This window comes from Chionomys nivalis, chromosome 10 (assembly GCF_950005125.1).
Source record: "Chionomys nivalis chromosome 10, mChiNiv1.1, whole genome shotgun sequence".
Lineage (NCBI taxonomy): Eukaryota > Metazoa > Chordata > Mammalia > Rodentia > Cricetidae > Chionomys > Chionomys nivalis.
In genome coordinates this window covers 65,899,224-66,903,959 of record NC_080095.1, presented here as the reverse complement: position 1 = coordinate 66,903,959, position 1,004,736 = coordinate 65,899,224, and the positions used below count along the sequence as shown (strand labels likewise).

General features: G+C 43.0%; 2 protein-coding genes across 12 annotated transcripts; one reads left to right on the top strand and one right to left on the bottom strand.

The window, feature by feature from the left end:
* Positions 1 to 65,488: 65,488 nt before the first annotated feature.
* Positions 65,489 to 885,228, top strand: Npas3 (neuronal PAS domain protein 3). 11 transcript variants are annotated; one of them, XM_057783326.1, is made up of 13 exons: positions 65,489 to 65,842; positions 173,390 to 173,479; positions 314,336 to 314,580; positions 314,692 to 314,742; positions 460,584 to 460,660; positions 653,323 to 653,412; positions 765,917 to 766,091; positions 821,003 to 821,121; positions 858,515 to 858,708; positions 862,525 to 862,631; positions 875,783 to 875,930; positions 879,179 to 879,294; positions 880,978 to 885,228. In XM_057783326.1, exons 1-13 carry the CDS (start codon positions 65,685 to 65,687, stop codon positions 882,321 to 882,323), a joined length of 2,916 nt encoding a protein of 971 aa, XP_057639309.1. In that variant the 5' UTR covers positions 65,489 to 65,684; the 3' UTR covers positions 882,324 to 885,228. The 11 variants fall into 11 exon arrangements, with proteins under 11 accessions (XP_057639309.1, XP_057639310.1, XP_057639303.1 ...); XM_057783327.1 differs by having other exon boundaries at positions 879,179 to 879,303; XM_057783320.1 differs by lacking the exon at positions 314,692 to 314,742.
* Positions 885,229 to 971,049: 85,821 nt separating this feature from the next.
* Egln3 (egl-9 family hypoxia inducible factor 3) lies at positions 971,050 to 998,224 on the bottom strand. The gene is given in 6 exon segments (XM_057782666.1): positions 971,050 to 972,558; positions 973,583 to 973,656; positions 975,700 to 975,836; positions 977,265 to 977,384; positions 997,515 to 998,053; positions 998,056 to 998,224. Coding segments are annotated over 6 exon segments (1,056 nt in total). The 3' UTR covers positions 971,050 to 972,541.
* Between the last annotated feature and the right edge of the window lie 6,512 nt (positions 998,225 to 1,004,736).

Below are 1,004,736 nucleotides of genomic sequence, written 5' to 3'. Positions count from 1 at the left end.
TCCAAACTGTCTAGGCTCCCACAAAGCCAGAACATGAAGTAGGATCAAAACCCCGTGCCATTGTCCTTGGCCTCTCGTCAGCTCTCATTGTCCACCATGTTCAGAGAGTCCGGTTTTATCCCATGCTTTTTCAGTCACAGTCCAGTTGGCCTTGGTGAGCTCCCAATAGATGGGCCCCACTGTCTCAGTGGGTGGGTGCACCCCTCGTGGTCCTGACTTCCTTGTTCATGTTCTCCCTCCTTCTGCTCCTCATTAGGACCTTGGGAGCTCAGTCTGGTGCTCCAGTGTGGGTCTCTGTCTCTATTTCCATCCATCGCTAGATGAAGGTTCTATGGTGATATGCAAGATATTCATCAGTATGGCTATAGGATAGGTTCATTTCAGGTTCTCTATCCTCAGGTGCCCAAGGAACTAACTGGGAACATTGCCCTGGGCATCTGGTAGCCACTCCAATTTATAGATTCAATGAAATCCCCATCAAGGTCCCATCAAAATTCTTCACAGATCTTGAGTGGACAATAATCAGCTTTATATGGAAAAACAAAAAACCCAGGATAGCCAAAACAATCTTATACAATAAAGGAACTTCTGGAGGCATTACCATCCCTGACTTCAAACTCTATTACAGAGCTACAGTAATGAAAACAGCGTGGTACTGGCATAAAAACAGAGAAGTCAACCAATGGAATCGTATAGAAGACCTGGATTTTAACCCACAAACCTATGAACACCTCAGGCAGATACTCTTAAAGGCATGTTACTACATTCATAAGCATATATATTTTATTACACACTTACTTTACAAATTAGAGTTCACAGCACTATCTCCATTTTTAATCTGTTCTTTCTTGGAATTTCTAATTCTATATATACATTTCCCTTTTACCCTGAAAGTCATAGACACCAACTACATTAATACATTTATTTGTTTGCTGAATAAAATGCAATGATTTCTACCGTATAATAATTGCTTTAGAACTATTACAATAAGCAAACCTATTTAAAGAACAGGATTCATTTTATTTTCTTCCCTTCCCATATACCCCATCTTTCTTGACACGGAGGCACCTGGTTAAATACTGGTTGTCAAAGTTCACAAGTTATTTGGGTCATTACCACTCTCTCCCTTCTCGTCCTCAATTATCTCCTCCCTTTAATATGGTTACGTCATTTATTTGAAAAAAAATTAAAACTAAGGTAACTTATTTTGACTTTCAGCACAAACATTTGTTTCTTCCTTTGCATTATTAATAACCTAATTTTAATTTTTGAATATGTAAAATAATTAACGTATTTTTCAAGTTGAAACTCTTCAAACATATCCTCCAAACTTCATCACCTCCTTCTCTGATGCTCCCATCTCATCCTCCTCCCAGGACTCATCTGTGCAGAAACACGCGGTCCTCTGCCGTATTTTCCTTCTGTAATGATAACCACATAGATGTGCGATTTCATATTTTCCCTTCCATGTAGTTCAAAATTATCACGTTCTGTGTACATTTGCCGTTTAGTTTTTAAACCTGCTATTCTTTACAAAGCCGTGCCTGTGCTTCACAGACCCATCTCGGTGTGTTAGTGGGACATTCACAGACATCACTGGTTCAGAGTCTTTGAGGGCTGCAAGAGAGTTCCCTCCCTGCTTGCTGGCTAACCGCTGGTTCTGGAACCCACCTCTTCAGACCTCACTTTTACTTTCCTTCTTCTCTTTTTCTTGAATACCGTTCATGCACCCCTTCTACCAATGATGGCCAGCTTTCCCAAGGACTAGAAATTGACTTAAATATTTGTGCCACCAGAAACTTCCAAGTCTGCTCACTTTAGAGAACATCCATGAAAGACGGGCCATTTGAGGTACAAATGGCCTGCTAGCCAAGCCACCCCAGCACACACATGGGATTAGGTGTGTGCAGAACAAGGGGCAGTGTCCTAATTTGCCCAAAGCATTGCAGAGGTTAGTAGACAAGATGGGACCAGCGGCCCACAACCCCGCTTCCGTGTCCCCAATTCTTCATTTCAAGTTTTCAACCAGCTTCGACTCCTCCCTTCTTTCTTCTACCACTCTATACTGCTCCTCCACGCCATGTAAAATACTCAAGCAAAATTCATCCTGAAGCTACAATCCACCAGTGACAAACACGCTTCTGATGTTGGAAATGCCTCAAAAAAATCTATTTCTCTTTCGATTTCTGGAGGGAGGTATTCTCTGTTCTTTCGTCTCTGTGACAGGTGTATCCCCTTCCCCTGTCCACAGGCCTTCTCCACAGTGGAATCTTGTGCATGCCTTCCTCTCTTTCCACTGTGTTTCATGGAATTCTCTTTATTGCCATAAAATCAGCTCACTTCCATCCATAGAATGCCAACATTTTCATATCCAGGCTTGACTATCCTCAGGAATCCCAGGGATAGACCTGATGCTCTCCTTAGACCCTGACACTTTAACATCAAATGTGCTTCTCACTGGTTGCTATAATTCTTATCTTATTCTTAAAGTTCCCTTTGTTCAAGATCCAAACTTGGAGTATCTCTGATTCCTGTCTCTCTTTAATGCCTGAATGTGAGCAGAAAAGTCATGGTGCTGTTTTTCCCAAGCATGAAGCTGCTTAAATATCATTCGTTCTCACTGCCCCTTGACACCAAGATTCCTGTTGCAGTGGCAAAACTTTCCTGATTCCATAGTTATTTGGGAATCACCCATGGTCTTTACCATTTACTGCCCTCCAAAATCTCAATGAACCAACTCCTTTCTGAATATCTAAGGACATGCTCTGTTAGAGCTAAGGCATACTGATAAAACATAAGGCGTAGCCTCTTCCTCAAAGCCGTTCACCAACTTCCCAGGATACATATACTGATCAAATGGAGAATAGCCCAGCTCAGTGCCTTTCTCTCTGTAACTGTTAAAGACACACTGGAGAAGCTTGTGAAAATTAAAGATATCTGGTATCTACCATGATTCTGATCAACAGACTCAAAACAGAGTCTGAGTTAAAGACATTCCAGGTTATCATTCCACCAGCGTTACGCTGATCCCACTTTCTGGCATTGAACTCTGTCTCCTAGGCTATCCTCAATTTGAGATGCTCCTGCCTCTCCCTCCTGAATGCTGGGATCAAACATATGTGTTACTCTGCCCAGTTAGGAGCTAATCTTCATCTGTGTGTTTCTATACTCATAACTTCCAAATCATGTGTGCTGCTTTGTAATTCAGCTCACAATAAAAAAAGAAAAAAACAAAAAACCCTCAAGTAAAGGACTGGAGAGACTGTTTAGTGGTTAGGAGTTCTTAGAGAGGACCCAAGTTTGATTCCCAGCACCAATATCAGGCAGCCCACAAGTGGCTGTAATGCCTACTCCAGAGGGTCTGACAGCCCTCTGACCACCTACACACACACACACACACACACACACACACACACACGTGTGTGCACACACACATAATTAAGATTTATTTTTAAATTCCAAGTAAGTAGAAAACTTTTAAGATAACAAAAGACATATGAGTCAAGACATAAAGGTGAAAGGAAATCAAGACCAAGGAAAGCTATTCTAAGTATAAATCATCTCTCTGAGCTTCTCAGAAATTGCCATTGAGAGGAAAGTATGATCACAAGGGCATTCGTTAATAAAAGAAGCAACTTCCTGTTGCACCTGAACATCAAGAGCATTTGTCTTACTGTTCCTTAATTAAGAGTCATTCATGCCAAACATAATATAATTTAAGCTGTTAAATAAAAATACAATGAGGTCTACATGTTCTTAAAGTCAGCTTACCTGAGAACTAAGGGCACAATACGTTTGCACTCAGAGAATCCTGAAGATGAAGGCCTGAAGATGAAGGTGTCTCAAACGGGCTTTGGACCGAAGATGAGCAATGTAAGATTGATATTGTTATCCAGTTGCACTCACAGATAGTCCACACTGTCTGCCGACTGAAAACAGATACAGTGTGTAGATGACAAAGATGCTGTTTTCTTGTGAAAATACAGAATTGTCTGGAATTTTAATTTAATTTTATGTTTACGGGTGTTTTGCCTTCACACTTGTATGTTCACTGTGTGTGTGCCTCGTGCCCATGGAGGTCAGAAGAGACCAACAGACCCATTGAAACCAGAGAAACAGATGGTTATGAGGCACCACTGGAGTACCGGGAATCAAGCCTGGGTCCTCTGCCATGGCAGCGTGTGCTCTAAGCTACAAAGTCATGTTTTCAGCCCCTGTCTGGTATTTTTATTTTAATTCAGAGTGGCTTCACTTCTGTAACAGGGAGTCAAATAAGTTCTTTTAAAGAGATCAAAGACATACGTCGGTACCCGTACCATTTGTGGGTGGGAACAACAGAACTCTGTAGTGTCAGGCATGAAAAAGAGAATGCTTTAAAAGGTCTCATGCACAAGAAGTATTAAAGATTCACCTTGACCTCAGATGATCTTGGACATTATTCTCAGAAAATTTTTATTTGAAGAGCAACCGCCTTCCTAGTCATAACCAAGAATCACAAATTATGACCCCTAGGAAGTAAGTATGTCAAGCTTAGGAAAGAGACACAAGCAAACTAATCTCACATTATCTATCTGGATATCAAAATACAGCTGCAGAAACTGATCATTTGGCTTTTGGAGAAATGATATTTATAACTTCTCTTGACATAAGTTGGCTAACAAACTGAGTGGTTTGTCAAGCATCTTCCCTCACCGCACAGGAAAGCATGCTATCAACAAGTGAGAGCTACTGGTCTTACAGGAGCAGGTCATCAAAAGACAATCAGTTCAGTCATAAAATTAAAAATATGTGTGTGTGGGGGGAGCTTATTTAGGGACCCATGCCTGCTTCATGCCACTTGACCTTGACATTTCATTTGTCAAAAAGGTCTTTCTTGTTGTGAATTAGTGCCACACTGGCCAGTAGTAATGGTTTAAGGAGAGAGTTATAAGCTCTGAACCAATGTTAAGATCATGCACTAAGATCTCTTTATGAATTCAATGACCAACAATAAATCAGTAAGTTTCATGATAAATCTGAAAGTGCTCCTGAATAAAAGCCTGCATTTTCTCTTCAAACCTGTACGCTGCATCCTAATTTTTCCCCACCCTTCCAATTGTCAAAGATTTATTTTCTTAGTCTAGCACCCCTAGTTCTTCTTGTGTATGCACAGGGCTATTTTTGCAAATGTCTTCTAGAATCTCCAAGGCTTTAGACAACAATTCTATAAATATATTGCATCTTCAAAGTATTTACTAAATGAAATAACGAATGACTAGTGAGTGAGCGAATAATGGCTTCTCCCCCACCCCAATTTGAAGACATAAAGTTTCAACTCAAACTATATGAAGGCAGAAAACTGAGCTGAAAAGTCAAAGAAGAGATGAATATGATCAGTGCCCTTTCTCTCGAAAGGTTGTTTTGAACTTCAATCAAGGGAATTTCGAATCATGCCCCTTGGGGATTTTGCGATTGGGATTGTTGAATGGCTCCATCAGCACTTTCCACGAAGACCCAGACAAGAGAGTGTGATATTCTGCTTGGAATTATCAGATATTTTTTTAGTAGAAGCTGTGATGCCTTAGGCTTCCCACTTCTGTATGGCTTCTATGTGTAACTAGACGTCGGATTGGGCCTCTTTTAGACGTCTGTGAATTGATGAGCCTTGTGCTTCTGTGCCAACGTGCCCTCAGTAGAGCACACACCTAAGTCCATGACTCCATAGCTTTTGCTCACATCCTGGCACATACAAAGTAATGACATCATACCATGAAGTAACCGGAAGAAGCTGCTCATTATAATCAGTTCTGTACATAATTCATCTTAAGAGCCCACCGTGAGGACTGATGCCATGCCAACTTAAGCTCCGTGCTCTCACGTCCTCTAGAGCTCCAGTCAGTGATCCACAAAATGAAGCTAAGGGCAAAGTAGCTACCAGATCATTGTTCATGCCTCGGAATTAGTTTTAATCTCCTTAACCATCCAGGATAGTGGTTCTGATGCCATGCTTAAAATTTCAAGAAGTAAAGGTGTGTGTTACCATAACTTGGTCTGTAGGGCTGACCAGTGGGACTGTTTTACTCTCAGATCTTCAGGCAGTCTTTATTTATTAAAATACAATTGAAATACCACTACAAATGGAAAAAATATTATGAGCTCAGAGAACTAAAATGGATAAAAATAAAATACTGAAGAGAAAGGAATCCCTAAGAAAAATGATAGAAAAGGTTTGCCTCATGTGCATGAAAAAACCCAATCAAACAAGCAGTATTGTTTTTGCCTTTGGAAGACAGTTGTGAACTTGATTTTCATGGTTAAGAAAGAGTGTGTAACTGTCTTAGTTATGCTGTGAAGAGACACTGTGACTTTAGCAGCTCTTATAAAGGAAAACATTTAATTGGGGATGGCTTATAATTTGGAGGTTTAGTCCATTATCATCATGGTTGGGAGCATGGCAGTGAGCAAGCAGACAAGAAGCTGAGAGTTACATCTTGATCGGCAGGCAACAGGAAGTGAACTGTCCCACACTGGGCATGGCTTGCACATATATGAGACCTCAATCTCCACCCCCACAGTGACACACTTCCTCCAACCAGGCCACACCTACTCCAACAAGAGCACACCTCCTAACAGTGTCAGTTCCTATGGGCCAAGCATTCAGACACATGGGTCCATGGGAACCATACCTATTCAAACCATCGGAGTAATGGGCTGTAGAGTGGAGAGTGAGCTGGGTGACATCTGCGCAGAAACCACACTCCCACCACAGGATGGTCTCTCAATGGGGGTGATGTGTGCATTACTTCTGGGAATCTTTACCCTAGCATAGATGCCTCTTTGCTTTATTTTACTGTGTTGCCCATTTGTTAGGAGCCCATGAGTTAGGCACTACTTAAAACATAGACACACCCAGCTCTAAGCTTTTCTTTAATTCTTTTTTCATAAGTTGGAATTTACCTGGGTGGTGGTATTTTGCCCTGAAGTCAACACTCCCTTTATTCCATTTCTTAATCTGTTTATCTCCTTGAACACAGGATTTAGCTCCATTCTACCTCCTGGCATTCCTTTTCTCCTCAGATTTTACCTTTTATGTTACCTTGTTCGGTTATGTTATTCCCTTCATTAAGAATATAAGCATGAACACTAGTAACCCCATGGCAGAGTCTATACTAGGCTATTTTGAAAAATCCTTTGTCAACAGAATTAAACTCTTCTCAGGCAGACTCTTCAGACAAGGGCAAAAGGAAGTCGCATTCTTCATTAAAATATTACAAGAATAATCTCTAGGCCACATATTAATATTCTTCTCCTCTGAAATCTCTTGAGCCAGGCCCCCACAGTTCAAATAACTCTTAGCACCTCTGTCTTTCATGTTCCTACTAGTATGACCTATTAGAGCAGCACTTAAAGAATCGCACAACCCTCAAAGTCCATATTACTCCAAACAAAACATGGTCCAGTTTATCACAGCAATAACCTAGTCCCTGGTACCACCTTCTCTCTAGATTAGAATCACAATTGCTGTGAAGAGACATCATGACCATGGCAACTCTTATGAAGGAAAACATTTAATTGTGTGGCTTACAGTTTAGAAGTTTAGCTTATTATTATCGTGGTGAGACATGGTGGCATACAGGGAGACGTGGTGCTGGAAAAGGAACTGAGAATTTTACATCTTTGATTCACAGGCAACAGGAAGTGGTCTGAGTCACTGAGAGTGGCTTGAGCGTATATAAGGCATCAAATCCTACCCCCCCACACAGTAGCACACTTCCTCCAAGAAGGCCATTTGTACTCCAACAAAGTCACACCTCCTAAAGTGCCACTCCCTTTGGGGACCATTTTCTTTTAAACCACCACATATAGTGACCAATTTATATGTATAAATTTAAAGTCATATGAGCATATATTGGTGAATGCATGTGGGCAAATGCTATCCATATACAAATTTATTCCTTCCAAGTCTCAGAGGAAAGCTTATCTCACTTATCAAAAGATGCTTCATTCCATCTCCATGTTCAGGCAAACACAGACCTCAAGTTTCACAGCTTCTGACACAAACACTAACATGAAGAGGAAGTCACACCAACTCGTTACCTAAAAACATGGTATCTTTGAAGTTTCAGATGAATCCCAAATCTGGTGTTTGGACTCAAAGTCTAAACTTTTGGGCCTAAATGGGCCTGAGATCATTGCAAGTCAATCTGGACTTCCTACCTTCAAGGAAAGCTGAGGGCCTGGCAAGTCTTCAGCCTTGAATCTTTGCTAGTGAAAAGTCCACCTCTGCATCACCACTGAAAGGGAATCATTCAGGTAGAACATAGCTGTCAGTTTTTAATGGCAGCCACATAAATAGCTCAGCACTGTTTTACATTCTCAAAGATTGCTCATTGCATCTCTCATAAAAAGCCTCTCAAATTCAGCTTAACGTAAGAATTTTTGGCATGTGACACCCTGTCTTTGATTAATTTTGAATATTGAAAATTGAAAGGCATTTGAAATTTGTAGCTAGCTTCCCTACAAGAGACCTGGTACTTTGTAACCTGTGTTGAAGTCAGCATATGCTTCACTATGAAGAGAGGAAGAAAAGAATACTTTTCTTGCAGCTTATACTTGTGTTCAGGTCAATCTAAAATCAGAAGCTAACAGTTACTATAGCAAATAGACTGTTGAAAAATACCACACACAGATACGCATGTGCAAAAGAGGCGTCATGATGCCAACAGGAAATCCTATAGACTACACTGTTTTACAAATGAGAAAGAGGGTAAGTTTGATTTGGGTTTCTTTTCCATGCTTGAAAAATATTATTAGCTCTTTTAGAATTTTGTGTTTTTTATCCTATTCGTTCTCCTCACCCATCTGCTCCCAGATCCACTCCTCATTCGCTGCCCATCCACCTTTGTGTCTGTGATAGCAAACTTTATGTCAGTCTGACACAAGGTGGAGTCATCTGAGCAGAGGAAACCCGATTGTAAAAATGCCTCCGTAAGATAAGCCTATGAGCAGAAAAACCTGCGGGGCATTTTCTTTATTAATCATTGTCAGGGGAGTGTCCAGCCCACGGGGGTAAGGCCATCCAGAGCTGGGTTCTCTAAGCCAGTACTGCTCCATGGCCTCTGCATCAGTTCCTGCCTCCAAGTCCCTGCCCTGACTGCTTTTGACGGTGAACTGTCATGTGAAAGCGAGAGTGGGGTAAACCCTTTCCTCCCCAAGTTGCTTTTGGTCTTGGTGTCTCATCACAGCAATAGAAAACCTACCTAAAACAGTGTCTAAAAAGAATTAAGTCCAATTTGTGCTGCCCATATACTTTTGGATGTGTGACCTTCAACTTATCAGGAGCTATACTCTTGGGAGAGAATGCATCCTCTGTCACTGAATAACTATCACTTGCTATGGAATAGCTCAGCTGGGCAAGACTTCACGCCTACTACATGGTCCCTTCATCGTGTTGGGACTTGGTCTGACTGGAGCTTGTACAGGTCTTGTGTATGCTGTCGTAACTGCTGTGAGTTCGTATGTGAAGCTGATCTGATGTGTCTGGAAGACACTGTTTCCTTGTAGTCGTCTGTAACATCAGGCCTTCACCCTCTTCCCATCCCTCTCTCCTGCAATCATCCCTGAGTTTTGGGAGGAGGCTCTGTGACACAGATGTCCTGTTTAGAGCTGAATATTCTGTAATCTCTTGTTCTCTATGCTACTGCCAATTCTACATCTCTGTGTTAATCTACATATACTGCAAATAGAAGCTTCTCTGGTGACAGCTGAGAGATGAATTAATCTTTGGCTGTAACAAATCATTAGAAATCAGTTTAGTACTATGACCATTTAGCAGAATGTATTAGCTAGTTTTCTATTCTATAAAAAACACACCATGATCAAAGTCATTTATAGAAAAGTTAATTTGGGCTTAAGATAATGCAGAGTTAGGCTCCATGATTGGGGAGTGAATGCGTGACAGCAGGAAGTGAAAGCTCAGGGCTTATATTTTGAGCCACATGCACAATGCAGAGAGAGAGAGAGAGAGAGAGAGAGAGAGAGAGAGAGAGAGAGAGAACAAGAAATGACCTGATTCTATTAAATTCTGACAGCTGCCCAATGTCCTACTTCCTCCCACTAGACCACACCTCCTAAGCTCCATGTCCTAGTTACTTTTCTGTGCCAAGTATTTGCTGTGCCAAGACTTTATGTCTAAGGCAGCTTATAAAAGAAAGAACGTTTTATGCTCACAGTTTCAGACGGTGAGTCCATGACCATCCCGGAGATGCATGGTAGCAGACAAGCAGGCAAGGCTTGGCACTGGAGCAGAAGCTGAGATGTTTACATATTGAGGCAGCAGCCACTGGGCAAAAAGAGCTAACTGTGGATGCTGTGGGCTTTTGAAACCTCAAAGCCCACGCCCAGTGACACATCTCCAACAAGGCCACACCTCTAATCCTTCCTAAAGAGTCTCACCAAGTGAGGACCAAGCATTCAGATGTGTAAGCCTATAGGGGTCTCACTCAGAACACTGCTCTCCACAAACAGTCCCACCAGCCAGACACCAAGTGTTCAAATGCCTGAGACTATGGGGGACATCCCATTTAAACCACCACATAGAATAAGCATCATCGGTTCTCCCCTATATCTGTCCCTCTGTATGTTCTTGGCCTGATAATGATGCCAGATATAGACTTCACATTGTGGAAGGGTCCTTAAATCAAATCATAAAGTGATTGGTTATTCCCATGTTCTTCATGCCTCTATAGCACAAGTGGACTTGTCATGCCAGGACAGCCATTTTGTAGTCTCAGGGTTCACAGCTGGGTAGGATTCCTGATTCCTTTTCCTCTCCAGTAGCATGGATAGCATGCTCCTGCAATATGAAAGCCAGCCAGTAGGGATGAAGTTTCCAGGTCAGTACCTGCTTGATATCTGCACGTTCCCTGACTCAGGTACTTGGTGTCTTCCTCAGTATGGTCTTAGCACCAAGTTCAGGAAGGAAACCAAGAACATCAGCCTGTGGTGTGGGTAACAGCCTATGATGTTAGGGAGGACTAAGGGACCTCAACGGCCAACTGCTGCAAAAGAATGACCTGGCTCTGGGCTTTTTTATTTTTTAGCCTGAGATACCCAGTATTGATATATTTTTGACATACAAACAAACCATGGGAAATGGACTCTGGATATGTGAGTCAGAACTGCATTTGGAGTCATTTCCTTAGGCAAATTATTCGCTTTTCATAGTCTCATAGCCCTTAGTTGTGCAGTGGGGATGCATATAACTTATAAGATTGCTTGGAATACACCAGTTAGCTCCTGGTCCTAAGTAAAAGGTAGTTGTTTTCTTTCTTAGTATAAACATCTATAAACATTTCTCTTCACACTTTTGACAGATAAACTAAACTCAATAATGTCAAAGTGGTAAAAAGAAGGTCTGGTTCTCTTTTACAGCCTTGCAAAGTCTTTAGTATTGGTTGTCTGATATGTAGAAATCTTATGAACTGCATGCAAGTAGCTCACTCTATTACCCCAGCAGGTTGTCAGATACTCTATTGAAAAGAAGGCAAAACTCAACTATAGTAACTATAGTAACTGGTTAGGCTCCCATGATAGAAACAGATTCACCCAAGGAAGGTATAGGAGCTATTCAGAACACCATAGCTACCATGCCGTCTTGGCATATAGCTACCATGCCATCTTGGCCTATAGCTACCATGCTGTCTTGGCATATTCTCCCAGATGTAGAAAGCTGTGGCAAATTACATTTCAGAGAAACCACTCTTATTCCAAGTAAGTTTGGAAACAATATTTAGAAGTCTAACCCTTCTTTAATCATATACTTTGATGGAAGGATGTTCTTATGCACATCAGCTCAGCTCAATTCCTTCCAGAAGGACTGACATCTTAAACCGCACTAAACAATGAATCACCTTGTCAGATAAAGTGCAGAATGGAAAACCTGTTACCAAACTCGTCTGATATAATGACATTTACAACAACATGTTTGAGGTGATAAACCGACAATAATAATTATATTTCCTTTAGACTTTGATTGTACTTTGAAAGTTCGATGCAATCATACTTGCTTCCTTCAAGAAAATTTTACACCCCGACATTTAATTTCTGAAACTTCAAACCTGCTATGAACATGCAAATCACAGCTGGCATTAAGAGAATGGCTCTCTGCTCCCTTTCAGGAGCCCGGAATAATGATGACAATGGGGTGTAAGCAATAGCTGAGTACACGAGACCCTTCTAGGGACTCAAGGTTGATGGGCGCAATTCCTTTCTGAAGTGACAAACAGAGCATTTTTCTCTCCTGAACGTGAAGATTTTGCTGGTGGATGCTCAAGGAGAATGAAAGTACACCCAAGGGCATGCAAAATGCTGGGCTGCAGGTGTGGGCTGTAGCTTCTGAACGTAGTAGGCAGTTCACAGTAATCGTCTGTGGGGATTTTAGTACAATGTGAGCATTCAGAAGGCTAGGTCACTCTCTCCTGGGCGAGCTTTAAGTTGGTCTCACAAAGCATGCTGGGATTACTGCTGATGTGAGTTGCTGGGCCTTGCAGACATCACTGGCTCCCTCTGTAGCTTCGAAGCCTCTGTGAAGAACTGACCCCCAGGGCAGCAACCTCACTTCTCTGAAGTAACCAAAACACCAGTGCTCTTCTACGTCCCTAAAGTCTCACTGCTTCCACCGTTACTCATAGGCCGGTGGGGATCCTGCTCAACACTGGTCCTCTTCCATTTTTCTGTTTGTCGGTAGCTCTTGCAAAAAGCCCGCTAGGGGAAAATGTTAAAACTTTGGATTAAAATGAGCTTGCAGATACTGTTTGTAAGGCCCTGGTATCACGGTTCACTCTTTCTCAGAACTCCCATAATATCAAGCACAGGCTATAATCACTTCCCAGAACTCAGTGATTACAAAAATCTACTAATGCCCTAAAAGTTCCCAGATTAAGAGGCCAAAAGGCTGAAACACATGTGAAATAGGACCTTCTCATCTCACTATAACCGAGATGCTGGCTCTTCTGGGTCCTTTCACTGAACACAAAAATTGTGTATTTTGTACTGTTTGAAAGCTTTCGGTCTTAGGGGAAGAGGACGACATGCCATATGTATCCATTTCCTTATCTGCAATTCCGCAGCTCATTGACAGCCTCCCACAGTAGAGGAAATGAACCACCTTGCTGCGGATCTAAACTAGGAGTGTACTCCTTGAGCAAGTCTCTTGGGATATTTTATGGGATGTTTTGCCCACAGCTGCATGCGCTACAGAGCGTTGATGTCTAGTGGTCTGTATCTTGGCCTTCTAATGCTAACACTGCTCTAAACACAGTGGCGTTCAAAGTGCTGTTAGGCTAAAAATGTGTTCACACTTATGTAGTGTGTAAAATGTGTACACAGTAAGTAAAGGATACTGGGTGTTTTAATACCAAATGGCAGTTTACTGTAGCTTTCCAAAGGAGGAAAAAACAGGGAGTGTTTCAGATCAGAATGACCTAGACATAAACCCATGGCTCTTATTTATAAACTGAGCAGATGAAGAAAGACAAGAAAACGCTTGACATATGGACTATGGGGCAGTTTCAAAAAGCAGAAAGGGGATTGGTCCATTGCAGGACTTTAGGGTGCATCATAGGCAGCCAACAGGGAAACTATTATTGCTCATCCCATGAAAGGGATTTCGTGGGAGCTGTCGCTGACACAGGCCAGGTCTGATAGAGTGGGCTCATGCTCACTTACAAGATGCTGCAAAGACCATGTAAGTAAATCTATTTCACAGATGAAGACAGGCCGTTTTCCTGGGTGATGAGGCTGAGCTAACATTTGAAGTCAAGAACATCTCTTCAAAGCCTAGCATTTCCCCCTGACTTAATCTGCATGGCTCCACCAGTCACTTGAAGTCCATAGAACCAGCAAGCCTGGCACATGCAGGGGCTGAGGAGGGACAGTAGGATATGGGATTTCCAATGCGTTTTGGGCTGTGGCAATTCAATGTAATGAGCCAGTTGGGAGGAGACGCTATGATTTTGTTGACGCTAAAAATAAAACTTTTCTACATGGTCATGCATACAGCTCTAGGAAAGTTTCAGAAATTTTCTTTTGACCCAAAGTGTAGAATAACACTTGTCCATTCTTTGAAAACAATACGGGATGATTGGTGACTCCACACTGAAGTGGCTTTCTTCCCTCGGCTCTACACACCGCTATTTGTAAAATCATCGAGAAAGGAAAATGATAAAGACTCCATATTGTGAAAAGATACTGCTGTATTCAAACGGCTTTGTCCATTCTTAAGAAATCAGACAAGGAAACGTGGCTAATTGGAAGGCCAGCAGGCCTCGGAAACCTGTATGAGGACATTGAGGGGCAGGGACACATCAGGGTTCAGATTCCGGTAAATGGCTCGAGGCGAGAAAAATGGAGAGGTTGTCTTCCCATGAACAGTGCACACAGGGACAAAGGCTGCACACCGCCTGCCAGCATCGCACACGGAGAGCCCGCGCTAATGTCTGTATTAATTTAACTTTTCGCCAGACTTGCCACTCAAATTTTTCTTGTAAATGAATCACTGCTTTACAAAATGAAAAATCCATAAACGTAGCAAAGATTCTACGACAACCGGTGGTGTGAGCGCTTCTTCAATCTTCCTTCGGAGATGGAACTTCTCATGGCTCGGATATTGTTCCAATAATTAATTTGAAAATTAGCCATATTTTTCCTGAGTTACTGTTCTGCTCTGTTCTCCAGGGAAGGAGCTGAAAAGCTGCAGCCCACTCACCTTTAGCACAACCTGGTTAGAGCTCAATGTTGAAAACCAGCAGTGGTAACCACACCTCCTTTGCGTCTTTCACCAGCCCGGTGAGGGCAAGGCGTGCTCTGTTATCAGGGTCACCTATGGAAAAGAGGTGCACAGCGCACATCAGCACTGGGGGAAGATTTAGGAAACTCCGGCCCAGAGTACGCAAAGGTACTACGCATTTTCAAAGCTCCTAATTTAATCTATCTGAGTCCACGCTTAGGTCAACCACCAATTTAACAAGCATTTGAAGGTACTTACTCTACATTAGGGAAACCGCTGAACACTGAAGACTCATGTTTCTCCAGCCGGGGCTCTGGAAATCAGCTCTGATTAAGCATATTCCACCCCTCTTATGCTCCACCCTTCAGATGATACTGTTGATTCTATTTGTAAAAACAACAACAATAATAAAATTAAAATATAAAACAACCTATTATGTCCACCCATTTATTTTGCCAAAGTTTAAAGCATCGGTGTTCTTCCTGTGCCCCAGTTGTAAGTCTCCAGATCCATTTTCACATCCTCTCAGAAAGCATACCGACCCCTACAGCAACCATTCAGGCTGTGCTCCCTTGACTAAGAGCTGCCTTACGGAAGAAGACAGGATTCTTAGTCCCACATAACAGCATCCTGAAGGAAGCATTTGGAAAACTCTAAATACGAAAGTCCTTGAAAAGAAGGAAAGCCAGCCAGGGGGCGAGTGTACCACTGATAGTTGAGGAGCTTTGGTGCTTGGTCCACTGTAAGGAGAAGTACATTAAATTTTAGTCTGGGAATTCACATTAGAAAAAAACATATTCTATTTGTCTTTGATTCAGCCTTTGAACATACAAATATCTGAACGTCTAGTTCAAAGTCATTCTCATGTCCTACAAATTGCCCATAAGTATTGATTGGTGATCATAAGGATTTCCAGACTAACTAGTCGGCAGCAACATCAGCAATCAGATGAGGGAAGTCAGGAAGTCTTAATACTTGAATATTCACTTCTAAGCTTTAGACGAGCATTTTAGATAGACCTTGGGATCACAATGTATTTTGTGCTTTGAATCCACATTGACTTACTTCAAATAAGCAATTTATGCTTATTAAAACTAGGGTCTGGGCAGTGGTAATGCATGTACTATGTAAAGCCTTGCATTCAGTCCCCAGTGCCAATGTGTGTGTGTCTGCCTATGTGTATATGTATTATATGTGTGTACATGTGTATAATTGTATTATTAATACTGCAACATATGACTGTGAAAACTGTTCGTTTTACTTTTACACGATTGCAATCGTTAAGAACTTCCAACCAGTTGAGACACAGATTAACAAATAAACAACAAAAATCTCTTTTAAAATACATGTAATGCCTCAGCTGTTAAAAGCTGGGCTCACAACCAAAAAATACATATAATACTTAAAAGCATTAACCAATAAAAGCAATACAGAGAAGGACCTCCCACACCAATAAACAAACTGAAAGAAAAACCCACATGATCATCTCATTAGATGCTGAAAAAGCCTTTGACAATACCTAACACCCCTTCATGATAAAGGTCTTGGAGAGAGCAGGGATACAAGGAACATACCTAAACATAATAAAGGGAATATACAGCAAGCTGACAGCCAACATCAAACTAAATGAAGAGAAACTCAAAGCGATCCCACTGAAATCAGGAACAAGACGAGGTTGGTTGTCCATATCTATTATATCTATCCTATCTATTATATCTATTATATCATATCTATTATATCATATCTATTATATCTATCATATCTCCATATCTATTCAATATAGTTCTTGAAGTTCTAGCTAGAGCAATAAGACAACAAAAGGAGATCAATGTTGTCTGGGTTTATTTAGTTGGTTGGTTAATTGGTTTGGTTTGGTTTTGGTTTTTCTTTTTAAATTTTGTTTTGATCTGGGGGAGGTTGCAGGGGTAGAGAGTGGATGTGAGGGAATGGGGAGATAAGTGGGACTTGAATGCATGGTATAAAGTTTGCAGAGAAACAAAAACACATCCTCACACTGATGTCCTGCTTCGCAACCCATCTCCTTGGATCTCTTTCCTTGTTGCTGACTTTTCCTTGCTGTACTGAAAGCTGCTTGAGGGCTGGCATCCTGTGGCTTTTCTTTACCATCGCTGACTCAGCATCCCAGTGCATTCACTATCTGCAAACAGACAAGAGAGAAAATACTACATTAACAATAATAGTTTTTTAACTTACAGCCCAGCAGAAAAATACCATAAATAGGGCTAATAACACAGAAAGCCCAGAGATCCTACCGTCTCCACCTCCTAAACACTAGGATTTCAAGTGTGCAACACCATACCTGTTTTTTCATGGTTTCTGAAGATAAAATTTCTAATTTCTCTCTCTCCCTCCCTTCCTCCCTCTCTTCCTCCCTCCCTCCCTCCCTCTCTCCCTCCCTCCCTCCCTCTCTCCCTCCCTCTCTCCCTCCATCCTTTCCTCCCTCCTTTCCTCCCCCCCTCCTCTCTCTCTCTTTGTGTGTGTGCATGTATGTGTGTGCTTCTTTACTCCTGGACCCTTTGGGGATGGGGACTCCCTATGCAGCTAGGCTCTCTCAAACTCTGATTTTTTTTTTTTGCCTCAATCTCTAAACACTAGTATCATAGGCAGGCACAACCAGGGGAAGCCATCCTTGTATCATAGGCACAACCACGGGAAGGCATCCTTCAGCTCTTAACAGTACATCTGCACTGACATTGCACTCGTGTCTTAGTCTTCCTAGTAGAAATGGATGAAGTCTTCCAGTTTTCCGTTAACATATATCCCAACTATTTTTTTTAAGAAGGATGTGAAGATTTGGTGAAAAGCAATAAATCTGTTGATGGAGGCATATGAACTATTAGCTGTATTAATAATTTAATACTATTAATACATAATAACTGTCTTTGTGCTTATTTGTCAGAAACTTTTATTTTCTCTTTTGTATATTCAGATCCCTTCCCACTTTATTAGAACATAGAACATAATTGATAAGTAAGCTGTGTTTATATACAATGAACAGTACAATGTGACTTTTTGATCCAGGTAAACACAATGATTTACATTGAGTTGACTGGCATAGCTGTCACCTCACACACTTATCCACAAACATCGTCATTCTGCATAAAGGAGATTTCATGTCTACTGTTTGAACAACAATGCTCCATTACCAACTTCACCCCCTGGGCTAGGCAAATGGGCTTTAGAAGGTACTGTCTTGTCTAAGTGAAACCTTGTAGTCTTTCACCAGACTTTCCTGGTCTCTCTCTCCAAACCCAGCCCAGGCCACCTCACTCTTCTCTCTTCTGTGACTTTGATGCTTTTAGGTTCCACCTATAAGGAAGGTCATGCAGTACTTGTCTTCCTGTGTCTGCATGAATCTAGCTGTTTTTATTTGTTTGTTGTGATTTTAGAATCTCCCTTTGGCTTTCCATGGTTGTAACGGTTTACACTCCCATCCACAGTATACAAAAGCTCTCTTCTCAAATCCTGGCCAGTGCTTTCTTTTTCATCTTTGTCTCATTGTGTCTTTCATTGGCATTTCACTGGCTATTCACAATGTTAAATCTTTTAAAAATTTTATATTCATCTATCATTATTTTAAGAAATGTCTACTCAGAATCTTTTCCAGTTCAAAAAAGGTTTGTAGATTTATTTCAGAGAGAGAGAGAGAGAGAGAGAGAGAGAGAGAGAAAGCACTGACTACAGCATGCGTGTAGATGTGCTAAGACAACTTGTGTACTCAATTCTCTTCTGCCAGAGCTCAGGTTGTCAGACTTGATGGTGAGCACCTTCACCTGTGGAGTCTTCTCAGCATCCCTGGAAGTGATGGCCACACAAAAGGAGTCGAATGCTCAATGTGGACCAGGTGTTGCTATCAAGAGCTGTGCAGCTAGAATTTGGAAAATGGAATCTGGCTTGAAGAGAAACTCACATAATCTGCCTCCTTTCCCTCCTCCTCCCCCTCCTCCCCCTCCTCCTGCCCCTCCTCCTGCCTCTCCTCCTGCCCCTCCTCCTTGTCTGATGAGAAGAAAGATACTCAGATCTGGACCTGAGTATCACCTGTCCTCTGTTTGGTTCTCTAAGGGGATAATGTTGTCAGCAGGTGGGGCTTTGGAAGTGACTTGAGCTCTGGGGCCAAGGCTGCCCCTGGGGAAGGACATGAGCTCCTGTTTAAGCAGCCAATGGGAGCACCTTCATTCCCCCTCCCCCACCTCTGCCCTGGTGAGAGCCAGGGAGCCAGGTCACAACCATTGCTCACTTCTCAGTCATGGACTGCAGCCTTCAGAACTGTGAGCCATGTTTCTGCTGTTGAGTTTATTCTGTTATTGAAGATCAAACTAGAAAACAAAACATTCTCTAAAGCTTTCCCCCTTTAAATCTAGAAATGTTTGCTGAGCATAAAGCTTCCATAGACATTCCTCGGTGTGTAGGAATAAGGATTCCTGAAAACATCATTCTTCTGCTGTTTAGGACTCACTTTTGGCATGGTTCACTCTTCTGGCCGTTAGTAAATGGAGATGATTTGAATACACATTTCTTGAAATTTTCCTGGCATGGTTTATGTAGTACTAATACATCTGAATTTGACTTGTATACAACCTCAAATATAATTAACAAGTGGTGAGACAGGACCCCGCTGCCAGAGTTACAGACCTGCTTCCTAGTTATGAGAGCAACTGCCGGGGCTATAGACCGCTTCCTAGTCATGAAAGCAGCTTCAGCAGCTTCTCTAGAGGCGTTTTTGTGAAATGTCATGGTAACAACAGTAAATATGAATCTGATATCTCACTTAAGTTTTATTTTGGTCAATTCCAATATTTAATTATGAACATTCTGTAAGATGGTTCTTTAAAGCTTTTCTGAAATAATCGTACATCTCAGAGTAACCACTGGGTGTCAGGTTCCTTAGTTATCAAGCCAAGAGGATGAGAACAGTCCCAGGGTGGTTCCAAGTGAAAAACGAGGGATAAGACTGGAGCCTGTTGGAAACAAATTGCCCTCCTACATCTTCAGACCAGCACTAGAAAACGATCTGTGTCGCCGTTTACCCAGCAGCACCTGGCTTTTCCACGCAGCACCTCCCTCTCGTCCTGTTCCTCACCTGGAGTGACTAGGCCAGGGCTGGTTTCTAGGGAATGCAGTGCTCATCCTGAGCCTGCCTTCTCACAACTGCAGGGCCTGAGACCGGAAGCGGCTGTCTCCATCACAGTTATCCTCAGCCGTGATGTGGACGAAGTGGCCTCCTCCAGTGAACTGTAAGAGCTCTGGGGGCAGCAGCTATCACCAGAGAGCAAACATTCAAGGTCAGCTCAGGACGGGGCATGTGCTCAAGCTGTTACTTGATGAGCAATGAGTAGACTTTCGTGCATCTTCCCATGTGCTCTGTATCCTTCACTGTGCTGTCTCTGTTTTAGATAGAAGATCTTTAAAAAAACAAAACAAAACAAAAAAGCAAGCAAACAAACAAAACAAACACCATTGTTTTATGGAAAGGGAAGGCATCCACATGAAGGTCAGAGGAGAGCTTGCTTTCACATGTGGGACCTGGACCTGGGAATCAAACTCAGGTTGCCATGTTGGGTATCAAGTGCCTTAACCCGCTGAGCCATCTCAGCAGCCAAGATAAAGGATTGTGTCTTGGGAATCTTGAAAAATTGTATCATTTCAATAGGAAATTGTCCTCTTTGCAAATTTGGAATCCTAATCGGTTTTCCTATCAAATTTCCAAATTCTATTTTTTCTTTAGATATAGAGGTAATTCACCAACTTAAAACCTTTTAGGTAAGAAATAGACATTTTCATTTTCTTACCTGAGACACGGATTTGCCATGGAGGTTTATATACACAAGGTAGAATCACCGTTTGAGAGATGTCACCTACCCTTCCTAGCTGGACCCGAATGGGCTTATACATGCTTCGCAAAGACCAAAAGAAACTTTGCTATGTAGCTTTGCAGGCAGGACACCGATTCTTGGAAGCTAGGGTGGTCCTGTAATTTAATGCTACCGGGCCATCATTCAGGGAAGATCTCAAACCACTTGGGAAGGTAGTTCTGGTGTTGAGCTGTCCAGTTCCAGCCCAGCCAACCTGTGAGTAATCTCAAATTGGGCATAACGTTGTGGAGGACGGAGGCACATGACTTCAGTCCTCAGCCACTCCCTTCTCCCCCAGGCTTCCTACATGAGGTCCTAGACATTGTGGGGTCAAAACGGATGCTTCTCCATTGTGCCATGTTCAGATCAACCAGACAAACCACAAAATTAAGTGGCTGTTTTTGCCACTAAGTTTGGCAAAGTTTGTTATGTTGTAATAAATCATTGGAGCCCCATCCCGCGACCACAGTCAGTTGGACTGTGGCAACGGCCTTTTCTGCTCTTCTTACTTCTGCTGATCCAAAGAGATTTGAATTCTCCACACGGAGCTAAAATAGAGTCAGTCCTTCCTGCTCGGACACCCTTCCACTATAGCGCTCCAGTTTATTGTCTCATAAGCCTGGTATGCAGCAAAGATTAATTATTAAATAATAAAAGATGGCAAAATAAATGTGGCCATGTAACTGTTAACATTTTGTGGGCTAGAAATGCTAACAGCAAAAATAAAAGCCACCCCAAAGAAAAAAATATAGCTATGAGCATTCAGATGCCCAAAGACCTACAAGCAGGTGGAAATATTATCAGGAGATAATAAAAATACAAATAGCAAGGGGTTAAGTTTAAAACCAGTACTCTCTGTGTTAGTTTATGTCAACTTCACACTAACTAGCATCAAAGTGATAAACTCAGTTGAGGAGTTGCCTCCAGCCAGTAGGCCTGTGGGCAAGCTTAATGGGGCATTTTCTTGATTAACAATTGATGTGGGAGAGTCCAGCCCACTTTGGGTGGTACCAATCTGGGCAGATGGGTCTGAGTCCTCTGAGAAAGGAAACTGAGTAAGTCAGGAGAAGGGAAGTTGTAGGCAGTGCTCATTCATGGACTCCGCCTCACTTCCTGCCCCCAGGTTCCTGCCTCCAGCTCTTGCTTTGGTCTCACTTGATGTTGGGCTGTAACTTATAACTCAGATAAACGTTTTCCTCCAGGACTTGGCCATGGTGTTTTTCATGAAGACAGAAACAAACTAATAGTCTATCAGATCACTTATAGATGTCTAAATATTGAATTGTGTGCAGCTTTTCAGATTGGATAATAAAGTATAACTACATTACCTGATACCTAGAAGAAACTCACCTTATATATTTAAAAAGGACTAAAAAGAAAAGAAAACTATATAACAGCACAGAAAGGCTGAAAGAAATCCATAATAATTTTTGACAGTGATGGAGCTGACTGTAAAACAATGACTGTTATCCATTAAACATGGGGAATTTAATCATGATACTATGTGAGTAGCTAATAAGTGAGTTTAAAACACAAGAGACAGAGGGATGAAGGCATTGCACCATGACCGCGGTGTGTGGCAGGACCATTCACCTTACATGGCCAAGACATGCAAGAGAGGGGGGTTTGAGGTCATGACCTCTCCTTCAGAGTCATGACCTAAAGACAATAAGACCTTCTAGTGTCTACTGCTTAAAGCTTCTAGCACCTTCCATTAGTGCTATAGGCTGGGGTGAATTTTATGTGGTTTTGCATCTCTATTCACTTCTGATACTGAGGGGCATGTCATACCAAAGAATTATTTACTCAACTCCAGCTTGGTGAGACCACAAATGTTGGGGTTACTTACAGGAACAGGGGTGTGGGTGTCTTTCAGAATTGCGGATAAGCTCTAGAGACATAGCATGAAAACAATGACAGAACACACGTGATCCAATCTTCCTTCCCAGCTACATGCTGCCTCCTAGCTTTAAGACAGCAATTCTGAATGTTGGTTGCACATTAGAATTGCTTAGGGAAAGTGAAAAAGATTCAGAGTTTGATCTTATCTTCTAACCATCATTAAAACTGGGGAATGGGCTTCAAGACCCTGGACGTTTTCCAAGTTTCCTAAGTACCATCAGGGTTGGGGACCATTGTGTCAAAGTCTCTAGGCACTCTTCGAACTGCAAGAATTGCCCCAAGTCCTCAAAGCTAGATTGGCAAGCCACATTCTCTCCTTTCCACCACCAGCATTAACTCTTTAACTTGGCCCACCTCTTCCTTGAACTACCAAAATAGGTCAGTCTCCCATTTTATGTTTCTACTGCACCCAATAAGTTTTATTTTTATTTTTAGACTGTAATTAATTACCCCCTTCCCCTTCCCTTTCTTCCCTCCAAACCCTCCCATATGCCCCTCCTTGTTGGCTTTCGAATTCATGGCCTCTTTTTTCATAAATCATTAGTATATGCACATATTTGTTTGCACATACTTATATATACCCACATGTAACCCACTGAATCCATATAATATTATTCATATGTATGTTTTCAGGATTGAGCATTTGGTCCTGGATAACCAATTTATGTGCTTTCTCCAATATACTTTTTAAGAACACATGGTATGTAACATTTCAAACAAACAAAAAAAGCAAAACAATGTTCATACCATCAGACACTGACAATTTTGTGGTCAATAATTTCTCTTTACCTCGGTGGCACCCTTTGGTAAAAGGAAGATAGCATTTCTCTGCAGCTCTTTGTTAGAGGGTGTTCTGTACGCCTTTGCAAATACAATCGTGTGCCCCAAAGCTGCTATGGTGTAAGGTGAGAAGGGTATTAGCTCCATTTTTCAGATAAGAATATTGAGGCCAAAAAGACCTCAAGCGCTTTCGCCTGGGTGTGCGGCAGAACGCTGCCATGCTACCTTGGGAAAGTCCCTGCAGCTGAGGACCTGGAGAGGAAACTGAGAGATGTGAGGATGTGCTGTGTCCTTATCTCCTGTGCTTAAAGATTGTCCCAGCAAAGGCAACGGATAAAGCAAAAAATGTCACAAGAGCAAGAATTCAAACAAGCGGGGCGTGAGGAGTAGCTACTTTTGCATACGGGAGGGAGGGGTGGGGCACGTGGGGGGAACACGGAGGGGCGCTGGAAAATCGGACCACCCTCCCCAGCCGGTCTTCAGTTCACACTTCTGCAGGAGACTGTGGCTTTCAGAACAAGCTCTTTTTTTGTATTGCAAGCATGACGCCCATTTTTCTGCTATGTGTAGAGTCACTTAACAAAGAAAGGGCGCAAATATTTGTCCCTGAGTGCTAGGCACATTGTGTTTCAATTGGAGATCCATGAGGAGTCGCTTAAGAACCGCTTCTAATGGTAGCAGGCATCCTTCCCCAATCTATATTCACATCAGTTCCATTTTCAAATGAGTCAAATGGGAAGCAGAAGTTAGCCAGTCAGAGCTTAACACCTCTGATTTATGGTCAGAAGTATCTTAATAGGGTCATTCATTTTCCTGGGCTCGTTCAGAACATCTGATGTTACAAGTTTCTAGAAATGATCGTGCATTCTCGGGTTCTGCAAAAATATAATCTTTATCTCCAAAAGTGACCTTCAAATGAGCAGGAAATGAAAGCCAGCTGCTCTTCCTCAGTCACCTTGCCTTGCTTTACTGATGTGTCATAATGGAAATCTTGAAAGCCAGAAAGCTCAGAATTATTATGATATTTTAATCTTTTGAGGTTAAGTGTGAATGTGAAGGTGGAGGGCAAAAAGCATTAGTTTAGGGCCGACTTTATGAAATATCTTTTTCTTGTCCCTTTCTCCTTGTTCAATTGCTTTAGGGTCTCTCTTCTGTAAATCCTCTGTTTTGGAGACCTTCATGAACTCAGTCTCTACTTTATACGCTTTATAAGTCACTGGATTAAGGAAATTGCTTGAACAACTCTGGGCCCTCCCAACTCCTTCCTACCCTCATAGCCTTCCTTCACTCAAGGACTTCAAGGTTGTGTTTCTCTTGTATGTTTTTAAAAATATTTGCAAATAAGCCCGGCGAGCCCTGGCTATACATCTCCGTTCTCATGGACGTGGAGTGTCTAAACTCCTGCTGTTTGGGGAACACTCTTCACGTCGGGATGCACAAGGCAAATGTGCACACATACAGCTTCCTAAGCATCATAGACTTGCTTGCTGTCACTCTCAAAAAAAAAAAAAAATCAGAAACTCGAGTTCCCACTCCCAAGCCATTGGAGTAGCTCTTTTCTCAGGCTCACCCTCCACATTGCGGGCTCTGAAACATTCTTTGGTTTGGAGCAGCTCTCGGTAAACCATCAGTAGTTTTGCTCGGATGGTGATTTTTATTTCTTAGGTAGAAATCATTGCTAGTCTTTTGTTTCTAAATGCACGCCAATGGTTAATAAAAATGGAGATCAAGTAAGAAATTCACAGGGATCTTACAGTAATTATAAATGACCCTTCAACACCTCGATTTTTATTTTATGATAAAATCATGCCCAACCATTGTTTACAAATATTCATGAAATTTATATGAAATGACCATATATGAAATTTTTAAAATCTCTGTCTTCCCATATGTTCTTTAAAGAGAAAAAAAAAAGATGGTTTTGACTTTGTTTTCATGCATTATGTCAATATATTATCATTGCAAAAGCATCATATAATGGTGTGGGAGGTCCTTCTGTCTATTTATTGCTTTTATTGGTTAATGGATAAAGAAACTGGCTTGGTCTATAGCAAGGTAGAACTTACCTAGGTGGGGAAAACTAAGCTGAATGCTGGGGGAAAGGAGGTGGAATCAGAGAGAAGCCATGGAGCAGCCAGTAGGCCACAAACCTCATGGTAAAATATAAAATAATGGAAATGGGTTAATTTAATATGTAATAGCTTGCTAGGAATATGCTATAGTGATTGGTCAAGCAGTGATTTAAGTAATACAGTTTCTTTGTGATTATTTTGGGAGTCTGGGCAGCCGGGAAGCAAACAAGTGGCCTCCTACAAAAATATAATGTATGGAAAACTAAACTTCACTACAGAACTGCTAACTCAGGTCACTTTCATAGAAGTTACGTGAGAGTTCTGTCTTCTCCTGGACATGTAAAAATGTAAAATGGAGAAATGTAAACGTATAGATATGACACTGACATTTCTTTAATGAATATCCAACAAAAATATATTTCTACTCTAATTTTGCTATGTTTGCTCATTTTATAGTTGCTTTCATTTCTCTGAAGTCTATAGACTAAAAAGATTGTCCCAGACCTGAGGACTAGCATCTGAGCCGTCTAAGCGGCCCACACTGCATGGATTGAGCATCCAACACTCACATTTTAGAGCCTCAAGGAGATATTTTATGACCATATTTAACAGACCACCTACCTTTCCCTTTAGGGAGACCATAAAATTCAGAGAGTACAGGTGTGGATCTCAAGCTCAAGCCTCCATCTCTCTATTGTAAACTTGATTTTTCTTTTCTATTAAGGTCCATCAGTGTGCTTCGGCTACATTCCCTCTGGGGGCCAAAGAGTCCCTTCCCTTATGTATTTGTTTTTGATGATCATGTGGTGATTTTTAAGAAGATGGAATTCCCATATATAAGACTATAACAAGGACCGTTTTGTTGTTGCTGCTGCCGAAAAATATATAGCCGAATTAATGAGATTGTTAATATAAATTCATGAGGCCGCAATGTTCGTGGGAGCTCGGTAATAATTTTAAAAGCCAATGGGGAGTTTCCTCTGAGTAGAAAAGTCTCTCATCTAACAGAGAGAGAGAGAGAGAGAGAGAGAGAGAGAGAGAGAGAGAGAGAGAACCCTGGTTTGGGGCTCTTATTTACAAAGATGGAGAGAAGGAGATAGGGGTAAACCCTTAGATTCTCAGCTAGTTAGGGAGGAATCCCAGGTCCTCTACTTTCCAAAAGTCAAGCTGTGAAAGACCATGGGGAAGAGCGTTCCTTCCTAAGGTACCCACTGTAGGTTAGATATCCTGTCCTAAGAAGCAGGATTCAGAATCTCAGTTCCTGTGTGTGCAGTTACCTGTGGGCAGCTCATCTCGGCTAGCCCCTTTCCGTGGTTAGAAACCCCCATCCAAACACCCACAACACAGCTCGTTTGGCTTCCGCTGTCTCCCTTCCATTTCCGTTGCTGATGATTCTCAGGCCTCAGAATCGGCGGCTCCATCCCATTGCCCACGTTTGCTGGATTCAGCCACACAGCTAATTTCACTTTTCCTTTTCTTCCCCCTTTAAAATCAGAGTCATCAGGCAGCAGTTTGCACTAACATAAATCTTGTTATTGTTTACACCAATTCACCATTTTTAATGCTGCTAGAGCCATGGTGGACACAGATCCCAGAGACCTGCTCATCCTAAGGCTCTAAAACTGGGCCACTTTATGACCACAATTAAGTCTGAGCAGCTGCTTCACCCCCACCCACCATTGCTGTTACTTATGATGATCACTGGTGTCTCTTTCCTGACCATTCTCTCCTCCCATCCCATGTGTGATGGTCACCATCCATCCATCCTACTTACCTATCCATCTGTATCTGTACCTGCATCCCTAACCATATTTGTATCTGTGTTTATATCTTTATCTATACCCCAAGAACTCTGTTGCTATTCAGATAGAATTCATGCAGCACTGAAAACAAGAGAAATAAACAAATCATGGTCATCTCCCTGGCAAGGAACTGGCTGTGTCCAGTCCTAAGCTGCAAGAGTCCCATGGCAGTCTGACAGCTGACCCCTGTGGCTCAGGGTCCAGAGGCTGAGCTGGACCTCAGTTTCTCTTCCCTCCTGTTTCCTTGCCACACCTACCTCCGAGCTGCTGCGAATGGCAAGTGAAATAGAGTAAAGAGAAATGTACAGTGGCCTCTGCGTGCAGCAAGCTCAAAGCATCCAAACTAAGAAGCTTGTAAAAGAAATAGAGGGAAGGAGTTGGTAGTTTGGAGCTGGTCTTCCTCGGCTCAGGTGGTATAAACATCTTTCTTTAAATTTAAACACACACACACACACACACACACAAATCTCTTATAATGTGTCTCTACAATTTTTTTTTTTAGTTTTCATGAGGAAAAAATGCTATTCTCATTTTACAAATAAGAAAAAGCAGTTTTAAAAGTTTAAGAATTGTGTTGCTTGCTCTCGGTCTACATCAAAAGCTCTCTGGTTTGGGAGCTTAGACATGTGTGTCTCAGTCTGCAGCAGGAGGAGGGTATTTGTGTGGGTAGCACACCCTGGAAGGGGCACATGTTCTCCAACTCATCTTCCCTTTGCATCAACACGTTGCTCCGTCCTAGAGCTAATTAACAGGATCTTGTATTTTGTCCTGTTGTTTCTCTATTAAAATAAATGTTTCTTTTAACTTTCCAGTATAAAACTGCACTGAGAGACAACATTCATAGAGAAATACAGGACGCAGAGATTATGTGCTGTGGGCCAGGGTCGCCAGGGTCTTCATATGGAAGCATTTTTTTTTTTCTGATTTCTCTTCTCTGTAGGCTCAAAATGTGAAAAGCAGTTTTTAAAAGTATGTTTATTGAACGCTGGTATGGGATGGTGCAAGCAAAATCATAACTTCCTACTGGTTCTTTGAAGGATTGAGACTCAATATCTACCGGCTTATTTGCCTAAGGCTTTCTTTTTAGTGTTCATATTTATTTATTTTTAAAGTTGAAAACCATATTTTGTATTTTATGTACAGCAATACAATTTACATTCTAGACAATACTACAAGAGTTTACTTAAGGTGGGGTGTTTTGGTTTGGTTTGGTTTGTTCTGAGAAAGGGTCTCACTTACTATGCAGCCCTGGGTGGTCTGGAACTCACTGTGTAGACGTAGTGGGCTTGAACTCACAGAGATCTGCCTGCCTGTGCCTCTGGAGGGTCAGGCATGTGCCACCATGCCTAGTTTGTTGGCTATCCTTTTTAATGATTTGAGATTATAATAAAATTACATTATTTACCCCTTTCCTTTTCTCCCACCAAACCCTCCCATATGTTCCATTTGTTGTTCTCTTTCAAATTCACGACTTCTTTTCTCCTTAAAGTTCTTACACATGTGTGTGTTTATTCCTATGCATAAGTGAAACCTGCTCAGTAGATAAAATGTTATTTGCTTTGCACAGTTTTAAACAGAAGACATACAGGAAAACCCTTTTTCCCAAAACAATTTAAATAAAGAAATTGTTGATGGTTAGTACAATAGAAATTAAGCCTGAGTGGTCACTGAATGTAGACAGCAATCCACTTAGTATTCATATTTCAGTTTTTACTTGAGGGGCTGGAGAGATGACTCAGTAGTTCAAGAGTGTGCACTGGGCTTGCAGAGAACCTGAGTTCAGTCCCCAGCACCTACATCTGGCCTCCAATCTCCTACAAGTATTCACACAGAAACACATAATTTAGAATAAACTATGCTTTTAAAAAATACCGTTTCAGTTGGACCCGTGATGTGGCTTTTTCTCAACAAGCAAAAGCCACAAACGAAAACAGTCTGCAGGGTCCCTGGGGTGAATCATCTATACAAAAGTGGAGTCTGGGGAATTCTTGGTGCTTACTTTACCTAGCTTTGTCTTCTCAACCCAAACAACAAATCATTCTGGAAGAACCCCATTTGTAAGTGGGTTAGTTCTGAGAGTTAGTGTAATCAATTGTCTGAAATTTGAGGTTTGCTTTTCTTTTCCCAAAGTTTGAGAAATGCACCTCAGTACCCCAACTGGCCAGCAAAAATGTCACTCCAAGGAAATTGGAAACTCTGATGCAAGAGCCACAAGCACACAAACTTCTCCAGGTCTCCTGGCCAGGTGCAGCAGATGCAGAGGGGAGTGGCTACTTCAAAACACAGGGGGACCGATCTTTTCCAGGTCCAGCGACTTCTCCTTACTATGTTGGTAAGATGAGGTATTCATCTAAATGGATTGCTCTCCGCTTGTCACTAGGAACGGAGGCACAGTGCCCACAGGAGCTGGGGGCTTGGGGTTTTCTCCCATTGATAACCTGTTCTGCAGATAAATTGTTCATGAGCCAACTGTTTTCCCTTGGAGAATCACTCTTGAGATGCACACTCCTCCTGCTCTCGGGCATAGGTGTGCAAGTGATGTGCTGGGAGGCTAATTTCCATGAAAGTGGAAGCCGAGACTCATGCAATTATGGGCCTTCGGATACAATTAGTATTTTTGAAACAGAGTTACGACGTCAAGACTTAGCCAAAAAGAGAAAGGTTATCACCCTAAAATTTCAAAGTTATTTAGGAAATGAACTTTAATCTCTTCATTTCGAATAGAAAAAAAGAATCCTTTAATAGCTTCTAGAAACTTCTTCATGTTTGCATAAAAGAAAGAACAGCCACAACTTAACTCAGATGTTGTGAGGATGGACCAACAGAAGTTAGTTTCAAATCGACGATGAATAAAAACATAATGGTCTTCAAGTGAAAAGGTAAAGTTAAAATCGGTTTTATAAAACCCTTTAATACAAAAATAGAAATTTAAGGATTAGCCCAAATATCAGAACAGAAAGATGCCTTATTTACACTCAACCCTAAATCCTCTCTATATTAATGACTGTGGACGTGATTTCTACCTAAAAAGGCAACCCATTCGCAGGGGAACAATGGCAGGATGCGGGAGTCCTGGTGGGTCATCTGTCTCATGCCACATCTGGAAGATGCACCCTTGTCCTGGTGTTGTCCGCCCCTTTGTCCCTCCAGCATGTGCAAGCCAGGCTCCGAGTTCTGCAGGGCTGCAGCAGGGCAGACACAGGGCCACAGAGGAGGTAACCTTATCCCAACATTCAGATCTCTGTATTGGAGAGTATTAACCAGATTACAGGTCATAATCTATAAAAGCTCCCCTGCTAGGACCCGGTTTGACTTCCTTCCAGATGATCTCTCTTCAAACAAATCCTGTATTGCAGTCATACTCCATTTTGTGTCTGGAGCCAAGGAGAAGAAAAATGTGCGTGCAGAAAGACAAGCGTCCACCAAGGGCGGGAAGCTGGGGGCTCCACGCCTATCACTGCTGGGGAGAAATGGTTCCTGCAAAGGAAGCCAACTGCAGCCTTCAGGATGAAGTAATTCGTCTGCGGACTCCTCATTCCGCTCGGACTTCCCTTCATGCTGTATTTGTAATGGATGCCCAGTTCGAATGTCTAGATAAGGACATGACTTATTTATTGGCACTCAGAGCTTTTCATAAATTTAATATGATTTATGGATTTTTAATAGAGGCTCTAATTGTTTCTTTACATGAGTTGTTACTTTTTTCCAAAGCCAGATTTCATTTGCTTTGTTACGGCCAATGAATGAAAGGGAAAATGAGGTTTAAATAAAAAAGTTATCCCTCAGAGGGATACGAAATAGAAAGTCGGCCTCAGAGGCACATCCGCCTATCTGAAAACACCACTGAGAGGGCCTGCTATTATTTTCAAGGGGTCCATGAAATGGGCAGAATTTATCTGTTTTCATTTGTTATCTCAGCTGGTAAGCAGAATACTTATGGGAAAGCACTTTTAAAAAACTTTTAAAAACTTCTATTCTCATTGAAAAGTTCTGGGGTAAAGAAACAATAATTAAGTTTATTTGCCAAATACACTATTTGGGGAAGAAATTTTTTTCTTTTACAAATTTCTTTCTTTTTTATTTATTTTTTTCTGTTTTACAATCCAGATAATAACTTTGAAGCTCAATGAACATTTAGTATCCTTGAGTTTGGAACTAGTTTCTGGATCAAGTAATCCGTTGACATCTTTGGAATAATTCCAAGGCTACCGAGAGCCAAGCAAAGCCACAGTCCATCTCAGAGGGAAGTTGAGACAGGAACTCAAGCAGGGCAGGATCCTGGAGGCAGCAGCTCATGCAGACGCCATGCAGGAGTAGCTTACTGGCTTACTCCCCATGTTTTCCTCTTCTAGAACCCAGGACCACATGGCCAGGGGTAGTGCCAGGGGTGGCGCTACCCAAAATGGGCCATGTTCCTCCCACATCAATCATCGATCAAGAAAAGGTACCACCGGCTTTCCTACAGGTCAGCCTGGTATGTGCTGGGGTCGTGGTTTTCTCAGTTGGTGTTTCCTCTTCCCAGATGACTCTAGCTTGTGACAAACCGACACAAAACTAACCAGCACAGACTAGAAATGGCCCCCTTTCTCCCAGCATATCTCAGCTGCACAGCACAGACTCCAGCCCTGGAATGCTGCTCTGCATGTGGCTCTCGTTCTTTCAAGTCCTCCCTGGTCCATTCCAGCTATTTCATGATGCTCTTAAACACTGAACCTCAATCTCCTTCCTGCCTTATCCACCCTCAGGTTGGGCTCTGAGCCTCCTCCAGCTCTGCTTAGCCTTACATAGAAATCATCATGCCACAAAACCAGTGCAGAGTAAGGGAGCTGCCACCCTTGCATATAGGTGTCCTCATCCCTGCTATACTCCCAGGTCAACCTTGGCTCTCCAGGTCCCAGACTGCCCGGGCCTTTCCAGAAATGGTTGTTTGAGTTCTACATCTCCTGGTCTGGTAAGATTTGTTCCCAGTTCATCTAAACCTCTTGATTTGATAATAGCATTATTATTTATTTTATGTCCAAATAATCTGGATCAGGTGACTCAGGCTTGTAACCTTAGTACTTAAGAGACAGAAGGAAAAGGATGCCATGAATTTGAGACCAGCCCAAGCACCAATACCCCTCCCCACTTTGTTGGATAGATTGCATAACCATCCATTGATGAGTAGCTCACTCCTGCTACATTTGACCCAGGTAGTCCGGCTCCTGTAAAACTGTTTGGAATGAATTCCCTTAGCTGCAAGATATCTTGTCCAAAATAATTGTATCGAATTATACACATCTGTATTTAAATGTAGTAGAAAATGTTCAAAGAAGTAGAAGAGTCCAGGGACTTTACAGATGGAGGGTATGTCCTTGTCCTTACATTCCCTTGGAAAGCGAGGAACTATCCTCAGGTGGGAAATGAATTGGTGCAAAAGTTCACCCACTGAAAGAACAAAACTTGGCAAGAGTCACGGAGTCATGTGTCCCTGCCATGGTCTGACTTGTTGCTTGCGTCTTTCCAGACAAACCTAGATTTTCCTTTTCACCGTGTTTGCCCATGTTTCTTAATCTTGAATCTACTAGAACTGTGTGTGTTCTCATGGTCTTTGGCATATTGGTTCCGGTGGAGAGGGCCCTCTGCAGTTGTTTAGACAGGGCAGTTCTTGCCCCAATCCCACCCGTACGCTTTTAAGTATTCTCCTTGTTTTCTAGTTGCGTTGGTGCTGACATTTAAAATCTAGTGATCAATTATTCGGAAAGAATCACTGCTTGACAACTTACAGGCTGATTTGATTTTTTTAAAAACAAAAACAAAACAACAAAACAAAACATTTTCATCTGAGTTGATAGAATCAAAAGTCATGAATTCAGTAGTTTTTTCCCTAATTTAATTTGCATAAATCCCTGGTGGTGGCTTGTCAAACACAAGGTTCCCGAGTCTGATCTTTGTAGATTCTGCTTCGGAAGTTAAGAGTATTGAAGCCGAACCTGCGTTATATCAACACCCAGAAGGGAGGGACTTGGTAGTTCTCCCTTTGAGAAGCACTAGAATGCAAAGGATCCATGTAAAGGGCTGGTAAAACTTGTAATTAGCCAAATTACATACATTAGTGGGAACATTTCAATTACCGTACCACACTCCCCAATCAAATCCATTTAAATAAAGCCAGCATTGATGTAGATCCATGGACCCGGAAAGTGCAGGGACAGACCTGGCTTTAGCGTCATAGAACCATCTGCTACTTTCAAAGGATGTCATGAGACTTGATTTATCTCCATCTTTTGGAATTGTTTTCTTATTCCAGTACTCTGCTTCCTTCAGGAATTTTTCTAAGAGCTGGCAAGATGGCCAGCCATTCCATGTTTCCGTGCTGCTTGCTAAAGCGTCCATGACTGGGTCATATTGAACTGAGCCATGTCATATTCCCACTGTCCCCAAGTCAATTTTCACGGCTACTGATAGAATGCCAGGCCTCAGTGCATCCCCCACAAATAAGAGAGCACAAGAGAGAATCCTCTGATGTGTTGAGGAGGTTGGGATGTGGGACAGGTCAGGTTCAGCCCCATGAGAGCCGATGAGGGAGCAGCGCTGATTTCACCCATTCAACAAAAACCAGCATACAGGTCATAGACCCAAGTCTGCATCCTCAGACATTCGATGTTAATAGATGCTATTAAAGTCACAATCTCCTTAACTACTTGGTCACATAGATAATCTTACATTTCAGCTTCGCAGTGGCAGAGTCCCGAAACCATCTGTTTGTTTCTGCAGAATATCCGCTTAGTAAATGTATTTAGTGTTGATTGTTAGCTTAGCTGTTTCAAAGAGGAGAACATGTGTCTCAGAAAATAGTTTGTATGAATTCAAGCCCATTAGATGGTTAGTATTCCATTATGTTGAGTTGAACCGACACCACTAACTATGATGGCAGGGTGATAAACTGATTAAGGGTAAAAAAATCTGCAAAAACCTTGCAATTGGAGGAGAGGGATAAAAGAGGTTAAATTAAAAACAAATTGCAGAATGAATCAAAAGAGTCAGATGAAGAAGATGGATTCTAAAAGCTGAGTGGAGGGCTCGAGTCTGGGCTGGGAGAGGAACGGTCCCCTGAGCATGGACCTGGGCAGGTTAGAGTTAGGATGATGGGAGAGAGGATGGAAGCTCTGCTTGGCTTTAGACACTCCGGCTCTGATGCTGCTGTCTGTTGTGGGTGGGAGCCTTAAAGATAACCCCTGGTTATCAGCTATGTTGTGCTGTGGAGGAATTACAGAGAAAGTCTCTGTGATGCCACTGGAGGCGAGATTGAGTTGTACATGAAGGAAGAGGCACTGTTGGCGAGGTGCAGGCATAGAAAGCTGTGGACTCCAAAGGTCTTCTTTGATCCCAGTTTTCTGTGATTCCAAACCAAATTCTTTCTGAGCAGTTGTAGTCCGAGGCTCAGCTGAATGTGAGCTGTATAAGCCCCTCTTCCAGGCCTGCTGGCTGATCTGGTTTGAAGGAAGCCAAGTGTTTCAACAGCCATGGCTCAGGACAATAGGAAGGATCCAGGCCTCTTTTCTTTTTTTCTGTTTGGAATAACCCATTATGAGTGCCTTTATGACTAAAAGTTTAAACCAAAATGTCTAAAAATAATGATTATTAGCCTCATGGAACTCTAAAGGCTTTTTGTGTTATCTATTCATTCAAATTTTAAGATTTCAAAAACTGGCAAAATATATCTTTTTTTTTTTTTTTTTTTTTTTTTTTTTTTTTTTTTTTTTTTTTTTTTTTGGTTTTTCGAGACAGGGTTTCTCTGTGGTTTTGGAGCCTGTCCTGGAACTAGCTCTTGTAGACCAGACTGGTCTCGAACTCACAGAGATCCACCTGCCTCTGCCTCCCAAGTGCTGGGATTAAAGGCGTGCGCCACCACCACCCGGCTGCAAAATATATCTTACCAACAAAGATCCCCAGTAATCAAATGATCTGTCAGAATCGTATGAGTTTAAGTGTTTAAGTTACACAATACATATATTCACATTATGAATCACTCCTCTATGTTTCTAGACACATTTAAAGATGAATTGGCCATGAATTCTATTCAAGGAAAGCAAGTTCAATGAAACTATAGTGAATTAGACACCAAGACAAACTGGCATAGCTGTGTATAAAAGTGACTTCAAGAGCTGGACGCAGGATGACATCAGTATGTTGGCAAGTGGCGATGCACAGCAAGACTAGACTGTCTGATGTCCAGCCTCCGGTCAAACAAAGGATGGAGACAAAGCTGCAGCAGCCAAGAGCTCCTGATGAGCCGAGGCATTGTCGTGGGTTTCTGGTTTATAGTAGGTGTCTATTGGATGTGCAAGATTTTTATTTAACCTTCTTTTCTACCCCGGGCTCTCATCTCTGTCAGCCTCAATGAGATGAAAGAGAGACACACTCTTCCCAAACTAGTTGGGATCAAGTGGCACAGGCATTGTCGGGATGGCTTTGGGACTGGAAGCAGGAGCCTAGCTCTCTAGCTCAGTTGAGATGCTCTTAGGTTCCCCTTGTGCACAGCTGGCTGGGGCAACAATCCTGCAGTAATCAGGGGAGAGATATGTAGAGAGAGATCTATTGAATAGATAAGGACCTTACTCCTTAATCATCCAGACTAACTCATCTTTACCACTGACTCCCAGTCAACAATCCTCTTCCAGGACCTATGACATCTACATAAGCAAGTCTCTACCTCATCCCACTCCAGCCTCTGAGACGCCATTCCAACCTCCTCTTGATGGTGGCATTAGAGTCTCCATCTTCTTCTACAGCCACCCTCACATGGTGGTACCACCCTCATGGTGCTCTGGTACCATCCTCACGGCCTTGGAATTGTTGGTGACTGTAACTGTCCTACCTTACATCTCATCTTCTTATTCATTACTTGAGTGCGTTGTTCCCACAACTGTCCAGCTGTGGAGACACAGTCACCTAGGGCTTCCCCCCTTCCTAAACTTGAACCAGGAATTTGTTGTTATTATTACTATTTTCAGAACAACCTTTCCCCTTTTTCATCTCCTCCAGTCTCCGTGCCTGCTGTGCCCTCCGATGCCTTCATTCCTCTACTCTCCATCCTGACAGCATTGGCCTGCTGATCTGAGCCCCTGCCCACTATGATGGACAGCTCCATATGGGCAACCACACCAACTGTGTACACAACCTGGCCCCAAAGTCCCATGCCTCCTTACTCCCTGTCTTCTTTCTTTGTTTTTGATTAGCATGGAAGGTTCAGGAACAAAGTTCTCAAAATCGATGCTGCACTCAACTATGCATTTGTGCCTTACCATCGCTGCTTAAATATCAACCTTATTTTTAGCTTTCTAGATTCTTATTTCTCGAGTCTCTGGTCAAGTCCATTCCCTGCCCCCATTGTTTATGTTCCCCACAGTCTATCTCCAGTCTCCTGCGTTTATTCACAGAGATGCCTCCACCACCTACTTTACTGAAAAGAAAATATGACATTCTTTTTTATATTATTCTTTTTTAATTAAAATTTCCAACTGCTCCCCGTTTCCCATTTCCCTCCCCTCCTCCCACACATTGCCCCCTCCCCCCACTCCCCTCCCCCATCCCCACTCCTCTTCTCCTCCCCCCAGTCCATTCCCCCTCCCTCTCGATACTGAAGAGCAGTCCAAATTCCCTGCCCTACAGGAAGACCAAGGTCCTCCCACTTCCATCCAGGCCCAGGAAGGTGAGCATCAAAACAGGCTAAGCTCCCACAAAGCCAGTTCATGTATTAGGATCGAAACCTAGTGCCATTGTCCTTGGCTTCTCATCAGCCTTCATTGTCCGCCATGTTCAGAGAGTCCAGTTTCAACCCATGCTTGCCGATCTATTGGGAGCTCACCAAGGTCAGCTGGACTGCTACTGAAAAAACATGGGATAAAACCGGACTCTCGGAATGTGGCGGACAATGAGAGCTGACGAGAGGCCAAGGAGAATGGCACAGGAACTTTCAACTGGCGATAGATCGAGAGAGAGACAGAGACCCAAATTGGAGCAATGGTCTGAGCTCTTAAGGTCCAAATGAGGAGCAGAAGGAGGGAGAACATGACCAAGGAAATCAGGACCACGAGGCGTGCACCCACCCACTGTGACAGTGGAACTGATCTATTGGGAGCTCTTCAAGGCCAGCTGGGCAGGGTAATAATTTTTAATGAAATGCAACAGGTCCTAAGCGGAATCCATTCTCCAACTCTCTCTCAGCATGTAGGACGCTCAGTGTCCCCATTTGTTCCCTGGTTTTTTCTCCTAGTTTATCACCACCACGCCAGACCAACCGGTGGTCGGCTGCAATGCCTTTGCCTCTAGAAAAGAGTACTGCTGGTCCTGATGACTCCCAGAGAGTTCACCCCCATAATCCACCAAGATCAGACTTTCAGCTCCCTCACTGCCTTCAGCAGGCTAGGCCCCCTGCCCCCGTTTCCTCACTGACTTTGCAAAGTCGCAAAGGGACTGATCCCTAAGCAAGGTTTCAGCGATGGGCCAGTGATATGTCTTTGCTTGCCTCCTACATGAGAGGGGCAAGCTTCTGAGCAATACTGTAGCTGTTGCCTGACACATCTTTCTCCTCCCTTTGGGCTGTCCTTGCTCTCTGCTCATCCCCAACAGGTTATGCCAGTTTACCGTCTTTCTCTTCTCCACACACCTAGAGGGTCTGTAGCGTATTTCACGCTGTACTATTTCCGTTATTATTTACTTATTTCTTGTGTGTGTGACTCTTTAAGAAGAGTTGATGCTTCTCAGAACAACACCTTTTTTTTTTTTTTTTTTTTTTTTTTATCACATGTCCATTTTAGCTCCGGGGCAGTGACCACTCATTCCATACCTCAAACATCTTCTGCCTTCATTGCCAAGAGTCAGACCTTTGTGCTTGAAAATGGAATCCTCACGTGCACATCTGCATCTCAAATATGGACCAGTTCTTCAGAATTTCTCTCTGGAATGAGTCAACATAACTCATCCCTCTCTCGGTGCTGATTGTGCTGACCTAGCCTCCCAGGAATCTTGGAGGATGAGAACCATCCCTGACTATGCAGGGCTAGCTGAGCCCTGTGCCAAAATGCTCGCCTAAACTATGCAGAAGATGAAAGGACACAGATGCAGCTTGTGTCCACACATCATAAACACTCAGTGTGTGGAATCATAATTTAGGATTTTAGGGAGCTGGTAGGCAGCAATGATTTGGAAATTGAACTTAAATCCCAACCTTTATTTGAAATCTGCATAAATCAGAACTAAAACATGAGATCGTAACTTGGGTTTTACCTTTATGAAGGGTTAAGACTCATTAGAGTCAACATAATCTAGGCAAGGCATACCACACAACTCTTCTTTTAAAAAATAAATTTCGAAAACATTAACCTTGCCCAGTCTCCATCCCTACACAGGAACCCTCCCAGAAAGTCATTGCCTATGGTTACAACAGTGCTTCCTAAATGACTTGGAGTACCACACTCCCTGAGGCAGCCTGCTTCATTTGGAAGCTCATTGCAAAGGTCTTCAGGGCTTGACCTTGCCTGAGTTACATACCCATTAAAGCGCTGGTGGTCAGGCTAGCAGATGAGTAAAGTAGCCGGCATGGAAGATGGTAAGGAATGGGGAGGTCTGCAGTGATGGCAGCCTTGACTTATAGAGCAGATGTCCCCTGCTGCCGTAAGTGAAAGGACCCAACATGTTGTCTCTCACTGTCATGCAAAGGGAGGCCAGAAGTCCAGATAAAATTGGGGCATTTTGGGACTTCTTAAACAAGCAACTAATTCAAAATATAGCTAAAACATAACGGTAAGTAAATAAGAACTACACAGAGAAACCCTGTCTTGAAAAACAAAGCAAAGCAAAACAAAAAACAAACAAAAAGAGAGAAAAGGAAGGAAGGAAGGAAGGAAGGAAGGAAGGAAGGAAGGAAGGAAGGAAGGAAGTCTATTGGCCAAACTCCACTTTTTAAACTTAATTTCTGCCCTATAATTTCACCTTCATTTAAAGAAATTAAACCTCAATAGTAAAGCATGAGAAGTCAAGTGTGAATGCTATCTACTGTTCTCCATGCTTACCATGGTCTTTTTAAAAATCTCCTGTCTTTTGAAGTTTGAATTTAACCACAGTTAAGTTCAAAATCAATAACACATACTTGTTTGAGAGAGCAATTTGGGGTTTCTTGATGTAGACCAGTGTTTCTCAACGTTTCTAATGCTGTGACCCTTTAATACAGTTCCTAACGTTGTGATGACCCCTCACTATAAAATTACTTTCATTCATAACTATAATTTTGCTACTGTTATGAATCAAATACCCTTGTTTTCCGAGAGTCTTAGGTGGTGGCTATGAAGAGCTGAGACTCACAGGTTGAGAACCATGGATGTAAATAATCTATTTTTAATCTGTTGTTTGCTTATTTCTAGTCTACTGTGATAATTTTCATTTGGAAAAATCTACCTTGTAGCCTCTAGCCTCCCAGTTTTATCTACAGCAAATTCGTATGTGAAACTTTCATGGCCTCATTTAAATCAAGAAATAAAAAATAAATGGAGTTTTCCCATAACCAAATACCCATTTCATGGTAGGCCAGGATTCCACTGCCTGGACTTCCAGTTGGCGTCCATCAGTCACTCGTTAAATCTTTGGAAACTATTATCCAGTCTGCTTAGATTACTGCGCCGCCTTCCATTCTGTAGTTTACTTTCTTGATGAGAATGTAACAAAGGTCAACAGCTAGTTTGTTGAAATGAACGCACATTGCCGGAATAGTTTTCCTCATTTGCTAACTTAATTCCAGGTAAAAATCCAGCCAAGGTCGTGCTGGCTTAGCTCTGGTGGCAACCACAGAACACCACTCCTGCTCAGGGACTGTGGTGTGGCCTGTGTCCCTGCAGTAGTGGTGCCGAGGGGCGTTAATTGACAGTCAGACACCAAAACATCTCTGCTGTCCTGCAAGCTCCAGGTAGTCACAGGCCAGGCTTCAGAACAACAGAAAAACCCTGGCTAGGGATGCCAGAATGCATTTCTTCGATAAATATTTTGGTAGCATTTGAACTTGTATAGGAAAATTGTAATTTCTTTATTAAATCAATTTTTAATCTTAGAAATGGTGAGTAGCCCCAGAGAAAAATCTAGGTATTGCCCAGATTCCATTTACGTTATCCAGTTACCCTGAGGGACCATCTCTACTGGAGCCAAGATGTAGAGCAGATCTTGGGCAGGCTTCATGAAGGACCAGAGCATAAACATTTGGAACTTGCCAGCTTCCCATGCCCTGTGGCATGCGTACCTTTTCCTCCCAATAGTTACAAATGTATTAAAAGCTGGTAATTACATAAGTAAGTAGACAGTGCCCCTCTCTTGTGTGTGTGTGATTTTTCGTCTTTTTTTGATTTTTGACACAATGCCCCACAGTAGTGTTTAGAACAATCTTCAAGCCATGGAAGGGAAGAAGGATGAGAATGTTCCCCTGCTTCAGACTGAAAAGCTACAGAAGGAAGCCGCTTGCCCAAGCTGACATGACAAGTTTGCTCTGACAAAGAGTTTCTTAGACCTGTGTCCTGTATGCAGCAGAGGGAAGAAAATAAGCAACCCCTGGGCATAGGGACTCTGTCTCAGGCTTTCTTTTGTACCACTGAGCACAAGCATAAAGTGCACGCTTTGGAATGATAAACTGATACAGAGGTATTTTAAATGGTGTGCCAAAAATGTCTTCATGCGCATAAAATGGACAAAGTCCAAGACATTACTGTTAAGTCACGTAGTTCTTCTGCACAAAATTTTCTTTGTAGTTGTTTGGCAGTATTGTCTCTGGGTTTTTCCAGTCTGTGTTCCAGTGAGGGTCGTTTTTAGGAGAGTTTTTCATCAGCACACCCATCACCTCCGTTTTTCCCATTACTCTGCCCATACTTTCCGGTGCTGGGGCCAAACTGACGGGAGTCTTTAAACTCTTGTTTATTTTAACAAATCTTTCATTTTCTTCCACGTTAAAAACTGAAAAATTAGTGGTTGTTTTGGTAAAAACTGTAGCATGAATAGTGAAAACGAAGATATAGATGTTGGGGTTCAACCTGAAAACCGGAAAAACAAATCAGTCAAGCCACTAGAAAAGTCTTACCTCTACCAAGGCTGTGTGACTGCAAGCTAAAACAGATAGCCTCTCTTTCCTCTCATTTTATATTCCCTCTAGTGCTGGGATTTAGGGCATATGACTCCCTAGTATTTGGATTAAACATGTAGGCTACCACCACCTGGCTTTATTTCTGCATTGATCTTGTGTAGCCCAGGGTTGCCTGAAGTCACAGAAATCCATCTGACTCTGTCTTCCCAAATCCTGGGATTAAAAGTGTGTGTCACCATTGCCTGACCTCTAGTGGCTTTAGCGTTATCTCTGGTCTTCAAGCAAGATTTATTTGTCAAAATACAAATAATATGCCACTACATTCAATTATATATATATTTTTTTGTTAACTTGTATTCTCCTTATAATTCAGGTTTTCCTGCCGAACAGTGTTTGTGGTCTAGCGTCAGTTTATTTGGGAACTCTGATTTCAATGATGCTTTTAAGAAATACGGTTCAAAACAAAACTTCCCTTATAGCTTTGACAGGGAGGTGAAAAAGAAGAAAGAGAAAGATGAGTGGAATCATGGTTCCAGAATGTTTTCCCCAATTCAGAAACCAGAGGTTACTTAAGAGTAGAGCTAAGGAGCCCTTCAGACTTAAATATAAAGTAAATTATGGTATCCAACTTGTTAAGTTCCTTTCCACTGGCCACTGAAAATGAGCAAAGCTCCATGATAGCAGATCTTTTCTCTGTGTGTGCCCCATGCTGAAGGAGGAAGGCAAAGAGCTAAGAAAACTTGACTGGATTAAGAATCCTTAGAAGCAAGTGTCTCAATGTCTTTGTCTCTCTTCCATTAGTTTCTCCTCAGTGGGATGTTGTTTAGATGCCTCTGTCACCAGGCACTTTCTTTTTGGACTGTGTGTTTAATAATTGACAGGTTGCTCAGAGGCAGTGCTGTCTCCTTGCCTAGAGGTAGTTTGTAGCCAGTGTGCTGACTCACACCTATACCGCACCTGTGTTCGTTCTACTCCAGAGGAAGGAACGCTACATTAGCAAGTGATCAACCTGGACAAGAGCAAGACTCTGTCTCAAAAAGAAAACAAATGACAATAATGGCCCAAAGACATTTTATAAATATAAAGCAGTATAAGGAAATAAATCATGGAATTTCAAACTTAGAATTCTGTTTTATTTTAAATTGGACAAACAAAATGTGTGAGAATTAGATTTAGGTTCTATTCTATGAAACAAGCTATAATTCTTTTCATAAATTTTAGGTATTCTTTAAAGCCTGGCTATGCTTTTTCAGTTTAATTCTTTCATTTTACACAAACTACATGTGACTTTTTGTTAAATACCCCATAAAATGACTTAGGAACCTAGAGTTCAAATCTCATCATGAAGATATAGTATTTGAAACAATTTTGACCTCCCAATTTTGAGCCTCCATTAAATTTATAAAAAAAACCACAACTGTAATTCTAAGTATTGATTTTCTTGACTTGATGTTTTAACTATTAAAGCTGTGTTGTTCTTAGTGTGGTTGCCTAAGCAATAGGATATCCTTCTCTAAAGCTGAAATGATAGGAGGCATCATTTACAGTAGAATGAGCAATATTGTCATTAGCAGTCAGTTGTCATGAAAATCGACTATAATGTGCAGAAGGGTATAATATACATGGGTGAGTCATAAAATAATTTCAGGGCGACGCTTTAAAAGGGACTAGCTTCTTACGCAATCAAGGAGCTAGGTGGTTATGGTTTTTATTTTTTATGTGTTCAAGGACAAATATCAAGGACAAATTGCCACTTAGCTGGTATCTTGTAAGCAAGTCCCAAGGACCCAGAGCAAGGTGCCCCCCTTATTAGCTCACCGAGAATGCTGAGGAGTGCCCCATTCTGTACTGCTTCAGCAGGGAGATGCTGCCAGTCGGGACCAGTGGGGACACCCCAGATGTTTTCCATACAACAAACCACTTTCTATCAAGGAAGGATTGATGTCATCCAAAAGGTTCGCTCAGATAAAGAGTAGACAGAAGCGTGAGTTTAGAAGGACCTGACTCATAGAGCATGTCGTGACAGACAGGAAAGAGGTTTCACAATTTTTCCAGTGATGTTGCATGTATCTGAAGCCTTACTAACTATATTGTATAACAAGCACCAACTCAAAGACCAGAACTTTACCCCCATCCGTGACCCACATCCCCTGCACTACTCTTTCTCCCATCTTAAAAATAGCCACTTCCTGTCTTCCACCAGGAGAGTGCTATTTTGTCTATTTTGAAGCTATTTCTATGAATTGACGTGTTTGTACATTCCTTTTGGGTCTGACTCCCTCCCCGGAATGTTAGTTGGTGAGATTTAGCCATGACATTTGCATGTTCCATCTGCCTAATTATATTGTGAATTTGCCTTTATTGAATGATGCTTCTGTGCAGGGTTTTGGGGGACGACGCATATGAATATTCTATGAACAATCTCCTGCATGCCTGTCAGCTAGGGGAGCTATGTTCTGTTGGTGTTTCAGTGTGGAGGAATGGCTGGGCCACGGGACATGCATATGTTTAGATTTATTAGACGATGCCGGCTTCCCAGCAAAGTTACACCAATTTACAGCCCTGCCAGCAGTGGCTGGGGCTGGCTCCACACAGCTGGTAATACTTGATCTCTTCAGTCCTTTTCTTTTTAATTATTCTAAAATATGTAGAAATATACTGTTTTCACTTGCATTTTCCCAATGATCCTGGTGGAGAATGCAAACACGGTGGCCACGGTTATAAGGGCCTTGTGATAACTGAACTGATGTGGAAATTGAACATAAGCAGTACACACTTACTGTTCGTATTTTACCTGAACTCACCGAGAGGACCACAGAAAGACAGCATTAGCGTGCGGGATGTCACTGATTGTCAGGCACATCGTGACAGAACTTCAGACTCAGAAGGCATTGTTGAGGTTGCCTGTGCAAGTGTTTCTCACCAGCGATCCTGAGGTATTAACTGAAACAGGCATTAAATTCAATTTTATCTGAAAAGAATTCTTTCTGGTGGCAACTGCGTTTCCTTCTAGATATTTCTGTCAGCCAGCTCTGGACTGACCTGAGTTACTTGTTTTCCTGGATCTCTGTTCATTACCAGTGAAGTAAGAGATTCCAGAGATCAACTATTTTCCCACATAGCCACCCAGAATATTATCCTAACAAGGAGGGTCTCATTTTGTAGTTTCTCAAGTGACAGAGACTTGAGTTACCCTTCAGTGGCTTGTTCTGACTTGGTGCTTAATGCTGGTCAATGCAGACTCGGCAGCTTTTTACCTGTGTCCAGCACCGTCCCCCTTGGATACCCACAGGCACATCAATTTCACATTAGACCTGCCCACATCGACTTCCTCCCTCAGCCACAGTCCTGTTTGTCAGCTTGCACCTGTTCTCATTTCAGTTACCTGCAGGCTCTACCCAAGCTCCATCCCCTCTCACCAGCCACATTCATGTCCCTCCCTACCGGAATTGTTTTCTAAAGAATCCGTAGTCCTGTTCTCTTCCTCACCATCTGCCCACATCTTGCATCCCTGTATTAAGATCTGATCACACCACAGTCTTGCTAAATCAAAATGAAAGCGCCTTTTGGTGCTTCTCCTTGGGAAATAAGCGAATCCAAGATCCATGGCTTGGCATTCTAGATCTCTACAATCTAAGGACTGCCGACCTCACAAACTGACTGCGTTGCTCAGTTTGAGCTGTGGGTTTGCCTACCCAGAGACCCTCTCTGCCTGCTAATCGAACTCCGTTGTCTCTTCCCACTCACCTATGAGACACCAGGGACCTGTGCACGACTCTTCTGCAACCATCAGAGAGGATTTCCTCCTTCTCGAGGCCTTCTTGTAATCTGTCTGTTTTCTCATGCCGCACATATTCTCTCAGCTCCATTTCAACATCAATAACCACAAAGTTCTGCCACAACGTTTCTCCCATAATCCTCTAGTCTCTTGTTTGTCTTTCTTTCCCATTTCTTCAGCTCTTAAGGGTTGGCATTGAATGCATGCGTTTCCATATGCCCTCTGCTGAACAGAGATGTTCACTGAGTCTGTCCCTCCTTTCCTCCCTCCCTCCTTCCCTCTCTCTCTTTTCTACCGTTCCTTCTATCATCCCCACACTCTCCCTTCCCCCTCTCTCTCCTCCATTTCTTCTCTACACTCTCTCCATCCTTTCATCCTTCCTTCTTTTCCAGTCTCATGTTGTAAACTGGTTTGTCCTTGAACTCACGGAGGATCTCCCTCAGTCTTCCAAGTGCAGGAATTATAGGTGTGTGCCCCTGTAGCTGCCTTCAATATTTCTGGAAATTTTAAAATAATTTATTGCATGTTGAAAAGAAACCTGGATTTCCTTTATAATAGAATGACAGGATGTATTTTCCCAGGCTTTATTCACGGGGCAAGTTTCACTTCTTTGTTTTCCTGGCAATAGTGGTTCTTAAAACATTCCCATCTACTTGGAACTGTACTACCACAAATAGGAAGGACGCCCTGAGAACGAACAGTTCAGCTGGATCACATACAAGTTTGATGGAATCAATTTTATTTTAAAAAGCAGAAGCCTCAAGGGCTTCCAAACAGGGTGTGGATGAAGGAATACATTCTCCTCGCTGCTCCTGTTCAGTCGGAGTCTTCTCTTGGCTTTTTTTGCATTTTGCACTGTGTACAACTGACACGCTGGATTGTGTGATGCTGCCTTTGCACTGTGTACAACTGACACCCCGGGATGTGTGATGCTGAGCTTGTGATTAGCAATTATGGTGCTTTTAGAAAAACCTGGAAAAATGCCACAGAACTTCATTATGTGAAAAATAATCTAATTTTTGAATTATAATGTCTATGAAAAACAAATGAAACCTATAAACGTGTCATCCCTGAAATGTGAAGTCTCAATTGTTCATAAGGCTTTTTCTAGAAAATAAAATATTACAGAGAATCTTATACTCGTGTGTATAAAGATTCACATCTTCTGAGGGCATTTGTACGAACACGGCCATATCTCAAAAACGTAGCTTCTAATTTAACCATTGGATCTAAAGAGGCTGATTTTTAAAAAAAAAAAAAAAACAGTGCTATAATAAACACAATGTTGCATCAAGGTAGAAAAGTCCTCTTGAATTTCTCTGCAACACTTAAGCAAATAGCAATGGAAAAAGTTAATTCAATTTTCCCAAGTGGGTTCTCTCTCACAACGTCCCAGGTCTTCTAAGTACATTTTAAAGAATAGAAATGAGCTGAACAAAGGGAGGAACAAGCCACATGAAGGAAAATTAATAAGGATTAGACATTTTTTGTACTTGGTTCAGAACCACGTTTTTTGATTTTGTCCTTAACTAATGCTAAATTCGAGTGTGGAGCCCACGTGAGTCACTCCTCGTACCAGCTCCATTATCCAGGATTACTGGTATTAAATGCTGAATTAGCATTAGATGACTGCTATTGTTTATAAATTAATTTTTCCAATTTCTATGACTTCTGTGAATTTAAACATGGTGTAATCTCCCTTACACATTGTTACAGTGAGACTCTGGCCTAAGCTGCAGACATAGCAAAATGGGATTTGCATTTAGGTGGCCATGTGATCTTAGATCAGTCACTCAATCTTCCCTGACTCTCTTTTTCCCTTTTGGTATCAATTACATTTCTCTCTTACCTTTCCTTCTTCTAGATCTTCCCATATACCCCTTTCCACTCTCCTTTAAATTCACAGTCCCTTCCTTTCTTGTTATTATATGCATATGAGTGTTCATATATGTAAATACACTCCTGGGTATAACTTAAGTCCATATAATGTTATTTTTATGTATATTTTCAGGGCTTTCAATCTGGCACCGTTTAGGCAGTCATTTTGTAAACCGACTCTCTTTCAAAAGGAAGGGATTGGACCAGAGGCAATCTAAAGGCCTTTCTGTTACCAATATTGAGACTGACTTGTGTCTGGGTTCATCCTGAGAAGATTCTCTCTACCACACCACTGCTCCTGAGCCTGCCCTTCCTCTACCAATTTTAGGTTAAGCATCTTCTCAAGGGCTAGGGCATGTCCAGTCGCAAGCTGCTTGCTTTGCAAGCATGCAGACCTAAATATGATCCCCAGAATACACTAAAGATCCTGGGCACAGTGGTGGGGAAGCAGACACAGCTGACCCCTTAGAGCTGACAGCCCAGCCAGCTTAGCCCAATTGGTGAGCTCCAGACCAGTAAGGGGCTCTGTTCGGAAGGAGGTGGGTGGCAATGCTGACAATGACATCCAGGGAAGATGCACATGTGCCTCCCCTCAACACACACAGCCCCCCCCCAAAATCTCCACCTATATTAAACTCTAACAGTCTGAAGCCTAAAAGCATTTTGTTGGCTCCCATAAGTAAATTCATAGACATAGAGTCTGAACTCTAGAGGGATCCCGCAACTCTAAAACGTGACAGCTTCTGTGGTTCTCACTTGCTGGCGACTCGGCTTTGTTTTCAGGGGGCCTTCCTCTGAGGGATGATCTCTGGGAACTCAGGGTTCACAGCCTCTGTGCACCAGCAAAAGCAGTGGTGAGAAAGGGCACGTGTTTCCAGTCAAAGCCGAAGTGTTGGGTCTAAGTCACATTTTCTTCAGTGAGCAGGAGTGAGTGAGCACGGCGAAGGCAGGCATTGCCACCTAAACGCAAGGAAGGCTGAGTTATTGCCTACCAGAGAGATAGATGTTAATCTGACCAGAGCAGCAGAGGTCTCTAGGAGCCCAGTCATTGGGCGTTGGGGAATAGTCTCCCATTACACTGTGTGAAGATGTGTCACTGTGATTGGTTTAATAAAGAGCCAAATGGTCAATAGCTATCCAGGAAGAGGTTAGGTGGGTATTCTGGAGGCAGAGAGGTCTCAGGGAAGAAGGAAGGGGGAGTCGCTGGCAAGATGCAGAGGGAACAAGACATGCAGGAGGAGATGTAGAAGCCACAAGTCACATGGCAGCACATAGATGAATAGAAATGGGTTAATTTAAGTTGTAAGAGCTAGGGGGCAAACCTAAGTTATAGTCCGAGCTTTCATAATTAATAATAAACCTCTGTGTCATTTTTGTGAGCTGGTAGCCCAAAGAAAAATCCATGTAAAGCTTGGGGCCCTTCTTTTTGTTGTACATGTTTTTCCCCCATGCCAGCTCATTGAAGAGCAAGAGCCAGGTCTTGTTGACCTTTCCTTCTCCCGGCAAACCCATCACCATCCTTTGAAATGAGATGAAATACTTGTTCAGGAAATAATGAGGAATGGCGGTCATAGAGGTGTGACACTCCAATTGTCAAGTTCCAGCTGCAGTGAGTTTGAAACCTGCCACCACACTTAAGCCAAGGCCACCCTCTCCCAAGAGCCCTTCCCAGGCCAGGTGGGGCTCGGCTGTTTCCACCCATGTTGGATTCCTTAAAGTCAGTCCTTATCGTGAGCTTCCCATACGGTTGGCCAAGATTACATTGGTAGTCACGGTCTCCTAAGGTCCTTCCTCCTACCTCCTCTTTCGTTCTTCCACATCTGCTTCCCAGACTAAAAACGTTTCTATTTTTCCTAGCTTGCTTCCTTTCCCTTCATCTTCTTCAGGTTTTGCCCCTCCCAGAATACATTGCACTGCTCCAGCTCTGTCTTAGCGTCTGTATCCTGGCCTATACACAGACATAACAATGGCTTCAGTTTGTGGGAAGCTCGTCCAGCACCATAGCTGGCAGAGTACACAGAACTGCTACCCAAAGTGGTGGCTCCATTGGCAAACTTTTAAGGGAGAAGGGGATAGCTTGGTGCTATGATTCAGGATCTGATGTCGGAGATGGGTGGGCATCAATGCCTATGAGGACCGCGGATTGGGCTTGCTGGTAATAGATGGACTCAAAACCGGCTAAAGGACCACGAAAAGCTAAGAGGATGTGACAAACAGTGAGCTAAGTGACAAACCCGATGGGCCTCTTCAGCGACATAGAAAGTAATCTTTACCTTCTCAGTGGGAAAGGAGAAAAAGCCTGGAAACTACTCCAAGAAATACGCATTGGCTGAGCTTCAGGGATGATGGAATGCCCAGTGGGCACAAATGTAGCTGGGAAACCAGGAAGCCGGACTCATGGAGTGTGTCTGATGATGCCGGTTGCCTGACTCTTCTAACCCTTCAAAGCTTCTGTAGGGAAGGGGACCCGCCTGTCTCTACTGAGAGCTAGAACTTGCCCTGTGGGGGAACACCCCTGCAGGGGCTCTACCCAGCATGGTAGCAGGCAGGGTCCTCTGCCCTCCACATCTGGCTGTCATGTTGATAAGCTATGTAACCCGTATTTTTGCTGGGCTCAGCACCGACTGGGAGAAGCTTTCAAAGTACAGCTAGAGTTGGACTTTTAGATTTTGGGAAAGGGGACCAACATACAGTAAGGGGGAGATTATGCACTCAGGGGATCCCTGGGCAAGGACCTCAGTACATAATATGCAGCCTTTTTATTTAACAAATATATTCTTCCTATTCTAATCAAGAAAGAAGAGCAGTAAAAACCTGTACCCACGTGATATAAACAATTATATACATTGGCAATTAGGTCTCGGGGACCCTTTAATCTCTGTGGAAATCCTAAGAGATCTGGGCCTTGAGCATTGTACCGGTTAAGTTTCTTTAAACTGTAAAGATAAGATTTCCCACAGGTAGGGATACTGCTCAAGTCCTAACATCAGGGGCCAGGTCCCCTTTGCATGTGTAAAATACCCTACTGCCTGGAGCCTCTAGGGAAGAACCTGTGATTTTATTCTGTGAGGTCATTGGGCATAAAGGAAGAACAGAGTTTATGTCAAGCCCTGGTTGAATCTCAATGCAGGCGCCTGTGATTTTGAAAAAGTGTCTAAGGTTTCTCCGGTAGAGAGAAACGTGACTTTGGAAAAGCAGCCAGAGAGGCCCGGAGAGAGGGCTCAGAAGGCAAGGGTTCTTTCTTCTCTTTGAGAGGAGCCATGTTTGTTTCCTCAAGACCCACATCCAACAGCTTACAACCGCACGTGACTCCAGCTCCTCGAGAAACCAGAACCTTCTTCTGGCCTCCATGCCTGCATAAATGTAAAACCAAATCTTGCTGGATGAAGCGGGGCACATTTCACACCAGCGCTCAGAAGGCAGAGGCCACAGAACTTGAGCGAGTTACAACCTGTTTTATGTCGTGAGATCCGGTCTCAAAACCAACAGACAGAATCACACAAATCACCCGGTCCCTATGGAGAAGACAAGTGGAGGAAAGGATTGAAGAGATTGGGGAGTGATAGATACCCATTGCCAGAGCTGTGTGCTACGCGAGGGGAGTCCTGAAATCTTGGATGGCTACTCCCGAAGCTGTATGCAGCAGTGGGGCTCGTGGCTTAGGGTGGCCTGTGGCTGCCAAGGACTTACACAACACGGGTCTTCAGAAAAGAACTTGCCCTTCTTGTTCAGCTCTGTGGAGCGTGTACAGTTAACAGCGTCCGGGAACCAGCTCCTTCTCAGAGTGTTAAGTCTTTGAATCAGAGCTACATTCCTCCCCACAGGCCCTCCAGCAGGGCAGGGAATGACGGGACCTGGGTGACCACTTTTGCGCGGCATGGAAACCCTCACACACACAGGCAATGTGTGCATCTGACTCCCACGTCTGCTTCCTACCTACTTGCCTTTCACCCATCTCAGATCTCTTGGCCTGAAGGCTGTCCTTCCCAGGGATTGCTTCTTTTCTCTCTTTTCTGGACATCCCCAGCTCCCCCCCCCCCCCACATTCACAGAAATTCCTACCTTCCTACCTTCTAACGAGCACTCAATTCCCAGACATTGTGTTAGACTAAATAACGATAACATTCTGACTTGGGGCCAAAAGCCTTTGTGGTCCGCTTGCCCCAAGAGTGGTTTGGACTTTCCTTAACACAGATTCTTGCAAATTGTTTACCAAGCAAGTGCCCTGGTCAAGTAGATCAGTAATCCCAGAATGGTCCGCCTGCCTCGTTTCTCAAAACCACAGCACCAGTCAGAGCTTTCCCGTGAATAGATTACTTAGAAAGTCCTCCGACATCAGCCCTTTCCACAGAGTCTACAGGGAAGGAGAAAATCTTTGGCATCTTCTGCAGGTGTCCTAGTGGAGAAGTGGCCGCTCCATTCTGAGGAGCATCCTTAGGCAGTGCGTCCCAGCTTATTCTGATGTTAAAGACTCCACACAATTTTTGGAAGTATTTGTTAGTCTTTCCTCTGTCCCAGTGGTATTTTTGCAAAAAACTTTGAAAGCATTTTCTTCCACTGATATTCAGTGAACACTGATTCAAAGAGAGATTTGGTTTCTTTTTTATTCTCCTCTCTTGCCCCTGCCCCAGTCGATTTAGCCTCTTCCTGTCGCTTTTATTAAAGCTATATTCAAGTTCAGAAGGCTAAGAGAATTTTTCTTTTAAAAGAGAAAGCTTGCCTACCAGACAGTTTTATATTTTTTCCCCGGAGCACTCAAGAGTCTGATCTTTTTCCCATTTAAACTGAGAAAGAGTTTAGGAAGAAATTGACTTGATGTTCGGACAGAAGCTTCAGGAAGGTCTAATTTCAGTGACAGTTTAACAAGCCAATCCTGCTCCCTGGACATCTCCATATGCATCAGGACCCTTTCTTGCAAGCCCTCCAGGTAGGAAGGTGGGAAGCCCAGCCTCTTAAGCGGCCAGCTTGGCTCTCTATTTGCTCTGAGTTTGTTCTCTTGCACTCTCAGAGGATCTCGGGTGCTTGCAGTACATTCCCTGCCCCTTTAGAAGTAGCACTGGGGGAAGAAATTGGGTGTTGGCTGCCGTTGAAATACTTGCTCCAGTTTTAGAGTCAGTGCAGTTCCCGATCTGGTAATATTTATAGAAATTCCTTGGAATTTGTAGTTTTAAAAAGAACAGTTCATGTTTTAAATTATATTTTCTCTTTTTCTTTTGAACAGGAAACCAATGCCATACATTTTTGTTGGCTCCATAGAGTTTGTATTTTTTATTTTTATTTTTTTTTCTAGACAGGGTATTATCTGTAGCTTTGGAACCTGTCATGGAAGTAGCTCTTGTAGAGCAGGCTGGCCCTGAACTCACAGAGATCCGCCTGCCTCTGCCTCCTTAGTGCTGGGATTTAAGGCGTGTGCCACCACCGCCAGGCTTCATAGAGATCTTGCTTCAGAGAAAGTAGCACAGCGATGGTCTGTAACACTTTAGTTAGTGGCTACCAATAGCCACCCACACTGTGAGTCTCACACTTAAGTACACTCTAAATGCCTACAGGCATTTAAGTCAGCCCCATTCTCTATCTTTTGACATGTGTGGACTGGCAATTTGCCTTGCTAGTAAGTTATCAGGTATGAATGTTGCGGCTCGTCTGGGTATGCCAAAAATGGCAGATCCACGCCATTGCTATTTCCCATTGGTAAGAGGGAAAGAACTAGAATGCCTGTAGGTATTTGTAATTTAATTCAGGTGTTGTGATCATTTCATATTTAACTCACATTTAACTAAACAAACTTAATAGGGAAAGTTAAATAGTCTGGTGTAATAAAGATCCATCATTAGTAAGATATTGAGACTGACATTTATCTCAAATCTGGTCAGTAACATTCCATTCCATTATGTTTTTATCTGCAACCAATTGTTGATAAAGTAAAAACAAACTGAATGATAAAGGCTAAGGGAAAAATCTTTAATTCTCTCATAATTAACTGAGTTTATAACAATTCATGAAGTTTTTTTAAACCTATGAAAGTGGGGCTAATAAAATGTACTTTATAAGGCTGAAAGGAGGGGGTCTAAAGAAAAAGTTTATATATAGAATGACCAAAAGCAACTAAACAATGGCAGATGATTAAGAAATATTAAATTTTCACTTTCAGTTCTTTACATTTTAATACCTTTAATTATTTGTGGGCATTAAAAAACAAGTGTTTCCCATAGCTGCAAAGTCAAAGAAATAGAAGAAAAGATACAAATTTTATTGAATGTAGGATTATACTATTATATGTGCAAGAATTGATTGAGGATTTAAATATTTTACAAAATAAAAAATAGAGCAGAAAAAACAATACTTTAATACTGTGTGTGCTATTTAGATGACTATTTTAAACTTAAATTCTCTCTTCTTCTTCTTCTTCTTCTTCTTCTTCTTCTTCTTCTTCTTCTTCTTCTTCTTCTTCTTCTTCTTCTCCTTCTCCTTCTCCTTCTCCTTCTCCTTCTCCTTCTCCTCCTCCTCCTCCTTTTCTTTCTTCTTCCAAGATCACATGTGTTGCCCATGCTAGCTTCAAAATCCTGGGCTAAAGAGATACTCTTGCCTCAGCTTCCCCAAGTAGCTTGGATTACAGGTGTATTCTACCATGTCTGACTACTCAGATCTTTCATTGACACTTTTGACAAATTCAAGTAGTATTAATAAGAAAATATGTTGCATGTTGGGTATTATACTAACCACTTCATGTGTTTCTGTGCCATTTCCTCCTATTAACAACTCTATGGGATTGCCTTTCCTGAATTTATGAGTATTTGTGATTATTTATTCATCAATATCGCTTTGCACCTACATTAGGAGCCCATATAAGCAAGGGCTTCATGTCTCACACTGCTTGATGTTTAGATGAACACTTGGCATGTAGGAGGCATTCAGAGTATATTGGATAATAAAAAATCACACATCAATGAGCCAGGGGAAGGAAACCTTCAAGAGTTAGGTAATTTCTCCCACTCACTCGACTGGTATTAACCTGGGTGCTTAGACCTAAGTTATCAGTCTACTGATCCCTAATATACACCGTGGTATATGGACTTTTCTAAACTCTAGAAGATATCTGGATTGTGACAATGATCTTTGCTAACTTTCAAATGATAAGAACAGTGGTATAATATCAGAAAGTACTTGATAAAGAAGCTGATTGTGTGATTAAAGGGGGGATGTGAATGTATATCAGATAATTAAATGAAGAAAGGTTCTTATATCCTGGTCTAAAGACATGAGTTCAATTCCCAGAACACGCCATGGCAGAAGGCAAGAACTGACTCTTGCAAGTTGTTCTTTGGTTCCACATATGTTCTGTGACATTTAAGCACAAACATACACACACACACACACACACACACATACACACACACTCACTCACACAAGAGGGGAAAATTAATGTATTTCAAAAGTAAACTTATAGTTTAGATTTTAGAAACAGATCATGCTGAAGCTTAGAGGCTGGAGCCAGGCATTCGGTATAACTGGGTCTGGTCCCCATGCAGAAGGAGCTGTAGCGATTCCACCAAAGACTCTAAGATTTGCATTCAGAGCTTGGTTGTCTTCAACCGTCCGGTACCAGCAAGGCTGTGGTAATGGAGTAATCCTGATCCTCAGGACCCTTCCTTCATGGTCTGGATATGCAATAAAAACAGTGGTGGGAAGCCACATTGCTGCACAAACACGTTTTGTATCTTCACCTGGGTTTAAGTTCCATGTCATTCATCAGATGAAAATATCTTACAATACAAATTCTTATGCCAGAATTCTTAGCAATGTATCCTCTTTCCTTTAGCAGGGCTACTCCTGTGTCTCTTTTCCTTGACTTCATGGACAATCATCGGTCTCTCTTTATCTGCTTTTTAGGAGAAGGCTTTTGATTTGGCAATTACCAAATGTTAAATAAATGCTATGCCTGTCTCCTGGTTAACTTGCAGGTGGATTATTTCTAATATCTTAGCTTCAGATTAAGTGAGTCTGTGTTCATGTCTAGAGAATTTTTAAATCCAATGGTCTACTTTCTTCTACAATACTGGCACTCTGGATTTATATCCTAGCATGTCTTAGAACCAATTGTGATCACGTGTCTACATCTTGCCCAAAGGTATCTGAGGAACATACCACTTCACAGTTCCACTGCCCTGCTCCTTCTGTGTGGGGTGTGGTAGCTGCCATTTTTGCTGTCTATACAGAGGACTTACAGTACCTGTGATGGATAGGATAGGATAGGATAGGATAGGATAGGATAGGATAGGATAGGATAGGATAGGAGTGGGCAGGTTCTTTGGTACAAAGTAACCTGCCCTGTACGCTTAACATAAGAAAGAAAGAAACTTCTATTTCATATGAGCAACTGTTTTAACTTATGCTTCCATTATACAAAGCTAAGATGATTTGACACACTGTAAATCTCCTATATTATTTAGCACTCCTTTTGTTAATTTAAAAAAATTAACAATTTAAAACCATATTTTATTGCATTATAACAATATAATTTGCATATTAGAAAACCCTGTTATAGAATGATCTGGTATCGTTTTTTAACAGCAAAAGAGAAACATGCCACATCACAGAACCACTTTCCAAAACAGGTTTTGAAAAATCACTTTTTATAAGTGGGTCAGTCACTGAGACAAATGTATTCTGTGACTAATGTGTGTGATTCCTACCGCACTGATGGTCCCTGAAAATCAAAAGCATCCTGCCTCAGTGGAATAAATTATGGTGGATTCTTTTGTAATGCGAAATAGTTCTTGCGATGTTAATAAACAGGAAGTTGAGTTCCCAGATCCATTACAAAAGGGGGGGGGGCAGAAAGGTACGATGAAGTTGAAACAGAGAAGCTTATTACATCATCTTTTGTGGCAGTGGCATCCTTCAGCCTGAACTCTACCTCCTCCTCACCTAATCTTACCCTCACCCCCTACGTCTCCATCTCTATATGTGGACTTCACCCAGGTCCAAGCCTGGGTACATATGCACACACAGGCACTATTGGCTAGTGTGAGCATATAAGGGAGAACATGAGGTTTTCCTCTTTCTGATCAATTAATATTACACACTCTAAACCCATCTGCCAGGTTCACACTTTCAGTTTCCTTTAGAGCTGAATGATGTATCTTTTCTGAAAAACTTCAAATTGAGAAAAAATAATAATATGCCAAGACCTGTAGCTGTGAGGAAATTCACAAGAGAAAATAGTTTGCATCATTCTTTCAAATCAAACCAAGTAAGACCGGAAAACTTTAAAACTTGAACAGTTGGTTTAGATGCCTTCCCTTAAAAATGATTATATTCCAAGAATCCTCACGGAGGGCATAATGATCATTGGTGATAGCCACCTAAATCATTTTTAGAAGAGATCACTTTCAGACAAATTAAGACTTAGAACAGAGTTATAGTGGTGTCTTAGCACTGTGACAATATGCATGGATAACATTTCTATGATACACATTTTTTTTTCTTGATTCCTCAAAGAAAACTGAACATCTGTTGCTAGAAAAAAAGGTGTCTTCGGGAGTTTGTTCTATAGCTTTCACGGAGTATATAAGATCCAGCAGAGGTAGAGTTGTTGGACAGGATTACACTACCTACATCAAGTGAGCAAGTGTCCATGGCTTGCCCCCTCTTTGGGATGCCCTTTAATTCCCAGCCAGTCATTCACAGAGCTCTACCCCTAGAAGAGCCACTTCCTCTCTTCCTCCTTGCTCTGTGGCTTGAGCAGCTGTCCAGGGTACTTAAATCAAATTCTTCTAAGTATTAACATCATAGAGTTCCCTCACTCCCTTTAGAGAAACTGAAGGTAGCTTACTGGACAATTCAGTTTGTCTTTCATTTGGAACAAGGCTCTGAAGTCCTGTGTGATAAGCCATAAGGAGGTTAATTTGTGTATTCCTATGAAGGCCATGTTTGGAAGATTGCACAAGCCATTGAGAAGTGCACTGTGGTGTTTTGCTCATGGTGTAGAAACAACACAGTAAAACACAATGTCTATAGAGATTATAAACTCTAACACATGCCAGTTCAAAGTGTCTGCAAATCTGCCTTCTTAAACAGTGCTCTTCTGCTTAGATAAAATATACCTCAAGTCAGAAAGGCTCAGCTTCTGGGGACAGCCCTCCAGGTGACGGCCAACCTCTTTCTGACTTGGAATTTAATCTAGCTCCTATGTGTTTCATCAGCCAGTCCTTCTGGAGGCCCATTTGACTCTGTCCACCCTTTCCCTATAGAGCAGAGGAAAACTCAGCTCCTCTCACCAGGTCGTCAACAGTCAGTAGTGCAACTGCTTGTTCAAAACCGCATCCTCCACTCATATGATAGAAAAGAACAAAGGGCTTTCCGCTTCCCTTTCCTTGCCCCTCCATCTTCTTTCTTTCTTTTCGGGTGCTGAGATCAAGCCTGGGGCCCAACAAAGCACTCATCTCTGAGCTTTCCCTAAAATGGAAATCCTAAGGATAACAGTGAAAACAGTGTGTTCATGACTTGATAATAAAACAAAAATATAACTGTGATTGATAATAGCTCTTTGGGAAATGGCAAAGAAGAATTTTAAACATCTTATTTAATTATTATAGCAGTAACTGTTTAAGGCTACAGTTGTTGAAGTGTGGGCTGAGGAAAACGACTTTTGTAATATAAAGGTATTTACCATTTTTGCTTGTGGATAATTGCATGCATTGTATTAATGCAGTGGTGAATGAATGTGCCAGGGGATTAGCAGGAATCAGGGTAACTGCATCAACTGGACTTCAGATCTTTCCATGGTTCCCTGCTCTACAGTAAAAGGGAATACCACTCACTATGCTAAAGAAACTGTGGATATTTAGCTTTTAGTTTTTGACTCTGGCAGTTTTTCTTTAAAATGAAGGAAACGTGTCTCTTACATCCAGAGAAAAACACTGACCATATTTATTTGTCAATAACAACATTTCAGCTCTCAGTGAAAATTAGAATTTTAGGAAACTTCCATCAGTGTGAAAAGGGCAGTTTCTCAGTGTGTGATTAAAACTGGTGAAGATATTTTAAATGTGACTTTATTGTATTTTTACATTGAGCAACAAAGTATGTCAATATTTAGAAGGCTGCATAACCAAACAGTCCAAGTTTTTAAAATAATTATTATATAAATGTACAAAATTATGTATTGATGAAAATATGTACATGTGCATGAATTTTAATGACCATAATATAAAAGTTTCTTAATATGATTCAAGATTTCAGGTCATAGCTAACTTTTTAAGGAATTGCTCTGCTAGGGCTGGAGAGATGACTCAGCAGTTGAGAGCTCTTGTTGTGCTTTCAGAGGACCCAGCTTTGGTTCCTGGCATCCACGGGACAGCTGACAACTGCCTATAACATAACTTTCAGTTGACCCAACAGCGTCTTCTGGCTTCTTAAAGTACTAGTTACCCAACTGGCACACATATATGCAGACCCTACACATACATATAAAATCAAAACAAATTATTCTTTAAAAAAAAAGAAATTTTGAATTTTGGTGTAGTAATTGAAATGAATGAATACTTATCTGGCAGGTGTATAAAATTTCACATTTCTACCTAATTATATTACTGTGTGAGCTAGAATTTCTCTACCTGCAACCCCAACAGCATTTTATACTTGAAGGAATATTGAAGGGACAGAAGCATCTAAAAGTTTTCTATTAAGCCAGACATTAATCTAAAATATTGAAAATATCACTTCTGTTTCTTGTTTCATGTAAAATTGATTTCTCTTTAAAATGCTATTTGTTACATAACTGGTCAGGTCACCATTGGTATTTTAGATGAAGTAGTAGATTCTTGTGCATATATTTTAGCTTTGAATACAACAAAATATTGATAACTATGATGAAAACAATCCAGATGATTAGTTTGGTCCTTGAGAGAGGAAGGGAACTTAGAGATACAAGTGTCTGAGTACTGGGGTGAGCTCTGATGACTGGCAGGATTAGAAATTAGTGGCCATGGTGGTCAGAATGGAGATTGAAGTGTATTTCCAGCTCTGGAAGGAAATGTGGACTTCCTGGTCTACCCAGGAGGCCATGAAATGACAATTACATAAACCTGCTCCAGCAGGTCTGAACACCCAGAGATTGTTGTGTGTCCTGAGGCTTCCCTGTAAAGACCAGAGATTACTGCGCAGTGGTCAGTGTCAGGAGACTCCAAATAGGCTTCTTCACCACCTGGATAGAGCAGAACCTCTCAGGAATAGACGCTCCTACTAGAGATTTTAGAAGCCATGACTGGACTGGAATCAGGACAATGGTCTCTCTCTGGCCACTCTCCTCTCTGGCTCCTTTCTAGTGTCCTACGCTGTAATAAGCCCTGCCTACCATTGCTTCTTGTTTGGCTCCTTTGGATTGTTGCAGCAGAGATGGCAAGGATAAAGGAAACAGAGTCCTGACCAAGATCTTAATGACAGCTGTTATCTTTACTCTTATGAATTAATTTATTTGAAATAAGCTCACATAGCTTTGTTTTCAGGAGTAGCCAGTAGAGTATCTGCTACCGAAAGTGTATTTCTAATTTGCGAACTTATTTATTCCATGCCTGTGGACTTCCTACATATGGCCAATGCCTGAAACTGTTTGTCTTTTGAATAAAAACAGAACTTCAAGGTTCTGGAAAAGGGCTCCTGACTTTAAGAAACACTTGAAGTGCTTTTATCTGGTATCTTCCTTGACTTTGACTTTAAGCATCTTATAGAGTTTAGGATAAATAATTGTTTGGAAGTGTCAACACTCATAAATAGAATGTGTGAATATTTCATAACTTGTCTGGGTAATCAGCAAGACATTCTCCATCTCTATGGCAGAGATCTTGAAAGACAGACAGCCCTGCGATTGCTTTCCTGGGAGTGACCACCTCTCCTGAGTAATTAACATGGATCCAGCCACTGGGTACTGTGTGATGACAGCCCTTTAAAAACAGTGCGACTGCTTCCACAGATAAAGGGATGGAGACTTGGAATACATTTAAGTCACTCTGTCCAAGCTTTGTCATTGTCTCCTCTGCTTTAATCCCAACCCCCTTCCCCAGTACCACACTTTTGCTTCCAATGCTTTCCTCAGTTGGTTTATTAACGTATGTACTTCTGCTACTCAGGCTGCTGAGGACCAAGAGCTTAGAGCACATGTCCTTCACTGCTCAGCCAGAGTGGAGCCAAGTCAAGATCTGCTATCTTAAAGAGAACCATCCTGGGTGGTTCTCAGTGAAGGCACTAAGACAAAACACATCATCGCTATCAAGCACCTTGTTTGAGATGCAGGTTACAGTCCCCATCCTGGACTGGAGTTACAGAATAGGATCCGATACAGGTGACACCCAGACATTTGTGTTTTAATAAGTCCTTCTAATTCTGACACACTCTAGTGTCTGAGAGCCATCTCTGTAGGTGAAGGGATATAACAGGTTTTTATATTTTAATAAAAACAGAATGGTTAACTCAGCATGGAGCTTAATAAAACCATTTGTTTTATTTGCTGTGTGATTAGGTTTATATAATACCCTATTCTTTACAGGATGAAAAAATTCATGTCAAACTCCTCTAGCACAGCAGATTCCATTTTGAAAAAGAGATGCAAAGCAGTTAACTACCTTTTTCAATCAATCTGACCTTAAATGAATACTTTTGTAGTCAATAAGAATCTGTGAAGACGAGGCCATTGGCTACATGAGTATGTTCACCTGGAGGAACCAGAAAAACAAAAGTTGCAGTTAACAAGGTCTGTATTCTCTGTGGGAACAAGCATGGGCTGGAGTATGTGGTTTGGGCACCAGCTTCTCCCCTAGAAGCCCCATGAGGTTTGAGCTGGACTAACAGCAAGAAAACAGAAGCAGTGACTGAGGCCTCTTTCTAACCACAGGTAGACTTGAAGTCACTTCCCTGAGAGTTATTCCCATGATTCCAAACTCCAAAACCAAATCCCCTGGCATGAGCAAGCATTTAAGCAGTATCTTGTTGTTTCCGGACAAATTCCAGAATTTGTAACATACCGAGTGAACTCTGTTACTCTGGGTTTAAGAATAACTTCACTTCTTTCTATCTGTCTGCAAACGCGTCTCAATAATTGCTGCCCCAATATTTAGCAAAATGTAGAGATTTCTAAATTACTTCCCCACTTGGCACTATTTTTTTCTAAGTACTGCCTTGTCGACTGCTTGTTATTGAGTCTTGTAAAAAGTTAAAGATAGTTCCTTCTCTTCTAAATACTATATATCTATAGTTATACATTTGCAAGGTTCTCTGAGAATTTAGTAGAATAGCTGAAGCTATTTCAATGTGTGACTTAGTATTAAGATGAAGAATCCTCAGAAATCTTAATATATATTTTATAGAGACATCTGTGTATTATAAACAGTGATTTATTAAATATAGTCTCTTAATTCTTTAGTTGTCTTCCCAGAAAATCAAGACTTACCACTTTGCTAGGTTTATATTATTTTTTCTTCCTCTGACATTATTGTTTTGCTTTTCAATGGACTAGAGAACACATTAATAGCATGGAAAATTTAGCAATAAGAGCCTGAATTAAATTTGGATAGAGGAGCAAAGATAGAAAATTGAATCAAATATTTAACCCCTCTACACAATGTAAAATCTTCCTTACATGGTGTGGCAGGGTCACAGTCTCAGTTCATGGCTGTCTCTACAATGAATCCTACCAGATTGTTATACATCATCATCTACCTTCTCTACAGAACCGAATCTCCTATGACAGGTTCATCATCTCAACAAACTACCCATTTCAAAGCAAATCACAGTGCATAGAATTTTATCCTACCTATTTCCTGGTTTTGCCTATTGTACACTGATCCCTGCCTCCTGGTTTGTTTTTCTTCTAAATGTCTGGCCAAAATTAAGCAAAAAATTAGATGCACTCAAGCTGTGCAGGCTTCACTCTCTTGCCTGTCACTGGTGGCTTCCAATGGCAAACAGGAAAAATCCAAAGTCCAACCACTTAGGTAAATGGAAACCCATGTCCAGGGAGCGGATATTTTTAACACAGCAAAAGACTCAGTTGTGCACTGACAACAGGGATGGAGATGGAGATCTGTGGCCACATACTGCCCGTGTGTATCCAGGGCTACGACATCGTGCAACCCATTTCTGTATCTTTACATGTGTAGATAAAATGAGAAAGCCTGTAGTTTAGTGTTTACTGGAGGCCTTCTGCTTGGGTAGATGCCAGGACAACTTTCAAAATATTTCAAAACAGCTGCCAGCATGTAAAGATTTTACTGACAGAACAGAGTAACGAATCTGAATCACTAATGAGAGGATAAACTTATATTTTGCTTAAGGTCCTTCGTGAACATGGAGATAAGCACATCCAATAAGGGCTTTTGTTTCTTGTGCATGCAAGCCCACCTTCCAAAATAATATATGTAAGGATGAAATAGAGAAACAGACTTTAACATGCATCCCAAGGTAAGCCTTTGCACAAATCGTCTCTGAGTATTTTTGTGCCTGTTTTAGCTAACAGTTTCTGGAGATCAGGAGTCGTAGTTCTAAATATGAGCAATTGAAGCCTTGGCGATCTGAAGCTGAATGTGCTCACTTAACTCCTCTAACAGTATAGCATTTGATTGATGAGGCCTCGGAGTGAGCAGTTCTAAACACCAGACAACTGATGTCACATGCTCTTTCATTTGGGATAGTTTGAATCCCATGGACTTCCATAAAAAAGAGAAAAAAAAAATGCCCTCAGAAAGGAAAGGAAACTGGGGTTACACATGCGCAGACTGACTCTTCTGCATGACAGCCAGTGCCTCGCAAGACACCACTAACCACATCTTGTCATGGACTTGGTGTTGAAACAATGGAAGAAGTGATAGTTGCTGTCCCCAAATATATAACTCATTGTTGATTGTGCAGAAAGACGGTAAAAGAAAAACTAATTTTTAAAACAAGTCTATTTGTTTATTTATATATTTATTTGCCAAGAAGGGTGTGTCCCTCCCCGTTTTTCTTGGTACATGGGGACTGCTTCAGCATCAGGTGGACACATTTAGAAACATTGCATGACGCTATTGGTGCCCCCTCCCATCCCCAGGTCTGTCTGAGCCACTCACTGGAAGCCTCCCTCACCTAATTTGCTTAGCTACAGGTGGCTGTGGCAACACCAGTGTCTCAGTGGACCAACTATGCAGACAGGTGCTGTTTTAGAGAAGGCCACTGCCTGCTGGGGAACTCAGTTTTTAACCTCATTCCTTAGTCATTCACTGGGTGTCTTTGGTGAGAGCACTGCTGGCCTTAACCCAGGCAGTCATGCCCTAAAAACACCCCTGGCCTCTCCAGAATGGGCAGGAAGGCTCTGTCAGCACCTGAGCAGAGCCACCGACTAGTAATTGAGATCCTTTCAGGGGAGGACAAGGTAAGGAGGTGTGTGCCTGGGGCAGAGTGTGGGTGGAGGGCCCACTGTGGAGGTCCTTAAGAGGCAGCTTTCCACAGACACCCCCCCCCACACACACACACACAACTCCACTGCGCCCTCAGCCCGGGTTTCAGCGGTTGGGTAGTGCCTGTGGTTACTAGTCCTACTAGAAAATGATGCGGAAGCGGGAAGTCAGGACCTTGCTTCAGTCTTCAACTAATTCATAGGTTCCCTCGTAGAAGCCACGGGTGCTCATTACGATTCTTTTTACGTGCAACATGTGGGGGACGAAGCAGTTTCATATCTCCTGGTATTATCTGCCGTCCAAAGCATTTTCTTTGAGAGGAAAATGGAAACGCAGCTGCGCCGTGGGCTAGGCCAGCGAGAGCCAAGACTCCCCCTCCTTCTCCCTGTGACTGCTGGGCTCAGAGGCTCCTCCCGAAAGCCACTTGGGTTGGGGACGCCCAGGGTTGCCCTGGCAGGAGCGGAATGGGGCCTGGGCGAAGACTCGCCTTTGTCCAGCTCCTCGGGTTTCCAGAACGGTCAGGGTGGGAGGGAAAGCATGGGTCTGCTGCAAGGCGGACATTTGGTTCCTGGACCGCGGGGTTGTTCTGCTGGGGAGCCTATGTCACACTCTACCTAGGCAACTTCAGGCCAATGGGACCTGCCTCGCTGGCTCCAGAGGCCGCCCGCTGCGTCCCAAGCTCAAAGGGTTAAGCAGGTGCCTGGCCGGGAGAAGCGCGATTGGCCCTGGGTCAGGGCGGCTCGGCCGTCACAGTTACTTGGGTTTGTGTGGAGGGTGAGGCTATTGCTAGTCCCCGAGTTGCGGGATAGGGAGGAGAGTACCAGCAGCAGGGGAAACAACCAGCATCACCACCATCGTCACCACCACCTCCAGCACCACCACAGGCAGCAACAGCAGCCACAGCCGCGCCGCTGCAGCAGCGAAGCTGGGCAAGGGGTTTGAGTGCGGGACACTAGCGGAGCCAGAGCCCAGCCTCTCTCAAGGGCTGCGCCGCCTGCATCCTGCATCTCACCACTCGGCTACTGCTTACCAGCCAGAAGATGGGAAAGAAAGTGGGCAACCTGGGTCCTGGGTAGGGGTGGGAGAAACCATCAACTCCCACGCCCCCCCCCACTCCACCCCAGCTCAGTGAAACCCCAGCAAGTCTCACTAAAATGATGCACCCAAACCACATGGATCCCTCCTCACCCCCCACAATGAAAGGCGGATGTAACAATGTGAAGTAACTGGAAGGCGCGAGGAAATAAATGCACGTGTTTTCTCTTTTTGTTTCCTTGGTGGTTGGAATTCGCAGAGTTCGTTTCAGTTGTGGCTACTAATTTGTTCGTTTCCTCGGTCAAAGGGGGCGTTAAGAGGTGGATCTCTAGTGCAAACTCGGATCTAGCTGGAGCGACAGACCACTCCTCGCAAGTTTCCCAGGACCAACTCTTCCGCTCACCAGGAGCGGGAAGAGCCCTTTCTTGTAAGCGGTCCAAACTCTCCATTGTATAAAAGCGCCCCCCCCCCTCCGCCTTTGCACACCACCTCTCCTTGATAAGTATCAAGTTCTCCAGGAGCCCAACTTGCACTTGGCCACACTCGCACTGCTTAGTATGGAGAATAGGGTCTAAGAGGAGGTACGGGTAGAATCGGGAGGCTCTGCGCCCCATTCCTACACCCGCGGGCTGGGATCCCGGTTTCTGGCAGCCGCGGAAGGCTGGAGCCTGCCCAGATGGTGGTTATTTCTCGAGAGAAAGGAGGAGAGAGAGCGCACCACGGTCTTGCACTTTGGGTCGGAAGTGCGCTGTGTGTGTGTGTGTGTGTGTGTGTGTGTGTGTGCAGAAGAGGGAGGGAAAAATGCACCCTCCACTGCCCGTTATTCCCTTGCACCGGCCAAGTCCTCGCCAAGCCTCCGGGTGCATCCTTCCTCCTCCACCCCCTCCCCTTCTTCCCTCAGCTGGGCTCGCGCGGCGCTGCTGGAGCAGCCAGTGAGAGCAACATCCTGGAAAGAGGGGGGAGCAACAGTGCCCCCCAAAAGGGAGAAAAGGCCCCACCCTGACACGTTTTGCTGTTTGCAAGTCCCTCGCACACCCCCCGCACCTCCTCCTCGCCCCCCTCCACCTCAGCCCGCTGTGCGCACATCAAAGCGCCTCTCCGCCGCGCACAGTGGCCGCGGCTCACTAATGGGATTGCAGGCTGGTGCCTGGCTCCGCTGCTGCCGCCGCCGCCGCTCACGCCGCTGCTGCCGCCGCCGCCCGAACCCGAGCCCGAGTCCCCGCCAGCCTGAGCCCAGAGCACCCGCGCCTGGGACTCCAAGCCGCAGCGATGATCCGAATCTTTCCGGATTTCAGCGTGCAGGTGACGGCCGCGGCGGCCGGCGGGGCAGCCGCTGGGGTACCGGCCGGTGCGGGCATGGGGAGGGCCGGCGCCGCGGCCAACGGCACCCCGCAGAACGTCCAGGGCATCACCTCCTACCAGCAGCGGTGAGTAGTCCAGTCCGAGCTGGGATAGTGCCCCCGCCCCGGGCCCTGGGGTGGGACTCACTTTGCTCTTGTTTTGTGCCTGAGAACACACATGCATACCGTTAGGGCTCACTTTGCCTGCCCCTGTGCTATAGAAGATGGAAAGGGGAATTACACAATCCGAACTGAAAAGCACTCTAGTGCACTGGCGAAGTGAAGTCATCCTTTGCCCTCTGCCAGGCCCTGAACGTAGAGCCTCAGCCCCAGCCCCGAGTAGCCGGAGAGTTCCAGTCAAGTCTGAGACGCCGCACTGGATGCTTTTGCAAAGTTTGGGCTTCCTCTCCCCTTCCAGCAAAAATGTTCTCAGATTCTCTGCCGGTGTGAATCCGCGCTGACGGACAGCAAGGGAAGCAATTGATCATCGGAGGCTGACCGATCATTTGTTTCCAAATAGGATAGAAACGATTTTCATGTGCAGCGATAGACTTGCAATTCTACCTAAAAGTGTGATCATGTCACCTGTTTCTATAGGGAAATACAAAATGAAATTCTAATCTCTTAGGCGCTGCTAAGTATTCATCTTAAACGCATTATAATGCAAATGGATGAGATTCCAAGATACAAGTTAAGAAGCAAATTTTACAAAAGTTAGCTTCCGTGATGAGAAAAAAGTTTTAAGATAGAATTTGCTTGCATTTTTTCTAAAGACATTCTCTACATCCAAAAAATAATTGTCATTGAAACACTGAACACTATTTGATTCAGTTAGGAAATAAAGAGAAATTAATTTACCCCTAACAGCTCTTTAATCCTAAAGTTTTTCCTTAAGGATAACTTTCAGTGTTCCAAGATTTTAATGGAAATGTGATCTACAAAAACGCTATGAGAAAAACCAACAATGTAATCAAAAAGGTAAACTCTCCATTCATGGGGCTCACTTTTATGGTAGATGGAAGGAAAAAAAAACAGAGCACACGAGAGTGTGAAATTAAATATTTGTGTTTCCCAGATTGTACACGATTAAACATCTGAGAGATGGCATTTAACTTAAAATATACACAATGAATAATTCAAATTCCCACTTTACCTCATATTTGAAACTTCATTGATTTGAGAACCTCTGGTTTGAAACAACTGTATTTAAACTGCAAAGGTTACGGTAATCTGTCATTGCTATATTTTGTGCCTTCTAACCAATGGCCCAGTGACCAGATCTTGCCTAACACAGTATATTCCAAGTTCATGTAATTGCAAATATTCTGTAGGAGCCTTCATTACATGCTCTGCTTATTGTCAAAAGTTTTTTTTTTAAAGAAGTCATTGAAAATAACTCAAAGGGGACTAATCTTTGTCAGAGATTTTTTTCTTAAATTATTTTAGATTTTTTTTACTCCAGTGATTACAAGAGCGTTTAATAAAAATAGATCTGGTCATCTTTACGTAGAATAGCAGTAAAGAACCCAATTTTTCCTTTTCATGGTTCATGTATGTTTTGGCCATTTATAAAACATTTAAATGACAATAGAATCTGACGGTCACTTTAACTAGGAAGTGTAGGCAATAGTGACAATAGTGTGGTTTGTGAAGAAGAGATTCAAGGGTCAGAAATGTCACATGGCCTTTGGACAATTCCAGGGACCTCCAGGAACAGGAGCTGACCTATAAGATGTAAATTGGGCATAAGGGGCTGTCGTGGATCTTTGGCGTTTAAGCTTTTTCTTTTCCTTTAGCATTGGCATTGTCCTTTATAAAAATATGATCTTGGGGTTCATCTTCCTTCAAATCAGGTGCACCTAGGGGCAGCCCCTCAAGTGCCTGCCTCAACACTTCCCTTTAATACTTCCTTCAGGGACTAGGGCCACTTGTTAAACCTCAACCCCACTGCTCTTCTCAAGACAGGGGCTTTAAAAAAGATTTCTGAACTTTCTCCCTTGGAGTGCATTATTGCTGCCTGCGGTGTAGATGATCTCTTGTACCGACAGGAGGGAAGGTCGCAGTAGATAGTGGTGAGGTTTCCTTTGGCTTTGTTCCTCACATCCCATGACACCTGTTACTGTCTTTAATTTTAGTTAATTTGGGGGCAGAAGAGTTGGGCAAGAGGATTATTGGCAGGCGTTGGAGGTAAGGCTTAAGCCAGGAATCTCTTTTCACAGCCCAGGGGCACAGGCTTCAGGGCTCTGAGGGCTAGATTTAATCCCTACCTGGAGACCTGGACATTTTTATGCTAAAGTGAATTGTGACACATCATTAAAAACTGTAATCTTTTTTTTTTTTTTGAGAAATCTGATGGGGATGGTGGCAGGACTGGGATTTCAAGCAGTGGCCTGCCTGTGGAGAGAGCTCAGACTTCTCTCACTTGTCAGCCCTGGAGAGGACTGTCCTAGATTGGCTCTCCTAGAACCCAAACTTCCAACTGGCTAACTCTCCCTCTTCCTAGCTAGCCCCCATTTGTCTTGGAGGTAACATGCATCATTGATCCAATTCATTTCCCAACTAGATCTATTTCTCCTACCTGTAGAGTGTACTACTACTCCAAAGAGTACCCAACTTCATGAAGATGCTGTACCATACACTTGTGTAATCAGTGAAGGTTCTGAATCCCTTCCCCACTTTCCCACAGAAGGGGACACCTAATAATGAGCACACCCCATCCCAGCCCCACTCCAACTTTAAATCTTCACTTAAGAATCACGTTTTCCATCAGACACTGTCACTTGTTCAACATGGAGCTGTCTTGGGGGTCTTTCTTGCCTGCATAATGCAGGACTGATCCTAGTCTCAAAAAACAGCTGCTCTCTTTCTGCAGGGAGGCACAGAGGACAAATGCTTTGCCCAGGGTGTCTCCAGGTAATAGGAGTCCAGCCTTTTCTGCACTGAGTGGCCATTTCTCTAGGCCTCGCTAGGCAATTTAATGGGGAGGTGACTGGGCTGGATTTCAGAGGCCAGCACTCCAACCCTAGGTACCAGGACCTGGTTCTGCAATGGCATTTGTGTGTAACTGCATCTGAAGGCATGGGGGACTGGCCTGTGAGCCCTGGGGTCAACATATCTGTAGGCATGTGGAAAAATGTAGATGTTCCAGCTCCGGCTCCTGGCTGAGGGCGCCAGAGTCACAAGGTGAGGGTCCTTCATCCTTGCTCAGAAACACAGGAATGTTGGGCCTGTTGGCCTGGACCAGCTCAAGACCTGTCACCTCACACGCTTTTATTTTCACAGTCCCCCCCCCCCCAAAACAGTTCAACCCACTCTCTTGGCATTCTAATCCCCGCTCTCTCTTTTCTGCAGGCTGAAATACTCTAGAGAAGGGAAGTGTTTGAAACTGCAACTGAGTGGCGTTGTTGCGCCAGCAGCCAAGCTTCCCAGTCCCCAAATGAGAGAGAGGGAGGGAGAGAGAGAGGGACGCACGGAGGGAGGAGGGAGGGAGGAAAGAAAGGAGGGGGAAGAGGGGGAAGGGGGGGAGAGAGAGGAGTGTGACAGAGGGAACAGAGACAGAGAGATGTCCAGAGACACAGAGAGAGGGAGAAAGGGAGGGAAAGAGGGAGAGAGAGGGAAGAGAAAGGGAGGGAGGGAGGGAGGGAGGGAAGGAGAGAGAGAGAGAGAGAGAGAGAGAGAGAGAGAGAGAGAGAGAGAGAGAGAGAGAGAGAGAGAGGGGGGGGGGGGGAAGGGGGTGTGTATCTGCTTGCAAGCGGAGAGAGAGCTCTGGAGCAAAGCAGCTGGAAAATGCCCAGAAATACTTTCCCAGTGGTCAAGCTGGGAACCCCCTGCGTGTCCTCCCTCTCCAGGTCCCTCCACTCTTAGGCCCCGCCACCCCCCACCCTCACCCCGCCTGCCAGGAGGGTGTGCTCCCCGTGGGCCGACCCCGGTGACTGCGGACTGGGCGCTTGCGGCCGCGCGCCGGCCCGATCACCCGGAGGCCCTGGCCGGGTTGCCCGCGGGACCGCGCGGCCGCCTCCCCCGCCGCCCGCCCCTCCTCCGCCGCCGCCCGCGCCGGCCGCCTGTCTCAGCGCCGGGCATGTCTCGGGAGCCGGGGCGGCCCGGGCCGCGGGCGCTGTGCAGCGCATGGACGGCGGCGGCGGCGGCGGGCGAGCAAGGGGAGGACCAGGCTCGGGCGGCCGAGGAGGCGGCGACCTGCGGCGGGGAGCGGTACGGGCGCGAGGGGACGTCCGGCCGCCGGCGACGCTCGGGCCCCACTACTTTCCCGTAGCCTCCCAGGCTCAGCAGCGCGGTCACCGCCGCCGCCACCACGGCCACGGCCACGGCCGCCGCCCGCCGGGCCCCCGAGCGCCGCGCACGCCCGCACTCTCTCCCGCCAGCCCACGCACACGCACACCCCCGCCCTCCCCACGCCCCCCGCCCCGGGAAGGGGGGGAGCGAGGCAAAAAGTAAGAGAGGAAAAAAAAAAATTGCAGGAAGATGGCGCCCACCAAGCCCAGCTTTCAGCAGGATCCTTCCAGGCGAGAACGGTAACACTTTTCTGTTTATTGAACCTGCCGCTCGCGCCCTGCTCCCGCCGCCGGCGGGGTGGCGAGCTCGCTCCCTCTGCAGCCCGCCTTGGGGCCCGGCCCGCGGTCCCGGGGGCGGGGGGCTGCGCTGCCGGGTCCCCGCGCATTGTCCGCCCGCGGCGGCTGCGGCAGCGAGCGGGCTCTGGCGGCGGCGGGCGGCGAGCAGTCGCACCTCCTGAGCTCGGCGAATCGAGTGACTCGCTGATGGAAAAAAAGGAGGAAAAAAAAGCCAAAGAGAGAGAGAAAGAGAAAAAAAAAGATTAAAAAAAAAAGACAAACAAACCCAAAAGAGAAGGCACTGTGTGCCGGGAGCCGCGGGAGGGAGGGTGGGGGCCGGGGATCCCACCCGGCCGTCGCAGGTCCCGCGGCAGCTGCTCTCTAGGAAGGGAATGAGCTGGGGAGGGGGAGGGGAGGGGGAGGAGGCCGGGGCGGGAGCGGAGCGCAGGGCTCGAGGGGCCGTCTCCGAGAGCTGCTAGGCCGGGCGGGCTCAGCCAGGCGCGCCGCCTCCCGCTGCCGCTGCCCTGGGCCGGGCAACTTGTGGGTCCCCGACTCTGCCCTCCCCTTCTCTCTACCTCTTCTCCAGAAAAAAAAAAAAGATAATAAATAAGGGAGAAAGAAAAAGAAAGAAGAAACCCCTTAAGTCTAAATGAGCAAACAAACAGCAAGATCCAGAATGTGTCAGTGGTCTGAGCATCTCTACCCGGTTAGTTACTGTTTGGGGAATGTGTGTTTGAAAAAGTTCCTGGTGAGAATTGCATATCCAGGCAAGGGGCTCAGTGAAGCATGTCTGTCTGAAGTTAGTTAAACTACTAGAGCCAAAGGGAAAGGGAGTTTGTGTTCAAAACATCCCTAACCATTCTACGTGAACAGCATTGTTAGGCTTCAGAGTGGCTGAACCCCCCCCCCCCCAGCTCCACCGCGCTTCCCTCCCGCTGCCCATCCAGCCTACTTTGTTTAGAAGCCTATTTGCTATTAATTGACAGCGTTAATGACATTAATTGCGTATAGCATATCGGTTTGAGCAAAGTGAATATCTCTTTCTGTCTCCAAGAGGAAAGCCTCAGTAGGAAGTATGAAATGTTACCCGTTGGTTCAAGAAGAAAACAAATAGTCAAACTCCACACCCCTCCCACCCAGCAAGCGGTGGCTTTCCTCCCAGGCTTAGGAGAACTTGAAAAGAAGGTGAGAGAAGTGCTTAGATGCAAGGCTTAGTTATCACATGGGTGCTTTTATTTTTTGATACAGCACAGCTTTAATATACCAAGCGAAGATGGGAAAATACGCAGACAACTGTTCATTTAAAAACCTGCCGTCTTCGTAGTTCTTTTTTGTCTGTTTGTTTTGGTGTGCATTGCCTTCATATAAAAAAAGACAGCAAACACAATGATCAGAGTTAAGGGAGCAGCTTTTAAAAGTAGCTGCATAGTTGACTGGTTCTGAAGTCTTAGGTCATTCCGTGAAAAGCATGTATTGGAGATCGAGTCATGTACCATCTAGTTTTTAAGATGTTGAATACTATGCACATTAACGGTTACTTTCAAACTAGAAAACCAGACATCTGAAGATAGATGAAAATGAACATCTAGTACTTAAATACTTGTGTCTCATGGAGAATTCACATCTTAAATACTTTACTGTTGTAGATAAAGAAATCTGTTCTCAGTTCATTGTATTCAGCTTTGAAAGGTGATGTTTTATTTAACAAGGTGAGAAATACTTAGAAATCAGTTTACAATTGGCCGCATCCCCCTTGCCTCCCCATCATCCCCCTTTCTCCTTCCCTTTCTCCCCTCCTTCCTCTCTCTCCCTTTCCTCTAGCTACTTCCGTCCCTTTTCTGCTGGTAGTGAATGCATTCACTGGGCTGGCCCCAGTAATCTCTCCTGCAGAGGCCTATTTGTGTGCCATTTTGGGAATTTCTCTGAGATAGGAATCTGGAAGATAGAATTAATTTCTAGGGGAAACTTCATAGCCTGTGCATGAGTGCGTTCTTTATCACCTGTCTCCATTTGGCATTCGAGGAAGGTAAATCAAAGTGTGCGATTTGTTATTCTGCTCCACTTGAGAGCTGAACTCAATAACACTTGGTCTGAAATTCTGATTGAAGTTGTAGGAGGATATACTGTATTTAATTTAATGTCCTTTAATAGCATCTTGTTCAGCTTGGATGCTGTCATCTTAAAGGTTGGCTCCAAGAGACTGTAACCTATAGGGAGAGGGAGGAGCACTAAGTGGGTCGGAGACAGAGGCTACATTACAGAAGAGAGGACGGAGGGAGGGAGAAACTGCTGGAAACAGTAATAACCACGAACTTGGCCCATTAGCCAAACAGTTGTTTTGCACCCCAAGGATACGCTCTGTTATCAGGATCTTAAATGCTCTTAACATGTTCAAGTGTAGAAGTCACACATATAAGCTGTTTTCATTTTGTAATGAGAATCGAGAAGTTGTTTGTCATAGAACCTGCTTTCAGTTCAGTCAGTCCTTCCTCCGTGGTTTGTCCTCTGCGCCCAGAATTGGCTGGTAACTGCTGTTTCTCTGCAATAACAGCTGAACACAAATATGTTGATGAATGATGATTTTTTTGTGGACCTGTTTTAAGGTTTTTTTTTGCCCCATTTAGCTAAAGAGTGGTCCCCAACTTACCTCACACAGCCGTTTGTGGGCACTTACCTTCTTTTCAGATATATACCCCCACCATCAAAACCAAGGGGAAGATATCATTTGTCTTGTCTGATTAATTTATCAGGTGTCCGCATGTAATAGTGTGCAAAGGTTCTTTCTGTACACTCGGTGAAGAGAGGCTTGTTCTTGTTAATGTCCTTAGTGATAGTTTAGCACTCCGTACAGGGCTCTGAATCATACATACAGAGAGTGTGGCTCTGGAGCCTGAATGAATAAGTTAAAAACCATGTGTATAGACACTTGTTTGATTTTCTTTAAACTCTAATAGGCTGCAAATTATATAGCACTGCCGCAGAGTTGTTCCGCTCTGTGGACCTATAGCCAAGAAAATTAGAGAGAAGTGTCAAGCATGGGCTGGGCCCATGCTGGTTTGCACGGCATTAAAAGGTAGAGGTGGTGGTGGGCACTTTTCTTAAGGTATTCCTACAGTGCTAGCTTAAACAGTGATAAATGATGGTATGTGTTGTCTAACACTTGCTTATATATATAAATAGCTCCACAAGATTGCCTAAATGATAATCGAAAATATGAAATAGGATGGCCTTCATATTACAAGGCCAAGGGTCTACAAATGGAAAAACTGAAATAATGAAATATTTCCAAGGCAACAGGCTGTCAACAAGAACTGTAATGCATGGGCAGGCATATCATAGATCCACCAGAGAGGATATTAGAGGACGGGGCTCCAGAGTCAGGAGCTACGGAGACCTGTGTTACATAGGACCTTCCCACATTACAGAATCTTTTCTGATTCCCAATTTCTGATTTATGAATTGAGAGATACAAAGACACTACAAATATGAAATGTGCCGTCCACTAGATCTGATTTTAGATGATGAGTTAACTGGAATTCAACATCATTTAATGCTTTTTTAAAAATAAAAATGTACATGTTATTTTTCCCAATTTGTGATATTTTGTGAATGAGGTATAGCATGCATGAAAACACACACTATCATATGTGTTGTACATATGTTTGGGAATAAAAATATATGATGGTTCATTTTCAAGAAAAAAAGGCCTTAGGTAGGCTTAGGCTTACAAGTTACAGATAAGCAGGAAGCCGTGAGCCCTTGCCTTAACAGCCAGTACTTGCTTGTAGAAGCCTCCTAGCTACCTCATTCAAACTAGAAATTGAGCTCAGAGTGGAAAATTACTAGCAGCCAAACTTACGGAATGGCTTGCTGGTGCAACAGAGTTCATGCATCTGGAAGGTCCCTAAGCAAACAGGATACCCGGGGGGAAGGATGAATGGGCAGGAAAGTCTTTGTTGAGAAATGCGGGGAAGTGAGCAAAAGGAGCTTCTCAGAAGGAAATAGTGAAGGATGGATGATGTTCAGAAAGATCAGCCAGTGGGAGCCAGAGGAAGGGCCTTCACTCTAAGGGTAAGGTGCTTGCCTCAGTAGCCTTGGCTGTGCCTGTTCACCCCGTCTTGCTTGACCACTGTTGAAAGTTTAACCCCGCTGTCCCGCAAGTCTCCAAGTGCATTCTCTGGGTGTGGACAGGGGTGATTTCCTCCACATTGTATATAGTGTGACTTTTTTTTTACTACAAGTTATGCATAATTAACATCTTTCTTGGCAATAAATCAGGATTACATTGCCCTTTAAATATAACCCACAAATTAGGACAGTTTGTTAGATTTAGTGATATGAGTTTTGATCATCCCTTGCAATCCTTCTTCGCTGCAACGGTCTCATAGCAAAGAGGTTTTATGGGAGTGCTGAAATTGCAGTGACCCCTTTGGTTCCCTGGGTAAGATCTTAGACTGAAGCCAAGGGCATGCTGCAGTTTTGTTTACTGGAATCAGGATCAGCTGCCCAGGGCCCCTGCTCTGCTGTGAGGTTTTCTGTGACCAGAGATGTGTGTGTGTGTGTGTGTGTGTGTGTGGTGTGCTATGAAGCAACCATGAGGGGAGACATAAAGGCGTGTCTGTGAAGTGATCGTTTATGGCATGGCAGGGCTTCATGTGTGGGATTATCTATCGGGGTAAAACACAGAATGCCTTCTCCTAGAAACACCCTCAAGTGCTCTAATCTTGACCCATAGTGACCCCAGTGGAAACCTTTCTATATTTTTTGCTTTTCTGAAATTGCTGTGACCCCTTCTTGTACAGAATGCTGCTAAGTTTAAATCCTGCTGAGCACACAGGATACAGTGGCTTGCCCCCAATCCCTTGTTTACGTGGCCACTACATTTTTCTACATTGTAGTATTTCATTATTTTGGTTGATTTTTGAAAGTTCTGTGCAGCATCTGGCTCAGAACGTAACTCCTGGTGTTTTATACACATGTCTATGCGTATAAAATATATGTTGAAAATTTTAATAGATTGGTTAGGTAAATATTACTGTCTGGCTTTTAAATGCTCTCGTGGTCTCATGTACTGGAATTTTAAATCTGCAGTTAGGTAAGAGCTTCCACATACATGAGAAAATTTGGTTGTTTGCATTAACGATGTGAGCATTGCCACGGTAAATAGTGGCCTTTTTCTTTCTTATTGGGCAGTGTAATAAAACCAACTGTAACAGAATGGTGTTTTTACTGCGCTGGGCCTCATTAGCGTGAACAGGATGTTTGCACTGTCAAGTTTGATAGACCCTTACATAGTTAGAATAATCTGTAGTAATGTTAGTAACAGCGTAATGCGTGAGCACCGCATGTGAGCACCTCATGGCTTCCCAAGACTGCAATGACTGCTGCTGTCTCTGAAATGCCAGGGCAGTGACAACATTGACGGACACTTGGGCTTGTCGTCTGCATCCATACATAAGGCACAGCTTCTTGGCAAACTGAATGGAACACCATGTACTCTTACGTACAAAGTCACGAGGAAGAAGAAGATTCCATGTTGTGGTGGACCACGGTGCTCCTGACCCCAGACTACAAGTCTTGGCTGCTTCTCTCATCATCTTTACTTCTTTTTTTTTTTTTTTTTTTTTCACTTGTAAACTTTTTTTTTTTACTTATTTATTTATTTTTATTCTTTTATAATTAAAATTTCCACCTGCTCCCCGTTTCCCATTTCCCTCCCCTCCTCCCAAATATTGCCCTCCCCCCACTTCCCTCCCCCTATCCCCACTCCTCTTCTCCTCCCCCCACTCCATTCCCCCTCCCTCTCGATACTGAAGAGCAGTCCAAATTCCCTGCCCTGCGGGAAGACCAAGGTCCTTCTATCTACGTCCAGAAAGGTGAGCGTCCAAACAGGCTAAGCTCCCACAAAGCCAGTTCATGTATTAGGATCGAAACCTAGTGCCATTGTCCTTGGCTTCTCATCAGTCTTCATTGACCGCCATGCTCAGAGAGTCCGGACCGTGGCCTTGGCGGCTGGAACTAAACAACATATCCTGCAAGAGCGGTCCCTTTGGGTAGAGTTGCCCTTATGTTGGCCGTAGAAAACGTAAGTCAGAAGACAAGCCTTTCAAAGAGTAAGTAGTGCAGGGTTCAGAGAAACAAGGCCTTCTGCATTATTTTTTAATTTCACATATCTCCCTCATATTAGTTGAGCTTTATGGAATAGTAGGTATCCACTTGGAAAATATAAATAATTAATGACTATGAAATGTTCTTGAAGGAAAGATGAAGATGCTTAAGTAAAAGTGTGGTTATAGCAATTTTTCGGAATAAAGATGTTTTGACAGACTTGGAAATAGGTTCTTGGGACTGTAGTGCACATCACTGGACACCGTCCTTAGTCAGACCCTGTTCTGCACATCACGACACCTCTTTCCTTTAGTTTCCTTTTAGCCATTTGTAGAGAGTATTGATATCTCTGTGTAGGAAGTAGCAGCTTCCTGTCCCCGTGGAAGGTGACAGAAATGGCGATTGAATTCGGGTTTTGTCTGTGATGCAGACTTGACCAGCGTGCTGTCACTATCAGACCACTGGGACGAGCCCGTGACTTTGGAGCTTCTAAAGCTAGGGATTTCCGAGCCAATGGGGAAAAGGCCCCTGTGGCAAAAGGGTGATCACACTGTACCCCGAACCTTCCCTGAGTGTTTCGAGAACTGTGGAAATGCAGGATCTGTAGGGTGAGCGGGAGGAGCCAACAGGACTTGAAGTCTACTGTCCTTGCCGGTTGACAGTCGCATCCTTTTGTGGGCAGACTCTGTAGCAGCACATTCTCTAGGCACAGTTTTAGCTGACTCATTTTACAGAAATCAGCTTCTGCTAGACAGGCCTCATCCCCTCTGCCCATGCTGCTGCCCTTCACCAAGTGTCTGAGTTTGTCTCAAGAATTAAATAGATGCAGGTTTCCTTTGGTAGGAACCATCGAAGTCACAAGTTACAAGTCACACAGAGCTTTCTGAATAACATGGGTCACTGTTTAGCTGTATTTGGCGGCATTATTATTTGAAATATAGAAGGGACTTCTGTTTGAATTGGCCTCTGCTAGGCATTATAATGTCATCAAGCATTTAAAGAACCTGTTAGTAAACAGGTTTTGTTCTGAGGGCTTTTCATATACTAACTCATTTAATTAAAATAAACTCTTTATTATTAGTAGGTTATTATTTTTATCTTTAATTTTTTTTTCAAGACGGGATTTCTCTATGTAGCCCTTGAAGGCTGGCCTTGAACTCACAGAGATCTGCCCGCCTCGGCCTCCTGAGTGCTGGGATTAAAGGTGTGAGCCATGCCACCATGCCTGGCTACTTTTCTTTTGAATTGTAAATGGTATGGGGTGTGTATATGTGTGTGCACATACTTGTGTTACCATATGTAAGGGTGGGCGTGTACATGTGTAGGTCAGAGGCTAACCCTAAATATTCCTCCTCACTTTCCACCTTGTATGACCTCTCGTTGCTAGTCACCCTCCGGTGAGCTGGCCTTTACACTTCCGGAGAGTCTTCTGCCCCACCTATCTTGTAGCAGAAGAGGCAGGCGGTAGAGGTCGGTACAGGCTTTTATGTGGATTCTGGGGATCTGAACTCAGGACCCCCTACTTTTAAGTGCTTTATCCACTGAGTCATCTCCCCAGCCTGGTGGGATATTATTTAGTCCTTCCTTACACACTACACAGGCACATATGTGCATATACAAGCACAGCCAGAGACACTTAGGCACGCAGACACACAGCAGCAACTTCACCGAGGGCTGTCCTTTGTAACACTCATGTCTCTGCAGGCCAGGGATCTAGGCAGCTGGTCCAAGTTGGGCCGGTCTGGGAGTAACACTGTGGTTTAGGAAACTTTCCAGTGTTAGGCTTCAGGCCTGCTCTCTGCAGAGTGCGTGTTAGAGTGACAGTGGCGATGATATTCATGACACTTTCATCTTTACAGTTCTGGATAAATGCTTTTAACCAAAGAGGGTTAAACCTGGGTAGCAAAAATACCAAGACTCGAGCAGGTCAGGTAAGCAGCGCTTGAGCATTTGTGGTTGATGAAGGCAAGTATTTTGTTTGTTGGTCTTAATTAGATATTCCTTTTTACAGTCATCAATTTGTCTACACAAAACCGTTGCCTGATAAAATGTTGATAGGGACACAACAACATCCGTGATCAAACGCAGACATCAATGAGAAGTGTAAGTGAGCTACAGGCTGCAGAATTCAAGGTAGCAGTCAGACCATCTAAAGAGAAATGCCGTCTGGTTCCAGAACCCCACTGTAAGCACTAATGCTCAAACAATGACGGCCTGCCTTGGGCATCTCACACACAGTGTGGAGGTGTGGCAGCTCTCGGTGTCACGTGCTTACCCGTGTAGTCTCACGGCATTGCAGTACCCCTTCCTGGGGTCCCAGAGCAATGTAAGATCACATCACATCTACTGTAAGGTTTGTAAGAAGCTTTAGAAGATGATTGCATTGTAGAGAAAAAGCTGATGTGGGATCGAGTCAACTGTAGCTGAAACTGGAGGAAACCAGTGCCCTTTGCCCCCTCAATCTATGCATTTTCTTTTGGCTATGACACCCCAGGATAGGATGCTGCTTCATAAGTTCATCTAGAAGTGCTCTGTTCAGAGGGACCACAGTAGTTTGTGTGGGCAGCTGGAATAATTGAAACTGTTTGAAGAACCTCGCTGTCTTTGGACCTCGAAAACATAGACATCGAGGAATAAGGATATTTTCATAGTTGATATACATATTATGCCTATAAAAATAATTTACTCTTCAGAATCTGCTTCTGAAAACATAAGCGTTCTAGTCACACACGGATGGAATTTTTATTGTGCAGGATCTCATACATGCTATATGCAGGTTATATGTTAATACTGTTGACATTATTAAATAGCTATAAAATACACAGAAGTAGACTGTTTGTCTATTCCTACCTAAAATGCAATGAAGTTGCAAAAGATATCCTGAATGAATTATAAATGTCTTACTTTAGATTGAGTTAAATTTAAAGATATGCTGTGGATTGGTGACTTTTTTGTTTTCCAAGTGCTGTGAGGAAAAGAAGGCTCATCATTTTTTTTGCGCATTTTTATTGTTCTGTGTAAATGTAATTTGTTAATCCTGTGAAATTTGTCATAGATAAATTTGCTCGGATTATCTTGTCACCACCGTATCTGCATTCTTTTGTTCATTGCTTATTCATAATTTAACAGTCTGGCAGTGAGCCTTTTTGGGATGCTCACAAAAGATATATGACCTCAACCAGCTGCTACTCTAACCTGCAGAACGCACAGCAAGACATTCGGAGTGTGAGGATTCCTCTACTGATTAAAGTGCTCTTCATTTCCACAGTCTGTTCCCAACAATCTCCTGCCACCAGCGGCTCGCATTTTTTTTTCATTCCCAACAAAATTAGTTCTAACAATCGAATCTTCATTTGATATGAATTTTTCAGATTCTCCCACTGAAGTTAATTCCGTGAGTGCTGTTACTCCTTCAGAGCTAAATACTGATAGTCCCTTTTAATTTGGGGAGTGGCAAGCTATCTGTAAATTGTTTGATTGCACAAAAAGGAAAGGGGACTGGAAGAGATGTATCACATCCTAATCCTCAAGGAAATGATTGGTTTAATCCTGTTTGAATGCAAGCACTTTATAGTTCATCTTCTAAATTCTCCATATTAGGAAGCGAGTGGCAGACATTCAAAATAAAATGTTGCTTGAGGTATAACCACGTTTTTGGGTTTTCATTATTTTGAATTAGTTTAGAATATGAACCCCTCTCTCTTTCTCTTTCTCAATCAGCAGATCAGTTTGTGAGTAATGGTTAGTTTTTGCCTGTCTTCTGTGCAGGCATATGATTATGGCTCAAAATAATTCATTGCTAATCCATGCAGTATTGCTTCATCTCCATCACTCTGCTCTGTGATTAGAGCCTCGGGCCCACTGCCTCGCTTCCAGCCTGATTTTCTTTAACAGCGGCCCTTGTTTTAATACAGTTCTGTACTCACCACTGTCCTGCCAGCCCCTCTCCATTCCTCATATATATCGATTGCAGTAGATTAATATTTATTTGAAGCTATTTTTCAGACTTTGTGAAAAATGTATTCATTTCTTAAGGAGAATCTTCATCCAAGGGGAGGGGAGAGGGAAGTTTAGGTCTGTGGCTCTTTCTGGAAGATCCAGTGGGATTCTCTGCTCTGGGCAAGGCTTTTTCTTTTTTGACACAAATCAGGAAGTTTAGTTTGCTTGAGACAATTTGCACCAATGAAGCTATGATGTTAGGGCTTTACCTTTGCCTGGGACAGATTCATAGTGGCCTTCTGCAGTTTTCCAAGTGCACACCCTCCCAGTACTGTCTCCACACTATACCCCGACCAGCTTACTCTGCATATCCTTAGACGGAGACACAGAACTGTCATGTTCCTGAGCATAAGGATTTGCCAATTTTGCCAGAAGGTCATCTCGGAGATTTTTCAAAGACTTGGTCTCAGATATCGGTGCTCCTGTGTTCCTCTTCACAATTACTTTCGTCTCATTGTAGCTGTGCGTTTGAAAGTGTAGGTCAATGAGGATGATTGCATTCAGAATTTCATGATCTGTGTAGTGGAACAAATTGAAAGCAAAGCCTGTATCCATCACTGTGAAGGGAGGGTTAATTGTTACGGCTCCTCAAGCCTCTGGACAGATAAACCAGTAATGAAATACTTAGTGCTCTGATATGTGAATGCTAACGGCTGAAACAAAGGCAAGGGAGGCAGGCTTGGGAGATAACCAAGAGGCGAAGAGCAAGGAGCCGCCTGCAAGTGTGGGATGCAAGTGCATTAATAGGAAGGAATAATACTCTGCGCTTCCTACCCATCTTTGGCTGGCAGCTTAGGGTGGTATCATACGTCAGGTTGCTAAAGTCAAATACTATACAAAGGAAACCCCTCTTTCTTGAAGGGAAGAAAATGGCCTTGGGAAGAGAAAGGACAGTGCACACTCTGGAAGGATTTGTATGTTTTAAGAAAACAGTTCTTGAGTTTCTACGTTTTTTTTCTTTTTAAAAGCCGCTGATACCAGGATGTCAGATGCTGTGTGTGCAGATGGCTCAGATTCCACAGTGTTTCAAAGAACGTTATGTTTGAAGGGGTTTTTGGAATTTCTGAACCACTGATGACCAAAATATAGATGAAATTGCCTACACGGGAAAGAGATAGTAAAATAAGAATTGGTGTGGCAAGGTCATCATGAGATTAAAGCAAACACATTTTACTGTAGCTTCCATAGGAACTTAACATTTAAACATCTGTTAGTTACTTATATGTTGAAATATATGCAAAAATATTTAGCCAAATTGAAGTCTTAGGCCCATGACAATCATCTCAACACAGTGGGTAGTTCCGAAAATTAATGAGAATGATAATACTGTAAAGATTGTTCCAGAGTTTGCGCAAATTCATTATCTAAGACTCTTGTTAAGAACATCTCAAAGAATTTTAACCAGGAAAATAGATTAATGGTTCAAAAGCATTTTCAAAATACTGAATTATAAAAGTATAATGGAATTATATATGCAAGCGTTCTAGTTAGCAATACAGATAGCTGTGGACCTTGTGGATGCATATTCCCTCAACCTGCTCCGGCAGTTGCATCCTAACAATTTAATCTCTTGAAGTTTTATTTTTTTTTAATTTTAGTTTTATGGTAAGGGAATCTAGAACATTTAAGAAATAAAATGAGTTTCTTCCCATTAATGTAAGGAAGATTCTAGTAGTAAAAGTTAGGTACCTCCATATTTTAGCTTTAATTTCAAATTTAATAAAACTACTGGCAAGGTTGGTTGTTCTTAACAAAAAGAAAGACTTTTTACTACATCTCTGCCTTTCTCTTCAGAATGTTAGTGTTCCCCGAGGCCGTTTCTGTGTCATGTTCCTGTGCCCACCCAGTGACCGAAAGGCTTGTACTCTGCCCGCCTTGTGGCAGTGGCACCATCCTCTAGCTGACGTGGCTTGTGTATCTTAAGAGCAGTAGCTGTGATACATTGCTGAATCAGGAGATTCAAATTGCCTGCGGAAAACAGTGTGGTAGAAGCGGTGGTGAGCACCAAAGTCAGGATGAGCCAGAGGATGTCCGTGTTTGTGTGTAAGAGTGAGCAGACAGAAAAGTAGAGAAATGCTGTTGCTTAGAAATAAGCCCATCATTGAGGGGGAAGCCGCTGGTGCTGAGGTGGTCAGGGTAACATGAAGGCGTCCTTTGGCTGGTGACCCTTGGAAACTTCGGCAGGACCCCAGGAAGGCTAGACTCTGGGCAGTAGGTCTCCTTTATCCTCGCAGGAAGTAGTTCCACACTGGTCCTTTAGCCTTTTAATGCCTTGGCGTTTTCACTTGGGCATTGAGATGCTAGCAGGTCCTGAGGATAAAGTCCATGATTGTGTGCTGTAAACTTCTTGGACATACAGAACAGAATAATGAGCTGAAGCCCATGGCGGATTCTTCTTCTAATGGCATTGACATCTACAAATACGTTCCTCGTTTGTAAAACTTGGATTAAACAAAATTTAAAAACTTGGAAAAAATATGACACTGGCCGTGAAGCTTTTGTCCATAAGATATATGACAGCTGAGTACTTTTCTTCTTTCAAAACATATTTGAAAAGAGACTCTTTGGAACCCATCCAGAGGATCGAATGGGAAGCAATAGATGCAACAAGTTATATTTTAAAGTGACCTTTTTTTGCTCATAGCTCAGTGTCTTGTTATAGAGGATACTCAAAGCGCTTTCACGGAAACACACTTGTTGACTGGATTTAATCAAGGCAGTAAATCCCTGAAAATATTTGAAAATTAGGTGACATGCCAAGGGGAAAATGGCTGTGCACTGTGCGGTAGGCAGGTGAGTGCTTCGGGGATGAACCGTCTCTGAAAACCTGTATTTCTAGAACATCCATGCAGGAATGAACCTACTCTGCTATTTATACTTTTAAACTTTGTTTTTAAAAATGACTTCCTATGTGTCCTATATGTTTTCAGACTTATAAAGGGGAATCAATTCAGTATAGTGTAGACAGACTTAAGGCTTTATGATTGCTGTGCTCTTTTTATTTAGAGTAGATTAATGGCTTTTTTTTTCCTGTGGTAAGAGGCCATGATCAAGGCAACTTACAGATGAAAGAGTTTATTTGGGGCTATGGTTTCAGAGGGTTAGAGTTCATTACCTTCCTGGCAGTGGAGTAGTAGCTAAGAGCTCACATCTCGAGACACAACCATGAGACAGAAAAGGGAGGGAGAGAGAGAGATGGGGAAGAAAGAAGGAGGGGAGGGAGGAAGGGATGGAGGGAGGAGGAAAGAAAGACAGAGATAGACCAAACTCAGGATGGTAAGAGTCTTCTGAAGTTCAAAGCCTGCTCTCAGAGGCACACCTCTTCCAACAAGGCCACACCATGCAATCATTCCTAAACAGTTCCACCCACTGGGCACCAAATATTCAAACACGTGAGCCTGTGTGTTGTAATATGAGCAGCGGGGCTGCGTCCCCAGCACCCGGCTGCCCGCATGGCTTTCCTCAAAATAATTACACGGAAACTGTATTCTTTTAATCACTGCCTGGCCCATTAGTTCTAGCCTCTTATTGGCTAGCTCTTACATATTGATCTAACCCATTTCTTGATGGAGGTGGGTCATCTTTCTATCTGTTGTTTCATTGGTTAAGTAATAAAGAAACTGTCTTGGCCCCTTTAATAGGACAGAAAATTAGGTAGGCGGAGTAGACAGAATAGAATGCTGGGAGAAAGAAGCCGAGTCAGGAGTCGCCATGATTCTCCCTCTCCAGACAGACACAGGTTAAGATCTTTCCTGGTAAGCCAGCTCGTGGTACTACACAGAATATTAGAAATGGGTTAGATCAATATGTAAGATCTAGCCAATAAGAGGCTGGAACTAATGGGCCAGGCAGTGATTAAAAGAATACAGTTTCCATGTAATTATTTCGGGGCATAAGCTAGCCATGCGGGCGGCTGGGTGCCGGGGACGCAGACCCGCCACTCATATTACAACAATTTCTAATATTCTGTGTAGTACCATGAGCTGGCTTACCAGGAAAGATCTTAACCTGCGTCTGTCTGGAGTGGGAGAATCATGGCGACTCACTGACTTGGCTTCTTTTTCCCAGCATTCTCTTCTGTTTACTCCACCCACCTAAGGGTTGGCCTATCAAATGGGCCTAGGCAGTTTCTTTATTAATTAACCAATGAAAGCAACAGATTAATACAAGACCCACCTCCATCAGCCTGTGGGCCCCATTCTCACTCAGTTCACCCAATCACTTATTTGTTATTTTCTTGAACATTCCAAATTATAATGAATAGGAAGTGCATGTGTATTCCTGTGAGGTGATCGGCACATTTGCCTGATCTCTCTATATGTAGATTACCTGTGCATGTATTTACTATGTATCATATGTAGAGTAAGAACATGCTTCTTTGCTACTCTATTGTTAATAGAGTCGTATATGAATTGTGAAGTATTTGTCTCTATAGAAACACTTAGATTTTTCAGAAAGCAGTAGGAAAGATTCTTCAGCATTCTCACGAAGCCCACACTTCTCTAGCTCCCTTCACTTCTGTGTTTACTCATCAGAACCCCGTATCTACAGCTAAGGTTGACACTTGCTAGGGACTGAACTGATGAGGATGGTTTGTAGTTAGATGTGAACCTTGATTTTGTTTTTCAAGAGGAACTCATGATAATGAACATTATGTTGCATTGCTGGAACATTCAGAAGATTAAAAGTGCCCCGTCTCTGTCCCAATGCACACATCCGTATCCCTTCCAAATGCATGCGCTATTCTTCTCTTCAATGTGATTCTCTGTAAAAATAAGTCTGCTAATACACCAGGTTTCCATTTCTACAACATTATTGAGTATAAAAGTGAGTAAATACTATGAGCTGAGTTAAATACATATCTGTTTTCATTGAGGACCTTTGTTTTTCTATCAAGATAGTTTTAAAAAGTTAGTTCTAGATAGATTAAAAAAAAACAACCTTGTCAAGAAATTTAGAACAGAGTGACCCATGGAGACATCAGATTCGAAGTGTCTGGTCACGGCTGCAATAGGACTTCCTCCTGGGTGTGTAGGAGCTAGTGGCGCTCTTCATAGAAAAGAATGTACAGCAAGTATTTAGACCTGGGGTAAAGCAAGCAAGGCTGGATGAAATGCGATCTGAGCTCTTCCTCCGTCTACAGTATCTTTTACTTACTAAACGCTGTTGCAGGGGCTACATCTAGCCATGCCTCGCTGTCTAGTACTATTTTCCATCAGCATGTTTCAGAGCAATGTTCAAGAGACCCTGGTTAAGTGGGCTTCTGTGTTTAGTCCATCGAGGTTCTAGTGGGTAGAGAATGGGCTTCAGGGGATCTGAACATTTGTCCAAATGGTATATTGATACTATTTTTTTTTCTGCTAAAATTTTGGTGTTAAGAACTGTGAAGGGTCTAAGATTTTTATTCTATCTGTGAGCTAAGGAGTCTCCCAGATGCCCTTTACAGGATGCTGGGACAGAGATGCTGGGCAGGTTGTTATAAAATTAGTGGCATCCAGCATATTAGCACTCTTTCTAGTCAGCCCTCCTAGCCCATCCCACAGTCTGATGTGAAGAGGGTCACAAGCCACCTGTGCACGAAGTAACTTACTGACAGAAATATTCTGAGCTCAGGGCATGTGAATCTCAGGATGGGCAGTGAATGGATCTCCCCTGCTCTGCAGGGAGATAGCACCTCTATCATCCAAGGCTCCTCTCTGTTCAATCGACCTTAAATAGGGAGTCGATCAAAACGTAGTTAGTGCTCCCTGAGAGGTGTGCAGAAAATTGAGACAGTCAGAGTCTTGTCTCTTGACAGGTTGGACTGTCATGAGGGATTGTGAGCTGTTGTGGAGATAGCTATGGAGGGGTGAGAGGACCTGATGGTGCCAGTTCTATAGTTTGTAGCCTCTTTTAGCTAATGATGCATAAAGTCTGCTACTAGAAAGAAAGTGACCAAGATCCCAGATACGTAATTCTTTTCCCCCAGGTTGCTTAAGAGTGTGTGCTATAGTACTGATTCCGCAGCTGACTGCTGTTTAAGATTTAACAACACCCATACACCCAGGACTTTTTGGAAGCTCTCTGTTTGATAAGCATGCTCTAGTCCTGTTCGCTGTTTATCTGTAAACTTGACCCTGATTGAAGTTCGTTCCGTGTCTTTGCACTGATTGTTTAAAGTTTCTCCATCACCCAATAAGGTGAGCTCTGTTAGGATCACCTACAGATGACGTCACAGAGGGTAAGCGGTTGAAGCAAACAGAAGCCCCTGTCTAATGAAGGTGGTTGTTGTGGGGAGCTGCGGGCTGCGTTCCTGCCACCCAGCTCCCGGCTGCCTGGCTAGCTTATGCCCTGAAATAACACACAAACTGTATTCTTTTAAACACTGCCTGGCCCATTATATCTAGCCTCTTCTAGGCTAATTCTCACGTATTAATTTAGCCCATTTCTAATAATCTGCATAGCACCACTAGGTGCGCTTACCGGGAAAGATTCAGCATGTCTGACCTGGCGGCTGGCTGCATTGTGTCTGGCTCTGAGAGGAGCTGCCCTGCATCTGAGCTCACTTCCTCTTCCTCCCAGCATTCTGTTCTGTTTACTCCACCCACCTATGTTCTAACCTATGAGGCCAAGCAGTTTCTTTATTAATTAACCAATGACCTTCCTCCATCAGGTGGTGTTCTTTTGCTACACTAGTTTCCTCTGATGTTCAGAATTCTTTTTCCTTTACTTGTTCTTCAGGGGCTTTACCCACTGATTTACCCACATTGCCTTTTTGCATCATACTATTTTTTCCTCCCCAAATCCTGCTCCTTCCTCCCCGTACAGGGCCAGCAGATATAGTTCCTGTCTGTGGCTTCCTAGTCTCTCCCAAGGATTTGTTCTTGGCACATAGGTAGTGAACAAATGAATGGATGAACTTCAGTTTTAATTCTACCCATTTCTATACTTCAGCCCCAAATCCCCCACGGCTGTCAAAACGTGACTACGTCCATTGATATATACCATGATCTTTTTTTTTTTTTACAATTTTTTATTGATTTTTATTGAGCTCTACATTTTTCTCTGCTCCCCTCCCTTTCTCTCCTCTCCCCTTCAACCCTTTCCCATGGTCCCCATACTCCCAATTTACTCAGGAGCTCTTGTGTTTTTCTACTTCCCATGTAGATTAGATCTATTATACTACGATCTTTGAAGCAAAAGTGAGTTAATAGAGAAAAATAAGCATTTGGAAATTAGAGGTGTCCCCATCCCCATACTAAGTAATTCCTAGTGCATTTTAGGTTCAAACTTGAGTTGTTTACACTGTTTGAGGTGTACTTCAGGAAAAATCTGCCCTGTACCACAGACAATGCTTTTAGATCCAAGATGGCTCTCTCTTATTCAAAAAGTCAAGAAAATCAATTAGAATCAAATATATCACTGATAGGGTTTTTTTTTTTTAACTTCCAAAAGATGAATTCTGGAACAGTGAACTACCGTGTTTCCAATTAGGATCATATTAAACCCATTTTATAGTCAATTATAATTCCATAAAATTTGAATTCCATTAATTTTATATTTCACAAAATTGTACCTATAATAATTTAAGTTGATTAGACCAAAATTGAAAAATCCAATCATGTAAAATAGAACAGGTTGCAAAGAGGGCTGACATTTTTTCCAGGACTCTGGTGACCTGCTTCAGACATCACCTGGCCTTCTGGACATATGTGCGACAAAATCTTTGCACAGAAAGAATCTCATGTAAGAGTTTGATGTGTGTGATAAATTTAGCTCCTCACCATGATTGACTAGTATGGGGACTATTATTCCTTTGGGGCCAAGCAGTTGCAGGCCAAATCTTGACAAACTTGTTTGAACTTAATATTTAAAAGAAACAAAATGATTAATAGCTCTGGTGAAAGAATAGGTTAGTAACTCAAATACACTCAGTTTTCTCTATTTATTTTGACCATCGCTTTCTCAAGAGATGTGCTGGGGGAAATCAGGGAGCCTATGTATGCTAGCATAAACATTTTGCAGACATTATGTAAGAACACACACATGCATGCATATACATGCATGTGCACACACGTGCATGTGATTTATGCAAGTTTGTATTTCTTTCTTTCCCTTCTTTCTTTTCTTTCCTTCCTTCCTTCCTTCCTTCCTTCCTTCCTTCCTTCCTTCCTTCCTCCCTCCCTCCCTCCCTCCCTCCCTCCCTCCCTCCCTCCCTTCCTCCCTTCCTCCCAAGAAAAATTAGGCAGATCCTGTAGCTCTCCCCATTTTTCTAAGTTTGGATCAGAGAGCTTTAGAAAAGGAAAGCTAGTCTATGGATTATAGTAAAGATCATAATCAGATGTGTGGAATATGGTGGTAGAAGGAAGGCCATCCTTCCTTACATCACCCTTTGTATTTATATAGATTTTTCTCGTCAAATATTCCTGAGAGTTATTCCCCACTCACAGGCTGGTTTGAGAGGGAAGAGAGAGGCTACGTGGATGATACTGGCCAGGGAGAAACCAGGGCCCATGCTGGCCTGAACACTTTATGCCCTTGAATCCTTGTTAGAGCGACAGAAGGGTAAAAGGGAGACGGGCCGCACTGGAAGAAGCAACAGTTCCAATACAGATGGAAACTAGAGACAGGCATCTCCTCCCGTGCCCTGAGGGAGCTGGCTGAGGACTGCCTCTCACAGGCCACAGAGAGAGCCATCGTGCAAAGGCAAATCATAGGCTTCATTTTTAAGGAGGAGGTATTTATTTCGTATGCAATTATAGCTTTAATTAACTCAGAAATAATAAAAATGGATTTCCCTCATTACTTTACCAATTAGTCAAATACAGCCATGGTTCGGAGCGGGGAGTTAAGTATTGTTTGGGTGTCTGAACATAGATCAAAACCGTGTCCTCTCAGTGATGAAAGTCCCATTTCGTGGATGCTGTGCTCAGTGTGTGTTGAGGCACAAGCGAGGACTAGAAGTACAGCCTCGGAGTGACCCTCTTGGGACAGAGTGGAGATGAAGACACGCAGAGGACAGCTCCATCTCACTTGGAGACCCCAGCGCGGTGTCATGCTTGTGTGTGCTTCCGTTCCCCAGCATGTGCAAGCCAACAGGCTCTGCAACCTCTGCAAGTATTTAAGGGCTGCGTGGTCGGCCTAATTCCCCACGTAAATGGTAATTTCATGGCACTTCTCGAAATAAACATCCTTAAATTTGAAAATATTTTGTGACAATTTCTATTACAGAAATAAATGCTGAAAAGCCAGAAAGTAAAATCTGAGCCTATTCTAAAACCTAGTAACAGTTGTGTTGATGGAAAATAAATAAAACATGCATTTATAACTGGCCGCAGGGCTGCCATCTTCATTGGTTCTGCACCCACCCCACGTCATCTACATAAACTGCCTCCCATTCTCCACTGAGACGGCTTCCTGTCCCCGATCTTATGGATACTCTCTAATCTCCTGCCCTACACCCTCGCTCTCCACCCTTTCTCTCTTTGATACAACATGCACTGTGACTTCTTAGGTGCTGTACTCAGAGTTTTTGTTTGTTTGTTTGTTTTTTCTCAAGACAGGGTTTCTCTGTAGCTTCCGATTCTGTCCCGGAACTAGCTCTTGTAGACCAGGTTATCCATGAACTCATAGAGATCATCCTGCTTCTGCCTCCTGAGTGCTGGAATTAAACGTGTGCACCACCACTGCTGGGCTATATATGCAGAGTTTTACGCATATTCTTTTTTATGATTCTTGCAGTAACTTTCTGAGAAACCCCCATATCCCTGTTCATGGATGAGGGGGGGGCCAGGGACTGTTATTCAGTCACAGCCTTATTTAAATTCCTGTTGGAAATCTCTGCTATAGTGGCAAAGAAAAAGGCAGACAGGAAAAATGGGGTTTCAGAAGTTCAAATGCAGAGTAGCAGTGATGTCTGTCTCCTAAGTATAAATCAAGTGAAAGTCCTTCTAAGCAAATAATTAAATACAAATATCAAGTGCCAATCATTTAGTGCTTAAAGTCCAAAGAGGCAATTAAATAAGGAAACTGAATTGACTAATATTTTATTGCATGGGCTGTTGCTTGTTGACATTGCTGAGAAACTCTTGCATTGAAGGGAAGCAGAGGACACGGGACATTTTTGAAGAGTTCCTCTGGCCTGGAGAGAAGGGTATTGCAGTGGAGTTGCTTAAGGTTGGTTTGAAGAGAAAGACATAAATACCGGCTTTTCATTATTTGTTATTAAACATGAAGTTTGAAACATGCATGCACAGCTGAGTGACTTCTACCTGCATGTCATAACAGTAGACCGTGTAGAAGCCGGACAAATCAGTGTCATCAGGAAATGGTGAAGACCGCCTTAAGAAGGGGACCATTTTAATAATGGAGCTTCTTTAAAGAAGTATTCAAAGGTAGGCTATGGCTGCCACGTGACATGAAGGACTCATGCCAAATTTAAAGGACGGTTCCCTCCTAAGGTGAGACCTTTCATCTCCCCCAAAAGCTGCACATTGTTAAAGGTGTGCTTCCTGTGGCATTTGTCATAGCCTAGAACTGCTGATCTCGAAAGTCTAGACAGATGTAGACTCTAATGATACAAGCAGTCTCTAAAACACAAGCAGTTTGGAATAAAAATAAATAATGGCATAAAGGGGTCCCTTCTGTCACTGTTGTGATTGGTCTTGTTAGCTTTCAGATCAAATACAGAGGAACATGATAGAAAGAAGATAGCAATAGGAACGTTAAATTGAGATAAAGAGTTGCTAAAAAGAATGTGTTGGGATGTAGGAGACAACTCACAGGCAAAAATAGACAAGAGAAGGTTCAAAGCCAGGTCCCGAGTGCTTTCCACGAGAAGGTCATGTTTTATGCACAAAGTGTTGAGTGCGAGGGGAGACCATGGAGTGGCCCTGACCTGGGGTGTACAGCCCCCAGACATCCCACTGCCATGTTACCCAGGAGGGCTAGTCCAGGGGAGCCGTTTGCCTAGCTCCACTGTGAACCTGGAATTAGGCTCTGCACTCCAGTGTTTTTGTGCACTTGGTGCTAGAAGTTTTTAGTCCACCCTGCTTTGTTTGCGAACTTAGTAGATGATCAGTAAAAGCAGTGCCTGAGGAATTGCCCCGTGGGCCCCAGCCTTCTCATTGCTCCGTGGGCCCCAGCATGCTCTGAAGTGAGGTGCTGAGTACATGGCATGGATAACTCTGACCTTAGCTTTAAGGCCTTTGATAATGTTGCAGGAAAAAGAAAGTGGGGCTGAAGAAGCCATGTTTTAATTGATAGAAGACTCGGTTTTCCACTGGTCCTTCTTGAGACCACTTAAAATAATACTCAAAGAGTAATTATGGTGCCTTAGCTGAAATCCAAATCCTTTTTTCAAAATCTACCATTTTTAGTTGATTAAAATCATTTGATCATTTCATACATATCTGTAATACATTCTGATTTTTCTCTCTGCCTTCTCCTGTCTTTCTCCCATCCTTGTTGTCTCTTCCTCTCTATGGCCCCCTTTCCACTTTAATGTCTTTTTTTTTTTAATCGTGTTTTGTGGCTCAGTGCTTTTAACCAGGAATGTCTGTGTGCCCATTGGTTTGGTACTATCCATTGGAACCTGCTGGGCTCCTCAGTGGGTGTACAACTTATAGCCAGTATTTCAGCAGGGAGTGATAGGACCCCACGAGCACTCATTGATCTGTGATTGAGTTGACAGGCTCAGTCTCATGCTGGCCTGTTGCAGGCCACTGTAGCTGCTGTGGCATCATGGCTGAAATGGCTTTGCCATGCCTTGGAGGTAGCACATTGCAGCTTTTATACTTATTTACCAGCCCTTATACTTTATGCTTCTTCTTCCACATTTTTTTACCTTAGAGAATGTGGTGTGTCTGTTTAGAACAGAGAATCCAATCTTCTTTTAGCGTCTTGAACAGCCATGAGTCTCTGCGTTCTTCCCTGTTCTCTGCAAAGAGAACTTTCTCTGATTAAAGCATAGCGTAGCATTTGTTTATGGGTATAAACATAAATATCTAGAAGGGAGTTTGGTGCCATGCCAGTTTGCCCAAACAACAGGAATAAGTTTCTCTTTCAACCCATGTTCTCCACAGTCATGGCTTTTGACTAGGTTTACAGTACCAAACACGTATCCCTCATAAGTGGGCCTCAAATCCACTCCAAGAGGGTTGATTATCCTCATAACAATTATGCCACTACCTGGAAGAAGGTTGGCATCTATTGCATAGAGGTCACAGCTGGATCATATCATTGGTGCCCTTTCTTCTCCAGCAGTCCACACAGATTCTTTCAGCTGTGTGGAAGCCAGCTAGTAGGAGGGGAGCTTCTTGCTCAGTTACTGCTTGATTTCTCTATATCCTCCAACCAATGTGGATGGTGCCATCCCCAGTCAGATAACCAATATTTAAAAAAAAAAAAATCAAAGGACAGCAGATGCTGGCAAGGCGGTGGGGAAAGGGCGTTCTTATTCCTTATTGGTGGGGATGTTGACTGGTATAAACACCGTGGAACTCATCGTTAAGGGTCCTCAAAAAGCTAGACATAGGACTAGTGAATGACTCAGCTACTTGACTGCTGCGCATTTACCCTATCAGACTCTGTATCATGCTACATAGAAACTTGCTCATCCGTGTTCGCTGCAGCTTCATTTGCAATAGCTAGGAAATGCAATCAGCCCAGATATAATACCTATAAACTAACCAACGGGTAATGAAATGTGTTACATATACACAATGGGATATTTAGCTACAGTGAGGAAATTATGAAATTTGTGGGTAAATGGAATGGAATTGGAAAAATATATACAGAGGTAATCCAGGCTCTCATTTATATATATATATGAGCATCAGAGTCAGGAAACTAGAAAGGGGACATCTGGGGAGGAGATGCCTCCAGGGAGGGGGTTAGCAGGTGGTATGAAGCTAGAGAGGGAGAATACTGGAAATGGAAAGATCGGAGCAAGAATAAAGTGGAGAGGCTTAGAAGGCAGGGAGGGGAGGATTAACCCGAGAAAAATATTTATGAAAAAGTCATATGGACACCTCCTACTTTGTAAGCCAATGAGAAATATGTTTGCAAATGAGTTAGAAGAGAGCTATCCCACATGACTGAATGCTGCAGCTACTTGGAGCCATTATATATTAAGCAAAAATTCCAAGGACTGGAGAGATGGCTCAGTGTATAAGAGCACCAGGCACTCTTGCAGAGGACCTTGGTTCAGTTCCCAGCACCTACATGGTAGCTACAACTGTCTGTATGTTCAGTTTCAGGGAATCTGATTTCTTCTTTGTTCCTCCACTGGCAATGCACACAGATGCTGCACAGACATACATAAAGGTAAAATACACATACTCAGAAAATAACAATAAATAAATCTTTAAAAATTCCACTGCCAAGTGTAGGACACCCCCTTAGGAGGAGCTGGTTCAGGAAACTAAAGAGGCTCCCCCCAAACAACATAGGCTCTTGCCATTCCTCTTGTTTGTGCACCAGAACTAGATGCTAAAATGAAAACTCTGAAGAGATCACTTTTGCAGAAATAATAATTAGAAGATGGACAGAATATTTAAAACAATATATTCTCCAACCAAGAACAACACTCCGGTTTTCGTTTCACTTTGTGCTACACGGAAAATGGATGCACATTTATTGATTTAGTGTTTGCTGTATGTTAGATTGCACAGAGAATAATACTGCTTTCTTTCTTTAACCCTAACTAGTCCTTCAAGTCACAGATGATTGTGGCCATTTTGAAATGTAGACACTGAGGCCTACAAAGTATATTGACTAAAATTCCACAGCTTCTTCTTGCCATGACGGCATCTCAGGTGTCCTGGACTCTACGTCCTCACTTCCTGTCTGACTCTGGCATCCTTGTCTTTCGGGAAAAAGTGCTGGGTTTTTCCTCTACACCCATTATTTTTTAAGAAACAGAATTTTGGTCCTTCAGATATCTTATGCACATAGATAAAGTGTCTGGTCATCCTCATACCTCCTCGTCCAGCATCCCGCCAACCCATCTCCCTCCACATCCCCACACCTCCTCCTCGTCCAGCATCCTGCCAACCCATCTCCCTCCACATCCCCACACCTCCTCCTCGTCCAGCATCCCGCCAACCCATCTCCCTCCACATCCCATGTCCTCCTACATCCGTTATGTATTTAGTTAAATCTGCTGTAGCCAGAGCTGCCCACGTGGTCATGGACTCATGGTTAGCCACTAGGGTATGGGCAACCATTACTTTAAAAAAATATTTCTGTTGAGTTGAACTCTCCCTGTGTCCCCTGGCTGTGCTTCAGTGCCAGTCCTCTGCTTCAGCGTCCTGAGTTCTGAGACCACAGATATGTGACAGCCTTATCCCCAGTACTTGGATAAAAAGTACAATTTTTTAAAATTAAAAACAATCCATTCATCACATAGGCCCTAAATAAAGCATGAGCTATTTCTGTTTCAATGAAGGTGTTTAGGATTCCATATGAATAGAAGAAACCTTAACGATTTAATGGACATCTCTATTGTAAGTGGCTAGCCTGTTTATCCTGCCAGAGAAAGTTAGTGTATTTTAAAAGGTATAATTAGAGAAACGTAAAGAAATGGCAGTTTCCAAAGTCTGACAAAAATAGACTATTTTTAAAAACTTAATATGCCTACTATAAAATGCAAATGTATACAAATGTTTTGATTTGACTATCCGTATTAAAATTATGGAGGCCATCAAATTTCTTATATACATACTTAACTCTATCACATCAATTAATTTATCAGTTTTATACTTGGAGCATAATTATAGATTATATATTTCCTAAGTCCAACAACAGAGCCTAATATGGTACACTTCCATTCTTTAACCCACCTCTGCTAACAGACTCACTCTCAGAGGGGCAGGACCCTGCATCTATCTGGGTACTTCTGGCTCAGGTGCTCTCAGGAGGTTGAGTTAAAATGACCAGGCCAGAGTGCTCGCCTCTTAGATGGTTCAGTGGATATAGCTGTTGTGAGTCTTGCCTACCTTGTGTGTGTTCCCTGGTACTCTCAGTTCCTCACCTTCTAGATCTCTCCATAGGCTTTCTGAGTGCCTCAAAATGGTGCTAGATTGACTTCAGAGTGATGGGGAGGGAAGGGAAGAACAGGAAGGAGGGGGGGAGTTATTGAGAGGGAGGGAGGGAAGGAGAGACAGAGAGAGTGGGGGGGAAAGAGAGAGAGGGAGGGAGGGAGGGAGGGAGGGAGGGAGGGAGGGAGGGAGGGAGAGAGAGAGAGAGAGAGAGAGAGAGAGAGAGAAGGAAGGAGGGTCGAAGAGAGATATTGAGAGAAAGATAGAAAGACAGAGATCCAAATAGAAGCTGTGGTCTTTTAGAACCTCATCTTGGAAATATGATAGCTTATTCCCAGTCAGAGACCAAGCCTGGTCTAGTGTGGGTGGAAGATGACAAAGCACCCAGACCGTGGTGTACAAAGAGGTAGAAATCACTGGGGACCTCTTAGAGCCTGATTACTTCGAAGAAAATCCTGTTGATTAAATCCCAAAGGTTTCTGAAGAAACTCTGATCTCACTGTGTCACAAACAGAGATACATTCTAGAAGTCTTGGCTAAAAATATAGCTTCTGATAAAGTGCTGGCCCTGTAAGTATAAGGAGTTTGGATCTTCAGAACTGATTCAAATGCCACGAGGGCAAGGTGCCCCACCTGCAGTTCTTATGTAGAGGGCGGACACTGGATCTCAGCAGCAAGCTGGCTAGGTTAGCTGACCCAGAGAATTCCTGACTCAATCGAAAGACCCTGCCTCGAAGTATAGCATGGAGAGCTATTGAGAAGAACTCCTAATGTCAACCTCAGGTTTCCAGATACAGGAGCACACAAATGTACACGTGCATGTGTCTGCCACCGCCCATGAACTCTTGCATAGCACACTACAATACACACACAAACTCACACACACATGAGAAAGTTTAAATTATTCTACTTTATACATGTATGCTACTTAACGATTTTTAAAAGTTGAACTGGCAGATTCGGATGGACTTTGTTACAGCAAACTGACAAAGCAGTTGTTAATGAGATAAAACTTGGGGTTCTGAATTCAGATGTCTGCCATTCCTGAAGGTAGCATTTCTAAGACTGATGCAGCCTTGATGGTGTTAGGAAATTTCTGGTCTTGTGGTGGTATTATGCACAAGAGAGTCTGATTTATAGACGAGAACACAAATATTTACTTGTAGAAAAGTTTTTAGAAAGAAACTTTAAAATCTTAGTGTTCTGCTATGATTCAGAAAAGGATGCCAGGTACAGTGACCTCATGTAGCTAAGTCAGGCTTAAGGCAGACCGTGTGGTTAGTGGCTGAAGGCAGTGGAGGGAGGCTGAGGACCAAAGACACCAGCTCGTCATATCACATAGATTATGCATATCATGACTATCACATAGATTAATATTTTAAACATGTTTTGATTTAATAGTAATTCAAATAATCTGATCTCTACTGTTTGTTGAGAGTGTTTGGAATAGTAGGAACAAGATTTTCAGAACCTGTTTAGATACTAGGACATTAATCAAAATGCTTTTTAAAGTCAAGGAAATTATAAACGAGAATCAAAAGCTGTTAATGGCAAAGCAACTGAACATGGATTCTTCTCACCATCCCCCTAGTACCCCTCTGTAGTAGAGTTTGGTCAGATTAACACTTGCACGATGCCAGTTTCTGGAGGAAGGTGCAGAATCCCCACCATTTTGTCCTTGCTGCCTCCATTCCTTCCGTGAGCCGCACACTATGTGGCTTGATTGATTTCCCAGCCCAGAGACCTGACGTGCCTAGTCCGTTATGCACAGAGCCTCATAGTTTTCCTCCGCAAACAGTTGTTTCTCCCGTGTCTTTTTATTGCTGTGAAAACATACATCCAGACAGCTCCTTGCTACAATAATGACTCCATTGTGCTCCCTTCCCAGGACTCTTGCAACCGAGCCTCGCACACTGAGTAGCTCTTGGTCCATTCTAGATACCAGCGGTTCAGGATGCAAGAGCCAGCAGGATTAGCTCTTTCTCAAGGGTGGAAGGGAGACACAGTTTCATTCCTTCTCTTTGGGTCTAGTGGGATGCTGACAGTTTTGGAGCTCTTTGGCATCTTGAAGTACCCAAAAGAACTGCCTCCATGTTCATGTGGCATCCTGTGTCTGTGACGTGTGTATGAGGATCCATCTGTCTGTCATCTTTGCAAGCACATTTTCCCTTTGTATTAATAGGTGGGCCATGTTGCTTAGGACCCCAATGAATGACTTTGTCTAATTGCATCTAAAAATGTTGTTTCCAAAGGGAATCATGTTCTAAGATACTGGGGGGTTAGTACTTCCGCTTATTTTGGGGGGGTTGGAGGATAGAACTCAAATGATAACACCTCCCCAAAGTAAGACAGATGCTCTCACCATCCCAGAAGTGAGCACTTAAGAGTATGTCTTCATTCCTTTGCTAACTCTCATTGAACACCGTGGAAAAGACTGTGTTTTCTTTATAGCCTTACCCACCATGCCTCGGGTCTGCCGTGAGGATTGCATTTGCTGAAGACTTCTTTTAATGAAATGAATCTGCTTTCAGAAGCAGGACTGGAAATTGCGTGTATAATGCCCTTCTCTTCTCCGTGCTCCCACGATAATATTATTAGCAGTGTCTATTTTTTTTTTTTTTTTTTAGGGAAAGGGAAATAACTTAAAAAGCAAGGCTCTAGCAGGCAAAACAGAAGAAAGGATGTTTTGTGGGTTCTATTAGGTATCATATTTTTTTGTTTGTTTGTTTTTTTTTTTGGTTTTTTTTTTTTTTTTGGTTTTTCGAGACAGGGTTTCTCTGTGGTTTTGGAGCCTGTCCCGGAACTAGCTCTTGTAGACCGGGCTGGGGTCTCGAACTCACAGAGATCCGCCTGCCTCTGCCTCCCAAGTGCTGGGATTAAAGGCGTGCGCCACCACCGCCCGGCCATATTTTTTATATACATTACCCTCTCAGTGGATGACCAGTGCCCATGTATGTTTTTCTGGAATGTATTTCATTGCTTCTGCTTGTTCACATTGCAATGAAGTCTGTGACCCGGGTTCCTCACTTCTCCCTGGGAAGAGCTCACCGTGCTTACTCTCAGCCCATTCTCAAGCCCATTAATCTTCTCTCATGGTGTTGACTAAGGCGTCCTCACTCCTCACCAGTCTTCCTGAGTTAGTGTCAGACAGCATCAGCTGTACGTATGGTTAGCTGGAGATAGCCCACGTAGTAAAAACAAACAAAGAAAGAAAATACAACAACTGCCTTTGTAAAATTGGCCCCAAACAAAGCAACTTTGTGCTTTAGTACTCTGTTAAGCCTTATTTGCAAATGAAAAGCTTTTCTGGTTAAAATTAAAAAAATAGAAAAAAAAAAGAATTTGTTTCTACTGTTATCTTTGAAGATTCCTAAAGATCAAGTTTGAGCCTCCCCATCCCCCCCACAGCCCTTGCCGAAATCTGTCTGCAGCATAAAAGAACAGTTAAATTAAATTCCTTGTAATCACATGTTTTTCTGTTTTAACGGAAGTATTCAACCCTGTAAGTGCAGATGGTTGCCAAATTTCAAATGACCCATGGTAAATTCAGCCAGTTCCTCTGCTCACCCCTCGCTCTTCCCCTTATTAAAATCCAGGCTGTGTCTGGTGTAGGACTTGGTGCAGGTAGAGGGGAAAAACGCAGCCTCACGTGTCACAAAACTTTCATATTGTTTCGTTGAAAAGGATGTTTTCAGAAGGGTCATTGAGAACTGCGAGCTGAGGAGTGGGGAGTGGTTAACAACCAGCAGTGTTAGCACAAGGTGGCAGGGGACACCGGAGAAAGTCTACTCACAAGGCACCCCCTTCATTTGAAACCCATCTTCTGTGCCTAGAGTATGCACCCCGTCTGACCTGGTAGTCTGTGCTTTCTCCTGGAGGTAAACGGGGTTGAAGGCATTCTTCCTAATTAGTTTGATCAAACATTGCCCTCTCATCTCAGGTAAGTGGGTTTTGCGTGGGAGACTGGAGTATGAGAAGCAGGATCTTAGAGCTGATGGCGGGGACTCCTCTGGGCTATGGGGAGGAGGTGTTGAGAGTGTCCAGGAGGAGCAGACTAAAGCGAGCGTTCTTAGGACACATTCATCTGTTTGTAACTTTTGCCTCGAGTTAATTCCAGACCCAGACAAGGAATTGATGTTCCTTTGAAAACTGCCTCAAACCAGTTTCCCTTTTCACTGACTTGTGAGCCTTGCTGGGGACACTCAGTTCATAATTTTGCCTCCTTAAGAGCAAACAGGCAGAGTCTTTCTGGGGTGGTCCGAAACACTGGTGGGTTGAAGCTGTTCCCCGTGGAGGGAACATAGGTGTCCGGTCCACATCCCAGGGTGGAGAAAGAAGAGTGAACAGGCACCAAATCACAATCTGAACAGATACTTGAGTTACATGTGAAATGTCCATTTTAAATTTCATTTGTTTTTAGCTTGGAACTGCTTGTAAGTGAAGATTTGTTTGTATTTCTACCAGCATATTTTGAATTTTGAGTGTCATTTCTACAGCAAGGACACTTGATAACCACTTCAAGTGCTGATGTCCCGAACAGCTAGGGCATACATTAAGGAAATGAATTTTCATTTTCAATATGAAATCTTATTTTCCATAATTTACTTTATTTGAGGTCAAGACCTTTGTTGAATAGGTTTCTGTTCTGCGGTCTACTGTATTAGTCTTGCACATAGTAAGTGATCATTTTGTACACAGAGGAGTGAATTATCAGCTCTTCATATGGAAGGTACCCAAAAAATCTCCTCAGGGCCAAATGCACAAGTCCACGTGTGAATTTGTTCCCTCTAAATGGCAAAGAACAATATCTTGCATTATTAGCTGACTTGGTACATTTGTTATTGAGTACCTGTGGTTGCCAGTCAACTACCTGTGGTTGTCAGTCAACGGGCCAAATGCTCTGTAGAACCCAAAATGAGCGGAACGGGACACCTGGGGGTTCATTTCCACTGGAAATGAGGACACTAAGAAAACACGAGACTGTGATAAGCAACTCAAAGGTGCAGACAAAGTGCTTACGTACAGCAGCAAAGGAAGAGGAATTCAGGTGTCTGGTGACATTTAAATCTGAGCTTAGAACTGTGACCTAGACGATCACAAACCCCTCTCCGTGTCTGGGGGGCAGATGTGGCTCTACAGGGATTTGCTGTAGACTGGAAATATTAAAAACAATGCATGTGTTTTATGTACTACACATGTATGTATAAAGAATATGTATAGACCTATTTCCTCGTTATTCCCTCAACAGGATGGCATAACAATAGTTTACATGGCATGTACACCAGGTTACATAGAATAAGCCGTTGGTTAAAGAGACGTATTTCAATATGCAGGAGGGTGTGTATCATTCATATGCTGTTTCTGTAAGGGATTTCAGTACCTATGGGTTTTGACATCTGTAATGTCTTCCTGAGCCAATGCCCTAAAGATTCAAGGAAAACTATACACTTCAGTAAAGGAAATGAACCCAGGATGGCTTAAGCAGACAATAATGCCTTTGTAAATATGTATGAGCGCAAAGGCAGGTGACTTGATTTTCAACCCCAAAGACAACAGATGCGACAGTAATGATTCTCTTACCTTTTGTCCCATGTCACCCAGTGTCTACCAGGTCTATTCGCAAAGCTTAAAGTGTGAGGCGAGGGCTGGACAGCCACTGTCAAGCTACTTTTTTTTTTTTTTTTTAATAAGAAAGGAAAGGCGCTTTCAGAAACTACAGACGGACTTTGCTTACATCTCAGTGGTCAGAACAGTGCCAGCATCAACTTTTCATTATCCAACGATCATCTTAGACCATAGAGTAAGGCGGGAAAGAAAATCAGAGACAAACACACGACCAAAAGACAAACAAAAGAACAGAATAAATACCGGTTTCCTTTAGTGTTATTTGTGAGAATAAACTTTGATAAAGTATGTTATCAATAAACTGATTGTCAGAATTTAGGAGGTGATAAATTTGATATTTAGATTTGTCTCTTAGGAGACACTGTTGGTAGAGAAGCTTTCCATTGAACAGCAGAAGTATTAACAGAAGTATAGTGTGAAACCACAGGCACAACTCCGACAGCTCGGGCTCTGGGTGGATGATCTCTCCAGGTCATCCGCCAATAGATCTATTAGTAGCCCAGGCTCTGGGTGGATGAAGGCATCTGGGCATAGGGCTCACTCCAGGTTATCCGCCAATAGAACTATTAGTAGCTGTTACATGGTGCCTGGCCTCTACTGGAAGAAATGTGCATTGTTTTTTTTATTTTTCAGTTCTAGAAGGAATTTGTTTTTGTGATTTATTCTGTCATGGTCGTTTTTGTTGAAGTTGCCAGCAGATTTATAAGAGACATCGTTGCTAATTATAAATCATTAAGCTCTTCTGATGGAGCCAAAGGGACGTGCACTGTCTATTTTTTAAAATACTATTATGTAGTTAAACATTTGATTATATTTTATATGTATGAGTATTTTGCCTGTGTGTAGGTCTGTGCACTCCATGTATGCCTGGTGTCCATGGAGGTCAGATGACGTTGGGTCCTGTGGCACAGAAGTTACAGATTTGTTGTGAGCGGCCACGTGTTTGCTGGGAATAGAACCGGGATCCTCTGCAAGAGCAGCCATTTGCTCTTAACCACTTAACTCTCAAGCACCCTATATCATTTTTTTTTTTAAATTAAAAACTTCAAAGAATAATGTGAAGTTCTTTGTCTAAAAGAAGACTACAACAGATGTTAGAGTTTTGACAGCTGTTATAGTTAATGGGAAATGACAAATATCTCTGCCTTTAAGAGCATTGTTTTTATACAGCCTACCTCTCTCATAGGTGGTTTTCTCCCTCGGGATTTTATTGTTTATGTTCTATGCCCATGTCCTTGTGTGTGCATGCCCAAGAGCAGGAATGCCCGTGTGTTTTGGTAGAACCACGGTCACAACACATTTCCTTTTTGTCTGATCTTCCCTGGGGACTGTGACTGAGAAGGACCAAAGTCATGGGTCTTGAGGGTTTGCGTACATCAGCAGTTCCCAGCATCAGTGCACAGAAATGTCCTTCAGGATGTTTGCTAAACACAAAGGCTATGGACTTCCTGGCTTGTTAAGTTGGCCGTAAGTGGAAATTTGGAATCTACATGATTTTTGACAGAGGATACCAGAATCCATTCTGAGAAGCCCCTGCAGACAGGAAGTGAGGGAGAAGGGGGAAAATAAGGCAGTTCTCAGGCTGGGTCTTGGGCATCTTATCTGCTCTGGACTAAAATCTTGGGACTCCAAAGGTGGTTGTGTGTTTTCCAGGAAATTTTTAACAAGATTAATTTTGGGTCATTAATAGAGTAATGGACCTTTTTGGATCTATTTTAAAATTTATACTTCTTGGTTGTATTTTATAGCACGCGTGCATTAGTGTAATCTCGCCTGTTTATAATTGAGGCATAGAACTTGATGCAGCTTGATGAAAGGCCTGCTTTAGAGACTGTTTTGCAGAGTGCTGCCTGATCAAAGAGCGACACGGCCCAAATCCATACTTCTGTCTAGCAGTGTGCAAGAGTTTCCTGTCTCTTAATTGTTTTTCATTTAGAGATCAACACACCCAGTGCTGCTTTCCTTAGTGTATGTACCCAGAGCAGAGCCCAAGACGGAAGAGGAGTGGGGGGTTGTGCAGTGAATGGCGGGGGAAAATGCTATACTAAGCTGGGCATCTGGTCTGACACCTTTATCTAAACAATCCCTACTAAGAGATCAGCAGACAAGAATCAAGGTAACGTAGTCGGATCAGAGTCCAGTTCTCAGGCCAGCTGTTGGCAGGATTTGATGAGTTGGGACCACTCAGCACAGTCGGTCATGAAGAGACCTGGGTTTTTCCAGGCAATGCCCCTGTTTTGGCTTTCAGCCGGGGTTTAACTTCCTTCTCTTCTGTTCACGGAAGGCCCTTCCCCATAGAGCTTTCCATTCAAAGTGAAATAAAATTTCAATATTTTTCATACATAATTTCTTAATCTAAAAGATACTCTCAGGTGACAACAATTAAAATAATCCACCCCCCTCCAAATTTGAATAGAGTCCATTTTCCTTAGTTGGAGCTGACATCAAGATTTTCACCTCCTTTAAACCAGACTGTAGGACCCAGACATGTCGTCCCTCTTCTTTCTTAAAAATTTCATTTATTTTTATTGTTTCTAGGCATGGAACCATTAGTAATTAAAAGTGTTGTTTCCAATACACACACAAGCACACACACACACCACACACAAACACATCACATAACACAAATACATACCACGTACCACACATACTACACACACATGTATGCATTACCCCACAGACACCACACCACACACACACACTATATACCACACACACCATGTACCATACACACACCCACATCCACCTATTGATTCAGCTAAATTGTAAATAAAAGAGAAAAAACACATACACTTACTGCTTTAGAAACTGAGTCCGTATGGTTGTGGTGGCGCACACCTTTAATTCCAGACTGGGGAGGCAGAGGCAAGCAGACCTCAGTGAGTTTGAGGCCAGCCTGGTTTACAGAGTTAGTTATAGTACAGCTAGTGTTGCCATGCAGAGAAATCTTGGCTCAAAAAAATAAAATAAAACAAAAACAAAACATGGGCTTTTTTTTCTGTCACTACTGTCAATCTTTTAATTGTGGCTCAGATACTGTGTCTGAAATGCTGAGACTCATTTTGTTTTCTTATTTAAAAGTTGATTTCTAGGGTCTGGAGATGGAGGCCAGCAAGACCCTGGCTTAGTCCCAAGCATATGAATAAGCGAACAAGTGTTTGTTTGTGCACACACACACACAAACACACACACATGCGCAGGCACACACAGCCTGGATTACGATTATATATATACATATATATATATATATATATATATATATATATATATATATATATGTATATATATATCATAACAGCAGTCCAAGCCTCCACTTTCTTATCTCAGGGATACACCCTGCCCCAGCATATTCAATGTTATATTGCATGGACCTGTGTAAATTGGAGAGAACAGACAGAAGAAGAATAAAATAACAACCCACTAGTAACCTTCACTGAACCTGAATGTGCCAGGCACTGTGCTGGGCACTTGATTGTCTAATTTGATTTCCATAATGGCTCTCTGGGGTAGATGCTGTTACTATTGTTAGACCCATAGGCGGGAGCTTGAAGGAGCATAAGAATTAAATCTTTCCAGAAGTCAGCTGCCATGCTAAGGAAGAGGCTAGACACATATGCCAAGCTGTGCCTTGTGGTGATATGGGCACATTCCGTTTCTGAGTTCATTCCTATGTGGCGACAGGGCCTGGCTCTTTAGGAGAAACGTGTACAGTCCCCCTTACCTGGACGAAGCCCACACTCACTGTTTGGGAGTGAGCTGGAACACAAGACTGGTGTTGATCTAGCATCTTCCTAGGGTGGAGCCCATATAGTTCTGAAAAACTCTGCTTATGTCTGCGACCTTTGTCTCAAGAGTAGGTCAGAAGGGACGAGGCTTGTGTGTCTGGGCTGGTAAGCTGGGTGGAGGGAGGCCCAGAGCTCTCCTAGGAGGGGACTAGGTCTCTGTTATTTGAGGGGCTCACCGAGTATCTCGTTTTTTGGTTGCTTGTAGACACAAGGCTGTATACGCTGTATATCTCATTCTATTGTTCTGTATACGAGAATTGCTGGCTGCCCTGTGTCATACTGCTGAGAGAGGCGCTGACCTTTTTATCTTAAGACAGCGTGTCCGGGATGGCTAGATTCTGTTTTGTGCTAAATTCCTGGGCTCTGAGGAGATTTTTAGTTATGATTCTTTTAGAAGTTGCAAGCTCAGGAATTATTTTATTTCCAGTGTCTGAGACACCGCAAAGAATGAACTGTTGAATCATTTAAAATCATTTCAAAGTGCCCAAGCCCCCCAGAGGCTCAGTTTTCCTGTCTGTACAATGGAGACAGTGCGGATCTCCTAGAATCTTTAGAAGTATTAAATTGTTCAGTACCTTAAAGACTTAGTATGGCGTCTGCCAGATTGGTTGCATCCCATAGAGGCCCTGTTACTATTGCAGTTCTGCTTATTTCTGTTTTCTTCTTAAATATAACACTTCCACTTAAAGACCATGCGCCCTCAAGCAAGCTTGGATCTCTCTGATTTCTCGGCAAAATTGAGATCCTAATGCCTAGGCTGATGTCACTAATGTCATAGCTGATGGATGTGTCAGTTTAGTAAGATTCAGAAACCGTCGTCTGTGTGTATGTATCTGTCACTGCGTCAGACGTGTTATTTCACATAGTACTTGCAGACGCCCCTGAGGTGGGTGTCATTGTCCTCACTGTAACCTCAGAGCAGCAGAAGTCCCCTCAGCCATGTGTGTCCTCAACCACTTCCGCACATGACATAGCTAAGGCCATTTTAAAGGACCGTGCATGTATGTGGGCCACTTTTACGACGTCTTTCTTTGGGCCAGAGCCTGCAATACCATGCAGACCTAATTTGTTCAGCATTATGTTGGAATAAACATGTAAAGGAATGGCATCTTCCCAAGACTGTTGTTATTTTAAGAGTTTTCGTGCATTTTTTTTCTTACATTTTTTAATCTTGAAAATATGAAATCTAGGATTTCTAAGACCAAGAAAAAGTAAACCTGCTTGGTCAGCACAGGATGAGGTTTTCATGTTATATTGTCCAGTTTGTAGCTTTTTATTTAGATATTTAGAAAAGCAACTATTAGGTTAGGTTTAAGGACAGCCGATTGACTTGTCACACCTTTGTGTTTTTAAAATAAAAGAAGAACTCTGTTATGTCATTTTGAAGGCAGCTGGGTAGAGTTTCTGTGACCGTTAGGATTTGGCCAGAGGGTCACAGTTTTCGGAATATCACACATCTGGCTAAAATTACTGTGTTACTCCCTTCCGCTGAGGTGTCTTAATTCAAAGCGAATAGAAGATAGAGGAGGAACACTCTCTTGGTTTGAAATCATGTTTCCCTGACGGGTCTTCCCTTGCTGGAAGCCATCCCAGAGTTGTCGGGAACATCAGATGCCATGCTCACTGAGGTTTCCTAACCAGTGACAAGAGCTACTTCTGCCTATTGTTCCCAGGCTTGTGAGCCTTGCAAAGATTTGACTTAGGAGCTCCATGTTCCTAACACAGGCGCTACATTTCGAGCTATATTGATTGACAGGTTTCTATTCAATTTAAACAGCTTGAAGGGAGGATTGCAGCTTCAGAATTGGAATTTGCCTGGAAGGAAATTCTCCCATATGATATAATGATTAAGTTTCACATTAATCAAAATAACAAAAAGGGGGCTATTAATTTTTGTGTGTGGTGAATTGTAAATTAGACCATTGAATTGGGAGTAATTAAATTGTATTTTGTTTAGGTTTTTCTTCTCAAATGCTATGCTTTCTAAGGAGCGTACAGTTCATAGTCTGAATAAAATTCACGGACTAGCATCAAGGACCTGTGAGCCCTGGAAACTGAGTTTGGCAGTGCTAATTTGTATTAAAGTTGTTGTTGCATGACAGCCGGAAAAAGATTTAATGCTTGCCACCTGAACCAGGGCACGGAACATTGGTTTCTATAACTGCCATGAATTTGAATCGAGGCCAGGATCTCTAAATTTGAAAGACCATACAGGCCACTTATGTTGTGGAAGGTATTTAGAAAATAATATTTCAATTTAATTTTTTTCCTTAGCTGCACACACACACACACACACACACACATGCGCACACACACACACATACACACGCACACTTTCACATGGCTAGGTTCCCCAGCTCTGCGACCTCTTTGTAGAGGCTCTTGCTCTCGTATGCTCACAGGGAAGAACTAGGAAAAGCCTAGATCTGCTGTCTACAAGGGTAAGCAATGGGCTTGTCCCAGCTTCTGGGTTTGCTCACTTCACCACCAAGTCATTACCGCTCTTGGATGTCACTATGGTTCAAAGTATTACTCTGAAATATTACTTTAGTAATTTAGATTTTTAACCCAGCCACCCTGCTGTGGTAAAATCTTGGAGTCACCAGATGCAAAATCCATTTGTATGCCTAGGACAATAAAAATGATGGTGATGATGATGACAATCATTCGTAGTTTGTATTTGCAAAAACCACCTTTCGTCTGAAGGGCTTGGTAAGGCGAGCATGGCGTCTTGAGGCTACTTTATGAAAAGTGATCTTTGAATCTAATATTGAAGTGAAATGAATCCACCTCTGGAGTGAAATGGGGGAAAAACCATTTAATAATTTTTAAAAGGTGACATGTTGAGCACACATGTCTCTGCAATATAAGCTCACTCAGGTACTTTGTAAATTGTATTTTATATTAAAATCACATATAAGTGTTATTCCTACTGAAAAATAATTGATGGAAAAATACTCAGGAACTAACTGGTTAAACAGAAAAAAATCTCTGTTGAGCTTTTCAGTCAAGCCCAAGAGAGTCCCTTAAGGTAACCCTAGACACTGTGCACTTGTAGGACAACATGCCTCTTACTTCACAGTCTCGGGGTGAGGTAGGGCTGTGCATTCAGCTGTGCATTGCCCCAGTGCAGTCAATCCCAAGCCATTTCCTCCTCCCTTCCCTCTTTCTTCCTGTATGACCTCATCCATTTCTAAAGTGTCAAAGTCCTGCGCTCTGCTGATGGCCCATTCTTTCCTGTCTTTCTCCCGTCTCTCCCCTTGGTACTTATGAAGTTCACAATAGAGAGAGGGCTCTTCGTGAAGTTCTGCTTTCTTAGTCCACCTGCCCAATGGTCTCCTTTCTCAGTATACATTGCTAGGACCTCAAATCCCAGGCTAAGGTGTCCCTTAAAATAATCTCTAGCTGCACTCACAAACACCTGTCAGCTCCACAGTCTTCATGTGTTCTGTGTACTAGACTTGGCAGTATTTGAGGTAACGTCCTCCCTAGAACCAGTTAGCTCCTGAGTTTGTGCAGTTGTATTTTGCATAAATCCATGTATCTGTTCAGCACAGTGTGCCAACTGGGCAGTGGGCATCTCACCACTAAGTATATGATAAGTGAAGAAACATAAGGTAGTTTTTGTATTTTCTTAAGACTCTAGAAATGCTTTCACTTATTATTTCACCAAATTATGTCTTTGCATATGGGTGCTGTATTTTGATGGAGTGCTTTATTATAGTCCACTGTTGATGTTCATAATTTTTAGGGGCAGGCCATTGTCTTATATGAAGTCATTCATTTTGAAATGAATATTTTCTCATAATGAATACAACTTCACAGGTTTGCCTTTACTTTTTATTTTTCCAATAACATTATGTGCAAAGTTCTATTGAAAGAAAGAGGAAAAAAAATGTATGGCAGTGTTCATTGCTAACACTTTTGCCAAATGCTATAAATTTTGACCTTTGGGTTGAGGCTATATAATGTATGCCGTGCTTCCTTGTTCAGTCATGGCTGCTATGTGGTGGTGCCCTGCTGTATTTAGATATTTATAAATGCTTGGTGAGTGAAATAGAGTCATTAAGTATTACACAGAAACGTTCAGAAGACAAGTTATTTAATATCACCCGGTTTTTAAACGAAGCCTGTCTAGATCTACACATAACATACTAGATGTAATTCTCATCTCATTGTGCACGCGAGCTTCATACTTTTTAGATGTAGCCCTGATGTTTGTTCTCATGGCTCATTCTTTAAAAAATTCTATTTGTTTGTTGTATATATGTATACAAAGGTTGTGGGTTGGAGGAAGCGTGCGTGTGAGTGGCGTTTCTGGAGGTCAGAGGACAGTTCGAAGCAGTTGGTTCTCTCCTCCCACCATGTGGGACCTGGGTCAAACTGATGCCATCAGGGGTGGTGGTCTCTTCAGCTGCTCTGCCATCTTGCTGACCCTATGGCTTAATCTTAAGTTTGTTTTATTTTCTCCTTTTTGTCCGCGATGTTACTGTATGACACAGGGTGTCGGTAGAGCCCAGACTGACCTCAAGCTTATGACCCTCCTGTCTCAGTCTCCTGAGTGCTGAGATTACAAGCATGAGTCACCATGGCTGGTTTTTGCTTGGTTTCAACCCTTGCTCTACCTTAGAATTTGATACGACAAAATGGAGTGAGGGTTCTTCTCATCCTGCTCCTCACACGTCTTTCATGTAGATCTGAGTGATGGACATATGGAAATCGGGTCTGCTTTTTGATGTTTATGTAATGAGAAGACATTCAAATAGTATTTTGTGTATAAACAGGAATGACAAACTACAGCACAGAGCTAGCATTCTTTTATCAATAATTTGTTTCATCGGTCTTTGGAGATGGCCATCATGGATGAATAACTCTCTAAGTACTCATCCTTCGGCTTTCTGTAAGCCATTCTTGGGTTGGGTTCGGAAGGAAAATGATACTAGAAGCAGCTGTGGTCTCGAGGCGTTCACAGAGTTTTCTTTACCAGTATTATCAGTGACTTGAGGAACATTGGGGTTGCTGAAATGCTGTTGCGTTTGCATGCGCACTTTAGAGATGGGAACTCCTTCCAAAAACACAATGAAACCAAAACAATGTCCGTATTGTTCATTCTTAACAGAAGACCCATTTTCTTGCAGAGGGTGGAAACGGTTGACAGCAATTATTCTTTGTCATGTGAATCTTCGTTGAATTTTTTGCCCTGTCTTCTAAAAGAAATTGTGGAGGAATGACCTCTGAGTCTGCTGCTCCAGCCTAGTCATTGAGTAGCTCGGAAGCTCAGGATCTTATTGCTAAAGATGGTTTCATGGGAGTGTGGGGGGGGTGGGAGTTTCTCATTTGGTGTAACCTTGCAGACCAGTTAAGTCCAGGGTATAATGTGCACAAGGATATAAGTAGAGGGCCAGTAAATGTCGATCTCCTCTTGGTGGGAGTTCTTTAAATTATGATGATTATGACTAGCTCTATAGGGGTTATATGGTATGACGTGGCAGAAGACACTGCCTTAGCAAGATACGCTCACAGTCAGATAAGGACTGTGTTGGTGAAGAAAGTGGGAAGGGAACGGAAATCTTATTGGTGGGTCTGGCAACAGAGGTCTTCATGTTCTCAGTGTCTTATTGTCAGGTAATTTAGGTAAGCTCTGAGTAAGTACAGCAATGCAGTCTAGAATCTACTGAATTTATTTATTTATTTATTTATTTATTTATTTATTTATTTATTGTCAGTAATCTGCAGGACACAAACATCCACATTATATAAATACCACAGACGGGGACTCAGCTTAGGGAGCCAACCTTGTCAATGTTAGGTGTTCCTATGCAAATCATAGCTTTCAGTGTTAGGGAATTAGTATTTGTTTTCCTCAGCGTTTATCTAATGCCAAAGACTCAGGCATTGTGGAAAAGGCATTTGGCTTCTTTTAGACTTCAGCTTCTTTCAGAATTTTCACTGTAGGCTTTCTGAGGAAGTTTTCTCATTTGTTTGTTTGTTTGTTTGTTTTCATGGATGTCAATTAAGGAGTATGTTTATTAAACAAATGAAATGGAACTAAAGAGGGAAATGGAAGTAAGGAAAGAAAACAGAAACAACCCTCAGCCTCAAGGGCTCCCAGGAGGATAAGCAGTCAGTGTCTCTGCGTGTGTCACACCGGTACTCAGAGCTCAGACCAGGGACCTGGATGTCAGCAGCTGGGTCTCCATAAGGCATGGTGACAGCCTAGGAGAAATTGTAAAGTTCTGTCATGTCATGACTGGTGAGTGCGGACAGAGTGACATGATCAAGGGTATCAATGGCTTTGATTGAGTCATTGGTCATAAAAGTCCACAATGCTTCATAATTGACGTGGGTTCCCCTCGTCATTCAAACAGACGGTAGAGAGGGCATAGAACAAACATTATCACAGCTACCCGTGTTCCCATGGATTTCATTCACTGAGACTTCCGAACTCTGTGAAACGCTGTGCCCTTTCAGAAGGTCTTTATGTAGCTGTAGTTTGAGGGCATTAGCATTGCTTTCAAAAGTACAACCAGGGCTTTGGCATTACACTGCCCACTTTCCTTCATAGGATTTAGAGATGAGCATATGAATGCTTTTTCACCCCAGATATAGCTTAGGAAAACTGGTGAAGTGTCCTGAAACTGTTAACTCCAGTTCGGCTGAGGAAGGCGGATGCTAATAAGGAAAAAGGGGGCTGTGTCTTGTTCAATATAAAGTATTTTGGCTAGACTACCCGGTGCCTACCTTGCAAGGAATCACAGATATTTGGCACATTCAGGGAAGTGTTAGATGGGGATGATTCGCTCTGCCTGTCAGGAAGCACTGGAGCCAGGTCACAATTTTTGCACGAGTTTACGGTGGCGAGGCCGGTGGAAGGGATGAGGGTTTTAATTCCATGACTGCATGTCAGGATATTTTTAAAAAGTGTGACCTAAATCTAAAAGTGATAATAGCAACAATCAATTCACACACAGAGAAAAAGAGTTCCCTCTGAGGTATTAGTGGACATGCAGAGTGGAGCCACAGGTTGTCACAGTCCTTCTGGAGGGACTGAGTAGTGGGCTCAGCAAGTTTGTGTTAGCACTGCCAAGAAGCAAGAGCAGAGTTGAAATCTTTTTTTTTTTTTTCTTCCAAGCCCGTCTGTGGGAATACAGGTCTTTCACTCCAGAGTGGATATGATTTTACTTGATATATATATTTTTTTAAGGTGGAGAAATGAATGGGGCATGCATTCATGTTTTTCACCTAGGCCAAATGGAAGACTTTTCAGTGATGTCACCCATTAGGCTAGAGAGGCTTTTCTGTGCACTGCCCCGCGGTGCTGAGAGTAACTTATGAATGCAGCTCTGTTCTCTCTGCACAGGGCCTTGCCGGGGAGAGAGCCGTGTGCCTGGGCCCCAGCTATTGAGGAGATGCCAGTCAGGAATGAAAACGCCTTTCATGGAGTTATAGCTAACTTCCCTGTGACACATTACCATAGCGCAAAGGCCGTTTGAAAAACCAACAGTCTGAAAATACACACGATACTTTATAAAAGTCGCGAGGCTTTATGTTAAAGGGTGCGTGTTGAGTGGCTATAGATATACAGGTTCGCGTCAGCATGATTCTGAGGGAATTGTTCTATGTAGCTTTCCTCCTCTCTCCCTCTGCCTATTCACAGCCCTGATTTCTTTTGCCTTTTGGTGGAAATTACAAAAGATGTCTTCTGAGACAAATGCTGGCCCATGACATCAGGACGAAGGAATGCTCAGCCTGTCCAGCGTGTGCAAAGCGTCAGCTGCTTCACAAAAACGTTACACTTTCCAGGGTGGATTTAAAACTTATGGGCGATCCTTGAGCGGAGAAGCTAAGTTTGGGCAGACCTTTATAGGCGATTAGAGGCGTGCCAAAATGCGTCAGGTTTTGAATTTTAGTATTACAGTGTTCGTTTGTTTTCCGAGACAAGTGTGCTGTGGTCTGTTTAAAACACGTGGCAATCATTGATGGCAATAACCACAATAGGATAGCATAGAATTTTAAATTTTGGAAAAATTATAGATATTACAGTTGCAAATTTAAGTACTAAATCTTTGATGGTTAGACATTTAAATGTTTTTGTACTCATATAACTCATATCCAGAGAGTATATATAAAATACTTTTAATTGCCTCTTGTTTTTATTAGGTCTTCCCAGGACTTAATTTGGAGCATTCTATAGCATTTCCCATATTTGGATAACATATAAACAGTTTGTCCATGATTCAGCGTAGGAAAAACTGCTTATTTTTACTTTGTGGCCTATGAATAGCTGGATAAAGTTAGTTATTGTTATTAATCTCCACACTTAATTCTATACCAGCAAGAGAAAATGGAAATTCTTGAAAAAAATTTCAACAAGTAAAATTCAATAAAATACATCAAAACGTCAGTATATAAAGAATTCAAATCAGAAGTCAGATGTAAGAAATCATTGATTTGGTGATTTTTTTTTTTTGGCCAATATCTTTAAGAGTTATAGCATCTGTGTGCTGCTATTTTCTGTTAAAGTATGACTTGAGAAGCTAATCATTTTGGCAAAGCTGTGTGTACCAAGAACAGTCTGAATGGATCAAAGGATTTCTGCTCATGGGGGAAGGAAGAACATTCAACACGAAGGGCGAGGAAGCAGGAATGATTACTGGACCTCATAGGCTGAGCATGGGTAAGGCAGAGTAATGCTTTGACTCCGTTCCATGGCAGCTCCCATGACTGCAGCTCCTGAGCTGGAGAGGGGAGCTGGTGGGAAGGGAGAGTTTGCTCACCTAATGAGACCTGGAGACCTTGGAATTGATGAAAGCTGCCAAAAGTCAACTTCCATGTGAAGTTTAGATATGCTTCAGGAAATGGAGCTATTTAGAAGTAAGGTTGAAGATAGTGGGCTGGGCAGTGGACTTGGGGGCGTGCTCACTGATGCCTTTGTCTTGGGGGCATGGACGTAGTTGCTCTAGTCTAATAACCAAATGGGAAAAAAAGTTGTTGATGTCGAGATTGAGGTGGATAACTTAGAGATGTTTCTACAGACTGCAGTCACTTACTACGTAGTAACCTTTGCCTAACATGATTTCTATTAGTTAATTAATTCTTCGACAAGAATGTGCAGTTTTTGTAGATGTACTGGAGAGCATCTAGGCACCGCATAGTTGTTCATGGCATCTCGGAGCCTTTGGTGATCAGAACGATGCCTCCCCTGGTGAGGGTTCCACAAAACCTGGTGTGCCTGTGACCACAAAGACGACTTTCCTCTGAAGACTGGTTCTTCCGCATCTCAGAGAAGAGCCACTTTTCTCTGATGTTGAATTATGAACTCTGAATCATTCGTGCGGGAATACCGTATCATTCACATGATAACAGTTTAGATACAAGACTTTGTAGAATAAGGATTATAATAGGATAGCATAGAGGAACTGCAGCCACTGACCAACATGTTGAGGATGCAGACTTTCAGCTGGTCTGCTGAGAAGACTGGTGACATTTTGCATTTGTGCGATGCTTTTCTTCTGCGGACTCTCTAGTCATCTTGGGATATCACCAACCAGATTGGAAGCACGGTGGCAGCTCCATGGGGAGGACGGGTGCTCAGCTCCATGGGGAGGACGTGTGCTCAGCTCCGTGGGGAGGACGTGTGCTCAGCTCCAGGGGGAGGACGTGTGCTCTTCTGTCATCTTGTTGTCACAGCACTGTTGTCACTGGACTTGTGCTATGTAAGAATTCTCTGGATTTTAATTTCCCCCAAACCGCATTTGTATTTTTCAAAAAGGCCTTTCAGTTTGTGTTTTCCCATAGTCAGCCATTCCCTGGTTTCCTATCATCTAGCTATGTGCAGGTACTGATTGAGCATCCGCTGTGTAGTACACACTGGGCTGGTGGCTAGAGGTGGCAGAGGAGCTACACAAAACAGCACACTCCTGGGATCTCCCTGTCTGGATGCAGGAGTACGGAACGGAGATGGAAACATGTCCAGGGTAGAGAAAATTCTAGGCAAACAAAGAGAAGAAAGGCACAAAGCAGTAAAGCTGTAGAGAAACTTCTCCAGGGCGATGCAACTGGATATGGGTTTAGAAGCCTTTAAATCTTACCTTGCACGTAGTGGATTTTGGTCTTCGTTTTATACTTCCTATCCTTGTGTTAGTGAATTGAATCCAACTGAAGAAATGAAAAGGATCATTGTGTTGGGGGTGAGATAGCTAGATGGGGATTTTAACACGATAACTCCATTTACAATATGGAAGAGACAGGGAGGAGGGGTGATCAGAGGCAGGAGACAGCAGGGCATGACCACCACAGCTCTCTGGGGAGGAAGGAAGCCTTGTCCAGGGCAGTAAGTAAGGAGATGGGCTTGACAGACCACAGCAGGCTAACCTACAGCAATTCATTATTGGATGTGAGGGGTGGGGGTGAAGGCAGGAGCCACGCTAGGCAAATCCGGCTCAGCGGACTGTGCTCTTCTTCCCTGGGATGGAGAAAGTAGGAAAAGGAGCACACTTGTGCCAGGAGATGACGAGTCTCACATTGTATATTTTGAGACCGAGGTCTCCCATTAAAAATCGAAATGACAGAAACCCAAATATTTGCAGACTAATCCAGAATATGAAAATAATTGAATATATGTGATAAGCAAATGCTTGTTGAATGATTGAATGGATGCGTAGATTAGCCATCAATTCATTACATTTTGAATGACTATTATTGACTCGCTGTAATTATTTTAAAGCCATAAGGCACAACAGGAAGCATTCTAATTATTTAGAAATAGCAGCAGTAATTCATTTTGTTGCTTAAAAAATTTCCAAATAAGTTAATGTGGCTCTACCAGACTCTTAGAGTTGATTAGTCCCAAGTGTGGCTTCCCCTCGCTACCCTCACTGCCTGCTGCTGGGATGTCTTAGGACAGTTCCAGGCTGCCAGTGTGAGAGGCTATTCTAGCAGGAGAATAGTTAAAACTAGGAATAGACTGTTTAAACACCCACTGGAGGGTTAATCTCAGGGTTTAGGACACAAAGCATTTAGATGTGGTGCTGTTTTTTTAAACCCTTGTTTATATCCTTATAATGGCAGTGGAAAGCAGATGAAGGTAGAACTCTTCCCTCTGGCATCTCAGATAATAAAGATAGCACACATCCTCATACCACTGATAGTTACTGCCCGCTTCTTCATTTGTAATAGTTAGCTCACTCAAAGCAATCTGGATAATGGATGCTATTCCAGTCAGTGCTACACAGTATCGTTCAGGGTTAGTTAGAAATACTGCGGGCCTCACAGGAAGGTGCTTGCCGCCTCAGTGATATTGAGACTGTGTCTAAGTCGGCCACTGAGCCCAGCCGACTCTGAAGTACGATGTTGGCACCCACAGGGCAGTTCTGCCTCTCTTGGATAGACTTACATGAACCACATTCACGAGGCTTGGTAAAATCAGAATACCGCATTGTTCATTTACGGCGAGAAGTGCAGTCACACAGATGGAATGCTTGCCTCAGCCATTCCCAGGCATTCTCTGGGAACATGGAGGTCTGGGATTGCACTCTGAAGGTGCCTAGCGAGTGTGAATTCAGAATAGAGTAACTGGATGCTGGAGATAGCCTGGTCTCCCCTGCCGCATGTGGGTTGTAAGCCGGGGCCTCAATGATTGTTACCTAAGGCTGATCCTCCCTGAGTCATGCGTGGAGGAGCAGGGCGTCTTTATCTCTGTTGCTCTCTCCTTCTAAGTCATCCTTAGAGCTAAGGGATCTCTTTGGGCCACATACTTTCTTGTATTGATAACCCGAATATCAAGAAATTCTTAAATCTTGATGGCTCAGAGACCACGCTGTTTCTATCAGATACATTTCTGCTCTGACATGTTATTGTCATGGTAGAAATGTCAAAGCCAGTTTAATCTCCAGATGCCACTGTTTAGCAGGTAATGGCAGTGTCGTAGAGATGACTGGCAGTGGCTGGCTCTCTGCATGCCCCTGACCTCTCAGAACCTCAACTGCCATGGAGCCTGTTGTAAAGTTTGTGGCAGACCAATGGTTATAGTAACCATTTAGAAGTACTGTATATAGAGAGTAGGGGACCTGTGAAGTACAGCAGCCATGTTTGCCGAGCCATATCAAGTCACAAACTACTTAGAACTTCATACAAAGATAAATAAATATTATATATGCTGAACACTTAGAAGAAAGACCATGAACCCAAGATTAAGTTGAGGATGAAGCAGGAATCCAAAGCTTTATGTTACGAGAGGGATGGTGAAGTGATCAGATCCAGAGGTTGTCGTAAGGGCTACAATGTGGAATGTCCAGTTCTCTGAAGACCAGGTCGCCCTAGAAAGGTAGACATGCCCAGAGGCCCTGACAGAACTGGAGCTTGTGTGAGAGACAAGAAAGTTGGTGTAAGTTAGTGACTGACAAGTCCTAGAGACTTGACAGGAGCAAGCTCAGACTCCAAGAAGGAAATAAGAAGAGAATATCCAAGGAGACTGTCCAAGAGCAGGTCGGGAGATCCGAGAAGTGAGGCATCCTAGAAGGGTTTGGAGCCCAGCTCTCTGGGTGGAAGACCTAAGCTGGCGAGCACTGGAGAGGAATTGTAGCCAAGTGCTTGCAGGGAGAAGGCTTTGTACCAGAAACGGAGACCCCACTCCATAACTGTCACATACGACAAAAGAGCTGTTTAAAGCACCACTTTGCGTTTTCTACAGTCTAACTAAAGCTTACTTTCCAATTTAAAGGGTAGAAGGTCCACGTTCCACTGAGTATGCTTTTAGTTTCCCACTGTCAATGAAACATCCTCTAATTAATTTGTACAGGATTTCAGTTTTAATTTGGAAATGAAGTAAAAGCATTAGAAAAGTTAACGCCGCTGCCGTTTGGAAGAACCTGGTATCTTCAGGGACGCGTGCGCCATCACCTGCTGTCTGAAATAGAAGCAGGAAGTCTTCCTGGTTCCTCTTGGCATTATTATCACATGCTCTGATTAATTAAGCACTTTTGTTTACATAAACAGGATTTTAGCTTATCAGAATCCAGAAGGAATTGGAAGAGGAAGATTTTAAGTCGAATTAATTGCCTTCTGCCCCAAGGAAGAGGTAGCAGCAGATTTACAGAGAAACCCTCCTTGGGATTTTGTGAGTTCAAAGGTCATGAGAGTCAGTCTGGTGATTACCAGAGGAGGCTGGGGAGGCAGGTGTGGTTGCAGGACCAGGAGAGGAAGTGATTTGTCATTCTGATTGAAATATTGTGCTGTGAGTTCCTGAGTATTGTTCACATACATGTGCTTGTATTGGTGTCTCATATACCAATTGAGAGGATAAAGCAGATGCTCGTGGCATCCCAAGGCACCTGCTATTCTATCTAAGAGAACAGAAACTTGCAGACTGACTTCCGGCCTATTGAATTAAAGGGTGTTAACAAAAATTAAGACAGGCTAATACCGCTCATGCTTATCTTTCAGCAAAAGACAAAAACCCAAACAGACCCAGAACTATAATAATTAAATATACTAAACCCTTGTAAATTAGCGATTAGAGAACAAAATATTCTTCTTCATTAAAATGTTAATGTAAGGGAGTGAAATGTTTTTAGAGAAAAAAAACAAATTGTGGGTGAAATCGACAAGAAAACTTAACTCTTGGAACCTTTAGTGTTCACAAAGATGGACAGTCCTGCTCATGGTTACACTTTAAATGTTTTAAGTGCATTGAGTTCTTTAGATTGGGGTCCTGTCTTTGAAACACTTTTTTGCTTTGCCAGAAACCTCCCAGGAAATGCCTTAAAGACGAGGGAAACCAGGAGGGATGTTCCAGAGGGAAGGACTAGCTATGGGTGTTCGGCAAATTGACCTTCCTAAGACTCAGAACGTCGTTGCCAAATGAGAACCAATGCCATATACAGCTCCCGCGGGGTAAAAGGCAATACGTGTAAACGTGGCATGCACAGAGAGGCTTCAGGTGTGGCAGTCCAAACCAGCAGAGTTCCACTGAGTGCTGTGCTCATGGAGAAACTAACCATGACGTCACTGAGCCTGTCCAGAGGAGTCTTGCAAACTCAGCCGCAGCCCTCCACAAGCCCTCTCACTTTCACAGTCTTGGTTCACCTTACACTGTCTGTGACTTTCTCTCAACTGCTGTTCTGGGCCCCAGGCTCTTCTTCTAAGTCTTCCCTACCCAGCTGTTCTGCAGCTCCCCTCCCTGTCTTAATCCCTGCTAAACCTGAAACTCCACCTCTTCACCTTCCCACAATTCCTCATGGCCCATTGGTGATTCAGGAGTTACCATTTTTCTAAATCAGCCCCCTTAACTTCTTGTGCTGTAACTTCTTGGGTATTTGAACCACTGACTCAGTTACTCTGGCTGGAAGCCTCCGTCTATGCCTGCTCATCTGTTCACGCTGTTTCTGTCTTCGTGTGTTCTCACTCTGCGCTTCCCTGTGCCCCGCCACCTGGTCCTGGCTCAGTGCGGCCATCGTTCATCGAGACATCTTGAACGGTCACTTAACTGCCTCATTCTTTCCCTGCCACAGCCTGCTTAGGAGTTTACACTATGGGGAATGCAAAAGGGTTTGGCCAGTGTAGCAGGCAGCTTAGTGGTTTGTAAAAAGTAAAACATAAAATTTCCATATTATCCAGCATTTTTCCTGGCAGGTAAAAATTTTAGACGTAGAAAAATACATGGGTGTTTATAGCAGAACTAGGTGCAAGAGCCAAAAGGTAAAAAAAAAAAATGCACAAAGGCTACCACCTGATGAATAAAGTATATTATATACATGCAATAGAATATTATTCAGTCATTAAAAATAAAGTACTGGGACGAATACAGTTTTTAAGGGAGGAAAGCAAATACAATGGTTTGTATGTTATATGAACTATTTAGGATATGCATACATACAAACACGTGCATCAGAACTTTTTAACTCAGGTTGCTCGTTGCTAGGCAATAGGGGAAGAAGGGAATGCAGCTGTTTGCATGAGGACGGGGGTTCCATTTGGGATGCTGCTGCTGTTTTGGTACCAGGTACATGCCTCAGTTAGAGATGCCCCACTCTGATCTGTTCACTGAAGAAGAAATGAGTTCCTGTTGTATGGAGTTTGACTTAGTCTAAAGAAGCCAAGCGAACTTTCACTGGCTCCCCCTTGTGTACGGACGAAACTCCAGGTTTCCAGCTTCTCACTGAAGTCCTTGGCAGTTACAGCCCACGTCCCAGTTTCTGGCTGCTCTTCTTCCTCCTTTGCCTTTTCTGCCTAGAGGGATTGCTGCTCCTCTGAGATAATTTATGTCTTTTGCAATGCATAACTTTGTCCTAAGCTGCTCTGTCTCGTTCTTGGTAAAGTCCAGCCACACTCCTCGAAAGGCTCCCAGTGCTAGCTCCCAGAAGGTAGCTCTGCAGGTGCCTTTCCTCTGCCAGTGGAGTGATCTTTCTGATGTCTCCCCCACACCCCCCTTCAACAGCCTGTGCTGCGCTCCACTCTGGGGGTGGCACCTGGTCCCTTCCCTTTTCTGCACGGCCACACCTAGTTCACGTTTGTATTCTGCATGCCCCATACCATGCAATGAATATGGCAAATGCCTGCTCATCATTTTTGAGTAGTAAATTTCCTTCTAAAGCACTGATTTTTGCTTCTTCAGTTATAAATTGACTGTGATTAGAGAAAAATGTCCAGTTGAACCTTGCTGTATCTTGACTTTCAGTGTGAGTCCTGTAAGAAATTAGATTGGAGTTATAACCACTGTGAGGTTTCTTATCTTACACGGTTGGGTTGTAGATAGTTAGGCAGTATGCACTTCTGTTTTCCAGAGAAGTGTAAGAACTAATCAGTTGGTTATAGTTGCAATAGACCTTTTGTGTGTGTGTGTGTGTGTGTGTGTGTGAACTATCCGAATAGATGTTTTCAGAGTATTTCTGGTTGATTTTCAGTGGGAAAATTATCATTGAGAAAGACACAAATTGTACCCATTTTACATATAAGTAAAAAGCAAAGTCATGGTTGAGTAATGCAGAGGATAGAGTCCTGTTTTATTGGGTACTAAGGCTAGAACTGAAGGTTTGGTGTACTATGTGCTGGGCAAGTGCTTGCCACCGAGTTGCATCCACAACACCTTCTCCTTCTGGAAACTTATTTATACAAATTATCATTTTTTTCCTGGACAATTTCATACATGTCTATGTGTGTTCTGATTCCTCACCCACACCCTCTCTTATCTCCCCCCAACTCTTGTTTGCACAAGGTGCTAAGAATAAGGAAGTGTGTTGGCTGCTAGACAGACTTTCATACTGCTCCCTCTAAGGCCCAGGGGACACCATGGAGCAGGGAGTGGACAGAAGCAAGAGCTAGATGGTAGGAGAACGTCTGTGCTGTCCTCCTTACTGTCCGGGCATGGCGTGGCCTTTGCAGTGCTTGTTCCCAAGGTGTCTGTGGTAGGGTGGGGTGAAGCAGACAGAAAGGCTCATGGTTACCGTCTAGTATGATGGGTGCTGTAACTGTCATAAACGCATGTCCTCCCATGCAAAGAAGAGAATCCCACTCTGTACTGGGGATGGGGGGGGCAGAGGCAGTGTAGGGGTGCCATGGAATAGAGTTGAATTTCAAGAAAGTTGGGAGCAACTAGATTTAATGATATCTGAAGGATGCCTGTAGTGCCTCAAATGAAACATTTTTTTTAACCAGTTGTGTTAGACAAGTGTAAAGTAGATTTAATTGAATTTGGCTTGCAGCTGAAAGTCTAGTTGAAACCTATTTTAATAACTACCACTAGCATACCGTTTACTGGAGAACATTTCAGGCTCAGATGCACACTAAATGTGCAGTCTTTCTTTACCTCTGTGTTCCTTCTGGCTGCAGTATATTTGACTGCAAGATTAACTCCGTGGGCCTGCTCATTTCCCGATGTTGCTGGCTAGAGGAGAGCGTCACTGCTTGACCGCGTGTGTATTTGTGTTTTAGGCGCAGGCTCTGAATGCTTCCACATCTCATGCAAGCATCTGAGTAGAAGTTTGAACTTCAATTAGTTGCCTTTATGAACCACCGACAACATAGGGCAGTATATGAGGCATGTAGGAAATTACAAAGGAAATAGGGAACCCAATCTTTGCTCATATTGAGTTTATAATCTAATGGAACAAATATAAATGGAGATACATGATAACAGATAAAATAAACATAAAAACACAGTCATAACCAGTTACAGATGGATAGAGATATTTGCACAAGTGCTGTGGGGACGGAAAAATGACAGTGGTGACCGTTGTCAGCTGGAGACAGGCTGCTTCGCTACAGGATGTTGGATGTGTACAGCAGCAGTAAGCCAAGAAGAACAAGGATTAATATGGTGGGGATTGTTCTAGTAAGTATACTAAAAGAAAAAATATGGGGGGTGGGCATTGAGGAGGACAGGGATGACAAAGTTTAATGCAATAGCTGAGGTTTCGCGTGCTGTAGATTTCTCTTGGAAGTCAACTATATTAGAATAGGCTAATTGCTGAACAATGAGTTAATGATATAGATGTTGTGTACTTTTTGTATCATATCCATCTCTCCCCGTCTCCGTCTTTCTCTCTTTGCCCAACTCCTTCTAGTCTGTGTAGTTACTCAAGCACCTCCATTTATTCTGGCTCATTTGGATGCTAGGCATCTTAGAAGTTCTAAGAGCTCCCCCATCCTTTATTCCCTTCCTTCCCCTCCTCTCCCTTCCTCCTTCCCTCCATCCCTCCCTTCTTCCTTCCTTCGTTCCTTCGTTCCTTCCTGCCTTCCTTCCTTCCTTCCTTCCTTCCTTCCTTCCTTCCTTCCTTCCTTCCTTTCTTTTTTATTTTGACAAAGGGTCTCATGTAGCCAAGGCAAGCTTTCAACTCGTTGTGTGTCTGAGAATGATCTTAAACTTCTGACCCTCATGCCTTTACTTCCCCAGAGATAGGATTTCAGCCATGGCCCACTAAATCCGTTTTCACCAGCTAGCAGAAGGGAGGAAAGTAGAGGCTGCTCACGTTATGTTGACTGGGGAGCTTCGTCTCTCAGCTGCACTGCCATGCACGGGCTGGGGAACAGTGGAGGTGGGTGCCGCGCAGGAAGCAGCATGGCTCTGGACAGCATGCAGCACTCTCTCGCTACCATGTCTGCGCTGGTGTCTTACAGATGTAGACTATATCCTCACTTTCCACCTGCACTTCAGGCTTGTCCATTCAGCCCATCCTATCATCACCAGACTGCATCCTCCCTCCTTGCTTTACTTTAAAAAAGAATATGTCTTCGTTCTTTGTTACCTTAGCATGGCACCCCAGTTAGAGATTTTCTTTCTTGCTTTAGGTATTTAACAGGTACTGTCAGAATATCTTTGGCCTGGGCTTCTTTTCTTCTTCTATCTGCAGATGCTTTTTTTGTGACCTTATATCCTGATAATTGCACTGGCTTAATAATTTCCTACCTAAAGTTCCATGGTGAATACTGCTATGTGATAAACAGTCCCTCTGTCCTTGCTGTGTTCTCAGTAACTCCCCCCCCCCCCGCTTTTGTCTGAGGGTGGTTCCAGGATTCTAATGGACTCATAAAGAATCCTTATTATTCCACTTCAGCCTCCTTCCAGGTCTCAGTTCTGCTAGCCCTAGGAAGACTCTAGGCTAAGGAGACTTCTTGCTTCAGCCTCTGAGCATCAAGCAAGCCAGTTCATACCCTGGTCAAAAACACTTTTTTTCTGGAGCATGGTTTTCCTAAGCCTTTCCAAAAGCTGCACTGGCTCATACAAGGACCATAGCTCCCAGTAAGCCATAATGTGTGTTTTGTACACTTCCTTGTACGTAGTCAGACATACTCTTTCTTGCTGTATAAGTGTTTGATGTGTGCATGCTTCGTCTTTCCACATTGGTTGCTGAGATCCATAAGTGCAGGGAGTGTGACATATGTCTTATAATTTCCCACAGGGTGTGGCGTGTAACTACGCACAAAGTGATTACTCAACAAATACTTGCTGGGAAAAAATGCATTGAATGAAGATGAAGGTACTTAGGAGGGAAGCTAATCATTCGAATAGAAGTTTTCATTTGATTCAAGAGGCAGTTGGGAGCCATTGATGGCTTCTGAGAAGAGGAATCAAAAATTACTCCGGGAAGAATGTTTGGGTTGTGTGTGGGCTCCTGATAAGTTGTAAATAGTGAAATCTAAGATGATAGGGACTGAGTTAAAGCAACAGGCGTGCTTTGTCCAGGATCAGTGATTTTGTGCTCAGCAGAATCGGGACTGGTGGAAGTCTGAAGCAAGGGGAGACTCCCCAAAGGATGCGAATGGAAAAGCAGGATGTAAAAGTAAATGATGGCCGGAACATCGCTCCCCCCTCCCCCAAGGCTCAGGGATAAGTGCCAGAGAATAGAAGTGCTGGGAAATGTTGTCTTCTGTACATGATGTGTGTGGCGCTTGCGAAGTCACTGCAGTTATGGTTACCTGCACAAGACCAGCACAAGAACAAGCTAACGAGATCAGTTAATATCCCACCAGGCAGGGCTAAGTGCACAACAAACAAGCAGCAAACACAGAGAGGAAAGGCAAATGGATAGTTTGGGGGCTCCTGAGTAGAGCAGGAGTGGGGAGTTTAGAGTGTATATGGTCAAGATACATTTCATATGTATGAAATAATTGAAGAGTACAATACTCGATACTCTGTTTTAAAAAGTAAACAGGACTTGCTGGGTGGTGGCCGTACACACCTTTATCCCAGCACTCAGAAGACATAGGCGAGCAGATCTCTGAGTTTAAGGTCAGCCTGGTCTACAGAGCGAGGTCCGGGACAGTCAAGTCTATTACACAGAGAAACCCTGTCTTGAACAACCAAAAATAAAACAAAAATGTAAACAGGACTTACATTACGTGAGACTGCCAGATGAGGTAGCTCCCACCAGTTCTGATAGCAGTGTGATGCTGTGGGTACCTAACTGGAGATGAGTGATGGTTTAGACGACTCTAGTGTTTTGACTTAACATGTGCTGGATTTCAAATGCCAACAGCACTTGAAGATGCAGATGTTTTATTGCTATTGGCTGGACCACGTTTCACAGAGCTCTGATTACAATTAGGAGATCAATGATCTAGCCCTAACCATTGTCACTGGTGTTAGGTGACCTTGGTAAGTCATTCAAACAGTCGGTGTGAGGAACAGTATTAGAATATAGAACTTTTGTACAGTGGCTCCTTTTGAACAGTTTTGTATAGGTGTGTATCATAGCAACTTCCGAATTTTATAAAAATAAAAATTCCATCCATAATTTCTGCTTTATTCTGTTACTCGCTGTAAGGCATCAGAATTCCTTTCCTTTCTTGCTATAAAATATATTTAAGTATTAGCTCTCTTTAATTCTTGTTACCTTTTAACCACAGCCACAAAATATACTTATCAGTTACTGAGAAATTGCAATGTAAGCTCAATTATGCCAAAAACTAATGGATAACACTAACACATAGTAACAGCTTCTTCTGCGGTATTTATTCTCCTGGTGATAAAAAACATAAGCCCAGCAGCGCTTTGCTGCAGAAAGAATTCAGCTACAAGTTTATCAACTTGAGCAGGGCAGCTGCAGGACTAAATGCATGTGAAACTTAACAAACCCCTTGGGGAAGCTGACTGCAGGAATTGTCTAGTCTGCGTGGAGTCACTGAGGTGAGACCCAGTGGATTGGACTTAATGCCCCAGGCAAGCACAGTCAAATAGACAGTTTAAGATTTTTCTGTGCCATGAAGGGATCTCTGGAAGGTGTCTAAATGAATCTTTCAGAAAGGAGTGGGACACCATCATGAGCGCTCTTCCTTGGATGCATGCAGGTTATTTGGATTTTAAAGAAAGTCAAGTAAGATTTTTATAGTGTTAGCTGCATAGCAGTTGAAAGGCTTAAGACTATTACTTGCTTCACGAGAAAGTTCCAAGCCTTGTCTCGTGCATTTCAATTTTCAAGGGAGAGGGGAAGTCAAGAAAAGTGTGGATGCTTTACTGGAGTTCAAGTTTATGTTGATGTGATTTGTTAAGGTTGATGTTGGCCATGAAAGGTACTTTTAAGATCTCACCCACCCTGCCGTGACAGGCAAGGTGGCTTAAGAGAAGTGCTGTGACATCTTGGATGTTAGGTGGATAACACCTGGAAGCTAACGCCTCTGTTTTGAACCCTGGTCACTTCATCTTGCCTGTTCACTTATTTCTTAGGAAACGTGCTACCCAACTTCATTTCCCCCCATCAGTCCTGTTCATAATGTTCTTCGGGTTGTGTGAGGGTGTGTTGTAATAGGAGCGGCGGGGCTGCGTCCCCGGCACCCGGCCGCCCACATGGCTAGCTTATGCCCCGAAATAATTACACGGAAACTGTATTCTTTTAATCACTGCCTGGCCCATTAGTTCCAGTCTCTTATTGGCTAGCTCTTACATATTGATCTAACCCATTTCTAATATTCTGTGTAGCACCACGAGCTGGCTTACCAGGGAAGATCTTAACCTGCATCTGTCTGGAGTGGGAGAATCATGGCGACTCACTGACTCGGCTTCTTTCTCCCAGCATTCTGTTCTGTTTACTCCACCCACCTAAGGGTTGTTCTATCAAATGGGCCTAGGCAGTTTCTTTATTACTTAACCAATAAAACAACAGAAAGATGACCCACCTCCATCAAGGGTGGAGTGAATGAGTCAGGTGAGGAGTGTGAAATAGCCTGGCACATAGACAGCAGCCAGGTGTTAGCTGGACCACAGCTGGGGCCATACTTGCTGTACAAGGTTTCTTTACGCACTTGCTACAGCCTGTGTGCTTACTGCGGAGCATAAGTCCTACGCTCCTACAGGAAGCCGCTGATGACAGTCATAGGGTATAGGGGCCTCTGTCACTGAGTAAGGAGGAACCCCAAACAGACAAGATATTTCACCAAAGCAGTCTGGACCTAAAGACAGAGGGAAGAATCGGGCTGACTAGCGTCAGAGGGAATCTCGGAGCTTTCTAGACTGAAGGAGTCTCCTTGAAGTTATTCAAGCAGCTGCCCCCAGGGTACCTTTCGGTTCTAGGATCTTCAGGATCCAGAAAACGTTTGCTGCTGTTTCAATTCCAGCCTCTGGAAGAGCTCTTCAGAGCCTCTGTTCACAGTTAGATGTTTCAGCAAGACAGTCCCTCTTCTGTTCATTTTTCCTATTCCCTGTCCTCATGGCACTGGCCTGTGTCCTTATGGTTATGACAGTGATCTTGGCCCAGAAACTCTGACCCTCAGCCCTTATAGCTCTACTTGGAAGCATGAAACTTCCTACTTGTTGGCTGAACAGAGGACAAGGAACCAATGATGTTGACCTCAGACTTCTTGCACGATCTTGTATCATTTCTCATCCCCCTGGTCTTTTTCATGGCTGTGTTTCGTATCGGACTCTGTTGATCACTTCTCCCAATGCAGTTCCCTCTGCCTCTTGCTTTCATAACTTTCCAAATTAGAATTCTGAAATCAGATCTTGGAGGTGGGGCTGGATGCCATACGAGTAAGCCCAGAATTTGTGCTTTTTATTTGTAGAACATTTTATATAGTCTTAGGATAATTACATTGGTATTTGCTTTGCATCTAAAGTTTCGATAGGAAAAAATTTTTTCCTTCACCCCCTCCTCTTTGTTATTTCCATACAACTGCACCATAATCAAACTTAATGATTTTGTTTCATTAAAAACAGTTGATGGGAGAAGGGCAGCTGTGACCTCCTACAGTCTGTCACCTGGGATAAGCTACCAGGTCACCAAAGAGGTCTCTAAGAACTCTGCTGGCAGGCACGCTATAGAGGACTGAAAGCTAATTGCTATTGCCATTATTCTTGATCAGACAAAACCCATTTCTCCATTATTTGCCTTTTTAGGGGAGAATAAAATGAGAAATCCATACTTTTTCCAATGGCCAGGATGTTCTTTAAAGTTTTTATAACATTTTATAATGAGTACTGGTGAAAAACATCAACATTTACATGAGACAATGACTGCTCCCTCTAACAGAAGTCTGGTACAACCTGGAAAGTCCAATTGAAAACACTGAAAATATTTAGCATCCTGATAATTATGTAAAGCCACCCTGAGTCTCCTTACGTTGTTTAAATAGGTGGTAGACTCTACTAATAATTAATGTGTGAATGCCAGTTTATTGTATGTGAATATGGAGAAATAATAAGGTCAAATAATCACTTTGTTGTTATATACTAATACTTATTCTCCAACTCTGCCATAAATCTTATTTATAGCCAGTGCAATATAAAACAATAGAATTTATAGTGAGCCTTGTACTAATTTTAAGTGAATGAAGCTCCTACTGTGAGTTCCTCTCTACAAGAGGAATTGTAGTTATTTAAGCATGTGGGGATCTACAAGGGTTCTGCTAACATCCCAGGCAAACCTCCCAGATGGAGACGGATGCAGGGAAGCCCAGAGGCCTGTCACTCATTTATCTCACCAATTGCTTCATTCTATATTCTTGTATCACATCTAAAATTTTTTTTTTGAAAAATCATAGGCTAAATTACTAATCAGGCTGAAGGACATGCTGCTGTTTAAGGAGCATCCCTAATGAATCCATTCGGTATCTCCCCAAGCTCTAAAGGCTCCAGAGCAGATAGGGCCTTTCACAGAGATTGGATTGTGGAATTTAAAAGAAATATTGTGTTTTTCAAGTGGCAAACACCTTTGGTTTTCTTTTATGAAGCAAATGTGATGATACGTCTTGAGTTAAAAATGAAAACCTCTGGTGCTTTAACTGCCCTTTGGTAGAGACAGAAGTGTCCTAAGGATGACTGTCTCACATTCTAGGGTAGAGGGGAGTGGACTTTCTTGGTAATAGAATTGATGGTTTCTCCTGCTTCGTGGGCAGCATGGTTTTGTTGCAGTGTTTAGCTCTGCTGTTTAGTGCAAGAGGGGCACTGACAGTGTGTAAGAGAGTAGCTGTGGTTATGTTCACATGAAACTAAAGAAATGAGGAGAATCGGCTGTGGGTCTTCGCGTGTTGACCACCACTGTAGCGCGAGAAAAGACCTCTAGCACAACCTAGATGAAAAACATCGTTGAAACTTACTCTAGTTTAGCAAGCCAGGAAAGGAGTCTTGCATTATATCATGTATTCAGGAGTTATAAATCAAGATGCATACGTAATTAAAGAACTTTCTAATGGAGTACCACGGAGAACGAAAGCAAACACCAGCAAGGGTGAGCACAGCACAGCTCCTATCAAATCAGCAAAAGGGAGGAGACGAATGGGGAAGAGCTGGGGAGACCAAGTGTGAAGGTCTGAAGCTCCGAGGAACAAGCTACCTGCTTTTTCATCCGAGAAGGCAAGTTCATGTGAAATTAAAAACCAGCTTATAGGGGCTGGCTCTGGTTAAGAGCACTCGGCTGCTCTTCTGAAGAATGCGAGTTCAATTCCCAGCACCCACTTTGGGGAGCTCACCACTGTCTCTTCCCAGTTCCGGGATGCCAGATGCCTCTGGCCTCTGTGGGCACCTGCCCTGGTGTGCACACACCAGATATAGACGTACATATCTTCACATAATTAAAAATAAATCTTAAAAATAAGCATGCTGTAGAATGGTTTATACAGCATGACACCATTCATGCTAAATACACACAAGTGGCAAAAGATTGCCGGATCGTCTCTGTGTACGCAAATATATGTGTATACATTTATAGGAAAAGCTGTAGCGAAACCAGCTGATGGATTAAGTGATTATCTCTGACAGATACAGGGTTGTTAGCCTCATGTCTAAAGGATGAAAATCACAATTTTTAGCAAGATATTTGATATTGACATACAAAAAAGTTAGACCCCTTTTTTTAAAATTCTGAAGGAATATAAAGAATGAAAACTTCAAAGTTTCTAAATTTGTAATCATAGCACACAAAATTTATAGCCCCTTATAATTTTGAGCATTTGTAGAATTCACTAACTCTAGGTGAGGTGTCTCCTTCCAGTAGGATGGGCGTGTGATTTATTTCTTGCATAGGTTGTGAATCGACAGAAAATCTTCGACCCTTATGAAATTTTAGAAACTCAATAACTTTGCGGGAGTAGCAGGCGTGATTTATGAGCTGAGTGTCAGTGTTACGGTCGGTCTGGCCTCAGGAGTCCTCACCTGTGTGGCTGTCATTTCAGGCTGGTTTTGTAGCATGCTGCCTTCTCCAGAGACATCTGTAAGGATCAGATGCCAGCACACCTTTGCTCTGCAATCACCTTGTTTAAAATGTGGCCCCCGTCAACCGATAGACTATGTGAGTCTGGACCTCCCATAGATGATGAGGCAAAAGGACTCTGACTCACCCCTGAGGAGAGCCTGGGCTTTCAGGGTAGCAAGCATTTACTGGAAATCTGCTATGGACCCCTCACTTATTAAAACAGTAAGTGATAAAGAAGTATGGATGGTAACTTCTTTCCTGAAAGAACAGACCACCTGGGAAGAAATCAACCCACACACCACTCCATTTTAAAATGCCTGTGGAAGAACCCAGCAATATGGAAGCAGCAGAAGGACGCAAGTGACCTGTGACTACAGGTTGAGGGTCCGGTTCTTAGGAGAGCTGCATCCTGACTTGTGCCCAAGTTCCCGGCTTGGATTAGTGGGAGAGGTGGGGTATTTAGAGGGAGGAGGCTGAGAGAGTCAGAGCTGCTCCATCTGTCTTTGGAAGAGGAGTGTGGTATGGTGTGAGATGTCCCAGGCAGCAACAGTGTTGATGATTCTGGGACTTGGTGGTCATGGAGGCCTTGGTGGGCACAGCTCTAGTGTGCTGCTAGCATAATACCAGGACCCTGCTTTTGCTTTTCCATCATGGGTTTTTAAGCTGCACCAGGTACTGTTGTACATCCTTATCTTTTCCGTCCTTACTAAGTCAGGAACCATGGGGACATAGAAGAGTTCTCTTTTTCTACATGTAAAGGCGGAGAAGCTAGGTATAGAGAGAGGCTATGATTTCCTGAAAAACATATAGCTGGTGAGTCACAGGCCAGGGCAGAGAAGCTTACTGTATCTCTCTCCAAAGGACAATTTCTTCCAAGGCCTGGCTGATCGGATGCTAGCCACCTCCTGTAGGTGCCCATCATCACAGTCCGTAGGGACTGCTGCTCCATCCGTTCTGTGGTCCAGGTATCTCATCAGCAAATGGAGCTAACAGTTGTCCTTTGTGGATTAGGTGAGGCAAGGAACAGTGTCAGGCAAATAGAAGGCATCCAATAAAATTTTAGAGTCCAATCAATAAAATGTTCTCATCATCTTATAATTAAAAACCGGTTTAGTGAATGGCCTGGACATTTGTTCTGTGGAATCCATATTGCCCTGCTGTGGCGGACAGAAATTCTGCCCTTTAACACCAGCCTCCCTGCTTATATTCAGCGCCAAGAGCTGGCCTGAAGAGGCAGATCCTGACCAGGAAGGAAAGCTGAAACTGGCCCCCTGACTGTCCTTGAACTTTTGACTGTGTGACTGTCGCCCTCGGCAGTAAATGACAGTAGAGTTTAGACAGTAGCAGCAACTTTTAAGTCCTAGCAGTCAAACTGGGACGAAAGCAGAGTGGGCCTCTGCTGCCTGTTCCTTCTTTGGGCTGGAATCTTTATGTCCTGCTGCTGCCGAGGGACTGACTCAGCTCTGTGCGCTTGCTTTCTTTCTCGCCTTGGTTTGCACCTGTTGCCAACTTCAGCATTACCTGTATAGCATAGCAGGCTATGAGAATTGAGGTTGCCTGTCTGAGGTGTACTTTTTGTTTGTTGAAAAGATGAATCGAGATTTCAGGCTTCTATGTTAGAAAGGTCTTGAGCCCACCTTTTTTCCTTTAGAAGTTCCCCCACCCCTTTTTCTCCATCTTCCTTATTATCCCCAAGCAATAAGCCCAAGTCCCTAGGTGAAGCCTGGTCCTGGTTGCATGTTTCCCTGCTCAGATGATAAGGGATTTGCTGTCTTGGCCTTTATTTCCTCTTTGCCAGCCATACCTCCAGGCCTTTGTCTGACTTCTCCACATGGAATAATCCCATGAAACTTTATGAATGACGTGAACTCACTGAGTTGTATGACCTCCTGATGTAGGTGTTCACGGCTCTCTTCAATGCAGTAACTTCAGCAGGGATGTAGCATAGAAGAGAATTAAGACATGCTCTTGCGTGAAGCAGAGTCCTTGGTTGATGTCTACCCTAAGTAGCCAGGCTTTACTGTTGGATCACTTGAAGGTCAACTGTGCAGGGCATAGTTTAACAAGGACTAGCAACTCATTCAACACCATGGACTGCGCTTCCTGGAAGGTAGGGTACATTTGCCTCTTAACTGGGGGTTTGAATTTCTTGATTTAGACTTTAAACATTAGTCTTAAAATTATGTTGTCACGGAAAATGTGGAATGTTCTCAGCCTCAAGGCTGCTTCTTTTTTATTAGTGTGTAATGTGTGCATTTATGTAATCAGCGACAATGAATGTAGACAAGCCCAGACCCAAACCCAGTTAGTATCAGAAGTCATGGCTCTTAGCAGAAGTGTTTTGGAGACTAGTGGGAAGTGAGGGCAGGTGGGTTTTCTGACTACAGTGCCCATCACCTTGTGTCAGCACAGATCCTGATGTCTACGCCCCAGATGGCTAAAGTGCACCAGTTCAGTGAGCAGGAGAGGGCAGAGGAGCCTGATATTCTTCAGTCCTGGTCCCCATACCTGATGAGTACAGTGTGCATTGGTTTCCTCACACAGTGACTGGAGCTACTTGCTGTGACGTCATGAACACACAGATCTCTTAGCCCTGGAGGAGATGGTTGTTTTTGTAGTTGGTGAACGCTCACAGTAGCTCTCTATAGGTGTTAGAGAGTTAGCTAGACCTAATGGGCACCTATGACAACGTCTCACGTGGGTCTCAGAATCATGACTATTGATTTATTTGATTGCTTTTGTTTTATGATAATAGGTTTAAAGTCAAATTTTAGAAGTTAATCATCTACTGCCATTTTGATTATAAATATCAAGCATACCTATCATATAGTATGCAGAAACATAAAGGTTAAAAATACCTATGATCCCACCTCAAAAAATATGACTACTTAAAAATTAGTGATAATTTCCTAGTTTTTAAAGTACATTTATGTTTTAAAATTTTATTTAACTATGCTCATTGATCTTAATATGCTTTTTAAAACATTAACCTGCTTTGCTTTTTGCATCAAGATAGAGTTACACGGTATATAATTGCATATTACATCATGGAAGCAGCTCATTACTAGTGAATCTTTGAACTGACTTTGATATTTTTGTTTTTAATTTAAAAAACACTGTCTTCTGGCATATCTATGAAGATTGTTTTCATTTACTATATTTGCCTAAGGCAAGTTAAGAGAAGTGGAATATGCATTTAAAGTTTGAACTGTCCCACTGTCGTTCAGAATTGTTGTCATTGTATGTCATTTTCAAGATGACAGTGGCATGGAAATGTCACAATAAGCTGAAGCTATAAATAAAACCATTTTCACTTCTGTTGTAGATGTTTAATTGAAGAAGAACAAGAAAAATCCCTTCAAACATCCTTATTGTAGGACTAGTCCCGTTACCTTATTGTTCACGGTGAGACAGATGCCAGTTAAAAAGCAAGCGTTGTAAAAATGCCACGATTTTGTTTAGAACAGGCAGGGATAAAAATATCTTTGAGTTAATATTAAATTGTCCACTGTCATGTCACTTAGGAAAGAAGATGAGCACATTATGATGTAAACACAGGGAATGCACAAGGGAATAGTGTTTATTGGTTTTCATCATATTGTGTTTTTGTACAAAGGAAAATAAAAATATAGTTATAGATAAATATAGCTTCGCCTTTTGTTCCTGATAAAGATTATAGATATGTGTTTGTAATTAGGGTTGTCAATTCAAAAATACCTACTCAAATTGTAGTAAAATTTTACATACCCTTCATTGGACCTAATCTTAAAATGATGATCACATAATGGTATGAAAATCATCATTATCACCTCTCTAATGTGATACAGAACACTTATCAAATGATTCAATAATATATATTGAAAGCTTAGTGTATAAGCATAATAAGTCATTTTTGTTCTTTATAAATTAATTAAATCTGATGAACTGTGGAACAATTTTCTTGTTTTAGGTTCCTGAGCTATAATTTTCATTCCTAGATTTTATTATTTAAAAATCATTTTCATTTCTTTGCTCTTTAGGTAATTTTGTATAACCTATATTTGATTCTTTTTAGTGTTTTAGACAATAGATATGAGAATTGGCTCATATTTGCCTCCACAGCAGGCTATGCCACTTGATTTTCATTCAAAATTATTTTCTCTGTTTCTTCATTTATACAGTCTCTCTCTCTCTCTATATATATATATATATGCTTCATAGATATATATGAAGCAAAACATCACATTGTTTATGATCAGTATGTGTGTATCAATATTATATGATAATACCACAGATTATTTTTGAGCAGAGAGAATTATGAAACCAGTATTCAGAGAATAGAGCATCAGCAGGCAGTTATCAGTTTACCTCTAGAGGCTGGAGAGTGTAGGACTTTGCTTCTATGTAGAAAGGGGCGCCTCTGCCCCAGCAGAGTGGTCCAGCAGCCTCAGCTGTTCCCCTGTAGCACAGCCCTCCCGGAAGTGTGCTGTGCTGAACTCTAAGGAGTCACCATAAGGGTGGAGTGTCTTCTGGGAGCTTCTCCTCAAGATCTCCAGCGGTCTCTGAAGCAGATGAGTGGAAGCTGTGAGTTGATCAGAGTGATTTGGGGAGCTAGAACCCATCCTTGAAGCACACACTTCTGAGGGTGGTCTGCTTATCGATATATTCAGAAGAGAAATGGTGAGAAAAGCCCTGGGCTGTATTTCTGAGATTTAGACTCCTGCAGGGGAAACATTGCATGCTGCCTTCATCTGTTTTCTAGTTTGGGGTCCCGGGAAGAGGTTGACTGAAGACTCAACGTTAAGGCCAAGATGGCTTTACTTTGGGAATTACGGTCAATAAAGAGAAGAAAATAAGATAAAAATAAGCAAAACATAAACTAGTATTTGACCAATGGGAGGAAAGGTGGATATCGGTTTTCACAGTGCTTCTTTCGAAATCAGAATGCAAAGTCCAGATCTGAGGCAGAAAGAGTAGTTCTTGGCTCAAGGACTAATTGGAAGGACTTGCACTAAGGGATTTGCTTTCCTCTCAGCAAGGGGCTGATTCAAAAGCACTCACCACATATTTCATAGGTCAACATGTAGTGTACACACACATATGCCTTTATACATAGGGTATGAACATGTACACAGACATATATTTGTATATTTAAATGCACAGCTGCATATATGCAGGAAGAAAATGTATTAAGAGTGTTAAAAATATTTCCTGATAAATTTAGCTTTTTTGGGTTTTTTTTTTTTGGCCTTTCATTTCTTCTGTACTTTCATATATTTCAACAGTAAACATTATTCTTTTGAATATGGGAAAGATAGTTAAGAAATATTTGTAATTATAAAAATAAACATCCATGTAGAAAGCATTTTGCCGTGGATGGACTAATTCAGTAGCTGGGCTACAGCAGGGAATGGAGAAGGCTTAGCTGTTACACGCATCTGTAACTGGGGAGACCTCAGAACAGTGCAGGTTTCCTCTGGAGACAGCCTGCCAAGAATCGGAAGATGTGCTTGTCTTCAAAGCAATCTCTCAGATGATCGAGGAAAGGATGGGACACGTGACTGTCCTCAGCATGCTTCTAAAGTAAGACAGAAAGCTATGTACAGCTAGAATGACTACTTGTGGTTAAAAAAATATTTTAAACTATTTATTAAAATATTTATTATCTTAAATTTTATTTATTTATGTTGTGTGTGCGCGTGCGCATATGTACGTGTGTACCGTTTGGCACTGAATCTCTCCTTCCACTATGTGGACTTTGGGGGCCAAGCTCAGGCTGTCAGGGCCTGGTGACAAGTGCCGTTACCTGCTGAGCCATCTCACTGTTCCCACAGGAAACAGATTCCTAAAGTCCAAGTGACAAAATGTTTTAGGTTCTTTGTTCAAAGCCAAGAGGCCTATGGCTCTGGTCCCCAGCATGCTGTGACTTAAGACTTTCCAACATGGCATGGCAGTCAGCTGGCAGGAACAGTTGTGGAATAACGGAGTGAGAAAGGGGCCGAGTGGAGATGGATGAAGAGAAGATGGCCAACAGGCATGCAAGGCTTCCGTAATAAAATGCAGACAATAGTAGTAAGTACTAGATGAACTCCAGAAAGGAAAGAGCAGTTGTCACACAGAAAAAGAGACAGGGGCACACCAGTTTTAAAAATGTACACCGACGGTATATAGTTTAAAAATATTTAAAATCACATATGTGAACAAAATCAGAATGAAAGAAAACTCGAGGTCATTGCGTGAGTGGACCCTCCTCTGTGGGCTTTGTGTTCCTCCGTGTCCGTTCCTCGCTTCTATCAGACTTAGCCCTTTCTGTCTCTCGCTCCCCTTCCTAGATAGGGCCCTGCCTTCCCCACTCCCGAAGCACAGTGTGTTGTCTTTGTATTCTCTTTGTTCTCATGAAAATATTTGCACGTTGTAGGCATTCCATAAATATTTGCCGATTTGCATTGTTTGGGGCAGATGGCAGAGTGTTAAAAGCTGACTACACGGAGAAAAATGGTAGTAAATTCTAGTTGACTTCTGTTCCCTCTATAAAGGATAATGGTTTTTCACATCAGAAAGGGCACCACGTCACTTGCTGAAAGAGCCTGGCAGTGGGTAGAGAGGTTCTAGAGGACCTGCTCCCTGATCTAAGCGGCCCAGGTTTGGGGTGCCTGGAAGGGACTATGGGATGCCCATGGGGATCCACAGGATAGGAAGGAGGAATGAGCTAGTTCCCTGAGATTCTGGAAAACCACAAGTTGCTAATACCTTAATTGACTCTCGTTCTGGTAAAGGAAGGAATGCAAAATGGACAGATTGGCAGCATTGGGGAAAGACGGTAGTCACTGTTGTCAGCCACCTATTCGCTCATTGACTTTGAAAAAAACCGAGGGCTGCACCTAGAGGGGAAAGGCCTGAGGGGGGCCCAGGCCGTCACGGGTGTGACTGTGGCCTCCTCATGAGCGCTGTGTAGGAAGGGAGCCACGGGCAATGAGTAAATGAACCCCCAAAGGTAAATTAATCAAACTGAAGGCCGGTCTTTAAAGAAATGCTGCTTTAATCTGATTCTGATTAATAGTTTATCATTGTCCCATTTATTAATGTTTTACAAGTCAGGGAATGAAGAGGAATGACCACTGATAGTGCCGTGGTTATAGTTGCTCTGAACTTGAAGCCTGGCACTGTCACCACTTAAGTCATTTAAGCAGATTGCCGAAGAGACGTGTGTCGTAGCATTTCCGTTCTGTGAGGGTAGATGCGGGCCTGTGTGCGGGCTGGTGGCATAGAGCCTTCGCTCTGCCCCTAACACCAGATGGTTGTCCTGGCAGTATACCTAGCGTATGTTCAGAACTTGCTGGGTTAAGTGCATTATATGTGAAGAAACTGTAAGTTTTTGAGACCTTATGTAGCATTAAGTGGAAGGAGTGGATTTTCATCCTGGCTAACAATGGGCTAAGAATGAACTCTGTGGGGAGCAAATGGAAACTTCATAAAACAAACTTTTATTACTAAACAATTAGTATAAACTTTGTATAAAAGTTTTAGTTCACGTTCACTGTGAGATATATAGAGTACCTTCTTATGCCTTCACTTGAAAGAAAAAAAAAGCAGCAACAGAAAACAAATAGAAAAAGAGATGGATTCCTTTTACCTGCAATTGGGGATGGGCCAGGTGTTTCCCATTTCTTGGCCTCTTAGCCAATGAATCAAATATAAAGGCTGCACAGATTTTCAAAAGCAGCAAGATTATTTATGAGGAGGATAGGATGCTACAGATGGAAGATGGGTGTACCATCGAGGTTGAGAGTGGCCTGCATGAGTGAGAGCCCTCACGGGTACCCAGCTGCAGCCCTGGGCCTTATTTCACTTAGCTCAGTTCCCATTGCACTTATCACATCTAGAAATATCTGTATTTTTCCCGCCACTTTTCTAAAGGGACAGACTGTGGTTAATGAACTCAGAGGTGCACTAAGGCCGTCTGGAAGAGAGGCAGTTCACAAGTTTGACAAAAGAGAACTCGGAAGGAAGTGTGGCAGTTGTCACAGAACATGTGAAGTGGGTTGCTTTGGTTCCTTCCTCTTCTGATGTCTTGGACCAAATCCCTAACAGGAACCACCTAAGGAGGAAGGGTTTGTACAGTCATGTGGTTTGAAACTCCAGTCCATCCCAGGGTGGGACATGGTAACAAAATCTCCCTCACAGTAGAGACGTCAGGAATCCGAGAAAGGAGAGTGCCAATGTTTACCAGGCTTTTCCCCCTTCTTATTCAATCTCGGACCCCAGCGTTTGGGATGGGGCCATCCATTCCATCATGGGATGGTGTCTTCCCTCCTCAGATAAGTCTCCCGTTTTCCTCAAAGACATATCCTGAAGTGTGTCTCCTGGGCGATCCCAAAGCTAGTGGAGTTGACAATAACTAGTCATCGGGATCATTTGAGAGAGAAACTAGTTCTTGTGATGCGCAATGGATGCTGGAGCAGAAGTCAGGAGAAGGCCAGCAGGGCCCTGGCAACTGTAGCTGACCTCCACTCTCTGCATCTCAAGGGGTGCGGGGAGGGGCAGGGGCGGTCATTATTATCTTCTATAGGTTATGCGACAGCTAAACCTCTTAAGAGATATTGTGGAGGGGATGTCCAAATGGAGGCGTACTCTTTCACTCTGAGAGCTTGTCCTTCAGGCGAGAACAGGTCTTTTCAAAGAATGCATTTCTAAATGCTCAGTGCTATGGCCTTATGGTGTCTTCCTTCCTTCTACTTTATGAATTCAGCTGAGCTTTTTAAAGACCGTAAACAAGTGGCTTAAAACCGTATTTTTTTTTTTCATTTTGGAAAATGACTCTTTTGGTGTTATTGGGAAAATTATCATTTTAGTTAGTAAAATTCAAAGTGCTGGAGTCATTCTAAGATAGGTCGTTTCCTCCTCACAATTAAGAGCGAGGTGTTTCTTCCAATACTGGAGAGAATCATCTGTTCAGAGAGCATTAGTGTGAAGACAGCGACATTGCTTTGAGACTTTCCCAGACGTAAAGGTGGCCCGAAGAGAAGAGGAAGGACACAGGAAGTACAGGCTTACCTTCAAATATTGCTTTCCCAGGAACAAACAGAAAATGTGTCAAATACACACTCAGAACCTGAATGGATGCGCGCTCTTTCTCTCTCTCTCTCTCTCTCTCTCTGTGTGTGTGTGTGTCTTGCTCTCTTTCTTCTCTTAAGATTGCAGGCCTCAGCATTATTTTGCTCAAATTCATAACATTGTCCTCAAATTTTGCTGAATAAAAAGGAGTTTGGATTTAGAAGTGAAGTTAGCTTGATCCCTACCGGCCCCTTGTCACCCAGGTGTCGGGCCAGCCCGAGCTGTGGAGCACAATGAAGGTTCTTGTTTGACCATAACCACACATCTCACTCCACAGGCAATCAGCATTTTAATTAGTGATTCAAAGGAAAGTCATTGTCCTCTAGTTGCTTTATCATAATTGCCAAATAATTTTCCATTGAATAAATAAATAATGTAAAGGAGAAACCTCCCCTCATAATGCTGTCATTAAGGCTTCATTTTTTTTTAACCCCCTCATTTGTATTTGTATTAACACACAGCCCACTTGAAAGGGAGTAATTATAATGGCTTTCTGACAGTAGCCTATGGTTTACAAAACCCGGGGATGGTTTCCTTTTCTATCAGTGCTTTGCACTGCTTGGCTCATTTCAAGCCTTAGATAAAGGACGCTCATGGCGGCTGGTGCCTCCTCGAAGGTGTGTGAAAGTGAGTGATTGATTTGCCGTGTGCATCATTGGAACTAGGTAACTCGCATTATGACTCTGATGTACTGTGTAATTGATGCAAGTCCTTTCATAGCATCCTGAGATTGAAATCAATATTCATTTGGAGTGCAACAACTGTAATAAACTACATTCCTTTTGTAAGCCGTGGTCTTCAGCTTTGTAAAGGATCAGTTAGGAGTGACAGATTAACGTTAGGTCAGACCCGGGTCTATTTGGATAGATATGAACAATGTCTTTGAAACAACCCATTAAAAGCATCTGATTTCAAGAAATGAACTTTTTGATTCTATTGCTTAGAAACTTCCTTTATTTTGCCTTTGTAGGAGTCTCTCTCATGTCCGGCGATAGACCTGGGCCCAGAGGAAGGAGCAGCAATAATGTTCACCGATAGGGTCATTTTCATGCAAAATAGTGCAGATGCTATTTATGGTCCTTGATAGATTTTTAAGGCTGTCTCATTTGTATTGTTATGCCTTTCAAAATATTGATGATTGGCAATTGAAATTTGCATCTTGGGCTCAGAAAATGGATACGACTTGCACTTGAGATACCAAGGAGATGCGTTCTGATGAATAGAGAAATCAATATCAATTAATTCTCACAGTCAGACAGCATGTTTATCATCATAAGTGCTGCTGTGGGACAGCATTTTAGAGACCAAGAGGCCTGGTTTTGAGATCAGACAAAGTTGGATTTGGATCTGGCCATCTACTTCCTCACGAGCTGTATTTGAGCATGTGGTCTAAACGTCAGGCCCTGCTGCTCATGTGCTGAAGGCAATAATCAGAGTGATGCTGGGACCAGCAAATGACACAAATATATATATATATATATATATATATATATATATATATATATATATATATATATTGCCTCTTGATCTCTTTTAAACATCCAGTAAACAATGGTGAATGTTTTGTGACATTGTGACATTTGTGACATTCGATGACATTTTGTGAGGAGTTTCATGGCCTTTTTTTTCTCTTACTTCAGTTCCACTATCTTGCAAACATCTTTCACTTTCTTGTTGGCTGAGACAAAGATCTGAGGGACAGTTTTTCTTTCACTAGATCAGTCCCTTTGAACGACCACGTTTGTCTAAAATGTTTCGTGGTGATGACGTTTTACTGTATCAAGGCAAAGACTTTTCTAGTTGACTTTGGTCAACCCCCTCTCTCCATATAGTTGCTCTGTGGCGTGCGGTTGCTGTAAGGGTAAGTGGTGCCCTACGGTGAAGTGGTGTGGCACAGAGATTGGTACAGCAGCACTAATCTGAATATCATGGCCAATGACTGAGTTCTCACTAAGGGATTCCTTAACTAAAAAAGCATGGTTCTTCCATTTTGGAAAGAAGGACATTGAGGCACATGGGAATTAGTGAGTAGCAGATGTCCAGTGAGTGGTAGTTATGTGTACCTACCTGAGAATTTTCCTGGCTTCATCCAAATATATGCTTCTTGTACGTCAAGAGTCACGCATCACTGCCCAAGGGTTAAAACAAGCTTACTTAGACTTTTGATGTAATCTGTACAGGGTTTGACAACCGTGGGTGTTCACATAAGAATCTTTCCTGTGTGTCCTAACTCTTATCCTGTACCCTCAGAAGTCCTTGTTTTTCAAAGCAAATATCAAATGTTTTCTCACTGAAAACTTACCTAATTTTTGTACTCTGACATCTGATCTTTTTCCAACTTTCTTCAGCATTGTCATCTTGACACACAACTTGACATTGTTATGGAAAACATATGGTGTATATTATTTTGTGTTGTTGGCTGTATCCCATGTCCTATGCATAATATATATGTATATAGTAGGGTGGCAATGCAGCAATAATTATTACTGCTTTAAGAAACAACATTTCACACATATAAAGACTCTCTGTAGTTCTTGGGGTGTGAAGTTAGACACCATTACCCCAGTGCACTGAAGGCTGACACCATCATCTCTAGTGCACTGAAGACTGACACACTCATCACTGGAGCACTGAGAAGGAAACCAGGTGTAGAGACGATTAGGTGTTAGCATCTCATGTAGCCTGCCTTCCAACCCCCCTGGCTCGCCCCAAGAACACTTTCTTCCTGGCTCATCAGAGTGTTTGTTTCATCTGCAGCCACCTCCTCACGTACTGCATCTTAGACCCTGTCAACGGAATCATGCGTTTGCCCTTTGATAGGTATATTTCTCTTAGTTAACAATCACTAAGGTTTTCGTAGTTAATGAGCCTTCTGATGGCTAAGGGAACATAATGACGGTAGATCAGGACCTTACACAAAATAACTCAAAGAAGAGATGAGAGCCTACGCTTTGGAAGGTGAGAGCCAAGTATACACACACTTGTGAAACACCATCAATACAAAACAGTTCTCTGGAGAGTCTGCAGGAATTCCATGTACTTGTGGATCTAAAAAAAAAATAACATGTTAGCTTTCCATATGAAAACTTTATTTCTTATTTCCTAACTAACATTTCACGCTGCTTTTCCCCCTACTAAGTTGTACAAATATAAAGGGATAAAGAATACTTTTTTTGATTTACTAATATCCGCTGAGACAGACTTACCATGTTTTGTAAAAGAAGCCGTTCTTCCCAAAGGCCCCCGATGACACCTGTTCTCCTCTAGGCAGACATAACGAAAATCCTGGTAAAAGCAGTTTTTTTCTTTCCCTCTTCTTTTAAAGGACATACTAAGCTCTTTCTTAGCCCCGTCTTTTGGGTTGTCACCATCAAGTGTGGCCACCATTTAAGATCACATTTCACATCTCTGACACAAACGGTCTGACAGAAAGCAATCTGAAGGCTTTCAGAAAGAAGCCTGTATCTGGTAGGTTTGTGTGATATAAATATTACAAGGTCAAATTCATTTTTTTCTGGGGAGACAAAATGTTAACCTTACACTTGGATTCAAAGCTGACCCATGCCATCACTTTTGGAATGAATATTTCTTTTCACTGGGAGCCGTGACCTAATCTCCATATTGCTCCTCCGTATCTTATTTCCTAATTTGACTGTGAGTCAGAATCACCCTTTTCCATACATATATTGATTCTTTCTGCTGCTGGAAATAGATCTGAAGGCTGTTAACAATTATTGTCATTCGTAATACATTCTAAAAACGCATCCTCGAGGTGGATTGGTTCTGTAGTGGTTTGATAACTTGAATGTTGGAACGGTGAGGCACAGGGGAACAGGGCTGTGACTATGCCCTTTGCATATAGAGCACCTAAATCTTTCAGTATATTTTTACCTTGAATATTATTCTGTTCTCATTTACCTTATCATATTAAAACTGAGAGCTTAGGTTGGGTTCTTTTGTGCATGTATTTATGTTCTGGACAAACCTTCATCGTGACACCAGGCTGTTACCGAACGGGTCTCATGGCTTTGTGCAGAGAAGCCCAGTGAATATTTAGCAAACATTTAGTTTATGTCCATCATTAAATCGAGGGTGCCAACATGGAATAAAAAGCACACCAGCTTTGTCCTGAGATGTTCACAGTGGGCAATCACCAGAGGAGAAACAGACGACCTAACTTGTTTTTGTTTGGAGAGTCACTTGGTTGGTTTCTTATGTTTGAAAAGTAACATGCAGATAGTAACTGCTATATCAAGCAGGCCTGGTGGACAAGAATATCATTTATTTATTGAAAATCTTGTTTTTTGTTTCTAGTTCTGGGGATTGAATGTAAGGTTTCATACATGCTAGGCTTTATCACCAAGCAGTATCCCCAGCCTCCAAATCATACTTTTTATTTCTGTGGGAGGTCGTATGAAAATGTTTTCATATGTTTTCAATGAAAAGTCTAGTCGCTTACTGGACTCTTCAGAGTGCGGTCTCAGCTGAGACTGTGGAATTCACCAAACACAATGTCCGTGTGAACTAGTTGTGCTGTTTAGAGTATGGATAATATTTATTTTGATTCTTTTCATCTGTACTTTTCAAACTCCTTATTATGAACACAATACTTTTATAACCATAAAATACTAAACATGGAGAAAGTCAGTTCTTTCAATACTATAGAACACAACATTCATTGATAAGGTTTTATAATATAGGTTGTAAATAAAAAAAATATTTTTGTCTTTAAAAGTCCCCCTATGTTCTCAGAATGATTTTATTCTTCCTCAGTTGTTGCATTTTAAATGAGCTTCTGGGGTGCTTTTGAAGTGGCTCTTCACTCCCACTAATAAAAATACTGCTTGTGCTTTTATCGACCTTACAGTGCCAGGGTAGGAAGGGGAGAGGCCGAGGGCAGATGACTTCCAGACAGTTTTGGAAGGGATTTTGGGATCAGGCAGAATGTGACTTGGGGTCTAGAAGTTGCCACTGACTGATTGCATCACCTCAGGGGAAGCACTCATTCCTGAGGCCTAGTTCTCTGCATAATGGCAATGTGATCGTGTCCCTGTGGCATCGTGAGCACAGGCTGCATTGCAGTGTGTGAAATATGTCTTGCGTGAGGCACAGAAAGGTGTTCATAATTCTCAGTCTCAGTACCCAGCCTTACAGCTGTAGGTACAGTACTGGCGCTAATTTTGTTTTAGCTCTTCTAAGGAAAATGGCAGACAGTAGGTCTGTCGGCTGTAATCATGGTGAACGCTTTATTACACTAAAAAAAGAATTGTGTGTGTGTGTCCATGTGCGTACATACGCAGGCACACACACATGTACACACATGAGCTCCCTCTTTTTAACATGTGGACGGGGGGTGGGGGGGACCGGGCTCAGGTCCTTAGGTTTGTTGGCAGATGCCTTTACACACGGAGCTGAATCATCTTCATGGGCCCACAGTGAGCTCCTTTAGATTCAGTGAGAGCTCTCAAGTGGGTTCTACAGGCAGCTGACAAAATACTAAAAGACAGGCGATTAGAGTTAGATTACCTGAAACGTTTTAACCCGCTGTCCTTCCCTCGCAGAAGACTTTCTGTGCTCTTGGCACCTGGGTTGTCTTGCCTACTCAGAAGGAACAGGATTCTAGACCCTATGTCACCATGAGGTAGAGTGGGCTGTGTTTGTCAAATTCACACACTGGTTCTATTTATTTATTTTTAGGTCTCCGTTTAGATGCTGTTTTCTGAGACGTCTTAAATATTTCACCTTGGGTTCCATGAGCCTCTCATCTTGTCCTCTGTAACAGTGTGTTCTTCCCTGCCATCAGCCTTCCGGGGGCAGGAGCTTGTGGCTTTCATCACAACATCACACTTTACCACAGTTTCTGACCCACCGTAGCGGGTGACATAAGACACCAGTGTGAGCGGAGCCTGTCCATCGAATGGCTCCCTCTGATCCAGTTCCCTTCTGTCCATTCCTTTTTCTTGTTGGGAGGAATGAAAATCTCTAGTCCTCCCCGCACCCATTCCAGGTACCCAGTCCTGGATGCCATGATCCTTTAGGCTTCTGCTTCCGGTGCCCTTGCTCTTTCTACAGCCCACTCCTTGCTGTCATGCACCGAGTCTTCTGACGGTTTAAACACATTGCTTGTCACTTTCAGTAACTTTCATGCCCCTTCTATTGATTTTTGCTAATTGATATTTTTGCTGCCTAAACACAGATTTTGGCTTCTTGAATTCAGCACTAGAGCCTCCTTGTGTCTTTTCTGCCACTGCCTTAGCTCTTCCTTCTGGGTCTTGGAGGCTGTGTCGTGTTCCAGAATTTAGCAAATCGTAAGCACTTGCAGGGAAATTCCAGGGACTCTGGAAGCCCCACCAGCTTTGGGAGCAGGAGGGTGTTAACTGTGATGAGCTTCCTGCCTTTTCTTCCTGCTGAGTAAGTGTGTCATTTTCTCCAGCTGACCGGGTGAAGGAAGGTTAGCAGAACCCGTCTAATTCCTGGGTCAGACCGTAGCTTCCAGCCCAGACCACCAGCGTTGGCATGGTTTGGGGCACTGCCAGCTACTTGGAGAGATGAACAAGGGCTGCATTTTTCTTGGGCTGAATCGAGTAGTATTCCTGTTCTCTCCTCTTCTAGGAGTTTACATAGATGGAAAATAAGTTTCTCTTTTTTTGGCAAAATCGCAAGGCAGTCCAGAGAAAGACGTGTTTAGGCACCAAGTCAGGAGGAATGGGACCCATTGGAAAGCTGTGGTCTATTCCTTTCTAAACCCTGGGTTTCCAGCCTTATGCTAAAAGCTTTTCTTCCTCCCTCCCATCCTCCTTTCCTCTCCCTTCCCCTCACACTCGTATTGTTGTAAAAAGCTATTAAACATTGTTACAAAAGAATTTCACTTGAGTGATACTCCTTAACACCTGGTTAACTTCTTACTCAGATCCTGTCCCCCTCCTTCTCCACATTTCCGTCCCTCCCTGCTCCTGCTCCTCTTCACCTTCCTTCCCTAATTCTTCTCTGTGACACTTCCCTCCCCTGTCTCTGATATACTTGAGGCCCAGCTTTCACTTAATTTTGGCAGCCAGGAGATCCCATTTTGTGTTCGGAATGTTCATTGAGGAGAGGTGATATTGGCCCCCACCCTTCCAGATCGCCGCGCTTGTTTTCTGTGTTACGTGATTTGGTGCCTGGCTGTCAGTGGCTCTGTCAGAGATTCCTCCCCTTCCCATGCTCCTCTTTAATATATGAATTTACCAGGGGCAGTGGTCTCCTAGTGGATCAACCTGCATGTGGTTAGCAGCATGTTGGGAGGCTGAACTAACTTGTGCTAAGAGCCCTGCACTGATAGAAGGGAATTGTGGATTGACATCTATCGTTGACCTCGGTGACGACTTTTTCCTCTACCTTGGCTGGACCACATAGCACAATGACTAAATTATAAAGGAAAAAATCCCCACACAAGTGGCAGTGCATTTTCAATCTTATGCACGCAGGTCAGCTTTCATGCAACATACATGCTCATAGTGTCCTTTTTTGAATTCAGAAGTTCACAGGAGCAGACGGAGCCCCATGGCTCATACCCTTTCCTCAGCCTCTGCAGGGAAAATTTGTTCCTCTGCTTTCTGAACACTTGGTCTTTGTCTCCAAGCAGCAGAGTACATTTATAACTCATAAGCATAAGCTTTACATTTGAGAATAACACACACACACACACACACACAAATTGTTGTAGTTTCTGCCATTCAGCCAGCTACAGATTCATCGGTATTTTTGCTTTGTCATTTCTGTGCTGTTTTGTGACAATATCTCAGATATTCCCTATTTTGAAACTGTGCTGGATTTTGATAATTCTTCTTTAAAAGGGACAAGTGAGAGAAGGTCACCCCAGGACAGATACCAAAATGTACCCAGAGTAAGAGGCCGTCATGAATCACACTGTGAGATAATGCTACCATTTGGGTTTCTTTGAACTTGGTTGGATTAATTTTGCTCCCATCAGAATACTGTAGCTATGGCAGTGAAAACTGTTAGGTAGAGAAATACATGAATGTTGTATGCACTCCTTGTGTGGGGTAGTTGTGCGTGTACAATGGAGACACAGAATAAGGAATTATCTGAGAGCTGCAAAGACGGCTTCTCAGACAGGGTGCTGGGAAATATTTTGAAGAAAGATGAGGATTCTGATTAGTGGCATAAGTGGCAGGGAACATAATAGGAATACAGGCAGAGAGAGCTTCTAGAGGACATGGGGTCGGAGGGATGAAGGGAGCCATTTTTGTCAAATCAGGTCTGGGATTTCTGGTTCTGCAGCCCTGGGGTAGGCTGCTGCCTGTGGCCCTGGGGAGGAGGCTGCTCCCTGTGGCCCTGGGGAGGAGGCTGCTCCCTGTGGCCCTGGGGAGGAGGCTGCTCCCTGTGGCCCTGGGGATGCTGCTGTGCCAGGTGGTGACTGGACTCTTCCCTACTTGCAGTAAGGAGTGTAAACCCTTCCAGAGGAGAAGCATGATGATCCAGTTTCTTAGAATAACGTGGATTTTTAATGTTTAAAGGTATATCAGGAAAAAAAAGTGCTTTTCAAAGCAAAACTTGAAAGGGATATTTGTGTCCAGAGTGAGTGAAGGGGAATCTAGCCATGTAGAAACTTGTGTCAGGAGTGAGTGAAGGCGGTCCCTAGCAATGCAGAGAAGACTGTAGTGCAGACTGCAGTTTCTTAGGGATACTCTTAAAAGTCCAAAAATGAAAAATGATTTTTTTATCAGTCCAGCATCCCCATTAATGGTTCTCTTTTATTAGAAAGCACATATGCTGAAGGGCATTAAAACATGATATATTATTCACTATTTTTCATATTCTATAAAACGCCAGTTAGCAAGTTAGCATTTCAAGCCTTTTTCTGCACACATTCTGACATTTTTCTAAATGACCCTAGAAGGAATTGAGACGGAGTGACCATCCTGTTATCATAAGATTCAATCTTTTCCCTTTCTTGATAGAGACAGACCATTCCACATTGTGTTTGCTGCCATAAGACTGGCATGAAAATGCTGTAAACCAAACCCAAAATAAAAAGAACATAGTAGTATTTACGAAGGAAACCATCACTAGTGGTTGTGCCGACAAACCTACCTTCAGATAATTACCCTCCACACTTGATTATGTCAGCTTAGACACCGTATACTTGTTGAAACTTTTTTCGGATTTAATGGTGACGGAGGATTAGGTGTGGTGATGTAGGTCTTCGTCATAGCCCTCAAGAGGCTGAAGTTGGAGAATTACGAATTTCCAGGAAAACCTTGCCTATGGAGTGATATTTTCACCTTTAAAAACACAAAGAGTAAATAAAATAATAAATAATATAAAATAGGGATGCATTGTGCCTTTGAAGCTGACTTCCCCCACTCAGCTGCTGATTCAGATGGTCTTAGCTGTCTTGGTGAGCTTTGCTTTCTGTTATGTGATGCTCAACACTCAGGAATCTAAAATGCTGGCAGTATAGCTTTAAAAAAATGTGCATATTATCCGCTTGTCGAGAGAAGTCAAAGGTAAAGCAGAGCAGTTGGATTTCACCCGATGAAGCAAAAAAGACAGAAAGATGATTGGATTCAGTCTTAAATTTTATAGAACTAAATTTAACAGCGGGCACACTCGTACTTGGTGGTGATTGTTTTCAGTGCTGCTTATTAAGTTACGTAATGGCAGGAGTTCAAACTCGGCGATTGCCGAGACGGTGAATTTAAGGAGGGTTCCAGATTGCCTGCCAATATGCAAGTGTAAGGGGCTCCAGAGGGCAGAAAATATTATCTCTACCTTCCCATTTCTGCGGCTTATAATTCTTCAGATACCTTTTAGGGATTATATTTAATACGCTGCTTTAAAAATGTTTAAAAAATCTCATTTTATTCCCCAAAGATTTGTTTTTTGCTGTTGCGATCAGATGATGACAGCTCGCTGGCTTTTAAAATTGATCAGGAAGTATTCTGGCAGTCATTCAGTGTTGTAATAGCACTTTAATGGGTATGAGCTATTCACCCAGATCAGACTCAATGTCAAAACAGGCGAAAATACAGCTGTCACTCTGGACAACAAGATTCTCATATGCAAGCAGCTGCTCCATACACTGCAGAAAGGCAGCCTTTAGTAACATTTAAAAGGTGTGCCCGTGCCAGTGTCTGAGCATACTGTAAAGTTAGGGGATGCCACTTGGGAAAGAGGAGGAGGGCATTTATGTGTTTAACTTGGACTTACAAGATGCAGCATCTGTTAAAATAACGTGTATGCGTACTGTATACAAAACAAAGCCTTGCATATTTATTCTTTGTTTTAATAGATCTCTTTTTGTTTATTGAACACATACATACATTTCCATTTGATGTGATCATGCTGCTCATGTATACACACACATTTCATGTGTATGAGGGGGTATTTGGCTGTGTCGGTGAAAACTTGGTGTAGTAGGGTCCAGGTCCTTCATTCATTGTCCATACAAGGCTAGTTAAGTGAGTTCTGAACTAAATTTGGATGCTGAAGTCTCTTTTCTATTAGGTCAACAGACATTGCTTTAAGGAGAGCCCATCACAGGAGGGCATGTTTGGGACAATCCCCAATGAAACCACTCCTAGCATTTTTGCTGGGAACTGGACTCACGGGCTCATCTGCATTGTCACCTGAAGGACAGTACCTCACTGTGGTGAAAAGGAACACACGTGATATGCTGTCACTAACAGTTCCAAGGCAACTCCAAGGAGGACAGTTCATCGATTCTCAGGTTAGCTATGTGAAGAGTGCGGCAAAAGGCAGTTGTGTGGACACGCCAACTGAGAACACAATGAGGGTTTAGGGAACACCGAGCCGTACGACTGCAGCTTAGAGGTCAAACTCCAAGCTCAGTGCTTGTTTTATGATACAATGACATGGTCTCCCATCATACTCTGAGACACCACGTGGTTTTGAGTGTGTCCTATGTGCCCCAACCACTCTAGATCTGTTAAGTGATGTGAAGAGATTAAAATAAGGAGCGTGATTCGGACCTGAGAATGTAGGAGGAAAGGAAAAATACTTCACGTGCTCAGATCCACCTCAGACTCCAGTCAGTACTTTGTAGAGAAGGAGGTCAGGGGATGATGCTCTGGAAGTAGCGCGTGTAAGGAAAGCCCCCGGGAGGAAGACTCATTTCTTTGGACAATATAGGGAGTCTTTAAAATAGACGAGGACAGTGTCTACATCCCCTAAGACTAAGACATGATCAAGAACAAAAACATGTCCAGGTGAATAGTGACACCGGCACCAGACCACAAAGGAAATGCCACACGAAAGTGCGCATTGTGTCTAAAGAGAGCCAGGTTGTAGCATTTTGATTTAATGCTTCTGATAAAAGGTAACCATTAGGAGGCTCTGAGCGAGGCAACAGCAGATCAGAACCATGGTTTAGGAAGATGAGTTTGGCACCACTGTATAGGAGACTAAAGCGGAATACCTAAAGAGAGGACCAGTAGGAAGGTAGTATAAGACTCACGGCAAAAGTAAAGGAATGTCTCCGTGAAGAGGCACACCTGGGGGCCAGGTGGGGCTTGTGAGTGTGTTGGGATCCCACAAAACAGGCGATTAGTGACTACAACTTGACTTCTAGCTGCTTAGCTGCTAGTTCAGGGACTTTCGCTGGATGCTCAAGCCATGGCAAAAGCATAATTCAGTTTGGTATCGACTGTTCAGTTTTGACTATTTATAAGTTGCCAAGCTTCTTTTCTTTTGGATGGGATTCTCCGGATATGCAGTTGACTTCAATGTCTAAGGTCCTTCCTGGGTTTATCCTCCAGTGGCCCAGAGTTGTTGCCCTGATTGTATACCCTCATCGGTACGTTGTCATTTCCCAAACATTTCTTTCATTCCTATTAAATTATTTGCTCTAAAATCTTTACACCACGATCTGCTTGTGTGGGCCCCAAAGAGCTGCAATGGCATCAAAGATATTAAGCCCTGAAGTTCTGTGTCATCATGTGAGATTATGGTATCTATATAGCCATCCTGATGAGTTTACATGGAATTGCAGTATATAGGCAGACACATGAGTCAGAACTTTTACAGATAACAGGCTCAAAATTTGTTTCAGACTAGAACTTGAAAACAGTTTAAGCTTCTTTATGGTCTTTGGTAGAGAGTTAATGGGGATTGTCCAATCGAATAGCAACTCCAGAAAGTGATGTCTTCCAATTTTTTCAGATATATCAAATGTTGGTTTCAAAATAATTCTTGTCTAAAGTAGAAAAATTAAGATACACATGAATATCTTACCCAAGTGCATACATTGACCCACTTGCCTATGTAGATGCCCTACGTATTGCGCATGCCCTCATTAATTGCGAACCAGTTAATGCCATTTGCCTCTCAGAAGATTAGTAGATCCTGTGCACAGCGTCATAGCTGTTCTCTGCGCAGTGAATCATTTGCTTAAGTGATGACCACTCTCCCCCATTCACAGCTTACATACATGTTATAATAATGGCATCTTCCATATTTACAGCCCACAGCTATGCCCTTACCTCTCAATTACATTCATACATTGGCCAAACAAAAAGCTTCACCTTTAGGTACTCTCCTGTCCTCACGATGGGCATGTTGACAAACCTCAAATATGTTAATAAACTACAGTAGATTGTTAAGAGCAGCCTTACTATTGCTGTTGTAGCACATTGTTGGCTGGCCATCACCCTTTGAACTTCATGCATACTGTAGATACTGTAGAACAATATTAAATGATGCTTACAAAATTTTCAAAAGAATATGACTAAGATTGCTTATATATTAATAGAGTGACAGCTATATAAATTAGGTAGTCAGTCACAGAGAATATATTTTTAAAAATGATTTTAAACCACTCTACCTTTTGTGCTAAATTTATAGAAATTTTTCTTCATACCTTGGATGAATGGCTGATATTTGTGGGCCAAGTGTTTATTTCTTATGTAATTTGTCATTTTAAGGAGATTTTTAAAGAATTTAGATAATAGAATAGAAACCACTATATAAAAGCAGAAATCAGTTGTAATTGTCCTTAAGTATAACTAAAAGCTTAAAATTTTATATATTATTTATATAATATAATGCATTATATATAATCTAACCCATAATAATTTAATATAATATATAATGCTATTTATGGTATATATTATATTTTATAATTATATATTGTTCATATTAGGTAATATATAATATAATGTAATATTGCATAAATATATTACATATAATTATATAATGTATAATGTAGCATGATTATATTTATATTATATATAATATTAAAGACTGCAAACAAAGTTTCTGTAACACTAAAACTTGTTTCTTCTGTGAAAATGTGATTATCTATATCTATACTTTGTAGTTTGCTTGCTGTATATTCATCTGGAAAAGAGAATAAATTGGGCTTATTTACACTGGGAGGTATTTTTAAAAATTAGAGTTTAAGAACTTTATTTTAGCTTAAATATTAAATTTAAAATTTTAGTAATTTAATTTAGCTTAAATTTTGATTTTACTGATAAAGCTATTATTAATTTACCTTTATAAATTCCTCAAAACATATGTATATAGATATGCATATATTTTAATAAAGAAAAAGTACCGTTGGGCTTAGCTTGTCTATTTCAAAAGAACTTCTTTGGATACCTGTCTAATGTGGTAAAGAGATGTTCATTTCCTGGTGCAACCTTAGATTACAGGGCTCACAGAGAGAGTCTCCCTAATGATATCTTTTGAATGGGAGAAGAGGAGAGGAGAAGATGATGCGTTAACCAAGGAGGCCTTAGGATAATGACCGGGCACCTTGGGACATTTTATTTACGGTCTCTGACCCCAGAACAATAGTTCTGCTTCATTAGAAAAATTTTGTTTAGAAATAGTTATCATGTTATTTTATAAGAGGCAAATTTCCTAGGAAAATGTCTGTTAGTGGGGTTGTTATATTTAATGCCTATCACATTGATCTGATGCGTTTCTTTTGCTTAATGACTGAGCCAATCTGTTATTTTGATATTTTGGAGACACCTAATGAAAGGGCCTCATTTATAATGTTAGTCTTATTTTCTGAATGTATTTAGTGGATTTTGCATATAAATTAAGTCTAATAAAAGATCTATTTAAAGCATATATATTATTCATTAGATGGGCAAGCGAAAACCAAGTGACTTTTAGAGGGCGCTTCCTGCATAGTCAGTGGTGTCCTGCCTTTGAAGAACAGCAGCCTCACGTCCTGAGAGGGGAATATTTGCTGGTATTTTCTGAGCCTTTGGGTATTCTTGTGGTATATCTTGGCGCTTCATCTTCACTGTGCACACATCTGCGCTCCCCAAGTGAGTTAGAAGCTGGTCTAAAGATCACGCGCTCCCCATAGTCCCAAGAGCGGCTTACAGTGGGTGCTGAATAATTACTTGTTTGTTTCACGACTAGGTTCCTCCTCCTTCCCCTCCTCCTCTTGCTCCTCTTCCTCCTCCTCCTCTTCTTCTTGCCATTTGAAAATACATGGCATCAGACAAAACTTAAAATGCTTCTGAATCGTGATATGGTGTAGAAAGAGTTCCTAGAGGATATTCTTGAATTGCCCAGGCTACTCCTGTGGTTTATGTCTGAGCAGACGTCTCAGGGGTTCAGGCTCCCCTCTTTGTCCCATTTGTGCTTTACCTCCCTCAGCAGCATCTTTACCCTCTCAGGTTTGGTGTATGGGGAGGGACACTTTCAGTGAAGGGATGTTTCTAGCATTCCTTAGTCATTTCCTAGCCAATCCTGGGCTTTCTAAGACTTGCCCTGTGGGAGAACACTGCTTCTTGTTCTACAACCCTGGTTCTCAACCTTCCTCATGCTGAGACCCCTTAATACAATTCATCCAGTTGTGATGAACCCCAACCATAAAGTTATTTTTGTTACTACTTTATAACTGTAATTTTGCTACTGTTATGAATCGTAATGTGAATTATTTTCCAGTGGTCTTAGGCGACCTCTGTGAAAGGGTCATTTCACGGGCAAAGGGATTGCAGCCCACAGGTGGAGAACCCCCACTCTAAATGAAAACCAGAAATACAAGATGATGAAAACAAATTACTTTGTGCTTTCCTATTTTATTTTGGAAGAATGGTAGAAGCTGCTCTCCCCACCCTGTAAATCTGAATACAGTGTCTAGCACTTTGGGGACTCTTTGCTTACATTTGGACAGAAAGCTCCTTGCATTGTGCCATAGGCATTGTCATCATCTTTCCCATTTCTGATTCAAAACACTAGGAATCTGGAAAGGGTGTGTAGCAGGGTGTTACAATTCTTACCTATTTCTGGCAATGGACTCGTTAAGGAGAAAGGTCTGGTTGGGGCACCACAAACCTGTAAAGAATTTGAGGCTTCAAGAGATGTCTCAGTGAGATGCACATAGAATGACCTGAGTTCAAGTCTCTAATTCCTTTGTAAAACATGGGGGCATCACTACATGAGCCTGTTCCTCTAGTGGTGGGGCAGGGGAGGGACGCAGCAGAGACAGGAGGATCTCAGAACTTCGCTGGCCAGTCTGCCTGGCTGTATCGACACTCATCAGGTTTAGTTAAAGATGCTACTTCCAAAAATAAGTAAAGAACAACAGAGGAAGATGCCTGATGTGGTCATGTGCACACACATTCCAAAGACCTTTGGTCCCAAAGAGGACCCTGAGCACCTACAGGAGATGTAATGATAAAAGGATGATGGGCAAAGTACAGAAGATAAATTCCGGAATGTGGCAGTTTCTCCAAAAGGAAGCACAGTGTGGCTTTTCTTGCTGTGGTGAGTCACACTCGAAGTAGGGGTCTTCTGAAAGGCAGCTTGAGAACTTGAAAAGTCAAGCTAGTTTTCTGTATGGTGATCTTACCACTACGGTTCATAATCACACAGGATGGAAAGAGGCACTTTTCTATTTCCAGGGTGAAATGCGGGGTGAGAGATGAAGAGAGAAAAGATCAGGTCATTTCTGATAAACCAGAAGAAACTCTGATGGATGAAAGTGTACATGTTTTCTGGTACCTGGGTGAAACAAAGTGCCCAAGAATATGCCGTTCATCTGGTTCAGGCCCAGTCGAGGCCTGCCATGCCCAGATCTGGGTATCTTCTTCCAGGCATTGTAATTATTATGTTACATCATATGTAACTATGGTTACTCCATAGCCATGCTACAGACTGGAACTGGGCTTAAGGAGTACGCATGAAGTAGCATGCTGTTCTTAGCTTCATCGTCGTTTGAGTGACAGCTACTTATTCTTTCTTAGACTTTGGATTCCATACTTCCTTCTAGCCAAGCATCCATCATCACTCGTTTAGAATGAGGAGAAGATTCAAACAGAATCTCACCATTATCTCTGGGATAAATATGAAAACGGTTTTAATCAGGTTCAAACATTTTAACGGTACTGAGTTCTAATACATACTAGAACACCAAATTCTGCCCAATTAGAACTCTAGCCAAGATATTTGTTGGAGATATAGGTCTTATTGTATGTGTTAAAGATTCTTGTGTATATTTACAACAAAGAAAGATACCATAACACACTCGTGGAAGTTGGACTTATGCCTTAGGACCATTCAAAGAAATGGTGAAATATCAGGCCAATTTCATAGGTAGTTTAACAGAAAATTTCCATTTGACCCTTTGATTTATTTTTTACTGGATTAAATGGATGGCTGTTCTCAATAACCGATTGAATTGATTCTCCATATAGGTTTCTGTATGTTTTGCTTGTTTATTTTGCAAAAGTGGGGTTCAAAGCCAGCTCCTTGTACATCCACCACTCTGTGCTTCTAACCCTAAGACTTTGGATTCAGTACCAAAGGCATTTGGTGTAGAGAAGCCTCATGCATTTGATTTCCTTTCGACTTCTCTATTCTGAGCAGTTTTGTTAAGTAAGCTTCACATTGGGGGAACTGAAAGTTCAATTATCCCTTGTTTGAACATATACATAAAGTTCTGAGTATTTCACGGCAGGAAAGAAGGACAATCTGTTAATCTCTCCATCTTCCCTCTCTAAGTGCAAGAGTCTTGGGAAGGAATGAGCTGGTGTTTAAAATCCTGTTGAGTTATATGCTTTTTCTGTCATCCCTATTTCTGTGGCATCTCTGTGTCCTGAGGGACATTCAGAGAAAACCAGGACAAAAGAGCCACGAAGTGCCCAGATGGATGCTCTGTGAGGCTGGAGAAGTAATATGAGTGATCTCAAAGGTTTCACAGTGCTTTTTCTGTTAGAATTTTGGTTTCCAGAAGAGAGAAATGTTTGTTTCTAAACAGGGAAATATAATGTTTCAGAAGTAATTAGATATGTCTATGCACATATGTGCACACAGTATATGCGGTAAAATCCACAGGTTTTAAAAGGACAGTGTTGTGGTCATCAGAAAGTAGTTTACTTCCATGACAGCATTTGGGTTGACTTTCCTACAAGTTGGGCATGTGCACTAGGAGGCCGATTTTTTTTCCAAGGGGGAAGGCAGAGTAAGGCGGCCCCACTTGCTGGCTGTCCAGAATGATAGCCATCCCAATGGCTGGTTTGCTTTCTCACCCATGCCCACTGGTGTGAAATTGGAAGGAAACACGCACACGGTTAGGGTCCAGCCGTGGTCCAGGCTCACTGGTGTGAACTCCAGCATGTACTGGGAAGGAATGCAAACTCCAGCTGTCACTGGACAGCATGTACGAGGGCAAGGTTTGGTAAGCATCAATTCTTTGACCTTGCTGAGAATGGAGCGTGTTCCAGAGCTGAGGAAGCAGAGGAGAGCATGCAGGGTGTGGGAACACCAAATGGCACATTGGATTGCCATCAGGATCCCGTCTGTGGCATCAGAGATTTACATGAGGCCCAAAACTAAGAATTCTGTTTTGAAAGGCTCATTTCCGGTAATGGACATGTCTCATTGAGAGAGCTGAAGCATGCTTCTGGCTATACAAACGGTGCCAATCGGGAGGTAATTATGAGAGATGGTCACTTAAATACATTTTATGCTTACGTCCCCATCTGCTTTTATCCGTGCCTGTCATAGTGGAGGAAATGAACTTCCTATAGCATGCTTACCTTTTTTTAAGGTACATTCTCTCTATGGCTGGAGACTTAATTTCTATTATATTCACTCTACCACAGAAATACTTAATGCCAGGAAGAAGATATTTACTGGAATCCACAAGTCCAGGACTCATCATGATTCAGTGTGAAATCCCCTGCCCTTTGCTCCCCACCCCCTCTTGGATGGGAATGAATTGTGCCTTAAACTGAAGTGAAATACATCACGTGCAGCAACAGTGGGCCCTCGCTTTGCCTCTATTCCCTGTGTGAAATCGATACACTATCTTTCCTCCTGACCTGCTTTGTGACCCCCATTGCAGCTTTCATGCTGAACAGCAATTGCTTTGAACAGTCTGGGTCTGCCACAGCTCACAAATGATTCTCAGCTTCTGTCTAAAACTGGCACAGATAACAAAGGCTTGATTTTAAAGAATGCCGTCTTCGTCGTCCTCTAATTATGAATTACACGAAAGTGCAAGCCCTTCTATTATTAAACACTTTCAATAGCAGGCATGGTCCATGTACAGGCTGCATGCTGGGGCCCGGGAACAGGCATTTCCATCTTGCTGCCCGAGTTTGTCTTGATAGAGAAGGAGAGCAAGATGTTTTTATAGGCTCCGTCATTTCCTTAGTGAATTCTGTTTGGTGAACTACTGCGTTTTTTTCCCCCTATGGGAGGCTCTGTATACTTTCTTCTTGGGGAAATATTTTTCATATGAAATTTTAAGGCCTTGCATAAAAAAGGACCATTTGACAAATGTTTGTTTTTTTTTAAATTAAAGTGTTTTTGTTTGAGTAATGAAATTCCAGCATTTGACTGTTAGAGTTTACTTTCTAGAAGTGGCACTAACACATGGAGATTTTGCTCATTTTGATCTCCTTGTGATGGAATAGGGGAAGCAGAAATATCTTTCCATGGCATTTTAGTCATTTCTGTCAGGCTATTGAATGAGAGTTTATATTTTATCATAATATTATTATAAGCACATATTAATTATACAGATTAGTGAGTTCCAGCCTATTGCTGTATATACACCCACCATGCACTGATTATACCACTGTCCTTCCACAAATGCCCTTGTCTTCTGTCCCCTCACCTTTTTTTTTTAGTCCCTCACATTCTGGAAGAATTTACGTCATCTAGGGAATAATAGACGTTTTTATGTATGTTAAGAAAGTATCCGCTTAGCTAGCTGGGTAACTTTGCTCTCCCAGACCAGAAATCTGAAGGATGGCAGAGTTTCCGTGTGTAGGAGTGGCGTTTATCAGACATCTTTGAGTGAACTGGATTTCAAAGCAGAGTTTTAGATGCTGTGTAAAACGACCATGTATGAAATGGGTCAAACCACAGCTAGAGACATGGCCCATTGATTAAGAGTGCTTACTGCTCTTGCAGAAGATGTGAACTCAAGTTCTCAGTACCCATGTTCGGTGGCTCAGAACTTCCTGTAAGTAGCTCCAGGGGATCCAAAGCCTCTGGCCTCTGTGGGCACTTTTACTTATCTATATACATCCCCCACAAATACACTTAATTAAAAAGTAAAAGTTAGTCTTTAAAGTTAGTCATTCTTATGCTTCTTTCTTTTCTACTTTCTTTTTTTTTACTTTTTCTTTTTTCTTTTTTTTTTTTTGGCTTTTTGAGACAGGGTTTCTCTGTGTAACAATCCTGGCTGTCCTGGAACTCACTTTTTAGACCAGGCTGGTCTCGGACTCACGGAGATCCGCCTGCCTCTGCCTCCTGAGTGCTGGGATTAAAGGCGTGTGCCACCACCTCCTGGCTTCTTGTGTCTTTCTTAACATTATTAAAGTTAAATCAGTTTAATTGTTGAAGTGGTTTTAGTGAGAAATGTCCCCCAGAGACTCATGATTTTTACCCTGGATCCCCATTGGTGGCACTGTTTGGGGAGGGTTAGGAAGTATGGCCTTCCTGGAGAAAGTTTGTCATGGGGCATGGTTTTGAGATCATAGAGTCTCCTCCTACTTCCAGTTTGCTCTCTGTGTTTCATGCTTGAGGTTCACATGTGGTTTCTTAGCTTCCTGTTTCTGCTGCAACCGTCTGGACTCTGATGTCTCTGGAATTGTCAACCCCAGTGAGCTCTTCTATAAGTTCGTCTGATGTTATATCACAACAAAAAGTAATATAATAGCGAAAGGTACATGCACTCTGCAAAATGGTCTATAGAATGGTAGGTTTTGCAATCAGTGGTCCTTTACCATACACATGGATCCCGGGAGTGGTCTGTCCGCTGCGGCCATCGCTCTTGGTCCTTGAGTGCAGGGTAATGTCAGATATACACACATCCACATGCCAGGAGTGGTCTGTCCATCTGTGGCCGTCACACTCCATCCTTGAGTGCAGTATAATGTCAGAAAGAAGGACATTTGTGTTCTGAGGTGTATCCCTACCCCCCCGCCTCTGGAAGCTGTGGACTTCACTCAGTCTCTAACCTCTTGTTTCTCCTGTTCTCTCACCTATCAGACAAGGTTAGTGAGTGTGATTATCGTTAACACCCTTTCCAGTTGCCCACTTGTGTATCTATAACACTAATAAAAACCCTTCACATTATAAATAATAGACATTTTCCCAACTTTTAAAAATATTTTCCCCAAGCATGTGACCTACTTAGGACCTATTAAATAAGTAGGGCTTGACAAAGAGTACATAAGCGAGTTTAGCGAGGCTGCCATGGGAGTCCATGCCAGGATTTTAAGTGGCTGGAGTCAGCTGCTTGCCATCTCAGAGCTTTCTGGGTGTATGTGAAGATGAAGGTGAGGATCATTTATTAATATCTGATTTCCAGAGCTAGGAGTTTGCTATCATAGACCATTCTTTTAAAAAAGTCTTGCTTTTTTTCTTTTTAAATTATGCGTGGTGAATGCCTGCATAGGCGTGTGTGAGCATAGGTGCCCACGGAGGCTCGAAGTCCCTGGAACTGCAGTTCCCAGTGGTGTGAGCCACCCAACATGGGTGCTGGGAATTGAACTCAGGCTTTCTGCAAGAGGAGTCCCATGTTCTACCTGCTGAGTCAGCTTGCCAGTTCTCGGAGGCAGTTTACTAAAAACCATGTAGTTTAAAGCATCTGGTGATCTGTTTCTAGTTCCGTTTAATAGAAATTATGCTACTCCACGCTGGTTTCGGGTCGGTCCGATTAAAAAGCAGTGTTTATAAGGTACGAACATACATACTTCAGTTCAGCGCCATGAGCGAAGTGCAGGAAGTCTTCCTGCGGGACTCTGCAATTTGGGTGAGAGAGGATGTTAACTTCTTCCCAACATGGAAGTAGCATGCATCATTTGAGTTCAAAAATTGAAAGTTTAATAACTGAAAGCCATCCTTCCACAAGGTAGGGAGAACAAGGAAAGAACGGCCATGGGAACCAGTCATACAACTCCTGAGAGAACCCTAGAAGGAACCAAAGTCAGCGTACTCCAGAGATCACTGCACAGCCCTCTTCATGGCCACTCTGATCCTAACGTTCACAATATGGATTCAGCTGAAGCATGTAGGAATGGGTAAATGGATAAAGAAAATAGAGTCTATTCACCGTGGAGTCATAGCCATCAAGAGCAAACTCATGTCATTTGCAGGAATGTGGTTCAAGATGGATAGCATTCTATTTAGCGAAATTTGTCAGAAAGACAAATAGCATGTTTTCTCTCCTATGTGAAACCTGGATTTTACATATACATACGTCACAGACACACATGTGCACATGTGAAAAGAGGATGGAGATCTGTGGATAGGAAGACTAGCAATAGAAGGAGGAAGAACAGGTGAGGACAAAGAAGAGGGGTAAATATGATCAATGTACACGACATTCTTAAGTGAAAATGTCATAAAATTCATCACTTTGCACAATGAGTCTATACCAATAAGAATATAAAAAAGAACATTAAATGCTCATTGTATTCCTTTCCCGAATCAGTTACACTTTCTTCTTTTGGGGACATTGAAGGTGATTTTTAAAGGTTAGTGGAAATTTCTAAAACACCTGCAGCAATATACCGAGGACAGACCATGCAGTATTGTGTGTCTGTATGTCCTAGGTGTGAGCGTCCGGGTGCTGGGGCTTTGGGAAACTGTTAGCTGTAGAAGCTGCTCTTCTGCTTCCAGGCAGGACAGTCCTTGGCACACCAGGTCTTCATGACACCTGTGGGCATGTTCTGACTCGATGGTTTGTGTAAGCACGGTCATTATATGTCAGATGTGGCAAGGGAAGAAGCAGATGGACACTTCCGTTTGGGATGTGGAGTCCTCCGTGTGGAAGGACGTGTCAGGGAATAGAGGCACTCACAATGAGAAGGATGATCACAAGCCGTGAGAACCCATCCGTCTATCTCAGTGTGTAAGAGACCTGCAGGTCATTAGATGAAAATCTCGTTGATAGAACTAGCCAAGCTGACATAGAAAACTATCCGAGAGAAAACTCTGCCAAAACAGTCAGTACCATAGAGACATAGTTCTCATGCCCTTTCTCATGCTGTTTAGTGGCGCACCTTGTAGCACGGTTCCTCTTTAACATGGGGCTTCATTCAGCCGCCGGGAGCCAGCTTGATGGTGACAGTCACATTGTCTGTGATCACGCTTTATAACATTTCAGTTTGTGAGTCTGCTATCTCGACTGCAGTTTTCCAGAAAAGAGAGAGAGAGAGAGAGAGGGAGAGAGAGAGAGAGAGAGAGAGTAAATCGTAGTTCTAATTTGGTGGCGATTCAGCTTTACCAAGTTAAGAGAAGCCTTCCATTCTCCATAGTTATTTTGAGACAGGCTAGCACAGAAGTGTGGATTCTTGATACAGAAAAATATAAACTTTTACATGGGGCCATTTTTTTTCCTTTAAAGAAGACAGTGCTAATAAATCTTGCTGTATCAAGACCTTGAAAGAAACTAAAAATATGTACAGATCTCAAATATACCCAAGGAAAGTACTTTATATTACCCCGCTGCGGCTGCTGCTTCGTAATGGAGTTTTAGTTGAATGTAATCTCCTCCACTCAAATTTATTTTTGAGAAATTGCCACCCTGAAAGCTGAAACCGTTTTTGTCATTCAAAAGAAGCGGAGGATCAATACGGAAGCTCTCCTGCTAGTTGGTATAGTCAACTTTGGTGTTAAAAGATTTATGATAAGAACATATTTCTAAATATATTACATGGCATCAGTGGAGTAAAACCCCAAGATAAAACTTTTCTTCATGGAGAAGGAGGTGGTCTGTTTATTATTGTAATGCTACACTAAACTATAACTCAGTGATATTTTATTCCAATTAAGTCCTCCTTAGTAGTAATCCTTTTTTATGATAAGCAAAACTGAATAATACGGAGTATGTTGCCTCCAATGAATTGTTGTATAACAAGACTTGATGGTAATTCTACCTTTTCCAAAATCTGATATCAGGCAATTTATCTTCTAAATAATACTCCTGAGTGCCAACGCGGAAATGTTTTGGCTTCAGCCCAAATCAAACTTGAGGAAGTGGATTCTCCCGAGCATTTGTCTAACTCTGTAAATTTAATTGTTATAATGAATAGAATACATGTGTCAAGACGACTTGTGCTTTTAGCTGTTCACTTCTCCTCCTCAGCAGAGAGAGCAACACGACAAAGACTGTTAACTCTTAGTGGAACTTGGGAGGAGGAAGGAGGCGCAGAAGAGAGGACACGAAGGCGGAAGAGTCACTGTTTGTAAAGTCCCAGTTCTAGTTAATAACCTCTCAGCAGCTCAGAGAAAGATACTGCCAGGAGACAGCAAAATGATGGATAGGAAATTTTAAAAATCTGCAAATATTTGTCGTAAGATGCATGATTTTTGGATTAAAAAAAATTCACACTCAAGGGGATGTGCTCCAATCTCCTTCATATTGTCTTTAACTATTATTTTCTTTCTTGTACATATCTTCCTACATAGTATTTTCTAAATTGGCTTTAATACAGCATCTTTCCATAGATGATGGAATCCAGTATCCCGTCCAGGTCAGAGGTTAAACAGAGGTAATGTGCAAAATTATTTGGTGGGGGGATGCATTTCTTTAAAAAAACAAAACTGAAAAAATGGAAACCAAGATGACCATAACCTCTTGCCTTTAGTTTTAATAACAATTAATTTTAGTAACAGAATAATTAACATGAAATAACAGCTATTGATAATTTCAAGTGGCTTATCAAAGGCCGTTCTCTGCCCTTTCGTTTCTCTACTTAGGTGTGTCCATGTTCTCGGTCTTCTCTACCCTTGTGTTTTGAAACCATCGAGTATAATATTTTGCTCATATTTCTGATGGTCCCAATTCTTGGGATACCTGGACATTTCTTCTGCTGTGTGCTTAGCACAGTGATTACTGTCGAGTGTGACCCGATGCATGTGTGTAACCGCAACTTCTACTTTCAGTCAGTTTGGGGAGACTGGGTGTTTTTCAGTTCCATTTACTAATTCAGAACTAATTAAGCTATAAGCTTGTGCATGATGCAACATGGGATGAAATCCAGCCTTAAGAACTTGCAGGGCGAACCAGTTATTAGTTGGACTACAAGGAACATTACAATAGAGCTAGGTATGGAGGCTTCTGGTAGCTCTGAAGAGGAGTAGATCTAGCAAAGGATTCTCAGACTGCAGAAGAGCTTGCTTTTGCAGGGTAAGTAGGAGTAGAAAAGTTGGCTAGCTGCATTATCAGGTGAAATTCAAAGGATTTTAATGCGTAAAGTGCAGTAGCCAGAAGAACACGAAAATCTGTTGAACATTATTTGACAGCCCCAGTTGAAGGGAGCTCTGCCATTCCCGTTTTTCTTGTCTGCCTAGTCAAAACTGGTGTGTTGGTTACTTCTGAAGAGTTCTTGGGAAAAGAAAATTAGGTCAGAGCACAGCCAGTGTACAAAAGTCTGGGCCCACGAAGGGCTTCTACTCATTCCTGCTCTTCCTGTATTAGGAAGACCATAGTCAGGTGCTCATGCCTAGCTGCAATAGAGGCTATATAGCTGTTACCATGACTACCAAGGGATCCCTTGTGTTATCCAGGACTAAAAACAAAGTTTCAAAAGTTGCTTTTCCCTGTGTGTGTGTGTGTGTGTGTGTGTGAATTTATGACATTTTCTTATAAATATTCTACTGCTTGAATTTTAAGGTATGAACTGAGATGTTCTTTAGTGGTAGGATACTTGCTTAGCATCTGCGAGACCCTGGGTTTAGACTTGCAGTAATTAAAAGATTTGTGATCTGTGAAGTGTTTTTCCTGTTATAATCTGGTTGGGAAAATTTCCATTTCTCAATTTATTTTTGGTCTGTATCACAAAATCGGTTTAATTCTAATTTATCTAGCAAGAGCTCCAAAACCTGAATACTAAGTGTTTCCTTAGCATGTTGGTTAGCAAAGTAGAACCCTGGCTGATGGTAGGATGTAGTCTTTACCTTGGACTTAGCAACATCATGTAGAGATAAACCTTATACAGTCAACTTTTCAGGCCTCATTTCTGTTTTTGTCAGGAGTATTACTAAGTATAGTTCAGTTAGGCAAGAATAAGAAGGGTCTGGTGGTCTTTCTCTGAGTTGATTATTTTTTTTTTGCATCTAAAATAGCTCGAAATCAGGTATAAGAATGAGACTCTAGTTACGTCTTAAGGCTATGTAGAAAGTGGTTAATTGTCTAATGTTGCGGTTCTCAACCTGTGGGTTGCAGCCCCTTTGGGGGTCAAATGACCCTTTCATATGAGTCACCTAAGACCATCAGAAAACACAGTTTTGACATTACACATCATGACAGTAGCAAAATTACAGTTATGAAGTAACAATAAAAATAATTTTACGGTTCGAGGTCACCACGGCATGAGGATCTGTATTAAAGGGTCACAGCATTAGGAAGGTTATTATCCACTCCCCGATGGAGGATGCATTTATTTTTAGAGCCTTTGGACTAAGGAGGAAACCTGGGCTGAACTGGGATGGATGCCCATAGCCTGAAGATATGCCTGAGATTTTCCTGGGGTGGTTTTGGTTTTTGGGCCACAAAGTCAGCAGCATAGATCTACATCTCTGTACACCTTCATTGCCCTTTTGATCTCTTCAACAGTTTTTAGAATTGAAAGTCTAAGACATAAATCATATCGTCATTTCAAGTTCACACTTCAGCAACAATCAAACAATGAAACTTTACTGGAGAATTTTTTTGTAGCATTTGAATGAAACGTGTGTTCTTCTTGCTGATGCTAAACTCAGAGTAATGAGCTCAGTCAGTTTTGAGAGTTACATGCAAGTCAACCCGGAAGAGTCAAATGGAGATAAAATGACTTGCTAAAATGTGTGGGAGTTGGGCAGGTCAGAGTGAGTCAGAATAAGGCAAGCTTTTGTGGCACACCGTGGTTCTGGGGAGACTTTTGGAAGTGGTGGTTTATGTTGGTTACATGTGCATTTCTGTGATGGGCTTTAGACAGCTTGTTAAAGGCAAACATTTATTTCAGAACCATTTTCGATGTTCTAGTCCATGACCTCTAACCCTGTCTTTTCATTCAATAACAGGATACTGCATTATTACCACTCGTAAGTTTCCGGGCAAGCCTCTTACTTCATGGCTAGCACCTAAAACTGAGTGAAGAAAAGCCCATGGTCTCACAGACCTTTTCAGCCATGCCCCAGTGACTAAAACCACAAGGCACAGGTCCTTGTGGGACATTTCAAATTTAGGCCATAGCATGATACCATCACGCTGACTTTTAAAAAGTTTAAATGGCGGAGCAGGCACGGTGAATCTAGAGGGGGAAGGAGGCTGTAGCGGTTGGGTGTGGCAGTCCACGTAGCCTACGCCCAGATCATGGCATAAAGAAGATCTCCCTTAGAAAGATATGCAGAGCACAGCACGAAAGGGCTTTGTGACTTCTGAGAAGTAGAAAATAAAAAAGGAAGAAATTTAGGAGCCAGTTGTGGGTCTGAAACCCTGGGAAAGGTGTGGAGCTGTGATGGGATTATCTCAGCGTGGGTAGAAGAGTTAGCCACTCATGTAGGACGGGGAGGGGCTAGGTGGAAGTTCTAAGTCGAGAAGGATGGGTTAAGAGTTTGGGTTAAGATGCGAGCTGAAGATGGAGAACTGGAGGCCATTAGGAAGCAGGTAAAATTTAAATCCATGGGCTAAAATTGGCCTGAAGAAAGGTACAGTGTCTACAGAATAAAATCGTTCCTTGGCACCTCATTTTCCCATTGACGGTTTTAATAGTTTTAATCATCAATTTCAGTGCCGTGGTGTGTCTTCAATCCTATACAAAGCTGATCAGTATTGATGCAGTGAGTTTGTCAGCAATATGAAAATTAAAATTTGAATTCTGTTTCCAAATGTCAGCCCCTTCTTCCTGTACCCACTAATATTCTTTCCTATGGAGGACAAGCATTAGGAGGGAAGCAGCTGGTAAGCATGGCTTCATGATATTGGAGGCTAGAGTCTGAGCAAATCTTCATGTAAGCATGTGAAGCTGTTTAATGATTTACATATTTCTGATGCGTCTTGGACACATGGCTGTTCTACTGAAGGAAGACATTATAGAAACATGTCCATCCCCAACCAACTGAAAGAGATGCAATAGAGACCAACGGGTCCTCCTAACACAAAGCTTAGGTTTCTTAGGTTCTGGGAAAAAAGTTGGTAGTGTCCAGAAGCGTGAAGGACAGCAGTCTGCATCTGGCTGTGTGCTTTCATCCCTGGGTCTCTGCTGTGTCTTGATCTCAGTTTCCTTATCGAAAGCGTGGGTTGTGTGAGACATTTTCCTGCTTTGAAAACTGTCCATCCAGGGATCACTGTATAGAATATGATGTGTTAATGGAAGACAAAGTCGATGCCATCTTCAGAATTTCGGAATGTTTGTTTGGGATGATGTGGAATTAAACTTTTCATAGAAATTGCTTTGGGGATAACAATTTTTGAGTAGGCTGCTATTTGGAGGAAAAGTATGGTCTTCAGGTCCTAGGAAAGAATAAACTAGAAGCCTGAACCTGCTTACTCATCGGTTGTGTGAAATAAATGTTTTATTTATTTTTAAACATTTTAATAAAAACAATACATATTTATTGTGCAGACAGTGTCCGGGGCTGTCAGATGTACACAAATGTGTCACTCACTCCTCTTCATTACCTAATGTTCACACAGAATCATTTCTGCTGTGGGCCAACTCCTGGAACAGACTCCTTGTAGGATAAATATTCTAGAGACTGTTGACTGTAACTCATTCCAGAAAGATGAATGATAGGGGTCTCCCGCTGGGTTTGTTCTTCTCACTTTGTGTGCCTACCGGGCTGCGCCTCCAGGAATAGCCTTTTCAAACATGGTTCCTGCCGTTGGCGCAGCCTCTTGAGCTGCCCTGGCTTTGGGAAGACCCAAACCCATCTACTTGCCCACCGTCCTCTACTCACCCTTTGCCAGCAGCGGGATTGTGACTCCGGCCATGCTTCACTTCCATTTTTAGTCTATTCTGCTTTTTAAAAAATCTGTGTACCCGGTTTTGTCAGTTAGTGTATTTCTGGGATGCAGAGCGACATTCCTCACTGTGACCCTCCTACGGCCGTGACATTCGGCAGTGCAGGGTTCTAACACTTAGTAGACAGAAATTGCATGAACTGACCAGCACTGTTGCTTTCATTATCTAAGAGTCACACAGCACATGGGTGAAGGAAGATGGCGTCTGTAAACCTATGTGAGAAGAAAGGGCCTGGATACAGAATTTCAGCTTACTTCAGGGCACTGTTCTCTTTTTTTTTTCAAACTTATTAAACAGCTCAAAGCTGGCTTGACCTTAGCTTCTGTGAGTAGGCACATCTCAGTTTCGCTGAGTTTGTAATTTCTCCTTCCAGGTATCTGGGTCATGTGACCAGATGGCTCTAGGGTTTAGGTAGCATGTTGATACACCTTCACAGTGATCAACAAAGACAGCAGTCGAGTTGGCTGAATAAGTGAGTTATTACAATCACAATCCTTTGTTTCATTCCAGATACCATGATGCAGGCTTACAATACTATATATAATGAGCACAGGATGTTATTGGCACCATAGATTCAGAGACGCAGTGTCCTCGTTCACTGTCATGTTTGGCAAAGGTTGAATTTGCATAGGTGTCTGTCTAGTTTCATAGCTATGGATCCTAAACATTATGTAGACATGTCTTCTAGAAAACGGGCAAACGTGGGCAGCCTTAGAGTTCAGGAAGGAGACAAGAGCAAGGACAGAGAGAGGACCTCATCTTTTAGCTTCCCTTTGGTCTGACTCAAGGGAGTCTGCAGCATTAGGTCTTTCTTTGGATGCTTTTCAGTTACCCTGTTAGACTCTTTTGTTTGTTTATTTTGCATTCAATTTATGATCATGTAAAGCTTGTTGGCAATCAGGAGTCGGTATGAAAGGTAGAAACACTTCCTGTAGTGCGGAGGAGCTTCTGTCTGGTACCACCTGGTGGAAGGGTCTGATGGGAAACAGAATCCATCCATGATAAATCCATCCATACTCTTTTCCAGTAGAGTCCTCCTTCCGGGAGTGCCCCCTTTCCATAGAGTTCCCCTTTGCAGTAGAGTCTCCCTTTCCAAGGTTGGCGCTTAAGAACCCTGTTCTAGAACATGCTAGGTGGAAGTTTGGACTGTTTCAGAACACTAATGGCAACAAGGAGCTGGCCTTTCATTGCTGTGTAGATTTAGACCTTTGCCCCCACCCCCTGTCACCCAGAATCTGTCTCTTTATGTCTTCAGCACTCTGAAGCTAAGGCCTCTCTGTCGGCGCATACCAGATGGAGTCTCTTTTGCAAGTGTTCCAAAGGTCTGAAGCTGGAATTCCCATAGCTAGGTCTTATGAAATGAGATCTGGCTCCTCCCTGTTCTGGCACCCGGATTTCCTGTTGCATCCCTTCTCCAGCCCTGCTCCATCTTACCTACGTATTTCCTCAAGTGTAGCACTGGAGCTTGGCACACTACTACTAAGAACAAAATGTTCATCGAGTAAACAAATTATTTTTGATAGAAGTTATATTAATTAACTCAGGGTTAGAGGTGATGGATTATCAGGATGAAACCTTATCACTGTAACAGCGAGAAAATTTTAAGCACTGCAGAAACATGAAAGTCTTAAAGATCATATTAACAGACTCACTTTGAATAAAAGTTTCTCAGTTTATACCTGGATTTATCAAAGTCTGTGGCCCTTCAGTAACTTTGGCACCTAGGCAGATAATTAGTTATTATAAGGTGGCATTCACCATGTTTTTGATGTGGGAAAGCTCAGAGCTAGGCAACCTCACAAGTATTTCTTTTAATTTTCATGTTGCTGAGTAAATACCTTCTATTATTCCAATTTTCCATGGGATGCTGAGCAGCTCAGAAGCAACTTGCCAAATGCCACATACTAACCAAACTCCTAACTGCATTGCCTGGTGTAGCATGTTAGTGTGTTAGGGAGCCTCTTCTGAGACACTTCTTATTTGTCTTAGAGAAGCAGCACACCCCGTGTCATTACACGTGATGCTATGGATGGCGCTATCAGAACTTAATGGGTAACATTTTTTGTTTAGCATGATTGACACAACTTCCTGGCATAGAGGAACGAGAGGGAGCAAATTCCTACGGTAGAAAGACTGCTGTTTTTCCCCAAACTCTTGGAGTTAAATAGGAAACATGAACAGCATTGCTATTTAGAATAGTAACTCAATAGAACAAGGAAAAAGAAGATCATAGGTAGTTTTTAAATGAACATCTCATGTAATAATCATAACCACTGCAGGTCAGATATCTGAAGAGAAAATATCCTCCAGGAGAATGGCCAAGAGTCACTGTTATTTTCAAATATTAAAGGTGGTAGTAAATTCTAGATGTATTTCTAGATGTATCTTAAAACACCATCATCTTTCTATTGTGTTGATCTGTGGTAGATTATATTGCCTGATATACATAATAACCATCACCACCGCCACCCAAATATACTACCAATCCAAATCCGAGCTGTGTGTATTATAATGGGATCTCTCAGGTGTGCGATAGAACAGCCTAAGTGGGAAGATTATTATGAGGTGACGTAGGCTTGGCTGCTATAGAGGTCCACACCATCATCCTCAAATAACAAGGGGAAAAGAAACAAATATGTTCCTGTATCTTAACTCCAGAGAATTGCCAGCATTTAGGAAGCACAGGCAGGGAATAAAATCCCTTGAAACAGCTGCAGGATCTGATGCCTTCCGGTCACTCCCACGCACTGGTGGAACCTCATCCAGGTGATCTCTGTGGTCTTCGCCTCCATTTCTAACATTCCTGCAGCAAAGGAGGCAGATTTGTACCAGGAAAGTGTCTAGACCAGTAGCAGTACAAGGGCCCCAAAGGATATGTCCACAGCGGCGTCTTACTTCTGATTTTCTGCCTCTAACTTCAAGTTTCCTTGCTTTTGTGGTTTCTAAACCTGCCGTTTATATGGTTCCAATATTTTTAGAGGGTCGAATATCTTACTTATCACTGGAAACCAGGGGCCAGTTAGTTAAGGTTCCAGTTGAACGTGAAATGCGACTTCCTAAGCTTGTCATGCATCAAACTGTTATGGCTGGCAATTGTTTAAAAAAAATTCATTTTGTTATGAACTAGCCTGTTTTCAACTGGGCTGTTCAGAGATGGATTGCTTTCTGGAGTTTTTGACAGGTGTAATTGTTAAGGCGTCATCTGTTCTTGTTTGCACAAAATACATTTTAGCTAACTGTAGGACTTGCCCGCTAATCTTTCTCACATCATTCCATTCTTTGCTCGCCACTAGACAAATCCCCTGTTATTTGACCAGATGGTGGAAAATCCATTCTCATGATAAGTTGCTTCTAGTTTGCATTTAGATTACCTGCAAAAATGGAACAATTTACTACTCTGCCTCTAACCATCTCTTTCCTCCCTTTTCCCTTAGTTTGACTTCTTGTAACTAATTATTTAAATTCTGCCCTGTAAGTTAGAATTAGGCATAGCTTACACGTTCCACATGTATGTAAATGCACTTAAGTCCTCCCCCCAGCTGTATGATGAGTCCATCTAGACAGGAGTGACATGAAGGGAAGGGCCGCGGACTGCTTGATGGGCAGGCGCTGTGGTTCATCATAGTTCCGCGATTGAAAGGCATATTTGAACTTTTTACTGGTAGCGTTTAACCTTTAAAAACAAAATCCAGGTGAAGAAAATGAACTCAAAAAGCCTTTGGTTAGTAATGATCCGTTGTACCCAGGAAGGGGAAATGCGGAGTGTTAAGTGAACGGTGCCGTGGGGCTTTGTTCCCTGCAGACGTTTTGTCAGTTGTTTTTTTTATACCTGATGGTTTCCTCGATGGTATGGGGCAGGTAGACCCAACCTGCATTTTAACCTCGGCTCTCATTAGAGGGGTTGGTGAAGGGGATGGTCCATTTTATTTATTTTGTCTTTCTGTCTCTTTACCACATACCTTTCCAAGATGGTTTACAGAAAGGCTGAGAATCAGAACTGTTCTTGGTAAATGCTCCTTAGTTCCTCATTTAGTTCAGAGCAAACAGCAAGAGAGCAGCGTTAAAACAAGAAAATCCAGAATAGAAATGCAGAGAAGTTCAGTGTGGTCTCACACCATATGTTTTTTTTTTTTAATTTGTAATTTATATCATCTGATGTCGCTGCTTCCAAACTCTTCTCAGAATGTGTTTTTGTAAACTTAATGGCTAAAACAGATTCATCAGGGCGACCCTGTAACTACGTCTTTGAAACCAGCTCGCTCTTCACTTCGAGCTGTTTACGTAGTCTGCTTTCCTGGGTCAGCTTTACAATGAAATATCACACGGGTTAATGAAAACCTCTGGAATTCCGGTGATAGTTAATGAGTACATTTATGCCAGAAGTTGAGTGCAATAATCAAATGGGGCTTAAAAATCACTTTAAACAAGGGGCAAATGATTAATTATAAATAGAACTGTTGGCCGACTAAATTTAATAAGAGATTTGGGGCCAGACTGATTATAACACAGACAATATGTTAAATAATAGCCAAGGAAAGCATATAAATACAGCTCCAGGATAGAACTGAACTTTTTATAAAGTGCTGTCCCCAGGTATATTGGACTTTATGAAATATTAAGTAAACTTAATGACGTTAGAAACACACAGAAATTAGAAAAGGCTCGTCTGAGGTTTTAAGAAATCGGGACAGACTGCATGATTTAATTACTATTGAAGGGGATTGTGTGGTGTGTATGTGTGTGTGAGCATGTGAGTGTATGTGTGGCGTGTATGAATGCGTATGCATGTGTGTGCATGTGCGTGCATGTGTGTGGTGTGTTTTGTGTGTGCACATGTGTTTGAGTGTATGTGTTGTGTGTGTGCACATTTGTGTGTGTGTGGTGTGTGTTTGTGTGAGTGCATATGTGTGAATGGGTGTACATGTGTGTGTGTGTGTGTAATATTCCTGAAGATTAGATATTCTGTGACTTTCGGTTCGAGTTATTAGAGCAAACTGCTTGGTACTCTTACTGATATTTCGTATTGATTAAATTCCATGACTTCCCACTAAAATAAAAGAAGATAGGTTTCTTATTACCTTTCGTCCTGAATGAAGAGATTTTCAATGGAAGGAAATGGTCAGAAAATGCCTTTCAGCATTTTTATGTTTGTATAAGGCAGGGAGTCTCCAATGAATTTATATGCTTAAGTGATACAAAGAAAAACTGTGTAAGCCCCCTCCTTCCCCTTTGCCTTAACTGCCAAGAAGCCTGGAGCCGCTGTAATCAGCTCATCTCAGGTGCCTGTTAAGGTCTAACCCTCGCTCCCGATGGCCTTGCCTGTGTTTTCATCCCTAATTGGGTTCAGTCCCGTGAGCTGTATTACGTCCCTTTAGAAGCCAGTAGTGTACGCACGCCATAGAAATTGAATAAAGCTGAAAAACATATTAACCCAACTATGGTTTTATAGCTAATTTACAGTTGCCTCCTCTCGTAATGCATGATTGGATTAATGACAATTCTGTAATGAAAACACTAATGACATTTGCTGTTTTTTTTGTTTTTTGTTTTTTTTAGAAAATATTCATAGGGACTGTAGAGTGAGTTCAACTTCAGGCCTATGTCCTGCTTTTCTTCTGCTTTTATGACTGTAAGATTAAAACTGTTCCCATGAAGAACTGCAATACTTACTTTGCTCTGGCTGCAGCTCTCTGAAGTGGGAATTCATACGCTATCGTTCATGTGCCCAGTACAGTTCTGAGTAGAGCCTAAAGGGTAAAGAGCAAAGACGGTTCCATTTCAACACACTTGTTAGCCTGCATTCTGCTTGACTGTAGAGAACCTCTAGTCATGTCTATCTGTTTTTGATGCCTCTACAGAATAACTGCGCAGCATCCCCTGCCCAACCAATCAGAATGTAGGAAAATCTACAGATATGACGGAATCTACTGTGACTCTACCTACCAGAAGTATGTTGAAATCTTTGTGAGTCTGCCTTCTGGCTCGTGCATCAGTGCTTGTGGTTGCCAGTATTCAAATAATATATTTGTGTTGAAGCCTTATTTTTATCGAATTGATTTGAGGGGGGGCGGAAGCCAAATCAAACAGAATGAAATGAAAACAAAAAATTTGGAAGGGGGGAAAGTCTATTATTTTGAAATTATGGTTGAAAAGGTTATTTTTTAAGTAGTTGTATTAAAGCTCTTAGGTAAGCCTTTTTATATTGCAATAAACAAGTACTTATGTGCAAGAAAATCTCGGCAAAATACATCGCACAGGTGCTACGCATCTTAGGGATTTGAAAGGTGTGTTACGTATAAATTAGCTGTCACTTTTTTTCAATCCTGTAATGGAATGATGAGTTGTAATTTGCATAATCCTTTAAGAAGTCAAATTATACTGTCATGTAGCAGACTTAACATGCTAGCTAAGATTTCAGAGCTTTGCAGCTAATTACTATGTACCTTACAGGACAGTTAAATTGAAGTTGAGTCCTCTGTCTTTGCTGCCTTTTGCTCTGTCCATTACTTAACGGCATCCACACTTTGGGTGACGCCGTCCAGGTAGATGCAGAAGGCAGCCCGTGGTCGCTATGGATGAAGTAAACAGGCTGTTGTGGGGAGGAAGTGGCATATGAACATAGCAGAATTTGATTTCTGTGGCTTTGGCTCAGAAGGAAGTTGTGTTTTGTTTTTGTTTTCTTTTGTCCCCCTGAAATGGTACAGCAAAGAGTCTTCTGAAAAAGAATAAAAATATATGCTTTTTAAAAGCAATTATGGAATATTGGTTGAAGAGAGAGTAATATCAGTTTTCTCTGCAGAAAGTGTAAAGTAACGTTCACATGGTTGCTCGGAAGGCATTAGTCCCGGCATGCTTTGCAAAGATACGGTGCCTGGATTTTGTCTTTGTACTGTTTTGGAGAAGAATGTCAGTTTTGGAAAGAATAAAGCTCCCTCCCTAAAATTTCTGAGTACAAGTTGGTGAGCTTCGCTCCCACCCATTCCTGTACCTGATGGTGGAGCGTCTTCTTTCATGGTGTCCATGTTTAAGACAATCGGGAAATGCTGGAGACTGGGAAGGCCGGGAACTGACACATAGTGGGTCCCTTGCCTTTGTGACTTCAAACAGTTTTTGATAATGACTGCATGAGTCCATATTTACCACGCTTCATCTCTGACTTTATTTATTGATTGAATCGGTGTAACCACAGTGAAATATTATTTTCCATTCTGTGCCCCCTCCCCGCGATTATTTGAGTCTTGTGGCTAGGCTTCTGTAGTTTGTTGGTGAGGCGTAGTTCTCTTGCGGTATGTGGATATTTCGAAGAAGCCTTTTGTTGTATAGGAAGCAGTCCTTCAAGGACGTACTAAAGCACCAATTGATTGTTGACCCTTCAAATAATGGCGCCCAGCAGTCAGCGATTGTTCATTTGTAATTAAGCCTGCTTCCGTTGTCTGAAATCGCCATCTGCTTCGAGGCAGAGGCTGGTCAGTGACTGAGGAGCACCGTGAGCTGTGTCTGTGTGTGATTTAGTTTATGGTAAGGCCTCTCCTTTAACCCTAGGAATCATCTCCGGGGACTTTTGTTGTTGTTGTTGTTTAGATGAGTCGTTGTTATCTGCAGGCGAGGTAGACGCAGTAGGCAGCACAGCTGTGACGGTTGGGGATAGTCACTTGGGGGATATTCATAACAAGGAAATATTGGCAAATAAATGATGAAGAAGGGGAGGAAATCCCCATGATGTTCAACCGGGGCTCTGTCACTGAGATGATTAATGGTGGGGGGTAGTGAGGATGCTTAACTGTATTGTCTGGTAACGGGAGTGTGAATTCCACAGCACCTGTAGAGAGCGTGCTGTGCGTGCACATGCTGGTAGGGAATGACTGGATTCAGATCTTATTTTCCGGGGTGTTTACCTCACCTCTTTAGCATCTCTGGCTCTTAGGAAGCTGCTGTCAGTGTATGTTACAGAGACTACGTCTATTCGATCTATTTCCTAACAGTATTTACATAGCTCGGCTCTTCCGCTGTTTCGTAGGAACCATGGCATCTTTCAGTGCAGTGAGGGAATGTTACCAGGAGTAGGGAAATGGCGATCACTCGGATCTGCTTCCTAGGCAGACAAGGACCCAAAACCTTGTTGAGCAATGGGCTAGCCTTTCCTTTGTGGTAGGGAAAGACGAGTTTTTAAAGAACCCATTGTTAGTTCTGGTGAAGGAGTAGCTGTCTTGGAAGTCTGTCTAGCTTTTAGTGTCAAGTGTTTACCACCCTGATTTGATTGGCATGAATTATCCACTTGCTTCGAGGCATCATTTAGCAACTATAATTCTTGGATATGTGGGAAAATTCCTTTGCCTCCTTGAATCTTTGTAATTACTGCCAGGCATGGTAGCCTCTCAGGCAGATGACATAGAATCCTGTCTTCAGTGAGTCTGTTGTCTGTGCTGTTGAAATGTTTTCTTGAACTCCTGGTCACAACCCAAGAGAAGGGGTGGGTTCAATGTAGTGATAAGGTGAGCAAGAGGAGAATGTTTTCCTGCATTGTAAGCCAGCAAGCATTTATTTGTTGGCGCTTCTGTCTTGCTTCTACCCCCTGCATGCATTGACTCAACTGCACATGTATGTGCTGAATGGGTCGCAAGGGAAAATGCATCTACTAATGCATTTCACTTCCCCCAAAGAACAAGAAATACTGTCGTACAGGACCAGGTAGATAACTGTAAATAGAACTCATGGGCCTGCATCATTCTACATCCAGGGTACAGTAGATTGGAAAGGCCTCAGGCTACCCCATCTGTCTATCATATTCCAGGGTGTGGGGTCCACTTGCATCCACCTCTTCCCATGGGATGGATGACCTCTTATTAGACAGGTGGGATTGGAGAACGTATTGGCACCACACCAACTGGAAAATGCTGCAGACCGTGCCCTCCAAAGGTTGCTCAGCATGCCAGCATGGCATTACTCAGAACCCTTCCGGCGTTAGCCTGTGGTTCTGTATTGATTGTGACTTTCTATTGCATTTAGATTTTACTTGGGAGTTTTCAAATGGCTAGGCCATTTCAATAATATTAAAAAGATTAAGCAAATATAGCCATAAAGCCTGTGATTAACTGCTTCTGCAGCTCTATTTATTATTGAAAATACCTACTATTTTTAACTGCCTTAATGGATTACAATAATATGCCTTCATTTTAGCAAACTCATTTATAAATTACTGGATTTGATTGGGTTGTTCTAGTGTTCTTTCAAAATTAAGACAGTTGTGGGGTTTTTTTCCATCTTTAAAATGTAAAAATAAAAGCAATGTAGACAATCAGAAAAGGGAAAATGACAGTTTTTATTTGTTTATCTGGGAGGAGTTGGGAGAGAAAGAATATGATAAAAGTATTGTATAAATTTCTTAAAAAGCCAGTAAATTCAAAAAATGTAAAGTAAAATAAGAAATTAAAAAGATACATGAAAATCGATATTACATTAAATTTATTTATGTATTGCATGTGTTGGAGGAGCATGCCACAGCACAAATGTGCAAGTCAGAGGCTGACAGCTATAGCAGCTGTGTCTCATCTTCCATCCTGTGGGTCTCAAGGCTTGAATTCAAGTCATCAGGTGTGGTGGCCTCCATCGGCGAACCAACTCACAGGGCCTTTATTGTGTTTAAATGAGAACAGGAAAATATGTGGCTCATGAAACAATCACCAGCAGGAGATGGCATTGTGGTAATGATCCTATAGGTATCAAGATTATTTGAGCCAGGCATGAAGGCACACACTTACGCTTCCATCACTAGAGAAACTAAGGCAGGAAGATTATGCGTTACAGGCTAACTTGAGCTATACAGCTTGATCCTATTACAGAGGGTAGAAGTTGGGGATGAGGAGATGGTTCAGCCATTAATGCATCTGATACTCAAGCCCGAGGGCCTAACCCAGCACCCATATAAAGAGAGAGGTACGGTATGATGGTGTGTGTGTGTGTGTGTGTGTGTGTGTGTGTGTGTGTGTGTGTAACCTCAGGCTGGGGTGGGAGGAGGTGAAGACAGATGGATCTCTGGAACTCATTGGCTAGTCAGTCTAGCTAATGTTCTCTAGGTCAAGGGAGAAACTGTGCCTTTAATGACAAGGTAGAGAGCAATAGGGAAAGTTATCAGGTGTCCACTTCTGGCCCCCATATGTCAAAAATGTGTGTGTGTGTGTGTGTGTGTAGTTCAGTGGCAGACTGATCACCTAGCATATACAAAACCCTGATCTGATATCCAGCACTGAAAAAAAAAACGTAGTAGTAGCAGTAGGTTAACTAAGTTGGACTGAGACCAGGCGCTCCAGAGGTTAAGTTACAGTTCACCCTAGAGTTGGGCCCTGTTGTTGAGGGATTTGCCATAAAGTAGGATATCCTTTAGACCGTGTTCAAGAATAGTCATTGCCCCGGCACCAGAAAGCCTGAGTCTGAAGCAACTGCCATCCATCACCAACCTTGCCTGAAGGCGTGTGCTGCATTGCAGCAGGTCCTGCAAGACTCCTGTGAAATGCAGAGGTCCCATCTGGAGGACCTTGGCTCAGAAGTGCAGTTAACAGTGAGTGCCCCATTGCAAATGTGTTTGCATTTGCCTTGAACTTCTGTTGCCTAGAGCAGGGGGTTATGGAAGAGTAGAAGGTGTGTTTTCTAACTTCCTACTTTGTTCCAGCCCCTCTCCCTCCTGTAGGAGTTTCACTCCGCTTGTCTATCTGCTCAGGACTTGAAAAGACTGTGTCTTCCACAGCGAGTTACTCTCTGCACGCCTCGCGGCAGACCGGGTGTTAACTTGTAGTACTCCTGTCCTCAGAACTCTGCATTAAAAACAACTACGTGTTGTCTATATAGTGTGCATGGGGGGGGGCATGCGCCGTGACGCACTTGAGGAGGCCAGAGACAATTCTCTCCTCCCACCATGTGGGTGTCTAGGACTCCAGCTCAGGTCCCAGGCTTGGGTGGTAAATTCCCTTACCGCCCAAGCTGTCTAACCAGGACTCTGTATTTTACAGTGAGTAAATCTAAAGAAGTGAATTTTTCTTCTCCAAAATGACAAACCTAGAATGCGGATGTTCTAACCGGTACTGTGTTATGCCTGGTCTTGGCCAAGAAGTATTGTGTCTGGAAACGGGAAGAAATTGACAGAGCCCATGAAGAGAAGAAAGGGCCCACAGTCATATCGGCTGTGTTGTGGCTGGGTGTTCACTACTGTCACGTGCCAGTCCAGGGAAGGAGTACAAAGTGTATGTGCCGCACCAGCTGCTGGCAGGAGTCGGTCACTTGAAGGGGTGGCCAAGTCTTTAGCTTGATTGATTGATTGTTGCTATCTGATCTTTCCCCTTACGTTACGATAACATATGCCAGGTGTGTTTGAAGCAGAGACTAGCAGAGAATCAAAACGAGTTAGAAATAGAGAATGGATTTTGTTCAGAACCCCCTAGAATCAACATGTTAGACACTGACCTTTGTAGCCAGGGTGCTTCAAGGCCCCCATCTCGGGGAGAGGTGCCTTTGGTGGTGATTTGGGGTGAAAGGCAGGCATTCCAGGTGTGGCAGTTACACATTTCACAAAGCAGCCATGGGAGGGCAGACGAAGGGTAGAAGGAGGTGAGGCTGTTGAAGAAGGGAGAGCTAAGGCGTGGGGCTGAAGACTTGGAGGAGCGCAGGGGCGGAAGCGTGGCATGGTGTGCGGAACTAGACAGGAGGTAGGTTGGAAGGAGGCCGACAATGGGTCCACAGCTTCATCTGCTTGGGGCTTTGAAGCTCATTTAGCATGCTTTGAAAGGAAGTCTGTGAAATTCCACTGGTGTTGATTTCAAGTAGTTTTGACCTGCAAGCATTATGGAGGATGAAATCCATTCAGAACCTCCCCTGAGCGGACGGCTTCTCCTGCCTGAGGAGTCCTGTGCGAACCTTTCTGTCCTGGACCACTTATAATTTAAGGTGTTCACATGCCAGAGAATAAAACATGGAAGGAACAGCAGTGAGATTTAAAATGAAGGTATATTAATTACCATCACTGGAGTGTATATTTTCATTATGAGAGAACTGACGACTTACATTTTAAAGAATAATTCGTTAGGGAAACAGCTGCAGGATGTAGAACCCTGCAAACTCAAGAGCAGAAAGTAGAGATCATGGCCTGAAGGGAAGAATGGCGCTCGAGCGTGCATCTTAAAGACCCTGTTGACTGCTCAGAGTCACATCACCAACCGGCAGTCCCAGAGACCGGCAGCTAGACCAGTGTGCCTACATTCGGAATTGAACCATAACTAGGAATTTATAATTTTGTGCAAACGACGGTTGTAGTAAACTGTGTTCACCATCACATCGGCCTTTCCTGTGGGGTGGGCACATCTTTTAGTGACTCTTTGGGCTTAGCTCAGAGTGCAGAGAGTTGCGTTCCTTCTGTCATTAGGAGCTGCTCATCTTGTGATCATGAGCACTTAGTCACTGCTGCAGGTGGCTGAACATGGATCTGGCTTGATTCTTGCCCCACAGTCATCTAGTGAATCTTCTTTTTCCCTGTACTTTTTCCTTTTCTCTTGGACTAATTCTTTATAAATAGAGATGCAGTGTACTTTGGTCCCGCAGCAGGTGAGAGAAGAGATGCCGTCACGGCTGTTGGTATCCTGTATGACTCAAAGATAGTGGCCACTAGCAAGCTGGAGTCTGCCCGTGCTATTTTTGGTATCATCGCGTTTATCTGCTTGTCCTCTTTGTAGCCATCTACCCGTGGGTGTTTGTGGATATGTTGTTGTACACGAACCCCCAAATGGATTAGCTGGGAAGTTTCTGGAGCCAACTTTGCAGGGGAAGCTAGAGGCTATGCGGTGAGCTTCTACATGGTGCTACTTTCGGCAGAGATTTCCTTTCTGCTAGGACAGAGATGCTTTTTCTGGTGTAGCTTCTGTCTATATTTTGACATTTTGGGGGCAGCTTTAGTTTTCTCTTGTGAGGAGCAGAGATATCCTGATTAGTGAGAAGATTTACAGCAACAAAAAGTTTCTTTATCAGCTCAGTATCATTTTTATCTAGAGATAGGATAGTGTTGAAATAGAGAAATCGAGCAAGTAAGAGGCTGAGCAGGATGCTAGAAGGGTGTGGCAGACAGGTCTAGGGACGTTCACCCTTTTAGGATCCAGATACACATGCACAGGAGAAGCAGCTGCTGAGGTATGAGACAGGGTTGGGCTCCTGCACGCACCTATTCTCCAGCCTGCCAGCTCTGTGTCACTATGGTCTAGTTTCCCGAAGAGAGAAAATTCTGCATATCATGTGTTGAGACATTTATGTCTGGTTCTCCAAGCAAGGAGAAGACTGGATGCTCTGAGGATCGGGGCTCAGGCCGTCAGGTGAAGAAGGTTGCTTTGGTAGCTTTCCACGGGCAAATCGGAGATCTGTGAAGTCCATGGCACTGTTGTAGAATATTATTTTAAGGTGCGTTACTTTTGTTTATGCGCTGGAACATTTGTTTAACAATGCAAAGATGTGTTTGGTTAAATAAAATTCACCTGCAGTCTGGAGGTTGAGTCAGCGATTAGCTGACAGGAACTTGTAGGGAGGAGCCAGGTGGAGAAGGGGTTATAAGCACGGACCAGAAAAAGCACGAGGACTTCTTGGGACCTGAGGAGGTGAGCTAGGTGAAGGGCTTGTTATTCAGCCTCTCTGGGAAGCAGGACTCTACCTCCGTCTTTAAATCGTGAGTTCTTCAGTGGGGACAGAGGTTTAGATAAGTTCTCTTAGTAGCTCTGAAAGACTTGGTGCCTGAGGGAACAGAATTTCCCCAGGCTGCACGCGGCTCTCGTGGCCTAGCTGCTGGCTGCTGATGAGAATGGTCGTAGCTTAAAAGGCCGCAACCATTAAACAAGAGGACAACCTGGCACGGAGAATTCTTTGGGTGCTTGAGGTTCGTGTCACCAAAAGGACCCTCTCTGCAGTGTTGTAAGAAGTAATTTCGCCTCTCCCTCCCTCAGCACCCTAGGCCTCTGTCTTTTGGCCCATGTGTGTCACTGATGAGGAGAGGCCTGCTTCTCTAGCCGGCCATTGTGGCTGCTTCACTTAAGCACTTCCGCTGAGGTAACCTCTCATCAGAGTGCCATTTCTCTGGAGATTGCCTGTCAGGGACGCCTCTGGGTAAGCGCAGCCAGATGCCACCCCACCTTGAGACTCGAATGCACACAAATGGCATTTTTGAATGACTCCTCTCTTCCTCTCTCAGCTCCATTCAGAGAACCATTGTAAGGGAAGAAATGAGTTAGCATGGCACCATGGGGCACAACGTGGCACCTGTCATGTGTGTGTAAGGGGGGTGTTGGAGTGGCATGCACCGATGGTGAGCTGACAGATGTTCTGGAGCTCTTGGAGAATATGGTTTAAATTCTTCAGCAAGACCACACACACACACACACACACACACACACACACACACACGGGGCGGGGGAGGGGCAAGAGTAGGGGGAGAAGAAGAGGAAGAGAGATTGCTTGCTTGTTTCTTTTCCCTGAATTCTACTTTCCCAGAGTTAGTAACAATGTATAAGGTTGGAAGGAGTGAAAAATTCTGAGTTTTTAAAAATGTATATTTAAATGTACATTTAAAAATGTATATTTTTTTGTGAAAAGCTTCAGGAAAGAGAACTAGGAAACTAAAATTATGACCAGCCGGTTCTTAATAGGCAAGTTTGGCTCACTTGCACCAAGAGCATTTTGACTGGGATTTGTGTCTGTTGAGGAGAGATCTGTAGAACATGAGCTTGAACCCTGTAGCCCTCAGAGGGAGAGGCTCGTGGACCTAGAAAGGGGTGGCTCTGGCTGAGTGCACTTTATCTCCAGGCGGCACCCACTGAGGCCACGCGTATTCCCGAGGCCGGGGTGGTCCTTCTGGAGGTGATGGGGAGGCCAGCAAGGCGCCCTGAAGTGGCGTGACGATTTCACCACCCTTTGTGCCTGCGTTGGCTGGTTTTCCACATATGCTAGTAGACGAGGCTGATGGGAGGACAGAGGTCAGCATGATGCAAACTGAGCACTCGGTGGTCTCCGGGCGTTTTCGCAATTGATCCACTTGTGCTACTTAAAGTAGGCAACATTCTGATTTTGTACTTGGGGGACCGAAGGCTCAGAGAAATCCATTCACTAGTTCATTTAGCAAATAAGAGGCAACCTGATGAATTCCTCCTCTCTGACGCCTCTCTAATTCTGTTCCCAGTGGTTCCTCTCTTCTCTTAAACTGGCATGTTAACTAGATGCTTTCAATAAGAAGGAACTGCTGTTTGGGGTACCCCAGTGAACAAAGACTCGTAGTCTTCGTGCTCATATGTGGTAGCGCTGGACCAGGCAGTAAGCAGCAGACATGAAGGATGGAGAATGGAGTGTGTTAGGTGGTGGTCAGTGCTGGGGAGCAAAAACAGGCGTCAGGGGAAAGTCAGAACTTCCAGAGGAAGGGTGGCTTGGCCTCAATAGGAAGCTGACATCTGGTCAACCAGATGTCATAAGGAAATGACTGAGGTGGGCATTTAGCTAGCCCAGACAAAACACTCCAGTTACGATGAAAACTTGTGTGAAGGCTCTAAAGCTGAAGCATTGCTGGCGTGCTGATTGCTGAGGAGTTGGTGTGCATTGGATAAACAAGCAAGGGCAGCGGTAGCTAGTGCACGGAAAGCCGGCAGGCCTCAGAAGGCCTTGCGATTTCCTTGAGCCTGACTGCTAGCTGAGCATTCATCTCAGAGGACAACGATGAGGACAGGGGACCTGGATAAAAAGGCTCCCGTTATAGCTCCAGTGGTCACACTGCAAGTGTAGTAGAACCGAAGGGAAGAACTTGGTCTGTGATTTTTTTTTTTTTTTTTTTTTGAGACAAAGTCTTACTATATAGCTTTGGCTGGTCTGACACTGACTGTATTTATTTCTGTTTTTATTTATATTATTTTATTTTTTGTCTTTTGAGACAGAGTCTTACTATACAGACTTGACCGGCCTAGAATTCATTATTTAGACCAAGCTAGACTTGAACTCAGAGCTCTGCCTGCCTCTGCCTCCCAAGCAGGATTAAACGCGTGTGAAACGGTGACTAGGAAGGACACTTGGAAGCTAGAGTTGATTTTCTGATAGGTGAGATGAGGAATGTGGAGGAAGAGTTAAGTCAACATTAAATCCAAGTTTAAATCCCAGCGAATCATTTATTCTCATGTATATGCAGCATTCAATCACTTATATGCAAACTTAGTCTTCTAGAGGCCCACACACTTAGAGATGAGGTATAACCTAGCTGTGAAGAGCTGGATGTTAATAGGGTGTGTATGAGTAATACGGTTGCATCATTCAGTCATCCCTTAGTCTTTGACCGTCCCCTTGGAAGGGCCTTGTTTCTCTGAGGACTGGATGCAGCTGGGTATCACAGACTGTTGGTGATTGTTCAGGTTCTGCTGGGACACTGGCACAGAAAGCCCGAGTTCTATTCCATGTTTTCTGATTAATCTTGAACATGTTGCACACCCTGTCAGCTTATCTGTTTCCTTGTAGTCCTCTTGGGCCTCCCATGGGACCTCACTACTAAAGACAAACGCCTCACAACTGTAACTGGCATGTACTGCCTTCTGTTCCTAAGAAGGTATGTACTCAGGGAAAAAATGAGTTAAAAGATACGCTTACATGTGGAGTGACTCCCCCCACCCCACCCTCCCCCAGCCTTAGCCATGCACATCCCAAGCCCATTGAGACACATGGACGGTGTGTGAGCAAGCTCCTGCAGTAAACCTTGCTCTCTTACCTATGGTAGGAAAGTAACCGGTTGCACTGTGATCTATCTTGCTACCTGCTTCCCGCTGCTGATGGGCGTGGAGACTGGTCAGCAGCCTTTCTGGCTACATTTGATTGACAGACTGGCCAACAGTATTTTAAATACCTGATGCATAAAAAATATTAGTGTTTGCTTATTTTTAGCTTAAAATGTTGAATGTGTATTAAAATGAGAAAAATAATTTTCAGGTTAGATATGACTTTCCTAGTACATAAAAGCAATGAGATCAAATCAGAGAGGGAATAATATTTTTTTGCCCCAACACAGGAAATTACTATTTTCCCCTCCATGTTTATACTTCGATACCTAATATATCCCTTCTTCTTGTTCTTTTTTTTTTTCCCCTTTATTTGAACGTGGTTGTTGTTCCTTTTATCAGCAACTTATTTGGCTTCCAATCTAGGAAGGCACATGCATTCCTGCTCTGGAACTTGGACAGGCTCTTAGCATCAGAGGGTTTTGAAGAGCAGCAGATTCTGCCTCCCTTATGCCTGGCACTTGAGGGAGGGAGGCCCTCAAAGTCTGTCTGAGTTCAGGATTCCTGGACCCATTTCATACATCCTACATGACCGTGCAAGCTGGCAGAGGCTGCCGAGGAGGGGCAGGCAGATACTGAACAAGGATGCTGTTGGGTTAACTTTGTGCATTTTTATTTGAAAGTAGTGTGAATTCTGAACAACTCCATCACTCGTGGACATAGTAAGTGGTGTGAGGGTCAGATTGTCAGGCCGAGTTGGAAAGTTGGGTTGTATTTTTTTCTCTATTCCTCGGGTTGCATTCATGTGGTGTTTGACTAAGTACAGCAGAAGCCAGGGGAAAATCTGATGCTTGTTTTTTTTTTTTTTTTTTTTTTTTTTTTTTTTTTTTTTCTTATCATAGCATGAAGGCAATGTATTTAGTGAGAAAGTATTTGACCAAGTATGATCAAAATGTACTCGGTGGTGTATAGAAATATTAAAGCAGATTTATGATAATATTGTGAAGTCTGTAAAAGTATGGATGCTCTCAAATGTCTTTCTCTACTATGTAATAGAGCTATGGCAGTTGGAGAGTGAACTTTTGGTTTTAGTGTGTGTTTGAAAGAAGTAATTTCAGCCTCTATATATTTTCCTTAGTTTCTTCTTTGCTACGTGTTGTAGCAAAGCTGACTTATGTGGCACACGCACCCAGAAGAATGCCCATTGTTGACTTGCTGTCGAGTGATTCTGACCCAACCTGTTCAACCACTTGATACTTTAGTGGTTTATTATCTTTAGGAACAAAATTATCATCATCATTAGTAATTAATATTTTGAGTATCCATAAAAGAATAGGATAAAATTTGGTCAAAAGACATGGGAAGTGTTGAATAGGAAGCCTTTCTAGACCTACACTTATGTGGTCATCAAAGAGAGACACTGTGAGCATGCTCAGTAAATTCTAGCAACTGGTTCAAAAGGCCATTCTGAAATATTTTCATAAGACAAGCTTTTCAGCATAAAATTTTTAGTTGTGACTTTAAATCATATTGAGCTATAGAAGCATTCATAAAATTATCTGTAATAATTAAAGATAAAACAACCAACAGTAGAAATGCACCACTTTTATACATTTAAAGCAATGGGTAAAGGATAGGAATTTTATGATTCTTTCACTGTAATTATAGTGGTTTTTAGTTTATTTAAGTAGGTGGATAATTGCCAAGATTGTTGTTTAGCACATACAAACCATAAAGTACAAAATCTCTTTATAGTCTACTGAATGATGTCTTAATTTTATGTGTGATTTAAGTGTTAGACCTGTATAACTTAGTCAACACACATATATATGTATTATGTATATATAAATTATTTCATTCTAAAAATTATTTGAATAAAACCAAAATTACAAAGTTACTAATTGGGGCTATACATTCATGTTTCTATCAAATGTCTGAAGACTGTGTTCTGTTTTGGATCCTTCAAAAATGTCTCACTTTTCCTTTTAACGAGCAGTGCCAGACATTAATATTCTTGCATTAATATTCTTGCCTTCAACAGTTAGTGGGAAAAGCACTACCCCTAAGAAAGGAAAGAGTTCTCTCCAGAAATCGATCTCAGTTATACAAGTTAACTACAAAGCAGGATGTTCAAAATCACTCTATAAAGCTAGGCCTGTAGTTCAGTCATAGAGAGGTATCCCAGCATGTGTGAAGCCCTATATTTAACTTCCCGTAAGGAACAGAATAAGTGTGGAAATCATTGTAGTCTATTTCCAAATCTAGATGAAGCTGACACTAAAACACGTTAGCTGCCAAAGGTGAAATTCTTGCATTGGAAACGCCCCATGGCCTGTTTGCTCTGCTGTGTCTCTGTGCTGCTGTGCTCATGCTTTCCCCTGGGGGAATTAAGTTCCAAGTGCACATGGACTTCCAGTTGACTCATCCTAATCTTGAATGGTATTTTATCGCACTGCGAAGCATGGGCACCGTTTGGCTCAAATCTGTGTTTGCTGCTGTACTAGCAGAGGATGCTGTGGGTCAGGTGAATTTTGCAGGTGTGCACAGGTATGTGCACATGGTCTGGTAGGCAGCAGAGACCTAGTGCTTTTAGGCCTTTAGTTCTCTGGACAGGTATTTATAATGAACTCATTGTCTTGTCTGTCTCTTGGACAAGCTCCTTATCAATTTGTGTAGACTTATTTGTGACCTGTATTTTCTTATCGTAGAATAGGTTATGAATTAAAATGTAAAGCTCTCCAATTTCTACAATTTAAACAAAATATGATGTAGCTCTTATATTCTAACAGAAAAAAGAAACAAGTTAGATAAGAATTAAATGATGGTGACACCATTACTGGCTTTTAATGTCTCATTTTAGTCACTGGACTGTATAGTAATTCTTTAGTTGGGTAAAGTGGGATTGATTGTCACTGTTTTGGAAGTTAGGTGTGTCCCTTCAGACATGAATATTTATTATTTGTACTTCATTATTAAATCCTTACCTGTTTGGGGAAGCTGTAGATAGTTCAGGTCTTAAGCTGCAGGCAGCTGGGGAAAATGACATGTAACTGTTATTGACCCGTGATTAGTTACTGCCTATGGGACACTAGGCATTGCTCTGGCTTCTCAGTGCTTGGCAGTGAGCAGGAATCCTGGATTTCTATAGCATGGGACTGGTATACAACCAAGAGGGGCAGACAATATGCGGACACACAGTGAGTGACCTGTAAAAGGAACATAATTGGGACCGAGGGGTGACAAATGGTTTTGAAACAAAGCAAGACTTGGGAAGTATTTTAAGAGCGATTGTGTTCTTACAATTCTCCACATGTCTAGAAAGACCACATCTTTCATTGTGGGGAAATTAGAAAGAATTCTTCAAGAAAAAAAGTCTTGAAGCTGACCTTGAGGGATGGGAATGAATGAGCTGTGTTTGTGTGGAAAAACGGAGGCTGGAAAAGACAGCTTCTTATGTAGGTTCAACTCCGGAATAAGGTTGCTGCAACCTTGATGACGAAGTAAGGAATTTGGACTTAGCGTTGCATGCATTTTCAATCTACTAGTATGATGGTGGCAAAGAAGAATGGAATATGTGGGATATTCTAGTTTCTGTTTATGTGGAATGTGTAAGGAGGCCAGCTGAAAGGTTGGATGATAATTGTGAAGCCAGGTGACTGCATCAGGGTTCTGTCTGCAAGGATAGACTTCTTCAAGACTTACTGAAGGGCTCCTGAGTGCTTGGGTAGAGGGATCATTGCGTATCATGAAAGTGATTGGCAACCCAAGAGTTTGCGAGCTGCTCTTCCTGGTCCTGTGTGGTGGCTGGGATTTACAGGGGGACAACTTCCTCGGCAGGATCCATTCAGAAACAGTCTTAACTGTATTGAGCAAGCACCAGAGATAACTCAGGGGACCTTGCTGGGCAGCCAGAATGGTTTACAGATGGATTCATCATTGTAAGTCATGATAAACATTTAATTTCGGCTACACGTAAGCAACAAGTGCACATTAATGAGGCAGGGAAGGTGGGAGCTGCAGGTTATCAAGCTTCAGTTCCATCTGTGAAAGATGTTGCTGCACGCACAGGAAAACACAGTGGTTTCCACACTGACTGAAGAAGAAAGCTCTGTATCAGGGTTTGCTAATGAGGGAATGAGCGTGCGTAGTCCGTCCGCGTTGAGAACCACCACAAGGCGGGGAGTACGTATCATAAAATTCTTCTGTAATGTGGCTGTGGGCGCTAGGATTCACTCTTGTTATCTCATTTCTTCCATCTAGGTGAGGGAAACAAATCTCACTTTAATCATTGCCTTAAAACGTGTAATTAAAGTATTGCATTTTATTTTCTTCATCAAACTACAAGCCCCAGTTGAGAAATGTTCCATTACGTAGGAAGTTGGCGTATATATATCCTATACCATGAGTATTTTGATTATTGGAAAACTTGACTTGGACCTTTTTTTTATTTTGTAGGAATCATGTCAAAAATATATTACGGTTTTGTGACCAAGGCTCATATTTATTGTACTTACTGTTATAATCAGTGTTCCATTTCTGCAACATCACCTAGACTATGTGGATCTTTGTGGTGCTCCCCATTTTGATCAGAGAACATGAGTGTGAGTGTCCTGAAAGGTTCACTCTCTCCTTAGCAGATTCAGTATCTTAGCCGTGTCACTGCAAAACATGTTCTTCCCTTTTGTAGTTGGCAGTTGAACTTCTTGTTTTGTATCTTTTATTGTGAAGTAGCTTATGAGTTTTGTTGCTAAGGAGTGTCCCTACACACTCTCCTCATCTCGAGTCTCAGCTCATAAAGCTGACGCTACAAAATTGGGATCAATACCCAGTCCTCTTGTTTGGCTTGCCATGATGTCTGTGGATCACTTGGCAGCAACCGCTAGGTAAAGAAACACGTTTTGTCGACACTCTTTTTAATTGATAAAAATGCTTAGAAAATGGTATCAATTTCACTCAATATCAGGCAGCTTTGCTGGTGAAGGGGAGTGCTTATTTAGACATTAATTCACGTAATGTTTGTTAATGGAGGTTATGGTGTATGAATGCTACAGTTAAGAATTTAGTATGGCTGGATGGTAGTGGCATGTGTCTTTAGTGCCATCACTTGGGAGGAAGAGGTGGGGGGATCTCTGAGTTTGAGGCCAGTCTGCTCTACAGAGCTAGTTCCAGGACTGGCTCCAAAGCTACAGACAAAACCTGTCTCAAAAAAAAAAAAAAAAAAAAAAAAAAAAAAAAAAAAAAAAGAAAAAAAGTTTAGTATGTCTTTAGCAAACTATTTTCAAGTCCACAGACATAAATTTTGCTTAGTTTAAGAAGCTCTGACATGAAAAAAACCTGGATACATGGATATTTTATTAATTGTTTCAGAGATGGAAATGTATTAAAGATTTAATTTAGGCCCGGCGGTGGTGGCGCACGCCTTTAATCCCAGCACTCGGGAGGCAGAGACAGGCGGATCTCTGTGAGTTCGAGACCAGCCTGGTCTACAAGAGCTAGTTCCAGGACAAGCTCCAAAACCTCAGAGAAACCCTGTCTCAAAAAACCAAAAAAAAAAAAAAAAAAAAAGATTTAATTTAGTTTTAAAATTATTCTATTTAAAAGAAGTTCTGTGACTATTTCTATGATAGTCACTGTAATGCTTCACTATATTCAACCAATGAAAGTATCACACAAAGTTTGTAAGTGACACATACTTTCTGTCACTAGAACTGAAACCCCGTAAAGGGGGAGGGAGGTCCTGAACCCCTGATAGCTTTTATTTCTATCATTCCTTCCAATCATACAAAAATCAAAACAGAAAAAAAGCCGAATAAAGCTGAAATGCAGGGTATGGTTATATTTTGGTGAGGGGACGATTTACAATGCTCAGAAGCTATTAAGTGATAAGGCTTATACCTCAAGGAAAATAGGTACAGGAGACTTGGGAAGCCGGAGGCTAGCGTGGGAGACCATGTTTGGGAGCAGTTTCTTGCTGAAAGGCCATCTGGGTCCCTAGCTGAGGATTTTATCTTCCCATAGGTGCCAATTTATTAATCCCATCAATAGGAGCCAAGGCTACCTAGGAGCTGATATATGGAGATTCGAATTATTTACCAAGTTATTTCATGGTATTTATTGACAATTGTTACCTTTGTAAATTGATTCCACCTAATCCTTGCAGAGTAAGGTTTTTCCTTTCTGGGAGACATATAGATAATACGGTGCTTCTATGAAGGGTTTCAAGCCACTGAAAAACTGATTTTGTTGTAGCTTAATGGAAGAGCAGGAAGATTATATTAGCATAGTCTCTGGGCCATTTGTGTTCCCACCGGGTACTGAGTGTAGCTGATATGACATGTCTTGCCTTCAACAGTTGTTTTAACAAGATATCCTTCATATACAATATGCTAAACTGAAAGGCATAACTGAGTAATGCCAGAAAGAAACACTGTTGGCGAAATTCTTGACTTTCATCTTTATCTGATTAATCTAAAGCAATGTGTTACTCACAAGAATGCATTTTCAACTGAATATATATGATAAAATGTTCTTTTAAATATCTGTAACTCACAAGAAACTACTTTTGGAATGGAGATTTTAGTTCTACAAAGGTTTTCTGAAAATTATCCAGGATTTTAGGTGTTTGGTATAAGGACGCAGGATAATATACATTCATGGAAAAAACATTTCAAGGTCTGAGACCCTATTCGGCACTAGGCCTATGACAGTGGATCAGATGTGGGACGGTCTGTTTAGGTTACTGTGAGGTTCAAAGAAGATGCAGCTGGACCAGTGATAGAATTGCAAAGGGGTGGCCAGAACGTCCTGAGTGGGAGGATGGCAAAGAGCAAAGTTCAGATGCTCGAGTGAGCCAGGTGGGCTCGTGGGTAGGGTCTGTGACGTCAGCAGCCCCTCGGTGCCCGGCAGCCTCTGTCGGTAGCGTTGTAGGAGCCAGCAAGGCCCTTCCTCTTTCTGGATTTATGTTTCCCTTGTAATGTATGGCTCATTTTATACTGTTCTGCATTTTTGTTTGAAACTTGGGGTGGTGTGTGGAGAGGAATATATTCAGAACTCCCTGGATGAAAAGTGATATGAATTATTTAGAAGAAAACATAAAAATCAAGTTTCCATAAATATTCCAAATTGCACCTTAACGAGAAACTGTGTTTTGTAAATGTTTAAAAGTGTAAAAGAAAGCCTTTCTAGTCTAAAAATGGATCCTGACTAATTTACTAATTAACACTTTTCCTCTGCTTAGCGCTTTCCAGCACCCGATTTAATTACAGTCTCTAGCACCTTGAAGAGTGTTCTAGAGGAGCCAGGGCTGCTTTGATGAAGCATTTTTTTTTGCCCCCTTTGGCTTGAGTTTGTGTAAAATAGATAATTTATTTTTACTTCCAGGCTCTTTGTTGAAAATACATGCAGTTCTGTGTCCTCGGGGCCAGAACTCTGCTGTTTAGGGGTGTGTCAGCTGTACTCTTGTGTTCGTCTCCAGGACAGAGCTCACTGACTGCTTGTTTACTAAGACGCAAGCAGTTTTGACTTTGAGCCTAGAAATAAAATGGAGGAAGCCCTGATTCTCTTCCCGTTCATTCCAAATTTGGAGGGTCTTGTGTTTGAGCTGGTGTCTTCATTTCTCTTGGAAAGGTACCTGCACTGTAGTAGACTTAGCATCATTTGGTAATGTCAGTACTAGTATCCTAACTAACCAGCTACCACAGGAGCCATACATTTGCCTAAATGGTAGATATAGATTAAGAAGTAGCAGATTGGCTAGGTTTGTGTGAGAGAAATTTTCTCCTGGAATAAGATAGCTTTATAGTAACATAACTGATAAATAATGCCACCATTTACTATGATAGGGGTGGCAGAAATTCTTAACAAGCAATAATTATTTCTAAGTATTCATTCCTTCCCAAGAGAATTCACATAGAAATAAGGGAAATGCCACATGCAGTATCACGTTTCTTGTGTTTCTTAAACCATTAAGATTTGGACAATCCAGCATGTCCTTAAAGTAAGGATCTTCAGAGTTATGTTTGATACCAGAAAACAAGTGGGAATTACGTAAACCCTTATTTCCAGTGCTCTGTGTAACCCCGGGATTGTATAACTGCTTTCTTGCAAATACTCTGCCAGGCACAAACACAGCTCTGCAGACACAGCCCAGCACATTGGGGTTCCTGAACTTATCATAGGCCTGACTTTTGTTTGTTTGTTTGTTTTTCAAGACATGGTTTCTCTTTGAGTAGCTTTGGAGCCTGTCCTGAGCCTAACTCTGTAGAGCAGGCTAGCCTCGAATTCACAAAGATTCCGCCAGCCTCTGCCTCCCAGGAGCTGGCATTAAAGGTGTGTGCCACCACGCCCGAGCTCTTAGGACTGTTTCAAGAAATGTTTGTCAATGTGCTTTCCTTTGCCAGTCCTCAGGGTATCCACCTATTCTCCGTGCTTACATTTGCCTCCCTGAATCCCTGACTTATATTTTTCACTTCGCACTGTTAGGTACTGGGTACTTCCTGTGTGCTTATCCCTGATAGATAGGGAAAGATTACACACGTTTAAAAAATATGTGTCTTACTCAACAGAGAGTTCTGTCCATTCTTGCTGGGGAGAAGACTTAAGGATCAATGTTTCTGACCTTAGAGCATAGCTGTCTCCTCATGTTACTTATACAAGAATGAAGCAAGACCCCCAGTATATAGGAGACAAATGTCACAGAGAATGTTCTTACGGTGAGGACAGGACAGAGCAGAGGAAGATGGAATCAAATAAGCTGAAGAAACTTCCTGGAAGAAAAGTTTTGAGTTCACCCAGAAGCTTTGGGGCCTTGACTAAATGTTCAAAATGAGAGCCACATGAGATGAGCAAAAAACCCTGAGGCCAAACTGGGCATCTCCTGGTTACCCTCTAATGCGAGCTCCTAATCGCTGGGCAAGGAGATTACAAGCAAGGAGCCCAGCATGAAGCTGTTAAACTGTTGTTTGGGGATCAAAGCCAGGGCCTTGAGTATGTATGCTGGGAGAACAGGCAGAGCTACACCCTTGGGCCAGCTGCAGTCTCTTTCTTCTTTACTTTGGTTCCTGCTTAACGAGGAGAATGTTCTCTTCCTCCTCACCTGTTTTACCTGCCTGAATATTACTCTCCCAGGTTCTTCTTGTAGGCTATTGATAAATGCCATTTGGAATGAATTCATTTCGGTGGTCTTTTGCACCAATAACATACACTGCTAGTGAGCTGGTGTGCACTGTGAACTTAGGAGAAGGGAGCTGTGCCACGAATACTTCCACATTCTACCTGTTAGTGAAGTTCAGATCTGAAAGCATTTAGACCAAGGGACTGAGGGTCTTTGGAGCATGCTCTTGGAGTCGTGGATGAGAAATCAAACCCTCATTTCAGAACTTGTAAATACAATCACAAAGCAGTCGATGTGGGCATGAGAGTTGAGGAGTTTACCCAGTTTAAGAGTTTAAGAGGCCAACTTGCCCCAGCTTATTCTGGAGAACATTACTTGCACGCAAGGCTCCCCATTGGAAACAGGGACTGCTGCCCCAGCCCCAAGGTTGGTTTGCTGCTTCCCATCCCATAAAAGTGCCTTCCACTCCTGTAAGGAGGTTGTTTTGTGTAAGTAGACACTGCCTTCTTTCCTAAGTGGGAAGGAACCCCTATTAGACTCTTCTCTGACTGCATATCTGTGTACCGACGATTCAGATGCCCTGGTTGAAATCATTTTTAACTCTTTTGTGTCTGGGATTTAAACTGGATCAAAGATTGCCATTGTCTAGGCTTAGTGACCTGATAGATCCATCCCTTCATTTACCGGGACACTCGGCACTTGCTGTCTAGTCTCATAAGGGGAACCACTTCTTTACAACTAGGGGTGTTGTGTGAATCAATTTGTATTGAACCACTTTGTGTCAGTCCTCGGGGCACACTTGTGTATTTTGGGTTATTTTGGTGTGAGCAAAATGGAGTACTCTGGAGGGCAAACTAACATGGTTACCATAGACTGATTTATAGGACTTTTTCCTGGACAACCGAACTTGCAATGATTTCTCTTTAAAGATTTATTAAAAGATCAATTGTCCCCAATGATTGGTCATGCCAGTGAGAAATAAGCACTGTTAAAGCATCCATGAAAAGGAAAATTGTGTTATCCACACAGTTGGCATGCGGTGGTGGGTGCTGCCCGACTGCCCCCGTGAGAACCGAGGCAGGGACTGACAAGTTTAAAATGGCTTCTCACTTGTGTCCCTTTAACTAATGGCAGTCATGAGAGTATTTTAACCTGTTTGCCACAGAAGGTCTAGTGTTAAAGGAGGAGGCCTGGCAGGTGGATGGCACACAGCTGGGATTGGTAGTCAGACTGACTTTGAAGGACAGTTGCTGTGTCTCTGACATTTTCTAAAGATTTCATTAGGAAATTTGATGTAAAAGATTTTTCAGACCCTGTCTAATTTGAGTGCAGCTCCTTCCTATCTCTCTTGTTTTAGCAAAGTGTGTTGACTCTGACACCTTTTAGAGACCACGTTGTCAAGATTAGAAATCTGGCAAGACCTGTCTGGATTAAAATGGGAATACAGGGGACTTTGTACTGGGCTGCAAACAAAGCGGTTGTGTGTGGAGTCTACACTGTCCTCCCCAGAAGAGCTCTGAACATCTGAGGACCAGGGTTAAGCCTGGCATTCCCTTGGCTGTGTCAACCTGAAGTAACTTGAGTTTGAAAGCTTATTCTGAAGGTGCTCATAAGTGAGAATTTGGGGGCTTGGAACGGACTTCTCAGGATAAGCAGAGTAGTGGTTTCATTTCTAGATGGTTCTACAGATAGGAAGGGATGCCATACAATTCTCTTTACTCTTAGAAGACCCCATGCAGGACGAAGGGAGTCGGGGTGCAGTGTAAACAAACTTAACACTGTATATTCTTTATTATGTACCCCCTTCTAGCTACTAGTCATCTTTGAGCTGGAGAAGACTATAGGGTCTGAAAGCCAGTGCCCTCTACAAGATAGGAAGGATGCAGAGATTTTCTCCTCTGTGGAGCCCTGAGCATAAAGTCCTGTGGGCATCTAGAATGGGAGGGCACAGCAGGGGAAGGCTGATGGGCAGTCAGTCTGGTCTTAACACACAGAAGTTAGGCACGGAACTCACATCCTCCTTTTTCCTAGAAGACCACTTAAAGTTCTCACAACTAGAGTTCATGCTGTCATGTAGTGACTCAGGATTGAAAACTAAGCCAAGAGTGCTCCCAAATTAATATGATACAGTCACTACAGGGCAGATACTTTCCCAGACAGTAGAAGTTTTAGTAATAAGTAAATCTCAAAGGGTGAGATCTTCAATGTGTTTATATCGTTGGTCAGGGATGGTTAGACAAGGTATCTCTAGAATCTTGGCATCTTATTCAGAAATGAAATAAAGTCACACAGACTGCAAAGAAATGTTAATCAAAATAAAACCGTACAGATCAGGAAGGTCTGCAGTGTCAAGACGAACTGAGAGCCACAGGAGTGTAGGAACCTCTCATTCTCCAATTACTGACTGGGGATTTCTTTATGGGGTTAACGCAGAGGAGTATTTTGGTTACTAGGGGCAGACTTTGGGTGGTTCTCTATTTTGATTTTGACAGACTGATTCATAAAACCATTTCTCTACTGTGTGTGTCTCTTCCAATAATGATGTTAAACATATGCACGTCCAATTATGCATAGGCATAAAATTCTAAATAGGGAATTTTCTCTAAAAGTTCACTTTGAGGACATAGTGTACTTTTTTTTGCATGCATTAGAAACCAGTTCAAGGCAGATTTACCTTCTTACTCTTGCATGTGGACATTAGCCGAGTACGATTATTTTATGGCACTTAAAGGAAGAAGAAACGTAGCCCATCATTCGGGAATGGCTGTGAATGTATCTCAGTGAAGGAGAGGTAGATTTCTAACAGGCTGTTCAGTGCTTGCTTTAGAGAGAGGTGTGTGGCAGAGGCAGGTGGATCTGAGTTTGAGGTTAGCCTGGTTTACAGAATGAGTTCCAAGGCAGGTAGGGCTACATGGAGAAACCCTGCCTCAAAGGACAAAACAAAAAGAGAGGAGTGTGTGCGCGCATGTGTGTGTACACATATGTGCATTGCATGTGTAGATAGTGGCCTTGGACTGCCATGTGCACTATTAGAAGAGAGGTGTTTGTGCCTAACCCAAGTAGATTCCCAGACTACTAGACTCTACATTATTTTTGCTTACCTGTTATATTCCACTAAAAACAAAAAATAGTTTATTTCTAATTATGCCACAGAAATAACTTTAGCTTCTATTTTTCCATTTTTATTGAAAATAGATTTTTTTGTTTTTAGAGGGCAGGATTTCTCTGTAGTTTTGGAGCCTGTCCTGAATGAAATCTTGTAGACCAGTCTGGCCTCGAACTCGCAGAGATCCGCCTGCCTCTGCCTCCTGAGTGCTGGGATTAAAGGCGTGCGCCACCACCGCCTGGCCAAAAATAGATTTTTTTTCTCATGCATTATACCCTGATTGCTGCTTTCCCTCCTTCTACTCCTTCAAGTTCTCTCCACCTGCCCTCCCATCTGACCTCTTTTCTGTCTCTCGTTATAAAAGAATAGGCTTCTAAGAGATAACAACAAAACAAAATAAAATATAATTAGATAAAACAAAGGCTGTCACATAGACGAGGGCAAGGAAAACCACAGGGGAAAGAGCCTCCTCATTCACACGCCCAGGAGTCCAATAGAAAGACTAATCTGAAAGCTATCATATATACACAGACCCACGCAGGCCCCATGCTTGTGGCTTCAGTCTCTGTGAGTTCATATGACCTTTGCTCCTTTGATTTAGAGAGACTTGTTCTCCCGGTATCCTCCATTCCCTCTGTCTCTTATGCTCTTTCTGCCTCCTCTTCGTTGGAGTTCTGTGAACTCTGAGGGGAGGAATTTGATTAAGACATATTGTTTCGAGCTGTGTGTTCCAAGATCTCTCTCTCTCTCTCTGCATAATGTCTGGCTGTGGCTCTCTTTATTTGTGCCTAGGAGTCAGGAGGGAGCTGTTCACATGATGGCTGAATATAATATGGTACTCTTCTATAAGAATAATATCTTTAGGAATTATTTTATCACTGCTTTAAAAAAGACCAGTGTTATTTGGTCTCTGGGCTATCTAGTCTGTGGTTCTTGGTCACCTAAGCAGTGTTAGGTATGGGTTCTCTCTTGTGGAGTGGGTCTTAGGTCAGACCAGATATTGGTTGATTATTCCCACAAACTTTATGCCGCCATTGATCTAGCATACTTTGCAGACAGCACAGCATTATAGATCAAAAGTTTGGGACTGGGTTAGTATTTATGTTTCTGTTTTGGTAGTCTACAGAGTACCATCTCATACCAGGGGGTGAAGGTTCATTGTAGGCACTAGCTTGATCTCTCTCTCTCTGTTCAATGGGATATATGGGTGTTGACTTCAGCAATCAGAACTTTCTGTCAGTTTGTGGAGAGCAACCTATTATCTTTGGTTGTTTGGGGATTTCCAAAGAGCCACTTTGGCCAACAAGTCAATTGGATATAACTCAGTGCCAGGACTGAAAGCTTCATTTGATGATAAAAAAAAAAAAAAAGGTCAGTTGAGACTTCATCTCCCTCATTATTTGTGAGATTATTTTATTAAGATCACCTTTAGATATTTTAGGAAATTTCCACTGCACTAGGTTTCCATACCATCCCTCAAGTGATCTTAAATTCGGTCTTTCCCTACATTTCCTCCGTCAACCCCAACTCCCATTCCCACCTTATACCCCTATTTCCACTTTGACCCTGTCCATCCATAAAATATGCTCTATTTCTCCATCCTTCTCTGTCTTTGGAAGCATTTTAGGCAAGGGGATCATGTACAGCCTCTATCAAAGAAATGGGGGAACAGGGAAGAGGGGAAACCCTTTGAATCACTTTGACTCCAGAGAGTGAACAGCCCACCCTGTGGTGGTTAAATTGGTGATGAAAGCAAAAATGATGGACAAGTACGGAGGGAAAAACCATTGTTCTTCATCCGAGATAACATGGGAGCCACAGATGTTACTGTACAGCACAGTCAGCCCTGTGGATAATGTGAGGATATCAGAGCGATTGTCTGAAAGATGATGATAGATCTAGTACTTACGATAGTCTTCTCTGATGGGGAAGGGTTCATTGGCCATGCCATGAAACTCCCTGGAATTCTGGAATTACCTGTGGCATGGCAAGTGTGCTCTCTGGTCCTTTGCAGTGGCCACCTGTAGAGGCCCCGTGAGTGAGTCTTGTGATTAAGGTGAACAACTTGTAGATCCTATGTTAGGCAGAGTCCCCTTCCTGCCTAGTAGATTTTTTGTGAAAGGACATTTTATGTTGATATTGTTTCATTTTTTGCTAATATTTAAAATGCTGCCAACGTTGGTCTGTGAAAAGATGTTTTGAACTGAATTCAATTATCTTTTATTCTAGATGTACGTTGAAGTACTACTATGATAGAAAGTATTATAGTCACTTTCTTGTGAGTTAAAACTCTACTGTAACAATTCATTGAGTAAATATGGTGGTAGTCAACTTTCACTTGAAAGTGTTAATTATTCACCTCATAGTGCCCTCATAAAAAAGATTTACCAACAGCCTCTTCGGAGTGGAAAGCGTATTGTCCCTTGGCATATTTTATAAGCACATTTTCTGCATCCTACCAGAGCAAGGTCGTTATGCCTTCTCTTCTGTGACACCCAGAAGGCGATGGATATTCACCCTGGATTGGACATGCCACCATATGTTAAAAATGATGTGCATTTTTCTTCAATGTAATGGGCATTGGAAGCCTCATTTAGTTGACTCTGTGGGTTATAGAACATCTTGATTAAGCAATTACTGTGGGTGTTTTTGACTGGCTGTATAATACAAATAAACTCTGTTTATTTAATGACTATTTCCTTTAGATACTCATTTAAAACTCAAAAGGTTAAGCTTTTTATTTATACAATATAATGACAAATATTATAGGGAGAAATAATTTTACTTCTAGTATTCCAGATGTTGTTTGGGACTTCTGATCTCCTCAAGGGAAGCTGCTGATCAGGAGTCCTGCCTTAGTGAGGTCTAGGCTCACGGCAGAGATGAAGCCCTGAGTTTTAAGATCAGTCCTTACCCACGGCATGGTGCCAGCCTTTTCTCTCCTTGCTGTCTTAGTGCACAGAATATTTCTTGTTTTTCTTGTTTTGATGCTGTTTCCAGCTGTTCAGCAAATCTCTCTAAAATACTGTTGTCTTGTATTTGTCGAGACTCTTCAGTAATTCCAACTTCTTAGTTTTCTATTGAGTGTTACATCTTGTACAATAACCAACATAGGTGTCATTTCTTAGTTTTAAAGTTATCCTCATGATGTTTTAAAATGAGCATATTGGCTGATTCAGGGTGGTTTTGTTGTTTTTGTCTTTTCATTGTTGCTTTGTTCTAGTCAATCTATATAATTTGTGTTTCTTTTTGATTCCTAACTTAAATTGTTTTTATATTTACTTATTTTGTGTCTGTGCGCACATGCCGTGTTGTGCCTTTGGAGAGGACACACGTAGGAAAGAGTCTGCTCTCCTTCCACCATGTGTAGCCCAGCAGTTGAACTCCAGATGTCAGGCTTGTTGGCAAATGCCTTCATCTGATGAGCTATCTTGTGGTCCTGTGTTTCCTAACTTTTAAACATTTCCTGTTTTGATTATGACTTATGTCCTGCAATGTCTTAAATTTATTTCTCCATGTGGTCTATGTATTTTCTTCCTTTGACTAATATAAATGATTTGGGGGAGGGAGTTAGGTTTTGTGTCTTTGTGGTTGGCTTAGCAAACCTTTTGTGTGTCTGTTCAATCTATGATTTATTCATTTGGTTATGACTAAGTCAAGATATTCCTCAGTTATAGTGTGGCTGAACTCCTCAGTTTGGGACATTGCTGTTGAGTGGCAATCCTCTATGGAATCTGGAAGTCCTAGACTGCTGGGTCTTCTGAGAAGCAGAGGCAGGGACACAGAGGCTGGTGAAGTTGCGATAGGACCAGGTTACAAACAGATGCTGTTGGTTGCCATGGTGACATCTATTATAATGTGATAAATTGTCCTATGACTGCTAGTTGTGATGGTCTTAGGATCAAGGTTTGGCAATTTTTGTGGGAACCGCTTGCTTCCAAATGATCACAACAAACTTAGAATGCTTGCTACCAAGTTGGAGTTTCCCTGAGTTACCATGTTAGTTGGAGAGAAAGAAGAGGAGATTGAACTCTAAAAGGCAGATGTGTGCATGTGATCCATGGCAAAGGAAGAAAGCAAATCAATAAGGTGGGGTTATTCAGGCTCTTCCCCACTCTGCAGCAAGCACATCTTCGTTCCGATTTAAAATGAATTCCAGTGTTTGGCCTTGGGTGAATTTCTTGCCATTTTCCTCTAACCCTCTATAATGAAATATAACCTCCTCATCTCTTCTCCTAGCCTGCCTCAGACCCTCCACAGAAGTCTGGCGTGAAGAGTAGAGGCTCTGTGCTGGGTTATTAGAAGAGTTAGAGTTGTAGAAAACAGTTGCCACTCCTTTTAATTTGCTAATCTTCCATGGATTGTGCAGGTTCTGGTGTGATGTGAAAATACAGCCCAGAGGATGGGGCCAAGGCCCCAATTTTAGTTGCCTCATGCTAGCAGGACTGCAGGAAGACCAGGTCTCCAGGCTAGCCACGAGGCCAGGTGTTTTCAATTTAAATTTCAATAAGAGGGGCAAACAAATACCATGCTATGAGAACATGGATAAAATATTACACATGGTTCCTTTCCATTCAGATATCTTTTAAAACTAGAAATTCCAAGTCACACATTTTTCCCCCAGAATTAAGTCAAAGCTGATGAATTAGCTTTATGTAGAATATTTGCTTTCCAAAGATGTCATTATAAATGACTTCTGTGTAGATTATCATATTAACATTAAGGGGTATTAAGTGTAGCACCTTATGTTGATCTAAATGTCGCATTCAAATTGGTTAATTTTTTAAAACTAGGCTCCCAAGTCATAATTTTTACAAACGTGGTAACTGTAGAAGACAGTAGTTCTAAACCCAGATGCTAGTAGTAGTTGTGGAGAAATATACTTTCACATCTAAATGTATTAAATCATTGTGCATACTTAATAGACCCTCAGACGAAGGACTGAAGCATCTCATTGAATGAAGAGCAAAGTTCCAGCAATTCTGTCTAAAGTAGGTCACTTTCATGATGGTTTAGCCTGTCCATATCAATGAGCTTGCACAACAGGAAGAGTATGTTTTACTAAGTGCCCGGTGTTGTCGCCAACTAGAACAAGGGATGAGCTGCTATTCATAGTGGCCTTCCTGCGTCTGCGAAGCTTGCAATGACCTCCATGAGAGTCTCACTCCCCTGGAGCCCTGTAACAGTGAGTGCCTGAGGATGGATAAGGTCTGTATGTGGGAGATGCTCAGGTAAGTTTAACAACCGCCTCTCAGATTACAAGGCTGGACAGGTGCCCTTCAAATTACCCTCTTTAAAATTCTTTAGAACACTTGTAACTTTTTTATTGTGGTCTGAAAATATTCCCTATTATAGAACTGACTATGCTGGCAAGAAATAGCTATTAGATGGTGGGCATTTAAAGAGATGCCTTCACATTTTCGCTAGTCAGTGTATGATTCCTGAGACAGTTTCTATTTAGACGTGGCTAACCCCTATTTTACTTGTGGAGAATTTGTCTGAAAACATCCGGTCTTCCCTTTCCTTTGCGAGCCGCATATCTTTATCTTGTTGGCGTCATGTGAAGTCAGGAGTCCGAATTCACCGCAGTCATAACCATGTGTGTGAATCTTCAGGCTGGTACTTGTTTCAGATCTTACTCTGCTGTGCTGACCGCCAGTGGTCTATTTTTCCTGTCCTGAAATGGATGCTTTGCTGAAAATGTTAATGACTGCGGTTCTTAGGCAGCTATTCACACCAATTTAAAAAACAGTGAACATTTAGAACCGTACAATTATTTTTATTTTAAAATGGCAGAAAAATAGTTAATAGAAGTTCCGGGGCTTTGAATAAGTGAGGGCGGAATTCCAAGTAGCCATCAAAGATGTATAAACTACACCCTTGGTGGCGTGGCAGCCCCGAGTTGGAAATCCTCTTAGAGCTGGAGGCTACACAGTGTGGTCCTTACCTGTAGCGTGGAGAGGCAGGAGTGTGGTGTGCATGTGGTCTGAGTCTTTGTGGATGTGATCTGAATGCAATCAGGGGAAATTAATTCCCTAAGCTGCTGGCAGGCGGCATGTACTTGTTAATTATTCAGGTGGCTGACAAATGCCGAGCAGAGGTTCTCGCAATGACAAAGTTTGTATGATGCGTGTTTAGTAACTGATAGGCCTGACATTCTGTGGTGTCTCATTCAGTGCTAATCCTAATAAGCTGCCTGGTGAGATGAACACTTTTGTCCTGTCCTCTGCGGAGAAAACAGAGATCCGAAAGAACTTCATTATGGCTGTGAACCCTGTACTGGCTCTTACTCTTGGTGGAGAGGTAGCTTGTCCAGATGTATAACAACAGAAAGTCAGGAGGCGGCTGTGATGCCGAGGCCTAGCACGAGGGATGCTGACATGGAGCCGTGGCTCGTCTCTGCTGTGAAGGTGATTCTAGCTTAACTTCCTGAGACTCCTGTGCACAAAGGGAGGTCTTCAAATTAGATCGGCAGCTCGTAGGTCAGCTCTGTGGTTTGTTCTGTATGTCAGGTGACAGGAAAGCTCATTCCCTCCTTTATACAGTATTGTTGGTTTGGGGGGACTTCATCCATTCCTAGGTCAATAGATTTTCTTAGGAGAGAGAGTTTTCTGTGGGAATTCTAACATTGTCTTAAAACAGCAGTAACAGCAACAGCACTCTGTGGTGTAGTTCCTCCTGGTTGAGGACGTTGCAAATAATCGGATTGATGAGGAGGAGAAAGTAGAAGAACTGTTTAGCGGATTCTCAGATCCTAGTAGATGTGGCTTTGGATACTTTATGGTCACTTGTGTCCATCCTCGCCCCCCTTTCACATTCAAACTCAACTTATGTCATGCTCAAGTCTGAATTTAAACCTAATTAGTTTTTAAAGACTGGAGTTAAATTTTGGAGTCTAAGGTGAGACAGTGCACTTAGTGACCGCTGAAGAAGTAGCCCAGACTTCCGGCTCAGGTCATCAATCCAAGTTGTATTTGACTACATAATGCTCAGTCCCTCTGGGCCTCAGTTTTCTCACAGGGGCAGTGCTAAAGCTGAGTACCATGCTAAGTACATTGTCTGTATTTCATTGTTGAAAATACTTTCCTTCTGGTTGCTTGGGCACTGGGTTGAGTAGGCGTGGTCTAAATTTTATGAACTAAGTGCCTGTCTTCAGGGTGTTTGGAAAAAGAATACTTGAAGTTGTCTTCTGGAATGCCTGTCCATAACCATGGAAGTCTCTCAGAAGGACTTCTGGGTTCTCACTCCTGTTACCATAGTGTCTGCTTTGCTGCATTTGGAGTGTTGTTTGGTCATCTCAGCTCTGAGGCCACCATTTAACTGGCCCTTAACTAACATTTAAACTGGCCCTTTTGCCGGCCATCTGGGACGAGAAAGTGGAGAGTGTCTATCGCCTATCTAGCACCATAGACACAAGACATCTTCTGGCTGCTCCGTGCCCTTTTCCTCTCCATTTCCAGAGTGAGGCTGCTCTCTAAAATCATAAGTTAGTTTTCCCTTTAACACTAACTAAGATGATATGTTAGAATGTGCATTCTTCAATGTTTGACATTTTAACAATTTATTTTATGTCTATGGGTGTTTTGCCTACATGCATGTAGAAGCCAGAGGAGTGCATAAGATCCTCTGAAACTGGAGTTACAGATGATTGTGAGCAGCTGGAGGGGTGCTGGGAACAGCACTTGGGTCCTCTGTAAGAGCAGCTAGTGATCTTAACTGCTGTGCCATCTCTCCAGCCCTGACAGCTAACATCTTTTGTCAACATGTTTGTGAGATGGAGCATTTGCATAGTGTTATTGTTTATTCCTTCTTTTGTGTGTGTGTGTGCATATGCATATGTGAGTGTGCATGTGGAGTCCTGTGTGCATGTGTTAATGTAGGTGTGTGTGCATGCGTGAGTATGCATGTGGAGGCCACAAGTCAGTGTTGAATGTCAACTTCAGTTGTTCTTTGTTCTCTACCTTCCTTTTTGAGACAGGATCTCTCAGTAAACGTGGAATTTGCCGAACAGTGTATTCCGCCTGGGTGACAGATGTGCTCACTTCTTCTGGACCTGTAGTAGACACATCAATGGTTCAGTCACAGGCTATGTGTATGGTTATCTTTTGGAAATGCCCGTTTGTCACTGTGACTGTAGCAGTGAACGTGAAGAGAGGATTCTGGTGCCTCTTTATCTTACCAGCGTGTTTTCTGCTTCCATCACTTAGTCATTCTGAGGAGCATGCATTACGTGGCTTCAATTTGCAACAGTCTGCTCACCAAGGAGGTTGAGCACATTTTCAAGCGCATATTGGTCATTTACTGAGAGACTTAAGTCTGTTTTCACGTTTGACAGTAACTACTTTCTTTTGGGCTACTTTTCTTCTTAAGTGGTGGGAGTTTTTTGTGTATTTCAGATGTGTTCTTTATTGGATTTATGAGATGCACCTTTTCCTTCCTTATCTTTCCTTTTCACTCCTTTAATTATATCCAGAGATGAAAAGAAGCTCTGACATGTTATAACTTTTGTTCCCCTCACCCCATTTAAAACACTGTGCCCTATTTAAGAACCGTTTTCCAATTCTAGTGTTCAATTTTTTTTCTCACATTTTCTTTTATAAATCTTCAGATTTGCAACTGATGTGGATTAATTTCTCATCCATTGTAGCTGGCTGCAGGGGAGGGAGCTTGAGTGTCTGGATAGCCCAGTTCTTGCCATTGTGTTGTCAGGCTCGTCACTCCACAGCATGATGATGTCATCTTCATCGGAACTGGGTTCCTCCAGTGCAGCCCCAATGTTTGGTTGACTTTAACATTCTACAGACACCCTTTTACACTTGATGTAAGCTGTAGAGAATGCAGTGTTGACTGGAGCTCACGAAACTGGTCCAAACACAGTGGTGACCAGGGTGACTGAGCTGTCTGTTCACTTCTAACAGTCCTATGCTAAGCCCTTGGCCTAGTGATTTATTTTAATATTTAAAATGACTTCATTAGGACACAGACCCAGGAAGATCACAGAGCTAATAGGTGGGCACATGTATATTCATATGTATATTGCAGCAAAAGTCTAATTTCGAATTTCTGTGTGTGCTAGCTGTGAAGCAATCTAGGAGTTTTGCCAAAGAGCAGCTCTCCGCCATCTAAACTCAAGCCCTTTGTTCTTGAAAGAAAAAGCAAGAAAATAGAATTAATGTAGCAGAATAGGACTTTTTATTTTATGTAGCTTAGTATACTCAAATTAAAATACTTATATGAGACTAATTTAGAAATAGAATTTTCTGGGATTTGGCATTTTATATTTATTTTTATTTACTTATTCAATGGATGTAAGGTCTTACTATGTTGTCCGAACTGTCCTTGAAATTATAATATTCCCACATCCTAGTCTACAGAACTAGGATTAGAAGCATGCACCGTGGAGTCTGGCTTAAAATTTCACATTAGATGGATTTCCTTCCATGATCTAAATTGAGACTAAAACTCGCTGTTGAACTTGTGTTGTTGTGTGAAAGGGTGCAGCTGGGAGGTTCAGTTGGCCTGAAGTTCGTCTGTGTTCTTTTAGCCATATACTGCAGCTGTGAGCTAAACCTGCCCCGAGAAGGGGACCTCGGGGGACTTTTCCTAGCATACACGGAAGCCTGGGGAGGCAAGTTCAGGTCCCAGTTCAGAGCATCTCCTCATTACTGAGCTGGTAGCCTGTGCTGCTCGGCCACTGTGAGAATGCATCTATTGCCGGGCTCAGTTGTGATTCTGCTTGGCAGTATGCAGCAAGGGCACTGGCATGAAAGAGCACTGTGACTCATACAGTGTTTTAGTATACAAGGATTATTTTGGTAGAAGACTTGAGGACATGGACTTAAAATTTTTAAAGTTATATCATCCTTTGTACTTTCCCATACTTGCAAAAATTTTGCCTATGTTCCAAGAATACAAGGACTAGAGAGTTCACTCTGTAGATCTTACATATCTATGTTCAGATTATTGCTTTAAAATTTTTTATAGACTAGAAAAAGGAAAACTATAGTAGGATTGTTAAGAAAAGGCATTAGAAAGTTGCGATTGGTTTCTGTTTTCTAAAGTAAATGATGGTATTAGGCAACCAGTTTCAGTTAGCTCAATAAATATACCTAAGGGTTCTAAGAACATGGTACAGGGATGCATGAAGCTGTACAGCGGCTGCAGAAGCCATTCAAGAAACTGTGACAGTTCTAGAACATTGTATCTTGCAGATTGAAAATCCATCATCTGAAATGTTCTAAAATCTTAGTGTTTTAAGTACCCAAGGGGTACTATGAGATACCCCAAAACGAAAACTGTAACAACAACCCGGACCAGAACAGGACAACGAAGCCACACAGTGTGAGCTACTTCTGCTCTCATGGGTGCAGACACCATGTTTTATTTGCCTTTACAGATGATAGTTTCTTGATTTAGGAACCATTTGTTCTAAGGATTTTTAAATATTTCAGAATAAGTGTTAAGCAACTTCACACAATATAGAAAATTAACCCAATCACTTTGCCCCTGCAAGGTGTCTATAGCCAGTGCAATTGTGTTAGGTGTAGTTGTTGGTTTTTTGTTTTGGTTTTTCTCAACCTTAAGGACCGAATAGTGTTGTTTATAGGTGACCTCCACCAAGAACCTTGGAGGTCCTGGGAATTTGGACATCGGAAATGGAGGCAAATGAACCTGTCAGTATTTTTCTCTCTGCCGAACTTTGAGATACAGAGCTGCCATAGAGAGAGATTACTAAATTGAACCATTTTTTAAATAAAAAGCTTTAGTCATGATATTTTTACTTAATTTTGCCCAGAAAAGAAGTGTTCTGAACTGTGTGAAGTTTAGATATATAGGTGTTTGTTAAGGCCATCTTGATTCATTCAGAAGAGAATCCATCCGGATTTTTTGTAGACACGTTTACATTCAGATGGGAAAAAAATGACTGTCAGTGTCTGTTATCTCCTTTTCTCATTGAAAATTGAGGGGAAAAGCCATTTGCGAGTTTCACTTAAGAAAATGACTAACGAATTATTAGAGAGATTTATCAATCTGAATTAATGGAAGTCCCAGATCATAAATTAAATATAGTGCATATTTTCCCTCATTTAAGTTTTACAATGTAAGCAATTAGGGCCAGTCTTAATAAATGTGAAAATTATTTTTAATTGCACTAAAATACCAGGCTAAAATCCTGGTCTGTGGCTGTATTTTTTTCCTTTTGGTTTGTTCTCAGCAAGTGTTCCCAAAGCTCTGAAATAGTCTGAAATAGGTTGTTCTAGATGAAGGTAAATGTTTACCTGGTATATACTTTCACATTATTATGTAATATAAGCCTGAACTCCACATAACCCTGAATTATCAATTATTCTGATTTACTGGATTCTTTATACCTTTTGAAGGGTCATCAGTAAGGTAATAAATTGTAATGCAGTGTTTCTGGTTAGGGAATATCCTTAATCACATGACTAGGTCTTTCTGGAAAAGCTAGACTTTAGATGGATTTCTCAACACAAGCCTCACAGCTTGCAGGCACACATGCTTGCCAGTACACATGTGCACATTCGCGCATGTGCATCTCACTCTTGAGCAATGGTGCATGCTCACAGGTTCAAACCTTTACTTCCTCTGTGTCTCCCCTCACTTTCAACACCCTTCAGAGAGAAAATACTCGATTTCCTGTCGCTACAGTCGTTAGTAGATTAGTACATTCATTACTGCAGAATTTGGAGGTAGAGATAGTATGCATTATTGCATGAAGTTAGGAGTTAAACCACCATAACGTTTCTAAAGTAGCATAGTTAGAGAAGAATAATAGGTTACAAGGCTGCATCTTTAAAAATACACATATTTAGATAGTGATGGCATGTTTAAACAAAGAATGGGAAATATTAGGATCTGAGTAGGAAAGGGTAGCGCAGGTTTGCTGACAGTGCATATGCCTGTTCAAAAGGAATATTTCCTACATTTATCCTTAAGCCTTTGAATATTGTAGGAAATTATGTTTTTAATGGGATTGCTTCATTAGCAGGAGATAGATGTTATATTGTTCGGATGCAGAGAGCATATTGTTTCTGATGCTGTTGACCGTCTTAGAATATGTATCTAAAATCATATTCAAGTTACTCTGCAGGCCATCATATGGAGTGTTCCCTAATTTATGTTGCTGCCTCAATTCTCTCTCCTGAACATAGCCCTACTCCTCCTGCTTCTTCATCATTGAATATCCAGCATTGACCATGACCTACACTCTTATCCTGAGCTGTTTAGTTCCTTCTTCTTTGTTCTTTATTTAAATACGTGGGGTCACCATTCACTCAGTCTTCTGAGCCATAAACTGAAGGCCACTCGACCCCTCTGTCCTCCTTTCCTCTCTCACCCTGGTGATCTGTCCCCTCAGTGGTTGCCACATCCATCTGTCCCTTGTATCTCCATCACACTCACCGCAGGCCACCACCATCTCTTTCCTAAGTCATGGTTTGGTGGTTTGGCACTCTCTCTCCTGCTTTCTTCCATCAATCCATTCTCCGTGCGGCCATCTGCTCCTGGGCCTCACAATGGATATGCTTATGAGGAAATCCCCATTGTAACATTATAAAAAAAAAAAACAACTAAGCAATAATTAGCGTGAAGAACACATATCAGGGTTAGTTTGTACAGAAAGTAGAAGAAAAGGGGAGAAGGCCTAGGAGTTAGATCCAGCAGATGAGAATGTTGCTCATTCTGTCATTGGCAGATCCTGATTTAACCTTTAGAACCCTGCTTTCCACATCTGTAAAATAGATGGAAATAGTGTCTATTTTACAGTGCCAACTAGGAAGTCGGGCACTGAGCCAGTACCTCATGAGCCCCAGGAATCGCACAGGAGGGGCAAATCTAACAGGGGAGCTGCTGTTGTTGGCATGGTAATGACAGGAGTAGGGTGAGGTAGGTGAGAGAAGTTCCTGGTTGAGAAGGGATGTGACTCCTCAAGACACAAGGAAGCTGGGCTTGATCTTTCTCTAAGACTTTGACTGAAGCCCAAATCAAGAAAACTGACCTCAGTTGTGTGGGTGTTTCTGATTGGACTTGAAAAATCATGTTTACTAAGGTAACCGCTTAACTTCTCCACCTTTTAATTTGAATACATATCTTTACTCTAGCAATCTGCATTTAAGAGTCTACTTCACTTAATTGTTTGCAAATAAGCATGCCTTTCTTCTAAAAAAAGATGATAGTTAGAGACAAGTTCATAATGTGTAGGAGAAGAAAATCAGCCAGGCGTAGTAGCCTTTTTAGTTTCCCACCAAATTAAGGGAGGGGGGAGCGAGGGAGGGAAGGAGGGAAGTCATAGGTACCAACACCTCATGAGAAGTGGATGCTTTTATCTAGAGAAGAGGTTCTCAACCTTCCTAATGCTGCAGCCCTTTAATACAGTTCCTCATACTGTGATGACCGCCAACAATAAAATTATTTTCATTACTACATCAAAACTGTATTTTTGCTCCTGCTTTGAATCGTAACATAAATATTTGTGTTTTCTGGTGGTCTTAGTGACCCCTGTTAAAGGGTTGTTTGACCCCCAAAGGGTCAAACCCACATACTGAGAACGCTTTTCTAGAGTCTTCCTATAGATCAGTTGGAGCTCCTAGCCCTTAGCTTTCTCAGCAGCTTTGACTGTCCCTTCTTGCTGGTGTTGGGATCTCATTGAAGAGCCAGGGAGTACAGCGTCTATCTCTGCCTGTACACCACACACTTCCGCCCAATCCCTAAAACAGCGTATGCTTTGAATCACTTCCGATTTGCTTTACTGACCCACTGTTGAGTTAGATTTATTCCCTGTATTTGGGTTTTCACAAGCTTTGGTGTCCTTGGGGTTAAAAGGTGCTAAATACCTTTATAGCAAGGACCAGTTGTGGAGAAATAGCATCCTTGAAGAGATTGCCAAACAGCCATTGGGAAGATTTATTGGCACCATGAAATTTTAATTGCTTCAGCATTAGACTTTCCAGTTTTATTTTGAGGTTAGCGCTGCTAAGTCATGGCGGAGCAGCCTTGAGCTGTATGACAGAGACTGGGTAGTGAGGATGGGAGTGTGTGTGTGGGGGGGGGCGAGTTTCACAGTAGAGCTTCAGAGCGGTGGAGGAGGGACAACAGCAATGGCTTTGACTGTTGGAGAAATTTCCTTCTAGAGAGAAATAGCAGAGCCCTGAAGGTGGCCATTGTGTTGTAGAAAGGAAGTAGGTGAACTTGGTGAGAGGAGGGAGAACCAGCGTCCAAAGTCAAATATGGATAAAAAAGATTGTGCCTATTTCTGTAAGTCTGAAATCATGCTGTAGTCGGGGTCTAGAGTGGAGAAAGGGAACCCCAGAGAGGTGTGAGACCCCTGTCAACCCCGGGTGTGAAACCTGTTGCACTGCCAGGTGTGGTGAGCACAACTGTGTGTGTGCATCGCAGAAGGACTGGGTTTGGTTTACTGTGTTGAGCGTCAAAAAGAGCCAAACACTTAAGTTGGCTCCAGTATCAACACCCCCCCCCCAGTTTATCGATAATGATCTGTTTGCTCTGTCTCATCCTTGATTTCTTCTACATTTATTCTATTTTAAAGGATGACTCCATTTCAATTCATATACATAAACATCTACAGGGAACTGTGTTTGTGATTAGCCTTCCTACGGCTCCTCCTTAGCCACACTTTACTGAGGTGTCGAAATTTTATGTCACTGAAATTGTTAGAAAGAAACCACAGATTTGTTCTGTGGCTTATTTTCCGAAGCTACCTAGCATTTTGGTGCAAAGGCCTCACGTTTAAAGAACACACATAATAAACGGGAACCAGCCAGAGTCCGGAATGGACCCTGCGTGTCTCATGTGCCTCTGGCTGATTGTGTTGGATGCCAGTTGGTCAAACACAGGAACGTTTAGATGTTGTTTCCAAGAGGAAACAGTTCATGGCCATAAGCCATATTAAGTTCATTTGGTGCAATTGCTACATGACAGTTAATATGGTGACAGAAATATACTCTTCAGTGACTCAATTCTAGTGGCATCAATTTTAACCAATTTATCAGACAATTGAGTATGTTCTGTGCTCAAGATGGATTTGAAAAAATAGGGTACCCATTTTGTGTTTAGTTTATTCGTGTTTATGACATAGTTCAATTTATGAAGGGATAGCTACCTCTTTCCTAAGTACTGCAATGGGGATAATGGGAATGGGGTCTGATGCTGTTGCTTGAGGGTGGATTTCCTAGGCAACCTAGATCTGTAGAAATATCTCTAGTAGAAACTTTATGATGTGGGAAACCATTTACTCTTTGTTGGAGATGGGATAGATGGTATTTGCTTTAATTAATATTTATATTTACATAGGAGATACCAAAGTTAAAATCACCAATCTCTTGTAAATTAGATTACGACTGTGTTTACTAGATCCTGGGATAAAATTATAGTTATTTATATAAACAATCACATTAAGCTTACAACCAAGTGACACTTCCAATCTGTCATTTAATATATGTTTTTCTAAGGAGCATTAAATTTTATTATCCTCAGAAAGCCTGAGTATGATCCTTTCGCTCCATTTTAGAGACAGAACTTAGAAGAATCTAGTAAGCAGCGGGTCATGGAGCTGCTGTGATGGTGGCCATCCCTACTGTGTGGCTTTTCTCCCACACACACCTATGACTCACAAAGCGAGGTTCAGCTTCAGATTGACCTCCATGTCTCTGTCTGTCTGTCCAGACACTTAGCTGTTTCTTCAATCTGTTTTTATCCTTTCAACTTGTGTCGTCTGGGCTACTTGGACACAACAGCTTCTCCTTGTTACAATGACTTGGTCAATAGTGTGCCGACAACATATAGAGCCAAACAAGACCAGGCTCCCAAGTGAGCTTTGGCTGTGTGTTTCAGGGCTTTGTTAGTAATTCAGGCATATATGTTAAACATGTATTGTGACTTAGAAAAAAAGATCACGACTCTGCTCTTGAAATCATAAAAACAAAACCTTAGATTTAAGAGTAATAAATGACCTGGGTCAGACTGCAGGGTCTACATGGAGACCATTCAAGATCACCCCCATGGGAGTTATTGAAGACATTAAAGTTAGATAGTGGTATAACTGTTGCTTCTCTCCGGAAGCCTGGGTACCAGAGCGTCACTGGGTCTTTAGACTGTGCTTTTGGAATAGTTCTAAGAAAGGCAGCCAGGGTGGGTATCAGGGCAGTACCTGTAGAGATGGGAAACTTCGTGAATACAGCTCCCTAAAGACCTTGCAGAGATCCAGGCCTCTAATTCCCAGTCAAGGATTCGACAAATGCAGTCCTCATCCTTTCTCGTTGTAAGCCAGCAGGCATTGTTTGGACGAGTTGAACACAAAGCATCTTCACCTCTCACTGACTGACCGCAAGGGTGTCCCATGGGTATCAGTGGAACTGTAAGAGGTATTTTTCCCCCACATAAAGCAGCAGGTGAATCTCCATTCAAATCCGAGTCTCTGCTCAGCCTGTGTTCATCTCAGGTTTGTGAGCCAAGGTAAACCAGACCAGAGCAAAAATTCCAGGACTTCTATGTATTGAAGATGGTTCATCAGTCTAAATAAATGAATAAGTAGGGAAGCAAATTATATTCTCCCAAAAGTAGCTGACCAATCAGGGACCCTTTGGAAAGGGTTAATAAGAACATGCCTTAGACCACCTCAGGAGACCTGCTCATGAAGCCTGCTATCTTTATGATGGGTGATGATAATAACCTGTACTTTAAACATGTTAGAAACCAGTGGATGTTCGTGACCTGCTTGCTTTAGGAAATCGAAGCATCTTGCTTTAGTTATACTGTAAATTATTATAAAATCTGGAGTGCCATCTAATTTCCCAATGTTTCAGCTCTAAATTCCCCTACAGCAGATGGAAACTGCCTCCCCTAACACCACGCATGTAATGAATGTGTGGGTATTGTCCACATGAGCATTCATCTTTGAGAGTCTGTTCAGGACCCTTTGTTTACCTTTTTCCTTTGCCGTCACTTTTGCTGGTCTCAGGACAAACTAAAAGGACATTTCTAAGGAGGGCATAACTGTGAACTTGGTCTGAGCTCATTCGGAACACTACCCTTCTTGTGAGTCCTGTTTCACCCTTCCCTGATGACAGAGGACCGCACAAACATTATGTACGATCTCCTTGACTTTGTGCCTCATGAAAAGATAGCTTTTCTATAAATGAGGAGACATTTAAAAAGAAAATTTGTAACTCAGAAAATTGGCTTCTCTTTTCATAGGGGAGACCATTACCGAAAAACCATAGCTGATCAAAATGCAGAGTGTGGATCTCGGTCCCAACTGGTTTATCTACAACATAACTCCTGAATTTCAGGCTCAGGAATCAGGAATCATTGTGAAAGATGGGGTGGGGGCAAAGACTGTAAGAGTCAGAAGATCAGGGAGTGTGATGTAAGATTATGTCTCCTAAAAATATCAGAGAAGCTACATCTAGGACATCTCACCAACCTGGCTAACTGAACATGACTTCTCAATTTTCTCACTTTGACATCACTTGAGATCTACTGTCCTTCAGCAGGTGCATGATAGCAGCATTATGTTGCACAAGGAGCTTCAGGAACAATGGTGGCAGTGTAGCGTTAACCATAATGTGCTTTTTCTTTACAAACGTGGAGCATATTCAACGTTGAACTGCTTTCTGTAGCCTCAATTGGGGCTTACATGCACTGAAAGATGTGTATTCCCATCCCAACCTAGAGAGGAACCATCTCCCCAATCAATGCCTGATTCTCAGCACAACTAGTATTGTATGGCGAAATGCATCACTTGAGATAATTCTGTTCTATGTGCCAAGCAATGAAACCCAACAAACAAAGAGGAAATGCAAGTTGCTGGAGTTATTAGCCACCTATTTGTTGTGCTGATGTGCTTTTTAAAAAATGAACCATAAAATAAGGTCTTAATAATCAAACATATAGTGGCATCATACCCCATGAACTCGTGAATTATGAAGTGTGGCCCGTGAGCTTTGTCACGAGAAGCGAACACATTTAGGATTCTGCTGTGACACATCGATATCTGAATGCGTACAAATTACAAGAACAAATAGAATGTGGTTTTTGACTGGTTTGTTTATATTGAAACTATATTATTTTATGTGAAGTATGTGTAATAGAGCATTAGATTTGAAATCTCTGAGCTGAATATCATTTCTGACAGCCTTTTTTAGGGTCACTAAAATTCCAATAATTCAGTCTAGAATTGAAGTCGATTCCAGAGAAAAATTTAATATAGCCTGCTTGCCTGCCAGCTCCAACATAGTTTCAGAGCACTGAATCGGTTTGACACATTGAAATATAAAGTGCACTTGTCATATCTATTGGTGGAGTATTTTATGTGATCGCATCTAACAAAGATCAAGTTAGAGTAAAACTTATACTGTTTTTTATGTGTTTGTGAAGAAGGTTTTGTTTTATCTTGTTTTCTTTACAGTCCTGATTTGATTTATGGCAAAGTCCAATAAACTATTCCTCATAATAATAAAGCAGCACATTGCCTGACCCACTTTTGAAATACAATGGGACGTCTCTGTTACTGCGTTCATTTGCTCTTGCAAAGATTATTGTAAATCCAACATGTTGTGGCTGGGGGGGCACTTTTGAAACCTAGTGTAAGTGTAGAACATCACTTCAAATTCCAACTTTCCAAGTGGAGGTCTTACAATCAGAGGGGTGCTTTTTAACCTATGAACCTCGGTTTTCTCTTCTGCCCAATGGAGGTGAAGCAAAGACTTAAGCTGATGTGTGTATAAGCCCACCTCGATGCCGATCGCTTAGCATACATTTTTTCAATTAATCAACCAATCCAAATGCAGACTTGTCAAGCAGATCCGATGGAGTCATCCACAAAACAACTAAGGCTCATAGAATATTGCAGAAAAGGAGACAGAAAAATTATTAGAGCCGGAGGATCATGGAATTTATTGTAAGACCATGTCTCCTGGTAATGTCAAAAGCTGCACCCATGGAGTCTCACTAATATGGCTACCTAAATATGAGCTGAATGTAGACAACAAAACATGCCAATGAACAGGGGAAGGCCCTTAAGACCTCAGCCTTACACAAAGAACTACAAGCAATGAAGGAAACTGGGGGAGAAATAGTCATTGCCCAGGGAAGAGCACACTGGTTGGTTACCCAATACCAAATGGTCAACACTGAAAGTATACATAACGGTAGCATCATATAGACTGAGCAGGTTATAGTGCGGAATACATATGTATATCATACACATAACAGCAGTTAATGATAAAAGGGCAAGGAGGCAATATATGGAGGAGCTTGGAGGGAGGAAAGGCAAGGGGGAATCAATCCAATTAGATTATAATCTCAAAAATTAATAAATCTGTATTAGCATGTGTTGACACAAAACAGAAGGTTTCATTTTGATGTTTCCGTACATATATATGAAATACTTTGATGATATTTAATCCTCTGCCCTCTTTTCTCTTAATTTGCTCTTCCTCTCCCTTCTTCCATTACCTTCAAGCCCATCTGTTGACTTTCATGGCCTCCATCCCCACAGATAGCACACAACATAAGAGGAAAAACAAACCCTGCCACCTAGAATATTTCTCTAAATCTTTTATTATATTCTTCAGCATTTGGAAATCATTACATAGACTAAGACTTGCAGTATATTTGGGTGTACTGTACTTCCAAACACTGAGAGGAAATTTCAGTGGGGTTCATTGCTTTGGTAAGGGACTGCGTTTGAGAAGAAAAGCGATGGAATTTCCTGTAGCATTTCTTGACTTGAATGTTTGTGTGTTTCAGAAGATTGGGGCTTCTATGGTGAGAGAATAAGGATGTGGTTGATTCTGTGTATCATATCAAGATTTTCATTTGAAATGTAGCTTAGTTGTATCCAGTAACACTGCTGATATAAACAAGTACATCTCCTTCATTCCTGTAGACAGCCACATAGGTATTCCATCTTATCTGTAGTTTGAATTTCATGTTGAATAGTCATGAGTACATGAACATTTGCCTGTGATTCTCCCATCAGTTATTTACAGCACAGTTTCCTCATTTGGTGCAAAGTTCCAAGTAGTAGCGTTTTGCAGGAGGGAATAAAATTTTGTTTACAAAGTTGAGGAATTGGGATTAACACATGATTTCTAGTTCCTAGCTGTTTCATCGGCAGTGTATTTAACAAGTAGCACCATTGGATACGTCCTGATTAGTAGACTTAAATCATGTCATTGAAAACTTGAAGATAGTGCTCTTAAACATTATCCTACATATTTTATGTATGACTGATGCTTTGTACTTCAATAATTTGAAAGAGTTTTAGATTGAATACTTAATTAGTACTTAGGATCAACATTTCTCAAAGTGTATACTATTGAACTTGAGTCCCACAGTGTTAAGGATTATTGCAAAGTTTTCAGTTTGGAAAATAGTGGGTTAAATACTTTTTGTGGTGGATCACCATTCCCTCCTTTGTTTCTTCTCACTCTATAGATGGGAGTTTATGTGCCACCTGGTTCTGCAGCTGTTCAGTCCCAACAAAACACACAGAGGCTTAAATTATAAACTGGTTGACCTATTAGCTCAGGCTTATTATTAACTAGCTCTTACAACTTAACCCATAATTCATATCTATGTTTCATGTGACTTGGTACCTTACTCAATGCAGCATTCTTATCTTGCCTTCTCTGTGTCTGGCTGGTGACTCCAAACTGAGCCTTTCTTCTTCCCAGAATTCTCTTAGTCTAGTTGCCCCAACTATACTTTTTGCCTGGCTACTGGCCAATCAATGTTTTATTAAGCCAATACGAGTGATAAATCTTTGCAGGGTACAAGAGCGTTATCCCACAGCATCACTCTCCCTCTGCAGACCTTAAACCCACAATCCTCCTTGAGCCTCCCCAGTGCTGCGATGACAAGTGGCTGTCACTGCATCTAGTTATGGAAGGACTTCTTAAAGCTTCTTTTTTGGGGAGTAACTATTAAATTACTCTGAAATAGTCTATGGGAGGATGTAATATGCTACTCTTTGAACCATTTTGAAACAACCAAACTCTTTTGGATTTGTAATGTCTTTTAAGACATAAACATCATTAGAACACATTTTGGGAAATGCAAGTTTAAATACTACTATGTATGTTCCCATATAAGGTCAGGTCAGAGACAAAGACCGCATTTGGACAATTTGGACAAGGGTTTCAGTGAACTGTTAAGGAGGCATAGCAAGTGAGCGGAGAGGACGACTTGAGACTCCAGGAGTATTCTGCAGAGATCAGTTGTCGGAGGAAGGGCAAAGTGCCCACCGCGAGGAAGAAAACAGGAGATGAGAGACCTTGTGAAGCTTAAAGGCAATCTTCTGGAGAAAGACGCAGGGTGGCTTGTCATTGAAAAGGTTGTTAACAGAGCTGTTTTTGTGAGCCTACAAAAATGGTGCATCGACTTTGACCACTGCCTTTAATTAGAAGAAATTAATTGATTAATTAACTAATGGGTGATGTTACTGACCATATAAGGACCTGCAGAGAGTAGCCCCTCCCTCGTCTGTCAGCCTCTTCATCTTTCAGTGGGACCTCTTATGGCAGAACATGAAGCAACTGGCTCAGCAGCAACGTCTAAATGACAGGACCATAAAACAATATAGAAGGGAAGTTTTAAGAAAGATAAGAAGGCATAATGACAGACACCATTGCTTTATGAGAATCCAGGCTCTCATAAAGAAATAACTTGAAATTATTTTTTTTTAAATTGTTCCATTGTCATTTTGGATTAAATGTGCTATCATAATTCGTACTGCAAGCCAACTCACTTTATAATTTATATCCCCATGAGCTATTTTTCTTTATTATACTAATATTCCATTATTAATGCGCAGGTCTTTGAAAACAAAAGAACAGGGTTAGTTTAAATTTACTTCCGACAGTTCTAAAAGCACATTCCTGGAGGTCTGTATATGTCCTAGCTTTTTAATGCTATGCAGAATATTTCTACTGTGACTCAGTGAGATTCATATTCTAAAGGACAGGTTGAGCCCAAGTGCACGTGGTGCAGTGCTGCTGAGCCTGCGAGACCCTGACACACAGCAGGCTCCCTCCCTCCTGCAAGACCTGGGACTATGAAGAATGTCACCAGCTATAGGAAGAGTGCTTCCCACAAGAATCATCAGCGATGACAGAAAAATGCAATCACACAAATGCAATCAGCAGATGAGAACCCCCTTTTCTGTCTGAGACTTATTTCCTCAGGCAGTAGCAGGAAGGGTATGAAGCAGGCTTATTTTGTGTCTTTCTCTATGTGGTCTTCATTACTAAGATCTACTCATTGAAAACAATCAAGATGGACACATAATGCTCTAAGAGAAAACCAAGCCAGATTGCAAATCAAGAAATTAAGTAACTTCTCATATAAAAAGAGCTCCCATCCATCGAGTGAGCGCTACTAAAGAGTATAGATCTTTTAGGGTTAATAACAGTACTGCAATTGGAAGAAGCAAAGGCATGTAATAAGTGAGAAACAGCCCGAAGAAATTGTGTGGGGAGAGGTTGGCATTAGAAGATCTCTGAGCAGGAGATTGTGACCTCTATAAACCAACCAGGGTTCTGTTCCGAGGGAGACATGCTAGACTGAGTGTTCTAAACCAGCATTCCAGTGGTGCCACTGATTTCTGTGAGTCAGTCTCCTTACTGGTAGGAGCATGAAAGAAAAGGCTAAAGCTGGGAAAGGAGTCGAGAACGGTGAAGGCTGTGGCTTGAAACAAGGCTGTTGTTGGCTTTGGCAGCTGGAGGTGGTTTAGACATTGGAAAGACACAGCGAAAGCATCAGAAGCTTGGTTGTCTAGGCGTAGGGGGAAGGACTAGCCCAGAGGTAGATATAGCAAATATAGACCCAGCCAGATGTTTGTAGGTGGAGGAAGAGCACGTGTAGGACTTTCTCAGCTCTTGCTCAGTGCATGTGAACAAAGGTTGGTGTAAACACTGAGCAGGTGAGAACGTAATGCCATTGTTCTAAGCCATCTCTCTGAGCCTGAGGTCAAGGGAGACCACAGCTCTTCTGTGGAGCAAAGCAATGGGCGTACAAAGAACTGGATGTGTCCTGTTGGGGGTAAGGCATTACCTGGTAAAGAAACCACGGTACCAATGCACGCCATTGAAAGTCCACTCACTTGTGTTAGCTGAACATAAAAATGATAGCTCAGCGTTTGTTTTGGCATTTTCTTTTTCTGCAAGATGGTCTTCAATCTGTCTTTGTCATATTATATGCATATAAATGACAGCATGACTGTGCTCCATACTTAATGGCCTTCATTAAGACACATGTTATGCAGTTGATCTAAATATATCTGATGATTTGGCCTAAGTTGCTGTGTGGGAAACATCTCTCCAGCTCCTTGGTTTGTAAGTTGAAGTCTGTTTCATAGACTTGACTAGATCCTTTCTGTAAAACGGACCGTGTTTCACTTGACTCCAAGATCTAATTCAAATGCTTCCCTACCTGTTCTGCTTTGAATCTGAAATGTCCCCTTAGGACACATGTGTTGAAGCCTCAATTGTCAGCTGGTGTCACAATTGAGAGGTGGCTGGATTATGGAGGTCTCGAACCCATTAGTTGGGCCATTGGTAAATTCACAGATCATGGGCTTTCAGGAGGGTAGATCTGACTGAAGGCATCGGCACCGTGCCTTTGAAAATCTTTGCCATGCATAGCCCCTTCTCCTGGATCTCTCTTGCTTTGGGCCACAGCAGGGTGAACAGGGTTGTTCCTTTAAATGCTGCCCGCTGTCCTGTCCTGCCAGTCTACTAGCCCGCAGCAATGGACGATGGGGCCACAGACTGAGACCTGACACTGTGTCCCCACAAACCTTTTCCTGCTCTCAGTCACTTGCTTAGAGCCCGGCAGTGCCTAGCACAATAGTCCCTTAGAGTCTTTGTAGCTCCTAATTGGAGACCTTAAAGTAGTCCTTCCCATGGGCAGGAAGTCAGCTTTACAACCGGTTGTGAGGTAGTTTGGTGCCTTTTCATGGAAATTTGGAGGAAGTTATAGAAAACCCTGCTTCGCTCAGTAGAAGCAGTTTTCCTAGCTGACAAGCATCAGTATTTGCTGAACTTTTCTCATAAGTTACCCGCTAATTTAGAAGCTAAACAAGACACACGTGTGTGCACACACACATTCTGTGCTTCACAGTGCTTCCCTTGGTTCATTTTGTAACAGGATCTTTATCCTTGTTAGGAATCATGTATGATTCTGATTTCCCAAGAACGTTAAGATGAACATGTGTTGTGGTAGAATTACATTTAAGTAACTTCTCAAATCTCTGTACGTATCGTATGTTCTGTGTTCAAAGGGGGCACTTCTGAATTTTTTCCTTTTAAGTAAATGACTGAGCTCGGCCATCCAGCAGCTAGTCAGTGATCGCTGACTGAAAAAGCTCAAAACTGTCGATAGCATAATGTACAACTTTTATTTTTTCAGTGGTTTCCCACATGCCTGCTGCCGCTAGACAGGAAGTTGCTGCTTCTCCCAGTCATTCATGGACACAAAGACATTGAGCCAGACTTTGAGAATCACCCGAGCATTGTTTCCCAGGCAGTCAGCTAGAAGAGAGGAAGGACGAGTTCTGGAGGGAGCTAGAGATGGCTAGCCCTAGAGGCGGCACACTGCCTTCTCTTTCCATGTCCTGTGGGCCACAAGACAGAGGTTCGGCCACCTTTTCTCGCAAGGGAATCTAGAATCTGCAGCCCAATGAGGCTCCTGGGAGAAAAGAAGGTGACAGTTAGGATGCTGTTGAGATCCAGAGTATTAATAAATGCTGATGTTTAGAATCACTGCTTTGTAATATAAATCTACATATATAACCATATTTGTCTGTAATGAGATGCATTCCTCTTCATACCAATTATTACTTCTGTCTTGTCCCAAAAAAGGCTGGCTTGGCCATGTGAAGAGGGTCACAGTCAAAATCTGACGGATGTGTCTGTGCATTACCTAAATCACCCAAGTCCTAGGCCTCAATGGAAGCTATTGTCTGCTGTATCTGAAAAATACCTACTCCCAGAGCAGAGAAATTCCAGCTTAGCTTGTGTTCGCCGTGGAGGCTGTGGCTGTGCTATGTGAGCCAAAGAATTGAAAGTTAAATATGTTTTCTCTATGAAACTCTTTTATGATTTCAGTGTATGACGAAGTAGCCATGTTTGTGTTTTGCAAAAAAGAAAAAAAAAACAAAACCAAAAACCTTGCTGAAAATTTTTTCATTCTTCAGATATTAATGTGGAAATTCAGCTGTCAAAGGCCATAAATATCTGAGAATGAATAAACTCTATTGAAATTGTAGCCTCATCTGATGGAAATTTGTGTCTTTTACTTCATAGAGTTATAATTAATATGTCCATTGGTTTTTATTAATTACCTGAAAATAAATCCTGCCATAATCAAGCATGTCACCAGCAGTGAAAGGAGACCACAGATTGATGTGTGCCAGAAAGATCCGCCTTGATATTTTTATGTCAGTGCGTCATTTTTCCTTCATTTTCATATCAACCGAGGCAGAAATAGCCCCCAACAAATTTTTCCAACACTGGTAAAGTTTAGGTGGATTGGGGGACGGGCAGTAGTTAAGGCTGTTGCCAGGTGGGAACTCTGTGGCCATCTCAATGAGGCTGACATGGGTATCAGTACCAAGGTGGACCTCACATCTGTGGGAACATATTTCTGGCCCACTCACCCTTTTTCTCATAATGAATTAGACTGAGTGTCTTCCGTAGAATACTCTTTTGTCTTCTGTTCCCTCTAATACCAAATATGCATCCCATTCAAAATGCCTTAACGTTAAACAATATCATAATACCATTAGTGTAAATATACGGCATTGCCAAGAATGTCTAGATGTGCAAAGTGTTGAAGGTGGAGAGGTATATTTGAAAGAAAAAGGAAGGCTTCCAAGCAGTGATTTAAAGTTGCTTGACTATAACATCATCTCTAACCAAATCCTAGAATATTCATAGCACCCATTTCCTCTAGGAAGAAGGTGACTATAAATCCTTCATGTGTTACATTTACAGATGATGTTAATCTCCCTGCTGTGTTGTTGTTTTTCTCATCTTCAAAATACCCCATAATGTCGTGCTGCTTCTGCAGAGTCTACCTTACATTGCAAAGAGTGAGTTGCTTCTGAAAATTAAAAAAAAAAAAAAAAAAAAAAAAAAACTTTGGTTATACATATGCTTGTTATTTCTCTAAGATCAACAAAACGCTTAGGAGCACAAACAAATTCATTAATTATCTTTTGCATCCGGGGCAAAACATAGCAGGCAAGTTGAAAAATGAATTGTTTATTTTTGGAGGGGCTGGGAATAAAGAACAATGGAACTTCCAAATAAAAGTAGATGGACCTTTCTGCTGTGGGTTTGAAAATAAGTCCAGAAGGCTGAGCTTAATATAACATGTGGCAGGTGGCCTGCGTTTGCCTGGAGAATTCCTTTAGGGCAAGACTGCTCAGCAAACACATAAATCCTTTTTTCTCTGTTATCTGGTAGCACATTTAGTTGCCATGGGGATTTTATTTATGCAGCAGATCCTTTGCAGTTCAGTTTGTGCCTAAAGTTTAACCGTACAGCTGTTACTATAAATGCTACATGGCAATATTTTCCAAACATACACCCTAGAACAAAAAGAACATTTTTTTTCCTAGCATTGATTTTGCTTTTTATGTCCTGAAACATCTTAGAAAAGTTATTGCTCTGTGCAAAGAAAACTTCACAAATTTCAGGCAAGCGGTGGCATCTTTTAATGTTCTTTAAATTATTCAATTGAAAATAAATCATATAAAATGTAGAAATGGTTTTATTTTTATTTTTTTGGAGGGAGGGTAGGACAACATTTCACAAGTTAAATGGCTAATTCGTTATTTCCCTCTGTGAGGTGTTATAATTTTTAGCACCCCCTTCTTTCTTTTAAAGGATTTATATCAGAGTCAGGCTGCAATGCAGGCTCCCCTACAACTTCTCCCTTCTATGCTCTTTTGATATTTTTCCCCCTTCTATTTTTAGTGGAAGAGGAAAGAAAACAAGATAGAAAAATGGTGATTGCTTTCGCAACAATCAAGGGACAGCTAAGTTTCTCCAGCTCAGGGCTGGGTCCTGATTTGGAATGAATTGCTTTTGTTTAGTCTTGATTTGTACTAGAGCAGATAAATCACCAATATGCCTTCTTTGTGTGAAGCAACGTGGATTGGTCAGTGAAAAGGGGAACTGATGCTTTTAGGCCGAGTGCCTAAAATTACCTCACACCGCCTGTGTCACGGTGTACCAGGAAAATGATGGAAAGGAAACTTGCAATCCAGGTAAAGTTGCTGCCTTGAGGGAAAGAGAAGAATGCAGAATCAAGATACATTGTTCTGCTCGCAGCCTCCTCTGGCTTCTCTTTCCTGGCTGGGGATGTTGACTGCTTCCGAGAATGCTCACAGACATCACCTATATAGATAGTTCTCTAGTCAGAGGGTCAACATAGAAAACTTGATATGATACCCTCAGCGAAGGCCTTCCTTCGGTGTGATGCCATGTCTTCTTTGCCGTGGCCAAGTCATTTAGCAGGGATTGTTACCGTAGCAGACACCAAAGATAGTCTTTGTTAGAATCCGTATCTTTGGAATATTTTTATTTTTCAACCAAATGGCCATATAGTTGTGGTAATGAGCATTGATGTGGTTAGCAGAAGGAATTAGAGATTTTAATTGTCAGTAGTTACTTTTTTACAAGTTGAATGCTCTCAGCAGTGGAGGAGCCCCACCTCATGGAGAAATAGCTGTATATTCTCGGTAGCCACTGTAAATGCTTAAACATCAGTGTAGGATAAGATACATGCATCCTCCTCGCCTGTCTAACTGGCAGCGAGGTTCCAAATGGTCAGTGTTTACAATGAAGCCATATTGTTTTGGAGGAAGGAGTTAGAAGTCTTAATAACTCAGATGGCATGGCTATTCCAAACGTGAATCCGATCAGTAGTAGGGACCACACTTGACAGCTTGTTAAAACTTGTGAAGTCTCAGTTCCTCTCTTTCAAGACCTGGGACATCCGAATCTACATTTTGACAGGCTCCCCAGCTGATAATGCACACAGTGACTTTAAGTACTGCCTGTGTGTCTCAAAACTGGAGGTAAAACTGCACGAGAGATCACTGTGGAAGGGTGAGCCAGGACCTCAGGACTTGCCAGTAACTGAACCTGAGCCTCCCTTCCATTCTTCGGAATTTCAAGCCTTCACCTATACCTGTTTTCTTAACAGGTTTTCCTGTCTTCATGTATCCTTATCCTGACTCAGTAGTAATTACTGCCAATAATAATAATAATAATAATATTATTATTATTATGTGCCCTAACCCTGACAACATACCAAGTGACTCACCACTATGCCCCCGATGCATCATTTATCCCAGCATTTGCCCTGAACTATCTTTTCTCTTCTGTCATTTGACTTTTCACCTGTTAAACTCTTGTGTGCTCCTCTGTCTTTGGGTAGGGGTTGTCTGTTAGTAATCACACAAAGTGAATTGCCCTGCTTGGGGGCATCTAGCCTTTCTGCACCCCCCGATACAGCCATGACAACATGCTTATGAGTTTGGCTGTAAGTGTGATCCCTCATTCCACTGTTCATCGAAGGCACTGTGTGCCCCTGGCTCCCTGTGTAGTTCAAGCATCCGGGACCCGGCTTCACTTAGAGAGGATGCCCATTCTGCATAACAAGCTGCTAATCTGGGAGCATCAGAGTCCACCAGCCACCTCCTCCTTGAGATTCTAAAAGAGCCAAGCAGTGTCTTCCTCTGAGAGAATTATGTTAGATATTCTGGGCCTAGGAATATAACGTAAGGGTCCATATGAAGTAGCATGTGAGAGAGAAAAGTGTTGAGACTGGAAAATTCCTGGAGCTTGAACGCAGAGGTAGAGAGGTAGTATACTCAAGAAAACCAGGGAGAAACAGAAATGAACCCCAAGGGTTTGATTTTAGTTAATGTGAAAACTTTGTCAGTCCTCTTAGAGGTGGAGGGTCTGTCATCTTTGGGTTGATAGGCGGAGGGTACGGAGTTCTTTGGAACAGCCCACAAACTCTTTAAGAGTAAAGCAGTGTGTTTTACTCTTAGAAGTTAGATTTTCCTTTTCTCAAACGGAGTGGATATACTGATGTACTAGTAGCGCTAGACGGAGAGCTACAGCACCGTGGATTTGCTTTTCCCACCTAGGCAGGGTGGTAGTTTGCCTGCAGCTCCGGTTATTTTCTGTTTGTACGAATGGCCCCATGGCAACGGCAGCAGGCTGTGAAGGAATGCTTTTATGCTTCTGGACCACACAGGGAAGCGCACATTTCCACCTTGTTTGCCTCACACCTAGAGCTGCGGTGTGAATTCATGATGGTGTTTCTAAGTCGCACTGCGGGTGGAAAATGAGAAGTTTCAGTATTTCCTCAGCAAACGTGGGAAACTTGAAGGACATGTTATCCACGTTTCCCTAGAAGTGGGATCCATGAGACGGACTTAGTGAGCTGAGTTTGAATCACACGGTTAAGACTGTCAGGTGCCAGAGTAGAGACATCACTGTGGAAATCAGTGATATTTCTAATTCTCAATCCAAAATGTGTTTGTTTTTCATTGGCATTTGTTGTTGTTGTTTTTTTTCTTTTTGAAAAAATGAGTTTAGAGGTTTGTTTTCTAAGAATGGTACAGCAATGTTGAGCACATGACTTTAGGGGTTTGTGGGCCTTGCAGTTCTCAGTCTGACATAGGATACGGGTGTTTGGTGGTTCCCCATGCTTGTAATAGCTGTAGTTCTCAAGCTGAAGATGGCTAAAGACTCACAGGAGACAGCAAAGTTAAGAGGGAAGACATTGAATAAAATAAGGAGCCATTTACCATTCAAGGACTTTTGAAAAACTTCATAAAAGAGCACAATGGCTTTCATTGTGGAGTTCTTGAGTGTAAAATTATTAGAATGAAGTCCGTGTTTTTATCCCAGAGACGCTAAAGGAAACAATGTTACTATTAACACTTGAGGTGCATTTTTATTTTTAAGGAGCCCCTGTTAAAAAGAAAACAAGGACAGCCCTAAGAAGTCCTGACTACTCTGTCCTTAAACACAGAGGCAGGATGAATTTCTTGTTTAGTTTAGAATATGAATTTAAGGCCTATTAGCGTACTGGAAGGACTTAGTGATGGAGTCCTTAGCAATTGCTTGAGATGTCCTGGATGCATCTCAGGTATGTATGGAAGCAATGAGAGGTGCTAGGGATTGACTAGAAGCCAAGTGGTTAACCAGGACCTGCTGTTGACATGGAGCTATGGGGCTCCACATGAACACGGTCCTGAGGGTCCATACGCTTTTTACATTATGTGACTGAGTGTTAGCTGGGTGATGAAAATGAATATTGACTCTCACTTTCGTCTTGTCTACTCAGTATTGTACAGGCACCTTGCCCAGGCATGGCGATCAACAAGCATTTGAAAGAGGGGAGAGTAGGAATGAAGGAACAGTAATGAGAGAGGTGGGGGGAGCCCAGTGAGCAAGGAAGCAGAAGGGTGCGTCTTGCTGCTCTCCTCCAGAAGACAGTGTGAAAGAGGGGAGGGCTTCCGTACAGTTTCTAGGCAACTGATGGGTACCTAAGGAAAGGGGAGCTGGTGCTGGAGGAAAAATGATAAGCTGTCGATCTCACCAGAGGCAAGAGATCTGACGGTCATCTCTTGGATATTGATGACTGAGAACTGAGAAGGCAAATGCCTAGTGGAAGCATCTGAAGCCTTTTCTCTTTGGTTTCCCTTGCCAGGTCTGAGGAGATCAGCTAAGTTCTAATGCACTGAAATGTGCACAGATTTCATAGGGAAGGGCTGGCTGGAACTGGAATATTTACTAAAACCATTTCCCCTTTAATACAGTCAGGATAGATGCTGGCACTAAAAGACTTTCATGCCATTGGGTAAAGGGAAACATAATGTCTTTGCTTTGACATGGTAGGCCGTGTAGTATGATTGGAAAAGGAAGGCAGAGACATGGATGCTCGGACACTTGAGTCCAATTTGCAGCTTAGCTTTAGCAAGTCACATGGCCATATGGTGCCTCAGTTTCTGCATCTGTATAGTGGGGTCTGTGCCTGAAGAGGCCACTGCAGGTGAGATTTGGCCACCACACAGCAAGCACTCAGAAGAGCATTTGGCATCTAGCAAGCGCTCACGGATACGTCCATTATTCCTAAGAAGCAAAGACTAAAAAAAGCTTCATTAATGCATAAAAATCCAGAAACTTGAGTCAGGCTCCTCCACAGAAATGAAAGCCATGTCCTCCCTGGTGTCTGGAGGAAGTTTTTCCTAGAAGAGAAAATTGATGTTATGTTAATATTTCAAGCAGATGATTTAGAAAAAGCAAGACACCATTGTCTCCTTCCTCCCCCTCCTTTCCTCTTTTCCTCCATTTCTCCCTTCCCCTTTTTCTTTCTTTATTTCTAAGACATTATTTTTTAAGTACATTTTTCTGCTTTGTAGAGCAAGAGCAAGGATTGGACATAACTATGGTGAAAGGAAGGGCACAGGCGGGGCAAGGTGAACTGTAGCAGATCAAGAGGCAGCGTTATAGCTGCCCTCGGGACCCGTGGTGGAAAGAGCCTCAGGAATGAAAATACACACGTGGAAGAGAACTGGGTCAAGAGGCTGCAGGAAAATGCTGAAGGATAAAGAGGAAAGAAAGTAGTACTTGGAGGTTGTAGAAACAGAAATATGCATTGTTTTGGGTGGAAGCCTCGAGAGCCATGCTTCTCATCCTCTTGTGACTGCCCAGTGCCGGCCCTGGTCTCTGCACATCAAGGGTACTTAGTGAGTCTTTAATGTCTCATGGATGAAGGGATTTAATTAATGGATTAATTAATGAACTAAGAAATTAAGTTTATTAACAAATAATTATGAGCACTAGAAGGAAGTAGGTCATATGTGAAATATTAGCTTACCCCTAAGTCTGAAGGAAGTGTTTGGAGTGGGAGAGAACTGGATCTTCAGAAGGCAGATTTAGAAAGTCCCGAGTCGAGGAAATCATGGAGAAGTTGTTCCTCCATTTTTATTCAGTTGAAATTCAGTAACAAAAGATTGCTAATAGTTCTAGTCATTGTGTGATATTGAGGATTTGGGGCAAAAATGGCAGAAAAAGAAGTAAGTTCTGGTAATATTTGAGGAGAAACATTGTTCTTAGCTAGTAATTTTTTCTTTATTGGGAAAGGACCAACATCTACAAAAACAGTTCAGTTGCGTCTGGATTGCATGCAAACAACCCAAACATGTTTAAAGTAGGGCATAAAACACTCGAGGGGTTTACATAACAACTAAGGGTTACATGTTAGGAGAAATACCCATCCTTAAACCTCAGGTGTTGGGAAAGAACTGCTTCTTTTCTTTAAAATCAGGAGGTTTAATTACCTCAGTCTTACGGTTGTTGTTTCCTTTTTTTTATTATTATTAAGGAAATACATCCATGACCATAAAGCTATAAGGTAGCATTAATTCAGATTATAGCAGTATGCTACACAAAGCCCTTGAATGTACGGGTGTCCTGGTGTCGCTGGTGTATCAGGAAAAGAAAGGGTGACATGCAGGTCACCCCCTTTTGCCTTCAGCTCCATGATGAACCAATGGTAATTCACAGGCGTCATTGGAAGATTTCAGAGCCATGCAGCATCCTGATTTTCCAGATGCAGCAATCTTTGAGTCGTGATTTCGTGTGCTGAAATGTAAAAATTATTAGAAGTTGTCCTGGTGATGTCAACTTGACAAAGACTAGAGTCACCGGAAAAGATTCTCGACGCAGTCTTTATCAGGTTGCTCTGTGGGTCTGTCTGTGAGGCTTTGTCTTGATTGCTAATTGAGTTAAAAAGGTTCAGCCCATTGTGGGTGGTGCCATTCTATGGCCAGGTGGTCCTGTATAAGAGAGCTGGCTAAGCATGAGCCTGAGAGCCAGCTAACAAGCAGTGTTGCTCTGTGGTTTCCTTCTTAGGTTCCTACTTTAGGAACTGGTGTCTGGAGAAAGCTATGCCTAGAAAACTGATAAGATGCAATTTTCCAAGCAGATGATTTAAAGAACAACACACTATTGGCCTGAGTGCCCTCAGGGAAGACTGTGACCTGATGTGTGAGCTAAACAAGCTCCTTCTTTTCATGTTGTGTTTCATAGAATATTTCATCACAAGAGTAGAGATGAATCTGGAACAGAAGATTTTTTTGGTGTGATTTTGTTGTTGTTTTCTCCAAAGTCTCAGGTATTGGCTGCCCTATGTGTTTGTAAGCGACAGTAATGAAAGGTAATCACAGATGGCAAAGAACGTAGATACTTTCATCTATTGATAGACACGTGTTTCTGCCACATCATCAAATAGGGAGCACTGGAAAAGAATAGAGGCTAGTCCCGTTTCCAAGGCTAGTCTAGTCATTGTAGCCCAGCTTTCCTAGACACACTGTAGAGACAGATCTGCAGAGAGTAGAGGTGATTACTGTTGGATATGCATGGCCAAAAGAAGTTGGAGGAAGGGGAGGTGACTAGACAGGTGATCAGGCAGGAGCCATTAACATGGAGAAGAATGGGTGGGAACAGCATGGTTGGTTCAAGTGGTGGTGGAAGAGGAAGGAGATGCTTGCAGATGGAGGGATGAGCAGACGTCAGACTCTGATCAGGCATTCCCCTTGCTCCTGTAACATATAGCACTAATAGAACACTCCTAAGGGCCAGGCAGCACTGATCAATAGAGCTGAGACTTGATTCCAACCCTGTAGCCTCATGGTTGATGATATGGACATAGGCATTCAGTTTAAATGATTCAGACCTGTGAAATGTTTGGTGAGTACAAAGAGGAACAACATATATATGTATATATATAATCTTCATAAAAATCTGTACCCGTGGCTCCATCATCCAGTTTATAGGACTAGGACCCTAGCAATACCAATGAAGCTGCATGGATCCTCCTGAAATCCCCTCTATTGCTTTGCTCTGCGTCTTCTACAAAAATAGCCTGAAGTTTTAAATTGTTATCTTATTTACAATAAACTTGACATAATTTTAGATAGATTATATACAATTATTCTACAAACATCATGTTGACTGTGATGACAGTTTGGGTTTTTTCTTTGTTTTTAAGTACGCTACCTCAGATTTAACCAAAACCAACATTTGCTATGATTTTATTTTATTGTTTTATTTTTATTTTTTGGTCCTATGAATCAATTATCTAGTGAGTGACTCTATTTTTTGTTTTGATTGTGCTGAAATTGATTTTGGTTTTAAATTATGAATTTGTCTTGAATATAATCACATTATTTTTCTAGAATTACACTTAAGGTATAAAATCAATGGAGCCATGATATTATACTAAAGATTCAGTTTCTTAAAATTGTGTTGTTGTTCTATCAATTAGGATTTTTGCAAAGTGACACCCTTGTTGACGTATTATAAGTAATTTTTACTCTTGTGTTTGAATCTGTCATGGTCTGGTATATTGGCTGTATGAATTCAATAATTGGATCAATCTGTTTGGATGATATGGGTCAAATTTCATTTAAAAATGCTCAGTTTTTAATCATTTTTGCACTAATGCTCAATCAAATCATATCCTTGATAAATGTGCTGCATACTAAATATTTAGTGAATTCGAGGTAGGTATACATTTCTTATTTTTTGTTATTGCTAAAAATGCACTTTGTAAAATGAGTAATCACCTGGGAAATAAGAAAAAATTTTGCTCTTTGGGCAAGAGACTCTCTTTTCCACAGGCTTCTTTTTATTTAGCACATGCCCGGTGCTTTCTCTGATGCCACCAGCAGCCATAAGCCTGATTCCATCTCCACAGAGTTCCATGGGTCCCTTCCTTTTCTGAATGGCCATTATTAGTTATATAACCTTGGGTAGTAATCTAAATCCTACAGGAGCAGGCTAAAATGAAATTAAAAGTGTTTTGTTGGAGGCTGCTCATTTGTTCCCAGTCGCTTAGACCCAAATAATCACTCAAAAACTATATTACCTGCAATACTGTTTGGCCAATAGGTTAAGTTATTGCTAGCTATCTCCTATACCTTAAATTAACCCATTTACATTATTTTATATTTTACCATGAGGCTCGTGGTTTACTGGTAAAGTTCCCAGGTATCTGTCTCCTTCAGCATCAGCTACATGCCTTCTCACTGACTCTGCCTACTCTCTCTAATTTCTTTTCCAGCCTGGCTGTATTCTGTTAAGTCATTGGCCAAAAGTGGCTCCTTTATTAACCAATGGTATACAGAGGGGAATCCTACATCACCTCCCCTTTTCTGTCTAAATAAAAAGGAAGGTTTTAACTTTAACATAGTAAAATTACATGTAACAAAACAGGTATCAAACAAGAATTACAGTTAAATATTTATATCTACTTTATCTTTTATCATAACTAAAAAAAAACTATAACTGTAACTATCCTTCAACTTCATCAAAGACTGCAGAAGGATGTATTACCTAAGTTAACAGGAAGTACATTATAAACAACTTCCAAAACTCTAGAATTGACAGAGACACCCCACTGCCTGGACACTCACCCAAAGTTCTCCTGTACCATTGGGGTATTCATCTTCAGCCTACAGGCCCATAGTATCTGGCAGAGCTTTCCATGAAGCAGGAAATTTCAAAGACAGTTCACCTATATTGGCAGTTTGTCAGTCACTATCTTCTGTGACCAGCAGACTGTCTGGCATACTCTTTCGTGAAGCAGGAACCCTGAAGGACTGTCTTCCCTTCTTAAGGCATCTTCAGAAGTCATTTTTTGTGCATTCTGCAAGTTCAGTCACACAGTTCAGGCAAGAGTAGTTTCTTGCCCAAATGGCTAACGAACTCCATAAGGAGCCTTTTTGATGCCCATCTTTTTCTTGAAATAGATTGGTGATGCCAGGAACAGATGTGTCTTGCTGTTGTGAAAAGTCCTAAGTTCTTAAAACATTTTAAATGTCATATTCTGTAGTCTTTGAAAGATCTGAAGAATATCCATCTGAAATACATCTCAGTATATCTAGAAAACCTAATTAACATGACTACAAACTTGTCTATTATAGATGATTATCTATTAGCTGGTATTTCTTAATTATCCATTACCTTTTTAAATGAGTTGTATAAATACAATACTTTAATCAAGGGCAGAAATGCACATATAACAAAATTTACCTTAAATTTGTTTTAGTAAGCCAAGATTCATACCAATGCAAGTCTCTATATCATGTCCCCCTTTAAATGTAAACAAACATTTGTAAACAATAATTTAGGGAATAGGGGCATAGTTCTCTCCAAACTGCTTCCTGTTTTTTGTTGGAAAAAGTATTTTCCTTTTGGGGTTTCATGGAGACCTTTTAGGGGGTCTTGGTGTATCAAACCACATTAGTCTAGAAGGAATCCACAGGGTCTCATCCTCTGTGCAAACAAAAGAAGAACCTCTTTTCCAAAGCAATAAATTCTTAGCCCCAAAATCTGAAGTCAAGATACCTTTAACATATATGTGTTTAGTTTAGCAGCCCATACAATGAAATGTCTCTTTTTATTTAGCTCATTCACAGTCAAAAAATTTAAAGAAAACATGATAATATACATAATTCACACTCTCTGTATCTATTCCATCTTTATGTGGCTTAGTTTTCTTTATTCCTTTAATCTATGGCTGTCTGTACTCTCTTTAAAGACTTTTAAAAAATGATTTACTTCTTTTTATAACTTTCTATACTCTTTTTCTTCTCTCTCCTAAGCCTATATGCATTTTTAGAATACATTGTGACCCGTTCAGAGGTTCATTTCTGTCTGAATCTGTCTTTATTGCATATCTGTAATAATTTTGACCAGGAACTCTTTAAAATGGTAAGCAGCTTGGTTGCAGCAGCCCTGGATGCTGGCTCCACCTCTCTCAGGCTTTCAGTATGGAGGAGGTATTTCACTGCCTGCTCTGGGATTGTTGGGTGGGAGCCATCCTCACCACCTCAATTCTGGGCATGCATCACATAAATCCTTTTTATCTGAGTGAAAGTTAAATCTGCCATGCAGCACATAGATAGAAATATCTCTGTATAGCTATGCTCTCCTGCCTGTGTACTACTAGTGGACCTGCTCCTGCTGCCTGCCCAGGCAGGGAACACTGAGCCGCAGGCATGGTCTCCTGATCCCGAGTGGGCACAAAAGCATCTGCTCCTGAAGTGGGAGGCAGGCATGAGCCCCAAATGTTTCAGACCACGCTGGTGTTTTACATTCATGTACGGTTCAATGCTTATTGCTTTAAAACTTGACAGTGTCTGGCTCCAGGACCAGTAGTGTGAAAATTAGGAAGTTTGTGGAGTTCTCCCTTTGTTGGTCTCTGGTTTTTGGCTCTGCATAAATGAAATGTACATCCCAGTGGCTTTATGCTGGAGTGTGCAACTCACTTTTCCCACTCAACACACACACTTCTGAGTGCAGTAAAAACACTCTCTTTATGACAAGCAGGTTCTCACAGTACTTCGTAAGCAGGTTGCTTCCTTAAGTTGCCTTATTGGGGACAGTCTTATATACAAACTGCTCCCCAGACCAGGGACAGTCCAGCCTCTACAGAACTTATTTTTGGAAATTTAAATGCTATTCATCATGGAGAGGTAATGTTTCACTTTTTTTTATCACATCCATAAGAAATAGAGATAACTGTCATGGTTTAATGTCAGTAGTAAAGTTTTGGAGTGATTAGGATAGAAAAAAAATCCATAAAAGTTAGTGAACTGAAAAGCCTTCACTTAAACTGTCAGGTTATTTTGTGTAAGGTTGGGGACAATTTCTGAAGTAATTGAAGGATGAATGGAAGTGAGTTCACCCAAACAAAGGACAGCATCAAATTGCTTTGAGGAAAATGTATATCATAGCTATTTACAAAAAGAAGGAAGATAGATGTATGGGATCTCTATAAAAATTATTTATAGCCTCTCAATTAAAAACCCAGGTTATATTTTTGGTTGTGAGCCTAGCCTTTAACAGCTGAGCCATCTCTTCAGCCAGCACAATAAAAAAAATAAACCCAGGTTAAATCCCATTTGAGGAAACTTCCAGAAAATTTTCTATACTTCTTATATATTAGACCCATGTGGTTTTAAATATTGCCTGAAATATGAGTATTATAATTTTCTCATATGAAACATACCCATTGTGATTGAAATTGAGAAGTAAAAAACAGTTTGTATAAAATTATTGGGAATACTTGTTTTTGTTCTGTATTTCATTAGACTATTGGGGAAGCTGAATCAATATTAGCATGTTAAAATGTTAAATTGTGCTCCATACCCAATGAGTAGAGCGTTAGAACAGAAGATCATTGTATTTCCTAAGATAAATTAACACCTACTTGTATGTATAGCGTCCTCAATAAGTACTTGTAACAAGAAATGAATTGATATAGACTCCTAAATATGTATCATAGAAACAATGCTATTCTTGCATGTGGTGTTACCCTTAAAATGTAGTCTTCTCAATCAGAATATCATATTTTATATGAAATATTGCCACAGAAAAGCTTTTTGATATGGTTTCATTAAAGTGGGATCATAGCTACCCATTTGCCCTGTGTATACCTTGACATATCCTTCCCTCATCTTTGTTGTGTGTCCGTGGTAAATGTATGTGTAGTGTGTGTATATGTTGTGTGAAGAGGCAACAATAGGGGGATGCTGTGTGTCCTTCTTTCTCTCTGCCTTATTTGAGAGTCTCTCACTGAACTTGGAGTTGGGCTGGCAGCTAGCCAGCTCCATCAGCCCTGTAGTTTCCACTTCCCACGGCTCTGGACTAATAGGAACATGCAGCCTTGACTGGCTTTTTATGTGCATGGTAAGGATGGGAACTCAGGTCCTCGTGCTTGAGCAGGAGGTGTCTTAAATTCTGAGTCATTCCCATCTCTACAATCTCCTTTCAAGTGACCTTGAATATCAAGCCAAATAATGCAAATTGTTAGAGGAATTTTATACAAGATTTTCACCAGTTCTTTGTGTCCAATAAATGATCCCCTGTAAAGGAAGTAAGGCTAGGTTTTCTAGGTTTTGTTTCCATGGCTGAGTCTCTCTGTAAAGTGGTTGAAAAGTTACCACGAGCTCTGGGCTCCATGGATGCCACAAGGTAAACTCATTGATTGGCCCAAATCATCTTTATAGTACTTCTCATTTCAGAATTCAGTGAAAGACCCAACAACAAAAAAAAACCCATAACATTAATTTATCTCTTTTTGAGCTAATGATGGAAGTGTAGGACTCACTAAAATGGAGAAATCATTATGGAATTGATGTGCAGGGACGTCTCAGCCCAACAATGTGAATGACCCTTGATAGTTTATCCAGAAAGCAACACAGTGATTGCCTGAATTAGAGTTTCATTTTCATCCCTAGCTTGGAGGCTCCCGTTCACTATATAACCATAAGTAGATTTTCTGCATCGGTTTTATATTCGCTGAGACATTAAAGGGTGCTAATAGGTTTATGAGCTTGAGAAGAAATTTCTGCTATTGAGGGAAGCTGTGTTACTTGCCAAGCTTGTTAATATTTTGATCTCCCAATCAAATTACACCCGAATGGTTACATTCATTTGCTCGTTCCCAGTCGTGGTGTTTGCGGAGTGCACCACAGGTGTGGTCATATCATGTAACTGGAAAACTGCGAGGAAGAGCAGGGCACGAATCATTGCTGCAGACCTGGAAACACGTCTGTCTGTACATATGCTTACAGGTCCAGAGGAAGCAAAAGAAATTGTCCTTGAAAAGCAAAAATATGAGTTGCATTATTTAATACCGGATATAGCTATGGTTAATTTGGGCAATAAGAGGATATGCAAACATACTTTTTCAAAGGTATTTTAAAGGTAAAATTGAGTTTTTAAAAACTTCCTTGAGTGAAGGACACTATATTGTTTTCATTGCCCCGTGTCTAAGCAGGAGATAGCCCATCTACCTTTGGTGCAGCTCCTTAATAGCGTGTAACATGCTCATTTGTCACATTTATTTAGCATGTTATCTTTCCCCACACATGACATGTAAGTGCTACTGTATGTCAAGCAGGCTCTATGTCTTACATTTTCTCATAGAGCAATTATAACTGATAAAACCTTAATAGAATAATTCATTTCATGAAGTTTCTTTAATCATCATTTTCGTTTTTTTTTTCCCCAAGACTTTGGCAAGCAAGAGTCATATTTGCTTTATTTTATTTTTTCAAGGAGATAATTTCCTTTTTAGTTGACTGTCCTCTCATAGCCCCTTCCAAGAAGTTAACGTTCTTACTGGCTTAGGCTCGTTTATAGCTCAGAGCTGCTCAGTGGAGAGCTTGCCAGCACAGAGACGCTGATGCAACAGAGAGAGGGGGAGGAGCACCCTGTGAACTGCAAGACTGTGCTTCCTTTCCCGCGGTGGAAAGTAAAGATGTGACTGCACACACTAAAAATCAGCTTCGCTGAGAGTGATGCCACCTTGACAATGTGGAGCCTTCGAGCTGCCTCTGAGACTACCGCGAACCAGTCACACTTCATGGGAGCACCTCAGTCCAGTTCTCTCATTGTTCTGGAGTCTTTATGCTGTTGTATAAAAAGATAAAAAGGCAAAGGGACTTTCTAGTCAGTAGAAGCAAAGATGCAGTTATCGGCAGACACTCTTAGGACCAGTTTGCTTCTTAGAAGATGCAGCGGGTTTTTGTGAATGGATTCTAAAATGTGCCCGAGTTTGACTGCAGCTCTTTATTTTGAAACGACTTGAATTTCAAACAAGCTAACAAGTTCCTGTTAGCCCTTGTTCTTGTTGCTTCCCAGTGTGTCTGCAAAATCGCTCTCCAGGGCTCTCTTCTATGGGAGATAAGAGTAAAAAAGCACTTTTTTCCCTCAAGGAAAAATTAGTTTTAAGTCTCTAGTGTAATCATATTCTTAGGCTGAAGATTGTAACTAGGTCATCTACTTGTAATGAGGCTACTTTGTCTTCTAGACTAAATCAACACAGTGTTAGCTTTAATATAGGTCTGTTGATAGTCCTTTAAACACTTGACTTACATAGCTCCTCCTCACGCTCCCCATGTTCTCTGATACTGAGCTGCCAGGCCTGCACAGTCCTGTGCTTCTCCGTGTTCTGCATGGCCCGTTTATTAGTCTTCCAAGGGTTAAACAGGATCTTTATGATTCCTTTCATACTAAACAAACTGAAGGTGAAGCCTTTATTTGTTTGCATGGATAGGTTCTAGATAAAAATTTAGGATTCTGTGTATCTGTTTTCTGTAAGTCGGCACAAATTTAGAGAAAATACTTGTCATCTTTATCATTTTCAATCGTGATAGTGATAGAAAATATAATCATCTTGCTCTAGCCCTCTGTGTATGTGTGTGTCTGTCTGTCTGTCCGTGTAATTATCAATATTTGTTAAGTCCATCTTCTGGGTGTCAGACAAAAGTATTGGGACTTGAGTTATTTAAGGGAAGCCCACAGTGAGCTGGGTCACGTGTTACTCCAGCAGTGGCCGGTGGCCTGGAAATGTGCTGTCTGAAATGAAGCTAGCAGGTGTGTTTCTTATCACAGAGAACGTAGGGGAAAGTGTGTGGAAAGCTGGCTCTTCAGGAAGATTGTTAAGGGGTCTAAATGTTGGGTTTAAAGTATGCCCAAGCATAGGGCTGAACAGGCAAACTGGGAGAGTGCTGACCTAAGGGGCTATCACCTTGGGGAGAAGGTACCATGGGGAACTTGTAGGGCTTTGATTCTTGGCTTAGGCTGCAAAGAATGTGGCTCTTGGGTTGTAAGCAGGGCTAGGGAGAGAGTGAGGAACTGATCGATAGAGTAGATCCTGATAGTTCAGGTAAGCTTGGTGGAAGACACAGCTCGGGATAGGTGATGACCGCCAGCTCTCAGGCTGGTTAAGGGCAGTGCGCGGAGGGTGTGAGGCTGCCTGGTTTCCTTCTAACTTGAGTTTCCGAGTCCAGAAGTAACTTCAAAGAAACAAAGAGGGTTGAGGGTGGCGGAAGGGCGGTGTCCAGATGTCTTGATTACCTAGTTGCTGTGTACCTGTCAGAGGAGACTCACAGTCTGGATCTGGACAGGCTGGCTAAAGGAATGGAAACTTGGTGGGAGAAACTGTCATGTGACCAGGTGCAGCAGAAGGCAAGACCGCCGCTAGAACTGTGTGCGGTGAGCAGGGAAGCCAGGCCAAGAAGCTGAAGAGGAGCAGTAAGCGTTGAGGGATTGGGACAAGGAAAGATAGTCATGAAGGGAAGTGCAGTTTGCGGCAGACTGTGACAACATGCTTGGAGACTTTAATTAGGACTGTTTGACTAGAGGCGTCAGTGCCAAAAGCCAGATGATAGCAGCTCTAGGAGCAAAGGAAGACAAGAAAATAGCCCACGTTTGCTGCGCTGTGAGCACTTTTATGGGGTATTTCTGCGTTGTTCTGTTTATCCTTATGTGAATCGTGGGAAGTGCATTTTAGATAAGAACTGGTGATAAGAATGTTCCCCCGTCGCACAACTTGTACAGCTTAAAGAAAATTTTTATCACATTTCTTAGCTTACCCGATGGCCGGATACACTGATACAGTGCTCATAGTTTGGATTGCTATTTTCTCAATAGGTAAATAAGGTGTGGATAGTTTATAAACAGGACTTTAGCTCTTCAACTCCTATTCTGTGCAGTGGATAGAATTCCTACACTAGTGTTACTGACATGAAGAAATAATTCATAGCAACACAGAATAAACCAAAAAATGTATAACAAAACAAACTATAGTATGTTTATCACATACACACATGCACATTAGGAGTAGGAATCTTTAGTAGTGAGCACGTGTGTGTGTATGTGTGTGTGTGTCTACTCACATATACAAACACCCCACATAAATAGGCAGAAATGTTTCCAGAATAAACATAATAGCTATGAAAGGACTTAGGTCTTGCATAAAACACGAGACACGATGAAATGTTTGCTTGGGGGCAGTTAGCAGTCTTTCCTTGATAACTCTGTGTCCCTGGGTCTGTGAGGACCGTTTGCAATTCAGCCATGTTTCGGTTATAGTTGCTAGTGTATAAAAAGACCTTGGTCAAGCTAGTGCTCAAACTTCACAATTCACCTCTGAGAACCAGTGTGGTGAATGTCTCAGCACCAGTCTGTGGTCGATAATAGAGTAACTAATGGTGAAGGTAATTTTGCACCATGCCCATAATGACAAATGATAGAGTAGAACGGTACTGCGCCGGCTGTAGAGCTGTGTGGCTCCATAGAAAGGTGCTGGGGTTGAGCATTCTAACCAAACAATGCGAACGATATGCTAAGAGAAACTTTAACTGGAATGTGCTCTCTACCCTGTATGGCTGTCTCTCAGAGGTGTCTGTCTTAGTGGTGACTGAGCAGGCTGTGCAAGGCAAGGGGGAAGCTACAGAAATGCCATCTCCTACAAGACGATTGAGGGACCTAGGCTGGGACGCTGTGGGCAGAGCAGCATTGGCAGCAGAGATGAGCGCAGAAGGGTGCTGAAAATCAGTAAGAAGTTGCTTGGGACAGCCTAACACACAGAGCGCCTGTCCTCTCTGAGAATAGCGAGCTCCCATCTTTTTTGGAAATCCGTGGGTTATGTCGACTTACAGTTTTTTGTTCATGAAATGCAAATCGCTTCAGTGCAGACAAATGCGTTTGTCCTTAGGCATCACGTCTTTCCGCCATCTTGGCTGGTGGTTTTCCCTTCTGGCGGAGGATGGACACTTGAACTTCTTTTCTCTCCCACTCTGGCTCTGATGAGATTCTAGTCATGTTTTTCGTTTGTTTCACAGCAAAGAGGTTTTAAACGACCTCTTTATGGATGCGGTTGCTCTGCCTCCTCTCTCGTTTGCCTTGATCTCAGCATGACTTTTGACACTGTCAACCGCAGTATCATTTCGGAGCCCTCGAGGGAATTTCCATTCTTAAACACTCAATTTTACATCAAAATAACACCAGAAAAGCACAGTGTTACAGGCAAAGGTTTTGTCTAAATGTTTTTTTTTCAAGAATGCAGAAATTTTATTTAGATAAAATAATACCACACAGGGGCCTGCTCATTTTAATTTTGGTTTGAAGATGACTTCTACTTTAGCCAGTTCCCAGGAACTTTTCTGTTTGTTCATTTGTTATTTTGGTTATTTTTCATTTTGTCCTTAGCTGAGGTGTGGACCCAGGACTTGATCAATCCAGGCAGACACTTTACCACAGAGCTCCACCCTCAGGCTGTGCTCTGAAGATGTTTTTAAGTGGAAACAGGTAGTGTGTGTAAGGAGCCAGTGGACAGGACAACAGTCAGGGGAACTCTCATCAGAAGTTAGCCAGTCTCTGTTGAGCTGTGGTGTGCTAATGCAGTCACTTCTACCCAGCAACCTGGCCCTGTATTTATCTGTTAGACCTTAATAGGATAATGTCATATCTGAGTGATTAGAACTGTCTACTGGTACATATGCTCAAATACAACTTTTCTTTATGGTGGGCTGATCAAAGAGGTGTTATCATGGGTAAACACGACACGGCTAAACATTTTTAGCTCTAGAGCAGCCTAGCCTTTAATTGCAGTGTGACTATGCACACCCTATCAGTGTGTCCAACCTGCAGTGTCCAAAGAAATACAGCTGTGAATGCCACCCACGATTTTTGTCTTCAGCAGCATCGTGTCTCACTGTCAAAAGGCTGGATACCTCTGATGGAGCTTTTGGTCCCGGATTATTGGCTACCGGATTGATGGCAGCTTTTGTCCTTTGATGGTCCTTCCTTTGCACATTAAATTATATTTTATCAAGATTTATAAATGTCACCCGAAAACTGTCACAACACTTGCTCCCCCTGCGTCCCCGCTTGACGTGACAGTTGAGACTTTGCTTTGAGTCATGGCTTGGCTAGGCAGGTATTCTCCACAGCTACCTGTTTGGCCCAGCAGCCTTTCCCCACCCCCTCAAGCGCTGACATTCCAGAACCAGGCAAAAGTGGGGCAAGCTTGCTCCCTGCTTGAACTCTGGCATCCTGCTGCTCATCTCGGTAAACCGAAAGCGATGCTGGTGGCATCAGGTGAGTCACACGTTCTGAGCAGAGTTCCTAACGTAATATTGAAATGTCTTTCTTCTTGGCGCCTGCGATTTTTGGAGCCTGTTACATCAGGTGTCAGTTAGAGAGCGATGTTGAAGAAATAGTAAGATTTAAAACAATAAAACAGTCATTGCATTTTACTACAATATTTTGTTTATTGGTGTTGTCACTACAAAAGACCAGCATCTTATAGAGACACCGGTTGAGAAGTCTGCACTGCGTTTGAAGTTTCTGGTTATAAAAATCAAATGTTGTTGATTCAAACATAGTATTCTAAATTTTTTGAATGGGGAAAACACCTCAACTTAGAAATATTTCTTTAGACTCATGGATTTCTAAAGGAAGGAAAAGAGAAGACTAAAGAAAACTTAACAGAATGCTAACGTTAGAGTAGGTGAAGGTTAAGTAATTTTGAAATAAATGAGCAAAGCCCATTGTGGCTGCTGGCTCCCCATTGGCAGGAAACATTCAAGTCCAGCATTATTGCCTTAGACTCTAGGCCTCAGTTTTGTCGTTTGTAAAATGGAGACCCTGATACCTGTATCATTAAAGTAGCTGATGGGATTAAATAAAATCGAATGGCACTAGAATTCCAGCTTGTTAGACAGTATTACTACTTGCTAATTTGCCTTCCAGTGAAATGGAGCTGATGTCACTGGCAAGATGCTGAGCAGGTTTCCCAGCTAGACAGAAAAGGCAGTACAAAAGCAGACATTTTGTAAGCAGCCTCTGAGTTTTGACCATTCGTGGGCAATAACCAATAACCACCTTTTAAAAAGAAACTCTTTGGCTCTGAAAAAAAAAATGAAACTAACAAACATAAAATCGTCTGCCTGTGAAAATGTTGAGACGATGATAATAGTGGCCATCAGTGGGGCTCTAAACAGCTTCCTGTCTTGTATGACCAACAAGTTGTAATACCACTGTTATTCAGTTTTATTTAATCCCATCAGCTGCTTTAATGATTTAAGTGTCTGGGTCTCTATTTCACAAACTAGGAAACCAATGCCTTGCAGTGGTGACTGAGCCTCTCCTATAATAGCCAGTCAATTATGGACCTGTGATTAGAGACTGGCACCTAAGTCAGCCTTACTTCAAGGCAGTGCTGTGTGGTTTGCTTTTGCCAACTCTTGCAAGCTTTTTTTTTTTTTTTGCTTCTGGACATGCAGGGGCATGCTAGGCCTCTGTTTTAGCAACCACTGCCCCTGCACACACAGCAACCCTGGCCTTGGCATTTTGGGTAGAGTGTGCTATGTACCTGTTACGATGTTGGTGGCAACAATGCACAAACATTGGATTGCCTGTTCCATGAAAGGAACCAGTTTTCTTTTTAAATATAGTTTTAAGATTTTGCTATAATTTCCTTCAAACTGAAGTCTACAGGATCACTCCACGCACACACACACACACACACACACACACACACCTACCTTATTTTTCTTCAAGGGCATTGGCAGAAGATGAATGAATATGCCAAAGCTTCTTGGCTTTTCTGTTCTCTTTAAAATGTAAGAAATAATCTGAGTTCAGTGTGATCAAGTGTAAATTGACACTCTCGGGAAGAGTCATTTGCTAGAACTCAAGAGAAAATTCAACTCTCTGGATGTTAAAGTAACACTTTATATATAAAACACAGGCAGAAATAAGAAACATAATTGAATTAGCATGAAGACATTAAGTAGTAAAATGAATGTTTTTATTGACTAAGGGTGAATGGTTGGACTATTAGAGTAAAAATCTCAATCAAGGCATCTCGGATATTTAAGGCTTCAATGTGACTGATATAGCCTCCGGTATCATCCGGGGAGTTCTGAGGCAAATTCAATCATTTATATTATGGCTTATCACTGAAAACTTTTTGCAAGAGTTTCCATAAACCCAAATTACTATTTTTTTAAGTGAGAAAAATTGATGTGTGGGTATTTATGTATCTGTTGGCTTTTAAAGGGACTTTCTGATTGGCATATTTTAAATGAAGTACGTTTTTTAGACTCAGTGTATATAGGTATGAGTAAAAATGGCTTCATATGTACATCAACCAATTTTTGCTGTTTGAATCATTAGCTATTATCTAGATTAGTGAAAAATAATGACACTAATGAAAAAATCACTCATATTACATATAATAACTAACCAAGGACTTAAAATGTGGCTATGCTTAATAGTTAATTTAAATTTGCATACCAATGTTGACCTAATACATCTGTTTCTGAACAACATGAAAATGCAGTTTGCAGCTCCGTTTGACCAAGATTTCCACTATGACTCCCAGTTCCATGCTATGCTTTCAGAACCAGCATACCTACGACGCTTTGACATTTTTAAATGCAACAAGCTGTCGACAAATGACTTCTCTGGGGAGGCTCCACTGGCCAGAATATCTGAACCTAGCCTTAAGTACAGAAGTGTACTGTTGGTAAACCAGTATTTCTTTCTCTTTCTTTTCTTTTCTTTTTTTTTTTCCTCTTTTGTTCTGGTGTCACCCTTTTGGATTCCTAGGAGTTTCCTTGGTACCAGGTTTCCCCATGACCCAAAAAATGGTTCCCCACGCCCAACAAGACATTTCTTCCAGTAGTCTCCCCTTCTATCCCACTCCCAACCTACCAACCAGAGTCTTCATGTTCCCATTTCCCCTGCCCAACACACACCCAGTTTACCCAGGAGATCTTGTCTGTTTCCCCTTCCCAGGGGAATTCACGCATCCCTTTTTACCTAGTCTCTGGAGCTATAGGTTGGTTATCCTTTACAGCTAACATCATAGTCAGAAAAGAGGGCTGTACAACTCTCTGAACAGAATTATTGGGTAGGTACAAAGGAGTTTTTAATCTGGGTTCTGCTGGGTTTTTTTTTTTCCCTAAAAATCTCAGACAGCAGAACATACTGCTTATCTCATTGACAGTTGAACATATACCATTCATTTTCTTGGAGTTTGTCATATCTTTAGGCTTTAGAAATTATGAACAAGGCTGACTCATAGCAATAATCTTTACTCATTAGCACCTCCTCAGTGACCACCAAACCAGTATTCCCACAACTGCTTCTTGAACACAGGCAAAGGCATAGAGGAAGTTTAAGCCTGAACCGTTTTCATTCGTCTCTGGGGTTAAGAGGCTCAGGTGAAAGGAGTGCTTCATGGGAAACATTCAGGATGGGAAGAAAGTATGTCCATGTAGGGGTTGCATGTGCAGTCAGGTGTGAGTCTGTTGTGTTTTCTGTTCTGTTTAAGAAGACATACAAGATCTTTGCATCTGTGAATAAATGCCATTTTCTAGGAATTTTTCCAAAGCTCCAGGAGACTTAGTGGTGGCTGTGGGAAGGGAGAGTGAAGCAGTGATGTAATGATCACCCCAGATCTACTTCTTAAAATCACAGTACCGATGTGTGTGTAAGCCTCCCCGAAGTTTTTAGCTCGGCCAAAAGTTAAATGAAGGGCCTTCTGAGCTATGGGTTTATGTTCCTAGACTCTAACTTAACAGTTACCGGACAGTGTTTTCTAGAATAATCTGTCTTGGCATTAGACAAAAGAGGAAACAGAAGAAAGAACTGCATGCATTCACAAAAGGGGCTTTGTTGCTCAAAAAGGAAGTTTTTTGGCAAGCATACTCGGTGGGTGGAGAATATTTTTAAGTTTCGTTTTAAAGTTTATGTGAGCAACACATTTTCTGTCCCTTAGATTCGTCTAGACTTACTGTTTATTTCTCCCCGGGTATTTTGACAGATAGTCGAAAGCAGATAGCTGAACGAGTAATACTCTCAGTCGAGTAGATGAGGGTAGTCTTACGATAACCATGAGGAAGAATACAAAACAGTTATATATGGTTTGTCAAGCATATATATATATATATATATATATATATATATATATATATATAACAGTAAAATGTGGCTGGATATGCAGCCATAAAATATTGAAATTTGTGTGTGTGTGCAGGTGTGTAGGTATGTAAGAGTGTTTGTGTTCATGCTTGTGGAGGCCAGAGGACTTTCTTGGGTATGTCCCTCAGGTGTTACTTACCTGTTTGGAGAGAAGGTCTTTCACTGGGCTAGAACTTTCTTCGTGGACTAGGCTGTCTAGTTAGTAAGTCCGTGGATCTGCTGTCTTTGCAGGCATGCCGCCACAGCTTAGCTTGTAGCATGACTTGCTCTCCTCTGCTCGTCTCTGCACACATGCGTGCCTATGTGTTTTCTGCTGTCCATTGTGTTGCGCATGTACCATTCAGAAGGTTTGTCCTGCACCAGCTGTACACTGAGCATAGTAGAATTCTCCTGTGAGAATTAAGTGCTTTTCTTTCACCCTTGACCTTTTTTATTTGAACAACGGAGATGGGAATACTGTATCACTAGAGCATATTGTTTAGAGCATATTGTTTAGAGCATATTATTTAGAGCATATTTTTTGAATGACTGGAAATGTGGACGGATATGGAGAAGTGGATGCTTGAATTACTTTAAAACTGCATCTGTGCGCTCACTCATTGAGGAATTGAATGCCTAGACTATTTCTTCATGGTTTGTTGTGTGACTTTGCTCTTTTTTTTTTTTTTTTAGTGGACTGTTTTAGTGCTGTTCAGTCCAACATGGTACCCACTAGCATCATGTGACTGTGTACACTTAAATTAGCAGAATGAAATATCGTTCTTGTTAGAGTCCATCAGTTGCACCTTTGAAATGCTTGGTGCCCTTTGTGGGGCTGCTGGATGCTGTAACCAACAATGCACATCCCAGAAAAAGCACTGCCATCATCACAGGGGATCTACTGGACAGTGCTGACCAAAATGGCCACGCTGGTGGCCACATACTTGCAACGTGTGCCCCTGCATTTGGTCTTCCAGCCCTAGAATATTCTGCCTGCATGATTTCCTTTCTTTTCAGAAAGATGTATATCCAAGTTTAAGTGATTCTCAGTTTTTCAGGGCGTTTTGCATGTTGTTTGCTGCCAGTGTGCCTTCCTAATTATCACAGCAGCGCGCTCCCCATTCTGAATATATATTAAAGTATTGCTCGGCCAGGCTGTGATAAAGTATACTCCCACCACTCCTCTTTGGCGGTGTGGTTCAGTGCCTTGGTTTTAATTCATAGAACCACCACTTCTGCACAGTAAATTATATTGAAATAAGTATGGCATTTCATGATATAAATATCCCCTGAAAATGAGGAAAAGCAAGTTTGACACTCAGGTGGCTAATACATCTCTCTGATATTAGGAAATGGATTGCACTCCTGTCGACAGGAAGTGTGGTGACAAGATGATTTCAGCAACATATAAAGGGAGAAACAAAAAACAAGTGAAAAAAAGGTTTTAGGTAATTTACTTATCTATAGGGAAGAAAGGGTAACCGATACATTGAGCGTTGCTTCAGTGTGGGGCCCTTTCCCTCTAATGCCAGGCTGGTGCATCTTTGGGCTCTCCTGAAGTGCTGGGGTTGGCAGTATGCATCTGGGTCTCCTGAACCCTCTCATTTGCATTGTGTTTATTTATTGAATTCATGCCTGCTCTCCACTGTGTCATTTCCCTTTCATACTTCGATTTTGTTTGCTTTTCCCATCAGGATTCTAATTCTTAGAAGGCAAACGCATTGGAAATTCAGTTTTAAAAAGACAAACAAAAATATCTGTGAAAAAAAAAAGGAGCAGTCCTGTCTCTCTTTCTTCCTTTGGGATAGAAACAGCAAAAGGAACAGGAGGAATGGAAAGCGTCATGAGGGTGGGGAAGGAGATGAGGGAGACAGTCAGGACTGGCTGAATTTCGAAGCAAATGATACAATTAAGAAAGCCTATTGACTAAGGCCAGCCCTAAGCAGACATTCCAAAGGCTGCAGATATCAGATCGCCAATTCAGAAAGCAATCAGAGAATTTGGCTTCTCTTTTCTTTTAGCCAGACAATGACTGAGCACCAGGGCAGCAGCTTCCCAAGAGGAGAAGTAATTTCACAATAGTTTGTTGTATTTGGGACACAATCATAATTTAATCATGTTGATACCCAAAGTGTACAATGGAATACATTGAGACAGTGATTGACACCTGCAGTCACTTATTATTTTGTCAAGAAGTTAACATGCCAATCAATTGCATGAGCAGTGTGCGCTTGCCTGAAATTGATCCCGAAGCCCTCATATTAAGCATGTTGTTCTTTTAGCTTAAGGCAAATGGGTGATACACTACACTTTTACTGGTGCTTTTGTTTGTCACTAGGTGGGGAATGGTATCAGCGGTGAGTGTACAAAGCATTTTAGAGAAACATTTGTAGAATAGACACCAAGGCGAGTTAGCAAGAGGGAATTTAGTATTTTTCGTCATGGATATCTAAGCAGAGTGAGCACGTCTTGGAGGCTTGTTAGTATAGGCAAGTGTAAGGTAACAGTAGACGATGGTCCTAAGCATACTAGCTAGGTTGTAACACTTAGAAAGATTCATAAGGGCTTCCCCCATCTTTTCAAGGCTATTTGAGAACATTTCTTCATTTGGTAGTAAAACCAGTGTTTCTTTGGAGATTATATAATTACATTGTGTTGAATACATGGATTGATATTTTTATTTCTTGCGTCATTTAACAGACTTTCCCAGAGTTCCTCTTAGAAATGCAGTAGCTTTATTGATTACCATGAACTGCTTGTGGTGTGCCATGTCAAGCCTTCCTATTGCCTATATTTCCACTTTGGGTTGTTAGTTTACTGTAGATAAATTTTTCTTTTCTGCAGACTTAAATCTGTCAGATTTTTCTTATGGCATTTCTTCCATTACTCCTGAACTTGAGAACATCATGAGCATGCTAGCATCTTAGTGAAACTGTGAATATGTTAGGAATCTTTTGACATCCACACCAGAAATTCACCCAGAACTGTTGTTTCATTCTCAACAATACTTTTTCCCATGTTTTGTCTTTAGAAGAAATTCCTTAATAATAGCCATCATCCTGTTGTGAGGAAAATGGTACCAAATTGTAATTTGATTTGACTTCCCTAAAAAAGAATGACCTATGAGAGGCTGGGGCTCTCCGGTGGATGCATGCTTATGTGTGTGTGAGTGTGTCTGTGTCTGTGTGTGAAGGTGAAGGGTGATATCCGGATGGAGGCTCGGCAGGCAGGGAGAACTGTGGCTTGCTGTTTCGTTGAACTTGCTTATTCCCAACTTTTCGTTCCTTTCCATTCTTCCAGTGGTTGATTTAAGCACCAACCACATTAAGGATTATAATCTTCTTTTCTCACAGTTTTAAATATAACCTTATCCTACAAGAACATCCCAGAAACACTCAGTATAATGTTTGGTCAAGTGTCTGTGCATTTTATGACCTAATCAGGGTGATATGTGAAAGTAAGCATCGTAATGTTTGCTTGGAAATTTTTGTCTTTGTGTGATTCTCAAATAAAACTGTGGCATTAAAGAAAAGGTGTGCCTCCTGGGCAAAACGTATTGTTTTGAAGTTAAGTTATTACTCCCGAATTATTTTACAATATTAAAATTTAGGTGCACTTCTGTACCATTTTCATCAGCTCCTGCGTCACTTGTGTCTAACTTCCAATCTCAATCCTGTCATATCAGAGCATCCCCACGTTGATTCATTTCCCAGTTAACTGGAGTACACGTTGAAGTGGTTTTAAGTGATTTATGTGTTAGATTTTTCTGAGCCCTTGAATATTTTATTTTTATTATTATTATCATACTTGAATTATAACTTGGCTTGTTACAAAATTCCAGGCTCACAAAAATTTCCTTCAATTAGACATTGTCAAAGCCAGTTTTTTTTGTGTCTCTCCTTCATGTTTAAAGTTGTAGGGGAACCATCGGTGGCAGCCAGGATTTGCTGTGGTTGAAGATATCCGTTGGTTTGTTCCATAGAGGACTGCGGTTTGTCTAGTACTATGGGCCATGGGTTGAAAGCCTTCCCAGATATCCACGTGTGAAGGTAAATGTGTGCAAACATCTTTCCCAGTGCATCCAGAAAGCCGAGTCTTTTCCACTCCGTAAGAAAAAGCCCTGATGGATATTCATGAGGAAGCATCATATCTTACCCAGGACAAATGAACAGCTCCATGTTTCACAACAGAATTCACAAAAAGAATTCTGACAAAAGTGTTCTTGGTTTGTCTCGTGCTGTGCTCCTTTGATGTGCAAACGCCATATTCCTTTTGAAAGTCTTGCTTCAAAATTTCTGCAGCTTCTCTAGAATATTTTCGACTTTTGCTGCGGAGTTCCTGTTTCTCCTTCTATTGTATGAGGTGTCAATCAACAGGCAGATCTGTTTTCTGTTCTTCATCACAGTCCTCCTGCCGCTTGCAGTCCTCTGCCTCTTTCTAGGATGTTCTGGAATAACTGCTCCCCACTGCTCCCCATCTAGGGCTTTGATAATCTGCAACGCTTGAGTGTTTCCTGCATGCTGCACAGGTTTTCTCTTCCTATGGCGGTGTGCTCTGCACGTCTTTCCCCTGCGCTCAGCTTTTGCCATATGTCAGCTGTGCGTCCCTCTCAGAGACCCCGTGACTAGAAGTGGCAGAGCCAGGGTACAACCCTGAGCTCATGGGACTGGAAACTTGAGTGCTTATTGTTTTTAAACTCTTGTCCAGAAATACATGAAGAATGACTCGGATGGAGAAGGTGCTGGAGTGTGCTTGCGTGGAAACGCGCTGTTGTCTACCCAGGGTTTTGCTCTGTGGGTGAATGACAAGGAGAGGCTATTGGTGCCTCATATGTGGCAGGTGTGCCCCTGTCCAAACATTTCCTGCAGTAGGGATACAGAATATGTCCCTAGGACAGGAGGAAAAAACTGAGAGGGGCTTTCCTTCTTACCTGCATCTGTTCCGGGCCTGGACAAATGTCTCTTACTTGTGTTATGATGTAAGTGTCTTTGCTCCAAGTTCAGAGATTGCCTGAACGGAAGAGCAATGGATGTGAACTCAAACTCCCCACCACTGACCAGCTTTGTGATATCAGCCGCCTTAGCGAACTCCTGAGTCTGACCCAGGGCCACATGGTCAGATCCCATCACTATGCACTGAAAACTGAATGAAATGATAGAACCTCCATAGCCCAGAACCTCAGTGGGTACATGGTGACACATAAAAATCACTTTTCATCCCTTGTTGGTTTCCTGAGTTCTATGAAGCTGATGCCAAGCCAGACCCCAGGGGCTTAGTTATGAACAAGAAACCATCCTGCTGTTGAGAGCTCAGAATGTAGGAAGGCAGTAGAACATGAAGCTAGTACAAATGAGACTTATGCTAAGACCATGCTGGAGACTTTAAACCACTTTGGTTTGTTCCCTCCTGTACTCCAGTACCCCAGACAGTCTCTGGAACGTCCATGCCTCATAACTGGGGCCAAGCAAATGTTTTATTTATTACACGAATACTGGACTGTGTAATGGGTAATTGTCCTGCAGGAAAAAGCAAAAGGAAAAGCTACATACAGGCCAGGGGAGATTTCTAAGCAAAAGTTGAGCCTAGCTGAAGTGTATGCCTCCCTATTTCCTTTTGCAAATTGGATAAAAATTTTGTTCTACCAAGGGACTTGATATTTCAAGGAACCTTGTTACTTATCTTTTTTTTTTTTGAAAAGTACAATCTTTTGTAATGCAAATAATCACTTCCTAATTTATATGTGGAGCAAGTAAAAAATTTTGTATGTCAGGTTTTCTTTTCTTTGCTTCTTAAAGGTGGGCACAATGGTCTATCTCCGCAATACGTGAAAACATTCTTACAGTAATTGAATAAGAAATTATTGATTGAAACTCATCTGCGTTCTTCCTGCCATGCTGTCGAAGGACTAGGGAAGCTGGTTTACCTGTGAAAATGCCCTCACTGTGTGTAGTGAGTAGTGAAAGCGTGTTTGAGTGGCTAGCATGTCTGTGTGGCCTGGGTTGGAAGGGAAGACTTTGCTTTCTCAGTTGATAGTCAGCCCGCCCCTGTAGGTCCTTTCTCCAGGACTCAGTTTCTACATATTCAAATTATGGAATCGGGACGAAATGTTACTTAGGCCCCACCTACCCCGCTGCAGTTATCTGAAAGGAAACAAAAGCAATCAGACCTCTAGTTAAGACAGTAGATTTCAAATACCCTATATATACTTGGAGATAGACATTAAGTGACTCTTTTATGTTTAGTTTATATTTAAGATGTTTGGATTTGGGATTGAGAGATCAGAGTTCAAGAGCCCTTGCTCTCTCAGAGGTCCCAGGTTCGTTCTCCAGCACACACATGGTGGATCACAAATATCTGTAACTCCAGTTCTAGGGGCATTCAACTCTTTCTGACCTCCACTGGCACCAGGCACACATGTGGTTCACAGGCATTCATGCCAGCAAAAGCACTCATACACATACATGAAAATTAATCTAAAAGTTTGAATTTAAAAGCCACCTGATGCACAACTATTTTAGCCTTCTCCAAAATCCTAGGTGGTCATGAAGAGATTTGTCTAGCCACTAAGAAGTGAGCGTGATGCATGTACTTGCTTCCAGGGTTTCCATGTTGCTCTGCCTTCATGACCCAGAGAAAGGGTCTGGGCATTCACGTTCAATAGGCTCTGATTCAAGCTGTACTCATGCAAGTAAGTGTTCAGTTACACCAGCTGCTCAGGGCAAAGTCCTCTGGAAACGAGCAGAAGGTGGAATGAATGATGGAGTGTCCAGCTCTTCCTACTGTTGCTGCTGTGCTTCTCGCAAAGGTTTTCATGACAATGCAGACAGCCATAGCATGTGGTCCATTCTGAAGAAGGGGCTGGCTTGTGTTTCACTGTTAATCACTTTTAGACAAAATATAATTTCATTAGATGCAAGTTTGTTTTTAATTTCACATTGGGTACTAGATACTTGCCTATTGCTTCATCTTTGCTGCTTAAAAATCCCATAGAGGAAGTTAACCTGAGAAGCAAGGAACCCCTAAAATACTGCCTTAATTTGTCATTCATTTAGGGGCTTTTTTTTTGCTGTGAGGTATGGCATGTGCAGTTGCTTTGACCATGTGGCTTTCTGGCTGCACCATGGACCTGGTGACAACTCAGTATTGTCTAATTCAGAGCTAAGGGATGCTGAGGTATATGTATAGGTCACAGAGGTTTAAACACAGAATACAGAAACCCCTTCACGTGGTATTTTTATATTCCATGTTGAAATAATATATCTTGATAGATTGGGTTAAGCAGTTATTTTTTAATTGCTCATAGGGTAGAGTGGCTTTGAGGTAGAGTACTCGTGTAGCATGCACTGAACCCCCAACCGTAGAAAACAATAGAGTACCCATGTAGCATGCATTGCATCCCCAACCGTAGAAAACAATTCCATTCAAGCTAGTTATTTTTTTCCTAAGTTTTGATGTGGCAACTAGAAAAATTTTAATGGCTTGTGTAGCTTGTGCCATGTTTCTGCTAGACATCAGTGCATTAGAGTTACACAGTCAGGACATCTGCAGGAAGTGACAGCGTTCTCCTGACAAGGAAGTACGCTGATGGCCATGCCTCTTACCCACAAAACATCTCTGACACACACAAGAAAATAGCTGTATTCCTTTCTGTTTACCCCCCAGTGTAAGATGATTATGTGAAAGAATAGGAAGGAAGTGTTTGTACCTTAATATGACTTTGAAAAAGCCATGTACTTTGGGTTTTCTTTTCTTCTTCTTTTTGAGATCAGGTTTTACTATGTGGCTCCAGCTATCCTGCGATTCCCTATATAGACTAGATTGTCTTTGAAATCACAGAGATTTACCTGCCTCCCAACCCCTGGGAATAAAGGCATGTGCCACCAACCCAAGCAGATTTTTCTTTTTACTCTGAGGCGTTAGGATGTGTTTGTACCATTCAGGAATGATGTGGGAAAAGATTTGTAAGTGCCTTTAAAATTCCTTATTTAAACTCTATTTTGTAGCAATATTAAATATTTAAATAATTTAAATGTTTCAAGTATTTTGCTAATTAAAATATTTAAACCGATTTAAAGATTTGAAATGTGTCACTCGAAGTTACGTTTGGTCAAACCTTGTCCTGGCCACCTCCTCAAATGCCTTCAATTGTGAGGTGCTTGTTTCGTGCTGAATATTATTTTGACTTCCCTTGTTACTTTTGCTTTGGTCTAACTTTGTTTTTAAATTGTATGTCAATCCTACTATTTACTGAAGCTATGTTTGGTTAGTAACAAATGGTGCTCTGAGAGATACTGACTGAACTAAATGAGCTCCCTAAGAGTTGACTGTGCCTTCCTGTCTGTATTAGTCCTTGGGTGTCACGTTTCAGAGTTAAAGAGTCAACCAGCAGTTGTTGGAGTGTATGTAAGTAATAAATGTATAGATTCTGCTTTATTGTTGGTTTGCTGATTGTTAAAATACTGTCTTTATCTCTAGTATTGTTAAGCTGCTTCGTATTGGATTCTAAACATGCATTTCAGTGTTTAGACATGCAAGCACCTCAATCAACAGAGAATCTTCAGGATTTATCTTTTTCAGTCTTCGGTATTCTCTGTCGCAGTCCTCTTGCTCATTAATAGTTTCTGTTTTTCTGTGTCCAGAGTTTATTCCCACTTGACAGTGACCCAAGTGATTCCACCAAAACAAGACTATGGGAACAGCTGAGTCATTTCTTACTCCCTGTCTCTGGTTTTCCATCTTTTCTCTGATGTCACCCAAGGGTGACAAGTGGGATGCTGAGTATGGACTGTGAGGTCACTCTCTGCCTCCCTCTGCCTCTGCCTTCCCAGCCATCTTCGTAGAAACCAATACAATAGCATCATTATAGCCTCTTCATCTCCCTGGCCTGGTGAAGCGCAGTCTTCATGTTTCCTAAGGCTGCCTTTAGTGTGTGGATCCTTGAGAAGGAGCATGATTGTCTTAACACTAATTACGTTCCCCCTCCAGCCCGCACAGCCCAACACCCTCTTGCAGGCAGAAGGAAGGAGGACGAGCCTTGTTCTGTTCAGGGGACAATGGCATTCAGAGGCAGAACAGGCTTCTTTGTTGAGCTTCCTTGGAGCTGAACCTTGCAGACAGTTTGTGCATGGTGACCACGGGGCAGTGGCTACTCCTCCAAGGCCTTCTGAGGCCTCCCTTGGTGGTTGAGGAAGTAACTCAGAGGGACCACTGAAGCACAGAAATTCACAGGGTGGAAATCTCATTTTAAAATGTATAAGTAAGATATTCACATGATTGAGATTCAAAAGACACAAAGGACCATAGAATCTCCCTCCCACCATGGCCTCTTGTCACTGTTCCCTGCGTTAGAATAAACTACATCCATCTCTTTATATAAAAGGAAACGTTAGTAAGGATATACAGCTTGTATATTCATAAAATGCACATACTCTTTTACCCCACGCATTTTCAGCATTATGGTTTATTTTGGAAATGTCTCCATGTTAGTATATGATAAATTAATTTTCCGTGGATAAATACTTTTCCATTCTAGGGATTACATAATTTATTGCCTAACAATCTTTCTATGAGTGAGAGTTTTTAACATTACAAATAATATCATAGATAATAACTTAGTAGATGATTCTATGTGTGGGGGAGCTCATAATTCTAAAAGTACAGAGTGGAGTATGCTGAAAGAAGAAATGCTCATTGGAAATTTTAAACATTAAAATAAATAACCATGAATTTGTTGTTTTCTCCATCTCAGTCTTCAGGAGAGATGACCATTGCTTTACACCCATGTTGTCCTCTTGCAGGGAGCGGGTTTACATGGTGTGGATGGCGAGGGAAATTTAATTCATCTTTCCGAGGAAGATCTTCCGAGCGTCCCTTCCTTCACTGTTTGTTTCTTTTCCCACTAGAAGTGATTTCTGCCTGCTCGGGGAACTTTGGCATTGTCTGGAAACACTGTGGTCATCACAGATCTGTGTCCAGGTATGCATCTGGCAGGTGGAGGCCAAAGATGCTCCTGAACATTGAACCATTTAGAGGCCAGCCCCTCTCAGCAGCACTTCTTATTCTCAATAATGAGGTCAGGAGCTCTAGGTTTTAAGATGGACTTACTCTCCCATTGCTATGTGAATATATCCAATATAGACTAATTAAAGGGGCAAAGACTTGTGGCTTCTGCCTGAAGATTTCTTAGGGCATCCTGGTGGGAAGGGCTATGCATTGCAATTGAATTTCAAAATCTGCTTGCAGCATATGGGAGCTGGAAGCAGAGGATGGGAACTGAGGTGTAGGCTCTGGCTGTGAAAGGCCTCCCCTGGTGACCTACCTCTGCCCACGAAGACCCACTGGTGAAAGATTCCACTGCTTCCCCAAACAGCACGGCAGGCTCGGAATACAACAATGGCACAAGCCTCTTTGTGTTCTGATTCAGACCTGAAGAGAGGACCAGAGGCTCTTCCACAGTGTTGATTCCATAGATCTGGGTTTCATTAGAACCGCTAATGTGAGGAGTGTCGTCCGTCCTGCTCCCCTTCTGGCTACCTCCATCATGACTGAGTTTTGCTGTGGATCTCCTCAGTAACAACAATGACTACAGCAATGATATGCATTGTACACACTGGGCCTCCATGTACCTAGAGACACTGTGCATAACTTATGTCTGTCCTATCTTTCTTCACTGTCATACAGTTTCTGGCTTGTGGTAGAGAGGAATTTTGATCAGTTTTTCCATAGAACCACTCTGTAGATGTTGCGAACTTCCAGTTGGATGTGTGTGGTTTGTGTGACAAGTTGAATGTGTGACAAGGATGCAGGTGACGTGTGTGATGTGATGTGACTCTACAGCCATTGTACACATTGGGATCTCATGGTCCCTCTGAATCTGGAAACATCTTTCAGTTCTTGAATCATTTCCACTGACTTTCCATGCTCTCTTCGATCCCATTCCTATATGCCAAGTTAAGCGTTGGATTCAGCCTTTTCCCCAGGTGTTCTCTTTGGATCTTTGCTTGGCTGTACAGGAGATTACTTCAGTTTTTGTTTGTTTACTTTAACTCCTCTGTTTTGTATTAACTCCTCTGTTTTGTATTACTTTTACTATCATATTTCTTGATATTAAGATAGTTTAGGTTCTGCTTTTCAACCTTCTAGGTGTTTCTAGAACTAGATATGTTATCAACCTTGTGGTTCATTGGCATTTGCTTAGGCTGTGTTATCTTGGCTTTTCTTTCCTCCGCTTTGTGTGTTTCTTCCAAATTTCAGTTGATTATTCATTTCGTCTGGACTCTGTCTTCCATGGAAGTGACTTGATGTACCATCTACTGTCGATTTGTGGGCAAGTGGCTTCTGTGATCTGAATGTCCACATGATGCTTGTTGAATCACACTACTGAGTAGACTGGCTGAGAAGGGAATCACAATTTCTGCTATCTTGAGTTTTGCCCCCTTGATCTAGCCTATAAATGCCTTTTAGTTTCTTAGAATTTTGTACTGGAGCTTGACGTCCCGTTGCCCATGACTACCAAATGAATGGTTAGTAATCCATCAGCTTGCCACTCTGAGAATTGTTATGGTTGACGTTTCTCCAGTTTCCTCGGTTCTTACGGATTCATGTGTTTAATAAAGTAACCCTGATGTACTTTTCGTTTGATATCAGGAGTGACCATTGTGCATCCTGGCTGCCATCTTAATTTGGAACTCTCCAGATTTAGCAGAGCCTCTGACTTTCATTTTCGCTGCTGCCATGGGAAGCCATGTTGGCTCCCGAGGCCCTGGCGGTAATGCTATTGGAGCTGTTTCTGAACCAAAGCCAGGATCCTGGTCCACTGCGCTGACAGCTGTGTGCACAGATGTGGCCCTACCACTGGGTTGGCTCAGTCGGTTGCCATGGGTTTGCTGCTCTTCTATGTTCCTGACCACATTCCCCTCACTCACCTTTGATCCTAAGGAATGTGCACAATCTTTGTGGGATGTTTGCTCTGCCGGTGTTCTAGATTGATGTTGATGTGCGGTTACTTGACAGAAGCTCTGCATGGTGGCTTATTGGCCAAGGTGTGCCTTCTGGGGCTGGGATGACAGTTGTGAGCTACCTGGCTTGGGTTCTGGGAATGGAACTTGAGTCTTCCGCAAGAACAGTACACGCGTTCAGCTTCTGAACCATTCCTCCAGCTCCTCATGGGGGAATGGTGGACAATTTAGAACACTCCTAGGCATCCCCTCTGACATCCTGGCCACTCCATTCTCCCGCTAAATATTAGTTTTCTCTTGAATACTTTTAAATACTTTTGATTTTATTTAGACTAATAATTATTAGTAGTAGTATTCACTATAACAGTTTTTCAAAATAAATGTATATAAATAAACCTAACTATAATTTCTTGCCAAAACGATCCCAGGGAAGACAGTTCTTTTTACCAAAGTTCAGCAGGTGGGTACAGGAGTTGGAGTGTGTGCTATAGGTGCAAATGTGTGTGTTAGTGTGTGTGTGTGTTAGCTTGTGTTAGCTCGTGTTATTAAGGTGTTCCCATGCCTTTTAGACCATAGCTGGGACACATTTTAGATAACTATTGCTGCCCCTTTGAAAGGGATCAGTATTCCAGAATGGAGGGTAAAGTATTGTGTTTAGGTTCCTTTAGGTTACACTATTTTCACTAAGAGATACATTGGCTCTTGATTCTTTAAATTTCTTTAGAAACTTCCTTTGGAAGCCATATTTCTTTGGCAAAGATAGAAGACTGCTTAGTAGAGGCTTAGGACTGAATGAACAAAGCCAGGGGGAGGCCGGGCTCATGAAGTCTGTGCACTGACAATAACAGAAGTAGAAGCATTCAAAAAGAATCAAAACAGTCGAAGGCTCCAGAATCAAAGAGTAACACAATTATAGATTTCATGGCAGTACTAGTAAGTAATAGAGTCTCAGATGAATACTCCTTTATTTCATAGATGGGATTAGCGTTTGTGCAATATTCTTTAGTTAAATTTCAATTTATTGGATTTTTGCATCACTGCAGATTGATCTATTGAATTTGTCACAGTGGCCTTGTTTTTACCTTGATGTGTTTAATACCTGCTGGATCAGAATGCCAATCAATTTGGCTAATTTCATTAAGTTTGCTAAAGCTTTTTAAATTAAAGCCACTGCTGACATTACCAGTAACAAAATGTAAGTAACATATTCTCATATATCACTGTTCTGGAAAATAGATGGGTAGTATATACTCTCTCTGAACACTTCCTTACTTGGGTTTTTAAAATTCCCTTAATTATTTACAAGAATATAAATCATTTAACATTTAAAATTTTAATTATCTGCATGATCATTGCTTAGTATTCTGCGCTGAACATGAAACACACCATAGGTTTCAGCTCTCAGTAAATGGATTTCATTTAAACTCCTTCCATCTTTTCTAGGGAAGAAATGGATATGTTTAAAATAATCATGCTAGGCTTTTTATTATACATAGAAAATGGGGCGTGGGGACTGACAAGTAGCTGTTTAACTCTTCTTTTGTGCATTTTGGCTTCCAAAGAAGTCTTACTGACTTGACATTTATGTAAAATATAATCAGAGTAAAGACTGTTGAGAAGCATTTGCAACGGGTTCTGTCTCTGTCTTCATTATTAACTGATCCTATTAGCCATCAGCAATGCAGTATTTATAAAAATTGCTTGCAGAACTGTGGTTACATTTCCCAAAGATGGCATCAAAACAGAAACTGATGAGCTAGTTCACTACAACTCTGTTATAAGCCACTAGGAACACCAGTGGCCTCAAAAAGAAGGCAGAGAGCCTTGACCCTCAAGCCTTTAAGGACTGATGATGAGATCACATTTACAGCTTCACAGCCTTGCTCTGCAGGCATTAGGACATTTTCTACAGGAATCTTGAGCAAGTAACAGTTTGTTAAAGCATATGCTGATGTGGAATTTGAGGAGATTTTAGTTATATAAGGTTCAAGTTATCTTTGATACCTCTTGCAGGATATCTACAAAATTTTGCCTAAACTTAAGACTCTTCTTAATCAGAAAGCACAGCATCAGGTTTTAATCATATTTTGTATCCACAGGGTTTTAGGTTTCTAACAGGCCACCTGTCTCAGACATTTAATAATTCACAGGACAGATGGGAAGGTGAAATAACTTGTCCTTGGATAAAGAAATTCTTTGATTGGAGGCGCATTCTCACGAAGGGCTAGCCAATATATCATGTACATCCCTTGAATTTGTCTAGTATTTGGGCTTTCAGTAGGACATGTCTCCTGATGGAACAAATGCAGAATTCATTTTTATGTTCTGTCTTCTGATGGTCAAAAAGGAAAGTTACGGCTTGTGGAACCTGTTGTTCAGATGATCCACGAGTCAGGAATTAGGGCTGTGGTTTATAGTCATTCTGTTGAATCCTGCGTATGGACTAGGTACCTTGTCAAAGACTGTGTAGCCTTTTGGTTTAGAAGACAAAGTGCGGAGTGGTGTTGACTCCTCTTGGATCCCCTTTGGAGGTTAACTAGTCAGTGCTCCTGTGCCTTGCTTGTCTCGCCTGGTAGGTGGAGGAGTGTGAAAGTTGTGTGAACACAGACACACGGTGCTTAGGATACTGCCTGGAATTGAGAGAGTTTGTACTCAGTAAACACTGATGACTAAAAATGTATTGTTTCCATCAGCTCCTGTTGTGGCAAAACACTCAAGAAATCCATCTTCTAAGGATGAACTGTATTTTTAGGTCTGTATGTTAGAGGCTGTGGTGCATGGCTGGCTATTTAGGGTCTCTTGCAAGGTAGACATTGTAGAAGAGAGTACACGGAAGAAGGCCGCTTGCCTGATGGTAATGGGGAGCAGTAAACAAAGAGGAGGGTGTGGAGCTCTAACCATTCTAGAAATGCATACCCCTAGTGGATGTATTTCTGTGTAGCAGGGCCTCCCCTCCTAAATCGTGGCCTTCCTGTGGCACTGGGGACTGGGCCAACCAATCTTCAGTTGAGGTCGTTGGGGGAAAGACAACAACAACAAAAAAATCTTAAGCACGTGCTAATTGGCATGTAAAAACAAAACAAAACAAAAATCAAAAGAAGGGAGGTCTCATAATTGTGGGAATTGTTGGGGAAAGTTTCACAGCGATTTGTATTTCTTAAGAAACAATCTGTTTGTTGGAGACACTGGTGCATTTAAATCATCAAGCAGAGGAAGTGCGTTAGGAAGCACCGGGGCCTGGGACGTGAGCGGATGTGGATCTGTCATTCCTCACGCTGGCATCGCTTGGTCGCATGCTAGAAAGGGGCTTCAGTTTTCTTACATAAAGCTCAGCGTCATATAACCTCAACACATTTACCTGGTGAGACACCAGGGTCATTTGGTGAACTCTTGAGATCACGTGGGTTTATATGTGGTGGGACAATATGCAATTTGGGGATACATTCACATATGGACTTACTGAAGTATTTTTAGTGGAATCATGGATTTTTCTTAGAACTCAACTCTGTATGTTGATTGACTGCCATGCACGGATGTGTATACAGAATACATAAAAATGATAATAAATGACCAGTAACTCCTTCAATTTCTGTGAGATGCAGTGTCTTCGTATGTGTTAAACAGTGAAATTTTAAATGCAAGAGACAAACTTTCAAATTAAAAACAATCTCAACAAGAGCAGATTAAAAAAATAAAATTACACTTTAATGCTTTATATATTTAGATTATTATAGCTTAACTCACTAGGATAAAATAGGCCATATCTATTAAGTATAAAATTCTTTTTAGCTCTCCCATGATACAGCCAATTATATGGCATGAGGGAGAGAAAACACTTGAAAGCTGAGACCGGGATTCTCAACAGGCTCCTGCGCTTGTTGATGAATGATGTACAATAGCCACACCTTTATATTCTCAGTGTTTTTATTGCATTGTCTAAAAGTGAGATTATACAATGTGCTTTTCTGTGTCAGTTAATCCAATTTTGAGACATTAAGATCACTTCCTGAATATACTATAGTTAGACTGTCAACAAGTGATAACTGTTTTATTCTCAGAGATTTGGTGCAAACTCTGAATGAATAGTTTAACTATGAGCCAGTGAAGAGTGCTTCTGCTTCCCCTTGGAGCCCACAGACTCTGCGTTGCTTCTGAGGGCCATGACTCCAGATTTTTACCTTTCTCTCTCCCCAGATGTTCCGCAACTCCCGGAGCTTGTGGTCACCTCAGCTTCCTATTGAGGTGGCTTTCTCATTGAGCCTCTACCATGTGCCCCTGGATGCTGGCATATGCCTACCCTCTAGACATTTCTTTTCTAGCTGAAATAGTCTTTTTTTCTGTAGCAGACATACTATGTTCCCTCACCTTCCTGACTAATTTATTTATAAGGCATATTGAAGGGCTACGCTCTTGAACACATTTGACCAATGTATAATGGAATGATATACGTAGAAATTCTAAAGGGCCTAGGGCACTGGAAGGTGGTGATTGTTGGAGAGCCTGCTCACGTTCTGCTTGGACCATGTAGTCATGGGAAACTACCAATGATTGTAGCTTTTCCTGATCACATTGGATGATGTCAAAATAATTAAGTTTATTATCCAGTTATAATGACTAACACCTTCTCCCTGGACACTTTTAATATTTCCTTTATCAAATTTCCTGAAAGTTTTCAAAGGAGGGAATCAGGGAGATAAAGAGCACGTTTGTGGGCGTCTGCTCTGTGCCAGGTGCCAGGCAATTTCCTGTGTTGTCGTTGTGATTAATTCTTGACATCTCATCCGTAGATCTGTAGACAGCAAGGACTGGGACACTATGTAGCATGCTCAGTTCCATTTACTCAGCTCTTAAAACATAGACACACTACTTTTAGACGCCTGCGTGTTGTTGGAAGGTGCACAGGACAGAAGGGTGCCAGGGGTTTGGAGGCTGATTCTGAGGTTCTCCCTCCGGGTCTCTTTGCTGTACAGACCTGTGTTTCCAGTGCTGCTCCTGCAGTCTCAAAGGAGTCCATCTGCTCGCATTTGCAAGCAGCAAGCTCATGACAGACACTAGAAATGACAACGAGGGTTGTACGAGGTTGTAGAGAGGGGTCAGTAGCTCGAAGCCCACAGTGAAGGCCTGCAGGGAGCTGGAGAGAGCTCCTGCTTGCTCTGTAACACAGGAGGCAGACGATGAGAGGACAGAAATGTAGGCCAATCACAGATGGTGAGTGTGTAAAAGAAACAGCATGGCCAAGGAAGAAATGGGTGGTGAAGGGGCATTGAACACTGATAGTGGGGACAGGAGTGGTGACAATGAGATGACAGATATCCTGAGCCTCAAGGGCAGAGGCAACAGGTCTCACAGTCAGGTACTGCTGCAAACAGGGGAGTGGTGAGAGGGCCCCACTCCTGCAGAGATAGCCACAGTACCCCAGGCTCCCCTAGTACCTGTGGAAACTGGCTCCAAGTGGCCCCCAATGCCTGTTTGCCCATCACATTTTCCCTAATTCTTGAAAATAACCGTTTCTCAGTTGCTTTAAATAGGTTTAGTTAGTTGTGTCTGATGCTTGTTTGCTTATAATCTCTGGAAAGTAAAATTATTACAGAAATGTTCAAACATGCAACAGCTAAGGTCTAGACCAGTGGTTCTCAACCTGTGGGTCGTGACCCCTTCAGCAAACCTTTACCTCCAGAAATACATTACAGTTCCGCTATGATTCATAGCAGTAGCAAAACTGTGGTTATGTAGTAGCAATGAAAATAATTTTATGGTTGGGTCACCACATACAATAGTCACATCATTAGAAAGGTTGAGAACCACTGGACTAGACTGTTTATCCCATAGGTACTTATATCTAAACTCAACAGACATCTGAACTCAACAGTTATGGGTATTTTTTTAAAATTTTACCTAACTGAACTTTATTTCTCCCCCCTTTTGAATTTTCTACAAAGGTGGAATAATTTTTTATATAAATACATAAATGTACTTTTGTCACTGATAAGCACCTCTCGGCTGATAGAATCAAAGGCCATTATTCCACACAGTATCAATGATGCATATGTACTGTTAACTTTTTAAAACCTTTGATAAAGAAAACTAAGTACAACTCATTAAAGTTATACTGACTTCCTTGAGCATACTGTGCTTAGATCTAATTTCTATTTTTATTTGCTTATATTTTTCTTATCCTTTTGGTGGCTACATCTTCTTCCTTTTCCCAAAACTAACAACCAAACTACAATTTCTTTTAAAAAAAAGCTACTTGGGAGGAGTACCTACACCACACCCCTGCCCTGCATGTGTCTTGGAAGGCTGTCGGACACGTCACTCTCTTTTGGTCTCATGGTGACAGATGCCTTTAAATCTTGTGTCAGAGGTATTTTTCAAAAGTTTTTTTCTGATACCCTCCCCTTGGAGCCCATGGGTGTGGCTCCATTCCACCTTGACCAAAGGTTAGAGAGTTAGGGTCTGTTCTTGAGTTTGACCCAGGGAGTGCTGCCTACAGGATGATTGGCCTAAGGGACAATCACTGCATGTCCTGCCTAAACAGCAGAATACTTAACTCAGGATATAGTTACTTGATGTTCTGGGTATTGAAGAGGTTTGTTCTTTGTATCTGCTTGTTCTTTGTATCCTGGTAAAGCAGTCTTTTGCCTTCTTCCCCACTTTTGGATTAGAGTATATAAAGCATATAAAAGTAAACACAGGAGAATTCAGTATTCTACTGGGTTGCCTTCCCAAATCTATTCTGGGTCTCTATTTCTTTTGGAATGTATGAACCCACTGAGGCTGAACCTTGACAAGCATCGCCCATTAGGGGGACATGACACCCTCCTCCCCTGTACCACCAGACTTCCTCAGACGTTGGTTTTATCTTTATAAATTGCAGGTAGAACTGAGCATGGCGTAGTCTTTGGACAAGCCTGCATCCCTCAGCTCACCATGTCTTAAAGAACTGGCTGCCATGTGCCAAGATCCATTGGAAATCATGAAAAATAAGGATGTTTGAAGTCTTGGCTGTGGACATTGAAAGTCCCAGTGCTGCTTCCTAGCATCCTGGAAACAGGACTTCCAACCACATTTGCTCTTAAAGGAGCTGCGCCGTATTGGTTTGGCACAGCTCCTCCCTGCTCCTCATTCATTATTTAATCTTCTTTGACTTTGTTCAGACGAGCTCTCTGGCCTATTGTGAAGCTTCACACAGCCAATTACCTCAAGGTGTTTAGTTCATTTATTATTTAAAGCATAAATCTTGTACAGGTTGTCCACTGACAACCCTCTGAGTCGATGTAGTAAACGCCTTTCTTCCTGGTGGCCTCAGTGCTCACAGACCTACCTGCTGAGCTCAGCAGGCAGGCAAGATGCCAGAGCATGTGAGATACCAGTGGTAATGGCACTTTACTTTCTCTTTAAGGGCCCGTGTGAAGAATGTGCATACCATTGCAAACCCCAAGTTGAAACATAAAGGGGCAGAGGCTTTCGTTTAAAATGCACTCTGTCTTTCAGTGGTGCCCTTCTTAGACATGTTAGCTGTTGTGTAGGCTTGAGGTGGAGTTGAGATTTTTATTTTGTCTGTCTGTTTTGTTTTTACAATAGGCTGTAGTAAACTTCTTGCCTAAATATTGGTACCTATGTTCAGGAACCCGTTTTCCTTTCCTGACTGGCATCTGTCCTGTAATACTGAGGATCAGTGTGAATGACTTTTAAAAGGGGGAACTTGAGTAATGTTCCTGTGTGTGGCTGGGCTGCCACGCCGTTCAGTCTCTGTCCTACCCTGAATGTGCAGGTGTTTAACTGCGGACTGGGACTAACTTCCGAGCTAATACCGAGCTGTTCCGCATCAATGCTTTCAGCAGGTGACTTGAACTGACAGCGTAAAGAAAAAATGTGGGAGAAAATTACCATTGTACTGGAGAATTTTTCTGATTGAATTGACTGATTGTTCTGTCGTAGGAGCACTGGGAAGCTAGGAGGGCTGTGGGTACCAAAGAAATGACAGAATTCTTTTTAGAAGGAGCTTGTCTATTGGTTTTTGCATGACCAAATATTTCAAAATGATAATAAGGTTTGGTGTGAGGTTTTAATTAGAGACTTGTGAGAGTCCCTGTGATCTGTGATTTTTGCCTTTTTGAAGCAGACAGTCGTGGAAGGCATTTTCGTCATCATGTCTCATAAGAAAGCATTGAAACATTCTGTTCAGATGTCATCAAAAAAACGTGAAATCTTTAAGTTTACAAGCAAGTTTTATACCTGCTGGAAAAGGGAGCAGAGAATGTAGTGAGAGATGCGAGATGAACACTTTGTTTGATATATGTTGAGAGATGCTTCTGTCCGGCCTGGTCCTACAGCTGTTCAGTCCCAAAGAAACATGCAGAGGCCTACATTAATTATAAATTTATTGGCCTATTAGTTCAGGCTTTTTTATTAACTAATTCTTACATCTTACATTAACCCATAATTCTTGTCTGTGTTAGCCACGTGGCTAGGTACCTTTATCAGTGAGACAGTCTCATCTTGCTTCCTCTGTGTCTGGGTGACTGAGTCTTTCCCCTTCCCAGAATTCTCCTGTTCTTGTCACCCTGCCTCTACTTCCTGCCTGGCTACTGGCCAATGAACATTTTATTAAACCAGTACAAGTGACAAATCTTTACAGGGAACAAGACCATTGCCCCACAGCAGATTTAATTGTCTCATATCGTGTTCTTAAAGCTTCCTTCAAAGAAGAAATTCTTTATTAGGCACAGATATTATCTTGTTGGCTTTTAGATTCGTGTTGAATGTATATAAAATTTTACATTTAAAATATTTAAATTATTATTAAATTAAAAATTGCAGCTATACCTCTAGTAGAATAGTGGTAGAGCCCAAAGATTGTCAATGCTTAGTGCATGGCAGGTGCCGTACTAAGTCTTTCCAGGGATTGCGTTCACTTCTCCAGTCCGTAGGTGAGGCCTCCAGGTGAAGTTAAACAACTTGGCAGTGTGCTCAGAGCTTTATGTGCAGTAACCCAGACTCAGATGGACAAATATCATGTGTTTTCTCTCACATGAAAAGCCTTGCTCTCATTTTAAGATGTGCCCATGGTATGAGAATGAGCAGGTGGAGTGCACAGGCTCCCGACTCAGAGCAGAATGCTCTTCCAACAGTCAGCTCGTGCATTCCTTCTGTACTCGTGACGGAGAATTAATACAATAATTTCCTTTTTCATGGTTATCCCATTAAGAATTTAATAGGACATTTGATATAGAGCCACGAGAATTCTTCAGGGAATGGTTTTAAGATGTGGAGGAAAAAAATATTGAAGTATTCTATAAAAGGATAAGGGAGTCGAATTTTAGCAGAGTATAAGTTAGGTTTGGGTCAGAGGAAAATCAATCCAGATAAATGGGTCAGCATTCATCACTTGTTCAACAAATAGGTATTGTGCTAGGTGCCAAGCTCTGGGCCTGGCCTTGCCAGAGTGCTGGCTGATTGATTTTTGTTGGGTTGACTCCCTGCAGGGATTATTCACAAACAACCTTTCCATGTAAATAGGAACTTTAATTACAGCCCAGAAGGGTTAAAGTCTTTCTGGTTGGACTGTGGGGCGGAGTTTTGTTTCCCTACAAAATGGAGGAAGCTCTGAAGCAGGGTAACAAACCAGCAGGACCCTGCATTCCAGGGGATTTCTATGGGGACCGCAGAGACGCTGTTCCAATGTGCAGAGCTGTGGTTTGAAGCTGAAAGTAGCTTCAGGCTAATGTGGGAGCTCTGCAGCCCGACTCACTACTGAGCTGTAAAGCTGGAAGCATGGAGAATGTAAACAAAGCAGTATTCCTAGCCTCCTGGCTCATCTGGGGCCTTATCAGGGCGCTACTTACAGTTTGTTTTTGTTGAAAGAGGGAAGCCAGCAGGAAATTGGAAATATTATGCCACACTGAAAGTCCAAATATGTTTTTTTATTTGCATTATAACCCCCCATTTCTCTCTCTCTCTCTCTCTCTCTCTCTCTCTCTCTCTCTCTCTCTCTCTCTCTCTCTCTCTCTCTTTTATTGCCTGTTCAGTTAGAGGCCAATTGGAGACAGTCAACCCTTCAACCTTCCCTCATCCCCCAAACCCTTCAACTCACATGAAGAGCAATACTTTCTATATCAACCATAGTCAGGCTCGGCTTGTGGCGGGAAAAGGAACCTATGTTCCGGGATGTGCTTGTTTAGTGTTTAGCTTCTGTCCGCCCTGGGCAAAGTACTTAGACTCTCCCATTCTCCTGTGGCAGGCAGGGGCTCCTTTATGTTTGTGGAAGAAGTTTCCTATCGTCTGCTCTGGCAGCCCAGACACACTTGATGGTTAAGGTCACTAGGTGCCAATGTACCAGGACACTGGTCCTCCAGTTGCTGCAGGTCCTGAGGCAGTCATTGGCATAGCAGTTGGCTTCCGTGGTTAGCAACCTGGGAGGCTCCTTGGAGCCCAGGGTAACTTTGCTATCATCCTCTTGCCCTTCTTAACAGTATTGAACTGAGGCCCTCTCTTTTCATTTTGTGCCAGGATCTACAAGTCATGTGGCTGCTATTGTTTTTCCTGTGGACTTCTTCCCCACTGCTATCCCAGCACAGACCAGCCTTTGGTCAGCTCAGTGTCACCTTGCCTTGCCTTTGAGACCTCCTGTCGGAGTCCTTGGACAGACATGAATAGGCACCCCTCCCCTTTGTGTATGCTTCAGTGGTAGACTGTTCTGCCCTCATGGTGAACTCATGGTGGCTGCCCCTGTCTCCCTCAAAGCATGGCTCCTAGACAGAGAGCAGGCAAAGTCCAAGCACTCTGTGTGCGTTTCTGTTCCTTTTCCCGACCAGTGCCTGCCACTACTCTGTAATGCTTGTTAAGTAAGTGAATTAAATCTTCTGCCCCTTTATCTGAAAAAGTAAAGAAATTTTCATGTGCGATAGGGCCCCTTTGGTTGGACGCTTGCCTTCATTTCAGCTCTCGGCTCGTGGGGAACTACCGTGCTGGCTTCCACGGAGCAGCCAGATGGAATGGTCCAGTGTGATTCTTCCTCACTTGTGAATCTGGGGTGGAAAACATGCAAATGAAATCACTTGACTGATTTTGACATAGAGTATGGAAATTGAGCTTAGGAGGGACAAGGTTAGCTGAGGTCAAGGCAAAGGCTTTTCCTTTCACTTGGTCTATCTCTAAAGGAGATTCCGAGGCCAGGTCTGCTTCCCTCCAAATTCCCCCACACTGTCCCTGCATTTCCTGTCAACATAGTAGGACACTAATAGTTGGAATCATCTTAATTCTGTACTTTTCATACCACGACCATTTCATAATATAGTTCTGAGTCTCTTGGATTAAAATTTCCAAAGCTTGATGTCTACACAGGAAGCAGAACCCTAGCAGTTCAGACGTTGTCTATAAATTACAGCCCGTGTTTATTAGCTGCAAAAGAGGATTCAGTTAGCTGTACCAAATGAGAGTGTCACAAGCAGCTTGGGTACTTCACAAAACCCTGTCAAGCTATATGGGAAATTTATTTTCAAAGCATTCTAATCTCCTGGAGAGAAGGTTCCCAAAGCAGCTTCGTAAAGTATTCAAGACAAGTTAAGAGCCAGTGAGCTAACGGGAAAGGAAAATGGGATGCATATATATACATATATATATATATATATATATATATATATATATACTCACAATGAATATACACTTCTAATGAATATACACAAGTAATATACACTCACAATGAATACACATCCACAATGAATACACATCCACAGTGAATACACATCCACAATGAATACACATCCATAATGAAAATACATCCACAATGAATATACACCCACAATGAATGTACACCCACAATGAATGTATATGCACAATGAATATACACCCACACACCTCTAGATTATACAGATAAATTTAGAAGTCAGCCCATTAAGGACCAACTCTTGTTTAACTTGCATTTGTACTGTTGAGATCTGCAATCCTTGGGCTTTAAAATATTGTATCTGTTGAGCATTACACTAATGTTTTTGAAAGCAAGAGACAATGCTAATTTTGTAAATATGCATAAATTGGAGTCTTAGGGGTGCACAGTTGTAAGCAACGTGACATTAAGGGCAGAAGAATTAGAGGAAAACATTGTTTGTGATGTTGTGTAATAATAGAACATGGTTAATTGCTCTGTTGGGAGGAACACACTCATTTCAGCTTGAGTTCATTCCTGAATGTGGGAAGTTGAAGAGAGCGCTTAGAGACTACCTGTGCAGGGACTGATGTGCTCGCTGTGATGAATGTCTTTGCTTAGATGGTGAAGCAGCCTTGAAAATTCCATGCCCCCCAGGAGCAGCAAATAACCTGAGCAGGCTTCACCCAAACCTCTGAGTTTTTCCTGTGTGCGTGGGAAGTGGGTAGGGAACAATGGCTGGCTTGCTCCAAGACTCCAAAACTCAGTTCTGGCCAGGCATGGTGGTGCACACCTTTAATCCCTGCATTCAAGAGGCAGAGGCTGCTGGATTAAGGCCAGCGTGGTCTACAAAGCAGGTTCCAAGACAGCCAGGGTTGTTATAAGAAACTTTGTCTGAAAAACCAAACCAAACTGAAACAACAACAAAAAGACCCAGTTCTGCATAAAAGGAGAAACAATCTGTGCATTTAAGACTTTTCCGTGACTCATTTTCCAACTTGGAGTCCCAGGTGGCAGCCAGGAATCACGATTGAGATATTCCACGGTAGCTCTAAGTTCCACACTCCTGTCTTCTCTGGAGCTGACATAGATTTCTCAGTGAGACACAAATGGAACACAGGCTGCATTTTGACATTTTGGCTGTGCTATCTCGCTGGTCCTCCCTCTGGATCTCTGACTTCCCCTTTCTCTAGTTCCACCTTCAGTTCTGTTGCTCTCTTTTCCTTGTGGTAGTCACCTTGGCCTTCCTCCTGCTGCCTCCTGATGGTAATGTACTTCTTTTCGGGGTTTTCTTTGTAGCTTTGGTGCCTGTCCTGGAACCAGCTTTTGTAGACCAGGCTGGCCTCAAACTCACAGAGATCTGCCTGCCTGTGCTTACAGAGAGCTGGGATTAAAGGCGTGCGCCACCACTCATCTTTACCTCCAGCTGTAGGAAAATAAAAATTGGATCTCCCATCGAAGAGTATCATGGTAAATCCATGGCTTTTTTTATTGCCCTATGAGTTGAAGATGCATTATAAAATTAGATTTTTCCTAAAAAGATGTATTCTATTTCAAAATCATGCTTTCAGAAAATCAAAACATAATATTTATAATCTACAGTTGAAAAACTAGTAAGAGAGTATTGGAGATTTTGTAGCTTTCTGGTGGGATGTCAAGATAATCCATAACAGAAATATTGGGTTATCTAGATTTAAATTATTTTTAGTATAGCCAAATAAATATTGCATCTTTTCTAAAATTTTTGAAGGCAACCATTTTGCTATGTACAAACATTTATTTTTAATACTTGAGTCTTCCATTGTTTTAAACAGCTTTTTCCAAATTGAGGAAGTGCATAAAGTATACAATGCCTTCAAATATTTGCCCATACACCCAATTTTTGTTCGGATTTTATTATGTAATTAATTCCAGTAATTTAGAACTAAAGGGGAGAAGGTAAGAAATTTATGGCCTATGAATACAGAAAGATGGCAAGGTTTACACAGTACAGGTTTTGAGTCTAAGGTATGCAAATGAGCACTAATAAGCCTTCATATAAAAGCAGTCTGACAGAGAAAGAGCAATGAATTGGATTCGGACCTGAGAGCAGGCTAAAGTCTCACTTTGTAACCTTGTGGATACATTAGATTCTGCTTTATCCATCAAGGATCTATTTAAGTCCCTTCCTTGAATGCCTGATGGTTCAAATAGCACTGTGCTTCTCACAGTCCGTGCTTATTCTTGCACACACATACATATACATGCACGTACACACACACACACACACACACACACTCACACACGCTTCTTTTACCCCCTCAGTTAAACAAATATGACAAGCGATAGGTACACCTGAACTTTTTATACTTTAGGATGTGGCATCGAAACCAGCACTCACTCTCTTTAATAATCTCACACATAGAAACATTGTTTTTCACTCTGAGCCCTGGGAAAGGTTGTACTGCTATTGTTTCTTTGTAATTTCCTTACTCAGTGGAGAAGGGTTTCTTTCCTTTCTCTTTAATTTTATAGGAATCATATCATGACTTTCGATTGACATGTCTTAACTGGCATGACTGTTAATCCAGGAGGTCATTATTAGGTAAAATAAAGATCATTTTAATACAAGCACTGCATTGATAACAATACAAGCACAGTCAACCTGATAACCCAAATGACTACCGACTGAGGGAAGAGTGGGCGGTTATTCAGCCTGGAAGTGCTAGACAAAAGGATGACTCGTGTTGAGCAGGGTGGTGTGAACATGCGTCAGACTTGCTCAGAATGGGAAAAGTTAAAATTTATGAATTGTTTATCTGTAGAGACTTGGATTCAAGGTGTTTGGACTGTAGTTGACCGTAGGCAACCGAAAATACAGAAGTGGAGAGCAAGGATGAGGGAGACTCCTGAGGAAGGCGGAGGCCATAGTTGGAAAGTTTTCACTAACATCAGTAAAGGACAGCTTCATATAATACACGGCTGCCAGTGTGTATCATGGCTCTGTGGTTTCAGGATATTTGACAAGATATAAAAGGCTGAAAACCCCTGTTTTATTGGATCACTGAGGGGGAAATGTAGATCGACAGTTATTTAAACGTGATTAAATGACTTATTTGAGAATATCCTTGGTATTCCTCCATAGCAGAAGTGTTTTACGTTTCTGTGTTCATAGTTTTCCACCGTATCAGATAGAAAGATGGCATTCAAAGATTGCTGACGAGTGAAACACTGTCGCTAAGATCTCAACCCAGAACTAAACGTTACACCCAGAATGGATTTGTTAAGTAGAATTCATATTGTTTCAAATGTTATTTACTTAATTCTTTCATCTTACATGGCTAGCATATTGTTACCACCTACCTAATCGTTCTTGGGTAATAGTTTAGTCCGTATATGATTAATATACAGAAGATAATTTATTACTCATCCTGCATCTTTAGAATGAGAAAATCTTGTTTTATTGCCAGGGAAGAAACATATTTTCATAAATAATAATACAGCCTTCAGTACTTTCAAATTACATATCCTGAGCAAGGAGAGATGACTCATTGGTTAAGAGCCTAGATGCCCTTATAGAGAACTCAGGTTCGGTTCCTAGCACCCATATGGCAGCTCACAACTACCTGTAGCTCTAGTTCCTGGAGATTTGATGCCCTCTTTTGGCCTCTGGTGGTACTAGGCATGCATGTGGTACACAGAGAGACATATAGACAAAACATTCACACACAGAAAATAAAAATAAATAGCTCCTGTATAGAAGATGCTTGTCTTTGTCTTGATTTTCCTATAAATTGGACCAGCAATTGAGTAGCCTAATAATGACTCATAACTTATATCCTTGTGTATCAACATGTATAGTAAACCATTTAAACTATTTCAGGTATCTTAGACTTAGAAATTATTAGATTTCACTTAATTTTTTTCTTGAAAAATTATTCAAAATTAGTTTATATAAAGGGAAATGTCATTGTCATCATTGGGGAGAGTTTATGTGCCAAAGACAAGCCCCTCAATATTAGAGTTTAAAATAGTAATGCCACTATAACATTAATGATAAATGGCATACATCTGAAACATTGAAAATGATCATAGCCTTAAAGCTAAAGAGAACTGCAAAATATTAATGCTATAAGAACTGCTCCGTATGGTTCTGAGTTATGTATAGCAGAGAGATAGAAAGAGATGAATTGAATAATAAATCAAAGTTCATGGGCTGCATTGTTTATTATTTTTAAAACTATAGAAACCTATTTATGCAGCATGTCAGCTGTTTGAAAAAAGAGATGAGTAGTTTGAGGTTCAGGATTATACCACGGATGAATATTTAGCACCCAATGGTGTATTGCTTAGTGTAGGAAAATAATTATGGTGTATGTTTTACCATGAACAATTTTAGAAAGTCATCGACTCTTTTTGTATTTGAATTGCTTTTATTCTCCTATCCATTTGTATTCTTTGTCTCCTTATGATTTTTGAAAGTCAGCTGTTTTAATCTTCCTTTCAAAGGCTGTGCCAGCAATGTCATTTAGTTGTGTACATAAGATAATACAAAGGTGATAATTAACAGAAAGTGTTCCTTCTCAATCAGTCTGTTCTACTAAAACACAATGGTTCTTACACCATTACAAACATAAGGAGATGTTATTTGATGAATAGATGGGAATTGCTTGTGGAATATACTAGTAGTGGCTAGAAAAAATGAGAGAGACCCCTAAAGCTTTTTAAGAGTCTCAAGACTATGACTCCATTTAATTTAACTGGTGTGTGTCTTTTTTGTGCTATAATTTACTTCAAAAATACTATGTTATTTTTTAAAAGGAGTGTATAATTAGTAGATTTAATCAAGTGTTCTATAAACATCACTAGAATGATTGTGCCTTCATTTTGACCAGTAGTCTAGAATCCCAAATCATCTGCCATTTTGGTTCAAATGCTGTTTGCTCATAACATGTCTTAAACACACAACACAATGCTAGCTTGTTCCTAGTCAAAAGAACCCAAGGACAAGTATAGCACAGGATTCTATTACAGAGTAAAACCCTCAAAACTGCCAGGTCTCAAATGACAGGAAAGGACCCTGGTATGGTTGTTGTGGAGTGATTATTTTCCCCATAAGTGCGTATGTAGCATATAATTTATTCTTGGAGTGATTTCTAAGGTGATACCGTACATCTCTCATGGATGTGTTGCAAGATGATATTCAAAGAGCTAGAGAGGAATGCAGAGGTTTGCGTTCTGTCTTCCCTCAGTGAATATGGGTAGAGTTAGTACCCTGCTACTTTTGATCCTCTGCCAGGTCCACTCGCAGCCCTATCTAGTGGGTTCCCTCAACTTGATTTTGCTTACCTTGTCTAGAACTTCATTAATCACATTCATGATCTTTACAGAGACATCAGAGGCAAAATGAAGCTTCTTAAAGTAAGGTAGGAAAGGATGATGGGAAAGGATAGGAGCAAGGAAGAAATCTGTCTCAACAGAGGAAGGAAGAGTTGTGTGGAAGGGTAGGGCAGGTGTCATGGGGGTTGCCTTTGAGGGTTACTGTGGAGAGAAGATGCAAGGGACACTTTGGACTATCCCTACTCAACCTCACCAGTCCGTTCACTGGTCTATGTCATGTGATTTATCGGGACTGATGTGCAAAAGATGACAGTAAGTTTTGTGGGGGAAAACACGGTGCTTTGCACGTTTTTAGCCATAGAGTTCTGTTTTAACATGACTCATTTTATTTCCTATTTCTTTGGTAGCTATGCAAAGACTTTTAATACCTAGAAACCATCAAGAAAGCTGTAACTGAGCTGATGTGGATAGCAAACACTGATACAGCTTAAATTACTCATGGTAAAGGCACAAACCCATGCATATTATGAGATTCAGGGGGAAAGAATTCCTTACAAAATCCATATTGTCCTTTTCTGAAAACTCAAGGAGTTTTATCTGATGAAATAGCTATTGTCTAGATTTTTATAGCATATAGATTCTTTGTTTAATCCCCCTCTGAAATGTCATTAAAATTTTGCTTGTACGTAAACATTCTCTATCTCTTTGATGTTATATTAAACAAATAAAAACTGAAATTTGATTACTCAGTCATCTTTTCATTGTATGAGGCATATCTACTCATTTCAAAAGGAAACAAAATAAATGAAGGGCGTTTTAAATGCTTTTTATTCATAGTGTTAAAATGGAAAGAGAAGAATCCACATTTTTCCTTAATACAGTGTAACAAGCAATTAACATTTTTGGCATAGTGATAAATCTGCTTCTCTAAGAAGGTGTTTTGTGTTTTAATAACTGACAATGCATGCTAGTATATTCATTTTTATTGAATAGTTAAATGAAAAAAACCATGTGGATTTAATTTTATAAGGTATTGCCTTGGGCTAATTGAGATTTTTCTATACACTATCCCAACAGGATGGCATCACACTCAATGGAGTATTACTTTAAATGACTCTCAGTAGACTACACTGTTTTGTCCCAGGGTTGATATTTTTCAGTCAGCCAAAATAAGATCAGAGGTTCTCAGTGATGGTAAATCAGTAACGTAGAGCAGGAGGGTAGTCATGGAACAACAGCAGCAATAGTCGGTGCTTAGTTAACTGGTCACCCAAGAATTGCTGCTTTGGTTTACTTATTAGTTTATTTGTGAACTCGCTTATTTGTTCATTGTTCAGTTTTGTCACCAGCTTATTCTGTTACTAGAAGAAGTAGACAGGCCTTAATATTTTTCCAACCAAAACTATATCCAGCTTTATTGAGGATACTTCTCATAAACAACCCTGGTATTTCAGGCAGAACATAGGCAGACAGTCATTAACAATATACAAGAAATTCCATAGTTTCTTCTTATATAGAATTCCAAAATTAGAAAGTCACTATACCATCGAGTGACATGTTCATTTGATGCTTTAACAAAAGCGGGAAGAAGTGTGGATTGAGAGCCGAGATTTTACGGTAAGGATGCTGTTTATCATGTTTTCACAAGCTGCCCCAGTCTTTTAGAAATGAAATGAGAATGGTAGAATTATCAAGGTGAAAATCCACCTACTGTAAAAAGAACCACTGCTCTTTGCAGGAGCACTCAATGCTGTCGCTGCAAAGTCCAGATCACCCAGTAGAACGGCAGAAACAGTTGGAGGGAGCCGGGTCCCATAGCTCTCTGTTTTTGATGGGGTTGCATCTTTATATATGGTGGAAGTGGGAGGAAGAGGATATAAATATGAATTTATATTTTTTCTGTATCACAGGGCATTTTGTGCCGTTGGTGGTCACACATGTCAACACCAGGAACTCTTTCCTGGGAGCTGATTCATTCAAAATTAGCAGGGAAAGGTGTCTTCACCTCATCAATCCAGCTTAAGACGCATTTTGTTAGTGACCCATTTTTTTCTTCCCCATAAAATAAACATTTTTAAAAAGTACAATAAAATTCTAAATTTTTATAAAATTTGACAGGATAGAGTATTTCAAACTATGGAGTCCTCGGAAGTAGTTTCTAGAAATGCACATACTAACTTGGCATCCCCAGGACCCCACGCTCTCTGTGTTGGGGCTGCTTTGGTGTCTACAGTTTCTGCAGGGCTACAGGCATCCTTGCAACGCCACCTCCCCCTCTTCCCCTTGGGCACCTTGTCTCCTCTTCTTGGGGCTTTTTCAGGCTCATGCACTGGCTGTGAAGAAGCAGGTTCAGCAGACAGCACTGCATATTCTTCCCATAGCTCGACCTTCACCTTTATTTCTTCTAGTGGCTTCTTCAGTCTTTCTCATTGCACGGTGGCAGTGGGATGGGAGGATACAGATGCTGAATGCAAGGATGCTGTGGCTTCTGGTCCAGTGGTTGGTTGTCTTGCTGCTGTTTCTGAAATGCCTTATTATCCAGTTGGAAACTTAAACATGCCTGTGTTTTTTATGCTATTGAAGAAGACACATGTTGTCTGCTTAGCAAATTATGCTAAGCAACAGTACAATGGTTTTGCTATATACATTTAAAAAGTATTCTTATTGTGGCAAAATGTGTGCAGTATGAAAACTGCCACTTTGGCCATTTCAGTCTACAGTTAGGTCATTCACTCTACTCACCATTGCCCACACCCATCCCTTCCCCCTGTTTATTTCTTTAAAATGTTATGGTTCCCAGTGGAAACCATGTGCCCATTAAGCAGAAATTCCCAGTCTTCTCTCCTGCCTCCTTCTCTCTTGGGACTGCAAGTTTACTTTTGGTCTCTATGCAATCGCCTGTTTCTAGATGTTTCTGCTGAAAAGATGAACCTGTATTTGTCCCTGTGTCTGCCCCATCCCACTCATCATGAGCGACGTTATCCAGGTGGCAGCATTTAGCAGATCTTTATCCATGTTTTTGTCGACTAGCATTTCATTGTATGTGTGGACCACAGTTTGTTTGTCTGTCTCTCTCTTGATTTGTGAGTCGGATACTATAAATTTGCTGCCTTGGACATCGACTCTGAAGCATCTATTTAAGACCTTGTTTTTAAATATTTTCTGTATGCACTTAGTGGGATTACTAGTCCTATACAATCCTTTGTTGAAGGTGTGTGAGCATCACAACACTCTTGCCTAAAAAGAAATCATTTTATATCCTGACCAGAAAAAGTGCATGGGGTTGAGATTTCCCCACATCCTAGGAAACATGGTTTTACATCTTTTTATTACAGCCACGCTAATGGGTGTGAAATGAAATCTCATTGTCATTTTGATTCATGTTTTCATAATGAATAATGTTTTAAATGTGTTTTTAGGGATTGCTGGCTATTTCTGCCTTTAGTTTTTAGATATGTCAAGGCAAGTCTCCTGTCTAGGTTTTAAGATGGGGTATCTGTTAGCAGCAGAGTTTTGTTTTTTAATATATTTTGGGTATTATGCTCTTAATGCAAGTATGATTTGCAAATAGTTGCTCCTTTGTGTAGCCTGTCTTTTCATGGCAGCTCTATCATGCACAATTTTATCTCAGATTTGAAGTCTAGTTTTTCTCTTCTTTATAATTTATCGTTTTGGTATTACATCTAAAAAATCTATTCACAAATGCAGAACAGAAAGATTTTCTTTGTGACTTCTAGGAATTCTATAGTGAAAGCCTTCATATTTAAGTCTATGATCTGCTTGGGGTCTGTTTTTATACATGGTGTGACATGGCCATCCACTTCCATCTGATGCCAGGAACCCAGCTGTCTGTCCTTTCTCCACTGTGTGGGTTGTACCCTTACTGAAAATCCCTTAGCCACAGATGTATGGCTTCTGTCTAGATGCTGACCTGGTCTTGTTGCCCCCTATCGACCTGTGTTCAAGCACCATCACATCTTGGTTACTGAAGCTTTACTTTAAATTTAAAAACTAGTAAGCTTGTGCTATTCTTCTTGGTTCTCCTTCTCGAGACTATATTGATTATATCTGGGCTTTTCAGAAATGTCAGGATTCCCTTCTCCATATTTCTCCTGAAAAGCTTATTGGCATTCATGGGTATCTTTGGGTAGCAGGGACATCATTACAGAATTCAGTCTTCTGATCTATGAATGTGGAATATCTTTTTAGTTTTGCTTGAATATTTTTAGATGATAATTTAAATGTTAATAATTTAAACTATTCTTTTGCAATAATTTATAGTTTTCAGTCTACAAATTTTTACCCTCTTTGGGTAAGTTCAAGGGCTAAGTATTGTCAACTTTTCTATGTTATTATGAGTAAAATTTCTTTATTTTTTCCTGGTCTATATAACTATAAGTTCTTCTGTATGCTGTTCTAGAAACCCAAACCATTTCTCAGTTTGTAAACACTGAGTGGCCTGCTTGTGGGTTCCTTTATATGTGGGATCATGTCATCTCTAAGGAGAAATAGTTTCACTTTTTTCCTTCTAATTTGATGTCTTTTCATTTCTTAACTGTTTATTCTGTCAGAATTCTAGTGCAGTGCTAAACAGAGGAAGAGAAAGCTTCTTTTCCTTGTTCCCCATTTGATAGCAAAAGCATCCCATCTTCCATCATCGAGTATGATACTAGCTGTGTGGTACCATGGTCACGCTGAATGTCCTTAATGCTTACTCTTTTACTGGGTGGCTTTTAATTATGAAATGATGTTGTACTTTCTTAAATGTGTCTTTTACATCAATTAACATGATCGTGTGTTTCTTTGTTCTCCTAATGTGGTATAATATGATATTGAACCACCTTTACATTTCGAAATAAAGTCTACTTGGTCCAAGGGCATGGTCCTTATAATGTAAATTGAGTTTCCTATTATGTACAATCCTTTTAATATTAATAGAGTTTACTAGTATTTTTGCTGGGGATTAACTTCATGTATTTCATCCACTGACAGGTTGCCATTCAAGACTTTCTTGGGTGCCCTCCAGGACAAGGCTTTTCTAAGGGCATCTGAGTCTTAGTGTATGAGTGCATCACAAGATTGTTGGTGGTTGTTGGTTTTTTAACCAAAATCTTTAGGACTGTACTTTACATTTAAGTGTAACAAATATAATTTTTTATTAATTAGAGATAGGTATACATATTCTCCTGGGCATTAAGTAATGGGCTATACCTTCCACTATGTTATATTATTTAAAATAATAGTAACCATTTATATCACCATTATTATCCCCATTTAACAATGGTGATAAGTGGAAAGTCACAGGACATGGCTCCCCATCTCCTTGACTTTAGCGCCTGCCTCCAGGTCTACATTACTGTGTGCAACCTGACATGTATATCATTGACAACACTGAAAAAGAAATAGTGCCTGCAATTAGTAGATGATGGGACAGTTCTCACATTGGTATTTTCTCCAGTTCGAAGCTCTGGAAACATAGTGAAAAGCACCATATGACCCAAACCCACGAGGCTAGAGAGATTGGTGATGCTGCATTCTGATACTGTGGATGAGCAGCTAAGCAGTTGAAGGTGAAAGGAGAAGCTAGGATGAAGGCCAACAGCATCTCTCTAAATCTGAATGCCCGGGAGTCATCCTTCAGCACTTCTAAGCATCTTAGGCATTTTAGAGGGCAGCAAGATTTCTTAGTAAAACAACGTGAATTTCCTATGTAAATATTGTGGCAAAACAGGTGTGTTGGCTAGTGATAAGATACTCTGCCAAACAAATAAATAATTGTACATGAATCCCAGGAAGATGTTTGCCCTGGGCTATATTTGCATGTGATTTAAAATTTGCATTCTAATCTTTCTTAGCACTGGAAGTAGCTGCATGCCCCTATTTTGAATTGTAAGGTTAACACGGCTTTAACCCAATATATTTTATGTTTAATGTTCTAAATTGTTATTGTAAAAGATATCACGAGTTACCTCCAATCCCCTGTCCAGCTTCATTACCTGGGTAATGCCTTTTTAAAAGTTTTTTTAGGTCATGTCTCTATTACAAAATCTTGTTCCTAGCATTCAGGAGGCTGAGATGGGAGAATCAGGAGTTCAAGGTTAATCTGGGCCACATAATGAGACCCTGACTCAGACAACTAGACACTGGTCTTGAAATACCACTCCGTAAATATTTACAGTTTTGGGATCAATTTTAAGTGTGTACGTGTGAAATACATCTTTCCAGGTTTCCTAAGTCTTGGTGAGGTGCTCAGTTTCTTCCACAGTAGCCCGTACTCAGCACTCTGCTGTGCTGGTCTTCTGTGTCCCCAATGCCTTAAGGACAACCTTCGAGGCACCAGATGTGCCTGTGTTACATTAGGGGATGAAAGCAAATCACATCCCCCTTGGAGTAATTTGACCCGGAATGAGCCCAAACTTGAATTCACCACTTCTTTCTCCTGTCTCTTGTGTGTCTGTCTGTCTCTAACAATGGAATTTGCTCTGTAGTTTTTGAACAGCACAGAAAGGATCACATGGGGAAAGATTGAGGGACTCTTTATGGGACCCTAACTGACCTAGTAGCACTCACTACAGCAACAGATGTTACCAAGATTTATCCGTGTTTCTTGCAATGTTTACGGTGGGTTCTAAAGTTACTTCCTCTCTGTTGGCTGCTTTCAGCAAATGATTATCACACACGCGTGCACATATACACATACACGCACACATGTTAGTCTCAGTCAGGGGCATGGAAGAGTACACAATTTAATAGGGAAGCTATGCATTAATTTAGTTAGAAACTGATTTTATGGGAAATTCAAGGCAAGTAAGGTCAGAACTCTTAAAGGTGAGTTACACTTGAGCTGAGTACATGTAGAGCAGCAGGCTAAGTGCTTAGTCTTCACAGGCTCAGTGGGAACTGAAGCTTTATTGTGAGGTCTACATGAATTGAGTCTTTGGAGGGTCAAGAGATACTTTCCTAAAAATGCATTACTAACTCTCTCAGACAAAGGTAGACAGGGATGTTTCCGTCTTTTAGAGTAAGACAGATATGACAGGACAGTCTTTGGAGCAATTCCCTTTCTTCTGTAGCAGTCAAATTATGATGACATAAAATTGTCAAATTCGCAAGTCTGTGTGGAAACATTTCTTTACTGTGCTATGCAGTGAGACCTCGCTGCACAGGACATGGGTGCCGATAAAAGGCTGAGTTATATGTATGCCTACCCAGAAGGACACATTGCTTCCTTCTCTTTGCCTTCATCATTGCTACTCCAACCTTGTGCAGGTTTTGGATGACATCTTTGTTCTTCAAATAAGGAAGCAGGTGATGTGTAGTCACATGACTGAGTAAAGTTGAGCAAGATAGGATGTGAGAAGATGTGTTGGTGGGGTTGTTTGGGATCTGAGTTTGTGTTGTTTGATGAAAACCTGTTAAGTCAGTTGAGGGAATTTACTCTTTATGAACAACACCTAAGTATGGAGGAATATTGAGAAGAAAACAGATGAAACAAAGGAGGTGAAATTACAAAATTCACTGGGTTATTTCTGTCTTGGGGTGGTATTAAAAATCATTGAAGCGATCCATGAGCATCAAGGCCTGGGATGGGCAGGTTGTGAGAGTACTGGATGACCATAAGGAAAGTATTGTTTATAAACACTTACGACATCCTGACATTTAAAAATGATTTTACTTGGGATTACATTATCTTCACTAGCATAGTATTTGCTTTTTGTTAAGACTGTTCAACACTTTATAATCGCAAACAGTCTTCCAGATTTTGGTCCTCTCGTAAGGGGGTGGGTGCGATTTTACAGTGTGTGACAGGAAGACATATGAAGATGGAGATTTGAGCATGTGGATGGAGGGCCAAGGCAGCAAAGCTTTATGGCCTGCCCAGCAGTTTTGTTACAAATCAGAGAATGGCTTCATTTCTGTCATCTTTGGCCACCATTTTAGTGCCTTAGAGTCATTAGAACTCTCTCCATGAGAAGCTTACTTGATATCCAGTGTCACTCTTTAGAGTGACCTATGGCATCTCGTTTCTTATGAAATGACCTGCTAGGATGTGGGGACCTTAAGCTGGGCTGCTGGATAACCCAGTCAGACCAATCTGAAACCACACTTAAAGGTCGTTAGCACAAATGATCACACGTGTTATGTGATAGCCGTAGATGTTTGTGGAAACAGGAGGAGGATGGAAGACAGAAGAAGGAGGTGCTTATAGCTATTCACACAAATACCGAAGTTATCCATAATAAACTTTGTTCACTAAAGGAAAAAAGTGATATGATGTCAGACAATCAGATAGTGTAAATCTAAGTATAGCAATGTCTCCATCTTCCTTAGTGAGGTAATGTGGGAAACATCCCTCTCTTGCTATAATTTACTGCCTTTTGACTCAAGGAGAATTTTACCATGATTTCATATTTTTGCAGCATGACTTAAAATAGTTGTTCATGTAATTTTAATTTTTATCTTTTAAATATTGAATAGTTGAGGAGGTTATGCCCAATAATGCTTTTATGTTACCTAATTGGTAACTTGTTAACATTTTTATTTAATATGAGTGAAGAAAAAAATTAAAATTAAATGACTGCTATAAAATGTGATTAGCAATTCAAGTAACAAAAATGGGATGTCTCTGGTCTGGGCTTCAGCATCTCTCTCCAGGCTGCCGCTGTACCAATGTACCCCTCCTCAGTTCCTCTCAGCCAGTCTTTACTGAGTGTAAGTGGCAAACAATAACCCTGAAGAAGTCATTTTCTCTCCGAAGTCACTGCTTCCCACTTGAACACGTTTGCCGGGAACGCCACAGTGCGTATCTTTCATTTCCCGTCTGTTGTTTTCCTGTGACCTGTAACCGTACATAGAATGCATGGTTTCTCTTTTAGTACCATGGTATAGTTTGTATGTGCGCATGTACACGTGTGTGGAGGCTGGAGGACGGTGTAAGGTGTCTTCTGTGACTACTCTCGACCTTATCCTTCGAAGCAGGGTCTCTCACTGAACCTGTGCTCATGATTGGCTGGGCAGGCTGGCCCGCCAGCTCTGGGATTGTCCGCTCTGCATCCATTCCCACAGCACTAGTGATACCATTGCCCATAGCCATGCCTTTGCTTCTTTATGTTTCTGCTGGTATTTGAACTCATGTCGTCATACTTGTGCCACAGGCCCTGGACTGGCTGAGGTTCCTCTAGCGTTGTGTAATGTGTCAAGGGGACTCTGGTTTTGAACTGCTTCTCCTGTCTCTCGGTACATGTTTGTATGCAGAGCACTCAGGATGTGGTCCATCAGCAAGTAGTGGGGAGAGACTGAATGCAGCACGTAGACTCTGCTCAGAAAATGCCTCAGTTATGTGTGTGAGGCTTAGATTTCAAATGTAAGTGCTATGGTTTAATTCATAAAGATTATGTTTTCCTCTTAAGTGTTTACATAGCAGCAAGAGAATGGTCTGAAGTCTTACTTTTTAAAATTAATTCTTTTGGAAGTGCATAGACATGCATGTAGGCAAACACCCTTATGTGCAAAATAAAAATAAATAAAATTTCAAAAACATTATTTTATTCTCACCATTTGAAATGGCTTTAAATTTGATTTTGATGGTAATTTTTCAGAATGCATTTCTAAAATTTTATTTATTTATTTATTGTTTATTTATTTATGCTCTAACTTCTAACTAACTCTTTCAGAGTCAACTGGCAAATGTGTATGTTGGTGTTTGGTAACGTCCATTGGTGATTTGTCATTAGCTTTCTAGTTCACTCTAGCATTTGAGTGTGCTCAGATCTTCCCATTATCCACACTAGCTCTTTATCTTAGCTACCTCCTCCACCCTTGTTTTCAGAGCCCAGATCCTCAAAGTATACGTGTATTCTAGGAGTTTGCACTTCTATATAGGAATCTGGCTCTTTATTTCCACAGCCCAGACCATGTCCCTTCAAGGAACTACTTTCAACCACAATCAGTGGTCAATGATCTTCTTCCTGCTCTAACTCCTGAACAGCTCTCCTCTTTGAGAGAGACATCTGTTTTTCTCTTCTTCTTTCCTCTGTGCACCTCTGTCCTGGTTTATCTAGACCCAGGACTTACACTGAAGGCTTTCCTGCACAAGGGCATCCTTGGCTCCACTTCCCTGACAATCCTAGAATCACACTCCTCAATACAGCCTGAATGAGTTTCCTAACAAGCACTGATCTCATGTCGTACCACTGTTTATGGTTCTTTAAAACATTCTTTGTTGTCTAACAAGAAAGGTCTTGTTTTCTTGTTTGTTTTCCTCCTCTTCTTTCTCCTTCAAGCTGTTCCTGTGGACCTGCAAGTTGCCTTTTGTGTTTTATGGGTGCTCACTTTCCTCTTGATGTTACCCTTGTTCCAGCACACTAAACTTCTCATCTCCAGTCTCCCTGGAAACTTATTTGACTTGTGTGAAGGACCCTTATCTCCTGAAACTTTTGAGTTGATTGGAGGTCAACTCACTTCTGTGCCTTGCAGTATCACAGCTTTATGGATGGTTTTTCTTGTCATCTTGAAGTTTATGCCACAGTAAAGATCGAAGTCAGCTGAATCTCTTGAGCCCAGTGTGACTGATGTTCAGTAGGGAGGGGCAGGATGACACAGCAGAGGGCACTCCGATTCGCACAGGCAAGGACATGGAACTGTTGATGGAGGATTTGCAGGAGGAAGAGGTTCTGTTTTGAGGAGAGATAAATGGTGATACTCTGGACAGTAGCATGTTGGGATTGACTTCCAAATCAGGGTATGGAATGGTAAAGATGGTGGCTTCCAGCTGAAACAAAGACTTTAAACACACTGAAGGGTTTGATGCTATATTAAAGGGCATAGCCATTTGAGTTTCTGAGTAAGAAAGAGACAGAAGGTTAGACCTTTAGTCAAAGAGCAATCTGAGGGTAGTGAAGAAAGAGTAGAAATGGGCCCATAGATATGGGTGAAGGAGTCACTGCACAGTTCTTAAAGGAGGAGCAGCACAAAACCAAAGAAATATAAGTAGACAAAGAGAACTGCTAAGTAAGTAGATAACCAAGGATGTTAGGGCAAGAAGGAATGCGATCCACGAGGTGTCCCATTTCACACAAATAGGCACCCCTGGGGCCAGTCAGCTTTTCACAGGAAGATAAAGATCTCAGGAGTGCCATGGAGGCACCTAAGGGACCTGGAAATAAAAGAACCTGGTTAGCAGCTGAAACCTAGAGGTCAGACTACCTGCTGTCTCTGACAGGTTGGTAGCAATTAATAGGACGTTCTAGTTTTCTTTGTGCATGGTGTGATTGTCACCACAGTTGGCTTTCCAGAGTCATCTAAGTGAATGAAAGAAAATGCTCACTGGGGACTCAGTCTACTCCTCTCTGTCAAGGACTGTCTGTAGTAGGATGCTATAGCCAGTTAAGATTAACATGTAAGCCTTTGCAAGACTCTTCTGTGTGCTTCAGAGAGAGCAGAAAGCAAAGTCCATTCTCAGGCATCAGATAAATATAAGAACCATCTTCCTCTGTGGTACAAACACATCTTTTCTCATACCATGTTGGTGGTGCTGTCTGCTTTCTTCTCCCTGAGATTCTAATTGCTAGTGCAGATGTTCCTTAGGTCCTATTTTGTGTTGTCCAAGCTACCGTTCAGATAATGAACAATGTCTATAGTTTTAAAATCTAAGTAGTCCAGGTTTCTGGGAAGTACATTTACCGACACAATGAGAAAATGAATCATGCTTTCTGAAGTGAATCTTACTGGATATCATTTTCCTCATGTATTTATGTCCAGGTGGGAGTTAATCTGGTATTATCTTTAAGTATTATGTAGGAAAAATGATAAGGATTCTTGTGAAAAATAATTGTGCTTAAAGTGTAGTTAATACAGTCTTGAGTAGATGAATCTTGGAGAATCCCAGGCACACACAAATCTTTCATCGTTCTCTGTATCTCTCCCCCTTTCTCCCTGACTGGTTAGGACTTGCTTAGTACTAACCATGGAAAATCTTTGGAGGCTGGCCACTTGGGAACAGCAGATGCTCTTTGTTGCTCCTCTGGCTCGGAGGCACACTAGGAGTCAAGGTTATGACTTTGGTCGCTAAATAATAGAACTGAACTGTGGTTCTCTTCCTTTTTTTTTTCTATTTCCTCCCAGCAGGCAATCCCCAAGGTCATGGACTCTATCTTCAAAAATTCTAGAGATCTGAAGTGATTAAGAATTGAACTTTCTTATGTTTATCACACACCACGAGGGAAAAAATCAAGTGAATCCGAGTTCTGATGAGAAATGCTTGGGTCTCAGGCAAGGTAGTTGCAATCAGAATATAATTCAAGATGCTGGCATAGGAGACCACTGATTTTTGAACAAAGACAAGTGGGAACCCCCCCTCCCCAAAAGTCACTCTTGATCTTCGTTTTTAACTTTGCTTTGCAAATTAAGCCTTTAAAAAGCATCCTTGATTGGGGTGAATCACATATACTTTTAACTTACACTTCACGTAGCTCTGGCTCTCCAGTGTTAAGTACACTCTGCCTGTGCGTTTGGCTATCTGTTTGGTTTAAAATAACTAAAATAATTTTTGAAAGGTGTTGTCTTATAGCATGGGAGGGCTATGATGACTTTTACTGTAGAAATGTTCTGGTATCCAACAGTGAAATAATGTGACTGACATGGTTTTACTTTTATGTGAAAGTGCTTAGCTTAGGTACCGTCGTGTCCCATCTCTGATCTGGTCACTTGTCTCCCTGAACATACCAGTTTAGGCTCCTGATACAGGGCCACTAGGGTGTTGAGATGATGGTGCTAATTCTGCAGGCTTAAATATGAGCACATGACTGGTACCTAGGTCTGCCCTGGCTCCCACATTCCCTCATTACCCACCCTCCCTACAACCTCAGTTCCACAGCTGGAGAGCCCCACAGGACTGAGTCAGGACAGCCAAAGATAGACAGAGAAACCCAGCCTATTTCCCAATGCTCAGCAAGCTCTGCTGGATTTTTCAATTATTGTTTCGAGAAGCTGACTTCCTCTATCCATTCCACATCCTTGCTAGTTCACTCTTTTCAACGAAGGAAAGATCCTCCATGTGATGGTTTATCTTCTCTTTAGTCAGGCTTGACTGTTAAAACAGAAGTGTTGCTACTGGTACCGAGCAGAGAGAAGCTAGAGAGAATTTAAACAAACAAAGCACAAAACAATAACAAAACCTCACACAATGTATAGAAAATATGTCAATACAGAATTATACCATGATGTGTCAGTGACCCAAGCTTGGGAACTCCTGTTCTAGTGTAGACCAACATTGTGGATGACCATTCATGGGAAACCAAAGCAGCCTGGAAATGCACCTACTTCTACTAGGCTTTGAGGATGCTACCTCCATCTCTCTGTTCTTTGGGGCTTTTTCTCTGCTGCTTGAATAAAGGTGGAATTTTCCCAGTGTCCTGCAGGGCCCCGTAGGGCCTTGATTTTGTCACTCCAGCCTCCATCCCATCCTTCCAGGCCACACCCTATTCTGAAGCTGCTTTGGCTGCTCTGTCACCTTCCTTCTTCCCCACAGTTCCAGGTCACCAGGCTTTTAGATGTTTTCCCTTTGGAAACCTCATTCTTTCCCCCTTTATCTATGCAAGGCTTTCTCTTCTTCAGTTTGTGACTTGAACATCATTAGGGTTGAGGTAGATTCTTTTGAATTCAACTTCAGCTTTTTAAAATACAAATTTCATACCTTTGGCCATGTAAAATCATTTCAGCTTGTTTTCATTTTCTTTGCTTTTGAACATGGAGATAAGTCCATCTTTTAAAAACATTTCTAGGTGCTTAGTATTGCTCTTTAATGACAGCAACCATGGTAAGCGATGGGTGTTTTTGTTCCTGCAGATTGTTATGTCGTGCTCTCTAAAATGCATTTTCTAATTCCCTACAGAGGATGTCTTACTGTTATGGGAATCTAGAGCTTGGAGAACTTGCCACTGGTTCTATTTTACAATGAAGAGCTGAGGCATGAATAGGTGTTAAGTACATGGAAGGCTACACACTGACCAACTGATAATGTCATAGAACAGACCCCAACAGTCTACTGTCATGGACCACATCAAATTCAGTGTTCCTCACATCTTGATGTTGTCGTGAGGACTATCAGGATAATACATGGCAAACATTTTATGAGTGACATGTAGTAGAACGCTGAGCAGATGTGTTGGCGATGACTGCTGTATTATTTCTCGTATTATGTCGTCACTTAATGTTACGTCTTCCACAGAAAGAGATTTCTGTTTCTTCTACTTCTCATTCTGTTTGCTGTTCTTAGCACTGAGGCTTTGTTTTTGAATGGATAAATAAATGCTTGAATGAGGAGAATGATACTAAGAATTGGAGTCCTGTCTATGAAGACACAAATGTTCATCTGGAGTGATTGGTTTGTGCCTCTTTGACAGTGCTTGCCCAGTTCTATATTGTAACATTTACGTGTGTAACTGTCTTTTATTTCCTACCAGATTGTGAACTCCTCACACATGTGGCACTGTGTCCCTAGTACCCATCAAAGTTTCACTACAGAGACACTCAGTGCTACCAATTGACTCCTGAATCACAATCCTCTCCCTGCCCTGCTCAGGACCTAGGGCTGATGCAGAGGGAGATCATTGCTGCTTATTTTTTTAACATTCTATCAAAACATTTGACACCAAGATCACTATCATTTACAAATTATCTTCAAGGAAATATCAAATGAATATTCCTGCTTGTCTTCACAGGATTACAGGCGATGCAGTCATCATACTTAAATGAAAAAATAAATAGACATAGATGTATAAGAATAATTTTTCTTCTTTATTCTGGTCTGATCTTTAAGGAAGTTAGTGATTATTTTCCAGAGATAGTTTCTGAGGCTTAGAGCATGAACATTTTGTATTTTCAGGTCTTAAAAAAAAATCAAAGACTGAGAAAACAGGCTTCAAACATTGGAGACCGTTTATCTGAATTGCTCGCTGTGTTACAGAATAATGGTTTCACTGCCTTTCCAGTTGGCAGCTCTTATTGGAAGGCTGAAGAATGAATCTTTTCATGCCAAGGAGAATGTTAGGTCATAAGCCTGAGCGATTTACCTGGCTTCTTCCTATTGGGTCTAGATTTGTGTCTCTGGCAGCCAAATGCAAAGGACATTTCACGCTGCCCTGTCCATGCCAAGAGTCCACAAAATACAGCACTTTTGGCGGAATATGCTTGGTTTAAGGACAAAGCTGTTAAAATTTCGCACTTTGTTTTCAAAAATGTGTTTGTACACTGTAGGTGAAGGGCTCACAAAACCATGCTTTGTGCTCTAAGCACTTGGGACATAGCATGCATTTCACCCGAACTGACTGTTCAGACAATTCTACACTGGCCTTGGTTGCCTGTGACTAGACACCAAGTAAGGCTCATGAGTGAGCATTGGGTGGAAGGAAAATGAATTATTGTCCTATAGTCCCTGAATTTCAATACTTTGGAATTCAAAAGGGAGTGCATTTTCTAAGGACGATGCCCTCCACAGTCATTGACATGACTTCTTTATTGCAGACATCCAGTCTACAGGTTGATGCTTTCAAGCACAAACAAACAAAAGAACCCAACCAAACCAAAGCATAACAAAAGCCCAAACCTTTGCACCTCTGAAACATGTAACCTGTGTATTTGTAAGCTTGTGTATTTACGTGTTAAGCATGTACAGGTTCTTACCATATGGACCAAGAGTGAGAGGTGTATGGTAGGGTAAATCCTATGTTGTATATTTACTTAATACATCTTTAAGATGTGTCATTCCTTTACAAAATTAATACTACTTTATAAATCATAATATGTATAGGATTATAGATCTGAATTAGTACTAGAATGTATGTATTCTAATATAATTCCAAGATAAACACATTGGCAATGCAAATGCACCTTCATTTTGTTATCTATACATAGAAGTAAGCTCATGCATGAGCCTGTGTTAGCTGGTCATTGTCAAAGTGAAACCCAATGATTTTTCTCTTCTGAAGCAGATAGGAACTGACTTTCTTCTAGCTGCGAGTTGGCCCTACTCCTAGCCTAAAGTCCACCTCTCTCCATAAATTTCTGGAATATTATATAAAAACATGTAGGAGTAATTTAGTTGTTTTAATATACAAATATGGAAATGACTTAAAACTATGTTTCTATAGGCAACTGGGAAAATAAATTGCTGTACTCTTCATGAAATGATTAGTCAGAATGGGGTGGTGTGGCTATGCAGATGTGGCCCCAATTTCAAGACATGTGTTTTCAAGTTTCATAACAGTATCAAGTGACAGCTCTTGTTCCTGCCAAGTGAGCTAAAGTTATATGTCCTTTGAGTGGATTTATCCCTTTGAGTATTGTATACAAGACAAAAATCCATGGATTTAACATCTGTATTTTAAAATTCTTATTAACTGGTTCAGGTTAACTTAGAAGTGAAACCCGCTGATCTGAGTTCATGACTATTTCGCTGTTTTTCTCACGGGATGCCATCTGACTCACAAGCGAAAGGAGAGAAGGGTGTGTAGACAGTGAAGGATGTGTGTCTTGGTTTTGTTGTGAAGCCACAAGCTCTGCCTGGCTTCATGGAATCCTGTATCTGTCTGTGGGCTTTTCCCTGAATGTGGGAGAGCTAGAACCCTCACAGTGTTGAGATGTTGTTGTGGGACCCTTCCCCCCATGCTTTGGCATCTGTCATGTTCCTCTGGATCCTATGGACCCTTAGATTGAGTAGGTTAGATACTCCCTTGTGTTCACATCACTTTATTTCTAATATAGCTTTGCTACTTTTTACTATGATAATAATTGATGCTTAAGACTTCTCCGATCCTTTAACTCTTCCAAAGTCACAGTATTTATTTATTCAGAGCATTAGCAGGGCTTTTATCCCTATTTGGTTGACTGTGGATTAAAATGAGATGCAGAGAGAACAGTTGACTTTGCAGACACAGTTGTAGAGTTAAGATATCTGGAGAAGAGCCACAGAGAATTTCTCAAAGCCAGTGACTCGTCACTTGTTCCCCGAGAGAGTAGCTACCTTTAACCCCAAAGGTTATAATGCCTATATGAGGAGCAGCTTTAAAAAAAAAAAAAAAAAAAAAAAAAAAGGACATTTATCATCAGAAGTCACAAAGTAGTGGTATCCTTGGATAGAAAATAAACACTGATAGGAAAAAGACAAAAAATTAAGTAAAAACTGTAGTTAATAAAATGTTATAGTTCGTAGTAGAATGCTTCTAAGATCTTATAACTTTGTTGAAGAGGAACTAGCCATTTTGTTATATAAATAAAGATGAAAGGGAGGAGTGGAGAATTGTAATTGGTTGACAGAGTAACAGCAGAGATGAAAGGTCTCAATTCTGGGGCTGGAAAGATGTAGTTCAGTGGGAAGTGCTTGCCATGTGGTCAGGAGGGGCTGGGTGTGGATCCCTAGAGCACATGTGAAGTTTGAAGTTCTGGTTCCTCCATGGGAGACAGGGACAGGAGTTTCTTTAGAAACGTTTCTGTCTACTAGTCTGGCGTGGGCAGTGCCAAGCAACAGGAGGCCCTGTCTGAGCAAAGTTAAAAAAACAAAAGAGGACCAACCTCTGTTTGCATTAGTGCATTTGTACTGACACATGTACACACACACGCACACACACACACACACACACACCGTAAATTCTCTCTGGCCAGTCTTCTGATGGGTGTCATGGTTGATTCCTATACCACACTTGGAAAGCACAACCCTTAGCTTCTTGGATCACGTCCTGATGAACATCAGAAGCATCACTAGATCCGACTTTAATCTGAAATATTTAAACATGCCAGTCAGACCCCTGGCTTGTGCTAGTTTTCAGAAGTATCGTGGAAAGTAGAGTTTATTCAGCAGGAATTGGCCTAAAACACCAAATTAAAATTGTCCTTGGGAAGGCTTCAATTAACTCCCCCGCAAGACTAGCAGCCTTCTCAACTGTGTCTCTTGCCACGTCTATGAGAGTGGCAGGTGGCCAAACAAAGCAATCATGTTATTTTATTTTTAATATGAACTCATTCATTTTTTTTAAAAAAAGATTTTGTAAATCAACTATAACAACCTAGGTCTTAAAATCAATTCCTGGAATCTTAAAATATCCTTTAAATTTGTTGATTATTTTAAAATAGTCCCAAGGTTTAAAAGTCACCTTCTTCTATACATCCACTGATGTTTTTTTAAAAAGGTTCGTATCACTTCTTTCTACTCTGTCACTCACGTACCCATGTTTCCTGGGGTTGAACACCAGCACTTTATAGGTCAAAACATTTGGATTTGAACCTTAGCTCTGCAAGTGACTTGCTAGGAAACTTTAGGTGAGTTATGTGACCAGTGACTGCTCCTCTGGTCTCAGCAGTGCATAACCAACCATATGGTTGTTATAGGATTCAGTAAGAAGCCATGTGAGGCAGTTTAATCAGCGCACTATGAAGAAAATACTAAGTGCTCAGTTATTCGATATTTCATTAAACTTTTGTCTAAGCAATGACTAGTAAGAAAAGGAAAGGATGGACTGTTATTTATTTTTTTAGTAATTGAAGTCAATAGCTCCAAGTGTGTACCTGAGCTCAGGCGGCTGGAGTGGCCTGGACACTGACTTTTGAATGGAGAGTGGCAGGTAGCCCTTGCACTGTATACCAGGTGAGCCCTGTCTAGCCTTTGGAAGCTCTTTTCACAGACTGAATGATGCTGTCTGCCTTGTCATTTTGGTAGCTTATTGGGAAATAGAACATCCCTACCTAAAAATATTTTAGTTCCTTCTGAGCTTTAGCTTTCTTGGGAAAGTTCTTAGGAAAAATCAGGAGTTTCAGACCTTAGGAAAGATTTCAGACGCATGCAACCATTATCTCTACCGTGCATCTTTCGTATTAGAAGCATGAGGTCCAGAGGGAGGATGCGTCTAAAGTCAGCTGTCCAGTGCCTTTCCTGCTTTGTGCTGCTGCTTACAGGAGCCAGGATGTCCCCAACTTTGATGGCAGTGGGATTCTGATGAACAGTGGGTCTTTACTGTCTTTACTCCATGATTTTGCCACTACTCAAGTCATCTCTCTCTCTCTCTCTCTCTCTCTCTCTCTCACTCTCTCTCTCTCTCTCTCTCTCACACACACACACACACACACACACACTTGCATGCCATCACACACAATAGAGAATGGGAATATGAAAAAACCCAAGGGGTTAGAGTTGTTGGTTTTGTGTGTGGTGTGGGGGTGAGGGAGAGAGGGACAGACAGATGGACATCATTAGTATTTTGACAAGGTGACCATCACACTATCAGGCTTAGGTAATTCCCCCGCAAGCAGAGCTGAAATGGTCCCTAATGTGTCCCATTTACTAGAGAATAGCCAAGTTTCTTTGAAGTAGCAATCTCCAGGACGTACATTTAACGTAGGTTATTTCTTTGCTGTCTGAGGAAGGGTAGCAGGTGAACACCCCTTAAACCTACACAGCCCAGCACGGCTGATTCTGTGCTGCGGCTTTCGTTCTGGCTGTCTGCAGGATCTGCACTGTAGACGGGGAAGTGCACATTGCTCTCCCATCCCTTTCATTCAAGCTCCTTGCTTTGGAGTTGTAGGGATGGCTCAGCTGGTAGACACTCACCGCTAAACCTGATGGTCTGCACATAGTTCCTGGAACTCACTTGTTGGAAGGCGAGAACCATCTCCCGCGAGTCACCTCTGCACATGCGCTATGGAACATGCATGCGCAAACACAAAATAAATATAAATGTAAGAGAAACGAAAATGTAAAGGTTCTCACTTTGATTTTGCTCATTGTGTTTTTATCTATTTCAATATTAAACTGAAAAGGTTTTTTCTTTATCTGTTTGGAGTATCTCAGTAGTTTTTCTTAGGCTTAACACTGAGGTTTTGAAACTATAAATTACTTCCAGATATACTATATGCTTAAACTATTGTGTCCAGTGAAGCTAAATTTTTCTGAGTGCCCACACAAAATTCCAGCTGCAAAAGGGAGTCAGCATTGCTGCGCTTATCTCAGAAGAAGGCATTTCCTGGCTACGCCACTAACAAAGGCTCAGAGGGGGAGCAACTAGACAAACATCTACAGTTTTCTTTGCAAAAAATAATTTATCCTTAAAAAGTAGATAGACTGAAGGACAGGGATAAGGATCTCCATCCTCGGGATGACATCGTGAGTGGAAGCAATTACAGCCTAGCATTTTGCAATTATATCTGAACGGTCCTTATTTAATGACAAGATAATGTCTGTCTTAAGACTGCAATGAAGACTGAGCTCCTCTAGCCTTTTCCTGGCAGCAGCTAAGTCACATACGTGCATCTCTGGGCATAAATGGAGGTTCCTAAATGTGTTTTCAAATATTAGTGCTTTCCAAATGATGAACTTTATCCTGTCCCTTTGTGTTACACTAAAAAACCCATCACCCCGGGCATTTTCTTTCTCTGGGTTTAGAGAAGACATAGGAATTCGAGGCTTATACTTATTTGGTCATCATTATATCTTCTTTTCCCTTCATTTCATTTCTTTTATGCCGAGTCCATTTTTTTTATCTCTTCATTTTGCAGTAATCGAAGAAGCCTTAACAGTTGCAAGATTACATATTTATATCAGGGTTCAGACTGTGAATTCATTCTTTTCGGGGGAAGCAGAGAGATCATGTAAAAATGGTGACCACATGTTGACAGAATGCATGATTTAACAAAACCAGAGGCAATCCTTTCAAAGAAAAATGTTTTATTTTCTGCCAGCAGAGTATAATGGAGAGAAATTGGCTGGTATTATTTTAAAAAATTGCCCAAATCACTGTAGTTAGTGTAAAATTGTCTCTGGAACTATTTCCTGTAAGTTAACCAGACATATGATTGTATCCTTTCTATTTTGAATACTGAGACTCACATTTCAACTGTCTTGCACGGAGCCTATCAGGTATAATAGCTCTCTGAGAAGGTGCTTCTATTCCTTTTGTACTCTGTTCCCTCTAAGCCTACACCTCCCATCACCTCAAACACACAAGACATCGAGTTTGTGGCTTTTCAGAACTTTGAGCTAAATAGTATCTACTAGCCAAGCAAACTGGTCTCCACGCCAGCAATAGGCTGATTGAAATTAATGTGAGCATTGTTTACAGTATTAAAAATTCTCCACGCATTGCCATTTAGAGAAGGTTTCATTTTTATTTAGCATGTGTGGTTCACAAGGCTTGCTTCCTTTTCCCTGCGACTAAAAAGTGATATTTCCAGATCGGCTTATGTTGTTCGTAGATCTAGTGAGTATGATTAAGAGAGAATCAAATTTATGTGTCAATGTGAGGACTAAGACAGTTGCTTATGATTCCAGTAGCCACTTGCCTCTGGGTAATACCCATGGCAGCCAGTCACTTGTTGGAATACAGGGGGTCGGATGCTGTGCTGGCCTGTGATGGTTTCCAAGGCCCGACACTTGCTGGAGAGGTGGTGTGATGGCAGGTTGCGGTCAGTTCTAGATCACACTACCCTGTGGGACTTTAGCCTGTGTTCTGGGTGAGCTGTGCTGGTAGCTAATGCAAATGAGCCAGCAGGTGACTTGAACATGGCTTACCTTGTAGGCAGGTAGGAGTGCTGCATTTATCTCTCACAGACAGGGCTGTGTGATAATCTAGACCTAGCCTGGGGGCAGAGGACAAACATGCGGCTGTGATTGCGTGATCCAAATGTTTGGCATTCTGTGGAAGTCTCCCATCATCTACACATAGATAGTAAGTAGATGTTCTTTAAAAACGCAAAAGCATGATCTGACCCCCCTCTTTTCACCAGTTCAAAATTAATACTCAAAACAGAGTCATACCTCTCCAATAAACAGTATTCTTTTTAGCTTTGCCATTTACTGCTTACTATCAACTAAGTGTAGCTGCTTGGTGTTCTGATTGCCCAGCGGTGGGGAAGGCCTGGTCTTTCCAGCACTGCATTATTAAGCAGAAGTTTTTATAGAGGCAACTTTCATTCATGTTCCATGCTTGAGTTTATCAGCCATGAAGTCTCACCTTCATGAAATTTAGGCTGCCTGTTTACTCACCAGGGGCATTAGATCTGTAGGAGGTAGCACCATGCTGGCTAGTGAAGCTTCCCACCGCTAGGTAAATGGGTGATACCTTTTGTTCACTGAAGACAGTCCTCGGCTCTCCACTGGAGTTGTACAACAAAAGCTCCAGTGAAAAGTGAATCCTCATATTGAAAGCTATCCCAGCAAACACTGTTTTAAGGTCAGTAAGCAGAGGAAGTGAAATGCCTACTGGTGCCGGAATGTGATCTGCCATCTGATTATGTAGATCCAAATTAGATTATAGCGAATAGTTGTGATTATCAGTCATATATATTTTCTGACATTGGAAAGCCTCCTTATGTAGACATATCCATGACCTCTCCAGAAGCTCTTCCAGTTGCTCTAGTGTGCATTTGCTGACAAATCGTTTTAATGTGAATATTGTTTCCCCCCAGGACCTCCCACATACGGCACAGACTGAGATGGGCTTGTCTTTGATGGTTTAGTAAGCCTTTGCCTGCCTAGAAAGGACAAGTACTGTGACCACAGACAGGAGAAAACTCTTCCCATTTATCAGCGGTAGACTTGCTAACGTGTCACCTTTCTGTATGCTCTGTGGTCCACACATGGCAGAAGCATCTTCAGACTGATGCTTCGAAAGCGCTTGGAGTACTGGCTCTCTGGGAGTACTGGCTCTCTGGGGACTGTATACTTCTGCTCAGATTTGTGCTAGTCCAATGACCCCATCAAGTTCCTGTAAAAGTTGAAAAGAGGAAGTCTTTCTGTCCTTGCCTTTTATTTCAAGGCCCATTTCTATGACCTAAATCACATCTTTTTCATATTAAAACCCAGATTTCTGTTGAACACACTGTACCTCACGGAGACTTACAGAGCTCTATGGAATGATCCAGACTTTTCTGCCTGTCATCTCTCTCACAAATGTTACAGAGATTTTTCAAATTAGTTGTCATTATGCAATGAACATGAGACTATTTTCTGTGTGGGATCAACTTGATACTTTTCTTCTCTCATCATAATCACAGGTCGTGTGCTTCTGCATGCATGTGTGTGAGTGCGTGTGCACACATATGTCTATTGATAACAAGGCATCATGAGTGATTATTTTTTTAAGTTCCAAAACCTTCTAAATGAAGCTTGTAATCTTGTATTGGGTTCGTAATGAAATGAACAAATCACTTGCTCCTCCTTGCCCTTATCGATTTTATAATGTCATCAGAGTCTATCAATAAAATTATAGCTTACAGTTGGGCATACACCATTCCTTGACCGTAGTGCAAGTGGAGGGCAGCAAATTATAACCTTGTGTGTAGGTGGGATATAATCCAGTAGGCTGTGTGTGTGTCTGTCTGTCTGTGTCTGTGCTTTCTTTTCACACCGAGACCTACAGTACAATCAGTCCTGGAAACCACGTATGAAGAGCAGTGCAGGCTCCTCCATACGAATGAAGTCTCCCTTCTGCCTGCTGTGAGTGCAACTGACTGGAAGTGTGCCCTTCTGGTCAGTCTGTAAAGCTGCACATTGCCGCCATCATGGTCCTCTTGAACTTTCAGCTTCCATCACAGGCTGAAGAGAATGGGCATGTCTGGCCAGGAGGAAGTGACAATGCTGCCCATGTCCCTAGAAGGGAACTTGATGGGTATGAAACTCACAAAGAAATAGAAACCAATTAAAGAGTACTAGGGCACATAGTAGAAGCAGGCGGAGTTTAGTTGTGGGCCTACAGTGGTTGTGCATGGCTCAGTTTCCCTTGCAGAAGGTGTGTCTGCCTAACGTGCTCGTCTGAAACTCAGATGGTTAACCTTTCACCTCCAGCTGTCTGAGGGTTCCTGCCACCTCCAGCTCTTGTCTCTATAATTTCTTTGTCGTTCTCCCTTTGCGTACTGCCTCTGTCCATCTTTTGACATTTTGATGAGACATATGCAAATGTGAACATCTAGGAGTCTCCTGTAGAGGTTTCTTCCCTGTCCCTACTATCCTATCAAGGCTCTGTCTAGCATGTGAAAAGATCAATTGTGATTTGGAATTCTGAATATGACCGTGTATAATTACCGAGAGAGGCTAGGCAGTTTTTTTATCTTATTTTAAAAAAATTTATTGTTTTTATTGCACTATACAGTTTTCTCTGCTCACCTCCCATGCTCCCAGTTTACTCAGGTGACCTTGTCTTTTTCTTCTTCATATTTAAAGTCATGTATGTCTCTCTTTGTTGTCTAGGTTCTCTGGGGTTGTAGATTGCAGGCTGGCTTTTATTTGCTTTATGACTAAAAGCCACTTAGTAAGTACATATTATTTTTGTCTTTCTGGGTCTGAGTTACCTCACTCAATATGTTTTTGGTTTTTGGTTTTGGGATTTTTTTTTTTCTTAGATCCATCCTATTGGAGGCTAGGCAGTTTCCTGATTTCTCCTTTCTGTCTCCCACACTCAGTTTGCCTGAGCTGCTGTGTCATTAGACTGGGCTTTGAGAATGTCCATATTTCTGTCAGGGAAGCATTTATGGAGACGGAAGTTTGGAGTGTGTGCTCGGTTTTCCTCCTTCATTTTTTTGCACCTCCCACCTCTTCTGTTCTATTAATGTCATTTCATGGACTGATTTGCGGGTCGGTTTCATTTCCATAGCACCATTACTGGAGGTGTTGTTTACTATTTATAATCATGACTCTTAAGGACATTCAGATCATCAGCAGCGTAATCATCTTTCAACAAATACTTAAGGAAGTTGTCTGTGTGCACACGACACTGTCTCAACATTGTTATTGCACTAATAAAAATAAAGTCTGACTTAGCTTGTGCTTCTTCTGACATCAAGGACTAGTTCTTTTGTTTGGGGAGACTTCCCTCTGATTACAAATTAGAGGTGTTTCAGATTTTTAATGGAATCCCATCATGGTGAGCTGATTAAATATTTGGAACAATATGACTAAAATCTATGTGTGTGTGTATTTGAGTATTGTCAGCTTTTAGAGCTACGTTTACAAACAAGCTAATCTCACAGCATATTTCGTGTTCTTCTTCCTGAGTCTTTAGAGTAAATTTCCATTTTAGTCTTTTTATCACTGTGATCAGTTCCTGAGGGAAGCACTTTAAAAGAGGGATGAGGGACTATGCATATTGGCTCATGGTTTCAGAGGTTCTATTCTAAGATTGGCTTGCTCCTTTGTTCCTGGGCCTGTCATGAAGCAGATAATCTTCTAATAGCATCCAGGAAACAGAAAGATGGAGCCGGGAACAGGATACCCTCCAATGGATTGCCCTTACTGACCTATTCCTTCCAGTCAGGGTGCACATCCTAAAGTCTCCTATAGTAGTATCCCCAGCTGTGGATCAAGACCAGCATATAACACTGTAGGAAACAGCTCATATTCACTGCTTTTGCTGTGGTCATAGAGGCTCATGCCCATGTTACAACACAAAGGAGTCCTTCAGTCCAGCCCAGGATGAGAACTATCAACAGTTCTGACATTCCTAGTTCAAGTCCAAACCCCCTGTGACACTCAAGGCATCCCTTAGGACTGTTTGACTTTGACATCTGCTTGGAAGCCTCCAGGATTCCTCGAACCGGCATTCTGCATGCTGATAAGTTCAGCACCCGTGTGAATGGTGCAACGCTCTGCCAGCAGCTGGAGCAATCGCCAGACCAACGGGAAGCTTACAGGGTCCGAGAAGCTGAGCATGGTAAAATGAGCAATGGGAAAGCAACTTTTCATGCCTTGGAATGTGAGTAGCACCCTGGCACCACTTCTGTGCGAAGAGAAAGCTTTTAAAATGTTTTGAAACTTTTGCCGTCTTAAGCCTGTGATGGGTGGCACTTGATGTACCCTCGGGCATCCTTTTGTCTCTAATGGCACTAAAGTTCCCCAGTAACCAAACACTCCCTAGCTCCATCTCTTCAACTTGTCTCTATTGTAGCCAAACGATAGTTTTGTAAAAATTTCTGATTTGTGTTTTATTCTCAGTTTTCACTAAGAGCTTGGATGAAAGCATCCAGAGGGACTGTGCTGTAGTCTGAATGCTAGACTGTATGGAAATGTTCACCACTGTATTAATTTGTCTATTGTGTTTAATCTTAGCTTCTCATGGTCGTAGAGCAGGTTTAAAATGTAGGCCAGTTCTTTTCTATTAAATAGCATGAGTGAGGTGTGATGCACTTTAGTAGATTGCTTCTTTCAGATGAAATATCATGACCAAGAGTCTTCACTGTCTATAATCATATCAGAACTCTGGTTTCTATAATCCTTTTCAATCCAATTCCAGAATTGCCCACTAAGGTCTACTGATAGCATCCTTGGGCTTCACTAATTCACACCTCTAAAGGTTGCCAAATTCCTTTCAGATATCAACTCCAAATCTTCTGGATTGTAGTAGGAGCTGCGGGCTTCGTTCCTACCACCCAGCTCCTGGCCGCCTGGCTAGCTTATGCACCGAAATAATTACATGGAAACTGTATTCTTTTAATCACTGCCTGGCCCATTTCAATTAATGTGTGTAGCACCTTGAGGTGCGCTTAACAGGAAGATTCTACCCTACGTCCATCCTGGGTCGGAGCTTCATCGCGTCTGCCTTGGAGAAGAGTGGCATCGCGTCTGGCTCTGAGAGGAGCTGCCCTGCATCTGAGCTCACTTCCTCTTCCTCCCAGCATTCTGTTCTGTTTACTCCACCCACCTATGTTCTAACCTATGAGGGCCAAGCAGTTTCTTTATTAATTAACCAATGACCTTCCTCCATCATTGGATCATATTTCCAGGAATAGTTATAGACACCCCCCCCCACACACACACACACATACAAGATGCTAATTATTTGTGTTGGTCTGCTTTTTCATAGAGCATTAACCGAGCAATGATCTGTCTTGGTTCACAGTTTCAAAGATATCAGGTCACAGCTGGCAGATCCACAGTTTCTGGGCCTGTGGTGAAGCAGAGACCGTGACAAGGACACATCCTGACTGAGCTGCTCACATCAGCGTATTCAGGAAGCAGAAGGGAAAATGGGAAGGGGCCAGGAACAAGACAACCTTCAATGACAGTTTCCCAGTGACCTGTTCTTCCCAGCTAGATTGAAGTTCCCACCACTCCCTAAAATAATGCCAGCTGAGGACCGAGTCTTTAATATACAAGCCTGTAGGGGAACATTGATATTCAATATCTAACACTAAGAAAAATGTTAACAGAAAGTTTGCCTTTTAGAGAAAAATCAGTGTCATGATAGTTTCTCTTCTCTCAAGCTAACTTCTATTTTCTCCAGTATCTTTGTACAGCCACCCACAAAGACATATTTTAGAAAAATCTCTAAAAATTTAAAAACAAACACAAAGCACACAGACCGATTTTACCTCTCCTCTTACACATGTGTTGAGGAGAGACACAACTAATCCAAAAGAGTTATTGTCTAAAAGGGAGATTGGAAAGAAGAAAATGAAGGAGAAAGGCAGATGTACTGGGAAAGCCCCATCAGGACATGCTTAGTAAATCCCCACTTGAAGCTCTAATAGCATCTCTAAGAAATTTGAACATATTGAGTATTTAGGAAGAGTCTGTTTAGAAGCAGGCAACAATGCTCCTGGTGTGTGGATACCCAGGAGCGTTTGGGAATATGTGTAGACATGGGCCCATGGCAAAGGTGCCCATTGCCCACTGATCTTCATCTCATCTTAGGAACTAGACTTTTGGGTAACACTCCTATTTTTCAGAATAAGAACCTACATGAGCTTTTATCTGCTCCTGAATCAAAAGGAGACCAAGAGGGGGGAAGCTTGTCACGTGATCTGTTTCATTCCAAGGAAGGCGCAGAGAAGAGAGTACAGTGATGTGATCACAGACGGTCCCCATCAAACGCAGCTGGGTCCAGGCTGGTCAAGGACGTGTGGCACAGCCTTGCCAGGAGGCTCCTGCTCAGACACACCATGTACATTTTATGTGTTTTAACTAGTAATTTGGTGTCTAGAAAATTCAGTTACTGTAGTTATTAGAGCGCTGCAGGCTAAACCTGCGACCGTTCACATGCAAGGGAACCGCTTTTTCTCTGAGCTCCTGTTATTTACAATGGGGCCCATGTTATTATAGCACTCCTCTCAGTGGCAAAAGACCCCAGGAGAGCAGCCCAATAGAGGAAGGGCCTATTTGTACTTCCAGTGTGGTTGCTTGGGGGATACCTTCCATCCTGAGTGTGTGAACAGGCACGGTGGTGAGGACAGACGTGGGATGACTCGGTCAGATTACATCCCTGGTCAAGAAGCAGAGAGTGAGCAGGAAGCTACACTCTTCCCTCCTAGGAAGCCTGGAGGTCAGTCCATAGTGTCTGACCTCCCACTGTGCCTCCAAAAATCTCCACAGACAGCACCACCAGCTCAGGACCAAGTGTTCAAACATCTCAGTCTAGAGAGCGGAGAGGTTTCCCTTCCAACCACTGCAGCACACACTGAGACAATTAGCATCTTCTGTTGCTCCATGAAGTGCCTCAGGCTCTCAATAACGTCCAGCAAGCCACCAATGGGCTCTCACAGCTGAGAACGCCATCACAGTTTGGATGCGTGCTTTTATGAAAGTTAGGGCAATTGCTCATTCAAAGTACAACTTTATTTCTGGCTCTCCATTGACAAGAAAATAGAACATTTCCATTTTATATATGCTGGTGTCACAGTAGAACCTCTTGATTTCTCATAGGCAACGTGCCAGTCCATAAAGTCGGAAAACATGCTTAATTATTGTGTCCTTGTTTTATGCACGTGTGCATTATAATCGATGTTTGTCGCTGTGTTTTATAAGGACGTTCGGCTCTGAATAGTTGTTCCTTGATCAGACTTTTTATGAGATAGCTAGACAGTTTTTGAAAAGTTTCAAAGAATGGGAATTCTGGGAAGGATGTGGTTCCTGATTGGAATGATTCAGACCAAGCGGAAATTTCCTGTATCTTTATAAACTGCATTCTTTATTATGTACCCTTGTCTCTTCAAATCAAATCTTATGTTTCCCTTACTGGGTGAAAACCTCTAGGTTGCCATGAAGCCACCTTGCCTATAGGACCCCAAACCTGTTGAACTGAGTAGTCAGTTAAAAAATAATAACCTGTCCTGATTTTAATGGTTTGATCGGTGTTGTTTTACTCACCAATACCTTGACGGAGTCAAGGTCTAAGCATGCATTTTATCAAGCCTGCACTGTCCAGCGTCCTGCAAGTTATTGTGGTGCTGCATACTGGGTATGATTTATGGCTGTGACTCTGTTGTCTGGGGCAGTGACACATGGAAAATGCCACTCACCGGATGGAAGTACATAGCCAGTAGCATGCAGATTATGATCTGGGCACAGCTTTGTTCTAAATTTTAAACATTACATTTGTTTGCATTGTGGGTGTGTGTGTGCACATGCCAGTGAGCATGTGTAGAGGTCAGAGGACAAAGGTCAGAGGTCAGCTCTTAGGAGTAGTTTCTCTCCTACAACCGTGTGGAAAAGAGGGGTCGAACTCAGGTTGTCAGGCTTGGCAGCAAGCACCCTTACCAAGGACCCATCTCACTGGTTACCCTGCTTTGGAATTTTGAAGAACTACAAAACAGCATGGGACCCCAAGCTGTGTACAGGATCATTCAGGTGTCTGAGACCCTTTTGGTTGAACTTCCAAAGGAATAAGGACCACTTTCAGTTTTTTCTAGTTCCTTCTCTTTTAGGGAACGACCAAGGGACTCGCTTTCTGGAAACAATTTTAAGGCTCAAATGCCTCAAACATTGTGGCAGGATGGCATTTGACGGCACTGTCTAATAAACCAATTAGTGAGCAAGGGGCCCATCCAGGTACACCTCATTCTAATCTTTGATTTTAATAAATTTATTTTTTTTAATTCTATCAAAAGATACATGTATTTGAGGACCAGTGAGATGGCTTAACAGGTACAGGTATCTGTTGACAACCTAGAAACCTGACTTCAGTATTGGGGACCCACACGATGGAGGAGAAAAACCATTGCATAAGTGTTCCTCCAATCACCATATACACAATATGGCATATGTGTGTGCACACATACCCACACAAAACAGATAACCATACAAAAGCTGCTTATTGCCCACATTTCAACAAGTATTTTGCTCCTAACTATCTTATCATATATATATGATATATATATCACATATATATATATATATATATGCTCTCTGTTTATGCAGATGTACATAATTTAGTTTTGATTCCCTATGTATGGTCTTGCCCGTTAGAAGCTACCTTTATCAACCAACATATTGTAAATAAATTCCTCAAGCCATTGAAGACCTTTCCAGCATTGGTGTTTGATGTCTCTATAATAATCCATGATCTAATTCTAAAGTTTATTTTCAAAGATACTGTGAATATTTTTTTAGAAATATATTCTGTTCAAACCATTGGTTATTTTTTCTTAACAGTGTCTGTGAAGTGAGCTTCAAAATGGATTTTTTAAGACCTTTGAATATGAAGCCTTCCCTGAAATCCTGGCAGCCACACACTGCTTTTAGAATCCAGATGAAAAAATAAAATAAATCTGTGCCTTAATTTTTACTGTACCAGTGAGATGGCTCAGCCAGTAATGTGCTTGCTATGTAAGCACGGGGACCGGAGTTTGGGTCCCCAGCATCCACATGAACATGGTCACAAGGACTTATGGCTATACCTACCAGGGCTAGGGGAAGCAGAAATGGGAATTTCCCTGGGTTTGCCGGCCAGCCAACCTATCCAAAGCAATGAGCATTGATTCTAGGGAGAGACCCTGCCTCAAAAACTATGGCGGAAAGTGAAGGGGACAACGTCCAGCGTTTATCTACACGAACATGTACGTGTCCACACATGCACATTTATATGTAGTCATTCGCACATACAGCCCTCACCCAAACCCAGGATAAGTGAGAACAGCTTATACCACACAGTCCTTCAGGCTGCTGGACTTCATATTTGAGTGTGGTGCCTAAAGAATGGGTGGCCCTTTACTCAGCAGTGTTTCTTTCCCAAACGAATGCAGATAGTTACATTACACAAATATGTTCCCTGATGCTGGTCAAGCATGACGTGCGTGTGTGCGCACTCACGTGCGTGTGTGCATGGTGGTCATGTGATCGTCACTTTCATTTTCACACTTAAATATCTTCAGACTTGCCAGCGCACGCTCCGTACTTGGCAAACGGGTCTTATCATGCTTGCAAGTCTTCAAAAGCTCTTTCACTTAGTTGTGCTTCCAAAAGTGTTTGAAATAACCCTTGAAGAAAACAGAAAGAAAAAGTTGATAAACAGGCCATTTTGAGTTTGAGATCCAAAGCAATTGAATTTGTGATTTGACGCCATTAATAACATAACCAGAAGCCTGAAAAATGGGGATTTTGTTGGATATTTCATCAAAGAATTAAGTTTTCATAACAATTTCATGGAATTTATGCAGGTGATTCTTTGTTCAATCCAGCTCAGTCAGTGTCATCTCCATTCAACAGAGGAAATGGATAATGACATCTTTATCCCTGCAGGGGCACAGTGGCACCCAGGTGCTCATGACGGGCTGTGTTCCTTGCCAAGGGTCACCAGATACAAGCCCCTTCTTTCTACTTTGAATCCTGTTGTAGACATCAGCTATCCTGGTTTATCTAGGGTCTTCCCACGTGTGGCACAGGAAGAGTTCGGCACCCAGGGACTGCTCTGCCTGAGCCAAAAGTACTCCCTGGTTTTAGGGATGAGTATGAAAAGTTGGAGGCAACCCCAGATTCCTACTCTATCTCACCTGCAATGGAAATTACATGATTGAAAGCAACTTTGGTTCAGTGTTGGGTGGATCCGTGTCGATCATCTCCCGTATGTAGTCACCAACACTGGCTCATGTCTTCCTGCTGATACTGGCAGCCATGAGGACTGCTTTTCAAACACTTTGAAACTGGGTGGAAGATAGTAACTATTCAAACTTGTTAGCATTTATTACTACATGAAGTTCCGTGCTGTTCTCTGAGAGTAACAGGTGCTTTGAAGAAGCAGAAATAACGTGTTCCATGTCCTGCCGTTAACATTACTGGAACACTAGAAATTCCAGTAGTCCCCGTCTGTGAGGCCAAGAAGGGCTATTCAACCAAAGGGTGCCCACTTTTTGCTCTCCCTTTCCTTCCAGCAGAGATCCTCCACTCCTTCCACATGTTTAGCGGCAGCATCTTCTCAATGTGTGCTCACACCTCCTGTTACAGTTAATGGAAGTTACATATGTGTGCTCACCAGGAGGAGAAAGCCTTTATCCCATGTCAGGCGAAGCCCCGTGATCCTGAATCTCTTTCTAAACTTCAGACTAGAGGAGACCAGTGCAGGGAATTGAGCCTTCTCACTGTGTTAGCTCCTTCAATTTCCTTCTAATTGGAGCTTGCAATCCAGAACCAGGGGCTGAAGAATATCAATTAAGATCTGGGTGCTTTCTAGGAAGTGCCCAGTTTAAAGAATACCTTTCTTTTTTTTTTCTTTAAATTCAGTGTGGCTATTCACAAAGCACATGCGGTGGCCTAATGAGTTCATATTAGCTTCTGAGGTTTCACGTTTGCAAACCAGACTGCTGAGAAAGTATGCTAAGTGTTCCTGAACTACTGCTAACCAATACTGTGCAGTGACGGGTTTATTGTACAGGACAGATAAACACTCGAATGGTCAGAATCCCAGAACAGTGCACGGAGCCTTCAAATTTAGTATCTTCCCCTTGTTCAGGACATTCATTTCTCCCAAGAATTCTTTTTAATGTCGGGCTTCAATTTATGTTTAAGAACTAGTAAACTATAGCGGTTTGACAGCCATTCACACTTGATTCTGTGCATTAAACCAACAGCATTCTTTTCTACAAACATCCATTGTTAGGACAATGCTCTCAGACAGAATTTATGAGAAATGGAATTATGTTACCAAGGAGATAGCATTTACTATAATGAAGAGTAGATCCTAGAAAATGGCCCCTTTACAGCAGCTCCGTGCAGAGCCACAGAAGCAATTGATTGGTCTTGGCATTTAGTCTTATATCAGCAGTGTTATCCATGGCTTCAGGAGTGAGAACACTAATCTAAAGTGACATTTCTCTTCTGGCGGGCTTTTCTGCCCTGATGAAAGCAATTACTTCATCCCTAAATGATAATTTGCAGGAGTTTCAACCACTTTAATTGATAATTTTTTTGTTGTTGTTCTGAGTTCAATTGTGAAGTGATTAGCTGATTTGGTAAATAGAAATTTAAGGTGTGAAATATACAAGCGGCCCCAAGGTAAAGTGCTATTTATTGGGTGGAGAGAAATTACTTGATAAAGCTGCGGGTTTTTTCCCCCATTATTATGGAACTGCCAGTTGTGTACGTTGAAGTTGTAGGAGAGAAAAAAAAAAAGAACAAAGCACTTTGATTCATGAGATTTTGGGCCCGTACGGAGGCACACAGTGAATAGCTTGGTCTTGCTATGGGTCATTCAAGGGTTATTTGAACCCAGGTGAACACGAGTTCTGGGCAGAGTGCTCAGATTTCTCTATTACTGTTCTAATGACTCATTCAGAAATAAAATCCTCTTATTTAAAGTGTTAAGAATGAAAAGCGCTCATTGGGTAAAGCCAATTAATTTAATTATTAAGTTCAAACATACACAAGACATTTTCTGAAGATGGGGGAAGGTGTTTGGAGGAATGCCTTTAATTACTCTTTTGATCTACTTTACCGCAAGTCAAAAGGATCAGGGTTATTTCATCAGAATATATCTTAGCTTAAAAACCATAAGCATGCCTCTTGGTTTGGATACTTTATCAGATGTGAACAGCCACAGATTTTTTTTTGACACTCTTTAAAAGCAATCAGTTTCTTATTTTCTTATGTGTGGAAAAAATAATGGTCATTTCTCATGTTAAATGTGAAAAATAAAGCAGGAATGAAGGTCAAACTGATTTAGCACATCAAACCATCTTTGTCAGCCCAGCTTAATATCTCCTGAGTTTGTGGAACAAATGAAATCTTGCTGCTGTTACACTTTGCTTCCAAACAACCATTACAACTGGTTTTATATATCTTGTGCGCATCAGACCATCAAACGGTGCATCTTCACTGACGTGTTGTGGTGGCGATGATCTACAGTGGCAATCTGCCATTTATATAAGGGCAAAATGTGCATCTATATTTAGTTGTGAAATTGGCCCATTATACTCGTGATGTTTACAGAGGCTAACATAAATTAATGATGACAGCTATGAGCGGTACACTAGTTAAGCAGCCGAGTTCTTACCTTGAACTTGAGGTTCCAGTCTTAACATCTAGTGTATACTTCCCGGCTGACTTCACGTGTTAGAGAAAGATTTCTGATATGATTACCTTCTCTTGAAGAGTGTTAAAATAATCCGATTTGCGAGCGTCGTTGTTCGTGTTCCGGCCAAGCCATAGTTGTCTGTCCACTTCTCAATTATACTACCTTGCGTTTACATTTATTCTCAGAATACACCAGAAAGAGTTTTCTATTCTGTGGCAAATTGTTTTGCTTGACTTCGAATTCTATGTGATGTCAGGGTGGGGAGGGCTGTTTTCCCTAACAGTAATGAAGGAAGGGCCGAAAAGCTTATGGAATTGTCTATTTTTCCCCCCTGAGAAGGCTCCTCGCTCAGCTCCTGTCAGGGCAGGTGTTGGTACTGGAGTAGCTGTAGCTTCGCCATGAACTCGGACCAGAGTTCTGACAGGTGCACCGGTGTTCAAAGGTTCATGAGTTAAAATGCTGAAGCCTTTGATGAATTTTTGATGGCCGCATTTTTAATACGGGTCTGTCTTCTTCCTTTGAGGCTGCATGCCAGATTAATTGATAAATAGTAGGAGTCCGTAGTGCTGGCTTCTCCTAAGCAAAACAAGTAGGAAAATCCATAAAATATTGCCTGTCTGGCTCCTTAGAAGTACCTTTTAAAGGCAAAATTTAAAGTTGTTTCTACCCCACCTGTCCTCCCCTACAGTGAGAGAACCAAACACTGCCTTTTTTTTTTTTTAGGAAAGGCCAGATGTTAGGTTGTAAAACTTTTCAAAAGGTTGTTTAGACTGAGGCTTGGTGGTAAGGTTTCCATGTGGAGGGATACCAGAGAAAGTCAGTAGCAAAGGTGACCAACACATCTACATTACAAACCAGTCCGTAAAAGCATAGGTCCGAAGAGATCGCTGCAGCGGAAGGCAGCCTTGGCTTCCTGTGTTTCTCTATTGATCTTCCAGGACTGTTGCATGCACTTTGGTTGTTGTGTCGTGGGCCTCTACGGATAGCCCATTGCATTAGTTCAGTAATAACTTTAGCGTTTTAATGACTTTGAAGCCAAAAGAAATCAATTTTGCAAGGCTAATGTTGATCAGCCTCAAAAGATGCCATTTCTTTGTAATTTAATGAATAATCAATTCAAAGTTTTATCTTCCCCTGCAGTAGACGAGTAAGCCGATAAGTGGTTGATACTCAAAGCCATGGGTCATGATCAACTTTGGAACATTGGCCTTTAGATACTGACAGTGCCTTTCTTCAGTTGTGGTTTGGTTCTTCTAGTTCCTCAGCTTCTGTATTTAATCCAATCTCTCAGTTTGGCATGACCCTCAGCGAGGATGCTGAGGGGCAAAGCCTGTCAAATCACCACACTTTCTGGTGGTATGAGCTCTCCATGGTCCTGGATTTGATTCAGAGAAACCATTCAGATGTTGAGCTCTGGGGGATGTTTTGAAAGACAGTCTTCCTTTGAAGAGAACCTATGTGTATTTTGTGATTTAAAATTACTATCACAATTTAAGATTTTTCCATACATATTTTTGATCTTCCTGGGTAATCTATTCTCTTCATAGTTATCTGCATGTTCATTTTTTAAAATAAATGAACAAAATTACTAATCCTGCAGCTGAATACCATGTTTTTGTCTATCGAAAATGGCTGTTCATTATTCTATTCATAAACTTTTTACAAACATCCACGCTTGCATTATTAATTATACATGTGTACATATTTATTTGAATACCTCATTAGGTATACCTGTGGCATATGATGGATAGGCCCTAAGAATAATAACTACTATACAGAAAGAAAACTCAGTATCGGAAATAAAAGGGTATTGTTTTATCCTCATTAGTGAAAGGAGTGTCTACATTAGAAATGAGCACTATAGATGTTCAAAGAATCAAACTATCTATGTGAAATGAGATTAGATCTAATTTCGTTAAAATTTTACTTTATTTCTAACAGACACTTTATGATGCACATAGAAGTGTCATTCCATTTCACAGATGAGAAAACTCGAGGCATTAGAAGTGAGCTTTGTATAGTTAATAAGTAATTGAACAAAGATTATATCAAATATTCATCTGAGTGTCCTATGTTCTAACAAGGACAGGTTTTAGCCTTATTATTTCCCTTTTGGTTGGGGTAATTATACCCATTTGAAAACCTGAAAATCACGTATCTCTTGAAGAACTGACATATAAACACAACTTTGCATGTAATGTTTCGTGGAAAGATATATGTACATGTGTGCTAAGGTGTTTGGAACTTATTTGTTGGTGGTGATAATCTTGGCTGCAGATGATGGAGCAGTCACCAAAGAGCATTGATACTGTCACAGTCTTTGCTGTGGATGAATTGGTATTCTGTTTCTTCTACCCAGAATCAGATTGAGCATGGCAGAGCATTGGAAAGTTTATATCCAGAAAGACACACACACACACACACACACACACACACACATATATGCTGCTTTTGTGTTTGAGAAATGCAGCCAAAATGTTTTGTCTAGAACAAAATATACAGAAGCAAAGTTTATTTTAGGTTTTTAACATGGTCCTTAATTCAATTTGGAACTGATTATAGCTAGGCTCTACTTCATAAAACCAAGCAAAAGATTAATCCGCAAGCTGTGTTATTGTCTTAAGATCTTTAGTTTCATCTATTATACCAGAGTCTCAACAGCCTTTATAATCCTTTGACTGTATTTTATTGCTGTTGCCCTCAAAACCAATTACTACTTATTATAGACACAGCGCTGTCATTCTGAAAGTCTTCTGAACTATGGTGCCTGCATAATGATGTGATGTGGGAGTCATGGAAACCCTTTATTAAGATAATGGCCAAGAACATGACTTCAGTGGGGAGGGGGGTATATTGTGTGTTAGGGTTGAGGAAGTAGAGGTGAGAAAGTGGCAGAGAGAACAGGGAGGTAGGGTGTGTGCTTCTGTGTGTGTGTGAGAGAGAGAGAGGGGGGAGAGAGTTAGTAGCAATGCAGTCTTCCCTGGGGTGGGAAATGGTTGCTACCCTATCAACCCTTTGAAAGCTATTAGTTGATCTGTGAAGTCTTACAGTTTGATCCTCATGATATTTCTTTTATTGTTTTAATTAAACCATGTCTTCATGTTTTGCTTATTTTTATATTTGCTAGACAAAATATTAAAGCTATAGGTATTTATAGGTACCCTGTATAATATTCAACACATGTAGGCATTGTATAGCATTTAAATCAGGTTGAACACTTATCTCTTCAAAACTTCATCATTTCTTTGGGGTGGAAACCTTCACAATCCTCTCTTCTAGTTTTTTATTGCACAGCATTCTGTCGCAGTGTGTGCTAGCCACGCTGTGTGTGTGCAGCCTACCATTGTGATCTTTGTTTCCAGCCAGCTCTAACCTGGCCTATCCATCACCCTTTCCCTATTCATTTTCTCCTCTCCTACCATCCCCAGCCCTCATGAGGATTAATTTTTCCCTTAGTTTATTGACAAGCCTATTCATTAATATCAATTTCAGAATAATTGCTTAATCATCCACTTTGCTTTAGTTACATGGAAAAAATTCTAGTGTAAATATTAGGAATATTAATTAGATAATGAATGAATTCATTTATGATCATTTAGGTGACAAGGAAAATTACACATAACATCCATGTAAAACTACCTTCAAAATTGGCCTCCCCAATTATGGCCCAATTGTAAAATGAGTCACTGATCCCAAACTTGACCATAACAGGCATTATTGGAATGCACAGTTAAACAAAAAAATCTTTTATTAGTTAATATATACAATTTTAAAATTTGTGTATGAAAATTGTGATACTTTTTTTAAAATTTATAAACGGTCATACTGGAAGTCTGGCATTCCCAGTGGCCAGCTGAACTCGTGTTATCTTTTAGCTAGGGCTGTTGACTTCCAGGTCCACTGGTTCTCGTCTGTCTTCTTCACTCACTGGAAGTCCCTTCCTCAACTTTCAAGGGCCTGAAATCCCCTGTTCTTGTACCCTCCTTGGGCTCTCACTACACTAAGAAAATGGCTTAGCCCACCTCCTGGAGCAGTGTTGAGTTCAAGTACGTGAAGACAGCAACGCACTAAACTCCACCCACCACCCTGGCCCCTGCTCCACACATGTTGAAGAAAAACAGGGTGAAATCCATGGTATTGGTGGCACATCCCACTTAGCCAATGTAAGATGAATTATTTGTGCCATGTAAAAGGAGGCCTAAGATCCTCTGGTCTAAGATCTAAGCCTGGATCCTAGTTATACTATGTCAGATGGTAAAACATCTGTACCTGGCATAGCTTTCAATAAGGCAGTAGTTAAATATGATAGATTCTGATGGATGGTCAAGATGTTGGGAACTATGTGGCATCGTATGTTTCCGTATAAAGTTACCACCCGAATCATATTGCAGAGCAAAGTTTTGTTACTTAAATGACTTCAAATAATAGCGTTATTTTTGTTATATATATTCATTTTTATATGTTATATATTATAAGCATATATGCTAGCTGGAATATTAACCTAGAAAGTAGTGTGACGTTTCTTAAATTATGTGAATTTTCCATAAGATCTTTTGGGTGTATGGAGAGGATGAGTTTTTCCACTGTAAGCAATTCATGGCTGCTATAATGTGATCTCACTTGTTATTCTCCAGTTGGTATTTATGGAGAGGGGAATCATACTGCTGAATATTTTGAATATTCCTTTGAACTTCCTTCCTTGTTGCTCTTTTTATTTAATGGGAATCCATGATGTGGATTTAAACATTTAAAATGTCCCCATTCAGTAGTGCAGATACTCACCAATTATTTTATGAGTTCCGTGGTGCTGTAAATAAACCCAGTTAGCCATCACTGGGGTCTGAGCTTGCGCACACTGCTCCTCAGAAGCAAAGCAGTGAGCGTGCCTTGGAGGAGATGCTCACACACAGCTTCAGCTGTGCCAAATCCTGCCCTCAGCAACGTGAGCACACTTCAAACAGAAATGCACATGAATAGTTAAAGGAAAATTCTGGATCCAACCTGTTGCCTCTTCTGTGCAGCAATGTGTCTATAATGTCTATAAATTTTAATAAGCCAGACAGAGCTTATCTTTCGGCATAAAACCCAAGTTATCATGAGGTTTGGCTTTGGGTGGGGGCAGTGTATTCTCTGGCATCTCAGAATCGGTCCCTATGCTAATGCAGGCCAGTTTATACAAAATTATAGTATCCTCTCATCAAGTGGGCATCATATTCATTGTGTTGTCTTCTTCATGGGACTGGAAGCGTGAAAATCCTTGGAGAGGACCAGGAACACTGGAGCAGCATCGTTGTTGATCCTGCCAGAGTGACTTCTGTCCCTGTTTACCTTTGCTTTATAAAATGATGGTAGAAACAAAAATTACAAAGTCTTTGCCGTAGTGGTTAAAGATGCCCCTGGCAGCAGAAGTTGAATGAGAACTGATCTAGGAGCATGTGCCAGACGAGCTGAGTCTTAAATCGGTTATGGTTATAACATCATGCCTTGCTTGTAAGCCCTGTGTCTTAGAAACAGGCTGTGTATCCCAGTGCCTGGGCAGCTGGAGGAGGGAAATGCTGTCAGTCATACCTGGATTTGTGACAAGAGGGGGCCATCGACATTACTTGAAAGTCATCTAGCTGTTGCTCTTGAATTCTGAATTTGTTTTTGGTGTATTTTGGGTGGCAAGGTGATAGACTATAACGAACATAATCCCATATTCTAAATAAGCTCTTCCCTCCTCTTTGTTTTCAGTTTACAAGCACTGAGAAAGGAGAAATCCAGAGACGCTGCTCGCTCCCGCCGGGGGAAAGAAAATTTCGAGTTCTATGAATTGGCCAAGTTGTTGCCTCTCCCAGCAGCCATCACCAGCCAGCTCGACAAGGCATCCATCATCCGACTCACAATCAGCTATCTCAAAATGAGGGACTTTGCCAACCAAGGGGACCCTCCGTGGAACTTGAGGATGGAAGGCCCGCCCCCGAACACCTCAGTGAAAGGTAGGTTGTTGGCCACTGTGTTGTGTGCATTATGGTGGTCTGCTGCTGTGTCTGGAATGAAATGCTCATCAGCATCCTTTCTTCTTTTCCTGCATATCAAATCCTTTAAAGGGATACAAATGTGGAAATCTGAACTCTGCATGAGAAAGACACCATGTGAAGGTGAAATAAATCTCTTCTATTTCTATTTGATTTTCAAAAACTCTGTGTGCCTAAGCATTCTTTGACATGATATAAGATTGCGTAGGAGTTAGGATGAAATAATTTGCGTATGTGTTCTAATTTAAGTTATACAGATATATGGACCTTCTTGCCATTGACATGTAGGGATGATATTGGTTAATAGGTGGAGCTAATGTGCTTTGTGTTAAGCAAACAAAGATAGGAAAAGAGCAAGGCCTTACCAGAACAGGTAGGTGTTCTTGAATTAATGATTTAATTGACTCTGAAAATCAATCCATATATTAAATTTTCATGTTTCTCTATGGACACATTGATTTAAAGTTATGAATATAAACATATATTTGTTCTTCAAATCCTTGACATCGTTTCTCTTAAAATTATTTTTAAATGGTTGTCCTCTCTTTCCGATGCTTACATTTCAGGATTTTCTTATTTGTTCCTGAAACCCCTAAAACTTGATGGCATTTTAGCATTCAAATATGTATGAATTAATTGATGTATATGTGGTATTGAGCATTGGTTCTTTCTTTCTTTCTTTTTTTTTTTCTTTTTTTGGATTTTTCGAGACAGGGTTTCTCCGTAGCTTTTTTTGGTTCCTGTCCTGGAACTAGCTCTTGTAGATCAATCTGGCCTCGAACTCAGAGAGATCCGTTCTTCCTTTCTTTTTAAAGACAGGATTTCTCTATAACTTTGGAGCCTGTCCTGGAACTCTGTAAACCAGGCTGGCCATGAACTCACAGAGATCCGCCTGTTTCTGCTTCCCGAGTGCTGGGATTAAAGGCGTGTGCCACCACTGCCTGGCTGATTTTCTTTTCTTATGGACATGTCATTCATAGCTGATGACCTAAAATCTTGAGATTCCCGTGTTCTAACCTTGTATGTAGAACCTTTGCAAGCATGGAATAGAAATGGCCTATTTAGAGAGATACACATAATCTCTTCTGAGGGAGAAAGCTAAATTAAGTACTTTTCCTTGAGGTTTATTTTTATTATTTTAATTTTGTGTATGTATAGTGTCTGTGTGGGGCTGTGTGCACGTGAGTGTGGTGTCCTTGGAGGCTGGAGGCATTGGATCTCCCTGAGCTGGAGTTACAGGGGATTGTCAGTTGCCCTATGTGCTGGGAGCCAAGCCCCAGGTCCTTAACAGGCAAGTTCTCTCTAGCTCCATTTTCTTGGGGGTAGTAGGTCAGGAGGAGGCAGTCTCACTATGTAGCTCTGGCTTGTCTATAACTCACTGTGTAGACCAGGCTAGCTTCAGACTCATGGAGCTCTGCTTGCCTTTGCCTACCAAGTGCTGTGAGTAAAGGAAACTGCCTCCATGTCCATCCAAAATAATCCTCAGGTGGTTTTGGACTACCACCCACCTCTGGAAAAGTCCTTGTAGCCTTAGCTGTGTTTGGGAAGTTTTGGAAAGTATACTGGCAGGAGGATTCTGATAAAACCAAAGGATCAGAAGCTGTGACTGTCACTGCATGCTAAGAGTTGTGATCATATATGTGTGGACCACTTAATTCGAAAATCCATAATCATAAGCTATAAACTTAGAAGCTCGCTAGTACTCAGAGTACCAACATGATGCCCCATGAGAAAGCTTTGCTGTGTACCTGTATGAAATTACTAAAAATACTATATAAACTTATCTCAGTGTGGTATGCATAGGAATATAAGAAAAGCAAATGAATTTTGTATATAGACATGTCTCCTTTCTTTAAGATAGTTTATATATATGCAAGCATCTCAAAGTCTGAAATCTGTGACATTTCTAGCTGCCAGCATTACGGATAAGGGAGACAGACTCCACCTGGACTTAAAAACTGTGCTCTTGGGAGTAATTCTGAGTGTGTCAACCCCATGTCCAGGAATGATTTCTAATATAAAGTAATCTCCATGGTTTATTTGTGTCATTTTTTCTTATTATTTTGTTGTTGTTGTTTGTTTTTGTTCTTTTTTTTGGTTTTCTTTTGAAGTTGGATGGGCAGGAAGGTGGTGAGAACCTGACAGGGGCTTGGGGAAGGAAAAATATGATCAAGATATAAGAAAAAAAAGTAAAGAAGAAAAAGAATTGTGCTCTGGTTGTGAGAAGAAGGTTAGAGTTCAGATTCCTTCATGTTATTTTCTTCTAGAACAGGCTTGACATACTTTTTTTTTTTAAATAAAGGACCTTAGAGTAAATATTTTTGGTATTGGAATCCACTAAGTCCACGAGATCAGGACACAGACAACATGTAAAGGCATAGATGTGGCTTGTTCCAGTAAAACTGTGTTTACAAGCCACACAGCAGCCTCCACTCAGTGGGGTTCACCATTCACAGTTTGTAGACAGTGCCCGAGTCCATGCCGTTCAAAGTCTGAAGAGCGCACACCTAAGGCACATCTCATGGATAGGATGTCAACATGAAAAAGATGAAAGTACATTTCTGTTGGCTGTTCTGCCTTGGCAAATGTAGATATCAACTTGGTGATACACCATGGCATGTTCTAGATACCAAAATAGCTCTGCAATTTAAAAAAGATGTACATATAATTCTAGTACATTTATGTCAGATACACTGTTTGCTCCAGTTCAGGCATGGCTAGCTTCATGCTCCTTAGAATCATCTAAAAGGAACTGATAAGTTCAGTGAGTCAGAAAGCATACTATGTGAAAACACATTATTTAATTTTTGATATAAGTTGATGGACTGAACTTATTTTTATTTGTTTAGCCTAATTATAATTTGCTTCCATTTTGAAAGAGTTTAAATTGAAAAAAGCTCACTTGGTAGGGATGGCTGCCAATATAGTAAGAGAATGAGGGCTGTATTGTCTGTCCACTAAGTTCTGTGTGATGAGACAACATCTGTTCAGAACTGTGGTCTTTTCCAGATGTAAACCTTTGGATCATATAGACATGTTGACTTATTTTACTTGGATGAAAGAGGAGTTTACAGCGAACGGTTGGTTAGCAGATCTAAGAGCAGAACCCGTGTTCTTACCTTCCATATCATTGCTATGAATGATATTCATTTTGTGTCATCCATAACAAACATTCCAGGGAGGATTTTGTCAGGTTTAGACTATCACTACTAATGGATTTCTTTCACTGTTTTTGTTAAGAGATAACAGATATTCTTAGTTAATGATGATGTAAGAGCATGAAAATTGATACATGTATATGGAAGTTTTTGTCCCACCTGGTCCTGCAGCTGTTTAGTCCCAAATAAACACACAGAGGCTTATATTGATTGTAAACTGTTTGGTCTATTGCTCAGGCTTATTACTAACTAGCTCTTACAACTTAAATTGACACATAGTTCTTATCTATGTTTAGCTGCATGACTTGGTACCCTTTCTTAGTAAATCATTTTCATCTTGCTTCCTCTGTGTCTGACTGGCGACTGTGTCTTTCCTCTTCCCAGAATTCTCTTTGTGTGGTCACTCCATCTATACTTCCTGCCTGGATACTGGCCAAACAGTGTTTTATTAAACCAATAGAAGTGACAAATCTTTACAGTGTACAAGAGCATCATCCCCCAGCACATACATGTTCATTGCTAGAAAACCGGCAATAGGCTGGACTGAAGCTAGAAGCTCAGTGAGTCTACCCTATCTACTCGGGCTCGCAAGTGTTCCTAGGATGCAGGAGCCCTCTCTGTAAGTCTGCGATAGACTATGTGCACAGCTTACTGCTTTATTCTAGCTCTTTAGTGCAAAACTGCTACTCATTCTGATCAAACAGTCATGAAACAACAACATCAAAAGAAATTCATTTTAATTTATTAAGGTCTTCTATGTTGTGCCCTTGAAGAAGTTCGTATGGATAAACAAGCTTATATAAATAGCCTGCAGCATCCTGTGAAGTGTGGTTCATAATCCAACAATAAAACAGACAGACATTATACTTTGAGCCTCTCCAAATAGCTTCTTGAATAAACCTAAAGGCATTTTGAAATTTATATGAAAAGTACTCACACTGGGTAGGCAACAGTTTTTAATGTGGTGAGTTGATCATGCTAATAATTAAATTTCAAAGCCAAAATTTAAATTTGTCCCACACAACTCCGTCGAATTTTAATCATTTTAATTTGCTGCTTCCCGAAAGGTCTTTCACTCTGCCCTGCATTCATCACATCTTTTCTTAGCAGTCTACAAAGGTTGATGAGTTTGTTGTGTGGTGCCCATTGTATACAGATTATTACAAGGTACGCTTGCAGGGAGAACACTCAGGTGACAGTGTGGAATATGTCCTGAGTCAATTGCCTCATGGAAATGATATGTTAAGCAATTGGGATGCAACAGATAGTTTTTTTCTATTATTTTAGAAATATCTGTATTGTTAGAGTACAGATCAAATCTACAATGAGCATTATGCATTATTCACGAAATGACCAGGCGTTCTCAGCAGTGTTTCAGCTGAATAACTGATGATTGTAACCTTTAAAGAAATCTCATTGTGGTGACTGTTGGTAAATCACTTCCCCATTCATAGTAATCTCTATTTAGGGGCTATCTAGAAACCATTACATCTTTTATTAATCTTAAAAGCAATAGCTGCTGATTTGACATTTACTAAAACTAGATAAATTTTCTGTCTTTCTAATATCATGGACTTCAGTCAATTTTTGGAGTATGTCTCCTGCAACTCGATTAATGTGAGACAATTTGCCATTGTACACCTAAGTTCTATTTCAGTTTAAACATTACAGATTTTAAATGGTAATTTGCCTGTGTGTACGGCAGCCAGTGATGCTGAATATGTAAAATATACGACAGCCTTGGTTTCTGCAGAGGAGCAATGGAAAAACACACAGCACAACTGCTGATTAAAACTAAGGGAGACCCTGGGGGAAAGAGCTTTTCTATCTTTATAAAATTTGACTTCACTGAAAGCCTGAAGAGATGCTTCATCAGTGAGGAGCCCTTGCCCGCTCTTGCAGAGGACCCAGTTTGGTTCCCAGGACCCACATGGCAGCTACAACCATCTTTAACTCCAGTCCCAGGGGGTTGGGAAGGAGGCAACACCCTTTTGGCCTGCATGTAAGCCAGGCATGCTTGTGTTGTACAGACATGTATAAGATTAAAAATAATGTAAAAACTCCAATTCATTGTTTCAGGCATCTATTGGAAATGAAGCTGTGGCTGCTTCTGGGAGGAGAAAAGGGCAGGGCTCTGTTTAAACATGATGTGTCTGTCCTTATTCATTTGCCACACTCATGCATGAACCGGGGTGCTTAGCACCCTCATTTCCCGTAATCATGTAAGGTGTTGGGTGCAGGTTCGCCTCCTGATGGACATTAACTTTCTGCTATGATGGTCGTTCCCTTAAGTTGGGGAACATTTTATAAAATATATTTTGTTTGGGGGAGGAATGGGGCCTCTACAATGATCTGAATGATAGATCTTGGTGCAAACTGCTGGGAAGCCTTTCCAGGTCCTGCCCTGGTATTTTCCTGGGGGCTGGCATGCCTTTGCTTCTAGCGCATTCCCATTAGAAACCTTGCAAGATGAACACCGTTTTGTTACTCTACACTCAGTCTATAGCATGCCTTGTTTTCCTTTCAGATAGGCGAGGGGTTCAGGACCAAGGCTGAATTCCTGTTACATTTGAGTAGATGCTTCCTTAGAGCGAGACAAATAAGTTCACAACTGGAAACTTGGTGCTTACTTGGCTCTTGTCCTTGCCCTATTGTACTTGGGAGGTTGGGAGAGTCACTCTTGTCCCTAGTTCTGTCTGCCTCAATCCGAAGTCACTTGTAGCCCCAATGGAAACCTGTCCAGAGGCCTATCTGCTAGTACTTATTGCTCTTTGTTTGAGTATTGTGTGCTGGCTCTGAGTAGCTCATGGAAATACAATATTGTGTAATTGTTATTCTCTGGTACACATCTAGGAAGTCTTGTTAGTGGCATGACCCTGTCCTTTTTTATATTTATCTAAAGTTTCTGTTTCTGAGAGGACATTATTTTAGGGCTAATCTTTAATATGATTTCACAATTGGACAAACAGTGTATACATTGTCCTGTTGATCCAGGCCTATCTTCTCAAAATGGGAAGAGCAGGCTTTCAGACAACTGGGGCCTTTATGATGGCAGGATATGTCCCTGAAGTTCTTTTGGATTTCACACTATCATGAAACATTTTCATATGTCTACATGTGTGGGCTGTGATGTGTGGAATTATGGCATAATCTAGCATAAAAATATTATGTGGTATTGCTAAGTTTTTTGTTTGCCACAAAGAAACATGGCTAAGACACAGAAACATGATAAAGCCACAGAAATTACCAGATTGCTCTACCCCATTGAGTTAGTTCTTGTCCCCTATTTTGTCTTCTGGACTTGGCTATCTTTTTTGCCAAAAGGAAAATTCGATATTTGGAGATGCTCTTCTAGAAATATGAATACAAGAATCATCTCATTTTTCTTCTCGCCATATCCAATGCTGCAAGCCATGCATGGTGTTTTATGTATTTCACCGTTAGACCAAATGCCCTCTTTCTGGAACACACATACAACACGTGAGCATGCGCTCATGCACACACACACAGCTACCTTTCTCTCATCCAGGACAAGTGCCATGGCTCGCATCCCTATAACAAAAGACAAGCTAACAAAAGAACATTAGAACATACTCATTTAACCAAATTTTATGTGACGTTGGAAGCTGTCAGTAAAGAAGACCTGACATACAGGAGATAATGTTCTCTCACGCCCAGGCTCCATGAAGACGGGACAACACTCATGAATGCAGCAAGATGGAAGCATCTGTAATAGGAAGAGGGACATGCCTTACCTTTTAGATTCCTGTGAATTCTCCTCGGCCCATCTGTTGAGCAAAGGGCACAGAGAAAGACACCTGCCACTAAGAGTCTTTTGGGTCAGAGAGGGACCTACGGTCAGAGAGAACACGTGGTTTCCCAGACTCTGCTAGTCTTCTTTGTACCAGTGTTCTGTGCTCCCTGCGCCTGGGGGGTATGGTGTGCTCCGGTTCAGTGTTTGAAACCCAGATCGGATGTCCCACGATGGTGCAAAATTGTCTTCTTCTTGGGACATCAGCTGTTTCTGTGAGGCACACTTACATTCTTCTGTTGCTTTGCTCTCAGCCCCTTTACCTGCCTGTGGGTTGGGGCATGAGCTCATTGGCAGCATGGAAGTTTGCACCTGGAAGGGTGGTGAATATTGTTAATGAATTGAACGGTGAAGATTTCTGTTTCCGGATTGAAGTAACAGCAGAGTAACACTATGCTTGGGCGGGGGCAGGTCATAAAACTGCAAGAAGAAGGAAGCATAGACAAACTGGAGGGGCGATGATGAGGATAGTGTGAAATCAAAGGAAAAATGGAGGGGTGTGGAGCAGGCCTGAGAGGCAGAGGTCCCGTCCCATAGGCTCACTCTCAGATGTAGAGGGCAGAGTTGAAATGCCAGCCTGTGAGTACAGCCTGTGACTGAAGTCTGGTCGGCAGATTGCTGCCTGCCTTGTCTCATAATTCCTTTCCGTGCTCCACCATGGAGGGTTCACATTTCCTAGAGAAAGAAAAGGAAATCAGGAAATAATGACATGACAGCTTTTCACAAAACTCAACAAGCCATGGGACCTGTGCTGTAAAACCTTCGAGAGGAGAGCTCAGGTTTCTGCTCTTTGTTTTTGGTCAGTGATCCTGGCCTGGATGATTACTTACTTTCTAATCCTGAGCCCAAGTTCTATAGAAACGATTTAGCAATTAGTAGCTAGAATTAGATTCTTGTGAGATGGCTCAGGTTTCTCAAAGCAGACTATTAATAGTATCACAACCCGTGTGCTTTCACTGTCTATACGCTGCTAATATTTCTGTCTTTCGTTTTTCCCTTATTCCCCTCAACATGTTGTGACTCCATTAGGTTTTGGACTCAAGAAAATAGACCATCACACATGCACAGACACACTTGCATGCTTTTGTACATGCTGCATGCAGGCACATGCACACGTGCACACAAATGTGCACACACATGCACACACACATTTTCTCACTGAAATCTTCTACTTCCGTTGTAACCACTGAGACTTGACTATGTGTAGTCATTACCAATAAGAGCCAGAAAACAAAGCACAGAATCTTGTGACAATGTTGACACTGGCGGACTGGGACTCTGGAACTTCTTCCTATACTTGGTATTTGCTGTTATGTTCTTTAAGGCACACACTTGTATTCCTTACCACACCCAACTTACTCTGAAAAAAATCTCCCGGTTCCTGCTAATGTAATGTGTCAGTCATGGCACCCTGTGGCACTATATTATGCTGTTTGGCATCTGCCTATTTGGGGCTTTCACGTTTGCGTGCTCTGATCTTCAGGACTGGAAGTCTTTGATATGCTTTTGTTAGCCCTATAACCTCTTGCAAAGCATAATATATAGTTCCAGCACTCTGCGGATAACAATATTTCATGAGCGCAGCAAAGAGTCACCTCTGACTGCTTTAGATGATTGAAATTGTCCTGTGGTTTTAATTTCCCGAAACTGCTTCCTGGATACTGTGCATAAGTCCTAGGTGTGCCTTAATAAACACGTGGTGACCTCTACCTGTGAAAACGAATGTGGCTTTGAATACTGATTGGCTGCAGCTTTTTGACATCCACTCTGAGTCTGTTTTATGTCCGTAAATGCCAGAAGCTGCACCGGAAAGGAAGGCAGAGAGAATCTTTGGTTGAAAGCCATACTTCTATCCCCTTGTTGTTTTGATAAAGTAAAGAAAAAAGAAAAGAAAATGTATAGAGAAAGTCAATGACAAAAGGAAGTGATTCGTGATCAGCTGCCGGTAGCTCTTTGTGTACAGGTGGGACCCCGTCAAGTTTCCACCCTCTATGGTGTTAGCATGTCTATCGATGTCATTATTAGTCTTATTTGGGCAGCCATATTGTTGTGGTGACATGTAAGTTGTCATTTCTAGGAGATGCAGTCTCACAGTAGACTTCCAGGACCTCTGGCTCCTAATTCCCCGCCCCCAACACACAATTTTCTCTCTGTCTTAGCTACAGAAGTTGCGTTATAGATAAATCTATTGTGGCATGGTGTCTTCCAATCAGTTATCTGCTTTATTTGTGACTTCTGAGAGAGGAAAGGTTAGGCTTTTGCTGGGATGATACCATAGATTACCCAATACCAAGAGGTCATACCTGAAAAATAAATATGCAATACTAACTGGACTTGGCAATTATATATTCATGTATGTGTATATGCATATAAATGTAGCAGTAATCGAAGGAAAGAAGAAAAAAAATGGTAGCAGAATTTGAAGTCTCTGGAACCCTGCTCAGTACGTTTTCCTGAAGGATAGAAACCTTTTGTTTTACCTTGTGATAACTAATTGACTTCCTCTGGCTACACTAACAGTGCATGTACACTTACAGGGCTCATGTGTGTGCCTGTGGTTTCCCATAGATGGCCAATTCTGTGTATGACATCAGAGTAGATGAGGACAGTGATACTTTCATTTATTTTTAAAGACTATTCATTCTTGAAGGGTCCTGGTGACAATTATACGAGGTTGATTCATGTTTAAATGTGTAATAATGACAAGTTATGACCTAGGATGTGTTTCTAAGGCAATATTCAGAGTTGATGTGCTAAGATACCTGCATCTTCTGATAACCAGTAAAGAAGTTGTGCCCCAGCCAGAGGTGTGGTATTGGCATGTGTTGTAAGGTATTAAAAATGGGTGTATAATTTTTTCTACATTTGAAGTGGCTTAGCTTATTTCAGCTGCTTTTACAGCTTCATGTATCAAATGGTTAAAACAAGGACTTACTGAGATAGTGTTCTCTGGGTATTATTAGAGAATAGGATGAAAACATTGCGTATGAAAGCTAATATTTGCAGGTTTGTCTTTGTTTTGCTTTGTTTTTATTTACTAAAATTCTCTATCCAACATCGTTTGGTTGGGTTAAAAGAGTTTTAATTTGCTTATTCACATAATTTGTTAGTGTTGCCTTTAAATTAACTGGTGATTTAAATCTGCATTTGACTGTAGCTATCATAAAACAATGATTAGGAATAAGACATATGAAATTTGTTCATCAATAATCCAGGATTAGAGCTGGGGTGCTATAGTGCCTGATTAGACTGAGAAAGTCTTGGGTTCTGTCCCCAGCACTGCCATAATAACAGCAATTGTTATTAATATAACAATAGTTATTTACAACTATAGTAGTGTTTATAATATATTAATAATAACAAAAGTTATTGTTACCATTATTATTATTTCTGCAGTGTTGGGAATCTAGCCCAACACTAGACATGCATATGCTAAGCCGACACTACGCCTTGAGCTGCGTCTCTGGCCCCAGAATCTAATGCTGTCGTCATCACACTGACAGACTGGCAAAGCTAGCTTGATCTTTTGCTGATAGAATTTCACGTGTTTCTAAAACCGTGCCAAAATGAAGAAACAGGATTGAATTGGATAACAGGATTTAACGTTACCAACTTATTATATTCAAGAAATCAAACATAGCCTGTAGGAAGTAGCTCCCGTGGTCTTTGCCTCATGTCCGCTGCGATCTGCCTTTCACCAGGTACCAGCCAAGTGCTCCATGTGCGAATGTTACTGTGGAAACACTTAGACACCAGCATTCAGTGTGTTCCTCATCATAGCTTCCCAATGCATACTAGACACAAAACAAAAATTTGGTGATGTTTGGTAATTAAAGCACATCCCTCGTATATAATTTTACAGTTTGAAAAATAGGACTGTGTTGAATATCAGCACTGATGATGAAAACAGACTGTGTACACAGTTTGAGTTTTATATAAATACTTTAAAATATTGGCTTTCTTCTGTAAAAATAGATGAATAGTATCCAGGTTTTTGCAAGAATTTTAGCATAAAAGCAAAATTGCTCTCATTTTCCACGTTGAAAGGAGGCAAGGAGTGAGCATAACAAAGCATGCAACATGCAGCATGTTCTGGGCAGGGTAGCACTGAGACTTGGGTGCAGGCAAACCTCATTTGGGGCATTTTGGGGGTGATATTGGCTCTGCTAACCCCTCACCCGGAGTGCTTCTCTTTGTATCTGCTGTTGGTGTGGAGCTGTGGGTGGTGCAGGGACATCCGTTACCAAGGTGTTGAGTGCACATCAGATGTTGCTTCCATTGGGCACGCAGTCAGGTGCAGCAACCGGCCCGGCCTCCTTGTTGGTGGTCAGGCATTGCACTTGGTGCTGTGTGAGCTTCTGTTGGAAACTGAGACCAGGAGCAGGGGCCTCTGTAGGGTGTCTTTATTAGTTTGGACTATTAGGTTATAACATCATGGTCCTACTGGCTTAAACCATAGATGATTTACCATTCTGTAAGTTTTTAAGAATCTAAGACTGGAGTCTGGCATGGTCTAGTTGTCAGTGAAGGCCACCTATCTGGTTGATGCGGAGTGTGTGGGAAGACAGGGAGGTGAAGAAAGATGGTTGATGTCTGTTCGTCTCATCTATAGAGTGATCATCCTATTTCTGAGAGTTGGCCTGCCCAGCAATTGCCTCATCACCCTCCCCCCACACACACACACATACCATCACATTGAGGTAATAGACTTCCAGCCTACACTCTTTGAGGGAATACCCATTCAGTCCTCAATGCAGAGAGACTCAACTGCCTGTATTGAAGGCACAGCCCACATCCCCAGGGCTGGGGACACAATGGGATTCAGTGCAGTGGAGATGAATCATCCCAACTGTCTCAGCAAAAGCAAATCTCGGTTGATGGAATCAGGCACTCCTGACTTCCCATCTCTGTCATGTGCACAAGTGTTTTCCTTCAGCCACCTTCTGCAGTGGGCCTGGAGGCCACTTCCTGCAAGGCTTCTATTGGTATAGGAATGATCAAGAGCATATTAGGGCTCCTGTTCACCACTTGTACCATAAGTTTCTGTTTGGGTTTTATTCTTGTATTAAGATATTTAAGATGATATAAATCAGGAGAGTGTAAAATTGAACATACACTATTTAAAAAGTACTTCAGATCCTAATACAGAAAAAGCTGAACTCATAACATGATAGAATGGAGGAAATTTGACAGTTCTTAAGTGATACAGGTGACTTGAGAATGTTAAAATATTTTAATATTCAAAATCATACGGTCTTTGAAGCTGCTTTACAAATTATTAGTATGTAGATATTTCATTGAATTGATGATGGAAGACTTTTTAAATAGTTGATGACCAAAATGGAAAGACCAATTTCTTAAAATAATACTCAATATATTTGGTAATTCCTCATGAGTGTGGCTAAATAGAAATATTCTTACCTTGGGCTTTAGGGTACCCATTTTTGTCAATGAAATCAGACAAGAGGAGATATTATTCATGTCAATAGAGTCTGAAAGACAGAAGACAGCCTTTAAACTGGGTCTGGAAGATAGCAGTTTTGATTGTGTATAGGTGGGCATATTTTTTTAAAAAAAAATGTATGTTACTTTTGTAACAAAAATGTAACCATTGTCTAAAAAAAAGTAATACCACAAGTTTCATTTCTGGATGAAAATATTTGAAGTCTTAACTTTGGTACTCACTGGTACTGTTCAATTTATTATGTGTCATAGAGAACGGAGTAAACCTGGCAACACTTAATGAGAATTGGGGCCCTGAGATTTGAGGTGAACTTAGGAAGCGTTCCCCTTGCAAAAGGCTGTTTTGAGCAGAACACCATAGTTTCTGTTATCTGAGCATCTTCTCACATAGCCAACAGTATAAATCACACATTGTGGTTTACAAAGATAAACCCGCAGCTTAATGAAATATAATCTAGTATCTGCTCTCCATTGCTCTTGCCTTTAATAGATAGAGAAAAGGCTGGGATAGAGTATTTTTTTTTTTTAATTTAAACTCCTAATTTACCCAGTTTCCTCAGCCCCTTGAACCCAGATGTAGAAAAGATCACACCAGAGAAGGAATCCCCCAGTCCTGGGTACCTGGGAAGTCAAAGGAGCAGAGTTCAAGGGCAGCCCTGGGGCGTGGAGGGCGAATCAAGCTGCCCCTGCACTAGGTGTGCACACGTGTCCCTACAGGCTATAATCGAGAGGGAAGACTAGACAGCACGGAAGTGGGTGTTTTGTAGTTCATTTCACTTAAGTTAGCACAAAGCGGGGGAGCGATTTTGCTTCCCCTGTGAAGGCAGTCATTTCTGGGGCTGCTAGCTTGGTGTTTTAGCAGAACAGCTGTTCTGTGCACTGTGGCTGCCTGCAAGCAGTATTTCCACCACCGAAAAGTGGCAGCCTGCCAAGAGAGTGCCCAGACCAACCCCTACGCAAAAAAACCCTTTTGTCAACGACTCTAATAATTTGTACAATTGAGGAAACGGGGTGCACAGTCTTTGCAGATGTGCATTTATAATGCTATTTTAAGCTGAGTGGCATGAAAGAATAGATCTGTGCGAATTGGAAGTTGATCATTCATTTTATGCATTTGGCTTCTGCTCCTGCTAAAATTTTATTCCGTGTAAAGAAAACACAGCCAGCCTTGAAACGAGGTAAGCCAGGGGTGTGACAAGATGATAATTTTCGTTTCCTAAGCCACGATGCTTGCTCCAAACAAAGTGTGGTGGAGTCTCTCCCCCACCCCAGCCAAGGAGAGAAGTGCTGCTCGCTTGGCTCCCTACAAGAGAAAGTTGCCGTCCTTCAGCCTTCTGAGGAAATCAACTCTTAATGAGCCTGCATTCTTTTACACCAGTCCATTCTCTGAAAATGAGTTTAAGTGCTGAAGGAAATGCCAGAAGCATTTGCACAACCAGCTCCAAATTAATATGTGTTAATTCTCTGTAATTTACCATCAGAAGCACCATGCCGTTTTCTAGTAACCAAGCTGGGTCTAAACTCAGATACATTGTCTATACTCTGGTTACCTAAAGCTATAGCGATAAATATTTTCACACCATTGAGGGTGTTAGGAAAATAACGGGAGTTTTATGAATTAAAGTCCCCTGGAAACGAATTCTCAAACTTTTACGGTCAGAAAAAATCTGATTGGATCATCATCTTTAATCTTTATTCGGTGTTATACTTGATATGTGTATAAGAGAATTCCACCATCTACCCTAGATTACTAAAAATAGAATACCGTGATATTTACTATGGACTCATTCCACCAGGGAGACGGTAGAACCAAGAGGACTGTGGAACTGTCTGTGGTCAACCTGTGAGGCTGATCACGGTGTCACCACTGACTCGCCTGGACCCTCAGAGTCTAGTCCGCCTTTCCCTGTTGCTGTTTTCCCTGCAGACAACCTCCCTGTAGTTCATCCTCTACATAGGTCAAAGAGTTCATCGCTCAGGAAACGGAGCATCTATGCTGTTGAACGGAGGTACTTGTGCTCTGCCCTGAAGGCGCTCACTCCTGGAATGGCAGCGTTTTGCATCTTCCAATGAAGAGGCCCAACGCATGATGGGAGGAAGTCACATGTAGGGAGCCTTCACAAAATTGTTCTTCAAGAAACTGTGTAGTATTTTGAATTGTTACTGAGGCATTTTTTAGGAACGTCTTGAGTTTAGCAAGGGTGTACAGTAGCTATAGTTCTTGTCACCCGTGCACGTCTGCAAGTGAAGGTCCCTGAGCTTTGTGAAAAGATAAACCAGTCATTTATAGGATGTTCTATAAATATTTACGAATTACATTTCTTATATATTGGAGGACTTCTCCATGTTAAAGATTTCTGTGGCAAATGGATACTGAGTAAAAGTTGTTTTCTTAAAGCAGTGCATAGTTTCCTCCAAATAAACTTTTCCTACTGTTTTAACTTTTTTAAGAAAAAAAAAAATAGAACAGTATTCTATAAATAATGGTTTAAGGGAGGCGCAATTGTCCACACTGCAGCTCGACTCACTTTGGATGTGATAGTCGGGAGAGCCGTGATTATCCTTTATCCATACCCATTATATGTTCCAAATGTACAGTTGGCGGTGTGGTCCTTGGAGAATACAGAGACGTTTGGAATTAAGTCGGAAGACATGGAGAAGGATTACATATCATTTTCCCATAGTTATTTAAGTGACGTAAGATGAGTAGTGTCTTTTCCTTGTATTTGCGGGAATAGTCTTCACGTTTTCATGACCTTTTAATGTAAAGGATAAATATGAAAAAGATGGTATTCAACAGTCCTTCTTAATGTGGATGTAGATGCTTTGTATGTTGGCCAATTTTGATAAGTCAAATGCATTCAATTTAATCCATGTTCTATGTAATTTTGAAGTATGTTAACATCCATCTAATATTACTGACTTCTGTTTAAGGAAGCAAGGTAGACTAAAATATCTTTTAATAAATTTTATCTGTCATAGTTCATGTTAGTTTCCATGCTATTTTGTCTTAGCCACCATTATTTCCTAGCACATTCTAGCAGAGCCCCAAACTGACATGAAGACAGTTTCTAAGGTTGCAGAGCAAGCGATGCCAGTGCCATTGCATTGGTTAGCCTTAGAGGGACTCCACAGGCTTTCTTCTGCACATAACTGACTGCCCTTCAGAGTCCCCTTGGTACAAAGTCTGACTGCTTCTAGCACGCCATCCCTACCATCGAGGGTGCTGTATTGATGAGACCAATCACTACACGATACCAACACACTTGATCACTCATTCATGAGACTGCATTATGAGATCATAATTTCATGATACTCTGAACCTGTTTGTTGTTCACGATTTTTCATAGAGTGATGTTATTCTATGACATAGACAACTTCCCTGGTATTAACCAGTACCAGAGTAAGAATTCCTCAAGGGCATCCGTCCTTTTTGTGCAATGCCCTTGCTCTTGAACTGTGCAAAGCTGCCCTTCCTGCGGTGGTGCGGGCCCTTGGTGGGTGCAGCTGGTGAGATCTAAGTTCCCAGGATGTACTACAGTTCCCTGCCTTGGCATTCTTCTGTCTTCCGGCCTCCTGCCCCTCTTCCCTTTCCAATCACTATCTAAACCATCCCTTTGAGGTATTTTAGCATGTGATCTTGTTCAAGGATTTGCCATACACAACTCTCCGATAGTGGTAACATTTTAAATAATGCTCAGAAGAGGAGCCCCTGTGAATCAGATGTTTAAGTACAGGTTTCTCTGAGATCTGAGTGTTTTTTTTCCAAGTTTCTAGAGCATGTAGCACTGGCCAGGGGGACACAGAGTGAAGAAACTCACTATTGCATTATGGGCCATTTCTGCCCTCCTGGCATAGGAAGCCTACCCACGTGAAATGTGCACAGTCTCTGCGGCTGCTGTCAGTCACTTGACTTGCAGAACGAAAACCAATAACCTTTCAAAGGTTATCAAATCATGACAAATAATCCCACAGCAGCCAAGTCACTTAAAATGGTCATTCATCAATGATTTGATATTCTGATTTTTGAATAAATCTTGATATTTGAATAAATCTTGAGGTATCTTGACGTTTCCCTCAATAAAGACCACAAATGCTAGCTAGTACTGTAGTTCCTAAGTGTTACCAACAAGTGAGAAAAAAAAACCAATAAATTTAGTTTCTTTAAGATGAGTTTAAAAGAAACGAATGGCCTATAACATAACTAGAGATGCCCCAAAGTGGGAATAGAGGGGAAGGCCCTGATTAGGGAGTACATCTAAAGATACTCGATGTCTGTTTGGGCTTCGAATGATGTGATGAGATCAGTATGGAAAGAGAGGGGATCCTGGATGTAGGTTGGTCTGCACTTTCGGTTGCTAATGATTTGATTTTAATGTCAGCGTTTAGTTTCATACTGATCATTTATACTGACAAAAAGAAAGAAGAGAAAACAAGGAACCTGTCATCAATCATTCATTTAATCAAGTGGGGAAAGTAGATAAATAAACATACTGAGTTAATTATTCTTCAGCATATAATGATTGACAATAAAATTAATTTATGCCTCTTTTTAACCCTTTGGCTGTTGTGCTGCCAGAGTTAATAGCCACTAACAGTTGGAGGAACCTATCTGTTCTAGTCAAGATTTCAGCGCCCATCTTGAGGAAAGTTAGGCACATCCAGCATGTTTACTCCACTGTGGAAAACCCTGAGGTTTCCTCCTTAGTATTCCTATTTAGACTCCTTGATGAAGACTTATTTTTTTCAAGTGTGTATTCTTAATGTGGAAAATGATTTGTAACCAGATGTAACGATGCTGCGAATTCAGATATGTACCAGTAATGTACAGTAATTTAGTAATGAAAGAGAAATCTTACAATAAAATCCAAAACATAGCTTCATGTTAAAAGGGGGTTTTGAAAGTTCTACCAACCTCTTTTGGGTTTGCTAACCCTTTGTCCATTATCTAGACACAATTATCAGAAGTAGTTGAGAGATGGGGAAGTGGGAGGAGGACCTAAAGGATCAGGGATACAAACAGTAATTCAGTTGTCCATGAGAATTATGGGTTAGAGACCAAAGAGACTGTAGGTACCCTTAGTAAGACACACGTTTCTTCTGGACATACTTTATTAAGTGACTTTGTGTTAATATTTGTGCATTCAGTAGAGCTGGATTCTGACCACCCAGTAGTCTGAGGTCGTTTCTAACTCTCAAGGTAAGTTCAGTTCAAGGCACTAAATCTAGAACTGAGGAGAGCTGGCAGACAGGGCCGCTCTTTGTGGTGGTTGTGTAGATGTGTCACCAGAATCCCGTGTTTGGCTTTTTGATGCTAATGTTGCTGTTGATTCTGCAAGCATTTGGCAGTAGTGGCTGGTTTGCATCAGGATGCTTCTTAAAGGGATTAGATAAGATGCTGCAGTCATGTAACGACAAGATAAAATTTAGAAAAGATCTAATTCTTAACTTGTAAGTTACAAACTAAATAAAATTCACTTCATGAAGTCAGTGTGAAAATGAAGAACTTGCATTGATGGTAAAAGGCAGCTACAAAAATAAATAGAACAGTCCCTTCCTTTTGTCTTAAATAATTATTTTTTCTAAATGTGTCCTCTACTTCCTGTCCCTCACCTGCCAGCTACATCTTTAAGTTTCCTGTATTTCTGAGTAAACATGTCAAATAAAACTCATTTCACAGTTTATAAAAAATTATATTCTGTGGTCACAAATATTGTCTGCTTGTGTGTGTGAATCTGGTGCCTGTGGAGGCCAAACAGGGTCCTGGATCCCTAGAGCTGGAGTTTAGATGTTGAGAGCTATCATGTGGGTGCTGGGAACTGAACTCAGATCCTCTGCAGTAGCATCGCATTCTCTGAAGTCCTGAGCCCTTTCTCAGCCCTAAAGATTTGTTTTATTTTGTGAATTGTGTGTTTGTGCGTAGATATTTCACAGAAGTGCTGGTGCCTCCTGTGTCAGATGCCAGAGGCCAGAGGTGTCAAGTGCTCTGGAGCGGGCATTGTACACATTCTTTTTTATTTACTCATTTTTCCTGCATGCATTCATTAAACAGTATGAATTAGGAATAGGAATTGGTAGTCTTTTCGTTCACTGAAATAAAAGTTTTTCTTGTTGTTGGTGTGTTTCTTTTGTTTGCTGGTTCAGATTATGGCTTTTATTTTATATTCACTTAGATATCTACAGCTAGCTAGTTAAGCCTAACACAGATTATAGTCAATGAAGTAACGTAAAGTCAACAACTCGTGAGATTCCTTCAGTGCCCATTTATGACTTACATCTGAGAAAGATGGAAAAACCAGCGAGAGATTTCCAAAGAAGCCCTAAGTCCGTGGAACCTGTGGGCGTGCATATCCAGTTTGAAATGCAAACAGTTTGGGAAAGTACTTTGAGTATTTGGATTAAAATATTTTATTCGAATCCATTGTCATTCAGTTCACAAATAAACAGTAGCTTTTGAGTTTCTTATCACTCTCAGCACACTAGATCAAATGAGCCTTTTGGCCATAAGTATATCAAGATAGTGGATGTTCTGTGGCTGTAGTTCTAGTAAATTCTGAGCACCTGTCTGGTTTATCTTCTCATCTTAATCAGTGATTCTGTGTCTCCAGCGCCAGGGATGGCAGACTTCTTGTGCCTTCTCTCCTTTATGGATTTCTCCCTGTCTCTACTGGAAAAGAAACAAAGCAAAAAGTGTGTGTGTGTGTGTGTGTGTGTGTGTACAAGTGCATGTATGCATGTCTTCATGTGCACGAGGTCAATATCAGTTGTCTCATACAATTGATGTTTTATACATCAAACACACACACACACACTTCTCTATGTCAGTAGGTGCATTTTTGTGAAACAAGATTTCTCACTGAATCTGGAGCTCATTGATTGACCTAGCCCGGCTGGCCAGTTAGCTCCAAGGTCCTGCGTGTCTCCCCTTCCCTCCAAGGTCTTAGGTTACAGACACATGCCACCACTGCTCGCCTTTCTGTAGATGCTGGTAGTCCGAATTCACATCCTCATGCCTGTGCTGTTTATCTGCCTCCCAACCTCCCCAACCTTGGAAGTTCTGGATGATGACTGTGGTTGGCACAGAAGTGGTGGCCAAAGTTACAGTGTTCACCCTGGCTCTCAGCCTCTCTCATGTTTCACCTGGAATTCTGACTCACGTGTGCATGGCAGTTACCCAGTTACTGTCTAGTTCAAGCTCTCGCTGGTAGCACACTTAGAGGTTTCTTTTCTTTCTCCTGTCCCATTGCAACTGTCTTTATTCGTTTAGAATAGAAAACTTACATTAATCTCCTGCCACATGTGCCCAGATTTCAATAACAGAAAGGAAGTAGAAGATGCATTTCTGCTCTTGAAATATGCAGTATTTATACATCATAGAAATAAGTCTTTGAACATAATTTTTTAAAATTATTTGTGAGAAAATGCACTCTGAGGCATAGCTAATGAATCGGAAGAAACTCTAACCATTGTGCAATGCTGTCGCCAGAGGTCTACAGAGGACATTCTAGGCTCACGGTAGGCCTGTGGCAACCCTTGCACCATTTTTTCCATGCCTTAGGTGCCCTCCTCCTCAGCCCCCTCAGTGACCCATATAGCAGGTCCTATCCATATGTGTAGATGAAGAAATGAGGCACAGAGAGACCAAGTTCATAGTCAGGTGGATTCTTGATTCAGTACCATGTTAGTGGACGTTCTCAAGGAAGCATGCCCTAAGCTATATGGTTACTCTGAAGCCAACTCTGTGGGGGATGCAAAAGTCCTCCTTTGCCTAAACAGCTGGTGATTTTGTCAAGGGACTCGTAGTCATTTTGCTTTGATTTTGGCAGATCTTAAGGGACCGTAGCTTGAAGTGATCTATTCAGAGACTACTCCAGGTTTCCTGAAGCTGTTGTTTTTGTTTAATAGTCACTGTTATGACTCTACCCTGGCCTTTGTTGGCCTCTGGTGTCTGGTCCTTATGAAAGGTCAATCAGTGTTTTGATTTCACGGTTACAGTCTAAGTGAGGTATCAGACCCTGGGGCTGGACTTTTCCCTGGGTTCGGGCAACTTTAATCTATCAAGATTGCAACCTCTGCAATGCCTTGGTCACCCCTTGGAAGAAATAATATTCTTAAGACCGCAGAACAGGTGGCTATCAGAGCAAGTGCGTTGTGTTTTTATTTCCTACGGACCAGGAGCAGCATCCCCTAGCAGACTAAACACTTGTCTTGCCATCCCGATCTTTAGGTTTCTGCTATTCCATTGTGCTTATTGATGGAATCCTCCTGTTCTGGGACCCTCGTGTCCTCGGGCTATTTATTAGACAGCCTTTGCAAGACCCTGCAATGCCAGTTTTCTCGGCATTTCAGGGGGGCAGCTTAGACACTCAAGGCATCACCTAAGTACCCATAACACATTCTTGACTGAATAATAATGGATATGGAATGTTACTCTTTTTTTGCCCATATAAATGGGTAGCAATTTACACAGCTGTGGATGTGGGATGTTTCAATCCCAGACCATGTTGTAAGAAAAATTGAATGACAGTGAGCAAAACAGCAGTAATTATAAAACTAATTACTAAATGCTGATGATGCCCATAGGCTTCGCATAACTAAAATTAGAAAAGGAAATTGCTTTCGGCTTCAGAGAGGCAACATGCTAGTTATTTCACTGTTTCAGTCAAAATGGAGGGTCGGATATAAACTTCAATCAGAAAAATATACATGCATGCATCTATCTATAGATTTGCATATACATGTATGTATAGATTTGCATATATACATTTCCTGTCTTGAAGTGCTATTCGCTCTATGTTAAAATTTTATTTATAGAATTTTATGCATAGATATTCACATAAAAAAGATAAATATTAAAATTCTCGAGTGCAGTATGTATTTACTATGCATTTTGGTATATCCTACAATTATAGCATTCAAGTGCATGTATTTACAATATATTTTGTGTATTTGGATTTTCTCATTTGTGTTTTCGTCAGCAGAAAATGTACATTTTAATCCTTGCACAGCGAGCCTAATTCATAGTGCATTTTTAAAAATGAAATATCCAAAGAATTCAGGCATTGATCAGCTCATAAAAAATGAAGTATTGCATTTGGGGAGGGCCAAAGCTTGCCACATGCAAAGTCTCAGGGCATATCTTTGTTTTGTGCCATTTGGAGTTGGGATACATGCTAAATTCAGACACATTATTGGGATTGTGAGTATACTCCTTGCAGAGCCTGGACAATTGAGGAATTATAAACATCAGAGCTGATATTGATAATATTCAAATAAGAATCACAGAGCTAATGATTTATGTCGAGATACATAAAAATGATCTAGTAAATAAGAAAATATCATTTCCTTGTTTCTCCCAATTAGCCCTTCTCTGCTGCAGACCAATGTGGTGAAGCCCAGATGCCTCCAGAGAAACTCTTACTGGACATGTGCATGTGTCCCATGAGTAGAACCTGAAGATGATTCGTTGTTGACAGAAAAAATAGTACTGCATTTAAATTTTAAGCAATTTAAGTGACCCGAATGTAGCATTTTATATCATTTTCCATTACATGGGATTTTAAAAGTCTTAGACCAAAATGGCAAAAGGTGGTACTGCTAAAAACATACATGATCGAATGAAAACTCAAGTAATAATTGAATGGTGGCTGGGATGAAAGTGGCCTCTCTTTACCTGGTGGGGCAGTACAATGAGTTAGTTCTTCCCTGCGTGTGTGTATGTGTGTGTGTTAATGAGGTTAGTAACTCGTTCTTTTACCGAGACAAATGGTCTGCTAGTGAAGGAATGACTCACAGAGCGGCATGTGAGGTGACTACCTGGCAGTTTCATCAGCTGGAACAAATATGCACACAAGTTGGAGCAAAAATCTCCGCTTCTCCCAGTTACCCAGGGCGCTGGGAATCTGGACAAACCTCCCCAGATGGGAAGGTAAGCATTGCATGGGAAGCTACATCAGTCGTGAGCTTAGGCGTGTGAGCTGAGATCCTTGAGCATAGATGAAACCAGTGAGTTGTCTTACTTCAGTTCTCTCTGCTCGTTACTCACCGACATAGTTAGCCTCATGTCTCTTCCAGTTTGCTCTCACCTGGGTTAGGGAAGGATTCTCTGTGTGTCGACGCCGAGGAATGCTAGTTTTCTTTTCCTTAGATGAGAAGTGGAAGTTCCAGGGAAGGAGCCAGTCAGGTGGGAGAGAGGTGTGTGCTCAAAGAGGACCAATCCTTCAGATTATTAACAAGGAATCGACTGGGAATCGGATGTATGTCAGGCTCGCCACCATCTTGCACTAAAGCAGAAACTTGGCTCCTACTGTTGTCGAAACACGAAGCTTCATCATTTTTTGTCTATGTGAATAGAAATTTACCAGAAGACAGATAACAAAATAGCTGGGTTCTTCTTTTTTTTTTTTTTTTTTCTGAGGCTCTTTGTTCAAAACACCCTGTCATTTGACTCATTAAGGCAGTGCAGAGGGCCCGTGGGGTACTGTTTTTATCAGCCTGTACCAGGAAGCAGACTTTGCTCACAGACAAGATCGTTTTCTACAAATTTTCTGTCATGTTTCACCTTGGTAATCTCCATCTCTTGTGTGCAAAAAGAAACAATTTATTTTCAACACTTGAGGGATAGAGACCATCTGACTGCTGTCACAACCTATTGTTTTTAACATAAACATCATAGCTGCATTTGCTTTGAAATATTGGCCTATTATTGCATGCATCTGAGGCACGTACAGAAGTGTCACCTTGTGCTCCCTCGCATCGAAATTGAGACCTATCACCTAGAAAGTGCAAGCCTCTCCCTCATATGCATTTATTTCAGCCAACTTAGAAATAGATTTCCTCTTCCTAATTGAGTTAAACAGTGCTGCACCCGAGGAGAAGCTTGCGGACATACTTTGCTCTCAGCCGTAGCATAGAGAACCCTTCCAGTGTAGCTAAGGAGCCTCTCTATTTTCCTATAGCAAAAGGTGGTTGATTGCTTAATGGCCAAAGAACTAATAAAAAGCTTACTTCACACTACTGGAGAGAATGTGCTTCCCATCAGTTGCACGGTGTAATTCTTTCTATTATTTTAGTGGAATGATCATATCTTGCCTAGAAGCAAGCATATAAAAGAGAGACTGACTTGATAATCTTGTTATTTGGGGTATGTCTGTTCTGTTACTTAAGTCCTTGTACCAGTGCACTGGGAAGCAGGAGCCTTTTCTTTACCGTGGTCACTCATTTATAGGGTTTTCTAGCTTAAACTTTATTTATCTGCATAAAATCAAAGCCAGTAGTCACATCAGGCAAGTTATTGGCACTCTGCCCTCCTCCCGCGCCTGTTGTTGCTCTTCTTGATGCTCTTCCTGCGTTATAACTCCTACAGCCTCATCCACCTTAGTGAAGAATGTTCAGAGCACTGCAGGGGGTCTAAAGCCCATGGCTGCCCAGTGCAGCATCCTTTGGTGTTGACGCTCTTACCTGTGAGCCACAGTCACCACTGAGCTATTATAAATGATCCTTTATGGGAGAAGACATTATTTTTTGCTGTATTCTGATTCATATTGACCTTCACCTATTTCCGAATCACTGCTAAAGAATCCAAGCCAATGGCCATCATCCCAGGATGCCTGTGAGCTTTGAATGCCTTGCTTTCTCTGCTCAGCACCTCCTTCCTTTTAGCTGCCAAACTGAACTGTCTTAGAACTCACTCCCGATGTGACATCATCTCCCACTCTTTTGAAAGTCTAATTTCTAAGTACCCCTTGGAGACTCGATGTTTTTATCCTAGTTTTGCCTTTTAATTTACTGATCAGTGGCCATTTTAGAAGTTCTTTTTTTTTTTTTTTTTTGTAGACCTGGCCTCTGTAGCCCTCTTTATATTCTTTTTCATTTTATATTAATAATTACCATACTTCCCAGTTAATTGCCATTTGTGAATATAATTGGTGTGTTTCCTTTCTCTCCAAACCACTAATGAAGATGTTAAATAAGTCTTAGCATGAGGTTGACCTCAGCAGAATCCCCCTGGACCATGGGCTTTGGTGTTTACCATGGCCCTGTTTGTTTTGTATGACTTTGAGAGTGCTTCTGGATGCGACGTGTGCATACATTTCTAGGATTTCACGGTAATGGAGATCTGTGTGAAGTGTCTGTCAAGATATATAATGTCTAGCAAACTCTGTGATTTTCTGAAAACTAAGAATATTGATTTACTTTTCCATCCCAGAATCTTAGAAGCATTGTTTGTATTCAAGGCAGTGAAAACAAAAGCTTTTGTGACTTTTTTTTGCAGAAAATATCCCTGTGAGATAAATTCAGATGCTGTTTCCATGTTTGGCAATATTGGCACGGAGTAGGGCATCAAAGGTGTTTAACACAAACATACTACGGAGCCATCTGAGAAAAGAGGGCTTCCATTCCAACCCAACAGGATTGGGCGCACTTTCTCTATGATCAAAATATTACAAAGGGAATGGGGAATAATTTATATCAGAGGTTCTGTGACGGAATGAAATGGGGCTCTTTTGAAGTATCATCTCTGAAAGCACAGCATGAAGCTCAAATAAAGTGAAGGACATTCGCTATTACAAGTAATGTCCTTAATAATCTTGTTAGTCTAGTCTCCCTCTGTATGAGACAAATGGAACATTATTGGCTTATGGGCTGTAGTAAATAATTTAGTTTCCAATATTCAGGCTGCTTTGACAGTAAATTAAAATGACATGAAAGGGGCTTGTTGAATAAAGAAAGTATCCAATCAAATTTAATTGGCATGACTAAGGCAGTAGAAATATGTTTTATAATTAAACCATGTTGTCTTGGAGCTTTATAAGCATGTATGAATCAAAATGTCAGAAATTATTCTTTGATAGTGTGCTTTTAAAACTTTCCATGGCGAATAGTTTTCTTAAACAAGCTTCTAGACATGCATATTGATGTGACATGAAAACAGTTTCCCATTTCTAAATAATAAGTGATGAACTTATCCCTGCATTTGTAAACCAACCGGCAAGTCTGCTATCTGACTTAAAAGTTTCCTTTGTGGGACTTCATTTTCAGATGTATATATATATATGATTTTGCCGGGGTCCTCTTACAGTATTTTAGTGTTCAACCTTTGGGTGAAGAAAGGTAAGTTCTACCATCACTGAGATGAACCCACATGTGAAAAATAATAGTCTTGAGAATAAGAGAACAAAGAAGGAACCCTTGGGTGCTTCAGTCCCTTCCCAAGTTCAAGGTGAACTGAATTGGTTAAATTTGCCAGCGGAGGTGCCAAGTGCTCCCACCAGAACAGGAAACTGTGGGAACACTCCGGGTTTTTGTATGACTTTTATTTTTGTTTCTTCCCTGAAAATTGTGCATAACTAAGTCTGTATTTGTAATAAAATTCCTAACGATGATTCTTTCTGTAACTTATCTGGAAAATGTATAGTGGTGTCTTGAGTCTGGAGACTGCTTAGGAAAACAGAAATGGGCCGAGTGAGTCATCTTTCTCTTAAAGCCTTTCTACACGCCTCAGTCAAAATGAACTCCAGTTGGAGAAGGGTGGGGATGGAGAAAGGTTTGGGTGTATGGCCTTTACTCAGACAACCAAGGCCATAGCTTAGAAACTGTCAGGTTCCTATTTCCTAATCTCTTGATAACTGATTTAAGAGAGACTTTTGTGACCAGTCAGTCTTCATTGGTGATGGGGCCCAACTGCAAGCAACTACTTTAGAGAGTATACATGGTTAAATCTCAGATCATCCAGGACAATATGGTACAAATATATTTCTGCGATGTAATTTCTTATATGGAGCTATAGCTCTAGATGACAGGAAAATGCATAAAGTATTTCCTTGAGTGGAAACAAAAGGTGCTAAAGTGAGTGCTCTTTCATCCCCTCCAAGCCTGCATTCCTCTCCAATGGAAGACTTTTAATTCTCAAGCATATTTTAATTAAAATTTTGGCAGAGGGACAAATTAGGGAGACTTTAAAAATCATCTTCTAGTGCTGATCAAGTAAATTCTATATGCATACAAGTTATAGATGCCTGTTAATTTTCATTGTTTTGTGTTGCCTTTTTTTTAAACTGCATAGCTAACAAAAATCATTACTGACAAATTGCTTTCTGTTATACTGTGACCTTAAAGGATTAAAAAAAAACCATACACACAGGAATAACTCTATAATGGAAGCAGAAACACCTCATCAGAGATAAAATTTCTGGCGAGAAAAATGCAAAGGGGATGATCTATTTATATCTATCAATATCTATTATCTATAAAGACTGAGTTGAAGAATGCACTAATCCTAAATAGTGCAGATGGAGAGGCGTTCTTTTTTCCTATTTTTCTGTGTGTCTACTTCAGTGGTTCCCACAGTTTGACATGGATTAGGATTATCAGGATGGCTGATTGCTAATGTATCTCCAGAATGTATCATTTAGAATTCTGTAAGGAGGTCCAGTCTTTTATCATTTTGGCTAGACCTAGGTCTTGCTGAGGAAATGTTTTTTTGAGAACCATTCGCTCGTGTTGTTGATAAACAATTAGTGATCTCTCAGGTGCTACGAATGATCCTGTCTTTGCTGCATAGGAGGTGATGACCTTTTGGAGGGGATGTTAGCGCAGGACATAGAAAATCGTGCTACAGTGGCTATCAGCCTAGTGCACCAGGGAAGCAGATCGGAAGCCAGCTTTGGGGGGCATCTTTCATGTATTAACTTTGTATATAGTTTGTGTTAAGTTTCTCAGGAAGAAGGAGTGGTCTTTGTCTCACAAACTTCAAGTGAACTTAGACTATTTAGAAGGGAATAAAGGGAGCTGAAGGTTTATTACCTGGAAATCTTTCTAACATAGTCCACTTCACCTCCCGGTCTGTGGGTTTGTTTGCTTTTATTCCTGGGTTATAGGCATAACTTTTGAACTAGGCCATATCTTGATTAGCTTTAAATTTTATTGATAAAAATATAACACTTATTATGAAATGATACATCAAAATAAAACAAAATCTCATTAAGGTTTGCAGCAGTATTGGTTGTTGTCCATCGTTATAACCTGCATTTGACTTTACAATTTTGTGGGGACCTTTATCTTCTGCTTGTTTCAAGGACGATGCTTGGTAAATTCACTGGACATTTACAATTGATGTTAGATTTTGACATGGCCTATTGGGCATCATTTTTTATCAGTATCTAAAGTTGATATAGTTCAACTATAGGTGGGCAGTTGGAACTGTGAAGCTTCTAGAATGAAAGGTCAAGAAATGATAGCATCCGACAAGTGTTTGTAGCTTTTACATCCTTGGGTCCCATACAACTGGTGGGCACAATGTAGAATTAAAACCACCTTTCATTCGTCTGTGGTTGTTTTTCGTCTTGCTGCCTTGAATTTTAACTCTACGGACTCTAGAGTTGTCTGTTGTCATCCCTGCTCTAGGAAAGCAAGATCAGACGTGATTGGATCGGGGGTTTCATGACTACCGTGTGCTACAGTCAATATTAGAACACTGTTTTTTTTTAAACTTTACTACTTTTTGACTGTATCACATTACCAGAGCCTTAAATGTATTGCCGTGCTTTGAATAACACTGTTTCTATGTACACAATCCACTAAGTGCACTTTGTGAATTATCTCATTTAAAAAAAAGCTAACCACTTAAAAGAAGCCCATCTCTAACCCTGAGAGCCCATTTCCACATCCACAGACCTTAACTCATGTACTACATGGCTCCCACATCCCCCAGTCAGATCCTTAAATCTTTGTTGATTCTATAGCAGGGAATACCATTTGGTAAGCTACTTTTGTTTCCTAAAACATCTTGTTAAGCATTTGATTATTTAATAGTAATTGATATATATCATATCAAGAAAAGGAGATGAATCAAGGCTGGAGGTGAAAACCTGCAATGTTAGCTCATATGAAAGCTGAGGCTAATTGTAAACTCACCTTCTCTGTGGCTACCAAATGAGATTAGGGCCAGCCTGGGCATCTCAATGAGAACCTGTCTGAAAATAAAGAGTCAAAAGAAAGATGGCAATACAGTGTAGTGGTAGAGTACTTGATTGAAGTGTGCAAGGCCCTAGGTTCAGCCCTTAATGCCATGGAAGTAACTAAGTTACTCACTAAAACAATAGGCTTTGTCCAGTCTCCATTTAACCAGACTGTTTGGAGAACCCCGTCGAGTGTCTTTTAGGCACTGTCAGCTTGTCTGTCAAATTTGTCCTGACTCTTGTTAGCAACAGTGTCCAAAGCTCCAAAGCTACCTTGTGCTTCAGTGACATAGAAAAACAAGGACCTCGTGGACAAGCGATGACTTTAAGGGTAACACACTGCATCAGTTCAGCGCTAAACCCTGTTTGGTGGTTTTCTGTGTGTGTGAAATGAGTGTTTTTGTTGGATTGGCCAGCTCGATCAGACTGATAGATGATTAGGCCATAGGGAAGCTCTCCTGTCCCTGGGAGGGGTCTTCCAGAGATGACCTCATCATGAGGGCTCTGATGCAATGGGTTGATTGATCCCTTGATCAGTTGAGGTTATGATGGGCACCTTTGGAAGGATCAAAGTAGAAAGTGGAGCCTCGTGACCAAAGTAGACTTCTTGGGGGCATGACCCTCTTGAAAAAGCCCCTTCCACATAATCTTGCCTTCATAGTCTTCTCAAGGGCGTGAGCTGAACCTCTGAATCTATGACCAAAATAAATACTTCTTACCTTGGTTAGGAATTTTGTCATGGCAATTAGAGAAGTAATTAAAATAGCTAGAAGTGTTTTTTCCCTCTTTTGTAGCCTACCAGTTTCTATTATCCTTGAAGACACTCAAACTAAGCCTTGCCTTTTAACTACTGCTAATTTGCACCACCCATGTGTTTATGGATGGAAGGAAGACAGTTTGGAAGTCATCTGACTCAAGGGCACTCTGCTACTGTTTGGCTCTGTGACCCCAGGCAAGTCTGTGGTATACACTGAACCTCATGTTCCTTAGGTTAAGACCTGAGGTAACCTCAGAGGTGCTGCCCAGAGATGCTGACTCTGCCTGGAAGCTCATAATGTTTTTCTAATCTGCCATCCAAACTTTGCTTTAACCACTAAATACTTACCTTAGTCTGGTAAAGTTCTGATCCTTGGAAGGAAATTCATTGTCCTCAGAATGAAAGGTTCATTAGCACAAGATTTGCAATGAAGTAGAAGGTAAAGACAAAGTCCCAGAGCCATATTTGGTCACTTTTCTTTAGGCATGTTGTGTAAATATCTTACTGGCCGTTCTTCACCCTCCCTCATTATCACCTGTGTTAGTTGAATGCAGTCATTCACTTTTAATTTCAATTTTTCTTTTAGCTTTCTCAATACCTGTGTGGAGATGGCAGTGCTTCCTGCTTCATCTCTAGGGAAAATCCTTGAGTGTCTCCGGATGCAGTAGCTGTCTTTGCGGTACCCCCTCTACATTGCTTTTCTTCCGAAGGGATTTTTATAAACAACTCAGAATTGCTTTCTCCTCCTACTCCAAAGCAAGTAATGTTTCGGCAGGTTGGTTTTGAAATAGAGACCTGGGTTTCTTATAACAAGGTGGTGGCAGAAGTGTATCATGACCTTGGTAGCACAGGGCTTAACGCTGTATTGACACAGACTTTCTCTAAATTCTTTCTCCTTTTCAGAGAAAAGTCACTGCAACTTGGTAGATAGACATATGTTATTGTCCATTTCTGATGATTTCCAAATAAAAGATGATGCTTAAAATGCAGACATTTCACCTAAAAATGTGTTTCACTGATGAGAAGGAAGACACACTATTTGCATAATTTGTTTTTAGACAGATCCATGTAGAAAAATCTGCAAGTATTTGTGTGTGTGTGTGTGTGTGCGCGCACACACATGTGCATGCATGCTTGTGTAGTGGTGGAGCAGTGCACATGTTTGTGGTGTGTGTTTGCATATGAAGATCAGAGGACAGCTTCACATGTCACTCTGTAGGTGCCATCTACCTTCTAAAATTGTTTTTGATTAAAACCATGATAGGTAACATCTTCGTAGGCTTGGGAAAGCCTCTTCAGTGGGGAAGTGCAGGTTCCTAGGTGAGAACTGGAAGGAATGTCAGTTGCCCCTTCATTTTTGTTCTCAAGTTCATTAGAGACTCACAAAGATGAACGCACCTAAGTCCAAAACAGCATCATTTCCAGAATCCAGAATTGTTGAAAAAGTGACTTCTGCTTTCATGGTATGGTTTAGCTAACTAGACAGCTTCTGTCAGAGGAAAATTGTGATGCAGTCTAAATTCAATCCATGTAGGGCAAGACGCAAGAGCTGCAGCGTGTGAAATATGACTGTGAGTGATAGGTTTTTACTGAACAAAATCCACAGTGATTCAAGGGTTTTCCTTTTCCCCAGAGACAATTATTGGGACTTGTGAGAACCCTCATGTGTAGGCTCCTCTGAAAGGGAGCATAGCTGTGTATGGTCTGCAAGAGTGTGATTTGCTAGGAAGGTGTACAGTCAGCCTTTCCTGGTCTGGACACTGCCTTGCTGGTTGTCATAAAGCCAATTTAAAATCCTAACGTAGACAACAATGATCCAATTTAAAAAATAGGGTACAGACCTAAACAGAGGACTCCCAACAGAGGAATTGAAAGTGGCTGAAAGACACTGAAGGAAATATTCAACATCCTTGGCCATCAGAGACTGTAAATCAAAGCAACTCTGAGATTCCATCTTACACTATAAGAATGGCCAAGATCAAAGACACTGATGACAATTTATGTTGGAGAGGATGTGGGGTAGAGAACGCTCCTGCATTGCTGGGAGTACAAGCTGGTATAGCCCACTTTGGATATCAGTGTGAGGATTTCTCAGAAAATTAGAAAACAACCTTCCTCAAGACCCAGCATACCACTTTTGGGTATAAACCCAAAGGATGTTCAACCGTACAGCAAAGACATTTGTTCAGTTATGTTCATAGCAGCATTACTTGTCATAGCCAAAATCTAGAAGCAACCTATATGCCCTTTGACTGAAGAATGAATAAGGAAAATGTGGTATATTTACATAATGGAGTACTACCTAGCAGAAAAAAGAATGACGACATCTTGAAATTTGCCGGCAATTTTGGATGAATAGATCTAGAAAAAAATCATCCTAAGTGAGGTAACCCAGACCCAGAAAGACAAATATCATATGTATGCATTCATAAATGGCTTTTGTACATAAAGCAAAGAAATCCAGCCTACAATTCACAATCCCAGAGAACCTAGACAACAGTAGATCTAATCTATGTGGGACGTAAAAAAAGATAAGCTCTCCTGAGTAAATTGGGAGCATGGGGACCATGAGAGAGGATAAAGGGGGAGAAAAATGTAGAGCTCAATAAAATCAGTAAAAAAAAAAATTAAAAAAATCCTAACTTGTTAGCCTCTGTTTCTATAGATGATTCATAATGTTAGGTATTCCAATCCTTAGTGGGGGGATTTAATGTCCATTGTGACATGTATATTTTTGTTCCAGTGTTAATTTATATAAGATTTTAGCCACTTCCGCAATCCCTGTCACTGTGCATGTATGTGTGTGTGTATTGCAAATATGAGTGTAAAAATAGTAGATTTTTTAAATGTTTTTTGTATAGGCTCAGGAGAGTCCTTCCTGCTCTATCTAGCTGGAGAGGTAATGAACTGTAAAATATGTTGAAATGATTGGGGATTAAAAATCTCTGGTGTGTAGTGACAGTGCAATTATATTCCACAGTAAAGGTTTCTTGTATTAAGAGTAATAAATAAAGCTTATTTTTTTTTCCCTCTGTGATTGGCTGTCACCACCGTAATGATGGCTTTGACCTTCTTCCTCTTCAAATGTCGTTAGCCTGTGACCAAGTAGTCAGGCTATAGCAAACTGTTGTGGAAACATAAATACAAAGTCCAATTTCCAGAAAAACAATTCTTAGGAAACAGCAGCCTTGGTGGCCTCAGAGCACAGTCCCCACCTCTCCGAGTTCTGCCGGTGGGCTCCCTTCCTGGGATGGGAGCAAACTTTCTTCATCATTTTTCTTTGCCTCCTCTTTGTGGTGTGGGTTCTGTTTCGAATTGAGGGTACCGTTTGCTTCTCTTTGAGCATCCTAGCCTGTCATCCATCTAAGCAGTAGGGCTCAGCTTGTTCCTCGACATGTTTCAGGAAATAAGTCAAATGAAAATTTAAATCTTTACCTAAAGACCATTAAAATTTTCCTAGATTGGAAGAGTACCTGTGTTTATTGAGTCAGTAGGTCAGAGGATTTTAAGAGGAAGCAAACACCGATTCTTCTTAATTTTTTTCCCCTTTTTCTGTGAAGCAAAGCCAAGAGTGAAAGTTCCTCAGGAGTCAAAGTTATGGAGCATAGCCTTCTCCATTCGGCCAGTATCATCACTCTTAATCCATTTTAATTCTTTTTTTTTTAACAGTCTCATCTGAAATGTGAATGTCACAAATGCCTCCCGTGCGAGACTCTTGAATAGCATCGGGCCGTATTTATTCATTAGAATTATATGCCGTTCTGTGTCCCTTTCCTAGTAAGCCCCATTTGTCTGTCGAGAAGGTCAAAGGAGCAGCTGCCTCTGGGGCTGACCTCCATGCACCTCTATTGTCTTGTTCTTTCCAGGGTCTTACCTCCTTCCTTCCTCCCGGGGCCCCACAGGGTTGCCTTTTCAGAGCATTTACCTTTTCCTAGGTCAGGGAGCAAGGACAAGCGCTGGCGTGCTGCTGCGGTCCCCACTGCTCAGTGGGGCAGTTTAGATGTCAGTTGCCATCTGGATGATCCGACACTGTCTCATCATGAGTCCTGGGTCAGGAGTGAAGTCCGCAAATAATAGAAATATCTGTGCCACTGAGTAAAATTTGAGTTTGTGCTTGGAGCCGGGGGGGGGGGGGGGGGGGAAGCTTGCTTTTCTGGGGAACTGGATCAAACTCATTCAATTCTAATTAGAGTTTTGGTGCAAATCCATCTTCTATGTATGTTTATTTATATATTTATTACTATATATATATAAAGACATATATATATAAATTCTCTTTCCATATACATGCATATATATACACATACATACACACACATACATGCACATATATGAGAGAGGGTCTTTGCTTTCTTGCCTCCATCTTCATAAGAATGGGAGTTTGGTCAATCTTTTGTTACAAATGAGTGCTCACTTAAGTTCCAGTTCCTGTGAGCCCAGGAAAATCAACAAGAAACTCCTCTGCTTGGCTAGAGTTTCCCAGTTGCAGTGGGGTATGTTGCTAATGAAAGACTGGGGCATTGAAATGCGCCTAAATAACATGCTGTTACAAGCCTTATGATAGATTTGTGTTTGACTTAACAGCTTTTGGAACCTAATAAAAAGAACTTAATTGACAATTTCTTGAAATTGCTAAGAAAACCTAGTGATGCTCGTAGGGTATAATAACAACTCTCTCATCACTGTCTTCAACATTGAGCCCATACAAGACAAAAAAGAGAGAGAGAGGGAGAAAGAGAGAGAGAAAAGAAAAAAGGATTTATCTCTGTGGTAACTCTAAGTAATTGATATACAGACAAGGTTTGGTTCCAATTTGCCAGCAATAAAGTTGTAATAGGGTTTTCTCTGCAATTTTAGCCTTAATGTGCTCATTCCAAAGAGCGGTATTTTTCCAAGTGAACAAATACCATCAGTAAAGCTTACGATCAGTAATAGCCCCACACTGATGCTCGCATTAAACTTGTTAAATCAATTCACCAGACACTTTCCGAAGTGGACTGTCTGCTTACTGTGACTCGCAGACTTCATGGAGGATCCATCAGTTACATTTATTTGAATGATCTTTACGTCCAGAATTGGTAATTATTCATGCTCGATGGTGGTTATGAATGGGCCTCCTCTTTTTTTTTTTTTTTTTCCCCCTCCTGTTTTAGTTTTGTGCCTGCTCATTTTTCAGCCTTTGGTATTTGGAGGATGGTGACTGTATAATGTGACTAACTACTTCAATGTGGATTTTTTGCCTCTAAAAATTCATATGCATACTTCGTTGCATAAATGCTGTAGATGAATATCTCCCCCAAATATCTATCCTAATTTTAATTTTGTGTTCTCTCTCTCACACTCTTTCTCTCTCTCCCTGTCTACAAAACTGATACATCTGTTAATTGTATCATCAAGGGAAGCATATAGTCCATTTAACATAAATGACATTAGACTGGGAAAGATGGGTGGCATCCCAGAAAGGAAGCACTTTTTAGAGGGAGACAATATAACACTGCTCATTCTTCACCGGAACAAACCGAGCCTGCTACTGCACACCGCCTTTTGTCAGTAAACACAAAGAGAAATCTGAAGCCATCAATCTTGCTTATCAATACTGTTCAGCGAGATTCTTTTCCCAGCCATTTCCCTTTTCCTTTTCTTATACAGAACTTCATTTTTCTTGGTGTCCTTTTGATCTGCTGTGAATGAGTTGAGGGTCATGTTGGTTAGCACAAAATTAATGGTATGTGTTTGCAGAGTTGTGTGTTACGGACTGTGTGGTTGGATGCCCTTCGTATAGGGAAGTCAGATGTGGGCAAATGGGCAGTGTCTGAATGAATTGAGTTTCCTGTCAACAACCTAGCCACTGCTTTTCTATGGATTCATCTGTAGGTGGCCAGGTGACTAGCAAGGCTTCTCTCCCCATCCTCAGTCTATCAACCCTTGATGTATGGTTTGGCACTGTCCTTGAACCTTGCCTTCACTTTTTGGAGTTGCCCATCCTTTATGTCTCTCTTCTCCTGGAGGTGAGTATAGCCTGACTTTCTATTAGGTGTTTTATGTAGCAAAAGTGTCAGTCTGTAGCAAATATTAAAATATTTTAAAAGTGAAATTTATTAAATCATAAAACCATATCCTTGTCCCAATTTAATATTTTCACAATGCATTCTTTGATCACATGAATGACTCAGTTATGGAGGTAGCCAATACCCATAGAGAATGTTGCTTCTAGTGGCAACTTAACTTAAAAAGCTTTTCTGTGCTCTCCTTCTCATTTTAGTTGGGGTTCAGCCCAGTTCCTTTTAGACCTAGGGATGGAAGCGCATTATAGTCCGCTCAGCTAGTTTCCACGGCTTTATTCTGAGCTTGGAGGTATTGGCCGAGGGCTAGTCAAGCAGTTCTATGTTTTTGTGTTAAATAGTAAAGCTATTAGATTAGCATCTATTGTGTTAAGCCTGTTAGAAGCTACTGGAATTTATGTGCCTGTGAGTAGCTTGCCCATTTCTTCTGAGGAATATGAAACTGTTTTAAAGCGGGTTTACCCTATAGGACCACGTTTCTAAAACCCTAATTTTATTTCCTGTGAGTCCATAGGTATTTCAGATTCAGCTTTGGGCTCAGTATTGGATGATATGCAAATTAGGAAAAGAAATTAAGACTTAAATGAGGAGTAGACATTGCTATAGATGTCGTGACCTATAGTATACATACCTACATGTGTGTTTTGAGAAGATACCTGTATTGCATGACGAGTCTGAGCGTGGGCCACATAGGGAATTGGTTTAGTATGTGACATCACATTTTACATAATAGAATCATCCTACAGAATGATGATTCTTCTCCACATCCCTATTTTGAGCTGAGGAAGCTGAAACATGGAATGTTTGCATGACTTTTTACTAAGCATAGCTGGAAACCAGAGGAATCACAATTCAAACACTAGTCCAGCAGTTTCCTAAATGTGAGATCTTTGTTTTCCACAAACCAGGCTTCAGGGAGAGTGGATGGTGTTGCCATTATGGGAAGGAACTTAGTACTGTTGGTCCATATTTCAAGAGTCACTTGTTGGTCCTGATCTTGTTGCCCATCCTGTCACAAATTTCCCCTCCACCTTAAGTATCTCCTTGTGTTCCTTAGTGGAGTTTATAGGCTTCCATGTCCTTTTAGATGTGATCATTCCCTAGGCTGGTTTGTTTGCATACTTAGTTTGACTGAACTTAAACACTTCTGTGATTTTATCTACCTCGTAGCTTGCGACGGTTCTGCTCTCCTACCCACAATTTCTTTCTAGAGTTTTTTTGTTCACATGAACAGCTGTCTGCTGTGCACTTTGATTTGCCAGGGGCTCTTCAAATGTGAAATGTTTGATAGCAGTTATCTTCTGAAACCTTTCTTTTCCTGTGTCTGCTAGGTAGGTAAAATAAATCACACCAAACCAGGTATGGCAGCATGTACTGCCAAGTGAGCTGTGAGGTTCACCTTCCCTCCCCATTGATGGATATGCCTTTTTCTGTCCCCATGCCTTCTGCCTTTGTTGAACTTGCCCTTGTTACCTCATCTAGAAAACTCTCAAACTCAACTGGAGTTCTGCTGTGCAGCCTGTCCCCTGTCCCTCTTCCTTGCATTCCAATTGTTCCATGTTGTGACTTCCATGGGATTCTTTCCATAAAGAAAACATTTATATGTCATTGTCATATATAAAAAAAACCATTGAGTTCTGATCTTATTCTTTTGCTCTCCGAATGAACGGAAATCCACAGTACTTTATATCTAACTTATCCCTACCTCCCTAGCCCTATCCCCTGACATCTCTATCCCTGACATATACTTGATTTTTTTGTCCTCACTTCCTTCTTGTTGAATGATGGTAACCCCACTTCTCCCACTCCTTTCTCAGCCTGTTGACCAGGAGGGCATCAGTTTGTGGTCTCTCCCCACATCCCCAGGGAGGTCTTTTAAATTCCGATCCTCTTTTACTATGCTCTTAATCTGTGGAAAGGATATCTTTGAACACCCTGTCCACTCCCACCCTGTCCCGTTCCCTTTTCTGGAGTGGACATTTCTATTTTTGTCGCCTTCCTTGAGCTTTTTTATCTCTGTGTCCTCAAGGCCAACTGCAGTACGTAATTTACAGTTGCCGCTCATTAATTACGTAAGGAGACGTCAATTAATATATTAGGAGAATCATTCTTTGGCACAACTAGCTGTAAAAACTATAAAGTTGCATAATATCATAATGGAGGTTACCAAGGAAACAAAAGCGGTGGCCAATTCATGAACAGGCTTCCTAATCAGTGGCATATTTTTTATTGATCAAATTCTAGAGGATCCACTAAATACGAAATGCCTTCCAACTCCATTTTAATACCTAAATGTAAAATGTATAAGAAAAATTTTTACTCTTCAGTATAGAATGCCATGCATCCTATGGAAATAGGTATTCATGAACTCACAGGAGATGATATAATCTCTCTGGCAACTTCAGAGGGATTAGTACAGGAAACTAGCTACAGGCTTACCCGGTCTTTTTTATTTTTAAATTTATTTCGGAAAAGTATTAAGGCTATGTTGGCCAGAAAAATTTGGAACTGGGCACAGGCCAGAGGCTGCATGAATAGGAAGTTTGCTTCTGACCTTGTTCAGTAATAGATATGTTCCTTTCCCACAGTAGCAAGCCATGGGTAGCATGGAACTTTGAAAATGGCTCTGTTTTGAAATTGCTTAATGCTTGCCTTCACTTTGAGAGTAATTCAGGTGGTAGTGTGAGCAGCATGCCTAAGCGAGCTGCCGGTCAGGTCTTCCTGCCAGGCAGGCTTGTTGGTACTGCTTCAGGTCACCATGAGACTTCGGAACCATGGCAGCTTCATCGGGGCCGTCACTCCCTGCTCATCGGTGACTCTTCTTGTCAAAAGATATACAGGGAGGCTAGAGAATGCTCAGTAGCCACACAGCCACGTTAACTGTAATCCCAATAGAAGCCTCATGTCATCTAGAAAGACCCCAGCGAGCCATGTAAAGTGTGACCCCCTCACCACTTAAATTTTGTCAATTTTTAAGTGTGTTCTTAGTTTCTTTTCTGTGATCGTGGGGGGTGGGGGGGGGGGCGCTGCGGGGGGGTGTGCGCGTGCGCACACGGCTTTGGCTATTTTTCCCCATGTGGGAGGCTGCCACTTAGCCCTAAGGTGACCTGTTCCTGCTAGTGCAAGTTTCTGAAGATGCTGCTTGGCCTTGGAAGGCCAGTTCAGCCGAGATTAGCACCCCAGGAGAGAGTTTCACACTCAGGCGTCCCAAAGTCAAGTGAAATGGGTAATTTTCTGTTGTAAAGAAAATATAAGGTTGGAACCAGAGAGATGGCTTGTGAGTAATCAGATATACTGTGCTTTCCTAGGATCTAAGCTTGGTTTGCAGCACTCAACAGCAGGTAAATCCAGATCTTGGCGACCTGGTGCCCTCTTCTGGCCTTCATAGCACCTGTACTCACCCGCACAGGCACAGAACTAAAGAGATCTTTTGTAAAATATAGAAGAAAAATGGGAGAAGGAGGAGGAGGGAGAAATGATCATGCCCTGAAAGAGAATTTGGGGGAGGGTGAAAAAAGTTACCTAAGAAAATGTTTATTTGGGTAAATCTACATTATGGAGTGGAACAGATGTTTAATATAAAGTTATTCATAAACTTTTGTGTTTTGGTATCTTTTAAACAAAAGCCAAAACATTAGTACAAGAGCCACTTCCTATATGGTGGGTTAGTTTTATATTTGCATGAGGATTTTGGTTTGGGTAAAGCCTAGCTGCCGTAGTTGTGGTTCAGGTATGAGAGCCAATTTCCTATATAAATACAGCTGGTACCATGTACCTTTAATGGACTGAAACTACAAATACCAAAGGGCATCTGACCATAGAAACTGGTGACAAGCAGTATGTCTAATTATAGAAAAAAAGTTGCTGTGTCTTCTGGGGTGAAAGTATAAATAAATAATTCCACTCATTTGGATTGGATTGTAATTATTTTGAATTACTAGTAATTTGCTATTTCCTCGAGTTAAATTGGGTCCTGTTACTATTTATAATTTATAAAAAAATCAATCAAAACTTCTAATTAGAACTTGAGATCTAGCCCAAAGTTTTGTCAATTTCAGTTTAATTTTTATTTTGTGGTAAATTAGGATATAATCTACAGATACTCCTTACATCAGATTTAGTTTGTTTTTAACTCATACTGGCTATTGTAATTTAAGGATAAAACAGTGACAATAATCTAGAGCCTAATATGGTCCAATCCCCGCCCCCCAACCCAACTATAGGTCTTAACTACCTGTGGCTTATTGTCAAGTATCACAGATAGTTAAGATACACACTTAGGTTTAGTCCATCACATCCCAGCTTTGGCTAATCTCCATTCCTCTCCTTCCCTTTCATAGGCCTCGCCAGTACTGTACTACTAAGTTGCATGGCCAACCGCCTTTTCCTGGACAGAGTTGGATTAAATTGCCCTGGCATTCCTTAAACCTTCCATGTCTTTACCTCAGTTTCCCCAGAAACTAGGATTATAAAACTCCTGTGTCCAGGCCCAATAAAAGTTTTATGATGTAATTAAAAAGTCTCTTAAGTATTGACAGAGGTTAAGGTCAAAGACATTTGTCCCATCCTTCCCCAATGCTGTATTTTAATTTTTATTCATAATTTTTTATTTTCAGTTGACATATAGCAGTGTATGTTTTGATCATGCACAGCATGGGATTTAGAAGCATATACATCATGGAGAGATTGCATAATTAGCATATTTTTACTTGACCTAGTTGTTAAGCAATTGACATCAGCCATGTCTGTGTTCCTCTCGAGCACAATATGTCTTCACTAGCAGGGACTGTTTTGCTCTGTGATGGGTGTGTGGCATTGTCTTCCTTCTTGTTTTCTAGTGTAATTTTCATCTCAATATTATTTTGAAGTCTGTTATTCTCTAGATCATACTTTGAATACCTAAATATAATGTCAGTCAAAATCATGGAAATCTAGAACTGGGTCATGTAGTTATTTTCCTTACTTTACAAACAGGAAAAAAAAATGTAAAGATAAGCTGACTGGGAGGATTGGAGGCAGACCATTTCTTAGGTCAATCCCTCACAGCTGAGTTTCAAATACTGAGGTTTGATTCAATTATAGATCATTTCATACGTTCCCAGTCACCTGGACAGAAGTGATCTTTCTCATCCTGTCTTTAACTCTGTCTTCCCCTATATTCATGAAGGACGAAGGCCCAAGGCCTTCTTCCTGATCCCTGGAGACTGGAAGTGCCAGTGTAGACCTCACCAGCTTTCTGCCCTCCCATTGGTGGATGTCTCTCCATCAGCCTCCTCCATTCCGCAGCTCCTCCCCAGACTCAGGGCCACCACTGTCATCACTGACCCGTGTTTTCAGGGTATTCCCCATAGCCACACCTGTGTCCTCTCGGCCTGGGTGTGTGCTACCTCAGGTTGTCCCTCTTTGGCAATTTTAGTGTTCTTCCGGCATGCATCATCACACCGCCATATACTACTTAGCTTTCATGGTTACCAAGTAAACAAAAACTCTGGACTGCTAGTTGGTATTCAAGAAGTTTAAGGACTTGGTTTTGTTCTTAAGTTCAATAGAATCTATGTCTACATACAAGGATGCTGATGGGATTTCTTTTTGTTCAAATGAAGAATTAAGTATAGCACAAAAATAAATAAGTTCCAAAAATAGTAAAAGGTGTAAAGAACACGTGAGCTCTCCAAAAATGTCTACTGTTCACTCCCCTTAGATACGGCTCTTTCCCACAATTCCCCACTAACTGTTCACTCAGGCAGGGGTGGCTTAATGACAATTAAGCAAACTGTTGCTGTTTATTTGCTCACAAGAGTAAAAGCCCCATTTCAACTTCTAACATTCTTCTCCATTACATCTCAAGAAGCCACAATGCTTTTTCCGGGCTGGCTTTTATTCTAGTAATCATAAAGGAGTCGTTTTGAATTGTACTTAGCTTGATTTCATTTTTTGCAGTAAAGACTCTATCTTGAATACTTTCACCACATTTTATATGACTTTCTAAGTTTCGCAGAATTCCGGCATATTTCAATGGGACTTCTGGAAAATTGGAAATCAGAGAAAAGTGAGCTCAGCTCAGGGTTCTATCGTTAAGATATTTTGGGAATAAATCAAAGCCTCTTGACTTAGTAGGATGCAAAGCCCTCGTAAGGAAGTGTGGCAAGTTAAAGGAGACCTGGTGCCCTGTAGAAGAAGCAGCCTTTACCTGGCCTTCTCTGCACTTTCCGAGTGGGGAAAGCTAATGTGGGTACGACTAGAGAAGCCTGAGTGTGGGAAATGTCTTTTAGTGGCTGATAGAGTTGCTGTGTGCACTGACAGGAACCTCTGCAGGTCAGGGTTTGATGCGTTGAGCCCTATGAATATTGGAACTGTTTGATGGGGAAAGGCCAGGCCATCTTCATTCTCATATGTTCCCTAAATGTGCAGCTCTGCTCTGCTGAGGTGAAGACTGCCTCCACAGCTCACCAGACTTTCCTGACTGTCCTTAATCAGCCTGGCCCTTCCGTCTTGTGTCCTAGGCCAATCTCGTCTAGACAACACTTCTGAACTGAACACACTTATTTTCATTTTATAGTTTCCTCTACAGATGACTACACTTAAAAACAAATGCCCTTGATCACCTATTCCTACGATTTGTCACTTTAAATTTTTTCCCCTCCTGGCATTCTTGATGTATCTGGCGCTTGTGTCTTCACTGACCCTCCTCTACCTCTGTTCTACTCTATTTCTCTCTAACCCATGTTATTTTGTCAGTGATTGTTCTTGAGATACGGTCATTCGACATAGCCTAAGTAGCCTTGACATCATGGCAGATCTTGTTCTGAGCTTCCCTAGTGCTGGGATTACAGGAGTGCTGGGGATTACAGGAGTGTACCACCATATCCAGCACTAGATTTTTAGTTCATAAAATGGTTACAAAATTAAACGTTCCCCTAAATACATGCGACAGTAATTCAATTCTTCAACAATTTGAGTTTTAAAATAAAGTAACCAAAGTAGAGCCCCATCTTCTTTCTGTCCTTTTTCTGGCTTTCCCCAGCTCCCCCTTACACTTTCCTTCCTTCCTCCTGCCTCTCCTTCAGCTGCCTCCATTCTTCTTTGGAAGGGTGTCACTTTGTAGCCCAGATTGGCCTGGAATATTGCTGAACAACCCAGATTGACCTCAACCTACAATGCTCATGTTTTAACCTTTAAAAGACTGCGATTTCAGGAGTATGCCCAGCTCCTGACAGTTGTTTAACAGATGAAATAGTAAATCAGTGTAGCCAGAAGCTTTTCTGTGTCCCGCCTGGCCCTGCAGCTGGTTATAAAATAATTATTCAGAGGCTTAATATTAATTATAATTGTTTGATAGCTCAGGCTAATTATTTGCTAACTCTTACATTTAAATTAACCCATTTCTATTAGTTTATATTTTACCATGAGGCTCGGGGCTTGTTACCTCACATCTTGCTTCTCTGGTAGCTGCTTGTGTCTTCTTTGACCCCAGCTTTCTTCTCCCCTTATCTCTGCTTGGGTTTTTCACCTAGCTATATTCTGCCCTGCCATAGGCCAAAGTAGTTTTATTCATTAACCAATAAAAGCAGCATGTATTTGTAGCATACAGAAGGACATCCCACATTATCTCCCCTGTTCTGTCTAATTAAAAGGAAGGTTTTAACTTTAACATTGTAAAAATAAGTATCAAGCAAGAAGTTCAGTTATAATATTTAGCCTATTTGTATTTGGAAAAATTAAAATACTTTACCATTTATCCTATCTTTGTGAGTCTAAAATTTTACATCTAATTTATCTTTTATCATAACTAAGGAAAACTATAATTTTAACTATTTAGTCTTCAACTCCATCAAAGACCCCAGAAGGATATAATATTACCTGAAAACTCAGGAAGTACATTATAGGCAAGTTCCAAGATTCTAGAAATGACAAAGATACCTGGCTGCCTAGACAGTCACTCAAAGTTCTTCTGTAACATTGGGGCATCCATCCTCTGCCCATAGGCCTAGAGTGTCTGGCAGATTTTTCAGTTTATTTTTTAAAACTATTTATTTTTCTATAACTGCCTATACCATTTCCTTTCTTTCTTAAGACTATATGCATTTTTTAAAAACTGTGACACATTTAGAGTTTTCTTTTAGTCTGAATCTGTCTTTATTGGATATCTGTAATCATTTTTTGATCATTATTTTAAACTGGTAAGTGGGCATGGCTAGGACTAAAGCTTTGGCTGTTGGCTCCACCCTATTCAGCTTTCCAATATGGCAGAGGTACATTCACTGATAGCTCTGCGAGCCATGCTCACTGTCCCAACTCTGGAAAGCAGCGTGTCCTTGCCACCAAGCAGCTCATAGCACACTGCTCATAAACCCTTTTTATCTGTATGAGTAAAAGTTAAATCTGCCTTGAAGTGCACTGCATGGCTTGGAGACACCTCTGTGTACCATGGCAGTATCCGCCATGCTGTGCTCAAGCCTGAATGCCATGGCATCTCTGTGCTGTAGCCTGCATGAGAGACACGCCAGAAAGCAGTCCTGAGCTCCATCTATGTGTTCCAGAATCCCCTTTTCAATTAAGCCCTTTCCAGGTCTTATGTGGAAGCTGGAGAGTCCCACGTTAGTATGTTAAATGTAGCCAGAAACCTTTCTGTGTCCCACCTGGTTCCACAGCCACTTATAAAATAATCATTCAGTAACTTAATATTAATTGTAATTGTTTGGCTGGTGGCTAAGGCTTATTATTGCCTAGCTCTTTCATTTAAATTAAGCCATTTTTATTAGTTTATATTTTACCACAAGCCTTGTGGCTTGTTACCTCACATCTTTCTTCTCCAGCGACTCCTGGTGTCTCCATGACTCTGCCTTCTTTCTCCCTGTCTTCAGTTTGGCTTTTCCACTTAGTTATTTTCTGCCTTCACAGTAGGCCAAAGCAGCTTTATTCATCAACCAATAAAAGCAACACATATTCACAGTGTACAGAAGGACTTCCTGCATCAAATCATTATTAATTGGCAATCTGTCCTGGCTAGTTTTATGTCAACTTGACACAAGCTAGAGTCGTTAGAGAGGAGGGAGCCTCCATTAAGGAAAGGCCTCCATAAGATCAAGCTGTAGGCAAGCCTGTAGGGCATTTCTTAATTAGACTAATAGGAAAGGTCCTAGCCCATTGTGGATAGTACCATCCTCGTGCTGGTGGTCCTGGGTTCTCTATAAAAGCAGGCTGAGCAAGTCATGGAGGCCAGCCAGTAAACAGCACCCCTGCATGGCCTCTGCATCAGCTCCTGCCTCCAGGTTCCTGCTCTTGCCCTTTTGAGGACGAACTGTAAGCAAAGTAAACCCTTCCCTCCCATGTTGCATTTAGTCATGGTATTTCATCACAGCAATAGCAACCCTAACTAAGACACAGTTGCCTTCAGTAACCGATGATTCATTTTAAGGAACATGTACAATGATCAATACCCAAGAAACAGTTTTTGATGTAAAACTATTGTAAATCTAATTCATATTAGTGAAGAATTTTAGTTTTAAAATTTTTTTTGGAGAGAAGAATCAAACAATAGGAAGGAACCATGTCATTATATGGAAGCTTACCTGTAGGGCCCACGGATTCATATTGTTTGTGATAAGTGCTCTGAAGGACAAGATAAAAAACAATCTGATCACCACTTTATGTTCAGCATTGAACTATAAAAAAGAATAAAGAGAAACAGCAGTGTCTTAAGTAGCCACAAACCATATAATGGAACTACCTTGTTGGTGAAAGACAGAAGCAAAGGGGATGGAAGAAGAATGGTTGGGAAGTCGTGAGGAGAGCATGGGTAACGAAGGGGGCAGGCCAGCTAGGCCTCTGCTAAGCAGGAGCCCACTGCAGGCTCCAGGAACCTCCCCACAGGGTCTTCTCTCACGTCTCTAATTGTTTCCAAAGGATGGCTCTGGCTTGTATGGGTCGTTTCCAGGCCTCTGCTTCCCCCCAAGCGTTTACTTCTTTGCTTGTGATTGGACTCTCCAATTATGCTGTTACACTTAGGGAGTTTGGACTTAGATCTTTTAATGTGTTCTGATTTGGGGGCATACACTTAGATAATTTAAATATTTGAAAAGAAGCCCTCTGTGTGAACAGCTCGCTCGAGTTTTTTAGATCAACCTGATTCAGAGATTGCTTGTTATCATTGAATGTCCAAGTCCTGCACTGAAGTTCTGAAAATGCTAACAACAGCTTGCATACTAGCAGGACCCAAAGTAAACTTAACTCTCATCCTGAGGTAAATTGTCTCTTAGGCTTCTGCCTCAAGGGCCTGTTTGGAGCTAGCCCACCACAGTACAATATTCCGTGGAACATTTGAACTTTGCATGAACAGTTCATCTGCATTAAATTTCAAGCTTGTTTTATTTCTCACGGGGACAATGCTGCCTTGGTTTTCTTCGCTTCCCGTCTGATCCATGGTACTCATATACATTCCTTAATCTCTCTCCCTTACCTTCCTCCCGTCTGTCTTCACAATGATTTTGAATACAGAATCAAATCTTTTTCCCTTCTTGGTCATTTAAAACCTACGGTGTCTCTATTTCCTGTTACATGAAGTTGGCTCATAGTTCCTTGTATGATGGACTGGTGTTTATGTGCCCATTGGACTTTAGGAAAGTTTTTGCTTATTCTTGACCTCTCAGGATGAATGATCGCATTCTGCTAAGAAAATGGAACATCCAAGTAAGTTTTTTTTTTTTTTTTTTTTTTTTTAAGACCCTAGCTTTTTAAGTTATTCATGTTGGAAATTTATCTCCTTCCTCTCTGGCTATGGCTTTTTGATACCCTTCTTCATTGCCATGTTGATGTTGAGAACTGAAGCAAGGTTTGTTTTAGACTCCACTAGACACAGGTGAATTTTAGTTGCTCTTGATCAGGTCTCCCCTTCCCCTTTTCCCTGCCCTTTTTCTCTCCCCCCTTTCCCACCTTTATCTCTTTTTCTTCTCCCTTCCCCTCCCTCTTTCCCCTCTCTCTGTGTTAGTATTAATAACTATTCTGAGAAACAATTTTTACCAATAAAAATATTTGCTTCATGAGCACACTATTCCCAGTCCTGATACTACATTTTCTTCAGGTTCGAATCAAATCAAGATGCTCTAGGTATTCAGAACCAAAACTTGTTAAGTAGCTGGCAAGTTAACATTTCAGATCATCGTAATCCAAAGTTTGACATAACAGTTTCATGTGTCAAAGTCATTTTCCCCCAGCATACTCTTTCCTGTAAGAACTTGAGCAGTTTCATTCCTATTCTAACGTAATAGAGTTTGAAATTCAGACATCATTTTATCCTAAAGCAATGTGAGGAAATAGAGGTGGTATCTATCTTATTACAGGAATTCTTGGCTCTTAGGCTCAGCACCAATCAGGAGGAGCTGGCGCTTGCCTTGAGAGCAGGGAGGAAGTTGGGGAGATGTGCAGGATTTGGTGAAAGGTAATGAACCAGAAAGCACAGCTCATCTGGAGTTTAAAATAAACTACCTGCTAGGAGCCTGGCAGAAGGAAAAAGTGTTGACTTTAAAAATGACTCTGTCCTCAGCTTTGTTTTAAGCCTGATGTATTCCAAAGATAAAAGTACAGAGGACAATTTTTAACAAGCTGTTGGGAGGTCGCCTTCCTTTTGGAAGGCAGCATGCAGGTAGCACTCACTGGTGCCGTGCCATTCCGGCCTCTGCTTCATTGTCCTAGACACACTCCTTAGGGTTTAAAATCCCAGCAGAAACCTTTCCTCTGATTTCACGTTGATTGTGTCAGAGCTGAGTTTTAAAGTCCGACTGTATATCGTAATTCTAGTGTGGTGAGCAGACTTCCTGTTTTGGCCTGGCATTTTATATATAGTTCCTTCAAGTTCCGTGGACAGCATGTAGATTCAATTGGTTGGTTGGTCCTATTTTCATTTTGAGTTATTGATATTAGGTAGACACATAATTCAAGTGACTTCTCTCATATCACAATAAAATGTTAGAGCTGTGACCTTGAACAAATATGATAATAAGAAGCTATTATAATATTAATCATATATGATAGTAGTAGGATATCGCCTGTTTTGAGTTCTGCACACATGGCATTTTATTGTATGTGTACTCAAACTGGTTTTAATAAACTCAATAAAAAGATAGCTTAATTTATAAAAGAAAGACTTTAAAATTTAAAATGAAGATTATTTTCTTAGTGATGATGTTGAGTCAGTTAATTAAAAACTTACATGAAAAGGTTATTGATAGGGAAGTTATCAAATCCAAATAAAACCTATTTTTTAAAGGAAAGTAAACCTGAGTGTTTCCTTCAGTGCTGTGGTACGATTCCATGAAGCGTCCATAGACCTAACACTTGCCTGGATGTCTCTTCACTACTCAGATCTGGTTAGGAACTTCAATGCCTTGCAGGGAATATGTGAGGAATGGATGGAATTCCCTGTGCAGGGCGCCTGGCGTTTCCTCCCTTCTTCCAGCAGGCGCTTCTCATACCAGAGCACAGATAGGGGAAGATGTTCGCCAAATTTTCCTTTTCTGTTTCTATCATCAGCACCAGTGGCAGTCTGTCCTCCTGTCTCTCTATGTCCTTGCTTCTTTCTAGCCTTCTTTCTTGGGTCTCTCCTGATCTAGGATTCTCTGAGGTCTCCAGCTCTACTGGCTGCTGGACGCTCAACCTCTGCTTTGCATTCTTGCTCTGAGATTTGTCTTCATTAATTTTCCTCAGTACTTGGCCACACTCCCTGAGTTGTTGAGACTGATCCTGAGAAGATGGTAGACAGGGAGGGAATAGGGTTTAGGCTCTAGTTATGGCTACCTCTCTCACTTCTTTGGAATATTCTTTGGTTCTTGGGTGGTCTCATCAAAAGAACCCTTCTCTGCTGCTAACTTTTCTGAGTTCTCTCTGGTGGGGGAGACATTGTCCCAGGCCTCAGCAGTGGATGGAATCCGCTGGGGAAGGGACAGCAAATTCCATCTACTGTTTTATGCCGAGATTGTCCCCACTCCCTCGCATCTCTGAACCCTAACCTTGAAACTCTATTACTGAACTCTGGTTTGGCATTATTGCAAACACCTATAAAGCAGACTCATTTTTAAAAAAGAAAAAAGCAAAACAAAAACACAAACGCGCTGTGAAGTAGGCTCTAAGCCGAAGATGTGAGATTTGACAAGACTCTGCCATTGAGAAATAAGAAGCGCAGTGCTGACGTTTCTTATGGATGCCTAGTTTCCTCATTTTTTTTTACATTATATACTTTTCTACCTGTGAATATTATAATCTTTATGTGGTGATAAATTTAACTTTTCTGTGAGCAAGGCATGAATGCATTTTTATCTTATAATCGCAAATAAGGTGAAAGCTAACATTTAATGAGCTGGGTTCTGTTTCGAAGTGTGGGCATTTACTTCATTCTCCCTGCAGTCTTGGAGGGAAGCACTGTATTTCGACAGCAGTGATATAGAGAGGCCAATAACTCAGCTGAGGTCACTTGTGGAGCCAGAGTGCAGCTCTGAGCACCATGTCCCTGCAGCCCACGTCCATAAACACTGACTTCTGTACTCTCTTCATATCTGTTGACCTGATATATTTTAAACACTATTTCAAAAGTAGAAAATCTGGATTGGCTTCCTGGCTGTGAGTCCTTAGATTATGGTGCCTGATACTCTCAATGATTTCCTTTATTTGAATTATATGCATTTTAGAAGATGAATAAATATACTTATACATGTCACAAATGTGTAGTATCAGTGCACATTTATAATAGGTACCATATGTAAATTAAGAACATATAAATACACACATGTATACTTACTTAGCCTATACCTAAAAGCAGACTTTGTTTTTCAAAAGCTGGTGTTGGAGAACTGTTACAAAGCTGTGGCGTCTCCTGGGAAGTCACTGAATGTGCTGGCCTTGGAGTTCAGTATGATGCTGAAGAGGTCTATCTGCTGAGGGGCTCAAGGGTGAGAGAAACAGTTGCCTTCTCTGTGTATCTGAGAGATGGCCATCGCAGGATATATGGATGGACCCCAACATTGTACCACCAGCTTTGAATAACTGAGAGATGCTTTATTTCCTGGGTCCAGATTTTCCATTTATAAAGGGATCTGAAATGGGATGATTTATAATGGGGGAAGACTGAGTTTGTGGGACCTAAGCCCCACTACCCCAGGTCCTACCCAGGAAAGCCTCAACACCCAAGCCAGTGTTGTGATCCCCTCTTAGAGGTGTTTCCCTTTGCTGTAAACAGACCAACCAAGATAGGCAAAGTGCAAGCCTTAATTTCTGCCTCTATAGCTGCTGCTTTGTCTGCCATATATACATCCGGCCCAGTCACCTCACTTCACAGGTGAGATAAACTGAGGCCTGAAGGGAACTAGACCATGGCCGTCAGATCAGCTTTTGGAACATGTCCCGAGGGTCTTCCCCAGGCAGTCCTCCAGAGTGCTGTGAATGGACTCATGCATAGAAAAGACTTTCCATCCTTTGGCCTCTCCACATGTTTGCAGTCACATCCCAGATATTGTCAACACCTCTTATTGATCATCTTTAGAGATAAATATCAAAGGTCTCAATGCAGAGGATTGTTTGGAGAATTGATATATGTAAACTTTTTTTTCTTATTTTCTGTCCAGAAGAGACATATTGGAATATCTAACTTAGCGATGCAAAGAATTTTTGGGGATGGGTAATTGCCAGCTTGACATTTGTTATTATGGCTTTGTCATTTTTACCTCATGGTTTATGAAATCTGCTATTGTATATTGCCCAGAGGCTTTAAAAAAATCAATGGTTGCGTTTTAAAGCACATAGAATAAAATAAATTAAATGCCACAACCCACATTGTATAATTTTAAGGCTTTAGGGAAGCTGAGCATATCAAGGTCAGGTTGTTCCTGGGATATTAAGGATACTGGAAGATAGGGCTTCTATAGCTTTTCTGGTGTCAATTTTCCTGTGTAAATGTACAAATGAGAGTACATTAAATGACAGAAGCCTTCTGAAATTGGATGCTGCTGAGGAAGCATCAGCAGCATTTAAGGGGCTCGACTTACGGGAGGGCTGTAGACGCCCACTCTCCCTTCTGTCATCTCATCGAAAGGGAAAGAAGAGGATTAAGAGCAGGTAGGAGCTGTGTTTGCGTGAACCCAGAGTTTGTAGCTACTCTCCATGTGTGGGAAAGCTCATCTGTGAAATGAAGCTCTCTTTTCCCTCAGTGCCATCATATAATCCAGCATTCTTCATGGAGGAAGAATGGAATTTGATGATATATTTTCTTGGAGATGTCTTACTACAAAAGATTTTTTTCCAAACGATTTTGGGTGGAAACAATTAAAAATATTCAGTTTTTTTTTTTTTAGGAAAGATTATTGACTAGAGTCTTAACATCCCTAAGCTAAAATGCAAATTTCCCGAGGCTAGCACCTGCACATATACTTTGTTTTAATCCCCTAAAATGCTTAGTTCCAGGTTACACAAACATATGTGCTAATAGCACACACTGAGAGGAACTGAGCAAACTTGTGTGCCCATGGAGGATATAAAATATAAAAACTTATGCATATAAAAACCTTCTTACTATATTCATTCTAATTATTTCTTCTGTTAAGTTTCAGAATGCCTTAAGATAAGAGACTTGCCCCAAGATGCATTTCTGATGCTATCACAGGACCAGGTGTGTTACCCTGTCAATGACTTTTGCAGATACAGCCCACCTATATTATATTTTAGACAAAGATTCTATTTGTCAGGGCTACCTTCCTACAGCCCTAATGATCCCAATGATCCTAATGACAGCTTGAATCGGCTGTCATTCCTTGCTCTCGATAGACAGTGACCTGCATGGTTTATTCTCAGCTCAGATTTTCATTGTAAATTTATGAAATAATATTTTGGAAAGAAAACTTATAATGTACTAAGAGCTAAACAAACTTATCAAGGCTTTGAAGTGGGGAGAAATCTTGGTTCGTTGTAGCTGCAGGTAAGGTGAATTGAAGGCAAATATTGTAATAATCCTGTTGTCTTAATTTATATTGCTGTTTTAGCTTTTTATACTTTTAAAATATATTTTTCTGATTTTTATCAGTTTTTTTTTTTTTGAGAATTTCTCACAATGAGTTTTGGTAGCACCAGCATATCTCCTTTCTTTTTCTTCTTTTTCCATCCTTTCTCCCTTCTTCTTTTGTATCTTTTGCTTAAGCCTAGTTGACCGGGAGGTCAGTAAGTCAATTATGGAATGTCAGCCATGGATGGGACACTGTGGAATGGTCTTACAATATCTCTTCTGTGGCCTCTGTCTTTAAGATGCTTGGCAACTTAAGGAGACTTTTTGTTTGTTTTCTTCCATGTTACTGGAGGTTATGGGCATCAGGCAATTGAAAACTCATTCACACGTATTTAAGCCAAAGGGGTTTGCTGACTGGAATATTTTCTTGAAATTTGTGACATGCTGGCGTCTGTTAGATAGGGAGGGGCAAGTAGAGAGAGTACAGGAGAGAGTGGTGATGGCGGAGAGATAGAGAAAGAGGTCTTGGGAGGGGTTTGGCCTCCGCTTTGTGTCATCCTTCACATCCTCGAAGCACAAGGTACCATAGATCGTGTCGACAGAGCAATGGCTGATACACTCAGGATCCAATGCATCCACTCTTGTAAGTGTCCCCCAGATCTTCCAGCCAGGTCTGGAATTGCTTGGTAGGAATCTGATATGAAGTAGTGATGACTGACATTTTTTTAGTCTTTGGACACAATACACTGAGAAAGTTACAAGCAGAAAATGTCAAAATCTAGTAAATGCCTACTGTGCCCCATGCTCTTTACCTCTATTGGAGCCTAATAGATACAGAACTGTTTTAAGATGGTGTCTGTGGCTTTACTAACTTTATAGACAAGGAAGATGATCTCTGTCTGTCCACTTACGAGTCCTTCCATCTTTCTGCTCTGATGACTCAGATGTACTAAGTGACAGAACCCGGTTCAGGATTAGTCATGAAGCCTCTGGATTGTCCTATCCTTTGATCACTCATGGACTGTGCAGATATAGAAATGCAAGTAGTCCGCTAGACTTTGAGGGTTCAGTGATGCGGCCTGTATCATCCAGAAGTTCTTGGTTTAGATAGTTATTTAGGGAAGCTCTGAGGAAGTGTGCATACCATTCGGGGTGTTTAGACTGATTTAAGTCAAAGGACTGGTAACTCAGGTGTGATTTCAGAATGGCCTCTCGGGTGTGAAAGAATTACCTTTAATACCAGGCTGCTTTTTTCAAATTTGCATGATTTTATCTGAAGGCAGTAACACCTGTCAAAAATGCAAAACACCCTAGTTGGGGAAACTAGGTTGAAGAATTGATTCAGCTAACAATGTAGAGGATTCTAACAGTGAATGATGCAGGTGTTTCCGTGGGGGGGGGGGCGGGTCTGGGAATCCCGCCCTGGAAGGCACCCTGAGAGAGACATTTGCACTAGTGACTTACTGGGCAGTTTTGGCACACGGAACTTGCTAGAGCTTGAAGGACCCTGGGACCAGAACTGGGGAGATTGATTCTGTGTGTGTGTGTGGGGGGGAGGGCGGGATGCTGCATCAAGAAATTTCCATCAAGTCAAAGAAAGGAACAATTTTACTCCACATAAGTTTAGCCACCGTCCCTGTCTACGTTTACCTCCCTGTGTCAAGTCCTAGACATTTGCAGAAGACTTGGATCTCAGTGGCTGAGGGCAAGTTCCAGTGGCGAACAGTTGGCAAACTCATTTCTAGAAATGAGAGATTGGCACCATTAAGGGAAGAGTGATGGGGAGGCATTTCAACAGCACTAGCCAGGGACGTGGGTAAGGTGTCCTGTGAGAACAAGCAAGGAGAAACTAACCTCTACGTGATGGAGGTGGGCATTTTATTTATTTAAGAACATGTAAATAAGGGATTCAAGTGTTAAATTAAAACAGTATGTGTAGAAGAGGACATGAGAAGAAAAGAGGGATGCAGTAGACGCCCACTCTGAAAATGTAAGCTGGTGTTGAAAAGGCATAATAATAATGTAGATTTTTTTTAGAACAAAATCTTTCACCCTGATACAAATAAACAGCGTGGCTCACTGATATATGGTGAGTTCTTCAGTTTTACAAACTCCTCCCATACCCCAAGCCCATGTTATCATGTGCAAACCTCCCTCGTGGTGGCAGTCCTTGCTTGAGGTACCTCAGGTCAGCACCTTGGATCAGATGCCTTCCTGGAGGGGGTGGCAGAGGAGGATTGACCATGCGACCCAGGAAATGTTCTACCGTTCTTAAAGATAACAAACAGCTGGGAATCGGAATATCACTGTGCTGGTGCTCGTACTGCAGGGGTATGGAACACAAATGTTTATTTTTTTTAAAAATCTCATCTTAAAAATGTCTCCCGTTCGCCTGTTCTGCCATCTGTCCCCACGGTGCCATCCCCTCTACTGCCTCCACTCTCTGGCCTGGCCTGGAACTACTGTATCCATTTCTTCTTCTTTTTTTCCTTTTTCTTTCTTCTTTTACCCTAAGGGGGCAGGGGATACATGTTGGCAAGGTAAAGTTAAACATGTCACATTCTTTATTTATAGTTAATCTAGAATGAAGGACCAGCTCTTGATCCTTAGCAACTCTCTCAAAGGGAAGTAGGGAATAAGAAGAAATCAAACTGATTCTTATTATTGTGATCTTACTCTGTTTCCCCCCTAAAACATGGCTAAATTATGTGACCATAAATTTCCAAACCAGTGAATAAGATAGAGGTGATGCCTTGAGGTAGTTCCAGGCCTTGGCCCAGCCCCCTTGTATAGGACTTGTACCCTGTTTGCTCCTGATAGGAATCATGTCTCTCAGTCCTGTTTCATTAGGATCTTAGGCAAATCATGGTTTGGATTATGCACAGCATTGTTTAATTTAAAAAATACTTATTTGTTGCAATTTATAATAAAACAGTCCCACACTAGTCCAGAATGGAATATAATAAAGGTTTATTTAGTAGGGGTTGAACTCACAGAAACAGTAGCGATCTGCTGTCCTCTGTGTGTGCTGGGAACTGGCCGAATCCAGCAGCCTAGAAAGCCAAGCTCCTTGGGCATCTGCATTTCTAGTACATGAGACCACGCCCCCAAAGAGCAGGTCTCTTAGAGGGTATTGGCTGAAGGAGTTCCCACAGCGCTTACTGATATTTTTAATTGTGTGTGTATGTGTGTGTGTGTTGCACATGTGAAGGGGCCGGAGGGAACCTGAAATATTAGCTCCCCCTGGGGGTGGAGTTATAGGCAGTTGTGAGCTGCCCAGTGTCTGTGCTGGGGTTGGAATCTGGCTTCTCTGTGAGACCAGTACGTGCTCACAACTGCCGAGTGTCTTACTGATCATGATCCACACAGCCATCATGGTGGGGCTTTCTGACCTTCCCCCTCAACTGCTTGCTTTGACTAGAACTTTGAGTTTTAAACCAGAGTCATAATCGTAAATATCCTGTAGCAGGTTCAGAGAAGAAGTGAGTGTCTTTACCTGAAACATCACCAGAATCCTGTCAGGCTTAACACTGTACAACGAGCGGTTTTCATCTAGTGCGATTACCTATGGGAGACAAAAAGGAAGTAGAGCCCCTGAGGAAAGAAAATACGCCGTTGCTATCTGAACTATCATCCCGACTCGCCGACCTCCTCTTGCTTTGGGCAAGCGTTTCTACTGTCATTTCTCTTCAATTCCATGGTTTGGTGTCCTCTTACAGTCACTGTAGCCGTGTGTGGGTCTGGCCTTAGGCTCGCAGTGCAAGGCTCAACCTACTCTGAGTGTGTGCTACTGGCTTTCCGGCAGAGGATGTTTGTCTGGTGTCCACACTCAGGGTTGCTTGACTCTCGGCTGTTCCTTAGCTTTTGTGTTGTGTCCACCTTCCTTGCTCTTCTTGAGGTTCCTTCACTGGTTTCTGGTGCAGTTATTCTGAATCTGTTGTTTTTTCTTAGTACACTAGTTCCCAGCTGCTCATCTTAAATAGCCCCCACCCCCAATGGGTCTTCTCTAGCTACCTTCTGTTCCCACCCTATACAGGAAAGAAATGGATAGATGTGAAATCAGGGGGTGGTGCTTAGGTTTGAACCACAATTCTGCATTCACAGTTCAGGGACTTACAGAGAAACTTACTTTAACCTTTTGGAGGCTACGCTTTCTTATCTGTACATTTGAAGCTATGCTATTGATTGCATCCTGATCAACCACCTGTGCAAGTGTTAAAATAATTTGCATAGTCCAGGCAAGGATAATAATTTGGAAAATGCTAGCCATTGCTTAGCTTGTTGGATGAACACATGGTTCCCTACGTTGTGAAAATAGGAGTAGGGGGCACTTGTCTCATTGTATAGCCAACGCTGGAGTAAATGCTTGGCACGAGGGGACTCACTAGGAGCCGAATGGATGACCACCCAACAGAACAAAACTGCTTTCAATGAAGCAGAAATTTCTAAATGGAGCTGGCTTTCCTGAACTCTCTGATAACTGTATCCCTTAGTTTCTACCCTCTGTATTTCTCTGGCGATCTTCAGGTCAACGTGTCCATGAACGCCCTGTTTTGCCAACCGCTCTTTCTGTTCTTGTTAATAGCGCCATCCATTACCTGGATGACATCCTGAGCTCGCCTACTCCCTGGCCTCCCAAATCTAGCCAAGTCCTAATTAACTTCATAATTTCTCCTTCCCCTCATTTTCTTCCACTCAGTGTTCAGCGCCATCTTTTCTCAAGTGCACCGTCTCTCTCACCCTGTGGCTAGCTACCTTCGCTTTTAGGTTTCTGTTTTAAAGTAGTAGCTGAACTATTCTGTGACTGAGCTTTTATAAAACTCAAAATGAAGCCAACTTGTTCATAAGGAAAACAAAACAAAAACCCACACACTGAGAGAATGCACTTAGTGACCCAAGACTTAATGGAGTACTTTGGCAGAGTCTAGACTGTAGGCTTTCTGCTCCATCACCTAAGCACCTTGTATTTGGGCACAGTGCCTCCCCATCAAGAAACACATGGCAGGAATCTGCAGCTGTACTTAAAGGGTTGAATTTCAGTGTGAGGAAAGCTTGTGGCTTCTTTTCATTTGACTACTTGGAGAAGCAGAAACAGTGAACAAAATCGAACCCGCAGACTCCCCAGCCAAGGCAGAGCCTGCGCACGTTCTCAGAACTGAATCATGACTTCGCTTCTTTCCTCTTGACCCTTTCTGCATCTCTGAATTTACAAATGTGCATGCGAGGGGAAAAAAAGCTTCTCTCGAAAGATCCAGGGGTAAGAGCGAAAATAAGAATCTGGATAATAAAGTACAGCTACAAAAGGGAGCCCACTTAGTTTGGGAAAACCATTACTGTAGCAGAATGATGTATCTACAAGTGACTTCTGTGGACATATTTTATGTGCCTGCCGGCATGTTTTTTGTGGTTCCCTGCAGCAGATATTGCTCTTTTATTACTCGTTAGCCACTTAAAATCCAGCCCAATTTTAACAGTGCTAAAAGAGCAGGAAAATTTATTTTAAAGAAAAAGGCTACATTCTTCTAAACCAGAGTCATAATATTAATACTTAAAATGCACGGCAACATGCTGGGAAAATGGGATCGTTATTTAGATATATTATAAAATGTAGCCCACCACTTTGATGTGATTCACTACTATTTCACCAAACCAATTTAACAGTATCCTGTAGAGAGGGAATAGTGCAATTAAAATTAGTAACAGAGATTTTCACTTGCATAGATCTAAATCAGGGCGGGTTGATAATGAATTAAGTAATTTTGCTTCCTTGTGAAGTCAAATCCATAACAGACACATCCAGGATAGATTTCATGTTTAAAAGAACTGTCTTCACACAACTCTAACTCAGTTGACAGTGTTCCCACTGGCCTTACTTCTTTGGTTTTTTTTTTTTTTTCTTTTCTGCTTTGATGGTGGTAGATAGTCACAATAAATTAGTGTTATTTGATGGTTCAATCAACTTGCTTTGTTTTAGTAAGGCTAAATAGTTTCACAACGTAACTTTATGACTCTAATTTTTAAGAACTCAAAACCTAAAAACTGCACATGACTCCTTCAATATAGAAATGGAGACCCTGTGCGGCTTTTCAGTATGCGCCCTGCTTAGTTTTTATCGCCAACTTCGTGCAACCTATAGTTGCTTGGGAATAGGGAGCTGCAATTGAAGAACTGTCTTGATCAGAAAGGCTTATCTGTGAGATCCTGCCTTAGGTGTGGATTGATGTGTGAGGGTCCCTCTCACTGTGGGACGGCACCATCTGTGGGTAAGTGTACCTAGGCTATCCAAGAATGCCAGCCGAGCCTGAGCCAGTGAGCGAGCCAGTAAGCACTGTCCCTTCATGGTCTCTACTATAGCTCCTGCTCCGATTCCCCTCAGCAATGGACTCTGACCTGACAGAAGCTGAAACAAGCCTTTCCTCCCCCATGTTCCTTTTTGTCATGGTGTTTATCACAGCAGCAGGGAGCAAACTAAAACAATATCCAAGTAAGCCATGAAGTTATCTTCCCCGATCCTAGACTCGGATGTTTCTAGAAATATCTGCCGTGTTTTACCCTGGTATTTGTAGCCCTGAGGGAGTCAGTACCTGTGGAGATTTGAAGGCTTTTGGTTCCCAGGCTGGACCAGCAGATCCTGTACTTTGGTGCTGGGTGGTACTGATGGCATTATCACCAGATCTTAGGATTCATTTATGGGCCATCATTTCTTCATTGATTGGCAGATAATTTGTTCCATGCAAGTTGATAAATAGCTAAGAATATTTTATTCCTGTTACTTTCAAACGGTGTCAACTACGCAACAACAGAACACAGAGATAGGATAGAAATGAATGTAGTTACCAAAATAATTAGAAGCAATTCATTTTTCTTCCTTTGCCTTTTGCCTATCTGCAAAATTTGTGTCATCTCTCATAGATCTTATCTGAATTGATGACCTTCTGCCAGGCCATAGGAAATGTAAAACCAGTCACCTATGCCCCACCCCAACACACACACACACTGCCCCAATTTGAAGAAGGCAGTGTGATTTATTGGGCTCAATGTGGATTTGAAAGTTTTAAGTGGGTGTTGGTGTTGAGATGAATCCTATGTCCATTCCTTCCAAACTCTTGAGACAATTACTCCTTGATAGTTACTTCTTTTATTATTTTTCCTGGGCTCATTTAGTTCCTTCATCTCTACAATGAACATAATAATAGTAATTATTTCACAGGATTATTGTGAAGATCAGAGATAATGAACATAACATACTTGACATATAAAAACATTGCAAATTATTATGAGCAGAAATTATGATGACTATTTTTATGCCTTTAGATGAATGGTAGTGAACAGAGGGCCTATACTATGTTTCCTTCTTGCTTATTTGGGAGGTAAATTCTTACTTTCCCTGAGAATGGTGGGTATAATGTAAGATGCCTTCATCTATCCTCATGCTCTGAGTCCTTAGGAAGGAAGTAGTGAGTGCCATGCTTGTGTAACAGAAGTGGGCCTGACAAAGCCAGTCCCTGCCAGAGCATGCATCCAGGAGAGGAAAGAGTAGACAATCCAAGTTCATGTCAAAATAAGTGCTACCCAGAAAACTCGGGCAGTATGACAGAGTAATAAAGAGCAATTTAGAAAGTGTTCCAAGTATTTTTTTTTTCTCTTGCAAAGAAAAACTGAGAATCAAAATGCCAACCTTTTTGGGTGGCATGCAAGTGGGGTAGGGTTGGGTGTTCTTGATATTTTATGGTGGCTCATTCCCAGTGAATGTCATCAGGAGGGAAAACCGGGGGCGGGGGTGCTGGAAGGAGGAAATATTTTTAGGCTCAGCTCTGCAGTTGATTACTGGGCAGCTATATGCAATTCACTTTATCTTAGCTTCAGTGATTGGTGTCATTACCAAATATTCACTGAATACCTATTATGTGGGGTTTATTGGGATAGTTCAACATAGAAAAGCCTGCATTCTTAGAACTTACCGTCCACCAATGCATGTGCGACATGAGTGACACGTCGTATAAATATGTAAACGGCTGTAAAGAAATGAGAAGCTGCAACAGGGGTGTTTGGGGTGAGTCAAGTAATTCATCATATTTCATCATCTTTCTGAGAAGCAACATCTACACAGAAATCTCCACAGAGTGAGGGAGCAAATCACATACAGCCTGGGAAGACATCTTTGGGTGAGAAACCCTGCAGAGCTATGGGATGAGGCTGATAGGACCTGGAAAACTGAGGATGGTTATGGCTAAGCAAGGGGAAAGAGGCAGATGTGGAGAAGGGTGGAGTCATTACCAGGACAAGACAGACACTTCGGATCTCTAAGAGGAAAAGGGGAATACCCTGGAGTGCCCAGATGGGGATCAACATCGCCCGAAGAAGAAAAATCATTCTCTGGTAGCTGTGTAAGAAGAATGTGAAAGGGTCAACATGTTGTACAAAAGACTTTACTGTCCTGAACCAAGGGGCTGTAGAATGGGACGTGATCAGATTCAGGGTAGATGTAGTTTTTAAAATTTTTATTTAGTTTTATTCATACAGTATATTCTGGTCATTTTTTTCTCCATCCCCCAGCTCTGTCCATGTTGGGATGTCCACTGGTGGTGTCATTGTACAGGCCTTATTTAAGTGACCATGTTTTTGAGAATTCAAGGTGCAGCTTCCCTGTCTGTTGGAGGAGGGCCACTTGTTCGTTTCCTGGATGCTTAGCCTCGAAATAATCACACAGAAACCATATTATTTGACTCACTGCTTAGCCCATTAGCTCTAGATTCTTAGTGTAACGAGGCCAAACTAGGGAAATGGCTATTATATTTCTAAGTTAGAAAACTTACTGCTAAGAAGCAGCACCAGTGGTTTCCAAACTCCAAACGAGATGGGAACATTTAGAGTTTAGTAAGCACAGATCTCTGGTCACTCACCTTACATGGAATTTTAAAAGAAGAAAGCAGCGCTTACCAAACAATACACTGTGGAGATATGGTCATTATGGGATTCTGGAGACCTTGGCATTGGTGTTAAAAAGTAGCTGACCAAGATTCTGCCTAGTGGTGAAGGACAAGTCTGTGGTTACAGTTTGTCTTCACATCTCCCACAGCTGGGCAACACAGAGCAATGAGGTCAGGGGCCTGGGATTCAGCCATGGATTTGTTACCAGCCAGAAGACTCTGGAAAACCTAATGTCATTCTCTGTGTCTCTATTTCTGAGTCCTTGTTTCATGATGTGTGAGTCTTACTATGTAATGTGATTGGAAGCGTTTTGATGACGTAAGAAAATGGAACATGCCTTACTGAGCCCAAATAATATAGCCAATGAAAGAAAAATATACGAAAAAGAGAACATTTTGAGGAAATTCAAAATGAATATTCTAGTGCTTTAACTAAACTATAACAAGTAGTTGCCAACTATTTAATTAGTCCCCTCCTTGACACAGGGGCTAGGGAAGGTGTCCACTAAGTTTCAGTGAATGCATTCAGCAGGTACTCTGGCCATCATTGCTAAGTGTGTCTGCAGTTAGCAATTATAATCAGAAGGAACTTTGAAGAAGGAAGAGAAAATGCCAACACTAAATGTACACAGTTCCCACTTACATATAGAAAACTGTTTCAAAAATGAATTATTGACGTTTGTCTACTGCTGCTAGGCTTGTGCCTCTGGTATTAAAGAAGTAAGGGGCCATTCTACATAATGTGCTGTCCTTTGGATAATTGTGCCAAGTACATCTTTCTGCTGGGGTTTTATCTGAGAAATTTCTTAAGAACCATTTGTTTTGCAGTTGGTGACGTTTTCTGTTTCTAGACTAATATGCAGAACTCTTTCATGAGAGATAATGAACAAGCAAAGACCTTCCCTCAGTCCTTGTCATGGGATCTGAGATGGTGGGTTTCTTGGTTTTCTCGCTGGCCTTAAATATATTGACCCACATCTTTTCTTTTGAAGCACATTGTCTTAGTTATGGTTTCTATTACTGTCATGAAACATCATGACCAGAGCAACATGGGTAGAAAAGGTTTATTTTACTCAGAGTTCCACATAGCAGTTCATCATCAAAAGCAGCCAGGACAGGAACTCAAGCAAGGCAGGAACTAAAGCAGAAGCCTTGAGAAAGTGTTGCTTACTGACTGGCTCGCCATGGCTTGCTCAACCTGCCTTCTTATAGAACCTAGGACCACCAGCTCAGGGATGGCCCCACCCACAACAGTCTCGGTCCTCCCTCATCAATTACTATGAAAATGCCCCACAGGCTTGCTTACAGACTGATCTTACGGAGACATTTTCTCAGTTGAGGCTCTGTTCTCTCTGATGACTCCAGCTTGTATCAACTTGATATAAAATGAGCCAGTACACACATATCTTAATTTTTTCTTTTGGTTGCTTATTTTTGGCACACTCCTATATAAACAGTTATGTCGTGCTACTTATGTGGTTTTCCTTTGTGGCAACTTCCCTTGTTCCTTTGTCACATAGATCAGGTTAAAACTATGTCACATTAAGCAGAGTAACTGGACTCTATTGTAGAAGCTGTCTAGTTTGAATGCTAAATGCCCCTATCTACCAGTATGCTTGACCACAGTCACCTCCGTTCTACTTGTGTGTGCTCTGACAGTTAAGGGATATATAAGAGACCAGGCTTAATTATATAAATCCACAATTTCAAAGTACAAGGTAGACTTAGACTCATTTAATCTTTTTCCCATTGTGAAATATAAAAGTCTGTCCTTATATGTCACATAAGAATGGCCCCCCAATGCAATTGCCTCTGAGGAACCGTGATGCTGAAGCCTTCCATTTGCTTGAATATATTACAGTCCATAAAGCGCTTGCTCACAATTAAAGACTGACTTTCTTCTTATTTCCATCTTTTGGACTGCCATTGTTTGCTCAGTTATAAAGTGGCTTGTTGACACCAAATATTTTAATAATTTGATTCCAAGGCTTTGTGCCCATGCCTTTGAGAAGCTGGTATAGTAATTAAACTGTCTTTTAGCCGAGACGCTTGCAGAGCGTCCAGTTCCGTGCCTGGCAGCTGGTGATGCATTATAGAGACATTGAGCTAATCGATTAAAACCGCAGAGGCATGGGAGTTGTCTGACAGCACTGTACTAGGATGGAATTAGTTGGAATTGCATGGTGAAATTAAGGGGAATGCAGCTGATTGCAGCCCTTCTGGGAGAATCCTGGGTGAGAGGGACACTGTGCGTTGATCCCTGCGTAATTAGGACAGGCATGTTTTAACAGTATTTCTAAAGTATTAAAATGGACTGGATAAATCAGCCGGGCTGCTTCCAGTGAACTTGGCATCCATCCACTGTGACTGAAATAACATGAAATTTTTCGGCTGCTAGAGAATGTGAAATTGGACTAATTGTCTTTTAACTAGTCTGCTCGACTGCTAGCCTGGAGCAGAGCTGAGGAGGGTATCGGCTGGGAGGCCTGCAGATGGGGGGTGAGAGCTGAATTGGAGATGATTATGTCAGCCCATCGGAACGGATAGCAGCATCTCGTGTGTGACAGCTCTGACTTGCACTGTCCTGTTGGAAGGATCCCTTTCTTAATTTTTTAAGATATCCTTGAAAGTAGGTGGTTTGCTTTGAAGACTATAGAGGTCAGGCTATGGTCCCCTCACTTAAAATTGTGGCTTCTTTCCGGAAAAGGGTAAAAGATTTTAGAACCTTCCGAGTCATTCATTGGCTATCAGCATTTGCCTCTGTCCAGTGGTCTGTTCTGGATAGGGGTACGTTGCACAGAAAAAGGATATCATTGTTAATTCCCGATTCCCTGTGCCAGACAAGTCCTTGTTCCATAACCACAGAACCTTGTGATTGTTCCAATATTCAGAATTTACATGTGATTCAAGAGAGACCCAGAGAGTTACATGTCATGGCGGTGGTCACAGAGTAAGGTCACGGGGGTTCTGGGTTCCTATTCTGATGCTCTTCGTGATGGTAAGTTTTATGGCTCTCCATAAGCAGTATTAACTGTCTTTGGTTTTCCTTCTTCATGTACACATAAATAAAAGTAGGCTATCTGTGATGCAGGCACTGTAAACAGATGCAGAGTGATGGAGTAACCCTCCTGTTGAGTTGAGCTCACTCAAGCTTACTGAAGTGTACTCTGACACTATCAATGTATTTGTATTTGTAGAAGCCAAACCATGCACACAAACATAAACCACATGTCAGGAATGCTCAAGGAGGGGTAGGAAGCATCTGAGTGCATGTCCTCACCTTCAGAGCAGAGTTTTTAATCATCACTTGTTATTATTCTGAAGATGGCTCTTAACAAAGTCTTGGGAAAAACTTATCCCACATTATATCAACCTGACTTGCTAGAGGAGTTCTTGGGCCTCATTGTGTTATGGAACCGGCCTTGGTATTCAGAGCATCGGACAGCCTAAAGATAGAAACCCAGCTAATCATTGTACTTTCTGTGAAAACGTGGGCATCGTATATCAGATTCCCTTTTATTTCTAAGCCAATAGAAAGGCTTTCCTATGGGTTTATACAATAATAGTTACAGTTCTCTTGAGTGTCTAGTGGGACAATGTGCTGTGGCTTCCGCACATGGTAGGGAGATCAGAATTGTGATGGCACTCTGTCATGCTCAGAGGACTTCTTGGCACGTACTTTTCTAGTTACTATCTCTATTGCCTTCCTCTTCATTCCCCAGCTCCCCTCCTCTCTTCATGTTTATTATCTTCTGTTTATATGCACTGTTGTTTATGTGTTTATAAACTCCTTTACATCATCCGTAGAATAAAGTATGCTTTAGAGGTGAAGTGTTTCTCGTTCATGTCGCCCTCATCTTAAAGGGCAGACAGCACACGTGCGAGGAAGCCAGGGACAAGACTAGAGGAAAGCAACTCCTGCCACCCCCTTGTTAGCTCTTCCATCCTCTACAGAGATGAATTTATGTTGTATTTTAAAAAGCTTAAGAGCTGTTGGTTCTTCATATAACTGGTGCTTTGTGTGTTAAAAGGCTCTCAACTGTAATTTCTGTGAAATTCTAAATTCAAAACGTTTCTAAATAAGCACAATGCCAGGAAGTAGCTAGACAAATGTAGATGGTGCATGCCATGGTGGGTAAGAAATCAGATGTGGATTACATCGAATGATCCTGGGGGTGAAGACTGTCCGTGACAGCGCTTAGATTTGGAGCAACTAAATTCTCGTGTTGTTTATAATGCTCATTAGGAAGCAATGACCATATTTCTGGTCCCAGACAGATGACATTGGTTAAAAAAATGTTTTCTTCCCCAAAAGCATTATGCTAAAGATGAATGTGTAGGAAGCACAATTCGTGTGGAGTAGTATGCAGTCTTTATGCACGCTCCTCATGTGCCTATCACTGGTCCAAACGCTTCATCTTCTCAGCATCCTACTTCTGTATTGGCAGACTCCCTGACATTACAGATGGCAGGTGCAAGGCCTACAGAGGGCGTGTAACCAGCACTACAATCTTGTAGCTAACGGGTCCGATCTAATTGCAGAACTCAGCCAATGTGCATTTTGGAAAGGTCCAAGGAGATGGAAAAGATGTCACTTCTTAAGTGTCTCTCATGCATGTGTCTTCTTCAGGATTAATTAAAGGACTTCTAGAGCACTTGTGTTTCCATTCCTGGCAGAGTCATATGCAAGGGGAAAACATCCTTTAAATGAAACATGCATCCTGACTGAGCAACTTAAGGACCTGGTTATCAGAAGCGGAACTCAAGTGGAATGAGGAATGAAAACAAGTGACGGCACTTGGGCGTCTGCTGTGATTTCCCACCTCTTTAGACACAGATGAGAAGATGATCTGTCTACGAGCTAATCAAATTAGAAGGCCAGTGGCCATCACTTGGACCATGAATTAAGTAATAATTTATTGTGAATTTAAGATGACTGGAGAGCATGCGATATAGCCTCCAGCTAATGAGCAAAATAGTTCCACATGCTGACCCTTCCTGACCATGCAGTGTCAGTAACCCATGTCGGAACCAGACGGAGGAGGCAGAATCAATGGAAAAGCTTGCGATGTTGCCTTTGATTCATCTCAAGCACACAGGGTACACTTACATATTTGTAAATATGCTTCAGCTCTTGTTGAGCATCCTTACCATGATGGCAACCGCTAGAGGCTTTGGATTTGTTTCGCTTTGGTTTTTTGTTTTTGTTTTGTAAGATGCTACCTGTGAGGATTGGTTGTCAGCTTGGCAGTAGAGTCATGTAGGAGATGGGCCTCTGTGCATATCTGTGGAGGCTATCTTGGCTCCCTTCATTGAAGTGGGAAAACCTCCTCACTTCAGGTGTTCCCGTTCCCTAGGCAGAGGAATGGCTGAAGATAGCTGTGCACTTGTGTGCACGCATTCATTGCTCCTGTCTTCTGACTGTGAACATAGTGTGAGGAGCTGCTGCCTGGACGTACCAGCTGGGGTGTACTATGATTTGAACCATGGACTAAAATAAACTCTCCTCTCTTAAGTTCCTTGTTCCATAGTATCAGGAAAAGAAACCAAGACACTGCCTTTTTCTGCACCCTAACCTACCCTAGCCATGTGACAGCCTCCTTCACAGACAGCTCTTTGTGTTTTTAGCTTCTACTATTAACAATTTCTTGGATAGCTCTTCTACACTGTTTTTCCCTTTCCTGTATCAAAACCTATATTTGGTTCATTTATGACTCAAGGTAGAATTTAAGACCTTCTTGTATATCATTCCTTCAAACCTTCGTAGCTTTCCCCAGTAGTTATTATTGAACTGTGAACATTTCATGAGACCGACACTGGTACCCTGTACCCCATCCACTCCATCATATCCCAGGCCACCCTTACCTCTGCCATAGCACTCGCTATACTGTTTTGCATGATGTCTTTGCTTGTCTTGGCTTTGCAGGCTGCTGAGGTGCCACATGTCAGGGGTCATAGCTCTTTTCTTCCCTGCCAGGACTTCAGTGCCTCACAGTGCCCCAAAATGCCCCCAGTGATCTCAGTTCCAGAGAACAGGTAGCCGACTAGATGACCACTTTCCCGACTCTATTGCTCTTTCTGCTTCTTCCGAAGATTGTATCAGCATTAAGATTTTTATTGGGGTGTTCCATCAGAACAATGATGTAGAATTGCATCTCTTGTGTGACGGGATCTTTGGCCTAGTTAAGCCCCTTATGGAAATGAATATAGCTTAGTGTAGCTAGTATCTGTTCTCATTCATTCATTCTACTCGTTACCAGGGTTAGAGAGATATTAACCACACTTCATTATTTTTTAATTTTGTGAGGCATATGAGTAAATGCACTGTTAGGACCCTAGGGGCTTTATAGTTAAGGAAATCTTAAACCCTAAATACTTAGTGTATTGAAAGGAGACTGTCGTCTTCATATGGGATCACCAAAAACTGTCACGAGGAACTGACTCTGTATCTCCTCTCTTGTCCTATATCATGTTATTATGACTGACAACGACCGAGATATCAAGCCTCCGAAATAGCTCTGCTCTTCATATTATTATTATTATTTAGTTTCTAAGGGCAGTATTTTCTTCAAACCTTCTCTACTACAGCCAGAGGACTGACTGGCTCTGACAATGTGACTTCTGAAATCACTGTTCTTCCCACTGTGAAGAAAATCGAAAAAGAAACAAAGGAATATTCCTTTGATGCAATGGGAAGATGCTCTTTTTCCATGGCGAAATAGCAGCTCTGGCTTCTTTAAAAATCAACTAAGTGGAGCAAAGCAACTTCCTGGGCAGAGAATAGTGGTTATTCCTGGAGCCATCGAGAAGATGCATGGTTGGCAATGCTAGGAGGAAAAAAAATCTAATTTGTAGATAGGATATTTATCTTGAGATTACAAAAGCCTGGAAATGCAATTTGTAATTTTAAAGATAGCTGGTGTATGGATATAGGTTAAGAGAAATGAACTTTGCCATTTTGGAGTTAGTTGCGGAGGAAAACGGCTATGTGGAGATGCCCCTGAAATAACCCCATCTCTTGGAAATGCTGCCCTTGCCTTTCATTGCATGGGCATCTCGCTGCAAGCTCATTTTGTGGCTAAACATGAAGTTTTACAATGTAGATTGCGCTAAGAATTTTTTAATGGAGTCATTTAGAGCAGCTGCACGGGGCTCTGGAGTTCCCAGGGATCACTCGCCGTCCTTGTCTATGATTACAAGTCCTGGAGTGAGAAGAAGTGAGGCATTCGGGTCCCAGGAAGGTGAAGATGGGAGCCACTGAGCAGAAAGGAAGGATGAAAGAGACTAAGGAACACACAGAGATGTGCAGGCTGCCTGGCTGACCACATGGCATTTCTGATGTGTTTCTGTTCTTATTAACCCCATACCTGCCACATGAATGAATACCTCCGTCTCTGCTTGTGCACGTCTAGGGTCATGCTGCAAGCCAAGGGACATCAGGGTGTCTATAGTCTGCTTTCCTGTAGCACTCTGAAGAAATGTTTAGAATTTTGAACCAAAATGAATTTAATTTTCCAGGCAGGAAAAAAATGGAATCTTAGAGGAAATAACTATTAATGTGAATTGGAAAAATGAGTTAAAGGCACAGCACAGATAATTGTTCCTGAAGCTTAGCATTTATGTTCCACCAAATTTGTGTGTAATTTTGTTCTCTTATTTACATCCTTGTCAGTATATTGCATTGTGTATTTTCAAGTGCTTCTTCAGATTTATCTTTTATTCTCTCCAAAAAAAAAAAGAAAAGTTTTGTGACTAGTCTGACATTGTCGCTTAGGTAACACCATCTTCCCTGTCCTTGATCATTGTGTGGAAATGACCTTGCAGACAACTTCCACGCCCTTCTGAAGTCTGTGCTAGGCTAGGAAAAGACATGACTTTCACTCTGTCTTCCTGGTCCTGGAATCCCAGGTCTTAATGACCACTGCAGGACCTGGGCTCTTACACCTTCTCCCCTGTACCTTTTGATATGTCTTCTCTGCACCCCAGTGTGTGGAACTTAAGCCATCCTTTCCTTGATGGCTCACTTTCTCAACCCTTTCACATAAGATCCAAGAGAATCCACCCCAGCTGGATATGGGGCTACATGCTTGCATCCCTATCACTGGGAGCATGCAGGTGTGGTTTGTTAAAATCTGAGCCCATCCTGAGCTACACAGTAAAACCCTGTAGAGACAGAATCATTCCACTTTCCCAGATCTGTGGTTGGAACTTTGAGATAAGCAAGTGATTTCTTTTTAACTCAAGATTTATTCAAATTGGACCATAGTCCTACAGGAATAACTAAAAATGGAATGCTGCTTCCAGAAGCATCTATGCAACTCCATGAGGAGCTACAGACAAATCTTAAACATGACTTTCAGCCAGAGAAAGCAGACAGTAATATCATTGTGTGATTTTTTTTTCCATGTAAAGATAGGGTTAAGCTGTATTACTGGAGATTGAGGAAGAATTTGGAGAACGTAGAGTTGCTGTGTGTGCATAGAGCTGCTGTGTATGTATAGAGTTGCTATGTATGTATTCCTTACATCAAGGCACCAAGCTGTTCTCCTGCTAACATGCTCATTCCCCCACATGGACATCATACTTCAAGTAAACACACATACTAATAAGAGCCAAAACTATCTTGGAAAAACCCACTATACGGTAATTATTTTAAGGCTCTAGAATTAGGCAGCACAGCGATTTTTTTGACCATACCATGACTCCTATATGCTAGGCATCATCTACAGCCTTCTAGAAACTGTGCAGGCCTCATGTTCAGCCACATCAGAAGGACAAGCATACTATGTGTGTAGGTGTTTTATTCTAGCGATCTCGAACATATATATCACCATTTCTTAAACTGTCCAAATTTATACTTCCTGCCAGAATTGTCTACTCTTAGCCCAAGGGGCTATGTAATATTCACAGCTCAAGCTATTGATATAAGCCAAAACCCTAGGAAACAGACTCCAGAGATCTGCTTGCCATTCCAGGATTATATTTTACCTGTGTAGCTTTAGAATAAAAGTGGATAGAAAAAAATTCAGTCAGTAGTTACTGCACTCAGGGAAGAGAGCACAGCTTGGGAGAGGACAGCCTGCAACCATGGAATCTTTAGGAGCTGAGGATGCTCTTCTATATAGGTATGCACTTTAAGGAATTACGAGCAGATTTGTGAGATACACATATATGTATGAATACACGAATGCATGTGTTTGATGTGAATGAGTTAAATGTGCCCCAGTGGTTCTCTACATCTGTGTTCCCCCATCCCTATCGGATGATATCCTAAGACACTTCCAGAACTGGAAGTGATAACAGTAGCCTTCTTGATCTACCATCTTTGCTAAAATGAAACAAGGGTTCATTTTTAACTTAAAATGTTTTGTTATTTGTGTCTGGATTTTTTCTGTGGCCCATGTGAGTTTAGTGACTGTGGAAGTCAGAAGAGCGATTCAGATCCCCTGGGACTGAACTTAGATAGCTGTGAGCCATCATGTGGGTGCTGGGAATTGAACCCAGGTCCTCTGGAAGAGCAGCCAGTGCTCTTTACTGCTGAGTCATCTCAGCCCATACTTTTAATTTTTAAAAGGATTTACTTTCTTCCTCAGCTAGCCATGTGGTCCTCAGAATGTTGTTTGCCTCCCAGGGGCTTATTTTGTGCAAACTGATCCATCCATTCTGCCCCAAACAGGATTCAGAAGCCTGTGAGTAATCCCTTTGCAGCTGGGACTTTTAAATGGTGCCATAGAGTAATAGAGTTCAAAAGAGATACAATGAAATTAGGAGAAGCTTCTTGACTGGCAGTGATTATTCTGATCTCGTCCCAGTTTGTGTGACTCTTTCGGAGTCTGACGGCAAGAGCAATCCACAGTGGCGTCTAATTGCACCTCTGTCTGGACTTTGCAGTATGAATGACTTCCATCTTCACTATGAATGGAAACTACGGACCTCATTCCAGTTTGAATATTAGGTCGAGTTCACCCTGGAGAGCCAGAGGGGAAAAGTATAACCCTTAGATGTAATTTACTAGGCCAGCCGACTTCTGATGTTGCGCTGTTGCGGTAACAGATGAAGGTACATCACCATAGCGCAGATAGAGGTGTGCCTGGCCTCCCATACTGTTTATAAAGGCCTCCTCTCTCAGCCTAGGCTTCTTATAGGGATGCCAGATCAGAGGTGATTCCCTTTCCTGTGACAGTATTGCAGAGCAGGGCAACGTTATGCATGCAATCTGTCCTCAATCTATTTAAAGTCTCAGGAAGTGAGATTTGGTTTTATAACTCTAGCCTGGATTTATTCTCCTCGAGCTTAAGCCTCAAGGTGAGGATGAAAGAAATGGAATCGTAATAGAATGTGGTGAGGAGGAACTTCTTAGTTAAACATTAAATTAGCCAAGGATTTTTGTTTATTGTGAAAGTCATGCCAGATCTACTGGTTTTATATTTTTGAAGCATTTCACTTTCTGTTCAGGTACAAGCTGTCAATCAAGGCTAATCAAACTGGCACCGTTAACATGATACATCATAAAATTTCACAATAATGTCAACCTGTAATTCTGTCAATCTGGCTAAGGGGAAATGGGTGAAAAACAATATTGTCATTTTGTAAAAACACTCCAAAGGTGTTCTAGAATAATGTAAGCATAGTCTCCTGTAACTCTGTGCCTGGCTTTTACGGAGGCTGCCAGGAGCAATTGCTGACAAATGGCTAGGTGGCCGGAGCCATTCTTTCCCCTCATTACTCTTGAGACTTGAAGTGAGGCCCCTAAGTGGGTAGGCTGCTTGCAGATTCTTCAGTACGTCGTTGCTGATGAGTTTGAAAGAGTGTACGTAGCCCAGAACCAGTACTCCGCAGCACTCACCTCCCTTGGGTCAGCATGCGCGCACTTGGGTATTCTCACTTATTCCACCGGCAGAATCATTACACATATGCTTCTCTTTTTATGAACTTGTGTTCTGGGGTATCCAAAAGCATCCTTTTGAAGACACTGCAGTTAACAATAAAACACGGGCTACCTATTACATGAGGCAATAAAGCCTAGCTCCCTCTGCAAACCTGTTTTTCTTTGCAGCCCAGGGATATCTTGCTCCTACATTGAATTAGGAAGGATAATAAACTCCCAACTAAGGAAGCATTCAGATTTGGGGTCTGCTTGTCCTTCACTTTCCCTGGAAGTCCTTGCTTGGGTATCTTGACTCCCTCTCTTTTGAGAGTTGCATCACGGTCAGTATTGGTAGAGGTTAATTTTAAATATTCAGTACTGTGATAAAAATAAAAACCAACTCCACTACACATTACACAAACACACACATACATGTACACACATATGCGTGTGTGTGTGTGTATGTATGCATCACAGAGGGAAAACAAGAAATCGGTTATTTTTCTCTGGTATTCATTTTGCCCTGCAATACATCTCACAGAGAAGAAACTTTCTGCATGAAGACTGGATAGTGAGCAGTTTCACATTTAATTATTATTATTTTAAAGCCGAGGTGACTTCCTGTAAAGATACTTAACCCAGAAACAGAAATAAAAGGGAGCGTCTATTGTCAGGGTTAGAGGGGGCGTCTGTGCTCAGGTCCCTCTGACCCTTGTCTTTGTCCAACACATTTTGCAAATGACCAAACCGCATGCTCTCTGCTGTCCTAGTTCTGATGCCCGGCGGCAGCTCTTGAGAAGGAAGTGTATTAGTGGCAACAGAGGCACAAGGGCAGAAGAGGTGTTCAGGTTTTGTGATGAATGAGATTATTTAAAGTTGCACAGCATTATCAGGAAGACAGACCGGGAAGCCACTTGTTAGGCAAGCATGTTTGTTCGTTCAGCTCGATCAGATAGATGGGCAAAGTACTTTGCTGGCTGAGTCTGTGAGAGAATTTCCAGAAAGAATTAAATAAAGGAAGAAGGCCTTCCCTGGATGTTGGTGACGCCACCAATAGGAAGGAAGCCCTCCTTTCTTCTCCACCTCCTCCCCTTCTCTTGTCTGACCCTCTCTCTCCTCACCATCATCCAGGAGATGAACCCCATCCTTTGGCTGCACCCTCCCAACCACAGTGGATCGATACCTCTGAAACTGTGCGCTCGGACTAGCTATCCAGCCATTTCATTATTCCTCCTAGGCCCTTGTTCGAGAGGAAAAGCCTGACTAACAGGGAGAAGTCATGTAGTCCTTGCAGGAGCTACCGGCCATGCAGTCACAGTCTTTGGAATCGATTTAGAAGAAGAATTTGAAGAAGCAGCTTAGAGAAGTTAAGAACATAATAAGTGAGTTTGATGAGCACCTCTGGTGGGAGCTCAGAAGACCAAAATTTGAGAGAAGTGCCGATCACAAAGACGTCTTGTGTTTCCCATGAGAGCAGGTAGTGTATGTCAGGTATTTGACACAGTGATCAAAATAGCACTAATTTTAACCAGTAATGGTTAAGAGTTCCTAATTAATAAGCTAGACTATTAAGCTAATGTGCATTTATTAGACATTTATTGTCCAGATTACTATATGAGTGCTAAATAAGATACATAAGAAGATGTTGCATACAGGTAACCATAGAACACGGTATAATATGTCATAAGAAAAATGTGGGTCTTATGAAATTGAGAAAGGAAAAGTCAACTGTTCTCCTGCATGTCATGGATGGCCCAATAGGAAATGTCAGTGCTCGTTCATTGTGCTTAAAATACGGTCTGAAATACTTACCATGAGGCAGCGTTCTTACCTTAGATCTATGCCTCATTCTTTGGTTTATTTCACTTTGTTCTCATTTGCCATCTCACCTAAAACAACTTCCTAAGACAGCTTTTATAATAACCCAGACTAGGTCTGAATTTTCTATTGTGCATATTAATTTTTTATGCTGATGTTTGAACCCAAGGCATTGCGTATTCTAGGCAAGGGCTCTCACACCACACCGCATCCCCATTCCTTCAGCTGTGCACTTCTGATGGCTCAGCGATTTCCCTCATGCTGCTTATGAAAATGCAGCCATTAGTAAGATGGATTTCTCAGTATCTATCTCTTCCCTTGATTGCAAGATCGACAAAAGCAAAGACGGACTGTTGGTTTCAAAGTTGTATCACTAGCATCTTGTGATTGGTATCTTTGAACAGTAATGGCATCTGTACTTGTTGACAAAGGAGATACAGAATTCTAAGCAGTAGAAGATGAGCAGGGATTAAAACTGCTAACAGTGGAGAGGAAAGGAGAAGACGCTGGCGGATAACAGGAATGAGCATTCTCCTAGAATACTGATGGGCTAACAAGTTGTCTTCTCTGAAGTCAGCTAGAAATGATAGAACTGGATCACGGAAGACCTTGCCCTGAAAAAAAAAAATGCTATCATGATAGTTTATGTTGTCAACAATGTTGACAGGGTCTAGAATAACCTAGAAGACAAAAATCTTGGCCTGCCTAAGATTAGGTTGGCCTCTAGGAATGACTACGAGATGAGGTCAGTTGAGGTGGAAACATCCTCGCTGCAAATGGACCATTCCATGGGTTGAAGTTTTAGACCGAGTAAAACAGGAGAAAGCCAGTTGAGACCAGGCTGTTTCCTGACCATGGACATGATGTGATCAGCTCCTCTGTCTTCTGGCATCATAGCCTTTCTGCCGTGACATATTCTACCTTCAAACCATGAGCCAGGATAACCCTTCTTCCTTTAGTCAAACCATGAGCCAGGATAACCCTTCTTCCTTTAGTTTACTTTTAGTCCGGCATTGTCTATCCTTACAATGAGACTTAATGGAAAAAATGGGCCAGAGAACTAAGGCCTTGCTGGGATAAATCTGGCCATGTAGTTTGTAGGCATTTGAACTGGATTTGGGGAAACATGTGGAAGATTTTAGAACTCTGAGCAAGAGAAGCCCCTGAACACTGTCAGAAGAACTTAAATGGGCCATTCTGCTGAGTAATCCGAAAGAACAGCAGATGGAGAGAAATTTGGTTCTAGAAAGCCAGTAAGGCCAGGCTGGAGTGTAGCAAGGTAGAAGTCCCTGGATGGAGGCCCTTGGAGTTTCACAAGTTCCTATGAGACAATTTCCACACCACGAGGTCTGTTCTCCTGAACTCTGAGCAGAAATCAACCCATCCTGCTTTCTATATGCTTCTTGTTAGGTGTTTTTCACAGCAGGAAGACGGGATGAGAACAGCCGTGATGTTTAGGATTTTGGAATAGTTTGTACAGTGACGTTTATAATTTAAAAGATTAATTTTAGAGAAAAGATAGATGAATTTTATTTACTACAAGCTAACTTTTAGAAAAGAATCAATAATGTTTGGGGATCCAAAAATACATCTATATAAAAAATAATATCTGGGGGCTGGAGAGATGGCTCAGAGGTTAAGAGCATTGCCTGCTCTTCCAAAGGTCCTGAGTTCAATTCCCAGCAACCACATGGTGGCTCACAACAATCTGTAATGGAGTCTGATGCCCTCTTCTGACCTGCGGGCATACACACAGACAAAATATTGTTTACATAATAAATAAATAAATTAAAAAATATCTGGAAGCAGGCAAAGCTTCAAAGAGCAAATATCTATTATGTGTATAGCACTGTTCCAGCCACCATGTAGAAATGAATAAAATACAGCATTATCTTCTTCTTCGAAAACGGTGAAGATATGGTCAGAAAGGCTAATTACACTGAGTAGCAAAACATTAAATTAAAAATCTTCCTAAATAAGTCTTGATAACTCCAATTTTTAACGAGCCAAAATAGGGTAAATATCTTTTAGATTCCTTAAGATGGTGACTTAAAGGGGAAATTTCTAAAACTGATGTTTCTACATCCCACCAAAAGGAAACATTATTGAAATGCTTTATTATAAAATTTCTTCCCTGATATGGAAGTCCATCAGTCTCTATGTAATTTGGCTGGACAGGGATTACTGTCCATTTCATGGCTTTTTAGGCAGAATTTGGAAGGTTCCAAAAATTAGGTAAATCATCCTCTTAGAAGTTAAGGATCTGTCAGAAAGGGAGTTTAATACAAACAAGAGCTGCTTCTTGCCATTGCCATCAACTCTGAAGAAGAAATCTTCATCTGGGTACCAGGGGAAAGTCTACGGACAGTCTCTATGTGAGTATTTCCAGCTACGGATAATTGATTCTTGTTATTCAGTTTTAATTGGAATGTGCTCTGGTATGAAGTGTCCCTCCATAAAGCCCACTTTCTGGGGCCTCTGTCCCCATGCGGTGACAATTGAATGAATGTCTGGGAGGTAACATTCTGTCTTACCAGTGTGAACCACAGAATCAGCAGAAACCATGCATTAAACTCTCAGAAACCATGATAAATCCTATCCACCTTAAGGTGTGTATTTTGTCACAGAATCAGGAAAATTAATATGTTTCACTAATTGCTTAGCAACCTCTTTTGTTTTAGTAGAAAAGAAATAGCTATCGGGTACATAGTGAGAAGTATTGACTAAAACACTTATCCTCAGATGAAAGATGGCTTCCTTTGCCAAGTAAGACTGCTAGATGTTCTCTTGATGCCAGACAGTGATGCTCAGCTGTACAGAGCACACAGAACACAATGACACTGGTGGAATGTGACGTCCTGGCTCTTGCAGCAAGCTCAGACTCCGATATGCTGTCCAAATGGAAAGGACCTTCACTCACTTGATCATGCATGCTGCAGCATCCTACAGATTCTGAAATCTCCGAGCACCGCAAGATGCAGCATTCTGTCCTGTCACTGAAAGATGGAGAATCGTCCTTTTTCTCTCATGGTTTCCCAGAACAAAACAGTGAGACTGCATAAGCTTTGGTTAAGAACTCAGGAAACAGGCTTGAGTTTCATATGCTACCACACTAGCAGAACGACTGCAACCTGAGTCCTCCCAGGTAAGGAGCGCTCACAAAATCATAATTTAAGTCCTCTGAGAGGCGGCACTTTCTCTTTATGAAGGAATTGTCATGGTGACAGCGTCTCCTCTCCTACATTTACATAGACGTTCAGTGTATATACGGGAGTGCACACTTCTGCAAACACATGTGTGCACCCACTTACCCCGTAGTGAAACCTCTGGAATGCTGGTGATTTCTCTTATAACTATGGATCCCTCCCTGCCCCCCCATCATTGCTTTAGCAACATCCATTACCTGAGAGTTAATTCTGTGTATTGACTGAAATCTGTTAGGCCTAGTGGGATTCTGTGAGTCTTAGATAGTGTAGTCCCAACACATGAGGGCACCTGGGGTGAGGCTGCTAACCACGATTATGTCCCCAGTATGTGTGGATGTGGGCATGGTTGCTGATATCGTAGAGATCTGGATCCAGATTTACAAAACCTGCAAAAAAAAAAAAAAAATGATGTCCTATGACAATCACAGAATTTCGAGTAGAAAATTTCTCAACTCTGTGGGATTTTTTGGGGAGAGGGGGGTCTCTTTTTTTGCTTCACTTGTAACTAGAAATATTCAATTGGGGTTATGCAAATTTGAGTGCTGTGCTTAAGATTCCTTCAGACTGGACAAGATTATACTGATTTTTCTGCAAACAACTGGGAACCACTTGTGGTCTAACCCATTTCCACTCATAATGGTAAGCCAGGCACAGTAAGCAATCTGCTGTCCATAAAGGGCTGTGGGCAGGTCTCTGTGTGGCCAGCGGACAGCCATGGGTACTGTTCCCAGGGAATGGCATTCCCCATTTCCCATTGCATTTCTATTTGTATAGTTAGTGATGTCATACCGAAAATGTTCAGCTTCCTGACCTGCAAAAGGAAGAATTCTAGACCTGGGTGGTTGTAGCAACCAAGTTAGTATATGCAAAGCGTTTAAATTTACTCTCGGTAAGTGTCACTTATCATAATTACCTGGGAGCATTTGTAACTACTGAGCAGCACTGCTCAGTACCCTTTATTTCTTACCTGTACCCCTTTATTCTCACTCATCATTTTTCTTTCTGCATAGAAATGCTGAGTGTGTGTTTTGCTAAAAAAAAAAAAAAAAAACTGTTGCTCAGTAGCCAGATTCTACCTATGATCATCAGTAATTTGATTCACAAGTAGTGCAGGCAAATATTAGATAAAAAATAAGCGTATACCACCAGACCAGACATACTGAAATAAATACTTCGGTTTCTCTAGTCCTGTTGTCAGGGGTCCCGCTGCTTGCATACAGCAAGAATCGTATCTTTACTTTAGGAAGATTGGAAGCACTGACATTTCCAGCTCTTTCCAGAGAACCGGGCTCCCTCATCCTCTGGTGCAGGGCCTTGTGCTGTCGTGACGCGGTGTAGGGCCTGATTCATCATCACGGGAAGTGTCACTTCAACTGTCCTGGTTTCGGGCTGCTTAAGACGAGTGTCCTGTCCCCTCTGCCCCCCACCCGAGTCCTTGAAAAGGCACATATACAAGAGCTTCAATTAGACATTGTGCAGTCAGGGACGTCTGAGAGGTCACACGTCCACAAGGCCTTCCCCGAAGTGTGAGGTCTGCTGAGATTGCCACTAAACCACCCACCCGAGTCAGCACTTTCAGATCGTGCCGGGACAGAGAGGGTTTCCTTCAGGTCTGTAGAGGCCTGCCCTTCTGAGATATGTGCCTGTGAAGACTTGGACAATGTTCTTCTGGGTTTAGGAATTGTAGCATTCCTGGCCTCTGGACCCCTATCCCATGTATTTTTCTGTTCTCTCTGGCTCTGGTCTATATAATACTCAGTTAAAGAGATACAACATGGTCTCATTTGTTTAAGAGAAAAATACAACCATTCTGCCCTGCAAGATGAGAGGCAGGCATAGCAGTAAGAGAACCACCTGCGTAGCTCGTCTTTGTTGCAGAGGATTCTGGGAGAGGAATGTATACAGAGAATGTAGCTTTGTAGTCCGTTAATTAACCTTAGAAGTCCCTCCTGGATAAATGAACAAAGGTAAAATATTATTTGTAATCCAGTCATACTTTCAACTAAGCATGTCTGGTATTTGATCAATGGAAAATAGGTACAGAAATAATCCTCCCTTTTTCTCCTATTTGCCAATCTTTATGCATCCTATAATGGTGATTGCTTCAAGGCATGGCCATGTGTGACCTGTGTATTGTATAATAATGCCATGTTATATCAAATAACATATCAATTAAATAATGGCCACGGGATTCATGTGTAGGTGAGGTCCTTAGGGAGGTCCCTTTGCATGCTTTCCAATGGATTTCCATCATTAAGACCTCAAATGGAAAGTTCTAGAACTGTACCTCTATATGTCCGTGGACCAAATCTAAGCTCAGGTGCAGTGGTGGACAGACTGCTTTGGCTACCTAGTATTCATTCAACCTTGTCCTGGTGTTAGCATTTTAGTTTGCCTTTGCGACATCATCTTGGCCTCCCAACTCAGCCATAAGTATGGTAGAGCTGCTTCTACCCATGATGCTGTGATTAGGTTTATAATTCATTTCTCTAAGAAGTACTTGGCTTGTTCTTCACTATGCCTGAGTCACTGGCATAGTGATAAACATGTGAGTTTTTTGCCAGGACCAGTAGAAAAAAAATCATGCAGTTTCTTACTGTATCACAGCTTAGCAAACTTCGCTTTGCAGGGTAGGCAACATTTGACTGACACGCAGAGTGAGAACTTGAAGCCTGTTGAGGGAAAAAACCATATTCTGCTTATGTCTCTGAGCAAAAATTTTCAAAATAAGGGAAAATCAATTAAAAAATGTGGGACTCAGATTTCTTTTCTTTCTTTTTACTAGAATAAAATGAATTTGTAGAAAAGTGTTTAGAACAGATCTTGGGTTGGACTTAACCGATTATTGAAACAGTTAAATCTAGTGAGTTGAGTAGAAAGTGATTTTGATAAGCACCCAGCACAGGTGTTATAGATCATTCAAAAGATGTAATTTAATTATGCATGAGGTCATCCTTACAGTAATTCAAAACCATGGCAGAGAGGTTCACTTGTACATTTGAAGAATGAAAAGCTTTGTCTGTATTCCCAGTAACCACGCAAGGCCACTCTCTAAGTCTTAAGTAAAATGGACTTTAGATTCCATTCTTTGCGGTTAAAAACTACTCAGAGATATCGGTTTTTATGTGATCAAAAATATAAGGATCTTTAAGAATATCTAGGATAGAGATATGCAAGTGAAAAGTGTTGCTTGATTGGCTAGCTATCTAGAATACTTTATTTCCATAGAGATGGATGAACGAATGAAGAGAGAAGGGAGGATGGGAGGGAGAATGGATGGATAGATCGAGGGATGGATGGAGAGAGGTATGGATGGATGATAGAAAGACAGACAGAAAGAAATTAAGAAATTAAGAAAGAAAGAAAGAAAGAAAGAAAGAAAGAAAGAAAGAAAGAAAGAGAAAGAAGGAAAGAAAGATAGATGTATGTGTGTGTGTATCTGAGTTAAACTCATCTTTGTAACCTTGGATCTTACAGACTGATGTTCATAAGTTCATTCAGCACTTGCCACATACACTACCAGCCATGCTAATGTAATGAACTTGTGATACTGACTGAACTCTTGAGACTTAGCAAAGCTGCTATAACGCAGGAGCCACCCTTAAATTAGCATAGTTTGAGCTCTGCAGCATGCTACTTGAAGCATGCAAGATTTATTCCATTTCAAAGTTTGAAAAACTTGAAAGTTTTATTTCAGGCTGACAAACTTGTGGGATATAATGGGTGATATTTGGCGATGCTCTCTGCTGGTTCTCCCGAAGCTGAGCATAGATAGTGTAGGTGTTTGGAGAGCTCAAAGGTAAAAATATCATCACTGGATAGATTTAAGTGTGTGATAGTGCATTTGTAGAATGATTAAGACACTCATAATGAACACACACACACATTCAACCATTGAATATGAGAACAGTACTAAGGATAAAACCAATCAACAGTATAAATCCTTAATTTTCTAAACGATGCAGCAGTGTGACTATGTGGAAATAGTTTTGTTCTTAAGTCATTTATCGTTAGGATATTGATTTTTAGTATTTTAACATTCTTATCCTTTTTTCCCAACAATACATCTGTATTTACTAGCTTTTCTGTACCTACATGAGTTTAATTTTAAGTAAGAACTATGATGACAGTAGAGCCAAGAAGCTGTGGCCCTGTCTCTGATCCCATGTGTGACTTAATATGTTCTTTCGTCCTTCCCAGAGTGTTGAATTTATGAAAGCGGGTACCATGTCTGCTGGTTTCACCAACATATTCCTAGGGTTCAAGTAGATTCTTAGTAGATATTTTGAGGAACTAGATGAATTAATGAATGATGATTAAGGTAATAGACAAACTAGATTCTTGACTAGAGCTTAAGATGGGGAAGTATTTTTACAAAACACTTCCATGAGTGGTGGGGGAGAGAAGTAAATTTGTTTCTCCTGGTAAGAAGGGCATTGTTAAGGAAGTCGGGAGAGCGTGGAACATAGAAGCACACAGCAATCTCAGAGGCTGTGGTGAAAGGACCTTGGGCTAGGGCCTAAAAGATTGATGACGACACATCTAGTCCTGAAGCTGGGGTCTAAGTGAAACTCAGAGAATGATAGATCAAAATTCCAAAATTAACCAGGGTCAATGGAGTCTGGAAGAAAGTTGAGTTGGATTGTACCAGAGGAACCAGGAGGAATGGTGGATTCTCACTGTCATCGCGAGCCTATGCGTCAAAGTGTGGAAAGAAACCAAAATGAGCAATATTTTGAGGTTTTGATAGAGGGTAGTTGAAAATGACCTCGGAGAACCTAAAATAGAACAGGAATTTAAACTCTGTCAGAGGAAGCCACACAGTGCTGCAAGGCCCGCTTTCCCAGCAGGAAAAACTTCATTGAGAGTCTGGTTTCCTAGCTGGTTAGTTCTCACGGTCTGATGCTTGATGGGGGATGCCTACGCTCTCAAATCTCCTTACCGTTTCATATTTACACACAGGACATTCAGAGTCCATATTTTATCACCACAGCATGATTCTGTGTTTGGAAGAACCTGTAAGCATCTCCACGTTTGTGTGTCCTTCAGAACCAAGCGTGCTATCAGCCTTGCTCACACTGAATGACAGCATTCTCGTGTTTAAACTCAACTTCTCAGGACCCTGCCACTGGCGATGTGGTTCAGGTTTGATGACGCTCAGCCTCCAGACTTGTGCTCGACTCAATAGAATGCCCTTTGGAACTTTGCAGCCTGATGGTTGCCTCTATTTAATCCTCCAAGTAGTGTGGGGCTCTTCCTCCTGGAATTTCCTTGCAGTTTTTAATAATAGCGCCATCGTTTACCAACAGAGGGTGCAGAGGTGATTGTCAGGATAATTATGTAGAAGGACAGACAATTAGAGATTCGCACTTTCCAGAGGAAAATCGGAGCTTACTCAAAACTTAACCTACTTAGAAGTCTTCATAGTACTTTGAAAGTATGCGTATCAGTTTTTACCAAGAATTTACCAGGTGAAGCTCTAGCTCTTCCTCACACTATGACCGATGAGAGTTTGGCTTGCAGAAACTGGTTTAAAGAAGCATTTCGGTACCTGTTTAATAAGCTAGTCTCAGTTGTCCTTTGCTTTCTGGGTTCTTTCCTAGATTTTCTAAGACTTTGGGGGAAATATAGAAAATGCCCGTTTTTAAATATTAGCAAAATAAATGGGTAATCTAAAATTATAAATAAGAGAAATCCAAATAAAAACTCAAAATAAATTATATCATGCTGTTAGAGAACAGTAGTAATTCTGAGTGAATTAGGAAAGATTTGGTGTTCTAATAGCATGTGCTGCTTAAATAGGTAAAAAGTTGGATGGTGATTAAGGAAATTGGCTAAATAGATTCTTGACTAAAACTTAGGAGGGAAATAGTTTTGCTTAATTAACTTTCATGTAAGGTGAACTTTTGTTACTGTTAGCAGATTTGTGGCATAGAATATAGAAAATCAATGAAGTTTTCATTCAAGCTTTTAGTAACAACTTAAAGTCTTGAGAAAACTTCCAGAAAAACATGGGCAAGAGACAGTAATAACTAGCAAAGTATGCCCTGGAAAGAGGGAAGGACTTAGATTAGAATCTGATAAGAAGGTGGGTTTTTTGTTTGTGTCTTTTTTGTTCTAAGTGTGGTATTGGAGATAATTTAACTGAAGGAAAAGGAGGAGGGAATTATAATAGTATTCTGAATGGATATGGTACTTATTTTCCGTTAAGTTATTATTTTAGAGTTATTTTGCCTGAGTTAGCTATACCTGCCAGACAAGAAAAAAATTAAAATAAATTATCTACAAATTTCCCTAAGTCCTGTAAAACAGTTCCGTTTTTAATGAAATGCCACTGTGGAGATCAGTGTCAAACTGCTGACTAATCTAGACAGGATGCTTTCTTCCTTTACAGACTAAAAGAAGGGGAAGGGCTGTTTTCCACTTGAAATTGATTTCATTGTTAGTCTGAAATTTGGCAACTTAGTGCTTATTTGCCAATTGAAGGTCATGCTGGATTTTTAAAACAAGTAGATTTATGTATATTTTTATCACACTTACAGAGTGTGTGGAAGACATCTTAAAATTGATAAATGCAAGTAAGGTAAGTTTCAGCTGACACCAGGATCTGGCCTTTGAAAATATCACTACCATAGTTGTAGATGAGTGACCCGGGCTACAGTGTGTCGCTGGATTCTCTGCCCCTGTCCACCAGCAAGCTCGTTATTATGATATACTAAGAGAATCATAGTATCTATTTAGTAAAATGGCTGCCAGAGTTGACCCAATACTTCCGAAGAGCCATTCTTCCAGGTCTTTATTCCTGGAATTCTCTGAATTTGCAACTTCAGAAAAAGTGAACCAGAGTATTTGATGCTTGGTTTATTTACCTTATACTAACCTAGGAGTGGGCACGGAGTGGGCCCACGTTTGTGCTTTGTTAGACCAGTATTGTATAGTCTTATATAGCTTGTTTAAGCCCAGTCATCTATGGCTGACTCTCCCTGACCTGAATGCTTAGGGCCATAGCGTAAGTGCGTCTTCAGAGCGCAAGCGTTTACCTGGTTTTTCTAGCGCATCCATCAACTTAGTTGAGTACAGTAACATAAAAGTTTGTGATAAGAATGGTTGGAAAATTAAAACTTTTGATCACCACATCAGTGCACAATCCACATTTCCCCCCACCCTATATTCCTAAGGGAAGTAGGAATGAAAGTAGAATACTTAAACTAATGCTTTAAAGGAATGCCAAGAATGACACAAAACTGCCTCACGTTAAGATGGCATTCTTTGTATCTGACCAAAACCGTCTTCAGGTTATTTTTGTGTCTTTCTAAGTACGATTTAATTAGTGAGAAATGCTAAGACACATTAGAACTTCCAGGTATATATAACATTTTCTCATAAACTGACCTGGTGATATTAAATTGATACAAAGCTCAACATCAGTATTTAACATTTAATGGGACGAACAAACTAATTCTGCAATTTACCTCAACATTTGCAGTTTGAAGACTTGTACCCTAATGGCTTGTAATTAATTTTTCAGAAAATCATATTTATGATAGTCTGCAGATTCAAGGCTTTATCTAATACATAATGTTCATTTTGAGCCTTTAATTGCATTTAAATTAAAATTGGCTTAGCAGGAAGATGAATTGTGGGAATGCATCAAACCACCCAGCATGTCCCGAAGATGTGAGCCTGAAAATGCAATTTGGTGGAGATGTGCAGAATCATTTGGAGTTCATTAATTTTTATTGCACAGGTAGTTTTACTAAAGTAGGTTATTTTCTTTGAAATTTATATTTATGTTTATGTCAATAGCTGAATATTGTATTAGCCCTTACATCCATTAGAGTTTATTAACCTGGCCTAATAGAGGTTGTTCATATCGAGAACATAGGTAATTTGTGCGTGTCCCTTACTCAAAATTGGTGAGAGTGATAATGTACAGTGCATTTTGGGAGCAAGGAAATGAGGAAACAGAGCTACCCAGGGGGAAATGAGACAAACCTGTCTAGGTATCAGGGTTTGTACCCATGAGGAATAGCTCCTTGGAGAAGCACCAGGGCCTTCCAGCTCACTAACCTTTCTCTCTGATCTGGCTACTGCAGTGAATGCTTATTGAAAGGTAACTCCATTTGGTCACTAAATGATGCCCTAGCTTTGTCCAGCCAGCCTGCGAGAGACCACCTATTCTACAGTCATCCGGTTTAATTATAATGTCACTTTACAATTAAGAAGGAAAAGAGATTTTTGCATTGTCTAATGAATACAGATTGTCTGCAATGTGAAGATATAAAGAAATAAAAATTAACATTTGTCCTCTTTGCCAGAGAATTTATACTTGTGCAACTGATAGTAATAAGTCGAATAATTCCATTACCTAAATCCATTAAGCACATGTGCTTTTTATTTTTGGAAATTGTATATCATTCTTATTAATAATATGATATTTTAACATTTGCCATCCTGGGCTCATTTTCCCCCTCTATGGTCAGCATAATAAGAAGTAGGGAAAGCTGTAGAATCAGCAAGTGCATGTGCGTGTGAGTTCATGTGTGAATGTGCACGTGCTTGTGTGCTGCCTTGCTTCATGACAATCTTGCAAACACAGGGCCGGGTCCTCCATTCTGAAAATTCGCGGCAACTTTGGTTTTGGTCAGAGATGATAGAAGCCTTGATTCATTTCATATTTGCCAATCAGGACTTGACGGAGGTATTGCTTGCTTTCCCATTTCATCACTGAAGCATGCTGCTGTAGTCTACTCCCTAATTACTCTCAGACTGAGATGCTCCACACATCCCATGCTGGTAATATTTCCCTGCCTGGGTGAGCCATGACGTTGTTTGGCAGACTGAAACAGCAGCCTTCCCTTGTTGGAACACTACCCCTTCATGTAGCACCACAGCCTTCCCTCGGTGCTGTCTGCTGTGCGACTTTGGCCCTGCTGCGACATTTGAAGCCAGCCTCCACGCAATCACACTTGCCTGTCTTTTCCCTGACTGATTGGACCACTGCCAGCTCCCTCTTTGCGGCCAAGGACAGGAGAATTGGGGGGGGGGGTGCTGCTGAATAGAACTGCTTAATGTCTAATGGACCAGTGCCTCTCTCCTGCTGAGAGAGAGGGCTTATTTGTTTGCTGGTTGCAGGAAAGGTCAGGGAAATCCTTTACAACAAAGGCCGTGACAGTGAGAATGTGCAATGTCATACATTACTGGCATTTGAATAACTTAATACCTTGGTGTGCCCCGCATCCCCCCCTCACCCCAACACACACCACCACAAGGAAGCCGGATACTTTCGGGTCTTTATTTCCTTCTCATTATTCTCCAGATGGCAGAGAATGGAAGTGATGAAGCTTGGGTTCACACAATGGTTTCTACCAAATGCCAGATATTAGGAAACGTCACAGGTGCAGTTTGAAGAGCTTGCTGGAGTTTAGAAATGAGACTGTTACCTAACTACTGGCGGCAGCATATAGCATAGGCTCACCCGTACACACACACGCACACACACCTTTAGGGAAATATACCATCTTAGAGGAAACTGACGATTTGTCACTTTTGATTTAGTGACGTCTTTCTTAAATACTTTTCTAGGCGATCCTTTCATCTTGTGTGCACTGAAAAGAACAAACCCACCAATAGCTATTTCTGACAACGTGTTGGAAACTTCTTAATAGAAACAGTTTTGGTTTGTGGGTTTTTTTTTTGTTTTTTTTTTTTTGTTTTTTTTTTTTTGTTTTTTTTTTTAAGTTAGAATCAAGACGGAAGTGTGGTGGCGCAGCTCGGTGGCAACCGCTCAAGCTGTGACGACCATGTTCTCATCAGTGTATGCCTGGCATTTTCTTCTATATCTTTGGTGTACAGCACTAAGAATTGTGAAGTGGTTCCTTAGATGGAGAAGGATCAATTATAAAAGGAAAACACCCTGCAACTTGGATGAGCCAGCTGTCTCTCTGGGGGAAATTTCGTGAGAAATTAACTGTCTACCAGAGTCAGATAAAGCCATGGAGTTGACAATCGCTAGGAATGCCTACTTCTATTGAGATGTTTATTTAAACAAAGAAATCATCAAACAATAGTTAGAAAGAAGGGTGTTTTTTTTTTTTCTCCTTCTCTTTTTATATTTTCTTGAAACAGAATTGAGGAGGCAGGAGAGGTTGGTCCCTCCCTGCCACGGTTCACCTGCCCTGGAGGTGGAATGGGGAGCCTGGCAGTCTGCTCACTCAACTGTACTTGACTAAGCCGTCAGCCCCTCAGCCTTCAGACGCATTGAATATGTCAGAAATATTGCAGGGAAAGTGTAAATTTTAACTGGGTTGTTTCAGGCTCATATTTAATGCTCTTTAAAAAGCTTCAAGTGTGTTGTTTGCTGACCAAGAGGCCTCCATGTGTGCATGTGCGTGCGTGTGTGCGTGTGTGTGTGTGTGTGTGTGTGTAGGTAGTGGGGGTCTGTGTGGCTGGACTGAGTTATGTGAGAGTCCAAACAATTAGGATATGATATGATACATTCAGCACAGGAAATTCCTAGGTTCTTAAGAGGATTGGAGTGTTTTGTAAAATGGCCTCAAATTAACTCTTTCTTCTCTTGGCTGAAATGGCCTAGAGGAGGACTTTTTTTTTTTTTATGCTGGGCGTAGCACCCACTTGAAGAGAAACAGCCATTCTGGCAAGTTGAACCATTGATTTCCTTTAGCAGACTCCATGTTTATTGTCTAATTTTTGTAAATGGGCTGCGAAATGCTTTACAAGAACAAATTATTACTGTGATTAACACGGTGATAATTATTTTCTGTGGGTCTGCCATCTCTTGGCACATTAAAGGCTAAAACTCCACTTTCTGTGGAGCTGGGAGGAGTCCTTTCCCTGCAGACGGAGACAGACTCCTCAGCACCCAGGCTCCCATGTGAGGCCTTTGGGTGGCCAATACATGCTGATACATGCAGAAGCCTCGCCCACATGCCATGACTGTGGCTCTGGTTGGTTTTGCTTTCACAAATACATCCCAAGCACCCCTAATTTGAAAATCCCAAATCTGAACAGCTCCAAATTCCAGAGTGGAGAATCACATGTCACTCAGTGGCTTTGGATTCCAGACAATTTAGGATGTCAGTTTCTCTGACTGGGGATGCTGGGAAGTAATAAAGTCTTTATAAATACTCTAAAGTGTAATTTAAGAAAACTATCAGCCAGACGGTAGTGGTGCACACCTTTAATCTCAGCACTCGGATGCAATGGCAGGTGGATCTCCATGAGTTTGAGGCCCCCCTTGTCAACAAGAGCTAGTTCCAGGACAGGCTCCAAAGCTACAGAGAGAGAAACCCTGTCTCAAAAAAACAGAAAGAAATATGTATGTATTCGTGTGTGTGTGTCTGTGTGTGTGTGTGCGTATCCAGAAACTACAAATACTTTCAATCATAGGTATTTTGGAAGTGGTATTCTACCTATATGAGAATAAATAAAGAAATGCAGTTATAAAGATAAAGTGAAATATGGGCTTTGGGTAAGTTGAACAGATCATTTAGCAAGCAGGTAGGGAATGGTGTGATGTGCATGTGGATCCCAGTGGAATCTAGAGATGCCAAAGGATGCTTAAGAAGGATTGTGCATCCTAACACATGGCCTCTGAGTATCTGGGACTGTGGCCTGGGTCTCTTCCTCAGTCAATATCTTCAAACTAGCCCCTTAAAAAGTGTGTCTTAAAGACATTTATCCCTGACACCATACATGTCCACATAATCTTATTTTCAGAGAAGGATTGAGGAATTTCCTCTACAGAAGGAGGGGGGAGGCGGAAAATGGATTCTAAAATCCAAGGAAGACAGACCCTCACATATTGAAGAACAGATTCTGTAGTCATGGGAGCTGGCAGAAATGCTAAGTGCTTTTCACAGTCAGCATCCGAGCAGATTATCAGATGGCAAGCTTCACCCTGTTGTTACTTTAAATGAAGTGACCATGAAATCAACAAATCTGCTGTCAGGTGCCTGTCGCTAAGGTATTTCTTCCTGTCACACAATGCCTCACATAGCAGGTAATGTGTTTTTAAGAATCAGTCCTGTGTCACCTCATCAAGTCCCTGTTAAAAAGATGAAATAAGACGGATTGTGTTGTGTACCACGGAGTTGACTGAGATTCGGTAGAGGGAAACGTACGGTCCACGAAGAAATACATCAAAGGGATCAAGCTTGTTCCTGGGAAAGGGTGCTGTCTCACTGCGCTGGTACTCTTAGGGTCACTAGACACTTCTAGGTCTTCATGTATTTCTAGTCTTCAGAAGAGGTAAACCCAGGTATTGAGACCAGGGTGGCTTCACTTTGTACCATCCAGCATAGACATCCGCAGATGAGCCTACCAAGCGGGCTTGGCCTCTTTAGACCACACTTCCTTTCCTTGTTATTTATTGGGATGTATAGAACATCAAACAATGATTTTGCTCACTCCTGTAACTGGATGTCAGACGTACTCTCTGGAATTTTGTTGTTGCCTTATCCCAGGTGTCTTCCACAGTCTGAAATGATACTGAGAGAAGAGAGAAATCATACATCTGTTATGTAAGCCTGGGGCACACGGGAAGCTGTCAGTCCAGCCAGCACCCACATCTAGGTTTCTCTCTCGCCTTACTGTGGAATTTATTCAGCAAGATCCAGTAAAACCCATTTTGCATACGTGTTTGATCTGGTGTGTGAATGGACCTACGCATTAGTTCCTCTTTGTTTGAAGTCAGTCCTGGCTCCGACACCGAGTAACCCCGTGCCTTCTGATTCGGGTCGCTGATGCCACAGTGTGGTTGGTTCCTTGTCTGTCACAGGGAATGTCACCTGGGCTGATTTCATACAGCGGACAGCACACCAATAGCAAATCCTGTTGTGCACTCCCATTTTCCAGAGTGTGGAACTATGTACAAAGACTTCTGTTGAAACATTTATTTGTTTTTATTTGTTTAGTTAGCATACAAAGAATTTCAATGACATTTCCATTCATGTATCATTATACTTTATTCTTATTTATCCATTATTTGTTTCTGTGATCCCACTCTCTCTGCTGAGCCCATTCCTTTCCCCAAATGGTTCTCCCTTTGGCTTCCATGACATACATCTCCCATGTCTCTTCTGGATCCCACTCCCCACTCTTTAGATCTCTTCCCCTCATATATGTATATATTAATATGCATCACACACATGGAGGAAAACATACAATATTTACCTTTTAGAATCTGAGTTTTTCCCTTAGCTTAATGATATCCAAGCCCATCAGCTTCTTTGCCAATGTCCTTTGTGGCTGATTAAAACTCCATTGTGTTTGGACTACGTTTTCTTTTCCATCCCTCTGCCGATGGACCGCTGAGTGGTTCCCTATTTTGTGAGTGATGCAACAATAAATGTGGATATGTAAGCATCTCTCAGATGTTATGACTTAGAACCGTTGAGTATATGCCCAGGGTTGGTGTGGTGGTTCCAGTCACAGGTTTTGATTTTCTACTCTAACCAGCAGTGAGTAAAGCTTCCCCTCCCCCCACATCCTTACCGCCATTTGCTGTCCTTGGTTTTCCTGATGGTAGACATTTTAATGGGTGAAATGGAATCTCAAGGCAGTTTTGATTCATGTTTTTTCTAATGGCTAAGGAAGTTGGATATATTTTTAAGTACTTCTTGGACATTTGTATTTTTCCTTTGGAAATTATCTGATTGTTACCCCTGGCCCATTTATTATTTACCAGATGAATTATTTTTGATATTTAATTTTTTCAATTATTTATAGGTTCTAGATATTAATTCCCTGTCCGGTATATAGTTCTCACAGCTATCCTCCCATTTTAAGGGTTTCCTCTTCATTCTGCTGATGGTGCCTCTGGCCATGCAGCAGCCTCTTCATCTCATACCCTCCCATGTGTCCATTGGGATTATTCTTGTACTGTGCAATCTTCTACAGAAAGTCCTTATTTATAGATATCCTGAAGAGTTTACCTATGTTTTCTGTAGCTAGGAGTTTCATCTCTTTCATTCAGGTTTTTGATACATTTCGAATTGTATTTCTTGTACAAGTTGAGAAGATTTGTCTGATTTCATTCATTTCCATGTGAACATCCAGTTTTCTTGGCACTATTTGTAGCTTTGTGGAAGACTAGAGAGGTGAAGCTGTTTGGGTTCTCGGGTCCTCTATTCTTCTGTTCTTTTTGTTTTAATGTATCAGATTTCCATTGTTGTTACTGTTTATGCCTTGCTGTTATTTTTACCTTTGTCTGTTTAGTCCTGCATCCAATCATCCCATTTATCCAATTTTTATGATTTATAATATGTAAATAGATTTGGGAATTTTTAAAAGTCAATTGGATGGTAGTGGCAACCAAATAATAAATACTATGTATGTATAAATGTTTATAGTGTAACTTGGCACCCAAGTCAGCATTTGAGATGGATGCTGAAGGAGAGTAGGAGTTCACCAGATAGGTAATAAAAGGGAGTTCCCATGGCAAGACATGGAGGCTTAATAGGTCTGATATACAGTGGAAAATTTTGGATTCAGCTGGGCTATGTCCAACTGAAGTTTCATGTTTGAATGGGTGGATGTTGTAGTATACAGTCCCATGGACATAAGAGCCTTTGCCATCTTCATCAGAGGCAGCCAAATCTACTTGCTCTTAATATCTGGACCTGTTGATATGCCATCAGAGGAGAAGGTAGGGTCATTAGACTCTCGCCTGAAATGTCAGTTACTCTTTCCTGTGCCTAGGAAGTGCACAAGTCTGTCCCAACTGCATGTGGTCCCCGGAGGCAGTAAGAGGTTAGTTGCAGGGGAAGATTCTGTCTGTGTATCACTTGGAAAGTCTTTATCCATGCTGGAATGAGAAATTTCATTGACTGGGCAGTTTGAGGGTGAACGCTGTACTTTAAAGTAACCCCTCACCCATGCCTCTGTCATAAAGCCCAATAAACCCACTGATTCAACAAGGTATACTTGGGTCAAATAGTTACTTTGGATTGATGGTGGTGGTGCCCTGAACAGGAGAAGCAGCCATGTTTCTACCATTCCCAGGAAGTTCATGCAACAGTGAGAAATGGCTGCTACCTTCCAGCAATGCGAACACATTGGGTGTGTTGAAATACAGCTGTCAAAACAGTGGTCACATTTTCACAGTGGCTATCATTCCAGATTAATTTGGGCTAACACAGTTAAAAGCCTTTTTTAATGCAGACTTTATTGTTACTCTTGCCGGTCACTCTGTATTAGTTCTCATTTAGGCTTTGAGTGAGTGTGCATCCTTTTCCTTAGTCACCACTAGACTTCCATGGATGGATTCCTAGCCGGCTTCTCCAGGTTGCATCTGTAATGAGGCTTGCAGCTTTCTTCACACTTCTTTACAGCTTGGTTGATAAAAATCACAATTCCCTTGCATGTGTGTGGGAAATAGGGAGCTCATCTCACCTGTGGGCTCCTGTAACAACAGGAGTAATAGTCTACTTTTTCTAAATTTCTATGCTTCAGTTAGTGTTTGGGTTCCAAAATTGCAGCATTGGGTTAGCATTTTTCCTTGGTTCAAGATCTTGGCCATAGAAATATTTCTTGTTGCTTTAAATTACTTGATCATGTCCTCCATATTATTTTTGATAGGGATTGCACGTTATAAAATGGGTTGACAAGTATATTTTTCTTGATTCTTAGAGTCTTTGAAGTGAAACCCTTTATTCAAATGCATATGAGAGAGTGAGCATTTTTCATAGATATTGTAGGATGATTGAAACAAAACCAAATGGAAAGTAAAAGCCATATAATTAACACCTATATACTGTACATTTGTACACAACGTTTAGGGGAGACCAGGGAAGGTATTTGTGATCTTTTTAGTGTGTTTGAGATTATGCGTTCCTATCATTGGTCATTATATTGTAGAATTAGGATGGTTGTTTTTCTAATTACAATTCCTTTTCTAATATTCTAATATCTTAAAGTGTTTGTGGAAGATAGTGGAACTTGCTTTTTCCTGTCCTCAAATGAGCTCATGAAAATGCATGAATGCTCTTGTCATTCGCGGTGGCAGGGGGTGTTTTGGCAGTACAATAAGTTTTTCCCTATAAAGAATAGCTAGGATGTAGCGGTGAAGTGGCGGGATGCATGGAGATCAGATTAAATGTATTTGAATTAGTATCTCTATGGGTTTTATATCTCAAAGTCAAAATAGTCATTCTCATCAGATAAAAATATTCGTGACTGGAGAAACTCTGATCCAGAAACAATCTATCATTTGAATTCCCTGATTGTAATATGAATGGATATTCAAGCTCTGACACACTGAGAGTTAATGCTGTTTCCCAGTTGGTTTATTGAATCACAGTGCCATCTAAAGTGATCTGCTAAGAGGGAAACCAGTCAGAATAAGTATTTAGATACCAACTTGCAGGGCACCTCGCTGGAGTGCAATCCCCAGCGGTGGACTTTTGCAGTGAAATGTCTGTCTTGTTCCTCATCCACACAGCACTGGTGGCCGAGGTATAAATGTCCTTGCTGTAGGCATGCTTACCTTTAGGGTCCTGCAAATTTGAAACGATGAGGAGGTGTTATAAAAATAAACCCCCGCACACGCTCCCGGGGAGCTGTGACATTAATAAGCATTGAATTTGAAGGAGTCAATTTCAATTACTTGATATTATTCTTGTGTTCACTTTTAAGTTACCAGAACTTTTAAGCTCAAGTCTGTGCACTGTGTCCAACTTGATTATCCCTGAAGTGCGCTGACCATTCACTGCCAGCACCACACCAGGGGACCAGGAACACTCCGGGACGTCTAAATAAGAATCTCTGTCATTGTGATTGATTTTTCTTTAAGTATCCCTCCCCCCAGGTTATGTGGCTATTTCTTTGAGCATTGCTTCTTTCTTCCATTTTCAACAGTCCCCATAATTTGTTGAGCTCTATTCAAAGTCTGCAGTGCAACGTTCCCAGTATCTATAGCCAGAGGGATAACATTTTTCTTGTTGTTGATTTATGTTATTTGATTGTTTCTTCCTTTTCCTTTTTCTTTTTCCCCTTTGGATTTCAGAGTATTATGTCTGGGTTGTTTGAATCTAGTAGATCATTTTGTGAATACGCATTTGGTCAGTGATTGCTAGGTAGTAATAGGTAAATATTTTGGGCAAATCCAAAGAAAAAGTCCAAATATAAAATGCATGTTTAGTGAAAGACATAATTCATATCATATACATATATATGTTATAAAAAGTGTAAAGTAACATGTTTTTATGGTGTGCTAACTGTAAATTAACATCATTTGGGTATAACAGAAGTAACTTCTTTTCACATATACACATGACAGTTACTTAGGTTTTCAAGGAGGTAAATACATTGAGTGACCTTGAACATCTCCCATGACTTTATTAGACTACTCTGTGAAAGGATAATAATCAGATATATTAACATAGTTGAGCATATACATATATGGATGAAGAAAGTATGGAATATATACATATTAGAGTACTACTCAGCAGTAAAAAACAATGACTTCTTGAATTTTGCATGTAAATGGACAGAAATAAAAAAAGACTATCCTGAATGAGGTAAGCCAGACCCAAAAAGAGGAACATGGGATGTACTCACTCATATTTGGTTTCTAGCCATAAATAAAGGACATTGAGCCTATAATTTGTAATCCTAGAGAAGCTAAATAAGAACGTGAACCCAAAGAAAAACAATATAGACATCCTCCTGGTTATTAACCTTCATCAGGCAATGAAAGGAAACAGAGACAGAGTCCCACATTGGAGCAACAGACTACAACCCCAGGGTCCAAACCAGGAGCAGAAGGAGAGAGAGCACGAGCAAGAAACTCAGGGCCATGAGGGGTGCACCCACATACTGAGACAATGGGGATGTCCTTTCAGGAACTCACCAAGGTCAGCTGGACTGGGTCTGAAAAAGCATGGAATAAAACCGGACTCGCTGAACATAGCGGACAATGAGGACTGCTGAGAAGTCAAGAACAATGGCACTGGGTTTTGATCCTACTGCACATACTGGCTTTGTGGGAGCCTAGGCTGTTTGGATGTTCACCTTAATAGACCTGGAAGGAGGTGGGAGGTCCTTGGACTCCCCACAGGGCAGGGAACCCTGACTGCTCTTAGGGCTGATGAGAGAGGGGGTGTTGATTGGGGGAGGGATATGGGAGGCGGTAGCGGAGAAGAGACAGAAATATTTAATAAATAAATAAATTAAAAAAATAAAAATAAAAACTAGTTGATTATTATTATTATCAAAGTATTATACAAAAAAATAATCAGATATATTTATAAGGTTGGAGTAAGAACTAGATATAACATTATGAACTCCTAGGCACAAAGAGATGATCATGCAAGGTGGTGACTATTGTTATTTAAAATTGTTCCTTCCATTGGCCTCCGAATATGTATACAATTGTGCTATAACTGATTGACTATTCTCCAGACATCGAGTATTATCCATTTATAAAGTGAATGGTAACTTTCAAGGGTATTAGAAACATTGAATGGATCCCAGAAACCTTAGAGCTGTTTGAATGACAAGGAAATGGTCCACCTCTCCTGTCAGACCTTTAGCAAAGTTTCTCCTGTTTTGCTCACAAATTCTGTCCCTATTTTTGGTGAAAAAAAAGCCTCTCTTTGCCGGGCGGTGGTGGCGCACGCCTTTAATCCCAGCACTCGGGAGGCAGAGGCAGGCGGATCTCTGTGAGTTCGAGACCAGCCTGGTCTACAAGAGCTAGTTCCAGGACAGGCTCCAAAACCACAGAGAAACCCTGTCTCGAAAAACCAAAACAAAAAAAAAAAAAAAAGCCTCTCTTCAAAAAAATAATCAAAAGAAAACATTTCTATGTATTAATTTTAATAATGTCGTAATAATGTTGGCGAACACTTGGTTAAAATCAAAGAGTAAAATGAAAGCACAAGTGAAGCTTCCATGGTGTTTGCACACATGATGCTTCCATGGTGTTTGTGATTTGCTCATAGTGACCATGTCCGGTGGAAATGACAGGCGCCAAATTCATTACGCCTTGGGACAAGATGACTGGATTATACTGTATTGTCAGTGCTAAGGAGTATCGTGGGAAAAAGAGATTAGAGTAGACAATAAGTTAATGTCAAGATTCTGCTTTGATGAAGTATACATTTGCTTGAGACGTTTTGGAAATGAGCAGATTCTTGCATTGTGTGTATATTCAAAACCAAGAGCAGTGGTGGGGTGTCTTTTGGAAGTGGCTGAGAGTAAGTTGACTTCTGGGGAAGCAGAGTCATATAACATAACTGAGTTATGTATTGACTGCGTGTGTGCATGGTGTGTGTGTGTGTATGTGTGCATACATGTGTGGTGTGTGTGTATGGTGTGTTTGTGTATGTGTGTGCATACATGTATGTGTGGTGCGTGTGTATGGTGTGTTTGTGTCTGTGTGTGCATTCATGTATCTGTGTATGTATGGTGTGTGTGCTTGTACATGTGTGTACGGTGTGTGCATGCATATGTGCATGTATGGTGTATGTGTGCGTGTGTGTGTGTGTGTGTGTGTGTGAAGAATGGCAATAGATAAGTCATGTCCACTTAGCAGGAAGAGGAGCAGAATCTCAATGTAAGCATGGGGTAAAACAAGCTTCAGTTGGATTAAAAGGCAGAATATGGAGGTCACAGATATGGGGAGTATTTGCAGGAGCATGGGTGTCAGAGAAAAGCTTGCCAATAGGAAAAGCCATAGGGGTAGTAAAAGGGATAAAGATTCATGAATGAACAACTTAGGGGAGACTAGAGTGATTGTAATTTAAACCTTGCTGAAATTTCTGTCTGGGAAACCTGTGTGTGTGTGTGATGGATTAGCCTCAAGTTTCCGAGCTATGACAGAGAGCTGGTTTTCCACCAGAACCTGCAGAGATCTCATTAGCTGATATTACCTTCCTTATTCGCTTAGAAGCCTCAGGTTTGCGCAGCCGCAGTATCTTGCATAAGTTAAATGTGTGACTCTCTTTTGCAGTAGTGAAAACATGATCATTTAGGAAATAAAGCTTAGCTTTTCCCTCTGTGTCTTTTCAGTAGAATTGATGGTTCCCAGAATCATCAGGGAGAACATGAGACACCAGTTATTTTAATTGAAAAACTGCACCACAGCTCTTACTATTTCAGAGTTTGTTATAAGCTTCATATGAAGTGAAGCCCCTTCCCACCCAAAATATGTCAGTTTCTCTGCTAAAATATACAGCACCTTAACAGTGGGAAGTATATTGAGCAACAGTTGATGGATATCCATTTCTAGTGATCCTACACAAAACCCAGTGATAGTCTGTCTTAGTAAGAGAGAGAGAGTCTGCACATGTGCCAACATGGATACACCTTGAGGAATTGGTGCTAAACAAAGTCGGCCTGTCATAAAAGAAACTAACAAATATTACATAATTATCACTTTGATGAGGACCCTAGAGTGGTTATTGAAAAGTTAGATGCATCAGTGATGTAATTCTGTGGAATAGAAACTGCCAAGAAAGCCTGTGGCCGTAGTTCCAATCTTAGCACAAAGAAAGGAAGGAAGGAGAGGAGTGAAGGTGAGAGATAAGGGAAGTTGAAAGGGAAACAATAAGGAAGGGTAGGAAAGGAAAATAGCAAGTGGGGAGAGTAAAGAAGGAAGGGAAGATATGCCTCCTTTGTTGGAAAAAAAGTCAAGCTCTCTACCTAGAGATCACATACCGAACTCTATACACTCAGCTGATAACTGTAGCCCGTGTTCTAGCCCAGCACTTCCATACAAACAGACTCAGGTAGGAAGAGCAAAGAAATGCTCATCCATCAGAAGAATCATGATCAATGTTAAATAATTATTTGAACTACTTGTCTAAAGGCCCTTTGAATGCATCAACAGATAACTAAAACAAGTGTGCACAGTATAATTAGAATCCATGAGATCTAAAGGTTGTTGATTCTTTAGATAAGCGATTTTGGTAGACACTGGAATAAGGATGCCAGCATGATAGTATATGCCTGTGATCTCAGTACTGTGTGGTCAGAGAGACAGAAGAATTGCGATGTAGCAAGACCTCGAGAGAGGAGAGAGGGGTGCGAAGGAGAGGGAGGGGGAGTAAAGAGAGAGCTGGGAGAGAGGAGAAGGAATGGAGACATTAGTGTGAATAAGTAATTTAGAAAATTGCTTAAATAATGAAGAATGTCATTCTGTTAATATCTAGAAAGCATTTTTGTCTACTACAATTTTGTATCTAAGCTTTTATTGCTAATTGTCAGACCCGTACAAAAGTTAAATAGTTGTAAATAACCAGTAACTTTCTACAAGATTTAAAAAAATATTACTATTTGGCAATAATTGCTCAATCTATAAATGTAAACACAGAGGTACCTTTCGGAATAGACTTGAAAGTCCATTTCAGACTTCTGTTAAACTGCAGTCCAGATTAAAACATCATCTTGAATATTTTAAGTGCATAGTTCACTCATGGTCAGTGTAATCAGACCACTACGTTACTAGTCTCCAAGGAACTTTTCATATAGCGCTATGAAAAACTACCTTCCATCCCCTGCACCTGCAAACCACCACCCACCTTTCTCTGTTCCTTCACTGTCCTTGGGTGCCAAGCCTTTGCACATGGCAGCTGGTTCCCATGAGGGCAAGACTAGAAGGGACATGACAAGAGCCAGCACAGCGTACTTTCATCCCCTCTTATTGTTTATGAGCAGTTCCCAGGGTAGCCTAGACCCAAGAGAAGACAAACTGGATTCAACCCCTGGATGAGAGTAGTAGCTAAAATTTATGGCCCCCTTTGATCCACAGTATACAAAACCCAGTAGAGTCTGTCAGGTATTGATAAATGAGGTGAAGCTCCTGCCTTCACAGTTCCGTCTCTTTGGGAAGGATGATGGCAAGAGTTGAGCACCCACGAGAGGCGCCCTGCTAGTGATATACCCATAACAAAAATAAGGTATATATTTCCATCAAATAGTGTACGATGGCACAATCAACCTCGGGTCTGTATCCAGTGTTAAAATGGAAGAATGGATACACAAAAATCCATCTGAGTTTGAGAAGAGCTTCCACAAAGCTGTTCTCATATTTGACTATTTTGGAGTATATTGTGATGTTTTTTTGTGAATGTATTTATTTCTCATCCTCTATGGCCAGTGTGTAGCACATGGTAGGTACCTAATAAATGAATCAAAGATAGGATGTGCCCAGTTTCTTAGGAGGTAGACCTAAACCAGGATACCGTGTGTGGAAAGTGAGGTTCTTTCCCAGGATTGACTGGTTAACCAGGAAGGACTCAGTAGAGGAGATAGTATCGGAGAAGCCGTCAAAGGAAGCTGAGTGCTACAAGAATGGTTTAGGGAAAGGAACGTAAACTGTGCAGAGGTGAAAAAGAATAGTGCTGTGCTTAGGCAAGGGGCTTAAGCGTGGTACGTCTAAAGGAAGACAGAAGAGATGGAAAGCCAGGGACTTGAGCATCATACGCCTAAAGGAAGACAGAAGAGATGGGAAGCAAAAACTGAGGGTGAAATCTAGCTTTGAGAGGACACTCTTTCTTTCAGTGACCAGTGAGGCTTGTGACTGGGAGAGGGATCTTGATTGTGCTTAGGAAAACAATTCATCCGAGATAAGAGAAAAGCATTTGCGGCCTTCATTGATGTAACATGCGCCTCCTCAGATGTGAAACCCCTGCAGGGAAAAGGAGCACAGACATAGAAATGTGGTCTGACTCAAGGGCAGGGCACAGGCTGGTTAAGGACAGGGGCCACAGGGTTTGCACCTGCGTCCTCATAGCACTTTACACGGCAGAGTGAGGCACAGAAATGGTGTGCTCAGTATGTGCCCAGGGAAGATGTAGTTGGGGAGATGGTTTTATTTCTTCCTGGGGAAAACAGCGTGTACCTGTTGATAGGCCAATATTCGGTGAACTGGATGGCCAGACGTATACATTCATATGAGGCAGAGAAGTTCGAAGGGGATACATCAGGATACATCACGAAGACACAGGCTACCTCGTCCCTCCGATTGATCCTCCGTGTCACCTACTTTGTGGCCCTGCAGACTGAGAAGTGCATCACCCCTTGGTGTGTTTGGAAAGCCTTGCACCAGCATGCGTTTCCTTAACCTCTGTGTGTTTATTTTGTTATCAGGGTTTTGCACACCTCCCCTAGGGTGAAAGAGGTAATTAAATTTTATATAAAAGACTTCCTCCCAGACATCAGGATGCATGGGGGAATAAAAGTAAATAATAGATAGTAAGGAATATCAACCAATGATTAGTGCTTTCTCTGTTTAATTAGCTCAAAATAACTTTAAGGCAAGATTGCGGAGATTTGTGAGTACTTTAGAGTTGACCAGTGCATGATGGGATTCTAGCTAGAATGCAGTGTATCCCCAAAAGGCATTGTGGTATGAGAAACAATGAGAAATTGAGTGTCCAAATTATCCTCTTTGCTTTTTTTTTTCCACAGCTCTTAAACTAACTAGAGGAAGACAGTAGGATGTACTCCAGTTTATATTCTCCACATCCAGCACGAGCAATATCAGAACTGTCTGACCCTTCAGCTCTCCTTGGGTGCAAGTTTTAGGGTTAACATCACTTGTGTACACAGACAAAATACAACAGGAAGAGAGCCTGAAATTTATAGCCTGACTACCCCCAGTGACCCTTGACTTTGTCACTTCCTAGCTATGTGACAAAGGACCTGACAGTTCTGAGTATGTTTTCTCACTGCAAATGGACGTAGTGATGACTCCGACCTCTGCATGAAGGTCCTAAGTTAACCCATGAAAAGTTCTCCAAAGAGAGGAAGAAACCACCCAGTGCCTGTTACTCATCACTGTCACTGTTATCAATTGATAACTTATTTTAATGTGTACATGATAGAGAAAGCAGCACAGAAGAATTTATTCAATAACTAGAATATCTTTGAGATTCAAGTCAATGCACTGTTTCTAGTCTCACAAAGGAAACCTATTGCATTTCCTGGAGAAACTGGAAGGGTTCCGGAAGTTCTCCACGTGTGGGTCATGACCCCTGTGGGGGTTGGAAGACGCTTTCATAGTAGTCGCCTCAGACTGCTGGAAAACATATGTATTTACATTATGATTCATAACAGTAGCAAAATTACAGTGATGAAGTAACAATGGAAATAATACCATGGTCAAGGGTGGCCACAACAAGAGGGGCTGTTAAAGGGTTGCAGCATGGGGAATGTTGAGTTGAAGAGTTGCAATGTTAGGAAGGTTGAGAACCACTGCCATAGACAAACAAGAGGAAGCAGGTTTCCCATCAGTCACCACTCTACCTGCAAGGGTGAGGAATGAGTCCACCAGGTTTGGGGAGACAGTAGTGAGTCACACCTTCCCAGAAGTGGGGTAGAAAATGCAAGCCCTCTCTCCAGGCACCTCCATATTTCTGCGGCTACTCCTTGGGATAGGACCATGGATGTGGCAGCCTCTGGGATAAAGTGTTGGTGGATTAAATTGCACAAGACTGATGGAAACTATGGGCAGTGGTTAAAAACCCAGTTGTCTTTCAGAGACTTTCAACTCATATCAGTCCATTGAGTCCCAACACCTGTTGCTGATATCTGTCTGGGTTGCTGTGTTCATGGAATGGAATGGTTGGCTTCATTTTGTAGTATAAAAGCTGGTTTCCCAGGTATAAAATTCGGATTTGTGTGTGTGTGCACACATACACATGTTTTCCTTCTGAAGCTAATTGTGTTGAGTAGCTTATTCTATACATGTATAGCATTACCTAGGCATACTTTTGCTGTCATGCATATAAAGCAAATGTTATTTTAAGCATAATCTAAAAGAAGGCTGTCATTCCTGCCCTTTGGTTAAACATCGATTTTAAAGCCCCATTCCCACAGGCTTATCATCTCTGGATTTTTCATCCAATCTCTAAATGCTCTTATGAGTTCTTAATACGTGGTAGGTAGAACTCTTACAAGTGACTGACTGCCTAAGAAATGGCTGCTGGATCCAAGGGAATGACGTGGTGAAATTCCAGGTTGTAGGGGATGGTTTCTGATAGAACACACTTTTGAAATGTGTTACAAGGTTACATTGATGCTTTCTGTTTGTCTATCAAACCCTCTTGGTAAAGTCATGAAAGGGTTCTTTGGCGACACTTGTGTTGTAGATTCTGCCTACAAAATGGAGGGTTCCAGTCTTCACTCTCAGAGGTCATCCTCTTTATTCTTTCTACCAAGACAGCTCTTCAGAGAGGGAGTCATGCCTTACTCATTAAAATTGGCCAAACTTACCAAAAGCACCTGGCATGTAAGGTTTTCATTGTCCGCCGAACCGGGAAAGAGCTGCGTCAAGATTTCTAAGACCATTCCCAGATGATCCACCTGGATCTCCTATTTGAGAAAAGATTCTCCTGGACTTTAAACTAGCGTAACATTCTCCCCCTAGTCCTGCTGACCCCCTTCTGCCTCCTCTCCCAACCTTATACCACATTCAGTCATATTTGCGGAGAAAGAAAGAAATCATTTCATGATGAAGGTATCGTCTTGTGTCTCCTGGAGATCCCAGAAAAGGTGACAATGCGTCAAATACTGAGAAAGGAGGAAGAAAGAGTGGTGGGTGCTGAACTACGCAGCCCACCCCAGGCCTTACCCCTGAGCTGCTGGCACTGGCTGGAGTACTGAGTGTGGTAAATAGTTGTTGAACTAATGACCGCATGGCCTTCTGTACACCTTATCCCTTACAGACCATAACCGGGCATTGGTAGACAAGGCAACACTTAGCTGAGGGTGAAGGCAGTCAGTTACCATATCAAGTATTCTGTGCTCTTCTTCATTTCCAGATGGAACCGGACAGAACAGGTTCTCCCTTTTCCACGGAAACCCAGGATCCAGCCCCGATTTAATATTCCCACTCTGTTTTTGTAATTAAAACATCATTTATACTGAGAATAATTAAGACAACTGTACATTTGATTTTAAAATCAGTTTTGAGTATTGTGCCTTGTCAAGCTACAAGAGAGGTTCCTGCAGCTCTGACAATGCAGCATTAAGAAGCAGACAGTGACCGCAGGCACCTGAGTGGAAGGTTTGACAGTTTGATAAATTAGGAATGACACTTGCCAAAATGGCTGTCCTTCCTGCAGTCTGCCAGAGGAGCATTTGCACACTGTTAATTGAATTGGCAATTTGTGTAACAGTGCCTGCCCCTGAGCTTTTGTGACGCCGGATCTGCCATTTAACTCTGATAATCCAGGACTTGGGAATAAGGACGAAAAGCTTCACATGATATTACTGCAGATTTAAAATGACAGTCGGGGACCTTGTTGCCAATTTCCCATTAAATGAGAAATAATTAACAATAGCAATAACAAAGTCTTATAAAGCTGGAAAGTTAAATTGACTTTTGAGCACTAGTATCGCACAAAATTGCTTCTAGTGTGATTATCGGATTGCCCCATTCAGGGTTATGTGCCCTAAATAGTATCATATGATGAACCAAACACAGGATGCTTTGCAAGTTAAAATGTTTTATTACTGTGGAAATCTCCTGATTAGCTACAGGGATTGAGTTGCCATTAGAATTTTGTTTTCTGATATAAAATTTCATAGAGTTCGAGAACCTAATATAATAACAAAGATCCCCACTTCTTTTTCTTGATAGGTATTCAATTAGAGTTGCATCAGAATGTTAAGGACAGCCAACCAGGGTGCGGTTTGGCCCAGCTCAGAGTTTAGAGGACCCCTGACCACTTGGGGTTATTTGTGTCCACTGCCATCCTGTTTGGAGAAATGTTTAGAATAATACAGATCACTGGGACGGACTATCTTAACATTCAAAATATGTCAATTCTGCCTAGTTTTCCAAGCTACGGGTGTTGTAGTTTATTACTATTATTGTTTGTTCGGTTCTGAAGTTCTCCCTCTGGGGCTATACTGAGCTAGTTAGATTGACATGGGCAGTGATGTATTCATGTAGAACATTCTAGAGGGCCATACGCATTGGGTACAGTCAATGTCTGTGGTGAAATATTCTAACTACCATCTTTGGCTGTGTTGTTATTTCTGGACAGTAGCTCAGGGGAATTCATGAACCAGCTTGATAGCAAATGTTTCTGGAATTTTAACGCTTTCCTACTACTGACTTCTACTTCCTAAGTCTAGTTCTGCTTTGGCCACTGAAACACTTAACAAAGAAACAAGCAGTTTTCTTTGAAAATTTGGTTGTTCAAAAATAAAAGAGAGCCCTTGGTCTTATTCTTTATTTTGGCTAGACAGCAAGATGATTTTTGTCTTATTTTTAAGAATTCTGTCTTTCCCCGATCCGATAATTTCCACTAATTGGATGTGATGAGAGAAGTACGCTGAGGTGGAGGACTTCGTGTGAGCAGGAAGGTTCCCAGGCAGTTCCCTCCTTTTTCTGGGAAATCTTCCAGGTGGTAGTAAGTGAGAGATTCTGCTGCAAAATGGAGAACAGGGATCGCCCCATAGAGGTCATATTCAAAACCAGACACTCGACTGCGGTGGCTCCAGGTGGAAGACCAGAGACATAAACACTCTAAGTGTCCACAGGTAGCTTTGAACTTAGCCAAGGAAGCAGAGGGCAACAGAGAACACAAGACAGAAGGACGTGAACAGTCCGTCAACACAAAGCGCATTCTGGTGGGGCCTCAATGCTAGGGTGCATTTTGCACCTTAGCTCTGTACACCCAAATGCCTGGGCCGTTTGATCTCGACCTTTATTTCCATATCTGAGAGATGGGATGGGAATTTGATTCTGGGGTTTCAGAAGAGTTGGTTAGGGTTGTAGAAATTAGCTAGGTTATAATATCTGAAAGCAGTTTGAAAATTATGAAATATGTGAAAACATAAGCTACCTAAAGTATTATTATGATAAAAAAAAGTGTAGTTTAAAGAAAACCAACTGAACCTGTGAGATGCTGTGAGGCCAAGAAAGAAACTGCAGAAGAAGGATGCTTGGTAGACAGTGGGTACCATGCCCCGTTCCTGCCACACTGAGCTGCGGGTTAGCATGGCCTGAATGCAGACTGTTGGCTCAAAGTATCAGCCACACTGAGGGACATGTGTTAAGAGATGTTGGTGGCAGGTAACTGTGACAGGAAGGTGATAGGCATGCTGTCTTCATCCTCAGAGTGATGAAGATAAGTCACAAAAGACTGGGCGTTGAAGAACAGAAGAGAACGTGTGTTGAAAATGGTTACATTTCTACAACTTGAAGCATCTCTGAAATTGAGAACTTGCTTTGTATTGATGTGCATACTTAGTGTGATTGCTTTTCTTTGTTTTGTTTTGTTTCTTTTTTTTTCCAAGACCTGATAGTAAATTGATGACATATTTTAAAGTGATAGCAGTCTACGATTGTCACAAATTTGGCAAGATATTAATATGGATGAGGCTTGCTAACAGCTCAGTTTGCTTATTTAATTACCAAAATATTTGGAAGGCTTCTGTACCTCTCCTGTCCAGGGTGAGATATCATTTCCTTCATCATAATAGGATTTCTTTCATACGAGGTACTTACGCTGTACTAGATGCAATTCTGAGAGCTGTGTGTACATAATCTCATTGAGCCTCAGAATAAGACTAGGAGACAAGAATTGGTTAAGCTTTTTATTGCATATAAGAAAGCTGAGGCTCGGAGATTATTTTCCTCCAACCCCTGGCATGGTGCTAGGGTGGATGCTATAGAGAAGACAATGATATGCACGAGCAGATCCGTCCCTTTGGGGTATGGCAGTGTTCAGAAAGTTAAAGTATGCGTTACCAAACAAATGTGGAAGAAAAAACGCACTGCATCACAGGGCCGCAGAAGCCACAATGGAAGTAAAAGCAGTCTAGGAGGATCTAGAGGGCCATCGTTTCTAACTAAATGGAAATAGGGGGCGTTCCCTGGACTGCCAGGTAAAAGTTTAGAGTTGCAGATAAGAGAGAGAATGCAAGTGAGGAGAACAGAGACACCGAAAAGAGAAGGAGGTGTTAGTGCGCCCGCCATGCGTCAGCGGTCCGATGCCCATCTCTTGATTGTGCACGAGCCTGTCCAGGCTTTAATGCAAAGAAACACAAAACAACACAAACCCAGAGCACACACTAAAGAGCAAACCAGTTTGGCGGAGATCAGCTAGCCTGGGAGGTTCATGGAGAGAAATCGTGAAAATTCAGAGCAGGACAACTAAATTCCTCTGAACGCTACCGTGACATAGTAGTGCAGTCACTTTGGGCTCACTGGTCATCGGCAAAACTTTTCTGCTGTATAGTTGGGTGACATGTCTCTGGCCATATGGTAAAACATTTTTGAGATTAAGGTACATTTAAAATTTCTTAGCTGTTCAGTTGTTTTTCCAAATGTAGAATTCTCTTGTTACTTTGGAAAGTCAAGGTGGATGCTACTGTAAAAGTTTAATAAACAGTTATTTAAGAATTTAGTGGGATGAACTCGTGTTTAAGGAGCTACGGAGCTACCACTTCCTGATGGGAAGGTTAGGTTGAAATGATCCGCGCGGGGCTCCAGGGTCCTTGCCGTGTTTGTGACAGTGGCCGTTGCTCCGTTGGCCATCAGGGTTACTACCTATAGCTTTTAGACTTTTATCTACATTTTCTCATAGAGGATGTGCATGTGATTCGCCTCTCATGGTCTTGACAAATGCAACCTCGTCCTTTTTAGTTTATCTCCTTCATTGATCTGTGTTGAAGCCCTTTGCACTGCTTTCTTTGATCCTTTGGGTTTTCCCAAATGCGCTTTTCTTGAGTACTTAAGATGAATATTTCAACCTTGATATTTAGCTTCCAGGTGTCTGAAAATTTCTATTTTTCTTTAATGCAGATCTACTCTGATTATTTATTAAATATTATTAAAATACTGAAATATTTTCCCACGTGTTTTGATGTATTTCTATTGTCAATTTCCCCAAATTTCTTGAAATACCTTGTAATTTTATATTGAAGTACTTTTAGTAACATTTTTTCAAACTTTTAAGGATTTTTCTTGTTTTTTTCAGAATTTTTGTTTCTCTCTGTTTGAACATTTTCAGTTTCTGAGCTGAGAGCTAGTGTATAAATTTTTGTTGTTTGTCCTGAGGGTGGGTGTGCTCCAATAATCAGCAGATGCTTGCTGACCCCAGCTGGTGAACACCCTGATCTAGAGAAACAAGATTGGCCAGGATCACACCTTCCCACCCAGACCTAATAATGTGCCACAGAACAGAGCTACTTACTGTGGACCCAAGGCACGTGACGTGACTATTTACCAGGAAGGGAGGGCATGTGATGTGACTACTTACCGTGAAGAGGCGGCACGTGATGTGACTACTTACTGTGAAGAGGGGGCACATGATATGACTACTTATTGTGAAGAGGGGCACGTGATGTGACTAGTTGCCATGAAGAGAGGGCACATGATGTGACTACTTACTGTGAAGAGGGAGCACATGATGTGACTACTTGCCGTGAAGCAGGAGCACGTGATGTGACAGGGACAAGGTTTTGAATGGGTGATAAAGGCCTCTTTGAGTCAGCATTGGGGTTGAGACTTGGGAGCAAAGGAGCCAGCCCTTAAGAAAAAGCAATTCAGAACAGAAATTCTCAGGTGGAATGGCATGCTGCCTTTCCTGGGACAGAATATTAAAACCCCCAAAGAAGAGGTGGGGAGGGGATAATGGGAGACAGGGAAAAGAAGAGGGGATGGGAGAGGAGAGGGGAAGGGGCAAAGGAGGGGGAAAAGGAGAGGGGAAGGAGGAAAGGAGGGGAAAAGGAGAGGGGAAGGAGGGGGAAGGGCACACCACTGTGGTCTGGGAGGAAGAAGTGAGAAGAGGGTCACAGATGAGACTGGCAAGGTTTCTGAGGAAGGACCTTGTAGCCCTTCTAGAACAGAATGAAGTCCCCATCTTTCTGTGTATGATCCACCATTCTGTGTACCATGGGGAGCCAATGGAAAGTTCTGAACAGTTCGTAGTAATATGTGCCTTGTGGAAGCCCGTTTTGAGGATTAAATGACTGTGTAGATTGGGAACACTCAGCATGCTGCCTGCAACATAGTTAAGGCAGACTGTGCGGCTTTTCTGTGGTGGCAGACGCTCTTGCGTGAACCCTTATAAATGTGACCGTGCATACTCAGGCGCATACATGTTTTGTTGATTGAAGAAGAAACACAGTGCATGGGCTTGCTTCTCCTCCTCCTTTTTCCATTGGTTGGTCCTCGAAAGTGTGTTCTCGGAATTGACGCTCTCCCGATTCCTGTCAGTTACTGTGTGACTGTGGGCAAGTCACTCTTACCGAGCTGTCCCGAGGATTACAGAGGATGTCAAGCAGCAGGCTTAACGACAGGCACATAATAGCTCCTCCATGGTGGCTATATTAATGATCTGATTATAGTTCAGCGCACTCCGTTTAGATTCATAATTCCTTCAATTTGCCAGCTAATTATTTGGAAGGATTACTCTCTTCACTGTGTACTAAATATCTGGAACTCGAGCTAAGAAGCACTACACTTCTGACTTCATCGATGCATTTTGGTAGTGATTGGACATGTCATATTCCGAAGGCCTTCTCAAAGGCAGACCACTAAATTGCTAGTCACTTAACATTCAGTTTGGCCGGTCAGGGATTAGGGTTTCATGAAGAAGGTTATTCAAAGAGCCTGGGTTTTTTTCCCCCTGGATTTATTTGTTTGTAAGGACAAAGAGAGAAGCTTGCAGTTTATAATTTCAATTGAGCAGTGACCTATCTGCAAAGAAATATCTTACTTATTTATGAAGAATAATTAATTATCGGCTTGTGTGGAGAGGAGAGTATTCTAATAAAGGCATACATCTTGAAGGTTGAGGAGGGAGAGAGGAAACAAAAGTTGCCAAAAATCTAAACTATTTCCATTTGGGTGATTTAGTAGGAGGGAGAGGAAGCGTTCCTCACACTGGCACAGTGCTAGGGAGAGCCGTGAGCCGCATTTTATACTAACGTTTTATATCCAGTGCCATAACTCCCAAAACTTAAGCTGGGGAGTCAGGAATCCTCTTTACTGGGCTAAGAGCTCATCAGTATCCAGACATTTTTAAAGCTATAAAGTTTTTTTTATAATTTATACATATGAATGTAGCGCACGGATAAGAAAACTTCAACTACCTGGAACTTAAAGGAAATTTGAAATAAAAGCAATTTTAATCGCCAAACATTTTTTATTTAAATCACCTGGGAAGAATCTTTTCTTTTCCCCTTGTGGATGATAGCAGGCCTTTTCTTTATGACTTAGCAGCATCATTAGGTATGCATCCCATTTACATAAAAATAATACGGTGTGACATCCTTAGGGACATGTGGACTATGAGATCTGCTTTGACTGTGCTAAATTGGTCTAGATGAAGTGTTTTAAGGTTTTTTCCCCCATCCTGTTATTTCCCCACCAAACCTTGCTTTCCAGCTGCTCCTCGCTGTCTGCTGTCTTTTCCTCTGCTGTTTGCACCGCCTGGGCTTTTCTTCAGTTGCCTTGAGCTTGGACAACTATGGCTCTTTGTAAACACACCAGGCGCGAACAAACCCACCAAAGAAGAGAAGTCTGCGGTGAGAATATCGTGGGTGCGCTCTGGGATTATCAGACTTCTTGGTGATACATCACATCTTTTGATTTCACAGTTTGAAGGAGTGAGGAATCCTTGCGCGAGGCCCAGAGACCCTGTGTGGAGCAAGTCACCACGGTATCAGACAGCGCCTGCCCATAAATGCACGTGTGTCTAGTTCTCAGCTTTGTAACCACACCCCCAGTCCAAATGCCCTCCTTAATGATGTTTTCACAGACACAGAGTCTGGGGGCATCGTCTCGTCTCTCCATCTCTCATTGCTCCTCTTGCTGCTGAACCTGTCTAAGCCTACATTTCTGCAGGCTGAAAAGAGAAAGTCTTTCATGACATAAAAATTGCAAAAAAGTAAGCCCCTGGTTTTGAGTAATGAAAGACTTTGGGTGTTCCAGCCTTCACACACAAATAAAACTCCGCCCTCTCTGAGTTTCTCTCTTTTCTGCACACATTCCCTTAGTGTGGTGCTGTTGCTAGGTTTGACCCATTGAATAGAGTAAGTTTACCAAAGTCTTACCATCATGATACTTATCAATACAAAGGTAAACATAGCCATATTTTTTTTAAAAAAAATTCAGTTTAAGACTCTAGAGAATGGGAATTTATGAAGATATATAGCAGTCAACGCCTTTGAAAGCCACTGAGTAGAAATACACAGTGACTTTTTGGGTAGGAAAGAGCAGCACGTAGAAGCGGCATGTAAGATGATTCACCCATGTTCCCAACTGGTCAGATGGGGCCAAGGAAGCTGATGTTTTCTGTTTCAAAATTAATCCACCCTAGATTAGCCATGTCTCGTCCCCTTAACCACTGGCCTATGAATCTCAGAGTAGACAGCTGTTTGGATGTCCCATATTCAGATGGCTGCCCTCAGCAAATGCTCCCGGTACTCCTACATGGTCACTTGGCAGAGTCTGTGGGCACCCATATGGCTCGGTGGCATGGTGCCTGCACACTAGTCGGTGGACTTGTTCCGCTCCAACCTGGGTGCCAGGCAAGCTAGAGTTTGCTCTAATGGCCTCAGGAGCTGTGTAGGACTCTTTTCCTAAGATGCCAGGGAAGTTTTTCTTCATCATGACCTCCAAGGTCATGGGCAAGATACTTACTGGCATTTTGCTACTTCCCTTGACATTCAAGTGTTTTTCTCTTCCTGTAAATTAAGGAAAAAAAAAGTTGCTTAGTGGAATTATTGTGGAGATAATGCAGGAATCAGCAAAATCACCAGTTTTGGTTATCATGGGTAGCTATAGTATATCCCTCCCCTCAGTCGCACCCCACGGCACCTGTGGTCAGCTACAGGGGTGCACTACCACACTGGGGTCTTCCAGAACCGAGACAGGTTCTTTAACTTTTCCTTTTAGCTGGTTTCACTATTAGAGCAGACACAGTAGTCGCTGCACCAGGGAAAGGATGAAGGGAAGCCATGCAGTAATTAGAGGTAAGTTGCATTCTAGACTCTTCTGTGCCTGCTGCGTGCCCAAGACTCAGCTAATAGCTAACAAGACACGTTTTTAGTCTGTGTTCCCTTTGACCTTTCCAGCGGGATGTTTTTGTAACCGCTTGATTTTGTAAAGCCCCTTTGCCTGTGTTGTTTTACATACCGTGAACACTTTAGGTCCGTCAAGTTTTATTATTACCCGTTTTACTTTTCAAATACGGAAACTAAGCTGGGGAGCAATATTATTACTTATCCTGATATTGTCCAGTGAGCTTACAGGATAGAATCAGTACTTGAACCAGACCCACCGCCCAACCCAAACCCCAACCCTGTTACCACTAGTTTGGGAGTCCTTGTGTTTGGTATGAAAGACATCTTTGAAAAAATGTATTGTAACACGAGGGCCTGCTTGTCGAGGTTTCTGTCCTACCCAGTTCTGGTTTATTTTAATATAATTATTAACTAAAGGCTATAAAAATTGTGGCTGCTTGAGATATGTCTAACAAACTCATTAAAAGTGATTTAAATAGAAAATACCACTGATAGCTGCCATTATAATTCATTTCTCTTAGTTTATCTTTTGTCCTGCTTTATGATCGCATTATGGGAATTTGTTTTGTGTGTGTGGAGTGTGAAATACATGCATGTGTGTTTGCCCGTGAGGGCATATGTGTAGGCCAGAGTTTGAATTCAGAGATGAGACAAAGTAAGGAATTAAGAGGCAGTTGCATTACAAGGCAAGGGTATATACTCCAGAGGTGTTTATTTGTGAGAGACCCCTTGCAAAGCTTCGAGTCAGAAATGGAATGGAAACGAGAAATTCTGTAACCAGGTAGATTATAAAATAAATGATTAATGTTGAGTCCAAATAGGAGAAAGTTAAAAGGCTGACTTACCATTGAGTCAATGTTTGATTTGTGAGGGTTTGGAATGGTATTGTGGCCTGTCTTATCTTACTGTAGAATGGTAAGAGTATCTCACGACCTGACTCATCTTGGGCTTTGCTTGGAAAGGCCTTTGAAGAACCTTACTGTGGTCCCTGCTTCTAGTGCCAGTTCCAGGCTTTCATTGATTATTTAATCATTCTGCTTTGCATTTCTCTTTTTACTTCTTTTTAAAGATTTATTAAGTATACAGTGTTCTGCCTGTATGCATGCCTACAGGCCAGAAGAGGGCACCAGATCTCATTACCGATGGTTGTGAGCCACCATGTGGTTGCCGGAAATTGAACTCAGGACCTTTGGAAGAGCAAGCAGTGCTCTTAACCACTGAGCCATCTCTCCAGCCCCTCTCCTCTTTTTACCTTTTAAGCAAAAGTTATGTAAAGATAATCATACAATTTAGTGTATGTAATTATTTCTTCTTCTCTTCCTTCTCCTCCTCCTCCTCCTCCTCCTCCTCCTCCTCCTCTCTTCCTCCTCCTCTCTTCCTCCTCCTCCTTCTCCATTTTTCTCCTTATTCTCCCTTCTTTACTCCTCCCCCCCTGCTCCTTACATGCTTTTAGATCTAGTTGTAACATGTTTGACAGCCTGGGAGTCACCAGTGCTCTTAGTTAATGCCTTCCCCAAAGGTGCATCTAAGACTCCTCAAGGTGTTCCATACCCTTTAGAAAAAAAAAATATGTCCGGGCGATGGTGGCGCACACCTTTAATCCCAGCACTCGGGAGGCAGAGGCAGGCGGATCTTTGTGAGTTCGAGACCAGCCTGGTCTACAGAGCTAGTTCCAGGACAGGCTCCAAAGCCACAGAGAAACCCTGTCTCGAAAAACAAAACAAAAAACAAAAAACAAAAAACAAAAAAAAATCTGAGAACTTGGATAGAGTTACTATTGTAGGATTTTGTTTAGTGTTGGGAACTAAACTCAGAACCTCAGAGATACTAGCAAATGTTCACCGTTTGAGCTACCCCCAGTCTTTGATATAGTTTCGTTAATGTGTTTCTGTTTCTTAGATACAGGTGTCATTTCTGAATACTTATTCTAAAAGTCACCATTTTGTCTAAGACTCAGTGAGTGTTCCAGTAACTTCTAAGAATTGCCAGGAACTAAAATTCTATGTAAGCAGTTAGTATATATGTCTGCCTAGGGAAATGGTAGACAGTTGCTTTTAAGTTTTTATCAAGAACACAGTTCCCCAATTTGTGGAAATCTGTAGTGTTTTTTTATTCACACGTTAACAACCTTTAAAAGCTATTTGTAGTATCATATCATAACTTATGCCCGAATTGTGCTTTTTTTTTCTTTCAAGACATTTTCTTTTCTCCTGAGAAAGAAATGGAAACCACATTGGTCTGGAAGTATAGAATTTAGTTGCTAGTTGTTCAGCTTTTAACAAACCTCCTGTTCATTCTGGAACTTCTTGTTTGCCATCTTTACAGAAAGATACTTCAGCCTTCACAGTTTGTACTTGAAACCATCGTTGTTTTCTTATTTGATGGGTATGAAGACATGTGCTATTCTAAAACTTTTAAGTAAAATAATTTAATTGTAAAAGATTTTGCATCGACATTTGCTTTCTTTTTATTAGTGTCTACTAATTACACAAAACAAAGTTTTCATTAGAACATTTTCATACTTGCCTGTAACATATTTGTCATGTTCTTTTTACAATTACAAAAGTAGTTCATAAACAACGTGGTCATTCAGTAAGTAAAACACATTATTCGCATTTCTGAAAAGTCACATTGTGGTTTCTGAAGATGTTTGCTCCGCTTGCTTCTGTTATGGTTTTCTGGGAGTTTTTACTAATCTTAAAAATCTAGGACCTCACCCAGGTTATTTCACTTCCTAAGAGTTTGTGGAACATTGTTTTCTGGGAATTTTTCTTTCAAGAACACATAATTGTGCTTTGGTGGGTATTTGGCCCAACAGAAATTAACCGTTTAATTAAATATGTAATATATGTGATCTAGTTTTCTGCTTCTCTGCCATTTATTTATTATTGTTATACTAAATATATTTGCATAACAAGAATGAGTCTAATTGGGATGTGTGGTCACGTTTTAATCCTGATTGAAATTGGCCTTTCAGATGAAGATGCTGTCCGACATCAGAACCGTCGACACCGGGCTTTAACTGAGAAGGACCTGTTTTGTTTCCATGGGGGCAGGGGAGTAGCAGAGCCAAACACAGGGTAGCAACTTCCTGGTAGAGTGTTCAGCAGCAGCTCAGCTTTTTCAAAAGCCTCTTTTTTTTTTTTTCACAAGATGCTAAAAGGGTGTTCAAAAAAGATGAAAGCTACATGATTAAACTGAAGCGCGCCGTAATGTGGAAGCGGCAGTTTATGTTACACAGTCTATACACTCCGAGCCAATCACCCTGTATTGTGTCTGACTGGTTTATGGTGGCTGAAAGTTTCCTGGCCAGAAAGGACCTCGTAAAATTAGTTCTTATTAGAAAGAAAAATATGAATGGCTGCAAAATTTGGAGACAGGCTGATTTTAGTCCTGTCAAATGGCACAAATAAATAATCAGCGTGATGGTTCTCATCTAATTCGGAGGGAGAGGAGTCAAGTGGAAGTTTGTCTCTAGAAATTCCTAACGGATAGGGTTCCCAACAGGCTAGCCTTTGAATTCTTCCAACAGATCGCTCTCTGAATTCATGTTTTGAGGAAGACTAATGGAGTTCTGTGTGTATGCTTGAAATTTAAAAATAATGTTAAATGAAAGAACATGACAGAATGTGAGCCGTGTCCTAGTATGGTCACTTAGGTATGGGGTGGTGTCCTGTGAGGCGGGGCGAAGCCTGTGACGTCCTAAAGCATGGCAACCTGTGCGTGTGCGAGCCAACTCGTCGTCTTCCTTTCCACAGCATAGCCACACTGGTTTGCTTGGAATTTTAGGAGATCTTCCTACTGTTGGAATTCCTGTTATCTTAATTTCTTGGGTAAGAAAGTCTGTGGTTTGTTCATGACATACCCTGCAATAATGTTTTCATATGTAAGATTTCAGTTTCATCTCGGACATCCTGTGTTACAATCTCATATTACTAATCATGTAGTAAGAGTCAGTTGCCAGTACTGCCTATGACTAGGGTTATCATTTAGGTTAAAAGATAAAATGTGAAACCATGTTAGTATATTACTATGGAGAGAGTTAACAGGCCTGAGTTCTTAAGTTGGGGTAACAACAAACTGGGAGCTAAGCCCCCCATTCAACAAAAGCATGGCCAGATACCCATACCACGAAACACCACCCAGATCTAACTCCAGATAGCTCAACACAAACAGCACAAAGAACTAAGATAAGTGTCCTCCAGAAATCAGCACCCTATGGTAATATTCCCTGAGAAAAACAACTCAGCTGATATACAAGATAATGCCTTCAAAATAGCAATTATAAATATACAAGGAACTAAAAAATGTGACTGTCTGAATGAAGACCGTACTATATAAACAGTTGAAAGAATAAAACAAGATATGAAAATCTCTGAAGAAAAGTCGCACTGAAATAAAACTCAAAACACTCAAGAAGTCAAGCAATAATCTCACAGGAAAGTCTCACCAACAGATTGGGTCATGTGAAAAACACAATAGCAGGACTTGGAGATGAAATGCTAAATCTAAAAATAAAAGTCCGGGCACAAAACATCCAGGAAACCTGAGACCCCATGAAAACACCAAAACTATGGAAAATAGGTTTACCAGGAGGAAAACTTTTGGTCAAAGGTTCCCTGAATTTTGAGTCTAAACACCCCAACTTTTTCATATCAGTTCTGTAGAATTCTGCATGCCGATAGGTTACAATTGTAAACCCAGTTCTACTAGGCAGGCTTCCCCAGGATAGTCACACAGTTGAAACTGGTAGTCCAGAGTGGCATCTACAAAGAATCTAAAAATTCCTAGAGTGAAATAAAAGCAGTTTAATTCTTTAGAGAAAAAAGACTGGCCCTTCTAGTGAGAGAGCCTTAATACTCTCACTCAAATCTCAGTACTGTAAGAAACAAGCAAGCATTGCTTGCACGGGACTTAGCTTCTCTGATTTGTTTTTATGGAGAGACTGTGTAATTTCCATTGGCAAGACAAACAGTCCAGTGGCTCACACACTGTGCCAGTACCTATGGCTTCAGTCAGTCTTTATAGAAGCAAGTGAAAGGCGAGGCAGTGCCTTTACAGGGTGGTAGTTTTAACAACAAAGTGTCTCTGTGCCTTTACAGGGTTTCAGTTTTAACCACAAAGTATCTTCAAGGAGATCAACTTTGAAAGTTAGGCCAGCCACCTGCAATCTAAAAGCTGTGTTTAGTGGTACCTACTGGATTTCAGATGTTTATAACATAGGCATAAAAATACTCCCCGACCCAAAGTCAAGACTAGCCAGACTTTGAAAACAAAATTTGCCAGATAGGATTTCAGTTTTTATTATGTAATCCAAGAGGAACAGAAATAGAAGGCTTGGGGCATGGTTTTATGGAAAACCTTAAAACAAACAAAGACAGCCCATTTGTTCATGAGTCTCATGCTATGAGCTAGTGTCCTGTAAATTAGAGAGAAAAAAGGCCATGGGAAGGCAGGGAGAAGTGGGCATCTGGAAAGTTCTGTTAGTGGGAGGGACTGGTTCTTACTTATTCTTACAATTAATCTTCAGGGCCCTGTTTTCATTTCTGTTCTGTTTACTGGCTCACTGATGTTCTATAGACCCTTCCTTCCCCCCTGTGATGTCTTGGGTGCAAAATTCTTGTCTGTACTTTTCTCTGGGCTAAGTCCCAGTTCTTGCTCTCAATCCCTATGTGTTTGGAGGTGGTAGGAGAAAGTCAGATCAGTACATATTTGCTGAAAGTGTTAACAGACAGCTTGAACACCTTTCAGGCAGCTTCATTGGGGTGATGCATCTAACAAATCCCACTGCCGTTACGTCTAGGTGGGATGGGGGGAGATATGGCCATTATGGAGAAACAGAGGGGTTCTGCCACAGAAGACGGGGATCACAGAAGGCTTCTATGTCTTCAGGTCCATGGACTTAGCAGTAGGTTTCTATAACGCTACGCTGCTGAACTGCCCAGGGATACAGACCAGGGGCTTAGCCAAGTGTTTGACTCCTCCCAGCTCAGAGCTCTAAGTACACTCATGCGTCACGGACATAGACTGCCGGTATCCTGCTTTCAGTTCACCTCTGCATCCAAAAAGGTGAAGGGGGCAGTATCTGGGGTACCCGCCAACAGTGATGACATAGGGTAGATGACCTTAAATGACCTGGCGTGAAGTTCTGGATTGGCAACATGCTTTCTTGTATGTCTCCACTCTGCAGAATGTCAGCATTGACCACGCAAGGATTCTCTTCTAGAGTGTGGATGTTTAGTGTGACAAGCATGTGCATTTTCCACCCGTGTTTGCACTTCGCATTAGCATGGTTATTTTATAAATTGGGCCGGCAATGTCATTGTTTCCTCCCCGTATTATCTTGCTCTGGCTCATGTTTTAATAGTTTTTATAAAGTTTATTGCCCCCTGCTGCTCAATATCTTTGTATGCTGTGTGGAGTTCTTCGCCTCCTGCCGGGGTGCAGTTTAATGGATTATTTTTCAATGAGAATGCTATGATTTCTACAGCCTGCCCACAGAGATGGTTATTTCAGTACAGTGTGTGTTGTTGTCTATTCCCCTGCCCATTTGTGAGCCCACGTGTCATCCTTGCTCTGGCCCGAGTGTCCCAGGCAATGGCTGGCTGAGCTCTTGCATATTTAATCCCCTACCTCTTCTCATCTTTGCTGTGGATCTCTGTCCTCCGTTCCACTACAGTTAGTTTGTTTGGCTTTCACACCAACACCTGTACGTTTGCTGTGCATTGAAATTACGCAAACATCAACTTGGCTGCTGGTGTTTTGTGGTTCAGTCAGTGAGTCCACACCTCCCTAGTGCAGGCTTTGTGGGGCAATCGAACAACATTAGGTTTTTATCCAGTGAAGGTATGTGAAGGTATGTGTGTCCAAGTTTGTCTTGTGGGCGCTTTCATTCATTCCTGCCTTAATTTCTTTTCTTTATGTTCTCCCTTGCAGTATTGCCCTACTTGGGCTAATTTCACCCCATGCATTTTCTTTTAAAGCGATTTCTCACACCCTTCTCTCTTCACACACCATGTCACTCCAGGGTGGCACTCGGATTAATGGATGCAAGTGCTCCCAAGGGAGACCTCAGGTTTGAGAAGCTTTGGAAATAGTTTTCAGCGAATCAACTTCATGGAAGTTTTAAATGTCTCAATGGTGAGACGCTGTCTTGGGATATGCTACTCAAGATCTTGTCCGTGGTTTAAGAAATCACCAGCTGTGTGAGCTCAGTTACATCTGGTTGCAAACGATAGAACATGAGACCTAATTATTTCATGTCAGTGAAGCCCCTGGGTAGGCAGTTCTGATGACCGGGACCACAGTCCTTTGCTGCCTCATGTGTCCATTGCGTTTGCCCCTTAAGATTTATCACCTCCTGAAGAAACATGTTTCCTGGAAACTTCATGTGTTTTGTTGGTATAACTTGACCATGCTCCCATGCTTAGAATGAGCCCAAAGGATGTAGACATAGAATTGTTATGGATGATTTCAAGTCGATTTTTATTTTCTTAGAAATGAGCATATCACTTATAAAATAGAACCAAGGTTTTTGCTGTACTGCGGTAGCTTTTATCAAACAGCAGGGAAAGCAAAGCAAAGCAAAACAGAACCAAAACCCTGGTTGCTTTTGTGTGCAGATGCAAATTAATCAGCTGGAAGACTTCAGTCATAAACAAGAAGGGTTGGGTTTGTGCACAGCTATCCTCTAGTTCCCAGCGCTAATCTAAATGGTAAAAGTGGAACTTACTTTGTCTTAGAATGCTCAGCATCTCCATTTATCAATGGTTCCTACAGAATACAGGAACCCGTGATTTCATTTGTCGACAGATCTCTTTCAACACGGTGGTATCTGCATCTCACTCTTTTATGAACATACGAGAGCGGTGGTGCAGCTCCTTCTGGAGCATTCTTTAAGTTCCATTGGCAGCAGCCTCAGTCCAGAAGCCTTCGCTTTCCAGACAAACAGGGGGCATGACTCTTTGTTACTAATCATCCCCTCAGTGTCCACTGAGTCTCCAGCATAAAGTGAATGATTGGTCCATTTTCATCATAAACAAATGCCCTTAGGAATAGGGGATAGTATCCTACACCCTAGTTTTTTTTTTTTTTAAGCTCACCTATGTAGTTCCTTGAAATAGTAAAACCAACTTTCCATCCTGTAGCTCCCTTCATAACAGAACGAATATATGTTTTCACGGCACTTTCTTTCAGTCAGTGATCAGTTCTCTGGGCAGGCTGTGAGCCCAGGCTAACTTCCCTTTATTCCCCTATGATGTCCCAGAAGGAAGAGTCACAGGTTTAGTGTGACGCCTGAGTGACTCTGTGAAGTCAGGTATTGCCTGCTTTCCACTCCTTCCGAGGTACACATGGGAAGGCAGAATGTCCAGAACAGTGAAGGACAAAGGTAAGCAGAGAAAGCACTGGAAGAAATCGTGTACAACCTCTGATGCAATTCCTTCCTTCCTCCCCCTCTTATTTGTCCAAGTAGTTAAGGAAAATGTTATGGGAGAGGTGTGGGGAGGGGCGTGGCAGTGGAACATGTCCAGCATACCCATATTTCTCCAAGAGGAACATTGGGGATGACTAATTTTTTCGACAGTACAACACAGCAAGCTAAAATAAACATGCACTTAGCACAGGCGTACACTCTCTTCTGAACTTAGCCCTTCTAAGATGGAGCTTTCCCAAAAGATGTGAGCCAAGTGTGAGCAGCTAGGGCATGGGAGGATCTGGCTTCTGGAGCATAGACATCGGATCACTCTTGGTACTCACTTGCAGATACAATTTATAAATATAATTCAGAAGATTCCAGTCATGGATGTTATGAAAGCTTTCTACTGTGATCCTAGGCAAAACATTATGATGCCAGAAAGGGGCCAGGTGTTTGAGGAAAACTTGTAGCTGACTGGGAAGTAAAGGCAGCTTCCTCTTAAAGCTCAAAGGTGTGCGAGGTCAAGAGCCCCTTATCCGTATCTTTCACCTTAGCATGCACCATATATAGTGCATGAAAGAAAGGAAATTGACATCCTTGAGGTTAGCTTCCTTCTCTTGCATCCACAGAACCCAGGTTAGCCAGTGGAAGAATATAGAACTCAGGAAGCTTTTATTATTCCTCCTGAAATAGATGAGCCCCTGTAACCAGCCTAAGGATGAATGTGCAGGGCCGTGAGTTTCCCTCTGGTGTTTACATCTCCACTAAATACTTAAATAGCAGATTCTTGTATGGGGTTTCCTCATGGAATCTCATTTCATTCTTCACTAGCCATTCTTGGTCGCTTGAAATTGGTCATCCTCATCTTCACTTGTTTTCAGAAGGACTCCGAGACATACAGAAATGTTGGGCCAGGGCCAGGGTCATCTCAGCTGTGATCTCTGGCCTCCTGAAAACAGGGATCTGTTGGAATGCATTACAAACAACACTGTGCAGTTTGCTGTGTGGAAAGCCAGCACCTTCTTTCCTGGGGGAAAATAATGTAAATGAAACTCTAGTTTTTGGACTTTTCACAGACCTGTGTCAACTCGTAATGGAACCAGTGATAGAATTGGCCATGATTTCATGCTTCAGACTTCCTGGGACCAAGGTGGTCCTCAGGCAGGGGAGGGGATATCTTCACCTTTCCTTAGCACAAGTATGGTGCTGGGAAACCTTCTGAAATCGGATGAAATTCTTAGGATATTTTCTCATCGGTGTGGTTCCTCCTTCACTCGCCAGTGATGCTTCATGGGGCTCAGAGGAGCACAGCTCTCCTAAGATTGTTCCGTATCCCCATCCTAATTCTACTGCGGATGATAAGGGAAGTAAGACCCCCTCATTACCCTGAAAGAATTCCATGTTCAAAAATGATCTTTGCCTCTACATTATCAGAATTCCAATCCTGTTGGCATAGCTCCATTCCCCTGGGGATTAAAGGGGAAGCAAGCTGGTGACATCGATTCATGCCGCTGTGTGAGCTAAGATTTCTTTTTTTTTTTCTATACAGAAAATTTACTTTCTAACAAGTATGTTTGCTAAGTCAGATACCTACTGGCATTTAGGGTTATAAGTATGAACAATCACAATAAAGAAAATTTCAACCGAGGTCTAGAGTGTAGGCTAGAAGGAACAGTCTGGAATATATTTGAAGAGCTCAGAACAAGACAAGATGTCTTCCAACTATCCCTGCTGCCTGGGTGTGTAGGGGCGGGGGGTCACTTGATGATGCCGGATTGACAGGGTTTGCATGAACTAAATTCAGATTGACAGGTAGTCTGAGCCAAGAGAATAGCTTAACAATGACCCTGGAAGGCTAGTCAGAAGCATCCTGTCCTCCTGAGAGATCCCCGATTCTCCAGAGCTCTTCTCCAGTAGGAGAGGAATGGATGGGAAATCAGCTCTTGAGTGTAGCATAGCCACGCTTTGCATCCTTGAATTCCCACAACAGCCCTCTGTGCAGACACTTTGGAGAGGAGAAAAGTAAGGCTTGGCAGGACAGAGCAAGTTGCCTAAAGCCTCTGTCAGTAAATAGCAGATTCGTGGCTGCAATTTCAATCTGCCTGCTTCTTGTAGAACCCGAACTCTCCCCTGCAGTGTGGGGCCCCTCAGTGTGGGCAGAAGTGAGGGTGAAGAGGAAGGGACCAGTGGACAGCATAGGCCCGGGTCAGTTCTAAGTTGGCATTATGTGTAGATAGATACAGTTCTCTAAACTCTGCGTTGATACGGAAGCTATTGATGCCAGTTGTCATAAAAATAACAGCATGATTTAGCAGACCTTCTGGGGAGAGAGGGCTAGTAATGGCATACCTCATTTGGAAACTATTAGTACAAATGACCTATTTTTAGCCAAATTTAGGTCATTTAGAAACAGTGAGATATAGTTTTGAAAAATGGATCTTGTTTTGTGTGTTTTCTGACAAGTGAAATGTAGCTGGATTCCTTTGTAAACATCCCCAGGTTCAGATAGTAGCTCACTATTTCCACTCGCTCCTGGGCCCAGGGGCCATGCCCAGGCCTCGGTGCCTCTTTGTGTCTCTGCAGTATGAGTGTCCCGTATGCCATTTTGAAATGCTTTATCTGTCTTGAGGCACATGCCTTTCGTTCAGACAGGAGGTATTCAGAATTCCACTTTAAATTTTTAAAATTATTATTTCACACATTGCACATTCCATACATGTGTGTGTGTTGTGCATGCAATGGCTTGCATGTAGAGGTCAGGGGAAAGCAGGGGCAGGTGCTGACTTCATTACCATGTGGATTCTTAGGGTAAGACTCGGGTCTTCAGATGTGGTAGTCGGCGCCTTTACCAGCTGGACTCTCTCACTGGCCCCCAGAATTCTGGTTTTGCTTGGGAGAGAGATAGAGTTGGGTGTCTCTAAAGGGGCACAATCAAGAGTCAGACCCTGCCAGCCTGGGCTCCCACCTGTGCGCTCTGCAGCTGATGGTGCCTTTGCTTGTTTCCTCTCATTGTCCATGAACACAGTATTTTTTTGCTCGTTTGTTGTTTTTTAAGACAGGATTTCTCTGTAGCAGCTCTGGCTGTCCTCAAACTCACAGAGAGCCAGCTGCCTCTGCCTCCCATGTCTGGGATTAAAGCTGTGTGCCACCGCTACCCGGCTCCCATGATCACTTTTAACCAAGAGTGACTGCTAGAAACTAATGTGTGAGTGTTCTTGGGGGAGTGTTGCTCAAGCAGGTTGGGAGCATTTTTTCAGTAAAACGCATTTTGGGAATTATCTGTCACCTCTCTCATCAAGGAGCCATGTCTGGTTCTGATTAGGCAGGATTCTGATTAGAAAGAATCTGCCTTCGGGTCCCGTAGGGCTCCCTCCTCCTTCCCAACATTTCCCCCACCTCTTCCTTCCTCTCCCCTGTGTTGCCATTGACACCCCGATGTGTTCGTTTTCTCTCTCTCCCTCCCTCCCCCCTCCGTCCCCCCCTCCCTCCCTCCCTCCCTCCCTCCCCCCTCCCTCCCTCCCTCCCTCCCTCCCCCCTCCCTCCCTCCCTCCCTCCCTCCCTTCCCCATCCTACTCTCCTCCAGTATCTCAAATCCAGGGCCTCATGACTCTCATGAATACTAGTCATATGCTCAAGCCCCTAGCCATGTTCCCTGACCATTGGTTAAGACTTTAGTCAAAAGGGAAACTTTACCTCCTGCCTTGTTTATACTGCTCAAATACCAGGTCTATTCAGACATGGAACTCGGAAGATGGGATCCTAAATTCAGGCTCGGTTACAAAGACCACAAGTATTATCAGCTGCTTCCCATAGTAAAATGACTTTGTTTACTTGTATTAGTAAAGTAACTTAAATACGCTTGGCTTTGCATATCCTCCATGGCTGTTTGTCCGTGAATTCACCCAAACACAGAACAAAAATATTTGAAAACCATTCGTTGTCAGTCATAACCACGTAAGGTCCCTTCTTGTCATCCTCTAAATGGCACAGTGTTTACATTTTGGTGATTGTAGGTAACTGAGACGGGGCTTAAAGCATACAGGAGCATGCGTGAAGATTGGGCATCGGTACTGCCCATGTTATAAAAGGGCATCCTGTCAACTGTTTATACCTAAGAGGTCCCTGAATCTGGCGATACTCCTTGGATGCCCAGTCCACCTGTGCATGCAGCTGAACTCAGTGACAGCCTCCTGTCATTGATACACTGACTGACACATCCCCCAGCCGGCACCGCCAGACCAACCAGTGGGGCTTTTATTTTCGGATGCCTCTCATGTTCACATTCTAAGTGATGGCTTTTCATCATTAAAGAGGTTTGCAAACATCATTATAATTATTTTTTTTGCCCATAACCTAATTTTTTTTTTTGGTTTGTTTGAAAACTGTTCTGATTGAAGATGTTTCTGTTCGCTGTCATTGGCCAGTCAATTGGAGCCAAATCACTTTCTGTGCATGAGTCACTGGCGATTAGACTACTTTTGAGTGGAACTGCTTTCGTCCTTCTCCCTCACTGGTGGGAAGATGTGCTTGCTGTGTTGGACTCCAGCACAGAGGGAGAGAGGACGCTGGTGGCATAACTGGAGGGGACAGCTTGCTAGCCTTTTGTATGGTGTCTGAGGTGAGCAGATGAAGGACCAGCTTTGCTGCAGCAAGAGAGAGGCGTTGACCCTTTTGGTAGGAAAATCTCCCAGCCCGGGTCCTTTGCCACATGACCGCCTGTAGGAGAGCGTGAAGCCAGTGTTTACTGCTGGTTCTTGGGTGTTAAACAGCCCTCTCCTGCTTTTTATTGTGCCATTAATTGCGCGTAATGCAGCTGCGTTCCTCATACGCTTGGCTAGGCTCTGAAGATTAAGTAGAAGGTACTTTGTTATAAAATTCACGGTGATGAGCTCTGGTGGGACAGGGTCTGTTAAGTTTGAAATCACCTCAGGCCATTTCTAAAAGACTTCTTCAAATATTTCACATCTATAAAAGTTTTTTACTAGATAAATAGTAATGGGGGTGTTAGAGCAGACAGGAAGAAAGCCGTTTTTCTCCTCCGTGCCTCTCTGGATAAAATATGGATGTCTTGAATATTTGAGAATAGTGTTTGTTTTTCCCAGTCTTCTCTGCCTTAAGTGTTTGCTGCCTCCCAACTTTTAGCTGCAGGTAAGCAAACTGGGGTTCAGGGCTTCACACCCCAGCTGTGTACAGAGAGGCGCCTGTTTCCTTTCCTTCTGAATTTAATTCATACACAGAACTAGAATAAATCCAGGACCACCCTCTGGGTGTACATGAATTGGTTCGAGACAGGGTCACACCTCTAAGCACAGAAGCGCTGAAGAGACAGCTGTAACTATTAGCCAATTAGTTTAATGTTTCCACTGCCAGCCAGGGCCTGAAACAGATTCTTGGGACCTGGTTAGAAGACGCTTAAACGGCAGCCACTCCCCACAGCGTCCCTGGCCTAGGTGACTGACTGCGGTAATGCTTTGTGGCTAATAAAATTTCAGATGGCCTAATTTACCGGGTAGCTTTACCAAAACATCCAAGTAATTCCTCCGTACTCATTAGGGACCGGTCCAGAACGTGGTCCCTCAGGACTGATTTGCTAACGCTCTCGGGATCAGCTTCGCTGAGCTTCAGATGGTTTCTGAAGCTCTGGCACCAATCAGGTGGAGGATCCTCGGTGGGTTTAGTGCAGCAATTTATCTGAGTTTTGTAGTTAAAGTTTGAGCATGAGGTAATTAGAGCCCTCCACGCTTGAAATTCATGAACCTTAGTCCCTCTTTAATAGACTCCATGCGAGCTTGCCGAGCTCTGGTTGACTGACATATAAGGAGACTTGGTTAAAAATAGAGCTTAAAAAAAATACCCGTTTATATAAAATATAATAATAAAAATCTAATTCACAATCACTTGATTTTTTTTATTTTTTAGCTCCTACATGTGTCAGTGGAGTTTTCTACTGCTTTTGCCCTAGCCTAATCATCCCTTTAGAAAGATTTGCTAGTCACTGATCAAATAGCTACAGCCAAGCAATGCCACATCTACTCTGCAGATGGACCAGGCAACTAAGGAGAGATGACTAGTTATGGTTCACCTACAGGGGACGGGATGCTTGGTCTACTTGGTTTATTCTACTGTGTATTTTTTGGGACAGAAACTAGAAGCCAGCCTTTGGACTGTGATCATGTTTGTACAGTAGGAATGTTTACACACTAACACACACACACTCAAAAACACACGCTTACACACTAAGTGAGGTGATTGAGTTAAGACACTCAGTAGCCACCGTCTTTAACTTTTAGGAATGACATTGTAAGTAGGAAATTTTAAGTATGTATAAATGTAACACATGAGCATCTGTGTATATACATATGTGTACACCCCCCAAGCAATCACAGGTACCAGCTTCACCTTTACTTTCGAGAAAGGTTATTTTGCTAAAGATCTGTAGCAGAATGTCAGGGATACTCTATCTCTAATAACCATTTTGCTGTTCCTATTTGTGACAAAGGCTAGGATGTGTGATTGATGCTATAAAATCTACAGGGTTTTTTTTTTTTTTCAGAAATATATATGGGTCGTTTTTTAAGTGATAAGTGGACATACCCTTTTGTAGGCAAAAGGAGTTGAATTAGCGAGTGTGTCCTAAGCACAGAGTCAGGTCTAGTAGGCACTTTCCACACTACAGCTCATTTCATTATTTAACAAAGCGCTGAAATGGAAAATCTTAAGTTTATCTTTCTGGTTACCATATTTCTCTGAATTTTTTTTTCCTAATTGGTCCGGTGTCACACAGAACCTAGTAAATACCAGGAAGGTGCTGTTTATGCATATGCACACAGGTAGATTTCTTTAATTCTTTGTATCAAAAGTCTTTATCTGCGCGCAATATTTTTTGCTGTAGGGAGATTGAAAAGTCAGATAGAGCTGCCGTCTCTTTGTTAGGTATGTGCTGGAGAACGGTCACAAACTCTGGCTTGTGACCTTGTTATAACTGTTTTGACAGGGTATTAGTGTCTCAGTATACAGAGTGGAGAAGCAAAGACTGGGATATCAAGAGCCTTATCTGGGCTCACTAACTCGCAGTAGAGCTTTTAGGAGAAATGAAGCTAAGGTTCATGACTTGAAGAATCGGGCTTTTTATGAATTATAGCTGCTGCCTCAACTCTTTCGGTACTCCTAGCAGATTGTAAGTATGGATTAATGAAAACTTCAAGGTCCTCTAGAGGACATTGCAGGGGTCGGAGCTAAACCTTGGTTGGCACTATGGGAGCGTGTCCTCGAAAATGAAGTCAGTACACAGTTGAACAAACATAAGGTGTCACACGAACTAATTTCTTCCCAACTGTGGGTGGACGTCTGGAGAGGCTGTAAGTGAAGAAAAAAACCAAAGTTAGTCTGAGGACAGTGGTCAGTGAGAGTTCACTGCATTCAGAAAGCCCCAGGCAGGCTGTGTAGAGAGAACTGCGGGAGACCAAAGGGAGAAGCCAGAATTGCTTCCTGATGATGAGGGTTCTTGACACAGTAGTTTGGGAAACTGAAGAAGAGCTGTCTTTCTCTACATCAGCTGAGGTGAGGCATTTGGGACCAAGAATGGACTCTCAGGAAACAATGCCTTCTGTCCCACACAGGACAGTCCAAGATTTTTTTCTTTATTGCTTTAATCCAAAGTCATTAAATAGCACAAGAATATGAGCTGATGCTCTACGCTTTCGGTTGCTTTTCCCAGCAGACAGAGTGCTCTGTAGTTTTCCTTGATTACTCAATATTCTTTTAGTTCAGACCGGGCAGTATTCAAATAATCTCTTCCTGCATTTGTCTGAGTCAGGCTATGATGGCTTACACCTTTAATCCCACTACTTAGCAGTCACATGCCTTTAATCCCAGGACAAGGAAGGTGGAGACAGGAAGGGACATGACTGGGCAGAGAGAGAAATATAAGGCAGAAAGAGACAGGAGTTCAGAGAATTCAGTCTGAGGATTCAGTCTGAGGACTTGTAGAGACAGGATACCCTATTTAGTCTGGGCATTTCGTAGTGGTAAGAACTAGTGGCTGGCTGCTCTGCCTCTATGATCTTTCAGCTTTCACATCTTAATATGTGACTCCAGGTTTTTATTATTAAAACCTATTTGGGTTTGTGTTACACCAAGTGTTCAGACATTTGAGCCCGCAGAGGCCATTCTGATTCAAACCATCACACTGTCATACCTGCGGAGGGCAAGAACAGGCAGGCCTTCCTGGGGAACCATGCTGCCTGAGTTTAGATGTAGCCAGGAGCTTCCTATGCCATTGCCTACTTGTGAGCGTGGATTCTAGATCCTTGTGTTGTTTAGCCTTAAAGTGGAAGAACTCCTGAGACTGGGCTCTGTTTTGGAATGACTAGGCCACTACGCTGGAGAACGTTGCTTTTGTAGATTCCAGTTACAAAGTTGTGTGTGTGTGTGTGTGTGTGTTTGAAATTAAATCTAGCAGTGTGTTGCCTGTTTATCAATTTCCTGTAAACCCCAAGGAGTGTTGCCGTTTCTGTAGATGGTTTTGCTTCTCTATCTTATGACTTTGGCTATTTTTTTTCTTTTTCTCTCAGGATGGTAATAGTCTAGTCACATTAATTTCTTTATTTAGCATTTACAGTATGTACAGGCTTGGTGGGGCATGTGTGAACATGTGTGCACATGCGTGTGTGTGGAGGCCAGAGTTGACACCTCCTGCTGTTACTCCTTACCTTACTTTTTGAGAAAATGTCACTCACCAAACCTGACCTCACTGATTTGGACAGACAGGCTCCTAAAGACTTCCAAGGACCTCCTTGCGTCTTCGGTGGTAAGACCAAGGATGTATGGTGCTCTGCCTGGCTTTTTATGTGGGTGTTAGGGACATGAGCTGCACCCCATCCTGGCTCTTATGCGGCAGGTACTTATTGACTAAGTCGTCTACCAAACCCCTGTCCAGTCACTTATATTTTCATGGTGGTGTGTGTATGTGTGTGTGTGCACACGCAAGCGCGTGTGCATGCATGCAAACTCTGTCATGGTTTTCCTTTTTGTGGAGATGCTAATAGCTTGCAGTCAAATAATCATCTCTTGGTCAAATCTGAGCCCTGAGCCTCGGCCCCATTGAGCATGATGATGAGCAGATCTTAAAGGCCCCTCCCATTCATCACCCCTAGCACCTCTTCCCTTCAGAAATTACCAGTCTTAGGGGATGATGTTTGCTACTTCAGGCCACTAGAACTCATTCTTTAATCTATTTGTCCCAAAGCCATCTTCACCCTGCCTGTTAAGTACCTCAGAACATAAGCCCTTCTTCTACAGTCTTGCTAACTTCTCAGGGCGACCTCTCCACATCCTGCCTCGCTCAACTTTGCAATAGCATTGTTTACAGCCTTCTACACATGCTCCTCCTGTCCCCTCCCCTCACTCCCCTGCTAATATAACGTAGTCCAGGCCCCCCACCGCTCAGTCCTGCTCAGACTTTCTGGGGGAATCCCCATGACTGTGGGAAGGCTGTGATGTCCTTTGCAATATCTGTGAGGCGATCTGTGACTGCGGTGGCGGACAGATGCCCCCTGACGATTCTTTCCCTGTGCTTGAATCTCCCACATCGTAGTCACTTTGTTCCATTCTTTGTATACAACCCTCGCTCTGCCTGCCTCTCCCGAGAAAAACATGGCTTGTTGGCCTGGAAATACTTGTGACCATTTGTAACCCAGCTATTTCTTCTCTGTTTTTGTCTTTAATTTCACTGAAGGTGGATGGATGTTCCTTCTCCTGGACTCTCCCAAGTCCCCATTCCCACCGAGGCTTCATATTCATTGAGGAGGCTGTTTTCTTGTCACATTTTGGAACAAGCTCCTCAAATGCTGGGACCTTTAAGATTTGCTCTCCCTTTAGCTGGACACTAGTACCGTGTTGCTACTTGAATATTGTATTCTCGTAGGGGTCTTCTCTGGCCTCCCCACCTCTTCGTGCCTGTCTCTTATGCAGGTGTTCATGTATTATGATTGCTATTGTGGTCTGGCTTCCACCCAAGAGTCCAGAGCCATTCATTCACTCTTTGGTGGCCCACTGCCTGGCACCTAGTAGGCCTTCAGTACGCGCTTCCATGAACTTGTGTTCTTTCCAACTGACATCATGCCTGGCACAGGTATGCGAGAAGAATCAGCATGGTGATGTCGATTCCCATGTCCGATCCCACCACACCAAGGAGACCTTTGACTTCTGGAGAGGGAAGCAGGACAGCTGGAGGGTGAATAAAAATGACTGGCTAGTGGCAAAGTCCATTCTCATCAGAATTCTAGTTTAGTTGCTCAGTTGGGATTTTTGGCAAGTGGTGCAGATTCTTTTTCAGAAAACGCTGATTGATTGCACAGTTGTCCTCACTTCATTTGCAAACCTTCATTATCTCTTTTTCCTCTCCTCCCTCTGTCTGCATTTAGAAGGGGCGGAGCTGCGTATAATTCCACAAGGCAATTTTTGTGAATAAAACCCCTAACTGGCTGCGTCGCTCAGTCCCCCAGTCTCCGTGCAGAATACAAGTGTCTGCTTTCTCTGCCGATGCTGCCTCCGAGCCTCCTTGCATTCATTCATTTGGTTCCTTGCTCATTCATCCAGGGAATCAGTTATTCAGCCCTGCTGGTGGTGCAGGGTCAATGTGAATACTTGGCTCTTGTCAGAAGCAAGAGTTCTTGACCTGAGATCTATGGGCTGGCTTTCTCTGGAAGTTTCTACAACCAAATGTACAGAAGCTTTATGTTTTAATTTTGTGCGTGCAAGAGGGTTTGCTCAAACCTCTTTCTTATTCAGAGAAAGAAACATTAGAAACCTAAAGACCTGAGGTCAGCCGTGAATCTAAGCAACAGATGAATTTTTCTTAATCTATTTCCTGGGAGTGATGAATACCCAAATGTATCTGCCCGTACTGCCCTGATTCCAAGCCTGGCTGTCTTGTGCCTGTTGATGGAGCCACGTGCTCCAAATGGTGTCCAGCTCTCTCCTGGCCTTTTAAACTTTGCTCAACTTATTTGGAGCTTCTGGAAATCTGTGGGTCTTCTGTTCATCAAACTCTTTACCTGGTTTCCTATGATCACCCTGCATTCTTTGTTTATGTGGAATCCGAGGGGAGGTGGCGGGACGGAAGGACTGTTGGGCATTTCTAGCAGTGGTGGCCCTATACATGCGTTTACCGCATCAAATTATGTCGGAGGCATTCAGCATCATAAAACGCATGCCAATTACTGCTGGAACCAGGCATGAGTGAATCCTTCCAAGGAAAACTCAGTGGGCAGTTGCTGACACTTGGAGAATTGCTGCTGGCTCTTTGCCCAAGTGTGTGGGAAATGTTTGTGCTGTTTGAGGCCCTGATTTCAGTTGGCTCCACAGGGTGTGTGGTGACACTGTAGCTATGACATCATGCTTTGGGAAAGGTGGGAGCTGGTGACAACATACACAGAAAACTTCCTACTCTTCCAGTTGAATTATGGATAAAGATAGTTAGCAGGAGATTGTCTTCAGCTCTGGCCTCTGCTTTGAGTAGGGAGGAGTGTTGTGTGCTGAGCGCCTCCCGGGGAGTGGGAATCCTGCTGGGGAGTGTTCATTTATTCACTTTTTATTTTGTTCCTTCTGTGCTCTGGGTCTCATTCTATCTGCTGGAGTTTTAATAATACAGCCCAAATCCTCTGGCTTGTGACGACGGTAAGAGCTGGTGAAGGGACAGATACTATACAAATAAATTCCAGGAAGATTAAAGTTGGGTGGGGCACATCGTAACACCTCCCAGTTGCTATGAGAGGCATTGACTGTTATTCAACAGAAGAAGAAATGGAGGTCCATGGGGCCCAATTTCTTGGTAAGGCCCAGCTAATTTGGGATACACAGAGTTTAACACTGAATTTGATTGACTCCAGAGCCCAAATCCTTTCTTTTGTTCAAAGCTGCCTCCCGGTTAATATGAGCCCTCCCAGTGAGCCCCTTCTCCAGGCAGAGCAGGCAGGCAGCCTCTAGAAATGAGTCAGCCATTCCATATAAGGTACCTGAGTCAACCCTGTGCTACTCAGACTTCCAGATAGTGTGGCAGTCTGGGAAGTGACTCAGTGGCCTCATCCAGCACTGAGCTGAAATGCTACGGTGGGAATGTGTGCTCCGGAGACTCCGGTGGGAGCAGCGGTGTGGAATTGAAGTAGAAGGTAAACTAGTGGGGGTTAGGGTTGTCCCCCAGCCCTGAGCACACAGTGGTCCTTCTGGGAGAGGTGTTGTCCTGACTGTTGAGCTGCAGGGCTGAGTCCTAAGAAGGCTGGGGTGTCTGTAGTAGAGATCCAACGCTGCGGGTGTCTGATGGCAGGACAGTCCCTTGGTGATGGAGCTTGATGCAAACGACATGGAGCTGCAAGGTGATGAGGCCCCAGCCTGGCCTGAAGAGCTACTGCCATTGTGTCTGACAGTGAGCCCCAGAGGCCTGACCACTGTAGGTATCTGTCATGTGACTTCGGTGCAGGCTTTCGTGAGGAGTTACCCAAGTTGAGAGGCCTCTCTAGACTACAGCCTGATGATCATACTTGAAAGCTGAGTACATTCTGCCAGGAGGGAATAAAGGCCTGGAGTCGTCCCCATGACCCATATGCTCTTCCAACACATGTGTCTGGGTCACTGTCAGGTCCCGAGTCAGCAGACGGTCTGTCTCCCAGAGAGGCTCAAGGTGTATTTGCTGCAGTATCAGTGAGCCAGAATAAATGGGCTCGTGTGGTCCTGCTAAGTTCATATGCAATAAAATGCAAGACTCGCTGTATCTCTGGGAATCTACTGGGAGGAATTGGTTGTTGGTTTGACTGATTCTTTTAAGCTTGTATTTACTTTGTAATGAAAATTAAGAAACTCTAAAAAGCCCACCATTGTATGAAGGAATTTAATTGTTAACTCTAATTCATGCAAAACCAAGTTTATGAAGCCAGTAAGTATACCCAGACACACTTTGGTTTCTTTTAAGTAGCTCTGGACTAAAGTTCTTGGTAAATAGTACCATGTATGGATTGTGTGTGTGGTATTTATTTTCATTACACATTTAAGTTGTTTTAAAATAATTAGGAGAGCAAAATAGGATTTATTGAGTAATAAGTTCAATTTACCAAAAAGGTCCTCTTAGAATTTGTAGCAATTACTTTGGGAGTCTTTTTTTTTTCTTTTAAACACTGCCTGGCCCATTAGTTCCAGCCTCTTATTGGCTAGCTCTTACATATTGATCTAACCCATTTCTAATATTCTGTGTAGCACCACGAGCTGGCTTATCAGGAAAGATCTTAACCTGTGTCTGTCTGGAGCGGGAGAATCATGGAGAATGCCTGACTAGGCTTCTTTCTCCCAGCATTCGGTTCTGTCTACTCCGCCTACCTAATTTTCTGTCCTATTAAAGGGCCAAGGCAGTTTCTTTATTTAACCAATGAAATCAACACAAAACAGAAGACTCCCACATCATTTCCCCTTTTTCTGTTTAAACAAAAAAGAAAGGCTTTAACTTTAACATAGTAAAATTACATATAGCAAAACAGTTATAAAACAAGAATTACAGTTACAATATTTATATCTACTTTATCTTTTATCATAACTAAGGAAAATTATAACTATCCATTCTTCAACTCCATCAAAGACTCCAGAAGGATATAATATTACCTAAGCAAACAAGAAATCCCAAACTCTAGAAATAACAGAGACATCTCGCTGCCTGGACAGTCACCCAAAGTTCCTCTGTACCGTTGGGGCATTCATCTTCAGCCTACAGGCCCATAGTTTCCAGCAGACTTTTCCATGAAGCAGGAAATTTCAAAGACAGTTCAGTCACTATCTGTTATGTCTTGCAGAATGTCTTGTAGACTCTTTCATGAATCAGGAACCCCAAAGAATCATCTCACCTTTAGGCAAGTGTCTGCTAGGTTCATCTCAGTCGGCAGTTAAGCAATTTTTTTTTTTTTTTTTTTTTTGAGACAGGGTTTCTCTGTGGTTTTGGAGCCTGTCCTGGAACTAGCTCTTGTAGACCAGGCTGGTCTCGAACTCACAGAGATCCACCTGCCTCTGCCTCCCAAGTGCTGGGATTAAAGGCATGCGCCACCACCGCCCGGTGCAAAGTAATTTTTTTGAGGGTGTTCACAGCAACCTTTCAGGAGGGCGTGGTCTACCATACCATATTGGGATAGTAGTGATCCACAGGGTCTCATCCTCTGTGAAAACAAAAGAAGACCATCTCCAAAGCATCATATCCTTAGACCAAAATTCTGAAGTCATAATACCCTTATGATATCCATTCTTGGCAGCCCATATAATAAAATGTCTCTCTGTATTTAGCTCCTTTACAGTCAAAAATTTTAAAGAAAACACAATGTACATAATCCAGACTCTCTGTGAATTTTCCATTTTTACGTGGCTTATTTTGTTTATTTCTTTTAATCTATAACTATCTGTACTCTGTCTCTTTAAAGACTTTACCCTTTTTTTAAACCATTAACTTTATTCTCTATATTCTTTTTCTTCTCTCTCCCAAGCCTACGTACATTCATCCAACACTGTGATCCATTTATAGATCTTCTATGTCTGAAATCTGTTCTATTGTGACTCTGTAATTTTTTTTTTTTTTTTACTATCCAGGAGCACTTTTGACTTGTGCCTTTAAATCACTAAGTGCTTAAGAATCTAAGCTGTGACATTCCTAGGTCAAAAACAGGTACTGCCAGCTTGCCCAGCCCAGTCCAACATGGCGGAGCCGTTTGTGCCTCTGATCCTTGCACATTGCACCAGTAGCATGGCAGAGCTGCTTGTGCCTCTGAGCCACAGCATGCAATTACTTCCTTTTAGGCACACAGCGAGTCTAGTTGCCATCAAACAAATCGTAGCAATTTAATCCAAATGCTCCATTCAAAGACTCTGTCTCCCGCAGGAGCCAGATAGAGATCGCAATGGCGGCCCAGCCCAGAAAGCCGGCATTTTAAAACAGCCAATTTTTTCCTATTGCTGAGTCAGGATGGCAAGCCATCCACAAATAGCCAAAAGCTGTGTTAAACTCTCTCTACCTTTCTTTTTAAAGCCCTCTCAGGTTTTTAAGTGGATTTAGTTCATCATGTTGGAGCGCCACTCTGTAGAAGGAGCTGCAGCGGGCTGCATTCCCGCCCAGCTCCACATGGTTAGCTTTACCCGAAATAATTACACGCAAACTGTATTATTTTAAACACTGCCTGGCCCATTAGTTCCAGCCTCTTATTGGCTAGCTCTTACATATTGATCTAACCCATTTCTAATATTCTTTTTTTTTTTTTTTTTTTTTTTTTTTTTTTTTTTTTTTCTCTTGCTGATTTTTTTATTAATTAATTAATTTAATTGTTAAAGATTTCTGCCTCTTCTCCGCCACCACCTCCCATTCCCTCCCCCTCCCCCAATCAAGTCTTCCTTCCTCCTCAGCCCAAAGAGCAAGCAGGTTTCTCTGCCCTGTGGGAGGTCCAAGGACCACCCACCTCCATCCAGGTCTATTAAGGTGAGCATCCAAACTACCTGGGCTCCCACAAAGCCATTACGTGCAATAGGATCAAGAACCCATTGCCATTGTTCTTCAGTTCTCAGTAGTCCTCATTGTCCATTATGTTCAGCGAGACCGGTTTTGTCCCATGCTTTTTCAGTCCCCGGCCAGCTGGCCTTGGTGAGTTCCCGATAGAACATCCCCATTGCCTCAGTGTGTGGGTGCACCCCTCGCAGTCCTGAGTTCCTTGCTCGTGCTCACTCTCCTTCTGCTCCTCCTTTGGATCGTGAGACTTCAGTCCAGTGCTCCAATGTTGGTCTCTGTCTCTGTCTTCTTTCATCGCCTGATGAAGGTTAATATTCAGGGGGATGCTTATATGTTTTTCTTTGGGTTCACCTTCTTATTTAGCTTCTCTAGAGTCACGAATTATAGTCTCAATGTCCTTTATTTATGGCTAGAAACCAAATATGAGTGAGTACATCCCATGTTCCTCTTTTTGGGTCTGGCTTACCTCACTCAGGATAGTGTTTTCAATTTCCGTCCATTTGTATGCAAAATTCAAGAAGTCATTGTTTTTTACTGCTGAGTAGTACTCTAATATGTATATATTCCATACTTTCTTCATCCATTCTTCCATTGAAGGACATCTAGGTTGTTTCCAGGTTCTGGCAATTACAAACAATGCTGCTATGAACATAGTTGAGCATATACTTTTGTTGTATGTTTGGGCATCTCTTGGGTATATTCCCAATAGTGGTATTGCTGGGTCAAGAGGTAGGTTGAACCCGACTTTCCTGAGAAACCGCCACACTGCTTTCCAAAGTGGTTGCACAAGTTTGCATTCCCACCAGCAATGGATGAGAGTGCCCCTTTCTCCACAACCTCTCCAGCAGAGGCTATCATTGGTGTTTTTGATTTTAGCCATTCTGACCGGTGTAAGATGGTATCTTAATGTTGTCTTGATTTGCATTTCCCTGATTGCTAAGGAAGTTGAGCATGATCTTAAGTGACTTTTGGCCATTTGAACTTCTTCTGTTGAAAAGTCTCTGTTCAGCTCAGTGCCCCATTTTATAATTGGATTGATTAACCTTTTACGGTCTAATTTCTTGAGTTCTTTGTATATTTTGGATATCAGACCTTTGTCAGTTGCGGGGTTGGTGAAGATCTTCTCCCAGTCAGTGGGTTGCCTTTCTGTCTTAGTGACAGTGTCCTTTGCTTTACAGAAGCTTCTCAGTCTCAGGAGGTCCCATTTATTCAATGATGTCCTTAGTGTTTGTGCTGCTGGGGTTGTACGTAGGAAGTGTTCTCCTGTGCCCATGTGTTGTAGAGTACTTCCCACTTTCTCTTCTATCAGATTCAGTGTGTTTGGACTGATATTGAGGTCTTTAATCCATTTGGACTTGAGTTTTGTGCATGGTGATAGATATGGATCTATTTTCATTCTTCTACAGATTGACTTCCAGTTTTGCCAGCACAATTTGTTGAAGATGCTCTCTTTTTTCCATTGTATACTTTTAGCTCCTTTATCGAAAATCAGGTGTTCATAGGTTTGTGGGCTAAAGTCAGGGTCTTCTATTCTATTCCATTGGTCGACTTCTCTGTTTTTATGCCAGTACCAAGCCGTTTTCAGTACTGTAGCTCTGTAATAGAGTTTGAAGTCAGGGATGGTAATGCCTCCAGACAATCCTTTATTGTATAAGATTGTTTTGGCTATCCTGGGTTTTTTGTTTTTCCATATAAAGTTGATTATTGTCTTCTCCAGATCTGTGAAGAATTTTGATGGGATTTTGATGGGGATTGCGTTGAATCTATAGATTGCTTTTGGTAGAATTGCCATTTTTACTATGTTGATCCTCCCAATCCAAGAGCAAGGGAGGTCCTTCCATTTTCTGGTGTCCTCTTCAATTTCTTTCTTCAAAGACTTAAAGTTCTTGCCAAATAGATCTTTCACTTCCTTGGTCAGAGTTACCCCAAGGTATTTTATGCTATTTGTGGCTATCGTGAAAGGTGATGCTTCTCTGATTTCCCTCTCTGCTTCCTTATCCTTAGTGTATAGGAAGGCAACTGATTTTTTGGAGTTGATTTTGTATCCTGCCACATTACCAAAGGTGTTTATCAGCTGTAGGAGTTCTTTGGTAGAGTTTTTGGGGTCGGTTATGTATACTATCATATCATCTGCAAATAATGAAAGCTTAACTTCTTCCTTTCCAATACGGATCCCCTTGATCCCCTTATGTTGTCTTATTGCTATTGCTAGAACTTCAAGCACTATATTGAAGAGGTATGGAGAGAGTGGACATCCTTGTCGTGTTCCTGATTTTAGTGGGATGGCTTTGAGTTTTTCTCCATTTAATTTAATGTTAGCTGTTGGCTTGCTGTAAATAGCTTTTATTATATTTAGGTATGCCCCTTGTATCCCTAATCTCTCCAAGACCTTTATCATAAAGGAGTGTTGAATTTTGTCGAATGCTTTTTCAGCATCTAATGAAATGATCATATGGTTTTTTTCTTTCAGTTTATTTATATGGTTGATTACATTGATAGATTTGCGTATGTTGAACCAGCCCTGCATCTCTGGAATGAAGCCTACTTGATCATAATGGATAACTTTTCTAATGTGTTCTTGGATTCGGTTTGCCAGTATTTTATTGAGAATTTTTGCGTCGATGTTCATGAGTGAGATAGGCCTGTAATTCTCTTTCTTGGTTGGGTCTTTGTGTGGTTTTGGTATCAGGGTAACTGTAGCTTCATAAAAGGAATTTGGCAATGACTCTTCTGTTTCTATATTGTGAAATACATTAAGAAGTATAGGTATTAGCTCTTCTTGGAAGTTCTGGTAGAATTCTGCATTGAAACCATCTGGCCCTGGGCTTTTTTTGGAAGGAAGATTTTTGATAACTGTTTCTAATTCTTCGCGACTAACAGGTCTATTTAGATCGTTCACCTGGTCTTGGTTTAGGTTTGGTATATGGTACTTATCTAAAAAAGTGTCCATTTCTTTTGCATTTTCCAGTTTTGTGGCATACAGGCTTTTGTAGTAAGATCTAATGATTCTCTGAATTTCCTCTGTGTCTGTGGTTATGTCCCCCTTTTCATTTCTGATCTTATTTATTTGCGTGTTCTCTCTCTGTTGTTTAATTAGTTTGGATAGGGGTTTGTCAATCTTGTTGATTTTCTCCAAGAACCAACTTTTTGTTTCATTGATTCTTTGGACTGTTTTCTGTGTTTCTATTTTGTTGATTTCTGCCCTCAGTTTGATTATTTCCAGTCTTCTACTCCTCCTGGGCGCGTCTGCTTCTTTTTTTTCTAGAGCTTTCAGGTGTGCTGTTAAGTCCCCAATGTATGCTTTCTCCGTTTTCTTTAAGTGGGCACTTAGTGCTATGAACTTTCCTCTTAGCACTGCTTTCATCGTGTCCCACAGGTTTGAGTATGTTGTCTCTTTGTTTTCATTAAATTCAAGGAAGACTTTAATTTCTTTCTTAATTTCTTCCTTGACCCAGGTGTGGTTCAGTAGTTGACTGTTCAGTTTCCATGAGTTTGTCAGCTTTCTGGGGGTAGCTTTGTTGGTGGCTTCTAACTTTAATCCGTGGTGATCTGATAAGACACAGGTGGACACTGATATTTTTTTGTATCTGTGGAGGTTTCCTTTGTTTCCAAGTATGTGGTCAATTTTCGAGAAGGTTCCATGAGCTGCAGAGAAGAAGGTGTATTCTTTCCTATTTGGGTGGAGTGTTCTATAGATGTCTGTTAAGTCCATTTGATTCATTACCTCCAACAATTCTCTTAATTCTCTATTAGTTTTCTGTCTGATTGACCTGTCCATTGGTGAGAGAGGTGTGTTGAAGTCTCCTACTACTAGTGTGTGTGATTTGATGTCTGCCTTGAGTTTTAGCAATATTTCTTTTACATAAGTGGGTGCTTTTATATTAGGGGCATAGATATTCAGGATTGAGACTTCATCCTGCTGAATCGTTCCTGTTATGAGTATAAAGTGTCCCTGTCGATCTCTTCTGATTGATTTTAGTTTGAAGTCAGTTTTGTTAGAAATTAGTATGGCCACACCTGCTTTTTTCTTAGGACCATTTGCTTGAAAAACCTTTTCCCAACCCTTTACTCTGAGTAGATGCCTGTCTTTGTGGTTGAGATGAGTTTCTTGCAAACAGCAGACTGTTGGATCCTGTTTTCGTATCCAATCTCTTAGCCTGTGCCTTTTTATTGGTGAATTGAGACCATTAATATTAAGTGATATTAATGACCAGTGGTTGTTAACTCCGGTTATTCTTACTGCTTTTGGTAGAAGAGTTTGTGTGTCTCCCTTCTTTGAGTTGTGCTGTTGAAGGGTCGCTAGATGCCTGGGTTATTGTAGGCAGTGTTGGCAATGTTGGATTCCTTGGGTTGTGATTTTCCTTCTATTACTTTCTGTAGGGCTGGATTTGTGGCAACGTATTGTTTAAATTTGTTCTTATCCTGGAATGTCTTGTTTTCTCCATTGATAGTGAACAATAGCTTGGCTGGGTATAGTAGTTTGGGTTTGCATCCATGGTCTCTTAGTTTCTGTAGTACCTCTATCCAGGACCTTCTGGCTTTCATGGTTTCCATAGAGAAGTCAGGTGTAAGTCTGATCGGTTTACCCTTATAAGTTACTTGGCCTTTTTCCTTTGCAGCTCTTAATATTCTTTCTTTAATCTGTATATTTTGTGTTTTGATTATTATATGGCGAGGGGACGTTTTTTTTTGATCCAGTCTGTTTGGTGTTCTGTATGCTTCTTGAATATTCAAAGGAATATCTTTCTTTATGTTGGGGAAGTTTTCTTCCATAATTTTGTTAAAAATGTTTTCTGGACCTTTGAGCTGTGCCTCTTCTCCTTCTTCTATCCCTATTATTCTTAGGTTTGGTCTTTTTATTGTGTCCCATATTTCCTGAATGTTTTGTGATGAGAATTTGTTGGTTTTGGTGTTTTCTTTGATCAGTCCGTTTATTTTCTCTATGTTGTCTTCAGAATCTGAGATTCTTTCTTCTATCTCTTGTATTCTATTGATTATGCTTGTTTCTGTAGTCTCTGCTCGTTGACCTATATTTGCCATATCCAGCTGGTCCTCAGTTTGTGTTTTCTTCCTTGCTTCCATTTCAGTTTTCAATTCTTGGACTGTTTCCATTACCTGTTTGATCGTTTTTTCTTGGCTTCCCAGGGTATCATTTACGTATTTACTCATTTCTTCAAACTTTTTGTTATACTTCTCATCCATTTCTATGAGGGCGTTTTTTACATGTTGTTTAAGGGACTCTATTGCTTTCAAAAAGTCAGTTTTTTCCTCTTCTCCTGTGATAGGGTGTTCAAGTCCTTGTGTTGTAAGATCATTGGGTTCTGGTGTTTTCATGTTGTTTTTCAGATTGTTGGGTGAATTCTTGCCTTGGCGTCTGCCCATCTCCTCTTACCGATGCTATCTATTGGGTTTAATTTAATTGTAGCGGGGCAATCTGTTCTCAGTGCAGGCTTCACTGTTTCTTGCCCGCACTATCCTGTATCCAGTGCCTCCGCCGACCGGGCCTGCCTGCCGGTGCCTCCGCCGCCCGGAACTGTCTGTGCGCCGGTGTTTCCGCCGCCTAGGCCTGCCTGCCGGTGCCTCCGCCACCCGGGCCTGCCTGCACGCCGGTGCCTCTGCCGCCCGGACTTGCCTGCGTGCTGGTGCCTCCGCCGCCCGGGCCTGTCTGTGCGCCGGTGCTTCCGCTGCCTAGGCCTGCCTGCCGGGCCTGACTGCCGGTGCCTCCACCACCCGGGCCTGCCTGCACGCCGGTGCCTCTGCCGTCAGGACTTGCCTGCGTGCTGGTGCCTCCGCTGCCCGGGCCTGCCTGCGCGCCGTTGCTTCCGCCGCCTAGGCCTGCCTGCCGGTGCCTCCACCGGCCGGAACTGTCTTTGCGCCGGTGTTTCCGCCGCCTAGGCCTGCCTGCCGGTGCCTCCGCCACCCGGGCCTGCCTTCACGCCGGTGCCTCTGCCGCCCGGACTTGCCTGCGTGCTGGTGCCTCCGCCGCCCGGGCCTGTCTGTGCGCCGGTGCTTCCGCTGCCTAGGCCTGCCTGCCGGGCCTGACTGCCGGTGCCTCCACCACCCGGGCCTGCCTGCACGCCGGTGCCTCTGCCGTCAGGACTTGCCTGCGTGCTGGTGCCTCCGCTGCCCGGGCCTCCCATTTCTAATATTCTGTGTAGCACCACGAGCTGGCTTACCAGGAAAGATCTTAACTTGCGTTTGTCTGGAGTGGGAAAATCATGGCGACTGCCATTTTGGGAGTCTTAAGATAAAGCATGATCTTAAGCCAGGCTGTGGAGGTGCATGCCTTTAATCCCAACACTTGGGAGGCAGAGGCAGGCAGTTCTCTTGAGTTTGAGTCCAGCCTGATCTACAGAGAGAGTTCCAGAGCAGCCAGGGCTTACACAGAGAAACCCTGTTTCAAAACATAAAATGAAACAAAACAAAACAAAGAAAATAAACAAGCAAACAAACACATGATCTTGAAGGGTTGCTCCTCACTCATATCCCCTGGCATCTCTGAAGGAACCTATCATGTACCTCACTCCCTGAGGCTCGGCCCATCTGTGGGCCATGCCTGTGTCTGCCTGAGGATATGTCCTCAGAGACGTTGATGGTGAAGGATACCTTCAGGTGCTGGCTGTCCAAACACTGCTTGAGCCACTGTCTTGAGAAGTCCATTGTCAAGGGAAATCCTAGATCGTCCAATCAAATGCTAACCACCTTGTAAATGATTGCATGACAACCTTACAATGGGTGGTTCACGTAGGAATCCCCATATTGTAATGCAAAGGCCATTTTGTCATTCGTTAGCTACGGACGGTACTACCTAGGAGCTCTTATTTCACCCCGTGGAAATGGAAACGGAGGTGGGGGAAGTTGAATATTTTAACAGGATCCTTCCCACTGCGATGTAACTGTAATTTGTTGAAGACCAAGTACATGAAAACCTGGTGAAGAAAGATTGGGAATTTGGATGCCTTTTCACACTTCACACTGTGCCATTTTGAAGTAGAGAATTGCAAACAGCTTTGCAAACATTGCAGGAATCCAGTCAGTTCCTAAAGTGAGAAGTAGAAGCATCCGCCTCACTTAACCAGACCTCCTGAATGCATGTAGTTCCCTGGTGCTGTGGTAGTTTGGGACCAAGCATGCGTGGTTTCGTTCCTCCAGTTCAGCATCCCATTTGTAAGCACTAAGACTTTCAGTCCAATATATCATCTGTGATTCTTCCAAGGTACTCAACCCAATTTCCCCAATGCATTCAATCTATACTTCACAAGGGGGAGAAATTTAAATGTGTTGCATCAGAGGACTTTCCAATTAGCACAAGACTGCTTAAAGTTTCAGTTATTTCCTTGGATTAACTGCTTCTTTTCCCTGGATTGATAGCACCTGATAACGGGTGATAGGTTCTTGGTTAGGAACCTTAAAAAGTTTATTAAAATGTGGATTTAACAATAAGTTCCATCATGTAGGGAGGGTTTTCTTCTTGTAATCATTTTTAAAATCTCTAGATTATTTTATATGCGTGAGTATTTGTCCTATATGTACACATGTGCACCCCATATATGCCCGGTGCCAGTGAAGGCCAGAAGAGGGCATCAGATCCTCTGGAACTGGAGTTACAGATGGTTTTAAGCCACCCTGTGGGTGCTGGGAATCAAACCTATGTTTGATTCTCAATTAGGAACATTAATTGAGATTCTTCAAGGGAAATTCTTTTTCTGTCCTTAGTAGCCCTGGAAAGACTCATTAAGCATTCTTTCCTCCATCCTCTCCCAAACTCTGACTTTGCCGAGCCCAAGTGCTCAGGGGGTGAGGTCTGGAGATGCCTTTAAGCTTTTTCTTTGAGCCACCTTTCCCCAGTCTCAGTGTGGAAACAGAGATTGCTCCATGCATGAAGGATTCAGATGGCTGCATGCATGGTGGCCAGGCACAAAGTTTGCCTTTTCTCCAGGTAGAGGGGTCCATTCTTATGATGTTAGCAGTCGAATGTAAGGGCAGCATTGACCTTGGGCACTGGATCACTGACTTAGGAGATGGGCTGAGATCGACTTCCAACGAGCTTCTTGTCAACCAGGGCCTACTTTCTCCTGTGTGACATTCTTCACGGCGGAAGACCTTTCTCCTTTCTTGCCTGAACCCTTTGTTTGGCAGCAGGCTCTCTGCAACTATCTGCCTGGGGTTGCCCCGTGCATTATGAACTGTGCTAGTAAGAGCCCTGCATGTAGAGGGCTAGGAAGGAAAAGGGCAAAACAGGCCTCAAGGCAACCAGAGCCCATGACTTCTCTCCTTTCATTATGTGTGTCTACTGAGCTGTCCTGTTTCCACTTCTAATGGATTCTTCCATGTCAAGTTGACCTTTTGGCTGAATAGGTCAAACTCCTACTGAGTGTTAATCCCCAGCCTTCCTCACTTTCTCCCTGGGGGCATGGAGCACCAGTTCAGAACATGACTGGGCAGGTGGGATGTATTTTTGAAAGACGATTTTTTCTTATTGTTGTTGTTGTACAGAATTAATTCTTAGAGACCACCACGTGTGTTTATAACAGGGTCCAGAGTACAATATTTTGGCTGACATTCTTGAGGGGCAAAGTTAATTTTCTTAAGTCTGTGTTTGAAACTGGTTTCCCTGAATGCCCTCTTCCTTCTGATGAGAGCTAGGCCGAGTGCCTCATCCTCAGAGCTTCTTTATACCTTGTGGAATTCTGAAACGTAAGAGCAGGATTTTCTAAGCTGATTTCTTTGAAAAAAAACAAAATGTTTTCCCCTGTACTTGTCTGCCTTTAAAAAGCCCTAACACTATGGGTGCTGCCTTTTTAGCCTGTATAAAATGTGAGATAGGGCGCTTTTGAAGGATAATTTTGTACTGGGACTAGTCTTTGGGAACAGAAGATTTTCTCGTATTTGTTTACGGAGCCCCAATACTAGTCCCCGTTTCCTAGTTAGAGATTTTCAGCATCCGCTGGGCACTTAGCAGATGGTGGCTAGAGTTTAAAGTTGAATTATATGATGTGCTTGCTTTCTTTGAGTGGTTTGTGTCTGCCATTCAAACGACCCATCTCTCTCTTGTGAGATAGTGGCAATCTCCACAGGCAATGGGAAGTAGACTCCATTTATTTAGTAATGTCCTGCTTATGGGTGGATTATTAATTTAGTACTCTTTCAATTTTGAAAGTAGTCACTTAACTAAATAAACCGATAAATGAAGTATATCAGCAGGTGGGATGGGAAAAATAAAAAACCTAGTATCTACCTTGACACCGTTGTGTGGGAGCTTGGAAAGTGTAACCTTTTGGAAGAGAAGTTACTCTTCTTTTTTATGTTCATAAAGCATTGAGGTCATGCCTTTTAGTTCCTCTTGGCATTAATAATAGTCTGCAAACTCAGTGACATTAATGCAAAAAAAACAAAATAACTGTTTCCGTTGTCCCAGTGATAGAAGCCTTCCTTTTCTCAGAATGCCAAGTACCAAAGGAGGTGTGCAGAAGCCCATATTTAACATCTATCCAGTTACCCATAGTGCCAGAGTTAAAGCAGGGCTCCTACCAGGGACATAATGGGCTCCTGTTTAACATATTTATGTGGGTTGTAAAATTAGGCGCTGTCATTACAGCCCCACATCACCTGCATAAGTACAAAACAGATAAATCAAGAGAAGTTCCAGTGTCATAAAAACGCCATTGAGTAGAGTAGCTTGTAACCACTTACAAGATACTGGGATATTACGCTAGTGCATGCAGGATGCATGCTGAGGCTTCCAGAGGATTTGGAGAACAAAGAACAATTGCCTGGGTCAGAGTCAAGGATGCGAGACCTGATGAAGATCTCCATTTGTAGAGCGACCTAAATACTGGTGAAGGAGACGCAGGAAAAGAAAGGCCAGTGGAATCCAGGTTTGCAATACTCCCTGTGTGTTATTCAAGACAACTGTTTCTGGGCTTCTAGAAGCATTTGAGTTGCCATCTGTTGTTGCTAGTGCTTGTCATGTGGGCCCTCTAGTAAATAAAGGCTTGCTTACATTCCCTGGGAAGCCGGGGGTCTCTCAAAAGGCACTGGCTGGAGCGCTTTTGGTCTCACCTTTATTGAGTTATTCCTAGAATAGTTAATGTTCTCTAAAGCCCAGCATTAATCCTTCTTTAAATGGCATGCAGTTATTTATTTTGAGCCTTGTAATAAAAAAATCTCCCCCAAATTCTGAACTATTAATAAACTCCAAATCATAATTACTGCCTCAAAAAAGGGAGTGGACATTTTAGAAGTTTTTCAGCTCTCCTCTTCTCCCTCCTAAAAACCACCCATCCCCATAATCTTAAAAAAAAAAAAAAAAAAAAAAAAAAAAAAAAAGAGGCTGCAGATTTTATTCATGTGGGATCATTCACACCAAGCTACCATAATGTGCAATTAACACTCTAGCAACTGAAAACAGTATTCAGCAAGACAGCTGCATTATCAAAAATGCCAAAGGAGTTTTGAAGGGAGTAATGTGCGTGTTAGAATAGAAAATTAATCAGAAGCACATGCACACACATACACAGCAGTGCTACTTAAACGTATTTAAATATGAAAAAGTAAAATCCTATGTCTGCACCTATGATAAAGATTTATCTCAGCCGAGAAATGAGGTTCTTCCCATTTGAAAATGATTAGTTATATGTTTTGCCTCTGAAGGAAACAGGGAGCAGGCTCTGGGGTTTCCAGCTGGAATATTCTTTAATAATCATGACTCTTCCATTTATATTTTATAAATTTCCCCATTGAGAAAATATCTCTTTCTTTTTTCTCTTACGGCAGTAGTGGCATGTGGCTTTCATGTTATTTTCAACATGCCTTTTGGATAGTTCCTCTTGGTAATTAGAGTAGGCTTCCTGTGTCTACACAGCACAACAGCCATGGGCATTGGTGTTGCTGCCCTACTCAGCTTTTGGTAGAAGTGATTGGTGTGGTCACCAAAATGAAGTGGCGTTCCTCCAGCACCATTGTGCAGAACTGTCTTGTCTATCAGTCGAAAGAGTGTTAGCTGTAAGAAAGCAAGGGTGTTTGACTTTGTTTTCATTTAGTACCTGGGTGTGAAGAAGCAGGAGGACATGGAGAACCTTTCTTGTCTGAAATGTAGAAAATCTCTGAACATATCCTTTCTTAAATCTCTGCAAAGTAAACATGTGTTTATGATCCTTGGGAACCTGGAAGAAAAAATAAATACTCATAGCACAGCAAGCTGGCACTGCACACTTAAGATCCTGGAAAAAATGGACTTGCAATTCTGGGTTCTATCCAGGCTGTGTCTGAAGTGCGCTTTCGTTATGAGGTCTTCTTGAGTGGCAGGTGCCAGCAAGCTGAATCTTGGGAAGGAGAACAGTGATGTTTGGCATCTACAAACCAGAGACAGCCACTGATGGAGATACATGCTGACCAGGGTCCATCTGAACCATGCTGGCTTGTAGAATAGTCACAAGAGTCCTCAGAGATATGAAAGTCACCCTTCTTGACACATCACACCAGTGTATGTGCCCCTCGCAGAGACCTGACTCCTTCTCAACTGTGATAACTTAAACATTAGAAAATACTAGATGCATCCTGTTTGGGATTTAAGAGTTTATCTTGCTCTGGTGTGGAGTGGAGGGTAGAGCTATTGCTATCAGTATTTAAAAACAGCAATGTCATAATGTATAGAAAAACTGTATCCATTGGTTCTGAAGAAATACAAAAATGTGTGTATTTTTGCCTCAGCATAAGATAAACTATCTAAAAGGTAAAATTTTAAGTCTGGGATGCTATGGGGTTTTGTTTATTTGTTTGAAGTTTGTAGGTACTTATATCCAGCCCAAACTTACACTTAGGTTCAAACAACCCAGAACCCAAACTGACAGTGGCTAGTGTTTCCTCCAGAAATCATTAGTGTTTAACAGGGTGGTAATGCAAATGGAGAGAGATTAAGCTGAAAGTTTAAAATCAGAGCCCCAACTTAATTATTTTTCTTCTTCTCTCTCTCTTTTTCTTTTCTTTCAAGTTATAGGTGCCCAGCGAAGGCGAAGTCCCAGCGCACTGGCCATCGAAGTATTTGAAGCACACCTGGGAAGCCACATTTTGCAGGTACCTCTCAAAAGAGAGAGAATCTTACCAAGAGAATCTCGTAATTGTTATCTTCTAACACATGTCTTTAATTTCTGATATGTATTTGATTGTCGTTATTTTATTTTGGAACGCACAAATTCTTATGAATTTGTTCTTTTTCTTTTCCTTTTTAGAAAGCCATTCCTTGAGAGAGAATTAATGAGAAAGGGAGGGCAAGTATTATCTGTGGTGTAATCATTTAGGTGACTGCACGTACTTGATGCACAGTGTATAGTAGCGGGCTGTTCCCAGAGTGATCATGTGTGTGCCGTGTTTGTGAGTGATCATGTGTGTGCCGTGTCCTCCGAGCTATGTATTGCTTTCCAAAGAGCAGAGCTGTGCTGTGAAAGTACTATGGCATTTCTGTGTGTGTCGCCAAACTTCAGTTCATCGCTTGAGTTTGTATTTGTGAACTGCTTTCAGTCCTAATGTTTGCCTCTTCAAATTAGAAAACTGCTTTCGTGTGAATTTTTCAGCCTCTGTTTAAGTAAAGGGCTCTGATAATAATTGGTTTTGCTGGCATATTTTATGACAAACAATGGGAGAGGTACGAGGATGCGGCTGTGGTTCTTCAATGCAGAGAAGATGCAGTCCTGGCTCAGCATCTAACTTAGCAATCTTCCTATAATCTCTGGTCTCCACTGTTTGGGATAATCTTTAGACGATATTGCTATGCTTTCTAGATACCCTTTCAGAGCCAAGCAAAGGAATCGTCAGAAGATAGCCCCAAGTAGCATTGGATCTAGAAGGTTATCTCCTAAATTTTATATACTAGGAATCCACTCCGAGTTTCTTCTTGAGAAAAGTCAGGGGCTGTCACAGTTGTTAATTCTCCAGACCCTTCACGGGTAGCTTGGGCATCCTGGCCACATGCATTCAAGGAAGTACTCTTGGTCTCCACCTAGGTCTGACAAGTCTACTGGGTCAAGTCAAGAAATCTGTTGTTCTCGTAGTCCTCCTGCAAGAATTTGTGTGAAAAATTATAGCTCACAACTGAAGATGTAAGGACCTGCAGCATCGTGCCTTAATTTTGCTTACGCTGTTTCTGACTTCCATTAATGACTGTTGTTATCCCAAAAGGGTGTTTCTTGATCCACCATGAAGGATGCTGCACACACAATATTTAGAGTTTATTTGTACAATGACTCCAGGTTCATTTTAACGATACAAAAAGGATCACATTTCTCCTTAGTTTCCCATACACACTTTGTTCAGGATCGGGATCTCTGTTACACATTCTATATAGAATGGAACAAATATATTACTGTATTCACAGGACTGTTGTTAATTAGATTCTGCTGTGTTCAGTCCCACACTTAGTCAGTGGGAAAGTAGTTCAGACAGTAACCCAAGACTATTGCTTTCTGAGTTCAAAGTCCTCTGTGGGGGTGCAATTTAGAAGCTGTGAGAATTTAAAACTAATAGAAAATATAAGAGTTCAGATTGTGATTTGGTATAAACACATCATATAGGGTGAGTACCCCAAATATCTGCTTAACACCATGCTTTATTTAGAGAATAGGGTCTTTACATGAAGACTGTTCGGTTCTCAGTATTTTTGGTTGATTGATATTGTCCTTAGACACCACACTCTAAGGGAAGCCTGTATAGCTGGGTATCACTCAGGAAGAATCATGTTACATGAAAAACAGTGAAGAACCCAGAGAAATTGTTTGGAGAACACATATCTTAGAGGTAACAGTACTGCCCTTTCTGTATATTGGAAGAACTCATTAAAGCAATACTATCCTGATACTGTCCTCAGAGTATCATGGGGGGGGGGGGGGGGATGAGTGCAGACATAAAGAAAAAAGGTCACTCTTTTACCATAAAGGTCCCAGATACACCTGACCATGTATGAATTATTTGGAGCTGTTGGCTTTAAGGGAATGTATAGTAAATATGCTTGGTAAATATGCTTTCATGAAAGCGAGATACTCAAGCATAGGTGAATTGTAGGATCTTGAAATTGCCGTAGAAATTAGAACTTATGTGATCTGATTTTAGCACAGTGATATTGGAGTGGAAGATCACCGTAATTCTCTGTAGAATTTTATACTCCTTAGACATAGGGGTAGCCGTAGCAAGAAGAGCCCTTGTCAGGCTCTAGCTCATTATCTGTCCAGCTAGTATGGAAATCCTTTCTTCCACAGACTGCTGCCAGTATCACAGTCAACAAAGTATTAGTGTTGCAAAAGCGTTAAGACAACTTCATTCATTTTGTTTTGAAAAGATCTCTGATAGACCCATGGATTGGTGGAGTCTGGAGAGAAGTTCCTCTTTTCTTTTTGACCCTTCCAATATCTGCAAATAGTTGACAGAAGTTGGTGAAGATGGAGAAATCATAAAAAGGACATGTTACAGGCCTAACTTAGGAAGTGCAAATCCCATTCCCCAAATAGTGGTGATGCAGTAGAGAAGGTTTCCATGCAAGAAGGAACAAGGACAGGTTTGGATAAATCAAAACATAGCATCTAGCAGGTTTGAGAAGCTGATATTAAAACAGCCCAAGATGGAAAATGAAGATGTCTCTGAGGAAGAGCCCCATGGATGGACAGGAGAGCATAGAACTGGGCAGTCATTTGTACATAGACATGAAGGACAGATGAACAGGACAGGGTTAATAACACACAGACCCTGTGGGTGATGGTAACCTTATCCAATGATCCTCTTTCTTAGAGGTTTTGAAAGATATATTCTCTCACAAAGCAGAGTTGATACCAGGTAAGGAGTTGAATTTCTAGACATGATCTTCGTTTGAAGCACTATGGAGGCTAGGGTTGAAAAGGGGACTGGGAATTCCAAATTACTAGAGTATTGATGACTGATATACAATCAAGGAGTGGGTTGAAGACCTATAGAAGTGGTCAGAGGAAGAAGAGAATAAGGAAAAGCATCCCTGGTACATGTGGTCAGTCAGCTACTGGGAAAGATGACAAAGAAGGAGAGAAACAGGATTTGATTTTGCTAAAGAAAGGAATTCTAATAGCCCCAAGGTAGATGAGGACAAGCCTATGGGAGGTAAGATAAACACTCATTGGTTTTGTCCATGGAAACTGTTGCATAGAAGGATGAGGCTCAGATGAAAAGTCTAACCAGGTCCAGGAGGAAAGATGAGAATCCAGATGGTTATGGTAGACTAGAAAGACAGCCAAGAAAATGGTGTCAAGGCAAAATAGTTTTGTATGTGATGAAAATGTGTTTATATTTTAAGGTTCAAGGATCAAGCACTTTTTAAGTATTGGAAACTAACTCTGTTGCTGTCCTTTTTGTGCAACAAATATCCCATATTCATACCATCTACTTTTACTGAATCACTTTCTTTATTATCCATATATCATGCAAACATCAGATGAATATTTCATCATTTATTCTATTTTCTGGCATTGGATATTTTGACTGTAACTAAAAATTTCTAGTACAAATACCAACTGTTGTGGGAACAAATGTGTACTCCTGTGTGTGTGTGTGTGCGTGTGCGCATACATGTGTGTGTTTCCATTATAAAAGTGTAGTCCAGGTGGGTAATAGCATAGATGTAATGAAATTTTGCTAAGTCTCAACTATTATGCTAACTTCCCTCTTTATGTCATCAAGTGCTCATTATATACATACATATATATGCATATAATATATATTATGTATATCTATATAATATGACTATCATATGAGAGTCATGATTATGAGAATTTTTAGAGTGAGGAAGCTAAGGCATAGAAAAGTTAAATCACTCAAGCCCATGTCTGCATAGGAACCAGGTTTGAATCTGGATCCAGGATGCTGCCACAATGTTAAGCTAGTAGCCAGTAATCAATAAAGGCAATCGGAAACACGATGGTAATAAAAGGGGAGAATCAAGGTATTTATAGCTAAAGTGAACATTATAGGAAATTGATCAAACTCTGGGGGTGATGACAGAAAGGAGAGATCATGTCATAATACCAGTGTGGGGTACAGAAAACACCTGTGACTTCGCCATGTGCCAAGCCTCTGTGGTACCTGTGCCCATTGCTGTCTCATTGAAACATAGACCAAGTACCTCTTGGAGTTTAGAGATGAAGAAAGGCATCTTCATTTTTTGATACGTCTATGCTGTCAAGGACATAAGCGTTTTGAATATATATCAATATTATATTAATATTTAATATTAATACAGTTAATAATATTAATTATTGATAACACTATTTCCTTTGGGTGGCATTTGTTTTGTTTTTCAAAACAGGGTTTCTCTGTAGCTTTGGAGCCTGTCCTGGAACTTGCTCTTGTAGACCAGGCTGGCCTTGAACTCACAGAGACCTGCCTGCCTCTGCCTCCCAAGTGCTGGATTAAAGGCGTGTACCAACACTGCCTAGCTATAACAGTATGTTCTTGTATAATATAGTAATATATCATATTATGTAATATTATTGTAGTCCCACTGCATGTTCTTTCAGGAAAAATACTTTGTGAACTTTTCTTAAAATTTGGTCAGAGAAATATTCTAAACTTTGTGAAGAATGAGTAAGAACTTTTTAAATTACAAGTGCTATTTTTTTTTTACTCTCCCAGTGTAGGGACCAGGCTGAATATTTATATTTCACTTTGTCAAGATTAGCACAACACAAGATACCAAATATCATATTTGCAAGTCATAAAATTAACCACTGGAATAGCTTTCCCTCAGGTGCCAGAATTATGAATGGAATGTTTTAATTATCTGGATACCCTTAGCGGAGGGCTTGCTTTTTCCACTCTGTAAATAATGTTTATATAATTGTTACATAAAGTAGTGATATTGCTTTTTATGTTTCATTTTAATAGTGTTATATTCACCTAAAAATATTAAGACAATCAAATCAAACCAAGAACCTGTAAAAGTAGGGTACTCCTGCTTCAAGTAAGTGAAAGACTTGTGCATTTGGCAGAGGTTTTCAAGGAACAGGTCTAGAATAAACAAATTCAGAATTTATATTCCTGTTATTTGTCATGCTTTGGAGTTTAGATGATAGAATACACAGAATCATGATTAGTTGGTCCATCTTAAAGAATTGTTAGACAAATGAGAACATAAGGTTTTCTGCTGGAATTTTTTTAAAGTGGTCTATGTAATAAGGAAAAGAATATTATATATATATATACACACACACACACACACATACATACAAACATAACTCTGTTATAATCTAAGTACTTTTAGTCAGTACTATTTTACTCTCAGAGATCAGCTAGTCATAGTGGAAAAGGTAAGGATTCTGGTAGAAATAAATATCATGGAAATACAGGTAGACACTTGCAGCAATATTGGGATGGACAGAGGATGACCTCGTTGCTGTGGTTGAACTCTCTTTCAGTCTCATTCATTTCAGCAAAGAAAATTTAAAAATCTACTAATATAACTCAAAAATCTGAGCAAGAGGTTGCTAAATGGCCGAGTCAATAAGTGTCGCCACACAAGCAGGTGGTCCTGAGTGTGATCCCCAGGACTCATGAATAACTGGGTGTGGGGATGCCTAACTGTAATCCTAGGGGCTTGGCTGCCTAACCAGCCTGGTATAATGGCCAGCGCCAGATTCAAGGAGAGACTTTGCCTCAAACAATAAGGAAGAGATTGATTGGGGAAGATACCCAATGTGGGCCACTGGCCTCCACAAGCAAGGGCATACCCATATACTTCAGACAAACCCAAAGTGGGTCTGGATAAAGAATCCGATCAAATATCTAAGCAAAAGGAAGTGATTAAACCCATAATGTAACAACAGCTAAGATAAATACACAAATTATGATTGTATTCCGATGCCGCCGGGCTTACTCAGCATTCCTACTTCTTCTGGTAGTAATGTTTCAAGGGAACTTGATGAGAGTGACATCGAGTTTACAGTCTTATTGACAAGGCAGAATGCCATCTCTGTTTTACTGGAACCTCTAAGCCTGAAACAAAGCTCTGTTAGGAAACTGCCTTCTCAGTCCTGATTGTTCATTGTGCAGTGGTGTCTTGCCGGACATAAGTGCTAAAAGGAAATGACTTCTCACAAGAGACATTTTGGGTGGACTCCATTAGTTGTGATGGAGTTGAGTTGAGAGAGGTGAATGACCCCATAGTCTTGGCGTGATCTGGAATGGTAAGAAAATGGAAAACTAAATATAGAAAAAGAGAAAGTTAGTGAATATATTTGCATATGCAAATTAGCTTAATTGATACTGCTTGCCTCTACAGGGATTTTTCATTACAAACTGGAGTGCTACATTGTTCAGCTCATATTGAGTAATTTAGTAACTAATGAGACCAGTTTGCACTAATTTGCATATGATAAATGAGCTTAATTGCAGTAAATAACTTGGAGGCATAATTACTTAATTTTCCTGTGTTGCACGGCTTTTAAGTTCACGTATGAACAACTCAAGATAATTTTGCATATTTAAATTAGTTGCTTTTAAATTTTCTTGAACAAAAAAAAAAGAACACACCTTATCAATTGAGCCGTAAAACAATCGAAAGTAGGGGTCGCAATACTTTTATTTTCAAAGATGAGAACAGAAATTTCCAACCCCTGCTGTTTACCTCTCCCGTATCTTTACCGCAAGTAAGATGTCAGTTTGGCATTTTAGAAAACGTTATTAATAGTATAAGTTAATTTGCAGCTTCTCTTAGTGACTGGCCTGGGTTCCTGGATTTGGGTGAGTTAAAAATTTTGAAATAGGGCTTATGAAAGAGGGGGGACCTGTTTGTTACCTAATCTGACAAATTCACACCAGGGTGGTGGGGTGGCTCTCTCCCCTGCACGGTGCAGCTCCCCTGCTCTGTCAGCCTCAGAGCCCTGGGCCTCCCTGTGCCTGGCCTTTGTGGCTCTCTCTACCCGAAGAAGGATGTGGGTAGACTTGCCACGCCTCTGCATTATCTGGAAAACAAATACTGTATTTTATCCAAGTCTCCATTCTCAGAACTGAAGAACTGAAGCTCTTAGAGTTGATAGCAAACCGTTGTTTCATAATTAATACAGGGCCTTAAACTGTTGTTTTGGGCTCAGAAAAATTATTGTTCAAAACGATCAGGCCAAGTGAAAGTGCTATTTGTGATTTTGAGAGGATGTATAGTTGCAAAGGTCGCAAACCTGTCATTTTGAGAGGCCTGCTTCAATTCGTTATTTATTAAAGCAATGATGACACTGAAGCTGTTTGCTTTGCGTAATCTGGAAGGAGCTAACTCGTGAAGCCTTGCTCAGAACTCTCCCATGCCACAGAGTCAGAGCAAGCACAGAGGGGGTCAGCCAGGAGCGGGCCGGAGTAAGTACACTCATGGAGTGTATTTGAAGTGACAAGTCTGAATCCTTTCTATGCGGTTCTCAGAGAGCCAGTGGCTAACAGCAGAATGGATGCATCGCTCTTACCCAGTATAGCCAGCGCCCAGGCCTGCTCTCACATCCCCAGCTCAGTTCCCATCAGCCCCTTCAGAGCACGGGAGAGGATAAACACACTCAGTTAATACGGATTTCCTCATCCAGTCAACTTGAATTCACATCCCAGCGCATTCATTTTTCCCCGTGTGGAGCTGGGTGCAGTCTCACCCTCAGTGCGCCTCCATTTCCTCACCGTGAAAATGGCAGGAGCAGGCATAGGCATCTTTTCTACCTGTGCTGTAAAATTTGATAAGCATCTCATGGTATTTTTGTCTCTGTGTTGGATAACCTAGGATGATCTCTGTTTTTATGAAATACAGTAATTCCTATCAAGAATATTTCCAACATAGAAGTATGAGAATATTATCAATAAAATCCTTGGGGAAAGGATAATTTTTCATCCAATACAATGAAATTGTTTACATTGTTAGTATTGGCATTAGTTAGTACATGTCACTTCAGAGAAAAACATGGAAAATTTTACCTCAGATGATAGCCCTTCCCTTGACAACCAAGCAAGCTGTCAGGACAGTCTGTCTATCTAAAGGCAACTGGTAGAAATGGAGCTTGGAAAGAGATTCCAGAATCAAATTGGCCTTTAGGGTAAATGTGATTTGTTGCTATTCCTAGATTCTAATATTTCAATTGCTTAGGAAATGAGAACGACCCCTCAGTCAGAATTCTCGAAGAGCTAGAAGGTAGATCTAGTCACCACCCCTTGCTGTAAGTTACGTTAGCAGGACATTGAGTCTTCAGGTACTGTCCCCATGTGTACCGCACGGTGTTCATCAACTGTCATATCAGAAAGTATCCATCTAACATCAGAATCGGATGGAGACTCCTTCAGAGACATCTCAGGGTATACATACACATCATTTGGGCTTGATGTGCCTTGCTGTCTTTGATTTGCAGAGTAATCATTTGCCATAATTCACTGAGAAATACTGTGATAAGTGTGGTAGAGCATAGGGCTGGAGCTAACGTGCTGTGGAGAGAAGTTCGAGTTATTTGTCCAGTTGACTGAAGCTCGAAAACGGGTCTTGGTTGTCTCAAATCTAACTGTGTCAGGTGCCCCTGATCTAGAGAAATGAGACAAATGATAAGAAAGCAGGAAGTTCAGGTCAGCACATAGTTTCTGAACATGAATAAGTATCTGGTAGAAGAATATACAGCGATAGAAAAATGAGTCATAGTTTTGCCTCTTAGCTTTGAGTGTAGACTCACGGTAAGAAAAGTGGCAAAGACAGTTCCTTTTGGGGTGCACCTGGGTGGCATTTCTGTTGTTCATCACATGAAGTTGGCAAGTTACATCAAGTCCTCACCTGTCAGTTTCCGGAATCCAAAATGGAGAGGCTAACACCTCTGCTTTGCAGACCGCTACCGGAGCTTTGTGGGATGGATACACAGGATGCCTGCTTTAGATGAGATACAATATGCAGTATGAACACACAGGATCTGATCGGGAAAAGTTGGCTGTCATGGAGGCTGGTCCTTAGAAACAATGGCATGATGGGGAATCTGATCAGCCAGCCTGGGGCCATCAGCCTCTGGCCGTGGTCACAGAGTCACATAGTCCATGCTCTTCGCACACACCTTTTAAGGTTTGGTGTTCTTGTGAGTCCTCCGGGAATAGCTGAAAGTTGTGTCTTCACTTTGACACCTGTGTTCTCTTAGCACAGTCACACACAGTAGAGATTAGAACATTGGGAAACGGAACGAGCTGACACCGTGATGGGCAGGTCTTGATGGAGCGCTCGGGGGAGGCTGCTGTCTGTAAGATACGGAGTATCGTTCACTCTTGTCAAGACACTGGGGAGTGAGTTCATTACCTGGAGATTAAAGTGCGATAGAAAGACAAATATGCAATCAGTTTAAAAATGAACAGATGCCTTAGAAAAGCAGGTATTGGGCCGTAATATAAATATGAATAATTCTGTCACTTTTTGTACATCTGTGGTGGTACATGTAGGTTCTGCCAATCTGTGCCACAGGACAGTGCCCTGCTTGGATTGGCACAGACATGGCATCTGGTTTCTTTAACATTTATTATTTATTGTATACGTGTGCATGTATACAAGCATGTCGTAGCACACATGTGAAGGTCAAAGGACAGCTTGTGAGAATTGATTCTGTCCAGCTAACATGTGTGCACAGAGCTCAGGCCATTAGGCACTATGGCCAGCGCTTTTACCCACCGAACCATCTCACCAGCCTCACGTTCTTTTATAAAAAAAAGTATTTTATTCATATTTTATAAATTACCTACATTTACATAATGTATTCTGATTGTGTGTGTTAGCTGGGAATGTTCTGAAGCAGAGTGACCCGGCTCTCTTCCATTATCCAGGAACTCATAGCCCAGTCACAATAGCCAGACTGTTTTCCCAACATAATTTCCCAAACTTCAAATACCTTTTGGACTCATTCAAGTGTGAGAAAAGACTGGGAGTTGGGGAAGGGGAACAGTTGTGGGCATTGTGCCTCAAATTAAGTTGATAGACAGATACCTGTGAACATTCTGGAACAGTTTTATTCAGCAAGAGACACTCAGAAAAAGTGGCCTAGAAGATTCCATCAGAATTATTTTGAAGATATTAAAATCTGTAGATACAGTAAGAGCTAAATGGAACATATAATTGAACAATTGCACTTTAATTTCACATCTGTAGTTTATATAAATAGCATTTTAGAGATGGAAAGATTACTATAGGAAGATTTTTCGAAGCGTGTGTGTATGTGTGTGCTTGTGTTTGTATTTATGTTCGAATGTCTTTCTAATTATATAAGTGTGAAGAGGGGAATGCCAAAATCTTTCAAGATACAGGTAAGCAAAGAGAAGAGTATTTAAACCAAGTTATTGATTTTCTATAAACACCAAAATGGAGCTGCAGTCCTTGCCTCTTTGAAATAGTTGTGAGAGGTGTCCGGTTTTAAGACGGGGCTCCCAGTGGCACCTCATGCCAGACACCTTTACAAATGGTCTTTTAATTCTGGCCTGGGTAGACTTTACCCATCAGCAAGCACAGAAAACCAGGTCCTTTGGGCGCAGACAGCGACAAAGGCACAGTGGGGGTGGTGTCGGAGAGCCCGTCACACCCCAAGCAGCAGATGTGAACCTGTGGGCTGGTCCAGGAGCTAGGCTCACCCAGCCTCCAGCTCTTTGTATGATTGTTGACTTCTTGTGAATATCACCTACCAGACACTTGCTAGTTTAGGATCTGCTGGTATATGTTTGGCAGTTAAGGAATCCAAGGGATGATACTATTTTGCAGCAATGCAGTAACATCCTGTCTAAGAAATTTCATACCATTCCATCTATCTGAAAAATATATTTAGGGCTTTATATTTACTGTGTAAGTAGCGGTCAGATTCCCCACCCAGTAGAACCCTGTGTGAGTCCCAGGAGGCCAGCCAGCTGCAGCGGGGATTGTCGGATCACGGGAGCTCTTTCCCCCACTGCTGAAGACATAGAAAAATGCCAGTGATCCCCTAGGCCCTCAGGAAAAGGTCCTCGAAATAACCCCCTCCCAAGCTTCACTGCTACAATGACAGGACGATTTTGTGGAATTCATCTGATGTAGCGATTAGACCAAGGGTAGAATTGACCTGAAGAAACAGAACATTCTGTCTGTAAAAAACTTTGTAAGTGGGAACTCTGTGAGTTCTACATAAATACAAAAGCAAATGATAATATCAATGACGATTTTAATTGCATCTTTAATCCATAAGGATAGTTCAATGACATTTTAAATTATACTTTTAGAATTGTAGTCACACAGGAGATAAAACTCGGTAGCTATTTAATAATGCATACTGAGATCAACTGTGTCCTCTCCTGAGATCCCATTTAGGAGGGCTGAATACATAAGCCCAGTCCATGAGTTAGACAGTATTTAATCTTCACAAGTCATTGTTGGGTCTCCCTAAATATTAAGCCCCCAATCTGACTCTTTAATCAGTACTTATTATCTCTACAGAATGATTGCGTTTCACTGGAGTCCCAACTAGACTATCTAATTCAAAAAAAAAAAAAAAACCCGAAAACTGGTAATTGGGTTATCTTAGATCAAACTATTGTCAAATTGGAGGCCCACTAATTACCGTTGGTAATTAATCGCTAAACATTTAGCTGGCCCTTACCCTGAGACTAAAGTCTAAATATGGTGTTGGGTTGGGGGATGTGGTACAGTGAGATTGTGGTCCTACGGCTGTCAGTAGCTGCCACGGTTGGGATTCGAACCTCGATGGAGAAGTGGAAGTGTGGCAGAGAATAGAACTCTGGGGGACATCTCGGGCATTAGATTATTTTATGGTAGAAGCTTTTCAAGTGACAGACTTTAAGCTGTGGGTCGCATGGAAGCCGGAGGACATCCACTTTTGTTTAATAAAGAAATATTTGCCCTGAGCGGACAACAGCATTTCAAAGCTTGTCATTTCGTTCTGAGGAAAGGATTTGAGGAAAATGACATGCCTCGGCCCTGCTTGCTGACCGTTTTGTCGTCTCCTGCTGAGACTTGCCATTTCCATAGCCAGTGGGCTGCACTGAATCAGACAGAAGCAATAGATCATTAACAGAAATGGATACTTGGGACAGCCTGCAGAGAGAAAGCACGGGAAAGTCATCTGGGGCCACATCAAGCAAACCGCATCTAATAGATTCTCAAGTCACTATGTTTGGGGGTTGGCCTGATTTTCAGAGAAACTTAGGGAGTTTTCAGAACCGTGGAATAATACCTCCCCCACCAAATACACAAACTTCATGACTACCATGAAAATGTGAGACTCATGTCCATTTCTGTGTGCTTTTTCTCATATTGAAAACAACTGCTTAAAACCCATTTAGTTTTAAAATGCTTGTTTAATTTCCTCCTTACACTTCCATTAACCTTAGATCTCTAAAACACATAGCACTGATCCATACCAGAGTGTTATTTATTTCAATCAATATCTGAATTTTTACTTTGTATTTACATGATCCTTGGATTCTTGCAGATTATTGTAATGGGAGGTGCTGTTCTTCAGACTGGTTCTGGTTCTCTCCTTTCTCTTTTAAATGTGGACCAGCACAAATTTTGCCACTGACATTATATAAGCACCCACAGACAGCTTACTGTATGAGGCTGACCAAATGAAACATTGCTCAATATTCATCTGCGGTTAGTCCTCCAGTTTATAATAAATTGGTATATCTCAAGCTGAAGTTGAAGGGCAGAGGTGGAGACAAGACCTAAAATTCCAAGGACTGAATTTCAACTATGTAAAATTAAGTAAACAGAAAACGGTTTTGCCACTCCTATGGTGAAAGACTCCTTTGTTTAGTTGTACGTGGCTATATCCATGTGTATTGCAGAGGGGAGAATCCAAAATGGCTCCATACATGTCTTCAGCCTCTTGCTACATTATAAGCATTTTGAAGACAGGAATCATATGTTTTGATCATCTTTGTGTCTTACCATGTTGTGCGTCTGATTGACATTCATATTTTTTGGGTTCTTTTGAATTTGTCTAGACACTGTATGGGACTTGAGGTGGATCGATGACCGTGTCTCGAGTACTGGTGTCAAGAAGTTAGATATGCTGAATGATCTCAGGGTGTATCCTGATGAAGTGAGGGAGATACATACATGCTGGGCCCTGGTAGGGTCAGTGTAAATGCCCCTGAGCCCCCCCGTGTGCCAAAGTGAGGTTGCCCTTCTCAGCCTGAAGGTCATTTTTTAAAAGCCAATCCCATCACCATGTCATTTTCCCTTTAATTTTCTGATTACTTACATTTGATCTGGTCCTAATTATGAATGCCTTTAATTGCTTTATCACAGTTGGTGATTAACTGTGCCCAAGTCAAACCTCTTTGAAAGAGAGAATAGCTCCTTCAGAGGGCTTCACGTGAGCATCCAGAGGGAAAGGATGAAACAGAGGACCAGGGATCTTGCGGCTTGTAGGAGAATGGCAACACCTTCCACTTCTAGGGGCTGGCTTCGGCGTTCAGAGGCACAGAGCTCCACAGAAGCAGAGCTAGTCTTTCCCTGCTCATTTTTTAGCATGTTATAATTTACTGCATTATTTACATTAATCATTCTGCCAAAAGAGACTGAAGCAAGTACCTCCCAGCTGTTCTCTAATGTATAAAAAATTTAAAATACACTTTAAGATCGACATGATGCTCCTGAAGGGGAGCATGAGTGGATTTGTCTTCTTGTTTCTCACTTACGTGTGTAAAATAACAGTGATTGAAACTGTCATTGTTTCCTAAATGGCAAAGTTTAAAATGCCAGCTATACCCGATTTCTTACCAAATATTTTGGCAGGGTAGCCTTCGTACGCATATTTGAGAAGCAATACCTATTGGGGAAGTTGGTTATGTTCCATTTTTAAATGTGTAAGGCATAAAAAAGTATACCAGAGACTTTTGTGTTTTAATTCCCTGTCTCTAAACTGGAGAGGTTGTGAGATTTTGTTTTTGAGATCAAATTATTTGAATTTGAAGTAAGCATGCGGCAATATTTTAGCCTTTCTTTGTGGTGGCTTTTGAAGTAATGTCATTGTGCTGCCCTGATTTAAATCTCATCTCCATGTTGTGTTCTCAGAAATACCAGGTTTTGTATCACAGTGACATTTTTCACCGAGGAATCTAATTGATAGAGTTCATATCGATCAAACAAAACTCATTTCCACACTCCTTCCTCCCCTCAAGGCATGAGGCCCACACTGGGAATCCGAGTGGAGAGGTTTCTGTCTGTGGGCAAGGAGGAGGCATGATCTAGGGGAGTGAGGAGGGTCCGCGCTTGGGGAAAGCTGGCACAGGCGGGCGGGGAGGCAGGAGAACACGTCATTGTTAATTTATTATCAAGTCAGCTTCCTTCCCTTGAGAAAGGCTTTGGCATTTTTAATCTTTGATGATTCACACTTGCCAAGCATATTTTTTTCTCTTGTTCTGTTTCTCCCAATTGGAAGGAAAAAACCATCCAGGGACTCTTTTGCAAAGGAACAAGTGAAGAGAGCAGATATACGGAGGATGACCTTCCCCTGCCTTTTGGGGTGTAAGTGCTCGTGACAGACACTATTACAAGACAATAGTGAAAATGCTCGGAAACAGAGAAACTCACACCAAACCATCTGCCCTGACATACCTTCTTTTCAGGCTAATTTCCCAGTCAGAGACTTGAAACATTTAAAAACTAGATTTCCCATAACCCTTTCAGACACACTACCCTCTGTTAGTATTTAGTGGATTTCAGGGAATGCCCCAGTGATTACGAGCAGAAGAAATAAATTCTTTCTTGATGGACTTTAGTGCCTGCAACTGGCAAGTCAGGTGTGCCCCGAGTGCTGTGGTATAAGGCAGGCAACAATCTCTGGTTGACTGTTTTCTAACACACTGGAGTCTTGGCAGTGCCAGTGAGCACCGTGGGTGGCAGCAGGCTGATCCAGCAGAGAAGCAATCAGGTCTAGCAGAACACTCAGCTGCGGGGCCAGGAAGGCGAAGTTGACATCCAGATGCCAGTACTTCGGAGGTCTTATCTATAGAGTTGCACATATGGGTACTACATCTGCTCGGGTTATGCCACCAGTCAATGTTTTAAACTGGCACAGTTACCATGGCGTGAATAGACACCAGCGTGGTTATATGTCTGGGTCTTTTCTCGCTAAGACAGCTGTCAAAAGCAGGATGTTAGCCTTCCTTATGAAAACTAATTTTCAGAGGAGCAAGCCAGGTACTTGAAAGACCCACAGTGGCTTATTTCTAAATGTCCACTTTAGGAAGGAGTGTGTGTGTGTGTGTGTGTGTGTGTGTGTGTGTGTGTGTGTGAAGATTGTGAATATTGGCATATAAATGATCTAAAGGTGCATAGGGTAAACTTCTTGATACCTAATGCTGGCATCGAAAGCTGTCTGCCAGATTTAATATGATGACTCTCCTCTCACTGTAGACAGGAAGTGACTGGAACACATAGACTAGCCTTTGCCGTTCTGACAGGAGTTTTCTTATCTCTTCATAATGGCTCCAGGAGCAAGCAGGGTGATCCCACATAAACGATTCATATTTTTTATCTCTTTCTCTCCCCCAGAATTCTTAAAAGGAGACAAGAATAAGTTTATATGTTGGTATTATCTCAAGTTAACATCTTGAACCCCCCTGACCAGTGAGCAAACGTATGTGTTGGTGTCTGGTTTATGTGCCTCTTTCAATTTCAACTGCATGTTTGTGTGATCCTCTATCTTTATTAAAATCACCAGTTCCTGATAGATGCCAGGCTAGGTGTAGGAGAAAAGAGAGATTTGTTATATTTATTTTTCTCTGTCGTTGGGAATCATTTACCAACTTTGGGAGGCTTTTGTTAGAACGCTATGTTTCTTCTATTTCTGTATTATATAAACAACATTTAGGTTATAAAGATATCTATTAAGGGCCTGTAGGATGTGTTAGCAGGTAAAGTTGCTTGCCACTTGAGCCTGATGACCTGAGTTTGATTGACAGAACCGATATGCAGGTGAAAGGAAAGAACTTCCACAAGTTGTCTCTGACTGCCACACTTGTGCCGTGACAGATGCGTGCCCATCCTTGCTCACATACATCATATACACAGTAACAATTGATAAAGTTATTAAGTTTTAAACATTGTTATAGAAGCATACACATTTGAAAGATACTGTATATCAGTGATTTTCATTCATGAGATTGAAGTGGGCATCCTTAGATACATGCTGTTTTGTAACTACAGATTACAATTTCTCTTTTGCAACTAGATAATCTAGCAGAGGAAATTTGAACTCTTAGCGTCCGTGAGTTCTTAAGGTCACCCGTAAATGTGTTCTGATAGTATTGAGCATAAGCAAGACCATGTTTTCCCTATTGATCTTACACTGGGTGTCAGGATTGATAGAATTTTACACCTTAATCTTAGTGATGAGACATTAATAGGATAAACAAGAACCCTGAGCTTCAAATCCCATTGCTCAAATCCAGAACAGGGACTTTGGCTTCATGATGTTGACTTTGGTATGGTCCAAAATCTGACACATTTTTATACACATTTAGACTATGAGCTTGCTCTATTCAACATCAGAACAATAATGACAGGTTGAAGCTCCTTAGGGTTAAAGGACCAGAAATATTCATCTAGCTCCTAAGGATGCTAGCTAAGCTTTTACACAGTCAGGGGCTTGATATTGTTTATTTGGAGTACTACTGGGCCTTAGTGAAGAACATGCAGATTCTCTCCCATCTCCAACCCCCAAATTCCCTCATGCTAGTAAATTTCAGAAGCCTTAGCTTCTCTGTCTTCCTTGGTCTGACCTCCAGATGCCATTTAGCAATCTGTTGGATGACTATGCTTGTCCCTAAGTCCTACTGAGAGAACGGGAGAAGTGTGGGAAAACTTCAGAAGAGGGGGCAATGCCAGGGTAGTCTCCCCCTCTTCTAGTACTACGAGTGAACAACCAAGGTGGTGTCAGGTCCCCTTTCCAAGACCCTCTGGTGAAGTAATGGTTTGTTCACTGCTTCCTGAACTGAAAACTGGCCTATCAAATACGTATTTTATGTAATTGTTTACCTAGTCTGACACACTGGGATTAGATGTTAAAAATGTAAATAGCTAGTTTTTCTCCTTATAGTAGGGTATTTGGGGTCGGAGGGGCAGGCAAAGAAGAAAAATATAGAAAAATAAGCAGTTGTGACCAAATTTTTCAGAAGTCCATTATGGCTGTGTAGACTCGAGAACTGAAGAAAGCCAGTAAGGGAAAGGCTAGGAAGCGCCTTGTAGGATCAGCGGAGGTACCATAGGTGGTATTACCTTCAAGGCTCTTTGCGGATGAGGATGTTTCTAACAGGTAGAGTAGGTTGGAAAGTACTTCAGGCAGAGACGTTGGCATGGTCTGATGCTCAGGAGTTTGAGAAGATGTAGGACGTTGTCCTGTGTGGCCACAGCGAGAGGCTAGAGAACATTTGGTATTCGCAGTCTGTTTGGTTAGACTCAGGCTTTATTGCATGTGCCACAGGATTAGGAGATATAATTGAGCAACACCTCCCCTTCACTGAAGAAACCCATCTTCTCATGGACAGAGAGAGACATTCCCATTGTTTTTCAGCGTGAAATCAATCTAGAGAGAATATCAGGTACAAACCCATCCCAAGTCTGGGGTTTAGACTTCACCTCTGAAGTACCAGAAACCTCCCTGTGGGTCATGTTGCATTTGGAGTTAGGACTGGGATCTCCATGACAGGAGAGCAGGGGAGAGATGACAGAGCTCAGAAGGGTTTGTGGTAGCTAGGGGGAGAGAAGATGAAGCTAGCACTTGGGGAGGAAATAGCAAGAAGACTGCAATGAAGAGGGGCTGAAAGTGTTTCAGAAGAAAATTCTATTCTTCTTCCTTACAGATTGGGAAATTGAGTCTGCAGAACAATAAAGATCTCATTCTAATACACAACAGACAGCAAGTTCTAGAGCTGATGTGAGGAGCTGGGGTGGTGAATGGAGTCCCAGTTCTTCCATTGGCCTGTTTCATGGTTGTGATGTGCAAGTTTAACAACGTAGTCCATGTAAACCCCTCTGCACTGGGCCTGGCCAAACGTAAGGACTTCAGGCCTCACGCCTGAATAGCTGTTCTTACCGCTGTCCTCTTCGCAACACTTTGTCCTGTGCCTCGTCTTAGACTGCACAGGAGCATCCCAAGCCTCACAAACAGAATGGCGGGCAGAGTTGCTGCAAAAAGTGTGTGGATGGTATAAAAAGGCAGACATGTCTCTTTTAGACATGGAAGAAGCTAAGTCATGACTGCTTGAAAGTCAGCAAGAAGGCATCATTAAATCATTCATGATATGCAGGTGTTGGTCATTTGGAACCCTTAGCGCAAACATCTTCTATCACAACTACCTTGTTTAAGGAATTCTACACTTCTGTTCCTCTAAGGTATTTTTAGTAGTTGACAATGTCATTTATCTTGGGATCCCTTTAAAGTCGGCTTCACTACAGGGAAACAAGAAATTGCCATGGAAATATAACTGGGGTAATGCACACTGGCCTTCCTAAGCATACACAGAACATGTATGTTAGGAGTAAAGACATCATCTTATGCCCCATGCCTAGGCTAACACAACTGGGGTAATGCACACTGGCCTTCCTAAGCACACACAGAACATGTATGTTGTTAGCAGTAAAGACAGCGTCTTATGCCCCGTGCCAAGGCTAAGTTAAAAACCAGATACCTCCACCCTTGGTGTCAGCAAAGTCTTGTACAAAAAGGAGCTCCAGAAGTCCTTCCCCCTCAAGGGCTGAATCTAGAAGGGGCTGTCACTTGGGGTTGAAATCTCCATCTTAATCTTACAGAGCTCATCTTAGGAGACCATTACAGCGAAATGAAGTACAAAGCTCATCTTGATTACTCATCCTGGGGAAAAAAAAAAAAACAGAGCTCATATTTGTTTTTCACTTAATTTTGCATCTAAAATATGATGAGATGTCTCACAAAAGCTGTAACCATCTTCCAAGTTGTTTGGTAAATGAAACACAAATAGTTTTCTAGTTAGAGCCTGTTGTTTCCTTGCCTCACGTGTGTTCATGCTAAGTGCTGGGAAAATTCCATTATGTTTTGACTTTAACATTAAATATTACCTTGAATATATGCTTCCCCGCAGCCCCGTTCTGATGTGACATATTGTACTGTTTGAAGGGTGTCATATGGTCATCTGTCAGCCGAATGTTGTTCCACAAAAGGAATTTTATTCTTCACATGTCATCTAGAATGCTTCATGTTTTTTTTTTTTTTAAAAAAGGAAAGAGAACAGTTTCCACAGAATCTGAATATAGAGAAATTAGATGCAGGCAGCCTTGAACTATGGTAACAAGAAAGGATTGTCTACTGAGAATATAGTCACTATGTAACAGGGGAGATTTGCTCTATTTCTGAATATTCTCAATTTGATATGATCATGTTTCATAGCAAAAAAAGAGAATGCTTCCTTTCAGGACATTTCTTCTAATATCTCCTCATCTTTTTTTATGTGGACATGAAAACGGGGTCCTGGTAGTAAAGTAGAATGGCATTTGCTCCCTGTCTTGGTCTGTGGTGGAGCCTGACTTGGTTGTATCAGGACTAGAGTGAGAGAGCAAAGAATAATTTCACAGTCAATGTTTCTATCAGCAGCAGCACTTTCTTTCATCAGAATTAGCATGCTGGCCCTTAGCCAAAGACACCTCATCCTCCGTTCCATTATAGATCTGGTCCAAGCTGTGGTTGCTCCAGAGAAGCAGATGAGGGTTGGCCAGTGTGTAGGTGCGGTGGACCAAGCATTTGGACATTGATGGTCCCCCTCTCACCATGTCTTCCTTTCTGTTAATTTTCGCTTGGAACATTCGTACAGATTTCTTTTAAAATGCTGGTATATTGCCAGCTTGAATATTTGGGGGTAAAGTGTGCCCCTGCTTATATTTTTCATTACATTTTTAGAATCTAACCCTCAGATTACATTAAGAAGGGAAGGGTAACCCTGTCTATCCTTTTGTCTCTACTTGATTCATGAACTCTCTGGAAATTAAAGTAATTTATTCCCTTTTGCAAATTAATTAAAAGCTTGAGGTTTGTTCTCTCTTAAACACTATCCAAACCCTCTGTGCCTTTTACTTTCTTTTATAAATGTGTGCCTTTGAATACTTGTGGGTTTCATCCTTCAGCTCTTCTGGGCATTTCTACCATGTTTCCCTGGGAACTACTTAATGTCCGTGGAGCTAAGGGCAGTTCTCCAGGAGAGAGAGGTCTGAAAACACTGGGCTTCCAAAGAAGGCATCAAAGGTTAAGAGACAAGAGAAGGTGCTTAGGTAGAGGAAAAGCTAGAAGCCAAGTCCTGTGGCTCATTCCCTTTCTTCACTTTCTTTTTGGTTTGTTTTTGTTGTTGTTTTGTTTAAGACAGAATTTCTCTGTCTGTCCTAAAACTCGCTCTGTAGACCAGGATAGTCTCAAACCTGGCTATCCACCTGCCTCTGCCACCCGAGTGCTGGGGTTAAAGGTGTGTGTCACTGCTGCTCAGCTTTTTGGGCAATTTCTTAATTTATAAGCAGCATTCCTAATAGTGTTTCATTCAGATTCAGTCTGACACAAAGGCCTTTCCCATTTTTGATTAAGAAGGGTGAAAGCAAGGAGGTGGGGGAGAAAGTGATATATTTTTCAGGATTGAGAAGACATCGTGTTCAAGTTTTTATGGTCAGAAATAAAAAAAGCACACAGTGAGGCTGGTGGGAATGACCTTGTAGTTACTCCTGGGAGCTGCCATGCTCTTCTTGGCTCTTCTGGAATTTCAAAGAAATGTTCACTGTTTGGTATATTGATGGCACCAGAAGGTCTTGGATCAGATTTCCAGATATGCTTTATTCTAGGTATGTCAGAATATATTTCAAATAGGAGCATAATTGTATTGATGAAGATGACCCCTGCATTGTGTAAAAATATTTCCTAAAAAAGTCCACCACAGAAAGGTGTCCATAGCCAGGTTTGCAGATTTTGGTTGACACTTCAAACTAATGAAAGCAATTTGAAATAACTAAAATTAATTTTAAAGACATCTGTGTACTGTAGAAGTTAGTTTGACTAATAGAGATGTTATGTTAGTAATTTGAAGACATATTTTACTTTATTCTGTATGGAAGGCAAAATTATTGATACCTCATTTTTCTTTTCATAAACTATATAGCAATAAGATTGTACTATATATTTGTTAAATAAATTTAAACCAGTAGGACAGGGAAGGAATTAATATTTATTGAGCATTTATAAGATGTTTATAGCTAGCTCCTTTATATTCACAACTCCCAATAAATTAGCTATTAGCATTCCCATTTTATAGATAAGAGGGAAAAGGTCAGGGTCACTTAGCTGGCAAATAAGAGAGATAGGATCTTCTCCTAGGTCTTTCTGATGACAGTGGATGCACTTTTAAAACTTAGCACATAAATTTTAATATAATTAAAATAATGCAATAATAATATCAGGGAAAACAGAAGCCTAAAGTGCTGAGTTGAACTACAAGTGTGTCTGTCTAAAAGCCTGTGCTACTAATAGTGTCTCTGTAGGCGGGCAGTGGGGAGAGTCCCAGGGGTGTACGTGCTTGCCATGAGAACTGACAGCCCGAGTTTCAGCTCAGGAAGCCAGAGGAAGGAGAGAACAGACTCCTGCAGGCTCTCCTCTGACCTTCCACATTGTGCCATAGCATACATACACCATACACACACACATCACACACACAAATACACACCACACACACACACACCCCACAGGAAGGAGAGAATAGACTCCTGCAGGCTCTCCTCCGACCTCCTGCATTGTGCCATAGCATACATACACCACACACACACACCACACAGACACAGATACACACAAACACACCATATTTTTTTTATTAAAATGTTACTATTTTTTAAACTAGTAGAACATTCCTTTTTACTATATTTTGATCACTTCCTTGTTTCCCAAGAAAGTCTCAGGAGCAGCCAGATGAAGCTGTGATGTTGCAAGGTATTTGTTGTGTGTTGAGCAGGACAAATAAATACATTAATTTTACCACTCCAAGAATGCTGTTCGTCTCACTTCTGGTCCTCTGCCAATGGAATTTTAACTTCTTCAGCTTGGAGTGTTTCCTTCCTCTCCTACCCCATGTCTTCCCAATCCATAACACGTGAACTTGAACCCTGAGGTTCAGCGCACACAGTGATCCTCTCCTGACCATTGTCAGGAGTTTGATTTACTGAGTGACTGTGACAAATAATAATTTCTGGGGAAACTCTCTCAATCAACCCCCTTAAACCATCTTTTAGATGCTGATGAGAACTTTTCCCTTCTCTAAAACATTTTCATAATCATCCAAAGTGAGTGCATTTACCTTCTAAGTTTTTTTGTACTAAATGATATGAAAACATTTTGTATACACTGTAGGATATGAGGAATAAGAAAGTAGTGGTTAATTGCTGATTGTTCATAACGCAAGCCCTTATCAAGATGCTTCATCTAATCCGAGATATTAATTGATGACTTGCTTAACCCGTCAGAATGATATCTGTTGAGGTCAACTTGCTGATGGCTTAAGGGGCAAGGGGATCACTGTGAAGCAAACTGGATAAAGAAAAAAGGATATGCCACCAAAATGCACGCCACCGACTAGCATCCTATGGATGGCATATGTATTAGCCAGCGAAGAATCGTTTCTACCCCTCTGCCGTCTTCATGCATGTTCCCCTGGAACGTTCACTCTGTCTCTGGGGTCAGCTGTTTCCATGTTTAGCCCAGTTACCTGTATTTTAGATCTATGCTTTTCTCTTACTATTCCCAAAGAAGGGAGGGAGAGGGAAAACTTTATTTACTCATGTAACAAACTGAAATAGAGTTAATTTTCAGGGCTGCAGCTGAATTATTAGAGATTACTGTGTTATAAATGGCGAAAGAAGGGCCCCTCACCTGTGCGGTAATGCTGTCAGGGACCCCGCGGCTGTTGGCTCAGCCCATGATGTATTACACTGCTAGCATTTCAGTGTCCTCTGGGGAGCTCTGGTCCCACCATAAGGTCAAGAGTTAACTACTTGTATTTTAGCTGTGTACTGCTATCAATATTGCCTCTATGGAAACCTCAATTGACGTCATCTTTGAATCTTTGATACTGTAGTCCAGCTTTAGCAAAAGTCAATAAGAACATTAGATTGTTGTCCATATTACGACTTGCTACTTCCTGCCAGCAATCCACCAATTCATTAGCAGAGAGTTTTGGAACTCTGGCGTGATTACTTATGCAGTCAATAGCAAGGCTTGTCTGCATTCATAATTGTTTGATTTTATGGCCTCTTCTTTAAACAAACATTGTCTATGGTAATGTGATGCCCTGATGGATGGGAAAGGTTTTGTCTGTGAATATCATTTAGATAATTAAAAATGACAGATGAAATCGCCCACTGTCTTGACCTGTACTTTGTTCCCTCAGTGATGCTGAAGAGATGCTGATTGCTGTCAATCAAAACCCATTGGAGGTTTGTAAATTCTGGCTGCTGTGAACTCTGACCCCCACTGTTGATCTGAAATAGATAATAACCTTGAAATTCTATTAGAATTTAAAAACAGTTTTACTAAAGGGGCACACTATATATTTCTATTCCTCCAGAACATTCTTTACAGTATTGAAAAATTAAAGTAAAATGCAGTGTTTAGCAAAGCTTAATGCAGCCAAATCAGAGCAAAGATCTTATTATATGATTCCAGATTTCTGGTTAGGACACTTGTCCTTGGACTAGACACATTTAGCAAAACTTAAGGTTTCACTCATCTGCTGACTTAGGCTTAGACTTTTAGGATTTCTTCTTGCTAATTTTTAGGATTTCTATTGTTTGTAATAGGTTCATGTCGTCATGTGTTATGATCTTCAAATTTTAGTATTTTTTCATATTTATCCCATGCATTTTCAAGCTATTTTCTACCCACCTACCAGCCGCTCAAAAAAACAAACCATAAGTAGAATTTTGAATTATTGGAAATCCAAAGGCCATTGTTTTTGTATATCTAAAGTTCTCAGCAAACATCATCAAGATCTTAGGTCAAGAGATCAGATTGATAAATGCATTTGCCTTGCAAATCACTTTTCAGCATTACCCAGATGCTTAAAATATATTCAGAAGCCCCACTGCTGCCTGAAATAAGCATGCAGGTAAGCAATGATGGAGCCGAGAAAGGAATGACTGCATTTATCAATATCATAATCCTTATATTTCCCAATAGCAAAAAAAAAGTTCTGAACAAATTCTACAGGCTAAGAAATTATAACAATTAGGTGTTGACAATTTTCAGTACACTGGTTATATCAGAAGTCTGTAACAGCAGGGGCTATGCAGTAAGAATTGTAAATAGCAAATATCTCTTGAAAGGTAATTGAAGTAGCATTGGTTTTTCTACTAGAGAAACTTCTGCAGAGAGTTTAATGAATTTTTGAAGATTCATGTGAGGAGTTATTAGCATTGTTTTGCATTTTGTAATCAGCAGATACTTTAGATAATATCAGTTCTGTCAGTGCCTCAGTCACAATGGAAAATAAACATCATTATTTATAGTTGGCGGCTGATGGCGGTATGGGAAACCTACCTCTCGCTTCATTTCGGAAGGTCTTCATACCAGAGCGAGGCATTCACTACATAAAAGCAATCTCCTTCTTAGTTAGTCATTTTTTATTTTTTTTTTAAATATCAGCAAATAGTTGTAAGAGTACTGCCTTAGAGAAATCTATTGCTGCTTGATAGGAAGAAATTAATATAATAAAAATGAAATATGGAATGTGAATAAATAGAAATATATGTGCACCTGTGCAAATAAAAACAAAGACACTCGGTGCGAGGAGGCAACTGCCCTCTGAGCTTCTATTCAAATATAAACACAGATAGAGTGATATATAAAAATATTCATTTACCTGTCATTAGAACCCTAGTTCAACTTCACCTTCTTAGTAACTCTTTCGTTCTTCTTTTAAGCTCCCTGGGATGCCTGATCCTGATATTTGGCATTAGATGTTACCTCACTAGTATATCCAAGCATTCATTCACTGAGTCATTCAATTTTGTGTTCATTAATTCTTGATTTTTTTTTAGAGACTATTTAGATAGCAGAAACTTTGCATGGCACTAGCTATGCTTGCGTTTCCATCCTACCTCCCAGCTAAATTATAACCAAATGTTCTTCAAGGACCAGCAGCTTCCTCATAGACCAGGCGCCACCGCCCTGGCTCTGGCTGTCTGTCCATGACTTTCTGAAATGGCTTTGTGTCCCTATGGCATATCTCCATTCTTGGGAAGCATCTAATTGACAATTCCTTGGTCTTCGTTCACTCTGGTGTTTGGGGAATGATTCAGAACTGGGTAGCAAAGACCTTGTGAATGTCGCTGACAGGAGTGGCTGGCAGAGTGCTCCTGCCCTGGGGTAGAAACTTTGCCGCCTTTTTATGAAGATGAGTAGCCATAGCCATTAGAGCCACTGCTGAATAAACCGAGATTCACTCCTCTCGTGGGTTGGCTCCTCGCCCCTCCCCCTCCTCACATGTACCTCATCCCTCAAACATGGCACCTTTCGGCTTCGCAGTGAGCAGACTGTGCCTCCTTCTACTCTGAGGGTAAAAGTGGGTGATCTAGGTGCAAGGAAAACATCTAATTTTGATCTTTTGGACTGCAAAGTTCTTGATTGGCTCCTAGATCCATCAAAACCTACACTGAGTATCTGTTATTGATTTCAGGGTTGATCTCATTGCTGCTGATAGTCAAATCAGAGATACTCAAATCAGAGATGAGCACTTAGCTATTGAAAAACTCTGCTGCAGAGAATCCTGTTCCCCTCTACTCCATGTGATATCATATTCACAAATCATAGATTTCTTCTAAAGACTACAGTTTCTTGATAGAGAAATTTTGTACACATTTTATTCGATTTCTTTTGGGACTTCTTATCATGCTTACGGCACAGATGAAAGATTTCAATTGAGTATATTACCATAAATTCAGTATAGACTGAACATGTATGTATATTAATATAGCCATGAAATGTTTCCAGTCTAATACGGCAGGCACAGCTGTTTTATTTATGAGAATTTTATGGCAGAATAATATATCCTCTTGTTAGTTATTCCATGGTTGACCTTGTTTATATGTAAAACTTCCCCTCGGTTGCATGATGTGGACGCAAATATTCAGCGATGGGGGCTGGAATTAAACGGACTTTTCACAGTACGCATGCAGGTTCTGCCAAACCCACAGGAAATGAGGAGGTTGGCGTTGCACTAAGAAAGCTTCCTCTTGCCTTTTCAGATGGTAATAATGATACCTAGGAGCCAAACATGGCCGAATGCTTGCCAGTTACAGATTCCGAACCCAATCTCTGTGGCTTTCTTGGAGAAATTGCTTGACATGGTGACTGTGCAGAAAAACTGGGTTTCCACCGTGAGCTCAGTATCTACTCCGTGCTACAGCGCTCCGTGTCTTTAAACGGACATTTTCTCACTTACTGGGTGGTGAGAGGTTTTATTTTCCATCCTTTTGTTTTTCACCATTATCACAGAGAAACTGAAATTTAAAGGATTCATGGAATTCGTTCCAAGTCTTACAGTTCAAAAGCCACAGAGTTAAAATTCTGGCTTTACTTTTTCCTAAGTAAAATTTGACTAAACCCAGGGTTCTTAATGTTACCTCCTGCTACTTCTAGGTTGCCTTGTAATGGCTGTGTTTTATTTATCATGTACACTGGGTTAATAGTAGGAAAAACCTGCTAACAATAGCGGCTGCTCCCACTATTGGAAGACAAGTTTTGTTTGCATCTTAAGCTCTTTTCAGTTGCCTTCCTCCTTGCGCTTTTCCAAAATGCAGAAGACAAGCATTGTCGAGTACAGTCTGGGCCTGAGAAAATGGAAGCAGCTCGTTCAGACTTCGAAAGTGTTGGAGGCAGAATTCCGGTGCTGCCAAGCCTCTGTCCAAAGCTCAGGCTTGTGACCAGGGCGCTTGGAAGCAGCCACACACATAGAGCGGAGCGGGACTGGATCAGGGCCCCTTTGCAGCTCGCTCTGAGCATCTACTTCTACACAGACGTGTGGGCCGGATGCTTATTCCGCTGAATTCTATCTATCTGGGGGGTAATTTGTGTTTGGCTTCTTCTTGCTAAGTTCAGCCAAATTGATTTATATGGAGCCTCCAATTATCTTCTCGACTCACCAATGCCAAAATTTTTTTTTTTGTTGGGGGAGAATGTTCTTTGCTCTGGGAAGGAAGATTAAGAAAAATCAACCTCCAGCGGCAGCCGTGCCTCTAAAGGCTTTCTCCCACCTGATTATCCAGTTGTTTTGAAGGTGACGGTTCACACTGCTTAGAGGAAAGTCTAATTTCTGGAAGATTAGTAATCTTAAAGAAAGTTAAATGAAGCAATCAACATGCCACTCATCGCAAAGCCTCAGTCAAAATCCCACTGTCCGATTCCCCTCTGCTATTGGGGAGATAATTACTGCAGCTTTAGTCCTGGGAAGTAAATGATGTTTGGATCCTCTGTATATTTAATTACCCAAGACTGAACTTCTGTTATTTTCGTTAAAAGAAAAAAAAAAAAAAAAGGTGCAGGTAACCCCGTAGTGATACATCCTGAGTGTTGATTACTTCTTCAAATTTCCATACCAGTTAGCTTCTTCTTAGTCAAATGCCCTTACTGTTAACGCAGATTTCTTAGGCTGCTCTTGGGAGATGGGTGCCCAAGGAGGATGAGGATGTTTATTTTGCCAGGCTCCTTCTAGTTTAGCCAGTGTTCTGTTTGCCTCTGGGTGTACTCTAGCCTTTTCTAAGCACAGGTATTTTAAGGTACGTGCTGGAGGTCCACAAGTGCAAACCTCTGAGGCGCTGAAAGAATGTTGTCCGTGCATAGGACACATCTTTTCTCTGAGAAGGAATAGGCCATTTATTTCTTTGGTAAAGTGTTCACTGTTTATCTTCAAGAATTTAAATGGTTTTAAATTGCCCAGATTGGTTTAAAACACATAAGTTCTACATTTGAGCACAAAGTAATTTTTTTTTTGTATTTTGAGGAACTCCTGAGGTTATATTTTACAACAATATGAAAATTAATTGTGACAATAAAGGCCATGATTACAGGTCTTCTGTGCTATCCCACTGTGACAATTAGCTCCCAATTGCTAGACCATTTATTTACCAGAACGTTAAGTGCCAGCACTCTCTTGACTTGTACTGGGAATGAACTATTATCAAGACTGGTTGGGAAACCAAAGAACACAACAACATCTTCTTTATTAGTTAAAGACAATTCTACACTTCCAGATAGCCGTGCTGGGTCACCTCTGAGAGACTTTAGGAACGTTGATGTCTAACCGGTGACTCTTCTCCAAACTGTGTCCCAGGCCCTTGGTTTTCTGTACGATGAACTTTGAAAAGAAGTTTCTTGTTCCGGGAGAGTGTGGCGTTGCCAGGAGCATGATCAAAGTGGTCTTTCTTTCTTTTTCTTTCTTTCTTTCTTTTTTTTTTCTTGGATAGCATGGAGTGCTTGCCTTTTGCAGAAGAACAAGGTGAGGCAGGCGCCCTGTAAGGATGCAGGCTGTTTCCTAAAGGGCAACAAGGAGAATGAGAAAAAGCTTCCATTAAACTTTCAAAGACACATGTTTCAAACAGACTCGTTCAGCTCTTACTGCCTCTGAGAGCACGGGAGCTCCAGAGACGTCTCTTCCGCACACTTGGGCCAGCACCTCAAAGCCAGGAGAAAGCAGACACCAGCAAGGAGACATCAGCTCACTTGGAGCCTTTTGTAAAGTGTTGTCCCAAACCCTTGATCATTGAGTTCAAAGTCGGGGAGTTTGTTATTTATCTATCGTGATGAGTTAGTTCTTTTCCTTGGAATGTGATTATGTTTATTGATGTTGATTCTTAACTCACTGTCTATGTAAAGACAGTTTCTTAGTATTTGATCTAAGTTTGTGTCTGTGTTGGCTTCTCTGATGCTACACATTTAACCCTGGGCCCACCTGCTAGTTGCCGGGGTCATCCTGAACAAATTGCTTCAAATCTCAGTAGCTCAGTTTCTCAACTGTAAAATCAGAAACAGACTGATTCTTAAAGTCTCAAAGGGAGACGCAGAGGGTGCAATTATGAGAAGTTTCTTTATAATAGCTTTAAAGATAGTTTTCAGAAGCCGGGCGGTGGAGGTGCACGCCTTTAATCCCAGCTCTTGGGAGGCAGAGGTGGGCAGATTGCTATGAGTTGGAGGCCAGCCTGGTCTACAAGAGCTAGTTTCAGGACAGGCTCAAAGCTACAGAGAAACCCTGTCTTGAAAACAAAACAAAAACAACAACAACAACAAAAAGATAGCTTTCAGGAATATCCTATTAAGGAAAATGAGCCAGACAATGATGACAGCACTGCATGCTCTCATTTATAGTAGAAACTAAAAAATATTTTGTACAACTAGAGTAGAATATAGCTTTCAAAGGTTTAGAAGGATGGAGAGGCTGGGGATGCAAAGAAGATGGCTCACATGTCCAGGAGCGCAGTTGAAAACTAATTGTGTGCTTCGAAATATCTAGAAAAGAGGATTGTGAAGGTTCTCAGCACAAATGAGTGGTCAGTGTTCAAAATGATGGGTTCCGTTCACCATGATCTGATCACAGCCCATTGTTTATGCGGATTAAAATGCCACACTGTGCTTATAAACACATATGATTAGTATGTGTCAATGGGAATTTAACGTAAAAGATAAGTCACTGTGGAATAAATGCTTGTAAAAAAAATGTCATACATGCTTGTAATTGAAAGAAACTAGAAAAATACCCAAACACAAGTAAACTCCAGAAATAGCATTCAAATCCTCAGCAACGAAAACGGGGATAAAATAGAAAGTGTTTGTGTAAAAGTGTGAAAATCCTGCTTGCGCCTTAGCCCCATGTCATGTTGTGACTTGTTAGGGCCGTGGAGAGAAAGAGGAAAAGGCATTTGGCTGCTATTGGTGCCTGTTTGAAATCTAAATTCTCACAGCATTCAGTGAAGGCTACGACCAGTGACTGGGTAGAAAATTAGAGGTATAGTCTTGCTGTGAAATTGTTCTGCCAGATAAATTAATGGATCTAATTAACAAAAATACAAATGGTTCTGGGAGAAACAGACCAGAATGTAGATAAATACCATAGCCAGAGGCTATCCTAGTTCACCTAGAGGGTGGCTCGCACTCCACAAGCCCTTGGCCTGCTCTGGGCCAGTCACATGCAGGGATTCCCATCCATTTGGCAACACTGCAGTTAGATAGGATGAATGCTGGTGTGTGTGTGTCTATGTATGTGCATTTGTGTGTGTGTCTGCCTGTCTGCGATGATATAACTGGCTACATAAAGTATTTCTACCTGTCAGGATGTCAGTCCTGTCAAAGCTCACCTAGATTGAAGCCTGTGTCTGACCTTTGTCTTATGGAACTCTTCTGTTCACTTAAAGGGGATTCCCAAGTAGCCTTATTAGACGTTATGTACATGAGATATTCCAGGGTGCAGTTATCACAGGTCTTTTGTGCTTTGGTTGGGAGTTAGCAGGCTGAGGGAATTTTCAAATGTTAGAAAATTGCCTTTCAGACATCATTTTTCCCTTATGAAAGCAGGTCCATGTTACAACATCCGTACACCTTGCAGTGTTGGTTAATTTAATTGAGGAATTTGGCGAGTCCGAAAATTGAATTGCCATCTTCTGGCATTGATGGTCAAAGGGCACCCGTCATAGAACTATTTTGTTCCTTGTCGTGCATACGTTGTGATCTGCATAGATTGCCAGTCCATCCCTAGATTTCAGAAATCACAAACAGCATTCCAGGAAGCAGCACATGGCTTCCTTTTCTTTGTGAAACCTGGGTCTGGTGTTAGCAAACAAGGAAGTGTTGAACTGGGGCGTCCTTTCCTTCTGAGAGTGCTGTAGGTGCTGTTAGTGAGCAGTGTCTGCATGCTGCCGCTGTGGGCTTGGTGCCCCAGGGCTGCTATATGCCAGCCAGGAGGTTCCTTTCCTCTCGGAACAACGACTATAATAATAAAAGGAAGGGAATATAGTGATGAAAGGAAGGACTGTTTCAAAGCAACGTGATGATATAAGTTGGAAGTACTGAGGTGTGCAGTGGATTTATCTAGTTAGTATTTTGCCATTACATGTTTCAGGGTGGCAACAATATCACACAGAGATCCAGTTACAGTTTCTAAGAACACACATCTGCCTAGCACCTGTTCAAGGCCTTTAATGCTGGAGGCGTCAAGATCCCAGGCTGAAAGACCTCTCTCTTGCTGCAGCAGAACCTCCAAGGGTGGTGTGGAAATGAAAACTGACAATTTTGAGTAAAAAAGTCATATGCTGCTTTCTTTCTTTCTTTTTTCTTCTTTTTTTTTTTTTTTTTTTTTTTTTTTTTTTTTAGTTTTTAAGTTGGAAGGAAAAGGCATGCCATTTCTTATGGCTTTGGAAAGATCACAAAAGACCAAGGTCTATCCATGTAAACAGAGATCCTTCTGGAAAAGCCATGGCCAGTCTTAGACCACTGTCTGTCATGCATTCCATTGCCTGGTAGATATTAAAGTCAGTCAGAGAGGGGAGGGTGTGCGTGTGTGTGCTATGTGTGTGTTTGAATCTCAGGAATACTGTCTGCCTCTACTTCCCTGGTACATAAAGAACCTTCAAGACCAACATATGCTCTTATTTTTAATGGTGTACTATGTGTAGCATGTTCTTCGTAGACATTATTTTTTTTTTATTAATCTGGAAATCCCATTTCAATTTCAAGGATAAATAATTTACATCTAACTTACTATCAAACTTAGACTTGAGATTCTGTGGCCATCAAGGAATAGGGTGAGAAGCCTTCTTTGTGTCTCCAGCTCTCTCTTGGGGAGGGACCTCTCTAGCCGGACTGAGTTGAGGGGTATGAGAACTCCCCTAAGACCCTCACAGCCACTTGGCTGCTGCTGAAGTCGGCAAGCAGCAGTTTTTTTCATTCTCTCGTCACTCTGGTCAGTCTGCCTCACAGAGAATGAATCTGGAAAATGGCTCCGCCCTGCCTCTCCCAGCTCCATCGTTCCTGAGAGCTCTCCAGTTACCCTCACACTCACCTAGTCAGGCATTCTCTCGGTGGGTGTTTATCTGTGTGCCTCTGAGTGCCCAAGCGCTGGCTGCAGAGGTCTCAGGAACTGGCTCAGAGCTCCCCAAGCCTGACATTTTGAACATGCATCACGTTTTGACAAGGTGGTTCTGAGCAGTTTGTGTCTGCTTGGTGGCTGGTCAAGTCTGAGCTAATAACGAGGGAAGAACCCCTAGCTGTACCCACGTGGGAAAGAGCCGGAGATAGTGGCTCCCATGCCTCTGCAGGGAACACATTTACAGTACATGCCGAGAGCTTGTTCCTGCCAAGGCTTGATAATTGCTAGATCAGAGACGAACCCCAGAAGAGATCTGGGAATAGGTGAAAGCCACCAGGTAAGACCCCAGTCTCTGTGTTCATCGCCGGTCATTGTTTCCCACACTCCCAGCACTGCCTTAACCCAGACTCTGTTCATCTGTCAGTCATTGCTTTCCCCCACTGTCCAGCACTGCCCTAGCAAAAAGTTTCCAAAGCCACAAATGTTTGAAACATTAAACAGAAATAAATTGCACTAGAATAGGAAAAGCTGATTTGCTCACAGGAAAAAAAAAACCTGAGATTTCTTTTTATTTCAAATTAGCGTAAAGGCCTTCTGCCAGTACAATGGAGAGCTTGTTTGTTTTGGTTAATAGACATTTTAAAAAGAAGAACGTAAGTGATGTGGACCTCACTCTCTGAGGCTTAGCAGGAGTCTTGTGATTTTTTTTTGTCATAATTTAGGCCTAAGGAAACTGCAGTAGTACAATACATTACCGATACAACAGCCTGATAGATTTATAAAATCTTGCGTGAGTGTTTCCCACTTAGAGCAGCAGGAACACCTGCCTCTATTATTCCATCACTGATAAAATGGTAAACAACTGATGTAAGTCCTGCAGCGTGCAGAGAGCCGCACAGCTGACATCGGTTGGATGGAATTATATGGGGTTTGCATTCAATTTCTTCGTTAAATGACTTGCTAAAATTATGGGGTCATAAACGGACACGGGCACCCTTTTCATCTCTGTGCGTTTTATCTTCTCCGCCCACTTCCTCTTTCTCTCAGTTGCTCCTCACCTCCTCCAGTTGAGGGGAGACAGACCTGGGATAAACTGGGTTATGGCGGCGCTGGGTAGTGGGAGAGAGCGACGATTGGCAGATGAATGGTGGGCACTCAGAAAGCCGCACTAATGGCATTTCTCTCTAGTCTCCTTTTTCTTGTTAACCCAAGCATTTTGTTTTCTCTCAAAGCCTCTAAGACCTGCAGCTTATTCCCTGACAGTCCTGAGTCCTCCCACTCACCAACTTAATTAAACAGTAGCCGCCAATATTTATGAAGAGAAAGTGCAAACACACGCAAATGACATAAAGATAGTGCCGTAAAGAAGCAGTTATGTGGTCCAGTGTTCCTTTACTGACCAAGGTGAATGGTAAGATGTGTCACCCCTCCTCACCAAGGACATAGTCCTAGCCTGGCTGAAGGAGCGGGCAGTGACTGCTTCCGGAGGGGACAGTAGCACTTCTTCGTCATCTCCAGACTGGAAGACAGCACTGTCCTAAACACTCTGTGCAGTAGGATCTCTGCTTTTCTGCAGAGGATGAGAAAGGAAATCGTGTTGAGACATCGTCCTCTAATGTCTTCTGTAAGGGGCTGTGGTACCACAGTGAAGCACAGGGTGCTGAACAGGGTGGGGTTCGTTAAGATGTGTCTAACACTCAGGGAGAAATTACCCATTCATTTGGTTCTTTTCTTTTCTCATTAGCTCTTATAATTAATGTCTATTTCACCATCTCTAATATTGCTCATCTGTTCGTATCATCTACTACTAAATTAATTCATAATAAATATTTACCTGCTCATAGAAATGGAGTTTTTTAAAAACACTGATGACCTGAATCTGAATTTTACTCATTTAGCTATCAGTGTCTTGAATATTCATTAAAAGCACTTAACCTAGATATTATAGGGACAGAAAACAGAACTTACCTTATGATCAAGAGTTATGGCCAAGCCATGTAACACAAAACAGCTTAGAAAGATATATGGGAACAAACATCTTTGTTCTTAGTTTGTGAGAAATGAGGGCCTTCAGATTGAAGACTCAGATGTCTAAAGTAAGCTGTTAACTCATATGCTTAGGTTCAATAAAGGATGAGCAGCCATATAAATGGAGTTAGACAAAAAGACAGGACCTAATAGTGCCAGTAGACTGAGGCAGGAACTCCCACCAAGGCCTGTGTGCATAGATCCACTTGACCTGTCTCTCAAAGCCTGTCTGTCTCCCAGTTATCGAGGAGAAGACCCCTCCCTCACAACAAAGACCTTGGTATCTGAATGGCAGCTGTTACAGAGAGTCAAGGGAAGAGCACAGCGTGGTCTTGGGCTTCCTGACTGACTGTGGGGAAAAGTGGTTCTGAGCTTTTTGTCCCAGGTCAGAGAGGAGGGATTCTAGTTTTTATGGCTGTATCTGGGAAGGAAGCAGAGAAAGAAGGAGGTCGGAGAGGAGCTCTGCTTCTGAGACTGTCTCTGGGGCCATCACTCTGGGGCGCCATTAGAAATGCCTGAGAGCATGTGTGCTGGGCACTTGACATTGACTTGGGAGTTTATGGGGAATGATATCGTCTGAAACGAGAGTTGTGTCTAGTTTACTGTGTGTCACCTGACAAATGAGACCTAGAATATATTTTGCTGTCCCAGTACTTTGCAGTCCCAGTACCCAGCCCTCCCTGGGAGACTGGTGCTGTGAATGAGGGCCTCCTCCTGGCCCAGTTGTCTAGTCTGTCCTGGTGCTCCTGGTCTCCCTATCTGTGTTGCAATGCTAGCATCTTTCCTTAGGCTTTGCTTACTGTTTTCTTTTGTGTCAGCTGAAGTCCTTGGTCTTGACACATTGGTCTGCACAGTGAGCCTGGCTTTTGGTATGCTCTGCCTAGTGTTGACTGTGTGCTTCACCTTGGCTAGGAATGGCTGGGAATGGCTGGGAATGGCTGAATGTTGCTGCAGCCCTCTGTCTCAATAACCTGGATGATCTGGATTCTTGTTTTCTGTCTGTCTGCTGCTGCTTCTTTTCTGCACCCTCAACCAGGCTTCCCTCATCCTCTGCAATTTCATGGTGTTGGGGAGGTATTCTGAATCCTTTTAGGCAGGAAGGCGTCCTTCTGAACAGAATAGGAGCTGAAATGGAACTCTCCATGGGACTGAGCCTTTCACCTCAGAAGTAACGCAGATGGGTAACTGAGAAGCATTTCTTCTTTCTATATGTTGATCAAAGCAAATAATAAATGCAAAGAAAATGAACAGGGGTTTAACCATGAGGCTTATGGCTTCTTTGTACTTTTATGGGTTGGGGGCAAATCAGGTCTGTACTACAGAGGACTGTTCAAGACAGTTCCAAGCTTGCTGTTCTAACATCAACTTTCAAACAAGTCTTAATTCTTAGGAAGAAATATAAAAGCTTTTAGTAAATCCATTTTTCAAAACTCTCCTAGCACTTATAGGAAAGTGCTAAGGAATCATTAGAGTTCTTGCTACATAGTAACAGGTGATTTGGATTGAAGTACTTAAAAGCACCGCTACCCCTGCACTGTTTAGCCTCCTTCAGTCAGCTAACATTTAACTTAAGTAATCAGAGGGACATTTGCGCTGGTGGTTTTGTTTGTTTACAGGAGTGTGTATGGTTATTCAGAGTACTGATTTAAACCAGTGGGTATCACTTCCATGGTTATTTCCTTATTAGTCCACACTAGAACAAAAGATCTGGTTCTCCTCTCATTTCACTTCAGTCGGCTTTCACTCAGAGAGAGAAGCAAGAAAAAGGACAATAATGGCTCTCAAAACAAACCACATCAACTATCCTGAGTCTCAGACATGACAGAATCATTGCTTCTGCGTTTGAATTAGCCTCCTCAGCAGTCAGAGCATACTCAGCCCCGCCCATGCCTCCCCTCAGCCACAGTGTGTGCACAGAGAAGGGAGTGGACTGTGCAAATGGGGAGAAAGGGGAGTGAAGCAAGCAGCATGGCAAGGAGGGTTGACAGGGAAGAGAAGAATTCTGTCGCTGTGCTAATGACCCCTAAAAAGAGCCAGGAAGCTGTGGCCGTGGAGAATCCTAACATCAGCGTTTGTGACTCAAGTCTTGCATTATTATTATTATTATTTTTACACTTCAAGGAATCTGACAGCAAAAACCCAAGAAAAATGAGTAATCCTATGCCAGCTGGCTTGCTCTATCCCTTCGCTGGTGCCTTTTCCAAAGAGGAAGTCTTTTCATGAGCTCACATCTATGAGTCAGCGAAGTGATTTTCTTGCAATTGCATTTTTTAACAATGGCATAGTATTCAGTCATGAAAATATGAAATTCCACACTGGCAGCAGCAGTGGGGAACCTAAAGAATGGTTGTGATGTCAAGTGAAATGAGCTAGATACAAAGCACAGATGCCATGTGTTAGGCACATGGAATCTACAGACATTAATTTCACATGGCTTGTAGCCATGGTTTCCAGGTCTATAGGGAGCAAGGGATAGGGCAAGCTCTGTCAGCAGGTGTCATATAACAGATAGGAGCAGGAGCTTCTGGTCTGCATAGTAAGGTTGCTAGAATTAATTATATGCGTTGTACTTCAAATAGCTGAAAGAGGATTTTCAATGTTCTCGCAAATATATATAAATATAATATATAAATATAAATATATATAAATGTTTAAGTGATAGATATGACAGTTGCCCTGATTTGATCATTCTATAATGTATGCATGTAGCAGGAAATCACTTTGTTCCCTGAACCTGCACAATTATTATGTGTCAATCAAAAATCAAACGAAAGGAAAAGACACATCAGATCACACGAGAACATGGGACTCACAGAGCGCTGTTCCCCAGAATCTTTATGCTTTTATTTTGGGTAGAGAGATATGACGTTTAACCATGGACCGTGTTTCCATATCCCAGATTCAAAATTGATGAGTCCTTTCAGAGGGTGTGCTTGGGAGAGCAGACCTTCCTAATCACTTGTTAGCTTAACAATAAACCATTGAAGCTACTAATTTGCCTATAAACACACGATCCCACTGGAATTGCCCTACACTGTACAGTTCAAAGGGCCTAATAATTGCCCTGTTCTTTCCTATGGAACCGTTTCAACCCCTGCTGAGAGACTCAGAAGACAAAGAATGCCTCATTCCTGTAAGCCCGGTTCAGATCTTAAGCAGGATCTGTGGTCGCTAACTGAACCTGTGACTTCCTCTCATCAAACCTCTCTGGTAGATGCTGTATTCAATGGCCTTCCATCCTCCCTGCCACTGGATCCCACATCCCAGCCTAGAAGCCATAGCATCCTTTTCAGGTCTCTGCAGACATTAAAGGCAGTCAGAGGCAAAGACTCCTTCGAGCGTGCTGTCTTGACAGAGAACTGGGACAGCCATCCCTCCCTTCCAGTTCCAGGGAGGGGCCCATGCCCAGGCTGCTAGAGCTTGAGGGTGATTTTTGCAATGCTTCCCAGAGGAGACAATGGGAGAATTGCCACCAACCTGCTATGCTGTTTCCTCTTTCTTACTGCAGCCTTGGCTAACTATTTAGGTTTTCTTTGGATTCTTGTTGATATGTTAATTCATATGATTTATCCTTTTTAAGTGAAAATATACCATAGTTAAAATACCAGCAGTGGTATATGATTTCAAGTAGCAGGAGCTGAGACTGGCTTGTTCCAGGTCTGCCGCCTCATGTGTGAGTCCCAAATAATCTATGACCACTTAGTTCCCTTTGAATTCAAGAGTCTATGTTTCGCCCCACTTTCTATTTCTCCCATATTTTCTCTGTTTTATTTTCCCTCTCTTCCAGCTACTGTTTGAAACAGAGGTTTTGCAAACAGCTATCTCAAGGGACTGTGACCTTTCTCTGCCTATGTCATATGAGGCTCTGATGAACATTGCATTCTTTTGGTGGTCAGGATAGAGTAAAAAAAAAAAAATAACAGATACAGTGTTGTCAGATCAATAGGATGCAGATACACTATTGAGAGATCAATAGAATGCCGTGTGGCCTCAAGTGAGTCTCTCCTAGCGGTGGCTGAACATGAAAAAGAAAAACAAAATATAAACACCAAAAAAGTTGTGACTCAGTGAAGTAAACACGCTTTAAACATTGTTTCCTTGATGAAGGCTAAGCACGCGTGAAGACAGAAAATACAAAATTCCAGCGTGACAGTTACTGCGCAGATATATCATTCTTTATTTAATCACTAGGAGACATCGCTCTTCACATGGTTTGAAAGAAAGAAATGAATGCACCCTCAGACTCCCAGAGAACCTTCTCTGGGCAGTGAATGGCAGTTAACACACAGCCGGTCAGAGTGCAGAACGCGAGTTCTGTGGAGGGCTGGGTCACGAATGTGACAACTTTATCTTGGCTCCCTATCCCCAAAGTTCCAGGACCATCTCAGAATAAGGGAACCTCCCTAATGCTGCTCATACTGTTCCTCATGTTGTGGTTACCCCAAACCATAAAATTATTTTTGTTGCTACTTCATCACCATAATTTTGCTAGTTATAGATTATAATGTAAATATTGGATTTGCAGGATTTCTGATATGTGACCCTGTGAAAGGGTTGCTTGATCACCCCTGCCCAAAGAGGTCACAACCCACAGGTTGAGAAACACTGAGGTAGATGGATTCTGAGAGCCAGACATCAGGGAGGGGAGGAGGGTGACAGTGTCTTTGAGGTATGCCAGGGCCACTGTATTCATGAGCCCACAGCAGAGCAGCCCTCACACTGTAGTGTGGAGTGGGAAGGACTCGGGAGGCCTCACCCCTAACTGAGGCGCTATTGACAGCTAGTGCTTTTGGTGGGGAAGGGGCTCAGTTTTCCTATAGCATAGGCCTCGATAGGCCAGCCATACTCCAGTGGATGGTCCCACACCCGTGAAAACATGGGCAGCATAGACTAGTCTCCAAGGTTTATTTTAAAAAAACCAAAATGCCATAAAGTTATGGATGGTGAGTCTGGGAATAATCATTCTGAGGAATAGGGGGTAAACATGATCAAAAGACATATACATGTTTATGAAATTCTCAGAGAATTACTAAAAATATTTAAGCATGACTTCCGGTTCACAATATTTAGGTAAACCTTTGGGAAACAAAATTCATTTATACTGTCAGTTCAATAAAAGAACGTGTCCTTGACTAACAAGAAAAAGAGATGTGTGTGCGTGAGTTCTTTCAGATGAGGGGCTGCAGAGGGGTGTCCTTTCCCACAAGACCCCTGAGTCACAATTCCCTTCTAAGTCAAATTGCTAAAACTTGAGTGACTATCAGGAGCTCACTGTCTGGGTCGTTTCAGATCTACATTTAATTCCCCCTGAAGGAGATGGGTCATTCCCAGCCAGTTTGCCCTGGATTAAGTAAATCACAGCAATAAACCATCCTCGGCAGATTATTGTCATCGCTGGCCAAACGGCCACAGTGTCCCTGATTCAACCTTGTCCTAATCCGTGTTCGCTGTCCTTCATGCCACACACATGGGAAAGTTCTGCCCTTTCCCGTCTCTGCTTCCTGGGAAAAAGCCAAACATCCTTTCATAATCAATGTCTGTGTACCCAGAGACCCCTGGCCACCCGCCAAACGCTTATTGGTCATTGAACACCTTGCATGAGGTAATTTTCAATTATCTTATTAAACTGGACTGGGAATCTGGTCCTGTTTCCTTTGATTATAAATGTACCTCGTGTTCTTCCTGCTGATAATAGCAGTGCCTGTGGGTGCCAGTTTTCTGGGCTCTGTCTCATAGGAAATGCTGTCCCGTGCCCTTTGTGAGGGAAGGCATAAGGAACAAAGAGCTGAGAATGAGGAGCAGGACCAGGGACCAGGCTGTCATGTGACTGAATGTGGTTCTTAGTTCCGGTAGTATGGTATCAGAATAATCTGATAAAATTTGTAGACTTCTGTGATGGACTCAGCAGGAGAAAAGTAGAACGTGCGTAATATCTTGAGGGAAAATAGCAATTATTTTGCTGGTACTCGGCTTTACATCTAGACACAGGTGCTTAAAGTGGCGTCAAAGCAGGAGATTGAGAAAGCTAAGTTTTCTTGCTAAAAAAAAAAAGGGCTAATGCTGCCTATGTTTTAGTTAAATATTTGATCGTTTCCTGAGTCATTTTAAGAGTAGGGTCCATGGTCTAAATTACAGGTGAAACTTCAAGGACAGTAGCATGGAACTCACAGGTGGGTGACTTCCTGGGGTGACTCTGGTGATGTGGGGTGTGGTAGCTGGAAGGAGCAGGCAGCATCCTTGAGACTGCACTGCTTCCGATGGCGATGAGCATAACTGATTTCCTACTCCAGCGGCATTGCTAATGAAACAGCACCCAAAACCAACAAAGGAGAAATTTGATAACAAGGTTTAAAATACATACACAGGAGAGAGGAGGGTTGCGGAGATTGTTTCATCTTAAATTGGAAACTTAATAGTCATTGCTACATTTTTGTTGTTTGAAAAGACTGACAAATTGTCAGTTTTTCCGTTAAGACTTCTTAGTTTTGAGCCAAACATTAGTTTAATAAAAATAAAAGAAGATACGTGGTGTAATTAGATATTATCTTTGTGTGTGCCTTTTGAACGTGGGAAAGCGGAGTTTATTCAGTTCACAGCCTTAATCTGCAAGTGGGGAAAGTCCTGACAGGGCACCGAGAGTCTTCCATTAACTATGATGGTCTAGAATATTCTAACCCTTGGCCTCTGTGCTTCATTCTAACTAAACACTGCCCAAAGAGCTAAGAAACTCAACATCTAGAGCCTGTCAGAATTTGGAATTTCATTTTTTTTCCTCAGTTCTTTTTGTTTTCCTGTCCACTTAACTCAAATTAGAATTATCTGGGAAGAGAAACCTCAATCTAGGAAATGTTATTATCCAGATCGCCTGTAGGCACACCTGTAGGGCATTTTATGATTAATGATTGATGTGGGAGGGTCCAGCCCATGGGAGGCAGTGCCAGCCCTGAGCAGGTGGTCCTGAGCTATGGAAGAAAGCAGACTGAGCAAACCTTCAGGAACAGGTCAGAAAGCAGAGCCTCCTCCATGGCCTTTGCTTCAGTGGTCTGCCGTGAGCTCCTGCCTAGACTTCCTTGGTGATGGAGTGTGACAGGGGAGTTACAAGATGAGCTAGACCCTATCTAGCCCAAGTTGCCTTTGGCCATGGTGTTTTAGCACAGCAATATAAACCCTAAGAAACCATTGCTCCTTCTTCTAGGTGAATCTAGGTGAATTGTTTCCCGAAATCTAGCAGAACAAGAAACTAAAAGGTTGCAGAGAGAGAGAGAGAGAGTAAAACTGCTAAAAACCTTGGATATATTTGATGTTTTTCGAGAAGCAGATGTGTTAACTGAATCGTCAAATTGTAATTGATTGGGTTATTTTATTGCCCTCTTTGTAACTCTAACATTGGCAGTTCCAGGTTGAGTTGGTATTTTTTTCAAAATTGCTGCATAAATAAAATCAATTTATAAATATTTATAAACTTCTTTCATTAATCCTTTTCTGGTTTGGTGTCATGAAGCTGCATAAGTCTAAGGAATTAAAAATAATAAATAAAAGAAACTCTTGAAAGAGTCTGTCTGTGGTACTAAAACTCACCAAGTGTGACGACGTTCACGCCAATTCTCTGCCCGTACTTTGACTGTACGGTTAAAGTTCCACGCATTGAAGGTGCTGCATTTAATGGATCTAAGTTACTGATGCTACTCTCTGCTGTTGATGGTATCTGTCTTCTCCATATCTACCAGTGTCTCGGGGTGCTGATCCTCTTACAATGACGGTCCCTTCTTTCCCTCCGATGCATCTAGTTTAACCCACCCTTTTCACATTCCTTGGATTAATAACTGACATTCCGCCATTTATTTTTAATCAGTCCCTTTGTTTAGAAAGCAACAAAAAAAAATTATTATTTCTCATCACAGCGCAGACTCCTTTTGGCAGGATTCAAGTCATGACAAAGACTACCTTACCTACCTTTGGCTCTTGGAATAGTCTTTTCATCTCATTTCTGCTCTGGTCTGCTCTGGCCGGTGTTCCTGGATCCTGTGCAGATTTCAGTGACGCAGGCTTTGGTGTGCAAACTTAGAATCAGTGCTCTGTTCGCACTCCCTGCCATAGAGTTGCTCACTTTGACTAGAGCCAAGTTCTAATTGAGATTCAGAATTGAGGTCAGAATTTTTCGTCTGGGGAGGTTTTGCCTTCTAGGACACCTTGGCAATATACAGAGACATTCTGCTTGCCATGACTGGTGAGTTGCTCTTAGGATCTGGTTGGCGGAAGCCAGGTATGCTGGAAATACACTACATTGCACAAGGAATCTTGCCATTGAGGCCAAACATCAATGATGCCAACTTGGAGAAACTATAGAGCCCCGTGGTTTGGGACACTGTCTATATTGCTTGCAGAATAGTCACTCAAAGTCTGAAGTCTCCTGTTTTCTCTTCCCCTTTGGCTTAGTCCCTTTAATTTCCTGAACTGTTTTTCCAAACATGTTCAAACCATGAAACTTATAACATTCTTTCAAACTCAGCCTAGATGCTGTTGATTCCAAACACAGCCTTTCCCGCTCATTCCGCCGGACACCAAAACTTTCACTACTGGGCGTTCCTGCATTGTTCCGTTTTCTCTTGTGCTATTTTTTTTTTTCGGGTATGTTTATGGCAGGCCTTCTTGTGGACTAGCTGTATCTGTGCCATTTTATAATTCTAGGCATTTTATGCTGCTCACTAGTTTATAAATCTGAACAGCAAGGCATCTTAAGTCCTTGCTTCTGTGCTGCCTAGCAAGTTTTTAATTGTAGGAACATACCCTAGAATTTCTTTCACCAATAACTGTAACTTTTGTAAAAAAAAAATATTTACCAAAGTCTCTGGAATTCTTTCATTAAATATAAAATGGTCAAATTGATACATTCTGGTCACTTACCTAGGTCTCTCATTTTAAAGTTAACTCAATTTTTTTTTTTTACAAAAAGTGATATCAAGTGATATATTTTGTTATGCATTTTTTGGTTTTATCCACAGTATTTCTTTTTAAGTTGCTTCTCAGGAATAAGCCAAATGGCTGATGTTTTAATTGCTAATTATATTTAGTGTCAAATTATCTCTATTATTTGCCTATTTCAATTGCCTGTATCTTGAGAAACCATTACATTGAACATGGAAGAGTCATAGACACAGGTCCACATAGCATGTCTGTTTCTCATTGGCTAAATGGCCTTTGCCCATCTGATTTTATGTTTTTACCTGAAGGTATGCATAACACACCTGTATCAAAGAATTATAGTCTTTGTATCAGCTAGTGTCTTTGAGAGTTGCTTAGGAACCACAGATTGCTGGTGTACACTGTTTCTCTTCAGAGCCTGTCCCATGTGAGAATCAGAGCTGGTGGCCAGGACTGCAAGGAGACTATAGTCTGCTGCCCTATTATTAGAACATTTCAGTCAGAAGCAGAGGGACTTTTCTTTTAATTACAAGGGATTAAAAAGCAAAGGTTGTCCCTAGAACAGGACACACACTGTGAAAATGCTTACTAAGTTCTTGTTAGATTCCTTCTATGACACCGTCATAGAAGTTTATGTGGTCATACATATATGACTATAGTCTATAGTCAGTTTATCTGGCACCTCACGCAGAAATCACACCTCCTCCCTGGAATGATCTCTCTCTCTCTCTCTCTCTCTCTCTCTCTCTCTCTCTCTCTCTCTCTCTCTCTCCTTTTCTCTCTCCCTCCCTCCTCCTTTTCTCTCTGTCTCTCTTCCTTCCTCCCTATCTCTCCTTCCCTCCCTCTCTCCTCCTCCTCCTCCTCCTCTTCCTCTTCCTCCTCCTCCTCCTCCTCCTCCTTCTTCCTCTCTCTCTCTCTCTCTCTCTCTCTCTCTCTTTCTCTCTCTCTCTCTAGGATATGGCTTTCCTCATTACCGTTGTACTGAAAAGTGAGTTTTTGTTACTTTTTCCTTTCACCCCCTTTTCTGAGACAATTCAGAACTTTATTTTTTTTCACTTTGAATTCCATCTTGTGCCGATGCCATTCCTTTATCTTTCTCTGAGCCACAGGCCTCTGGAATCCGCATGAGGCCAGGGTCCTGCTTGTGTCTTCCTTGTGTGACCCCTGTCCTTGCAGCTGTGCCTGAGTAGCTGGGAGTGTTTGGGAACTCCGGCATCCTTAGATCTATCTTTTGGAGATAGGTATTGATTTTCTTGCCTTTGAATGTAAAGGCCCAGAGTGAGCCCTTCCACCCCTCATCTCGGTGCGTGCTGCGCATCAGAAGCTGAAGGTACAGAAGTAACTACAGGAAAATCCATCAAACCAGGGCTGCTGGTGTGAGCAGGCCATGCAGCTGCAGGGTTTCTGTGTATGGACTGGACCGTGGGTGGGGATAATTTGTGTGTAAACACTTGGTTTCTTTCTAAAATCACCACTTTGTGTTTTCCCCTGAAAAGGCTCCACACTGAACTCAGGATATCCTTTCTTCATGATTCAATTTCTGCCTTCAGCTACTTGACTGACCTAATCAAAGTGAAGATTTTGGGGAATTTTGGAGAACAGTTCCTTTCTTCCCAGGTGGAGTTCTGGAATAAAGCCCAGCACATTTCATCGACTTCCCCATAATCACTGTTAAAATGGAGTTGGCAGTTCCTAGCTTCTTCTATTCCTATTAGTTCATGAGTGACAATCAGATTTCTCTGTGGGAGATTATTCCTCTCTCTTCATTCTTCCAGGGAAGCAATAGCTCCTTAGTTAGGGACCATACAGTGCAGCTATTGCAGCAAGTTAGTCACTATAGAGACAGGGGAGCAAATCTGCTGCACAGAGACCCATAGGAAGGAGCTGCGATTCCATAACCTTCCTACTGCCAGACCCGCCCACCATCTCTTAAATTGAACATTGAACTTCATGCTCCCTCTATTCTGAGTTAGAATAAAAGAAACAAAAGTTGCTGGGCGGTAGTGGTGAACGCCTTTAATCCCAGCACTTAGGAGGCAGAGGCAGGTGGATCTCTATGAGTTTGAGGCTAGCCTGATCTACAAGAGCTAGTTTCAGGACAGGCTCTAAAGCTACAGAGAAACCCTGTCTTGAAAAACCAAAAAAGAAAGAAACAAACAAAAGTTACTTTAGTGAAAGTACAAAGCCTTTTCACTCTTGATTTTTTTTCCCTGAATTTAGCTTGCATTTTTGTGTAACATTAAAGCGTAGTAGCCCTGTGAGGTATCATACAGGAGCATCAATTAGTGGTTACGAAGATTAGGTTAACAGCAACGAGAGGCAACATCCAACCACTCTGTTTGGAGGCCTTTTAAGCTCTTACACCCAGCATTCCTACTTCATCACTCACGTCTTTACGCATGGCTGGCCCCCTTTCTTCACATCTAAGAACTCTTTGAGCATGAGCCGTTGCTTACTGAACATCTCTTTAGTTTCTTTTTTAAGAATTCAATTCTTGGCTTTGGCGAGTGTTACCACAGAGCAGATACTCCCTTGGCAAGCTTTTCCCTCACGGAAAGCTGCAGAGCCACGAGGAAGGATTTGAGGGCGCGGTAGGTTAGATCTGGTGGTGGGCAGAGGAAGCTTTGGTTCTAAGTCCCATCTCCTCCTTGCCAGTTATTGGCTGAAAAACCAGCAGTAAACGTTAAAGGATGAAGTCAGTGTACCATCGCAACGAGGACGTGAAAGCTGTAGAATTATAGGACAAATATAGATAAGACATTTTGAATGGCAAGATTCCTTTCTCCTCGCTTTCGTTCTCCAGTCTCTAAGCCACACCCGGAAGTGCTTATTTATAAAGTATGAATCCAGTGCTCTGGGTTCTCCAAAGAGATGGGAAAGACCCAGATTTCATGCGCAAACCTATTTTGTAGCCATTATGTATGCACAAGGCCATACTTATGGCAGTATGTGTCTGGTTCATACTCCATGCAGAATCTTAAGCGCTGTACTTAACGTCATCCGCATTGCTCCCTGTGACCCTCCCTGTGACCAGCTAAAGAGGGCTTACCTATCATTTCCACCTGCTATTGGAAATATTCTCATTCTCAGCCTGTTTCATGTGGGCAAATTCTATCTTCACTGTACCGATCCCTTTATGTCGTCCCACGAATCCATTCTAGAACATAAGCCAGCATAGTCAAAGAAAAGGAGAGAGGAATGTTCATAAAGCCCTTTCCTCTCGGTATTTAGTGAGAACAGAACTTCATTTTCTTCCTATTTTTCCTGGGTTGAACATTCTGTAGCCTTTTGGGCTTAGCAACATGCTGGGGCTCTACAAACCTTTTATTTATTTCTTGCCCTCACTAATTTTCTTTAAGACCAAATTATTTCTTCTGAATAATTCTCAAAGTTTATTTTACCTTCTTGGAGATTTTTCTCATATTGTTAAAGTCTTCCTTTATGTTAAACATGTGATTCAAACTTCTTCCAGGAGTATTCTGTATGTAAATCGTCCTGTATGCTAATAGCATGTGCCACAAGATAGCATGATATCCTTAAAGGAATAGACGACAGCATCTTGGTCAGACTGTAACCCTTGTTAAAATACTTCTCTTTCCCCCTCCCTACAGCCCCCCTCTCTAAAAATCGCCACAGTCATCCACCAGGCTTGTTGAGTAGCAGAGATCTTCATGATTTCCACAGATACTCATCATGGTTCTTGCTGTGGAAACCCTGGCAGTTGAGTTTCCTTGATTCTACCTGTTTCCTAATCAACAATTAGTTTCTTCCCTTAAGATGTTATATTCTTTCCATCCTGAGAGATGGTGTCCTGAATTTGCACTCTCGGGGTATTTATCTATTAGTACTATCTTTTGAATTTTTTAGTTGGTTTCCTTCAACACTTATTGTTCCTGTCTGTCATGTGAGACTCGCGTGAATTGAAATGGTACATGAAATTGCTCTTCGGGGATTACACCATACCCAGTGGTTTGTTTTTGTTTTTTGTTTTTTTTAACACTCAGTTTCCATAAAGATTTTAGCATGTATTTGTTCTCAGCTCTATGGGAGTACTTCAAAGGACTCTTCTTGTGTTTTTAAATCAAGTTCAGCATACATCAGGCATAGAGCAAGTGCTTATGAACCAACTCTACCTTCCCAGGTAGGAAGCTTCATCAGAAGGTGGCTTAGGCTTTCAGCGTGTGCAATTTAGTTTAAATATAGAGGGAAATTCCCAGATAATAAAAATTGTTTGAAGGGGAGAACCAAGTATTGAAGAACAAGGACTATATTCTCTAGAGATTGCTAAAGGGAAAAATAATTCTAGTCTAGTCTAGGGGACTAGAAGACGTACTGAGATTTTATCTGGCTCTGAGATTTTATTAAAATCCTCAATGATAGCACCACTTTTATAATGTGTTTCTAATAGGGACTTTCTACTTTATATATATTTACTCTGTTAAAGACAGCAACCCCAAAATGGTATAAGGAAAACCCAAATGATTTTTGCAGTAACATACAGACTGCATGATTAAAAGAGGAACTTGGTGTGTCTGATGGAATGAAGTTCTGTAGTTATGTCTGATGGAATGTGTTCTATTTGCTCTCTGTCTTCAGATAGCTAAGGACAAATGAACTCTAAAATATCCCTTGTCCTGCCTCACAAATGATAGTAATTCGACCAGTGATGAAGCTTGCTGTTCCTACCCCACCACAGGAATTAACTTTCTCATTTTATGGCTATAAGAAAAGCCAAGAAGTGAATGCCAGTGTTCCTTTCCCCAACCTCTGTCTTACTTCTGGACCTCAGTATTTCTGCATACTTGAATATTTCTTGTGAGTTTAATTTTTTTCCTTTCTACTTCATTTATTTCTGGTTGTTTTAATATCGTTTCCAATTACAGAAATGGAATTTCTAGGGAGAAAAAAATTTACTGCCAATGAGATGAGACTCAGTGGCTTTGCTTTCTGGGATAGCTGTTATTTTCAATGATTCATATTAGGGAAATGATGCTAAAAGTTGGTGCTTCAGAGTTCTATGCAAGTATACACCAAGATGATATAATTAAGAGTTCTATCCAGTCCTACTGCTATATACAGATTTTATAAATAATACATTAGGATGGAAGTTTCCTTTACCCCACCTTATACTATAGACTTTTGTCCCTGATAATTAGAAATATGAAATACACTTTTCTGCATAATCTTCAAAACTAACTTACTTATGAATTATAGTTTCGAGTCAATGATAACATTAATAATTCTTTGGTGATAGGAATTGTCCCCTTTATGATAAAAGAGTAACAAAAGTAACAAAAAATGCCCTCTGAACATGACTGCATTGTGCTAAGTCTGATCTAAGCCTGGGTGCTCACCTGGTTCTCCTAGCCTGTGGCATTGGCTGAGCATGGCACTGGATAGACCTAGAGTGAATTTGCTGTCTGTCCCGATGACTTTCCTTTCTATGAGGGAAAACCAGTTCTCAGCTCTAAAATGAAATGTCCCGGTGAATTGTTCAAAGAAAGATGCATTCTTCAATATGTGTTCTTAAATCTTTCCAGTTATTCCCAAAAAGTCTCTTGTTTTGAGCTGTGTTGCTACGCTTGACATCTCTCTGCCCTCTCAAGTGCCGCCAGCTAGCTGATGTAGTCACCATCTACCTTATTCAGGCCAATTTAGCTACAGAACAGTATGTGTGTGTCTTTCTGAAAAGAAGGAGAAGGACGAGGAACAAGAGGATGAGATGATGTGGCTATATGGAGATTTGGCTGAAATAAAGAGGGAGAGGCAAAGAAAGAATAATTATTCTTTATATTTGATAAATGCACGTCTCTGCTAAACAATCAAAACTGCTTACAGTTTCTCTTGACAGAGGACTCCCGTGTGTCTGTTGTGGAACAGTTGTCTTCCTATAGGTTTTGGGTCTCTGGATATAAATATATCTTACTAATGCTGAGTGTTTGCAAGGACATATTTTATTAAATAGTAAACATTCCATCAACAGAGGCATCTTCCCCAGGAATCCACACATAAAAATTCAGGGGACTCAATATTTGCCCACCACGAGCTTACGACTGTCAAGAGCTCACCCCACCAATGGCCATCGTCTCCCCTTCCTGCAGAGGCCTTACATAGCCTGTAACATAAAACCTGGATGAGTCTCCCAGGGAAATGGTTGGAAAACAGTTTATAAGCAAACAAAAGGGAAAAGGAGCAGAAACAGAACCGATCTCCCCAGGATACCCCATTGTGAAGGAATCCAGAGTGGTCCCTAGAGAATGGAAACAGACAACACGGAAGGAAGCCTGGCAGGCAGTCTTCCTACCGAGCTGGTGAATTTCCACAGATACTTCCCAAGGCGCTGAAAAGAAACCAGCGTTGGTTTTCAAGGGGCAGTCAGATATTCCTCTGAAAACATCTCCACAGACCCTGCCGCCCCTCCCCTCCATTCCTTTCTGTGAAAATATTTATATTTCTCTAGTGATACGTTTTGAGAGAATATGTTAATGTAGTTGCCACTTGTTTTCCTATATGATTTCTCCTCATTTTTAAAATATTTCATTTCTTTTTTTTAAGGGGGTACAGATGGTAGAAATGCTTATGGAGAATCCTTTTGGAGTTGAAACACTTGCATTTGAATATTTCCTCGATCATTGATCTTCTATGCAGGACCCCATTTATCACTGTAGACAGCCCTGCTCTTGGTTCTGTTTCTTAATGTGTTACCAGGGGCTTGTCCTGCTATATGCAAATGAGTTGTTTTAGCATAAACTCTCCTTTGCTCACATGTTATTGGTTATTTTTATCGCTATCTACTCTGGACCACGTGCTGTGGATTATAAGAAAGAGAAAAATCTCACCAGCCACATGTACTGACAGTCTGGGTGGAAAGGCAGATCACACACACACACACACACACACACACACACACACACACAAATAATAATAATGCACTGTTCTAATAAGCAACATCTTAAGTTGACCTTGGAAGTGACTCTAGCAGGCATTGTGTGACATTGAGATGGGACTCCAGTTGTCTGATGATGACAGAAAAAGAGAAGACTTTAAGAAGAATGTCCATGGGACTGACTCATCTCAGTGGGGCCTGAAGGTAACTAAGGCTAGTTTGACTAAAGAGAGGGAGTGGCCCAAAAGAGCACCCCGGAAGGGACCAAGGTCAGAAGAATGACATGTGACTGCTACAACAGCCCATGTTATCGGCACACGTCTGAAAGCTAGGTATATCTTCTAGAAAATATATACTGTTCAAAACCATGCAGATTTTTGTAGACGATGAGTTGGAAACCCAAAGGAGGCTGACTATTTGGAAATACATTTCTGTAGTTCCTCCTGTGCTGCCACTAATGTAATAATCCCTTGTTTCTTTGTATCTATGGAAGCCGTTTCTTTAAAGGTAGCTTTTTTTATTTTTTTTTTAAGCTTTTACTGTAAAATCATTGTTTAGTGACAAGAACTGACACTTGAGGAGGAGATAATCTTTTCAGATAGGAAAATGAAAAGATAAAGATAATGGATTTTCAGGGAGGAAATCTACTTTCTGAGTAATTAAAATGATACTGTCTGATAGAGAGCTGAGTGCAACAATTTCCGAGTCTCGTGATAATCTGATGTGTCTTGTTTTAATGGTGAAAAGGGAAAATAAAGCGAACTCTTTGCTCAAGTGGTAAGTCTTCAAAGGTGAAAACTCCCGAACAGGTGGTGAGCCAGCCTGCAGGAGCCACGACTTCCGGCCTTGGGAGAAGGTGCTCAGTGACGTTTGGGGGAGAAGAAATTTTAAGTTACCTTTTTGAGCACTGAAATCTTGACGTTGCAAAGCAAGATATTTGTCACCATTGTCTGAAGGACCGGAGGACAGGCAAATGCTTCAGCATATTGTGTTCTCTTCCGTTACAGCAAAGGTGACCTGCTGAAAAAGGCTCTTCAAAGCTATTCAGAGGCTGTTAAACTTTTGTCAATACTTAGCCTTCACTTCGCTTTAAATACCGGGCACTCATTTGTTTTTTCTTCTCACATTTACCAAGAGTGGATTTTCGCTTTCAAATCTCCTCATCCTGGTCCTTGCGTGTGAGTCTTCTAAACCTCCCTCCCCGTCCTCAGCCACCATTGTAGTACTGCATTTATGCATTCAACTTCTTCCTCAAGTGATGCTATTTTTTTTCTGCCTCCGCCTGACAGCCACTAATAATAACACATGAGGACAGTCAGACAAAATGAAGACAAATGCTGCTTGTCGCAGTGGAATCATAATGTCCTCGGACTCAGTAAAGACAGTCTAACTGTATGTGGATGCTCTTTATAGCTTATTTAGACCCGGGCTTTTTCCCTGTGGTTTTTTTGTTTTTTTTTTAAAGCACAAACATTGTGTAGAAATACATTAAGGCAACATATGGGCCTGTTAGTTAGCCAAAACAATGTGGAACCATGGAGAATAGAGATTGGAAGCACAGATGGATCCTGTAAAAAATTCATGAGTGGCATAACAGATCTAAAAGGTAAATTTTAGTCAAAATTCAAGAGGAAAGCATAGCAAAGACTTAAGAATTTGGCTTTATGAGGTTTTTCAAATCACACAAGATGAAACATTGTGAATAGTCCACAGATTTGTTTATGCCATAATGTGAAAATCAGAGCTCATCATTCAACAATAATTATGTCTATATAGATTCATGCCATCAGAAGGAGATTGCTGATAAACAATAGTGCTCTGCTTCTATTTGATGTAAACGCTGCAGTATTAAATATCCATATTATTTCCAGCTCAATATTAGAAAGTGTCAGTCATTGTGACAAGTCGGGCACAAGGAGCTCATTGAGCCGTCCTCTGTGTAGCCGAGTGCTGTGGAATAGCGAGGTTTTCATGCTGTATTACTTTGTTGTTAAAATTGAGCTCTAAGCAGTAAATTGGCAAATCCCCCCCCCCTTTTACATTTGGTTGTTTTAACCAAACCTGAAGCCTCAAGGAGACATCGGGTTCCTATGTGCGCACAATCAAGACGCATCCGCAGTGCTCAGAACTCTTGTCTTCCCTTGTCAGTAGAGGTCGTCATTGTGGAAAGACATTATATCCCAATCATCTAAGGACCACCCAATAAGCATGTGCTTCCTGTCCACACTCTAGCCAGTCTCTTCCAGAAAATGTCCTTAGGAGCCATTTCTGAACAAAGGAATTTTACCTCTGTGGAATAACTTGGTTTCTAGTAGAGTGAAGTGGGCAAGAAAGCAGAAAGGCGAGGCGATGGTTCTGTATGTCTCAGTTTCCAATTATGCGTGTGTGTTGTAAACTGAGGCTGCCTTTAACAAGACCATCGGCTCTAAATCCTTTGGTGTCAGGGGAAGCATGGTGCCATGTGGGATTCAGAGGCTTTGTTCTGTCGTCAGAAAGACAAAACAAAGCACACTTTTCTCAGTGTAGAGGTGCAGGTCACAATTGCTCTGATCTGCTAGGAACTACGTGATCATAGACATGAGGCAGATAAGTTGTATCGAATTTAGTTTTCCTTTATAAATAATGAGATTGTTAGTGAAGGACTTCACATCCCCTAAAAAGACACTCACATTATTTCAGCAGCCAGAAAATTATTTGGAAGGAAAGGTGATGAGAGTGGAGTGGTCGCTTTCACAGAAAGTAAATGGAAGTTTTAGCTATTTTAGTTGTTTATTTTTTTTCTATAGATAATATACAATGGGGATAGGTTTTGTAGTGAACTTTGCCCCTTTGATGCTAACGCCACTGGTAGGACCTTGAGAGAGTACATTGAACTTTCTGATGGTTGTCCTAATGGTTCTTTCAGACAGTCTGGGGTGTCCTTAGTGAATTGAAGTTTGCATTAGTGAGCTCACTGAGCAGCCGGGCCAAGACTAATTCTCGGCTCTGTATGCCATTTCACACATTGTCAGCTCTCAGCAAGTGTTATATGATAACATTTTGAGATCCTCGTCTGCGAGTTGATGGGGAAATATCAAATAGCAGATACAGGGTTTGCCAACTAACTTGAGTCCCATTTACGGCTATGTTGTAGAAGACGGTAAAGATGACTGTGTGTTTTGTCTCCTTTGGAGAAAAAAAAAGAAATTTACTTTCAAAATTTAATGGAGATTTAAGAAAGACTATAAGCAAAAAAAAAAAAAATGTAGAGAGACAGGAAAGTAAAAAAAAAAACTTCCGTGAATAAAGAAGGAATTTATCTTTCATCCTTACTGACTATACCTTTCTCGAAGAAGAACACGCAGAATGTCAGTCATATGAGAAAGTATCCTCACACACGCATGTGTGTGTCTTCAGTGCTTTGACTGTCCTAAGTACTGGTATGAGTATCTGCTAGAATAGACAATATATGTTTGTCGAGTACATTTTTACCCACTTTCCAACTTTTGTCTAAGAAAGTCTCGGATCTTTTGTGTCTCTTTAAAGGTATTATTACCTGGTTAATACTTACCAACAAAGATAGTTGCAGAGGGCATATTTTAACAAAGACACACCAATAAGGGTGAATGAGGAGAATGGGATAGAGTGCTTTTAAATTCAGTCAAAAATTCGTCATCTTTTTTTTCCCCCATAGGAAGACTCCAGTGGTGGTGGAAACCTTTGGTTTATATAGTATAGACTCTGAATGGGGTGGGCACACCAGCAGCAAACACATTTGAATGAGGCATGCTTAGTGCTGCTTTGTAATAGCTGAAGGCCATTCATGCCAGCCCTCTCTCCTGAGGAAGGGTAATGTGCACAGCAGAATTCCTGGAGCGTTTAAGTCCAGACAGAATTATGCAATAGCATCTTGATGACCATGGTGGGTTGCCTGAAGAAACCAGGAGCTAGTTTCAGACCTAAGTATCCGGAATTCAAGAAGGGCGTGAAGACCTTGCAGATGGTCAAAGTCTAGTGAATTGGTTATCCTTGCTGATGGGAGCCATTTTGTGTTTTGCATGAATTTAAATTATTTAATTTAATTTTGTTTAATTTATGCATTGTCATTAAGTTCAGTTCAGGGAGTTGGGAGGCCTAATTGGTTATATTTGACATCGCCTTCTAGAAACTATTTCATCCAGAAATATTGTGCTGACTCACTAAAAGTAGAGTCTATGCCACCAGATGCATTTATTATTATTTTTATTATTATAAAAATAGTTTTATTGATTTTTTATTATTTTAATTATTTATTTGCTCTTTGGTCTGTGACAAATTTGGATATATATATATATCCACACTGTTTATTGATACATATATGTGTATGTAGTATTTTTAAGGCAAAATTGAGAGGAGGCACATACATGTACTTTAACTGAGCCAACATATTTTGAAAACCATATTCCAGGCATAGAGATTCAGTGAATGTGAGCTAAAGGTTTTTCTAAAGGAGAAAAACAGACTTCAAACCAGTAATTACAGATGTGATTAATAAGTGTTAAGAGTAGGATATTGAGGACGTAAATTACTGTAGGCCACAACCCAGCAAAGAGTATGGCAGGCTTGTGAACTGCGAGTTCTCTGCCTTCTGAAATGTCATTCTTACAGATATTCAGGGTAGGGGGCTCACTAGGGGGTAAGGTAAGCTGGAGATTTGTGGCATATAAATTGACAAGAATGTGAATACTAAAATATACTAAGAAACGGGTTCTTATACCTACAGCAAAGTTAGTACAACTGCAGATGTAACACCTTATTTTTTTTATTAATCAATTTTTTTTCATTTATTTTATATCCCGACTGCAGTTTTCCTTTCCCTGGCTCCTCGCATCCTCCTCCTCACCTCCCCTCGGGCCCCCATCCACTTCTATTTCTGTTCAGAAAGGGTCAGGCCTCCCATGGGTGTCCACAAGCATGGCATATAAAGTTGAGGTAGGACTAAACTCCTCCCATTGTACTTAGACTGGGTGAGGCAGCCCAGTATGGGGGATAGGTTCCCAAAAGCCATCTCAAGTGTTAGGGATCGGACCTGACTGCTAAGAGTCCCAAAAATAGACCAAGCTACACAACTGTCACACATATGTAGAGCCTGAATCGGGCCAATGCAGGTTCCCTGGCTTAGAATCTGTGAGCTCCTATGAGCACAGGTTAGCTGTTTCTGTGGGTTCCCTTGTGATGACTCCCCTGGCTCGTACAATACTTCCTCCCACTCCTCAACAGGATTCCCAGAGTCCAGGCCATTGCTTGGCTGTGGATCTCTGCATTTGTTTCTGTCAGTTACTGGGTGAAGGCTCTCTGATGACTCTAAGAGTGGGCATTGATTTGATTACAGGGGTGGCCAGTTCAGGCACCCTCTCCACTATTGCTAGGAGTCTTAGCTGGGGTCATCCTTGTAAATTCCTGGGAATTTACGGGGGGCACCAGGTTTCTCCCTAACCCTGAAATGCTCCCCTCATCAAAACCTCTCTTCCATTGCTCTCTCTCTCTGTCCCACCCAAACCCACTCAACCCAATCCTTCATGTTCCCATTCCCCCCTCCTCCAGTTTACCCAGGAGATCTCTTCTGTTTCCCCTTCCCAGGGAAATCCATGTGTCCCTCTTTGGGCCGTCCTTGTTAGCCCCTCTGGGATTGTGGCTTATAGCCTGATTATCCTTTACTTTACAGCTAATATCCACTCGTGTGAGTACACACCATGTTTGTCTTTCCAGCCCTGGATTACTTCACTCAGGATAAATTTTTTCTAGTTCCATCTATTTGCCTACAAATTTCATAATGTCATTATTTCTTACAGCTGAGTAATTCTTCATTGTATAAACGTATTACATTTTCTTCATCCATTCTTTGCTTGAGGGACACTAGGTTGTTTCCAGGTTCTGGCTATTACGAATAACATTGATGTGAACATAGTTGAGTAAGTGTCCTTGTGGTATGATTATGCCCAAGATTGGCATATCAGGGTCTTGAAGTAGATTGAATCCCATTTTTCCAGAAACCACCATATCAGTTTTCAAAGTGTCTGCACAAGTTTGCACTTCTGCCAGCAGTGAGTGTTTCCCTTGCTCCACATGTTCTGTAATATAGGCTATCATTAGGGTTTTTGATCTTCACCATTCTGACAGGGTAACACCTTCTTTTAGAGAAACGACAACCACGGGCTTTGAAGTTCCTCTCACAACAATGATGCACTTGATACAGAAATGCAGATTATGGTGACTTGATTGTTACATCTCATATACATATATTGAATTACAGTCCTATAACCCATAAATACATGCTAATGCTATGCATCTATTAAAATTTTTAAGGGGAGTCATGATACATTGGTAGGAAGAGTGAATTAAAAGAAATCAACTTCCTTAGCCTGGCAGTGGTGGTGCACGCCTTTATTCCTAGCACTCCAGTGGCAGACGCAGGCTGATCTCTGTGAGTTCGAGGCCAGCCTGATCTACAGAGAGAGTTCCAGGACAGGCTCCAAAGCTACAAAGAAACCCTTTCTTGAATACCCCCCCAAAAAAAGAAAAGAAGATCAATTTCCCTATTCAATAATATTGACCATAAGTCAGTTATATATCTAAGTTCCCAGGTTGGTAAGCAAAACTGAATAATAAGTATAGTTCCCAAGAAGGAGACAAAATTATGACTCAGTTATCATACATGAAAACAAATTGTAACTCTAATAAGTTTTCTAAGAGAAGGCAAGTGGCATGACACCCAGCAGGAGTTGGCCTGTCTAGTTTAAATATTTCCTTGAGATGTGATATTTAATTTAAAAGTTAAAGGATAAACAATAACTCAAAAAGAACCAAACATACTAAAGAAAGAAAATAGCATGAGCCAAGACATAACTGAAGGAAAAAAAAGCATTACAATGAAGCTTTTTAAAGAAAACAAAGGTAGTTTTAGCCAAAAGGAGAAGGGCTGATATAGGGACTGAGACGAAGTACCCTTACTGACCCAGGAGGGCTGGGGTCAGATTCTCGGCTAACAGGAAGGGTTTGGGGCAGGTGTAGTCAATTTTGGTCAGTTGAGCTCCATGCAGACGAGGCACCAAATAAGATGCAAGCTTGCCAGTCAGAGCCTGTGGGAGAGTCTTCCAGTGACCTGGTCAATTCATGGTGGTTTCAGTAAGTCTTACATGGAGGAGAAGATTCAGAAGTACTGGACTCATCTTATGCCGGGTTTATTCTGATGTGTCAGGTGAAGCAGAAAGCATTTAGACACAGACCTGGGACTGGCAGCAAGGGTTTAGTAAGGGACTCAGGTATAAGTCAGGTGGCTATGGACGTAGTATTGAAGCCACTGAGGTTTAGTGAGGTGGAGGGGCAGCTTTTAAAAGGAGAGAAGATCTGAGTTCTGACTAATGCTAACACTAAGACTGTGTAGGGAAAAGGCCCCCAAGACATGGAAATGTAGGAAGATGGCCCAGAAAGGACAATGCCCTTGCCTTGGAAGCCAAGAGAAAGACAATGTGTTCCAGACAATGAGAGCATAAACCGTCAAAATGCTGCGGTCAGTGAAGGAGAACCGGATCTGTCTGTCGTAGTCAGGACCATTCGGGTGATAGCATCGAGAGGACATCAATGATGGGTATAGAGTATGGAGGGTAGATTGGGAGTGACTCAGCAGAAGACCATGAAGTAAGGTGCTTGTCCTTCAATCAATTAATATGTAGATGAATGATGAAAATAGGGGTCCACCTCTGGGAAGATACATACAGAGTTCAAACGGGGTGCTCTAAATGGCCGGGAGTTGATGAGTACATCAGCTGTGCTCCAGTACAAGTAGCAGCTGGCTTTACTAAATGTTTTTAATTGTGTTAAATATTCTTACCATTTAGCAAGTAATGATGGCTTTAATAAATGCTTGTATTACTTATTTCATATAAATCTTAGAGTGGAGCTTTTGAGTAGACATTGGGTGACTGCATTTACTCAAAAACCATGCTCAAAGCAGTTTTTTTCCCATGTTTTCATTAACATGTATGGAACCCAGAGGCCCTTCATTTCTGTGTGTTTCTATTTACAGTAGAAGCAGGGAAACACCACTCATTCTGTTTTCTGTTTATTGTTTTTATTTGTTTAGAAGAGAATAAAATTACTTTCCATGCTTTTTTTTCCACTTATATTCCTTTGAGATTCTTACCGTTTATTGGCCAGAACTGAGCTATTAGTCCATCCACAAAGAGCCATCAGTATCGTCTGACCCTCTAGTATCATCCCATCATGGGAACTGCTTAGGACCCCGTATTGTTGGCCTCCATTTGAGTCCTACTGCGTTAGAAACTGGAGCCGAACCGAGTGCTTTGCGAAGAAAAGCTTCTGGGAAGCTGGGTGTGCTGCTTTCTGGGAAAGCATAGGGCACAGCTGTAGACAACAGTGATTGACCCTCAAGGGACATGAGCTAGTAAAGGGGAGAATGGAGAGGAGAGGAAGCTGGCGAGGAGAGAGGAGGAGTGTGACAGCCTCCAGGGATGGATGGCCTTCTCTGAGAAGACTGCATCCCTGTGCCAAGAAGACAGACTGGAGAAGGGGATGTGAACAGAGGCAGGCAGGTAAGGAGGAGGAACACTGACCTGGGTGTTCCTTCCTCTTAGTCTCTGAGGGCAGAAAGTTGCGGCAGGTAGACTGTACCACAGTTCCGAGCCCGAGAAGAGAGTGAGCCGATTCCCCTGGAATCCTCGGAGTGGATTGGGCTGGTGGCCTCCCTGTGATTACGAAGTCTTCAGAGTGGGCTTATGGAATGTGCCGCTGAAAGTTTCAGGCTTGGAGTTCAGACAGTTGAAAACCTCTTAGCTGAATAGACTGCTCTCAAGGGGAGAGTGGAGTGATGAACCAGAGTTGATGGCCGAGGGAGGTTTCAGAAACGGACAGGCTGTGGGCCCAGCATGTTGCCATGCCCTTACATTTTGCATGCATTTGACAAAAGTCTCCTTGTGTTTGTGTTACAGTGATCTTTCTATGAAGGAAGTTTTAGATTGCTCTAGATGTCACATCTTTGAAGAAGGGTGGCAGATTTCCTTTATCATAGTATGCAAGAAAAGAAGCCAGAGGCTTTAATTTGGCTTACCTTGACTGCCTTTTGACCTGCTCTGTTTGACTTTAGTAATGGATAACACCTCTCACAAGCATGGTTTTATGGGCCTTGCACAAATCTTGGTAAATGATATGTACAACGTGAGGCAGAAGACCTCATTCTGCCCAACCGGCTTCATCATTGCTGCACTGTAGCAGAGATATGGGTGTCATTTCCTGAGGCACTTGACAATTTCAATGATATTGACATCTTATTTTTATAAAAATATTCTACTCCTTATGGAATGGAGGTCGTTAGGGAAGCATGTTAAGTGACCACTATATATATGTCCCAGCTGTTGCCTACAGGGAACCTGGAACCTGTTTCTGCCCCATGATATGGTACTTCTTAGACTGTTCTCGAAAGTATAATTGTGGGCATTATTTTAAGTGGCAAATACACATACACACACACACACACAGATTTTTTTCACTACAAATATTATGTGGCTCAACAACCGTAACAACATTACTCTTATACCATGGCAGGTTTTAGAATATCTGTCACTGACTTTGTGTCTGTATGTTTGTATGCATGGACAGCAGTGTGCATGCATGGGTGTGCACACACATTTGGAGACCAGAAGTCAAGTTCCAGTTATGATTTCTCAGTCGCTTTCTACCTCAGGTTTTGAACCAGCATCTCTCATTGAACCTGACCTGATGTTCACCAGTTCAGCAAGCCTGGCTGGCCAGAGAAACCAGGGATCCATTCTCACCAGCTCCGGTGCAATAGGTTTGCAAGCACACAGTGCTGTGCTGGCTTTTTTACATAGGTGACTGGGTCTGAACTCAGTTCCTAATGTTTGCACAGACTCTACTTTATCTATCGAGCTGTCTCTCCAGCTCCCAACCACTGGTGTTTAAGACATCCCTCTGCATTATTTAGTCCCAAGACAATATCTTTTTCGTGAATTTGACTAGGAAGGAACAGGATGGCGGAGGATCATCATTCATGACGTGAGACCATAAAGATACTCTGCTCTCAGGGAACCGGAAGAGCCAGCTACTTTGAACAGCAACAAACTCATTGGAATCTGAGCTCTTCAGGATGGTGTTTTTTTATTTGTTCACAACTTTATTCCATCCTCATAAAAGGCCTGACACCAAAAAATGCTCAAATCATGTTTGTTGACTGAAGAACTGACTTTGAAAACACAATATTCTATAAATGCTCATGTCTTAACAAAGCAGGTCTCGTTTCTTAGTTGTGGGGTTGGTGATGAAGTCCACCATCCTAATAGGGAAAATGGAAGATGTGTCATGAACTTACACAGCTGTAGTTATTCAGTGGTTACTATTAGTTAAACTAGCTCTGCCAGGATGACTTGTACCTGCGTGTTGCTGCAACCATTTATACTCTGTAACTTGTAGAACCCCTACAAGAAGTGATCGGGTGTCTTGTCACAACTGTGGGGAATGTTTTGTTGAGGATCAAGATGAAGAATCTGCAGACTTAAATTCAATGCACATAGCTTATAATCTATCCAGAGTTCTTCAGCAAGTGCATTCATCCATAGGAATATGACTCTTACCATAGGATAGTGGATCACTCATGCACATGAGCTACATCAAGCTTCAGGTCCCATACTTTACTGCTTGCTGCGAGACTTTATTTTTACCCTCTGACCTGTAGTGTCCACTATCTAGATAATAAAGATACTGCTAACTCATATACCTACTTCCTAGCTGCTGAGATTGAAGGAAATATCACTTAGCACAGTGCCTGGCACAAAGAGTGGCTGATTTCTGTTAGCTGTTATTATCGACTATAATTAGTTTCTACGATCTGCATACAAATTTGTTTACAGATGTATCTAAATCCCATACCTGTGTTTGCTAGTACTAAGTTCAAGTAAAGTAGCGTAAATTACAAGGTTGCTAATGTTAAACATTAATGTTCATTATAGATTAAAACATGAAAATTTTACCTCCTCCAGCATCCCATTTAATCTGGCTGATTAGGAAAAGTTCCCTTATGAAAGTGGCACAGTCCCGTGTTCATGGGTGTTTCCAGGTGTAAGGTTCATTGGGTACAGTGCCAAGCCTTAAACCAGAGGTGGACTTGGGGCCAAGTGTGGGTATTAGCCGTGTAATCAGCACAGGAAATACAGTGCTCTGCCTCCCAGTCACCTGGCTACCACGACTGCCACTGATTCAATATGAGACGAACAGTTTATGAGTGATAGCATTGGCTTCAGTGTTTTAGATGATTAAAATCCATCAGCGTTCACTGCTGACTGCAGTGTAGGCTACCCTGCTCTGCTGATATAATACTGTGGAGTATAGCCACAAAGCCAGCCAGCTTGTGGGTGCTTTCCCCATGTATTTTTACATAAATTTAATTAACGCTGGAGACTCTGAGAAAGAAACTGAGATGGTGATGAGCATAGAGATCATATCGTTTGCTGTTGAAGAAACTACACAGATTTGAGTTTGAAAATCAAAAAAGTGGCTCCCAAATGCTTATGTAGATGTCACATAAAAGAGGACAGACAGACACCTTGTACTTGCAAAAGAAAAGTTAAAAAACTACTGGGTATGTAAAGGATGCCCCAAGTTGGTGTTAGTCAAATGAACCAGCGTCTATGATGTGCAGAAGGATGCTCTAAGGCCCTTGGTTGCTGCCTCTCCTTCCCAAGCTGGGGACATGGGTGGTCTGGGACCATGTCAACACCAGGTATTCCAGCTCCTATTTAGGGTGCCATTCTTTCATCATAAGCTATTTCTTGAATCTACACAATGTTCAGTACGTTTGTTTAGAAACTTGTACTGCTCAGACAAGTTCAGGTCCTAGATCAAGTTTTCCCTGGACAGAATTGTTTTATTCAATTCTACAAAGTTCCTGACAGTTTATCCTTGGCTTTACCCTTCTGGTTGATGCTGTTGATTAACATGAGAGAGAGACCCTAGCTGGAACAGTCATCATTAAATTTTTTAAAAGGTTTAAATGATATTTATTTCCTTTAACCATAAATTAGTGATAGCATCCTTGGGCATCGTGGCACGTTTCTATAATGCCAGCCCCAGGAGGCAGAGATTCTGAAAGTTGGCTAGCTGGCAAGCCTACCAGTCATTGAGCTATTGAGGAAGAGTCCTGACTTCAGTCTCTGGCCTCCACACACTCACACATGGTTGTACTCCCACAGACACAGCTTATACAGAGAAAAGGAAAGGATGATATTCTGATTTTAGAATGCGTTTTAGAGTTTCTCAGTATCACCATAAGCACAGATTTGGTTTGATCTCTACATGTGAACCTGAGTGAGTTCCAAACAATAAAGAAATGGAAATAAAAAGCTGCTCTGTGAAAAGTCCTGTGGCACCCATCAAACTAAACTGAAGACAGCCATAGGAAATTTTAGGTATACTCAGGGAAGCAAGGGAGGTAGGGAATTCTAGTTATAACCCTGGTTTTTGGGAAATAGACCTGATAAAACAGCTATCAGGAGGAAGATCTGTTTTGGCTAATGGTATTAAAGTGTAATGCATCATGATGGCAAGAGGCTACCTGCCCATGTCTTGACAGGTCAAGCATCATAGAGATGTGTGCCAGGTCACCTGACTTCATCTCATATCCCTTTCTATTATTCCCATACTGGATAAAATGTGATTTCACGCACATTCGAGGAAGGCCTTCTGTCTTCAGTTAAAGGACTTTGAATATACCCTCACAGACATTCCCATGGGTGTGTCTCCTAGGGATTCCAAGTCCAGTTAGATTGACAGTAGAAATTAACCATTACAAAGGGTTTGTGAAGGTAAATAAGGAGGTATCAGAGGTTGTTTGGCAATAATTCCCATTGTCAAGCAGAATCAGGGTGTCACTCCCTGGTGGCAGAGGTAGTTGCTAGGCAGGTGTCCCTGTATCTTGCAGGTACAAGGTGGCTGTGGTTGTGGCACAGATGTCAAGGTTGTGGTAGTCTCTTGTCAAGGTGCCAATCAAGCAGGAATGGATGAAATGCCTTCGTGACCGCCTAGCATTCTTTAGTTATTTCTTTAGGTTTAACACATGATGACATTTTTATTTCGATAATTTTTATAATTTTAATACTCTTGTAGTAATGACGATTTCATGTCTTGGCTCTTCTTTACCTTAAGCAATCGTCTCTAAATTATAATACTTCTTTATCCATATTTCCTTTTTTTTTTTTTTTTTTTCCGAGACAGGGTTTCTCCGTAGCTTTTTTGGTTCATCCTGGAACTAGCTCTTCTAGACCAGGCTGGCCTCGAACTCCCAGAGATCCACCTGGGGGTTGCAAAGACAAGACCTGTCCCATGTAGCAGATGCCCATGTACACTGGAGCAAGAGTCAGAGGGGGGGCGGCGCAAAGGAAGCTCTGCCTTTTTTCCTGCACACTATCTCATCTGATCAGTTCTGGGGAGAATATTCCCTCTTCATTTAGGTACAGGGTGCTCCTGCCAGTGTGTGTGCACACGCAGAGGAAATGCTCTAGAAATTTGCAGGAGAATTTGAGTGGGTATTCTGAAAGTTCCAATAAATTTGTCAAAAATGTTACTTGATGAGGATCATGAAAGAATGGAAGGGGTAATCATTGCTATTGTCTGCTTGTGGAGACAGTCAGGGTCATAAGTCAGTGGGGTGGGACAAGGACCCCATCAGTTTCTTGATTTTGTTCATTCTCCCCCCCCCTTTAATAAAGAAAGATTAAATGTTTCCTAGATATTCCGAATAATCCAATGGGCTGCTCTTGTTTGTGATCTGCTAGTGAGCTAACGGAGCACACCTTGAGTGGTGTGCAGAAAGCCGCTCTCGAGAGTTTTATCGCATTCTTCGGAATATTGAAGACCTTAGCAGAGCTCACGGTGTGGCCTGATGCCAATAATGTTTGTCTCTCTCTTCTCCAACCGCGTTTCCACACTGTGACAAGGCGATCTTTCCAAACACAGTGGGTCTCAAACAGTGATTTGCCGGCGCTTTGATATTTTCCTAGGAGCATGAGTTGAGCAAAGGAATTGGCCCCCGATATCATCCGGCACCAGAGCGAGCGCTCAAGGAAGGTGGTAGACTTACATTTCATTTCCAAGTCCATCTTCTCCCTGTAAATTAAATTATTAATTTTCCCACATGCCTTCTTGTTTAATGAGAGGAGTGATGGCCTTTATCTGTGCGTGTGTGCAAGCAAAACATCCCAGCAGGAGAGCCTGAACTGCCCAGATGAGCTGAGGGCTTACGCAGGCACATGTGTCTGGCTTGGTACAATCTGTGTCATTTGTAGAAGTCTTGCTGACTGCTGGCATCATAGACATAGGAGAACACGAGCTTCGATATACTTCCCTCCACACAGAGCCAAAGATGAAAGCTCTCTTAGGAGTACAAAGAAAAGATCAAAAGAGGGAAAAATAATGGCATTTAAAATGCACATGTGAAATGCAATATTATTATGTGATTGTTTTTCCAGGTCCCATTAGAAAGCTACTGTTTTCTGTGACCAATGTTGGTTCATTACTTTCCGTGTGTGACGTGGAACTTGATTTTGGATCGTGAGCTGTATGAATTCTGTAGTATCTGGCCTTTCCAGCTTCTCACAGCAGATCCCTACTGCCACAAGTACCAGTGTCTTATTCTGATGTCATAAGGGGGCATGCATATGGTAGGTAGTTTATTAGCAGGATTTCCTATTATTAAACGGGAAATTTTATTTATTTGTTCATTGATATCGTATTGTATGTCAGACCTCCCAATCATATTCACCTCTGTTGTACCTTCTCATACTTTGACTGAATGCCTTTTCCCCAGCAGGTTCCCTTTCTATTTTCATGTCCTTTAAAAAGGGTTTTTAATGAATGAGTTGAATTAGGTTTGCTTGCTTGAACATGGGAATGGGGTTTATTTACTAGAGTATGCATAACTACCATTCAGTGCCTAGGTCTCCTCCCCTGTATCCATTTACTGCCAGTGGGTTCGTGTAGCGAGTAGGGTCTCCATGTTTCATCCCATTGAGGGTGGAGTGCAGGGATCAGTCTTAAGCAGGTCCTGTGCACACAATCACAGTTGTTCTGAGTTTGTGGATACACAAGCCTGGCCGTGTCTAGGAGTCGTGATTTACAGCGGTGCCCTCCACCCTCCGGCTCTTGCACCCCCTCCACCTCCTTGGACACTGGAGGGGGTGAGGCAGAGGATTCCATTCAAGGGGAAGATAGTGCATACAAGTTTTTACTTAAAGCCAATAAATACTTTTTTGTTTTGTTTCATGCTATTCTGGCATTGGAAATCCTGCCAACTTGAGAGCAATGTAATCCCTATGTCTTAATTCTAGAGTGTTTGATTTATGACTGCATGGCCTGAACGTATGTCACCTCAGTGATTACAGAGGATTTCAGACTGTTATTTTAAAGATTTGTTAGTGCTTGCCTTTGTTTTACAAATGTCAGCATCTTCTTTGGGGATATGAAGTTCACCTTTCTTCAGTAAGCGGAAGTGATGTATCCATTTCTTAAAATTAAATGTAAACTTTCAGAAGACGCTGAGAGGAATCAGCTGAGTGCCTCTGACTGCCTCAGAAGTTGGTTTTCTACTTGTTAGTATTCCAGTGGGGGCAAAACCAGTTCTTTGATTTGTTACACAATTAAGCCTTCCTTTGTAAAAGTGATGTCTTTCAGTTGATGTGAGACATCACATTTTTAATGTCACCCATTATAGAATGTGGAGGTGCTTCTTATAAACATTTTGTTTTAAGAACGTATAAAGTTCAATCTTTTAAAAAAATTAAGAGAGCTGAGGCTCGAGAGATGGCTCAGTTAGTACAGTATTTGGCAAACAATCATGAGACTCTGAGTTCACATCCGTATCACCATGTGAAATAGTGGGGGTCTGTGACTCCGCCGTTGGGTGAGGCAGAGATGGGCAGAGCCCTAGAAGTTAACAGCTGCCCAAATCAATGAACTCCAGATCCAGTCAGACACCCCGCCTCGTAAAATCAGGTGGAGAGAAGCTGAGGAAGACAGTAGGCACTAATCTCTGGCCTTCGCAAGCTTGCAGCTGCCCATAAATGCTGTCATAGTTCGTGTTTCTACTGCTACAATGACACACCATGGCCAAAAAGCAAGTTGGGGAGGAAAGGGTTTATTTGCATTACTCTTCCATCAGCAAAGAACGTCCATACGGGAACTCAAACGGGGTAGGAACCTAGAGGCAGGAGATAATGTCGGGGCCGCGGAGGGGTGCTGCTTGTTGGCTTGTTCCTCATGGCTTGCTCAGCCTGCTTTGTTATACAACCCAGTATCACTAGCCCAGGTGGCACCATCTACAATGGGCTGGGCTCTCCTCCATCAATCACTATTTAAGACAATGCCTTACACCTGGATCCATTGGGGTGCCCTACTTTCATATAACTCTAGCTTGTGTCAAGTTGACCTAAGACTAGCCAGGACAATTGCCTACTCACACGCACACATGCACACATGCACACATACCATGAACATACAACCACACATATACACAGTTACTTTAAGCATTCTTATTTAATACATCTAGATAATTTATAAAGGAAAAAAGCTGAAGAATTCCCTAATCCCCTCAGCTGGACAGGAGGGAACCGTCTTTCACTGTCAACTGAGAGAGTTTCTAATAAAAGGGGGAAATGTGCATGGCTTTTAAAAATCATAATGCCACTATATTCTTTTGGGAAAAAATATTTCTTTTTAATATTTCTGTAAATTTGCCTTGCGTTGCTATATAAATATAATTAAGTGAAACATCTAGTTCTCCAGCTTGTAGGCCCTAGCTTTGCTTGCACTTCTTTAAGGACTATCTAACTTTAATATATTTTATATTTTCATAGGGCAAGTATCACAAAAGTCTCATACTTCTCTGCTTGTGAGTGTATAAATTTCAATCTCTGGGCGGATAGTGAAGCCGTTGGCTAGTTTGGAATGGACCTTTGCTAAACTTCAGCAGAGTTAATTCACAGTACCATGTTGGCTCCTCTTGGAATTGTAGACTAATTTTTCACGTTCGTTTACAAAGGAGCCCTCTGCTGGACAGCTCTCCGTGCTCCTGCACGCACACACATGTTTATGTATGATTTATAGGCTGCATCTAAGATAGCCCAAAAGCCGTTTGTGGTGGAGACGCCCCTGCCGCAGACTGGGGGCATAGCAGAAACCTGTTTTGTCATCAGTTTCTCACATTTAATGAACGTGCAATTGTCTAAAAATAAAATGTTCATCCTTAAAGTTTACTGTAAATCACTGTACATCAGCATATTCCCACACATGAGATAATCGTGCTAAATTAACATTCATTACCAATGATTTTAGTAATGAATTATTCAGCGGATTGGCAATTATCACACACATTTCTAGAGCAATTACTTTATTACATAGGTATTCCATGTCATTGATTTTTTACTTGTCTTTACGGCATATGTAAATGTGAGAAATTTTTCCATCACCATACTTTTGAGTAGAAGAGGTTTTAATGTGCGCTTGTTCCATGTCATCAGGGTGTGAGAGTTCATGTTTAATATTAACTACATTTCAGGAGACTTACAGATGTCAGAAAATTTCTATTATAAAATGGTGGAAGAGGAACCCCGATCCCCATCCCTCAAAAACAATAACACCCTGCACCACAAAATTATAGAAATGGCATGTTTTACTGGATAGTTTAGTAGTTCATCATCGGCATGATTGTGTTTTGAAAGCTGCTGTTATTGAAAAGTGTGATAAATAATTTAATAGCTGTGGATAAACCTGCAGTTAGCCTTGGCCATGAGACAGCACAGGGAAACCACATAGAGCCAGACCACCTTTGGAGTCAGAGAGGCGGAGTTCAGATCCTGACTTTGTCACTCCGAACCGTTTAACTCATCTTCTCGAAGGGAGCGGTGCCACAATTTGAGAACCATGGTAAGGGCCAGTGACATGCCGAGTGCCTAGCAGACAACCAGATAACTGACCAGAGCTGCTAAGATTTCTCTACACGTGTAGAGACAATTGCAAGATTTCTTAGAATGGCTTCCTGTTGCTTTGCTTACCAAGTAACTGGTAAGCCAGCAGCCTGATTCTGGGGTTTCATTTATGAATAATGACTTAAGCGCAGGAAGTGTTGGGTACAGGTCTCATCTTGCTGACTTTGGAGTTAGACCTGAGTCAAAAATCAAAAGCCTGGAGACAGACCCTTCTGGGAAATGATCTAACAAATCATGTGAGATGTGAAAGCTTTGTTTGGTGCAGGCATAGATTTTTAAAAATATGCTCAATGGTATAAAGAAAAGAAATTACATTTAGTCATTTAATAATTATTGTTTTAAAATATTTCCATGATTAACAATAAGATCCAATGATTAATGATAAAAGGCATTGTTAGACCACTCCCAACTTGTTAAAATATTCACTCATTAAAGTTCACAATTCTTCAGATTGATTCTTTTGAACATGCCTAAGAAAATGATGCGAATAGTTTCACAGAAGCTTGTATATACAAACGTACTTTTATACAGAAATGCAATCGGTTACCCAGCATATAGTATAAATCTAATGAACTTTGCTTAAATAAACAGACAAACAAACAGATCTTCGCTCTGGTGACATACTTTAAATATTCTTCAGTCAATGAAAGCAGTCGGACTCCCATGGGCGGGAAAACTGTCAGTGCACAGCCAGTAACTCAAATGTTTGGTCATTTGGGGAGGCTAAGGCGGGTAGGACAGAGACAGAAACTTACCAAATTGTTTATGGGGAAAAAAATGTTTCATGGGAAAAATAGTTAACTACATATTGAAAAAAAAATTGATTCCATGACTTCTACAAAAAATGATGAGTCCAATGTGAACAGGGCACATTATAATTTATTGAAAACTATTTGTTAGATACCTGCTTCTGTAGCGAGCGTTCTGCTGCACGCCAAAGGACAGACACTATGAAGGACCTCCGTCTACATCTTAGAACTCACAATCCCAGGTGATGTGGTTGAGAACACTGCAGGATAGTGCCAGCCAGGGAGGCTTCATGGAATTGTACATCTTCAAGTGGACCTAGAGATCTTATCATTAGGAATTTTATACTTATGGGATCTACAGACTGCACGTCCACTATAAACTCTTCTCCTACGTCCCCAGTTTGCACTAGGGTTAGGTAACATACATACAAGCTGAAATCAAGTAGCAAAACCTGGTCATCCATGATGAGCCTTAGATTTGATATGTTTGGCTAGAGTTATATTAGTTTGGAATAATATAATAAAAATAAAACAGTTTTAAGTAAATTATCATGTAAAAATAAAGTGGAGTCATTCTGATTTTAGTTTTCTAACAAGATGTTATGACATCATCATATATTTAAAATCTGAGTTACGAATTTGGGATTTTAGCCAGATCTGTTGACAAATGCCAATACCCTCGGTGACTTCAGAGTCTGAGGCAATGAGTAGCAAGTTTGAAGCCAGATGGGGAAAATTAGTTATAACCTGTCTCAATATTTTACATTTTTAAAATGGGATGGCCCAGGCTGGCCTCAAACTGGTGATCCTCCTGACTCAGCCTTTTCATCCTTTGCCTGTTGGCATGTGCCAACACAGCTGACTCCAAATAAAACCCTTTAAAAGGGCATGGGAAGTAGCTTAGTAGTGTGCTTCCAAGGCCCAGAGTTAAATCCCCAATAGTAAAGAAGGGAAATTTTGTAAAATATTACCTTTGATACTTTTCTCTAGAAATATGCATCAATTTAAAGTAAATTAATTTAATTGCTTAATTTTAATAATTTACCACTGAAATAGGTCAAATATTCTATCAAATTCTAAGTTGCATCAGATAGGTTACATGAATTCTTTTAATACCATTTGTGAGGATGGTGGTCAAGGCTGGCTAATGTTCCTTTGTACTTTCAGATTCTAGTCAGGGGTTCAAGCCCAGAGAGAATGTGTTGGAATTTTTTTACCCAAGAGTAAACATACCTAAGCAAATGGGATTAGTATGAGGGCAGGCTGGGTGGCTCAGTGGGTAAAAGTGCTTCCCATACAACCATGTCAACCTGAAGGCAATCCTAGAAACCCATGTAAAATAATGAGAGAGACAAAGGTGTCCTATGACCTCCACATGCATGTCCCAGCATGTACATTTGTACACATGTGTACACACACAAACAATGATAATAATACATTTTTAGTTTGGCTTGTATAATTTTTTTGAAACAGAATTTCTCTGTGTAGCCTGGGATAGAATTGGATTGAACCAGGAATTGTAGATCAGGCTAGCCTTGAACTCAGAGATATCTCTCTCTCTCTCTCTCTCTTTCTCTCTCTCTCTCTCTCTCTCTCTCTCTCTCTCTGTCTCTCTCAAGAGCTGAGATTAAAGGCGTATGCCACCATTCTAAACTATGTCTGATTTTTAAAATTTTTTTAATTAGCATGATTAAACTTATGTGCCCCAGTATATCTTTTTGATGTATATGTCCTATAACTGGAAATGTAGGTAGTGCTATAATTTTTTGTTTTAGTGAGTTTTTTAAAGTTTTTTATTTTGTTTTGAGATAAGATCTCTGTATATACTTTCAACTGGCTTTAAACTCAAGATCCTCCTGCCTCAGCCTCCCACTTGTTGAGGCTTCAGGTGTATGCTTCAACACTGAGCTTAAAGTCCTGTATAGTACTGCCATGGCATCTTCATCACCGTGATCTTCTTCCACATGTAGTTTTTAGAGAGCTAAGCATCGTTCACCTCCTCTCTTTCTAACAGAATAGCTCTTCCAAGACTCACAGACATGCTGTGAGACCTGCCGATGGCCTGCTTTGTCTTAGAGAAACCAATGCGTCCTCACAGGAGATTCCACCAACCTCAGAAAAGAGGATAGAGTGTCAGGAACAAATGTCTTTTGGTTGATATCTCGATAAATCTCTGAATGTCTGGAGTTGCATCTTCTGAGTTCGAGAAGTGCAGGAGGAAAGTGCATGAGCTAGGCGGTTGGGAGATGCTCCCGTCTGCGTGCAGGGTAGCCCATATGCCGAGAAACCACAGGCTGACCCGTGTTTGCATGAAGCTGCTACCACAAAATAAGACAAATTCATCGCAGATAGGAGTCTTAGGGACAGGTTTGGTTAGGCATATGAGCTTACTAAAGGACAGTTCTTATTAACTACATAAGATCTTGGGACGAATGTGATAAATGTCAGTGTGATGTGATGTGGTATACCCTCCTCATGTTTACATCCTGAGCACTAGACTGGAGTGGTGACGGCCTGTACATCCAGGTGCTGGACCACAGAAACACACGCCAAAGCCACAGGAAACTTCCTGGAGTATAGTCCCTGAACTCTTCATCTTTTCTCCACTGTGTTTAGCATCCTCAAAAAGAAGCTGCTGCTTTGGAGAAGTGGTGTTTCTAACATTGCTGGCTACTCCGTAGTCATGTCCCTGAAAGGCCATTGCATGGATTTAATTTTTCCCTGAATACCCAAGGATTGCCAAATGTTTTCATCCAATTTACTGCATCTTCTGTCAGCATAAACAATTAGCTTTCCTGAATGAATATGCATGTTTGGTTGAGGCTCTGAGGGCCCAACTCAGATGCATACATGGAAACTGTTCAACCAACTCACAGCTAGTTAGAAACCCCAGAAACCCAGGACGCTGGCTCTTTTAGTTAGAAAAAGAAAATAATTCTTCCTTATTGAAATTCTAGCTACTGTGCCTTTAGTTTTGACTGCAGTGTTTTCATTTGGCGGGCCATTGTGGCCCCTGTGGCTTCTGCCTTTTTGGCTTCCTGGTGTGACTCTCCAAGACTTGTTTAAAGTCGTCTAGTAAGAGTGCAAACAGGTTTGCAATCTCAGCTTCTAGAAGTAATCCACCCCAAAAGACTGATGCCATCGTCACTTGTTTCTGTTGTCCAGAGCTCTACCAGACGATAAGATGGTTTGTATATTTGTCATCTATTTGGTCAATTTCATCATCAGTCTAAAAAGAGGATTTGTTGTCGTTGGATTTTTAACACCACTGGATACTGTGATTCCTAATACACCTCCTCAAGCACTGTAGAACCCATCTTTCAAGACTTGCCTACTTAGGAAAGAAAAAAAAAACAGTGCAAAGACGTTACCTGATCTATCTGTGACCACAGAAAAAGTAAGGTTGCGAAGGACATGGCTTATAATTGAAACCCTTAGACCCTAAGCTTTTATCCTCTTGATGGTTTTCTCCTATCTGTATTCTCCACTAGAGTATTCAACGAATCCAATTGACTGCCCCAAATAGAGTGGCCTTTAATCTTCCCACGAGGTTGATAAAGAGAACAAGAGCCCCTTACTGTCCTGGAAAAAATAGGTTTCCCTTTGAGAGGACGACCACTTCGGGATTGAGCTGGGTTACAGAATGGAAGTCCATAATTTGACTTTAACCCTATGCAATAATCTGAATGTTTTATATTATAACCCCCACAAATACAGTCAAAATGACTGTAAACCTAGAACCTTCACACAGTCCTGCTAAAATGAAGGCTGTGGCCCCTACAATTGTGGCAGAAGAGAGGTTCAGAGATCATGGCCAGGACTGAAGCCCAACTGCCCCCACCTTGTTCCTCTGGAAGTGTTTATCACTGTCTCTTTATAGTGGCTGTCAAAGTGTGTGGTACTTAAATTTGCTGAGATTCTCAGAATAAAGATGGAAATGGGGGAGATTAAGCTAGAAGACAATAAAGTATTGAAAATGCCCCGAGGTGCATTTGGGCCATCACACATGTATGTCAGTCAAATGACATTAGACATTGTCTCGGCATGTAAGGAAACATAGCTGACAATGTAGTTCCGTGTAAAATTCCTGATGGCCGCTGAGTATAAGATGGCATATGCTGCAGGCGGTTGATAATGCCCCTTTTTGGTGTGATTAAGAAATCCATAGAAGCAATGTTTCCACAAGAGAAGGAAGATTGTCCAAATGGCAGGGAAGTGGAGCAGAAGGAGCAACTGTTGCTGAGACAGACTTTTTCCGCTAGAGAAAAATCACAGAAGGAAAGGCAATGAATCCTAGCAGAGTTTGCCCGTGTTTCTAGTGTGATGTATGAAATGGAAGCTGTATACAAGACTGAGCCGGACCAAAGAGAGCTATGGAAAGTTGCTCCAAAGGAGAACGGACTGCCCTGCGTGATGGATGCACCTACGCTTATCTGTGCCCCTGTGTTGTTAATAACTCGGCTGGAATATTGTGTTGTGATCCCGCCAGCTCAGGGTAGGAGCATTGAATCCATGCTGAGATGCACTAAGCCGTCCTGCCTCTCCCCTGCCTCTTATGAAACAATATTTCAGCACTGTATTTATCTGAAGCAAAAAATTTCCACATTGGTTAGTAGGCAACAAAGGCAAAATGAATGATGTGGCCAGGCCTAGAAGAAATGCTTTGATATGGTAATGACTCCTTACTTGGCCTGTTGTTGATGGTCAGTCACATGGCCACCAATATAAAATCTGGCATCACTATCTAGATCTGTGGCACTAGAGTTAAATAAATGAAATGTATACAGGAACTTTCTAATTTAATTTAACCACTGATGAATTTCCCAACTCATCCATATTCATAAAACAATGGATGATATCCTCTCAACAAAATAGAATTTTTAAAAACTTAAAACTTTATCTAGCATGTTCCACCCTAGTTTTTTTTTTTTTTTTTTTTTTTTTTTGGAAATAAACAGAACTTTTGTAGACAGGGTTTATTTGAGATGATGGGTGAGAAAGCTACTGCAACTTGTATCTACCTCAGCTGCAGAGAGAAAGAGGACATTCATATGCATGATCAAATGTCCCATGGTGCTCTGGAGGAGATCACTACCGTACACACATGTCTGTGTGGTTCTGCTTTAGGACCCATTATAGTGAGCACAGAAGAAAGGGGCCGCAAGTTCTGATTCTTGGCTTTACCCGACTGTCGTGAAAAGAAGCTGACCAGGGTCTTCAGAGAGCATTTTCTATTTTATTTGACTTGTGGTCATACCCATGTGCAATTAAGAATCTGAGCAATTAAAAGTAAGAATTCTCTGGAGAAAATTAATGGAAAACAAATCTTAATGAGTCTTTTATTTTACTGGGAGGCCTGCCATCATGATTTCTAGTGTGTATATCATTGTACACGCTCTTGAGACTGCACAGGAGATACTGACAGGAGATATGTGTGATTAGGCTAATACTAATACCTAGTTTTAACCAATTCTTCCTTAATTATTAGCTCCATATACATGTTCTAATCTCAACTTTTTACCACTGTAGTCTCAAAACATGGTTTTTGTTCTCTCCTAGAATGCAGAAAGTATAGACAGCCAATAAAAGACTCATTAAGATTTGTTTTCATCCAAGCACATCCTTTTAAGTTATTGGGGATAATTTCTATAGTCTCGGGATGATTATCAGGCAAGTCACTAGGTCCTCGGTCCCTTCAGGTTTCTTATCAGTAGGGTTACCCCACGGAAACAACACAAATCCGAGTTCATCTCACCTCTACGATTCCGTAACCACGCTATGTTCCATAACTGTGGAAAGATGTTGGTAGTTGTAGACTTACTCACTTTCTGGAGATTTTACCCCTGGCACGGTTGGTTCTGTAATATTCTTTAAAAAAAAACAAAAAAAACAAACAAACAAAAAAACCCTGCTATTGTGTGGAAATTTTCTATGCTTTTTAATGCAGATATAAATTATCATTGTTAAATTATATGATATATCCTAGTACAAAAATTTATAGAGATTTATGGAGCATTTTTATGAATAATACTGAGCATGCGCTCTGGTAGCAATGAGATAGCCTAACGTAGGGAGAGAGAAAAACAAGACGGGACATCTTAGCACTGGAGCAATGCCTCTAATTGTTCCATTATCCATCCCTTCAATGTTAGACCCTCATTGGGATTGCTCGTATTACATGTCACCTAGCCATCATTCAGATAGCCCAAAGACAGCCAAATTCCTCTTGCCAAGGTAGCCCATCTTGCCATTGTAGTGTCCTCAAAGTAATAATCATCTCTGTATCATCCCTTTTTAATGCCAGGGTTGCCTTCCTGGCCCCATCTTTTCCCCGGTGGCTGTCTTCTTGAACTTCCCTGTTTAGTCAGCTCGTTTGTGGATCTCCGTTGACATAGCTCATAGATGGCCCCACTTCATGCTCTACAAGTTACCCAGCATTCTCGCTCGTCCCAATAGGATGGGACAGGAAGGAGGTCTGCCCTTCTCTATCCTAGGTCACCCTCCTCAGAGGGCGCCACTATCATGCCAGCTATGACTCAGCCATGTCACTGCTCCCAACATTTAGTCCGCTACAGCTCTTGATCTGTCGTACAGGCATCGCGAGGTCAGATTGTCCCTCTTGACACATAAGAAAATGATTTGGGGCCTCTTGGTGGTGGTAGTGCACACCTTTAATTCCAACGTTCAGGAGGCAGAGCCAGGCAGCCCTCTGTGAGTTTGAGGCCAGCCTGGTCTACAGAGTGAATTCCAGGAGGAAACCCTATGTTGAAAAACCAAAAAATTAAAATAAAGAAAAGAAAGTGATTTAGCCAGGACTTTAATTTTCGTTCCCTTTAAGTTAAATATTTTCTCAGACTTCTTCTAACTTATAGTGATAACTTTGAATCCCACTGCTTTAACCTTCAACTGAGTTCTCCCTCTGAAATACTTTTATTTGTATATTACAATGTCTTTTATGGGGGCATGGATAGAAATATAGAATGATTGTAGATATTACAGGGCAATCTAGCAGAAAAGACACTTTTGCGATAATAGACTTCTATCAACTGCAAATTCAGTTTTCTATTTATTGCCTGAATTAACTGTATTTTATCTACCATGTCTTGCTAATTTTCAAGTCAATCAAATATGATGCTAAAAACAGTATTATAAGTTAGAGGGATTGTTTGGCTACAAATCGAGCAACTCAGTCAGAAGAGTTAAATCACCAGGATTCAAAAGGTCCACAGTAGCCACCTCCCAGTGGTTCCCTGTTCATTTCATTCTTCATTCACTGTCTTTAAGAAATGTTCCTTAGATACAACCATGGTTCTAGATCTCCAAATTACGGTTTACTTATATTGTAGGTCCCGAACATACATAATTTGGTACATTTCTATTTTCCTATTCAGGTAGAACATACATGTGTGTATTGTAGGTAGATATAAATATACATTCACACTTCCAGACAGTGTGTGCACAGGCACATGCATACACACACACACGGAGAGAGAGTGTATGTGTGTGCATGCCTCTTATTCTATTTCTACTCGGCGATGCTGTTGATACACTCTAAAACTATTTCAAACCATTTCTATGTTCTTAAGAACCCAAGAAAATGGACAAAGAAAAATTATTTCCCTTTTATCCACTGTGACCAATCCGATGGTCAGCAATCTTTCCTGTACAATGACCCCGACCCTTCCTGATTATCCTATGCCAGTTGTCTGTATGTATCCATGTTCCTACTTACATCCCTAGAAGTCTTTACATGCCCAAGATCACCCTAGGCCCGGCCTCTCAAACACTGCAGCCTTATTCTCATGACGTTTTGAAATCATCCTACTCACTATGTCTCTCTCCCCACTTCACATACCCTTTAGTCGCTCTGTTAATCCGCTGGTTTCATTTCTTCTGATGTCGTTCATGTGTGTGTCTTCTCTTGCGGATCGTCACAGCAGTGCATCCCCTTGTTATCTCCCAGTAGCCTTGAGAAACATTCCACTGTAGAATCTCTCAGGGGATTAGTCTGTCCACTTACTATGCATTTTGAGTTTGTATCCCTAAAACCCAGAACTCAGGCCACACAGATTTACATCCCCCGCCCCTCACTGTGGTATAACTTTTTTCTCTAAGTTCTTCCCTCTATCCATCTGTAATCCTCATCTTTTTCTTGAAGGAAAACAAGGGAACTTGCAAAATGAGGCATGTGAACAGCGGCAGATTGTAATCAGGCTTTTAGGTCAGGGTAAGAGGGTGGGCGTGAGGGACAAAAGGCAGATACCTGAAGGACTGACTTGAGAAAGAATGGGCCTTTTTCATCTGTGTTCTTAGAAGAGTGGTGGCTCCACAGGTTTCTGTGTTGGTATGGAGATATCTCCGTCTAAATTGGCTGACCATGGAGTGTTTTGATGATGGTGTGTCTAGAGCATTGGAGCACTGAAGAACCTCCTCAAGGAGGGGTCCGTGTCAGTGAGACTCATCTATAAGCCTAGGTGATACCTGTGATCCTCCAACTCTGACATTGTGTGGGTCTATTCTTTATTGTTTTAAACATGTCCAAAAGGGGACTTCAGACAACTCTATGACAGTCAGCACGCCCCTATTCACGTTTCTTCCTTTTATTCTGAAGGATCGACGAAGCTGAAGGGCACTCCCACAGATTCCTCCATCCTCAGGTTCCCCGACCAGCCGGTGTTGTTCCCGTAGTCAAACTGACAGCATGCTCTCACAGGTCTCCTCCTTTCCACTTGGCTGCTGTCTTTGACCTCAGTCACTTTCTCCTTAAGCCAACCATCCCGCATTCCATGACCCTTTCAGGCTTATACTTCCTGGGCTGCAGGACCTGTTGTTATCACAAGCAGATCTTCCTGTCTCCCAGTCTGCTAGTCAGTCTGAACCCCTCTGTCATCCTAGCTACGGGATGATGCCCATTTCTGTATGCTCTGTGCTTTTATTAATGAAGTTTTACAAATTAGTAATTAAAATTCTGAAGACGTAGATATTGGCAGCAAAACTTTAATTTTTTTTTTTTTTACTTCACTACTGTTTATTCTCATATACAGTGTTCCTTGGGCCTCCACCCTTTCTTTAAGTGCCTTTGATCTGCTAAACACAGGCTTCCTGATCTTTACAAAAGCCCCTCCATCTTGTCCGGCAAGGAGATTATAATTCCATTGCACAATGAAAAGAATTTTAATTCCAGAAAATCTGTTGACACAACTCCCTCAATTACTTTTCTCATACTAAGTCATAATCTCAAAGATGAAAATATTCTCCCAAGACCTCCAGTTTCCGTGCCAAAGCCTCAGAGCTTCTAGAGGCAATTTGAAGCACTTTATGTAACTACCATTTATTCTCACTTCAATCAACAGCAGTGGATGGGAGTTTGCAGATTCGATGGAGGCCCTTTTCAGAAACAGTGGTCTTGATTAGTCATGTTGAACCACCACGCTGCAGCCTCTAGAGCGCCACCCACTGGCTCAGCAGCCCTGTGCGGCACAGGGACCCCCTGTCGCCCTGGGCAAGGCGTGCTGCACTTTCTCTGAAGGATCCGAATTCTGCTGCAGTGGCCAGTGGCATTTATACATTTTATGGCTTTAGAGGAGTCGAATTTTTCCTTCTCTTTTTCCGTGATGAGAGCGTCAACTCTCTAATCTTCTGGTGTTCCATTTCGTTCAGCATCAACTCCACGGAAATCTTTTTCCTCCAGCTTTCATCTTGGATTATTTTTCCCATCTTCTCTAGAAGCACTTCATCCTTTCTAATAAACCAGAGGACACACAGATATTCCTCGAACTCTTTCACTTTCTTCCCCTGATAGTTTTCTCTTATTCTTCCCTGGGGTGGGAGAGGAGGCTATTACCAGTTTGCACGGAAAATCCGTGATTGGGCTCAGTAGCTCCTACATCACACTTGATCTTAGGTGTTTTTAGTCTGTTATCTTAATTTATTGTTCATTTTGAAAGGATTAATTTCTTAAAATTTTTATGATTTTCCTTAGATTCCCTTCATGTTTTATATTATTTTAATTACTGAGAACAAAATTTATAGACTTATTTTAGTCTGATTGACCAACACTGAAAGGAATCAGATGCTAATATTTTCCATGTTATGTAATAGTCTCTAATATTATGTGAACGAGGTAAAATACTATGTTAAAGGCATACAGTAAGCTCATTATTTGATAGCACTGCATTTGTAAGGAGCCCTTCCCTGGGCGATGAATCTTATAAATGTTTACTAAATAGCAGTATACACCAGATGCTATTCTGAAATATAAGACCGAGAGACACAAAGCAGGCTCCTTTTGACAGGTCATCTAGAAAATACATAGACCTATACAATAATGATCTAGTCTCTCAGGGCTATCATGGTGGCAAATACAGGGACACTGGGGGGTCTGAGATAAATGGGAGAGACCGAGACAGTCTGTAGAGAAGAGGAATTGTAAGCTAAATTTTGATGGGCAGATAAGATGTCACATGATTTCTAAATGTAAGAAAGAAACAAAGGCAGGAGCATAAAAGAACTCAGCCTGCTGAGAGCTGATGTATGCAAGCTTGGTCGAGTGGAGATCTTTGTGGTGGTGGCAGTGTGTGTGTGTGTGTGTGTGTGTGTGTGTGTGTGTGTGAGGAAGTATTTAAAAATTGCTAGCAAAACATAAGCTTATGGGAACTTATTAAGCATGGTAAGATATTTGAAAGTTTTATTTTAAGAGGTGATTCTTTTTTCAGATTAAAACCGTAATTACATATTAAGGAGGACATTGGAGATGAGAAGTAGAAGGCCACTGTGGAGGAAAGAAAAACTAGTGAGGGCTTGAAACTGGAGTAACACCAGAGAAAGGGATGGATTCATATCAGAGAGCAGAGGGGAGAACTAGGAACGGAATGGTTATTGAATGACCGAAGGAGCTGTCTGACCCCAGCATCTCTGGGCAGAGTAGAAAGTGATGAAGAGAAACCTGAGTCGTAGGAGGTTGGTGGAATTAAAGAGGAATGGTAAGACAATTTAATAGGAAGAGAGGAAGAGCTGGACGTATTGCCTAATCCAGAGCCCGAAGGAACCGTTTAGGGCTAAGACCCAGTGGTTAGAGTCAGGTGTGAATATTGCCTGAATGAATGTGTGTTGTCTACCCCCAGAAACGAGCTTTGGTGAACATCATCCAAGGACCCAAGGTTTTAAGAGAATAAAGTGTAAAATCCTCAAACCCTATGGAATTCTCTGATTTAAAAAAGAAAACATTTTGTCATCCCAGGGAAGGATGGAAGGAAGGGACATCTTGAAGAGGACAGCTGAGATGTGGAATGGCAGCTGATACACTCACAGGCCATGTGGAAGGATGGGCAAGACTGGGGGTGAGGGCTCTGTTGGGCATGGTGCTCAGATCACAGCCTGCAATGGCTGGGTGCGCACTGTTGCCATTGCCTCTATATAGTCAATGCTGCTATATGGTTAGATCATTTAAAAGGCTGAGAATCTCTTGCAAGGAAGAAATCCATTCCCACCAAGACTGGTGCTCTGCAGTCTTAATGAGCACCATCCCTCTGATCCAAGATGAAAATGTCAAAGACGCCCTGAGACAAGGATCAAACTGAGTGGACCTGCTGTCCTACCTTCAAACCTCTGCACAGATGTAGTTAGAAAAGCTAGCAGCGTCGAAGTAGCTGGCCTGGCTTGGTCGGCACAACCTCCGAGTGAGCAGGCCCAACGGCCCCAGAGAAGCCTGGGATGGTCTGATTCAGGATAGGAGACCCTGACTTGTTTGTGGCCCAAATAATTAGTGATAGAAACGAAAGGATGTGTTAAAAAATAATGTGAGAACAAAGGAAAAGAAATTGAAGAGGGAAATAATTCTTAGATACTCTGGGCGAGCTCACTGCCTCAATCCTTCCCCGGCATGCAAGTGTGAACAGAGGTGGCTTTCTGGCACGGGAGAGAAGCTGTGGAGAACCAACAGGGTTCAGGCTTAAGGGTCAGACTGGGTCTTCAGATGAGTATGTTGCATCTCCAGGACTGTGCTCACGTTTAGGAGGTTTCTCTAGGTTGACTTGACTCTTCCTGCCGACATCAGCAAACTTTCCCAGGTGCTAAATCCAGCCCTCTGCCTGTTTTTATAAGTTCATTTTTATTGGCATCCAGCCACACCCATTAATTTACGGATTGTCATGGCTGCTTTCACGCCGGAACAGCACGGTGAGTGGCTGCAACAGGAAGTGTATGGTCTGCAAAGTCTAAAATATTTACACCCCGGGTCTTTACAGAAAATGTTTTCCGACCCCTGTCTGAGGATGAAAGCATTTTAGCTGGCAAAACAGCTGTGCCTGCATTCATCTTCAGTAGCTGGACTCCTCTATAGCATAAATACATAGGCACATACACAGAGGGAGCAGAATTTACATTTCTAAAACATGCAATCTGCGTTCCGACTCTGAATTATATTTTTGAAATGTCACATAAACTTTGTTTGGATTTCCCTCTCCCCCCGCCCCAAGGCTCTGTCTTAATCTTCCCCAGTGAAATCTGTCCTTTGCTTCGTGTTGCCTTGTCACTGGATTTCAATAGCACTTAATCAGTGATAAAACTGCTTTGATTTATTCCCAGCTGTGGATATTAGTGTTGAAATCTGTGTAAGTGTTCTGCCGTGTTGTGATTGGAGCAATAGCATTTAAGAGTCCAGAGGCAAGTCAGAAAATTAACAGCCGAGTCTTCTGATGCCTAAATTAACTGCACAGACAGCGCTGAGCACAATGAGAAAAGTTCTGGGCAACTTACTCTGCAGTATGGGAAGTGTGGAAACGGCATCTTCCAAACAAGTTCTCGTCACTTCCCCTTCCAAAAGACAGTGCTGTGGTTCCCTACAAAGGACAGCTGGCTGCTCCTTTCTTCTGGAACACTGTTCTTTGTGCATCGTGTGGAGCGCTGATGCTAAGGCATTTCACAGGACATTCCTTGGGTCCGCAACAGGCTTGAGACTCAATGCGTAGCTGCTGATGCATCTGTGGTCATCTCACAAGGGTGTTACCAAACAAGACCAAACACTTGCGTGATCTGTGTTCATCGCACAAAATGCAGGCTAGGGAAAACATGACAAAAAGGTGACCCTGACCCTAACATCTGGAAATGAAAGCCCCTTAGTGTGTTGTGTCCCAAATTAATGTGTGTGTGGGTGTGTAGGTCCTGTATTATTTGTGAAATGAGTTAGATCTTGAAAAAACGCTTAACCAGATACTACATAGAATAATTAAGTTTTCAGTGTGTGTGTGTGTGTGTGTGTGTGTGTGTGTGTGTTTATACGCAGAAGCGTGTGCATTTGTGTGCACAGGTTCACATGAGTCATGAGTGTGGAGGCTATAGGTTGGCATCAGGTGTGGTCTTTGGTCCCACTCCACCTCATTTTTTGATGTAGGGTCTCTCGTTGAACCTAGAGCTCACCAGTTAAGCTAGACTGATAGGTAAGCCCCAGGGATCCTCCTGTCTCTGTAGCCCCGTGCTGGGATGGACAGCCCATGTTTCTGTGAATAACTTTTCCCGCAGATGCTGGGAATCTAGACTAGCCCCCCATGCTTGCAACACAGCCACTTGACTGACCACACCATGTCTCTGTCTCTCATGTTCCCAGTTTGTGTTTATTTTCTACAGAAAATACTTCTTCACCGTCAACTGTCTTTCTTCTGAGTTATACAGTAGTTCAGAGGTAGACGTGGTACATCGTTGATCCTTTTCTAAATCTGAGTTGGTAAAATGGGAGAATTGTTTAACCCATTTTAGTTGTCCCTGGTTTTCTTCCACTCTTTCCATCTATTTATAAATACTGCCGTGCAAAGCTACAGAATGTTAGGTAGTCTTCTTAGTTACGCCGTATTTACTGTATTGGTGCTCTGTTTCTAAGAAGTCAAATTTGTTTCTTTTAACGGGAGAGAAATATCTTTTGATCTTATAGGAAATGTAGATGCCATACATTCTTCTGTTCTTGCAGTAATATTAAATCTTTTTCAAACAAGAACTGAAAATAACTACACTCCTATTTGTCAGCCTTCCTCCATTGTTGTGGGTCCCCGGTGCAGGCCCATAGTTTTACATGGTATGGTGAGCAGAATCCTAGGCCACAGTTTGCTGCACAGGAGGTGGTCACCTAGCCTAACAAAGGGTCAGGAAGTTGTTCTGATCCTTCCTTGTAATTTGGAGAATGCCTGAAAAGAGGTGTTAATTTGGCCTATGTGACAGAGCTGGCATACGGAGCAGCAAGATAGGGAGACGTGACAAACTGGGCATAGAAAGGTGTGGTCAAAGTTGTGGACATGACCACAGCCATTTACCTGGTTACCTAGGAAACAGAATGATGCTAATGAATTTCCCCCCTCAGTTTATGTTTTGATATATAAGGCTGTTTGGAGAATAAAAGCAGAATTTTCAGTCTGTGAACTCAGGATTTTATGAGGGGGTTACTGAGAATCTCCCTCCTGATAAAGTCATCTGAGTTGTCTCAATTATTCCTACACCTCCCCTCTGGTCAGGAGAAATAATTTAGGGTCCAGGTTGGCACCGGACTCCAACATCCCAGCCATGCTCTGAGCTGATTGAGAGCTGAGATATGTCTTGCCTTTGAATTCCAATACATTGTCTAGTCTCTGACATATAAAGCATCCCTGCCTGATTGATAACTGTTGGTAGAATAGAGGGGAAAGGACTGGATTATTAGGGTACCAGAATCGTGTCTCCTTGTTGTTCTATGTGGTACCTACCTTCCCGTATGAGGAGCATCTTACTCAGGTGGTGAGGAAAGTCAACTCTCCAGCTCAGAGCTTCTAGGAAAAATTCAAACATGAGTTCTTTCCTTTACTGACCATAGGGTGATGTCTGTTGACCCTTGTAGAACTTCTACACCATGGTACTGATGATAAAATAACATTACGTCCTAGAGTGCCCACCCATTCTCAGGACTCACCCAATGGTAGCTTCTATCCCCTCTCCAGGCCATTGCTATACATTGCAACATTAGCTTCCAGTTACTTCGTTATTTGCATTTGTTATTATTTATTTGGATTCATTCGTCTTTTTTTTTTTTTATACAAGGCCAGATATGTATCCCCTGCTGGCCTTAAGCGTGAGAGCCTCATGCCTCAACCTCCCAAGTGTTAGAATTTCAGGTGTGTACTTATCAGCTCTTTTCACTTATTTTTGATGTGCATGTGTTGGTTATACATAATAATGGATTTCATTATGGTGTGTTCATGTATGAATAGAGTGAAATTTGATCATATCCACCCCTATTGCCTCTCATATTCTCCTCCCACTCCACTGACCCCCTTCCTCTTCCTATGTAGTCTCCCTTCTAGTTCCGTGTGTGTCTTGTCTGTCCTTCCTTGCTTCCTTTCTACCTTCCCTCCCTCCTTCCTTGCTTCTTTATATATTTAATTTTAATAACCCAGTGAGTTCCATTATGGTTCCTTACAGAGTCCTGAGTAAGGAATTATATGTGGGAGATTGGGTACCTTACCACTGGTTGAAATATCTTTACCTACCATGATCTGCCTATAGGTCCTGGAGAGAGGACTCAAGGGTCCTTCTCCCCTCCGTGAATGACTTACACAGGTATTCCCATTTGCTCTCTGATCGAGAGAGAGGCCGCAATCTACCTCACCCTGTCCATGCTTCTATTCCTCCTGTCTCTCCACCCCGTCTTCTACTCCATGCCCAGAGGTTGGGAGGTGCTTAGATGCCTCCTTTACCGTCCTTATATCCCCTCTACTTTGTCTTCCACAATGTCCCCTGAGACTAGAGAAAGAGTATAGAGATCTCGCTTGTGGCTGAGCATTCGACATTCCTTATCTTTAACACTTTGGCCAATTATGAGTCTCTGCAATTACTGCTGCCTGCTGCAAAGCTAACCAAAGCTGATGGTAGCACTAATCTGTAAGCATAAACATAATTATGTAGGCAGCAATTTGATTGGCATATCCTGTCCATCTAACAAAATGATACCAATACTTTTCCCACAAGGGCCTGTGACTTCCACAGCCACAAACTTTTGACCAGAATGCAAATATGTCTGAACTGTAGAGTGGGCCTCAAACCAAGTCATGAGGGTAACCAGTTACTCACTCTCTCTGCATCTTTCATTGCTGATTTAGAAGCACTGTAGCATTTGCAGAGCGTGCTTATCTAGACTGGCTGGCTATGCCGTCTAGAAAGAGAAGTTGAACATTAAGGAAAAGTTGGACAAGCTGTGTATGAATGGGTGTTGGGGGCATGAGATTTTGAGGATTTTGAGGCAGGAGGATCACAAGTGTGGGGGTGGGGTGGGGTGTTGAGCCATAGGATCTCGAGTTCAAGGCCTCTCTAAGTGAATTCAAAGACAGGCTGTACACCTTAGTTAGAGCCAGTCGATAGATAGATAGATAGATAGATAGATAGATAGATAGATAGATAGATAGATAGATAGATAGATAGATAGATTGGATGGTTGTAGCTCAGTGGTAGACTGTTTGCTTAGCATGTGGGTCTGAGTTTGATGGCCAGCACAAAAAAAAAAGGAAGAAAGGAAGGAAAGGGGGAAAGAAAAAAGAAAGAACAAAAAAAGAAGCTTCCATTGAAGCTCTCTGTTGACTAAAACCTTCCATTTAAAGTGCTGCTAAGCACACAAGTCCAATTCATGGCCACAGGCCAACCTAGCCTTCAATGTCAGCTGTTGTATTTGACTGCAGTCTGTTAACAGCGATAGTATCTACATTAATTTCATGATGAGATTAAAATCTTCTGTTGTTAAAAGTTTCAATAAGAGCCCTTTCATCTCACCAAATTAACACTGGTGCTCTCCTAGGCCATGACTTGACCACAGCTGCAGCCAGAATCTCTGTTGGTTTCGTTTTAAACGGACTTGTGAGCAAGTGCTTTCAGACAGGATCTCTGGAGGCCCACGGGGCCCCCTGTTCCCCGAGTGGATGCACACGAGCTAGCAGCAGTGCAGCTTGAGACTGCTCGCTTCACATTTCCAGAGCAGGAGTCGGTTGGAATTTTAGGCCATGAAAAACACTGCCAGTCACTTTGGGTGTAATCACAGAGGAATTGATAATTAATTAATTCATTGATGAGCATAATAGGAGATATTTCTAACAGTCCCAAAGTTTATTATGTAATTCCAAAAGAAGAAAAAAAGAATAGACAAATATTTCCCATCTATAAAGTTTTTGAGAAAATAGTTTATAAACACTGCTTGCTGAAGGAGTTGGGTTTTAACACAGTCTGATGGCTCTTTCGAATGCTCTTAAGTACTCCAACCTTATCCTCTATCCACTTCCAATACTTGGGTTTCGATTGGTTAATAAAGAGGAGGTATTAGGTACCCAGAGTGATTTTCTAGCTTCTAGCAGATACCAACTAACGGAACTGATCCTGGACATTCCCAGCTCAGATTACTCATGCCTGCAACCTGAGTTCATCTGAATCAAGCTAAGCAGCTCTCCCCCTCTGCCCCCCCCCCCCCAAGGGTGCCTCAGCCAGGTGTGCTGGCCTCAGCAAGCCCCTGCTGCTGAGGGAGGTGAAGAGGGCTTGATCTGGGCCATGCTGTTCTCAGCCAGGAGTCTATTGTTCAAACCCGCCTGAAAGCTGGCGAATGACATTCCCTGGTGTGACTGAGTTTTAATGTAAGCTTCTAACTGTAGATCAAAGCGAGGAGGACATTTGAGCAGGGGCTCTTAAGAATTTTCGGGCCAGAGCATAAAGGAGCTAATTAACACTCTGTGATTTCAGGTTGTTTTTCCGTGTGTCACTCAGGAGCAATGCTTGTCCTCTTGTTTAGAAAGGGCTTCGAGGGGGTGTTCAGTCTTTTCAGTATCCCCCACTCTGTACTGCCTAGGAGATCTTTAAACTAGGGTGACAAAAGAAGCCAGAGTGAATGGCCTGGCCTGGTTCTGATGTACCTTTTCTGTTGAGAACATACTCTAGGTTTGTTGTCCATGGACTCAGAACAAAGGGAAGAGAAACAAGCCCAGCAATCCTGGAGCGCCAAAGCTTTCATAGGACAAACTTGAACATAATTTGACCCCAGCCTGGGGGACCAAGAGTAGGTGTTGACCTACTTCTGAAAACATGGTAGGAGAACAAAGTCATGTTTTTGACTTGGTAATTGCTCAGATTTTAGAGCTTCAGGAGAAGGCACCCAGCAACCGACACACTTCCCCTTTAGGCTGTGGCTACCAGGAATCCAAGCCTATACTCTGCCTCCTTTTGTAATTAGCTGACATTTTAGCCCACATAATAACAAACACATTCTTCTATATCCCCCCTCTCCATAGACATCTAGTAAATATATGATAGATCAAATTATCTTTATGAAATTTATTTTTAAACTTCATTGTAGTAAGGAAACAAGAAAAAAAGTTTAACTAAAATGAATAGAAAAGGAAAACTATGAAACATTTACCCTAATTTCAATAATCAGAGGACAGCTTGCTCACTTAAGTTTGTGTAGCTCAAATGTAAGTTGGGAGTATTGACGGATTCCACCCCTAACACTGGCTGCTGTGAGCATGGACTGTGCTGGTCAGCTGTGCTTGTGGGGTAAGGTGCAGTTTGGGTGAGGAGAGGGTTAATTCATCCTGATAACATTGGGTCTTTGGCAGGGACTTTCCCAGGCATTGTGAAGGTCACAGTGGGCAGGTATGGAGTAAATCCACCAGTCTATTCACTATTGGAGATTTAGGAAGCCAGCTAAGGAGCTGGGGGAGGCTTCTCAACTGTTTCCTAGTCACGGCCCCTGTTCACCAACTCCAGAGTCAGAGATGACAGACTAAGTGTATAGCTTGGTTAGGTGAGTGGTGAAATGTTGAAGCCTGCTGACTGTACTCACTGCAGGGAGGGAAGTGACCTGGAGACTCTTGGTCTCATCAGTGTTTTTAACAGGAGACAGAGCAGGGCTTCCTCTGGGCACAGAGGCACCGGCATTTAAAGACACAAGCATTTCCCATGTGTGTTAGCCACCTGGGACTCTGCTCTATCCAGAAGGCTGCTGCACGTAGTGTCCCATGTTTTAAGGCAAACCATCGCATTTGCTAGACATGAATTCCAGTGACTGAATCTGCAGCTGTTAAAAGTAAAAACAAAGCTAACAAACAATAAGAAATAAGAGTTTCATTCTTATGTTACAAACCTTTCATTTCATGATTTCATCCTGATTCTTTCTCACTAGTCTGAACTAATGAAATTTTACTTCAAGCCATCTTCTAGGTTTAGATTTTAAGTGTGTGTGGAAGGATTCTGTTGGAATTTAAACATTTCATTGTGCTTCTCTGGGCCCTTAGCTGCACAAGGTACCCTCTACTGAGAGGATTCAGCCCAAGAGCAGGCAGGAGACAACATTTCATTCCATTCCCGGAAGGTCAGTCCTCTCATAAAAAATGTTTTCAAAACCATGCATCGTGCATACATTGAGCTATCTTTGAGAAGTCATCAGAAGAGCAAGGCAACCGCTTGAAGGCTTCACCAACTGCAGGTGATTGGCAGTGTTTCTGGCTGTTCTGGGTGCAGCCCCCTCTTGTCTGGCACTGCCCTCATCACTGCACACGGCTGGCTCCGTAAGTACCAGCATGTAGGTGTTGCCATGTCTGACCGTGTCTGTCTGACATAAACTAATGATGTAGACGGCTAAACACAGTGACAAGATTAAACAGGATGTTAATTAGTGACTCGTGGAAGAGTCTTGATCCTTCGTTTCCGCAGCCTTTGTTATGTATGTGCGAAGGAGGTGTCTGTCCTCTGTGTAGCCTCTATTCGTAGGGATGGAAACTCAAGGAAAAAGCATGGAAACTACCCGGCAAAGTGCAGAGGCCACATCTTCTCCCGACAGTGGTCCAAACATTGGCCTTTTGTGGGAAAGAAGATGGCGATTTTCCTGCAGGCTGTAATCATTTGTACTATTACTGAGTTGTCATGTATTGATGATCCCATTTCAATCAAACATATCTCATCCAGAGAGCTTTAGAGGGGAGGAATTTTTGGAAGGGTTTAGGAAGGTTAAATCTGTGAGACATGGCTTCCATCTGGAATGCATTAACCACCGAGATTTATTAGTCGGAGTGCCTCTGCATAATGTTCCATGGAAAGCAGGCCCCGCATCTCATTGCTAGCGTGATGTCTATATGAGGAGTGATCGTTGAAATACCATAGGTGACAATCAAGTTTGTTGTAAAAATAGTAGATGCCCAGAATTTTCATGGCGGCTATTTTAAATCCCTCGTGAGGGCTGCTAAACAGGTAGTTGATTTGTTGACAAATGATAAAACTGTAGGGATAGCAGCATTCATGAAATTGTGAAACAGGATGGCCCCTTTAAGCAGAGACAGACTATCAGGAAAATTCTGAGCATTTAGTGCTTTTATTTACCCTTTCTCTGGGTGAGATAGTGTCAGTTAAAAATGATACCAGTGTTCTTCCTGTGTGAAGAGGGGTGCTCCCTTTTTGCAAAAATCACTTTTAAGAGTCTCTGTTGTTAATCAATAAGCAAGACAGGGAGAGCTTTCTAACGTCTCGTATTAGACAGCCCGAGACTACTCAGTTCTCTCGGTTATAATGTGATTGGTGGAAAATAGACATTAGACGCCGTTGGAATTTTAGCTCTGTTCATCCCTGTGTGAAAGGGTGATGAGGCTGAGCTGAGCAGTGAAGATCAGTGGCAGAGAGCACCTGCCTCCGTGCTTGTTGCCTGCCCTTGTTGTCTCTTGACATCGTTAAGGTAACATAACGAAGGCAAATGTGCCCCAGCAAAGCTCTTTGAACCATCAGAAGGAAACCATGGTATAAGGGACCTTCCCTGCCTTGTTGTATCTTCCTGGAACTGAGAGGCAAAGGATTAGTGCCAGGCAGAGGGACAATTACCATCCAAATATTTATCTGTGGATTTAGGTCATATTACAATGCCTGGTTGTGCTGTTCCTTTTCAACATAAGAAAAAGTGTCCTGTGTCCTGGATACAAATTCAGTCCTGAATTGTTCTCCGTGGGTTACAGAGACATGCTGGAGGTCAGCAGTTTTCCTGTACCCTCTGCTTGGGCTTCTGTGCCATCAGGCAATTTGTGCCAAGCAGGAGGCTTGAGAGAGGAGTGCCAGCTTCAAATGCATGTTAGATGCTACAAATTTCACCATGAGGTCTCCAAGACATTTTAGGCTTTACATTTTCTGGGTGAGCAGCAAGCGAGCCCTAAGCTTAATGCTTATGTATCTTCTGCACCCTCTACGTGTGTTAAGAATGGCACAGCTGGAACACACCCTCATGCTATAGGGGGCACAGTCCCAGAAACCCACTTATGGGCTGTTTTTGTTTAATGCATTGCATCTGAAGGTTTTCAGTTCTTCCTCTTCCCCATACGGAACAGAACTCAGGATGGGGAGCATCCGCACATACATGTATCCCACGGAGACACTCTCCCACACCCCCACTGCAGCCTCGCTCTCACCGCCTCTGAGTGCAGCTTGCCTTCATGAAAACTGCGGGGATGGTGCCAAGTCTCATGTCAACAGAGGCCACCATTACTGAGGAAATGCCATCAGTGCCTTCATACCTATTGTTTACAGCAGCCTGGTATTTATCAAGCTCTAGTTGCGTCCTATGTCTTTGAATGTGGCCCGGCATGAACTAAACAAGAGTGTCATGAGCCAGGATAAGGTCCCAAAGACATGTTGGCTGAGCCATCTCTATCTTTGACATGTGATGGAAAGTACTTATCAGGGCATGTCTACTGCCAAAGTTGTTAATCCAAGAAGTTTGAACGTTGCAGTAAGTCTACCTTTGGGCTGTCAGTTACATAAATTACCCATACTGCTATGGGCTGAGGTCTGCAGTGTCTCCTGAAGGCTTGTGTTCTGAGCACACTTCGTCTGGGCCGTTGTTTTAGGAAGTGAGTTCTAGTTGGCATCTACAGGACCCTGGGAACTGGCCCGTTATACCCATATCCAGCTCCTGTCAAACTCTCTGCTTCCCGGCCTTGCCCAGTGTCTGGAGAGATATCACACATTCCTGTCACCACACAGCCACTCTAGCATGTCTTTCCTGCTACATTGAACTGAACCCTCTGAAACCCCGAACCTTGTTTCGCGTCTGTCACAGCGAAGAGAAATCAGACAAATGCAAGTGCTCGTTGATAGCATATGCATGAACTCAGTTCTCCACATCGGCTTTGTCTCCGTTCATTGTGGGTTCACTTTAAAGTGAATAAAATCCTGAGATAATGTTTACGTTGTCTCAAGGAAATGTTTTGATTCAAATAACAAAATTTAAAACATTCAAAAATTAATTTGTTAATATAGATTTGAATGCACAGAAATGTTCAAAAGCAAATTCCGAAGACATTTTATGAAAGGATAATCCATTGTCTATCTTGTCACAGTCTATGTTGTTTTGATATTTCTGAATTATTTTCAATGTCCTCTTTTAATAGTAGTTTATTGGGACAGATTTATTGCTAATATGTCTAAGGTTCAGAACTTCTTTCATGTGAAGTGCATACAAAATTAAATATGAAATTCCGTCAGGAAATTTCTTTGAACAAAGATTAATTTCACCAAATTCAGCAAAAATACCTAGTATGATTAAATTCTGTGAGTGCATGTTGTACGGATATATCTGCATGAGTTGCTCATATGTGCATGAGAGTGAGAGGCCATAGGCCACCAACAAGTGTCTTCCCCTGTCATTCCCCACCTTAGCTTTTGAAACAGGGTCTCTCATTGGACCCAGCACTTACCAGTTCCGTCTCGATTTTCTAGACTGATCAGTGATCTGCAGAGATGCAGTCATATCTCATATCCTGCCCCCCGCACTAGAGTGAATGAGATGTGCCACTGTACGGGGCCATTCCACTGGGAACTGGGGTCCTCCTGGTTGAGCAGCTGGTGCTGTATGATTGAGCCATCTTTCTAGCCCCTAGAATTAAATCCATGAAGAGGGAAATGATATTTATGTGTGAATTCACATTCCTGAAGCACAAACTTAGCATCTTTGACTCTGAAATTTCACTTTTTGTTTGTTTGGCTGATTGGTTTTGGTTTTTTTGTTTGTTTGTTTTTGAGACAGGGTTTCTCTGTAGCTTTGGAGCCTGTTCTGGAACTAGCTCTTGTAGACCAGGCTGGCCTTGAACTCACAGAGATCTGCTCGCCTCTGTCTCCCAAGTGCTGGGATTAAAGGCTTTTGCCACCACCGCCTGGCTTGAAATTTCACTTTTAAAAGCAGTTACGAGGCTGTGTGATCTGTCTTTCCAGGGCAGATGTTGCCCGGATGCTCTGTGATACAGGAAAGATTTTGTGCCTGCCGTTTCAGTCAATTCAATACCAATTAAGAAACCAGTAAAAGGAACGACAGCAGGAGAGACAGACAGAGCCCACAGTGGGAGGTAGCCTAACTGATGAATTTTGGAACATAATCGTTTCCTGTACAATGGTGAGACAAGAAAGCTATAAAAATACTTTGCAAATATAAGATCTTCTTATTTATTCTTGATTCTCTAAGAAGGTCTTCAAAGTTAGTTAATTGAGTATCATAATCCTGGACTCTGGAAATCATTGACAGATATCTTCCTGTGTGGGCATTTGGTGTCACCTCCAAGTTAGAGCATGGTGCCATCGAGAAAATCAGTTTATTGCTGACCTATTTGTAAACATGAATAATTATTTTTATTTTATTGTGTTGCTGGCATGATCACAGGTATCTTTGTAAGGGTAACACATGAAATTTAATCATTCTCTACTGTGTAAGCCTGACCTACCCTCTAACAACATCATACCATTATTTCCTGAAGTCCAACATTGCGCCTCTCTTGCTTGAAATATCACAGACTCCATAAACCTTCCCTTTCCCTGAGTCAAGCTCCTTCCTTTCCTATGAATGCTCAAGATCCCTGTTTCCTTAACACACAATGCTTCATCTTAATGCTCAGTTCACTCACTCTCATAGTTGCTAGAACTCTAGGGTTTTTGAGGAGGGGGATTTTATTTTTTTGTTTTTCTGCCTAGTGCCCATTGTAGTGCCTGGCACACACTACTGGTCCAATAATTATTGCACAAAGGGTCACTACTAGCCCCTCCTTGCAGAGATTTCATAATAATATCATTTTGTGGTATTCTACAAAATGATTAGACTCTCATGACAGCTGTACTTATGTGCGCACAGCTGTTAGGCATACTGGTTTGCATTTTCTTATCAGTGACGTTGGTAGAAAAAAAATAAAGGGGGTAGGTTGGTTGTCTGTCTTGTATGATCATGAAAGATTTTTATAAAAGATGGATCACATTCTAGGGGGAAATTACACCCTTATGGGCATTAGGGAGGAGTCCCTGAAACCAGTGCCATTAGGTTAGGATCTGTGCTCCCTGCGTGGCTTTTTGCCCGAAGCAGAACCATCACCATACTTATCCTAACTGACAATACCAGGAGTCAGTTTGAGATCTGAGTTTGCTCTCCATATTCAGTGGTAAGGTGTGGATTTACAAGGACCCCAAAGCAACCCTGGGATCCAGCACAGCTCAGGGCAGCCTGCTCAGCCATTACAACTGGGTACAATGCCCTGACTCATGAGACCCTTCACTTCAGCAGCTATGAGATGGGGACATGTGGCTTGCAGGCTCTTATGGCAGTTGAGATGATGGTGATGTCAGTGGAGGCCAACGGGTGTGAATGTGTCTCAATGCTTTCTAAGTGAGCATGTGTCTGGGAAGGCTCTCCTCCTGCTTGTCAGTCAAGTAACAGTGGGGCCAACCTGGCTTTTCATGTCTGAGTACTGGGGAAGCTTCCATTCTGGGTTGTACTGTTGAGAAAGGTTAATGCACAGTGGAAATCTGAGCTTTTATGCCTTCTCTCTTTCCTGATGGCTTACATCATGCATGACATTGAGTGTGTCACACAAGATTTCTAGAAGCATTTCTTGGCTCGAGCCTGAAGACTAGGGCCACAGATTTGTCATGTATCATGATAGTCTTTGCTGGTCCTACCTCACCTCTAGACTGTCATATCCTGAACACACAGAGGACTCTTCTGGCTTCCTTTGCTGAGGCTGGTGAGAGCCCATGCCTATCTCGGGTCAATGACTTATACTCTGAAGTCACTTGATGGTGGCACGTCTGTGATGTTGCTCTACAGTTTTCCGCCATTTTTTATGATGGAGGGTGACTTCCCTGCAGCCTGATCTCCAGAGTCAGTCGGGAGCAGAGGATCTGGTAGCATACTCTGTACTTGAGTATCGGTGAGCAATACGCTACCAATTGTTAAAGCTACTTATAAAGCAGGGTTGTTTGTTGCCATAGATCTTCCAGTGTCAGAAGCATTAACAACCATGGACTTGTGCTCCACGTTTGAAATCTGGCCTAACATACTCCAGGCAGCCTGACCTTATGCTCTTTGCTGTATCTCTCAATTTCCATTAAAAATACCTTAATACCATTGATTATTTCCTTGTGCCAGTGTAAGGTTAAAATGAGATCCTGCATGTAACCTAGTTTACAGAATGCCTGGCAGACAGTATTTATGTAATCAGTGATAAACCTTGCTATTCTAGTTTTGCTACCATGTGAGCTAAAGATTCTGTCATCTTCCTGTTCTTAATACGGCCACTGAGGCACACTGAGGAAGTTTGAAGGGGAAGAGCAGTGGAAAGAATAAAGGAAACTACTTATGAGCCGTGAATCCCCTGGGGTTCAGCCACGCCTCCATGGGAGGGAGTTTGCCCCTACCCAAAAGAATTAAGCCATGGTGAGCCTTTGTAAGACACTGTCATGCCCTGAGGGATATTTCCTTACTCCCTCTAGCATGGGAAAGAAAATTAACGCTTTTTTTTTTTTGTCCCACCTTACATCTTGCAAATTTATGTCATGCTTTGTGTCTTTAAAGCTTTTGAGCAAATATTAAATTGATGATACAATAAAGGCAATAGCTCATTTGGAGTATTTACAAGAAAACCCCCACAGAATGAGCATAATGAGAAAAATAATGAAGCAGTAATTATAATTCTCAAGGCTAATAATTTTAATAATAATTTATACTTAAACAGCTCTACACATAAAGAGATTTCCGAGGTTTATAAATATTAGGTAATCTGCATATGTTACATGGTTCCTGGAACGTTCATAGCATCATCAGTGTTATTGATCTCATTTTACGGAGGGATAAGCCGAGGCAAAGTCAACCTGCCTAGAGTCAAGAACCCTTGGCAATAGATTCTCGTCTCAAATACCTGTACTCCAAATCAAACCAATTAGTACATGACAATGAAATAATTGATATTTCCATTCTCAGTCTGTCTAGGCGTTAATTTGTGCTACACTGGCTAGAGGCTTGATGGATATGTGAAAAGGGTTGTGATGATGGTGACAGGTTTCTGTGGCATGTGACATTGTCCTCAGGTAGAAGGTAGAAGCTTCAGGTTGGAGTTTCGGCATGACACTCCCAGCGGTCACCACTCTATGTGCCCTGTCCCTCTCCACAGGGGAAAGCAGAGCCCATAAAAAGCTGTGGTCCCTGCTCAGTTTATGTAAAGCTTTTTTTTTTCTTTTTTGTTTCTGTTCCATTGTGCTCATTCACACATGATATCCTGAAACAGTGGAGTAAAATGAGGGATATTATATCTGTCACACATGAGGGAACTGCAGTTATGGATTCGCTTAATGCATTCATTGCTTCTTGGACTCCAGAGTCCCCTGGGCAGTGCCACAAATCTACATGTTGGCCCCCAGTTCCATAGGCTGTGTGGGTCTCTCTAGTGAAGCCAGCATGTGTATCAAAGGTTCATTACTGTTGTTGTTAATTTTTTTTTTTATTTTTATAGCTCAAGTGAATTGGCCTTAACTCATGGTAACAGTAAGGGCTTCACTGGCCAAGTACATTACAGTAATCTATTGTTGAAATAGCTCGCTCCCGGCCACACACGGTGAGTGCCGAGGCTCTGCCTTCTGAATTAATGCCATCGCATCGGTGACAGAGCCAGTCCTCGGCAAAGAGCCTATAGTCCATGTTTCTCTGGAGAGTGTTGCAAGATAGCCACCCCGCCCTCATTTTCTAAATTCATCTGGAGATGGGTGCCTCTGGTTCCAGGATCTTGTATCGGGGTAGCGATGACGCTGCTGGCCACCTACTCCACAGACATTCCTTACTCATGGTTGTGACTGTGACTTGAGGAGTCAGAGCATGTGCCTTTCTCTCCAGTCATTCTGGGTGATGATCCTATGATTCACATCAGGGGATCCTATGATCCCAGGAGATGTGGGAGCCTTGCTCTGTCTTATCTAGTACAAAGCCTTTGTTCAGATCAATGCTTGGTCTCACATGGCAGGGTTAGCACCTGTCTGCTACCTGGACCTCTGTCCGTACAACCCTAGGTCGTGACACACAGCACTCAGTTCTCACCGTCTGCTATTGTGACTACCCTCATGGCTGTCATTACTATCATGTCCCTTTTGTCTTTCCATTGCCTGTATGTAGGGGTTCGGCTTTGGTGCCTTGGACATGGGATGTCTTTCTTCAGACACTGACCATAAGTTGTTTATGGATGCATGGTCAATAATCAGGAACTATGTAGGAGGTTCCCATCATACTTCCTGTTTTGTAAACAATCTGTGGTGATGGTGCCTGGTTCTGTTTGTCTGAGGTATTTGCTTTACACAAGATGCTCAATAAATGTAAGTCGATGAAAGGTTTCATTCTGTAAAATTAAACTTTTGCTATGTGGTTATACTTAAGAATTTACTGCATTTTCTAGAGAGAGCAAATAGTTTGAAATATGACTATTATATTTAAGCAGGTTATAGGACATCACTTGCAAGCAAGTAAGTAATTTTGAAATGAGACAGTATGATATTAATTCATGTTTTTTGTAGTTATTCATGCTAGCATTAGCTTTATTGAGCAATTAGTGCATACCAACACTTACAAAACATCTATATTATTATCTTATTTAAGTCTCTCGTGCAAAATATTGTTTTTGTCTCTGTTTTCTGAATGAAGAAACAGAAGCTGAGAAAGTTGCATAAGTTGTCCAATGTTCTATTGCATATAGGATGTAATATACTTAACCTATGAATAAAAAGTAAAATCTATTGTTAATGTGTTCTGTCTCTGCTAAGTCAATTCATGGTTTTGAAAATAGAATCTGAGTGGTGGAGACATGAGATTCCCCCAGATAGCATATAGATAAGAAACCAAATATCATGAATGTACTCTGGGAGATTCTAAAACATTCCAGAGAAGGGAAGAAACTGACCCCTGGCATTCCAGACTGGTAGGCAGAGCAGTTTAGAAAACCATGATACAAGTCATAACCCCAAAGTCAGGATCATTCTACTGTGGGATCATTGTTACAGCTAGGGCTTCAAATCCTAGTTTTCCCATCAACACCCACCCACCCACCACCACCACCACCACCAGAGAAAAAGAAGAATAAAAAAGATGATCCTTCCTTACTAATTTTTTTCTAGCCTCTTAACAAATATCCAGATATTCTGTAAAAATCACCTCCAGTTCAGTTATCAAGAAAATACTACCGCTATTAAATGCCTGCTGTTCATCTAGCAGTTACAGGTATTCTGAGAAGGGGGTGGCTACAAAGAGAACCACCAGGTAGAAGTTTTTGAATGCATCTGCCAACAGAAGTGCCTGCTTGGTCCTTCTCCTTTATTGACTCTCTTGATGAGGTGAAGTCGTCCCAGTCCCCATAAAATCGTTCTAGTTTGAGTGGACCTTTGAAGGCAAGAGCAGGGTAGTGTGCCAAGGTCATCCCAGTTGAGTTGCCCTAGGCCTTGAGTGGGAGGGGTGGGTGGATTGAAATTCACAGATTTGATATTTGGACTTCACATATCCAAGTTCAGAAATGCCTTCCACTTTCTATGCGTCTATAGGGGAGGCCTGGGTGTGACTGTCTTTAAATTGGTGAGAGAACTAGGTTTCTCCCGTTAGGGGGAAGCAGAAAACAATCTAGTTTTAATTAAAGCTGAGGTCCTGTTGATAATCATTTAAAGGTTAAAGCACCGCACGCTGCAGGAGACAATAAGCTGACTCATATTTTACTCAAGCCATTACGGAACTTACGTTAGACACGAGGGTCCAGCTACTTGGCTTGCAGTGATTGAGAGAAGTGTGTTTCCAGTCTGCCCTGCTTTGTTCCTGGGGGAGCTGAATACCCGCATGCCTTCCTGGAAACCTCCCTCCCAAGGCTGCTTTGGAATTGTCTAGGCAGAGCCCCTTGCCCTTTGTATGCGACAGCAGTGACTTCGTTAATATAAGTAGCGTGGAGCATGTGGCAGGGAGGCCTCAGAATCAATAAGGAGCCTTTAGATTTAAAACTAATGATTTTCTGTGTTCAGCAAAAGTCAAAATCTCTCAAAGTTGCCATTGCCGGCTCTGATTCTTCCCCAGAGAGTGAGAGAAGGCGATAAATCACCATGCTTGCAAGGCAAGTAAAATGCACGCCACAAGACACTTGAACTGGGCGGGAGATGGATCATGTGAGCCCTAAACATCTTAATTATTTCAGCTGTGAATTGAGCACCCCCACCCCCCCAGAACTGAGGAAACAGTGATTGTCACAACAAGGGACAAACCACCCGACCTGGTCATTCCACCCCCGAGAAAATACAGTGACCCACCCAGGAATTCAAGGGTAGTTGTGCTCCTCCCGCCCAGAATTTTAAGCAGCTGAAATGGATGACGTCAAATATTTTTGGATGTATCTATAAACTGCTGTTGAATGTACATAAAATTTCACCGACTCTGATTTAAAGCCCTAGAGAAAGGCCACCAGGCTCGTATGGAAATTAGCTCAGCATAATTTATTCATGAAAGGCAGAAAAGCCGAATTAATAAATACATGAGTATGTAAACTTATAACTGCATAAAGATGTGTAGAAAAAAAGAAAAGCCAAGCTTCATTAATAGAACCCCTCAAGGTGTGGTCAATTGGTCCTTCCCTTGCAGACAGTTCAGTCTTCTGTTTTGAAAGCTAATATGAAATAAATAATAAGGTGAGAACTGTATTTATTTTTTTAGATGGTCTTTTTTTCCTCCCTCCAAAAATGTGGACCTGCTTTGTGGATGATGTTCTAGGAGAATCAATCCCAGAGAATTATTTTTTTAAATATTCATGAAAGCACTAATCCCGAAGATTCAAGACGCTGCTGCTTGGTGGGTTTAGCTCACACCCTCTCTCTGAACTCTGAGAGCTTTCTTTCCGAGTGTTGTCCTAAGTATGAAGTCTCGCCTTACTCTAAGGGTAGCCATCAATTTTCCTCTCCTCTCCAGCCTCCCTGGGCTATCATAGTCTCTATCAACTCGAGCAGCCCCATCAAGCACTGATTCAGCCAGTACAGATTTGTGCAGCGGGAACCAGAGCAAAATGCATGCTCCTTATAAAGACTGCCTTGCTCTGGACTGGGTATGTGCCCGTGAAGCTTTTCTTTCTTGCTGAATTCTGAATGTCCTGACCACAAGGACCACCTTGAGAAGAATCTGGAAACCTTATCTCTACAGACATTATCGAGCGATTTGAGCAGCAAGCCACCAAACTTGCCTTTTCTTTAGTTCTCATCAATTTCTCTGACTGTGCCAAGGGAACCTAGTCCTTCTGTGTTCCTTACTGACCGCAGCCTTTTAGTAATTAAGAACTGTCTGAAACTCAGTTCTAGAAAGTGTTAATCTGTTGTAGACGTTATCTGTAATCAAGGAACGAGGAACGAAATAAACATATAAGCCCTTTTAAATTAATCTTAATCGATATTTATAATGCATACAAGATAAACTCAAGTCCCAGATGCTTGCTTGTAGCTACGCCCATGATCAGTAAAGATAAACTTTTATTTAAAAGCAACTATACACAATCAGGGTGCTGGTGATAGGGTGCCCTATAAAAATGAACGTACTCAATTCTTGTGTCAGCTCTGTGATGTGTAGGTACAATGGCATCCATCTGATAGGTGAGGAAAACGAGATGCCCAGGGATACATAACCGAAGCGAGATCTCAGAGCAAAGTGTTGGAAGTCAGCCCTGATATTGTAGGTAATTTTAAATCAGATCGTAATGTTCATGGTTGTTTGATCTTAATCTTTTCAATGTGTTCCTGGAATGTAGTTATCCTACAGTAAGAGGGGAAGGGCTCCTCTTCATGGGTTCTCCAGGCTGGGAATTTTTAGAAGAAGCTGTTGCTGACCTTTGACACAGTATTTTTCTTCTTGTTTCGAAATAATCACGTGTAACTGGAGAGTGCCTGTACTCATCGTTCAGATAAGACAATCCTGGTTTCCAGTACCCACGTTTGGCAGTTCACAACTATTTGTGTCTCCAGCTCCAGGGGTTTCAATGCCGTCGTCTAGACTCTATGAGCACCTACACTCATTTGCATATACCCCACACAGACACACGTGTACACATAAACAAAATAAAGTAAATCTTAAAAAATAATTAGGGCCCCTCGTCCCATAAATTTCACACTTGTCTGGTCAGCTGGCTTTACCAAAATGGCAGTCGACCAATGAAATGCATTAAATGTTAAATAGACTATCCTGACTTTTAAAATGCCACTCTAAAATTTAGTGACTTAAAGTAGCAGCACCATTTATTTTGCTGAGAGTTTGGAGTTTAGGAAGAGTTTAGCAGAAATGGCTTTCTCTCTTGTCTTCAGCCAGGCAGCTCAAACACATGCGTTTATAGTTAGCCCATTCCCATGCAATGGCCGCACCAGAGCTGCCTTTCGGCCTGAGCATCCTCCAGACCTATAACTGCAGCATTTACTGCGCTCTTTACCGGCAGCTGCTTGGTTTCCTTGAACAAGAAGACCAGTTCCCAAGAATCAAGAGTCCCAAAAGAAAGAGGACTGGGCAGAGAAGTCATTTAGTGTTACTTTGCACACACGTTTCTAGGGTGGTAACTATCAGAGAGTTCTTCCCAGATTCCGGGGAAACACGTGAGTCCTAGGAACCTCAGCACCACGTTAAAGACAGGCACCTGGGATGGGTGTGTGAGTTTAGCCATCTTTGGGAACTCAGTCTTCTGTAGTTCTTAGTTTACTAAGCATTTCAGAAGAGCAACAGAAATAAGTGTCTTTGCAGAAACATCTCTTGCTGTAAGGAAAACAGAGTCCAAGGAATCAAGTTTTTTCCAGGAAACCATCTCCCATATCAGGTGGAGATAACCAAGAAAGGGAGAGGAAGCTTTTAAAATGCGATTCTAGCCTTGTGCCGACTTTATAGTAAAAATCTTCAGAGGCTGGAATTCCCCAAACATATGTAAGGTGATTCGTTTAGGCCCATCGTATCCTCAACAGTTGCCTAAGGATCCTACGCCAGATGTTATCATTCTCATTCTCATCAAAGAGCTGTGTTGTGGGGTTTTTTTCTCATTATTTAATAGGAGAACAGGAGAAGAAAAACTTTCAGGAAGTTTCTTCCCCATGGACACTAGTTGAAGATAATCAGACACATTGGAGGACACATAGCATTTGTTTCTGAGATTCCGTCTTTCCTGAGTGCCAGCCCAAGAAGAAGATGGGTCCTCACTGAAAACTCACAAGCTGGTACCTTGCCTGTGGGATGTATTCCCCTGCGTCTGCGAGGGGGACAAGATCATTCTCTCCCACTGCGGGATGACGTAGCTAAGGATGTCTTCCTGTCTCTTCATAATGAGAGCACTGTGCATGTGAAGTAGCTTCTCTGGGCTGATGACCTAACTTAGGCTTGCATTGTTCTTCATGGATTCCAAAATAGTTTCACATCCCTGGTCAGAACAGATCTTATGTGGAATTTTTCATATGGGGTCTTGAGAGCCAAGTCACCTTAGCAGAAGAACTGGGCAGTGATCCTAAGACCACACATCATATGCACCTGTCTGTTCCAATCACTGCACTGGTTGCAAATAGAAAGTCACAGCAAACAGCACACGAGTGTGCTCTTGATAAGGTTGTATGGGGCTGAACCAGTGTGATCTAGAGGAAAAAGTGTGGGAATGGCAGGGGGAAGGTAGGAACCATGGGGATTCTTGCCCTGGTGTTAAGATTCCTCATCATACCTCATTATGAAATATGAGAAATGAACTATTATGTTGCGGTCCCCCTCGGTCAGCAAGAAGGACGCAACACCACACTGGAGCTCTTCTCACTGCAGTTTATTCAGGACCTTTTGACAATTGTAAAATCTCTCTCTCTCCCTTTCTCTCTCTCATTCACTCTCACTCTCACCCTCTCTCTTTTCCTCTCTCCCTTCCTCTCTCTTTTCCTCTCTCTCTTCCTCTCTCCCAGGGCAAACCTCTCCCAGCCCTTCAGTAGGCATGGGCTACCAATCCTGGATTGCCAGGTGGGCACTGCTCATAGGTCCACGCATATGCAAGCAGCTGACAATCATTGCATGATAAATCAGGCCTAGTTGATGTTAGGAGTTGATTATCACAGAGAGCACTGGCTTTGGGGATCGCGGAGGGCGGGAGCCAGCACCATCAGGTGCGGCTCCATGCAGCTCTCTACATTGCCATCAGGTGTGGCTTCACGCAGCTCGCTACACTATTAGGTTCCAAGATTAACTTTGATGCTGTCTGTGATGTCATGTTATCTCATTGGAAGGATTGGATAGTAGAGACCACCCTCCTTAGAGAAATCAAATAGGTAGGCAGGAATGAGGTTGTAAAATAAAATCTAATGGATTTAAAATGGAAAGGCTGTCAATTTGCTGTTAGAAAGTTTTAAGCTGGAAATGTGAGAGGGGAACTTCAAAAAGAATTCCCTTTCTTGCTTAGTTAGCAGTTATTTGTGGAGCATGTAATACAGTTCCATTTACTGTTTTTCACAGATGAGCATATGGTGTGGGAGGTCCTTCGGTATATGTGTTGCTTTTATTTGGTTAATGAATAAAGAATCTTCCTTGGCCTGTGATAGGGTAGAGCAGAGCTGGGGGTGGGAAACTAAACTGAATGCTGGGAGAGAGTAGGTGGAGTCAGGAGCCACCAAGGAGCCACCATAGGGGAAAGGTGTGAGCTGCTACCTGGAACCTTGCCTGTAAGTAAGGGTTAAGTGAAGATGTAAGAACTAGCCAATAAAAAGCCAGAGCTAATAGGCCAAACAATAATTTAATTAGTACAGTTTCTGTGTGGTTATTTAGGGTCTGTCTAAGTGGCTGGGCACAAACAAGCTGCCTCCTACAATAAATATTCAAGATTCTCACTGGGCATATGTTCTAATGGGGCATGGTGACAAAATGTGTGTGTCTAATGATTCAAAGTACGGTGGAGAAAAAATGAACAGAAGTATTGGAGGTGATTGTAATTCTAAACCGTTCTCCAGTAAAGTCTCACTGGGAAAGAGGTATTTGAATACAGATCTGAGGAACAGAGGGGACCAGTCTCATCAGCCCTATGAGTCACCTGTGCAGCAGCATGGGGTGGGGAGCCTGAGTGAGTGGAACAAGGTTTGACTTGGTGCTGTGGGCCTTGAAGGCTTTGGCAAGGAGTTCAGCTTTTATTGTGGATGAGGAAGTGGAGGACTGATAAAGGTGGATTTGAACTAGGGAATTGCGTGGTTTCAAAAGAAACTTTTAATATGCATTATATATCAAAAACCCTGAATATTAAAACATTAAGCAACAATTTAAAAAAACTCACCTCCAGTAGTCATCTTGCTAACAAGCTACAGAGACTGGACGAGAAGATGGGGAAGGACCAGGTTCCAGCTGTAGAGGTGGTAAGAAACAGGGCCTGTGTAAGCTAATGTTTTACTGACCAACTGGGGTCAAGGAGAACTCCTGAACAGCTATAGGAATAGGCCTGCTGTTTAATCCAGGGAACCTATAAAGAGGCAGGAGTGGCTGTGCACACATCAGATTGTAGAATAGAGTCAACTAACGTCATGGGATGTGGGCAAAGCAAAAAAAAAAAAAAAATCCATGTATTATTAATATACTTCTATTACTTACCTTTCCCAGAGGTTTTGAAGAGGCTTATAATAAAATGTACAGCTAAAATAAAGAGGAAAGCCATTTAAAAGGAGTGTAGGCTTAAAGCCACCCAGGCTGTGGTCGACAGCAGCAAAAGTCCCTCAGGAAACATGCTTCCTAGAATTTTTGCAGAGTGGTTGTGGTCAACATAAAAACGTGGCGACAGAGGTAGAGGGCTTCTGTTCCAAAGATACAGCCACTGGAAAGCATCCTTGCAGATTCTCGTTTGTTCACTTTCTTCAAACGTGTGTGCTATGAACATGTGTCCATTCTTAAGATACAAGGGTGCATAGGCCTGTGCTTGGGTAGTTAACTGTTGCAAGAGGTCAGCCTGTGCCTCCGTGGCTTTAGGAGCTAGTGTGTCCATTTGCTAAGTGTTATAGAAGGCAGGTATGTAAGAATTAGGGAAGGCTTCCTGGGAAGAGTTTCACCTGAACCAAAGAAATATAAGATGAGTAAGCAAATTGTGGCCCACATTCACAAATTTGGCTTGCAAATAAAGTTTTATTGGGACCACAGCTGTGTTGGTTCATTAGCATGTCTAGGACTACTCTGAGGCTGTAGCTGCTGAGTGAAGTCATCTCCACAAAGACCATATGACTGGCACCCCCTCCACTGTTCACTCCCTGGCTCATGATAAAATGTTTACCAATCCTGCATTCCAGAAAGGGGATGAATATGGTATGTGTACCATCTGAGGAGCTGTGAGTACAACATTAAAGCCAATAATGGCACTGGATGAGCTGGTGAGGTGGGCATGCAGGAATCCGTTTACTGGAGCTCTGTGCCCAATTTTAAGGAATATGAACTTTATCCTAAGCAAAGGAATCCGTAAAAGACTTGAACAGTGATACTCCAGAGTCAAGCTTTTGAACATCAGATGATTTGTTCTATGGCATGTAGATTTACGGAGGCCAATAGTGTTAATAGAAAGGAGACTGTTGAGAGCCTGTAGGGATAATTTAGACGAAATTTAGTTGGCTCATTAAAAGTTGACTGTAACTTCAGAAAACCATATATTGAACACTTTTATAATAAGATGCATCAAAACTACAGTGCTAAGAAATGAGAACTATAATATGTTCAGTAAAAACAATCGGAAAATCAGCGTGCATCATTGTATAAAACAAAGAAAAGAACACAGAGAAGGCATCAAAAGTATTTGGTAGTGGGGAGGGAAGAAGGTGTAGGAGGCAGTTGTCTTTAATCATACACATTTTTGTTCTCTTTGATGTTTTATGTATGATGGGGTGTATTGCTTTCAGTTGGACCAAACATTAACTTTTCAAAGTTATTTGTAAAGAGAGAGACTGTAAGGACCCATGCCATCACCCCAGACAAGGAATGGCAGACAAAAGGGGGGGGGCATTTTGAGACTAATTTAGGAAGTTCGGTTAGTGCAATGGGGAGAGGACGAGAAAGGGAAAAGCTGCATCCAGGGTTTCTGGCTTGGGTAGCTCTGGTGAATGGATTGTTTTTCCCTAGCCACCCATGTAAGCCAGGCTTCTGCCAGCTTCGACCTACTCACTCTGAGTGTTCTTTAACAACTGATAGTAAAGGAAGAATTCTGTTGTTCTTAGTGGTGGAGGAAGAAATGGCCACAGAAGAAGCGGCAACCAAGAAGAAGCAGGTGATGTGACCTGTGACTGAGTCAGCATAGACGTGAACATAGGTCTAAGTGATCCCAGAAGTTGCTGAGCTTATCAGCGCTGCAACTGATAAACACCTTCAGAGAAGTGTCTGGAAACAAAATGAACTCAAAAAGATCAGTAGCCCTCCTCCTATATACAAACAACAAATGGGCCGAGAACAGGGAAACAACACCCTTCACAGTAGCCACAAGTAATCTAAAACATCTTGGGGTGACTCTCCCCAAGCAAGTGAAAGATCTGTATGACAATAACTTTTAAGTCTATGAAGAAGGAAATTGGCGAAGATATCAAAAGATGGGAAGATCTCCCATGCTCATGGATCAGTAGGATTAACAGAGGAAGAATGGCCATTTTGCCAAAAGTGATCTACAGAGTCAATGCAATTCCCACCAAAATTAAAGCACAGTTCTTTCAATGGACTCATTAAAGAGTTGTATAGAGGAAAAAGTAAATCCAGCTGAGGATGTTCTGAGCTATCAGCAGAGTTGATCTAACGTGCTAAACTGAGTAAATGTAATGAAAAGAGAGAACAGCTCAAACTTTGGAGACTATTCCCAGTTGGTAGATCCCTATGATCAGCGAGGTTTTTATTTATTTAAGATTTATTTTTACTTTACACGTATGGGTGTTTTACCTGCTTATACAATTGTGTACCACATGCGTGCCTGGTGCCCAGAGAGCCCAGCAGATGGTGTCCAATGGTCCAGATAGTTGTGAGTCACTGTGTGTGGGTTCTAAAATGTGAGCCTGGGAGGAGCAGTTGGTGTTCTCAAGCTCTGAGCCAGCTCTCAGCCCCACATAGCCAAAGTTTTACAAATAATGACATGTAATAAATTGCTAACTTCCCCCTTGGCTGTGATTGAATAGCAGCAGGGGATCAGGCACATTTTTTAAAGAATTAGAGGGATGGGAAAGTAACTTAACTTGATAAAGTACTTACTATTCAAGCCTGAAGCCGTGAGTTCCATTCCCAAAGCCATGTTAAAATCCAAGCATGAGCCAGGCTGTGGTGGCTCACACCTTTAATCCCAGCACTCAGGGAGGTAAAGGCAGGTGAATCTCTGTGAGTTCGAGGCCAGCCTGGTCTACAGAGTGAGTTTCAGGACAGGCAGGGCTGCCATACAGAGAAACCCAGTCTCGGGGGCGGAGGGGGGGGAATCAAATCATGGTGATCATGCTTGCAACTGGGGCACTAGGGAAACGACAAGGCAGACAGACCCCTGGGGCTCACTGACCAGCCAGCCTAGCCGTACTTGGAGAGCACCAAGCCAGTAACTGACCCTATCTCAGATAAAACAAGGTGGCCAACACCGTAGATTATCTTCTGATCTCCACATGCATAGATACACATGGATGTATACCTGCTCTCTCTCTCTCTCTCTCTCTCTCTCTCTCTCTCTCTCTCTCTCTCTCACACACACACACACACACACACACACACAGAGAGAGAGAGAGAGAGAGAGAGAGAGAGAGAGAGAGAATTAGAATAAAATGAATTTAGGACTTTTCATTGCATTAAAATATAGGTTTGACTCTGTTGAAATCAGCGAACATCTGTGGGGGTTTCACAAATCAGGATATACAAAGCATACTGATGCTCCAATCTTACTTCTTTGATTTCCTTGCGTCTAACGTGTCCATGGGACTAGGGAGAACCAAGGCCCAATGGTGGGTAATTTCCTTTAAGCTGACTTTAGTTCAGAACAATTTGCACCATCATTATGCTCCTCTATCCCCTCTCTGTCACTGCCTGTCCACTGGAGAAATTCCTCTCGGAGGAAAGAATCCACTCCCTGCTCTGCGTAGGAGTGTTGGAGCCATAGGCAAAGTGGTCTGCCTAAGGGAGATTCAGGTGGCTCAGGAAAGGAAGAAAACAATGGCACATGCACCTCTCACGGAGAAGGATGAAATTGTCCTGGCATTCAGCCACCAGAGGGGGCATGGACCAGAGGGAAATAAATTTTGCCAGCTGCTGCCTAGACGGCTTCTCTGCCTAGATGGTGGCTTCCTGACACCATCACCACCTTCCTCTGGAGCTGGGAAGACAACTTCAGTTGCCATGTGAGAGACAGAGTGGTTGGTAGTGAAGACCTAGGGGCTCAGCAAAGATGCCGCTTACAGGGATTTCCAGGAGTAACGGCAATGTTTCTGAGCGGTTATCCCCGGTACTCTTTGCTTCCTTCCTAATACACTATTGATTTCTATCCAAATATAGATATGGGCTTTTAGAAAGAGAAATCAGATTGTCAAGACTGGCCATTCAACATAAAGTTTGTGCATCACATAAAAACGTGTTTTTGACACAATAAAATACATTCCTTTTCTGCTCATTGTAATTCACTTTATGGCGACTCACTTAATAGCACAGCATACATCATTTATACTGTTATCCTTCATGCTTTTAAACTGTAATGTCCTTCCAGCGACGACTACTTGTCAATTCCACTGATCTAGATTTGATTTCATAAATTAACTAGGCCAATTAAGTAGAGGGTTATCATTAGAATAAGAAGTAGAGGCAAATAAATATTAATCCTCCAGCTCTGCATGTCAGTATTCCAACACAACCTTGATCACACTTGAATGAGGGGTGGGGGGAGTAAAAACACAACACCCTCCCGCGCTACCAACTTAGCATCCCCCAGTTTAGGCATCTCAGGTCCTCTCCGTCCACAGCTGCATCCCTGGTGTGGGGCAGGTGTGTTTTCTGTTTTATCAAAGTTCCTGATTGAAGGAGTCCGGTGGAGCACTTTGTCTGCTGTCTCCATGTCCTTGCCTGTGTATCTGTGCTAAGGCTGGGGTACTGTGTCATAGTTAATGGAGAAGTTTGATCCATGTTTCTGAGTATTTCTTTGGTCATTTTGCCACTTGGAGACTTTGGGAATCCTGGAGATAGCAATGCCAGGCAGGAAACGTAGCCTTTTTGGGAATATCTCTTTTCCAAAACAGAGACCCTCACATAAATGGTTCTTCTTACTAACTTGAGCCATGCTCCATGTCTCCTGGAAATAGAAGAGAGGTATGTTAACATTATATAAAAATATTCCGTGTATGAATTCAATGAAAAAAACCTTTTTTTGTCTATAAGTTTAACATATGAGTGAAAAAAATCAGCTTGTTTTCCTAGGTCCTAGTCACAAGTCTTTGTCTTTTGGATGCTTGGTGTGTGGAAGAAATGGCTCTAAATTACAGGCACATTCGATTGCCGTGGCTAAAGGAACATCCTAGGCTATCCCTGACAATGACCCAGAAGACATAATCCAGAGATGACAAAGTCACTAGCTCAGGATCCCTGTGTCTCCCTGTTAATTCTTCTCATTGTTCATCCATAGCACTGTTGAGGGACTGTGGAATTTTGTGACACTCAGTGACACACATACCACCCCCACACACAGTCAGACAAAGGAGTAGCTGGTGAAACATTTGCAGACCCATGAGGGAGGCTAACACTAAGCTCGGTTTTCCCCGTTCACTTCTCATCTCCGAGCCAACAAGCCAGGGCCTCTTCATCCCTCTGACTTTACTTCCTGTTGCAGCCCTTCAAGCCTCAGTAATTTTACCATAGTAATAATTTTTCCCTAAGAATTTTAAGCAAGAGACTTTGCCATTGGACAGCCTTTGAAACTGCTAGCTTTGCCTCGCTGTTTTTTGTGACTTGCCAAAATCACAAATGAAAGGGACTATGTCCTCTAATGCTTCTCCTCTGGTCATTATCTCGGATAATATGCAGAGTCTGGTCCAAGCGGAGTGCTCCCCAAACCTTGCCGTTACTTTGAGAATAGTTTTAATGAGGCCGGCAGCTGAGCCAAGCTCTCCTGTTGTGTTATTATTTGGGCATGGAGAAGCCCTGGTGATTGATCTGTGTGGGAGAACTGGCAACACTCACATGCCCTCTGGGTAGAGGCAGAACCTCCAGCAGGAAGAATTAGGGAAAGAGAAAAAGGGGAGAGGAGATGTTTATCGCCCATCTCCTTGTGTTTTATGGCGGGATGCTGGTGAACTGGGAGACGGATGTGTATATTCATGGATTTCACACCACTTTGAGCGCTAATAACATTAAATCAACCTTAATACTTCATGCCAAATGTGTTCTAGAAGAGGGAATAATGGGAATTTTTGTTGACTTTAGTGAAGTATCAAAAGTTACACTGGAAACGCATAAAACGCTACAATGCAGGGGTCACAATTATGCTAATACAATGATAATATAAAATATTAAGTCGCCAAAATGACAGGATTTACAACCAAGCATCCTCAGTCCCCAGAAATCCGGGCTGTAAGCTCACAGTAAACACCAACAGCCTGTCCTCCCAAGGAGTCTGATTACAAATTTAAATATGTATATGATTAGAACTCTGCCAGTCTCCCTCCCCCAGAGACAGATGAAGTAAAATTTGATTTATATCATACCTGGAAACCTATTGTGCTGGGTTCCCTCTTTTGCGGGATCAGTACAGGGTCTGATGAATTTTGCATTTACTGGGATGTTTGGGGGGAAACAGCGACGACTGCTAACGGCCTGCAATCTCCTGGAGCAGGAGGCGAGTAGCCAGATGTTCGGCTATTCTCTCCTCTTCTCCATGCTCCACATTCTGTGCCGCGGTTGGCCTGCAGTGGGAGCACAAATCTCATGGCCTTTCATTTGATTTGAGTTGATCTGTTAATCTTTGAGAAGTGTGTACGCCGGGGCTTGATCGAATCCATCCCATCCCCCAACATCTGGCAGATCCATCTCTCCTTCCCTACCATCCGGTTTCAGGTCCTCTGTTTTCATTTCCAATCTCTTTTGTCCCTGTGTTTGTGAAGGTGTGACCTTCTGCTAGAACATGGTCAGCTCACCATGGGCAACAATGTTAAAACTGACCTCCCTGCTCCCAGCAGCTAACCATTGCCAGTTGTTCCTCAGCTAGGAGTGGAAGTTTGTGCCCAGCTCCCCTCTCCACACTGGGACTTGGGTTGTCTTGAGCCTGTGCGGGGCTTACATATGTTGTCACAGCATCCACATCCCTATGTGCCGCTGCCCGGCCATGTCAAGAAGACACCGTTTCCTCAGAGTCATCTGCCATTCACTCTCTCAGCCCCGTCTTCCTCGGTGATTCTTAAGTCTGGTGAGGAGTCAGTGTGATATAGATGTCCAGATTAGGGCTGGCCATCCCAGAGTCTCTCATTCTCTCCACCTTGGCCAGTTGCGGGTCTCTGTGCTGATCGCCGTCTATTAAAAATAGAGGCTTCTCTGGGGCGGCTCTAGAGATAATTAATATACCAGCATAAAAATGAGTCAGCTAAACACTATGTCCACTTAGCAGAACAGTAGTTGTAGGTTCTTCCCCAGTGCTGTGACCTATCTACCCACAGGCCCTTTGCCCAGGAATTGTAGCATATATGGATTTTATCTTGTGGCGTAGGGTTTAAAGATCATCAGAAAGTGACTGGTTACTCCCATATTCTGTCACATATTCTGAAGTGTATAGTATTTAGCAGCAGACTCCTGTTCACAAATTCTGGAAGGTGACAAAGAACACTGACAATACCCTGTCATGTTTGGGAGGGGTCACTGGATCTCACTGCCCTCCTGGGCAACAACTCTAAAAGATTCGGCACATTCCTAGCATTTTTTCCCGTGTTTCTTCTTTATTTGTTTGTTTTTAACCTGCAGTGTCTAGTAGGGTAATTTGTAACTCCTTTACCCCAGTTAGGGCCAAGTACCCACTTCCAGAAGTTCCTAGACAACCGTAAGTTTATCTGTGGTCACAGAGGTCAGGGAAGGCAACAGCATTACAGCTAGGCAAAAATTCCTTACAATTGTCAACGCTGGCCAGATAATGCTACCTTCTATTTCTCTTAACCATTATCATTTTGACAACAGAAGCAGAAACCAGTGTAAAGTAAATACATAATTAAACTGTTACTATAAGCCAATTCTCTTTAATATTATTCAGCTGTTTTATTATGCCAAGTGGGATCCACTAGTGTGTGTTAACAGGGGATGTGCTTTTTCTTTGCTTTGCTAAATGTGTAGACATTGCCTGCAAAGTACTTGCTCCGACAAACATAATAAATGTGCATCTTCTTTCCCTTTCTCTGTGTCTGATGCAAAGCATCCTCTCTCCTTAGTCTCTTCCTGCAGGATGGAGAGGTCCCTCTCAGTGGGCTGCTTAGCTAGACCACTGCTTGAGCTCCCTGCCACTGTAGCATCAGTAATGCTAATGTTGAGAATGACAATAAGATAAACCAGTCACTCCCCACCCCGAAGGAAGTCCTAGTCCTTTGCAACTCCACAAAGCCCTGAAGCCATGTTTTCAAAGTGGAGCTGGCAGTCCCTAGGGTTTACAGCCAAGTTCTTATAGGAGCTGGCACCATCAAAAGAGCCGTGTGACTCTATGGGCACTTTTCCCGCACAGCCCTCCGTCTTCATGAGGGCCAATCAATAGTTCTTGATCTCCCATTTTGTGCAAAACTCTGTTGGTGCTGAGCTCTGCTGGCAGTCTCCTCCTTTGCCAGTGAAACAAAAGGCATGTGTTCTTTGAGCTGGATGGAACTTCGGAACACATTTACTTCCTTCGATTCACGAGGACTCCGTTAGGGTTTGGGGGTTTCGACAGCTCCTGGCCTGACTTAGAGAATGCGGATGTGTGGAAAAGGCATTTCCACATTGTCAAAATTATATCTGTGTCTAAACAAATGGAGTTCTTTTCCTTCTCTCCTCAGAAGCTGGGGTTGGCTTTTTCCCAAACACAACCTTTTGGATAATAAATTCTTTTTGAAAAGAAGCACAGAGCCCTTTTGATGCTATAAATAGTATCTATGCTGAAAGGGAATGGGGCATGCAATGCACGCTGTCTGAGGGGGTAAAGGAGGTCTTATTATCCACTCGGCGCTTGGTAACTTCCATTTGAAGATTTATTTTAATAAACATTTTAGTAAGCTTCCCGAGTTCTTTGTTTGGGGAGGTTTCTGTTTTGTTTGAGTTTGTTTGTTTGATTTCAGCTTTTTGCCGCTAATCTGCTGTGCTCTCTGATCTGTAGGTGCACTTCTATGACACGAGCTTACATTTAATGATAATGCAGTCAGCTGCTGCGAAGGCAAGTTACAGGCTGATACGTCCTGGGAAAGAGAAAGAGCCTGTGTTCCATGGAATTCCTCCAAAGGAGATTTCATTCATATTTTCTCCCTCCGTGCCCCTCCCCCACGCCAGCCACTTGGTCCCTCTTCCCTTCCTCTCTTCACCCTGCCTCCCCTCCCTCTATGTCATTGAAATACACTCCTTAGAAACGACACTCTGGCCAGTTTCTCCTCCGGCCCTGTGACCCCTTCCCTCAGGTTCCACGATCTGATTTTTGGCAGGCATTAAAAGCCCTGAAGACGGAAAGCTCACTTTGTCACTGTGGGAGTGAGGCCCAGCACATCAGCGCGTGTCACCGGGGCGTCAGCCCTTTACAGCAGTTCATTTCTCAGGCTGACAGGGATGCTCCTAGTGCGTCAGGATTAGAACGGGCACACTTCCAGATCATAATTGCATCGGGCGGAAGGGCGAGCGACCGCATTTTTTTTCTGCTGGGAGGGTGGGTGTGGGAGAGAGAGGGTAAGGGAGGAGAGGGGCAAGAGATGCTGAATTTAGCCATCTAGTGCCCCATGCGTCCCGTTTATCAAGAGATAATAGGATTAAGCTAAGCTATGGGACTTCTCTGGCTAATGCTGTCTTCAGCAGGGGTCTAATAAGAATAGATATAATTGGGTAAATGGCGAATCAGAATGGAAAAGTACAAAGTATAAGCACAGTGCTTAGGAATAAATAATGACAAATTGGATTTTGTCCAATCTCTGCAGACTTGGGTAAAAATCTTATATCCTACCCTGATTTATAAGGGGTAGTGTCTGTCTGTTTGTCTGTCTGTCTGTCTTCTCCCTAATTCGGCTTCTTCACTGCTCATATCAGAAAGCATCTGTCAGGTTAACCCAGGTCTATCTACACTGCTCACCCGAAACCAAGAAGGAACATCCAAGCGGGGTTAAAGAAACAGAGTAAATTAAGTGCCGGAAAACAAATGTGGCAGAAATTAAAGTTGGTTTCCCTGACCCTTTCCCGTTTACAGAATTTACCCCATTAACAGCTGAAAATTTATTTCCACTTTTCTTCACCTCTCTAGGAAGAAAGCAAACAGACAACACAGCCCCAAAGGAGTCATTAATTAGATCATTTACTGACATGGATTTGAATAGTTTATTTAAATACAATTCTGTTATTTATTTATTTTACAGCATTATGCAAGAGGTTGAAACTTCTGTTCTCATTTGCACTTAGCAAGAAGCGCTGACAAAAAAAAAATCACAGTGAAGGAAATAGACAAAGAACTAGTGATCAAAGGGCCTTGCTGAGAGAGGCACTGAAGAACTTCACCAGTATGTGTGTTACCGTCTGTAAAAATAAAATCAAGGGTGGGGTGAGTTGGGGAGGGAGGGAGAGGACATGACTGTTTGTTTCCTGGTCTCTTGGGCATATCCTAACACATATGCATAATTGGTTTGTTGATAAGATGCCATATAAAAAGGGAAGGAAATTTGGAGTAAGTAGGAGGGCTAGGTGGGAGAGTTGGTGATGGCTACCCAGAGAGGTGTGGAGATGAAGACGGCTTTGGAATACTGGCTGTGGAAATTTCACCAACTCAGAAGCAATAAAATACGTAACTGTCCAATGTCACAGAGACAAAAAGTTACAGTCTTCCCCAAAATGAAAGGCTCTCCGGGGGTCCTTTCAAAAGCTGGAAAAGAAGTAGGAAATTGGTTCACAGAAGGGGGGAGTACTGTGTCTCCTCTAGAACTCAGAGGAGTTCTAGAGATCGTTTTGGAAAAATAAGTAGTGAGACATTAGGGTAGATGTACACATTGTACACCTTAAGGTGGGGTAGTGGGCCTGAAATCACCTCTGTAAGTCTTTAAATATTTTCAGTCATTGGGATTTTAGGGAAATCCAAACTTGACAGTCAGTTACATCTCACAGTCTTATTCCTGGAGGGGTTAAGATATTCTGGCCTCTGTAACTCTAGAACACCGAAGTATTTCTTCTCAGTACTGCTATCCTATAGAGTTTGAAGACTGGAACAGTTGAAGAACCCTGAAAACACAGAGCTGCCATTTCAAGGGTTAGACATGCCACAACACTCCAGCGTCATTTTACCAGAGCTGACAGCAGGGCGTTCATCACCAGGCCCCAACCAGCGCCTGCTCCAATTGCCTTTCTCGTCTGTCTCCCTTCACACTGGTATCTCCTGCCTCTGCTGCGCCGCTCTCATCTCTTCCACCAACTGAAGGAAGAGGCGCTGGCCCTCCCTTTCCTCTCTACCGTCCATCTTTCTTTCCTCCTTCTATTTCTCCTTCCCTCTCTCGGGAATAAAGAATTGTTTCGGTATTAGTTTAAAAGAAACTGAAAATCTACCAAAAATATTTTTTTAAAAAAAAAATACACACATAATCTTAAAAATTGGTAATCAAATGCCACTTATGAAAGATGTGGGATCCTGGATTAAAATGTTGTGTCATGATCCATTTCTGGAGATAGAAGGCAAAGAGAGACCAAAGCAGGAAAACTATCTCAGCCACATTAACTCTGGTCTAGCTGTGTGCTACTTTTAGTATCAATTTTTATTTCTGTGTATCTTTGGGTGTGTGCCAAATGTGTGAGGATACCAACAGAAGCCAGAAGGAGATAGCGGAGCCCCCGACTCTGGAGTTACAGGAGGTTGTAAACCACTTCATGCAGTTGTTGACAATTGAAGAAAAGCCCTCTTAACCACTGTCGTGTCTGCAGCCCCTCGGTGCTTTCTGTTGTTGTTTGTATGTTATTCAATTTTATTATGTTATTATTGTGTGTCTGTGTCACGGTCCAGAAATGAGCAAAGAAAAAGATGTCCCCATCTCTGAGTGACTTGGGTCAATGTTTTGTCATTTCTGAGGGACAGCGTAGACCACAACATAGGCCATCCTCACCTAAAGCCTGCGTTCACCTGTGAGTTTTGTTACGTCCTGCCAGAAGAGAAAAATAAGGATGGTATTTTACTAGAATAGCTCGTTAGTTGGTATTTTTAGAATCTAGCTGTGTACGAGAACAACCAAATGCACTGGACCTCTGCCGGAACACCCTGAAACACCTAGGCAATGCACTTAGCATGCGCTCCAGGGAGCTCTGAAAGCCTGGGCAGCGCAGCTCATGTCTAGCACACAAACCATCCTCAGCAGAGCCAGCTGGACAGGTGGAAAACAGCGGGGCCATAGCATCAGAGAAGGCACAGCTTTCACACTAGGGACGTGATTCTCACTGTCGAGAGGACTTTCTTTCCTCCAGAGTCTGCAAACTCCTGCCTCTTTGCTGAGCAGTGTCTGCAGTGCGGCTGGTCCCTTCTGTCTTACCTGGTTTTCAGGGAGGCTCCGTGTTTCCGTAGAGTCCTACATTTCTCAAGTTCCATTAAGGAGTTCCAGTGTTATGTGTTCAGGCAACAAATACCCGGTAACCGGCTATATCCCCGCTGGTGGATCTAGTGACCAGGAGTGCTGCAGGGAACACAGTGGACACTAAGTTCTGCCTTTGTGGTTGGATTATGGTGTTATGGCTGGGTAAGAGATGGGAAGAGTTGAGAAAGGTAATAGAAACACTGCTTAGTATGTCTGAAGCCAATAAAGTCTATAGAAGAAAACAGAGCCACGGGGGGATGTTAAGATCATTATGGTGGCAAACTTATAGTTGTGCTTAGGCAAGACTGTGAAAAGTAGGTGGGGCGGGAAGATTGACTCAGTGGTCATTGAGCCCTATGGGTGGGGTTCAGCCCAGCCCTTCCCAGACACTGGCCGCTCATGCTCTGGTTTCATTCCTGTAAACACTGCCTCTCTGAGGGAATAAACAGGATGCAGCTGCCCCCACCCCCCACCATATCATACCCCTGAACAGTTAGGACGGTCCTCCATCCATTTATTGTAAGCCCTTAATGTGATCTGAAGATCAGGGGTATCAGAAGGCTAATTGAGCATGCACTGCAGTGTAGCCCCTCACCAAAAAAAAAAAAAAATAAGTGTTTGTGCCCATTCTTCGCCTCTGAGGGTGTGTGTGAGACCACGGATAATGCCAAGGATGATCTGGGTGTCAGAGTGTCAGAGCATTTGCCCAGCTCTCTCTCAAGTCTCACTGAGTTAAAGCTCAGTCAGTAAGCAGTTGACAGACAGCAAAAGGGCACATTGTTCTTGAACGGGACGGACTGGCAGGAAGGCACTTTTGAACTGCCAGCGTGGTGTGTATGAATATGTGAGAGAAGTAAATACAGTCGGAGGATTTCAAACTAGAGCATGAGATGCACACGAAGGTAAAAAAATTGCCACTGTAGCCGTGCTGACTCCCAGGCCCACCCAGGACTCCCGTCTGCGTTGCCCAGTCCATCTAGAGCAATGGTCTTCAGCCTTCCTGCTGCGGTAACCCTTTTATACAGTTCCTCACGTCGTGGTGACCCCCATAAAATTATTTTCATTGCTACTTCATAGCTGTAATTTTGATAGTGCTATGGATCATAGTGTAAATATGTGTTTTCCAATGGTCATTTATCCCCAGAGGGGTTGCGACCCACAGGTTGAGAACTGCTGATCTTGAGCTTCTGTCCTCTTTGGAAAATAGGAGGGTTTTGTCAGAACTCTGATGGAAGGAAGCCTCTGATTTTTGGCTGGCAGAGCTGATTTATTTTCTCAGGTAGCTAACAGTCCCCAAGTGAGGTAAGCAGGTGTAAACACAAGGCTAGACAATAAAAACCCAAAGACTCATCCCGGCTCTCTGCGTACAGTGATTTCCTTCTGGCGCTGTGACAAGAATCTCGTTCAGATTCCTCGTGTGCTTAGCCTCATCTCAGTCTCAAATTCGTCAGCATCCCAAATTATCACCAAGAATCCATCTCCCTGAAGATGAGGCACCAGGAGCACAGGAGATTGTGGAAACAGGAGGTGTTTTGAATGAAATGCATAGTTTAATCACATTCTACTTTCAGAAAACTACTTCATTTAAGTCGGTGCTTGCCTGGGGTAATAATTTAAGCTCCGCACTTGAGTAATCACTGGGAAGATTGCTCAGAACCCATCACAAACACAGCCACCAGTATTCGCATGGCCTGGAGTAAACTTCTGAGCCTCGGGATCTTCACACCCTCAGCAAAATCCAGAGTTCTGGGATTAGGGGTCCTCGCCACATGGCATGGCTTCTCGTTACATTACCATTCAGAAGACAGGCCCTCATCATCAACACATGCTCAAACATAGGATGCGATAGCCTAAACCGGCTCAGTTTTCCAAGTACATTTTATCATAGAAATGAAGAGCTATGAAATGTCAATGACGAACATTGAATTTGAGTTTTCCTAGGATGTCTTTAGTCTTTTCTCTTTCTGTGTTAGAATTTATCCAAATCCAGTGAAGTTCTTGGATCCTTATAACTTCTGAACTCTGTTCTGTCTTTGTCAAAGAACATTCATTTCCCAGATGTCCCGTCTGAGGAGGAAGAGCATAGGAGTGTGACTGGCACTTGTAGCCCGTGTTCTGGTTGTGTCTATGACCAGGAAAGGGTGAGAGGAAACTTTCTGGGTGTTATAAGCCTCACGTGGGTGTGTAAAGCCTCACGTGGGTGTGTAAAGCCTCAAGAGCCCTCTAAACACCAACCATAGGCAAGGTAACCAGGAGTACCTGGTAGCCCACATACAGCAAGCTTGGAAGCATTTTACTTGAAGAAGGGTTGTGTTTTCCTACCTCACAAAGGTGTCTATGGCTGGACTGGTGCAGGCACACTCACAAAGAAATAGTCAGTTACATACTTGTGTGTAAGTACAATCTCAAAAAACTTAGAGTAGCATTTTCCCAGAATTCCTATTCAAGAATTGTTCTTCCCTGCCCATTTCAACCTCCAGAGAACGTCCTTGTCTTCTGCTATCTATAAGAACAGAAAAAAGACTGACTGTGTTCTTAAATTTCCCTGAAAGTGGACGGTGTGTATGCAGCTAGTCAAATGGCTTCTTTAAGTGGAAGCTCTGGCGTGATGGGAAGGAGACAGTGCCTTGAATCTGGCTCTACAGCTAACCCACGATGCACTGAACTTAGCTGCCGTTCCTGTTTAGCAGTACCAAGAGAAAATGCCCATCTCCTGTGTTTCCGGCTCTGAAACCCTCAGTGGCTGACTAGATGCTGAAACTGAGGAGGGAGCGCTGTCAGAGAAACCCCTAGCATCTGCATCCCAGCCGGCCAAGGAGCCCAGCAGATGTCTGAGAGGTAAAGCCCACAGGCAAGCCCGGAGCCACCTTCCTTCACAATATAAAATGTCCCCACCGCACCCTCAGACTGTCCAGGTATTAGTTACCTCATCAGTCCGGACCAAACTGAGCAGACGTTTCACTAGAAAGAATAGAGACGAACAGTATCGCTTTCCGGCCAAAGCTGAGCAGTTTTCAAGCCGCTCCGGCCTCCTGTTGGGAACCTTCATGCTTGGTTTGTTTATGCTCTCAGATGAATCTGTTTTGAGGTGTTTATTCCAGTGGTTAAATTTGAAGAGGTGAAGAAAAGTCAAACTCTCTCCCGTATTGCCTAGAAGGAGTCTAAAATAATTGGTACACATTGAAAACTTTTTAATTCTGAGAAAAGAAGAGACGATTCCATTTAAGACTAACAGGCATTTTTAAAAAAAAAAAAAAATTCAGAGCTGGAAAATGTAAGGAACAATCTTTCTTTTTCTCCAAAAGTGAAGGTGATGATTTTTTCCTTTGACATGCACATCAGATGGTATTTCATAATGTAATTGTGTGTTTAAATTTTTGTTTCATATTTCTCCATTCCCTTAACCAAGTCCCAGACATAATCATTAAAATTAGTGGATCATCTTTCTTAAATGATACATTTTAATTATAATTATTTGATAAGCATTTCAGACACACTCACCCATATATCACATAAAATCAGAAGTAAGTGTGTATATCAATAGCAGTTTAATCCCAAATGGAGGCTTTATTTAAACTTCTGAGCTCTTGATTACAGGAGCTTTGAGATTAGAAATGAGATTTACAATTGGCTAGAGGGAAATATTTAAATATCTTTGCTAGAGCAAATTATAGTCATTTTTTAAAAGATTTAAAATATGAGTGTGCTGAGAATTTCCTCTGAGATATCTTATTATTGAATTAGGCTTTTTTTTTTAAAGTCACCTCTTCAACCATTTAGAAAACAGCTTGCCTGTGAGCAAGGAACATCTATTTTATATCTTAGCTAAGAGAGCCAGGCTTTGTGAAAATAAATTTGAAATTTCACCTAAAGTCAAAGATGAGAATTAATGCAACTTTTCTCTCTTTCATTTTGCTAAGACATAAAAAAGGGTGTTATTTTAAAACATTTTTGGCTTTAAAATAGCGCTCGTGAGTTAACCATTGAGTTGTTGAGGAATAAACCCTGGGCGTGAATATGTTTTTCATATGTGAGGGTCTGCACAAGACAGGCCTCACCACTATCCGGTCATGTTTCTCGTAAGCCTGAACTGTGTCGTCAGACTGTGCATGCTCCTGGCTCAGGTCTTCCTGCAGGCTCCCTGCCATGCATGCTTCTTTCTCAGGTCTTCCTGCAGGCTCCCTGCCATGCATGCTTCTCACTGAGGTCTTCCTGCAGGCTCCCTGCCATGCATGCTTCTCACTGAGGTCTTCCTGCAGGCTCCCTGCCATGCATGCTTCTTTCTCAGGTCTTCCTGCAGGCTCCCTGCCATGCATGCTTCTTTCTCAGGTCTTCCTGCAGGCTCCCTGCCATGCATGCTTCTTTCTCAGGTCTTCCTGCAGGCTCCCTGCCATGCATGCTTCTTTCTCAGGTCTTCCTGCAGGCTCCCTGTCATGCATGCTTCTTTCTCAGGTCTTCCTGCAGGCTCCCTGCCATGCATGCTTCTCACTGAGGTCTTCCTGCAGGCTCCCTGCCATGCATGCTTCTCACTGAGGTCTTCCTGCAGGCTCCCTGCCATGCATGCTTCTCACTGAGGTCTTCCTGCAGGCTCCCTGCCATGCATGCTCCTAGCTCAGGTCTTCCTGCAGTCTCCCTCTACCTCCTGAACCCTGTGCGGCCTTCTCCTGGAATGACCTATGCCCCACCCTCTGCTTACCATCTGTTGCAGATCTCTGTCTAAATGCCATGTCATTAGAGGCCTTTGTCTGCCACCCCGCGCCCCACATTCTGTGTCACCCATTTCTGACTTCAGTATTTAGCCCAAAGTATTTATTCCCAGGTGGCGTATTATGTAATTTGTAGCTTTTGATGTTATTGCCTGTCTTTTTCTGTCTCTCCAGTTATAGCTGGGATTTACCAGTCCTTCTGTGCCTTTCAGGTCTACAAGTTTGTGTTTGTTAAATGAATGAACTTAATTAAACAGCACTTAAATAAATGCCTGCCATTCTGATGCTAGTGACCAATGAAGTTAGAATTTACAGGTGCAAGCAGTATCTCCGTCACACCTTTGTGTCTTCAGCGGTATCGGCCAGAAGAGGAGCAGTGTGTCCCAGTAGGCAGTCTGGTGTTCTTCTCCAAGGCAGAGAAGCAGAGGATTGGAGAGGAGGGAGTTAGAGCTGACTTGACCTGGAATTGAGGCATTGATGACTTTAAGTGAGAACGATTGAAAAAAACATGTAGCCCTTAACCAAACAGGAAAATTGAAAGAGAAAGGACAATTTGATTGGTTGGAAAAGACAATCAACACGCGTGCAACACTGATTCAGGGACCAGAGGATGTGCAAGTATCTGGCTCTCCATAGGACCAGAAGCCAGAAGCAGAAGCTCCAGATAGGGCCCAGAGTGGTGAGACAGCCCACGAGGTGAAACCTCACCAGGAGGAGAAATGTGTGATAAAGGGGACGGCACAGCTCCTGGGGACGGCACAGCTCCTGGGGATGGCAGAGAGCAGGAAGATGTGAACGTGAGAAAGAATCAAAGGGCGCATGGCAACCAAGATGGAGTGGAGAAGGAACAGCGGGGACACGTGCTCCTGTTGCTGCCATTTTAGCTGTGTTGGCTCTCATATCAGAATGTAGAGAAGGAGACAAAGAGTGAAATGAATTAAAGCAAATAAATGTCTAAGCGCTGGTCACCGTCAGCTCACTTCCGCTTACTCAGGAGGATAAGTTAGTGGCACACTAGGGCTGGAGAGATGGCTCAGCTGTTAAAGGGAGACTACACGGCTCGTGCGAGGACCCTGTCTGGGTTCCCAACTCCTGCCTAAGGCAGCTCAAAACCACCTGCAGCTCTAGCTCCAGGGATCCAGGACCCTATTCTAGACTCTGCTGTCATTCACAGTCCTGTGATACACACATATACATTTAATTAAAACTAATTAAATTTTTTTAAAAAAAAATCAGTGTTATAAGAATGCAGATACTTTATCAATAGAGAGGAAAACGGCATCTGTTAGTAGATGAGCAAGAAAGAATTGTCAAATCTGTTCCAAACTTACTCCCATTTTTGTCTGGTTTTGTCTTCTAAGACATTATCTCACTATGTAACCCAGGCTTGTGATCCTACTGCTTCAGCCTCTTAAATGCTAGGTTTATGGGCATACAGCACTGTTCCCTCTGCCCCCAAATAGGCTTGCAGTTAGGAAAGCCAGATAAGATACGCACATGTGTACACATGCATACATGTAATAAAATATGTCAGTGGTTAGTAAGAGTCTGGAATGTGGCATTAAAAGGAGACACTTGTAGAGAGAAGATGGGCCCACTTCTCTGGTAGAGGCAGTCACATACAGCCCTCTGGGAAAAAGAAAGCATTGGGGCAGAGAAATTGAACCACAGGAGAGAACACAGCTTCAGTAATAGTCTAAGAGAGAAGCCAGGCTGGGAGTTGGGGGAAACCGAAGGAGAGTATAATTTAGTGAACTTTCAAGAAGGGGGCATGAGATATCTTTGAAAGAAGTAGGTCGCAAAGGCCCTGTACAGAACACATAGATCTTTGTATTTTATGTACGATGGAAAAACCATGAAAGTGTTTTTAAGCAGAGTAGTGACAACGATTGGGTTTTAAGATTTCCTTTGAAGGGGAAGAAAGAAGCAAGCAGAAAGAGAAAATAGTTGAGGGTGGTCCACGGGTGTCCCTGGAGTGGGTGGTAAGCCAGACTAAGACAGGGCAGGGCTACTGGGGAAATGGACCCAGGTGCACTGTGAGCATGAGGAAGAACACTGGCACTGAGCCCTGTGTGGGGTTACTGGTTAAATGGGGGGTTCCATCACCTATGAAGGAGAAGAAAGGAAAGAAAGTGCCCTTCAGTGCTGGGACTAAATGGGCTGTTTGTAAACCATAAGTGATCTGTACAATCAAGAGAGGTAGCGTTGCCTCAAGAGCTGTCAAAGTGGAGGCTGAGGCAGGGGGATTGTAGAAAGTTCAAGGTTATCCTAGTTTATGTCACTAGTTTCAAGTCATCTAGGTCTGCAGAGTAAGACCTAAGAGAGAAAGGAGGGAGAGAGGGGATAAGAAACAGAGACAGAGATCATCTACCTGGGCATGTTTTATTGCTTAGGGTAATTGAGGCAGAAAAACTCACCCTTCAGTTCTGTGGCCTTGGGTATAGAACTGACCACCACAGTGTTTTCAAAAAGCTGCATAATGTATTATTCCAGCTCCCTAACAATTGTTTAAAGAACAATGGATCTGAAAAGATGGATGCTTGTTTGGGGATAAAGAGGTGTATAGGTTGGCAGGAAAACACTCTGGTCGTATACTGGTAGACACATGTAATTACAGATTATCATCCAGGACCAAGAGTGACCCTGGAATGTAAACCAGAACTTGTGTATAATGTTGTCAGTATAGATTCATCTCTGGTAATTTCTGCTGGAGGATGTTGACAGTCCAGGAAGCTAGGGACAGGGGCCAGGAGAAGTAAGCTTCATCCTTCCCAGCTCAAATTGATGTGAAATAAAATTGATATAAGATACAAATTCTACTTCAAAACTGGCCATTTGGGATATGTCAGAAATAACCAGAAACACTTAAGTAGAGCTATAGCAAGGTGTGGGGGGTTTGAGGCTGGGGGTTCAGACAGGCAGTCTACACTGAAGAGGCACATCTTAGACAGGATCCTAGGGCTACGAGGATGACTCAGTGGATAAAGAATTTGTCCTGTAAGGACTATGGTGTAGATCCCTAGAATCCATGCGAAAGCCAACCAGGTGTACCAGCCCCAGTGATACCAGTACCCTGAGTGGCATTAGACACTCAGAGGCAGGGGCAGGAGATCTACAGGGCGAGACTAGTCAACAACCAGCGAATTCCTACTCAGTCAGAAACCCTGCTCCAGTCAGTACAGCAGGGAGCAATTGAGGAAGACAAATGGCGTCAACTAGGAGCCTCTACACACATGCGTTCACATGTACATGTGTATCCCCATATGTGTACCTGCACACATGTCAGTTTGTGTACACACACACAGGGCTGCAAACATGCAAGTTTTCATTTTATTTTAGCTGAGAGGATCTTTAACCTCCTGGAAAATGTTTAGGAAAGAGAATAGCTGAGCTTGCTGACCTGGGCCTTCAAGCCGTGGAGAGAGAGAGAGATCTAGGCAGGAGCCTGGGGGAGAGCAGCTATATCAGGAAGGAAACCAGCACAAGATGATGAGCAGACTTCTCATCAGCGCCTTGAGGGTTCCTCACCCAGTCCTCCCCACAGTTTGCTTCATTATTCAAATGTACTTACCAGCCACCTCGGATGATGAGATACTGCACTGGAAGAGGAGTTCTCCCTGATGCTCTCTTGGAGATGTCGCCATGGCAATGACAAGGTGGTGTTGTGGAACTGGTGAATCTTTTGCTCCATATGTTGAAAGCCCTCAGTCTTGTGATGGGTGCACGTGGGTCCTCCCCACCCTCACATACCTTCTTAGGTAACTCTCATCCACCATCCGCCTACATGCAGATTCTGAGTCTCTAGTAAAGCGATTCTCGACCTGTGGGTCACAACCCCTTTTGTGTTCGCATATCAAATACCCTGTATATCAGATGTTTGCATTATGGTTTGTAACTAGCAAAATTATAGTTATGAAATAGCAATGCAGTAATTTTATGGTTGGAGGTTGCTGCAACATGAGGCACTGTATGAAAGGCTCTCCGCAGTAGGAAGATTGAGAATCACTGTGCAAATACATCCCATCCCAAGAAGAAGCCGTGTGAGGACCCTTAGATTAATCTGATGCACATGTTTAGCTCCCAGGAAATTCACCCTCCTAATCTGGTTTTAGTGACCTGACATAGAGTGAGCTCATAATATGAGGAAAAAGAGATGTCTTCCCTTAGTCTGCTTTAAAAATATCTTCCATTTGTATATTTCAAAATAAGTAACAAATTGTGAATGTTCTTATGACACAGAAATGATAAGTGTTTAAGGTGACATAAAAGACTCCTCACTTGACCACGATACAACGTAGGCATGTATTGAAACAGCATTCCATGCTCCAAAACGATGTCCCAAGTATTATATATACATCAGTTAAAAACAAAAATAGAATAAATGTTGAAACAAGAAGGAAGTTGTGATAGTACACATTGTACTAGATGTGGGGCTCGTATGAACAGAAGTGCTGTTTTATAGATGGGAATGTATATTCCCATTTGTGCCCATAAATCAGGTGTCTCCCGGGAAAGAAGGCTGACTGGAAAGCTTCCCTGTCATCCTCCTGGCACAGGGCACGAGTGCCCAGCGCTGGTAGAACTGGAGAACTAGGCCTTCAGTTTATATTCTTACCCAGTGGCACTCTGTGGAAGGAGTGTGTTCCATATTGAGGTGCTTTGTGACAGCGTGAAACACCAGTGTGTACAGGAAGTGTGAGCCCACGCGGCGATTTTGCTGTCCTCCCCAAAGACGCTCACACGACAAAGCAGGCGAGCTAAAATTGGCACCGTGCTGCCGGATTGCTGTAGCAGTAAACCTTTAACCTGCTCTGAAAGCGACAGTAAAACTGCTAAATTTATCTTTGAACACTCATAATATCCAGTGCCAAAGAGGGTTTTGTTTGGCTTCTTTTGTGGGTAGCAGATACAATGAGAAAAGTAGGCTAGAGTTAAATTTTATTTATTTCATTTTTAGTAAACTTGCATGTAAATTGACAGGCTGGCCATAAATGTTCTGTGACTTCGAGTCTTTTGGATTGGTTCTTTCAGTCCTTTTGTTTCCGTGACATCCAACTTCAGGGTAGCACATGGCCAACGGTAACTTCCATACCGAAGAGAGGCATAAGTTTGCATCAGAAGGGATTCGGGTAAAATCTTCTGATTGGGATTGCGTTCATTGAATCAGAGGCTTGGTTGATATATAAAATTTTACATATGTTTTACAAAACACAGTATGAAAGTTATTCATAAAAGCCAACCATTCCCACAGTGGAGACAGGATACATATTAGCAAATGCCAGGCGTGTGTGTGTGTGTATAAATACATATCTATTCCTCTATTTTGAAATAAATGCAAACATATTTTAATACTTAAGATAGTTATTAAAACAGCTTTATTTAATAAAAGCTTTTTTTTCTTTTTCTTTCTTTCTTTTTTTTTTTTTTTTTGGCTTTTTCTCTTTTTTGGCTTTCTTTTCTGTCCTATTCTTTGGCAATTGCAGGTGCTTCTGTTTCGAGTGCAAGATGAGTAACCCCCAGAATGTGTCATGAGTTGGCTGGCCGCAGAATAGGGGGAGATGATTAGATTGTCGCATTTCCTGCCCAAGCGCTACATGCTTGTTTTGTAATACTGTTTTATGAGCAGGAGACTCACACCAAACATGTAGGTCCAATTCAATCCCTCAGCCCTGTTGATCTGCTTTTTATTGATTTTTCATCTACTCAGATCTAGAATTCTTGGGTGGCTTCGGGAATGTGGCGGCCAGAGGTTGCGGTGGAAGGGCTGTTAATTAGAGAGGCATTGTTTCCTTGAACTACTGCGAGTCTTTTCGTTGCTGTTTGACATTGCTTTGCTGTGTTCCTGCAGTCAGATCTTTCTCATCCAGGGGAAAAACTATGTCCCTGCAGGACACAATTGAGTACTGAGGGTCTATAGGTTTCATGTCTGAGCATCACTGAAGACAGTGCCTTAGCCTGTATATATTTGTTTCAAGGACAGGTAAATGATCCTATATTAAGTGGGGAGACATGGTACCTATCAATTTAAGACCCATCATTTACCTATCAATTTCTCACAGCTTTTTCATTATGTGCTACTTAATAATCACCATGCAATAGTTGGAGAGAAATGCACTTTTATGCCGTTGCAATTGTCATCTAAAACTCCATTATAGCTTTTTCACCCCGTTGCCTCTTTTGGCTTTTCTTCAGAATCCATTGAACAGGCCATAGTAGCCTTGTCCAAGGGGTGTGTCTCCTCATGGTGGTGACTTCTTGATGTCATGTGCTAATCTAGAGCCCTGAGCTCCTTCTGAGTGCTTAGACGGTGCATGTTTCTACAGACTCTGGGGCACGTTGGTGATGTACCGGCAGCTTCCGCACGCCGACCTCTTTGGTTGCCATGCCAGTTTTAATAGTGATAAACGGAAGGGCATGCACATGCCTTTGGGGCCTTTGAAGGCAGGAAGAAGCCCAGAGGCAGTCACACGTCACCTGTGTGTCTCATTACCCGCTTGGCACCGGAGCAAGCGAGTCCTTTTGTGCCTGCTTTCCTCCCTGTCTGCCTTCTGTACCTGTGGAGAATGACTTCTTAGGCAGGAGCACTGCTGGTAGGCCTAGCAGCTCTGACGCATGCTTATTAACAGAGACCAGTTAAGCTGACCCAAAGCGTGAGTCTGTAGTCCATGGGCATAAATGCAGCTCTTCCCTGCGCTGTGGTGGCAGCGGTAGCCTCGGCCATTCTGTGTCTCTCTTATAACTTCAATGCAGATTCCTCAACCCTAACGTGATTTCAAGTGTAAGATATTGATCAGTAGTAAATTTAGGGGGAAATTGTGGTAGGAGGAAGAGGAGGAGAAAGAATTTTCTAATACTCAAAAGACGGCAACAGATAGGGTTGTCATCTACAATGTATCTATACCTGTCCCTTTGCTACATTTACTGTAAGAGATGAACACCAAAACCTATTTGTTGTCTCGGTGCTTTATAAAGGATAAATAACAAACACCAAAACCTGTTTGTTGTCTCGGTGCTTTATAAAGGATAAATAACGAACTCCGCATTGTACTGGGGGCTTTAAGGGCCCCGGGTTCAGGCATAGGCTCTCAAACCTCTAAATAGGCCTTCAAGGTTCTTCACAGGCCCCGACCTTTCTACACCTCCAGATGGTGCTGTCTTGAGAAACTTGATATCCTGAGAACACCATTGCCTTCTGCACATACCATAGGGTAGACACTAGCCACAAGCTACTACTACCAAGTGCTACCACGGTGGACAGCCCAATCTAAGAACTGGGTTTAAAAGGATCTTTATCCAAACTAGCAATAGCTAAATGCATTTAGTGGCTAACTACCTGATAGATACTGTGTCATAATGGCAAAACTTCTAACCTTCAGGTAAATATCCTAAATTCTTCACTTGCAAAGGACAGCCATGACAAAAATATCTTTAGTAGTCAAGGCAGCAATATGTTACCCTTTCTTAGGCACTTTATTCTTAAGCTCCTAAGCATGGCTTCTGGGAGTGGATGGCTAAGCATATTAATTTGCGAGGCAAAAGCATGGCTGCATTTCCATATAGCATCTGCGGCTGGAAGTGCGGATGACCAAGGCTGTGGGTGCAGCTGGGCATGGTCTCTGCCGAGGTGTGCACACATACAAACGTGGATATAGAATGAACATCTAAGTGGTTGATCATTTTCCCCCACTCAGATGTATTGAAACTATGTAAGTTACTTGCTTTTTTTTTTTTTTTTGGCAAAACTATTGGAATTGGGTCAGCTATGCCAAGATTTGAGTTTTTCTTGGGTTTCTGTCAAGAAAGTCCTGTAATCAAAGTACTCTGCAAACATTGAGGGTGTTCGCAGGCAGGCTGATAATCACACCCACTTAGGGATCTATGCTGCCTTCAATACAGACGTGTAACCCTATTAACGTTAATAGGACTTACACTCACATATTGACGGAGAGGAAACCCTTAATTAGCAGGGAGACTGTTAACACGCCCCACTGTGATAATTCCTCTGAAAGATTTCAATGTCTCTGCAATGATAGGTGCATCTTTAAAGTTTTTGTTTGAACAGTGAAGTTGTCACACATTCAAGCATGCGGTTTCCATACCTGTAATTTTCCATATGCTATGCTTTTTTACCCATGGAGTCTGGGCCTGAATCCACTAAGAAAGGGATTTTCTTTTCACTTCCTTGAGGGTCCTGAATATTTCACTCGTGAAAAGAGGGAAAGCGCTCATTCTCTGTCCCACAGAGGATGGGCATCATCGGCACAGATTTGTCGATTGCAGTGTAGCACTAATATTTAAAAGAGTAGCCTTTCGCCCCTTTACAGTGTTATGTGCAAAGAGAGGCCTCGTTGGGCAGGGTTTGGCGCCTCTTGGCAACGGAAGGAACGTGGATTGAAGCAAGGCGCTTCCTGTCCACGGCAATGTGTTATTGATGAGCTGCCATTTGCCCTATGGCCCTCCCAGAGGATTGCTTACCTCTATTACTCACACACATCGATTGGTTAATTTGATAATTCTATCACCAATCAGCTGGTGTCTGACCTTTCACCATGGCAATGATGGCAGGCTCTTCATTTTTGCATTGCAGGCCAGTTAGATTGACCTTTTTGAGGAGAATGTCAAGGCATCCCTTGATCTTAACCTGTCACCGTATTTGTTAGAACCACACTGTCCCTTAACCTTGATTTATGGTGTTCCGGTGCTGGGACTGTGTGTTTAGCTTGTTTGCACAACTCCTCTGGAGCTGTGGCGGGCAGGCTGGCAGCCCGACTGTGAGAGTTGGTTTACACAGCAGGAGCCCTGTGCTCAGAGTCCTCAGCTGCTCTGTTTTCTGTTCCTCGGCATCATTTTGGTAGCAAATTGAAATGCTAGGCCAACATCTCTGGTATTTGGGGGATTTGATTCCTTTCACTCCCTCGTGGATTGATGAAACTGGTGAGACCTCTTTTAAACCCCCCAGCAAAACCAGGGCAAGTTTTACGGTGAAATGCTGTTTGTTTGCCTGGTTTTTCTTTTTTTCTTTCTTTTGTTTCTTTCTTTTTTTTTTTCTTTCTTTCTTTCTTTTTTTCACCTTCGTAATTTATACTCTTGCCAGAGGGATGAAATTGTCTTGTCTATGCACTGCTCCTTGGGGAGCAATACAAGGGCGTCGCTTTGTGCCTCTGAAACCGTAGATGTGCTTTTTAGCTTCACTGTGGGAAAAATGAAGGGGAACTTTCTCCCGGTCCTCCTGAACGCGTTCGTGCACCCCACATGGACATGTGCACATGGTTGATCCAGGCCCTCTGTGTCACCTCAGCTGGAGTGAGAGTCAAGCAGGGAAACTGTACATAATTAAGACTCTGTGGTGACCTCACTAAAAACAGAGGGAGGAACTAAAAACCAGGCAAGCCAATTTTGCTAAAATTTAGTAAAATCAAAACTGTGCTCCCAGGATGAGAAGTTGCATGCCAAATTTCAGCCTGAAGCATATTTAAACGGCTGACTATAAACCTTTCATAAAGGGTGTTTTGTCACTCAGTAAAGATAAAAAGGCTCCTTTTTTGAAAAGGAAATTATCTAGGCACATAGTCTTTAGCGGGGATTGTTGCCGTTTATTTAAAGAAAACACAATTTTAAATGACTGGGTTTTGGAGGACTGAAAGCAGCAACTGTGTCTGAGCAGTAATTATGTTTCATAATTTTGTTTAGCAAGTATTACATATTATATGAATAGCATCATCGTGAAAATGATTAGCATTCATACTATGCAAAATTCTGCATATTAAGAGCTGAACAGTAGTGTCCCACATACAATACATTGTAATGGCTCCAAATTACATTGTGTCCAAGGAGCACCCTGTTCCTCTGTCTCCCCTGCAGCATGGTGCAGGCTGAGAGCAGGCCTTTGCTTCCAGAGCACCAAGTCCTTCCAAAGGGCCTTAAAGAAACACCTCCCCTTGAACCGACGGTTCCCTCTGTGTTTTGGTTTCTGTGTGTGCTGCAAGCTTGGCAAAGTGCCTGCCGGCCTAGATATACCCGCTGGCCCCGTCTACGGATGGTGTTTGGGAAGGCACTAGATGAAGACCACACCTTCCACAAGGACACCTTGGGAATGGGAGGTTTGCTGACTGAGGTTTCTGGTTTGAGTCTTGTGTTTGGAGTCGCTGGTGGCTTGTGTCTGTCCTTGGAACACACCATGTGAAATAACCAGTGTTATTTCAGCTGGGGAGTCCTTTGGAGGTTGGGAATGGGAAAGGGGACAGATTGTTGCTCTCAAGGACCCACTCTGAAGGAGAGGCCTTCGAAGGTGTAAGACAGGTGTCATTAATAGTGTAAGAAAGCTCTGAAAGAGGTGAAAAAACGTCTTAGAAATTTAACTTGTCTGGTCAGTACGGCAATGCACATCTGTAATCCAGGACCCAAGTCTGCAAATTTAAGGCCAGCCTGTGCTATATAGAAGGCCTGTCTCTGAGTAGACACGTGTACATTCACACACACACAGGCACGCATGCGCGCGCACACACACACACACACTCATGAATATACACATGCAGAGAAAGGGGGAGGAGTCCTTGAAATATCAAAAAGAGAGCCATAGCCAAAGTTTGGTTCTTCTTCAAAGTGGGGCCTCAGAAACAGTTAGGACCCATTTAATTTGATTGTTTAGTGAGATTTCACGAAAACAGAAAACAAAGCTTAAAAGCTCTAGGACCCCACTTCTCTCTCCCTTTCAAAAGCTAGAAGGTGCATTACAAGATTTAGTCATCTTGTAAGAAAAGGAACAAAGGGAGGAGGACCCTAGCCCCTCTTTCCCTTCAGTGCCTATGAACACAGCTTTGTTATTGCACAACAATCAGCTGAAGGAAAGGAAATGCTCGCTGAGGGCAGGAAACCACAGATCCCCAGCAGCTCTGGAAAATCCCTCAGAACCGTGAGCCCAGGTGCCACCAAGCTCTGTCACCATGTGTTTAAACTGCATGCGCCCCTGGAGCCGCTGAAACCCTGCATTTACCCATGGGACAGGGTCTGACCCAGGTTAGTGGAGAACTCTTCATCGGGTAATGGCACAGGTTCCTCCAGATATTACTACCAGTGTTCACAGGCCACAGTCCTCAACTTGCTGATGCCACTACTGTTGGGTGATTTCGTCCCCCTTTTTCCTGGCTTCTCGCTATTCCCAACTGTTTGCTTTGGGCAGCCTTCTCAGTGAGGCGTCAAAAGAAGAATACCCGTCCTGCTTCTTTTTCCTTCTGCCCAGTACAATGTCCATGCTGTGCTGCCCCTGTCTTGTGGGTCTGGAGAGGAGAAAATGAAGGAAATCTCCTCACTGGTTTCTTAGGAAGCCGGAGCTCCAGGGTGGCAGCGCCATGCACAGAAAAGAACGAGGGAGCTTTACGGCGGCATCTAACAGTTCGGTACCCAGCAATCAGCGAGCCGTGCATAACCAGTCAAACCCATAGAATCAGGGATGGGATTTTTTTTTCTTTAAGAAATCCAATACCACATAAGAGAAGTTATTTTTAAAATCTAGGAAGTGGGGAGAGAAACAAAGGCTCTGCAAGCACTGGCATTTTCTGTGTGAAGTTTGCATATCTGGATGTAAAGCTACAGACATTTCCAACTGGATGGCTTTCAAAGTAGGCTTGTCTGCTGAGAAAAATATATAGGGACCTGGCACCCTTGGCTTGGTTTCCCACATCTAATCAATGCCGAGAGTTGCCACAAACCGGTTGTGTGTACGTCGGCCACATTTTGTAAATAACAGGCACACGACCCAACACGGCCACTGAAAGATGCATTTTCTGAGACTGAGTTGTTTTTTTTTTTTCTGTCAAGAAAAGAGTTGTCAGGGGAAATATAGCCTCATTCACGGAAGCACGAAACCTACTTCCTTAAAGGGTGGCTCTTGTTGGCCTGGCTACATGTGTGTATTTGTTTCTGCCATAGTTACTGCCTAGAAATCTCTGAGGCAAATCCATGGGAGGCAGAGTAAACACAAGTAGAGCCTGCTGTTTCTAGTAGGATGTGGCCTCTGAGCATGTCTCAGTTATAATCTAAACTGGCTCTAAGTGTAAATCGTGAAGAGGATGCCTGCTCTCCACCGGAAGACCTAAAGAGCCACGTGAGAAGAGCCTTGGCCTGCAGAAGTCAGTGAGAATGGTTTGGATTAAAAACAGGACTAGCAAGGGTTTCTTTGGTAATCAGGGACAGTTTTTAAAATGAGCATTTTTCAGGGCTGGGAATTGAACTCCATGGGTAGGGCATTGCACGAGCAAAGTCCTGGGTTCAATCCCCAGCACTACCTAGAACCAGCTGTGATATTGCCTGTGAACCTAGCATCAGGAGGTGTAGTCAGGGGGAGCAGAAGTAAAAGGTCTTCCTCAACTACATAGTCGGTTCAAGGCCAGCCTGGGCTATATGACACCCTGTCTTTAGAAGTTAGTTGATTCAAACAAACATTTCCAAAGACAGAAATTTTCAGATGCAGGTTTAATCCTTGAAATGTACATCTACTGCATGTTGATAATCTTAATTTACATCAAGAGAAATGACTTTTGTCGTTCTGATACTCTTAGCTCTTGGAAGCTATATCAATACGTACTTTTATATCTCCTTATAGATAAATTCTTACAGAAATAAAATGACCTTGAGGGCGTTTGCTGAATGATCTCACACACCAGTCCTCTGTCAGGACAGGAGGGTTTTCTCTGTGTAGCAAGGCGAAAAGTAATTCTGCGGGGTCTAAAGACTACAACTAACAGAAGCAGCATCAATACCCCCTCTGGATAGTGGCCATCTGAAAGGTCCCCAGCTTGGTAGCATGTTTTTTGGATAGTGGATATATAGCTGGAATTTCATAATGAGCAACGGTAGTATTTGAAGGTGATTTTGGAATCCAAATCTGTTACTATCCTTAAATTTTAGTGCTTTGTTAAAAGGTATTTTCCTGTAGTAATAAATCCCACCTGGTACTGACCACTCTTATCGACGGCAAAAACAACAGGATAATAGGTTTCATCCTTCTGCTTAAAGCCTTACTCTCCAGGCATCAGGCACGGCATCCTTCAGGTCCCTGCTTTGGTTTTGGCCTCCCTTCTGGCATGCATGTTTCTGGGAAAACAGCCCCCATGTGGTGACTTCAGGTTCAGGACTGGGTGTTAATGGTTCCCAGCAGTTTCTGAACTTCTCTTCAGGTAGGACTTGCTGCAGCTCTGCCGTAAGAAACGTGCTCTCCGGAGCCTCCTTCAGGGCCCAGGTGTTGATTTCTAACTCTGTGCTCTCCCGGGCTGGGACTCAGTCTCAGGACTCTGTTCTTCAGGGAAAGAAGGTGACTGTGGAGAGCTCTCTGTGGAACACATTTATGTGTTTAAGTAAGAAGTGAGTCACTGTCGGGAAAGGGCCGAGTGTGTAAGGCCTCTAATGAGCTGATGTATCGTTATTTCGTCTAATTCGCACAACTGCTCCCCATCCAAACATTAATTTCAAACCATGAGGGTAATATAAGAAAATAGAAGATTATTTATAGGTTCCCAAATCCACAGTAGCATTAGAAATAATCTTTGTACTAACTGACATCACATATAGACGAGACTAAAAGGCTGTTTAGGAGCTGATGTCTTAGGATAGCGGGAACGTTGGGCCATACCCCAAAACATTTATTTTTGGACTGGATTTCCTCTCTTTGTGTCTCTTTCTGTAAATGTGCTTTCTCTCTTCCTCCATATCGTTAGCATGGTTTCTTTCTTTCCCCCTTTCTTCTTTATCTTCTCTCAGTGTGAAAGGATCTCTGCTTCCTACTCGCTGTCTCCCATTAAATAGTCAGTGGAAGGCGTGTTGGTGCAAACCCGGATCTTAATACGTAGCAGGCCAAGGCAGGTGAATCACAAGTTTGAAGCCAACCTGGGTTACCTAGTGAGACCTTTTCTCAATCAACCAATCAGTCCAGTTTGGGGAGCGTTGCAGCTTGACCTCACAGCTGTATTCACAAGAGAAAACTGCTCTTCACTGAGCTGCTTCTCCAACCCCCGTCATTGATACAACCGCTGTTCCCCGAAGCTAGCCCTCGGTGCCGGTCTCTGCGTGGAGACTTCTGCTCTAATATGACCTCCCTCTGCACTTTGTTTACTTTTAAAGAAGCCTTGGTTTCAGCTTTGTATTTTTTAAGTTGGCTTTAATTTTCGAACATAATATATTATACAAATATACATGACTGTTAGATACCATGAAGTGTTTACATACATGTTAGCATGGTATTCTACATAAATCAGGTAAAGTGCCTACCTTCTCAGTCTCCTGTCGTTTTCCTTGGTGAAACGTTTAATATCCCTTCCTGTGCCTTTTGAAACACATAGTGGATTATACTTACCTGCAGTCATTCTGCTCTGTGGTCCTGCACCAGAGCTTCTTTACACGTCTAAGTGGGACTCATGAAGGTCAACCTTGCCCAGCCCATCCCTACTTGCTTCTATCTCAAGACCCTGGTACTTCCTAATGGAAGGTCTGTAAGATCTACTTCCTCCTAGTCCACCCAGGAATGAGACTGTGCCGTATGGAGACTGTGTTGTCTGGTGTTCTCTGTCCCTGAAATAAGATGAGTGCCGTCTGGTTTTCCAGATAACCACTCCCAGATTTCTACTGTCTGTATCTCCAACCATCCCCCGTTATTTCCCTCCCTCAACATGGTTATCTTCAACTGCTCACACGGCTATCCTGTTCTCAAGGCGCTTTCCTCAAATCTACATGACATCACATGCTGTAACCTCCTTGTCCTGGCTCCTTCTTGTCTTTCTTTCCTGTTCTGATATCGTGGTATGAGCTCTTCCATCAGAAACAGCTTCCACTTCTCGTGAGTCTTATGAGTGCAGAACCATGTTTGGGTCTTGATTGAATAAAGAAAATCTCATCCAGGCATTACGGAAATTTTCCGAGGCGTGGCGTGCCCAACACACTCCAAACTCAGCCACACACAGCAGCTACACGGTTTACACCACCATCAACCCATCCTCTTCCCAAGCTCTGCCCACACTACCACCCTCGCATTAAATGCTCTGAGATGGATTATCGTCTTAAACGTTTCAGTTATCAGAAAATAACCAGCAATTAATATATATGAAATGAAGTCAGAAACAATCTTAATGAGAAAAAGTTGATGTTTTAAATCTTTCTAGAGAGATAATTATCGACTCAGCCTTACAACAATGTAACAATTATAATAACTGCTAAAATACAGGCTCAAAGGCAGTCATGTTAGCAGTGTATTTAAATGGCCTGCGTTTCCATGCCAGTGGCTGACAATACCAACTTGGGACTCTGAGACACAAGGTAATTGTTGTTTAGAGTTGGTGGATTTTGTTGTTGTTGTTGTTGTTGTTTTATTGTGTTTTTCTTTTTGTTTTGTTTTTTGGTACTGTTTAGCATTTTTTTTTTTAACAAGGTCTTAGCCTAGAATAGCCTAGAATGTAGAATTATCCTATGCCAGTCTCTTGGATGCTAGAACTACGGGTACCCTGCCCGGCAAAAGTATTTATACTAATGGCGATAATAATATTCAGCCTTTAGAACTGTCTCAGTGATTAGAGACAGCGTGTGAAAAAGATTTCGCATGCGGTAGTTGATCAGTAAATTATCAGTAAAGAAAGTAGCAATTCATAATTGGTGACATAAATGACACCTTCAGAGTCAATGACTCTGCCTTACTTAGTATAACCCGTTGGTGTAGAGCTGCTACAAGTCATGTTGCGAAATTTCTTCCTTCTCGGCAGAGAAGGACATGACAAGAGGACAGAGCCCTAGAGCTCCTACATGGATTATGGGGCCTCATTGACAACAAGACACTTGAAGAACAAACTATATGTTCTAGAGAGCCAGAAGAGAAATACAACTTGGCACGTGGGTGATGTGTCCCTTGCCAGAAATCTTGAATTGGAGGGAGAATTGAAAGAGAAATTACTCCCAGATGAATCTTGCTCTGCCTTGTGTGTCCCTACCCTCTACCTTTCACTTTCTACCTTTGGAAAGAGAGTTTGTGCTAGCATCCAGCAGATCGTCCATTACTCAGGAGGAAAAGGTTAATTACTCTGCTAACCATGGGTGATGGGAAGGATGGTGGCACACTTTTTACACATGGTCCCATACACAAAGTTCGTATCCACAAATCATATTATCTAGGAGTTATTACAAAAGTGCAGTGATAGTTCATTTGTCTTTTAATAAATAAAGCTTTCCTAAAGATCAGAGAATAAAATATCCGCACTAATCCAGCCTTACAGAGCAGGAAGTGGTGACTCACACCTTTAATCCCAGTAGCCACGCTAGTTTGGCATAGAAATCGGGCTCTAGTGGTGCACACCCTTAATCCCAGCACTAGAGAGGAACATAAGATGGCAGGAGACAGCTCTCACACACAGACTCAGTCTGAGATTCCTGGAGGCAGGATCACCATTTCAGACTGAGGTAGAGGTAAAAGCCAATGGCTGGCTGTTTTGCTTTTCTGACGTTCAGGTTGAACCCCAGTATCTGTCTCTGGGTTTTTATTAATTGTGCTGCACAAAAGTAAATCTCAGCCCAGCTGTGTCACTTTGGATGACAGTCATTGTTTCCAAATTTCTCTGTGTAGAAAATATGAAAATTGTGAATAGCCCTAAGACTTTAATTTTCTAAGGGGTGGGGGGCACCTCCCAATGCATCCTGGGCTCCATGCTGATCATAAATGAGAACCCAAGTATGTGCATGGCCTGGGTAGTTCCATCTCAAGATCTTCTGTGAGCTGATTTTACGTTCCCAGGCCTCTCCCACCTACCCCCGCCCTTGTGTTGTTTGTTACTCTACTTGGCAGAAGGTTTATACTGCATGTACTTTGAAGACTTCACAAATACCATAGAATATGTAATGCATTTACAAAACTACCAACAATAAAACCTGGCTCGAGCCTCAAGAAATGTGATTCCCAAGACTTTTTTATATTTCTAATCGTATGCAGAACACACTGGCTTACCTAGCTTCCATGGCATATGGGGTGGAAATTCTCTACCAGTCCCTGCGTAGCATCTTAACTCGCTTGTCCATTTTAAAGGGCCTCAGCCCTTCTGCGGTGGAATGAAATGAATTAGATAGTGATACTTTAGGAGAGCGCTTTCAGGATGTGTGTATTGTTCTCGATTCTCTGATCAGAGCCCCCCTCTTTAGATGATAAGTTAAACAAGTGCTAATCGGTACCTACTGTGTGTCAGCCATTGTTCTGTTCCTCAGAAGCACAGCGTACTGAATGCACAGCCCCTAAGCAGTGGTGCTCACTGTCTTCTGGTGAGTTATAAACAAGAACCAGGCCAATAGCACTGTGACTGTGTGGAAAGCTAAGGGTACATGGGGGCGACGCCCAGCGACCCAGACATGGACCAAAGCTGGAAACTGCACAGGTGGATTGGAATTTGGTAAAAGGGTTGGGGAGAAACTATGACCCGAGTGAAGGGGGGAATTCGTGCAGAAACCAGAAAAATAAATAAATAAATGATTCCTGTTTGTCAGATAAGTGCGATAAATGTTTCAGAAAAAAAATAATTGAGTTCAGTGTCTCCAGTTAAATGGCTGGAACTTGGGCAAACGCTCCAGTTAGCTGGTCAGCTATCTGAGTAGGACATCCTTAGAACTCAGGAGGAAAGTTCACTAGTGATTGGAATGTATACCAGCCAGCAAATACTGGCAGCAAATGCTCCGTGCTTATTAAAATCTGAGAAGTGTATCACAAGTAACACGGACAGCCTGTTGTGACTGCTTAGCCGTGTAGTGTGTCTACAGTAAATAGGAGCAATTAGATGGAAGCCGTACACACTCACCAGAGAAGAGCTCAAGGTACCTTTTATTTCAGCCTCAGCAGTTTGTGCTTTGATGCCCTGAAGACAAGTCCCTAAAAACTTTTGGAGACAGCCCTCTTGCCAGAAATCCTCCTGCGGTGGAGGAACATATGAGTTCTTTGAGGTCGTCAGCAGCGCCGAGATTAATTTCCATATCCCCTAGGAGCCCGTCTGCACTCCCTCATCACCCAAATGAAAGTTTGGTGGTATGGGTTAAAAATTAGTTTCCAAAAATTTAATTAAAAATAACTGAGCCATACTCAATGCAGAGAGACCTATTTGTCTTGTTTGTGTGTTTATGTATTCAGAACGGAGAAGGCTATTCCGTTAAAGTAGAGAATTTATTTCGAACCACCTGAATATCAAGGGCACACAATTAAACAAAGTAGTTGTCTGCCCTGAGGACCCCTGGCTTCCAAGGTTTTCTTTGTTGTTCTCTGCCTCTTCTTGTCCTGCTGCCTCTCTGGCTTCACTTCTGAACCCCTTATCCCCTCTCCATCCTCTTGTGGGTCTCCTGGCTGTTGGAATATACAAAACTCTTACAATATCTCTCCCTATGTGAGTGACTCACCCATCCTATATCCCCCAAGCCCTCCAATCAAATGGCATCGTACAGGACTAATATCACATCTGCTTATCCCCTGACCTTCCCTGCCTGGTCCTCCTCATTTACCCCTTTTATTTTTGCCAGTACATTTTTGTCACTTACTCATTCATCATCTCTTTCTCTGCAGCAGGTAAAGGATTTGTATGAAGGCCAATGTTTTGCCTGTGTTTATTGCTCCATTCCCCATTCTAGAACAGAGCCTGATACATGGAAGGTGCTTAGTAAACACTTGAACCAGTGAACAGAAGGTAGAGACACACATACATGTAGGTATATAATTACATAAGGCTTTCTGCAGTCAGTGATGGTGACACACATATATACACCAAAGATGCTGTGTGATCACTTACAATGATTAAAAGGAAGCCAGATCTTTGTGTTTGAAATTTTAATGTATGGTGCCTTTTGCTTTCATGCCTGTTTGTTTTTACGGCATCACACCCGTCTCCACTAAAACTTAACAAACATATTGGTTATAACGTCACAGTCTGACATTGTTCCATACCGACTCTCCTGCACTCAGTGAACCTACAGACTTGGTGTTAGTATGATTAAAGGCTGGCCTTACAGAAAGATACCAGTGTGTGCTAAGCAACCAGACACCTCAGGCTGTGCTTCCCATTGTCTTGTGTCTAGATGAGTCTGTGCTCATCAGGTCTTTGCTGTCTGTCCTGTTGCGCATGTCTCAAGAGAACCTTAGGTCCATGTAACTCGCTATGTAGAAAGACAGTCTCTCAACGTTACTCCCACGTTTGAGCAGGAAACCTAACTTCTCTGAACTCTTTTCCTTCCCACCCCAGTTCTTATTGGTGGCTTTGAGCAGCTATTCTGGCACAATTCTGGCACAATTGCCCATGTTCTCCAAATCACCATTAATCATGTTGCATTTGGCTCATATCTTCTATAGATGACAACAAACTCAAATTGAAAAGGAGATTTTTGGTTTCATGCTTGTTTGTTTTTATGGCATTACATGAAAAGTGTGATGGAGAAGTGCTATGAAGGAGAAAAGCAGGGAAAAATAATGTAATTATATTTTAATTTTTAAAAAATTAAATGCCATCTTTCCCTATCACATGAAATGTCATGCATCAGCCCAATATACTCTGTCCAATCTGAACTGTGTTGGGTTTGCCCTCTGCCACCGTAAGATGTAAGGCTATTTCTAGTGTATTGAGGGACATCGGCCCAAACGGAGAATGTAACTACAGATCAAGGTTTTGGTTCCGAGACAGAAATTAATCAGTCATGTGCTGTTTACCAATGACAAAACATCCTGAGAAATGTGATACTGGAAGGTTTCAGCATGGTCCAATCATTAGAGTTTATAGTTATAGTAACTGGGTGGAATAACCTTACTGCTACGAGCTATATTGCATAGCTATGTGACTGTATGGTAGAGTTTCTAGACAGCTCACATGGACAGTAAGTTACCGTTCTGAATACCACAGTCAATTATAATACAGTGGCAAATATGTATGCATCTAAATATGTCTAAACATAGGAAAGACACAGTGAAAGACCCTAGAACATGTAAACTCGTTACCTTCGTTGTGCCCTCTGCACACCTTTGTGCCTGTGGTCTGACCTTGAGGAAAGGTTATTGTGCAGCTCAGGACTATAGAGGGAAATTGCCACCGACTGTGGCGCTGGTCTCCTGTATATTCTAGTCCTGCCTTTATGGCCACCGAACAATAGAAAGCAGTACCTTAGACTGCCATCTTGTGTGGGAATTCAGAGAATCTGTCATTGAAATCAAGTATTGAGAATTTTATTTCTGCTCATTGTGGTCAATAAAATCAGATAAATATTTTTTAGTTGTTTTACTCCTTAAGGCTTGTCTGCCTCCCCTTCTCTTTCTCTTCTCTCAAGTCCTATTGCTGGTCTTTCTAAATGTGGATGAGTTATTCTTCCATCTTACCAATAGAGATGCTTCGCATGGAATTCAGCTTAGTTTTAGCCTAGTCTCTTTCATTCTAGAATATTTCTACAGTGGAAGGTGATAGGTCTATTTTTACAAGGTTACACTGATCCAGTTCCTTTTTTAATGTTTTCTTGGTAAATTTCTTGCCTAGTAAACAGCAACACTTCTTCCAAGAACTCTGACTTCTCAGTGATGGTGGTCTCTTTGGCTTCTCGTTTCACACAGAAGCATCTGTTGTATGATGCCTCTTCTTGCTCATGATTGCCAGCAAGCCTGGTTTGGGTGGTCGATTAGATTGGCAGGTGCAGGGAGACTGTATCCTTCTGCAAACTTGAGAAGTCTTTTCTCCCCTTGCCTTCCAAGACTCTAAGAGGCTGAAGAGGCTGCCAGGAGACTTCCATGGGAACACTCAGATTGCCAGGGCAAAGTTTGCTGTGGCTTCATTCAACCTCCTTGTCTCCATACAAGTCGTATCCCCATTGCCCCTCAGGGAAGGAGCAGCTTAGGTTAGGTTCCCTGCTACCCATGTTATGGCAAAGCCAACAGGGAAACCTAGCCGAAGGAGCAGGATGAAATTCATAAGCCGTTTGCTCGGGTAGCGGATCCAGTGATGGTGTCCGTCACTCAATTCACAACAAAATCTTATCTGTTCTTGTGATTGTGTGGCCAGTCATCGCATTCAGATGTATTACCAAGCGGCTGTAAAGGGGAGGCCTGGCTCCCCGACCAGAACTGCGTGGAAAGTGACGCCAGAAGCTAGTGTAAGGTTACATTGAACAGGATGATATGCAATTCGGGGGGCAGAGGGTGCTGAGGCCAGGTTTCTCCAACCTGCAACTTTAGGTCAAATGAAACCAGAAGTCAGTGGCATCTACTAAGTTGTGTACAGAATGGCCGAGGTCTCACATTCCCCTTAGGGAGACTCCTAAATGCATAGGCTGTTCAAAGCCACTAACAGAGACAAGTTCTCCCAACGGCCTACCCCAGGAGTGTAAGGTTGTTGGAAGGGGAATTGGATTGTTTTCATGGTCTACACCATTTCCTGGCCTTCTCTAGACTGTTCCACAGCAGAGAGAATATCCCCTTCCAGATGGAACTAGGCTTCTGGGCGAGCATAGGAATCCAGAATGACAGTCACTTCTCTAACTGGACTTGGATGTCACTTGTGACCTTAGGCTCACATCTCCTCAGACAAGAAGGGACTCTTAGCTGCCCTAAAATTTGTGTCATGGGAATGTAGGCCCTGTTTGGCTACTGACAGAGAGTGTGGTGGCCTGCCTGTCTTCAGGAAAAGTGTGATTTCACTCAGTTTACCCTTAGCATGTTGTCAGACTCAGTTTACACCAAAACTATATCCTATACCTAAGGAAAGACACTCAGAGGCCTTAAGGAGGTGGTGCCACTGGCATTAGGGGCCTCACTATTATTAATCACTAACAGTATTTGCTCTGTGTTATCTCACAGCAAATCATCGTACACTGGCAATTCCTTTTCCCCTTTGACCTGTTACACTTTACACTAAGGGTCAGAAGACAAGCATTGGCTACAAGGATGCTCCCTCATCCCATCTTATAAATGAGAAAGCCGAGTATCCAAAGCCCTTGGGTGACTTGCCCTGATTTGACGGTTAGCCGGCATTGGACAGAACCATGGCCAAGCTGTGCATTCCCATCTCACTGATGCCTACAATGTTCTGCCGTCCCTTGCTGTGTTGAACAGCTGCTTACAGTTGTGTGGTGTTCTGTGCAGACATCTTGCTGGGAAGGCTATGGTTATAGATGAGTCTCAGGTGAGATCTATAGGGTAGGGCCCTCATCTGGGCCTCCTGGACTTCAGCAAACTCTAGGAAGGAAGAAGCAATGAATCCACTTCCCTGGGCTCTTAGCAAGATCCCTGAACTAGTATCTGGATACTTTCACATTGCCACAGGGCCATGACTTCTCACAGGGCCTATGAGTGTCTACATCTGCGAGGTGAGTGTGAACGGACCCTGTCCATCTGTGGCTGTGACCAGTCATCATCAGCGCCTATTTGAGTCCAATTCAACTCTCCGGTGAGCCCTGGGTTAACCTGTGACTTTTATCTTTAAGTGGGGAGCCCAGCAGATGCCTGGAAGTCCCTGTCCACGCTTTGATATCCTGCCCCTATGTGTGCACACACCTCTCCCCTCTCCTCCCCCAGCACACCCCAGGATAATACACATCAGACACTCTGACAAGGAGCAAGCTCTCAGGACATGCTCCTCCATAAGAGTTCTGCAATTTCCAGTGCGCGCCGGAGCAGCGCGCTGCGGTGTGCGGTTGGAAAAGCAGTTTGTTCTCTGCTAATGACAGCTGTGGATTCTGAAATGAAGCTCAGCGGGTGGGACAGGGGTACTCAATTTTCAAAATCTGTGCCCTAAAACATGTTTGCTTAAACCTTGTCTGCACCACCCTTTAGGGGCCTCCACATCCATCAAAACCAGACCCCAGGAAAGGAATCCAGGGCTCCTATTTCTCACTGCTGCCTTCACAATCACCACTATGATTCAGAGGTTGTCTGGAGAGTTCAGTAGCCAAAAGTTCTGTCTTTCTCCCTAGAGCGAGAAATTAAATCACTTCCAGCTTCTGGGGCAGCGGGAGCGGGGAGTGGGGTACTGGCTTTGCCCAGGTATCAACAATAACTCTGAAAAGGACATCCAATTTCTCAGAGCCATGACTAATAGCATTATGTCATACAGAGCTCATTTTCTCAGAATAATACCAGAGTGGAGCCCTCAGAGGGCTTAGTTTGTTTTTGAAGGCCATGAGCGAGGAAAGAAAGGTGGAGTTTCTGCGCGTTGGGAGAGTCGGAGATATTTAGGTTTGGAACCGATTACAAATTCTAAGTTCTACCTCAGAATTGGCAGGTACTGGGAAATTACCTCCTATGTGCAAGGTTAGAGGAGCAGCTAAGAATTCAGGGCCTGGGGAGGCAAAAGGCACGCCCACAGGAGGTTGAGTGATGGCTTATGCATTGTTCTTTCCCAATATATTAAACAACCATATGCATTTTTCCTTCTGTTTCTCTCAGTGGTGGCTTGGACAAGAGGAAGGGAGGCTAATGACCTCTCACTAGGCACGTGCCTAGTGCTGCCTCTGGCAAGTCACAACGGCTTGTCTCTAAGCCATCACTAAGTGAATGCTTTAGTGTCGCATTTCTTCAGGAAGGTGTGTGTGTGTGTGTGTTTTGCACTGGATTTGGGTCTCCTGGGTTGGGGAGATCCCCTGAGAGCTTTTGTTCTCATAAGAGAAGTGGCCAACTGGGTTGTGAATTCCACAGACTTCACGTGGAAGCTCCAGGCTTCAGACCCCACCCCCCATGCATTGTCTTTTCATGTATCTCAATCACCTGTTCTTTTACGATGCCATTTGATTTGATTAAAACCTCAGCAACCAAATCATCTCTACTGTAAATTATACAACTTCCTATTTTTATTTCCCTCCCTTTCCATCCCTTTCGGCAGGTTTCCCTGGATAATTCAATTACAGGCTGTTTTAGAGAAATTACAATTTAATCAATAAGGAAAAGGCCAAATTTGAGAAAGATCAAAGGACATGCCCCCCGTGAAGATCTCTTTTAAAGGGTGCATTTGGTGACATTTTTGTCAGAATTCTCAGTGTGCTGCTGTGTCATCAGCCAGGAGCAGATGACCAAGCCTTGTACACTAAGGAAAAAAAAAAAAAAAGACAAAGATTGCTCACAGTTAGAGGTGTGGACTTAAGAAGGGACAAGACCTTGCAGCAAACCTACTTTCTCATATGTTAAAAAAAAAAAAAAAAAAAGTTGAAACAAAGGTTTGATTGTTGTTGTTTTTGTTTTTTTCTGAGAAAGGAAATGTGCTGTGTAGGATTCTGCCTCAGCAATTTGCGTGCTTCTCCTTCACAGGTGAAATCACCTGCAGGACTTGCTAAGCGCCAGTTGCTGGGGCCAGCTCAGGTTTGAGAAGCTCAGACTTGAGGGCTCTGGGTATGGCTGGCCCTGCTTCTGTTTTCCCTGAGCAACCTGGGTGATGTCACTTGATATTGTAACTCCTTTTGGGCCACCTTTTTCATGAGCTTGTCTCATCACCACGGTGACAGAAAGGCTGCTCCACTGTGATGGGCAACACCAGCTGGAAGATTCCTTAGGCTTCTTTTCTGCACGCACTTGTGTTTCTTTGATGGTCCTTAATCTGGGATTCAAGCTGGCTTTGTGAGTTTGAAAACACTTTTTCACATCATATGCATAGGGCATCTCTTTCCCAGGAAGGTCGGTCTGGCCTGTGATGTGGTATATTCTCCTGCCAACACCTGTAAGTAAGGAAATCCCTTCAACACCCAGGAAAGGTCTCCAGGCCACCATGGTGTTCTCTGCTTTCGTCCTAAGCAAGACGAAACTGACATCAGTCATGTGTTTTACTTTAGACAGCTACTTCAGATTTGCTGGATCAAAACATCTTATAAATGACCCAAATGTTATAACAAATGGCTTGAGCCTCTTGGCATTTGTGGAAAACAATTTAATGGGGTCCCCAAGCAGCTACAGGATAAAGAAATTTGAGTTATGAACTCTAGCAGCATTTTGATGTGGGGTTTGCATCGTGGTGTGCCTCTCTGTATACAAAGTACCCTCTCTCTAAAGACGATCTTCTCATTTGTTCTGTGGCAAGAGCAGAAGCAAACATGCTTGTGTTTTAGCATGACTGTGGCAAAGAAAGCAATGTACTTGTCGTATATAAGGAACTACCTGTGTTCACACATATTATTAGAGAATTATAAAGGTGGGAAAAATCTTACACAACATCTAATCCAAATCCCTTGTTTTATTTGTAAGAGAAAAACCCAGCTCTGTGATATTGATATTTTAGGTGGAGTTTCCACAACATTTTGAAATTGAGTTGCAGGGCCAGTTTTCCTGGCAAGGAGGTCATTATATTTGTACATTTGTAATTCTGATGGTCTCCCTCTGGAACAATAAGATTTTAGCTTGAACTCACTAGATGGCAACCCAGTCTCCTTAACAAATGTGTGTTGTTTTGTTTGTTTGTTTTTTTCCATTTGGAAGGCAGTAAAACTTTCAGGTGAAGCAACATTCACCCTTGGCAGAAGTTCCATCAGACACTCAACCAAGGAGTCTAGACCAAATTAAGTATTCTTGACCTTGGATTTAAGATTAAATTCAGAAATATTTGTTATTCTACCCTTTGTGAGTCAAGGTTATGTGGCATTGGGTTGCTTGGTTTCTAATGGGTACTGGACACTGTATACACCATCCTGTATCCTTCTTGTTAGTTGATAAATTCTAAGATGTTCTAAGTCAAGGGACTGGGAAGATGTCTCAGTGACTAGGGATGCTTTCTATTCAAAAATGAGGACTTGAGTTTGAATCCCCAGAGCCCACATAAATAGCCAGACATATCTGCACATGCCTCTTACCCAGCAGTGAAAGAACCTCTACTCCCCAAGTAAATTCTGGGAGCTTACTGGTCAGCCATGCTGGCTAAAATATTGAGCGTCAGGTTCAGTGGGAGGTTCCGTCTCCAGTAAGTAAGGTGACAAGCAATAGAAGACGCCTAGTGTCCATGTCTGTCGCTGGTATGTGCAGGCAGGAGAACACACATTCTTAGGGTTGTATCCATACCCATAGACAACACAGACTACCAAACAAACATATATATATTGCAGGAGGATCAAGCTAGCAGCACTAGTGATAAACAATAATATACTAATAAATGCTACTGTTTGCTAAGCGTTTTCATGCCAAGCACTGTGACAGGCATTGCCATGGCTTCTGTCTTCACAACTACCTTGTTACTGCAGTAGGTATTGCTCTGCTCTCTACCCCAGTCCTGCAAATGGATTGCAGCTTGGGGAGGGCGGGGGTGGTCAAGGAACTTGCTCGCGCTCACACAGCTAGGTAGCAAAGCCAGGATCAGAGAGCAAGCTCTTCTTTCATTCCAGTCTGCCCTGTTCTCGCTAATGTCAGTTACGTTCGTGTGCGTATAGTGTTGAGTGTGCAGATGGAAGCTAAATGAGCAAGTGTATCCTTCCTCTGCGCCCTTCCGGTGTGCTACAGAGTTTTCTGGCAAAGAAAAAAAAACGCATTTTTAGGGGCTTTATTATGAAAAGTCTCTCTTCTTACTAGCTATAGTAAATGTGTTCTTTCCTGAGGCTGGTGGGGGGGAGAGAAGGATCGGGAGGCGTGAGGTTGTGAAAATGGGTTGGAGGAGAAATCTGGCATGCCCAGACTTGATGCAAAGCGTGGATCCCAGGCCCAAGAGTAATAGTTTAAGAATCCTTCATCCTAATAAATTCACCTCTCCAGGGGGCTGGTTTGAGAGATGATTAGGTCACAGGCGCAAAGAGTTGGGTGGAATTGTGCTGTTGCACATGAGTTCACCCACGAATGCCGTGCATTTGTGTCCCTGCATTATACTGCGATCCATTGAGAAGTGCTCACGATTGAATTGGCAAGGTGCCGCAGGGCACCTTGAAGGTATGTAGAGAAAACCTATACCATGGGCAACCATGACAGGCCAAGGGATGGTCATAGACACAGGGATGTTGGTCCTTCCCCTCTTTGTCCCTGACTCCAACCCCTGTGCCTGTCAGATTGAGCCAGTATGCGTCCTTGGGCACCAAGCTGCCTCTGCAGCCTCTTTCCTTGGAACTAATTCCTTGGCGTGAAGGATGCTGAGTTTCTGTTCTCAGCCAGGTAAGGTTGTCTGATTCAGAAGTAAGGGTGGTGCCAGTTGCCCCTGCTCAACTATTATCTTCTGAGACTATTTTGGTTGTCCAGATTACTTACCTTGCAAATATCGGTGAATGTTTTCTTTACAAGGCCTAAGTAAATCGATCAGCAGGCAAAGTCTCCTAGGAGATGATAATAATTTGTCTTCCCTAATCTCCTCATGCAAGTTCCACAAGGTTTAATAAATTAAATTTCAAATTATGACACAAAATAACAAATTGTATCATGAAATGAAGCTCTGTTAGACGACCAAAAGGTCTTCTCGTACCTCGTGCAGCATAGCCGCTGCTCTACCGTAAGAACCTATAATATTGAACTGACATACCTGTGATCATGTGATTATCATAAACCCCAGGATAAATCACCCATTAAAGTCATTTTAAATCCAATTAAAATTGTGACAGTTCTAGTTGACTCCATTCATCCACCAATACTGCTTAAGATGTCCTAAGGTCAGGGGTAGGGGAGATGGCTTAGTGACTAAGGATGCTTGTCATCCAAGAGTGAGGGCTTGAGATTGAATCCCAAGAATCCACATAGAAGCCAGGCATAGCACCACAGGCCTGTTGCCCAGTACTAGGAGAACAGAGACAGGCAGATTGTGGGGGCTTGCAGGCCCACCATTGGAAACAGGGATTTGATTCATTTATAGAAAATCCCATCTTCATGTCTGATGTTTTAAAACCGTATGTAGTGTAAGGCAGATTTTCCATTTAGTCTTGTGCCATTTCCGATTTCTGAAGGAGAAACTGAGGTTCAGAGATCATGACTTATCAAAGGTCACATAGGTAGTCCTTCACAAGGAGACAATGTCATCATCGTCAGCTTCACTCTGGTCTCATCAGGACAATCCTTCTTATGTTCTTTTCACAGTAGCGTATGTGAAATTATACCAACACACCGTGACTGCTGCTGTGTTCACGTCGACTCCTAGATTAAGATTTAAAGCTAGACGGGATCTCTAGCTTTCTGCTTATAATTTCTTCCTACCCCTTCCACTCAGGAAAGCAGAGTGAAATAGGATCAGAATGGCATTAGAAGTGATTTCGAATGGACATGTTTATATCTAGCTTCAGGAAATCCCTGAAACTGACCAGCTCATCCAGGGAGCATTCTCTGACAGTCTCTTGTTCTTGCTAAAGCATACCAGTCCTGTGTTTTCATCTTTCCAGCCTATCTCATGGAACATGGTCTCGGCAGTATCCCTCTTCCCACCCATGACAGGGGAGGAGCTACCTTAGTCCTTTTTTTTTTTTCAGAGACTCACTGGGCTCAAGGCGTCAAATACATATACTATATTACACCAGAAATACAGATTTACAGATTTGCCCATCTTGTCCTCTCTCCAGAACTTACTGTGAACGCCTGTTACCATTGATCTGTCCATTCCTCACACATAGCATAGCACCTGGTGTACGGTGAGTGGTCAGTAAAGGTGCAGAACAAACCAGATTCCAAATCCTGAGCTCTCCCCTCCCTGTACACTACCCCCTACGCAATATGGGTGTCATCCCGCCAGCCCCAGGTAACTATCAAATATTCACCCTGTCCCAGAGACTTGCAAAGAATGACAAGATGGCGCAATCCCTGGCTGCTGGCTAAGATGGTATTTCTCATGTGGGGAGCACAAACTTCAGTGGCTAGAGAATGCTTCAATTCAATGACACAACACATCAGATCCTAATATATTCAGGACAAGTCTGCTGAGGGACTGCTGGGAGTTCAGGGGGCCAATGACCTTTGCTGAGATGGGAGGTTTTCAGTTGCATTGCAGAAAAACTGATGCTGAGGTCCAGGGTATAGAGAGAGGGAAGGCAAAGCTGGAAGGAGTGGGGCAGTCGCAGTTGCTTTACCGGAATGGGCAATGTAAGGATGCTGGGATGCAGTTTCCTGCTTGTCCGCGGTGAAGGAGCCAGAAAGGCTTTGACTTCCAGGATGAGTGGCTAAGTCTGCCGCTGGTATTGGAGGTTTCAGGTCAGAAGGTGAAGAGCAGAGGCCCATGTGGCTGTATTGTGATGCTCTCGCTCAACTGTAGGTCTGGTTTTGGCCTTTCCAGTTACTCAGCGTTGGGTTGTGCGTGTGACTCAATAGCAGAGCACATTTGCCTACCTTGTGTTAGGGTTCTAGCCATAGCACAATAAGAAGGAAAGGGGAAGAAACCTATTTATATCATATAATTTGTACAGACATGATGGACACACAAGAACAATGTTGAACGTCACCATGTGCCTTCTAAAAATGAAATCCCCTGATCTAAAGTACATTCTTCTTCCTCTACTTATTTTTGTGATCTCTCTCTAATTACAGAAAATTGTTAAGGATTCAAATCTCTAGCCTAGTGTCAACGGGATAGGGTCCGTTATTAGAGTTCCAGCTTCCCCATCCCCGTAGAGCAACCAGTTACAGACTCCACCGTATCCATCTACCCAACCGTGGCAGGATCAAAGGGAGAAGGGATGCTGAGTCTCGATCTTATGGTTTTGGAGTTAAACCAAATGTGGACTCTCAGACAGTCATTTGAATATGATATGGAGGTGTGTAGAAGGATGTGAAAATTAGGAAGTGAAGGACACAGGATACACCTTCTTCTTGGTCTCAGTTCGGTACTTCCTAACTGCCTGCCTGCCCGCACCTCTCTCCCAGCCTGTCACTGTCCACTGTCCCCTGCACAGGTGACACCCTCCGCAGTTTAAGGGACAGAGTGGCAGCGTCACAGCACTCAGTTTCCAGTCCACTCCACTCTCTCCGCTAAGCTTTATCTGCTCCCCACAGTCTTACCAGCATCCTTTGATTTTACTCTCCTTTTGTGCTAGCTTTCCGTTTGATCCGTCTCTTCAGACTTCTCGCCTCGTTCCCCAGCCTGCCATCTCGGAATTTCCAGCCTGCTTCTTTCCCTTTTTGTTCTCTCTCTGCTGTGCCCACCTCCCCTTTGCTTCCCTCACTCTCCCGGGCACCTGCCAGGCTCATCCTCTTAGGGCTTCAGTGTGACCTACCTGCCTGCCTGCCGGGGGTCCTGGAAGTAATTTATGAACCTGACAAATGCTCCCCTAGACTTCACTGGTGGGCTGGATGCTAGCAATGGTGGAGCCTCGTTCAGATCTGAGGTCTCTGCGACTGCCTGCTGCATCTCTTCTCAGCCCTTTTCACCAAGTTTTGGTTGAATGGGTTACTAGATTGATGTACAAACCCAGGCACTTCCAGTGTGCCTGCCCGATGCCATCTCCAGATTGTAGATTTGGAGGCATCAGGGTTGGCACACTACAGTCACTGGGCAGAGGACCTGTATAGATTGCTTGTGCCAACGAAGTTCTTAGGAGCTGAAATGTGCTCTTAATCTCAGCTAGGGTGTGTGTGTGTGTGGCTTCCCTGTTGGAGTTTGGTTGCTTTGTTTAAACTGTTGAGGAGAGGCTCGCCTTATTTGCCCAGTTCTGTGAGGAAATAAGAATAGACTATGTTTACTGTGATTTACCTGTGGGAAGAAAAATGGGAAACAAGAAGAGCTTATCCCCAGGAGATTTCTGAAGTCCTGTCAGGTGATACCATTGAGAATGAAATGAACAGAAGAGAAGGGGACGTGATAAGCGCTGCTTTGAGCTTTCGAGTTGAGTCACATTGCACGTGTGACCATAGTGACACTCCTGCATTATCGGGGAAGAGGAAACAGTGCCCAGTAATCTGTAATCATTTTTGAAATAATTTATCCATCTCCACCTAATGGCTGAGAAATGGGCAGGAGTCACAGACAGCTTGCAGGGTGTAATGAAATGGTGAGCGGCAATGCCACGATGGAGTGGGAGGCACAGCCAGACGGCGGTGTGTGAGGGGTGGGTGGGGGGGTGCGCTGGTGCTGTCCACGCTAATCAATAAGCAAAGGATGAGTGTCGCTGGATCGTCATTTACCCTTGACAAAACAAGCAATGATAATTGGTTGATAATGTGGTAATTTACCTTTATACATTTTACCCTTGTTAGGCTTGTAGAGGTTATTGTTGTATCTTGATAAGTTTTAGGGTAGAATTGCCACACGTTCCTGTGCGAAACCAATATTGTCCCAAGCTTCTGCCTTTTGCTGCCACCTTCTCCCAATAACAGGACGCCAGGAATTGGTGCTTTGGTTGTATTTGTTTTGACTAAGTGAGGCTACTGTGTTCAAGGTGCTTTTCTATTCTGGGGAGATCTGTGGGGCACTTAACCTACATTAGACCTGAGAGGTCTGAGGGTTCTTCACAAGACAAAGGATGTCTAGATACGTTCCTTGAGAATGTGTCAAGAGCAATGCAGACAAAAGACTGATGTCTCCTTTAACCACTTGATAAGTATCTCCTGCTATTGTGCAGGAATCAGCTGTGGCTACAAAGTACTGTATTCAGTGTGATACACTGGATAGCATGTGCTCCTGGTGACAATGCCGGGGACTTATCTGGACCCTGAGGGCTCAGGGCTGACACTGCTTGGGCAATAAGCTTGATAGAAGTGATGATTTGGAGCGATGCTCTGTTTAAAAACAAAAAGAAGGCACATTACAGAAGTGTGCCAATTAAAATGTGACCGTGATTCTCTGTTTATCTGGATTTTTTTTCCTGTAAGTTCCAAAGGCAGTTCTAGCCACAGCATCGAAATCTCTTGTAAAAGTAAAGTAAATCATTCTTGTATTGACCATTTTTTTCATGTTGTTCTATTGAGACATCTTCCCAACTGAGTTCCTTATTGAATTGTATTTCTATAAGGGTATTGTAGGTTAGCAGCACATTTTTATGGTACACAAAAGCTGTGCCTTCTGAATTTCCAATGCCTCGCATATTGTTCCCCACAGAAGAAACATCTTGGAAATGCTAAATAAATCAAAACAGAAACATTTGGCTCTTGACTTGCTGCTGGTGCTTTTTTTCAAAAAAAAAAAAAAAAAGCATAAAAAAAGAAAAGAAACTCCCAGTTTACACTGGCTGGAATATCCATTACGATCTGTCTTACCTATCTGATTAATTTGTAATAAATTCAGCCCTTTGGAGTCTCCCGCTGCATTTCTAGACGGGTTACTCTTGTAGAGGGTTTATTTAATATGTGTCTCTGTGTACCTATATGAATGAAAATTTAATATGGTTTAGAAGCCTTTAAAAACACACACGCACACAGTGTTTGCTCTGAATTAAGTGCTCATATCTGACATAGCCTTGTGGTTAAAATCCATAAACGTATGGGCAGACAAAACTGTTTAGACTTCAGAAATTGATGGGGCACGTGGCCTGTTTCAGGGGATGAAATATCATCATATTTCAGATGACCAGCAAATGTAATTATACATCCTGGATTGGAATCTCTCTTTCTTGTCATTTTCTAAGAATTCTTTTTTCTCCTGATGGTTGGTGTTGAGTTGCCATAGCCCCGTTGCAGGGTTCACCTTCAATTTGATGCACTGATGTAGCCTCATCCCTGTGGGTGAGAAATGGCCCTCTCCAAACAACTGGAGCAGCATAGCAGGGATGTTTTGAGGAAGCTTCTCCATGTTATAGCAAGATAATAAAAACGCCTCTCCTCTTAACTACCGCCGTGTATGGAGGAGGACAGAGCACATTCATCGTCTGATCTGGGAAATAAGGTGATGCTAGAAAACCTCCATTTTCTAGACAAAGACATTTGGACTCAGGAAAACACTTTATTTTTAAAAATGTGTTAATTGTCCTTATAGCAAAAAGGAGAGGAAAAAGAGCATTTTAGTCATTTTTATAGGACACAGCTCCTACCCCACCCTTTGCTTACACAATCACCTGCCCTATGTGGAAAATGATTTTCTCACACATGTGTTTTGTGCTTGCTGAGATAAACAAAGAATGAATGGAGCCTGCTGGGTGGGGAAATTGAAAGACAGTTAATTGGTACATATTTCTCTCATTACTTATCTAGATGTTTTATATCCACATGTAAGTGGAAGTACTTGCTATTTATATTTACTAATTGTATTGGAGATGCATTTCTTAACCTTGCCACTGTGCTGAGATGTCCTTGTAGACATGCAAGATTCAGCAACTTAGTTCCACTCATATTTAGGGCTATATATTCTTCTGTGTACAATACAGTGGCTAGGACAAAGCCCCTGCCCCCGGGGAGTTCAATGACGCTGTGTGAGTTGAAACATACCTATAAGCCCAGCACTAGAGAGGCTGAGACAGAAGAGGCTGAGAGCGGTGGTCATACAGAGAGACTCTGTCTCATACAGCCAAAGGCTACAAGGGATGTAATCTTGATGGTTGAATGCTCGAGACTCTGGGTTCGATCCCCAGCACTTCAGAAGAAAGAAAAAGAAAGGAAGAAAGAAAGATAACTATAGGTAAGGCAAACTTAGGTATTTTTGGAATGGATCCTAGAATTCATAGGAAGAAAGGTCCAGTCGAGTTCAGCAATGGCTCCTAAATGAGTCCAGATATTCTGATGTAAGTATGGCAGGCATCATTAAGGAGGAAGACTAAAAGAGAAACAGAGGACTCAAGGTATGGAACTGAACATCTCAGGGATACTTCCAGGAAATAGAGAGTAGTTCCAAGGGAAGAAAAGGAAGCCTTAGCTGTTGCAGAACAACTGGCCAGGGGGAGTCCAGTGCTCCAAAAAGGCAAGTTAGCATCTGTATTGCTCAATGATGGAGCTGACCCTACAGGCTTCGGGCCACAGAGTTTGGTATGCTGATGTTAGGGAAAGAAACATTGTGGGGATATATATACAAAGTGGATCCTGTAATTGGGACAGAGTAGCCATGACCGTAACTGTCTTCAGCCTAATGCCTACTCTTCTCCAGACAGAACATGGCAGAGCTTACATAGGGTGTTGTCTGATGCCCTACTCCATCATACCCAATATACAAGAGCTTAAATGATGCTCCCTCAGGGAAACTGATATGAGCATACACTATAAGTCCTCTTTACCTACTATGGCTGCTCCTTATATCTTCCCTTTACAATATCTGACATATGCTTTCACTGTATATTATTGTAGCCACCATCAGGCCATGAAGACAGGCTACATCTGTTTTGTTCATGAACCCCATCTCAACACTACGAAAAGGACCCATGAATAGGAAGCACTCCAAGATTGGCCATGTGACGATTTCACAGGCATCTAACAAAGTACACATCATTATCTCTGCTCTGACAGAAAGGAGATGCTGACACTCAAGCATGGACTTGCCTTGGCTAACTCATGAGCCTACATTCAAACCCAGTCTGGCCAGCTCCAAAGTCCATGATCCTATCTTTGTAAGGCTAAAATCCTGCTTTGAAAAGAAAATCAAATTTTGCTCTTTGTTTCAGCTTCTGTGATTCAGAGCCATCGATGAGACCTATGACCAACACAACACTAGGCATACAGTATGCCTAGTACTAGAAGCAAGAATTCTGAGGTCTCATTTCAGCGGGGTTGAGTCATTTTGGGGGATCTGAGGAACATCCATCCTTTCCATGCCTCCTTCCTATTCCTGGAGATTTGTTGGAAGTCTATGAATTCCTTTGCATGACAATGAATTATCCCAACCTCTGCCTTCATTTCAACACAACATTATTTCCATTTCTGCCTGACTGTGTCCAAGTATCCCTTTTTAGAGGTAGTTTAGTCACAGCAAATTGGGGCCAAACTTCATAACCCCATCTATATTTCAATCATTATTTCCAAATGAGGTCCCATTTCCATACAATTCCCACACCCTAGTCTAACATATATACTATTAAACAATTTTGTGTTTAGCTGGTTGATCTTAGAAATACATGCAGTTATACCAAGTATACTCCATAATACAAACAAATGTTGTGAAAAAAGACCAGTATTATAACTTGTATGGATATTAAAGGGTTATTTTTGGTCATCATTTTTCACAAGAAGTAATGAGAATCTCAATGATTATATCATCAGGGCTGGGAGTATAGGTGTTTAATAATCTTCCCTCTTCACATGGGAGCAAACTTTAAAGTTATGATATTTAGAATTGATTAATATTTGAACAATATTTGCTAGAACTGACTTCACTCTAAAATCTTGAGAGTTTTGCTTTAGGTAAAGAATGATCTTTCATATGCCTTAAGACACCTCAGTAATAATGCCAAAGTTATCTGAAGGTGAAGTTCAGTTGTTCTGGTTCCCTACAGCATCAGATCTGGCACAAGGTTAGACTGTAGAGAACAGTATGATTTCAGATTTATTTCTTCACCCATGTTTTTTTCTGTTTGGTACATGCTCTTACATCACCCAAAGAATAACGTGTCTTATACAATTGCGAGCTTTTGAAGTTACTCTGCATCCCTCAGTACAACTGTCCATCTTTATCACAAAGGGAGACACCTCAAGAGGTTATGAAGACACAGGACACAGACAGCTTAGTAAGAGGAAGGGGTTGTTTCTAAAATAGGAAATCAAACTTTGAACCACTAGCACAATAAAATGCCCCAGTTATCAGTGTGGCAATCAAAGTAGAATGAGAGATGACAGCCCAGAAACACCAAAGTAAGAAGTAGTGAGAACTCTCAAGAGCTTGCAAAACAGGAAATAGAAAAGAAAAATGACTAAAGGTTATGGAAATAGATAAAAATAAAAAAGAAAGGCAAGCTTGCAGAAACAGAAAAAAAAGGAGGGAGAGAGGGAAGAAGGGAGGCAAGGTGAAATTTTCAAAAAGAAATTTAAAAATATGAGAAGATTGATTGACATAATCACTGATAAATGACACAATTTTGCATGATTTTCCCTGCTATTTTCCTACCAGTATTCTAGCAGAAGATTTTGCTGGGGTAGGGTTGGAGCTGGAATGTACTTCTGTAATCATGACCTTTTATAACTATCAGATGTTGTTGATATATAAAAGAGTTCCACAATAGCCCAGAATGGAGTATAACAAAGGTTTATTTATCTGGGGATAAATCACAGAAAGAGTAGCAATTCATAGTCCTCTGCATGCATTGGGAACTAGAACCAAATCCAGCAGCCAAGAGGCCCATGCATGCTTCTCATCTGCATTTATAGTATAAGAGACCATTTCCAAAGTAGGCTGGTATCTTAAAGGCTATTGGCTAAAAAAGTTACCACAACACCTCCCCATTTTATCTAAATGAGAGAGTTCTAAGCCTAATACAAAACTATATACAATAAGGACAAATACCAAGTATTATCCAGGGAAGAAGAGGCAAAAACATGATAAATCTTTCAATAGTTATCCTATCCTAAGGAGCCAAAGTCTTATATTAAAAATGGCTTGGCTAAATCATGAGAGAAAAGTAACTATAACTTTAACAACATCAAAGACCTGAGAAGGGAAATAATATTATTTTAGTAATAAGGAAGTGCAATCAAGAAACTTCTAAAAGGTATAAGCAATGACAGAGGTAGCTAGCTACCTAGGTAATCATCCAAAGTCTTATTTGTGACATTGTGGCAGCCAACTTTGGCTAAGGTCTAGAGTAATGAAAAGACCATTTTCAGAGACAAGAAAAATTTAAAAAACCAAACTCTCTTGGCAAAGTTTGGCAATCTTTTTGCTTATATCCTGCTTGTCAAGTTTGGACACCATACATTTTGTCAGTGATTAAGGCAGGGGCAGTTCTTTACCCAACGGCCGGTTTTGCCAAGAAAAAAAGCTCCAAGTAGAGTCTTCAGTGCCCAGCTTTCTCTTAGGAATAGATCAGTGTTACCAGGAGCAATTGTGTCTCATGTCAACAGAATCCTAGGTTATTTAAATGCCGTATTCTACATTCTTTGAAGTATTTGAAGATTATCTATCTAATTGAAATATATCTCTGTATATCTAGAAAACCTAACTAATATGACTACAAGTTTGACTATTATAAATGACTATCTATTAATCTGTAATTTTATATTTTACATTGCATTTTTAATTGAGCTGCACAAACACAATACCTTAAATAAGAGCAGAAATATACATACATACATATATATATGTATTTATATTTTGTTACACTATGTATATATATATATATATATACATAGTGTAACAAAATTGACTTTAAATTTATATCAATAGACCAAGATCTATACCAATTCAAAGTATTCATTTCTGTCTCATATCCCCCTCATTTTTTTAGAAATTGACTCTGAACATTAATCACTTATAATTAACCCCCTTTAAATGAAAATAAACATTTATAAGCTACCATTTTGAGAATGTGGGCATTATTCTCTTCAAACTGCTTCCTGCTCTTTGTTGGGCAAAGTATTTTTAGGGTTTACAGAGACCTTTAGAAGGGGGGGATCTTGTTTCATCAAACCACATTAGCCTGACAGGAATCCACAGGTTCTTATCTTCTGTGGAAACAAAAGCAGAACCTCTTTTCCAAAGCAACATACCTTAGACTCAAATTTTGAAGTCAAGATACCTTTAAAATATATATGTTTATCTTAGCAGCCTGTACAATGAAATATCTCTGGGTACTTAGTTCATTCATAGCCAAAAATTTAAAGAAAACACAATAATAAATAATATACATAATCCAGACTCTCTGTATATATTCTATCTTTACATGGCTTATTTTTCTTAACTCCTTTAATCTATGTTTGTACTCTATCTCTTTAAAGACTTTGTTTTATTATTTAAAACTGCTTATTTTTGTAACTGTCTGTACTCTTTTTCTTCTCTCTTACAAGCCTATGTACATTTTCTAAACACACTGTGACCTGTTCAAATTTTTGTCTGAATCTGTCTTTTTTTTTTAATGGCAAGCAGACATGGCTAGGACCAATCCAACAACCCTGCTTGTTTGCTCCACCCAGTCCAACATGGTGGAGGCATGTTCACTGCCTCTGCAATCCATGCTCACCACCTCAGCTCTAGGGACGCAGTTGGTCTATGTCACCATTAAGCGATTTGCAACACACTGCTCACAAACCCCATTTAAGTGCCCCATATCATATCAGGACCTCCTTCAAGAACCAGTATTGTTTGTATGAACCAGGAAGCTGTTTTTAAAAAGAGCTTACCAGTTTTTGCTGCTAATGCTGAGTCAGGATGTCTTCTCTTAAAGGAATCACACCTCTGCTTGCCTCTAGCAAACAGATCCTATCTGAAAAAAAAAATGCAGCTACCAAGAATCTATACTTGGCTCCCATTTCTGTGGGTCTAGAAGCCCTTTTTTTCTTAAGCTCTTTTTTTTTTAGGTCTTATGTGGATCCATGCCCCAAGATGGGTGCCAATTTGTTGACATACAAAAGAGTTCCACAGTAGCCTAGAATGGAGTATAACAATGTTTAATTTATCTGGGGATAAACTCACAGAAAGAGTAGCAGTCTGCAGCCTTCTGCATGCTTTGGGAACTGGAATCAAATCCAGCAGCCAAGAGGCCCGTGCATGCTTTTCATCTGCATTTATAGTACATGAGACCATGCCCAAAGTGGGCTAGTATCCTAAAAGCTATTGACTGAAGGATTTCCCACAGCAAGATGTAAATGAATTTCTTTCATTAACACTTCTACTGGATTTGAAGTTACTGACAATCCTGGGAAGTAATCATCAGTAGATTCGTTCACAGTCTACTGAAACCATTTACATGGTGCAAAACATAACTGAATTTTTCTGTTTCCCTACAAAGTAGCTTGTATGTTACGCAACTATAAAGATGCTTGTTGTGATTTTGCTATTAATGAAGGAAAACCCAATTCATTGTATATATTTTTAAGAAGGGTATAGCAGGGTGTGTCTGGATCTGCAGTGAGTACCCCATACACAAGGTGTTCAATGGCCATGTTCAGCTCTGTTGGACTTGTCCTCTAAAACATTGATGCGTTCATTGGAGAGTTCAGCAGCATGTTAATCATGGTAATCAGAGGGCAAGACTGTCCTAGGATTCATAGAGAGATAGCCAGATTGGGGAAGGGGATCAAAATGGTGGTTACTAAATTTGCATTAAGGTATCTGGCCAATGCAGAATCAAAGGCTCATTAGCTTCATGTCTCTCACTGAAGGAACACAGGTCAGAATTTAGTCACTGGAGAGATAAGCAAATCGTTCAGGCTGAAGGAAGGAACCAAGACTGCATCTTTAAGGCCAGCAAGTGGAGGAGTAACCCAGCCCTTCCAACCTCATTATACTTTTGATGTTGCTATATCAAGAAAACCTACTACCCATTCATTTTCACCATAAGTGCCAAGTCTATCCACAGGTTACGTTGATGAAATAAGAGTTCAGTTCCTGCCATGTCAATCTTGTCAAAGAAGAAACCAAGTCATCTTTGTCTATAGGAAACATCATAATCCTAGTCCCTAAATGTTGATTTTCAATGATCTGATAGCTTTCTGGTCCTATACATGAGGGAGGAAGTCCGTTAGTACTCTGTATGAATTGTTAAAGGATATTGCTCCTTCCTTACTCCAGACTTTTCTCTGCAATGACAGCATGACCCATTTGGGGGGATTGAATTGCAGGTACTCCCCAAAGGATCATAGCGTAGAATAAATTCCCTTTCTATTCTGGTTCTGTAACATATTTTCAGAGCAAGGGAGAGCACCCTAGCTTATTATGATGGGAAGAATGTACTGCCCAGCACAGCTATAGAGTTTGCATGTGCATACCTTGGCCCTGTCTGAGAGGTCCTGAGAACAAAATAGTCAAGGTGTTACTCCTTCTCAGAAAGGTGTTATCTGTAAATTTCTCTGAAGACAGCGTCTCCTTCTGTGTAAGTTTATGTGCACATATACAACCCCTACCCTGCCCCTGCAGTATGAGAGGAGTTGAGTAAATGTGTTGAGATAATAAATGCATGGTTACATCTCGTGTAAAAAACCAAGATTTATGTAGAAAGGAGAAAGAAGGAACCTCACGGAATCTTCCTTTCACGCCCATTTATTAATTGGTTTCCAAGAGATATAGGAGAGAGACCAAGGGGAACATGTGTTTGGAACGTGTGAGAACTTCATTTCCTACTGAAGCCAGCATCTGAGACTTGCTTTTGAGCAGGTGTACATTTGGGGGAACTTTCAAATTCTGCATCCTAATCTGACTGCTAGGAGGTAACAGCATATGGGGTATGCTGGTTTTGTCAAACACCAAAGGGACCCAAGATCTGCATCTCACACTAGGAATAGGAATTAGCGCTAACATCATGACCACAGCAAATAATGCCTTGTTTTCTTTGTTCTTTCAATTCTCAATAACAGGAATTTTATTTTATTTTATTTGCCTGAAAGAATAAAATTCTCTATTACAAATGAGGCATTTAGCCTTCATATATCCCTGCATGGTAAGGGATTATATTGAACACTTCGTCTTGGTCAACTATGTGTCATGACTGAGAGTGTTTAAATCCACCTAACTAGGACTAGAACTAGGTCCACCTGACTTAGAAGCCCACGCTCTGTGGCCAAGTTCTACGTTCTTTCAGTTTTTACTCACTTCCACGTGAGACATACCATGCCATTTTCTGGGGATGAAAAGAGGGCACCAGCCCTGGTGCAGGGGAGCCCACAGTCTGTGGGAAATACAGAAACAAATAGAAAGCCATTTCACAGAGGGTGCTGAATGCATACTCCATCCCGATCTAGCTAGAAGAGAGAAGTATTCTCCCTAAGGTATCTGCAGAGCTGGCAGTTGCCACTGGGATGAGGCTCCTTTGCCAAGTAAGCTTTCTAAAAATGCCTTACGCTTGTCAGCACGTTTGGATATTCCCCACCCCCTCCCTCACCGTATTCCACCAGATCGTGAGAAGGTAGGGTTTACTCAGCCAGCATAGGAAGTGGAAAGTTATAGGGTCTGTGCATTCTTTAACAACCCAATGGACAGCTTCCACAGACTGATGCCACTGGGAAACTTCAAAGTTCTTTTGTCTTCAAAGATAGCAGCAGCCCCACCACCACTATCAGGCAACCACTGAGTTCCACGTGCCCTGCTGAGCAGTGACCACACTCCACATTGTTGGATCCCCACAACAGTCTCACAGTGTCCTGGAGAATCAGCGTCAGAACGAACAGTGGCTTCGCTTTTCCATTTTCTCACATGTGTATGGAATGGAAGCATTCTTTATTCACACCCAGAGCTGTCTGATTTCAGCTTTGGGGCTCTGTCCACTCTCAGGGAAAAACTTTGACATAGAACTTTATAGCTATCTGGGATGCAGAGTGACTTCATGAGTATTTGGACTTCATCTTTTGAATTGACAGGAATGAGTTTGTGTTAATCCTGGGTAGCTCTAGTCACAGTGGTCACATTGTAGTCTTCTGTGGCCAGCAAGGGAAGTCTACACTTGCGGTAGCTTGGTTTGCTCAAGATACTTTGAGTGTCTTAACAGTTTCCTGACTCCTTTTATCTTCCCTGTAGAAAGAAGAAAGCTAAAGATGTCATCAAGGTGCTAAAGCCTGTATTTATTGAAAGCGTGCCTTGTGGGTATTTCAGACAAAATAAGCTGAGAGCAGTGGATTTTTCATGGCCAGAATCTAGACTAAGGAGCTTTGTATAGTATAGACGGATGTTAACTTTTCTATTAAGTAGAGCAAACTGAATAGCTGGTTCTGAATCTGATGATGGATGAAGACGCAATCCCAGAGTGACACTGTCCTACGTTTACAGTGGTGACAAGATCAACTTCTTTTCCTCTGTGATATGAAAGTAACGAGTGTCCTACAGAGAGAGGTGCTTTTTGTTTTTCTCCCCTCTTCTATATGTATGCATGCATTTTTCTGCGTATGGAATCCAAAAGAATGTACCATCAAAACAATTGTAAGCTAAGAACAGTGACCAGCAGTGAACACCCTCCAGAAAGCCTGACCTGGGACCACAAATAAAGGCCCTGCATGCCCACCTTTTCAAAGTCTAACTTCTGACGAAGGGACAAGGACATCATCTTTTTACTGGGACCCAAATAATTTTCCCATTGTCCTTGCACTCACCGAGTGGCGGCATGTTCTATTAGCATGTTTTCCTAATAGGGAAGTTGCAGCTGAAAGTTCAGAAACTATGTGTTGAAGAACAGATTCCAGGGACGCGCCAGGCATCTGTCCCAATCGGTGAACAGGCCTTGGAACAGATGTCTCAAATTTCTTCAAATCCAGAACATGCTGTCCGATTTTTTTTTTTTTAGTGGTAAACATACTTTTTCTTTTTGTCACTGTTCACCAAAGTATTATATTTAATGCATAAAATATGTAAATTCTTAAAGCATCATTTTGCTCTTTAGTGAGTTTAGATATTACAAAACGGTTTAATTATAAAAACAGACAGACCTAGTCCTGGGACCTGTGCAGCTAGAAATAAATGTGCAATCAAAACTGCAATTACCTGCAGAATTTAGTGTAAACAGATCAGCAATCACATAACAAACACAGGCTAGTTTGCATTCTGATATGAATACAGTTAGATCCAAAGCAATTTCCCTTTATTTATCTTAGCTGCTCAGCATAAATAAAGCAAGGGCATTGAAGCAATTAGCATAATTAGAGTATCGTGGTCAGGCCCTGTGTGATTTCAAGAGACGTTTCACTTTAGAATTCTTTTTCCCACGCAAGAGTTTCCCTGAGCCACTAAAATATCGCTCTGGGCATTTTTGTATTTCAAATTTGCAAGTTGTCAGTTTGAAAAACCCTTGACACATGGATGTGAAAGCATGGCACAGACGGCCACAGAAGGTATACCCTCAGCTTTTCATTACCAGGGAGCTGGGGAATTGCCTTTCTCAGCTATTTCTCCTACTTGACGTTTAACCCTAGAAATGTCAGTCTTAATTATTTCCGTTGCCTTCAGTTTGGGTCCAAGGGTTAAAGACAAGTTGTTCTCCCCCAAAATAAATAAATAAAAACAGAGACTTGCTGGATGGGGGGTATATCATGGTGGTGGTTAAGCCATTGCCAGACATTCAAGACTCTGATAACTTGCTTGCAGCAGGTGATGAGAAGCTCAGTTAGATCCAGGCTCTAGCGTGGAGAGGAGGTGGGAGAATTCAGAGGTGGAGTTATTGCCAGTGCCCTACAAGTCCAAGAGTCTCCTCCGCATGAGAAATGATGATGCTGACAGTTTCATAGATAAACACGAAGCTGGTCTGGTTAAATCACAGACAGGTTTGTTGTTGCCATTTTCTTTCTGTTTTTACTATTTTTTCACTGTGAGTCAGTGTCTTGAGAGGTGGCTGTTAGGTTACCAAACACTGACTGACCTTGAGCTACCTTATATATAATTGCACTTATGCTGCTGGAAAGAGTTTGGTATTAAAATGGGGTCTGCTTCTGTTTATTTTTAAATCTTTTAAATAAAGCTGTAGGAAAATTAACTCCCTTCTAAGGTATCCTATCCGTTCACAGGTATTTCAATAAACTCTTGTCATTACCACTATCATTTGCAGTTTTACAAAGAGCCATTGCCCTCAGCGCCTCCCTTGTGCTGTGTTCGTATTACCCATCAGCCACTGCTCGTCTCCTGTACTCCAGCTTTGTCTGAGCAAGAAGGTTATACAAGCAGCGTCCTGCCATGTGCACCCGTTTGATAATGGCTTCTTTCACTGAGCATCATATGCTGAGATTCATAGCAGTAATTCGCATTTTTAGTTCTCCACTATTTATCAGTATAGAGTCATAGGTACGGCAGTTTATCTATGAAAAACTATCTAGGAAAGTGCCAAGGGACATTTAGGTTGGTCTAGTATGTTGACACTGATGAACAGACTTGCCACGCATCCATGTACAGGGTCATCCCTTCTTGGGACAGATTTGAGGGTGGGACTCAGGCTCTCTGGCTCAGCATGGCCTGTGTTTAACACTCTAAGATGCCGCCAAAACGTGTTAGAGTGGCTGGACCATTTTTCCTCCCCACCACCCGTGCTACTTTGCATCCTTGTCTGCACTTGGAATTGTCAGAGCTTTCCTGCTATGGTTCAGCTGATGTAGTGGTTTCTCTTTGCTTTTTCGGTGATGGTTGGTGGTGTTTTGAATGTTTGCCACTTCTATGTCCTTTGGAAACATCTGCTCAAGTCTTGAGTATTTTGTCTCTTGTAACTGGGCTGTTTGTCCCCTCACGGTCTTAGTTTATAGCTGCGGATTTTAGAAAACTCACGGCTATGGCTGCAGGTCCCAGTTGTCACAGCCATAGTCAAGGGCAGTTGGGATTAAAGTTTATCCTGGACTGAAGACTCTAGGACAAAAACAACGATGACAGGGAAAAGTGCTGGGCAGCCAGTCGCCTCCTGTAATGAATCTGTGATTTTCCGTCCTTTTCGGAATTTAGGTTTTTATCTTTGTCTTAATTTTCAGGCCTGACTCGGTGTCTTCATTCTTCAAGGATGAGCAGCCTCTGCCTCCCAAGGCTGCAGGGCCTTCTGTTAGTAGGCTAGGACCTGCTGTGGGGTCAGAGGGCCCCAGCAGAGTCTGAGGGCATCAGTATACTGGAATCAGTACTGAGCCTGGCTGATTTACCAAGCGAAAAATCTAATTTCAGAGCAAGGATATGGCTTTCCCAAGCACACAGGGTTCTCCAGTGGCTGAAGACTTGAATCCAATCCTTATTCAGCTACTTACTAGGCTGAAGTGGGGTAAGGAAGTGGAGTGGTGGCTGAACTGGAAGTCTCTGTTCACAGTGTCTCTGCACTGCCAGGAACCCTAGGTGCAAAGGCAATGTTGCCATCCTTTCTCCTGCAGAATTCTCTTTCTCTAGCATAGCAACTTATCTGCTCCTAAAAGCAGACTGGAAGATGAGAGCGCTCTGCCTTAGGAAGGGAATCTGTAATACTTTGCTGTCTGAGCTGGCTCTCAAACTCTGCTGGTCCAAGGTCCCGGAAAAGCCAGGTTCCTACTTTAAAATGGGATTTTTAAAGATGATTTCAAGTTAATGGGAAAAGACTTCACAATGGGTACGGTTTTTGTGAAAAACAAACAAACACCAAACTGTACCTTTAATTCAAGCGTGAAGACCGAAGACTGACAAACCTGACTGCGCGAACCTTAGACATGACAGGAGAGCGTGATTTGATTTTCACGTGGAAGAAGCATAAAAGACCCCACAAATGAAGTTAAACACCAGACTTCAGTATCATAAAGCCGTAAATGAAAAAATAAGCTCTCACCTCAAAGAGAATAGAAGTTTTATCTGAGGTTCAATTCGAGTGACTGTGGCCCAGGAGCATGGAGCTAGGTAACCCTGGGTTCCAGTGTTCTGACCTGGAACCAGCTTTGTGGGGTCAACAATAGTAAAGAATACCGTGAATCAAGGCCATTTTAAAATGGATTGGTGAAAGCATTAGAAAGGAGGTTACAGCCCAGCAGATGGACCCCTGATGATCCCTGATAGCATTCCTAGCCTTTCCAGCGGTGGGGAATAGGGTTTTGTTAATTCATTCCAGAGGTTTTCATCTACTTATCTGAATGTTAAGTCTGATACAGAGGTGGGCAAAAGATGTCTCGCCAGGGTGCTGAGGATGACTCCCAAAGGAATTGTAATTAAGTTATCAGATCATCCATATTATCATCTCTACATAGCCCTGGAAGATTTTTGTTTGTTGTTTGTTTTTTGTTTTTTTTTAAGGCAGCTGGCCTATACAGGCAGCTTCTTTCCTGAAATTCTCTTTTATAGGGCCAATACACACATCAAGAACAAATATCAGAACTAGATAAAATCATATATTAATTCATGAAGAAAATATTTTATTAGAATCTAGGAAAAAGGTATGGATAGGGGGTGGCCTGGAGAGCTAGCTCAAACTGTCGCTCTTCCAAAGGAATGCAGGACCATGTTGGGTGGCCCACCACCTCCGGCAGCTCCAGTTCCAGACTATCCGCCTCCACTTCTGGCCTCCACAGGCACTAGTGCACACACAGTGTACACGCAGACGTGGGTACACACACATACAACTTTTTCAAAAATATATACATGGAATTGTTACCAGATAAACAGAAACAGCCCGTGGAGATGTGGAGAGACTGCAGTTAACAAGGAACGTTTTCGTGTCTTGTCACTGACTGGCCAGTCTGGACACACTGGTAATACCAAATGCTCTTGAGAACATAAAAGACTTAGTATCCAGACTGTTGTTTCTAGCATCTTCTAGAGGACAACTGGCAAAAGAGGCCAAGGTATCAGCATCTACTGAACTGACTGAGTAATCCTAATTTGAAGAATATCATGTCACAGGAATATTAAAGCAAACCAACTTTTGTATTACCTATAACTGCCCAAGTTTTGAGTTAACTTTCAGTTGAGGGATGGCTTAATATGTTATGATAAACTATATTATTTATGAATACATGCCATGATCCTGTATGTGTCACTCAAAAAAAGATACTAGGACCATGTTAAATTCAAAAGGATAAGTTATAGACTATATATGTGCATGTATCTGATATATGTGCCAAGTATTTGTAAGTGAAAAGGGTGGACAGTATTTCTGTGATATTGTATCCTATATAATAATGTGCAGTGTGGCTTACAAAAGAATACTCTTTATTTTCAAAATGTTACCAAATCTTTTTGACATTTATTCAATCAGCTAGACACCGTGACAAGAATACTTGCTTATTTTATTTTTGTTCAGTGTCTTAATCCAATATAGAGACTACAGGGAGGATTTATGACCTGCCTTCTAACTGTTATTGGCCAATATAACCAAATTGATAAGAACACTAGCTGCGTGATGCTTACTGTCTCACAGAGCCGTAGGCAATGCCCCTTCTGCCAGCGCTGTTTGTCTGTGAGCCACGGCAGGTTGAAAGCATCAGCCAAAGTTACAGCTAGACGCCCTGAACACTCTTTGCAGCATGGGCCTGGCTTACATTGTCCCGCAACCCATCCTGAAAATGATACCCAGGGTAGTTCTTTGTATGGGTAGCCAGGCTCTTGTGGCCAAATCCCTTAAGAAGGCAATCTCTAGGAGCTGGGCATTGTCAAAACATGCGACGGAAAGGGGAGTGTGAGTGGAATAGAGTTCTAAGTGGACTTGCACGTCTCAGCCCTGGCAATGGCTTCCCACCTGTCATTTTCCAGATCAGAAGTCCACAGTGCTGTGTAACAGGTAAACATGGCTGCCTCCTGGTCTCCTAAGGGTGGAATCTTCTGTAAGCTTCTCTGTATTACATCCTCTGGGTGGACATTTAATCTCATCTTTCCTACAAACCTAGTGCATTTTTTCTTTATTCCTGAAAATAAATAAATAAATAAATAAAAGGTCTCTGGAGTTTGCACCATAACCACATGGTGTGTCTCTGATGAGGCCTGGGAGGGGTGGAGGGGTGTAAACTCCAACCCAGGCCAAGCAGCAGCTCTTGGTCAGCACAGCAGGGGACAAACCCCTGCTATGGCCCAGCATGTGGGAAGAGCTCCCCTTGGCTCCAGGAAATTCCCCTTTCTGGGACTTGTTTTGTGGCTATTTTAAAGCCACAGGACACAGTGCTCATTATAAATGGAGCATGTCAGGAGGGTGCTGGAGCAACAGAGCCTGCTGTTCTTCTCAGGAGAGCCCTTCAGAGATGCTTAGAAGAGCGGGAATAAGCGTCCTTTGCTGTTTGAACCTTTGTGGTCTAAGATGGCTAAGTGTAGCGTTTGCACGAACTTCATATTGTGAAATACATATTCATTCACTCAAGAAAATTAGCACTTAAGCTCTTATGAAAAAAAAATACCTGAAATGATTTCGAAGACTCTTTTCCCTATCATACCAGTGTGGAGCCCTGAGTGACTCCCTTGTTCGACGAATTCAAAATGTATTTGACTAGTAATAAAGATATTAAATAAAAATAGTAGTATGTGACATAAATTAATAAATAAACATAAAATGAATAAAAAACATAATAAAGATTAGTATGAAGTCACTGTTACAAACAGAGATGGATACGTGAGAACTGATGTCAGGGACCCAAAGGAGATGTAGATCCGGCAGACCATTTGGCTAAGTAACTACTGTAACCTTCTGTGGGGTCCAGGCACGTAGCATATGGATTTTAAAACAGTGTTATCCACACACGGTACCTCCTAAGAGAACACTGACTCCTGTCTCCTTAGTCTCTATCTTCAGCGCTAGCATAAGGTCAGAGCCGGAGAACAGTAATTGCTTGAGAAATACTTGGTCTATTGGAGCATGCATAGAGCTTCTCTTTGGGTTCCAGATTTGCCCATTTTTGCTAGCTTGCATTTTGTGAACTTTCTATGATGGAGATAAATTAAATCAATGGTTTTGAAAAAGTACATGTAAGGGTCTTTGGAACCCATGTAAAATTTTATGTTTTATTAGTGAAAAATTTAGTGTCTTCTATTCATTAAGATCTGCCTTTAAAAAAACAAACATGGAGCTTGCATCCTTTTTTTTTTTTATTAATGATAGGTTTCCAGGATCCAGCTACACTTCATTTCTGTCCCCTGCAGATGGGACACTACATTCGGAGAGCAGTGGGTGAGGATCAGGAGAGCTCAGGAGTGCTCATCTGGGCTGTTGGACAGAGTAAAACCACCAGAGTGAGAGCGTGTGCCCATGATCTCGTTATGTGAGTTCTCCAAGCAGGTGAACTCCACCACTGTTAACAGAGTGTACACTTAGACCTGACATTAGCAGACATACCTTCGCTGCCTGCTCTTGAGTGTGGCAGAACCTGATGACACAGAGAGATATGGTTCATACATATGTAAAATGCACAGAGCAATGGATGTGTCTCTGTTAGGATTATAGTAACACTAAACTTCTGTTTAGAATTTTTTTTTAAAGTGTTCTATGATCGGTGCAACCAAATTTCAGTTGTTACTTATTTTAAAACTATTTTTGTTTAAAATATTATTTAAGAAGATCTTATTTTCTATACAGAATGGGGTCATAATCACAAGCAGGGAATGAACCACTGTAATTTATGGGTGTATGGAGTGCTAGATTGTATTTTTCCCAAAGAAATGCAGAGATAGAGAGTATTATCATGATTTGTGTTATAACACTGGAGTCAGAAATAATCCTGAGGAGTGTTTTCTCAACTTGATGCATGAGGCCATGGCTACGCAGCTCCCATCAGCATTAATGGGTGCTTCAAGGCTAAAGCACCAAGGAGAAACCCAAGACTGTAGTGCAGGGTTAGAAGTTGTTGGACTTTTGCTGTTATTGCTGGTCGTGGTGGTTTGGTTTGGTTTTGGATTTGTTTTGTTTTGCCTAGGAACTGGTGTTCATTGTTACCTTATATGCCATTGTGTGCTTTTGGAGGTCCTTGCTGTTGTCCTGTTAAAATTCTACTTTCAGGTGTGGTGAAGCTAATGCTTTGTAATACAAAGAAGTAGTAGTCTGGTTTTTCTATGTAGCAAACCATAGATATAATGGATTTGAATTCTAAGTAAAAGATGGGCCAAAGATAGGATTAAGTTGCTACATATGTGTTGCTCAAGCGATGCCTAGAAATTCAGCTACTTGTCTATTTGGAAAGGAAAATAGTATACATTTTCCCAACTGCCTATCCAGTTACCAGGCCATTTTTTTTCTGAGATATTTTTATATATCAGCAGTTCAGTTATATTATGAAAAACAATGAAAGCCTTGGGCCCATTTCACACGGCCATAATAAGCATGAATTGGAGATTACTATATCTAGCAGTAATAAGTAGATAGGATGGCGTTTGTCTGTCCGTCCCCATAGATAATGTGTCTACCCCAAGAAGAAAAATGTAATCTTCGATGGCTAAAAGAAATGAGCATTTCTGCCTCCTGCCTCGTTAAGATCAATAAGCAAGGAGGTGCTGCTTACTTTAATATTTCTTGTTTAATTATTGTGTACTTAACGGAAGCAGCCACCCTAATTTATGGCATGTTAAAATGTACTAACCAAGTCATATTTTAAGGATTAAAATTAAACAACCCAGTGTCTCACTGTGGCATGTTCAAACAGGAAAAATCTCCCAGGGTGTGTTATTGTTAGTATAAAGTGATAAGCAAGAGTTTAACACAGGCATACACTTAAAGTAGTTTGAGAACATAGCTTGTACGTAAATTAATGACCATTCATTGGGATTGTACTTACTGCATGGTCAAACCAAAGCCTCTTTGAAAGTTAAATCTGTTTGCCAAGGAGTTCATCAACCTTATTTTTAAATCTCCTGTTGCAAGCCATCTATCTCCCTTGCGATGATAATGATGCTAAATGAGTGAGGCCATTGAGAAGATTCTGCACAAAGGATTATGCACAGCCACCTCAGGCCTCGGGTATCTCACCTCTCATTCAGATGGACAGGTTCATTCACCCATCCACTTCTTCACCACTCCATCATGGAGTCCTGCTGCCGGGAGAGTAAGGACCCATGTGACATTGGCAGTGACCTCACGAATAGCCCTGGGTACCATGCTAGGGGAGCACCATTTTGAGAGACAACCCACTACAGAGAAAAGTAAGAGCACATAGGCCCGATGGTCCAGAGCACAGCTGGTCTGAGCTGATACAGTCTCCAGGACCAACCCACCTCAGGCAGATTATAATGGCAACTATGATTATCCAAAGGATTGTAGATGTTCTTGCTTCATGAAGGAACTGCAAGCTGTAGGGCCAGAAGCCTGTGTGGCTCACCAGCCAATGCAAGAATGGGTCTCTTTTTTGATGTTTTAGAGACTGAAAAAGGAAATACAGTTAGATCTTTATATAGTGTCATGTACAGACTGGATGTCCTTATCCCACTGAGTCCTCGTTTAAGGTAGTGCTTCTCAACCTTTGGGTTGCGACCCTTTGGGGGCGTTGAACTACCCTTTCCCAGGAGCTACCTAAGACCATAAGAAAACACAAATATTTACATTACAATTCATAATAATAGCAAAACTACAGTTGTAAAGTAGTAGCAAAAATAATTGTGTGGTTGGAGGTCACCGCAACATGAGGAATTGTATTAATGGGTCACATCATTCAAGGCTGAGAACCACTGATTTAAGGTACTCTCAGATATTAGGCCAAAAATGGAGGCTTAAAGATCCATTAAGATCTGATAGAAAGTAGCAACTCACACATAGTAACCACAGAAGACTGTCAGTGCCTAGCCAGAAGGTTCTGGATCTCACCTAGACCAGACAACAGGGTTAGAGGCCTGGCCTTCTGACCTTCTGTCCTGCTGGTCAGTATCACGCTGTGAGCTTACAACATTCCTACATTCAGAAGATTGCATGTCCCTTTGCAACAGGAGAGTGAGTAAATTCTTCAAACTTGGCTCTTACACTAGTCAGTCTTGGACAACTGTCAAGAGGAAGCCTCAAATCATCGGGCATTAAAATCTCTTGTCACAAAGGGACCTGTCACCTACACTTCTACATAGGGCCTGTGAGAAATTTTATTATTGTTGCCAGCGAACACTGACACATATTTGGAAACAATGGGGAGACCTTTGAGAAAAGAACCCCATTTCTTGTAAATATAATCTTTGCTTGTTTACTTGAGGCATAGTCATAATGAAACAGTTCTTTTAGCAACTTGAGAAACACCAATTGTAGACAGTCCTCTGTGGCTGGTCTTAAGGCAACGCAATACTACTGTCTGTGATAATGTTGACACATTTTTGTTTGTATATATGCACATGTGTGTGCACACGATTTATGTATATGCATATCATATGTGTGTCTGCATATGTATGTGTATCTAATATAAGACATACTTATGTATCGTTAACTCTCATGGAGTCTTACCCACCAGTCAGACATTTATAAGATTCATGGAGGACCATAGGCTTTCTCTGATGGACTATTAGTGATTTGATTTTTTTTTTTTTAATCTGATCTTCAGTCGAATGCTCTTCCAGCTGCCTCCTGCAGAGAGAAGGTAGTCGGAGCTTTCATATGAGAATATGAGCCCTCATGGGAATGTAGGCAAAGGAGAAGATCCTGGAAGGAAGGAACCATTTCCATACGTGCCTGGGCCTTCCAGCCATTGCTGACTTCCTCATGGGACTCTCAGCACAATCCTTTGGGGATCTGGGTCCAACTGGAGTCGGGGATCCCAGTCCAGCTGCTCTCGGGTTTTCACTGAAGAGGAAGTAGATTTGGTTTCCAGAGACTTGAGGACAGAGGCCGAGGGCAGCAGCTTTCCCTGACCGCTGAAACTGGAGAGAGAGAACACCTTGCACACTTGAGAGATCAGTGCTAGAGACTCTAGGAAGTGAGCTAAGCACACAGAGAGGGAATTGGGATGCCACTCCGAGGCGAACTGTTTGCATGGTCTCCGACAAGTCACTTGCTCCTCGGTGCCTTGTTTTCCTCATTTCGCCAGAAGCTGTGTTAGAACACGTTGATTTAGCACAGTACCTCGAGATCCATGGAGGAAAGTCGTACGGACCGTGGTTTGTGTTCTCATTACTCTTGTTGTTAGAAAGAAGGGAGAATCTGCTTTTTAAACCAATCTTCTAAAACCCACAGTAGTGAGAAGAGAAAGGGAACATCCTGCTTGTGCGCATGTTGTCCCCTACCATGGGCTGTCTGCACCTGTGGTTCTCCTACCCACGGCCTCCCTTCCAGGAGTTTTGTGACATTGTGCAGGCCTGGGATTTGCTTTTGGTGGCTTGTTTTTATGCTCTCGCTCATGCCTGGTGTAGCACTGCCGTACTAAGTCCCCCAAACTGCAGCCTTTGAACTTGGGCCGTGCTGAAGGGACCGCACGTGTAGCCTTCCCTGGCCTTCCGTCCATTGCATTCACCTCTTACCGTGTCACTTTTTGTTTGTTTGGGTTTTTTTCTTTAAAAGAAAATTTTCCAAGTCCTGTGTATTTACTTATAAATAAACAGCTCAGCTGCATTTCTGTCCTTTGTGTCAACATGAAAATCCCCTGCTTATGTTGAACTTGAGTGATTACCAAAGTGTGTGTAATTAGAACGTGAGGATGTGACCTCACTGCGTTTTTTTTTTTTTTCATTTCCTTCCTCTTGAATTTAATACATTTCAGAAGCTGAAAATACCAAATCTCTGTCCTTTTTTTTTTTTTTTTGATGTTTATCAGTAGTGGAACCGTTGCAAAACAATCAGCCCAATACCTATGCTTTGTTCATTTATTGCCTTCTCTGAAGATAAATTGGCTGTTCTCAACCCTCTTCAGCATTTTTCTCCACCTAGATATTATTGCCTTGTGCAGCCACCCCAAGGTGACTGTTATCACTTAATTAAATCCTTGCACGCTGGGAAGAAAAAACAACATTGTCCCTTCATAACCCCAAGGAGCCTATTTTTAAGCCACTAAGCCTTTCCCCTGTTTTATTAACTTATTCCTGGCTACGACAAGACATACTTTTGTTGATGAGCTAAAGGTTGTATTAGCTTTTTATTTTCTGGGTAAACTTATCTATTCTCTGGGAAGAAGGAGAAAAAAAAGAATGAACATTGCCAGAGAAAGAGGAAAACAGGGTCTCCTCAATCTCCCCCATTCTAGTAAAGATCTCTGTAAACACTGCCCTGAAAAGTGGAGGCAGGGGGATTCGGGACAGGGAATGAGAAAATAAAAGGTAAACATAAAATAGGAACAGGACTAGAAGTGAAATGGCATGCAGGTCTACTGGGGGATGCCACCTGCAGCTAAGGAAAGCAGGCAAGAAGAGCCCCGTGTTTGCTGGTGCTGGGTGCTTCTCTCCGCTGCTGCCTCAAGTGGCATCTTCTTTTATTAACCTCTTGTTTCATGTATTTATTTTCCCAGTAAGGTGTTTTTCCTCTGCTGCTGGTGCCGTTTATCAACTAGCTCTAGACTCATTGTTTCGAGGCACGGGAAGGAAGCTGTTGAAGTATGTTTAGCTGGCTCTCTCTATTATCTCTCTTTTTGTATCTGTCTGTCTGTGTGTGTCTATGTGTCTCTGTATGTCTGTCTTTCTCTGTGTGTGTGTGTCTATGTGTCTCTCTCTGTCTCTCTGTGTCTGTCTGTCTGTCTATCTCTTTGCCTATGTGTCTCTGTCTCTATATGTATGTGTGTCTCTCTCTGCCTCGATCTCTCTTTCCCTGTGTGTGTCTGTTTGTCTATGTGTGTGTGTCTGTCTATTTCTGTGTCTATGTGTCACTGTCTCTATTTATATGTGTGTATCTTTCTGCCTCTGTCTGTCTGTCTCTCTGTGTGTCTGTGTCTCTGTGCCTGTGTGTCTCTCTCTACCAATCTGTCTCTGTGTGTGTCTCTCTCTCTGTCTATCTGTCTCTGTGTTTGTGTATGTGTGTCTCTCTTCCTCTCTTTCTTCTTCTCTCTACACATAAGCAATAGGTATACATAGTTTTACCTGGCATTTCTAAGTACAGTCTTTGATTTTCAAAGCCCACAGTCTGCCAAGAAAGCTATTTGTTCATGCATAGTAAATAACATACCTTTTTAGTTTTGTTTCTGGTCCATTAAATCATGGGCCAGAGAATGGGTTTGTCACTTCTAAAATTTGGACCCAAGCAACCATATGTGTTTATTCATGATGTTAAATCATTTTGCTGCATGCTGTGTTCACCCACAGAGTAAATGCTGCTTAAAGCTGTAATACTGGCAGGAGCCACTGACGCTGTGACAGGCGGGGGTTGTCGAGAGACCTGGGTCTTAAATAGTTGGATAATTAAGATATCTGAACCATCACTGATCACTGCCCACACCTGAACTTCCAAGCAGCACACTCACAATGCACACATACACACACACACACACACACACACACACACAAGCTGCTGCCATTCTGCAGGAGAGCTTCAGAGACTCCATGCCCCTGTCTCTGCAATGAAAAAACAGAACCTCCTCCCAAAAGTTTGCAAATTTGTGTGATGATTCCTGGGGGTTTATGGAGAAAGAAGCCATCTGTACCAGTTCCAGAAGCTTTATCTCATTGGGTCCCCATTGGAGGAAGTAAAAGTCTCCACAGCTGACCTTCCTAGATGCTGGCTGTGTCTGGAGTATGTTCCCATGTATGAGGAAGCCTGGCCATGGTATGTGTGTCTGCTCACTGGAGCAGATTGCTATGTTCTTCCTCTGCAGGTTTGTTGCTTCCCTTTCAGAATTGTAGTGTAGACACCCTACACATGGGAGTAGTGTTCCTCAGACAGTACCACTGGAGCAGCTTCAGCTTGACTTTCACCCTAACCTGAACTTACCTCAAGAGTCATCCTTGGTGCTATGATAAAGTCAGGAGTGAGCTGTGTAGATGTGTAGCTGCCTAAGCAGGGACTGTAGCCAGAAACCCCAGATTCTTTTCCTGACCCCCCCCCAGAACACATAGTGCCATCCAGTAAGTGGCGTGTGTGTGTGTGCGTGCGCGTGTGCATGTGTGTGTGTGTACTTGCCTGCATGCTGTAAGAAAATGGTTTTGTACTTTGTAAAGATTTGTCACTTTTATTTTAGTAAAATGCTGATTGCCCAGTAGTTAGGCAGGAAGCAGAGGCGGGGCAACGAGAACAGGAGAATTCTGGGAAGAGGAAGCAAGATTGAGAACGCCTCACTGAAAAAGGTACCAAGCCACGTGGCTAACACAGACAAGAATTGTGGGATAAGTTATGAGAGTTAATAAGAAGCCTGAGCTAATAGGCCAACAAGTTTATGATTAATGTAGACCTCCATGTGTTTCTTTGGGACTGAATGGCTGCAGGACGGAGCAGGACAGAAACCTCAGTCAACACCTGCGTGTCTCTGTTTTACATGAGTATGCAAACACACTTCAGTTCAGTGAGGGTCATTCATCAGGCATCTTTCCCAACAATATGCTCTTTACCTTAAAACTATATTTTGGAGGTGATGTGACCCTCCCCAGTATCCTATCTCTTTTCTCATCTGTCCCCATGGTCCCGTGTGGAATTGCCTCTTCCCACCACTCCACTCTGTATTTGTCCTTTGTGAAACAGAAAGGCCACCAAGAGCCTTGGTGGAGAGCTGTGCACTCTCTGTACCCCAGACTCCTGAAGGTGAACAATTCAGCCCTCTTAACTGTTCCCTAAAACTTTGATTTTTCAACTCACCTAAATATTTTTCGCAAGCCCTCTTTTGGACATTTATAATTTCTACTTTCCCCAGAACTAAATTTATTTAAGATTTCAAACCACACAGAAAAAAAAAATGGAAAAATTTACTTGAGTCTAAAGTCCAATGCTGATAGTTCCCACCTAGGAACACTAAGTGAAAAGAGTTGTGTCGACCGAGGTTTTATTTCCTCCCAGTGCCACAGCCATTCAGTCCCAAAGAAACACTCAGAGGTCTACATTAATCATAAACTGGTTGTCCTGTTAGTTCAGGCTTCTTATTAACTCTTATAATTTATATTATCCCATAATTCTTGTCCGTGTTAGCCACGTGGCTTGGTACCTTTTTCAGCAAGGCAGTCTCATCTTGTTTCTTCTGTGTCTGGGTGAGGGCTGCAGACTGACTCCTCTTCCCAGAATTCTCCTGTTCTCATTGCCCCACCTCTTCTTCCTGCCTGGCTACTAGCCAATCAGCATTTTATTTAACAAGTACAAGAAACAAATACAGGGTAAAACCATTGTTCCACAGCAGAGGTGTGTTGATCAGCTGCCCCACGTTTAAAGTGAAGGGTGTGGCATATACATACAAGAGCATGCAGGCATGTGGGTGTGTGCCCACATAGCATTGAGGGAGACATCAGCCTTCGTCAGAGCCAGAGCACAAGACAGGCCCCCATTCTCAAGGCCAGCAGAGATGAAGCTTGAGAGAGGTTTCAGGATTCAGGCAAAGTTGTCAGAGGGATGAAAGACTTACACACCTGACATATTCTCTTCTGTCTGCTCACCTTTGCAGACATGCCCTCCTGTCCCCACCATGATGAACACATAACCAGAGTCACACAAGGGCTCAGGGTTGCCAAGGTGAAGCTTGCTGACTCAAAATAACCTCCTTAAGTACTGGTTGTCCCCCTCTGTCCCTGAGGCTTGGACACAATCACCTCTCTAGCCCACCTACTTTCAATTTGACTTGCAGATGGGGGAGAGGCAACAACACAGAATTAGCATAAAGAGATTATGTTACTGATTAAACATTATCATCTTTACTATTTGAATGTTCAGGAAATTTTTGTCTTTTCTCAAAATTCTTTCGAGATTTTTTTAAACTTACACTTTCATCTAAATGATTATTTAAATGCAGCAAACTGTTCTGAGGTGATTAGATGTTTGCTTCTAGAATCTTTGAGACATGGACAATGCCTTTTTGTGTTTCTCCTGATACTGTTCATTGCATGCATGTCATGTGGACTGAACAGAGAAAAGTTGCCTAGGAATTGACCTTTGTAAATGATTGTACCCAAGGATTAAAATCCACTTGAAAGGTTATGTTCTATCCCAGAATGCTGTAAATCACACATCTCAGACAACAATCTTGCTTCTTTGTCTAGGTCAGCTGAAGTTCTAGTACAGAAGAATGGCAAGCCTCTGCTTGTCCTGGGCCTGCTGTGGGCATCACCCTAAACACTGTGTTGTCTGCTCTGTGCACTCAGTAACACAGATCCACAAAAGCATAACCTGCAGCTCTTTGATATGATGGGTGGGAGAGAGGGAGGGAGGGAGGAAAGAAGAAAAAGAGAGGAGAGGAGAGGAGAGGAGAGGAGAGGAGAGGAGAGGAGAGGAGAGGAGAGGAGAGGAATCGAAGACTCCCAGACTTGAAAGAAAGCAGTCCAGGTTAGCAGAGTGGATTATACTTCATAGGTAGCAGCCGAAGATGGAGGCCCTGCACCGCTCCTTACTCTGTGCTTGGTTTCTACCCCTGCAGGGTGAGAGTGCAGGCCAGGAAATAGGAAGTAGACTATGTACAGGCTGAGTCCAGGTTGTCTTCCTGCTGGGGTCCTAGCAGAGATGTCCTTTGTAAATGCTGTTGTTGCTGTCAGCATTAAATCCTGTTTTGACAGTGTGATATATTCAAATACATATAACCATCCATGTGTAATATGGATTGAATGATGGCCTCCCAAATTCATATGTTGAAGCTTTGCTGCCCAGTGTGATACAGTTGGAGGGAGTAACAGTAGATAGCTGTTGAGGTTAAAGGAGGGCATGGGGTGGGTCTTAATCCAGTGGGACCGGAGAGGTCTTTTCAGAGGAGAGGGACAGGAGGAGGAGGGGGAGATCTGCTTACACACAGGCATGGAGGACAGTCATGTGAAGACATAGTGAGGAAGAGGCTGTCCTCAGCAGGAAGAGAACAGTCTTCACGAGCAACTGAACCCTACTAGTACTGTGGCCTTGGACTTCATCTTCAGACCTGTGTGGAAACAATTTTTCTGTTTATTCTACACTACCCAATCCATGGCATTTTGTTACATCAACATTAGTAGCCTAAGAAAGTGTACGTGGGTGTCTCGGAGGCGTAGGTCTGTCCTGTGGTCTTCTCATTTTGCACAGGTGAGTGGGTGCACAGATGTGTGCAAGTGCACCTGCACATTTGTGCACTCAGAGGTCACAGGTCAGTCTTAGGTGCTGTCCACCTTGTTGTTTTAAGATGGGGTCTCTCACAGAGACATGATATTCACCGAGTAGACCAACAGCAAGCCTCAGGGATTGCCTATCCTCACTTCCCATAGCACTGGGGTGACAGGCACCCATCAGTCTAGCTGGGCAGTGGGCACTAGAAGTCATGGCTTGCACATCAAGCACTTTGCTGACTGGGATTCTAGCCTGGTTCTTAGTTGTTCTTATTTTAAAAGACTATGGTTATGAAGCTAAAAATATTTTTTGCTGTTTTTTGTTTTTTCGACTTCTCATTGATGCTGATGTACTACTTTAATGTCTCCGGTAATTTCTGCAGTTCCTCTAAGTAAAGGAATAGCCTTTTTCTACTTTTAAGTAGTAGGTTCACTAAACTTTTATTAGTTCAGTTTTAAGGAAAAATGTAACTAGGCTGCAGCTCCTCCCCCTTCTTTTCGTGTGTGAATGTGTGGTGCACGTGCATGTTGACATAGGTGTGTCTGCCAGTGCCTGTTCACTTGCGTAGGCAAGTGTGTGGTGTTCCAAGTTCCAAGCTGGGACTCTCCCTCTGCCTCCCCTCCACCTTATGCTTTGAGGCAGCGTCTCTCAGTCAAGCCTAGACATCCTCCATTCAGTTCACTCACTAGCCAGTTTGCTCTGGTGATCCATTGCCCCTGCCTTCTGAGGCTGCAATTACCACAGGTTACCACACCCACCCAGCATTTAACTGTGTTCTGAGGCTCTGACCACCAGTCCTCATGCTTGTGCAGCAAGAGCTCCAAGCACTGGGCCATCCACCAGCCCTGAAGGCTCAGTTCTACCATAAATTCAGAAGCCTTTCTGTTTTGTATCATACATAACTCCCTTGATTTAGCTGGCCTTCACAATTGCACTGTTTCTTCTCCGTTCCCTTTCCTCCTTATGAGAGACAAAGCATAGTAGGCAGACACACTTCCTAAATTGGAGTCCAGAGTTAAGTCCTAGTCACGATTGGGCACCCTGTATGTGACACCTGCCAAACTCTTACTTGTGTTAACTCACAACCATCCAACCATTCTACAGAGCAGCATAAAAACTCTTGCATTTCATATGGTGAAGTCACAGTGTTATAATTCCAGCTCGGGTCTATGTGGGTCTGAAGGTCATAGTTTCTTTTTAATTACCATTAAATTTAATTACCATTAATCACTGCCTCTTGAAAAACTGTAGAGTATTCTCATTCCAAATTTGGGTGTGGGTGGACCTTGTTCACCTTTGGCCCCACAAGCTCCCCTGCTTCCCCCAAGGAACTGAGCAGACATCTCTCTCTCATCTCAGATCTAGGGAAAACTCTCCCGAATCGGACTGGGAACTTATTGTCAGAGATGCGCCATCCATGTTGAGGAGGAGAGAGTGAAGTTGAGGGAGGCCGCCCTGTAGTCCAGATCTGTCAACCACAAACTCCAACCCCTGATAAGATGTCCTTGTATTGGAAACTTGTGAGGAAAGGAAGCAGTCCATCCTTGGTGAATGACAGTATGTTCCCCTCAGAGCTCCTGGCAAGGGCACCTGTCACCAGAAGGAGCTCATCAACCCAATGTATCTCTTTCTTCTTTGAGCCTCTCTTCTGAGAGGTTCTTAGAAGGCTCGTTCTGGAAGTAGTGTCCTCCTTCATTATGACCTACTCAGCCAGGAGTTTGCCCCTACCCCTCTCTCTGCTGGTGACATACTTGTTCTGCCTTTCTTTCCCCATGGGAACCCTGAAAGCATTAGGTGGACATGTGATACACCAGTTATTTTTCAGCCATCCCAGTAGCTTACTGTCAACAGTGCTTCTCACCTAGTTAAACAATCAGTTTAAAGAGGGTGACAGAACACCTCAGCCCTAACCCTGCCCCCAGATTTGCTGGTTAACTTTGCACCTCACTCAATCTTTACTGCGGGTCCCACTAAGGAAAGCTAAGAACTGAGTTCCTGGAGAAAGAGGCAACCCAACTGGGGCAGGAATGTTTAGGAATGCTTGTCATCTTGCTGCACGTGCTTATTACGATCACTTTGGTCCATGTGTTGAGGGGTCTAAGATAGGAAGAAGACCCCTTGGGAAGGCTGTGGAGGAATGGGCCTCCTTTGCTCCTTGTCTCTGGAGATGGGCTCATTATGACTTGCTAAGCCTGGGCCACCGTCTGCACTCATTGCAGTTCTGAGGACACAACAGTTCTGGCCTCCACTGCCCTGCTTCACCAGCTCCAATGCAGTGGAGGATGGTTGTAAGCACAGTGTTGCATGCCTGCTAGTGGAGCACATCCACTCTTTAGTAAAAGGCAGAGTCATCTTGACTGGTGCTGATAAAAGGGTCTTTGATGACAAGCAAGAATGGGGAGAAGGATAAGAATCTGGTGGAGAGGGAGAGCAAACATCTCAGGCGAGCCCAGTGAGTGGAAGGAGCATGCAGAAAATGATAAAAAGCATAAGGTTGTGTTTGTAAAACCCTTAATATATTTTTCATTTGCTTCAGAATAAAAGTCTTCCATTAAGGCTCAGAGGCCAATTTAAGTCTTTAGGGGCTCAATCCTTTAGGAGAAGTCACCCTGAAGCCTGGGAAACATTTAAATAGAAATTAAAGTAGGTCATCCTAATACTGAGGAGAGGCCCCCAAGCAAGACAATAAAACAAATCCCATGTGTTGGAAAAGGTCAATGCTAGAATGAGCAAATCTCATTGGAGGCTCAGACTGCATCCCCAGTATGCAGCCATCTCTACTCAGAGGAGCACTATGCAGAGTCAGAGCTGCTCAGCATCACCACACCCCTAAGGGTCAGGCTCAGAACATGGTCAGACTTGCTTCCCTGCCCAGAGTTCATGGGCAGACTCAACCTGAGCGGGACGTCTAGGACTTATCAGCTGTGAATGTGGTCCATACCCTTGGCTGCGGACGGAAGACGTTCTTGCAACTCTCTCAGCCCCAATGTCACTGACTGGATGAATGAAAATTGCAGACAGAATGATGAAGAGAGGATGAAAAGAAAGGGAAGTAAAAGAAAACAGGCTGAAACAAGGGGCATGAAGGCAATATTGAGGCCCCTGATTCCAAAGCCTTGCCTTGATTGCAAGAGCTGGCTCCCCATGACCTCATACTTGTACTTTCTCCTGCTTTGAGACCATTTGGCTTGTGATAGAAATTGGGGTTTACTTAGGGTCTGTGAGATAGCTAAGGAGCAGTTATCATGGGAATGAAGCCTTCTTTGATGACCAAGACTTCCTCAGCAAGGCTCTGCAGCCTTGTGTGGGAGATCCGGGGTGGTATTTTCTTCATTGTGATCATCTTGCCGTCTTATGACTCTAGACAGCTAAGATAAATACTGTTCTATTAATGAAAATAAGTAGTAGTTCCTGAGCCCAGCACTTAAAAAACTAGGCTGAGGGCCAAGGGAAAAATTAGTCTTGGAACTTAATCAATATGCTCTGCCCCTCCCTCTCCCTGTTGTTGGCAAGACAGCTGTGCTGGCTGAAGGAATTCGTGGTAAATATGGCTAAGGCCGCAACAAATTCTGTAGACTAAATCCACTTGTGGTAAATTTAGAAGTTGTTGAGAGGTTGAGTGCTATTCGCCAGATTCATCCAATTATAGAATGTGTCCATTTTCAAATGTCTTTGTTTCTAAAGATCTAGCTAATTAAGACAAAAGTAAATGGACTTCTGTGCCCATTAGAATTGGGCTAAGCTGACTGATTGAAGTGTCTGAAGCCAACTGCAGATTTCTTCTGGAATTGCTTTAGATCAGGGCATCCTTGCACTTGAGTGGATGGAAGTTATTGATATACTGAATCCCTTCTACAAATTAGGGCCGTCATGTGACCTGAGGAAATCAAATGATCCCAAGTACTGAAAACATGTTACTAATTACCCAAATGTGTTTATGCCAAAGGCTCTATAGCAAAATTAGCTATATGGTTCTCTGTTCAGTCAAATAGTCCAAGACAAAGTCATGGTGACATTTTCCTCCCCAGCACTTCTGCCTGTGCTGGCCGCAGAGACAAGGACATGATTGGTCCTAGGTATGTTACCTGGCAGTGGCTGCAGTGAAGAATTTAGGCAAGGCAGGCAGTAGCAAATGGACTCTCAATCCAGCTCCCCAGGATGGGAGGGACGATCTGCATCCCTTCAGCAGACCTTACTTCCTACTCCACCCTGGGAAGGTTTCCTGTGGACATCACCAGCTCTTAGAAGTCATCGTCTATAGTTAGTGTGAAAGTATCTCAAAATTTAGAAAACAAACCCATGTCTGTAAGTTTAGACCCATTTGATAATGGGTCCTTTGACACCAAGCATCCATCACCAAACACACATCTTCAAGACAATATGGAATGTGTTTTTAAATTTTTAAAGAAAATTTAAATTAAGAAGAAAATAATGATCACAATTATTATTTGATATGTCTCCCAAATACAGTGTGGCTGTCATTTTCACTGCCTGATACACTGAGTCAGAAGGGTGTGCTAGTGGGAGGACTCGTCATGGTCATGGGAGGACATGTCATTTCCAGGATTTGCATGCATTCTTTGTTGTCTTTGACTCACCTTTGTATATCTAGCTTCACGTTCAAGGTAGACATTTCGTGTTTAATATTTGCTTATCAATTTTTCATGTGTAACCTCTTGCATTTGAGTATTGTTCCTGTGTATATGTATGCTCACATGTGCACGGATGCACTTCTGTATGCAAGCTCACAGGTATATGTGTGATGTGTGCACGCACATATGGAGTTAATGTCAGAAGTCTTCCTGAACTACGACTGCCTTATGCAATGAGGCAGTGTCTCTCAGTTGAATCTAGAGATTGCCAATGTGGCCACTCTCACAGCCATTTTTGGGGGGAATCCCGTCTCAAGCTTCCAAGCACCAGAATTAGAAGTAGGCCCCCATGCATACCTGGCATTTATGCAGACACTGACATTGAACTTGGCTCCTACATGTGCACCACAAGAATACTATCCACTGAGCCATCCCCTCAGCTCCATTCCATGTCTTTGTGGAAACTTTAGTTCTAGGGTTTCTAGTAAAGACCATTAAATTATTTTAAAAACAACGGAGGGGGAAGTTGTAGGGCATTAGAACTGGAAAGGATTATTTAGAGCCAAGATTGTAAAAGCACAGGAAATAAAAGCAAACACACACAAGCGATTTCATCAAAGCCAAATGGAGACAACAGAACAAGCAAGCAGAAAGGCTTGTCAACTGCCCATCTGAAGGTTTCGATCTAGAATATGTTGAGAAGAAAAAGCAAACAAAAAAACCTCAGGAACAAAAACAAACCCAGTTTAAATCTTGACAACCACCCTTCATCTAGACGTTTGTCAAAATAGCACACAAATGACCAATGTCATTCATTGGTCATCAGGGAGATACAGGTCAAAATCAAAATGAGCTATGACTATACTCCAGTAAAAACAGTGTGTATAAAAAATATTCTGAGCTGGGCAGTGGTGGCTCACGCCTTTAATCCCAGCACTAGGGAGGCAGAGGCAGGTGGATCTTTGTGAGTTCAAGGCCAGCCTGGTCTACAGAACAAATGCCAGGACAAGCTCCAAAGATACACAGTGAAAGCCTGTCTTGAAGAACAAAATAAAACAAAATGTTCTGGGTGTGGAAGAAATAGAACCTTTCATGCTGTTTTCAGGAGGTACAGTGGTGTGGCCAGTATGGAAAACAGTGTGGGAGTTCTCCAAGAGTTAAAAATGGGCACCTTGTAAACCAGCAACATATGCAAAGGAAACAAAATCATTATATCTCAGAGACATCGGCAACCCCACACTTAAAATGACATGACTCACAGGAGCTGTAGAATTGATAGATGGACAAAGAAAACTTGTGTGTAACACAGAAGGATGCTATTTATTTGATAAAAAAAAAGGATTGAGATCCTGTAATTTACAATAGCGTGGATGAAATGGAGTTCATCGTGTTAAGTGACTAAACCAGGCATCAAAAGAGAAGCGTCACACATATGGAATGTAAAGACCTTGGTCGCTTAGAAGGTCAGAGTAGACTGTGATTCCCAGAGAGTAGGGAGGAAGACGGTCAGTAGATACAGAATAATTAATTAGATAAACTGAAGTTGGGATGTGATATTGTATAGTGTAGTGATTGTAGATAATGTCATCTGTGCAATTTTTAAATCTAGAAACATGTATTTTTACTCTTCACACCGTAAGGAAAAGAACAAGTTTTGAAAAGGCCGACATGTTTGCTTTGATTTAGGAATTACCCAGTGTGTACATGGAATGAGACATCACAGGGTGATGAGGATCTAGAACAAAATCTTATGTTTTTATATAGTAGCTAAAAACTTGGTTCAGAGTTTAAAATTCCGTCAAGGTTTTGGCTTAAAGCATTGTTTGATCCTAGAAATACAGAAAATAAATAGCAGACCCCTTCAGAAGCGGCATTGGTTTCCCCAGAGGAACTGCTGTGGAGTAGGATTAGAAAGAGGAGATAATCTTCTTTTTTTTTTTTCTTTTGTTTTTTCATATTATAAAATAAGGAGGGGGGGAGGCCCCCTTTGTGAAGTCAGTGGAAAGTGCTGGCGTCTACTCTTCTGCATCCTGGCTCCATGCTCCCACTCTTCCTGTGAGTGGATCACAGAAGCAGGCACGGTCCACACAGCCGCTCACCACCATTCTGAGTGCTGGAAACATACCAGTCCTTCAGTGCACACCTAACCGACCCAGTCCAGCATATTTCACAGGCCAAATTGTGCGTCTTCAAAAGGCTGCCATCTAGAGCTACCCTAATGAAGAATGTTATGCTCTGAGTGTAGTGAAGTAGATAGACAGAAACCCCCTAACTGCTTTGTACCCTATGTATGCTAAGTGATTAGGCATGCGAGATAAATCAGAAGCACTGCCTCAAAGCCCTGGCAGAGACAGCGATCTAGGGACAAGCAACAGAGGCTGTCCTGTTGACTTAGACTCGGCTGCTAGCTGGGAAATGAAGCAGGGGTCAGCCAGGCAGCAGAGAGTCAAAGTAAGTGGGGGAACCAAGTTGTTTTTTCTACGCTCATTCAGAGCCAGGCCCCAGTTCCATCAGAATAATTGATTTTCCCATAAATGTGTGTCTCTGCTTCACATGTGGAGCTAAATTCCGGAGCTGGTGCGGTGGAGCAACACAGCCTCTAAGCATTCAGAATGTAGAGAAAGAAAATATAAGGATTTCCATATTATAGAATGTGGGGCCCAGAAGAGCCATGAGTCCTAACGGGAGATTTCAGACACAGTTCGGAGCTTTGTTGATTTCAACAACTAAGCACTAGTTTCTATTATTGCTCCATCATATTTATGGCCTCATGTGGGCCTACTAAAAATTAATTATTAATTAGCGGAGTGATTTGTAAAAGAGATAGCGAGCGCTCAGCTGTAATGGTGCCCTGAAATGATGGTGGGAGGTTTCCATGGCAGAGGCATTAGCCCCCGCGAATTTTGAAACCACATTTGTAACAATCAGGTTTCTTTTTGGTGCATTTTTTTAATGCCTCTTCCCTAGAGATGCAAAGACAATGTTGCTAGGAGTGAACCTCATGTGAACACTGCAGATTAATATCCAAGGTTGCGAAGTGGGGGAGATGCTAAATTCCTTACAGGGCGCTTTAATCATTGCTACTACTCCTGACGCAAACGCATGCATCAAGGAACGCATGTTCAAGCATTTATTATTTTCTCTTAAGAGCCTGACTGTTAAAGGCTCCCACTTCCTGGTGTATAGATTCATATCCTGGTGAGCCAATGGCAGGCACATCTGTGTGGCCCGCCTGACACCGACAAGCACTTTCAGGTGGACACCACTATACCCTACACTCGGCTAAGTGTCTTATGTTCCCGTTGACTTCCATAGAAAATGACCCGGATGTTCCCAGAGAGGACAATGAAAGCACAGCCCTGCATCTGAATGAAAAGCTCGGGGACAGGAATGCCGGGTTCAGGCTCCGGCCAAGCTGTCTGCCCCATACCCTGTTGGAACATTATTTTTGGAGGCGCTGTCTCCCAGTGAGTCTTGATTAACTATGGAGTTCCTACTACACCTCTCCACCGGGCTCTTCTCGCAAGGTGCTGATATTCCCCCAAATCTCATGTGTTTTGACTGCATGTTTAAAAGCTTTGTAATCAGCCATGCCTTTTCCAAATGGCAGCCATGTAGAGATCTGGAGCTGAGTGACTTCACTCCGGTCCCCCCCTGTAGATTCAGGGCATTTTAAACTGGGAGCTTCCTTGGCCTTGGGGGCTTTTTATATTGCCTCATTTTCTCAGTCATGGATCCCAGAGATGACTTTTGAGATGAACTTTTGGGAACCCTAAGCTGTATGGGCCTGCTACAAGACAAGCAGTCAGCAGGTGATTCCCGAAGGGGTGGATCAACAGGCCGACGTAGTTGGCCTAGCATCTTTCCGTAGTCAGTAGCAAGTGCACTGAGTATTGTTCAGTGCCTCGTGTACTCTAATAACAGCGTATCACAGATGTGTTAATAATCGCTTATTGCATGTGTGCGTATAATATTAACAACGTGCATCTAAAATCCTTTCTAGGAATCTACAGGGTGCCAGATGACATTTGGTATTTGTGTTTCTGTTGCTTTTCAATGCCAACAACTTGAAAGGCACCTGGCACTCTGTGTGACCAAGCACCATGTGTTTCACCAAAGCACAGAGCAGTGACATTTTTAGCTCTTTCAGGACCAGAGTAATGTACTGTCATGTTATTTCTGCCAAGGGAAGGTTTCTCCCTTGACTTGAACGAGAGCTCCGAAAGAGGGGATTCAGGCCCTGCACTCTGAGGGCGTTATCTTTGCGTGAATGATCATAGCACGTGAGCCACAAGAAGACTGGGTAAGGTTCCGAGAAACAGTTGGGCGGTAACAAATAATAGTTCTCTGGGATCCACAACGTTGAGCATGCTCACAGGGGATCCCTAGCTCCTGAGGACAAGCACAATGTGGGGTTCACATTCCTGGGGGCAGAGAGGTAGGCTCAACTTCTTCAGAGGCCACACACCGACAGCCTACTCAGGCCTGTGGTCCGTTTGGTTATATGTGGATGAAGATGTCCACCTGTTTCAGACCTGGGTGTCAGACTCAAACTCATATCCCAGAGGAATCAGACAATCTCCTCCATACACGGCTCCCACACAGTGGAATGTGAGTGAACTCAAGCACAACCCAGTCCCCTTGCTCAGAAGCAAGATCTGTGAGTTTCTGGGAGTTTTGTTGGTTAGTTTTTGGTTTTGTGTGTGTGTGTGTGTGGTAGCGTTGTTTCAGCCCATCTTCCCTGTCATGTTGATCCCTCTCGTCTAGGAACTAGAGAGAGAGAGACTCTGTGTTTTCTTGTCTGCAAAGTTGAGATTCAAATGGGGCAGGAGAGCCGTTTTGAGGTGTCATGGTTTGTTGTCACTGAATTCCGTTGCAATGTCAAGTCAGAGTTGACCCAGATAACTCAGTTTAATGTTGCAATTGGGGAGGCTGGCTTTGGGGTACATGGCAACACACATGCCATTGCTTCCGTGGGGAAGGGGAGACAAGGAGTTCAGGAGACACCTGGCCCTCTCTTGTGTTCTCTTTCCTTTTTTGACTGAAAATACTCCTGACTGGGGCTCCCATTTCTCTTTGTACACAGAGCTGTATCATTGAAGGTCAGACTGAGGGTCTAACTTGGGTGGGGTAGTTCCTTCTTTCCTGTAAACAGTTACATGTGGGGACTTTGGGTACTGTCTAGGCTGTCTGAAGTTGGGAGCTACATGTGTGTGGGAGCCTTCAGTATCACCACCCAGAACAAGCACGGGATGTGTGACTTTTTTAGGCATTTTTATCAAAGTGTGATTGTATCCAAAAGCAGCCAAAAATCTAAGTATTTTTTTCCTCTATGTCTTTTTTAAATGTTGCCAAAACTGAGTGTAAAGATAGATATTAGAGCCATGACCTCACTCTCCAAGCTCAGCTTCCCTACAGGGTAGGAACAAACCTGCTAATCCCCATTGTTCAGTTCCTAGCCCATCTGCCTTGGAGACCCTCCTATCTCTAGCAAAGTTCCTGGTCACATTCACAGAAATACTCCTAGTGTCTAGAAAGCATGGGGGTCAAAGCCAAGTTGTACTCTAGACTAACCTGAATAATATCACAAGAGTGGAGAAGTTGGTTTCAGAGCAGCTAGTTCAGCAAGCAGGGACCATGTCACATTGGGTGCTTTGTTTCCAGTCTGAGCCGGAATCAAAAGAGCAGCCCAGATGCCTGGCACATGGGACAGGGAACACGTGTGAGCATTTGAATCATGGGGAGCTCACTTTTTTTTTTACTGATGTAATTGTGAAATATGTTCTTTTCGCATTCATAATAAGGGGGCGGAACAGATGGTGAAGGTTTACTTTAAAATAATCTGTCATTAAAATACCCAGGCTTACTGGGAGCTCTTCTCTCACTGGCGTTGGGTCATAGAGAAAGAGTTCAGGGTGAATTTTTTCCCCTTCAGCCCTGGCGTGTGGAAAAAGGAAGCACTAATTTCACGGTGGTAATAGACATGCAAACTGCCCCTGTGATGATACCTAGTAAGATTTCACTCTGAGAAATCTGGCTGTGGTGGAATGTACCTTAAAAGGAAAATAGAGACGAAACTCCGACAAATATAAATCCATTTAGCACAATGCATTAAACATTAGTAGCCCTGCATCGTGAAGCTGCAGTTCGTTCCCTACTCTGCAAGGACTAACCTCGTCACTTGATAAACACCGTGAAGCACAGCCAGCTTTGGGGGTTAAGAAACAGTGCAATACGCTGTCTGCATCACGCCATGTCGGGGGGATATAAATTATAATTACAGGCACTATTATTCTGAGACAGTGTCGCCTCTGACTTCTCCATCCGCACCCTACTCCTGGTTGTCTGCCTCATAGACTCACTGGAATGCGACAAAGGGACCTCCTACCCGTCTGCATGGCCAGGAACTCTTTCCAGTAATAAGAAAACTGCCTGGAAAAATCTTATCCTTGCGTGTCTTTAAGAGATGTCAATGCCATTTTTACTGTTCGCCTAAGGTTTTCTTCTCTGTCTGCCTTAAAGCAGCTAGGTTCTAGCCTGGCTTGCAGCAAGTCTTCTGCGGAGGGATGAGTGTTAACGTTTGTGTAGGTTCTTTTTCATCTTACTCCAACCTTAGTTCATAATCAGAAAATTCCACATAGTGGGTAAGAAGATGCAATTAACCCTTTGACCCCGGAATCTTAATTGGCGCCTGTTGAAAACAGTGGGCAGCTAAAAACATAATTTTAGAAAGTAGCCTGTAGTGACTCAACAGCCCGGTGTAGGAGGGCTCCCTCAACTCAGAATTAAAACAAAAATCCACAGAACTTTCAGATTAATCACAGTTGGTTTCCAATACTACTGATTTGCTGTTCCTGCCTCCTCCCAACCTCTTAAAATTGGGATAGTAAAATTAAACCAATATCGATGCTACGCTTCAAACTGATTTAAATCGCGGAGCATAGCCAAGGAGGAGGCAGCCTTGAGGCAGAAGGGCATAGCTCTGTGTGTAGCAGCTTGGCATTCTGCTTCCACCCCAGGTCACTTCCTGCTTGCTATACTGGAGAAGCAAGACCCTTTTCTTGCTTGAGGGAGGAAGACTTTCTCCCTGTACCGGCTTCTGGGGCTTAGCCAGGCCTGCCTGGTGCCCATGTGCAGAATATCAGGACAGTGTTAACACTGTACCTGGAAGGTCAGGCCTGACCAGGTCCTTCTGGTCACTTTGTCAATGGCCAGAATGCCCCCTTTTTCTTAGCAGTATTTTATTTCCCAGTTGGTTTGGGGGAAAATCTACAGAGCAAAGGTGACCTGGTAACTAGTCTAGAGGTAGCTCAGGAACTATCTTGTCAATCCACTCCCCCATTGTCTTCAGCCACTAATGATCTGATTCTATAATCAGAACAATTCATTGGCTCCCTCATTATAAATAACTTTAGAAACGCTCTCATTTAGCTTTTCAGTTATCAACGCATACCCTATGAAGAGTATTTCAATGAGAAGCACTGGCCGGTTAGGACTCAGAGCCAAACCTCCAAAGCAAGATGGGCTTATTGTCTAGTTGGCTAAGTTTGTCAGTGTCGGTGTGTAGAGAAGCGAGGTGATACCACTACTCCATAAGATGAGGAAATTACAAGATGGTGCGTGCAGACTTCGTGCCACGTGTTATAGACTCCATGTGAACTGTGAGCCTTGTCGTGTGTGGACTTGCCAGTTGTGCAATCTGCCTTTTGTAAAACAAGGCTGTGTGTCCGTTGAGTTGTTTTCAGAACTCGCTAATTAGACAGCTGAGCCGGAGCCTCCACAGGTCTTTGGCAGTGTGGGAACATGTTGAAAATGGGTCAGAAAACATGGAAGTCCCCATTTCATGCTGACATGTACATGTATGTATATGTGTTCCCATATATAAAAATGAATTATCTTAACCTGTTTTGTGCTGCTTGGACAGACCATCAGAGACTAGCTATTTCTCACATTGGTGGAGGTGGGAAACCCCAGGGTCAAGGGACTTGCATCTAGTCAGGGCCTCCCTGAGGAATCATGGTATGGCAGAAGACAGACAGGCAAGAGAGCCCTGGAGACAGAAGGCATGGAAAGAGGACCCAGCTCATCCTTGGGGGAAACTGTTCCTGAGATGACTGGCCCATGCCAGCTGGAGTAGCGTCAGTGAGGTCATCAGGGCAGCATTCCCTTGTCCTAACCATTCCCTGAAGGTCCCATGCATGGTGGGTGTGCTGGAAAATCCTTTTCTGTCTCAAGATCCTTGAGGGACATGTTTAAGCCACAGAATCTGAAGACACAGGTGATGTTTTTCCCAGTATTTAAGTAGACCAAACTTTATCGTTGAGATTTGCAAGAGTGCATATTTCTGCTCTTATACCTTCATTCCAATTTTCTTTAAAAAGTATGTCTTTAATGTTTCCCCATACCTTGTTCCAGACACAGGTTCCTGACTTTGCAAAATTGCAGCCCTTGTTAAGATCACTAAGATTCTAAGATTTAAACCTTCCTTCCCTGTGCAGATTTCTGCAGCCCATCCTGGCGAAGATGAATAACACAGACCGAAAGCTGGGAGGATGGTGGTAGGGGGTGAAATGCATTTGAAACAGACTGTTCCTAATCTGAGTTGAGTTTGTAGCTGAATCCCATGCTGGTGTCCATCATTGGCCAAACTAAACAAGAACTACAGCTCTCCTCCATGACAGTTAGACAGGAGCTTCTGAGTGACAGACAACACTGCTGATAACTTTTTATTCTCTCCGGCTTTTGTTATTTGCTTCTTCTTTCTGTTTTGGTTCCCGGGGGGGGGGGGGGCAGAAGAAACTCAGTCTTTTCCAGGGCAAGATGGATTGTGGTACATGAGGTTTCAGCATTTACACACCCATAATACACCAACTCTTCTTATTTTCTTTACCACGATAGGTGCCCAGTGTGTGGAAAGTATTCTTTGTTAATTAATTAATTAATTATTAATATTCATATCAATCAAGAAATGATGTAGAAGCCTTTCCCTTTTCATTTCATTACTTTCCATCCCTTAGCAGAGGAGCTTGCTGATTTAATGGTGCTTACCACAGAACTGCCCTCCCCCCATAAAGGCATTGTTTCATAAAATCAACATGACCTTATTTTATACATAATGCATCGTGGTCAAAATGACGAAGGCATGAAGAACTCTCTGAAATAGACAAGATCTTGTGGTCTTTAGCCCATGTATTCAATCACACAAGGCGATGTAAACAAACTTAGGACTTTTAGTGCACATGAAGAAAAAATGACTTCAATTCACTTTGTTGCTTTATTATTTGCTATCTATATTATTTATTACTATCTCTGTGTATATGTATTAACATATTGATTTTTTTTTCTTACAGTCCCTGGATGGCTTCGTATTTGCACTAAATCAAGAAGGAAAATTTTTGTACATTTCCGAAACCGTCTCTATCTACCTAGGCCTCTCACAGGTAAGTTGAACAATTTAGGCTCTCGGTGCTGAATAGGAAGGCTCCTTCAGTCCACCGCCTTTCCTTCTGCAAGAGATCTTTGGTTTAGCATGCATTATCTAATTTATTCTTTAAGGGTCTCTGCCTGGCTCCTCTAAGTCAGAGAAGGCTGGCTGTGTTGGGCTTTCGGAATAAACTTGTGCTGGGAAACTTGAGCTCCCCACCCCACCCCCAGGATCATTATTAATTTATCGAGAACAAATGAAGTTTCTTCCATGGTTGTTTTGAACTTTGAAACCCCGGAGCCCAGTAGGAGAGGGACACACTAATAGCGCTTCCCTTGTGTCCTATTACTGGATGTTTATGGAGTGCCCCGCGCTATCCTGGGAGCTGACACAATGACAGGAGTCATTTGGAGTCAAGAAATGCTGAAAGACACCATTAAAATGTGTTGCAGGGAGGGTTCCTGCCAGGAAGGAGTCCTCTGCCTTGGCCAAATCGGCCCTATGCTACAAGACAATTTCATAAAATAAAGCCGCCTTTCATGGCTTGCCATTTAATTGCTCACATGTGTTTGTCGGGGGGTGAAAGAAGAGAATGCAGAGGTTTGTAGGGCAAGGGACAGAGTCCTTGATTTTCTCTAGAAACACAAACACTCCGGTTCTCCTGCATTCCGAGTCAGGCTGCGTCTACAGCTTGCCAGCCTATCCTGGAATAAGGTCTTCCATCCAGCTAATTACCCAGATGTTTTTGCCATAAAAGTCCCCAGCATCTGAGTATCTGTTCTGGGACAGGTGACTGACTGAGTTTGACCCTCTTCCTGTGGTGCCTGGGAAAGGGCCGTGCAGGCCGTGCAGGAAGGGTTCCTGTGTGTATGATGCTCTGCCAAGCTGGATAAGCTACCTCTCCCTCAGCTGCCTCCAGGCTAACGATGGAGATAAGCGTCTCTGGTCTTCTCATAAGCAGGTCCCACCCAAACTCAGAGCTCCTGAAGGTTGGCATGGCTCAAGGGACACAACCAACTTGGCTGGAACCTTCTGGCTGTTAGCAGGTTTACTGGAAGACAGCTAAATCAAGGAAGACATTGGGAAATAATTGAGAGATTTGCTGTTTGAGGAGGGCTGGGGAAGGAGCAGAAACCCTGCCACATTTGATTATTTGCTGTTGGGGGATGCAGTCATGAGCCCTTCCTTGGAGGACATGTGTGCTCTTGACTGTAGTGTGCACAGCAATTTCTTGTGGACTCTGGCAAATCAGGGGGCCGGAAGGACCGGTCTTAACTCGGTGTGCCTTCTCTTGCATCTCCCTGAGATATCTCTTTTGTTATAGCCTCTGATGGGTTTGAAGCCTCATCTGAATCTGTCTGGAAACCTCCAGTTCTAATAGGGGGTACCCCTGTATTGTTAACACCAGGGAGGGCTGGGAACCCACTGTTGTGATTTTTCTGAGGCCACCCTTGTGTTTTGCGGGGAGTCTCCAGCAGGGTTTAATAAACCCGTGAAGAAGAAGGATGAATAATTAGTCGAAGCAGGTAAATGCTAATTAGGGAACCCCTGAAAAGCATCCATTATATGCTAGCTGCAAACACATTTCACAGTCCTGGTTAGTGGTGTAGTCCAAATTCTGTCAAGGCAACTGCATTTTCTGTAATTGAGATGTGTATGTTTGCTTTGCATAACAGATGGCTCTGTATGCGTAGACTGATAGCTAGGAAAATAATAATTGCATTATTCTGGCCAAAAGAATATTAGCGCTTGGGTTTTGGCCATCTCAGGCAGTCCTCCTGCCAGCACAGCATATGCACATATATGGATTGGATTTTCAAGGAAATTGATGCGTCTGGAATAGTGTGGCCATCTGAAATATCATCTGTTCAAGGGAAATTTGGCTTTAACCCTGTGCTGGTTTCCCCATTCTTTCTCCACGACTCGGCGGCAACACTGAAGGCACTCTTTTCTGAACATCAGAAACAAATAACGGGGCTCTCTAAAGCTGCCGTGTAAAGGTGACCCAGGGTCTGGCACCTTCCCGGAGGCCAGCCACTCCTCTTCCTGTGATGGCAGTGTGAGTGGGCACCAGGAGGCAGCCAGCTGACTTCCGGAGGCAGGCCCAAGCTGTGACAGGCCTGGCCATCTCCTGCAGGTGCTGTAGTGTGGGCCATAGCAGGCATGCCCAGAAAAAGGCTCATAGAGAGATCAATTATGAAGCAATACGTAACTACAAAGATGCAAAGATGAGGGTATAAATGGGGAAAGTCCCCCCCCCCATATCAGCTTACATGGGTTTAGAGCAGAAGTCTAAGGAAAATTCTTGATTGACATTAAAACAACATCGCACGTATTTTAAATGCATAAACCGCAGCGGGGAGGCCTCTGCTTAACTCTGGGAAAGTTTTCAAAGCAGCTGAGGTTCTTCACTGGAACAGAATCATAAAAGTCCCTCAGCCATAACCCTCCCCAGGTGTCTTTAGTTCCCTCTTGCAGAACTGAGGTGCAGGGTACTCAGAAGTGGCACCCAAAGAAAATATGCTCTATGCGTTTGTTCCTCCGGCACACACATGCCCCAGATGCCAACACACCTGTACAGAAACATTAGAGGCAACCAAATGTCCATAGCCTATGTAGTTAATCTATGAAAGACTAGACAAGGAAAAGGCGTCCTTCCCTTTCCCCGTAGATTTGCTACAGAGTGTGTGGCTCTGTCACAAAGACGTCCTCAGGGACATGGCTGTGGGCATGTGAGCATGGCAGTGTCCATGACGACAACATGGTTGCCTCTGCATTTCTAATCATGTGGTATTCCTGCCTCCCCACCATGTGCTGGCTTTCCAATGGCTGTGCTTTGAAGAGAATTAGGGGTCTCTTTTTGCACATGAGAAAGGCAAAGAGAGGGACTTCTGGTGAGCACTGTGGGACAGCCTGGGTCCAGACAGCAACACAGGCTTCCTTCTCTATATTCTAATATCTGAGCCTTGGCATGTTGACTATTCAATGCAAAGTACTCTTGTAGCTTTGTGATGATGGGACCAGCTTGGGTAGTAGGGGGCGCCCACCAGCTCCTTGACCCTGCCAGATGGATAGGTAGGTAGGTAGGTAGGTAGGTAGGTAGGTAGGTAGGTAGGTAGGTAGACAGATGATAGATAGATAGATAGATAGATAGATAGATAGATAGATAGATAGATAGATAGATAGATATAGAATATAGATATAGGTATAGATAGTGCTTAGCGACCAAGGTGTGGTTTGCTTTTTGAGTGACCGTGACCAGGAGACCTCGCCCTGAAGGAGGGGCCCCACCTAGCAATGCTCATTTTGGTTTGCAGAGAGATTAAGTGTTGTGTGCCTGGCAATGCATCTAGAGCTGGTGGAGACAGCTCTGCTCCCTGCCATAATGGAATTGGCAGGGCTGAAAATGAAGAAAGAAAACAGAATGGCTTCCCCAATGTTGAACATGTAGCAATGCTACGGAGCCAGCTTTTAGGAAGTTGCTTCCAAAACAGAAGGAGCAGTCTCACCAAAGAATCCAAAAAATCCCTCGCATGGTAAACAGAAAGCATTTCTAGTTGATATCAGGCTTAAAGCTTTGGGAAATATTTATGTGTTGGCTATATCTCCTCTTTCCAAAAAAAAAAAATTTAAGATAAATGAATATGATAAAAGTAATGGCAAAATAGACTAAGGGAAAAAAGAGAAATAAAACTGGATAATTCTACAGGGGGAGAAAACCACAATAAATGTTTTAGATGTTCAGGGAGGTGCCTTAATAAAGCTTTTTTAGTTTTAGCTGTGAGCTTCCTGGCAAGCAGAGCAGAGAAGGGAAATACAGTCAGCCATCAACAATAGAAAACATCGTTTCTCAACGAAAGTGGGTTTTTCTGAGCTTGAAATCTGGACGTAAATGCCACCTAGGACTCTCTGTAGGCTAACAGAGATTATGGCAAACCCATTCATGCTGACAGCAGAGCTATCGGTGGCCAATGCAAGCAGAAGAGGCAGAAGACACAGGTCTCAGTGGACCAGGGGATAAAAGTGGGCTCACAGCTTCTGAACACCTTCTTACAAATGAGGTGGGAGATGCAGGTGTTGGCCTGGGCAAGCAAAGGGTTTTCCCATTCACCAAATCCTGTGTACCACAAAATATGGTCTAGAGCAAACTAAAAATCTGGCCACGAGTGCTGCTTAAGCGTTTGGACATCGCATCCAGCAGCTGAAGGCTCTCCTGCAATAGACTCCAAGGACTCCCTTCTTCTCCCCATGCCCCACCCTCCTATATGTCAGTTTCTGGCCATGGCAAGCCAGTCAGAGGGAAGCTCCAGACAGCTACAGATCAGCTTAGGGTAGAGTGGCCATGGGGATGAAACCTGAAAGAGGCGAAGGTGAAAACACATCAGTGACTTTTTTTTTAAACCCATGCAGATGTATGTTTACCATAAACTCCTTTCCCTGTCCTGCCATTCATCTCCGTATTCTAGATCCCTCGGCGTTTGTTGTATAGAATGGCAAATAAAATTATAGCTACAGCACACAAGTACAAGGTCAAATAAATGACAGAGCTCAGTCTATTTGTGCAGCTATTCTGAAAGGGAACCATGGTGCCAAGTGTGGTTTATTTGAATAATAAAGAAGAATTAGATTCCCCTGATAACTTGGCTGAGGGCCAATAAATCACTGGAGGTTAAAGAGGCTGCAACTGCCACGCTTTTCTCTTGCTTTTCCAAGGCGCGAGCCTAAGCTCTGCCCATGTGCAAATCGAGTTGGGGTTAGTGTGTGGTTAACTCTCCTTGGGCTCACCTGTTTCTGAGATATATATATATCTTACATGCACACACAAGCTTTCTTTAGAATGTTTACTTTTGTTTGGCATCAGCATATTCTAAAGAGTAGAATGTAAAGACTGAAAAAGTAGGCTGATTTCAACCCAGCCCAGGGCTCACAAGGGTAGAATACAAGTGTTTGCAGTTTTACAATTGGTGTTCTAAATCCATGCAGTGCAGGGATAACTGGTCCTCCTTATGTGCAAATATAGCTTATATATGTGCAAATATAGCTTTATATCTTCCTTTTAAAACTCTTCCAAGCGGGACTACCCTAGTTTAAAGAGAAAAAATAAGTAGTAAAATATACTGTTTTTGCATCCTGGTACCTCCTCTCCTGCCACCGGGATGTCTGCATTCTCCTGCACGAACCATAGAAAGTTCATCACTTGTGCATGTAACAAAGAAAAATGCCCCTTTGAACATGGGAGCGCTGAGGGTTTGGAGACTATTGAGCAAATATAAGTATCAAAATAATTCAGAAACAGTACAAGGCGCAGTGGCACATTATCAATTTACAGCATTTAAATTGATAAATGCTCGCTGATGACGGCCTACAAGGGCACTTTGAAAAGCAAAGAGCGACCTGGAGAAGAAATTGATTTCGCCCCCCCGAAAATGACTGCATGATGCATCATTTGACCGCATGCTGTCCGAGTGCTTGACAGAGATAATCTCGCCAATCCCACGGGTGACCTTATCCTTCGCACGGGGGCAACTTTGTCTGCGTTCTGACTTTGTGTATGTCAAGGTTCCTCCCGGCAGGATCCTTGGGGGGGAAAAAGTTCCTCTGTTCGATCCAGATATTGAACCGCTAGCTCTCCCCTTTCCCTTCCACCCCACCCTCCCAAGTAGGCAAGCACGCCTCTTTCTTTCCTCTGTAATTCTGCTCAGCTGGCAGAGCCTGCAGCCAGCCAGGGTTGTGCATCTCTGCAGACTGTGGCTGAGTCGTCACTCCTGTACTTCTTCAGTGATCATGGTAAGGATCTTTTATATCAGGTGCAGCCCATAGATTCCCTGATGTTGGGGAACATACACCATCTGAAGCCAAATGGAAGATGCTGACCCTTTACAGATAGGGCATTTTTATCCCCTCCCTTCTGTAATTGTGACTCAGAAACATGAACCTGTGTTAATTGGCAATGTTATTCAATGATTGAGGGTGTGGGTTTTATGGCCTGTAAGGATGCAGTCAGTACAACTGAGGTACCGTGTCCCTGAGAGCCTTTGCCTTTGCCTCCCAGTGGCAGTCTCTGGGCAGAGATTTTAATAAGTGGTGGGGTTCCCACAGTACCCCTCATATCTGGAAAGCGTTTTCGTCTCTGAAAAGAACAGTTGACAATTCCCTCGCCTTCATTTCTTCTGTTGACACACATGGACGCATGCGTATGTGTGTTTATCAACGATCTTCCTGCCACACAGCTTGTGGCTGATAATTACAATTCCTGATTAACCTTTTCTTGAAAGCATCAAATCCCCTGCCTGAAGCTCTAGTCCCCACTGCCTCTGACACCCTCGGTCCACCATCCTCAACCCCTTTTGCTTCCGTCTTTCATCCACAACATTAATTCTGAGTGAACAAGACGTGCCTCCTTGCTTCTGACAAGATTTGCTGCAGTCTCATGCGACAAAAACCCAACACCCATTCCAGATTCAGAAAGTAGGATTTATAACAGCATTTTAATTTAATGTTGGATGTCGAACATATAAAGAGATCACAGTAGTACTAGAGCTGGAAATTGATGCCTTTTTTATTAGTGTCCTCTCAGAAGTGGGGGAGACGCTGTTTGTGCAGTGGAGCACAGAGCAAGCAGCCCAGTCAGATGAATGAGGATATGCTATCTGCAAGGAATCATATTTCAAGCCACTGTCGGCCTCTATTGATGTGCTCAGAGTTGAAAGGTTACGCTAGTAAATGCCATCCAAATTTCCAGCACCAGAAATCGGTTGAATAACCTGCCGCCCGTCACATTGTGCTCGGCCTCCATGTACTGCGGGGGCATGCTTTACTTATTTTAATTCCAAATTAATTTCTTATTATTACTGGTGAAATTCTCTCTCTCTCTCTCTCTCTCTCTCTCTCTCTCTCTCTCTCTCTCTCTCTCTCTCTTCCTCCTCCTTCTTCTTCTTCTTCCTCAGACCCCAAATGGGACTGTTTTTAACAGATCTTCAAAAGAAGCCAGTGTCGGTTTGAAGAGGTTTACAGCGGCACCCTATATGAGAATCGTGTTATTTTTACTTATTCCCAAGCAGTAAGGCTAAACCACAGGACCCCTGGGCACCTTTCTCGTTAGACTGAATCACAGACTTTCAGGACAGCTCAGGATAGGCTCAGCATTGTCAAGTACACAGACTGAAGACCCTAAACGTCTTAATTCTAGCGCTCAAGTGAGCCAGAGAAGAAATGAGACACAGTGTTCTTCGTTTTGTAGAGAAAGAAATGCAAAGCCAAAAACGCTTCCTCGGGAGCACCCTCGCTTTATCTGTGGGGACAGTATCCTATTTTCCAGTTCTGTTTTTGAATTAGAAACGGGACAAAAGTAAGATTCAGGAAATTTAGCCATCGTTCTAAGTCCGTAATTTATTCATTTTTAAATAATGAAACGGTGTTTTTCTGAATTAAGCCATGCATTATTCATGCAGGCACAGGCAGTATAATGTCCCTGGATTTCTAGAAAGCAATGTACATTTCTTTGCCTGGCAAGCACTATTTTCTATATGGTATTAATTTTATGGCTTATTTTATTATGCAAAGTTGGAAAGTAAAGATAATTTCTGTCCATAATGTGGTGCTTATGTAGACAATATATGCAAAATAATACCCTCCACCTGAGCCAGCTTCCTTCCTCGGGTAGCTGGGCCCTGGGAGAGCCATGAGTGAAGGCAAGCTGCTCAGAGGAGGAATAAGAAATAACTTGACCTGCAGAGAAGGAGGTCAAGAAATCGCTAAATTCATGCAAAATCCAAATTTCATTTCTAGATACACACGTTCAGTCTGTCTTAGGGCTTATGGCTAACATGAGAAGTCATGGACAGAGGTAACATGGCAGCAATTGCTGTGGAAAAATAATAAGAAATAAACTATAGGTTTTTGCATAAATTCTATAACTAGACTGATGACCTGAGAGTTGATGTTGGTATTAAACTCCAGATATCCCATGGCTTTCTGTCTTTCTTATCCTTACTCCCTCGTTTCGGAAAAACAAACAAACAAACAAACAAACAAACAAAAAAACTCATTTTCCCTGAAACCATCCCTTTGAAAAAGAATGATGTCAGCCATATCAATTTCTTTAGCCATTCTGATGTGGTGTGTGTATATCTATGTGAGTGTATATTCACATACAGCTAAGTGTTAATAGTAGACACAATTGGCTATATTCTGGATTGGGTTTTGTACCTACCGTGTTTTTTTTTTTTTTTTTTTTGTCTATGGATATAAATAATTTCCAGTTCACTAAACAGCAAACCTTATTTTCCTGTGGGGTCTCCTCCTCTTCCAGGTTCCTAGAACTACAGATTTACCACACTCGATAACAAGATGAAAACTTCCTCCTCTGCTGTTAATTTTTAATGTGCTGGCAAATTAAATCTATTGCTTTCAATAACCACAGAAACTTTCAGAGAGCAAGGGAATATGCAGAGAGAAGTGTTCACTGGGAAGGAAGGAGGTAGTCTGAGATTGGACGTTTTTCAGGGTAGTTGAAGGCCTTGGCACAGTTTACAAGGTGTACCAGTAGGCCCCAGCGTGTGCTTTGATAGATCTCAGGGGTATGTGGTCAGAGCGTTTGGTCATTGGGTAAAGAACCATCATTATGTTTAGGTTGTTTTTGTTTGTGTGTTTTGTTGTTGTTGTTGCCAAAGTTTGGACAGAAGCAAGCTTTGTATTAAGCATCCCTTCCCCCTTTGGCTTTGTTGACCAGGAGAAGCATTGTTCTGGGAAGCAGGTGGGTTCTTTAAGCCTGCTTTGCCATGCAAGCAATGGACACTGGCCACCAGTTGGGAAGGGGCTAAGGCTTGAAGGGACAGACATTGGAGATGGTGGTACAAATCTCTGGTTTTCATGATTCAGCCATCTTGACTTCCAGGTTTTGCTTCTACCGCGACTAGCAAATCAACCTTCCTAATTATTGAACTTGGTATTTATTAGGAGCTAAACACATCTTCACATGATGTACTTGGTCCTGCACAGGGCAGATACAGAGAAGTGCTTCCAGAAAATACTAGCCCCAAGATGACTCTTTCCTGTGAAGTGTGAGGTCTGCCTTGTTTGGAGAATGTTAAGACTAGTGAAATTGCCAACTGATGCCACAAACGATGGGTGGGTGCTAACAGATGTCTCTTTAGTTCTGGCTTCCTTCCTTCTTGCTTTTGACTATACTGATTATCTCAGTATGCGAAGGTGCACAGGAGAGGCGTGGGGATGAGCTATTCAGAGGCCTTCCGTGCTAAGATCACCCAGGAAGGACATGGGAAACAAGGTGCTCTACCGATAGGACTCAACCCTCCCTGTGAGCATTGGCACCTCCTTAGGCTTGGTTGCCAAGAGCCACGAAAATGTCCTTTGCCACTTCCTGAAGTCTGTGCCTTGCTGAGACTGGATGAGAAAAAGTTCAAGAATAAGTCGGGTGAACAGGCACTAAAACCATAGACTTCCTGTCTCTTCCATTGCAGTTATGAGTACGTAAGGACTAAGAAAGGACCACGCTGCTGCTTCTCCACATTTTGGAACCTTTTCAATTCCAAGTCAATCAGGCAATTACCAAGAATCGTTCAGCTCTTTAGTAAAAGCATAGGCTTGCAGCCTTGGGTGTGGTGTACATTGAAATTGCAGGAGTTGAACTAAAGATATTTTGAAAATGTCACAACTGCTCTGTGACACTGGGTGATATGTTTATCCATTCATTATCCCCAGAGAACACCTGGGGCGGCGCTCAGGAAATCAGATAGTACCTTTTAAAATCATTATAAAAGCAGCCTGGGTGAGCAAGCAGACAATCCTGAAATCGCGATGTTACTAATTCTGAACTGTTTGGGGGCATCCGCTTCCAAGTCACAACAGTGTAATAACTGACTACAACTGTCAGCAGTGCTGAGGAGACGGAGTGCCAAGTCTGACTATTTCTAAAAAGCAAATGTTTCCAGGAGATGCGATCCAAGCGTTCATTTGCTGTTTATAAAATTAAGACACTCTGTCGGTGGTATTTCCTATTGTCGGTTTCTGGTTGGGTTCTTTTGTATGTGTTAGACAATCCAGTCAGTGGGGAAGCAAGAAAATGTGCCTGGGTTGGGATCTCGAAAACCCAACTTGGTGTTGCGGGGCTCCTAACAGGCTCCTAACCTCGAGCAGCCCACACTGTGGATTTTAAGGTCTTGCAGGCTCCTTCTGTACAGTTAGCTCCCTTTGCAGTGGGTGTGTATCATCCCCTCCCTCACCCCCAGCACTGGGGCAGTGTCAGACGAGGGAGCCTGGAGGAAGTAGGCTATCCTATTTTTAACCTTCAAAGAAATTTAGTTGAGCAGATGCTACCCCAACTAGTCAGAGTAGAAAGGAGTGGTATCGCTTTTAAAGACCGCATCTCGCATATCTACTGGGGTAAAGCAGTTCTGGCAATGCTTCAAAGGATATAACTTTGGATGGCAAAGTAGGTAGGCTGTGCAGTGAGATCACATATGGCAGGCTGTCAAAGTCTCCTACACTTTCCGTACATTTATATGAGTGCAAATGAAGGCTCTTAGATGGAGTCCCCAGCAATTTCCTGCTAAGACTGCTTTCAGATTATCTGATATTATTCGGCTAAATTATCTCTGTAGAAGCTGAGGACAACTTTTATGATCAAATATTTTGAAATTAGTTTTCCTCGTTGGCAGATTATCTGAAATATGAATTGCTCTCGTTTGAGCACTCGAAATTGGAAGGCTTTTGGTAATAGCAATTATACAAAAACAAGGGTTCTGCTGTGCCGTAGATCACGCTGAAGGGGATATGTTTATAGGTCAGTGGTGTCAATAACTGGAGTTCTATCAGACTCCTCGTCACTACCCTTTCCTTCCCAGCTAATGCAAAGGACGGGCTGACGCTCTTCCTAACGAGAGTATTTCATTTCGAGAATACATACCGATTTTACTGACTGCAGGCATTTAGACGTAGTCAATTCATATTTATTACATTCCCCAAACCCTTCATAGGGTGTCTGAGGATGTGGAAAATGGGAAATGCATTAAAAACTCATAAAAATCTAAACAATTCTGAGGTAGTGCTCTGAGCTCATTGGCTTGTCCCATCTTGCAGCTTTCTCGGGGATGTTCTTCCTTCACTCTGTAGTCCTTTGGTCATAAGTGTGACTTCACAATTAATAATAATTATTAAGCACTTTTTATGTGCATATATTATTGAATATATGTTGAAGGAGGCCGCTTATTCGTTTCCTAGCCGCCCAGACTCCCGAAATAATCACACAGAAACTATATTATTTAAATCACTGCTTGGCCCGTTAACTCTAGCTTCTTATTGTCTAACTCTTACGTCTTAATTTAACCCATCTCCATTAATCTGTGCGTCACCACATGGTTGTGGCCTACCAGCAAAGTTTTAGCATGTCTGTCTCCATGTCCTCTCTGTCTCTGCCTCCTTTCTCCTAATGTTCACTTGGTGTCCCCATTTTATAGATGAGAAAACTGAGACACAGAGATTAATTAGCTTACACAAGTTTGTACAACCAGAAAGGAACAGAATCAGCATTGGGGCTGGTCCCACCGTTACCTATTGTTACCAGTTGCTTCTGGGCAGTTTTAAATAGTTAGCTCACAATTTCAATTCATTCACATTTTATGGGTTAAAAGAACCTGAGACTTGGAGCATCCAGCTTAGAGTCATAAAACAGAGTCTCTCTGTGTCAGTATGTTGTGAAATCTCAGGAAAGTCCCATAGATGTACCTAAAGTATCTTGATACTTGATGATTTTAGAAATATACCAAGATTCAATGGTGGGGGTGTCTGTGATAGAGACTGTGGACCCCGCAGGCCACAGACAGTGGCCTTCATATGGATCTCAAATGCTTCCGTGAGTACTGAGTGTTGCTTGTTGTCCTAGCGCCATGGAAACCACAAATGGACGTGGCTAACTCCGCCTGGAGACCTTAGATCTGCCAAGGGGCTGACGTTTTGGGCCTTCATGGCCATTTTCCACGTGGGAAGGAAGGAGATGGTGTCTAGGCGAAGGGGAAGCACGTTGCAGGGTTATTTCTTACGGCGAGAGAGACGTCTGGAAAGTGAAGGCACAAATCAAAAATGACGTCATGAGTCGGGACAGTGGAAGTTTTGTCCCTTAGAACCTTGGGAGCTATAAAATGTTTCAAGAGGAAATGGACAGTATTAAACCCATGCTTTAGGAAAAATAAATTTGGTCAAAACGGGAAATAGATGACAGACAAGCAACTTCCAGTTAGGACTGAAAGATAGCCAAGGGTTACGGTGGTGCGCCATGCCTCTGGAAACTGGGGAGGTGGTGAGTTCAAAGGCCTTTTGCGGGGGAGGCTGCTGTCTTGGGGGCTGGCCCAGTGGGGCTCCAGGAAGGAAGTAGATTATAGCTTAGTCTGGTTACAGAGTGTGACCCAGGAGAAGCCGCTGTCATACCTGTTGAGAGCAGGGGCGTGAGAACCGGAGAGGGGTTTGGCTTCTCTGTGGCTCCAGGTGGGAAAGTGGTCGCTGATGAAATGGGACCTGCAGCCAGAGCAATGAGGGGTCCTCAAGAGTACTTGGAGTTCAAGAAGGAAGGAGCGTGGGGCTGGTGAGATGGATCGGGGGAGAAGAATGCTGGCTGCTCTTGCAGAGGACCAGAGTTCAGTTCCCAGCACCCCATCAGGCCCCTCTTCAACTCCAGTGCATCTGACACCCTCTTCTGGCCTCTGTGGCACAGAAACACACACACTTTTTAAAAATATTTTTAGAGGGGTGAGGAAGGTTTACTGAGAATGTAGCCTGGAGAAATTCCAATTTACTCATAGACAGAGGAGGGAGGGCGTAAATGATCGGAAGGTAAGCGTTTATTTATAGAGTATCTTCCCCAAGGGGCATAGGAAGTTGTCACTGGGGAATTCAAAGAAAAAGACTTACAGGAAGAATGGAATTGGATATCTGAACTGGAATAGAAAGAAAGGTCATTCCACCCTCCAGGGAGATGGCCAGAGTTCTGGATCGCTGGGGAAAGTTGACTCCTGAGGCCACATAGGTTAAAGGGCAGTAAGCACAAGCAACATATTCAGATAGTGTTGCCACATTCCCAAGCAGTTTGATGGAGGAGCAAGGAGTGGGTTGGGAATTGTCTGGAGGAGAGGAAAGGCTGATAACGTGTTTAAGTTGCGGCGACCTCAAAACTAGGTTGTAATCCCGAGACTGAGGGAAAAGCCATTAAAGACCGAGAGAAGGTCCATTGGAGCATGGCTTTAAAGGAGAAGCATGGCGATGGGGAGGGCATGGTACCACAGCATAAGTGAGGCAGGCTCTTCCTGTCTGGTACAGCAAAGCTGAGGAACAGATGGTGTCGATGGGAATGGGGAAGGGGAGGGGAGCTTGAAAGGAACTCACACTAGCCCTCGCAGTGTGACATTAACAAAACTTTTGCCAAGACTGGCCAACCTCTTGTCTAATCATGCAGAATTACAGCCGTGATGGCAAACACATGGGAAGGTCAGAGCGGAAAAGGCCAACCATTGATACAAGGGTGATGCAGTCCCTTTTCTGCCAAACCTTATAGAGGTGTGCGGTATGGGAGACTTTGGAGGGAGTCATGGATCCCGCTATAGAGAACCCCTATTGCGATGAATTGCTATCATTCAATGTCACTACCCTGATGTTGTCATTCAGTGTCAATCATTAGCCACCCTGGTGCATCTGCTGCCTAGGTCCTTTGCACTCTTAACTGATGTGCACGGCCACCAAGCGAGACAGAATCAAAGACTGTGCCCATTAGTTCCCACCCCATTAAATACAGAACAATCTTCACTGAAAGGAGAAAGTGGAGAATTTTTTAAACATATTTTTAACTTTGAACTTCCATGTTTGGTATTTTTATCTCACAGCCCAGTGGGATAAGAGATTTTGCCAGATCACTCTAAATTTGTCTGCTCTGCTCTCCCGCCACTCTCTGTTTCTTGGCATAGCGATGCATTGTCATGTGCAGCAATGGTGCATTGACTCAGAAAACAAGAGGAGCACGGTCCTTCCGGAAGCTCTCTGCGATGCAGGAGCCTGCGTCATCATTTGGAAATTATTTTACGGTGAAGTTTTAAAAACACCTCCAGGAGTTGAAGATTCCTTTCTAAATCTTACCTTTAGCTGCCAGCGATGTGAAGGAAACCTGTTTAATAATTCTAACTGTACTCCACCCACCTCAGTGACGATTCGGTTCATGCCAAAGTAGGTTATGTTAAACTTTGAGGATGTATCTCAATCCTGGCTTCTGTTGCTCAAAGAGGAAGAAATGGAAGAAGGAGAGAAGATGGAGAGGAAGGATAGCTGTCTGTTTCAGTTCCCTGCCTCGTCCCCCATAGTCCTCCCTGTCCCTTGCACTGCCTCGTACAAACCTACGGCCCAATGACCACTCTACAAGTGGAGTGGCTAAAGTACGCTGTGATCTATGCCTGCTTGCAAAAGTGGGCCCGTTTAACGAAACAAATGCCGTGTGTGTCTGTTTCCAGCTGAGGCTGCAGTGTGCGGGCTGGCGCAATGGCAGCTTCTCTCTGTATTCAGCCCCATAAGCCACACAGTTGAGAGTACCATATGAATTTGTGGGGCCGATTGTTTTATTATATTTGAGTGTAAATTTTTCATCCCTTTTCCGTTCCTCCACCATTCTCAGAGAATACAGGCTTTGTGCTGATACGATGTTTCCCCGCTCTAGGCATGGCCTACCCCTACTACTGACTGTAATTTACTTTTTGGTGTCTGTCGCCTTAAGCTTGCCTTCTGACTAGCTTGTTGAATGATGTGCTAATCCATTATATGTTTCAGACAAGTGTATCGACCAGTATAAACAGACTGGAGGGCACAAACCTAAATGAAAGCTATACTTCCCTGAATCATTTAAAAAGCCATGGCTTGGTGGCAGTGTGAAATAACCCGGCTCTCTCCATTAAGTAAAGGAGAGGAGGTCTCAATAAATAAAGCAAAAACATTGAGATATCCCTGCCTGTGGGCCCGAGGCCCCCGTGTCACGTCCTCATACCGACTCACCTCTCTTGTTTGAACGTGATCAGAAGAGCCCACTTTAACAATGTTCTCCTCTGATACACATCTGGAGGGACGCCCAGCATTCAGCATCTCCTGCCACTCACGAGGCGTCCTGACTGGATCCTGGGTGTGTTTCACGTGAAGTCACGGACATTACCGTGACATGTTTATACAAATAAAGAGCAGAAATCAGGCACTTGAGGAATTGCAACAAGGGAAGTAATTAGCCCCGGAATGCTGCCCTCCAAATCCTTGTCTTTCACAGAGGTGTGAGAACAGATGGATGGATAGATCTGAGGAAAGGAGGCTTCAAACGAATCTTTCTTTTAAAAGAGAATGTGTCCATGGGATCCACTTTATCATTTGCAAGACCGAAGCTATGAGGTATAAGAATTATTTCTCCCAGGCTAGGAAGTAGCTCCATCAATAAAGAGCTTGTCATGTATAAGGACCTGAGTTCAATCCCCAGCATTAATGTAAAAAGGCAGGCATGGCAGTGTGATTTTAGCACCACCATGTAGCCACATTCCCACACACACACAATTTACCTGTGTCATTGAGGAAAGATATCGAGCTATTGGGACTTTGGTTTGGTCAATCTAATCTAAGCGACCATGTAGCTGGTACCGAACTGCGTGATGAAAATAACAAGCAGTTCCCCGATGAGAAACAGGGTTCACTTTCTTCCCAGGGGCCTTTGATTCATGTTGCTTTTATGCCCAGTTGTACTAAGGATTACTTGTAGCTCTTTAGATTACTAATATTAACACACACACACACACACACACACACACACTCTTCCAATATCGATGTACTGCTTTCTGGGGTTTTAGGCCTAAGTGTGTGCTTCATTGATTCCTTAATAGTGAGGTGCAGCCCATAGGACTTCCCTCAGAGTACACGCCTGGGGCTCTCTGTGGGTGACAGCAGGGATCACAGTTTGGAGGCTCCTCTGCCTGCCTAAAACTACCTCTCTGATCCCTCCCTGCCTGCCTAAAACTACCTCTCTGATCCCTGGCCCTTTCGGGATAAAGGAAATTAGAACTTTACTGAATGAGTGTTTGGGGAGAGCCTGAGCAATAGAAGCCACTTAAAATTCGGAACCTGTAGATACACTGGTCCGTAGAACGAGAATTGACTCATGAATCCTTTGTTCCAAAGGCAAATAAAAGAACTTGCTAGAGTTTGCCTCTGGGAGTTCCCACCCCAATCACCTCCTTATGTTAAAGATTCAGCCTTTGAGGCCTTTGGTAAGCAGCTTTTGGAAGTGAACCTTAATAGGAAGTTGTAGGTCACTGGGGTCAGGCCCCGGAAGGTGAGTGTGGGACACCAGCCCTTATTCACTCTTGCGTTCTCACGCACCATGAGTGTGAGCATCTCGCCGTGATTCACTGTGTCACTGAGCTGGTCTGTGGCCTATTGCTGCTACAACCGCCCTAGGCCATCAATGTACAAAGGTGCTGGAGGCTTCAGCCAATGGTCACCTGACCCCATTGCTTCTGGGCCTGCAGGAAGGCTCCCCTTTACGGCAAGGGGCTCACACTTCACGGGGCTCACACTTCCCCTCTGTGCCCCAGACACCACCAGGCTGTTCTCCCTGGTTATTTCTTTCTAAAGGGGATTGTTACTGGCTGTTCTCTTTGGAATTCTGAGAGCTGTGAATTAACTTCTTCTCACTCCATAAGTCAGATGAACTCTTGAGAGCTGTCTTTTGCCCACTCAAAAATTGACCAGTGGCACTAATGACCTGTCCTACATTTTAAAAAGCATCTACAGGGGCCAGGTTTCTTGGCACTAAATGTATATTTGTTGATTGCATGTCCATCAACACTCATAGAGTATTTTACTCAGATGAATAGTTGAAATTGTTAGTTTTCCGGTCATCATGACCAAAAATACCTGGCGGAAGCAACTCAGAGTAGGGAAGATTTCTCAGGGCTCATGGTTGCTGGGGATTCCAATAAATAGCGGTGAGGAAGGCTTGGCCACAGTAGCCGCTCGGTCTGTGCTGGCAGGAACTCGGGGCAGCTGGCTGCATTATGGTGGCCAACAAGGATGCCAAGTACTAGACCTGAAGCAAAAGTACTATAACCTTCAAGGCCCACTCTCAGTGACCCTAGTTGCTAGCTAGAGATGATATGTCCCAAAAGTTCCACCCCCACTAGAATATCCTAACTAGAGCCAAATATTCAAGCACATGAGCCTGGTGGAGCCGTTTACATTCAAACCATTGTACTCTGCCCTTTGTCTTCTTAGATTCATGGCTACCTCATAATACAAAATGCATTTAGTCTAGCTCAGTCAGGGGTCCTTATAATTGACTGGGATTTGGAATTGTTTGGTTGGTTTATTAGATTTGGTTTGGTTTTTATTTTATATGGTGGCTTTTTGTTTTGTTGTCTTGGTTGTTGTTAAGGTTTCTTTTTTTCTTCTTTTTGAGAGGGAGTATTCTTGTTCTGCTGGCCTGGAACTTACTCTCTGTTGGTCAGAAATTCATGTCTAGCCTCCTGCTTCAGCCTCCCAAGTGCTGGGATTTCAGGCACGACTCATTGTGCCCAATGTCTGGCATTTAACAGTCCTATCACTGTCCAAAAAGTCTCTTCTGAGGGCAAGTCCATCCCCATAGCTGTGAGCCCTTCTTAAGACGAAAGTTGCGTTCTATAATGTCCAGGGTCTCAAGTATGTAGTCAAGCATCCCATGACTCTGTTGCCTACAGCATATATGGTGTCTGTTTGGACCCTCATCTCTCCGTGCCCACAAATTTTCTTGTGGATATCCTACTCTCTCCATTGATACTTGATTTCACATTCAGCTTTCTCAGATACTCCATGCAATGCAGAATCTAACCCTTCTATGTTTTGCCTAGCTCATGGGTTGTTTTTTCTAGAACCTAAGTGAAGTTCCATGACTTTATTCTGCATGCCTGGCACCACACAAATGATAAACAAGTTCTAATATCAGCTCAAAACAGAGCTAAACACCCAGCCATGGCCCCAAGTGCCTACATGGCTTAACCTGGGGAAATACTTACTTCCCTGGGAGCTTCTGTTTGACGGCCTTCTGCAGAAACTTCTTTCCAGGGAAGTTTCAGTTTATGCCCGGAGCCTTGGATAGGTAGGGTCATGACCTAAAAACACCTTCCTGTTTTTCCAGTGCAAGGAGCCGGGTTTCCCTTTGTTTTCGTTTGTGCGTGTGCTTGCAGATAAGTGCATGCAGGGCACATGTATGTAGATCAGAGGGCAGCTTGCTGGATTTTCCTCGTCTTCTGCCATGAGAGCTCCAAGTCTTGAACACAGGTCATTAGACCTGACATCAAGCATCTTTGCCTCCTGAGCCATCTCATTGTTGAGAGTACTATCTCTTTTTACAGACATAAGCCCTTCACCTGCTGAGTCTGCCCCCGTGTCCATCCACAACCTTAAAGATATTTGTGTTCTTTCCTTGACAAACTGGGTGCCTTTCATACCTCTCCTTTGCTCTTTAGCCTGGATTATCACTATAAATCCAGATAAACGCAGCGAGCAGCAACCCTGCCAACGCTTCAAATTTTCTCCATTGAACGAACTAGTCCATTATTTTTGAATTTAGCTTCACTCGGGTCTCCAGAGCACAGACAAAATGTTGCCAGAATCTTAGCTTAAAGGGAGTATGGATGACTCTAGCCCAGTGATTCTCAACTTGTGTATCGTGACCCCCAAAGAGGTCCCATGTCAGATATCCTGCCTATTAGGTACTTAACAACAGTAGCAAAATTACAGTTATGAAATAATAATGAAATAATTTCATCTTCAGGGGTCACCACAGCTTGAGGAACTGGATTAAAGGTTTGTAGCATTAGGAAGGTTAAAAACCACAGCTATAGTCTAATTCTCACTAACATCTTTGTTTCCAACTAAAAACTCATAGGCATAATTTTTACTGTCCATCTTTCTGAAAGCATTCTTGCCTTCCAGACCTCCATCAGGATTATCCTGAATCTCTGCTGTAGATTAACTTGTCATGGTTTCAGGAGATGTCAACCCATTAAGACAGGGGAGACAATGGCAGAGTTGCAGACTGATGGTGGGGGTATGTGATGGAAGCTTCTTCTTGCCATCTCCGTTTTACCCACAGAATCCAGTACCAGCTAGAGAGAGAGTTCTCACATCCATCACGAAGGCTGAGGCCATTGGGAAGGCTTCCTGGGGATGATGCATTCAAGGATGTGTCTCGGATGTACGTTCTCTCACTCACACATTTCAGTAGTTTAGACCTCCTACCTACAAATAAATACAGCATAAATACAGAAAGAAATCTCTCTCTCCCGGGTTCAGACAATAAACCTGTACAACTGAAGTAGCATCATGTTTTATTGGATGGCTTGGAATGGACAGCTGAATGATCTACAGGGACTCTGTATGGGACTTGACAGATTTCATATTTCAGCTCCTTGGTATTTTCACCTGTAAAACAAGAATAATTATTCATGTTCTCTATATATTATAATGAGAGATGATAAAGATTGATGAAATATGGATGCACAGAATGAAGGACTCGGAATGAATGTGCTCCTGAGCTCATAGATATGCTATTACTAATAATAGAATTGTCCTACTCAGAAATACTTGCCTTATTCAGTTGTGCATTTAATTATGAGTGATCTTTTCTCCCTCATTGAACAAAAAATGCACTAGGCAGCCACTCTGTAATACAAAGGCAGTCAAAAGATGATGAAGTTAGCCTTAGACTAGCAGTATGAAAAACAAACAATGGCATGGTAGGGTTTTCTCCTTATCAGATCTACATGAAGAGAAACACGAATGAGACATGGGAAACTTTTGGAAATAATGCAGGTGTTTCCAAACATCTGGGTGTTTGCTGCCCTGTAGATTCACCATATGGATCTCCTGCAAAGTTCTTCCATTTTATTTCAGGCTTCCAAAATTAATTTGAAGCTATAGTTCCGTGCTTTGTAGACCAACTAGTTAACTATTTCCTTTGCCAACCATAAGACATGAACCCCGTGTGTACTTCATCAGGACATATACCAAAGTTGGGATGCTTAAGCTTCAGAGTTGATAGTCTTTGGAGCAGTGATCACATTGCTTACTGACTCATGATTAGTAATGATTTCTTGAGATAAAATTTGGCCATTGACCAAACTGGGTAAAGGTGGAAGAAACTTTTGCCAAGGTCACTGGAACTCAGAAAAGTCAGATCCTAGGTCAAGATTTCACAATGAGGAACACTGTTACGTGGGTAAATGGGAGATAATGTCCAAGATGTGATAACTTGGATGTTAGATAAAAACTCATTTTTTTTTCTAGGATTCTAATCCTGTGGTTCCTAATTCCTTTCTAAGATGACTCCAGGGCAGAGAGCAAAGGGAAGTCGTTTTGGAGAAACTGTGAGAGGCCAGATGGCAGGTGTGTTTGTGTGGGCTCAAAACACTGGCAAGAGCCTTTTGCAACTGTCCTGCACTCCAGCCCCTGCAGCCTGCAGACTTATGGGCATGGTAGTTACCCTCAGTCCCCAGGGCAGTGCAGCGCTGTGGCAGAGCCCGTGTGGCTGCCTGCTGTCTCGTGTTTTTACAACCACCAGAACCATCTTTATGACCATGCAATCAAATCATTCAGCTCACTAAGCGCTCTTTCTTGTCAAAAATTAAAAAAAAAAAAATCTCATTTTTATTGCTACTTTGGGGATGCTCCAATTCTGACCTAGATCTATCATGTTTTGTTACTTTGTTGCCCCCCACTCTGTAAACACCCCCAATATAGTTCACATTCCTTTCATTATTTTCCATCAATACTTGGAAGAGATATTTTCAAAGAACTAACCTCCCAAACATACTAATCAGTTTATGCTTCTAACCCCAAGTGCTTATCCCAAGCATCAAAATATGTGAGGCTTAGCTACATAAAAGCTGTCCAAACCTGGTTTTGTTTCTACACAGATGGCTATGAACATGACACCAGAATATTAGTCTTGGCTTTTCTTGACAGACCTGAAAACTGGCCATGCGGAACTGTTTAAAATTGGGAAGAAACACTTACCCTGAAGTTTACTGCTGATGAACACAAGAGAAAACACGTAATTAGCGGAAATACATGTCAGAATGAAGAAGTGTGCTCACCCTGCGTTTCTGAGTCCTTAGCCGAAGGTGCTAAATGCAGCTGATATTCTCGAGGTGAAAGGGGGACTTGTGCTCATTTTAGTGAAGTAAAAATTAGTTGTAGTTTACATGTGTGCTAATTAATTTATGCCCTGACACCTCTTCTAATTAAAAATATGTTTTAAATTATAAAAGCATCACACAACAGAAATGAAATCAGCCATAGGTTAAGAAAAGAAAATAATACTGTTTGTTCTTAGAAGAATACATTGAGCACTTTGATCCTAGCTTCTCAGATACTTAGACAGGGATTTACCTTTACATGTTTATTTTATAGTTACTGCTCTGTCAACATTTTTTAAATGAAAATATCATGTGTGTTTGCTATATAAAATAACTGCGTATTATGATGCGGCATTTCTTTCTATTGGTGTGTCATAATTTAATCTCTGAATGAACAGTTAATCTTTCCTGCGTTTTACTTCCGAAAACTATTGATTTTGTTAAATGTTTTTGCCGCATAAATTTCATGTTTGTCCTCTTTGATCCCAGGATAGGATCCTAGGAGCTGTATCAAATGGTCAGTGCAGGAGTTGTTTTATATTTAACCTCATTATTCTTGAGAAGGATAGTACAGCTTGACTTTCTCAGCATAGTGTATTGAGTCACACCCCTCACAGAAAAGAACTAGACTTCTTAATAAGAAGCAAAATGACACACACACTCTTGTGTCTGAGGGGTCTTCTGATATCAGCTTAGAATCCAAGTGAGCTTGAACCCTGAGTACTGTAGCGCCGAAGGGCGTGTGTGAGCCACTGCATGAAAGGACGTGATGCCGCTGACCATACGGTGGTGCTCCCAAAGCCCATGCACCATGGGTTGATAGCCCATGTCAATCCCACCTGTAGCCTATATCAGTGCATCTAGTTTAATATTGCGATAATCCCGGAAAACAGCAGCAATAACAGGCCCTGCCTTACAAGTGTTTTTCACTATTTGAAATGTTCCTCTTAGTAATATATTCTGCATAATACTTCTTGCATATTTAAGTTCCTGCTAAGGAAAAACAGAAACTTTACACTGGAGCTTAAGATCATGTTTCATGGGCTGGAGAGGTGGCTCAGTGTTTAAAAGCACTGTCCAATGCAAACAGTTCAGTTGTCAGAACCCACAAGGCAGCTCACAACTGTCCGTAAATCTGGTTCTAGAAAATCCTGTGCCCACTTCTGGACTCTGTGGGCACCAGGCAGACATGTGGTTCAAGGACATCCATGCAGATAAACGGCAATCTTCTTAAAAATAATAATGTTTCACCTGAACCTAAAACAAAGCAAGCTTTATTTAAAAAAAAAATAGCATGTTCTAGAAGTTTTATAAGTAATGAGGGCATGCCTCTTCTGCCAGGTCTTCTGTAAGGGAGCATATAAGATACAAAACAGTTGAAACAAAGAAGGCTTTTAGTTAAAGTATATGTAATTTTTAATCTTGCAGCTTTTCTTGAAACTAAATATTTGTTAAAGTCTTTGTTTGTTTGTTTGTTTTTGTTTTTTTGGTACTAGGGATTGTGCAGTATTAAACCCCAAGGGAAACAGACACTGAATCTCCTAAGTGTGAGCTATACAATAAAGAGGTTGCCATGGTCTGACATCTCTCTTTGATTGTTTGTTTGAGACAGGGTCTTTCTACATAGTCCTGACTGTCCTGGAGCTCACTTTGTAGACCAGGCTGGCCTCAAACTTGCAGAAATCCACTGGCCTCTACTTTCTAAGTGTTCGGATTGGGATTAAAAGCATGCGCTACCATTCCCAGCCCCAAACATCAGTCTTACTTACATGAATTAGTAGGATGGAACTGAAAAGTGACCGAGCTCTGGGTTTAACTGTTATATGATGGTTAGCAGCAACATCTCATTTTATTTAGGGCAAAGTATAAATAAAGAGGCATGCCTTGTGAGGCCACTGAGAGACTGATTTTTGAAACAGACTTGCCCTGTCCGTTCCCATCCACGGCTTATGCAGCACTGGTATGGAGGGCTGTACACACTCATTGTTGCACCGGGAGCATCATGTCTCAATTTGGGGAAATAAATTGGGGTAGCTGAAAACTTCATATTTTGTAGTGTTCTAGCTCAGCAACTTTTTAAAGAAAGAGATGAGCTGTATTTCAACAGTTTGGAAAATCATCCCCTAAGATTTGACCTGCGAAGGTAGAAGATGAGCTAACAGCAACATCAATTATTAATGCTTCATCTACAAATACTAATAATGTCTGGGTATAATAGAAACCTTACTTCCACAGTGGAGAAAAACACCCTTTCTCCCTTCGCTCTGTGTGTCAAGGTTTATTGGGAAAGAGAGCGACTCCTGTTTTGAGAGACTCTTAAAGATTTTTAAGAAACTCTACATATGTGGCTAATAAAGAATGAAGCAGCTGCCAAACAGCATTTTTAAAGCCTAGCCACAGAAACTTAAGAGTAATAGTGGATTGAAAAAATTGCTTTCTACATATCCCCGGTAGTTGTGTCCTAGTTGAGAATAGATGGAAAATATGGGAGGTTGGCCTTGCCACATGTTATTAACTTTGGGTCTGTGGCCAAGATGGAATCTATGGCAGATGGAGGGCCAATGAGCTTGGGATTGAGGGAGGAATGACAACTTCACTTTCACTAATACTACTCCTAAAAATATAGACTACGAATCATAGGAATATTAATAGTGACTGTGTTTGTCATTAACAGAAATCATCCATTCTTATTTTCTCGTTTTCATGTCACAGTATTGTTCTTGTAAATATCTTAAATATCACTGCTGCAGGATCTTAATAGATGTGAGGTCAGGTACCAGATGATGCTATATAATGCTTTAATAAAGAAGTATAAATAGTGTGATGGCCTGAGTTCCTTACACAAATTCATGTAGTGGGAGGAGAGCACTGACTTCTGAAAGTTGTCCTGTGACCTGTACATGTGTGCTTAGGCCATGTGCATGTGCACATAAATAACACTGATTTATAAGACAATAATAAAAGTACATAATGTCACATATTGGGGGCTTCATTTGCAAATTTAGTAATGAGTTATCAGCATTAATGGTATATTTTTTGAGACAGGATCTCCCTAAGGATTCCTGGCTGGCCTGGAACTCACAGAGATCCACCTGCTTCTGCCTTCTGAGTGCTGGGATTAAAGGCAAGCGCCTCCATGTCTGGCTAATAACTTCTTTTGTGATCCCAGCATTCTGTACCTGCGAAGGAGTCATTTGAAGGAAAAGCTTTTACACCTCATGTGGTGGCACACAGTTGTCATCTTAGCACTGGGGAGATAAGCGCAAGAGGATTGTGCGTTTGAGGCCGGCCTGAGCTAGGCACGATCTCCAAAACGGTTTGTTTTTGTTTTGTTTTTTAAAAAAATAATATTGATATCTTAATTCTGGTTTCTGAAGAAAGACCGGAAGAACAACAGTTTAGACTCCAACCAACATACACCCAACAGGAACAGATACTTTGATGAAATAACTTGTTCTCAGGAATTCACTAGAATTTCATGATTAATCTCCTACATAGGCAAAAATACTTTATTGACTGATACATAAGACCTGAAATTCTATTTGTGGAATAGTGTACTCTTCATGGTTATAGTGTGTTTGTGTGTTTCCGTCAGGTTGCTCCGATAGCCGCACAGACACTGGTCATCCCTTCATCGTGAGAAATTTCAAAATCTTTCCTTCTAGCCTTTTGAAAACTACATTGTTCTTATTCACAACTGCCATATGGTACATGGTTTTCAAGTCCAGCCTTGACCTCCAGACATTTCCAGTCTCTTTAGAAGAGGCCAACAACCACCAAGTCTAGACGCCAGGCTAGAAGAGTGGGAGACTCTGAGAGACAGGTGGAGGCAACAGGCAGGCTTCCCTGTGGAAGCGTTCTGCAGGGTAGTGCAGGAAGCTGTGCTGCAGAGCCAGGCAGCATAAGCCTTAGAAGAAAGGTGGCTGGATTCGAGAGTGTGGGGGATACAAGCGGATTGGGGACTGGGGATTGGGGAGGACACAGCAGATTGGGGGAGGATGTGAGCGGATGGATTCGGGAGTGGGGAGGATGTGAGAAGATTCGGGAGTAGGGAGGATGTGAGTGGATGGATTCGGGAATGGGGAGGATGTGAGAATTTTCGGGAGTGGGGAGGATGTGAGTGGATGGATTCAGGAGTGGGGAGGATGTGAGAATTTTCGGGAGTGGGGAGGATGTGAGCGCTAAAGCAAAATAGGTGCGATCTGTCTTTCTACTGTTGATTTACATTGTTGAAAATGGGTTGTCAGAACCACTGGAAAAGGGGTGAAATGTGTACAAGGAGCAGCCAGAGAAGGCTAGATTCTGCTCTAGAGACCTGGGAGTGGGGTGGGGTGGCAGCCAGGATACAGTAAAGTCCTAGCTATGACTCTCAAAGAAACAAGGAAATCTCAAAAATAGGAAGGTTGGAGAAAGTGTGGTGGTGGTGCCAAAACACGAGAGGGAGAGGTGGCACGAGACAAGGAGGCCTGGGAACCAGGGTGCAGACCCTCCCTTGGTAGCCTGCTTCTTTCTCTGCACCCGCACTAAGCCTTTCTCACCTTTCTCTTCCCCATTTTCCGTCTTCTACGTGGGGTGATTATGTAAAACTAAAGAACCCACCAAACGGAACCTTCTGAATTGCAATCACCTTATTTTTTTATAAATATGATTTCTCAGTAGCCTGAAAGCAAGCTTAGCTTGCAAGTGAAAAACAAAAACAAACTAAATCATAAATATATTACAAGAAGTCTTAACCTGTGTAATTCCAGCCCATCATTGGGATGGATGTCAGTGATCTGAAGGGTTCTACTTCTCCATGGAGAATCGTGTTGGCCCTTCATGCCTTTTAGTTACAATGTGAAAGTCTCAAAATCAAGCTTGGAAACTGGGGGACATTTCAAAGGGCTGCCATAGCACATTACGTTCTGTGCCTTAAAAATTAAAAAAAAATCTGATGGTTTCTTTTTAGTCCCTGAACTATATTTTTAATGATAACATTATAAATTTTATTTTCTCCTCATATTGTGAATATTAATTAATATGAAGAAATCCCATCTGAAAACTGATAATTGGGATAATTAACAGTGATAGAAATATCCTTTTGTCATTTGGAATTGAAGGGTGACAAGGTCAGGGTCACTCAGTAGAGAAACCGCAGGAATATTTGCTATGAGACTGCCATGAACACCTTAGGTACAAGGCCTTGGGTGTTTAAGTTTCTGAAAGGGAATTAAGGCATTTTGTCTTATTAAACCTGTTTTCTTGGGCTGAAGGATTGGCTCACTGGGTAAGAATGCTTGCTGAACAAGAATAAAAACCTGAGTTCAAATCCTAGCACCCACCTAGAAGAAAGTGGAGGAGGGAAAAGCTGGGTAGACTAGCACATGCCTGTATCCCCAATACTGTGGGTTTGGAGACAGGAAGCCGACAGGGCTGATGGGCCATCAGCATAGCTTCACGTTTAGTTAAATATCCTGTCTCAGGGGACAGGCGTCTGGGAGTGGCAGAGCAGAACACCTGACACACTCTTCTGGAAAGTGTGCTACCTCACACGGGTGTGTGCACACCACACACGTCACACCCACTCTCTCATTTACTCTTGCACACACAGAATGCATTTCACTTCAGAAAACCAAGTAACAGCCACCTTCCCTCTCAAAGGAGTAAATTCTGTCAATCAATGGTTGTCACAGCCTAATAACCCCGCCCCCAAAGAAATTCTCAGAACTGTAAGGTCTACGCTGTTTTTAAGAGATGGTTTGACTTGTACAAATTTATGTAAAAATAATAATATAAGTTGATATTATTTTGGCTATGTTTTCTATGGAAGGTGACCAAGAGAAGGATAAGCTGTCATATAGTAACTAAAAAAGATGCTGAAAAAGACAAGGCTGTCTTATATATGGTAATATAAATGGATGACTAGTTACATTCAGCTTAGCTTTTATAAAAATATGTTGTATTTTTAAATACACTCAGAGATGTCCCCAATAGAATGCAGAATTAATGCTTTGGGGAAATTAAGAAGTATCTTACGGTGACATTATATTTTCCAATCTCTCGTTTTTCAGTTTATAAGTCAAAATACATCACGATGTTTAAGTCAGAGATGGCAGGAATAACAAACACACATTTAGACCTTATTTGGCATCAGTGTGCCTTGGCTTTTTGAAGCTTTAATGGCGTTTTCACCATGGAGTTTATGAACCTACATTCACACGGTGTCCTGCAACTCAAGAGAAGTGATCATTACCCTCGCCTAACACAGGGACAATGTAGAGTTTCAGTAGCTCTGATGATCATGGAGAAGCTGACGAGGCAACCAGTTCAGAGTTCATGGACAGTCCCCGAGACAGGAAGCCACAGTGCATTGCCGATGACCTGATTCCCTTCCTTCACTGTTAATCTTCTCTATTCTTTCGGCTCCTTTCCCCCTTGTCCATCTCACCTAAATAGATCAGTTTATATCCTATATATATCTGCCATAACTCTCATCTGTTTTCAACTCATCCCAATTCCTGTACATCCATCGTTAGTTTTGTCTACAAACTTAATTCTTAAAAAAGACAGAATGATTTTAGTCTGTCAGGAAGAAAACTCGGGTAGCAGTGTTGACTGTAAACAAACCTACCATGAAGTGTGTTCTTCTTTTAAATCAATTTCATTGTGGATCTATTGAGTACCTTTTTTTATCTGAAAAGGGTTTTTTTTTTAGACTTATTTATGTTATGTGTATGAGTGTTTTGCTTGCACATTTGTCTGCACTGTGTGTCTACCTGCGTGGTGCCCACAGAGGTCAGAAGAGGGCATCTGATCCCCTGGAACTAGGCTTATGGATAGCTGGGAGCCTCCGTGTGGGTCTTGCGACTCAAACCTGGATGATCTACAAGAATAACAATGCTCTTAACTGCTGCGTCTTTCTCTCCAGCCCATGGAAAGATGCTTTAAAGTAGATAATTTTGCTAGCAAAGTAACTCAGAGGCAGAGTGCTTAACATTTAGCAGCATACACCAGGCCCTGCCTTCCATCTCCGGTTCCCAAAAAGAAGCTAATTCTGTTGTTCTTGTTTGAGTTAGATCTCTTTAATATTAGCCCATTAAAAGTTCTATAAATGATAAATTACCATAATGAGAGCATGAGGCCCTCAGCAGCAGCTGAAGGTGTGGCGGGTGCTTTATGAAACACGGTCTGTAGGACTTCAGATGAATTCAGTGGCTGAGCCGCGCGACACTTTGGGCACAGGTGTTTTATAACTCAATTTCCCTGCTGCAGGGCGTTTTGATATTCTGCGTACAGATCGTCTTAGTTGAGCGTGGTGAGAGGTCTTCCCCTATCATGTAATTACTGTTTTAAAAATAAAGCCAGATTTCCGTGTGGTTTGGGAGTGCAAATATATAAGGCATGTTTTTCTAATTATGAAGCCGCTGTCAAACAGGTCTATAAAGCAGATGCGCGTTGCAAATTAGGGGTTGAATGCAAGGTACCCGTGGCTCACAAACGGCTCCTTCTCCGGCCACCGCTGTAGCCTCTGGCACTGAAAGCAGGTGTGAGGTGAACATACTGTCTCCAATATCAGAGTTCTGCCTGCAATCTTCCCAGGTGCGGGGCAGATCCAAATATCCTTCGGCAGTCAGATTTCATGTTGACGCCACCTGCTAGCACTGAATTTGCAGAAACTGAGCTGTGGAGGATTGATCTTTCTAGGGTCCCATAGACTCAAGTCCCCTTGACATACGGGCTTACTTTTAATTTCCCAGCCTGTCAGATGGTTCATTTGGGGAACTTCCCTGGCTTTGCTTCTTTTTTGCCACTTAATTCCTTCTGCTGATAACAGCTTATAGGTTTTCTGAAAGCTATGAATGATTCTTCCTAATTCAGTGTTATCATAACTAGATTTTGTGCGATTAAGCACACAATACCAATCACGGTAGCCAAGGGAACACTGCCTCGTGTCCTATATATTCAGACTGGCTACCTTATTAATAAGAACTACTGATAGACCTCTTCAGATTTTTAGTCTCTCACCAAGATAGATACTCTGCTTTTGTCTTCACACATACCTCAAATAATATATACTGAAAAGAAAATATATTGAAATGTCTTTTAGTTTCTTTTTGGGATTCACTATCAAGTTTATCAGGAGGAGTTTTTCTTCTGCTTTTGTTTTGCTTTAAGTAGAAGTGATTTAATGTCTTTTCTGGTGGGAGAATAATGCCCATCTTCTGTGAAGCAGTCAGTTGGATGAGAACCATGTCCCTGACCATAAAAGATGGAGAGAAATTCCATTCTATTTGTAGCTGAATACTGCTTATGAAGACGAAGAAAGGTAACCAACATAAGAAACAAGTGCAGACAGAAAAATGGCAGAAAAACAACTCCCTCTAGACGTAACCTTCAAATCTCTCATTGTAACTACTGATTTCCATGCTGGCCAAACAGGAGAAGGGTCTGTGGTTACATCAGTGCACACCCTGGAAGCTTGCCTAAAATTGCTCATGGTTCAATGATGGCCTTGATTACAATTAAGTGTTTGCTGCCCAGGCCAGTGGCCTTAGGTTAGAACATCACTGCACATGGGAACACAGCTCCAGACCCCATTGCCAGTGTCTGCTGCCAGCACCTACTATAAAGAAAAAAGTGTTGAAGATATGAAATCTGTCTCCGCTAAGATTCCAGGAGCCTCCCCTCTTACTCATGGTATGGATGGAATCGACTAAGACCGACTTTGGAAGTAGTTTTCCAAAGGCAGAAATGTATTGAGACTTCACAAACGAATTGCAGAAGCCAGAACTCTCATTCGCTTGCTGTGCAATGTCCCATTGGGTTAAAGATAGAAATTTGCCACTGAATTTGTTGAAACAAGATGTTTTAGAGCAAAAGAGATTCTCTGGGAGGGGGGTGGGTTCTGAAGAGCATCAGCAAAATGAAGTGGCTGTAGAACAGTCACAAAGACAGACTATGTTGGAACTCAGGACAGATCCAAGGGGATACATGAGCATCCTCCCTTGTCAGGTGTTAAAGTCTCCCAATGGGGAAAAACAATTCACATTGCTTTTATACATATTTATAATCTCAAAGACTCATGAGAAAACCAAAAACAAAAATTCCTAAATAATTTTTGGGAAGATGGTTCAGCCGTTAATGTCACTAGCTGCTCTTGCAGGAAACCCAGGCTCAATTCTTAACACATGCATGGCAGCTTGGAATCACCATCTGTGATTCTTGTCCCATAGATCCCACACCCTCTTCTGGCCTCCATAGACTCCTGAACACACATGGTGTACATAAACTCATGCTGGCCCACACACATATACATAGACATAAATAGGTAAATCTTTTCTCTTAAAGCAGAGAAATCAAACCCACCCAAGGAAGTTTTAGCAATCGTTTGTCTGGGCAGCTTTTCCAGCTGGAGCATATAGCACCCACAGAATCCTTCCACCCATTGGCCTACCACGAGAGTCCTGCACTCTGGTTTGTCTTGAATACCTCCAGGGTTAAATATGTGTAGATATCATTTACCATTAGATATTCTGGACCCTGGACTTTTGATGTGTGAATGACTTGTTCTTGATCTCTGATGGTCAAAGTGGATGAAATACGTAGGAGCGGAGGACCACCGGTTGTTTTCAGAGAATCTTACCGAAGGAATCAAGACTACACTTAGGGGCTCTGCCAGTCTAAGAGAATCACTTATTTTTTTTAACTTTCCAAGACCAGTTGTTTTGCAATAGTCATAAGACAATGAAGTTTTTAGAAGACTATGGGCCTGAAATCTCAGCTGTGCCAGATGTGAGGAGCAAACCTTCCACTCCACACCAAGTCATCTTCTACTCATGTGAGTGAGATGGCAAAGGGTCATGAAGAATCACGACCCTGGGCCCTGCCACTCAAAGACTCTCTGTCCTTGGAGCCATACATCTCAGGACAGTCATAAATAGTCTCTTGCTTTCACTCATTGTTCGTACCCATTCATTCACTTTTGTTCCGTATGTATCTATTGGCCATTGGGCATGCATTATGGTAACCCTGGGGAGACTGTAATATGCCTAACATTCTGGCCTCTGACTACAAGATCCAGAAGCCATTGATGACAGTGACATCTTTGCTAGGAAGGAACATGTCCTAGAGAATGAAGGGGTTCATCGGGATCACAAGAAGTTAGTTTTCTCTGTCATAGCTTTGTAGCATAGGGTAGCAGCCTCTCTCCTTTACCCTACCCTGTGTTTTAGTGGGAACTCGTCACCTCTGGCCAGCTGTGCTTTTCTCAGCAGGATGCAGGGCCAGCTTTGTCCGTTACTCCTTCCCCATGACTCTCCCAGATCGGTCAGTGTAGACGGCTTTAAGTTGTGGCTTCTGCTTTCCTCTTGATTGCTTAGCTCCATATAAACATTTATACTAACGCCTGTCCCTTCTGACCGAATGGAAAGCAGAAAGGCTTCTTTCTCAGCTATGCAGGGATGGGTTGGAGAAGCACCAGATTCTGGCAGGTGGTCGGAGTTCAACATCCACACCAGGCAATTTGCCACAGACCAACCCTGAAAGGAGTTGAAGCGAAGCCGAACTGCTGAGAGGCCTTTTTGGGCTGTGTGATCTGAGCCCCTCTGTGGTCTTACCCGCCTAATCTGATTTGATTCTCGGGGCCTAATTACACTGGTAGAAACCTTATGTTGGAAATTTTCCACCTACCACGTCTAATTAGATATGTCCCCCAAAACTTGAACCTTGGGTCACTGCAGTTTACCTAAGCACAGTAAAAGCTCTCTGTCTTAGCTCATTATCCCCATAGCTTCTTTCCCGGGGGAAGTGTATAGCATGCCCTTTAACCTGGAAATGATGTGGCTGCCCAGAGGGAGAAAAATCCACACACAGAAAACGAACAATCTATGGCTGGCCCTGACACTCAGGGTTTGTGTGTACGTGAAGAGGACTCCGCGTGCCTCTTGAGAGTCTTTAATGCCCCCAACCCTGCTACCCAGGCACCTCCTCTCGTTTTATGTTCGCAGCATTGCTGTGTGGGAGATGGAGAGGAAGTCTTACTAGTTTTCAGAAAGAGAGGGGAATTATAGCTTGCAGACCAACCTCTGGGAGCTCAGAAATGTGTGTTGCGTCTCCTTCCTATTCTGTATGTGTTGGATGCGTGCCACTGTCTTGGAACAGGTTGCCTAAATGACTCCGAGGAAACCTACCCTCTCTATTCCCCCTAGCGTGCTTTCGTCCCCAGTTCAAAGGGAAACCCACTTTAGCACCTTGACGTAGGAACACTCGTCAATTAAATTAGTATTTAAAAAGCCCATGGAAGTTGCAGAGAGGAATATGAAGCACTTAAGATGTATGTTGTCTGTCACTGAGAAGCTTAAAGCAAAATTGGAGAAACAGGACACAGACATTACAGTTTCAGGTATGAGGCCTGGTCTCCTCTAAAGGAATGGGTGACTCCGTGTGCTAAACAGGGGACTATAAAGTGGGAGTGGTCCAGACTATGACTAATGAGTAAAATGGATCTGCTGGGAGCCTGGCATTCGTGTGGAGAAAACCAGGAGAGCAAACGCTGGCGACAGAAACAGGCAAAGCATTTCGAGGCAAAGCAAATTGCTGAAACACATATCAGAATTTACGTAGAGATGAGGTGGGAACTCTTTTCCAACTGGTGGACTGGGGACTCTGACCTCTTTAGATGGGAGCACAATGTTAATCTCTTCAGGGCAATCCGAGCAATGGCGTAAGGTAGACTCTGAGTCCTCTATAGCACACAGCCTCGACCTCCGCCTCATTTCTCAAGGCTCCTGGCAAACCACTGTGCATTCTTCATTAGCCTAACGAGGCCCCAGGATTACAGAGCTGATAGGAAGGGTCTGCCCCCAGTGCTTCTAAGTTATCACAGTGGGTAAGACACGAGAATGCTTACGGTGACCTCTGCTTTCATCACATACTTGGAGCAGTGAGCTTGGCGTGAGACGTAGACCACCGATGTCACCAGGCTGCCTGCTCCTTTGGGAGCACATGAAACTACACTTCCCATAACCTACTGAATGCTTGATCTGAGACAAGCCAGATCTTTTACACTCTCGCCATGCCGTCTCTAGTCCTCAAAACCATTTGGTGAGATAGGATGAACACTGCTAAAGCTTCTCCAAAGCCTCATTCATTTTTAGTGGCAGTGATAGTTGGTACCCAAATACCTCCTTTTTGACTTTTCCGGGATCCTTTCCATCTTTTACGGGCCTAGGGTGCCTAGTATAATTTATGATATATGAAAATGCTCATTCGATCTTAGTATGATATTTTTATTATAGAAAATCCTATACAATATGCTTTGATAATATTTACCCAAATCCCCTAGAGCTACTCTCCACCCGCCCCCCAACTTGATGTCCTCTTTTTTGTTGTTCTTCTTTCTTAACCAATGATATCCGATTTGCGCTACCCATATGTGGGTGCAGGGCAATCCGCTGGGGCGTGGTTTATTCCCTTAAACTGACTCTCCCTTTTTCAGAAGCCAAGGGCTCTCTATCACTCCTCACTGAAGAGTGTAAGGACTCTTGGGTCCCTTCCCCTCCTAGCTGGAATGGTGGCTGACTTGATCTTGTGTGCGTTGTGTGCAGGAAACCACAATTGAGGTCCTAAGCACAGCATTCCTGTGGGGCCAAGAAGACTTTGCTTTGTTCCCGTACTCCCACACTGCTAGATTTGAAAATCTTTCCATCAGATCTTCAGCAATGTTTCCTAAACCTGGGTGATACAGATGCCCTATTGTAGCTAAGGGCTCCACTCTGTACTTTGGCCAGCTGTGAGTTTCTCATTAGAGATATTAAAGTGGAAAAGGAAGTAGCTCTAGAGAATGTTGCCTGAGGAGGAAACAGGAGGTCCAAAGATCTTCACCTAGGTGGCAGAGCCTGGCTCCCTGCACCCACCAAGATGGTAACACTTTGGTTGGGCCTTACTGGTCAGCTAGTCCCATGTTCTTTCTTCCCCAGTAGGACAGAGCCAACTGACATCTACGTGAACCTCATACCTTCTTCTGCCTGGGTGATAGCTAAGATTCTGTCTTTCATTTTTTCTTCAAAGATCAGAAAGTAATATGTTTACCTTCACTCACTTGAAAAGAAAAGTTAAATCAAGACCCTTTCTTTACTGTTTGGGGGGTTTGCAGTTTACAGGGAGCCGTGTTCCTTGAGTGGTGGTGTAAGAGCGTTTGTCCCTTTACAGACACTCCCCGGCAGGTTGATCCAGCTGCACAGGTCTCACATAGACAGCTTAAGTGCCCCAAGCTTGGATCTGCTGTGTGCACCTCACACAAGGTTATAATCACTGATTTTTTCATGTTTTATCTGTTAGACTGGGATCTCTTTAGAAGTGGAAAGCTCTTCTCTCCGACTATCACACTTCTGGCAATACTCAAATAATACTTAGGGGCAATAAGTGAATCTGTTTACATTCTCATAAGCAAATATTTCCAAGAGAGGCCCTTGGGATTAGGTCCTTGCATACCTCGGTCCCCCAGATCTTTTTCCACAAACGATGCCGGACTCATATGTGTAGCTTTGCATTTCTCTCCCTGCCGGCTTAGCCTCAAGTCGTCTTCTCCTGAAGGGTGAGGAGTAGCAGATCCGGAACCTCTGCCTCTCGGCTCTCCTACAGCTATGGAGAAAGCAAGAGTCTCTTCAGGACCCCACCCTGGGAAAGCTCCATTGAAGACAAGCCTGGCCTTCAGAGTTGGAACCACGTACCTCAGCAGTGTTGGGAGTTAGAGGACAGTGAGCCCCAGTGTGACCCCGGTACCCTTGCTTTATTCCATATATAATTGTGTTTTCCATCTCATTAGCAGGTCCATGCCATTCCCAATGCCCCCCTGTGTAAATAGTCTCCGGGGTTTCAGAGTAAAGGGAAGAGGACCAAGAGGAGGAGGAGCAGGAGCATTAGGAGGGGGAAAGGAACAGGGAGCCCTGAGACATCACAGAAAGCACCGATTTTAGCATTTGAAATCAACAGTGATTTTTAGACGCCCTTAGTATGTAATTTAAAAACAAGCCACAGCCCGTTCACCCTGGTGATTAATGGAGTTGGTGGGTGAGTACATTTTTTTTTTATCTGACGTGCTTTGAAACCCCAGAGGTAAAGATTGAGAGAACAAAATCACTCCATTTTCCCAGGCCTCTACCTGAAAGTCTAGAAGATAAAACACGTGTTTGACTCTAGTTTTGTCTTCAAAGCCGACTTTCCCAGGGTCGGGGCCTGCACAACAATAGCGTGGATGGCGTGGTGTCCCCATGCTCAGGCACAGTGATTTTGCTTCGGTTCCATTTTGAATCCTTGATGGTGAAATATGCACCTCAAGTTTCATTCACTATGAAGTCTATTTTACTGTGGTACTTAATTAATCATCATCACCTTGGCCGTTTGTGGCAAGGGGCCAGAAAATGAATCGAGCCTTTCTAAAGGCAATGTTTGAGAAAAGACGGTAAGGCCAAAACTCATCAGTCTGTTATATCCGTAAGCAAAGCGGAGAAGCTGGGTGAGAGTTCTTCTTAAATTATATAATAAGGACTCTAAAGATGTTTGTTTTGCATGATGGAAAAAAATGCTGTGAGATTCAGATTAAGTGTGTTGTATATTTATGATTTAGATAGGAATGGATGCGCACAAAATTTTTCATTCTAAGGGTAAGAATGAGATGGACGAAGAGCAGGAAGGAGGAAAATGGGAAGAACTATGTTAATTCTTAAATTTTTAATGAGTAGAACTCTATTTTTAAGACTTACTAGATTAAATTCTCTATGGACAGCAAGAAATGTGCATGCCAAATACAGATGAGGCATAAACACATGGCGTTAGTACCACATTGCCCCCTAACACCTCACTCTTTCCCCAAGGCTTTGTTCTGTATGAACAAGGGAGCCGAAAAGCGCCCCACTCTTCCGGGGCTTTCCGAATTGTTTTAATAACTTGGCTTATGTCGGGAGATCAGCCCACAGCTTGGCTAACAATGACGTCAGAGTTCAGCTTGCAGCCCATAAATATGGAAAGTGCAGTGTGTCATTTGTATTTGTTTTACATTTACAAATTAGGCAACACATTTACTGTAAATATAGTTGGCACCCAGAGGTTCCAAAGCTAAGAATATGCACGTTCAAAATGTCTTTGCCTTATTTATTCTGTGGCCACCACATTTGTATAAACAGAAAATTACTCCATTCATGCTTTATTACTTCTTCTTTTGTACCACGGCCTTGACCCCAGTCATCATAAATTGAGAAATAGTGGGGAACTAATGGAGACAGATGGGAATATGGCTTGCCATTTACTCAAATTGGTAAAGTAATTAACCTCAAGGTGCTGGTTTGCAAGAAAAATTGTTGGAATATCTTAGGACGCCGGTAAACAGACTCCGGCTTTAACCAGTTCTGACAAGAGCATCATAAACTAGACTTATTCCGTTCAATTGACCTGTCAACGTCCTGAGTTCAAATAAAGATTTGTATTCCAGTGCGCTTGCGGAGAAGCGGGAGAGCACCGTGGCTGCTTCCCTTTGCACAGAAGCTGTTCCCTTGCTTTTCCGTACGAGCCGGACTGCCGTATATTCATTCTCCAGCCATTAGAGTCCTTAGAAATCTTCTGTTATGGATTGTGTGACAGCTTCATGACAGCAGATGGTAGTCATTTGGCTCCAGAAAATGAAATGAAAAACCATGGGCTGGGCTGACTGGGCTCATTTAGAACGGCAGTGGACAGAGGCCAGATCTAAATTTTATTTATCCAGGGACATCCTGAGATGAAGCCAGAGTTGCTCCCTGTAGATTAGGGGCTGGGGATGGATAGCTGCAGATTATTATAGAAATCAAAGGCGGTCTTGTAAATAGGGTTCTTTGACCAAACCAAAGAATATCCCTTCTAAAAGCTGAAAGATTGTCCTTGTTCTGAGGAGGGATATGTCTCTGTCTCACGTGACCCATCCCATCCTCTTTGTCCCTGACTTCATTTCCCTCCTATCAAGGATCATTCAAATCTGTGTTATCCGTGTTAGCAGTGGTAAGACATTTATTTCTACGGCAATGAGTTCAGTTTGAGGGACCCTGCACTTCCCTGTAGTTGGCTGATTCACTGGGACAAGTTTGAGCCCATTAAGCTTGTTCATGCCTAGGTTTCTTATGTCTAAATGCAGCAGTCGTGGGGAGTGGGGGTGCCCTTTGCCGTAGTCCATGAAACATAGCTGGGAGAACATGTCATGGGAGCATAGTTGGTAAATTTCACTTCAAAGTAAATTCATTCGTTCATGAGAGAAGAAAACTAATGCTGCTTTCTGGTATCTTGAGTAGAAGAAACCTTGGTTGAGTCATGGGCAAGAGCTCTGATTTATTATCTGAACTTTCTTCATGCACATATGGGGTGGGTAATATTCCAAAATGGAACCTATTCTGCCACAGTTATTCCAGGAGGGCAACCACCTGAGGATCTCGGTGCAGGCTCAGGTGGGAACACGAGCCAGGAGCTAGCCTGAGCTGGATTACCAGCTAGAACTGTCCTTCCTGCTTGGGGAATACTCAGTAAAAGTCTCCGTTTGTCCTAGGGATGAATGTACTGCTGTCTGAAATGAGGATTGTTTGTATAGACCCACTTGCAAAAAGAAGACTAAGTATTTCTTTTTATTTGTCTTCAACTCTTTTTTTCCTTTTCTATTATTTAAAATCTCAATGAAATTCAATAGAACTCTCCATTTAAAACAGTAGACCCATGTTTCAGACTCTGAGAATTAAAACAAACTGGAAGGCATATTCACCCCAATACTCAGATTTGCTGAGGGGGACTGGAGTCTTCCTTCTTGAAAATGTTGTCACCGTTGAACTTGATGGCAGACACGTTCTCACCTCTGCTGTTGAACTTGGTGGGAGACACGTTCTCACCTCTGCTGGATTTTCCCTGTAAGGTCAGCTTGTTCATCCCGATGGGAAACAGATTTATCATCTGCATTGCCTGTACCATCCAAACACCTAATGCTAAGATTATGGTTTTCCATCCTACCCAGAGCTCTCCAGCTTGTCCTCCAACTGCATCCTTCAAGCACTGCGGTCCTCAGGCCTACTAAATGTACCTCTGGTTCTTTGACTTTGTAGTTTAGGTTCCCATAGTAAGTATATATTCATGCATGAGTCCTTGTGGGTGTGTATAACTAGTGTTAACTAAGCATCATTCATTTTTTATCTCAAGTTGTTAAAACCCAGTGTTTCATAATCCTGGCAGCATCTCAAGTAAGCAGTAGGCATTGAAGAAAATGTGTTGTAATCACGTTGGCCGTATTCAAACTGGCCTCTTCAGAATGAACCCCAAGGTTATAACTTATATATGATAGTCTATGACTTATTTACAATAAATTGTAGGCAGTTATCACCCTGTAATTTTGTCTTAAGGTCTTCAGATCGAAGGATGTCTGTGTTCAGTGCACGGGCATCTTCAGGTCTGTGTTTATGGTTGGTGATTGCATTGTCTTAACTGGGGGATGACTTCACAGATTCGATCAAAAGTGCTTTCAGGGTGCCTCCTACCCGTGCCTATTTCCATCATTAAATTAACATGAGTTAATGTGTGACTGTTAAAGAAACACAAGGCAGCATTTTGTGTTGATCGCTAATGGATGAGAAGGACATTAAATATTTTCCTCCTGGCAGACATAACATTTTATAGTTTGGCTCTAAAATAAAGGGTATTTTATATACAGTGTAATTTCATTCACTTATTTCTCTGACTTTGGCACCTCCACTGGCCAGTGCACACTTCCTGTTGCCATCAGAAGGCCATTTCACTTATCTTAGCGGGCGCTAGCAGCAATGATGGGTGAGACCCATCCCTCTCGTCGGTGGGCATCTTTCTAGTGTTTGCATGTCTGTGCCTGTGTCTGTTGGGTGGGTGGGTCTTGTTTTCATTTGCTCCCCAGCCTATGGGAGGTTGAGCAGTTGAAAGCCATTTGCCACCTGAATTGTTTTCTCCTGTTTTAAAACATTTTAATTTATAATCAGACAAGAAGAACAGATGTAAGAGTTGTAATTTAATCATTTTATTGCTATCTTTGTATATTTTGAAGAATTAGGTATTGTACTCATGGGAAGCCGTATTTTATGCCTAGTTGGAAAAATGAATAATGTAATAATATGCAAAATGTAAAGTTTTAGAACTTCACTACTGAGTAAGGCATATAAACTAATGATCTGGTTAAGGTCCCCTGTGCACCGTAATAAATATGGACTAAATTTGTCATTATAGCTTTAGACAGAGGTTTCAGGCAACAGATTTAATTAAATCCTTTTTTAATATTCATACTTCTAAACTGCATAATTCCCCTCTACTGTAAAACTGAGCGCTATATTAAAACAAACAAAAACGGCAGCTTACTAAATGGATATTAGCGCGAAGTCAATAAGCATTTAATTCTGGAGAGAACTCCGAGGAGAAGGGAAGCTTTATAATGTTCACTCAGGAGACTGTGCCCGAGATCTGCAAGGCCGGTTTCACGGAGCCTTCTTCCTGTCTTCATGCTGCCTTTTGGAGAGGAGGTTAATTAGTTATTTGTGGAACTCAAAACAGACATGGGGTCAGCACAAGAAGGCCCTTTGTTGGCCAGTGCAGAGTTGACAGTTATTGAAAAATACACTTCGGAGCCCATGATGGAATGGGTCGATGACATTGAGGTAGACAGAATTTCTGAATACGGATAGCTTCTAGATGGTTAAATAAGATTTTTTATCTTGTAAGGTCTTGTTATCCTGTGAGCCACCCCTGCCCCCCAGCCCAGGGACTACTTGTCCACAACTGTAATATCTCCCCCTAGATGTCTATACAGAGAAAATATGGATATGTATGTTGGCCCCAACTTGCATATTTCATGGGACAGTTTCCTCTATTCACTATAAAAATAACCTATCTTAAATCTCTAAAAGAAGTTACTTATGCCATGAAAATCCTGGTCCAAAATGATAATAACTTCACCCCATTCCAAGGGAATAACTTGGGTCACATTGCCAAGGGAATCAGTAAGTCTGACTAAAAGGGTTAAATAGCCCTTCAATGCACTTTACCCACCTGGGTTGAACCTGTGTATGTGCATGCCTTTCTACCCTTTCCCCCATTTTCCCCCGCTAGGTTGAGTTCTTCGTCTTCCCCATCATGGTTTGCATAGTCGCTCTCACCAGTGCTCGCTACAGAACTGAGAGCAGCAGGTAGCGGACTGTGAGAGTAGGAATGTTTGTGTGGAGTGGACGGCATTGTCAATTTTTGAAGCATAAGAAAACATGCAAAGCAGCTACTTTAATCCAAAATTGCATCGATTAAAAAAAAAAAAACTTGACTAAAGAGAATTTAATTGATCTGTCCATGCTTGTACAAATAATTACAGGCAAATGGCACAGGAAGTGTTGACTCTTTTATCAGGCACATGGAAACATGAGAAAAACATTCCCTATTCCTTTTCCTCAAAGTAACTCACAGTAACTGACAGTAATAGAAGCATATAATCAGTGTAAGAACAATCCCAGCTAGAACAAAAGAAATACCCAAACATATACATTCGAGTTAGACTATTCATAATGCTAGATACATTTAAATGGCCGTGAACTGATCTAAGGAGGGTTTCATGGGCAGTGATATGTTTTAACTGGACCTCAAAGCGTAGGCGAGATGAGACTGTCAGCACTGCACTCTGAGACAGGCTCTGGGTTTTCCAGAAGGTTCTAACAGAGGAGCCAGGAGAACACAGGAATTCTGGGCATGTGCCCCCTTTGAACACGCTTTGTAAGCATTAGCTAGCAACCACAGTGGAGATAAATGCCGTCTTTCCTTCCCGTGTGGGACTGGTTCAGAGAACAGGCTATCCACTCAGAATTTCCGTGGTGAAGCAAGTTCACAGTTGATAAGTGGTCCTGAAGTCAGGGGAAATGGATTCATTTTCATCTTCTAGGACTACCTTTGAAGTTGTTGAAGGAGGATAATTATTTTCCCTCTTCAAAGTATTTTCTCACATCATTTTCCTGGAAATGACAATCGGGCAGTGCCCCAGGTTGGCAAATTCAACCTTAGTTTGATGAATGTAATTCTGAGCACAGCCCTGAATTCAGGGTCAGTTTCCATGGCTCAAGATTGCATTTTGCAGAGTGAATTGTTATGGATTTGGGAGGAACTGTTTCTTCCTTCAGCCTAAAAACCAAAAGAGGGCAGAGATGGTCCCAGAATTTCTCAACCTGGAAACCAGCTTGAAGATAGAAATCACATTTAATTTGATTTTTCAAATGTGAATGAGCAAATAAAGATATCTGGCACCCTTAGTGACTGTCACCACACTGGTTAATTTTTCCAAGACTCTCCCACTCGTGGCCCTATATGGAAGCCAAAGATTTTTTCTCTAAGACTAGGAATGAATGGGTGCTAAAATACGACAACTTTTCCTATAAAGTAACAGAGTCTTGTTTCCAAAATATTCAACACATCTTAGTCATCATGTATGATATTTAGAAGCATGCTCCTGAAAAGGAAATTGGATTCTCTCACACTGCATTGGCCTTCCCACCTAGAAAAGCAAAAAGACAGAAGATAATTTTTCGAATAGTTTCAGCCTGGCTGGAAATTGGGTGCCACGGAGGAATGGTCCCGAGAAGTAGTGGGGATAGCAGTCTCACCTGGGATAAGCTAGTCCCAGTGCTGAACTGGGGTTTGGGAAGTAGGCAGCAGCTGTTACACAGTGTTATCCACATCACCACACAATTAAGCATGAGAGTGACTGTAGGGACATAGCCCCACCCATTGGGGGCGTGTTCGCCTCGGGCTAATGTTTACGGATAAATCTGCCGGGCGTGAGCCCAGCAGCCCTTTTCTTTTGCTCCGCTTTTCCGGTACACCGCGGGAACCTTTGGTCCTGTAAGTTTATTTCCTTATTAAAGCTGTATATATCTATATAATCTGTCTACATTCATTTGCGCCACCACATTTGGCGCCCAACGTGGGGCGCCAAGTGACTAATACTTTACACACAGTGAAGTCAACAGAGCAGAAGTGAGGCCTCCTGTTGCTGCGGTCTTCCCAGAGTGGAGAGCCAGCGGGGGCCGGAGGACTGTGTTTGAGATTTAGCTGACTAGAACTCCAGGAGGTGAGAACTGCAGATACGGAGAGGGGGAGGGGGGAGAGCGCGCTCTAGAAATGTGCAGTGGGTTGTCCTTAAGTAATTTGCATGAACAGGAAGAAAACAGACAAGGCCCGAAGGAGCTCCATCTGAGGTAGAGTGCCCAGCACTCAAAGAGAGCCCCAAACAGTGCCTGTTTCACTACCCGGTTGGGAGCCTGTAAGATCCACAGGGCACTGGGATCCTAATTATGCACAAAGGCCTTTCTCCAGGTGGGACCTGCAGCACGCTATCAGTACAGGTCTCCGCACTTCTGCCTCTTTCATCTTGCCTTCAGTGTTTCCAGTCAAAATGCAACACATTCACGTTCTTCATGCCCAGCCGGTCCCTGGCCACGATGATGTTCCACATCAACTCTCTTCTGGAGAAGCTGGCTTGATCCTTCTTTTCCCTGTGTGAGGATGGCCTGATTCCACCAAGTGTTCAGCTGGGCTTGGTTTCTTTTGGTGACTCAGGCACCAGGAAGCAGTAGACAAGCATTGGTCTTCTTTCTTCTCAGAGCACAGGCTGAGAAATGCTAATTAGCAGATGAGTTTCAATTCAAAGTTAAACATTGTTTGTTCTGGTGGGAACATTGTTGGAAGCAAAACCCCGGGAATTCCCAATGACGTATCTATGCAAAAGTACCAGATACAGTATGAAGCTGGGAAAAGTGGCCTGTGGTGAAGAAAGAAATCAGTTTATCAAGACTGACCTAAAACTGACAGGTGTTAGAACTAGGGGTCAAGGATACCTTTGTTCTCTCTGTAAAAAAAAAAAAAAAAAAAAAAAAAAAAAAAAAAAAAAAAAAAAAAAAAAAAAAGTTACAGGGGTAAAAAATTAAGCAGCAGCAAATTTAAACACATATAAAGATGATAAAGAGCACAGAAGAAAACTACAGTATGATTATGGCTGACAGTCTGTTAGACACTACAGAAGAAAATATCAGCAGCATGAAAGCATACCCAGAGAAGCTCCCCTGAGAGAATACAGAGAGAAATGTGGGTTCTTGCAGAGACACAGACTGTCTCAGTGAGCCGGAGGACAACTTTCCTAACCCTGACATGTGTCCTAATCGGTGGAAACTGTAAACCTACAGATCCAAGAAGTCGAATAAGTCTCTGGTATGGAAACATGAAGGAAACTCTAAGCACACCATAATTAAGGTACTCAAAACCAAGAGCCAGCGTGAAAACAAGTAGAAAGAAAAACTCGGTTTAAGTTTAAAAAAAACAAAAGATGAACATCAAAGGAGCAAAGAAAAGGGCTACAGTAGCAGTGAGATGTCTCAAAGATACTGAAGTTGTCAGCTTAGAACCCTGCTCCTAGGGGAATGGCCATAGATGTAAATATTTACAGAAGAATGGATAATGCCAGTAGTGGCAGCATGAGGCAATAGATTCCAATTTTTGTAATATTTAAATATCTTTAAAAGACAATGGGCGAGTGTGAGATATATTGCACATGCAAAAGCAAAATACTGGTAATGCTAGCGCCGGATTCAGAAGGGGAGAAGCTTGCTACTGTCAGGCTTTTTATGTGATGCTGTCATCTGAAGACAGACTATTACATTAATGATGTGTACTGTAAACCCTAAGAAAGCTACAGAAATAGCAAAGAGTTGTAACAAATAAGACGACAGAGTATGTAAAGGGAATCATCAAAGGACTCTGTCCCCAAATAGGCAAGACAGTGAGGAAGGGAGATAAACAGATGCAGCAAATCGAAAATAAATGACAGGGTGGTAGATTCAAACTCAAGCATAGAGCTCACTGTGTTTCTTCGATGGCGCCTAAATACTCAAATTAGAAGGCAGAGACTGTCAGGTTGTGTAAAGAAAAAAAAAGAAGGCAGATGCAACTATACGTTGCCTTCAAAAGGTACCTCCAATATAAAAACAAATAAGGATCTATCAAAAATAAGAGGAAAGATCTTCATGTCAATTCAAATGGAGAAATAGAATGTTTGTGTTAATAAGAAGCAAAGCAAATTTCAGAAAAGATAATACAGCCATGGGTGTACAACCCACTTGATAATTAAAAAATTGTTTCATAAGAAAATACAACCCCAAATATTTATATATTTTGCCATAGATTTAAAATATATGAAGCTCTTTGTATATTTTGGAGATCAGCCCTCTGTCCTATGTGGGGATGGTAGAGATCTTTTCCCATTGTGTAGACTGCCATTTTGTCTTGTTGACCATGTCCTTTGCTTTGCAGAAGCTTTTCAGTTTCAGGGGGTCCCATTTATTAATTGTTTTCTCTAAGTGTCTGTGCTGCTGGGGTTATATTTAGGAAGTGGTCTCCTGTGCCATTACGTTCAAATGTACTTCCCACTTTCTCTTCTATGAGGTTCAGTGTGGCTAGCTTTATCTTGAGGTCTTTGATCCATTTGGACTTGATTTTTGTGCATGGTGATAGATATGGGTCTATTTTCATTCTTCTACATGTTGATATCCAGTTAAGCCAGCACCATTTGTTAAATATGCTTTCTTTTTTCATTTTACATTTTTTGCTTCTCTGTCAAAAATCAGGTGTTCAAGGATGTGTAGATTGATATCCGGGTCTTCTATTTGGTTCCATTGGTCCTCCTGTTTGTTCTTTTGCCAATACCAGGCTGTTTTCAGTACTGTAGCTCTGTAGTAGAGTTTGAAGTCAGGGATTGTGATGCCTCCAGAAGTTCCTATATTGTACAGGATTGTTTTGGCTGTCCTGGGTGTTTTGCTTTTCCATATGAAGTTGAATACCATTCTTTCAAGGTCCATGAAAAATTTTTCTGGGATTTTGATGGGTATTGCAATGAATCTGTAGAAATTGGTCATCAAAAGAACAAATAATCCAATAAAATAATGGAACAGAGAACCCTCAACAGAGGAATCTAAAATGGCTGAAAGACACTTAAGGAAATGCTCAACATCCTTAGCCATCAGAGAAATGCAAATCAAAACAACTCTGAGATTCCATCTTACAACTGTAAGAATGGCCAAGATCAAAAACACAGATGACAACTTATGCTGGAAAGGTTGTGGGGAAAAGGGAACACTCCTCCATTGCTGGTGGGAGTGCGAATTGGTACAGCCTCTTTTGATATCAGTATGACAATTTCTCTGAAAATTTGAAACAACCTTCCTCAAGACCCAACAATATTACTTTTGGGTATATACCAAAAGGATGCTCAATCATGCCACAAGGACATGTGCTCAGCTATGTCCATGGCAGCATTGTTTGTCATATCCAGAACCTGGAAACAACCTAAATGCCCCTCAACTGAAGAATGGATAAGGAAAATGTGGTACATTTACACAATGGAGTACTACACAGCAGAAATAAATAATGACAGCTTGAAATTTAAATGGATGGATCTAGAAAACAACATATTGAGTGAGGTAACCCAGACCTAGAAAGACAAATATCATATGTACTCACTCATAAGTGGCTTTTAGACATAAAGCAAAGAAAGCCAGCCTACAATGCACAATCCCAGAGAATGTAGACAACAATGTGGACCCTAAGAGATACATACATAGATCAAATCTACATGGGAAGTAGAAAAAGACAAGATCTCCTGAGTAAATTGGGAGCATGGGGACCATGTGAGAGGGTAGAAGGGGAGGAGAGAGGAAGGGAGGAAAGCAGAAAAAAAAGTAGAGCTCAATAAAATCAATACAAGGAAAACCTTGAAAAAAATAAAAAGATTAAAATATGTGATAAAATGCTGTTTAAAATGAATATGGTTGTAAGGAAGTTAGAAACAATATAAGGGTTATACCAAAAATATAAATAAATATAAAATATATGAAACAATTACTAATTATAGTAAAAAGTTTTAGTACGTCTTTCTCATAGACATAAAATCAGTAAAATATAAAAGATTTAAACAATAATCAGCTTTCTTAATGTTTATATGTTAAAATATCAAATCTCCACCCACCAACAAAAAAGTGTGCATTCTTTTCAAAATAAACTAAATTAACCAAATAAACTCAATTAGGCCCATAAAGTAAGTTTTGATAAATTTTAAAAATATTTGTCATATGAAGTATGGTCACTGACTATGTGAAATTTGAGATAGAAGTCATTGCAAAGGCTCATTCTAGAAAAATACCAAGTATTTAGAAACGGCATTCACAATTATTCATATTTCCAATAGGACATAAAATAGAAATTAAAATGTATTATAAAAAACTTACAGGATTTGCAATATATCACTAATGCGAGAGGGAATTTATTAGCACTATATTAGGTAATAAAAATACTTTAAATTTACATTATCAGTGCCTACCTTGAGAGCTAGGAAAAGGGCAGAAAATTAAATCCAAAATATGTAGAAGAAAGAAAATAATGGAGATTAAAGTGGAAATCAATGGAATAGAAACGAATAGAGAAAAGTCATGAAATGAAAAACCTGCTCTTGTAGAGGAACAAACTGTACAGTGAAGTAGTAATAAAATACGACCTCCTGCTGTCAACAGGAGACATCTGAAAGAAACAGTGCAGTCACACCGGACACACCTTGCTCGAAGCACTGCTTGTAATAGAAATTGTGGTGGTGTGTGCCGTTGCGCTTTTTTTTTTTTTTTGAAGGAAGTTTTTTTTTTATTAATTAATTAATTTATTTAATTATTAAAGATTTCTGCCTCTTCCCCGCCACCACCCCCATTCCCTCCCCCTCCCCCAATCAAGTCTTCCTTCCTCCTCAGCCCAAAGAGCAAGCAGGTTTCTCTGCCCTGTGGGAGGTCCAAGGACCACCCACCTCCATCCAGGTCTATTAAGGTGAGCATCCAAACTACCTGGGCTCCCACAAAGCCATTACGTGCAATAGGATCAAGAACCCATTGCCATTGTTCTTCAGTTCTCAGTAGTCCTCATTGTCCATTATGTTCAGCGAGACCGGTTTTGTCCCATGCTTTTTCATTCCCCGGCCAGCTGGCTTTGGTGAGTTCCCGATAGAACATCCCCATTGCCTCAGTGTGTGGGTGCACCCCTCGCAGTCCTGAGTTCCTTGCTCGTGCTCACTCTCCTTTGGATCATGAGACTTCAGTCCAGTGCTCCAATGTTGGTCTCTGTCTCTGTCTTCTTTCATCGCCTGATGAAGGTTAATATTCAGGGGGATGCTTATATGTTTTTCTTTGGGTTCACCTTCTTATTTAGCTTCTCTAGAATCACGAATTATAGTCTCAATGTCCTTTATTTATGGCTAGAAACCAAATATGAGTGAGTACATCCCATGTTCCTCTTTTTGGGTCTGGCTTACCTCACTCAGGATAGTGTTTTCAATTTCCGTCCATTTGTATGCAAAATTCAAGAAGTCATTGTTTTTTACTGCTGAGTAGTACTCTAATATGTATATATTCCATACTTTCTTCATCCATTCTTCCATTGAAGGACATCTAGGTTGTTTCCAGGTTCTGGCTATTACGAACAATGCTGCTATGAACATAGTTGAGCATATACTTTTGTTGTATGTTTGGGCATCTCTTGGGTATATTCCTAATAGTGGTATTGCTGGGTCGAGAGGTAGGTTGAACCCGACTTTCCTGAGAAACCTCCACCAACCCCGCAACTGACAAAGGTCTGATATCCAAAATATACAAAGAACTCAAGAAATTAGACCGTAAAAGGTTAATCAATCCAATTATAAAATGGGGCACTGAGCTGAACAGAGACTTTTCAACAGAAGAAGTTCAAATGGCCAAAAGACACTTAAGATCGTGCTCAACTTCCTTAGCAATCAGGGAAATGCAAATCAAGACAACATTAAGATACCATCTTACACCGGTCAGAATGGCTAAAATCAAAAACACCAATGATAGCCTCTGCTGGAGAGGTTGTGGAGAAAGGGGCACACTCATCCATTGCTGGTGGGAATGCAAACTTGTGCAACCACTTTGGAAAGCAGTGTGGCGGTTTCCCGTTGCGCTTTTTTAATGTAGCATTTCCCTGAAAATGAATCTAATGGCTGCGATAAAGCATGAAAAATAAATAAATAGAAGGCAAGGCATCCACACAAGACAAGAAGTAACGTTCTTTTTTTTTTTTTTTTTTTTTTTTTGATTTTTCGAGACAGGGTTTCTCCAAAGCTTTTGGTTCCTGTCCTGGAACTAGCTCTTGTAGACCAGGCTGGCCTCGAACTTACAGAGTTCTGCCTCCTGAGTGCTGGGATTAAAGGCTTGTGCCACCACCGCCTGGCTAAGAAGTAACGTTCTTGTTATCTATTGGTAACGTTATCATTTGCATAAAAAATTTGTTTAAATTCACCAAAGACCACCAAGAATAACAAGTGCATTTAGTAAGATCTTGGGATATAAGGTGAGTATGCAAAAATTAATTATAAGTCTATGTTCCTACTCATGCCACAAAGGATCAGAAATCAAAGTAAACAAGTTGGGATCATTTATAATGGCATTCTTAAATACTTAGGTAGAAATAAATCAAGCAAAACATATGAGAGGCCTGTGTATCCGAAAGTCACCAAACACACAAGTGTCGACATACACCTTCTAACCATGCACTCTTAGGGCAGAGACAGACAGGTCTGTGTGAGTCTGATAGAGTCTGGTCTCTACCACAAGTTTCCTTCCAGCCAGTGCTACATGGCAAGACCATGTCTGAAAGAAGCACACACAGAGACACACACACACACACACTCAAATCATTGAACAAGCCAGGCGTCATACATGGTGCACACCTGCAACTCCAGCACTATGGAGGTAGGGGGTAGGAAAATTGGGAATTCAAAGTCCTCTTGGGCTACATATCAAATATAAGGCCAACCTGAGCTACATGGGCTCTGTCTTGAAAATAAAGTAAAAGAAAAAAAAACCCTATAAGACATTTGTGAGGGAAATTGGAATTTGAATAAATATATACACCAGGTTTGTGTCTTAGGACCCTCATTATGATTAAGATATTCCACTTTTCCAAACTTCTCTACAAATACAATATAACTCCAATCAAAAATACCAGTAAACTTTTTCACACGAAATAACTAATGCTAACATTTGTAGAGACATGCAAGTTCCTGGCATACACAAGACAGCCTTGAGAAGGACAAACAAATTTGAAGGAGTGTTACTACCTAATTTCAAGGGGTGTGTTTCAACAATATTACACAAGAATATCAGTGAAGAAGACCCACATATTTAAACACTGCTAATTTTCAACAAAGGTATAGCATGTTCAAAGGAAAGTCTTTTCAATAACCAAATAGTATTGGAACAGATAGATAATCATATGTTGATGCATAATTAATAAAAGTTTAGTGACTGATATTGAGGTTCAACCTGAAGACCAGAAAAGTAAGACAGCTAGTCAGTGGCTCTTACCTTAACCTCAGTCCAAAAATGGCAATCCTACCTCCAGGAATCTCAGAACGAGACTGTGTCTGAGAACTGTTTCCTCCCATTTTATAATCATCTTTAGGACTGGGATTAAAGGCATACACCACCTGGTTTCTATGGCAACTAGTACAACTACTGAGATTAAAGGTGCATGTCATTGCTGACTGGTCTGTAAGGCTGGCCATTGTGGCTGTTTTACTTTTTAAATGCCCAGGCAAGCTTTATTTATTAAAATACAAGTGAAATGCCACTACAAGTTTTTTGATTCAGAACCTTCTGATCATATAAAGAAATCAACTTTATATGATCATAGACATAAACCCAAACTATAAATCTTACAGTGGAAAACTTGAGAAAATGTTACAGAAATTGAGTTTGACCAAGATGGCTTAAATATAATTTAAAAAAAGAAGCATTGTCCAGTTTTTAAAGGATAATGAGTTGGTGTGCACTGCAGTCTAGCACATCCACTGTTCGGAGGTCTTTTTGGGTGACCGGAAAGCCAGAGACTAGAAGAGAACATTTATGTTGTATCTGACAAATAGACATTTTTGTGCAAAGTGTGGAGGGTGAAAGGGGGTTAAAAATTCACAAACAACCCAATTTAGAAACCAAATAAAATATGTGAGCAGTCATTTTACCAGCGAGGCTCTTCAGCTATGAGGGAAGCTCTTTAAAGATGTTGGGCGCCATTCTTTATTGGGAAAAAACAAATTCCAAATTTAGTGAGCCATATTAATGTCATTGGAATGGCTGAACATCAAGAATGAACATGGTAGAACTAGAACTCTTACAGGAAGATAAAATGATGCCACTGTTTTGGAAAAAGTAATTCAGTTGTTTACAAATTAAGCATATGTGTCCATATTTAGTGCACTCGTGCCTAGATATTTGACTGAAAAAACAAAGCATGTGTCCAAACAGTTGTGCAATATTTGTTCACACTAGCTTCATTTTTAATATCAGAAACTGGAAATAATCTCAGTGTCCATCACTAGGTAAATATGGTATCTTCATAAGAATACTGTTGCATTACTACTCATCAATAGAAAGAAATAAAGTTTGATATAGGTTGCAAAGTGACTGAATGAAATAATTATGCTTGGCATAAACAGTTTAGGGCAAAATTATATATGTATATATGTACATATATATGAATTGTTTAGTGCATACATGTGTACTGTTTCAAGTTCTGCAAATACACATCAATGTGTAGTGACTGAAAGCAGCTCAGTAATTGTCTGGGATGCAGCAGTTGAGTAGTTGAGAGAAGTTAGTGGTATGTTATGAAAATGAGACACAAAGCTGGTGTTTGTAGTTTTCATTATCTTGATTGTGTGAAGGCACCATTGATATACTAATACGTCATAACTGATCAAATTGTATACTCTAAATATATGCAACTTGTTGAGTATAAGTTAGATTTCTAATACTATTATTAGGAATAAGTAATGCTAACTGGACAAAGCACCCTCCCCACGTGAAGATACTTATAAATTTTTAGCATTTAGGTGGTCTTTCGGTTTTTTTTTTTTCTGTTGTTGTGCTTAAAACATTTTGACCAGAGCAATTCAAGAGAGAAACGGGTTTATCTCCACTTAACGCTTACAGTCCAGCACTGAAAGAAGTCGGGAAGGTGCTCTAAGCAGAAACCATGGAGGAATGCTGCTTACCAGAACACTCTCTGGCTGTGCTTCACGAGCTTCTAAAACAAATTGTTTATATTTTATTGTATGTATATGAGCATGTGTATACATGTATGTATGTGCACTATGTGTGTCTGGTGTTGCCTGAGGAGACCAGAAGAGGGCGTCAGATCCCTGGAACTGGAGGCACAAGGGGTTGTGACCCATCCTGGGGGAGGGTAACCTCTGCAAGAGCAACAAGTGCTCTTAACAGTGGAACCATTTCTCTTTAGCAAATGTTCTGTTGTAACAGTCCAAGACCACATTCCTGAGGAATAGTGCCACCCACAGTGGGATGGACCTGATTAGTAATCAAGATTAGTGATCAAGAAGTAATCAGTTCCTCCCAGGCATGCCCACAGCTCAGCCTAGGCATTCTCAATGGAGGCCTCCCTCAGACAACTCTAGTCTGAGTCAAGTTGACGGTTAAAGCTGGCCAGGACAGATGGCATTCTCAGTGTCACAGAGTGAGCTGGCCTCTGAATTCTACAAAAGATCTTGCTATGGGGTTTGCTTCATTTGTGAACATTTGAATGCCCACCACCTAAGGTTAGGTTTTATTTCTTGTCTCTTTCATTTAGGTCAGTAAGTATACTGTTTTACCAGATTGATAAATGCATCTCTCTCTGTGTGTATGTGTGTGCATGTGCACATGTGTGTATGTGTGTGTATGTATGTATGTTTTAGTATTGGGCAATGTATGTCAAGTTTAAAAATATTGAAAAGCAGAGTTAAGATCCCAGCTTGAAAGACTGCAGCTGTGAAAACGAGCTTTGGAAATTCAGACTTGGATATGTATGCATGATTAATTGTCTTGCTTGCTTTTAGTTTGCACTGTTCCTTTAAAAATGTAGTGAAATGCCAGACATTGGTGGTGCACAACTTTAATCCAGCACTCGGGAGGCGAAGGTGAATCTGTCTTGGTGAATCTCTCTGAGTTTGAGTCCAGCTTGGTCTGTAGAGCGAGTTCCAGGACAGCTATGGATGTTATATAGAGAAACCCTATCTTGAAAAACAAAAACAAAAACAAACAAGCAAAAAAGACATAGAGCAAAAAATAGGCCACTCGCGACTCTAGAACAAGGAGTTTAGGTGTCAGAGTCCTCAGTCCAAAGGTATGGAGGTTGCCGCAGAGCTGTGTCCTGACTGTCCCCACCTGTGTCCAGAAGAAGCTTCAGTGAGACCCATAGCGAGCAAGAAGCTTGTTGAAAGTACGGAACTGCGCGCCACCCGTCACGTCTCCTCAGTCATTTCCTTGGTGCCTACAGTCACCCATGTATTGCCTTCAGTGGGGCTTTCCCGGCTACTGGGCCTGTATGGATCACAAGGAAATGTGCTGAGGATCCCACAGGCTCTCCTGGATTGATACAGCCTGTTCTGACACCAGCGAACATGTTACTCCGCAGTGACCATGGGTTGGCACCACGGAGCCATTCACTAACCCTCGTTCTCTCCATGAATGGTTTTGCTCATTTCTTTACAGTTTAAAAGTTCAAGTTTCTTTTCACCCTAGTTCTCTGCTCTTTGTATCAAGTGCTATTAATATATATGCACCAAAGAGTTGTGAAGAGTTTCCTGGCGGTGGATGTCTGGGGGAAAGGGAATGTGCCGAGGGTCCAAGTGCGACAGGGTCGCTGCTGATCCGAGTCAGTCCATGTGAGAGCTTGTGGCTAGGACATGACTCTGCGCTGGTACTGCTTGCTGCGCCTCGTGTACTTCCGTCTGCTCTGTGGGCTTTAGATAAGTTTTCCTCCCTTTTCTCATAACGTTATTCCCTTTTCCTTTCTCAACCCAAATGTATTTGTACATTATCATAGGTTCCTGTCTTAATTCATAAAGGTAACCGCACACCCCCGACTGGAGGAGAAAGAAAGGGAGTGAATTGATGAAAGCAAGCCAGGGTCGGTGTTCTCTTCTCGGTGGGCTTGGCCACATTAACATTAATGGGAGTTACAAGTGCATCAAGAAGCGAGTTCATCCCGAAGATGTAAGAGCTCCAGCCATTTGAAATTAGCCTTTGTGGGTCTCCTGTGTACCACAGCACCAGGGGCTAATTCTTATTCTTTTTCATCTTTTTCCCCTTTCTTCACTGGGCGCTGCCGCCTCATTACACACTGTTCCTCCCATTCTGCAGTGCTCCGTCCCTGCCTCTGTCTGGCACAGCCATGAGCTTGCGAGCATCCTCCCTCCCATGCTGGTAGGAGAAGCGTGGTGTGGAGCTGGGGCCCATGACTCTTCATCTGTTTGTGGAAGCCGTTATCTTCTTAGCCGAGTGCAGTCTTACTAGAGGAAGAATGTATTGGGATCTCGGTTCTGCTTGTGACAAATACCTTCCCTTGAAATCACTCTCTGATTTCAAAATCTGCCTGCCAAATTTTGCCATAGCCTTTTCTTTTTACTTCTTATAGTAGGGATTATTGGGATGGTCCCTTCTAACTCAGTGTTTGAAATAAGCCTGAAGTCAAAGGAAGAGGCCAAAGATGAGTCTAGACTCTTAATGATGAAGAGTAGAAATTTATTAATAAGAAGCAAAATGGTTTCTTAGGTTCCTTATAGGAGTGTGACTGAGGTTGCCTTCCTAGAGTAGCTTATGCCTGATTAGAAGTCCTGCTTTTCTTCTGTGGATACAGTCACAAAATAATTTCATTTTCCTGACCATAACATAAATTAACTTTAATGATATTCCTCTCTATCATCTCCTCATGCCAGGTTTTACTGACAAACTATTTCACCCAAGCTCACCACAGAACTATTTCTATTCATATAAAAAAACAGTTCGGGGAGATGGCTCAGTGGGTAAGTGCTTGTCATGCAAGTGTGAGAAACTTAAGTTTAGATTACCAGAACCCATGTTAAGACAGATGCTGTGGCTCATGTCTGAAATCCCAGCTCTTTTATGCTTCCAAAAGAAAGGAAGCTAGGATACAGAGCGAGGCAAGTCCCAGAAACTCTATGCACTGGGAAAGCTCTGTTGAGCGCAAGGCTGACTTCTGTTAAGATTTCACTCCAGAATTCAAGAGAACAGAGTGCAGGAGCAACTCAAGAGTTCCCTTCCAGCCTGCACCACTGTCTTTATCTTCATCCCGGGCCCTCTCCAATCAATAGAGATGTCTATAAAACATCTGCACAGAGAAATCATGATTCCCTTGCTGCTCATTCCTAAGAGTGACCCTTTCCTCCCCAGTGCAGCAAGGCATCTGAGTGGATGGGTCCCTAAGAGTGCCAGTCTGCCAACAGACCTCCCAAAGGAAGCAGAGGTGGGGCTGGCCCACCACAATTGAATCGTTATGAAATAGCGGGTGTTAAATACTTTTGCAAACTACCAAAGGAATGATGGGAAGCAGCAGCGAATGCCTTGTGGTGATTCTGCATGCCAGGAACTCAAGTTGAACAGGAAATCACATGACTGTGGTTCTTGCCTCTACTGGTTCATTGTTATTAAAGACATAACACTGGATTTTATTAACTTCATAAAGAGGGAAGGTGAGATACGAGAAGGTGCACAGCTTGGAGACACAATGCAGGAGAGTCCTAGACTCAAGGAATTAAATGCAGGAGCCCAGCCTTACCTGTAGAGATCAACCGCACAGAAATGCTGACCCCTGGAGTTCTTCCAGGAGAGACCAGCTGCTTATTGCAATGATTCGTTTTCCTCGAGTAAGTGTTTTCTAATAAAAGTGGTTATCTGTTAAAATAAATCTTATTCAAGGTTAATAAGGGCTAGGGTTTTTTTTTCTTATAAAAATCACCTCATTGACAGTGGTTTAGTGCTCACGTAAAATTAGTCATATTGTACTACTTTCTTAATGGTAAACTAAATGACTATTTTAAGTTCGGAGAAAAACGTATTTAAAATTAGTACATATATCTCAATATAAGAGAAAACCACCTACTTCTACATAATCCATGAATAAGCTTTGAGAGAGGAAATCGATTAAAATAAATGAAATCATCTTTCTGAAAGTAAACTTGTCTTCTTGAACAGAATGGACTTCATTATACTGAGAAAAATGTGAAAATTGAGTGACCCAGCTTGCAGGCTCTGGGATTATTGGCCCCAAGTCGGAGGGTGCCACCAGAATGGGTTGGACCTTGGGACACCTGCAGGACCCAGTCAGTGGACCAGAGTAGCTGCTCTTATCTGCTGATACACCTGCATCTCTGGAGAGCCAGGATGCTAGTGGGAAGGCAGCTGGAGCATGAGCAGAGAGCCCTGCACTGGAGGTTAAAATGAGGAAAGGCCACCACTTGTCCAGTCTGGAGAAGAGAGATGCCCACTGTGTGGCTGATGTATCCTTCCATCCACCTTTGTGCTCAGAGCAACTCCAACATCCGGTAGAGATGCTGCGGCATGACCACCCACAGAGCCTCCTGCTCCATGCATCCTGTTGTCCTGACTACCCTTCCCTTGTATGAATTGTCTTAGCGTGCTAGGTATAGGCATGGAGTATGGAGTGTAGGAACTTTAAAAGGGTGATATCTTATTTAAGATAACCTTTACAGTTGGGGGGGGCTTTAAAAGTTAGAACATATATCTGCCAACAACCCCAGCCCTCCCCAAAATGACTCTCTGCCACGAAAACACGTTTCCCAGGATGAGAAATATGAGGCTTCCTTGCCCATAATTTTCAGCACAGTAGAGTCACAGGAAGAGAAGTACCAAGTGCTCTTAATTTTCCTCTCGCTTCTCTGTATCCTTTAACTACTTGGGAGAGCAAGAAAGGATATAAATCCCCTCAACCTACAGAGGCAGGTTTCTTGGAGCTTGCTGTTTTCATTTGTTTCATATTTTATAGTTCATGTAGCGATCAGACAGTAATGTGGAGTAATGGAAAATTTAATTCTATATATATTTCAGTGAATTACTAGTAGGCTCGAGTCAGTGGGGATTCAAAATACGGTAATATGAAAGAGAGAGGTTCAATAGCCCAGCTTCATGCCCTCCGAGATGGGAAAACCAGAACCCCTAAGGTTGGCCTGTCTGTAGGACACATGCCCATGGCCCTTCAAACCCTGCCTACCAGAAACCATGTCACCCTGACGCTGTTTTAGACTCTCTGGACCTGAATCTGACCCATAGCCAAAGATTCCTAAGAGAACTAATGAACAGGAGCTCACTGGCATCAGGGGTGAGCCTACCGATTTCCAAGGACTTGAGCTGTGAGTTTGTTCAACTCTCCCCATCCCCTGCAAATCGGCCTTATCAGTCTTGAGCCCTAGAACTTCCGGTTTGTTCCCTGGCTCCTTCTCACGTGAGCTTCTTGTCTTCCTTTACTGCCTCTTCACCCCACTTAGAAACCTCTCCGGTTTTCTTGGTTAGCGCCACACCGCACTCCTGTCTCAGCACGGCCTCTGTATGACCCCCTTCCTCCTGTGTGTCTGTGTACCTGGGTCTGCTGTGACACATGAAGAGGTCAAGGAAAACTTGCAGGAGTTCGTTCTCTTCTGCTACTGTGTAGGTCCAGGGATTGGATTTCAGTTTGTCAGACTTACAGCAAACACCTTTCCTTGTTGAGCCATCTCTCCAGCAACATACACAGATCATGAACAAACCACATCACGACTGAGAGTCCAGGGAACATGCTGAGTGTCCTAGTAAACATGTAATTCTTTCTGTAGTCAGTGTCTGCTCTGGCTTACACACTAACCTACCTAATTTACTAAGTTCTGGTCTTTAAAAAGAAGAAAACCAGTGACAGAAATGCCACCTTTGGATGGTTGCCCTTTCTCCTGACATCTGCAGTTTTCATGGGAATTGTGCTTCCGGGAGCACCTGTCCGCAGTGAGCCCAAGAGGACCGCATTGTCCTCTTAAAAAGACGCCCCAGAAGAAGTGAAGCTGGTACCAATTTTCCCACTATTCATCCTACCAGTGCTTCTTGTCTCCTAATCCAGCCTCCGGGGATGAAGATATTAGCTACTTTCTTGAGCTTCTTTACTCTCTGACCCTTTACTTCATCCTGCCAACCCTGGGGCCAATTGTGGTCTTGACTGTAAACTGGAGGCTGATCTGTTGGGAGACGAACTAGAAAGTCTATGTGTTTTGTAGCAGCCCCCAGCCCCTGGTGGGATGACATGGGCTGAGCTTCTTAGGAACTAACAGCACAGAGCCTGCTGCCTCATCCTTCGAAAGATGCTCTTGACAATTTTATTTTGTTCGTTTTTGAGTGAATTTGTGTTTACCTTTGGCCACCAGCCAAGGTCCAAATCATAACAGTACCTTGCCGAGTATTCTGGAAGTGGAAAGCGGACAGGGAGGAAGAGAGATGGTGACTTCAGAAGACCAGACCAGAGCAGTTGTGAGCTTAGCGGTTCTCATGCTCTGCAATTCCTTTTCCTGGTTCTGCAGAGCCTCCCTGAAAGTCGTGATGGGGTGGATGTTTGGTCAATTGAAAGCAATCGCATTGCTGAAGAGAAACAACCCAGGTTTTTTGTGGAAGTGTCCTTGGCACCAAGGGCTGAGGTTAAAGCAACCCTTTTGAAACCGTAACTGTTTTTGTTCAGAAACGTGGCATGATTTGCTGGTGGTGACAACTGATTTGACAATGACCAGTGATTTAGGCTTACCTCTAATAAGTGAATTAATCTGAGCTAAAACATAGTGATCTGTCATGTTTCGAGATGCCTCAACATCTGGCTGACTTGTCCTCTGTCAGCTAAGTTTGTCCTGGGCAGATCTTCTGTCAAGTGAGGAAAAGAACCGTGGGTAGAAAATTACATGGCAGGTTTAGAGTTAGTGATGAATTTTCCTCCCAACATGCCAGCTGTGCCCGCAACACTATTTTTTATGGCATTAATCAAATATCTTGCCTGCAGCACCTTCACTTTCCCAAAGGCTAAAAGATGAATCTGTCAAAAAATTTCACTGGGATTTGCCAACAGCTTTGCTAAGCTCAAACGCTAGTCCAGGCACCTTAGAAGTTTGAGCAAGGCTTTTAGGGATAGCCTTGGGGAGTTAAAAGCTATATAGGGTAATTTTCCTTTACACTAAACAACAAAAAAAAAAATCGAAGCCTCCATTGCAGCTAGAGTGATCAAGTTAGCAAGTCTGGAGAAGGGCCAGACACTCAAGTGTTATTAATGTATTCCATTTACTGACTCATAGCAAAGGCCTCTTTTTTTAAGTTGGAATTTTGAAGCAAGAAAGGTACAAAAGCAATCGAAGGCCATGAAATGAAGTCATCACTTGCCCCTCCAGAAAGAAAATCCCAGCTGGGAAGAAAGAGGAACAAGCCCCATCCTCACGTTCCCACCAAGCTGCCAACCGAGGAAAGCATGTGCTAGCGCTTTGTGTGGGTTTCACCACCTGCTTCTTTCCTTATCTCTTTGGAAAATAAATGTGGTGCGTTTATTTGGAGCCCCTCAGAAGTCAGACATCCTCTTGTCTGGCAGAACTAATAGAGATTTTATGTGACCATTGATGACCCAAGATTTCCCTTGATTGAGTGGGCCGAAGTTCATGTTACACTGATCTAAAATGTGTTAAATCAGAGACTCAAAACCAGTGTCACATTAGACATCCTGGGAAGGTGATCGTATAGATCTCTCTACCCGGTTGCCTTTTTCTTACAAGGCAAAGACAGTTCTTTTCATGCCTTGTGGGCAAAGCGGGGGAGAGGTATCTAAATGTTTTTGCCATTTAGTTTCCCTAAATTACTAAGCAGTTAAAGGAAAACTTGGTATGATGCCCTCCTATCACTCGTAACTGTACTATTTATTACTAAGCTGTCCAGCGTGACAACTCTGAGGCCCATCCTACACATGAGCATAATGGGCACCCAATAGACGTCTGCAGAATGCATGAAATCCTTGGATCAGCAACCAAAGAACAAGCAAAAACAAAACTTACACAACTCATTCTGAATGGTGAGCTGTTGAATCCTAACCTTTACGTGTTTGCTTCACTTGGCTCTCTTTGGCATCTCCATCCCCACTGGTCATATTGTGCACCACCAAAAGGTTTCCTTGTAGTTACCATCAGTGGATTTGCTGCAGTTTCTAGAAACTGATTAAATGTGGCAGGATCTTGAGGTTACTTTTCTAGTAAGTACAACTTGAACGAGCAACCAAAACAGATCAGACCTTCCACAACTGAAGGAGGTTCACGAAGATCCAGAACAATGGTGCTCGTCCTCTGGCAAAATTCTGTTGTCAAAACATTTACATTATGTCATAACAGTAGCAAAATTACAGTTCTGAAGTAATGATGAAAATAATTTTATAGTTGGGATCACCATGACATGAGGAGCTGTATTGAAATGTCATAGTGTTAGGAAGGTTGAGAGCCATGCTCTAGAAGGAAGCAAAGCTGTGGTTGGAGCATAGGAAATCAGACATCTCGCCCTTGAATCGTAAGCCTTACCTGTAACCTTTAGGCTCAGCTTTTTATTTAACTCCTTCTAAATGTTCAAGAGCAGCTAACTTGTGCACTCTCCTTACACTTGGACTTCAAACGTCGTTGAAAAGGAAGCTCTTTTACTTTTGTGAATCAGGAAATTGGCTCCATAGATTAGATGAAATTTTAATATTTAGTGACTTCTTAATCTGCTACCTGTAGAAGATCAGTTGCAGTGAAAATTGATCATGACATTCAATGCCTGCTACATTGACTGTGCCTTTGGATTTTTGTCCTAGCTATAAAAACACATTAGCAGGAGCATTTCCGTCTTCCTGACCTGGTTGGAAGCTTGCCCTCTTGTTGCTTGTCTTTGAATGTGTGCTTAATATATACGAAATGAGACGAGACCGAGATGGTTCAAGAAGAACAAAAGGTACCTTGATTAACTGCACTTCAGTATTCTAATACAGTATTTTTTTTTAATAATAGAAAGAGGCGAAAGTGTGATTAGTCCAGACAAGGGTGTGTGTGTGTGTACATGTATGTCTTATGTAAATTTGAAGTTTAGAAGCAGTTATGTGTTTGTGTAGGTAGCACACATATACATATCAACAGGGATGTGTATTCAGCTTGCAGCACTGATATGGAGCCAGAGGGCTGTTCTTTTAAAGGCACCCTTGCATATCCCCAAAAGGGTATGTTATTTGGAAGGTCTTTGGTAGTGGTGTATTTCGTAGTTTGACAACTTGGAACTTTGTAAACTGGCAATTGGGTATAGACGAAGGTATCCATTTATCTCGTATATGTCTTGTTGAGGCAAAGCTGTCAGAAGAAATCTTAGCACATGGTGCCCCATTTGTTTTCTGTGGTGATTTATGATGGTTTTGAAAAGGTCTTGTGATCCCATAGGCTGCCACGATTCTCTGACTTTTCTCTGTCAATGGATCAGATTTTTGACATTTTCTGAGAGCATTCAGAAAAGATTTGATAAATCAGCTTGTGGTGTTTATTTTAATTGATCTGAGGCCCATTCCTTCAAGAATTCATCAAGCACGGTGACAGGGTCTGGGTGTGCTGCCGTGGAATGAAGGAACTGAGCCGGCCGTGCTCCTGCCGCGAAGATATAGACGTTTTGTTGAAAGTTTATACGCGCCAACGAGAAGATGTCATAACTAATTTAGTGCATTGTAAATCTTTTGACACGGATTCTAATTCATAAATCTCATCCATCACATGTGATTCATAAAACGATAGACAACCTTTGATGAGAAGCTACTTCTGTCTGTGTTCCAGGTTCCTTACATTTTTCCTTATTCAGAAATAAATCATTCTAGAACAACAGAATTCTGTTATGAAAATGGAACCATAGAGGTCTCTCAGTCTTTGACTTTTGTTCTCATGGTGCTTAAAATGTAAAACTCCTTGGAAGTCAAGGCGTGGGTATGAGAGAGCAGAAGACAGAGAGATGTGTATTGTGAGCACGCATTCACGGGCACAGAAATCTGTGGTCACTGAGTTTTCAGACTTCAAACAGGGACATTAGCTCTCTGCCCACAGTAGACTTCCGGTAAAACATGATACATGTAAAAAACCTAGTCATGCTCAGTTTAACTTTTAAATTTGAATCTAAAAAAAATTCAGCATTATTTTAGGTAAAACTTGATCACTTCTGTGGTCCCAAACATTCTTTTGTTGTCCTGTGTTCTTTCTTCTATCTATTTGAGCTATAAATTTACTGATTTGGGCTACTGGATTGGCCTTACTGATTTACTGTGGTTCAACTTGATTGATACATAAACAAGCCATGATTTGTCTCCGTGTCAAATATCTAATCAAGGAAGGTTCATGGTATGTGCGGTCTTGGCTGAGTGAAGTGTGCTGGTGTGAATAATTTGTTATCAAGATAATCTGCCAGAAAGTAAGTTTGAGCTGATATGAGAATATTCTGTCATCAAAAAATTCACACAAATGCATTAATTTATGTTACCGTAACTCCAGACTGATAACTATGGCTAACATTCACGTGATTTGCAGTTTGGTTGCTTCCTCCAAGTACTTCCCAATGATATCCAGGGGATCTGATATTGTTGATTAGTGATGACCAAGATGAAGTGTGTGTGGAACTCGAGTGGAAATAATAATTACAGAGACCTTAGAAGACGTTTAGGGAGAAGTGTAGTGGGGGAAACAACCTAAATGTATGATTTTAAGACATGTTACACATGACATATAAGAAGAGACTATGTTTCTGGGTAAAAGACAGAACCATCAGAGCATTTGTTTGGAGTCATATTCGTGGGTCTGACATCTAGGATTCTCTTCCTTCCTGATGACAATAGTTTACAAATCCCTACCTTGAATCATTCTGTATAGTTTTTAAAATGGATTATTCCAGATGATAAAAGACAGAGCACAAATCCATTTAAATCTTATAATGGAGGAATCCAATTTTATTTAATTATCTCTATACCCCCTTCATAAAATTTCATATATTAATAGCTACTAAGTTCTAAAATTGAATGAGGTGCACTTTCCTCATGATCTTCCCCCTCTGATGAATGTGGTAACATACCATAGATTACCTAAAAGGGAGCAGTGATTCTTCGATGAATAAAATTATAAGGACCCGGACAACCCCACATATCAGGAAAAAAGTAGGCTTTTTCCCATCAAGAGCTAAATAAGCAAAATGTAGATGGTGACAAACAGAGAGGAGAGCTGCTTCCCCACAACATATGCGTGTCCTCTTCTTGACAATGTCAAGTTTAAAACTGAGACACTCTGACAGGGGAAAGGTCTCTTAGAACAAGACACAGTGTAAAATGGCATGTCTATAATGAAGGGTAATTTGAAATAAATTCCTGCTCAGAACCCATAATATGGGGAAAGAGAAAGACCCAGAAGGACCAGTGTTAGAATTTGGAATAGGTGCATGCTCATGACCAGGAAGGGCGAGATGCTGAATGCAGCTGACAAGCATGGAGAGTGGAGGTTTTCTTCGCCCACCTCCCTGGTTTGAGTATCTCGATCCTGATGATCTAGGCTACTGGTCTTGGCTCAGAACCCTATCACTACCAGTGAGCTCAGGGATGATGAAATAAATCTTCAGTAGCTACAATAAACTTAAGTGAAGCCTGCTAGGTTCAAGATTTAGATGCACCAAGGAAATGGAGCCACAAGGAAACTGTCATTAACACAGAAGATGCACTCTCATGAGGAAAAGCCACTTACTGAAACTGCTAGAAACATCTCCTGAAATCCTTAATAACCCTTGGCTGTGCCAACATAATGAAGTTACTTTGTATTTGAATAATTCAGGTAACCACATATGCGTTTGTTCTTTCATTGACTGCCTGCCAATTTAATCCATTGATAATGAGCCTTGTTATTCGTTTGTGAGAGAATGCCAAAGAAACCCTAAAAGGATCAGTCAGATTCTACAGGACAGAGTTGACGGCTCTTAAACATGGACCCTCCCTCAAAGACGCCAATAACACAAATGTGAATGTAACATCTACTCAAAAACTCAAATCCCATCACACTCGCCAAGATGCAGGACTGGGCAGTCTACATCCGGGTCCCTGCTCAAATGTGGCATCTGTGGTTCCTCTTTATACTTGCTATACAAGCTTGGTCCAGTTGTCACTGGCATTGTTCCCAAAGAGCAGATGAAAAGAACAGGTGCAGCGAGCATGGATTTCACGGAGACTTCTATAGACAGCGCTTCTTGTTGTTGTTTTGATGTTTGTTTGTTTTTCCAGTCAGCCAAGAATGTCTTAAGTGACTCCATTTTCCTGGTAACACTATACTGGTGTGGTGATTAGCATTCTGTCAAATTGACACAAGTTAGAGTCAGTGGGGAAGAGGGAACCTAAACTGAGAAATGCCCTCCTCAAGTTGGCCTGTAGGTTGGCAGGCAGGACATTTTCTTCACTGATGATTGATGTAGAAGGGCTCAACCCACTGTGGGTGGTGGCACCCCTGGGCAGGTGGCCATGGGTGGTAGGAGAAAGCAGGCCATGGGGTTCAGGCCAGCAGGCACTGTTCCTCTGTGGCATCCGCTTCAGGTCCCTGCCCTGCTTGAGTTCCTGCCTTAATGATGCTCCTTTAATGATGAGCTCTGATTAAGGCTTGTGAGTTGAATGGACCCTTTCCTCCCAAGTTGCTTTGGGTCATGCTGTGTAATCACAGCAGTGGAAACCTAGCCGAGACAGCTGGGTACAGTGAGAAAGATCTAAGAGGTTGTGTAATTATGACATTAGGGAACCTTAAGCTCTGAGTAAAGGCATAAAAATATCAAGTCTGTAACTTAGAAAACAATTTTATGAATGAATGTGAGTCCTGACGGAGCAATAACTCTGTGAAAGGAGGCTAGGGTGGTCCCTAAAGCACTCATGACACAGCTGACCCATCCGACTCTAAAGAATGCAGAAGGAAAATAGTAAGCCCATTTTTATACCCAAGGTACTGACCAACACATAAAGGTATGGAAATTTAGATCACCCCAAAATCAAAATGGATGGTGGATGCTCTTGCCCCAGTCAGACCTGAATACTTAATACCATATTCTCATGGTGACTACTCCCCCAGGTTCCTCTAAGACCAAGCTAACTGCAACTCTGACAGAGAAACATTGGGCCCATGACCAGCCATGCTCCACGACTCTAACCAGCATTGGGACACAGCTCTGCCATGCATCCCCGTAACATCATGTCACTGTGTTTCCCACTCTCCCAGAACATTCTGTGATGATTAGAGGAGAAGCCTACCTTATTACACGACTGTCTACCTTCTTTCTGGGATTTCATCTCTGAGCAGTTCCTCGTCTCCCCCTTCACTCTTGCATCCTGCCTTCTCACTGGCCACTGCCTTCTCGGACATCTTGACATATGCCCTCCTGTCCACTTCCTAAATATTCTTCCTTGGTACCTACCTGTCCACTGTGTTTTATCTCCATCAAGATGTTATCACTGCACGCAGGGCTTCTTGCCTCCTGTGTTTTAAGATGCCACTGCTAATTTCTCTCCTCGGGCTCCCTGACATCCTGACCACCTCTGCAGTTTTTCTGCAGCCGTTCTCATCTACCAGCATACAGCTACATCATTTGGCTATTGGTATCTCTCTGCTCCCCTCCTGGGGCGGGAGAACTGTATTTTGTTCTCCGAGGCATTCCATTACCTCAAACAGCATGTGACAAATATTAGAAGCGGTAAGAGTGGAAGGTGTGATCTTTTCTCACCCATTCCTGGACCACGGCCAACATACCTATAACAAAAGATGAAATTGTAAGAGAAAAGCATGACAAACTCATTTAATCTCAGTCTCAAGTGATGGAAGAGACTTCAGAAACAAAGATTCAGAGACATGAGGGGAGCGTTTGTTTCTTTAGTGGACTAAAGCGTACACAGCCCCGTGGAAACATGGCTGCATGCCCTCTGGAGCGACAGCAGCCTGAAGGGAAGAGAGGGCAAGCGATGTTCTACGCTGAGCCTTCTTGGCCTCTCAATGTAGCACCCCTTCCACCCAGCTGTCAGAGGGACGGAGGGCAGAGCTTCAAAGAAGGCGAAGGATGGCCATCAGAGGATGTGCCGCTTGCTTTGGGAAGAGCCTAGAAAGGTCTCTGAGACTCAACTTTAGGGAGAAGTAGGCTAGTTTCTAGGACTCAGTTTCGGGGCAAGGGGCGGGAACCCGAACTGGGGAGAATCAGAAAGACTCTGCTGCTGAGACCCTGCTTAGCTTAGCTCCATCAGTGCCGAGCTCTCCAGCCATACAAAAGCTGTGCTGTAGGCTACTGTGCTGAGCCCCCACCCACAGTGCTTGCTCAGAGCTGATCATCCCAAATCAGGAAGGATGCCTTCCTATAGTAGGTGTGCCTTCTGGGTTAGGACCACAGTTCTCAAATCAGAGCATCACTAGGATTTCCTATCCTTAAAAAGTGATGTAAAAATTTTGTGATCATGTTTCTTATAGTAGGAGGTGAAGTTTTATAACTTTTATGAGTGTCTCAAAGATCTCTAACATGAAAAATAAAGTAATTCTTGGGTTTAAAATGCTGTGCATCCCTTAAAAAGGAGTACTTAATTTTCAATTTTATTAATTATATCTAGGCACTAATCATAATAGTGTAAGCAGGAAAGTTATATCACCACACATCTAAATATTCCTATTCTAAGTTGGAACAATTATGTGAGCTCCCATTTGAGTGAGCAAACTGTACATCAATTAATCCAAAACCTGTCAGGCTAGCAAGACCCCAGATCAATCATTTTGAAGTTCACACACACACACATATATACACCTTTGTACATGGAAGTTATACACATTTCTATCAGTGTGTTGCCATGAAACTTCTTTCTGTTTGCTCAAAATATATATGTATAGAATGGGTATATCTTAAATAAAGATCTATTGAATATATATTAGTCTCAGTTTGGAGAACTAACTAGATAATAGTATATTAAGTTAGTGGCAAGCAAAATCGATACTGCTTGATCCCAGCCCAGTACATCTTTCTGTTAGTTAGGTCTAGGGTCCGTCCTGCTATAAGATAACCTCTTAGGACCTGGAAACAAACTAATGTAGGATGCCTCTGTTGTACTGTGATGTTCCTAGGTGCTCCCTGGTGACCTTGGCACTTGCTCTTCCCTGCTAGCTTAAATGGGGATGATAGGATTGCCTTGCTGCTTGTGACTGATGGAAAATCTAAAACTTGGGCTGGGGATCTAACTCAGTGGGAGGGCACTTGCCTCGTATGCAGGAGGCAGTTAGTTCCAAAGCCCTGTAGTGTCAGTGAATGAGTAAATAAGACATTTCAATTGGCATGAATTGCCCAGTTATCACCATTTGAATTCTGAGTGTAAAGTCATGCATGTAGAGACCAGGTGAGAGAGTGGCCACCATAGAAGGTCCTCACGCGAGGAGACATTTACCTTTCTCCTTTAACCACAGGCCTGCCAGGGACAGAAGGGACAAAGCCCTTTGAAGCACCTCAAGGAGGTTCAGGCTGCACAGAGGTGTGTTAGTGACACCCTCCACACTGGGTGACCAGGGCACACTCAGCACAGGAACTAACAAAGCAGGTGCTAAGACAGGCTTTGTCTGGCGAGATCTAGACGTTGCTCCCTGGCAGTGTTCCAAAGGCAAGAAGAGCTAAGCGGTTGGGTATGTTGTCAAAGAGATTGATGGCATAAACTATTTTGAAGTTTCCTCTGATTAATTACATAGGCAACACAGGTTTTCACCGAAGGCGATGTTTAGAGTTGGAGGATCAGACAGCAACCCTAGAGTCTCCAAATAATGACAACATTCGAAGTCTAAAGAACGGAAGGTGATAAAGCAACATGAACTGGGGACTGTCCGTCAGAAATGGAAGACTGCAGGGATCTTCACACAGATAGAATTTATTTTCTTATTGCTGCTCTCTTCTATGTATAAGCTTATACATTTTGTTTAGAGGAAACAGAGATCTTAAATGGTTAGTTGAGGATCACAGGAGCCTCAAAGAGACAGCAGTACAACTGCTATCTGTGACAGCAGAGTCAGAACTACATGTGATCTGGGGCTTCTGACTCCCAGTCCTTTCCGCCTTGTATTTCTGCATTGACATTATGGTCTCTCTGGAAGTACATTCTTCTTCCCCTCCCCTCCCCTACCACAGAAACAGAGAGAGAGAGAGAGAGAGAGAGAGAGAGAGAGAGAGAGAGAGAGAGAGAGAGAGAGAGAGAGAGAGAGAGAGAGACAGACAGAGATGGACAGAGACAGGGAGATTAGGATAGAGGCAGACAGATTGAAAAAGAATATGAATACACAACCACCTAAGTACATTAAAATTTCTTATCCTATTGAAAGAATTTGTCCAAAATTTCCTTCTGAAGGGTGCTTTATAAAATCTGAATACTGTCTTCTATAGCAGCGTTGCGTGTCCTCAAGTGTGCTTTCCTTATACAGGTGGTAGATAAACATTTCAGGTGTCGAAAGTGTATGGAAAGCTTGCTTCTTATACAGGATCTTAGACTTCAGTGTTTCCCCAGGGCCCTACACCTCCCACTGTGTTTGAGGCAATTAATGTCCGCCTTAGTTTGCAGTATTGCTGGGGGTGATTATTAGCCACAGACCACTGAGCCATCGTTAACTCCTTGGGAAAGGCAACATCAAGGACGTAGAGAACAGTAATTACGCCAGTGCGTGCATTGCCCTGCTCCATGATAGACAGTAAAATCCACCCATTCACAAATAGTTACCCAGTACCTACTACGTGTCAGGTACCATCCTGGGTTCCAGAGATCTACCTGTGAACAAAGAGCAAAGCCCCTCCCTCTGTGGAACTGACAGTTCCGAGAGGAAATGGAGCCATTACGTCAGTTACAGTGGTAGCTGCAGAAGGAAAAGAGGAAGTGGGGTCTTCGGGTAGGAGTTTAATGTTAATGTGTTTGTATTAGTCTGCATTTTCTGTCCCGACGTCTTTTCTAATGTTAACACTTAATTGAAGCCACGGCAAAGCATCAAAGAGTTGGAGTGGAAATTCAGTGGACCTTGTGAGTTATAATTCACAAAAGATACAGAAAGACCTACGATTACAAAGTTTTCACTAAGCAGCAGTTTGAAGGAACATTTACAGTAATCTTCCCAGGAGTCTGTGCCGGCCCCGCCCAGCATTCCCGAGGAAACCATGCTCAGATAAACTGAGATCTTGATAAATAGTCTTTCTGTTCTGCACAAATAAGTTATTTTTTTCCTCTGAGTAATGATTCACTGGGTACCCTCTTCAGATGCAGCTCATGTCTTACTACCAAGTGGTCTAGGAACCTGAGCAGTTTGGGTTCCCAGCTGCAATAGCCTTCAGGATTTCTCTATCAGGATTACCTAATCACTTAAGAGAAACAAATGAACAGCCTATATGAAAATGATATACCATGGTCATTTATTCCTGTATCTGGGTGACAGCAACCCTGAGTCACTGCACAGACGCAGGTGCAGGTCATTACAGAACAACTCGGAATGACTCTTCAGTCTGCCTCAAATCCCATATGATGATTGGTACCATCTCAGGACAGAGAAACCTCTTCAGAGAAAGCAGCCGTGTCCCGTCCCCTCAGCTTCTCACTCCTGTAACTTCGCAGAGTTTCTCCCGGGCAGAAAGGCAAAGGCTAAAGGCTATTAGAAAGGCAACGTGAATGGCTGCCCCTGTGTCTGTGTCTGTGTGCACACCACATTTCCTTCATGGTGCTTTAGGACCCAAGTGCCCTTGGCCATAAGCCACTGGATGCTTACAGAGATTGTCATGAAACAGCTGTTGGCCTTTCAACAGTACAGCCGTGGAAGTGACCGTCTGGGAAGGGGATCAGCAGTGTTTCTCCAGGCCATCAAAGACTTTACGCAATAATAGCAAAAGGGTGGACAAAATTCCTTAACCACACTGCCCATGAGTGACATGGTCTTCCCAGTTAAGAGGTCACACTACCCATAAGTCATAGGGTTCCAACTTTGGAGTCAAAAGTGGTCTCATGGCCATAAAGCCTGTCATACAGTTTTCCTAGGAAAATAATATGCTGTCTCTTCTGTCTTAAACTTTTCATTCCCCTTTACATTTTGTTTTATGTATTTAATTCTCTCTCTTTTTTTTTCTGAGACAGGGTTTCTCTGTGTAGCCCTGGCTGTCCTACAGCTTATGTCATAGACCAAGATGGCCTCAAACTCAGAGATGCGCCTGCCTCTGCCTCCCAAGGGCTGGGATTGAAAAGCGTGTGTCCTCACCATTTGACATTGTTTTTACATTTTCAATAAGATTCTTTTTTTTTTTTTTTTTTTTTTGAGGAGCTGGTTTAAAGCATTCAAGAGGCAAATGGCTCACATTTTAAATAGGATATTTGGGATTCTAAGGCTATCAAAATAGCCTTTTTCCAATGGATACTTTCATTGCCACATACTCAGTATGCCAGACACAGGTTGTAGAGCTATGAAGAAATTTAAAGTCAATGAAGAAGGAGGTAGCATTCAGAGACTTCAGGGAGAACAAAGATAATTGTGGATCAATTGTGCCAGACAGTCCCAAGCAACTTAACACTTCAGTCAGTTCTTAATTGTTTCTACCACAGAGTCTGAAAGAGCATTTAATTCAATGAATGACGTGCTAACACCTCGTCGAGATGCTCTGCCCATCCGTTGCGTATCATCATCGTCTTTTTATTAAGCTAGCTGGTCCACTGTCCCATGTGCCTAAGCCTAAAGATTATGTCCAGAAATGGCTTGTAAGTGGCGGGCTGAAAGCCGGAAATTGTGGCCATGTGTCGAGAGAGGCTCTCTAGCTCCCGCTACTTTTTTTTCCTTTAAAGAGTATGAACTGTTCCCCTTCCGTAAGCCAGAGCTCCTGGGCACCGGGACTCCGCACTGCACAATTTCCTCGGGTAATGAGAGTGAATGAAACAAGGTCATGCCAGCACTGTTAGGTGGCTTCTTCCCCTTGCAGAAAAATAACACCTCCCTGTGATCACCCAAGGCCCAGTAAATAGAAAGCCACGTGCCTCTCTCCACGGATCTGTTAGAGGCCTCCTGAGGCAGCTGTCGTGGCACGTCACAAAGGAATGCACACTGGAACAGGATGGCCGAGGAGCGAAGAAGTCAGGCATCGTCTGTGTTTGAGACAGTTTGGTTCTCACACCTTCAGTCCAGTCCCTCATATGTTTCCATTTCCTTCAGAGGAAAAAATCCTCAGAAACTCACCACTGAATATTCTGGCTTCTCCTTGTCCGAAATTTAAAGGAGACATCACTTCAGATGCGGTTATGTTCCGTCAAGTCCATAACCATTCGTTCCTGTCTGCTTGGGTTTCTACATTTCTTCTGCCAGTTTTCAAAACTCTTTGTCGCGGCATTAGACCTGGAAGCCTCCATCACACAACTGGGCAGCTTGTGACTTCAAATACCAGGCATTCAAATTCAAGCGATGCTAGATAGCCCATGATTAAAATATCTCTTTTCTTTGTTCAGTGAGCCAGCAAGAGTCTCTGGGAGCTTTTAACTCCCGTGCTATGGTGCTCTTCAACACTTTCCAGACTCCTCCACAGAGAACACAGGTCGGCCCAGTCCTTCCCAGTTGTCTTTCAGCCATCGTCTTGAACCTCCACTAGGCCTTCCTTCACTCTCCTCCTGAACCTACCGCCGCTGTTACTCTTTATTTTCTCTCCCCACATATCTGTCCACTGAGAGGCACCATTTAGAACATTACCAAGTCAATGTTTTAGTTTAAGTACATTGCACATGAAAGTCTATGTGATATTTGATGTGTTTGACTGGTGTGGTTAATTCGAGGCGGGGTCTCGCGTTTATAACTTGGGGAGTAGCTCTGTCTCCTTGATGATAAGTTGCTCAGAGTAAAGGAAGGAAAGAGACTTTTGGTTATTGAATATTTAATTCTGGACAGCGGTTTAATCAGGCCTGGGATTTGGGCAGTGGCTCCAGCCCCTCCCCCAACTTGGTACAGTTTCAGTTCTTAGTATCCTTAATTATCCCACTGAGATGTTTGAGAAGCAACTGGTAGTAAATGAACTTGGCAAATCAGCTATTACCCAAGTAATGAAATACAAATACATATGTTTGACAATTCTGCAGGGAAATTTTTTAAGCCAGGATTCTCAATGGAGTGTATTGGCCAAGAGAGGCAAAAACAGGTGTTGTTATCAAACCGTATCTACAAACAATTTGACAGGAGTTTTACAATAATGCACAGACTTTCTTGCCATGAATTCCAAACATGTCAATTAACCTATGGAGAATCCTGATTGTCAAATAATGAATCAATATACACCCCACAGGACGATGAAGGGAGGGCCCGCTGTGACGTAGGTTAAATATTCAAGGCTATTTCCACAACAGTATATCCAATCGGGCATACCAAGCTCCCATCTAACCTCAAACAAAGCAGAGATCAGCTCTACTGAGAAAATTGATTTTATTCAACAGTAAGGCAAGGGAAATTAGTAAATTCAATATTTGTAGAAAGAAAATAAGCGAAGCCAGCTCTTCCTGGGGGTCTGAGACTAGTCTTTGTTTTGGTAATTATGCTTTTATGTTTTAGGGCTCTTATTTACATTTTCAGAAGGGCTTGAAAGGGTTCGTGCACCGAGCATCCCCCTGAGCACCCAGGTTCTTCCACTGTGCAACAATAAAGTTGTCCCTGGACCAATACAAATTGAAAATGAATCCTAACTTTAGAGATGCCGCTGCCTCGCTCCCCTCGTTGTTTGGAGCTGAATCACAAACTAATGATCTCCACTGCAGCCAAGTCCTTGGTGTGATAGTATCTCATTGTAGAGGCGCCCACATTTACATAATGGGCAGGCTAAAATACCTCTGAGTTCAAGGATGGAGCTATGGAAAATAATTTTCTCCCGGTTCCTGTGCACCTGGATGGTAAAGCACAGGCAGAAATGCAGCAACGGGATGAATTTACTAATGTTTGCTATTGGATGGTAAGCCATTCTAAAGCTACGAAAGCCTTCAAAACCCCATAGGTCTCCATTTTGCCATTAGCCGCACCAGTTTAAACAGTCTGCTGCAAGAAATATTGACAGGTCAAGTACAGCTGGGAAGAGCACATGTCCCAGTGGCCTTTACACTGACAGTTTCTCCCACATTAAAGAGTTAACTAGCAGCCAACCAGCTCGAAGTGGGAGCTAATGAATGAAATGGAGATTGATATAGACTCTCTTTGGAGGTACATCGATCTGTATCTTGTGAACTCAGCTTAGGAATTCTGCAAGCAGCATTGCTTGAGTAACCCTGGCATGGTGCCCATTAGCAAATAACTCTTTGAATGTTGGTCTTCAATTGATATATTTATTGTATTGCATATTACAGTGACCCTTACTTCCCCCACTCTACCTTGTCTTTGGTGGTTGTGGTAAGCAAGGTAATGGCAAGAGCAGCAGCCTAGCCCGCATCTGGGGCTGAGCAGTGGCGATGAGTTATTTAATTAGTTGCATTCTTCATCTGCACGTGTCATACCTAAGAGGACTTCCTAAGAGCACTAAATCCTCTTCTTCGCTGGCCCAGCTAGCAATAACGGATCTATTGAAGGTGAATTTAGACCTTGGCTCAGTCAGTACCTCTCCTGATGCTACCACAGTGCAAATAGGTTTCCAAAGGCTGCCTAGTCTTGCAACCTCCAAAAGACACTGTGTGTGTTGTAGAAGCAAACAAAAGCAACCCCTGCTTGAAGAGATAGATGGAGGAGTTCTGGAGGTTTTGGCCAAGTTCATATGAGTTGAAGTATGCCAATGGTTAGCTAAACCTGAGCAGACCCTTTTCACTTAAAAAAAAAATTATTCTCAAATTCAGTATTCAACAGAATCTCCCAAGGAGTTTATGTTTCAGGAGGTATGGGTTGGGATTAAAATATGAATATCAATACTCAAGAAATAGTTTTTACGAAGGTAGTCATCAAGCTATCAACCTTTTAGTGTGTGGAAATAAGACATTAACAACAGGGGCTGAAGCAATCGCTCAGTGCAGAGGACCAACGGTCACAGCTGCCTGTAACTTCAGCCCCAGGGCATCCAGTATCTTCTTCTGGACTTGGTAGGTACCTGCACTCACATATCCACACAAATGCACATAAATATTCACAGCATTATTTTTTAATTTAAAAAGACATTAGAAACAAAGGAATTAATTAACAGGCAGGGGCCAAAGAGTTACCCTAACAGAGTTAGCCAAATCATACGTATGGAAAAGTCCACTATCTATAGCATCTGCCCCACTTCTATCTAGGTGAGTGGGGACTCTCATCCCCTGAACAGGGCTCCACCTGCCACTACGTCCACAGAGACTATGATTCCTTAAGACTCCAAATCCAGTTCCTCTTGCACCAAAGTCACTTCTCATACTGCCCCAGCTCTGCATCCCCACGCTTCTCCATTGCCCCTTTACTTGTCATATATGCAGAGGTGAAATTTTCATCACCCCAATCTAAGGACACTTTACTCTGCTTGGTTGAAATCACTGCTAGTACATGAAACTACCCCAAGAAAGAACTTCACTGAACCAGATCCCACCACTGTCGATAGGAAAAGAGCCTGGGTACTCGATGCTGGGAGGTTTGTTGCCAGGCCAGAACCGACATCCAGTTCTCCTTCACTCAATCCCTTATAGCTGAAGAACAAGAAGGTCTCGGAAAGTGTAAGAGTACGTGCCTTATTGTTTTGAACATGAATTTATTTGAAAGAAATACAGGGCCAACTGTCTCCATTGCTGAGGGGGGAAATACGACACAGAATTATTTGTTAGCAAAGAGAAAACAATACAATGTGCAGTCTGCTCTCAGCGCTAGAGTAGTTGCCAGGGAAATCTAAAGCTGTGTACCAGTGCCCGAGGTTTTAAATGAGCTGATTTCTTCCCTTAAGTCAAAACAAGATGTATTACACCTTGCATGGGCACCTTATACTTTGCCAGGCATTGGTGCTGCTGCTGCTAAAAGACCTGGTGTTTCAGATTGGTAACGGCATCTGTAGTAAGTCTACGCCGTGAACACATTATTTGCGGGCATCCAGGCAGCCATTAAGCTCAACAGAGGTTTGCAAAGAAAAGCCTCAAGTTTGTTGTGGATTGACCAGTATGTTTGGAGATTAGATATTCTGTGAGGAAGACGAGATTGCACATGCCACCTGCTCGGAGAGACACAGAGACTGTGTTTGAGAGTAACATAGAGGATGGCTTTACAAAGGGTGAGGCCGGAACCAGTAAGGGCACCACCATAATTCCTGTCTGAGGGTAGGAAAGGGGCACTTCAGCAGTGATAAAGACCTAGGAATGATACATGAATCAGAATTAATGAAGGCAGCAATCCCATCCCTGGAAATTTTGAAATATGGGACACATGGTGGTAGTGAGGGAGGCGGAACCTTTCTCAATGGCAGTGAGTTCAGTAGTGAGTTTGGGACCATGGAGAGGCAGGTCAAGGGATATGTAATAATATCGGCCAAATGCTAGATGTCCACAGAACACTGTGATAGACCCATTGGGATAGTCAACTCTGGTGTTGCTGTGTTTAAAGTCAATAGCATTGCTAGTAACCAAAGTCAACACACAGAAAAGATTGTTTCAGGCAGCAATCTCAAAGCAGGGACCCAGGCAGACAGCAGCAGCATCTTTTAGAACTTGTTTCCTGGTGTGCAAGTTCTTGAGCCCAGCTGGAGACCTACGGAATCATAGTTTGTGGAGAAGAGAGTCGACTCTCTGAGTTCAGCTCTCTTGTGATGCTGGGACTGCGGGTTAAGGAAAGAGTACTGTGAGAATTGGTGCAGAGGCCAGCAGCCCATGCATAGAAGATTTGCTGGCATGCGCACATAGAGGAAAGAGAGTTGACACCACAGAGAGCCAGGGAAGGTTCTGAAGCTGACAGTGATATCATATCTGAAGAGACAGACAGGCAAAGACCTGGCACATGACTTTAATAGGTTGCTGGAGACTTTGGCCAAAGCAGTTTCTCAGAGGCAGAGCTATGGGGAGCAGACCTCGGAGGATGGCTGATGGCAATCGACAGCAAGAAGTGGGGAGAGGGGACCTATTACCTTCTGTAAAATCTCCTCTTGGAAGGGAAGGGGAAAGAAGGAGGAGACAGGTGCCTCGGTTAGACAGGAGAGAAGCTGTGGTAGAATCTCACTGCACTGCTCCTTGTCAACCCCAATTGAGATGTATCATGGTACCACCCTCTCATTGCTCCGTGGCCAGCCTGCTGCTCCCATTTGACATCCTGTTTGCAACAATCAGTCAATGTGACCACAGGGGTCTACTTTTCCTGGCCTTATCGGGTCTTTGGCCTCTGTCCAGGTGGTCTTCTGTAGGTCACCTCCAGTTAACACGAAGAATTTCTTCTGAACCTTTAGGGACCACCTTCTGTGAAACTAGCCCCTCCCTCCAGGGCAGCTTTGGCTGGCCTTTCCAGTTCTGGGCACTTTCTACGCACAACGCCCCTGAGGCTTGTCCTCATGCAGCTCGGTTTTCAGACATCTGCAGTTTCTGGACTGGACCCCGTGGGCTGTAACAGGTCCGGACACAGTTCTTATTCTGCTGCCCTACATGGTACCTGCCCATCAAAGGCACTCACCAGTAGTTTATGGAATCGCTGAATGAACATGTTCACAAAGGACCATTTGCTCAGTGTCAGCAACGCAGGTCCTCTTCAGCATCTGCATTATTTGCCTGCTTCAAATCTCTGTGTTTGTCTGAATAGAGATAAGAGGTTTTGCACAGCTGTAGCCATTTTCTTCCTGGGATGAAAGGTGTCCCAGGGTGTAGGCTTTGGTACATCAGCTGGGGTTTTCTCTTCCCCCACGTTACTCCCCAGGGTGCATTAGAGTCTTTCCAAAGTGGGAGTTTCTGTTTGTGTGCTCACTGTCTTGTAATGGTATTGGGTGGTCAGGAAGAGTTTCTTGGGAAACCGAGTTTGGACCTTGAGAATTAAGGAGCTACTGCCAGAGTCCAGAAAGCATAGATAACTTGAACATGTGCCAAAGAAGCCTAGCTATTGACCGTAAGGCCTCCAGATTCACATGGTCAGGCCATAGGATGGTGAATTCCCAAGTCCAATTGCCTGGCACAGCAGACCTCTTGATGGCCAATCAAGAATGAAAATGAAAATACTCTAGTCAATCAGGACATTGTTAGTCCCTTCATTTCTCCTCTGTGACCAGGCTGTCAGCAGGAGAGGAGTTTGTGCGCGCACATGCGTGCGCACACACACACACACACACACACACACACACACACGGTCTTATAAAGAGTAATCACAGGGTTAAAGATTATAAGGACTGCTGTCAGTGTTCCACTAGAAACATTATATCCATCTTTCCTTCAACATCCCTGGAGGTGGAGGCATTTTAATTTTTCATGGTAAAACCAATCAGTTTATTGCATGCTCAAGAGAAGCATCTCTTTAAACTGTGGAGAAATAAACTATTTTAGAATGCTTTCTATAACATCACTTTTGGTGCTGGCAGTAAAGAATGAGTTTCCAATAATGACTGAAAGATATTGGATATTTTATATTGAGCATTACTCAGAAATATTTAAGATTTTTATGCATCCTGTTATACCAAACTCTTTAAGGGGCGGGGAACAGAATGTTACTTTAACATGCTTTCTTTTTTTTAGAAAGATTTATTCATTATTTTTTTTAAATTCTGTGTTTGTGTGCACCCATAGAGGCCAGAAGAAGGTGTCAGATCCCCTTAGCTAAAGTTACAAAGCAGTTACAGGCCTTACCATGTGGGTAATGAAACCACAGTCTGCAAAAGTAATACAGGTTCTTAGCCTTTGAGCCATGGCCCCAGCCCCCAGCAAGCTATTTCTTGCTTCATGATAAAGACAGCCCAGTGGTTACCTCCAGATTCTAGGACTCTGCGACTGTGTGAGAAAATCTGTGTGTGCTCAAATTTGCCTAATCATCCACAGGGTCAGGTAGAACCGGTTTTTCTCTGTATGCGTTGCTGAAAGAATGATGAGAAGAAACTTCTCTATGTACAGCGTGCTGGCTTTGTTCACAGCTCTTAAAGAATTCTCAAGCTTTTAAAGCTCTGCTTTTTCATCAAGGAAAAAATAGATTATACATCGTTCAGGAAAGAGAAAAAAATTATAAGGAGATTTCGCCTATTGAATATAATGGATTGTCAGGAACCCTTGACATTATTCTACAGGCAAGGCCACAGAAAATCAATACATCTTAGGCAAGGTTTAATTTATTTGTAGGTTCTTACAACAAATGACTTACCTTTTTCGTTTGCCATTTTTCTTTTTCGCTTTTGTACTCAGGAGTAGGTACAGTTTTTATCCGTCTCGTTATTAAGCACAAAACAAGATGATAATATCATTATCAGCACATACTTCTAGGAGAGCTATCATGCGGCATGACGAACACACAGAATCTAGACATTGTGCTGAGCATAAGGGTTATATAACAGTGCCTTCTACCCTGCCCGAGATGCAGTACCCTCCTCCCTGGCGAGGGACCCCCCACCCTGGGTAACTGTTGTTTCCCTCCCGCTGTGCCTTCTGTGATCCCCCAGACTGGTCCTCAGGAGATCTAGATTATCTGGGGAATCTTGAGGCCCCCTGTAGGCCCAGTGAATTATTTGAAAGCGGCATAGTTCAGAACATGCAGAGGACTCCCCACAACTGATTCTTTTTGGATGGCCTGATCTGTCCTAGACATTGTAGTAAATCATGTTGGGCAGCTCGCCATACCAGCTGCTAGTAGTCTTTAAGGATCTTTTATAATATATGTTTGGAGAATTTTTTCTTCATTGTTAAGTTAGTATTAAAGATAATTCACGTAGAATGACTCTGTGCCCATGGTTCAATGGGTATAATGGACTGCCTGGTCACTGCTGTGCACAAGCAAGCCGTGCAGACAGTGAAAATGGGTAGGACGCGCCGGAGTTAGCGCCTAGATGACTTTTGATCCCAGTTTTTCTATGCAGTGCATAGGGGACAGAAAATAAACTTTGGTTTTGATAAGATGGGTCTCCCTCTGTAGTCCCGTCTGGCCTTGAACTAACAGTAACCCTCCTGCCATCAGTGAGCTACTGCACCCAGCTTTACGTCAACTTCTGAACCTTCTTTCCTCTCTTCACCTTTAAGAAGATAATAATATCAGCTATGTTGTACTGCTCTACAGATTACGTTAGATAAGACACAAGCTTTGACTGTGCAGTGCACCTTCGACACCTAGAATGTGTGACAAGCACTGAGACATTGGCCGTTAGGACTTTTCATTCCTCTGAGAAATTAGAGATTGGTGGATACACCACCATCACATGGCCCCTTGGGTGAAAACTCTGAGCCCAGAACTAGAAATGCCCAGCCTCGAATGAGGAAGTCGGAGCTGTGTAACTGTTAGAGCAAGCATTTCAAAGCAATTCTTTCCAGTCGTAATGGATGTGGCAAATGTGTGGATTTTGTTAGGATTTCTTCTGACAGCCATGAACACAGATATATTTTAAAGTAATGTAACTGTCCTAAATCTCAAGCAGGGAATACAATGACTTCTAGGATGATTTTTCACTTCTCCAATGACACTCTAGAAGTTATATTTGATAAATTTCTTCAAAGTTATGTGACTTTACAAAAGGCTCTGTACAATTTAACCTTGGCTTTGTTCTACTCACACTTGTGTCCGAGGCCCAGCAAACACAGTGTAAGTTAATACACTAAACACTTACAATACCGTCATCTCCTGGGACCACAGTGTAGGGAAAACTACCTCAGAGTGAGGTGTTTTGATATGCTGCTACCTAGTACCACACTAAGCTAAATATACCCCTTTAAAAACAGTTCTCTGCAGCAAACAATAGAACATAAACTCTGTGTGCCAAGTAGGCATCAAGGATGGGAATATGTGTGCAGGATGATACCCGGTCTCATTGCATTGGACAATCTAAAGAAATGAAATCTGGAGATAAATCTGGAGCAGCAAGAGTTCAGCTACTCTGAAAAACAAGGTGCCCTTTTCCTCCTGATCACGACTATGACCTAACATGAGACAATCTGAAACTCCCAGGACTTGCTAGTACTTTACCTAATATGGCTTCTCAGATGGAGAAGATGATGGCAGACTTAAAGATCAAAAATTATACATTCTCCTCTTGATTCCTGTCCTGGAATGTGACGCTACGCTCAACCACACAGGAGCCCATGTTCAGCCGAACCCAGATTCAGCTGCCTGTCTGTTCCATAGTCTTCCATCAGCCACAAGATCAGTGTTGACACTGAAACAATAGGAAGTTTCCCACCGTAATAATTACCTCTTATCAGCCTGGTGTCATCTATGATTCTACTTTTAGTGACAGAGTCAGAATTTCTAAGGGGAAAGTAGAACTGCTTTCTGACCTGACCAAACTCCTTTAGGGGTAAATATAACTGAGGTACCATCTCCATTCTCCAACATACATGAACGCATGTTCATTCAACCATATTATATTACTGCTTAGTATATTCTCTACCAATCAATGCTTATAAACATCTCTCTTGATTTGTTGTTCTTGCCCTCAGGGAATATATTTGTCAATTTGTTCCATCTCTCAGGAGGCATCATTCCCACCGGGCAAGCGGCCTATCACAGTATGATGAAAGAGACAGCCAAAACCTATAAAGTTCATCTTCACAGACCATTCTCATGTTTCTGAGACACTTTTGGTCTCTCTGTTATAATTTGAAGAATATTTTTAAATGGCCATTTTTCCACAGTTAAAATTCGAGATTCTTAAAGTTATTAGTTCCTGGGGGGAACACATAACGTAGGCTAACACCATTTTATTTCAAACTGTTTTTGTGTGTAATTAAAAATTAATCTTCTAATCAAAGACTATAATTGATTCATTTATTCAATGAGCAGTTGCAAGTATCTACAAAGTACAAGACCAGCAGCAAAAAGGAAAAAAAAACATAATAAATAAAAAAATATATAGAAGCTTTTTGGAAAGTGCGTGTGTGTCTCTCCGTGTCTCACACCAACAATGGGTGTGTTGTCACAGACATAACACAGAGCACATGTATCACTCCAGCTCTCCAAAATGTGAAAATCTGTACAAATGTTCAAACAAGAAACCGTCCAACACATCGTGAAGTAATGTTAACGCAAAGCAGCGTTTGCTGACCATTTTCCGGGCACACATCTAAACTGTAGGCGCTACGTGGTTTAAACTTTGTAACACAGATGTAGACTCAGAAAACCCCAGAGAGGAATGTATCAAACCGTTAGTGTTTTTGTCTGGGTGATGAGATAAAATACAGAGTTATTAGGATCTTGTTTATGGTTTATTATACCTTAGGAATTTTCCAAAGTGATATGTATTTGTTTCATTAAAAGAGAAGCGGAAAGGTCCTTGACAAGTCCTTTTAAAGTGACCACCCCGTGATTCTGAAAGAAGAGAGAGAAGCTTGCTGTGTAATTTTTCTTCTGTTTTCATTTTCTCATCTACTCTACTTCTACTGAGCTAGGACTTAGGCTTCAACGACTAATACCTCCCAGAAGTAACTTAAGCATGGCCCGCTATTCTCAGGAATGAATGCCCTTGTTCTTGTTGTATTGTTTGTGACTCTGACTCCAAAGCTTTATTTCTAGTTGAATGTAGGAGGGGGGAAAAAGGCTGTAGTTGCTAATTTAATCGCCAAACTGCAACTGTTTCAAGATGAGCCAGATTCCTCATAGCTCGCCAAAGGGCATTTGGAACTTCACTTAATAGGCAAAGCAAATTCACATTTTAACTCTGGAGTTTGTCAATTAACACCAGGAGCCCCATGATTATTATTGCATTTACCACTGGGGAGGGAGGGGGTGGTTGCCCTGAGAGGTGTCTCAAGTTATTAACCTGACAAGGTGAGACTTTCCAAACACATTTTTCACCCTGGCTGGGAGTCCTCTCTCCTAATGGGGGTTTGATGCCTCCATTTCTCTACACAATTACAGTTTTTTGTACTAATTGTACACAGTGGCGTCTGTGGTCTTTATTTTTCCAACTGAACCTACGTGGGGGGAAAGAACATGCTGGCATGGTAAGAGTTTACTGACCGACCACATTGTCTGGCAGAAAGTTTCTTGCCCAAGTAAATTTCTCATTTGTTTTTTTAGAGTTTGTGTTCAATAATTCATTGATTCCCAACAGCAGGGAAGAGTGAGAGATTTATGGTGTATGATTGTGTCATGTCTTGTTTTATCATGTCGATAGATAGAAAATTGACCACAACTACAAAAGCCTATTTATAATTCTATTTGATCACCATGGGAACTCATCAAAACAGAGGGCAGCACAGAAGTTTCATTAACAGATCATCTCGGATCTCCTGCTGTGTCCTGCCTTCATTTTCTTTCCAGCATCCTTTTGCTTAGAGCCCCAGCTTTGGAGGGGAGGTCAGAGCGCCGTAGCGGCGCATTTGCCATTCCCCACCATCCCCCAGATTAATATTAAACTGTTAAAAGAAAATGAGAGTTTATTGATTGTTTTAAGCCAGGCATGTTCTAGCAGCCGGCCGTTATTCAGATGCAGCAAGCAGCAATAGATAAGTGATTTCAATAAGAAGACAGAGAGGAATGCGGGCCGGGGATGAGAAGAGAGGGAGAACAATGGCCCAGGAATGTTTAATCTTTCTTATGGCACTAATCGTTACTTTTGCAATTTGTGATTGTTTATAGATCATTTCTTTTAAGTCCGGGTACAAGATTGAAAAATCTCAATCTAGACACTTAGATTCCTGAAGGAGCAGAGTAAGACTCTGTTTAATGCTGCCGCAGGAAAAGGAATGCAATCTTGGACCTGCTCTGTCTTTTTAAAGAAAAACTGCATTGTTCATGCTTGCCAGTGGGGACAGCAAGGTGCGCCTATTTTTTTAATTAGCAAGGCAACTTTACAAGGTCATGGCGTAGCATATTGTTTACGATCTCAGCGAGGCCTCACTGCATCCCTCTTCCAGTGGTTGGGTCTTCCCTCCAAATGGCCCAGGTGGACAGAGAAAAGGAATTCCCAGACGGCTGTCTCACTCATCTCTCCTTTGTTTGCCAATATTGGGGCTGCCAAATTTACTGTGATGCAGAGGTATCTTGAGTAACTTTACAAAAGGCTCTTAAACCCAAAAAGTGTCCATGGATCAGAGAAATGGCTTTAATCTCCAAGCCTTGTCATCCTCTGTCGCAATAATCCTCATAGAAGTAATCATCTCATCATATATAGATCAATCAGCCTTGTTAATGCTCTGATCTCGGCTCTCACTTCTCAATGCAGCCCTCGTGACTAGGAACTATTTTCTTTGTAATTTGAGGTTTTGATTTAGTGGTCACATTAGTCTTGTCAGTTTCTAGCAGCATTGCCATGATGTTATTCATAACCAGCGCTAGTATTATCTGCTATAAAGTTACACTGTAAATCAGGAAGAATTGTCAACTTAAATATTTATGCATGTCTAGGGAAAGTAATTGTCAGGCAGACACCCTTTGCTGTAAAACACCAACACCCTAGTTCCGATGAGTCTCAAAAAAGAAAGTAATGGGGAAAAAAATAACACCAAAAAGAGGAGGGGGTGGAGAGACAGAGGGAGCACAAGAGGGCAAAGACTGTGTAAAGTTAGCGGGACTGCTAAAATATTAGGATTAGAAGTTATTCGGATGTGTCAAAAAGAATCTTTGTTCTGCGGGGTAAGCAGCAAGCTCTTGGAGTTTGCCATTTTACAGCTCCTTTGTGAGCTGGCTTTTTGGTCTTCGCTGTCACTGGTTCTGAAGGTTGAAGCGCTGTCAGGAAGCTGATTGGTAGCACAGAATTCTCGGAGACAATCTGAATCACAGATTCAGCTACTTTGCCACAGTGGATTAAGATGATCTGAAAGGGCTTTGTGAGCTCGATAAAAATCAGGCAGGAGAGTGTGCGCCGGGAGAAATTCTACCCTTTTTGTCCTTCCAAGTTAATTGTTGAAGTTTTCTCTTTGCTGTCTGTAGAATTTGCCAAGCTCAAGTCCATTGTTTCTAAATAATGTATGTAAATTTTTGAAAACATGCAAATTGGGAGGGAGTTTTTTTTAAAAAAAAAAAAAAAGAAACTAAAGACTGGCTGTCTTGTCATTTCCCTCACATATGATTGGATCTGTCAAGTTTGACAAAGCTTTATTTAATTTTCGCTCCGGATACTTGATCTTGGGGGTTTATTTTCTGTTAAATGCAAATGTATCAGAAGACTTAAAGGTAAAAGAAAAATGGGTGTTTTTATGGTTCTCCTTGTTGTTTGTTTGTTTAATGGCACTGAGGGCCTGCTGGTAGCCGTTCCATGAAAGAGTATACATGGCTTCGTCATATGCGCATCCTTTTTCGATGCACTCATCAGAATGTGCCTTTTGTCACTAAAAATGGGAACATATTCCTTGGATATGGACTAAGATCTCATAATTTTTGGCAAATGAGCCGTGAAACTTACATTCTCAAAAGTGCAGTGCACGAGCGAAGGAAATGACAGGAAATGTATTTATTTCAGTGCCCATTTTGGCAGCAGGATGAGACACATTGTGGAGCCTAAGTAAAGTGCTGCCATGAGCCTGGCCACTGGGGACACAGAACTCTGCTTCCATCACATCATGGGGGGGTGCCACAAGTCAGCCCTGTGCCTTAGACTTTTCTGTGTGTTTCTGTCACCTCGGCAGAGACCACACATCACCTTTCATCTTCCTCACAGTGCCACCGTGAGGTAGAAGTTCTCCAGCGCTATAGAAGTAGGGTCACCTTCACTTCACACTGGGGGACACTGGGACACGGGTGTGTTTAGTATCTGACCCTGAGACCTCAGGGCTGGATTCTCACCTGCAGCCTACACCCCACTCCTGTCTGATAAGCCCTCCTGCTCCCCATCATGGTCATAAATAAGCCAACTTAGTTCTCTTAAGACAAAATGCCGAGGGACAAGGAAAACAAAACCCACAATGATCACAGAGTTGGGAAATATCAATAGTTGATTCTCTGAAAGCCTTGTATAGACTACACAATAATACTTCGTTCCTCACAATTACCTAAACCTCCGAGATCCTAGAGATGGGTGGTTCCATTCTTCACTAAAGTGGTATTCTCTGAGGGTGGGAGGCAAGAATCACACATTAATAAGCACAACAGATTATCCTTGTGCACCTTAAAGTCCACGGGATCTCGGTGGCAAGCTGTAGCTAATGAAACAGTGCCTCGCGGCACCATAGGCTGTGGCAAAAATGCTAGCTAAATCATTTGCTTCGCCGTGGTTTACTTAAAGCAATAGTTAAATTCTCCTAAAGCAGCAGGATCAAGGGTATGCATGGAAGATTTTCTGAAGCTCCGGCTCACCAGGTGTCAGTGAGCACACAGCCTCTGCTTAGGCAAAGCCCAGCCGCCTACTTCCTCCCTCTCAGCTTGGCAAAAAAGGAGCTTGATGCAGCAGTTCGAGGGCTTTATCCACTGGGCAAGTGGACCAAAGACCTGGGATCATGAGTTAAGAAGAAATCAAAGCCCCCTGCCCTCACGAAATGGACATCTCTGCAGGGTCGCTAGGTGGGAAATAATTGCATCTACTTCGTTCCTTGAAGAAAAAACAATGGCTAGAACACGGAAGCACAGTAACAGGAAGAGTGAAGCGAGCCCTCAGTTCTGTGAGAAGATGAGGCATTGGCTGAGCCCTGTAGGGTAGGTGGAACTTGAGAACTGGGATTGGAGATCCGCCCTGCCACCATGCTTACTAAAGAGAAAAGAAGACAGAGTGCACCAAAGGATGTATGCCCCATTGAGTGCTTCATACAAGGGTGGGAGAACTGCCATCCCTAACAATATCTCATCAAACACTTCTTAAACTTTCCTTAAATTGTATCAAGACTGAGTCACACTGTTCGACATAAGACTTTTTTTTCTGTATTTGTCATCATTGTCCCTAGTAAGTGGATGTCTATGTAGGCGGTTGGTTGATCTAACTACAGCTATACAGATGAAAGAACCAGCTCTGCCTTCGAGTAACGATGCTAGAACATGTTTCAGTCATCATGAAATTGTGGAAATGAGATATACACTGTCCCTGTCTCATAGAAACTCCTGGCTTAGCTCGGATAAAACATAAGGCATCTTACAAAAGAGGCAATCTTGCTGAAATCACCCACATGGCTCTCTAAATTTGAAGATTCCATTCTGATTTTATCTTCTGATTAAATGTCCCCCAGACCACTGTAGAAGGTGTATTTGTTATGGCTTTCAGTGTCTATATGTTCATCGGGCTGCATGTGCAGTTCCTGTCATTTGCTCACGTGTTCAGGGGAGAAGGGACGGTTGCTTTTGTGTATAAGTCATGAGAGCAGGAAGGGGATAGAGATTTACAGTATGAGCTGTCCTTCTGGATAATTGGCCAAAATGATGTAAAAGTCTATCAGCTTCTCACGGAAGCTTATACCCTGTTTTAGGTGGGGTTTCTATTGCTACAAAGAGACCCCATGACCATGGCCACTCTTGTCTTACAGTTTCAGAGGTTTAGTCCATGGTCATCATGTTGGGAGATGGAAGCATGCAGGCAGACATGCTGCTGGAGAAGGGACTGAGAGTTCGACACCTTTTTTCTTTCTTTCTTTTCTTGTTTTTCTTTTTCTTTTTCTTTTTCTTTTTTTTCTTTTCTTTTTTTTTTGTTTTTTTGGGACAAGGTTTCTCTATGTCTTTGGAGCCTGTTCTGGAACTAGCTCTTGTAGACCAGGATGACTTTGAACTCTCAGAGATCCTCCTGCCTCTGCCTCCCGAGTGCTAGGATTAAAGGCGTATACCACCACCGCCAGACTCAGAGTTCTACATCTTGATCTGCAGGCAAGAGGAAGTGAACTGTGTCACTGGGTGTAGCTTGAGCATGGGAGACCTCAAAGCCCACCCCCACAGTGACACATTTCCTCCCAACAAAGCTACACCTACCTCCTCATAGTGCAACTCCCTAGGGGGGCCATTTTCTTTCAAACCACCACATAACCCACTGTGTGCTGTAAGTGACCATATACAAACCAATTTAATGAGCTAAAAAGTTGTACTAGGTAGCTTTATGTCAATTTCAGTACAAGCTAGAGCCATTCTGAAAAGGGAAGCCTCTGCTGAGAAAATGTCACAGATTGGCCTGTGGGGAGTTTTCTTGATTGGTGGTTGATGTGGCCTTGAGGGCCCAGCACACTGTGATCATGGGTTCTTTAAGAAAGCAGGATGAGCAAGCCGTGTGGATTAAGCATCACTCCTTCATGGCCTCTGCATCAATTCCTGCCTTGCCATCCTTAGATGATGTACTACAAAATGTACAATTAAATAAGCCCAGTCCTCCCCAAGCTGCTTCTGGTCATGGTGTTTCATCATAGCAGCAGAGACACTAGCTAAGACAGTAGTCTAAGGCTGTGGGGCAAACTCCCTTTTCAACGCTCCATACACTCCACATGCACATTCACGCATTCCTTCTATGTGTAGTGTCTACAGCCTGCATTATATGTTTCTGACAAGCCACATCCAAACCGTGGAGATAAAAATGCTTTCTTTGGGAATCTCTTTATGTCCAGCCCCTTAGAAGTTCATTAGGGTCACTCCATCTTAATTTAGAGCATGTATGCTGCCTTCTCTTTCTTCCTCAACAGTTTTTCTAGGAAACCAAAGCAGCTCAGATCTGGTTGTTGGCTATTCGGTTGCATGGAGGACTCCCAGATCTTTATTCTTTCCTGGACTCCTATCTCATAAACATCAGTTGCTTCACCTTAAACCAGTTTAATTTCAAGTGCATGAAACAACTCCTCTTTACGCTGAAAATTGTACTATGTGATTCAATACAATATTGCTATCTCAGTGTCAAGGATGCCCTCTGAGTCACAGTGAAGTGGCAGCCAGGCAAGAAGCATGCAGAGGACAGCTCAGGCCTAAATCAGTCTTCCCTGTCCATACCACCTGACATTTTTGCATGGGCCAGTATTTATTTAATTTGCTTTACCTATCTTTTTTTTTAAAAAAAAAAAAAAAAAACAAAACAAAACTTTGAAAGAATTCTTAAAGCAATACAGAGCCAGTGTAGTCAGATAAACCTGTATAAACCTATAGGTACATAGTCATTCAACTGACAGACCCTTTGTATAAAACTCTGTGCTGACTCCTCTTGGATTTGTTTTCAAACAGAATTTTCCATCATCACGGGAAAGGTGGACTCATTAATGTATAGTCACTGAACATGTTCCTTAGTGATGACCTCAGCGACCTCCCTTCCTACTTTTCTTGCTCTTCCACCCTGCTCGGTTTGATTTTGCCCTCAGGTTGCATGAAAGACTTAGGAGTCGACCAAGTAGAGAAGGGAACAGACCAGCAAGGCCTTGTCACACCCCTCCACACATCCAGAAACAGATTACATTTGTCTAAGGCAGTGATTCTCAACCTGTGGGTCTCGACCCCTTTGGGAGTCTCATGTCAGATATCCTGTATGTCAGGTATTTACATTACAGTCCATAACAGGAGCAAAATTAGAGTTGTGAAGTAGCAACGAAATAATTTTATGGTTGGGGATGACCACAACATGAGGAACTGTGTTAAAGGGTCTCAGTGTTAGAAAGGTTGAGAACCTGATCAAAGGGTTGTACCCCAACTGTAGGAACTGGCTGATATTATACGTTTGATTTGTGTTGTGAATGTTCATTGAGTTCCAAATTACTTCCAGCAGATTGTTAGCCCACCGAAGACATGGGTTCAGAGAAGTTTCCTTCCTACCTGCAGGAAGAGGGGTATGCTCTCCATTAGTGTTGCTTGTGGGAGGCCATTGCCTTGTCTGCCGGCTGCTCAGGCCTGGATTGCTGCTATGTGAAGAACAGGATGTATCACAGTTCTAGAACACCTGCTTAGCATGTTCAAAGCCCTGAGTTTGAGCCTCAGCACCAGGGAATAAAAACGTTTGCCTGTACCGTTTCTTATGGCTCACCTATTTAATATTTTAGATCATCAACTTGTTTAATATTAAATTCCTAGAAAGGGAAAGACTTATGCAAATTTAATAAAAAGTGACTAAAAGTCATCTTTGAGAGTCCGTTTGATAGAACTCTGAGTGGGTAAAAAAAGTCATAATTTGTGCGTGCTAATTGGGCGCCATAAACTAGCTTATCGAGACAGCACATTTGGCACAGTGGGACATGTTCCCAGTGTTCATGATTTACCAGGCTCAGAAGGGCGTGAAGCCCTCAGATCTCTCTCCTGGGTATGGGCAGGAAGTCAGTCTGCTTTCCTCCCAGAGTCCACTGCAGTCCACACCCCTGCCCCCAGTCCGCCATCAGAATGAAGCCCTTCAAGGCTCAGTTGCTATTGACTCTGCCTTAAGTTTCCTCCAAATGTGCATGTTAATGCGGAGGTCCTGGTGTGGTCTACATCCATCCCTCATCCCAGGGGAACAGAAGGAACATGTGCCCTTGCCTTGCAGCTTTCCTGGGTGGGAGATCTCATGAAGATGCTGTTGAAATTAGACGGTGGAGAGAAGCATCTGCCAAGGCTGTAGCTTGTGACTGAAGTCATTCAACCCCAAACTGCCCTTACGTTGTTTCCTGTCCTCTAAGAAAAACACACGGAGTGAAGGGTGTGTGCTGATTCCGATGGTATCACACAGTACAGAACCCTGCCTACTCCAAGAGAACACCCAGGAGTGCTGAGAACATCCCTCCCTGTGACCCTGCTCTCCATGAAGAATTGTCCAGCCAACACCTGTGAAAACCCAACCATGTTCCCAGTTACCCATGGAGAAGCTTGGTTAACCCACACAGAGTACTTAAAGCCCAGGTCAGATGTCTTCTCCAAAGATACTTTCCCTGCCACTGGCAGAACCAACTCAAGAGTAAATGACATTGAAAGCCCAACAGAGGCATGCCACAAAGGCTTGCATTGGTCTAGAAACCATTCATAATCTGATTTAATATGAACAGGAGGTCAACAGAGTGGTGGCCCAGTGGATATATAAAGGACTCCATGACCTCCTCAGCAGCAAAGCAAGCACGGAAACATTGTCATTTTTATCACAGTTCATGGCCAAACGATTCTTTTCTACACTGGACCAAAAGTCCTTGTATCAAAAGACTTTGAAGCTATTTGTTGAGTCCTTCTATGAGGAAAGCTTCATATAGTGGAATTTCCATAACTACATGGTAAACAATAAGAAAGGCAGATGCGAATATGTGGTAAGAAGTATTGTGAGCCACCTTTTGGGGGTGACTTCTGCCGTGGTCCTAGCCATGGCAGGTTCCTATGTTCCAGGGTTGGGGTGTGAGGATTAAAAACTTTAGGTTAGAGGAACAAAGATAAGAAACACAGAGACACAGAATAGTACCTGGACAGCAACTCAGCAGATCTAGATCCTGAATGCTGAATTTCAAGTTCTAAGTTCTGAGTTTATTTTTCATACACCCTTATACCCCAATATGAAAGGGGGGGAGGAAGGCAAAAGACTGCTTTAACATGATACAGAGAGCAACCAGAATAGTGATTTGCTCCAATACTTGAGGCATCAGGCATTAATTCTTGAGAAAAGTATTTGATGTTTGAGGCCGTGAAAACAGCCTAGACCAAGTATCCTGCAGGTAACTACTCCCTAAGTCAAACCTTCTGTTTCAAAAGAAAGAACAGAAATATACTTGAATTCTCTGAGGTCAGGGTGGAGCAGATCTACCTCTATGAGCCATCTTAATGTCCAGAACACCGAGTAACCACACACTAGGTCAGGATATCTTGTTTTGTAGCCACACCTGTTGTTAGCAGACTTGAAAGAGCAAAACTAAGCTCAAATTCAAACTCTCTGACCTTCCAACAAGATGGAATAGGCTCACATTCTTGGGTCTCCACAGTAAGAAGGAAGGCCAGGGTGTAGAGGGAACTAGGAAGGGCTGGCGTAGGAAAGAAACCCTGGATCAGAAGAGTCTACGCAGTGCTGTGTGCCGTGGAGAAAATGGCACAGAAGGAAGTGGCTCAGTGACAGATATATGAAGGGAGATGGCTGGAGCAACTGCAGAGGAAGAAACCATTGTGAAATGGGCTGGTATCATACAGAAGACAGGAAGAGCTGGGGAAGATGATTTTGAAGTATACGTTTTCTGGTAAAGCTAAAGTCACCCACCCAATATTTGTGTGAGCTTACCCTGGGGTTCTTGTTTAAAATGCAGATTCCCAAGCTCCAAGTAGGAGGACCTGATATTGCCTTGTAGACATGATCCCAGTGTGTGTCCTTGAGTAAACCAGTGCTGGGGTGTTGTTGACAGGATCCCAGTGTGTCTCCTTAAGGAGTTCACTGCTGGTGCATTTTGTACCAACACAGGTAGTACTCGCATATCACTTGAGGAAGTTGCAGGAAAAGCAAGGGAAACCTTATGTATTTTAACAGCAGCAGCTTCTCAGGAAAGAGTAGAGGTCGTTTGCAGATGAGGGATGTGCTATTTAAGACTAAACAGCAAACATGGGAGAGGAACTTGGAACTGGACCTGTACAGACATGTTGACAGAGGTTTCTGTGCCACCCGGTGGCGTGGTATCTTAAAGGCTACTGGCCAAAGGAGCTCCCACAGCACAGACAGAACAGCAGCTGTGCTGTAGGCATGGTGGGATGAGAGAGCTTGGACTTAGATTTAAATCAACCTTTGCCCTTTGCTCTTTGTAGCTAGAGATCAGCCTCACCCAGTTGAGACACATACAAAAAAAAGAAGAGGAAGGAAAAGGAGAGAGAAAGGAAAGAAGAAAGAAAAGAGTCAACTCAAAAGAAACCTATGAAAATAATTAAGCATGATAATTCTGGATTATCCTTAATTAACAGAAAGCTCTGTAAGCTGTGAGCTCCAGAGGGTCATGGTGCATTTGTTGCAAGTGATCTGTCACTGTTTCATGTGCGCATTATTCAGCACTTCACCCCTGCTCTCCCCCTCCTCTGAACACAGCCCTCTGCAAGACCCCCCCACACTTAGGCTACGGAATGAAAGAAGTCCCCTCTCGCTGCTCCTGCTGCCACTGGTAGATGGCATGTCCCTTCCATGGGGGATTCAAGATGAAGACGATCTTTGCTTGCCTTTTATTCATGCTGAGCTGGCTCCTTGGTGTCAGGCCTATGCCCCTGCCAGGAGTGCCAGCCACTGATCCCTCCTGCGAGCCTGGGAGAGGGCTCGGGGCTTTTGCAGGTGCTGGAGAAAAACCAACTTGGAAGGGTCAGGCTTCCGGTGGCTTCTGAGCCCGTTTTTATACTCAGAGATTCCAACCACGTGAGGCAGGAAGCCAACAAACAATAGAGCGAGGGAAAGAAACCTGGTACGAGCCAGGTGAAACACACACGAAGAGAAATAAGTCTGCCCCCTTTCTCCACGAGAGACTGCCACTGTTTTCTTTGCTTTCTGATTTTTGCTTGCAGAAACTATCACCACTCTGTAGCTCACACTGCGCTGCCCTTTCCTTGTCCCAGGCAGAGCCCCACTCTGCCATCTTCCTTCCCAACACCTCTTCTGTGTTTTGCCTCTAGGTGGAAGCTTGCTGCAGTTGCTCCACACTGACCAGTTGGCAGTGATTTCACAGGCAGAGAGTAGAAGTCCCTATGTCCCGGGTGTCCAGCTTGCGTACTGCCTTTGCCTGCTGAGCTCCTCTGTCTCTCACCTGCCACCTCCACCCTCGTAGATCATAGATCATTCACTGGTTCAACCTAAGGCAGGCTAGACTCTCACATCAGATATACAACCAAAGAAAGATATACAAGGTCATATAGCAAAAACAGCAACACCATGAAAGGCTCTGAGAGCCATTACTACTCTAGCGGTGCTCTCCAGTGGGAGTCTTTCCCTGTCATCCTGAAGCCCCACACCTAGGACCACACCATGGGCAGGCAGGATGGATGCTATGTCCTTCCTGTGTTCAAAGTAAAATCATTTCTTCCTCCTTCAATAACATGGAAGTCCCTGAAGACCCTCTCTTTAGGTTAGGGGAAGTGAAATGTATTTTTAAGTAAGCACTGCCTTGATTAATGTAGCAAAAATACAAAGTGCTGAGAAACAGCTACAGCCTATGACATCAGCTCTGGGTCTGTCACTTACTCCACGGTTCCAAGGTAGGAGAGTTGTACCCTGTGACCTGGCCTCCTCATAAGGTGTACTGCCTCCTCATAAGGTCTTCCTAGGATGGGAGGGGACCCCATAGATGGGAGGGCTTAGAGGGTGGGAGGTTGTTCTTTCCTTTTATTCCTGCTTCCAGTAATTTATTTGACTTTTTTTTCTTGTATTTTAAGTAACATTGCTATTAATTAAGTAGTACCCATATATTCCATTAGCAATACCAGTTGTAAAACTGAAAAAAAAAAAAAAGCTTTATTGTGGTGTCCTGCCCTGTCTCACCAAGGACAACATGCTGCTCCCTTCAGCCCTGCCCACAGCACTTGTTCCATTTTGAATTGCTTGCCAATGATCAACTCAGACTTTGGACATTATGATTCAAATCCCAAAGCTGTGTTTTGGAGGTGTTCTTGCTGCTTTTATTTGTACTTAGTTTGCGAAGGAAATTTACAAATAGATAAAGAATAGCTCCCTTGACCCAATAGAGTTACTTGGAGTATTTCTCTGTCTTCTTATAAAATTGCCCTGGCATTCTTACCGCTGTGACTGGTCTCAAGGAACACCTTTGCCCACCAGGCGCATTCTGTCTGATGAAGAGTTTGCTGCTCTGATCTCCTCTGCTGTCACCCAAAGAAACAGCACCTTTTCACCTCTGGAACCAGCGTCTCCGCATCCCTCCTCCTGGTCTTCCCTCACTAATTTTACGATTCTAATGAGGCAGTGGCGCACTAGTTAGCACAGATGACCTTCTAATTGAAAGACTGTAAATTCAATCTCCATTGCTGGGCACCGACAGGAATTTAAATAAATAGGGCCCCTCAAGTCCTTGTGATGGGCTGGCCTGATGACCTGGGGCTAGCAGGGCCCATCATATGTCACAGGGGACAGCTGGCAACTCAGGGTGTTAACTAGAGGAGTCATTAGAAGTGGGTTGCCCTGAGAGAGCAAAGTGAAGTGGGGGGCTTCCCGGCTTCTTTTCAGGTGCTATCCTGGCTTTTCCTTAACACATTGCTCTTTTTGTTAAAATGCTTCCTAAAACGGGAATCTGAGCCCAAAGGGGAAGTTCGTCCTTAAATTGGACTTAAGCCTTATTTACCAGGCCACCTTTGGTCCACTGCCATGTACAGACTTAGATGCAAAATGCTGTCCAGGGCTATGTTGACATCAGCCCTTCGCTTGCTATATGCACCCCACGTTCACCCCCACGACCTTAGATAGCAATCCAATTCAGGTTTCCAGAATGAACTGCCCTGAGGATCAAAATGGGTGTGGAAAGCTGCTTCATGGTCAGTCGGAGAATGAAACCCAAAGACCCACAATGCCGGGAACATCTGTACCAAATAATTAAGTACCTGCCTGTGACATGGTTTTGACCTTCCATTTTGCCTTTAACATTGTTGCCTGTTGGCATGTGTTTCTTAGTGTAAGCCACCATGAATCTCTTTTGGAAACAAGGTGCATATAATTTGGGAATAAACTGGTTACTTTAAAATATATTTCTGGATACCTAAAGAGGACCCCATATCGTAGACAGGGCCGTGAAGCTAGCTAGCTAGCTATTCGCGGGCCAGCATGCTGTGTCTCTATCCCGGGTATAGCATGGACACAATGGAGAATTACCCATTGCCTTTCAAGTTTTGCATTCTGTATATCTGGTTGTTAGACAAATAGAGCGAGCTTTGCCGACTTCATTTTCATTCTTGGCAGCATGTTTTTATCATAAGGCAGATAGTCATTAATTTACAGAATCAACGCTGGGAACAGCTTTTGTGATCTCATATTAAATTTTCCCCTGAATCCGCCCCTTGGCAAAAATTACTCACATCGTTAAAAAATATTTAATTAGGCTGTAGTTTATACCCAGCTCACTGGGGAAATGTTGGAATTAATATGATTTGCATGAATTCTGTTTCTCTTTTTCTGTCACAGATTAGTTTTGAATTCAGTTCAGAGGGTCGTTGACACTGCCAAGGACTCACAATCGTGAAGGTCAGACAGGTAGCAAATACTTCCCCTGGGTAGGTTCCCTGAAAAGACAGCTCAAAATTGCTTTTAATTATGGGTTACCTGAAAGGCCACTTGCTGTTTTTATTTTTCTGTGGTTCCTTGAAATAGTGTGTGGCTGCAAGTTTTGAGTAAACCGCTTTGTTCCCAACTCCAACAGGCTGGTTAACTTAGAGAAAGTCGTGTGTCGAGGTACATGGTCCCCTGTGATTTTCCCAGCCCTTCATGGATTTCCCTCCGCTCACAAAGGAGAGTAGTCTTTCGCCTTGTGCAGGGATGCTGGTTGCAGATCAACATCTGCAAGATGGCCAGCAATCAGTCCATTTTCCTCATAGTCATGCATTTGCTTAATTATTTCTCACAAGATAATACACAGTGTTCAGTTATGTACATCCTTGTTTATTCTTCCATGAGTTAGAGAAACCTTAGGGAATCCACAGTCCTGGGTCATTTATTTCAAAAGACATTTAATGGAATATTTAATTAATAATCTAATCAATCAATTAATCTCCGTTACATAGTGTTGAAATCTAATTCTTTTTCACAGCTATATCAATAAAAGAAGTGAAATGGCTGCCCACTTATCAGGATAATAGAAAACCATTACAAAGAAAAATTGAAATTGTGTTAATTCTGCTACACTGCCCCTGCTTTGCCAGTGTTAACACAGTCTTTGCATTTTAGACAAATTTCATCTCACCCACTGGGACTAAGAGATGGTCCTTTTAGATCATAACCTTTTTCTAATGGAAAAAAATAATGACTTCTTAAAAGTTATTGTTTACAAACTTTGAGACTTCACGTTTCTAAGTAAACACATTCTAAGTAATAAATGGGCATTTTAAGGCGCCTTGGGCATTACTTCTGTCTTTGTTGTTCAGATATTTTGAGACATAGCAACTATCTGACTTGAAAGTGTGTCCAGTCCATACCATGCTGCAGACTAGCTAGCTGACCATTGGTGAATAAATATTTAGACCCAAGAGATATATGCGGGGCTCCTTCCAGCACTGGAAGATGGGTGCCAGTTTGAGCCTCACTTAGCAAAATTGCGAGTCCGTTCCCTCTCAGAAAATGGTTGCCAGAGTATCCACTGCAGCCTGAGCCTTGTGTGACGACAAGGATAGTGAAGATCACCAAATGTTAGAGCTTATTCCAAAGCGGAGGCATCATGGGAGCGGGAGAGACTACAGCTCCCTGATTGCATATGTTTTGCTGGACCTGCTGGACTCACAGGGTGGGGTGCTTACCTTGTTTCGTTCTCTCAGAACAGCTCAGGCAAAAGCAGATTAACCTAAAATAGCACCTCTGTCTCCCGAAGTTCCTGTTGGCTGACTTTGCCTCTACTCTTAAACAGCAAGGCAACTTAACTGTTTTCGCTTTCCCCAGATTTAAGCATGCACATGTCTTTGTGAAATCTTCTACCCAACAGGAAATGATAGATAGATAGATAGATAGATAGATAGATAGATAGATAGATAGATAGATAGATAGATAGATATGGAGGGAGGGAGGGAGGGAGGGAGGGAGGAAGGGAGGGAGGGATGATAGATAGACAGTAGATGATAGATAGATAGATAGATAGATAGATAGATAGATAGATAGATAGATAGATAGATAGCAGATTTACCAAAATCATTTGCATGCTTATGATGACTTCAAGAGCAACCTAAACTATATGGTGAGACCTTGTCTCAAACACCAAAGACAAAAAAAAGAAGGGAAGGAAGGAAGGAAGGAAGGAAGGAAGGAAGGAAGGAAGGAAGGAAGGAAGGAAGGAAGGAGTGAAGGAAGGAGTGAGTGAGTTGTATATATTCAACCAACTGGAAAGAAGGCAATCATGTAAACACTTAATAGCATTTCCAATATACTTGTCTGAATATATGAAAGCCAAAAAGAGGGATTCTATTACAGCCACTTTATACCTGTACAGAGCAAGAAGAGCATTAACATAGCCTCAAAAAAATGCTGATGCTTCAGAACCAGGACATTTCTCTGCCTTGTTAGTTGCAAATGCCTTTCCCCACGGTGGCCATCTGGAAGAGAACAGCCTCCAGGACTTCGTGTTTAACTCTCATCTCTGCATCTCTGCAAGGCAGTGAATCCCACTGTTCCATCCCCTACTCTGGGGTAAAAGCCATGCCGTTTATATCTGCTTCTCTACCACGTGTATCTAACTCTCACATTGTCTTCCTTAACTCCAAGTGAGAGTATTGCTCCCGAGAATATAGGCAAAGTGCATTCTGTGACTACCAGTTTGGGCACCTGGTGGTTCTGTCCCAGCTACCTTCCAGGTGTCCCCCTGCTCTATATCCATGATGTTGTGCCAAGGAAGCAAAAAGTAAGCCTAGGACCAAATTCTCTGTCTAGTCGCACTTCACAAGAAGATTCACTTGAGGAAGGTTTTGGTTCAAATGCATCCGAAATTAAAGAGGGGAACGTTAGGGGCTTTCTTAATAACGAAGTGTTGTGCTGTGTTTGCAGTCAATCCTGAACACAATTCCAAGCAAGAGAATGCATGAAGACATGGCGGTGCTGTGGCTACTACTCACTAGCAGCTCTTATGCTCCTGGCTTTCGCATCTCCTCTAAGGCCCTTAACAACCTGAAGAGCAAGAGATAAGATCCAGTTTTTACACTGGAGACAATGGAGGCTTATAAAGGCTAGATGACCTCTTCAAGGTCATGTAGAAATCCTGACCTAGGGCTCAAACCCTGACCTTTCCCTCTTCAGTGGCCCAACTGCAGCCCTGCCCCCAGCCAGAGCAGCACTTCAAACAAAGGTCGCTGTCCTCCCTGTGAGGCAAACTGGCTTCTTAAAATTTTTTTATTGAAATTGTATATATTTAAGGTATGCAGCTGCTGTTTTGATCTGCATATTCATATTGAGCTGATTGCTTCAGTCAATGTAATTAACATACCCAACTCCTCACAGTTCATGTGTTGTGAGGACATTCTGGATCAACACTCAGAAAATTTCATGTAATGCGCTGTTGTCAACTCGCGTCCCATGATATACATTTGATTTCCAAAACTTGTTTATTCTATAGAAATGAAGCTGTGTCCTTTCCAATAGCCATCTCATTTCCTCTCTCCTTTCAAAGGGAATGAAATCGGTATCTGAAAGAAATAATGGCGCTCGCGTGCTCACCGCAGTATTAGTCATAATAACTATGATATGGAATCAACCCTAAGTGCCTGTCAGTAGATGAATGGAAAGTCTTTAGTTTGCCATTTGCAACAACATGAATAAACCTGGAGGACATTATGCTGCGAGAAATAACCAGATGCAGATAAGAAAAGTACTGCATAATGTCACTTATGCGTGAAATGTAAACGTGTATATGCGTGCATGTATGTATGTCATAGAAAGAGACTGTTCTGTAACCCTGACTGGGCTGTTGACACGGGTGGGTGGTTGTGGCACACCCCTGAAGTCCTTGATCTCGGACTCTTGGTTTAAAAGGCAATGACCAGAATGGAAGGTGCCAGGGAGCAGAGGGGAGCATCCAAGAAAGCCTTTTGAGATCATCGGTTTAATCAAACCAGCAAATAAGCATTGTGTCATGGTAATTATGAGAATGAGACATCTAGAAGCTGGAACTGTAGACAAAGGTTGTCCGCAAATGTGCCCTTACTAAGTTGGTACTGTCAAGTTGTTTAAGCTTGTAGAGCAACTCATTTCCATTGCTTCCCCACACACAATGTCTCTGAGGCCAGAAGGAGATGCAGAGTGGTTAGAGAAAGTGTCCCTACAGCACAGCCTTCAAGAGGGGAAGAACACTGAAGGAGACAGCGCCAGTCAGCATCAGCTGCGTCTGTGTGCAGTGCCCTGCTCTCCAGGGCCGGTTTCCTCTGTTCTGCACTGTTGTCTTCCTATTGGCAAGGGAAGTTCCCATGGGTTGAGTCTTCACATAACACTCTTCAAATACACAGGGGCCAACTATGTACATGATGGAAAAAAATAACAGTGTTGCTTTATGGTGGGATGGGGCATTGCCTTACCATACAGCATCCAGAGGTCTGCAGAGCACTGACATTTTCAACCAGATCTCACCCCTTCCTCCAAGTATATGCTCCTCACTCTTCAGGGCTCCTGCAAATCTTGGGTATTGAGCCTCTGGAATGCCAGTCATGCCTCTTTCCCACGTCTCAGCCTAAAAAGGCAGCTTGCCTTACGTGAGCTCCCTGTCACCTTTGCAGTGTCGACTCTGAAGTCCACAGTGTGTCAACTGAAAGGATTAGACCTGGGTGTTTTCTTATTAATTCTCCCTCCTAGGAAGCAGGGATCTATTCAAGGCAACAAGTGAAAGACTGGAAAGGCTGAAAAGGACCCATCCAGCCTATCTTTAACAGTCAGTGATGGGGACAAGAGGAGGAGAAGTGAGAAACACAGGCTTTTGCTTCCCAAGGCAAAGGCTGAGCCAGTGGTCCACCTTCTGTCTACCTCCACGTGTGAGCCTAGTCTGTGCCTGTTTTGTTGTTCTGTTTTGAAACATCAGTTCCCCAAACTCCCAGGTTCTATAGTATGCCCACAAATCAGAATTAGTGCCCTTGGACTACATGGAATGCTATAAAATACTCTTTTTTTTTTAGACTAAGCATTTGAATAGCCCAAACCAAATAAAACACTGGGTTAAAATAACTCTAGCTGAAAAGTGGTAAGGATGGCCCTCAAGAGGTATCCCAGCACCCCTGACCCTGAGGCCCATAATCTCAGGTCCCAAGATATAACTTCTGTGGATTGCTTCCAGTCACCTTCAATGCCAAGAAGCGTGGGAAGAAACCCACGCTTTCCATTGGAAAGTCAAGGGATCCATGATTTCTTTGGACCTGGGACAATTGTCTTTCAATGTGAAACCCATGTCCACCAACCTCCATTTACCATAGTTTATCAATATGTATCTTGATCAAGCCCAGGTATTTTTGCTGAATGATAATGGCTATTTATTACTTTTTCATTCCGAGTCATAGAAGACCAGAATTGCTAGAAGATCATGAATGGGGCTTCTGTTAATGTAACGAATGGGGTAAGCATTGAGGATAAGCCACCATACATTACTCTGGGAACTTAGCAAACATTTCTGAACAAGCTTGTTTCTCAAAAGAAAATGTTTGACATCATTTATTCACCTGCAATACTGTTCATTTGATCAATATCTGTATAGGACATTGACTGGCCACTGGGTTGTAGCAATGAATTAAACAGATACAGCCTCTGCCCTCAGGAAGCTTACGTAAATACACATCTTTAATGAAGACCTAGTAGATGTTGGATTTGCTTGTTGGGGACACTGCTTCTATTGAATATTGACAGCAGGAAAGTGAGAATACCATTATTGTCTCTATAGTTGAAGAAATGTATGTATCTTGCCCTAGGGGTGAAGGGGGTAATAATTTTGATCTAAGGCCATTTCCATAAGAAGGTATAAGAAAGCCTCCCACAGCACGGTTCACGTCGTCTACTATTAACCCTAAAACTAGGTCTAGCTACCCCAAATACCCAACTAGGTGTTTTTTTTATTTAGTTAGTTAGTTATTTTCCTTTTTTTATTGATTGATTTTATTGAGCTATACATTTTTCTCTGCTCCCCTCCCTTCTTCTCCCCTCCCTTTCAACCCTCTCCCATGGTCCCCATGCTCCCAATTTACTCAGGAGATCTTGTCTTTTTCTACTTCTCATGTAGATTAGATACGTGTATGTCTTTCTTAGGGTCCTCATTGTTGTCTAGGTCCTCTGGGATTATACAGCAGAAAAAAAATGACATCTTGAAATTTGCAGGCAAATGGATGGAGCTAGAAAACATTATATTGAATAAGGTAACCCAGACCCAGAAAGACAGATATCACATGTACTCACTCATAGGTGAGTGAACATAAAGCAAAACAAAAACAAAAAACAACAAAAAAAAAAAAACAGCCTACAAATCACAATTCCAACTAGGTGTTTTAAACCAAGCAGCATTCCTTGTCTGAGCAGCCATTCCAAAAGGTGCCTTTTGACACGTTCAGTGGAAAAGTCTGGAACTCCTAAGCCTCCAACATAGGCCTTCTCAAAGATGTTATGGTGTGGAAGAGTGTGGAAGGGCTAGTTTTAAATTCAACTAATAGGTTAGGTTTAGAAGTGTGTTTTCAGCAATGCTGGTTCATCCAATGAAACAAAAAAGAAAGAAAAAACAGAACCACTGTTATGCTAATAACTCATTAATGAATTGAAATTGAGATTTTATGGATTTGTTTCTATTTTTGCTTATGTGGGGCTGTGGTGACAATAGAATGGATACCAAGAAAATCAAAAGAATACGCCCAGATAGGAACACAACTTCTAGGTATGAGGGCCCCACTTTACTAACTTGAAAACCTTGAACATTTTACATAGAAAGAAACCAGTTGAGCTCTTCCCAGGGCTGAAACTGGAGAGGAATTAGTTTTCCACTTGGGAGAAATGGGTCCAATGAGTAAAATACATGCAAGCTGTAGGAGATACCACTTTCAAAGAGTCATAGGACATATCAGCTGAAAGGGTGCCGGTAGTCTGGAGAAACACGGTGTTACATGTAACGCTAAAGCAAAAGGCTAAATACCTGGTGCTAAAAAGAGAAGTCCACAGAAGTAGTAAACTAGATTGCTTGTTGGTTTGCCCATTTATCCAGTGAAGGATGGCTGAGCTACGAAACCATGCCGCGATCTTGGCTAAAGTCCCCAACCTTCTTTCAGAATGGGTTCCTAGCAGCTAAGTGCGCCAGCACCAAACTACCTCAGTCAGTTCCTGCTGCAGCCTCTAAACACAGTATGCATTAACCCTGCGGCCCCCCGTGTCCATTTACGGGTGAAGAGCAAGCTGCGTTGGTGCCTTCACAAGCAGTGGCCCTGAACCCTCAATTCGTCCTTGCCTCGGCTCTGTTTTGTGGTTTTGTATTTCTCTTTGCATGGACAGCATGAACTTTTCCATTTGCAAAGAGGGTTTAATCAACTGTCAGTGTTTTGAATCAGATTAAAACCACAAATACTTTCAGAGCTGTGTATTTGTTCTGTCCTGCTCGATGTACTCATCTTATCTTGTGAAGGACAGGGCAAAGCCAGCCGTACGCTAATGAATCCCTTGCAGTAGGCAGGTTTGCTGATGGTCAGGAATGATGAACGTTTATCTTCAAAGATGCTGGCCAGAATTCTCCCCCTTCTCTTGACACATCTAAGTAAATAAATAAATAAATAAATAAATAAAAAAGGACATCATCTGCGAGGCTATTTTATTTGTCTGTGTTTTCAGAGCCGCGCATTTACATACTCTTGAAAGCAATCAATATAAGCAAACCCAGGTCTTCCAAGAGCCCTTAATTATACGTCCGAGATTGTATTCACATGGAATACTTGTGTTCCTGAAATGTCGCCCCCCAACCCCACCCTTTTGAACTGCCATGTGAGACTCTTCGGAAGCAAAGAGTAAAATCAAGAGTGTAACAGGCAAAGGCACAATGAGTTGTTAAATGTGATGGCAAAATAAAAAAAAAAAAGTAAAAGCTTCAGTCGGTATGATCAGTAAAGGGGAGGAAAAAAAGGCAGCCAGGCAAACTGTCTATCATGTGATGAAATTTGACAGCAGGGATTATGGCTTTGATGGACCAGAACAGCTAATAGAAGAAGCTGACATTTTTGAAACCCTGCTAATTAAGGGTTCCTTCCTTAATATTAAAATAAAGTCTTTGTCTGGGTTTTATGGTTGGAGAATCAGGTGTTTTCATTAATATATGCCAGTCAGTCTTAATAAGCTTGGAGGGCAGAGGAAGTTATTATTGAGTGACCTTCTACAAAATAAGCATGTTGCTAAGGGCTCTAACCCTGCCCCGCTCAGACTGATGAATCTCATTTCCAATGCAAAAGCTTCGCAAGAAATCCAAGTATTCTCTGTGCAATCACAGAAAATAATCCTTGTGTCTCTTGTAATGTCCAGAATTGCCACTTACCACACTACTACTGTACAATGAATATTACAATACATATTATTTTTCTACCGCGATTGTCTACATTTCTGAATTGCCCGGAATAGAAAAACTTATTGTGAAGACACTTGTATTGAAAAGTCAGCTCATTTTAATACTTTTCAAATAGTCACCTACTCTGTTCATGAATTATAATGCCTAGAATACATCTGACAATACTGGCTTTGAAAGGGAGATATGTCTATATTATTACATATTCATTTTCAAATAGATTTCAAACAGATTTTAAACCATTCATTGAAATTCATTGAAATGATAAATTCACAGTTGGATTTTGATTGACTCTTAATCCAATTTTACTTTTGATAAGTTTTTACCCTTCCCTTCATGCCCACCCCAACCTTTCTCAACCAATGTAGCTTTTTGCTCTTCTGTTGGTTTGTAAAGCAGAGGTGATAGGGTATGGTAAAACTTGAAGGTTTTGATGACTGTGTATAAAATTTGTCAAAAAGAATTCATAAATTGACATCTGTAAAGCAACATAGTCTCGCTGTTTTATCTTATTAATTCTCAGCATGCCAGTGTGTGGCTTGTGGAACCCGTTTCCATGGCCACTGGCAGCTGTTGCCAGTGTGTGGCTTGTGAAACCCATATCCGTGGTCACTGATAATTAAGGGTTCCTTCCTTAATATTAAAATAAAGTCTTTGTGTGGGTTTTATGGTTGGAGAATCAGGTGTTTTCATTAATATATGCCAGTCAGTGGCTTGTGAAACCCTTATCTGTGGCCACTGTGTGTAGCTTGTCAAACCCGTATCTGTGGCCACTGGCTGTTGCTTCACAGCCTAGAGCAAAACCTGAAAGCACTTTTCAATCACTAGGCTATGCCACCATCTCTAGAGTACAGAAATTTGAGGTATTAAATGGGACTATGGATCACTGACCTTCGGGTTTTGTGCTTGACAAGGTGTTCCTCCTAATGTGATCCCACTTTCTATCCCAGAAACATAAGACTCATGGCCAGGCAAAACAACATCGAGCTCACTGGTGTCTCTCCAGAAATGAAAGAAACTAAATTAAAACATAGCAAAACGTGCCTGGATTTTATGCTCCCCGTGAGAGGGAAAAACATCTGCCATAAACTGTATTTAAGCATGTTAGATGTAGTGTCAAGGTCTTGAGCTAGTGTTTCAGTCCACGTCTACAATAGGACAATTGTGATTGAGGTTTAGATCTGAGAAGAAAAATGTACTATTTCTATGAGTGATTACACAACACTGCTAGTATTTAAAATGAGGGGAGAGGTAATTAACAATACTGTACATCTCTTTAGGGCCAAGATCAGTCACTTGGTGTCTAATGTTTTCCCGGTATCCTTGGCTTATCCCAACAGTGGTGTATACCACCATCTCCTTTGTAAGCACTATCCAGCCAGCTCTGCTTCTGTGGTCCACTCCCTCAGCTTTGCCATCTGAAACAACCCTGCCTTCTGTGCAGGACCAGAAGAAGGGGTTGGTAGCTCTCCCAGATGACTTTTGGTTCACAGTCACCTTGGAATACATCCATACAGCTGTGGATGAAGGATAAGCTGTATCCATATCAATAACCCAGGAGCTTCCTAAAACAAAGACTCTTGGGTTCTAGATCCATAGAGCTAGAATATGGAGGGGCTCAGGGCTCCACCTTTGGGAAGTCTTGGAGGGATCTGGAGAGATTTAAGTAGCACTGACCTAAAATGCTCATGTCACAAATTAATCAGCCACTACATTGACTCGTGCTTTTGTGGTGGCCTCTTATTCTGCAGGGGTCTACAGTACTTCATAAACCCCTAGGGGACTGGGTACTTGCTGTAATTCCTCTATTCCTCCATAACCGCACAAGGTCTTACAAAGAAATGATCAGTAAGGTTTGACTGACTGATTAAATCTACAGGTTCAGCTCTTATTTGAGAAGCGCTCCTATTTCTGCTGTTTCCTTCTTCTGTCTTTCCTTCCATTTTCATGGAAGCTTGGTTAGTGCTTCAGTCCAGGGATTTGTGCTCCAAGTCAGCGCTGTCCAGAAGAAGCAAACTGCATGTGAAATTTAAAATGTTTTAGTAGCCACTTTTTAAAAACTAAATTAGTTTTATGTTCTCTCTCTCTCTCTCTCTCTCTCTCTCTCTCTCTCTCACACACACACACACACACACACACACACACTTTTTTGGCCTTGTTCTAAATCTTTAGGACCAGGTGCTGATTTTACACTTACCAGTTCATTATAGTTCAAAAGCAACGATATTCCATGTGTGTGGCTATCATGTCGGGGCTAGCACGGCTCTTGCAAAAATTCAAGAATAAGTGGTATAAGTGAGTATGTGATAAAATTTCAGTTTTAATCATGTGTAAGTAGCATGCTTTTCTGGTAAGATAGTACACTGAGTTCTCAGAAGGACATGTTCTCCTTTACGTGTGCCACATTGCCCTCCAGATATCCTAAGAATACACATTCCTCTTGGCTTCTGGGAAGACCCATTTCTTCCGGCAGATGTTCTTCACTTACCAGTTGTAATTATGTTCCATATTGTAACAAGACTAAGTTACAACCTGTTGTTAAAATGTGTGGGTTCGATGTATTCCTTTAAAACAGCACCTAAAGATGCACAGGGTACAGCCCCACTTCAGAGAAAATAACCGCCATAGTCGAAAGAGTTCCAGCTGCCAAAGTACAGCCATAGAAATGATGTGCCAAAGCCATCGTTCCCACATGACACCCAGGAGCTTCCCAAGATTTGCCTGAATACATCAACGAAGAAGGCTCTAGAAGGAACAGTAACTGTGCAACATCAGGGGACTTTATTCCTCCTTGTTCTTTCCTTTGGAGTAATACTCAAGTATCTTGATGTATCCCAACCACTAACTTTCTCCAGAAGCTAAGCTACTTAAGTCCCCTTGGCATTATCTGGAAAGAGAGGTTTTGAAAACTCTTTAGAAAGGCGTGGAAGAGATGAGCACTGTTTTTTTTTTTTTAAAACAGAGAGCCTGTGACATGCGCACATTGGTCCAGTCTGGGATACCAAGTTGTCGGCTGAGCAGGGGCCACCTTTTGGGTCGCTTTCTCTGGATGTAAGAATAAATTACTCTGTTCAGCTTACCTGGTTAGATTTCTGTTGCTTATATTTTATTCTCATATTTTTCCTTTCTCCCTTTTCTTTTAGTATCTTTAAGCATTATTCCTGAGCTCTTAGCAAGGAATGTCATTGATAATCCTTCATAGTGTGCCCCTTTAAAGCTCAAGAGTAATTAATTAGATTGTTTGTGTGCATTTTATTATTTATTATGGTTTATGTGATTATCATCTGTGTGCATTAACCATATCCAAGGTTTTAGTCATATAAGCCATGCTGTTTTACTGTGACTAGAATAAAATAAAAGTCACTCTGTATGAATTCTCAAAATCGAAAACTCAAGTCCAGAGTTATTATGGTTTCCCTAATCCAGTTACCATTCTCTGAGCTGAAAACTCTGTTAAATTCCAATCTTAATAAAAATTTTTGCCTTTGCTGCTGTTGTCGTTCACATGATCAAAAAGGGGAGGAGGGCAGATGTTAACTATGAGAATAATAACAATAACTAAACAAAACTCGAGGTGCGCCAATAGGGAAGGCTGTCTTTGCGAAGTGAATCCTGATTTAAATGGCAAATAGTGAGGCGTGGAAAATTTGAGGGTAATGGATTAACTATGCCAATATCAAGTATTTTATGTTGATTGGTCTCCTTACCACCAAGGTAATGAAGATGCTTTCAAGGTGACATCTTACTACCGGTTTGATCTTCAGAGAAAGAGGGATTGACCTCAGCGACTTTGTTGCTAATGCTCCTTTCCTTTTTTCTGTGATGTAACCTCCCCTGGTATCCCTTCCCTCCCCATGCCGTGATAAACACTGCAAAGCTGCCCTTTCCTGCTCCTCAGACACTTTAAAACTTCTGAACTCTGGCAACCTGGAAAAACAGGTTTTAAACTCTCCTGATTTAGTCACAAATCTCTGGCTCCTTCTTCTGATGGAGTGGCCACTCTGACAGAAACTCTCTGTTCTCTTCTTTGAGCTGGTGCCTCTTAGTAAAAGAGAAAGAATATCGATGTACCAAGACTGCCCTAAACCACTGCTTCCATAATGTGTCCTGGTATCAGTACACTTGGCCCATAATGATGAGGACTCGTTATGCTGCCTATCATTCATTGGCTGAAAATGGAAGAATCTCAAAGACCCTGCTGTCTGTTTTATACTGAGACCATTCCTGTAAGGATTTAAGCATTTTCACTTGGAATCTGGACTCTGCAGAAGTCCTCATAGGGCTTTTGTGAATACTTAGCAAACCATGTTAACTATGGACTGATAAGTTTACCCATCAGACCCTAGAGTCACAGAAGTACAGATACTACTACCCAGAGCCACTGTGCAAGTCTGAATGCATCTATGAAACTTTCTGTGTGTTCTTCCATTCCACAGTCTGTGGGACCCTTGTTCACTCTGGAAATGAGGGGGCATCTTGGTATTCCCCTGGCCCTACTCATCGGGTTCAGAACGGGTTTACAGTAAGGCTTGGCATGCTGCTGTTGCAAGTCGGATACTCTGGGGGTTATAGAAGAGTGAATAAAAACAGAAATAAAATGTAGTTGGCCTCGCCGATTCCCGCAGGGACCGAAATGTTTATTTCTGGAGATAAAATAAACACACCATGCGGTATCTTTCGGCGCACGCTCTTCTGAGGGAAAACTCTGGCAACGCATCTCTGAGCTGAGTGGGTTCGTTTTCTTATTTCATGACGCTGAAAGGGTTTTCGTTCCACCTCATCGTCCTGATACAGAACCTTTCTTTCTTCTTGTTCTACTAATTTATACACGTATTTCTGTAACAGACCCAAGGCTTTTATGTGTTTTTTCTTCCCTTCAGATAAGTCAGCAAACACATAGAATGAGACAGAGCAGTAAAGAACATCAACTCTCTGTCAAAACAGTTCATAAATATTCAGTAGAATTCTGCAATATGTAGGAAGCTATGAAGATGGCATTAAGATACCAGTAAATCCAAAGAAAACCTGTGCTAATCAAGCTATCATATCTTATTATATTTTATTCCCTTATCACTTTATTATCCTTCGGTAACACAAATGTGACCCCCAAAAAACTGCAAATCCTAACCTGCTATGGTGAGATAGAATTTCTACCTTATCCCAGGTCGGGCTTTTCAAACGAAGATGAGGTCTCTTGGCAGAGCTGATGGCTTAACCTAGGAGTTAGCTTCTAAGTCAGCTCCCACCAGCACAGTCTCCCTTGGGAGTGACTTCCAGACATCATTGGCGTCCCCTGTGGAGTTGGCCAAGATGGAAGAAGACCCAGTTGAGAGCACCAGTCATTAGTACTACAAGGTCCTCAGGAGATTTTTTTAAGTGTCTTCCAAAAGGATTATATATATTTCCACCTTAAATGGGAGGCCTTGAAAAATGTTTTTATGTAATAAAAATCATCCCTGTATTATTTCTTAGATGAAAATCTCTTAAAAAAAGAGATACCTGAAAAATGGGCTTTCTGATCTGACCTCAAAGCAGAATCCTCTCATGCGTTCCACAGTGGCGGTGACTTGGTGTCACTGCTGGTCCCTTACATGTACCAAACCTTCTTAGTTAAAGGGGCTCTGAACCCATGAGGATCCCTATCAGGACACTGTTATAGTTAAAGGGTGCATCGCTCACTCTAGAGGTTCAAACCATGCCTACCGACATGCTTGCTTGATGTTTGAAAGGACAAGAAATTCCTTGTCCTAGCTGCCAGCAGGGCACATGACCCCACATGGGAAAGTCAAACCATTATATAAATATATTTACGTTTTCCACAGAACTTCAGTTACAGGAGCAACTGTGTCTAGTGTGAAAATGTCTTGCAAGCTGATAGATCATGAAGTATATTTGAGGGAAAACTGTGTAGTTTAGTTTGATTGTGGGCTGCTGTCTGTCTGGAACACTGAATGGGGATATCTGGGCAGAAAGGGTTTGAGCAAAAGGAGATCTCCAGATAGGATTGCTTATTGCCCATCATCTGTCTGCTGCTGCCAATGCTCCTTTACTTTTTGTTTTGTTGTTGTTGTTTTTGTTGTTTTGTTTTTTACATGTTCTAAGCATTGCAAAGGAGTTCCCTTTTGACATTGCTTACCCCAGGCATGTGACACATGCCTGTAACGTGAACACCACGCAGGAGGATCATGAGTTCAGCACCAGTCTGAACTAGAAAGGTCCTATCTCAAAACCAAAAATAACAAAACAAGAACAACAAAATAGAGTCACTCAAGGGGGTAACATTAGACCTGGTGGTTGAAAGTAGAAATGGCCATGCCTCTTTCTCCTTCTCAAGCTTAGAAAACCATTCAAACAGACTCTGGGTCTGTTTCCGAAGCTGGACAAGTACAACCACCAAATGACTGATCTTACTCTAAAATGAAGAGGTTCTTAAATTTGCCTAAAATGTCACTTGAGCCCATCAGAGTACACCACTGAGGTAAAGGGCTACCATTTTCCATTGAGAAGATCTCAACAAAAGACTGAGGATACAAGTAACAAGTCATACCAGATGAAGCTACTCAAAGTTTTCACTGTTTGTGATCTGAAAGGGTGGGTCATCATTTGTGTAGAGTGTGTCTTGATTCAGATAACGAGGACCTGGGGTGTGAAAGTCAGAAACTGGACGGTTGTGCCATAGACTGGAAACAAAGGGGTCGAGGAAGATGACCACTGGACTGTTAAATGGATTCCTTAATGCCTGAGTTTCTCAGCACTTGTATAATTTCATCCTCAGTCAAATTCAGTTGGGGCTGTAAGAGAGGGTATAGTTACAAATGTGCCTGGCAAGGGTTTGCAGGGAATGATAACATTATGATGCTGTATTGAAACACATTTACAGACTAAGGTGTTACAATCATAATGCCAGAGATCACACTTGGGGGAACAAACAATTAGAGCTTGATCAAGTTAATCATAAATCAAAATGATTTTGTTTTTGATCTGACTCTCTACCCTTTTTGTTCGATAAACATCGGTGATAGCCCAGCAAGATAAGATGATGATTGGGATGTGTGACACCGTTGGTGACTGGTTACCCTTAAGTTGACCCCTGGTTACCCCCATATTTGTTCTGGTGTAGACAGCCTCCTTCTGGACTTACCTTAGGGCCAAGGGTCCAACCACAAAACATCCTGCGTCCCAAGAGACTGGCAGGCCACCTGTCTGTAGCCTTCTCCAGCTTCTGAGAACTCAGCATGCTCTTGTGCGCACCGCGAGGATGAAGGACAGAGGGTTTCAGAGTTCCTTGCTCAGTCTCTTGAGCTACAGGCGCCACTCAGGAAGTGAGAGCCACAGAAACGGACTCCACCCAGTTCTGTCGTGACCACTAGCCTTTTCCACTATTCAGGCTATGGAGGCATTTACAGGGCATTATTTTTCTTACACAGCGATTCCCCTACATGGTTTCATGGAGTTTTCAAAACAGAGCTGTGGGGCAAGTAAGCCGCGACTCGTCGCCTCTCTAAAGGCTCAGGCCCCATATCATCCCCAAGAACCAGATTAGCAGGGAGGACATCCACATGGAAGGCACTGAGAAAGGGACCCCATTGTCCCTCACAGCAGCTAGTCACCAGCTTTGCTCCAGAAGACTGGAGTCCAAGGAGGTTCCCGGGATTGCCCAAGGCCACACAGCTGGACAGGGGAACCTTGTGACCTCACAATCAGGTTACAACTCCAAACAGCCTGTGTCTCCCACCGTCCCTATGGCCTCGACTATAGCAGCCACCTGGAGGGTATGGCAGTGTCGTCCTCAGGGCCAACTCCTCCATCAATTCTAGGCTTTACTGTTTGGGTTTTCACTTTATTTTTAGTTGTGTATGTATATATATATATATATATATATATGTATGTATGTATGTATATGTATGTATGTATGTATATATACTATGTATGTGTATACATGAGAGTGTTGATTCGTGCTTATGAGTGCAGTAACCACAGAGGCCAGAGAGAACATCAGATCCCACTGGAAAGCGGGGTCACAAATTGTTGTGAGTTGCCAGGTCTTGAACTCAAGCTGCGTTCTCCAAGAGCAGTCCGTACCCTTAATTACTAAGCTGAGCCGTCTCTCTAGCACTGATATTAGGTTTTCAGTGTAAGCCTCCAGAAGGGCACTGAAGGTCATCCTTGCTGCTATATACAATATGTTTTGCTGTAACTTAACCTTGCTCTCTATATCAGGACACAGCTTCCTGGATGCAATAAGGCATGCTATGACTTAACCTTGCTCAGTATTTCAGAACGCAGCTTCCTAGGAAGGAAGGATCTCTAGGCAAAGCAAGTTGTAGAGACCTGGCTACTTCTCTGTAGAGCTGGTTGACAGGAATATTCAATAACCAGCACCCTAAATATTTCACTGGGGTTTTCACCTTTTGGCAGTCTGTGGTATATGTATCTGAGGGTCCGCAGAAAGATGGCTGCAGACACTAGGATGTGCAAAGATCCTGGTCGGACTCCATGTGCAGCGAATGACTTCCTCATATCCACTAATCCCCAAACAAAATAACCATCAAGAAATATTAAAACACACATTTTATTAGTTTCATTTAATGTCTTAATTGCGCCAAGTCAGTTTACCCGTTTATTACTGTGTGAAGTGGTTAGAGGCAAGGCGCACATTAAAGGGATTATTTCCGTGTAATCACCCCCTCCCAGAGGGTAGGAGCTGATCACCGTGAATCCCGATGTGCTCTCTGTCACAAGACCGAGTGGAGGAGATAGGTACTGTAAGATGATACAGCTCAGTAGCCGAGTAAGACGGTAGGAGAGGCTAATCTAATCGCTGCAGAAAGTACCTCATTTTCGGGAAAAGTTGGGCGAGGCTTTTTCGGGAAGAGCTATTACCCAAACTGAATTTTGCCTTCTCTGTTCCTGGTTCTGCCTCTGCTAATTGATAGATGTTGAAGGTGTGTTGCCTGTTAAGACTTCAATCAAATGGTGTCTGGGAGTAGATGTGATCATCTTACAAGGGACTTGCAGTGCCGAGGGTAATAGATCTGAGCGTTCCGCTCTCCGTGACAGTTTATCCTCCCTTCCTTCCCAGCAGGAGAGATTTGGTAGAGTTTAGAGAGATGCCGGCTATTGCACAGGAAAGAGAAATGAGGTAGGAAGAGGTTTCGGTGGGAGAGTACACGTCAAGAAACTGGATGCTTTACAAACCCATGGCACAAAGAGCTGGCCTGAGCCCGTCTCGCTCAAAGGACAGAGAAAGCCATTAGTGACCCAAGGAGAACTTTCTCCTGTCCTGCTCCTGACCTGCCTCCCCCTGCTGCAATACCTACGAGGCAGGACGTTCTGTTAGGAGCATTTCAGCTGGCCTCAGGAAGAGATAAAAGTCTGAGCTCTCTGAGAGGTGAAAGGTAAGGCCAGTCCTTGCCGGCACCTTCTGCCTATACCCCACGCTGTGACCCAGACTCACAGACCAGGTCTGCCGGCACTGAGATATACAGGCCTCTCTTCCACTGTTTCATATTCATCCGCTGTACTTGGAGGCAGCCTTGCTCAAAGAGTACACAAAATAAAAACCCTTTTTAAAGCCCTCAAGGAGCTCTGTACCATGTATTTTATTAGATTGAAAGCAAAACAAGCTGATACCAGCAGAAAAAAAATGTCTGCTTCAGACCCCAGCTGACCTCTTTTGCATGGAAAATTCTCCATATGATTACAGAGCTAATGAGTGATATTTAATGAAAACATCATGCCTTTGCATATATTTGTAAGTGGCACTTTGTACATTTAAATTTACATAGAAATAAGAGGATATTTTTTTAATCTTAGAAATCTGTGTATTTAAAAGAAAGACTGGCCTGCTGTCTCTAGCTGTTTCTGAAATGGTTTTTATACAAAGCACAAACTTCTCAGCATGAAAACTGTAGGTCTCAGTCAATCATCCAGTTGACACCAAACATACAAGTATTTGATGATGCGTGGATAAAACAGCTGAACACAAGGCAGACTTGTCCGCATTTCACAGAATGCTTTGGCCCTATGCAAACAACACTGTATGAGGGGAAAACTGGGCTAAACAATTGCTAAATAAATACATGTGGGGGAAAAAAATATCATTTCCCTCCCAAGAATCCTGAAGTAGCTGAAATGGAGACTTGGAGTCGGAATTGCTGCTGGGGCCCAGAGTGTTTCCTTTCTGCCTCCGAATCTGCATCGCTGTGCTACTGCACTGAACGCAGAAAAGCCCATGACACCTCTCTCTCCATTTCTCTCCCTCTCCAGGTGGAGCTGACAGGAAGCAGCGTCTTTGACTATGTCCACCCTGGGGACCACGTGGAGATGGCAGAGCAGCTGGGCATGAAGCTCCCGCCTGGGCGGGGCCTCCTCTCGCAGGGCACCGCAGAGGACGCCGCCAGCTCGGCCTCTTCCTCCTCTCAGTCAGAGACCCCTGAGCCAGGTGGGAATTGGGTTTCAATGTGTTTGCAGTTGGCGGTTGGTGGGCAGGACCTTCGCCGAATGAGTGTGCCCGAGGTCCCCGTGTGCAGAGACTATAAATAGGACGAAGGGTATTTAAGAATTCCGTGCAGCTTTCAACCCCATGCAGTAATTAAATAAGGAAGAGATTTGAAAATAAGGAGACATTTTAATAAGTGTAATCCAGAGATCTTATTTCAGTTGAACAATGCATCCAGAAGGTCCAAGCGCCTCTGGTTTCTCTTTCAAATTACTAGAAGGAGATCTGCTGGTTTGGAACAGCCTCTCCCCTTTATTCCTACACATTTATTTATTATTCAGCAAAATCTACCCTCTGGCAGAGGCATCTTGAATATTACCTTGTAGAGAATTAAAAGTGTTAGGGATTTGCAGAAATCTTGGTTTCTTTTATTTTTCTTTTAAGCATCAGAAGGGTACTTGAAAGATGTGAACAGATAAATTAAGGCTAAAAGGAAAACAGAAATGGCTACATTTTCCACTGCCTTTCCACCCTCAGTATTTAATTAGATCAATTGTATAGAGGAATGAACAGAGGTGACAGCCCTCATTGGGATTCCTTCCAGGACTCTTATAGACTTTGCATTCAGAATGTTCCCATTTTCATTGTGTTGTACTGATGATAATTTAAGTATTAGGGGAAAATCCATTTATAAATTAAACAAAATGACTTGATATCCATCAGTCCCCTAGTTCATCAAGCTGTTCAAACACGGGAAAGATTGGCTGGTCGGCCCGGGTCTTCCGAGAGCGCTGGTAATTAGATCTGCGAAGGATTTATTCTTTGCTGATTGGGGCTTTAAATTAATTGAAGTTCCACATTTGTGGTTTTGTCCTTTTTGTACTTTTTTAGAGGAGATATTTCATATTCTTGTGTGGTGGAGTGCTTGGCCAAGCAGCAGTGGTTTAAATGTTAATTTTTCTCATGAGAAGTTTAAGATTTTTAATGAATCAAGGCCTGATTTCAAGTGCAAAGTTTTATTTGCTTACTTGAGAAGTTATTTTGCACTCTTCAAAGATGCCTGTGTTTGAAACCACTTGATCTGTAGTTCTAAAGCAGAATTCGCAACACACAAGCATTGTGTTAGAGAGGAAAATGAAAAACGCTGCCTTGAGATTAATATTAGAATGAACTACATATTTCAAGAAAATAATTTGTCCTGTCTAGAACTAATCACAATATGTGTATTCACAGGGAAAAAAAAAAAGATTGCCTATTTTGGAAATATTTTGACTCCATATATAGAACCAAATCCATGTTTTCCCATGAAGTTAAGGCATATCCCCTGCCAGGGCAGGGTGTTCATTATTTATAGTGTTGGTGGGTATCCTCCAGTCAGCTTCACACATGAGAAAGGAAAATGTTTAAGACCGCTCTTTGCCCTTCAAAGTGAAAACAGCTTTCTGGGGGAAGCCATGTATTCTTTATATCATAGCTCAGCGGCTTTACTGAATGGATATGTCAGCGAGATAATTGACACTGCTTTGCCATTGTTCAGACATCCCTAGCTGTGGGTGCAGGAGAAGCAGCATTTGAGAAGGGCTTTGCGTTCATTCGTTCTGAAGACAGATCAGGGAGCCTTGGTTCCTCGTGACCCGGTGTACAGGAATTTGAATTTAAAAGCTGTCGTTTAAAGGAAGGTCTTGGGATCGTGGATTCTGTGTCTGTGAGTCACAAACTTGACTTCAGGATCTTCTCGGTCATTTTAGCACAAATTCCAGCATCAGCAGCAACACCAACAGGTGTCTCTGTTATCTCCTGGCGTGAAGCTGGTGAGTTAGTAAAGCTGCCCGCCCCTACTGCTGAGCAGTTTCTAGCAAAGTTAGCCCTGGCTTGAAGCACACGTCTCCCATCTCCTTCACTGGAACTTCACGCCGTATCTCAGATGGTGCCCTGCTCCTTACTGTAGACCCCCAACTGTGTCATATGAGAGACATCAAGGCCCCCCTTTCTGCTGCTCCCAGGTGAGACCACAGATTCCACAGCCACACATCCATTTACTGGTGTGTTCTTCAGAACCTCATCCCCCACACCATCTTCTCTTGCCTGGGTTGTAGTTTGTTGATGACCCTCTAACAGTATACATGCTTCTAGGAACTGAGCACAGCTCTTTAGATGCTTGATGACCGTTTCAAAGAGAACTGTCACCTTTTTGCTTCGGATAATGAGCTCTGTTAATGCAACGCAAGGTTAAATTGTATGTAGCTGGAAGCCAGATCACCTCCTCCACTCACCTGGAGTTTGCTGTTCCTCCAGACAGGTCTTTAGGGTGGTCTGTTTCCTGAAAGAGCCGTTGGAAGTGGAAAAAAGGACAGCCTTTAAACTGGCTCTGCTAGGGCTCACAGCAAACCCAGATAAGCATTCTAAGGAAAGACATTGATAAACCCCACGCCTTCTATAAGAGCATTAATATGCCCAGAACAGCTCTTGGCACCCTGGAGCTCTGCCCTCACTTGTTACTCCTTCTAGACAACTGGAGGCCACAGCTGGCCTTCTCAAAGGGCTCACTCCTGTGCCCGTCACCATGATCCTCTCCTTCTGACCTACTCTATCATTTACGTCAACAACTGCTTGAAAGGCACTGACTTGGCCTTCCTGCAGCCATTCCCACTCAACACCCATGAAACTCTGCTTTTCCCCACCACTTAAGGATGAGAGCCCATCAGCTATGTTCTCATAGGAAAGGGCTCCTTTCCTAGATGGTGAATGTGACTCCTGCCATCAGGGAATGCCAATCCATTTTAGCCCTACAGGTCTATAGAAGTTGGTTATTTTCCATTCTGGCTTAGAAACACAGTTAGGTTAACTACTCAGATACTGAAAAGCAGCATAGGGTGCTACCTGGGATGAAATATCTCCACTAATACGGACGATTGCTCAAAGGGAATTGCTTTAAAAGAACATGTCAGGCACTATGTCCCGAAGCTGCTATGATTCCCAACAGCTGAAAGAATTTTAACAAGATTTCCTAATTCTTAATAACACGAGGGAGCATTTTTGGAGATTCTTGTTCACTGTCTTGTAATGTTCTAAACTCTGGTGAAGCGCAGATTCCTTTCTACATCCTGGTGAAATTTGATTGGAATGGATATCAATATATGGTTATTATGGAGATGAAAGGACTAGCGGGTAAGGGATTTTTCAGGCATCCTGTTGTGTGCAGTATAGCATTACTAAATGACTAAAATCTAAATAAGACTTGGCATTGTGATGAAAGGAAGTCAGTGAATAAAGCCATTTCGGGGCAGCACCCCTGGGCCATGGTGGGAACTCTGATTCCATGAGCTGCCAAGCATCTGAGTCTGTTTTCTTGAATCAGTCTGAAGATAAAGGGGGAGGGGGAGCAGGCATCTGTTGACTTGACAGCAAACCCAAATAAACATTTTACCCGTGTGCACATTTACAGGTAGTTTAGTAAATATATTATTTCCTTTGGAGAAATCTTAAGTCAAGCATTGGAAAAATAAGTGGGCACTCCGGCTTTTAGAAGCCCCCATTTACCTGAGCGCCTTTTCTTGGGAGGCACATCAGAATATTCTGTAAGAGACTGCCCTTCATCATCCAGCAGGCAGTCATTTCTCTTCTCCTGCAAGCTGTGACGACATGGGAGCACAGAGCCTCTGTGCACACTGTTGGGATGGTGTATCTTCACTGTCTAGATCTGTCTGTGCTTCTTCACTGCTCTTAATGGTTCTGCATCTTGGGATTACAAGTCCTATCTTTTCATAAATCTCAATACTGTGCCCTTGGAATGCTTGGTAAACAGAAAAGCAGCTTCTCCCAGAAGTCTTGAAGGAACTTTAAAAATCTCCTGTTTTGAAGACAGAATAATTTTCCTTGAGATACCATAAAATGGTATTTCTGCTTGTCCTTGTTAATATAACAGCTTTTACAATTATAAATTCAATTCAGAGTCATCATGAAACCTTTAGAATATGCAGAAGAGACAGGGAAAGGCCAACCAGTGCTATTTAGTAGTAACTACATTCGTACATGGGCACTACACAGCCTTCTAGACTTCTTCTTTCTTCCTGTACATAGGATATCTTCCTGTGGGGGTATATACATAGGATATCTTCCTGTAGGCGTATATACATAGGATACCTTCCTGTAGGCGTATATACATAGGATACCTTCCTGTAGGCGTATATACATAGGATACCTTCCTGTAGGTGTATATACATAGGATACCTTCCTGTAGGCGTATATACATAGGATACCTTCCTGTAGGCGTATATACATAGGATACCTTCCTGTAGGCGTATATACATAGGATACTTTCCTGTAGGTGTATATACATAGGATAACTTCCTGTAGGGGTATATACATAGGATACCTTCCTGTAGGCGTATATACATAGGCATATATATATGATATCTTCCTATAGGCATATATACATGGGAAGGAAGCTCAGCAGAGTATGTTGCTTGGCTTTTGTCTTATATATTTTCCTAAGATCCTGACATCCATCCTTCTAGTAACCTGATTTTTCGTGTAACCTCACAAGCATCTTTCTGTATCACATTTCTCTATTTAAACTGAGGTATCCTCTGTCTCGAGCAGTTCACCTCCTATGAGATAGCAATCAGTGCCTGCCTTGGGCCTCTGTCAGGAGCCGCAGGCCCGGGTCCTGCTTGGGAAGAACTCAGTGAGGACAAGAACTTCTTGTTGTTTCCTGGGTGGGTGTACGTTGGTAGGAGGAGAAATCAATACTATAGGATTTAGAGAAGTTGGCGAAACATATGAGACAGTATTCGGGGTGAAGGATAGCTATGGTAGCATCGCTAACCACTGTTGCCTAAAACATCGGCTACCGTGTTTTCTCTCAAATTTCAGGTAGAATCTAGTGTACACCATAGGCTCAGAAGGTAACCACTGGTCTAATCTCTGTGCCTGCAATGCCTCTTCTATGACCTGAAGGCTGTAAAGGATGGAAAAACGAAGCAGGGGGTGTTTGTCTAAATGGAAATGACCTTCATTTTCTGTGCGTATCTCGATGCCATGGTAAATTTGATCAACTCCTCAGATTATAGAACAGGGACTTAAATTTTAACATGACTGGATGATTTTCCAAAAGATAAGAAAATTAGAGAAGCAAATGGCAAGCAATCACAATAAAAAATACAAACTTATCTAAAGATCAGGTCAATGTTTTACTGGTTGGATATGTGTGAATTATTGGCCATCTGGTTTGGGTAGGGTTTTTTGCTTTTTTTCGGTTTGATTTAGTTTGGTTCTTATCGATGAATTGAATTTAGACATTGGACAGGGGAGACCATCTCAGTAACCTCACATCCAGCCCCAGTCCCCTGACAATGTGACTGTATCCACAGCACTGTCTGCTATACTGCAAATGTCAAACAGAAGGTGTAATGGATTTAATATTAGCGCTAGCCAAGGTGTTGAGGGAGCTGTTAATAATGTCACTCCAGTTATTGATCTGAAGCCTTTAAAAATCAGAGCAAAGTGAGAGATCCTGTGCTGGGGACAGGCACCAGTGAGTGGTTTTTATTGCTGATCTGTTTCTACATACAGAGGGAAGGCTCTGGAATTGTGTTATTGCCATTAATCTGTGGGTGATAATTTTGGAGTTCTTGTATGGTAAGATAATATCGTGGGGACCGTCCTGGATGTTAATGGTTAGAACAAGCCCTTGTAGCCATAAGCAAATCTCATGTCTTGCATGATGACTGCAGCATGGGTACAAGTTGTCACACAATAGGGTCCTAGCACAGTGACAGAGCTGGAGCCCCTGGAATTGTGCACAGGAAACTCTACGGCACTCTTCTTAAGATAACCCTTGGCACGACTAAGTTAAGATAAAAATGGATTTTGTCCCTGCAGTTCGGGACCTCTTCAGGAAGTCAGTCCTTCCATCTTAATGGCAGTCTGTATACAATAAAATCCCCGTTTTCTATAGTCCCAAACTAATAAGTGAAATCAAAAATTCTAATTTATATTGAATGTTTGTCAAACTATAAATACGCATTTAATTTCCAGCGTAAACAGAGATAAATCCATCAGCTGGTGCGGTCCAGTCCTCTCTGCTGGACTGAATATCAAGTGTTGTCACTGGAGTGCTAACATTTAACATTAGGAACACATTCACAGTCCCTAACCTTACTTGTCACCTGTTAATTCCCAGGTGCCCATGCATACAACAAGTATCATAGACACACCCCAGCAAAACTAATATTTTAGTTTCCCAAAGAGATCAACATGTTGGGGTAAGTTGAGCTTCTTATACAAAATTATATCTCCAATATGATTTCTTATTTTTAACCATGACATTGTTATTTCGAAATAAAATCTAAATTATCTTCGTGGAAGTCGTGAATGCAATGCACACTGTAAAAAGAAGTCATTCATAAGCTCAGTACTCGAGAGGAACAGAGTTTTTGAACATTTGAGGCCAGCGAGGTCTGTTTGGTGAGAACAAGGCTGGCCTAGGTTATACAGCACCCCATCTCCAAAGAAAGGAAATGAGAACAGCAGCCAGTGGTTTGACTGGGTACTGGCTAATGTGCTTGCCAAATTTAGAGGCATTCCCTTACCTCAAAAAAAAAAAAAAAAAAAAAGCTTCCTCGATGGAGTACCATTTTTTCCCTGCAGAAGTCAGGCTATATTTAAATGTCACCTTTATCTCCAAGCAAGCTAAACAAGACCACCTAGAACACACCACCAAAGGGAATATATCCTGCCCTGCTCTGCCCCACCCTTTTCTGGCAGTCAGACATAGGTCCATCTACCACCTTAATTGTGTTTGCCCACGCTGTGCTGCTTGTCAGCCCATGGTATGGACACTTGCAAACCTGGCTTATAATTTCAGAATCTTGCCAGGGGCAACTTAAGAAAAATAAATCAAAATATTCTTAATATTCATCCCACCAGGCCCTTCTGGCCCACCTTTCCTAAGTGCTGCTCTTCCAGGTCAGCTCTGGGGACAGACATGTGTAGCACCAGGCATCCTTTGGGACCTGGTACTGGGACTTTGAAGTCAGTGCTGGTGATCCCTTCCCACAGAAGACAGTCTCTCTTCCAGTCCAATCGCAACTCTAAATACCACTCTGGAACTAACTTTCCCTTCCAAAGCTGATACATACATGGCTTTTATGAAAATTAATACAATGGTATTTTCAGGGTCCATTTTATTCACTAACAGAAACAAAGACCAAAATAATAAAATAGATTTACTCAGTGGATCCCTGTGTATAGTCGCATGTATGAATGTATTTGTATGCATGCATATTTTCTCCTAACGCAATCTAGCAAAAAGGTTTAGGAAATCAACTCTTAAACCCATTTTTTTTTGTAAGTTCCCTTAAATAGCTTTCCAGGTTGTAATTTTTACTTCCATTTACCTATAATGATGAGGGGTACATTTCTCAAGTTTCTAAAATGGAACCTAATACAAGTTGTTAATGATGACATGTTTTGCCCATTAAAAAAATGTGGATGTCTTTGTCACTGGATAATTAAAAATTATAGATTCTACAGCTGTTGCTTTGAAGAAAGCACAGGTTATTTGCTTTTAATACATATCACTGCACAGAAATTTCATCCCTGTCCAAATTATACAGTTCTGAATTCTTCATCTGCACTAAACAGCAGCCGTACAAAGGATCAGTTACCTGGCATTGACTGAGCTTTGCAGGGTGCACACACCAGAAGAGGCAGAACTGGCTGGAAACCATTTCCACCCCTAGTGAGCAATTTACTCATGATTGCTTGGGGAAAATACTGGAAATATTGCTTCTGTGTAAAGTTTGCAACTTCCAGTTGTCAGCTCTTTGCCAAGCAGTTATTCCCAAGTGTGGCTTTTGTGCACAATCCGCTCTGGCCACTGTGATCATGGTGGCATGCCTACCCTGCTTTGGTGTATGCAGAGCAGAGCAACTGCTAATTACAGGAGTTAATTCACACAGTATTCCTCGGAGGCAGGTCAGTGTGCTACCCTTGTTCTACAGCTTGGGGGAAGTGATAGAAATTCTAAGTGGCTTGCCCCAAGCCACGCAGGTTAGGTTTAGCAGCCAAGATTAAAAGAAAGGGTGCAATATTAATGTTGAAGTAAGTGGGGAGCCAGGGAATAGATGGGGGGAAATGAGATGGCAACATGGTAGGAATCAAACCAGAGGAATTTTCTCCAAAGAGATTCAAAGTCCAAAGAGAAACCTAATTATCCCCTTATACATATTGTACATATACATACATATACACTGAGCTAAAATACTTTTTAGTAATAGAGTTTCTTAGTAGGGGAAAATCCACCTAGTCTTTTTCTTTGCTTTCATGTCTGCAATGAAAATCTTAATGCCACAGTGAACATATGAACAAAATATAGGCAAGATTCAACCCGTGTTCCACGTTCACTGGGTGACCCCAGGCAGGAGTGCAATCAAAATTGTGTGCTCTCAAAATTGTGTGTGCAGCTTGACTCTATCTCAGCCAGTGCTGGGCATGGCTCTGGGCAACTTCCTCAGCCCCTTCATCCAGGACAAGTCACGAAGGCAGACTGAGATAGACAAAGGACAACAGTGTCCGTCAGGAGCTAGCCATGGCCTGGAGGTATCTTCTGCTAATGAGATACAATTCTTGTTCCTATTGAATATCAAGTTTCAGACATTATATGAAACGCTGAGGATACAAAGATACAGTCCTCTGCATTCCAACAGCTGACCATTTTGTGGCGGGAACATATGAGAACATTACACAGAGCATGCGTGAGGAGAAGGCATGCCTTGGTGAACCCTGACTCTCAGAGTCTTTGCTCACTGTTACCAGAGTCCATGTTTGCTTATGCTCCTTTCTCCCATCAGGTGACTTTACCTAAGGCTTCCAGAGGCATGGGTCTGAGAGAATGTGAGTCCCCTTGAGTTGCCACTTTTAGATTACAGAGAGAGATTCTGAAAGGAGGAAGTCCCCAGACCTCCTTCCTTTCACCCTACATGGGCCTCTTTTACAAACTGAGAGCCAGGAAATCCTGGCTTGCAAAACCTGTACTGACCCTGGGGGTTTTCCACCCGAGGCAGAGCTTTTGCAAGTAGTGTACCAATAATAAAAGCTATTTAGTGATGCCATTAAAATGCTTTGCCCCCATAGTCCAATTTTTATAAGAGGCTCCATTTCTAAGTAGTGTTTATATTTCTCAAAATGGTTTCCAAATGACCCTTGCTGGGCAGTTACTGAGCATACAAGAGGAAACTAGTCATCCTTCTGAGATGGAGTCACAGTGAACAGCCAGTGGGAAAGAGAAGATGCTGCTGCCTTGCGCAGTTGTATCATAAGAGAGTAATGAGTGGTTCAGTATGGTGATGAGCTTTGACTATATGGGCTAACGTCTCTACCCTATTGAAGAGACCATTGTGTCAGCAGAGAGACAGACTATTCAAGACACTCACCCTACAGGGCACAGTGGGATGAGGGTGTTGCATTGTGGGGGCAGGAGGAGAGCCCTGCCATCCTGGATAAAGTAAAGGTACATTTTATCTATGATGGTGCCAGATCATGGAGCACCTAAGGTATCATCATGACCCCTCTAAGATTAGTGCAGGAAGTTCTGAGTGTCACTCATTAAAGCAGTGGCCCATTCACATGTGTTTATCGCTTAATAATAATTTTTTAAAGTCCCAAATTTAGAAACCCCCTCTCTTAAAGGTCGAATTCTACAAGTCCCGATGGGTGCTGAATTCCTTGTGTAATATAGCTACCAATAGATACAGAATGCCCAACCTGTGCCTGACTTTCTGCTAAGCCTAGACTGTGCATAACACAATCCAGTTCGTCATGAAACACTATGAAGACGGTAGCCTTGTTTCTCCCATTTTACAAATGGATTATAGGAAAAGAGGACTGGTTGAATGGTGGTGGTACACACCTTTAATCTCAGCACTTGGAGGCAGGCAAATCTCGGGGTTCACGGCCAGCATGGTCTACAGAGTGAGTTCCAGGCCAGCATGAGTCACACAGAAACTCAGTCCCCAAAAAAAAAGGGGGGGGGTATGAGAGTTTTTTTGTTTGTTTTGCTTTGCTTTGTTTTTTTAGCATGTAGAAGCCTTAAAGCTAGTAGGTGGAAAGTCTCCGATTTGGATCTGAACACCCACTACTAACCAGGTAGCAAAGTGAACTCTACAGCCTACCTGAAACAGCTGTCGCCTGAGGTCACCAGCTGGGAGCGCTGACTAATTCCTTCCTACTGAATAATCTTGCCTACCACATGGATAACTTGATACTACATTATTTTTCCAGGAATGTTCGGCATAGTTAACTAGAGAAAGCTGGAAACAAAGGAAGTCACTTACGAGGCCAGCTCTGTAGCTCCAGCATGTGGGGAAGTAGAACAGACATCCTAAGAAAACATGCAAAGACAGCAAGGATGGTTTGGAGTTAAGGGAACACTCAGAGAAAAGCAGAAAGCCACCTCATGTTCAGTTAGGCAGGTGCTTCCGGTAACTACTTTATACGCTAGACAAGTCTTAGGCTTTCGTATGTGATTCCCAATCACATATGTTGGAAGAATGCCAACAGCCCACTTCAATTTTTATCAGTTGGTATCAAAATCTTAAAACAATTGAAAATTTAAACTACTACATATGCTGTCAATCCTGACATACTAATATATAAACTCCTTGTCTATTAAAAGCTGATTCTTTTAATGACTTGTCAAGTACAGTCCTATGGCTCTAGAACATAACAGTATTGATAAAACAGATGGTACCAGAAGATAGTGGACTTCTGCTCTCTTTTCTGTCCACCTTTTATTGCAAGGGGATCCAAAGTTTAAAAATAAAATTAATTGATACATAAAATGAATTACAGTGTCATCTCTGTTTAGGAAAATACTTTGTATTTCACAGACCTGATATAAAAGTAACACAAGCCCAGACCAATGAGATGGCTCAACAAAGTGAAACCACTTGCCAGAGTGCCATTCCAAGGGCCCACATGGTGGGAGGAGGCATGCTTACACACACACACACGCACACATGCACACACCATGCTCACGCAAACTTCACATACACGTGTGTGCACACACGTGCAATACACATACATGCACACACACATGCAAACATGTGTGCACACACATGCACACATCATGCTCACATAAACTTTACGCACACATATGTGCATGCACACACACGGAAAGACAGAATTAATTTTATGTTAATAACACAAGTCTACATCCACACAATAAGACCATCACTGTTTCCTTCAGCCCTTCATCTCTCATACATTCCATCACGAGTTTCTGTGGCCACAGGGTTGGCTTTATACTGATTAGGTCTTCACCAAAACTGTCTCTGCTCTCCGAGAACCCCCATTCTCACGAGCCCACGTCAAAGAGAGCCAAGGTCCCCACACTCTGAGCAACAGGTTTGCAGTTACCCAGTTGATCATCTCTGCTCCCTAAAATGTGTCGCCCTCAAATTCTAACTGAGAATTTCAAAACCAGATTCCTATAAGAACAAAAAGGGTCCCACTGTTGAGCAGTGAAGAGAAACGGCCTCCTGGTTATCTTTACCCTGGAGATTAGCAGTCATTGACTTGATGAAGATTTCACATTTTTATGACACGCCTGTCTATTGTTTTAGACAACTCTTTCCCAAAGTTTCAACTGTATTAGTCTGTCTGTCACTGCTGCGACAAAATCCTAACCGAGGCTAAGGTTATAAAGAAAAGGAGTTTGTTTAGCTCAGGGTTTAGATAGTGAAAGCCAAAACAATGTGGCTTTAAGTTCTGACAAGAGCACCTCTTGGCTGTATCACTTCATGGTAGATGTCAAAAGTAAAGAATGGTGGGGATGGAGAAACCACATCTCCAAACGGAAAGTCAGACTCATCATTCCAGCCCAGTCTCCTCCAGCCCTCGGGCATGACCGAGGCAATGAGATGCCTCTTCACAGCCTACCACCTCCCTCAGCACAACATGGACCAGGGCTGGACCACATTCAAACCATATTCAGTTTTACAACCCCCCAGAGGCACATGAGTAGCCACTCATGGTCTTTCAGCTAGCTGGATTCGGCTCTTCTTCCAAGACCTTTCTGATACAGGAAGGGGTCACAGATGGGCCACATCTTTGAGGCTCTCTCCATCCATAAGTAGCTATTATCAGTGCTTCCCATCCAGCTTCCCTAGAAGCAAATCTAGTATCTCCCTGAAAATGTTTTAAGACTGACCTACCTATGCATTCCCGAGCCCATTTTTTGTTGTTCAGTCCCAGCCTTGGATCTGCAAGGCACTCGGATTCTTTATCCTACCCTCCATCCCCTTCATTTATATAAACAAAGCATCAAGATGGCTGATGCCCCACCCACGGTAGCAATAGGCCAGTAGAGTTAAGCGTGAAGCAGATCCTGGCTACCCGGAGAAGTGCGGCAGTCATCACCGGTTACTGGAGGTTCTCTGTCCTATCTGTACCAACATAATTAAACTGCACTTTGTATATTATGGGATTTTCTCTATATTCCAGTCTGGGAGCTTGCACATTGCCCTAACAACTGAGAGCCGACAGCATATAAAGATGACATTTTAGGGCTGTCTTTCTGCTGTTGCTGTATCAACCACACACATGTAAATGCATGAATCTTGGAACCCAATGCCCTGTTTCTATCTTCAAACCCTGGATCTGTCACTTACTAGATGTATGGCCTTGAGTAAATTAATTAAATTATATGTGCCTCAGTTTCCCCATTATAAAATTTGAACCCTCTGCTCTAGATTGGTTACTGGACTAGGAATAATTTCCATTTGATTTTCTCTTCAAATGAGTTAACATACTAGCATCTTGTGAGGGCGTAATGAATCAACCAAGTAAAATACTGGGTATGATATATAGTATGTAGTAAGTAGCATCATTAATTCTGTTGAACTAAGCGTTCTGTTGCCTACTTTATTCCTTAGGGAAGGGATGGCACCATGTGCTTACTACCTGATTTAAGGGGTTTAGATTACACAAGAGGCATACAATACCCGGGGGGTGGGGGTGCCTCTGAACACCTATCACACACACCCTACATGGAGCCCATTGGTAAGAGCTTTGGATAAGAGGAAGACTCTTTTGTAAATAGAGATTTCTCTGTTCCCCCTGTTTCTGCAATGCAGCGGCTTGTTTTTATAGATCTTCACATTAATACCGTGGTGGGTTTGGATTTATTTATCTATTCTATGTGCATGAATATGTGGCCCACATGTATTTATATGTATTACATGTGTCCCTGGTGCCCATGAAAGTCAGAAGAGGGCATCCAATCCCTTGGAACTGGAGTAACAGATCCTTCTAAGCTGACCTGTGAGCTTAGAGGGCAGGGACTCGAACCTCTGCCCTCTGCTGCGCTGTCTCCCGGGCCATCATGCTCAGTTTTCTTAAAGCATAACTGAGGTGTGTAATTCTTGCTCTCAGAACTCCATGCCACTATTCCTGGATTCTACACCAGCTTTGCTGAAGTGGTGCCCTTCCGAGGCCAGCTCCGATGCTGCCTAGGTCTGTGGCATCAGTCTGGATGCTGGTCTCCTTAGGTGGGCAGCTTCCAGCCTGGCACTCTGCTTATGACTTGATGTTGTGGCTGGTGCCTAGCACATATGACGTACTTGATTGACACTTTCCCTTTTTATCTGGCTAGACCATTGTTGTGGAGCCCCAGCCACCACACGGACTGTGCTTCACAAAGGACTGAGCGATCCAGAGGCAGATTTAGACTTAAAGCTTCTCCTACTGTCAAATCAGATTTCAGGAAGTCTGCTGGAGAGTGGGATGGGGGCTTGGGATTGGCTTGAACTTTAAATAAATCAATTTATTTTGTGTGGGAGGGCCTCGGTTCATCACTAATCTTGAGAGCTGAAATGAATGTTGATCTGGTAGAATGCTTCTGCAAAAGCTAGAGCGATGCCTGGCGCCCTGGCCATAGGTACTATATTTGAACTTAAATAAATACATTAAGAAACTCATTTCACATAGGCCACCAGGCAGTCATGAGATGTTAATGACTTTTAGTCACTGCCAACCTGGACAAAATTCAAGCCAATGACCTCGGGGTGAAAGGCTCTGTATATTCCATTACCAGTCCCCCGAGCCATCCAGCCACCCTGACAAGGTATTTCATCATACTGAATCCAGGGCAGTCCAATAGTCCAAATTCCTGTACCATCAGGAAATCTTCTTCTATTTAAAACTTATGAAAAGTGCATCAAAGCATAAAACCTAATTCCTCAAATGAAGGAGCCGTTGCAATTGGAAAACAACAACAACAACCAAAAAAAAAAAAAAACTTTTGGAATAAGGGAGACATGGGTGCGTGCGCACATGCGTGGTCTGGAAAGCTGCTCTGAGCAGCGAGACTTCCCGTCATGTTTATTCCAGTGCACATTTGAATCTCCCTCTAAACAGTCAGGAGCCTGCCATATTTTGAAGTCCCATTAAAAAAGTCATTAGTTTGGGTTTAACATTTGTACAAAACTGATTGGTTAAGCCCATGGTGCCTGCTCTCCTGGCTTGTTTTTAAGTGTCATAAATAAATGGCTTCAGTGTCCCACAAGACAAATGTTCTTTAATCATCTAATGCGCTCATTTATCCTAAGCCTTAACCTTAGTCCTAAATTAAGTCTGTTGCGAAAACATAACTTCATCTAAGAACACCCATCAATCCTACATGGTTTTGATAAGCACCTTTTAAAAACATAAACAACCAGACAGTTGTCAATCTGGGTGAAGCCCAGGCCCATCTAAGAGTCATTCAACCAGCAGTCGTATTTTATGCCCATACCACCAACAGAATTACAAACTAGAGCAGGCTTGTACCTTTGCTGGGAAGTCTGTACTTGAAAATTGGGGGGGCAGGGGGTGGGACCTAGTGTACAAGAATGTATAACAAACCAGAACAGACGAAAGGTAACCCCCTTTTCATACCAGACACAGTTGGGGTTTACTTCTTCTGAGAAAATATTAGTAAGTTGACATTAAAGTTTCATGATCACATATTTAGTAAATTGCATGTCATGCCTTTGATTAATTTTCATTTGCTCATGGTCCTAAAAGTCTGTCAGAGAACCTGGCTGTTCAGAGCTCAGACATGAGTAATGAATACAGAAATGTCTGGTGCAGGAAGACGCGACGTGAGAGTGGGAACCCTTGACTAAATGGAGTACTCAATACCTCATAACTAAGAATGCATAGTGTGCTGAAATCTTCGTTTTGATGGGTAGCCCGTTTAATTCCAAATTCATTCTTAGGCCTTTCATTTGCAATGGGGTCCTTCCACAGTGGAGCCAACAAAACACTCCTGGTTTTGTCTCCTGTACTGGCTTTCTCGGATCCTGCAAACTAATGGCCACGGAACCCCATGGGGCTGTGGGGTGCTCCCCTCCCCCACCCCCAACTGGGGCTTTAAATTTTTTTTAATAGATAAGAGCATTCAGCAAATAGCTACGTTGAGAATAAACTCAAAAATTATCACCAGGGCCCTTCCTCTGCCATAATTTGTCAAATCTGCTGATAGGGAGCAAATTCTATTCATAAAGATTTTATTTGGGGGGGGGGGACCTCTTGTGATTTGGTAGCAATTCAATTATAGTTTTGGGAGATAGTGAGCCCAGAGAGGGAATCCAGACTGACAAGAAATATGACAGGACAGTTACAGAGTGTTTATGCAATTAAACTTTCCCTGACAATACCTGCAGAATGATGAATGCGGGGGCGGAGGTGCGCGAGCGCAGGCAATGCCCCGCAAGAATTGCCCATTTTTCATTATTATACAACTGTTCAGATCTTTCAAGAGCAGCCTGAAGTGGGGCAGGAGAGGGAGTGTGGTTCTGCAGCATGTTAACCAAACGCCCCCCCCCACACCCCCACCCCTCCCTCTGAGGGGGGGCTCGATATGCCAGGTGATAAAAAGAACATCTATTTTAGAAAAATGTTTCAAAAAGATTAAGATTTACCCCGAGCTTGACATATATTAATTTTGGGTACCAAAGGAGGTTTTTATTCTTTTTTTTTTTCTGCCCGCAACTTTAGATCACTCCCCCAACTGATAGACCCGTGCATAATTAAACTGCGGGGTTATTCATTTTATGCAATCAGGTGCAGAGGGCACTGGCAAAGTAGGATTTTACTGATGGTCGATTAAGAAAGAAAGGAGAAACTTGAAAGCCTTTTGTAGAGAGCCGCAACAGCTTACGGGAGAGATTAATTTGGTTGGGCAGAGTCAGTGCTGCCTGCCTCGGTCTTTTGAGGGTCCCCGGCATCAGGAGAGTGGGGTGACTCCAGAGTCTCTAGGAGACCAGAAGGAGCACCTCAGATTGGTGACAGTATTGGGGATCTTAATTTGAGACTTCAGTTTGGGGGTGTGGTTTTTATTTTTTCAAGTGTAAATATCCTGATATCTTGATGAAATGAAAGGAAGACAAGAAAAAGGAGCGGCTCTCCTGTGTGGTAACCCTGAGGCCTGAGGTAACTGCACACGGAGCCAAGGGAATTCCTTCCAGGGCCCAGAGCTTGGCTGACTCCTTGTGTGTGGAGGTGAGGAAGACAGCAGAGCCAGCCTGTGTGTGACAGGGGTGCAAAGGGTGGGAGCAAAGGGGTACGTCTCACTTCGCATGTGCACATGTGTTTAGACTTATGAGGTTTACGTGGGGAGGAGACATGATTTCCTCTTCGGGCCATCATTCATTGCTGTGGGTACCTCTGGAAAGCTGCTTTTGATGGTGATGTTTTGATTTTGCTTTTGTTTTTAATGGTTGACATTCCCATTAGCACTCCCATCCCTTCTGGGGACAGTTCCGCTTAGAGAAATCTGGGGCTTTACATAGAAAATTTCAGTTGTGATGGCAGGCCCCCATCCGTTTCAGACCCTTTGTTGGGGTCTGGGCTGCGAACTGCAGCTGCATACACACCTCCATGACTGCTCTTCAGGACCGGATTCTCCGAGCCCACGAGGAAAGTGTTATAAATCTAACTCACACCTGAGACTTCATTTCTATGGTCCCGTTCCTCTGTAGAATTCGATGAGACAACTGGTCACCTCAAGAGCAGCAAACCTCTCCCAGCCTTATTAATTGTGCAAGAAGTCAGTTGCCTGGACATTCCTATCACTGTGACCCTCTGAGAAATCGCTATATCCCGAAGTCTGAAAATTAATTTTTATAATCATTTCTCGTGCCAAGAAAAGCTGTGTTCTGTGATAGATATAAAAAACCTGCTTTCATCAGATGTGATTGTTTTAATATGCACTAAAACTGATAGTTAAAAATATTGTTTTCACGTTACTGAGGTGTTAAAATTACACGGTGGTGTTCCTTTATTTTCAGAAACCAGATCTAATCCTGTTAATTCAAAGTGAATAACAAATAGTACTAAGACTTTTTCCCAAGTTGTTACGTTCATTCAACCTGCTTGTGTTTTCTTCTTCATCATAATTATTTCCAAGTCAAATCTGCACTGATTTCCTCATGGACCAGCGTACCTCCGACTAACTTAAAGAATTGAGCTGGGATAATTCACACAATTCCTCGGGGGTCATGTTCACTGTTTTTTTTCAAGGACATTTTTATTACAAAGCTGATGAAATTTGCATATTAATTCATTTCTTTCAATTTTTTAAGATTAAATGTTGTCAACATGTATCAGTGCAAGGCCCTGACAGTGCTGATGAAATGGGTCAGTCAAGCTTGAACATTCCGAGTAATGCTGCCATCTGCAGCCCCCTCGCCCCTGGTGGCACTCTGTGCTACCACTGCAACTTGATTAAAAAAAGTTTTATTCAGTGCAGGATATTAAAACATTATCTAAGAAATGATGTGGGCTAGTCCTTCCATCTACCCAGAAAGTATACTTGACAACAAAAGGGATCCAAAGAGATCCTTTCTGGCTGGGAGTTAGGGTTGTGTCCATCTTAATTAAACTGTGCTCCCCAAAGCCCCCAAAGCTTTCAATTGGGTAGAAGAAACTTGGCGGGGAGGCAGGGAGGAGACTTGAATTTAGCAAAAAGAAGACATCATATTTAAACTCTGGGCAAAAAGTGAAAGTTTGTGCCATTGACAGGGATATGGAATAACCTCCTTTCCTCCCAGTAACCCAAGACGTGAACCCGCCTTTCCTGCTATGAAGCTAAAAACGTTTGAATTTCCTGGACAGGTCTAAAGCCCGCACAGAATGGCACCTCTGTGTTTCCATGGGGCTCTGTTTCTGTCCACATGCCCAGCTTGAGCTGCATCGATTTATCCAGCTCCAAGACAACCCAAACACACACTTCCATCAGGAGCTCTGGGACAGCCAGACACTTAGGTGAAAAGTCCCTTCAACAGTTCCCTGCCTTTCCGTGTCAGCTGCAGTGACCCTTCCAGACCATGTCTTTCTCTGCGCCTGTTTCTGCCCAGAGCCTCTTTGGAGTGTACATTATACCATTAATAGATTCCAAAAGAAATTTTCCTTCCAAGGAGAGCATTGGCCGCTTTTGAATATGGATAGCAAAGCATCCTTCCTACGTTGACATTTCATCTTATGGCCCACCCAACTCCATCTCTGCAGGTAGTGGCTACCTCCAGGAACTTCTGGAGTTGTTCACAATACATTGCTTTTAAAAACATTTGCTTTTAATATAACTTATATGTAAGTATTATCACAAACTAAATGCATTAGAGACTCCATTTTTTAAGTTGTTCACCTGCAGTAATACAAGCTCACTGTTGAGTCCCTAATGTATCTAAATTATGACTAGCTAGGAAAGTTTGTTTCCTAAAGTGAAATAAAATATAGTGCCTCTTATGAAGGGAACCGCAGAAAGAGAGAGTGGTCTCAGGAAGGGTTTTCTCTTGATTTTGAATTAAACTCCAAAACTCATATTAGATTGAAAAATCAAAAATCAGACTTCACATTGTCGAGTTGGAAAATGTCAGATATAAAATATTTAAACTGTGGAATACAGTCTTCGACTTTGGGTTATAAAACTTTAATTTTGTGAGTTGGTAGAACTCCAATAGTTCAATATTTTTAATTCTACAAATCCATGTTTATTAACTTTCAAAGTTTAAACAGTATCACCAAGTCTATTGAAACTAAATTATTCTGACTGTGGGAGCTATAGGGTAGCTGTAATTTGTTTTCTGCTTCTACATAAGTGACAGAGACAAAAGAAAGAGCAAATAAAAAGAATTGATTGCCACAACAATCCCTTCTTATAATTTCCAAATGACCTCAAACACAAGCTGGTCATTACCTCCAGCCCTCAGAGCACACACTGTTGGCCAGAATTTTCCTGTGCAAGTCAAGTGGCGTTTAATGCAGGCTGGTCTTGTTAAAGTGGCAGCCATCATATTATTGTTGAGAAATCACCCATGTTCTCCCCCCACAAAATAGTCTTGCATTCTTTTCTTCTCATGTGGAAAATGTGAACCCTCTACCCTGAGCACAATTTTAATGCCTTTTACAGCCATGTCATGACTGCTTGCAAAAAGCAGAGATGATTCTTCGTCTCCCTCCAATGAGCGCTCTCTTCTCATAACTCCTCTCAGGGCTTCAACTGTGTCCTAGCGATACCTGACAGGTGGACCCTTGCCTAATTTTTTAGTACTTCTTCAATGCTTCCTTTTTGCTAAGTGAAACACCGCGACAAAGCCAACTGTGTATCGTATGAAAAACACTGTATGGGGAGGAGGCTAAAGCTCCCATCACACTCAGCTCCTGGTTCAGCCTCTACTGGGTGCTGTGATTTGCCTTAAGCATGTATTCAAAACCTTTCATCCCCTTCCCCATCCACAAAATGCAACCAGTATTTACTCACAGGTTTCTGGAGCCATCAAAATAATAATAATAAACATGAAAGTGCTTTATAAAAAAAGTATTCCCTTTAAACAGCTTAAAAGGCTAAATGCAATGCATAAATAGTATAGCACCAGTCTTTGTGGGTTATCTTGCGATTTCTGGATTCTAGTAGGTGAGCAGTGACCGCTTGTATTTGTACATTCCAATAACATGTCCATAGCAGCGGCTGTCGACTTCGGGATCCAAGTTAGATTATCCGACACAGTTCTGATGAAATCCACTCCCCCACCTAACTTAATCTGTAGATAATGTAGTTTGCTGCCAGTGAAGGAAAGTGCATTTGCTCTGAACCCAAACTCCTGGTTGCCAGCAAGAAAATTCAGTCTGCTTTGTTTATTGCTTTTGTTTCATATATAATGTATATGACTCCGTGGTGATTTGTTCAGGGGAGAGAAGCTCAGGGGTTACCCCTGCATCTCAAATCCCCTGAACATATGCTACAAGAGCATTACTTACTTCCGAGTTACCCAAATCAACTTCAAGTACCAGGCTTCTCTCCCAGGAGCTATTTTCTCTGCCTGTGTATACGCTTACAGCCATGTTTCTTTTTTAATGATACAGTCACAGGTGGGTCTTTCCTGGCCTTTAGCACGCTGTGCCTTTCTTTCATTTCAAGTTTCTTGAAATCGCCTACTTGCCTGGTAGGGTCCAAAGTCCTCTGAGTTAACAATGCAGGAGACTCACCCGAGTAAAATTCTTATGGCCATCCCCTGAGCATCCATAGACCTAGAGACACTGCTGAAGGTTTTCTGAGATTTCTATGTCATCTAACTAAACCTGAGTCCCCCGTCTAACTTCCGGCAATTCTACTCGAATTCTAAGTGAAATTTGTCCTTGGGGAGCTTGGGATCTTATAGCCGGAAAACTAGAGGGTAACGTGGGGAGGTGGTTGAGCTTTGTCCTTGATCAGGGTGATGGGCATGGAAGATGAAACGCTCATTCTCCAGCTCGGAACAGCATGCCTTCATTTTTTGGCATATACATTAATTATAAGGGAGGGGGGAAGGGGAGGCAATATGATTATGGCACCAATTGAAGTCAAATTTCAGTCTTTGTACTATGCTAATTAAGTAAGACTCAGATTCTTTCCTGAGTCTTGTCCCATGGTGATGGGAAAAGAAACTAGGAGACAAAACAACTGTGGGAAAGTCACAATTTACTGCTAGTAACTTATTAAAGCTCATGGTTCCATCCGTGTACCTCAGAAACAGGGTTTTAACATGAGGAATTCACAAGATCAATAGTCCGAGCAGGGATGAGGGAGGGGCTCACAAAGCCCCACCCCCCCACTGAAGAGCTATTGGCAGTTGGTGGCTGATGGGAGAAAGGTAGAAAAAACCGTCAGTTTTGTTTTTGTTTTCTCAGGGACATGGCCAGTGGTGGGTTGCCTATGCACCAGTGGAATCCTATACCCTGGAACAGACAGGAAGCACGAATGAGACTAAGTGGGTTATTTTCAAAATGAAAGGGCATGAAGGTCAGGGGAGGAGTCTTTGGAGGAGCCCAGGAGAAGAGTTGGGGGCACGACGGTGGCAGTGGACATGACCAAAACATATCGTATGCATATAAGTTCCTTCCCCATCCCAGTAAGACACAGATTTTAATATATGGCTGTGTTAACGGTAGCACATAAGACTTGACTGAGACATCCTATTGCTTCTCAGACTTTTGGCTAAGAGCAAGCAAATGAGGAATGGTTAAACACACTAAATAATCTATTGAAGACTTGTATGATCTATATGCAGGGTGACTGGGCACTCTTGTTCTTATTTCTTCAATGTATCATTTAAATTGTTAGATTATGACCCATGATTAAAGACCCTCCTGCCCTGGGAGAACTTGCTATGCTTTCTGTTTAAGAAAAATGCCTGCTTCTGTGAGCAGTGACTGAGATCTGAGTGTCTCACCGTTTATGAAGCCCTCCTTGGAGGCAAGCTCCAGGTGACGGGTGGCCACAGACCCTGCTCTTGATGAGCTGGGACTCTAATGGGGTTCTGATAGTGAATGCCATCCCCCAATTTATAATACCAGGCTAGAAAGACAACCAGAAGGTGCCAAGAGACAAAATAAGATGACTCTAAACTTTCCAAACTAGAGGTAAATAATTCAATGTTTTTCATCCCCACGTTGATGCAGAAACTAGAATATAAGAGCCTCTTTGAAATCATGTGACTAAGAAGTCTGTGACTTTGGGCCACCAACTGGGAGATTTGTGTGTTTTTTGAAGGGAAGGGTAAAGTCTTGGTTACCTCATTTACAGTGATGTGCCTCCCTTCAATAGAGCCATCACTTTTGAACTGGTCAGTGGGTAGTTCAGGTGACTTATGTGGTGGAATAATGCGCCCAGAAGCACATGTTTAGAACTTCAACTCTTCTCCATGCGAAGTGTCCTTGTCTACCTTGCCTTGTCAGGTCATTCTGAGCTGGCAACCCCTTCCTCTGGGTCCTAGCTTTAAATTCTTCTATGTGACTTCACTTCCTCAGGCAGGTTTCCCAAAGAAACCATAAGTATTCCAGAGGAACATCAGCAGAATGGGGTTATTAAATCATAGCCTACCACTCAGTCCAAGAGGTTTTCCTAAATGCAGAAGGCGAGGAAAATGCAAACACCAGCTGAGTGGTCCCGCGGGTGAGGCGATGAACCTGTCCACAGCCCAGCTAATGACCTCTTTTAGAGGCACAGCTCATATCTTCCAAACTTCAAGGTTTATAAAACTATTGTGACTTGTTGCTGTTCTAAAAATGGATAGAATTGATCTATAATCAATCAACAGTGAAGAGTTTCTAAATAAGTCAATTATGTCATCAACTTAAAACATGACGCCGCCATTAGAGAATGGTGAAAATGTGTATGTTCAAATGTGGAACATTTCCCAAGCTGTTGGCAGAAGAAAGACAAAGGGCATCACAGTGTATGTACACGACTGTCACTTGTGCAAAGGGCATCCTCGTATATACACTGCTGTCACTTGTACTAAGGGCATCACGTTGCCATCACTTGTGCACACAGAGAAAGCATCTAAGAGGCATATGCAGGGTGTGTCCTTCTGCAGACATCCAGAGATGCTGGGGCAGAATTTCCCTCTGGGAGAGATTCGGAGTTAGAATGGAGAGGGAGATTTGTGTTCTCTTAATATCCTTGGTGCTATTTGAAATTTCTTTAAAGCCGCATAATGTATATTAACTTTCGTGAACATTTTAATTGTTAGAAAATGCGAACATTTAAAAGCCAGTAATATATATTTAAGATAAATACCATCAATTAAAATCAAGCACACATTAAAAAAGAAATCATTCTAAAATTATTCTTTTATTTTCCCCACATCCTTTTGTGATGGAAACATCCCTGCTGAATTCAAAATTTACGTTTATAATACATCTGAGTTTCCCTAACCAAAGAACAAGAAGAGCTTGGAGAATAATGAATTCCACAGGATCACCACGCAGTTAGCTCCCCCAGCCTTGCAGACAGGCTGGCACCAGGAATGAAGCTGCCTTCGTGGAAGAGGAGAGAACATCCCAGGACCTCCAGTAACAACCAGTGCTTCCTGCGATACGGGCATGCCTAGAACATTCCACGCTGAAATGCTTCACCTCGGCCAGAGTAATTAGAACTATAATTCAGATCTGGGACTTTTTTTTTTCCTCCAAGGTTCTACAGCTTATGAAGTCAGCAGAACGGGGTTATTAAATCATAGCCTACCACCAAGTCGAAGAGGTTTTTCTAAATGTAGAAGGGAAGGAAAATGTGAACAGCAGCCGAGTAGTCCTGTGGGTGAGGCGATGAACCCGTCCACGGCCCCGCTAATGACCTGGTTTAGAGGCACAGCTCGTATATTCCAAATAACAGGGGGGAAAGAATTCCAAATAGCTTAACATCATTAAACCCAAAATGCTACTGGATCCTTCCTCGGCGGCATCATAAAACACCTTCTCCAAATGGAGGAAAGAAATGTGCCTGCTATATATCAGCCAAAGTTTATGCCACCCCAGATGCAAACTTCACACTAACTTGCTCACTCTGGGGAAGGTTCATGGGTTGGCTTCGCTGGGGGTGGGGGAGTTTGCCTTGTGTGTGTGTGTTTTTTTAAAGCAATAATAGTCTTTGTCGGATGGCTGCCATGTCAGCATTTATCCTGAAAGTCGTGGATATGAGTTCTGACTGGAGTCAGCTCTCTGACAAGTGTTATTGTGACCATGTTTTATACCCCTGCTCAGAACGGTTTCTGATGGGAATGCTCTGTCTACCTCGCTGCTCCGCACTAAATTATGGATGGCACTGTGACAGGGCAAACCGCAGGCGTGTGCAGAGCGCCGCTCCTCCGTGATGTCAGCACCGCCGCCCTCCTGCGCCGGGACTCGGAGCGGGAAGTGGAGATAGGCAAAACGTGTGCTTAAAAACAATGTCCTGTCAGTTATTAAACAGGTGATATTTCATTTAATCAGCTCAGGGGATTATTTTAAATGAAAAGGCAGAGGAGATGGTTTTATTAACACGTTCCTGCCCTAGAGGACGGCGGCAATAGTTCTTTACCTGCCGAAATTAAAAAGTTATAATTCAGCCTGTCTACAGGAAGGAGTTCTGGGTGGTTGGGTTTTATTAGTTCTTTGATTTTTTTTTTTTTTTTAGCTCCTCACAAATGGAGGTGAAGCCCGAAAGGCTCTCCCGCAGCCATGAGAGTGTCTACACTAAATAAATCAAACTTCTCTGGCTTGTGTTTGCATTGGGATGGATAAAAGCAGTGTTCTGCACAGTGCCGTTGTTGAGTCCAGCTCACCAACCCTCTTGCACGTGTGGACTTCACTGCCGTTCATCCCATTGCTTATTGAAAAAAGATGTGAACGGCTTAACGACTGTACCAGTGTATCTCTTCCTGTTGCTAAATTGCCAATTATATGCAAAGCGCTAACGTGGGTGGAGGACAGTAAATGAACACGGGCACATGAATGGATCACACAGATCGCGGGACCGGCTCACACCCGAACAAAGACTACATGGGTGTCTGTGAAACCAAGACCGGATTGGAGGATCTGGCTGGAGGCTCCTCTGTCATCAGGCGAGGAAGCAGAGCCCCTGAACCACCTTTACGCACGGCAGTGCACAACCATTCGGCACCCGCGCTGATTCTCTAAGCTCGGAAACAGCCCCGGGAGGCCAAGGGCACCTTTGATGTCTTCCTTCTCTAAATGAGAGAACTGCGGAGGGAGAAATTGATACTTTGTTCCTGATCATTGATCTCATGGCTTGAACCTGAACTTCCAGGCCTTCCTTGTCAAAGCTCCCCTTGTCTGCTTTGCCAGTCAAGTGAACACACTATGGGCAAGCTGCATATGGGCTTAAGTCCTTGTTCTTAGGGTTGGTGCAAGTTCTCAAAGCGGCCTGTGACTCCCGGAGGGAGTAAGTACTCCTTGGACAGAACCTTCATCAAATATCACGTCATTTGTTTTGATTTCTCCTGGGGACCAGGGCCCCACTGCAAGAATTCCAGTGCAGGTGATGTTTCCACTTGCTGATTTCTACAAGGAGAGAGCTTTGGACAGCCCCTTAAAGGCTCACTCCCCCACCCCCTTGCTGGCCCATCCACTCATCCACTTCACCGACTCTGAGCACCTAGAGGGTTCCAGCTGAGCCATCCCCTACCGGTGCGTTCAATCTGTGTGCTTAAGCCAAAGGCTGACTATAAAGACTTCCACTGAGCACTTTGGAGGGTGTGAAGATGGAGAAGTGGAACTTGACCCCAGAGGATCATTCTTCCTCATAAGAGAAGCACATATGTGGATGGATATAGGAAAAAGACTGTATTAAAATGGTACAGAAGGAAGGAAATATCAGACCCATTAGCCGTCCAGAGGAGACTCAGAAAGAACATAGAAGTTTCTGGAAAAGTGCTTGAAAGGCATAGAGCCCATCCTCCCATATCGGTCTCATAGTCATTCAGATTCTCCTCAGATATGCACAATAGTGTTGGTCATCCATACTGCTGCCACCCAGTCTCAAACTTATCCTCGTTCCTTGGACAGAGTTATCTTGGCTGTATGAGGAGGGAATTCAGCCAAGAGTACAATTGGTGGGAGAGCGTTTTTCTGTCGCGTTTGGAACACACTCCTGTCATTTGCACTCATTTTCAGAGCCGGGGATGGATCTGTCCAGTTGGAAAGAGCTCAAAACCAATTTCGGTGCAGATGCAAATAATCCTAACAAATTATTCTATAAATACACCACAAATAGCAATACTTTGTGAGGTTAATGGCTCTTACTTATCAAATAAGGAAGCTGAAAAACACAAGTTGGATCATGTGAGAGGCGCAGATTGATTCTGAAGCCAGAGGTCGGCTTCGTCCCCCTGGCCAGCACATCCAACCTACATAGAACCGCAGAGGAAACTAATTGTCAGTGGGTTAGCTTGGGATCTATAGAAAACTCTGCATTTTTAGAAGCAACTGACCATTGCCCAGCAACTATTCTAGATTGTGTGTGTGCGTGCGCACACACATAAATGTGTATGTATGGTATCTTGTGTGTATGTCTGTGTGTGTTTGTACATGTATGTATTTACGTGTGTGTATGTGTGTGTTTGTATGTGTTTTTGCATGTGTGTCTATCTGCGTAAGGAGGTAGAAATGCAATGCTAACCCTCACTCACAGCACAGGAGGAGATTTGGTTCTCTCTGTAGAGGGCCCATTCCTGCTGTAACTGCTCTTGCAAATCAGGGCTGAGGGAGCCAGAGTGGGGCTTGAAGCACCTCACCTTTTTCAAATTTTGGCAGTAGGTTGCTGATTCTAGACACAAAGTATCAACACTGCAAATTCTACACGTCATACAGTGTATGATCTTATTTTTTATCTCTTTCTGGCTGAATTAGGATTTTCAGTTTAATACAATAGAAAATGAAATATGGACTCCATCCCAAGTCTACTTATTTTCTTCAAAAATTGCATTAGATATAGAAGGGAAGGAAATAGGATTGGGGTTAAATTGCTGTAATATTTAACATCAAAAACTTCAAAAGTTACAGTCAAGAGTCAAGTTTCAATCAACCGTATCGTCACATTAAAAAAATTCACAAGGTCTTAATTATTCCAGGATAAGAGTCTCCGTTTCTAGGCTAAGAAAGTATGATGGCTAAAAATTCACAACTAGCACGAGTAACTGATGGCCACGCATAACAGTAAAGTTTAACAGCAACTGCAGAATAGCGAGATGTGCCCAGCACTGTGCCCAGTGCCGAACAGTTCACTGACTCTGAGCACATCCTTTGAGATAGGAGCCAGTGTTAACCCCACGTACATGTGAGTAAGAAACCGCAGAAATGCTCATTTGTCTCACGATCACACAGCAGTAACAGGGCCAAGATCTGAATCCGGCAGCCGGAACCCTGTGCCAGCGTCTACCGCTCCCCACAAGCTCGGGGACCTCCCTTTGAATCCTGTCTCAGACCTGGTAACACTGGACGAGATATTTACTGGTGGGGTCTCAATTGCTTTGTCGACACAATCGAGGAGCTAATACCCACTTCAAAGGATTATGCGAGGATGAAAGAAAACTCTGGGGAAAGCACCAAGTGGAATCCCATTTTATGATCTGGGAAATTATCAGGGAAAAATAAGGAAGGCCTGTGACAGCAAACTCAAGTGACAGAGTAGGCGTCTAATGGGTCCTAAGCGTGTGCAGGCATAGGACACATAATGTGTGTACACATAAAATTTTTGTCTCCCCAGATAATGCCAATGGTTGACTCGAATGGTCTTATAACTCTTAGTGGAATTTTAGTTAAATGCAATTATAGGGGCTTGGGCGTAGCTCAGTGATAGAATACTTGCTTAACATGTATAAGGACCTGGGTTTGATCCCTAAGAATCAGACAGATACACACACACACACACACACACACACATTATAATTAGTTGCTTAGGCATGAACTTAAAACCTTACAATGGAATAAAACTGGCAAACGGCCTAGCTGTGGTTGTAATTGAAGACATAGTTTTCCTTCCTCCCCTCCCTACATTGACAATGGATTGGATAAAAAGAAATTTTCAAATATAAAAATGAGAAGTAGTTCATGCATAAAGCATGATGCCCTGAAGCATATTAGATCTGTTTATCTCTTTGTTTAAAATGAATGCTACCTGGTACAGTTTACATAACATGGCAGGGATCGGCTTGATAAGTGTTTGCATCACCTGGGGAACACGCCGGCTCATTTCCTCAACACCTTTCCACATGACTAGCTTGCCAGCAAGTATAATAGCAAACAAAGTTTTAATAGGTCAAGAGCAGAGTAGCTGCACGCATTAACAGGGGGGTGCGAGCGAGCTTGACGTTCACTGAGGCTAATAACTGACACTTTGGGCTTGCAGCTTTCAGTGCTGCTTACTGGGGGAAGTCTAGAAAGGAAAGGCTTCCTCAAGAACCTGACATCACTTCTAAGCTGTGTGTAGCAAGAGAAGAGAACGGCGTATGGTAAATCCACACTTGAAGACGTGGGAGCCCTTGAAAGCGTGTAGCTCACAAGCCTTCCCTCCTATCACCCGCCTGCTCCGGCAACTCACAATTAACCTGCTATTAAGCATAAGGATTCACTGGCTCTTTCTGCTTTCTTAAAGGCTGTCTGTGCTGACTGAGGCCCTCATTACTAGCTTGTCGCCTAAGTGAAACCACTGCATAGTGACTGGCTGGCATGGCACATCTGTTTTGCTGGGAGCTGTGACAAGACACACACACACATACACGATCTATTTTAGAACCTTTTATGCAAACCAGGAAGGGAGAGAAGAATCTTCGGAGCATCTTCCTGCCTGCCTCTCTCTTTTCGCTCTTGTGTTATTATTTATGCCGTTAGTAACACCTACCCACTCCGTAGCCTCCCTTTCTTCTCCCAGCAGCACACGTGGTAATAAGTTTGGGGAAAGTTTCAAGGGTGCTGAAATGAACAGCCTGGCTGCTAACCCTGGCTTTGGAAGCCCATAAGTGGCAGAGGATGAAGCTCAATGTTGTGTCTATCCTTCCCACATTACCAGCAGGGAGAGGAAATCCGTGGCCGGATTTAACCAGACGCCTGGACAGACTTCCCTTTGTTGAAAATTTGTGTCTTTTGTGGGCATGCTATCATTGGAACCTCTTTAATAAGGTGGGGTGGAGAGAGGATGTGTGGAAACGGAATTGGGAGTCCGTGCGAGTGCCCCTTAGCTGCTACCCACTGTAGCAGATGGGAAACTCTGTCAATATGTATCCAGGCTCCTGCGGGACACAGAGCAGTAACTGAATCGCAGGTAAATAGATAGATTAGATATGGCAGTGGCGGGAAATGCGCGCTGGAAAACAAATCCACGGGACCGGTTCTACAGGGCTTGCCTTCTATTTTCATAAGGAAACTAAGTCCAAATAATCTGACAAGGGCGGAAATCAGATCATCCGTCAAGTTCCTCTACCTTTCATTTATCACCCAGTTTAATACCGTAATGAAAAACAGCAAATGAAAAATGAACTGAATGACCAGTGAAAAATGCATTCTCCGAGGATACAGTGATGTGTTATTAGCCTAAATCCTCCACCCCGGTCCACGCATCCCTGCTAGGGGAGGCCCTGTGGCCACACAATCCTTTTCATTCAAGTATAACAAATCCCGGAATGACATTAACCCTGCTGTTGGGAGAGCCCTCCCTATACAAAAGCCCCCTCCCCTGCCTCTCCCATGTTTCTTTAGCTCTCCTTACATCACAGTGCGAGCCCCAGGGTTTGTTATGTGGAGGCAGAGGCCTGGCGATGAGACCCAGGGCCCCAAAGTCTTGGGTGAAATTCAGGGGCAAAGGGGTAGGGGGCGTCCTCCTTGACTGAGTGTTCATAAGGCCTGCAAGGTCCAGTGAAACCCATATTCCCACACTCTCAGAAGTGGGAACCCAGAATCATTTACTTGTTCAGCAAAGTCAGGGTCTGGACTCATGAGGAACACCATGAATCTCTCTGGTCCCCATAGTCCAAGATGTAAATATCCCCTAAAGTGGACAGGGGTGCCTCTATGAGTAAGAAAATAAAAATAAAAAGGAGCTCGGTAGGTGGTTTTATGTACAAAAAATATAAATAACATTGGTGAATATTTGGAGTGCCTCCCAATGGACCAAACATTTTCAAAGGACTGTATTAACTTGTTCAACCCCCTAGCATTTTAAAGAGTGGATGCTGCTATTTATACCATTTCCATGATGGACCAATGGGTCATAAGAGCCAAGAATTGAACCCAGATTTCCACACTCAGCAGCTGGTGAAGCTAAGAATCGAGGGTAAGCTGCTGCCCTTGAAGAGCCCTCCCAGCCGCTACCTCTTAGGTCTCCTAAACCTAAGACAGAATAAGACCTTGCTTGGCACAGAAAGAATATGATGTCAGCCTCTTATTTATTGTTTGGAAAAGAAAAAAAAAAGCTGTATTTAAGAAAATAGTTTTAGGAGCAGCAATAAGATAGCTGCAATTAAATAATCTCACCAACTAAAATAAAATGTGATTTATCCTCAATCCTCCTGTCCAGACAGTTGTGCTTAGGGAAGAGATAACATTTATTTCACACAACAGTGCCGTCTAGCAGATTGTGGCTACTCAAATCTTTCTCCTGCTACTAAGCCAGGATGATTAATAAGGCAGAATATATTTATTTCTAAGGAGCAGAGGCATTGATTTTGATTTAGACAGTATGTGCTGTTGAGCCGCAAAACAAAATTGACCTCCACGTAATTAGGTTGGACACCGGTGGAGTGAAGACTCGAACACAAATGGCTCTATTTTGACAAGCAGAATTCAAGAGTGGCTGCTTTCTCTCTTTCTTTCTTCTTTTTTTTTTAACCCCCTTTAAAGGGGAATGATGATTATTTAATATTTGTTGAGTGCCAACAGAGTACTCAGCGCTGTGCAAGACCCGGGAACTGGCTGTTGGAAACTGCCTGAAGGGAAACGCCAGCAAATTAAAATCCACAGAATCAGCGTGAAGGCGGCTGAGGAATACCTGATGAGAGGATGAGGGTCCCGGCCTAGTCCAGAACAACAGAAAGGGAAGTGGGAAGCAAGGAAATAAAAAGTTTCGTGGTTCAAAGAACAGGGTCTGGGTCCCAGTTCGTGGTGGAGTAGCTTTGCGGGGGAATCCCCATGCAGGAGCAAGTAATAAGGGTGGCGAGATGGAGGGCAGGAGGTGAAGATTCAGTCAAAAACAAAGACGGCAAGGCCCACACCAGTCTTTCCTCCGTCCTTCCAGAGAAGAAGGCCTAGAGGAACATTAGCCGGGTCAGGAGTCAGAGGTCAGGAGCCCTGCAGGGGGAGCCCTGCAGCACCTGGTCGTTTTTGCCTGTGTGTGATACTTGGAGCATCATGGGTCAATATCTAAGTCAGGGTGGAGGCTGTGGCCTGAAAGTGAAGTCCTCGAAGAAAGCGACAGGAGAAATGACATGTCATCCTCAACAAGGGCAGATCCTAGGGTAGGAAAACACAGCAGTAGCTGACCCCCAGTGGCCAAAAATAACCTGTAGTCCCAGCATCCGCAGGAAACACCCAGCCTTGCGACAGAGCCCAGGGCTGCCCTCTCCCTGAGAGAGGTGACATTCTGGAAAGAACTCTATAGCCGTGTGGCCGGATCACAGAAAACAGAAAGGACTTGGGAGCTCTAGAGTCCTTTGAACAGAGGCCCCAAAATCATGGCTAAAAAGAAGAGCTAGTAGGTGTGGTACATTTTGACTTTCAAAGGACTTTAAGTAGGAGAGAGAGGAAAAAAATAATAATCCTTGCAAGAGACTATTATGCAAAATTGGTAACCATAGGGCAAGTGTTAAAATTCTGTTACATCTTAAAAAGTAGTTAAGAGATGGGAAGAAATGAGGAGGAATAAAAGGCCATTTTTTTCTGTAGAAAGAGGTTAATTGTGAGGAGCCCAGGGGAGAACACAGATCCCAGCTTTATTCAGAGTCTTAATAACGACCTGGAAGAGGAAGATGAAAAGCAAGATGGTGAAGCTTGTTGATGAAAAGGAATTATTTAAGGCTATTTGAGTCACGGAAGGGTCTGCAAGCATCTAGAAAACAGACACCTGGTAAGGAAGAAAAAAATAAAATAAGGCAAATTAAAAATAACCCAGCAAGTTAAGATTCAGCCAGATGTAGAGGTCAACCTACCCAAAAAGATGTCACTGCAGACTGATATTGCCTGGGGACAGTCCTTTTGGTGGGGTTAGCTGAGACTAGGGATCCATCACTGTGGAGACAAACTTACATGGCCTCTGCCACTATGAGACAGGAGTACCATGGTGTCCCGTTTGCTCTTGTGACGACATAAGGGCTATGCAGTTGGCCTCATTTGTAGACCTGTTAAGAGCTCAGATGCATTACTGATGGAATTGGATTGAAACTTCCAAGTGAGAGAGTGTGGCCCTCTGCATTTGGTGGACTGAATTTGCGGACACCTCTTCAGAGTGCTCACACCTCTATCCCATTCTTCCGTCTACCTTTGACATCTGACTGGAGGTCTTTGCTCATCACAAAAGAGAGCTGCTTTGTTTCTACAGAGGCGTCATAGCAAACCCCAAGTGTGCAAGTCAGCCATTGTCCCCTGGAGAAAGGTGGGTGCTCATGAATAGAAAGTTAATCAGCTCCCCAGAAGATACATCCTAGCTTTCTCCAATGTAAAGGAAACACTGTCCCACCCCAAAGCCTGATGAATAATATCACAGGATGCCAGGAGAGACAGAAGCGAATTCATCCTCTGCTCCTTCCCGCCCCCACTTCGCCATCCCTGGGCCTCTGGAGAACATAACCCACCCTCTGAATAAATAACACAGAAGGACAAGGGTGTAGGTTGACTGGGTGGCAGGATTGAATGATGCAAGCAACTAGTAGCAAGGTTGAGGTGAGACAGTGGTGGCCATGAGTAACTTTGGCTACCATTTCTTTCTAGTCTAGGAAGTACTTTGTGTGTGTGTGTGTGTGTGTGTGTGTGTGTGTGTGTGTGTGTGTGTGTGTGTTTTCTTTCTCACAACGCTGCTCTAGTGGGAGCCACTGATTCATCCGTAACCAGACAAATGCATTCCACAGACAGTTCTCCAAACAGAATTAGTTGTAGCCAGCAGGGATATATACAAGTCAAAACTATATTGAGGTTCCATTTTTCCCCATTAGGAATGGCTCTTATGGAAACAAAAATCAACAAAACAAAGCAAAAACCCACAAGTAATGAGGGCTGGGGAGCTGGCTCTGCACCTGAGAGGTCCTACTGCCCTTACAGGGGACACAAGATTGGTTCCCAGCACCCATGTCAGGTGGTACACAACTACATGTACCTCCAGCTCAGGGGGATCAGTACCCTCTTCTGATCCCCACAGACACCTGCACACACACATAACACATACACAAACTGAAAATAAATCTTTAAAAAAAAGGCAAGAAAGGAAGAAAGCAGTACATGCTGGTGATGCTGGTAAGGGTAGGAGGAGGAAAAGAGGGGCCTTAAATGCTCCTGGTGGGGATATAAATCACTTCAACCATGGTGAAGGATTCTTAGAAAATAAAACTAGAATATCGTACCACGAACCATCATTTTAGAGAGGAGAAAACTGAGGCCCTAACAGGCTCCCCACTAGCCTGTGAGCAGCAGGGTTGGAGCGCCAACTCAACATTCTGACTACAAACAATGCTATTCTTCCACGTAACTAAATAAAAGCACGAAGAAAACCACCCTGCCCTTGCATGCATGCGGGACAGTGTAACCAATTGGCCTGTGATTTCTGCAGATCTGAGTTTACCCTCTCTCTCCCATGCCCCACGTATAGCTATTACTGCAGGCTGGAGCATTTGGGACAACTAGAACTGCAGGCTGTGCCACTCACACACGTGTCAGCAAGAGCAACCCACTAGAGAGATGTGTTTACACATTCCACATTACCTTTAGGAAGTCGGTAGAGATTTTGATTTCTGTTTGCACTCATCATATGTTAGTGATTTTCATATTACATTAGCAAATTTAATCTCTGCTAATGAGATAGGAAGATATTAACACAATGAGATTTGATTTAACAACTTTCAGACTTGGGGTGGCAAAGGCAGAATTTGCAAGTGAGCGCCAATTCCAATCTCTAATTGAAAAATAAATCTGAATACAGAGACGTCTGTAGCTCCCGTATTTCAGATCTAGAATCGAGCCGAGGTGGAAGGCGGGTGGTTTGTAGCTAAGAACTCTGAGAATAAGGACATGCAACCTGAGGAAGCATTGTTTGGTTTAAGATCATAAGTTGTCCCGAGTTAAGGGACCTCACAGCTTCCTATTTCCGAAATTCCCAGAACCTCAAGAAGGCGTGGGTGTTGGAATAACGACAGTAACTGTCAAATTTCCATTATCCAGCCAAGGTAGCATTCTACCTCTCTAGTACCCTGCCTCTAATCTCTCTCTGCCACATAGAAAGCCGACAAGGAGACACACTGAAGCCACACACACACACATGGAAAGCAAAGTGAGGCTATTCCATAAGCAGAACTGGCCCTAGATACACACTCCTCCTCACTGAGTTTCCTGGGAAAGTCAGGATGAGGCTAATTCCTGCACTACTCTTCATTTACTCCTGGGTTCTAGAACACACACACACAAAGACCAGAGAGGCAACAGCTCAGCAGTTAAGAGCACTGCCTGCTCTTCCAGGGAATCAAGAGTTTGATTCCAAGCACCCATATGGTGGCTGACAACTGTCTGTATAAGAATCACCAAGTGTGTGTGCTATATAATATATAATATACTTTGATTCTTCTACCTGCACATTAAACATTTACCAAGATTAAGTTAATGCGATTTTCCTAAGACTGTTTTAATCGACAGAATATCAGCTGATGGGAGAAGCTGTTTGGGACACTGGGTGTCTATAGCAACACCACCCTCCTGAGAGCTGGCTGGAGGCAGCTAGCTGGATAGAGCTAGAGGCAGACAGCAGTGGTATTGGTCCCAGAGGTCCCAGGTCCCTGGATCCCATGGAGTTGGGAACCTTTTTAGAAGCGACCAGACAAATCCTCTGGAGACGCTAACGTGGAGGAGCTCCCCACATGATGGCAATCGGGCCAAATAAAAGTGTGCAGAACACCCTTTCCTATATGCCCTTCTGTGGGCTCAGCCCATGACTACAACTTCAAAGAATCTTTTGATGGGAAAAAATGTTTTAATTCTCCCATTTTATGACAGTGCTTCGGGACACTTAGAGTTAATTGGCTGTAAGGCAGGACCTGGAAACTGTCTCAGAGGAGAGGAAACCCTGGTTTGCTCCTGCCACCTGCCCTCCACACTTATTCCCAGCTGGCCATGTGGACAGGCAAGCAATGGGTTAAGGGGAAGGATGGTGAGAACACAACAAATGTCCCCACCAGGGTCCCTCACACGGGGCCTGTGACCGGAGGAAGGAATATTCCCATTGTCAGGTGCCTGCTCACTCCAAAGCTGCAATAAAGAATGCAGACCTCCCAGCTCTGGGCAGCAGCTTAGGGGAGCTGAAGGGCCAGGCAGAGGAAGTCTGGCTTTCACCCCGTTGGGCAGAGACTCAGCTAAAGAAAATGCCAGGACACTGCGTTGACCCACTTCGAGCCCTTCCTCTCCATTTATTCCCAAGCAGAAGAGATACAAAAGCATCACTATGGCGTGGGGGAAAGCTGGAGAAGCATTCTGGAAATTGACATGCAAATAAGCGCTCCAAGTGCTCCGCTTTGTTCTGAAAATTCCCATCATTGGGAGAGGTAGAAACACCAATCAGAAAAGGGGCCGAGCTGGGCAGGACCTGGTAGGTTAATAGCCAGGGTGTCCTCCTTTGAGAGACTGTTTCTATACCCCATCCCAGCCTGAGCTGGCACAGGTAGAGCTAAAGGAAACATGCAGGAAGGACAACAGGCCTGAATGGAGCTCGTCTGGGTCCGGGGAATGTCCCCATGCATCTGAGTGACCTAGTCTCTGAGTCATCCTTGCTGCCCACCAAAGGAATAAGAAGTCGAGCCAGGGCTCATAAAGAAAATCCAGATATTTCACAAGGACAAAAGCAACTGTCTCTGTGGAGCTGGCTCTTGCATTCTGAGCAGCTTTCTAAGCCTCCTAGACAAAGGCTACAGACATGGTCGTACCCACGCACTATTTTTCCATCATCGATGCCTGCAGACTCGATGCCAGACTCCCACCTGCAGGTTCTTCAAACCCACAGCACACTATCCTCAGTGCTAAGTGGAGTCAACATCATTAAAGGCTGGAGGCTGCTTAATGGCCTGCGATGGGCTGCAGGGTGTCCCTTTGGTAGATCTATGTCATATAGAAGACCCTGAAGAAAAGCAGTTCCCCACCTCCGCTATAGGCAGTGGGCAGCGGGACACACTGACACGTGGGATTTGTTAGAAGCTCTGAAAGCTGAGCTTCTGATTAGAGGAAACAGTGTATTCATTCTGGTTATATTGCCATCTTGCTTTTCTCTGTATACTGGGGTCGCCAGGCCATTGGCCTACCACCATCTTTCCCCCTTCCAAAGCCAACCCTGCCCCTTCCTCCCTGGGTGTGTCTGTGGTCAGGAAAACTGAGCTGCAGAATCCAAGCATGAGTCTAGCTCATGTTTTATCAACTGTCTGCCAAGGAGGCTTAATCAAAGTGTGTTTGACACCTAGAGAACGGACACCCCCAAAGCTAGCCACTTGTAGTCATGAAAGTTTGGCACTGTCCACCCTGCTGTTTCCTGGTGCCCATGAATCTCATGATCTGCTTGGCCTACCCTTGGGCTCTGAGCATCAGCCACAGCCATATCCAGATACAAAGAGAGGATCTTGGCTTTTTAGCCTTTTAGGTCTCTTGAATGTAAGTAAACCTTCTCACAGTCGAGCTACGTCACTACCAATGTGGTCACGCTGAGAGGCCCTCGACCCTGTCCCTTCTCTCATATCCCACTCTGAGTCTTCTAGCATGGGTTTCTTATCAGCTGTTCCTTCAAAATATACCCCAAGTCTGGGCACATCTTACGCTGGGTCATGACAGCTTCACCTTAGTTGTGCTTGGAGTGAAGTCTTATGTTGTCCAGGATAGCATGTGATCCCGCGCCGCTCAGCCTGGCCTCCCACCCCTGCCTTCGTCTCTGTTACTGTCCCATATACACGCTTGCTGAAGATATGCTCACGTCCTGGTTAGCGCTTCAACACATCGTACCCCTGCCTCTGGATGTCTCAACAGCCTGCTCCTCCTCCATCCTGGAACTACTCCACCAGGTATCAGATATTTAGAGTGGCCTTGCATGCTTCAAATCTGTAAATAGACGTCACCCTCCCTGGCCTTTCTAGCCACGTAGGCTTTTTATACCCATTTCAAACACATCTGTATAGTGTGATTATCTCTACTGGCCTCTGGGGTGTGTGTGTGTGGGGGGGGGGGTTTATCCTCCTAATAGAATACAGACTCTTAAGGAAGATTTTGTTCTCCTCCACTCCTGCCTTCTCAATATAACTTTAAACCTATGACAGTGACTAACACCAATAGAAACACACAGGACTTGCTGAATTCATTTTCACGCATAAATTGTGAAACCAGGTGTGTGCCTAGTCTAGCTCGGCTTGGCCAAGCATTTTTTATCCCCAGACTAGGATGACTTTGACCATTTTAGGGGCGATCCTTGCTTCCCTGAACAATATAACTGGAAGAGGAAGCTTGGTAAGGAGACAAATATTGGTGTTGGGCTGGAGGTAGGGGTCATGAGGCTTTTATTTAGAAAAGACGAAAGGAATAAAGTGTTTGAGGGACAAGCAGTCAACAATGCCAATGACATATCTATTTTTGTTTTTAAGAACAAGAGAGGTAATTGTAATTGTAAACTTATCCCGAGTCGTAATCAATAATTTCGTTGATTCCATTTCTCCTGTCCAACAGTGTCACTGATTTGGGGGACAAGGTTAACATCTGTGCCTTTGTAAGAGTCTGTGGCTGGCAGCCCCTGTCTTCTAAGGCTTTACAGGAGGCTGAGATATCTTAAATGAGCTAGCCCCAGCTCAGTGGAATCACGTGGAGTCTCGGGAACATGGCACAGCATGCTTCTGAAGGACAAAGTGATGCCGAGAAAGCCCAGGGTCGTCATTGTCCATAGACAGGAGCTGGCTGCTCTTGAGCCGATTCTAAAAGTCACTCATTGGTGCCTGGGAACAGCGGCCATCCTTTCTCCTTTCCCTTCGTATTGGGAAGCTTTGATTTAAGATAATGTCTGAACAGAACAGCTTCGTGCGGTGGTGTCATTTGACCCAGATTGTATGTTTTTATGGCCTGAGCCAATTAGTTAAAGTGACTTTGACTATAATAGGGACCTGTGACATTCCTCAATATTATTGCATTAGTCACCCTGGAACAGTTTCCGGCTTGCGTCTGCCGCCTGGCTCTGTGCCTTCCTTATGCTGATCGTTATATGACTTGTGGCTGTCCTATGAAACAATAACCCTCGAGTCCTTGAGAGGAAAGCCTCTGTGATTTTATTTCAGTGAGCCCTTGCCCAATGAGTTCATGTGCCGGATGAATGTGTGAATCACCTTTATTGTTCCAACTAATGACAAAATTTTGATTGTTTGTATCTTTCAAATCTGTACTAGGCATACGAAGGGTGGGGTTGGCAGCCCCTACTCTGACCCTGGGGAATGAGCTAACCATGGGTAAGTCACTTCCCTCCCTGTAACATGAATAATAAACACCCAGAGATAGATATTGGGGTTCAATCCAAAAACCAAAAAAGCAAAGCAGCCAAGCCACTAGATAAGTCTTACCTCTACCAAGGCCGGGTGACCACAAACCAAGCACACTAAGCCTCTCTCCTCTCATTTTATAGTCCCTTTAATGGTGGGATTAAAGCCGTACAACTCCCTAGGACTGGGATTAAAGGTGTGAGGCGCCACCACCTGGATTTGTTTCTGCACTGATCTTGTGTAGCCCAGGGTGGCCCAAACTCATAGAAATCCATCTGCCTCTGTCTCCCAAATCCGGGGATTAAGGGTATGTGTCACTGTCACCTGACCTCTAGTGGCTTAGCTTTGCCTCTGGTCTTCAGGCAAGATTTATTTATTAATACAAACACCACACCAATACACCTCCCATGCGCTCCTTTTTCTTCTTCTCCCTCTACGGGACTCCTTTAACTCACCAACCTTGGTAAGTCTGTGCTGCAGTGGCTGTGTGGGAGTCATGACGGGCAATTGTTCTGGGCAATCAGCCCATCCTCTGTCCTAAAACTGAACTGTGCTGGGCTGGATCTCATTAAATGAACGTAGTCAATCAGCCTGAACTGCAGAAACGCTGGCCATGTGCAGCTTGAAGGCAGGGCAGTGTCTTGTAGATCTCTAGAACCCATCAGTGGCCAGATACTGGCCGAGAAGACAGTAGCTACGTAATCTGTTTCTGAACCTGGTGTGCAGCAGGGTATAAGAACCTCATTTATATTTGTTTAGTTAAAAAATGATTGACTGGCAACCCTCCAGCCTCTACTTCCCCATCGCCTTGATGGAAACCATAGCTGTCCTTTCCTGGGGCTTTCTCTTTGATCTTTGATATTTTTGCATTTGATCTCCTGCACACTTATCTCATACCTTGCTGCATCTCATTCGTCCAGGATCCAGTCCTTGTTGGGGCAAAATACGTTTGACTTGGGGGCTAGCATTTGGGCCAATTCAAGGTACAGGCCACCAGCATCAAATATATCTGTGCTGTGGTCCAGCTGTGGCCACGATGCCTCAGAACCTTTCATCATCTTAAACTGAAATGCAAGTACCCAGTGAACAGCTTCTGGCTTTCCTCCCCACCGAGTCTCCCATAGGAACTTGCGGTCAAGATCCCTCCTATGTTTGGAGATTTTCCACTGCTCCTTCTGCTGAGTTCAGTTCCTTCCGCTCTCCTTTTCTTTGCTATCCTTCCTGATAGCTGTTCTCCCCAGCAGGGCACCATCGGCTGTCACTTCGGAATAGGAATAACTCCTTTATGTTTTCTTATATCCATATGTAATTCAGATATTTTTAATTCCTTCTTTTAACCAGAACCCTGTTGTATTTACACATTACTAACTGTGTAAGGAAAGCAATACGAACCTTCAGCGATTTTTTTTTTTCAAATTGGGTTTCTGGGGAGGATGAGCTGACAACTGATAGTGCTTGGGGTATCACATGGAGAAAGAGGGGGTACAAATGGAGATTGGCCAGAGAAGAAAAACATAGTGAGATTTATATAGATGTAGGGACTGGTCAGTAACATACACAGTCCCTGGCCATTTTCACCTGATCATGACAGGAGAGAGAGAGAGAGAGAGAGAGAGAGAGAGAGAGAGATCATTAAGCGAAAAAGTCACTTTCTTGGTACCAAAAAAAACAGTAAGGAATCCTAGCGTCCAGCCACACCCGAGGGCAGGTGCTGGTGTTCAGTGAAGGCTTCTGTGTGAAATCTGAGCTGTTCAGAGGAGGCCACACTGTTTCAGAGAGGTTTCTGTAAGAGCCAGCCCTAAAATCACAAGCATGAGTAGACAGAGTTACCGTCATAGAATAATGCATATGTCACTAAATCTAGACAATCAACTAAAATCACTCTAAGTCCACTCCGTCTTCCTGCCAGAACCCTTGCATGTCCCTTTCCATCTCTATGAAGCAGGCCTCGGGAATACGGCAATGGCAGAGATACAGAAAGTTAAAGGTTTCTAAGTAAATTAAAATGATTAAATTAGATTCGGGTTTGAAGGCACTGTACCCAAGCAATAGCAGGGTTTTAGAGTGTGTGGCCATAGACAATGGGTCCTCTTTAAAATGGGGAAAATAAAAGTGCTTATCTCAAAGGGTGTTGTGACAACTAAATTAAATGTGTATGTAAATCACCTGGCATTAATCCTAATCTGCACCTCAAAGCTGGTGTTCACACAATCACAGGGCTATTGAGAAAATTCGAGCCAATCACCCACTGTTTGGGTTTTAAATTATAGCAGTTGCCAATATGGGGCATACCTGCCTTTGTGGTGATTGTATGGTTTTTTTTTTGAGGTAAGTGTGCAAATATGTGTTAATTCCTGTGTTTTCGGTTGTCCGGGCCTAGGGAAGTTTACTGGTTTTTAGCATATACGGTCAGAACCAGCAGCCAGCTTGTCAACACAAACATACGATGTGGCTGTAAAAACAGCATCCCTGTTCCTTGCATTCCTTTTCTCCCTCCCTTTCCTCAGCACCCCCAAGTTCTGTATCCTGTGGTTTATTGTCCCATCGTCTGCATAATTACAATGTATTTTTCGCATCCCTCTTAACCCTTTATGTTTCTCTTCTCAGCCTTCTCTGGTTTCCGTCCTTCTCCTCCTTTTTTATTCCATTAACTTCTCTGCTCTCTTTCTCTGCATTTGTATTTTATCATGTTACATGTATTATTCCCCATTATCTGGCAAAGCCAGGGAGTAAAATTCTCTTACAGTCTTCATCAAGTCCAGGTAATTATGTATTTCTGAAATGTCTCACCCTCAAAATCTTTGCTCTAAAGTTATGATCCTGACGGCACCACCACTATGGTGTTAGTGAAGTACATATGAACTCTGAGAATCAATCCTGCCGTATCATATTGACTGGTTCGTACTGTTACTCACATCTGCGCTTGATCTCATAACAGTATGTGCTATCCAGAATTAGATTTATCAGACTTCACCCTCATGTACACTTCTGCTGAAGGGGAACCATGATGGACCTGAGATTACATGTCTACACAGACTTCCAAACTCCATGAGAGGTGCCCAACCTCCACACCGTACTGCTGCTTTCTCTGTCTTGGTACTACCCAAAAGTACCACCTTTGTTTCTCCAGGATGGGATTTGTTGCTCTGGGATTCAGCTGACTGCCAAGCATCACCGCGCTTTGCCAGCCCCTCATCCACCCGTTGATCTTAAAAACTGATGTCAGCTTCAGAGATGTTAGCTTCACGGACTCTAACCCTAAAAACTGTCACATAAAACTGTCACATAGTAGGTCTTCCATGTGTCAACCTCCATGACCTACATGGACTGGTTCAGATATCGTGCTGTGATACGTACACAATAGAGTTGTGTGTGTGTGTGTGTACTCACATATGTGTGCATGTGTGCATGTGTTCATGTGTTGGGGGTGCATGAATGCCAAAGGCTGATGTTGAGTGTCTTCCTCATTTGCTCTTGGCCATATTTCTTGAGATAGGGTCTCTCACTGAGCCTGCACCTCACCAATTCATCTAGACTGCCTAGCCCACAAGCCCTAGGGATCCTCCTGTCTCCACCTAAAGATTATAGGCATGTGCTGGGCCTTTCGTGTAGGTGCCGAGTGTCAAGACCGAAAGCTTGTATGGCAAGCATGTCACCAACTGAGCAATCTCCCCAGCCCTGACACATATCTGGCTATCTGCTCTGCCACACATACCAAAACTGTCCTGCAGAAATGCATTAGCCTATTAGAAAGGAAAAGAAGGAGGGCCTGGTGGAGACTGAAATAAAATGGGAATTGAACCAATAAATCTGAGTGCCAAGTCCTTGCCTCCTGTTTAACTGGTCACCAGGGTGTATAGCATTTTCCTTTCTGATGAACTGGTCTCAAACTAGTGTCGGGCTGGGGCCATTTCGGAAATCAATCTCCACATCATGATGGTTGCCCTGTTCTTTGACCTCTGCTCTTTGTCTCCTCGCAGTAGTGAGGCACAGTTTCCCTCAGGCTTCGGGGAAAACCTCCCTGCAGAGTCCTCCCGCTTAATCACATCGAAAGCCTGGCATAATCGCCAGGTCACTCCAGAGTTAGAGCGTGTGACAATGACAAAAATAAAGGACAGTTCATACAGAAGCCATCTCCGTTAAAGGGGAAACCTCGCTGTCAAAACTAAACCCCTGCAAAACAATCTCAGTTAATAACAATAACTAACGATGATGATGAAGAGAGAAAGGCTGGTTTCTGAGTTCACTGAAAACTTTTTTTCTGTGGTTTTGAAGTTTCCCAGTTTTCTCTCAGTCTTCTCTGGAGCCTCCCAAGGGTGTAAGCCTGTAATTTTAATTAGGCCTCGCCACCTACCTGGAGCAAATCGGCTGCTCAGGTGGTATTTACTTCCTGTTTGGAAGGGGACTTACGAATCTCCTTGACAAATTCCAGCAGCAGGGAACTGCAATGGGTCCTCTCAAGGACAGAAGGGGTGGGCTGGAACACACACAAGAGAAAAGTTCTCATTAAGGGAAGGCTTGTTATCCGGGAACGTATAATTAAGGTGATAGTCCCAGCTTCAGTGACAGCCAACACTCGGCTAGTTGTTTGATTGCTGCATGGGTCAGGGGTCAGCTCCAGCTACAAGATGTAGGCACATTAGTGTGTTAGTGAACAGGTTAGGAGGTAAATTACAGCTGCCTTCCGCCAGCGCGTTCCTGTCGGTCTTCATTGTTTTGTTTTTACTGTACATCAGCAGGACTATGGCTTCTGAAGACACTGTGACAGGTTAGGCATTTTATCCTCTGAGTAAACAGTAATCATGGCGTGAAGAAAGGGGGCATTGGAGAGTTTTTCTATTCTTTGAGAATTCCACTCTTCTTTTTAGTTTGCTCCAAGGGCTCATTGGGGATACATATATTAAGCCCTTTAAATAGTTCATAATAAATCTTTGTCTCGGGCTGATTCTGACAGTTTTTTAAAGAGTCTTTTAAGAGAGAATCCTCAATCATTTGTTAATCCATGGGGTGATCTTCAGACTTCGGAAAAAAAAAATAACAGCCTGGGCTCTTGGGTAGTGAAAATACAATGGCGGAAAAAATATATAAATATGGAAAATCCCAAGAATATCACCTTGCTGAGATTACATATTCTTCATGTGTCTAAATGCTTGCTCTCTTCCTCAGCAAGCTAAAAGAGAAAAGAAAGTAATTGTCAGAAGAGCAAGGATTTGTATTGCTAATTTTATGTTTTTGGACTCACATGCATCTAAAACACCAGACTTCAAACTGTCTAGGAAAAAATACGCTTCTTAGAATAATTTTTTTGATGGAAAGATCATTTCTTCTTTGCTCTTTCTTTTACAACGACCTCTGTCTCCCCATGTATGTGCATGCGTGCATACATCCAAGTGTATGTGCGTATATTGTGTGTATGTGTGTGTGCATGTGTGTGTCTGCATGTGTGTGTACAGAGATGAAGAGAGCTATTTTGTCTACTCAGGAAGCAACATTCTACTTTCAGAAGATGAACTTTTGATGCCAGCTATTGGCATCAACAATAACATTGAAGCTTCATAGGGTGAGACATAGATAGCATCTAAATAGAGACCTCCTAGGGCAGCATTACCAGTGTATTTCCATATTTTACCTTCTGCTATACATAGATAGGAATTAGTTCATCAAGAACACTGGATGTTCCTCATTTTCAAACATGACGTGTGTGTGATCTTAACACACAAAAGAATCATGCACATTTGCCAGGTGAAAACGAGGCACTATTATTTCTCATGTAAATAATGAACATTACTAATCATTATAATACTTTTACATTATTTGTACAGTGAACTCAAAACATTTTTACAGTCTCTCTGTGGCAGAAACATGGACTTGGCCTCAAGTGTTTTATGTGTAAATAACAGGTCATTTTAGGAAAACTTCCTGCATTTATTTTGCTGTGCTTGTAGCTGACATGACTCACAGGGAAACCGAAACATGTAGGTCATTGCTTTTAGCAAAACACGCAGACCAACACCACAGCAGGTCCGTTTTCTCCGTGTATATATCTAAACCCATATATCATCTCCAAAATTCAGTTCTGAAAAATAGCAGAACTTTACTAATGACATGGAAATGAGTTTGTTAGCAAGAAAGGAAAAACTGAAAGGAAGTAGCGGGCGAAGGACAGTCTACTGTGCAGAAGGGTTCGTTCTCAAGGTCAAACAACTGAAGACCTGGGACAAGGGTAGCCATAAATGCCCGGAGCTCCTGCAGTTGAGGAAATTGTTTCTTGGTTAATTAATGAAGAATGTAGTGGGGGCATTCAGCTCCCAGGCAACAGGGAACGTGTGGCAGTAGCTTTGAATATAGTTATTTAACTTCATAATAAGTAAAGTGTAGCTTCAGAAGCCTACTGATAGAATACCAAAGTGTTGATGGTAAATATGTATCTAATGTTTATTTATTAAAATATATATCAGATATATAGTTTTGACACAGGGTTTCTCTGTGGCTTTTGGAGCCTGTCCTGGATCTAGCTCTTGTAGCTCAGGCTGGCCTCGAACTCACAGAGATCAGCCTGCTTCTGCATCCTGAGTGCTGGGATTAAAGGCGTGCGCCACCACTGCCCGGCAGTTATATATATTTTAACGTATATAATGTATCATTAGAAAGTTCTATTTGAAGGGATCACCCTGTCTTATGAAACAGGAAAAAATAGTAGTAATCAATATCAACAGATATGCTTTGTCCCCAGTTTGAGAAAAGGCAGTTTTTACCCCCATTTCCCTCATGACCATTAGCAATAGCCTTATCTTTTTTTAATGGAGGAAGAGAAGACAGTTCTGTAGCAGGGTTAACTGTAAGGTATGTAAATGGACTGGTTAAAAAATGACTACATTTTTTCCTATCCCCACCCCTTGGGAAGATTATGCATAGCCTTGAAGAAAATACACAACGTGGAGTTCAGAAATGGAAATTCTGCTTATACATCCACTCACAGTTGGGAACAATAGTGGTGAGGTCCCAACTTCCTCACGACAGAAAGAGAACAGTGTCTTGCTGAAGACTGGAAGACTTTGTTTAGGTTGGAAGATGGAACCATGGTCAGAGAAACTTATTGGGATCACAAGACAGGAAAATTTGTTTAATTAAAGATGTCCAAAACAGATATTCATTAATAAAATAAGAGATTAAGATAATTATTGAGTCATATCCAGCTTCTGAGTTATTACCAATAATGCCACAAAGACTCTTCCCCCAACAAATAACTCACAGTTCCTTATTGATGATAGGTTCAATATAGTATTTCTAGTTAAAAACATCTCAGAATTAACCATTTTGTGATGCTTTGGGACACAGTCATAGTATAACAAATTCCAGTCACCTTGGAATCCTGTAGATTCCTTCTAAAGAAACAGATAAGTAAATTGGCAGGAGGTGCCATTCCAGGAGCAAATGCAAGGTCTCACTATGTAGTCCTACGCTAGTCCCAACTTGTAGCAATCCTTCAACCTTAGCCAACGCATAATCTTTATTTTCTGTTGATACCACTTGTTTTCCCAAATGATCCATCAAAACCCTCTTCCTACTTCTTCAGACTCTCAATGGCCTTTACTTGATGGAGAGTACAACATTCCCAAAGCACCCCTAGTTTTCCTTCCAGACCCATCTTTTTTTCCCTCCCACGCTCCTCCCTTTTCCTCTTTCTCCCATTTTCGAGGTCCACTTCTTTCTCTGTAATCATTAAATATCCCTTCGACTTTAAGGTCTCTCAGCATGCACAACTCTAAGCTCTAGTGGCTCAGTCAATAGACAAGCTCAGGGCCCTTCGCTTTCACACCAAAACTCACCAAGGAGAGACTATTGCTAAACTCAGTCCTCCCCATTCTTTCTGTTGAGGCTGCTTGCTCGAGATCTCTAGTGGGAACACCAAAGAGGCAGCTCAGTACTTTACAATCATGTTCACTAGCTCTTCCCTTGCTTCTGACCCAGGAAATCCTACTGAAGACAAATACTACATCTTAACTTTTAACAAATACTCAAAAGTAGCACATCTAAAATCTTAGTCATATATGCATATGTGTATCTGTATCTGTACATATATGTATATATCACACAAATATGTGTTGTATATGTATACACAGTATATACAAGGCTGATTTGTATTATATCCCCATTATTAGAGTCATTCAATAAATATTTAATATAGCTGAGAAAAGAAGCTAGAATAAAATATTTGATGTGTGCATAAATGTATTTAAAATACAATATTATCTTTGGGGACCTCTGCCTCCCATGTGCTGACATTAAAGGTGTGTACCGTCACTACCACTACCTGGCCACAAGGCACACTCTTAGTCCCCAGCTTGGACAGGAAAGTGCTCCTTGGCTCCTGCGGCCTGGTCCTCCGCTGCCTTACGCAGCATCTGGCTGATTGAAGCTGCTTCAGCTCGAGCATCACTTCCAGGGCTTTAGGAGAGGCAGATTGCAGCTGTGCGTCTGTTGCCGCCTTTGTGCAAACTCCTCCTCCAGACACCTCCATTTTAAAATACAGAGCCCAAACGACATCGGGGCCCGAGATGGAGACTTGGCCAGAATGCTAAGATAAACATGGTGGTTCAACTGGAGACCAGTTACCAGTTACCACTCTATGAGTAGGCAGCATGGAAGATTCATGTATATAAAATACTATATTAAAGTAAACTTACAAAAGCAAAGAGCAATCACTGCAACTATAATTTTTTCTTCTTCTTTGGGATTCTAATTTTAAAAGCATTAAAGGAGACAGCTGCTCATGCTGTGATATGCGCTAAACAGCCTGAAGGATGAAAAAAATATATTTGTAGCTCATAATAACTATTGACCTTTCTGATATACAATGTTCCCTGCGTTCGCTATTCGGTTCTATCAACAGTGAAGATTGAACATGACTTTTTAATAGAAAACATGGGGTTTCGAGCTGCCTTCACAAAGCTGATTCTGTATTATTTTGTATCGTACCACAAAGACTCGAGTCCAGATGCCCTTTGTCTGGAATCATGTGTCGTAAAGCAAAGGGGAACAAAGAAGAAAATGTATAAAGAAAAGGGGGAAATAAATGAATGAAACAGACAAGGAAGAACAAGCCTCACGCTGTTGAGGATCTTTTATAGGAAGAATCGGCTGGTAACCCCTTTATAATGGTGACAAAAGCCTTGCCACATTCGATCCTATATACAATGTTTGTACTGGAATCCACGCTGCGTCCCAGGAGGTAATACTATACTTTGCTTTCAGAATAGATCCCTCGAGTGACAACATTTAAAGGAAGTTTCCAGAAAGATTTAAAAGACTGGCTTGGCTTGCAGTATTCATGCAGTATGCATGGACACAAACCATGTGTCCTTTGGCGTGCACGGTTGCTGCAGTGTGGGTCACAGGGGACAGCATGTACTCTCCAAGGTAATCTTTATGATACCTGGGGTTCTCCTTGAACTTTCTTGCTTACTGGTTGTATAGACACACCCACAGTTAGCCCCTCGACTCTGCCACTGTGTCTGTTTCCCCAGAGAGGTATAATGCAAACACTGGTAGCAGCAGGCAGCTGCCACACACTCTCTGCTGCCTTGCAGGACACCCTCAAGCAGCAGCCCTGGCCAGCACAAGGAACGTGAAAAGCAACCCAACATTAGGTTCCCATCCCCAGACAGGCCAGAGAGTGCCTTTCCTAGAAAGGTCTGACTTGGATATTATCACTCCGTAAATGTAGATCGCCCGAGATTTGATAAGCCTAAAAAGGCAAGCCACCTCACACAGCTCCTAGCAGGGAGGAGCCAAGGAACACCATGCAAGCTTCAGTCCCAATGCCTGCCAGAGCTGTCATCTGTAGGCTCCCTGGGGCTGTGTGGTCCACTTCTAAGGTCATTAACGTGACTATTAGCAGGAAGCCTTGCCTCCTGGCTGCACTGGCCTGGCCACAGAGCTCTCTGGGTTTGTCACAGTATCTCACTGCTGTCCATCGCAGTGGTCCACGAGAGGTCAAGGGAGGACCAACTCTGCTCCGCCATATGCCGTCTATTCACAGGAAGTCACCAGGCCCAGCCCACACTCATTCAAGGGGACAGGAAGTGGCCTTGAAAAGAGGAGCTTTGAAGAATTATGGCAGCTTAACAACTACCACAAACAGGCTCTGGCATATTGATAAAATCCACCATGACAGCTTCATAATTTTAAGTTTCGTGCTTGGCCTGCCATATGTACAGTGGGTTGGAAAGATTTTATAAGTCAGTATGTAATGGATATTTGCTATTGGAGATATACCTATATATACACATGTGTTTGTATGTGTGTGTATGTACGTACGTACATACGTATGTATGTATGTATGTATATATGTGTATCCTCAGCCATATAAATGGATATGTAGCATAACCAAAGCAATGATTATGTATATATAACATATATCTAGGTATGTATGTATGTATGTGTGTGCATATATATATATGCACACACATATAATGAACCATGCTAGGTGTCAAAAGGAATCAAGACTAGACTTGTGACAGCCATGCTGCCATCTGCTACACAGGATGATAGTAAATGGAGATTAAAAAGCATGTTGTAACTATCAGAAGCATGCTGTAGACATCGTGGCTTTTGGAGTCAGGTGAATATTTGTTTTATCTGTGCTCTGCCACCAGCTGCCTGGGAGACCTTGGACAACATACTGATGTTTAATATAATAAATATTTATTGTTTACATTAGTCAGTATGGGCCAGGTTGTTCTGCAGTTTTAAAAGAAGAATCCCAGTTAAAACATTGATTTAAATATGTGAGGACCGGAAGTGGGGGAAGGGGAGCACTTCATGTTGTCTTCTAAATCTTAGGCTAGGAGAGCAGCCACTGTATGAACTGGTGATCATAGTCACATCAGAAGGACAGAGACAGCAAAGCCTCAGGACTAGGCCCTGAAAATGAAGTGACTTTTGTGACATCTCATTGTCTAAAGCCAGATGTATGAGCATCAACTCCAAGTAACTTTGAAAGTACATGAAAGGCTTTTTCATGCTTTTAAGTTATTAATGCATATTAATTATTTACGTGTCATTTCCATGTGACATCCCATAATGGTCCTCCTTTAGTTTATCCTCTCTCCTCCCGTTGGCTCCCGGACCCTCCTCCCCTGCTACTCGAAGGAGAAACTTCTGGAGAAACAGACACACGTTGCCAGATTTCAGTGTAAACATACATGACCTAAAGCCCTGGGACATAACTGCTTCTTAGAAACTCAACAGCGAGTACCCGTGAAACAATTTGACTTTATCAGAAGACCTGCAAAATGAGAGAATGTCCCTGTCTTCTTAAAATAATTTTGGATGTTGGCACTTTGGCTTGTATTTAAACACCTCATAAACACCTGGAAAGATTTGTTTAGGCAATGAAGTGGGGGCAAGTGTACATGTCCTCATCATATCCGCACGCTCTCATCAGAAGTCAACTGAACTGCTAAAGAAAATATTTTTAGATGCATTGGCATAAACCTTTTGTTCCTTGTTTTTCCTCTCTGTCTCTGTGTGTGTGTGCATGCACGCGCATGCACGCATGCACATGCATGTCTCCGCATGCATGTATTCATGTATGTGTACACACAGAGGTATGCCCTATGTGTGTGTGTAGGCCAGGATTCAACATCTAGGATCTCCCTCAATTGTTTCTCCACTTTATTTTTCTAGACAGTTCTCTCTGTGAACTGGAGTTCACGGAATCAGCTAGACTAGCTGGCCAACAGACCCCAGAGATCCACGTACCACAGGCCTGAGGGTCAGAGCTCAGGTCCCCAGGCTCATGTAGCAAGCATCTTACTGAGCCATCTTCCCTGGCCCTTATCATTAATCCCTAACTACCCAATAGCTATTTCCATAGCATTTCACCATATCCGTGTTATCAGCAATGTAGATGGTTGGGAGGATCCAGAGAGATACATATAGTTTGTATGTAAATACTCTACTATTTCCTATAAAGGTCTTGAGAATCTACAGACTTGGGTACTTCTGAGGGTTCTGGAATCAATCTTGCATGGAGATCCAGGAATGGCTATATTTACTTGCATGTCATAAAGACTTGCCCAAATTATGCTTTTTTATACAAAAAAAAACTCACTATTGAGAAGTGACATTTCCCCGTGCACATCAGGGCTTGACAGTATTTGGAGGGTTGTGCTGCAAACCTCTGGATTTTACTGAAATTAGGGACCCTTCTGACGCTTTTCCTCTTACACTGTGGAGACCCCACAGCAGATGTTGAAAGTATTCAGAATGCAATCTTCCTCTTTCCCATCCTGAAGAATCTATGTAGACCTCAACACCTGCCACCTCCTCTGACTTTTCTACCTCCTGTCCCTAGCTAAGGAGAAGAAAGCACCACTCTGCCGTCGAATGGACCCACCAGCAGACGCGTAGTGACAGTGGGTGTCATTGTGACGATAGCATTTGTAATGGACTCACCAGCAGACGCGTTGTGACAGTGGGTGTCATTGTGACGACGGCATTTGTAATGGACTCACCAGCAGACGCATAGTGACAGTGGACGTCACTGTGACGATAGCATTTGTAATGGACTCACCAGCAGATGCGTAGTGACAGTGGGTGTCATTGTGACGACAGCATTTGCCAACACAAAAACCGTGATGACTTTTATCATCAATTTTTCTGTAAAGTTTATAAAACGTATCAAAACTGACATTCCAAGAACTGCAGCGATACAGACTTTTTTTTATTTAGTATAACTTTATTTCTATATTTACATCATACCAGTCTTGGTTTTGCATTCTCATCTCCTAGTGTATATGTCTGGATTTAGAGTGGGCGTGACTCGGATGTGACCACTCAATGCAGCCTTTTCATAGTTCAGCTTTGTGTTTCAGGCAGTGGCTAGAACTTCCTGGAATCCCAGATGTATCCGAGCATGAGGCAGTAGTGGCCAGTCTCTAAGAGTTGACAGGAAAGTATTCCACATCTACAAAGCCCTCTGAAATATTTCTTAGATGGAGCCACTGTGTCTGGAAAACACAGGTCTCAATGTCTTCTCTTACCACTCCATCCATCCCTCGTGTCCTTCCTCCCCTCAGCGCCACAGACTCAGAAGGCATGGCCCAGTCACTGTGCCTTCTACCCCCAGTACAGCCTCCCTCCTCCCCAGCACAGCCTTCCTCCTACCCCAGTACAGCCTCCCTCCTCCCCCACTTTGGTGTTCACTGAGACAGTCATTGAAAAGGCTTCTCTTCTGAGGTTCCCTGGCCGAATTGCAGATAGAGAGACACCACTGTCACAATTGCAATAAGCCAGTCACATTTGCCACCCCATAGGAAGGATGGCAGTGGTTAGGTGTGTTTGGAATAACTTTGTCACTTGTCCCATTGAAAGGTGCATACTGTGGCAGGTTCCTTCTGGCTCCAGTCCTCAGGACCACAAAGCTATGGACAGTTAAAGTCAAAGTTGTCATCAGGAATCAAGCTCTGAAGATTGCCCCAACTGCTTCCCATTGACTCCTCGGTCCCCTTGCTCTTGAGATAAAGTGTGCTGGTTAATTTAGATTCTAAATCTCAGCTTCAGTGGGGCAGAGCCTGACCTTAGCGTTCCTTGCACACTGGTCATCCCCGGTGTAATTAACATCACCCTGCATGTTTAGGCAATTACTGCTGCTGCATGAGGCAGGATGCCTTACTCCTGTCTCAGCCGGAACATGACATGGCGTTAGGCTCCACAGCTCATGCGAAGCTGTGTTTTCGCCCAGCTGGAGGCCCCCTTCCTGCCATCTCTCCCGCACACTCTAACTGTTTGACTGTGTAGTTCCCATTCTGAAGAGAGCGGGTGTTTTTCTGCATGCCTCAGTTCCCTCCCCTTCCACGGTGAGGCTATCAGGAACCCACCCCTGAAGCCCTGAAACCATTTCTCTGAGAAGTTTCTTTTTCCCCCTCCTCTGCTTGGGGTGTGGATTCCGATGGCGTCACGTTCATTCAGGTCTCTGAGGACCAGTGTCAATAAATGTGGAAGAGACAACGGTAGCTTGGCATACTTTTCCATTTCCAGCGGGATGAAAAACTGCTAAAAATTAAGTCTAACCTTAAATGTATAATCTGTCCTTGGAAGAAGAAAAAAAAAGGATATAGCATCTTCAAGCTCTCGGCATCCCTTACGAGAAAAAAATTGGTTCTAAGGGTCTCTGATCTTGTGTTTTAGTGGAATAGAACTGCACGGCTGACTGACAGTTCTGATCTAAAGCATTTACGTTTAAGTTTTGATCTCTCTGCTTTTGATTAAAACTAATGAGCTCATTTAATTCAAAATGGGAATCTCTGATAAGAGAAATAAGGTTGATGTGATTGGATTAGAGGGGCAAATTAAACTCTTAGAGCAGAAGTTTGTGCTTATATAGTGTATTAAAAAGCTGTTGGCGTATTATGGCGTGTTAGATGATGAGAAAAATTTCATAGTAATTCATATTTAATCAGAAGAAATGAAAGTACTAAATATAACATGGCTCTGCTTTTCCCTCGAGTGATAAAAAGCTGTACATTTAAAATGACATCAGATCCATGCTCTCTAAAACAAAAAAAAGGGGGGGGGGGGAAGCCTTGAGAGAGGCACATGAGAAAGGGGCAGTTGTCCATCTCAGCACCTCCAAGTAGGAATGCTCCAAATGTAGGAGCTGAGACTTCCTGAGATATGAATGTCACAAGAAAATCCCTAGACCACAAGGAGCACAGTTGCTGTTATTGGAACAACCTATATTCTTCTATCATCTGAGCATCAATTTAATATGAAAAATAGAGATTACTTCTTTGAAATATACAGAAAGCATGTCACAATTTGAAGTTTTTCCAATTTCTAATCCCTTATAATAGTTGTTTTGTTCTCTATTTCTTACAGCTCTTCTCTCTCTCTCTCTCTCTCTCTCTCTCTCTCTCTCTCTTGCTTTCTTTCTTTTTTTGCCTCTTGAGACAGGGTCTCACTATATAGCCTTGGCTAGGCTGGAACTCAATATATGATCAGGTTTGCCTTGAATTCATTGAGACCTGCCTGCCTCTGCTTCCCAGGATTCAAGGGCGCCACAGTGCCCGTCCTCTTATAGATCTTTATTTCATGTATTTTTTTCAATCCTCCATTCCAGAAAAAAATTAGTGTTAGATTAAAGCTAGTCAAAAGAAATCCAATTTGTTGATGGGCTTAATTTTTTAACTTTCAAATAAGAAAAAAATTAATGTCTAAGAAGACTAAAATTAGACTATTAGTATAAAATCCCCAGATTTAATTTATTTGCAGGAAAACACTTCAATTTATAAAATCTTTTCAAGACTTATTTTAAAAGAAAATTGACCTACATTGCCCTCTGGTGTGCTTGCATCAAGGTCTTAGGTCTGCAGACAGCCAACCACCTCTTGAGTTACGTAGGCAAAAACATATTCTCCTCAGTCTAAAAGCATGTACTAGAAAAGAGCGACTACTTTGATTAAGGGAGGTAATGTCTTCTATTAAAAGTGGAGACGTAGAGAGAACAGATAGATACCCCAGCAATTCAGAACAAGTATTGCTCTTGTAAAGGACCCAGGTTCACTACTCAGCATTCACAGCTGGCAACTCAAAACCAACTGCCTGGATCACCAGCCCCAGGAAATCCAGCGCCCTCTTCTGGCCTCTGTAGGCACCTGCACTCATGCACATAGCCCCATACAGACACACACAATTAAAAAAAAATAAAATAAAATCAGAGAAATAGAAAATCAGACTCTGTTGTTTGCCTAACAGCTGGGGTGACAAGCCATTGTGATAGGAATGGGGAGTGGATATTTGGGCAGTTTTTCTTTCTCTCTGCCTTATGTCCTGTGCTCATGCCTCCATCTGGGGCCAGTTGAGAATACTGCATGCTTCCTCTTCACAATGAACAGAACCAAGTGAGAAGGGTGTAGAGATAGGACCCTCTGCTCTACAAAGAGTAGGACCGTGGTACCTGTCCCCACAGCATCTCTGCCCATCCCTTGGTTCGTCCCATCAACACTTGGGCCTTCCCTTTCAGAGCACGACTGCCTATGCCCACCAGCCAGCCCTCTAAGAAAGTCAGAGTTACTTACTATTAGACCCCGCTTAGGGAGCTGCAGCAAATTAAAAGACCTGAAAGCTCTTACTAGAACTGGAGAGGAGTTTCTGCCGGCACCTTAATTTTTCTTTCTTATATTCTGCAAAGTAAACATTTTCTAAACGAGGTAAATTGATTACCACCCTCTTAGCACCCATCAGTCATTTATTTTTAGTGAACTCGAGGGTTGCACCTGAGCAGAAGCTGTAAGGGGCTCTGTAGAGACTTCAATCCCATGCGTGTTTTTTTTTTGTTGTTTTTTGTTTTTTGTTTTTTCTGTTCCCCAGTGGAGACAGCCAGCCCCAGTCTGCTAACCACTGACAACACCCTCGAGCGGTCCTTTTTCATCCGAATGAAGTCTACTCTGACCAAACGTGGCGTCCACATCAAGTCGTCGGGATATAAGGTAAGCTGGGCTTCCGGAGGGGACACAGCCAATCCGAGGTGATTTACACCGAGTTTTCCAGCTGCTTCGGGTCCACATAATCAACACATGCAACCTTGGGTCCTACACAGCATAAGCTGCCTAGCCATTTTTCTGTCTCAACAGAGACATCTTCATACCTGCTCTTTATCACTGTAGACATTGCTGGGGCACCAGATGCCACAAGCTCGCGTCTTTTCTTAAAACCACTAGCTATTAATATGCCAAGTGCTTCAGCACCTGCTAGAGATCCAAACTGGTGGAAACGGTGAACCAGATTCCTCTCCATCCTGCAGGTAAGTGTTCCAGAATGGCTGCTATTGAGTCTCCCCCTTGTCTCCTGGTCCCCTTAAAATATCCCCTTTCTCTGAAATGACTATCCCAGTCAATGACGTTATCACCTAGATTCATACATGTCAGTAATAAAAACAGGTTGGGGGTATCAGTAGATGGTAAAGTGCTTGCTGTACAAGCATGAGAACCCGAAGTTTGGATTCCCAGCACCCACATGAAAAACCATACTGAGTGGTACCGAGGAGGCAGAGACCACAGGATTCCTGGCACTTGCTGGCCAGCTCCAGCTAGCACAGGTAGACGTGTCAAGCTCCAGGTTCAGTGAGAGACCATCTCAAAAAATAAGGTGAAAAGCCATTGAGGAAGGCACTGGACAAAAGCCTTTGGTCACCACACGTACACATATGCAGGCACACAAGCACGCACACATTATGAGGTTGAATCTTAAAATCCTTCCTTTTGAAATTACAATTCTTGAACACTAGTCATGCTTTAACATCCACAAAATGTTCATATTCAAAACTACAAGGTATATATATTCCTCACGAGAAGAGATCAAATCTGGAGTCATAATCTACATTATCATCATTTTAAGGTTAAGGCTATAAAAGCCTTCTAATCGCAAGAAATCCCAACATTCTAGTTACTATAGCAACATAAAATTAAGACCTAGGAAATTTATGAAATGCGTTTGGAAACCTGAATCTTACAATTTTTACGACACACTAACCAATCTCTTAAAGAGCATTTACTGTACATAGGAAGGCAAACACAAACAAAATATAACTTCAGTGTGCCAGCACGACGTGCTCCGGGCTGAGAGCGGGGAGCTTCCGCTAGCTCCGTTCTTTAGGGTGACAATAGCATTGTTGGTGCTGCTAACAACCATTACTGACAGGGCTTAAAACCTTTATGGAAGTCATCAAAACACCAGCGGTGCTGTAAAGTCAGAGGCACACACTTTCGATGACATTAATTCTTTAAGGGGAAAAAAATGTTTTAAGAAAAAGAAAGGAGGTGGAAAATCCTCCCAAGGTCGACCTTTAGCTGAGCTGCCCCTCAGTCTGAAAGGTTCGGAGAAGCAATGCTGACCTTTAGCAGGGTGGTAAGCAAAGAGGGGGCAACTGGTCAGTTCCGGCAGTAGCTTCCCCGAAGACAGTTATCCGCCAGGGTATTGCGGGGAAGGAAGCCCGACCTAGTCTTTAGGGCGTTTGGTGCTCTCCTGTCTTAGTGAACAGTGTGTATTCACTCCTTATCGAGTGTGAGCCCTAGTACATTTGGATTCCCTAAGTCGACTACAGATGTGGGATTTTATCTGAGTATTAGAAAGGGTCATTCTTTGCGATCCAGATGTGGAAGTCCTGGGAGTTCCTTTTTAGCTCTTACTCTTCTGGTTTTTGCTGGTTGGCAGGGGGCGTATCACAAGTGGAGAGCAAAAGTTAGTGTAACTCAGTAGCATTGGGTAATTTAACTTCCTGGAAGTAAAGAAAAAATGATTTCATACTACAAACTATAGCTTACAAAGCTCTTTGGATATTTGATCATCTGCAAAACCGAGTGGGATATATGGCTACAACAATAATAAAGATAAATCGTGCGTGTAGGTAAGAGACCATTGTCTTGTTGGGTTGTGATTGGCCACTCTGGTGCCTCGCTAAAGCTGCTCTTGCTGCCTGACCCGAAATTAGGCTTGTGAGCAGCATCTGTTCAGCAAAGACGTTTGAGCTTCCAGTATGGGACTTGTTTGAGAGTCTAAAATCCCAGCATCAAAGAATACAAAGTCCTTGCTTTCATAGTACTTGCAGGGCGAGGACGACAGCAATAATAAAGGAGTGGTTTTGAGGGTAACGCAAGCTCAAGGAACAGCAGGCATCATCTCGGAGCCCTGCGATAGGCTGGGGGTGATTGGCTCTCACAACCATCCTAGAAGAAAGGGTGTGGACCGTTCGCATTTTCTAGACACAAAGAAACTAAAGGCGGAAAGATAAATTAGCCTACCCAAGGTCACATGCTGAAGAGACCCAGCATGGACTTGGGGCGTCTGACCCTGTACCCCATGTCTTCACTCACCAGGCTACACTATGCAGAGCAAAGTGAGGGAATGTGAGGGCCAGAGACCACTTTAGATAGAATGGGTCACCGAAGGCTCCCTCAAGCAGGTGGCGTGTCACTTGTGAGTCACGGATGAGAAGGGACTAGCATGTATGTAAAGGGGGGCAGGGGACTGGAACAACATAAACTTGGGATGGAAGATCCCTTACTACAAAAAGGGAGAGGAGATTTCAAAAGCACAGCCTTGAACAGGAAAGAGAAGGCAAGCATTTAAGAGCGGTTCTAGAACCACTCAATTCATTAAATGTTAGCATGCCCATATCACTGGGGCACTCCTGTCAGGAAGTCTGTCTCAAGAAACTTCTCGACCCAGTGCTGTGTGCCCCTCCTCAGAACTGCTACCCACAACCCTTTCATCCCCCATCCCCCAGGAAGATGAATCACCCAGCAGGCCTAGCCTTTCCCCTTCTCTGAAACAAACGTTCCTCACTAATTAACCTTGCCTGAAAGTTAGGGGAAGACCCAGTGAGCCTGTGACAAGGCACAGCTGAGCGGCATCCCTGTGTGTCTGTGCATCCTCAGTAAGTAAATCTAGCAGCTTATAAAACATTCCCATAAAACTGGGTAATCACCCACCACCACACAATAAACAGAAATAAAAAGGAACAGTGATGATAATTTCTCTGTACTTCCAATATTCCGTCTTATCAGCACGTACATGTTGCTGTTCCCATAAAGGACCACAAAGGTCTCTCTAGATCATTCTGTTTCTTCATTTTGCCCTGCGACCTTGGACTATGGACCTTCCTAACTTTCTCTGGGACTTCGTTTCTTGCTGTAGTCAGGACAGCATTGGCAGTAACAAAAGCAGCACTTACCGAATACTAACTGCATGCATAGAACTATACCTAACCCTTTATACGTATTAGTCCACAAAAGAGCATTATTTTCAAAGCTCCTGTGTGCAGTCTTCACGTTGTTATGCCCGGTGTGCGGGCGGCGACACGGGGGCTTTCATGAGTGGTCCTCCCTCCCCGTGTTCGTGCCGCTCTCCAACAGCTGCTGAGGATCAGAAGGAATTAAAGCCTCAGAACTTGCCCTTTCAGCCCTTCTGCCTCACTCTTAAAGAATGAAGTCTGACGAAGGGTTCGGTTTGATATGATGGAGCTCAGTACAGGGTCACTTACATTTGTAAAGGGAGAACTTCCTGCCTAAGACCCTCCTGGTGTAGCTTACTGCTCTAATGCACCAGGGTGTGGTTAGTCCAGTGCCTTCCAGTAGCGACAGGGACCTGTCTTACTTTCCAGATTCTCATCCTGATCACATACAGGATTATATGCATATATATACACATATACATACACAGGATCACATACATGCACGTCCCTAAGCCGGAACTCCAAAGTCTGAAGCGTTTGAGCAGTGACACAATGCCACCGTGGAAAATTCCACACCTGACTCCATCTGCCAGACCATAGTCAAAGCAGAGATGGTATGAAAAGCAATCCACAAAACTACCTTTAAGGCTTTGTGCATAAGTTATATATGAAAATAAATGAATTTTGTGTTTAAACTTTGGTCCCATCCCCCAAATACCTTGTCATGTATGCAGATATTTTAAAGTCTGAAAAATTCTGAAATCTAAAACACTTTTGGCCCCAAGCATTTCAGATAAGGGCCTGGACTCTTGCTGGGCCTCATAGCCTGGACCTCATAACCAAAAATTCTAGCCAAAAAGTGCCCATTCCATCCTGATTCAGGATTGGAATGTAACATCAATATTGGGGGCTTCACTTGCCACACCCTAGACCTCGGGGAATTGCTCTAATGAAGTTTTGTTTCCGTCGTCCTCTGCTTTGAAATCCACAGTAGCTGTGTTATCTGGTCCAGCCACTTTTTATGCCTCAGGGGCCTCCCTGTTGTTTAGGTCTCATTGTTGGTCACATATCTTAGCATGACACAGCTCTCATTTAAATTGCCTTGCATCAAAATCTGCCTTCTTGATTAGGTCTCTGTCTGCGGGAACTTACTAGGTAGAGCACATGGGGCAGAAGGAGATATGTAATCAGGGAAATTATGGGAAGGAACACTAATTGGGTCGCCTCCTTAGCTCCTGTCTTTGGAGGATAGTTTCCTTTGGTGTGGGCTTCCAGCTCTCTAATCTGCTCTGGCATGCCCACCAGCGCCCCTGTCATTTCTGGAACATTTATTCCTTACATTTTAATGTCCTAAACTCTTAACAGCAGAGCAGCCTGGGAAAACAGACAGAGAGTGGGCTCCTGTCCTGTTTTGAGCAATGTTAATAGTGTCTGAGTTTTTCACAGGGGTGAAATCTGCAGGTGGCTGAATTCCTGCCACAGCATGTACTCAGAAATCACTAAGAGACACTGGGGAACCTGGGGGGATTTTTAAAATCCAACAACCCTCATCTGGGATGACTTGGGTAACAAAGTGTTGAACTAAAAGACTGAAGACCATCCAGCCTCCTTAAGATATAGAGATAGATAGATAGATAGATAGATAGATAGATAGATAGATAGATAGATAGATAGATAGATAGATAGATAGATGATAGACAGAGATAGATAGATAGATAGATGGATAGATAGATAGATAGATAGATAGATAGATAGATAGATAGATAGATAGATAGATAGATAGATAGATAGATAGACAGACAGACAGAGATAGATAGATGTATAGATAGATAGATAGATAGATAGATAGATAGATAGATAGATAGACAGATAGACAGACAGATAGTCAGACAGACACACACATACATACACAAACACACAGAACAAAAACAACTGGGAAATTCATTGTTTTATTGGGATTGCTGATGACTTCCATTTTGCAAACTTCTAGTCCCAAGTGTCTAGAGACAAAAGTGATAAGTCAAGGTGTGAAATGTAACTAAAGAAAACCTCACTCTCTCTGAGCACACACCCAAGTGTCTTTTAAAGTACAGATTTTTCCTGTTCATTTCTGGAAGTCCCCAGTAGTATCCAGCCCATGGTGTACATAAACTCATGTAGTTCTCACAGTGGTTTATTTCATTTGGATGTCGTAGAACTCTTGAAAGATTTGGGGCAGCCTAGGGAGCCTTTCTCGTGGAAAATTCGCTTTGCATCTGTAGGTTCTTGAATTCTCGGGGTGTATCCATTTATCTCAGGTGACAAACATCCCATTTAATATGAAGCCACATTCAGAGCGTACTAGAAAGAATGCTAGTACATCTTCCAGAAGGTGCTTTATTGACGTCACACTCACCCTTTGCTCTCCCATCGTTTACCTGCCTAGTGTTAGAAAACACCGAAGTCCTGCAGGGAAAGCAACAGCTCTTAGACTGCAGGATACAGAGCCGTGCTTCCCATCCTAATGTCCTCACGTGGACAAGGACCATCTCCTAAAAAGCTCGCTGAAAAATAGTTTTTAGAAATATTCTACTTAAATTACTAAGGGTTAGGAAGATGGCTCAGTGGGTAAAGCTGCTTGCAGACAAGCCTGATGACGTCAGTGAGTAAGTGTCAAAATCAACGTAAAGAGAATTATTCTCAGTGGCACCTGGTCCCTCTTTCCTGTTTCCTTAGGTGGGCGTCAAGAGAATTCTCAGTATCAAAATCACAACTCACTTTAAAACTTGAAGGTTCTTTTTGTTCAAACTGAGTCTTGATGGGATGTTTCTATTGATGAGTTCCAGGCTGCTTGCATCCTGGCAGAAAACTATCTGTATCCATCATTTGGAATTGTGGCTCTTGGGTTGATTCTTCAGTAGGGTCCCTAGTACTAAGAAGCCTGCCTTTTCCATTTGACCCCCCACTCATGTCAGGACACTGCTGGACTTGGAAACTGTTTCCGTTTCCTTTCCCTGGCCTGATTAGCTCCTGGGAGACCCTGTTGCTCCCTGCTTCTCCGACATTCTGCCCAGATGTCTTCTTACGAACTCAGAGACCATTTGTTTCTCTGCTGCTGTGTTGTCAGCTGCTGCTCTTAGTCCCAGGGTGCTTCCCCTCCTACCCTCAAACCACTTTTCCTGGGACCCTTCCCACAGGGGTTCTAGCTAATGCAGACCGATGATCTGTCTGGGAAGGATCTGGAGAGTCATGATGCTATGGTTCTGAGAATGCTGTTTTCTTTCCCTAAAATGCTTCTTGGCTACCTAGGAAATCTTTCACCACCATGGCACCTCACATACAACTTCTTTTTTTGTTCCTCCAAATGCATGTCAGAGGTCAAGGCCATGATGGGGACACCCACTGAAACAGTCTACCTGAGCTAATGGTAGCTTACCAACTCTAGCCGGACAGGGAATAAACCAACATAGGACCAAACTAGTCCCTCTACATGTGGGTGACAGTTGTATGGCTGGGGCAGACAGAGGGTCCACTGGCAATGGCACCAGGATTTATCCCTGCTGCTTATACTGACTTTTTGGGAGCCCATTCTCTTTGGAAGGATACCTTGCTCAGCCTAGATATAGTAGGGAGGGACTTGGACCTTCCCCTCTCTGTGGAGCAAATGGGGGTGGGGTGGGGAAAGGTGGAGGGAATGGGAGGAGGGGAGAGAGTGGGAACTTGGATTGGTATGTAAAATGAAAAAAGATAGTTTTCTTTCTTAAAATAAGTTATAAAAAGAAAACTACATCCAGAGAACAGTGTTGCATGGAGGTGTGTCCAGCACTGAGTGGAGGGTGCAATGTGGCTGCAGTTTTTCTCTATAAATTTCAGAGCGCAGTCATCAGTTGAAAGTTGCTCTTTCAGTTGGGTGGTGGTAGTGCGTGCCTTTAAAACAAACACTTGGGGGGCAGAGGCAAGTGGATCTCTAGGAGTTCGAGGCCTAAAAGTGAGTTCCAATATAGGCAAGGCTGTTATATAGAGAAACCCTGTCTCTAAAAGGGGGGGAGGTTAGAAAAGGAAAGAAAGTTACTTTTTCTTCTGATAAGTAATGCCAATACTAGACACCATCTGGAAGTTTCTCTCGGTCTGAGTTCAGAGAAGACGTCTAGACATATTGATACTTGTGCTCAATCTTTTGCTTCAGTTCATGTTGCCTTGAACAGTGACTAGAGCATCCAAGCTGTGCAGAATGGGACTACCTCGTCAGAGATGCATTTTCAGAGAGACCAAAACGTCTGTCAATCTATTCAGACTTCCTAAGACTGTGCATTTATTGCCTTTCAATCAACCCCGACACCAGAATAAATTGAAGAAGAAAAAGTTTCTGAAGGCAGACGTTACCCTGGTGAAAAAATGCAAAGAGAGAAGGGAACCAATAAAACCCAAGAGTTTTACATCATGTTAGTCTCTGCTCACCTATGCACAGTTGTCCATTGCAACATGGTTTCCAGTGTCATCTTAAATATAGTGACATTGTTTCTGATCTAAAAGCATGTCATTACCAAGGCATAACAGTATTCCCTGCTCGGCACGTGCCATTTCTGCCAGCATTCATAAGCCTAGCTATTTTACCAGCCAGAGATGACCTAACCACTAGCCATTCTGTGGTGTGTCTAAGTATGTCCGTGACTGCAACCCAAATATGCCACTAACCTACAGGTCCTTCATTTTAGATCGTGTAAAAAAGGAAGCAGGGAACATAACTGGAGCCCCTCTTTGGCTAATGTTGTTACTTCTCTGGTTGGTTTCTAGCATTTGTTAACACAAATAACAAAATAGTCACTTTGAAAACCATCCCTGATTAAAAAAAAAAAAAAAAACACCCTTTCTATAAAAGATGCCTCTAATAATCTTCAAAACCTATAATGGTCTCATCACACTATACTCTCAATCTCCCGGATGTGTTTATACAATTGTCCCTTGTATAGAAATTAGTTCTTAAATGGACATGAGAACTAAAAAGTAAACCCTGGACAAGCCATCATTTCTTTCCGGCCAACACTTCAGTATGCTGAGAGCCTTAAACACACCAGCACTGCCCCACAACCCCTGCCTCCCTAATAGACTCTCATGATCCAATGGCCTGAAATAGGGTTTTTTTTTCCTTAACTCTGCAAATGTTAAGGGCTTGAAGACAGATTACTCCATTTGACAATTAGTACCTCAAAATGTCCCCAGTGCAGAGTGATCATGCCCAGGGCTGTGACATCAGGTAACCAAGGACTTTGTCCTGCATTTGTGACTCTGACTTTAAGTAGATGGTTCAACGACTTGGAGAGAAAATGGCAATAGAACCTTCTTTGTGAGGCTACCGTGAAATAAAACAAAAGCGTGACAGTAACATGCCTCCAGCGACTTCTGGCCCCGCGAGTACATGGCAGCAGTCCACGGGTGATGGTTCCCATCCGCGGACCTCACTGAGAGCTCGACAGGGTCTAGACTACCCGAAACCTTAACGTCTACACCTCTGCATGCACACCGTAATGATAAGACAGTAATTCACCCGTACCTCTTCAGATTATCTCCTGGAAGTTGTATGAGCTCCAGAATTATAAATGATTTCTCCAGAATATAGAAAATGCATTTATTTCTGGGAAATTTCTCTTTGCTTTAGTGTCCTGAATATCGATTTGATTATAAGGGACAAAAAAATGACTGAAATACGTCATCTGTCCCTTTAACAAAAGAAGCACATACCAAATGGTTTTCTTGGGAATTGATTTAGCGTCGTGGCAAGACTAATACAGCCCTTTAATGTAAGAAATGTAGTAGGGGCGGGGTCAATTTGATGCTGTTCATCTCTGGAATAAATGGGACTTCTAGCGTCTGCAGTGAGCAAGGTTCCACGTTTGATTAGAGCCTCTGCATATCATAAATTGGACTCTCGAGGGTAGGCAACTACCACTGGGACTCAAACCCTGCTGCACCTCCAGGGAGGTTCTGTTTGTTCATTCTACGTAGAAGAAAGGAACTAGAATTCTGGCCACCAGATCTTTACATATACTGCCTCCCTGGGAAACATGGTACCAATCACACCTTTCCCATCTTTGGGAATGCCCTGCACAACTCCAGCACCATTCTAAAAGGATAACTTCACTACACAGTGCTTTGAGTAATAAGACTCTTACTGAGACAGAGGAATCATTGCTGTGACCCATTCTCATCCCTCTGGAACCATATTCAAGGGAGACACCAGTTTTTTAGAAGGGACTTAGAGTTGAAATATGTTTCTCATGAAGATAGGACTTTTTAACTTTCCAGACCCGGATGAGTTTAAGTTGACATTTTTCTTTTGCCTCGTAGATGGCTATGCTAATGGCTGGCACTCTGTGGCAGGTATTTTTCGTACTATCATATTTGGTTTTTAAAAATTAACATGTATTTAACTTAAACCCCACTTGTACCCAATTCTTACGGCTAGAGCTCTGGAAGCAGCATCAAGAGATACTTGATTGTTACTTGGTGGTTCTGAATACATTAACACTCCTCAGCAGCCCCTCACTACATGTCCTTCAAACTCTTGAGTCTTTGTAGAAGTCATGAACACGGAGTGGCTTAATGGAGGCATATCTAATGGGGCAAGTTAGAAAATTCTGCATACCTCCCACCCCAGCTCCTGGTGCCTTCCTCCGCAATGGCAGGCAGGCATCCTAATTATTCTGGATTCCCAGTTCTTCAGTTTCAAAAAATAAACAGTAGGACTTCCCTTTGATGCTCACTAGTCAGCAGTGGTTGGGGGTGTCATGGGTAGCCTCCTCTATACATTAGAGGTGTGGCCCCTTTAGGACATTCTGGGTAGCATGGAAGAGGACCCGCCTTCCAGAGACGTAGTCCCGATATCTGAAGAGGGAAGCTGAAATCTAATTTAGTGTATGACCTTGTAGCAAAAGATAGTTAATGAACAAAAAATATTCCATAACTTTAACTGGATCAATGCTGCAAGGTGGGCAAAGGTCTTTGAAGGCTTCTAACCATTAGGAATGGCTCAGTGGATATGTGACCCTGTCCTCAGGGGGCTTTGGGGTGGTCAAAAATGACTGTGTCAGAGAAGTCACTCTCCATCCTAACTTGAGAGCAAAAATAAAGTGTTGATTTGAGCAGGATCCTCTCTTGTCTAATTCTCGGAGCAATGACAAATGTCTTCACTAACTTATTGTAACACACACTCACCCCGGTATTTATACCACGCGACATTCACACGACATCACTTCTGCCCCCTTGGACTTGGAAGAATTTGATGATTGATGAAAACCTATACCAACATGGTCTGAAATCATTTTAAGTTTCTAGTTGAAATAACCTGAAACTTTAAATCTGCCTTGAGTCTACAGGTTTTGAGACAAGGAAAAACATCTAGTGATAAGCGGAATTAACAATATAAATGCTAAGATATCACCAAACTAGAAAATGTTGATTTTTGTTTTTGTTTTGTTTTGGTTTTTGAGATAAGGTCTCATTATGATGCTCTGACTGTCCTAGAACTCACTATATAGACCAGGCTGGCCTTGAACTCACAGAAATCAGCCTGCCACTGTCTCCAAAGTGTTGGGATTAAAGCATTTACCACCCTGTTGAGCCTAACATTGATATCCTTGACTTATTAATCAACTACCATCTCCCCTGTGAAATGCATGCTTTCTCTCACACAAAAGAAAGATCTAGAAGAGGATACAGTTTACCCAAGACCCCTGTGGTTGTATCCCAAGCACCTGGACAGGGTGGAAGAATGTTAACTTCTGTGGGTTTGAGCTTTAAGGCACAATAGTAGTAGTGACGCAAGGGGTGGCACTTGCAGATCCTTGTGCATTTAAAGACTATTGCCGCCCCGCCATGCTAGAAACAATGCCCAGAAGTAGAGCCTGGATAGACAGATGGTACTCCATAAGAGAAAGGGGGATCAGAACTCAGACCCACGCAGTCCGCTCTCACTGAAGATGAGTCTGGAGAGACTTGTCTAATCATTCCCCACGCAGGAGTGGTCCTGCCTTTTGAGATCTCTGCGGAGATGAGCCTGTGAGACAGGGAAGTCCCCAGAGACTCCTCACCCTTTTGCATTCAGCGATCACACCTCCTAATCATGCCATCCAGTTCTAAAAACTTTTAAAGCATGGTGCCCTGCTAAGGAAAATTCATGGGCACCTGCTCTTGATTTACTTCCTGCTCAGAATAATTTCCACGCAGCTGTGATACTGCAGAGAGACTGCTCAACGTATCAAGCCATGATGCCCAGGCAAGAGAGGGGATGTTGGCTGTTTGGATTACAGTGATTTCAGCCAGTCCTCCTTCCTTTCACACCGCATCATTATTAATCTGTCATTCTAATAAGAGTAATTCCCTTTTGACATCACGGAGGTAAGAAGAAATCATCCCTGGCATAAAAAATGAGGTGATATTTCAGCGACATCATTTCACTGCAGATAAAATGGAAGCTTTATTACTCCCCGTGCCTTAAAGAAAGCTGAACAAGGCATATGCTGACCCCAGAGCTTATCTACTTCAGCTCTCTGCAGAGTGGTACGAAATCACTAAGTTTAATTGTTCCAACTCATTCCAGAATGTAGCCCCCAAAGCTTTACCCATACATACCGAAAATATTTTGAAAATAAGTCTTACCTGTTTCTAAAAACCAGAGAAGGCAAAAGAGAAACCCAGTGTATCCAAGAATGATCTCATTTTCCTCCTTTGGTATCACCTGACTTTCAAAGCAGTTAGCAATTGATTTTGCTCAGTCGTGTGCTTAGTACTATGTTCTTGTGTGTATTACATACTGTGCTGATGTTAGGAAGATAACTGATGAATAAAACTAGTCCTTGGTCCAGAGAGCAGAGGCTAGGCTTAGACAGATCCACAAAGAAAGGATTATGAGACAATTGCGCTGGGTGCCATCGTAGAGGTGTGCTGATGGGCAACAGGAGGACATGACTAATGGAAGAGACTAGGTCTCAAAAAGAGCTTCGTGTTAGCCAGCTTCAAGGACAAGGTCACCCAGAAGAGATGTGGGACAGGGAAACATGACACAGAAGGGCCGTGCCCGCAAGGCAACGAGAGATCCAAATGCATTGTGGAGAAAGAGCTGTAGAGCTCTGGCGAGTGGGTCCTGAAACCATCTCAGCAGAGGCGAGTGGGGAGCGAAGACATCTCAGAGAACCCAGCAAATGCGGACAGGAGTAGGAGCCTTGGCTTTATGCTGTTCCATATGCAGTGTTCGGAGTAACAAGAATGGAAATTAGGTATAGCTCATGTTAGCAAAAATGTCTTGGATTAAGGGAAGGGGATGTAATTCTGTAACAAGGAAGCCATGAAGATGTTCCTTTGCCAATGAGACAAAAATCTAAGTATGTAGATTTAAGTAAGTCACTGGGAAATTCCTTTTAGAAATTTCTCACATTATTAGGCCTTTTTTTTTTTTTTTTGGCTATCCTATCAATATGCATACAGGAATTTTTCTGAACCTCAAATTGCTCATATAAATAGATATTCTGAAAGGAGGAATATGATCTTCCTAGAGTTGAAGTAGAAGCAAATTAACAACAACAAATACGCCATTACACAGTTACAGAAGGAATCAGAACAGTTAGGCCCTAGTCTGAGCTCTTATTCCGCACACACTGGGGATCTGGCTCGGCAAGATGCCTTTAGAGGTGGTGAAGCCCAGGCTTTCCAGTGTTGTCTGACACCCAGTCCCTTTGTCCCTGTAAAATCTGCGCACTTCGTGTCAGTTACAGCTCATCGGCACTTAAACTGCTCTCCAATGAAAAGCAACTAGTGGAATAAACTAAGAGTTTATACCTACAAATATTCAGTATTGTTGGATCTTTAAAAACATAACGTATGGCTGTCAGATTTTCAGTATGAACAATTTCTGCCCTTTCACTCTCCTCCCCAGAAGACACATTTTTCTTTTCTGCAATTGAATATATAATCACATTGATTTTTTTTTCAGAAAAGGTCTCACAATGTAATTAGGGCTTGAACTGAACCCATGAGCCTCCTGCCTCAACTTCTTGAGCACTGGGGTATCGCCACGCCCTACCACACTCGGCATTCCATGACACAAATAATAACTAACTTCCAAGAGTTTCTTTAACGAGACCCATTTTTCCCTCTTCTTGCGGTGTCTCCTTAGGCTTTGTTTTCCTGTTACACATCAACTCTTATCGGACTGATTTGATTCTTTTTCTCTTTGAAACATCTTTTTCTTCTCCAGACAATCCGTGTTCGCAATTGCTCACAAACGCTTCTCTTCTCCTCACACAGCTAGCCTAACCTCAGAGTATAATCTCACACCGCGACATCGGCTGCCAGCACTGCAGAGGAACTGCAGCCCTAGCCGTTCTTGGCTCCTTCCCATTCCCATATTCAGAGGCTGGAAAAATGAACTGGCCACAAATGGGTTTGGGAGTGTGTGGTTTCTCTGTATGTACGACAACAACACAGGGCTGGTAGACAATAAACAAGCAGGCATTATGGGTTCTTTTCACCCTCTCTATAGACATCCACCTTCATAAATCTTGATACGGTTGTAAGAAGCCGACTCTGCTGGGCCCAGACTCGCAGGCGAGCTTCGGATCCCTGGCACGACCACAGTGTAACTTCCTGTTTACAATTTATCAGCCCCTCTCTGTCAAGCAAAATGGTTTTTAGTGCTTGCCTATTAGCGATCGCATGCATAATTTGAGATTGAGTTTTGGGGAGGACAGCCTACCATCTGTCTTTCTGACTCTGTTTTCGGCGTTTCGTGCTGGAGTTCTCCTGTGCGTCAGACTGTTGTAAAGCGGCGTTCCTACACAAGACCAGACACCAGCATAGTCTTTCAACTTCAGAGCTGGTTACTTTTTTTAGAATTATTTATGTGTAAGAGTGTTCTGCCTGCATATATGTCTGTGTATCACATGCGTGCCCAGTGCCTATGGAGGTCAGAAGAGGGTATCAGATCCCCCTGGGAATGGATTTCAATGGTTGTGAGCCACCATGTGGGTGCTGGGAACTGAACCCGGGTCCTCTATAAGAACAATAGGTATTCTTAACCACTGAGCCATCTCCTCAACCCACTTGCAGAGTTTTTAAAAGGGACATCGTTGGACCTACAATCTGTGTTATCCTTTGAGTATACTTCTGATTTTTGTCTGCTTTTAGGTTCCAACTTGGGTAGGGCCATTTTTTTTTAATTTATTTATTTTTCATTGAAAATTTCCATCTCCTCCCCTTCTCCAACTTCCCTCCCCTCCCCCCACTCCCCTTCCCCCTCCCTCTCCAGTCCAAGGAGCAGTCAGGGTTTGGTAGGGCCATTTTTCATAAAAAAAAGGTTTGTTAGTGTACTTTGAGAAATATCACAACTTTTTTTTTTTTTTTACAAAAACAAACAAAAACCTTTACAGAGAACGTGGAATATAACAGAGGCTAGAAAAATGGAGCTTAACCAGATTGATAGGAACCATGAAGACGTGTATAATTTCCCTTCTAAATTCCAATATACTAAGATTTTTTTCTTTATCAATAATATTGGTTTTTTTCTGCAATAGCATCTGCCTCACAGAAAATCAGCTCTGTTGCTGTCAGGCTTGTACTTCTCAAAATATATATGCTTAGGATGGCTCTGTGAAATTGATTTTTTTTAAAGTATTCTCCATGATGTAGAAAGATTGTTCAGAAGAGCACCCCCCAAGCCTTTCATGTGTGACTACATTGGTGTGGCAGGACATTTATTATGCTATAAATTCCATCGCTGATTTTGGCCAGTCCAGATTGATTCTGCAGTAACTGCAGGTAATGAACTTTCCAGACCCAAAAGCAGGGTGGGGGAGGAAAAGGAGGGGTGGCCAGTACTCTTGTGGCTGTGAGAATGCATAGCATAAGGATCATTTAGTTGCTGCTTTTATCAGATCATGCGGCCAATACCCTACAAAACAAGAAAGCGTATATCCAGAAACATCTGTAGGTTCCTTGACCTGGCTTCAACAACTACAACAGCAAACACAATGAGAATATTTCTTGGGGGAAGAAATGACTTATTGTTCCTCCCCAAAACTGTTGCCTCATATCTTCACTCCCCCACCATCAGACGTCCATGAATCAAGAAAGAGATTTCCATTCCTAGATGCTGCCTTATGGATCTTAAGTGGGACCCAAAAGCTGGTATGTTAAAGGCTTAGCTCTTGGGATGATGCTGTTGGGAAGAAACTGAACTTTTAAAAGGCGGGGCCTCGTGGTCTGCTCTTAGATTCTTGATGGCATGGCCTTCGAGAGGATTGTGCAGCTTTGGGAACCTCCTTGCTCTTTGACATTTTGTCATGCAGTCCCACCGGGACGTGTCATGACAGTCCCAAAGCAACAGAGCCAACCACCCCAGGACTTGACTGGGAACCCTAGGACTGATGGCCAAAATAAACCTGAATCTCAGATATGTGTTTTAATAGGGAAACTGGTGAGCACTTTAGAGAGACCTGACCTTAGTGTCTCATACCCAGGGTGAATGGACTCTCAGACAAAGGAGGGTCCCACAGGGTGGAGGTAAAAAGTCCTCCATTCAGACATCCATGAAGAGAAGCTGGTTCTTGAACCTGGGTAGAAATGAGAGGAACTGGAGGACAGGGGCTCCAGGACACCTCAGGACACATCTGGACTAGAGAAAGCCATGGCACCATGTACGTCATAAAAGCAGTACCATCTCACACTGGAGGGTTTTCCCTCTGCTCTTTAAAAGTGAGCCCTAAGGAAAGGGGGGTGGGAACGGCACAGAGTTATCTGGCCTTATAACTACCAGTGAAGAGAGAGTGCAGTGGGGGAGGGGGGCATAAAAAGAAGGGAAACCTGGGGGAATATGCATTAAAGTCACACTCCACCCAGCAGATAAGTCATAGAAGTGTTCAGCTCGTTCTTGCCCAGCTCTCTGCCAACTCTGGTGTGCTTAGATCGGGGCTAGGGCCAAGCCCCAAATGCTGGCTTCATGACGGTGGAAGTGGCATTGGGAAGTCATGGCTGTGTAGACGTGCAGGTTAGCAACCTTTCATGTCTGTTCTGGGATCAGTATTCTCCATCCCTATCTCACTGAATGTATAAAAGACAGAGACACGGATAGACGATCCGTTTCAGGACGTTAGTTAGCAGTAGTGTTGTCCCGATTTTGCCCCAAAGACAAACACCACAGCTACTTCTGAGAGTCTCATCGTATTCTTTTCCCTATTCGTCTATAGCATCACAGAACTAGACAGCAGAAAGGTCTATAGAGGATGTATTGTCTGACTGTCGGGAGGCAGGGCTGACAGAATGAGCCCCTGGAGACCTCTTTGAAACATGAGCATTTCTCATTGAGGAGATTGCCATGTCGTGTCTCACTGAAGAAATCATGGCTACAACGGGAAAGCCTTCAGATGTGAGCGCATGGAGTCAGCTACATGGGGAAGCTGTCGTCGGTGATAGGAAAGGCACTGGACAACACAGGCAAAGTGCCCCACTCAGAGGGAATCGCTCCATCTCTGAGGGAGACGTCACCCCGAGTCACTTGTTACTGACAACCGTGGTGGAGGTCAGTCCCCCTCCTAGATCTTCTGGGTCTTCTCCGTGGATACAGCATGAAGGAAGCAAGTGGCCTGGCAATGAAAAGAGCCACCAGTTCAGGTCCTGCCTTAAATCTGGCTTTGTAGGGGAAAATAATGAGTTTTGAAAAACTCTAATTTTAGACGCATGCATAGAGAACTTGTTTCATGCTGAGCCTCGGGGCTGTAGAGAATGCCATGACACACAGGCCACCTCCAACTCGGTTCAGTCTGTTACTTCCAGGGACCCAATTGAAATCTGAACATGTCATTTAGAAAATTAGAATGATTAAGAGAACTGAAATGCTGGTGAACTTCCAGAACCCTTTGGGTTGTCTTCTGGGGGTCAGGGCAAAGATATAAAACCTGCCTATGGACGAAGAGAAGCATGGTCATATGTCTTTCTGAAATAACTAGGCAATTCAGTAGGCATATTTATGACCAATTAAGATGACCACGGGGTCACTTGGTGAGTTGCACAAAAATTAACCATTAATCGAGTAGCAAAATATTTGAACCAAAGTTGATTCACACGTATCATTGTAACCTAAATGCAATAGCTGGTGGCAGTGTGCATAGTGACTGCTCTACCCCAGCGGAGCCGCCAAAGAAATGAACAAACTACCCGTAAATAAAAACCTATACATTAAAAGCTGAAATTGCTGATCACCATACAAAATTGCCATGAAGAGTGTAGCTTTGGTGTATGTGTTGAATAATTAAGAAATGTTGTCATTGGCATGATGGCTGGCCTGGTCTTGTTAGTAACAGGTTAGGTGTGAGTCCCAGTTTCCTTTGGTACGTCTTTGTCCTCAGGGACTCATTTAGCCTGGCTCTGTTGCTTTAAGCGTCATGGAGTTACTATGGTATTAGTGTAAAATATGAACTCTGAGTGACTGTGGTATTTGTCTTTGGGGCAAATAAAGGGACAATGCCACTGCTTAGTAATTTTCTGAAATGAACCATCTATTTGTGTCTGTCTGTGAACTCTAAGTCACTGTAGAGTGACCATACAATATTGTTTTTATTAGATGCCAATTATAAAGTCCTAGGATTTGAGTGTCTTTGGAAGGCACCGGATTAACGTATGTTTAGCAATAGAAATTTATCCCATCTTCATGATGTTTCTGGTCTTGGGGTATTTATTTTGTGTGTGTGTGTGAAGGGAAAAAAAAGGTCATTAATAGAAGCTTTCAGGGTGTCCATTTCTGAAGACAGCAAAGGTAGACAGCATGCTGATGAAGTAAGAGGATGCACACAGACAGAAGGTTCCACCATGACAGTGTGCCGCAGTACAGTGTGTGTAACCCGGGGTGAAGGGTTAGTTGAGGTGCCCTTGGGTTATTGTTGATGTAAATAGACTATCCCACAGACCTGGTGTTCACCTTGTGCTCCTTAGGGTCACTTCTTTGCTACTTTGGTTAGAAATTGAGTAGTTCTTAATAGAAATCACCTAGCTATTGTTCGTATTATCCAGCTCTGAATTTGATATTTTATTGATTAGTGATGTAAATCTATTTCTAGTCCTCTTTGTTCTTGAGATGGAGTAGTCACTTACCAACATCTTTAAATAATGCTATGGAGACACTGGGTACCAAGAAATAGACATGATAACAGTATCATTCAGTGCCCAAGGTGAGCCAAAAATGCCTTCTACATGATCCATGGCCTGGTATTTTCTGTAGCTCTGATAGCCTGACTTCTTAAAGTATTCAATTGTGGTCAAAGAATAACTGCCAAGAAGAGTCTTATTAATATAAATGTTTAAAGAGAAATCCATCTTGAAAGGTGTCTCAATGCAAGGGAAGGGTGAACAGTTTTAAACTGCCCGATGGATTAAAATAGGCATGGTGCACGGCAGGAGGCATGTAGTAACACCAAACTGGAGAGATGTCTGCCCTGTATTTCAACTGTGCAATCACAACCCAACACTCTATCTCTTAGCTTCCGGTTTCTTATTTCCAGAATGTAGGTATCAATAATATCTGCTCTCCCTGTCTCAGAGGCCAGCGTGAGGATGGGAAGAAATAAAATTAAGAGCTTGTGAAGTCCCCTGCAGTAGAACCAGACAGAGTCTCTCAGCACTTAGCCTCCCGCTTGTAGTCTTGAGCTGGCGAGACAGAGAAATTAGAGGCATTCTGTGTCCCCAAGGAGGAAAACAGTCAGCGGTACAGGGAGAAAGCGGTCCCTGAGAGAAGGCGGCTGGAACTGATTGGGTGAGAGAGCGGGTGGTAGTGGGAACGCAATGGGGAGAGGATGGCTTTGGGATCGAAGGGAAAGGAGGTTTGGTAGAACTTAATGAATATAGGTTATTTCTGCCAGTGGCAAAGAGTACAGAAGGCAGCCCCCCCTGGCCTGAAAGGTAGCATAAGCAAGGGAACGGACACAAGATGGAGAAGGTGAACCCAGGCAGATTCAGGAGGAAAGCATGGAAGATGAACAGGCTGTGCAGCTGGAGGCTCGGTTAGCACAAGGCTTCCCCTGACAAGCTCAGTGATCTGAATTACATTCCAAAAGTGATGTTTCTCATGGTGAGACTGTCGATAGCGCTTTATACCGCTCAGTGCTGTGCTAGGGAGGTATTAAGCTCATCACCTCTTCAGGTTCTCTAAAGGAGAGGGATAAAAAGATGACACATGGGAAATCAAGGCTCAGGAGGGTCACATGGTTGCTCCCAGTGTTACACAAGGAAAGGTGATCGTTAGGGCTCCTGTTCTGGTTTGCTTAGTTAAAAAAAAAAATAGAAAGATAAATCTAGTAGCAAAATGCAAAATTCATGGAGAGAACATGGACCTGAAGAAGAGGGTAACCCAGTGTAGAGTTTATCCTTCTATGCAACTGTCTGTGCTGGGATTCAGCCCCAGCACCAAAAAGAAAACAGGGACGAGAAACTTCTATCAAGAAGTCCACAGTTGAGATTTCAGTACTCTGCATCAAAATGGATGTAATGTCTAGAGACATGTTTGTTTGTTTGAAAAACCTTTGACCTGGAATTCTTATGTTTCTATGTCCATAATTTATAGATTTGGCCCTTTTGTGGTGTCTCAAAGTTCCTGTCTATTCCATTCACATAGGTTTTTAAAATTTTGTCCCTTTTTTTAATTGAATAACCCAGTTCCTCTACTTCACGTTCAGGCCCTGGTCGTCTGTCTTCTTCCTGCTCCATTCTCGCGATGCTTTCCACTTGGCTTTTATTAGAATTGCTGAATTTTTCATTTCCAGCTTCATTTCAGTTTATATTTTATTAGCTCTCTCTTTATTTAATTCAATTTTCATATCCTGAATTGTCCTCCTTATTTCTTTCTGCCATGTGATAGACCTGTTTTTGTCAACTTGACACAACCTAGGATAAACTTGGGGAAAAGTCTCAGTGAGAGGGCATCTGGATCAGGTTAGCTTCTGCATATGTCTGTGAGGAACTGTCCTCACTGCCCCAGCTGTTGTGGGGAAACCCAGTCTGAAAGTGAGTACTGGCAGGCACTATTCTCTGGTTTGGGGGCCCTGGACTAAGAAGAGAGAAATCGAGCTAAGATTTCTTCACTATCAGATGTCTCTAGCCCCTGCCGCTGTGACTTTCCCACGGTGGTGAACTGTAGCCTGGAACTACTGCTAGCTTGAGCTCTTTCTCCCCATGTTGTCAAGGGTGCTTTATCACAGCAATAGAAAGGAAACTGGGGACGGACCCGTGCTGAGGAAGGGCTGCCACTGTGATAACCACATAGTGATAACTGTATGGCTTTTAAGCCTCGCGGAACTATTCTGTTGGAAGAAGGTGGAAGGAAGGTTTTGGCGTGTTAGGCTGTAAAGGTTATTTGTCGTTGGAAACAGAACTTAATCTTACCTTTGAAGATAAGAATGCCAAGAGAAATGCAGAAAGTGGAAGCCAGGTTCATGAGGTTTCTGAGTGGGATAAGGACCCTGTCAGGCACCGGGATAGCAGCTGTCCATGTGGTATTGTAGCCACAGGTCTGGCTTCTTTCTGCCTATGTCCTGAAAACCTAAGTGAAGTTGTACTCAGAGACGATGGACTGGTTTGTGTGTCGGAGGAATTCAGAATGGGAAAACGTTCAGGCTGTGGAGAAGAAAGCAGGGGGGAGTGAAGAGAACAACATCACAGAAAGGAAATCTCCTGTTCTGCCCTGGAGCTAATGTGAGGATGTCCTAAAGAGATGATCTCACATCCTGCACAGTGCATCTTGTGGGGATGCTAAGCCTCACAAAAAGCAACTGTATAGCAAAGTGTTTTCCCGGGGGTCAGTACACCGAAGCAGATACAGCTATGGTCCAAGTGGGTCTTCCGCAGCTCAGCTGGCAGCAGAACTTGGCAGCGTAAGCATTCACATGATATTGGATCTGAAGGCATGAAAGACAGAGGGAACCATGAAGAGCAGCTGAGGCCAGGCACCATATATCAGGGTCATAGTCCCTGCAGAGGAGGCCTTGACCAGGCCATTGTATGAAGCTGTGAAGGTGAAACCTTAGTTGCCTTGCAGATTCCAGGATGTTGGAGATGCCGGGACATCTGCCAATAGCTGCATTTATGATGGATTGGAGCCTCAGTCTATGAAAGAAGTTTTGTATGCCACAGGCGGCAGAGCTGGAGGAACTCAGATATTATTACGAGTCCCAGACGCTAGGCATGAAGCTGCATGATTTGGTGGTCCCCTTCTTCTTCTTCTTTTGAAAGAAGAATGTTTACTCTGTCAATATGTTGGGACTTGTTTTTTACTTTCTGGGAGCTTATAGTTAAGAAGTTTCTAACTTTTAAAACGTTGGATTTTTTTTTTCAGTTAGGGTTTCTCTGGGTAATAGCCCTGGCTGTCCTGGAACTCACTCTGTAAACCAGGCTGGCATCAAGCTCACAGAGATAGATCCACCTGCCTCTGCCTCACAAGTGCTGAGATTAAAGGCATACATCACCAGCACCTGACAATGTTGGCATTTTTAAAGACTGGGGGGACCGATTGGGAATGTATTTTACATTATGAGGTGAGTATGGGACCTCAGGGGCAAAGGCAGGAGGTTTGGGTTACCAGGATGTGTTTGTATGTCAAGTTGAGAAGGGGTATAGGTGTGATGGTAGGTCTTAACCGTCGACGTGACGTAAGCTAGAGTCACCTGGGAAGACCAGATCGCCCTGTGGAGATTCCTATATGGAGTTTTTTCTTCATTGGGTTAATCAAGGGAAGCCCCACTTTGAATGTGAGTGGCACCATTCTCTGAGTGGGTTTTAGACTGTAGAGGTATTGAGAATGTCTTCTCTATGTTCTTGAACATGGATGGAGCTAGGCTGCTCCACTTTCCTGCCTTGGTTTCCCCTCAGTGATGACCATTTCCTAGAACTGTTAGTGCTTTTGTGGGGATTTTTTATCACAACAATAGAAATGACTAAGTGACCCAAGGCTCAGGTCTGCATGGTTGGACACCAGCCCTCCTCACAGCCATTCCTTACCCCACCAGGTCAGGCTCTTCCTTGGCCATTCCTTTTGCACACCTTTCCACTCTGTCTCACTGTTCCTGAAGTAAAGACAGGTGGACTGCGGGCTCCTCAGTAATTATGATGGCGTCAACACCTAGCACGGTGCCTGACAGAAATACTAGTTGATGGAAGTCATGCAAGCCTTCAGAGTTTTCTTTCTAAATCTGGGGCCAAATCCTATCATCCTTGCTTCAGATTCCCACAATGGTTCCCTTTCATCTCTAAAACAAAGTCACAATGCCTTTGTGTAACATTTATTACTCTATGCCTTAGCCAGTACCGCATTTCCCAGAATTGGCCAACTGTGCCACTCTAATCTCTTCATTCCTGAGTACTGAACACAAAATGTATTTTATTGTCTCTTATAGGTAGTCCTCCAGCCTAGATGCCTATGAGTCCTAGTTACCCATATAACTTGCGAGCTAACGCTGCCTCCTCTGTGGAAGCCCCTGCCCTGCTCCTAGGGCATTCCCCTCTTCCCTACCCTATGCTTGGCATCCTCCTGTGCCAGAAGGCTCACTCAGTGTTAGGCTGGCATGCCTGTCTGCCTGGAAAGTCTGCTGCAATGGGTCCCAACTGAGTGCCATCCTGTGGTGAGGGCACAAATAAAGAAAAGTGTCAGGAGAGGTGTTCAGGGAGAGGTAATGGGCTTGGTTTTCAGTTTCTCCTTTGTGAAATTGACCCCTTTGGTTTCTCTTAGTGAAACTTAAGAATCTCTCAAGCGTGTTTTTGAAATGACCGCCTCCCTCTCCTTCCTGTTAAGATGCAGGGTGGTTGCACTTCAAAAGCCAGGGTTCCTCTTATTCCTTACTCAGCAGAAAAGCTCATGCAAACAAAAGGAAGAAACTGACGTCTTTTGGATTGACAGATGTCAAGGGACACCACCATCTAATTTCCTTGTTGATTAATTTGAAGGTAATTTCCTGGTAACCCTAGCTTCCAAAAAATGTATTTTAAGTGGCATGTTGGTAAAAGAAAATTAATTTCTCTGCATTAAACTTGCCAGTTTTTGAATTAATTGCATGAGCATAACAATCAATTAATAAATGTTAAGCAAACAAGGGAAAATCGGTCAATTAAAAGTGACAAAATTGCTTCCAAGGGTAGATAAAGCGTAAGATTGTCACAGTGCTTACTTGTAAGTGGTGACGGTCTGCCTCAGTACAGTTCGCCTCCGACTTTTCTGCACAGTATTCCAATTGCCAAGACTTTATGATACTTGATTATAAATAAATTACCACCCTAACCCTCCTCGCCGCTGTGGCAGCGTTAAAGAAACTAAACACAGTGGCAGTCCCCCATCCTGGGAGAAGGTCACTGCTCTGGGAAGGTGCACTGTGCGCATGGATTCCTAAAGAGGAGCCTTCGCCAGGTAGACCAGCACTCTCTAAATATTAGCCAGCACACTTTGCCAGGAAGTTCTGTCTGCTGTCTTCCTCGGATAAATTCCAGAACCTGGGCATATATGAGAAAGGGCAGGACCTAAGGAAACTGTTGGCCCTCTTAAAGCATCCAAGTCAAACCTTCTTAAACACAGTGCCAGCCATTCTATTACATGTGGGGTTGACAAGCGCCTGGGATGAATGGATGGACTCTTAGTTTCTAGGTATTGAAATCGGTTCCCACTCACGGGAAGGTGATGTCTTAGGGGAGTATGTGTCTGGCGGTAGAAGGTCTTGGGGCTGTACAGGTCTCCTTACTGGGGTCCACCGTTAGGCTTGCCCGATCCACTGGGCTTGTCTTCAGTCTGAGTCACAGGACTGTGTTATCAGAAACTAACTCTTTGTCGTATCTGACATAGACTGAAAAAGAAATCCAGCCTTATAATTTATTGAGCATTAATTAATTCCTCTATTTTTCCCAAGGGCATTTATTATAACGGTTCTGTATAAAATTTCTAGAATATCTCCATTTTAGCATTATAGAAATTTAAGAATAAAATTTGGAGGAAAATGTTGACATCCAAGAAGTGCATTTAAATGGTGACACCCAGTTGAATCATCTTCATTTGAATGTTGACAGCTTCTCAATAAAAGCCATCCCCAAGATGGTTTTTTTTCCTCCTCCAGTCCTTACCACATCTGGAAGTGCCAATACCCTCCTTTCTGAAGCTCCAGACAAAAGCAGAAGCCTGTTACTCCATGCTGCCCTGCTTCAGACCCCATAAATACATTAGAAACTCAAATGTTGGTGAAGTTGCCAACTCTGCCTTCAGCATTTATCCAAAATCCAGTAAGGTAGCATCTCCCGAGCTACCATCTTCTCCCCCGCCTGGACCTCTGCAGGAGTATTCTACCTGTCCTTCATGGTCTAACATGCACAGAGCAGCCAGAAACATAAAGCCGACCCCATCGCTCCCCACAGTCAGTCCTTTGTGCCACCACATCACAAGAGCCTAGGGCGTTGTCAGGCAGATTAATCTCTGCGATAGTCTCGAACGGATGAAGGAAAGCATGCAGCTTGAGTGGAATCTATCACATCTGGACACGTGAAAAGCATTATCTGACCGCAGAGAAACCAGGAAAAAGGGAGGCATCTCCCCTTGAATCTAAGTAATCCACACACCTGCCAATCACCCACTGACCTCATATCTCCCTACGAAATTGTTCATGGCAAAGAAGACACTGCAGGAGAGTGAGGTTCACTGCCTCTCAGAGCCTCTCCTTTGGGGGCCATGCCTGCCCAGACTAAAGCAGAACTAAGGAAACAGGTGCTGGAGACACTTGCCTTCTTTCTCAGCCGTCATGAGCTCCAATAGTCAAAAGAGTCATTCCTATTTTTTTTTTTTGCTAAAATTCCAAGGAGACAGCAAGAGATGTGATACTCTGACACTAATGAGACTCTACCCAAAGAACTGTGATTTTAATTATAATAGATTTGGAGGAGCCATTGAAGAACTGCAGGAGGGCAGCGTGTTCCACCCAGATCTGGGGAAAGCGCATTAATATCCCATGTTTTTGTTTTATTTAGTCTTTCCTAGCTGTGTGGAGAATCACCTGAGGTAATGGGAGGGCTTCTTGGGGCTACATCAAATAGAGCCGTACAAAGAAATTTTATCTGCCCCTTCCCACACCATGGGCAGGGACCAGACTACAGAGGAATATTTGCTCTGCTATGGCTTACAAGTTTACAAGATTGGTTTGTTTGGCCACTGACACTTGTGAGCTGACGCAACCTTTCCAGCAACTTCCGTCCTTCAAAGGCTGAACGTCCCCACTCCCTATGCTGGCTCACTATGCCTTGATACGGGTTTCGGCAGAACTGCTCTCCGCTCAGAAGGTTGATCCGGGCCGGGTGTGAATGCTTGCTCGCTTGCTCAGGGTGAAGCCTGCATAGGAGCATTGCCACTGATTGCTTCATTAGAACCCTCTGCGCTTCAAGGGCCATATGCTTTCAAGTTCCCCTAAATGGTATTAGGGAAAAATATCCTCCAGGCATTATTTTTAAAGGGGACTTCAAACGTTCCCCAAGAAAAAAAAAAGGACAGCACGTTTGAACTCCAGAGGGTTGCCAGAGAAATCTCGCTTAGCAAGGCTGTGAAAATGGAGTCATATTTTTGGTTTCAGGGGAAAAGAACGTGCTGGTCACAATCAGGGATAAATTTGAAAAGTGGATGGAGAAAGATGCAGAAAACCTCTAAATCCTTGAATCTTTATCATAAAATAGCAAAGCAGATCATGACTTGAGGAAGGAACTTTTTAAAGCACCTTTTCCTATTCTATATGATTCCCAGGGAAAGCTGAATGCTCTCCCGACATCTTCAGTGTGCACAGTCTAAAACTTCTTTCCACTTCCTTCCGCACAGGAGAAAGAGCCAACGTGATCCTTTTCCCTGCTCTTGGGTTACATGGAATCGTACTGACTTTTTAATGAGCAGAAAGCTAGGCCACAGGAAGGAGGAAGCCAGTCCTCTGCTGGTGCCCTATAGAAGGTCTGTCCCAGGGCTCAAATTCTCCAAGTTCAAACTTTCCTCTCTTAAATAGACCCCATCCTGATCTTGGCTGCAAGGATGTCTGCTTTCTTTGGCAGTCTAGCTGTGGTGTAGCACACGAGAAGGACTCCTGAGGAAATCCTGCCATCCCCACACCCACTGATAATTCTAGAATTTTATGTGTACTCTACATTCACTCAGAGGAAGGTTGCACTGTGTGATAAACCATGAAAAGGAAGACCCGCTCCCTCTCTATGCAGGTTTATATTAAATCGAGATGCTTCCCCTTTTCCCTGTTTGTCCCCACACTTGAGTTCCTGGTGTCAGTTTGTATTTGTCACCTTGAGCATATGAAGGTCTTGCTAGTGTGTATGATGTTATTGCCAGGAACACACTTGCAGCTGTCTGCACTACAGCCATCTTCGTGCCAATTGCTTCAAAAAGTATTCTTGAAAATGGGGGGGGGGAGGGGGGCTCTTTCTACGGGAGCTTTCAGGTTACAGAGTGCGGTTTCTATTTTAATTCTTAGAATTGATCTTCCCAAAATGAGAGCTCCTTTTGGCTCTGGGCTGTGCATCTCTGCGCCCTGCTCCTTGTTTTAAGCCTTTCTCTAAAATGGAAATCCTGATAAAGCCCTGGAAATAGCAACGGGAAGCAGCAGGCCCGAGGAAAGTGCTGTCGCTGCTGACACCACACCCTCAGCTGTTTAAACAGCTTCAGAAAAGACACTGCTAGGGGCTTGTTAAGGAGTTTCCAAATGCGTGGCTGCAAATGACTATCTCTAATCATGGCTGAATAAAGCAAATGCCGCAAATGAGCTGGTGGCGGCTCGGAAGGCCTGCGAGTGCTGGGATTGCGTCTGCTGAATGGATAACGACCTGGGTCAGTGCACGGCTCCTCGGAAAGTTAAAAGTCCAAGTGTGATCAATTCGTTTCTATATGTACGCAGACACGGAGGCAGGCAGAAATGCGCGTGGTGCACACAGGCGTGTGCACATACACACACACGACTGTACGTGTTTAGGAAAAGAGAGGAAAACGCCCTCTGACAATATTCTGACTGGTAGGGAGTCCTGGACAAGCAGTCACTCTTAGGTTTGACCTTGTTGTGTACATTCATGGAATACTGGGATTTTAAATAATTTTCTAAAATGTATATAACTTACCCATTTGCTTTAAACAATTTTAATCGTCAAGCAGTTTTAATGCTATATCATTATTTGATTTTACTTTAAGAGGAGAGTTAAACTACTCTAGGAGACTGCCCTTCACTGATGGTCAGGGTGGCTCGCAGCTGTGGGTAACTCTCTTAATTCCGCCACCCCTGTAACTGAGGAAGAAAAGTGTTAGCTCCACTCTGTATCTAAATCATTTCTCCAAGTTTTCCCTTTCTGGTTAAAACCCAGTGATTATTATCCAATAGTTCTTTAGGATGAAGGAGGAGTGGAGCAGGGTGCCCCCTTCTGTGGGGCCACCTTCATGTTTCCTCTTGGCTGGGACTGCCATCTTTGCCCAGGGGAGCACTTGGTTCATGGCTCACAGCTGACTTTAAACATTTGTTAGATTTGGTATTGTTTAGAGCATCCATATACAATTCTGCTAGCAAACTTGAGAGAAAAATAGGAGCCTTAGAACCTGACTGGATGCCGAACCCAGGAAATAGACCTAAAACCGCAGCAGGGTGTAAGCAAAGGCAAGAGACACATCCTTGCCTTGGTTTCTAGCCAAATATAGACTATGGTAGATCTTTCCTAATAAGAAAAGGTCCTACGGGTTCCAAAGACGGTGTCTCTCATACCATAGCATTCCTTTCTGGGAAGTGGAGCAAGAGGAGGAAGTAGGAAACCAGTGTTTATTCCTTGCCTGGCAGGAGACTTGTTCCAAATCATCTTTGTCTCCTGACACGGTCAGGAGATACAATTGCAGCCTGTTATATTGAGAACCGCCTCTCTGCCCTGTCAGTGGCGCTAAGCCACAAGAGGTTCTAGGGGGCCAGGAAGGATGGTGCCCATCCTCCACATCAAGTGACAGGGAATAAGAAAGTTGCCCTCTCCTTGCAGCACAATGGTCCTCTGTCCTTCTCTAGGAGACTTTAATAAAGTAACTGAATCAGGTGAAATTTGATCAGATGTGTACAGCTCAGCCTTCCTGCTTTGCCACACAACAATTTATAGAGGTGTTTCTACCACGGTCCTGTTTTATTAAATGATATTTGAAGTGTTCCACTCTCGGAGAAAATGTGGTTTATATCCTTGGCATACATTTACATAATCTCGTTAAGGAGATCTCAGCCTCTTAGTTAAACTACCCCAATTAAAAAAAAAAAATCTTTGGTAGAAGAAAGACTGTTTTCTCCAGAGGGAACAGGAAGCAGATCTGAGGTCTGGGCCCATTTTTGAGAACCTTGGCTGTTATTGTAGTTCTATTTTTCATGGTTTATCTTTGAACTTGAGTAGTAACTGTTACGTTAGGAGGATACAGTCACGGAAGGAGAGAATGCACTGTCTAATTGATATTAAATGTGGGTTTTAAAAATGAATTTTTACTTGTTGCTCAGAAAATATTTCTATTTAAAAAATAAATAAACAAGGGTGATGAATTACCAGGACCCTCGGCTCCCCACTGGAGTCATCAAATTAAGGGTTAACCACCCTGGATTCCCCTGAATTAATCAGGAGCTGAGCCAGGGGCAGGCTGGTGAGGGGGAGGGGATTGGCAGAACTCAGCCTCCCCCAGGAGGCTCCCAGCACAACAGAGCAGCCCACTGTGGGGTAGCCACCGAGAAGGCAGACCCTTTCACAGAGAAAAGCTCAGGCACCGGAAGCATGGCCCTAGCCCACAGCAGCTCAGGCCTCCTGCTTATCAGGTGCCAATCCTCCATTGTCTGTGAGCCAAAAGACACCAGGTCTGGCTGTTTTTCAGGACAGAGTTCATTGTAAATACATGCTTTTCTCCTTTGGAAGGCAGGCTATGACGTGCCCCCTGGGTGGCCTTTATTAGGATCCATAGGCTCAGCCAGCTCTCTGTGGAGAGGAGCTGCAGCTGGGTGGATGGTCGGGTCTGCCAACAGATGCCATCCCAGGCAGTAGTGAAGGCCAATGCCCAGGTCCTCGTGAGAGCCAGACCTGGGAATCCGCCTTCCTTACAGGCCTTCTTTCTCTTGTGCACACCCGATTTTAAGAACCACCAATTCTAGAAGTTGTTTATGCTGTTTTGTTTAAACAAAGTCCCCGATATCAACATCAGATATGTTATGGTTTCTAATTAAAGGGCTCAGCTCAAGTGCTTTCCGTTGGCACCTGGCCTTTTTCATCACTTTGGGCGCGCTGAGCTATCTAAGGAACTCCATCTGTGAGAGTACCAATCCCGTGTTCACCCACATCTCTGCCTGGTGGGACAGGACCCGAGCATGTCGGTGCACACTGGCTCTCTTCCTTCCCTTCGCTCCTGTCACAATCTCAGATGTCCTGGAGCCTTCCAGCTGTATCTGCTTCCAACTTCCCTTCGCTGGCACGGGATCAAATAAAGCGTCTTACGTCCCTGCGACGTCACGCTTCCTCCTTGCGACCATCCAAATCTGAAGCGATGTTGTAGAGTCCCTGAAAATTAATGCTCGCCACAGAGTGATAACCCTTCCACCCAAAAGACTGATCTCTGCCAGAATTCTTTCTTACAGCTGCTCAGACCTCTCTCTAGTGCCTAGACTTGCTCCTCTTATCCCCACCAACGCGAGCCCATCTGAAACTCTCCCTATGCCCTCTGTCCAATATCAATACCCCTGTTATTAAGGTGATTCTTTAGGACAGACTCCCGGAAAGGCTGTCACCATCCCCTACGTTCACAGGCACCTTCCATTCCATGCCTACCTGGTGACATTCCAGGGCCCCCTCTCCTCCAGCAGACCTCCCCACGGGCTCTCTTCCCTGGCATAGCGCATTTCCTCTGAATCACCTCCACACATTCCTGCCTCCTCCTCGAGAAGTCAGCCTTCCCCACTTGAAGTAACTTACATCAACCTACAACTGTACTTTAGAAAGTCAGTTTCTACAACCAAAATCTGAGATCTTGCCAAAAAAACAAAGAAAAATCGTTGCTTGGCAGTGATGGGAAGGAAAGTAACACCATACAACAGAACTCACGTGGGAGGTTTATTGGGGAAGGGAAGGGTTGCAGAGACTGGCCTCTGGGGGTGAATGCAGGAGAGAACACAGAAGGGCACTGCCTTTTGTCAAGAGCATATAGCACATGTGCACAGGGAGAGTCTATGTGGCAGCAGCTGATGACATATTGTGTCAGGACCCTTAGGGTTAGCTAGTATAAATGCCTGAGTACTAACTAGCACACTCGCACAGGTGGTGCTCTTAGTGGTTGCAGATGAGGACCCTGTGGGCAGACCAGCGTAATGCCTGAATTCTAACAAAAATAGCATGCTATCTTCTGCCTCCCAGAGAGGCTAAAGGTTCTGAACTTTCTGCTCCAAGCTGTTTGATATAAAGGGGCCTGGTCTCACCCAGGGCTCAGAAGGGAGGTGGTTGGTTGGCTGATTTTCAGATATCTTGTAGAAACCAGAGATACAGAAAATCTGCTCAAGTAGTCTCCAACCTATCAATAGTCTAAATACTCAAAAGAACATTCTAGAAGAATTTGCATGAAATAGCATCTACAAGGTCAATATTATTGTCCCTATCTAAATTAAGTGGTTGTGCTATAGGCTAGTTATTTTGGTTCTAAAGACCCAGCTAAGCCCTTATCTTTCCCAAGTTTTGGACCACCTCAAAGCCTTCACCATTTAAATAACCAGCTGACTCTCCCTCTTAAGCTACTGGTTTGATGTCATCTATATTCTAAACCAGACTTCTACAAGGGAAAAAGAAAAGAGACCAGAATGCCAGAAGGAAGATTAATTTTTATGATAAATTTAGGCACCCCCTAAAGGACAAGTAAAATATCTCTGAAGATGTCTGAACTCAGAGATCTGTAGTTTTTGTGCTTATAGCCCTGTCTGTCCCCTGCCCACCCTCGATATATACTGGGCTTTGAATCATGTGGCAATAATGTCAGCACTGCCTTTTGATAATGCCAGTGTTTCCTAAGATTAGAACCAAAATTTCATTTGGAGCTCAGCTTCCAGATGTGGTCTCCATTGTGGGTCATTTTTTCTTGAGTATCAGTAGGTAAGGTCTTATCAAGTCTTGTAATGGGCTTGTTTATAATGAGCCAATACTGAGAAACACATCTAAGTGTGTCTCACTAGCAGGCAAGCGAACGGAGCAGGTGAGGAAAAGCAATGGCCGTGCGTCCAGGCGGTGTGGCTGGTTACCACTTACACTCTCCTATGCTCTGCAGACACACACACAGCATCACACACACCACTCATCAGAGAAAAGCACAAGTAAGAACCTGACTTTTTTTTCACTTTGGGACAAAAAAGGAATTCAGCTCTGCCTGGTTTTAGTATGAGGGTGGGATCAGCCTCCAGGCGGTATTATGTAAGGAGTTGAGGAACCTTGAGGACTTCTGCCTTTCTGGGCATCTCCTGATGATAAGAATGGTGAGAGGAATTGTGAGGATGGAATTTTCATGGTACATTACCAGTTCCCATCTGTCCTCTGAACGTCCCAGCAGGCATTAGTGGGGACAGTAGTGGGGGTAGACTGACGGAGCAGCAAGCCACGTACCCTGCATTGGGTGTTTGATTGTAGAATTCTCTAGAGACCATCGAGGTATACTTCTTTTCCACCATTTTCTCTCTGAAGAAATATTATCCTAGCCAAGATGAATGGCTTGCCATGGTTATCAGAACCAGGACTGAAATCAAAGGCCTGCTTCCAATTTTGATAATTCTACCCTACAATCTCTCTTTCATTTCAAAGAAATCATGTTGCTTTTCTTGGACTTGGAAGTAGTATATCTGCATTTATAATCATTGCCATCTGTATCCTTTACATTCCAAGGAGGGTAGAGCCATTCCCTGGAATATTGCATCTAGAACTGGAGATTCTATACAAGCCTGCATTTATTTTAGGATGTCACTAAAGGGCAACTAGGAGCGTTCAGAAACATTTTTTATGTACATGGGTATCTACCTACATGTATGTCTGTGCACCATGTGCACACAGGCCAGAAGAGGGTGCTGGTTCCCTTGGAATAGGAGTTACAGATGGTTGGGAGCCACCGTGTGGTTGCTGGGAATTGAATCCAGGTCCTCTGGAAGAGCAATGAGTGCTCTCTACTGCTGAGCCATCTTTCTGCCCTCCCCCCCCTTTTTAAACAAAAGTACAGCATTTTCCTCTTATCCACAAGAGGCATAGTCTAAGACTCCCCGTGGCTCAGTGGTGGACTCCGTCCATCTGCACGGGCTCCGAGTCCAATCTGATTCCTAATACAAAAACAAACACACAAAAACTCTCCAGTGGATGCCTGAAACCTCAATAGCCCCAAATCATTGTGTGCTGTGTTCTTCCAATGCAAAAGCTGAATTTATATACCACATAAGAATCATAACTCATTATAAAATGGATAGTATAACCATACTCTATCATAAAAGTTAGACAAATGCTCTTGCCTCCTCCTGCTCTCTCATTTTCTCATCTCCTGACCACAGATGAAGAGAGGATGGCTCCGACTGTTACAGAGCAAGGAAGCCTCTGCTTAGGGGGGAAAAAAAGCCAAAAAACATACATTGCCTTAGGCTTCAGGTACTCAAAGGGACCAAAAAAAAAATTGCCTTTGGCATTTTCCTTCTATCTGTGTTTTCTCCATTGATAATGTCATTGGGTTTCTTAGTTTTTAGCTGTCATCTCCAAGGGGGAAAGAACCTTCCAGAACAATCAATACCTTCAATTGTCACGCCCATTTAGATACCCATCTCTTACTGTCCATCTCTTGGGCACCTTCTCCATCTGCTCTGGATGTTCAACACAGACTATCGGTCAAACGTTCCTGCGTTCCCAATTGCCATTGTCATCACTGTGCTGTGACACAGGCTCAGAAGTTAGCTGTGGTACACGGGAGACAGCTCAGCCAGCGAGAGCCTGCTGCACAAGCAGGGGATTCTGAACCTGGGTGCAGAGCAGTCCAGCACAGGTGTGTAACCCCAGCTCCCAGCAGGTAGAGACAGAGGGATCCCTGGAGTTACTGGCCAGCTACCCTCACTGGATGGTTGAGTTCCAAGTTCAATGAAGGAAGATACTCAACACTGACCTCTGGTCTCCAAATATAACATACACATATCCAAGTGGGTGCCTGCATGCACACATGCTCTTACCCACCTCCACCTCCCCCACCCCCTCCACCCCACCTCTGACACCTAAGTGATGGTGTGATGTTGGCCCAACTTCTACTGAAATTTGGGGTCCATCTCTGTCTCTCTAGTTGCCATGCCAACTGAAATGTCCCAGGATCCCTGGGTTCTCCCCACAGGTCCCTTCTTTCTATGTTTTGTTGTTGGTCTCTTTATCTCACTGTTCCATGATTTTACCTATGTCAACAATATAATGTAGTCTTCCTATACTTTTAGTCAAAAGTTTTCTTCCTGCCCTTACAATCACAAAAAAAAATTTCCATCGTTTTCTTATGAACGAATTTGCTAGACCAGACATAAATTAATATACATTCCCACTCTCTCGCCTCAGTGGCCTGAAAGACCTATGTGCAAACATTGATGCCAATGCCCACTCCCTGAGACCCTTGTTTATTTGGCTGTGGGCACAGCTACGGAGACTTTCGGGGCCATTCTCGGTGATCCCAGTGTGTATGGAGGTAAAGGACCACTGGTGTAACCAGAGCATCTGCCAGATGTTCCATAGTTGTTAGCATCCTCTCTGATGCATCTCACAAATGCTGGCGTCTCAGCCAGGCCCTGCCAATCAGAACCCGAGGGAGAGAGACCAGGAATCTACAGGTGAAGGTGTCATATACCAGGATTGGGGGCCACTGTCCCTATCAGCCACTGCATCATCTCTCCCTAATGAACATACTGAAGGAATTACATATGTTTTGACTTGCTCCATCTGAACTCTTTGAATCCCTGTGGTCTGTTCTCTGGCGCCCGGCAAGATCATGCACACCTTTCTTCAACCTTACTGAACGAATGAACGAATGAATGAATAAATAAATAAAGGAGATCAAGGTCTTTGCCAAGGACAGCTGGCATCCTGTATCCATAGATCTCACACCCAAGTTTTCAACCAATGAGAGAGGGAAAATATGTGGGGTGAAGTCATCACATCTGCACTGAATATATACAGATGTTTTCCTTGTCTTTTTATACTATATAGTAAAAGTAACCTAGGTCTAACTTATCATATACAGGAGGATATTCACAGGATCTCTGCAAATACTTTATTATATAAAGAACTTGACAAAGGGCCAAGCATTGATGCTTGCCCATAACTCTAGCACTCATGAGACTGAGGCAGGAGGATAATGAGTTTGAGGTCAGCTGGACCCAACTTCAAAAGAGGGGGGTTCTGAATTATATATAGATTTCAGTATTTTAGGGAGTCCTAGAGCCAACGCCTCAGATACGGAGGGACACATGCGTATCTTATCATTATGGCAGTCTTTTTAATATTTTATTTAGTGACTGAGTTGTTTCAGTTCTCTTGACATCATTAAATATCAGAGCTAGGATTTGAACCCAGGCCCTCTTGACAATTCTTGTTCTTTCACCTCTTAAACCTAAAGGCAATAATGAAATTCAAAAAAAAATTAGCTCTCTCAATGTTGGTATGAATGCTATCAGACTCATTCTGAATCTGAGCATAACCAGTCACATGATGGTAAAAAGCATTATGAAATAGGTTTGGGAAGACATAATAGCTTAACACTAAAATTTAATCATGGGATCCAAAAGAATTCCTTTCAATCCTGCCCCCTCTCTTTTTTCTCTTTCCTGCATAATTTGTACAGCATCCCAGAACTTCTGGGCAATATGAGCTTCGGGTTCTAAGGAAAATGGTCCTGAAGATTCATCATCGACTTACTTAGGGAAGCAGCAAGCTGCCATCTGGCATATAAGTCTAATGTTTCATTCAGTAAGAGTATTGACATTAAAAAAAAAAATCGGGCACAATGGTGCTCAAGTGACCACTCGCACGAGACCCAGAATCCAGACAACTCGCCGTTTCTAAGCCGAGTGACTGGGCAGGCAATGGATTTCCCAGACTTTCACCAAAGACACAGAAAGGCTGAGTGACTTGCCTCGGGTAGGAGAATCAGGTAACTGCTAGTCTAGACCCAGCAGGACCCTGCTTTGTCTGTCCTCCAATAGGGCTATGACCACAGTCAAGCTTGGAGCTCAGGGACAGGCAAAGGCAATGCAGGAGCACCTCCTCATTTGCCTTCCCTAAATGCGCTCCAGCCCCGATGCCCTGAAATTACTTTGGAATAGAATATCAAGCGGGGATTATTTGGCATATCATCTCTGGGTGTGTTTTTCTGGGCATTTATAGATCTCTGTTTCTGTGAGGCTGAGTTTTCCTGATAAAACAAGACAGATCATGATAAATGAGCATCTATGTAAGCCTAGCTGGGAGGAGGATGGGGCTGCAACACCCTTCCTGTGAAGTTAATCCTGTTTCTTTTAGCTATTTCTTTATTAGTTAATGAGGTCTTGCAAAAAAAATAAAAAATGTGTGCCTCTGATGGTGTTTTAGCACCCTTGCCTCCAGGAACAGTTTCAAATATTCATAAAGTGGCTCATCTGACCAAAGCTTAAAGCAAAGGTGCATTAAGTATGAATTTACTCAACTTCAAATGTGGGTGGTCGAAAAGCCGCTGCTGAAATAACCTAAATAATCCTCCTGGCTGGTGTCTCCCGCTCCTGGGCTCTCGGCGCTCATGTGAAGGGTGACAGAGAGAGGCATTATTTACAACAGCCAGGACTCTGAAGGGCAGCCCCGGAAGCTTTGATCCCGCTTCCTGACTGACAGGAGTGTGCATTGCTTTTGGAAAACAGAATAACTTAAGAGAAGAAAAAAAAAATAAAATGGAAAAGGAATTGCTGGTCGAGCCCCTGGGAAGGAGAGCAGACTCCAGATGGTCATGTATTGTTCTGGAGGGGCAAGGCAAAGCAAGAAGAGAGGAATCTACAACCCACTCTTCTCCCTCACGGTGAGGGAGCAAATGTGGAATCTTGAGGAGTGGTGTGGTACTCGTGATGGATTTGGAGAGCAAAGCAGACGTGGAAACTCAGCCACTAAACAGGGCTCCTTGTGGAGCGAAACCCGGGAGTCTCTTGTTTGGCCTTGTTTTGGATGATCCCACACACAGCAGGGGCCTCAGAATGCTGCAAGGGTTGGCACGCGTGTGTGCTCATGCGTTCCCAAACCCCAACACACACACACCCCATTTCTATCTACCTTCTCAGAGCACAGAATAGACACCCTTCACGGTCTTCACCCATTTATGGCTTTGTCTAATGCATCATTCCTAAAGCTGACCCTGTGGGTCTCCTCTGCCCATTCTGGGTGGTGTGTAACACTTTGGCTCATAAACCAAACAATTCCACCCAATACTCCTCCAGGAGTTCCTAGGCAAGTACATCCGAGATGCCACAAATACGGTGTGCATGTTCCTGACTCTGCTGAATGTGAATTCATGGAATGCATTACGGGCCAGTCTCCCGCAGCACCCACCCAGTCGCAAAACTCTTGGTCAGGCGGTATTACCCTTTGAGAGATGTCTGTCCCCAAAAGAATCCATTTATGCCTTCACCCTCAGTCTGACTCTTGTAAAACTCACTGAATTTTCTGAATGAAGGAAATCCATGAGTCATGAATTCCAAAAAGCAGATGGGCATGCAATCTCTCTCACCCCGAAATCAGAGAGAGAAGGACATCTTTTACTAACAAGGGCTAATAATTCAAACATTTCCTTCTGCAGCTAGCTCAGTGCTCAGCATTTTAGGCCTATGATGTGAAGATGAATTTCCTATAAATGTGTTGGGGGAGGGGTCCTTAAAATAACAGCACAGCACTCTAACGATGCTATCTGGGAAAGACTAGTATGTATTTATGCTTCACCATGAGTACATTGAGGCCACGCTGACAGCCGCTATGCTATAGAAGGTACAACCTCGCATTGTTTTTTCTGATGAGATTTTTCCTTCTTTGGGAGAAAGAAGCTGTACTTTTGGGATGTACGTCTGACTGGTGTCCTGTACTTCATTTTTTTTTTCCAGGTGATTCACATAACAGGCCGGCTTCGCCTCAGAGTGTCGTTGTCCCACGGGAGGACGGTCCCCAGCCAAATCATGGGTCTCGTGGTGGTGGCTCACGCCTTGCCTCCCCCTACAATCAATGAAGTCAGGATTGACTGCCATATGTTCGTCACTCGAGTAAACATGGACCTCAATATCATTTACTGTGAAAATAGGTACTTTGATTTCTTTTTCATCTGAAATGAATGGTTTCAATTCATTCCATTGCACACTTCCCATTGGTGAAGGTTTGTTTTTGGCTGCCTGGAAGAGTTTTTACTTTCCCAGGGAGGCACATTAAACCCTGATCTTGTTTTTAATGGCTGCTTGGACTGACACCAAACATGCTTTTTATTTAAAATTTACATTGCTTCCCTGACTTCCATTTGGGACAGCAATTGAATGAATTGGGATACCCAGGCATCCATTGCTAGAGAGAAGGCCCGTTTTGGCTGAGGACCTAAGTAGAGAGCAGGACTGAGATGCTATTGGCAGAATGATACAGTAAAAGGCATCTCCTATGCCTCTGGGTGACCTGCTTCCCACTAATTCAAGGGCCCTGCATCTGACGGGCAGTATCCTCCCAGACACAGCATAGGACAGATGAGAATCCGAGGCCCCCCGAGGAAATCTGCCGCAAAAGGAATTGGCAACAGTATTAAATAAAACTTTGTCATGCGACGATTTCTCTTTTATCAATTAAAAAAAAAAAAGATGATTCATCCTAGAAATGAGTTAGCAGTTCTTCCCCAAGACTGAGCTTCTACAAAAAGGACTTTTTAGCCTTTGGTTTGAAAGTTCACTTTTTCCATTAAGCACAAAGCAAGGGACGGTGATGGGAGATGGGGCACCTTACTGGCCTTTCACCTAGAAGTCACCAGTCCATCTGACGGACGTGAGGAGACAATCGGGAAGCAGAGAGAGGGGAGGACGTGGGGACTACCTGTGTATCAGTCTTGGGAAAGCAGCATGGCAAAACTGCCCGTCCCCTGGTTCTGCCCCGAGACCCACGGAAGGAGCTGAGGGAAGGAGCTTCAGGGCCATAGACTGTTATCAGGTTTGGAGCAGTGTGCGTCCCCTGAGCCCTGGGAACTCCTGGGAAACAGGAGAACAGAATGGTCAAGTGGCTTGGGCAGTTGACCTCTCCAGACACTAGCTAAGAGGAAGGTCGGAAGCGCCTGCGTCTACCCAGTCCACTGGGAAGGGCTACTAACGCCACAAGCCGAGATCACTTCAGGAATGGTCCATTTGCAGCCATAGGAAAGAATTTCCCTGAGCTCTGAGGCTCAGTGGGGCAGACAGTGTCGCGAATGTGTCACTGTTTTGCAATAAGTAATTCTAACCATGCTCAAGCTCTGCTGGCACTCACAAAATCTTCACTGTGATTGTCCACTTGGGTGTGCCGCGGGTGTTCTAGAGGGCACACGGGATGTCAGGAAAGACAAGTTAGCCAGACGGAAGGATTAGCAGGAGTGGGCGTCTGCTAACAGTGGCCACTGATTTTAATGAATAACTATCTGTGCCTGCTGGCCCACACATGTGCAAGTCACCCGCAGCCCCGTTTCTGCCTGCTCTCTGAGGTAAGTACCATCACCGCTTCTGTCAGCCTGGCCAGCTTGTTTTTGGAGAGGGAGGATTCACAAGCCCCTGATTTAGCCACATGTCGTGAGGGCTCCCATTGTCCTGTTTTCCTTCAGTGGCAGAGTGAATGGTAAGGACCCATTCCGAATAACCTCTGAGGGGAACTCCATATATACACACACTGGACGAACGCAATGAGCTTTTACAAAGTCCTTAGTCTCTAAGTTAAGATGTGAGAGAGCGGAAGAGACCAAAAAAAGGGAGACGGGTTGCCAGAAATGGACACACCTCAGAACCCTCCAAAAACCTGCCTCCACTCACCTGCCAAATTTCCAACAGCTGTCCTATCCCAGAATGTCACTAGTTTTCATTGCTGTGATCAAGTGACTAATTTTCTAACAAGCTTTCAATATCCCAGTCTAGCAATTGAGATTATTTTCTGTGACCTGCTCTTAGCTGAGAGAAGAAAAAAAAAAAAAAAAACTCCATTAACCAAAACAATGCATAATTCTTCCCCCAAATGAAGATGACAGCAATTCTGAAAAAGTCCTTTATTGAGGGGAAATTGCATATTTGCCTTACAGAAAATGCCAACCTCTGGGCCTTGCTAATCCCATTCCATTCCTGACTCTCCCCACCAAGTCCTGAAGTTATTTACAGGTGATGGAACAAGGACAGGGGAAGGATAGTTCTGCTCCTGGCCTGTCGAGCTCCTGCCTGCCGCTCCCGGGTGTTTACTAAGAACTCCTCTACTCCCAAACTGACAGCATTCACCGCAACAGACTCTAGTCCATTTTTAGGACTTGATCCTGATTTTTGGAAGGTTTTCATCCAAATCAAGAGTTAACCAAACAATGGCCTGGCTTTTTCCAAGGGTTTATTATTTAATTAGAGAATTGTTAACTAGAAGCTAAGCTTGCTCCTTGGCGATTCTTGTGTCCTTAGGAAGGCCCAGGACAAAGCTAACATCTAATGCTTTCAGGGGCTGGAAAATGCCACAGACATCAAGAACGTCTTTTAGTGACATTCTGCTTCCCTTTTGTTGCAGAAAGGCATGTTAACTGTCCCTGGGAAGCAAGCTCACAAACAAAGCAACCAATCATCTTCTCATCCCCCAAGGAATCTTCTCTTACTACGAATTCTAGTTTGGTCAGAAAGGTCATTTCAATCACTGGACATTGAGAAATCTACTCACTACATGGAGTAGTACATTTTAATGACATCCCAAATCATTTATTTACTTACTTATTTTTGTTTTTTGTTTGTTTGTTTTCAAGAAAGGTCTCACTATTTAGCCAAGTATTTAGGCTGTACTGGGACCCACTGTGTAGACCGGGCTAGATCCAAACTCACAAAGATCCTCCTGCCTCTGCCAGAATGTTTACAGGCACGTGCCACCATGTCCAGCTAACTGCATGGCATTTTGTTCCTTCTTAGTTCCCTATCCTGTGGGTCAGGCATAGTTTCCCAGGGCTAATCTCATATCTCTTAAAGGTGATATTTCCAAATATTTGCTCTACATGTGAATAGATCCCATGTCATAAGTAATTTTAAAAGGACTATAAAATTAAGTTAAACAAAATTTTTTACCAACCAAAATGAATGATACGGCAGGCAATAGGCATTTTATACATGCCTGTATAAAAAAGGCAGTGCCCCCTACATGCTTTCTAGTGTGGGTTCTGTTTTCCTTTGCCCTGCCTGAGGACAGCGGGCAGGCACTCGTGTGTGCGCGCATGCACACACACACACATACACAGTCAAGTGCAGGCCCAGAAGAAGCTGCTGGAATGGTTTAAAAGTTTCTGTGTAGCATCTACCACAAAGCACCAGTTAAAAGAGCCAGGAGTGAAAGCCGAGCTCCCAAATGACTGAGACTAAAAAAGATAATACCCCCAGGCATCTGTATGTCTCGGCATTTAAATTATATCCCTTGAAATGCCAATTTGGACTTTGTGCCAAGAAGCAGTTGAATCCCTTTTTCATGGAAATACCCAACAGTAGACCAATCTGCTTAAATGAAAGGTGTCTCTAATCATTCGGTATAAACATAACATGTTTTTATTTTATTATGTAACCTTGAATTATCTTGGCTTGTAATGAGGATCCTGCATTGTTACAGTTCCTCAATAATTTCATGGAATTACATTGTCTGAATGTGCATTCTGATGCCAAGGGAAAACCTACCTAATTACTTAAATGCAATTGCTTGATCTAGCACATATCCAAATTTTGAAAAATGTTATCTGCCACAGAGATAATCTTCTCTGCTGAGAGCGTTTGCTCCGAGTGCCTCATCCTCAGAGGTACTTGGCGTGATGAAAATGTGGCTAGCTCAGCCTCGTGCACTATTTGACAGTCTCTCTAGCTTCCTGCTTTCTGGGTTCCAATCTGGGTTGTTCTTTTTGCAGGATCAGTGATTACATGGACCTGACCCCTGTAGACATCGTAGGGAAACGATGTTACCACTTCATCCATGCCGAGGATGTGGAAGGGATCAGGCATAGTCACCTGGACTGTAAGTACCCCTCTGAGGGGATGTAGCCTAGGTACATGTCATCTGTCTGTCTGTCTCTCTGACATCGTGGGGCTCGGTGCTGACCTGCCCCTTCATGTGTCCTGTCTATATCTGAAATGACTGTCACCCCATGGGAGACAGTGAGCTGTCTATAATTGTAACTGGCATTGGTCTTATATTGAAAGCTGGGCCTTGGGCGCAGGGAATTCTGCCATCTCTTGGCACTCCTCTAGAATTGTGTGGTCTCTGTGCTGTCGCTCGCAGGAAGCAGAGAGAAAGAACCTCCGTCTTAAACGCCTCCTTGACCCCTTCATTTTCTAGACAGCAATTTCCACTTTAAAATTTGTGGTTTCGGTTTCAAACCAGACACAGTCGAAGACAAGTTCAAATAGTCCAGAGCCTCGAAAAAATGCCTACTTGCCTAAGCTGCGAAAACTGGGTAAAGGCAGAGTCCGGCAGGGCAGGGACAGAACACAAGACCACAGCACCTGTCAAGAACAGTGTCTTTCTCGAAAGAGGCTCACATGGAGGAGCCTTGACTTCTGATTTCCATTCCTGGGAGTAAGAAACTGGTGTTTACTCTTTGAGTCTTGCTCTGGGCTCCTCACCTCAGACTGAACTCACAGGGACCTTCTGTATTAAGAGAGTCAAGAGCAGCCACACTTTGGTGGAGTCTAAGCAACAGCTCACATACGGACTCGGCATGTGGGTTTCTCTCAGAGTACGCCAGCCTGTTTCTGCAGAAGAGGTTCAGGAAGCTGGGAACTGGTGGAAGTTCCCTCCTCCAAGAATACAACCCTTCTACAGACTTCCTGAAAAATCAGCTCTGTCAGCTACATTCTTGGAAGGTTCTACACAGTTCAGAAGCCCAATTTTCAATATATGCGACGTACTACCCATGACGTAGTCCAGTTAAAGATGGAGGCTTTTTGTCACCAAGAACCAGCATGGGAGTCTTTGCCCCTTCCTGTCACAGCTGAGGAGAGCTACTCCCCCAGATATCCAGCCTTTTGCAATCAGTTCTTCACTTTCAGCTCAGCGGTTCAGAGCCTGATGGAGACTTAGCTAGCCCAAGCAAGTCTCTACGTGGCCAACACCATGGTACTATGTTTTGAACTCTACATTAGCAAAACTGGCATGAGACTGAAGTCAATGTCAGATCCTGGGCCCAGCCTGACCATGGTTGCTCTCTAGCCCAGTCTTCTCCCGACGCTAGGCACGTGCCTTGATATTGCTCACCAGGGAGCCAGGAAACACACTTGTGGCTAAGAACGAATGGGTGTTATGTATCACAGAAGCAGATGGCTCTTCAGTTAATTGGGGGGAGAAAATGATGCTCTTTCCTGAACAGAAACATCAGGTTCTTTGTTGCTGGGGATTCAGGAAAAATTTAGAAACTCCAGGTCTCTGAAGGGACCAGCGGGTGTATTTCTGGAACACCACAGGCCAGGCGTACAGACTTTTTAAAAAACAAAGATACTGTTTTCAAGACAATGACCCCTCCCCATTTTGGGGGAGGGCTGAGCAGGGCGTTCTTTCTCATTTGAGAGCCTTAATTAAGGTCTAAATTCAAAAACCTGCTGCTGATTTGAAAAGAACTTTGTCATCTGTGGGCTTTATTTTGATGACGCCATTTTGTTTCTCTCAGAATTGATACACAGCTTGAAAAAAATACAGTTCCCGGGGAATGCAAGGCCATGCAACTCATGCCTTCCCAAAGGCAAAAGTCTCCAGCAAATACACTTCCTGGCATCATTTCCCATCCACTCTTGTCTTGTTTCAGTAGCCAGAGTCATTTAAAAGTGCTGGGAAATAAACTACTCCGCCATCCACCACTATGCAGTTCTAATTTCTCTGCTATCTTGCGAGCTAATAAACAGAGAAGGTATGCTTTCAAATGCTGGGATTTTTTTTCATTACTTGATATTGACTTACTGGCTATTGCTTTATGATTTAGCCTCCTAACAATGATTGAGTTCATACTTTTAACGCGCACACACGACTTCTCATCTTGAGTTCTTTTAATAACCTTAAATACATGAAAAACAAATAGAAGGCGCTGATAATTCTGCACAGTAAAATACACTTCACACACTTAGCTGCCATGCTGTGGAGTAACCGCACAATGTCAAGTAGTGCACAATTAGTCAAACTGTAGGGGGAGGAAAAGGAGTGTTTTGATCCTGCAGAATTTTGATCCTAATCAGATTGAAATTCCAATGTTCTTGTAGCGCTTAATATCTTCAATCACACACACACACACATCAAGCTGACTCCAATGTCAGGTTTTGCATTCTGTGACTGAAATAAGATGCTGGAATATACAAATGCATCTCGCTTGGTACAATAAACATTAACATCATTATAAAGTAAGATTGAGTTTAAAATTGTGTGATGGAATGTCTGATGTTTACCTAATCCTCAGACCAAAGCCGGCCCAGTAACAAAATGACAGAGCATGTAATAAGCCTGGGTTGTGTAAACACTGGAGGAAAAGGCAACGAGCCAGCACAGCATCTTGCTTGTCCAAAGCCCTAGGCTATTACTGAAGGAGGCCTCAACTGTGCCTTCCTGGCAGGAGAAGGTCACAGTGACATAGAATCAGTTCAAGAATAAGATAGAATTCTAAAACAAAGAGATGGTTAAAAAATAAACCACATTAACTATTTAGCTTTTCCTCCTAGAGCTATTGGCACAGCTCCTGGTCTGTCTGTGGAAGGCGGGTTTCGACATCTGATCATACTTCAGATATTCTGATATCTGTCTTATACTCTGATCATAGCTGAAGCTTAAGGAAAAGGGGGCTCAGCTGTCTTTGAGGACTAGAAATCCTATCTTTATCGTTGGCATCTTTCCTCAGCATCGGTATCTATAAATCCATGAATGAACTTGTCGCTAGATTCAAGAACAGTGAAGAGAAATCTCGACTGCCCCAGGATTAGATGACTCGGAAAAGGAGCCTAGAATACGGGACCACCTGCTTCCCACTGGACAAGTTCAAGGTGCCCGGCGTGCGCTAGACAGATCTCCACAGAGTCACAGTGTTAGCGGGGTCTGGTGGCTCCTATCTGTAATCCCTGCAGAGAGGCTGAGGCGCCAGGATTACCAGGAGTTGACGTTTAGTTTACCTAGGGACCGCGGCTCTGAAGTCAAGGGAGTCCCAAGTCTGTTTATTTCCCACCGTGACAAAAGACCTCTGTGCCTTCTCTTCATTAAGCCCCGTTTCATTGGTTCTTCAGGTCAAATGGACTAAATCAGCATTTCAAGGTTTGAATTTTAAACTGCACATGGCAGTGATTATTTGGGGACCTTTCTCTCTGAGCTGCCCTCTAGTCTTCCATTGCTCAGGAGACAGTGACCTAGAGATGACCATTCGTGCCCCCTAGATCACCTGTTCCAGCTACCTAGAGCATCTGGGTCACCCTTGAATTATGAGATGTTTCAGCACAAAACAATCCTTCTGCCTGTGACCTAAAACAGGGACTTCTACGCCCAATGCAGGCATGGGATTTGTGTGGTCTTTATTCCGATGTAATAAAGCCTTTGCCTACAGTCTGGGCTGTTTGTCTCAATACACCCCCCCCCCCATCGGCTTTGTCCTGGGTCGAATCAACAACCCTCTACAGCCTCAGAAAGGGGCGTGTCTTTCTCCACCTGTGCCGTTGTTGTTCCACCAACAAGACTCAAGACTCTGCCGTAGGATTCAGAGAAGAGAAACATGAACTGTAGATAAGGTAGCAGCTTCGCCTCCCCTAGTACCTTACCGAGGATGAAGAAGAAACTCTGGAAGTCTTTTCAGAGAAACAAAAGGGCTGTCCCTTGCCTACAGGACCAAGTAGAGAGACAAAGCTTGGCTGACCCAATATACTTGAGGGTGAGCGTTTAAAAAAAAAAAAAAAATACACGGTAGCCAAAGTGTCTGCTTCTTGATACATTTTTTTAGCAAAATGAACATACAGCTACCTGGCATAATGCATTCCATGCTGCTCTGCATCAATAACCCCTCCACTTCCCTCCTGAAGGCATCCCATCGCCAAATGCAGGCAGACTGCTTAATGCAGGACTAATTAGTATATCCCCTTCCAGTCTGCAGGCCCTCCATTGTAATTCCTTCCCAGCTCATTTTTTTCTACAACTGAGCATCAATCAAAGTAAGTGCCCTGCTTGCCTAGGCAACACAAGATGTCCTCCATGCATTTGTCATCTGCCACACAAACAAAGGGGGGATTTAATTGTTGATTTGGATATGCGGCCATGGCTCACAGGCAAGGAAGCTGCAGGCCAGGGAAGGAAGGAAGGAAGGAAGGAAAGTTAGTTTGATGGGTGAGCCACATACAGACAGCACCAGGGCCTTTCTGCAGTTTTCTCACCTCAGTGCTTCTCCTGGGCTGGCATCGTCAGGGATTTTGCTGCAACCTTGCCTTTGTGTGGACTTTTTCCCCAAAGCAGAAGAATTTTTTTCCTCTTCTCCCTTACACATATGAAAATTCCCATGGAAGGAAACCCATTGAATAGCTGCTGCAGGGGCTGCCCTTCTTCCGGGAGCCAAGCCAGCCCCCACCACAGCCTGTCCGTTAGCTGCAGAGACTTGTCACGGCAGCAGGAGAAATTCAGATTTCTAGGCAGGAATGAATTAGTCAGTAGTTTGAATCTTTCTTTTGGGAGCAATGTTGATACGGCTTCGCAAGCCCATGTCAGGCCAACACAGGGAACAGAAGCAGCAAGTCGGCCTGCCCAGCAGCCTAGTGGCTGTCCACTTGTCCACCCTGTTCAGGAGCAGGGTGGACATGCGTGAGGAGCTTGTAGACGTGCAAGACTTCAGGCCCACGCCAGACTTACTGCATCAGAATCCAGGGTTTGTTGTATCCGATCACTTGCCAACTCCCCTCACACTGCGGATCAAACTGACCACGCTGGTGTCAATCAGCGGTCAGTGATTGGTAAATCCAAACCAGCTGCGCACCTGACGTTCGCTTTTCTCTAGCTCTGGACTGGTTTTGATGGTGATAGCGGAGTGACGGGGTGATCCTGGCAGAACCCCAGTCCATGTTCTAATGAAACGACTCCATAGTTATTTGACTTTAAAGAATGATATGAACTGGGACTGGAGAAACGACTTCGTGGCTAAAAGCACTTGCTACTCTTGTGGAGGACCTGGGTTTGGTTCCCAGCACCCACATGGTGCTCACAACCATCTGTAACTCTAGTTTCCAGGTCTCCAATGCCCTCTTCTGACCTTGGCAGGCATCTCATGCTTGCAGTGCACATACAAGCACACAGGCAAAGTATTTGCACTGTGTTAAAAGTAATGATATCCAGCTTGGGAAGGAAAAGGAAATCATGGGTGTTTCTCCCGGGGTACTATTTTCCTATGAATACTTAATTTCGTTGGGGCATTTTCCCTGCTCCCCTTCGTGTAGCGTTCCTGACTCTTTACCATATACACCACCTTGTGGTATTACTAGGAGGCTTCAAAATAAGGGGTTCAAAGTGGGGAAGACAGCATGAGACAGCTAACTCTGAATAAGTAACAAAAAGACTATTAAATGCATGAATAAAATATAGAGATGGCAGAGGTGGGGGCATCCAAAGGAAGATGGAGAAGCAGCCCCAGGGGAGGCACACAGGCAGAGCACATCCCCTAGACCTAGAAAGATGATGGTGGAAGGCACAGTGGCAGGAGAAACGGGTACCAAGGACATTTCAGGAGGAGACAACTATAGGGAGGCGTGGGATACAAAATCCCTTTCCCTGGAAAGAGAACTACAGCTTCCATTTGACTGATCAGTTCAGTTCTCCAGCGGATTCCTGGCCTTTAGTGTTGCTCAAATAGCTGCTTCTGTTGTGTTTTTTTTTTTAATTCAGCAACAACAAAAATAACCCATTACTCCTATAAGACATGATTCAGGGGAAAAAAATCAATACTTCTAAATCATCCATTCCACCTAAGTCAACCCCATCATTTTTTTTTATCCTATGACCTGTTTTTGATCTTGTATGAATTATCTTTCTATTTTCCTTAAAATGATAGCCTGCTTATTGGGAAAGGTCCTTTAAAATGTGTTTAAGTCCAGCTGAACAACATGGAATCTAATCCGTGTATGTGGCTGGCATCCAACAGTTTGTCTACAATTGTGAGGTTAAGTAACCCCTCCTAATCAGTGCCCAAATTCTGTCTGGTTTCATGGAGTTTTGGGGAGGGGCATTGCCAACTACAACATACCTCATTGCATGTGATAGAAACATAAGCGGAATGACGAACTTCCTTTGTCTGAATTATGTCCTCATGATCAAGTAAGTAGCTCCCACTCCCGTCAGGCAGTACTTCAGGAAATGGTTCATCACTGGTGTGTTCATTTTGAGTAACAGGCATTCCCAAAGCCTCCCACCCAGTGAGAGAAGCACACCTGTGTCTCCTTTCCTCCTACCATCATGCCCATACCTAAGCCACACACTGGCCAAGGATGGAATCACTGTGGTTTAGACAGGCTTCTCATCCTATTTGTGGTTAATGGCTTATCATCCCCTTCCCCCCAATACTTTGGAGTAGGCCATAAAGACATAAAACAAAGTTCTGCTATCCAGAAGGGAGGGGCAGGGTCCGTTCAACGGACAACTAGTGATGACCGCAGTGTGGGGGAACGCTTTCATGAGAAAGTATCAGATAAATGAAATATGGCTGATTTGCAGTGCAGAACATTGGTGCCCCACACCCCTAAGCTTCTTTATGAAGACGGCTCCAATTCAACAAAATGACTGCATCCAAAAATGCAGGGTCCACTGAGGCTAGACTGGTCCTGGTCATCCCCTCTGCCCTTTTTTACCTTGAGTCTCTAAACCTCTAATACTTCTAAGGGGGAACCTGACCCAGCCTACGTCACTTTAGCAGATGTGCCATGCCATTTCCCATGTAGTTATCACCATTATACCCTGATGGAGAAAGTCAGATGCCTCGCTCCCTTTAGAGACAGCTGGAGAAAACGTTTCAACCATCTTCACACTGGTGACTCCTCCACGAGGTCAGTTGCCCAGGGTTAGGGGCGGGGATTAACGAGCACTCATGGACAGACAGCACCGCCCATCAGTGGGCAGGCCCGTGGACAGACTTTGTTCACCATAATCTCCTACCACCTAACACACAGTAAAGCAGTCCCCCCCAAAAAAAGCCTTCCTGGGTGCCTGGAGAAATCTACCATTTCCCTCATTCATAGCTGGAATCCTTTCTTGATGCCATGCTGAAGAGGTCGCTGCTTCTCCTTAGACAGCTAATCTATTCAGAATGAAAGGTAGAGAGGCCAGAATACAAAGCCATCCTTCACTGTTGTAGGTTGAAAGGGGCAGGAATGAGTAGCACTGAAACTCCCTAGTTGGACTAAAAACAGCTTGAGAAAACTCTGAGAGTTGGTGCAGTGGTTAGTAACACTTGCTGCTTTTCCAGGGGGGCAGAGTTCAATTCCCAGCACCCACCTGATGGATCATAACCAGCTGTCTGTAACTCCAATCCCAGGTGATCCATAGACACCAGACATACATGTGGTGCACACACACACCCAGGTAGAACTCCTGCACGCATAAACATTTCAGAATAAACTCTAAGATCTCAACGGTTGCTCCTACCACCATTCCTTTGACTCGCTCTGTCTGAGAACACCACATTGATGTCAACAGTGTTTAAAAACCTTGGCCTCCAATTCAGTACATCATCATGAAGAGGATGGGAAATTCATTTTTTAAACTGCACAAATTGACCTGTCCTAAATCGATTCAAAGTTTTCTGCATGATTCAGTATTAGCAGTTAATAAAGATCTATCAATTGGCAGGGCGAGAGGACAACACCTCCTCTGGGGTTTAAACCACAGCTAGCAGCTCTGGCAGGGCCTGTCATTCGTGTGTTAGAGGGGATCCATATCTGACGTGTAGTCATTTCATAGGATAGCCACAGGTCCTTGTCTCTAAGCTTGGCACTCCCATCAAATATCAAACCCCAGTCAGCGTTACCAAATATTGCTCAGCACACAGATTTACAAAAGGAAAAGAAGGGAGGAACAAAAAAACCAATCTGTGGATGCTTGCCATCTAAGACATAGTGAGTTCACTAATTGCAAAATCATAGGAAAATGTGCCTGGCATCAAAGCCTCAGGTGATGCTCTGAGGAATTCTAATAAAAAAAAAAACTGTCTCCATCGCAAGTAAATAAAACTCTTAACACAGTCTCCAGCTACAGTTCTGTGACTCCCATGGATGTTAACAATGACCTTCCTGTAAGAATCAAGGACTTTTGTTCTTGTTTTAAGCCTGCATCGGGTTCATTCTCCAGTAGCTTACAGTTCTCAAAAGCAGAGGAAAAAGTCATCCAGAATTTTTTTTTTTTTTTTCAAAAAGTCTGTTTCCAGAATGAAGTTCCCTGTCAGCCTGCCTTGGGCCTTGGGTGAAGAAGCAGAGATTAAAGAGTCAGTATTCTTTTTCATGTTTCATCTGCCAGTTTTGTGAATGTAGAGAGAAAACCAGTGGCCGCAGCTAAGCACCCAACTGTGGTATTAAGTAGAAAGCATGATGTTAGCACATGCCCTCTTACTTAAACACATATTCTCTCTCTCTCTCTCTCTCTCTCTCTCTCTCTCTCTCTCTCGCTCTCGCTCTCGCTCTCGCTCTCTCTCTCCTCTTCATATTTCTGGAGGCACATTTGCACTGATTTCTTTGAATTTACTGATAGAGTGGTATCCCTGCCGCAGACACTGGCATCATGTCCGTGTCTTGGACAAAGTTTTCGCAAAGAAAAACTTAAGTCCTTCTGTTGGGAACGGTGTGCTGGGACACAGATGTTCCCCACACCAACAACGTTTGTGGGGTTTGGAGGAAAATGGCTATTATTGACAAATATAACTTTCTTGTATGCCAGCCTGTGGTCCTGAGTCATGAGATCAAGTGTCATTTTAAAAAGACATTCAATAAATAGTATCATCCCATCGAGGTATTTGTTATCAAAGGTCACATGTTTAAAAATGCAAGCACTTCACAGTTGGCTTTAGAGTATGTTTGACACCCGTTTCCCAGTTAGGCATAGGGTAGCATTTTTGACTAGTCAAACAGACCTTCAGTGTGGTTCCTTAATTGCTAGGTGGGCAGGCCTCAACCAGGAGGACCCAGACTGTTCCCACTGGGTTCTTCACCCAAGTGCAGGCTCAGCTGTCTCAAGACACAGTTTGTAACCCTAAGGAGCCTTCAGTGTGGAAGGAAGGTGGGGAGGCGGGCAGTGTTCCCATAGAACAGGCCACTGGAGCCAGCTTAGAGCCAGCTTAGACTTAAAGAAGAAAAGAGTGCCTGGACCATTCTGAGAAAACCTAGGCAAACCTATTTCTCCTCCCTGTATGTTCATGGACACTTTGTTAAAAAAGAAAAGAAAGAGAAAAAAGTAAAAGAAAAATATCTAAGAAAAGGCCATTGAAATTCTCTGAGATTTTAAAACAAAAACTAATACTTCACCATATACCCTTAAAAGACATAACTCTAAAGATGTTTTGATGTGATCGTCAATTCAACCCAAGAATCTTGATAGCAGAATGTAAACTTTAGAACAAGGCACAAGGATGGTGCCAGGTCATGTGTCAGCAGTACTCAGCCCATATCTCATAGATGTGATAGGAAAAAAAAAGCCTTAATCGATGTGTTTTTCCTTTCCCTCTGCTTTTTTCTTGTTTCAGCATGTGCTGTGAACATACCCCAAGAGTTCACTGGCTTGATGAAAAGTCTTTGTTTTGCTTTTGAGGCAGGGTTTCTCTGTGTAGGCCTCCCTGGCTGTCCCGGAACTCGCTCTGTATACCAGGCTGGCCTCCAACTCACAGAGAACCACCTGTCTGCCTCCTAAGAGCTGGGATTAAAGGTGTGCACCACCACCGCCTAGCCAGTTAACTGCTTTTAAGGACTGTCATATCGACCAAGTAATATTGTACTTATTTCTGGGTTTCTCCACAAAAGGGACTTTGTGAAGAGGACTAACCTAAATATCCCTTCATTTCTCCCTACTGTTTAAACCTACGACTTAAAAATAACAACAGCTACTAGATAGCAGAGAATCAAGAGAGGGTTTTTTTTTTTTTCCTTGTATTTTTCAAGTTCTCTAATTTATTACACACTAAAAATCTCTTTCAAACTGGTACCAACGTGGCTTTTCTTCTTGAGCTGATTAGGACCACATGAGCTCAGGAAAAGCTGTCAGATCCTGCCTCTAGCACAGCTGGAATGATCCAACTGATTTGCCAGTATGGTTTTTTTTTTCCCCAAGAAATAAGCTTCATCCCAAAGTTATAAATTTATTTGCTGTGAGAAGATGTGAGCAAAAAGTATTCCTGATTCAGACAAAGACGACATCGTGGTGACACCTTTGATGTGAACTCTAAAACAAAAGCAACTTGGGTGACACTTTGGTCAACCTTCGTTCTCTCAGTCTTCTCTGAATTCCAACGACACATGGAGGTCTCACTCATTCAGAAAACACCAATCTACAAGTCATGATTGAAGACCATGTGAAGATGCTGGCCCTTGAAAGATTCTGTTTGTTAAAGACTAGCCCAGGGCACAGAGAATGCCAGTCTTTAGCTGTGCCCCAGCGCCTCTGCAACCCACTCCTCGGTATTCACCACAGTGGCCCAAGGGCAGTTACAGTGCTTCTCTGATCCAAGAGGAGGAAACCCTTGCTTCCCTGTCCCTGCCTGGCCTCCTCCACATCAAAACTCACCTCTCTGCCTCCTTTTCATTCAGGGTTTCTGTCTCGGCTGAGCATTCCCAAGCCTGCTTTAATGTACTCATGGACCCTAATACATTTGTATTTATCATCTTACCAAATGTCCTTCAGCAGACCAAGCCATCATACCCCATCTTAAAAAGATGGCCTCGCATCCGCTCTTTGCCTCAGCAAACCTTCTTAGGCCCTTATCTGATAACTGACTGGGAGGCGGGCGTTTTAAGGAAGAAAAGGCAGAGGTCTTTCTGTTACCCTTTACATTTTAACTTGCTCTTCCAATTTCTTTCTTCACTCACCCCTTTCAGTTCTCTCTGGATTTGGGGTTTTCTGTTGTTTGCTTGTTGCCTGTTCTGCTCCAGTGTGGCCCAGAACCCCCCACCCCCCACCCCCGCAAAGGCCATGCCAGCCTAACCTGCTGATTCAACAATTTTTTTTCATGTGATTCTTCAAAAAGATTTCTTAGTCTTTTGGTCTTTGTTCAAAATTACTAAAACCGTGAGGAAGTCTTCTTTATTCTGGTTATAAAGCATATAGAATTATATCACCAACCAGATTGGAGTGTGGTGATTTCCTCTGTGAAGAACTGCATAAGCCTCTGTCCTCAATTAGTAGTTAACCAGGCTGAGAGGATCTGAATAAAGGCACACCATGCTGTATGCGACAGAGGCTTGACAGAAGAGGAGAGCCGTGTGGTACGCCCAGCACCTCACTGCTCTCTGCCTCCGCTAGCCTGGGAAGCCATGCATGCAGAATAGCAGAACTTACAGGCCCCAACAAAAGCAGCACACAATGCTACCTGTAGAGGCTCGCCATCAAGGGAAGGTGACAGTCCTCAGCCCTCCAGAGCCCTGCATGGTGTGGCAGCTTTAGAACAAAACTTGCCACCGTGTGAAGCATTCATCAAGGCTTTTTCGAGCAACAGCGAAGACATAATTATTAAGTTTTACAGCCGACCATTTAGCATATTGTGAGGGGGAAAAGGGGGCGAAGAGTAGAAAAAAGCACGGAAGCCTGTCTGCTTATAGACACGGTCCGTGGAGGTTTGATTTGTGGCCACTTCCAGAGGCAGGAAGAGTTTCAACAGCCCGAAACCTTGTTCTTTTCCAAAGTGATTCCCTTTCCCCATCCACATCCCCCCCCCAAAAAAAAAATCAAAATGTACTTCATGAAACTATTGTATATGAAGCACTTATTAGCCGTAATTAAATGGACAATATGAATTTACTACGTCTTTAGGACTCTGGCTTGTTCTGGTTTAGAGCAAGATGATTAATGCAAATACATATTACTTGAGATAACCATTTAGCAGCTAATTTAGCCAAATTTATTACAGCAGTTTGGGGCTTCTCATTTTAGCAGACGGAGACAAGGACATGCCAAAAGTGGGTCATGTAGACGAGTGCGCACTGCCCTCTAGTGGCTGGCAGGCTGGTGCGCTGGGGGTGGGGGGGCGCGGTGAGCAGCGGTCTCCGAGTCCTAAGGGCAGAGCCTTACCTGCAGACTCTGGAACCATTCCCATCCGGAGCACTTTATTTCGGGGATGATTTACTGCAGTTTCCCCTTTTAGTAGCTCAGGAGAATCCAGATACAAATCAAAGCTGTTTCAACTTGGCAAGATTCTGGTTAAAGTGTCGTTTTTAACATCTGCATTTTACAGTGGGCATTTAAAGGCACCAACCAGTTCACGTGACTGAACGTTTTCACTTGGTCCTCGTTTTGCGCCGTATTTCAGTGGCTGCGTGGGATTGTCACTCTGTTTGGCTCAAGTCAAGTCAAGAGCCAGTATCTCTCTCTGACTGGCTGGGGATTTATTTTGTTCTAACCTTCTGCCCCTCGCACCAGTTTACCCCGGCTGACCAATGTAAATTTAGTTCATCCAAGGACTATAAATTCTGTAAGACAAGATCAAAAGGAACAGATGGCTAAGGACAGGGGTTGATATTGCTCAGGCTGAAGGGGAATGATCAAAGACAGAGGGGGTTAGACATCTTCAGAACCATTCAAATATCCAGACTCTCAAAGAGGGCAACTCGAAGCTATATATAAATCATACCCAGATTTGCCTTCCTTACCATCTGATGCTAAACCTACTGACAATATCCACACCACATTAGGTGTGCTCTGAGCCAAAAAGATTAGTGGTTCTTTTATTCCTCCTTTCACACCATGGCTGCCCAGAAGGGAATAGAGGCTCACTACAAATGCCAGGAACCCTAGCTGGGCAGCTGCCGCTCCAGTGAGATGCTGACTTCATTTGTGCTAATGGCATCTTAAGTCGGGCATACCCTGGACTCCCCTGGATTTGGTCTGAGGTTGGACAGAGATGAAAACCGTTCTGTGGCAATCTTAATATTATGCCTTCTGTTTTGTTTCCCCCCACCCACCCACCCCACCTCACCCTACCCCAGTGCTGAATAAGGGTCAGTGTGTGACGAAGTACTATCGGTGGATGCAGAAAAATGGAGGCTACATCTGGATACAGTCAAGTGCCACCATAGCAATCAATGCTAAGAACGCAAACGAGAAGAACATCATCTGGGTGAATTATCTTCTTAGGTATCTTTCCTGTTTCATTTCTCTCTCGATTATAAACTGCGCACATTGGTTAACAGCTGAAACGTCACGGGTGCCATCTTTTCTCGGGACGTGGGGCAGTCTGCTCTTCTTCCCCCAAAATTCAAAGAAATGGGAGAAGATCGAAGCCCTGAAAATCTTGGGTTGTCAGTCTTTGGGGAGCCTTAGAGAAACTGGCATCCTTTCCTGGTCCACGTCCCACCCAGGAAAGATGCCTGCAGCTGCAGTCTAGACAGGAAGCATCTCCCTAGCTCCTACATAGCCTTTGCCTCTGCACTCCGATCCCTGGGAAGGTAAGTAAGAGGATCCTACAGGGAATTCCATCCCCTCAGCCTTCTGCATACAGCCTTGCTCTCTGGGCACTCAAATTTTGGTAAGCAAGATTAACAACTTTGCCAGAACACTGTCAGTCTCAGTGCAAATAATAACAATGATTATGGTAATAATAATAATAAATCTCTATGCACTTAGACAAGTTTTATCCTCTTAAAATTTGTATCCATGGCAGTCCAAATTCAGCTGCTTCCTAGACACTGGTGTAAGGTACCTTTTCTTTCTCTTTCCCTGTGTCTATTCTGCTTTGGGATTCCGACAATCCGGACGGTTTTGAGTTTGAGGACAAGCCTTCTGGAAAGTTCACTACCAGTCCTGTCACAAAGCTAGGACAGCGTTTGGCGTGCCTCCCACCCACCACCATCATTAGTCAAGCAGGATCCATGTGTGCTCTGAGTAGGGAAACTTCCAGTAGAGCTGATGGTGGACACTGATGCCCTTTGGCTGGTAATTTCGACGAAGACTACCTGAGTCCCATTTTTTCCTAGAGACAGCCAAATGGAGCTGAAATGTTAGCCAGCTTGGCTCATCGGCACATGGGCTCTTCGGTGTTTCCCACACTTTGACCTTTGACTGGAGGCATGAACGTGTTTGCTGCCCCACAGCATATCAATCAGACACTAATGATTATTGCTCTGGAGAGGGCCTTAATGGATCCCACTTACAAGAGTTTTCATTTATCTACTTTCCTTTTTCCTTTTTTGACCTCTTTAATTCTCTCTAAAGGTAAAAGTGTGTGTGTGTGTGTGTGTGTGTGTGTGTGTTTCGTGTGGCTTTCTGCAAAGCTTGATAATCACTAGGACTGTCCCCTGTGGTTGTGATACTGTCCTGGGGTCTGACATCAAGGGGTCCTTTTAAGTCATCACACGAAACAGTCACTGTTTCTGCTACAGAAAACCATGAAAGTTCCTGTGAGAAACAGAAAATTGAACAAGATCCCATGCACAGATGCTCTTTTGCCAGGCAAATGTGGTGGTGTGGCTGTGAGGAGTTAAACACTGGTAAACATTCCCAAAGGCTAGACAGTGTCTGTCTACCATGTTGGTGCACTGAAGGCCTCTGAGGTCATCTATATGTTTGGTATTCAAATTCTGTGGGATTTATTGACCTGTTATTATTTATTTCCTTGACAAGATTGGTTATTACATTTATTGGTTACTATTTACTTTAGACTACCTCATTAGCCACAACTCCCCACTCTGCCTGCAGTGGCAAAAGTAGCAAGGAATAGAAGACACTGGTTCACCACCATCAGTCTAGCCTAGGGTCGATGAGGACCAGTCCATATGCAGTTGGTATTCTAGCTCCCCGAGTTCCATACAAGAGGAAGAAAGCCACTTGGGCACGAAAGGCCAGCCTGCAGGCTTCAGAGCCTTGGTCTCATGCGTGGTAGGTCTTTACAGATGACCTGAAGACCTACCCTGAGATCACTAGTAACTGCCCGGGAACTGGAGACCTGTGATCATGGAGACCCCATGGCACCAGGACTACAGGAAGCCAATGCCAGTGGGCTGAGACAAACCCAGTTCACAAGCCAGCCACCATAGGTGCCATTCTGGAGACTGGCGATCTAGGAAGAAAATCATTCCTGGGCACAAGAAAAACTCCTAAATTGGCTTTTCTTTCCCACCTTCTTAGCCAAAAGGGATTATTCTTTCCTAAGCAATACTCCACTTCCGGGCCCTATCCAGGCTCGCCTTCCGCTATTGAGAGCACTGCCCATTTCCTGGGAGCACGGACTGGAATTCCACACTCAGACTGCAGAGTGCCAAACCTGCCTCCCCACCATTAGTCTCATCTGATTATCTAGAAAAACCCTGGTGCTGTTAACGCTAATCCACACTAAAGAGTAAATGCCTGATAATCCATCTTAGCGAATTAACCCTCCCAGGGACGTTTGCAGATTTTAGAGTGGTCGGAAACAGTGGCTTCTTAATGTGGGGGATTCAGAAGCATATGATCCCACAATCATCTGTCGTCACCGCCTTGGCCAGCCGTGCCCAAGACAGACGAGGCACTTCCCATTTGGAGGCAAGATGCTTCCCTCGTGCCTGGAGGTTATGGTCAGAAGCCTCTACTGATCATAAGTGTGGCCACCTGGGATCGGCTTTCCCAGAAGATGGCTAACTCAAACTGACCAAACATTTCACTTCCGGGAGAGGCTCATTTCCAGATTAAAAGCAGAACAAGCATAAAGCACACTTGTGTACATGGGTTTAGCTCCATTCTGTTAGGGCCTCTCCCGCCGCAATCAGAGCCCCAGCTAACAAGCCACAGGTGTACTCCGCATGAGCAGATGAAACTGTGATTGTAATGGGTGTGCTGACAGTTCGGGAGCCTCGCATCCCAAGATGCACCTGTGCATCTGACAGATCGTTAGGCACCGAGGGCCTCCACCAGCCCGCCCCCTCACCTCTCCCCGGTCCCCCCCCCGCCCCCCGCCATAGCATTGGAACCCATCCGAACAGCTGAGAAGTTGCACCAAGGGGCCAAGGCAAGGGTACTGAGGCAATGAACTCATTAGAAGCACAGAAGATGGTAGGACACACCAGGTGGTGTGGGAACGAATCGCTGAGATTTCCTCTCATTGGCCCAGCCCCCAGGTGTTATGCCAGGAGGAGCATCAAGCCGCATGGTTCTCTGGCCCCCAGTGGTACCTGATTATTTAAAAGCTTTTTAACGGCTTTCATGCAGCATTTGGGGTATTCAATCATTGTGGCAGGGCGCACCTGTACCCTGGCAGGCACAATCCAAGTTTCTGCGAGAAGTCTCGTGAAAAGCTGAGAAATAACTTCCTGGTTAGTCCTCTAAACTTCCTCAACTCCAGGAGTCTTAGGGCAATGAACTCAGGAGATGACAAATGCCTGCCCTCCTGATGGATGTCTTCCTTCCCACAGCAATCCTGAGTACAAGGACACGCCCATGGACATTGCGCAGCTCCCTCACTTGCCAGAGAAGACTTCAGAATCCTCCGAGACATCCGACTCTGAATCAGACTCTAAAGACACCTCAGGTATAACAGGTATTACCTCTCCATGATCTACAGCTAAGGCCTGCCGGTCTAAACACAAGGGGTGGGTAGCAGCCAGAGGGCCATGGTCAGAGGCCTAGCAGCTGGCCAAATTGGAGAGCCAGATCTATCTAGAACGTTATTCCTGACTTATTTTCTCAAAGCACACAAATGTATAGATCCATATTATGTTTAAGTATATATGCATGTTATGTTGTGGCATAACTATATATAACTTACACAAACATACAGGACAGATTACTCATTTCATGTTAGCCTTCCATCCCTATAGAAGGACCCAGACTAGGGACTCCACAGCTAGAAGCCAGTGTCAGGAATAGCTCTGCCAGCCCCACCGGTAATCAAGGTTCAATCCCCACCAAGATGAGACGGAACCCCTAAAATAGAATATAAGTCAATGGGCTTCAGGCATTTTTATCTGTCTTGTTCACTACTCCATACCATCCATAAACAAGGGATGGATGGTTTTCCAGAACCTTTGCCCCAGTAAACAACTCCCAGCATAATACAATACTAACACAGTAAAATACTTCCTCAGTTGCCCGACTGTTACTTTTTATTTCTGGAAGTATTTTAACAAGTTCATACTCCCCCGTTATCTGACGGCGGAGACTTCTTGAGTGACACGGACTGAAAGAAAGAGTCCAGGACCTGTAGGATTTTGGTCTTCCCATTTCCAGTCCCCTTCCGTAGACACACAATGAGCCTAAAATGTACTCTCCATTACAGCTGCACAAATGCTAAAGCAGAAATGAAGGCCAGAGTGGGTACAGGATTCACCCAAGGTTCTAATCCAGTTTGCTACCCTTAAAAGTGATAAAGCCAAAGAAATCAACATCCCACCCCACCCCATCCTCCACAAGTCTCCCAAGGCTGTGGCTGCTGGAAAATCTGTTCTCCCTCCAAAGAGGAACGTAGGTCCCTCCATCAGCCTTCTGCCCTTAGAGCACCTGAACTCCAGGACTGTACGAGGAATGGCTGTATTCTGGACACAGCTTGGGATGTGGGGCACACTTTATGGTAGAGTTTGTTTTCCTGGTGCTTAAAATGTGTTGAAGTTTTGTCGTTGCCGTCCCCTGCCCCCATCTTTGCCTCTTGTTAATATAGTTGTTAACAAAACCCCTTACTATCATGAGCTTATATCTGAAGAAAGAGACAGACACAAATAAAAAGACAAGTCAAATAGGGAATGATATTGGTGGTGGGGAGGGGGGACCACAGATAGAATGTGGTCTTCGATAATGAAGAAATAGATGCACAAACATCTCTAACAGTCACCTGGCGCTCCAGTGTCTTGTCTTCCACATCCCTAAACCATATTCCGGGTTAATCAGACTCCCTGGCTGTGTCCACAGGAGTTCCCACGTTTGCCTGTGCCTAACAGTCATCTGTTCACACGCAGTATCTGACCTGGACGGACAGGGCAGGGCCTGGGGGTGGCATTTGCGCCAGGTGTGGGACTTTGTGGGCAAATGGCCTACCGGAAGGGGCGGGTATTGCTGGCCTATGGCCCGCCCCTTCCGCTAAACTTCAAGCCTGGGCTTTCTCATTTTGCGGGAGGGCCCTGTGGCTCAAGCTATGCCTGATGCTAAAATCTGCTGCCCTGCTAACACAGTGTCTTCTCTCCCCTCTCCTGCCCCCCTGCCACCTGCGGGTCTCACGCAGAGGACAACGAGAACTCCAAGTCCGACGAGAAGGGCAATCAGTCCGAGAACAGCGAAGATCCAGAACCTGACCGCAAGAAGTCAGGCAGCGCCTGTGACAACGACATGAACTGCAACGACGACGGCCACAGCTCCAGCAACCCAGACAGCCGCGACAGCGACGACAGCTTCGAGCATTCGGACTTTGAGCACCCCAAGACAGCCGAGGATGGCTTCGGCGCGCTGGGCCCCATGCAGATCAAGGTGGAGCGCTACGTGGAGAGCGAGGCAGACCTGCGGCTGCAGCCCTGCGAGTCGCTCACGTCGGACAGCGCCAAGGACTCGGACAGCGCGGGCGAGGCGGGCGCGCAGGCGTCCAGCAAGCACCAGAAACGCAAGCGGCGGCGGAAAAGGCAGAAGGGTGGCAGCGCCAGTCGCCGGCGCCTGTCCAGCACGTCCAGCCCGGGCCTGGACGCCGGCCTGGTGGAGCCACCGCGGCTGCTGTCATCACCGCACAGCGCCTCGGTGCTCAAGATCAAGACAGAGATCTCCGAACCCATCAACTTCGACAACGACAGCAGCATCTGGAACTACCCGCCCAACCGGGAGATCTCCAGGAATGAGTCCCCGTACAGCATGACCAAACCCCCCAACTCGGAGCACTTCCCGTCCCCTCAGGGCCAGGGTGGCAGTGGTGGTGGCAGCAGCAGCGTGGGAGCACTACACGTGGCCATCCCCGACTCGGTCCTCACCCCACCGGGCGCCGATGGCGGGGCTGGCCGCAAGACTCAGTTCAGCAGCTCGGCCCCAGTGGCCTCCGACCCGCTGTCACCCCCACTCTCGGCATCCCCTCGGGAAAAGCACCCCGGGGGCGGGGCGGGAGCCGGCGGAGGTGGCCCTGGTGCGTCCAACTCCTTGCTGTACACTGGGGACCTGGAGGCCCTGCAGAGGTTGCAAGCGGGCAACGTTGTGCTTCCTCTCGTACACCGGGTGACAGGGACCCTGGCGGCCACCAGCACGGCCGCGCAGAGGGTCTACACCACAGGTACCATCCGCTATGCGCCTGCTGAGGTGACCCTGGCCATGCAGGGCAACCTGCTACCCAACGCGCATGCTGTTAACTTCGTGGACGTTAACAGCCCCGGCTTTGGCCTCGACCCCAAGACGCCCATGGAGATGCTCTACCACCATGTGCACCGGCTCAACATGTCAGGACCATTTGGCGGCGCCGTGAGCGCAGCCAGCCTCACACAGATGCCCGGTGGCAATGTGTTCACCACGGCTGAGGGACTCTTCTCCACGCTGCCCTTCCCGGTCTACAGCAACGGCATCCACGCAGCACAGACTCTGGAGCGCAAGGAGGATTGAGCGGGGCCCCACTCCGAGGCATCGTCGGCGTTTTTATTTAGACCTTTCATTCTAGCACTTTGAATTCGAGCAGGTCAGCGTCTTCTTGCAACACGGCGGCCCCCTTCCACCCTTCTCTTTCTTTCACTGGACTTATTCTTTCTTGTAAAGACATGTTTATTTTTTGCCTTCAGAGGGTCAGATGACCGGTTGCCTGCCATTTTGTCTTCTAAGATGTGTGTTGGGTTGTTTGGCTTTCCTTTGCATCTTTATTAAGATGTCTTTATGTGTATATGCCTCTGCCATAGAATACTCAGTCTTGTGGTCAAGAGATTTCTCAAGTGACAACCATTGGGTTTTCTTCCTAAAGATCTTGATATGATCAAGATGGAAAGAGACAAGCATAAATGATTGTGCCCTGTTTGACTAAGTCAAATGAATGGGTGGCTGTTTTTTGATTTCCCTGTCCCTAATTCCTTTGAAAATAGGGGAATAGTATTTTAGAATTTTATGCAGAATTTAATTCTTTTTATGATTAAGATTTTAAGATTTTCTTACTTGCACATAAAAATAATTTGGGTTCTTAAACTTAATTTCTGGCCCGTGACTAGAATGTTTTAAAAAAAAAAAGTTGGACTAAGTGGTAATTACTGAAACATTAACTTAATTTCTAAAACCATGGTGCTATCATTTATTAATCTGTAATGTCTTCATACAAAATGCAGCTCCCGGGCTGGGTTTTGGAAAAGAAACTGTGTCCTGTCCTGGTCTGGAGCCCCGTTGCTATAGTCTCCTTGGTTAGTTAAGACAAAGCCCTCATTAGCATTTGCTGCAGGACTTACATTTACCTCCCAGCTAACAAACATAGCCTCACTTTCAATTACTGGGTCAGTAAAGCTCTATTAAAAGGGGGCTTTGGACAACTCAGACTGCTTTGAGGAGCAAGTCTAAGTACATATTGCCTTTCGTCGAGCTTTTCTCTGTCCTTGCTCAGTCTAACGGAGACTGGTTTGCAACTTCATAACACTTCAGAGTGGAAGAAGGAAAAGGAGAAATATTTAACATGGTTTTTGTTTGGGATTTCTTGGGGCTAATTTGATGGAATTTATTTCCCTTTGGTTCTTATTTCTGAGTTGAAGCCAACACGTTTTTAAAACTAAAGAATTGGTTAATGAGCTTCAGACAGATAACTGCAACTGAAAACTGCACATTCAATGAAAAAAAGAAAAAAAGAAGAAAAAAAATAGCCTATTTTGTCTTTGTTGCCAGAAATCAGTGTGGTGTCAAACACTCCAAATGACTGTCCAGTATAGATTCTTCTCCCGCTTCCTTTTTGGCAGCTGTGTGTTAAGGCATCTAATACCAGGTGTGAGAACTGTAATGTGTGCAACGTGTAGTGTCCTTGGCTGTGGGTCCCATTGCAGTTTCGGTGTGTGTTCCTATATGCAGTATATGCTAAGCTAACGTAGTCGTTTCGTCCACTGTCTTCTCTGTGCTCTGTCTCTAGTGGAGTGGCGCAGTCCCATTCCTGCAGTCCTAGTGAATCAGTGACTTGGGGGTTAGTGGTTTCTCGTGGTGGCCTTTCCCTGTGCTGTCACCATACTGCTTCTACTGTCCGCGCGTCCTGCTTTCCTTCGCTGTTGTATATCCCCCCTGCTTTCCCTGTCTTTCCTGCTGGTCTCCCCCTTCTCTCCTTGCTTCCCTTCTCGGATACCCCTGACCTATTTCATTCTCAGCGATTAAAAAGAAAAAGAAAAAAGAAAAAAAAAAGAGACTCTTAACTAGCTCAAGGTTAATGGAGCCATTTTTCCCACAACGGAATTCTGGGTGTGACGCTCCTGGTATGCTACCCGGAGCACTGAAGAGTAATGCTCAGATATAGTAAATAAACCGATGCCATACAGCCTCAGTGGTAACATTCCCAGAGTCCCTTGTGCTCTACCTTTAAGCAGTGGGTGCTTTTCTTTGGTTTCCTTTCAAGTTGGCTGATGGAGCAGTATATAAAGCAATTACCAGTGAGACAGAAAATGATTTCAAAGGCCAACCAACATTTTTTTAGCAAAATGGGAGGGGTTAATGGGATATAGAATTGTCATATATATTTGTTTATTCGTGCAATGCTAATATAGTAACTCAGCTGTCCTTTGAATTATCACCGTGCTGAGTGGATTCCTGTAGAACTTTTGATTCCATGAGTTGGGCCCAAGCCATGGTGGAATAATAACAGAAGGAAGTTAAATGCCACAAATCTTAGCACTGAGCTTCCTTGGACAACTTAAGTCAGTTTAGAAGATGAGAAAAGCCGATGGAGAAATTTAAAGATTAGTTTTGGAAGCCGTACTCTAGCTATCGAACAATCAAGGGAATGCACCTATCAGCTACAAAGAACAGCTAGACAGCTGGGTTTTTTTTCTTTTATAAATGTTTCTGTGTTGTGTCAAAATGATTTCTGGTGATTTAAACTAACAGATAATCACAGCTGCTGTCGAAATCCATAGTGTTTAAAATTACAAAATGAAAAAAAAAACACTTCATTACCTGTGAAGACTGTGTCTGTGTTTTTAACTATTTCTTGTACAAATATAAGAAAACTTTTATGAGGAGACTGGTGCCACGTAGCTGAATAATGGGGAAAGGGATATTCTGTTCGTCAAGCCCTTAGCAGTGTTACCAACTCTACAATCTCTCTATAAAAATAATTAAAACGTTACAAAGCGACAGCTATGCTACGTTTGTTTTGTGTGAAGCTAACCGGACTTAACTTCCTGAGTGCCTGGCTTATTTTGAAACATTTTTTTCATTGACCATTGATAATGCTGCAAATCAGAAATGTACATACTTCATTTACAACAGGGTTCTTTTTATACTTTTGTAGATTCTCATACATGTCACATACATGGTTGTCTTTATGTAACTTAATTTTTTCATCCGCAGGTGCCATTCTCATAATAAACTTCTCTTGGATTTGTTACTATCTGGCATCATTTCTTTCACATGGAATCATCCTAACTAATGAATGCTGGTAGTATTTGTTTAAGCAGGTACCTTGGTCATGATTCTTTATCTTTAAAAAAAAAATGAAAAAGCTTTTCTTTCAAAAAAATGCATCCATATTTTTGCTAGTTTTTAAGAAAAATATACGTGTAGCTTGTTTCCCAATGAGGCTGACAAGGCACAGATTACAATGCTAATCCAAATACTACACGGAACTTGCAACCATCCTGAATTCCCAGCTACCCCAACTCATTGTCATAGTGAGCATCTATTGTGCACGCGATCAACACCGAACAATGGGCCTGCGACATTAACCGCTGTGGGGAGAGTGCATTTTTCCTTGGTTAATGCACACTAAGTGGTGACAGTTTTCATGCATTAATCATTGAAGATGCACTCCGTATTTTCATTTCTTATAATCTATAATGTATAACCGACTGTTTCATGCTTCCGCCCTCTCTCTATCCTCGATACCTACTCTGTGGACAGGCTGAGGAAGTCACGGTTGGGCTGTGTTACGGTGAAGTCAACATGTGGCCTGCTGTGTTTCAAAGCAGGTTATGTGAAGGATTTTCTAAAGTGCCAGCTGTTATCTCAAAGGTAAGGATGAGGTGGGTCGGTAGGTAACTCTACACGCTATAGAAAAAGGAAGACTACTCGGGAGGCAGAGGCAGGCGGATCTCTGGGAGTTCGAGGCCAGCCTGGTCTACAAGAGCTAGTTCCAGGACAGGCACCAAAGCTACAGAGAAACCCTGTCTCAGAAAACCAAAAAAAAAAAAAAAAAGAAAGAAAGAAAGAAAAAGGAAGACAACTAGATTGAACAACTCTACATGCTGATTGGCAAAGGAGACAAACATTTGCAGGAAAACTACAGACGATAGTAACTATCACCTTCCTAGTTTTAAGTCTTGGATGGCATTTGTCACATTGTCAGTAGCTGTTATTAATGGGGGCATAGATATGGCAGTGTAGTTAGGATTGTATGGCTCTAGGTTTCTCTGTCATTCCCTGTGTGAGCCTTTATTCAGAAGGACTTAAAGAAACACATACCTGACTTTGCCCAGCTCCTTTCTTCTCCTTTGCTCCTGGAAGTCAGCTAAGTACATATATAGTTAGACTGGGAAAATAAACAGGAGGAGAAACCCAATCTTAAATGACTGACTGGCGAATGAGGAAGGGACCGTGCAATGTACTCAGGTGGGAACTGGTGGTCCTGACTCCCAGGATTGCATTCAGGACTCTGCATGGGCCAAGGTCTCCTCAAGACACAGGGACAGCCATGGCAGTCCACCTCTGGACATTCAGCCCTGTGACCCAGAAGTGGTAGCAGTGAGGGTTAATGTGGACAAGCCAGACATATGAGTTCAGATTCCCCCAGTCTGCAGCACTTCCGCAGGAAAAGTGGCAGAGATTCTAGATTCTTGTCCTCAGCATCAAGTTCCCTGTCTCTTATACGTACCCATCAATGTTAGGTCACTAATGAAATAACTTCCCAGCCATAGAGGTGAGTGAACTCTAGGGACATACCTCTGTCCATCCGAACATTCTTCCACTTCCTCAGCCCCAGGGCTGGCAGCCCAGAGTCCCCAGCTCTGCACAGACGAAGAGGCTCTACTCTGCCAGACTGGTAGCATATGAGTCTGTCAGTGCTCTAATTTATAGTTGATGGGCAGATTGGCAGGGGTGGGGGAACTAGGGGGACAGACACCAGTTCCCTGTACTGCCTCAGGTCTTCCAGCTGATGATGACAAAATTCATTCAGCGATAAAAAGAAAATTTTACACGCAGTAACAGAAAAGCCAAAATGGAAGAACTGTACTTGGTCGCGCTTGAAGAAGCTGGGTTTAGTCCTTGTGGATGGTAATTGTTACCATCTTCCCTACTCCTAGACAGGGTCTATTTACATTGAGAATGTTTAATAAGCTAACAAAGAAGCAATCTGGCCTGGGCACTACATTGAGGGAAGGTGATAATATATAATACCGAGCACAGAAAGCGGTCTGTTCAAGCCAACGCTCTTCTACAGATTCCAAACCATAGGAACAGTAAGGGTCTTGGAAGACAAGGACAGACAGGAAGAACAGCTTTTCCGGCATCTTATGTCAGTAAAAAACACAAATTGTGTCAGGTAGTACAATTCCCAGAGACCACAAACGACAGGAGCAGCAAACCTTTCTGCTACAGTAAGGCAAGTGGGACGCCACAGCCACCTTCCATTCTCTTGGGCCTCCTAGGAAATCATTCGAAAGAAAGAAAATAAATTCCCCATGGACATGAACCATTGTCTGTTCAACTTCATGGCCTCCAAGAACGCCCAGGACTATGATTTTTAAATGTTGTTGACCCTGTGAAGACCAGCTGAACGGTGCCACAGGAGACAAGACGACATGGCATGACCCATCAAGGGGCAGAGAGTCTACTGAAAATATCCATGTTTGACAGGACAACTTGAGTCTGGATCAAGAGAGGAAGTTCAAAATGAATAAAGTAATATGTTCACCCATTCCTATATCATGGCTGACACAGAGTGGCCCCCTGAGAAATCTAGTCAGCTGTGTGCCTACAATGTTGTCCTCTCTGTATCTAACATCTTTGTAGACAGAGAGTGGTAGAATCCAAGCAGTTCCTGATTTGGTACAGTGTGACACTGTATCCTGTGACCAGCTACAAAATAGATACTGAACTCAAACGAAAGCTTGTTTTCAAAGCCTCCTAGATGAACACAGGGCTATACAACAGGCCAGAGACGGGTAAGAATGGAGAGGAATCTCCACTGTAGAATTCTAATGCTCAGGGTCTTTCTAGCTCACTGTTGAAGAGTTACCATAAAAGGTTAGAGCTGAAATTCCTCCGGCTGTCAAACCGACTAAGTTTAAATGCTCTTCCATCTGCCTAGCTTTCAAAGATGCAAAGATGAATGTCAAGTTTTCAGGAGAGCTCTAGGCCGAAGGCTAGCTTCCCTACGGAACTGGGGCTGAATTCTTGCCCACTGCCTTCACAGGCTTCTCAGTATATCAGATTTCATCAACTCCCTTATATAGGTTTCCTAGGACCACTTGATTGCCACATCCTGGGTGGCTTTCGTGGCTCTTAGGGGCCAGATGCCAGGGTGGCAGCAAGGAAGACCTGAAACAGACCGGGCTCCGTGCTATTCTCTTAGCTTCTGGATTTGCCAGCAATCCTCAACAGTTCTTAGTTGATACACACACCACCTTAACCCCCATCTCCTCAGTGCCCTCATGTCTTCACATAGAGTTCTCCTAAGGACAACCACCACACCCAGTGCAGCTCCACAGACACATGAACACACAGAAAGCTGGGATGGGGTGATCTGGGTTCTTAGCCGGAGAACCGTAGCACCCCAAAAGTGCAGCCTGTTTATTATACACAGCTGAGCAGAGGGGTGGGGTTATTGCACCAGGAAGTGGGGTAATGACAGATAAACAAGGAGGCAGGGTCTCCAGTGTAGAGCTGCATGAAGGAGGGGGCTCAGCTAGTCTCAGTAGAGGCAGTCCCTGGAGAGGAGCAGTCCTCAGGCCTCTTGGGAGAAAAAGCTATGGTGGACATTTCTGTACACACTGTCGACACATTCAGACCCCACAAGGATGACTTTGCCATCCATCCCTCTGAGCCCGAGGAGTCGAGGCTATGGAATCCTTGATATGGCCATGCTCACAACAACAGCCCAGTCACTCGGGACTTTATTCACTCGGGAATTCCTCTGCTCTTTACAGATCTCATTAGATTTACCAATCTCATTAGATTAAGAACCTTGTCTACTTCATTATAACCTCATCTGTACTAATTACAGCTACAACACCCAACTACACACACTGTACACACACATATGCAACTACACACACTGTGTGTGTGTGTGTGTGTGTGTGTAAGAAGATTGCATGTAGTGGCTGGGTTAACTTTAACTTTTAACTTTCTATTTATTCTTTGTATCTTTCACATCATGCATCTCAATCCCATTCATTTCCCCATCCCTTCATATCAGCCCTCTGCCCTTGTAATCTCCACCCCACCAAAAGAGTAAATAAAATAAAATTTAAAAGAAAAAGAAGAAACCTTTTTGCTGGGCAGGAACAAGCCTGTTCATCAGCGCCCATATCCCGATGTGTCACTGGCTGTATCACGCAGCCGTAGATGCGAGCAGGGTCTGCAGGGCACAGAGGTCCTAGTCCATCTCTTTATTGGGGACTCTAGCTCTTGTGCTTGCACTCATTAGCCGCTATATCAAGTTATCATCTTATCAAGCCTCCACTCCACCAAAACACCTAGGTCTTTTTACAGAGTTAGTTAGAGCCGGTCTGCACCCATAAAAAGTGCTTGCACTGGGCTGCTCCCTTGTAGGTAAACTGAGGCAAGAGAAGAGGAACTGGGAAGAGAAAGTACCTCATCAACCCCACTAAGGCCCCAGAGTCGGTGGAAATGCCAATGCTCTTGGCACCTTTGCGTAAAATCTACGAAAAGTTAAAAGAGAATTATGAGCTCTAACCCTCATTTTCTAGAACATGTGGGAGGTTCCGTAATCCTTTTTACTGGCCAAAATCAAGACTAGCCAAAATATATTCGCCAGCTGTTTGTTCCTCCCAAAATTAGAATTTTCAGGCCCTGACTTTCCAGCTTTTGTCTTTTCTGGGGACATGCAGTCACTTACTGCATCCACAGTCACCACATACCAAAAGAAATTGACTGCATTGGAAGAATTTCCCTGAAAAAAATAAAAATTTGGGTTTTTAGAAATAATATGCATAGACTATTAAAACTAAGGAGACAAAGAAGACAGAAGGTAAGGAGGGGACACCTCCCGCACTGCAAAGGTGCTCAGATTTATAGTGGAAGTGTCAGAAACAGGATGCAATATCCATGCGACCCCCCCACCTCCCTGAAGCAAAACCATTATGCCCTTGATGAATTATTGACTTTGGAGTTTTATCTGGGCCATGAATAATCTAAAACTTGGGAGTCTCAGGGCACAGTTCATAAACAAATAATTATATCACAATGATAATTTTTCAGGAATTGCAACATCAATCAAGGCCACGTTATTATCAAGTACATTTTCTGGTTGCCTCTATTCATCAAACCCTCCTCCCTCTCCACCCTTCCACACGATGCGAGCAAAACTCATCACCAGATTGCCTCTTATTTACACATCACTCAAAGGGGGACAGAGCAGACACACACAACATGGGCCAGCCCTGCATTTATGAGAAATGAGTTTTCATTAAGAAAGTTCAAATTAAATGTATTGAGAAAGATGGGGGAGGGTAATTAATTATTCCAGCCTCCCCCAAAGAAGCCATCCGAAAAGATTTTATTCAGAAGATAAAAACAGACAGGAGGTTTGTTCCGTTTCAGGCAATACTAATAAAGCGAAAAGAGTTGGTCTCAGAAAGCCAGGAAAATAAGAATACGGTGATGTACCGCTATTGCTTGCACTCATATGAAAAGCTCGCCCCAATTCTGAAAGAAGACGAGGCAAATGGAAGCAAAACCAGACACTGGGGAGGACACAAATACCTAAGTCCTCACACACATTGAGTCTGGTCTGAACCACACTTCTACAACCGAACCAGGAGGGCTAATGATTTCAAAATAGCCAAACAAAGGTGTTCTCAGTCAGCCTGCTTTGCAGCTTCACTTCTCCGAGGTCACAGGACTCCTCTTCAGGTTCTGACAGCCAGCGCCTGTATTCTTCTCACAATTCAAAAAGAAAAGAGGTGAGTAACAAGGCAAAGCAGAGAAACTGCCCTGCTGAGTTACAAGGTTATACCACCAGGACTGAATCAGCAACAGGCAGTGTTTACCATCAACTCACATGCAGGAGGGCTTTCTCCTGTCTCTACTTCCTGACAAAAACCACCTGTGAAGCAATGCACACTGAAACGAGCAATAGAGAGAATATTAAAAATTCTTAGCAGAGCCGGGTGCAGTGGTACACACCTGTAATCCCAGCATTCAAAAGTCTGAGATTTGAGAATCATGAGTTCAAGGCCAGCCTGGGATACACAGTAACACCCTGTCTCCATAAATAAATTACTCCCAAGGAGGTACCAATCCCGAGCATCCGAGATAATCCAGTCCTGTAGGAAATCCTGAACATAGACCAGATGATCTCCTCCCTGGTATAATATATGACTGAGAAAGGGGAGGGGGTGCTATACTCTAGGGAGCACGACTAGCTAAGACGACACCCTTCACAGAGAGGAATTAAGTCCAGCCTTGTGGGCTCCTCCCAGGATCAGATTGAAGCCTTCGCTATACTTTTTCTCTGTCATCTGAAGCTATTGCTTTTGATTATTTTTAAATATTTATTTATTCATTTATCATGTTACAATATTTTCTCTGCGTGTATGCCTGCAGACCAGAAGAGGGCACCAGACCTCATCACAGATGGTTGTGAACCACCATGTGGTTGTTGGGATTTGAACTTAGGACCTTTGGAAAAGCAGGCAATGCTGAGCCATCTCTTCAGCCCTTGCTTTTGTTTTTAAATTCAAGTTTCTTGAATATGCCTGGACATTGTAAGACACTGTGCCTGTGGGGGATTATATTGACTATATTAACATTAAGGTTTCTATGGCTGTGATGAAACACCATGACTATAGCAACTTGGAGAAGAAAGGGTTTATTTGGCTTACACCTCCAGACTGTAGTCCAAAATCCACAAAGCCAGGACAGTACCTCAAACAGGGCAGGAACCTAGAGGCAGGAGCTAATGCAGAGGCCACAGAGGGGAGCTGCCTACTTACTTGCTCTCCATGACTTACTTAACCTGCTTTCTTATAGAACCTAGGACCACTACCCCAGGGACGGCCCCACACACATACCCCTCCCCCATTAATCACCCATTTAAAAATGCCCTGCAGTCAGATCTTGGGGAGGCGGTTTCTCAATTGAAGTTCCCTCCTTTCAGATAACTCTAGCTTGTTTCAAGTTGACATAAAACTAGCCAGCACACGTGGGAAGATCCATCCTGACTGTTGCTCTCTCCTTAGCAGGAACTCCCGGGACACAGAAAGTGGAGAAAGGGGGGCAAACATCATTTGTTTTCGTTGCTGCTTGACTGCAAACTCGGGGTGACCAGCCGCTGATATGACGTCCCCAGCATATTGACTGTATGATGGAACTTGGAGCCAAATAAGCCTTTCCCCTTGAGCTGCATTCTCAACAACAGTAACAGAGAGAGAGGTGGGGGAGGGAGGGAGGGAGGACAGAAGGAAGAGGAACTAAGTCACTGGCCCACTAAAAATGCTAGGTTTCCCTTTCAAAGCATCAGTCTCCACGAGCAGCCTAGCAGGTCTTTGCCCTGTTCCATCCTTCCTCAATCACAAAACTTCATCTTAAGAGTGGTGCTCTCTCTCTCTCTCTCTCTCTCTCTCTCTCTCTCTCTCTCTCTCTCTCTCTCTCTCTGACCCTCTGGTTCCCCCTCCACCCACTTGCCCTTTTGCCTCCCTTCTGTATCATAAGGGTCCCTTGGGGACCCTAAGAAGGACGCATGGATCACCCTGGGAAGGGAAAACAGATGAGATCCCTGGGTAAACTGGGAAAAGGAGGGTGTAGAGGGGAAGGAATGGAGGATGGGAATATAAGGGACCCAGATGGTCGAGTTGGAGGAGGGACAGAGAGGGAGAAACCAAAGAGATATCTTAATAGAGGGGGCCGTTATGGAGTTAGGGAGAAACCTGATGCCAGGGACATTCCCAGGAATTCACAAGGATGACCCCAGCTAAGACTCCTAGCGATAGTGAATCAGCTTGGTGACCAGCCTAATTGTCATCATAGAACCTTCATCCAGTAACTGATGGAAGCAGATGCAGAGATCCACAGCCGAGCACTGGGTCTAGCTCCAGGGGTCTAGCCGAGGAGAGAGAAGAGCAACAGCATGAGCAAGAGGGGTCAAGATCAGGACACCCACAGAGGCAGCTGACCTGAGCGAGTTCACAGACTCACCGCCAACAGCTGGGGAGCCTGCATGGAACCACCTAGGCCCTCCAAATGCAGTGACAGTTGTGTAGCTTGGTCGGTTAGTGGGACCCCTAGCAATGAGACCAGGATCTGTCCCTGGCTCATGAGCTGGCTTTTTTGAGCCCATTCCTTAGGGTGGGATGCCTCACTCAGCCTTAATGCAGGGGGGAGGAGCTTGGTCCTGCCTCAACTTGATATGCCATGCCTTGTTGACTCCCAGGAGGCCTTACCCTTTCTAAGGAGCGGATGGAGGAGGTAAGAGAGGAAGATGGGGAGGGAACAGGATGAGAGGAGGGAAGGGAAACTGTGGTTGGTATGTAAAATACATTGGCGCACGCCTTTAATCCCAGCACTTGGGAGGCAGAGGCAGGTGGATCTCTGTGAGTTCGAGACCAGCCTGGTCTACAAGAGCTAGTTCCAGGACAGGCTCCAAAACCACAGAGAAATCCTGTCTCGAAAAAAACCAAAAAAAAAAAAAAAAAATTAATTTTAAAAAAGAAAGAGCGCCTCGGGGTTCTATGTCAGTTTGTTTTCTGGGATCAGGAAAAGGTTTTACCGTCTGACTACCCCGCCCTTGTTATTATCCCCACCCACCACACACTCATCATGAGGAGATCAGAAACTAGCCAGCAAACCAGTTCTTTCAGGAAGTCTACCCTTTAAAATAGGCTGAGAGGGAACGATTGTTCATGCTGGATCCCATGAAACTATCTAAAGTGTGCATAATGCAGAAGGAACCCACAATTCCTTCTCCAACCTCCAGTCCTCCTGCAAGGAGTCAAGAGCCCTGAGCTGGACTTGCATAAGCCCCTGCCTGGTCCCTCACTGCCTGGGAACTCTCCTTTGATGGAGGGAGGCTGGCGGTGGGGAGAAAAGAGGAAGAAGTGAGGGAGGAAACATGCCACACGTTAGCACTCCCCCGAAGGGAAAATGACAGCAGTCACTGGCCACATCCTCCAGGATTATTCTAGAGGCCTTGGTCCCCGCCGCCCAGCTTCACGGCCCCATACACACCTCTGCTTTGCAGGGATGGAAAATAAGAAGCCTTACCCATTGAAAAGATAATTTCCCAAAGTACAAATGAAACTGCTCTTCCCTTGTAGCATTTTCTAGGATGAGGATGCTCACCATTAGTTTTCATTTTGACCATTTTGAATAAATTAAAAGGGGGCTCCGCTTTGTTTCCCTACAGTTCTCACCCGACTTCCTTCGGTGCTGTCCTGGATATTTACATCTTCAGACATTGATTAATCTATAATTCTTTGAAGTAGGGAAACACTATTATCTCCACTTTACAGATGTGGAAACTAAGACCCGGAGGTTAATGACTTGCCCGGAGGTCAAACGGCCAGGCAATTGCGAGTGTGGGTTTTAAAAGAGGCTTCCCAATCTGCTCTAAGGCTTAATTCAAGTTTGTTCTGGAGCGTCTGCCCCGCTCGCATCAGAGCTGCCTCCTACATGCTGCCGCCTTTAAATCCTACCAGGAGGCCCTTCACATGCTGCTGGAAAGAACAAACCCCCTTCCTCCTGCTGCGGTCACCATCCTCACTTCCTGTTCTTACCTGTAGCTAAGAAATGTTGACTTCCTCCTAAGGTGTCTTGGCAATAGTTTTGCATCACTGAATAGAATCATGTTTACAAGATTTTTATGTAATAAGCAAAACCCCTGTAATTCTGTTTAAACCTAGAATCTAGAGTTTTGTTGACTTTTCCTTTCATTTTTTCCCCCTGGTTTTTCCAGCTCTGGCTCACTCTGTAGATTAGGCTGGCTTCGAACTCAGAGATTCACCTGCCTCTGCCTCCTGAGTGCTAAGATTAAAGATGTGTGTTGCCACCACCTGGCTGTTGATTTCTAACTGTAGCCTACAATTAATTTACTGATAACCTGTCTATGCCAGACCAGGAATATAAAAGTGAATAATGTATTATCCGTTGCCCTCACATTCACAGAGTATGAAAAGAGGCAAATATGTAGAAGTTAGCCAGGCACTGAGGCATACATATACCTGCAATTCTAGTACTTCGAAGGCGGAGGCATGAGGATTAGGGATTCAAAGTCATCTTTGGGTACAAAACAAGTTCAAGGACAGCCTAGGCAACTTGAGACCCTGACTCAAAACTTAGAAGAAGGAGAAGAAGGAGAAGAAGGAGAAGAAGGAGAAGAAGAAGAAGAAGGAGAAGGAGAAGGAGAAGGAGAAGGCGGGGGAGGGGGAGGGGGAGGAGGGGGGAGGAGGGGGAGGAGGGGGAGGAGGAGGAGGAGAAGAAGAAGAAGAAGAAGAAGAAGAAGAAGAAGAAGAAGAAGAAGAAGAAGAAGAAGAAGAAGAAGAAAACAAAGACGACAATGAAGATGACGAAGATGAAGAAAGAAAGAAAGAAAGAAAGAAAGAAAGAAAGAAAGAAAGAAAGAAAGAAAGAAAGAGTCAAAGTCAATCAGAGTAATGTGACATATGACATGGCTAATGTGTCTCCTCTGTGTAAAGAGAGCACTGGGGGATGACAAAGAATTCTAGTGAGGAGAAGTGACATCAAGTGGGGCCCTAGGATAAGGAGTAGATTGTGGACACTGAAAAATTTTTGCATCCCAGTAAGCCTCTCCACTGACACAATAATCCAAATCAGACCAAATCAAACCAAATTAGAAAAAGCCCAGGTTTAATGGATGCCAGCACTCCAGGCCCCACAGGGATGAAGACAGGAAGGAAGACGGAGAGAGAAAAGGAAGACCGGTAAAGCTACATGTACATTCTCTGAGGGGCAGTTCAAATAGCCTATGGGAGTGGTCTTGACCCTCACTAGAGGGGGTCACTGTTTGGTGGGCTTTCTTGGAGGTCAAGTCTGGACTGTGACAACTTCCAGGAGAAGAGGCTTGGAATGGAACTTTCCACCAAACATTTCAGACTCCCGGGACACATGGATGCCAGGGGCTGGGATGAAGCCCCAACCCAAACAAACACTAGCAGATAGGCAAGCCCTGGAAGGAGCGTTATAGAAGCAGGAGAGAGCTTGCAGAGCGTTCAGTAGACTGAAGTGATGCCACCATGTCAGAATCTACGGAGTGGTCAGCTAGCAAGTTCACAGCACCCAGCATACACTTTGATAGACAGGGTCTGCCCCTAGGATGAGGTTACCTGTCCTAATAGAAGCGCCATGCCCCAATATAAAGCCTTAACTCACTCTCTAAACCCACTTGCTACCATCTCTGGGTGGCAAGTGCCTAAAGGGACATCTTTTCTGTTGGTCATAAAAAAGTCGTCATGACGACAAACAGCAGCCCTGGGAAGGAGCTACTCCAAATGTAAGCTGAGGAGTACGATTCTGGGGAAGTCTTAATGAGAAAGCTCCCCCACAAGCTCACATATTTGAATATTTGGTCTCTAAAGAGTTGTATTGTTTGGGAAGGATTAGGAGGCGTGGCCTTGTTGGAGGACACCAGACATTGGGGGTGAGCTTTGAGGTTTCAAAAGCCCATTCCAGGCTTCCTGCCGCCTGTGGATTAGGATATAAGCTTTCAGCACCACGCTTGCCTGCCATGGTGACAATGGACCAATGCTCTGAAGCACAAGCAAGCCCCCAATCAAATGCTTTCTCTGTAAATTGCCATGGTCATGCTGTCACCTCATAACAATAGAACAGTAACTAAGTGTCCTACAGCTGGCAGCAAGCTGAGAGAATTCTAAGCAGAAAGATAACATACTAGGAATTGTATATGGGGCAGGTCACACCTCACAGGGACGGATGACTTTCTGGGTCTGACACAGGGTCACATCTCTAAAGCCAGCATCTGAGATGTAAGAGAGGAGGAGTGCTGAGGGTCAAAAGCCAGCCTGTAGTGGTTGAGGCCAGCCTTGGGCCAGAGCAAAAGCGGTGGTAGGGATGGCAAGAGGAGGAGCTGAGAGGGTTGAGAAGTCGTTCTCAGGGACAGGTCAGCCACGGAGAGACGTGGTGGGGAGAAGAAAAGGGTGAGTCTTGTTTCTGGATGGGGGATGTGGCAACCCCTGAGAAATCCAGATAAAACACAGGCCCAGAACGATATCTAGGAATGAGCAGAAATTCAGGAACTGTCTTCTAAGTAGTGTATTTTAGGTGATTATGGAAAAGCCAGGCCATCCACTTAGTAGCTAGAAAAACAGTTCTAGATGCCTGGAGAGAAATCTGATTTAAAGTTAGTATCAGAGAAGTCATCACTGAGACAGGAGTGAAAAGTCTCAGTAATCAATTTCCCTCTCTCTCTCTCTCTCTCTCTCTCTCTCTCTCTCTCTCTCTCACACACACACACACACACATACACACATACACACACACACACACACACACACACACACGGTGGGGGGGGGTATCTGTAAAAATTTTTAAAGGGCCAAGAATGGAATGTTAGGGAATGTGCAAATAGTGACATCAGGAATTAGAAGCCATAGATGGAAGGACCAGAGGGGAAGAGAATAGAAATTGAGAAAAAGCTCTAAGAAGGCAAGAGACATCGATATTCCCAACACTGAGAAAGATACATCAGATGACACAGTAGGCAGAACCCGAAACATGGCAATGAAGGACAGGGAGGCTTCTGTCCTGAGGAGCTTCCTCTCGGACACTGGTTGGTATGACCTCTCAGATACACAGTGTCCCTGTCATTTACACTAACTAGATCTGAATTACAGGGCCTGAGGCCAAGTCCTGGCCCCGGGGAATCCCTAGGCACCTTCCAATCGTGTACTTCACACCGTTCACCCACAGCCTGGGCTCTGGACACAATAGTGCAGTCACAGGAGATACCGCATGTGCCTTAAGGCCAGACACACAGGGCACTGTGTAACTGTCAGGGACTTTCTGTCCCCTCCGTTTCAGCCCCAGAGGATCTTTGCCGGAAGATGTCTCTGTGGCTGCATTGTGGCTCTTTTCTGATTGTCTGGTTTTGGTTCCTTTGTCTGTTTTAGCAACTCCTTCCAAGAAAGGGAAGGTAATGAAGCGCATGAATGAAACTTTATCCCTGGAACAGGGGTGAGATCGGTCAAGGTCTGTAAAGAGGCTGATAAAATCAACCCTGGAGCGCTGGTGTGAATGAGAAAAGGCCTCCCATAGTCTCAGGCATTTGAACACCTGGTTTCCAGTCAATGGCGCTGTTTGGGGAGGTTTAGAACGTGCAGCCTTGCTGAAGAAATATCCCTGGGGACAGGGGTTGACAGCTTAAGCCCTACTTGGGGTTCCCTTTCTCCACTTTGTGCTCGCAGTTCAAGACATAAGCCGTCTGCTCCCTGCCACCGTGCCTGTCACCTGCTGCCATGTTCTCTCCCACCAACCCGGAATCTCACTCTCTGGGACCACAAGCCTTGGTAACGGTGTTTTATCACAGCGAGATAAAAGTAACTAACACCCGAGATGAGCCACTACTGTCAGCCTCGCAGTAGCAGAACTTGACAGTCAAAGGCTGGGGAGATGACTCGGGAGACAGACTGCTTAGGATTCAGTACTATCCCCAAAGCCCAGGTTTATAAAAACTCAAGCATTATATGCTTATAATATATTCTTATAATATCTTATATGCTTATAATCATTATATTATATGCCTATAAGCGTTATATGCTTATAACATATTATATGCTTGTAAGTATTATATGCTTATAGTCTTGATGTTGGAGAAGAGGGGCAGGTAGATTCCTGGGGCTCACAAGAGGACACTGTAAGAAACCCCTAGTAGAGCATCTTTAGATCAAAGATGTGGACTTGGTCCTAGCGAAGTAAGCTGGGGCAGGAATAAAGGGGAAAGAAGGCTGGTTTTAAAGTACAGGAAAACTCCAGGAGCAAAGAGTCTAAGAAGCCAATGCTTTGGGGCTGCTTGATGGCTTCTAGACCTCACTGCATAGGCAGTGCTGGGAATTCCTCCAGATTTTTGTTAGAATCCAAAAGCAACTGATTAAGAACTGTAAGGTCTGAGGAGGTAACCCAGCCAGTAAAGTGCTTGTCATGTAAGCCTGAGGGCCTGTGTCTTAACCCCAGAACCCACAAGAAAAGCTGGGTGTGCTGGGGTGCGCCTAGTCCTGAGTGGCATCAAGTGAAGTCCTGACCAGACCGTCCAGCCAAACCCAGGTTCAGCGAAAGAGACTGACTCAAAAAGTGATGTGGAGAGCACTGGATGAAGACACCTGACATCGAACACCTTGCTCCACACACACATGAACATGTACACGTGAACATGTACGCCCGTACATGCCACCTAGCAGCTTTAAACCACTAACAGGAATGAAAGACTTGACAGACGTGCGGTGCTGGAAGCATAGCTTCAAACACATCCTCCATTGCTTCTGAAGGCTCTTCTCTGCCAACCGTCACCACCAGCGAGAAGCAAATGCAATGTCCTGGTGAGGGGTGTGGGGCATCAACCAGGGTTTGATGTCACCTCTGCAATTTTAAACACCCTGGGGAGGCCCAGTCAAAACTGACCATTCATATGACATCCACACAATGGAAAACCAGGAAATGCAGAATAAAAATAAGCCAAAACAAATGTCAGAGAATTAAATTACCAAACACGGACCTTCAGATAGCAATGGTGACCGTTTGAGAAACAAAGACCCAGTGCTGAGAATTGAAGGGTTTAAAAGACTGAAAGGAAAACTTTGTGACCCAGATTTTATAACTGAGTTAAGAGCACAAAGAATGGGTTTACTGGGAAGTTAGACATCCTTGAGGAGTGACTCAGAGCAGACTCTACGTGTGGCGAACGTCAAGAACAAGGCCAGAAGACGCACAAGGGACACAGACAATGGGACAGGGTTTAGCTCGCAGGTGAGAGAGCACAGAAAAGTGCCAAAGAAAAATAGACACAATGGCTGAGCCTTTTCTAAAACTGTGTAAGACTTCAATTACAGATCAAACACAAGTGCACAAACATGCATATTACAACACACAGGTACCTGTCATAAAACTTCCCAAGTCCCAGAGCAAAGGAGAAACCTTGTGGACAATTGGAGAACAAGAAAGAAGCTTACTAACAGCCAGGCACATGGGCCCAGCGCTCTAATGCCAGCATCTGCACTCAGGACACAGAGGCCAATGAGCTCCAGGTCAGCCTGGTCCATATAGGGAGTTCTAGGTCAGCCAAAGCCATCCAGTGAAATACTGCCTCAATAAAATAAAACACTAAAAATAATTTTTAAAAAAAACGTATTAAAAGTTGAATGTTACTGCTCACATTCGTAATCTTAGCACTCAGGAGGTTGAGGCAGGAGGATTGACATGAGTACCAGGAGCCTAGGCTGAGAATAAGACGGGGTCAAAGGAATAGGTTGTACTTATTCAATCGCATACATACATGCGTAGATCTGGAACTCTTGACCTTACAAAAAATGAAGATGAACTCAGGATATTTACAGATAAAGTAAAAAAAAAAATCATTGCCAGCACAACTACACTATAACAAACATTAAATATATTCTCCAAGAAGAAATGTAAGGCCAGATGGAAACCAAGAAATACTGACTATAAATAAAGGCAAATAAGAAATACACAAAAAGTGTTAGATAAATGTCAACTCCAGGAGGTGCTGATAATATCTCATGGGTTTCAAAATACAAAGAGAAACTAAGCCCTAGCGTGTCACTTATGTTGGAGGAAGGAAGGTGGCTTCCAGGACTGACAGACACAAGGACAAATTAGAGAATGCCGACTTCTATTCCTTGGGAAAGTACCAATTTAATTTGTCTTTGTTATAAAAATCCCAGCTGCCTTAACCACAAATCTTAACACACGTGTACACATGCACACAAATGTGCCCTTGCCTTAACAATGCATTTAGATGAAATGTAAGTGGGAAACAACAATCATATTGGGAAACAATCCCCACAAAACGCCACCAAGTCTCAGAGTTGGGAAATAGATGCATTAAGAGCTTCTCTGTGACCTGCCGCAGTTCATCCGACCTCTCTGGAGTTCAACTGTCTTAATGCTGGACGAGCTGAGTTTGGACAAGGTGACCTCCAAGGCGTGTGCCGAAGTGTTCTCTCTGACCTCCACCCAGCATGCAGATGGAGTCACAGTCTGCCCCCCCATGGCTGATGGCGGTCCCGGGTTCGCTGTGGGTCACTCTGTGGCTGTCAGCGCCCCAGTGTCCTCCTTCTAGAGAACATTTCTTACAATGTTGGAGGTTTGTTGTAACAATGCATTTTCTTTAAAATCGTTTGAATATTCAAACATGAGAGCAAACGGAAGAGCTTCTTCTACCCAGACAAGGATGTATGCTTTGCAACTGTCTTCTCAGAGTCACCCTGAAAGTTTGATGTAAGAACCGGGGTGGTGAAATGCTAGGGTTGATTCTGGTCTCAAAAGAATGAAAAAATTACAGATGACTTTAACAGACTCCATTAAGACAACTCACTGTGTCATTTGCACAGGGAGGGTGTGGCAAGGCTATATCTGGTCTGCTTGCCTTCCAAACAGAAGCCTGGAGTCCTATGAATTCTATGCAAACAAGCACCTTCTAACATCTTAATTCAAAGCATAATGTTACAGGTATATATGCATTGGAGTTGCTTTTATGGCTGGTTCTTGAACAAATTTCATGCTTCATCCAACTTTTTGATTAAATTATCAGTCCTGGTGCTGTAGCTAACAAGGCTCCCTCCATAATTTCACAACTGGAATTCTCCTTATATGAACCGAATGGAGTGGTCCTTATAGCGGACATCCAACCTCTGTTAAAAACCAAGCAAACACGCAGAATCTGAAATGGCGCAAGTGTTGCTCTTTGTTTTTAGCTTCTAAGCTTCCTGTCATCGTACCTGGCTTTTCAGAAGAAGACGCAAGCAAGAGATGAGACCATGACAGGGAAGAGGTGTTGTGTTGTCTGAGGCGGAGCAGTCCAAACCCTGGCTCTTCTCTCGCGCTTCCAGGCTCTGCCTAACTCACCTCTGCCTCTCCTGATGACCCCTGCCTCTTCATGCCAGGTAGCGGATGTAGTATAAAGTCCATTCTACCTCAGACAAAGACACATTAAACCTAAACTCTAAATGATCTCTGCAAAATTATTAAAGGAATCTGCCTCAGTTTTCCCCAAGCTAGTCTTCCTGCTCGAAAACTTTGAAGTAGACACAAAATGAGATCCCAAAAAAGTTTTATCGCCAGTTTTCTTAGGTGACTTGAATTTTATCTGGTCTTAACACGTTTTAATACAGATGAATTAGCCAGACACTAAGTGTGTTTGATGTAGAAATAAACAGAGGATGTGAGATGGAAATAGAGGTTTCTGGAAGGTGGCTGGCTTACGCTTGTCAATGTCCAGGGGCAATCAGACGAGAAAACACTGAGTCGTACTAACTAAAATGTCCAGAGGACCTGAGGAAGCATCAGGGTGGCAATATGTTAATTTAAAGTGAGAAATAGAATTGTCACACTGGCTGGAATTATTCAGGTTGGCGTAACAATCTCCTTTTCTCACGGTGTTCAGGGAAAAACCAAATGGTAATCAGGGCCTCTCATTACCATGAGAAATCACTGTGAAAGACTCACAAGTCCCTAAACCTGTGTGTCATCTGCAGTTTCTGTCTACACAAGGAGACCTTTGCTGGAACCAGGAAACTGCTTCGGGGACACGGGACTGGAAAGGGACTCAGTTGACATAATAGGGACACCCATGCATTAGATGTCTGGTGGTGAATTCTCCCGCTCCTGTGGCCAGACCTCGGTGATCCTCCTGTTTCTCCGCTCCAGCTACTCATGCCCTACCCTTTGGGTATACCATCCATGTGCTGGAGGCCTGTCAGTAATAAAAGCAGACAAAAGAGAAAGCCAGCTGAGAGCGAGCATTCCGAACCTTCTCCTGGCCAGCGATGGCATTGAGCTAAGATGTACTACTGTGTCCTCCCTGCCGTGATGGACCGGTCCTCTGTGTCTGTGAACAAAACAAATCTTCCTGACATGGATGTTGGTTTTTGCGACACGTCTGTCATAGAAAAACAAAATTAAATACAGGAGCAGAGTGAGGACTCCAGGTTTGCTCATCGTCTCCGAAAGACACCATGCACTCCTCAATGACAGTGCAAAGTTTTGTGTGAACTTGACGCAGCTGGAATCACTTGAGAAGAATGACTTGGGTAAGAAAACCCCACCACCAAGTCGGCCTGTGGACAAGCCTATGCGGCATCTTCTTGATTGATGACTGCCATTCAAGGACCCAGTTCACTGCAGGTGAGGCCACCTCTGAGCTATAGTCCTGGGTGGATAAGAAAGCAGGCTGAGAAAGCCCTGGGAAGCAAGCCTGTAAAGCAGTGTTCCCTCCAGGGCCTCAGCTTTGGTGCCTACCTCTGCATGCATTTCTGCCCTGCCTTCCCTCCGTGATGGAAGATGAAATCAACCCTTTCCTCTCCAAGCTGCTTTTGGTCAGTGTTTTATCATAGCAACAGAAAGCAAACTAAGACAGCCACCAAGACCGTATGACCTCCCTTACTCCCAGCTCATGCCTAAGATCCCATCACTTCGTCACATTAGAGAAGACAGCAACAACCTCCCTCACATTCCAGGTTACAAGGGAAAGGAAACAGATGCTCAGGGAGGGGAAGTTTAGGAGCCGCCCAAACCGTCCCAAAGCAAACAGAAAAATCTACACAAGGCTCCCGAGCAGAGATGAGCTAGAAACAATGAGAAATAGAAAGAAATCACTATGTAAACTGTGTACACACACAAAGCAGAACAAACCGAAAAATAAGTTCCGAATCCCACAAATAAGCAAGTACTTGGGACAAGTTTAAAGATAAAATAATAATAGACGGGGCTGAAAGATGATGCAGCTCAAAGAAAACAAACTGAGATCCCTGGCAGTGTTATAAAACCAAGGCAAAAGTTAGAGCTGCAAAGGACAGATTAGGTACATCTGAAAACTTTTTCCAGAAACAGGAAGGACCCAAGATAAGCACACTAAATACACACAGAAACTATAAAGAATCTAACAGACATGGGAAAAGTCAATTATGTTTTCTTTTTCCTTCCTTTGTTGGGGTGAGCATGACGTGGCACACAGGGTCTTCTCTACGTAGCCCTCATTGTCCTGGAACTCACTATGTAGACCAGGCTGCCCGGAACTGGAGATTCACCTGCTTCTGCCTGTCGAGTGCTGGAATTAAAGGGATGCATTGCCCACACTGTAGCCTTCAGCTGTAAAAGTATCCCTAGTCAAAGATATTGGATACATGGTACATGCTTATATGCTAGGGGTAAATAAATTAATATATGATATACATACGACATTATGTACTAAGTATACATATTGTCTGTGTATTAGGAGTAGTTTAAGGAGAATGTCAACTAAGAACCAACAAGGTTTGTGGGGTGTGTCCTGCCCCCAGCAGGGAACAGATATACCCTGCAGGATTATATATGAGAACACCTCTGAGGTAAGAAACAAAACAACAACATTACTTACTAGCGATGTTACACAGAAAACCACAGAGACAAATCCTAACAATTTGATTAGACTGCAAGAATTTTTTTATAATAGAGAATTCTTCAGCATCTGGAAAACCAAATAAAAACCACGCTAAGAAAGAAAACATTTGGCTGGCTTCAAACCTCTGTACTGAAAGATATCTGCGCATGCTTACTACATGCTTACGAAATGAGACTGGAATGTGTATACCGAGATGGCTCAGGGGATACAGCATTTGCTACGTGGTATGAGGGTTCCCAGTACTCAGAAAAAAGCCAGACAGGCATGGTGGCTGCTTGTAACCCCAGCAATAGTAGGGAAGAGATGTGGGTCCCCAGAACAAGCTAGCTAGTTAGAATAGTCAAAACTGGCAAGCCCCAGAACCAGCAAAAAAAACTCTGCCCCAGCTGAAATATAAGAAGTGGAGAGCAATCAAGAAAGATAAGTGGCATGAACTTCAGGCCACACACACACACATACATTGCACCACACACACACACACCACACTGCACCGCACCACACACACACATGCAACACACAACACCCAAAGTGAGAGAGACCAAGCATTTATATATGCCCCACACATACCCACAAAAAAGCAAATTTTAAAAATTTTAAATCTTAAAATATAAATTAATTCTGCCTTGAGAAAACAAACATTGAAACCCACAGAAATATCAAATCAATGCTCATGCAGTCATTAATTTGAGTTTATCAGCCTATACAATAAAATAAGGGCGACTAACAGATGCTACAGGGCATCAGAGAGGCAAGGGCGGGGTGCCGCCTCCTCTTATTTCCCTTCTCCGTGTCATTCACTGTGAAACTTGAGTTATAACCTGGACGGCACACGCCGAATGGGTGTCTGATTACTTTTAAGCCTTCGAGGGATGCTTTAGAAACCAATCTCTAGGAGAGGAAAAAGAAGAAGAAGAAAAAAGATGTGTTCAAAATTCACCATTTAGTCTTGTTTATATATTTTGCTTCTGTTAAACTCAGCAGACTTGAACTAAGTATTTATAGAAAAGAATCTATTATGATTCCATATCTGTGAAGATTTTTTAATATCTGGACAGTTTCAAACGGCCTCTATAGTAAGCCGCCCACACCCACATAGTTGTCAGCTTCCTGCTGCGATAGCAAAACCCCTGAGTGATTACGTTATGTAGGATGAGATTTCTTCTGCCTTGTGGTTTCTGAAAGGCCCCAGTGTGTGCAGAAACAGCTCTGACCCTGGACCAGGATGCAAAGCCTCAGAGGAAAAAAAATAACAGTTTCCCATAAGCTTCTTCAAGAGCATACAATGGCCACGCTCTCCTACAGACTCACTCCCTAAAGCGCACCCCCCCATCTCCCATCTTTGGCTATGTGGAAGCCAAGCCTCACACACATGGGCCACAGCAGCCCACTGTCTACCCGGTGGGTGCTAACATTCTGGTCTGGTTTCATCCACCAACCATGCACACATTCCTGCCGTTTGTCTCTTTTGAAAATAGTTTTATGGTTGCCACCCAAAGAGGGCGACACCGTCACACATCTGTATCACTATACTTCGCTCTTATTCCCTCCCCCACCGTCTCCAGGCTCCGCCCAGTCTCTACCCTAATAGCTCCATCTTCTGCTTTAATTGCCTATGCTCCACTGACCACACCCCTTCCCTTCAGACCTCACCATCCCCTTCACTGTCTCCATGCTACCTTCATGTCCTTCATATTCATCCATATCAGAATTTAAGTCTACACTCCTAATGACAGAAAACATACAATACTTGGGATTCTGGGGCTAACTTGTAACTGTGGTGATGTGAATAAGAATGGCCCACATAGACTCGTAGATTTGAGTGCTTAGTAACCAGGGAGTGGAACTCTGACAGGATCAGAAGGATTAGGAGGTGGGACCTTGTTGGAGTAAGCTCGGCTTGGTTGGAGGAAGTGTGTCACTAAAGGTGGACTTGAGGTTTCAAAGCCCCATGCCGGGCCCAGGCTCGCTCCCTCTCTCTCCTACCTGTGATCAGAATGTTAACGTCTGAGAGGCTGCTCCAACACATGTCTGTGTGCTGCCATGCTCCCCGCTATGGTGATAAAGGACTAAGCTTCTGAAACTGTAAGCAAGGCCCCACTTAAATGCGTCATTTTATAAGAATTGCCTTGGTCATGAGTTCTCTCCACTGTGAAGCAATAGAACACGAAGCTTGTAACCTGGCTAAGACACCTGTCTGTAATCCCAGCGCTTGGGAGGCTCGGATAGACATACGCAAATCTGGGGCCAGATATTTGGTTTGTGCTCTAGCAAACAAAGCTTGCCTGAGGATAAGAGGTTAACTAACTACTAGTTAACCATAGAAGCCAGGCGGTGGTGGCACACACCTTTGATCCCAGCTCCAGGGAGGTGGAGACAGGAAGTGATATGACTGGACAGAGAGAGGAATATAAAGTGGGAGGAGACAAGAGCTCAACCCTCTGCTCTGAGGATTCGTTAGAGGTAGTGGCTGATCTTTCAGCATTTACCCCAATATCTGACTCCATGTTTTTATTATTAAGACCAATTAGATTCACACTACAGCCTGGGTTACACGGTTTTTTGAGACACTATCTCAAAAGCAGAAGGGAGGGAGAAAATAGGATGGAATTTGCAAGTAATAAACATTTATCCTTATATATTCTCCTCCTGGGTACTATACAATAAATACTTTAAAAACTAGAGCTATCCTTTTTCCTCTTCTACAATTTTAATTTTCTAAAATAATGACAAATTGGCCTAGATGCCATGGTGATTGATTTAGAGCGCTGAAAATAAAGGTGATTTTCTTAATGCACACACATGCGCACATCTGCGCATGTGTGTGTTTGGTTGTGTGCATTCGTATGAACCCAGGGGCTCATACATAAGTGCTGCGCTACTGAGTTCTGCCCCTGATGCTGTATGTACTACTGCTTTATGTTGGAAAGAAGTTAGTAGCAAGGTACACCACGCAATTGAATGGTCTCTTTTAGGAAGTACAATTAGTAAAAACCAGGAGACAAATATTGTAGTTCAACCTGAAAGTCAGAGAAGCAAAACAACCAGCCATGGACTCTTACCTCTGCCTCAGTCTGAAATGGCGATCCTGCCTCCAGGAATCTCAGAATGAGACTTTGAAACTAATCCTCCAAAGATGCTTTTTATGCTCACAATACACCCAGGGAGAGGCTGTCTCTCCAGCTTAAACACGTGTAAGCAAGAAAGAACTCTGTGCACCACCTTCCTCTCAGCTTTGTGGGCAACTTGTAGGAGTTACATGTTGGTTACTCAACATTGCTTAACATTCCAACTTTGCAGACAGACAGAGAAACTAGGCATCAAGAAATTAGCAAACTTAATATTGGAGCTTAGCTCAAAACTCGGGGCTGCAGGAGGTGATTCTCGTCCCCTTTCTCCTGGCTGGAAAGCCATTGCCTGCTACCCTGACCCCATGTTTATCCAAGCTCCTCGTTTCCCAGGCCTCGTCCTGCTAGACTTCCTCCATCAGCTGCTGAGACACTTTCTCCCACCATGACATTCCTTCAGAAGTAATTCTAGAGGCCCAACGGGAGTCTACCCAAGACTACATATATTGTTTACTAGACTGATAAAGATTCAGGGCCTGAGGTTATAGCCTTGCATGGACAATGCAGACAGCCCAAGCCCCAATGCCTCTTCCACACACATACCATTAAAAATAAAAATAAACTTTTTTTTTTTCAGTTAAGCATTTTGTCCAGTCTGAGAAAGTCAGAAGAAGCAAAGAGCAGAGAAAAGAACAACACCCTTCAGGCTTATCACCAAACAAAGTCACCTTTGCTTTGGAAACAAAATTCTCCCCAAGGCCAAGATCAGTCCTTCCCACTTGGCCTTCTGGGAGCTGCAAGGCTTCGTCGTGAGCACAGCTTTTGATCTGATACGAATTTTATCCCAGCTTTATCACCCACTGGTTATTTAACATCTCACACCTTCATTCTCCAGGGGAGAAACAGTGGCATGAAGGCAGGGTGAGTGACAAAGGGCGCAAGTATCAGCTCACCTGGGTGTTAAGAGCATTAAGGGATGTCGGAGACCAGCTTCAACAAAAATACCACTCACCAGGGTAGGGGTATGGGGATTAGGAAAATAGTAAAGAGAATGAAGACACTAGTAAAAATAATAAAACATAAACATAGTATAGTACTGGGATGGAGTTCCAGTGAATACTAAAATTGCCCATGTTTAATTTTCCATACACTTTTATACCCCACTATAATAGGGGGAAGAAGACAAAAGACTGCTTTAACACGATACAAGGGGCAACCTAAACAGTTATTTGCTTCAGTACTTTGGGCCATCAAGCCATATATCCATGAGCAAAGCATTCTGTTGTTTAGGTAATGAACCCACCCTAAAGCAAGTAACCTAAAGGCAGCCACTCCCAAGGTCAAACTTCCTTCTGCTTGAATATCCTGACCATTGGTTAGGGTGGAGTGGATCTACCTGCACAGGCCGTCTTACTGCTAAAAAGACCAAGTAACCACACCCTAAGTTAGGGTGTAGCCACACCTGTTGTCAACAATTTTGAACAAGCTAAAACTCTCTGACCTTCAGACAAGGTAGAAATGGGCTCACATTTTTGGGCATCCACAGGGAGACCTGCAGGTCACTGCTCCATAAATGCTACAGTTATCACAGTATATCTCCAAGTATGAAGATGACCTGATCTTCTGCTACAGTTCGGACTGGTTTGTAGAACTCACTTTCGACTGAGCTGCCTCCACAGGGAGCTGCCTGATGAGGCATTAGATCAGCCAGGAGCAAAAATGCCTCCATCTCTGACTTCCATTTTAACAGAAGACACCTTTTAGGATCTTGAGGACAGGGTACATCAGCTGGTACATCAGCTGCCTATAAGTCTTGGGGAGGGCACAGCATACCATCCAAGGTACTTCTAGAGCAGGGTGTTAGCAGGACACACCTGCAATGCTGGGACTGGGGGGTGGGTATACAGACCCTGGGACCTGCTGGGCCACTTGGCAAGTTGCGGGCCAATGAGAGATCCTGTCTCAAAAACCAAGGTGGGGGCTGGAGAGAGAGCTTGGTGACTAAGGGCACTTGCTGCTCTTGCAGAGGACCCGAGTTTAGTTCCTAGTGCCCATTATCAGGTGACTCACAAACCACCTGTAACATGTTCCAGGAAACTCAATGCCCTCTTGTATCCTCAAGGTACCTGATGGTGCTCCTTTGGGGTTTTCTGGGAGTGCACATACACACACACATATGTACACTCAGACCCATACACATATGCACACTCAGACCCATACACATACACACACTCAGACCCATACACATACACACACTCAGACCCATACACATACACACACTCAGACCCACATGCATACGCACACTCAGACCCACACACATACACACACTAAGACCCACACACGTATGACACTCAGACCCACACACAAACACATAAAAGTAAAATAAATCTTGGGAGGAAAAAACATTAACAAGGAAGACAGCTCCCGAGGAACAGCCCCCAGAGTTGACCTCTGGACCCCACATGCACGTGCACAGATTTGCATGTATAGCCACACACTCAAATTCACCCACAACTGAAGTTCCCGGACTCTGTGGCATCCCTGAAATGGAGGGTTAGCCTTCCCAAGCATATAGTGTATCAGAAACGTTTGTTACTATGAGAGAGTGTGGTGATTACAGGAGCCCGGACTTCTAATTAGCTGTAGACCATTATGCAGCTCCCCCCACGAAACGATGTCTGAAGTGAAACTGTGACCGGAACTTCTGTGCCAACTCGAGGCTCACTCTGACCAGGTGCCTCCCACAAAGCTGGCAGAGATGGCCAGAAGCCATGGCTGTCTGCAAACACCTCAGTGCGAAGCCTCTTTCCGTCAGAGTTGTCGCATTTGGCTGGAGAAACAAAACTCTTTGTCGTGTCTAATAAGTACAAAGAGCCTGACGAGGTAATGACTTTTCCCTCCCCCGGCGCTAATCTCAAACACAATCATGTCTAAATACAACGTTTTATGCTTGGACATTCTGCCGCTGACTCCAAAGTGGGCTCTTTGTTTGGATCTCGGTCCCCGGCCCAGAAACAAAGATGCACAGGAGATGCTGGGTGAGCCGCCCTCCTGCCTGAAATGGCAGGAGAGATATATGATGAGGATACAAAGCCCTGATAATAACTTTTCTTATTTATTGATTGCAAATAAAATTCACAGAGTGTGAAGCTGCCAACTGCAGTGGCTGTAACCGGGCAGGGAGACCATCAGGAAGCAATATGTACAACTCCAAGAGCTAGGAATGTCTGGTGGAGACCAGGCTAGACCTGGAGATGGCTGAGCCTCAGGGCAGCTGCCTGCTACTGCTGGCTTGCTAACAGCCTGGACAGAACACACGGTTGCCTTCCCGCCTCTGTCTCCTCAGGTAAGGTGGAGCGCCTGAATTCAGAACCATCTGTACCACTAATAAGCTGTGAGATGCTGAACAGGAGTTTGAAGCCCTCTGCCTCTGTCTTTCTTCCCCGTGAACGAAGAGGCAATCAGCAGTCAACGAATGCCCAGATATACAAAGCTGGGCAGTTATGGTGCCACGATGGGCCAAGGAGGATGCCGGGCTTGCTGGGAAGCATGGGTCTTCAAGCAACCGCACAGTCAGCACAGAGAAAGTTGCAGCCATCTCAAAGGAGGGCACGCTATCCCTCATCCCCTTCATGGATCGCACGCTAAAGCCCAAAATCCAAAGCCACGTCATCCACATGCTAGAAGGTGTTCACCACAAAAATGGGCTCAAAATCAACAAAACATAAGCCAACATCCCCACAAAGCCCTGGGAAGGTAGGAAGAAGGGGTTGCAGGTCTGAGCGCTCATTTGCATATTGTTGAAGAATTTAAATACCACTGGGAAGGAACCAAGCTGCCCCAGAACCACCTCTCTGTGTCTCATCTCTCACCAAGGTGACTGCTGAGATGGCTCAAGAGTGACGAAGACCGACTGGCTGTCAGCAGTTCAGAAGGCTGTGGAACTGAGAATACTATTCTCAGTGTGGGCATTTCTGTAACATGTACTTTGCGTTCCAAGACCTGTAGAAGAGTCAGACAGCAACTCTCAACAGATGAGGTCAGCCCCGCCTGGGTGGAGCATCCTCTTGATTAAAATCAACTGGTTTGCAACTGCAGACTTCCCAGGTAGAAGCTAAAGCACCCAGTACTTAGCCTTCCCCATAGAAAACTGCCTGTGGTGGGAAGGAGCTGCTGGAGTTCAGCCATGGAGAAAAAGCTCAACTGGGAATATTAGCTGACTGCCTGTCTCCCCCAGTCAGCTTCCCTGGATACTGTGAGCATCCAAGTAGATGATGCTATCTCTACCTGGTATTTGTTCTTTTAGTTGGAAGTCTCACCTGAAAGGACACTGTTCTGTCTGGAGCTCTCGCTATTGGGACCTTCTCTCTCTCTGTCTCCCTCTATAAAGATCTATCTATCTGTCTGTCTGTCTATCTATCTTTCTCTGACAGACATATCTCTCTCTCTGACATATCTACGACAATCTATGCATGTCTACATATGTCTATGTATATTTATCATCTATGTATATCTATATCATCTATCTTTATTCTTTTTCTCTCTATCTGCTACTTGCTTATTGTTTCACTTTGGCCTGCAGAATATTTAATAAACTCATTCATTCAAACTGAACATATGTCTATTACAAATCAGTCTTCAGACTGTACAAAGTAGTTGGTTTCAGACTATAGAATTTTGACTGTTGCTAGGAGAAAGTCTTCTGAAAACAAGTCTCCCCCATTAGAAACATCGGTATGATACCCAGATTTTGTCTCTATTGGGAACTGGGGATCATGGAAAAGGTTTTACTTCTATGCTAAAGACTTCCTTTTCAGAAAGAAAAAAGATTTTTATGTTATGTGAATAGGTGTTTTGTCTGCTTGTATGACTGTGTACCTCATGCACGCCTAATGCACAAGACAGCCAGAAGAGGGGATTGGATCTCCTGTAGCTGGAGTTACAGACCTGTGAGCATCCTGTGGATGACTCAAGTCTTCTGGAAGAGCAGACAGTGCTCTCTACCTCAACCTAGCAATCTCTCCCTCACCCCACCCCAACATCTCTCCAGGATGAGTTGTTCTGGGACAAGACAAGTTTCTAAGAAGGTGGCTTGGACAGGCCTGGGTCTGATCACAGGGGAACTATCAAGTCCCTTCTCTTCTATACACTTACGTGGGGATAAATAAGCATTGTACGTGTGTTATGAAGATCGTGTTGGTTATTGGTCCAGAAGGTGATTAGCACAGTATCCACTGGGTAACAGCTTTCCTGTGTACACCACAGCCATCACCAGCTCCCTGTGTGTGCAGTGTGCACCACAACCATCACCAGCTCCCTGCGTGTGCAGAGTGCACCACACCCATCACCAGCCCCCTGCATGTGCAGAGTGCATCACACCCATCACCAGCTCCCTACGTGTGCAGGCAGTCCAGCCCAGTCCTCGGTGGCTTCTCTCCCTTTCTCATCGAAATATTGGAACCAGAGTGAATCCTTTGATTTTTGTCTTAATGGAGAAAAGAATCTAGAGTTTCAGACATTTGCATATTCAAAAATCATTTGAGGACTTTGCGTGGGAGGGGTACCTGGCTCACAGATTGCGTACCCTCTAGGGACCTAGGGCACTGTATGATAGCCTCAGTCAGCAATGGTGTACTGAACACTTGGAAAGTGCTCAGTGATCATCCATGCTCTTACTCAGGGTGTGTGTGTGTGTGTGTGTGTGTGTGTGTACGCATACAAATATGCGTATGTGTGTAGGAGCGTAACTATTTGAGGTGATGGGCATGTTCATCATCTTGGCTGAGGTGACTGTTTCACACTGCATACATACGTGACAACAGAGGTTCTACATGACAAGCATTTACAGTTCTTAATTGACCTCACTGAGGTAGAGGGCAAGAGTTGCCTGAGGTCAGACCTATAAGAGATCTGCAGCCCTCCCAGATGGAGGCTGTGCTGGTTGCTGTCTCTCAGATTAGAGTTCTACAAAAGCACACAAGCAACGCACTCAGAATAAAGCCTGTGCTATCTTCCTGCATTTGTACAACTGATGTGTGAAGGAGTCAGGGAAAGTAATCGTGTATGCTGCAAGTCAGATCAACTTCATGAGCGTCTCTGGAAGCCCTGAGAACACTGAGTCCTTTGTTCACTGGGGAACAAAGGAAGGGACCATTTTCAGTTAAAAGACTACAACTTTGGGTCAGACATGGCAGGACATACCTTCCATCCCTGCACTCCAGAGGCAGAGCATGGATCTCTGTGAGTTCAAGATCATCCTTGAATGGTCTACATAGTGAGACCTTGGCTCAATGAAAGAAAGGCCAAGGAGATAGATAGGCAACCTTAAAATATTTCCAATGCATAAGATGTCAATTTGGAAAGACTTTGAGCATGCAGCATATAGCCAGTCAATGGGGCACTAAGGCATAAGGCATTTTAAAATAAAAAATGGAGGGCAGACTGAAGAGATGGCTCAGAGGTTAAGAGCACCTGCTAGGCTAGCAGAGAGCCTGGGTTCGGTTCCCAACACCCACATTACCGCTCACGGTTCACGCACACATCAGTTTCAGGAAATCTGATGCCCTCTCCTGGCCTCCATGGGCACCTGCATGCATGCAGTATGCTTATACACACAGGCACACACATATATATAGACCAGAGTCTGACTTAATGCATGGGGTGCTTTTTCTAAAGAGTTAATTATTTGTTTTATATGTATTTGTGTGTGGGAGTGGGGGTGGGTGGATGTGTCTTTTCCATAAAGAATCAGATGGCAGATCATGAACTTGGTTTTCCAGTTAAGAGTGAGAGACTCCCTATAGGAAGCAAATTATAGAGATTAAGAAAGAGGCTCAGATCAAGTTCTCTATAAGACTGAACTACTATAACTGCAACCGCTAGAGCACTGATAAAAATTTAGACCAGGTGTGCAGACACAGTCATAATCTCAGCACTGGGGAGGCAGAGGCTTGTGGATCTCAATGAATTCAAGGACAGCCTTGTCTACAAAGAATCCTAGGTTAGTCAGGACTACTACAAAGCAAGATCCTGTCTAAAATAAAAAAAAAAAAAAAACAAAAAAACAAAAAAACAAAATCCACTGCAGCTCAGGAATCAGCAGCCATCCTTCCATTTGCGACTAAGACAGTTTTTATTCACTGACAGATTTGCTGAATGGTTGATAAGGCGGATGCTAGGAAAATGTCTCTTGTCCCCAAAGCATGCTGTCCAGTGAGGACTAACTCCTGCCCAGCCAAACTGTTATCAGAGGTGCCTTTCACTTATTCATGATATTAAGCCAGAGATAAGATAGCCAGCCTTTTCTGACTGATCTGGAGATAGCGAGCCATTCCCACACTCTTGCCCACTCAATCCTCCCATGGTTAGTGCTCTCCCATTTCTTAAGGGAAGACACCAACATTTTTATGCAAGTCAGTTCCTCCAATGGCTCCTGAACTTTTTGTCTTCAAAGCCATACTCCTACCCGGGGCTCCGTCCCTCACTGCTGCCTGTCCAAGCTTCAGGCCTACGAGATGATGCTAGAGCTTGGGTCCGCTGGAGTCTTCAGCTGCCCACTGCGTTCGTGTGGGGCGTGAGGAGAGGAGCGACGACAGAATGAAAACACAGGGGTGCCTTGGGCAGAGGCTGCCTGCTTGCCAGGCCAGGCGACTCCTACCCCACTGCCCTGCCTGGCTGGAGTGGACACCCCTTGACTTGTGGGAGAATTTGGCCACTAGAGGGCACGGTGTGCATTGAGCAGTTGCCACAAAAATACAGCGAGACCTTTGTGAGAAGACAACAAATTGCAGGCCTCCCTAAACCAGCCCGAAGCTGGCAAATATCCGCTTTGTTCCCACACAAGCTTTCAGGACAGAATACGATGCCTGCTACCTGTACCTTGGGCCACGATGAGGGGAAGGGCCTTGAGATAGACTACTCTCAGAATCGCAAAGCTTTGCACAGTTCAATTGAGACATGAAAGCTAAAGCTTGTTGTGCATCTTAGAGCCATGTGTGAACCACACAATGCAGCCTAAAAGAGCAAACATCTACAACTTAATGTCCCTGTGATAATAATAGCCATCTAGTCACCATCGTAATGGTAATGGCAATCACAAGGGTTTGAAGACCAGCCAGAGGTTCAAATCCTGGTCATTACTCAGCAACTGTGACTTTGTTCATGTCTCTTAATCTTCGTGAACCTCATTCTCCTCTTGTACAACACAGAGAGGTCTGTTGATTGGAGGCGGGCATTGAATGAGTGACTGACTACAAACGCCTACAGTCAGCACTCTTAGCGACTCCTATGCAGCCGTAATGGTTACTGGTAGAAGTTTGGCTGTACATTAATGTCACTGAGAAATGGAAGTCATACTCAAGGTCACCCTGCTCTGCTGTTGTCCCAAAGCTCCCTCCCTTCGGCGATCCCCCTCCTTCTCTGTTATAAACAAAGAGGTTTCCTTCCTCAGACAAAAGGCCAGCCCTTCAGTCCACAGCCCAGAGACACACCCTCCCACCTTCTCTGGGAACTTGCCGTTGTTGATTGCCATTCATCAACCCTTATTGTACACCTTCATCTCTCCCTCCACCTTCCCACCCCACCTCACCCCTTGCATCCCCATGTTTAAACACAGAAAAGCCTAGTTCAACCCCTTACATCCCCACGTTTAAACATATACGGCGGAGACTATTTCACCACACCCACACCACTACATGCACACACACACTCACACCGACATGCACACACATATACACATAAATCTTTCAAAGAAAATTAATCCTTTGTCCTTCCATCTCAAAATCCAAGTCACAAAATGCATCTGGGTTTGGGAGTGTATCTTAGTGTTAGCACTTAACCTGATAGGGCCCTAGCACGGCCCTAGACTTAGTGCGTATGCCTCTCAAACTCTTGTTATGTCAGACACCATGGGGACATGAAGGCTGAATAAGTTACAAATCCCTGCTCTGAAGGAGAGTGCAGCCACAGGAGGGGCACACAACTGTGACCAGGAATGTTAAGCAAAATGTCCTTAACAGCTGGAAGATGCACTCCTGGGGACCTTAGAGAAGGAAGAATTGAAGGGAGCCAGGAGGCCCAAGAGCAGACGCAGAAAGACTGATTTGGCTCTTGCCTTCTTGCCTGGGAAGACAGGAATCTGGGGGAGGACAGGACAGGATGGAACAGCCTGTGGGTGGGTCAGGAGAAGTGGAATTGAGGCACAGAAGTGTGTGTCAAACACCCACAAACATCCAGTAAACACACACTTCAATCTGTCAGCCAGAGTCCATTGGGAAAGCTGCATCTGTAGACCAGAGGGGCAAAGAGGAGAAAGTAGGGTGTAAGAAGGTGAACAGGAGTGACTGTAATCATCTAGTCTTCCAAGAAATCCAGTCATGGTGTGGTACATCTTTAATCCCAGCACTCGAGAAACAGAGGTAGGTGTTCCGCTGTGAATTTGAAGCCTCTGTCTACATACAGAGTTCCAGACCAGTTTCAGCTACATATTTAGACATTGTTGGAGAAAGAGAAGGAAGAGGAGGAGGGGAGGAAGAGAAAGAGAAGAGGAGGCAGAGTAGGGAGACTTGAGCAATGACAAAGGCTTGAGAATTTACCTTTCAGAACCAACGGGAGGACCAAGCAGGCAGATGCCCCAAGTAGGATTAGGGACAAATGGTCCCTGGGTTGCCTCCCACCACAGACACTTGATGGGGATTGAGGAAAAAGCGAGCATGAAGATAAAGAGGTCTGTTTACACCCTAGGCTCAGCTGGTGAGCCCTTCCCCAGTACCCAGGAGGAGCCTAGGGACCAGCAGGAGGCGGAGCACCCAGCCTGGCTCAGCATGAGCCGTAAAGAGAGCAGCACAATGCACAACACAAAACGGAAGCTGGCTGTAAAACTTAAGCAGATCAGACACCATAAAATACTTTGTAATGCGCCATTGAGGCGGCCAAATAAGAGGCTTGAGTAAATTTATATTCCAATTGCTAAACATTACAGTCAATTTAAAAACCCACAAAAGTTTTGCCGAACAACTGTATAACTTAGAACAGATCTGTCGCAGAGTACAGTCCCTAATAGATGAGACATAAAACAGTCATGGCTAACTCCCGCTCACCTGCTAAATCATCTTGAAAGAGTTCCGCTAGCTCAACCTCTCCCTTTTTCTTCCTTTCAAAAAACACTGTAAGGTAATTCTTAGATTAATGTAAATTTTATTTATTATTTATTTATTTTATTATTTATTCACCATTTTTCCCCTCCAGACAGAAAATACTAAAAGCTGCCAGGGCCAGGGATTTATTAAGCCTGAAACCTTGCCTTCCTCCTCTGGAAGAAGCCCTCTACCTATTTTTTGGGGGGGTACTTCTCACTCTTAAACTAGGGTAGGATTATCAGCTCATGGCGGCTGTTTTATGGATGATAAGACTAATAAATATGCACATGCAGGATCATACAGTGACATGCATACACGCATGTATGCACATGTACAGGTATGCATGCATGCGCACACACACACACACACACACACACACACACACGGCCAAGTACCAAAGGGAAAGATTTCCTTGCAGATGTGCTGTGGGCAGACTCCTACTCCCACTATTCCCGGTCCATTCCTAACCACTCAACTAACTACCATCAGGGCCAAAGGAACTCCCTTCCCCTAAGTGCGGGGGCTCTCCCTCTCTACCAGATCTGTGTGTGTGTATGAGAGAGAGAGAGTCTCTGTCTCTCCCCACCCCAAAGGAGCTGGGTCCTCATCGCTGTCAGAAAGGACAAATGGCTTCTGTGCTACCTATTAGCACATCGAACGAAGCACGTGATGGCCTCCAGTTCACTGGGTACCTGTGACTCCCCTCAGATCTTCTCACCCGGCCCCCTACCCTAAACCCATCCATCTCACAAGTTTCCCTTCCCCAGTTTTTCACCCTCAAATAGCTCTGGTATTTCAGCTGTGCTCCCTCTTTTGTCTTCCCTTTTGGGTCCCCTCTTTCTTGTCCCTCTCTCAGTCTCCTTTGCTGACAATCTCTTTCTCTCCCTCTCTTACCGACCCATGCCCCCAGCTTGATCCAATCTGCTAGCCACATTCAGTTTGCTTTCTCTCTCCGCTCTGGACTCTTCTAGATGCCTCTGGCTGTGCTCTCCCTTGCATCTACAATAAAAAAACCTTCCCCTCATCCACACACTGGAGCAGCCATGTCCTCCGTTTGTACAATGACCAGTTGTGAAGCCGACACCGCCATGATAGCAATCGAGGAAGAGCCACCTTTCCCTTGTGTTCACACATCAAACAAAGCAAGGCTATCCAGCAGAGCCAGGAGACCTTGGAAATCCTCAACACTATCCTAAAGGAAGCAATGTATTCCCATTGTTCAGATGCGACTGAGATCCAGCTTCCTCAATGTCACACAGCAAAGACGCATGTGGAAGCAGTACTCCAACTCTTCTGTGTCACGTGAGGACAGCTGAGGTGGGGACCAAGCAAGAGCAGGCACCACCTGTCAGTGGAGCTGTGAGGAGGGAGAGTGGATGTGGGTTTTCTAACTGTTCTTCCATTCACAAGCAGAGACCATCTGAAGTCCTATAACCTGGCCAATATCCATTTTCTCGACAGTGGGCTTGTTGTGTAGACAGACTATTACATGACAGAGAACACTGAGGAGCAGGAAAGGGATTGAACTGAGCACTAAGCTATCTGCACTCCATTCTACCCTTAGCATTAACTGAGGAATCTAGAGATATTTTTTGCAAACCTTTGCTCCTATTTTGGTGAAGGGTGGGAGGTGTTAAGAAAAAATAATAAAGGGCAGCTCTGCCAGCACAAGAAATCTAATTAGGTCGGATCAAACCCAATCAAATGCCCATCGTTTTATTAGACATGGCACTCTTGGGTGGCAGAGCGCACGGCGGGGGGGGGGGGTGAGGACAGCGGGGAGCCCATGCAAACCTGGAACTACATGTTTCTCCTCTGGGATCCCACTTAAATATCCTGTGGGAGTGGTCCTGATCCCACCCCTGGGAAGGGTCAGGACCTGGCATGCTGGGATTTGGAGTCCAAACCAAAGCAATTCCCAGGCTAGGGGGGCTGGGACTATGTTCCAGACTTCACAGAAGGCTGTTCAATAAGGTTTTTTAAGTGTGATCACACAGACCCGGCTAACAAAGAAACTGAAGGGAACACCATTCCTGTGTCACAAACCCACCCCTGGGCCAATAAAGTGAAGGCGGGGGGGGGGGGGGGTCTGTCTTTTGGCATGATGTGAGACAAGACCTGTGGACCAGCCATGGTACCCTAGCTATGCTGCGAGAAAATACCACAATCAAAAGCAAGTTGCGGGGGGCTGGAGAGATGGCTCAGAGGTTAAGAGCACTGACTGTTCTTCCAAAGGTCCTGAGTTCAATTCCCAGCAGCCATATGGTGGCTCACAACCATCTGTAATGGGGTCTGGTGCCCTCCTCTGGCCTGCAGACATACATGGAAGGAATGTTGTATACATAATAAATAAATATTAAAAAAAAAGCAAGTTGCAGAGGAGGAGTGGTTTTACTTGGCTTGCACTTCCACATCATAGTCCATCACTGAAGGAAGTCAGGGCAGGAACTCAAACAGGGCCGGAACCCGAAGGCAGGAGCTGATACAGAGGCCATGGGGGGGGGGCTGCCCAGGAGTGGCACCACCCACAATGAGCTGGGCCCCTCCCCCATTAATCACTATTTAAGAAAATAGCCTACAGTCAAATCTTATGGAGTCATTTTCTCAACTAAGGTTCCCTCATGTCAGATGACTCCAGCCTGTGCTAAGACATGAAATTGTCCAGCACACATGGGGTCCCCTCACAGTAGAAAGGGGGTGTGAGAGAATGAGCAGAGAGGACAGGATGGTATTAGTGGTACTTACTTCGCCAGTGTATGGTCACCTCCCTTCCTGTATGTGTTAGGAAACCAGGGCCAAGGAAGTGAGAGTCCTCAGCCAAGATCATCCAGCTGAAGCAAGACCAGAACTCACCTGTCCCATCTCCCTTCCAAAGAGGGTGAGACTAACGAGGGTCAGGGACACTGCCCAGAAAAGTACACACCTGTGTGAAGATGTGAAGGGGCTCCCAGGATGAGTGAGGGGAAATGAAGGCTGCCCAGGTTTCTCTGGATCTGAGGCCAGATGAAAACCCCCAAGATGGTGCTGGGGAAGGTGGGGCAGGGCTGACTACCGATGCTGTTAGCAACCACTGACTTCAAAATAACTGTAAACATGAGTTACCCAAATTATAAACTCAGCAATTCACGGGGGTCATTTCTTTTAAATGCACTTTTAAAAGCCATCAAGAGCCATTAATAGAAACTGATAGTGGGAATCTAATCTCTTTTGTGCCACTTGGGGGCAACACCTTCATGTTTGATTTATTGAGATGCTCACCTCTGTTTGCCTTCAGAAGGTTAAGAGATGTCGCTAAGCTGAAAACTGTTTTCTTTGTCACTAAACTGAAAACTGTCCTCTCTTCTTTCCATTCCCACAGCAAACTAGAGAACTCTGGACATTATTTATTTATTTATTTATTTATTTATTTATTTATTTATTTAAATTCCGAATCACTTCCTGCTCTCCTCCAGACCAGGAAAGGTGAAGGTCAGCTATGAAGACTGGTTTCTAAGATGCCTCCCACGGGTCAGAGAGGGCGCTCTGAGCACAGGTAGGCTGAAGGCTGCAGCCACAGAGTGCAGGACCCACCGGCATAATGAATACCAGCAACAGGAAGTCCCAGCATATGCTAGTCTGTCTCAGTGCTCGGTGAGTACCAGGGCACCCTTAGAAAAGGAAACATCAGTCAGTTATTCCTCAGGAGTAGGTTTGCAGGGCAGCAGCCACCATGGAAAACAAAACCAAGCACAGAGACCTAGTGTGTCTCAGCAATATCAAGCCAGGACTCCAGACATAATGAGACTCGGAGTTCAGGCATAAGGAACAAGTGTTCTATCCACCTATGGGGTAGATCTAGGCTGGGCCCTTCCCAAATAATCACGGGTAATGGTCTCCTGACTCCCAGGTCCACATATGTCTACACGCTCCTACCGGACATCCCCGGCTCTATCAATGGAGCATGTCAGCTGGAGCACATTATGTTCTGTCCAAGCCTGGCCTTCTCTGAGGCCCTTGTCACCCACCAGCATGGGCTAACGAGGAACCTCAGGCCACAGTAACAGCTCAGTCCCTCTCACCATTCACACCCACTTAAGGCCCACTCCCCCTCACTGCCCCTCATCACTGCAATAGCTTACTACTTGGCTCCGTGGTTCTGGTGATCCACCAGACCTCCCACACTGCCACCAGAGAGCTCACTCTGGTCCTGTACCCCCTCCTACTTTATAAACTTAAACACATCAAATCGTAAAGCCCATGGCACCCATCTGAAGGTTTGTGTCCTACTCCCGTCTTCCAAGTGTGTCCCCGGGATCTGCTGTGTCCACTGGACCCTCCCCTGCCCTCCGGGGAGCTTACTTCTCTCCTCCTCCGTGTGCTCACTGTTCTTAGACTACAGGCTTCCACTGTGTCATTGGCAACGTGGCCGTCCAGCTATTAGCCTCACAGGGGTTGCCTCTGCAAACAGCAAGAGACAGGTTCTCTTTTTGCATGCCCAGGAGCTGAGATGTGGTAGGTGCTCAGGAAAGGTCACATCGATTCAGACAAGACCCAGGAACTAAAGGTGACAGAAAAGGTTCAGTCACGATTGATTATTGAGCTAGAATTTATGTGACACCTCTTCTACAATATTGCAAATGAAATACCTCTTATGTAATATTACAAATGATCATGGGAAATAAATAAGAATTCAGAGGTAAATTTGACTTAGTTTTGTTTACTCTTTTTCAGAGAATTCATGCAGCCTATCTGTAGCCCGAGCTAAACTACCAAGCTGGAAGTTTGTGTCATGTGACCATACCTTCTTAGCAATAGCTGAATGGACCACAAATGAACGGAGGACCTTATGTTCTGGAGACCAAGTCTCAAAAATCAAAAGGATGCTTCAGAACAAGGCTAGTATTAGATTTATACCAAACCACAGCTGAAGGGAAGAAAAGACAAATGCCAGGGCTGGGGAGATGGCTCAGTCATTAAAGTGACTGCCACTAAAGCCTGAGGATCCAAGTTCAAGTCTGCGCACCCACAGGTGAGCCAGGCATGGTGGCGTGTACCTGTAATCCCAGCCCTGGGGAGGCACAGACAGGAAGATCGCTGGGGATCAACACCAGTCTGCCTCATCTAATCAGGGAGCACAGATTCCAATGTAGAAGGAGCTGTGGGCTGCGTTCCTGCCACCCAGCTCCCAGCCACCTGGCTAGCTAGCTTATGCCCCAAAATAACAACACACAAACTGTATTCATATAAACACTGCTTGGCCCGTTTCTATTAATGTGTGTAGCACCATGATGTGGTGACTTATCTTGCCTAACCCGTATTTAGTAATCTGTGTAGTACCAGTCTTACCGGGAAAGATTCAGCATGTCTGACCTGGCGGCTTGCTCCATTGTGTCTGACCAGAGAGGAGCAGCATGGCATCTGAGCTCACTTCCTCTTCCTCCCAGCATTCTGTTCTGTTTACTCCACCCACCTATGTTCTAACCTATCAGGCCAAGCAGTTTCTTTATTAATTAACCAATGACCTTCCTCCATCATTCCAAGAGAGCTCCGACCTCAAAAACAGTGTGGATGGCTCCCGAAGAATGACCTCTGGCCTCTACATGTATGTGCACCCAAGTGCACATACACCCATACACGCGTGACCAATAGCCAAACACAAAAATGTTAACAACATATCACAACTCACATGTCTAGGACTTTCCACATGCCCGATGCCCTGCTATCACCCACTTCATCCTTAAGACAAATCTGTGAGATATTGACCCCAATGACCCTCTCCCCCACCCTGGTTCTAACTGAATTAAAGTCGGTTCATTGCATGCAGCAAAGACAGTGGCTAACACAATCACACCTCTATTGTATAGGTGGGACATCAAGCAGAAAGGAGGCTATGAACTCTTCACGCACCCAACAGAGAGATCTGGGATTAGTATCCAGACCCGGTCCCTCCAGAACATAGGCTTTTAATGCTTCAATAGTTGTAGCACGAATTCTAATTGGTCTTAATACTAAAAACCTGGAGTCAGATATTGGAATAAGTGCTGAAAGATCAGAATAACAGAGCAGCTAACAGCTAGTTCTTATACGAAATCCTCAGACCAAATGGAGTATCCTGTCTATGAATCCTCAGACTGAATTCTGTCTCTAATATATCATTTCCCGTCTCCAGATTCTTAGTGCGGGGATTAAAGATGTGAGCCACCACTGTTTCTGTTTTTCTTTCTTTTTTTAAAGATTTATGTATTTATTATGTATACAGCATTCCTTCCATGTATGTCTGCAGGCCAGAAGGAGGTACCAGATCTTATTGTAAGCTGTGAGCCACCATGTGGTTGCTGGAAATTGAACTCAGGAACTCTTGAAGAGCAGTCAGTGAAGTGCTCTTAACCACTGAGTCATCTCTTTAGCCCATCTCTTTTTCTTTTAGACTGATTCAATCTCATGTAGTCCAGTGTAGCCTTGAACCCACAGAGATTTGTCTGCCTCTTGTCTCCTTTGTGCTGGAATTAAAGATGTGTGCCACCACTGCCTGGCCTCTATGGCTAACTCCACAATCTGATCTTCAGGCAAGCTTTATTTGTTAAAGCAGAGGTCTTGGTGGCCCTTCAGCTGCAAGCACTCCTTTGCAAACTTGCAGGGTTTTCTAGAAACATTTGCATGAGTTACCTCAAAGCCACTAGACACTGGAGGCTGCAGGACTGCCCTCTTTCTGCAGGATGGGCTGTTTCCTCTGTAGGATGGGCTGTTTCCTAAGAGCACTCTGTTCATGATGAACAGAAAATTCACGGGGGAGATAGTCTGGTAAGTACCTGCTGTACAACACAAGATTCTAAGTTTAGGTCTCCAGGACCCACAAAAAGAAAAGGAAGGAAGGAAAGAAGGGAGGGAGGGAGGGAGGGAGGGAGGGAGGGAGGGAGGGGGGGAGGGAGAGGGAGAGGGAGAGAGAGAGAGAGAGAGAGAGAGAGAGAGAGAGAGAGAGAGAGAGAGAAGAAAAAAGAAAAAGAAAGAAAAAGCACTGGAGAACTGAGGACCCCTGGAGCTTGCAGGCAGCATCTAGCAGAAGCAGCAAGCTTTAGGCTCAGTTAGAGATCCAGTCTCAAAAAATAAAAGAAGGGGCTGTAGATATCTCAGCAGCTAAGGATGTGTACTACTCTTCCAGAGGACCTGAGCTCCCAGCATCTGCTTTGGAGTCTCACAATCCCCTGAAACTCCAGCTCCAGGAGACACCATGCCTCTGGCCTATATGGCACCTGTGCTCAAATGAATATATGCTCATGACACATGTACACAAACACATAGGATGAAAACTAAAATATTTCCCCAGGTATGGTGGTATACACCTTTAATCCCAGCATTCAGGAGTCAGAGGGAGGCAGGCGGATCCCTGTGAGATCCTGTCTCAGAAAGAAGGGCGGGATTGGGGGGAATGTAGTAGGGGGTTGCTTGTTTGTTCCCGGCTGCTCAGTCCCAAAATAATCCCACAGAAACCATATTATTATAATACTGTTTGGCCAATAGTTTAAGCGTATTTCTGGCTAACTCATATCCTAAATTAATCCATTTCTATTAATCTGTGTATAGCTACAAGGCTGTTGCTTCTCACTGACTCCACCTTCTTTCTCCCAGCATTCAGTTTAGTTCCCCCCCCCCCCCCGCCTACCTATATTCTGCCCTGTGCAGGCCTAAGAAATTTCCTTACTAACCAATGATATTCACAGCATACAGAGGGGAATCCCACATCAGGGGAGCAATTAAAGATGACTTCTGGCTTCTATATGCAGGTACCAACTGAAGAAAGAGAGAGAGAAAAGATAGAAGGGAGGGAGGGACAGAAGGAGGATGTGGGCGAGGGAGGAAGGACTTCAGGGAAGCTCCCTGGGATCTGGCACACCTCTAGAAGGCCTCTAAGCAAAGCAGTAACTTGGAGAATTGGAGGCACTCACCACTAGAGGGCCCCACTGAGCTCTCTGCCCAGGGAGGGTCACAGGCTGGAATATGTAGTTTCAGTCTCCAGAACACAGGGACACAAGAGTAAGAACACAGTAGGATTTGACAGAGAGTCTGGAGTTTTTCCAAACAAGCCTCAGAGGTGGAGGGAAGCCTTTCCAAGTCTTTCTCCACTCCAGGTGGAGCCCTGAACCCTTCCTAGTTGAGCCTATACCTGGGACAGACAGTCACCCTCTGTTAATGGCTAGGGAGAGGGAAGGGTGTTCACTGTGCCCTGCGGGTATTACTGAGCGATGTCTGTAAAAATCTTTCCTTTTACAGGAAAGTAGATGGTCATGGCCAGGTCCCTGAAAGGAGGTGTAGTCTGTTGAAAGTAGAGGTAGCGGTACTATGAGAAAGAGAGGACTGTCGTCCATTGTCTCCAAACGCCAACCCTCTCCTAATCCACACACACACACATACACACACACATACACACACACACACACACACACACACACACACACCAGAACGAAAATAGCTGTATCCAAGAGTGTTCAAGAACCTCCATGCAGTGAATTCTACAGGGCAAGAAAGGAGAAGCAATAAAGACCAAGGACCCTGAGTGAAAGGTACTCAGATGCCAGGGGAGATTGGAACCCTTACTAGGAAGCAAGGACCTCTTAAGGAGGTTAGGAAGGCACGGTGCCCCTTAGACAAGTTAGAGTTTTTCAAGCAATGTTACCGGCTTCTGGGAAACAGATTGGAAGAGCATGAAGGATCATCAAGGAAAGTAGTTCAGGAAGCAACTGTAACAATCACAGCAGAGGGAACCAGAAGCCAGTGTAAGGTCACAGAATGGTCAAGACCAGGTGACTCATAGTTAAGAGGAAAGGGAGGAATCTGGCTCACGGGTTCAGGTGCAGAACTGGATAGACAGTGGCTCTGTTTGTTTTAAGGGAAATCTAGGAGGTGGGGCAGTGCAGATGGTTCACAGTGAGCCCAGGGTGAGGCCACCATAAACAGCTGTCAACAGCTCAACGCTTTAACTGCACTGGCAAGTTGGTCTGCTGGTCCCTTTGTTAGCCTCTAAGGGACAGGGACCGTATCTTAACTCACTTGGATGCTCACTGCATCCCTCAGAGGGACTGCTCACCAGCCACTGGCTGAACATACAGACACAGCCCTGGGCCCAGGGAAGGAAGGATAAGGAATGATAGAAAGCAAGCCACAGGGAAAGTGTGAAAATTGTGCACAGATAGTCAGGAGCCTGCAAACAGCGCCAAACACAGTGGCAATGAGCTCGCCTGGCTGGGGGAACGAGTGTCCCTCCAATCTCCCCCTCACAAACTACTGAAGAACTTAGAACACCCAGAATGAATGGAAGAAAGAGACCTCGTGATGGGTGAAGCGTTAAAGTAATACAGTTGTGTAACGAAAATATATCTCTCCTACATCTACTGAAAATGTGTCGGTCAGAATAAAGCTAGAATCACTGGCAGTAAGAGAAATGGATCATTTGAATAAAGTAGTTACCGGGTCCAGAACAGCTGCCTGTGTGCCTCAGGCGTGTTGCCCACCCGGAAGCTTCATTTGCCTATCAAATGCTGGCTCCCTGAAGGACTCAAAAGGAGGGCTGCAACTCCAAGGGATTTTGTTTGGATTATCTCTGAAGGCGACTTTCTAAGAGCCAGTAATGTGTCCATTCTTCTTATCTTCACAAACTTCAAAAGTGGTCGAGAAAATCAGAAAAAAGATTCAGACTGGCAATTCTTGGTTTGGGAAGAGGCAGCAGGGAGTAGAGTTGTTTACTTTGTCTCTGCCACTATGCAACTGAGCTTTTCTGACCTCCATCTAGAGAATTCTGGCTAAGAAATCTAAATCACGCCACCCTTCATTGATATGTTAATCCCACTGGGTGAGAATAAGACCCTTACTACAATTTTAGAACCAAATTTGAAGCAAGCATTATTAAATACTGACCAGGACGATGGGCTGGGGTCCTGGGCTGAATAAAAGCAGAAAAATGACAAGGAGGCCAGCACCAATGTCCCACCCCCTTCTCTCCTTCCTGACCTGGCCCAGATGTGAGCAAACTGTCTTCCAGTGCCACAACAAAAGTCTGTCCCCAACATGATGGAATATATGTATATATATATACCCTGAACCTTAATGAATAAACTTGCCCTGTGTAAGTTCTCCTTGTCAGGTTCTTGGTCCTAACAAAGAGAGAAGTATACGCTCCATAACTTCCCAGAAAGTCCCACGGTCTCCATCCCCTACTCCATGGCCTGTATCCTGCCTCTTCTTCCCTGTCTCTGCCCCATTCCTCTGCTCCATGACAGACTAGAAACCATGACCCAGAATGAAGCTTTCCTACTCTAGGTTGTCTGTCAGGTATTTTATCACATTGAAAGAAAAGACCTGGTGACATCACCCCACAATCAGGTCAGAGCATCAACCAAGGAGGGGATGAAGGGTACTACAGATGTTTGTTCTAGGTTGGAAGCACTCACCCTTTCTTCCAGGACTCACATCTCTGTGGACCACTCTCGTCTCTCCATGGGGAGACACAAGCGAGTGTCCTTATTAAATATGAACCTCTGCAATGAGTGCTCAGAAGTCACATGTAAACAGAGACTCTTGTGGTAGTATCCTCAAGTCACAGTTGGGACTACCTATAGTCATGATTACTCAAGAGACTGAAGCAGGAGGATCAACTTGAGCCTAGGGGTGCCAGACCAGCCTGGAGAACACATTCAACATTTAGACCCTCCTATCAAAAAACAAAAACAATTGAGAATCATACATAGGAAACAAACCTACGGGCAAGGCCTTCCATCTTGAAAGCTTAATCTGTTAAACATTCTACACAAATGTTAAGGAGCTTGCTCCCCTCTGGGTATGTGACAATTAAATGTCTATTCTATGCTAACTGTATAATGCCAAGTGGTTCAATACCACTGCTTCCTAAGAAAGCAACAGATGGATATAGTTTATTGGAGTAGGAGGTATGAACGGTATCATCTGCAATTGTATAGCAAGTCTTCCAAATTAAAGAGACTCACAAGCCACTATACTTCCGTAACTCCTGGGAAATCAGGAAACAGAAAAAGCTATACAAAAACGTATCAAAAACATTCTTCATGCGTAGTAAACCCCGCCTTAAACCGAAAAGACCTTCAGTGTGCTTTCCCATTTCACAGCTCTCGCAGAGAAGATAAAATATTTCTTCACATTCTTACAGTGAGCGAGCGAAACAAAAGCCCCTCTCCACGTGAGCTTTAGAATCCTGAAGAGGCATGGAATGCACAACTAAGGACCAGCTAGATGGCTGAGGGAGAAGGATGGTTTTACCTGTGCAAGCAAGAAGACCTGAGTTTGGATCCCCAGCACCCATGGAAAAAGTTGCATGTGGCTTTGTGTACCTGGCAGAGACAAGAAAATCATGTAGACTGCAGCTGGATCATATAGGTAAGAAATGTCCTTGTGTCCTTCCTGGCTGGTGCTGATGGAGCAGCCAGAATTGTCCCGGCAACTACACTGGTCACTTCAATTGTTCCCAGGGTTTGCTTTCTTCCCTCTTGATGCTTGCTTAGCCATAGTGCAAACAGTGACATCAGTACTGGCCCCAGGCGTCCCGAGCTGGCATCCTATTGGCCAGCCACACCAGAAGGAGCAATGGCTATGTTGTCGTCAGGTAGGCCATACCAGATCTCACTAGTCTCCAAGCCCACGTTAAGGAAATCAGTCTGCTGGAGCTCCCAGTGACCCTTCAGCACCAGTTCTAGGGGACAACAGAATCTGACTGCTGTGTGTTGCCCCCAAGGAAAATGACCAAATTGGACACAGATGTGGGAACTATGAGCTTACATGTCTGAGGAAAAGTTTAGAGAAGACAGAAGCCAATGCCTAGTGAATGCTAAACATTGGGAAGACGGGGAGGAGTCTTACTTTGCATTGAACTTGTGTTCCCTGGTCAAGCCACTGGTTGACATTATTGTGTGTTCCCACAGGGACTTTACCAGGAAGTCAGAAGTCTATTGCCCGAGCCTTTGTTGGTGTATAGTGCTTACAGCCACACTACTGCCCCTGCCCCAGTTTACTCTCGTTCTAGCATTCATTTTTAAGTCTCTTTCATACTTACAGAATAGAGAATTTAATAGTAAGAGTTCAATAAGTTTGGTTGCTATTTCGCTCAGTCACTTCTCTGCAGTATGACTTGGGGTGACTGGTAGAGCCTCTCTGCACCCGAGATTAGCTGGATCTTTCAGATCGCTATAGACATTAAACCTAACATAGAAATGGATTTATGACTTGGGGTTTCCCTCCAGTTCCCTGCTCCCCTTTCTCCCTCCCAAGTAGTGTCTATTCTTCCTGTCTCCAGTTCATCCTCAGTCCCTCTTGGCCTCATCTTTGTGTGGAAAGGATGCTCATCAAGAGGAGCCACCACCACCTCCCGTCCTTCAGGAACCAAGGTCAGTTCTGTCTGTCAGCACTGGGCTCTTAAGCTACTTCGAAGTCTCTGGCTTTCCTCTCCTGGACATCATCCCCCATGGTCCCCTCTTCACACTCTGCACCGTGCAGAGATGGCATTAGAAAGCAAATGAGGATTCAGCCAGTACACCCGCCTATATGAGTGCCCACTAACTCGAGACCCTAGTTCTAACCACTGAACCAGGAAAGCACGAGCTCTCGAAGGACTCTGCAAAAGGGACAGTGCAGGTGACATGCCTTCGACCTGCAAGAGCAACCGGCACAAGGATTGGAACTCCACCTCATATCCCAACACCGCACGGGAACGGCCTGCATTCCTCCCCTTCTGTTTCCTTCTCCAGGCTGCTCAGCATGAGGAAATCTGGAGGCATTCCTGTTAGGCCAGTAACTACAACCACACAAGTCACGGCTGCATCCAGACATGGTTGTCCCAGCACAGTGCAGCTTCAAGGAGGACATGGCAAGCTTTCATGCTGAGGTCATGGTGGAGTTGGGCTCTGTGGGGCCTGGCCTCTCATGTGTGCCCTGCCTTTAATGCTTATTCTAGATGCTCAGCCGAGTTCTTTTTACCTTCTGATTTCTGAGTCTCCCTGCCTGGCCCAGCCTCCCAGCTCCCAGCCTCTTTTGTGGTGGGGCCTCTTATAGCCAATGTAAATAAACCAGACATCAAAAGAAAAGTCTCTGTCCTCATGTTACACAAGAACACAAGGATGATCAGTGGAGAGAATGTTGTTGCCCACGAAAAGAAGATACTGTGCTTATACACGTCGACTGACTAGACGGAAGAGACCAGAGAAGTATGCGCTCTAGGGTTAAACAATGAGACTGAAAGAATGCCGCTCTCACCAGGGAGGCAACCACGAGCACCAGGACCATGCAGTCATCCTCACAGTGCTGAAAAAGATGCAGGTTGACTACAGGCTCAATGTTCACAGTTGACCTGTCTTTCTGAAGTGTGGATAAGTCTGTTTTCCCAGGCTCGTAGGACTAATGTGTGAACCTCTGTCCCAACCACCTGTGTTATCTTGGGTTATTAAGGTTCTCCGTTCCTTCTTATTTTCATCGCCCAAGAATCTCAGGCCTTCCAGGATCTGGGTCTGCGGACCCTAGGGACTCCACTTCCTCTCTTCGCTCTTCCTGGACCTCTGCTGCTGCTAGCCTGGCCTTTTCTCTTAAACATACCCACTTGCCCCTTGAACCACTTGTTAGTCTGCCTCACAGGGGTTCACTCTAAACCTAACACCTACTTCATAGACTCGTTGTCTACTTATTTGGATATAGGTGATGGAGAAAGAGTTCAGTGGTTAAGAACATTCGTTGCTCTTGCAGAGAACATCACATTCCTTAGAACTCACGTAGTGGCTCACAACAATCTATAACTGTAGTCCTAGGAAATCTGATGCCCACTTCTGGCCTGCATGGGCACAGCATACATGTGGTACACAGACATACATGCAGGCAAAGCATGCGTAAACATTTGAAAATTTTTAAAAAAACATTTTTTAATTTAAAAGTAATGACTATTCTTGCAGCAAACAAGGAATTGGTTCCAACTATCTACAGGGGAGGATTGAGTTGCCTTTTCTCTCTGAGCATCCACACACATTTGCGCACGCACACACATACATGCACATATAACACATAAAATGATAAAACTTTAAGAAATAAGCGTTCTCTTTCTCTTGCAATTGCAATGATCGATAGCCACTAAAAGTGGCCCCGTATTTTACCCAAGTTGAAGGCTGTACCAGGTCTACTGCAAGTAATTCTTTGGATGGCATTTCAAAATGGGATTGTAAAAGTTAGGATGCATTCAAAATATTATAAAATATTATAATTACCCATAAACGTTATAAAAAAAACACCACGTAAGAACCACTTAATGGGGGCTGGAGAGATGGCTCAGTAGTTAAGAGTTCATGTTCAACATCCATCTGGTGGCTCACAGCCATCCACAATTCCAGGTCCAGGGGATCTGACACCCTCATCTGACTTCCAAACATACATAAACATGCAACTAAAACATTCACTCATAAATAAAACAAGAACCACATGATGGAAAATATATCCGTGAACATCAAGCCCCAGAGGTCTGGCTGCCCATGGAGCCCTTTGCACCAAGTCAAGATTATTCATGAGACAACAGTGTCTTTTGGACCCAAACTGGGCTATAGGTCAGGTCCTGACCATTTTTTTCCAAGCTATGGCAAACACACTGGAAGTTTCAGATGAGAACCAACAGCCATTCTCAGGGTAAGAGAAGCTTGTTCAGAACCCTGAGCACTCCAGGCACAAGGAGAAACTGCCTGTCAGAAAGGGTCAAAGGTGATCCTGTAGGGAGATTCTTATTGTCCAGAGGCCAGAACCTCACAGCTGACGCGTCTGCACAGAGTCTCAGGCTCGCTTCTAATGACTGAGCTGACTGTCCCGGTTAGACGGCTTTTTAAGTCTTGTTTCTGAGATGATTAGAAACACGTGAGGGAAGCCGGGCGGTGGTGGCGCACGCCTTTAATCCCAGCACTTGGGAGGCAGAGGCAGGCGGATCTCTGTGAGTTCGAGACCAGCCTGGTCTACAAGAGCTAGTTCCAGGACAGGCTCCAAAACCACAGAGAAACCCTGTCTCGAAAAACCAAAAAAAAAAAAAAAAAAAAAAAAAAAAAGAAACACGTGAGGGAGACTGGGGCTCCTCCCGGGCCGCTGCCCTTCTGCACATGCCAATTCCACTGCAGTTGTAGTCCCTAATGGTGCTCTCCATATTATGGAAAGGTCTCATGGGATCTTTGAGCCTTATAAGAAATGGAGACCCAGAAAAGTGATGGGATTTTCCTAAGGTAGAACCATGACTTGCAAGTCATGGCTTCCGGCATCTCAAAGCAGCATTGAGTTCATTTTAATAATTGGCAATTGCCCGTGATTCGTGTATGATCCCCTGGATGAGGGGCTAAGAGCGCGGCAAACTCTTCCTCTTAGGCCTAAGCCTTTTTATGGTCTGAGATGACTTAATCCATACCACAGTGGGGAAAGAGAAAGGCAACTCCATATTCTCTTTTAACACTGGAATATTCTAGTACCGAGCTCTTATTCAGTCTTAACCACTGAGGCTTCATTGTGCTGACTCTAACCCCACGGTTGGGCCGAGTTCCTGAGTGACTCATGAGCCACAGAAGCTATCTTAATGCCTCCCTACCTATTCTTCCATACTGGTTTGTACCAGTCTTTGATGACGCTAGAAATCCTTCTGTTCTGAGGACCCGGCTCCCTAAGCTGTCACAGAGGCCCAGCTAGTTCCCTGGGGAATGCCAGCGAGCAAGGCCTCCATCCTTGCAGTTCACACCTCCACCTGCCAACCTTCTGCTCTCTTCCAGGTCTTTGAGAGGCCCCTGTGCCTCAGCACCCCTTCACTTCCCCTGCCTCTGCAGTCCCCAGGACCATCTTTCCAAGAGGGCTGGCATGTTAAGAAAAAAAAGAAGAGGTATTGACTTCAAGCAGCTTCTGCTTTTTGGTCCTACAAAAATCCCTCAGGCAGAAAAGAGTAGGGTAAGAGTTGCCTAATTAGAATTCAGGAGAGGAATGAAATATTCAGCAAACAAATTCAAGTGAGGATCTCCAAACACTCCTCGGCTTCCCTGGCACAGACTCTTGCAGCCTCTGGCTCCCTGATGCTATGGTATTGAATTTTTAAAGGACAACAGAAAAGATCTTTAGCAAGACACCTCCTCTAACTTGTAATAGTCACCCTCTGTGTTTGGGCGTGCATGCACGCACGCGCACGCACACGCACACATTTCATATTGGAATAACACAATGTTTGTGTTTGTGTTACCTATATGATTTTGACTTTCCTCTACTCTCATAGCTGTTTAGAGCAAATTTCCCATTTGCTGAATTACTTTTAAAACAGCATGTTTTCCCACACATGCCATGCAGTTATGTTATATCTTGTCCTGAATGTGTCTCTTTAACACTTAGAGACTGAAAACACTTAGTTGCAATGATTGGAGACACGTGGTTTAGGCGTCGGACAAACATCTCAGCAAAAACACCAGGAGTCTGGAATAGCGACCACAGGCTTTCTGGACCCTTCTTATCAGCATTAGACAGTTACTAAGCCAATCATTGTTCAAATGAGGTTCTCTTTTTTTTTTTTAATTTTTTTTTCTTTTTTTGTTCCTCAAGATAGAGTTTTTGTATACCTGGCTGTCCTGGAACTCACTTTGTAGACCAGGTTGGCCTCGAACTCAGAGATCCACCTGCCTCTGATTCCCAAGTACTGGGATTAAAAGCGTACACCACCACTGCCCCACTATCAAATTGGGTTCTCATTAGGGTAGTAATTGAATAATTAATTCAACGGTGCTGAATGAAGAATCCCTTATCAGAGATGTTTGGACTTTTCTGTTCCTCAGATTTGGGGTTATGTGAAGACACATAGTGTGGTATTTTAGGGTGAGACCCACTATGACTCATATGTAATGTCTACATAGAACGTGAAGGTACTTTTGTATAATATGTTTAATAGTTTTCTGCATGAAAACGGCATACATATGTGGAATTTTCCACATGGGGAATTGTCTTAGGGTTACTATTCTGTGGTGAAACACCGTGACCAAAGCAACTTGGGAAGGACATGCTTCCACCTCACAGTTCATCCCCAAAGGAAGTCAGGATGGGAGCTCAAGCAGGGCAGGAACCTGGAGGCAGCAGCTGATGCAGAGGCCACGGAGGAACGCTTCTTACCACTGGTTTGTTCTCCATGATTTACTCAGTCTTCTCTGATAGAAGCCAGGACCACCAGCCCAGAACGGCACTGCCCATGGCAATCACTAATTAAGAAAATACCCTACAAGCTTGCCTACAGCCCGATCTTATGGAAGAGTTTTCTTAACTAAGGTTCCCTCCTCTCTGGTAACTTTAGCTTATATCCAGGGGACATAAAACCAGCCAGCACAACTGAGCCCTTGTCAGCTCGACACAAACACATCACCATTAAAGCCAACCTTTCCTTTCTCACTCATCCAAAATCTCACTTTAAAACATAACTTCATAAGCCCCCACCATCTTTACAAATTCAGACACATTGAGGTGCAGTCCCTTTAAAATATCCAGTCTCTTTAAGAATCCAAAATCTCCCTGAGAAGTTCAAAATCTCTCAGTTGTGGACTCCTGGGAAAACCAAGATTAAGTACTTGCTCGGTTCAAGAGGGAAGACACAGGGCACAAACAGACCAAAGCAAAACCAAACTCCAACAATGCAAACAGCTCAGCCTCCAGTAACTGGGATTCACTCACCATCTTCTGGGCTCCTCCAAGGGCTCAGGTCACTTCCCCAGCTCTGCCCTCTGCAACACAGCTGGTCTCCTAGGCTCCAGCTGGCTCCACTCGACTGATGTTGCAGCTGTGGTCAGCCAGTCGTCCTGCCAAAATGCTGGGCCCTTCTGCTGCAAACGGGTTGCATTTTCACCAATAGCCTCTCCTGGAGAGTCTTCAGGGATTGTGGCCATGCCATGTAGTGCCAAGCATTGGCTGCTCTCCATGACCCCTGGAAGACTCTCACACTACCAAGTTCTGCTGCTGACAGAAAGCACGACTTTGACCACTTCTGGAACACAGCTTGTGTGTGCTGACTCTGAGGAAACACTTTCTACCTCGGTGAAGATGATCTCTTACAGCTGATTCTTCAGTCCCACCTGACCAGCATCCATTGTCCCAACAAAGCAGAGATTTTACTCTAGCAGTTCTGGTCTCTTGCTAATCATAGCCAATTCTCCAGCTCCAAAAGACCCGACACCACAGATTCTTTCTACAAAAGGCCCAGGAAAGTCTTTGCTTCCCTCTGAAACTTCACAAGCCAGGCCTCCATCATCTCTCTGCATTACCCTCAACATTCTTCCAGACTCCTACAGAATAGCTTTCTGATATTTCAACACTCAATGGCTTTCCTAGTCCAAAGTTCCAAAGTCTTTCCACAATCCTCCCAAATACAACACAGTCAGACCTCTCATAGCAATACCCCGCAACCCGGTACCAACTTGTCTTCGTTAGGATTACTACAGCAGTGATGAAGGACCATAGCCAAAGCAACTGGGGGAGGAAAGCGTTTATCCAGCCTGTGCTTCCAGGTCACAGTTCACCATCAAAGGAAGTCAGGACAGGAGGTCAAGCAGAGCAAGAACCTGTAGGCAGCAGCTGATGCAGAGACCTTGAAGGGTGCTTCTCACTGCCTTGCTCTCTGTGATCTGTCTACTCAGCCTGCTTTCTTATAGAACCAGCCCAGTGATGGCACCACCCACAAAGGAGCGCTAATTAAGAAAATTCCCTACAGGCTTGTCATCCAAAAAGCCCTAGCAGTCTCCGCCTACAGTTTACTCAGCAGCAAGTGGAACCTTTGGAAAGGATTAGAAAGATTCTGAGGCGTGGCCTCATTGGAGGACACGTGCTGCTGGGGGTGGGCTCTGCGGCTTCATAATCCATGCAGGACCCAGTCTGTGTCTTTCTGTTTGTGGACCAGAATGTTGCTCTCAGCAACTTCTCCAGCACCATATCTGCCTGTGTGCTCCCCGCCGTGACGAAAAGGGACTAAATAAACCTCCGAGGTTGTGAGGAGGGCCCCAGTTAAATGCTTTCTTTTGTAAGCATTGCCTTGGTCATGGTGTCTCTTCTCAGTAATACAACAGCTAGGAAAACACCACCTTTAATGCTGATCTTGGTCACATGACTTGCTTTAGCCAAAGGAACACTAGTGTTAGGGTCTGCTAAAGGTCCCCAAAAGACCACCCAGCCATGATGCAACCAGCGGAGCATTTATTACGACACACACATTCTGTCACACCTGTACAAAATGGCGACCTGAGAGGGACAAGTGGTTCAAGCGTAGCTGAATGTGTAACATGAGGGCCTCATGTTACACGAATGGGAGTTCCTAGGGCAGTTAGGTCATTTTAGATATGATCTGCTTATGTGTACCGCAGTCATTCTAATTGGCCAGGGCTAGTTAGGGACTGATTAGGCTACGGGACTTCCATTTGGGGGCAGGCCTGGACAAGTCCCAGACTTCATTTCTACTTAGTTATTACCTGTGTGCAGGGAGGGCTTTGGCCCAGGCCTATTGCATGCAAGAACTGAGACCTGAGTTGTGAGTGGCCTGTCATGATATTTGCCTGGTCCTCTCAACTAGCAAATACAGAAGCTAGCTAAGTGCTGGGCACTGAAACATGCCCTCTTGCTACCCCAAGACCAGCACACACAGTGAGGGAGCCCAGAACTTGGGAGAGAACTTGCTTTGATGCCCAGCTGTCCCCAACAGCACAACACAGACACCATAAGTGAGGCCAGAGAAGAACATTGAAAGAGCTTCCTAGAGAGGAGAGAGACTAGGAGATGCGGGTTCTTAAAGTCGCTGGGATTAGGATGATGTGCTATACAGCAACAGAAGGAGGGCAAAGAGGCGCTGTCTGCTGCCCTCACAGGCTTTTACATTTCTTTGTGTCTCATCAGGACCAGCACAGCAGGGTAGATGGTTTAAATTAGGCCTTCATTAATTCACCAAGAATGATATTCTGAAACTAGAAATGTTAATATCAGTTAATGTTGGTCGGCTGCTGTATTTCTTCTAATACTGCACCTCTGATTCTGGGTCTGAAGCTCTTTTGTAGCTAATTTTTGCACAGCACCTTCGCTACCTGAGGTGGATACCAGCACTCGGTCTACAACCCATATGAATTGCTAGGCCAAGAGCAACTTGGCCAGATCTTTACCTCAAATTATTCAAAAATTGTGTTTATGAGACAAAAAAAAACCTTTCTTTTTCAACATCTCAAAACACATAGCAATCAATTTAATATTTAGTCATAAGAGATCTATGCTTTGTGTATGGGGATTTTGTCTCTCTATGTTGTTAGAGAAGTAAAATATACAGCAACTGCAAAATCATGAGCAGAGGGGACGGGGGAGGGGCGGCTTGGTGGTTTGAGTGTCAAACACAGGCCAAGAACAAAGTCCTGTGAGAATTCTGAAAGCTTGTGAAAACTCCAAGAAAACAAGAGTCTTGTGATCTCTGTTCCTCCGTTACTTGGGTTGTTTTGGAGTGTGCTTCCGTGCCCCTCCCCCATGTAGCAGATAGGAATGAGTTCACTTTAGATTATTCATTACAACTGGCTGTTACTTGTTTACAGGGCTAGAAAGATGGTTCTGTGGTTAAAAGCACTGCCTGCTCTTCCAAAGGTCCTGAGTTCAGTTCCCAGCAACCACATGGTAGCTCACAATGAGATCTGGTGCCCTCTTGAGGAAGAGACCCAGTCAATCATCCTCATCAACTTAGACCATGAAACCCAATATGGACAAGTTCAACAGAACCACCATATACGGGCTGCCCGTGCACGCTTCAGCATTGCCAGGGCAGACATTTCATTTCCAAATTTCATGACTTGTTTATATATGCCTCTATGGAAAAACATGATTTTGCCACATGCAGCTTGTCCTTGTCATTGTACACTTTACTCGAGGGACTCTTCTTTACCCTAGAGCACAAATCGCCTGATGCTCTGAACAAAGTTGGCTATTGCAGAGACGCTTGTCAGCCCCCGTGTTCGTGCCTCTGACTAGAGCAGTAAACAAAGAGCACTGGCTGTTCTTCCAGAAGATCCGGGCTCAATTTCCAGCACCCACATGGTAGCCGACAACTGTCTGTAACTTCAGTTCCAAGGGATGAGACACCTGCTTCTGGCCTCCACAGGCACCTTGCGTGGACATGGTACACTGACATACATGCATACAAAACATCCACAGACATAAATGATCATTTAAAAATTGATTAGTAAGTGGAGGCACAAAATGCTCTATAGGTTTTAAAAAGGGAGAAGCTAAGTTAGGAGACATCTTAAAGAGAAACATTCTCTCCTCACATCACCTCAAGATATTTTGAACAAAAAATGGCAGAGAGAGAAAGGTCTTAGATTGCCTGTGCTGCTATAATAGAATAATTGTGATTGCACCATTGGCAAGCTGTAGAAACTTATTCACTGAAGGCTGACAAGTCCAAGATCAAGGGGCCAGCACACCAGCGTCTGATAGGGGTGGAGGGGTTGCCTTCTTCCCAAAGCTGCAGGAGAGAGAAGAGGCAAAGGAGCTCCGGGAAGCTCTTCAGTAAGGGCAAGAATGCTATTGGCAAGGTTGGAGCTCTTCTGACTCAGTCACTTCCCAGGGGTCCTACCTCTTGTACTATCACCTGGGTATTAAGTTTCAGTATCCAAATTGCAAGGGGAAGGGGTGAGAGACACCAATATTCAGACAATAGTGACGAAATGCATAGATAACATCTGACTTGGCAGAGCACAGGAAAGCGAATGGCAAGCCGGAAACAAGCCAGCCCATTTTTTCAGGACACGATCCTCATCAGGGAGTTGGCAGTTGCAAGTCTCCCCAGAAGGTGGTGGTGGTGGTGTGTGTGTGTGTGCGCGCGCGCACACACAACACAACAAAAAACAGTCAACAAATTGAATGTTTATGTCAACAGCAGCCCAACCCCAACCCCACAGTGCAAGTCTCGGAAGAGCTGAAGTCCAGCACGCCTGTTACAGCTGAGATCACAGGTGACATTCTAATAACGAGGTGGGTGTGGTTCATGAAGTCTTAGGTGAAATCAGACACTCCACAACCGTGCCTTTTCCTCCTTTCCAAGGTCATTAAACAAGGAAACACGCATTTTAAAGCTAGAGAGAGGTTAATGATTGTCCCCAAAGAAAGCAAGGGCTAGGGCTAGCTCAGCAGGTAAAGGTGCTTGCTGTACAAGCCGGATGACCCGAGTTCTATCCCCAGACTGGTGTGAGAAGCCAGGGGCATCGCCACATAATCCCAGCACTCGGACTGTGAGATGGAAAGAGCCAGGAGTCTCCGCAGAAAGCTCCTGAGCCAGTACAGCAGCAGACATGAGAGGCACCTTGCCTCAGCGAGGTGAAAGGACAGAACCAACTCCTGAAAATCATCCTCTGACTTCTGCACATGTGCAGTGGATAAGCACCCTTCCCCCCAAGTCCCCGCTCCACCACACGACACAACTGCAGAAGTGGTGGTGGCTTCTTGCATGCTAGGCAGGCACGCTACTAACCTACATCCATCCCCAGTCCATGACCTTCCTCTTAGATAATAAGAGACAGCTCAGGAAACACCAGGAATTTATAGGCAGCTTCTCCCATTGACAGAAAGATGGAGAGAAGCAATCAAATGGACACTTGGAAGAACAGGAGACAGTTCAGGGAGCTAGGGGAAAAAAAATCTAGAATGGTATAATTAATATCCTCAGACAATCTCAGAAAATACTGCACATCCATTATGCTATAAACAAGATGCTATTTTTTTTAAAAAATAGGGAATACTCAGAGGAAAAGCAAAGCAAATTAAAACAGTTGGAGGTACGTTAGAAGTCCAATAGGAGGCTTGGAAGATGAAGTGGAAAAGCTGTCCTAGAAAATAGAGCGAAATTAAATGAGGTGGAAAATGAGAAAAATGAAACTTGAAATTAGTTTCAAAGGTCAATCATCCAAATAAAAGGAGTTACGGAGAAGGAAGAAGGGGAAGTGACGTCAGGAGTGAGGCCGCTTTCCATGTGTAAGACACTGACGCGCTCAGGTTGTGGGCATGCGCAAAACTGTAGAAATGAAAAAATAAATGTCAAGTTTTGCTTTGTTTTAAAGAGGCAGAGCACATCCTTAAAAGCTTCCAAAGGTGGGAGGGAAGGCCAGAAGAAGAGTCAGAAATGAAAGCATCATCCAACCTTCCAGCAATGATGCAAGTTAAAATAAAATGGAACAATGCCTTTAAGTTCTGAGTAAAAGCGATTTCCTCGACGAGAATTCTTCGCCCAGAAAAATAATCAGTCAAGTCTGATTGCAGAATGAAACCATTTTTTTCTGGTAAGTGAGGACTCAGAAAGGTGACCTCCTGGAAAATTTTCAAGAAACCAGTAGAGTTTGTGCCTTAGCAAAACAAAAGAGCAACCCTGAAATGAGGTGCTTCTCAGGGGAGAAGCCTGAAGCTGCTCCTCATCAGAGGAGGACCCGGGGCTGCCGGCTTAGGTGGACTGTGAGCCAAAGGACCAGATGCTTCAGGGAGCTGTGTTGGCAAGAGGAAAAAAATTTAGATGCGTTAGAGGATGTTGAGAGTACATTCTTCCTGTTAATGGGGTGTTTAGAGATTCATAGAAAATAAAAAAGAATGATTATTTAGCTCAAAGGAATACAAGATGTCACTCAGTGTGGAAATACTGTCACAGAATACCCAATGGCTCCGTTCACATAGCATTCTTATCAGGGGCTTTAAAACAAACAAACAAACAAACAAAAAAAAAAACCCTGAATATAATAGGGCTGGAGACATGCTCAGTTGTTAGAGCACTTGCTGGTCTTCCAGAGGCTTAGGGTTCAGTTCCCAGGTCCCATGTAGTGGCCCACACACTTCTGTTACTTCAGTCCCAGAGGATCCAATGCCCCTTTCTTGCCTCCATGGGCACCAGGCATCCACATGGTGCACAGACATACATACAAGCAAAATAACCATGCACATATATAAAAACTAAAAAGATTTAAAAGTTGACACACACGCTGTCCAGGGTAGTTTGGCCTAGGCAGGCAGGAAGAAGCTAAAGGCCTGCTTGCTGTGGCAATATTGAGCGCCATTATGGTGAGCAAATGCATAGAAGGGTATGGGAGGGAGAGAGAGGCAGAGGTTCATGCCCTGTGGAGAGAGGCAGATCTGTAGAGGCCAAGGTGGTGAGGAGCAGGCTGGTGTGTAGAGCCTGCTGTGTCATCTGATGCCATCTGGTCCTGTGCTGCTGCCAAGGGCCATGTCTTGGTTCATGGCCTTGCTGCAGCCAGGGTTTGTGTTGATAGCCACATTGCCTGTTGCCACCAAAGACTGAGTGAGTGCCCAGGGTCTGGCCCTCACCTGGGGCCATGTTGGTGTCCAAGGGCCACCCTGAAGCTGGGGAGATGTCGATCTAAGTGGCCTGTGCTGCCACTAATGGCCATGGTGCTATCCAGACCCAGGCTGCTGCTGAGGACCATGTTTGGGTCTGTGTTGCTGTCTATGGCCTGTATCACCACCAGTGGACACATGGATATCAGGGCTCTGGGCTGCCACCTGTGGCCAGGGTCTTGACTGAGGTACATGCTTCAGCCCGGCCATGCTGATCTAAGTGGACTGTACCACCATCCCTTGACTGAACCTGGGCTGCTGTTGCGGGCTGTGTTTGGGTCCATGGCCCTACTGTAGCCAGGGCCTGTGTTAATGTTGGTGGCTCCTGTTAGCACCAAAGGCTGTGCAGATGCCCAAGATATAGGTCAACACCAGAAGTCACCTGGGCACACAAGGGTCAAGCTGCTGCCCACAGAGGGCATACAGATTGGAATGGATGATGCTGCCGCCTGGGCTCATGGTGGTGTCCAGGTCTGGGCTGCAGTCAGGGGCCATGTCTGGGTTCCTTGGCCCTACTCAGCCAGGGTCTGTGCTGATATTCCTGGCTCCTGTTACCATTTAAGACCATGCACGTGCATGAGGTCTGGGCCACCACCTAGGGCCATGTTGTTGTCCAGGGACCATCTTGTAGCAGGGGTGATGTCCATCTGAGAGATATGAGCGGTCACCTGAAGCCATAATGACATCTGGCCTCAAGAGGCTGCTGAGGACCATGTCTGGAGCTGTGGTCCTGTCACAGTTGGGGTCCATGTTGATGTTAGTTGCCCACGTAATCACAGGGGCTGATACAAACCATGTGCTGAACCTTGTGTTGACCCATAAGTTGAAATTAAGAGCCTCACTAAGCTGTCCCTCTCACTGGCTTGGGGAAAGTCACCCACTGGGAAGCTGACCCCATCCTTTGAGGGCCCTGGGGTAATGGACTCCAATGACCCCGGCATGGGAAAACTGGCCTCTACGGGGAAGCCTGGACTGACCAACTTAGCAGCCATCCAACTACACACCCAGGGCTTTGAGCTGGCACACACCAACATTCACTCCATCTATGGAGTGCATGAAGGGACTGTTCCTGCAGAGCCATGGCCACATGGTCTACATGTCTTAGGGCAACACTGGGATGTCCAGGGAGTTCCTGTGGGGGTTCAGTGTTGGTGGCGTACCCGAGCCCAGAGGTCTTGAACCTGACCAAAAGGTTCAAGGAAAGCCATTTGGACAAAAGAGTATACTGCAATGCATGCAGCCACTCCCAGTGCTATTGAAACAGACAGAGAGGTAAAGACAGAGAAGCGAAGTGTTCTTTTGTTTTGTTTTGTTTTGTTTGCTAGTTTTTAGTTGAAATTGATATTCTTATTCATATCTTTTATTTTTATTATTTCTTCTTTTTTTAAACTATCTTATTTCTATCATTTTTTGTTAGCTTTACTTTGGGGGGCACTGCAAGAGTGGGGAGCAGATGTAGAGGGACTGGGAGATAGGTGGGATTGGGATACATGATGTGATATTCCCAAAGAAATAAGAAAAAGTTTTAAAAGTTGGCTATATTGGGCTATATTTTGGGACAGCAAGACAAAAGACTAGCATTCTAATAATGCCCTGTAGGCAGAGACTCCATTTTCATTTTCTGGCCATTCAGACCCAAATAATCACACAGAAACTATATTAATTACAGCACTGTTTGGCAGATGGCTTAGGCATATTCCTACCTACCTCTTACGTCTTAAATTAACCCATTTCTATTAAACTACATATCACCACAGGCTGTGGCTTACTGGTAATGTTCTGGCATCTTTCTCCTTTGGCAACTACATGGCGTCTCTTTGACTCCTCCTACTATCTCTGTATTTCTCTGTTTGGATTTCCTGTCCAGCTTTTCTGTCCTAAGCCATTGGCTGAAAAAACTAACAAACAGGAGTTTCAATTAACAGGGGAGGAAAAACCAATAAAAGTAACACATATAGAAGGACATCCACATCAACATCCTTCTTTCCCCTCTGAGACGCCAAGCTAATAACATGGAGACAGTGCCTCTGGGAAGAGCTAGAGACCGGCTGACAAGCCACAGGATCCAGGCCAACAGAAAACCAAGACTTCTTGATCTTCATTGTCAACAGGATTTAGAAATGCCATGGAAACGCACTTCTAAGTAGGTCTAGGAGGATATGTCCAGAAAGGTTCAATATAGAGGGAGGACCCAGCCTGAATGAAGGCATCGCCATTCCATTGGCTGATTCCAAATGGAATGGAAAGGAGAAGTCAAGCTGGCCATCAGAGTTTATCTCCCACTTCTTGGCTGTGGAAGCTCTGATGTGATGAGGTCCCCACCATGAGGGACTGAACCTCAAATTAATAGGCCCCTCTTCTTGACATTGCTTTTGTCCCATACTCTGTCACAACAATGAAAAAAAAAAACTAACAAACAGGAGTTTCAATTAACAGGGGAGGAAAAACCACAGCATTTTGTATACTGGCTTCCCATGCCCTACAATATATAATGTGTGCAAATGGGAAGACATTTCCTATCCTGGGTCTGTGCCTTGGCATAGAGAAGAACAGACACTGTGTCTAACCATCTGACTTGTCTCACTGTACAGTTCAGAGCTCTTAGAAACCAACAAAATTCAAAGTCACTGAAAAGAAACAAGCACCAGTGAGTGCTGTGGAATCTTTGTACACTGTAAATATGTATTGCTCTCGTTGGTTAATAAAGAGCTAACTGGCCTATAGATGGGCAGGAAGAGACTGGACGGGAGAGCCAGACTAAGAGGATGTTGGGAAGAAGGGCGGCATCTCAGGAGTCACCAGCAGATGCAGAGAGAAGTAAGATGGGCATGACGTACTGAGAAAAGGTATCAAGTTGTGTGGCAAAGCATAGTTAAGAAATATGGGTTAATTTAAATGTAAGCATTAGCTAGTAATAAGCCTGAGCTATTGTCTGAGCATTTATAATTAAATTAAGTCTCCGCGTGGTTATTTGAGAGCAGCTGTTGAGGTACAAAGAAACTCCACCTACAACTGAGCATTAGAATTGTAGTTCACGGGAAGATACCAGGTGAAAAAGAATTCAGAGAGGGTTTGAGAGTTTCTACTGGAGCCTTAAGGGGGATGAGGAGGGAAGGTCTTTCCCTGCATGAAACCAGAATGCAAACACCAAGAAGTTTCACCAATGCTCATGTCCCAACAAAACACTGCATGATATATAAGAAACAGAAACACATGAAAACTTCAGAAACTGAACCTAATAAAGTGTTGTTGTTGTATTAGCCTGACAGAGAACTTAAAGTAGCTGTCACAGACAAACATGGCACACAAACAAAATGAAGATATCAACAGAGATATACAAACTACTAAGCTGAATCAAGTAGCAAGTCTGGTGCTGAAAATGGAGTAAATAAGACTAAACAATTGATTCGAGGAATTCTCCAGCAGACTGGGCAAAATAAGGAATCAGAGAACTGTAAGGTCACTGGTAACCTAGTCAGCAGAGGGGGAGGAATGGAGAAAAGAGAACTTACAGCTTATGGGGGTGTCAGAAACAAAGTGTACAAGCAAAGAGCTTACTCGAATAACAAAACAACAAAAACAGAACAAGAAAAAACTAGAATGTTCCTAAATCTGTTGAAAACAAAAAACAAGTTCAAAAGATTCGATGAACTTCAAACTCTGTAAGTCCAGAGAATGACATGAACCATCAAAAGTGAAAGAGAAAATTCTAGAAGCCACTCAAGAAAATCGATCATGCATCATGTATCAGGCAGTTTCTTCAAGATTTTAATTATTTTTCTTTATTCTTGAGAATTTCATGCATGTGCAATGAAATATGATCATATCTACCTCTACTTGCCTGTAGCTCGTCCTGCATTACCCCCAGAACATTCTTCTCCTGCCCCCAACTTCATGTCCCCCCCCACCCCCCGTGATAACTCACAAAGCCCAATTAGTGCTGCTCACATGTGCATGGGCATGAAGCCCCCACGGGAACGTGGGAGACATACCAATGGGAAATCCTTTACAAACGAATGATTCTCCTTCTCCAGTAGCTATTAATTCCCAATAACTCCTCAGTAAGGGAGGGAGGGGTAACAACAACTCTCTCGGCAGAATTGTGCAAGCCAGTGAAAGAAAAAACTGTCCACCGTAAACACTGCATTCAGAAAAACTGTCCTTCATAAAAAAAAAAATGAAGAAAACGGTCTAGGGAGATGGCTCAGAGTGTAAGAATGCTTGCCAAAGCATGGTGACCAGAACTTGAGTCTCCAGCCCTCACATGGCCAAGCATGGTAGAGCCAGGCAGATCCCCCAAGAGCTTGCTGGCCAGTCAGCCTCTGTGAAACACCCTGTCCAAGACAGTGCGGTAGAGATAGAAGACACCTGACAGCCCACGCGGGTCTCCACGTGTGCACGCACAGGTGTGTCACACACCTGCACAATGGGGAATTAAGACTTTTAGATAAAAACCAAAGCGGTTCATTACCGCTTAGACTACATCTCTCGGCAATGCTAAACAACATCTTTAAAGCTCAAATGGGAGACACCTGTCAGCATCATGAAGCAAATGGAAAAGATGAGATTCTCTAACAGCAGGAAATATCTGGGCAGAACGCAGTAGCTGCTAATATTATCAGAAATTCAGCAGCAGGATTACACACTGGACTTAGTGTAGTTTGGTCATAGAATGCAGCTGTGCCGACATATGAAAATCAATGTAAAATACTACATAATAGAATTAAGGACAGACCCAGATGACTGGCCGAGCACTCTGTTCAGTGGTAGAACAGTCATCCAGCATATGTAAGGTCCCGAGTTCCACACCCAGCGCTCCAGCCCCCCACCAAAGAGGAAAAGAAAACACATTATTTCCGTTGACAAAACAAAAAGCACTTGATAAAATTGAACACCATTTCAAGATGAGAAGCAAGCTAGAGTGCTCTCACTGAACTCGGACTGAAACAAACTTGTCTCAACCTAAGGGAAGCCGAGTGAAAAGGCTGCGGACAACATTCTTAATAGCAAAAGACTAAAAGCCTTTTCCTCTAACACCTTCTCCTGAAGGAATCCATTCTCACCACTCCTTTTCAAATAATATTTGAAGTCCTGGCTATAGGAAAAGAAATAAAAGACATTCAAATTAGAAAACAGTAAAAGTGTTTTTGCTTACCAATAGAATGAACAGATATATATGTATGTGTATATATATACATATACATATGTGAACATATATATAAAGATTCCACCAAAAATCGCTCATAATAATCCCAGCAAGCAGAATTTTAGAATTTAAGGTCAAATGCAGAATTCTGGGTGGACTGGCTTATGCTTTCTTGAAAACTATTCTCATTGTGTATCCCAGGCTGGCATGAAGCTCAAAATATAGCCCAGGCTGACATCAAACTTAAGATCCTCCTGACCGCCTGGTCTCCTGAGTCCTGGGGTTGCAGTTATGCATCTCCACATCCAATGTCAGTTCTGTTTTTAATACCAGCAATGAGCAATGTAAAAGGAAATGTGAGATAGGAAGGACCAAAGACTTCCAAACTTTGTACAGCAAAGGATACAGCTAATGAAATGAAAAGGCAATCTATAGAATAGGAAAAAAGTATTGCAAATCATATATATATATATATATATATATATATATATATATATATATATATATATATATAAACATGAGCACTCTTAAAAATCAGCAAAACAAAAGCAAAATCAGGAAACCTCATTTGAAATGAGCATAGGATATGAATAAAAATTTCTCTAAAGGATAATCTATTAATGGTCAGAAGAAAGAGTCTGGAGTACCAAAGGCAGCATGAGTGACTTAAACTCTGGGATCCCCTCCCCCGCCCCTCCCGGGCCGAGCTCTAATCTACCTAATACTTCATTCCTTGATTTGCCTTTCCCTTCCTTATTCCACTCCATTGCTCATCTACAGATTTCCCATGGCAAAACATGTTTTTGATAGAGTGTGTGCACCTGAATACCTGTCTCAGAATGTTATTCCGAGGAAGCCAGGCAGTCGACAGGCATATAGGAATGTGACTGGAACTCTGAGGATCTGTGTGCAGGGGGAGTGTTTGTTACCAATCTGAGAAGGCCTTCCTGATGGAGCAGGACTATGTCTTGCTTTCCCCTGGTACACTCAGAATATTTTAATGGTCTTAAAACAAGACAGGGTGTGGCAGGGAGGGAAGGTTAAAGGTGGGATTGGTCCCTACTGACTTGAAGGCTTCTCAAGTGAGTCTCACTTCCCTTTGTCTGCAGTGAGGTGATGCTAAGGGGACAACCAGAGAAAAGGACCAAGAGGACTCACAGGCCCTCCATCCCCACCCTCTGTCACTTTGTTGGGACAAAATTATCTCAGGGTCTGTACCTCCAGGCCTGTAGGACAGAGAAAACCCTGGCTCAAGTTTGAAGGACAGTCTCAAAGCTACCCAGTGAGGATGAGACAGCAAAATCTAGGTAGACACCCCTCCAGCCAGAGGGAGGGCTTGGCTGTCTCTTATTGGCTGGAGTTACTCCATCACACAACGTCACTTGACCTATATAAGCTGATGCTCACAGTAATAAACTGAGTTCCTGCTTTGACTTGACTCCCTGTCACGTCTGATTGTCCTGCATCATGGGGTTGCAGATCTGATTGTCCTGCCTGGTGGGGCTGCGGAACAGGCAGATGGCACACTCACCTTTCCCTGGGGAGTAAGGCTAAGGAGGCCTGGCACCACCTTACTCACCCTTTCCCGGAAGCCCCATTTAAAAAGTATGTGCATCTCCTTGTTCTTAAAAGTTCTTTGTGGAATGACAAGATGGTTCACCAGGAAAAGATGTTTGCTACCAAGCCTGATGACCTCAGTTCAACCCCTGGACCGCCACATAGTCAAAGGAGAGAGAGGAGTCCTGAAAGTCATCTTCTGAACTCATATGTGCACGGTACATGAGTGCACACACACACACACACACACACACACACAAGGGAAATAAATAAATGCAATTTTTAAAAATTGTAATAGAACATGTTTTGTTCTTTGGCAATTTCATACGTGTACACAATGTATCTGAAACATTTTGCAGTCCAATAAACCTCTTCACTGATGCAATAATCCAAATCAGACCAAAGCAAACTGAATTAGAAAGGCCCAGGTTTAATGGATGCCCGCATTCCCGGTGGTCTTCCAGGCCCTCAGAGAGGAGATAGGGAAGGAAGACCGGGAAACCACATGTTTGTTCTCGAGGGGGGGGACAGTTTAAATAGCCTGTGGGCGTGATCTTGAGCATCTCTGGGGAGGGGTGGTCATTTGGCGGGCTTTCTCAGCGATGGAGTCTGGACTTAGGCAACTCTCAAGGGAGGGGACTTGGGATGGAATTTTCCACCCAAACATTCCAGGCTTTTTGGATACATGGATGCCAGGGGCTGAGATGAAGCCTTAACCCAAACAATATCTTGTACCCCAGCTCCCCACTTCCACTTTCCCCAAGTACCCCCAACATGCCTTCTCTCCACCTCACATACTCTCCTTTTAAAAACCTTTCTAAAGTTCTAGGTCATATGTCAAAATCAATGTTTTAAAGAGATTAACTTATCAACTGTTCAAAATAGATTGGAGCTGACTTGGGACGGGAAAGGAGACTGATGGAGAGCCTGTTACTCAGACAACAGCCCAGAAGGGGGACGGTAACAAGAACAGAAAGGATAGCTGGGGATGCACTTTAGATGAACTTGACCCACACACCATCAGACGTTATTGCGACTCAGTTAATACCGAGGTATCACTAACACCTCAATTCCCCCACATCGTCCCCTTCAGATGCTGGGGTGGAGGCAGGTTTGCTCCCGCCTACTCATCTCCCCCATTCGTTCTCATTCCCCCACCCCAGGAGCCTTGTCTAGTACACGATGATTCTAGTTGATATTCATCTGTTGTCTATCCGAAAATTGCTAAGACAGTAGATGTCAAATGTTCTCATCACAAAGAGATGATAAAACATATAAGAGATATGCTAATTTATTTGAGGTAATCATTAGCTGGGCAATAATCATATCACATAATATACTGTCAATATGTAAAGTTTTCTCTCCATACTATAAATTCACAATTTCTACTTTCCAATTATACCCTAATAGATGTAGGAGAATAAAAAACATTGATAAAGTGCTTATCTTATTTACTTATTATTTTTAATGCACTGTGTGTTCATATTCATGAATATGGGAAGAGTTATAGTGGTTAATGACATTGGGTCATATACTAGCAGTTCATTCAGAGAGCATTCTACAGAGACGGATAATGCCCAATGAACTAGACTGGATATTGGATAAGATAGACTCTACAAATTTATTCAATAAATTCTGTACAAGTCATAGAGATCATGATTGAAAAAAATTCCTGGATGAATAACTGACCAACAGAGTGAATTGAACAAGTTTAATGAGTGGGAAACCTTTTCATTTCCTATATGGCAGGGGCAAGAGTGACTATAGGAGCCATAGAGTCTATTAATTAATATGATGATGTGATCATCTGCTGTAATCCGAGAGGCCCGTGGTGTACTGGCAACCCAAGCCCTTTGACCAAATCACACTAGAAATGCAAAATGGCAGAGTCCCAGGGATTGCTGACCAGCCAGCCTAGTCTGCTTGCTCAAAAATCAGAATGGATAGCATATGAGGAATGACAGTCAAGGCTATCATCTGATTTACACACACACACATTGAACAGATAAAATACAGAAGAGTTTCACTAAGGTTTTCCCTCCAGATTAGCTGGCTGTTTTTCCGATGTACTCTAGAAACTGCTAGATAAAGAACAGGTAAGAACGGAACTGTGGCCACCATGGGATGAAGAGTTCAAAAGACAAATCCTGCTGTCGCGGACCAAGAGTGTCACAGTGGCACAAAGAACTCAGTCCGCAAGGGAACTGTGGCAGGAAGCTGCGCACCCGTGTGTCTAACAGTAAATCAGCTCCTTCCAGCCGGACAGTCACAAAGTCAGCCCTGAACAACCTTCAAAGTCAGGGTGGCAGGGATGGGGTGGGCGGGTACTCCCAGCAGGAGTGTGATTCTGGCAGTTAAAGGCAGAGGTGGTGCTCCCTTGACTTGGCAGCCTTGGAAAACTGGGCCATCATTGCTAATGATGTAGGTAGGGAAACAAAGACAAGAATCCTTTGCTTTTGAACGTGAATCCCCACAGGACAGCTGCTTTGCACTGTACAGGTAGAAACAGACAAAGAGTTGCAGGCAAACGGTCACATCTGATGCTTTTATCTCCTTGCTGCCTAGCAACATCCATAGGTAGAGTGAGGAGAGGGAAATCCTCACAGAAACCTTAGAAGGTACCAGGTGTGTGGTGTCACCTCATAGGAGAGCTACTGAAACAGCCTCAGAGGAGCTGTGGAGCTCAGCCCACGGCCAGGAAGACACCAAAGTTTGTGCTCATTCAGGTCCTGGTGCAGAATCTGATTAGGGAGCTGCTTACTTAGGCTTTGGGCTTGCTTCTGAGTGGGGCTCACAGTCTGCCAGGGGAAGGCAATAAGGGATTATTGAAGCCAAAGGAATACCATGGTGAAAAATGAGCGAACAGAACTGGAGAGATGGCTCAGCTGTTGGGAGTTTTTACTGCTCTTGCAGGGGACCCAAGTTTGATTCCCAGCCCCAAACAGTGGCTCCTAACTCCAGTTGCAGGGATCCAAAGTCCTCTTCTGACTTCCACAGACACCACACAGGCTGCACATACAAACATACAGGCAAAATATTCATACACACAAAATTAGATAAAGAAAAAATATATATATATATATATACATACACATATATATACTCACACACATATTTAAGACACACACATATTAAATAAACAAGCCTTACAGCATCATGTGTTCTCATTCCTATATCTCATCATGACAAAACATGTTTCTCCTGGTACCATGTCAGTGGCAGGAAGGCCAGCACCCCTCCGTGACTTTCCTCTCTCCCACGAAGAACACTCAGAACTTAACCCCAAACTTGGTTCTTGGGGATCCTTACTGAATGGCTACTCTGCAATAAATCTTGTTGAGCCAAATTTAAAAGTAAAAGGCAGATTTCTTTAGGGATGAAGTCGCATGACTGGACTGGGTCAGGGTCTTTTTGTAGGGAGGGGGTGGGAGGCAGGTGGTTGATAAGGGGGCATCCCCTGGTTTTGCAGGTCCATTAGGTGTGTCCTGACTCCAGTGTTCACTCTGGAATCTGGAACTAAGTGCACACTTTGTCCAGTGTTTTGCACAGTTTTTTTTTGTTGTTGTTTGTTTGTTTTTTGTTTTTGTTTTTTTTTGTTTTGTTTTTTTTTTTAAGATCCAGCTTCTGGCGGGAATCTCTATGTTTTGTTTACTGACTTCTGCAAGCACCACTTCTGACTGGGAGTGGGAGGAGGCAGGGGGAGATGATGTCTTTTTGTCCCTAAGCCTCTAGTCTAACACTAAAGACAAGGGAAGGCGTAACAGGACAGGAAATACTGCCCTCGTCAGGGTGTACAGGAATCCACCAACTACAGAGAAGGGTTTTGTACTTTGAAGATCTAAAACGATTCCTCATGTATTTAGAGATATTGTGGAGAATTTCTGGTTTTCAGGTCTGCTAGACTAAGCCCTGCAGAGCATTAGAAAGTGAACATTGGTGAGGATGGTTTGATAGACATTTGTGTGCGAGCAAATAATAATGCCTTCTTTCAAAAACAGACATGCTTTTATGTTTCTGGAACAAAACCCATTTAGATATCAGATTACTCCTTTCGAGACTCCCAGCTTTTAAGTTTTTAATTATGTTCTGCTTAAAATATACACCCACCCTGGAAATAAGTGAAAACAGAAGCAAGCACATTAGCCACTTGGGAATTTTCAACAACAAAAAAAGCTATTTTGTATTTGATAATTTCATACATGTATATATAATGAATTGGGACAATATTTTGTTTGCTTGGTTTTTGCTTATTGCTTTGCTTGTTCTTACATCCCAATTAAAGTTTCCCCTCTCCCCTTTTCCCAGGCCGCCACCTCACCTGGTCTACTCCTCCTCTACTGTTTCTCTTCAGAAACAGATGAACTGTGGGTAATTTTTATCCCCATTTCCTCTACCTCTCCACCATCCATCTCTGGCAGAAGGATGAGCCTCTCCCTCTTCCTCTCGAATCTCCTCCCTACATTGTGTCTTTTGTTTTTCTTCCACACTAAATTTAATTAGAGTTTCTTGTGTGAGCATGGGTTGGGGGTTATTTACTGACACATGGACATTTTATCCATTGCTACACCATTGAAGAAAATGACCTTTCCCCGGCCGGCAACCATTAACCACCAATAGATCCTCAACAACCACAGCCATAGTCCCTTGGCAGCAACCACGAACTCTTGATTCAGAAAACAGAATACAAATGGAGTTAGAAAATCCTCAGAAGTAAATAAAAACGCTAATTACTAAACTTCAATGTGCAGTTGTTCCCCGTATGTCAAGCGGGGTCCATATCAACTGAGTTTGCTTTTGAACTGGTTGTGCCATGGTGGCCAAAGTTCCATTCTTACCTGCTCTTTATCTAACAATTTCTAGAGTATATCTGAAAAACAACCAGCAGGTTAGGCCAGAAGACCCTCAGCAAGATCTGAGTTTCTCACCTTACATTTATACAGTCCTCAGAACTCCATGCGGTAAATGCTTCACATTCTCTCAGATGTGGAAACCGAGGCACGAGAAGATCAAGTGATCTTTCCGTAGACTCACAGCCAAGTACATGGCATGGAGCGTGGTTGCAAAGCCCACAGTCTTATCTGCTATTGCTGTCAGTGCCTGCAAACTCCACGGGAACTGACCAAAGCCTTGAAGAAAACCCACCCATATTCATGATCCTGCGGTGGGAAGGCAGACAGTGGCAGCGAAAAGCCTGCTTCTTTCTGTGTGAAAAATGGAGAGAGGGGAAAGCCAGAACAGACATGGCGATAGCTCTGCCGTGACTGGGGAAGCGCCCAGAGTCTGTTAGTATGGAGGGAAAAATAGAGCTGTGTACATGGGTAGATGGTTGGCTGGGTTGCTGCAATCCTCCCGGCTTTCACAAGCAGTGACATGTTAAAACATCATATTGAATCAAAATCGAGTTCTCAGTGATTGTATCTCTAATGACTTTAATTATAGCAACTTGGTAAATCTCTGTAAATGGAGACTCCCAGGGTGCTGCAGTTGAGGGCTGAGGCTATGGTGTCAGGCTTTAGCTTGGGGCTATGGCTTGGACACCAGATGGCTTTCAGCTCTTGATAAAGTCACTTAACCTTTCAGCTCTATAGTTTTCTAGGTTATTGTGAAGACAGATTAGAAAACATTTAGAATGTGTGTGGTGAAGGCTAGCTGCTTTTATCATTTAGATACACAAGGTATTTATATAGTGTTGATTAAAAATTGCAATTAACAACCCAAAACAAAAGGATCTATGTATTCCAAAGTCAGAATGCAAAGAGAAATAAGTTGCCAGAGGAGACCATAAAACATCAGATTCTCATAACAGTGGCCTGGGGCTGTGGATAAGCTCTCATAAAAAGAAAACAAGCAAAAACAAACCTCAAGTCTGATGAAGGTGTTCGGAAAGGAAAGTCCCGCCCTTGTTAAAAGTAAGAGGTACTGAACACATAGTTAAAAGTTATCAGAACCATGGGAGTCAGCACGGAGTAGTGGCCCATGCCTACCGTCCCAGCAACTGGGAGACAGAGACACCCACAAACACACTGAGAGGAAAGTTTGAAGTTTCTCTGCAGTCTGCTTTTTGTCCTTAGACGAAAGTGTGTCACTAATAGTGGATTGTCAGAATATGGCACATAAATTAGGGCGCTATCTTCCTTCCCTGTAGTTGTATCAGTGTGACCAGGCTCTGCCTTGCTCTGTGTTTAGATAACGTGAGAAACAGTAGCTTTCAGGGGTGCCTTGCCCAGGGTTGATTCCATCTTGGGTATAAATGCAAAGGCAGAACGACCTCACCTCCTGTTTGTGAGGTATCACTAGCTGTCCGGCCTGAAACATGGGGCACAAATCGATAAATAACTTCTTCATGTAAGTAGAAAGGAGCCACCTATAAACTTTCAGAAGTTCCTGACTGAGTAAAAATATGGTCGGGAACCTAGGCTTCCATTGTGAGAAGAGAGGTAAAAGGGTAGACTGTGGCCAGGAGAGGAATATGATGGAACTGAGACATCAGCAGAGTAAATACAGTCAGTTTCTTCTTTCTACAGAAAAGGGCGGTTGTGTTACTTTTCCTGGGAGATATAAACAAATACCTGTTCTCTTCAGCTAGCGACAGATGAAAGAAATTATTCCACTCAGGTCTAACCTGACAAACCACTGAATCTAATCGGGGTTGTTTACTGGAACCTGATTACTTATCATCTAAGAAGGGTCTTTCCCGAGAAATTATTGACAGCTTTTGTTTCCTCAAGGAGGGGTGGAATGGCACCCTTCCCCCACCCTCCAAAGGGGCGTGCCAGTGGACCCAGTGTTGTGAAGGTCTCAGGTGGGCAAGCACACAGGCTCTGATTCCAAGGCCACAGCCACTACATCATGACTGGAGGATGTTTTGTCTGTTATGCAAAATCTAAATTCATGATTTGTGTGTGTGTGTGTGTTGAGTAGAAAGGGGAGAGGATTGTTGTGGGGTATTTGTTTACACTATATGATGAAAATGTGTCTGTGTTTGCCTCACCTGCCTAAGGCACCTGATTGGTTTAATAAAGAGCTGAACGGCCAACAGGTAATCAGGAGGGGATAGGCAGGGCTTCTGGGCGGAGATAGAAACTCTGCAGCAAAGGGAGGTGGGATTCACCAGTCAGACACAGAGGGAGTTGGGCCCACAGAATGGAGGAGAGGTAAAGAGTCACGCGGCAGAAAGCAGATGAGCAGAACTGGGTTAATTTAAGTTATCAGAGCTAGTTAAGAGCAAACCTAAGCAAAGGCCAAACTTTCACAATTAATACCAAGTCTCTGCATCATTATTTGGGAGCTGGTGGTTCAAAGAAAGACAAATAAGAATTCTTGTTACAGAGGATGAGATCTTAAGGTCAGGGATGGGGAGAGAGGAGGAAATGGAACACAGGAGACACAAAAGTTGGGGGAAGGAGGACTATGTGGGAGGAAGGGGAAGGTGAATAGGTAGGGGACAGGGAGACAGGAGAGAGTAGTGGGGAGTATGTAAAACGATGGCATACATATATATGGAAACACTGTGATGAAAGTCCTTACTTTTATGCTAAAATTGAAAATTAATTTAAAACACAAATGACACTCATATTAAGGAAAAGCCTGCATCCATAGTGAATGATTGTAACCTAATCTTGGTTATGCTTAGACCACATCAAAGAAGTATTCCAATGAGAAGAAAGCCACCGTGCCTAGTAACACATGCACCTCCTGAAACAGGAAGGGGGTTCTCCTGCTCACGTGAAAGACATGAATCCAAAGGGAAGCTGAAATGAAAAATACGGTGTCCAGCTGGGAATGCGGCCTTACCTGGGCTAGATACTAAAGTAGGGGAGGGGACTTAAAGAACAACGACCTCCTTTTTTGTGTTTTGCTTGTTTTCTTGTTTTGCTGTGTTGACGTGGGGTCTCACACAACCCAAGTTAGCCTCGAACTTGCTCCGTAGCTAAGGCTGTCCTTGAGCTCCTGAGTCCTCTGCTTATAGCGCCCGGCTTCTAGGACTGAACCACCGTGCCTGACTCAGAGTCTTTATTACAGAAAACCAAATGTGAGGGATTATCTTAGGTTACCTCCATGTGAGAAGTGGGTAGGCTACAGGAAGAAATTCAAATATTCTTATTTATGAAAGTGCTCATATATACTGGCTAAATCCAGGAGATAGAAAAACATTTAAGTACATCAGAAAGCAGGGTTTTGTGTTTAGAACACCAAAGTGAAAACAGGAGCAAGGATGAAAGCAGCCTGGCTGGGTGTGGGAGCTCACGCCCACAATCCTGGCGCAGGGAGATGGAGCCTGAAGCAATGGGCCTGCCCTGGCAGCACACTGAGGCGCTGCCTCAGGCAACCACTCCTCCCCATCTCCACCATTTAAAAAACAAAAACAAAGCCGGGAGGTGGTGGTGCACTCCCTTTACCTCAGCACTCGGGAGGCAGAGGCAGGCAGATCTCTGTGAGTTCGAGGCCGGCCTGGTCTATAGAGTGAGTTCCAGGACAGGCTCTAAAGTTACAGAGAAACCCTGTCTCGAAAAACCAACCAACCAACCAACAAACGAACAAAACAAAGAACTGGGACAAAACAAACATGAAAATGAGGAAATGGAGTCAAACTCAAACACTGGGGATAACACAGGAAGCTTTCACGAGAGGGAACAAAACTTGGAGGTGTTTTCAAGAGATAGTCCTATAATAAGATTTACATAAACAAGCCGGGCGGTGGTGGCGCACGCCTTTAATCCCAGCACTCGGGAGGCAGAGGCAGGTGGATCTCTGAGTTCGAGACCAGCCTGGTCTACAGAGCTAGTTCCAGGACAGGCTCCAAAACCACAGAGAAACCCTGTCTCGAAAAACCAAAAAAAAAAAAAAAAAAAATTTACATAAACACTGGAATGGAGTGTGTGTGTGTGTTCATTTGTGCATGTCTGGCATGCACATGCATGTTCTGGCTCTCGAAAGTTGACTCACATGTATCTATTAATGGCTTGTTACCTCAGCTTTTGCCACAGTTCCTCTCAACAAACCTGGAGCCCGACGATTCGGCTGGCCTGGCTGTGCCGTCTTCACCTCCCCAGCTCCGGGCTTACAGTCATATTCTGCTGTCCCACCTGGCTTTTTATGAGGATGCTAGTGACAAAACCCAAGTACTCATGTAACAGACTCAGCCATCTCCCAGATCCTGGAGACAGGTTTTTTTTTTTAAACGTAACTTATCCTGAGACTAGTTACACAAAGAATAATGACCATAGTGAGTGTGGCGGTATTAATAGCTGGTTGAACTCTATGCTCTCTGCCGTCACTAAAAGAAAGTGAAGAGGACAGTTTTAATTACAACCCACAGAACTGTGAGGGTCACAGTGACTTGGACATTAATCCCAGATCTTCAAGGTCCATCAGGCGCTCCTCACCTGTGCCTGTTCCCTAGGGCAGTCGTAATATATTAACAATGTCTCTAAGCTCACCTGGGCTCCATCTAACCTGTGTCCTCTCAGATCACAGCAGATGAGCGTCCTTGGAGCGGGCTGAGGACAGAGCTGGGAAGGAAACAGCAGCTAAGGACAGCTGGGGAAGGGCCTGGGGGGAGAACGAGACTTCCTTCTTGAGACCCGGGATTCCCAAGCAAAAGAAAACTAGTGTCTTCAGACACCAGAGTCAAGGGATATAACTTGGGGCTCCGAGATGGTCAGTTTGGGGGTCAGTGAGACAGTTCATCAGGTACTTGCCATTCAGCCTGACTCCCTGAGTTCTAGCCCCCAGGACCCATACAGCAGGAGACAACCAGTTCTCACAGGTTGTTCTCTGACCGCCACACACAGGCCACAGTACTCACACGCTTTCATGCTGACGCGCATTTGCTCACACGAAATAAACGTAAAAGGAAAATCCTTTTAGCGACTGTCACTTTTATCAGAGTCTGACGGCGTTCCGTGTTGCAGAATTCCATCCTTTCCCATTTCACACCCTACATTCTACTGTGAGAGATTTGGGATGCTGCGAATGTGTTGTGTTTTAAGAGCTCACACGGTTACTTTTTATATACTGTGTACCCAGCAGTATCAGCTCCGTAGCCAGCAGAAATAACTCCTTTAGAGCTGAAATCAGAGCTTAGGTTCTCAGACGGTGACCCAGACTGGGGGTAAAGGACCCAACCTTGTCACTTTCACTCGGCAAATACCCTGGTAATGACCAGAAAGTTCACACAGCATTGCAGTCCACACAGCGGTCAAGCACCTGCAGGCGGGTGTGTGTGTGTGTGTGGGGGGGGGAGAATGTGCAACCATTGGCATTTAGTCACAGTTGCCCACATGCGATTGCTTGGTCCACGGAACCTGGCTACCTGCCACAGTGGGGCGTGCTGCACTTAACCCCAGCACCCCAAGTGCCATCTGTAGGTGACTGTGCACTCAGGAGGAGGGACCTGGAACTAATCCCGAGGACAGTTCTCCGACAGATAGGAATGGTGTCTTGAACAAAGAAGGTTTTGCATGCAAAACTGTGAATGAACACACGCTAGTAAATACGGACGCTCTGGAGCAAAGGAAGAGAAGCCACTAGAAGGAGAGTCAAGACAATCTTGGAGCCAAGGAAGGGAAGCCTTGGAAGGAGAATCAAAATGACCATGGAGCTGAGGAAAAGAAGCCACTAGAAGGAGAGTCAAGACAACCCTGGAGCCGAGGAAGAAAAGCCACTAGAAGGAGAGTCAAGAAAACCCTGGAGCCGAGGAAGAGAAGCCTTGGAAGGAGAGTGGAGAGCAAAGGTGGATGGGCTGCTCCGGCGTGGGGCCAGCTTGCAGACCCCTCCGAGAGGATCAGGCTGCAGCCTGTCACACACTGGGTGCAGCCAGCACAGCCCCCAGGATGGGCCAGAAGAGATGGGACTTCTAGAGAGCTGGTACCACCTAGATGCAACAGCTGTGACCATCTACGCTACAGGTAACCCCCAAAAGAGCAGATAGGCGTGCTAGTGGAAAAGGGAGTACGTAAAAGCAGGGAAGCTCTATGGTGTCTCCCAGCATCCTCCACTGACAGAGCTGACCCCCACTGTAAGTCAAAGGAGAAAGGTTTACCGTAAAGCTGCGTGATTGCGTATGGAGGAACGGCTCTGGCTGGGGCTGGCAAGTAGTCGGCACCTATTTCACGTCTCTTTCCTTCCAGGCTTGGAATCAGCCACCGGGCCTTCACTGCCAATGAGGCTAAACCCTGGAGCTTCCCAGCAAGTGTAGCCAGGGGTCTCTTAACTGTTATTATGGGATACAGTAGCCCAGGACAGGCCAGGAAATTGGCTGATGTCTACCACCCACATCCCTCGAATCCTCAAGCATTAGTGATCCTTCCTAACTACCTCCCCTGCCTCCACAAACACAGTCCCATCTGTCACCCAGATGACTCTGGGTCTTCCTGTCCCTCATTTTTGATGATTTACTTAACAACAACTTCTGAAGCTACATGTAGACTGTGTGACTGTCCCAGTGTCTCCCCTTTGCAGCCTTGAAGTTTGTGTGTGTGTGTGTGTGTGTGCATGCATGTGTGTGTTCATCTCTACCTTCACTGCTTACTCATGGGGCAGCAGGGAAACGCATGGCTGGAATCTGGGGAAAGCATTAACTCTGACCTATAGTAAGTGCACAGAGCTTTTAGTTTTAGAGGCAGCTGGCCGTAATCTAATAGGATAAGAAATGGCCATGATGTAGTTCCTCCCCGGGAAGAGGAAACTTCGTAACATTACTTTCATGAGTGTAGGTCACCAGGCTTCTTCAGGAGTTTCCAGGCCCCTGATGGGATTTGTGTGGCTCTAAGCACTCAAGTGGGTCAGGTCTTCTTCATGTGCTCAGGCCGCTCACCACCAAGTCTTGCATGTCTGTTCTACCATGGCCTATCTCTAGTAAAGGAATAGCTCCCATTGCCTGACCTACCCCAGTCCCCACTGCAACAGCCAAACAGCCCAAACCATGCCATTGAGTCTACCACACCGTCAGTTACACAGGTCTCATCAGTAGGAAATCATATGGTGAGAGTGCTCCACCTTATGAAGCTACCCCATTTCCCAGCACCCTTACAGGGCTAGAGTGGTCGTAAGCAAGGCAAGAGGGACGACAGCTCTTAGTGACACAATGACCCATCCATTGCGAGCCAGATGACGTCAGAGGCCCTGCAGTGCAAGTGACCAGGCAGCAGTGTTCCCATGCACACCCCTCTCCAGGGAATGCAGTCGGGCCCCATCCTCCTTTCCAAACTCCTTCCTCCAAGAGCTTTAGTTGGACCTATATTTGGTTATATTTGAGGAAGGGGCATGCTGGACCAAAGGCCTAAAGAAGAAACTATGCGTCTATAAAGTTGTGAGAAGTTTAGTTCCCACATACTGTCTGGGAAAGCAACCAGCCGAGATCATATAACACCAAATCCAAAACCAAACCCTCTCCCTCCATTTGGGAGAACAACTGGCTGCTTTGATCAAATCTCAATTCAAAGACTTCAGGGTAAGTTGTCATACTTTGGAAGTCTTACTGGCTACAGGACCTTGCCGCTGCCAGACGGCCTTGCTAATCATCAGAATTCACAGATTTTTTTTGTTTTGTTTTGTTTTGTTTTTGTTTTTTAAGCGGGTATCCTTCATCAAGATAACATAAATTGACTGACAAAAGGAAATGATAGACAGCAGGCTGGGGAAGCAGGAGGTAGGAGTAAAATGTCCCTGCTAAAACCAGCACCCCACACCCAGGAGAAAATGTCCCTGCCCTGGAAATGCTCACTCAACTCCAGCCAGTCAGGAAAACCCTGGCACAAGAGTGTCAGTTGTGGGTTGGGTGACCACTGAGAAAGCAGCACAGGGCTGAGGAGTGTGTGGGCCTAAGAAAGCAAGAAGCCAGGAGGAAAGGCCACGAGGCTTGGCTAAAATTAGAACTTATCAGATAGATTTAAGTCCTGTGAATGTTATCTCTCACCACGGGGGGGGGGGCTGTCAAAAAGAACACAGGCCACAGGATGAATAAGCAGAAAAATAGGAGGAAATGACCGTGCAAACGCGCCAGGCGTGCGCCGTGGCGGGCTGCTGGAGCGCGGGCTGAGACAGCAGGGTCAGAGCCCAGGACCAGAATTCGCTGAGGCAGAACTCTCCACACACCAGCAGACACCCTGTGTGGGGGAAGGAAACAGTTTGCCCCTTCCCGCCTTTTCAGAATTGTGTATCCCCTCTGTTTGCAAAAAGTCAAGTCTACAGAGATGGTTTCTGGGGAAATTCCTACTTCCAGCACGTTATAGCCCACACGCAGTTAAACTTCCAGAATCCAGATAGTTGGTGAATCCCCAGGTCCTTCCCCTAGCCCCTGCTCCTTTCATGGCCACCCCCAGCTCTGAAGGCAGGAGGCTTCCTAGAGCCACCAGGTGGCTACTCCAAGGCACTAAAATACCAGCACACCAAATGTAATATTGTTATGCCCAAATCTGCGGGGTCTCCACAAAAGTCAACAAAGGCCACCCAGTCCCATATGTAAAAGCAAAGAGCCTTTATTTTAATCAAGTTTGCAAACTCGGTCTCTCCGCATGTCAAACGTATTGGAATAACCAGAGAGCCCCGAGCTCAATTAGAATAGGGTTTTTATAGTAGTAGAGGTGGGGGGTGAGGGGTCTCTGAGGTTTAGGGCCCCTGATTGGCTGACATTTGTCTAGGAGTGTCCTGTTGAGGTGTGCTGGCAGGTGTCTCTATCTACAGCTCTTGGAATACCAGGCTTTTCCTTTGAATGGTCTGCTCTTGGGTGGGGGTTGGGCAATCTCAGCCTGCTAAGCATTATCTCAGGGTAAACTATTGAGACTCCAGACTCAATTTAAATTCATCGATGGCCAGAGTCCCAGATAATAATGGTTAGAAGTAAAGAACTTCCTTTGGGTGACCTGCCCAGACTTAGCTTATCACTGCTGGCCCCCACAATGTTAAGTTGGAAGCATCACCCCAGGGGAGGATCAGGACCACTCCCACAGGGTATTTAAGTGGGTGCCTAGAGGAGGAACATGTGGTTCTGGGTTTTGCGTGTGCTCCCCAGTTTCCTGTCTCCATGCCATGCTCTCGGTCACCCGAGAGTGCTGCATTCAATAAAATATGGGCATTTTAATGATTTTTCCCCTAACACCAAGTACAGCCCCTCACCTCTTAAATCCTGTTTCTCAGATGTCCGCAAAAGAGCTAGTTCCAGGACAGGCACCAAAGCTACAGAGAAACCCTGTCTCAAAATACAAAAAAAAAAAAAAAAAAAAAAAAACCAAACCAAAAAGACAAAAGGGCCTTCTACTCCTTAATCCCAAGTCACCTTTTGACATCTACACACACACACAGCAGTCAAAAGGTTCCCCCAAGAAACAGACTTCCTGAAACATATAGTGTGTTAATCAACTCAGTACTTATCTACTCTTAGAGCAATTTTTCTCAACTGCTTTTATATGTTATAAAACATTACCAATAAGAGAAACAGTATTCCCTAAATATCTAAGAGGTTTTTTTTTTTTTTAAGAAGAACCACAAAATGCCCTCTCTAAATTTCCCCAAGAGAACAGGTATAGTGGTGCACACCTTTAATCACAGCATTTTGGAAGCAGAGGCAAGGCTATCTCTGTGAGTTTGAGACCAGCCTGGTCTACACATAGTAAGTTCCTAGACAGTCAGAGCTACATAGAGAAACCTTGGGGGCCGGGGAGGGGGGGCGTGGAGATTTCCCAAAAGAGCTGGCACTCAGGAACATATGCAACTCCTTCTAGAAAGGCTGTCTGTATGAAGTGGGAAAATCACCAAAGATCAAAGTCCCCCCCAAATATTTTTTTTTTAATTTTAGTCTTATTTCAACACAGCCTTTCATACTATATAAGTAGACTGAAGGCCATGAGTCACAAGGTAGAAATCTAGCTGTGTCAAGAAGAAGGTAGAGTCCCCTTACTTCCCTGGAGAATACCTGACATAGGAACACAGGCGAGGCAGCAGGCACACAGCCCAAAGGCTCCAGACTGCACACCAGCGTTCTCTATTCCAAACAACTCATGCCCAAGAGGCCAATGTTGGGTGGAAACCCAACACCCGCCCCCCTCAGTTTTAAGAGGCAGGCACAGAAGATCCTATTTAAGAGGCAAGAAAGAATTCAAGAATGAAGCTGGGGCTTCTGCCTGTGTGGTTTTTACTGAATAAGGACTCCTCCAGGAGGCTAGGCCCGGAACACTTGTGAATAACCCATTATGGGGAGAGAAAAAAAAAAGAGAAGGCGTTGAGCATTTAAAGCTCGCATTCCCTCCCGCTCTTTGTTTGCCGTGTGTTCTGCAGGAAGGAAAAGAAACGCCAAGGAACTGGAGGTCTGGGGTCCAATCCTGCTCTGCTACTCCATCACTGTAACCTTGGCAGGGCCACCTAACTGTTCTGGGTAGTTTCCTCATCCGGGAGAGAGGAAGAGCTGCCTCGCTGCGGCTGCGGCTGCGAAGAACAAAAGTGTGTCACGTAGCGCAGGCCCCACACACAGGTGCCCCTGAGGACTGAGGCTCCTCCATTGTTGTAGGCTTCCGTACAGGACTCTAGCTCTGTGTTCGCCTTACAAAAGTAAAGGGGAAGCAAAGGACCCACCCGTGGATGCAGTGAGAAATAACACATTAGAGGCGACGCATGGATGGGACAAGATTAACTAGCCTGGCTCTTCAGTGCAAACCAGGGCATCATTGCTCCACTGAGTTCAAGTGTGGACAGCATTGGCTTGAGAGGAGCTGTTGGTTTCCACTCTGTCTGCTAAGTCTCGAACCACCCCGCTGGCCTATGTTCTTTCCACGCCACTCAAACACTTTGGGCCAGAAGCCGAGTTAATTTTGGTTATTTTTTTATTGGAAATAGCTTTGTTGAGTATGACCTTTGCACTTGATCAACCCTAGATGTACCTGGCATGCCAACTCCTATCTTACACAAAGTGTCGACCTGGCGTGGCTCTATGGCATTTCCCAGTACTGCTTTCTAAGCAACACAGGAAATATCAAGACTGAATGGCTGAATTCAGATGAAAAAAAAGACAGAAAAAAAATAATAATAAAGCCAACCTGAGTTACTTATTACAGAAGAAAAACAAAACATGTCTGAATTGATCCAGACAGCCCACAATTTAATTGGTATTAACTACTCTACTAAAAAGTCTCTAAATGCACTTAGGTAAGGCGTTTTATTTCCATGAAATTGGATCTTTGCTTCCAAAATTTAATCTCCTCCTGCAGACTCTGCTCTATTCGGATGATGTAACAGTGAGGGGGGGCGCTTAACATTTCATTGCCAGGAATATAAATGAAATTGATCAGATTATTTGCCAAATAATGTTTCTTCAGCAGGGCCAAGTCCTCCCCTAAGCAGGCTCTGAAAGCGAGGGACCAGAGAGCAGACCCTGAGAATCGCATTTTCCCGTGTGACCGTGCATGCCTCGGATCAGCCATAAAAAATTAGTGTGCACGAAAAGTGATTTTAGTGTGGCTCATTAGTTTAGGGGACCTTTGTCTGGAAAGGCTAAAGAATCATGTCCCTTGCGGGGTCAAAATAATGCTAAATTGAAAGCTACAAAATATAGAGATCAGACAGTAATAAGCAGTTGTTAAGCCCTCTGTCCCGGGGCTGCTGCTGCGATACCACTTAAAAGTGTACCGGGCAGGCCATACATGTGTGGATGCTGTCAGTAAAGGCAATAGGCCCAGGGCCAGAGCGCAGGCCTACTCCCACTTGAGTAACCCACAAATAGAAAACGGAAATAGAAAGCATTAATAGTTTTCAAAGAATGAGTGGGGCTGCAAGTCAGTGGTAGAGCATGGGACCGCACGCATGGGGTCCTAAGTTCAGTCCTTGTAGCTGTAAGGTGAAATTCTCAAAGAAAGCGCAGAGGAAAATCTCCATAGCTCCCTTAAATACGAAATAAAAAAAACATGAAAACCTTGATAAATTTGACTTGCATCAAAATTCAAATATTTTGCTTTTACAAAGACAGGGTTCAAAGAATGGAAGGATAAGCCACAGACATGAAGAAAAGTTTGAGGCTCACATCCATAATAAATGACATGTGTTCAGAACACGTAACTTTAAAGCCTCTGTGGAAAGACAATTTAAACTGGAGGAAGATCCAGAGTAGAATTTTGTGGGAAAATGGTATATAAATGGGAGTACATTAACTATTAGGGAGATCCAAGTCAAAACTACCATGCTAGCACTGCAATGCTTGTTAAACAGACTTCACCACGTATTGAGAAGAATGGGAGCCGGGCGGTGGTGGCGCACGCCTGTAATCCCAGCACTCAGGAGGCAGAGGCAGGCGGATCTCTGGGAGTTCGAGGCCAGCCTGGTCTACAAGAGCTAGTTCCGGGACAGGCACCAAAACCCAAAGAGAAACCCTGTCTCGGAAAAAAAAAAAAGAATGGGGAGAAAGTGAACCCCCACACATTGGAAAATCATTGGGATAGTTATAAAATCCTAAACACAAGCTTCCCAATGTTACCATAGGACAGTTCCACGTGCAGGAATCTGTCTAAGAGAAATGAAAACCCAGGCCCTGAAAGAAAATAAAGTCAAATAAGCAGATAGGTACTGCATTTGTTACTATACCTATGGGGAGCCAAGGAAGCATTCAGTGAACGTGCAAAGAGTGAACGTCCTCCTGAGTGGATGTCTACTGCCAAAGACCAATGCCTCAGATGCATGGGAGTAAGCAAAGCCTTCTGTCCAAGTACTAGACTTTCCAACCATTACCCAGTGCCTGCAGAAATTAGCAACTGCAATTTCTGCCTCCTAGGTGTTCATAGCATGACCAGCCTACAGAGACCCCCTACCAAAGTGTCTGGTTCTGGGCATTCTGCCCTCCATCACCCCAGCTTTCTCACCCTTCTCTCATGAGAAGCCTCCACACAGAACACATGGTGCTGCCAGGGAATGTTATTTTCAGGTGTGTGACTTTTGTTTACGCTGCATTTGTTTAACTCGGTGAACTTTGTGAAGCTGTGTTACTGTGCCTGTCTAAAACACCTGATGGACTAATAAAGAGATGAATGGTGACTAGCGAGGCAGGAGCAAGGGTAGGCAGGAATGGCAGGCAGAGAGGATAAGCAGAAGGAGAATCGTAGAAGAGGAGCAATGAGAGGAGAGGAGGACGTCAGGGGCCAGGGACCCAGCCATCCAGTCAGTTACGGAGTAAGAAGGAAAGTAAGATGTACAGAAATAGAGAAAGATAAAAAGCCCAGAGGGAAAGGGTAGATGGATTAATTTAAGAAAAGCTGGCTAGGGCTGGAGAGATGGCTCAGAGGTTGAGAGCATTGCCTGCTCTTCCAAAGGTCCTGAGTTCAATTCCCAGCAACCACATGGTGGCTCACAACCATCTGTAATGGGGTCTGGTGCCCTCTTCTGGCCTGCAGGCATATAGATAGACAGAATATTGTATACAAAATAAATATTTTTTAAAAAAAAAAAAAGAAAGAAAAGCTGGCTAGAAACAAGCCAAGCTAAGGCTGGACATTCATAATTAAGAATAGGCCTCCATGGGATTTATTTGGGAGCTGGGTGGGTGGGCCCCTCAAAAAGCCAAAAGAGTAAAACATCACACAATATGGTTCCTCAGGATCAAGGAAAGAAAAGACGGCTCCTGAGAGTTCTGGACTTAACCTCTGAACTCTTAAGTTCCTAGCCTCTGGCCACAAAGAGCATTATGCCTGGAACCAAAGGTCTGGCTATGAAGTTGTGAGATTGCTTGACCAAACTTTTTGTGCCCAAGAACAGCTACTTCGTATCTCTTAAAGAGTCCACAATGTGTCCTCTGTGATGCTGATGTCTGTGGGCTGCGTGAAGGTGTGTCAAGCCTGGTACACAGTGGCTCCTAGTGACAGAATCCTCTCCCCGCTGAGAAGGTGAGGGATGGTTTAGGCAAGCAGTGGGTGAGCAGGCTGGCTTTGGCAGCTCGACACCCACTTTTCTTGGCGGTGTCTCTTGAGCGGCATGGATGTGGCCCTCCACAGGAAAGCCGATCAGCTCTTGGTCAGCACCTTTGTGCATCTCAGACTCCGTGTCTCTCGGACAGCCACACCCAGTTAAAGCCACTGATTTGTATGGCTTCTCCCTACTGACTCCTTCCCTGACAGTGCAAACCCCTTCCCCACCTGCTTGCCCAAACTTGCTCTGTTTCCCCAAGAGAGCTGCTTGGTGTCTCTGACCCTGTTTCCCATGTGGGGCCGTGTGGCGTTTACCTGGTGATATTGGTTCCGGAGCATGACATGGTACAGCGGCAGGCCTATGACAGCAGGGACGTCATGTCATGCTATGCTGGTGGAAGATAATTTGGCCACTCCCATTATTTTGTCGGTAAGACCTGGCACTCCACACTGGTCTGGGGACAGAGTGTCCGAGGGCGGATCTGCTATCTGTTAAAACGGAGACCAGGAATCCTCCCAAGTCACACCTCTGCAATCTCTCAAGCATCCTTTGGCCTTCAGCAAGGACACCTGGGAGTTTGGAGGCTTGCTCCAGCTGCCTGATGTTTTTCTTTTTCCAGCTTAGAGCATTGCGAGGTATCAGAGACTTTCTTCTGCCACCTCCCATACTTAGTGCATTCAGCATCACCCTCGGCAATGCAACCAGAAATTATCCCCATCCATCTAGCACAAGGTGGAAAAGGTTGCACATTCCAGGAAGCAGCTCTCAGCCTAGAACGTGCCCAGGAGAATCCAACAGACACCTCACCTAGCAGGGTCCATCCATGACCCTACTGCTCACAGCTGCAGCCCTATGGCCATCATGGCTTCCTGCTACTTTTGGCCCCGATGTGGGTACCACAAAGGAGTAGCATGGTTGTTGGCTGTGCATTGACTGATGCCCTGGGAGATGGCTTAAGGCAGCAGCTCCCTTGTGCAACTGGCACAAGCCAGCTTCTACTGGTAACAGGCCCTCTTCTCCTCATGGCTGGCTATGCCCTGCTGCCTCCCACTCTGCTCTTCATGGGAACTATGGAGGCCTGTAGCTTCTTAAGATGGAAGCCGTGTGGACCACATCTCTCTCTCCAGTCAGTGCTACTGTGCTGGGGACTGTGGACCCCCGGACCCTGAATTTCCTGTAAACAACTTGTTTTCCTGTGCTTTCAGCTGCTCTGAGCACGAGACAGGGGCGTGGTTTCTGGTGGGCTTGCAGCTGAGGGTTGGGTGTGGCCATTGGTCAGGGAAGGCACTTATATAAGCTGCCCAGGAACACAATAAAGTTGGCATTCTTGGGGAATTCAAGGATGACCCATGTCTCTGTCAGAGTTTCTGTCTCAGTCTCCAGTGCCTTATCAGATTTCCAAAGCATACCATAGCATGTAGCATGGAGTTCATGTAGAGCAGGCGTGGCACGCTACAGTACTGGGCTAACAATGCAGGAGTGGTGAGCTGTTAGCTCAGATGCAGCGACTACAGGAAGGGTCCAGGAGCTTGTGCCCTGTTGACATTTACTAATGAAAATTCTTTCTGTTGTGTTTCTAGACAGGGTTTCTCTGTGTAGCCCTGGCTGACCTGGAACTCACTCTGTCACAGAGATCCGCCTGCCTCCCCAAGTGCTGGGATTAAAGGTGTGCACTGTCATCAGCCAGCTACAGTTTTGATAAGAAACTGTGGCACACTGTGCCCCCGTGTCTGCGCTCTGTGCGCTGGCACCCAGTTCGCGAGCTTCCGGCAAGGGGCTGGAGGTTAAAATACACAGACACACAGAGAGACAGCTACACGGGTCATCCTTGAATTCCCCAAGAATGCCCCCCTTTATTGTGTTCAGGGGCAGATTATATAGAGATAGCCACGCCCCAGCCAAACCCACCAGAAACCTCTCTCCTGCCATCAGGAACTCTTGAAGGTCTCGTGCTCAGAGCAGCTGTAGGCACTCAGATCAGGGGATTACAAGAAATTCAGGATCTGGGGTCTCACTGCTCCCAACAAGAAACAAAAGTTAAAATATCAGCAATCACAGCTGGAGATTGGATGGTATTTCCTTCAGAATACTGTCGTCACTCGGAGACGTTAGTAATCCTGAAAAGGTATTTGCAGCTTTACAGAACCTGAGGTGCTTGATCCATCACCTATCTACCTTCCTCCACTACTGGACTTTAAAAAACTGTGTGTGGAAGGTACTTTCTGATACTCTCACCCATTTCACGGCCTTTAAACTGCCGAGGAAACACTACTCCAGGCAGCAGGGTGGGATGGTGGGGTGGGGTGGGACAGTGGGGGGCAGCCCTGGGTACGTGTGTATAGTGTGGATGAAGTCTGGAGTGGAAGAATTATTGTTGACATGGACACGGCTATGTCAAAGATTCAATGCCTCAGACCCACAGGATGGCAAAGCCTGCCCTGTATGGGTGAGGCTCAGGAGGATGGCAAAGCCCTAAAGGTAATAGTACCGCAGTTTCTTCTCAGGAGACTGCAACCTGAGATGCTCCCCTTGGAAGATCTCCTGAGACCAGTTAACTCCTCAGTGCTGTGGCAATAAGGTTGCGCTGTTGGGTAGGAGGTACAGCTCGATCTAGCTGATCCCAGCCTGTCTGTCCATCCTGTTTTCATTCTCTTTCCTGTCTCAGTCAGATCAAGCCCCAGCTGTGTGGGACATGGCACCTGGGAATCACTTACTATAAACAGACAAGAAATGACACCAGAGCTCTGTAAAACTCTCAGCCTGGATTCATAGCAATGACAGGGGCCATGATGGTACACCTCAATGGAAGAGCACTTGCCAGGGTGTTATGAGGCCCCAGATCATGGTTCTCAACCCTCCTAATCCTGTGACCCTTTAATATAGTTCCTCGTGTTGTGGTGACCCCCCCGCCATAAATTATTTTCATTACTACTTCATAATTATAATTTTGATGATGTTATGAATTGTAATCTAAATATCTGATATGCAGGATATCTGATATTAAGACCTTTATGAATAGGTAGTTTGACCCCAAAGGGGTCATGACCCACAGGTTGAGAACTATTGTCCTAGATCCAAGCAAGAAAGAAGCGTAGTCTAAATGCTAGAAACATAGATTTAAAAAAAAATCCAACAAGCCTTTCTTGCCAAAGACAAAGAAAATACATCAAACCATTACAGAGGAGGCTGAGTTTATTGAACACATGTTTACTAAGCCCTTGCTATATGCCAGGCATTGGGCCAGGTGCTGGGAGTATGGTGCATTGATCAAACACGTACAAAGTCCCTGTCTTCATTGTACTTAACACTCTAGATGCCATAGGCTACAAGACAATAGACATAATAAATAAGGAAATGACATCGTTAGAAGGTGAAAAATACTAAATAAAATAAAACAGAGCCATGGTGTGAAGGAATGGCAGTTCTTTCTTGACACTTTCCAGAATGATCAAAGGAAAAATACCAGCTTCTTTCTTGGAAAGTCTGTACATCTGAACACGATGAAACAAACATTTCCGGGTTTGTGATGCTTGTGGGATTCTAGCAAGAAATTACAGAGATCTGAGAGATGGGGAGGTAGAAGCAAAAACTAGGACGGATAACAAAACAGGTGCTTAATGCGGAGTTCTGGAGGAAGCAGCATCCATAAGTCTGGCCGCACTACCAACCAGTGGCTCTCAAGGTTCAAGTCGGCTAAAGAACGGTTGGTGGGGGCAGACCGCTTGGCAGAACTCTAACGGCTTTGAGATCTTTTTATTTCCAATCTCTTTCAAGAATACAGCACACTGTTCTTCGTCGTTACTAATGATGAATGATGAAAAGGAGCACTGGCGAAGGGGTAGCCTACGCTTCCGATCACGTCTTTCTTTTCGACCTGTTCACCGCGCACATGGGTATTGGGTAGCGCTAGGCTTTGCTCTGCTCAGACAGTGGGCAGAAGAAGCTAATGCTAAATTACCAAGAAGATTTTCTGTCCTTTGATTTAACTTCCAATTTTAATGCCAGAAAAACAACCCAAACTACATGGCCAGTTTTATTCTTTGCATAATTAGATTCTCCAAGTAAGAAGTAAAAATAATGGAGTTGTCGTCTTCAACAAGAAAATCTTTGATTTAGAAAGTCCAGGTTGTAGGGCCAGGACAAAGGGGTTTCCACTGTGGGATGCTTATAAATTGATCACAGTGACAGCAGCTCTTTCTAGAGGTAATAATGTCATTAGATTGTTGTAACTGTCCAGTCTTGGGTTAACATCTGGAAATTGTTGAGATGATATGTTTCTCTGTTTCTTGCTGCTAACGTTTGAAGGGTGCCTCTTTGTGGTGTCTGTCACCAATGTGTTTGGCAATCCTCCTCCTTTCAAATCAGGAAATATACATAAAGTGCAAATAAGAGTCGGGTCTCCTGGGTCTCCTGGGTCTCCTCTCAGCAGCCAGATCCCCAAACCTATCCGTTAGACCACTGGCCAATGAGGACATTTCTAGAGTTAGCTAATGAGTTCATCCGGCAAAGGGTGTCTGAAGGTCAACTCAGTCCTGGCAAGAAAACACGAAGTACCACAAACAAGACAGGGTGTGAATGACGAGGCAGTAGGGGGATTTTACAGACTCTTTGGTTCTGGATTCTTAACGTTTCAGGAACCATTACTAAATGAACGAGGCCAGCGGATTTCACAGCCACAGTCAGTCTTCAGTTTTCCCTGGGGTGGTGGCAAGAGAGAAAAGAAGAAGAAAAAGAGAGAGATTAGAAAGTCAATTTGATGAATTATGTCACCAAGTCTCTCTCTCTCCCTCTCTATCCTCACACACACACACACATACACACTCCCTCTCTTTCTTACACACACACACACACACACACACACACACTCCTCTATTAAACAATGTCCCATTTTATAAGCAAATTGAGATTCCTGACAGAACTTTGAAAAGGTGTCTTCCTTGGCATTTGATAGGTATCTCTACACCTATGAGTGAGGTAAAGTTACACCCATGTCTTTATGAAAACATACTTTTATTTCTCTGTCAGTGCAGAAGACTGCACCCAGGACATTCCGTGTGTTTGACAGGCCCTCTACCTCTGAGCTGCATCTCCAGGTCTTATTGTAAGACATCTTAGGCATGCATTCACCAGCAAGGAGGATAGAGGTGCAACATTTCCTGCATTCAGAGGGTCAGGCATTTACCTTTCCCATAAACCATCCCGGCAGAATTACTACTCTTGTACAACATTTTTGGGAGGCAGTCCATGGGGGGTCAGAGACATGGTCTTAGAGGGATCCGGTTGACCTCACACTCATGCTCCACCTGTCTCAGCCTCTAAAGTGCTGTTCTGCAATGCTCAGCTAGTGCCACCAAGTCTGAGAAGTGTGGTTTATAAATACGGGGTGGAGGTGACAGGAATGATGTTGTCACAGCAGTTTGGCAAGAGCTCACTTCCATATACTTATTTATATTTTAGACTGAGTCAAATCCCGTATCAATGTAAATTAACTATTGGAGCTAGGATCCATTGTATTTTCTGTATAAATGCTAAATTCATGAACAAAATTTGATATTGCGAGGGGAAATGACCCTCACATTTCCTTCTGATTTTTTTTAAGAGCATGAAGGCCAATGTTTCAGACATCATTATATGTGAAGCTAAGTTACAACTGAGATTAAACAGCGTATCGCAAAATAGAAAAAAAAACCCAAAGTCATAGAAAATGATCAGATACATACTAGTTAAATTTCTGAATTTCTTTTTGGCTTCTGCCCTTTCTTCAGCATCAAAGTACCAGACAGTCATAGCGTACCTGTGAAAGACAAGCCCATGTTATCAGAAAACACCAAAGTCTTCAAACCTACTCTGTAAAGCTCACATGAAAACCATTTGTAAAACCACCTCTTATCAGAAGTCCGCTCCTATTTTAATTTCAAACCATTTCCTCTGGGTTCAATTCTACATAAATGTCATATAGCACATGGGTTCCAGGCACATGCTAGGCGCTGGGTATTTAATGATGCTGTCACTATTTCCCCCTCTTTAGGCTCTCAGTCCCCAGTGGGCGAATCTACAGGAAGGATGCCACAGGGAAGTGCAGTTTGCACAGGAAGGACTGGAGGAGAGAGGCTCAATACACAGGAGGGGACCAGGGCAGGGGAGGTAACATCTGAAAGGAGCTTTCACAGTCACAGATTCCTTCCAACACGAGGCCTGCTCTCTTTAGTCTTAGACCTTGGTAAAAAGGTACAGTTCAGTACCGACACCTTCATGCTTTCCACCGTCCCTGGCTGTGTCCTATCCACGGGACACACAGTAATTAGAGCCATCTCACGCTTGGACTTTTAAAACTTTGACTTTTATATTTATTCTTAGTCATAAAATTTCCATTAAGATTTCCAGCAAAAATCCCAAGGGCTTCTAATCACTTTTGATGATATTTTCGCTCTGAAGTTGGTCACAATGGGACTGGGAAATAAGAGAACCCTGCCACAAAACAGGGTCCAATTATTGAACCCCACAAAACAAGCCACAAGTGGATTTCAGTGGAAAGAACTAGTGGCCTGTTTGTGCAGAGCACGCTACAGTGTGACCAAACCTGTGTCGCCGGGCTCGGATTGGAGAGTCTAGAGGGCTGTGCCCATGGCACAGCTAAGCTTGTTAAGGTTTAGCGCTGCGCTCCTACAAGGTTCTCTCCCCTACCTCCCTGCTACTCCCAGGACAAGCCCCACTCTGCAGGGCTCTATGCTCTCCTGGCCCAGAGAGCTTGGTGGGAGATAAGGGTGAACTGGAGGTAGAAGTAGACACAAGTATTTTTATCAGAGCTTTCTAGATTAAGATTAGATAATTCTAGGATATTCAGTGACTCTAAAAACCAGTAAGTCAATGTGCCAAGGAGGAGGAGAGGAAGGAAGAAAAGGAGGAAGGGAGGGAGGGAGGGAGGGAGGGAGGGAGGGAGGGAGGGAGGGAGGGAGGGAGGGAGGGAGGAAAGATTTTAAAACATTCAGTTGTAGGTCTGGGGCTGCCGCTCAGTTCACAGAGTGCTTGCACAGCGCGAACAATGCCCTAGCCCCACAAAACCCGCATGCAATGGCACATGCCTATAATCTCAGCACTCTGGAGGTAGAGGCAGGAGGATCAGAAACTCAAGGTCATTTTCTACTACAGGGTGAGTTCCACATCATCCCGACGTGAGACCTTGTCTCAAAAATGGATGAATGGATGAACAGATGGTGCAAGCAGGACTAAAACCTCCAATTGTTATGACACAGATAATGTTAGCCCAGGCAAACAGAAAGAGTGGAAAGGAAATGAATTCAGAACAAATGATTCTTTACTTTCCCAAGGTTCTTTCTTGGCTTAAACTGACAAACCAAGTTCACTCGGAGAAGCAGAACTTTTGATGACCAGGGCTAGTTCAGCATTAGGCTTTGTTGCTGCCGTTTGGCCTTCGATGTTTCCGAGCCTAGGTCTCACTTAGCTCGCGTTGTCCTGAACTCTCAATCCTCCTGCTTACACTTCTGACTGCTGGTATTACAAGAGTGTGCCCAAGCAACTTTTTTTTTTCCCCTTAAGCGGACAGAGGAAGGGACAGAAGGAAACGGAAAGGTATCTAAGGAACGGAGACCAGTATGCACAACTCACAGAAAATAAATTAACAGTTGTTTTTAAATGGCTATGTTTGTAGGTTACTGAATCCTAAAGAGCCCCCTTCAATTTCTATCACTCCAAGCAGGCTTACCTATCAGTTTTGGGGTGCGACCAGCACTTCCTAGTATGGGACATAAGTTCTAAGAGTTCTCAGGGAACTGGGGGTTCACAAACGCTTTGGAAGAACTGTGACCCCGACTCTTACCTGGTTGCATAGGAGGGCTGGACTTCGTGTGGATTCCTGCGGTCCGACCAGAAGAACAGGAGTCTGTCAAAAATTGGCTCCACATCCGCTACGAACGATTTCCCTTCTGGAAATATCCGCAGAAGCCCTCCATGTAACTGAAGGCCAAGAAGAGGAATGATTATTTCCTGCTCTCACAGGAAGTGTACCAGCAAGATTACGTTCGCACTATCAAAGAGAAACACCTCATATACCTCACTTTAAGTGGGTTCTGCCCCCAAATATTTACTCCCCTCATACTTTACAGTTAAACTTATCTCAGACTTAGCTACATCATTCACTGCAGACCAGCATGTCACACAGCCATGACGGCCACAGCACAAAACAGTGAACAGTCAGAGGGTCTCACACAAAATTGTCCATGTCAGGATGCTTCAACCCCAAAAGCAAGCAGAAAAATCCTAAACAATTTCATAGCGCCATCAAATACTGAGTCTAAGTGATCATCACAGGCAGCTGCCCCTGCACTAACTCTGTATAGTGCTCCTCTGACTTCTTCAAATGCCATCTGACCTTCTTGGCTGGACCGCTCCCTAGATCTCACACCACACTGTTACACGTTTTTGGACAGCTGACACTCTCTTCACCTGCTTTTCCTTTTTCACACGAACAACCGACTGCCCTCCTGGAACAGGCATCAGAGTAGGAATCAGACTTCACCCATCAGTGTTTCTACACCACACCCACCCCTCCAACTCTGGCAGAAGATCAAATATTCATTGATTTCGTTCTTCCTTGTTTATTATTGTTGGAGCAATACTCTGCACACCATAGCATCCCTAAAGATACTTTTAAGCCCTAACGGAACTGTTCCAGTCTTACTACCGAATAGGAGAGAGTCATTGTTACAGACGTTACCACAGCCGAGCCTGCACTAACGAACAGCAAACACATGCACAGAATCCAGTCTAAACAAGCTTCTAAGTTCTCTGGTTTCCCAGACTCCCAAATCATTCTTAACTTTCAGAGAGTATTCAAGGGACAGGCCATGCTACACCAACTTCACATCTCAATCCATTCCTTCTCTACCACCTACCATTCAAAAATAAGCCCACAACCTCTGCCATTCACAAGCTATGACAAATGGCTCCCTTTGGGACACATCATCCTGAGAAAGAGGACAGTATGGGCATCCGTGTCAGGGACAGCCTGGTACCCCACTCTTCGGTTTCTGTGGCTCTCTCAGTGTTGCTGCTGGGAGGTGTACATTATATGCTGAGCTGAGAACCAAGTCAGCTCTGTACCCCAGTGTTAAATTACCTCCCTCATTAACCCTTGACCTTCACAATCACCCTCTCCCCTCCCCCTCCAAATTAACTATAGCCACTGTCCTTAATCTCATCAGCTTTGGTACTAATTCCCCAAGTAGGGGAAAGGTAAAAAAACAGTGGAGACGGACTGTTAGAAACTCTAACCTGAATATTTTTATCTGACTGGAAGTGGCATGCTCCTCTCAGGACAGCCCTATCCGCACTTTGCATGGCATATAACACCCACTCCTACCCTTCCCCATTATTCCACAGTACCTTGGCATCCCAGTTCTTGTTCAGGTAGTAGATACAGGTGATACAGCGGCCATCGCCATTGGGGTTGTCCACATGGCGGACGTAACCTGTTCCATTTCCTGGATAGCAAGCCACCATTGCCTGCGGAGACATTGCAAGGATACTGTTTTTTAAAAAAAGTTTAAATAGCCTCATCGTACAGCAGACGTATATAGTACATAACTTTGGATTACCGTCGGAACATAAAATTAGCACAAGGCAACCTTTGGTATGAAAGCTTATCAGACAGGCCGTGCCTTAGGACTAGGTGCAGGGCAAGCGCGCTTTAGAACATTGGGAACCTTCTAGAGACACGCATCTACGTCATCAACAAGATGCTTGCCTTCCTCTAGCAGTTTTTGAAAACACAGGTTCCAGGTCCCTGTTCGAGCCCCACAAGATCAGCATCCCGAGATGAGAGAGGCTGGCATAGTGCACACGTGGATGCAATGTCAGGACTCAAGCTGGAGCAAGAAGGCGGGAAGTGGGAGGTGCCTGGCTTACACGGGGAGACCTCTAAGAGGAAGGAAAGAAGAGGCTGGGGAGCGAGGGGAAAGATAAAAGAAAGAACCTTTGGTGTGCAGCTTAGGAACTGTGCTCAGTTAGCAGCGCCCTGAACTGTGGAACCATGCTTGTTTTCTTACAAAGAGATTATGCCTAATTCTAAAGGGAGTAAAGGGGTCAGTGGGAAGCTAGGCCTTAATCACTCAACACCGATAACACAGGGAAACATCTTTGAGGGAGGAAAATAAATACATATATTAAGTATATTCCTTAATTCTTATGTTCTTTTTTCTGTTGTTAAAGATTATTTATTTATTTATTCATTTGAATGTTCTATCTGCATGTACGCCTTTATGCCAGAAGAGGGCATCAAATGCCACTATAGATGGCTGTGAGCCACCATGTGGTTGCTGGGAATTGAACTCAGGACCTTTGGAAGGGCAGCCAGTGTTTTTAACCGCTGAGCCATCTCTCTAGCCCCCTCTTATGTTCTTCTTGATGATTATCAAACCAGGCCATAATCTGAGGTCCTCTTCCCTGGTCTAAGCGCCACCTCTACTCTCACAAGCTGAAAGGAGAAAGTAGAAAGCCACGTAGAAAAAATCCTGAGCATCATAATTACAGACTTACATACCTTTAGTTTCACGATGGAAATACAATGGAGATGGGGGAAAGAAACAAAATATAAAACATATTCTCATTGCAAGACACCACTAAATTTAAAAATATTTTATTCAGGATATCTAAGGAAAATATTGGAACTGGTAATATAAATGGGGGCCAAAAGCTTTTCCCTATCTGTTTTCCAGTGTGATCTTAGCATCTAAGGAGTTCCCGACACACAGAAGTTGTCCGCTGAAAGTTGACAAGTATATCAACGAACTTATGAATGGTTCTTTGTTGAAGCCTGATTCCATGCTACCTAGATAAATAGCTCTTTCTTCTGCTTTGAAAATCTACCTTCAGACATACTTGGGGGGTCTGGTTTAATAGTCATTGATAAATAGGCAAGGTTACTTCATGAGTAGAAGAGGACGGACTAGCTGAGTACAGCCTCAAACTAAGCCACCAATGGTTCAACGAGTGAGCTGATTCCCAACTGAGTCTGAAAGCACAGAGCCGAGCTGGGCCTCACACACACTGCAAGCTAGCGGGTGAGTAGTGGCCTGCTTTGCAATGAAGTTGAAGTTTAGATCAGAGGATATCCCACACTTCTCTCCGCAGCTAGGAATCCCACAGCTTGCTTGCAAATGTCACTGTCACTGTGTTGTCATGTGCAGAGCTGAAGTTAGTCTGTTAGCCTGGGCATCTCCCTGAAAGTGGGATTTGGAGGTGACTGTAATAAGGATTTGACAAATGATGGCACCACCAGATAGATGGTGGTTTGAGGAAAGGTGATTGGGATCAGACAGAACGGCCTGGCTGGAGAGGAAGAGACAAATGAAGTCACCCAGAGCACACTGGGAATTACTATGTGTTCAGGCAGCTGTCAGGTGTGTAGGGGCCAACACTGAAAGTCGTTTAGGCACAGTTACTTGCCAATTTCCCCGCCATCCCAGTCTCTCCCTACTGAGTGGACCTTTAAAAAGAAAGGAAGGAAGGAAAGAAGGAAGGAAGGAAAGAAAAGAGAGAGAGAAAAGAAAAGAAAGTTGCCTTTAGCCGGTCCTATAGCGTCATTCCACAACAGCTCTGCTCCCAGGAGAGGTCAGGGGTCTGGATGCCTGCCGTCTACTTCATCTGCAATAGATTGTGTAAGCCCGGGCTCCTTCCTGGGCTGAGGAGCACAGATTACATGGTTTAGATGGATTGTCCATTTGGCAGGATGGAGGATCACCCTGGAGATAGGTCTCTGAGCAAGTCTGGGATGGACTTCGTAGATTAGTTAACTCGGGTGGGGAGACTGTCCTAAGTACCAGGCTAACTAAAGAGGAGCTGAGCATGAGCATCCCCCTGTCTCTGCTTCCTGCCTGGGGCTGTAATGTGACCAGCACAATGGACTACGCTCTGGGACTTGAGACAAACCAAATCCTCCCTTCCTTGGGTGGCTTTTGTCAGGAGTTTTCACAGCGATGAGATAAGTGATTAACACAGTCCTCCAGTGTCCAAGAAGAGCAAAGGCTCGATCTAAGTTCACCACCCAGAAGAACAACAGTGTCTTCTAGAGCATCAAGAAGCACTAACCCGCTTTAGAACATCGGCTTGAAATAAAATAAAGGCAGGAAATAATGACAGTTCCCGTGAACACATCCTGCACTAATTGTTTCAGGTATGGAACATACAAAAATATGTGCTGGTACAACCCCTTAAGGACTTACCATTAGGACACCCCTTTAACCGTGAGCATCCATGTGTTTAAGGGAAGGAAGAGATCATTTTTCTGGCCAAAGTGAAATTCACCCTCTCTCTGGTTCCAGAAACCATGTGAATCACGTTTGAAACAATGGAAGGAAACCACAGGGAGCTCAAAGGTCCCGCCGCAACCTTGCTAACCAATTGTACCACTGAGGTTTCTGGCTGAGTGCCAGAGGAGACAGGAGACGGGTTTTGGCTCGGACAAATTCCCAACTGTCTGCAGGTCCTTGCCAGGATCTCAAATCATGAAGCTAAGGATGCGCTGAGAGGCAAACCTCAGTGACGGGTCATCAAGTCTGTGCCAATTTGTGCACAGGGCAGTAACGGGCTCCGGAAACTAATGGGTTTATCGGATCTGTTATCTAAGCCTCATCAAGTCTGTAGAAGGATCCAGAGTGCCGAACGGAGGGAAACGCTCCAACGCTTTATTGTTTTATGGGAACTGAGCTGGAGTCGTTTAATGATTATCAACACTGACATTCACCAGGAAGGCATCTTATTATTATAGGCTTTTTATTGGCAAAAACTTCCTGGCCTGACCAAAACTTGAAATCCACGGCAGTTTTATAGTAAGCACATCAGTCTCCCTTCAGTGGCAGTCACTGTCACCTTGTTCTAGTACTGGGTTTGCAGATGAATCAGCACGCCCTCTGATTCCGCACACTGTCTTATACGTCCTTGTTCCCTGCACTGGCCCCCTGCACAAACCCCCATCCCCAGAGGCCTCTCCACAGCTCTGTTGCAACAGGAAATGAGAGGAACGAACCAGGTGTTCCGAGCTGGCTCCGCACCAGAGATATGTGCTTCAGACACCTCCATGGTCACGTTCAACCAAGAAGAAGAGAACAAACACAGAAAAACTAGAGCAGAATCCAAGTATAAAATCTGCTTTACAAACGCCGATAGCAGAAAGGAAAATCATATGCCTGGGTGAGGGCTGCGGGAGAACTTTAAGAACAAACAAGGAACCAAGTTCAGAGGTCAAGCCTTGGATTTCCACTCCAAGGCCCCAACTGGCTGGAAAGCTTGAACTGCAGCCTGTGTGTAGACACGGTCCAGCATTCTAACCTTCAAACTGGCACCAACTGCCTCACTGTCCAATTTGCGATCGTTTTTAGATCACTTGCAGATTACAGAAAACTTAGCATTTCCCAAGAGAGCATACTGCAGACGGCACTGTGTGTGTGTGTGTGTGTGTGTGTGTGTGTGTGTGCAGCCAAGCAGTCAAGCCACACCCAGCATGCATGACTGCGGAGGTTTGATGCCCAGTCCCTCGAAAAGAAAACAAAAGAAGTCATAGCGTGTAGTTTGTGAAAATGTAGTTTATTGTTCAGGACTTTGGAGTCAGATTCCTTAGTATATCTTGAGCTTTACAAAATGCAAAATGGTGTTTTATAAAAATTTTAAAAATTGATCATTTCATGTTTAAAATTTATCATTGGTGTACACATATTGTTCCCGATTAGTCAAGAAGCCTGACGTGGTATCTCACACCTGTTACCCTGTTCTTAGGGAGGCTGAAGCAGGAGGATCCGCGTTTCAGATCAGTTTGGACAACCTTAAAAACAAAATGCCAGGCCAAGAGGGGCAGAACTTTAAAGATGTTGACTGAACAGGCTTTAAAGTTTCAGCTACTAGCAAATTTGACCTCTTGGTTGCTACACAGAAATATTAGAAAACTTTTTAAGAATTTGGTTTTTTGATTCTTCTCTCTGGGGATTTGATATTATTGTTTAGTTATGTGTACATGGGGGTGACGGGAGCAGCACTTGCAGAGAACAGGAGGCACTGGATGCCTTTGGAGCTGGAGTTTCCAGGCTGCTATGAGCAGCTGGACCTGGGTGCTAGGAATCAAACGCAGGTCCGCCGCGTAAGCCCTGAACCACTTTTCTGGCCCTAGAATTTGTTCAATTAAGAGTGGTTTTGTTAAGGAGACCCTGTCTGAAAGAAGCAGAGGGAGGAGAAGAGGAGGGCAGGGCAGCGATGTAGGGAGAGAGAAGGAACAGATCCTGCGCACAGAATTCTGGGAATGCAGCACAGCCTAGAAATAGGGTCACCAGTGCTTAAATCTCTTTGTACCTCAGCTGACTCATCTGTAAAAATGGGTTTAAGCGGACTGAAGTAGATAATCCGTGTCAAACGCATCGCGGAAGATCTGGGAATGCTTCCGTTTGTATCTAGGACAACGGAGGCCCTTTCCTTCTTTCTCTCTCTACCCTAAGGCACAGCCACACGGAGAACTCCATGTGTCAAGAGTCAGGAGAAAATACAGGAGAGCACACATCTTCATTAGCCTGGAACAAAGCCCAGTGGGAGAGAGTCACAGCTGGGTTCTCTAGCTTGAAGCAGGTGTCAAGAGCCTAGGTACCGTGTGGCAGCAGTGTTTGTGGGGTCTGAGGGTGGCAGAATGGAAGTCAGTACTTGGGGAGAATGCTTTGGAGTGTTTTATGCTCAGTATGTATTTTAACTCACATTAAATACGTATTTTAATTCACGTTAAATGAATGTGATCAGTGAACAGCCAGTTACCTTTGGAACACTTCATGCATTGCGCAGGTAAAGGCACCAGCTTGGGCAGGGCCCATAAGGTGACACACGGAGGTAGGGAAAGGTGACAAGTGACTGCACGGGGGCCTACAGGGTCTACCAACAGCTCTGAGCTGGAATCGCTCCCATTTAAAAAAGGAAAATTAAAATCTCTAGATATCCAAATGCCTTATGCAAGCATCCGAACACAAAGACCGGAGTGAAGGCGAGGAAAATCAAACCACCAAACTAGAAGAGACAGAGTCTTTTGCAAGCTTCGTTCTTAAATGTATTTTTTTTTTTAAAGTTAAAGAGAGCTGAAGCCAACATGTCAAATTACGTTCTCTATTTGGCTCTGACAATGAGTAGAACTCCGAATATCCATGGCAAATTAAATGCAGAGGCCTAAAAAAGCTGACTGGAACTGCGGCTTGAGCCCCCAGTCCCCTTCCTCCTCCATCACGGCTTTGTGTGCTTCAAGGAGACCAAGATTAAGTTCCTACAACATACGTGGCTCAAGACTGCTTCACGGACCGATGAGATGACACTGTGAGAAGAGGCACCTGCCACCAAGCCAGGCTACCCAAGCTCTACCTGGGCACACACGTGGAGAACGGAGAGATCGAACTCTCGAGAGTGGTCCTCTGACCTCCACAAGGCACGCCATGGCATGAATGTGCCCAAACATGAGAGTGGGGGGGGGGGAGGAGAGGAGAGGGGAGAGGGGAGGAGAGGCGCAAAGGCTTCTTCAAAAGATGCCAACAGTCATGCAAAACCTTTTCTAAGTTCAAGAAAAGGTCACCAGCATAAAGTCCACAAGAGTTGCCAACTGAGCCAGCATGAAACTGAGCAAAAGGCAAGGTCTGGGTGGGTGAAGAAAGGATTGAAAGTGTTTTAGTTTTTGTTTTGATTTTAGTATTTTTAGCATTGGAGGGTGAGGTTTTAAACTTGTTTATTTACTATCATGTGAATGTGTGTGCTGGGGAGGGCAGACATGTGTCCACACATGCCATTCCCTGTACCCCAACACCCAGACCAGATGACAACCTGTGGGAATTGTTTCTCTCCTTTCACTATGTGGGTTCCCCAGGACTGAGCCCAGATGGCCAGGTTGGCGGCAGCAAGCTCCTTTTCCAGGTGAGCCATCTCACTGGCCCAGCTTTAGAATTTTTACAAATCTATTCTAACCACCCAGCACGGTAAAGAAACGAGCTATAGGTAACTCAAGCACTTAGAGAACAAAGGTAGGCAAATGCTCCTGCTATCCTGAGTTGACTTAGCATCTTGCTTGTTATCTGTATCAATGGTTATGAACAAGCCCTTCTATTTCCAGGGTCCGGGTGCCTCTGTTAGAGACCAATGTGACAGAACGGAAGGAGGGGAGAAAAGGAAGTGTGGTTTTGATGGGCGGTAGCATGGTTCCAGCTCCCCCACTTTCCTTCCCAAAGTTTCAAGATGACAGAGCCCAGAGCATGCCAGGTTTCTAATCCTTTCAACCAACCTCGAATCCCTCCTGTTCCCCACTGGTCTACCTTCACGTGGAAAAGGACACCTGCCTTCCTCACAGGCTCCACGTTCACACCAATGCTGATGCCTTTCCCTGAACCCACACACCCAGGGTACTGTGCTACACATTAACCTCACCGCCGGGGCAGCGTGATGGTGTGTGCGCCCTTCCACCTGAATTGCACAACCAAGAAGGAACTTGAGCACTTCTGCAAATGGGATTTATAAATGGCAGCGGAGTGGGTTTGCCTGTCCTTCCTGTTCTGGATCGGGCAGAGAACTCACCGTCTTCACATCCCAGCCTCTCCTGGGTGAACTTGGCCCCAGCTTCCAAGTCATACCAATAAACACCAGGGACTATGCAGGAGATAACCTTCCATTAGTTGTTCTGAGATGCTGATGATAGAGCCCCAGGTACCAGGTCCCGGAGTCTTCTGAGATCCTTATGTTAAGGAATGGGCTCCCATCCCACACCCTGAGAGGAAGCATTCAGGCGAGCACACACACCCACAACACACATATGCCCACAAGTCTGCACAAAAGCACAGACGACCACAGGACTGTAAAATCGAACAGTATTCGGTCAAGATTCCATTCCAGAGGGTCCCCGAGATAGGCACAAAGTTTTGAGCCAGTCACTCTGCCCCACAAGAAGTCAATGAAACTCTCAGAAGGCCAGGACTTTAAGAGCCGATTGTCATTCCTTTCTCAGCTGCAGCTAATTCCTTGGCTTGAAGGGGATTCATCTAAGTCCTGCAATTAGGCGCAGTAAACAGGCCTGGCAACATCCACATATCGAAGCAGGCTGCTTGGGTTTGGGAAAGCAGCCCTTCCCGTGGAGGCCTGGCTCCAGGCCAGCTGAGAGACGACTGAGTGACAGGGCTACGTGCGCTTCGTGAGGGTGGCAGCCAGCCCACACCCAAGCACACCGCCAGGCAGCCAGAGGAGGGAACAGACTCTGGGGAGCCCTGGCTCCTCCCCCATCGTGCCCCAGCCACCAGAGAAAGGCTTTCGGCAGGGGCTTCCTCCTTGACAATTACAAAATCAGCTAGTCTAGCAGACTGGAGGACAGTCGGACAGAACAGACCGTTAACCATTTCCTTCCCAAGGCCTTTGCCCACTTCCGGGTGGCACTCCTCCAGGACCTGTTTCACCGCCTGGCTCCTGGGAAGGTGAGCAGAAGCTGTGTCTCAGTCACGCTGCTCACACGCTCGTGGAGGGAGTCATTAACCCTGGTTATCCTATGTACCTAGAGGCTACCACGTATCCCTGGAGAACAAATACATTAGTCATCCTGCAGGCAATGCACGGGTGGGGGATGGGGAGCGGGACTCGCAGCGTTTAACTTCCTTAACATGAGAAAACAGACTTATCGGAAAAATCAAACGTAGCGCCCCAGAGACCACACACAATAAGGGAACCTGTGACGGCTGATTGCCCAGAAAATTCTGTGTGGGCCTCTTTACGCTTTTGTTTTAAATTAATTCCAACATATGTGAAGGGATTCATGGTGATTTAAATGCAACCTGTAAGAAAAGACTTTATTAATAGATAACACAGAAAAGTGCGATCAAAAATGTCCCGGAAAAAAAAAAAACACACCTTGAAGCAACATTTTCTAGACAGAAGAGACCTCCATTCATATTTCCGTGCTTAGGAAAATGCATTTGCTAAGTGAAAGAAACCACACTCCGCTCCAAAAGGCATAGGAGTCAGGAAACTCAGGGCTCACACTCAGCTACTGCCCAGCTGCTCAGACTGAGCTCTCAAGGTGTCCCTGCCTTCTAAGTGCTGCGGCATTCTCGTGTGAATCCATCAGGACGGCACTCCTCCTCACAGAAGAAGAAATGGGGGCACATAGGAGTTTAGTGATTTGTGTTTGAACTGGGTCAGTCTGGCTGAAGACAGTGAAGCTGAAATCCAAAGCCGAACAAGAAGGCTCTCGAAGGTGAAAGACTAACCAGCTTGTCCCCAGGCTTTTGGAGGGAACTAAAGTCTTCAGTTCTATATAAAGCACAGCCGTCCCGCAGGATCTCAGTACCCCAAAGTCCTCCATATAAAATGGTGGGCTATTCGCACATGGCTTACCCAAACCTTCCCATACACCTGCTAGATCGTAAACGCTATGCAAACAGCTCACAAACTATGGCTTAGGAAATGGCAAAAAGATCAAGATATGTTAAGTGCAGGACCAATCTCTCCCCAATATGTCCTACCCAGCTGATTGAATGTAAAGATACAGAGGAGCCAACTGTATTCATTCACCCTTTTCCATAGAGATAGATGATAGATCAATTGATCGATAGTCACATAGTCACAAGAGGCCACAACTAAACGATACAATTTTTTTGCAGAAGATACCAAGGAATGAGTGTGCTTGAAGTTGTCTGTGAACTACAAGCTGAGGACAGAGTCCAAGGCAAAGGAAATTTCCTTAAATCTTGTAGCAAAACAACACTGGTCAGGCTGTTGTCTCGGCTTGTGCCACCTTACAGCAGAGCCAGCCTCACCAGCAGGTCACTGCCGCCCCGCAGCCTCTTCCACACCAGTCCCCCCCCTCCCCACACGCCTCCATTCCAAATGCTCCAGGGCCCATGCTAGCCCAGAGCCAGTCCACAGCCTGTGTCCCTCCATGTTCTGGGATGCTGAGGCCTTCTTTCTAGCACCTTCCTTTCTCAGGTCCTGTCAATACAAGCTATGGGTCCCAGACTGGCTTCAGAGTCAGATGATAAATGGTCAATCCAGAAAAAAAAAATTAAATTTAAAGGAAATACAAAAGTTCATTTTCCCCTGGTAAGAAAACAAGAAACACCCAGTAAAAGAATCCCAGGGAAGAGATCAATTTTCCCTACTCGGGCACAAAGCTAGTTCGGGAGATATTGAACTCTGCCACTAGTGCATTAGTTAGAATTCACGAGATGCAGGACGTCTATGGTCACGTTAATTAGAATTCACCCGATGCAGACTGCTGGCTTAAAGGAGGGCAGGCATCCAGAAGATCTTCCACTGGGGTAGAAGTGGGGGGTTCTCTGAGAGATGGACAGCCAGAGGATCGGTGGCAGGGCGGGGATGGGGAGCAGAAAGGAGGAAAGATGCCTCCACAGTTTTGAGGAGTGAGGGAAGTGGAGATAAGTGTGCCAGGCTCCACATCAAGCAGCTAATTCAATTGTCCGGAAGCTCCTCGGAGTCGACTCTGGGCCCCATCTGACAAGAGTAGGGAACGGTCAGGTATGATCCCACACACTTGTACTTAGCAGAAGCATGTGGTGCAGAGCCACAAGTTCAAGGCCAACCTGGGGGTCATAGCAAGATCTGTCTTAAAACAACAAAACCCAAAACAAACATGAGAACTGAGAGTCAGAGACACTGCAGGGAGGGTGCTGGATATTTCGAAGCGAGGTAGATGAGCCCACATTCCAAAGCATGGTCATCTTCCTACCACTCAACACCGCTGCCAAAATACAAGGAAAAATGTTTTTCTGAAATAGGTGCTAGTGTTTCTAGAGGGTCCAGGAGTAGAACTGCCTTCCTTCAGTTCCAAGATAAGCAATGAAGAAGCAGGCTATGGGGGGGCCAAACCTGTAATCTTAGCCCTTTGGAAGTGGAGAGGATCCGGAGTTCAGTGGCAGCCTCCCTAGCTAACAGTGAGTTCAAGGCAGCCTAGGCAACTGGACTGTCTCCAAACAAACAAAACAAAACAAGACAAGAAAAAAAAAAACAATTAAAGAAGGATTCTCAGTTCTTCGGAATTACCAAACACAGTCTCCAACCCCCAAATGGAAAAATGGAGGACATCCTTACCTAAGCAGGAAGAAGCAAAACGGCAGCCACACCCTGATTTCTCCTGAATCATACCTTCGATCCCAGGCAAGGAGCAGAGAGTCCCAAACTTTGGCTTTCTCTCACCATCTATAGCTAGAGGACCAGGGACTCCAGGCTCCGAAGTGGTGTCCAAAGTTGGAATATATGGATGTTCATTTTTTGGTGACTCAACTGCTTACAAGTCACAATTTTCAGACTTTCAATCATCAACATGACCATGAATCTTCTCGCTCGCTCTCCTAACCTGTGCTCACTAAGACTGACTTCCCCTTGACTCACTAGAAAAGGAAGAAGTTAGCAGCTCCAAGCTTCATCCCCACTATAGTTCTGGAAAATGGAGTTTATTGGCCCAAATAATAGAAAAGCTATAGGCGTGTGAGGCATGGTTGTTCCCCCAAAAATCTCACAAGTAAATTAAAAATGCTTGGTCCCTATCGGCTTTAGCAACAAACCAATCCGTGTGCGTTCCATCAACTGAACTCTAACTTTCTTGCTAATAGAGGGACCAGGAAAATATCAACACCATACCTCATGAGCCTCCCATGGTAGCTCTCAAACTTCTGCATGTCAGGGAGTCACCCAGAGAGGGAGGCATTTCTGATTCAGGAGGTTTACAGAAACCCAAGAATGTGTGCTTAGAGCCAAGGGTGCTACCGGCCCTGAATCCCTGAGAGCCACGACTATTCTGTGCCAGAACCGCAAGTGTGTAAGGCCTCATTCTAAGTGTGCAAAGGTGAAACGCAGCCAGCGGCGCACTAGTTAATTTAGGGAGCCTGGGTAGAGAGCAGGAAGTGCAGGGTGTTTCTGCAAGGGTTTGCTCTGTCAGGTCCCACAGCAGGAAGGAAACACCCAGTTGTTTCTTTCCAGCAGAGGCTCTGCCTCTGAGGATGGCTGTCGTGCCCGGCTGGGGTCTGCCTCTGAGGACGACTGTCCTCATGCCAGGCTGGGGTCTGCCTCTAGGAACAAGTGGATTGGCCTCAGGAATCAACTATTTTCCTTTTCGGTGGGAAATCTAGTCTCCACTTTCATCTAACTCCTTCTACTCTTGGAAGGAGATGTAATATCGTACCCGTCCTACAGATGCAGAGAATGGGCTCAGAGAAAAGACCTGCCCAAGAGCCCAATGAGATGAAATAAAGTGTAAGGTTTCCAATCTCGTGTCTAATAACAGATGACACCCAAGTTGAATTTAAAATGTACACTTTAATACCTAACTCACACATAAAGGAGTGCGAGATGTTCTTAGAGACTGCCTTTTCAGGGGCCGAGCTGGGACCAGAACTTGAGGAATCTATGTTTCAGGTCTGAGAGACTCGCATCTCTGAGGCAGATCTGTGGAGAAGCTGCCAGGTTCTAGGTGTGGCATAGAATTTCCCAACGAGAGAAAATAATTTATAAAGCTAAGGTTCTCCTTTGGAATGGTCACGCATAGCTTGTCCAATGAAAGACTGTGATACAAACCCCTTTTACTCCTAACAAATATATGTGCTTCTTCTTCTCCTCCTCCTCCTCCTTCTTTTTAGACACTCTGACATTCATTGAGTTCAAAATTCCTTTCAAAGATGAAATGAAGCCAACCACCTAGAATCTTAAGAAAATATATACACAAGTTGCAGGGGCCTCTGAATTCAGGAACTTCTAAATTGAAGGGAGGCAGAAAAGCAACCAAATAAACATCCTGGGGCAATCTAGACTGTGCCACCCAGTGACTTCCAGGGGACAGAGAACCTGATTCCTAAGACAGGCACTACATGGCATGGGGGAGGGGAGGCTGAAGGGTAGGCTAGGTGGCCATGCCTGGCAAATCCCTTTCTAGCATGTCAGGGTGAACGAAGAAGGCAGTGGCGGGAGATGAAGTGTGAAAGGGTCAGACGAGGTCAGACAGAAAGACCTCTCTGACTCAGCAAGAAGTCCAAAGGGTTGTGACAGTGGACAATAGGGAGGGAATAGCACCAGCGACTACCATGCTTCTAAGAAACGAAGACACGATTAGTGGGGGCCTGCACAACCAGATTCTAGTTAAAGCAGGGACGGGGGTTACGAAGAAGGTGAGAACCCAAGGCAGCTGATTTCCTTCCTTAAAGATGTCTATTAAAGAAAGAAAATTCTAGTTGAAAAGGAAGTCACAAAACTTGAGGATCCACAGTGAAGCTGAGAAATAAAGCAAGTACATTGGGCCCAGTTTTGATCCCCTATCTTGTGCCCGCCTCCTGCCTGCGTGGTTGAAAGGAATCCATTCAAGCCACTCAAATTATTCCATAAAACAGTGTGAATATGAAAGGTACATTTTTGTCTGTGTGTTTTTTAAAAACTCATCTAACTGCCGAGAGGGGAAGGGTTGGTTTCGCACGCAGTCACTGATGATGAAGATGTATAGAAGGCAGGGGAGCTGAAGGGAGGTACCTGGACGCCATCTTTGCTTTTCACTAGTGAATACCAGAGGCAAACTTAGGGCAATACGCAAACTACACCTCCAAGCAGCATCCTGAAACCCTTCAAGTTCTCCATTAAAACCAGCCCTGGATTGCAGTGGCACTCAGAGCTGAGTGTCCCATTGTCTTCCAACTGGCATAAAATCAAGGCTCCTGTCACGTCCTTTAATTATACACATGGGGGCTATTTCTGTTTCAATGAGAACGATGCGCTGCTTTGGTTAGTTTTCTTGTTGGGGCGACCAAATACCCGACAAGAAGCAACTTAACATAGGCAGTGTTCATGTAGGGTTAAAACCCGAGGGGATGCAGCCCACCCTGGCCAGGGAAGGAAGAAGGCATGCGTGTGAGGCTGCTGCTCCACTGCCTGCAGCCAGGAAGCTGGGAGCACATAGCAGATGAGGTTGGGCTACCGGCTCCCAAGAGCCTCCTCCAGTGACCCACAGTGACCCACTACCTCCAGCCAGGCTCCCCTTTCCGAGGGCTCTACAGCTTTGCAAAGACTGCCAGCTCAGGGCCAGGTGCTCACACCTGCACATTCGGAGGGGGGCGGTCAGGTGCTCACACCTGCACATTCTGAGGGGGGGGCGGTCCACCAAGCCACAGCACGCATTCACTCTAAAACTCGGGTAACGTTACCAACGTCCCTTCTAAAGAACCAAAAACTGGCTTGACTTAAAACAAGGATGCCTCAACACCGTTCTGAGCATAGGGAACCTTGGGCAAGGGGCCAAATAAATCCTACTTTAAAACCTGAGAGGCTACGTTTTACAGGGTAGCACAGGGGCGGGGATCGGTAAGGCTGAGATAGGGTAGGGGGGTAAAAGAGAGGCACAGAAGGGACTCCCAGCTCACCAGAACTAGGGGCAGAAACTCATCCACACCTCGGTATCACAAGAGAAGGCAAAGTGAAGCAAACGCGGCACTGGCTTCGGACAGAAATAACTGAGAGAAAGGGGGTAAAAATCCTATGTATAATTAACCGAGCTCAGTGATCTTACTGGCAAGCACCCACGGAGCCGCAAATCCAAGCCTAAATCAATGGTTCCTGGCCATCTGCCAAAGATGAATTCTTTAGTCTGGCATCATAAAATGATCTGTCTGTTGTATTTGCAATTCCAGCGCTTCTGGATTCAGCCACCCACTGGGCAGGCACCCCTGGCAGGTGCCCAGCAGAACACATCAGAGCTATCATTACCGTCAGAACATGTTCATTTGACAAACACCAGAGAGAAGTGACACGTATCTCGCAGACCAGTGTTAGTCAACGGCCACAAAGTCCTGCTACAAGGGAATCATCCAATCTGTGGCTAAAATAACTAAAACAAAAAACCAAAAAAACAAAACAACAACAAAAAAAAACCCAACAGCCTTGTCCACAGTACTAACTTGTCCACTACTCTTTGGTCTTCGATAGGCCCGAGTCAGATGTCTTTTGTTTACCCAGCACCAGAGAATTCAGCCAAGAGTAGCGCTGCCGAGCTGACCAAGCCTTCCGAGCCTTGCCCTAGAGGACACATCCTACTGAGGGGCTTCAAGATGCTCGCCAGACAGCTCTGCTCAGGGGCAAGTCTTCAGGCCTCATGGCAGTGTCTCCCATATATGGTGTGCTCACAGGATACCTTTCTAGGATGCAAAGCTAACATCGTTATTATGAAAAACTAGTTATCCTAACCAGTGTCGGGAATGGGAAGAGAATGTGCAGATTTCGCTTAAGCCGCCAGGAAGAGGAACAGCTCCTGACATCCAAGAGCCAGTTATGGAGATAAACAACATAATTCTGCCTTGCAGGGGATTATCGTTTTCAAATAAAATACTGAATTCATGTGGTAAAATTCATCAGCTAGTCCTGGGCCACATGACCCAGCACCAACCAGCTAAGGCCTCTCTTTGAGGTACCTGTTCCCCTAAGCCCCTTGTCAAGGAGCTGCTCAAGGTGTCCTTCCTCGCCCAGAAGAAAACTTTCTTGCTCAATCAGAGGCCACACACACACACAGGGACACACACACACGCACATGGACACACACGCACACGTACACACAGACATCCACTAGGGGCTAGAGAGACGGCACAGCTGTTAAGAGTATATACTGCTCATGCAGAGGATCCGAGATCAGTTTCCATCACCCACATAAGACAGCTTAAAACTATCTGTAACTCCAACTCCAGGAGATAATGGCACCCCTGACCTACAGGCCACCTGCACACACCCACACACAGATCTGCACTCACACACACACACACATAATTAAAAATAATAAAAATATTTTTGAGACATCTCACTGGGTAGCACTGGCTATTCTGGAACTCACTCTGTAGACTGGGCTGGCCTTAAATTCACAGAGAACCACCCACCTCTGCCTCGGATAACAGTTCAAGCAAACAAGAGTAAAGAATGCAAGAGTGGGCTTTCCAATCAGAAAACCAGACTAAAGATGGTCGGGGGGTGACATCAGTTACACTTGTGCTCACTGCTACATCCGCGCTCACCTTAGTCCTTGGGCTTTCTAAGTACTCCACCCCTCTTCAGCCTACCCATTCGCACTAAGGCCTGCCACAGAGCAACCAGACACCAGCTACCCTCTGGAGAAAACACTAACCTGATGCCCACTGAGTTCTAGCTCGGTCACGAGCAGGGGAGACTCCTGAGTAGCCACCGGCGTGCTTCTTTGTAGACCGTGAATGCTCGCTCCCTCACTGACAACAGGCTTCCCTCTCACTGAGGCTGTGTTGTAGAAATGATCTCAAACAGTTGAAGGTAACTGTGGAGACGCCACAGGCAAACCTCTGCTCTCTAAGAATCACGCCTGCCGTGGGCTCTGGCAATCACATTTGTGATACACGCTTTGATAGGCTTCCGTCACCCCAACCAGGGCTCACGGGGCCCCAAAGTTAGCTGAGGCGAAGACAAGCAGGCTTTCTCCAGGGCAATGGAAACTTGAATTCTGGGCTGGTGTTCAAGCCTCCGTCCATCTTGGCCTCCAGAGGCCACTGTAAGGCATAACCTTACGCCATGTGTGTACAACAGCAGCAAACGCTGGACTAGAAGGAGAGAGGGGAAGAAATACGGAGCACAAGCAGAGGAGGGAAAAGAAAGGCCTTAGAACTCAGCGAGCGAGCACAGCTGGATATGAGGGTCCATGTTCATGGCCCCAGTCCTCTGAGACTCCTGATTGCATTTCCTGTGCTTGTGTGCTGAGAGATATCTGATCGGCACAGTACCTCATCCCATGTTTGCTTAGAGTCACTTCCAGCTAGGATGAGTTCCACTAAGTAACGGGCGGGTGTTCTGGATGCTACCAGAAGGGTGGGCCAAACAGCTGCTCCACAATGGGGAGCAAGCCCACCACTGTGCACTGTACTTTCTCTGATTCATCGACTTCCTGCTGCTTCATCGGCCCTCTGCATTGTCTCCAGGGAAGGGCTGGCCTGTCTGCACACAGTACAAACCCTGTCACCACCATGGTCCACAGATGCTCTCGTCAGGGTCCTAATAACCGCCCTAGCAATACTTCCCTAAAAACAGCACTGGAAAACCTAACCCGGAACTTCATCCCTTCAAAGGCATTAGACTGATCCACTTCATTCAACTTGTGTGTGTGTTATAGCCTAAGACATAGTTAACTATGAACTAGACTATTCTATAGTTCACCTGTATTTATGAGTGTAAGCTGGCTCACACGGGTCCTGCACAGAAACCCACAGACACACATGCACATTTGGGGCGTTAAATGGAAAAGCCTAATGGTTAAGAACACAGACTTAGTCAGACGAATCTAGTCTAGAATCTCACACCTCACTCGGAGCCTTTAAACAAGGACAAAGACTGGAAATTCTTAGTCTTTGGATTATAAAGTCTTTTCTCCCAAAGTCTTTGTGTTATTATTATTTTACACTGAATAAGACCTAAACGACTCCTCAAAAGCCACAGGCTTAGCAATGCCAAGTCTCACTCCTGAACTCTTTCAGAAATTGCATCTTGCCCTCATTGAGAGAAGCCCTGGGTCTATTATTTAGGTGCTCAGTTCCTTTAGGACCACTGCGGAGAAGAGTAAGTAAGGTCAGCACATTAGCTCAGTGCTGAGAAAGGGGCCGGGCAACGCACACTGCTCAGTAAAAGGTATTTATTATTGCTAGCATTCCCAACTCTGGTGCTTCAGGCAAAGGGACATTCGGTTCTATAAATTACACGTTCTCTGGAAAACAGCCATTTACAAGCTCTAGGCAGCCAAAGAAAAGGGAGCAAATTATAAGCAGTATTTATCTTGGATATGGTCTAGATCTCCAGGAGGGAGCAACAGATAACCCATGCTAGCTGGAAGCAATGACCACACTTGAGGTTAGGGGGCGCCATGCCACACTCCTGGCACAACGGGGATCTGCTTTCCCCAGGGGAACTCCAAACCCCACTTTGCTTCAACAAAGGAAAAACAGACAAATTCTAACCAATAACAACTTTTACTTTTGACAGGGAAAGGTACCACCTACCAGTTCTCCCACAGTTTTAATTTTAGGTCCAGTAAATATTCTGGTTTATTCCCAATATCTTTGTAATTCCACTCACATTATTCAATGACCTTTACAAGTCCAATTTAAAAAAAAATGTAATGAGGATGTATGCACTCATAAGCACAATGCATAAAAATTTAAAGTGTACTTTAGAGCAAAAAAAATGTCTGCTAAAACTGCCTGGTGGAAGTTCATATTAGCCAATCTATATTTATATATGTTAGAAATTCCCTCAACCAAAAGTTATAAATAAGTTTAAAATCTGTACAAATCCTCTCTATGAAAAAAATTTCCCCTGAAACTATAAGCAGGAAACTAGGCCTGTCTATATCAGTACTGTGGGAAGCTGTGCAGAATGAGGACGGGGAGGGAGGAAAGGCAGGGAAGGAAGAAAACAGGCCAACTGAAAGGAAGCAGCGCGGCCCTATAGACAGGATGTTCTTACAATGTATCACCAGTGAACTCGGAGTAAGGGGCTGGAGGCTGCTGTCTTACAGAAGTAAATCAAAGTGCTACAGTTTAAAAAACAAACAAACAAACGAAAACAGCTACACTGATTGTTAAGCTTGGTTTTTGCTTGTTTGGTGTTTTTGTTGTTTTTTGTTTTTGTTTTTGTTTTTTTGGTTCTAATTAGCCAGGGAATAATCCAATGTAGAGGTGGACTTTCTGCGGGGTATGGATGAAGCTCTGTGCCAGGAACAGTGGAGAGAGCTGGAATCTGGGTAAGGAAAGACACCTCTTCAGGGGGGTAAGACCGATTTCCCTTTTCAAGGTAGCTGACAAGAGACTTTGTCAGCCCAGGAGAGAACCTGGGATTGGAAAATCCACCGAGCCTGACACCTTACCCTGGGTGACTAAGGTTTTTTGTTTTGTTTTGTTTTCATTCCCTTTGAATTAAGGATCCCTGTCATCCATTAAGTCAAAGCAATATAAATTTTAAACTCTATTTGTGACATGACTTATCAATTAATTTCAGTCTCTCTCAAAGGAGGGGAATTTATTCCTAAACCACCGAGGAAAAATTCTTTAACACCTAAGTTTGTTAGAAACTTTACCAAACTTGATAAAGAGCCACTTGTCCTTTCAGGTTAAAGCTCCAAGTGTCTCCCCGATACTGAGGCTAACCCCAGGGTTATCAGCAAGGTTATTTAGGGCAGAAACAACACTGATCAAAACACAGATGACCTTCAAGTCTACCACCAAACTCATGGAAGAAGAAAAAAACACACTCACTCTACCATCATGCTTCAACAGAGTCCTGCTAACTCCAAACTACTCCCAAATCAAACTAAAATGTAGACGCCAAAACTTTCCTAAGATTCACTTTGGGTCCAAGCATCCATGAGGACACTTGTCAGGCAGTCAGGCCGGTCACATCCTCCTAGCTTGACGGCAGTTTTCAGTTCCCCACGCTACCCATCCAGCTCAGCCCTTCACCTCCAGACATTTCTAGTAGACTGCTTGCTCTTTAATAAGAATACTCCTTCCAGTTTGGGAGACAAATAAGACTACAATAGTTTATTCCAAGACCAAACCTATACTGGGAAACCTCACGTTTATTATCAGAGTGGTGCAGAGGCTCATGGTCGCTCAGTTGCTAGTAGGCTCTGCCTGGCTGGACTTGACAAGTTTCAATGATTCTGAGAGTCTCTTGACCAGACAGCAATGTCAGGACAAATCACTCTGAATTTGGAAAGAGGGTTTAGAATTTGGAATTTGAACCTGGAAAGAGGGTTTGACTAGTGTTAAAGGAAGAAGAGGCCAAGGTAGCCAAGACCGACCGAAAGCAATAGGTGTGCACCTTCTCAGCCCTTCCACCTCCCATTGGCCTGCCTTCCAATCTCTACCTGGAAACACGTTTCCAACATAAATCACCACCACCCACCGCACCATATCCGGCTCTGTGAAGAGAAACAAGGTTTCTACCTAGAGCTACTTCATCACTCTCTCCAAGGTCCTTATCAGGTTGTTTGAGTGGACTTTGCCATGAGTTTATAGGAAAAGAAAGGCGACCGCGTAGGGCTCGGCACCAGGTGAGGCTTTTCAGTTGGGTCGATGGGTCTAAGAGAATCCTGGGCGCCAGGGGTCAAAGGCTGCACGCAGAAGTGGCGTCTTAACTGTTCCACATATCAAACTCTTCCTTCCCAGCCTACCAGACTCTACAAGCCAACTCACACAAGGCAAAAAGTGCACTTGCCTCTAGTAGGGTTAAGAGTGAAGGGCAATGCCGGGTTGGCTTTAAAGCAGGCACTTCGGATCATGGACCTGTGTGTTGCAGTGTTTGGAATATCTTTTCCCTCCACAAGCCAGTTGTCCAGCGACCATCACCAAAACCAGAGCAATTCTTTCAGAGTCGGCAGAAGCTCATCATCACGACACACCTGAGCCCCTTAACGTGGACTTTTGCTTAAGGAGGTGGGCCGGGAGGTGGAGGGGACGCGAGGGAGCAGATAAGGCAAACTGACTTCTTGGTTATAAACCAAAGTTCGCTGCAACCCAGTGAAGGAGGCACAACACTCCGAAGGAAGGTTTCCCGTCCCCGGCAGCAGTAGCTGTGGCTGGGCGCCCGCACGCATCCTACCTTGGACCTCTCCTTGACATAGTATTTGCCCAGCCGGCTCCCGCAGTACAGGACCAGCCTGTCGATGAGGGACAGGAGGAAGTTGATGGCCTCGCAGCCCTCCTCATTGCCCCCGATCCACGTGATCTGGTCGCCCCTCAGGTGCCGCTTGGAGACGCCGGCGCGCGGCCCCGCCAGCTGGCCGTCACGCAGGGCCCCGTTGTAGTGCAGCTGCTTGACTCGTTCCAGCACGCAGTCTCCCACCACCTCGCCTAGGAAGTTGTCCAGGTAGCAGAAGCCGACCTCGTGCAGACAGGGCACGATGTACTCCAAGGCGATCTTCTCCAGATCCAGCCTCATAATGTGTCCCAGAGGCATCTCGCCTGCAGAGCCGATGAGGGGGACCCCCACGGTGCACGCGCCAAGGGCTTGGGCTTGACCTGCTCGAGCTTACAGCCGGGATGCGGAGAGCCGGGCCCGGGGCTCACCCACCTGCGGCGGCCACGGTCCCCGAGCCACTTTAGTTCCAGGGGCGGGGAAAGTTGCTCGCAACTCGGGAAGAAGAGAGTCCCGCTCAAAGACCGGCGGGAGCAGTGTGCGGCTCGGCCACCGAGCGCCGGACTGGCCCAGTGAGAAGTCAGAGGGCCCCTTTTGGCGATGCAAAGGCACCGCCGCGGCGGCCGCAGCCAAGGGAGGAACAAGAGGAGGCCCCGCCTTGACCTTAACGTCATGGTCCCGCCCCCGGCACAGCCCTCCTCCGAGCCCTTCCTCTTGAATTGGTGCTGCGGAGTGTCGGGGCGAGTCCTTCACTAACCTGTGTGTGACCCAAGAAAGGGCTGGATTTTTTTTAAATGCTCTCGATTTACATATTGTTTTGCATAAAATCTCAACAAATTTGAAAATCTGGGTCCCAGATCTGAGATGTACGTGAACTTAGCTGCACAATGTACAGCCACTTTCTGGGAGTCACCTCTCTGGTGACTGTATTTAACTGTTGACCTCGCGCTAGCCTTACCTGGTGTCTTTCGGTCCTCCATTTCCCTCTTCTTTTTGACTCGGTCTGGCAGTTCCAACCCCTGAGAGTGTAAGATGAATTCAGTTTTAACTGAAACTGATACATTAACAAATATTCCCCTTGACACGCCCCCCCATGCCAGGCTGGTGTGCATAACTGAGGGGAGGCTTAACGGGAAGGAGGGGCGTTGCCAAATCCTGCAGATGTTTGTATTTTGCCCTGCAGGAGATGTTCATGCCTCACTTACTACCCAAGCTCCTTACTAAAAGGCTCTGAAAGTCTGCCTCAGACCACTCACATGCTCCCCAAGTGATACACTGTGTTCCAGGTCTCTCTGGCTTTTGCCACAAACAACTGGACTCTCGAGGGAGTGCAAGACCCTACCTAAGAGACTTAAATATCTACCGATAAACTGGCGGCTATATAGCTCTCTGATGCCCTTTCCTTCCAAACACTAGCGATCAGAAGGGAAGGGGGGAGAGATGGAGGGAAGGGAAGGGAAGAAGGGAGGAAGGGAGGGAAGTATTGAAGCTGACATGCAAAGCCATTTCCATTTTCTTAATTTCACATCTTTGTACATTTGGATTTTCATTTAAGTTGAATGAAAAACTGCCCCAGTCTTTCGGGCTTCGTTTATTTTGGACATACAGTCCCTACAGCCTTTTCAATTTCAACCTTTTCCCAATAGCCCCTCTCCTCTTCCGAGGGCAGAAGCAGGGTGCAGTTCATACTGAGAAAGAGAGGCAGAAGAAGAAAGAGTGTTGATGGGCTAGAAGAAGCCTGGGGCAGGTGAGGGCAAGCAGGTTCCTGGGGAGTGGCAGGCAATGGTGGAAGGTGAAGCAGGTTTGATGAAACCTAGCTAGCTCTATGGAGAATGGGCACTGGGAGTGCCTGGTTGGCCTCTTGGATATGTCTGTTCTGGAGGAGGTGTCCTTCTTTAGCATAAAGGTCCAAATTGGCCTGAGCTCAAGAAGTTGTCAACAGAAAGCCCCCAGCAGCACAGGGTGATAGGAGCCCACGTCCTTGGAACGCTGATGCCAGCACATGATAGATGGTTGGAAAATAGTTTTTTGAGACCCGGAACCTGGGCCCACCCTGCAACCTCCACTTGAGATTTTAGACAGGGAGCCAGCAGGACAGGTCCTTTTGCAAGAGGGACTGAGGAGCCTCCCAGGGTATTCACTGGGACAGAGTGTCAAGAACAAGACCTTTGTGGCCACTGGAGGGGGACAGTGAGAACTTCTGTAGGATGTTTGTCTCACCAGCTGGCCCTGTCTTGTCCCCAGTATTGGCAAATAAAGAAAAGGCTGGAGGGTTATTTATCTCCACTGGGAGTGGGATGGAAATGACTTCCAAAGAGATGGATCATCGGTTAAGAGCACTTACTTCTCTTCCAGAAGACCAGGATTCTGTTCCCAGAAGCCATATGGTGATTCACAACCCTCTAGAACTCCAGTTCCCAGGAATCCAACACCGCTTTCTGATCCACAAGAGAACCAGACATATATGTAGGGCATAGATGTAAATGCAGGCAAAACACCCATATATGTAAAATATAAATAAATGAAATATAGATAATTCCTCACTGAGACTCCCTTCCCAGATGTCTCCAGGTCTCTAGAGTTTGTCAAGTTAGCAAAACTAGACATCACACTATTCCAAAGTGAACACTTCAGGGGCATTTAGTGTGTTCCAGCCACCACCTCTCTCTAGGACAAAAATATTTGCGCAGCCCCAGAAGGAAATTCTAGACCCCTTAAGCGGTAATTTTCTATTCCCACCTTTCACCAGTCCCTGCTTCTGTTTCCACAGAGTTGCTTATACCAGACACTTCCTGTAAGTGGATCATACTATATGAGACTTCTTCCAACTGGCTTCTTCCATGTCACATGAAGCTGCCTTTCAGGTTCACCCACATTGTATCACATATAAAAGCTTCTTTTTTATGGCTGAATAATAATTCATTGTGGGTATACCATAATATGTCTACTTAACAGTTAATGGGTACCAGGACCAAAAGGCCAGTTGGAGGGCACAGGGTTTATTTGGCTTGCACTTCCACATCACTGTTCATCACGGAAGGAAGTCAGGACAGGAACTCAAACAGGGCAGGAACCTAGAGGCAGGAGATGATGCAGAGGCCATGGAGAGGTGCTGCTTACTGTCTTGCTTCCCTTGGCTTGCTCAGCCTGCTTTCTTCTGTAACTCAGGACCACCAGCCAAGGAGGACCGCCATCCACAGTGGGCTGGGCCTTCTCACATCAATCACTAATTAAGAAAACGCCCTAAGCCTGATGTTATGGTGACATTTTCTCGATTGAGGTTCCCCCTTTTCAGACAACTCTTTGAGTGTCAAGCTGACCTAGGACAAGCCAGCACAACGGTATCTGGGTTCTTTCCACCTTTGAGCTGTTATTAGCAGAACTTTTGTGAACACATGTATCTAAGAATTTGAGTATCCATTTTCAATTTGGGGGGAAGGTATGTTACTAGGAGTGAAATTTTGGAGTCACATTTTGAAAAGCCACCAAACTATTTTCTACAACTTACTTTTTTGCACTCCACTTGTAGTATGAATAATAAAAGCCCAGAGACAGATATTGGGGTTCCAGATGAAAATCAGAAAAGCAAAGCAGCCAGCCATTGGCTCTTACCTCTACCTAAGACTAAAAATGGGCAAGATCCTGTCTCAATGAATTGTGAAGATTCCACACTCCACTGAGTTCCTGTTTCTCTCCCGTATGTTCCTCTCTCCACCCAGCCATATCACTCCTGTCTCCACCTGCCTAGTGCCAGGATTAAAAGCATGTGATCCCAAGTGCTGTGATCACCTTTATGTGAACTTTGTTTCTCGTTTAGACAGATTCAATCTTGTATGGCCCAGGGTAGCCTTGAACTCACAGAGATCCGTCAGCCTCTGTCTTCCGAGTGCTGGGATTAAACGTGTGTGCCACCACTCTCTTACCTGTATATGGCTGACTAGTATGGTTGCTTTGCTCCCTGATCTTCAGGCAAACTTTATTTACTAAAAGACAAATAATATGCCACTATACCTATCATTAATGTGGAAGGAGTCTATCCATTTTTTTTTTTCAAGGAAGGGTCTCACTTTATAGCCCTGCCTGGTTTTGGAACTCATTAGAAGACCAGGCTATTCGCAAACTCACAGAGATCTGTCTGCCTCTTGAGTGCTGGAATTAAAGGTACTTGTCATCATGTTCATTTCAAATTCTTTTTTATTTTATCTGTAGGAGGGTTTGGCCTGCATGTATTTCTGTACAACATGTGTGCTTCTGTGGCCCACAGAGGTCAGAGGAGGGAGTTGGAGCTCTTGGAACTAGAGTTCCAGATGGTTGTGAGCCCATGTGTGAGTGATGGGCTGGGTCTTTCAGTTCATCCATGCTCTTAACTGCTGGCCTGTCACTGCAGCCCCTCAAATTCTTGTTTAATCCTTTTGTAATTTATCATTTTCTGTCAAACTCCTACTGTCTGCGTTTCCTTCCATCCTAGTAGGTGTCTGGATATCGTGTGTGTGTGTGTGTGTGTGTGAGAGAGAGAGAGAGAGAGAGAGAGAGAGAGAGAGAGATTTGTCATTGAGATTTTCCATTATATCGAATGGCTTTATACTGAATGACTTACAGATTTATACTGAATGAATATACAAATGATACCTACTGCCTAAAATACTCTCCTATCATTTGGTATGGTGTCATAGACTTTACAACCACTATTTCAGTTAACCTTTGTAACACTAGGGACTTAACTTCTATTATGAGTGACTATAAAAAACTATGAGGGACTATTTTTGTGACTATATAAAAAAAAGTGGGACACGGGGATGGTAAATAATTTGCTGAAGTTTACATTGAACATACAACAATGTGGGGTCTTCCAGTACGCTGAGGCTGTGGGAAATGTTAGACCATGTGCTGGGTATAGCGATCCCTTACTCCTGAGTACTTTTTTTTTTCTGTTGTTCTTAGTTGGGACACTTAAGTGTGGAAAACTTTTGCTTCCTTACTAATACCTTTTGCCAATGGGACATAAGCCAAATATACCATACGCTGTTTAGATGCCAGTCACTTTTCAAACTGCAAATTAGAGTCTGCTTCTTGCTCCATCCTAATTATAGCCCAGGGTTCCAGGATGCAAAACATAAATTGCAGTGATGTATTGGCCTGTTGAGAACAATCCCTAGCCATGAGCTATGGAGGGTGCATTCATAGAACTCGGGAAGTGAATTCATCTCAAGGCGGCTAGTGAAACAAGACCAAAGTGAATTTATGATTGTAAGCCCATGGGCATAAATTAGGAGGAAATGTTTGATTACATCGTTTTCCCTGTGGACGTGAGCCCTCCTGGTCTTTCCCAGGCCATGCTGGAGAGCTGGGACAGTGGCCTTGTGTCGATCCTTAATTACTTCTCAGCACACGGGCACATCTCCGTCCATCGCGTCTGTGCTGTGATTATTCTGTCAGGTTCTGGTTCTGGGAAACGTGACATTAAAAATACTCGTTAATATTTCCCAGTGTCCTCTCGTTTAGGCTTTAAGTGTCTAAAATGCTTTTGCATTGGTCGCAAAGATACAGCTGTGTCAACTTTTAAGACAGTATTTTAAGAGCCTTTTTGCTTAATTTCACAAAAGGTTTTCCAAAAAGTGTTTCTGTTCATTAGGATTTTACACCATGCCGTATATTTTTAAAAATAAACGTATCCTAAAATAATCATAGATGCACAGAGAAGCTGTGAAGACTTATGCAGAGTCTCCAAACACCTCACAGGCTGTTCTCCCACTGTTAGCATCTTGTATTGTTTGGTAGAGTTGTGGTGACTTCCAAATGGCTCTGATATATTTTTAATAACTAAAGCCCTGATTTCGCTCAGATTTTCTTTACTTTCATGCAGTGACAAGTTGTCTTTCCCAGGATCCTGTTGACATCGTGGAAAGACATGGAAAGTGAGGGAACGTTTCTGGTCTACACTGAACCAACCAAATCCTGCGATTCACTAGAAATTCCTAAGAGCTTTGAAAGAAATGGCCTACACTGAGGCCCCACCCCAGGCTGGGTATGAGCAGCTTGTTAAAAGTTTAAATAAATGATGTTATATAGTAAATCATTACGTAAACATAATAAAAATAAGCAAATCGTAAAGCTTTCTTGTGGGAGCAAGAACAAGCCTGCTTGAGCAGAAGATTTACATTAGAGAAATCATCGTTCCTTTTCTGCTGTCCAGGAAAAGGGATGCAACCCTGTAGCAGCCAGCTAGGTACCACAGAGGAGTCTAGTCTCAGGACGGAGCCCACACAGGGCAAGGCAGAGTGTTGAGGAACACGGGGAATTTAGGGAGTCTCCAAGTTGCTCATCCCTCAGTACTTAGAGCCTCTTCTACCTTGGGACTTCTGGTTATGGGAGATAATATGTTTCCTCATTCTTTAAGTCAACGTATGTCACAATTCTTAGTGACCAACCTTCAAGATCATCCTGACAGATACTGAGAAATGTGGCCACCCTGTAATCCTAAGAGACAGTATCTATTTAAAGTGAGGGTGTAGTGGTGCATGCTTTTAATCCCAGTACTTGGGAGACAGAGCATGAGGAGCTCTGTAAACTGGTCCACGTAGCAAGTTCTAGGTCAGCCAGGACTATTTGGTAGAACCCAGTCTCGAATAAATATATGCAAATGTATCTATTTTTATTTTATTTTGTTTCTTACTAATTAAATTAAATTAAATCGAGACAAGGTCTCACTGTGTAGCCCTGACTGGCTTGGAACTCACTATGTAGACCAGGCTGACCTTGAACTCTGAGAAATCTGTCTGCCTCTGTTTCCCAAGTGCTGAGATTAAAGGTATATGCTGCCATACCTGGCTAAACATGTATTCTTGAAGCCCTTCGCTTGAGTCCCTGCCTCGTATGTTCTGCAGAAGCGTGACAGGAGAAGCCAGACTGGCACAGAGGCGGGTCTAATGCAAGGAAGGGGTGGGCCTAAGGCAGTCCAAGAGCAGAGCTCCTCCCCGCCTGCACCCTGCTACCTCTGCCTGGGAGTTCTTCTCCCCAGCAGAGAAAATGAAGAGAGCAGTCGAGTCCTGGCTTTCCTGTGTGTTTAAAACAATCCATTTTCTACTTCTACCTAAGGAAATACTAAATACTAATCCAATAGGAGATTGCGTTCTGACTGTATTCTGCATGAGCTGTTTTCTTGAATTGCAGTTTATTTTTAGGCAGT

What these genes read in the sequence shown, in the direction of transcription:
- Npas3 (XM_057783327.1), top strand. Translation starts at nt 65,685, where the DNA reads ATGATCCGAATCTTTCCGGATTTCAGCGTGCAGGTGACGGCCGCGGCG. An exon ending in CCCGAACACCTCAGTGAAAG is followed by an intron (nt 314,581 to 314,691) that starts GTAGGTTGTTGG and finishes AATCCTTTAAAG; the next exon opens with GGATACAAATGTGGAAATCT. An exon ending in GAGAAAGACACCATGTGAAG is followed by an intron (nt 314,743 to 460,583) that starts GTGAAATAAATC and finishes TTCAAGTTATAG; the next exon opens with GTGCCCAGCGAAGGCGAAGT.